This window comes from Triturus cristatus, chromosome 6, assembly GCF_964204655.1.
Source record: "Triturus cristatus chromosome 6, aTriCri1.1, whole genome shotgun sequence".
NCBI lineage: Eukaryota > Metazoa > Chordata > Amphibia > Caudata > Salamandridae > Triturus > Triturus cristatus.
This window is the reverse complement of record NC_140589.1, coordinates 836,281,331-837,434,763: the sequence shown is the minus strand read 5'-3', so window position 1 is coordinate 837,434,763 and position 1,153,433 is coordinate 836,281,331. Positions and strand designations below refer to the sequence as shown.

Here is a 1,153,433-nt window from a genome sequence, read left to right as displayed (position 1 = left end):
ACAGACCTCCTACCTCATGTGACGGACGCACAATACATGGGCCGCACACACTCAGACCACAATCCACACTTCATGTCCGTAGCCTGGGCCCACCCACACCCCCCTGTCCCCACATGGCGCCTGCAGCCAGCGCTGCTACTAGATGCGGCTTTTCGCGCTGCCCTACTCGAGCGTATCGCGCAGTACTTCGAGGACAACACTGGCACAGCAACTGACTCGAGGGTGGAGTGGGATGCCTTCAAAGCCGTGATACGGGGTCACTGTCTGCGCACCCAGGGGCAGATCAGACACCAGCTAGAGGGAGATCTCACTAGGCTGGAAACGAGTTTACTTGCGCGGGAGGAGGAGGCGGCGGAGGGAGACGAGGGCCCGCTGCAGGACGCCCGCTCGGAACATGCACGTCTCCTGGAGCGACTTCGCCATGTCAACTATGCGGCACACTCGGCGAGGACTCACCGCCTTGGTGACAGACCAGGCAAGCTTCTAGCGTGGCTGATTTCGCGGGATGCCCGCTCCCAGCCGGTGACGGCTATACTGGGCGAGGGTGGGGAGCTGGAGTACACGCAAGCTGGTATCCATGACACTTTTACTGCCCACTATACCGCATTGTACCGCTCCCGACTCGCGGTTCCCTACGCTGCTATTACAGACTATCTATCCCCTCTGCCGATGCCGCAATTGACTATCGCTCAGCAAGACGAACTCGGCGCTCCACTGGAGGCGGACGAGCTTAGAGAGGCCATCTTTCAGCTCTCCAACGGGAAAACTCCGGGCCCGGACGGGCTACCGGCCGAATTCTACAAGGCTGGCTCGGATATCTTAATCCCGGAGCTCCTGCGCATGTACGCGGCGGCGGCGGAGGGAGCTGCCCTGCCCCCAACATTGAACGAAGCCACGCTGGTCTCTATACTTAAGCCAGACAGGGACGGCACGCGGGTGGGCTCTTACCGTCCATTGGCTCTACTAAACACAGACTATAAGATCCTTGCTTCTGCACTGGCTAGGAGGCTGGCCCCTCACGTACCCACTCTTGTACACCGGGACCAAAATGGGTTCGTCCCAACACGCCATACCTCCCACAACATCCGCAGGCTCTTCCGGGTACAGGAATACGCCACGCGGCAGTGGCCCAGGGCGGGATGCCTGATACTGGACTTGGAGAAAGCCTTCGACTCCGTCGAGTGGCCATACCTAAGGGCAGTCACGGAGAAATACCAACTGGGGGGCGGCTATAACGCCATGCTCGCCCTGCTTTACAGTGAGCCGACCGTCCGGGTCCGCACGGGCCGCGTCCTCTCGGCCGCCATCCGAGTCCGCAGAGGCACCCGCCAGGGTTGCCCGTTGTCGCCGTTGCTATTTGCACTGGCAATGGAACCCCTGGCTGCGACACTCCGAGCACACGGACTGGAATGGGGAATCCCATTGCCGGATGGCCTACACACGGTGTCCCTATATGCAGATGACCTGCTGCTATACGTCAGAGACATGGCCGTCATCCCTGCTTCCCTCGCTGACGTTTTCCGCACCTTCGAAGCACTGTCGGGCCTGAGGGTTAACTGGGCCAAGTCGGGAGCCTACCCCTTTGGCTCGGAGACACCTGAGTGTGACGTCCGCCTGGGAGGAGACAGGCTGCGGTGGTACCCCACCACCTTCCGCTACCTGGGGATACGGATTTACAGGTCCCCGGCGGACGTCCTAGATGGGAATCTCCTCAGAGCAATCACGTCCGTGCGCACGCAGGTCAGCTACTGGAACACCCTGCCCCTCAGCGTGCCTAGCAGGGTAGCACTGACCAAAATGATAGTGCTGCCCCGCCTCTTGTACTACTTTACAAACCTGCCCTTGTATGTGCCCGTCAGAATATTCCGCGACCTGGAGGTATTGCTGCGCACCCTCATCTGGAACAAGGGGAGACCGCGGGTAGCACTGGCCAAACTGTACATGCCTGCTGACTCGGGGGGACTAGCGGTCCCCAATATGGAGCTATATTATCTAGCAGCGCAGATGCAATGGGTGGCGGGGTGGCTGAGCGGCAAGCAACTAGAGGACACTGCTTCGCACGCGAATGCTTGGACGCGGACGCAAGTCCACGCGCTGTTCCATCCGCTGACTCGTGCGCCCTGCCCCACCCAGATTTACCTGGCGGTAGCGCGCAGGTGCTTCCAGAGGTGCCTTCGCCTCACGCGCGCGACCACACCGTACGCTCCGGAGTTACCATTACTGGGCATGCCTAGCCCGACGGGACCCCTCACGGAGGCCCATTTGGCAGGGTGGGAACAGGCAGGTGTAGATACGCTAGGTGACCTGTATGAGGACGGCGACTTGCTGACGTTTGCCACCCTGGCGGACGGCACGGCGCTCCCGGCAGGACAGTTTCTCCTGCATGCCTCCCTCATGCAGACGCTCTCGGCCTTTTGGGGCGACATGACGACGGAGCTACCGACGCATACCTTCATCCAATATCTGCATATTATGGGCAATGGCGCACATGTCATACACTGGCTAGTGCAGGCACTCCTCGCACACTCACGACTGACCACCTCGACATTAAGGGAACGCTGGGCGACGGACAGGGGCAGAGACTGGACAGATAAAGAATGGGCGATGATACTGGCCGGCCCGGTTAACGTTCCACGCAACCCCCGCTTCAAGCTCATACAATATTACATATTGCAGCGAGCGTATCTCACTCCGGAGAAGATCAATAAATATTTCCTGCGGACGGATGCCGCCTGCCCATGGTGCTCGTCACCAGGAGCGGACCTTTTGCATATGCTCTGGCACTGTGCGGACGTGCAGACGTATTGGAGCGACGTGCTGTCACTGATCGAGCGCGGCGCGGATGGACGGCTGCCACGCACGTGGGAAGCGTGTATCTTGGGCCTGTACAAGCGCACAAAAGCGAATAGAGTACAGGCGCGCTTTTGGGACATGGGGCTTGTTACAGCCAAACGCTTGCTCACCAAGCACTGGAAGGCGACGGCCCCTCCGCACATCAGGCACTGGAGGGCATCCTTCGTCAACTGGGCGCAGGCGGAAAGTGCAGTGCTCCTCCGTGAGGAAACTGCGGGACTCAGGCAGTACCCCATCGCTCACCTTTGGGATGGCCTCCTCGCCACCTTTCAGACGGCCTGCCGAACCCGCGGGATAACCTAAACACCAGGCGGACACTGATATACTACTCGATCGCTGGCAACATGTCTGAGACCCTGGTGCGGTTAGCTCCTGGCCCCCTCGACCTGCATATTCCCCAGACACGTCTCACGTACCACGCGGCAGGCTACTACTGTCGGATACTTCTTGCGCTGTGCTCTGGCGCACGCGCGGGACTTACCGCCGCTGCTACCCGAGAGGGCGCGCACGCTGACGAACCCCCCCCCCCCTCTTCTCCTTCCCCCCCCCCCCCCTCACGACTAGCCACTCGACGCGCTCCCCGGACGGCCGGCTACGCCCTGCTGGACAGCCCCTATCTCCTCACACATTGCTGCACGCGGATCTCCACTTTCCCCCCCCCCCCCCTCACCCTTCTTCTCCTGGCCCCTACCCGAGTTCTCGACCCTGACCTTGATCCCTAAAGTTTACGTTGCACACCCGGGACACAATTCGGCGACTGACTACGCTCCCTAGCAGAGCATGTGTTCCATCATAGCAACGGTCGCCACGCGCACCCTTGCGAACTACGCTGCAACCTCCTTGACGCGCTCCACCCCACGCTACACGCGGGCCACCGGGACTCCGATGCCCACAAATCAGGGCGCTTGACGGACAACCCAGCACCCAGCACACATCCTTCTGTGAGCCCAGGAGCTAGCTGACAATGCTGCGCAGCGGGCGGACACGAAGCGCCCCCCTCACACGCGGACAATGCGCTTTTAGCTGAGAAATAACGCGACACATAACAGAAAAGCACCACCGATTCGCTTACACGCAATGTACACACCTGAATCCTCTATCTAGGTACAACTGAGCTCCGCCGCCGGACCTCCGGGTTGTCGGCTAAACGGCTGTGTTTAAACATTTGACGGTATGTACTCAAACATTGCTGACCTGATGCTATGTCGCAGAATTGTACATTGCCAATTGATGCAACTATGGTTAATAAAAGTTCTCAAAAAAAAAAAAAAAAAAAATCCAAGAAGACCTCCACTTCAGACTCAAAAGTTGCACCAGTGTCTGCCAGACCTGGGTTAGCTGAGTGTGAATTGGTCACCAAAGATGCACACTAGCCCTCACCAAAGGATACTGTTGGACCCGCTGTGACCAGAGATCAGTAGCCACTGCTGGGCTTCTACTGGTTCAAAGAGGACTTTAAGGAACTGTGACCCCTGTGACCTAAGTCGCCCCACCTTACCTGTGGGCCGAAAAAATATCCCTAGGAATTGCCCTGTCGACCAAAGAGTACCCAGAGCATCTTTCAGAATTCTTAGCATCCTGCATCCCCAGAAATGGAGCACCACTCAATTGAAGTCTATGGTGTTCTCGACATAAAGTATGGAACTGGACTTGAGACTGATTTGGTGACCAGGCAACTGTCGAAATGCTCCTTATTGGCTCCCCTGACCTTCTCCCTGTCTGAATTGGTCTCCCAGTCTGGGCTGAAGTAGCCGAACACAATTCTTTCAAACTTTTCAAAAGTTTGCAAAGTTTACAGTTACCAATGCTTGTTTGTGCTTTGGACTAAAAAGCTGAGATTTAGGTTTTACTTAAAAATCTATATCTCCTGAACCCTCTGGTGGATTTTGCTCATCTTGGTGTCTAAAAAGTCATAAATATGTAATCTATTTTTATAAATTGGTGTTGGATTTCTTTGGTGTTGTGTGACTTTCTTTTTTCATTGTTAGGTGCTTTTAAATGCATTACACTAGTTCCTTTGTTTAAACATTGTGTTTTGAAGCCACAGGTACCCAAGATTGCACTAGAGATTTTACAAATGTGTCTGACTGGACCCATGACAGTAATTTCCTATATGCGACATCTGTTTTATCTACCACACTGTATGTACATACAGTTTGTCTCATGCACTTCTTGACATTCAAGTAGGGTGTCTAGTCTATTTTTTTCACGCCTTTTACCTCACTTCCGGATCACACCGGGTTTAAACAAAGCGTATCTCACACATAAGTCCCCGCTTTTTGACCATTTAGTAGGTATTACAACCGGGCCCACATTACAAATTATTTTATCTTATTAGATATGATTTTCCAGTAAAATAAGATCACCTTACAACTTCCTCTTCCGGTTGCCGAAGGCAGAGTCAGCACAACCCTCCAACACTTGCGGCCACACACAGGTGCTGCAACTAGTGTTCCACACTACTGTAATTGAGGCGGAAACATCAATTAACTACCCTATTTAAACCCCGCCTTGGGTACGACACAGTTATCCAGCGGAGCCATCGGGGAGGTCGCACGAGGCAGGGCTTTGTCCCAGGAGTAGTAAGTACGGCATAGCCGGTAGGAACTTCGTTTTAGCGAGGATATCGACTTGGACTACTGGATATTTCTCTATGGTAAAAAAACAGTTTTTTCTCCTAGATAGCCTATCAGGCACTCCCTCCACCCGTTCAAGGCTCATGGTACATAATTCCTACCATTCTCAAGTAGGTTGTTTTCCCTTGTCTTGACATTGCTATAATGCTACTACACAGGCTGTGTTCCTACATGAATTCTATGGGCTTATCAATATCAGTCCTTTGGAAATAGAGTGTGTGCTTTCTGTTCTGTGTGTGTATGTCTCATGTTATCGTCCTTTGTTTATTTCCACGCCAGGACACTTCGTCACCATTATTTCACTAAGAGTAATATTATGGAATCTTATGTCACAGATTTTTTACAGGTCACCATTGCTCACAGTGGACTAAATATTTGGCTTGTAAAGTACGTTCCCCCCCCCTTTTTTTGCAGGTTAATGACTACAAAGACCCATTGAGGCTTCATGACTGCATGCAGTGATTTCTCCTGCAGCATTTTCTTTGCACCTTACATATATCACTATTAGGATTAATAGATCACACATCACTATGATATACTGTGAGTATAGGAAGGGATCCTTATGGTCCTGAAGAAGAAGCTTGGGGAGCTTCGAAACATGTCAGCAGATATAGGAGGCATAGTTCATTGAGGCATATACACCTCCACCCCCACATTTTAATAATACCAGCTCTAAGGTATATTAAAGTTTTTTTGACCAACGAGCCTGGTATTTTTAAATTCACTTTCCTATCCACTCCTGTCCCTTCCTCTCACACCCCTACACGACACATAGTTGTCTCACAACAACAGTGCTCCCACTTAAACGTAGGTCGCAGCACGCCCCGTCCCGTAGAGGGGCGGGAAGACCCCTATGATGAAGCATGACACCAAGGGCCCTTTTGGTGTGTGAGGGGTATTTAAACAACTTGTGTGTATTTCCCACCACTGTAGGGATACATACTCAATCTGGGAGGATTGTACGTACATACATACCTGAGGGTGGATCCCTAAGTTTATAAACTTCAGTTCGGGAGGGTATCCAGCTCCACTACTCATGTTGAGTGGTACCTCTCTACTCCCCGTTTTGTTTCTTTTTTAATATATTCCATCTTCCATATACTGGATGGGCAACACATTGCCTGCACTAATTCACTGTTGCACTTTTCAAAACAGTGCACAGAACTCATTCGGAGCCCTTCACTTCTACTGTGCCTTCCTTCACCTTGCCACACAAAGATACCATATTTCCATCCAGCACCATGGTTACTTGCACTGTCTAGGCGCCCACATAGTCTCCCTTAGAGGTTTGTCTACACTAGGGTTACATAGTTGACTAAGACTTAGTCACCTGGATAGGAATATATCCAATGATAGACCCACTACTCACTCTGCATTCATGTTTCCTAAAAAGTACTCGCACTACCAGCTCAAACTGAACTATTCAGGTAAAAACAACAAATATTTCAAGGTGACAGGCCCACTACTTGTTCTGTATTAATGCTTCCTGTGCGGAACTCTTACTACCAGGCCAAATGGAACTATTCAGGAAATAACCTAAAATATATCGAGGTCAGGGCACCCAGCCACAGTGTCTGACACCCTTGCTTCCTGTGGTAAGGTTGTCTTAGAATATGTTATCCACACTACCATTTAAGGCTACGGGTCTACAGTATTTATAATGTATAAGACCGGGAGCTTGACGATGTATGTTTTTTACACTATGGTTTGTGCAGCAGTGGTTTTTGCACACATGACAGAATATACACTGTTACTGTGCTTTTGTGATGGGAAGTTTAATATTGTAAGAATTAGTGGTCCTATTGCATACTTGTATGTATTTTTCCTAGCCTGATGATGTCATTGGGTTACGCCTGCATGACAAAACACGCGAGGGCTGGCTAGAACAAGATGAGTTTGGGAACTCTGGAATGAAGAAGGATTAAGATGATAATTTGTGGTCTAATTGTGAGTGATTGCAATTTCATATTAATTGCATTGGAACTTGATTCTCAACTTGGAGGTCATGAGGGTGGCTGCTCTTCCTCCTTACTGACAACCCAGGAATTATTCACGAGACAGCGAGTGTACTTCCTACTAATAACATTGAATCATTGAATGGGTAAATGGCGTGCTCTGACATTTGACTGGTAACCCCAGTTGTAATTTCAGATTTCAAAAACCTCCTTAGATTGTAGTGTGTTTCAAGCATCACTTTATGTTTTGAAGCCTGAGAAATCATAAAATGGCTGGAGACCCATGTTTCTCTTTGACCATGTCAGAGATTCTTCCTCGATTCCAGATTGTTTTTTTATAAATATGATTGGCTGCCCAGCATTCTGTCATGGTCAGCAACTTGAAAAGCATGCAAAGTTCAAATCTGCTTGGAACATACTGATCACTTACTTATATTTTCATCACATAAGTTAATTATTCCCAGGTATGGAAGTGCAAAGACTTAAAATAAAGCTACCTAATTTGTCCAGCCTGAAATTTTGTGACTTACTGGCACACAAAATAAACAGTAACTCTGATTAAAAACTTGCATCAAGAATAATGTCAAAACATAATCAAGCAGTATCCAGGAGGGGGTACCATTTGATTTTGTTGTGGTGTAACACTGGGTCTAATTCCTAGGAGTTACAAAATCTATCTGATTGGATTACCCATTAAGAAAAAGCTCCTGAGGTGCTCCTTATCACATCAGCAAGAAACAACAGTTGACTTCTTCTCCAAGAGGCTTACACTGCAAACATCTGTTTATTGAGATGGAACTATGCTCCCAGGTAAAGGTATGAATGTAGGCTAACCTCTATGTACTCTGTATTCTGGAAGTACTACTATGAAGATTAGTGTTAAGAAATACTGAGAACACTCACAATTTGCTATCCTTCTGATCCTGCCCCTACCTAGAAAAGTCTGTAAAGTTACATGCTTTTTAGGTCTAGCCTACAGGCATTTTTAGCTGTCTTCCCAGCCTCATAGAATCAAAGCAATAAATGTATATAGAAATTTATAGGGGGTTCGGATCAGCTCTCTTCGTCCATTGATCTGTTCAACTGTCATTCACTTTGAGATTCCTCCCATCTCAGTATACAGCACAGAGCAAAGGTTTGTTCTGTTTCAAGCATTGGCATACATCACAGAGCTATGGTTTGTTCAGTTTCAAACAGTGGCACTCTTGCATTGTGAGTAAGGCTCCCTGCTTTCCATTTTTACAGATAAATACATACAGAAAACCATTTATTATACTGTCTGCAATTATTTTTAAATATGGATAAAAACGGAAATAATATTCTTTTTTGAGTGATTCTAGATTCTAAATGCTGTTAGGCCAAACGCTGTGCGGATTAACAGAAAAGAGGTTAAAAAAAGAAAGACATTTAAGTAAAGATGCTTAAACAACAGTAGATATGCACAACCTTGATGCTAAAATGTTCCTGTTTTCATACAAGTGGATTGAGTTATCATCTATGGATGTCCATATCATTGAAACCTATCAGGAGTTCAAGTGTGACTGCACATTGATTGGTTGCATAAATGTGTAAATATACTAGTTTCAACTTCATTTTTTCACAAAACCCAAAATAAATATGTATAAATACATGTAACATTAGCAAAAAATAAATATATGGATAAATACAGATGGAAATGACAAAAAGATAAATAAATACCATAAAACCGGAAGCCCTAATTGTGAGTGATAGCATTTTGCTGATCACATGTGCACACCTGCCTATAAAGAAGTGTACTTCAAAGGCCAGAGATACTGAAGCAATACCTTGCCAATGTTTTTTTCTTCCCATTCTTTATCCTTTTTTTATTGTTTAGTCATTCTTTGCGTCTAAAATACGTCCTTAGGTTTAAACAATTAATAACCAGTAGTACTCTTCCTTGCATCAATAAGAATCATATTATACTGTGATTTGCATTAGAAAAAATATTGATCCAGTCACAGCCCATGGGACCAAAAACATGTTTCACACACTGATCCTTTTATGCTGTCCCATCTGATGGTGCCAGAATGCCCGACAAGAAAGTCCAACTTTTGTGTCCAACACACTGAGGCATTTCATTGACCGCTTTCTCCATATCCTATGAAAGCTGCTGCACCTATGAAAGGTTGCATGCCTTCCTTTCTCTACATCTAAAGCAAACATGGATTTGATTGCAGAAGTTCTAATCCCTTTGAAGTGTCCTCAAATTCCATTTGCTTCAGTATTTGACAAACGTAAAAAGATTAATAATTAAGGCTGCCAGCTTTCTAGTTTTGCTGATTTCTACAGATAAATGCAGACAGAGAATAATGTGTTTTCTGTCCCTATTTATTTTTAAATGCAGAAAGTACTGAAAATGGTGCTTCTTGTGAATGATGCTCCATGCTGTCTTTTGTGAATTCCAGGACAACAGCTGAGCTGATAGACAGCATGGGGAGTTAAAAAAAACAGGTTGAGAGTTCCTTAAATAAAGGCATATGTTATGTTAACATATGCCTTTGTAGCATAATGCTAATATTTACCTGAGGGTGTAACGTTTTGCTATATTTGGCTGCTTAATTTTGCTATAATGCGACAGGCATCAAAATAGGAGTTTATCAGTTAAATAAATGTGGAAATATACCATTTACAACTGCATTTATTCTTTAAACACAAAATAAATATGGATAAATGTCAATATGATGGCCAAAAAAGAAAAATTGATAAATACAGACTGAAATGTTAATAAATACATACCATAAAACTTGGAACCCTATTAATAATATTGTATGGAAAAGCTGTATGCCTTTCCCTGTGGCATGCATTGTATACCTCCCTGCTGTGGGTCTGGGCAGGCCAGAGTGAGTTCGGACCAAGGGATAGGGTCGGGGTACTACAGGGCTTTAAGTGGGCCTGGTCCTGCCAGTGCTCAGCAACGGCAGTTGATTTGATTTGATTTGAGTTGGATTTTTGTAAAGCGCAAACATATAACTGGAGGCATCTTGGCACTGCAGTAACAAGGAAAAGGGAGCGAACCATGATCATTAATTACTGAAAAGCCAAGTTTTCAAAGATTTTCAAAGCTCAAGCGGAAAGGAGGCATTTTTATTTCCATGGGAAGCTTGTTCCAACTCTGAGAGGTACAGACCACAAAGCTCCTGCCTCCCCAGGAAGAAAGCTTCTTAGGGGGCACCACCAGGTTTGTAGCTGAGCTGGATCGAAGTGTTCTCTTAGGGATGTAACTTCTTAGCTTTTCTCTTAAAGGCAGGGCCAGATCCCTGAAGTGCTTTGTAAGTAATACACAGGGCTTTAAATACTATTCTTTTTTTAACAGGTAGCCAATGTAGGTACCGCAGAGCTTGAAAGGCCAAATAAAATTTGAGGGTTTTCATTAGTAACCTGGCCACTGAGTTTTGCATCATCCCAAGTTTTGTCAGAGCTTTTTTGGGCAGATTCTGATAGAGGCCATTACTATAGTCTAACCTAGACATTACAAGGGCCAATGTCACTATCTTCAACAAGTTGGATGGAAGAAACAGTGCTATTTTCCCAATTGCACATAGCATGTAGAAGGAGGTGAAGATAACCTTATATACTTGATTTTTAAAGGTAAGTCTATTGTCAATTAGTATTCCCAGGTTTTTCATTTTTTCTACTGGTACTGGTAACTGACCTAATTCATTTGGCCACCAAGATGGGTTCCAGAAAGAGGTGTTTTTTTCCAAAAAGGATTACTTCAGTTTTTGTGGAGTTGAGCATAAGGCAGTTATTGTCCATCCATGAACTCACCGCCTCCTTCATACAATTGCAGAAAATGTCATTCAGACCTGGACCATTAATGGCTAGGGAGACAACAATCTGGGTGTCGTCGGCATATGACACTAGTGACAACCCAAAATATTTCACAAGGGCTACTAAAGGAGTTACATAGATATTGAAGAGGGTTGGGCCTAACAATGATCTCTGGGAAACACCAGAAGGAACAGAAAATGATTGAGAAGTATGTTCTTCCAGGGTCACCGTTTGCTCTCGCTATGTCAGAAAAGATTTGAAAAGTAACAGTGCCTTACTGCCTATTCCTAGGCACTCTAAGAAGTCGTTCAAAAGATCATGGTTAACCATGTCGAAGGCAGCCGTACAGTCAAGTAGGATTAGGGTGACATTACCTCCTCCATCTACTGTAGTCCTGACCATCTCTGTGGCTGCAATGAGGGCTGCTTCCGTGGAATGTCCCTTACACAGTCCAAATTGGGAATCATCTAACAGTTTATTGGTGTCTAAGGGTTCAGATAACTGGGAATTAATTTCCTTCTTTATCAGCTTAGCTGTAAACGAAAGCCTAGATATTGTCCTATAGTTGGTCGGATATACGATGTTCAGATTGGCTTTCTTCAGCAGAGGAAGAATCAAGCAGCTTTCCAAGCCTTGGGAAATATACCAGGCCTGAACATTGCGTTAAAAATGGGTGAAAGTTGAGAAGCAACTGCATCGGGACTAAGCTGCAGGATTTGTGTAGGGCAAGGGTAAAGGGGAGAGCCAGATCTGGTCGTGAGAACATCTGTTTAACTTTGTCCTTAGAGATTGGTTTGAATTCTGAAAACCAAGCCTCATGACCATCCCCTAGGTGGCCATCATTGATGGCTTGAGGTATGGATATAGTGGAGGAGAATACTTTGAATATGTTCTGAACTTTATTCTGAAAAAGCAGGGCTAAAAAGTTACAAAAATATTGATTATTGCTTTTAGCATTATGAGACACAGGAGAGGAGAGTTTTGTAACGGCTTGAAAGAGGACTTTTGTGGAGAGCTGGCTGATTCAATGGATCTAATATAGTAATCAGATTTTTCCCTGATTGGTAGAAATAGGGGTCTCTAGTTGGCAATGGCTGGCCACTGTCCAAGTAGGGACCCTTCTTCCTAAGTCAGAGTAAGCAGACTACACCCTTTGATAACCCCTGCTCAACCCTGTGGCAACGTAGCACGAGCAAGTACAAACAACAGTGATCCTCAAATAGTTGGGATAGTGATTAGATAAATATAGTTCTGAATCGATACTATATTCTGGAAGTCCAGCCGGACAACCGATTTAATTAATTCAATTTTTGGATTTTCATACATATAACAAAATACATGTGGGACACAGTCCTGTGTCCAAATAGAACAATGAGATTAACAAAACAAACAAGGCATTTCAGGCAAGACAAAGTTTGAAGCTTTTTAGATTATCCAGTGTTATAAGCTTTTTACAAAACAGCTAGTGCACTTTTTCAACACAATGGAATAGCGTGCATGCTATTTTAGAGGGGGTCGACGACGTTTCGATCCTTTTAGAGGAGTACCAGGATCATCATCAGGACTTTGATGTCTACAAACCTGATTGTGAACGAAATTGCCTGCGGGGAAACAAAAAGGGGTGGATGTAGAGAAGGAAAATAAAGGAAAAATAAAGAGATTTCAGGCGGTCCGCTCGTGGTCTGTTGAACATGGTGAATTCGCACAAGGGATGCAAGTGTGGTTCCAGGAGTGCATGCGGATGTGTAGGCATGCGTAGGGTCAAGAACGGACGAGAATAAAGCGTATATGTGGTAAGTGAACGGATGGCCTATCGAGGTGGAAGAATAAGAAGAAGTCAAGGCGGTTGATGCGAGAACATATATCCGAAGTGCATGCGAATGAAGGGCATGCATAAGGTATAAAAATTAGATCCACTAAGTAACGGGCGCGAGTAAGCTATATGTGGGGGTAGCTAGGAAGGCCGGTAGTGGTGGTGAAATGACTAATAAGAGCAGAAAAGGAACATGCATATAAAGGAACCGTCAGTTGGACGTGTGCTGAGTGTGAGATGAGGAACTCATGCGACTAAGCAGGGTGGGGGGGACAGGAGTTTAATATGCGTATAAAGTAACCGTAGGTTGGACGGACGCGAAGTGCGTGATGAGGACTCATGCGTCTAAGCAGGGTGGGGAGGCAGGAGTTTAAACAGTGTGAAATGACCGTGGGTGGCGGTGGTGCTATATAGCAACCAGGTGGGGGGCTGAACCGTTTGAGGAAGTGAATCTCACCTGTTCTCGTAAGAGAGCAAAAAGCCGTTCAGTGACGGGAGCAACTATGGTAAGAGCTCATCGGTGAGAGCTGGAGGGCAATGGCGCGGAAGGGCCGGAGCCACGGGAACAATTATTCACCGGTTTAAGGCAGACAGGATTGCTAAAAACGGAAATTGGTGCGTTGAAATTGGTGCGTTTAAAAGGAGTAGTGATTTGTGGCGAACATCCAGGCAGTGGTGGAATAATAGTTACCTGGGTGAGAGAGTTATTCCACAATTAAGCGGGGTCCAAACGATGCTATGGATAATGGAGGCGACGTGAAGATGCACTGCGGAGAAAATCAAGGTATACGCGCGGTGTTGGTGCCTAACACGAGACAGGGAAAAAAAGGAATCAAGTGCTTACCGGGATCCTGCCAGGTCCTGCGGCTTACAGTGAACCGAGTGACGGGGTGAGGAGCGTGGAGTGTCAATAAATACTGAAGAGGTGTGCTTGGGGGACTAGAGCGGGTGAGAGCGGCGACATCTTGGGGGAGAAAGATAGCCAGGGAAGATAGACTAGGGAAGTTCCTTAGAATGCAAAGGAAGTGAAGACAGACCAAGCAGATCAAATGTTATATTTTACAAAAAAACACAATTGCGACAGATCACAATTGCGTTCTTGACCCTACGCATGCCTACACATCCGCATGCACTCCTGGAACCACACTTGCATCCCTTGTGCAAATTCACCATGTTCAACAGACCACGAGCGGACCGCCTGAAATCTCTTTATTTTTCCTTTATTTTCCTTCTCTACATCCACCCCTTTTTGTTTCCCCGCAGGCAATTTCGTTCACAATCAGGCTTGTACACATCAAAGTCCTGATGATGATCCTGGTACTCCTCTAAAAGGATCGAAACGTCGTCGACCCCCTCTAAAATAGCATGCACGCTATTCCATTGTGTTGAAAAAGTGCACTAGCTGTTTTGTAAAAAGCTTATAACACTGGATAATCTAAAAAGCTTCAAACTTTGTCTTGCCTGAAATGCCTTGTTTGTTTTGTTAATGTCATTGTTCTATTTGGACACAGGACTGTGTCCCACATGTATTTTGTTATATGTATGAAAATCCCAAAATTGAATTTATTAAATCGGTTGTCCGGCTGGACTTCCAGAATATAGTATCGATTCAGAACTATATTTATCTAATCACTATCCCAACTATTTGAGGATCACTGTTGTTTGTACTTAACGATTACCCAAGGTCCTCTATTACCTTTTTGGGTTCCCTTGTTTCTGATAAATATGTTAAGCGCAATCGCTGGATTGCAAGGGTAGGATACCTATCCCCTTTCCAATAAGTGGGCTCTCTCCTTGTTCTTCCTCTCTAAACTCTACCCCTTGTTATGTCTGACCATGCACCTCTATATTCCGATGATTATATCAAAAATATATGTGAGGGCCCTTCGCTTTTCTCAGACTCTGTAGATGGCCCTTCCTCCACAAACATATAATCCGCTGACCAATTAGAAAAGTGCAAAAAGAAACAAGTATGCCTCCAACTAATGACCCGTATGCTCACAGAATATCTCAAAGCAGAAACAATCCCCACTGGGTTACAAGTACGTAATATTCCTGGAATCTTCACCGATCACCCAAAGTATATCAACAGCTTCAGCTACATAGGCACTACCTGCTCTAGACACTGGTTGGTACTGGGTATTGACACCGCCACAGAAGCCCTTAAAAAATTAGCAGAAGAAATCGAGGAGATTGAAAAACAAATTAAGGAAACGTGCCCAATCGCTGAGAGTAAGAAATTACTAGAACAAATACAAAAGACAGTCGATGAGTTCTACAGAATAGAGCAAAACAAAAAAGCAGTCAAAGTAAGAAAAGACATCAGATCATACAATACTGAACGCACTTATCCATATTTGCAAAAAGATTTCTATACAAATAGGTCATACTCCAACCCACAAAACAGTAGATCTTGGGGCCGTTTCAATAGACGCAACAATCTGGTCGGCTTTTCAGACACATCAGCTGAATCCTCAGATAACTCCGACGTAGGTGAAGGTACCAGCACATCAAACCGTACCCCTGGCCCCAACTTCCCAGCCCCAAGTAGTAATTTTTTAGGACGCGGCCAGAACGAACCGCCCAGGCGCGGCTGTGTCAAACAGGCCCAGAGATGGTACAACCCACCGGGGGAGCGCCAAACGCATCACAAATTTTACCAATGGTAACTGTTGACAATTTGCAACGCATACCCATTTTCAACCTTTCACATCACAAACTTTCAGACCCTGAGTTATCACTACTTAGCAAAGGATTATCGTTTGTCCCCACCACCCATCCAAATTTTTGGGAACTTCATACGGAACTACTCAGATTTTTTAGACGTCTTCGTCTACATACATTTTTTCTTTTAAATCCTTCCCCTTCTTCAATCTCTTACACTCCCTTTAGACCTCCATCCACCTTCTCCCCCTCCACCAACATGATTCCCAGTGAAATAGCCACTTTTGAAAAACTGGTTCTGAACGATTTATCCATCCCGGAATCCAAAAAATGTTTCATTCCCTACAATATCTCTCTTCCGGAAAAGAAAGCCATCACCTCCCTGAAAATGAATGATTCCCTAGTCATTAAATCAGCCGACAAGGGCGGAGGCATTGTACTTCAAGAAAGAGTAGCGTACAAAGAAGAAATCCAACGCCAATTATCGAACACAGATCATTACTGTAGACTTCCCACGAACCCAACCAAAGAGCTACAGACACTTATCTTACAAATCACTACAGAAGCAAAATTGGAGGGCTTTCTGAGCCATAAAGAATTCCTATTCCTCAATGTGAAATCCCCACGCACACCAGGCATTTACACCTTACCAAAGGTCCACAAAAATCAGACCAACCCCCCCGGACGACCCATAGTTTCTGGTTGCGGGTCCATTCTAGAGCCCTTAGGTCAATATATTGACCACTTTATCAAAGATTTCGTACCACATACTCAGTGCTATATCAGAGATAGTATGGCGATGATAAATCTCATCGAGCATCACCCCTTTGATCCCACCCTTGATATCCTCTGTACCATGGATGTAGAATCACTCTACACTAATATTCCGCAAATCCCAGCACTTCTCATGATCCAAGGTATCTTGGACTCGAGGCCGCGCCCCCACCCTGTCCCCACACTTTTCATTATCCAGCTGCTTGAACTATGCCTGACCCTTAACTTTTTTACCTTCGAGAATGATTACTACCAGCAAGTAAAAGGTACGTCGATGGGCGCAGTTTTTGCGCCAAACCTAGCGATCCTCTACATCAGTGGTTGCCAAACTTTTTTGACCCATGGCTCCCTTGACCTAATTGGCAGTTGGCCGTGGCTCCCCACCACTTTTTTATCAGCGCACTGGGGTGCCTCGGCACACACTTTGGGAACCACTGGTCACATGAAGAATCAAGCCTAGACGTGATGAAGGATTCAGAGAGTAGCCATCACCATCATAAAACTTTATTTACAATCACACAGATCTTATAAAGTACATCTCAATTGCTAGAGAAAGGCTCAAGGAGCTCTGTGGCGTTACATGTGGTGGGCTCTGATGAACCCAAGATTGCTCACCAGATCCCATCTACCCAGTGTTTTAAGCTGGGTCCTGCCAGTGCAGTTCTAAAACGCAGCTGTCAAGATGGGTCCCTATCGGGCTCTCCATTTTTGCCTTCACCCTCAGGATGAAAAAAAAATCTTAACTCTGTAGAAGTCACTTCACTGCCTTTGAGGTAACTTCAAAAATACTCGTTATAGTTCTTTCACAGTCTCATCATTTCAGAACTGAATCATTTTCAATATTATATACAACAAAGCCATAGTTGTTGCTTATTTGTGTTATGCCACTAAGAATCATTGGCACAGCCAATAGTCCTGGCTTGTTGTAGGTGTAATGTTGTATTATATATCTGGATGCAATGACAGAAGCAGCAAATTACCAGTCAGGCAGCACACTATGCTGAGCACAGATTAAGCAGCGCCCTTTATTACATTAGCCACACCCCTTTGAGACCCCCCCCGTTTTTTCATCCCACTTAAAGCCCTGCATTTACATAAATGTAGGAGTACTTCTCCCGTCATACTTACTGCATGAGTGTTGGCTCATCTGCTTCAAAGTCGTATTTTTCCTCCCACCCCACACACCCCTCTTCGCCCTCAAATTCTTGGTGTAATGATTATTCACTAACAATTTGGCAAAATAACTTCCAAGTGTAATTGTGCTGAACTGTAATGCGAATTCAGCTGTTCTCCAAACTTGCAGCCTTTTATTACATTGCTTCAGGACGCACCGCTCTTTCTCTCAGCCAAATTCACTGTGATGCGTAGGGTGACCAACTGGCATTGGTGCAAATTCAGGATGGTGAGTGTAAAAATTAATATTGATTTTGAGCTGAGCCTTTTTGAGAAGAGGCCCATCAAGAACTTCACCCTCGCTGCAGGAGCCATTCCAGGACTGGGACAGAAGCCACCCAGGGCGGAGACCGGATCCACCACAGGGGGGACAAGAGCCATCACAGGGGGGACAGGAGCCATCACAGGCGGGGGGGACAGGAGCCACCACATGGGGGGACAGGAGCCATCACTGGGGGTGGGGGGCAGGAGCCATCACAGGAGGGGGAACAGGATCCACCAGGGTGGGCACAGGGATGGGCATGCAGTATTCTAGTATCATCTTGGTCTCTTCCAGGGTGGGGTAGGGCTCCTCACCCCCTCCTGGACAAGACAACGAGACGACAGGCTCTCTTTCTAAAATATTAGATTTGCCATCCCCCACTGTGATGTACAGAACTTAAAGGAGATACTCCAAAAGAACTGATTTAACTGATTGTCCTCCATACTTTGTTAATCAGTGTGGGTGCGACTGTGCCATTTCTTTATTTTATTACATTATAGACTGCATGTTTTAAGAACCGAGGTTTGCTTACAATTTAGTAACAGGAATTAAGCTCTGTGGAGAGAACCACGTGCTGCCTCAGTGTAATCAGGGACGGTTCTACGATTTTTGGGGCCCTGGGTAGAAAGGGAAGGCGTGAGGCCCCTCTAAGTTGCAGAGACATGACACATGACGCATTCAGGGCTGTTTGCATCTGAATAGATGCCCCTGCGCCTGAAGCTGCAGCCCCTCCCTCTCAGTCACCTTCAAAGACAGCTCATCAAGGGCTGAAGGTGTGACGGTTGCCATCCCGCTGTGCTTCTCCAATGCTGCTGGGGGTCTGAGATTCGGTACTGAATCGGCGTCTGTTACACCCGACCTCAACAGCATCGGAGTCAAGCAATTACGGACAAATGGCATCGGTTAAAGAATCCTTCTCCTTCACGGACAACGGACAGACGAGTGTTGCGCTGCGGCTGCAATTACCATGACCCACATCCTGTGCGGCGGCGCGGCGCCCCCGGCCTCTCATCACGGCGCACTGGGGTGCCGCGGGGCACACATTGGGAACCACAGCTCTACATGGATCATCTAGAAATGACTACCATCCTTGATGCACTAATCCATTCCTTCCAGGCATCATTATATGGCGTCGCTACATAGATGACATTTTCCTGATATGGCATCAAAACGAGGACACACTTTCCCAATTCAATCACTGGCTCAATAATAATTGTTCTGGTCTCAACTTCACCAACACACATGACAGATCACAAATCCCATTTCTTGACCTAACCATATATCATTCTGATGGTGAACTATTAACCAAACTGTACAGAAAAACCACAGAGAGAAACACACTACTTAGGTACAAAAGCCACCACCCCCGAGCACTCAGGGACTCTTTACCATATTCCCAATTTCTCCGCATTAGACGTAACTGTTTTTCAAAGGATGACTATTTTTCTGAAGCTCTCGTTCTCACCAACAAACTGAGAGCCCGTGGCTACCCCAAAAGATTGGTAAGAAATGCACAAAAACGAGCTTGGTACTGTCCAAGAGAAATCCTACTGTCACCCAAAGTCAAAACCAATGCCAACCGCTTAGTCTGTGTCACCACCTTTTCCCCAGCGTCCAACCAAATTCGAAAATCCATTTTGCAACACTGGCCTGTGGTCAATGCAGGTAATCTCTCAATAGAGCGCCCTATTTTTGCGTTCCGTAAGAACCGGAACCTAAAGGACCATCTGGTAAGAGCCGCTTTACCTTCCCCCCGTCCGATGGTCACTCTTGATGCACTTTGGGGGTTAGACCCTCTCATTGGACATGCCAAATGCGGCAACTGCAATGTTTGTAGCACTACCATGGAAGGTAAAGACTTTGTATTTAACAATGTGCCCATCACTCTAAATTCCTTCTCGAACTGTAATACGAGCAATGTTATTTATCTCATCTCTTGCCCATGCAACAAGCTCTACATTGGGCAGACAACACAGAAGGTGAAATTGCGGATTGGCCAACACAGAAGCAGAGTGCGCTGCAAAACTCCAAATGCCCCCCTTGTTGAACATTTCATTGAAATGGGGCACAACGATGTTGATATTAAATGGACAGTGCTTAAATGCATCAAACAGCCGCCAAGAGGAGGAGACATTGCGAAAATCTTGAATAAAGAAGAACTCAGAATGATCATCCTCACTGACAGCATCAGGCAGGGCCTGAATCGCAGCGAGGATTGGACTAACCTCCTCTGACATTATGAACCTTCTTGCTTTTTGCAATTCCGGACTGTTTTCTGACACCATGTACTCTCATGCTCATGTCAATTCCGCCTTGGTTCTGCAACAAATTGTCATATATCGTTTGTTTTCCATCCTTAGATCACGCTGCCTCTTCTCCCCTTGTAACTCTTAGAGGTCTTCCTCCTTTGGTTAACTATGTGGTTTGACACGATTATGGCACAGTTTGGACCTTAATGTAATGAGTTTTAATTCCTTCGCATTTTACATACCACAGTTCCATTGACATCATACTCTCTCCTACTTCAGATTCCTTGGTCAACTTCTCAATTTAATATCCTCATATTGCAATAATAATTGTGATCTGTCGCAATTGTGTTTTTTTGTAAAATATAACATTTGATCTGCTTGGTCTGTCTTCACTTCCTTTGCATTCTAAGGAACTTCCCTAGTCTATCTTCCCTGGCTATCTTTCTCCCCCAAGATGGCGCCGCTCTCACCCGCTCTAGTCCCCCAAGCACACCTCTTCAGTATTTATTGACATTCCACGCTCCTCACCCCGTCACTCGGTTCACTGTAAGCCGCAGGACCTGGCAGGATCCCGGTAAGCACTTGATTCCTTTTTCTCCCTGTCTCGTGTTAGGCACCAACACCACGCTTATACCTTGATTTTCTCCGCAGTGCATCGTCACGTCGCCTCCATTATCCATAGCATCGTTTGGACCCTGCTTAATTGTGGAATAACCCTCTCACCCAGGTAACTATTATTCCACCACTGCCTGGATGTTCGCCACAAATCACTACTCCTTTTAAACGCACCAATTTCCGTTTTTAGCAATCCTGTCTGCCTTAAACCGGTGAATAATTGCTCCCGTGGCTCCGGCCCTTCCGCGCCATTGCCCTCCAGCTCTCACCGATGAGCTCTTACCATAGTTGCTCCCGTCACTGAACGGCTTTTTGCTCTCTTACGAGAACAGGTGAGATTCACTTCCTCAAACGGTTCAGCCCCCCACCTGGTTGCTATATAGCACCACCGCCACCCACGGTCATTTCACACTGTTTAAACTCCTGCCTCCACACCCTGCTTAGACGCATGAGTCCTCATCACGCACTTCGCGTCCGTCCAACCTACGGTTACTTTATACGCATATTAAACTCCTGTCCCCCCCACCCTGCTTAGTCGCATGAGTTCCTCATCTCACACTCAGCACACGTCCAACCGACGGTTCCTTTATATGCATGTTCCTTTTCTGCTCTTATTAGTCATTTCACCACCACTACCGGCCTTCCTAGCTACCCCCACATATAGCTTACTCGCGCCCGTTACTTAGTGGATCTAATTTTTATACCTTATGCATGCCCTTCATTCGCATGCACCTCGGATATATGTTCTCACATCAACCGCCTTGACTTCTTCTTATTCTTCCACCTCGATAGGCCATCCGTTCACTTACCACATATACGCTTTATTCTCGTCCATTCTTGACCCTACGCATGCCTACACATCCGCATGCACTCCTGGAACCACACTTGCATCCCTTGTGCGAATTCACCATGTTCAACAGACCACGAGCGGACCGCCTGAAATCTCTTTATTTTTCCTTTATTTTCCTTCTCTACATCCACCCCTTTTTTGTTTCCCCGCAGGCAATTTCGTTCACAATCAGGCTTGTACACATCAAAGTCCTGATGATGATCCTGGTACTCCTCTAAAAGGATCGAAACGTCGTCGACCCCCTCTAAAATAGCATGCACGTTATTCCATTGTGTTGAAAAAGTGCACTAGCTGTTTTGTAAAAAGCTTATAACACTGGATAATCTAAAAAGCTTCAAACTTTGTCTTGCCTGAAATGCCTTGTTTGTTTTGTTAATGTCATTGTTCTATCTGGACACAGGACTGTGTCCCACATGTATTTTGTTATATGTATGAAAATCCAAAAATTGAATTAATTAAATCGGTTGTCAGGCTGGACTTCCAGAATATAGTATCGATTCAGAACTATATTTATCTAATCACTATCCCAACTATTTGAGGATCACTGTTGTTTGTACTTAACGATTACCCAAGGTCCTCTATTACCATTTTGGGTTCCCTTGTTTCTGATAAATAAACGTAGCACGAGCAGCTAGGCTTATCTCAGAGGCAGTGTGTGAAGCATGTATGACCATACACAGTAACACAGTGAAGAACACTACAAAGGGACACCACTCAAGTAGTTATAAAAATAAGTATCTTTATATATAGACTTAACACAAGACCAATAACAGTAAAAATCCACAATACTAGAGAATAGGGTTACTCTTAAAATGCTGCAAAAATAGTTCAAGGTGTGCAAAGAGGAGTTCAGTTCAAGGCAGTGGTCTCTGTGACCCTTTTACTCACAAGATACCTGGATTCTGTAGCAAAGCAACAAAAATGTCGCTAAGCAGTCGTAGCGATGATTTTCCTTACGCTAACCAGCGATGCGTTGAATCCTTGCCGCAAGGGAGGATGATGCGCTGGTTTGTGGGCAGGACAAAGAGACAAACTTCTGCCCGCTAAGCCGGCGATGCGACAAAATCCTTGCCGCGAAGGGAGGATGATGCGCCGAGCCTGTTGCGTGTGCGATCTTGTTGCGATGAAAGAAAATGGTGCTCCGCGACGGAGCGACGATCCTGATGCGATGCGATGAAAATGGCGAACGCTCGGCGTCCGCCCTGCGATGTCGTGAAGCAATGAACTCAATGCGATGATCTTTGGTTAGCGAGCGCTTTCAGGCACGCAAACATGTAATGCGATAATCTTCGGGTTAGCGAGCATTTGGCAGCCCGTCGACAGGTGATGTGATGATCTCCAGTAGCGAGCACTCAGCGGCAGCAGAGCGACGATTTTCCTCACGCTCTTCAGCTGCAGCGGCTCGCTAACTGGCGTTAGCGACGATTTTCAGCCCTCTCTTCTCCACAGTAGAACTAGAGGCCCTGGAACTCACAGGAGCCTCACCTGCAGATAGAAATCCTCGCTGGGAGGAAACAGGAGGCTGGTGGGGGAGTCTGATGTGCCTGAGACTCCTGCAGGAGGCTAGCTCTCTTCTAGCCCTTGGGTGATTGCTGTAGCAAAAATAAAAGTTCCTTCAAAGTCCTTTTCCTCTTCTTCCAAGTCCAAGAGTAACCACTGCAGGCCAGTCCAATAAACAGCACACAAGCACAAGGACAGTCCTTCTCCTGCAGATTCCTTCAGTTGCACGGACAGAGGTTCTTCTTGTTGTCCAGGAGCAATACAAATTGTAGGGGTTTCAGCACAGATATTTAAACCCCAAAAGTCTTTGTTCTAAAGAGTCACAAGTCACTGAACCCAGCCAGAACCAGTTCTGCCCAGCCCTGGAGCCCTTTGTTTACCAGGCTTCATCCTTCCTTTCAGAAAGAGGGGCTCTGCCATGAGACGCACACTGGGAGGTGGAGCGAGCATTCACCTTGCCAGACACAGCCCTATTCAGGTCCAGGAGCTACCCCTCCCCATACTCCAATGCAAATCTCTCTATTCAACCAGGTCTGACTCAGCCTGCCCTGTCCCGCCAAAACCAGACAGCCAATACACATAACAGCAGAGCACACGGGAAGGCTTAGGCAAGAAAATACCTACTTTCTAAAAGTGGTATTTTCAAACACAGAATATAAAAATAAGATTCAATAAAAGATGTATTTTAATATTGTGAGCTCAGGCATACTAAATTAGTTTTCTACCATGTTCTGTGGGTCAGTTAGGACTATAGAATGTAATAGCCAAACCTCCCATTCTGGCCTATGGAGAACAGTTAGCCTTACAGTAGTAAAAAACGAAATTGGGTGTAATTCACTACCAGGACATGCTACACACATACAATGCACCCTACCATAGGGGTGGCTTACATGATGCCAAGGGAAGGTTCAGGGGCTGGGAAGTGGGTGCACTTCACAGCCAAGATGGCAGTTCTGGACTGCACACAGACACTGCAGTGGCAGGTCTGAGACACACTTTACAAGCTGCTTCTGTGGGTGGCGCAAACCAGCGCTGCAGGCCCACCAGCAGCATTTGGTTTATCAGCCCTGGGCACACACAGGCCACGCTACTAGGGACTAACGGGAAAACCAAATAAGTCAATCATGGATATACCAATTCACATGTCATCTTTACACAGGGAGCATTTGCGCTGTGGCACTGAATGGCAGTGGCACAGCGCCTAGAGCATCTATTACCAGCAAAAACAGAGGAGACAACAGCGAAAAATGGAAGGGAGACCCACGCCAATGGTGCCAGGTCTAACACGCGTCCCCTCCAGCTGAAATGTGGCGAGAACTACCAATCCCCTTGGGAGTTCTCATCACTAAGGCGGAAAAATCTGGACAGACCATCAGCATTGGCGTGTTCTGTACTAGGGCGATGTTCCACCGTGAAGTCCATACCCTGTAGGGAAATGGACCACCTTAACAATTTGGGATTCTCACCCCTCATCTGCATCAACCATCTGAGGGGCCTGTGGTCTGTCTGAACCCGGAAGTGAGTCCCAAACAGGTATGGTCTCAGCTTCTTCAGTGCCCAGACCACAGCAAATGCCTCATGCTCAATTGCACTCCCCCTCTGTTCCCATGGAAGTAACCTCCTACTGATGAAGGCTACAGGTTGGTCTAGTCCCTCCTCATTCATCTGTGACAGAACAGCCCCCACCCCATGCTCTGAAGTGTCTGTTTGAACAATAAATTCCTTAGCAAAATTGGGTGCCTGGAGTACGGGTGCTGTACACATGGCAGTCTTGAGGACATCAAAAGCTTTCTGACAGGTGTCAGTCCAGTTCACAATCTTTGGCCGCCTCTTGGAAGTCAGCTCAGTCAAGGGTGCAACAATGTTGCCATACCCCTTTACAAACCTCCTGCAGTAACCCGTGAGTCCTAAGAAGGCCCTCACCTGGGTCTGGGTGGTGCAAGTGGTCCTCCCAAGAGGAACTAAACACTGCAATGTCATCCAGGTAGGCGGCACTGAAATCCTCCAGCCCAGCCAACACCTGGTTGACCAACCTTTGAAAGGTGGCAGGGGCAGTCTTCATCCCAAAGGGCATCACACGGAACTGGTAGTGCCCATCTGGTGTGTGTCCATCTGGTGTGGGGAATGCTGACCTCTCCTTTGCCCCATCAGTCAAGGCGATCTGCCAGTACCCAGACGTTAGATCAAATGTGCTGAGGTACCGGGCAGCCCCTAACCGATCGATGAGCTCATCAGCTCTGGGGATGGGGTGCGCGTCGGTCCTCGTGACTGAATTGAGACCTCGGTAGTCCACACAGAACCTAAGTTCTGGAGTGTCACCAGGCACTGCAGCTTTTGGTACCAAGACCACCGGGCTGGACCAAGGGCTGCTAGAGGACTCAATCACCCCTAGGGCGAACATTTTGGAGACCTCCTCCTTAATGTAGGCCCTTACCCTGTCAGTCACTCTGTAAGCTTTGTGCTTGACAGGAGGACTGTCCCCGGTGTCTACCTCAGGGACGCACCAATCAGTGACACCAGGCACCAGGGAAAACAAATTAGAAAATTGCCCCAACAGCTGGTGACAATCTCTCTGCTGTTCAGGGGTCAGTGGGGTGGAGAGGACCACACCCTCCACTGACCCATCCTTCTCTCCTGCACACAGGAGGTCAGGAAGAGGCTCACTCTTCTCCTCCATCCCTGCATCTGTGGCAAGAAGCATGCCCACTTCAGACCTCTCAAAGTGGGGCTTTAGGCAGTTCACATGCAGGACCCGTAAGGGATTCCTGGGAGACTTAAAGTCCACCAAGTAGGTAACTGGACTTTTGCGCTCCACCACCTCAAATAGACCGGTCCACTTATCTTGGAGCACACAAGACTCCACTGATGCCAGGACCCAAACCTTCTGACCAGGTTGAAATTCGACCAGAGTGGCATTCTGGTCGTCCCAACGTTTCATCTCCTCCTGGCTGGCTTCCAGATTTGCCTCAGCAATTTTTCTGAAACGCCGAGTCTGGTTCCTGAAGGCCAATATGTAGCTAAATACATCTTGAGGAGGTTTCCTGAGAGATTGCTCCCAGCCTTCCTTGACCAGACTCAGAGGCCCTCATACCGGATGGCCATAGAACAGTTCAAAGGGACTGAACTCTAAGGACTTCTGTGGCACCTCACAGTATGCAAACAGGCATGGCAAGAGGACGTCCCACTTACGCCTCAGGGGCTCTTCTAGGCCCATGATCATGCCCTTCAAGGTCCAGTTGAACCTTTCAACCAGACCATTACCTTGGGGGTGGTAAGGAGTGGTGAACTTATAAGTTACCCCACACTCCTTCCACAGAGACTTCATATACTGGGAGATGAAGTTGGTCCCACTGTCGCTCACCACCTCTCTGGGGAACCCCACACGGGAGAAGATCCCCATCAGTGCATGTCCCACCACGGGGGCCGTCACTGTCCTGAGCGGGATGGCTTCAGGGTACCGAGTGGCATGGTCCACCAAGACCAGGATGTATCTGTTGCCCATGGCTGTCTTGGGGTCCAGAGGCCCCACAATGTCAATGCCCACTCGCTCGAATGGGGTACTAACAACTGGAAAGGGCTGGAGTGGGGCCTCGATCTTCCCCCCACTCTTCCCACATGCCTGGCAAGTCTCACAGGTTCTGCAATATGTAGCTGAGCTCTTCCGCTTCTGGGGCCAATAAAAGTGGGTGACCAGCCTCTCAAAGGTCTAGGTCTGCCCCAGATGTCCTGCCAATGGAATGTCATGAGCCAACCCCAGTAGGAAGGCCCTGAAGCACTCAGCACCAGCACACGGGCTGACCCCGGCTCAGCAGCCTTAGGCTCACTATACAGGAGACTGTTCTCCCAATAAATCAGATGTGAACCAGACATGTCACCTGCTGCCTGGGCTGCAGCCTGTCGCTGCATACCCTCAAGAGAAGGGCAAACTCTTTGCTGCTCACAAAACTCCTCCCTGGTGGGCCCTCCTTCCTGCTGCCAATGGGTCAGCTCAGGCAGGTCTCCCAGGTCGGCACTTTGCTCTGCGGTAGGGTCCAGGGCATCCACCTCAGGGTCTTCTCCCTCCTGGGCCGTGGGAACCAAGGGGGACGGCTTCCCACGCTCCCTGCCCCTTCTCTCCAAGGCAGGGACCTGGGCCATACTCTCAGGCTCCAGGTCTTTCTCAACACCCTCTTTGGCTGCCATGGACCGAGTGGTAGCACACGCCCACTCAGGCAGACCCAACATTTCCAAGTGAGATTTCCTCTCCACCGTAGCCCACGGGGAGTTCTCTAAATCATTGCCCAACAGACAGTCTACAGGCCTGACGGGTCTCACAGCCACCTGAAGAGTTCCTGAGACCCCCCCCCACTCAAAGGGAACCTGAGCCACCTCACATTGGCTCTCTGAGTTGTCTGCGGACACTACTGGGTAGAATGCATGGGGAACAACCTGCTCTTTGGACACCAACCGGGAGCTGACAGCAGTTACACTGGATCCTGTGTCCCTCAGAGCCTCCACTCTATGGCCATTGATGGTCACCCACTGCCTGTACTTCTTAGTGTTATCAGGCAGTGCAGGCTTAGGGACCATCTCAAAGTCTCCTAGTGAGACAAGGGTCAATTCTACGGGATCCCACCCACCATGGGCATCCATCTCCTCCCCTCCCAGGGCTACACTAGCAAGCTGGTGGGGTGGTGCACGGGGTGGTGCAGGAGTATCCCTTTGGGGACACTGTGGATTAAAGTACCTGTGGCCCACTTGGCCACACTTAAAACAAGTAAGGGGCCCCCTCTGAACAGGACTACCTGTTGGGGGCACTGGCTTCGTATCCTGGGGAGGCTGGGACACCACTGCTTGGTTCCCTTGGGAATTACTTTGGGGCCCTTTGTGGAACTCCCTTGGTTTACCCCTGCCCCCCCCCCACCTCACTGCTGGGGACCCTGCCCACCTTTGGCGAAGTCTCCCACTGGACCCTTGCAAACCCGGGTGCTCACCCAGCGGTCCGCCTCCTCAGCAAGCTTCCTAGGGTTAGTAAGCTTGCAATCTATCAGATGCTGGCGTAGCTCAGGAAAACAATTACTAGATAAATGCTCCCGTGCAATCAAATCATACAGTTGTTCAAAAGTTTCTACTTTGCTACCTTTTACCCAGCGCTCCATTGCTCTGCAAAAAAAGACACATATTCAACCCACGTGGTACCCTCTAGCTTCTTGCAGGTTCTAAATCTCTGCCTGTATATCTCAGGGGTCAAACCATAGCGGGTAATCAAAGCTTCCTTCATGTGGGCATAAACCATCCTACTTTCTGGGGGTAGGTCCAACAAGTTATCCCTCCCCTCACTCACAAAGCTTCGCCACAACCCCGCTCCCCAATCCTTCTCAGGGACCCGGTGGGACACCATAGCTAATTCATAAGCGGCAAACCATTGCCCAATATCTTCACTTTTATGGAAATCCTTAATAACCTCTTTAGGTATATACACTCTACTCTCAGTATGCACTACTGGTATGCTGCTACCAGAGGGGGAGATCTCTATACTCTTTGCTTTAATCTCCAACTCCCTCAAAATTCTCTCATGTTCAAGTTTCACTTTCATCATCTCAAATTCTAACTTCTTATTCTCTAGGTCCCTCTGACCATCCAATTTAAGCTTAGCCATCTCCATAGTATGCCGCCTATCTCTCTCCCTGTCCTCCATCTCTTCTGGAGTTAGGCCCCTTGAGGACACACTAGTGCCCGGGCTGGAAACTTCTTTATCCCCTACCAAATCTACCACTTCATCCTGCTGCTCTCCTGCATTCTCTCCCCCCTCCACAGGCTCTTCCATATTCCTAGGAGCATCCCAGGCTTCTAACCAGGCCTTCAGCGCCTTGAAATACTCTTCCCTTCTAGTGAGACCTGTGATAGGGACTGTGAAGCGTTTGCAAAAATATCTGAGCTGCTTGTCATTGTAGGTTTCTAATTTCTCTTCTTCCCAGGAGAGATCCTCAGAGGCATTGGATCTGGGCTTGCCCATTGTAGCAATAATTGGCAATAACAATCAAAAATAGAACAAAAAACCTCAGAAAACGTACGTGGTTATGTTATGGTCTGCACTCACTAGTAGTGTACACTATAATTACTGTATGCAGTCATAAATGCAAGTCCAGATCCTCACCGCTGACCCTCAATGTTAGAAATGGGGGTCTCTAGTTGGCAATGGCTGGCCACTGTCCAAGTAGGGACCCTTCTTCCTAAGTCAGAGTAAGCAGACTACACCCTTTAATAACCCCTGCTCAACCCTGTGGTAATATAGCACGAGCAGCTAGGCTTATCTCAGAGGCAGTGTGTGAAGCATTTATGACCATACACAGTAACACGGTGAAGAAAACTACAAAGGGACACCACTCAAGTAGTTATAAAAATAAGTATCTTTATATATAGACTTAACACAAGACCAATAACAGTAAAAATCCACAATACTAGGAAAATAGGGTTACCCTTAAAATGCTGCAAAAATAGTTCAAGGTGTGCAAAGAGGAGTTCAGTTCAAGGCAGTGGTCTCTGCGACCCTTTTACTCACAAGACACTTGGATTCTGTAGCAAAGCAACAAAAATGTCGCTAAGGAGTTGTAGTGATGATTTTCCTTCGCTAACCAGCGATGTGTTGAATCCTTGCCGCAAGGGAGGATGATGCGCTGGTTTGTGGGCAGGACAAAGAGACAAACTTCTGCACGCTAAGCCAGCGATACGATAAAATCCTTGCCGCGAAGGGAGGATGATACGCCGAAGCCTGTTGCGTGTGCGATCTTGTTGCGATGAAAGAAAATGGCGCTCCGCGAGGGAGCAACGATCCTGATGCGATGCGATGAAAATTGAGAACTCTCGGCGTCCGCTCTGCGATGTCGTGAAGTGGTGAACTCGATGCGATGATCTTTGGTTAGCGAGCGTTTTGAGGCCCACAAACATGCAATGCGATAATCTTCGGGTTAGCGAGCGTTTGGCAGCTCGCAGACAGGTGATGCGATGACCTTTGGTTAGCGAGCGCTTTCAGGCCCGCAAACATGTAATGCGATAATCTTTGGGTTAGCGAGCGTTTGGCAGCCCGCCGACAGGTGATGCGATGATCTCCGTAGTGAGCACTGGGCGGCAGCAGAGCGACGATTTTCCTCACGCTCTTCAGCTGCAGCGACTCGCTAATGGGCGTTAGCGACGATTTTCAGCACTCTCTTCTCCACAGTAGAACTAGAGGCCCTGGAACTCACAGGAGCCTCACCTGCAGATAGAAATCCTCGCTGGGAGGAAACAGGAGGCTGGTGGTGGAGTCTGATGTGCCTGAGACTCCTGCAGGAGGCTAGCTCTCTTCTAGCCCTTGGGTGATTCCTGTAGCAAAAAAAAAAGTTCCTTCAAAGTCCTTTTCCTCTTCTTCTAAGTCCAGTAGTATCCACTGCAGGCCAGTCCAAGAAACAGCACACAAGCACAAGGAAAGTCCTTCTCCTGCAGATTCCTTCAGTTACACGGACAGAGGTTCTTCTTGTTGTCCAGGAGAAATACAAATTGTAGGGGTTTCAGCACAGATATTTATACCCCAAAGGTCTTTGTTCTAAAGAGTCACAAGTCACTGAACCCAGCCAGAACCAGTTCTGCCCAGCCCTGGAGCGCTTTGTTTACCAGGCTGCATCCTTCCTTTCAGAAAGAGGGCATCTGCCATCAGACGCACAGTGGGAGGTGGAGCCAGCATTCACCTTGCCAGGCACAGACCTACTCAGGTCCAGGAGCTACCCCTCCCCATACTCCAATGCAGATCTCTCTATTCAACCCAGGTCTGACTCAGCCTGTCCTGTCCCTCCAAAACCAGACAGCCAATACACATAACAGCAGAGCACACTGGAAGGCTTAGGCAAGAAAATACCTACTTTCTAAAAGTGGTATTTTCAAACACAGAATATAAAAATAAGCTTCACTAAAAGATGTATTTTAATATTCTGAGCTCAGGCATACTAAATTAGTTACTACCATGTTCTGTGGGTCAGTTAGGACTATAGAAGGTAATAGCCAAACCTCCCATTCTGGCCTATGGAGAACAGGTAGACTTACAGAAGTGAAAAACGAAATTGGGTGTAATTCAGTACCAGGACATGCTACACACATCAGAGCATGTCCTACCTTACACATACAATGCACCCTACCATAGGGGTGGCTTACATGATGCCAAGGGAAGGTTCAGGGGCTGGGAAGTGGGTGCAGTTCACAGCCAAGATGGCAGTTCTGGACTGCACACAGACACTGCAGTGGCAGGTCTGAGACACACTTTACAAGCTGCTTCTGTGGGTGGCGCAAACCAGCGCTTCAGGCCCACCAGCAACATTTGGTTTACCAGCTCTGGGCACACACAGGCCACGCTACTAGGGACTAACGGGTAAACCAAATAAGTCAATCATGGATATACCAATTCACATGTCATCTTTACACAGGGAGCATTTGCGCTGTGGTACTGAATGGCAGTGGCACAACGCCCAGAGCATCTATTACCAGCAAAAACAGAGGGGACAGCAGCGAAAAATGGAAGGGAGACCCACGCCAATGGTGCCAGGTCTAACACTGATGATAAGTTTTTTTAAACCTGCGAACAGCGTTTTATATTTCTCTTTCTCAATTATGTGATAGTTTTTCTTCCAAATACTTTGTTGGCCCTGACATTCGTGCTTAGCTGCCCGAAGCTTCTCGACAAACCGTGATGAGGAAGGTTTGTTCCTCCTAGAAACTCTCTGTTTAAGTGGTGCTACTTTGTCTGCTGCTGCGGTCAGCCAGACTGAGTAGTTTTCTGACATCATTTCGACGTCATCAATCTCATCAGGCTGAGCTATAGCCAGGGCTGATTCAAGTTTGGTCGCTGCCACTCAATGCCGTGCCTGGGAAAGGATTGGCCTACCTACGACTTTCTTAGGAGCAGAATGGTTTAGGAATGAAATATCCCAGGTGACTACACTATGGTGTGACTATGTAATTGGGAGAATACGTGGGTCAGAAATGGTTGCATAGTTTAAGGTAATACCATTAAGGGCGTGTCCTGCATTAGAGTGGCGTAGCTAGACCTTTTGCGGGCCGTGGCGGTGACTGCGTTTGCTTCCCCGTGCCGGCCGCAGGTAAGAGGGGTGCGGGTGGCAGCGGGGTGACAGACAACGACAAGGGTAAGCGTAAAAGAGCTGTCGCTACCATCATAACTCATGGTGCCTGGGGCGGACCACCCTCCCCTACCACCCCACTCCCTTGCTACTCCACTGCTGCATTATGAGTGTGGCCTACTACACGTTGTTCCACGCCACAACCTGACAGCATGTCGATGAGTGTTTCCATGTCATGGTCGCTTCCATTATCTAAATGATCATTAAAGTCTCACATTATTGTAAAATTTGAAGTATGCAGTGATGACTCTACAAAGGGACCTACGGCGTCAGAAAAATTTAATCTTGATCCTGGAGGCCGATACAACAGGAGTCCATTAAAAAATTACATTTTTGTAAGCTCTTGGCTGAATATAAATCTTTCAAACTCCGGGTTCAGGTGAGAGAAAACCTACCTGCAAAAACATTGCAGTAGATAACCGCTAACCCTCCACCTTTTTTATGTTCTCTATCCTGTCAATGAATAAGATTGCCAGGTAGAACCACTGATGTCATTTCCGGGCCGGGCTTCTTGTCAGCCCACATTTTGGTAATAAACACGAGGTCTAGCTGGTGAGTCTCTACAATTACGCCACTTCAAAGTGATGCTGAATCAAGGACCTGGCATTTATGAGTGCGCATTTAACTTTAGGGCATAGAATCAGCTAAATAGCCGGAAGGTTTACGCCTGGAGCGGCAGACCTCATTGCCGGGTCTTGAATGCTATGACGAGTGAATTAAGTTTTACATGATTGGCACATCACCCCTGATGTATCTAAGGCTGCAGGGCAAAGTTTAGGACAGTCCAAGGAAATCAAATGGTGGCCAAGATGTCCTTCACTGACCTTGTTAACAGCTGCGCGGACATGTTCTATCGCATCTTAAAAGGCTTGTCTTAGCAAGGGGCCTGTCCAGGGGTGTGTCTAAAAGCACCAAGCGCTGGTACATCGCTCTCCACAAAAACAGATAGGGATATCTAAAAACTAACTGGGATCCAGCAACCCCTAGCACAGGAGACAGGCTTCCCTGCAGCCCATGCAATGCTGGTAACATAATGTTAAAACAACTCAAAGCAGGAGAAGAACACATAAACTAATGAAAACAGTGGGCAGGTGTAGGAAGCTGGTTCTGTATATACTATACCAAAGTAAGGTATAGTGTGCACAGAGTCCAGTGGATCCCAAAGGTTTACAGAGGTAAAAGTAGATAATACCTTACTCTCTATTTGTGGTAGTGTGGACGAGCAGTAAGGCTTTATCAGAGGGTAGTGTTAAGCATTTATTGTACACATTCAGACAAGAAATGATTTCACACACTTGAAGACTGTACTCTGACCAATTGTTTTGTATAAAAATATGTCTTAGGTGTATTTTATTTTTAGAACCAAGCAGGACTTGGTGCAGGTAAGTAAAATAGTATTTTTCAAGAATAATACAGTTGAATGCAAGTGTATGCAGTTGAGATTACTTTGCAGTTACTTTGTGATTACTTTTTAGAGTACTTTTCAGATTATTATTTCTACTCAGTGTGACATACCCAGATATCACACTGGGACATTTCTTAGAGAAAAGGTAGGTAAACCAGTTTTCACAAACACAGTTTCTTATGTTTCTGTACAAACACCCTCAACACTTAGAGGTTTTTCAAAGGAAAACAGTCAATGCAATCCTAAGGACACAAATGAGGTTATTGGTTTGCAGGTAAGTAAACGGTCATTGAGGTCTAAGTGTCTGGGCTTAGAACAAGGGTTCCCCCAGGGTCAAGGATGCACTCAAAAAGCACCCTCAGCTGCACTAGGGCAGCGGGTGCAGAGTGCTGAGGCCCAATGTTATCCAATGGGGGATAGGGAGCCTCCGGTTGGTGGTTTCTCAGGGGCATGCCACTCAGATGTGGGAGCAAAGCTCCTAGGGTTTAGCTCAGGGCAAAGGGGGAACCATGATAGCACACAAAGTGCACCCACAGTGGCACTGGGGCAGCCGGGTGCAGGATGCTGGATCAGCCTAGGGAGTCCTGTTGGTTTTAATAGGGAAGTTCCAGTCAGATAAAAACACTGCAGGCTCAGGCACGAAGATCTTCTGGAGGTGACCACCAGTTGGAGAGGTAAGTTGGGATGTTGGGGGATGCCGGGACACCATCGGTTGGGCCACCCAAGGCCGTGGGGCGTTGGGTGCAGGGGTGTATATTGGCGTAGGCTTAGGGTATTCCTTACCGGCTCCGGTCGCGGTCGGGGGGGATCCTCCAGATAGGGGCTGCGGGCATCGTCGGGAGACTTGAAGTAGGTCATGGATCACCAGATCCAAGGTCCGGATCACCAGGGAGACCTCCTCATGGTGTTGGACCACTCGAACTCGGGCCCTGGGCGTTGGATACAGAGTGGTGCAGACTCGCGGATTTGGCCGGAGCCAGAGTCTGTTGGTGAGCAAATCCGGTGCTCACGGGAGACAAAGTCTTTTTACTGAAGGCAGGGCAGGTCCTCTGGATTCTGGGGGGCTACTGGGTGCAGGATGTGCTGGGATTCCACTGGAGCAGGTCGAGGCCGGGAGAGGTCAGTAGGGCTGGGGACAAGTCAGTTGATGTCCCCGTCTTCTTCCTTCAGCACGGCTCTTCAGTCCTTCTTCTTCTTCTTTCTTCTTGTCTGAGGAGGCAAGTGGGAGGGGGGCATAAGCCTCACTCTGGTTGGCTGGGTACCTCATCTTTAAGATATAGGAGACTTAGAGTTATGCTTCGCCTTGCCTCCCTCACCTGAGGGGTGGGGTTGGAAAAGGTGGGCACACCAATCCTCCCATCTTGGTTCTCCTGCCGATTCTCCCACCCAAAGTGGGGGTCAGAAACGGTGGGGGCCAGTTGCTGGGAGCAGCAAATGGCTGGGTCAGCTCACAAAGACGGTCACCCTTTTTAAGCTTCCCCTTGGTGGTCCCTGCCCATCCTGGGGGACATGGTATCTCTGCCCAGGATGTGCTTTGTTTCAGGACCCAGAGAGTGGGAGGATCTCCACCCAGGGGTCCAGAACCATGTCTGAGGTGGCAACTGGCTAGCAGCCAGTCAGCCAGGACACTATAGTTAGATAATTTTTCTGGGGCATCATGCCCTCGAAGTGCATTTGCCACTGGCATCAGTGTGGGTTTAATGTGCTGAGAAGTTTGATATCAAACTTCCCAGATTTCAGTAAACCCATTATGGTACTGTGGAGTTCGTAATGACAAACTACCAGATCATATACTCTTTATGGCTTTACTGCACTTACAATGTCTAGGAATGGACTTGGACACTGTAGGGGTAATGGGGCTCATGCACCTGTACCCTCACCAGTGGTATAGTGCACCCAGCTAGAGGGGTGGCTTACCTATGCCATAGGCAGTGGATTGTAGGCATGGCACACAGGGATGTGTGCCATGTCGACTCTTCACTTTGCTATGCACCAAAACACGTAGCCTGCACTGGCAGTGTGTGTGTGTTAGGGCGCAGGGCCTCCACGGGTGGCACAATATGCCAGACCAGGGAAGGCCTATAAGGTCTCAGTGCCCTTGGTACCTATGCTACCTTTTACAAGGGACTTACATGTGGTCAGAGAGTTGCCAATTGAGTTTACAACAGTAGTTTTAGGGAAAGAACATAGGCCCTGGGTACCTGGTTGGCAGGAACCCAGAGCACACTTAGTCAAAGAGCATCAACATCAGGCAAAAAGTGGAGGGCAATCATGCAAAAAGCGGCACTTTCCTACAGTAGGCCTTCTACTAAGATGGCACCCAGCAACCCCTAGCACAGGATACAGGCTCCCCTGCACCCCATGCAATACTGGTAAAATAATGTTAAAACAACTTAAAGAAGGCAAAAGTTCTAAAAAGCAGCTGCTGAGACGGGTCCCTATCGGGCGCTCCATTTTTGCCCTCATCGTCAGGGTGAAAAAAAAATCTTAACTCTGCAGTCCTACCACCATTCACAGCTTTTGATTTAACTTCAAAGAGACTCGTTTTAGTTATTTCAGTCTCATCATTTCAGAACTGAAACATTTACAATAGTATATACAACGAAGCCCTGTTGTTGTTGCTTTTTTTCTTATGCAACTAACAACCACTGGCAAAACCAATAGTCCTGGCTTATCGTATGTATAATGTTACTGTTTGTATTATGTATCGGGATACAATGACAGATACAGCAAAATACCAGTTGGGTGGCACACTATGCTCGGCACAGATTTTTAGCTTTCTTGTTCTTAAGCCACGGCCTTAATAATATTGGCCACGCCCAAGTTTTTTTTATTCCACTTAAAGCCCTGTGGGTACCATATGAACGAAGCTGCATTCTCCTCATGGGTGCCTTCACTACAACAACGTTTTACCAATGTCTTAGCTTTTTTTCTGATCAAAACAAAACCTCGCCATAGCAACAGCTGTTTGGTGTCTCCCGCACACAAGCAGCTAGGGGGTACCGGAAAACCCGACAACGTTTTCTGTCAGACGAAGAAGAAAGTCATATCTAGGATAATAAACTCGGTTGTAAATGTGCGGGCGCTGGGCCTTTTTCAGCGGTCTCCCGATGCGCGCATTCTTTTGCTAAACTAGTGAACGGTGGCCTGCAGAGCCAAAAAAGAGTCCCACGGAATGTTTAGACGGTCCACTTGGGAGCAGCTCCACCCTGCGACATAACATTTCTGAGAGGAAGGGGAAAGCTACCGAGCGGCAACAAACACTTCGACGAAACAAATAGGAAGCGAGGGAAATGGGGAACCGACGTCAGACAAGTACAAGCAGCGACGAGGAATGCAGGTGCCCGGCGTCCGTTTGTTACATTCTGTTTCTAACAATACATGGGCCGCAGCCAACTTGGAACCGCTTCAGCAATTAGAATTATAGTGCTGTTGGGGGGGCGGAGGGCCGTGTGAACACAGCAATATTGCATAAAGGCATGCTAAGTGCAGTCACCTGATGCGACCTTTTCCGTCAATACTCCCTTGTTTTCAGGTCACACTGACTATCGTGTATTTTTGTGCTGCGGTTGCCCCAAAGCTATATTTTCCTGCTGTGTTAACTGCATGAAATATGCTTTTGGAAAGGACAAAATATAAATGAAAATATCTTTTTGGTAGGGCATATCTGTCATGTTGGTGGATTGAGGCACAGCTGTAAAGCAGAGAGAGAATACTGCTGAGGGTCATAGGTTAATGTTGTTATGGTTATGGGAGCGCTCTGGATCCTGGGCAGAAGCAGTCTTTGGCCCTCTCTCTGCCATGTGCCCCTGCAGGAAGTTAAGAGACATTTTTTTTCACCGTTTTTGTTTTTGGAGAGTTATATAGCACAATTTCGACCCGAAGGTATTGAGCGCTTTACATAAGTACCAGTTACGTTACTCAAGGTCACGCTCATTTTTGTTAGGCACGGGAAGATGAAGTGATTTGCCCAGAATCACAGGATGTTGAGCCAACGCAGAGGCTCGAAACTGGTTCCCAGCTCCAAAGTCGGCAGCTCTGGCCACAAGGCCACATCCTCATCCTCTCCAATCTGCACCCTGGGCCTCAGCCCACATTTAAGTGTGGGCATGTGGACACTCACACTCCTGTTTTCCCCCACTTAAAACTCTCTCACTCACAGGAACAAGAGCCCTGTAGTTCTGGCAAAGCCTGCCTGCTGTCTACACCATTAAGGCCTCAATGCAGCAAACGCTCCAGAGACAGCTTGTGTGGTTGTATGGGAGCATAAAAAAGACGACTTGCTCATTCAGTTAACACAGAGTACGATCATTAAAGGCAGCAGGGATGTCGAGGTTATAGTGTGCTCCAGCTGCTGTAATGCAGGTTCGGGCGCGCCATGGATCGCGGCTGTTTATCCTCCGAGGATCCTCTCTTCTGCAGCTTGCTAGACAGCTCTGTGTCACACATTATGTGAGAAAGCAAGAGGCTGCCAGGCAGATGGTTTGCACAAGTGCACACCTATTTGTAGCTTCTTCCCAGCCCGGGTACCCGCAATGACTACTCCACACATGGAGCTTAGTATTACACATCTTTATTCTGCTGCGTGTAACTGTGAACCCAACATTCTAAAACAAGCGTTTGTGTCATTTTGCTCTGACACCAAGGTCACAGCTCTATGCAGTCTGTTAGGAGCCAAAAGGGTTCTGTCATAAAATATTACAAGACACTACATCTCCCCCTCTGTTAAATATATATATATATATTTTTTATTTTTTTTTATTTACAAATTAGCATATATAGATATGCAATTACAATTCTTCAACCAACCTTCTTGGCACTTTAATTATTGGACCTGATCTGGTTACCGGGGGCAGTCATCTTCACTGTCAGAGAGAGATTTTTGAAGTTGGTGAAGAAGTAACAGCAGTCACTGAGTTTTCAGGTTCAGTCTTTCTTTCACCATCTCATTCAGTAGACTGATGAATTAAATGCAGAAAGTGAGAATAGTCTCTGGTAACAGACTTTTCAGGACGCTGGGTGTTAGAAATGGGGGACTCTAGTTGGCAATGGTTTGCATCTTTGTTCAAGTAGGGACCCTTCTTCCTAGTCAGGGTAATGGGGATACACTTCTAAAATACCCCTGCTCACCCCCTTGGTAGCTTGGCATGAGCAGACAGGCTTATCTCAGAGGCAGTGTGTAAAGCATTTGTGCACTCGTACAGTAATACAGCGAAAACACTACAAATGGACACCGCACCAGTTTAGAAAAATACAGAATTTTTATTTAAACCAAACAAGACCAAAATGACAAAATCCACAATACAGTAATCAAAATGTAATCCATGGTAGGTAAAAACAGTTCTGTCCTTAGCAAACTATGGATGCAACACTTTCCAAACAAAGTACCTTAGATGAGTCACAATCATAAACAAAAACTGCTGCAGGAAAGGTAATGTGTTGTTTCCTTATGCCCAGGGAAGGTGATGCGTTGGTTCCTTACTCCAGGGGAGGTGATGCGTTGGTTCCTTACTACCACACAGCGGAGGTGATGCATCAGTTCCTTATTGAAGGGAAGGTGATGCATCAGTTTCTTATTGTGCAGGAAGGTTATGTGGCGGTTTCTTACTGCGGCCACAGAGTTCTTGTAGATTTGGCGCCTCAGTGCGATGCACCAGTTCTCAATGCGGTGGCATCGGCACTGCATTGGTCTCTCTAGCCGTGGTCCCACGAAGCGTTGGTTCTTGCAGCCGCACGGCAGGGCCTGCATCGGAATCGGTGCAGTGATCTCAAACATCGGTGCACGTGATTCGGCGTGCAGCGATTTCTCCAGCCGCATGCAGGCGCTGCATCAGTTTCTTCAGCGGCACAGCAGTGATGCGTCAGAAACAGGTGTGGATGCATTGCACTCCTCTTAGTTGTGTCTCTTTTCCAGCTCCCAACAGCAGGAACAACCTCCAGAGGCCCAACACAGCAACAGGCACCTCTTGACAGGTCAGAACTCCCAGCAAGGAAGTTCAGGGGAGCTGGTGGTGAAGTCTTTGTGTCCCTGAGACTTCAGAACAGGAGGCAAGTTCTACTTCACGCCCTTAGAGATCTTCTTCAAGCAGGATACACAGCACACATCAAAGTCTTTATCCTCTCCTTGGCAGAAACAGCCGCCACTGCAGGCAAACCCCAGACAGCACACAGCAAAGGGGCAGTACTTCTCCTTCAGCTTTCCCAGCTTTTCTCCTTGCCAGAGGTTCCTCTTGAGTCCAGAAGTAATCTAACGTTCTGGGCCCCAATATTTATATTCCATTTCCCTTTGTTCTCTTGTGGCAGAGAGGCTCTGTGCTCAGTCAAACCCAGTTCTGTCCTCTCTGGTCCAGCTTCCCGGCAGGAGGTGGAGACAGCATTGTGTAAGGCAGACCAGGCCCATTCAGGTGAAAGGAAATCTCCTCCCCTACCCTAAATGCAGCCAAGGTCTATTCAGCCCAGCCCAGACTCATCCTGGAAAGGCAGGACACACCTCAACACCCCCAGTGGCTGTCTTCACTGAATGCACATCCCCAGCCCCTTTCACTCCAATGCCAGACAGTCAATCCACTAACCAGCAGAGGCACACAGGACGCCTAAGGAAGAAAATACCTACTTTCTGTTTTGAAACACACAATATAAAAATCATCTTTACTAAAGATGCATTTTTATATTCTGAGTTCAGGCATACCAAACTAAAACTTTTAATATTGTCCCAATGGGAAGTTATACTTATGAGATGTTATAAATAAACTCCCTTTCTATCCTATGGGACAGATAACCTTTCAATAGTGAAAAACAAAAAACACTGTATTTTACTATCAGGACATATCACACACATCAGTACATGTCCTACCTTTCACATACACTGCACCCTGCCACCGGGGTACTTAGAGCCTACCTTAGGGGTGACTTACATGCACTAAAAGGGAAGGTTAGGGCCTGGCAAGTGGGTGCCCTTGCCAGGTCGACATGGCAGTAGAGACTGCACGCAGACACTGCAGTGGCAGGTCTGAGAACCCTTTGAAAGGCTGCTTGTGTGGGTGGCACAATCAGTGCTGCAGGCCCACTAGCATCATTTGATTTACAGGCCCTGGGCACACACAGTGCACTGTACTAGGGACTTAGTAGTAAATCATATAAGCCAATCATGAAAACACAAATCCATAATAACAGTTTACACAGAGAGTATATGTACTTTAGGACAGATCAGCAGTGGTAAAGTGCCCAGAGACTTAAAACCAACAAAAACAGGATAAAAAAAGGAGGCCCAAAAGCAAAAAGTCTGGGGATAAACCAGCTGAAAAAGCCAGGTCTAACACTAGGCATTAACCATATGCCTGATGGTGGACATGGCGTGGAAAGGTGCAGCATCATATGGAGGACAGATTTTCTCCTTTGCATTTGTCCGGCGAACACTAGATCTCCTGTCTTAAACTCGATATTCTTTGCAAATCGCCTCTTGTCGGCATAGGCTTTCATCTTTTTCTTATTACCAAGTCCTTCATCTGAGTTGTATTCTCACTTTCTTCTCCTTTGTTAGTCCATTGAGGTAACTTGGTTGACATTGATCTCCTGAACATCAAGGTATCTGGACTTTCACATGTGGTCGAGTGAGGTGTTAAACGATAGGCTTGTAGGATGGAATACAAAACAGTTTTTCAACTGAGCGTCTCAAGAATTGTATGATGTAGTGTTTTCTTTAGTGTACTCATAAAACGCTTGAGTCCATTGACCTGTGGCCACAACGGTGTTCTCTTCTGATGCTTTATGTTCAGATGCTCCAGGAAATCTTTGAATTCTCGATTGTTGAACGGCAGGCCTTTGTCACACTTCAAAATGGCTGGAATGCCCCATGTGGCAATAATGCAGTCAAGTCTCTCAATGACTTGCTCATGTGTTCGGGATGAGAGATTCTCTATTAACAGAAAATGTGAGTAGTCACCCACAATTACTATCAGATAACGTCCATTCTCGAGTGGACCAACGAAATTGATGGCTGGTCTCTCCCATGTATGCTAAGGGAGTTCTGACATGGTAAGTGTATGCTGAGTAATAGTTGCAGAAAGGCAGTTACATAGATGACAGGCCCTGAGTTCCTTTTCAACGCTCTCATCTAATATTAAAACCAAACTCAATCTCCGAGAGCTCTTTTGGTGGCAACAATACCACGATGTGCTTCGTGAACCACTTAGGTTATTTGCTGTCTCAATTTTTCCGGAATTAGGATTCTCGACACTCACAGTATAGCTCTTTCCTGCGTTATAGATAGTTCATCTTTAACATTTTTGTACTTTTGGGATTCACCATCACTGGTAATATCTTTCAACTTCAACATGTCACTATCGGCTCGCGGCAGTGATGAACTGGGCTAGGCATATCTGATTTTACAGTGTAATTAATGTAGGCTTCCGCTGTCTTGGATGGAGTACCTTGACCTTGTATTGGCACTTTGGAAAAGTAGTTAGTAGGGTTTTGACCCTTTCCTGGATGATGCACAATGATATAATCATACTCTTGTAATCGTAGTCCCTACCGTTCAATGCAAGGAGGCATCTTGGCTTTTGGTTTGCCAAAGATAGTCAATAAAGCCCAATGATCAGTTACTAGTTTAAAAGGCTTTCAATACAGGAATAGATGGAAATGTTCACAAGCCCATACCATGCCCACACTTTCTTTCTCATGTGGTGAGTAAGTAAGTTCTGTTAGGCACAAACTTCTACTGGCATATGCCACAATATGCCCACAAGCATGGGGGTGTCTGCTGTGCTGAGTCAGGATAGCGTCTAACCCGACTGGCTAGCATCAACAACAACCGCTGTCTGAAGCTTTGGATTGAAATTGACCATTTCAGTAGCAGGTTAAATAGCTTGCTCGATTTTCTTGAAACTTCTCTCACATTCTTGTGACTACTTGAATTAAATATTTTTCTTCTTTAATTCCTGTAAGGGAGCACTTATGGTAGCAAAGTCTCGTATGTATCTTGAACAGTAACTGGCTATGCCAAGAAATGAACATATCATAGAAACAACTTCTGGGGATCAGCATTTGATAGGGCTTGTACTTTGGCATGATCAGGTGTCATATCCCCATCGGTTCACTGATAGAATATCGATGCTAAAATCATTGATATAAAAATTATCGGAAAAAAATATAGAATGCAAAAATATTGACTCCCTATACTTAAACAGGTAAGTAAAAAAATATTGAATCAAAAATATCGAAGTGGAAAATATAGATGTAAAAAATATCAATTTTAAAAATATAAATAAAATAAAATAATATATATTAAATATATAAAATATTAATGTTATCTTTAACAAAAGAAATGACATTTAATATACATTTTAACTAACTATAAAAAATAAACTTAATTAAAAAAATACAAAAACACAAACATAATAATTTATACATATACATTTATTTACTTTAAAATGATGTATTAACTATTATCTTTATTTAATATTTTAACTTTTAAATTATATAAAAATAAAATATATACATATATCAATAATTTAGAATTAAAAAAACATTCTATAATTAATTAAAACATTAAACTATACAAAAATAAAAACATACATTTCACAATACAATAAATATAACAGTAGGGAAAATGTTGGATAGCGAAATAATTAAATTTACTATTACAACTTCAGTGAGTGCAACAGTAGGGAAAGTGTCGGATAGCGGAGGGGAAAAATGTTCTATTTCCACTCCAGTGAGTGCAAAAGTAGGGTAAATGTTGGATAGCGGGTACTTGGGCCTCTCACACAAGTGAGGCACCATTTTTATCAGGAGACCTGGGGGAACGCTGGGTGGTAGGAAATTTGTGTGAGCCCGGTGATGCCAAACTTTCCCACACAAAAATGTGTGAAAAAAGTGATTTTTTTCAGCTAAAATTGAGGTTTGCAGGGGATTCTGGGTAAGAAAACATTGGGGGATCCATGCAAGCCATACCTCCCTGGAAGCCCCCGGGTGTCTAGTTTTCAGAACTGTGTGGGTTTGGTAGGTTTCCCTAGATGACCACCGAGCACGGGGCCAAAAATCCAGGTGACCCCCCTTGCAAAACCAGGTGGTTTTGAGATAGGCAATTTTGATGTCGCCTCACTACGTTTTGGGCCCTTGCCTGTCGCGGGTACTTGGGCCTCCCACACAAGTGAGGCACCATTTTTATTGGGAGACCTGGGGGAATTCTGGGTGGTGGGAAATTTGTGTGAGCCCGGTGATGCCACAACTTTCCCACAACAAAATGTGTGAAAAAAGTGATTTTTTAAGCTAAAATTGAGGTTTGCAGGGGATTCTGGGTAAGGAAACATTGGGGGATCCACGCAAGCTATACCTCCCTGGAAGCCCCCGGGTGTCTGGTTTTCAGAAATGTGTAGCTTTGGTAGGTTTCCCTAGATGTCCGCCGAGCACGGTCCAAAAACCCAGGTAACCCCCTTGCAAAACCAGGTGGTTTTGAGATAGGCAGTTTTGATGTCACCTCACTACGTTTTGGGCCCTTGCCTGTCGCAGGTACTTGGGCCTCACACACAAGTGAGGCGCCATTTTTATAGGGAGACCTGGGGCAACGCTGGGTGGTAGGAAATTTGTGTGAGCCCGGTGATGCCACACTTTCCCACACAAAAATGTGTGAAAAAAGTGATTTTTTTCAGCTAAAATTGAGGTTTGCAGGGGATTCTGGGTAAGAAAACATTGGGGGATCCATGCAAGCCATACCTCCTGGGGAGGATTCTTAGAGGTCTCCGAAGCAGCATTGCCTTCTGGAACACACTCAGGCTCTCGCTGATGGGGAAGATTGCCTTGATTAAAATGGTGGTGTTGCCTCGATGTCTCTTCACAATGCAGGGCTCCTTCTTTCGGGATCTCGATGCAATGCTTATACAACTATTGTGGAATGTAAAACGTTATCGGGTAAGCCTAGAAATTATGAAACGTACTTGGGGTAGGGGCGGTTTAGAAATCCCGGACCTTGAACTTTATTATTTCGCGTCCCAATTACAGCACGCAGTGGCCTGGCTCGATACGGACCCTTCATGGGAACGATCGCTCCTGGCAAACACATATGGGGATCGACAGCTGGGGGCGCTTCTTTGGCATGCAAAAGGGCGACAGGACCCATGTCCTCCACTGGGTAGATTGTTGGTTGCCATTTGGGCCAGGGTGGTTCGACGACTTTTACAGGTGCGACCGTTTGCCCTAGAGGCAGACTTCTGGCTGATGCCGCCTTTCGTGCACATTGACCGGGTCATGTCTACTGACAAATGGAAGGCGGGAGGGTGTCTTATGCTGTCAGACCTTTACCCTGACCAACGGTTCATAACATACCAAGATGCAGTGGACTCTTTTGAGCTGGGGCCGGGGCAATTCTTGCAATACGCCAAAATAGCGGCAACAGCACGACATCTATGGCCTACATTCTCGGAAGCCATGGGGCACACGCATACTCTGGTCAAGATGATAGCCATGGCGGGAGGGCAGAAACTTGTCACTCACCTGTACAGGGCTTTACGGGAAGACAAAAAATATGCACCTCTCAAAATAGAAGGTAGATGGCAGGAAGTGAGCCCACAGGAGATTACACCACGGGAGTGGGAAAAAATTCATGAGGGTGTACGTAAGGTGGCGGTGTCCAATAGATTTAAGCAGATACAATACAATATGGTCCACATGACGTACCTCTCACCCAAGCGCCTAAACACTATTGATAGCTTGAGGGATCCCAGGTGCCCCAGATGCCACTATGCACAGGCAGATTTCCCACACATGGTTTGGTCGTGTCCGATGATCCAGATATACTAGACAGCTATCCTAGAGGACCTGTACAGAATAACAGGATGGAGAGTTGCCTTGGAGCTGCATACTTGTCTTCTTGGACTGATTCCTCGGGTCCCTAAACGTAAATTCAGCAGGACGTTCCTGGTGTTGGGACTTGTGATTGCTAGGCGGCGAATAGCAATCCACTGGCTGCAACAGAGTGGGCCGCTGGTTGCGAACTGGAAGACGGACCTGCAGGAATGGGCGTTAGCGGAGGAGGGACATATGCGCAGAACTAGGAGGGATGCCAAGCTCCCGGAAGTATTGCAACGTGGGGGCTAATGGTCCAGGAGATAGGGAGGAGCTCCCCGAATTCGACACAGATAGTGGTGTCAGATGTTAGTCATATTGGGATTGAATCCCCCGGGCAGGGGGAGAGACGGGAGGATACCCCTGATTGAGATGTTATTAGATATACCTCTAGGTGGGTGGGCCCGGCGAGGGGGGGGGAGGGTGGGAGGGGGGATGTTCAGTTACAAGTTCGTATTATTGTTATTAACAGTGTTCATGCTTATTGCTGGTTTGGTGCACACTTCAAAGGCAACCTCAATTGGACTAACTGTTGCTGGACAGAGACTGTGAGGCTTCTTATTCGGAATTGTTTGAAAAATAGTACTGTTTTACTATGTGCAGTGAACCTCAAAACCGCAATAAAGAAATTAATTAAAAAAAAAAAATGTAAAAAAAAGTCTGAGTCTCCCCTGAACACTGTCCTAGTTTCGCCCATCCGTGCAGTTGGCTGTCCAAGGCTGTGCACTTTTTTTTTTAAAGAATGCAAAACTCGCAAATGGGAGCTGACTTTGTAGTTTCAAGATGTGCAGGGGGGAAAATTCAACCCTAATCCAGCCAATCACATGGTCTTAAAATTTGACAACTGACTTGCGAGTTCAATGGCATAGCTAAACAAAAGAGAGAATCCATTAAAGCTCGCTCTAGCCACACCTTTTTTTCGAAAAACAAATGTCTCAAAAACAACAAAAAGGATTTTCACCAAACAAAAAAATAGGCATGCTTTCTGAGTAAAGTTCGACTTTGAAGTGAAGTTTGGTGTAAAACCGTTTAGATGTCAGGTGAGAGCAAAATTGTTCACTCTCCTATAACTTTTTGCCCCATGGACAGTTCTTGAAGGATACTTAGCTGAACTAACTCAACTGCCAAATGTCAGGCAGACGCAGCAACGGGGTCAAAAATTATAGGCGAATTAAAGTATGCCTTTCAATGAAAAGTGTGACTCAAACATAACTACACCGTGGCTATCGCCACCTTGAAATGCAATATACATGTATATAAAAATATAAATTAAGAGAGAGAGAGACACACACAAATGTTTTACAAAGAGAAGCACGTTATGTTATTTTCTATATTGCTGAATTGCCAGAGTTAAGGGCTCAAGGAACAAACTGTACAATCTAGTATACAGTTGCAAACATAGGGTCATCCTCACCAACTTTGTTACCGAGTTGTGAAAGGAACGTGATCGGTTTTGAACTCAAAAGAACCAATTCTGAGGAAGGGAGAGCACACATTAAGTTGGTGTCATCAGGCTGATTTGTGGGAGCAGCAAAAATACAGCAATTAGTAGGATGATTGGTGGGTTCAATCAAAGCACTGGTATGTGCTGACAAAAAGGGGATGCATTGGGGGAGAAAAACACGTGATATGCTAGAGTATTGCTGTTACTTTTTAGAAATAAAACCAAATGTTTAAAAACTACAACCTTCTCATTAAAATGAACATTTTGATTTGTATGAAAAAAAAAACAAGTCACCCCGTCCTGGATTCCCCTGGGTGTCTAGTTTTCAAAAATGTATAGGTTTGCTAGGTTTCTCTAGGTGCCGGCTAAGCTAGGGTTCAAAAACGAAAGCTAGGCACTTTGCCAAAAAAGGGTAATTTTTCACTGCAAAATTGAGGTGTGACCATGTTGCATTTTGCGCCGTTTCCTGTCACGGGCACTAGGCCGACCCACACAAGTGAGGTATCATTTTACTCGTAAGACTTTGGGGAACATGGGGTGGATGGAAATTTGTAGATCCACGCAGATTCCAGAACTTTCCACCACAGAAATGTGGGGAAAATTTGTTTTTTTAAACAATTGTTTAGGTTTGCAAGGGATTCTGGGTAACAGAACCTGGTGGGAGGCAGTCAAGTCTCCCCATTCTGGATTCCCCTGGGTGTCTAGTTTTACAAAATGTACAGGTTTGCTAGGTTTCCCTAGGTGCCGGCAGAGCTAGGGTTCAAAAACTACAGCTAGGCACTTTGCCAAAAAAGGGTCATTTTTTTCCTCTGCGAAATTGAGGTGTGACCACGTTGCGTTTTGCGCCGTTTCCTGACGCAGGCACTAGGCAAACCCACACAAGTGAGGTACCATTGTTCTCGGAAGACTTTGGGGAATGCGGGGTGGGTGGAAAATTGTGGATTCACGCAGATTCCAGAGCTTTCCACCACAGAAATGTGGGGAAAATGTGGTTCTTTTGACAATTTTTTAGGTTTGCAAGGGATTCTGGGTAACAGAACCTGGTGGGAGGCAGTCAAGTCTCCCCATCCTGTATTCCCCTGGGTGTCTAGTTTTCAAAAATGTATAGGTTTGCTAGGTTTCCCTAGGTGCCGGCAGAGCTAGGGTTAAAAAACTACAGCTAGGCACTTTGCCCAAAAGGGGTCATTTTTCACTGCGAAATTGAGGTGTGACCACGTTAAGTTTTGCGCCGTTTCCTGTCGCAGGCACTAGGCCGACCTACACAAGTGAGGTACCATTTTTCTCGTAAGACTTTGGGGAACGCGGGGTGGGTGGATATTTGTGGATCCACGCAGATTCCAGAACTTTCCACCACAGAAATGTGGGGAAAATGTGTTTCTTTTGACAATTTTTTAGGTTTGCAAGGGATTCTGGGTATCAGAACCTGGTGGGAGGCAGTCAAGTCACCCCATGCTGGATTCCCGTGGGTGTCTAGTTTTCAAAAATGTATAGGATTGCTAGGTTTCCTTAGGTGCCGGCAGAGCTAGGGTTAAAAAACTACAGGTAGGCACTTTGCCAAAAAGGGGTCATTTTTCACTGCGAAATTGAGGTGTGTCCACGTTGCTTTTTGAGCCATTTCCTGTCACGGGCACTAGGCCGACCCACACAAGTGAGTTACCATTTTCCTCGGAAGACTTTGGGGAATGTGGGGTGGGTGGAAATTTGTGGATCCACGCAGTTTACAGAACTTTCCACCACAGAAATGTGGGGTAAATGTGTAACAGAACCTGGCGGAAGGCAGTCACCCCATCCTGGATTCCCCTGGGTGTCTAGTTTTAAAAAATGTATAGGTTTGCTAGGTTTCCCTAGGTGCCGGCACAGCTAGTGTTCAAAAACTACAGCTAGACACTTCGCAAAAAAAGGGTAAATTTTCATTGTGAAAATGTGGTGTGTTCACGTTGGGTTTTGAGCCATTTCCTGGCGTGGGCACTATGCCTACCCACACAAGTGAAGTACCATTTTTATTGGGAGACTTAGGGTAATTCAGATTTGTAAAGCAACTGTTATTACCTATTGATTTTTGATGCATTTCTGCCTTCAAAATAAAAGACATTGTGTAAAAAAGAAGTCATTTTGAAAAATGACCGATAATTCTCATGCTAGTATGAGTATTCCCAATTTCGAAAATGTGCAAATATGTACTATTTCTAAACTCTATAATTTGTTCCCATTTCAGAAATACATAGGTGTCTTTCATACCGATTTTTCCATGTATACATTTTCCCACAATAATTGTTATGTACCCGGTACATAATAAAAAGCCATTGCAAATTTCTGCTCAGTTTTTGACTCTGGGTTCGTCGGGTTCTTGGTGAACCTACAAGCCCTATATATCCCCACAACCAGGAAGGTCCAGCGGATGTAACAGTATATTGCTTTTAAAGAGTTGTCATAATTAGAAGAAGCTACAGGTAAAAACGTTGACACAAAAGGCTGTTTTTTATAACAAATTTTCAATTTTTCCTATATTTAACTGTTAGTTTCTATAAAGAAACCTCGATGGATCTACACAAATGACCCCTTGCTGAATTCAGAATGTTGTCTACTTTTCTAAAATGTATCATTTTCCAGGATCCATTATTACTTTCACACCCATTTCTACCATTAACTGGAAGGAGGGTGAAAGCACAAAAAGTAGCAAAAATAGGCTATGTCCCAGAAAAATGCCAAAACTGTGTAAAAAAATGTTGGTTTTCTGACAAAAGTCTGTCATTCCTCAAAAGCTGGGAAAATGGTGATTTCAGCCCCACAAACCCTTTTCTGATAACATTTGCAGGGAAAAACCCAGACGCTTTCATTTGCAGCCCTTTTTTTCCCATTTTTCCAAAAAAAAACAATAGTTTGCTGTATTTTGGCTAATTTCTGGGACTCCTCCAGGGGAATCCACAAACGCTGGGTACCTTTAGTATCCCCATGATGTTGGAAGAAAAGGACGTAAATTTGGTGTGGATACCTTATGTGGTCAAAACGTTACAGGGGCCTAAGCGCGCACTACCCCAAATAGCAAAAAAAAAGGCTTAGCACAGGGGGGGAAAAGGCCTAGCAGAGAAGGGGTTAAACAATTGAAACAAATTAAATAATCTTAAAAATAAATAAACAATATTTAAAAAATATACGATTAAATATATTAAACATATAAAAAGAACACATATTATAAGGTTAATGACATAATAAAAAGGTACAATTATTATATGCAATAAATTAATAAATACATTCATAAACAATATTTATTTAAAAGGAGCAAATATTAACAAACAAACAAATTCTCTAAAACATAAATGTATTTATTTTATTTCCTACCCTATAACACCACACCAATTAAAAAAAGACTTCCACATTTTTATTTAAATGTATTTCCATAATTAACAGAATTAATAATGAATAAAAAAATTATCAATAAAAAAGGATAATAAACATTAATTGAGTACACATTCTTCTACACTATAATATCCACAACACACACCTAAAATTAATTACACAATTCACATAATTAATTACTAATTATTAATTAAAATTAATTAACAACTAATTAATATTTCATCAATAAAAAATAAATGAGTTCCCACCCTTCCCACCATTTAAACCTATAAACACCACAACATGCACCTAAAATTAATTACACAATTAGCATAATTAATTACTAATTAATTAATTTGAATTATTTAACAACTAATTATTAAATAATTAATAATACATGCATTTACACATCTAACACTATAACATCTCAATTAAAGAAATATTAATAAATTAAAAACATTCAATACATTTTATATAATAAATGACTTCCCCTAGAAAGCCACAACCCGCTACAAAACTAAAAACGCAAACTTCATATTTTGGTTTTTAAATAACTACTCAAAATGATCAATACATTTTATATAATTAAATACTTCCCACATTATTCCCCTATAAACTCACAACCCGCTACGGAAGTAAAAACACAAAATTCAAATAAAAAAATGAATAACTACTAAAATGTTAACACATATAATAAAAATACAAACAATTGGGGGCGTGGCCTGCAGCCAAAGAAGATGGCCGCACATTAGGAGTGCTGCGGTAGCAGATCCGAACATTTCACCCGCAATCCGGCACAATCCGACACTGCTAATGGTACCTACCACCCTGTGAAGCTGCGGAACGGTGGGGTACCTCTCTCTCTCCCCCAGGCGGCCTGCCTGCTGCAGTCCTTGGCCGTCGTTCGGGAGCTTGGACAGCGAGACCAGAAGTTGTAAAATGGTGCCCGCCACCGCTGAGCTCCGTACTTGACGCGCCGCGCCGGACGGAGTGTCCCGCTGGGCGACTGGCGGGCGAGCGCGGGGCTGAGCGCCGCATTCCTGTGGCTTCAGGCACTGGGGAGGCTATAGCCTGGTTGGTGAACTGCTCCGTGCTCCGGGGCAGCGGGCACACTGATTGCGGCGGCCGCCCCCTGTGAAGGTCTGACTCCTGGGCCCTAGTGTCGGCACGGGGCCGCGAAGAGCCGGGCGTGCCTCAGGCGGGGGCGCATCGGCTGGCTCCACGCACGAAGAGTGTGCAGCCAGAGACATTGATTGGAGCGGCGCTGGACAGAGGTGGTGGACGGTGAGGCGCTGCACTCCTTTGGGGACCCCGAGGCGGGCAGACAGGATTTGGCGTGCGGAGTTGGAGGGGTTGCCCCAGCCTCAGCGTGAGTACGAGGGCCCAAGGACGGCCGTGAGTCCCGGAAGAGTGCATTACTAGCGCCTGCGGCGGGCAAATTGGGGGCCTCGGAGGGCCTTGTGCCCGGACTTGGCGAAGCACGTCCCGCTCCAGGCACTTGATACAGCAGTGGGCGTGCAATGGGAACTCTCGAACCAAATTAATTCTGGCGCATCGCTGACAGCAAGGTGTTGGTGCTGCTTGTGGTCTGGACTTGCTCAAATTGCCTCTTACCATACACGCTCTCTAGCGGGCCCGCGGCAGAGGTGACGACGGGAGCAGCCGCAGAGAGTTTTGGACCTTTGGAGCCCGAGCCAAGAGCTGTATAGCGGGCCACTGCGGGGCGCTGTCGGGCCCACTGCAGGGTGTGGCGGGATCTGCTTGGTGCTTGGGCTCTCACGAGTGGCGCAGGCCCGGAGGCCACGTGTGCCATCGAGGTGCTGTTACGATTGGAAGTTGAACAAGCATCGTGGGATCTAGAGCCTTTAGGTTGGTGGGGTGGAGCATATTGCTGCCCGGCCTACAGGGGAGTGAGTTCCAAAGGGCCACGGGGTGCGGGTCCCTCTGGACCATGGACCGCAACAGACAGATTGCTCAGAGTCAATCGAATCACATCGATAAATACACGGTCACCATGGGCCGAGAGGATGACCTTTAGGGTGGGAGCCCGCGGTGCGGGCGGCTGAGGACAGGCCTGACCCATCACTCAAAGACATTATACTGGCCATAATGGAGATGCGTGGCACTCTAAAGGACATGCGTGGCACCATGGAGCCCAAGCTGGACTCAGTAACCGAGGAGGTTAACCTGCTCCGAGCGGACCTGAGCAAGATGTCCGACAAGGTGGCGGAGGCGGAGAGTGGCATCGGCTGCCTCCAATCCAATACGAAGCGGCTTGAGGAGCAGGTGGCCACGCTTACGAGAAATCAGGCAGACATGGCCGCCTGCCTGGAGGATCAGGAGGGCAGGGCGCGGCGCAACAACCTCTGCATCGTGGGGGTCCCGGAGGGCATGGAGGGACCGTCCGCAGACTGCTTCGTGGAGGATCTCATACTTAAGCATCTTAAGCCAAAGCGCCTGTCTAACTTCTTCTCGGTGGAGAGGGCCCACTGCGCGCTGGGGGGGAGGCCTAAGCCGGGGGCTCCACCGCGCACCATCATCGCCCGCATTTTGAACTACAGAGACCGAGATGGTGTATTGCAGGCAACGCAGGTCGTTTGAGGGAGTCAAGAGGGCACTTCGAGATCAGGGACTGAAGTATATGATGTTGTATCCTGCGCGGCTCAAGGTTCTGGATGGGGAGAAGGCGTACTTCTTCGACTCACCGACGGAGGCGCACGACTGGATGGAGGGATGGCAGACCGTGGGCCGTCAGAGCGGCTCCCGCCAATCGACCCATAACCGCGTGAGCCAGGGGTCCCAGAGCAGCACTACTCAGCCACGAGAGTCCCGGCAGCCCGAGCAGACAGCACCTGAGTGATTGCAAGGAGAGAACCGGCACATGGTGATCTGGTCCTGGGAGGTGGGCGGGGCTGATCGACATTGGGGTCTTTGGCCCTCTGGGAAAGTCAGGAGAAAGGTTTCTTGATGATGGACACCTCCAAAGTTGCTGGTTCTGGGTGGGTATGGTGTCTTGTGGTGAACACTCAGGACTCCGGCACTGGCCAGGGGGGAGGGGGAGGGGGGATGGTGGGGGTGATGGGGGGTCCGTTAACTGCGCTCCGTACATGGGGTGGGCAATCCCGCCATAATCTATGTCTTCTTCTGCGATTGCAGACATATGTTCCCTCGTTTTGTTGTGTTGGGGATGATGGGGCGACAGGCACTCTGCATGTTTTTCAGGTGGGTGGTTGGGGGCCCACGTAGCAGGGAGGCAGGGAGGGGGGTATGGGATGGGTTGGGGGTAGGGAGTTCTGGGGTTGTTTATGTTTAGCTCTCGGTGTCTCAACTTCAAAAGCGCAGAGGTTATATTGTGCAAGTACAGCAGTGGGAGGTAAGCGGCCGGAAGGGACTGAGGGGACGGATCTGGAATGGGGGACCAGGCACACATAAGGATATGGACGTGGAACGTCAATGGGCTGGGCAATTTAATAAAACGCACTCTGGTCCTACAACACTTGAAACGCCACTCACCAGACGTGGTGCTTCTACAGGAGACCCACCTGCGGGGTAACAAATGGAGTGCCCTGGACCGGTTCGGCTATAGAATGGTGGCCCATTCTGGGTTCACGTCTGGTTCCAGGGGGGTGGGTATTCTCGTCTGTAATGCCCTTCCAATTGTGATTACAGGCACATGGACGGAAGATACGGGATGTATGGCAGCCATGGCGGTCAGATGGGAGGGGCGAACAATAGTCTTGAGCTCATGCTACATCCCACCCGGTCTGCATGCTCTGACATTCACAAAACTGGGGCCCACATAGCGGGCCTTCCTCTGGGCATTCTGGTGCTGGGGGGGCGATACTAATGCCGTTATGGATGCGGACCTGGATCGTTCAGGGGAGAGACGGGGGAATAGGGGGGAAATGGGCTTGCGGGACTTCACCGCGGCACTGGGGCTCAGTGAAGTATGGCAAACACATAACTCCTCCCAAAGGCACTACACCTTCTACTCCGCTAGGCATGGGTCCTTCTCCAGAATAGATCATATCTTCCCGCCTGGGGACCAGATGTGAGACTTCGTGGACTCCAGTATCATGGCTAGGGGAATCTCAGACCATTCTCCGGTGCGGGTCACCCTCAAGGGGCCGGCAATTGCTAGGACGGCTTTTCCCAGGATAGATCCGTGGCACCACAGGGACGACTCCATAGTCAACAAGTTAAGGGAGGGGTCCCTATCATACTTCGCGGAGAACCAGGGCTCGGTTGATTCCCCGGTGGTCCTGTGGGAGGCCTACAAAGCGGTGTTGAGGGGTCAGGTCCAGGCGCTGATTGGTGCCCAAAAAAAAAAGGAGGAAGGGCTCCACGTCCATCAGTTGGAAAGTGAAATTGCATCTCTAGAGAGGGGTTCCGGAGGGGCTCCTTCCATGCAGCATGGCCATGAGTTAGCCCTCAAGCAGAAGGAACTTTGTTCGCTGGCGGAGGGTGAGGAGCGTGCATATTCCCTGGCCACGCAGCATCGGATATACGACGTGGGGGACAAATGTATGAAACTACTGGCCTGGCTCGAACGGAGGGACCGGGAGCAATCCTGGGTGGCCGAAGTTAAGGACGAGTCTGGGTCCTTGGTAAATAGCCGAGGCCTTCGCGTCATATTACGAGAGGGTTTACACCCCGGTGTGCACCAGGACGGAGTCGGATTGTGAGGAGTTTCTATGGGATTTTGCCTGCCCACCCTTTCTAAGGAACAAGCGGACAGCCTGCAGGTAGAATTCACTAGAGCGGAACTGGGCGAAGCCCTTAACTCCCTCCATGCTGGGAAGGCACAGGGGCCCAATGGACTCCCTGTTGAGATTTACAAGAGTCAAGCCAACATTGTAATTGATCCCATGAGGCAGATGTTCCTCAGGCTTCCACCTGATCAATGAGAAGCCACAATCGTGGTCATCCACAAGGCTGGGAAGCCGGCTGACCAGTGCTCGTCTTATCGGCCTATCTCGCTCCTCAATGTGGAGGCCAAGGTCCTGGCCAAAGCCTTGGCGACGAGACTGCTCACGGTTCTCTCAGAATTGGTGCATGTCGTCCAATCGGGGTTCATGCCGCACAGGAACACTCGGCTCAATTTACGACGGCTCTATGGGGTTCTGTATATGACTGAGGGGGAGGACGACACTCAAACGGCATTGATGGCGCTGGACGCCTCAATGGCCTTCGACAGCATCGAGTGGCCGTACTTATTTATGGTTTTACAGCGGCTGGGCTTTGGACCGGTTTTCTGTAGTTGGGTGCACCTGCTGCACGAACAGCCGGTGGCGAGGGTGAGGGTAAATGGAGCGCTATCCCGTGCATTCCCCCTGCGTAGAGGCACCAGGCAGGGGTGTCCGCTATCCCCTCTCCTCTTCGCCCTGGCTCTGGAACCGTTGGCCCACTAGATTCGTAGAGACAGGGCCTTCTGGGGCCTATCACTCAGCGAGGAGTGAGAGGAGCGTATATCCTTATACGCCGGTGACATTGTCCTCTACATGGCTAGACCGTACCACTCCATGGCGCAGGCGCTTCATCTCTTCGACCTGTTTGGCAGCTACTCCGGTTATAGGATCAATTGGGCCAAATCATTGATTTACCCCCTCTCCGGCCCCCTCCGCGTATTCCGGCTGGGTGCCCTGCCGTGGTGGTGTCCGAGGGCTTCAAGTACCTGGGGGTGTATGTTACCAGGGACAGGGCGGAGTTTTTCACTAAAAACCTGGAACCCCACCTGGCGAGATTAGCTTCGGACGTTCATCACTGGAGATCCTTGCCTCAATCCCTGATGGGGCGTGCCGCGCTCTTCATGATAGTGGCCCTACCGCGCCTCCTCTACATCCTGCAAAACTCGCCTTACCCGATCCCTGGGGAGTGTTCAAGAGCATATCCCAGTCTCTGCGGACGCTGCTCTGGGATGGTGAGAACCCGAGGATAGTGCTGCGAAAGTTCACAAGGGGGGTGTTCGACGGGGGGCTGGCCCTCCCGGACGTCCAGTTGTATTATTGGGCTTCCCAGTTGCAGGTGGTCAATGACTGGGTGTACGCGGCACGATCGGAGCCGGCTTACAGGGTGGATAGATATGCTATGCCAGGGGGCAACTGTGAGCAGCTTTTGTACTCGCGGAAGCAGTGCAGGAACCTGCCTTCCCATACCGAGGTGGTGATACAGTGCTGGAGGGAGGCTAATAAATTCCTGGGGTGGGCGGGCACCCTCACGGGTAGGACGCCGCTCTGCTTCGGGACCAGTTAGCTGAAGTCTCGGGACTGTCCGGCTTCAGGGGATGGAGGCTGATTGGCATAGATTATCTGGGTGATGTATGGAAGGGGAGCGCCCCTAGATCTTTTGACTACCTCCAAAAGGAGTAGCGCATGCACGACTCCCAGCATTACCAGTATCTGCGCCTCACACATGCCCTGCGCTCGCACATACACTTGGGTTCTTCGATCCCAGAATACTCTCCATTGGAGGATAGGCTCCTACTCGATCCTATTCCAGGGAAACTAACAGCCACCATCTACTGTAAACTCATTAACAACATGCCTGACCCTTTGGTGTCTCTGCGCAGGAAATGGGAGGGGGATGTTGGACGCCTGGAAGACGAGAACTGGCAGTACGCCCTGCAAGGCCCCCGCGAAATTGCCATTCGGATGCGGTTCCGCCTCGTGCAATTTAAAATCTTGCACCGGGTGTATTACCCGCGTACTCACTTATTCTGATGGGGTAGGAGCCTGTCCCCGCTGTGTGTGAGGGGGTGTCGGGGGGAGGGCACATTCTTCCATATCCTGTGGGAATGCCCGAACATAGTGCCATTTTGGACCAAAGTAGCTCACACGATGGCGACGGAGGTGGGTTTGCCGGTCCCGATGGAACCCAGGTGGCTACTTCTTCTGATCAAGGGAGCCACGGACTGGTCCAGGTATAATGAGATCTGGTTGGCAACAGCGGCCGGGGTGGCAAAACAGAATATCGCGAGCAGTTGGGTGGCGCAGGAGGCCCCACAATGGGACCAATGGCTCAGAGGCGGAGGAAACGATCTATAAGTCCAGGGGTTGAGTTAAGAAATGCAAGAGGGTGTGGGGTCCATGGCGCAAGTATCGAGCTCTGAGGGGTGGGGGGGAGAGGGGGGACAGTTGTAGCGGGCCCATTTTGCTGCCCAGTCGGTCCACAAATGTGCAATGTCATGTTGATGGTTTGCGAGGCATTTAAACACTGCTGTATAATGTATGAGACCTTGAGCAAAGTTAATAAAAAGATTTCCCAAAAAATAATACAAACAATTCTTAAACAAAAAAACAAACATACCACACATATAAACTATATACTAAAATACATAACATTAATTAAAAATCGATATTTTAACAAATTTATTTTTGCAAACGATATTAAACTCTTCAATATTTTTTACATCGATATTACTTACCTAAAATCAATATTCTTGACCACGAGAATTTGTCTGTTGATATTCCTGACCAACTATATTTTTGCCACAATATTTGTGCAATTCGATAGTTTTTTACTCGATATTCTGTCTCTGCACCATCCCCATCTGAAAATATATGACCTAAGAATTTTAACTTTGTCTTGTGGAACTCTCACTTGTCTGCATTCAAAGTCAGGCCTGCATCAGTCAATAAACAACATACTTGGGTGAGAGCTTTATCATGCTCCTTCTGTGTAGCTCCTTAAATCAATACGTCATCACCATAATTGAATGCGTTCACAACCAACTGTATGAAATATTGAATGACATCTTGGAAAATTTCTGCAGCCGATAACACAGCAAAACTGAGTCTCTTAAATCGAAACAAACCGCCATGTAGAAAAGGTCGTAATATACCTGCAATCTTCTTTGAGTTCCAACTGATGATAACCTATATTTAAATCAAGGCGAGGGAAGACCTTTGCACCATTTAATTGCATTATCATATCAGCAATGTGTGGTTCTGGATGTTGTTCTCATTCAATTGCCTTGTTTGCTTGACACAGCATGCAGCTCCTTCAGTTTCCTTTTTGGGCACTACCACTAGGAAAGAAACCCATGGCGTCGGACCAGTTGAACGATAACGATTCAAGTTATTTTTTCAACAGCTTCTTGTAAATGGAAAGCAACTAGTTTATGTCTCTGAGCAGCAGGACGGACATTGTAATTAATATTTAACATAACTTTCATAATCTTAAGCATTCCGAAACCATGAAACGACGTAGGAAATGGGCTTACTATTTCGTGGTGAGCATTCATGTTGTGATTCACAGAAATCAGTCCCATATTAGCAGCGGTACTGTAAAAGAATGCAGCCCTGGCTGACAAGGAGAAGGCTGTGTTAATTGCAATGATAGAAGGAGCTCTTGCTTTTAAAAAAATAAAGTGTCTGCTGAGGAAAAGAAAGCCGATAGTGTGCTTCTAATGGAATGGAAGGCCATGCTGGCTCATGGAGGTACGGAAATTGGTTGCTGAGGAGAAGAAAGGAGCTTGTGTGCTTGAGGAGAAAAGTCTAGTCATCAAGGAATGTTAGGCCATGCTAGTTCATAAGGAGAGGTATGATTTCAGAGTCCACTGATGCAGGTGCAGTGAAGGTCAGGTGCAAAGATAAGGTCCCTCACACCCCAACTTCCCAAAAGACCTGGGGCATTTGCGCTATGTAACGTCAAATGGAGGAACACATCCCAAAATTTATGCCGGCTATTTCACATACAAGACCAAGCGAGTGCCACATTCCCAAAAGCTGCCTGTCTCATCCTAGACCTAGAGAAGGCATTCGATACTCTCACATGGTCATACCTTTTCACGGTCCTGCAATGGGTAAGGATAGGTCCCACTTTTTTAGCATACATGCGTCTCTTGTACACTAAACTCACTTCTCGGCTATGTCTGGGGAAAAACATATCATCTTCATTTAAAGTGGAAAGGGGCACAAGACAGGGGTGTTCACTCTCACCCCTGCTATTTGCCCTAGCGGTAGAACCTTTGGCAATATGCCTACACCAGGAGGGAGAGAACTGGGGTATCCCCATTGCAGGCACAATGCATAGCATATCGATGTACGCAGACGATCCGTTAATATATGTGCGAGACATCACAGCAGACCGAACTTCTATATGGGCAACGCTCAAAGAGTTCTCAGAGGCATCTCAGAGTGAATTTGGATAAATCTACGATATATCTGCTGAGTCCGGGCCTCATCCCCCAAAACATTAGTATAGGAGATCAGAGCACAGCCTGGAGTGGGAGCGCCCCAGATACCTAGGGGTCCGACTATATCACTATCCATCTGACATATTTGAGGGCAATCACCATAAAGCGCTAGCTGGGATAAGAGCAGCGGTGGACTTTTAGAAGAACCTCCCCTTAGCCAAAATGATAATAGTACCACAACTTTGATACCATTTCGCCAACCTTCCTGTTGTCCCAGCCAAGCTTTTTTCTGAGACTTGAACTCCTTATTGTGCTCATTGATCTGGGGTACGGGTAGACATAGGGTTGCATTAACCAAGCTGCATTTACGCACTGACCAGGGAGGGTTAAGGACACCGTTTTTGAGTTGTACTTCTTAGCAGCACAACTCCAATGACTCTCCTACTGGACAGCAAATCGACACATAGGGGAGACCCATAGAGAGACAGGCCCTATACTGCTACCGTAGATTCATCGATTGCTATTACCTGGCACCAAACCGAAGCGAACATACCCCCTACAGGTGTCAATAGCCCGCACATGCATGCAGAAGATGCATTGTACATCCGCAGGGACTCTCTACTACTCTCCGTTGCTCCCACTGATAGCTTTACCGAGACGAGAGACATATTATACAACTCACATGCTACAAGTATGGACAGACCACTCATTGATGGAGATGGAGTCCCTGTACGAAGATGGACAATTACGACTATTTGAACAGATAGTGGAAGAGTACGACCTTCCCCCCGGACAATTTCTACTGCATAGGCAGATCATAGCAAGCTACTACCCATATCACAACCTAACAGAAGGAGAACCCAAAACTCATCCATTCATACACACTATTCTTCATATGGGAGTGGGTCGACACTAAGGGGTCCATTAGGATGTCGGGCAGTGGCAACACCGCGGTGCTGGCGGTGCGGAAAAATGCTTTTTTCCGCCCGCGAGCAGCGGTCATCACGTCCGCGATATTAGTATGGCCAAACATAGCCCATTTCCCAACCGCCGCGGTGCGATGCGCACCGCCATCAAAGTGCACCCGCCACCGCGGCGGTGGGAGCCAATGGAGACTCTCTGCCGTGCGGAATGACGTCCGCCCGCTCCACAAATTAGGATGCCCCAAACAAGCAGACGCACTGCAGCAGAGATACCGCCCAACCAGAGACGGCGGAAGCTCAACAGCGGAGTGTGAAACCAGAGTCCAAGGCCACACCACCCGGTCACGACCGCCATGGATCCAGCTCTACACGTCTTTCCGGTGCTGTACCTGCTACATCACCAGGAACTAATGAACCACCGCAGACGCCGCCGCAGGTACGCAATAACACAAACACAACACATGGGTAGACACAGTCAAAATCCATATCAGACACCCTGGTGGGGACAGGGACACATCCACAAGGGCACCCACACATCACCCACCTGCCACCAAGTCACCGCTCTGCATCCTGGACACACAGCTACCGCCACCATGCAGCAATGTCCCGGTCACGTCACCGCAGCGGTGAACACCAGGGAATAAATGCGCACAATGCAGAAGGCAGGGCCAGTGCCAGGCATGGGCAGGGCAAAAAGACCACAGGGCCACACCCCCTCCCACCACATACTAGCACACCCTATGAAGGCACATGCCATGTGCCCCTCCTGTGCACCCCATGCACAACAACAAGCCAGGTGAATACACACCCTGCACCACACAACAAACAATCATGGAGACAGACACTGCAGGAGTGGCTGCACAGGAACACACAGCACAGTAGCACAGGGACAGGGAAGCACACACACCACCACAACACCACACTCAGGGAAACAAAAATCAGGACAAGCACCAAATGAACACATACAAGGAATTAACATCCGAATGGACACACAGCCTCCATAGTCACACATACATACCACAGACTGACACACATACACATACACACCCCACATGCCAACAGCAATGGAGCACAACAAATAGGGAGACCAAAGTGGGCTGCACACAAATGGAAGGCCATGGAGACACACAACAGGCATGTGTAAATCACATGCAAGACAAGGAACAGAGAACAACACCCTCAGGCCATCAAAACACACATGGCTGGTACAGCCAGGAGGTCAAACCACAGGCATCATAGTGCAATAACACAGGGAGACAGCAAGGGAAACCATGTATAGGCACAAGGAGGAAAGGAAGGCCCTGAAGTCAAACTGTTAACAGCCACACATCTATACAACTACCTCACAGGAGTTCACCAGCAGCACTACACACACTGCCCATTGACACACTCCATGACTGACAAACACCAGTAGGAATCTACACACATACCCCCCTCACACCAGCAGCGCACAACACCAGTGCCAAACAACCGAAGGCAGGCAATACTTGCCAGTCAATACACACACTAAACAATCACACACCCTGGGGGTATCCACAAACATCACACACACACAGGGATGCCAGAACAAATGTCTGCACATAAACAAAGGGACAAACACATAACCCAACAGAAACACACACAGAACCACAACAAGAACAGACATGCACTGTTCAGCTAAACTGTGGAAAGGCAATGGGAGCACAGACACAACAGCAGTGAACAACCTTATCACTCATACCACAACACACACAAGAAGTGCACCATCACAGAACAACACAGCCACATCAAACAAACAGCAGATGCACAGGCAAACAAATCACATAGCAAATACAGCAGGACATCAGGGGATGCACACCAGGCAATGACAAGGCAATATACACACACAGCACTGCATGCACAACAAGCAGTGTGTGCACACCAAGCATACCAGCCACACACAGACATCAGTGACAAAACAGCAACCCACACAACACCATACAGCACAGCACAAAGACAACAGCACACCCAGGAAGTGAAGCAATAACACAGCCAACACACATACATCCAACACAACACCAACAGATGCACAAGTCTGGGACACAAAGGTGGAAACAACTTGACCAGAGGACTGGACAGCACACACAGTTGAACTGCATAGGAGCAACCATGACTGACAAACAGCACCAGAACATCATATACAATCCATTGGTGAAATGCCCTGAGTGACACATTGGCCCTGGCCAAAGAACTGCACCACAAAGCACAGTGTCACAAGTGAAGTGATGGGGAGGCACACACACATGTAAACCAAGGAGACAGCAGACACCAAAGTGAAGTGTACTGCATGGCAGGAGTGTAAAATACACAACGTGAGGGAGTGCAGACCCACAATGGGTAGGCATCTGAAGCACAGATAGGGGATGGTATGACAACACACACAACATACCACACGGGAGGCAAGAAGGCACCATGGGACCACAATGCATGAGAAAACACAACCACAATGGCAGTGTGGAACAGCAGGTCTGCACAGTCTCCATAAACAGCAACAAGACACATGGATGTGCAACAAAACAAAACACTGACTTGCCAGTCACACACTCTGCATACTCACAAGTGACAAAAACAACAAGTAGGAGTCAGCCAGAACTGCAAGGACACACCAACACACTGCACAGTGCACAACATACAACTCACACATGTGCATACAAGCACATTGACAGGGCTGAACAACAGGCATACAACTCCTGGCTGACACATGTGTGTAGTTGACAATGCAGGGGCATGCACACATCAACACTGCCGACAAACTCACCCCCTTCACACTGCACACTACCTGACCATCCAAGAGCACAAATGGAAAGTAAGCCATGGGAGTAGGATGACTGGCCATCTCAAGATGACCACACACATACACCACTGGGCACACATAAAGGAAGAACACATATACATGGCCAGCCTGCCTGCAATACTGTGTGCAGAAACCCACTCTGTGCTGGCAGTGCCCCCCCAACCTGACATGTGTACAATATAGCCAACATGAACAAATAAAGGAAATGACAACTGCTATCCATTGTAAATTGAACCATTGCCCCCACAAGTATCTGTGTCAGGAAGAACTGAAGACCCTGTCACCCCTGGAAAAAAGAGAGTAAGTGAGCCCAAACATTGACTATGTTGAAGTGGCACGCAGACCATTTGGCACATACACAAAGCAAAAGAACTTTGTTCAGTAAGGACACTAACAAAATAGAAAACTGGAGCAACTGTCTTTATTCACATATTGCACAGATAGGCACCATGAGAAGAGAAGAGCAAGGCACAAAATGCAGAGCATGTCCATGAGAAGTTGCACAGGCAAGGGCAAAACAGCAGTGAACAACAAGGCCAGTGGCCAGGGCAGAGTGCAGAGTATGTCCATGAGAAGCTGCACAGGCAAGGGCAAAACAGCAGTGAACAACATGACCAGTGGCCAGGGCAGAGTGCAGAGTATGTCCATGAGAAGCTGCACAGGCAAGGGCAAAACAGCAGTGAACAACAAGGCCAGTGGCAAGGGCAGAGTGTAGAGTGTGTCCATGAGAAGCTACACAGGCAAGGGCAAAACAGCAAGTCCAGTGGCCAGGGCAGAGTGCAGAGTATGTCCATGAGAAGCTGCACAGGCAAGGGCAAAACAGCAGTGAACAACAAGGCCAGTGGCCAGGGCAGAGTGCAGAGTATGTCCATGAGAAGCTGCACAGGCAAGGGCAAAAACAGCATGTCCAGTGGCCAGGGCAGAGTGCAGAGTATGTCCATGAGAAGCTGCACAGGCAATGGCAAAACAGCAAGTCCAGTGGCCAGGGCAAAGTGCAGAGTATGTCCATGAGAAGCTGCACAGGCAAGGGCAAAACAGCAGTGAACAACAAGGCCAGTGGCCAGGGCAGAGTGCAGAGTATGTCCATGAGAAGCTGCACAGGCAAGGGCAAAACAGCAGTGAACAACAAGGCCAGTGGCCAGGGCAGAGTGCAGAGTATGTCCATGAGAAGCTGCACAGGGAATGTGTGCGACTGTACCTTTCCATGTTCAGCAACACAGTATGTGGGTAGCAATGTGCAGTACAGGCCTATGTGTGTGAGAGACAGGTGTGTGAGGGTGACTAACACTCAGACTTGGCTGTCAGGCAGACTGGGAGCTGACTGTGTCTCAGGGACTGTTGGGGCACTTGACTGGGGAGAGAGCGGAACAGCTGAGGTAGAGCTATCAGTGGCTTGGCAAGCCGGAGGGCTCCTTAAACCAGGTGGTATAGTGACACGTGGAGGTGGAGTCATGCAGATGGGAGGCACGGTGTGGCTGGGAGATTATGGAGGGGTGCCTTTCACCTTCTTGAGGATCCTAAATGGCTTGACTGACTCTGGATCAATGGGAAGTGGTGTGGACACAACAGGAAGACTCACCACCAAAGCTGCATCAGGTGCAGACGCTGGCACCCCCTCTGGTGATGTGCTGGACCCAGCGGAACGCTTTGCCTGGCTTCGCCTCTGCCCCCCTTCCCCTGTTTACTAGATGTCACCCCTACAGTGCCCTCCTTCCCCTGCTTCACTGAGCTTGGAATGGGAGTCGAGGTGGTGGGTAAATATGCTTTGGAGCCCTTCCTAGGTGTACCCTTGACACGCTCCACCTCCTTGGTGGGCACAGACACTGTATGCTCCTCTTTATAAGATGCTTGGGGCAGGAGAGTCCTTGGATGGGGATGCCTATGAGGCATGTGTGCCTGAGGTCTGCTGCTTTTCGTTTTGTCCCCTGGTGTCACCTGACGGGCTTTTCTCTCTGCGCTCTGCGTGGCTTTGGTCTTCTGTGGGGATGGTGTCTGTGCCCGGGACCGTTTGGGTTGCTGCTGCTGTGTGCTTCGTGTGCCGTATTGTGACTGTGATGTATGTGGACCGTGGTCACTATCGTCAGACATGGCCACTGCCAGGGGGCTGGACAAAGGGACCGGAGTTGGACTGTGAGTATGTGCCTGTTGAAGGGCAGATGTCACTGTTGAGGACAAAGCCTGGACAGTCCGGTGCAGCCCACCCACGTCTGAATGTATGCCCTCCATGAAAGCAACCACCTGGGCCAATTTTTTGTTGTGGTCAATGAAGGCATTGAGGAGAGCTGGCGCAAAAGATCCACAGACTCAGCACTGATGGCAGCAGGGGGGACAGGGGCAGTGGTGCCAGGGGTGAAGGACACTCTTCCCCTCTTACTGAGGCAGACACGGGCAGCACCAGAAGAAGTGGCTGGGAGGATGGGCACTGGCCGCTGTGTGGTGGAAGACGTTGCAGAGTCCTCGTTCCCTGTGTGCGCCAACATGAATGCATCCCCGCTGGCATCAGATGATGTGGTGCTTTGCGTCTCAGGCTGGGATTCCTCCAGCAGACTCCTGTCCCCCTCTGAGGCGCTTGTGACATTTGAGTCACTAAGCTCCTGTGCAGCTGTTGTGCTAGTTTCACCCCCACTGGTGTCCGTCTCCTGTCCCTCCATGACCACAGGAGATGCTGCATGAGAGAGAGAGATGTAGGGTCAGGTCAGTGGCAGCAACAGAACAAATATATGCAAGCAATGCATGACAAAAGATGACCAAATCTACATGTTGCACACCACCCTGTGCAATCACATCATGCCAACTCACTATATCGACTCAAGCAGTGCGTGGAAACTGGAAACTCGGGCATGAGTGAGCCATGTTATGACCACACAGCACAACACCCTGCTTGTGGCTCTGTTCAACCAGACACACAACTAGCTCTGAGCACACCTAGGGACATGATGGGAGCACACGACTTGTTGCCAATGACAGATCTGGATGGAATAGGGGGGGACAACATAGACACAGACTACAACATGACAGTCCACAATGGCCATTAGCCCATGCCACCCACCATGGGGACAAAAGACTGGTGCACATTGTTGTCAGATGTCTAGGACTCCCCAATCTGGGTGCATGCAACGGACGCATTGATGAAGGCACAGTCAGATCGGGCACACTGCTGTTTCCTCCCATGGGATTCCCAAGACTACCCCAATGCAGAAGAAACTTGAAGAGCACAACTCAGAATGCAATGTGAATGCACAGCATCCAAATCACCTTTGTAAGTACAGGTAGGGTGAACTTTGCGAGAGGAGCCTGTACTCACCTGCGGTCCCGCTGACTTCCCGCTGACTTCTCTGTTGGTGCTCTTGCCGCTCCTGGGTCCCTGACGCTGCGGGTCTCCCCCGACGCCGCTTCTTGGCATCGCGGTTGAGACGGGGGGAGACTACAGCTCCCAGGCTGCATAGCGGCCAACTTCCTGCCGCATTCGCGCCCGGAGGCGCTTAAAACGCTGAAGCTCCCTCGGAGGAGCGGGTGAACTTTGCGAGAGGAGCCTGTACTCACCTGCGGTCCCGCTGGCTTCCCGCTGACTTCTCTGTTGGTGCTCTTGCCGCTCCTGGGTCCCTGACGCTGCGGGTCTCCCCCGACGCCGCTTCTTGGCATCGCGGTTGAGACGGGGGGAGACTACAGCTCCCAGGCTGCATAGCGGCCAACTTCCTGCCGCATTCGCGCCCGGAGGCGCTTAAAACGCTGAAGCTCCCTCGGAGGAGCGGGTGAACTTTGCGAGAGGAGCCTGTACTCACCTGCGGTCCCGCTGACTTCCCGCTGACTTCTCTGTTGGTGCTCTTGCCGCTCCTGGGTCCCTGACGCTGCGGGTCTCCCCCGACGCCGCTTCTTGGCATCGCGGTTGAGACGGGGGGAGACTACAGCTCCCGGGCTGCGTAGCGGCCGGCTTCCTGCCGCATTCGCGCCCGGGGGCGCTTGAAACGCTGGGGCTCCCTCGGAGGAGCGGGTGAACTTTGCGGGAGGGGCCTGTGCTCACCTGCGGTCCCGCTGACTTCCCGCTGACTTCTCTGTTGGTGCTCTTGCCGCTCCTGGGTCCCTGACGCTGCGGGTCTCCCCCGACGCCGCTTCTTGGCATCGCGGTTGAGACGGGGGGAGACTACAGCTCCCAGGCTGCATAGCGGCCAACTTCCTGCCGCATTCGCGCCCGGAGGCGCTTAAAACGCTGAAGCTCCCTCCGCGTCGCGGGACGCGCGCGGGCGGCGCCGGGCTAAGCCCGGGCAAAGGGCGGGCCCTCTGTGGCCCTCAGTGACCGAGGTAGGCCGGGCCGGGCCCGGTCCCTTACTTCTTATATTTACTGTACTTTGTTACTCTGTGAGTGTTTGTTTGCAATCGTGCCCAATAGAGTAGTAGGGTTATGTGATGCAAACACTGTGATAGTTATACTGCACCCTTCCTGCTGCGCCAGTGACTGAATCAACTCCAGATTTTATTTATTTTACATTGTTACATCTCTTACCAATTACTGTGGAAAATGTCTAAAACTTTACGCTCAGGAAGAGTAGTGGGAGAAAATCCTGCCCAGACTCCAACTACCTTCCATATAAAAGACAAGGATGCAACCATCCCACCTTTAAAAAGACAATATTTGTTATCTGAACTTTGGATGCCATCTGGTATAAAAAAGCCAAAATGCGCAACTCCACACAATCTTGATACTAAAGCCTTGGAAGTCTATGCTCCAACTACCTCTGTGCCTCGATCTTTCCAGGTCCAGCAGGGGGCCCCCCAAATTATGGCAGAAGGGTCTCCCGTGCGGGACCTTACAGATGGGAAGTTGATAAAGATAAGTGACCCAGTGCACATACCATCGACCCCTCAGTTCTCAATGAATGACAGGCAGGGGGATGACCTGTCTGCACTATCCATTGATTTGGAACTTTGGGGACGTTACGTAAGCCCTGCCAAAGTGGAATCCCTGGAGCAATTTAAAGGTCAGGGGGGAGCCACCCCATCAGGGTTAATGCTGTATAGTAGCACCCCGTTGCTAAATAGCCATGAGATTTCTGACTTGTTAAACTCTTCCAAGAGCCCTGACCTCAACCTCCTGGATAACATCCGTACTGCAGAAGCACGAGAAAAGCCGATCTCCGAGTCTATGATCGCGCTGGAACAACTCCTTGCCTCAATCTTGCTGCTTCTGGGGAAGTTTGTTGGCAGCTCGGACTGCATCCTTGATTCAGTTACCCAGATTTTAAAGGTATTGCTGCAGAAAGTGCCGGATGCGAGTAAGGTCGTTCCCCTTAAGTCTGAACAAGCTGCATCTGAGAGGAAACTTAAAGACATTAGAAGCGAACCAAATAAGAAAAATGAAGAGTTTTCTATGGTCCCTCATAAGGAGTTGACCTATACTGCAGCCTCTAACTGTATCAAGAATTTAGTCCTGGAGATAGAGGAGGAGGATGAAGTTTTGCCAGGATCCAAACCGGTTCAGGAACTATTCCCAATCTTTGTCTCGGATGGTGGAAAAGACCTCCTGGTCGATAAGTTGGAGGTCAACAAAGAAAAGAGAACATATGGTAAACAAAAAAGTATCAAAGCCAGTAAGAGGAAACCCACACGAAAGTATAGAAAGAAGAAGCAACGGAGGATCATTTTCCAAAAAAGCCCAGAGACAAGGGTGATTGAAATAAGGAAGGGGGAATCCTTCTCTACTGCTTTAAAAATGGACATTGGTGTGAATTTATCCTCTTCAGCTTTGGTGGAGGAGGAATTTGAACAAAGCAGCCTGCCTCCCCTGGAGGATTTACCACTTATTGGGGGCTCTCTCCCTGGCTCTCCTTCTCGGAGTGCTTGTGAAGGTCCAACTTCTAACTTATCTGGGTTTTTAAACCCTTTGGCCCCCCCCTTTGTGGTAACTATTGACTCTGTAATGACTTGCCCTCCGGCCCGGCCTGCAAGTATGGCTAAGGCTCCTGTGGATGTGCGTGTATTAGATTTCGTCCTATTATTTGATACTGACCTCTTATTGAATAGAGCCTGGCTCCTTAAATGTTTTAGTGAAATTGAATGTCTCCATCACATCCAGTCTAGAGACATTGAATTGGTAACCTTGTTGGGTAGTAGTCGGGTTCTGAGTACTCGGGTGAAATTTTACTCTCCCATTATAACAAATCTGATACTAGAACAGGCCGAAAACTTTCAACGCTTAGGTATTGATATACTACCTATATCTACCCCAGGCAAGCCAAATCTTTTCGATAAGCAGGGGTTGAGGGGTGGTGAACAAAACGGGGTAACCTCTCCTCCCCTGAGAGACCTGAAAATTTGGGTATCCAGGGGAAAACGTATAGTATCGCACGTGAAGCCTCTTCCACTAATTGAGAATTCTATACACAATGATGATAATAATCGGTGGAATTGGCTACATAGTGCACTCTCAACAAAAAATAAGGATAACCCCAAATTGTTCCACCATCTTTAACCCAGCCTTAAATATAATTTCCTGGAACGCGGCCGGATTCCATAGCAGCCCGGAGAAAATGACTTTTTTATCTACTCTGGAGGCGGATATACTATGCATTCAGGAAACATGGTGCACAGATAGGTTAACGCCTTTAAAAGATTTTTACGTTCTGGAAGTTCCGGCTGCGTCCTCAAAGAAAGGGCATGCTAGGGGGGGGCTTGCCTGTTTACTATCAAATAAATTTCAATGGAGATTTTCACATTATATTGATCCCAGTGGACTCTTCCACACAATAACTTTAGAAAATTTGTTCTATGACAATATAAAATATTCCATGGTAATTTTTAACGTGTATATTCCGCCTGAGGAATGTTTTAATGAGAATTTGCAGCGGGTTCTCCTGTACATGGATAAGATAAAAAATTCGCCTCCTTTTCCTGTAACTTTGCTTATCGGTGACTTGAATTGTAAAGTTTCAAACGCAAGTCTAAACCTTTTCAGGGATAAAGCTAAGGAGGAAGCATATGGCATCCCCCAGACGCTCTTCCCTGAAAATTTAAAGACAAATAAAAGGGGGAAGATTTTGTTAAAAGAATTAGTGATCGGGGATAGCATTATCTTAAATGGTAGATTTCCATCCGACGCCCCCGCAAGCCATACCCATAAATCCCCCTTTGGGTCATCAATTTTGGATTATGCTATCGCCAGCTATAGTCTTTTCCCCCAGATTCTTGACTTAGAGATTATACCCACGACCCTGAGCGACCATAGTATACTGTCATTATTAATTGCATTAAACTCTATGAATACGGCGTCCTGGTCGCTAAAAGGCAGGGAGGCTACCTTCCAATCGTCATCTGGAAGATGCTTCTGGAATAACGCTGCCATTAATGGGGTCCAGGAGTTACTGACCGATACCCTTAGGGAATTAGAAGAGTGGAACGGAAATGAAATAATTTGTTTTGAGGAATTCATGGCAAAAATTTTATTGAATGCTAATAAAACTGTTCCCCCTAAGAAAAAAGGAGAGGTAGTTCCTCTAACTCTCCATAAGCTGAATAGGGAATTAAACAAACTTATCCGGGCACAGTACCTTGAAAGGATATTGGAACGTGGGAAAGATATTGCTAGGTTAAAAAGAAAGAGAAGCAGACTTAAGCGAAAAATTAAAAGGGACAGGGAGGATGAAGTATGGATCAAATTAAGGGAATCTGCTGCTCAAGGCAACAGTAAAGATTTTTGGGCAATAATCGGGAAAGGATGTGGTACGCGTCACTCTCCTACTCCCGTAGCTATATCAGAAGATCTATGGTCCTCTCACATTCGAGAATTGTATGCAGGAATTGGGACCATGGGTGTGGATAATTTCATGCATGTCGCACCTGAGGCCTCAGTCTTTTTTCCCTCTGAGAAGGACATCGAGTTGGCTATAAAAAACATGAGATCCTCTGGGGCTATGGGACCGGATGAGCTCCCGATGACGGTCCTAAAACAAGACCCTTCAACCTGGAGTAAAATCTTGTATCCCCTGTTTAGGGCATGCCATTTTTCTAAATGTGTCCCTGCATCGTGGAGGGGAAGCATTCTGGTCCCTATCTTCAAAAAGGGAGCAAGGGACAACCCCAGTAACTATCGCATGATTGCGCTCCTCGACTCCATCGGAAAGGTCTTTGCGAAATGTCTCCTGAGATCTCTCTCCGATTGGGTCGAGGAGCGCAACATTTTGCCGCTGGAACAGACTGGCTTCCGTAGGGAACATGGCACTCTGGATAACCTTACAGCCCTTCAGGTTATTACTGATAAATATGTCCAGGTTAGAGGGGGTGTTGTATATGCCGCTTTCATAGACTTCTCCACAGCGTTTGATAAAGTGGATCGGGGTACGCTGTGGAGAAAATTGATGGGGATGGGTGTCCCTCCTCCCCTACTGGACTTGGTACGGGCTCTACACACTGAGACCTGGTGTAGGGTCTTAATGGGGGGTGAAAGGGGGTTGTCGGCTAAAATACCATCTCAGAATGGCCTTAAACAGGGCTGCTTATTGGCGCCCCTGTTGTTCTCCCTATATACAACTGACCTCCCTGCAGCTGTGTCCCGTAGTGAGGGGATCGCACCGTTGATAGGAGGGGTGCCAATAGCCTGTCTGATGTATGCCGATGATGTTTTATTGCTCGATTTAACTCCTGCGGGTCTGGCCAACAGGCTTCAGGCTCTTCAGGACTTTGCTGGCGAGCATTATATGAAGATCAATATTAATAAAAGTAAAGTGATGTGTATTGCGGGTAGGAAGAAATGTCGCTCTACAAATTTCGGTTGGGCCATCGGAGGGCTTAGATTGGAGGTCGTAACTTGTTATACGTTTTTAGGGAAAATATTCTCATCCAACATGAGCGAGAATTCTCATATAGAGCATTGCTCCTGCAAAGCTCTTGCCCAAGGTAATGGGTTAAAGTCCCTATACCTGGCAACGGGGAAAAGACATTTCTCTAGTCTTCTAGAAGTATTTAGAGCTAAAATCCCCGCAACCATCTTGTACGGTATAGAAATAATTGAGATAAAATATTGGGACTTTTGCAATAAGACCGAGGGAAAACTTCTAAGATCCCTCTCGAATTTTAATAATGCTTGTTCACTGGCTGCGTGTAGGCTGGATTTCGGACTCAGAAGTGCCTGGGTTCAGGGGCTGTGCGCCTTAATAAGGTGGGTCGCCAACTTAGCCAGAGCGAGAGAAGGAACCCTGCGAGTCCTACTCAAAAATGAACTTTTGGGCAATTTTAAGGAGTTCTCTAAACTTGTTAACAATTTTAGAAGGGCGGTGAATATCCTTAGATTGGATGAAAGCGCTCTTTTCTCCTACTCTCCCACGCAGTTAAAGCAGGTCCTTAGGGAGGCCTCGTGGGAGTATTGTTTTCAATCCGACATAAAAACAGTTGGAGATAAAAGGAATGTGGAGCTGCTGGTCTCCTCCTATAGGTTGAAACAGCCCCAACCGTATGCCCAGTGGAATCTCCCACATGGGATTCGTAGGTTTTGGTTTTTATTACGTTATGACTTAATCCCTCTTAATGTGTTGTTGTCTAAATGGTACGGCACTTCACCGTTGTGCAACCTATGTAAATTAAATAATCAGGACTGTATACATGTACTTTTGATTTGTCCTATGCTACGAAGCTTGCGCAAGAGATGGCTTAAAGTAATTTGTCTTCGCCTTAGCATTGTCACTTTACAAGATTTTCTTCATGCACTTTATTGCCCACCAAATGAAATGTTTTGTGCCTATGTTTTTAACTTTTTTAAAGGATTTTTAGATATTTATTAAATTCTCTGGAAGATGTGCCGGCCTGGCCATGTGGGATTGCTGGTTTGCAGTGTACCTATTACGATTTGAATACTATGTTTTATGATTTTTGTATTGTTGATGACTGTGTTGTTTTGTTTGTACATGCTTATGTGGCCCTCTTTGAGAGCCAAAACATAATAAATAAATTTGAAAAATTACAGGTAGGGCAAATGCATGACACCGGCACCCAGCCCAGCAGCCACTTACATGCCACTGCATCACACTACCAACATCACATAGGCCAGCGCTGTACACATGGAACCTCTCCCAGCCAAAGTCACCCTCCCCAAATGCTCACCCCTGGCTTGCTGCTGATGCTCCTTCTGAAAGTGCATCCAGCTCAGGCTGTGTCACCGCCATGATGCGCTCCATTAGTGGTGTCATGCTGCGCCATGCCAAACGGCCAGTGCGAGGAAGCAGCCCCAAGTCATCTCCGCCACTTTCTTTGCCAGCCGCCTGATGTCGTCCCATCTCTTGTGGCAGTGGGTGCACCGTCGGTTTGAGACCCCCAGAGCTCGCACCTTCACTGCAATGGCCCTCCACACGGCCTTATGCTGGTGTACCTTGAGCTACAGGCATGGGAGACAAGAGGGGGAAATGATTAGTGACACAGTGTCATGTACCGATATCTATCAGTATAGCAGTAAGATACAAATTCATCACATATCCAACAATATGTCTATCAGAGACTAGAGTACATATCACATGGTACATCTGAATGGGAAAAGCTGATGTAAAAACATGCAGGTGTGAGGGGGAACACAGTCCCTGCACATCTCACACACATGCAGGATGCCAGCACTGAAACACCTATAGTCTGCCCACATTTCCAGTCCATTGTTGGCTTGAGCAACACATACATCACATATCAACCTGTGTTTGGGGGTAGACTCACTGTGACCAAGACTGCGCCGCCCTCAATGTCCCTGCCCTGTGAATAGATGACTGTGTCATGGATGTCACATTGAGGGACATGATCTCACAAATCCGAAATCCTCTTCACAGGGACGGTTGTGTGCAATCTACAGTGATGAGATGGTCCATAGCTGGAGTGCAATGTGAAAAGACTGATGTAATACTCTGTAAGTGAAGTGATGTGTCCTTCTCTTTGTGGACGGGGACTGTGCTGGCCAGCTGGGCTTACACTGAGATGGACTACAGGGGCATACACAGCCATTCAGCCAAGCAATCACTGTCCTGACTCCTGCATGAACAACCTTCTGCATCACTGTATGGCTGACAACACAACACAGGTCACTCATATATACATGTGCAGGCAAGCAAACCTGTGGCATTGGGTACACACACCTTCCCCCTGGAGACAGCATGTCAGGCAATGCATGACACAACCCCACACTCCCAGGCACATACTGCATCAGTCCAACTACTTGTGTGCCCCCCCGCCCTACCCCCCACTGTTGAGGACTTACCACGACATTTGGGGCACCATATAGCCTTGGGTACTGTGTGAGCATCTCGCCCACCAGGACCTCCAGCTCCTCGCTCGTGAAGGGACTGGCACGGATCTTCTCTGTCCCTGCCATCACTGGGACATGAGACAACAGCGGCAGAATTGGTTGGTGAGGTGTCTCAGGCAGCAGTCCCTGGAGGCAGCAGCAGGTGAGGGGTCTCAGGCAGCAGTCCCTGGAGGCAGCAGCAGGTGAGGGGTCTCAGGCAGCAGTCCCTGGAGGCAGCAGCAGTTGAGGGGTCTCAGGCAGCAGTCTACAGCGACCTTCAAAATTGCATCATGCCACCGCAATCAAGGTTCCCATTGGCTCTAGGGCAAGCTCCATGGCGGTGACACACCGCAGGGGCCCAGTGTGCGCTAGCGCGATGGTGCATCTTTCTAATGCATCCAATGACTGCCTTCGCGGTGGCGGAGCACGCCTACCACGATCCTCAAAAATTACATCATGCCACTGCAATCAAGGTTCCCATTGGCTCTAGGGCAAGCTCCATGGCGGTGACATACCGCAGGGGCCAGGTGTGCGCTACCGCAATTTTGGCGGCGGAGCATGCCATCTGCCATTTCCCCATGTCTCCATGCCTATCACTACCGCACTTGTGTGAATGGGGGTGCTGGTGACACACCGCCGGGGCCAGGCGGTAGCTACCGCGATTCAGTCAGCAGAGCATGCCAACCGCCATTTCCCCATGTGTCCATGCATATCACTACTGCACTTGTGTGAATTGGGGTGCTGGTGACACACCGCTGGGGCCAGGCGGTAGCTACCGTGATATGAGTGCCATACATTGACACGAGGCACCACAATTCAGGCAGCAGAGCATGCCAACCGCCATTTCCCCATGTCTCCATGCCTATCACTACCGCACTTGTGTGAATGGGGGTGCTGGTGACACACCGCCGGGGCCAGTCGTTAGCTATCGCGATATGGATGGCGGAGCATGCCAACCGCCATTTCTCCATGTCTCCATTCATATCACTACCACACTTGTGTGAATGGGGGTGCTGTTTACACACTGCCGGGGCCAGGCGTTAGCTACCGCGATTCAGGCGGTGGAGCATGCCAACCGCCATTTCCCCATGTCTCAATGCCTATCACTATTGCACTTGTGTGAATGGGGGTACTGGTGTACTGGTGACACACCACCGGGGCCAGGCGGTAGCTACCGCGATTCAGGCGGCAGAGCATGCCAACCGCCATTTCCCCATGTGTCCATGCCTATCACTAACGCACTTGTGTGAATGGGGGTGCTGGTGACACACCGCTGGGGCCAGGCAGTAGCTACCGCGATATGGGTGCCATACAATGGCAATGGCCATCTGGCAAACATCAACAGTTCACAGCACCCACATAGTCAATGGCACATCATTGTGCACACGATGCCAATTTTCCATTTACTCCACTGGTGACTACACATGCCATGTTTGTGTGTGTGATTTCGTAGATTGGCCTGTACTCCCTCACATGTCACTTATGAATTTGATGGTCGTGTAGGCAGGACAGTGTTGTTCTGGACTCTACAATGTGTACACATGTCAATGTGTTGAGGTGCAGTGACAATCACAGCAATGCTCGTCTCAATGAATGATGATCTATTTTGCATGGCCTCTCATGTCTGCTCATGCACACATTCGTCATTCCTGCGCCGACTGTGGTGGATGTGTGCCAGGTTGAAATGTGCATGAAGGTGTGACAGGTACAGCAGCTAGGTATGAGACAGTGGGGTTGATTTGTTACACATATGCTGGATGCTATACTCCCAGGTGTGCCCATGTGAAATGTGGCCATATCCCTATGTGCATTCACATTGACCAAGGTGGTGTTTGAGGCACTTGTTTTGTGTAAGTTGACAGGTGTGCCCTTTGTGTAGCTTAAGGTGTCCCTACATGTAAGCTGGTCTGTTACTCAATATTGATGGCAGTCATTGTTGCCGTTGTGTCATCCAGACCATGAGATGCTGTGCCCATCTCATGATGTATTCCATTGACATGTGTCCACTTTCATCTCAAATAGGAGGAGGCCAAATCTGATTCGCCACTTGACGGTGCTGGAGGACATGGAGGATGTGGCGATCATCCGGAAATGCCGTCTGGATAGAGCCACCCTAAAAACCCTTTGTGATCTGTTGGAGCCCCACCTGCAGCCTTGCCAGACATTTCCAATAGCTTTCACCCCTACTTATAAGGTGATGGCGGCCCTGCATTTTTTTGCCACTGGATCGTTCCAAGAGACAGTGGCCAGCGCTGGTGGGATGTCACAACCGATGTTCAGCATGGTGCTGCGTGATGTACTGTCCGCCATGATGATATACAATGACAGATACATCCATTTCCCCAGGGATGCTGAATTGCCAACTGTGAAGGGAGACTTCTATCCCCTTGGACACATCCCCAATGTTGTTGGTGCCATTGATTGCACCCATGTTGGGATTGTGCCACCACAGGCAAGTGAGCAAATTTACAGGAATCACAAACATTACCACTCCATAAATGTGCAGGTGGTTTGCCTGGCAGATATGATCATCTCCCACGTGTGTGCCAAATTCCCAGGCTCGGCCCATGACTCCTACATCCTGCGGAACAGCATTGTGCCCCAGCTGATGGCTAATCTGCTTCCCGAGCGTGAATGGATTGTGGGTGAGTATGCCTAGTCATATGGCGTGCTGGGTGTGTGACCTGCTGCCCTCTGCCTCAGCGACATTGCAATGTATATTTGTGTTTGTCATACCTAGGTGACTCTGCATATCCCAACCGTCCCTGGTTGCTGAGCCCACTGCGGAATCCCAGGACCCCCACTGAAGTCCGCTACAATGAGGCACATGGGAGGACAAGTCGTGTGGTGGAGCGTACTTTTGGTCTGCTCAAGTCACGTTTCCGCTCCCTGGACAAGACCGGAGGTGCACTGGCATACTCGCCCGGGAAGGTGTGTCAGATTGTAGTGGCATGCTGCATGCTCCACAACCTAGCCATTCGCAAGGAGATTCCCCTGCTACTGGATGATGGTGAGGACCCAAGGCCCCAGCCTGCAAACCAACCCGTGTCCAGTGATGAGGACAGTGGAGAGGAGGAAGGTGTTGACCTGCGTGATCAGCTCATCACCCGCTACTTGACTTGAAGGTGGGTGACAATGTACAACATACCAATTGTCTGCTGATATTGCTGTTGTCGTAAAGGGGTATGTGAGAATTGTAACAGTAGACAGTTGTAGACACAGCAGTGGTTGGCAATATTTCTGGGACAGGTCATTTGGGAACATCTACAGGACGTGTATGTTGACACTTGTTGCCCATTGTGATGTGTGCATGTTGGGTTATCCTGATGGTAGGTGTTGTGTGATGACTGTGATGCCACACCCAGACCAGTGAATGTTGTTCTGTTGTGTTTCCCTAGGTGCCTTCAACTTCTCCTTGCCTACACACAGCCCATACTCCTGGTACATTGTGATTATGTACACCCTGCAATAAAGACAGAGCAGACACGACAACATGTGTGTGTAAGGATATTTTATTTGCAATGGTGACATGTGAGGGGGTGTACATTTCCATTGAGGTGGTGGTGGAGCAGTGAGTTGACAGTTATAGTAAATGAGATAATCGAGTAGTCACCACATTGATGTGGTGACCCAGTCCAACAGACAGATGCCATTCACAAGGCAGTGTGGGGAAGGACAGTCCAAAAAATCAATGCAGTGGTGTAGAGGGTTGCCATCATGGCTGGCTCCGTGTTTTGCCTCCACATACTCCCAGGGTCTTCTTAAGACGGCCCCTTTGTCGTTTGGCAGGGGGGGGCCCTGCTGCAGGGCCAGTGGGGTCTGAGGACTCACCCCTCTCTGAGGGTGCAGGGGAGGATGGTGAACTGTCATCCTGTGACCCACCAGGGAGAGGTTGCGGTGTTGGTTGTGGCGCAGGCCTGTCCCTCAGTACCGCCACTTGCTGGCCCAAGAGTTCCACAATTTGTCCCATGCAGGTGTCGATGGACCTCATCAGCAGGATGAGCTTGTGCAACAGTTAGTCCAACCGGCCCGTTCGTCCCTGGGCCTGTTCGTATGCACCAAGGACTCTGGTGATGTGTTCCAGGAATTGGGTCCCAGCCTCCTGGTGTCTGTGGGTGACCCTGCCCATCTCACCAACCCTGCTGCCATGGACCTGTTGTCTCACCACTGTGGACACCTGCATCCTCTCCCTGCCCTCTTCCATCGGTGGTGTGGGGTGGTCATCCTCTGGGACAGGGAGGGTGTTGCAGGTAGCACTGGTGGTGGTGGCGGTGGCCACACAGGCCGTAACAGCAGGGGTCTGCAGTGAGTTGTTATTGCCGCAGATGTGGTGGGGGGGATGATGGGGTCCTGGGACCTGTTGCTCCCTGGCGCACCAGATGGGCCGGCTTCGAGCTCATCGTCAAGGGAATCCTGGGAGTCAACATCCGAGAGTCGATGTACCGGGGGGATACTGGCTCTGCAGGTTGCTGGTGTTGTCCTCTGCAGTGAGTTCTTGGTCACCTGTGGATCAGATGGGAAATGGTCGTTGTAGTGCACCCCGCAAGCTTTGTGTTAGCTGTGTATCATTCACATTTTATACACTGCACAATTGACTGATCATCACGTTGTTTACTATGTGCACTACTGTGCTTCCTGACATGATGCAGTGGTACATGCATTACTTGTCCATGGTGTGAGGTGTCAAGGCATACCATGTGACCCGTGCATAATTCATGATTACAGGGACCTGTTGCCATCAAGGGACTGGCACAACATGTTTTTCATTGAGGACTCAAGGCATACCATGTGACCCATGCATAATTCATGATTACAGGGACCTGTTGCCATCTAGGGACTGGCACAACATGTTTTTCATTGAGGACTCTTTGTTGATTTGTCTGACCTGGCAGGCGTCACATCTGAACTTGTATGCAGCTGTGCACTATTCACCTGGTGTTGATCCTAACACCTCTTGTTATGTCAAATAATATCAAATAAACATTATATGAATGCACAAATACTTAACATTGGCTTATCAACAAAGCGTTTACTGTTGTTTATTTAACAAGCAGTAATGATAAATAAAGTTTTCCAAATTGAATTGTTCAAAAAAATTGTACATTGATTTTACATAAATTTCGTGCTTTGTACAAATCAGGCCTGGGCAAAATTTCCGTTCCGTTCACGGAATTTGCGATAATTTGGCATTTCCGCGTTCCGTGGAGAGCGCGGAAATGTCAAAATTTCCGCATTCCGCAGCTTTGCGATAATTTGGTTCTTGCTCGCGCTGTCAAAAAATACATTCTCGCGCGCGCGCGCGATCGCCTTGCCTGAATCCCCGCGTTCGCCGACAAGTTTTCCCGATCCGGTCGCGTTCTCCATGAGATGTTGTATTGTTTTAGCCATTTGCGCTGTCTCGCGACAGTTCGCGTCCGCAGTGACGTCATGCGTCGCACGATCACTTCTTTTTTCTCGCGATCATGTACCGCGAGACAACTGAAAACAAGATGGCCGCGCCCGCGAGCATCCGCAGGGGTAAGTTAGCGACCCGCAACCATGCAAAAAATATCACGAACGGGCGGGAAAAAAACTTCCGCATCTTCGTGATATTTCCGCTTGTTTGCGGAGAGTTTTAACATTTTCGCGATAATTTGCGAAAGCCGCTTTCGCAAATTCCGCCCACCCCTAGTACAAATATGTTAGTCATTCACATAAATGCATCTGCTATTTGCATGCCCAATGCATTTCGGAACCTTACGGTTCCTTCATCAGGGGCCAATCTGCAATAGAAACATAAAACATTCCTGTCAATTTTGATGTCAATGTGGTTCTGGCTGTGTATAAGATTCTAGTGTTTGTTTGAAAGTCATACCTGAAAGGTCAGAAATTAGTGTGCCAGTACCAAATGTTCTGAAAGAAAACATGAAATAAATAATCTGAAGGTCATGATGACCGTGTCAATAATGTGCTAAGTAAAACGAAAGAAAAGAGGATCTGAAGTGCTGGGCTTACCTTCGCGTTGTAATAGATAATGAATTTAGAGAAAACCCTGCGTAGTGCAAACGAAAAAACGGAATGATGAATCGGAAATGACATGTAGCTAACATGAATGAATACGGCTTAGATACCATGAGGGAAATGAATGGAAAACAAAACAATCTTATCTCAAAGAGGTGTAGTTCAAGTTTGCTCTGCAAAAAATGTAAGACAACGTACGGTGAGCGGACGCTGTTAAGATCTCCAAGAAAATACAGGTCTTAGCTGAAGTGGCGAATGGAAAGCTTACCGGTAATGATATTCGTGAACGGGGTATCTAATTTCTGCCAAAAGCGTGGATGTCGATATGCCGCGGTACGAGCTAATGAAGCCGACAACGTGAAAAAAACATGGAATAACAAAGAAAGCGGACTGGAACTGACTCCCTGGAATTTCTATACTAAAGTGCGCCATATTAGAAGGGGGATAAAGCGAATGTGCTGCTACAATATAGAAAGAAAAAGGATCTGAGTCAAGATGAGTAACCAGTGCTAGCTAAGGATTTGAGAACATAGTTGTGAAAGTCACAAGGCTCATACCAGAAGTCACTTCTATAGCCGCACAGTCGAACTACAAAATTAATGCGCCATCTTGGAGGGGAGTCAGATGCTGTGTTGTGCATAAGAGTATGTGGAGCATTATCAGATTGAACGAGTCAGAAAGAAATGATGTGATACAATATGCTCTCAGATTGTGGCCTTAATCGATGGTGGTGGACACTGAAAAAAATAAAATATGCTGAAGATGATACTATGTGTAAAGAATACTGATTCTGAACCTAGTCATAATGCAGAAATCGAAAAAAGTCAACTAAGGGTAATCATAGTGACTTGTACTCACGTACAATAAAGAACGGGAAGAATACTATATGGACTAATTCTGATGAGATAAAAATGAAGAAAAAATGAAAATAGTGTGAAGATATATTATAAGTGTATTTGAAGTGTTGTAAAGCTTATCCTGTTGTAATGGAGGTATGAGGAAGTTCAATAACTAACCGTTGCGGTACAAACAATGTGTGTGCTGCAGATGTGTTGACTAAGTGAGCACAATATTCAAACGACAAACAACATGATAAACAAAAGAATCAATATACGGAGACAGTAAATCGTCAACTACTGAACTGAGGTGTTGGTCTAATAGAAGTTAACTGTATTTAGAATTAAAGGACTCATAATTAGATAGAGGTCTTATAAATAGCATGCCATGTCCAGTCTGTCGTTCAAACCCTTGGGGAGCATAATTTCCAGGTATTTGATCCAATATGTTTCTCTTTGTAGGAGTTTAAGATGGTTGTTAACACCTGGAGCTGTATAGACTCGTTCTATGATCTGAAATCTCAGTTGTGAAATTGAGTGGTTTGCTTCTGACCAATGAACAGCAAGAGAAGAATTCAAGTTTTTAGTCCTTATGCGACTCTTATGTTCTGTGAGACGAGTTTTGATTTTGCGTTCTGTTTTGCCAATGTACATTCTGCCGAATGGACATTTGATACCATATACAACATTGCTTGTGTTACAATCGCTTGTGTGTCTTAACAGTATCTTCTTGCCAGTAGTTGGGTGTGTCAATTCGTGTCCCAGTATAACATTATTACAGTGGGAGCAATTGGAACATTTCAAGGTCCCCTTTGGTGAAGTTTGAACGGCGTGAACGTGAGTAGTAGATAGTAATTCACGTAAATTTCTTCCTCTGGTATATGCATGTAATGGAAGTTCCCGGAAAATGTGATTGAAATCTGGTTCGTGAGCCGAAAGCTCCCATCTACTGTTGATTATTTTCTTTATGGCAGGTGAGCTTGTTGTATATTTGGATACAAATACTACATTGTTCTTTGTTGGTGATGTGGTGGCATTAAGGAGTTCCTTGCGATTTTTCATGGATGCTCGTTGAGCACATTCTTATAGTGTTTTCTCCGGGTAGCCTCTTTTTTGATACTTGTGTTTGAATTCCTCTATTTTGTAATTGGAAACTTTTGGATTGGAACAAATGCGTTTGATTCGGATAAATTGAGAATATGGGAGGTTTCTGATGAGACTCCTAGGATGGAAACTCGAATTTTCCAGAGCATTATTGCGGTCTGTGGGCTTTGAATATATTGAGGTTTCAAGTTTGTTGCCATCTGATGATTTGATGATAGTGACATCAAGATATTCAATAGAGTGCGCATGAATTTTATGTGTGACTTTAATCCTAGGGTCATATGTATTGATCGTTGTAATCATGCGTTCCAAGTTGTCCTGAGTGTCCGTCCAGATAAGGAATATATCGTCGATGAAACGACAGTATAGTTTGATTTTCGACCACCATGTAGGGTTGTTGATAATGTGATGATATTCAAAATGTGCCATAAAGATATTGGCGTACGCTGGTGCTCCTGAAAACCCCATGGAGGTTCCGGATAGTTGGGCGTAGTACGTGTCATCCCACTGGAAGTAACTATGATGTAGACAAAAATGCAGTAGTTGTAAAAGAAAAACTTTATCCACGTCAATGTCATCACTCTGTAATATAGCCCATTCGACTGCTTCAAATTCTGCCATGTGAGGTATGGATGTATACAGTGCGACCACGTCAATGGTGCAGAGAAACCAGGATGGATGTGTATCTGATTGTATGCTTTCAAGTTTGTTAAGAAAATCGGTAGTGTCTTTCACATATGACTGCCACTTCTGTACAAAATTTTGGAGATAATGATCTAGAAATCTACCAATAGGATCAAACAATGAACCACAACCTGATACTATTGGTCTGAAAGGTGGATTTTGCAGGTCTTTGTGGATCTTAGGAATCATGTACAAATGTGGTCTGCGGGGATTGGATGTCATCAAAAATTGTTTTGTGGATTCTTCTATCCAACCATATTCATTGGCATTTCGCAGAATGTTGTTAAGTATGGTTTGTAATTCCATGGTTGGATCAGTAGTTAAAGATAAATATGTGTCAGGATCCAATATGTGACGATTGACTTGTTGGTTGTAAAATGCAGTGTCCATAATAACTATTGCTCCTCCCTTATCTGCTGGTTGGATGGTGATATCAGGATTCTGTGCTATAGCTTTTATGGTATAACGTTCTTGTTTGGTTAGATTTTAGTGTTTATTTTGAGTGAGATTTAAGGCCTGTATGTCCTTCTGAACCATTATCTCAAAGGTATCTAACATTTTATGTGATACTGGTGCCAAAAAGGTACTTCTGGGTTTGAATTTCAATGGTACTGCCATGATTTGAGTAGATTCTTTGCTGACCACATTAGTAAAAAATGTCGTAACCGTAATGTGCGCATGAATTTAAACAAAGATATGTCAATTTCCATGCTGTTGGTGGAATTAGTAGGTACAAAAGAAAGACCTTTATTAAGAACTCTTTTCTGCTGTGGTGTAATATTTAGTGATGAAATGTTGACTATTAAGGAATGTTCTTCCCGCTTCGCAGTGACTTGCCTCCCCTGTCCTCGCCTGGTCGGTCTCTTGTGCTTGATAACCCCTTCTGTGTGGCTGGTGGTTGTCCTTGATCTGGGGCCTGTAATAAAAAAGACACAGCCCGATCTGATTCTGTCTGTTCGATTGGTCCAGGTGTGGCAGTTGAGGTGTTGGAAGTAGATGTTCCAGGTTGAATTGGAATTCTGGTCGTGGAGATGTCTTTATCTGTTACTAGACTTTCTTCAGACGAATGTGTAGCAGCTCTACGTTGGTCAAATCTCTTTCGTGCATACATTTCTGCCCACGTGTACACTTCGTTTAATTTGTAATCTATCGTATCCCTTCTATATTTCCTCAATTTTCCTTCTTGAAGTTCTTTGCTATATTTGTCCAATTTTTGATTGAGTCCCTCCAGGCTAATTTTCCATGTGACATGTTCCAGTCTTAGTTGGAGTTCTCCCTTTAGGGTAATGATTTCCTCTTCCAACTCTCTGATTGATTTTGATAATTCCTCTATGATTAGTAGAATTAGGTCCAATGAGCATTTGTTTAGGATGGAGTACCATTTATCCATGAAAATCGGGTTTAAATGAAATCTAAATAACATTGGTTTGATTGAAAGACGAAGTCCTCTGGGGATGCGTTTGGCCTTGTGATACTGTACCAAAGTTGATGCATGTAGTTGTTGATTTAATTGCCTCTGCGTTATATATTCCAATTGTTTCAATTGTTGTGATACAGAGCCACCATGTGTGTCCTGAGTTTTGACTTCTTGAATGAGAGCGTAGATTTCTGTGGTTTGGTCAGTAGTATATACCATTGTGTTAGCTCTGTTGTCCGTAATTTTTGCAATAGATTCAAACGACATGATTCTGTGGGTGCTGACCCTGTTGTGGACAAAGTAGAGTAATGTATAGTTATGTAGGTCAAGGGAGCACTCCTTATGAATGGTTATTTCAAAAAACTGATTGGATCAAATTTGTTCCCACGGTGCTGCAGCTGAGCATTAGTTGTCCACTGATGCTGAGGATTAATGAGGTTATAAACAAGTATGAACTTGTATGCAGCTGTGCACTATTCACCTGGTGTTGATCCTAACACCTCTTGTTATGCCAAATAATACCAAATAAACATTATATGAATGCACAAATACTTAACATTGGCTTATCAACAAAGCGTTTACTGTTGTTTATTTAACAAGCAGTAATGATAAATAAAGTTTTCCAAATTGAATTGTTCAAAAAAAATTGTACATTGATTTTACATAAATTTCGTGCTTTGTACAAATATGTTAGTCATTCACATAAATGCATCTGATATTTGCATGCCCAATGCATTTCGGAACCTTACAGTTCCTTCTTCAGGGGCCAATCTGCAATAGAAACATAAAACATTCCTGTCAATTTTGATGTCATGGTGGTTCTGGCTGTGTATAAGATTCTATTGTTTGTTTGAAAGTCATACCTGAAAGGTCAGAAATTAGTGTGCCAGTCTCATCAGAAACCTCCCATATTCTCAATTTGTCCGAATCAAACGCATTTGTTCCAATCCACAAGTTTCCAATGACAAAATAGAGGAATTCAAACACAAGTATCAACAAAGAGGCTACCCGGAGAAAACACTACAAGAATGTGATCAACGAGCATCCATGAAAAATCGCAAGGAACTCCTTAATGCCACCACATCGCCAACAAAGAACAATGTAGTATTTGTATCCAAATATACAACAAGCTCACCTGCCATAAAGAAAATAATCAACAGTAGATGGGAGCTTTTGGCTCAAGAACCAGATTTCAATCACATTTTCCGGGATCTTCCATTACATGCATACACCAGAGGAAGAAATGTACGTGAATTACTATCTACTACTCACGTTCACGCCGTTCAAACTTCACCAAAGGGGACCTTGAAATGTTCCAATTGCTCCCACTGTAATAATGTTATACTGGGACACAAATTGACACACCCAACTACTGGCAAGAAGATACTGTTAAGACACATGAGTGATTGTAACACAAGCAATGTTGTATATGGTATCAAATGTCCATGAGGCAGAATGTACATTGGCAAAACAGAACGCAAAATCAAAACTCGTCTCACAGAACATAAGAGTCGCATAAGGACTAAAAACTTGAATTCTTCTCTTGCTGTTCATTGGTCAGAAGCAAACCACTCAATTTCACAACTGAGATTTCAGATCATAGAACGAGTCTATACAGCTCCAGGTGTTAACAACCATCTTAAACTCCTACAAAGAGAAACATATTGGATCAAATACCTGGAAACTATGCTCCCCAAGGGTTTGAACGACAGACTGGACATGGCATGCTATTTATAAGACCTCTATCTAATTATGAGTCCTTTAATTCTAAATACAGTTAACTTCTATTAGACCAACACCTCAGTTCAGTAGTTGACGATTTACTGTCTCCGTATATTGATTCTTTTGTTTATCATGTTGTTTGTCGTTTGAATATTGTGCTCACTTAGTCAACACATCTGCAGCACACACATTGTTTGTACAGCAACGGTTAGTTATTGAACTTCCTCATACCTCCATTACAACAGGATAAGCTTTACAACACTTCAAATACACTTATAATATATCTTCACACTATTTTCATTTTTTCTTCATTTTTATCTCATCAGAATTAGTCCATATAGTATTCTTCCCGTTCTTTATTGTACGTGAGTACAAGTCACTATGATTACCCTTAGTTGACTTTTTTCGATTTCTGGATTATGACTAGGTTCAGAATCAGTATTCTTTACACATAGTATCATCTTCAGCATATTTTATTTTTTTCAGTGTCCACCACCATCGATTAAGGCCACAATCTTAGAGCATATTGTATCACATCATTTCTTTCTGACTCGTTCAATCTGATAATGCTCCACATACTCTTGTGCACAACACAGCATCTGACTCCCCTCCAAGATGGCGCATTAATTTTGTAGTTCGACTGTGCGGCTATAGAAGTGACTTCTGGTACGAGCCTTGTGACTTTCACAACCATGTTCTCAAATCCTTAGCTAGCACTGGTTACTCATCTTGACTCAGATCCTTTTTCTTTCTATATTGTAGCAGCACATTCGCTTTATCCCCCTTCTAATATGGCGCACTTTAGTATAGAAATTCCAGGGAGTCAGTTCCAGTCCGCTTTCTTTGTTATTCTATGTTTTTTTCATGTTGTCGGCTTCATTAGCTCGTACCGCTGCATATCGACATCCACGCTTTTGGCAGAAATTAGATACCCCGTTCACGAATTTCATTACCGGTAAGCTTTCCATTCGCCACTTCAGCTAAGACCTGTATTTTCTTGGAGATTTTAACAGCATCCGCTCACCGTACGTTGTCTTACATTTATCGCAGAGCAAACTTGAACTACACCTCTTTGAGGTAAGATTGTTTCGTTTTTCATTCATTTCCCTCATGGTATCTAAGCCGTATTCATTCATGTTAGCTACATGTCATTTCCCATTCATCATTACGTTTTTTCGTTTGCACTACGCAGGGTTTTCTCTAAATTCATTATCTATTACAACGCGAAGGTAAGCCCAGCACTTCAGATCCTCTTTTCTTTCGTTTTACTTAGCACATTATTGACGCGGTCATCATGACCTTCAGATTATTTATTTCATGTTTTCTTTCTGAACATTTGGTACTGGCACACTAATTTCTGACCTTTCAGGTATGACTTTCAAACAAACACTAGAATCTTATACACAGCCAGAACCACATTGACATCAAAATTGACAGGAATGTTTTATGTTTCTATTGCAGATTGGCCCCTGAAGAAGGAACCGTAAGGTTCCGAAATGCATTGGGCATGCAAATAGCAGATGCATTTATGTGAATGACTAACATATTTGTAAAAAGCACGAAATTTATGTAAAATCAATGTACAATTTTTTTGAACAATTCAATTTGGAAAACTTTATTTATCATTACTGCTTGTTAAATAAACAACAGTAAACGCTTTGTTGATAAGCCAATGTTAAGTATTTGTGCATTCATATAATGTTTATTTGGTATAATTTGGCATAACGAGAGGTGTTAGGATCAACACCAGGTGAATAGTGCACAGCTGCATACAAGTTCATACTTCTTTATAACCTCATTAATCCTCAGCATCAGTGGACAACTAATGCTCAGCTGCAGCACTGTGGGAACAAATTTGATCAAATCAGTTTTTTGAAATAACCATTCATAAGGAGTGCTCCCTTGACCTACATAACTATACATTAGGCGTCACATCTGGCCATGGACTGGCCATTGTCATATCCTGCATACCTTTGTCCTGTCATGTGCATATCTTGATTTGTACCACCACACATGCTTTCGTATTTTTCGAATGGTCCTTGTAGCACTTGCCCCATGACGATGCACATGTCAATAGGTGCTATGCATGATTGTGCCCAGACTTTCTTCTACATGTGCATTGGTGTGTCACACTTTGGTATCTGTGACAATTTCCTTAGCTTACCTGTGTGCACACTGTGCGTGGCAATGGGGTAGGTGTGCATATTTGTGCAATGAGAGGGCTGGTGTTGTCATATGGCACCATTTCTTTTGTGACGAATGTGTGGGTGCACGTACTGGCTACTTACCTGTAATGTGCTCACATTTGGCTTTGTTATGTGACACATCTGTGTGTGTGTGGTGGAGGCTTACATCCTGCTCAGTGGGGTCACAAGACAGAATAATATGTCTACCTACCTGTAAGTTTGTTTGGTGTACTGCAATGGCTTCCAACTGCTTCTGGGTGGAGGGTGGGCTCCATCCTGCTGAGGTGTGGGACAGGGAGCATGGTGGGAGTGGTAGTGCAGGCCTCCCACCCACAGACACCCTCCCAAGTAAGATGGCTACCTACCTGTAAGTGTGTCTGGTGCACTGCATTGGCTTCCAACTGCTTCTGGGTGGAGGGAGGGCTCCATCCTGCTGAGGTGTGGGACAGGGGGCATGGTGGGAGTGGTAGTGCAGGTCTCCCACCCACAGACACCCTCCCAGGGAAGATGGCTACCTACCTGTAAGTTTGTTTGGTGTACTGCAATGGCTTCCAACTGCTTCTGGGTGGAGGGAGGGCTCCATCCTACTGAGGTGTGGGACAGGGGGCATGGTGGGAGTGGTAGTGCAGCCCTCCCACCCACAGACACCCTCCCAGGGAAGATGGCTACCTACCTGTAAGTTTGTTTGGTGTACTGCAATGGCTTCCAACTGCTTCTGGGTGGAGGGAGGGCTCCATCCTGCTGAGGTGTGGGACAGGGGGCATGGTGGGAGTGGTAGTGCAGGCCTCCCACCCACAGACACCCTCCCAAGGAAGATGGCTACCTACCTGTAAGTTTGTTTGGTGTACTGCATTGGCTTCCAACTGCTTCTGGGTGGAGAGAGGGCTCCATCCTGCTGAGGTGTGGGACAGGGGGCATGGTGGGAGTTTTAGTGCAGGCCTCTCACCCACAGACACCTTCCCAGGGAAGATGGCTACCTACCTGTAAGTTTGCTTAGTATACTGCAATGGCTTCCAACTGCTTCTGGGTGGAGGGAGAGCTCCATCCTGCTGAGGTGTAGGCCAGGGGGCATGGTGCGAGTGGTAGTGCAGGCCTCCCACCCCCAGACACCCTCACTGTGATGATGGCTACCTACCTGTAAGCTTGTTAGGTGTACTGCAATGGCTTCCAACTGCTTCTCGGTGGGGGAGTGTTCCATCCTGTAAGTTTGATGAGGGTAATGTAATGGCTGACACTTGCTTCTGGGTGGGGTGGGAGGAGGGCTCCATCTTGCTGATGCTGTGGTACAAGGGGGCCTGGTGGGAGTTGTAGTGCTGTCTGCCTGTACAAATGCCCCCATGGTAATGTTGGTAGCTACGTTTGGGATGAATGTGAGTGGGTGAATGTTGGATCTGTGAGACATGTTTTTGTGAGTGTGTGGTGCAGATAGATGGAATTTGTCCTAGGTGGTGTAGCTTTGTAGTTGTGCAAGGCAGTACATATCAGTGTGGTGGTAGTCATTTGTTTGTACTTACCAGCCTCCACTCCCCCAGCTACTCCTGTAAGACTCTCTGGATGCAGTATGGCAAGCACCTTCTCCTCCCATGGTGTGAATTGTTTTGGTGGAATGGGAGGGCCACCGCCAGTCCTCTGAGCCAGCTCACGGTTCTTGCTTCTCCTCTCTTTGACAACCCTCTTCAGATCATGCCACCGCTTCATGATCTCCTTTTTGGATCTTGGGGTGGTCCCTACTGCATTGACCCTTTGGACTATCCTTGCCCACATTTGTGTCCTTGTGGCTAATGGTATCTGTTGGACCAGGCTACCAAACAGTTGTGGTTCCACTCTGACTATCTCATTTACCATGACTGTCAACTCACTCTCAGTGGATTTGGGCATTGTCTGTGTTGACATAGTGTGTGGTGTGCAAAGTGGTTGTGGGTGCAGGGGTGTGAGTGGTGGGTGTGGTTGTGATGTGTGTGGTGTGTGATGTGCAGGGGGTTAGTGGTTCAGGTGTGGAAGTGATGGTGGTGCTGTGTGTGGTGTGGCTAGTGATGTTGTGTTCTTTGCCTCTCCTTTAAGCTGGGGTGTGTGTCCCTTCTCTCCTAAAGTATTGCAAAGGATTGTGGTCAGGGAAGGGGCTGGTTTTATACTCAGCTGTGTGGGTGTGTCCAAATGGGGTATTGCTGTCAGTTGTGATGTGTGTGTTGTCCTGGGATATGTATTTTTCTTTTTGCCATGTGGTTGTGTCATTGGGGTGTATTTTGTGTATTTGAGGGGCATGGCTAGTTTGCTGTGTGTACTTTTTAGCCTTATTGTGGGTTTTTTACTTTGTCCACCATATTTTTCACGGATCGTCCGCAGCGGTGGCTGTGCTGCAGCTCTTCCGCTGGCTCTCCCATTCATCCCAGTGTGCGACCGCGGTGGTCGGAAACAGTGGTACGTACCGCGGGACCGTCGGGGATATCCTAATTTCCCGTGCGGTGTCTCCATTATGCTTGGTGGGGGATAGTGTTTTTCTGCCGCATATCCGACCGCCGCGGACGGATTTTGGCAATCACCGCCCGCTGCGGGTGGTTTTTCTTTGCCACGGTCAGTGTTTTTTGAATGTCTCAATTAAAGAAATATTAATAAATTTAAAAAATTCAATAAATTTTATATAATAAATTACTTCCCATCCTATTCCCCTAGAAAGCCACAACCCGCTACAAAGCTGATTTTGGTTTTTAAATAACTACTCAAAATAATCAATACATTTTATATAATTAAATACTTCCCACATTATTCCCCTATAAACCCACAACCCGCTACGGAAGTAAAACCACAAAATTCAAATAAAAAAATGAATAACTACTAAAATGTTAGCACATATAATAAAAATACAAACAATTCTTATACAAAAAACAAACATCACACACATATAAACTATATACTAAAATACATAACATTAATTAAAAATCGATATTTTAACAAATATATTTTTGCAAACGATATTAAACACTTCAATATTTTTTACATCGATATTACTTACCTAAAATCAATATTCTTGACCACGAGAATTTGTCTGTCGATATTCCTGACCAACTATATTTTTGCCACGATATTTGTGCAATTCGATAGTTTTTTACTCGATATTCTGTCTCTGCACCATCCCCATCTCCATCTGAAAAGATATGGCCTAATAATTTTAACTTTGTCTTGTGGAACTCACACTTGTCTGCATTCAAAGTCAGGCCTGCATCAGTCAATAAACAACATACTTGGGTGAGAGTTTTATCATGCTCCTTCTGTGTAGCTCCTAAAATCAATACGTCATCACCATAATTGAATGCGTTCACAACCAACTGTATGAAATATTGAATGACATCTTGGAAAATTTCTGCAGCCGATAACACAGCAAAACGGAGTCTTTTAAATCGAAACAAACCGACGTGTAGAAAAGGTTGCAATATACCTGCAATCTTCTTTGAGTTCCAACTGATGATAACATTTATTTAAATCAAGGCGAGGGAAGACCTTTGCACCATTTAATTGCATTATCATATCAGCAATGTGTGGATCTGGATGTTGTTCTCATTCAATTGCCTTGTTTGCTTGACACAGCATGCAGCTCCTTCAGTTTCCTTTTTGGGCACTACCACTGGGAGAGAAACCCATGGTGTCGGACCAGTTGAACGCTCAGTAATGTCATGCTTAAGTAACGATTCAAGTTCTTTTTTCAACAGCTTCTTGTAAATGGAAAGCAACTTGTTTATGTCTCTGAGCAGCAGGACGGACATTGTCATTAATGTTTAACATAACTTTCATAATCTTAAGCATTCCGAAACCATGAAACAACGTAGGAAATGGACTTACTATTTTGTGGTGAGCATTCATGTTGTGATTCACAGAAATCAGTCCCATATTAGCAGCGGTACTGAAACTGAGCAGACAGGCACTTGCTGCTGTACCTTTAAGCACATGAATGGATGCTTGCACCTTTATTTTCCGGTGTTTCAGTGTCGCTATAAATGAACGTTGACTTTTTATGGGTGTTGATGCAGCCCAGGTATACACTTTGGTTTTCGATGGCATAAGTCGAGGCAATGGAGATAATTCAATGTATTCCTCTTCAATCAATATGTTTATTGATGCACTACTGTCAATGATGAAAGGCATTGAGCACTCATTTTTTTCAATTTAATTTTCAGACAATGTTTGCATGACTTTGTTGCTTTGGCATGTCGACTTTTCTTTGACTGACATTTTTCCTTTACATGCAGTCAGTCTGACATGCGCATGTTTCTATGAGGTAAACATCGACATGTCGCAACCATCTTCCTCTCTTTCACTGATATTGAGACAGATGAACTGTTTGAAGATGGTTTAGATGAAAATCAACCTCATTCAGTGTTGATTTGCTTCAATTGATGTCACCACTTGGCCTTGTGAGGTTGCATCGAACATTGCCTCTGGAATGTTTTGGCAGCCATTTTGTCTTTGCACCTTGACGCACTTGCTTTTTCCTTTGCTTTATAAACTGTCACAAAATGGTTCTCTTTCCCACAGCCTTTACATATATGTCCAATTGCAGGGCATTTAGCTTCGCATAGAAATTAAAATCTACATCTAAAATAACTTCTTTGCACGTGTAGACATCACTTTGTGTCCTTCAGTCTTTGATTTTGACTTAGTTTTATACTCATGATTTATTCACTCTGGGCACCTCTGGCCTCCATGTCAGTAGCTTGTCCTTCAATATTCTCATCGGCTCCGGCAGCCATCAACACTCGCTCCAAACTAAGAGTTTCTCTCAGAATTAGTCATCTGAATGAATCTGAAAATCATCCATCAATGACTCTAGGTTGCATAGCTTCTTCGTCGTTAACTTAATAGACCTTACAGTGTTTGATGAGCGTATCAAGTCTCTCCACAATTTTATCAATGGTTTCACCAACTTTTTTGCATTTGTGACTGAAAATGTATCTTTTGTAATCAATGTTTGGTACTAGATTGAACTTGAGATTCAGCACATCTTTAACCCGACATTATGTAATTTCTTCGTCAGGTCACGGCATTTTCTTTATGACTTCTTTCACACCATCACCAGCAAGATTTTTGAGATACTTGATAATCTTTTTGTTGTCAGTCTCTTCAAGTGCCTCAATGAAATCATCAAATGTCTCTGTTCATGCAGTCCATCTATTGCCCATATTTATATTTTTGGCGGTATTGAAAGGTGGTGGTGGCTTCAAAAAGGCAGCATCATGGTAACTAGTTATGGAAGTGGCTGACCTTGAGAGTGGAGCTCTTTCTGCTCTTGTCGGCTGTCTATTTGAGCCAGTCCATTGCTTAGGCCCTGCAAAGGACCAGCCTCAGAGTCGTCATGGGCAATCAGAAAAGCGGAGACCTCCTCCTTGGTCTCCATCAGTGGAGACCTCTGGAGTTGTTCTGAGCCGTCACCTGGCAGCTTTGATGGAGGGCCACTTCAGGTATAGGACAGCTCAGTAAGCACAATCCTTGTGCTTCTTCTTGGGTTTCATCGCCCGATACTGAGGTCGTAAAGCTCTACTTATTGAGGCTGTGGTAAGTGCAATGATAATATACTTCTTTCTTATTTATTCTGTCAGCCAGCACTTTTTCCTGTGTCAGTATATAACCACCTTTTGCAGATTTGCTCCGTATAATATACAACTTTTTCTTGCGTGGCAGTGCGGTACCTTTATGTATGGCTTGACCAGCATGTTCTCAACCATCAACTTGCAAATTCTTGGAACGCTTTGTTGTCTTTACCGGCTTTACAGTGGCTGGAGTTGTATTTTGACTCCACGTGCATGAACCGTTGATTCCGTTCATCAACCGTGACACACGTGTCATGCACAAGCAGTTTGCTTGGACCACTGTAAACTCTCTGGGAAAGTACGGTCATTTTTCGGGTTACTTATCTCCTATCTCTTCACCATTTGTAGCGTCCTCCCAGCCTGGACACCCGCCAATGACTACGCCACACACGGAGCTTAGTATTACAAACCTTTATTCTGGTGCATGTAACTGTGAATCCAACATTCTAAAACAAGCTTTCATGGCACTGACACCTACGTCATAGCTCTACGGAATCCATTAGGAGGCAAAATGATTCCATCATAAAATATCGCAAGACACTATTCATATCCTACATGGTTTCTGGATACCTGAAACCTTGGACGTCTCAGATATACCGAACTATGGACGTTTCTGAACATTTTGCATGAGTTGAGGGATATTTCTCCTTTTAAAAGACTTGGGGGCATATGTATCAACCGAATTTTTAATCGCAAACGCTGCGATTTGCAAAAAACAGCGTTTGCGATAAAAAAATTCACAAAACGGGATGTATGAGGCAAATTCTCATCGCAAATTTAAGGAATCGCTAATTTAGCGATTTCTTAATTTTGCGTAAGCATTTAAGAAATCGCAAATTGTGATTTCTTAAATGATATGTAACACGCACCACAGCATTGCGAATTATCCTTAAGAAATCGCAAATTACCACCAACTTCTAGTTGGTGGTAATTTGCGATTTCTGTTAAAAATGCACTTTTTGGAATTTTACAAAGTGCCACGTGGCGCACATACATGCCCTTAGGGCATGTATGTGCGCCATATGCACACACATGCTAATTTCAGGGGTGCATCAGGGTGTCATCATGACACCCTTGCGCCTTTGAAATTATTCGCAAATTGCGATTAGCAAATTGCGAATCGCAATTTTAGAATTACTTCCCATTCATTCCTATGGGTCTCCTGGCCCGTAGAAATGAATGGGAAGGTATTCCTTAATTGCGATTTCGCAATTTGCTAATCGCAATTAAGGAATTTTAAGAAATCGAAAAAGTTTTGCGAATTTTTAAATACATCCCGTTTTGCAATTCTCAAATAGCGATTCTTTAAAAATCGCTATTTGAGAATCGCATATGGAGATGTTGATACTTATGCCCCTTGATCACCTGGGTGTCAACATGCGGATTTTCACTCCTGGGTGACTTTTTATTGTCTTTACATCACGTTCCCACTAACACTGGGAATGCATGACAGGTGCACGTTTGGGTTCATTTGGTCTGTCAGTATGTTATGCAGTGCTCCGCCGTTGGTCTCTACTTTGCACTATTTATTCACTCCACAAGCTTTGTTTTATACTTGTTGTCTATAGAGATGTAGATCTCTTTTTAGTATAGGATATAACATTTCCTAAAATGTTCTTGCTGTTTATAAGTTTGTCTTTTTATGTGTATACATGTGTCTATTCACTCTTCCAGTATACATTCTCATTGTGTGCCATGATTGCACTTCCCCATGTTATTATTATAATTGATGATTGATATATTATGTAGTGTTTACTGATGTTCCTTTTCCTGTGTGGTTATCTTTGAATTAATATGCTTTAGAAACATTTCTTAATGTTGTGTTATTTGTTGAATCTTTTTTAATTGTACGTTTTGTGAGTGAACACTTTGCACACCGTTGGCTAACCTGTGAGTTCTGTTTGTGATGTGCAGGTGTTCTTATTGTGTGTATATTGATGTATTTTTATATATGTATTATCTATAGCCCTGATGAAGTTCAATCAACTGATGAACCAAACGCGTTGGCTGGATGATGCTTTGTTTACATTTCCTAAATAAAGTTTGATGAATTCAATGGATCTTTGACTGGACTTGTTATCTGGACAATAGTGAATTTGTGTATTGTCTGTATTGAACCACTTCATTGGTTCTACACTACACTATTGTGTGACTGGTCTACTCTAACAGAGGCAGACAATGCTGAGTTGTGTCAGTACCTCAGAGAAAAAAGAGGAGAGCTTAGTTTCTTCCAGTGTGTCAATAAAATGAAAGGAAAACTCAATTCAGGATAAAATCAGATTTCATAAACATTGAGATTGCTTCGTTGCTGGGATGGATTATTTCCCTCTCTCTGGTTTCAAGACCTTCATTCGGAGTTGGTCACTTTTGTTTGTTCTTGGTTTTTTTGTTCTTTCTTTTCTTCAGCAGGAGGTTGTATCAGCAGAGAGCTCTACAGCGTCAAATAGATTTGCGCTGGTCATCTCGCAATTCTAAATGTCCCCATACCCGAAATTATTGGGTCTGCAAACTCTGGACTTGATCATTCAGGCCTAGGAGACAACAGAGCCTTCACGGGGCTGCAGAGGCTGCAGACAGCAGCATTTCCAAGCCCCCACTAAAGCTCTGCAGCACACGGGAGGAGTAGCTAATGCTCCTCTGGACAGGCACAAGTGTTCTCTGCAACCCTGCCACCACACCCTCCCTGCCCTCATGAGACCTCCAGATTGCACATTTCACCTGTTCACGTGAAAGGAAAATGTCAACAGTTTTTACACCAGAATTGGAGAAAAACATGCAGTAAAGGACCCTGTATTTCCAGGCGCAAGTGTGTATTGGTCATTATGGGGAGAAAAGTTATAATCAGTGGCAATCGGTGCAGGAACACACCCAGAATTGGAGAGTCTGGCCCCCGGTATCCTCTCACCCACTTCACAAAACTCATACTGAGGGCATTTAAGGCACAATTTTGCTTTTGATTTTTGCAAAATAGTTTTTTTGCAATTTTGTTTAATCTTATTTGATGTTTTACATTTGCATCAAAGTTCTGCACCTTGATTTGTTTTTTGGGGGAAAATGGAGATGGCCTTGACCTTGGTTATCCTTACTCTTGTGGAGATATACCCTATTTACAAGGGAAGTATGCTGAAGATGACACACAAATCAAAAAAAGTCTTATTTATAACAAGCCCTGAGGTAAAGGTATGGTAAGTACAGGTAACTTACGGGAAGAATCAGGAAAAGGAAGAAGCAGAGCAAGAGCCACCAAAGCAAAGGAGGTAGTCGATGACCTCCCTCAGAAAGCATCTTCATCTCTACCATTTAGGACTGGGAACAGTGCACCCTCTCACAGTTTGTCCCCATCAGTGCTAAATGCTCAAAATTTGGACCGAGGGCAAAAAGACTGAGAGTAACTTAAAGTTGAAATAGATAGCCATTGCCCACAGAGGAGCATAAGCTACCTATTGAGAAGAAGATAGCTGTTGACATAGCTGCTAGGTAAAAGAATGCAGCCCTGGCTGATAAGGAGAAGGCTGTGTTAATTGCTATGTTAGAAGGAGCTCTTGCTTTTTAAGAAATAAAGTGTCTGCTGAGGAAAAGAAAGCAGATAGTGTGCTTCTAGAGGAATGGAAGACCATGCTGGCTCATGGAGGTTCGGTAATTGGTTGCTGAGGAGGAGAAAGGAGCTTGTGTGCTTGAGGAGAAAAGTCTAGTCATCAAGGAATGGTAGGCCATGCTAGTTCATAAGGAGAGGCATGATTTCAGAGTCCACTGATGCAGGTGCAGTGAAGGTCAGGTGCAAAGATAAGGTCCCTCACACCCCAACTTCCCAAAAGACCTGGGGCATTTGCGCTATGTAGCGTCAAATGGAGGAACACATCCCAAAATTTACGCCGGCTATTTCACATACAAGACCAAGCGAGTGCCACATTCCCAAAAGCTGCCTGTCTCATCCTAGACCTAGAGAAGGCATTCGATACTCTCACATGGTCATACCTTTTCACGGTCCTGCAATGGGTAAGGATAGGTCCCACTCTTTTAGCATACATGCGTCTCTTGTACACTAAACTCACTTCTCGGATATGTCTGGGGAAAAACATATCATCTTCATTTAAGGTGGAAAGGGGCACAAGACAGGGGTGTTCACTCTCGCCCCTGCTATTTGCCCTAGCGGTAGAACCTCTGGCAATATGCCTACACCATGAGGGAGAGAACTAGGGTATCCCCATTGCAAGCACAATGCATAGCATATCGATGTACGCAGACGATCCGTTAATATATGTGCAAGACATCACAGCAGACCGAACTTCTATATGGGCAACGCTCAAAGAGTTCGCAGAGGCATCTCAGAGTGAATTTGGATAAATGTACGATATATCCGCTGAGTCCGGGCCTTATCCCCCAAAACATTAGTATAGGAGATCAGAGCATAGCCTGGAGTGGGAGCGCCCCAGATACCTAGGGGTCCGACTATATCACTCTCCATCTGACATATTTGAGGGCAATCACCGGAAAGCGCTAGCTGGGATAAGAGCAGCGGTGGACCTTTAGAAGAACCTCCCCTTAGCCAAAATGATAATAATACCACAACTTTGATACCATTTCGCCAAACTTCCTGTTGTCCCACCCGAGCTTTTTTCTGAGACTTGAACTCCTTATTGTGCTCATTGATCTGGGGTACGGGTAGACATAGGGTTGCATTAACCAAGCTGCAGTTACGCACCAACCAGGGAGGGTTAAGGGCACCGTCTTTTGAGTTGTACTTCTTAGCAGCACAACTCCAATGACTCTCCTACTGGACAGCAAATCGACACATAGGGAAGACCCATACAGAGACAGGCCCTATACTGCTACCGTAGATTCGCTGATTGCTATTACCTGGCACAAAACCGAAGCGAACATACCCCCTACAGGTGTCAATAGCCCGCACATGCATGCAGAAGATGCATTGCACATCTGTGGGGACTCCCTACTACTCTCCGTTGCTCCCACTGATAGGTTTACCCAGACGAGAGACATATTATACAACTTGCATGCTACAAGTATGGACAGACCACTCATTGACAGAGATGGAGTCTCTGTTCGAAGACGGACAATTGCGACCATTTGAACAGATAGTGTAAGAGTGCGACCTTCCTCCCGGACAATTTTTACTTCATAGGCAGATCATAGCAAGCTACTACCCATATCACAACCTAACAGAAGGAAAACCCAAAACTCATCCAGTCATACACACTATTCTTCTTATGGGAGTGGGTCGACACTAAGGGGTCCATTAGGATGTCGGGCAGTGGCAACACCGCGGTGCTGGCGGTATGGAAAAATGATTTTTTCCGCCCGCGAGGAGCGGTCTTCACGTCTGCCATATTAGTATGGCCAAACATAGCCCATTTCCGAACCGCCGTGGTGCGATTCGCACCGCCATCAAAGTGCACCCGCCACCGTGGCGGCGGAAGCCAATGGAGACTCTCTGCCGTGCGGAATGACGTCCGCCCGCTCCACATATTAGGATGCCCCAAACAAGCAGACGCACTGCAGCAGAGATACCGCCCAACCAGAGACGGCGGAAGCTCGACAACGGAGCGAGAAACCAGAGTCCCAGTCCACACCACCCGGTCACGACCGCCATGGATCCAGCTCTACACGTCTTTCCAGTGCTGTACCTGCTACATCACCAGGAACTAATGGACCACCGCAGACGCCGCCGCAGGTACGCAATAACACAAATACAACACACAACACATGGGCAGACACAGGGTCCAAATCCACATCAGACACCCTGGTGGGGACAGGGACACATCCACAAGGGCACCCACACATCACCCACCTGCCACCAAGTCACCACTCTGTATCCTGGACACACAGCTACCGCCACCATGCAGCAATGTCCCGGTCATGTCACCGCAGCAGTGAACACAAGGGAATACATGGTCACAATGCAGAAGGCAGGGCCAGTGCCAGGATTGGGCAGGGGACAAAGACCACAGGGCCACACCCCCTCCCACCACACACTAGCACACCCTATGAAGGCACATGCCATGTGCCCCTTCTGTGCACCCCATGCACAACAACAAGCTAGGTGAATACACACCCTGCACCACACAACAAACAATCATGGAGACAGACACTGCAGGAGTGGCTGCACAGGAACACACAGCACAGTAGCACAGGGACAGGGAAACACACACACCACCACAACACCACACTCAGGGAAACAAAAATCAGGACAAGCACCAAATGAACACATACACGGAATTAACATCCAAATGGACACACAGCCTCCATAGTCACACATACATACCACAGACTGACACATAGACACATACACACCCCACATGCCAACAGCAATGGAGCACAACAAATAGGGAAACCAAAGTGGGCTGCACACAAATGGAAGGCCATGGAGACACACAACAAGCATGTGTAAATCACATGCAAGACAAGGAACAGAGAACAACACCCTCAGACCATCAACGCACACATGGCTGGTACAGTCAGGAGGTCAAACCGCAGACATCATAGTGCAACAACACAGGGAGACAGCAAGGGAAACCATGTACAGGCACAAGGAGGAAAGGAAGGCCCTGAAGTCAAACTGTTAACAGACGCACATCTATACAACTACTTCACAAGAGTACACCAGCACCACTACACACAGGACCAATCGACACACTCCATGACTGACAAACACCAGTAGGAATCTACACACATACCCCCCTCACACCAGCAGCACACAACACCAGTGCCAAACACACCGAAGGCTGGCAATACTTGCCAGTCAATACACACACAAACAATCACACACCCTGGGGGTAGCCACAAACGTCATACACACACAGGGATGCCAAAACAAATGTCTGCACAAAAACAACAGACAAACACATAACCCAACAGAAACACACACAGAACCACAACAAGAACAGACATGCCCTCTTCAGCTAAATTGTGGAAAGGCAATGGGAGCACAGACACAAAAGCAGTGAACAACCTTATCACTCATACCACAACACACACAAGAAGTGCACCATCACAGAACAACACAGCCACATCAAACAAACAACAGATGCACAGGCACAAAAATCACATAGCAAACACAGCAGGACATCAGGGGATGCACACCAGGCAATGACAAGGCAATATACACACACAGCACTGCATGCACAACAAGCAGTGTGTGCACACCAAGCATACCAGCCACACACAGACATCAGTGACAGAACAGCAACCCACACAACACCATACAGCACAGCACAAAGACAACAGCACACCCAGGAAGTGAAGCAATAACACAGCCAACACACATAGATCCAACACAACACCAACAGATGCACAAGTCTGGGACACAAAGGTGGAAACAACTTGACCAGAGGACTGGGCAGCACACACAGTTGAACTGCATAGGAGCAATCATGACTGACAAACAGCACCAGAACATCATATACAACCCATTGGTGAAACATTGGCCCTGGCCAAAGAACTGCACCACAAAGCACAGTGTCACAAGTGAAGTGATGGGGAGGCACACACACATGTAAACCAAGGAGACAGCAGACACCAAAGTGAAGTGTACTGCATGGCAGGAGTGTAAAATACACAACGTGAGGGAGTGCAGACCCACAATGGGTAGGCATCTGAAGCACAGATAGGGGATGGTATAACAAGCAACACACACAACATGCCACACTGGAGGCAAGAAGGCACCATGGGACCGCAATGCATGAGAAAACACAACCACAATGGCAGTGTGGAACAGCAGGTCTGCACAGTCTCCACAAACAGCAACAAGACACATGGATGTGCAACAAAACAAAACACTGACTTGCCAGTCATAACTCTGCATACTCACAAATGACAAAAACAACAAGTAGGCGTCAGCCAGAACTGCAAGGACACACCAACACACTGCACAGTGCACAACATACAACTCACACATGTGCATACAAGCACATTGACAGGGCTGAACAACAGGCATACAACTCCTGGCTGACACATGCGTGTAGTTGACAATGCAGGGGCATGCACACATCAACACTCCCGACAAACTCACCCCCTTCACACTGCACACTAGCTGACCATCCAAGAGCACAAATGGAAAGTAAGCCATGGGAGTAGGATGACTGGCCATCGCAAGATGACCACACACATATACCACTGGGCACACATAAAGGAAGAACACATATACATGATGACCCTGGCCAGCCTGCCTGCAATACTGTGTGCAGAAACCCACACTGTGCCGGCAGTGCCCCCCAACCTGACATGTGTAGAATATAGCCAACATGAACAAATTAAGTAAACGACAACTGCTATCCATTGTAAATTGACACCATTGCCCCCACAAGTATCTGGATCAGGAAGAACTGAAGACCCTGTCACCCCTGAAAACAAGCATTTGCAATGCAATAGGTCTCGCATTTGCGAGCGTATGAGCTTATTGGCATTGCAAATATCAATGCCTTTTATTTATGTATTTTAAACTGCAAATGGTGCATAAACGTGCGCTTTGTAGTTACAGTTGTTGCTTACAAAAAGCAACGTTGGCAGTAACTATGCCTCTTTTACTGCCAGCCTTCATTTTCATACGCAAGTACTATAAGTACAAAGGGCATGTTTATGCACCCTTTGCAGCTTTTCGAAACACATAAATAAAAGGCATTGTCATTTACAATGCTAATAGCTAAAACTCTTGCAAATGCAAGACCTATTGCATTGCAAATGCTTGTTTTACATATGACCTCTCTCCCACCCGCATCACTTTGTTCCTCCACTGCCCCTCATTGCATGTTGCCCCCTCTCACTTCTTTTTATTTTTTTGTGCCTGCCACTTATAGGCGAATGTTCATAATCAAATTAGTTTTTACAAATTTCAAGATGGCCGCACACAAGAACACATGAGCGACAGGAACCAAAAAATGGGCTCCTTTTATTTGAAAAAATCCATTTAAAGATGGCTGCCAGAGATTAATGCACATCCGTCAAGGTCATGTTTAAATGTTTGTGCTCAAATATTACAAACGCATTCAAGATGGCAACAGGGGATGTGTGCATTCATTTTGGTATGGTTTGGTTCATATATTACAAATGTATATAAAGATGACTGCCCTGGATACGTGTGCAGCCAAAGCAAATGTTTTTCAATGCATTTCCGGTGTTTTTATTGTCAAACCAATTCAAAAATTGCCGCTGAGAACGTGTGTCCTTGTTAACACAAACAACATTTGGAAAGCCAATAAGTTTCACTGCTGAGGTCTATTGCCTATTGTCTTACAAATGCTTGCCTTAATTCGAATTGACTAAGCCTTGCCCTCCATACGCCGGGTCTCAAAACACTTTTACGAGCACTAACGCGTTCTTGGCAACGAGTAAGGTAATTTTTATTGCAAACACCTTTTACTATCATATTATGAAAGCAGATTTCTCTCGGTGGTAATGTGTGACTAGAATGTATGTGCATGTCTGTTATGTTGGATGTGGTTGTGCTGGCTATGTGTTGTGTTGTATTTTGTGTGAGTTTGTACTTTGTGTCAACGTGATGTTGTTGTATTGTGCTGTGGTTGTTGTATGACGTTCTTTATTGACTGTTTTATTCTTGCTGTGTACCATTATATTTTTATTGTTGGCCTGTTGCAGTGTTATGTTGTGTTGCTTACTGTAGAGATGTCTACAAATGCGTCACTTGCTGTTCATGTTCCCCTGACAAGCAACCATTTAACTTGGTCAAAGTAATCAGTCCAAAATGACGTCATAGATCAGTATAAAATGAGGACTTTCATTGCTCATTATATGTGCAATGCCCGCACATGCCTATCCCGGTTTCTGATCCCTGTCTCGCGCAGTCATTTTGGAATTCTCTCCCTCTCACATCTAAGCCGCTCCAACTCGCTTCCATTTCCACATTCCGTTCCAGGACCATCTTCCTTGTTCTCCTTCCTGATGCATTGATGATACTGCCTCGAGTTTTTAATTTAACACCTAATTATTTGAAAATTTGGACAGATTCACAAACGATAACGATTTGGTAAAAAGACATTAGAAATACAACAAGCATTGGCCGCACGCGCGCCTCGTGCTTAAAGTAAAAAAAATAAAAAGCCCTGAAGTTGTGTGTGCACGCGCGCGCTACAAGCAGCGGGGAGGAGGGGGGCCTGCGCGATTTACTTGCGGGAGCGATAATTGCTACCATATGGCGGCGCTCTCTCCCACAAGTAAATCTCCTCACGTGCACGCGTTGCCATTGAAGGCAATGGAACGCGTGCACGTGTGTGGCTGACAAGCCATGGCGATTGGAAAAGGTCTTTTTGCCTAAGCAGTGCATGCTGCTGCGTAGGCGAGACCTAACAAGAGAGTAAGTGAGCCCAAACATTGATTATGTTGAAGTGGCACACAGACCATGTGGCACAGTAAACCATATACACACAGCAAAATAACTTTATTCAGTAAGGACACTAACAAAATAGACAACTGGAGCAACTGTCTTTATTCACATATTGCACAGATAGGCACCGTGAGAAGAGAAGAGCAAGGCACAAAATGCAGAGCATGCCCGTGAGAAGCTGCACAGGCAAGGGCAAAACAGCAGTGAACAACAAGGCCAGTGGCCAGGGCAAAGTGCAGAGTATATCCATGAGAAGCTGCACAGGCAAGGGCAACACAGCAGTGAACAATAAGGTCAGTGGCCAGGGCAGAGTGCAGACTATGTCCATGAGAAGCTGCACAGGCAAAGGCAAAACAGCAGTGAACAACAAGGCCAGTGGCCAGGGCAGAGTGCAGAGTATTTCCACAAGAAGCTGCACAGGCAAGGGCAAAACAGAAGCGAACAACAAGGCCAGTGGCCAGGGCAAAGTGCAGAGTAGGTCCATGGGAAGCTGCACAGACAAGGGCAAAACAGCAAGTCCAGTGGCCAGGGCAGAGTGCAGAGTATGTCCACGAGAAGCTACACAGGCAATGGCAAAACAGCAAGTCCAGTGGCCAGGGAAGAGTGCAGAGTATGTCCATGAGAAGCTGCACAGGCAAGGGCAAAACAGCAGTGAACAACAAGGCCAGTGGCCAGGGCAGAGTGCAGTGTATGTCCATGAGAAGCTGCACAGGCAAGGGCAAAACAGCAGTGAACAACAAGGCCAGTGGCCAGGGCAGAATGCAGAATATTTCCATGAGAAGCTGCACAGGCAAGGGCAAAACAGCAGTGAACAACAAGGCCAGTGGCCAGGGCAGAGTGCAGAGTATGTCCATGAGAAGCTTCTCAGGGAATGTCTGTGACTGTACCTTTCCATGTTCAGCAACACAGTAAGAGGGTAACAATGTGCAGTACAGGCCTATGTGTGTGAGATACAGGTGTGTGAGGGTGACTAACACTCAGACTTTGCTTTCAGGCGGACTGGGAGCTGACTGTGTCGCAGGGACTGTCGGGGCACTTGACCGGGGAGAGAGCGGAACAGCTGAGGTAGAGCTATCAGTGGCTTGGCAAGCCAGAGGGCTCCTTGGACCAGGTGGTGTAGTAACACGTGGATCAGGTGCAGACGCTGACACCCCCTCTGGTGATGTGCTGGACCCAGCGGAACGCTTTGTCTGGCTTCGCCTCTGCCCCCTTCCCCTGTTTACTAGGCGTCACCCCTACAGTGCCCTCCTTCCCCTGCTTCACTGGGCTTGGAATGGGAGTCGAGGTGGTGGGTAAATCTGCTTTGGAGCCCTTCCTAGGTGTACCCTTGGCATGCACCACCTCCTTGATGGGCACAGACACTGTATGCTTCTCTTTGCGAGATCCTTAAGGGGCAGGAGAGTCCTTGGATGGGGATGCCTCTGAGGCATGTGTGCCTGAGGTCTGCTGCTTTTCTTTTTGTCCCCTGGTGCCACCTGATGGGCTTTTCTCTCTGCGCTCTGGGTGGCTTTGGTCTTCTGTGGGGATGGTGTCTGTGCCCGGGACCGCTTGGGTTGCTGCTGCTGTGTGCTTCGTGTGCCGTATCGTGACTGTGATGTATGTGGACCGTGGTCACTATCGTCAGACATGGCCACTGCCAGGGGGCTGGACAAAGGGATCGGAGCTGGACTGTGAGTATGTGCCTGATGAAGGGCAGATGTCACTGTTGAGGACAAAGCCTGGACAGTCCGGTGCAGCCCACCCACGTCTGAATGTATGCCCTTCATGAAAGCAACCACCTGGGCCAATTTTTTGTTGTGGTCAATGAAGGCATTGAGGAGAGCTGTTTGGCCTACACACAGCTGGCGCAAAAGGTCCACAGACTCAGCACTGATGGCAGCAGGGGGGACAGGGGCAGCGGTGCCAGAGGTGAAGGACACTCTTCCTCTCTTACTGAAGCGGACAGGGGCAGCACCAGAGGAAGTGGCTGGGAGGATGGGCACTGGCCGCTGTGTGGTGGAAGACGATGCAGAGTCCCCGTCCCCTGTGCGCGCCAACATGAATGCATCCCCGCTGGCATCAGATGATGTGGTGCTTTGCGTCTCAGGCTGGGATTGCTCCAGCAGACTCCTGTCCCCCTCTGAGGTGCTTGTGACATCTGAGTCACTAAGCTCCTGTGCAGCTGTTGGGCTAGTTTCACCCCCACTGGTGTCCGTCTCCTGTTCCTCCGTGACCACGGGAGATGCTGCATGAGAGAGAGAGATGTAGGGTCCGGTCAATGGCAGCAACAGAACAAACCTATGCAAGCAATGCATGACAAAAGATGACCAAACCTACATGTTGCACACCACCCTGTGCAATCACATCGTGCCAACTCACTATATAGACTCAAGCAGTGCGTGGAAACTGGAAACTCGGGCATGAGTGAGCCATGTTATGACCACACCGCACAAAACCCTGCTTGTGGCTCTGTTCAACCAGACACACAACTAGCTCTGAGCACACCTAGGGACATGATGGGGGCACACAACTTGTTGCCAATGACAGATCTGGATGGAACAGGAGGGGACAACACAGACACAGACTACAACATGACAGTCCACAATGGCCGTTAGCCGATGCCACCCACCATGTTGTACTTTGGGGACAAAAGACTGGTGCACATTGTTGTCAGATGTCTTGGCCTCCCCAATCTGGGTGCATGCAATGGACGCATTGATGAAGGCACAGTCAGATCAGGCACACTGCCGTTCCCTCCCATGGGATTCCCAAGACTACCCCAATGTAGAAGAACCCTGAAGAGCACAACTCAGAATGCAATGTGAATGCACAGCATCCAAATCACCTTTGCAAGTACAGGTAGGGCAAATGCATGACACCGGCACCCAGCCCAGCAGCCACTTACATGCCACTACATCACACTACCAACATCACATAGGCCAGCGCTTTACACATGCAGCCACTCCCAGCCAAAGTCACCCTCCCCAAATGCTCACCCCTGGCTTGCTGCTGATGCTCCTTCAAAAGTGCATCCAGCTCAGGTTGTGTCACCGCCAATATGTGCCCCATTAGTGGTGTCATGCTGCGCCGTGCCAAATGCTCAGTGCGAGGAAGCAGCCCCAAGGTCCTCTCCGCCACTTTCTTTGCCAGCCGGCTGATGTCGTCCCATCTCTTGTGGCAGTGGGTGCGCCGTCGGTTTGAGACCCCCAGAGTTCGCACCTTCGCTGCAATGGCCCTCCACACGGCCTTATGCTGGTGTACCTTGAGCTGCAGGCATGGGAGACAAGAGGGGGAAATGATTAGTGACACAGTGTCATGTACCGACATCTATCAGTATAGCAGTAAGAGACAAATTCATCACATATCCAATGATATGTCTATCAGAGACTAGAGTACATCTCACATGGTACATCTGCATGGGAAAAGCTGATGTAAAAACATGTAGGTGTGAGGGGGAACACCCTCCCTGCACATCTCACACACATGCAGGATGCCGGCACTGAAACACCTATGTAGTCTGCCCATATTTCCAGTCCATTGTTGGCTTGAGCAACACATACATCACATATCAGCCTGTGTTTGGGGGTAGACTCACTGTGTCCAAGACTGCGCAGCCCTCAATGTCCCTGCCCTGTAAATAGATGACTGTGTCATGGATGTCACATTGAGGGACATGATCTCACAAATCCAAAATCCTGTTCACAGGGCCAGTCGTGTGCAATCTATAGTGCTGAGATGGCCCATAGCTGGAGTGCAATGTGAAAAGACTGATGTAATACTCTGTAAGTGAAGTGATGTGTCCTTGTCTTTGTGGGCGGGGACTGTGCTGGCCAGCTGGGCTCAAAATGAGATGGACTACAGGGGCATACACATCCATTCAGCCAAGCAATCACTGTCCTGACTCCTGCATGAACAACCTTCTGTGTCACTGTATGGCTGACAATACAACACAGGTCACTCATATATACATGTGCAGGCAAGCACACCTGTGGAATTGGGTACGCACACATTCCCCCTGGAGACAGCATGTCAGGCAGTGCATGACACAACCCCTCACTCCCAGGCACATGCTGCATCAGTCCAACTACTTGTGTGAACCCCCCTGCCCTACCCCCCACTATTGAGGACTTACCACGACATTTGGGGCACCATATAGCCTTGGGTACTGTGTGAACACCTCGTCCACCAGGACCTCCAGCTCCTCGCTCGTGAAGGGACTGGCACGAATCTTCTCTGTCCTGGCCATCACTGTGGACATGAGACAACAGCGGCGGAATTGGTTGGTGAGGTGTCTCAGGCAGCAGTCCCTGGAGGCAGCAGCAGGTGAGTGGTCTCAGGCAGCAGACCCTGGAGGCAGCAGCAGGTGAGGGGTTTCAGGCAGCAGTCCCTGGAGGCAGCAGCAGTTGAGGGGTCTCAGGCAGCAGGCCCTGGAGGCAGCAGCAGGCAGCAGGTGAGGGGTGTCAGGCAGCAGTCCATGGAGACAGCAGCAGGTGAGGGGTCTCAGGCAGCAGTCCCTGGAGGCAGCAGCAGCTGAGGGGTCTCTGGCAGCAGGCTCTGGGAGCAGTGGAAATGTGAGGCTCACTCCCACATATATAGCCCCCTAGGGTCATTTCAAAGGTGCCAAGCTGCAGCAATTGGTGGTCCAGGTCTGCCTCTTTCAAATGCATCCAATGACAACCTCCACGGTGGTGGACTACGCCTACCGCGATCTTCAAAATTGCATCATGCCACCGTAATCAAGGTTCACATTGGCTCTAGGGAGAGCTCCATGGCGGTGACACACCGCAGGTGCCCAGTGTGCGCTGGCGCGATGGTGCATGATTCAAATGCATCCAATGACTGCCTTCGCGGTGGCGGAGCACTCCTACAACAATCTTCAAAATTGCATCATGCCACCGCAGTCAAGGTTCCCATTGGTTCTAGGGCAAGCTCCATGGCGGTGACACACCGCAGGGACCCGGTGTGCGCTAGCGCGATGGTGCATCTTTCAAATGCATCCAATGACCGCCTCTGCGGTGGCGGAGCACGCCTACCACAATCCTCAAAATTGCATCATGCCACCGCTATCAAGGTTCCCATTGGCTCTAGGGCAAGCTCTATGGCGGTGACACACAGCAGGGGCCAGGTGTGAGCTACCGCAATTTTGGCGGTGGAGCATGCCAACCACCATTTCCCCATGTCTCCATGCCTATCACTACCGCACTTGTGTGAATGGGGGTGCTGGTGACACACTGCCAGGGCCAGGCGGTTGCTACCGCGATTCAGGCGGCAGAGCATGCCAACCGCCCTTTCCCCATGTCTCAATGCCTATCACTACCGCACTTGTGTGAATGGGGGTGCTGGTGACACACCGCTGGGGCCAGGCAGTAGCTACCACGATATGGGTGCCATACAATGGCCATCTGGCAAACATCAACAGTGCACAGTACCCACATGGTCAATGGCACATCATTGTGCACACGATGCCAATGTTCCATTTACTCCACTGGTGACTACACATGCCATGTTTGTGTGTGTGATTTCGTAGATTGGCCTGTCCTCACTCACATGTCACTTATGAATTTGATAGTCGTGTAGGCAGGACAGTGTTTTTCTGGACTCTACAATGTGTACACATGTCAATGTGTTGAGGTGCAGTGACAATCACAGCAATGCTCGTCTCAATGAATGATAAGCTATTTTGCATGGCCTCTCATATCTGCTCATGTACACATTCGTCATTCCTGCGCCGACTGTGGTCATTGTGTGGTGGATGTGTGCCAGGTTGAAATGATGCATGAAGGTGTGACAGGTACAGCAGCTAGGTATGAAACAGTGGGGTTGATTTGTTACACATATGCTGGATGCTATACTCCCAGGTGCGCCCATGTTGAAATGTGGCCATATCCCTATGTGCATTCACATTGACCAAGGTGGTGTTTGAGGCACTTGTTTTGTGTAAGTTGACAGGTGTGCCCTTTGTGTAGCTGAAGGTGTCCCTACATATAAGCTGGTCTGTGACTCAATATTGATGGCAGTCATTGTTGTCGTTGTGTCATCCAGACCATGAGATGCTGTGCCCATCTCATGATGTATTGCATTGACATGTGTCCACTTTCATCTCAAATAGGAGGAGGCCAAATCTGATTCGTCACTTGACGGTGCTGGAGGACATGGAGGATGTGGTGATCATCCGGAAATGCCGCCTGGATAGAGCCACCCTAAAAACCCTTTGTGATCTGTTGGAGCCCCACCTGCAGCCTCGCCGGACATATCCAACAGCTTTCACCCCTACTTATAAGGTGATGGCGGCCCTGCATTTATTTGCCACTGAATCGTTCCAAGAGACAGTGGCCAGCGCTTGTGGGATGTCACAACCGATGTTCAGCATGGTGCTGCGTTGTTGGACAGGCCTCACAGACGGCTTGCTCCCTCCCCGCTCCGGCGGTTCGTGAAGGACTACGGCAGCATCGTGGGGCCCCTCACGGGTCTCACATCCAAGAACCAGCCGAAGCGGGTCAACTGGACTCCTGATTGTCAAGCGGCCTTCGAGGAGCTGAAGGCCGCCCTGTGCACCGCCCCGGTGCTCCAGGCCCCCGATTACAGTCGGGAATTTGTGGTGCAGACCGACGCCTCCGACCACGGCATCGGGGCCGTCCTCTCTCAGCTGAACCCCGAAGGTCATGACCAGCCGGTGGCCTTCATCAGCCGACGTCTCCTGGCCCGAGAACAGCGTTGGAGCACCATCGAGAGGGAGGCATTTGCAGTAGTGTGGGCCCTCAAAAAGCTCCGACCCTATCTCTTCGGTACCCACTTCCGGGTACAAACCGACCATCGACCCCTGCAATGGCTGATGCAGATGCGGGGGGAAAACCCAAAACTCTTGCGCTGGTCCATTTCCCTGCAGGGAATGGACTTCACCGTGGAGCACCGACCAGGCCAAGACCACGCCAACGCAGATGGCCTGTCCCGCTTTTTCCGCCTCGACGAAGAGAGTCCCCAAGGAGATGGGTGACTCTCCCCGCCTTCAGCTGGGGGGGACGCATGTTGGACAGGCCTCACAGACGGCTTGCTCCCTCCCCGCTCGACGGGGCCCGAACCCCGGCCCACCTGGCATATCCCCGCAACAAGCACCTGTACTCCGTCTCCCGACGGACCCTCTGCCCTCGGACCCCTACTCATCACGGGGTCCGGCCCCACCGGCTTTCCCGGCCGGGTCAAGCCGCCATCTTGGGCCCTGCACCACGCGGCCGCATGGCCTCCCCTCGACCCTAACCCCGGGCCTGGCCGGCCCCGACATCCCGGCACCACCATCCACCCAGGAGGTGAGCGGACCACTTGGCAGGTCAATGGGAGAACGAAGTGTCAAGGGCTCTCCCCCGCCAGGTGCCGATCGCCCCCAGCTCCCCCAGGCACTGGCTCCACCCCCTGCTGGGTGTCTGGACACCTTCATCCCGGACCCTCCGACCTCCAAGTGCGAGGGTCCGGACATCAAAGGGCACCAGCCCTATAACTGAGGCAGCTCCGGAGCAGGAAGGCAGTTGTATCCTGGAGTCGAGAGACACCGAGTGAACTCAACCCTGACGGTCTACTGGCGCTGCCGTAGCCCGCTCTTGTGAACCATCGTCCTGCCTGCTGGCGCTGCCGCGGCCTTCTGCAACCTTCACCTTCCTGGGACCTGCTGGCGCTGCCGCGGCCCGTTGTAACGACCATCCTCACCGGGACCTGCTGGCGCTGCCGCGGTCTTCTGCAACAGTCATCTTCCTGGGACCTGCTGGCGCTGCCGCGGCCCGTTGTAACGACCATCCTCACCGGGACCTGCTGGCGCTGCCGCGGACCGTATATCTTCCGGGGACCTGCTGGCGCTGCCGCGGCCCGTTGTATCGACCATCCACACCGGGACCTGCTGGCGCTGCCGCGGCCCATACCACCTAACCACCCAGCTCGAGGATTGTGAGCTCATCATCACCTCATCCGAACTACCTGATTGGTAAATAGACTGTCCCGCTACCCCCTTCCCTACCTTGCGAGACTCTAATCGAGGGGACCCCTGAGTCCAGACCTCCTTGTACCATTTAACCGTACCTTAAATAAGTGCTTATAAAGAACACTGAACCTTATCCGTGTGTGGTATCTGTCTGTGGGGGGGAAGTTACTTGTCTGTACGATCGCTGGAGACGGCTCTCCCCGGAGACCTCTCCTCCTGACCCCGGCCGACCCTCCCGGTCCATCTACCTTTTCTAACATGCGTAATGTACTGTCCGCCATGATGATATACAAGGACAGATACATCCATTTCCCCAGGGATGCTGAATTGCCAGCTGTGAAGGGAGACTTCTATCCCCTTGGACACATCCCCAATGTTGTTGGTGCCATTGATTGCACCCATGTCGGGATTGTGTCACCACAGGCAAGTGAGCAAATTTACAGGAATCGCAAACATTACCACTCCATAAATGTGCAGGTGGTGTGCCTGGCAGATATGATCATCTCCCACGTGTGTGCCAAATTCCCAGGCTCGGCCCATGATTCCTACATCCTGCGGAACAGCATTGTGCCCCAGCTGATGGCTAATCTGCTTCCCGAGCGTGCATGGATTGTGGGTTAGTATGCCTAGTCGTATGGCGTGCTGGGTGTGTGACCTGCTGCCCTCTGCCTCAGCGACATTGCAATGTATATTTGTGTTTGTCATACCTAGGTGATTCTGCATATCCCAACCGTCCCTGGTTGCTGAGCCCACTGCAGAATCTCAGGACCCCCACTGAAGTCCGCTACAACGTCGTGTGGTGGCGCGTACTTTTGGTCTGCTCAAGTCACGTTTCCGCTCTCTGGACAAGACCGGAGGTGCACTGGCATACTCGCCCGGGAAGGTGTGTCAGATTGTAGTGGCATGCTGCATGCTCCACAACCTAGCCATTCTCAAGGAGATTCCCCTGCTCCTAGATGATGGTGAGGACCCAAGGCCCCAGCCTGCAAACCAACCCGTGTCCAGTGATGAGGACAGTGGAGAGGACGAATGTGTTGACCTGCGTGAAAAGCTCATCACCCGCTACTTCATTTGAAGGTGGGTGACAATGTGCAACATACCCACTGTCTGCTGATATTGCTGTTGTCATGAAGGGGTATGTGAGAATTGTAACAGTAGCTAGTTGTAGTCTCAGCAGTGGTTGGGAATGTTTCTGGGACAGGTCATTTGGGAACATCTACAGGACTTGTATTCTGACACTTGTTGCCCATTGTGATGTGTGCATGTTGGGTTATCCTGATGGTAGGTGTTGTGTGATGTCTGTGATGCCACACCCAGACCAGTGAATGTTGTTCTGTTGTGGTTCCCTAGGTGCCTTCAATTTCTCCTTGCCTACATACAGCCCATACTCCTGGTACATTGTGATCATGTTGAAGACTGTACATCCTGCAATAAAGACGGAGCAGACACGACAACATGTGTGTAAGGATATTTTATTTGCAATGGTTACATGTGAGGGGGGTGTACATTTCCATTGAGGTGGTGGTGGAGCAGTGAGTTAACAGTTATGGTAAATGAGATAATCGAGTATTTACCACATTGATGTGGTGACCCAGTCCAACAGACAGATGCCATTCACAAGGCAGTGTGGGGAAGGACAGTCCAAAAAGTCAATGCAGTGGTGAAGAGGGTTGCCATCATGGCTGGCTCCATGACTGGCGTCTGGCAGGTGCTTTGCCTCCAGATACTCCCAGGGTCTTCTTAAGACGTCCCCTTCGCCGTTTGGCAGGGAGGACCCTGCTGCAGGGCCAGTGGGGTCTGAGGACTCACCCCTCTCTGTGGGCGCAGGGGAGGATGGTGAACTGTCATCCTGCGGCCCACCAGGGAGAGGTTGAGGTGTTGGTTGTGGCACAGGCCTGTTTCTCAGTACCACCACTTGCTGGCCCAAGAGGTCCACAATTTGTCCCATGCGGGTGTCGATGGACCTCATCAGCAGAATGAGCTTGTACAACAGTTCGTCCGACCGGCACATTCGTCCCTGGGCCTGTTCGTATGCGCCAAGGACTCTGGTGATGTGTTCCAGGAATTGGGTCCCAGCCTCCTGGTGTCTGTAGGTGACCCTGCCCCTCCCACCTACCCTGCTACCATAGACCTGTTGCCTCACCACTGTGGACACCCGCATCCTCTCCCTGCCCTCTTCCGTCAGTGGTGTGGGGTGGTCATCCTCTGGGACAGGGAGGGTGTTGCAGGCACACTGGTGGTGGTGGTGGTGGTGGTGGCGGTGGCCGCACAGGCCGTAACAGCAGGGGTCTGTGGTGAAGTTGTTATTGCCGCAGATGTGGTGGGGGGGACAATGGGGTCCTGGGACCTGTTGCTCCCTGGCACACCAGATGGGCCTGCTTCAAGCTCATCATCCATGGAATCCTGTGAGTCAACATCCGAGAGTCCATGTACCGGGGGGGGGGGAGACTGGCTCTGCAGGTGGCTGGTGTTGTCCTCTGCAGTGAGTTCTTGGTCACCTGTGGATCAGATGGGAAATGGTAATTGTAGTGCACCCCGCAAGCTTTGTGTTAGCTGTGTGTCATTCACTTTTTGTACACAGCACATTTGACTGATCATCACATTGTTTATTATGTGCACTACTGTGCTTCCTGACATGAGGCATTGGTACATGCATTACTTGTCCATGGTGTGAGGTGTCAAGACATACCATGTGACCCGTGCATAATTTATGATGACAGGGACCTGTTGCCATCTAGGGACTGGCACAACATGTTTTTCATTGAGGACTCTTTGTTGATTTGTCTGACCTGGCAGGCGTCACATCTGGCCATGGACTGGCCATTGTCATCTCCTGCATACCTTTGTCCTGTCATGTGCATATCTTGATTTGTACCACCACACATGCTTTCGTATTTTTTGAATGGTCCTTGTTGCACTTGCCCCATGGCGATGCACATAAATAGGTGCTGTGCATGATTGTGGCCAGACTTCTTCTACATGTGCATTGGTGTGTCACACTTTGGTAGCTGTGACGGTTTCCTTAGCTTACCAATGTGCACACTGTGCGTTGCTATGGGGCAGGTGTGCATATTTGTGCAATGAGAGGGCTGGTGTTGTCATATGGCACCATTTCTTTTGTGACGAATGTGTGGGTGCACGTGCTGGCTACTTACCTGTAATGTGCTCACATTTGGCTTTGTTATATGACACATCTGTGTGTGCATGGTGGAGGCTTACATCCTGCTCAGTGGGGTCACAAGACAGAATAATACGTCTACCTACCTGTAAGTTTGTTTGGTGTACTGCAATGGCTTCCAAATGCTTCTGGGTGGAGGGAGGGCTCCATCCTGCTGAGGTGTGGGACAGGGGGTATGGTGGGAGTGGTAGTGCAGGCCTCCCACCCACAGACACCCTCCCAGGGAAGATGGCTACCTACCTGTAAGTTTGTTTGGTGTACTGCATTGACTTCCAACTGCTTCTGGGTGGAGGGAGGGCTCCATCCTGCTGAGGTGTGGGACAGGGGGCATGGTGGGAGTGGTAGTGCAGCCCTCCCACCCACAGACACCCTCCCAGGGAAGATATCTACCTACCTGTAAGGTTTGGTGTACTGTAATGGCTTTTAACTGCTTCTGGGTGGAGGGAGGGTTACATCCTGCTCAGGTGTGCGCCAGGGTGCATGGTGGGAGTAGTGGTACATGCCTCCCACCCACAAACACCCTCATTGTGAAGTTGGCTACGTACCTGTAAGTTTGATGAAGGTAATGTAATGGCTGACACTTGCTTCTGGGTGGGGTAGGGGGAGGGCTCTATCCTACTGAGGTGTGGGCCAGGGAGCATGGTGGGAGTAGTGGTACAGGCCTCCCACCCACAAACACCCTCACTGTGACGATGGCTACCTACCTGTAAGTTTGTTTAGTGTACTGCAATGGCTTCCAACTGCTTCTGGGTGGGAGAGTGTTCCATCCTGCTCAGGTGTGCGCCAGGGTGCATGGTGGGAGTAGTGGTACATGCCTCCCACCCACAAACACCCTCACTGTGAAGTTAGCTACGTACCTGTAAGTTTGATGAAGGTAATGTAATGGCTGACACTTGCTTCTGGGTGGGGTAGGGGGAGGGCTCTATCCTACTAAGGTGTGGGCCAGGGAGCATGGTGGGAGTAGTGGTATAGGCCTCCCACCCACAAACACCCTCACTGTGAAATTGGCTACCTACCTGTACGTTTGATGAGGGTAATGTAATGGCTGACACTTGTTTCTGGGTGGGGTGGGGGGAGGGCTCCATCTTGCTGATGCTGTGGGACAAGGGGGCCTGGTGGGAGTTGTAGTGCTGTCTGCCTGTACACATGCCCCCATGGTAATGTTGGTAGCTACGTTTGGGGTGAATGTGAGTGGGTGAATGTTGGATCTGTGAGACATGTTTTTGTGAGTGTGTGGTGCAGATGGATGGAATTTGTCCTAGGTGGTATAGCTTTGTGGTTGTGCAAGGCAGTACATATCAGTTTGGTGGTAGTCATTTGTTTGTACTTACCAGCCTCCACTCCCCTGTCTACTTCTGTGAGACTCTCTGGATGCAGTATGGCAAGCACCTTCTCCTCCCATGGTGTGAATGGTTTTGGTGGAATGGGAGGGCCACCGCCAGTCCTCTGAGCCAGCTCACGGTTCTTGCTTCTCCTCTCTTTGACAACCCTCTTCAGATCATGCCACCGCTTCATGATCTCTTTTATGGATCTTGGGGTGGTCCCTACTGCATTGACCCTTTGAACTATCCTTGCTCACATTTGTGTCCTTGTGGCTAATGGTGTCTGTTGGACCAGGCTACCAAACAATTGTGGTTCCACTCTGACTATCTCATTTACCATGACTGTCAACTCACTCTCAGTGAATGTGGGCATTTTCTGTGTAGACATGGTGTGTGGGTGCAGGGGTGTGAGTGGTGGGTGTGGTTGTGATGTGTGTGGTGTGTGATGTGCAGGGGGTAGTGGTTCATGTGTGGAAGTGATGGTGGTGCTGTGTGTGGTGTGGCTAGTGATGTTGTGTTCTTTGCCTCCTTTAAGCTGGGGTGTGTGTCCCTTCTCTCCTGGAGTATTGCAAAGGATTGTGGTCAGGGAAGGGGCTGGTTTTATACTCAGCTGTGTGGGTGTGTCCAAATGGGGTATTGCTGTCAGGTGTGGTGTGTGTGTTGTCCTGGAAAATGTATTTTACTTTTTGCCATGTGGTTGTGTCATTGGGGTGTATTTTGTGTATTTGGGGGGCATGGCTAGTTTGCTGTGTGTACTTTTTAGCCTTATTGTGGGTTTTCTGCTTCGTCCACCATATTTTTCACGAATCGTCTGCAGCGGTGGCTGTGCTGCAGCTCTTCCTCTGGCTCTCCCATTCATCCCAGTGTGCGACCGCGGCGGTCGGAAACAGCGGTACGTACCGCGGGACCGTCGGGGATATCCTAATTTCCTGTGCAGTGTCTCCACTATGCTTGCGGCAGGATGGTGTTTTTCTGCCGCGTATCCGACCGCCGCGGACGGATTTTGGCAATCACTGCCCGCTACGGGCGGTTTTTCTTTGCCCCGTTCCACCACGGTCGGTGTGTTTTTTGGCGGATGATCCCAATTTGCCCGCCGGTTTTTCCACGGTGCCGGCGGACGGTTGTTTTCCGCTTCCATGGCGGTCGGGGGGGTTTTCCGACTGCCATACTAATAGGCCCCTTAGTTACTTGGCTATACAAAGCCATACAAGAACTTCTAAACCAACCATTAAGCACACTGCGCGAAACATGGGAGGAAGAAATAGGGCGCCCGTTACACGACAAAGAGAGGGAGAAAGCACTTGAATACCCAAAGAAGGTGTCCCGCAATCCACAGTTTAAAAAAATACAATTCTTCATATTACATAGGGCATATCAAACGCCGGCGCGTCTTCAACGCTATTATCCCACCACACAGTTCCTATGTTCCAGATGCCAATCATCAAACACAGATTTTCAACATATGTTCTGGACATGCCCTACAATACAACCATACTGGACTACTATACATGAAACATTGAGGGCACTCATGGGCCTATTAGAAATGGATACCTGGGAGGACTGTGCACTAGGGGTATTCCGGCGACGGAAACAACACAAAGTGCAAGTACGATTTGCGTCACTAGCAATATTAATAGCTAAAAGACGAATAGCTATGCACTGGTGGGCCCCAAAAGGACCCCCAAGAGCAGCATGAGTGGGAGCGGTGAGCAAATGGGGAACGGCAGAAGAAGAAGCAATCAGGAGTGAGGAATTGAAAGGACTGTGCAAACACCACATATCCATGGAGTGGACTTTCTCTTACACCACTTCAAACAGCAGAGAAAACAAAATGACTCAAGTGCATCATCTCAAACCTCCCCAGCTCCATAGTCTCAGATCCTGATTACAGACACGAATATTAATCCCCAAGATGCCATAAACACGTAATGTCTCACGACAATTTAGCTATATGATAAGCTGGTGAGTTAGAAACGCAGAGACAGACATAGCCGCTCTGAGCATAAGAAGCCAAAGGTAACTATTGGCATGATATCACGTTTTTATAGTGCCCCGCCTGAACAAAATCGTCAGATCTCATGAGAACCATCCCAGTTAAACCCCCTAAATAACAGTTGAAAACTTACACCGGTAGTTATTAGGCCAGCAATCAATGGGAAGGAGATACATTTCCATATGTAAACGAACACATAACAACGCAACTTTGTACATATGCACAATTATATTATGTACAACGTAGATGCCATCCCAGATAAATGATTGTGATTGTAAACGATTTGTAGGAAGAAAGTGCGAGTTGTATGAAACAAATTCAATTTACGTGTACTAATGTGTGATACGATACAAGTCTGAAAATGTTAATAAAAATATTTGACAAAAAAAAATGTAGCGTCAAATGGAGAAGGTAGGAATGTGCCATATCTTAGTAGATATCTACTAAGATATGGCACATTCCTGCTCTCCCTATGCACTGGCACACTTGTGGCTGTCAAGCCCCAACACAGACACACTTGCCCCATGGTGCAGGGGTGCCGGCATTACAGCCAGATTTGTTTTTGTTCAGGAAGGAAGGCAGTTGGCCTACATGAAGGTAGCTTTAGTGCACAGATATGGGCCTCCTCAAGAGAAGTATCTCAGAAAATGTAGGGTCACACATAAAGAGTCGTACCAGGCTAGGGAGGATTTTTTGGAAGCTTCATAAAAGTCTCTGCATGGCTGGATGAGGCAAATAAACTAACTGATCTTGATGACCTTTATAATCTTAATATGCAAGAGCACATTTCAAGTAATATTTTATATAGGTGCAGTATATAGTGAGCACCGAGCTCGGTAGAGAAGCTGATCAGTGGGTCGGCACTATGGTATTTAATAAGGCACTTGAGTACAGAATGGTGAGCTGCAAAGGTGTGAACCCGATCCCCTGCTACCAAAATCCAAACAAGCAAGAAGGGGAAGAGACAATTAAAAGTGAACCTATTGCCAAGTAGCGGGGCGTCATGCAGACATGGGAATGACCATCAGGTGAAACATAATATACCATGCATATGAATATGCTGTGAATAAAGAACTTTGGCCAGACGTTGATTGTACAGGCAGTGATTCGGGAATCCTTTTCCACCATGTTATGTTAATACAGCTAACTATGGCGTACAAATCACCTCCAAAGAAGTATCTCGGCGCTAACAATAAACATATGGCTGGGTTCAAAATGGAATGGCATGGTGAGCAAAAAAACGATGGATTTAGGCCCAGATCTCTGTACTGGGGTGAATGTATGACATTGTTCTGCATTCTGTCCATCAACTGTTGTTTTTACATTTGTCACCCCGAGGGGGAGGGGTGTGCCCAGACGTGGGTCCGGTGCACTCCATGCCACTGGAATCTAGCTATCCTGGCTGAAGAGGGGTGAAACCCTGAAACCGGTCCAAGGATGCTTGTTTTCAGTCCAGGGAGGTCCTGGCTTAGCAGTTCGGGCTGGACTGTGCCCATGAGGCACAGGTTCAAGACTGATTTGCATATGGCTGGGTTCAAACTGGAATGGCATGGTGAGCAAAAAAACGATGGATTTAGGCCCAGATCTCTGTACTGGGGTGAATGTATGACATTGTTCTGCATCCTCTCCATCAACTGTTGTTTTTACATTTGTTACCCCCGAGGGGGACGGGTATGCCCATACGTGTGTCCCGTGCTCTTCATGCCACTGGAATCAAGCTATCCTGGCTGAAGAGGGGTGAAACCCCAAAACCAGTCCTAGGATGCTTGTTTCCAGTCCAGGGAGGACCTGGCTTGGCAGTTCAGGCTGGACTGTTCCCATGAGGCACAGGGTCAAGACTGATTTGCATATGGCTGGGTTGAAACTGGAATGGCTTGGTGAGCAAAAAAACAATGGATTTAGGACCAGATCTCTGTACTGGGATGAATGTATGACATTGTTCTGCATTCTGTCCATCAACTGTTGTTTTTACATTTGTCACCCCGAGGGGGAGGGGTGTGCCCAGACGTGGGTCCGGTGCACTCCATGCCACTGGAATCTAGCTATCCTGGCTGAAGAGGGGTGAAACCCTGAAACCGGTCCAAGGATGCTTGTTTTCAGTCCAGGGAGGTCCTGGCTTAGCAGTTCGGGCTGGACTGTGCCCATGAGGCACAGGTTCAAGACTGATTTGCATATGGCTGGGTTCAAACTGGAATGGCATGGTGAGCAAAAAAACGATGGTTTTAGGCCCAGGTCTCTGTACTGGTGTAAATGTATGACATTGTTCTGCATTCTGTCCATCAACTGTTGTTTTTGCATTTCTCACCCCGAGGGGGACGGGTATGCCCAGACGTGGGTCCCATGCTCTCCATGCCACTGGAATCAAGCTATCCTGGCTGAAGAGGGGTGAAACCCCGAAACCGGTCCTAGGATGCTTGTTTCCAGTCCAGGGAGGACCTGGCTTGGCAGTTCGGGCTGGACTGTTCCAATGAGGCACAGGGTCAAGACTGATTTGCATATGGCTGGGTTCAAACTGTAATGGCATGGTGAGCAAGAAAACGATGGATTTAGGCCCAGATCTCTGTACTGGGGTGAATGTATGACATTGTTCAAATTCTGCCAATCAACTTTTGTTTTTGCATTTGTCACCCCGAGGGGGATGGTTATGCCCAGACGTGGGTCCCGTGCTCTCCATGCCACTGGTATCAAGCTATCCTGGCCGAAGGGGGGTGAAACCCCGAAACCGGTCCTAGGATGCTTGTTTCCAGTCCAGGGAGGACCTGGCTTGGCAGTTTGGGCTGGACTGTTCCCATGAGGCACAGGGTCAATACTGATTTGCATATGGCTGGGCTCAAACTGGAATGGCATGGTGAGCAAAAAAACGATGGATTTAGGCCCAGATCTCTGTACTGGGGTGAATGTATGAAATTGTTCTGCATACTGTCCATCAACTGTTGTTTTTGCATAACGATAAACATAGGCAAAAACCTAACACAGAATATTAAAATAATATTGTTTTAAGCAATTGTCTGAATTTGATGTAATCAGGGCAGATGCAAGCATAATAAGATGCGAGTGTAATAAGGCAAAGCATTGCAACAGTATGGGCCCAGGTAAGAGAATGACCCGCCCCCACATATAGCCTATCGGATACAAGGGACAATAAGCAGGGCTTTTTCCTTAGAGCACAGATACCTACCTGGACAGTAATAATTCAGTTTTTGAGGTAGGTAACTATGTCCATTTCCTGTTAGTGATTTTTGTGCAAGGCAACCGATTTTGAAGGTGGACCTTTTCTGAATTAGTAGCCAATGCAAGGCTTTCAGTATAGGTTAAGTCAAAAAGTGGGAAGGAAGATTACACACAAGTCATGCGACAGTGTTTTGAAGCACTTGCAGTTTGGACATTAAGGACTCATTTGGTGATGCATGTAAGACATTGCCATAGTCAAATTTGCTAATAATCAAGGCATGAACAAGGGTTTTCCTAACAGAAAGAGGAAGATAGGAGAAAGCTTTCTTCAAAAGACGCGTCATATTGAAACACCTGCTGCTGGTGGCAATGATATAGTCTTTCATGGACAGAGACTGATCTATTTTTTTTTTTTTTTTTTTTTTTTTTTTTTTGAAACCGTTTATTACAAGACTCAATAAATTATACAAGTATGGGCCTACAACCTTCCGGCCGGCCGCTAGCAATAAAAGGAGCATACGGTATACATTTATAAAACACATGGTGCTGCGGCCGAGAATTTACAGGAGATAACATCGTTGCGTGCCACACTATTCAGACCCCATTATACGGTTCCATTTTAAATTTAACGCACAACAAACACAAACAAACCCACAAGGCAATCCTCAATCGGAATAGCAACACGTGCTCACCTAGAGGGGGGATTCTAGCCATCCATAGGAATCTCAAGAGGGGGGGGAGAGATCAGAACTAGGATTGGGGACACCCAATGCCCAGGTACCGGGGGGATGAGTTGGCTAAGGGGACGGGGCTGGCGACGGATCAGGCAATAGGGGTGGAGCACAGATTCCCCCGCGGTAGGCGTTCGAGGGGCCCCACACTTTCACCCATGTCGCAGGCTTACCTCTCGCCACATACACCACCTTTTCCCGAAACATGCACCAATCCATATGTTCCTTCCAGGCCGAGACTGTCGGGGGGCTCTGGGATCCCCACAGCTGGGCAATATCACGCTTGGCAACCATATATCCCAGAGTCACCCACCACGTCTGCGGCACCGAGTAGTCGGTAGGCTCCCACACATTCAACAGGCATCTCCTCGCTTCGGGCAACAGCGCCACATGCGTGACCACTCGCAGCACCTCATGCACACCTCGCCAGAACCCCTCCACTTGCGGGCACTCCCAAAGGATATGCAGAAAAGTCCCCAGCGCACCACACCCACGCTTACACAAACCGTCCTCAGCATAGCCCATACGCAGGAGCTTTGGCCCCGTCATATAGACCCTGTGGAGTATCTTGAGCTGGACGAAACGAAGGCGAGCCGGTATGGCCACCTCTTTCGGGGAGGCCACCGCGGAGATCCAGTCCTCGTCGTCCAGCTCCAGCCCATCGGCTACCCAAGCCTCACGAAGGGCAGTCAGCAAGTCTGAGCGATCGTTGATCAGTTTTTTGTAGATCAGTGAGATCGTGCTGTCAGGGACGTGTCCATCCAGCACTCTATCCTCCAGGGGGAGCACTCCGGGATGGAGGCAACGTCCGGAAAGACGGACCCAGCGCATGCCGGACCTGCAAGTACCGAAAGTACTCGCTGCCCTGCAACTGAAATTCCGTCTGCAGCATCTCGAACGTTTTAAATCCTCCCTTCGTCCAGAGATCCCCAACTCTGCTGATGCCTATTAAATCCCACTTCTCAAAGCCCTTCGAGGTCCACAAGGAGCCCAACCGCTCAGATGCGTATAGTGGTGACGCCCGGGTCAAACGGTCCTTCCACCCCATTGCAGCATTGGCCGCGTGCCACACTCGCACCATGACACGCGTGGGGCCCGTCAGGCGAGCGTCGGGCGCGCTAGAGTAGAGCGCTCGATTATAGTCACCACCTGGAAGTAGCATCCTATCCATTTCAAACGCCGGGTTTAAGGCTGGCCCATATAGGCCCTGATTAATTGCAGCTAGCTGGGAGGCCCAATAATACCGTTTAATATCCGGGAGGGCAATCCCCCCATCATACCAGGGGAGCGTCAGCTTAGCCAGGGCAATACGTGGCCTCCCGTCCCAGAACAGGCGGCGCTGCAAACTCTCCACTTCGCGGAAGTAGCGCGCTGGGACGAGGTCCATCGTGTTCTGCAACGCGTATAGGAAACGCGGCAACGACATCATTTTAAACAATGCCGCCCGGCCGTGCGGCGAAAGCGGCAAACGTCGCCAGCGCGCGACATCCTCTTTCAGACGCTGGAGGGGGGGAAGCAAGTTCCGATCATACCGAGCCTCCGGGTCCAGAGTAACGAAGACACCCAGGTACCTAAATCCCCGCGGGGCAACCTGGATCGGACAGCCCTGCGGGAGGATAGGAGCCTCCCCAGAGAGAACATACACACACGATTTAGCCCAGTTGATGACCAGACCGGAGTTACGACCGAATGAATGCAGAACATCAACTAGTACTATGAGTGATTTACGTGGGGAAGCTAGGTACAAGAGGATGTCATCAGCGTATAGGGATACGCGGTCCTCATACTCGGGGGTCCAGCGGAGACCACGGATGGAAGGCTCCCACCGCAGCCACTCCGCCAGGGGCTCCAAGGCAAGTGCGAAGAGGAGCGGCGATAAGGGGCAGCCCTGTCGAGTGCCCCGGCCCAGCTCAAACGGAGCCGATACTCTTCCGTTCACCACCACCTGCGCCAATGGGCCCGAATATAGTAATTTGACCCAACTGATGAACCCTGGGCCAAATCCAAACTTCGCAAGCATCGCCCAGATATATGGCCATTCAAGCGTGTCAAACGCCATGGTGGCGTCTAAGGACGCCATAATGGCCGGCTCCCGTATAAACGGGGCACGTGCGAGCACACCGTGCAAACGCCGCAGATTAAGGGCTGTGTTGCGATGAGGAATAAAGCCAGACTGGTCCTGATGAACCAAATCGCCCACCACGCCGACCAGCCGATTGGCCAGTACCTTAGCGAGAATCTTGGGCTCCGCATTCAGCAGCGAAATGGGCCGATAGGATGTAACCCGGTCCCGAGGTCTCCCCTCCTTGTGGATGACCACGATTGTAGCCAGACGCTGGTCCGGCGGGAGGGAGCCCACCGAGTGTGCCGCCAGGAACATAGCCCGGAGGTGGGGTGCCAGCGTATCCGGTCGTAACTTATACAACTCGATAGGGAGACCATTCGGACCCATGGCCTTGCCGGAAGCGACCGAGCGTATGGCGAGGGCGATCTCGTCGGAGGTGGGAGCGGCGTCCAACGACACCCTGTCCTCCCCGGAAAGGGAGGGCAGCGCGATATCACTGAGCAGGGCAAGGGAATCCTCTTCCGAGCAGGGAGACACCGGGGAATACACCCCATGGAAATAATCCGCGAAGCAGGAGACAATTTCTTCTGGCTCAGTCACACACACACCATCCGTTTTCTCAATCAGCGGGACCACACGATTCGCTCTCTCTTTTTTGTCCAACCACGCTATAAGTTTACCCGCCTTATCACCCACATCATACAGACGCCCCTGTTGCTCTCTACTGAGGCCCCTGGCCGCCTCCGTGACGAGGGCCCTGTAGGCCGCCTGCTTGAGTTGGACATGTAATGCAGCATCCGTCACCCCACCATCTAAATTCCCCTCCAACTCGGCTATTTCAGCCTCCATCCGGGTCACCTCCTCCCGCTCGCGCCTCCGGGCATGGGAAATAAGGGATAGGGCCTCCCCTCGGAGTACTGTCTTGAAGGCCTCCCATAGCGGTATGGCCGACGGCACAGACCCCACATTCTCATCAAAATATCGCTGAAGGGATTTAATCAATGCAGCGCGAATGGAGGGGTCGCGCAGGTACCAAGGATTGATTGGGACCACCCTACCCTCACCCCTCGGAAAGACATCAAAGTGCAGTAGGAGCGGGGAGTGGTCCGAAATACCCCGTGGCAAATGGCGTACCTCTCCCACCCTCCCAACATAGGCCGCCGGGACAAGGACATAGTCTAGTCGTGAGAGACTACCATGGGCTCCCGAGTGGAAAGTATACTGCAGCTGCGCGGGGTGTTTTAAACGCCAGCAGTCCACTAATCCAAATGTATCTAAGAGGCCGGGTAGCCACGCCTGTGCCCGGGGGAGGTCCCTAGGGGGGTGACGATCCAAAGATCCAGATACCACCGCATTGAAATCCCCCCCCACAACCAAAAGCCCCCCCGGAAGGCCAAGGAGAAGGCGCCCAAGGTCCGCAAAGGTGGTCGACTGCAGCCCCGGTGGGATGTATATTGACACAAAGACAACCACTTTGCCCTCCAGTCTTCCCACCAAGACCGTATAACGTCCCCTATCATCGTGGAGCACCTCATCAATCTCCAACGGGAGCGAGCTCTTCACCATGATGCCCACACCCCGTGAGCCGGACGTAAAGCCCGAGTGAGCCACTAGGCGATAGCCACGCCGATTCATGGCGCAGAAGGAGTTACCAATGAGGTGTGTCTCCTGCAGAAAGACTACATCAGGCGAGATTCGCTTCAAAAACTGCAGGACCACACCCCGTTTGATCCTGTCCCCCAGTCCATTCACATTCCAGGATAACAAAGTTAGTTCCCTACCCCCCATCATATACAAAAGCCATCATTCGTACCCCGGAGAGCACTTTAAAACCAACACAATAATACGTTTGCCTTGTGATAAAAACGAACAACACCCCATCCCTACCCACCCACCCCAACAGAACTCCCCCCTCCCTGCACCCCTGCATGAGCCCAAACAGCCCCCCCAACGTGCAGTGTGCCTGTCGCCCCATATGTAGTTGGACTAACTAAACCCCCTAGAGGAGGAGGGAGAACCCCCAAGAGACCCAACACAACCTCCATAGGAGGGGAACTTACAAAAAACTGACGCAGAATTAAAAGTGGCATCATTTTCGTCCAGAGTGAGGCCCATTATTAGACCCTCAGTCCTGATCCAGCGTGCCGTCTCCCCCCGCCGCCCCCCCCCCCGCCCCCCCGATCACGATCCCCGGGCAGAGTATCCAGCCAGTCCCCGGCCGCCTCGGGACGATCAAAGAAATGCGTGCGACCATCCACCTCCACACGCAACTTGGCCGGGAAAAGCATGGCATATTTGAGGTTTAGGTCCCGAAGACGGCGTTTGACACCTAGGAAGCTCAGTCTCTGCTTCTGGACCGCTGGGGTGAAATCAGGATAGAAATTAACCTCCATATTGTCAAGCTTGACCGGTCCATGCAGTCTGGAGGTTTGCAGGATAGCGTCTCTATCCCGAAAATTGAAAATCCGGGCGATGAGAGGTCTCGGAGGGGCCCCGACATTCGGCCTTCCCCCGGGAACCCTGTGAGCCCTCTCCACAGCGAAGAATTTGCTCAGCCCCCGTGGCTGAAGATGGGTAGCAATCAGGTCCTCCACAAAGAGATCCGCCGCCGCCTCCTCACGTCCCTCGGGCACCCCGATAATGCGGATGTTGTTCCTCCGTGCCCGACTCTCGGAGTCCTCCAGGCGTCGATCCATTAGCGCAGTCGCCCGACTAAGCCGGCGCACCTCCGTTTGCAAGGCCGCCACATCTGTCGTTAGGCCCGATGCGGTGTGGGCCAAAGACTCTACTCGGTCATTGGTTTTGGAAAGATCGGCCCTCACCAGGCCAACATCCACGAGGACCGAGTCAATCTTCTGCGCCAGTGTATCAAACCGCTGGCCCACCGAGGCCTTCATCTCGGCAATGGCGCCCATAACATCTCGCAGAGTCAAATCTGCGGGCAGGTCTGGGGCATCAGGAGGGCTCTCAGGGGACTTGCGCGGTCCATCGGGCGATCCCTTCTGGAGGGTATAGCGGTCCATACTGTTGGCCTGATGGACGGCGCCGCGCCGGGTCGATTTGGTCTTTGCCCGGTCTCCATCTTGTTTCGTGGCCATGGCCACCAGTCTCCCAGTCGCACCAGCCACGTCGTGTAGGGCAGGAAAGCAGACACGAGCTCCGGGGGGGCCCCCTCAGGGCAGCGGGGTGGATCACAGCCTGCAGGCAGGCAGGGTCTCCCAGCAAGGCCACACCACACCAACACCAAGGGCTCCGCGACCCAACCTCGCAGAGACGACAAGGTGGTGCGAAAGCGAAAGTGCGGGGCACGCGAGTCGCCAGGCCCTGCCTGCCGCTGTTGTTCACTTTGTCACTGGATCACCCCACAGCGCAAATCCGGGGTCCGGCGAGGGGAAGGCCGCACACTTCAATCGGTGCTCACTCCGGTGTCCGAGGTCTGATTCGGAAGCGGGAAACGGGTGCCACCTCAGCTCAGGTTCACCAACCTAGTCCCCTCATCCAGGGCAGGATAATGTCAGGATAATCGTAGGAGGTCGCGGAGGTCCTCGGGAGCCTCGCACCTACGCGGCCATCTTGGTTGCGCGCTAGGCTCCTCCTGAGAGACTGATCTATTTTAAGGCTAATATTCGTCACTACCTGTTGGGTATAGGAGCAAGGCCTAATTCTAAAGGCCACCATTCTGAGGTCCAAAACAGCTCTGCTTTTCCAAATAACATAATCTCCGTTTTCTCTGTATTCAATTGCAGACAGTTGATTGCCATGTAGTCTGCAATAGCTTTCATACCATTTGAGAGCTGTTCTTTGATCCTCTCCAGGTCATCCTTAAAGAAGATGACAACCTGGGTATCATCCGCATACCATACAATTTCAAATCCAACGGATCTAGCTATGACAGCTGGAGGGGCCACATAGATGTTAAACAACATGGGGCTTAAACATGAGCCCTGAGGTACTGCCTTGTCAATCGACAAAGGGCAGGACCTGAAAGTGCCCAGCGAGATAGTCAGATCTATTTCTTAGAAAATCCTGAAACCACTGGAGAGCTATACCAAAAATACCAATCTCGTGCAGCCTTTCAATCAACCTTGTGTGAGGCACAGTGTCAAAGGCCGCAGATAGATCTAGTAATACCAGCATAGATGGGATGCCTTTGTCCAAGAAAAGCCTGATAGAAGCGGTCACTGCAACTAGGTCTGTCTCTGTACTAAAAGAGAGTCTGAACCCAAATTGAGATGGGTCCAGTATCTGGTCATCCGCAAGGTAATTTGAAAGTTGGATATTTATTAAATCTTCCAGAGACTTCCCCAGGAGCGGGAGCAACAAACTGTTTGCTAGATAGCTAGGGTCAACATTGGACTTCTTTTGTATAGGTGTAACTTGAGCTGAATTCCATGCAAGAGGGAATGTCCCCGAGTCAACAGAGAAATTAGACAATGCCGGACCACAGGTGTAATCTGATGGGAGAGTGAAGCGAAGATGCATGGAGGACATGGATCTTGAGGAGTGCCAGATTTGTCTTTTTCCAAAAACAATTGGATCTGCTCGATGGAAAAAGATGTAAAAGTTTCAAGGCTAAAACTACAATTTGAGGGAGGAGTGTCGTAAGTATGTGCCTCAATAGGCTGGCCTGCCGGAATGACAAATTATAAATAGATCTGGTTAATTTTATCTTCAAAGAAATCCGTTAAGGAGTTACATAGTTCTTGCGAACCTAAGCTAGCGTGGGAGCAGGTAAAAGAATTGACAAGGCCATTTAAAACTTTGAACTAGTCTTTAGAGAATTTCCTGCTTCCTCAAGTTTCATGAGAATGTGAGATTTGCGAGCCAAGTTGATACTTCTGTGATATAGCAAGAGCGCCCGTTTGAATACGTCTTTGTCATTCTGATTTTTGGTCCTTCTTTCCAATTTTTTACAGGAGGACTTCTCCTCTCACAGTTCCTTAGAAACCAAGGAGCAGGAGGTGGAGACAACATTTTTGACCCAGTTTTCAAGGGTGCAATGTTGTTGAATTCCAATTGTAAAGTCTTATTAAATTGAGCTAAAGCTGTGTCCATTTTTAGCTCTTGGGAAGTAAACAAAAACTCAAAAGATTTAAACAAAGACTCAGGGTTCTCTAAACGCCATTGTTGAAAAACTGCCTAGCCACTAGATTTAGATTTGACTGATCCACCAGTTTTTAATATGAACATATTGTTGCTTAACTATGTTGTCATTTTTGATAGCAGAAAACAGAAATAAAGATGTTACAAGAAAAGAAGGCACCCAGAGAGATCACAAGAAGTGTGGGCCAGCAGAAAAAGAGGGAATAAGAAATAAAAGAAAGGATTCTCTAAAGGACTCAAAACGCTGACAAAGGTTGTGATTTCCATCCCACTTCTTGGCAGAAGACGGGGTGGGCAAATGAAGAAGAAACCCCAACATCCATCTGTGGACAAGACATGAGAGCGAAGAATCAGCTTGTTCAAAAAGGTTCCCAGAGGTGGACAGACTACTGGGATTGCTAGTATAGAACTGTGGATGTAATTCAGTCCACCGGGGACACAGGTATGGGCAGAGGTTACCCTAGATTTCATGGGGATGGGGTAATTTGAGCCCATGGCTTACATGCCTGCCAAGACTAAAAGCATGGGGAAAGACTGTCCATCTAACATAACAAAAGGGATTGAGTGATAAAGGAACAAGCAGAACTAGTCAAGTGTCGGTTGGATTATTCCTGATGTACATCACATAGTTAAGGCAGAAGAAAGTGGCTAGTTACCATCCATTGGCAATGGTTACCCTTGAGCAGAGAGTCACGGGCACTAAGTATTATTCAGTAGACCCTGCAATTCCTGTGGACTTTCTGTTAAGTCCTGACTTGGAGAAGTCTCCCTGGAAAGAAATAAAGCTCCATGCTCATGCTAAAATGTTGGCACTGCTTGATTCAGTGCTTGTAGCCAAATGGTTCCAACTAGCCTGCCAGAGGAGCCAGTCAGACCTCAAACCTATGTTGCTGAAATCAGGAGCGGGGACAACAGGTAGGGAAAACCAGCCTCAGAGATTCCTCCAGTCTGTTTATCCATTTGAGGTGACCCAGAGCCAACAGAGGAAGAAGTGTTTGGACTTGGAGACCTGTTTGAATTAACTGAGTTGAAAGCTATATTAGAGTACATCCAAGTTAATTTCTGCAGAGTGAGTAAGAGACTCCTCACTCTTGAGGGTCTTCAGCATCAGACTGCACAGAAAAATACAGATACCACTGGAACCTACTTGATCTCTTTGAAATACAGTTTCCTCTACAGTTTGCATATGGCATGTGAGCCTGGGAAAGTCAGAGTGCTGATAGTGCTGCAGGTTCAGGGGGCTTTCCTGTTAGGATTGGCTCTTAATTGTCCATTTTTCTGGACATGTTTGGAAGACCAAATCCTTTGATAAGCTCATGACCTACTTTCACTGGCCCCTGAGGTGACAGAAGGTAAGGGTATTCTGTTACTCTTGGGTGACTTTCCAAGTTAATGGCATATCAAAAGGACAACATATGGGTCCCCGTGGAGATGCCTTTTGAGAGGTTAGGGAAGGGGCATTATCAAGCATCTCGGTCTTCAGACAGTTCTGGGAATAAGGACATCCAGGTAGCAATGAACCATGCCATTACCTCTTTGAATAAAGACTGCACCCATGATGGAAGGGCCCTGCTGGGATTCTTTACTTGAGTATTATTTCTGAAAAAAGGTACTTAAGTACTGGGGATACCCCAACATGTCAATAAGCTCATCAGCCCGGGGATGGGATGAGCATCTGTGTTTGTCACTGAGTTTAGCCCTCTATAATCCACACAGAACCTCAGTTCAGGTGTGGTGCCCGGTGGGGCAGCTTTTAGTACCAGAACCACAGGACTGGACATGGGGCTACTGGACGGTTCTATCACCCCCAATACCAGCATCTTATAGAATTAACTGTTAACGCTGGCCCTCACCATTCTGACAACCTGTAAGATTTATTCTAAACAGGAAAGGTTTATCCCCTGTGTCCACATCATGGGTACACAGGTGGGTAGTCACAGGAATAAGGGAGAACAGTCTCCCTGTTGTTCAGGAGTTAGGCTGGGGTAAATGATTACTCCTTCCACAGACTCATATTTCTCCTTGGACTCGAAGAGGTATGGGAGAGGTTCACCCTCCTCTTCGTCTTCTCCATCTCTCACCACCAGCATGGTGATCTTAGACCTCTCAAAGTGGGGTTTGAGGCGCTTGATATGAAGCACCTTGTGGGGTTGCCTGGGGGTCTTAATGTCCACTAGGTAGGTGTTCTTACCCTTCTTCTCAATCACCTCATAGTGCACAGCCCAATGGTCCTGGAGGGCCTTGGTTTACACAGGTTCCATCACCCTCACTCTCTGCCAGGACTGTAATTCCACAGCGGTAGCCTTTTGGTCATATCACTCTTTCATCACAGCCTGACTGGCTTTAAAGGTGTCAAAAGCTGACTTCCACAGCATATCCATTTGGCTTCTAAAGGTCAGCATGAAATCTTCCTGGGAGCTTTCTCCCATCCTTCCTTGACCAAACTCAAAGGTCCTCTGACAGGGTGCTCATGAAGAAGCTCAAAGGGGCTGAAGCCCACTCCCTTCTATGGTACCGCCTTGTAGGCAAACAACAAGCATGGTAAGAGGATGTCCCACTAATACCTCAAGACCTCAGGTAGTTGAATCTCTCAACAAAACCATTGATTTGTAGATGGTACGGGGTGGAGAATTTGTAAGTTTCCTCACATTCCTTCCACATGGACTGCATATATGCAGGGACTGCATATATGCAGGCTTGAACTTTGTGCCCCTGTCAGACACAACTTCCTTAGGGAAACCACTTGGGAAAAATCCCCATCAGGGCATTTGCCACTGCAGGTGAAGTTATGGTCTAAACTGCTGTGTGAAATCTTGCCCCTGCGGCACACTATGCCTGGGTGTCAGAAAGGTCATAGGTCAAACCTATGACCTTTCTGACACCCAGGCATAGTGTGCCGCAGGGGCAAGATTTCACACAGCAGTTTAGTCTGTGAAGGGTATACAATCTAAAACATTTGCTGCATGTTTACCCTTTATGAACTGATTCATCACTATGCGCGCACTATTTTTACCCTCATCGGACCCCCACCCCACACACCCGCATGCACCATCCGGCAGTCCAAAAAAGATCTTCGACAAAGAGACCCTTCGGGGGACCCGTGGGGAATTGCAGCGCCGGCCCCACGAGGAGCAAACGCCTGATGATGAAGCATGACACTCCTTGGGGTGTGTGAGGGCAACAGAGGACTACATGTGTTCCTTCACTTCACTGGTGGGTCCCTATCACCTAGGATCTCTCTTTTTTCTTCCTTTGTTTTTCCTTTCTAATAAATGGGTGATTTTTGCACCTCTATGCAATGGTGACTGTTTACACCATGCAATAGGAACAGCGTCCTTTTGTGGTTTTGAGACTCCATACCATAGACATACTTGTTCCTGTATCCCTCAGAGACGCCTCACCTTGCCCATTGATGGTGACCCATTACCTATACTTTGTAGCATTTGAGGGCACATGGATCTTAGGAACCATATAACTGTCACCCAGGGACACTAGGGTAACCCCAGTAACTCCCCCCTCATTAACTGGGATGAACTCCTCCCCCAGCACTACACTAGCTCCTCCTGGATCCTTTACTCTAGTAAGATGTGGTGCTCTTTTTGTACACTTGGGATCCCCCTTGTAGTGTCTATACTCATAGCACTCATAGCACTTGATGGGCTTGGGCTGCTGACTTCTGTCAGAGTAGTTTTTCTTCTGGTCAGCAGATTGGGAATAAGAACCAGACCCTTTCCACAATTAGTTGTTTTGGGGGCCTTTAGAAAACTCTGGGGCATAATAACAAGGAAACGACAGAGCGCGGAGATGTGTCAAATTTTGCGGCGCCACACTCCGCCATTTCCAAAACGCAAGGATGAGCGGTTTTTACAACAATAAGGTTCACCCCTGTGTTTTCCCTAGTGCTGGTGCTACAAATAGCTGCCTAGCACAAACTCAAACACGCTTGCACCATTGTGCAAGGGTTCTTGTGTTTCAGGGAATAATTGTTTATGTGCAGGAAGGTGCACTCTGCAGGACACGTAGAAGTATCAAATCGCCATTATTTAATAATTGTTTATGTGCAGGATGATGATGATGAAGAAGATGAGAAATTTGTAAAGCGCAACAAATACCCTGGGGTGTCTAGGCGCTGCCTTTGATAAATACTGAGCAGAGTGGAACAAAGGGGTGGGATTATGCTGTAAACAGCCACTTTTTTAGGCCCTTTCTAAATTAAAGGAGATTGGATTCTTTCTTCAACAAGGTAGGCAAAGAGTTCCATAGGCTGGCAGTTGTAGCCGAGAAATTCTTTCCTCCCCATCTAACCTTGTTAGCTCTAGGAACAATTACATTTCCCAGTTTGGCAGATCTAAGGGCTCTGGTTGGAATGTATGGCTTTAGAAATGTCTTAAGTTGTGTGGGCCCCATATTGTTAAGAGATTTGAACGCAATACATAGTGATTTAAATTGAATCCTCTTGGCCACAGGTAGCAAGTGGAGTCGGACCAGGGCTGTGGAGACTGAAACAAATTTAGGAATGCCCAACAGTATTCTTACTGCTGCATTCTGGGCCATTTGAAGTTTGTAAATGCTGTGCCTCGTAGCACTGGAGAAGAGGGTGTTACAATAGTCCAGACTTGAGGAAATCAACACTGACACTACCTTCTTCCTTAAATCCAAGGGTATAGCAGGAAGGATTTTCCTCAATATTTTCATGACAAAAAAGCAAGCAGAAGTGACCAAATTGGTTTGGGCCTCGAAGGACAACGTGGTGTCAAAAATGACACCTAGGTTTTTGGCCTTGTGCACTGGATTAGGTAATGGAAAAAGGAGCACCGGTCACCAATTGTCTGTCCAAAATGATGGATTGTTCCCCAGCAGCAAGACTTCAGTCTTGGAGGAGTTCAGTTTCAGACAGTTGTCTGTCATTCATTTTGCTATATGGCTCATACAGTCGCAGAACCTTGATGCTGTCTGGCGGAGCTACTCACCGAGACGACGATCTGAGTGTCGTCCTTGTATGACACAATGGCAAAGCCATAACTTCTTACTAGGCTGGCAAGAGGAATAACATAGAGGTTAAATAGCGTTGGGAACCCCACAGCGTGAAAGGGGGTGATACAATTTTCCCCAAAGCAACTTCCTGAGATCGCTCAGACAGAATGGAACCTGGTAGGGACAGCGCATTGCCCTTGATACCGATGGAACTTAACTGGTCCTGCAGCAGCCCATCATCAGCAGTATCAAAGGCTGCTGACAGGTCCAGGATGATCAGAGCTGCGTGCCCCCACTGTCTAAAATATGTCTGAGCTCCTCCGTAGCAGTGATAAGAGCCAACTCTGTGCTGTGTTGAGCCCGGAATCCAAACTGGGAGGAATCCAGGATGGCTCTATCATTGAATAAGACTGATAGTTCAGTATTAATCACCCTTTCAATTACTTTTGCAGGAAAAGAGAATCTTGAAATCAGTCTATAGTTGAGGGGCTCCTTATCATCCAAGTTAGGTTTCTTTAACAAAGGAAGTATAGAGGCTTTCTTCCACTCTTTAGGAAAGAGCCCTGTGGTGAACATTGAATTAAAAATCGTCGTTAATGGAATGACTATAATTTGTGGTGAAATGTGAAGAACTTTGTGAGGGCATGGGTCAGAAGGAGAGCCAGATTTCATAGCAGCAATAAGTTTGGTGGTTTGTTCCACTGTTAAAGTGGTGAAGGAAGAAAGGATCTGGGGGTTGAGTCAGAAGGATCCTGCGTTTTAACAGGAAAGGTTGATAGAGATTTTATGAGTTCTGTCGATGTTTGAACAGAGTGATTGTCCTTCTGTACAAATAAGTCAAAGACAGACTTGACTTTGTGCTGGAAGGATTCTGCTAATGAGTTGCAGAAATCTTGGCTAATACTAATTTCAGGCGCGGTTGGCAACTTTGCTAGTTTCTTTACTGTAGCAAACAGAGCTTTGGGACATCTATTTGCTGCTGTAATTTTCTTAGAAAAATATCGTGTCTTCTCCCTGAGAATACATTTTTTAATAGTTTGAAGGTAGGTCTTATAATCAGTTTGAGTTGTTAGGTTTTCTTCAAGTCGCCACTTCCTCTCAAGTTTGCGACATAGTTGTTTCTGGGCTCTCAAGGTGTCATTAAACCAAGACTCTGATGGTGTTCTTCATGATCGATGACACTGTTTAGGGGGTGCTAATTGTGTCAAGGCTGAGTCAAGCCAGGAGTGGTATTGAGCGGGTGCTTGATCGGAATCAGTGGACAAATTAGGTAGCGTTTTTAGCAAAGTCTAGTTTAGAGAGCTAGCCTCCACTTTCTTCCAAGGGCGACTGATATAGAGTTCTATGGGGGCCTTAAGAAGCTTCCTGCACATAAACAATCATTAATGGCATTTTGTTCTTTCTATGTTTGTTGCAGATTGCATCACATATAGAAAAAGCAAAAATGAGGAGAAATAAAAGTATTTCTCCTTGTTGAACCATTCTAACACCTGCTATTACATGGCGTTAGGTTTTGGCACTGCCTCAGAATTATACCTCCTTGTAAATCTGGGGCTGCATCACAAAGCAAGGGGTGTTGTGGTGGAACGTCCACAGCAACACCCATTGCACGCCCCTTTCACTCACATACCTTTGTGAAAGGGTACTATATTTACAAACCGGTGTTATGCCACAAAAAGTGGCTTGAGACCACTTTGTAAATATGGTGCAGAGTATTGCGCCACCAGACCGTCAAAAAAAGTTACGTTTCGGTGGCTCAATCCACTTGTAAATATGTCCCTCTGTCTTTTTATCTCACCCCTCCTTTTTCTGGTGGGAGCCATAACTACCCTTTTGGGAGTCCCCCCAGATGTCTTCTTGGACAATGGTGCCGACCCAGATGTTCGCCTCCTCAGCAAGCATCCTGGGGTTAGTAATCTTGTTATCGACTAGGGGGTCTATTAGGATGGCGGATGGATGGCCACCGCCAGGCCGGTGGTGTCAACCGCCGGTGGACATCCGTCCGCGATCGCAAACCGGAAAACCGCCGGTCACATTAGCATGGTGATGATCACCGCAACGATGAGAAATTCCGCCCGCCACTTTTCTGCCGGTAGCAGTCCGCACGCATGCCTCGCGGGTGGAGTTGGACTGCTAAAATGGGGCCGGTGCAGGGCCAGGCTCCGCCGCCATGATTATGATGCCAGCGGTAGCCAGCCTTTCCGCTGCGGTGGAACCGCCATGGAAAGGCATGCGGAGAATGTCTCTAGGGGCCCATTGCGGGCCCCCAATGTGTTGGGGGGGTGTGGATGCACTGGGGGGTACCCATGATAACCCCCTACATGGCCCTATACCAGGTGGCAGGCACTGTGCAGTGCCTGCCACGCAGTGCAGGGATATGCAGGACATGCTCCTTTTGACATCGCAGCGGTGCTGCTGGCAGCTGCAACAGACACAATGTTAAAGGCCACGATTGTACTGCCACGGTTGGATTTTGACTACGGAGCATACTAATTTGACCGGCGGTTATGCCGCGGTCCTGGCGGGCGGTCTTTTCCTGCTACCATGGCAGTCGGGGTGATTTTCCGACCGCCATCCTAATACACCCCTAGGTGTTGGTGCAGCTCTGGAAAACAAATATCAAGCATGTGCTCCTTTAAAATTAAGTTGTACAGCCCTGTATAATCATCAACCTTGCTGCCCCTCACCTAGCCCTTCAGTGTCTTGCTAGCATAATCTAAGGGGAAAAACATGTTTATGATGAGATCTTGTGGCTGCTCCTGAACCTGAGCCTTAACCTCTCAATGGTCTGTTCAAGCTTACTGACTAGGATGGCCTTCATTGCAGTGTAGCATATCTGGTCCTCTACCTCTAGTGTAAGGAGTGTGTCCCTCCCCACCGTAGGCATATACCTCCATAAACTACCATCCCAGAACTCCTCTGGGAACCTGTGCACTCCTAGAGCCACTTAATAGGCTGTAACCCATGTGTCTATGTCCTCCCACACCACATAACTGGGCACCAAATTCTTTGGATGCTTGACTCTAGACTCACCAGTGGATCCTGCAGTTATGCTGCCACCATTGCTGTTGCTGGACTCCACGTGTAGGGGTCTAATGTCCAGCCCTTTCAGGTTGAGCTCATGGGTCAGTTTCCTCTCCTCCGTGGCCAGCCTTATTTCTTTATGAGCCTGCTCCAACTTAGAAAGCTACAGATTTAAATTCCTTTCAGCACTCTTGTTTGCCAGCTCCCCTGGGGACAGGTTCCCGGAGGAGCCACTGTTCCCTGGTCTGGGAAACACTCCTGCTCCGGACAAGTTGTTGGCCCCTTCTACATGCAGTCCCAAATCCATATTGGAATCCAGAATCAGGTCTTCCCTCCTAAGGAATTTCCTGCTCCTCCTCCCCTGGATGGGCATCTCCTGCTTCCTGGGTTTCCGCCCAGGCTCTCAAACCCTTCTGTAGCTCCACCTTCCAGGTGAAACTACTTGTAGACACTTGAATTGTAAGATTCTAACCTGGCCGGCTCAAAATCAATTAGTGCAGGTGCTGCTTCTTCAGAGTGCAATATGGTTTTAGCAGAAAAATCTAAAAAACAATTAGGGAGAATTTAAAAAGGCTCCAATTGATCTTAGTATAGAGTTGTAGATAACAATGAGTTACTATATGGTATTGTACAAACGCAAGTCCTATCCTCACCGCTGATCACCACTGTTAGAAATTGGATCACTAGTTGGCAGAGGTGTTCAACCTGTCCAAGTAGGACCACAACCCTTGTCAGGGTAAGCAAGATACACACTAAAATATAACCTGTTCTCACCCTCTGGTAGCTTGGCACAGAGTAGTCTGACTTATCTAAAGAGGCAATGTGTAAAGTACTTGTGCAACACACTCAAGCAGTAGCACAATGAAAACACCAGAAAAATAATCCACACAGGTTTAGAAAAATAGGGAATATATCTATGAATAACACAAGACCAAATGACAAAACTTCAATAATTAGAGCTGGAATTTGTAAATAATAAATATAAAAATAGTGCTTAGTCAAATAGCAATTGGGGTTACTTTAGGTTGCGCTGGGCCTGAGTAAAAAAGTTCAAGCTAACCGCGATGGAGGGCAGGTTGGCTATAGGACCCATGCAAGGCCCGCTGAAAATGTACCTCCGATGGAGCAAGCATCTTTGTCGAAGGCCCGATGCATCGCTTCTGATTCACGCATTCAGGTTGATGCGTCACAGTAGAGCCTCCCAGTCGTGTCCCGCGTCATCCCCAAACCCCTAACGATGCAGGTACTACATCTCCATCGACCCATGCAGTTGTGTCCCAGGTCGTTATTGAGATGTGCAAGGATGCCCTTGCATCGACACTGCATCGGCGTCAAAGGGCACTGCGTCCATTCCGATCGGCGCAAAGTCATCACTGAGTTGGGCTGAAGTCCAGTAGTGTACTGTCTTGGTAGGGTCAGAGCCCCAGTAATTCTACCCAGTTGTGCCTTTGAAGTGGCAGGCCCTTGTAGTACACAGGTCCCCTTTCATCCCAGTCTTGTCTGGCAGGCTATCTGTGGGGTGCAATCAGCCCTTTGTGTGGACACAGGACACTGCCTTTTCAGGTCAGGTTTAACTGTCAACCCTGCCCAGGAAGAGCTATCAGAATATATAAGAATGCAGATGAGTTCTCTGTCACGCCCACCCTTCCTATGTTTCTGGCTGTATGGAGGGAATGCACAAAGTGTAGCTGTCATCCATCCCAAACGTGTATTGGAGACAGGCTGCAAGGCAAACAGAGAAGTAATAACAGAGAAATGTCCACTTTCTAAAAGTGTCATTTCTAAAATAGTACTGTTAAATCCAACTTTACCAGTAAAGACGATTTTTTATTAACATTCCAAAGAAAAGCAACATGATGTAGCTACTCTTTCCTAATTAAGAATTACAGCTTAAAAGGATGTTTAGAAATTCCTAATGCTAGCCTATGAGGGGAGAAGGCCTCACCATAGTGAAAATCAAATGCAGCTGTTTTTCATTACCAGGACATATAAAAATTAACAGTACATGTCATACTTTTTTACTTACACAGCACCCTGCCCTTAGGGCTGCCTAGGGCCTACCTTAGGGGTGTCTTATGTGTAATAAAAGGGGAGTTTAAGGCGTGGCAATTTTTTTTATATGCAAGTCAAAGTGGCAGTCAACTGCCCTGTAATGGCAGGCCTGAGACAGGTTTGAAAGACTACTTTGTGGGGGTGGGGCAACCAGTGCTGCAGGCCCACTGGTAAAATGTAGATTACAGGCCATCGGTATATGCTATACCACTTTACAAGAAACTTATAAGGAAACAAATATGCCAATTTGGTACAGACTGACGTCACTATGTTTAGGAGAGAAGCACATTCTCTTTAGCACTGGTTAGCAGTGGTAAAGTGCTCAGAGTCCTAAAGCCAACAAAAAGTTACAGCAAGAAGAGGAGGTAAGCAGGCAAAATGTTTGGTGAAGACCACCCTGAGGATGTCAGGTCTAACAGTCCCCTTGTAAAATTCCAGCAGGTTTGACCTGCCAACATTTAATGGAGGGTGCATACTTTTTCACACCATATAGTTAGCTGGTGTGATATACATCGCACTACATAAAATTACAATTGGATCACAATGTTATAATTCCACATGATTACTTTTTCTGTTATCTACCCCTTCCTCCAATTTTCTTTTGAACTAGGGATTCATGAACTCCCCACTATTGCAGCCTGAGCAGGGAGTTGATGCCGCAGAGCAGTTGTGATTAATGTAAAACATTTATAGTTTTTTTCACCGCTTTTTTCAATTCAATTGGAAACTGCTGGTCTCTGATGAGAAGCTCATAAGAATAGTAGGGTATGATGGTGCTCTGGGGTGGGTCATCAAATGGAACAAGAGAGCATGAAAGGAAGGAACGGAGGGCTGAGAGCCGGATGGACGGACGGACGGGTGGATAGATGGATGGATGGATGGATGGATGGATGGATGGATGGATGGATGGATGGATGGATGGATGGATCAAGAGAAGGAAGACTAAATGGATAATTATGGATGAAGAAAAAGAAAGAATTGTGGATAAGTGGATAGAGGAAGAAAAGATGGAAAAAAGAAACAAGGAATGAGGGAAGTAAGGCAGGAAAAAGGAAAAGGACTATAAGAATGTTGGAGGGAAGGAAGGAAATCTCATATTTTCCCCAGGGATGCAATCCTCTGAATGACTATTATGTTTACTGGCTCGCTCAGTGCTATCTGTGGTATGGTTCAAAGTGTGGGGTGTTTTATTTTTCTGGCTACTCCCTTGCTTTCAAATCAATTTTTCCGCAATGAGTTCTTTCTAATCTGTTTTAATTGGGCCTTTTATATCTTAGTTCAGGCCTGCATGCCCACTAGAAAGGTTATTAGGCCCACACAAAAATAATTCAGATATTTTGTAGGCAACATCTTGTAGAATATGAACACACCGTTCTGCCCTACAGACGTCCAAGAGTACATGTAATGATTTATAATGGAAAATACACTTTAGGCGTGGCGCCTCGCAGGTCTGATTTTGACGTGGTAATTCCTCAGAAGACAAAGTCTCGCTTTTTTTCCTTATTGGCACCGAACATTTGAAACTTTGCCCTAGAGGAATTATGTGAGATTAGTACAATTGAATGGTATCACTCCTAACGCTTCTTTAGCATTCCACTTTATTGGTGTCTGCCAAACTGAGGTCATAAAAAAAACACCTTTGCCACAGGGGTGGTTACATTTTAAGTGCACCCGTGATTCTCCCAGTTAAAGATAAACACATCTCAGAACTTAAACAACCGACCTACGTGAGGTTGTGATCGGAAACATTTCGTTTTCCTGTCCTGGTTTCGGTTTGCAGTGATTAAAGGTTTATAAGAATCTCTGGCTCAGAAAATTCTGCCACTTGCCAAATTACCTGCTCTTATATTTAAGACAAATTTTGTGAGATTGTTTATGTATCAACATTTTGGAACTTTGGATTTGTGACACACTTACACGATTTTAATATATTTTCGCGCGTTTTAAAAGAAAATCAAATATTTGCAGGCGTAGGCCTAGTCGTCTATGTGTAATCCAGTGAATGGTCAAAACGTGCAAAATAAACCAGGTTATGTGGTCCTAATTATGAGTGTCCTTCGTTTGATGCCCCCCGATAAAATACGAGTTTGTGGAGGTCGGAATTTATTGGGTGTGATAAACACAACCAATTATAATGTTTTGGGGAATAGCATGCAAATTTCAGTGGGCACCACACCAAAATACATTTGTTCTTGCAATTACAACAAGCATTGGCATAGCCAATAGGTCTCACCTTTGGGACCTTATAAGTATTTAGTTATGCAGCACAATATCCTTGGTATAACAACATCAACTGTTGCATGGCTAAACACTTATAAGGTCCCAAAGGCGAGACCTATTGGCTATGCCAATGCTTGTTGTACTTGTAGTTTTTCTTCTGTCCCAAATCTAGTGCGTTAAATACTTAGCAAAAAGAAAAAGGGGTGGTCTACTACTCATGCCAGAACTATTGCCAATCATTATAGAAATGTCAAACTTATTGGCTTTGCCAATTCTTGTTTTAATCAGTTTGACAGAGTTGCAACAGGTAATTTTCAACTTTGTTTAGAGCATTACAAATTCCCACAAAATTCCTGTCTCGAATAATTTGTGCAGTTATGACATGAACGCCTGTCAGTGGGATACCACTTACCAGTGCCGTATTATTAGCAAATGTATTAATTACCTTGGTGCGTTGTAATCTTTTTGTAATTTAACAGTACTGGAATGCTTGAAAAAAATTATATGTGAACGATAAATCCAGAGTAGAGAGGTTGTAATGTGTACTTATCTGCTATGACAACAGGAACACGCATGCTGACGTTTTACGTTTCATCTGGTGCCATAGTTACAAAATGGCCCCAGGTAATTTGTATCACCCCCGGGGTGTCTTGGCCTTTTCTCCAAGTAGAACCTGTGAACGTTTAAAAAGCTTAATAAAATCACTGATGTGTTTGGTGTGAGTATCAGTGGGTATGGCCAGAAAGGGCAGAGCTTAGGCAGAATAACATCACCTCATGCTAATACACACATATGCACAATGGCGTGATAAGTCGTCGAATTGATGGTGCAGGTTGACATCCCTGCATATCTGCCACGGGCACAGTTTTCACGTGCACCATCTTCAGCAAGCCCTGACTTTGAGTACAGCAGCCGTTCTCATGCTGAAACTGCGTGCCTTATATTGAAAAGAGCCAGATTTTAAAGTGTTGTTGAATTAAAACAGCATGCGGCCGAAGGTGTGGCTGATGGCACAGGACCGTTTATGAGCATGGGCTGTTCCTCCCCCGCTTTCTTCTGTTGACCTATTGGCAGAGAAGCAACTAAAGCCAAATGTCGATGGGAGCTAATACTAATTTCGGAGGGGGGGGGGCAATTCCTCCAGCAATAGGCAAGTGGAGATGTAGGGGCTCTAAGAGGGGGTAAAAAAACAACAAAGCCTCGTTAACAAGTAATTGGTATTTTAAAGACTTGAGAAGTACTCGGTCGGGTGTGGCTACAATAAAACAGACGCCAGACCACCCAGCCTACAGAAGCTCAAAAACTGTCTGTGTGTGTGCCCGGGTGTCTGAGCCCGGGCTGATACACACGACAAGGGTGGGGGGGGGTCTGAAACCCTTTGAGTGATGCTTGCCTCTAGGCACTTAAATACCGAAGCACACCATATTACTAGTCGGAGTATAAAAATTCTGGGAATGTGGACTAGTGGTGTCAGTATTGGTGTTCTGCGCGTGCATGAATAACTGGTCTCAGTGAGCCTTGACAGAGAGGATGCGCGCGTGCATTGACACACCTTTCCTGCGGTGCCCCTAATTCTTTCATCGAGAAAGCAAAAGACACACAATTGATGGACGGAATGCAGAACAAATCAAAACATTCACCCCCAGTCAAGAGATCTGGGTTAAATCCAGCATTCTTTTGCTCACCATGCCCCCCTAATTCTTTCATGGCTGCCTGCTTGGTATTTCTAGGTGGTTCCAGCGTGTTCAATGAATCCCTGTAATAGCTATTGACTAAATTGGATGATTTAAAAGGAGCAGGGTAGAGGAGGGACTTTTCATCTTTGATCAGAGTGACTAGATCTACGAGATTAGCATGACTAATTCCCACATCATCCCGCTGTATCTGTCAGCCGCTTAGTGGAAAAATCCACGGTACGAGGTGGAAGAGGGGGACCTTTCCATTTACCGTCATTGCAGAGGATCCCAGCTCTTCCGAGGGGACACAGGCAGGCGGCATCTCAGTTTGCTTTCGGAACGCATGTGGCGCCGTGCCCGCATGGATTCCTTACACGCCGTCAGCTGGCACTGTTTGCCAAAGAAGGGCTCAGGACATTTGCAGAACCAGCTTTCTGTATCACTGCACAGGGCTAGAAAAACAAGTGAGAGGGGTGGGGGGAGTGCACAGAACGGAAGAGATGCCCTAGGAATGCTTCCCAACGCGAACGCGCCACCACGATTGCGATCTAAGCAGGCGATGAAGAAATAGAATTATAGTGAAGACTTAAATCCTCATGGTCTGAAAACTAGTAATGTGGCCAACATTTGTGTCTTCATGTATGCAACTGGTGCTATGTAAAGCACTCTGATACCCGATTCGGGTCAAGTTTGCGCTATATAGAACTCTGTAAAAATAAAAAATAAAAAAACGTTTCCAATCTTTCAAAAGAGCACAAGCATTAGCTGATTTAAAGCTCTTGTACTTGTGCTGGCATCCGCCTTGCGGGAGCGAGCAGCAGAGGCACGAGAGCCATATGTTCTCAATTATCACGCGCGCGGCTGCTCGCTCCCGCAAGGTGGATGCCAGAAAAAGCACGAATGTACTTGAAAAGGAGCAGACCAATTTCAAAAGATCATCCCCTAGAGCACCGCGTGCGTGCTGCCTAGGCTAGACCTAAAAATGTTTCCCCTGGAAAATTTCAGCAGGTTTAAGTGGTGTATACCACACAACTCATGATTCTGGTATGTGTGTTAACAATAGTTAAAGAACATAATGGGATTTATTGGCTACTCACAATGATTGCTTATGTGTTTTTTTACTCCTATGGGCAACCATTTTTTCGAATGGAGAAACCCGCCACTACAATGCCATGGCAAATAGGGTTGTATTTATCAGTTGGTGCTCTAGCATTTCCCTGAAGTAAATGGGCCCGATTCACAGAACTAACTTAAGACAAAATCCTAAACTTACTACCATTTTGGTATTCACAGAAGGCACTTACTCATTTTGGTATTCACAGAAGGCACTTACTCATTTCGGTATTCACAGAAGTTAGGACTCCTAACTTTAGGACTCCTAAATGCCTTCTGTGAATACCGAAAGTCTTAAAATTAGGATTTTTCTCAGTTTAGTAGTAGTATTGTTAGGACTCCTAACTTTAGGACTCCTAAATGCCTTCTGTGAATACCGAAAGTCTTAAAATTAGGATTTTTCTCAATTTAGTAGTCCTAAATTTAGGACTCCTAACTTTAGGACTCCTAAATGCCTTCTGTGAATACCGAAAGTCTTAAAATTAGGATTTTTCTCAGTTTAGTAGTAGTATAGTTAGGACTCCTAACTTTAGGACTCCTAAATGCCTTCTGTGAATACCGAAAGTCTTAAAATTAGGATTTTTCTCAATTTAGTAGTCCTAAATTTAGACTTAGGACTACTAAATTGAGAAAAATCCTAATTTTAAGACTTTCGGTATTCACAGAAGGCATTTAGGAGTCCCAAAGTTAGGAGTCCTAACTATACTACTACTAAACTGAGAAAAATCCTAATTTTAAGACTTTCGGTATTCACAGAAGGCATTTAGGAGTCCCAAAGTTAGGAGTCCTAACTATACTACTACTAAACTGAGAAAAATCCTAATTTTAAGACTTTCGGTATTCACAGAAGGCATTTAGGAGTCCTAAAGTTAGGACTCCTAACTTCTGTGAATACCGAAATGAGTAAGTGCCTTCTGTGAATACCAAAATGAGTAAGTGCCTTCTGTGAATACCAAACTGGTAGTAAGTTTAGGATTTTGTCTTAAGTTAGTTCTGTGAATCGGGCCCAATATGTTTCAATTTCCATTATAGGCTTCCGGCCAATCATCCACAGTAGCAGTGGCAGCTCGCCGAGGGAGTGCTGCGGGACGGTGGGGTGGGGCGGGGGTGGGGCAGGGGCAAGGTGTAGTAAACTCCGGCATACGGCGGAATGGAGTTAAGTAAATAAATAAATAAAACAATTTACATTGCGCTCGCTGCATAAATTGTTTCATTTATTTATTTATTTACTTTACTCCGTTTCAACTAATGCCAGAGTTTACTAACCCCCACCCTGCCCCTCCCCAGCCCCGCCCAACCGCCCCTCATCACTCCCTCGGCGAGCCGCCACTGTTTTTTATACATGTAAGTTCCATGTATTTGTACAAATACGTTATGATTCCTGCTTCTACTGTTCAGAAGGTCACATTAGGCGTGAAAGGTTTCATTTTTCTGTAGAACAGAGTTTGATGTTGCTCCTCCCTAACAGATGAAACAAGCAAGTTCCAGAGGGTCATGACATAAATCCCAAATTGTAGTTAGGGGCAGAAAGAAGCATGGACCTCATAAATGTGGTTAATTGAATGAATGCCTCTGGGGCTTGCAGGTGGGTGGACCCAGAGATTTAAAGATCTGCATGGAATTTTACCCTTGGCTCCTGACTTGACATGTTGACAATAGAGAGTGGGAAGCATGTTTAGTGTGTTCGAAAAGTTTAAAATCAAAGATCAAGCCAAATATCCGGTTTAAAATCATAGTTGAAGTAAAGAAAATATACCAATGCAGAATGTCATGGTTCCCGCTGTGGCAGGTCCAGGACTGCCCAAGTGTGAATGGTTGGTTGTATGTCCGCGTCTTGCGGAAATTTCACAGGGAATGCTGGACCAGTTAGTGGTGCAGCTTTCCTGTACCGGAAGCACTAGCAGGTCAGCTGACAGAGCACCAATGGGAAAGGCCGCTTAAAGCCCAGCTGCTGCCTTCCGCGACTAGAAGACATCTTCCGTTAGTCGGTGAACAAACATCCTTGTTCAAGCATACTCGCGCAGGTGCATGGATGTGATCGAGCACCGGTGACACACAGGAGCGCTGTCACTTCTTTCCTTTTGCGCAGGAGCGATTTGTTTCCTTTGGCCATTTGCGGCATGCGCAGGAGCGCGTAACCACTGGTGGCACTTCCTCACCTTCTCGCAGGAGCGCCATGTTGTCCTTTGGTCATTTGCGGCACACGCAGGAGCGTGTAGCCGCCTGTGGCACTTCTTTCCTTTCGCACAGGAGTGCTTTGTTTCCTTTGACCAATTGCGGCACGCACAGGAGCGCATAGCCACCTGCGGCACTTCTTTCCTTTCACGCAGGAGTGCCTTGTTTCCTTTGACCATTCGCGGTACGCGCAGGAGCGGGTAGCCGCCTATCCTTTAGCCCACACTTGCGCAGGAGCACTGGTGTGATATGTACTCCTGTGACAGGTGCAGGTGTGCACTGTCACAACCCTGATTTGAATTTGAGCATCCACATAGGAGTGCTGGTGTTGCTATCTACACTTAAAGCAAGTGCAAGAGCGACCACAAGATACCTTCCTGTTATCCTGTTTCCCTTTCCCTGAACACTTCACATCTCTGCCTGATCAATACCTTCTCCAGGTGACTATATGCCCCTAACAGGGCCTTTAGCATTGGTGTGTGTGGTATATATTTAGTACCCTGGGGAAGGGAAGGGCAAATGCACTAATCCATATGGTTTATCCCATATCCAGACGGTGAGTCCCAGGAGGGTTCCCTCGGCATCGGTGGGAGCAACTTGAAGAACCGGGACCTTATGGGCCTGGCGGCGCAGGGTACGCCTTAATCTCCTGAGTTCACCTGCTTTGTCGAACAGAGACACGGGACACTCCGTTAGGCGTAGAATGTTTGGTTTATTAGCTGCAGCTAAGTACAGTTGTCCCAGAAGTACACTCGGTATGTTCTTAGGAGACTGCCACTTTACTTCGTGGCGCACAATCTTTTATAACACACATATTCACAAAGAACACTCCCAATGCATACAGGGTTAACCAATGAGAAGAATGTGAAAACAAGATATTAAGTAACTCAAATAAGCCTCTCTTCCAACTGTGTTTGTCACGCTTCCCCACAAGTTAATCAGTGGTAGTGTTTATAATTCGACTTGCAGGTGGCAGGACACATTTGTATGCCCCGGAGGACAGTTGTGAAATGAGAGAATACGAGTAAAGAATAGCGAAGGCCAGAGGATAGGATAAATTCAGGAAAGAATGGTGCGAACCAACAGATAGTCGAGACAGGGATCAGTCAAACCAGACGAGGATTAGTGGAGTCGGCCAGACCCTGACACCAGCTTTAAACAGAGGCAGGAGGTTATTTGACACTTTGCAGTAGGAAGAGGGAAAACAACACCTCGTTCACCGTGCCGCCTGAGTGAGGGCAACACAAAACGGCGGCGGGACACAAAATGGTGGCTAAATACGAACGGGATCAGAAAACTGAATTACCTCAGACCCTCCTTTTGCCATTACTCAGGCAAGACGCACAGACTCATTTTAATCTGAGTCGACGTCAATGGCCATGAGGTCATCAAGCTGTTGCTGCAACATCATTTTAATGCTCTCCGTCTTCCGTGACACAGGCCTTGGGACACACATAGTGGCACAAAGACCACAGATGGCGGGGCCACACTGCATACAGAGACAACAGGAAAAAATGATGGCCAAAACCACTCCAAGGAAGGTTAATACCTTCCATCCCCATGTGGACAGTAATCCCCCAAACCATTCCAATAAAGACCAATCTCCTTCGTCCTGATGAATCGACTCGGAGATCACATGTAATTTGGAGATGGCTTGGTATACCGTAGGGGCATCGTCAGGTATAGAAATGCAACAGCTAGATCCGATCAATTTACAAACTCCACCACAATCCGCAAGAATAACATCCAGAGCAATCCGGTTCTGCAATGTCATAAGACGATCCGCCTGAAGTTCAGCTGTGAGATTACTCAAGGCTGCCACAGTGACATCTATGGTAGTCTCAACAACACAAACCAATTGTCTCATGTTTCTACTGTTGGCCATTGGGCCCCAAAAAGGGAGAAATCCTTTAAGGAAATCAACTCCCTCTTGTCCTGCCGTGTCTTTAGAATCAATAATCCCTCTGCCATATCTGTTTCTGTGATGTCCCGAAGGAGCAGTGTATGTAGGAGGGAGAAGAAAGGCTATATAGCACGTTCCTGAAAAATCCGTCGGTAGCCACGTGTAGGCTCTATAGTGGCAGACAAAATACGTGCCCTGGGATGGCACTAACGGTGGTGAATTCTGAGATGTGTAAATGTATGTATGGGAACAAAAACTCTTTCCTTGTCCAGTGTCAGTAGTCTGGCCATTCATTTGTAAACAAAAGTTACCTCGATGAGGCACAGTCCAAATTGGTGGAGATTTTCCCAGTTTAACTCTATCTGTAAGGCTAGTAACGTAACGAGTCACATTCCAACCATCGTATGCCCGTTTCTCATCAACAGGAACCCTACTATTCTCCACAATTCTAGCCATAGCCACTATTCCTTTTATCAGAGAACTATGACTAAAATCTTGTCCACTACCATATGAACCAACTGGACGTCTAAATCGGTTCTGATATGCATTTGAAAACATCACAAAATAGGCCCAAGCGGAACCTTCATAAGAAAATGGAAGGGCTAAATATGGCATCCCTTTGTCTGTGGTATGAGGCATAAGTCCACACACCCAACAGTCGGTTGTGTTGACTACCAATTGGTGTTGATGCAACAACTGGACAAATGAATTGTTAAAATATTCTGTTGTCCTAATTAGTTCATGTTGGGGAAGCGTATGTAATTGATGTGGGGAGATAGTAGAATGAAGAGGCAAGGAAATAGAAGTAGGGACAGATTTGTGCTGCATAGCATGAACAATCCAACCTACACAAGCCAATAAGGTACTAAAAAACATAAGAACACACAATGTTATGCCACATTGACTGTACACTAATTTACAATATTTCTTTCTCATCTGTTCCTTCTTATTATTCTTTCCCAATTTGACATCCATCCTCTAAAATTGTTGGTCACGGCAATCTTCCTTACTCACTGATTATTAGCTGTCCTATGACACTGCAAGTCCTGGGGGCCTAGCCACTATACAGGTCACGAACCAAGACTCCTACCGTGACCCTGCAACCTGGACAGATGATACATGTCACGAAAGAGATGAAAATCTCAGGTGTCCTTGACCAGTCTAGGCCTTAAATTATATCGAGTTCTGTTCAGTACAGTTTGGTCCTGAAATAGTGTCTGTGGATCTGTAGTGTTCAATCGGAGATGTGGCGGTACGGCTTCTTGTAAAACGCCGTCATCTTCTTTCTCTGACCGAGTTCCATCTAGGTGTGCACTACTGAAAGGTACAAACCGGGGGACCCTTTCGCCTTCAAAATCACCTACACCCTTACGGACCCACTGGTCAAAAGGCAAGGGCAAGGGCACCTTTTTGCAGTGCACGCCATGGATCCAGTTCTTTTTCCCTTCGACTATCACTGCTGTACGTGTCACCAGAAGAACTTGTCGAGGCTCCTTCCAAGGAGGTTCCAAATTCCTTGTCCTCTGAAAATTTTTCACACAGGCCCAGTCTCCCGGTTGGATAGAATGACCTGGGTCTGTGGAGGCCTCTGGTAAAGCGTTTTGAACCTGTTGGTGGAGAACACGTAATTTAGTGGTGAGGTCATGTAAGTAGTCAATCAGCATTGGATACTGTATGTCAGAATACTTTTTAAGGCGAGGGACTCCCCAAACATTAGCCGGGCGCCCAAAAACAACCTTGTATGGGCTGAGTCCCAAACGAGAATGTACAGCTGTTCTAGTGGATAGGAGAGCCAAAGGTAAAGCATCGGGCCAGGCAAGTCCCGTGCTAGCCTGTACCTTTGCAAGTTTAAGTTTGAGAGTGCTGTTATAGCACTCTACCAAACCCGCTGATTGGGGATGGTTCGCCACATGGAATTTCTGCCTGATACCAAGACCGGCACACACCTTTTTCATAATTTGGCCCACAAATTCACTTCCATTGTCACTCCAGACATTGCGTGGCAAACCAAACCTAGGGAAGATCTCTTTCAGAAGAACTTTGGCGGTGGATAAAGCAGTGTTGTCTTTCAGGGGGTAGGCCTCTATCCATCTGGAGAAGGCACACACCACCACCAAAACATATTTGAGATTGTTGCATCGTTCCATGTGAATATAATCAATTTGCAACACCTCAAAAGGATATGTTGGGGGAGCAAAATGACCTGCTGGAGTTGAGGTTCCCTTTCCTGGATTATGCATCAAGCAAACAATACAATGCTTCACTAAATTATCTGCACATTTTGGAATCCCTTCGTTCAGCCACACTGGAGCCAGAAGCTTACATATTCCTTTCGCACTGATGTGGGCTGGAGCAGGCAGTACATAGGCATCTGGTAACAGCCAACGCTGATGTTCTGACAATTCTATCCAACATCCCATTGCGTCTAACATTCCTGTACTCTCTTTTCACTTACTCAACTCTTTCTCTGTAGCCTCTCCTTGAATAGATCTCACACTTTCTATTGTATCCTCACACATTCCTTTTTCCTTGACCCAATTTGCAGGGCCCGCAACATACATGCACTTATAGCATCTCTGGCTGTTTCTTTCGCTACCTCATCCACAAAAGCATTCCCGCGACCAACATCATCAGTAATCCTCTTATGCGCACTACACTTTATGATTGCTATCTGGGTAGGCAAAGCAAGTGACTCAAGAAGATCAGTTACCAACTGACCATGCTGTATTTTAGTACCGTGGGAGGTAAAGAATCCTCTTTCCTTCCACAAACGACCAAAACTTTGTGCCACACCAAACGCATACTGGCTGTCGGTATATACATTCACTCTCTTCCCCTTAGATAACACACACGCTCTGGTCAAAGCTATCAGTTCAGCTGCCTGAGCTGAATTATGTCTGATGCGTGCTGTCTCCACAATTGTATGCAAGGTGGTAACAGCATAAGCTGAAGTTGTTTCACCATTATGGAGTTTAAAACAAGAACCATCCACCCATAGGATCCCATCCGGGTCCATTAGTGGTGTATCTTTCAAATCAATCCTACCTTTTGTCTCCTCCTCAGTACGGAGAAAACAATCATGTTGTTCCTGAATACCTTTCTCCTCTGGAAGAGGTAACAATGTGGCTGGATTTAAAGTGTTACATCGTTTGATGTGCACATGACTAGCCAAGAGCGTCAGCTCATACCCAGACAAGCGAGCACATGTAAGATGCTGCGTTTTCGTCCTATTTAGCAAGGTATCCACTGCATGTGGTACCATAACAATAAGAGTGTTATCTAGCACCACTCCAGCAGACTGACGAATAGAAATTGCTGCTGCTGCTGTAGCTTTAAGACAACTAGGCAATGCCTTGGCTACTGGATCTAATGTAGCCAAAAAGTAGGCACATGGCCGCTGCTTGTCTCCAAATTGTTGTGTTAAGACTGACAACGCACAACCCTCTCTTTCATGGACATAGAGCGTGAAGGGTTTACTGTAATCCGGAGTACCCAACACAGGAGGAGAGCACAGAGCAGCACGTAAATCAGAAAAACTCTTCTGACATTTGTCAGTCCAAGGAAGGGGTTGGGGTGTGTCTTTCAAAGTGAGTGCCAACAAAGGTTTAGCCATCAAAGGTAATGCCTAGAAAGGCACGCACTTCTCTATGTGTGGATGGCACAGACATTTGTGCAATTGCTTGAATACGTTCTGGGGTCAGTCGCCTTCCCTCCTTCGACAAGAGATGACCTAAATAGGTAACCTCTTGGCGGGCATATTGTAATTTAGAAGGTGAAACCTTATGGTGAAGGTCAGACAAGTGACGCAATAGTGCAATAGTCACGTTCTGGCAAATATCCTCTGTATCAGCAGCAATCAATAAATCATCCACATACTGAATAAGGGTAGCACCTGGCGGCAAAGGAAAAGCATCAAGCTGGCACTTCAGAGCTTGGCTATAGATGGAGGGACTTTCACAATAGCCTTGGGGTGCGCCCTTGAACCAGAAACTTTGGCCTCCTAAAGAGAAGCCAAAAATATCCCTACTCTCTTCAGCAATGGGGATGCTGAAGAAAGCATTTTTCAGATCAATGACAGAAAACCAAGCCGAGGCAGGTATCATAGTTAACAGGGCAGTGATATCTGGAACAACAGGAAACTGCGGTACAACAATTTTATTAACCTCCCAGAGATCAATAACAAAGCGATAAACAGGAGGCTGAGAAGGATCAGTGCGTTTAAGAACCGGGAGAACAGGACTATTGCATACATTTCCCCTCGTCTCCTCAACCACACCCTTCTGACCCAAATCATAAATAATAGCAAAAAGCGCTCTTTCACCATCATTGGGAATTTTGTATTGAGGGATGCGTGGCAATTTAGCATTGGGCTTGAGGGTAACGACATAGGGTGGGATCTCAAGACAACCAACATCATTTGGACCCGTCGCCCAAAGTGTTGCAGGGAGAGAGAGCAATTCAGGTGGAAATTGATCTTTAGACAAATGCATTGGAGAAGCAAGTTTCTGCCCCAAAGCGAGATGTACACCAGAAGGAGAACAATATATCGTTGCATGCAATCTTTTCAATAAATCCAAACCCAACAGATTTTCGCCGCAACCAGTCGTTAAAAGAAGCGGAGCTTCCAAATCATAAGAACCAATTGAAATAGGCAGAGGACAAGAGACCGGGCTATGAACTGGGGCGCCAGAAAATCCTACGGATACGTTTGTTAAGCCAGACAAAGGTGCCCCAGGGAGTTTGGAGTGAATAATAGAACTTCTCATCGCACCAGTATCTAAAAGAAATGGCTCTGAAACACCCATTGTAGTGACATTAACATAAGGCCCATTCTGATCTACTGGAATCGATACAACTCCCTCACTTTGTCTATGGCTGTCCTAGTTAGCGTGAAGACCATCATTCTCACCTTCAACATAGTAATCATCATTGTAATACTGTGTAGACTGAGTATTTTGCTGATAAAAGTAGTTCATAGAATGTGGAGGTGGAAGGGAACGCTGTGTCTGGGGCGACATACCTTGACCTCTACCCCTGGGCGCTAACTGGGAACCACCACGACCTTGTGGAGTAGATAGTCCTCCATTACGCTGTAATAAAACCGGGCAGCCATTCTTAAAATGACCTTCCTCCCTACAATAGGCGCATTGGTTAGGACCTAACAAAGGCCGCGGAATATAGGGCTCAGGCTTTTGAAACACCCTCTGAAACTGGGGAGACTGTTGAAACTGGCGCTGAGCAGAGCGAGGAGGATAAGCTTGTTGCAGAAGAACCTTCGTTTTTAATTCTTTAGTCTTTTTCTCTTGCTTGTCTTTTTCCTCTTTGTCCCTGTTTTCGTAATATTGAGCAGTAGCCAATATCTGAGCTGAAGAAGAAACAGCCCATGAACTTTCAGAGTCTTTTAATTTATGTGACAACTCGGGGAGCAAATTAAATACGAATTTATCTACAAATAATCGCTGTGCACCCTCCGTAGTCATATCCTGACCACTGTGATCAATAAACGTCTCCTCAAAACGAGTGAAGAAATCGGAGACACTCTCATCTTTCTTCTGTCTACACACAGCTAATTTATCCCAATTAACTCGTAAGGCGGGCATCATTGTTTTCATTAAAGTAATAATCCTACCAGGGAGTTCTGTGATCAAAACATCAGGCTTAGCACCACCCATTTGTGCTTTATCCGAGGCAGTTATAGCAGCCCATGTACCACCCAATTCTTGAACGTGATCCTCTCTACGAATCCGAGCCCATAACGCTTGTCAATATCGGCTAAATTCATAATACAGGCATCAACAGTCTGGGACAATTTTTTATAGTAACCAGCAGGTTTTTTACGGGGATCCGGTAAAGATTGTTTGAGGGCCAAAACATCAGATCTCTTCCAGGGCACATGTAGCCATATACGCTGGAAGTGAGCGGGAATAGCTGGATTATTACCTGCTTGCGCAACCTCTTCCCTCCATATCGGAGGAACCTCTCTCATTGGGTATTGTTTCAATGTCTGCCGAACAGCAGGATCAGAATCAAGAAAAGTTCGTGAAGAAAATAAGGACCTAAAAGTAACAAGTGTCCTTACGGCGTCCTCAACCTTAGAACCCACAATGAGTCCTTTATCGTTCGTTCAATATCTTTATTCGATTCATACAGAGAATCATAAAAGCACAAAATTAAAAGCATAAAATACATGGTTAAATTGAGCCATCAATGAAACAAAATTTTAGTTGAGAGACCGTCATACAGCATAAGTACAAAAAATCCAATGGGAGATTACAGATCTAAGCTAGATTATCCATAACGTTTCCTAATCCGGAGTCCTTTATCAAAATTAGCCTGAACATCCAACAGACCCTGGGGAAGTAAACCCAAATCCATATCCTCCCATCCTTTAGCAAGAGTGTCACACATAACATTAAATACATATCTCTGCGTGGGCGCATCCCACTGATGAAAGGTGATCATGATATCTTTCACACTATACTGGGGACCCTTCTCGATCCATTTGCGAACGAGAGAGTCCAACGCCACCCGTTCGTCAGAACCTGGAAGTTGACTACGAGACTGTCTTCGAGAAAAAGCCGGAGACATGTTCAGAGTCCCAAAGAAAGGGTACAGTATCTGTTATTCGTTTGCGCACAGTAGGAGAATTAGACATAAGGATAGGGGACAAGGTATTAGGCGATACAGGAGAGGAACTGGCAGTTATAAGGGGAGCCGAAGGCAAAGGAGATTGATGTTCAGGAGATGGAGACAAAGGAATCGGTGGCACAGGAGGTGGGAGTGGCAATACCGAAAGGGGCAAATGTGGATGAACCGGAACAGGTGGGGGAACAACAGGCAACTGAACAGGTTGTAACAACGGGGGTGCATTAGCACCTTGAACATAGGGTGGAGGCAATCTCAATAGGTGACACATCAAAGTGTCTTCCTCCAGATCCTTACTTTTATCAGAAGGGGAATTAGGCAACACCGGATAGCATCTATCTATTGCCATACGATGCTGTCTCTTTCCATTGCATTATCAATCTCATTATCTTTAAACTGCTGGGCAGCCTGTATAATCGTCATATTTTGTGCTTTCTTATCTCGTTTTGCCTGCTTAATTTCTTTCTGTTTGGCTTCCTTACGCCAGAGGCGGAAAGAGTCAAACATAGCCGGCCGGGCTTGTCTTTTGAACAATATCGCTTCCAAATTGTCTAATATGTCAGGCTCAAAACGACCATTCTGTGGCCACTGTAGAACGCCATCGTTCTTCGTGTATCGGATCCATGCCTTATTAAAGGCAATGGGGCCAACACCATGTTTTGAATAAAGCTCATAGGTGGGAGTTTCAACCAGAGGAATCGGACAAGAGTCCTCAAGCCGGGAATCCCTATTACAATCAAGGCAACAGAACTTCCTAAACTTACTCAGACCAGGCATCGTTATTTCACTGGACTGTTCACAAACATCAAGGGGTTAAATCAAATAATACAGCACAAACGTACTCACCCCTCGGCTTCGGCTTTTGCAATAGCCGAATCAAAGATCCAAATCAAAACAAAATAGTGGGAGCTACCCACCAATACTTAACTAAGTGTCTTCTTACGCCAACAGAGGCCCGTCTAATGTCTCGCGATACCAAACATCATCAAAGGGACCAAAGCAGGGCGGCAGTCAGGGCAGCAGTCGTCAGCAGCCGTCAGAAAGGAGAAACCGCGCTGCAAAAGACCTTCGGACCACTTCGACATACAGGGGTCGCTTGACGTGGTTCGCGATTCCTCCAGAATTTTCTTGCGGGGCTCCTCACGATCCTCGGGCAGAACTGCTACCTCTGAAGCCGCCCCAGGTCTTCACGTTAGAAGTTCCACTCCACACTTTAGTACTCCTTTCCCCTGTCCCATCCTTGACCTGATCAGTATACATTCATTTGCTAGGGAAAGGTGGGGGACGGTGGAGGTTGTTCACATCGTCCCTACGAGATTACTCCGCAAGCAACCAGGTAAGACTTGTGGGGTCCTGACACAGAAGCTTTAATTTGGATGAGCTAAAGTTTGAATGTTAAGATTGCTTTCCAGCCTGGAAGTGGTTGAGTTTAACTATATATGAACAAGACAAGTTCCACCATTTCTCAATGAAAGATTTCAGATTGTGCTACTTACACCACTTTCCTCTGTTTTGGTGGAGGTTGGTGCCTGTATGGGTCTGTGAGTAGCTGTGTGAGTGGCTACATGGGTGAGTGAGTGGTTTTGTGAGTGTCTGTATGACTGAGTGTGTGTGTTGGTAGTTGTATGGGTCTGTGAATTGGTACATGCATGGTTGTGTGGGTGTGTGAGTGGCTGTATGGGTGTGTGAGTGGCTATATGGGTGAGTGAGTGGTTGTCTGAATGTCTATGAATGAGTGAGTGTGTGTGTCAGTAGTTGAATGAGTCTGTAAATGGGTATGTGAGTGGTTTTTCTGGTGTTTGAGTGGGTGTATGAGAGGTTGTATGGGGTGTGAGGAGGTATGTGAGTGGTTCTGTGGATGATGTTATCAGTGATGTCATTTGAGATGTCATGAGTGATGTCACTAACCATGTCATGAGTGATGTAATATGTGAGGTCATAAGCAGTGCATTGTGGGGCATAAGTTATAGTTAGCTCAGGTAACTATAACTGCTGAATGTCACTGGTTTTGTACGAATGAAATCTGACCCAAACTGTAATGTCCCTGTAATCTTTGTTTATTTAGTGAATTTCAAAGGATTTTTAATTCTATTTCCTGACTATAACGTCCCCGTAATCTTTGGCTTTTTCAGGAAATTTCTACATTTTTCAAAATTCTATTTCCTAGCTATAACGTCCCGATAACCTTTTGTTTTTTTCAGTAAAATTTTATTTCCTAACTGTAACCTGTAACCTTTGAGAGTGGGTGTGTGAGTGGCTGTATAGGTAGGTGAGTTTGTGTTTGAGTGACTATATGGGGGTGTACATGGCTGTGTAAGTGGGTGTAGGAGTGCATGTGTGCATCTGTGAGTAGGTGCAAGAGTGTCTGAGTGGGTTGGTGAGTGGGTTCATGAGTGTCTTAGTGGGTCTGTGACTGGATGCCTGAGTGGGTCTGTGAGTGGGTGCATGAGTGTCTGAGTGGATCTGTAAGTCGGTGTATGAGTCTCTGACTGGGTCTGTGAGTGGGTGTATGAGTGTCTTTGAAGGTCTGTGAGTGGAGGGATGAGTCTCTGAGTGGGTGAGTGAGTTGGTGTGTGAGTGTCTGAGTTGGTCTATGAGTCTCTGAGTGGGTCTGTGAGTGGGTGAGTGAGGGTCAGAGTGGGTCAGTCAGTGGGTGCATGAGTATCTGAGTGGATCTGTGAGTAGGTGCAAGAGTCTAAGAGTGGGTCTGTGAATGGGAACATGAGTGTCGGAGTGGATCTGTGAGTGGGTGCATGAGTCTCAGAGTTGGTCTGTGAATGAGAACCTGAGTGTCCGAGTGGATCTGTGAGTTGGTGTGTGAGTCTCTGGTCTGTGAGTGGGTGCATGAGTGTCTTTGAAGGTTTGTGAGTGGATGGATTAGTCTATAAGTGGGTGAGTGAGTAGGTGTGTGAGTGTCTGAGTTGGTCTATGAGTCTGAGTGGGTCTGTGAGTGAGTGTATTAGTGGATCAGTCAGTGGGTGCATATGTCTCTGAGTGGATCTGTGAGTGGGTGCAAGAGTCTCAGAGTGGATCTGTGAATGGTAACATGAGTGTCTGAGTGGGTCTGTAGATGAGTGGATGAGTCTGAGTGAGTCTGTGAGAGTGTGTGAGAGTCTCTGAGTGGGTCTGTGACTGGGTGCATGAGTGTCTGAGTGGGTCTGTCAGTGGGTGCGTAGTAAAAAATGTAGGGGGCACACGGGAGCAGGTCATGGTGCCATCTCCCCCGTGACGGTCCTCTTGTCCAGCTTGTCTGTAGTCCGCCACCCTGTGCTGCCTTTGGTTTTGTGCCTCTTCGTCTTGTTTTCTGCTAATTTTTCTGCCTCTTCTCTGCTCGCTCCTAACCTCTAGTTTGACTATTTCTTCTCATTTTGGCTGTTATTTTGCCTCTTTCTGCTTGCTCCTGACCTTTATTCTGCCTCTTGCTGCTTGTTTCTGACCTCTATTTCCCCCTTGCTGCTCTCTTCTGACCTTTATTTTTCTCTTTCTTCTCATTTCTGACCTTTCTTCTGCCTCTTGCTGCTGGTTTCTGACCTCTATTTTTCCTCTTTCTGCTCATTTCTGACCTTTATTCTGTCTCTTTCTACTCTTTGCTTACTTTTATTGAGCCTTTCTGCTCGTTTCTCACCTTTATTCTGCCTTTCTACTAGTTTCTCACCTTTATTTGACCTCTCTACTCGTTTTTGACCTTTATTCTCTCTTTCTGCTCTTTGCTGACTTTTATTGTGCCTCTTTCTGCTTGTTTCTCACCTTTATTCTGCCTTTCTACTCGTTTCGCACCTGTATTTTGCCTCTTTCTGCTCATTTCTCACCTTTATTTTGCTCTTTTTGCTGGATGCTCAACTTTATTTTTCCTCTTTTTGCTCATTGCTGTTTATTTGCCTCTTTCTGCTCGTTTCTTACCTTTATTCTGCCTCCTTCTGCTCCCTTCTGACCTATATTCTGCTCGTTTCTCAGCTATATTTTGCTGCTGGTTTCTGACCTCCATTTTGGCTGTTTCTGCTAGTTTCTCACCATTATTCTGTCTCTTTCTGCTCTCTTCTGACCTTTATTCTGCCTCTTTCTGACCGTTTCTCACCTTTACTTTGCCTCTTTCTGCTAATTTCTCACCCTTATTTTGCCTCTTTCTGCTCATTGCTAACTGTTTATTTGCCTCTTTCTGCTCCCTTCTGACCTTTATTCTGCCTCTTTCTGCTCCCTTCTGACCTGTATTATGCTTCTTTCTGCTCGTTTCCCACTTTTATTTTACCTTATCTGCTCATTGCTGCCCTTTATTTTGCCTCTTTCTGCTCATTTCTTGCCTTTATTTTGCCTCTTGCTGCTGGTTTCTGACTTCTATTTAGCCTCTTTATGCTCGTTTCTCAAGTTATTTTGCATCTTTCTGCTTGTTTCTCACCTTTATTTTCTCTCTTTCTGCTCGTTGCTGAACGTTATTTTGCTTCTTTCTGCTTGATTCTGACCTTTATTTTGCCTCTTTCTGTTCCCTTCTGTCCTTTATTCTGCCTCTTTCTGCTCGTTTGTCTTTTATTTTGCCTCTTTCTGCTCATTTCTTATCTTTCTTCTCCCTCTTTCTGCTCGTTTCTCACCTTTATTTTGCTCCTTCTGCTCATTGCTGATCTTTAATCTGCTCGTTTCTCTTGAGGCTTTAGTAGGCCAATATAGGATGATTGTCATTTAGTTTCCCTGTCTAAGTTTCATACCTCTCTCTTACTCTTGGTCCTCCAATGGATCTTACTCTGTGCCGAGAGGGTTTGGATATAAAGGGTCCCAGCAGTCATTCAATGAGGACAGGGAATTTGATAACTGAACTACAGACTGGAAATTATACTCTTATAGATTACTCTCAATACAATACTATAAAGATAGAAGATTATTATGGCCAGCCCAAATCTCCTGAAGAAACGTAGGCGAGCCAAAGTCATACACACTAAGAGTTCTGTTAAAGCAATTTGAAATAGTAGTATTAGTATTTGATATTCTGAGATCTCTCTAATATGATCTCCTCTGGTCATTTGTCACATATTAGGAATGCATACCCAAATAGAGTCTATCATGATAGCTGAGTCGTTTGAACAATTTGGTTTAGTTTATTATTTAATTTAAGGTAAGCAAGTACATCAATATCTTAGATTTAAAGAAAGTTAGTCAGATACTAACAAGACATTGAAATAAGATACCAAAGCTCAAGGGTTCAGGGGGAGACATGAAACAAGCCAGTTCAAGCAGTCTCCCAGAAAGGAAGAGACTACTCAGCGCACATAATGCATTTGTCAGTTCGTAAAAGAAGCCAGGTGAGTCTACATCAGGCAAGTCAAGATTTGTCAAGGAAAAGTTCCGTAAGGACACAACTCATCCATCTGTCACTCCAGCCAGGCAAGGAGAGAAACAGCTGCGGCGTGTGTGTCAAGAGGAGATATTTTGTCCATTTCATTCAAGCAATATTATATTCTTGAAGTTATGGGGGTGACACCTCCTGGAATCACCTCATCTGGTCATTTTATCTGCCAGGGTTAGGCCCAAGTAACGGAGCTACACATTTTTCTTACATTGTTCTAATTTTGCACAGTAACATCTCTGCTGTGAACTTTTGCACATATTTACATATGCAACAGTGTTGGATTAGTTTCTCTGAAACTACTTTGTTTACACATCTAGCTTCGCATAACATTATAACGATGCCTCGAAATCCATGTACAAGGCCTCTTGACGCACTATGTACAAATGTCGTTCTATCTTCATCCACGGGGTGCCAGGGCTATATACATATCCATAACATCGCTAATCTATACGCACATCAAAAATATGCTTTCTATGATGAAAAATGAGCATCCCAAAAGATTAGCAGAGGAGGCACTTTAGCTGACACCAAGGGTCCCTGCATGCTAAGACTTCACCATGCAGTGTTCTGACATCTCCGTGAGGGCGTATCCAGTTCGTGACCAAGATGGGCTCCTACATTCTCTCCCACCAGGTGAGTAGGTTGGATCGACACATGCGGGTGTCATATGTCTCTGAACCTATAATGTTCAAGGGGCTATCTTACTTCTACCTAAAGCCAAGGTCCTTTGTTAGGGTTGTCAAAAATGTTATTGTTGTTTGCCGTTGAACCAAAAAAAACAAAGGCTCTCATAAAGTTTTCAGGTAAGGTGGGCCAGAAAACAAAAGGGAGAAAGTTAAAACAACCAAAGTCCGTCTGGTCTTTTCCAGTCCTGGTTCGAGAATTATATGTACTTGGTCCGCTTTGAGTCCAAGTTCTCCTTGGGAGTGTGTCTGCTGACCCCGAAGCAATGGAATACTTAAAAAAATAATAATAATAATAGGTGAGACCTGGAGGTATTTTATGTTTGTTAGCTTAACTACCCATCTCCAGTGTTGTCACCCGATGTGAAAGTGGGAAAAGGGGGGCCGGGGGGAATGAAAGGTAGCGCTCCTTTCTTATCACTACAGTTGGGGTGTGAACGACTTTTTCCCAGCTCCCCACCAGTTTTTAATAAAGTGGAACAATGGGACTTGCCTGAAACTGTGGCCCTCCTGGACCGCACTAAGGGGTATCACCGCATCCTGTCTCTCTCATGACCTCAGGATACGTAAGCGTTGCCTCTAGGCGGTATCTCAGGTTGCTCGCCTCTCCTCTCCTCCTGTTCGCCTCCTTCAGTCATCAGCTCTGTCATCAGCATGCAGCTACTTCTCTCCTCTTGACTCTACATCTCGCCTTTCTGCTCCTCTCGCGTCGTTCTCTGGTCAGCCTCCCATGACTACTTTTGTGCCGTGTCTGACGTCTCAGGGCGGTCCGTCCTCACTACTAGCGTGTCACCTTCTGTGTCCATGGAGAGTTAGACGGGCACCATCTTGATAGTCCCGGCTGTTTGGGACGGCGTATCACAGGGGGATTCTTGGCTTCACACCTGCACACACTCTAGATCACGGGTACTCATAGTACGGCCCGCGGGCCGGCGGCGTCCCGGCAAGCCTTCCGTGGCGGCCCGCGGACCTTACAGACATCATACCTGTGTGTTTTTTACATCGCCGGTTGCAGCAGCGTGGAGCTTCTGGGGCCCAGGCGATTTCTTAAAGACCATTAACTTGTAAATGAGGCTTTGTTGAATTTCACCTCTTCTTAGCGCCCCTGATGCAGGGGCGCTAAGAAGAGGTGAAATACAATAAAGCCTCATTAACAAGTGAATGGTTTTTAAAACACCTGTTAAGTATTTGGGTGTGGCGGCGGCTGTGTGTGTTCTCGGAAGCTGTCTCAGCGCGGGTGAGGTGTCAAAGGGTGAGGAGGACAGCAGGGTGAGGTGACGGAGGGCAGCAGCGAGTGAGAGCAGCAGGTGAGGTGACAGGGGGAGGAAGACAGAGTGCGCAGAGGGAGGAAGACAGAGGGAGAGGGAGAGGGGGAAGACAGAGGGAGAGGGAGAGGGGGAAGACAGAGGGAGACAGATAGAGAGACAGACAGGGAGACAGAGGGGAGGGAGGGAGAGCGAAAGGGAGACAAACAGTGATTCAGAGAGAGAGAGAGAGAGAGAGAGAGAGAGAGAGAGGGAGAGACGGAGAGAAAGAGGGAGGGAGACATAGAGAGGGAGGGAGACAGAGAGAGGCAGGGAGACAGGGAGAGGGAGGGAGAGGGAGGGAGACAGACGGAGGGAGAAAGATGGAGAGAGGGAGGGAGACAGACGGAGAGAGAGGGAGACAGGGAGACAGAGAGGGAGACAGAGAAAGGGAGACAAACAGAGTGAGTGAGACAGAGGGGGAGAGAGAGAGTGATAGAGAGAGGGAGGGAGACGGAGAGAGAGTGGGAGGGAGACAGAGATAGAGAGGGAGGGAGACGGAGAGAGAGAGGGAGACAGAGAGAAAGGGAGACAGAGTGAGTGAGACAGAGTGAGACAGATGGAGGGAGACGGAGAGAGGGAGACAGAGGGAGGGAGTGAGACAGAGGGAGGGAGATGGAGAGAGGGAAGGAGACAGACGGTGAGAGAGATAGAGAAGGAGACAGGGACACATGGGGAGGGAGACATTGGGAGACGGAGACAGAGGGAGACAGGGAGGGATAGGGAGGGAGGGAGAGAGAGAGAGGGAGAGAGAGGGAGAGAGAGGGAGAGAGAGGGAGAGAGAGAGAGAGAGAGGGAGAGAGAGAGAGAGATAGAGGGAGGGAGGGAGGGAGGGAGTGAGGGAGAGGTAGGGAGACAGACTGAGACAGACAAGAGGGAGACAGAGGGAGGGAGAGGGAGGGGGACAGAGAGAGGGAGAGGGAGGGAGAGGGAGGGAGACAGAGAGAGGGAGGGTGACAGGGAGGGAGACGGAGAGAGAGGGAGGGAGACAGAGAGAGGGAGACACAGTGAGGGAGACAGAGGGAGAGAGAGAGAGGGAGGGAGACGGAGCGTGAGATAGATAGATAGATAGATAGATAGATAGATAGATAGATAGATAGATAGATAGATAGATAGATAGATAGATAGATAGATAGATAGATAGATAGATAGATAGATAGATAGATAGATAGATAGATAGATAGATAAGATAGATAGATAGATAGATAGATAGATAGATAGATAGATAGATAGATAGATAGATAGATAGATAGATAGATAGATAGATAGATAGATAGATAGATAGATAGATAGATAGATAGATAGATAGATAGATAGATAGATAGATAGATAGATAGATAGATAGATAGATAGATAGATAGATAGATAGATAGATAGATAGATAGATAGATAGATAGATAGATAGATAGATAGATAGATAGATAGATAGATAGATAGATAGATAGATAGATAGATAGATAGATAGATAGATAGATAGATAGATAGATAGATAGATAGATAGATAGATAGATAGATAGATAGATAGATAGATAGATAGATAGATAGATAGATAAAGATGTGTGAATGCCGGGTCTGGTGGCTCAGTGGACGAAGGCGTCCGCTGCAGGGGCCTGTGTTCAACCTCATGGTCATAGGTTTTTTTTTGCTCTAGCCCCGCCTCCTCCCCCACTGCCACCGGTGCGGCCCTCAGCCACAAACCACACTGTAAATTTGGCCCCTGAGAGAAAGTTTGTGAGTACCCATGCTCTAGATACACGCAGAGTAGGGGTTGCATAGTAGGAGTATGCCGGATTGCTGCCTTGTTTATATGCCTGCATATATACACTGTTTTAGCATCAGGGTGGAACTATATCTACTATTCACTCTTTTGGTGCTTGTAATCACTTTCATCTGCTTCTGTCTACTGATTATCTCAGGACATGTATTGTAAACAAGAATAATGTTGTTCAATAAATATATTGAAAACGTCCCACTGTGTACTCTGTATATTTGTCTGAGTACAAGTAAGCACGAGTGACTGAGCGAAAGGGTCTGATCTGTTTCCACGATCCCTGAGGGGTCAGGGTTGTCATGTTTAGTGGTTGCCATAAACTATTCGCTCCCTAGTAAGGTTAGGGGGCATATGGTGACACTGTGAGCTAGCTGGTTGCTAGGCCAACATATCCTGCAGCGGTGCTCGTAATCGGTCTAGGCACCTCAACCAAAGTTTATATTGTCCAACAAACGTGCAGGTCCTATGGATTAGTGGGAACTACACTACATTCAGACCACTCAGTCCATTGGTCAGTTCGTATAGGATGGGTGTCAGGAGACATAAAGAAGACACAAAATGCGAAAAAAATAGGTGGGACCATTAAGCAGTCCTTAACCAATCCAGTGTGAGAAATGTTAGAACAATGCTCCTTTGGCAAAAGCACACAGGCAAGTTCTAGATGACAGTTTCTCAAGCAGCTGGTCAGAATTGTATCACTAAACTGTAGCAAAGTATCTCGTACAGTACATGAGAACTCAGGAAACACAACACTGTGGCACATTACTTGTTATACTGAGAAATTCTCTCACGAAAAGTAGATGCAGTAAGGCATAGACTTTACATATTCAGTTTGGCCTACATCAAATCATGCTGATATAATGTGTAAAATATAGAATTATTTAGCATACATTTATAAGAGATAATAGGATGTCATGATTCTAGTATGACTTTGATACATTTAAAATAATTTAGTGTGATTCACAAATAAACGGTGTCAGTATATTTTCGAATGTATCAACGTCTAATTACATTTAAAACATTAGTTCATTATATTCATTCTGCCTGCCTGCACTGCATTAGTACATGTATGAAATGCAATCTATAAACGTGTCAAGAAGGTATCCTTAGTTTGGAATGTGTGGCACCTACATTTCTTTTGTCATTTCGGTGTACACGTTTACACAGGAAAAATACATTTACATTGAATTTGTCACCATATTCAGGTTAAATCGAGATGATAAACTAATTGTTATTAGTTGTACACTCATAGAAATGATAAAAAAGCATGTTTAGAGATAAACTTCATAACGTAAAAAGTTCACCATTTTTCACGTTTTCTAGCACACGTTAATAAAATGTAGTTCATTTCTTTAATAAATCACAAATCATATTATTTATACAAATGATATCATCTATAAATCACAAATCATATTATTTATACAAATGATATCATCTAAACTACACTTTTTCTGCATGCTTTTACAATGCAGTAACTAAAATTATTATTTTTTGCCTGCTTTTCTATAACGTGTAGTTGGTGCACGTTTATTCATTTTCATGATCAGTTTTCTCAGTCTCTAAAAATTTAATGTAATTTTCTCTACAACATTTCTCCTCTTTATTTTGCCTCTTGTTGCTGGTTTCTGACCTCTATTTGGCTGTTTCTGCTCATTTCTCGCCTTTATTTTGCCTATTTCTGCTAATTTCTCACCTGTATTTTGCCTCTCTCTGCTTGTTGCTGACCTTTAATTTGCCTCTTTCTGCTAGTTTCTCACCTTTATTTTTCCTCTTGCTCCTCACTGCTAAACCTTATTTTACTTCTTTTATTTCTTGTTGCTGACCTTTATCGTGCCTCTTTCTGCTCATTGCTGACCTTTATTCTGTCTCTTTCTGCTCATTTCTAACCTTTATTTTGCCTCTTTCTGCACCCATCTGACCCTAATTTTGCCTCTTTCTTCTTGTTTCTCACCCTTATTTTGCCTACTTTTGCTTTTTCCTGACCTTTATTTTGCCTCTTTCTGCTAGTTTCTGGCATTTATTCTTCCTCTTTCTGCTCGATTCTCCCCACTATTTTGCTTCTTTCTGCTCGTTTCTCGCCTTTATTTTGCCTCTTTCTGCTCATTTCTGACCTTTATTCTGCCTCTTTCTGTTTGTTTCTCACCTTTATTCTGCCTCTATCTGCTCGTTTCTCAGCTATATTTTGCCTCTTGCTGCTGGCTTCTGAGCTCAATTTTTCCTGTTTCTTCTTGTTTCTCACCTTATCTTGCCTGTTTCTGCTTGTTTCTGAACTTTATTCTGTCTCTTTCTGCTCCCTTCTGACCTTTATTCTGTCTCTTTCTGACCGTTTCTCACCTTTATTTTGACTCTTTCTGCTAATTTCTCACCTTTTATTCTGCCTCTTTCTGCTCGTTTCTCACCTTTATTTTGCTCTTTCCACCTGATGCGGGAGCTGGCATTGCTGCTGCACACAGGAAGCTGCTGAAAATGAAGCTCCATCCATGCAAGAGCAATCTGTTTCATCTCTTTCCCTGCCCGAGAAGAAACCTACGCTTTCTGTGGACGGGAGCACTTGCGGGAAGCGCAGTGTTTGCTTTGGCTTGGTGGGAGCTGTGAGCTCCCGGCAAGCTAAAGCAAACAGCTATGTCCCAGGAGTGCCCACCACAGGACTTAGGAGGAGCCGTCCCTAGGGGGTGGGGCTCCCTAAGGCCATGTATGGCTTCAGTTGGGGGGCCGCACAGCCCCACTCCTTCTATTTACACAGGCCACCTCGGGGTGGTGGTGGTCACCTTGGCCCACCTCCTTCTTATGAAAGCAAGAAAGCCTTGGGGAGTTTGTGGTCCTTGGGGTGCGCGGGGTGCTCCCCCTGCACCATTTTAACATAAGCCCTGGGGAGGTGGTGATCCCCAGGAATCCACCCTGCCCCCCACACAATTGTATTTAAGTAAAGCCCTGGAAAGTGGTGGTCCCCAGGGCTTATTTGAGCCCATGGAGGGGGGTCCGCACTGCCCCACATATATTAATAAAAAGCCCTGAGGCGGTTGTGGTCCCCTTGGCACATGACCCACCATGGGGTACTTTACAAAACAGTAAGAGTAGCCTGTGCTGTTTTTTTATTTATTTTTATCACGACTTCACGAATATTGTGAATTCGAGTCAAAAACAATCTTTACATGCTTTATTGCCCTGCCAGGGTCCCTCTGGGACCCCCAAGACCAAGACTTTGGTGTCAGGGTATTCCTACCCTATCCCTTTTCTTTTTCTTACACGTTTTATTTTGGGGAATCGGCTGAAGCTGAGTGCCAAGATGGCTGCCAATACTACCTGGTTGTAGTGTTGGCAGCCAATCCGAGCTCTGCATTTCCCTGCATAGGCTCGTCATTATTCGCGAATTAACCGTGATAAGAGCTATACAAGTTTGGATTTCTTTTATTTGCTTGAAAACTACTAAACGGATTTACAGTAAATAATGAAAAGCACAATCTGTGTACCAAACGCTAGCTTTCTGCCAAATTTGGTGTAATTTCATCCAGCGGTTCGGGCTGCAGTCATGTATAAAACTTCTATAGGAATTAGCATGGGAAACACACATCTCTCACGCCACCCTTTTCTCAGCCCCTATTTGACGGATCACCCCAAAACCTTCCATGCACAATAAGACTCAGTATGAACATTTCTTGAAGATTCGTCCAACAACGCCAAAGATATAGGCAAGTCAACAACTGTTTTTCTATGGAAACATGGTCCTATCTATAACAACTTGCTGATAGCCACCAGTAGGTAACGTGTGTATATATATATATATTCAATCTACCATATATTATATGCAAAGTTAGTCCATAATTAGATTAGTTCTTTCTAATTTCTGAATTTGTGTACTATTAATCAACAACATTTTGACCTCTTTTGTATTGTTGCAGTCTCATCAGGACAGCAGAATAAGAGGGGCACATTAGAGTGTGTGCATGGTCATTTGTTTACACCCATGGTATAAGTTTGACTTTTGTTTTTAGCTTGTGTGACACCAAGGGTGAAATTCAAAAGAGTACTTACTCCCAGTAGCATAGCAAGGATGCCATTGTCCCATTTGCAAGCAAAGAAAATTGACCATTTGGCTACTGTAGGGTTAGTAGAATACATCAATTATCAGGACTCAGTGAGGCCCTCAGGGCTCTAGCTATGCTCGTGCTTATTACCGGTGCTTCAATCAGACAGGATGGCAGAAATTAACTGGACATGGCCATGCTGATGCAAGAAACTAACCTTATTACGTCTATAAAATCAAATTTGAGTATAGTTGTGTGCTTTTTCACAGACAGTATATATACTTTGCTCAACATCTGTTCACACATTGTACTTTTTTCTAAAAGTTTGATAACACCTATATTGTGATGTAAATGACTCCCATTTATATCCATTGAGTCTATGCATTCTATTCATCGCAGAAATTGTGTAAATGTTTTCCAAATGAGCTCCAGACGACCACTGTGTCTGAGTATAATTAATATCCCCAGGTTCCAACTGGTATTTGGTTTGCTCCTGTTTTTTTCATTATAAGCAGGTTGAGGCAGCACATTTGCAAATCATCTCCAGGGTATACTATGCTAAGGGACACTATCCTGATATCGTGGCTATCTGTTGAGATGGCTGCCACGTTTGCGAAATGCTGCTTGGTGGTCTCCAGTCATGACTGCCTTTTTGATCATATTATTCCTGTTCTTAGTCTAATTCATTGGCTACCAGTCGAAAGCCTTCATCTTTAAGACATTATTGTTTGTAAAACAGGTACAGCTAAAGGTGCACTTTGGTACAGAAGATGTTGGTCCTCAATAGAATTCTGAGCTTTCTGCTCATAAAATTCTGATTTATTACCAGTACTCCTCAATCACTGCACACATTTGGGCAACCATAGATTTTTCCATTTCACTGCTCTTTTCTGGAAGGACTCTAGCTATCATTTGCAGGCTACTCCTAACTTTGCCCCTTCACAGACTTCCAGAAACATGATTTTCATGCAGTAATGGGATAGCAATGGCAGTAGAAGATTAGTGATAAGATGAGTGACATTAGTGGATAGCAGGCAGTTTGCAAAACAAGACATGAACATGCATACACATTTACATACTGTAAATAAAGCTTTCAGTGAAGTAAAGACAAAATCAGATATTTATTCTGTACGTAAAATGCTGATTCTATCAGTACTCCTCAATCACTGCACACATTTGGGCAACCATAGATTTTTTCATTTTTCAACTTTCAGTGGCACACACAAGACACTGGAAAAGTCTATCAAGGTGTCTTAGATAACTAGAGACAATTTATGTTGTTTTTCTCTGGCAGTAGCACAGATGGGAGCAGGCCAGAAATTAGCCTACATGAATTTCTAGGTCTAATTGATGATTCGGTGTCCCGGAACTGCTAAATACCTGTCTTTGGAGTGCTGCTGGTGCCTACGGGGACGAAGTACTAGGGGCTCTGCGAGGTAAGGCGCACTGGGTTTTTTCTTTTCCCAGTACGCGCTCGCTGTGTTTATATTGCGCCTTACACAGTGCCCTCTTCTTAGACTCTTTGCTGGTGCGCTGCCTGTGGCTCCAAGCTACCAACACTTTAAGGGGTTCAAGGGAATGAAGGGGTAAAGCTATAGCCCCTGCTCAGCACTTCCCTGTCAGCTGCTCTACGGAGGATTCCGGACGCTGTTTAACCGATCCGCCCGCAAGGCAAGGCGCGCTGGGTCGCACTCTGCTGAACTGCGTCCTCCCTGTGTCCTCCTCTCGACGTTAAATGCATTCCTGAGGGTGACTGAAAAGCGGTGAAAAAAACTGTGAAGGGGCAAAGCCGATCCTCCTCATTTCCCCACGAACTTTGTTCCTCCTACCTAGCAGCAATCCGGTTCAAAGCGCATTTAAATAAGATAGGTTACAGATGGCGGCAAGAGTGAGGGGCAAACAGACCAAGCCAGAGTTGGGGAAGGACGTTAAGCTCCCGACTCCGACCGGTTCTCCATCAACTATAAAAGGAGAGAGAAAAAGTAAAAGGAAAAATCATCAAAAAGAAGCCCTAAAACAGAAGGTGCTGGATTCCACCGATTTATACAAGAAAAATAAGTATAATGCGTTAAGGAAACAGGCCGAGGATGACGACAAGGAGAAAAACGATCAAGAGGAGGGTGAAGAAGAAGAAGAAGTAGAGAGCCTGACCCTGTCTGAGCTATCTGCAGAACTGAGCTTGCTTGCTGTTGGTGACAAAGAAGGGGAAGGTCTGAAAGATAAGGGAGTAAGAATGGACCAGGGGGTAAAAGTATGGAAAAAACGGTCAAAACCGTTAAAACGGTCTCAACGGCCTCATCTGCTATTATGTCCTCCACTACCTGTCATGAGAGTCACGAGAATCTCTCCACCCCGAAACAATACCCTCTTTTTTTAAAAACCCTTCTTCAGCAGGGACAGTCTTCAAGCACTCCTACACACGGGGGGTTAAAGCAGGGGGGTGTCACATTAGAGCATTATGTTCTCAACACTGGAGGTCAAGTATGCAGCCCCACAGCGCAGAAGATACCGACAAGGATAGACGAGGCTGCGCCACCCACTCCAATGGTTTCATCTGACATACTCTCTAACCCTTCCCTTTCCCTCCACCCTCTTCTGCCACCAGCTCTAAGTTCAAACCCAGGCTCAAGCGGTAAGCAAACCATGATAGTTCCAAGTCAAGCCCCAAGTCAAGCCCCAAGCCTAGAAGCCTCCCCGACCTCCCAAGAGGACGGCTTGCTTGCCCTCCCGAGTACTACAAAAGCAAATACGATAGAGGATATCCTGGTTACCATTCTTCAGGAATTAAGAGACTTTAAATCCTCTCAGGCTCAGGAAATCTCACTTCTACACAGCAGGCTTACGAAGATGGAGGAGTGCTTGGGCAACATTCCTTTGAGGGTCTCCGAAGCCGAAGTTCGGATATCTTCTCTAGAGGACTCCTTAACCATAATTCAGAAAAATCTTGTGGAGGCTAATAGAGAGAAATCACACTTAGAGGAAAAACTACAGGACCTCGAGAACTATAATAGGAGATCCAATTTACGACTTGTAGGCATACCAGAGGGCCTTGAAGATGAAGATGTAGCCAGGTGGTCAGACTCTCTATTGAAAAAAGCTATCCCTGATCTACAAGGTGACCTGACTATCACAAGGGCGCACAGAGTCCCTGCACATAAACCTAATAACTTGAAATACCCCCGTACAATTCTGCTTAATTTTTCAGACTTTAGGGTAAAAGAAAAAATTTTAAATACCGCTTTTTCAAAAAGAACTTTCAGTGTGGAGGGGGTGAATAATTTTCGAATTTTTGGCGATATGTCGGTAGCATCTGCCCATAGACGCAAGGACTTCGTGAAACTAATCGACTCCTTTAAGAGCAAGGGAGCCCAAGCAATGATAGTGCAGCAATCGAAACTCAAGGTCTTGGCTAAAGGAAAATTTGTTATATTCTCGACCCTACATGATGCTCAGACATTCCTTGATGGCCTCGAGGGGTAATTAAATAAATTGCTGAATCTAGCTTTAGTTATCATTACCCTAGGGCGATCACGGGGTGGAAACAGGAAGCACACAAGGATGCAATGAGATGGCATCCATAAAGAAGACACAACAGAGAAGGGCGGAAGTGGGGCACTGGGGTTTCCGTCCACTCAAGGGGGGAGGGAAGGGGGGTGAAGGGGGTGTCGCAAGGGGGGAAAAAAGAGAGTTCAAAGGCGATATGTTTTTTCACACTTTATTGATTATGGTATGAATAAGGTTCTTCTTCTTTATTTTTTTTTATTTTTTTTTCTCATTTTGCACAAATAATATCTCGCACTCGCCACTTTTGTCTACCTGGATCATGTTAAGATGACAAGACCCTATAAGTATATTTGCTTACTTTGTACTAGGGGGCTGCTATTGTACCATTTTTGCTGCTCATCTGCATATTTGCACAGACAATGGTATTTTTCTTTAAGACGATATTATATATGCATATGGTCAGATTTTACAATGTGCTGATCTTGTATTGATCAAGTCCTCCATATTGAATGGCACGTTTTTTGTGTGTTTTTTTTTGGATAATACCATTTCACATTCTTGCTGCTCATTTGCATATTTGCACATTGAAATTTAGACTTTGCATGTTTTGCCTTTTACTGTTTAATTATATATTTATATACTACTTATTAGCCATATATGGTGTTGCTGCTGTCTGTACATTTGCACATTTGCCCATTTGCCCATCTGCATGTTAGCTGAGGGTTACGTCTATTATATTGAACGTCAAATAACATGGTAAAATTTATTTCTTTAAATGTTAATGGCTTAAATAACGCTCGTAAAAGGAACGCTATTGAGTGTTGGTTGAAAAATCTTTTACCAGATGTTATCTATTTCCAAGAAACCCACTATAAAGACCAGGCAGAGTCAGCTAAGCTCCTCAAAAGCTGGGCGGGCTATAACATATTTGCTCCTGCCGGGATGGCCCAGAGAGGAGTTTCCATATTAATAGGAAGACATGTAGGTTTTATCCTCGAAGGGTCGGCCATAGACACTAGAGGGAGATGGGCAGTTGCATACGGTAAATTAAACAACGTTTATGTTATTTTTGCCACAATCTATGCACCAATTTTGGACGACCCTCAAGCTATTTTACAGGTCAAGCAGGCATTAACCGGCCTTCCTGGACTGATAATTTGGGGGGGGTGATTTTAATCTATTACAAAATCCCCGGTTGGATTCTTCCAAGAAAGACCGTCGACAGAACAAACCTCAAGTTGCCTTAGCTGTCCAAAGTTGCAAAACTGACCTTGATGTCACTGATTATTGGCGTATTTCAAATCCTACAAAGCGCGAGTATACATGCCATTCAGCAAAATATAATTCTGCGTCACGGTTGGATTTTATTCTGTCATCCCATGTCCTAGAATTTTATAATTACGCCTATTTACCTAACGCTTTTTCAGACCATGCAGCTCTCTGCATGGAGGTCAATTTGGGGAGTCATAAAGCAAGATGTATAAGTAGATGGTTTTTTAATAAAATTAACCTTCTCGACCAACAATGATGCATGGAAATTAATGAAAAGATAGAGCAATTTTTTACACAGAATAGAGGTACAGCCCCATTAAACATAATCTGGGATGCATTTAAAGCCACTTTACGTGGAATAATCACATCTAAAGAAATTCCCAAGCTTAAGGCAAGAAGGGAGGAGAAATCCAAACTCCAAACTGAACTCTCGCAGGCTACCTTAGAGCACTACAGGGTCAGATCTACGATCTCTGGACATAAACTGTATGAGGCGAAGTGCAGGATGAAGGATTTTTATTATGATTTAGGTGAGATAAATAGTAATTCACAAGCACAAAAGACTTATGAGGAGAGTGACTACACAGGAAAGCTGCTGGCCTGGCAATCTAAAGAAAAGCAGGTGCGTAATAGAATAGATCAGTTAGTAGATCCTATCACTAAAATACGAGCTAAGACCACCACTTCCATCGGTAAGCTATTTTTAAACCATTATGAGGGGATATATCAAGCAACTTAGGGCGCTACACCTGACTCTATCACGGAATTCCTACAGCCACTTGAAATACCTAAAATAGATGCTGAGGGTAAGAACTACCTTACACAGGATTTTTCACTATTAGAATTAGATGCAGTGATAGAGGCCTTCCCCAATGGCAAGGCCAACGGCGAGGATGGCCTTCCCATCGAATTTTATAAAAAATTTAGGGGAACATTACGCAAGGAACTTTTGAAATTAATGAATAACTTACTTCAAGGAAGCCCCCCGCCGGACTCCTTTCATACAGCAGTGGTGGTCTGTATTTTAAAAAAAGGAAAAGATAAGGAAAATATAAACTCATATAGACCGATTAGCCTTTTGAATACCGATTACAAAATCTTTACAAAACTTTTAGCAAATCGATTAAATAAAATAGTAGGATCTCTGGTAGCATATGATCAGTGCGGTTTTATTGCAGGCAGGCATCTCCATTCCAATACTACATTTTTACTGGAGGCACTAGATTATTTTAAAACTAATAAGGTAAAGGCTCAAATTTGGCTTTTAGATGCGGAGAAAGCCTTCGATCTAGTGTCTTGGGATTGCATGTTTGCAATTCTACGCAGTTTTAATTTCCCGAATGTTTTTATTTCTCTTTTACATCAATTGTATATGAATTCCAGGGCACAAATTATTATCAATAACACTAACATTGGGTCCTGTGAGGTTACTAGAGGCACGCGACAAGGATGCCCCTTGTCGCCAATTTTATTCGCGTTATTTATTGAACCTCTAGTGATCGCCATTAGGAATATCAAAGCTGACACTGCCCCAATATTAGGAATGACAAACATAAAATTATATGCGGACGACATTGCCCTTTTCATAGACTCTAAACCCTCAAGTCAATTGAAGATTTTAAAAATTTTCTCTGACTTTCAAAGGCTTGGGGGTTATAAAATTAATGTAAACAAAACGGAAATTATTCTACTTAACTGCACTATAGACACTTTAGCTCCAGAATTTAGACGGATATTCAATACGGATCCAAAGAGATATCTTGGATTACTTATATCTGATAGCCCAGATGATCTCTTCTCACTTAATTTTTAACCATTATTTAAAAAAGTGGGCTCTCTTTTAGATCGGTGGAATTTATTACCCCTGTCTCTTATGGGGCGGACATCGCTAATTCGAATGTCGGTCTTACCCCTTTTCAATTTCCTTTTTAGTGCAATTCCCTGTGCAATCCAGACCTCTTATTTTAAAAAAAATAGAAACCCTGATCTCCTCTTTCTTATGGGCAAAAAAATCTCCCAGACTAGCACTGAGCACTTTATATTTATCATCTGCCCAAGGAGGGTTGTCCCTCCCAAATATTAAAGAGTATTATTTTGCGTCTTTTGCACATTATAGTCACAGGTTTCTTTTTCTAGACTCTCAAGAGATAGATAATTTCTTTATGAAAAGGATGTTGCTGGAATTGAAAATCTATGACCCGGTCAGAACCACGAAAGATCAAAAAAAAGTACGATATAAATCCCTCCAGTGGATTTTCAAGGCAAAAACTCAGTTTTTTAAATTTTATGACCTATCGGTTTTGAGTAATAAGACGAATTTAAAAAATTTTAGTTTGAGAGATGCTTGTTGTATGGACCAAAATATATTAACTCTTTGGAAGGAGAATGGCTTTGAGAAAATTGAAGACTTCCTGCTGGGAAATAGATGGAAATCTTGGGACGAAATCCACAGCTAGTTAATCCATTCGCACTTAATACTTAACTGGTCCTTTATAAGGATAAATCCAAAACTCAGAGAACTCAATATAGGAAATGTATTCAATAAAGAAAATATTTCGACTATTTTTAATAATAAACTACAAAAGAAAATGAGTATCTGGATTAAAATATTAAAAGAAAGCAAGGACCATGACCCCTATAGCAAGATTACTGAAAGATGGGAGAAGAGGGAAGATATTACATGTAATCAACAGGTATGGGACAAAATAAATAAATTCAATAAAACCGTCTTTCGTGGAGCAAATTTTAAACGAATGCAATTTTACAACAAATGGTTATTATATAGAACTCCGTCCTTTCTACACAAAATCTTCCCGCAAGTAGCCGACAAATGCTTCCGTTGTGATGGAAAAGGCACTTGGAAACACATTGTCCGGGAGTGTCCAAAAATCCAGGCTTTATGGAAGGAAATAGAAAAATATCTTTCAATTGTTCTCAAAACTAATATTGTATTTGATGATTTAATTCCCCTCCTAGGTTGTTCTCCTATCCACACCCAACATGATGAGTCCCTTTTTATAGCTTCTTTAATAGCTAAATCCCTCATTTTACAGTCCTGGAAAACAGATCTTGTTCCATCCTTTCAGGCATGGAAGACAAAACTACTTCTAATCCAGGGTAGGGAAAGAAAATATGCTCTCAGATTAGGGGCTCTCAAAAAATATGATAAATATTGGAGTGTGTTTGATCTTTAAATCTGTCCGGTTATCATCTAATCAGATTTATACCTTTCCGAGAACATCTATTTTGTCTACTAGTCCACTACGATTGTCTCGATTTCGCACGTTGCACTTTATAAATTCTGGTATATTAATTGAGAAGACGCTCATTGTATTTAAATGCCATATATTCAAATTCTTTGTATTTCAATGACATTTGATTGCTTGTTTGTTTGCTTTTACATAACCTTGCACTTTATAATTTTATTGTTATAATGACAATCTGCATGATTGTTTTTAATACTTTCATTCTCATACTGTATTAATTTAATTCTATCTGTGTTCTTTATTGTATTGTCATATTTAAACTCTCAATAAAAAAATAAAAAGATTTTCTATGTCTAATTTGACTGACTTGACTCTCACCTGACCTTTTAACCTACACCAATATTATTCTACAGTTCTTTGCTGCCACATAAATACTCTACAGTTCTTTGCTTCCACATAAATACATATTTATTCCCATAATATTTACATCTAATGCTGCATGTTACCATTGATTCAAGCTAGCCTGCCTTATGAGGGGTGATGCCCCGAAATCGGTCTCAGGATGCTTGTTTCCAGTCCAGGGAGGACCTGGCTTGGCAGTTCGGGCTGGACTGTTCACATTGGAGCAGGGTCAAGACTGATTTGCATATGTCCAAACTGGGGTTGCGTGGGGAGCAAAAGAACACTGGATTAAACCCAGATCTTTGTGACTGGGGGTGAATGTTTGCATTGTTCAGCATTCCGTCCATCATTTGTTTCTTTTGCATTTTACAATACAACATTCCTATACAGCGATACCTATTGGCCTTGACAATGCTTGTCAAAGTTATGTGAAACAATGATCTAGGATACATCCAGCAGTGGGACACTCTCCCACTAGCCATGTAAGCACAACCTAACCGCTCCTTCTACACTACACCACTGAAAAGTGAATTGATCCTACTGTCAAGTGACTGAGGGCTAAGAGCCACAGAAACAGCAATGACCGATTCCTCCTGGTCTGTGTCTAATACGATTGGTAACCCCCTTATTATGCAAGTTCCCATCCAAAATCCCACTCCTAACAACCTTATCCTGGCAACGGGCATCACACTCTTTCTGTAGAGCACTATTTGTTAGCCCAATAACTCTCCTTTCATGATTAATCTCATTTGTAACCACCTAATATAAACAGCTTCCTGTTTTATTTAATTATATGCAGGACATTCTCAAAATGTGGCATATTAGGATAGTATATAATCTTATAATCTTTTGGTTTCTCTTAAGACTATTAAACAGAAACTAATTAATGTAATTAACATTAATCTAGATCTTGAATCTTCAAACAAAATGATGGTGGTCTATATTAAATATCCAGAAATAGATAATGTCGAGATTTAGAAGAAAAAGAAGAATTTGTAACTAGTGATCTGTTCTTAGTAACCCAATGAACAGATTTCAGATTTTTATGAAGAGATGCAAAAACTTTTGGAAAATTACGAATGGAAATCGGTGTCAGCAAACAGCAGAAACACAATTTTAGAGGCTTATCAGTGGGGACCCATACATTTGCCAGTTTAACCATCTACCAAACAATTAGTGTAGGGTGATGCGACCCAACACTTCATCAAACGAAAAACCCTCTTAAGTGGAAGATGTTTTAACCAACTGCATGTGGAAGGGGCCTTTGTCTTTTAAAGAAGGCGTAAAATTTGGTTGGCTAAGAAGGATGTGAAAACACATTGTTAAGAAGAGAAAAAAGGCATGAAGAGGAAACAGCCAAGGAAATCCTTCAGGAACACATTATATATGAAATTATGACTCAAGTTAATAAACCATTATTAGTTTAAAAAATTGATATCCAGTATTGAATTAGAGATATTTCAAGTAAGACAGTCTATTGTTTTTAGCTGCAATATCCAGGTGCAGTTGCCAAAGCTCAGGCTTCCTATTAAATCACCATGGATGTCTGGCATCTTGAAAGAAGCCTAGATAATGGGTAGCAGATTTCAGTTACTAATATTATAATCATTGAAATGAACATCAATTGATTATGATACATACTGCATACAACTGGCATTCAACTATCTTTTCAGACTTTTACGGTCCATCAAATTGTAAGTGCATACCATGGCATATCTGATGAATGTGCTATTGTCATTGATGGATATGTTCACGCTAACAGCAGGACGTTGTGGGTCTTCTGCAAATGAGAACCTGCAGAGCCCCAGCGAAATCAATCAATCAGTGTTCTTGTAATGCACAACTACTCTCCCGTAAGGGTCTCAAAGCACTCGGGGGGGAATCTGCTGTTCAGTCGGAGAGCCAAGTCTTGAGGTCCTTCCTGAATTGAGGCATAGATGGAGATTACCTGAGATGCAGAGGTAGCGAGTTCCAGGTCTTTGCAGCGAGGTACGAGAAAGATCTTCCTCCAGCAGTGGTCCTGAGGATCCGTGGGATGGTGACCAGGGCCTGATGGGCGGAGGGGAGATGTCTGGTGGGAATGTGAAAGGAGAGACGGTGGTTGAGATATGTGGGTCCGGCTTTATGGAGGACCTTGTAAGCGAGTGTGAGGAGCTTGTAGGTGATCCTTTTGTTGACCGTGAACCAGTAAAGATTTCTTAGGTGGCCGGTAATGTGGCTGCGGCGCAGAATGTTCAGAAAGAGTCTGGCTGAGGTGTTTTGGATGTTTTACAGCTTCTTTTGGAGTTTTTGCATGGTGCCGGCATAGAGTACGTTGCCATAGTCAAGTCAGCTGCAGACAAGTGCGTGGGTGATCTCTTTCCTGGACTCTGTGGCGATCCTCTTGAAGGTTTTTCGGAGCCTGTGGAAGCAGGAGGAGACGACGTTGATCTGGTGGTTCATTGAGAGCGAGGAGTCCAGGATGATGCCGAGATCTTGTGCGTGGTCCGTGGGTGTGGGGAGTGTCCGAGCGCTGCGTGCCACAAGGAGTCATTCCTGGCAGAGGCAGTGGGGCTCAGGATGAAAACTTTGGGTCGTGTGTGAATTAAACTTGAGGCAACTGTCCTTAATCCAGGTGGCTACTGCCTTCATTCCGCTGTGGAAGTTGTTCTTGGCGGCTGAGGGTTCATCGGGGAAGGAGAGAATCAGCTGGGTGTCATCGGCATAGGAGATGATGTTGAGTCTGTGGTTTTGAAGATGGTTGCAAGCGTGACCATGTAGATGTTGAAGATGGTGGGGCTCAAGTAGGAGCCCTGTGGCACTCTGCAGCTGATTTCTGTGGGTTCTGAGAGCAAAGGTGGAAGTCTGACTCTCTGGGCCCGTTTCACAAAGGTAAATTGATACAAGAGTCTAACTTTATGACTTTTGGTATTCACAAGGGGCATTTACGAGTAGTAAAGTTAGACTTTTGTTGCCGTTAAACTTACGGTTTTTGTCTTAAGTTTACATTTTGGTCCCAGTTAATCTTAAGACCAAAACTGAAGCTTAATTGAGACAAAAGTCGAACTTTACTACTCGTAAATGCCCTTTGTAAATACCGAAATTCGTAAAGTTAGACTTTCGTCTCAGTTTACCTTTGTGAATCGGGCCCTCTGTGTTTGGCCGGTGAGAAATGAGCAGGTCCAGTCAAGAGCTTTGACGCGGATGCTGGCATCGTGAAGTCAAGCGCAGAGGGTGTCGTGGGAGACGGTGTCGAAGGTGGCCGAGAGGTCCAGGAGGATGAGGGCTGTGGTCTTCCATCTGTCGAGGAGAATGCGGATGTCATCTGTGGCGGCAAGGAGAGCAGTCTCGGTGCTGTGGTTGCTTCTGAATCCAGATTGGGAGCAGTCCAGGATGTTGTTTGTTTAGATTAACTTGGAGAGTTGGGCGTTGATGGCCTTCTCGATAACTTTGCCTGTGAAGGGGAGCAGGGAGATGGGACTGCAGTTCTGTAGGTCTGTCTGGTCGGTAGAGGGTTTCTTCCGCAGGGGGTTGATCTCTGCATGTTTCCAGTCTCCAGGGAAGGTGGCAGAGTTGATGGAGCAGTTGATTGTGCGGCAGAGTTCTTGTGTGATGGAGGCACTGGCTCTGTTAAAGATGTGGTGGGGGCAGGGATCCGAGAAACAACTATTTAAGTTAACAATGGTGAGACCAGTTACAAATGTTTATAACTGGCTGCAGTGTTGCCCATTCATTTACAAGTACACTACTGCATAATTGTACATGAATATGAATGGCTGTATGCCATGGCTGTGAAAATAAATGTGTCCAAATTACTATTATTTAGAGCAACTGTTCTACTGAATGCACATTCACTTGTTTATTACTACAGTGCAAAGGTCAAATTCTATTTACTACTGCAGTTCAGCAAAAGTGACATGAGAAAAAAATGTTTTACTACCTCACAGATTGCATGTAGCAATTACTTTACACAAGGAAACAACTCTCCCAACAGTCACAAAGTCGCTTCAATGTCACATTACCACATTACACAAATGTAACCCCTTGAAACATGGATTTAGTTAAAGATAAAGGCACATACATGAAAAATACCATAACACAAACTACAAATGGAGATGTGCAGAGTATAATATTCTATTTATTACAAATTGTTGTTAGAATGGGAAGGGGCATCAGGACTCTTTCGAGGCTTCATCTCTCCTGATAATGCCACTTTGCCCACACAATGTTAATAAATAGAATATTACACTATGTGCATCTGCATATATACTATTTACAGTATCTATGAATTTTCAACATTCTCTTTTTCTTAGTCCCTGCTTGTAAATGGGTAGTTGCAGTGGCGAAACTATGGCCCCCATTTTGCAGGGGGACTTGGAGCTCCAGGGGGCCCCCTCCAGCACTGTGTACAGGCGGGTTAATACTAACTCGGGGCCCGATTCACAGAACTAACTTAAGACAAAATCCTAAACGTACTACTTTTGGTATTCACAGAAGGCATTTAGTAGTAGCAAAGTTAGGATTTTGTCTTAAGTTTGTCTTAAGTCTGTCTTAAGTCTGTCTTAAGTCTGTCTTACGTCTGTCCTAAGTTTGTCTTAAGTCTGTCTTAAGTCTGTCTTAAGTCTGTCTTAAGTCTGTCTTAAGTTTGTCTTAAGTTTGTCTTAAGACTGTCTTAAGGCTGTCTTAAGGCTGTCTTAAGTCAAACTTAAGACAAAATCCTAACTTTACTACTACTAAATGCCTTCTGTGAATACCAAAAGTAGTAGGACAGACTTAAGACAGACTTAAGACAAACTTAGGACAGACGTAAGACAGACTTAAGACAAACTTAGGACAGACTTAAGACAGACTTAAGACAAACTTAAGACAAACTTAGGACAGACTTAAGACAGACTTAAGACAGACTTAAGGCAAAATCCTAACTTTACTACTACTAAATGCCTTCTGTGAATACCAAAAGTAGTAAGTTTAGGATTTTGTCTTAAGTTAGTTCTGTGAATCTGGCCCACTATGATTGTTGTTAGCAGTAGCAATATTATTATTAGAGTTAGTTATAGTATCTGTATTATTATTATTTCCCCATCATAATTTTTTATATTTTAGTATTTCTTATTTTATCATTATTGTTAGTTTTGTGGAAAACCTTAACCAATGCCTACTCATTTGCTTTGATCCTGTATTTTCTGCCAGTGTAAAGGGCATAGTATTAAAATGTTTTTGCAGGAAATAGTTAGTTAGTTCTGCAAGCATTATATATGTTGTTTCCACATTTACTCTCCCTAAACAATGTTAGTCTCTGACTGGTGAAGAAATAGATGAATTTTAAAACCTGAGGGTTTCTGATTACTTTTCAATTTAGAGACTAAGGGGCAGATTTACAAGCCCCGTGCGCCCCTTTTCCCCCGCCGTTGCATCACTTTTGTGACGCAGCGGCGGCGCAAAGCTAGCGCCATGCTGCGACAGATTTACAACGTGACGCATCTAGGGAGATGCGTCACGTTGTAAAGCTCTGCGCCTCATTAAACCCACGTCACGTTTAATGTATGCAGGGTGGGCGTTATGTCAGAATAAGCCTCGGAAAAGTGACGCAGAGAAATCTACAAGATTTCACGCAGTCACTTTTCCGACGCTGGTGCGTCAAATCCTTACGCCTGCTTCAAGCAGGCGTAAGGCGTGACGCACCATGTTAAGGATAGGGCAGGTTGGAACAGTGCTGGAGTTGCGTCGCGCTTGCAACACAACTTCTGCACTGCGCTAACCTTACGCCGGCAGATGCGTCACGCATCTGCTTGTCCTTGCGCCACGATGCACCACATTGTAAATGCGGCGCATCTGCGGTGGCGCAAGGGCAAACTTGCGTGACGCATCTTCCCTGGCGCATCCCTGCAAATCAGCAGGGATGCGCCAGGGAACGTAAATCTGCCCCCATGGATACTTACTGAAGGACATTGCGCAGGTAATAGTCCTTTTCCTTCCAAGGTGCATTCAATGTTGTCATGTTGGAAATTTTAATTACATTGGTTCTAATTGTGTAAATGTAGAAGATATTTGCAAACTTAGATGTACTTTTTATTGTTTAATTGTGTTCCATGATCTTGTTGGTAAAGATACTTATATTTGGTGATGGAAGTTTTCACACACACTTATCATACTTCCTTCATTCTTTTCTCACTAAATGTACCTTTTATGAGGTTTTGGTAGCTTGCGCCATTTGTGGATTTGAGAAACACATTCTTTGAAAATACAGGTATTCCTTCTTTAAAAAACAAAACAATTGACTCAAGATTCTAACAACTACAAAATCCTCAAGGTAAGCAATGTACATAGTAACAAAAATGCACAACTAAATCGAACAGGATTCAATTTGGTAATTCTAGAGCCTTAGACATCTAATCTTGTAAAACCAACTAATTTTCAACAAGCTTACCAGAGGAAGGATATATTTGATTTGAAGACACTCAAATTGTGAGACTCACCTGGATTTACTGAAGGGACAAAATGGATAGAAGTGATGCTAGGTCCCAACTTCCCTCATCTACCTCCTTCGCCCAACTAGGTCAAAGCAAAAGAGGGAAGGAGGGAAAGGATTGAAACAAAACAAGGGAAGGAAAAAGGGGTTGACTTCCACTGGTTCTTCTGTAGGGTGGTCTCCAAGAATCCTAAAGGAAAAAACACAAGGTAAGTACTAATCAAGTGTACAAGTAACTGGCTGTGCATTTACCCCCTACTTCTGATGAGATACTTGTGAATGAATATGCTAAGCATGTGTGGGGGAACAACTCCCATGGACTGTAGAACACTCACAGTATCTGAAATAGGAAATACAATGTTGAGTATGTAGAAGGACTGCAAGAGTTTGGCAACAAACAAGAGATGAACATTAATATACTAGCCTATGTTTGAAGCACCATAGGAGTATTTAAGACCCTTTAAATAATAATCATCAGTTACGCCTGAATTTGGGAAAAACCAAAATATTCATTTCCCAGGACAGGAGAGAGCACGGATAAAATAGGGCAAAAAGCGCAGGGTCACTTTAAACAAAAAAAGGTGGATTATCTATTAATATTAATATGATCTCTCTTTTTCCTTTGCAGCAAGAAAAGACCTAACAGAAACAAAGAAGACCGCCAGAATCACGCTTCTAATCATATAGCCATCAGATAAGTGTGATCTTCCTTCTACTCCAATAAGCAAATAAACACTAGAAACAAAGAAACTGTGATCATTTACAACCCTTGCTTTATTTGCATTTCAGATGCAAGCTGCCCGGGAAACCAAGGGTTAAGAAGCTGAGGTTCCCAGGAAACAATGTTGCCGGCGGGCAAGAAGCTACGCAGTGAAGCACCCAGAAAGGAGAAAGTATTCTGGAGAGGCCCTGCAATCAAGGACCGAAGTGACAACCAACAGGAAACTGCTGTTGAAGGATTCAGGTAAGTGCGGTGGTGAAACTGGTGGGATGCCTGGCGGGATCCGTGCTGGAAAGCGAAGCGCGTTACTAACGCAGACCCCTCCCTTAAGTATGCCTCAGGCACCGCCCTCACCTGCTGACAGAAAACAGCAGGCAGGGCTCGTGTCAACGTTCTCGAGCAGGGAAAGGAACGCTGCTGCAGGCAGCGCGCCCCATAAAGCCTGACACAAATGGCTCCCTATGGAGTGTCATAGGACAATGGATTAAGGTCTAATACTCTCCCGTCTGGACTATGGCAATTCACTGTACCTGTGTAGTCCCCTCATATGTCATCAGAAACTGGCAAGTTACTCAGAATGCCTCAGCTAGAGCGTTGCTGAGCCTGTCCAAAACGCAACCTGCTCGCTCAGCACTTGCTCCCCTTTATTGGTTGACTAGAAATAAAATATTCAAATTTAAGGCCTTATGTATTGCCCATTGTGTAGGAAGCTGGGTTCTTGTTGCAGTAGCCTCCACACACACTTTTTGCCTGGTATTTGATGCAATTTTGACTGAAGTGCACAGGGTTCCTGCTAACCGGGTCCCCAGTACCAGTGTTCTTTCCCTAAAACTGTACAATTGTTTTCCCAATTGGCAAAACCTTTATCACACTCTGTAACTCCCGAGTAAATGGTACCCCAGTACCTATGGCCTAAGATACAAAACAGGGACCCTAAGGGCAGCAGCACAAATTGTGCCACCCTAAGGGATCCAGCACCAAGCACATGTAAGTCTGCCATTGAAGGCTACATGTCTTGGTGCAGAAAAAAAGTGAAAACACAACATGTCACACATTCCTGTGTGCTATGTCCCCTAAGACTGCATGTGATATTTGTAAGTTACCCCTATAGCAGGCCTGACAGCCCCAAGGCAGGTTTCACAATATTACATGTGAGGGCATACCTGAATGAGCACATATGCCCCTTTGCTGGTCAGTTTCATTACTGCCAGTGCAAGTGGACAGGGAAGCTATTTTTAAACATGTGCTGGACACTAATGAAAATGAGTTCCCCAGCTACATGATGGCTTCACTGAAAATAGGGATGTTTGATATCAAACATCTCGTATTGATAAACCCACACTGATTCCAGTGATGGATTTACCAATACATGCACCCAGAGGGCGCCACCTTAGAGGTGCCCATGAAAACCTACCAGTGTCTGTTGTGCTCCCTGACTGGTTTCTGCCAGCCTGCCACCTGAGACACTGTCCTGACATCCTAGGGTGAGAGCCTCTGCTCTCAGGAGGTCCAGAACAAATGTCTGACTGGGAAGAAGGTGTAACACCCCCTCCCACAGGATGACCTGCTGATTAGCCTCCTCAGGCCAGCAAGCTTCAAAGAGCTGCCGCATTTGGACTGCGAGTCTGGCTCCCCTCACAGGAGAGGAAGCCACCCTTCTTTGTCCAGGACTTCCTTGGCGCCTGGACAGCTGGGAAGATTACCAAGTCAGTTAGGCGAGCTACCTCCAGGCTAGCACCACCCCCAAGGTGGGCTACAGTGAGGTGGACACGATTTTTCAGAAGTCTCTATTTTTGTGATGGTATATTTAGGAATTCTGGGAGAGAGTTATGCCCACTTCCCACAGGAAGTGGTCATATAGGGGAGTTGTGACCCCCAAGGGTCAGAAGCCCATTGGCTACTACCCTACACTCCCCTAATGCCCCTAACTTCAGTATTTAGGGGAGTCACTGACACCAGAGAAGGAGATCATGATACCTAAGAAGAGAGAAGGACATCGAAGATCCGCAAAAGTAGAGAGGAGAGAAGAAGCAGCTGACCTGATCAGATTTTTGATATATCACATAAAGAAAGTTAGCTTCCTACAAACAGGATAAAATATTCTTCAGACCCGCATCTCTTTCAGCATCTCATCACTCCATACAGTGCCCCCAGAGAACTGAGATTGAATGACCTCTTCCTTCTGGTCCTTCCCAGAATCAGGACAGCTAGAGGTGGGGGTTGTTTATTCATCTACCTGGTGGCTAAACTCTGGAACTGCCTTCTTATATATCTTAAATCAGACAAAAAGTTACTGAGCTTTAGCAAACAGGTGAAAACGTATCTTTGTATCTAAGTAGTGTGTTGTCCTCATTTACCCTTGCTTGTTCTGTCAGGCCCGGGAAGCACATTGTGGGTAGCTGTGCACTCTATAAGAACTTTTTAATAATGAATAATAATAATAATTTCCAGTCATTGTGCCAATATTTCTCTACCATAATCCAAGGTCTCATACCAGTTGTGACAGAGAAACTCTTTATGCTCCCAAAAACTCAAAAGGACCTACACCGTTCATACTGATGGGTGATACCTGAGTGTTATAGGTCTCCCTGCAGTGCATGATCTGTGGAAGACTGCCAATGCACATTGCAATTAGACCACTTGGAGAATCTAGTACCTAGAAGGGGGAAGTACTAAGTAACTCGCAGCTGCATTTGATGGTCCCTCCTCATTGACCAGTGTCCAGGAAGAAGTCTTGCTTGTCCTTGGAAAGGACATCAATCAATGCCCAAAGATCATCAGCACAACCAGGATAGGCTTCTAGCTTGCACAGGGGCTTGTTTTGGGGCTCAAGGAAGTAACAACAAAGCCAAGACTGACTAGACTACAAGCAGTGTGACATGCGCACAGCTAATTGTGGGACTGGTGTGGCCAACATTCTCTTGACCATGTATGTGTCTGTGTGCCAACACTAAACAACTGCAGGTACAGATTGTACACATGCCCATAAGAGACTGAGGAGGTACTGTGCAAATCTGTGACCCGAGACACAGAGGATCGGAATCACTATTTTTGCTGAACTTGACCAGCTTTAGGGCAGGGGGGTCAACCCAAACAAGGGAATGAGAAATGCATCAGGACAATTTCCCCTGGGATCTCAGTAAGAGGGCAAGGCTTAATTTTGCACAGCTTCTGATTGAGATCTATCAGATATGCGTCAGCTGTGGCTGCTCCCCCAAGAGCACCATTGCTCTTAATTTTGATACCGGTATAACATGCAGGGTGCCCACCTAAGTCTTATAAACACTATTGTCTTGTCTGCAAAAGTAAAATACTTTTTCTTTCATATGTAAAAGCACTGGATTGCCATGAATATATTGGTTAGTGTTGGATGGCATGTGGAGTTCTGAGTCAAACCCAACACCACCTCCTGAAGTAAGCCTTAGCCAAACTTCATTACCCCGAGGGACAAGTGCTAAAGTGCTATACTTGGTGCTCAGCTTTGGGCTCAGTTGTAAGGATAAGCCTAACACCAGTTGTAAAAGGCTCTGATCATCACAATCTGAGCTCAGTAATCCCTGTTTGCCACAGGAATCTTGTTAAAGTTCCCACAGGGGTCCTCTTTTTTGTCATCATTCCATCTGTTTAAAATGTCTGTAAAACTTAGAATATGGTGTAATCACTTTGTTTGTTCTTGAACTGCAAACATAAAGAAATTATTTCACCTAATGCTAGATTTAGAGAAGAGTGGTAACAGAACCTCTGCCATCAATTAGAGGTCTCTCACCCCCTCCACAGAATTCAACTACTCTACTATGAGGGCCAGAGAAAGTAGATGGCTCAAAGTTGAAGTCTCCTCCGGCTCTGCAATCACGTTCATCATTTACATGAAATGAAGGCAAACGGACTGCACATTCTACGGGGAAAACCTCACTGCGGTGTTAGTGCTGTCAACAACGTAAAAGGTTGGTATGGAATTCGATGTGCTCTTTCACGCAGCAAACATTGAGTGTGTTTTGGTAGCAGAAACATCTACCTCTAAAACATGTAATCAGGCACTAGGAGCTTCATTTAAACAATAGTGGGTGGCCCACCAGCCTACCAGGTCAGAGGAGACTGTGGCCTTTGCTCTCCAGCAGAGGGCAACTTACCATTTATAGATATCCCCGCCTGCTAGGCAGGGATCTCTGTGACAAATGCATCTGTCAATGTGAAGGGTGCACCTTTTCACTGATGAATGCTGAGAATTCCACCCAATTTGGCTGGTTCTGTATTTCTTTTGCTTTTTTGCTGTTCAACATAATAAATCACCACCGTGCTGAAAGCAAAAGAAAAATGACTCTGGGCCACAGGGTGTTTTCTCCCTAAGGTCAGGGATATTTTCATATTTTCCCTCTTTAGACCGCCATGCAATCCTGGGAAGGAAAAATGAAGGATGGCATCCCTGCTGTAATAGGACAGGGCTACTGCCACTGTTACCTGGCAGCCCTATTGTTGATGGGCCATCAGGCCAAGGGTTCTGAGTCTAATCCAACACCACTTCCCAGAGTAAGTCTTTGTTGAGCTTCACTACCCTGAGGAGCAAGTGCTAAAGAGCTGTACTTGGTGCTCAGCTTTGGGTTCAGTTATAAGGATAAGCCTAACACCAGTTGTAAAAGGCTTTGATCATCACAATTTGAGCTCAGTAATCCCTGGTTGCTATAGGACTCCTGTTAAAGTTCCCACAGTGGTCCTCTTTTTTGTCCTCTTTCCATCTATTTGACATTTCTGTGAAAATAGAATGCAGAGTAATTACTTTGTTTGTTCTTGAACTGCAGGCATAAAGACATTATTTCATCTAAGGGCTAGATTTGGAGAAGAGTGGTAACAAATCCTCTGCCAATAATTAGAGGAAGTCTCTGACCCACTCCACAGCATTCCACTACTCTACTATGAGGTGAAGAGAAAATGGTTGGCCCCAAATTGAAGTGTCCTCCGGCTCTGCAATCACATCAATCATTTACATGAAATAAAGGCAGACTGACTGCACATTCTAAGGCAGCGCCGGCTCCTCTGTTGTGACGGAGGAGCGTTGTCCCACTACCTCAGCAGCATAAAAACATGTCAAATAAAATGAAATTATAAGAAATCAGTTTTATCATCATTTTATTTTTCGTGACCTGAGCCAGAGCTGAGCTGAGTCTTGTGGACAGGGCCGAGACAAGAATAGTGGGCTCTTACAGTTGTGGGCACTGTAAGTGCGCATGACGGGTTGGCCTGCTCTCTTAGGGTGGCCAAACCGTCATGCGTACTTAGATGACTCTAGGCTATTACTGGTAAACAGCAGGCACAGGCTCCCAGTCCCTCTGGCAGCGTAAAACCAGCCCGCTCCACCCAATCCCAGTGCTGCTCTCATGCTGGGTAATACTATTACCAACATGAGAGCAGTGTCTGGATTGACACAGGGGGAGTCTGGGAGCCTGTGATCAGGAGAAGAACACTGAGGCAGCAGGTGAGTTTTAATTTCAATTATCCCCCACACTGCCCCTCCACTTTTCCCTCCTGGCAGCCGCCAGTGTTCTAAGTGGAAAAAAAACACACCACATTTTTAGTGCTATCAACAATTTAAAAGGTCGGTAGGGAATTCGATGTAAAAGGTCGATATAGAATGCAATGTGCTTTTTCACAAAGCAAACAGTGTGTGTGCCAAACATGGCACCTCGACTACCTTGGTAAAAGAAATATCTGCTTCCAGAACTTATCTGTGACAAAATGCGTCTGTCACTGGGAAGGATGCACCTTTTCACTGATGAATGCTGAGCATTCCGCCATGTTTATTTTGCCTGCTCAACATTTCTTTTTTGCAACAAAAAATCACCACAGTGCTCAAAAGCAAAATGAAGGATGGTAGCCATGCCCTAATAGGACACGGCTACCGCCACTGTTACCTGGCAGCCCTGTGGTGGATGGGCCACAAAGTCAAGTGTTTCTAACAGTGGAGCCAGCTGAGGTTCTGTCAGTGGAAACCCTGGGGTTCCCCCACGTCCAGATAGGGTGGGTAAGTAAGAGTTTGGCAGGACAAGCGCACCGTCAATTTATAGGGTGCTCCCAACCCAGCAGACTCTAAATAAACCCTTAAATATTTGGTTAAAGTGGGCTGTTTTACCAACTTTTACATTGTCATAATGCACCAGATAAACATATTCTAAGTGCCTTCCACTTCTTTATAGTGAGGTTTCATTATGAAAACAAGTATTAACTTTCAGTTTACAAATCAAAATTGTTTAGAATCTTGAAAAGGCTTAGCTGTGGAAATGTAATGTTCAGCCTAGAAAATACTTCAATCCAAATAGTATGTGAAAATGAAACAGAAGTGTTTTTTGTATTGAAGGCAATAACGAAAATCACTTACATTTCAGTTCTCCGTTGGAGAATTCTTAGTCTATTCCACTTAGAACAAAGGAGCTGCAACCTCCATCTTGTAGCCCCAGCCTCTCTGTGCCCTACAGAGCCCAGTGAACAAAGGAGAGAGAAGGTGGTAGGGACACAGACTTGTCCGGTGTTTTATAGCTTTAAAACTGTTGTTTTTTCTACCCGTCACTGTTTGAATGTAATCACTTGTCTTGTGTGCAATTGGTGCTATTAAAAATAGCATTTTTTACTTGTGACCTTCTGAATTGATCTCTTAGTATAGGTAACTTGGATACTGTTTTAAACTGCTGCTTTTCTACTTGTCACTGCTTGAAAATCTGTCCCAGTTTCCCCTGTACTGTGCTTAGGTGTGTAGGGGCCACCCCCAGCCCTCCTCTTTTGGGTATTTTAAAAGTTAAAAAAGTATACTCTACCTTCAGAGGCTAAGCAGAGTATGTTTCTGAGACTACTGAATCTGCTTTGAAGTTCAAAACTGTGTTTGGATAGTGTGTATAACCATCATGTTTGGCTTAAAAAAGGGATTAGGTGTAGAGTGCAAAAAGCAGTATTTAAGTGGCTTAGATTTGGGCCTACCTGCAGGGTAATCCAGGACCAACGAAGTGTGGATTGAGCCTGCCTGTATCCAAGGAGATTCTGGACTTCAGGAGCAGCTCACTGCCCCCTGGCCATCAACTTGTGCTTGAGGTCACACTCATATAAGTTTGCCATTAAACGTTACATCTGTGCTCTGATTGGCTGCTGTATCTGGTATTTCTATTGGACTTAGGGTTAGGTTTCTGATTTGCTGATAGGTCTAGGGTTCTGATTGGTCCCTGGGATAGTATTTCTATTGGATTTAGGGTCAGGTTTCTGATTTGCTGATAGGTCTAGGGTTCTGATTGGTCCCTGGGTTAGTAATTGTATTGGACATAGGGCTTAGGCTTCTGATTGGTAGAGAGGTCTAGGGTTTTGATTGGTTCCTGGGGCTAGGGTGCCTATTGTACTTAGGGCTGAGTGTTAGAGTTCTGATTAGCTAATGGGGATAGGGCTGTGATTGGTTGATAGGGGCAGGTTCCCTATTGGCTCTAGGGTTTGGGGCTAGGGTTCTGATTGGTTAGGGTTAGGGCTCCCATTGGCGAAGGTCACCTGACCTAGGGCTATTTATGCTTATGGTGTCTCAGCATTACATTGTGGCTAAGAATGGAGTGGACAAGGGCAGTTGACTTTTTAGACCTGTTAAGGACAGGTCTGACCTAGGGCCAGAAATGCTGCCCTTTTTTCCATTCATTAGCAAGCACCTTAACTCACCCACATCCAGAAACATGTTAACACACTCACAACAAATGCACTCTACTCATTTACTACAAACAAACCCAAACCAGTTTTCATTATCACAATAACCACCCAAAAATACCATAAACCACACTTATACACTCTACACAAACAACCACGCAACAGCACCTGCACTCACACACAAAACACCACTCTATCCTGTACCACTAACAAATAAACATATCACCCACACAACCCACATCCACACTATACATAACTATATCCCTTCCAGGCACACACTCCCAGCTCATAGAATGCACCAGCTCAACCATCTACTAACTCCTAACAGATGCCTTTCTGTCAAAATCAAACCTATACTCAGCCTTCCATCATTATATCCACCATCACCCTTCTCCTCTTTTTACCCAAAAGACACAACCCTTACATTCCACTCTACCACATATATGACCTCTTCCAGCAGTCCAATCCAACACAAACAGTCTTACTCGTGTCCATCCCCTCTCATACACAAAAATTCACCCTTTTCCAAAACACACCACCCCTTAACCTTTCAGCTTCCACTGACCAACAATACTTTACATACAAATGCTTCTCAGAAAACAACTAGAACATCATCTCGTCTCACTATTCCTCAAAATCAAAACATAACACACACACCAAGACAACAATATATCACACATACACTACCTCATAATACTTTCCACCACAAACTAAAAACATACACCCAATCCTCCTGACTACACAAATAATGCACACCTTAAACCAACTTTACTGCCAAGTTTTCTTGCTTCCCCCACACCTAACACATATACAGCAACAAAGCAACTCTCTTTCAACCACCTTTCATCCATTGGACAATTTAGAACCTTACAACATGACCCACATGCTGCACCACCACCCCTAACTCATACACCTTCCACCCTAAACAGACACAAACAAAATAAACAACATTCCACACTTCACAACCCTGCATCTCCATGTACACTGCACAACAAGGCTACTCTACAAAACAAGCATTTGCAATGCAATAGGTCTCGCAGTTACTCGAGTTTAAGCTAATGGCATTGTAAATGACAATGCCTTTTATTTATGTTTTTAAAACAATAACAAAAATAAAAGGCATTGTTATTTACAATGTCCATAGCTCAAACTCGCATAAATGCGAGACCTATTGCATTGCAAATGCTTGTTCCTAATGCAATGCCGGTTAGGTTCTCACTAATAAAGAACGCTAGAATGGTACACAAGCACAACAGAGGCCGTCACGTGACCTGTAACGGCTCCCTGTCAAGCACCCATCACAGGCCGCACGTGCTTCACCCTTCCACAGTTCAGTCTCGTGCGTTGGCCTCTTCATCCATTAGCAGAGAGTCTGCGGGTTTGAACCCGTCTCCCGTCTGCAGATTGCCGGGCATTGCTGTCGGCTGCAGGAGCCACGCTGTAATATCGGAGACGAGGTCAGAGTGATGAACAGACCCGGTATGTGGAGTGTTATTTCAGTGAGGTCACAATGAGAAAACTGGTGAAGCGTTTGAAACATAATTTCCTATCTGCAACTTAGTATCGTATTTTCCCAGAACGACAGAGAAGAGTGTGTATTTGTTCGAGCAAAACTGTTGACCGGCGCGTTCGTTGCATTATTTTGTGAAAGCAATCCAGTGTCCTACTAATTAAAACAAGCGCGGCCGTAATCGATTCAGCATGTGCACGCGCTTCCAGCAAAAATTTTTGACCCGCGCGTGCGTTGCATTATTCTGTGAAAGCAATCCAGTGCGCTGCTAATTAAAACAAGCGCGGCCGTAATCAATTCAACCTGTGCACGCGCATGTGGACAGCCCGATGCCATCTTTGTCCCTCCATACGCGTGCACATGTTGAATTGATTACAAAAAGCCCTTGCATGGCGAGAGCAGCGCTGTGCGCTGCTAACGCCAGGAGAGACCTAAACAACACAGCTCACCAACTCACTCTCAATCACCATCTCCACCACCTACCTAAGCAGACCCATCAAAATGCCTTCTTAGCCTGCTGGATGAAGAATACAATACAGAAAAACTACACTATTGCTTTTCTCAGACAGCGAATACCATCACTAAGGACACACATGCTACAAGTCCACAAAAACAGAGTCACTCCATCACCAAAACACATTCTCTAAACTGCCTACTAACAAATGGTTGATTAATCTCTAAAACAAGCATCACATCTACGAACTTCTCACTGACATACAACCCCTATACTTGAATATCTATGTCTTTGTGTATGTAAAGGTGGGCGAAGGTTTTCGTTTCTGGTACTGGGTTATGTTCGTTAGATTCAGCAAGATCCCGGTGACTATGGGTGTCTATGAGGGCTTTCACTGTTGCACCTGCAATCACCACTTAATAGACCAGTTGTGGTTGTCACTCCTTCATTGGGGACGTAAAAGAGATCCTGATGGACTCCTCATCTTCTGTCTTGTCTTCCTCTGGCTTTCCACTCATCTATCTTCCGGGATTTCTGGAGTGAGTCATCTCGTTTCCCTCCAGATTGATCTGTCGGACCATTGGCGCAGTATGCCTGCTGCCTTTAGCCCTGCACTTTTTGGCAAGGCTCTGACATACAAGGGTAAACGATTTGTCTTTTCACAAGCAGAACAGGATTTACCTTATGTCGGGTACCTGTCTGCTACGTAAGGCTCCAAACCACAGTTACGGCACTGTCCTCCTGCTTCTTTCTGAGGTTGTACACTCGTCTTTGGGGTGGGTCACTCTCAGACTGTATCTACTGCTTCTACCTTGATGGCAAGCATCCTGCTGGCTTGCTTTTGGACAGGCCCTCTTGCAGACCCATTTCCTATCTCCTTGGCGCAAGTGCTTGATAGGTCCTGGGACCGGACAAGGATCAACATCTCCTCGAGTTTGATGCACGGCTGGCAGAGAATAAGGTGGCGTAGTGTGGATGACCAACATGCTTGAATCAACTGAGTGTAGACTTCTTTTACCTGGTCACTGCCCGTATAAGTACTTGCCCACTTACTCAGGTAGGCGTGGAAGTTGTAAATTGTCTCTCCTTCCCCTGACTGGGCTTGCCTCAGCTTCAACCTCTCAATGTTGAGGTGCTGCTGAGGGTCAAAATGGGCATTTAACACAGTAATAGCAGTGCCATAGTTATCTTTGGGAGGTGCTTGAATAATTTTTTGATCTCTTTGACTGTGAAGTGCAGCAGTAGCAATCGTTTTACGGTTCTATCTGTCCCTGGTTCATCTGAAGTAATTAATTATAGAGGCAGTCAACCCGTGTTTTCCACCTTGGGGCTACTGTGGAAGGACTGATTAACTCTCTGAAAGGTTGGAGTGCCAAAATAGAAGCATGGGCTCTTGCTCTGCCTGTGAGGTGTACTGCCAGGCCCGTTGCCCGTCAAGGCATTGTCTGTGCATCATCCACCATTCCTATCTGGGTGCAGGTGTAGTGCTGTGCGTGATGACTTCCTTTCGGTCTCAGGCTATTCCTGCCTGAGAGATTGCTGATTGTGGTCTCTCTGCGGCCTCGTCTGTCTGCTGGTACTAGTGCCTGGTCTAAGTACCCATGTGTGCCCACCCTACATATATGTGCCCATGCCTTGGTTCTGTGGTGGAGGGGGTGGAGGTGGTACATGAGTGACCCTGCACTTTCCCCGGGCCTGCTGCTAAGCCTAGCAGTGGGGCAGACTACTTCCTGGCCTTTGTTTGTCCAATAGGCAGGGTGACCTGCCCTTGTTAAGCCGCACCTCTGCTGTGTGGCATCCTTCTGCCTGCTCAAGGGCAACAGCTGCTCCTCAGAAACGTTTTAAGGCATGGGCAAAGTGGGCTCTGGCCCAGGGCTTTCAGGGGGCCCCCTGATAGATCTGACTCTGATCTCAACAAAGTCCTGCCCTGATGACCTTGAATGATTCTTAAACATAGATTGTTTTAAATATTATTTTCCATATATTTTTAATACGAGTGATGCGTGGGAGTTTATTGCAGATATTTCACAGAGAAACGTTTGTTTTACAACACCATGCAACATGCATAAAACGTTTCCTTTCAGAGCGAAAGCGGACTTCGGTCAGAGAGATTATTTGCATTAATACTAGTGAACAGCTGCTATATTACAATCTTGAAAGCACACATCACTTTCCCTGAATATTGGATAGAAACACATTTAGAATTTGGACCAGGTTGCCCTTTCAGTGTCAGTCACCTGGCCAAAGAGGGCGTGAAGGGCTGAAATCTGATCATAAATGTAAAACTGTTCCGAACAGTGGCCCCAAAAATAGGTTTGGCCCAGGGCCCCCAAAATCCTTTTGGAGAACGATGTGGGCTGGCCAGCCAGACGCGAAACTGCCGTGTCTACCGGGGGATGATCTCCACCATCCTCATGGGGGCTCCAGATAAGGTACGTTGTGACGGTCGTACACGATGACATTCTCATTGCCAATGTGTGCAGGCCTACCCTGGCTGCCTGCTGGGAGTGGGGCTAATAGCTGCACATCAAACACTTTGTCACTGTTCAGACTGACCTGGAGCAGTACAGCTAACGTTTATTTATCCCCTAAGCCTCGTCCAGCCACAGGGGTGCGTGCTGCGGTCATTCCGCATAGTATAGAGCCCGATTGGGTCACGGCAACCGGTAAGCATCAGAGTCATGCTGAAATACCACCAGGAGGACCGAAGATGAGAAGAGTTGCAAACGCCGCCATCTGTCCTCTATTGGTCAGAGTCCTGTTGCTGGAGGAGGTTAATCTTGCCTCTTCGGAGGCAACCAGTTGCACAACATTTTTTTTCTATTGCTCAAATACCGTTTGCTGGAAACACAACCTGGCTCCTACAACACTGCAGCCACCACTGGTGTGGCGTTGTTTAACAATAATAACAAACATAACATTTTCTATGTGTATCACGCTGTAACTCGCCTTGTGCTGAAGAGAAATTAAAAAAAACAGTCACTACAGCTCTTGTTACAGTATCACACCTGAGCCCAGATTGGTGATGGGTTTCAGGCTTACCTGCAGCTGTGCAGCAGGTATTATAGTCATTGGGTGTTTGGGTATAGTCTTGTTTTATGCAAATGTTCATACATTGTTTTGGTTTATTTTACTTGGTTTAGGGCCTGTTTTCGTTACAGATTGGTCTAGTCTAAGTTTCTGGTAGCTTTGTTCTTTTTGGATAGCTTTCAGTGGTTTGTGGAGGGTTGGTTGTGTTCTTCCTAATGTGGATTGGAAAGCATTATGCCATGGTTCCACTGCGTTGTTGGTTTTAGCTTGTTGGGCTAGGGTACTGTCATACACATTCCACCATGGAATGTAGAATTTAGGTTGCTTTCTGGGTACTGATCTGTGTAGTCGCCCTACCCATGTGTCTTCGAAATAGTCAAGTGGGGGGGTTAATTTTGTTTCATTTACTTGGTAGAAGGGACTTTCTATGAGTAGGTTGTAGTGGCTTGCTACTTCAGTTATGGGAACATAGGCTAGGGCCATTAATTTTTAGGTCTCGCCTGAGCCAGCGCATGCACTGCTCTGCGAGACATTTAGTAAGCGGGGTTTTCAGTGTGCTACCCCACGCTTTTGCTGGCCTAGCGCTTGAGTGCACGCTTGCGTGCACGTGCGCAGCCACTAGCTTGCAGCGCCCGAGGCGCCATCTGGAGCGTGATCACTTTAACTTCTGCACTTTCACTTTTGCGCACGCGCACTCAACTCCCAGTCGCAGCCGCACGTTTCGCTTGTTGCGCGGCCAATGCTTGTTAAGAATAAGCTGCACCGGCGTAACTCAGGTCACCGGGGAGCCTAGTGAACTTACTGCCTGTGCCTGCATGGCCGGCCAGCAGTCGCCATTCCTTGGAATATTTATGCTTCACCAAGAATTCCATAGGCTTCAGTTGACCACAGTGCCATATAAAGCTCAGCTGTCACTCCACTACAGGTACCGCCCCTCGGGTTCATTCCACATCAGTGCCTCAATTTTCTGCTCCTTTCACTGCCCTGCTTGTGTTACTTAGGCTGCGGCACACAGATCAGCAGCTTTCGGCCTACTGCGGCTCCTAGATTACAGCACGGAGCATGCCGTTATTTCTGCTGCCACTGAACCACTTGCAGCACGCCAGCCACAACACACAATACAGCGTCCCTCGGCCTTCAGCAGCTTACAGGTTGCGGCTTGAAGTGCACGCAGCTCGTCCGTTCGTCTTCTGTGTGACTGCACATCGCATCACTTCCGGTACCTCCAGATAAGATTTCCACTTATTTATTATGCAGCCGCAAAGACACAGTTGAAACATCATTCAGGAAATCACCCAGCAAGCGTGAGAGCTGTCTGTTAGTTTGCTAAAGTCACGATCTGCAAGGCCTACTTAAAGCACCCCAAGGCATACCTGAATTGGGGACAACCAGTTGCTGAGCTGCATGTCACGCCTCCTGCTTTTGGAGTGGGTTAGTTGGGCCTCGTCTTCACTCTCTGTTTTCCCTTGTGAGAGTGCATGCGGTCACTGCATTTGGCTATGGTCAGTGTTCAGTGGGCACAGGACCAGACCTTTGGTCAGGCCATGAATCATCGCGCTATTCCTTCTACTAGTATCTTCATTTTGGCGTTTGGTAAAGCCCCCAGAAGATGCTAAGAAGATTCTATACAAAAGGTCTGGACTTTTTCCTTCCCTGTGATAACTGCTGAATCCCACATAGCATGCTGAGCACAGCCATTGGCACTCTCCTTTAAACACCTGGATGACTTTGCCAAGCATGCACACAGAAGCAAGGTTGTATTCACAATGCCAATCTGTTGACTTGTAAATGAACAATCAGTTGTAGATTCTGTGATGTCATTAATGTTACTTGCAAGGTGATGTCATCTATGTTTTGGTGTGGTCGTTATTCTGTGCATTGGAGGATATGGCTGCATAACTCAACAGCGCTAGTGAATTTCATTTTTTTAATGTTGCATTATAACCATAGTATAATTTTAACTGATGCTCATTAGAGGAAGTTTTCTTTTCTTTTTATAACCTATGTAAGTATTTGATTTGAGTAAATAACCCCTTTAATCAAGTTTCTATCTTATGAATGTCTTTGGTCGTGCAATTTTACACTTGTGCAAAGTATCCAGTGGGTGTGTGCACAGACCTTAGGTCATTGCCTCTAACAGGCCCTACCCCTACAAAAGGACCAACTTTTCTACCAAGCCTTTAAGGCCTAGATTTTGGCAGGACCTGAGCATTTGTGTCTGTGGGAGCCTAACCCTAATAATCAACTGAACTCCAATAATTCAAACTTGTCAAAATTTACCTCTGACGATTTGACTCGGTGTTTCTTGTCGCTAGTGCTGCAAGAGACATACTCTCCACAATAGCGAACCCCTTCAATTAGCAGAGTAAATCCAATTCATAACTTGGGCCATTCATTAATTCAGCATGGCATGATTATATGCTTAGGTCACATTAGACATTTCCAAAACAGAATCATAATTTCAATAAACCTTAACAATAATCCATTTCCTAATGTAAAATAATTCTTCTGTTCGCTTCCTCATCAAATGCAGTCGGGAACGTCTGGTGGATCCTGACGCTGCTTTTGGGACTACATGTCCCTGCCTTCACCCTATACTCTAAAGGAGGAGGGCCCCGTGATCAGTTTCCCCACGCCATGCGCTGAAAAGCGCCCTCCACCTACCCCCGCGCGGGATGTCTGGTGGATCCTACTGCTGCTGTTGGGACTTCGTGTCCAATCACCCTGTGCTCTGAAAGAGGAGTGGCTTCAGTCTGTACCATCATTATGGGTAGGTAACATCAGTGAGAGCTGCTTCTCTGTATGTCTGGAAGAAACATATGTTGAACATCGAACAAAACACTTCGCCCAAAATAACAGTAAATAAATGTAAACGTAAGGGGAAAAGTTACATTTTAAAGCAAAAAGATGAATCAGACGTTTTACATAGTGTTCCAATACAGTTTATGTTTCTGCAAGACTATAAAAAGAGTCTAGAATGGATTTATGACGTTTTCGGAAACATCCGAAGGCTGTCAAACTCCGAAAAATCATCCTTGACCGTACCATTCAAATTACTGAAAAGGGGGAAAGGCGTGCTTCCTCTATTTAGACAGAAAAAAGAAGAAATTTAGCACCTGCCATGGCGTTAAACAGGACAAGCACATTTCACTGATTAGAAAGGCTTTGTTTGCTCTTATCCTAAGATAAAATCATGGAACGTGAATGAAAGGACGTTGTACTGAAAACTACAACCAACCAAAACAAGCATTGGCATAAATAGGTCTCGCCTTTGGGACCTTATTAGTGTTTAGCCATGCAACAGTTGCTGTTGTTGCACCAAGGATATTGTGCTGCATAACTAAATACTTATATGGTCCCAAAAGCGAGGCCTATTGGCTATGCCAATGCTTGTTGTATTTGATATGCAAAATTACTATTTGTTGCATATTCTGTACTTAAGATATATTTTTGTAGAGGGTGCCATCTACTTTGGCTAAAGTGATAGTAGCAGCCTTGTATTGCTGCGTGGGGAACATTTTTAAAATAGCTTGTATCATTGCTTGTTCAAAGTCAATGATTCTTTTTTTAGGTAGTAATTATTAGTTTGTTCTTTAATTTGTGTTAGGAGTTCTATGTAAGTTGTAGATTGTTTATTAGGTCGTAATGCGTATATAAAGAGGATATTGGTGTTATGGTATTCCCCATGGATTGTGTATAGTTAGTAAAATGGTTTGGGACATACAGGTGGCTGTGATTTCCAGTTGTTATTCTGTACCTTTACAGCAGGGTTTTGAGAGTAGTGTATTAGAACCTGATTATTAATTTTTAATAAACCTTTGGAACTTGGCTATTAATTATTGGTCCTCATTGTGTAGCCAAATGGGTTGCACTGTTTATTGAAGTTTGATTGAATGTGAGTGCTAACTCCCATCACCTCTCAGTCAGATCTAAAAGGTCCAACGGACAACCAAAGGTGAGCAAGTGGGCCCAGAAAATCTGTATCAAATCTGGTAGCACGTCGGATGGTTTATCCACTGACGTGAGGGAGTTAGGGTGTCCAATCTATAAATTGCCCAAGCCCAGTCTAAACCCCAAAAGCCCATGATTCGGTCGAAGGATCAATGAAGATCGAGTGGTTGGGAAACAACTTGTAGCAGTGGAGGAGTGTGAGTATTAATAGGGATGTGCGTTGCAGTTGCTTATGCATAGATTCCAGTGCTTTGAAGTGGCTGTGTGGTGTTATGTGGAGTTAATTTAAGTTGACGTGTGAATGTGGCGCTTAATGCAGAGAAGTTGAAGTGGTTATCGGGACCGTTGAATGCCTAATATCCCAGAATAAAAGATGTAAAGTCAAGTTTCAGTGTGGAAGACACTGGGTGTAGTTTCTGCTATGCTGTGGTGCTTGTCATGAGACGTTGTTAACAGCATTATTGAGAAAGGGACTTTATCTTTGCGTGATTGCCAGATGCAGTTGGTATATTTGATCTCATTGCACAGGGGAAAACTGTACTTATTAGTCTGAGATCCCACTAGTCAAGGTTTCACTAGAAGGGAATTTTTGGATAGGTCAAAAAGTGTTGTTCGGAATTGACTCCTGTGTGTATGAATAATCTTCAATTTCTTTGGAGGAGCAGACCGAGTTAGAGGTTGAAGTGCTTGCATTGTTTTGCATGAATTGCTTAAAGAACGCGCTCAAGTGAAATTGTAAAGGAGAGTGAGCTGCTGCAAGGAGTGAGATTGACTTCACAGTGTGCTACGCTGCATAGGTTGGTTGGTATAGAGCAGCGCTGGGATTGGTTGAATACATCAAGGAGAGCCGTGCTGGTATTGGTTGTGATCACCGAACAGAGAATTGTGGGTGAAAATTCATTTCCTGGTTCTAATGAAAAGACATTTGTCAATATTGCATATTTGATCAAAAATGTAATTCTTCAAGGCATTACAAAGCCCAGTGAAGGGAGATGTGGCTGTGCACGTTAGAAAGGGAGAAGAGGCACAACATGAAGGTATGCCATGTCATATTATGGCAATAGACGTGGGTCTCCACACATGTGTCTGGCTCACCCAATGTCATAAGCTTAGTGAGAGAGATGGTCCTTTGACATTTCCTCATTATGGGACAGTCAATTTGAGAATTATTGAGCATTTCAGGAGGACGTTGCACGAAATGAAGCCGCCTCCTAGACCTACACAATATGAAGCACTTAATGCACGGGAACCTAGTGTCCCTCTTAGGCACAGAGAGAGATTTCAAGGGAGAGTCAAGCAAGCTATATGCACTTGTGTGGATGCTAGATGGAATGCAGAGCAGAAATCCTGGACAACTGACATGATTGAGGGAGCTAGACCATATCCTGCATTAACGAGTGAGAAAGAAGGGAAAGGTAAACCCAAGGAGAATGAAAAGAATAAAGAGACAGATGACACAGGGAATGGAGCTGAGGACAATAACAGCGATATAAATGATGATTTTATACATGAGTTACTGTTAAATCATCCACCTCAAGACAAGGATACACAGACTCAGACTGATGGAGCAACTAATGTACCTATGAGTGAAACTTTTGATGTGTGTACGGAACCAGTAAATATGAATCCCAGATCAATGGGAGAGAATTCAGCAATGACAGCCTCTTTGTATTCACGTTCTTTAAATGCCCCAGATGCATTGACTGTTCTTGTCACAATTAGTCATGTAGTTCCTTTGTATCATCCTGGAGTAGCAGGAAATACCACCTAATTCAGTGGGCTCGACAATGAGACCCATTCCTCTGACTCCAATGGTTCATCACAAGGGAATAACCCATGTGCTGCGAGTGTAGACCCTACATTAAACCAGACAGGGTTCAACTTGAGCAGGAGGTTTCCTCAGTGACCATCACACTTTTTCATCCCCAACACAAATGCCCCAACAATGATGAATTACAGGATCCCTGAGGCAGAGATGCCTATGGGAACGCCAACCTCTGACATGTCCCTTCTGAATTCACCGCCTGTTTTAAACAGTGGTACCTGTAGTGAACAGCTCGTTCTTAATACCCCAGCAGAACAACCATGTCTTACTGCTTGGTTCAGAGGTATAGACACCCCGACAAATAGTGGAAATCCGGGGAACATGAGGGACAGCTGCTCAAGCCCCAGAGAGAGAAAGGGTGATGGATGTGACCAAATTGAAAGTAGAATTAGAAGAAATGATAATTGGGACCCTTGACTTATCACAACTGAATGCTTACTAGGACGATGAACTTTTGATCCTGTGCAAAGACCTTACCAGACGTGCAAGACCGGCTCATGACCAGTTTTCTGAATCGGCTCAGAGACATGGAATTGACATACAGAAATCTAAAGCACTACAAATGAATTATATGTTAAGTTTTAGTGACAGAGATCGTGCAAACATGCTTCTGACAGGAATGAAATTACAGATTAAGGAATGAATTGCTTATGTTCGAAAGTGGAGTGAATTAGATAAATGGGAAGGCAGATGGTCAAAGAAAAAGGAACCAAAGAACGTCAGATTACAGATGCCTCCGTTTGTAACAGAGGAGGAAGATGAGAGAGGTGCCTGGTGGGGGGTATGTCCATATTCCATGGAGCAGATCAGATCTTGCATCCTTAACAAATGTTTTTTTTTAATTGAGAGAGAATACAGTGGAATATTACAGAGGGGTTGATCAATTTGTGAAAATATCAAATCTTTTGTGGAAAGATTTGGATACTTTATTTGAAATTGTGGTTCCAAGTGACCTTTGGGTTGAATGCAAGGTTTCTGGGAATTGGCTCGAGGTGGAATCCATTAGAAATCCTCAATCATATCCTCCATCAGGACTGATAATGAAAAGGTGACTACATTTTTTAAATCGAAAATCTCTCCTAAAGAGATTGACTGGGTCAAAATTGACAGAACGACTCAGGAAACTGAAGAGTCAATACATGCTTACTATGAGAGATTGTTGCAGTAATTTAAAAAGTTCAGTGGAACCAAAACTATTGAAGCAAAAGACACAGGATATTTTGTTTATAGATTTGTGTATGGACTGAAGCCTGAGGTTAGTTCCATAATTCAGCAGCATTTCATTTGCTGGCAGAGCAAGCCTATTGAAGAAATATTTAGATATGCAAAGTATTGCTGCAATGAAAACGAGATGAAACACAAGAAATTGAAGGAAAATTAATGATAGCACAAATAAATGCTGCTTGGCGAGGTCAGAATCAGTCATTTGTTGAGAATGCAGGCCCCATGCAGGAAGTGTATCAACAGGGAGTTCCTATGATGCAAGGTGCTAATGAGATTCAACAGCAAGCGTTTCAATCGCAGGGTAGAGTGCGAGTTGTCCCGATGAATCCGAGGACAGGTGTTGCTGGTGCTACCCTCTCCACTGTAAGAACAGCAGTGGTTGCTAACCTAACCCTCTCTGGAAAAAGAATCCAAGTTTTAGGAGTTGCAAACAAACAAATGACTAGTTCAGTTTCAGAGGCGGTACCTATCGAGATAGGGTCCTTTGAGGATCATCATCGATTTTTTTTGTATGTGACTCTAGTCCTGTAAATTTGCTTGGACAACATTGCTTGTGTAAGCTGAATTGTTCTATTTACTGTACCCCACATGGGCTCGAATTCCAGACCCATGATGAGAACATTGTCTTTAAACTTCTCAGACCGAGATCAGAAATCGAAATGTACCTCATGTTGACAAAAGACGATTTGCCCCAAGAAATGAGAGACATAATGTTACCTGGAGTCTGGGACTTTTCAGGTAAAGACATCAGACTTATCAAAGGTGTTGAACCAGTCCGCATTGCTGTGAAGCCAACTGCTGAGTACCCAAGAATCTCACAATATAACTTTACCCCTGAAACTGGGATTACTCCTATGATTGACTCAATGAATGAGCAAGGCATCTTGAAAGAAATTATGGGAAGCCCATGTAACTCACCCATTACGGGTTTGCAGAAACCCAATGGCAAGTACTGCATTGGTCAAGATTTGAGGAAGGTAAACTTGATTGTTGTTCCTTGTTGTCCTGTGGTACCGAATTCCGCTGTGATTTAGTTTCTGATTCCATGTGAGGCCGAGGGGGTTCTCTGTCATCGATTTGTGTCAAGTCTGTTTTTCTTTACCATTGCATGTGGATAGTCATTTTCTCTTCACTTTCTGTTACAGCAGCCGTGTCATTCCATTGTGCTGAGTCCCACAAGGGTATACGGAGAGCCTCTCAATCTTTAATCAGATACTCAAAAAGTATCTAGAGTCCTTAGTGATGCCCTATCACTCAGTTCTGGTCCAGTACATTGACAACCTTATTGGTGGCATCAAATATGCAGCATACTTGCAAACGTGTCACTATTGCATTGCTGAGTCACTTAGTTAAGAATGGACATAATGTGAACCTGACCAAACTGCAGTTCTGTAAGAAAGAAGTCCTGTATCAATTTTGTTTTTTAAAACAAATTTTTATTAATTTCCAAATCATAACGATACCATCATTATCAGAATATGTAGGCGAGCAGGTGTTCATGCAATGATAATTTGACATGGTCGCGCCCAGGAACAAGTGACATAGCAATAGCAGATATATACAGTGTTCCACTCTTCATTACAATAGTATCAAATGTCAACGAGACCATTGATAAGCAAATCCGTTAGCAGCAACCAATTTTCATAAAGGATACTGTAGTAGACACCCCTGCCGCACATTTTATAATACTAAACAAACCTCCCACCCTCCCTCTTATCCCTCCCCCTCCCCGGCACGTCACTTTTAACAATGATTATACCAACATCTAGGTGTATCACAAATGAGTACAAGAAAAGTATACAATATCAAGCATCTGGAAAATCCCTCAGTGTCAGAAGCAGAGGAAGTTGGGGACGCAATAGGCATATACATCAAACTATAGAGTAGACAGCAGTCAGGTCAAAACAACAGGGCAGACAGCCACGGGGTCCTTGTCCAGATCAGTGTGTGGGATTTTCAGCAAAACTACTAAGGTTTCCCAAGCCCTGGCTGCCTCCAGAGCTTTCTCACTATTTGCCAGTTTAGCTAGCTGTAATCTAATGGTTCCTTCACATTCTGTCCACTTGAGGAAATCAGTCTTCCATCTCTGAAGAAGTCCTGTATCCATGACATCACATTGAGAAAGGAGCAAGGAAGGTGTCACAAGAGAGAATCTTGGCAATTCTGAGAATGAATCCAACAACCCAGAAATAAGTCAAAATGTTCTTGGGAATGGTGGTTAATGCCGGCAGGGGATTCACAATTTTCCCTGATGGCCAAGGGCCCGATTCACAGAACAAACTTAAGACTAAATCCTAAACTTAGTACCAATCTGGTATTCACAGAATGCACCTAGTACTTCTGGTATTCACAGAATGAACTTACTACTTTTGCGATTCACAAAATGAACTTAGGACTTTTGCTATTCACAGAATCCATTTACGACCACTAAACTTACGTCCGCACTCGGGCCGGAATTTCCGCACCCGGAGCGGAATTTCCGGGCCCGGAGCGGAAAGTCCGCACGCGGGCCGGAAAGTCCGCTCCGGGGGCGGAATATCCGCTCCCGGGCCGGAAACTCCGGCCTCGGGCCGGAAATCCCGCTTCCGGGCCGGAAGTTCCGATTACGGGCCGGAAAATCCGGTTTGGTGGCCATTGATCATGTGAGCCAAGGGTGAACCTGTCCAAGTCCCTACCATCCCCCACCATGCATCAGCTGACACACTCCAGCCAATCCTAGCTCGGCAGCACGTATAACTGCAGAGCAGACACACACAAACCCTTTCAACATGTCACTGAATGTGTTTGTTGCACTGCCCCTTGCCATGCAGCAAAACCACTTGAGGAGGAGGAGGAGGAGAGCCAGAGCAGAGAGGATCTTCAGACAGAGGATCAACTTATTTGGAATGTCCAGTCAAGATATAAGGGCCAGGTACCGTTTCCCTCCAGAAATCATCTTGGATATGGTATGTGAGTGGGAGCAGGAACTTGACTCCGTGACCTGCTGCTCACATGCAATACCAGCATACCTCAAGATCCTATCAGCGCTCCATTTCTTCGCCACTGGCTCATTCCAAAGCGTCTCCAGTGACCATGTGGGCATATCCCAGGCGAGCCAGTCGCGGTGCCTGCATCAGGTACTGCGATGCATCACTGCAAGATCCCACCACCACATACATATGCCACCGACACTGGCCCTGAGACAAAGGGCAGCACGAGATTTCTTTCGCATTGCACAATTTCCACGTGTGCTGGGTGCAATTGACTGTACCCATGTGGCCCTTCAGCCACCCCGCCACATTGCACACATCTTCTGCAATAGACACCGATGGCATTCCATCAACGTGCAAGCTGTCTGTGATGCCAGAGGGAGGTTCATTGATGTGCATGCGGTGTTCCCCGGCAGTACCCATGACAGCTTCATATTCCGCATGTCACCTCTTGCCCGGCGGATAGCTGCGGAAGAATTTGGCAACATGTGGCTACTGGGTAAGTACCAAGCGTTAGAAAGGAGGAATATGTGTTTTTGAAATGTCTGAATGCCCCCCAAAATTAACCATTGTACTTTAAGAATCATAAAGCTAGATACAGGGCCCACCTGACAATGCATGTAATACAGTATAGATCATGTCCTGTGCAAGTCAAAGAGGGAAATCTAACCAACTGCCCTTTCCCCTCTACTCAGGTGATGCTGGGAATGCACTCACCCCACATCTCCTCACCCCTTACAGGCGTGCAGACACTGTACCACAGCGTAGGTACAATAGGGCACACATACGGACTCGAGCCATCATAGAGCGCATTTTTGGTCTGTTGAAGTCGCGATTCAGATGTCTCGACCGTACAGGGAGGGTGCTGCAGTACTCCCCAGAAGTAGTGTGCAAGATCATTTTAGCCTGTTGTGTCTTGCACAACATTGCCTTAACGCATGGCTTACAGATACCGCTGGAACCTCGGCTACCTATGAATCTGGGAAACCGGGCCATGGCACATAACCGAGGTCAGGGCATGCAAGTCCGTGAGCAGCTTGTTGCCACGTTCTTCACATGAGCAACCTGTAGTGGAATGGACCAAATGTGGATTGCTGTCTGTTGCCAATGATGAAACTTGGATATACACGACTGTGTCAATAAATTCCTTCCTGAGGCAACTTTGCAAGCCACACTAACTGCATGTTAATCACAGCTCTTGACAGCGATCAGTGTAGTGGATGTCCCGAAAGAATCTATAGCCGCAGATGCAAGATGATACATGTACTGAGAGACACAGCCGGACCTCATGAGGATGGGTCTCTTAATCAGAAAAGGCCATAACCATAGCATTGTCGGCCCTGTGCCATCAACAGATGTGACTCCCCCACAAATGATGCGCCCACGACGTGAGTGATGCAATGGGTCAATCAGACACCATGGGGCAGATTAATGTGGGACTTGCGGCCCTTTCACGCTGCCAGTGCGTCACTTTTGTGACGCTGCGGCGGTGCAAAGCCAGCCCCATGCTGCGGGGTATGTACTATATGACGCATCTGGGAGATGCGTCACGTTGTAAAGGCCTGCGCCACATGTAGGCGTTCTGGCGCAGGGGGGGGCCTTCCGGGCGCAGAAACGCCTCCTAAAAATCTACAATATTTCACTCAGTCACTTTTAAGGCCATGCTGCGTCAAAACCCTGCGCCTGCTTGAAGCAGGCGTAAGGATTGACGCAGCATCATAGGGATAGGGCACCCCCGAGACTTGCTGGAGCTGCGTTGTGCATGCGACGCAACTCCAGCAATGCGCCGCCTTTCCAACGGGGGATGCGTCATGCATCTGCACATCCGAGCAGCACGGTGCACCGAAATGTCAATGCGGCGCATCTGTATTGGCGCACGGGTGGGCAGATGCATCGCAACTCTTCTGACGCATCTCTGCTGATTAGCAGAGATGCGCCAGAAGCCATAAATCTGCCCCCCTGTGTCTGTGATATATCCACACTTCTCAAACACAATGTTCCGGAACACATCACACAACTCTGCAAATGAGCACCTAATATGGACTACATGTACCATAATGCAAAGCATGAGAAACTGAAACAGAAACTGCAGAAATGTCTTGAAATGGTCACTTCACCCTCTTGTCACATTTAAATAATTCTCACATGCACTGTCTTTTCTTTTTTATCCACAACAGAACAGCAGGATGGCAGTAGATGTGATTCCAGATTGTGGATGGATCTGGATGACTACAAAATGGCAGGCAACTACTTCCTGTGATGTATTTGCTGCCTCCCACTCCCTGTCAAACATTTCCTGTATGGAATTATATGTTCCGGGTCATTTTCGGAATTTGCAGCCAAAAAGCGGAAGCTCCGATTACGGAGTGTACGGCCCGTGTGCGGAAGCGCCGATTACGGAGCGTACGGCCCGTGTGCAGACCTCCCGCTCCGGAACCGGAAACTGCGCTTACGGGCCGTAAACTCCGAAAGTGACTCGGAACACATAATTTCATTCAGGAATTGTTTTACAGTAGGTGGGAGGCAGGAAATACATCACAGGAAATAGTTAGCAGCCATTTTGTGTTCATTCTGAGTCATCCTCTATCACAGACAGATCCTCTGACATCCTGCTGCTCTCATCTTTCTTATTATCCCCATAATGGCTGAGGGTTACGAAGAGAAGGCACCCCCTTTCACTGAAAGTGAGTTGGACATTTTGGCTGAGGGGGTGCTGGCCAAATTTTCTCAGCTATATGGGGACCCTGAACACCAGCTGAGCAATGCAGCCCGGGCCAGGCTGTGGGCCAACATCGCCGAGCGCTGCAGTGCAGTGGGAGTCCACACCAGGAGTGCGAGGGCATGCCGCAAGCGCTGGGAGGACCTAAAACGGTGGGCCCGGCACAAGGCTGAGGAGCTGGTGGGCCAGTCTTCCCAGCACCATGTGCATCGTCCTCGCCTATCCCCACTGTACAGGAGGGTCCTGCGATCAGCTTGGCCGACCCTCCATGCTCAGCTGGAGGAGCATGAGCAGCAGGGATATGGTAAGTGCATCATATGCTAAATGTGTCTGGGAGTATGATGTGAGTGAAACAGTGCTGTACCATTGTGTGTCCGATGCCTCCATTCACAGATTCCGTGTCCATGCAGCAGTAACCAAGCTTAAAAAGGCACACTGTGGCATATGGACTGTACAGGGCAGAGTGCATTTTGGGAGTTGGAGTCTCGCCATGACAACTGGCTAAATGAGCCATATTTGTGCATTTGTACTGAAATCAGCTCTTCCCGCACCACTACAATTGGCACTAGGAAATCATGTGTGCATTGGATGAGCAATGGTACAGACACTGTCCTGTGTGCGCATGGCAGGCCAAAGGGTATTGGATGCTATGACTTGCATTGCATTTTTAGAGTTTGGGTTCCAATTGTGACAAAACATCATGTGCCATGGAGTCAAGACAGACTTTGACATCCTTGCATCACTCTTAAGCGCTTCTAAATTTACAAGGGGTGTCCACTGACAGACGTCTCAGCCTCAGTGGCCTGTTTCACATTTCACATGTACAGGTAGCTGTCACTAAATTCCCCCAGTGTTCAGCGGTGTACTGCATTACCATATCAGTCACCAAAGCCAATATGTGCCACTGGATTGTCAGTACATGTGTGAGGACAGCCAAAGGCTAGACTCACAATTTAGCTACAGAAATAGGCCAGAGCCTCAGTGCATGTGTGACCCACATTCGCCACTTGTCGTGTCCCATACAATGCTACAAAGCAGATGACACTTGTCCAGACCTTCAACAGCTGCGACTCCCTATGAATGGCCATAATCTGAGATTCTGGACTTCATGTTCTCCATTGGTGGACTGCTATTGGAACCTGCACATGTAGCTGTGGCAGGACACACAGATCCCCAGAATGCCAGGTTGAGGGTTGGCCAATACAGTTGTGTAAGACACACACATCCACGTGAGATGGCCATGTCAGACTCAATCCAGGAACTGACGGTGAACATACACGTAATGTCAGCTCATAGACACTGACAACTATTGAGTGTGATCAGAGGAAAATAAGTCTGACCTTGGCTCCTATGAATGTGTCTCGTCCTGCATGACACAAACATAACATTCGGATTTTGCTTACATTTCAGCAGGCACAGCTGGCGAAACAGAAGGGCAGCAGGACCTGGTCCGGAGCAAGAGGCCACCAGTGTGGCGGCGGCTACACCCACTTTCCACCAGCGAGGAAGAGGAGGATGAGGAGGGACCCTCAACATCAAGAGGCAAGGGGATTGCGCCCACCCGGACTGACAAGGGACACCCTGATGCTGGTGCCACATCCCGGGTGGAGGCTGCAGCCATTGAATCGGAGGGGGGTGAACACGACACCTCGGACCATGAGGTGTTGGAGAGCTACTCTCCTCAGGAATCTTCACCTGTGGTCCCTGAAAAGGTGTCCTCGGGGCAGGCCAACAAACAATCTGGGCCTGCCATCAGCCCCTCCCTACCTCTAGAGTTCCCCATTCCATCGGGGGACCCAGCTGCATCCCCTGCAACCAGTCCCCCTCATCGTAGCCGCCAGCTCCCCAACATCATTGGCTCCGGACCTCAGGCACCACATCCCTCCTTTTCCACCCATGCCCCTCCCGGTGTTGTTCCTCCTATGGCTGTGCCAGTGGACTTGATGCGGATGTGTGAGGGTCAGCCAGACATGTCCGCTCGCATCCAGCTACAAGTGTGTATGGAGGTACGCATGATGCAAGAGGACATGCTCCGAACAATGGCCACCCTCACCACCAGCATCAATTCACTGTCCGCAGCCATCTCGTCTGTTGTCTCCCCAATCCCTTCCCATACCACTGTCAATGTCTCCCCTGTCCGTTGCCCCACACTGTTTCCCCCCGTACTCCTCGTGTGGCACGAACCCAAGTGGTGCCTGTTCCTGCACCCGCCAGACGTGTGCCTGCATCGGACTCTGAGGATCTGGACATTGTGGTCCTAGAGGATGACCAGAAGGACACTTGACTGTTGACGTGAACAATTATTTCATTTTCCCCTTGTAAATAGACTGTTTTCCCTGACGCTCCCTGACGTGTTATATTTTTTTTGCCCCCCCCCAATCCAGGTTCCCATCTCCCTCTGCATTAAGATCATCATTTGTTTTCCTTTCTCCCTTCCAAACGGACGGTTGTTCTTTTGTACCTTCTTAAAATACAATTCGGAATACTAATAACTTCCACTTGTTTTACTTCATTCTGAATGTCTGGTTCTGAATATGGACACATATTTGGTGAGTCATCTGCTATGCACATAATGGCTGGTTGCAACGATGGGTTACACTTGTAACTGTGTCACACACACACATACCTTCTCACATCTCCAGGCCACCTGCAACGTTACACAGGACATGATACACAACAGATTATTATTTTTGGTAGGTGTTTATTTGGTGCACACACAAACACGTGATCACATTGTCCCGGGTTCCTGTCACTGGTGAGTGCGACGCCGCAATTTGGGGGGGGATGACCGCTCCGAGTGCTCAGGTCTGGCTCGCCGCCTACGTGGAGGTGGGTACTGTCCAAGGGACTGTCCAGGGTCATCCACATGTGCTGGGGCAGATGGTGTATGCACACTTGATGGCTGTACAGGTGGTGGTGGTGGTGGTTGTGCAGGTGGCGGGAGTGACTGTACAGGTGGTGGTGGTAGTTGTGCAGGTGGCGGGAGTGACTGTACAGGTGGTGGTGGTTGTGCAGGTGGCGGGAGTGACTGTACAGGTGGTGGTGGTTGTGCAGGTGGCGGGAGTGACTGTACAGGTGGTGGTGGTTGTGCAGGTGGCGGGAGTGACTGTACAGGTGATGGTGGTTGTGCAGGTGGCGGGAGTGACTGTACAGGTGGTGGTGGTTGTGCAGGTGGCGGGAGTGACTGTACAGGTGGTGGTGGTTGTGCAGGTGGCAGGAGTGACTGTACAGGGGGTGGTGTTGGGAGTGCCAGTTCAGCCCGCTGGTGTGGATGTCTCCCTTTGCTGTGTTGGTGTGCAGTTGGTACAGGTGTGGGGATGTGCTGTCCTGTGGGCAGATATGATGGCTCCCCTCCCTGCGTTGACCGTGAAGGGAAAGGTTGGCTCACTCTCAATATGCCCTCCATCATCTTCATGGCCAAGGCATGGTGTCTTGCACTCTCTTCCCTCTGGATGGATAGCATGTCTCGCATATTTCTGTACATGTCCTGCCAAGTCCTATCCATCCTATCCAACACTTGGCTCAGCCTCTCCACCGCCTGAGGGAAGTGGACCATGTCCTGCAGGGAGTCCGACATGGTGGACAGGGTAGCCCCTATGGCACTAATGTCCTGCCTCACATCGCTCTGCTGTTGGAAGAAGTCCTGCTCCCACTGGTCATCACAGCCAGGTGCAGGCCCTCTCTGCAGCTGTCTGCCATGGATGGGATGTGCAGGTCCTACGGCAGGGGGTGGGGTGGGAGGTGGGAGCCTGTGGGCAGGTGAATGGTGCCCAGGGGATTCCAGCAGCACAACAGGGCTGGTACTACCCCCAGATGGTGGAGAGGATGGCAGGGATACACTGTCTAGGGAAGAGTGGGTAGGGGAACCACCATGTTGGTCCTGGACGTGAGGACTGTGAGGGAGTGATGTCTGTGTTGTGATGCGTGTGTGCTGTGGCTGGTTTGCTCGAGTCTGGGGACAGGCCATGGTATGCCTGGGAGGAGGCGGAGGGACGTTGCTTGGCAGAGGAGTTGATGCCCTGACCGATTTAGCCAATCTGGCACGATATCGCGCATTGGCATCTTCATCGTCAGACATGTAGTCCTCATCATCCACCAAGTGGAGGTCCTCAGGAAATTCTTCCTCCTCCTCCTGAGCAGTGCTTGCAGCCGACATCACAGCTTGGAGGATCAGGGGATTCTCCCCTCTGATTCCACGTCGGCCCGCACTGGTCAAAGGCCTGTCATCCTCGTCATCAGCATCCCCTGGAACAGAGGTTGCAACCGTATTAGGGATTGACCTGGTATGACATGTGGTGCAACACAAGGGTTTGTATCAACTGTACTTTGCATCAACAGATGAGGATCATGTGACCTGTGTAGGGTACCACCACAAATGACAGCTCACACCATAGCACTGAGGTGTTACACAGATACAGGCAAACTCACCAGCTCCAGCCACAACTCTCTGTCCCTTGGTGTTCCCCCCTAGTGTCACCTGCTGGACCCGTCTCCTCACGGGCCTAGCTGTCCCTGAACCATCAGCTGTAGAGGGAAGTGACAACATTCTCAATTATCTGCATCACCAATTGTCAGACAGGCACATGACACTCCTGATTTGTATTTCACTTTGTACACAACAACTGCTGATTACATGCAGAGGGGAATCAGGATCTCTGACATGGCTTTGGAGTCGAAGCCAGTGACACACCTCATGCTAGAATCACCTGGAGGACGGCTGCGCGAGGGTTGGATGTCATTCAGTCCCCGGGATAGTGCATGCTGCTGGGGTGTAATCCGGTCAGCAGCTGTGATAAGACATACAGGTCTATATTTTGCAACAAGAGATGGTAGCTCTGAGCCAACATGTCATTCTCAATGACCATTTGTGGGTAATCCAGAACTATGTGCAGCATGTTTAGCTCCTGAACTTTACATTTGGGCACCTGCTCACATGCAGCAGTTGCCAGCCGTTCCCTCCACACAGCAGTGACATCAATCAGATGACACATCAACAGACACCTCATGCTAGAATTACCTGAAAGACGGCTGCGCGAGGGTTGGATGTCATTCAGTCCCCGGGATGGTGCATGCTGCTGGGGTGTAATCCGGTCAGCAGCTGTGATAAGACATACAGGTCTATATTTTGCAACAAGAGATGGTAGCTCTGAGCTAACATGTCATTCTCAATGACCATTTGTGGGTAATCCAGAACTATGTGCAGCATGTTTAGCTCCTGAACTTTACATTTGGGCACCTGCTCACATGCAGCAGTTGCCAGCCGTTCCCTCCACACAGCAGTGACATCAATCAGATGACACATCAACAGACACCTCATGCTAGAATTACCTGAAAGACGGCTGCGCGAGGGTTGGATGTCATTCAGTCCCCGGGATAGTGCATGCTGCTGGGGTGTAATCCGGTCAGCAGCTGTGATAAGACATACAGGTCTATATTTTGCAACAAGAGATGGTAGCTCTGAGCCAACATGTCATTCTCAATGACCATTTGTGGGTAATCCAGAACTATGTGCAGCATGTTTAGCTCCTGAACTTTACATTTGGGCACCTGCTCACATGCAGCAGTTGCCAGCCGTTCCCTCCACACAGCAGTGACATCAATCAGATGACACATCAACAGACACCTCATGCTAGAATTACCTGAAAGACGGCTGCGCGAGGGTTGGATGTCATTCAGTCCCCGGGATGGTGCATGCTGCTGGGGTGTAATCCGGTCAGCAGCTGTGATAAGACATACAGGTCTATATTTTGCAACAAGAGATGGTAGCTCTGAGCTAACATGTCATTCTCAATGACCATTTGTGGGTAATCCAGAACTATGTGCAGCATGTTTAGCTCCTGAACTTTACATTTGGGCACCTGCTCACATGCAGCAGTTGCCAGCCGTTCCCTCCACACAGCAGTGACATCAATCAGATGACACATCAACAGACACCTCATGCTAGAATTACCTGAAAGACGGCTGCGCGAGGGTTGGATGTCATTCAGTCCCCGGGATAGTGCATGCTGCTGGGGTGTAATCCGGTCAGCAGCTGTGATAAGACATACAGGTCTATATTTTGCAACAAGAGATGGTAGCTCTGAGCCAACATGTCATTCTCAATGACCATTTGTGGGTAATCCAGAACTATGTGCAGCATGTTTAGCTCCTGAACTTTACATTTGGGCACCTGCTCACATGCAGCAGTTGCCAGCCGTTCCCTCCACACAGCAGTGACATCAATCAGATGACACATCAACAGACACCTCATGCTAGAATTACCTGAAAGACGGCTGCGCGAGGGTTGGATGTCATTCAGTCCCCGGGATGGTGCATGCTGCTGGGGTGTAATCCGGTCAGCAGCTGTGATAAGACATACAGGTCTATATTTTGCAACAAGAGATGGTAGCTCTGAGCCAACATGTCATTCTCAATGACCATTTGTGGGTAATCCAGAACTATGTGCAGCATGTTTAGCTCCTGAACTTTACATTTGGGCACCTGCTCACATGCAGCAGTTGCCAGCCGTTCCCTCCACACAGCAGTGACATCAATCAGATGACACATCAACAGACACCTCATGCTAGAATTACCTGAAGGACGGCTGTGCGAGGGGTGAACAGCTGCAGCCAGGATGTCATTGAGTGCCCGGGATGGTGCACGCTGCTGGGGTGTAATCCGGTCAGCAGCTGTGATAAGACATACAGGTCTATATTTTGCAACAACAGATGGTAGTTCTGAGCCAACATGTCATTCTCAATGACCATTCGTGGGTAATCCAGGACTATGTGCAGCATGTGTAGCTCCTGAACTTTCCATTTGGGCACCTGCTCACATGCAGCAGTTGCCAGCCGTTCCCTCCACACAGCAGTGACATCAATCAGATGACACATCAACAGACACCTCATGCTAGAATTACCTGAAGGACGGCTGTGCGAGGGGTGAACAGCTGCAGCCAGGATGTCATTGAGTGCCCGGGATGGTGCACGCTGCTGGGGTGTAATCCGGTCAGCAGCTGTGATAAGACATACAGGTCTATATTTTGCAACAACAGATGGTAGCTCTGAGCCAACATGTCATTCTCAATGACCATTTGTGGGTAATCCAGAACTATGTGCAGCATGTTTAGCTCCTGAACTTTACATTTGGGCACCTGCTCACATGCAGCAGTTGCCAGCCGTTCCCTCCACACAGCAGTGACATCAATCAGATGACACATCAACAGACACCTCATGCTAGAATTACCTGAAAGACGGCTGCGCGAGGGTTGGATGTCATTCAGTCCCCGGGATGGTGCATGCTGCTGGGGTGTAATCCGGTCAGCAGCTGTGATAAGACATACAGGTCTATATTTTGCAACAAGAGATGGTAGCTCTGAGCTAACATGTCATTCTCAATGACCATTTGTGGGTAATCCAGAACTATGTGCAGCATGTTTAGCTCCTGAACTTTACATTTGGGCACCTGCTCACATGCAGCAGTTGCCAGCCGTTCCCTCCACACAGCAGTGACATCAATCAGATGACACATCAACAGACACCTCATGCTAGAATTACCTGAAAGACGGCTGCGCGAGGGTTGGATGTCATTCAGTCCCCGGGATAGTGCATGCTGCTGGGGTGTAATCCGGTCAGCAGCTGTGATAAGACATACAGGTCTATATTTTGCAACAAGAGATGGTAGCTCTGAGCCAACATGTCATTCTCAATGACCATTTGTGGGTAATCCAGAACTATGTGCAGCATGTTTAGCTCCTGAACTTTACATTTGGGCACCTGCTCACATGCAGCAGTTGCCAGCCGTTCCCTCCACACAGCAGTGACATCAATCAGATGACACATCAACAGACACCTCATGCTAGAATTACCTGAAAGACGGCTGCGCGAGGGTTGGATGTCATTCAGTCCCCGGGATGGTGCATGCTGCTGGGGTGTAATCCGGTCAGCAGCTGTGATAAGACATACAGGTCTATATTTTGCAACAAGAGATGGTAGCTCTGAGCCAACATGTCATTCTCAATGACCATTTGTGGGTAATCCAGAACTATGTGCAGCATGTTTAGCTCCTGAACTTTACATTTGGGCACCTGCTCACATGCAGCAGTTGCCAGCCGTTCCCTCCACACAGCAGTGACATCAATCAGATGACACATCAACAGACACCTCATGCTAGAATTACCTGAAGGACGGCTGTGCGAGGGGTGAACAGCTGCAGCCAGGATGTCATTGAGTGCCCGGGATGGTGCACGCTGCTGGGGTGTAATCCGGTCAGCAGCTGTGATAAGACATACAGGTCTATATTTTGCAACAACAGATGGTAGTTCTGAGCCAACATGTCATTCTCAATGACCATTCGTGGGTAATCCAGGACTATGTGCAGCATGTGTAGCTCCTGAACTTTCCATTTGGGCACCTGCTCACATGCAGCAGTTGCCAGCCGTTCCCTCCACACAGCAGTGACATCAATCAGATGACACATCAACAGACACCTCATGCTAGAATTACCTGAAAGACGGCTGCGCGAGGGTTGGATGTCATTCAGTCCCCGGGATGGTGCATGCTGCTGGGGTGTAATCCGGTCAGCAGCTGTGATAAGACATACAGGTCTATATTTTGCAACAAGAGATGGTAGCTCTGAGCCAACATGTCATTCTCAATGACCATTTGTGGGTAATCCAGAACTATGTGCAGCCAATTTAGCTCCTGAACTTTACATTTGGGCACCTGCTCACATGCAGCAGTTGCCAGCCGTTCCCTCCACACAGCAGTGACATCAATCAGATGACACATCAACAGACACCTCATGCTAGAATTACCTGAAGGACGGCTGCGCGAGGGTTGAACAGCTGCAGCCAGGATGTCATTGAGTGCCCGGGATGGTGCACGCTGCTGGGGTGTAATCCGGTCAGCAGCTGTGATAAGACATACAGGTCTATATTTTGCAACAAGAGATGGTAGCTCTGAGCCAACATGTCATTCTCAATGACCATTTGTGGGTAATCCAGAACTATGTGCAGCATGTTTAGCTCCTGAACTTTCCATTTGGGCACCTGCTCACATGCAGCAGTTGCCAGCCGTTCCCTCCACACAGCAGTGACATCAATCAGATGACACATCAACAGACACCTCATGCTAGAATTACCTGAAGGACGGCTGTGCGAGGGGTGAACAGCTGCAGCCAGGATGTCATTGAGTGCCCGGGATGGTGCACGCTGCTGGGGTGTAATCCGGTCAGCAGCTGTGATAAGACATACAGGTCTATATTTTGCAACAACAGATGGTAGCTCTGAGCCAACATGTCATTCTCAATGACCATTTGTGGGTAATCCAGGACTATGTGCAGCATGTGTAGCTCCTGAACTTTACATTTGGGCACCTGCTCACATGCAGCAGTTGCCAGCCGTTCCCTCCACACAGCAGTGACATCAATCAGATGACACATCAACAGACACACATGTATGAGAAGATTACTGATAGGAAGGGATAAATGACCCGGATTCCTCCCCATTACACTGCTATCACCTTTGCCATTCAGACTTACATATTTCCAGAGTCTCATGTTGTTTGTTGTCAAGTCAGAAAGGGTTTCATGTGTGAGATTTACAATAGTTAGGGACATGATGTTGCTCATTTGTGCTTCCCCACGCATGAAGTCACACATATTTGTATGAGAGAACACAGATGTCTTACGTCCGTCCTTTGAGTGTCCTCTCTTTGCGTACTCTATTTCCCAGATCATGGTACTACTTAGCTGACGACGATTGGTGTCTTGTACAGCAGACATCCAAACCTCTTTTGTCAAACACTAACCTATACATGTGAATACAGTAGGAGAGGAGGCAAGCAGAATGTAACATTGCGGATAGGCTGAGAGGCTTTGATGCCTTCTGCCTGCACTGGATTAGCGTGTTGCTCTTCAGCCTAGTCATTTAGCAGGTGTAACTACATGAAGATTCACCTTAGCAGCCCCTACATTCATCTCAAAGGTACACTACTGGCATCAGTGTTGGCCTCAGCCATGCTATTTTCATCATGGTGTTTCCTATCATTGAATTGCAAGCCGGTTGTGTTTTGGTCACTTCATATGACTCATGGTACTATTGAATGTCCATTTTGCACTCACTTGGCATACATTTTGTGTCATCCTTTCATTAGCCACCAGGGTCTGATCTTGCATGGGTTCAAATGCCATAAGTGAGCATATTGTGATGCAGGACAACAGTGTTGTAATACACATGCAACATACGGCGGACGTGAAAGGCACATTTCTTGAGCAGTCAGCCTGATATATTCTTGGGTTCCCCTCCCTTGGCCCAGCACGGGAACAGTGTGTGGGCCCTGAACAGATGTCACAGCCAACCTTGTTGCAGAAGTCAGTGTGTGTCTTTGATTCTGGGAGGACCTCGTTGTACCTACAATGATAAGTGTGTTTTGCTACTTAACATTCCGGCAGCCACATGTGATGCACTAGATTTCTGGCACAAAGGATGAGCACAAGCAGTTGTGGGCATCAGCGTTGCATTAGTGTGTTATACGTAATATCATGATTGCTCCCACATTACTTCGAATGGGCCCACTACCTGGATGCAACCTATATCACAATGACATGTCTACGGATCCTGATGTGCGGTCCACTATCGTGTTTTGTTGATGGGCAACACAGAAGCCAGACAATGTAAGTGGTACATGACCAGCTGTGTGGACTGGGCATTTGATCTATATTGGAAACATTCAAAGCTGGACAGTGTATGCATTGTCAATACTAATGACCCTGGGATCTCACTTGTTCATCATTGCCATATTTCAGTCAATTACTTTGATTGATTACGTCTACAGACACCATTACAACATAGTGGGGGCACCCTTTTGAGTAGTTGTGGCACTCGATAACAGGATTGGATTCCCAGGTCTGGGCCTGTTGCTGTAAAACATGTCATGTTCCGCAATTACGAAGGTTTGATGAGCCAAGACATGTAATATATTGTCTTCAGCTGTTCACAATTATAATTATCTAAAGGTGGATGTCCATTGACTACTCCAATAGTAATGCAGCTATTTGTACATCTCTGGTTGACCTTCATATGTGGGCACTACATGTCCCTCGGTCACTCCTGGCAATGCATGCATTTTGACCATCTCCTGGCCACTTTGACTTACCAGTCGGTGAGGGTGTACGGTGGCGATGCCTCCCAGTAGATGCAGGGACCTCTGCTACGGCAGTTGTCTGTGCTCTGGCTGAATGTGTCAATGAGTGAGAAGAGAGAAAACTAAACATCTGGAATATGTGCTTGTGGAACATTTCTGTGATTTCCCCATTTCTTCTGCATGCTAACAGTGTTATGCAGTACTGCTGCTGACTGGGCAGGTAGGAGCAGTGGTGCATTGGGGTCGTAGTGGCGTGGCAGGGTGGGAAATGTACAACAGAATAGGTGTCTGACTTTTGGACCAGATGGTTCTCTCACCTTCTGCTTTGTGCTTTCAGCTTGCACGGGGTGATTTACTTCTTAGAGATTTAGTGGCATGTTTCCACGCCCCTTGTAATACATTTACACCGCAGTTGCGTCACTTCTGTGACACAGCGGTGGGGTAATACAGGTGACACATTTAGACTTATTCCCAATGTTATGCATCTATGGGGATGCCTCACGGTGTGCGGTCCTGCGCAACATTAAACATGCATCAGCTGTGATGTAGGCAGGGTGTGTGTGTATTTGGTTATGCCTCGTACAAGTGATGCATTGTAATCGCCGGCATTTCACGTAGTCACTTTTCATAGGGTGTTGCCATGCAAACTTAAACCAGCTTGAGGCACCTGTAATGAGTTGCCCTGAACGTTAGGTGTAGGCGGTCCATGGACATAGTTGGAGTTGCGTCACACTTGCAACACTACTCCAGCAGAGCATCCCCCTAATGCCATCAGTTGCGACACCCATCTGTCTATCCCAGCGCCACAGTGCACCGCATTGTCAATGTGACGCATCCGCGGTTGCACAAGAGTTGGATTGGGTGTGGCATTGTTACTGGCGCATCTCTGCTGTTATTTGTCAATTGCTACTTAGCGGGCTGGTGTATTAATGCAACTGGACAGTGGCCATGTTTTCAGAAGTGGAGGAGGGATTTGCCATTTCCATCGCTAAGGATTGTGGGACTTGTAGTGCTACATACAGAGGGTGACACAGGAGTCTCTGACTGACGGATTAATTTATACACTTTGGACTACTTCCTTATTCACACTGACAGTGCAACACAGACATTCTATTCATGCACTTTAACTTTTCATCCCACTTACCTGGTACCACGTAGCGGACGTCACTGACAGGCAGCCCATGGACCAAGTGGGGGTGTATGGTTGTCAGGATGTCCTCCTCCTGTGTGGTGAGGCAGATGCGTGGTCCAGAGTGTGCGGCTGGGAGGATCCGTTGTAATTCCATCCTGGAGTATTTCTCCTTTACCCTCAGCCGCTCATCCTGCCATTTTTTTTTAACGTCCTGGACAGTGCGCCTGTCCTCCCCCAATGCTGTGACAGCAGTGGCTAATTGCTGCCACAGGGCTGCCTTCTGGGTCCCACTGGTGCAGTAGGGTGGGAGTCCATAGAGGCGTTTGTGGTGCCTGACAATGAACTCCACAAGCATGGTGGTCTCCTCTGCTGTATAGTTCCTCTTTCTCTTCAGGAGCTCCATTTTCTTGGCCGGTCTCTGCTTGGAAATACAAACTGCGTGTGGCCAAACCGGTTCCTTCACTGTGTGCTGCTTTTAAATGTTTTTTGCTGCTGGTCAATCTGTGTTAATTGGCTTCAGCTGGATCATGGTGGGGGATGGTAGGCACTAGCAACATGATGACTAACTGGAGCTGTTGGCTGGGATTGGCTGGAGTGCGTCAGCTGATGCATGGTGGGGGATGGTAGGGACTTGAACAGGTGTTTCCCCTTGGCTCAAATGATCAATGGCAACAGTTAATGTAGTCTGGTCCCAATTCTGATGTTCCGGCCCAGAAGCGGGATTTCCGGCCCGAGGCTGGAGTTTCCGGCCCGCGTGCGGACTTTCCGCTCCGGGCCCGGAAATTCCGCTCCGGGTGCGGAAATTCCAGCCCGAGTGCGGACGTAAGTTTAGTGGTCGTAAATGGATTCTGTGAATAGCAAAAGTCCTAAGTTCATTTTGTGAATCGCAAAAGTAGTAAGTTCATTCTGTGAATACCAGAAGTACTAGGTGCATTCTGTGAATACCAGATTGGTACTAAGTTTAGGATTTAGTCTTAAGTTTGTTCTGTGAATCGGGCCCCAAGCCTTTACAGAGGCTGACACACAAAGATGTGTCCGATTCGGTACAATAGAATGACAGCTGCATGCGTGCCTTCTCAGAGCTGAGAGAATGTCTCTATGACTCCCCGACACTGGGAATGCCTGATTATAATAAATGCTTTGCTTTGTTTTGCGAGAGTGCGAGAGCATTGTTATGGGTCACCCCTTGTCAGTGCTCGTACCCCACTCTGTTGAGGTGTTGCTAACCTGTACTCAGACACAGCACCGTACCAATAGTCGACTTACCAAGGATGAACAAGTCATCCTTGGTGCCAAAAACGCTTCCCTCAAACAATGTATTGTACTAAATCCTGACACCCTATTACCCCTTCCTGGGAACAAAATGGGTGAAGGTGAAGTGAAGTATGACTCCCTAGATGGTACTGAACTGTGAATCAAGCCTAATCCTGCCCAGCGGCGGTTCCTCAGTGGAGCGCCCCCCCCCCCCACCACCATGGTAATAAAAGGATTTTATTACAATTCTATTTTTCCGGCTTTCTGACGAACGGAGAGGGCAGGGCGCAGCCAGTGTGTCTTTGCGTCGTTGCCAGCAATGACGAGTGGCCCCCTCAGTATGAATAGCGCATTTTGGTTTGGCCGGCTACCTTGCTATGATATGTACAATTCAACCTCTCCAAACTAACTGTCTCAGACAGCTGGGTTGAAGAGCAGGCACATGCCTTCAGTTATCTTCAGAGTACTGAGGGAGCCTGCTCTAGCCAATCCTGATGCTTCACTCATGTAGCATGAGAGCAGTGTGTAGGTTTGATAAGGACCAGTGAGACCTCACAAATGGAGGAGTCCGGAGCAAAGGACTGAAGAACGCCATGGACGTGCTGCAGGCTAAGGTAAGTGAAACTTTTTTTTTTTTTTAAATGTTTATTTGTGTGTTTTTTTATTTGTATTTATGTTGCCTCACCATTTTTGTGGATCACCAACCATCTTGTATCCTGACATACAAGATGTGCCTCTACCCGAATCAGATTATGTGCTGTTTGTTGGTGGTTCTTGTTTACGAGATCCTGAGGAAAACCTGAGATCTGCCTATGCCATCTGTACTGTCTCTGGTGTGGTTGAAGCTTCCTGGCCTCAAGGATTCTTTTCAACACGAGTGGCAGAATTGATTCCTCTTACTAGAGCATGCTGTGTTGTAGACTAGGTGAAGATGACAATTTTCATCAATAGTAGGGCTTTGGTATCGGTCATGACTTTGGACAGTTATGGTCCCAGCATGAATTCATGACCTCTTCTGGGTCACCCATCCACAATGGTAAGAGTGTGAGAAATTTGTTACAGGCTTTGAAACTGACTGCCCAAATTGCTGTGGTAAAATCTGCTGCTTATAGACAAGGCACTGATTATGTGACAGTGGAAAACAAATATGCTGATGAAGCTGCAATCATGAACCTTTAATGGGGAGTACATCAATGAAGTTTTGTATGCCACAGATTGCAATCTGTTGTTGTCTGCAGTTGATACCTGGGAGGAAGTTAATAGGTTACATGAATAAGTGCCTTAAGAACAGCAAGGTTGGGTCAGAGCAGTTTGTGTCAAAAGAGCTGAAGATGACATTTGGGTTTCAAGAGATAGAAGACCTGTGTTGCCAGATGTGGGACCTGGCCCTTTTTGCAGGGTTATCCTCAAACATTTTGCCCCTTTTTCCTCCTATTTTTATTACCTGTTTTGTTGGCTCTAGGACTCTGGGCACTTTACCTCTGCTAATCAGTGCTAAAGTGCATTTGCTCTCTGTCTAAATTGTAATGGTGATTAGTTTATCCATGATTGGTATATTTGATTTACTGATAAGTCCCTAGTAAAGTGCACGGTGTGTGCCCAGGGCCTGTAAATAAAATGCTAATATTGGGTCTGCAGCACTGGTTGTGCCACCCACATGAGTAGCCTTGCAAACATATCTCAGACCTGCCAATGCAGTGTCTGTGTGTGTGTGCAGTTTTTAACTGGCATGTTGACCTGGCAGTTACCAGGCCCAAACCTTCACTTTTACTACATGTAAGGCACCCCTAAGGTAAGCCCAAGCCAGCCCCATGGGCAGGTGCAACGTATTTAAAAGGTAGGACATGTGCTGGTGTGTTTTACTCTAGGGCAGTAAAAGGCCTGGTCTTTTGCTTTCTGTATCCTGCTTGCCAAGGTGCTCCAAGGGCTTGTATGTGCTTGCCTCCTGCTAAGAAGTCTCAGGGCCATCAAAGACTTCAGCTGCTGCCCCTGAACTCCTCTGTGGGGAGGTCTTACCTGCCAAGTCGGGCCAATTTCAGTTCTGGCCCCTTGGAAGTGGCTTTGCTGCAATGGGCTGAAGATAATTCACGCATCAACCTCCGTTGCCTGTTTTTCCTGACGCAGCACCATCATGCAGTTGAAAAAGCAGCACATGGTCACCATGCAGCCGAAGAATCGATGAAGCACCAGTTGAGCGGCTGAAAGATCGCCACAGCCTGAGTCCCGAGCACTGTGTCACTGACGTCCGTGGCACCCTCTCCGACTCCGATGCAGGCCTTGCTGTGCGGCTTAAGAAATCAACGCATTACCTGCTCTCGGCTGGAAACTCGATGCAGTGCCTGTTTCGCTGCCAACACATCGACCCAGGCCGTCCGTATTTTCGGCACATCGCACCTCTGTGCCAACGTCTTCATTGACATTCGCCCAGCAGTAAGTAACCAAGGCCACGTGTCCGGAAACGGATGGATCACCTCCACTCACAGTAAGGAGCCGACAAATCACCCCCTCTAACAGTAAGGAGCCAACGCATCACCTCCCCTGCGCTGCAGTAAGGAACCGATGCATCACCTCCCCTGGCAGTAAGGAACTGACGTATCACTTTGCTTTTCTGTTGCCTCACCTCCTCTGCGCCTGTTTTCGTCTTTGACTTTGACGCATCCCAGGTACTTTATGTTAAAAGTGATGCACCCATAGTCTATGGACTTAACTATTTTGAATCTTTTGAAAGTGATATCTCTACTTGTGTATGTTAGATTTTTGTCATTTGGTTTTTGTTTTATTCAGATAAATACTGGCTATTTTTCTAAACTGGTGTCGTGTCCGTTTGAAGTGTTTTCACTGTGTTATTGTGTTGTTTGTATAAATGCTTTACACATTACCACTGAGATAAGCCTGGCTGCTCATGCCAAGCTACCAAGGGGGTGAGCAGGAGTTATCTTGGGTGTGTAACTCCCTTACCCTGACTAGAATAAGGATCCCTACTTGGACAGGGTGTCAGCCACTGCCAACTAGAGATCCCCATTTCTAACATTGGTGGGCCAGTGGGGTGGATAGGACTTGTGTTTGTACTTGACATACAGTGATTGGTGTACACTACTACCACATTGCAGACCATTACGTACCAGCATACAGTTTTTTTCTCCTTTTCTCTCAGTTGGTCATTTTCCAACTTTACTCCTGTTTCATCTTGATCAACTTGGAACTCTGTGTGGTTATTGCACCTGTGAAGCCTTGACAGAATAAAAATTAATTTCTGGCACCTAGATATCTATATGATGAAGGAGCTGAAGGGTTTCTGCAAGGAGAGGGGGCTGGCTGTGAAGAGGAGCTCCATAAGGCGGGATCTTGAGGCAGCCCTGTTTTGTTATGAGGAAGCACACTGTGTAGCAACACTATCAGATGCCTCTGAGGAGGAATCTGAGGGGGAGGATCCCCAGCCAGAGTCCCTAGAGTGCAGTGGCCCTAGGATTAAGGCCAAAGAGGAGATAAATGGTTTTGCAGAGGTTCCAGAGGAAAAAGGGGAGCCCACAGATAGGGAGTCCCCTGCTGGATCTACTGCTGGCAGCAGTGTACCCTCACCGGGCCTGTCTCCAGAAGAGCCTGAGCATAGGCAGGGAGTCAGGTAGCTCAAGTTGGAGCTTGTGGACTCCAGTTGGAGCAGGAAAGAGAGAACATTTTGGAGATGGAGAGAAAGAAAATGGAGATAGAGAGACACAAATGCTTTTACTCATGAGTTGAGCTTGAAGGAGCTGGAGTTGAAAGCCAGGAGGGCTGAGTCCAGCTCAGATGGTGGCAGTGAAAATGTAACGTCCAGTACTGCAGAAAAGGTTTGCATACCCAGAGACTTGGTGTGTGAATTCAAGGAGGGGGATGACATACACCAGGGGGTTTAGGTTTACGAGGTAGCTCCATAGGTGCACAGGCTCCCTGAAGTAGATTGGGGAACTTGCCCAGGGAGTCATATTCCTAGTGGTGGGAGGGACACTCTACTGGTGCACGAAGAGATTTACAGGGAGAGGGGTTTCTCAATGGTAGAAGCCCTGTAAGAAAGTATGGAGACACCCCAGAAGAGTATGGGTTGAGTTTCAGGTAGAGTCAGATACAGTCTCACCAGCCGGAGCAGCTCCTCTGTTTGTGCGGAGGAGCATCGCCCCACTTAAAAACCCCCCCAAAGCCCCGAGATGAAAAATAAAATGGTTATTCATTACGATTCTATTTTTCACCTTCCTGTCCTGAACGAGCGTCAGGAAGGGGGCGGGCCACTGCTGAATGACAGCAGCAGGGTGGGCTGTGTGTGCATTTTTCAAAGTGCACATGTCCCTTTGGCCGGCTGTCTTGAGACAGTCAGCCAGACATGTGCACTTTGAAACATCTAAGTGAGCTGTCTTAAGACTGCTGGATTAGAGTAAGTGCAGGCCTCCAGGTCGCTGGTGAGCGCTGAGTGAGACCACTCTCTCCAATCAGGGTGCTGTTCTAACAGCCTGAGAGCAGTACCAGGATTGGTCTAGAGAGTTTCCTGGTGGCCCAGCTGCAGTCGCAAGAGGTCCGAAGCAAGAGTAAGGTAAGTTTACTTTTTTTTTATATTAAGTTCATGTCCATGCACGTGTCGGTTTATTTTTATATTTTTGTATTTTATTTGAGCACGCACTCCCGCCCCCTCCTCCCCTTTGATGCAAGCCGCCACTGCTCACCAGCTTCAGGAGGGTGATGTGGGGTGCTTTTTCAAAGCACGGGCTGGTGGGGTAAGGGTATTATGGTTAACACATGTGTGAGGCTCTACAATTTGATTGCTGGAGAGCATATGTTTAATCACAGTTTTCCAGAGCTATGCAAACACCCGGTGGAGTGTGACCCCAGGGAGCTTGCACTGGAGGCAGACTTTTTGGTGAATACCAGAGGGTCTGGAGAGGCTTTTGGGAGTAATCCTGAAGGGGGTGGCTTAGGTTTTCCCCAACCGTGGGAGGTGGGGGAGGTTTCCAGTAGCCCAGATAGGTCCCAGTGTAGTGGGATAGGAAGAGGGTCCCATGTCCCTTCTCAGGATAGTAGGAGAGGTGAGGGTGGGCAGAGGCCCATGTTGGCCAAAACTCAGTCATGGAGTCTGGATGGTTTCCAGAGGAAACAATAGGAGGGGGGCTAGTCTGTACCAGAAGGCCATCCCCTGAGGGTGACCCCATAGTATCAGGAGAGGTGGGCGGGTGGCTGTCACAGGCGTCCCACCAGTTCTGGTATCTGGCAGCACCACTCCGTAAGTGAGGGTTCAGAAGTTCGAGTGGAGGGGTCAGAGGGGGGGACAGTCCCCAGTGGGTGGATCAGTGGGTCAGAGCACCCCAGGACTGATCCTTTTGAGGCCACTTCTAGCTTGGACGGTGCTCCATGCACTATCAGATTGACAGAGGGCAGGAGACTATTGCCAAGCAGACTCTTGCACAACACTTACAGTAAGTGTTTCCCCTGGGAGGTGGGTGTACTCCCCCAGACGTCTTGGCTTGCCAGGCACCTGCTCAGCCTAAAGGTTCAGATCCTGGGTTGGGGGACCAGTTTGGATGGTTGCACAATCGCACTGACAGCTCTGGAGTCTGGGGGTACCCCTCCACAGTGGACAGTACAGGACCCCAGAGGGTAGGAGAAGGTGTGGGAAAGCCCACCCCAGTCTCCTGGTCAGCCTCCGGGTACAGACCCTGGACTGGAGTACCGGTCTCAGGATACCACCCCTGAACTGGTGGGAGGGAGAGTGGATAAATGGTGCCAGTCACCTGGGGCCTCCACCCCCGACTCTGAGAAACCACAGAGGTTATACAGCCCTGAATAGCCTGGGGCCTGGCTCTCATCACTTACAGCTGCCAGTAGCCACTGTGAGTTACTGTCCTGGTGGACACAGTTATCCTTGGGTTGGGGACAGGAGTCACACCCTGGGCGGAATGGGCCACACTACTGTGCTGGCCATGGCGGTACTGTCTGCCTACTGGGAGACATCTGTGAGCAAAGTAAGGTTAGCTGCTGCACAAATGGTTCAACAGGTGAGGAGAAGGATTCCCCATGGGCTGGCTTAGTGGAGTATGGACAGAGGGACCCAACTGAGTTCAGAAAGGCGTAGAAGTGGAAAGTGCCGGTGCTGTTGTTGGCCCAGGTCCTTGTTCATTTCCCCCAAGCAGGGAAGTCCATCAAGGTATTGATTAGTCTACCCTGGCCTTAGGCTGGAAGAGTGCTGTGTTGGACCAGGCCCTTTTTGCTGGGTTATCCCCAAACCGTTTGCCTTTTTTCTCCTGTTTTTTCTGACCTTTTTTTGGAGGCTCTAGGACTCGGGGACTTTACCATTGCTAATCAGTGCTAACGTGCAAATGCTGTCCGTCTAACTTGTCATGTTGATTGGTTTATCCATGATTGGCATATTTGATTTGCTGGTAAGTCCCTAGTAAAGTGCATGGTGTGTGCCCAGGGCCTGTAACTAAATGCTACTAGTGGGCCTGCAGCACAGATTGTGCCACCCACATGAGCAGCCTTACAACCATGTCTCAGACCTGCCAATGCAGTGTCTGAGTGTGCTGTTTTAAACTGCCAATTCGACCTGACAAGTGTACCCACTTGCCAGGCCAAAACCTTCCCTTTTACTACTTGTAAGGCACCCCTAAAGTAGCCCAAGGTAGGCACATGGGCAGGTGCAGTGTATTTAAAAGGTAGGACATGTGTTGGTGTGTTTTACATGTCATGATAGTGAAATACTGCTAATTTCATTTTTCACTATTGCAAGGACTATCTCTCCCATAGGTTATCCTTGAAACTGCCTTCTTACAAGTGTAACTTCCAATTGGGAAAAGATAGAGATTTGGAGTTTGGGGCCAATAAACTCACAATTTAAAAATACATATTTTAGTGAAGATGGTTTATAAATTGTGTGTTTCAAAATGCCACTTTCAGAAGGTGGACATTTATTTTCCTTTACCATCCTGTGCCATTCCTGTGCCCCTGCCTGCCTGTGGAATCCATATGGGGGGAGGATGACAGTTGGGCTGTTTGTACATTCACTCTAGATAGTCACACAAAGGAAGTTGAGTTGTGCCCTGCATATCCTGATGGCCCATCACCAGGCTGCTGGTTCTTCCTGAGCTAGAGTGGTGGGAAGAGTTGTCACTCACACCTGAATAGGCATGTGCCTGTCCTCACATAAAGCTGTCTCCATCCCCCTGTAGTGTGTCTTGCCCAGGTGAGGGAAAGGCAGGGTCTTGTGCACTACAAAGGCTTTCCTTTGAGGTTTGCTACTTCAAAGGCAGAAACTCATGTAAGTACTGGAGCTGTAACACCATAACTTCATAACACTTCAGGACTAAGAGGAAACTCTGCCAAGAAGAAGAGCTGGAGAAGCTGTAGGAAGAGAACTGCCACGCTGCTTGTTGCTGTGTTGTGCTGGCCTACTGCTTGCTGCTTCTGTATTGGGCAGTGAAAGGACTGACTTTAGCTTTCTGTATCCTGCTTGCCAAGGTTTTCCAAGGGCTTGTGTGTGCTTGCCTCCTGCTAAGAAGTCTCAGGGCCATCAAAGACTTCAGCTGCAGCCCAATAACTCCTCTGTGGGGAGTTCTGACTTGCCAAGCAGGACCATTTCCAGTCAGTTCTGAGCCCTTGGAGGTGGCATTGCCACCAAGGACTGAAGAAAATCTACACATCCACCTCCAGCGCCTGTTTTTCCTGATGCTGCACCAATTAATGGTTGAAAAACAAACGCATCGCTGTGGTACGGCCAAAGAATCGACACCACCTACCGTGCTACTGAAACATCACCGCACACTGAATCCTGAGCACTGTGTCACTGACGTCCTTGGCACCCACTCCAACTCCAAAGCAGGCCCTGCTCTGTGGCTAAACAAATCAACGCATCACTTGCTCGCGGCTGGAAAATTGACACAGCACCTGTTTTGCCCCCGCAGCATCGACCCAGCGCGTTCAGACTTTTTCACACCTGTGTGCCAACTTCTTAATCGACGTTACCCAGCAGTGAAAGACCGATGTCATGTGTCCGGAAACCGATGCATCACCTTCCCTCACTGTTAGGAACAGACGCATCACCTCGCCTGCCATTAAGAAACCTACACATCACCTCCCCTGTGCTGCAGTAAGGATCCAATGCATTTCCTTCCCTGGCAGTAAGGCATCGACGCAACACCTTCTCTGGGAGTAAGGAACCGACGCATCACTTTGCTCTTCCTGCCCCTCACCTCCCCTGTGTTTCTTTTTGTCTTTGATTTTGACGCATCCCAGGTACTTTGTGTTAAAAGGGACACAACCATAGTTTCCTATGGACTGAACTATTTAGAACTTTTTAAAAGTGATATCTTTACTTGTGTATGTTGTTTTTGTCATTTTTGTCTTGTTTTATTCAGATAAATATTGGCTATTTTTCTGAAGTGGGGCATGTCCATTTGTAGCGTTTTCACTGTGTAACTGTGGTTTGTGCAAATGCTTTGCACATTGCCTCTGAGATAAACCTGACAGCTCATGCCAAGCTACCAAGGGAGTTATCAGGGGTTATCTTAGCTGTGCATTCCCCTTACCTGACTACAATAAGAGTCTCTACTTAGACAGGGTGCAAGCTCCTGCCAGCTAGAGACCCCAATTTTTAACAACAGATAGCTTGTTACCTCCAATGGCGAGACGCTATCATCGTCCTGCTCTTATAGAGAAAGACGCCATGGTGCGCCTGTTTAGGCAGACATGGTTTGACACCAGATTCAGATTAATGGCTGAAAGTCTGTGTCACAGATGTGTTGTATGCGAACAGCAGAACGTAGGCAGAAGAACACCAGTAACACTAAGCCAAATAGGGAGATCAGAAGGACCCTTCAACAGGAGGCAATTAGACTTCACTGAAAGGCTTGTTTACAATGATTTGAAATATGTCCTAGTGCTTGTGTGTATCTTTTCGCTGTGGGTTGAAGCTTAGCCGACTAGGAGAAATGATAGTCTCACAATGGCCAAATTGTTGTTGAAGGAGTTAATACCATGTTTAGGTTTCCCAACTTCTTCGGATTCAGACCAATGAAATCGTTTTAACAATGAGGTCCTGAAGATGTTATGTGCAGTGCTACAAGTTGAACAGGGGCTCCACTGCAGTTACCAACCAGAAACTTCTGGAATTGTGGAGCAAGTCGATGGCACATTGAAATCCAGATTGGCTAAAGTGCGTGCTTCAACATCTCTAAAGTGGCCTGAGGCTTTGCTTCTTGTATTGATGAGTCTACTCAGTACTACGGATAGGAGGATAGGACTGTCACCCCATGAAATCAGCATGGGGAGGGTCATGAGACTGCCAGCTGTGCCTGCGAATGCACTTGTGAACATTACGGATGACATGATTCTTGATTACTGCAAAGGACTGCCTGATGTGTTGTGTTCTGTGTCTCACCAGAATGGAGAGGCTACAGCCCCTTTTCGACAGGAACAGTGTCATGACCTCAGTCTCAGCGACTGGGTTATGGTGAAGAAGCACGTGTGCAAGTATTGCATGGGGCCTAGGTGGCATGCCCTCTATCACATGATTTTGGTCACTGGTCATCATGACAGCTGTAAAGTGCAGAGGTCTCCCTAACTGGGTACAATTTGCCCATACTCTCAGAGTCCTGTGATTATGTAACAAAACCTGTTCCTGGTGTGCCGGTGGTTACAGTGAGACAGATGGAGCAGGTTAGTCAAGATGTTGGGATCAGCAAGCTGCTGGGACAGCACTCATTTGGCCTGAGGGGGGTCCGAGAGCGTCAAATGTTGTCAAGGAGGTCAACAGTTGAAGTTGTTACTGTAGGGTCTCACCCTGTAGTGCTGACTGGGCTAGATTCAGACTCGAGCGCAGTGCCAAGTGCAGTTGTAATGCGAGTTGTGCCTGGAGACGGGTGGCAAAGAGGACAGGAGAAAGGGAAACGCTGTCTGCTTGATGTACCCGTACAACACACTATCCCAGAAGATACTGAAGGAGTTGGCCTGAGCGACAGTGATAAAGAAGGGCCGACAGTAAGGAGATTCAAGAGAGCTAGAATGCCCTGTCTGAGGTACTTTTCACCTGAATGAACTTACTTAGCTATCAATAACTGAGAGAGAGAATTTTTCACCTTTTGCTATAACGATTTGCATCCAATTAAGCCTCCTTAAACTGAACTTTGTGGCTGCATTGAGGTTTGAAATTGCATTCCCACTGAATAGACTCTCAACTTATTCTGGAAGTGGTTATTAGTAAGTTTGTACTGCTAATTTATTAGAGCCCGAACTTTATAGCTTTGCCCAAACTACAACGAAGAGTACCAAGGCCTGAGTTGGTGAAAGAGCCTACGTTTGTCCCTTAGAAGAACACGGAGTAGCGCTAAGAAAGTCTAACAAAAATTATTTTTTTATTGGAAAAGACATTTGAACTTTGCTTTGCTGTTTGTGCAAGTGGAAACTAACTGCAAGCGCTGTGCTGAAATCTTCTAGTCAAACAGTCTGTCTCCATAGAACTCATGGAGCCTAATGCAAACACTATAAGACACAAACGCATATGTGCAGGAGAATTTGCTGTTGTGACAATAGTACTAGATGCTTTACTTATAATTTAGAATTTGCCCCATACAGGTAGAATAGCTTACGTCCACATGTGCCCCTCAAACACCCCACCCTACTGACAATAGTTTATCTGCCGTAGATAAGAAAGAGTTACATGTAGATGCTCCTAGAGGAGATTATTCATTGAATGTTTGTTCAAAGCTGCATGTTACATTTGTATACAATTGCCTGAGTCAGTTGCTGAGGGGATAAAGTGCCACCATATCCCCTGGACATATGGAGTTAGCTGTAGTTTATTACTGAGCTTATTCTACAAGAAGGGTAATTTCCATTAGAATTACTTGAATCATGACTTGGTCTTTTCAGGAGTTCCTGTGCTGAAGCACTTGAATCAACAGCCTGATGCGAAAAATATTGAGATAGTGGGACATTTCTTTAGACCCACCCTGACACTGGACACTGTTTGTGCACACAGACATAATCTGACTTGTGTCTTGACAGATGTAGAAAAGAAATTCATAGATTCAGTAGAAGACAGAAGTAGAGACATTTTGGCTTAAGCAACGAATCATGCAAAAGTGACTCAATGGGCTAAAGATGAAAGTGAACACAGATTAGTTGGAAACATGGCAGCATTGGCTTTAGATTGGCAACATAAAGGGAAATTATGTATTTTCATTAGAAAATCCGCAACCCACACAAATTTTATAGGGACTAGTGAATGTGACCATACACTTGAAGTTGGAGGAAATTGGAGGTTATACAAAGATGGGGCAGATCTTGTTTTTCTTGGAGTTTATTACATTTGTCGGGAAAATGCATTTTACAGGTTACCCAAGAGATGGTATGGAACATGTTACCTGGGAGTAGTTTTCCCAATGATTTATCATGTGAAACAAATTGATGATTCGACAAGGAAACAAACTTGAGAACCAAAAGAGGTGCTGGTGAAATTGTATGGTTTTGCAGAGTCTACTTGCTTTAGACGTCCTTCTCACAAAAGAATACAGTCTGTCAGATGTTAAAAGTTCAATAATGTTGTACTTACATTAAAGACGAAAGTAAAGATTTGATTAAATACATTAGCAACATTACTGACCCGAAGAAAGATTTGAATGGGTTAACAGCAACAGGTGCTTGGAAAGCATTAGGGAATGGGTTTTCTGCTATAGGTAGATGGTTTGGAAACCTAGGTAGTGGACTTGTTGGAAGCATTCTGGTGCCCTTAGTGATAATTGCTCTTTGTGGATTATTCTTGGTTGTTATATTTAAGGTATACAATCGTGCTCAAGCGAAAAAGGGGGTGAAGAGAAAGAGAGCAGAGATGGAACTAGAACTAGAAGATAGACAGAGAAATTACTACAATTACTTGAAATTTCTGGAAGATTCCAGAATAAAGATGCTGAAATAGCCAGATTTTGATTTGTCCAGCTGATAAGACATTGATGTGATGGATTGATTCTCCATCAGAGGGGGGATTGGTGTGGCGCAAAGTTGTCCTCTCTTTACACTTCACAAATGATGAAATAAGATGTTAACAGATACATGATATGAACATGCATTTAGCACTTGTTTCTTATTTGATTCAATGATTTCTGAAAATATTTCACTCAACATTACTATTAAAGCGTTCATTTATTGTCGAATTAGAGAATCTACTGTGTTTAACCATGCTAATTAAGATGTTTTAATGACATTTTAATTAATATAAACCCATCCTTCATTATTAGATAATGTACTTACTCTGAAGAAGCAACCCGACTTTTCTAAATGTGTGCTATGACATATTATTAACACATAATGACTTGAAACTGTGATTTTATGTCAAGACCGGAGAATTCTATTATGCTTTCTTAACTTGCTTAATTTTTAATAGCAGCAGTCAAGATAACGGTAAACTACAAATCCCATGTGGCTAAGCGGCAGGCTGACCAATGGGAGTACATAATGTCACAAACACAATAACCAATAGTATGAGGGAGCCATGTATAACCTCCTACTTGAACAGCTCTCTTTTATTGCTGCTCGCAGTCAAGATAAGTACATTCTGTTTGTCCATTGATACGTTTTATTACTATGTGCTGGGTTTTATATGCCTTTTATATGCTTTGGTTTTGTCAGTTATTGGCGTTTTGACAGCTTTGAGGTCGCGTATCCCGCTCACTGTTATTTTTCAGTTCTCCTCACCCGCGTGCTGAGCTGCTTCCTTGCTGCACAGTGCACGATTCAGCCATTACGGGAGCGTCTTTCAGCCTCTCTCAGCTGACAGACCTTCTCTGATGCTCCATATGACAGCGTTTGCTTTTCCTCACCGTGCTGCTCCGACGTCTCCCTTCAGTACCAGACAGCCTGTTCCTCACAGGGGCGTGGCTTCTTCAGTCGGGGCACTTTTATTCAGCTAAGTACACGACGGTGGTGGGGTTTTCGCCCTTCTTTCCACTCCGTGCAATCTTAAGCTTTTTTTCTGCTGGTTTGGCAGTTTCTCCCTTTTTCCATAATGGAAATAGATAGCTCTCCTCTTTCAAACATTGATAATGAGGAAGGTGAGGTGTTTAAAAATGACTTGAATGCTTTCATTCATTCTTCTGTAGATCAGGCCGTTACGGCCTCCATGAAAAAAATTCAAAAAATATGGAAAAGTCGATGCTGAACATGATGTAAAAGACCTTATTGTCCCATTCTGCGGAGTAAAGCAGAAAGCGAAAATGTGTACCTCTTTCCAATATTAAAAATCAGGGCCCTAATAATGATCTTGCACAGGTGAACAGTGATTTTTCCTCACGCAAGGTTGAGGACAAAGTTCCTCCCAGGCCTCCTTTCAAAGAGGGGATCTCTAAATCATACATAAAGTGCAAATCAAAATCTAAAAACATTTAAGAGGTTCCTAAACATATTATAATTACTAATATCTTAGACACTGATGACGACATGGGTGAAACAGATGACATTTCTGATAAATTTGGAGCCGATGACCCTTCCTCTCCTCCTCCCCCAAAGAAATCAAAACTTGACTCTTTTGCCACCAAACCAGTTCTGGATGCTGAAGGTTCCCCTATGTTCGATCCTTCCATGATCCGCCATCCTAATTCCACAGAGTGGTTTCCTGTCACCCATATCAAATAGTACATATCTTCTAGACTTTGCCTTACTCTGGACAAATCCACCAGAAACAAACTAAGATCTGAATGTTCACGACCTTCTCTTTCCTCAAATATACTACTTTTCCCTCTATCGGTCAACCTTTTCTAACTTTCTTCTCAAAATTCGGCAAAGCCCCACGCAAGGGCGTGGACAAAGCATGATCTACTTGCCAACACAAGCTATTGGATGTGGTGGGACCTTTAGCCCACATTTTTGACATGGTAGAGTCCGCCAGATTGGAGATCATGGAGATAGATCCTCAAGACCTTTCCTTCTGGATCCAAAGAGCTTTTTGCTTTCTTGGCAATGCCTACTAAGCAATAACCCACAAACGCCGCAAAGAGCTCCTCTTGAAATTAGATCCCAAATTAACTAACTTGGCTACCCTGGACCCAGCCATTAAGGTTGATGGCCTACTTTTGGGCGATTCTTTTATAAAGGATTTGAGTAAATATGTAACTACTTGTGCTTCTATTGACACAGCTCAGTGAGCATTGAAAAAAGTTTTTTTCTCAACAGGTTTTCGCATGGGCTAGTAGCGGCAGGGACCACTTTACCGGCCGGCCTTACCAAAATCAAGGCTCCAGAGGATCCTATGGTTCCAACTATAACTACCAGGATCACAAACAACAATTCTACCCCCAACGAGGTAGAGGCTACAGAGGACGTGGTAAACAATCTACAGAAATTACAACCAACATGGTGAGTCTCTTCTGGCCATCCTCCTGTAGGGGGCCATCTAAAGTTGTTTCTTTCAAAGTGGCAAACTCTAACTGCAGATTCCTGGGTTCTCGAAACCATCCAAGATTATGTTATAGAATTTTACGCTCAACCTTTCCAAATGTTTTTTCATCCTCCTCCAACCTTCTCCACCGACATAACTGATCTCATCTCCCTAGAAATTCAATCTCTTTTGAAAAAACAAGCAATACAGATATCCCATCTAGATCCTTCTGGGTTCCTCAATTCCATCTTCCTGGTTCAAAAGAAAAACAAAAAGATGCGTCCAGTCATCAATTTGAGACTATTCAACCATTTTTTGGTATACTGTCATTTCAAGATGGAAACAATTATTCATCTCAGAGACTCTCTAAGACAACACGAGTGGATGGTCAGACTAGACCTACAAGTTGCTTACCTCACGATTCCCATTCATCATACTCACAGAAAATTCCTTCAGTTACCAAGGCTTGGTTTAACTTACCAGTCTTCCTCTCTTCCTTTCAGTCTGTCTTCAGCACCTTGGTGCCTTACAAAGATAATGAAACTGGTAGTAACTTACCTCAGATCTCTTGTAGTCAGACACATTATATGCTTGGATTACATCTTGCTCATGAGTCAGGACAGTCATACATTTTTATCGCATCTGCATCTCACTTGCTCCCTTCTTTCAGATCTCGGTTTCCTCTTGAACACAGAAAAGTAAATTCTCACACCTTTTCAACATATCGAACTCCCAAGTTTTCCAATAAATTCTTCAACTGCCACTCTACACCTTCCACAGTCGAAGTTCACAGCAATCAAATCTGAGATTTCTCATACTCTTTGCAGTTCTGTAGGAAAGTAGGATCTGCCTCTTATGGGTACCCCTACTTTTTGCTTGATATGGTGATATTTGTGACTAGTCTGACTGGGATCCTGCTACTCAGGACCCCAGTCTATCTGCTTTCTTCCTCAACTGTTATGCTATGCACTTAGGTACACCCCAGATTTGATACTGGAGTACCCTTGTCAGTCCCTAGTATATGGTACCCATGTACCCAAGGCATAGGTACCCCAGAGGTCTCCCATGGGCTGCAGCATGTATTATGCCACCCATGAGAGACCATTCAAAATGATACTACAGGCCTGCTATTGCAGCCTGTGTAAGTTGGTGCATACCCCACTTACTTAAGATATAGGTTTACTATATCTAAGGGTCACTGCACTTAAAACCTATAAGTCACCCCTATAGCAGGCCTTTACAATCCTGTATGCAGGGTGCTTGGTTCTAAGTGAGAGGATGCCCCTGCATGAGAAGGACACCCCTGCAGCCTACAGAGTCCATTCTCCCGGGTTGTCAGTGAAGCAGCCCTATACTAATATAGAGGGGCATTACGTGACTGTGCGATGACCATCTCAAAAATGGCTGCAACGAACCCTATCTTGTTTGGGGTCAAACATGTTGGAATCAGTAACCGGTGTGGGAGGTATGATTCCACCCACCAGGAAAGCCCTCCGTGAGGCTCTCGGTATTCCCGGTACCAGCCTTCTAGCTCCAGACAGCACAAGATGGTTGCTGCCGACCAGAGACACATTTCTGCTCTCCTGCTGCTAAGCCAAGCTCGAGCAGGGGAAGGCAGGACAATAGTCATCCTGTCACAGGGAGGTGTGACCACCACCCAGACGGGATTTAGTGTATTAGGGCTGGGTGGGGGGTGCACTTGCCCGCACCTGAAAGTCTGCATGAGGGGCACATTAGTTGTCCCTGTGCATAGTTCAGTTCAAATCAGTCCTGGGAGCCATTGGCTCCCGCTCTGGGGTGAAACTTGACAAAGGACATGGGAGTACTCTCCCCACTGTCCAGACCCTCCCCTGGGAGGGTCACCTGAATCTTCTCAACCCTTTCCTTAGGGTACTTAAGGGTTTACCTGGCTATAGGACATTAGATGTGTCATGGACAAGATTCAGAACTGAAACAACTGTACTTCGACCGTTTGGGACCTCTGAACTGCGCTGGACTTCATTTGGGCATGACTTCTTCTCCCTCTCAGTCTGCTGCACTTTGTGCCTCTAGGAAGCTGAAGACAGGGAGGAGTGCCTACACTCAACGCCTGGTAGAGGTGTTACTGTTAGATGACTTGAGGAAAACCCCTGGGTCAGATGAACAGGACAGAGTGGGTGGGGTAGGGTATGAAGATAGGGCTGGAGTAGAACTCCTCTTTGACCTAGAATCTAACCCTGACCAGGTGGAGCCTGATGGCTCCCACTTGGACAATTCAGACCTCCCAGAGGAGAACACAGAGGAACAAGAGGATGCCCCCTTTGATCCTCCTGGCAAGGTGCAGAGTAGACCAAGGAGGTCTACATCCTCCTCTGCAGAGTCCAATGCTTCGAGACAGTCAGTAGGGACCTCAATTTCTAGTAATGGGGGGAACTCTTTGGATAGGGAGTACCAAATGCTTGAACTTGAGAAAGCTAGGCTTAGGCTCAGGAAAGAGCAGTTGGCCCTTGACAGAGTCCCTAGAAGTCCAGAAGGTTAGGAAACAGTTGGGACTAGAGTCCCATGGTGGCAGCAACAGTGTCCCTAGAGTTCAGGAATATTCCTTTTTTTTTTTTTTAAAACATTTTTATTGACATTTCTCATTGAAAAGCAGTGATGCATTACTTGAATATTCGATAGCATTTACATAATGGGAGAGAATATTTTACATAGTGATAGTGAGGTATGTTCGACATTGATTACCAAGGTCCCTCTCTTGCACATTCACAATATAGCTGCAGAAAGCTGCATTACACATCACAATATACTCGTTTCAGCTTAGTCACTATCCTCTGGTAGTGATTCCTCTTGTGGGGGTTCACAGAGATTGCCCCAAAATGTATTCCACTTTCCCCACACCGAGTCCATTTTTTGGGGCATCTCCTGTGTATATAGACTGATTTTTCTATTACCATTATACCGTCCATGTCCTGACACCACTGTTGATGGTTAGGGGTTGATTTGGAACCCCAGTGCTGCGCAATATTTCATTTTGCCAATGCCATACCCAGTGTCACCCAGTCTTGAGCTGCATGGTTGAGGTTTGTAGGTTCCCATATATTAAGCAGACATCTCTTTGGTTCCGGCTGAATCGTAACTCGGATGAGCCGCACTGTCGTAGGCAGAGTGGTGTTTCCGCGCTGCCTAGTCTATGCAGCAGCACTCGTGTATAGTAAGTGCGGTGTAGAATTTTTAATTGTATTAGCTTTAGTTTAGAAGGGATTGCTACCTCCTTTGGGGATGCAATTGCTTCCTGCCAGTCTGCCTCATCCAAAACTCCCACTTCAGCTTCCCATCGTTCCTTAAGGGCCATCGTGGGGTCTGGCTGATTATTTATTGTTTTTCAATATGTTTGGGAAATAATTTTTTTAGTCATGTGGTCTGTCAGTAACCTGTCCTCTAGGGGTGAGGCCTCCGGTAATGATGTGCCTGGTGGAATTGCTGCCATAAGTGCATGTCTGATCTGCATATATGTTAAAGTTTCCGTTTTCGCTAAACCGTAAGTGAGTTGTAGCTGTGTGAACGTGACAATCTCACCTTTTTTCCACATATCTCCCACCTTTGAGATACCTATTAGGCCCCATTGTCTAAATCCTTTGGTATTTCTCAGTTTGCCTAATTTACGGGTGTCCCATAATGGTGTTGCCTGTGTCGTGACCCCCTCCCAACCCAGTGCTCGTTGTGCCTCGTCCCAAACCTGGATTGTATGTGCCGTTGGACCTGTAAGGACCGACCTTCTGGGGTTATTATATAGTGCCCCCCTAATCCCTTCCGCCTCCAGGAGATGCCTATCCATGCGAAACGCTGGTTCATCCTGTGGTGCATGTAGCCACTGGTTTATTACTGTGAGCTGCGATGCCCAGTAGTATGTTTTTATATTGGGGAGGGCGATACCCCCGTCGTACCAGCTCTTCACTAGTTTATGCATGGCTATAAGGGTCTATTTCCCATCCCACAGCAGCTTAGTTACTTCAGCGTTTATCGCTATGAAGTACGTAGGGGAAACCGGGAACGGTGTGTTCTGTAAGACATCTAAGAATCTGGGGAGTGCCATCATCTTAAAGAGAGCTGCCCTTCCCAATAGTGTGAGAGGTAAAGATCACCAGTGGTTGGCATCTTTGCGGAAATGTGCCAGGGGTAGCATGATGTTTTCTTTAACGAAGTGCGCGACTTTATGCGTTATGTAAATGCCGAGATATTTTAATCCCTTGTCAGCTATCTGTATTTCACAGTTCGGCGGAAGTCGCGGCGGGGGCCATGAAGTATATAGATGAGTGATTTTGCCCAGTTTATTGTATAGCCCGAGACTCGCCCATATGCAGCACATATCTCTAGTAGGCAATTGAGAGAGCAAAAAGGGGATGCCAGGTATAGCAACACATCGTCCGCATATAGCGATATGCGATCCTCCCATCCTATAGTCCATTTTAGCCCGCGATGACCGGATGATCCTGCTGTATCCATGCCGCCAGTGGCTCAAGCACTATTGCAAATAGGAGCGGTGACAGGGGGCAGCCTTGTCTCATCCCTTTTCCCAGGGGAAAGTCAGCCGAGATACGTCCATTTACCACAACTTGTGCCAGGGGTTTGCAATAGAGCAATTCCACCCATTCGCAGAATTTGGGGCTGAAACCCATGTGGCGGAGAACCGCGAAGAGAAAGGGCTATTCAACCATGTCGAATGCCATATGTGCATCCAGGGACAGAATTATGGCATCTTCTTCGATAATATATTTACGCGCCATGACATTATGGAGTCGCCTGAGATTCAGCGCTGAGTTGCGGTTTGGCATAAATCCGGATTAGTCCGGGTGGATCACTGCTGTAAGATATGTCTGCAGTCTCATGGCTAATCCTTTAACAAGGATTTTAGCTTCTGCGTTTATCAAGGATATCGGCCTGTAGGACATGCAGAACTGCGGCGGTTTGCCCGGTTTATGTATTGCGACTATCGTTGCCAGGCGCTGATCCCTAGGTAGCTCCCCTTTTTCCAGACTATCTTCGTACATGTTGAGTAGTTGTTGCCTGAGCTTAGTGGCTGTTTTTTGTAGAGTTCTATGGGAATACCATTGGGTCCTAGGGCTTTTCCCATATGTTGTGCACCTATCGCCCGTACGATCTCTTCTTGAGTCAGATCCGCTTCTAGTGCCTGAATTGCATCATTAGATAGTGTAGGCATTTGTATGTCCTTTAGAAAGGCTAAATTATCTTCTACGGTGTTAGTGGCTATGGGAGTGTATATTCTCTCATAATGGGCGGCTAATGTGTAAACGATTTGCTGGGGGTCTGACCCCAGACTTAATCGGAGTTGAGCTATCTATCGGTTGGTCCTTTCCTTTCTGTCTAGCCAGGCTAGGAGCTTGCCTGCTTTATCGTCTAGTTCATAAATAGTATGGTGTGTGCTGGTGAGTTTGGATTTCGCCTCCTCCCACGCAAAGGCCTTGTATTCCTGTTGTGCTAGGTGTAACCTATGCGTAGTGTCATCAGTGGTGTCTGTGGCATGATCAGCCTCTGCTTGAGCTACTCCTTGCTCTAAAGTCTCAATCTGTTGTTTTTTGGCCTTTTTATGACTTGCAACTAGTGAGATTGCCTGGCCTCGTAATACTGTTTTGTATGACTCCCATAGCGTCATTGGAGAGGACCTTGAGTGTTTCTGCAAAATATTGTTTCGTGATTGCGAACAGACCCTTCCCAATCGTACAATTTTTAAGGTAACCAGGGTAGAGCGGGAACATTCGGCGTCTTCCCGGGGTGTAGGATGCACATGTACGTAGCACTGGTGAGTGGACCGAGATGCCCCTGGGTAAATGTATAACCTCTAGTACCCTTTCCAACCCTGCTGCCAATGTAAATATGTAGTCTATTCTTGAAAGACTATTGTGAACACCAGAGTGGAAGGTGTATTGCCGGCCCTGTGTGTATCTGGCTCTCCAAACATCAGTAAGACCGATTGCGTCAATAAAGTCCACTAGCTTGAGCTTTGCACAACTGGAATCTCTGGGTTTTTTTCATCTATCGATGCATCTATTGTAGCGTTGAAGTCACCTCCCACGATGAGTCCTCCCTATGGGAGTGATAACAAGAAAATCCCTAGGGCTGGGAAGGTTGACTGATGCAGCGTCGGTGGACCGATACCATGTTGTACGACCGCCCCTCCCATTGACATGATATCGCTGCAAATCGCCCTTGGTCATCCGTCCAGGACCCATTTTTTATCAATGGGAAACGTTTATCGACCAGGATTCCAACCCCTCGAGACCCGGAGGTGAAGTCTGAGTGTGCTGCCATTTTGTAGCCCCATCGATCCAGGGCCTTACAGGCTGAGCACATCAAATGCGTTTCTTGTATCAGTGCCACAGCTGGACCCTTACGTTTAATATATTGAAGAACCAGCCCCCTTTTTATCTTGTCACCCAGCCCATTTACATTCCAGGACAGCACCGTGAGAGGCAATACCATCTCCCTAGAGTTTGCGGTCTGAGGGTTCAAATTATTCATGAGTATATCTATGCGCGTCGTACGTGACATTTGCTATATATAAATGGAGGGTGTCCTGCAGTGCCCATGTCGCATTGCCATCATGTATGCCATCAAGTCCATCATCATGCATCAATAACAAATCAAACAGTAACCCCATTAACTGAATCCTACCCCCCTCCCTCCTCCCTGCTTCCCTGCATGGTGGACTCTGAAGTACCCGCCACCCCAACTTAGCAGAGTGCTTAAGTCACAGAACTTTGTACTCGCGTGCGGGGGGAGTGCCGTTTAGCGATCTCCTGCAGTCTCTCCCTTAAGCCTGTGTTTTACCACGGCCAATTGTGCACAATTCAATGTCACTGCTGCAAAAACCAGTGTCCCTGGTGAAATCAGTTCGTATAGCCAGTAAGTCTTAAGCGGCAGAGTTCACACCGCCGAGTGTGGCGTTGTTGGGTGTTCACGCGCCCATGTCTTTGGGGGTGTTCTTTCTCTCAACTCCACGGTCTGTTAGACATGACTTCAATCTGAGTCCTCATTCACATGTCGTCGTACCACCAGAGGCTTCTGCCTCTCTCATTCCAGATGATCCCGATGCCGTGATTGGGTGTCTCTACCTCTGTCTCTTTCGTCTGGGACCCGATGCCGGGCGCCACCCCTCCAGCCAGTCGTGGGCCTCCTGCGGTGTTTCGCAGGGAACAACATTGCGTATATAACTTCTCGATCGCGCAGTTCTTTTTTTACCTCCAAGAAATTATGCCATTGCTTAGTTACCGCTGCCGTGTAGTCTGGATAAAGGGTCCCAGTGCAGTTTTCAACATGTATCGGGGAAATTGAAGATGCGCGCGAGTATGGGCCTGGGTGGGGCGCCCGGTCAGGGTCTTCCTCCAGGCACTCGGTGGGCCCATTCCACGGAGAAGAAGCTGGACAGCCCACGTGGCTGTAGTTGGGTCTTGACGAGGTCTTCTACAAAGAGGTCGAGGGCTGGTCCTTTCACACTCAGGCACCCCAACCAGGGTTATGTTGTAACGTCGTTATCCTGATCGTTGAGATTGTCCTCCATTTGCTTGTGTGCCAGTTCTAATTTCCGGACTTGCCGCTGTAGAGTCGCTGTGTCAGTGGAGAGAGCCGCTGTAGTAGATTCAACCCCCACTATTCTTGTACTCATCTTGGAAACATCAGCGCGCAGCAGCGTGATGTCGGTGGATATAGTGCCAATGGATGTTTGTACCTGATGTAAGGTGGCCATTATGTCCTGCAGTGTGACCTCTTTAGGTTTCGCGGTCTGTGAGCCATCTTCGCTATCTGTAAGTATCTCTGGTGTGATCGGCTGTTCTTTATGGTAGGCATATTTTTCCAGCTTGTTGGTTTGTGTCATGAGTTGGCCTCATCCTCCCATAGTAGCTGTCTCACATGGCGGTGTCACCAGTCCTTGGAGGGGGGGGGAGCACAATAGTCACCACTGCCTGCCTGCGGGGACATCGTCCACACGCGGCCTTTCGGTTTTCCTGTTCCTCGCTGTCACTTCTCCAAAGGCAGGCCATGCTGTTGGTGAGGGCCTTAGGACCTCGCTTGGTGCTAGCTCCGGTTTGCTGCTGCCACCCGGAATCTCCGGGGTATTATACTGTGCCTTAATTTCCACAACCCCCCCCCCCCCCCCCGGTGCTTACGGTGGTGCTTTAGCTTCTTGGCCAGTTTCAGCCTTTCGCTCCATCAATTTGCCACCTTCTTGTGTAGGAGTTGCCAGTATCCTGCGCTGTAATTACGAGTGCAGGGCTGCACACTAAAGACCTGCGGGTGCTGGAAAGTTTATGGCCCGGGGAAATGCGGGTCGTAGCGCGTTGTTTTCACCCACCTCAGTGAGTGCGTCGTTGATTCAAGCTAGTCTGGCTGATGACGGCTGATTAGCCAGAAACCGGTCCCAGGATGCTTGTTTCCGGTCCAGGGAAGACAAGGCTTGGCAGTTCGGGCTGGACTGTTCCCATGAGGCACAGGGTCAGACTGATTTGCATATGGCCATGTCTGAACTGGGGTGGCGGAGTGAGCTAAAGAATGATGATGGATTAAACCCAGATCAGTTGACTGGGGGTGAGTGCTTGCAATGTTCAACACTCCGTCCATCATCCCCTTTGGTTTTGCTTTGTTCGCCCTAAGTTGGCAGGGTATGCCCAGACGTGGGTCCCTTGCTCACTTTGCCACTGGATTCAAGCTAGCCTGGCTGATGACGGCTGATTAGCCAGAAACCGGTCCCAGGATGCTTGTTTCCGGTCCAGGAAAGACATGGCTTGGCAGTTCGGGCTGGACTGTTCCCATGAGGCACAGGGTCAGACTGATTTGCATATGGCCATGTCTGAACTGGGGTGGCGGAGTGAGTTAAAGAATGAAGATGGATTAAACCCAGATCAGATGACTGGGGGTGAGTGCTTGCAATGTTCAACACTCCGTCCATCATCCCCTTTGGCTTTGCGTTGCTTCAGGGCAGCCAGGCCTCTACGCTGCGTCTTATGATATTTATTCTGTAGGGCGCACTTCGAAAATGCGTTGCGGGCCATTCAAGGTAGCCTCACGAACCGTAGGCTTTCTGCATACCGCCTACGCCGCCTCCTGTCCCGTCCGTATCGGCAGTGTTCACTCGGCATCATCAGTGAGTGTGCTGTCCTACCGGGCCACCAGAACAGCTGTCTATTATTGTCTTCTGGCTCCGTGCTTTCCGGCAAGGGCATTGCTTGGGAGTCGTTCTCAACCCGGGCAGTCACCTTGGTTATCCGTCCGTCGTGATGTGTGGCTCGGCTCACAGCCGCCCCCGGAGCAATCCGTGTCGGCACACCAACTTCTGCAGTCGTAGGGATACAGTTCGGGTTCGCCCCCGCTCCAGGCAATGTCCAGACTATGCGAGGCCCCAGCTTATCCTCGCCTCCTAGGCCATGGCCTCTCTACACGGTCTAAGTCTCTGTCGGGTGGTTGTACAGAGCCAAAACTTTCAGCGATCGTACGGTGGATGTTCCGGTGTCATCACCTGCTCTCAGATTGCAGCAGGCCGTCTGATTAATTACAGGATTGGTGGGGAGAAACGCCGTTGGTCACTGAGCTCTCCTAGGCTGTGGCCATCTTTGTTGGCTGCTAGCCACGCCCCCGAGGAACATTCCTGTGATCATTGGAACCTGAGCAAGATTGTCCCTCCCTACCATGTTGGGGATGACATCCATAAATGGATAACTGCTTTAGAAAGGGCCTGTAATGTTCAGAGGGTCCTTCAAGAGCAGTAGGCAGCTATCTTGTGGCTCTCCTTTGCTGACAAAGGTAGAGGTGAGCTCCTCACTTAGAGAGGAGCATGCTAACAATTGCTCAGTCCTGAAAAATGCTCATTTTGATGGGTTTGGTTTAACTACTGAACAGTACAGGATTAAGTTCAGAGACACTCAGAAGACACAGAAACAGGACTGGGTAGACTTTGTGGATAGTGCTATCAAGGCTCCGGAAGGTTGGTTGCTTGGCAGCAAAGTGCATGATTTTGATGGATTGTATAATTTGATTATGAGGGAGCAGATCCTTAATAAGTGCCAGAATCAGCCATTGCATCTGTACCTGGTAGATTCAGATTTGACTTCTCCTCAAGAATTGGGAAAGAAGGCAGATAAATGGGTCAGAACCAGGGTGAAGCAGAAAAATCAGAACCATGGTGGTGACCAGAAGAAGCAAGATTCTCCAAAAGCTCAGGATAAGGATGGGGACAAGGGTAAAGACTAACAGCCTCATGCATCAAGCCAAAATCCAGTCGGTAAAATACCGAATCGCTAATAACACCCATTAGCCATGAAAAAAAACCGAATCCCAATGCATCAACCAAAACTGTGAGCAAATAACCAATCGCTAAATGAAATCCGGTAAAATACCAAATCGCAATTAACCAACATGCAAAAATACCGATTCGCTAAATACTGATTTAGCAATCACCGAAATCACTAATAGCTCCCGGCAAGTGCCAATGGCAAATAAGGAATCGCTACTCAATGCAACAACAGTCGCAAATACCGAAAATCCCAAAAATCGCTATTTTGCATGAGCTAAATAAGGGGAATCAGAACCTGGAGGTAAAGTTAAAAAAAAAAATATGTGAATAAAAAAAAATGATTCTACAGGTGCAACTGATTGTGGTAATCACCAACCCCTTAAATGTGGCCAAGGAGACCCTGTTGGCTACCACAAAATGGCAGCCCTCTACGTGCTTGCAAGGAGGATGCGCATCAATGCGGCAGGACAGCGCAGGAGAAGGGACCAGGAGAGAGTTTTCAGACTGCGCATCACCTTGCTCGGCCAGAATGAGAACGAGGTGTACGAGAAGTATCGACTCAATCGTGCCATGATCATGCGCCTCATTGCAGACCTGGAACCATTACTGCAGCACCAGACACACCGGACCAATGCAATCCCTGCGCACATCCAGGTCCTATGCAGCCTGCACCTACCGGCCTCAGGAAGTTTCTAGGGGGTAATTGCGGTAGCCGGAGGCGTATCGCAAAGCGCACTCTCACGCTTCTTCAAGAAATTCCTAGATGCCATGCTGACAATGCTACACTCCCACATCAGCTTCCCCACAACCCCACAGCAGTTGGACCGCAACAAACAGGCCTTCTACCAGGTGGCACAATTCCCCCATGTAATTGGATGCATCGACTGTACGCATATCGCCATATGTCCACCCGCAGCAAATGAGTACATATTCCGGAACCGCAAGTCCTACCACTCAATCAACGTGCAGGTTGTGTGCGATGCCAATCACATCATAACGGACCTAGTGGCACAATTCCCGGGGAGCAAACACGACTCCTACATATTCTGCCACAGTGGAATCCACAGGCGTCTAATCAACGGAGAATTTGGAGAGGGACTCCTGCGTGGTACGTACAAATTACGCTTCCCCACACCAACACCACACATGTATGGACATCACCAATGCTAAGTCTTTGCTTCTATCTTCTAGGTGACAGTGCTTACGCCCTGCGTGAATATATACTCACCCCATACATCAATCCAGCAACCCCACAGGAACAACGCTACAACGCAGCACACATAAGCACTAGGAATGTCATAGAGAGGACATTTGGGATTCTGAAGAGTCGCTTTAGAATCCTACATAAGACTGGCGGCGCCTTGCTATACAAACCTGAAACCTGCTGCCGGATTATTGCTGTATGTGCAATGCTGCACAACATTGCGACCAGAAGTGGGATACCCATAGAGGTTGACAGGAATGACCACCACCGGGATGACCAACCACCCGCCCAACAACGACAGGCACACGTCCCTAACACAGCAGAGGGCCACAGGAGGCGGACATACATCATGCAACATAATTTCTGAATCAGGTGAGAATGAAACATTACAAGTTTGTTTGGGGTGCAACTGTTTAATGCACAGTAGCACTGCGGTATGTGCAACAAAACAAGCAATGGAAATAATGCTCCACAGGAAAAATGTAAAATCAAATGTGCGTTAAAGTCACCCCTGTGCAGACTCAGAAAGGGGAGGTCCATGGTTGCCCCACCATGGTCCGGCATGTCTGTGTATCTGTCTAGTGACGCTTGCCACGTACCCCAAGCCTCCGCTCAGGTGTCTCCAATGCCTCACCACGGCCTGTCCCCGTGGAGGCCCGCGAACTGCGGCGCCTGGTGCTGGGCTCTGCCAGTGACACGCTGCTGACACTGGAGGCAGCCTCACTGGCGTCATCCCCTCCCAAAGCAGCAGCACTGCATGTGCTGCTCTGTAGGTGTTCAACAGCAGTGGTCATCTGCCCTAGTGCCTTGGCAACATCCCCGCAGAAGTGCCCAAGGTCCACCTGCAAGGACACAGAGCGGCGTGCCAACACTGCGGTACTGTTGCTGTGACGTGTGATCGCCTTTGTAGAAGCGGCGGAATGCACCAATTGCTGTCGGTGCCTCCTCTTCTCGCACTCATGGCCCTCCCTCATGGCACAGGTGAGCTCATGGATGTCTTCCCTGAGGTGAGCATTGCCCTCTGCCACCACAGTGGTCATGTCCCTAACCGCCGTGCTCATGTCCGTAACCGCAGCAGTCATGGCACGCATTTCTCTAGCAAGGCGCACGATATTGCAGCTAATGTTTGCCATGTGTCGTCCCTGCAGGCGCTGTACACGCAGCATCCTCTCCTCGATGGCAGAAGTGTGTGGGAGATCCAGGTCGCCTGAGGAGACGGAACTTCTCCGAGCCCTGCGCCGCTGTGTGAGTCTTGCGCGTCCAGGTGGTGCATCAGGTGGTGTGATGGTGCGCAGACTGTGTCCCAATTGTGTGGAGGGTGTTTCCATCACCTGCAAGGGCGCAACTTGGGACCTGCACCTCTGCGCTTTTGTGGCTGTTGTAGCTGCAGCGGGTGTGGCTGGTGCTGTTGCTGGTGGCGCTGGTGCTGGTGCCCGTGCTGGTGGTGCTGGTGCCGGTGCCCGTGCTGGTGGTGCTGGTGGTGGTGGTGCTGGTGGGGTGGCAGGTGGAGGTGATGTATGCGCATCCTGCGCTGTCTCCAGGTCGGAATCCACAGGTGTCTCGGATATTATCAGCCGCCCGCTGTCGTCCGAATCCCCAGGAGATGCATCTGTGTGTGAAACAGTGCATGGTTAGTGGGATAGTTACACCTACGTAGTGTTGTACACATACATGTCCCTCTGTGATCCACTAAATAAACAGTCTCTATCCATGTTCAACTGATGTGGTGAATGGGCATTGCATTTACGCCTGTACATGCACACTGGGCTGACTAGACTACAACTCCCATGATGCACTAGTGTTAGGAGTAAAGCTGTGTGTGCCAAAGCTGCATACACACTCAGATCCTGCTGGGGGCATGGAAATGGATTTACGCTATGCTGGGTATGGGCACAGGCATGCATCTTACCTTGGGCACTTGTGGCTGCGCCGGACGTGTCCATCTGGGTCACTCCCACGACGGCTTCCCGCTCGATTGTTCCTTCCACCAGGTCCTCCAGGGCAGTGTTTGCTTGTACCATGGAAGGGCCGCCTCCGGTTCTGCTTGCCTCCCGGAGCCTCTCGGAAATCCTCTCCTTTGCACGCTTCCGCAGGTCGTACCACCTTTTCTTGAGGTCGTCGATTCTGCGGGGCGTCACACCTACAGCATTCACCCTCTCCCGGATGCGCAGCCAAATGCGGCGCTTCTCCGCCTCAGGCACCTTGAGGGACAGCTTACCGAAGAAGCGATCGTGCTTGCTGCTGACTCCCTCTATCAGGTGCTCCAGCTCCCTGTCGGAGAACTTGCGCTTGCGATCGCGTGCAGCCTCAGTGCTGGATGGTGCTTCGTTCTCCGTCAGGTATTTGTTTTGAGGATGGCTCAGTTGTTGTGGCTTCACTCTGCACAGGCAGTCTTCAGTCACAGCTCCTGTTTGCTCCTCTGTCGAGGCAATGTGGGTGGGGCTGCAGTATTTCCTGGTTGGTGATGTCATCTGCACGTTCCCGGTGCGACGCGGTCAATTGCGATTTCGCTAATACCGAATTCGCTAATTGCTAATTGGGTATTACCGAACTCGCAAATAGCTATTCGGAGTTTGCATGCCCCGGTATTGATTATTCGGTGAATATAGCGATTTTTAAGGAATCGCTAAAATTTACCGAATCCGTTGATGCATGCTCAATAGCGATTCCTTAATAACGATTCCTTATTTCTCGCTATTAAGGAATCGCTTTTGGTTTGGTTGATGCATATGGCTGTAAGAGTCTTAATCAGGACCCCCAAAAACCTGCATCTGGGGGTGAGTCACAATCCAACAAGAGAAAAGGCAAAAAGAAACCTTGTTGCTATCTCTGTAAACAAAAGACCCATTAGACAAGAGATGCTGATTGTCCAAAAGCCAAGGAAACTGCTCCTACCACCACTGCCCCTAAGGCAACTGCTCCCCCTAGCACAAGTACAAGTGGTGGTACAGGGAACAAGGGATCAGTGGGGTTAACCTTGGGATCTGAGGTGGGTTTTGGCTTAGTCAGAACTCCAGCTCAGGCTGTTTTAGTCTGTGATGGTGGCATAGATACTGCCACCTTGCTTGTCAGTTCCAGTAACCTGGGCAAGTACAGACAACAGCCTTTGATTAATGGAACAGAGCCAATGGCCTACAGGGACACCGGGGGCAGTGTCACAATGGTGACAGAGAAACTTGTGTCTCCTGGACAGATCATACTCGGTGAAAGGTACCAAGTTACCAATGCAAACAATGTCAGGACTGACCATTTCTTGGCAGTTGTTAATTTTAGCTGTGGAGGGGTAACTGGCCCTAAAAAGGTTGTGGTAAGTTCAAACCTACCAGTAGATTGTTTGTTGGGCAATGATTTGGAGACTTCAGCTTGGGCTGATGTGGATGTTAGGACTCATGCAGCAATGTTGGGCATCTCTGCAGATGTGTTTGCTGTGACCAGGTCACAAGCACAACTGGCATCCACTGAACAGGCCCTGGATCCTGGAACAATGGACCAGGTACCTTCCAAGAGAAGGAACAGGAGGGGTAAGGCTGAGCCTTCCCCCCAAACTCAGAGTGAGGATAAGTCTCTTGAAGGAGATGATCTCAGTCCCTGTGAAGGAACTGTCCCAGATGAGCTTGAGCCTGATCAGGTTGAGGTATTGGGACGGGGGAATTCCAGGGCAGACTTGAGTTTTGAGCAGCAAACCTGCCCCTCTCTTGAACCCCTCAGACAGCAGGCTGCTGCTGAGGCTGCTGGGAGTGTCCGAGGGTCCCACAGGATCTACTGGGATGAGGGACTCCTTTACTCAGTAGAGACCCCAAGCCTGGTGCTACCAGGAGGTTGGTTATACCTCTGAAATGTAGGTGCTTCCTTCTCACCTTAGCACATGACATTCTCTTTGCATGACTTAGGCCAAAGTAAGACTTGGGACAGGCTTGTCTCTCACTTTCACTGGCCTGACATGTCTGAAGACACAAAGGAGGTTTGTTGCTCCTGTGCTACTTGCCATGCAAATGGTAAGGCAGGTGGCACCACAAAGACCCTCCTGATACCACTTCCATTGGTGGGGGTTTCCTTTGAAAGGGTTGGGAAAAACCTATGGAAAGAAGATAAAAGAAAAGAAAAGAAAAGGAAAAAGATAAAGAGGAGAAAAAGATCAGGGGAAAAAAAAGAGTACAGAGCCAGGAGAGAACTGAGTTGGAAATTTGGAGAAGTCTGGGGGAGAAAGTTTATAAAGGAAACTAATTCGAGTTGAGCTGAGCTGAACTGGACTGCAACTGTAACTGAATACTACTGCTATTATACTGTTATTATAATACATTTATATCTATATATACCTGGACCTGATCGGAATCGGAATCTGAATCCAAAACCTGAACCTGGCCTGATCTAGTCTCGAATCTAGCTAGAGTCTGAAGTCTGAGGTCTGAGGATGAGGCTGAGGCTGAGTCTGAATTAGGGGGGCTAAAAAATAAAATAAAAAGGGGGCTGAATAAGCGCAAGAACATAAGAACATAAGAACACAAGAATTCAAGTATACAAGTATACAAGAATTAAAAAATACAAGTAAGAGTCGCTTGGGGACGCCGGAGCGCCACGTTCTGGTAACGCGCATGACCGACCCAATACTAGCCCAACAAGACTTTCGCCCTATATACCTGAAATGTCTCAAAAAGACAGGTCCCTTCGCGACTAAAAAAAAGATTGACAGTCAAGGGAGTCAGGGGAGCCAAAGGATCCAAAGGAGTCAAAGGAACACGTGCTAATACATCAGCAGCTGCTGAAAGTGCGGCACAATTTGTTATTAATTTAGTTATTGATACGACATCAGGAATCGAAATTGGAATTGGGGCAGCTCGAGAAAGAGCATATAACTCTCTGAGTATAAGTATTGGTGAGAAACCCAATAAGAACAGACAAAAGATATTCAGACAACTAGCATCGAAGCCAAGGCAGCTAAATTCATTGACAATACCATTGCCACTCCCACAGACCTTTAGACTAGTACGGGCATCGGGTATGGCCGATATCATGAGATCAGGGAAGGGCAAAGAGGATCCGGCAAACGACTTATTGAAATCGGAAACTACCCAAGAAAAAGCTGTACTAGACATTCAGGCCACGTTAAATCCACAACCCCCCCTAGGTACAAGCCATTCGTCACAAGCCATACATATTCTACCACTGATTCAGTCTGAGGACACGGAGGACATGGCGATGCCAGAAAGCCTGGAAAAGAAGTGGGAGAAACTAGAGTGGACAGAAAGCCAGGGAATTATTAAAGGTACGAGAAACCAACAATGCCCGCAGATGGCAAAAGACTCGCAAAGACACCAGAAACTAGGGGGTCCCGGGCAAAGGAAAACCACGAGGGGAAACAAGATGGCAAAGTAACAGCTAAAAAACAAGACAAAAAAACTAAAAATAGTGATGCAGATAAGAAGGTAAATAAAGATAATGATCAAGGGAAAAGAAAAGGGAAGGAGAAAGAGAAAGAGCTGGGAAAGGAAACAGAAGATGCGCTACTAGAGAAAAAGGCAAAAAGGATGCAAACTATTAAAAACTTGAAGGCTGCGGCCAACTCATCTGGTCAATCAATAGACTCACAGCCTAGGATAGACAATTTATTTAGCCCTCTCACTAAGGATGGGCTATGTACTGGCTCTAATAATGAGAAACTGCAGAAATTAAAGCCTCATCAAGACAAGCAAGAGGGAGTCTATGGCGGTGTAGACTTGGCAGTGCGCCTGGAATCGGGAGCTGCAGGGGACAAATTCACTACGGGTCCCAGTCAAAATCCAAATGTGGACACATACCCCGATGTTGAAGGTTATAGAGCTGGCACAAGCACACTGGATCATAACGAGAGTCGCCTTAAACGTAAGGCAGGTAGAGAGAACCATGCCTATGCTCCTTCAGAACTACAAATACACCCCTCGGGGAAAATCCCCAACTAGCTAACGACGCAAGCTCCGAAGAATCAGACTCGGATTTGTACGAAACAGGTGTCTCCATTTCCAGCTAGCCAAGCGAGGAGAGTGAAGCTAGCGAGGACTCTAAATCTGAAGGACTAAGCCCGGAAGCATCAGACTTCATGAATCCAAAAAATATGAATGAATCAGGACAAGACATAACGCCCAGAAAAAAGATTGAAAAGAAAAGAACTAGAAACAAGAGGCAATGTAAACTAATCGACGAGGAAACAACAGATCCGGGAAGCAATACGGAGCCAACCTCAAGCCGAGCTAAATTGACTCGCAGGAGCCCCCACCCAACATCAAAAGCCAAACCTGAACGGAGGCAGATCATCATGAGTAAACCTGAAGAGGAAGGGGGGCAAATGCGAAAGAAATATGGCAGTGGATCGGGAACAGCAACGGAGCCCTCGCTGAGGGAAGTCCTCAACTCAATCAAAATCCTTCACAAAGATGCAAAAAAAGATAGCCATCGGAATCATCTGGCTATTCAAAAACTTGAGGGGGCTATCAATAAAGTGGGGAACACCTGTTCGGAGATCTCTGATAGAATGAGCTGTGCTGAAGTACGTACAGATAACTTAGAAGCTGATGTGGGCAAGCTTAAATTCCAGGCTAAGGAACAAGATGACATATTAAAAGACTTAATGGCCAAGGTTGAAGATCATGAAAACCGAGCAAGGAGAAATAATTTACGCTTTTTAGGGATTCCTGAGGGCGCAGAAGGAAGTGATTCAAGGGGCTTCGTGGTCAACCTTCTTAAATCTGTATTTCCGGAACTCAGCTCATGGGATATGGACAGAGAAATTCAACGAGCCCATAGATTTCCTCTTACTTTACCAAAACGCTCTGACAATCCGCCTCAATATCCGAGGGTTATGCTAGTTAATTTTGGCAATTTCACATTGCGTGAAGCTATATATGATCTGGCAAGGCCTACTAGTAAAAAAGAACACAACGGCTTTATGTTTTTTGTCAGACCAGATTTTGCACATGCAACTGTCGAACGCCGATGGCGAATGAGACAACTTTTTACCCCCTTTGAACAAATTGGAGCTTCAGTATATCTGCAAAATCCGGCTCGCTTAAAAATTAACTTCAGGGGAACAACGCGAAGTTTTTCAAGTGAAATCCAGGCGGAGGCGTATCTGAGGGAAATATCGGAGAAAGTAAAACAAAATAATGACAAATAAGGGAAAAAAAAAAGAAAAAAAAATGTAAAGGGCTTGGCATGCGGATCTTGCTAAAGCTTGGGGTCATACCATGGAAAGGGGTTGGGGATGGCAAACGAAAAACTTGATATACAAATATGACATTAATATCTGGTATATTTGGGATTGTTCTTTAATATGCAATGAAATGGCTGAACGGATTAATGTCTTTATACCGCTTTCTAGTCGATATATCTAGGGTATATATAAATAGGCAACGGGGCAAGCGCAGGCGCACTGATCATACCGACGCCCACACCTGGGTACCCAGGACCCAGGACGCCTCATGGGGTGGTAAGAGGGGGTGGGGGGGTGGACAAACAGGTGGAAGGGAGGGAAGGGAGGGAAGGGAGGGAAGGGCTGGGATGGGGGGAAGACCAAGAGAAGACAATCAGTGAAGGGAGTACCTTTAGTACATCAAAAGAAATACATTTGTTAGTAGGATTTAAAGAGCTGATCAAGGGCCAGGGAGGAAGAGTATGGCGGTTAAAAATAACAACTATTGTTCTTACACGACGTAAGATTCATAATATAGATGGCTAGACTACGAATTGTATCTTTAAATATTTGCGGGCTCAATGACCTAAAAAAGAGACAAATTGTAGCAGAAGGTCTCCAAGCCATGGAAGCTAATATAGTTTGCTTACAAGAGACCCATATAGAGAGAGGCCAACAACATCTGTTGAAATCCTTGGGGTTTCAACTTATAGCTGCATCCACCCAGGGAACTCGTACGAAGGGAGTGGCCATTCTGGCTAAAGGAGGGGGCTTACAATTTAGTCGATCACTTGCAGACAAACTTGGGAGATGGGCCATTGCTGAGTGCCGCTACAATAGTGGTCAGAATACGGTTACCCTATGTACAGTTTATGGGAATCTAGGAGATGACCCTGATACCCTTCTAAGCATTTCTAATGAATTAGTACATTGGCCCTTGCCTCTTATTGCGTGTGGTGATCTAAACCTTCACCTACCTGGAGATTGGACCGCCGGTCCTTTATTTAACTATCAAGGGATGAAACCTAAAGTCTTTAGAGCATTTAAAGACTTGTGCGATCGACATGGCCTGCTGGATGGATGGCAATTGGGTCATCCTAGAGACCAAGGATATACCTTCTTTTCCCATCCCCATTCTCGTCATGCCCGTCTAGACTATATCCTTTTGTCGAATTCCATCAGGGATGGTTGCACTATGAGGAAGCACCCAAGGGTATTATCCGACCATAACCCTCTAGAACTGAATATTGCATGTAGTAATATTATTCGTACTAGAAACCTTTGGACATTTGAAAGAGCCTTTTTAAAAAAGGAGGAGTACCGTACTCTTATGAGAGAGTTGCTACCATCTTTTTTAGAAATAAACATGGGCAGTGCTCCTGTCGAGGTAGTTTGGGATGCAATGAAAGCTCGCATCAGAGGGGAGACTTTGCAATTCTCAGTACGCACTAACAGGAAAGGTAAAGAACAACTAGCCTCTTTATATCAGAATTTGAACAAAGCTGAAGCAGATTTGATAATAGCTTTGCAAACAGGTTCTGAAGGATTAGCGCAAGTTGCAATCGCTAGAAATAAGATATCTGAAATATTTACGGAAAAAGCGATCACCAAAGCTATGATATACAAAGAAAAAACTTATGAACTCAGCGAGAAAGTAGGGCACCAGCTGGCTGTTCGTACAAGGGAGGAGATGACGGGAAATATGATAAAAGCTATAAATGATAGGAATGGTGAATTGAGATTAGAAGAACTCAATATTAGAACTGCTTTTCAAATGTTCTATCAAAAATTGTATGAGGAACCGCTAGGAGGGCAGGAGGATGCTAGAGACTATCTGGATAAAGAGCTGGCCGAGCACCTCGAACAAGAAGATAAGGATTTACTGGACTCTCCCATTTGCTGGGAGGAAATTCTATTATCCATGAAATCCTTGACCGCTGGCAAAGCAGCAGGTGTAGATGGAATCCCTACAGAGTTTTTCCTTGAATTTGCAGAACAAATAAAAACTATCATGCTACAACTTTTTAAGTCCATAGTTCAGGGAGGAAACCCACCACCGTCTTGGTCTTTAGCAAAAATAATGATCTTTCTGCAGAAAAACAAAAATCCGTTGGAAATGGGCTCGTATCGCCCAATAACCTTGATTAATGGAGACTCAAAAATGTATTCCAGCTCCTTGCAGGGCGATTAGCACCTATAATCCATAAAATTGTATCAGTCTGACAACACGGATTTATCCCCGGCAGATCAACAAGCGATCATATAAAGAGAGTTATCTCTTTGTTTGACTATGCAGAAACTACAGGAGACCCTATGGCCCTTATTCTTCTGGATGCAGAAAAGGCGTTCGATAGGGTCTCCTGGAAGTTTTTATGGGCAGCAATGTCAGATCGGGGATTAACGAAGGGATTTATCAAAGCTATCCAAGGACTATATGTCAATCCAAGGGCCAACGTTGTGATAAACGGGAATATGTCTGAGAACTTCATGATTACGAGGGGAACTAGACAGGGGTGTCCCTGCTCGCCCCTATTATTCGCGATATATATTGATCAATTTATACGTAAACTTGATAACCATCCTTATGTGTCATCTATTACGATTAATAATTATGAAACCAAAGTCCTAGCTTACGCTGACGATATAGCTTTAGTTACCACCAATCCCAAGGAGGCAATCAAGATGGTTGAGAAGGAAGCAACACGTTTCGGCAAAACTTCTGGTTATAAACTAAATACGGGGAAAACTCAAATAATCATTAATGACAAAGTGGAGATGGAAGACGATAGAGTTGTGGAACACGTTACTTATCTAGGTGTCAATATAAGCGCCAAGGTAGATAAAATTGTACAGATAAATCTTGACCCACTAATAGTGCGCACCAGAGAAGACTTAACTAGATTGGATAATCTACACTTAACTATCGGTGGCAGATGCAATTTGATTAAAATGCTGATTCTACCTAAATTTTTATACTTCTTCAGAACAATTTGTCTCGAGTTCTCCCCGTATTACTTTAAAAACATCGAATCTTTGTTTTCCAGATTTATTTGGGGATTTAAGAAACCACGAAGGGCACTAAAATGGATTATGTTACCAAAAGAAAGAGGTGGGTTAGCGCTGCCTAACTTTAGGATCTATTATTGGGCAACAGTGGCCAAATACTGTACAAACCTGATAGTTATTGAGCCGAGTCATTGTGCGATCCCGACCCCACAGGAAATGGTATTAGGAGATAGAAGTAAAGGGTGTTTATGGAGACATATGAATGATAATTTTTTTAAGAAAACTAAACTCAAGACTATTCAGGGAATTTGGAAAGTTTGGAGCAATATCCGTAAATTCCTAGGGTTGGGACGCTTCTCATGTTATACTCCAATTAGTGGCAACTCTGATCTTTCTGAGATATTTCATTATGGCTATATGTCCAGGTGGGTCAGGGTAGGGATTACCCAACTTGGTTGCTTCTATATCGAAAACCGATTGAAAAGTTTTTCAGAACTTCGTAATGATTATAATGTTAGCAATAGGGATTTTTTTAAGTACTTACAAGTCAGGGATTTCTTTTCAAAGAAAATGGGGGGCGCTGTGATTTTCAAAATATCATACTAATAGATAAATTATGCTCGGAAACTACTCCTAGAATCGGGGAAATATATAAGGACCTTATTAGTAGATTCCCGGATGTTCTTGATAAACATCTTACTAGATGGCAGACTAACCTTTTCGCACAGCGAGTAATACCGGAACGAGCGTTAGAGCTTGCACAAATATTGCTAATGTCAATCAAATTACAAGCACAATTTTATAAAACATTTTTTGCCTTGTATTACACACCGTATAAAATGGGCAAATGGGCAATCGGCTCAGGAACCGCTTGTCCACGCTGTTTATTGGTGGCAGCTAACGATATTCACATGTTCGCCACGTGCCCATCACTTACTAATCTTAGGATAGAAGTATCTAATTTCATTTCGGATATATTTCAGGAAGAAATTACTATCTCTAGTGAAGAAATGATCTTAGGAGTGGCTGCTATCGAGCGCCCAATACAACAACAGGGGCTGATATTTGTAGCAATGGCGGTTCTTAGATTGTGTATAGCCACCGCATGGCTTGATCCCCAACCGCCATCTTCCACACAATGGAGGGCTAGATTACTTGCCATATGTAGTGTGGAGGTGGCAATTTATAAGAACAAGGGATCTAAGAAAAAACAGAGAGGAATGATGATCTGGGAACCTTTGTTACTCTGGATAGAAGATCACAGCTAAGGGTAATATATCTAAGGGAATAATCTTAAGGAGAAAGTGGATGTGTGAATTTCTGTTCCTCTGTTCCTTAGTTTTCTTTTTCTCTTTGTCTTCTTGGGCCATCAAATCTACACTCTGCGAGAGACTACTTCTCTAATGTATATACTAAAGGTGGTTTAACCGAAGGTGCTTCTTGACCTTGGTCTCAGTGGGGGGAGGGGGGGAATGAAATGTATTGTATTAAAATGGCAAATGTCAATAAAAACTATTTTAAAAAAAAATGAAAGGGTTGGGATTGACATAACTGGTCCCATGAAACCTCCTACAGCATCTGGGCACAGTTATATTCTAGTGGTGGTGGACCATGCCACTAGGTACCCAGAAGCCATTCCCCTTAGAACCACCAAAGCCCCTGTAGTGGCCAGGGCCCTCCTGGGGATGTTTTCCAGAGTGGGTTTCCATAAGGAGGTTTTAATTGACAGAGGTACAAACTTCATGCCAGAAGCTGTGGCCCCAGCAAGCTCTCCAAGACTAACGGGGTGGACCCCGCACTATTATTGAGCAAAAAGGTGAGGTCACCTATCTGGTGGACCTTGGCACCCCCACATGGTGCTCCATGTGAACAGGCTCAAACCTTTTGTGGACAGGGCTGACATGGGCTTGCTCATGGCAACTGATGAGCAACAGGAGGAAGAGAGTGACCCTCTCCCTGATCTCCTCTCACAGAACCCTGATGATGGGTCAGTTGATGGTGTAGCCTTGGCAGGCAGCCTCACTGACCAACAGCAGATTGATTGCAGGAATGTCCTCAATCAGTACAGGCATATGTTTTCTCTGACACCCAGTCAAACCACCTGGTGTACCCATGAAGTGGGCACAGGTGAGAATCTACCTATTAAGAATAAAATCTACAGGCAGCCTGACCATGTCAGAGATTGCACCAGGACAGAGGTCCAAAAGATGCTTGAATTTGGAATAATTGAGCCCTCCTATTGTCCTTGGGCTAGTCCAGTGGTCTTGGTACCAAAACCTCACACCCGGGGTGGTAAGAGAGAGTTGAGACTTTGTGTTGACTACAGGGGACTCAATGCAGTCATTAGGAATGATGCTCACCCAATTCCAAGGGCAGATGAGTTCTTGAAACCTTGGCCTCAGCCAAGTTCTTAAGCACATTTGACCTTTCTGCTGGCTATTTGCAAATCAGACTAGCTGAAGATGCCAAACCAAAAACAGAATTCTCAACCCCTAGTGGGCATTATCAATTTATTGTGATGCCCTTTGGTTAGAAGAATGCCCCTGCCACGTTCCAAAGGCTGGTGAACAAAGTTCTCACAGGTCTGGAAGCCTACAAGGCAGCATATCTTGATGATATAGCTGTATTTAGCTCCACCTAGGAGGATCACCTGGTCCACCTGAAGAATGTTTTGGAGGGTCTGCAGAAAGCACGCCTCACTATCAAGGCTACTATGTGCCAGATAGGGCAGAGCAAGGTTGTGTACCTGGGCCACCTGGTGGGTGGAGGCCAGGTTCAACCACTTCAGAGCAAAATCCAAACCATATTGGACTGGGTTGCTCCAACTACCCAGACTCGAGTCAGAGCTTTCTTGGGCCTGACTCCGTTGTTTTGTAAAGCTGCTCGTGGTCCTCTCGCAACTCCTGTGCCTCCGGCCTGTGGGTCCAATTGAGGGTTATCTTTGTTTTCCCTGGACTTCCCTGATTGATCGGGCCTGGCCTGACTCCTCTGCTTATGGTGAGTCTCCTGGACCTTGCTGGTCCGAACCGTACACTGTCTAGATTCCTGTGTGGGTTGCATTTGCCAAGGCTTGTTGGGGCTCCAGCCAGACACCGACCCCTCAGCTCTCGACATCCTTTGTAGAACAGCTTCTATCCGGCTTCTGGTCATCCTCCGCGTCGCCTGGGCCTCACAGCTGCAGAGTCAAGGACACTGTCAACTATCCTGAAGCACTCGACATTGGTGGGCATTCGTCTACCAAGCCCCTGGTCACTCCCAAGTGACCCAAACTCTGTCCCCTCTGCTTTCAGGTACTCTCCATCAAGAATGCATGTTTGGATTCCTCCGAACACTTTCTCCTCTTCCAGCAGCGGCACTTTCCTGAAGTTCTCCATTGGGTTTGACGGCGGTTTCCGACATCACTTCACAACTATGCACTCAGCTTCCCTGGGAAAGGTAACTTGAGTACTTTGGTATCCACGGGTGGAGTGTCTCTCCAACCTTCTGTCTTCCACTGGGTTTCTTCAGGGTCCACTGGGAATGGTCCCTAATCTTTAAAATTCCAACCGCGATTTGCACATAGACTTGCACAGAGCACCTTGGGTGGTTCCTTGGGGTACAATCACAAAAAATGACCTGCTCTAATATGGGACAATCTTCGTGAGCATACCCAAAGCCATATCTTGGCTCTAATATTTTAGTACCAGCTTATATAATGCTGTCCAATCTAGGTGCTCCTATCCCTAGTTTAAAAGTTTAGTGTCATTCCCCAGTATACAACCAAACATATATATTTCACAACAAAAGTCAATGTGCATATCACAACAAAGAAAAAAGTGTGAGAGTTATTAAGGTACCTCACGGAAACACCACCATGGGAGCTGCTGGTAGGTTTTCACCAGTGTGCTCCGGTTCTCATCATTGGCAACCTCCAAAACCATAAATAGTGTGAAAAAAGTGCACAAATAATTTGAAAGTGTGAAAAAAGGTAAAACACGCACTTGGAAAGATTTCTGCGTGGAACCCAAATCTGACCCCCTACTACCGAAGCAAAAATTCCACAGTTTTTTGCTTCTACAAACTAAAAACGAGCTAAACGCGAGGTGGACTCCACCATTGTTGATGATAGGGGGAGGTTTGTGGCGGTGGCGGGGAGGTGGGAGGGAAGAACGTTGGTGTTGGTTTCGGTTTATGTCCCTCCTGCCCTGCAGGCCTCCACGTTTGCAGATCTGGGCAGGGCCTTGTTGGACCTCCCGGAGGGTATGCTAGTGGTGGGGGGAGACTTTAATGCTGTCGGCTCTGGGTTGCTGGATAGGTACCCGCCCAGGGACACCGGGGGGGCTCAGAAGTGGCTTCCAGATTTTATAGATACATTCGGTTTGGTAGACTGCTGGAGGCTCCGGCACCCCACACAGAGCCAATATACCTTCCACTCCGGGGCGCATGGTAGTCTCTCTCGGATTGATTATCTGCTCACTCTGGCTGCGCACGCCTCACTGGTATCTGAGGCTAGGCATATGGCGCGGGGCATATCTGATCATTCGCCAGTGTGGGTACGGCTGAATGTCGGCCGCGAGGGAGGGGGCAGGGTTGCTCCTATTAACCCCTGGTACTTCCGTGATCCCAAGATGCGCAGTGCGCTGCTGAAGACAGTTGATCACTATTTTAAGGACAATCAGGGTTCCGTTGACTCGGCTGTGTCGTTGTGGGAAGCATTTAAGACCGTGTTGAGGGGGGAGGCCCACTCCTTGGTAGTGGCCGCCAAGCGACGGAGAGATGGCGAGGTTATGCAGGTTGAGGAGGAGATCGCGGCTTTAGAGGTGGCCCTGGAGGGGGAGGTTACAGCGGCCTCACTGCATGATCTGAGCTTGAAGCAAGCGGAATATAGGGACCTGGTGACGAATGCCGCCAAGACCCTCAGTAGGGAACAGCAGGGTCGCTTGTACGATGTTGGCGATAAGGCCGGGAAACTCCTAGCGTGGCTGGACAAAAAAGAACGTGTTAATAGAGTGGTGCCGGAGCTGACGAGAGAGGGGGGAGAGGTGGTTGTTGATCCCAAGGGTATAGTACAGTGTTTTTCGGATTATTTCCATATGGTTTACACCTCGGTTTCGGATAGGCCAACTGAGGATTCGCGTGACCTCCTGCGTGACATCGCTCTGCCCTGCCTTTCTGACGTAGATAGAGATGACCTCGATGGAGATATAACGGTTGATGAGGTGGCGGGTGCTATCCGCGCGCTGCACTCGGGCAAGGCCTCAGGCCCAAATGGTTTGCCGATTGACTTGTATAAGCTGTTTCCGGATAGGGTCGCTCCTCACCTGCGCGCCATGTTTGTGGAGGCGCGGGGGAGTGGGTCCCTTCCGTTGGACCAGCGACTGGCGACGATTGTTGTGATCCATAAGGGTGGTAAACCCCGGGATAAGTGTGCCTCCTATCGGCCGATATCACTCCTTAATGCTGAGCCGAAAATTCTGGCTAAAATCCTGGCGGGCCGCTTGGTCAGGGTACTTGGAGACCTGATCCACCCGGATCAATCGGGTTTTATCCCACACCGTAACACCGCGTTAAACCTTAGGCGACTTCATGGAGTAATTGCCAGGGCGAGCACGCTGCGTGAACCAGCTATTGTGGCGTCTCTTGATGCCACGATGGCGTTTGATACGGTGGAATGGGCATACCTGTGGGCGGTGCTTGCCAAGTTCGGCTTTGGCCCTGGTTTTGTGAGCTGGGTGAGGTTGCTTTATGAGGGTCCTCTTGCGAGTGTTGTGGTAAATGGGCGAGCGTCGACTCCGTTCCAGCTTGGGAGGGGCACCCGGCAGGGTTGCCCCCTGTCGCCTTTGTTGTTCGCCCTTGCCCTCGAGCCGCTGGCGGCGTGGATACGCTGGCACCCGGATATACATGGACTTAGATGGTCGCCTGATCACGAGGACCGTATTTCGCTCTATGCCGATGACATCCTGTTATATCTCGCCTCGCCCAAGAACTCGCTTATAGTGGTTTGTGACGTTCTGACATCTTTTGGTAAGAACTCTGGTCTCGTCATCAATTGGAGTAAATCATATTTGTATGTTCTGAGCGGCGACGTCCCACCTGTCCCGCGAACTTGTTCGATTCAGATCGCCCAGCAGGGCTTCGTGTACCTGGGGATTTTTATCTCCACTGACTCAACTTTGCGGTATGAGAGGAACCTGCTCCCTCCCTTGGCGCGTTTGCGGCGGGATGTTGCGGCCTGGCGGAGGATGCCGGTCTCCCTCCTCGGACGCGCCGCTTTGTTCAAAATGATGTCTCTTCCTCGGTTCCTCTACGCCTTGCAGAATACTCTTGACTGGGTACCGGCCAGTTACTTTCGGGAGGTTGAGAGCCTCCAACGATCGTTGTTGTGGGATGGGCGGCCGCGCATTGCGATTGCTAAGTTGACGCTTCCGTGGTACGACGGGGGTATTGCGCTTCCGGACATTCGACGCTATTACTGGGCCACCCAGTTGAGCGCGATTAATCATGGTTTCTATGGTCCGGCTCTAAGCCCCGGCTACGCCATGGACCGATGGTTGTTGCGCGGTGGTAATTATCACCGAGCGTTGTACTCGAGATCGCTGGACTCGTCCCTCACAGGGCCCATGGGGGTGGCGGTGCGGGTGTGGAAGTTGGCGACTGACTCGCTGGGCTGGAAGGATAGGCTCACCCTTGCTACCCCGTTGTTTGAGTCTGACAAATTAGGGAAGCTTTGGCATACCAAAGGTTTTGAGAAATGGGACTTGATCGGTATCTCCAGGGTTGGAGATTTGCTGATCAAGGGGAGGGTGAAGTCCTTTGAAGAGCTGCAGAAGGAGTATGAGTTGTGGAAATCTGAGTTTTTCCGCTATGTTCAGGTGCGTCATGCCCTGCGGTCAGTTCTCGTAGAAGGTGAGAAGGTGCCTGAATCCTCTCCATTGGTGGATCGGATCCTCGATGGCCATATGCCGGAGAGTACGATCTCTCTTATCTATAAGAAATTGATTAATGTTCGGGCTGACCTGCTATTGGGGCTGCGGGATCAATGGATTAGGGACGGACTTGAGCTGGATGACGAGGACTGGCAGTCTGCGGTTTCCTCTCCTAAGGAGGTTGCGATCCCGTCGCGTCTGCGGCTGGTACAGCTCAAAATACTCCACAGAGTCTATGTTACGGGGCCAAGGCTGGTTCATATGGGATTTTCTGAGGAGGGCTTATGTAGGAGGGGCTGTGGTATGGTGGGTACCTTCCTGCATATCATTTGGGAATGTGGCGTCATCATGGAATTCTGGAGGAGAGTCCATGCGGTAATGGGGGAGGTGACGGGCATTGTTATGCAGCCGGAGGCGCGGTTTTGTCTCCTGAACGTGTGGGGGCCTGCTGACCACAATGAGGCACAGACCCAGTGGGTGACTCTGGGTAACATGGTGGCTAAGCGAGACATCGCGCGCCTGTGGGGCTCCGCGGGACCCCCCACATTGGCTGCGTGGAAGGAAAACATGGACTGGAATATGTTCAGGGAAAAGACGGTATATTGCGCTAGAGGGCGCCCTCGGAAGTGGCATGCCATTTGGGGGCGGTGGAACCAATATAGGGGGGGCATATGCCTTGCCCCTGATCTGGATCCCCCCGAGGAGCAGCTCTCTCCTTAGCATTCTTTCCAGCTCTGTACATATGTTCTGATTGTTAATTGACTTCTTGGGCCTCTGCTTTTCCCCTTTTTCCTCTTATCACAGCGCTGTGATTGATAGACGAAGGGGGTCCGGTCTCCCCTGAGGGGCAATCACCAGGTGTATTCAGTGTACTTCGCCTTGCTTGGGTTTGGTTTGTGTTTGTGTTTATTTAAAATGGAACCTTTTTGTTTCTCCTTTCTATGCACTGTGGATGCTTCTTTGTATTGCTCTCTTGAAGCTGCCGCACCTCCGGGTTGTCGGCTGAATAGCTGTGTCCTTATTTTTGATGAATAAAGGTTTAAAAAAAAAAAAAAACGAGCTAAACGACCACTGGCAAAACGATCAATATTTAATCACTGCCGTGCGTCTGCTCAATTTAAAACCAAGACCTACTGTCGCACTCCATCAGTTTTTATGGAAAGCCAACATGTTTCATTGCCTTTTTAAAATTTCTGGCAATTTCTTCAGAGCTAGGGGTCAGTCCTCGCCATACTGTCAGTTCAGTAATATACCAGGGGAAAATTGACATAGACAACATGTAACACAGAGTTAGACACAGCACACGATTTAAAATCACTACACGCAACGCGTGTTTGTATTTGAATTTAATGCTCACACATATGGAATATTTACCAGGTGGTTGCCCCCATACCGGCAACCCCCTTTCCTGGGGATGTGTACACATCCACACCACCCACATGTATTACTACGGTTGCTATCTGTCAACCTGTTGAGAGAATAACAGTTGTTACTGGTGGAGTGTTGGTAAAGTTTTCCCACCTTCACATTCATCAAAGCGATGTGGGATTTACTCCCCTTCTTGCCTTCACATATGTCCCGTGCTGACATCTCAAATAAGACTGTAAATATCAACTGTATGTATATGCCTGCTTCCTCTAAACAGGTCATTTTTCAATAGCGCCATGCGCATGTCTGAAAGCTAAAGCATTCGTCCCCACTCCCCTCAGCCGAGCCCTACCCTTACTTTCACTAAACGCCGTGAATCTAGTCTGTTTCCCGCTTACCGATACTTTTCTGGCATCAGGCATCAAACTCCACGCACGCCAGTTCTTTTTCCTGTGCGTCTATTTAAACGTTTTGTATCGGGCACGAACCTGAGTATATACCCACCCTTTTCCGGTATCTCTCAGTCACATGACCCTTTCCGTAAGCACCATCTTTGAATGGGGAGCATACCGATGTGTGTATATAAACAAAGCTACTAATCAAAGGGGGAGTATGCGTATATTTCTTCCTTAGCAGTTGGATGCCACTGAACCTAAACTATTATAAGGACAGCTTGGGATCGATTCTATCGGTGACTACCCAACTAGTTTACAATTTGTATCTACTTATTATTTTCCAATTTCTCCATCCTAGAAGGCACCCTCTTACTTTTCACAGGTGTATTCTATTTTAAGTATGCTATTCTTCACAGTGTCGACAACGATACTCCAAGGTTGACTCTACTATTGTTCCACACGGAAAGGAAGAGAGTAATAACCTGGTTGGTGCATATATCATTCTGTTTTAACAATGCTGACTAGTGCAGTTACTCAAAACAAGGGGCATGGTATACACTAGGTGTATGTTCCCACCTTGTTCCATTCAATAACATCATTCAGACCTCGTTGGTCCACCCCCTCCTGATAGATCCAGAGTGCCTCCTTAGTGGTGAGTCTGTACTCAATATTGTACGTGTCCCCCACCACTCTCTCCAGTAAAACCCATCTGATGTCTTTGTAATTGTGTTTCTGCTCCTTGAAGTGACCCACTAGACGTGTGGTCAGCTTTCCTGCCTTCAACGTGCTCAGATGTTCTTGGATTCTAATCTTGATTTTACGTGATGTCAATCCAATATAATGCAACCCAAACGGGCATGTCAATCTGTAGACAACGTTTGACGTGTTGCAATTGGTAAGTTTATTCAGATACCAGGTTCTACCGTTTGCCAGTTGCACGCTTTTAGTCACTTCCGTGAATTCACAAACAGAACACCCCCCACACGGGTAATGTCCAGACGGAAGACCCGAGTTTTTGATCTCTTGGGCCAGGCGGGTAAATACCAGTTGGACACACGGATTTCTCGATCTTTTAAACGCAAATGGCAGTTGGGGCATTTTAAAGCTACTTGTACTCAACAAAAGCCAGTGCTTCCTGATTATCTGCCGTATCTTAGTTGATAAAGGGTCAAACGTAGTAACTACCGGTAGGCAGTCCCCTTTGTCCTTCACATTCCTCTCCAGTAGGGCCACTCTATGTGTATTCAGCACCCTTTTCCTGGCTCTTTTGATCACCTTCTTGGGATAGGCCCGGTTCTCTAGTTTTACTGCCAACTCAGCTGATTGTTCATCAAATTTCTGAGTAGAGGTGCAATTCCTGCGGTGTTGGACTTGGCCCTTTTCCCAGAAATGTTTCGCTTTTCGGGGAAACTAAATGATATACGAATGCTGTATGAATGTGTGCAGACTGAGTTTCCCCATTTTAAAAATGTAACTTAAAATGGATGCCAGAGCTGTGTGGTTGCGCCGTTTGACTGAGCTAGGTTGACAGTCTAGTGGTTATTTCCCAGCAGCCCCAGCTTTTGGAGGGAAGCCTGGCACCCAGGGTGCCCCCCTAGGCCAGTTAGAGCCAGTCTCCCCAGACGCTTCTAGAAGCTTCTGGCAGTGTCTGGTAGGTGGAGCTGGGCTGCCATGTGCTCAGTCAGAGGGTGGACCAGGGAGAGAGGGGACCTGCTGCCAGGGGTCACCGCCACATAGGCCTGTGTGCTGGGCCCGGAGCCTACCTACCCCCCCCCCCCTACTGTCCACAGGGCGGGGGAAAGATATAGTGGTGGCAATTCAGACCTGGAAAAGCCTTTGCAGGAGTTTAGGCGGTAGGATTAATCAGGGACCTATGCCTCTGAAAGTGACAGGGCTTAGGTGCTGCCTTTCAAGTGAGTGAGGGATCCTGAACTACCCACTGATCTGGCCCGGCGAGAGGAAAACCCAGGGACGACAGGCAGAGACTACTTAGTCCGCCTTCAACCACCAACGCAATTTCCCCCCCTCAAGAAACCCCCAAACAAGGGGCAGGAACCAAAGAGCGCTATTTACAAAGGAGAGCGCTATTTACAAGCTGCCCCTGGAAGGAGAGCGCTATTTACAAAGGAGAGCGCTATCTACAAGCTGCCCCTGGAAGGAGAGCGCTATTTACAAAGGAGAGCGCTATTTCCAAGCTGCCCCTGGAAGGAGAGCGCTATTTACAAAGGAGAGCGCTATTTCCAAGCTGCCCCTGGAAGGAGAGCGCTATTTACAAAGGAGAGCGCTATTTCCAAGCTGCCCCTGGAAGGAGAGCGCTATTTACAAAGGAGAGCGCTATTTCCAAGCTGCCCCTGGAAGGAGAGTGCTGGATTTGGTGAGCGCTATCTTTGAAGTGGCTGTGCCTGCAGCCGGAGAGAGTGACAGCCTGCTGCTGGGAGGCCGCCGAGACGCCTGCAGCCGAGAGCCCGGTGAGTGGGGCATTGGGGGAACCAGTGGCGTGGAGGGGGCAACGGGGCACATTATCGGTGCCCGCCCCGGGGACCCTTCACATTTTTGGGACCTTGTGGGGGCGCACTTGGAGGGTGTGTCGGGGCACATTGTCGGTGCCCGCCCCCGGCGTCGTGTGGGACTGGTAGTGGAGGAGGGGGGGGCAATGGGGTACATTGCCGGTGCCCGCCCCTGGTGCCAGGAGCCTGCACAGCTGCCCCACAGGACAGTGGGCAGCTGCAACGGCCTAGAGGGATGCTGGAGGGGGTGGACACCTCGGAGGGCCCACGGACCTGCCCGGACTAAATGCAATGCCTAGCGCTGCAGTGGCTGGCCATGGTTGATGCTCCCAGAGCTTGCCAAGTCTACTGCCCCAAGAGCTTGCTATGCTGAATGCTCCCAGTGAGGGCCCTATCTAAAGCGTCATTGATCTGCCAGGTGTAGCACTATGCTATAATGCCATATTTAAAGCGCTATGGTCAATGCTAGTTGTGCAGCGCTATATTCAAATGTCATGTTCTTAAGCGCTATGTCAATGGCTATGTTTTGAAGCGCTTTCGCCGTGATATGTGCAGCGCTAGATTCAAATGTCATGCTCTTAAGCGCTAGGTCAATGGCTATATTTTGAAGCGCTTTCGCCGTGATATGTGCAGCGCTATATTCAAATGTCATGCTCTTAAGCGCTATGTCAATGGCTATGTTTTGAAGCGCTTTCGCCGTGATATGTGCAGCGCTATATTGAAATGTCATGCTCTTAAGCGCTATGTCAATGGCTATGTTTTGAAGCGCTTTCGCCGTGATATGTGCGGCGCTATATTCAAATGTCCTGCTCTTAAGCGCTATGTCAATGGCTATGATTTAAAGTGCTAGTCATGTGTTGTATGCAGCGCTATGTCTAGATGCCAGGTTTTAAGGTGAATGAACTGCCTATTTTGATTCCTGCCTCAGGGGACCTCCAGGTTGTTAAGGGATATGGTCAGGTCATGATGTGTTTTATTACTGGTGGTCCGGACTAACGCCTAAGGTTATGCCCTGAGTTGACTTTATTGCAGGTTGCAGCTAATGGACTTACTTTTACTATCTTCTAAATCGCAATGATTCCGGCAGGGGCCCGATTGGCCCTGCCCTGTACATAATTCCCCCCCTGTAAATGTTAACCGAGCGCCAGTTGGTGCAGTACAGAGATTGCCTATTGACACCTTGTGGTTTTGGACAATACAAAAGTTATTTTTACCTAAACTGGTGTGGTGTCTCTTTTTGTAGTGTGCCTTGTGTGTCGCCTGTGTGTACTGCGTGGATGCTTTGCACATTTCCTCCGGAGTTTGGCCCGCCCGCTCTGCACCACGCTACCCGTTTCCAACATTGGTGTTCAGCGGTGGGATAGGACTTGTGTTTGCGCAGTACCGCAGCGACCACGGGTTGCACTGCAAACTGAGTGTGTAATGTAATCTCAGGTTGTGGGGAATTATTGTTTTTTTCCTGATTGTGATTTCCTCCTAGAAGTGTGTTTTTAAATTGTGTCCCCTTGTTGCACTGTGGGTGGTGTGTCCCGGGTGTACCTCACCAGGATGGGGTTAACCTACAACGAGGATGACCTTGGGGAGTACACGGAGCAAGAATTAATGTATTTCTGTAGGGAGAGAGGGATACCCCCAGTAGGCAACACGCGCCGGAAGTTATTCCTCTATGAGGCCCTCAAGAGGGGGGAGCCCTTAGAGATCGGTGGGACCTGTCAGATTACCCCTCCGCATATTTAAAGGGTGGATTTAGTGGAGACCCGGAGGAGGACCTCCAGTGTAGGGAGGAGTCCGAGAGTGAGGGGGCCCAGTCCATAACCCAGGAGGGGGATGACACTGACGAGGAGGAGAAAGATGATCGGGGTGAGACGCCAGTAGCAAGGGAGGACACCAGAGTTAGGGAGTCCCGCGCTGGGTCCAGTCCCGGGGGCACTGCCCCGTCCCTTTCCCTGTCCCCAGAAGAGTGGGTAGATAGGAGGGAAGAGAGGGAGCATCAGCTGGCGCTGGAAAGGCTCAAGGTGGAGCTAGCGCGGCTGAGGGTGGAGGAGAAGAGGCTAGAGACGGAGAAGGTCCTAGCGCAGGAGGGGATGGCGGAGGCAGAGAGGGCCTTTGCCAGGGAGAGACCAGCTCGGGAGGGTAGGTTGTCCCCTGAGAGTGGTTTTTGTGGTCTGGATTCACCAGTGAGGGTGGGATCCAGTGGTGGCAGCGAGAGTGGATCCAATGTAGGGTGTCCCACTCCCAGAGCCCAGGAGACGGTGCCTGATTCCCAGGAAGAGGGGGACAGGTTAGAGTTCAGGGGCAGGGTAAAACTGGCCCACCAGTCCTGGGGGGAGTTTGCGGAGGTGTGTGGGACTGCATTGGAGGATTGGGTGGTGAGGAGTGCAGTGAATGAGTGGGAAGGGCTGTGCCAGGTACTCATCCGGGAGCACATGCTCAGAAGTTGTTCCCCCAGGTTGCGTCACCACCTAGTACAGTGTGGGTTCTCCGACTTCAGGGAGCTTGCACAGGAGGCAGACCTCTGGGTGAGGGCCAGGGTGTCTGAGGAGGCATTGGGGAGTGACCCTGAAGAGGGTGGTGCAGGGATCTTCCAACCCAGCGAGGTGGGAGAGGTGGCGAATAGCCCAGCTAGGTCCCCGGGAAGAGAGAGGGTTGTAGGGCCTCACGACCTATCCATAGGAAGGAGTGAGACGGGGAGGTGTCCCGAGGTGCCCCAACCGCAGTCTCAGGGCCTGGAGAGTTCCGTAAGGGAGCCCCAGGTTGGGAGCCTAGGCTGTCCTGATGTGCCGCCCGGTGAGGGGGAGCCCCTAGTGTCAGGAGGACCCGGGGCATCTGTAATCAGAGGTCCTGAGGTTCTGGGGTTGGCCCAGTTGCAGGGTTTAGATCCTGGGCTGGGATGCCAGGTTCAGGGGTTGCCTGACCTGGCGGGTGGGACATCTGTTAACAGTGTCCCCCCAGAATGGACTTCCAGGGGTACTTCTCCAGGTGGGAGGGTGCGGAACGCTGGAAGGAGGTGCAGAGGGAGGAAGGTCTCACCTCGGGCCCCGGCTCAGCCACAGGGCTTAGATCCTGGGTTGGGAGGCCAGGGATGGGTACTGCCTGACCTGGCGGGTGGGACATCTGTTAGCAGTGTCCCCCCAGAATTGTCTTCCAGGGGTGCTACTCCCGTTGGGAGGGTGCAGAACTCTGGGAGGGGGTGCAGGGGGAGGGAGGTCTCACCCCTGGCACCGGTGCAGACTAAGGGTTTAGACCCTAGGCTGGGGAACCAGTTGAAGGGTCAAGGCCCTGGACTGGGGAGAGAGTGGTGGTCTGAGGGTGCCTCGCATGGGAGTAGGGTGAGGAACCCCAGAAGGAGAGGTAGGGGGAGGAGAGCCTCGCCCCTGAGGGCTGGTCAGCCTGAGGGTGCTGACCCCAGGTGGGAGGACCAGTGGCAGTTCGGAACTGCAAGGAGGAGGAGGAGAGTGGTCAACGGGTACTATGGGCCTGGGGTTACTGCCCCCCACTCTGTGAGACCGCAAGGGCCAGAGACATCTGGGTGGCCTAAGGGCCAGTCCTGGCCACAACCAGCTAGGGGACCCCCGGGTGGTGGCTCAGTCGGTCGAGGAAGGTTTGAGAGAGGGAACCTTCGGGTTCCAGAGTGGAGAAGAACCTGCGGGTGCTCCTGCAGTTGCGGGCCTGCGTCCACCTTTTCTCGCCCTAAGCAGGGAAGCCCATCAAGGCATTGATCGGTCTACCCTAGCTTTTGGCTGGAAGGGGGTTGTGTTGGACTTGGCCCTTTTCCCAGAAATGTTTCGCTTTTCGGGGAAACTAAATGATATACGAATGCTGTATGAATGTGTGCAGACTGAGTTTCCCCATTTTAAAAATGTAACTTAAAATGGATGCCAGAGCTGTGTGGTTGCGCCGTTTGACTGAGCTAGGTTGACAGTCTAGTGGTTATTTCCCAGCAGCCCCAGCTTTTGGAGGGAAGCCTGGCACCCAGGGTGCTCTACCCCTCCCCCTAGGCCAGTTAGAGCCAGTCTCCCCAGATGCTTCTAGAAGCTTCTGGCAGTGTCTGGTAGGTGGAGCTGGGCTGCCATGTGCTCAGTCAGAGGGTGGACCAGGGAGAGAGGGGACCTGCTGCCAGGGGTCACCGCCACATAGGCCTGTGTGCTGGGCCCGGAGCCTACCTACCCCCCCCCCTACTGTCCACAAGGCGAGGGAAAGATATAGTGGTGGCAATTCAGACCTGGAAAAGCCTTTGCAGGAGTTTAGGCGGTAGGATTAATCAGGGACCTATGCCTCTGAAAGTGACAGGGCTTAGGTGCTGCCTTTCAAGTGAGTGAGGGATCCTGAACTACCCACTGATCTGGCCCAGCGAGAGGAAAACCCAGGGACGACAGGCAGAGACTACTTAGTCCGCCTTCAACCACCAACGCAATTTCCCCCCCTCAAGAAACCCCCAAACAAGGGGCAGGAACCAAAGAGCGCTATTTACAAAGGAGAGCGCTATTTACAAGCTGCCCCTGGAAGGAGAGCGCTATTTACAAAGGAGAGCGCTATCTACAAGCTGCCCCTGGAAGGAGAGCGCTATTTACAAAGGAGAGCGCTATTTCCAAGCTGCCCCTGGAAGGAGAGCGCTATTTACAAAGGAGAGTGCTATTTCCAAGCTGCCCCTGGAAGGAGAGCGCTATTTACAAAGGAGAGCGCTATTTCCAAGCTGCCCCTGGAAGGAGAGCGCTATTTACAAAGGAGAGCGCTATTTCCAAGCTGCCCCTGGAAGGAGAGCGCTGGATTTGGTGAGCGCTATCTTTGAAGTGGCTGTGCCTGCAGCCGGAGAGAGTGACAGCCTGCTGCTGGGAGGCCGCCGAGACGCCTGCAGCCGAGAGCCCGGTGAGTGGGGCATTAGGGGAACCAGTGGCGTGGAGGGGGCAACGGGGCACATTATCGGTGCCCGCCCCGGGGACCCTTCACATTTTTGGGACCTTGTGGGGGCGCACTTGGAGGGTGTGTCGGGGCACATTGTCGGTGCCCGCCCCCGGCGTCGTGTGGGACTGGTAGTGGAGGAGGGGGGGCAACGGGGTACATTGCCGGTGCCCGCCCCTGGTGCCAGGAGCCTGCACAGCTGCCCCACAGGACAGTGGGCAGCTGCAACGGCCTAGAGGGATGCTGGAGGGGGTGGACACCTCGGAGGGCCCACGGACCTGCCCGGACTAAATGCAATGCCTAGCGCTGCAGTGGCTGGCCATGGTTGATGCTCCCAGAGCTTGCCAAGTCTACTGCCCCAAGAGCTTGCTATGCTGAATGCTCCCAGTGAGGGCCCTATCTAAAGCGTCATTGATCTGCCAGGTGTAGCACTATGCTATAATGCCATATTTAAAGCGCTATGGTCAATGCTAGTTGTGCAGCGCTATATTCAAATGTCATGTTCTTAAGCGCTATGTCAATGGCTATGTTTTGAAGCGCTTTCGCCGTGATATGTGCAGCGCTAGATTCAAATGTCATGCTCTTAAGCGCTAGGTCAATGGCTATGTTTTGAAGCGCTTTCGCCGTGATATGTGCAGCGCTATATTCAAATGTCATGCTCTTAAGCGCTATGTCAATGGCTATGTTTTGAAGCGCTTTCGCCGTGATATGTGCAGCGCTATATTCAAATGTCATGCTCTTAAGCGCTATGTCAATGGCTATGTTTTGAAGCGCTTTCGCCGTGATATGTGCGGCGCTATATTCAAATGTCCTGCTCTTAAGCGCTATGTCAATGGCTATGATTTAAAGTGCTAGTCATGTGTTGTATGCAGCGCTATGTCTAGATGCCAGGTTTTAAGGTGAATGAACTGCCTATTTTGATTCCTGCCTCAGGGGACCTCCAGGTTGTTAAGGGATATGGTCAGGTCATGATGTGTTTTATTACTGGTGGTCCGGACTAACGCCTAAGGTTATGCCCTGAGTTGACTTTATTGCAGGTTGCAGCTAATGGACTTACTTTTACTATCTTCTAAATCGCAATGATTCCGGCAGGGGCCCGATTGGCCCTGCCCTGTACATAATTCCCCCCCTGTAAATGTTAACCGAGCGCCAGTTGGCGCAGTACAGAGATTGCCTATTGACACCTTGTGGTTTTGGACAATACAAAAGTTCTTTTTACCTAAACTGGTGTGGTGTCTCTTTTTGTAGTGTGCCTTGTGTGTCGCCTGTGTGTACTGCGTGGATGCTTTGCACATTTCCTCCGGAGTTTGGCCTGCCCGCTCTGCACCACGCTACCCGTTTCCAACATGCGGTAACGCAGGAACTGGCCCACGGTAGATTATCCCGAAGGGCTCGTGGGGGAAATTATCAATAATGTAGGAGAGAATTCTCATCTGTAGGTTTTTGATGGATATTGGTCTGGAGCTGATTTTCTACTGCACAAATGTCCAAATCCAAATAGGTAGCTGTACTCCTACTGATGTTCCATGTGAACTTAAGGCATTCATCTAGCCCGTTGAGCCAATCCAAAAACTCCTTAAGGCTCACTTCTGTCCCTGTCAAGATGCAAAGCACATCATCTATAAATCTCTTCCAGAGACCAATGTTATTCTGGAAGGGATTAGATGAGTGATTGATGTAGCTAGCTTCAAGCTGGCCCACATAAATGCAGGTCAGACTGGGGGCAAAAGTTGCCCCCATCGAGGTATCAGACACTTGAAGGTACCGCTGATCTTTATAGGCAAAAAAGTTTCTTGTAAGGGCTATCTCCACGCATTGTAATTCAAACTATTGTGGAGCGTCATAAAACTAAGCTAGTAGCTTCTATACCAGAGCTTAGTAACCTAACATCGAATGCCTTAGAAGCTGTTCAATTTAAACAGAATGTTGATAACCCCAAACATGAAGTAACATGTACAATATGGCAAAGTGAAGAGATCATTGATTGGGTACTAAAATATACACAACAATTTGAGAAATGGGGAATTAAAATAGAAAAATGTAAAGACAGTTTGTACACAACATTGTTGATACCCAAGATTGACGAAGAAAGACATCTACAAGCTAACCCAACGATTATGGAATCAAAAGAAGAGAATTTTAAAACTCTGAAAGGGGCAATAGGACCACAACTCAATCTTGACTTATCTTCTGGCATAAACATCACATGTAGTAGCTAGGCCCCTCGAATTTCCAAAGAAACACAAAAACAACTAGCGCACTTGGAGGATTGGGCCTGGCTACCGAAAATACTCAGCAAAGGGAAACTTAATGAGAATGATTGAAGATGGAGCAGTCTGTCCAAAAAGAGTGGTCCTACTAATTTTAATATTTGCTCTTGGAATGTATATGGACTTTCTAGGCTGTTAGAAGATCATGATACAAAACATTTTATTCAGAATTCTACAATCTTAATGTTCCAGGAAACATGAAAATTGTGCCATGAGCCCATATTAGGCTTTCATGAATATGCCAACTTTGCAACTCGTACATCTGTCCATGGTCATGCAAAAGGCAGGCTCTCTATCTATGTTTCTTTGGACTTAGATGTTTCTCATCATGTAATAGATTTTCAATTGGCCTTGTTATTGGGTGATAAAATAGATTTTGAAATACCAATTATATTCATAAATGTGTACCTAAGTGTAAAGAACGCAATTAAGATGACTCAGCTGTCAGTATTATGGGAATCAATTGCAATCTTATCACTTCAGTATCCGGCAACTAGTATTAATATTTCTGGAGATTTTAACATGCATTTGTTCACTAAGAATTCAGGGATTGTAAAGGTAATGCTATTACTAAGATGTTCTGTTCCCAATTGCAGAAATCTATTTAGATCTTGTGCTGTTACAGGATACTAAATACAATACGACAGGTGTCCCAACCTTTAAAAATTCAAGGCAACACTCTGCTATTGACCATGCCATTATTTCAAATAAATTCATGAATAGCCTTATTGGATTATATGTGACCCCTAGAGTAGAAAGTGATCATAACCCACAAATAATTACATTATCATTGGCTGTGGACTACCTACCAAAATTAAGAGTTCCCGATAAAGGGCCAGTTGTGTATAATTTGAAAAGGTTGGCGTGGCATTCAGTAAAACAAGATGAGATTTTGGACTTTTTAGTCCCTTTAATAGATCAGGTAATACATTAGGGTTGCCACGGGAACTCAATAGTGGAAACGTGGCAAGGTCTCTGCTCTTTACTGGTTGATCGCTTTCCGGTAAAACCAGCTGTTAGGGGAAACCCTCATACGGCGAAAAGGAAAATGTGGTATTCACACAGGTTACATAAACAAAAGGCTCTAAATAAAGCTTCTCGTGCTATTTGTAAACCATCACATGGAGTAGTTAAATTTACCCAATTATGTTTAATAAAGAAATTAAGGAAATCATATAAAAATGAGATTTGGAAAGCAAAAAGAGAATATAAGGAAGACTTGTGGATAGAATTACACCATGTAAGTAAGACAAATAACCTAAGAACATTTTGGGGCATTATTAACTCTTTGGAACATGGCAATATGAGAGCTAGTAGTGCTAATATTTCCGCAATAGCCTGGGAGTCTTTTATTCCTACCCTGTATGGAATCAATACTGCAAATGGACCAAACTCCATTAACGACGCATGTAACCCGTTGTCGATAATTAATATATATAATGAGAATAGAAGGCACAAAAATTGTGACGAACAATTATTAATATTTGAGACACCGCAGGTCGACATGGTAAAGTCATTGAGAAGCAGGATGAAAACAAATGGTGCGCCTGGTCCAAATGGGATCCCGAATGCGTTTTTTAAAGCAAGAACAGACATATGGTTAAAATGTCTTACCCAAATGTTTGAAGACATAGTAAAAACCAAGCAGGTCCCAGAATCTTGGCAAGGCAGCATAATACATCCGATTTACAAAAGTGGCCGCTGAAAATCACGCAAACTATAGGCTAATTGCCCTAACGGATGTATAGGCAAAAATGTTTGCAACATTATTACTCAAAGATCTAGAGGAATGGGCAACTACAAGGAAAATTATCCCAATTTTTCAAACTGGATTCAGTAGGGGACAATCAACAATAACGAACCTGCTGATACCTACCTTGTTGGCAGAGAAAACCAAATACAAAAAGCAAAAACGTTTTATTTGTTATGTAGATCTAAAGGCAGCTTTTGATTCTGTTCCGCGTAACCTTCTTTGGGCAAAGTTATCAGCATGGGGCGTATCAAAAAACCTTTTAGATATGATTGTACTATTGTATACAAATACGTGGGTACAGGTGAAAGTGGGGGATGGAAGTAGTACCACTCGTCGCCTTGAAACATATAGTGGCCTTAAACAGGGCTGCGTACTTGCCCTCTGTCTTTTTAACCTTTTTATGGCTGACTTGTCTCATCATTTACATAGTGTCAATGCACACTCGCCAATTCTTGCAGGCCAAAGTGTAACATATTTGCAATATGCAGACGATACTATTCTGCTAAGTCACACGCAAATAGGGCTGCAAAGATTGATAGAGTCATTTGATCGATATATATATTGGCGAATGGTTTACAAATAAATGCCCAAAAAACTAAAATTATGATAATAGGATCAACAAAATCAGATAAGACTTTATGGAAAATGAAGGATTTATCCATTGAAACAGTAAAGCAGTATAAATACTTAGGAGTTACGCTGGATGATAGAATGACTTTTAAACCACACTGTGATAACTTAAAGGCCAAGGCAACTTCATTGTATTTTGCCTTTAGATCATTCTGTGTTAAAATGTGATGCCCTAGTTACAATCATTTATTAAACGTAATGCAGACGAAACTTATCCCTGCGCTTACATATGGGTCAATAATTTTCAGAGGAAAAGATAGCCAACTGCTGGATAAATTACAAATAAAAGTTTTTGAGTCAATTTTTATGATTTCAAAAAATGTTGGACACGCTACAGTCAGACTGGAATTCGGTTTGCGAAACCAAATATTGGTAAGACAAGCTGCATTTTTAAAATGTCTATTTTCACTTTATTTATCGAACCCTGAGTCCCTTGCATATATGTGTTGGCAAGAAATGAATAAGAAGGAGTATACTAGACCATGGAGGTCATACTTAATAGAAAGTTTGAATACTTTTAAGCTCCAACCTTTTGACAATATGATTAGAAATAAAACCATTTTAAAACAGATTTTAAATCAATCAACTAAATTGCTATCAATAATATGGGATCAGGAGCAGACTAAAAAAAAAAGCACGCCTGGTCAGTTATTAATTCGTATAATAAAATTGAACCCCAATTGTATCTAATTTTTTTATTTTGTTTTATTTTATGGAATTTTTAAACCAGGACCAAAAGCAATCCACTTGTTTTATGCTTACTGAGCACATTAAAATGTACTTGTCACTCATTATACAGTAAAGTATCGATTTTTGTCGCTGATACATTAGCAAAAACATTTCACCATTTCCAACACAGTGCATAGCAGCATAGCAAAACACATATATATTATCCTTATACACCCTATTACTCACTGACATGTGAAATCGATTCTGCCCGTGGGTGTTCACATATGTTTCCTCTAAATGCATTCCATTTACCCCATATTCTAGACCACTTCTTGGGGCATCCTGTGTGCATATATACTGCCCTTTCCGCCACCATTGCGCTGTCCATGTCGTTTCTCCATAGTTGGTATGTGGGGGGTATCCCCGTGCCCCAATTCCGGGCTATGTTACGTTTTGCAATTGTCATCCCCAGCGCCGCCCAGTCCTGCATCCTCAAGTTCAAATCCGTAGGCTCTCAGATATTGAGGAGGCATCTTTTCGGGTCTGGTGGGACAGCCGCCTCCCCCACCCGCGAGATCACACTCATAACTTTTTCCCAGTAGGGTTCGATCTGCGGGCATTGCCATATAATGTGATAGAATGTGCCTGGCAGACCACATTGCCATAAGCATAGGGGGTCAGGCGCTCGGCCCATTCTATGCATTGTAATGCGTGTGTAGTATATGCGATGGAGGATCTTCAGCTGTATTAGTTTTAGTTTAGAGGAGATCGCCAATGCCTCCTGCCAGTCTGAGTCGTCCAGCTCTCCTACATCTGCCTGCCAGTGTTCCCGCAGGGTCGCCATGGGGTCTGGTTGGTTGTTTATTAGTTTGTGATAGGTTTGGGAGGTGGCCTTTGTATTCATGTGATCAGTAAGGAGTCTGTCTTCTAATGGTGAGGCCTCCGGTAGCTGTGTGCCTGGTGGAATGGTACTCATCAGTGCGTGTCTGATCTGCATATATCTGAACAATTCAGTTGGCGCCAAGCCGTACGTGTCTCGCAAGTGAGCAAAGGCAATGACCTCCCCTTTCACCCAAAGATCCCCTATTTTGGAGATACCGATGAGGTCCCATTGTTTGAATCCCTTGGTGTTGTGTAGCTTACCAAGCTGTCGGGTTTCCCAGAGTGGTGTAGCCTGCGTTAATGTACCATCCCACCCCAATGCCCGCTGTGCCAAATTTTGACCGTATGCGCCATCTCCTTGTGTTAGTGTATAGGGCTCTCAGAATGCGGTTGGTTGGAAGGACATATCTGTCCATTCGGAAAGCAGGCTCTTCCTGCGATGCATGTAGCCAATGGTTTATAATCATGAGTTGTGAGGCTCAATATTACAATTTTATATTAAACAAAACGATTCCCCCATCATACCAGCTCCGAACTAGTTTGCGCATTGCTAGACGCGCAGGCTTCCCATCCCAGAATAAAGTAGTTACTTCAGCGTCAATCGCTTTGAAGTATGTGGGGGGGACCGGGAATGGAGTGTTTTGCAGGGCATACAGGAACCTAGGTAACACCATCATTTTAAAGAGGGCGGCTCTACCCAGTAACGTCAGTGGTAAAGACCTCCAATGTTTCACATCTCGGCGGAACTTTGCTAGTGGTTCCATGAGGTTTTCCTCAATGAAATAATTGTATCTAACTTCTTGGTTGAAACCAGCGGTAAGGGATATATTGCTTAAGCTTAGGTTTGGACATTACGCAACAAGAGATGGTCCACCTATATGGGTACAAGTTTGGCAATCACAAAAGTGTAGATTATGTGGTTATATTAATGAAACGTTATTGCACATTGTATGTATTTGCCCCCAATTGTGTCAAGAAAGATTAACACTTTTAAAACCAATATTTAACGACCAAGGGGTGAGAACATGTCGCCAAGCAATAACTGTGCCTCCAAGGGCGTATCATCAATTTAACAGTTAACTTTGTCAAATTTATCATTATAGCTGAGAAAAAAATGGCTCAGGACGATGTTGTGGTCATATAATAAGAATAGAAAGCGGCTATGATTCCAACTATATTGTTTTCCCCTATACTGACAATGTAACTTGATAAATGTTATAAAGTATCTGAGGTTCGGGGTAATTTTAAGAAACGTGGATGCACTTTATATTTTAAGTACTAAGATCACAACTGGACCAAACGTGTTACTGTATGATCTGCTTCTTTTTAGGGGCTGTTTAAAAACCTGATAGGGGACTCCAGGATTATCTGTATGGATGGGTTTACTAATATGTATGGTGAATAATAATGAAATGTAATGTTTATATTCGATTATGAACAAAATACTTTTTATGATATTTTATGTATTTCTAACAGTTATAAAGATATGTTAACACTTCCTCACTTCCTCATTATCTTTAAGGAACGTAAGAAATTGCCTTGTTTTATGAACTGTGTAGTTTTATTGTAACGATTTTAATTAATCGGACAATAAAGAATAAAAAAAACTAAAAAAAACATTAAATTCAAACACGCGTTGCGTGTAGTGGTTTTAAATCGTGTGCTGTGCCTAACTCTGTGTTACGTGCACTCGGTGTCAATTTTCCCCAGGTATATTACTGAACTGACACTGTGGCGAGGACTAACCCCTAGGCCTGAAGAAATTAATGGAAATTTTAAAAAGGCAATAAAACATGTTGGCTTTCCATAAAAACTGATGGAGTGCGACAGTAGGTCTTGGTTTTAAATTGAGCAGACGCACGGTAGTGATTAAATATTGATGGTTTTGCCAGTGGTCGTTTAGCTCCTTTTTAGTTTGTAGAAGCAAAAAACTGTGGAATTTTTGCTTCGGTATTAGGGGATCAGATTTGGGTTGCACGCGGAAATCTTTCCAAGTGTGTGTTTTACCTTTTTAAACACTTTCAAATTATTTGTGCACTTTATTCACACTATTTCTTTATGGTTTTGGATGTTGCCAATGATGAGAACCGGAGCACACTGGTGAGAACCTACCAGCAGCTCCCATGGTGGTGTTTCCGTGAGGTACCTTCAAAACTCTCACACATTTTTTCTTTGTGATATGCACATTGACTTTTGTTGTGAAATATATGTTTGGTTGTATAATGGGGAATGACACTAAACAACTTTTAAACTAGGAATAGGAGCAACTAGATTGGACAGCATTATATAAGCTGGTACTAAAATATTAGAGCCAAGATATGGCTTTGGGTATGCTCACGAAGATTGTCCCATATTAGAGCAGGTCATTTTTTGTGATTGTGTACTTTGAGTGGAGGGCGACCCGTTCTCGATCCCGCTGAAGTTCCTTTTTGAGCATGATTCCTTGGGGTCCCAGCAATTCTACGTCCTCTCGACATTGTCCTGACTCGAGTCGTGTTTCTTATACCACTTTCTTAGTAGATGGTTTGGTCCCCCCCTGGGGCCCGCTGTGTATTAGTGCTATTTACTGTGATTTCTTTGCTAAAATATTGTGTGCTTTGCGTCTATCTCCGTGTGGGAGATATTGTAACGTACTAGATAGTGTTATATAATAAATTCATATTTTTATAACTACAGTGTGGTTCTCTTTTCATTTAATCTATACTATAAGATTGCATTCTGGTAAAACCAGCTGCTTTAAACTCCTTCAAGACTAAGCCTGAAGGCTGCTCTCCACAGCTACCACTTGGATAGCTTTCTAAGGTTGTCTGAGACCCACTTAAATCACAGTTCCCAAATATCACTCAGATCCCTAGCAAGGATAGTAGGCCTGTTGTCCTCTTTCATTCAGGTGATCTTCCCGGGTCCTCTCCATTACCGAGCCCTTCTACACATCAAAATCCACCATCTGCGTTAAGGGCTAGCTTATTCAAATCTAATTCTCATCGATCCAGAGCCTCGTTTAGAACCTCAGTGGTGGATCGACCATTTAGACGCTTGGAACGGCAGAACTATCTTCGCATCAGACCCTGATCTTGTGTTAGAATCAGATGCAAGTCGGACGGGTTGAGGCACCCGCTGGAGGTACGTGATCTTTCGAGGAGTCCAAATTGCGCATAAATTGTTTAAGATGCCGGCAGGCTCCTTAGCAATCGAAATCCTAGCAAAGGACAGAATTTGGTGTTCCATTCTTCTTCACATGGACAACATGTTCGCGGTCCGCTATATAAATCATCTAGGTGGACCCACGTCCAAGCCCCTCGCAGAATTAGTGAAAAGTTTCTGGGAATTCTGTCTTCTAAAAAACATTTATGTCAGAGCAGAGTACCTTCCGGGCAACCTCAATACCATTGCAGACTGGCATTATCGTTATCTACGAGACTTCCGAGATTGGAAGCTACATCCTTCCATCTTCGAGTCTCTCTTCCATAAGTGGGGTCCTTTATATATCGACTGGTTTGCCTCACGTCTCAATACCCAGAATCATCACTTCGTCTGTTGGAGTCCGGATCCATTAGCTTTGACGACTGATGCATTCCTACAAGATTGGCCTCATCACCTCAATTATGCTTTGCCTACATTTCTAATGATCAACAGGGTTTTGGACCAAGTCCGGAGCCAACTAGCATCTCTAGTGTTAGTGGTGCCATTTTGGTAATCACTAGTATGTTCCCGTCTCTGCTGGAACTGACCGTTGACTTCCGGGTTCTTTTGCCATCCTTCAACAATCTTCTTTCAGATCCTCTGGGTCGCCCTCACAATCTGGTTCTCAACAACACTTTGGTTCTTTCAGCCTGGAAAATATCGGGTCAGGCCAATCTTGCCACTGTATTTTGCAAGAAGCTTCAGACTTCATTAACAAAGCTTGGGCTCCAGGAACAGCTAAAGCTTACAAGTCCTCTTGGGCTTTATGGTCAAGCTGGTGTTTGGGAAAACTTCTCAATCCCTTTTCAACAGATGTAGTTACAATATTAGTTTCCTGTCAGTGGAATCATGTGCAGGCAAGTCCTATAGAACTATTAATCTCTACTGATTTATTTCTCTCAACCCCAGCACCATCAATGGCAAACCAGTTGGACAGCATCCACTCGTATGTCCTCTTTTGAAGGGAGCAAAGGTTTTCTAAACCTCCTGTGACAAATTTTACAAAATTATGGGATGTAAACCTGTTTTTGAATTTGTTTCTCTCTTCACCTGATAATACAGTTCTTTCTTTGAAAATGCTTTCTGCCAAGCTTACTATGCTACTATGTTTGATTTCCATAAAACGGGTATCTGATGTCAAAGCATTGAGTGTGTCTTCTCACCAATATACCCCATCTGGAATGATGTTTTCTGTTAAATAGCACATAAAACAAATTTAAATTCTGTGTTTTATCCTTACTTTCCTGCTCATCCCAAACTTTGCGTGGGCCAGTGTCTTAAAATCTATGAAAAACGGTCCTTTGATCTCAGAATGTCCTCTCAGCCCCAGCTCCTCATTTCCATCCGCAAACCTCACAAGCCTGTTCCCTCTGCCACTCTAGACCTTTGGGTCAGATTGGTCATGTCTCTTGCTGGTGGTGATGTTTCTGTGTTCGGGGCTCATTCTGCTAGGGCTGTCATGGCTTCTAAAGCTTTTTTGGCGGGTTACACCTTGGAGGACATTCTGAGATCAGCTGACTGAGCCAATGATATAGTGTTTCGAATGTTTTATTGTAAACCTATTCTCACTGTAACTTCTTTAGTTTTTGACATGGTTTAAACAAGCATAATAGGAGCCTCCAGTCTTGAAAATAAATGTAAATTTTTCCTAGTAATTTATGAAGAAAGTCATAATTTTATTAAAGACATGGGGCGAGTATTATCCTACCTCAACACTTGTTACCATGTGTTTTTCTCCCCCCTGATGGCAGCTCCAGCTTTACCACCTACTGCCTCCTAATCATGGTCTGAAGCAACAGGGTCCTTCTAGTGTCCATTTTTCTTCTTCCTCACCACAAGGATGTTGTTCATCGACCTTAGTTTCCACACAAGAACTTGTTTTTATGGATTTTTGTCAGGAACTATTTATGTTGACTTTGGTTTGTTCTATTGTTCTTTCCATTTTCCCTTTATTTTCTGAACCTATCTAACTCCTCGCAGAAGAAAAGAGGGCTGTTCGCAGTCAAGTAGGTCTTATACATGGCAACTTGATACTATTGGTTACTGTGTTTGTGACATGTACTCCCATTGGGCAGCCTGTCGCTTAGCCACATGCGATTTGTAGTTTATCGTTATCTTGACTGCTGCTATTAAAATCAAGCAAGCGAAGAAAGCATAATACTCGCCTCCGTGTCTTTAATAAAATTAAGACTTTCCTTCATAAATTACTAGGAAAATCTACATAAAAGACATTCTCATATATGTAGAAGGTGATTTTATTTAAAACAATATAGTTGTGTAATGTGTGTACTGATGTTACATGAACATGCATTTAAATATAGTTCTCAGCCATATTTCTTGCTTGATTTATTTTTAAGATTTACTGCATGCCACACATAGTGGGAATTCAAAAACATGTACTAGAACTGATATTCATTTGTGTTTAAATGTGCACATGCATATTAAATATGCACCACTGAATTAATGTTTAACGTGTCTTAACATTTTGAGCTTGTATTTTACCCATGCTGCATTACGTAAAATACTGTTTTCCCTTTTCTGCTAACACGATATTTCTTGCAGGTATTCACATACATTGTTAGTTTTGAACAGATACATTACTGTAGGAAGCCGGCTCTGTAAATACGTTACCGAAGTAAGGTATAGTGTGCACAGAGTCCAGTAGAACCCCAAAGGTAGGCACAGGTAAAAGTAGATAATAATTTGTGGTAGTGTGGGCAAGTAGTAAGGCTTTATCAGAGAGTAGTGTTAAGCATTTATTGTACACACTCAGGCAAGAAATTATGTCACACACTCAAAGACTGAACTCAGACCAATTTTATTTGTATCAAATATTATTTTGTTATTGTATTTCTAGAACCAAGCCAGGCCTCCTGGTGCAGGTATGTGAAATAATACTTTGCAAGATGTATGCAGTGAATTACAGTTAAATGTAGGTTCAAATTAAGTTGGTTGATTTACAGGTAAGTCAATAATCAAAATGTATTTTATTTATGTACATTTTACTTCTTGGATTACTTTTTAAGTTATGTTTGCTACTCAGTGTGATATGCCTAAATATCACACTGGGTCATTTCCTAGTCAAAAGGTAAGTAATTCAGTTTTGGTACATTTGCAGTTTTTCAAGGTTTCATACAAACCAACTCCACACTTAGAAGAATTTTTAAAGAAAAGCAGTCAATGCAGTCCTATTGGAGGAAATGAAGTTATCTGTTTGCAGGTAAGTACTTGGTTGTGGGAGTTGGGTTTCTGGGATGAGAACCATGGTTTCCCCAGGGTTGAGGATGCACTCTCAGAACACCCTCAGCGGCACTAGGGTTGCTGGGTGCAGAGTGCCGAGCCCCAACGTTATCCAATAGGGTTAGGGGGCCTCCGGTTGGTGGCTGCTAACGAGCAGGCCACAAGGTTGTGGGAGAAAAGCTCCAGGTGTTAGGCTCAGGGCAAAGGGGATCCGAGTTAGCACACAAGGTGCACCCACAATGGCACAGGGGTGGCTGGGTGCAGGGTGCTGTTTTGGCGTCGGGTGCCTTGTTGTTTTCAATGGGGATTCTCCGGTTGCAACAAACACTGCAAGCTCGGGGACGAAGATCTTCTGCAGACGACCACTTGTTGGAGAGGTAATTTGGGATGCCTGAGGATGCTGGGACACTGTTGGTTGTGCCACCCAAGGCCGTGGGACGTTGGGTACAGGGGTGTCTTCAGGTGTCGGGTTTTTCTTACCGGCTCCGGTTGCAATCGGGGGGGATCCTCCATAAAGGGGCTGAAAGCATCGATTGGAGGCACAAGGCAGGTCAGGGATCACAAGATCCCAGGTCAGGACCGCCGGAGAGACCTCCTTGTGGTGTTGGGCCATTCGAACTCAGGCCGTGGACATCGGGTGCAGAGTGGTGCAGACTCGCGGATTTGGCCCGAGCAAGAGTCTGCGGGTGAGCAAATCCGGTGCTCGCAGGAGACAAACTCTTGGTTTGGGAAGGCAGGGCGGGTCTGTGAGAAGTTGGCCTGGTATATGCTGTCCACTAATTAAAGTGAGCACCTTGTACCTGTTCAAACAACCCTTATGATGATTAGGTTAAAGACAACCTTTATTGAAAGCTATCCTAGTGGTAGCTATGGAGAGCAGCCTTCAGGCTAAGTCTCGAAGGAATGTAAAACAGCTTGGTTCACCAGATTATAACCTCTTGAATGACCAAATGAAAGGAGAACCACACAAGGTATATACATAAAATATATGTATTTATTACTAAACACTCTCTACTAACCTCTTTATGAGATTAGAGAGCAAGACACACAATATTTATACACTAGAACAACAGTAAATAGCACAATACACAGTGGGCCCCAGGGGGAGACCAAACCATATTTTAAGAAAGTGGTATAACAACCACAACTTGACTAGACACAGTGCCTAGAGCACGTAGAATCACTGGGACCCCAAGGAACCACCCAAGGTATTGACCCAGGGGACCCACGGGGGACGCATGCAGTGTGAGAACACAGCCGCGAGCTCCGTACAATCCTATTGGAAAGTCGCGGTTGGAATTTTAAAGCTTAAGGACACTTAGGAGAGGACTTTGAGCAAACCCTTTCAAACTTAGAAGGTTCTAAGGCCAGCACTCACGTGAGCACCGGAGTACTCGTGTTACCTCACCCAGGGAAGCCGGGTGCATAGGTGTCAAATGGTGTCGGGAATTTTCGTTGTTCTCAATGGCGTGATGTGGCAAAGTGCTGCTGCTGTGAAGAGGAAAAGTGTCCGGTGTGATCCAAACCTGGATCGGAGCTGAGAAGAACCTGAAAGCAGAGGGGACAGAGTCTGGGTCACTTCGGGGTGACCAGGGGGACGGTAGACCAATGCCCACCAATGTTGGGTGTTTCAGTTGCGAAGAGGTGAAGCTTGACTCCACTGCCACGGGGACTAGGAGATGTCGACGGCAACCAAAGTCTGCAGGCGAGTTGTACCACGAAGGATGTCGAGTGCTGGGGGGTCGGTGTCCGTATTGGAGACCAACAAGCCTTGGCAACGGCAACCCACGCGGTTAGAGTAAAAATGCTTAGGTGTGGACCAGCAAGGTCCTGGGGACTCCCCAAGCGATGGAGATTCAGGGCACGTAAGGAGCAACCAGGTAAGCCCTTTGAAAGTTAAAGTACCCTTCTCAGGGACCCACAAGTCGACGGACAAGGGATCGCGAAGGGACCTCAAGAGGAATCACTAAATACCAGCCCACGGGACACTTGTGGAGTGTAGGCCAGTAATCTTCATTGGAATCAATGCTCGGAGTCTGGACTACAAGTAGCCCAAAGCACAGCTTCAGGGATAGCCAATAAGCATATGCTCCTACAAATGTGCATGGTGTCCAGGGGTTCTGGTTGCACGGTCCCTACGAGGGCTTTGAATCGCAGGTTTGCTGAGAGCACAGATTGGCCTCGAGGAAGCTTGGGAACCCACCTCCTGTGTTGCAATAACTTCGGAGTCCTTCAGGAGCTGCGTAGTTGCAAACCGGACAGATGCGTCTTTGGTGCCTGCCTTGCAGGGGAGTAACTCCTTTACTCCAAGGGAGATTCTTCGGTCATCAAACATCGTGTAGATAGTTGAAGTTCTGGGATTCTGTAGCAGAGTTTTGTCCAGGTAAATCTAAAGTCCTGTAGCCAGGGATTCCTACTTTATACCCAAGGAAGGGGTGGGACAAACTCTTGGGACAAACCTATGGGAGGGTCAGGACAGAGGGGTGGCTACAACCATGTCCTTTGTCCAGACTTCCTTTATGTAAATGTCCTTATTTTTAGTTCTTTTAGTACCTAACCATCCTCTGGACTTTGACATTCTAGATTATTAATGTATAGGCGAGAGAGTCTTAGACTATTTTCTGAGCATCAGATATTCATGTTACTATTCTGTATCGCAGTCACAGAATTGCTTGCTTGTTTAATACTAGTTCACCTCAATTTCTTCAGGCAACTGGGACTTCCAGTTGTTATGCTGTACCTTCACAGCATTGTTTTGAGAGTAGTGTATTTGAACCTGATTATTAATTGGCAATAAACCTCTGGAACTTGGCTACCGATCCCTGGTTCTCATTGTGTAGTCAAATGGGTTGCAGTATTAATTGAAATATGATTGAATGTAAATGCTAACTATCACCATCTCTCAGTCGGATCTAACAGGTCCATCGGAGGACCAATGGTGAGCAAGTGGGCCCAGACAACACTGTATCACATCCAATAGAAATCGAACTTCCTGCTCCATAAGAGCTAATCTAGAAGTGCTGTCTTCTTCTGCTGGAGCTCCTCCACCAAGGCATGAAAGACCTGCAGGAGTGACTGGGTAGTATAAGTGACGTAGGGGCCAGCACTTGATGCAAAGTTGGAGGGAGTTACCCGGAATTGAACTTCTGCAGCGCACAAACATAAGAAGCTTTGCTTCACCTGGGTCCAAATCGTGGCACGTGCCTCTTTTTAGCTGGGAGAGGGGGGTAGCAAGGTGCATTCTAAAAAAGATGTGTGCAAATAGTTATTCTAAAAGGCATACGCAACATCTGTCTGGGCTTCCTGAAACGTTTTTACAAAGGTATGGCCAGTGCTGGAAATGGAAACATAGAAGTGCAGGAAGTCTGTACCAGAGTACCTGCTTGTTTCTGAAAAGTACCAGTACTCTCCCATTAAAAGTATTACGTCTCTCTTGATAAGTGCAGGTACTTTGTACCAGAGTACCTGCTTGTTTCTGAAAAGTGCCAGTACTCTCCCATTAAAAGTATAATGTCTCTCTTGAGAAGTGCAGGTACTCTCCCTATCAAAATAAAAAAGTGCCGGTACTCAGTACCGGCCCGCTTAGAGCACTGGGTATGGCTGTATCTGTGCTTCCTTCGATGTGTACAAGCTGCATCGGTTTGGACAGACAGGTAGCAGCCACACGCATACAACTCCGAAATACCGGAGTATCCAGTGGGTGTTTCAGTTCCAATCTGACCTCAAAAGATGTATACAGTGGCTAAACTGTCGCCCGTTTCACACCAAGTCATAGACGTGGGCTTTAATCCTGGCTTGCTTCACGGGTTAACCGCACTATGTGACCTGTCATTGTGGCTAATTACCTTATCACCACGAGACTGTAATCCCTAAATTGTCCTGACTGGGAGTACTTAGAAACTGTATAAACTGGATATTTATATATCTTTCCCCTGATAACATCCCGCCAGGGTATTCGTGGAATCTGACACTATCCGTGGACAGCGCCAGGGAACTCGGCTGCTCTCCTGATATCTTTCGGAAGAATCGATTTGTCATTAAGTACAAAAGCACACACCTTAAAAACGCACACAGTTTGCGTTCGTCTTTTTTATTGTGCCATTCCAAGCACCTTCGACAGACTTAACGTTCGGGTGGCTGGCGGAGGGAATAAAAACACACCGGTAAGAAAACAAAAATTCATTTTCAGGCTTGTCCTGCCGGAGGCAGCAGAGCAGCTAGCGATTAATAAAGAGTGAGAAGTCCGCTGGGGCTGTACGCACTTGGCGATCCAGTCATCAGTCAGTCTGCGCTCCACATCCAACCGGAGATGGGGAATATTTTTACGGCTGCAATCAAAGCCTTGACTGTTGCAGAAAGACACTTGCAAGTAGTAACCAAGGGTGAGGACACGCACTGGGCGCCGACAGATGCCTAATCTTCTGTGGTTCTGTGTGATTTATTTTTGTCTAATTAATGTATCTATATATACGTATAATGCATGTGAACTACCATTACAGAGACCTTTTAGAGGTTTACGGGTGCAATGTTATTGAGGGATGCAGGGGGTCTGCGTTCAGACACCTCTCCCGTCTCTCCACTCGGTTGCAGCACACACTACGCACTAACCCTTCGGTACTGCTTCCCGGGCTACCAGCCGTGGAAGGGGCGGGATAACTCGAAGGGGCGGGCTCGGCGGCGCGAACTCTCCTATCGCGGGGCGCGTGGGCGAGCCGGCATTGTGATGTCACGAGACGGGAGGCGGGCGCAGCCCGTAAGCGGAGCAGGCTCGGCCTCCCCTGGATGAAGCGCAGGAGTCTGCAGGGGAAAGTGAGGCTGAGTCAGAGAGTTGAGCGGCGCGTCGGAGTCTGGAGCGCTGCACGGAGCGGCCCCGCGCACACCCCTCCGCCGCTGCACGCGAGGACGGACCCTACCCATGCCTTAACCCCGGGAGCGCGCAATCTCTTTCCCGTAGGAGCCAGCGGCACCTGACCGCACGGATTGCTACTGTGGTGGTTGTGTTGTTTTTTGTGCTTTGGTGGTAGTTGGCTGTTGTGCATCGGACGGGACTGGGAAGAAAACTTTGTGTGCTCGCGGGTGCTGAGCACTTCGCCCACGGCCCCTGTGCGGGCGCGCACCCCCTCCTGCACCTGGAAAGTTGGATACAGCGTGAGAGCGGCGGGGATCGCCCCTGCGCCTGGAGTGCACACATCAGCACCTGGATTCCCCGCGGCTGATGCGCCCCTCCGGAAGGATGCCCCTGGCTCGGGCCCCGCTGCTGGTGGCCGGGCTGCTGCTGCTCCTGCGGGCGGGCCCCGGGCGAGCGCTGGTCTGCCTGCCCTGCGACGAGTCCAAGTGCGAGGAGGAGCCCCGCGGCTGCGCCGGCAGCGTGCTGCTGGGGGTGTGCGGCTGCTGCCTGCGCTGCGCCCGGCAGAGGAACGAGAGCTGCGGCGGGGTCTACGGGCTGCACGGCGCCTGCGACCGCGGGCTGCGCTGCGTGCTGCGGCCGCCGCTGCACGGAGCCTCCGTCACCGACTACCAAGTGGGCGTCTGCGAAGGTACGGGGGGACAGCTGTACTCATGCAGCCCATGTGTGCCGGGGACGTGCACAGCTACACCTAGGCTAGAGGATACATGGCGTCCCCTACCTGCCCTCTCCCACTAGAGGATCACGGGTGTCCCCTGCCTGCTCGCACCCGCCGTGGACCACAGGGAAAGTAACTCTGCGGGGTGCTGTGGTAACCCCAACATTGGAGTATGAGAGGCCAATCTGCCCAACCACCTCCATCGCAGGGAAAGTAACGCCCAGGGATATGGGGCCATTCCTAAACTAAGAGATGAAAGGTTGCCCTACACGCCACTCCCGTCCCCAAGGTAGCACGAGTAAAGTAACACCCCAGGGTACTTGTAATCACTAGATTAGTAGATGACATCCCCCGCCCCAGCCCTCCAACCTTTGACTGTAACAACAGATGTTATCGGGGCACCCATTAGATCAGAGGCTATGCAAAGCCCCCTACCTACCGCCCCCCAGGGATTGCTGGGAAATTAACACTGGAGGGTATTGGGGTAAGCCATAGACTAGAAGACGAGGTGGGGGGGGGGGGGGTTACTGTATAGGGCCGTCCCCGAGGGATCACCGGGAAAGTAACCCAATTGTATTTTGGTAACCTCTAGAGACTATTGGGTGGTATCCCCATCTATCGGAAAATTCTAGGCCAGGGTATAGTGGCAAACCAAAAGGGGGGTACCCGCTATACAGCATGTGCCACATGGCGAAGGTAAGCGCGTGGGGACATGTGTGTCTGTCTACACGTGAACACCTGAAGAGGCTATAGGGGAAGGTGTCACATTGGAGAATAGTGGGGTATTAATCCATCTCTGTGTTCGCTGTGGGGTATATAGGCTGAGGACAGGCGAGCCTCAAAAAGGTTGCTGAGGCGAAGGAAGGTGTACACGAGCCTTTCCAGCAGTAACATGCAGACTAGTGTGTGGATGGTGGCGTTTTGTGTTTTTAAGTCTCCCTTGATAACCTACAACATGGCAACCCTTAACCCACAGCATCTACACTGTAACAGACAGTGTGGAAGGGTCCATTGAAGCATATGCGGTTTGCCAAGACCGTGTGCCCTGGGCACCGTTAGTACAGAGTGTGTACATTGTGCAAGATAGGAATGTTAACTCCTGGCAGACGCTGTAACTTGCGAGGGCCTTGACCCTTTCATGTCCGGGTACCTTGTCGGTCTTGGACGCCCGAGGGAGAGACAGTAGGAGGCTGACCCCTGGTTCATCTGTTTTGTACTTCAGGGGCTGTTGATGGGTTCTGGTTACAATCGTGGGTACCGGGTGCCCCCCTGTCCATCATTTGAAGCCTCAGCTGAGGTATGGGCAATACTTTGGTGATGGGTTGTGAAATTCGCCCGTAGTTGTCTGGTTGAAGTGTGCGCTGTAGAATGTGACAGGCCCTGCATCTGAATACAGAGACTTACTGTTATCTGCGTACCAGCAGTCTCTCGTTGAGACCCGGATGCTCTCCTCAAAGCCCGAAATGTAACAAACCTGAAACTGACAGCGCGGGCACCCCAGTTTCTCACGTCTGGCCAGCCACCGATCTACTGCGTGTAATTGAATCTTTTGTCGATTTATGAGTATATGCCGAGGAGTAAGCCCAGACGTTCATACTTTACCGTTGGTCCAGTTTCATCGATCTACCTACCTCTTCTGGCGAGGGGGGGGGGGGGGGGGGTAGTTAAAAGAAACGAACTGAGGGCGAGTATTTCTAGCTCACGTTGTCTTGACCTTTTTATGCTACGCCAGCGTTAGAATAGACGCAATCACAGCGCTTTCACTCTGAGCACAGAATGTGTTTCCCTGGCCAACACCAGGGCAGCGTGATAATAATAGGGACGTGACAGGTCGAGGCGAAAAGCCAGGGAACCTGTTGTGCGGCTGCGTACCATATCCGCTAGCAGCTCACTCGCACCCCCAAAGACCCTCCTGTGTACGCCCCCCCCCCCCAAAACGGTGCCCAGCTTCTCTGGGCACTACTGACCTAACTCACGCTGCTCGAATTAGACTGGTGGATATGCAGAGCCCGATGTTGTTTGTTTACATCAGGTGTTACCTTTAACCCCAAGGGATAATATCCGCGGCCCTTCGGAGCACGCTGCAGTGCGCGAAACTTGCAACCAGTGCCCGCAAAGGTTGCAGTAAACTGTAACTTGTACTCTAATGGGGTATATTAGAATGGGCGGGTGTGGGCATTTCAGCAAAGGAATCAACACAGTGGAACTTTATGTACAGCCGGTTGATAAGTCTCCAGATGCTAAGTTCGATCACGACAGGCAGTTCGGGGCGCCCTCAGCTCAGCGGAGCTCTTACGGGCTCTGTCTGCACTTGCTGCGCACGGCAGTCTCACCCTGGACCCTAGGGGCCTGAGGCACCCAGTGCCTGCACACCCCGGCAGGAGGGAAGCTGAAGTCTTTCCCTGTCCCAGGGGCACCGAGTGCCTTCATCATGCCAGCGGCCGGGCCCCAAGGAGCAGGGAAGCACCTCCCTGGACCCACGCCATCGGTGGGTTTCCGGCCCTGGGCCAGCCCCGTGTGGCGCAGCTCGCATTAGCTGCCCTGGGAAGAGGAAGTCAAGTTTGTTTTCCTGCTCCAGGAGCCGGCGTGAGAGCAGCGCCCCGTGCGCCTCAGCCAGTGCTCGCAGGGGGCGAGAAGTGTGCGTGGGCCACACAGTGAGGGGGTAGGGGCAGGATCGCGTGCCTGCTCTTCAGCTTGAGTTAGTTAGTAAACAGAAGCGTGCCCACTTTGCCTAGGGGGTGAGGTGTGGTCGCAAAGGACCAAGGGGCTGTCTGAGCCCCTGGCGCCCAGCAGGTCAGAATGTGAACACATTTCGACTCTCAGGCGCTGTGATGGGGAGACGCAGGCATGGCAGGGAGCGAGGATGCTAACGAAGAACTCTTAGGTTTTTCATGTTAGAAGAGCTCACTACAGCCGGGGGCATAGCTTGGTCACTAAGATTGGGTGTGTGTGTGTGTGGGGGGGTGTTGAGCTTCAGATTTATCAACAATTAAGCTGGCATTTCATGGTAAAATACAATTTTTGAGAGGCAGGGCATGAGGGGTCTGAAGGGGCAGTGGAAAGGGAGATCAGTGCGTTTTGTTCGCCTTACCTAAAACACAATATTTAGTGAAATAACTAAACTGATTTTAAGAAATTCAAAACGGAGAGGAGTGTGTGTTTGTCTGTGTGTGCATGTTAAAATACTAGATGGAATCCGACACACTCCTCACGATACCCAACAGACAGCTTCTGTACCAAACTATTTACTAAAGAATACATTTATAAGGGGGGTGTAACACTCCAAACTACCCCCCTTCCGAAACTACGCCCCTAACTACAACCTGTGACATCAATGATGTAAATTGATTAGGGATACTCAGTTTGAAATGTATGTAAGGCAACATCTGAACCCCAGTAAAACATTCTTGCGATCTACATTTGCGCCGAGTAAATGTAGGTTAGTAGACATGATAAAAAAAAAAGTGGAACCCCCCCCACCCAGTGACGGCGGGTTAGAGCTCAGAGCGTCGAGAACGTATTTTTTTTCTAGAGAAGCGTCTGCAAGTTGGGCTCCTGGGGGAGAGGGTTGGTGGTCGATGGAGGCCGGCTTTTCATATCCCAGAAGATAACCCTCACTTGAGGTTCAAGATAGAACAGCCCCCCCCCCACCCCCCTCATGTGATGTACAGCGCTCCGTTGCTTTGTAGTTAGGATCACGCTGTATAACTATCAGCGCATACACACAGCACACAGCCAAGCTCTCAAATGTCTGCGTGTTGCCTACTACACACGGAAGAGCAATTTACGTGAATATGACTTGAAATGAATGGTATTGAAGAAGCCTTTGCCACTGAAAGAGACTTTTTTCCAGCACAAATGGAACCTAGGAGTCATTAGCAATCTGAGGTATACAGATGAGCATGGAACAATGGCCCTTGGTTAGGAAATACAAATATTTTCATAAAGTCAAATGATCATTTTTAATCAAACAAATGATAAAACCCATGCATCATATTGAGGGCCGGTTCAAAAACACTGCGTTCTCTGATATGTGATACACATGTATGATAAATGTGATCTTCTTGTGTAGACAACAGACCGGTCAATTCAAGAACAACACAGCCCCACAGTTTAAATCACCAGTTTACAAGGGGTTGGCATTTCGATTCTCTTCAATTCATGGGGTCGTTATCCGGACTCCAGCTATTCAGTGAGCCCAATAGAGAATTTATGTAGAAGTTAAAAATGTTGTGTTTCCTAACTAGGGACCACTGTTTCTTGCTCCACTAAGAGAAATTCACACAGGTAGTTGCTAACCTCATTGACATCTTTGTCACCAGTCAGGCATGAGCTGAAGTGTATTTTACGAGTATCAATGACTCAGGAGTTTAGCACCCTCTGGAAAAACATGGGTGTCAGAACCGCAAGCGTGGTGCAGGAGGTGTGCATTTAATGTATGTTTTTCATCGAAAAAATGACTGCATGCACAGTGGGGTCCAGCTCCCAAGCAGTAATTTGTACACAAAGTGATGGGGCCTACTGGAAGTTTGAAAACCATGGGGATGTCCTCTGACATCTGAGCCCTGTCTGCTTTAAAGACAGCCAGTTCCTAGCCTGCGCCCGAGAAAGGATGCTTGTGCTGGTCAGTGCTTAAATCACACAGGTCTGCGTAGCAAGAGGGAGGCACCCCTTCCCACGATGCAACACTAACCCAGCTCCTCCATCTTGCATGGCTCATAACCTGTCAGTTTTAACAAAACTCCTTTCCTTTAGCCGGGAACCATGGCTCTAAATTTAGATTTTAGTTTTGTGATTTTGGCCGTGCGAATAACCTTCAGGGATGCTGCAGGAATACTATTGCGTTGTTTTTCGAATTGCGGGTGTACATGGCTCCCCAACTGAGGCCTTATCGAGAGGCGTGTAGTTGCGCTGAGCAGCTCTTGTAGGAGTGCAGTAAGCAGTGCCCAAAAATTATCATCATCTGGGCAAAGCTATCCAGACAGCAACAGGGTGGTCTAACTTTCAGTTGACATCTCCTCAATTGATAACAGTACTGGAACATTAGTGTGAAAAGTGCAATTTCTTCATTGAGAGTGAAGGTAAGGCTATGGGTATTTCAACGCAACGAGAGCCTGAAACCACCCCTGGCACACCTTGAAGGGAATGAGAAAACAAACTCCATGCTCGGCTTTCCCACCTTCTCTTTCTCGAGCTACAGAATATTAGACATCCATATACTTGTTCTTACTCCTAAAATGCAGTGTAATGCATACTTCTGGTCTCTTTTTACTCCTACAAAATCTTTTCTATCTTTGTAAGATGGTGTCACGTGTTGGCATAGCTCTACCTCTTCACTTGTGCAACATGAAGTCCCCCCCCCCCACCCTCCTTGATCAACACTTGTCGCCTGCCCCCTTTTACACCCTCCTTGGCACCGGTGCTGGTAGGCAGGAGCGCACACGTGTCTCGGAGGAAGGCCAGCCTGGGTAACAGAAAGCTGCTCTGTGGGACCTGACCGCAGCAGGAGGGATATTTTTCCAGTGTTTTTTTTTCCGTTCACCGGAAACGTATGATTGTGTTGCCTAGCATTCACCACTAACATTTGCAATGAAGGGGCTGCAGTGTTCATGGCATTTCCAGCCCCCTTCAACAGAATGGTTCAGTGTTTGAGGGGAAAGGCAGAGTGGAAATGACGTGTTTCTGGAGGGAAGGTTGGCTATCATGGTTCCGTGGGTTATTTTTTTGTGGAAGGTAGGTCTGGGGGATGTCAGGCTATGTATTTACTTGTACATTGCACCAGCATGGCGCCTGTGAAAACCTCAGAGCCCTTGGTGTGTACTGCCTTCTAGGCAGGTTGTGTGCGCACCTTCATTTTCATACATTTTTAAAACGGCAATGCTATGTTTTGGAAAGTGCTTGCTGGCGTTCTCTAGGTTTCATCTTTTTATTTTGCTTATTTCAGCTATCCGTGCTGCAGTCCAAAATTCTTCATCACTGACACTGCTGCGCTCCCATTAAATCTTTTTAAAAGCTGATTTAGAGTTTAAGATACAAAATATACCGTATCCGCAATTACAGTATCCCTCCCGGCAGGTCAGTAGTCTTGGGGAAAAGGAATGGGCCATATTTGGTCCAATAAAAATGGCACACTGTACATTGAGTTAAACAAAAAAAAAAAACTTTACATGGGTTAGAATTTCCCTAAAGCATTTGTGTTTTCGTCCTCCATACTTTGATTATGAACACCTTAGAATAATCTGTTCTTGATGACCATGTCACTGTACACATAACCATGCCCGTAATAGAACCTAACTCCAATCCAAAGCGAGATCTTTTGACTTGCTCAGAGGGGGTCTCCAACCAGTAGCTCGTGAGCTACTGTAGCTCTCTAGCTACCTCCAAGTAGTTCACCTGGGCTTATAACAACATTGAAATTATACAACACTAATAATGATAGTAGCTCTCAATGCGTTTCATTGAACATAAGTAGCTCTCAGTACAGAAAAGGTTGGAGACCCCTTTATCCGCCCCTTCCCCCACCCTTCTGCCTCGCATTGCATTCAGGGCTAATTCAAAAGGCCCAGATAGTAATGGCTTTGCTCTTGGTTTTGTGGCTAGAAAGCATTTCCAGGTGGCAGTTTATCAAGGACATGGTTTGGGAAGTTGCTCAATATTTACCAAACCAGGAAACTATCAGCTTAGTTACTTGGTAGAGTAAACTGACCCCAGGCAACTTTGTTTTGTTGCACAGTAGAGGCATGCCTGTGGTTACCTATCATGGCATAGGGCCGGGGCCTATAGGGGTTGTTCTCAATTCTTGACTGTTTTCGGGCCCTTGTCATGCTAATCTAGAAATCGGAAAAGAATGCTCCCTGGTCACATCCTTTGGGAGTGTCCCCTGTTGTGTTGGGGATCCTGCAAATAGGGACAGCCCGGCAAACGCGTCGGGGGGGGGGGGGGGGGACTGTGTTATGGCAGTGGTATCTGAAAGAGTGTTGGGAGAGGAATCCTCCTTTGTCCTGGTGTGGTGGATCCCACGAAATTTGGCTTCTGGCAGAGGTTATTTTGATGGGTGTGGTAGGGGGTTGTGGACTTACCTGTGTTGACTTTTTAAAGGTCTGGGCAAGGCCTTGACCTCGCAAAAATTATGGGAATGATTGATGATGGTTAGGAATTTTGTCTAGCGGACTCCAAATAATACTTGGTGCTATAAGATTTTTTTCCCTCTTGATTGTACAGCAAAATATGTCCTGAGGTGTTTAACCACAACAAATTGTAGCCTCTGCTGTTTTGTCCGTTTCCCCTTGTTCAGGGTCGCCTCCATGCTCTGCTGCACTCTCCTTATTCTTTCATTGTCTAGTATGGTTGGGTTCTTTGTGGGTGGCTGTGCTGTCTTCTTTCTGTAGGCGACAAGTGCATTGATGCCAGACGGCTGTGGTGGCATGGCGCTTAAGCCTGTCGAACTAGTCCTTCAGGTATTATACATCCTGTTGCTTATGGCCAGCATCTGGGAATCGGAACAGTGCTTGAACTGAAATCGCAGGTGGTCAACCAAAATGGGAAAATGAGCCCGACTTCTGGAGGAGAGCCCAACAACGGAACTCCTAGAACTGTTGCCGTCAATTCTGTTTCAGGGCTACTTTGGTTGTATTGTGATTCAGGAACTAGCTTCCGCTTTAAGATTGTTTTTTTGTTTCTGGAAGAACAAGAATGGTAATTTTCAGTTACCCCTTTGGAAGAGGACCTTTTCCTGTTACAGCCGAATTGTAAATATCAGACCATTCGGTGCATTGGCAGCCTGAGAGGTGATAGGCCAACTGAACCCCAATTAAGACAATCCTTTTTAGTATCCAAACACGGATATGGATCCCATTTCCTTTTTTTTGCTTTAATGCCCTTGGTACCCTTACTAGGACGCCAACCTGTAAGTGATGGACACCAGCATAGAAACAGTACCTTGTGACAAGCAGCAACTCCTGGCATTTGCCTTTGGCTTGTTTAAGAAGGGAACGCAGCCACTCCATTGCTGGTACCAGCTCATGCAGAAAATAATTTAAGTGTGAACTTCGAGATCCAGGGATGGGGCCTACATAATGAATTCCTGCAAGGTCGAATGGCTCAATGAAATATCTGGTGCACTATGGAGGCACATGCAGATCCACGTGAGGTGCCTAGAAGCAGTCCATTGCTTTGAACAGGTGTAGAATCCTCACAGGTCAGAACACACCTTTAATAAAGTACGAAATAAGTTTGAAATGGAAGAGAGAGCCTGAAACGACATGGCTGTTTTCTTTGTAAGCAGTGCTGGATCGTAGCTTGTCGGAGGAGCTGGAGGGAGGTGTCTGGGAGGATAGACCTAGCTGTCAAGGTCTTGACTCAAAAATACTGGCGAAGTTGGGCGTTTAATCACAGTAATGTGAATGAAGAATTAATACTTTTTTGGGAAGTAGAACTTGGTTTGCGAAGGAGGTGACCCCATTCCAAATAAAGTTTACGCAGGCGCTTTATTTTCAGGTGGTGAATAGAAGTTAAAGTGACACAAGTAAAATGCGGGGGAGTTGACTGGAATGGATATAGAACCCTCTGTCTATAATTTGGAAGGGTCACTCTACAGGAACTTTTTCACCCTGGCTAACACCCTTGTGGATGCTTCAGTTCCTATGAATCTTTGCGAGCGTTGCTCAAATCTGTGAAGAAGTGAGTAAGCCAGTAAATTTACAGAGTAAGCCAAGCTGGGTGCCTGGCAGTTCGGGCTGGACTGTTCCCATGAGGCACAGGGTCAGACTGATTTGCATATGGCCATGTCTGAACTGGGGTGGCAGAGTGGGCTAAAGAATGATGATGGATTAAACCCAGATCAGTTGACTGGGGCTGAGTGTTTGATTTGCTCAAATGCACCCTCCATCATCCCCTTTGGTATCGCTTTGGCCTGAAGGGCCACATATGAGCCAGGCCAGCGAAAGGGTCAGCTCGGAAATCCGCCAGCAAACGTCCTAATAAAATGTGAGGAATACACTTGCCATTTTTGTGTTTTCTAAAAAAAAACACCTGTTTTGTTACATGTCTTACAATTTAATACATAAGATGAGTGTATTTAGTGGCATTCATTGAAAGTAAGTCTCTTAACAAAACTGCCCTAGTGGGGGGCTCGGACAGCGCCCGGGTTGATTGGACTGGTTCCTTTTTGGTGTGCTGATCCCATCCCATCAGGACATAAGGTGAGCCAGACATTTGCCTTGCCAGGCTCGAGTCTTTGTCGGCTTGTCCACTCCTACGCATGCAATATATCCGGAACGGTTCCCTGTGCTCCCCTCCAATCCACCTTGAACTCGCCCAGAAAAAAAGTGCCATGATAAATGGTGTCCAGCCACAGTCGCGCGCCTCCTGCACACATTGCCTGGGGAGGATGAAAAGAATTACTGTCGTCGTTCAACTCGGCCACTGCTGCGCAAGCACTTCTGCTGTGACGTGCTCGAACAAAAGTGAAAGCGGAGCGCAGTCCAGTTAAACGAGAAAATAAACGATTATCAGAGCTGTGTGAGCATAATGTGGCGCGCTTTCTTGTCCTGTGCAGGTCCGGCCAAAGCACGCTTTGCGCTCAGGTGCCCCCTGCTGGAGGGAACGAAGGGAAGCGGCTGATGGCGTCTTCAAACTAACATCAGCGCAGAGAATTACATGTCTATGGCACGTTTTGCTGTGCTTTTGCTTGGCACAAACACTTGATTCTTGTCCTAGGTGTATTTTTAACCCTTATTTACTTGCTTCTGTGTTGTGGCATGCTCGGTGTTTGCTCTGTTTATATTGTCAAAGGCGGAGGTAATAAAATTATTTATAAACTTTTGTCCCCATTCAAGAAGGCTGTTCTAAGTCTGCGCCTGCGCATTGGTGTGCTGCTTTTGTTTGAATTTGAGTGAATTATTCCTGCTTTGCATTTGTCCTTCTAAATATCTAAAACTCGGCCGCCATCACTCGTGGAGTTCATTGCAGCGCCATTCTACGGGACAGGTGGTTAACCCTAGGGTGCCAGTGGTAGTCATGGGGTGCTTGAAGTGGCTTGCGCAAACGCTGGCGTTTTGGTGAATTGATGTCAATGGGGCGGAACATGCTGTAGGAAGAGAAATGGCTCCACCAGAACGTCAGCACACGAGAAACATTTACAACAGATGTCCGCTCCTGCGCGGTCTATGCACCCATGTGTGCTGCAACAGCACATATATTGAAACACCTGTGATGGTAGCTTACGCTGTCGGAGATGTTGGAAGATTGGACATGTCTCATACTGTAAAAAATAAGCGTGTGAGAATAATTTGTTTGACTACCTTTTTGCTTGCCAAGGACAATAAATTACCGCAAACTGTTGGTGTTTTAGAAATTTAAAGGAGTGGTTGCCTCTTGAATTCCCCTCAGTCTCAATTCTGCCCACATCACGGGGCGGGCAAGGGCCTTCTGGGAAAGTGGAAGTATTTGCTGACGTAAATCCAGGTCCCCACGCTAAAATTAATTTGCCTTTCATTGCCTGTTGGCACCCATGTGTGGTGGCATCAGAGAGTGGGCTTTCTCAGGATGTCCTAAGCGCTGTCTTTTGTATAACTGCTCCTTATTGGAGGTGTCCCTTAGTAACCTACCTGTCTCACCTGCATTTCAGCCTTTAGAATAGACCACTTAATGCCTGCTTTCTCAGTCCTACGTCAGTGACTAACATCTGTAGGTTTGTACTGAGAACCAGCCAGTGGAAAGATCATACCGCTCCCAGTGCATGTCATGTAATTCTCTGACAGGTAGGTTAGTGCCCAGTTGGACAGTCAAGGCAGAACGGCATTTCCTACAGGTGATCTGAATATGGCCTGAAACGTGGTTTTATGTAGCTAGGGCATAATCTTACTTAGAAGATTGAGTTGTAAGATGGGTTTTAAAGTTGGTGTTGACATCTGTATGGAAGCCAGGGGTTTGGTGCCAGCGATGTGGGCGCGAATGATCCTTTCAGCTATAAAGATGTGTAGTCCTGGTTGTATTCTGGGGTGCTTTTAGAGAGGGGGGGGACGTCCTGTTTTCATGTAGTTCACTTTAAGGTAGACAGACAGGTGACACCCCTGATTCCCTGAGGGGGCGGTGTGTTTTCAGTTAAATGACAACAATTTTTGGTATTGTGCTTTGGTGCAGGATGGGAGCCCTTGGTTTTCTGGTGAGACCGCAGTGTCTCGATGTACAAGTTAAACATCTTGTGCAATCGGATGGATTTCTGAGGGACGCTACTGGTTAGTCGGAGAAGAGGGAACTCGATTTCTCCATCTGGACAGTTTAGACTCTAAAAACAAACGGGATTTACTGGAGGAGTTTGCTTTTACTCCCTATGTACAGCCAGAGTCGCTAGAAAGTCTCTACGGTTACCCTGTTAGAAACAGCTGAATGACTGAGTAGGGCAAATGACTGTTGGATGTATTGAGCATTTGAAACTACTAAAAATGTGATTGTTGGTGCTACAGAACGGCCTTAAGCCAGACTGGTAGACTCCAAGGAGGATGTGGTGATCACGGGTGGAATAGGAGAGGGAATACCGCTTCTTCTTTGGATTGGCCAGTAATGTGAAAGTGAGGAATTTGCGGATAACTTGATTAGTGCTGCAGAATGAAGATGGGTCAAGATTGGATTTAGCCAGAGTTTAATGAAATGGGGAAGGTACCTTCTGTTTGAGAAGCATTGATGATGTCTATTAGGAGCTGTTTCACAGGGCTTTTAAGACCGAATTTGAATAGCTATTCTCTTTGTAGTCTGGACTGTATTCAGTGGTGGTTGTTAGACCCTACTGTACAGTTTAGGGAAGCTCTCAAAATGGGTTATTTCATTAATTTGATGCATATCAGTTCATTAATTCTTATTCGCTCATGCGCCAAGAAACCTTTGGGTAATAATAAGCTTAATACATCAAATTACATATAAATGCAAACGCAAAAGAATCCTGCACACACAAAGATGTACAAGTATGCCTTTGTGTGCTCTTCATTCTCCTTAGGAACACACTACTTTGGAGCTGTTCTCAAACTCCTTAGGCACTGGGTTTCAGATGCCCCGGTCTATCCCTGTTGAAAGACCAATAATTAAAAGAACAGCCTATTCCTTCTCAACCAGGCGTTGCAGCCCATAGCTTGTATCCCACCACTGCTGCTCTCTCGCCTCCGCTGCCTGCTTAGAGATGAGCGCATCTTCAGTGGCAGTGAGCGCTTCAGGCGCTGGACCTTTGGAATACATTGCACACATGGGGCTCTCATGAGGCTGCAACAGCAGCAAGCAGCCAGAGCTGAGCAGGAACTCGACGTGCCTAAGAGCATACGTTTGGACTAGACCCGCCACAGTGTCTTCGATTGCGGTGAGAGGCAGTGTAGCTGGTAGAAACCGTATTCCCCACTCAATATGAACGCACTCCTGGCACAGCGCATTGGCTGAAGGTCTGTCATGTCGTGAATGTGATTTCTGTTGCATAAATTTGTCTCAAAAATATGGTAACAAGCTTGTTTAAAAGATGCTGAAGTTTCTGAGTAAGTTGGTCCTCGTGTCGGAAGGATGAAATGTGTGGATTTGGCCCGCTTGCATTCAATCACGTGATCTGTGGTTTGTTTAGTGATAGTTGTGGGAGGCATTTTAAACTACTAATCTGCCTTTGTCGATTTGTTTTCTGCTGCACCATAGATTGCACCGCGGAGATTCCATCCAGTGTTGGTTTTGTGGTAAATTAGCGATACCACTTTCATATTTGTTCTGAAAGCGGGTCGTACAGGTTATATCACTGATATACAGTAGAAGTTGTACTGTTTGCTAAGCTTTTCTCCTACTGTGATTACTTAGTTGGCATGTTTATAGCACACATGAATCCTGCTGTGATCCCAAACGCAGGCCCCTTTCGAATAGCCTTTGTGTAACATGTACTAAGGGATGGCTTCAATCCTTGTAGCTAGAGGCTGGGGCAAGAGTGACTGTAAATACCTTCCTAATTTGCCCCAAGGATCTGCTCAATATAGTTTGATGGAAGGAGAAAACATCTTGCCAGATCCGACACCAACCCAGTATTTAGAATGCCGAGTGAGGCTATTAACCAGGGTTAACATTGATACTGGCAACAGTCTATCTCCCAATAGCATATCTTTCAGGAAGTCAGATCAATTCTAAAACCAAATCGCAGCGTCCTCCGCTAAGTGGGTGGCTGAGGCTAGTCCTTTTAGTTTTACGTGCATTTTTAGATGTGCTGCCATTGCCTGGTTGATGTAATCCAAACCAGTGATCACCCCATACTTGGAGCAGATGAGTTTGTGGAAAAGTTGTAAGCAAAAAATTCCTGAGCATTTTTAATTACAGTGGTCGATTTCTTTTGGGTTGCTCTTTCCCTAGATGCCAGAGAGCAAGTGGTGCCGTCTACCAGTTCTGGGTGGCACCCTCTTTTGGCTAAAGAATTCTCCTGCACCTTTTCAGTTCTGTTGAATTGTATCCTAGCTGGCATCTGTACTGCCAATTGAATACCTAGTGTTCTTCAGTTCCAGTTTGAAGGACACCTTTTCCACTCCAAGAAGACTCTGCAGGCCCCCCAGAATGCAGATTTGACCATGAAGTCAACCGAGTGCCAGATTGGACGTGGGTGGTTTACCATTAACACTCAGGGAGAATGCAGAAAGCTATCTCTTGACCTTCTGGACTGTGGCACATACAGACCCTTGGAAAAACCAGCCACCCTAAAGTTGATGAATTTATACTCATTTTATCCCAAAGGATTGGCCATCTGGTTTGGTACCTAGGCCACCAATTTAGGTGCCAAATGATATAATTTTGGGTCAACCTTCCCTGCTGATTTGGTTGGATTTTTTTGTGGCATTTAAAACTCTTGACCACCGCCTTTTATGCAAAGGATTAGTGAGGCGGCATGATCTGCACCTCCAGCCTCTGATTGGACCAGTGTATAGGTAACTTGATTTAGTCCTGCACCGTTAACTCTGGCCCCTGTTACTTTTTGAAGAAACAAGTCTGAAAAATAACTACTTCCTTTTGGTTCTGCAAATATCCCAAGAGTGCATACGCTTCAATAGCAGCTAACCGTCACATTAAACTCCAGATGCATTAAGCTTTTCTTACAGGAAGAGTTCAGAATGATCATTTCGAGATCATTGGCTCTTGCAAGGTTACTGCAAGATCTATAATCTAAGTGTAAGTGGAGTATAATAGTACATCCTATACGCAACATGTATATTGTCCTATGGTAACCAAGAGCTTGCCTGTCCTTGGATGGTGAGGACAGATGGGTCTTCAGTTTTGAACGGGGAAAGGAGTTGGCCTAATGGCTAGGGCTGTCGACCTCGAATCTGGGGACTCGGGGCAAATCGCTTAATCACCCCGTGCCTAACAAAAATGAATGTGTCCTCATGTAACGCAATTGGTGCTATGAAAAGCGCTCTGATATGTGAAACCGGGTCAAGTTTGCGCTATATAAAACTCCGTGGGGAAAAAAAACGAGTTGGGAATTTGGTTAGTCTGATATATAAGGGGCGTTGGTTCCATAATTTTCTGCGAGAATCTGCTACCATTTTTAGGGCAGACTCTGACAATCGTACGTCATTAATGGTCAGATTAGCTCCCAATGAGCACAGATAATTAATTGGAATGTACCAGTGAACTACAGCTTGCCGAGTGAATTGTGCCCTTTCCTAAAAGAAATTGTATAGGAATTCAATTCCGGGTTGAATTGGGTGCCGATAAAGAGCTCTGATCATTGGAGACACATGCCTAATAATGGTGCAACAGTATATCATCCCAGTGTCACAGTTTATATAATGTGTTCTTTATTTGCTAATTTGCCCGTGGCATCCAACACGCAATTCTAGAACAGATTTGCTAGCCGAAGATAGCCCTCACAAACGTTGCTTTCATGTTTTCATCCTCCAGTAGTTTTTGTTATTTGAAATGTCAATATAATAGGTTCACCTCTTTCTGATATTAGTGACCTGGTCTTAGAAGGAGAGGTGTGGATTACTGTAACAAGCTCTTGGATGGTGCAACTGGAAAGCAGTTTGACAAACTGCAAGTTTTATGACTGGTTGAAAGAATAGCGACTGACCTACCATGGCCTGTCCATATTTCCATGGTACCCGGCTTCGATCGGAAGTCCTTGGAAACAGCTAGAGTCTGTTCATTCCACTGACTCGCTCCTAAAGTCTGACATAGGAAGGCCCTCATTTCTCTTAGTGAAAAGCGAATTCCTGGTCTGCCTTCTTGAACGCCCTGCTCCTCCAAAAAATACTTTTCATGTTCTCCCTAAAACGAAAAAGGATCATATTGGGTGAGGGAGTCTGCTCTTCAGACTGCCACGGCACAGAGTAACACAGCTAACACTCCTGCCTCTTACATGCATGTTAAAAAACCCGAATCTCTGGTTCCTGCTGCTATTTGCCTCCCACCTTCAAGATACCTCTGGGTTCAAAGTGCTAGGTTATGAGGAGGTTGTGCTGGACTGGGATGCCCCTCCAACCCAAACCCCGATGAGTGCGTTGTTGTATCTCGCAACATGCGTTTCCCCTGCCAGCCCTAGTTTGAAGAAGCAGACCGAGCAGGCCATTGTGACTGCTAAATGCCAAGAGGCCTTTGACAGGCATAGGAAGGCCCTTGCTGAAGTCCCTGTTCTGCCTTCTTCTAGGTATTGTCAGCCCTTCGTAGTGCAGATAGATTCCTCAGGCGAGGAGACTGATGTCATTCCCTCGCAGAGTGAGAAGGGGGAAAAGCATCTATTGTCCTACATCACCCATCGACTCTCACTTGGTCAACAGTATTTGGTCACGGTTGAACAAGAGTACTTGGCAATTGTTTGGACTTTCAAGTGCTCAAGACCTTATTTGATTGGGCCCGTCTTCATAGCCCTGATAGGCTCATACCTCTGTCACTTGTAAACACTGATTACATCCAATCTTAATGCATAGAATATCTTGTATAGGAGTCCACTTTGGCCAGTCGTATCTGATGAGGGCCGGTTTGAGGTTAAAAAGAACTACTGGCATGAAGAAATGTATAGTCCTGCCTCTAGCTTGTGAATACACTGGTAGCTGACACTGCTCAGGAGACTCCTATACTGAGTCTTCCAATAGCTATCCCAGAGGTTTTGGGGTACACCCAAACCATACCCTACCCCACAGTCAAGTGAGACTACTGTTCAAACTGGGCTGGAGATTCACTGGCTGAGAACTAAACACTTTCAGTAAAGCTTAGTGTAGTCTCACAGGAATTGTGCTTCAGGTTTGATTGAATTGTGCAACACAAATAGTAAATTGTGCAGCTTAATACAGCAAATTTTGTGATGGTGTTGCTTCATTGTTTTGTCATTTTTACACTTAACACTGTTTGGACATTGGGTGCAGCTCATTAGTACCAGTTTAGCACCCAAATACAGCAATAAGCAACAGAAAGGTGACTAGCTAACCTTCCACTGCACGGCAACGTGTTGCTGCATTTCTACTAACTTTTGAACTGTTTGAGCTAGAAACATGTCTTTTGTTTAGATTATGCAACAGATGGATTATGTGGCAAATCTATAATTATGCGGAAAAATGCAGCAGCTGCACAATTGCATAATTCCAGTGGCCCTGCTTATGATCTGCATTTCCCTATAATTTGCTTGGCCCTTTGGCTCATTGTAACAGCAAAAGTTAGTGTTTGGAGGCAGTAGCGATATAACAACATTTTTGGTTATATTTCAGGTGCAGAAGGTTATAGAGCCTAGCATAGCTTTGTTATGCACTATTTTTCTTGTTCATTCCATAATGTAATTTGTTTTTTTTCCTACAATATAGCCATACATAACATGGACATTTATATAGCGCTTCTTGATCTGCTGTGTCCATCTCTTAAAGTAAGCTTTGACTTTCCTTCCCACGAGTCCAGATCCAGTTGCATTCACAAGGCACAGGGATGCTAATTGTAGATAACAAGTGCTTGCATGAGAATGAACTTCTCACCAAGTGTCCATGGACTGTAACCCCGCCCCCACTCCCGTCCCTGTGCAGCAGACACGGCTCACCGCCGCCTCTCCATCCTAAACTCGTTTTTAAGAATCTCTGGAATTGCGCGTCAGCTCGGTGCCATGGAAATGTTTACCCCGCGGCCAGTGAGAGACCTACGCAGACTGCTGAATTCTCAAACGAGACACGCATTCCAATAAAGATGATGTGTCCCTGCAAATTAAAATGTAATAACCAGTGGTTTATCAGAGGCAGTAGGCTGCATGCACCGAACCGGTGCATGCAGCCCTCTGCCTCTGGTCAGCGGTGCCATGAGCCCCTCTCCAGGAGCTGAGGCGGAGGCTGCCGCCGGGCCCTGCGGGCTTCTGAACTGGGCCCTTAAAACTTTCACTCGTTGTATGTGGGCCTCTCACTTCTGCAGGCAGAATGCGCACAAACAACACTATGGCAAGGGGGTGTGGGCAGTGAGCACACGGAGAGGCGGATGGAAAGCGAGCATGAGAAAGTTAAGAAGGAAGTGGGAAAACAGATGGCAAAGGTGGAAAAGAGGACAGCGGGAGGAAGGAAGTCAGCGAAAGTAATGAGGCACAGAATTAAAGATAAGAAACGGGGAAACCAAGGGGGAAATGGCCCAAGGGTGGATGAAAGGGTGAAATAAGTCAACAGTCCAATGGAAGGAAGAATGGACAGGTGGGTGAAATGATGGAAGAAAATGTGGATGCATGGATATATTGAGGTGTGAAAGGACAGGTGTGTGTATGAAATAGAATCGTGGATAGCGAATGAATGTATGGTTGGATCATGGAAAGGTGAAGGAAAGAACAGAAGGGTGAATAGATGGAAGAGTCGAAGGACAAATCCATGCAAGGGTCTCTTTCGAAGAGGGGTGGGCTTGCGCTCCTCAGTTTATTTAGAGTTGGGTTCAAAGTGTGTGGTGTTTCTGTGTTCTGGCTAATCCCATGTCCATGGGTCCTCGGGGCACCTAGGTCGATGTGTGTGAAAGCTAGGCCCATTTTTATGTTGTAATAAATGCAAACCTTGGAGGCCGGTGGAAATCGGAGGCAGGGTCCAGTTGGCAGTGTGAGATCTCTTCAGATGCAGTCATCGGTGTCCTGTGTGACCTTGTTTCGCATGTCAACAAATCCACCGACCCGCATGGGGCCCTGGCTTCGAATATCGCTTTCTCAGTGACGCCCCTGTTTGCTGTCTTAACAAAAGAAGCCAAAGATTGGCTGGGCAAGATTGCGCAACAAACTGGTGCACACTGGGTGACGGAACATTGGCGGCCAAAGGGCACAGCTGTCCTCAGAACCGCAGGTGCAGTGGCACCGGGACCCTGAGTGGGAGAGCCCCACCGTAGTCCAGTCTTGCTTGTTTTTCCCTCCCCAGTCAGGAAAGAGGGGCTCGTTTACGCTGCTTACATTAGGACACGTCGCAGCTTAGGTACGTCACTGACTGCGATCTATCCTTGCTTACGACTGATGGAGCGCCGCCTGGAAATGGCAGCCCCCTTTACTGTCACTCCAACGCCCACCAACAAAAAAAATGAAATCTCCCGTTTTAAATGCATTGCGTGCAGGTTTCAAGCGTGAATTAAACAGATGGAAACTACAGGGGAGTTTGTCCCAGAAGTTCCCGTCGAATACACTACTACGACTTTGTCAGCAGTGCTGCATGTCAAACATGAATGTAAGCGACGCTGGGAAGGTATTTCATTTGGTGCTGTCCTAAGCACACTCTGCGTCATTGAACGTTAAGCGGGCCCGTCGACCTGACTCCCCCCGCACCCCAACCCACACACATACTTAGGTGCCCCCTTGTTTTGACCTGGGCACTCACAATTGGGATTTTCTGCAGTGCCTCGTTTCGTATCCTCCTTTGCAAAGATCTCTGTTTGCAATTTCACGATTTCGCTTTTAGCATAGTTTGTTTCTATGCCTCTGAGGAAAGTATTTTACTAGAGCGATGTCACCCAATTGAGCCTTCCGATCAGACATATGAAAGTGCCTCTGGCCTTTTATTACTGAGATTTCTGCAGGCAGTTAGTGCAAATGTGGCTCTTCCCGCCACTCGGGTACCATGCCCCCATTGGGGGGTTCGTACCTCGCCGAGCCCCCCCATTGGACTTTGGGTTTGGCGCCGCCATGGTGCCCCTGGTGGGGGTGCTCTACTCGCCGCTTTTGAGCGTCCAGAACCGGTTCTCCCCCTTTGGCTCGGCGTGGGTTATGGTGCCGGCCCCTGAGCCTCCCTCCCCCCACCTTGGGGGGGGAGCGGCGGCCTCTGCGGGAACATGCTGAGCAGTGGGACTCTGGTAGTTAGCTCCCCACTTCGGCGGTAAGGACAGAGGCGTAGCTAGAGCTTGTGGCGCCCGGGGCTATCACTCAGATTGCCGCCCCGGGGGGGGGGGGGGCGGGGGGGGTGCTGGGAAAAAGGACGGGGGGCACTTGAAAGAGGTCTGAGAGACACGTAGTATCGCCGCTAATAGTTACCTCGATCATGCAAGTTATATGCACATACATGACACGGTCCAAGGCTACACAGTTGAATACACCGGTGACCGGCAGTACAAAGGAGAAAACACAGATTGCATGATAGATCAGGGGACTCAGAAAAACCACGTGTGACATCCATCAGAGAGCTGCGTGAACGAATACCTGGTAATCTCCTCAGCACAATACAAACATGCACATACATGACACTGTTCGGGGATCCATCATCTACAGCTGACATTAAATGACCAAATATCATGGTCCCCCCAATTAACTGGCTTCATTTTAGCTTCTGTATCTATTAGTTATCTAATAGTTGATCGAAAGCTTTTCAATTGCATGAAAGAAAACAACGACTAAACGCAATATATCCATCTATCTAACTAACTATCGATCTATCTATAGGCAAAGTGTAATCTATTATTTGTCAGCAATGTTCTGGATAGGAGGGGAAGTGATTTACAAGAAGCAAAGCCTCAAGTGTGTCATGAGGAGTATTCCCTAACTCAAAATTGGTAGTACATAACATGACTTATTTAGTAGTTATAAACAAATACATTTATAATAAAAATTTAAGAGGAGATAGTGGATTAAATCCGTACAGTGAGATGCAGGCACACTGAATAGGCCTTGTGAGCATCAGCGGAGATAGTATACTCTAAAGACATAGTAGCAAATAATCTCTGAGGAAGAAGAGTGTTCTTTCCACATTAGATGGGTTGCTCTATGGCAATAACATAAAATCTGACATTTGTTCTGTGGTATAAAATGGGAGTGGGGGGAGGGCATACATGCATTAGTATACATTCTCCCCAGAAGCATATTTAATTTAGCCACATTAATTTTCACTGTCATAGCATAGATCTATATATTGTTCCACTAACATAGATGCCCATAGATATATACCCAAATACCCTTTCTCTTTACTTATACACATACATATGTACACATCACAAGCGCAAACGCACATTAATATACTGCTATTGATTGGTATTTAAATGAAATCTGTTGCCTATTGTGAATACGCAACCGTTCTCTTCTGCTCCAGAGTCCAAACTAGTTCTGCTTCAGACTCAACACAAAATGCCTTCAGTTTCTGCTAAATTATATAAACATTCAAAACACAAAATGGAAACCTGGCTCTGTGCTGTCTTAGACTCCTATTACTAATGGAGTAACAAACAGACTACTTTTTTATCTGTTCGAAGTGAATTTTTAATAAACCATTAAATAGTCTTTAGATTGATCGGAAAACGTTTTTTAAATGACTGTAAAAGAACACCATTTCCTCAAATTAACACACAAAACACAACACATATGTAAAACAATTCACAATGACCTAAAATCATGGACATAAATGGACATACACACAATAAAAAATTACTTACAACAAATTACAAAAACAGAAACATCATCTGCTCGTTACTCCATTAGTAATAGGAGTCTAAGACAGCACGGAGCCAGGTTTCCGTTTTTTGTTTTGAAATTTGAATAGCCCTAGCTGGCCCCGGTCCTTTGGGCTTAACCCCTACAGTATTTTGAAATTATATAAATAAGCATTTGCAATGCAATAGGTCTTACATTTACGCGAGTTTAAGCTATTGGCATTGTAAATGACAATGCCTTTTATTTCTGTTTTAAAACCTAAAACACAAATAAAAAGCTTTGTTATTTGCAATGTCAATAGCTCAAACTCGCGTAAATGCGAGACCTATTGCATTGCAAATGCTCGTTTTATAGGACTTGTCTGTGAACTGTCTGCCACTCTGCCACTCACTAAAGATCCTTTCTTCCCCTCTGAAACCCGTTTAGCTCATACCTTACACAGCCTCCTGTACTCCAGCAGCCAGGGTGTCTATGGCAGGGGTTGGCCAGCACTGACAAAGTCAAAAGCTGGTAGCCAGCTAGAGACCTAATGGTTTTGACAGTGCTTGTTTTTAATACAGCATTTTACACCTGGTTTTTGGGTTAAAAATAAGGTTTACATGACCAATGTATCCTGTTACGTGACAAGTAATGTTACTGAACGACAATCTATTACTTTAAGTCTCCAGCCTTACACAAATGAAAATATTTAGCAAATTTCTTTCTATGATAGTGTTTTAGATTCAGTGATAAAACAGACAAGTTCCTTTTTTGTGTTTTGGAACCCCAGTTCCTTTTTTCACAGTGTGCCCTATCGATTTGTTTAACTCTTTCCATATCATTATTTTATTTTTTTATGTATTTGATTGGATTTTAGTAAACATAAATCCTTTTGCCATGGACATTATCATACATTGTGGTATGGTCAGTAGAACAAGAACAGCTACACATACGTTTGAGAAAGCACAGGCATTGTGGGTTCCGCGATGAGCCATGGACAGGACATGAATTCGTAGTGTTATAAATCACAGATGGATTGAATAAGGGAAAAGCAAAAGTAGAGTACCACGTAACCTCCCCTCACTCATCGTCAACCATGTTAGTTCCACGTTCGCCATTCAATCAACATAACGTAATGAAAGTGCGAGCTTTCCCTCCACACCACATGTCACAGGAGTCAACGTACAACAAGGGTAACGGGTAGCAGAAGAACTTAACAGGCTAAGAGATGCCGGTGCGTGTCACAACGCGCATGGCAGGATCAGTGGCGTAACGATACTCGAGGGAGCCCCCCTGCAAAGAACATGAAGGGGCCCCCTAAGGACTCACTCAGAAGCTCTCAGGCCAGGTTACTATGCTGAGGGGGACCCTGGTGCTCGAGGACCCCCCCCCCCCTCACTGCGGGGCCTTTGTTACTCCACTTGAAGTAGTACAGCAGGAGTACTCTTTTACAAACTCTGACCCCACATTATGAATCAGCTCTAAAACATCCAACTCCCTATTGGTAGAGGAGACGTTTTTAAGGCATGGAAAAAGTGGGCTCTGGCCCAGGACCCCAGCCTTTAAGGGGGGCGCCTGATAGAACCACCTCTGTTCTGCAGGGTCTTGGCTTGATGGCACTGAATGATTCTTAAACATATTGTTTTAAATACGACTTTCCTTTATTTTAAATGCGGGTGATATGTGTGTCTATAGCAGACATTTTATAGAGAAATGTGTGTTTCATGCAACATCCATAAAATAGTTTCTTTTAGATCAAAACAGGACCTCTCATATGAGAAATGGGAGGGTGTCACAGATTATTCGCAGTGATATTTGTGCGCTGCTTCTGTGTTACAACATTGAAAACACAGGTCACTATCCCTGAATATTAGATGTAAACATATTTAGAATTTAGATGAGTGTCTCTGTGCACTGTCAGTGGCTTGGCCAAAGAGGGCATGAAAGAGCTGAAATAGGATCATAAATTCAAAACTGTTCCTCACAGGGGCCCCCAACATATGCTTGGCCTAGGGCCCCCCAAATCCTTAAGATGTCTCTGATTGGTAGGAGTGCAAAGAGGGTAGGGGCGGCTCCTCTGTCGCCCCACTTAATCACACCCAAAGCCCCAGAGATGAAAAATAAAATGGTAATTCATTACCCTTTTATTTTTCATTCCCGTCCCAAACAGAACTTCAGGATGGGGCGGGGCCTGCTGAGTGACATCAGCAGGGAGGAGTGTGGGCTGTCTGCACTGTTTAAAGTGTGCATATCTGTTTGGCCGGCCAGCTTGCGATGGCCAACCACACATGCGTGCTTTAAACATCTATAACTCAGCTGTCTGAACAGCTAAATAAGAGCAAGTGCAGGCCTCCAGAGCGGTGTGGTGTGCAGAGAGAGGCTGCTCCCTCTAATCAGGGCACTGCTCTCATGCTGCATGAGAGCAGTGCCAGGATTGGTCAAGGGAGTTGCAGCATACAGTACCTGGAAGCAGAGGTCCGGAGCGGAGGCCGTCACGTTAGTGTTTTTTTAAATAATGTTTTCACACATATTCCCCCCAAATAGATGCCAGCTGCCACTGAAAGAGGGCAAAATACATTTCTATTTGTAAGAATTGTATAAACATATTCCCTGGATATGGTCACTTTATTCCAGTTGTAATTGTTTTGTGCCAATATACACAGGCATGTAAGAGTAAGTACAAGAGTCCTACACGGGTTCTACTCTACATTCTCCAAACTGCAGGTGTTGGTCTGTTTGCCTTGACGTTGCACAAGGACTGAGTTCAAATCCTTACACCTCCTTCACTTAGACTCACCAGACCTTATTTCCAAATCGTTCCATTATGTTCTAGGCCATTATTTGCACTTGGCTGACAATTGTCTGGTAGTAGTTTCTTCCTTCCACAGAGATTGGAAAGTGTGTGGTCTTAGTCCGTGCCTCGAAACTGTGTAACTCTTTGGTCCACACCAATCAGACAACCATGGACCATCTCAAGGTCAGGAGATGGTATAAAACCTGGTGTCAAGAGGCCAATATTTGGAAGGCAAACCCTATATAAACATCATTGGATATGTGCTGTAAATAATACAACTCAGTATATAACATAACGTTTATCTGAACAGGACCAGCACTTTTCAGCAAACCCGCCTTAGCTCAAGACAGGCAGTGACAGCACCGCTCAGAAGAGAAGTTCTTAGGGTGCAATGCCAGTCGGTTCATAAAACATTGCATGTTTATTTGTAAAGCACACGTTCACCCACACAGGCATGTTGGCACTGAATAACAGATGTTTGTTGTTACCCAACTCAATAATACTCATTTTATCAACCTCAGAAGGATGAAAGGCTGAGTGCACCCGCCAGGATTTGATCCTGTGACTATGAGGTCAAACACAGGCCCCTAGAGTGAATGGATGCATTAGTCTACTAAGCCACCAGACCCGGTTTATGAGCCCGTATCCTGTGCAGGGCTGTGAGGTTGAAATGAAATAGAGGTCTATGTAGAGGTGAGGAAAGTTTGCTTTATACTGGTGAACTTTTATCAAAGTTGTTGCTCTGTGAAGTTTCCCTATTCACTTTTGCCCGTGCAAAGTTTTATTGTAAATTCCCAAATAATTTTAAACGCAATTTGTGTGATAACTGCCTAACTGAAACCAGCCAAGCTAGGAAGGGCACGCTGCATTCCTCTCTGCAAGTTCACCCTTTGCTGAGGAGTTCTTTCTATGCTCAATAATGTATTATTCGGGGAAAGAACACGACTTTGTAAAGAGTGCGCCTGAAGCAGAACTTTTTTGACTCGTCCTGAAAAAGGTTTCAATCGTGACAGAAAGGTGCAAAGTTTTCTATACGCCTTTGCGCAAGTTAAAACAAAAAGCAAGCTTTGCAACCTGCACAGCTCTGGTTAAATGAAGGCCGGTCAACACACAGGCACAAAGAGCTGACGCCACCGAGCCTGCTCCATATTCGAGTCTTGTAAAGAAGAAAGGCCCTTCCTATCCCCGGGTAAGTCACCTGAATGAGTAAGTCCCTGCCTCCCATCCTGGCGAGGTTGCATTTTAAACAGTAAAAGGTTTTGTGGCAAAATACACTGAAATTGATCGGCACTCACCTTAGAGGGCCCGTCAACGCACACGGATCCCTGAAACATTTCCGCCGTGATTGGAGGTAACTGAGTGGCATTAATCAGTGCCTGCAGCTTATTATTAACAGCCCATTGCCAAATAACACAATCCTGACAGGAATAAACACTGAAAAAGAACACACAGGCTCACCTGAGGCCTGGGCAGCCTGCAGCAGCTTCAGAGGCAGGCGCGAGCAGGCAGCCGAAGACAGGGCAAGACTGGCTAGCCAGACAGCAGGGGCTAGTAATAATTAATTATGGCCGGGCCGGGGCCGGTGCCGCCACATGGTGACAGTCGGTCTCTTTCTCAGTAGTGACTCTTGGTGGGATGTCTAACCTCGCCTCGTCGCGGCACGCCGACGCGCACTTTAAATTGCGCTTCTGCGCATGACAATGTGTATAGTCGACACCAGCCCCACCCTATGCCCCACACGCACTCGCGGAGACATTTGCGCGCGCGGCGCGCACCGCGCACCATAATTAATAAAGAGCGGCCTGGCTCAGAGAGGCCCGTCGCGGGTCCGGCGGACATGCGCACCTTTTAATTAATTATAACGCCGGCCGTGCAGTGCTGCGCGGCTGCCGCCCCTAAATAGTGCCGCCTGGGGCGGTCCGCCCCCACCGCCCCCCCCTAGATACGCCGCTGGGTAAGGAGTGACCCCTGCTGAAATGTGTGTGCAAACTACAAATGAAAACAGTTGATGCCCTTGAGTAACGGTAGCTCCTGCTCGGCCTTTTATCCACCTGAGTTTGATAAAATGAGGAAGATCGGACAGAGTGGATTTAATTTCGTTACGCCCTGTGAGTCACGTTTTCTTGACAGTGTGATTGTTTGCAAGCCCTGTTATTACCAGTTCTTTAAAATATACTAAAGTGGGCTTTGGCTCTGCGCCAGGGACTACTTAACCTACTCACGCTATTGACTGTATCATTCCACCACTTAGGGTGTGGTTGTATTGGACAAAGCACGCCGGACTATTTTACATCTCAAAAATCCACTGGCATTGGATTCTTTGTCTCGTAGCGGCATTGTATACTGAAATACACCTGTTTTGTTTCTGTTTTTTCACGGCAGCAAGGTTTATTGGTGTGTTATTCATGGTCCAAGATGTAGCTATACCAATGGCCTTTGCATGTTTATTTTCCTGATCACCTCAAAGCATTTGTCAGGAAAAGCTGAACATACCAAAAGCTCGCAGCATGCAGAGCACCCAGGAGCTTGAGTGGAGCCATAGAGATGGAGGCGGGCTGGGATGGATTTTGGGTGGCAAACCATATGAGACATTACATATTTATCATGACGTTACACACCATAAACCTGTATACATATTTACAGTGACTGCTGTGTTTCAGAGGGAGCAGTTGCCTGAGGCAATTCCTTTGCGAGGAGGGATTCTGTCAGAGCGGTTGTGACTGGAAGCAGCGAGGGGATTTAATGACTGTCAGACTTGACAATGTTCCAGTGTACTGGAAGGCTTCTGTTGGCTGATTGTAGGTTTTGTGTTGGCATGTACCAATGTGTGCTCAGTGCAGTTAATATTCTTATTACCTGAACTTTACCTTTGTTTACCGAAGCAATCCAAATCCAACGCGCCTTCGTTGCCTGTACCTTGCCATCTGTGCGCTTGCAGTGTTTGGACCACCAGAGTGGGAGGGAGTGGTCTATGCATTTACCACTCTAAAACTGGCAAAGTGTTTGTTGCTCACACGCTTACCCTTTCAGTCCCATGTCCGGCACATAGAATCTGGATCTGCCCTCTGTAATGTCATCCCATAGCCAGATCAGTATCGTAACAACAAGCTCTGGCAAGCCCGTTCCTCTAAGATGCTTTTGCCTTATGCACTGTGTGTGTTTTTGAAGAATTGATACCTTTATTTCGTGACCCGTTTTGTCTCCAGTTTTAACAGCATTCGCTTTTTGGTTTGCTCATTGTATGACTTCTTAAACAAGAGGTGTTCAGCAGACAATAGGACAGTTCCAGGCAAACCTCAACCTAATAAAATGATTCCCGTTCACAATAATTTTATGTGAATTTATCCCTTGTGGATCTATTGAAAATCTGATATGGATCCGGAACTCATGGGTCAGTGTTGGAAAATCCCTCTACTGCTATGTCCCATTCGCATCTATGGTCTTTCTGTAATCCACCACAAACTTCTGGCGATAGAGCCTGTGGCTCAAGACGTCTCTCTTAAACTCAGTGTTCAGTTCCAGCCTTTGTGTACCCCCTGATCTTCAAGCATCCATTTTATCTTCCACGCTGGGCTTCACTTCTAAATCTACTCTGAGGTGATTTGATGTATCTTGTAGATATTTCAGTTTGTGTGTTCAACTTTTAATATATCAATTGTCCATCTTCTCAAGATTCCAGCATTTCAAGTGCACAACTTTGCTTCGAACTTGGACAATTATCTGATAAAAGGTGTTATCGGCATGATTCTAATAACATAGCAAGATTGATACGTCGCCTTTCCTGTACTGTCCTTATATATTTTTTTGTGTTTTTTTTTTTTTTAACCTAGCTGTGTGGGGCATGGCTAAAGGTATGTTGCTTTCCAGTCTGGTCATACACTTGTGTCTGTTTTAATTTGGTGCAGTAATTTGAGAGTCGCACAAAGTATTTTCATTACCTGTGTGTGTGTGTGCATGCACATGGATGTCCGTGTAGTTGTGTTTGCAGTGCTGTTGCGTAGGCTGCACTACTGGATATCTGCAACTGTGTGATCTTGGATTTCATCTGTTGCCACAGAGATTTGTGCCATGTGATGTCCGGGAACAATTTAAGAGTTTAAATCGGGCAGGCAGTGGTAATCCAGCATATAAATGTTACTTTGATCTAGCAACATAATGCCAGATTGACATGTTCGCCGCAAGTGGGCACTGCAGTGGGTGCTCTAGCTGCATCATTTTTCGTGAAAGCAAAAGTCAACACAGGACACATGATCCAAATAGGAGGGAAGATGGAGGAATAGACTTGAATGGCACTTCGGACAGAGCTCTTTTGCATAAAATTGCAATATCAAAGCCACCTGTCCTTTATAAGTGTAAAATATTACCTAAAATGATCTCTGAGCCTGAAGTTCAGCTCCTTGTTCTGTGCAAGTGCCGGGGTTTTTTCAGAATTTCCGAGCTAAGTTATAAAGGAATTGCATGGATGTCAAGTAGGGTTCTTCTGTGGTTGAGTTTGCTACCGATGGCTGGTCTTTGGTACCCCAGGCACTGCCCTTACTACTCCTGGTGGTAGTGGTCATGAAGGTATCAGCAGGGCCAGAAATTAAGCAGGTCTGTGGGAGCCCTGTGCATCCTCTTTGGTTTCCCCTCCTTGCTCTTGGTCTATCAACAAGTGCTGGCATAACCAATAGGTCTGTGTTTAAAGTGACAATGCATTTTAAGACAGGTATGCACAAGTGTACATTTCTACATTCTTTGTGTGAGGGGCTGACAGTGGTAGAGGCAGAGAAGTGTAACATTCTCTGAAATAGACCCTACAGTAGTCCCTCGAGCACTTCAATGCATGCACTCCTTTGGTTTACTTCACCAGTTGATGCATTATGTGAAAGACACTCCTCTGGGGTGAGCCGAGATGTGATTAACAAAGTCTCAAGCTAGGGTCTGGTAGAGGTGGGCGAGGCAACAAAGTAACGGGGAGAACTGAGCCAAGGGTCTGCTCTGGATCTTAGAGCCCATGCACAAGCTGAGGCCTATTTGCTATATAAATCATACAACAAACCTCACCTAAAATACGAGTCTTTTCAAAATTGGAAAAAAAGCATTTTGTTTTTTAACTTGTGGAGGCTTTGTCAATAATAGATCGCATTATAGCACTGCACTTATTAAAAGTGATATATGTGCAACTGGTATTCTGAACTCAGATATTTGAAAGTGTTTTCTCACATGATAATAAAGAAAAAGGTTTTGGTGAAATAAAATATTTTGCCTAAGATCACACAATTTACGGAGGGAAGCCACGGTTTATCTAGATTTGCTGTTTCCCTCAGTACAAATGAGACTGTAAAGTGAGATCTATTTGTCTTTCATTATGGTAAGGCTTTATATTTACCTCCGTGCATTTTGCTGTAGTTTTTATATCTACAGCATGACCTCGACCCGAACCTTTACATGAGGACAAATTACATTACACACGGTCACATGCATTGTTTATAGGCTTGGGGATATTAAATCATTTGCCCAGAATCGCAGGATGTTGAGCCCTCACTGGTTCCCCATTTCTGACATTAACGCCATATCCTGGGGAAACGGAGGGAGGGAGTCCAGTAGAAGCCGCTTTAAAGCTCCGCTCGTTGTGGGCTCGAGGTTCTAACAGGACTTCGAGCTGAGCCAGAGCCAGGTTTCCAGCTCGAGCCTGGCTCAAGCTTTCAGTGGCTCGCCCACCTCTAGAAAGAGGCTGGATGAAAAAGCTCGTGGTTAAAACAGGAGGACCCAAAACCCAATGTATGTATATTTGAAAAAACGCGTCTTTTTCGTCTGGTGCATTGTCAAACTCGGAACTTAAAGACAGGCTGTCTGTCCAAGGTTTAAGGGTGGATAATGGGTAAACCATGTGAAGGCACGGTGGGGAAGAAGGGGGCAAAATGCATGTGATTAATTGGCGCCCGTGGTTAAACCAGCCAGAGGTTCTTCAGTCGATTTTCTTCGGCTCAATCTGTTATAATTTTTTATCAGGGTTAATTCCTAGAAATCCATGATTATGACTTTGAGGATAGTCTCTGTCTACAGAGGAGACTGCTTAAATTATCACTAGTGAGGAGGCCAGCTTTCTTGAGCGGGGCTCACCTAAGGGTCATTGCACAGACTACTAACCACTTCGGCTGCTAAGTCATCCGTGGGCTGTTGCAACGTCTTTGTGGATTTCTGTGATTAAATACGTTGGAAACATCCAGATCTTGCTGCCCATCAATGACTTAAAATGGTTGAGACTCTACCATGCAAGGTACTACAATTGTGGTCATCTTCTCCAATTTCCAAACAGGACCTACAACAAACAATCTCCAAAGTAAAACCCTCAAACCACCATCAGGACGCCATTCCAGGTTCTATCAGCAAATCCCTTGCCACAAACACCTTCTTCCCATATGGACCACCATGGTGAACTCTCTTAAACAGCGCCTCTTCCCAGAATGACTAAAAATGGGTCAACTACCACACAGTCTCCACAGTCACATTCCCGGACAAAGTCCTTGGATCCTCCAAATAGTCGATGGCTCCTTCAGAAACCTTCGACTCTGGCAACTCCTGCCTCCTGGTCCTCCTGAATTTATCCGCTAGATTTAACACTAAACCATCTGGACCTCCTTCATACTCTTGATCTGCACCTGGCATGTGGAGGCACTGATCTCAACTGGTTCTCTTCATACCTATCCATCTGCTCCCAAATTGTGAAATTGGGCAACTCGCTTTTCCAGACTAGTCGGCGTTCTCTAAGGGGTTCCTCAAACCTTGATCCTCTCCCCAGCCCTCTTTAACCTCTACCTAGAACCTCTTTGTGTGATTCTCAGAAACTCTGATATTCTCTTCCACCTCTACGCCGACGACACCCAAATATACTTGAAAATCTCATCTACGGAAGGCATTGCCCTGCACTCAAAATCACTCTTCAAAACTGGCTGTCTAACCACCATTTAAGACTCAACCCACCAAAAACAATTTTTTTGATCTTGCCTCTGAAAGCAAAAACGGCAGTGCAAAAATGGATGGCCAAATGTTGTCCTCCCCCCCCCCCCCCCCCAGAAGGGCTGCCCCACCATTGTACAGAGTGCCAGATCACTATGCATCACCCTTGATAACCATCTCAATCTTCACAGCGATATCGTAGCCATGACCAACAGTGCACAACCCCAACTTAGGCAGCTTTGGGGTATCAGGCAATTAATTCCAGAACAAGACCTCAAAATAGTGGTGCAGTCTCTTGTTCTCTCTATACTAGACTGTGAAATTGCCCTTCTCTCAGATATTCTCAAGGTTTACCTAGGCCCACTGAGATCAACCCTACATACTGCAGCAAGCTTCCTTTTAGGTCTCAAGAAATTTGACTACATTTCCCCTGCCCTGCTAACCCCCTGTTGGCTCCCCATTGAAGCGCAATCCCAATTCAAAATTGCTTGCATTCCCCCCAGATCGCTTCACTCCTCCTCACCCTCCAATCTAAACAAGAAACTTGAAATCTCCGGAGCAAATAGGGGCTCCAGAAATGCCCAATCCCTGCTACTGGAACCCCCACCTTCATTCGAGAACGATACAAGAACCAATCTATCTCTGGAAGTGCCAGTAGAATCTGGAGCTCTCTGCCTCCCTCCCTGCCTCCGTCTAACCACCTGCCTAGTAACGTTCAAAAGGGACCTCAAGCTCCTCCTTTTTTAAAGACATCTTGGTTAATTCACCCTTGATCTGACCAGTGGCGGCTCCGCCGCAATGGCGGAGGAGCGTTGCCTCACTGCCTGGCTCAGAGCCAGCAAATGGAAAAAAACAAACCTGTTCTAATATAGTTTTATTTTTCATTTGCCGGCTCTGAGCCAGCGCTTAGGAAGGGGTGGGGCTGAGGCATGGGAGGGGGGGAGGAGGAGTGCTGTGTGCTCTCCCTAAGTGCGCATATGTGTTTGGCCGGGCCGGCCAAAACACATATGCACCCTTAGGTTTTTCCAGCCCGACTGAATTGAACAGCCAGGCTGGAGAAACCCGACAGACTTCCGGGTCTGAGCAGAGCATCTTTCTAACCAGCTCAGGCCAATCCCCACGCTGCTGTGCAGCACGGGATTGAATGGATGAACAACCCCCCCCCCCTTCCTCGTGACCCACTCCCTCCCTTTGCCGTAACTATTTCTTGTGATAACATCTACACACTTTCGCCATTGTAAACGTATGAGTTTAATGGCTAGTATTGTATCCTGCTGTCGTAAAGCGCTCTGATGCCTTCGGGCCATGTCCGCGCTATATAAAATTGCAAAAATAAAAAAAGGGCAGGCGTTTAGGGACGGTGCAGACTGGACAGGTCTCGGACAGGTCTCTGGTAAGCTACTTCATCCTCAGTAAGGCTGCGGTCACTCACCGTCGTTAGAAAGATGCGATGAATACCCTTGCATTTAATTCACACAGCCATCAAATCACTGGTGGAAAATGTTTTACTGCCTCATATTTTACTGCTCGGAGTTAATACTGGAACTGTTAAAACGTGAAATACTGTGTTTGTCTGCCAGGCCTGGATTTTGGGTCACGCTTTTGGCGAGATAGAAATATTTATCTCTGGCAGGCGAAAAAGAGCATTTTATTAACAACTGGTGTTCGCCTGTGTGGGGGGAAAAAAACCCGACCCTTCAGCTCCCTTGTTGTTTACATCTTGGGTTGAGAGTTCTTTTAACTGCGCCGCGCGCCCGCCATCTGATAGCTTGGATGGCTCTGGTGCTTGTATTTCTGTCTTCACGCACATAATGAAGTGTGCTTTTAATTCATGTGTCACTAAATTGCTCGCAGCATATGCTTTTGTGTCAACACAAAGTGATATTAATCTTAAAAATGTTTCATCATGCAGATTTCTAGCAGCTTGCGAGCACCCCGCGAGGTTGAGATGCGTTTCCCAGCGCAAATAGGCCTCGCCGTATGCCAGCGACTTCCCAACTTGCTTGGACGAAGAGGCTGTAGGGTTGTATTTTTTGGGGACAGTAGCACCAAATTTAATCCGTGAATCCTATGAATTCTGTATGTTTCACAAACCAGAATTTGGTGGCAGCTCTCTGAAGCTGCTGGGCTTGTGCAATGTGGCGGGCGGATCCCAGAACGTGGCTTTATATTGGGAAAATGCTGCATTTATTCTGAGAGTTGGTGTGATCTCACAAACTATGGCGACTTATATGTTGCATGCAAGCTTAAGGACTGTAAAATGGGTTAATGCCAAAATGAACTATCCCTTCCAACACTGACTCTAAACTGTTCCCTGCCACATGGGATCAAGTCCAAGCCATGCCTAACCTTTCCTTTTGTTTTGGGTGTAATCGCCTCTTTCTCTTTTTCCCTAATAATTCGAAGTTTGGCATCTAGCAGCCCCACTCCATAAATGTCCCAGCCCACTCCCTACACCTTGGCAGTAATTGGGTGGCTCTCCAGAACTTCCAAAAATTGCTCTTTAACTATTGATTATATTTAGCCTAGAGACACCTTTAGCTATCTTGTGAGCCTCGTATATTCAAAAGCATGAATAAATAAAAAAATATATAGCTATATAAACACAGAGATTTCTGACTCGACCCTCTTCATCCATTGATCTGTTCAGCTGTCCTTCACATTTTGCTCCGCCACCCACCACAGCATACAGCAGGGTACTTTGGGTCAGAATTTCACCCTTCTATCTCTTGAACTGTAATTGATCTTTCTACACATTTGCCTAAAAAAGGGCACTTAAGTGCCAGGGCTGGAGGATCATGCATTTATTTATTTTCTTCCTTCCTTCCTCCCCTCCATTTCCCCTTCCCCATGGAAGCATTTGTACTGCTCTGTTAAAATTATTATTGTTTGTGGTGACTATTTCTTCTTCTTTTTTTTTTTTTTTTTTTTAGTGAAACGGTTTTTGTTGCAAACAAGGCTACCACGTTTAGGAGGCATTTCTCGTTTTCTTTTGTGGCGTATGGTTGGAAATACATTTAAAGAAAAAATAATGACCGGGCAAATGGTGAGACTTATCGGCTTTGCCAATGCTTGTCCCCCCCCCCCCTCCTTGAATCCTCTTGTGGCACTCTCTGAGACCTCCAGAATATCTCTGGCCTCTCATATAAATTAAACACCAACTATCCACCTTCTTTGAACCTACAGTAAGATAGCGTGTTCCTTGGTAGGAGCACCTCACTCAGCCTGGTAGAAACGTGTTATCGAACGCTTACCTGCTCAACACCGAAAAGTGGTGTGGAATTCTGTATCCTGAGGTGGATTGCAATATCCGACCTACGTTCCTTTTAGTTTTGCTAATTGGTGCCGTTTTGCTAGTCCACAGTGCAGCCTCCTTGGGTGAGAGAGTTGAACGCACACTTTTTGGCCACTTAACTTTGATGGAAGGGATTTTAAGCTATTGATTATTTAAACTCTATCTCCCTTTTATCCTTAACCCCTGTGCAAGAATGCGCATGCAACTAAAAGCCATAAGAAAAAAGTGTCATGTACATGCAAGACGCAAATTACATTAGGTTATAAACTCAAAAAGCAACAGAATGCGACTATAGTAGTATGACTGGGAGGTCTTGCTGGAGATCAGGTATAGATCAGAATCATATATGTATTAATTTGCTAATTTTTTGTTTTTTGGGTCCAATGTATCAAACGTTCTTTATTTTGGTTGAAGCAGTACATCCTCCATACATTTCGAATAGAAATGCTCAGAAAGATGACACACATGCTGGACAGGACCATTTCCCATGCCAGGCCAATAAAGGTATTGAGGTTGAAGCAATTGGCTAACTGCATGACAAAATATTGTAAATATGTCCTTTCACATTTTCCATATGCATCTCACATTCTTACTGAAACCATGGAGTCACTTTGCATTGTTCCTCTTAATAGCCTTCTCCTCCCTACACTTGTCAAGACTTGTTGATAGCTTCTTACCTTTTGGCTATGCTCTGGATTAATTGTTTTGTTGCCTCTGTTCAGCCGTTTTGTTATTTCTGATAGGCCATAGGCTGAATGCACAGGCATTAATGTCCTCCACCATGTTCACATTGCGTGTTAGTGCAAGTTTAAACTACCTCACTAAGCGACGAACATATATACAAGTGAAGTGTTAGTAGACAATGACTCCATGAGCATGTCTTCTATTCTAGCCATCAAGGGTACCTCTAGACAGGAGGTGAAGAAATATGAAAACAAAACCAACAAACATGCCTTCTGGAGCTATGCTTCCATGACCTGAACTGACCTCCCCACTTCCATTGGGACCACCCTAACTCTCCTTGAGTGGCCCCTGGGCACATATCTTCAAAGAACTTTGCATCTCAATGTCTTAAGAAAGACCCGTTCCCTGCTCGGCACTCCCAAGCTACCCTACCCTCCACCCAGGAAAAGTTCTCAGATTGAAATGTTTGCCTTTCAGAAATGCTCTACTACCATTGGCTAGGTTGCCACTATATAAATACCACATACATATATAGATAATCATTGTTGTGGAATCTAGCAATGGGCAGTCTCGCAGTTTACATAGACCTTGTAAGGAACAAGAACTGAAACTGACTAAACTGTCTGCCCAGCCCATGTAGAAAACCAAGATTGCAAGGTGCTTTCCCTTTGTGTGTCCCCCCCCCCCCCCACCCACCCTTGGGGTTGTGTTCAAACAACAGTTTTTGTGCTGTCCCAGTGCTTAATTTGAGCTGGTGGCTTCTGGTGCTCGGTACCTGCACTTATGGCAGTCTGCTACATGGTGGTGCTGTTTGTATAATGTAGAGATGAGCTCAACAGTTGTTGATTAATCCAGTATACATTACAATGAGTAATACCTGCCACCCAAGCCATTCCTATAGCTTTGGGGTCCTGGAACAGTAAATTGTCACACTCCTAGGAGGCTAAAAGTAGTTGTGTTGGTACTGTCATTGGCAGATATGGCAGGGGCAATCAGTGGTATAAGCTGCAGTGGCCTCCTGACGAGTGCCCTGGCACTAATTTATTTTACAGACTAAGTACTGTGATGTCCTCCATATAAATAATATATTCATACTTTCATGTCAATATGTTATGGTGATGTCTGTACATTACATATATATTTTTCCAATTTTGGGTTCACTCTCATTTTGGGGATATTGGCAAATACAACTTTACAAGACATGTGGGTTCCCACAGATTCACCTCCATTGATTAATCACCTCTGTTAGTTAGTTAATGGAATAACGAATCTCGACTCCAAGTGCATGGAACACCACCGTTGCCTATATAATGTCGGAAAACCTTATTTTTCTTCATTTTTAGGTCTCGCCTGACCCAGCGCATGCGCTGGTCTGGCGAGACTTATTGAGAGGGCTCCAAAAAGTGCTACCAAGCCAGCCTAGAGCTACAGTGCATATGCGCGCGCCGCGCTTGACTGCGATTACTTTCACGTTTGCGGCCGCACGGCCGCTTGGCATAGCCAATAGGTCTCGCTTTTTGAACCTTATAAGTATTTAGTTATGCAACTGTTGCATGGCTAAACACTTATAAGGTCCCAAAGGCGAGACATATTGGCTATGCCAATGCTTGTTATAATTGTGAAAAATGCTGTGCATGCACTAAAAATGCGCACTTTTTCTGTACAAGCGGTTTGTGAACGCTAATGATTTCTCAAGTATAGCATTACAGCTACAAAACCAATAACTTATATCACAGGCTAGTTTCACTGAATTAGTTTGCAGCACCACTTTATTTACGCAAAATGCTGAGCCATCTACATTATAGTATGAACCGCTATATAAATAAGAGGCAATGAAGTTGTGAATTGTAACATCAATGATTTCTCTGGCGTCCATGCAAGTTTCAGCAGTTAATTCATCTTTTAACTGAGCCATCATCAGGGTGAAGTCAAATGTATCACAATATCCGAGGTCACCGTAACAGCCAGTGACGTACGTTGTAATGTAAAGCGGTCAGATTGTGTTAGTATTTCAGATCATACATGAATGAAAGACTCCGACCCCTTTCCTGTCTAAACAACCTTCTGATGCCTTCACTTAATAAGTAGAGCGTTTTTTATCACAACATACGGACGCTCGTTTATTTAACTCCTGAACCTACTATTGTCAAAGTCAAGAAATAAACCATCTTCAGTCCTTTATTTTATAGCACATAAACCTAATGGTTTCAAAACGTAGTTGAGCACTTACAAAATGTGGTGCAAAGCATATATACTTCTATCGAATGTGAGTATAGACCTACTTTGGTGTGTTCCAACTCTCGATATCCATTTCTGCTGTACTGAGGGAACCTCAAACACCAAGTTGCTTCTTGTGGAGCACAGTTTTATGCAAATTATTCACAGTATAATTCAATTTCGTTTGTAAACGATACCTTGATACCCTATCATCTTGTGGCGTTCATCAAACCGAAGTACCTTTTGTTGCAGGATCATTATTGTTCGCATATACCAAGTGTTCAGTTCAACCCTATCGTGAATATGTATGTTGATGTGATCTATTGACAATTGTTTACACCAGATAATAAGAAGCTTTTCAATTATCACACAGGTCACTCTGATGAACTTTCCATGCACGCTAAACTCAAGCTATTGAGAATGTGTGTGATAACACTAGCCAAAGCATAAGTGATATTCTGAAATCAGTAGGACCACTGTTTTGCATTGTACTTTATTCAATGATCTAGAAGGCTTGCCAGGGGGTGGGGGTGGGGGGGGGGTGGGGGGGGAAGGGGAAGGGTTCCATCCCAATCTGTCTGAAATCCCAAAGACCATAGATCTATTCTGTTCCACGCCACCATCTTGCAATGACAACGAAGAGCATCCAGTGACCTTGTGTAGTTTGTTGAGGTTTCAGAAGGCATCCTGCTGGGGGAAGGCCGGATCTCTAAGCATAGGCATCTGTTAATCTCCCCAGCAGTGAAAGGTCCAGATCTTGGGTAGCCGCGCCACAAGGGGTGTGCACTTGTTCGCAGTCCGTCACTGTGCCATTTATCGCTGTCAGTCATTCATGTTTGAATCCATACTTAAGGTCTGCTATGGCCAAGCACTGCCTTAAGATGCTCATCTTTGGAAAAAGCTAAACATTGGCCAACAAGTGTAGAAAGCAGTGGAGGGCAGGAGTTGCAAGAAGAACAGAGGGAAAGGGAGGACTACATTGCAACATTTTGACAGTTTTGTGCCCTCCTTTGCAGATGAAAACTGGGATGATGACCAACTGCTTGGATTTGTGCCTTGCAACGAGAACTTTGTGACCGGCTGCAACATCATCAACGGGAAATGCGAGTGTGACACGATCCGGACCTGCAATGATCCGTTTGAATTTCCAAGCCAGGATACTTGCCTGACCGCCTTAAGGAGAATTGAAGGTAAGAGCACATAAACCTAATCTTTAAAAAAGAAGGCTGAGAATTTTTGCTTTTTCCAGACTTAACCTATTTTGCAGGCGTAACAGCTGGCCACATGCAGTGCAGGCACGGGTATGTAGGCATTGAGACGGTTGTGTGAGTGGGCTGCCAAGGACTGTTAAAATATGTAAGTAAATGATTCTTGTGTGGTCTGGTTCCGTAGAGTTTTCATTTACTCGTGAAGGGCAGTTGACAGGCTGCAGCAAGGAAGCGGACGAGTTTGGCTAGTAGCTTGCATTCCTGCAGGGTAGGACCTGTTTTCTTCGTGCCACTGGTGTCTGCGAACGAAGCCGCCAAGGAAAGAAGATAAAAAGTTCTAAATGTGGAAAAACAGATTTGCAGCGGCATGAAGGTGGTTGTAGGGATTGTTCCAGAGAAGTTACTGTTTTGCAAAACCACAGTCCATGTTAAAAAATATAACCCTAAAAGAGGTATGCTTTCCATTTGATGGTGGCATCGGTGTCCAAGTGGCCCCTTGTCAGGCATTACACCGTCCTCCTGTGACTTTTCCCCCAAAGTTGCTTTGCATGATGGAGTTAATAAGCCCTGTCAATGGCAAGCAGGACGTTGAGAGTGCAATGCAGTTAACTAAACGACTGTCATGCGGAGTAATGGCAGCTTTGTTGTTTGTTTGGTACTTCTCATGTTAAGTAACTCTTCTAGTACGGTTCATCCACAGTTTCCTGCTGGGTTAAGGTTCTTGCACATGCAGCATTGTTTTCCAAGTGGCGCATCCATATGTCTATGAAAGACGCACATGATGTTCTAGAGGTTGCCTGTGTGGAAGCGGTGGTGGTGGTGGTGCAGTAGTGGTCTCGTTATGATGATCTGTGGCACTTTGAAACCATTTTGGCGTTTTTCATCAAATGTTTTTGCTAGTGGGCCTAAAAGTATTTCTTGCCTGAATACATTAATCAGTCAACCATTTAACGTTTGTAAAGTAGTGTGTGCTGCTTGACGCTCCGTATGCAGTGTTTTAGTAACTTTTGGCCCATGTGCGGTCTGTTGCAAGACATATTAGTAGCTGACAGTGAGCTTAGAGTGCACTCATTGGTTATCATGGTTGACTTCATTATCACTAATGTTTGCTCGCTTCTTATTCGTTACATTGGTTGTGCTTTCCTTCCTCTTCTTGTGTTTGTCCCTCACCTGGAGCATGCGCTCATTATTTGTCACATCCCCCAGCTCATTTTTTTAGGTGCTACTTTTTTCCTTTTGTTGAAGCACGCCACCAGAGTGGATGTGTGTTCTAGCTGTGTTCTAGAATTGTTTCACTCTCTACTCCTCCAGCGAGCTCCTGTTGTTCTTGCGCCCATTTATTTTTCCCCCCTGCTCCATGTTGCTCTTTCCCTGTTAGTTTCCTTTTCTTTCTGCATCCTCCTTGTTGCTTCCCCCACCCACGGCCCTGTATTTCCCCCCAACTACGCCCCTGTGTTGCTTCCACTGCCCTCCTGTTGCTTCTCCTAACCGTCTTCTGATTACACGCCCCACTCTGTGCTCCATGTTGCTGACTCTAGCCCATGTTTCTCCCTTTGTGCTTGACCCCCGGAGAAGCTGGGTATTTGAATCTGCTTCATGGTGGTGTATATTAGGTTTGCCAAACCATATGTTCAGACCCCAAGGATGAATGGGTTTGAATATTTGGCAAGCAGGTTTGCAACTGTCTAGAGAGGTGTCTGAGAATGTTCCATTGCTGGGTGGGGGTCTTTAAAGAGGTTACAGGTAAAGGATGGAGTTGGGTTGCATCTTACAAGGAGGTCCTCACAAACGTATAAAGAAATAACTTCTGCTTTGGTGAGAGTTGTTGTGTCCCTAAATGCAAGGGCTAAGCCACCCTCTCTTTGCCTATATGATATAGCTTAAGGTTTTGATAGTCTGGTGGAGCAGCATCAAGCAATACAGGAGCCATGTCTTCCCCCAGCCATGGATCAATTACAAAGTGTAAGTCAGGTTCTGTGTCTGTCATTAGGTTGAAGATTTAGCAGTTGTTTTTAGGCGTAGAACGAGAACTTACTAGTAGGCAGTTCAAAGGAACTGTTTTTGAGGTGGTGTCATATGTGCTGCAGGAGAGTTAGTATTGTTGTTTAAGATTGTTGGTGATGTGCTAATAAAGATTGTATTTGTTCTGGGAGGACTGCAATTGAGTTGTTTTGGGGTGTTATCTTCATCTAACAAGTTTAGAAGGCCTTTTGTAGAGTCTATGTGCTTGGTGAGGAGACTGGTTATAATTGAGGGGTGGGCTGGGAAATTGTCTCTGGCATTGTTATGTGGTAGAAAAGGGTATGTGAAGTTATGAAGTGTAGTGTGGTTATCTTTTCCATATGCTGCATTATCAATGAGTGTAAGTGAGAGGTGGTAATGGAGCATGAGGGTCTGGTTTTATGGCTCTGTATTCTGCAACAGATGATAGACTGTGTATGAGTTATCGCATTAGTGGATTTAGTGTTGGGTGGTTGGTGTTTTTATTGCTTGGAAACTGTGGTAGAGATGGGTGAGTATCTGAGTTATTTGTGTTTGCATTAACTGTATAATTGATGTGTGTAGGTGTGGAATAGAGGAGTTTGGGAGTGTCTGAAATGGTTTACAGAAAACTGTTGTGCGAGTTGGAGTTTGTTTTTTTGGGGTAGTATTGTATGATATTGGCGTAGTGATTTGAAATGTAGGATTTTTATTTGTAGGATTAGGATGGTGTGTATGTTGAAGGAGATGGGAATGAGGTTGGGTGTTAAAGTAGAGTGTGAGAGTGTATGGCTAGGTTTTAGGAGGGCTTTAGGGTGAGTGGGTGAAGAGCAAGGCTTACGGATATGAAAGAGTGTTGAAGGAGTGTTATGGACTTCAGGTGGCAAGAATTAAAGGGTTGTTTGGGGGGGGAGGGTGTGATAATGGTTGATTAGAGGGATCGCATGAGAAGTTGAGCTGTTGAATGAGGAGGGTGAAATGGCACCAAGCAATACCCACAATGCTTGTCAGGGAGAACCACATAATGTCTCTAATTTAACCTGTGCTTAACCCTCTGGTAGCTCGGGAAAAAAAATCAGCCAGGCTAGGTAAAGTTCAGAGTCCTAAAAGCCAACGAAAACGGTCCAGAAAGGCAAAACGTCTGGGGGTGACCCTTCAGAGAGGGTCATGTCCAACAGCTAGCACAAGCAATATTTGGAGCTGGTAAAGGACAGTGGAAGGATTTAGGCAGAAAAGGGAGAGGATGCGTGAAATTGAGAGAAGTATTTATATGGACAGTGTGGGATAGTGACATCGTGGGGATACATGTTTTACATCGAGGCTTAGCATAAACTTGTGGTTTGGTAGAAGTTAAGGGACAAGGGGCCTTGTGTGGATGTAGGGGTAAAAAGTTATGTAGGAGTGTTTTGTAGAGGTGGAGGCTAGTGGTTGAAGGGAGTAACCTTCTTTGCTGGGAGTAGCAGGCAGGTGTTTTTGAGAGATGCTAGTATGTGCATGTTAGTTTGTCTCTACCAGATTAAACCGGGTAGGAAGGCACGCTTGTCTCCTCTGCCCTTTGCCTCAACACCCCTGCTGAGATGCCCTGGGAAGAGGGCTAATAAAGCCCAGCGATGAGGCCCAGTTTCCCCATCCTCCAGAAATGACTCGGTGGGCGTCCCCGGATCCCCAGTAGTAATTCGGTGGGAGACCACCTAAGTCTAAAGGTTAGGAATCGCTGATTTATGCAACAGTAAATACACTTCAGGCCTTAAAACGGACATTTATTGTACCTCCAATTACATAGTATTTCAGCTGGCAAAATATCCCCCTCCAAGCACCCCTTCTCCCTCCCCCAACCTTGACGCAGGGCAACATCAGCTTGAAAGATATTTTGCAAAAATCTAGTAACATTCTTAACTTTCGTTCCATTGTTCTTTCAGTCCATTGCAAGCTGTAAGACAGCCTACTGTGGACTCTTTTCTTTTCCTCCAGAGTTAAAAAAACAATCTTTAAAAAGAAAGCTGTGTCTGACGCAGAAGTAGGCTAAATCTGTGGAACCGCGTAAATTAGCCATGCTGAGCGTGACGCGTTCTGCGCCCGCTATCAGTAATAAACACCTGTTGTGATGCGCGCCGACACCACGCTGGCTCCCGAGATGGCATGAAGCCTTTCGCTTGAATAAACAACGTGCCTCACAAAAGTGTTATTGAACAGTTATCTGAATAATTGTGTTTTCTTTCTTTCAATTATTGGACACTCTTCCGAAACGGAGTTTTTTCTGTTGTAAAAAAAAGAAAATGGCGAGACCAAAATGTGCTGTTGTGTATACAAGAATGGGTTGCATATATTCGACATTGTTCAGTGAGCCAATGTCAAAGTGGAAAAGTCCTTTTCGCTTTCCAAATTCTGGGAAGCCATAATTAACACGACGAACCAACAAGGAGAAAGTGAGAAGGCAGTAGAAGTCCTTTCAAAACAAATCCCGGGGGTGAAGGGTCTCAGTGAGTGATTTGAGTGAAGTGAGTTGTCTAACATTAGTGTGACTGCTTGTGAGTCTATAGGACTCAGGGAGAAACTTAAAGGGGATGTGTTTAAATTTCGCTAGCGAATGAAAAGTGATGAAGAGAGCCAATCTTAAATCCATGACATCCCTTTACCTGGCCACTGCGCACACAAACGCATTTGTTACCAAGATTCGAACTTCAGTATTGGAACACAGTGTATATTGACTTCAGTGGGTGATTGTTCACTGTCATATTAGTAAACTCTGATGAATTTTTTTTTTTGAAACGTGCAGCGGTACTGAGGTTTAGGTAAATGTTCAGTAGAGTTGTAAGTTGAGATGCAAACTAAACAATCATTTGCAATGCAATAGTACTCACATTTACAAGAGTTTGAACTATTGGCATTGTAAATGGCAATGCCTTTTATTTATGTGTTGTTTTTAAAACAGATGATAAATAAAAGGCATTGTCATTTGTCAATGTGTTCGTGATATACATATTTTTTAAAAGAGTTATGAGAGAGCTTGTCCCAACAGCGGGCAGGACAAAGCTATTTGAGAAAATAGTGCTCTGAGGATATGATTAAAGCCTACAGAGTAACAACCAATGTAACGGGGGTGTCGCCATGGTAGGTTACAAAATGAGACAAGGCAGTACTAAGGAGGGACTACTAAGCCTATGACCAATGAACAGCCACAGTTGACAGAGCACAATGACGCAAGCCAATGAAAAATATGGGCGGAGAGTGGGCGGCGCTTCAAGGCCCTACCTGAATACAGCATGCCTCGCTGAACGGCGCATGCGCTGCCCAGGCTCGACCTTAAAGGGGGAAAATGAATAAGACATTTACTCAAAAATTATCGAACAGCATTGCATGTGCCTAACCATATTAAAGAACATGACACACTTCAAGAATGTATATGGGGGCAAACTTGACCAAAAGGGAGCATTCCAAGGACGTATGGCTATTGGAACATGAAGCAACAGTAGCCAAAGGCAGCATCAAAAGCAAATAAACTACGGTCAGCAGCTAGGTTGAAGGTATTGAGAGATCTGTAGTGAGATGAACGTCAGTCAAGGCTGAAGGTGAGGATCCAGAGCAGGGCAAGGACCGGACTGGGAACCAAAAGTGGACTAGACCTTCAAAGTGTTTTTATGCCAACCCTGCGCGGAACCAAGTCAGTCAGTCCCTCCTCGGGCAGGTTTCACCCGGCCTTTCAAAAAAACGTTTGACAATGGTACCAAACAGTGCCTCAGACTGTAGATTTTTTTTCAAATGTCTTCGGTTTCACAGCATTAAGTGTTCCAGTACTTCGAAATGTGCCTTAGTGCTCTAGGAACGTTTTTCCAAAGTAATGCGTCATCTATGTGTATATAAGAAAATATGCTTGACGCACAAATTCCACAAGAGTCCGTGCCTAACTGATTCACTGCCCGAACGAAGTCTGAAATTCCTTTCAAAATTCCCAGCCTAAGATAAATAGAAACAATAAATAATGTGGCAGGTCATAATGTACTTTCCTGTGCCATTATTAGTACATCACAATGTTTCTTCAAAGAAATTGTATTGCCATGAATATACTTGCATGTACCAGTCAGCCAGAGGGTGTGTGCCGTGTGCTCCTAGTCATTCCACCCGGAGATGCCAAAGGACCGCTCCTTTGCAGGTGTTTGTGCCTATGTACCCTTGTGCTGTAGTAGTCTCCCCCCATTCGACAAAGACCTTGTTCTTCCTGCGTTAAATTATCTGTCAAATGGGGCTACCTTCTGTGAGCCGTCCTCAGGCTGCTGGTTGGAAAGACGTCCATGAAATGTAGGGTGTGGGCCACTAGGGTAATGTTTGAGGGCTGCAATGTACACTTCCAATGCCTGTTGGTTTGCCCCCTTTCTTTCTATCACTGATACAGAACACAGTCCTACATAAACTATGGATTACCTTTTTAATCTATGTCAAAAAACGAAAGTATGATCATTAAATATACTTCTTGCCCAGTCGTGAAAAAACAGGCCATCCCGAACATCATGACGTGGCATATGGTGCACAGGACAGTGGTTATTTGGTCCACTTCTTGCCACACTGCAACCTCCTCCTCCAAGCTAAATGTCCTCCAATTTTGTGAATAAAACACAAATATAAAAGCAATGAGGAAAAAACAACGTATGGATTTTAAAAAAATGTAGCCTTCCAAATCTGTTGATTACAAAATGGAAACGCCAGCAGTCCAATGCCTGTCCTGCGACTCCTTTTATTGTGTTCACTATGGCCTGTATGCATGTGAGTGGATTAATGTGTCGTTTGACCTGCACTCCCTGTCGCCCACCTCAATGAGAACATATTTTACTAACCTTTTTTTTTTTTTTTTTAATATCAGTAAATGGCTGACCCTGATTTAATTTTTATATTGGACTTCGTATACTAGGCCGTGCATACGGACTTATGTAGATCATATAGGAGCTTGGAGCCCACTCATTTCTTACCATTAGTTGCCTGTCCTGTCACTCCTATTTGCCTGCCTCTCAGTTGTGTCCCAGCTTGTCAATCATGTGTTTATCATCCCATAGAGCACTGCCTCTTTTCAATCACTTTGATTGGCAGGCCTTTATGCCCCCACTGCTTGCTTTTCAAGAAGAACTTTTTCGGTCCTGCTATACAGTGCATGCACTGTACTGCAATGTGTATTGTTTACAATTAGGGCTCCCGGTTTTATGGTATTTATTCTTTTCACATTTCCGTGTATTTATCCATATTTATTTTTGGTCAACTTTATCTGTATTTATCCATATTTATTATGGTTTTGGTGAAAAAAATAAAGCTGAAACTGGTATATTTCCGCATTTATTTCACCAATAAATATGCAATCACGCTTGAATGCCTGACAGGTTTCAGGGATATGAACACTTACAGAGATAAATGAATGCACTTATATGAAAATATGAACATTTCAGTATCAGCCTAGTGCATATCTACTGCTGTTTAAGCCTCTTTACTAAAATTCCTTTTATTTTTAACCCCCTTACCTATCATTCCACACAATTATTGGCCTGGCAGTCATGCCAAATTGTATTTAGAATCACTCAAAAAGCATCCAATTTCCGTTTTTATCCACATTTAAAAATAAATACAGACAAGAAATTAAATGGGTTTCTGTCTGTATTTATCTGTAAATTTCAGTAAAAACGGAAAACTGGGAGCCTTATTTACAATTCATTGGGCTTACAATCCGCCAACAGCATACCATTAGTTGTTTTTGATGTCACTCATTTGCAAGCTTTAGATTGCTTTACTCCCGTAGGCTTCCCTTCCTTTCTTTCTGGTGTTAACTTCTTCCAGGAGCAGGTTCCTAGTAAATGTGGTGTTCTGCGTCTTCTTGCAACGCACCATTTTAAACCTTCTATAAGTATTTTAGCATTGTTCCTGAATGTGCAGTCTTCTTTATTGCTTTTAACACAGGCATATGACTTATTTATGTTGTGTTCTCCCTATCTGCGGTCTCTATTGACGCTTTGGTTACTTATACCCACAAACTCTACTTTGAGCCACTCCACGCCATACCACTCTACGCTACTCCACTTTACCCCACCCCACCCCACTCTACTCTAAGCCTTACCACTCCACTCTGCTCCATATCACTATAAGCTACTCTACTCCACTCTGGCATTCTATGCCACTCTGTAACACTCTGCACCACTCTACTCCACTCTTCTCCACACCACTGTATTCTACCCCCACTCTGACACTCTACGCTACTCCACTCTTCACTGTTCTACTCTTTAACACTTTGTCACGCCACTCTACACATTTCCTCTGCACTACTGTACACAACTCTGCTATTCTACTCTACAACACTCTACTCCACTCCATTATTTTACATCACTCTGCTCTACACCACTACACCGCTCTACGCCACTCTACACAATTCGGCTCTACACTAGTCCATTCCACATAATGCAACTCTATGCCACTCGTCACCACTTCATTCAACGCCACTCCATTCTTCGCTATGCGTCACTCCATGTCACTCTAAGCCACTCCATTTTTACTTCATGCCATTATAGTCCATGCAATCTATTCCATTCCAGCATACTCTACGCCTCCCTATTCTACTCTGTCACTCTATGCCCCTCCACTCTACTCAATCAATCAGGATTTATAAAGTGTGGCTAATCACCCAATAGGGGATCCAGGCGCTTCTGGAGGCTTATTCACAGCCAGGTCTTGAAGTCCATTTGGAATTCCAGAAGTGAGTTCATGGTCCGGAGGAGTGTGGGGAGGCTGTTCCAGGTCTTAGCTGCGATGTGGGAGAAGGAGCATCCTCCATTTCTGCTTTGGTAGATGTGGGGAGAATGAGCAAGTGAAAGGGAGGCGGAGCATAGTCTTCTCAACGGTTGGTGGAAATGTTGGCAGTGGTTAATGTATGAGGGTCCTTGGTTGTGTAGAGCCTTTTGTGCTTGGGTGAGCAGCTTGAATTGGCATCTCTTCTGTATGGGGAGCCAGTAAAGTTGCCTGGGGTGGGGTGTGATGCCTCTCCACTTTGTTCCACTCCATTCCACTTTACATCACTCTATGCCACTGTGTGCCACTCCTCTTTACTTACTCCACTCTGCCCTACTCGACTCCACTCTACGCCTCGGTACACCATGCTACTCCAGTTTACTCTACTCTTCTCTACCCTACGTCGCTCTACACTGCACCACTCCACTCTGCTCCTCTTCGCCACACCATCCCGCATCACTCTACACTACTGTACGCCACTCTGCACTGCTCCACTCTACCCTAGGCCACTTTACCCTACCCCACCATACCCCTCTCCACACTATGCCACTAACTTTTATCCATGCTGACCAGCAGCTATGCTGCTGTACAACATGGCTAAAAGACATTGGCAAAGCCAATGGCTCTCACATAGGCGAGACCTATGAATTAGCTTTGCCAATGCTCGTTTATTTTTGGTTAAACCCTCCTTGGGAATGCATGTTTTTTTCCTAGCAGTCTCTTGTGTACTTCTCTCCCCTGCACTCTGCGTTACTCTGTCCGTCTGCTGATTCCATGTTGTGCAAACCCTTGTGCACCGCCAATGCCCCAGTTGCTTTCTTGCCCTTGTGCTTCTTCCTTGCCCACTACATATTGCTCTCCCACTTGTTGCTTCTCCTCTTCCCACCCATTCGATCTGTCTTGCTTCCGGCCCCTCCTGGTGTTGCTTCCGGCCCCTCCTGTCATTGCTTCTGGCCCCTCCTGTCATTGCTTCTGCACATTCAGCCAACATTGCTTCCCCCAGCCCACATGTGTGGTACACACATGTAACAAATTATGTAGGCGGTCACATCAAAAGCTTTTTTGTTTTTATTCTTTAGCCATGCTGTACAGCCTCTTGGAGGCTGTGCAGCATAGTTCAAAGTCATTGGCAAAGCCAATAGGTCTCAAAGCCAAGACCAACCTGTCCTTACCAGTGCTAGTTTCATACTGGGTAACAACATGCATCTGTTTGCTGCTTAAAGCACCTGCATCCTTCAGAGGTGTATGTAAAGTCTTCCTCTGAGGTGCCAGTGGGCAGACTTTGGTGCTTCTTCATTCTATAGCTAGCCCCCAAGTTTTAGTTTTCCAGTTTTTTGGCATTATACCACATATAGGTGCCTTATCAAGTCATGGTTTACGAAATTAGTCTTTGTGACTGTTAATAATACAAAATAAAAATAGCGTGGTGTGGAGCAGCCAAAAGCTTCTCTTTAGAAACCATATCAGCTACAATGCCAAAGCGGCCCAGACAAGCGGGTGAGGTGCCTATGGCGGGATGCTGGTCCTGATGCAGGAGTTGGTGGAGGATAACCCCACTGGCACCAGCCCATAAAACGTGCAGGCATTGGTCACCGGTCGCGTAGTTACCCACAAGTGTTAAAACACTTCGAGGCCACTTGGAACTAGAACTGGATTCGGCCAGAACCCGCCCCTTTAAAAGGGGCAGCAGAGCGGCGCAACGGTCTCTTCCTGCCGCTCGCCGTCTCCCGAGGACCGATGCTGCCGGCTGCCCCCACATCAAGGGGCCTGAACTCTGCAGTACCTGACCATAGGATCAGGACACCAGTTGCTATACTGGATTTGTGGTACGCTAGCAAATCTCAAGAGATGATTTAGACCCTTGCTTGAATTGGTTGACCATGGGTTGCACTCTTTCAGCAGCACATCTGCATTTAGCACCATAGTCAAGAGTATGTGACTTCATGTTAACCGTGGAAAGCATCTCTATCAATATTTAAATGTTTCCTAAAACCGTTTGATGCACAGGCGTTTTGCGCGACCCTTTCGATGGGTTGCCAGTTTGCATTTAACAGCTGTAGCCATTTCCACATTTGCTGTGCATCTGTTTTTTGTGCATGAAAGCTTTCATCCACCTCCCCCGTTTCTTTTTCCAGTGTAATTGGCTGACCCACAAAGAGCGCATAAATTAAGGAAATGATGTGCCTGACACAGCACAATTCTTCATTTGAAAATGTGTTGTGCTACCCAGAATTCTGCATTTTGTCGGATTATCAAGATTGGGAGACGACGTGGCATTTGAAGACTGCAGGCCTAATCTTATGTGTGGCTGTGATTTCAAGTGTTTGCGGTTTATTATGATATATTAAATGTATTGAAGTGCACTCTTAAGCTGAATCCGCTCTCTTTTTACATGTTGTAGCTCTTTCATTAGGGGGAATGGCTCCTTATCGGTGTGTCTGAAGCATGATTACTCACAAACATTTCGCCAGGGGCCACAAAGTACTGTCTGGGTGTTGAAAGGTGGGCATAGGGGGACGCGAAGCAGATGCATGCTGAAGATAAGCTGGCTCTAAAACATTCTTTGCTTCTTTACCTTTAGTTTAGTTAGCGTGCAAATAAAGTATGCCCGTTTCACAGCTTTCTGAATGTTCCTGCTCTGTCAAGTGAAGAGCAGCCCAGTGCTGCTGTTCACTAGGGGGGCGCAATCAAAGGTCAGGAGGGCCACATGCGGCCCTCAGGCCGTACTTTGAGTGTCCGTGGTCTGAAGGCTTATCTTAAGGAGCAAAGCGTGCAGCCTTGGAAAAGGCCCGTCCAGGCAAAACATGGGATTTATTGTATTGTAACATTCGAATAGCTCCTCGCGTCCCTGGTTGACACTGCCGGAAGCGGGTCCAGGTAGAGGAGTAAGAGATGCCCCATTGGGCATGGATAGTTAATAGATTTCTGTTGCAGGGTGGCCAGTGTGGGAAGAATTATGTTGTCACATGCATGAAGTTCAGATGGGTGCCACTGTGAACTTGTTAAGCAGCCTGGGGGGAAGCAGGCAGTCTGAGAGATAATCTTGTTCTGCTTCTAATTAACATCCCGAAGAGGCTACTCCCGTTTGTTGTGCGCATTGGTGGAGTGTGGTTATGGCTTTCACAAGATGTGTTGAGTGATACATAGAAGAGATACACTTCTAATATGGCAACAGTCAATTTTATAGTGGGAACAGTAGTGAATGTTTGTGCAAACCCAATGAAATAACCCTGATTTGATTGTTCAGGTCCACTGAAGAAACTGTCGTAAAGTATACGTGCAATTAGGCCTACGTGTTCGATACTGGTGGACTCCTGAATGATGCAGTGTGTTGCATCTCTTGAGAGGGCACCCTAATCCCAGCAATGGGCCACCAACACCAACTAAGATTTTTTTTTACTGTACATATATCAGGGAATAAGAGAGAACCCATAATGACAACCGGTCATTTTTTCCACTGCATGCTGATACTACACATACCGTGGTCCACTTGCAATGAATGGAAACTGTGTTCCTTCTGTGGACTTACTGGCACAACATCAGTGTCTCATTACAAATTTAATTATTAAAAATTGGTGTGTCACTCTTTACAATTATCAGACAGAGTTCCAGCCCTGAAGACAGCCCCTGGCACCTGTTTTGGGCAATTTGAAGGGATGATACATGTCGACCTAACAGGAAGGGTATATTGAATCCTCTACCTATCTGTTTTTTATTCTGACACACTTGGTACACAAATCCATTATATTGGTTTAGCTTTCTTCTCTACACCATACTAACCCCCCATCTGCGATTCTGAGTCCTCCTAGGTACGCAGTGGCTTCCTTTTCAGCCGAAGAGCTCCCCTTGTTTTTTAAAAGTTGTAACCCACATTGATAGAATTTCACTACCAATGTGAGGAATGACCCTGTGCTGAAGCATGCCACCTCTGGGTGGGTGTGGGCTTTCTTACTTTGAAAACAGAAACCACAGACCATTGGTCAGTTAGGCTTGAAAGTTCCAAACACAGCTCCCCTCGAAAGCTACTCTCTCCTTGAGGAGGAGCAGTTTGGGTTCCGACCGGGGCATGGCACCGAGTCGGCCCTGATTACTGCGCTGGATGAACTGCGGATGGGGGTAGATGGTGGCCAGCCAACAGTCTTGATAATGCTTGATCTGTCAGCTGCTGCTTATATGGTCTGCCATTCAATCTTATAGGACAGACAAGCTACAATTGGAGTGGGAGTCACAGTTCTGAAATGGATGGAATCTTATCTAAGAGCTCAATGTCAGGCTGTTGCTCTGCGCCCTTATCACTCCGAATACAAAAATTAGCATCGGGAGTGCCACAGGGATCAGCTCTTAGCCCCGTGCTATTCACAGTGTATATGCCTTATCACTGTGTATATCCCTTATCACTCTTACTAAGGATCATGGCCTAAAATTGGTCAACTATGCGGATGACAGTAAACTGATTCTCTCTTTTTCCAATAATCAAGGAGACAGTAACAGCTTTTTAGAGAGCCATTGTTGAAATCAGTGATTGGGTGAACGCCAACTCACTGAAACTTAACAGGAATTAAACTGAGATCCTTTGCCTTGCATCAGGTAGAATCCCCTTGTCACTTCCCCACAGGAGGGAGGCACTATTGACTTCAGATTCAGTTTGTAACATTGAGGCTGTGTTTGACAGTAAATTGTCTCTGGATAATCATGTAACTGAAGTGGCAGGCATGTGCTTTGCGTGACTACGTAGTCCTAGAAAAGTGCTTCCCTTGTTGTCACCCCCCAATCCAAAACTATGGTGGTGCAGAGTTTCATACTGACCAGACTGGACTATTGTAACGCCCTACTTCTCGGAACATCTGAATACCCGATTAAGCGATTGTACAGATTACAAGTAGCAGCGGCTACATTGGTACTGAATAGACCTCGTAGGTCTGCGGCCTACGATGGCTTGCAGGCATTACACTGGCTTCCTCTGAATCAGAGGATTACGTTTAAGGCCATGTGTATTGTTTTCAAGGCTCTACAGGGATATGGTCCTGTGCTCCTGCAACATAGATTTGGAAGATACAATCCTCCCAAGATCTCTCCGATCAAGCACTGCAAACCTTGTCTATAAGTACCGAAGATCAAGACAAGGGGGCTGGGCATTTTTCAGTGAAAGCAGCTCAGTAATGGAGTGACCTTCTGTACTTACTGAGGGATTCATCATGGCTGTTGCAATTCTGAAGGGCCTTGGAGACCTGGGTCTTCCCGAAGGAAATTCCACTGTTCAGTTGGAAATTGGTATGTGCACTCTTCGCAAGCTAAGTTCTTTGTATGCTAGCGCCAGGATACCAGTTTTGGTGACAGTACGTCCAACGCTTTATAAATAAATCTCCTGGTCTTTCTTGTGTTTATGGGAATTATTGCAGCACGAACATGTGGTCTTCACTCTTTTTGGACCAAGGTTTCGAAAAATCCCTATTTTACTGGTCTGCAGTTTTTTGAAGAGTGGAATCTTCTTGTGGTGTTTGTCGGGAATCCAAGTAACCTCTTTCTTGTCCATGTTTGGACATGGTACTGTGGTCTCCAATTACTGATCTACTAAAGGCAGAATCAGATGAAGTATTTTTATTCCTGATCTATTGTCTAACACCGGTGGTTAGAATTGAATACAGGTTTTTGTCCAAGATAGCCATATGGCCAAACTTTGCAGCTTTAGCAGACAACTGGGTCACTTGTAAATCCATTTTTGCTAGTGGGTGAGAAGACAAAGACAATGTTCTCAAATTCCAGTCGGGCAGCAATATGAAATTTCACTTTGATTGTTCGTTGAAGCCAGGTACCGCATCTGCTCTTATTGTCGTACGTGGCTCCAGTGGGGTTGCGGAAAACTTTCATTGGAACGTTATGATGAATGTTTAATCTTTATCCGAGTGTATATTTTATTTAATTCTGTTTATTTGCACACATGCTATGTAGGTGGAGCTATAACCATTTTTTTTTCGGCGAGAGGGGGTAGTAGCAAACCAAAAAATCTTTGCAAAATCATGGTCTGCTGTCGGGCCTGTTTAAGGCCTTAAAGGATTCCCTGTTTTTCAAACACTGCACAGCTCAAATATATAGTCCCTTGGTCAACATGGGTTATCCTTTGTTATTACCCCCAACTTGCTCCAGTTATTCCAACGCTCTCTGCCCCTCTTCCCATGACCTGGAAGTGCTTCCAGAAAAGGTCATCAAAACAGAAGTAAAGCATTATGAAATGCACCATCTGCCTTGAATTATGAAGTATAACGTAGCACATTCTTGAATCATGTGCAAGCTTTTCATGAACAGTGGTCACTGGATCGCTCTCTTCTTTCCTTATTCACTGGCAAGTGTTATTAGCAAAGGCAAACCACTAATCCCTCAGGGCGGAAGTCGTGCTACTGAAAGGAACTGCATGCGTATTATGTGAAAAGAAATACAAAACCAGGAGTGTGGGATGGTCTCTTTGTAGAAACCATAACTCATTTGTTACTTTCCTTTCTAAGTTGTCCAAAAATAAGATGCTTAAACGTTAACTTTTACATTTCGCTGTAGAGAAAATATTTTTGGGTGAATCTACCATATCCTAAAGCGGCGTGAATGTGGTCTTCTGTTTCTGATTTGCGTATTGTATTGGAGCATTCTAAAGTGCTTTCCTGTCTCTTGTCAAGGCCCCAAACTGCAAACTGATTTCCAGAACTCAGATGAATGGTTACCGCTTCACTAATCCATAGGTAGACGAAGGGTGAGGGTTGGCCGCACTTCTCCCTCAAGTCCATACCTGGTTAGTTATAGCACTGACCAGCCTTGTATTGGTCTGGCCGATAACATAATATTACAGTGGCACCTACCCAGTGCTTAATTTGTATTTTTTTTTTAAAAGTGCTGCGGCTTTTGTCAAGAGGCAGCTTGTAACAGCCCATTTCTCCTATTAGCCCCGCCTAAAATAGAACCAACTACTAACCATAAAAGTGGAGAGAGGATGTGTAATGGCCAGAGCTGGGGAACCAGGTTTGAGTCTTGGCGTCGGCTCAGAATCCTGTGATTTTGGGCAAATCACTTAATCGCCCCGTAAATGAATGTGTCCTTAACTGGTGTTCATGAAAAGCACCGGTGTTAATGATTAAGTGTCTGTGCTGAGCACTGGAAACCACAGGCTCAAATTAAGCATTGCACCTACAAGAGACGGTTATACCCATATGCTCCAGATTGTTTCCTGTCAAAACAGAACTTGGAAGAAGCCGTGTTTTGCTACATGTAAGCCTCTAAGCTTTTCACTTCACAAACATTGCCAAAGCCAGTAGTTCTGGCACCAGCCTGTTGGCTTTTGGAAATGTCTGCTTAGCTCTGACGAAGCTGTTATAAAACTTTGTTGTTGGTGGAGCTGCTGCACCAACATAAAAGTTGAACGTTGGCTAAAGGCAAGTCTATTTTTTTGGCCTCAAAAAGCACACATTGTCCTAGCAGGCACTGAAGGGAACTGCTTTGTGTGTGGATGTGCTCCTTGTGAAACGGAAGAATGCCATCACTCAGTGAAGTTTGCTAGTGGCTGAAGTGGGCTGCTCCATTGCCTCCTGCTCTGTGATGTAGATGGAGGAAGAAAATGTAAATGAACGATCAGACCAATGAACGAAGAGGCCTAGCTAAAAGCTCCTACGAATAAGCATGTTGCATGTATAATTTTAATAAACTGTCTTTGCTAATGCCTGACCTAACCCGTGCCAAAGTGCAAGCCCACCAGCATCTTGCAGCACTCCATTGGCATTTTGTAAGAACACAAACCCACCAAGATGAACTAACAATTGAGGAAACTTTTTTTAAAATTTGTATTTGAATCATGTTTGCTATTTTCATAAATGCCAATAGGCATTTTGAATGTGTAGGTATGCGCGAAGTGTATTTGAAGCACAAGTTGTGTGCAGAGTGCTCTGTCCACGGTGGATTTTAATTGGGTGTTGACACTGGTTCCTTGCCTGGCAGAACTGGAAGCAGTAAAGTGCTCAATACTCGCCTCTTCAAAGAACACTACATATTAAATGGTCTGTTACGTAGTCTGAACCCCTTAAACCCTCTCAACACTCAGTAAACAATTATGGACTGAATGGCTGGCTGCTGGCTGTGTAGCAGCGCGCTGTTGCCCTTGGCTAGGTTTGCGGTAAACAAATACCTACATACATGCATATTGCTTCCCAGCTCAATTAAAATATGGCTATAGTCCCCTTCCTCTCTACCCCCACCCCAAGAGGTCACTTTATGTATATTTATATAAATGAAATTGCCCAACTCATAGTAATGAAATTGAAATAAGTATTTCAATTGTTTCTTTTGGTTTGAGCGGGAAACTGGGCGGTGAGTTAGCTTTATTTAGAAACGTTCAACGTCTGCACTTTGAACTTCATTATAAATATTTCTCTGGAGGTAAGTGAAATGTCCATTGCCCCTGCCTTCTGCTAGTGGCCGCAGTTGTGTTTTTCCTTTCTGTACTGGATGTTAACTGAAACGCTGACTTCTCAAACTCCCATCCCCAACCAGGTCACAGACGTGGGTCCCAAACTCTTGAACGCGAGTCCAACATCCAGTCATGAGAGCTGCACAGAGTAGATGGGAAGATAGAGAGGGGTAGGTAGTTTGTGCAGGAAGTGGTGAATAAACTTAAGACAGAGGAGGAGAAAAAGTGTGGTAGAAAGAAGGGGAGATCAGACCACAGACGCATAAAGGGGGAAGACGTGTGTACGCAGAATAAAGGCACAGGAAAGAAACTGTGCTTAGTATGTGCAAGCAGGCTGTATGGAGCGGAGATGGGGAGTGTGAGGGGGGATTTGAATTTGAAAGTGATTTGTATAGCACATGGCTACCCGGAGGCTTCCCCGCGCTGACGTTAAGAGCTATGATGGAAGACGAAAAGCCCCCTGATGGCTAGACGGAAAAGGCCAGGTCTTCTGCTTTTTCCTGAAAATTGGTTCATTTTGCTGCCCTCTGAGGTCCAGCGGGACAGCATTCCACAGGTTTGGCACCTGGTGGGAGAAAGATCTGCCTCCCCATCTGGATTGAATTCTAGTGGTTCTGAGGAGGTGTGAGTGAGATGACCTTAGAGATCTCAAGGGGACATAGAGCGAGATCAGGGATTTAAGTTTGGGTGGGCCTTTGTTATTTACTGCCCTGTGAGCTATGCAGAGAGCTTTAAATGTTACCCTTAATGCTACTGGCAGCCAGTGGAGTACTTTCAAGGATTCTCACTGGTGATTGTGTATGGAGTTTGAGCAAGAGCCTGGCCGCCGTGTTATGCACAGTCTGAAGCCTCTTGATTACATACTTGGGGGAACCCAAGTAAAGGGAGTTCCCATAGTTGAGGGGGAAACTATTAAAGACTGTATGACGGTTTTCCTAAGATGCTCTGGAATGAATTGTAATATCTATCTGAGCATCCTCAGGAGTCCAAAGCATATGCCTGACAATTTGTTTGCCTGTATGTTCATTGAGAGTGCAATGTCGAGCCACGTACCTAAATCTTTTATCGCCAGTTTAGGAACTGTAGGATCCACCATGCAAGGGGGCCAGTGATTTAGGGGTCTCGGGATGGCCCTATTACCCAAGATCATGTATTCGGTTTTGTCACTGTTCAATTTTAGAAAGCTATTTGACATCCAGTTAGTCAGTTTGTTCAGGCAGGGGCACGATGAGGAGTCTCCCTGATGGTAGTCCTGGGGCAGAGCGACTATCAACTGGGTGTCGTCCGCATACGAAATACCTAGGATGTCAAATTCCTGTATAATGTTGGCAAGCTGCCTTACATCTATATTAAATAAGGTCGGGCTCAGGGAGGAGCCCTGCGGCACTCCAGACTTTAAGGGAAGACTGTCCGAGAGGTAGTCCTGATCCATAACTTGGAGCGATCGATCCTCTAAAAAGGAGCATAGCCACTCCAGGGCTCCACCCTGGATACCTATTCCCTTCAGTCAGTTTTTTAGCAGTGTGTGATTGACGGTGTCCAACGCCGCACTAAGGTCAAGCAAAATAATCGCTGCTGACCCTCCGCCATCAAGTAGGCTTTTGAGTTCCTCGGTGACAGCCAGGAGAGCTGCTTCTGTACTGTGAAGGGAGCGGAAGCCCATCTGCGTGGGGTGGAGGAGTGCGTTCTCTTCCAGCAATTTGGTTAGGGCTTGATTAACATGCCTTTCCAGGAGTTTGCCCAGGAGAGGGAGAAGGGAGATGGGTCGAAGGTTGCTCAGAGTGTCAGGGTCCAGACGGGGATGAGCAGGGGGGGTTGAAGTTGCGTAGTTTCTGCGAATCTCTGAAGGCCTCATTATAGGTTCCGACATGGGGCGATCACCCTTGACAAATGTGTGATTCCATGGCTCACCCCTACAGAGTACCAGGGAGTAAGAGACTACCTATAGACAAATATTCAAATGGGGCAGTTCAGAAATCTAATTTACGCACTGTATAACTATTGGGTTGCCTTAGCGTGCATGTGATCTTGGTGCCTAGGAAAGCCATACTAAGCTTCTGGGTGGCATAGACATTATGGATTAAACGTGTCGACATTTTATGAAGGATGCAAGAGGTCGCTAACTCCTCACCACGCATCCACCACTGGTTTTAAACCTTGTCTAAGGGTACAATTATTAAAACATTGCTTATTTCCTCCCACTCTTTATCCATGTTGCTCGAGAGCAGGTGACTGGAACAAGAGAAATGGAACAAAGAGAAGATGGACAAAAGAGAAGATGGACAAGGAGAGTGGGCCAATACAATAAAAACTAAAATATTAAGAGGGGAATAATCTTAAGGAAAGAGGAGGAAGGGCATGAGGCGGGAATGACGTAGACTTGGGTGGTGGGTATAAGTGCACTGCTAGAGAAAAATATTGGGAAAGAGTAACTGGATCATCAGGAATATGGGTGAGTTTTAAGCAGGGAGGAGACCACATAATTTAAATTAATTTAATTGTGTCTTAAAGACTTGAAGACTAGGGATTAGGAGAAGAGTATGGAATGGTGGAACCTCGAATGGGACGAGCAAATGGAGAAAGCGAGAGAGAGCAAGTTGGGAAATTATAAAACCCAGAATAGAAAGCGGGTGGAGGAGAGAGAACCAGGAGTAGGGGAATAAAACCACAGCTCTTCCTGCATAGAATTTTGAATTCTGTGGTCATGCAGGTTGGGGGGTGAAGTCCTTGTTTATTCATTAAAGTGTGGCATTGTCCCCTGCACAGACCACTACAACACTGTAGGGCCTATTAGCATGACCTGGTCCCCAACAATAATGTTGTCAGCTCCCATACACTGGTCTCCAGAAGTCTTGTGGGAAGCTGACCTTACTAATTTTGATTCGCTGAATAACAAATAACTGAGGCTTACAATAGCTCCAAGGATACAGTATCCTTAAGTGTAAGTAGCAAAAGTAGAAAGAAGAGAGCTTGCCAATGTGTTTCCCACATAGGCTGATATGCCTGTTTTTTTGTTTTCTCAAGGCAGAAGGCTTAAGTAGTAAGTTATTTTAGATAAATGATTGTCTAAGTCAAGTCATGGTGCGTTGTGGTGTGGTTGTCCAATTTGGTCCATATTCAGTCCAATCAATTGTGATTTCGAAAACTCATTTGCCAGTGCCTTGTTTTCTACAAAAAGGCATGGAGTGCATCTAAAATACGTTACACTTCATATCAAACGGAATCTTTCTTGGTAAGTGGAAGAAGTTAAACACAGAAAAGTTGATGGCAGGAATTCCTACGATAAGTCTAACCACAGGCAATTGCTCGGGTAGCATTCCAACCCATTGTTCTCGTGTCCACCATGCCACTTCAGTTTGGACCCAGGATTTTGCAAATCAGTCTTGACCCTTCTCCACTTGGAACAGTCCAGCCCAAACTGCCTGGCCAGGTCCACCCTGAACTGGAACACATGCAACCCAAGTCTGAATTTGATCCGATTGGGGCTCTGCAGTCGAGTGTAGCTTAGCTCCGGAGGCACCGGGGGCATGGAACCCACATCTGGGTATACCATGGCCACCTAGGGCATTACAATAAACACACAAAATGTAAGGGGTGGAATGGTTCCAATATGTCTTAACAACTGGGAATCACTTGGGGTAGCATTACAGCCCGTCCTCCCTTTTACCCATAATGCCACTTTGGAGCCAGCCGTATGCAAATCAGTCTTGACCCTCCTCCAATTGGAACAGGACAGTCTGAACTGCCAGGTCAGGTCCGCCCCCATTGATGGCAGTTTTCAGGAAGAACCATCCTTTGTGTCATTACGTCACTCCCTGTTCCGGCACACATGACCTTTTCACCTTTACTACCCTGCTATCATTCCTTGATCAGGCCTGGATGAATTTAGCCTTTTTGCATGGTATAAATAAGATGATCCTTTGGCGGCTGAGGGCCAAATTACCCGATACTGCTATATGATTAGAAAAGCTTGCACTAACTATATAACCGTAAAAAAAATCAAAATAAAACGAGGAAGGAAGAGAGGGGTACAAAGGGAATCGTGTTCACATCCGGTGGCGTCGAGCAGTAGTATGCAAGCCTTCGGTTGGCAGCTGGTAGTCAAATAACGAAAGTATACATGCTACCAGTAGGTGGCTGGGATAAGTTGTGTACATTCTTTTGTTCAGGAGGATGTTAGAGGAGGAGTTGCTGTGGTGACAAACCCAACACTCATTAATCTTAAATGCCTTAGTGTGAAGGCGCCTTGTGAGAGCCACAGAAGGCCGTCTCATAACCTTGATCAATCTACTCGGGGTGTCAGATGTTGGTTAAACAGGCTTGACATTGGCATGTTTATCCGTCTTGCAAAACCGGGGAAATTATAAAAATTTATTGACATTTTTTCCCCTTTTTCTGCTTTTTCTTTTAATTTGTTCTGTTGACCTGCGGAGGGAAGGGCCGATTTACACTGCAAAGGAAATGCCTCGAATTCCAGCTTCTGTGTTTGGGCCTTTCTTGTAATTGTTATTGTGTTGGCACTAGTACAGCACCGGGCCTTTTCTTTCAGTGTCCTCATTTTTATGCCACAGGGGAGTCAAAACAGAGTTATTTCCTTGCATATAGAAAGGAACAAGGGGCAGGAGACATTGGGGCTGCCAAAACCTACATGTTCCAATTCTTCGCTCATGGGCTGGCCGCAGTTTGTTGTTTCAAAGTTGGCTTCATAACCGAAAACCGGGGCAAATGCAGAAAAAACTGCGCCACTATTTTGGCATGGACCTGTGGAGATTGTGGCAACAGAGTTCCTTGTCACTGCAGAGAGCCCACAAAAGGAAAAATCTAGCTACATTATTTTGGGACCATCAGGGTTCGGGCTGGCCTATTGGCAGTCGGGCAATGCCCGATGGGTTTGTCTGACAGATGAGTGTGTGGGATGGTTTTTAGCAGTTTTGGGCCGGTTTTGTGGCCAGGTGGGCCATTTTCTACAGTTTTTACTGTTGATTTCACTGATGTTACCAGTTTATTAACTATATGCTTCGCTTATGGCGGGGGCACTTTTATTTTGGTGCCTAGGCCTATTTTTTGTCCGAGTCCAACACTCTGGTCCATGCACACTAGGAGTGATAGTTTACCCGCTGTGTTTCCTGATTCGCCATTAAAAAGCTACTCCCGCATGAGTAAAGTGCATTTAAAGAGATTGGGCAGTCTGTTGAAAGGCTTTGTATGTTATCCATATTTTACAGTTCCCGTTCCCTTCTGTATGAAAGACCCCTAAGCTGTAAGTCTGTGGGTGTGCCTATCTCGGAGTTCCACTATTCGAACTCACCCCTCCGGGTGCGGATTCCCAAAGACTTGACTTAAGTTGCAGGTTCCTAAGATGTGGCCAGGACCGCCCTAGGCAGGTGTTGGTTACAGATACGCAAAAAGTGCAACTTTCCAGTGATAGATACTCTTGCCTACTTGCTGTTTAGGGACTGCCTGATTATTGACGGTATGTTTATATTTTTTAAGGGGCTTGTGTGAGGGCTGCCATCCATCTCCCATCTCAAATCCATGCACAACCAGCCAATGTATCCTATTCTCCCCACAAGGTTTGTGCTGGAACCGTAAGAGCGAGTGTTCCATTTTAGTGCAGGGTGCACGTCCCTTTGACCACAGCTCAGCTGACCAAGAGGATTCAGTGGTGAATAGTCCCTCGGCTTTTCACAGCTCTGCAAATTTGAAGAAGCCCTGTTTGTCTGCCTTCTACAGACACTTCAGGTTTTCAACTTCGTGTCTGCCTTTGTTGCTGACAGTTGATTACTTTGCGCTTGTTTTCCTTCCGTAGAGCACGTTTTTGATCACTTACAGCTAAGGGCCACTTTTCTGCTATGTTATTGCACAGCGAGAGGCCTGTCTTCTCCAACTCAAGTTCATTGGATCTCATCCTGTCCACTCTTGCTTCCTGGTCAGGAGACCCCTTTCATCGTTCTCACAGCTGGTGTCATTTGGTCTCTCCCACAGTGTGAGACAATACTGCATTCTCTCCCATTCAGGAGGACTTCTTCTGGCCTCCACTAGACTTCTACCTGCCCTCTCCCAGCTAGTGAAGCGATACCAAAGGGGATGATGAACGGAACGTTTGAGCAAATCAAACACAGTTGACTGGGGGTGAGTGTTTGGTTTGCTCAAACGCTCCGTCCATCATCCCCTTTGGTATCGCTCTCCCAGCTAGTGGACAGCTCTCAACCCTCTCTCTCAGCCTGGAGACAATTTTCTGGCATTTCTCTTGACCAGGTGGCTCTGCCTTCCCTCTTTCTTTTGAGCGACCTGTTTATGCCCGGTCGGATTCAAGAGACCTCTGCGTTCAGTCAGAGCCAGCCGGCTTTGACTCACTTGAAAGCAGGTAATATAGTTTTCCTTCCAACTGACTTTTTATGCTAATACAAGCAAGTAACTGTGAAAGCCACTCTCCTGTAGTTAGCCTAGTGTGCAGGTGACTCGACATAATTTTCACTCGGTATTTTGCACTGGTCTGTCATAATGGAGTGTGATAAGTGACACACATTTATTATGGGTAGGCCCACTGGAGTTATGCGGCAGAGGAAGACCAAATTATGTGGCAAGATTGACTAAATTATACGGCAAGAAAAGGCACATTTTGTGGCTTAATGCTGCACATTTTGTAATAGTGTAACTTCCCTATTTTGTCAATTTTGCACAGGTTAACACTGTCTGGGAAAAGATTTTCCATCATTAGTACCAAAAACAACAAGCAACAGAAAGATGACCAGTCAACCTCTGCTATGGGGCTTACACTGCACTGCAACACATGTTGCAACATTTTTAGTAACTTTTGATCTGTTGGAGCTTGAAACATTGTTTTGTTGACATCTACAAGTTATGCAGCAGATGATTGATCATGTAGCAAATCCATAATTATGCCACAGCTGCAAAATCTTATAATTCCAGTGGCCCCGATTTAACAGGGAAGGCAATCTAAGCCAGAGATGCTGTCAAACATGCCTGCAAAACGATTTGGCCTAGGTGTTTACCTTACATCCCAGAATCCTGGGCTTCAATCCCACAGTCCACACTTTATGAAAAATTGAGTGATTTGGTAAAAATCCGTTTGTCTTTCCGTGATTCATATTGTAATTGTGTGATAGAAATATGTGTGATGTAAAAACTGCTGCCCATTACTATCTTTGTTTCATGTTTACATATTTAATGTTTACACCCTGTCCCGTTCACATCGCAATTCCAATTTTCAAAACCTGGTTTCAACCAGAACTCTACCCTCAGTGCTGTTCTATTTACAGCCCTTTGGCCTCTATATAGACCTTGGCGGAGGTAGGGGCGGTCCTATTCCCAAGGTACTCCCTCACTGCCATCATTTAAATAGTGCGGACACCGCCAATCCGAAGGCAGTATCCCTGTTCATGCTGTTATCCCCACCTCTGCCAGTGGCCACCAACACACCGCCATATAAGAACCTAGGGATGGGACTTGCGGTTTGATTGCCACATAGTCTGGTGAGGCGGAAGGATGGGGTGGTAGAGGTTCCTGCCTCATCGTTACCTCCTCTCTTTGACTTGAAAAATCCTTCGAGGTTTGTCCTGTAGCCCATCAGGGCTGGGAATTCAGTGCAATCCCCCCTCGGTGCTGCTACGCGTGCATGACAGGGCAGCGGGTTCATCCTGTGGATTCTCTCAGGGCTCGCCCGTCTCTTTTGAATTTGTGTTTCACTTAGTTGCTCTATCCTCCATGTTCAAAAGGATGCTCACCTTGATGGTGATTGCTGCACCACAATGAGGTCTGTCCTGCCATTCTCCTGCCCAGCTTTGCTAACCTTATAATTGAAGGCTATTACCGCCATGTGAAGTGGCGAAGGAAAGGTGGACCATGTTGGGGTTTTGGCCTGGTGCAAGAGTGGTGCCTCCTCTCTGATCTAAAGGAGTACCTTAGCATTAAAATATGATTTTGCAGCCAAGTTCACAAATCTTGAATACTAAAAATAAGGTGAAATAAAAATGTTTGTTTCTGACTTGCGCCTTTCAATTCATTCTCTTCTACGTTGACAACCCTCTCCCAAGTATAGCGAAGGTCTAATATATGCAGCGAATTTTCATTCTTGGCAGTTTAATTAAAAAGCCAGGACTCCATTTGAATTCAGAACCTGAGATGTTGACTACTTTTCAAGTGAATCCACCACAATTATCCGTTGTGGGGAGAGCTAAAAATGTGTTAAATTCATGATTTAATGCAAAAAATGTAGTCTGTAGGTTATTTAATATGAATCGCCTGCTTTTACATGCAAGTGTTGTAAATATCTTTGATTAGATATTCATATCTTTAGCATTCCACTTAATCGTCAGTTGAATAAAATTAATATTTCTTTATTTTTTGTAAAATGTTAAATATCTAGTTTCAGCTACCGAATTTGGCGCAAGTGATTTTTATTATTTCTTGTGGTTCTTGCATAAATTTCAGTTCCTTATGCTTGATGACCAATAGGTTTTTGTACAAACGGTGGTTCCTTTTGTGATGTAGACATGTCCTTTGACCCATGTTATTGTGAACCAAATGCTGCTCTCTTGTAATCTGATGTTCACCGAGAGGTGGTGGCACAACATTGAGTGTTGTTCCCCAGTGGTACAGGAACAATTTACAGATTTGGGGTGCTGCCATTAACGTTGCATCACTCATGTCATAGGGATTGCATTTTACAGCACATTGTCGCAAATGTATTGCTAAAATATGGTTTGATAGTGCACATTTGCACAGACATGTAGTTTTATTGCTAAAACTATATAGCGCTAAAACGAAAATTTGTGGAAATGTGGTTTCTGTGAACAATGATCATTTGCATATCACCAAGTGTCTTGCTTTGATCCTAATAAAATGTTTGTTTCCATCACACTTCAGAATTAATAAAAATGCACTTTCTTAACTGCTGATAACTTTTTGAAATATTTGAACAGTTCATGTACGGGTATCTAAATGTTGCCTTAGATATCGAATGCATCCTACAGCCTTTCCTTTCATGCTCCCTGTACTCCAGCAAGATTGTCAAACAGTTCATTTTACAAAATGCTCTCACTTTGTAGTCCCAGAAGGAAAAGTAAACACCAATCTCCATATAAAAAACGAATAATCAGCAATTTGTCAGAAGCTACAACCTGACATTTGACCTCTGTTTGGAAATGTGTCAGAAGTAAAATGTAAAGTCCTCTTTATTACACATTCAACTTCTGAACTTCAGCATGGTTATTTCTGGGGGTGCTGAAGCCCCCTCGCCCCGACTTCCAGCGCCTTATGTGATGGGATGTTTGCGTTTAAATGTCAGCAGTGTTTTGATTGGCTTGTTAGCGGTGTGTCAAAACAAGTATGAAATGCTATAGCACAATGTGTAATGAGCGCTCTGACTGCCGGTGCAGCAGAGGTAATTTAGGAAGCGTTGTAGCAGTAACTGTGAAAGATGACTACATCGAATCATTACGCGTGCAGCATAATTGTCACATAATGGGATGCTTCCGGCTGCACAGTGCTGTAATGACGCATTATGAGGGAAATATTCTATGTTATTCCCTAGACCTCGCTGAAAAAGTAGACTTTAATTCGATTTAGTTTCTTTATAGCGATCTGTTTGCTTTTTGGTTTAATTCCAGTATTGCTTGCTTAGATCCCTATGGCCTAGTTGCCAGGACTTTTATTATTTGCATGTTAAATGTGACACGCTCCGAGTGACTTGCATTGGTCACATGATAGAACAATCCAAAATTAGCCATACCACTTTTTTTTTTTTTTTTTTTTACAGAGCCTCAGAGTAAACTTATGGTTTTTTATGTTGGATCAATAATTCAATCAATCTATGCATTTAGTGCAGCCTTGGGGAAACTCGCAGGCTGGTCAAGGCTAGTTAAATAAAAAGAAACGTTTTGTGTCTCGCGGCTGTCCTCAGAAGCACGACCGAGTGTGGGGGAATGGTGTAACTATTATGGACTGTCATTGTAATTTCTTGCTGTTTTGCTCTACTGATGTCACTTCCTGCAATGTTATTGCCTGTACGCGAGAGAATAGCCATCCCAGATATTTGTAAATGTAATTGTTTTCAGTCACTTTTATTTGACCCAAAGACACTTTTTGATATATCCCGGTTCACAACGTTTTCACACTAGGGGAATTCAAGTGTGTCTGAAGTCTTATACAGAGTTCCGTCAAGCTCTTCGTCAGAATAGTTCCATTAAAACCAAATCAGATGCAATAGAAGAGCTCCATATTCTAATTTGAGAAAATTTAAAAAGCAAATGACTCAACTTCAGGTCTTTTTATGGATTGCTTCAATAAATGCTGCATTTATTAAAGAGAAACTTGGTAATCTTGACAGATCAATTTTAAGACTGTGGTTTATTTAATTTGCTGGTGCACTCCAGATAATGTTTACTTGTTTTATAATAGTTTACTAAATGGTTCTGAAACCATCGTTAAACTGCTAATGGACAAATAGGATGCCCTAAACAGTGTACTATCTAGTATCTAAGGAGGATAATATTAAGAATAAGGCCATTTGCCCTCAAAATTCAATTTAAAGGCAATACTCTTTGCTTCCTCTGTAATAAATCGCCTCCCATATTGCAAAAAATAAAAATTATGTATATTGATCGTAAGAAATGTTTTCTATTACCGAAGTAGGTGAACATCATCTATTAGGTTCTCTTCCAAAAGTTCAAATGGGCTATCAACCATCGGAGACTTGGATAATTGTTGCTCTGTCATGGTTTGATTGTTGGAAAAGACCTCATGGTCTTTTCTACCTTGCAGTGGTAATCTCACAAATGTGTTCCCTCCAACAGTGGCTGTAACCCCGTTATGGACAGTAACATTGGGCAGAATTCTCCTTGGTCACAGAAGTGGTGCAAGCTATTCATGAGTAGGCCTCCTGGTTTTATGGTATTTACTTTTGGAACATTTTTCTGTATTTATCCATAGTTATTTTTAGGCCATTTTATTGGTATTTATCCATAGTAATTTTATGTTTGGAGAATAAATAGAGTTGTAAAATGGGATGTTTCCACATATAACTGATAAACATGCACTCAAACTTTAATGCCTGTAGCTTTTTAGTAAGTTAAGCAGCCAAATATAAGAGACCACTAAACTGACCGGTAAATGTTAGCATTACATGCAAATATATGTAAACTTATGACTGTATTTAAGGTAGTCTGATCCGGTTTTTAATTCTCCATAGTGTGTATCTGCTTAGCAGTTGGTTTGGAATTCATGAAGGACAACAAAGAGTGTCACTCGCTAGAAGCACAATTTTCTGTACTTTTCAGTTTTTAAAAATACATACAGATAGGCAATAGATTAGATTTTCTCTGTATTTATCTGTAAAAATAAGTAAAAACAGTAAACTGGGAGCCTTATTCATGAGGCAGGATTGCAAGCAAAAATGCACATGGAGATGTTGTATTTTTGGATCTCCCATTGTTCTACCTTTTTTGGTAGGCAGGCCTATTGACCAGACGATGTATGCATGTAGTATTGGCTGGTTGTAGTGCTACTCAGTTCCTTACTAGCCGTTCAGTTCCATGTTTGGGCTTTGTTACGTGCATCTTCAGAGTTCTAACTTAATGTGTTGTGCTGTAGAATGGCGGGTGGTTTCCCTTTCTGTACAGTGGTGGAAGAAAACAAAGTGATCTATCTTGAATATGCATATATTTCAACCAGTCCTCTGACTGCGGCAAACCATCAATAACATTTTTTATTGGACCAGGTAGGTCATCCTACGGAGTACAGAGACTAGTCATGGCATTGTAAGTTTTGTTCCAGATGTATGTGGTATTTATATAGTGCCACCCTAGGTAAAGGGCAGCACACTGCTGTAATAGGTTGAGGAGACCGTTTTTGTGTGATTAGAAGGATTTCTGGGTTTGAAGTGCGAAAGTGGACTAACTGTTAATGGCATCATGATTTTGTGTTCTTTGAAGAGGTGTCAACTTCCAAAATTGGTGCATGGTTGAAGGAATCCTGATGGATGACAGGATGTCATTACAGATCCAGGATGCATAGATGAGCATGCTCTATTGCCATTTGTTTTTTTAGGTCCTGCGTCTCTGGGCCAATGATGTTCCTGGCTGTGGATGTTCTGAGAGCCACCTGACGTTTGCTTGCAAGTCCTGCTTGCGGCCTTGGCGTTACCAACTCAAGGGCATTGGGAATCATAGACATCCCTGCCCCAAAAACGGTCTATTTCTGTAGGACTGCTAGGCTCCGAGCCAGTCTAAGCGACCTGGAGTCTTTGCTTTTGGTACTTTTCCCTGGAAGCAAAAGTTCCTATTAAAACGAGCATTGGTAATGCATCGGTTTCGCCTAAGTGAATAAAAAGCTGTTATCAATCATCGTCTGGAACCAAGAACAGAGCTCCCTTACAAGTAACAGAGGAGTAGAGCGAGCATGTGGTGCAGCGGCCAGAGCTGCTGACTCAAGAGCTCGGGATCCCGGTTCGAGTCTGGGCGGTGCAAGATCTTGTGATCCAGGGCAAATCACTCTGGGTGATAAGTTGCTATCTTAAATGTGCTAAAAGAGGTAAAAGAAAAAAGACTAAACTTTATGAAAATATAGCTCCACCAAAGCGGATGTTAACAGTGTTTCGGCTACGGGAAACTGATAATTGGAACAAGCATTGGTAAAATAGGAAAATATACTACTGCCAATAGAAATTTAGGAAAAGTGGCACGCACAGAAACCAATGAAAAGCCAGGAAAGAAAGGAGGCGGGGTGGAAGCCCCTTTTAAATTTATGTGAAATCTATTGGATTTAATAAGCATACCTCAAGCGCTGTGCAGTCGAAACCTAACCAAGCACAGCGCAAGTGCTATGCAGGCAAAACCTAACTAGCACAGCGCAAGCGAAACCTAATGACTCCAATTTTTAAGAGAGCGGGCTATCTTTTACACGGGACCCAGGATGTTACAAAGCTGTAAAGTATGAATGGAAGTTCTCTGTAATTCTGTAATACAGCTTTTAGGATAGATTTGCGAACACTTTGATGAAGTAGTGGAAGAAAGAACTGGAGCCCCGTTGAAGTCTAGAGAGACATACAAAGGGCATCTGATGTTTAGTGAGTCCGGCGTTCTTTTCCACGTTCCATTTTTATCACCAGTCGAACGACGCCTCTGCCGGGGAGAAAAGGTGCCGGATTACAGCGAACACTCGGGTATGATTTATATTCCAGCATGACACGATGCCAGAAACGTAGGTGAAAACCTCTTTATTCAAGCAGCACCCGTGTGTTTACTCAGAAAGGGAGGCTTCTAATGAATAACTTATTAGTCGTCTGAAAGAGCGGTCTTGTTCGGGTTTTCGCAGCCAGTGCTTTCAATGTCTCCCTGTGTAGTGCAGGTCGCACGAGCTGCTGTCAGGACATCAAAGCCCGCCATGTTCTGACTGGATTCTTTGAGTTAAGCTTAGAGCAAATAGTTTTACCCGTGGTTCAACACTCCCCGCCAGTCAGCGAGGAACTGCGGTCGGCAACAAAGAGCGTTACACATGAAGCAAATGTCTTACTGGCGCGGACCTACTACCAAAGGTGTAGTGTTCAGCAAGCTGTATTTTTTTTTTTTTTTTTAGTCATGCAGTAGCGAAAAACGGTTCTCCGTGTGTCTCGCTGCTAGGATAACCCTTTCCCGCGGAATAGCCGGCCTGCTCTCACTATCTCCACAGAATGGAAGTTTGCTATCGCTGACAAATGTCAGTTACATTTCCCATTTAAGGTTTTCCAAAGTAGGGCACGTGGGCCAGATTGTAAAGGTGACCGTGGGCTGTCATTTGGTTCTCTTCAGATTTTTTTTTTGTACATTTATTGCCGCTGGATATTCAGAAATTCCGGTATATCTTGCCCTTTTGGACACATTCAAGTTTGATGTCTGTTTTTCCCATGGAAATTCAACCAGGGAAAACGTTTCCGCGTCAGCTGCTCAGAAAGTATTCATTTAGTCTGGGCATGGGCGTAGGGTGCAAGACTTGTAGCACAAACAAAGGGTCAAAAGGGTTGTGGGGCCAGAAGAACTGCAGGTTAATGCTTTATTTAAAGCAATAGAACCATGGTCGCCAGTGATAAAAGAAGATCCAAGGTGGTGTTTTACAATCTGTCAGGAGGGGTCAAAGGGAGCTAGAATTTCTGTCTCAGAGTATTCGGTTTAGAATTCTTGCCCTTTTTGAGTGGAGTAAGTACCAGACAGTTATGTTGCTTAATTTAATGGTACTCAATTTACCGGCTTCAGAAGGATGGAAGACCGAGTCGGCCTTGCCGGGATTCAAACTTGTGGGCAGTTTATCACCACATGCCTCAGCGGAGAGCAGTTAGCTCACTGAGCCTTCTTGCCAGTTGAATGTGGTTTGAGTTGTTTAAAGATAGTTTACTTGAGCGTTTCTCTCAGTTCATGTAAAAGTGATAATTTGGATGCTTTTGTGAATGTTTGACCTTTTGCACGCTCGTCTGGTCTTCATTCACTCTTTTGGGATTGGGAAACCTGGACGGAGGGTGCTGAGGATGTCACAAGCCCAACAGCTGGCTGGCGCTGTTGTTACCTAAAAGGTAACTTGAGCCCCTTCCCTTCTATCTGTGGTGCCTTTACCTCGGGGATGATTAGCCAAGAATGGAAAAAGGGCCCAAAGTGTGCGAATTGGTGTCCAGACTAAAGGCGCGTCCAGAGGAGTTTAGTATATGGGCATGGTTACCTGCCCAGAACTCTAGTCTGGAAGTTTGCAAGAGTGAGGAACTTCTGACCCTAGCACGTTGTAGCACAATAACCGTAAGCAATTATGCAGAGTAATGCAACCAACACTACTCCTGCATATCAACGCTCTTAGTTGTATAACCGTGTATGACTGTACATGCTGCTGGAAGAGGTGGGGACCAAATTAAGCAACGTATAAGCATGCTTTCCTAGTGTAGTAGCCAGGATGGAACTTCATCCAGTAAGGAGAAAAAATATATGAATGATTTGTGGGGATTCTCTACCCCCCCCCCCCCCCCCCCACACGTGATTTATTAAATTTTTATTCAAAGAATATTGGAGAGGGGGTGCTTGGGATTGCCTCCCCGGTATGGGCTCCAAGAACCCAATCCTTGGGCCCCAAAACACATTTATTAGTGTGGGAGCCTGTTGGTGCACCCCCCTTCCCCCGGGACCATTATTTGGCCTCTGGGACACCATCCCCTGGGGCCCACCTAACTATAGCTACCGCCTCAGGCGGGATCAAACATTTACTTTCCCTACCGCCTGTGAGTGCAGGCAGGGAAGAGTAGTTGCTCCCGCTTCGGCAGCAGAAGTTGAAACTGCTCCCACAGGATAGGAGCACTTTTGTTGTTGCCGCCTCCCTCTGGCAATAAGGATAGGTGCTGGCTGGGTATGCTCAGGGGCCTTGGGGCTCCCCGTCACCCCCGCAACCCCCACACACCTGTCACAATTTGAAGAAGTTGTGGGTGCCCTGGATCGGATAGGGCACCCCCGGGCAAAAATGAAAAAGGCTGACTTTCGCCAGCATCCAGGATGGGTGTTTGCTGGAGAGCCCCTGCAGGGGCAGTGAAAGCCTTGGATCTCCCTCTGCTGCCCCTAACTATACATAAACTGTGGGTGCCCCGGGTGGGACAGGTTTCCCAAAAAATAATTTACCAAAAATGAATAATAAATTAACTGCAGGAGCTCCTCATTTATTATTCACTTCTCCCAGCCAGGAGCGCCCGATAACGGACTTCTAGGGATCTTTTACTTATTTTTCCATGTTGTGTTCCCCCAATATGGCCAGGGACCCCACTAACGTGTTGCAAACGTTTTGTGGGGGCTGGAGGGAGCACAGTAGCACCCAAGAAATATTTTTTGAAACTAAGACTTCTGGTTCATTAAATGCATGACCCCTGGAGATCTTACCAATATTTTTAAAGCACTCCAAGCTGGATCTGTATGCTTTTCAGTTGTAGTGCAGGGACCTCTTGTCGTTGGTTTTATGACTGAATTTTGTGGCATGAAGAGTGTTAAAGAAAGACTTGTACACACACTTAAAGTTGTTTGGAATAAAAATGCTTTATATTAAATATTTTTGGAGAAAATAATCATGTAGTGCCATGCTTGTATTTATGGTTCAAATCTCTTTGCTTTTTTCTTATCTTTGAAAGCCAAATAATGTTACGGGTACACAACACTCAATATTAATCGCATCTTGCAAGATAACTTTACCCCACATAAATACCCTCCACCCATCCCTCCTCCGAATCCGCAGAAGCAAAAAACGTGCGTGCATGGTATATAGTGTGCCCCATTACGCAATTAGCTGTGTTTTCCTACTCTGGAGTCATGGAGCGAATGCCGGCCTCATTGTCCGTGAGGCAGAGTAAGCAAAGGTAGTTGGAGCAGGGGAGTTCCTGGAATTCCGCTGTAAGGCAATGTAGAGACTCCAGAGCGCTTGGTGTGACTGGCCTTGTGCGGTAAGGGTCAGGGTCAGCCTCTCCATCCCCAATATATACCAGAGGCGATGGAGCCATTCCTGATGTCCTTACCCTAATATGTCAGGATATTCCGCAAGGCCAGTCCAATCTGCAATCCCCTGCGAGACTTGAGGGGAAAAGGGAGTGTTTGGTAATCCCAGAAACATATATGCAGGGAATCTGGGCAGCTGTGTGCATAAATGTGTATTAATGTCATCGAGCACTTGTGTCCAATATGTATGCAATCTTTACTTGGAAGATAGATTTTACAGTCAATGACCACCCCGGAATTGTGATTTTAATGCACCCAAATTGCGTTGCTGTCCATTCATGACTAGGGTGTGAAGAAAAGACTTCACGCACTGTCAGTATGAAGTCCACTCTCCCTGCTCTCTGGCCAGACTGGTGTTTCTGCTACTATGACAGTCCCCCAGTGAGCTGCACTCTGGGTTGCTTTCAGAGCAGATTGGGCCAGCATGACCCACCCAGACCCCTTTATAATCACCGCTTCCTTCAGTGTGGGGCGGCTTTGAACATTTTTGCCAGATTTATTTTTGTTTTCAGTCTGCTCCTGCATAATCTAGGGGTAGTTGAAGACTTTGTTGCTTACTGTTCTCCTGAAACTGGACTAGATTGACAGAAGTAGGGTTTTTATTGGTGTCCTTTATTCAGGCAGTCACACTGGACTGTGTGTCCATAGAGCATTTTGCCAGATTACGGAATCCCAGCCCACCTATGATCACATTTTAGTTGAGATATCTTCCGTCTCTCTGCGTTCCCTACAGTGAGTGTAGCGAGAAGTGGTCAGGCTCCCTTGGGTTCATTCTATTTCCCTGCCCGCAAGGACACCCAGAGTGTGCATTAATTCTGCTCGCCTTATAATTGTTTCACACTACCCAAATCTCCAAGGAGCTGGCCATGTTGTGGTCACTTACCTGGCTCCTGAGGCTTTTGCTAGGGCATGTGATTGTGGCACACAGGCATTCTGAGGAGGAGTTGGGAAATTAGTGCACCCTCTAGGGACTGCAGAAATCTCACGGGGAGCACTGCAGGGGTTTGCTAATGCTTTTATTTTTGATTTCTTTTTAGCTTCTAGCAATCCTAGCAGTGAAACCACTGAGGCACAAATAAATGACTGATGTGCTATACACCGACCTGACTGCTCAACCTGGTGTCCACTTATCTTGGCAGCTGTCTCCCGGGTCACAAGGTTATTATTCACAAATAAAAGTATTCAGGCTTTTGTACACAGGTTTATCAGTCAGAACACATGTGGCTGTGATACAGATAGCCTTTGCAGGTGGTGAGGGATGGTTTCATTTTTCTGTGATCTTTCCTCGCTACCAAACCAAGGGACAGTAATAATTTGTCATGCTCATCTATGTCTCCTTCCCTTATTCACAGGAGGGCCAATTTCGTCTAAATTGGAATGCAGTTGTATTTTAATATCTAGGCTTTCATTTATACAGTCAATGTAAACGTGCAGATTTCAATTTTCCCTTGTTACGTGGTGAGATTGGACTCTGGGAAACACGCTGGGTGATTGTTGAGCAATCTTTATGCTCCCCTCTGTGTTTCCATTACTCAAATGTATGTTTAGAGTACCTGGAAGTGAACAGTTATCTGCCCACGAACATGCATGCTGAAGGTACTGCAAAGGTGTGTCTTCAGGGCCAGAAGGATTTCTATACAAATGTTGCAGTCTTTTTGTCTGAAGTCATGCTTGCCCCATGATTTCTTGACAAAAAACGGTTTTTGTGCCCAGAGATGTTTCTCCCTCACTGGTTAAGAACTAGACACTTGGGTCCTGATTACGATGTCGGGCGGACCCGGTCCTGGGACCGAACGACCTCCGGTCAGCGGTCCCGACTGGCTAATTACAATGTGACCAAACACTGTTCAGTAGAATACTCCCATTTCTAAATGGGAGCTCGTGTTACGGCCATAAGACAAGCTCCCATTGAGAAAGGGGAATTGTTGTTCATCACTGCACCCTGTGGCAGGCACCTCAAGGTGCCTGCTACAAGGTGCAGGGATCAACAGGTGGGCACCATGGGTGCCCCCTCGGCCCCCAACCGGAGGCTGCATGCACACGGGGGGCCTGCTGGGGGCCCCCAAGCACGCTTTCCGACATGGTTTCCATGTCTGACCGTCCGGCATGGAAACCATGTTGGAAACCATGCATCATAATCCCAAGGGTGGAAAGGCCCGCCCTTTGGGATTACGAGCCAGCTCCGACCCGTCGGAAGCCTGCCGGAATGATTGGCCGGTTTACTTTCCGACCGCCAGCATTGTAATGCAGCGGTCGGAAAGTAAACCGAGGAGCTGATTACGATGTGGCCAGGAACGCTCCGATCCATCGGTCGGAGCCTTTACGGGCTGCATCGTAATCGGCCCCTTAATGGTGACCCAGTCATGTATACAGGGAGTGGGCCCTCTCCTTGCTTAGACTGATTAGCTGCTCGGTTGAGCAGGCAAATGTAGGCATAAGAATAGATTTTGTTATCTGTTCTTCACTTTTACATTCAACAGCCTATCTGATCTACACTGGTGCCTCTGAATCTGAAAGCTGCCTTGCCTCTGCTTTCATATCTGGCTTCCTAAATCCTCCTGGACATCGCTTGCATAGCTTGGGTGGTCTCTGTCTGCACTGGTGTCCATTTGCCCAGATGCCATGATTTTTGGATTTCCTAATGAACCATATGTGAATATTCTCCAAGTCTTCTTAATACACGCTCAAAAATCTTACCAGATCCCGAAGGCGTTTAGATCCGCAAGCACCATCCTTCAAAATCCTGTTTGGGAGTCGCATTCAGTGGGGTTCAGTTTTGGATCACCCTCCAAGTTACAGTCAACAAACACTTTTGTTTCTCTTTTCCTCCCATCTCATGATGAACCTCCCCAGGTGTGTTGTTTGATTTTCAGCGTAAAGCACTCCCTCCTTGAGCTCCAGACGTGATGCTTGCTTGTGGCACGACCCATATAGGAGTACATTTCAATTGCAGTGAGCATAGACTGGTTGGATTCATAAGATACAAGATCTCGGGTGCATTCATGAAGCGCGCCAGTGCTTGGATACCCAGGTGAGGGTGAGCCTCCTAGATTGATATCAAGGCGCTAGTTTGTCCATATCAATAGATGATGGTAGTACTGAAGCACTCCCTGCATTACTTACTTTCTTTTTAGGACATTGTGCACTTTTCAGCCTCCTCCATTGGCATACATTCTGAAGAGATTTTAGACCTGTGAGTAGTCGCGCTCTATGAGAACCCTTATTGATTGATCGATCTCAGAGAAAAGACTGAACATATTGTCTCACGTTTTGTCCCAGTCATAAAACATTCAGCATGTGTAGGGACGTTTAGCAAACAGTGGACTTTGTGTTAGAGACTGGTGTCTGCCGGCGGATAACGTGGCTGCGAATTCTTAACTTCCCGGTTCTAGGATTCTATGTACTCCAAAATAATTTTATTTGAGTGTCCAGCAGCTGTAGTTTCAGTACTTGGATGAAACATGTTGATGGTTAGGAGGTGGTAGTGTTAAAGTACTTCGGATTAATCTGTCTCTGGGACCGGTCTTAACAAGGGATCCCCCAAGCATCGGTTAGTGTCACACCTCTTCACTCTGAAGACCGTCCCTTACATTTCGGAGAACCAGAAAAAGACGTTATAAATGCAAGGTCTTCAAGTGTTAACCCCACAATTAACATGATTAGAATAGACATAAATGTGTTTAAAAATCTACGCGCCAGTTTCATGACTGTTTGCGCAAAACCGCACTATTGCCATTGGTCAACTAAGACATCAGGTGCTAAGTGCTGTTTGATTAGGTGATTAAAGATGGCTTATTTTTTATATGGATGACTGTGAACTGGGCGAGTTTCATTGATGTTTGTGCAAAACTGCACAATTGCTATTGGTCGATTAGGGCATCAGGTGCTCAGCGTTGTTTGAAGTGGTTAGGTGCCCGCTGGTCATTTGCCGCAGATTTGCATTGTGTATGAACGGGGACCGGAGCTGCTCGTCTGATGCATTTTAGCCTATACTCATTCACCACCTACTGATGGTCTGTGCGAGAGCTGTGTGCAAGGACTTGAAAGCTAGACTGAGGCGGAGTGAAGGGACTGAAAGCACAGAGGTTGACAGCCACTCGCACTTGTTGAGTGATGTGGGTCTGTATGTCTGTCTATCCAAGGATGCCGAAGTCTGGCAGGGATGAAGGGTGCTGGTACTTCTGCTTCAAACTCCTTTTAGAACAGCCCTCCTCCACCTCCCTCACTGCTTTCCCTGCCTCTGACTCAAAAGTATATGTGAATGGCACTCTTCTGTATGCTTAGGTGGGCATAGTCAGTGGCCATTTCATGTAAAAGTCAATGTGCTCGACGTGATATTTCCACTCAAGTACTCTGTGTAGTTAGTGTTTTGAGAACCATACGTATGTCTTGTGTTTATGTTGCTCTTTAATTTGCTTTGTGCAAACCTACGTGCAAGTTATTTAGTTTTGAAGAATAAGTTCATGCTGCCAGCCACAGTCTGGTGTGAAAAGTGATGGACAACAGAGATGAAGCTGAATTTCGGAGTGTGGAGCCCACAGCCGTAAGTTCTAATTCTTTATTTCCCACATAATTAAATTGTGTGATTCTATCAAATCCCTCTTTGCCTCATCCATTTTTCTACAAATTAAAAAAAGAAACGCAAGAACACCTAGAAACAGGCGGTTGTTGCGTTGCCACTCGTTGGAAAGTAAGGTGGTGGCTGCATAAATGATAGTCCTGTACGTGGGAATAACTCAAGTCTCATGGCTGGTTGGAGGTTCCAGCCTCTGGAGTAGATCTAAAGGAGGCGAAACAAACCTGTTCGTCAGTGTGGCGCATTGCACCCGTTAGCCCAGCTTGCTGTCTTTTGAAGAAAGACCAGCCTGGAAAGTGAATGAAGGACATCAAATTGGTTCTGTGCCCTACTTCCCACTGTTGCAGTTAGCGCTCTAGCGTTGGACGCTAGAGCGCCGGGACCTGAGACACGACGCGTACGCCTCGAGCGTGGCGTACACGCTTGTATATAAATAAAGGGGCGCGGCCTGAGAAGGCAGTTCGCGCCGAGACCCAGACGTACAGTGTGGTGTGTCTTATTGCGGCCGCGAGCGCGCGCCGCTAGGCCCGCAATACCAGCGCTAGCGCCACAACACTGGCGACGAGGAACGGGACACACATCTCCGTGTGCCTCAGCTTTGACCCGTGCCCCGCGGCAGTCCCGCGCTCGCACGTGGGTCTGCTGTTCTGATCGGAACTACGCTTGTTTCCCTGACGTTGGAGCTGATCCCCGCGTGACCTGGCAATTCACCGGTGAGTGCACGTGTGCACCAATTCACACCACTGATCGGCGGAAGAACATTCCCGCCTCCTGCAAGGGTGGTTTTCACTGGAGGTTGTGCCCTGTCTTGGCCCTGAAGCGTCCTAGTATACCCTGGTGTGGGGATTCCCTGACTCTGCGGCCTGCTGCTACTGCTGTGTTGCGTCCCAGGGAGCCATGGGTGACGATGAACGCTCCGCCCAAGCAGTGCCACTGCACCCACCATCTGGCGTCCTGCCGCCATTCAGCGAGACTGCTGACCCTGCCACCGCCGCCCCACGCTGGCAAACGTGGATTGGCCGGCTCAATAATTATTTCTCTGGTACAAGAGAGACTGACGGCACTGTGAAGAGGTCACTACTGCTCCACTATGCGGGGGAGGAGGTGTATCTCCTATTCAAACATCTTCCTAACACAGGGAACGCAGACGACTATGATGCGGCCGTGGCGGCCCTCAATGCGCATTTCGACCCCCAACTGAACCTGGACTTTGAACACTTTAAGCTACGCCAGGCGAGGCAAAGGGAAGGGGAGTCAGTGGATGCATTCCACGCCCGACTGAGGGTGTTGGCGGACACCCACCTCGTCGGAGAGAGAGCCAAGGAGGAGATCAGAGCACAGCTGATCTGCGGCATACGAAGCAAAAAGCTACGAACCCTCATCCTTCGCCAACCGAATATCTTGATGGCGGACATCCTGGTGCTAGCACGGTCTCACGATCTGTCCGATGCCCGAGCGGAGGAGATGGAAATGGCGCTCACACGAGGAGCCGGGTCAGGAGTGACGGTCAAGACGGAGCGGGCCGACGCAGTACAGACGCGTGAAGCGCCCCGCCGACCCGGGGCCAAGAAGCCTGCGGCCTTGTGTGGATTCTGCGGGTATGACGAACACCCGGCCAGGACGTGCCCCGCAAAAGGGAAAGTGTGTGACAACTGCGGCGTAATGAACCATTTTGCGTCTGTTTGCCGCAAACGCTCCACGCAACGAGACCGAAGGGGGAGGAAGCCAGCGAAGAACATGGTGAGACAGCTGTCCCAGCTATCGTTATCTTCCCACACCAACGCAGGCCGCAAGCAAGCGCAAGCCCTGCGAGATGAGGTCTCTGAGTCCGACGATGATGAGGGGGAAACGTACCTGGTCTCATTCACCAGAGCCCTCGAGCTCGAGAAGACCGCAGCCGAGGTGCGACGTTCTAGTCGCCGGATCCCGAATAAACGCAGTGATCGACACTGGGGCATCAGTCACCGTGATGGGGGTGCAACAGTACAACCGCCTCCGGCCCAAGCCCGAGCTCAGACGATCGAAGGCCCAAATCTATGCCTACGGAAGCGACGTGCCTCTGCCCCTTGCAGGAAAGATGACGGTGCCAGTGAGGACAGAAGATACAGAAATAACGATTGATATACACGTGATCAATCAGGAAGCAGACACCCTCCTAAGCGGGCATGCAGCCGAAGACCTGGGGCTGATAGCATTCCTTCAGAAGGTACAAGACTCCCAAACTGCCACTCTGCTGGACCAGTTTCCGGAGCTGTTTACTGGTCTCGGAAACATCTGACGACCGCCGGTCAAGCTCCACATTGACCGCTCCGTCACACCTACAGCACTAAAACACAGACGGATTCCCTTCCACTTATGCCCACTAGTGGAGGAGGAGTTGAGGAAACTGGAAGAGCAAGGCGTCATCGAGACAGTAACAGGGTCCACTCCATGGGTATCCCCCATGGTGATAGCAGAAAAGCCCCGCCAACCAGGCAAGATCCGAGTGTGTATCGATATGAGGCTGCCCAACAAAGCCATCAAAAGGGAGAGACACATCACGCCCACGATGGACGACATAATCGCAGACCTCAACGGGGCCCGGTGGTTCTCCAAACTAGACCTAAACGCGGGGTACCACCAATTAACGTTAGCTGAAGAGAGCAGATACATCACTACCTTCAGTACACACCTGGGGCTGCGAAGGTACCGACGCCTTAACTTTGGCATCTCTTCAGCGGCGGAAATATTCCAGAACACTATCAGAGACATCTTGCAGGGGCTACCAGGGGTACTGAATGTCAGTGATGACATACTGATACATGCCATAACCGTGGATGAGCACTACCGGCGGGTCCGGTCCACCCTGACGCGGCTGAGGGAGTTCAGAGTCACGCCACTCAAAGAAAAATGCCAATTCTTTCAGCAAAGGATCGAATTCTTCGGGTACACGTTTACCAATCAAGGCATCCAGGTGGACCCGAGAAAGTCCCAGGCCATCAAGAACGCCCCGGCACCAACATCCGCGTCCGAAGTCCGTAGCTTCCTCGGAATGGCCACGTACTGCGGGCGATTCATCCCAAATTTGGCCACCACAGCTGAGCCTCTCAGACGCCTCACAAAGAACGACACCCTGTGGCACTGGGGGCAGGAAGAAGAGGAAGCATTCCACGCCATCAAGACCACGCTTCTTGATCAGGCCACACTGGTCTATTTCGACCCGACCAGGAAGACTGAGCTGCTCGTTGACGCCAGCCCAGTGGGGCTGGGCGCAGTTCTCACACAAGAACAAGAACCGGGAACATGGGCAACCCTGGCCTACGCCAGCAAGGCACTTACAGCAACTGAGCAGAGGTACTCTCAAATTGAGCGTGAAGCATTGGCCATCCAGTGGGGCTGCCGACACTTCCACCTGTACGTCTGCGGGCACCCCTTCACGGTGGTGACGGACCACCAACCAGTGGTGCCCCTGTTCAAGGGAACAGCGCCCCACCCCCCTCCGAGGATTGAAAGGTGGACCATCGGGTTGCAACAGTACCAGATGGATGTGATCTATCGGCCAGGGGCAAAGAACCCGGCGGACTTTCTGTCGAGACACCCGGAGAGTGAGGAGACGTCCCCGACGGGGAAGGAAGAAGAAGATGACACCGAAGCACACATCGACCTTTTGGCCGCCCTGACCTGCCCCCAAGTACTAACGATCCGGGAGATCCTACAAGCCGCGGAACACGATGCCGTGATGGCAAGGACACGAGAGGCTCTCCAGAAAGGGTCATGGGCTGATTTCCTACAGTCCGCCAACTTGTGGACAGAAGAGGAGAAGAAGGACTTGCAGCAGATCTGGCGAGTGCGGAATGAGCTAAGTGCGACCCGAGATGGAGTCATCTTGCGAGGGTCCAAGATCGTCATGCCGGCCGCACTGCGCCATCAAGCCACGCTCATTGCTCACAACGGCCATCAAGGGACAGAGAAAATGAAGGCCCGAATGAGGGCGAAAATATGGTTCTCGGGGCTGGATGGCATGGTGGAAGGCGTAGTAAGGAGCTGCTCCGCGTGCCAAGTGACGAGTGGCCCTGAGCCTCCAGCCCCCATCGTGACAGAAGAACCGGGAAGACACCCGTGGGACAAAGTCAGCATAGACTTTGGAAGCCTCCCAAACGGGAAAGCGTCACTAGTCCTCATCGACAACTTCTCCAAATATCCCGTGGTGGAAGTCTTACCGTCCACAGCATTCACGTTTGTGGGACCAGCGCTGGAAAAAATATTCAACATGTTTGGGCGCCCTTCTGAGCTAAAAAGCGACAACGGACCACCTTTCCAAGGTCACGAATTCAGGGAGTTCCTCCAGCACCAGGGGATAAAACCTCGGCGAATCACCCCCCAATGGCCGCAGGCCAACGGAGAGGTAGAACGCTTCATGCGGACTCTGAATAAAGTGATACGGATAGCCGGCGTGGAACATCTAGACCCCGAAAGGGAGATTCAGCGATTCCTGGGGGAGTACAGGAGCACGCCCCACTGCTCCACCAAGCAAGCCCCATGGACTCTTATGCTTAAAGGTACGCGTCGCGATGGGCTACCCACGGCCCCTGGGTGGACGCCCCCGCCGTTCGAAGCGGAGCAGGCCCTTCAACGACGGGTGCACCGAAACCGGCAGGTGAGCCGGGCCAGAGGCAGTCGGGAACGTGACATCAGGCCGGGGGACAGCGTCCTCGTAAAAGATCGAAGGCCGGGAGGAAAATTCAAACCCCGGTACGAACCAGGAAGTTGGACAGTTGCACAGCGACGGGGTACCATGATCACAGCCGAAAGAGGGGCGGAGTCGACCACCAGGAACATCTCATGGTTCAAACGCATTCCAGCGGCCACTGAGCGCGACCCCGGGGGACTGAACGAGGTGGAGGAGGAGACCTCGATCCCCGAGCTGGGACCTGGACCAACACCCAGCGGAGCCAGCGGAGCCAGCGGAGCCCCAGAGCAGAGCCATCCTGCCCCTGAGGGAGGCGAAGCGGGGAACAGCCACCCAGCCAGCTCCGGCACTCGTGCCACCGCAAGGTATGGTCTGAGAGAGAACCCCCCGCCAAGCAGCCGCCTCAGAGACTTTGCCTGCCGAGCAAGTGAGTGACTGTCATAGACTCTAGTTATTTTTGTTATCCAAGTTGGGGAGGGATGTTGCAGTTAGCGCTCTAGCGTTGGACGCTAGAGCGCCGGGGCCTGAGACGCGACGCGTACGCCTCGAGCGTGGCGTACGCGCTTGTATATAAATAAAGGGGCGCGGCCTGAGAAGGCAGTTCGCGCTGAGACCCAGACGTACAGTGTGGCGTGTCTTATTGCGGCCACGAGCGCGCGCCGCTAGGCCCGCAATACCAGCGCTAGCGCCACAACACCCACCACACAAATCTCGGCGGCAATAAAGTAAACTTGTACGGAATACCAACCTGTTGATGTATTTAACTTTACTGTGTCCCAGTACTAACTTACTAAGTGCTGTGTCAAAGACTTGTTATCTGGATATTAATCGTGGCGACTGCCCTAGTGACGTATACATACACATCATAAAAAGTGTACTTGGTAAGAACTTCCTCACACACACACACACTCTCTCTCTCTCTCTCTCTCTCTCTCTCACACTCACTCTCTCACACTCACTCTCTCACACTCACTCTCACTCACTCACTCTCACACACACACACTCTCACACACACACTCTCTCACACACACACACACACACGCTCTCGCACACACACACACTCTCACACACACTCTCTCTCTCACACACACACACACACACACTCTTGCACACACTCTCGCACACACACACACACACACACACTCTCGCACACACACACACTCTCACACACTCACTCACTAATGGAGGTGCCACTGCAATGTTTGTGTAGCGGCTCTGCAAACATTGGGATAATTGTCTGGCACAGGAGTGTGCAGTGCCACCGCTGATTAGGTGTGCATCAGAGCTATGACCGGATACCTTGTACGAATGCTTCTGCTGACAACTGAAGGTATTTTTATAAGGTAACAGTGGTTCTGTTGGGTGAAAGTATTGCTTTGCGTATTAGGCTTAGTCACGCGTTATTCGAACAATATACAATAATTAAACTTTAAGCAACACACAAGACAGTTCAAATGCAAGACAAAATTCTTTATATATGAATTGCGTCATTCATATATGCATACATCAATATTTTCACGAAGGGCCGTCAGGCAATAGTGTGATGACAGAAGTGACACAGTGAATAATAAGTGCTCGGTGACAATGTGCGTAATATGTACAGTAGTTTAAAATCGAAATTATTCGAAAGTGGCCAGGGGGTGTCAAATAGTAAAGCTGCGCAATGGAAGAGTTCTTTTTTTGGCGCAGATTCTATGCAAAGGTCCACAAAGTAGTCGACGTTTCAACCCTAGTACTGCACTCTTGATAGGTCAGTGCGGGTCTTCATCAGGACTTGAATTAAGCGTGACGGCCTTAGAAAGGTCTAAGTCTATGTAGTAAGCATCCGGCATGTGTGTCAGGATGGGGTTCACTCCAATGGTCTATCGTGTTGATGGGCCTATGTTAATTCACTTGAGGCTCCATCATTGTGTTTAATATTGGCGGTATCTATTTACTTACGAAGTGCTGTCTATTATCCAGACCCTTCTATCTCCTTACTCCGTTTCTTCCGAATAAGTAAATTTCGTCTGAAGAAGCCCATTTTTACCCACAATAAGGAGATAGAAGGGTCTGGATAATAGACAGCACTTCGTAAGTAAATAGATACCGCCAATATTAAACACAATGATGGAGCCTCAAGTGAATTAACATGGATGATGCACTAACCCGGTTCTTTTAGTTGGAGCATGTTGGGAGTGCTGTGTGTTGCTGAAGCATGACTGTGAGATGGAGGTTATTGTTAGCCACTTCATGAGCAATAGATACGATTGAACAATGTATTCTTTACCTGGCAAATGTGGGATGTGGTGAGGTGCATCTACCTCTTACCCTCGCTACTTTTGTAGGCTTTCAGCACATGGATGAACTAACTGAGGTTGGCTTGCGATACCGTGCAGGCTTTTATCTTCCAGCACCTACAGTGTGTCAGCCATTGGTCTCCCAAAGGACGCCATTGTGGATTCATGGTTTTCACTACTCCACCGCCACGGTCTATTTGCACCCATCTTTACTTGGTGTTTTAAAGAGACCGGTCCCCGCTGGAACACACAGACCACAGCACCTCCATGGACCCACACTTTGCGGGTGCGCCCCAGGCTGTAGACACCGGCGGCAAGCCAGAACACCCTCTGTTTTGGGGGCAGGGTTGCTTGCTCTTATAGTTGAGCAGTTGCTTTGCGTGGCAAGAATGTGGAGACGATGATAGAGGGGCAGGCTGCGTAGGAACGCCATATCATGTGCCACTGTGCCAGATGTCATTTTTGTTGATTTATCTTTGTATCCTGCAGTAATTTGGATTTGTAAATGTGACGATACCTCGAGGGTCCTCTGAATGCACTCAGCTGCTGACGGTGCTTTGTTTATTTGAGGAAACGCCTAGAGTGGAGGGGAGTTGGGAGTAGTGTATTTGTAAACCATTTTAATCACTATAACGATGTAAAAAAAGTTGCATTGTAAAAATGGAAGGTCCTTGCCTGCCTGCAGTAAATTCACCGCATATACCCTTTAAGACAGTGGGTTTGCAGATAATAGTGCAGCAGGTGCAGTGGTATTGGGGCCCAGAGATCTGAGGTGCCCTTTTTCAACCCAATTAGTGGTTGTTTGTACTCCCAAACGAGTGGGATGGGAGCTCCGCAAATGTCTTCCATGCTCTAGAGTGCTTGGTTTAAGCCATTGCTTTCAGAGGGGGGTGTTCGTATCTTAGCAGTTGATGCTGTTGAGGAGTGGGCTTTTCTTGCTCATTGAGGGCCCTTCGAGCCGGTGAAAACAGGCGCCCCGAGATCCGTCTTTTTAGCACCCTGAAGCAGCCGTGTGCAGTGTGTTGGCACTGTGTCTCAAAAACGTATCGGCCCCACTCGCGCGCATTGTGTGCTGCTGCGAGACGGGATGCGGGCGAACCTTGCTGGTATTGATAAAAGGTTAACAACAGCAGTGCCCCGCTAGAGAAGGTTTTTGTCGTCGCCAAATCCCGGGGGCGCACAGTGTGTAGACTGTCGGACTAAAGCGTGACTTTTTCAGCGCGCACCAGACTACACAGAGCTTTGCCGCTTTATCTTGATGCAGCCATCGTAAGAATTTTTAATTCCCGGGGCCGCAGACACACAGAGAAGGATTAGACCAATGTGTCCGCGCCAGTCGCTCCGACGGGGCGTGACGTGAAATCTGCGCGATGCTGTTTTTGTGTGGTGGCGCTGATGGTACGGCCCAGCGAGGCGCAGCTCAAGCATGGACAATGCCAGATGCGCCGCGGCGGGAATGTGCTGGGCTCGACCATTTCCCTGAATGGGAACAAGCCGGCGACAGCACCGTCTCTGCGGCACGAACGAGAAACAAATGTGTTTACTACAACGTGAGGGCTGCCGAGGTTTATCAAAATGTCATCCTTCCAGAGACTCTCCGCCAAAAAGCATGTTTATAGTTCACAGAGCACCAATACGGTTGCAACGTGATCGTCTTTTTCTCCTCTCCCTGCTCCTTTGCGTTGGAGCAGTGTTTTCCGTGCTAACACAATGCATAAAGTGGGCTTTGGGTCCGCCCCTTTCAACTATTGGCTTTCTTCAGCCATCCTCTTTCAGCCATTGGTTGAGATTTTGTCAATCACGTCTTGGCTGAGACCAGCTGAGTATTAATTCCTCACCTAATGCTATTGGCCCTACACTCTAGTACTTGCGTTGAGTTGCATAGACAACTATGCTACAACTATAGCCCTCTCTGTCCGTTATTTCTGAGTCACTCCTGTGTATCTTGCTCTAATGTGCTAACCCTACATGGTTTTCCCAATACTTGAACCCCCCCCCCCCCCCCCTCCCCAACCAGCCATATTTTTACTGATTCTGCCAAGTACCACAAAACGGTAGCGGAGTTACGCTTCGGCGGCGTTGTCCCCATGATTTTGAACTTTAAGCAAGGCAAGGATGGTTTATCACTCTGTAGTCCGTAACTTGCCTCTGCTTTATAAGGGTTGTATGATGGTACAATGCTAGTAAAAACGTTGCACGCCTTTAAAACACATTTGTTACCTCGCATTTGCTTAGTAGCACGCATATGCTTTTAACTCGCATGCCATTACCATGCATTGCTACAGTAAGTTTAAATATATATATATATATGTATGTGTATATATATATATATATATATATATATATATATATATTTATATATATATATATACTATATATAATCTACTGGCGGTCGCCAGTAGATAGTTATAGTTAGGACCCTGTTTCCATAGGAAATCCGCAACATTCTATTTGGAATAACTTTGGCGCCGGTCGACGAATCCTCGCCAAATTTTCAAAATAGGTGGGGCGCTACGCTCCGCTCCTACCCTGAAAGTCTCGGGGGGATTCGTCAAGCGGGGGCTGAGAAAAAAGGGGGGGTCCCAAAACGCGTTTTTCCCATGCATTTTTCCATAGGACCTTTAGACACAGCTACAGCCCGAACGGCCGAACAGAGTTGCTTGAAATTTGGCAGAGAGGTAGTCTACAGGTCAAGGAAGTGCCTTTTGTAGGTCTGGTGTAAATCTGTTCAGTAGATCCTGAGAAAATAGCATTTAAATCAATATATATATCTGAGCCAGCTTACGGTGCGCTTACGGTGCGCTTACGGTAAGCTTACCGTACGCGTACGGTGCCGTGCGCGATTCTGATTGGCTGTTAGATCTTAGTAAACATTCGAATCGGTCGAAATCAGGAAGCGGCGGCCGCCATTTTCTCTCTCGCACTCTGAGGGGGGGAGGAAAAACAAAGGGAAAAAACATGTAAAGGGGCTGTTTATACAGCTCCTAACCACCTAGCCTTGATTAAGGTGTCCCAAAAGAACCCCCAATGAAAAAAATTCAATTTGTTTTTTTTTCGAAAAAACGCCGATTACGCTTACCGTACGCGTACGGTGAAAATTATTATATAAAAAAAAAACTATCCACACTTTCCCCACCCCGTGTGCAAAAGGTGCCCGAAGGTCACCTTTTGTGCATGGCATACAATTCATAAAGAACATTTAAAATATTACCTTTCACAACGCAGCGCATAATATGTCCTCCATGTGCGGACGGTGCGCGAAGCGCATCGTGCGTACATGGCCCATCAAGCGTAACGTGGGCACGAACTGCGTTAAGTGGGCGCGCACGCCACGAATGGCGTAAAGTAACTTAGCATTTAAAAAACCGTACAAATTCACTGAAAAAACCACAGGTTTCACACATGTTATAGTTAGGAATTAGCATTTAAAAAACCTTGCAAATTCAGTGAAAAAACCATAGGTTTCACACATGCTATAGTTAGCTGGAGATTTTACTCATAAAAAACCAATGAAATTCCCCCGTTATAGTTAGTGCAGGCAACTATAACTCACGCGACCGCAATCCTCTGCTGATGACATATGTGTCTTTATGAAAAAAAAATATTTGTAATATATGTATAGCTAAAATTTAATGGAAGAAGACATGGGCAAATAAGTGTCTAAATACAGTATTAGCATCAGCAGAGGATTGCGGTCGCGTGAGTTATAGTTGCCTACACTAACTATAACGCGGGAATTTCATTGGTTTTTTATGAGTAAAATCTCCAGCTAACTATAGCATGTGTGAAACCTATGGTTTTTTCACTGAATATATATATACCTTTTTTTTATCTTTATGGGCGAAGACCCCACATACTTACCTTAAATGCGTGGTAAAGGCCTATACGTGCTAAACAAATGCATGTTAAAGGCATTGCGATGTAAAAATCGCGTTGCAAAGACCTTTTCCACTTTATAAGTGGCACCAGCATAACAACAAAAACAAGAGAGGTGTGTTCCACTTAACTCTTACTGTACTCCTAGGGAGAGTGTGCGGGGATGGTGTTTCAGTACTCCATGTAAGACGATTCCTGCTACAAAAGGAGGTTTGCGCAGTTAATCATCTTCACTCAACACCCACAGACTTTGAATTTTATTTTCCAAAACTCCAGAGATAATTCCCCGTTCACTAATCTCGCCCACCGCGTCACTGACAAATGACAGGCCAACCTGCACTGTGGAGATTCACCACAAGTGCATTACCTACCTCCATGCATGTTTTTTGTATGTGACACATCCAAAGGTCCTTTGATAAGTATGCATATTAAAACCTACACAATTTTAGGTCTGGAGTGAGCCAGGACCTTATAATTTAAGTAGAATTATATATGTAATATAATTATAGAGGCTTGCAGCAATCCCGCTTAATGTGTCATTTATTGTCATTCACGTTTTTCTCACACCCACTACAGCATACAGCACGGGGCAATGGCCGCTTCAGCCATTAACTGGCTTAATGTGAGTGACAGCATTCTGCCCTTTCACAAGGGGCACATCTGCACACAAAGTAGTTCCTTCCAGTGCCTGGGACTACTATACAACGCATGCTTTTTCAGATCAAATTTTTTTTTCCTTTTCTCTAATTAATTTTTTTTAAATTGACGAAGGCCTGGCACCTTCCACTAAAATGTTATAGAAAAAACCATGGCAAAACATACATTGACAAAGCCAAAGGGCTGGCAGCCAACACCAGTCTGGCTTTGCCAGTGCTCGTTAAACGGTCCTCTTTGTCATTTAGAAACGTATAGATACATAGTCTTGTCTTTGCACACGCTTCGCTTCCTCAGCATTTTTCCATGATGCGGATAGTGGGAGACTTGTATGTTCTTAATTATTTATATTTTGGGAATCTGGAATTTGTAAAGTGTTTCAATAAAAAGGGACTGAGGCTGGTCAAGAAATGGTAGGGGGCGCACTGGAGACTGCTCCTAGGGGAGCAGCAATTTTTAAAGCTGGTGAATGAGTCTAAACTTCCAGAAGAGTTGGCAATTCAGGATATAAGATAATATGTACATTTCTAGAAGGAATATGTGCATGAATATCTGGCCGTGCAGCAGATCAGTCACCCAGCGTCCATTTTTACTAATTCCAGAGTGCTCTGTTTTAGGCATACGCAGCCTATAGTGTGGTGTTGTGGTCGGACATAAGGTCACGTTGGAGAAGTGCTTCGTGCATGCGAGTAATTCTTTCACCGCAGGGATTTCAGTATGCCTGGCCTACGATGAAACACTGGAAGCTATAGAGGCGGTATTTGTACTGGTGATTAAGTGCTCTTGCATGCCTCTTCAGTTCCATTTCAAAGCTTTATCCAAACATTAGTTCCGCTTCCATGGTAGCCATACCTGAGGATCCAAGCTAAACAAGCTGTCAAAACCTTTAGTTCAGACATCCAGCAATGTAAATGATTTTTGTTGTCACTCACAATGTTAAACGCACATTGGCAAAGGCAGTATGTCTCTTATTTAGTATTTGTTGGCTTTGCCAATTGTTTTTAGCCATGCTGCAGAGCATCCTCGATTTAAAAAAAAAAAAAAAAAAAAAAAAAAAACCTAATAAACAATTTTACCTTTGCCTGCGACTCGTGGTTAACTGTGTCTTAAAGGGATTGGGCATTAAAAATGCATGGACCTGAAAATCTTATGTGTTTCCTTTTGGAGGTTATTCAGTCTGGTGGTAAAGCGTTTTTGACTTCTTTCCTTGTGGGATAAAGGGGGACTTCCAGTTTTGAGGAAGGAAGATTTGCAGTTTCGATCAATGTTGTTTCTGCCATTCTAGGTTAAATAAAAACTACCAAGGACCTATTTCTACTTCCTGTTCATAAAGAGTTTTGCTCTGCAACGATTGTGGCTGCATCTCAACCCTTCATGCAATGGTGAGGTCATAGTTAAGAAGTGGAACCATACCTGTTAGATCCATCAGTCACAATATTAAATGTGTTAATTAGCAACATTTTTTAACAGAGAGATCGCCAGTATTTAGACTCAAAACTATCAGTTCGTGTTTTATGGCATAATTTATTAATCATTTTTAATTCATTGCAGTTGCACTTAAAAATGCACTTTACAAGGCGTTTTTGCTGGTGCTCTATAGGGGTTAAATTAACAGATTGTCATATTTTATTAAACTGTATATTTTTACTCCATCTTCAACAGCGTTTTTTAAAACCTGTTCTTATAATGTACGGTGCTATTAGTCGAGAAACCGCTAAAAATCTTTCAATAGAAATGTGATTTTTATATGTGGTCTTTACAGTTAGTTTTGTTTTCGAATGGAGCTACAAAATTTGAAATGTACTTTTTTATACTGATTTTATGTAAATATTTTGTTTGTATCTCGACTGGTTAAATTGAAATTTTGCTTTGCATACTCTGACAGGCTATTGTCTTGGTAGACTAACCAGTCACATCTGAACATTTTAATGATCTAGTTTGTTATATCAATCCTTTTAGGTTTACTATTCAGGATCTGCAGATATGTTAGTTAGATCTCTGTCAATCAATATTATTCTTATATTTGACTGTCACTTCCAATTTATATTCCTCCCAAGGCCCAAAAACGTAATTTTAAGAACCAATCGCAAGTAGGACTGCATTCTTTATTTAGTTTCAACGATTATCTACGTCTATACAGATATATTTACAAATACATTAAATATCCTAAAATATATTACCAATTTTTTTTTGTTTAAAATATATAGCCTATAACAAGCATTTGCAGTATTTGCTCAATAGAAAAAAGTATTAAAGCTCTAAAACTGTATAATTTTTATATTTGTTAGAAGGCTAAATTAAAAATCTCATTAAAGTTCCAAACCTGGACAAAAAACAAAGTGCATGATTCAAGTTCAGCAATGCTTATTTACAGAACCTACAACAGCTGTTTTTCAGTCTTCTACACCAGTGTGTATTTGCATTTTGAATACTCACAAAACTTAGTAAGAACATTCTAACATCTGGAACTAGGGGAGCTGCTAGATAATATTGTGTTTGACCACACGTGGCAATATTAAAAATAGGATTAAGTCTGGTGATCTTGATACAATGATTGTAATAAGATAGGAAGCTTTGAACTTTAACAGTCTGTTTTACCCATCTTTATGTTTGTGCCACAGACTGATGTATGTGTATATCATTCAAATTATTTGCGAAGCATTTAAGCACAAAATTCTTTGTTTTGTTAAATGAGAATGGTTTTTCGTTGTTCTGTTTAGTAAAAGTCAAGGCACGGATTGTATTGGATAAAGCAATAGAAACTTTATAGGAAATTTCTCCAATCAGGAAATAGACTATTCAGGCAATCATTGCTATATTGCATCCATACATTTCCTTCAAAACACTGATTTATAAATTTGCTAATTTATTCAGGTTCTTTTGACTACAAGCCACATTCCTTTTTTAAAAACATTTCGAATTGAATAAAAGCAAGACCAGTGCTTAAAAGAAACTGCACGAAATGCTAGTATTGATCTATAAGAAGACTCTTGGAAATGGATTAAAGCTGTTACGGATGGCCATACCTGAATCTCACTGTCCTTTAACTAAAATATCCTACATGGTTAAATTAATTCAGTAAGCGGCCTTTACGTTGATTGGTGGGGGACTAGTTTTGTGCTTTCCTTGTATTTTTCAGCAGTTTTTTAACCAAGTAAATATTTAAAATGACCACATGTCATTAGATGAATCTCTGATATGCCACTGAGCGTCAACAATGGGGGCTCTTAGGCAGGCCCCAACTGTGACTGGCTGGTGTAACGACATGGATCTGATTATGTTTGCTGAAAAAGCTACGTATGTCCATAGGGGGTGTCCCAGGAAATGGGGTAAACTGTGGAGCAAATGGAATGTGTATAGTGGTTATATATGTACTCCTCCAATCGTAGACCATGAATCAGACAATGAGATGGAGTAATTGCGAATGTGTAATCGATCTATCACTGTACACTATAATGCCCATTGAGAAGTTTTCAGCGTATCTTTCTCTGTATGTGGAATGTTTTGCAGACTTTGTGTTAAAGACAATAAAAAATGTAATAAAAAAACAAACAATGGGGGCGCTTTATAAATGACTGAAGAAGCGTGTTTGATTTAGACCAAGTCAAGCCTCCTTAAATGATATTTTAGACAAGGTGCATGCTCTAGCAAACCAGGTAGTCTCGGAAGAGTTTTTTTTAATTTTTAAGACCATTGCAGTTCTAATGCTATTCACACGACCATTTCCTGCGTCACAGTTTTTAAATATTCACCTCAAAGGGTGGGTGTACTTTGTGATGCATCTTTCTCTCAAGGCTGTGCTGTGAACCATATTCTCACGGGGAATCCAGTCAAAAGCATAGTGAGCCAAGTAAACAGACCTACCAGTGATTGACTTTGCGACGGGGCAGTTTCCAGGTTGCAGTGGTTGTGATTCTGTTGCATAATTAAAGAAACAAAATCTATTTAATGTAAAAACTCTATCTTGATTCTGTTAAATCGAACTGACAGTTTCAGGATTAAATCGCTTGTTCTATTGAGACTAGGTAAAGTGGGCATAACTCTATTCAGACTTTTGCTCTTCCCTGCTTTATAATGACAAAATAGTTCCAAACATATTTGTCAGAGCAAGGGAGACTACAGGGATTTTCAACTTGACCTGAAATAATCTGAGGAGGCTGCTCCATGGCGAGGAAAACGGTGAGGTCCCCTCTTGACTAACAAACTTGAACCTGATTGGCGCAGGAAGCAGAATGATGATTGGAGTAGGAGTAAGACTGTGACCGTAGGAGGCCACGGTACCCTCTGATATTTCGCCATGGTATTCAACAAGAAACTGAGAAGCAATAGGAGGAGGCTTCAACTGTGATTGGTGGAAGTGCTGGCGTGTTGATTCAGTCCACAAAACGTACTGGGAATGGTACCGCTGTAGGCTTATGCCTGTGTTTGATACACGTTTCAGACCTTGTAGGAATTCACAAATTATTCCACAACTCCTCCCATGGATTTACAGCAGGTGCGGATTCCAAGGAATAGCCCTGTCGTTATTTGAATTTCTTTCTATTCCAATGCATAATCTTTTTTTCTTGTTTAAATGTAACAAGCATATATCTTGTATGTCCATGTATGTTCAACACAAGTACATTTGCACTTTCAAAATCTGCGTTTAGTTTTTTATCGAGCAAAATGTTTGTCCTTTCCCTACACCCTTACCACATTTGGGGTATTCCTCTTCTTTCCTAACCTTTTAAAAGGTTTGTATCCCTATAACTCACAGGAAACAAACCCCATCCCCAATTTACAGGGTATGAAGTGAGCTGCAGAAGGTTGTGAATTCTCACAAAAATGCACATTTGTCCATCATTTTCTGGTGCCCCATCCATCAAACACAGTCTGCCCCTTTGAGACGGTTTACCCTTACTTAAAAATAATGCCTTACTGAGAGAATTTTAAATGTTTTTTTTCTTTGGAATAATCAAGTTTATTAGATTTTTCAAAGAACAAAAATACATTGGTAGCAAATCAGACACGTTATTCAGATACAGTACAGTTAAAAGAATACGACGTAGACTCATAAGGCACTTGTGGACGGAGCACTGCCCCCCGCTTGTAACTCGCCATATACACAACCCACTTGAACCCTTCAAACAGGCAGTAAGTTAAACCATTTGCCCCATATTTTGCCGAATAGTTCGGGGCAACCCCGGGCCTCAAAGAAGGGTTCCTCTTGGGTACCACACCAATCCACACCTCGCCTCCATTTCCGCATGGTGGGTGGCTTGGGACCAGAGCGCTGCAATATCGTGCTTCGCCACTGCCGTTCCCAGGAAGCACTTATCGGCCCGGGATCCATCGAGGCCATCGAACACCCCCAGGATCCAGCATAGCAGGTCGTGTGGGGCCTCCCACCCTAGGGCTTGTGTAAGTTCAAGTTCCACCCCCGCCCAGAACGGCACTAGGGCGGGACATTGCCACACCATGTGGTAAAAATCAGCTGGAGCATGGTTGCAGCGCGGGCAGGATGGGGAGGGTCGCAGGTGGGTGCTGTACAGGCGTATTGGGGTGAAGTATGTCGTGTGGAGATAATAGAGTTGGACTAGACGCAACTTGGAGGAGGTCGTCATGGTCTTGGGTGCCATAAGGGCGTCCCTCCAATCGCGTCCTTCAGGGGACCCAGCCACCCCTCCCATTGGGCACGAAGCAGGTCGAGGGATGCGGGCTGTTGTTCACTAAGGAGTGATAAATCTAAGAACCTCTGCCCAGGTTCCCTATCAGCACTTGGGCCTCCAGGGAGCTAAATTCCGGGAAAGAGGTGGGTGACAGAATGTGGGCTTGGAGGGCGTGCCTCAGCTGTAAGTACTTATAAAATTGTGAGGAGTGGAGGGAATGACGGTGTTGTAGGTCTGCAAACGATCTGACATGGTCCCCCACCCAGACGTCTCCCAATAGCGAGATCCCGACGTGGACCTCGTCCAGCCAGGCCCCACTCCACAGAGGTGTCTGCCTGGTGAGTTTCCGGTCCCATTTTACGTGGCGTAGGGCGGTTCGCCAGGCCATGAGCACCGTTCTGGTGACGGGTGGAAGAGCCTGTGGTACGGCGCTCCTATACAGGTAGGCTTGGATCTGTGGAAAGTCCATCACCCGGAGTTCCACCCAGTACGCTGGGTCGGACCAGCCGCCCAAGAACCAGTCGTGGATCACAATGAGCCTCGTGGCCAGGTAGTAGAGGTGAAGATTGGTCACCCCCATTGCCCCATCGTAGGGGGGGTATGCGGCAATGTGCTAGAGACATGCGCGGCCTCCCTCCTCCCCACAAAAATCGGGTGAGGACGCTATCCAATTCCTGAAACCAGCTGCCCGGGAGATGAATGGTCACATTTTGTAAGATGTGCATGAAGTGGGGGAGGACCATCATTTTGAAAACGGCACTCCTACCAAGGGGATTTAGAGGAAAGGTTTGCCATTGTCTGAGGTCCGTCTTGGCCATGGTGACCAGGGGCGTGATATTCAGGGCCCACTCGAGCTCCGGGAGGAGGGCTACCCACACCCCCAGGTACTTGAATGACTGCCTCCGCAGGGGGATGGTCGTATTCCAATCAAAGCATGCCGGGATGAGTGTAAGGGAATGAGGGTGGACTTCGCCGGGTGGAGCCTGAGGCCAGAAACCCGTTGAAAGGCAGAAAGGGCATCCAGACATCGTGGGCCGGAGCTCTCTGGGTCTGCCAGGAAAAGGAGGACGTCATCGGCGTACAGGGCAATCTTTGTCAACCTGGTTCGGTTCCCAGGCCCAGCCGCGGATGAGGAGGTCCTGGCGGATGAGGGAAGCCAGGGGTTCCATTGCTAGTGCAAAAAAAAGCGGCGAGAGTGGGCAGCCCTGGCAAGTACCCCTCTGGATAGGGAACGCCTCCAAAACCACGCCGTTGAGGAGGACCCTTGTCCTGGGAGTAGAGTAAAGGACCCGGATGAGGCATCGGAAAGGGAGGCCGAAACCCATCCTCTCCAACACATCCTCAAGGTAACCCCAATGTACCGTGTCAAATGCTTTTTCAAAGTCTATGAAGAGCAATGCCAGATATGGTGTGAGGAGATGGCGATTTGCAAGGGCAAGATGGAGACGGCGTAAGCAGTGCCGGGTCCCCTGGTCAGGCATGAAGCCGCATTGATCTGGGTGCACCAGTCCTTGCAAGTGGGGGCGGAGCCGTTGGGCCACCACGGTGGTGAAGATTTTAACTTCCGTATTTATAAGGGAGATGGAACGGCAGTCCGTACAAGCAAGGGAGGAGGGCGGCTGTGTCTTCAGGAGGACTACGATAGTGGCCACATCAGTCTCTGGCGGAAAGGACCCCACTTGGACTACATGTTTAAACAGATCCACTATGTGTGGGACCAACCTGTCCGGGTAGGCCGCATAGTACTCTTGCAGGTAACCATAGGGCCCGGGCAATTTGCCGGAGTGCAACAGTGAGATAGCCCCATGTATCTCCTCTGGTGTGAAAGGCCGATCTAGGGTCTCCAAGTCCATCAGGGAAAGGCAGGGCAGCTGAGTCCTGGTCTCGGCCAGCAAAGCTGCCAGAGAAGTCGGAGGAGGTTGAGCCGCGTATAGGGCTGCATAATAGCCCGTGAACATCCGGGCAATGTCCTGGGAGGTAGTATGGTGGGCCCCGGTCCGGTCCCGTCCCGAATCTCTGGAATTGTGCGATTGGCTTTGGGGTAGGACACCAGATTAGGGAGAAGTTTGCCATTTTTATCACCCCATCCGTATACGCGTGCTACAGACGAGTGCCAAAGCATTTTAGCGGGCTCCAGCGAGATCTGGCAGATTTCTTCTTGGATCAGTGTAAGTTGTCGGGCGGAGTCAGCGCTGTCGTTGGTAGCCTGTGCATCTTCCAGCTGTGCCGCCTGGGCCTCCAGCTGCGTGAGTCTGGGGGGAATGTTCCAGGCGTTTCGCGTGGACCAGACCTCTGGCTACCCCTCGCATCACGGCCTTGCTGGCCTCCCATAGCGTGCCCGGTGAGGAGACCGAACCCGTATTAGTTGAAAAATATTGCCTCGGCTCCTGCCCGAGGGACTCAACGAGGTCTGCATCTTGCAGGAACCAGGCATTCATTCGCCATACCGTACGGGTGCCGCTAGGGGGGGTGTCCGAGACGAAGGGAGACGGGGGAGTGGTCTGAGATACCCCTGGGTAAGACTGTGGCCCCAGACATCAGTTGACAGTCCACGGCAGATAGTAGGAACAGATCGATACGAGAGTGGGTGCAGTGAGCCGCCGAAGTGTGGGTGTACTGTTCCTTGCGGTGATTCCACACCCTCCAGGTATCGCAGAGACCCAGGGCCAAGGACCAGTCAGGTAGACGTTTTGCAGAGGCAAGGCGGGAAGTCGATGGGGGTACCTGTCGTGTCGCGTGACGGATGCAGGACGGCGTTGAAGTCTACCCCTACCACCGTAAGACCCTGTGGAAAGGAGGAGAGCACCAGTGTGAGGCGGCGGAGGGCAGGGGCCATAATGGCAGAGGGAATGTATGCACACAGGCGATTAAGGGGTTGTCCCTCGATCGTACCCGTCGGGTCCACATAGCGGCCTTTTGTTTCTGTTTCGGCCTGTGCCAGGGTGAAGGGCAGCCCTTTCCGAAGTAGTATGGCCACCCCCCGGGAGCCCCTCGTAAACCCAGAGTGCCAGACCCTGTCGAACCCATACCGGGCGAGGAAGTTACACTGTGAGCCCAGAAGGTGTGTTTCCTGCAGGAACAGGATATCGGGTGCGTGTCGGTGGGCGCTACGAAGGACAGCAGTGCGTTTTATACGGTCCAGTAGGCCGTTGACATCAGGAAATTATGTGGAGGGCCCTATGGAAGGTGGACGCCATCATGGTGGGTAGCGTGGAGAAGAAAGAACGCAATCGCAGACCGTGTCGGGCCCGATAGAAACAAAGTCCCATAGCCGAGGCTTCTGGGTAGAAGGTGTGCAATGTGGTGAGTCGTGTGCCGTCGGCAATGACCTACATCTATGCGTAGCTACCAGTAAGAACACAGAACAGCAGCTCGTAGGTGGCTAAAAACAACAAACTAACAAGAGACAACGGTCCCCCCCCTTTGCCCTTCCCCCAAACTCCCCCATCCTACACTCCTGAATGTGAAGCATCTGTTGCCCTGAAAAGGAAAACCGTTTAAACAACAACCCCGCAATGAGACTAGGTGCTAAGCTAAAACGATGAGCGGAACATGAACGTGGCAGAGATGGACCCCCCCCCCTCCATGTGATCGGATAAGAGATTCGTCAACAGCTGCAATTACACGTGGGACAGGTAAGTAACCAGGAATGCAGTTAAATCCAGGGAGTGAAGGAGGGAATAGTTCATAGATCTCAAGGTTTCAATAAAAGGGATCCCCCCTCCCCCTCCCCCTCCCCCCCCCCCTCCCTCCATCGTGGGGGATTTCAAAACAGTCACACTGTAGGTGCCTCTAGGGATTGAGATGAAGAGCTCCTGCTGTGTGCCACCGTTCAAGTACCCTCTGCTTCTTCGGATCCTCGGAACGCAGGGCTCCTAGACAGATCAGAGTCAGAAATGGCATGACGTAAGGTGGCCAAGGGCCCTGGGAGATCATTCAAGTCAATGAAAGAGGTGGTCGGGCTGGGAGTGACAGATCTCCGGACTGAAGCTGTGGATGGAGGACGTCGGGATGTTGCGCCTGGCGATCGGGATGCCTCCACACGATGGTAGTTTTTCTTGCGGGACCGCGTCCAACGCCTCTGGGGTTTAGGGAGGGTCAGGTGTGGCTGCCGGGGAACCCGCTGGGTGGGGGTAGGAGCTGGCTGGGACAGGAGGGGCCGTTCCTCTGAGCCAGGTCCACGCCGCCTGGGGGTTGTCGGAAAAAAAAGTCTTGTTTTGAAATATGACCTTGAGCCGGGCTGGGAAGAGGAGACCATAGCGGAGACCCATGTTGCGTAGCTTCTGTTTGACCTCATTATAGGTCAGGCGCTGGGCCTGCACCTCCCTGGTGTAGTCTGGGAAGGCCATGATCCTGCCGTTCTGTTAGTATAGTGGCCCCTGTGCCCTGGCCGCCCCAGGGTTGGCATCTCTATCCCGAAAGTTAAGGACCCTCAGGATTATGTGTCGGGCAGGGGCCCCAGGCAGAGGTTTGGGAGCCAAGGAGTGGTGGGCCCGTTCAACGGCAAACCATGGCGGCAAGGCGTCCTTGGGCATCCAGGAACGCACCCAAGTTTCTACAAAGGTGTCGGCGTGACCTTGCTCCACTCCCTCGGGAAATCCTAGGAGATGTAGGTTGTTTCTTCTCTACCTTTTTTTTCGGCATCCTCAGCCCTTCGGTGGAGCTCTCTGAGGTCTGGGTCTGGAGACTGGCCACCTGAGCTTTAAGTTGGCCGATGTCATCCTCCTCCGTGGAGATACGGGATTCCGCCTCCGTGATGTGTGCCGTGGCATTGCGCAGATCCTGGCGAATGAGAGCCACATCCACCCTCACCTCGCCAATCTCGTTTTCTACTAAGGCCTGTGATGTGCTTATCGCCTTGAAGAATGGTGGAGAGATCCCCCCAGGCAGCGCCCTGCGCGCTAAGCGGTCCGCTTCCGGAGTCTCGGTCCGACGTGTTGAACTAGTCCATTTTGGTTTGGATTGGCAGGATTCTTTACGGGGCGATTTCTGCCCATCGCCGCCAGAAGTATACTTCGGCCCTGTACGGCCGGGGCGAGCAGCGGACCTGCAGAGGGATGGGTGCGGGCCCCCAGACACCCAGGCCGTCAATGCTCGAGCCCGGGCGCCCAAGTCTATCCCCTCGAGTCCCCAGAGGGGGCAAGATTTGATTTGCGCCTCGGCTCTACCCACAGGGCCAGGTGGAGCGCTGTAACGAAGGGTGGCCAGGCCAGGCCAAGTACCCACCACCGCGACAGTCCTCCAGCCCGGCCTCAAGGTCCGATGGGGATGGCCTCACTTCCAAGAGAGCAGTCCGGAGCAATGGGGGGTACCGGGGGAAGCCAGTGTCTGCGACGAAGTCCGCGCCCCACACAGACTGTCTAGAGCAGATGGGGGTTAGAGTGAGGCAGAAACGAAGAAGGGCGTCGTGCCGCCCCACACATCAGTTCCAACCAGACCCAAGATCCCCTCGGCGTGAGCAGAAACTATCAGAGAGCAGGCCCCTCCGGGCGACGTCTGCGGGTCAGTGTAGGTCGCCACCAAGGGAGCCCAGGCAACCCAGGGGCCAGCAGGCCCAGCAGCAAGGAGGAGGCTTTCGCCCCTAGGTCGCGCCGGTGCAGCAGTGGGAAATGGAGGCAAGCAGCTGAGTTAGGGGGAGGTCAGACCAGGCCAATGCAACCCCAGGCCGGCGGACTCGGGGAGGCGCCCCCAGATGGGAAGTGTGGCGGGAGCACCGATGTCCCCACTCCACCCGCCACGGTGGCCGATACCTGCCCACCTGGCAGACCAACAACCAGAGCCACCACCGTGAGCAAGACGCCCCCAGAAGCCCCCGCAGCCAGAAGGGGGCCACCATAGGAGGCACCCTCAAGGGAGAAGCGGGGGGCGCGGGAGCACTGACCTCCCCACACCGTCCGCCACCCGACACAGTGGCCGATTTCCCCCCCCTCCCCCCTCCCACTCACCGTCAGTCCGAGGCCTGGGACTTCAAACGAGGTCCGGGTGCCCCCTCAGGCTGCCGTTATTGCGCACCGGTGCAGCCCTCCCGCTCGAAATGGTGGCGCCCTGGCCGTGGATAGCAGCCTGGGTAGGCCCCACCTCTGCCGGCCCACCAGACAGCTCAGCCAGCGGCAGGCCTGAGCGGGGGCACCGGAGGCAGCCAGACAAGAACACAGCTGCCCGATACCGACAGCCGAGGCACGGCGGCCCCCACCCAGCCACGGCACAATCCAGCGGGACACCAGTGTAGGACTTCAAGTGCAGTATGGCCGCCCTCTGCAGCTGCCCCACACCGCACCCAGGGCCGGAGGGTCCACCGAGGGGTCCCCGCAGAAGGTGTCTGCAGCGCGGACCCAGCGGCGGATGCAGGCAGGCACGACCACCAGCGCAGTCAAGGAGCCGGACCAACCAGGAAGGCGCCCGTTCTAGGCGCGAAGGGCCGCCGGGGCCGCCATTTCAAGATCCAGGGCCGGCTGGGGGAAGAAAGCAGCTCACTGCGATAAGGATTCCGATCCGCTCACAAGTGGCATCAGAGTGGAGCAGATGTTGCGGGGGAACCCATTGGCTAGTCCAAGGAGGTGAGCAGCAGCTGAGAACGGGCGCATGCCAGGCAGATGACGGAGGGGGTCCGGAGCATTCTTAGAGTGCGACTGCCATCTTGATACCTCAGGCCACGCTTCCATTTAAACGCATTTTATGAGAGCAAATAGGCATTTTTAGAATCACATACGTGAAATTGTACTTGTAAATTTGTGCATTAATAAGTCTTGTGTGCAAACCCTTCTGAATAGGGCCACAGAAAAGGGAACGCTGGAGAGATTAGAAAGCTATACAGTTGTAAAAAGAGGTTAATGGAAGTGTGAAAGACCAGCATCTCTTGGAGAAGGCACATGGCAGGGCTGAGATGCAATCGTCATTTGTCTATCCAGGTTGTTTGTTAACGAAACAAGCCTTCACTGAAACACCCTTTCTCTAACAGTTGGTCACAGTTAATTGTATGGGATTCTGAGCACGCTGGAAAACAAAACATTAATAAAAGCGCAAAATGCTTACATATTTCATTAAATGTGTGAGTCACAAATGTAAAAAAAAAAAAAATTCAATAGAAACCCATTAAAAACAAAACCTTGAATTCACAATAATGTACTTTCAAACAGTAAAAGTATAGTCCCTCATCTATTTCTTAGACTGGAGTCTTTTCTTTATTTCTGTGGGGTAAAGGGGCACAGAAGCATAGAGAAAGGAGGTTCTAAGGTGACGGGAAAATGGATGCACATGAGCTGCAGCAGAAGGTATGGAAAGTAGGAAGGGACATGACCCAAAGCAAACAAACTAATGCCACCTGGAGACTGTGAAACTGCAAAATGTGCACCCACACAATGGATATTGCAGAAGCGGCAGTTCAAGACTCGGCAGCTCCATGTGTAACGTAAAAGTACCCCAGGAGTGAAAAAAGTGAATGTAAACACCCTTGCACCCATTGGGGTAATCATAGTCCATCCACTAGTCTTCAGATGTCCATGAAATGATTCCTGGTTTCACAGAAGTTCAGACTTATTTTGGCGTCTCATTTCTGTTCAGTGTTTACTGTTTATTTAACTCGTATGTCTAAAATGTTTGAAAGTATTGCTTTAAATCCTTTGTTTAGAGCGGTCTTTTCTGTTACCTGTGGTTTCAGGCACACAGTGATCTACTCTTTAAATGTCAGTATTCAAGTCGAAATGACTATGATTTACTCCAGGGTGAACTGACTTCAAATCCATACCACATGCCCTTTCTATATAATGTTGCTTTTCTATCATCTCTTTCCATAGAGAACCCACAGGACCTGACATTTGAGTGTTCTGTGTATAATACACCTGTGTAGAACTACACACACTGCCCAATCGCCCACACTGTACACAGTAACCTTGTACAAATCCATCTCATGCAGTGGATTGTAGCCATGTCCTGAGCTCATTTGCCCCGATTCTGGTACACACAGACCATACCCTGAGCTTGAGGTTTCCTGCATGCTGTACCCACAGGCCACACCTTTGTGCAGTACCACTACCCACAAGAGCTGTATAAATTCATTCTTGTTCTACCTACAGGGCATGGTCTCCGCTTCATGCCCTCTTGGGACTGCACACATAGTTTACCTTGTGGATAAGTCCTGTGCCTAGATCCCTGCCACAGGATTGTCATTGCATGGCCTGTGGCCATATGGCCAGGTACTACCTACAACCCCTCCTCCCCTCTCAAGGCCCAGAAAGTGACAGGAGAGAAGTTTGGATGCGGGGAGCGTAACACCCCCCAGGCCGTATTTATTAAACAAAAATTAATAAACATTTATCAAAATTTACAATATTCACATAATTTAGCAGAAAATATACATTACATTGATTACAATTGATAAGTACAGATGTCAGATGGCTAACCTTAACATAACTCTAATACAAAGGTTTCCTATCCATATCTAACATATCTTTAACCCTTTCCGTGCTCATGACGGAACCACTCCGTCATGAGCCAAGGGTGCCGTGTGCTCATGACGGAGTGGTTCCGTCATGCTGCGGCCGTTGGCGGCCGCTCCGCCCACGCGGCGCTAATTCCCCGCCTGTGCGGGCGATTAGCGCAGTGGGCGGAGACGTGACGGAACCACTCCGTCATGAGCACTGCTCACCCGTGACTCGTGACGGAGTGGTTCCGTCGCGAGCACAGCGCCACTGCAACTGCCCCCAAACCCCCCCAGCGCCGCGGCGGAATTCCTGCCGCGGCGAAGGGGTTAATAATCATTACAGTATTTATTTTCTGCATACCTAATTGGGCCTACGGCAAGGTCACTAACTGGTGTCATATCCTTATTCATTTCTAACCACGCCCTCCAGACGGAGTGCGCATGCGCAGAGCGTTCACCGTGGGGGTACTTCCCCGCCCCCCCCCCCCCCGGTTACCCCCGTACGCTCTGTACCTTATCTCCATAAAGGGGCCCTTGCAGCTGTGTGCCATTTACTGGCGCCGTTGTGCACGTGCGGGGTGGCCAACCAGCCTAGAGAAAGCGTGACCTCCTCCTCCCCCGCACCCAAGTGCCCCTGGAGTTCTAGGAGAGACCACTTGTCCCTTCCACTTGGGCGACCCCATTCAAGAATGGCGCCGCCCTCTAAGGACCTTAAATTTACTGCTCACCAATCATGACCTTACCGCCACAGGCTAGCATAGTTGACCGACTATCTAGCCCCCCCTGTGCTCACTAGAAGGTCATTCCCTGAGACTGAGGCCACCCAACCACGCCAATATATTCTCTAAGAACACTTCATTGCCTACTTTGGACAGGTGCACACAGTCTTTTAGGAAGCATGGCTCACCCCTAATGCACCCATGGGCGATGGTCTGCAGGTGAGGAGCCCTGAAAAGTCTCTCTATTTTATTACTTATTCTCCTCGCGGAGTGATTTAATGCCTTTACAGATTCCCCTCCCCTCCAGTGGAATCGGGGTATCATCTGAGACCACCCGATAGTGCCACCCGAGCATGTCTTGGCTAACCAACCTATTTCTGAGATTATAGTTTCTACCAACCCTCTTCTTCCCAGGTTTGCTAGGTCGTTCCCCCCCCCCCCCAGTGTAGTACAATAATATTGGGAGGACCCCCCCCCCTACCTCAATAAGTCTAGCATGATACCCCTGAACTGACTGAAGCAGAGCCCCCCTTTCCCATGAAATGCTATCTCAAAAGTGGCCTCCCGTGCCCTGTCTTTATAATTTCCTGTAATGAAAAGATTAGACAGACGCCTTGCATATGAGTGGCCAACAATCCAAACAATCTGTGGTCCTTTCTCTGGTGCTGATGGTCCTTGAATCGCCCCACGCTTCTGTTGTGGTGTCCTCAGTTTCCCCCCGCGTGACAGATTTGAGAAACTGTACTGAAAGCAGAGAAAAACACCTGCATCAGCGTCTGGTAAAATATCCCACTCGCAGCATATGTAGTCGCACATAGCGTTTATAACAATTGGAGGACCATTTCCCAATCCTTTGTACATTGTTGCTAGGTAGGCCCCTGGCTGTCGCCTCAGTGGCAGCCCCTATCCTAAAAGAGTGAGTTCCAAAACAGCCCAAGTTCAAACCAGCCTTCTGGATGGCCATGTCCAGTACTCTTTTAAATTGAAAACGTGTCAGTGGGACCCCATCTGCGTGTATTAGCAAAAGGCCCCCTTTGTCACAGGGTCTAACCTGCAGGTAACTCTCCACATGTGAGAGTGGACGGCATGGGTTACCATGTGCCTGATGAAGTACTACCCCATCACCTCGTGCCTCCTGATCCGTCTTGGACTTCCTAATTGATATCAGTAGTGTGTCCCCCTTCACCCTAATGCGGTCAAACTGCTGGCCGCCTTGTACATCCAGTTTGCTTTGGGCCACTAATTCCCCAATGCTCCATAAAAGGCAAATGAAAATGCTGCAGTGAACAACCGCACTTCCCCTGAGGTGTTGCAAATTGCGGGGAGGGTCCCTAGTAATGATGTCAGGAGCTCCACCCCGATTGGCTGCCTCGTGTCTGGGGACGACCCTTGGAGGCGTTGCCAACCTTTCAGAGCTTTCCTAACCGTAAAACAGTTAGTGGGATCCCCCTTGTCGCTGATCTGGGCAAAGAAAGAGATCGCCGCCACATGCCGCTTAGCGGCTGCAGCTGAACTCTCTTCCCCTTTTAGAAAACCCAGGTACTGAAGGAGTGCCCCCGTGTTGTGCCCACCCCATTCCCAAGAAAGAACAATATTGCCAAAACGCCCCTTCGTATGCCTTCCTTGTCCTGGGTTCTAGGCTAGCTGCCACGAGGTCTGGTAGTTGGGGGCACCAATTTGCCAGAGTCGTTCTGGGAAGGGGGTGGCGTGGACCGCTGCTGCTGGGAGGTGCACCCTGAAAACCTGCATCTTAAAGCGAGAAAGTGCATCAGCAGCATGATTAAGGACACCAGGCACGTGTTTAGCTCTAAATTGTACGTTTAGCTTCATGCATATGAGAACAATCTCTTTCAAAAGGCGGAGAATAATCTTACACCGGGCAGCTTGCTGGTTGATGCATTCCACGACGGTCATGTTGTCTGACCAGAACACCACTGACTGATTACGCAGTTGCTCTGGCCATACCGTCAATGCCACCCAGATGGGGAAGAGCTCCAGGAAACCGATGTTACCCGTCAAGCCAATCTCCACCCACCATGCAGGCCACCGTTGTGCGACCCACTCGGTACAGAGTATGGCACCAAATCCCTCACTGCCCGCGGCGTCGGTCATTAAACCCAACTCCGCGGAGGTAGTGGGCGGACCGGGCCACACCACTCTGCCATTGAAGTCCTGCAGGAATGCCTTCCAAATTTGCATGTCCTGCCGAACCTCAACTGACAGCCTTATGTGGGGGTGTTTCTCCCTGAGCCCAGCTATGGCCTGTGAGATGAAAACGGTCTTGCCATCGGAATAACCCTTAAGGCAAAATTTAGTTGCCCTACTGTCTGCTGTAGCGTGACCTTCTCCCTGCTCAAACATAGCTGTAAAGCTGCCCTGAACTTGGTGACTTTGTCCGTGGGCAACCTAAAACACCTCTGAATGGAATCTAACTCGATCCCCAGGAACTCTATCGTTGATGCTGCCTCAACTGTCTTTCCCGGGGCCAAAGGAACCCCAAAAGCCTGCATGAGCGCGCAATACTCCTGCAACGCCCACCCACACTCCGGGGAGCCCTGTGCCCCCAAGATAAGAAAGTCATCCAGGTAATGCATGACCCACTGATGCCCGGTCTTCTGTCTGAAAGCCCATTCCAAAAATGAACTGAATCTTTCAAAATATGTGCATGACACAGAGCAGCCCATTGGCATACACATATCCATCTAAAAACTTACTTGAAACTTAAAACCAAGCAGATGGTGATCGTCCGGATGTACTGGAAGTAAGTGAAAAGCTGATTCTATGTCTGATTTAGCCATCCATGCTCCAGGGCCCAAACCCCTGAGCATCTCCACTGCTTGGTCAAAAGAAGCGTATTTCACACTGCAAAACTCATGAATTGCGTCATTCAGTGAATTTCCCCTGGAGGCTGACAGGTTGTGTATGAGTCTGAATTCCCCCTCAACCTTTTTGGGCACTACCCCCAACGGGGAGCAGACAAAATTCTCCACAGGGACAGACTCAAATGGGCCCGCTACTCTACCCAGGCGCAGTTCCTTGGCGATTTTTGTGGAAACTATACCTGAATTGGACCGCGCCGAGAGTTGGTTCTTGCACTGTGGTGATCCCACATAACCTAGTGCTGGTATCCTAAAACCGTACCTGAAACCATCCAAAAGAGTTCTCGCAGTAAGATGGCAGGGATACTTGTTGAGCCATGTTGTCAATGCCGTTACATCAATGGGAGACCGAGCGGGGTCACCCATTCACTCCTGTTTTTTCCTACCCTTGTCTTTTGATTTTTTGAGACATTTGGATTCGGGGTGAGATGGGTTGGCACAAATGGAACATGCATGTTTGAACCTGCACATTCCTTGTGGTCTGGTGCAAGTCCGTCTATTAAAATCCCAGCATGTCCCCTTCCTCCCCCCACTGCCGTTTGAATTATTGGTGTAACTCGTGTTACCCTGTGACCGAAAGGAATGAAAAGGCTGAGAAGACTGCGGGGACTGGCTCTTTGTATTATTATGTCCTTCACCACCAAATAGATCCAACCATGCTATTGTGTCAATGCGGTCCCATGACCGCGATGGATCAGATGCCTTAGCCACCCTGAAATTCTTGTCATTTTACAACCACCCCCCCCCCCCCTCCCCTGCAAATTTATCATGGGCCAGAACTATCCTGTTCTGGTAGCAAGCCATCTGTGCCTGCAAATTTGGGAAATGCTCCGCCGTCACTGCCATAAATATAGAAAAAGCTCTGATCCAGTTGAGTAAGTTCTCTTCCACCCTGTATTTCAGCATCTGACTGGCCCATTCCCTGGGAAGCATATCATCTTTGGTTTTCCTTGCTTCCTCCCTTTCTCTTTTGCAAATCAGCGATGAGATCATATTGACCTATTCGCCAGCCCAAATTCTGTTTTTTATCTCTAGTGAAACATGTCTGCCTAAAAGTTCCTGCTCTGAGCGGGACTCACCTACGTCCAACATTGGCAATGTGGGCAGCTTACCTGCTGCGGTGGTCCCAGTTGCCTCTTGCTGCTTCCCTGCTGCCACACTGGAAACTGACAATCCCTTGTTCTCCAGTGTGCTTGTACCACCCCCTGAAATTATATTTAATGGTGCAGCTGTCCCTTCAACAATTTTTAGCACAGGCTCCGTATGAAACTGAGACACTATTTGTTTTGCCTCCGCCAGTGCATCAGTACCCAAATCCTTAGCCCCCACCGTTGAAGCGAGGATGCCTGCCTTCCCCAACCATGGCAAGATTGCCGCCAAATGTGAAACTGTCTTGTGGGATCCCCCCCCCCCCTTCCCCGGCGGTGCCTCCCCCGCGGGCGTGGGCTGGGCAACTGGAGCCGGGACCCCTGTGCCAGTTGGAGGCACTCCTGTGGGGGCGGATTGGGGCACCGGAGTCACAGGGCGGGCGGGCTGGCAGTGGTGTTGGGGTAGGCGATGCCACTGGAGGAGCTAGTATTGGCACCAGGATGGGTGGTGTTACAGGAGGAGCTGGTACTGGGATCGGTGCGCCCGGTGTCATAGGAGTCTCTTGTACTGGGACTGGGGCGGGTGCCGGGGCAAGAGGGACCTCGCCCTGAGGCACAAGTGGCACTTGAGGAACGTGGGAGGTGGGGGCAGCAGGTTCATCTCCCCTGGGAACCTGGGGGATAGGTGCAGCAGGTTCTTCCCCCCACCCGCTTCTTTGCTCTAACCCTTTTTGGGATTGGGGGAAAAGCTGCCTTGGGGGGCACATTGCTGCGCCTAGCCCTCTCCTCTGACCCTCCACTTTTTCGCTAAGATTAGTAAGGCCATGTCCGAGCTCATCCACTTTTTTCATCATTTCCTCCATCAGCCTCTCCATACCAGAGCGCTGGTCCCCCCTCTTCGCTTTTCCCGCCATTACTTACCACACTCAAAAAAGGTACTCTAACCCGCAGTACACTGTCCCCACACACTTGGTTTAATCTGAATGAGGATTTAGGAAGAATGGTGAGTTTAGCACACAACCCTGAGACTAAGGGTATCAGAGCATAACCTATAAGCTAACAGTGTTATCACAATGCCCCTTGCCAGAACCCCAGGTGTGTTTATATTGTAACAGCTCTGTTCTTAACCAAGGAGACAGTGGAAATCAAAAGCAACAGTCATTAGCACACACCGTGAGAGTAAGGGTCTCAGAGCTTCAACTTGTTAAGCTAAACATGTAATTCCACTGCCTATCGCCACAAAACTCGGCGTCTCCTTTGTTGTAATGAGACCGCCCCAGAGAAAGAAACCAACACAGTCAAAGAATAGTAGTGCTAAAATTATTAGCTTGAGCACAAGAGCACCAAATTGCAAATAAGATACCCACAAAAAGGCCTGACTTAGTTATCACCGACGCGCGGTGATTAGATTACATGCGGGCTTACAAAACGGAGGCAAAAGGCCTGCACTGCCCCAACTAAAACGGCCTGACTTACTGCTCACTGCGCGCACAACGGTGCCGACGCGCGGCGATTCAATTTAAATGCGGGTTTCCGAAAAAACTGAGGCAAAAGGCTCGATATGCACTGCCCCCACCAAAATGCACACCGGAGGACGATGCGCAGTGATTCAATTTAAATGCGGGCTTAACAAACCGGAGGGGTGTGCGCTACTAAACTGTACCTGCTCCACCCCAACCGGGTACCTGCACCGAGCTCCTTATCCTTGCTCAGACCGGCGACTCGTATCACGCCCGCAGAGACTCCCTCCGATCCAGTCAGTGTCCACGTCCGCTCTCCTACGATCCTGGTCCTGCCGGTACACGACCTCCTCAGCAGACGACCTCAGCACGCGACCTCCACACACGACGTCCCGCTCTCCTCCGCCGATACCATCGTAGCCGAAATCGATGTGGGAAATCCCTTGCCACGACACCACTTCGTCGATACTTCGGAGTCACGATCAGCAGCGATACCTGGAAGATAAAAAACCAAACAAAGTTACAGCCTCCTAGCAAGGCTGGGGGCAGGCTGGGGAGCAAGGAGTGAAGAGACAGACTCCTGTGCTCCCCAGCCTTTTATCCGTTTACGGTGGCCAGGCCAGTTCTAACTGGCCTGACGTTGCCCATTCGTGTGACCCGGAAGTGATTTTAATCACTTCCGGGTCACGCCCCCGGGCCGGGACCTGTGGTGGAGGAGGCGCGCCTATTGCGTCGCTAATGTGTGCGACAGGCCCCGCCTCCTGATCCGAAGGGGGCCGGCTCGACCGCCATACTTTTGGCGTGGCCGATGCCGGCCCCGCCGTTCTCTTCTCTGTAACCACTGCGCTCGAGACATGGCTTTGAGCTATTGTCTGTGAATACTACCATTGTCTGCAGTACCAACTGGGCTAATGAAAACAGTGTCAACACATTGGAGCGATGCACATGGGAGTCAGTAGGAGCAGACCGAGGAGGCTATAGTTGCAAAGTAGTCCTTCAATGCAAGCACTTTAGTGGAGGTGGAAATATACATCCAAACAGCCAATAGCATTAGGTGAGAAATCAGTACTCTACTGGCTGAGCCACAACACGATTGACAGACTCAAGTGTCTAAAAGTGGCTGGTCGTAGAAAGCCAATGGTCGAAAGGGGCACCCCAGAGCCCACTCTATGGATACTCTTAGCAAGAAGTCTGTTTGACAGCTGTGTTGTCAAAACCCAGAGCTGGAAAAAGTAAAAAATAAATAAATAAAAATACCTTAAAACCTCCATGACAGTGTAACTAAAAATAACTGGACAGACTTACGTAAAACCGAAAAAAGGGGATGTTTGTCCGATGCCCCATCTTCATGGTAGGTTTGTTTGGTCCCATCCAGTGGTTTCTGCTCTGCCCTTGACCCATAACTAAGTAGGTCATTTCGATTGTGAAACGACGCTTTTAGGAACGCTTCTTCTCATTATTCTGTCTATTTCAAACGTTCCGGGATCAAACTGAAGAGGCCAAATAGAGTTCGTCAGAATGCTTTGTGCAGATTGGCCAAAAGGGACATTTAAAACAAAATGTGTTTAGAGTTTTTTTTGTAGCGCGAACTAGACCCGAGACATCGGGTATCAGAGCGCTTTACATGAGCACCAGTTTCGTTACAGAAGGACACATTCATTTTTGTTAGGCACGGGTAGATCAAGTGACTTGCCCAGAATCGCAGGATGTTAAGCGTCATTGCTGAGACTCGAACCGGGTTCCGCAGCTTTGAGGTCGACCGCTCTAGCCATAGGCTACATCCTCACCCCACAGTGTTGAACATACTGTTGATGTCCAAGCATGCACAGTTACTGACAAATGACATTAAATGAAGACTTGTCTCTGTTGCCAGCTGTTGGGATTAACTGTACAGGCATACATTTATTTATGCATGCTCAAAAATGTATGTGTGCGTTTGCTGTCCTCTGTTAAAGTGATTAAGAACGGAGTGTACATTGCTGGGGGTTGAACATACCGCTTTAAGAAGAATTCCACATTCATTCTGCCTTCCTGTGCTCTCATTGAAAGGAGCGGCTTGAGCAGACGCATAACCACTGACATTCCCTCTCCAATTATGGCACGCGGGCCCATGAGGTAAAAGCACTCTCTCTCTTATGCACAGGAGCCCGGCTGGATGGGGGCATTGTCGTGCACCCGTCCGTTTTGTGATCACTTCCTGCCGTCTCCGGTGAACGGCATTGAAAGGGCAAATAGGTGAAGAAAACCGATTAGGCGAGCCGGGCGGAGAGGAGTATGTTGAATAGTGTATTTTAGCAGCAGGGTTTTTCCTTGTCCCGCTGCCAGGGTTGTGGAAAGCACTCGATGCTGCTTTGAAAGGAGCTGAATGCGCTCTCTTATTCAAAGGGCAGCACTTCACCGGATCAGGCGGGCACTGTGCGCCCTCGCGAAGGCCTGCTTCGCCGCAAATTCGAAGGGATTATCAGAAAAGGAGCAAGTCATTAGGCGCCGGGCTAGCGAGCAGTTGATAAACACAGCTCTGCTGGCTTCCAGATGGCTGCGAACCGTTTGTCTTCTGTGTGGCTCCCTTTGGGTCTCGGGTTCTTTTCAGCAGCAGTGACCGCCGTCCGAGGTATGCAGAAATGTAAAGGAGCGCCACTGACCAGCACAAGAAGGGACTTGCTCCAAAAACGCCTAAATGCTCACTTAAACCCAATTAGTCTGTGCCCGGGTATGGTTTGTCCTGTACCTGGGAACACTCTGTTTGTACTTTGCTTAGAGCCTTAACAGCGGCTGTAATTATTTATTTTTCCCTTCATTTTCGCATCACGTGTAATATTTTTTTTTTCTTTTCATGGTGATTTTTTTTTCCCCCATGCTCAGACTGGCGCAGATCTTCCCTCACTCTGTTTTGTTACACCCTCCTGCTCTGCTGTATTGCCACTTGTCTGGATTTGACCCTGTGAAATTGGGTTTGAGGTAAAGTGTTTGGGCCATAAGAAAAACACCCACCCCATTGAAGTTTAATCTTTTTTTTCCTTTCAAGATATAGCCCGGATCACTGGACAAAATGTAACTGCATTTTGTGTGGCTGCAACACTAATTGCTCAAAGTGCACCTTCTGTTGGGAATGTGGCTTTTTTCGGTCTAACCGAAGACCGCGCGCAAGAGATATTGTATAGTACAAGGGGTGTGAAGCCTGCCCATTGCTTACCATTCGTTGGCTTGTTGTCACTCTTATTTGCTGCCTCCTAATTGGCCAGCGCGTACAGGTATTACTTCCTCTTCTTTTGTGTGGAGCATGGGTCAAGTATTGATTGCTTCATGTTGATGAGTGTCCTTGTGTTGCTCATGCTGGGATTGAGGTTCTATTCCTTTCCTCTTCCTGGTCTTTCTTGTCCATGTTACTTTTTATCAGCCCCACCCTTCCAGCCTCCCAGGGAAACTCCTGATGCCCGCTACTGCCAGTTCTGCCCTGAGTAAGTCATTGCTCACCGATGACATAATAGGCATTTTAATAAGACTCCTGTTGAACTCCCCTCTTCCCCCCCCCCTCCCACCCCGTGCTTCCGTAATTGCGCTGGCCAACATATACAGGGATAACCTACCAGTGTAGCCATAAGTCTTTCATTATGTGACCCGGTCAGAGTGGTTATTGGTACAGTTGTCTACAGGCCCTGCCCCTCGTTTGACACGTCACATTGAGAGCACCAATCTGCACAATATTGGGCAACTTGCATTTACCCGGATGTAGCATCCTGCATCAGTGCCTTCAACGCATGCGCCAGAGCTTTAAGTGGGACTGATCTTGTGGGTGCTATAAAGCAGGTGCCAAACCGGGTCTCTATCGGACTCTCCATTTTTGCCCTCCGGGTGAAAAAAAAAAAAACGTACCTCTGCAGCACTACCACCCTTTACTGCTTTTGAAGTAACTTCAAAGAAACTCGCTATGATTCTTTCACAGTCTCATCATTTCAGAACTGAAGCATTTTCAATATTCTATACAATTAAGCCATAGTTGTTGCTGATTTATCTTACACAAACAACAACCATTGGCAAAGCCAATAGCCCTGGCTTGTTGTAGGTGTAATGTTACTTGTTGCATCAGTATTATATATCTGTATGCAATGACAGAAGCACCAAAATACCAGTCGGGGGCACACCGTGCTAAACACCTATTTTTAGCTTGCGCATATTTAAGCCATGCCCTTAGTTGCATCGGCCACGCCCCTTTGAGAGCCCCCCTAGTTTTTTTTATTCCACTTAATGCCCTGGCCTGCGCCATAACTCCCCAAGATGGCAAATCATCTGCCGCCCTTGCCTCCCGTCGTGCCCGTCCCACATATGCAGACTAATTGACTGTTGTGAAGGAAACTACATGGAGAAGTAACTTTTTTGCATTCCACGGGTTACGACCTCATAATTCATCTACATGAAGCAATTCTCATCAACAAAGAAAGTTATTTTATATGACCTCATCCAGTGAATTATAGGTTTTGATCACTACGATTTGTACAAAAACATTGGTGAAACGTAATACACAAGCTCTTCAAAATTATAAAATGTATTACAGCTTCTTAGGGATGCCTGGCCTGTGACAGAGCTAATAATAGACAGGCTTTCTGTGTCGAACCTAAATGCAGGCAAAAACAATATTTCAGTGCCCGATAATTAATGCCTTATTGACATAAGGGAAACATGTCACTGCGTCTTGTGAATGCAAAATAACTGGACATTCAGGGTGTTCTGCTGGCCCGAAAAAGAAACCAACTTGAACACGATACCTGAAGTATGTATCTAGCTTTCCAAGTCTGTGATTGGCAGGTCGGAGAGTCAGGCACGTCATTTCCCTGTTTGCCTAGCAGCCTAATTCAGATTCAGTCGGGTCAGCATTCCTTGTAATGTAGAAGGGAAGTCTAGTTAGTTATGTCCATGTGAACTGGGCGCATCATCAGGCTGACATGCCTGTCTGTTATTGAATACTTAGCTGAACCTTAAAAGAAAGTGAAGCCAGCGCCGGGTAGAGTTTCGGAAAGTTCTCTGGTTTCCGAGAGGGAGCCTTTCTAATGGGAAGTTGGCCGCCGAGACAAGGCACTGTTTGTGCTGCTTATGTCATCAGCTTTACTGCCTTTCGTTTTTGGTAAACAGTGCAACCGCGAGCCGATGGAAACGGCTTAAACCTGTGCGTGCCCCATGTGGCAGCCATGTTGGGTGCTACGAATGTAACCGCTCCAGCCTACTTTTGGTAGATTTTTAATTCTAATTACATTTATATAGCTCTTACTACCCGTGACGTGGCATTTAATTTTGTCTCGTGGATGGAAGGTGAATTACATTTTCTGATTACTCTGATTATTTTCAATTCCTCATTGGCATGTTTTTTTTTTTTAAATTGAAATTTAAAGAATTCTGTATTAAATCTCAAAATGGAAGACAGTCGAGTTTACGCCTGCCTATCAGATGATCTCCTTCAACTTGATCTTGTTGAGGATTTCATCTTTAAATGATTCTGATTTAACCAGGGATCCACGCACGCTCATACCTACTTGTGGCCCTGTCAGTTCGGTTCCGCTGTGCTGTTGGGTGCCCCAAATGCCATTTTAACAGCACATAGGAAATTACTTACTACATTTCCTCTTAGATTTAAATCTGCAGCATGAGGGTTGTGTAACTGCATTTTTTTAACAGAATTTTGCTTAGTTTTTTGAAAGTTATGCAAAATTATACTTTTAGTGAACTGTAGATTACATGTATCTTGTGTGACTTTTTTATGTGAGGTCACAGGATATACCACCGCAAGACTGGGTCAAGCAAAAACAAATGCCTGTGAAATTTCCTGGTTCCTCTGTAACGTGATTCCCCATTCTAACTTAAATTTTGCTCTTGCCCACTTAATGTCTGTTGATGTTTATGTCCATGACACAGGTGTAGTTTGATACCTAAAATGGCTGTAAGGTTAATGAGGCTGCAGGAGTAGTGGCTGTTCCAAAGTGTGCACAGCAAGGGACAAAATGACCTATCCGCTGTAGTCAGCTGGTGTGGCCTAAGGAGTCTCCTCATGGTAGCACCCTGTTCCCAGCCTGCCAGGGTGACCACCTCAAGCCACGTCATTACATACTTTGTCTCCGGTCCTGAACTTTTCCCCTGCAAATCACTGATTTTAGGTTTGTTTGTCTAATTAGTTCAATAGAACTAAACAACACCAAGACTGTATTAGGCTATCCCAAAAAAGTCCAGGACTGAACAGTGTCTGAAGCATCTGGATGGGATGGTCACGTACTGCTTGCCATGCTTACTGCTGACGCCATGTTTGCTTGCAAAAACACACACTTGGCTGGCCTGAACTCTGTTACCGTCCTCTCTTCAGAAACGCAGACTCCTATCATAAGCTCACTGATGTTTTGCTGCCTTTAAAGAATGCCTGCAACGAAATCCAGTCGCCAAGAAGGTTAACTGTGGGGATAAAAGTGCCTATGCAGAGCGCTTTGTGAAGTGGCTTACGGTGTTGGTTGTGCATGCAGGCGTCTCTCCATTGGTTTTCATGGGAATGATCCTATATGGATTTCACTTAGAACTTTAATCACAAACATAAAAAATACTTGCCATTCCTTTATCCTCCCACACATGCTTGAAACAAAGCCAGGACAGCGAGGAAGCATATTTCCAGCAAACTGTGTACATTAAAGGCCCACTTCATCCTGACTGTGCTACAGACTGCGTGTTTCAGTAATGCAATACAGAGCTCTCTGTTGTGAAACGCCTTCCTGGTGCTGCATGTTTGAGGCATAACGCATTATGCATTGGGGAAGCGTTCCCAGCTCACTTGGGCGGACTCCACACAAGTTAAATGAGCCCATGTGGCGGTCTTAAGTGACTTCTAGTAAATGTGTGGTAGATTGAAAAGACTTGGGCGTGAAACACCAGAAATGTTTTGCTCTCCTCTCTTAGCAGTGGCAACTGGCAGTGCGTTCACACAAGGTTTTGCGGTGTTTTGCCCAGCAATTCTTTGCAGCATCCATTTTCCCTCCCACAAAACAATAATCCTATCTTGGAAATTATATGTCTAAATTGTCTGGCAAATCCCAAAGTGGGCTAGAAAAAGAACTAAGACGGATGTTACAAATTAAGACCAAAAAAAAAAGAATAATGTTTGAGTCGTGGCCAAAACCTTAGTATCTGCATGTGTGCAGCACTCATCTCTGTTTGTGAAGGAAAGAATGCTGCATGAAGTATGTCGGATGCCATGTGGTGGGTGGTGCACTCGGCCGCCTCCGTCCAGTGATGCTGAAACCCTGCTTTGGGTGGTGCCTTGTCATCTCAGTGCTAGGAGGCACGTATCATGTGTTGATAATTCCCTGTTTTGTACTAGAAGGGTCACCAGGACACTTGCCTCAAGAAGGTGATCGCAAAACCTCTGCCTCTCGCTCCACCAGCTCTCTGTACATCCTCTAACGTTACCTCCAGTAGCTTGTGGCCACCTAGGTAGCAAGTTTGCGCCTTACAACTCTCTTAAAATAAATTAATGTAAAGAAGCAAACGAGGAACCACCTGCAAGGTAGCCACCGGGCTACCAAAAACGTCTGCAGTGCCATACTTATGGCCAAATGAATCACTAAAGGCCCTGTTCTTTATGTGCAGATACAGAATGGCAAATCCACCTGTCAAAAGCAAAATCTAAAGGTTCCCTTGAAGCAGTGTGTTTATTTTTTTTGTTATTCTTAATCGGTTTACTCGGTGGTCCTTCAGATTCAAACTATGAGATACCTTATAATAAATGGGTACAAGCCTTGCGTCTTTACTTTTAATTCTACAGCTGCGAGACTACACCAAATCAGTTCTTGCCTTACCAGTCTGTTAAAAATGACTTCTTAAAGTCCAGTGGCAGTGGAGAGCAACTGATCTTTGTAATATAAATATGTTTTGGAACTAACTAATGTATTTGGAATGTATTACCACTAATGTATGAATGTATTACCACTGGCTAACAAGCTATCGGAAAACTGTATTGCCCATTGTGGATGCTCAGAATAATTCTCAGTGATTCTCTCAACGCTGGTTTAAGGCAAAGAAATAGTTCTTGACTAGGTGACTAGGTTCTTCGACCCTTCCAACTAGTGTCCCACAGACCTGGGGGTGACCGCTCGGAGGCTGACGACACTCCTTTGCTAAGCAACACATTCAGTGTGAACCTTGGATACTTAGACACTTGTGTAACTGAAATATGTGACAGTATGGTTTTGTCAGTCCTGTTTACATGTCTGTTGGACTTGGCCCTTCTGGCAGGTTCACCCCTGAACTTTTTGCTTTTTATTGGTGACTTGGTGTGGTGATTTGTTTGGTTCCTGCGCACTTTCCCTGTGTCCCAGGGTAAAGTGCGTGCGTGCTCTGAGTGCATGTGGTGAGATAGGCCTGCCCTCCCATAGGAATGCATGGGGAATGTATGTGTCCCTAGTAGTTCCTGAGGTGTGGGGTGTGCAGGCCCGAGTTTGGTATGTGCGGACTCGTGGGAGTGAATGCTGCGCGATGATGTGTGCGGCGTGCATGTACCTAGTGTGGAAGTGCCACTTCTAGAAGTGGGCACTTCTGTGTGCAGTGCGTCTGGCGTGTGATTGGCTGGAGCTGGCTGGTGAGCCTGGCTCCAGGAGTCTGGTTGGGTCTGCCCCAGTGGTGAGTGTGAGATTAGCATGCTGATGGCTGGGGAGGAGTGCACCTTGGACCTGAATAGGGCAGGGTTTTCCCCACACACTGCTGGCTCCGCCCCCTGTGGTGCGACTGACGACCCTAGCCCTGCCAGTGAATAGAGTGAGGGGCTGAGCACATCAAGGGTGCTCCCCAACCAGCTGCGACTGGTTTTCCCCCTCACCCTGAACCCAGACAAAGGGATTTGGTGTATAAAAAGGGGCTGTGTCCCCTTACAAAATGTTCTTGTTCTACACTTGAATCTACCAGGGGCGGGCTGCTGCTGGGGCTCAGGGGAAGGCTTGCCTCCCTGGGCCCTGCCCAGCCCCTGGATGCCCTGGACACTGGAGGACTTTACTTCTAGCGCCTGGTGAGCGCTTTATTGCTTGTTCTGCTTTGGCTCCTGGCAGGAGGGGGCTTGCTGCTGGTGGGGCCCAGGAGGGACCGCCATGGGGGCTGCCTCCCTGCTGGAGGGCCCTGTGTGCTGGCCCCTGGGCCCTACATTGCCCCCCTGATGCCTCCAGGACCTTCTGTTGACCTAGCGCCTGAAAAGCGCTATCTTTTCCCCCAGGAAGGAGGAACATGTGGGCCTTGGCAGCGCTGGGCTGCGATCGCCGCCGAGGGAATCCCGACGTAGGGATTCCCCCGTGATACTGGTCTCGCGGGTGCCCACCCCGCTGCTTTTGCGCTAATTTTATGCAGGTGCCCACCCTGCGTCTTCGTTTCCAGTTTATGACTAATGCGGGTGCCCACCCCGCTTATTGTAGTTTAATCGCGGGTGCCCACCCCGCTCTCGATTTAAATAACCGAGGGAGCCTACCCCTCACTTTGCCGCCGCAAAAGAAATCACCGCCGCGGCCCGAGCTGCATTTGAAATGCATCGCCGAGCCCGCGGCCCGCCTGGTTGTGGGCGGGGCCGCGGGACGGAAGGGGAAGTGCAGCCATTGCCGGCAAATTGAAGCTCCGGAGCCTCGCAGGCTCCATCGAGAAGCACCCGGGAGCTGGGAAGCCTCGCAGCCTCACGAAGCCAGGCGGGAGCCTACCCCGCTCTGGACAACGCCCCACAAGCCGGCCGTGGAGAGAGCCAGGCAGCGCGACTCGGCTGCCCGGCCTCAGGAGAGCCGGCACGTAGGAGACCCCGGTAAGGAGAGGGCTCGGGGTGGTCTCTGTGCGTGTCTGAGCCCCCCCCCCACGAGGAGGCTCCACCAAAGGGGACAGCATTCTCTGCCTGAGAGCCCACGAGGCTCCAACGCATACGGGGGCAGTTCGTTTGGGTACTCAGAGCGGCCCCGGGAGGCAGCGGGCCGCTCCAACGTTACCGGGGCATTTCTGCCGTGTTTTGAGTGGCCCCAGATGGCAGCGGGCCACTCCCACATTAGTTACAGAGCCACAGAGGCTCTAGGGTGCTTTTGTTGTTGTTTAGAGCCCCGAGGCTCCCACGAGGCGGCCACGATTATTCTAGAGCCCAGAGAGGGCTCCAGCGTTTGGGGACACCTTCCATTTCGCCGCCAGTGCGCTCCACAGTACTTTGGGGCAAGTTCCTGTTCCATATTGGCACACAATTATTTCAGGAGCCTGTGTGCTCCAGGGGGACATGTTGCTTTAGAGCCTAGGTGGCTCCAACGTGCTGGATATTGTGTCATGGGCCATTTGAGAGCCCAGGCCCCTATTTGCCTACCACAGCTGCGCAGCACTTAGTGCCAGCTGCAGCGTTTAGGCCCTGTGCTTGTCCCCAGCTGCCCAGCAAGTAGTGGGCAGCTGCTACGTTTAGGTTCTGGCGCAACCTGGACTCTAATGTGCTTTTGGGTGCTAGGAAATGTATTGTGTATAGCCTGTTTTGCGCACCCTGTGTCTGATACCTCTAAATGTGGTTATTTCTGCCTAGAAGGTTGTTTTACCTGCTTAGGTTGATGGTAGGGAGAATGTACTTCCCTGTGCGAGGTGCGCCCCTAGTATAGTTATAGCTAGGTGGTTAGGTCTAATGAGTTAGACCAAGGAGAATTGCATAATGTGATTTATGCCCCTGTGATAGATGCAGGATAGGTTTTACACCTGATGCTAGTGTGATGACGCTGAGGTCATTAGTGCGCCAGTAGAGACTGGTTGTGCTCCACAGTTACTGTGTGTTATGTCCTATGTTTACTATTGGTGATTTGTGCTATGTTCTAAGTGCTAATTCCTGACAGTGGTCCATGTGGCCCTGTCCCCTGTATATATAATCCCTTGTAAATTCTGCCCGTGCCTGTTGGCACATTGTAGAGTGTGTGTTTTTATCTAATGTGTTGTGTATAATACAAAGGTTATTTTTATAGAATACCTTGTGTGGAGTTTCCTTTGTGGTGGGCCTTGGGTGTTGTTGCTGGGTGCGCGCGCAAACGCTTTACACATCGCCTCAGGGATAAGCCTGACTGCTCGTGCCAAGCTACCAAGGGGGTGAGCAGGGGTTATCTTTGGCGTGTAACTCCCCAGCCCTGACTAGAGTGGTGGTTTCTGCCTGGCTTTGGCGCAAGCCTCAGCCAACCAGAAATCGCCATTTCTAACATTGGTGATCAGCGGTGGGATTTGGACTTGCGTTTGCGCTGTACCGCAGCAGCAACTGGCCGCACTACAAAACTCTGCATTTAGATAAATCACATGGTATAGGGATTATTGTTTTAAAGTTTGCTTTTAAATGTCATTTCTTTGGAAATGTGTTTCTTGTGCACTGTGAGTTAGGTGTCCCTAGCTCGGGAGGGTAGATCATCCCCCTTAGTGCATTGTGTTTTCTGGATTCACCAGAGGGTGGGATCCAGTGGTGGCAGCAGATGTGTGTCCAGTGCATGTATTCCCATTCCCAGTTCCCGGGGTAGTGGTACCTGTGTCACGTGGTGGTCAGGTTGAGAAATCAGGGGCGGTAGAAACTGTCTTACCAGTCTTGGGAGGGGTTTGGGGATGAATGTGTAATGCGCTGGATGGATGTGAATGTCCCATTCCCAGTTCCCAGAGTAATAGTACCTGTGTCACGTGGTGGTCAGGTTGAGAAATCAGGGGCGGTAGAAACTGTCTTACTAGTCTGGGGGGTGTGTGTGGGGATGAATGGTGTGAGTTCTCTGAAATAAGGAGCTTGCTGAATTCTTTGGTGTGAGTTCTCTGAAATAAGGAGCTTGCTGGTTGATTGGGTGTGAGTTCTCTGGGATAGGGAGCTTGCATTGGGGAGTGATTCCAAAAGTAGTGGCTGAGGTGTCTTCCAGCCCAGCGTGGTGGAAGAGGTTCAGAGTAGCCCAGCTAGGTCTCGGTGTAGGGGCTCACGGCCTGTCTCTGCGGAGAAGGAGTGGGTGGGACTGCGTGTCTCCAGGTGCCCGAAACCCAGTGTCAGGGCCTGGATGGTTTCTTTAGGGAACATCAGGTCGGGGGCCTAGGCTGTACCAATAGGTCACTTGAGGAGGATCTCCCAGTGTCTAGAGGACGTGGAGCGTCTGTAATCAGAGCTCCAGTAGTCCTGGTGTCTGGCGGTACCGCTCCAGTTGGGAGGGTGCGGAAGTCCAGAGGGAGGGGTGAGAGGGGGAGGGATTCCCCAGTGGGAACCAGTAGGTCAGGGACCAGCCGGGAGGGCTGTGTCGCCACTGAGTGACCGTGGTGTCGCCACTTCTGTCCTGGGGGGTCTGCACGCACTGTCAGATGGACAGGAGGTCGTGAGATCAGCGCCAGGCAGACTGTCACACGACCCATTAGGTATGTGTCACCCTCGTTAAGTCCTGGTTCGCCAGGCATCTGACCAAAGGGTACGTCCCTCGGTTGGGGAGCCAGTAGTCGGTGTTTCCGGATCTGGACGTAAGGGCAGCTGTAGTCCTGAGGGCAGGTGGGGCTCATCTTAGGTGAAGAGACCCTGCTCTACAGTGGAAGGGGGTGCAGAGGGAGGGAGTCCTCGCCTCTGACCCCTTGGATCCCAGGTGGTAGACCAGTTGGTGGAGAGAGGTCCTGAACTGGTGGGAGAGTTGTGTTCTGGTGGGTGCTTCCCTGGGAGGGTGCGGAACCCCAGAAGTAGAGGTAGGGTGGGGCATTCTTGCCCGTGACCTCTGGTCAGCCTGAGGGTGCGGACCCTAGGTTGAAGGATCAGTGGTAGTTGGGAACTACACTGAGAGGGAGAGTGGAGAATGGCTTGTATGCCAGGGGTTACTACCCCCCACTCTGGGTTTGGCAAGGACCAGTGGTATCTGGGTGGCCTAGGGCCTGGTCCTGGCCGTGGACAACTAGGTAGTACCAGTGGGGTAGCCTAGTTGGGCCTGAGTTCTTTTCGGTTGTTTTTTTTCAGATGGAACCATGTTGATTGAGAATGGCGTAGAACCGGAGAGTGTCCCTGCAGTGCGGGCCTGCGTCCGTGTTCTATCGCCCCAAGCAGGGAAGACCATCACGGTGGTGATTGGTCTGCCCTGCGTTTTGGCTGGAAGGGGGTTGTGTTGGACTTGGCCCTTCTGGCAGGTTCACCCCTGAACTTTTTGCTTTTTATTGGTGACTTGGTGTGGTGATTTGTTTGGTTCCTGCGCACTTTCCCTGTGTCCCAGGGTAAAGTGCGTGCGTGCTCTGAGTGCATGTGGTGAGATAGGCCTGCCCTCCCATAGGAATGCATGGGGAATGTATGTGTCCCTAGTAGTTCCTGAGGTGTGGGGTGTGCAGGCCCGAGTTTGGTATGTGCGGACTCGTGGGAGTGAATGCTGCGCGATGATGTGTGCGGCGTGCATGTACCTAGTGTGGAAGTGCCACTTCTAGAAGTGGGCACTTCTGTGTGCAGTGCGTCTGGCGTGTGATTGGCTGGAGCTGGCTGGTGAGCCTGGCTCCAGGAGTCTGGTTGGGTCTGCCCCAGTGGTGAGTGTGAGATTAGCATGCTGATGGCTGGGGAGGAGTGCACCTTGGACCTGAATAGGGCAGGGTTTTCCCCACACACTGCTGGCTCCGCCCCCTGTGGTGCGACTGACGACCCTAGCCCTGCCAGTGAATAGAGTGAGGGGCTGAGCACATCAAGGGTGCTCCCCAACCAGCTGCGACTGGTTTTCCCCCTCACCCTGAACCCAGACAAAGGGATTTGGTGTATAAAAAGGGGCTGTGTCCCCTTACAAAATGTTCTTGTTCTACACTTGAATCTACCAGGGGCGGGCTGCTGCTGGGGCTCAGGGGAAGGCTTGCCTCCCTGGGCCCTGCCCAGCCCCTGGATGCCCTGGACACTGGAGGACTTTACTTCTAGCGCCTGGTGAGCGCTTTATTGCTTGTTCTGCTTTGGCTCCTGGCAGGAGGGGGCTTGCTGCTGGTGGGGCCCAGGAGGGACCGCCATGGGGGCTGCCTCCCTGCTGGAGGGCCCTGTGTGCTGGCCCCTGGGCCCTACATTGCCCCCCTGATGCCTCCAGGACCTTCTGTTGACCTAGCGCCTGAAAAGCGCTATCTTTTCCCCCAGGAAGGAGGAACATGTGGGCCTTGGCAGCGCTGGGCTGCGATCGCCGCCGAGGGAATCCCGACGTAGGGATTCCCCCGTGATACTGGTCTCGCGGGTGCCCACCCCGCTGCTTTTGCGCTAATTTTATGCAGGTGCCCACCCTGCGTCTTCGTTTCCAGTTTATGACTAATGCGGGTGCCCACCCCGCTTATTGTAGTTTAATCGCGGGTGCCCACCCCGCTCTCGATTTAAATAACCGAGGGAGCCTACCCCTCACTTTGCCGCCGCAAAAGAAATCACCGCCGCGGCCCGAGCTGCATTTGAAATGCATCGCCGAGCCCGCGGCCCGCCTGGTTGTGGGCGGGGCCGCGGGACGGAAGGGGAAGTGCAGCCATTGCCGGCAAATTGAAGCTCCGGAGCCTCGCAGGCTCCATCGAGAAGCACCCGGGAGCTGGGAAGCCTCGCAGCCTCACGAAGCCAGGCGGGAGCCTACCCCGCTCTGGACAACGCCCCACAAGCCGGCCGTGGAGAGAGCCAGGCAGCGCGACTCGGCTGCCCGGCCTCAGGAGAGCCGGCACGTAGGAGACCCCGGTAAGGAGAGGGCTCGGGGTGGTCTCTGTGCGTGTCTGAGCCCCCCCCCACGAGGAGGCTCCACCAAAGGGGACAGCATTCTCTGCCTGAGAGCCCACGAGGCTCCAACGCATACGGGGGCAGTTCGTTTGGGTACTCAGAGCGGCCCCGGGAGGCAGCGGGCCGCTCCAACGTTACCGGGGCATTTCTGCCGTGTTTTGAGTGGCCCCAGATGGCAGCGGGCCACTCCCACATTAGTTACAGAGCCACAGAGGCTCTAGGGTGCTTTTGTTGTTGTTTAGAGCCCCGAGGCTCCCACGAGGCGGCCACGATTATTCTAGAGCCCAGAGAGGGCTCCAGCGTTTGGGGACACCTTCCATTTCGCCGCCAGTGCGCTCCACAGTACTTTGGGGCAAGTTCCTGTTCCATATTGGCACACAATTATTTCAGGAGCCTGTGTGCTCCAGGGGGACATGTTGCTTTAGAGCCTAGGTGGCTCCAACGTGCTGGATATTGTGTCATGGGCCATTTGAGAGCCCAGGCCCCTATTTGCCTACCACAGCTGCGCAGCACTTAGTGCCAGCTGCAGCGTTTAGGCCCTGTGCTTGTCCCCAGCTGCCCAGCAAGTAGTGGGCAGCTGCTACGTTTAGGTTCTGGCGCAACCTGGACTCTAATGTGCTTTTGGGTGCTAGGAAATGTATTGTGTATAGCCTGTTTTGCGCACCCTGTGTCTGATACCTCTAAATGTGGTTATTTCTGCCTAGAAGGTTGTTTTACCTGCTTAGGTTGATGGTAGGGAGAATGTACTTCCCTGTGCGAGGTGCGCCCCTAGTATAGTTATAGCTAGGTGGTTAGGTCTAATGAGTTAGACCAAGGAGAATTGCATAATGTGATTTATGCCCCTGTGATAGATGCAGGATAGGTTTTACACCTGATGCTAGTGTGATGACGCTGAGGTCATTAGTGCGCCAGTAGAGACTGGTTGTGCTCCACAGTTACTGTGTGTTATGTCCTATGTTTACTATTGGTGATTTGTGCTATGTTCTAAGTGCTAATTCCTGACAGTGGTCCATGTGGCCCTGTCCCCTGTATATATAATCCCTTGTAAATTCTGCCCGTGCCTGTTGGCACACTGTAGAGTGTGTGTTTTTATCTAATGTGTTGTGTATAATACAAAGGTTATTTTTATAGAATACCTTGTGTGGAGTTTCCTTTGTGGTGGGCCTTGGGTGTTGTTGCTGGGTGCGCGCGCAAACGCTTTACACATCGCCTCAGGGATAAGCCTGACTGCTCGTGCCAAGCTACCAAGGGGGTGAGCAGGGGTTATCTTTGGCGTGTAACTCCCCAGCCCTGACTAGAGTGGTGGTTTCTGCCTGGCTTTGGCGCAAGCCTCAGCCAACCAGAAATCGCCATTTCTAACAATGTCCGTCTGATAAGTTCCACTTTCTCGTCTGCACGACAGCATATAAACAGTTTTACTAAATTATTGAAATACAGCCAAGTTTGGAAATGCTGTTCTGATAAAATATGTGCATGCTTGAAGGTCTGTTTTTTTTTAATCTTTAAGCGTTTGCCACTATCCATTACGTTTTAGCCGTTTGCCTTTCTCCATCCCAGTTTAGCCATCCTCCAACAGGCTGCAGACATTCATGGCTTAAATCCTCAATGACCACCTGCTCTGTTGCACCCTCTGACAAACTTGAAACAATGCTCCTTCTGCAGCTGGTGCAAGGCCCAGGGCTGGGTCCTCTGCTCACTATGCATAGTTCGAGTTATACCGCATTGATGAGGCCTAAGTAGGCCAAAACTGATCCGAAGTGGTTTGTGTTGATGTTCAAGCTGGACTGTTCCTATTTGAGAGGACCATGGCTGAATTGCATGTGGCTGGCTTATGCCTAAAGGGCCGTAATGGACCTACATTATGGGCATAAATGCGGCCTGAGGTAATTGCCAGTGGCTGTGATTTTTGCAAGCTGTCCACCCACATCTTTGTGTTTTGTTCATCAAGCAGCTCACCACATACAATTTTAAGTACTCCATAAATGGGACCTGAAGCCTTCAGATCCAGTCCCCAGCCAAAGATCAGTTGAACACTAAATTTGGCTACAATTAAGAGAGCGAACGACCAGCTCTTAGATGGTGCATGCTCATTTCTTCTCAGAATCATTTGCTGAATTGCATCATGAAATTAATCAAGTTGCTCTTGCAGATGTCAAAAATAAGCCTGGATGTGTAGCCCTCTGCAGCTGGGAATGGACTCTCATATCCTGAAAAGTAAAATCATTTTTGACATCCATCGTGTCAAATTTTTGTCTGTTGGCGAACTAGGGATTGGCGGGGCAGTAGGATTTCATGAAAGCATGGATGTTGACTCTAGTCGTGTGGACAGACATTTCTTCTGATAACCAAGAGTTGGCTTTAAAGTGTTTAGTTTGTGTAAGCTATAACTCTGGTGTAGCTCTACTAAGGTTTGTTTTCCCACCCACGGGGTGGCCTATGTGATCTTAGTTCAGTGCACCAGCGCTGAATGTGAAAGACAGGTTATTGTAGTCTAGCGTAACTCTACTCAATATCCAGTTGAAGTGAAATCATTGTTTTTGGGTTACTAACAATCCCCATAAAGGGGATCGGGAGAGTTGTTGTAATGGTAAACCTATTTCGCTCCTCACTGTATCATACACACAGTTCTAAGAAGAACACACACTTTTTAAATGAAACGTACTTATTAAAACAGGGTGCACCGGTTTCTCATTGCATCTAAAATAATCGCAGAGTCAGAATTATACAAAACAAAAATAAAATGGCCGTTTCTAACATGGTCAAAATGTTATCTAAGAGCCTAACACCCTAATTCTACTTCTATGCGCTACCCTAGGAGAGAATGTAGTAGAGAAACTTGCGGACTAGAGTTTCTTGGGAAGAAGCAGCATTCTGCATACCCTGTTGACAGTTTAGGCTGTCGTTATCAGAAGGGTTGTGAAGGAAGTGTTTCCTGCAAAAGGCAAACTAGCTGCGGTAGCAGCTCCACTCAGGTACTCTGCTCTTATCAGCTTCAGACAAGATGCATCAGCGTCTCTTAAGGTCAGCGATAACCAAGATAGTCTTCGGACGGTATCTAGCAGCATTAAATTGAAAGAAGGACCGATCTACCAAAGGGGCTGAGAAGTGGTCTTTAAATACCAGACTGTATCCGGGATGAAAACTTTTGACCTAGTTTTAGGAATGTAGCGTATAGATTAGAGGCACCAGAGAAGGGGTCCTAGACATAGCTCTGAGAAGATGGGAGACAAGTGGACGTCAATTGGAACTACACCTCTTAGATAAATTATTTATAGAGGAGAGTTCGTGGTGGTCTTCCCATATTGATAGGGGAGCACATGTTCCTGACTGAGTGTCTCATCAGGTGTAATATCTGAATCCTTATAAGGAACGCCTTTTCACTTTCTGGCCCTCCCTCGGTTTGACAAATTAGGGCAAATTTACATTCATGGTTTTATTGTTTATATGAGATCTGGCTGGAGTGTGATCTGGGATGGATTTGATTCCCTGCCTGCAATGAAGTCAGACTTTAGGGGCTTTACGTCAAGTGCACCATTATAATTCCATTGGGTGATGGAATTTGACAGCTAAGTGTTCAAAACGTTCTCTTTTTTATTTTGTTTGTGTAGTCCCAAGTATTGTTTCTATCAGAGAGCTGTTTTTACCATTCAACGCTGTTCGTCTTCACCATCTGAGCATGCGGTGTTAGTGTGTTGCCCAATGTTGTCAGATGGTGGCACATTGCACTCAACTGATAATTAGTTGTAATAGGAACTTACATTACTTGAAGCGTTTTTCTTCAAGTTGCCGACTTCATAACATGACGGGGGCACTTGGCCGTGAAATCCTTTTTACATCGACAAGCATTCGATTGATCTCATTCACTTTGAGGAATTCTAAGAGGAAGTGCAGCTTTGTAGGTCTTGTTGATCTGTTAGGAAAGGTATTTGGTTCACAGATGAACCAGTTTTCAAAAGAAAATTGATTTCCTTGCTTGGACCCCTCAGGACATAACCGCATTGATTTTCAGAATAAACATCAGGAAATTGAATATGTTGCCAGAGTCCACTGTTGCAGGCATGCTCCAGTGGCTTCTGAGATTGACAAGACGTTTGTTCAGGGACTGTTTGTTGATCTGAATCGGGAGTATGTGTGAAGTAAAGATGTGTGATGCGTTATGGCCGCAGTCGAAATAAAATGCAGGGCAAGTGGGCAAAATGCCTACTTGTTTACCCTTTTAACTACATTTGTAAAACTTTTCAGATCGTGTGAAGAAATAAAAAAAAAAAAGAATACCTCTGTTTCAGTCCTGACTGCAGGAGTGCACATTTAGTACAGAAGGCCTCATTGCTGCCGAATCACCGACCTTCGCTTTACTCTCTGCTCTAAAGCCTACTTTCACCATCCCTCTGAGGATCATGTTAGATTCTTCTTTCCATCTTGCTGCGGATCATAGAAAGCCTATACTACTTCCAACACCTGTGGAGATTGGAGATGGATTAGAGAGAACAGTGCACTGATCCTCTACCTAAGGGCCACATGGGCCAGTGTGTTTGACATTTATTTGATGGCTTCCGCCCCCCTCCAGTGTTAATGGCAAACAGAGCATACATAAGGATGCATATGGCACCAATGAGATAACTGGAAGCTCTCCTTTCTGATTACACAGTGCCCTTCAGCGGCAATGGAGAGCAAGGACGAGGTTGGCCTTATTCTTCGGGAAGTACAATAGAGGGAGTTTGAGAATTTAAGTCAATTCAAATGTTAATATTCCAAAGAGTTCCCTCCTTTTTCCGCAGAGTCCCAGAGTCCTCAAGCTTCCACTTGAATACCAAAAGGGCAAAAACTAGTCCAGTGTGGCCACTCACCTAATGTGCCCAACAGTGAACATGTGAGGCCCAACACTAGAAAATAAGTTGCCACAGGCGTCCTACAGCAATCCCAAAACTTCTAGCCAAAATGTAACCATGTTTGGGCAATTCCAAGAATCTTTTTCTGTGTCCCTTCCCTACCACGTCTCCTCCAGCACCTAAAGCCCACATTTCCATTTTGAAGTTTGGACGGCCTGTAGTGGCACCAATAGAACAATTAGTTTTAAATGTGTTAGATATGATTTCTCCCCTAATCTTCCACTTATAGCCACACTTCTAATTGCTTCTGCCACGAACCAGGTAGCCCCCCTAACTGTACCTGCATCAGCAGGTGTTGACTTAATTGAAACATTCTTTTAGATATTCGCCCACCTCACAGGTTCCAAATTGGCTCTCTGTTTGGAAACTTTCAGCCTCAGGGCTGAAACTCTTCAGTGCGGCAGAGCCATTGCAGTTTGGGAATAGTGTAACCCTCGCTGCTGACGTTTAGCTTAAGTTTTCCCAATTAGCTCTCGGGTTTCTATCTTACACAGTGCAAATACATCTGACATCTGTTGCACAGTTAAGTATCCTAACCCACTGCAAACGGCAATAACAATTGTTAAAGGCGCCAACCCAGCGTTATAGGTCCGAGCTGCAGGTGAGGGCCTGTAACGCGGGTGAGGGTGATTAAAAAAAAAAAAACGTTGCAGACCGTGGCACAAAGGCTATGAAGCTATTAGAATATTCCAGTATTTGAGTATAGATCCTTTTAAATTTAAAAAGGGAGAAACAGAAAGAAAAAGATTGGAATGTTACAGCAGGGGGTGGATTCCAACCATTTTGCCCTGAGCAACTCCATTTTCTTCAGTGGAGCTCTCAGCAGTTTGGTGTTCTAATAGAATTGAATACACCTGTAACGTTTTTGCACAAACTCTTCTGCTGCTAGCCATGAATCTAAGAAGTACTTTAGCTAGGGAGTGGCACACATCTGTCATGTTATGAAAATTGAGTGGAATAGGCTGGGAATCCAAACGTGTAGACAAGGAATTATTGCAGCTTTAACGCCAGAAAACACGGGTCTAAATATTGCTTTTACAACTTTTTTACGATATGCTTACCACACTCTTAAGCAGTAATGGTTTGGTATGTTTTTATGCTTTCTTTAAGGGCTATTTCATTTCATCGTGTAATTTTTCAAATGCTGTTAACACTACTTTTATCTGACTGACGCCTGCACAATCGGTTGTCATTTTATGAAATATTGGATTGCATTTACGGTTGTTGTCAAACACTTGAAACCAAATGTATTTTAAACGTTATGCTTGTCATTGCATTTTGCACACTAATTCCTTTTAACATTGATATATCAGTGAAGCTTTTATTGCAATTTGAAGTTTTTAAAAATGTGTATTGCTGTCGTAATTTTGAGGTGTTCTTTTAAGGATATTTTTATATCTAAATAAAGTATACTACTACTACTATGTTATGTGATTTCTGAATAGTGCAGCAGTCATAATTGCATTGACTTGTTATTGCTTTAATGTTTTACTGATTGTCTGCTGTAGGTTTATCCCAATAGAGTGAGAGTTGGTTCACTTGACCTTTCCCTGCCTCAGTTGGTGAAATGCTCTGCAGGGTTCGTATCTTCCCTGTGGGGTGCTCTGGGTGTTCGGACCCTCCAACCTAATCGTTGTGAGTGTTACCTGAGTTGTGGGTTATTCATCTTCTCCACTGAGAGCTCACATCTTGCGGCCCTCCACACAGCTTGTGCTCTTATGGCAGTTTAGTGTCTCGTTTTTAGAGTCTGGATGGATCACTGCACAACAGTGTGGGTGCGTCAGCCGTCGCAGCACCGTGATTGTGACTGTTTAATGCTTCTCCAAGGTGTTTGTTTCGGAGTTGGGTTTAGATGCTGCCCGTGTCACCCTAACTGCTTGTCCCTTGCTGTTCGAACTGGAATTTTGTTTTCAACAGGAGGTGCTGTGTTAGGGAAAAGAAAAATCTGGAGACTCCCCAAAGCATCATAACCTAGGTCCTCCTCCAGACCCTTCAGTCCATTGGCGGCATCTCTGTGTGCCGGCAATGAACAAGTTCATATGAGGCTTCTGGGATCCAGAATGCATAGTAAACTTACTTTACTAGGTTTGTACCTTCAGAAATTGCTAATAGAAGAGGAGTAATCTAGTATAGTTGTATTTACACGTGGTATCTGTAGCCCTGTTAACCCATTATAAGATTGGGGCTTTAAAATCTGGACAGGATTAACTGCTATTGCCTGGCCCTGAGGAACAGGAGTGTGGTCAATCCGCCCTTTAGCAGCCAGAGCAGGGGTGGGATTTCGATGGGCCTTTTCTGTCTGCAACTCAGCAGACAAAGGCTCATAATTAATGCGAAAGGGTGGGAAGGCGAGTGAACTGTTTGTGAAATGGTGGAGGGGTGGGTGAGTGAAGGGGGTAGATGAATAGTGCATGGATGAATGGCTGGATGGATAAATGAAATGGAGAAAGGATAGATGGACGAATATGTGCAAGGGTGGATAGATAAATGGTGAAATGATGGGTGATGAATGTAAGGGTAAATGGATGGATGAGTGAAAGGATAGATGTGAGGACAGATGAGTGAAAGAATGAATACATTAATGAAAGCGAGGATAGATTGCTGGATGAAATTATGAATGAGTGAAAGGGTGAATGGATGGATAAGTGAGAGAGAGGATGGATGAGTGAGTAAGTGGGTGGGCGTGAGTGGTCTAGTTGGTGGATGATAAGATAAAGGATGGGTGAGTGAAAGGATGGATGATGACTGAAAGAGTAAATGGATTGAGTGGAAAGTTGGATGGATGGACTGGTTGACAGGGTGGATGGATGAGTGAAAGGATGGATGTAAGGACAAATGAGTAAAAGAATGGGTGAAAGTAAGAATAGATGATGGCTGGTTGAAATGGTGGATGGATGATGAAAGGATAGATGGATGTGTGAGAAAAAATGGATTGATAGATACTTGGATGAATGAGTGAAAGGATGGATCAGTAGATGGGTGAGTGAAAGGGTTGATGGATGAATGATGAGATGGATGAGAGTGAAAGAATGGATGGATAGCTGGACGGAGTGAAAGGGAGACAGCTAGCTAGATGGATGGATGGATGAATGAAAAGATGGACGTAAGAATGAATGAGTGAAAGAATGGATGGCTGTATGAAAGGGTGCATGGATGGATAAGTGAAAGGGTAAAGGGATGAGTGGATGGATAGATGAGTGAAAGGGTAGATGGATACATGAAATGGAGGATGGATAGATGTATGGAGTGGAAGGATGATGGATGACAAAGGATGGATGAAAGGGGGATGGATAAGTGGAAGGATGGATATGTTAGGATTGGTTTGAAGATGGATGTATAGGTTTGGATCTGGATGGACGGACGGAATAGTGAGAGACTGTTGGATGAGAGACTGAATGGATGACAGAATGTAAAGGTGAAATGGTGGATATCATCTGGTAGATGGAAGGATGAAAAAGATGAATGGATAGATGCTTGGTTGGAAGAGACAAGCAAGCTTTTCTAGGGACGGTTGCAATGACTTGCTGTGCTTGCTTGGTGCCGTACGAGCTTTGGTTCAGATTGGGGGTATTCTAATTTTCTGGCTACTCCTTTACAGAGGAATTATAGAGCTCTGCTCCCCATCATTGCCCTGCAGACACCTATAAACCCCAGTGGCATAACTATCAATTGTGCAGCAGAGCATGGGTTTTGTTGAACCCACTAAACCACCGAGCGGGGTGTTGACATTTTTATTTTTCACGTTAGGGGTCGTCGCACTTTTCCTACACCTCGTTGCATTCATTCCGCAATTTATGGGGCAGGGGGCGGTTCCCCGGGTAACCGCTCCGTCCATCACTGCTAGAATAATTACTATACAACGACGCTATTCTATAGAAAAGAAAACGTTCCGTGCAAAATAAAGAGTTTAAGTTACTAAAAGATTCCCTTTCGCTGCTAGGAGACTGGCAGGCAAGGGGTGTCTGTTGACTCCGCCGCACCCCGTTTTAAAGCTTTTGGCTAGCTTCAGCATTGATTCCCGGTCCCCACAGCACACCTGCGCCGTGCCGGAGGCTTTGAAACCCGAAACTGTCGCCATTTAACAGCTCCTCCGGGATTGCAGTTTAAAGGAAAGCAAAGCTAAAAGCACCATTTGTCATCATCCACCGTGGCTGCGGGAAAAACCAATTGGGCGGAGCCCAACGGCCCCTGTTGATTTATCTGGCTCTAAGAGCCTCTGGAGGAACTAATTGGCCGGGCGCGCGGTGCTGTAAACCCGGCGTTGACCTCTGACCTCACGTTCATATTTTTGAGCCTCGGTCTCGGGCTGCTGGCATGCGCTCTCGACTTTACAGCCTCGGCCGCAGATAAAGTAAGAGGGCTGACTTCATTCTCGCGGTACCTCTAATTTGCCCCCCAGGGACGCGTTGCCGGCCTGTTGTGAGTCGGTTGCAGAGGTTACCAGCTTGTTAAAGCTCTCCCCGCAGTCCCAGGGGCGGCGCCGCCGCAGTATATGAAAAGGGGCGTCCGACGGTGTCTCACGCTCGCTTTGCACGCTGTCTGCAGGTTCACGGAGCAGCACCACCCCCGCGCCTGCTCCCTCTCGCCTTCCCTGGGCCGCTGCCAGCCTGCAAATGCTCTGTTTGAAAACTCCTACCTCAGAACATGTAAGGATTTCGCTGCAGCAGGGGCGTAACACAGGCCCTCGCATCCCCAGCGGTGCGGGGGGCCACCGAGCTGCAGGGGGCCCCCTCGGCACAGTACTTATGCCTGAGAGCTCTGGAATATATCCGGAGCGGGGCCCCTCCGTGTATATTGCTGGGGGGCCCCTTGAACTTTCGTTACGCCACTGCGTTGCCGTGTATCTGTTTGTTACACCGGCAAATTGAGTCGGGTTTTGAAAAAATGTAGAAAAAGGCTGCACGTAGGAGCCGGCTTCTTGTGCGCCTGGCCCAGGGGCCAGTGGGGTGCGAAAATCATGCAGTTCTCTGAATATTGCATTCAAATTGCAGGGTATACCAAACCGCAGCTTACTTAGGTTGCGCGGTGGTTGGTGGATTGTTTTCCAAAACCTACCCCGTAAAATGTGTTCATTCATTCTAGCCCCTGGTGTTCCGACTGAGTGTATGTTTATAGAGACCAATCCATGGAGTGGGACGAGGGAGTGTCGATTAATATACACCTCCTATAAGACAAGCAGGCGTTTGTGTGTTTTCTGACCTCACAGTCTAGCCACCTCCAAAAGTAGTTTCCTATGCCTTCCGATTCTTGGGGTTTTACCTGTGTCCCACATGGTCATGCTGGCCCGGCTGCATACCAATACGATTTATGGAAGTCCTGTCTAAATACTAGCGTGGGTTGCCTCTTCTTGACGAACCTTCTCTTCGTCTCTGTTGCACTTCATCGTTTTTTCTGTCAAGATATGCCCAGAAAGCTTATTTTACGGGCTTTTAGCCTGTTTCTAAGTGATCCCCTTTTATCAGATAATAGATTTTAGGCACAGATTGTAGCAGTATACAGTTTAGCCACTCGAACTCGTTTCCACCCAGTGTTTATACAATGTGGGGTTTCCCACACAGTTTAACTAGATTAACAAATTTGTTTGGATTTTATCTAGAATGCTTTCTTTCTTGGAGCACGAGCGTTTTAAAAACTACAAATATAACTCTTGTGGAAAACGTTGTCTTCCCTCTTTGGCAGTCAGCAATGATGTTGCTTTGTGTGACATTAAGTCAACAAGTTTTCTAATTCTGAATGGCGGTGGCTCGCTGCCCCACCTGCGCTTTCAGCAGTGCACACAGGAAATTGAAATGATAATAAAACAAGTTTATTATCGTTTTATTTTTCCTCGCTGTCACTGAGCCGAGTCTTGGGGGCAGGACCATCTTGACGGAGAGTAGGCAACGGGTAGGAGGATTGGTGGGTACTAAGTGTGCGTGTGGGTTTGGCCGGCTGCCTCAGCTCGGCCAAACCGACATGCACACTTAGCTTTTCTCCAACCTGAGCTGTGTTGCACATCGGGTGGAGAAGAGATACAGGCTTCCAGTCCCTGTCTGAGCACCAACCCAGGCTGCTCAGACCAGTCCTGTTGCTGCTCTCATGCTGATAGTAGCTTTACCAGCATGAGAGCAGCGTCTGGATTGGCCATGTGGTGTCTGGGAGCCTGTGCATTGGCTGCTGGGAGTCAACAGGAGCAGAAGACCACCAAGGTGGCGGCCAGCAGGTAAGTAATATTTTCTTCTCCCTATTTTTCTCCCCTGTGCTACCCCCTGCGCTGCCCCCCCCAGTTTGCCTTCACAGTAGCTGCCCCTGATTCTGAAGTTATGCCACAGGAGTGGGGGATTGACGTCAAATTCCCTCTGAGAAAAGAATGAAAGGTCAAATGACCCGGGTGTGAGATATTTGTTAAAAGTCACAAAGTTGTGAGAATGAAAAATGTTAGAATCAGTGCAGTTCATTACGTGGCAGCAGCTGTGGTATGACATGAGAGCTGCCCACTTTTGATGAAACCAATGAAAAACTACCTTCTCCAGCAAGTAAGCTCTGATTTACTACACTTGAAACATGGCCTCTCTCCCCAAGAAATATTACTTGTGGTGTATACTATATTTAGTATTATCTTAACTCTCCATTGATTGTCTGTTGACCTTAGATTTACCTAATGTCATAAAGTCTTCTAAATTGCCTTAAACCAACACATAGAGCTACGCAAAATAAGTGCTTTCCTGAGCCAATGTTAACACTCCCACCAAGTCATGCAGTACCCTCGAATTATCGATCACATATAACCCTATCAATTTAAACTACAACAAAGAAACTGGAGCCTCTGCCTGGAATGGTCTCCTTGAGAGCACAATACAAATCTCAATAACCCATCAGTAAGCAATAACCACTGGATCAACTACTAACCTTCGGTTCCGGAGCAGTGTCCTGCCTTATTTCAATGCCTCATCAGGGGTGGTAAGTGCTACATAAGTGCAGTTACAGTACAATACATCCATAAAAAAGCACAGCAGGCCCTTGAGCTTTCAGTTGTAATTTTTATCTTGCCTCATATGGATAATTTTGCTGTCTCCTGAAAGATGTCTTGGATATGGCTGCTCTAGGAATGCCGTTCACCCTGTATAGCTCAGTGATTGCTTTTCAATTAGATTTCCTCACTGTAGCAGCATCAGCGTTTCCCTGTCTGTTGCCCTGATGTTTCCCTGTGCAATGTCCCTGTCGTAAACAAAAGTCTCTGTTCTATGACCGGACATATCTTAGGGAACATCCAGGTACAGGACAAGTGGTAGATGAACCACTTCTGTTTGCTGTCCATACACCAGCCCCATGCCAATGAAAGGTGTAACCTTAAGATGAAGTAAACTTTCTGCACCCGTGCTGAATGCCGATTCAAATGACATGGCCGTCTGCCCATGCATTTGTAAATAATGCCAGAAAATAGGAGAAATCCGTGTTTCGACCCTTATGTACTCTATCCCTTCTACACCGTGGAGACCTTAATCTAACGGGGGTATAGGAGTGTACGTATTAAGTGTTGCTGGGTACTTTGGGGGTTGTGGGGAGCCTGCCGTAACAAAAGTGCCGGCCATTCCTTGGGAAGGAGTAGCTTATAAATGACCTGTGCATTCCAGGCCAGGAGTTAATGTCTGTCCCCGGTGGGCAGGAACAGGTGTTCAAGTGAGAACAGAAAGGATCTGAACCACATGAGGGTATCTGCAGGGTGATAAAGTCTGATGATGATCCGGTACTGCTTTCATTCCGAATAAGGAAAAAACTGCACAGTTGAAGGAGCTGTGACGGCAACAGCCTATGCATAGGAGAAATCAACCTTCATTTATTACTAGTTCTCACTTCCAGACACACGGCGCCTTGCACTGTTTGCATGTAAAAACTTGGAGAATGGCATCAGTTCAATGTCCCCTGGAACCTGAAAAAGCTTTGGAGAGGGGCTTGTTGCTATTGTTCAATTTTCCACTAGCATAGACCAGGTAGACGGCACAAGATGGAGAAAGCTGGAGGCAACTTGCCGCTATTGGAGTGTGTATTGGAAATTGGCCTCTCCACAATTCTGGCACTCTTCCACTGATCATTTGGGATCTTATCCATTTCCTGTTTCACTAGGAAGGAAATTAGTAAAAGAATGCCACGTCTCTCTGCTCCTGTGAGAGGAATTTTTCAAAATATTTTTCTTTACTGTTTTAAGCGACAAATATGTAACAACTGTATATGATTGGATTTTAATGCCATAACCAGCTATTTGTATATAAACAGTCACTAACAAAACCTATATATTTTGCAAAATAAGACTTTGCTATTTGTCACCTGCTCCAATTTTTAGGTGGTCTGGCGTTAGCCAAGAACTTTTGTTTTTAATAAAAATATAAATACTCTGCATATTTACTTACAGAGGCTTTCAGCCAGCCCCCTCTTCATCCATTAGTCTGCTGTTGTGTCATTCACGTTTTTCTTCTGCCTACTTCAGCACACTACATGGAGGACAGGGCAGCAACGTGCCAAGCTGCCTTCATTCTACTTTTGCCAATGTGCATATTTATAGCTACAGATAGGTATCTTTTGATATAGATATAAACTTACATATATATGTAGCCTCTTTTCTTATTTGTGCCTTCATACAAAACCATTCACAAACAAAAAAACATTGGCTAACCAAAAGGTCAGCAGCCAGGCCAAACCCATTGGCTTTGCAAATACTTGTTAAATTATACATTAGTCTGTCTATTTAAGTCCAAGCAGTAGCTTATGATACGTTGGTTAAGGTGTTGTCAGCTGGGCCAATCCTCACCAACCCCCTTTTCCCGTATGTAGCTGGATAGCAGAAGCATGCTCTCAAACACCTATGCTATGGACTTATCGAGATGTGCTTTCTGGCAGCATCACTCATTACTCTTAAGGTTATGTTCTGTGGAACTCCACTTATGTCATCATGGTCCTCCAATTCACCAAGCATCTTTCCATGAGGAGTTATGATTCACTCCTTTAAACTCAGGAATAATTCACACCTGCTTGCAAGTAGTTCTCTGTGAATCTGACATGCTGAGGGGAAGCAGAGATCCTGTTAGTTTTTAAAAGCTCATTCTAAAGGATAAAAGGAAGATGAGAAAGCAGGCTTCTAAAAGAAAGTAGTAACACTGCCTTTGGTAGATCATTTTTTTAATTTTTTTTATTTGTGAGGAATTTTCGATTATTGGATATTTTGTTTTATTAATGTCATTTTATAAGGTTCAAGTATTTTAATGTTTATATGGAGGTTACCAACTAAGAATAAACAATAAAGATCTATAAAGTTTTGCTCTCATGCTGGCTGCCTTTGGAAGGGTGTGCAGAGCTCTGTGCTTCAGTGTTTGTGCCAACTTCTTTTGTTGATGGCAAGAGAGCAGGGACATGACCAGTGGAAGATCATCTGTTGCGTGCCTTATGTCCTTTGTGATCACTGGGGCGGCATGTTTGCCAAACTCTTGGTAACCAGAAGGCTGTACCCCTAACAAGCACTGAAATTAGGGAAAGCACATTGAGGCCTTATACTCATAGCGGCCCTTCCACTAGATCACAACCCTTTCAACTCACCAGCCGTGTTGCATAGATGCAACGGTCCTTGGTGCACGCAAGGAACATGGCCCTCTTCACTGCTGTTGGGTTGTAAAATACTGCAATTATCAGGGTTCAATTGGCCCCTCAGGTTTCTAGGCCTCAGTCCAAGCACCTGCTGCACCAATGGTAGCTACGCCCCTGTACACCACTATGTCCATTCATGAGTTTGACGTGCAAGTATGTTGTGGTGGTAGTTTATCTTTACTTAATAGACATCGAATGCCTGCCCCTATTGCTACTATAGCAAGACATTTTAGATTACAGAATGTGTTTGAGATGATTGCATGGGGCCTAGCATCATGAAAATGTTGGAGGAGTGTGCCTTCACCATGTTACAGATGGAGACACATAGGCCGCATCTCTGGTGTGGGGGGGGGGGGGGGGAGGAGAGTAGTACAGTACCTTCCACCTAGCAGGTGACGTGCAGTTAGTAAGTTCACTAAGGAAAGTGTTTGAGATGGAGCAGGAAGGGTCTCTGTTACTCCCTACAGAGGCAGGTCGGTAGTGCACCAGCAAAGACACAGATAGTAAGGCAAGAGATGCGCTGACAGCATTTCTGTAGGGACACCCTGCATCGGGATCTCTGAGGGAGATTTTGTAAATGCCCCCTCAAGGGGAGTTGTGTCCCTGGAAGAGAGAAGTGCTGAGCATCACTATGAACCACCATTTTATATTTTCTGCGTTGTGCTCTCCAATCCTCGAGCTGGCTGCACTTTGATTTGTTAATAACAGGAGTGAAATTGAAGGGAAACATGAACCCTGAGAAATCCAAATTAATACTGCAGTTGGTGAATAATGATTTATTTATTTGTGCTGTCAGAAGAAACTACCTATCCTACATGCAAGAAACCTATAAGGAACAAAAATAAATTGAGTCAAAAATAAAATCACATTTTATGTGAGAATTTCTTGCATTGTCCTAAAATTTAGGGTATCTTGCGCTAGAGGCAACGTATTTTCTTTCAAGTCGTGATTTCTGTGCCAGTGTTTGCTCACTGAGGGTGTTCGGAAGTGCTCCCAGGTCTGTAATCCATCTCCATAGCCTCTGCTGACAGACATTCTTACGGGGCCAAGAAAAAATCCTGAGTTGGTACTTTGGTGAAAGATTCCACTCATGGAGCTTTGCTAAATTCTTCAGATATATGTACATACCACAGTACAAGCAGCATCTCAAACTAATCCGACCAGAGTAATGAACTCTAATCTGCTTTGTAAAGGACGTCCTGCAATAGACCCTTTGTGTAAGTAAGTAGCTTACGTCATGCAAATGGAGACCCAGTACACCAGGTATCATTGGTTAGCTCCTGACCACTTGAAGCCATTTAATGCTTTGACGTTAATGTGAATGATGAGGATTCTTTCAGCACGCAAAAATAATTTTTCTTCATCAATGACTGCTAGTTATGAACTACACGTTTCAGTCTTTCTATTGATTAGTGAGGGATGGAGTGATATAAGTTATGGGTAAAAGGTGCCTGTCTTGAAGTTTCATTGGTCCAAACAAACCTAGTGTCTAGCAGGATTTTTTACCAGTAAGTAAAAAATCCTGCCTCAAGTGGTAAGATCTTTTAATGAAAGAAAATCTTTCTTCCATTTCATCTACTCACACACGTGCTGTTTTCATTAAGCTGTCTCCTGAACTTGTTCTGAAACTGAACATAGACTAGAGTGATATAGTGAGCATTCTACAATGTATTCTCACTGCATTACAGACTATCTACATTGTGAAGCAGCTGAGAGAATTGGGAATGAGTTCAGCTGTCGAAATTAGGGTATGCATAGATCACCACCATCACTTTATCAAACCAATAGGTTGCAGAGCATAGTGCACGAAGGGTTGTCCTTTTTCATACTTACCTTTTTCTGTGAACAGTAAGGGAAGTAATTTAAGTTAAGTAAAAAAAAAAGCTAACATTTTCTGTTGCCAATTAGTATGTCTAGTATGTTGTAGTATCCTTTCTCAATATTCAACAATTCGGCAGTGGTGTATTCCTCCCTCTTTCCGTGGGGAATTTAAGCCTCGACTGCCGCAATTGTGCATTTGTGAGCACACGCCGAAGCTCAAGTAACGAGTCCTAGAAATATCTCCCTAGATGTTTGGTCTTCTACGGTCAGGCGGTGGATAGTTTGATGGCATTAATTAGCCTGTAACACATGAGAGAGCTGCAGAATTACATTATCAGTTCTAAGTAGGTTTTGGTATTACACTTCCTAGTCTTGGACTTCAATATGGCCAGGTTGTCCTGTGCCATATCCGTTTACAAAAGTGCAGTTGGTAGCCTTAGCACTTTTGTGTCTTGCTCCATGCCCGACTCCTACATGCCAGGTCACCTTTCACAGCTTCCGCATGTCATAGGCGTGGAAGGCTCCCACAGACTCCCTTGGAAATGCATGTGGTTTATGTTTTTCATTCAGTCTCTCAGGAGCTTTGATTTTCCTCATCTCCTCTGGCCCTGTAGTGTTTCACTTAGTGTTGGTAGTATGTGAGGAGAAAAAAGTTGCATACATCATTTTAATATTCTGGGCCTGATTTTATCACTTCGCAAATAGTCACCCACCCACTTTGCTCTACCTTGGGTGTAGACATTGTGCATTACTATTGGAGCCGGAAGATATAACTTAACTTAATGACAAGGCTGGTACAGTAGCACAGTCTGGGCTATTTGTCTTTAAGTCCTGCATATCAATGGAATTAGGTTGAGACTGGTGTAGAAGGTGCGGTTGTTTCAGGTTAAGCTACCCCTTACATTTTATCAAAGCAACCCTTCAGGGTTCTACAAGACGTTGGACTAATTCCGAGGAAGGGTCGTTGTGCAAGGAGGGTGATCCGTAGGCAGTATCCTAAAGGGTTTGGCGTAAACCAGAAGAATACCATCAAAAACAACAAGGTGTGAGCGGTATGTAGAAATCGTGATACATTTAAGGAAGCAATGCTAAAACTGAGGATTATCTACTTTTTGGAGAAACGGGGACATGCGCCTTGCCAAGAAACTAAGACACTACCGAAATGCCAGGTTTTCCCCAACAGCTGCAATCAATGTGCTAAAAACAGCATGAAAGGAAGAGTCTGCTTTTGATTATTTTCTGTTCCTTTGAGTTTGCATCGTGGACAGTTTGTAAGCGGAAAGATGATAGTAAGAAATGGATTTCTGAACTCCCAAAGGGAAGTGATGTGGAGCAGTAGAACTACAGAAGATCCTAATTTGTATTTTAAGCTAACGTTAACTGAATCTTTTCCAGGATCAAGCTATGACTACTACATCCTAGACATGGACTGTTTTTTTATTTTATTTAATAAAAGGATATTTTTTCATTAAAATTACTCGCGCTGATTCACACTTAGGTCTGGGGGAGATGCGGTTCAGGGTTCTAGGTTTATAGTTGAGACAATTGTAGAAAAGGAAGACCTGGGTTCTAATTAAAGCTTACCACGTTGTGTTTCAATCCACACAGCTCAAACTTAGTGAGACACATTTCTTCGAAGTATCGAATTTTGAGCCCTGGGAAATGTATTTAATTTGTACCTTTCTTTAGTCTGTCAATTCGCTCCTTATCATGTGCACTGCCTCATAACACATGTCAGCTTATGCACCTATGTCATGTTACTGCTCGGAATATACCAAAGTACCATGGCTGTTGAAAGAAGGTGGTGTGATGTGGTTACCTTTGAGAGGCATTGATGCACTTCTCCCAAAATGAGGTTCATGCAAAAATACAACCTGGTGTCAAATGTGTTTAAAAGAACATGAATTTGGAACAGTGGCTGAAGACTTTATTGTTCCAATTACATGATACCTCTTACAAACCAGTCTTGAAGAGGTTCTTCTGTATTAGCTAGCATGTCTCTGCTTTTTCTCACTGCACTGTGGTTAAAGTGCTGCTACAACTTCGGAAACACAACTGGAGCACTTCGCCAAACCTCAGGCAGCTCACCCACTGGTTTACACAAAGGTCTGCCTACAAATCCATACTCTTCCACCCGCCCACATCTGAAGGGCTTTAGGTTATTTAACCAGAGTCAAAGCGCTGGGTGCATAGACAGTGGTTGAGGTCCTACAACAATGTGGCAGTACAATATGATGCATTGACTTAACTTTGTATGCTGAAAATTACATGCCCTTCAAATTAGCCATTGTGATGTGGTAAAAATAATCTTAAGCATGATATTTTTCCTTTCCTCTTATTTTTGCTACCCTTCCCTTCTACACCTCTGCGACCCTTGGAAATGATCATTTGGAACGCAACCTCAGGTCTACCTTGGACTGCACCGTCTGGTGCTACTGAAGGAAACTTTAGGATTTGGCAGGACATTTTAATACGTCAACCACCCCTTCCAGCGCCCCCTGTAATGTCTGCCTATGCTTTGCTTCGTGTTACCTTATTCTGAGTATGGCAACCATTTAAAAAAGGCTGTTTTGAGTGCTGTTCCTGCACAGTTGAACAATTTGAGCTGAATAAATCCTGGGGCAGAGGCCAAACTTAGAACTTCAGCTATTGTGGAGATATTCTTGCTGAGAAAGAGCAGACTCCTTATCCAAAATTGTGGGGAATTACGTAAAGGTGGAGAGGCACAGCACTGTCATTAGATTTGTGTCTGAACCCTTAACTTCTAGGATTTCTTTGCCGAAAATAAACTTTGCTGCTCTTTTGGTTTTGGGGCTCCCCTCCTCTCTGTGATTATGCTGCCTTGCTTGGGGGAACCTTCTGGCCTCTCAGCGTTGATTCTCATTTTTCCTGATTTCAAACAAATCCCATGGTCTTGAGGCTTCTGCTAGTTTATATTTGTGACGAAATTGGTGATTCACTGGGTTTCCCCACATCTACTTGCACTAACGCACTCCCTGAAACAAGTTCACCACCGTACCACGGTATAATTTCACCTCACTTTAATAGAAGTTCCATATCTTTTTCCCCACGTGTCAATCTAGATAAAAGACCCACCAGTCACTTCTTATAAATCTGTGTACAGCTTGAGATTTTCAGTATGGGATAAAGCTCCCAGAAACTCATTGTGACTTGTACTATTTGGATATGCCAGTTTCCCCAAAACAATCTTCATCTAGAATGAGTAATACTATATCCAGCCTTGTTATAAAGTGTGCTATTTATGCATTTTATCACAAGCAAAACACTGCGTTTTATTTATTATCCAACACTACTCTGGTGGTCGGCTTTCTCTCCATTCCACTTTTTAGTCTGTGCTATTAATTTTATGTAGTCTGGTTCCCCTGGGGCAGTATACAGAGGGCTTGGATCTCATAAGTGGGCAGGTGAGAGCGTTGGAGCAAACTTGCCTACCTAAAGATATTGGGAAAGGGCACTGGTGTTCCAGAGGGGAGCAAGGCTTTTAGCTGCCATGGTGCAAATGAGCCCTGACCTGGATCGGTCCATCCGAAGGGCACCAGACAGTCCTTGTGTGACCCACTTTGCACCCCATTTTCTGGAGTTCCCGCAGGCTTCTTGGTGTCATGCCTTCCTCAACCCCCACCCCAGAAATTTGCTGTCTTTGTATGATGGGGATGTGGTTCCTTCTTGATAATGGTGTGCTCAGTACACTTCCATAGGCCAGCTGGATAAGGAGATGCAAGATGGTCCACAGGAGGGCAGAGGCTCAGAATGACGCAACGTGATAGGCTGGTGTGACAGTCTGTTGGAATTTGTGTGTCCTCTTCTTGGTAAAGTGCTATGTACCTCTGACATCACCCATAGATAGATAATTGCCCAAGAGAGAGAAGCCAGGAACAACCCTTGCTACGACTGGTTCTGCTGGTCTCCCCAAGTGGGTACTGTGGTAACTACACCCAGACTTTGCAAGTATTAGCACCACCATGTCACCTGGCAGCCTGCTGTGGGACTGACAATTGCTGCTGACACTGCCGACATCGTAGAATATTAGCTGTGTGACCTATGAAGCGGGAGCACAAATGGCCTGGGAGGACGCGACTACTAAAGAAACCAACACAGACAAATCGGCCAGGGTGCCTGGGTAGTACCTGCCTGCCGCCTATCCAGAGGGCCAAAACTGCTGAAGATATAATGATGCCACGCACAGGTTGTAGGAGTGCTGACTCTGTCTAGTGCTTCTTGTTCCAAAGGAATGTTGTTGCTGAGGCCCACACAGTGAGAAGCTGCACCACTAGATCTGCAACAGTCTGCTAACGGAACAAGGGACTAACGATTACAGAAGAATCTGGTGTCAGAGCTTAGTGATTTTTGCAAAAGTTAATGTCTAGGATGAGAACTGTCAAACTGAGTTGCGCATCTAACCAGTGGGATAAATAGAAGTGATCTGCACCTGTGACTAATTAATGCCCATGCCTGCATCATTCTGGAGGATTGTAGACAGAGTAATTTGAGGCGGTGTAGCGCCTTACTGATGAATATAACTAATTTAATCTATGCAATTGTGACCTCAATGAAATTCTGTAGTAGTTCGTTTTGCTGTGAGATTAAGGTACTTTTTTTTTTTAAACACAAATCTAAGCCCTGGGCTGGGCTGAACAGTACATTATTGTGCCTGTTGATTGGCTGTTCAGGTCTGAGCTCTTGTCCCCTACACTACCTTCATGATAAGACTCTGATGCTAGCCCTCGTTACCCTGAGAGTCGAGTGTGGAAAGGTTTTTACGTGGCCCAGTTTCCAAAGCCATAAGATGGACCTTAGGCTGTCAGTGGCAAGCAACCTCAACCTCCCAAGTTGGGGCCCAGTAGCCCCGGTCTCTCCTGTAGCCCTCCGAACAGACACAGTCCAAATAATGTTCTCAGTAAATGCCCAATTTGAAAGTGTGATTGTTCCCTCTGGCCCCATGCTAGCGAAGCATACAGCTATCATAATTCCAATGACCTGGAACTCGATAGAGGCCAGATCTGTGGGCAGCATGCTGAGCTGAACTAGGAAGCATGCTGCTCCCTTCTTATCAAATAGAGTGGTTTCCATGCCAATCATTGCACCCCAGTCCCAGAGGTTCATTCTCTTCCTGTGGTGTACCTTAGTGAGGTGTCAGGAATCCTCTCCAGCTAGTACAAAAATAGTGGCCCCTAATATACCTGCAAAGAACAATTGATAACACATCCAAATAGACTAGTCATATATGCAAAACAGGGAGTGTATAACAATGACGCAGTGGATGCCAGTGAATAAAACGTGCTTGGTGCTATCTTAAACCTGCTACAGGTGTGATAAAAATGATCATTGTGTGCATCAAATATACAAGAACAGCACAGCCCATTAATATGATACTAAATATATTTTTTTCCAAATAGTTTATATTGAACATTTTTGAAAAATGTAACACAAAAAAGCAGAATGACCATGAACAGAAGTACCAAACAAAAAATAAGTGAAATACGTTGTAAGAAAAGCAGGCGGTGTTGGATGCTAAATATTTTTATGGGCGTGCGCCTCAGTCGACAAATTGCTGACCATGCCATAGGTGTGGTTGGCCGTACAAGGAACTGTCTCAAGTGCAGAGGACTGGCTTCAGGCCCACACTATATCTGCAATTCTGCATCCCTGATCGTTTTGAGGCTGTGCATCTACTCCAGGCTGCATCGTTCGACGCGAAGGGTGATTGCCAGTGGTTCACAGAAGAAAGATCTCTTGAGTGGTAAATATCTATGATGATCTTAAAGTACGGTATACACTGTGTGTGGTTGTGTGAGTTGATGCCAGATTGGTATGTAGATCTCACTCCACCACGTAGTGTAGACAGTTTTTTGATCCTGAAGAATTGCCCAGATCCTCCTGACATACACGGCATGAAACATGTTGATCTCCTAGAGCAGAGCTATACGTCTAGACACATTATTTCTAGTACCTAGCCTCTCTACACGACTTTTAATAGGGTAGTTTACCTTGCGAATAAAATAGTGATTAGGACTAACTGACCCTTTTTACCTCACTCTCTGCTACATCCATACATACTAGACCCCTCACCCCCATGCACCAATCTGCAGGAACAAAAGATCCCCGATAAAGAGCCCCGGTTTCGGGAGCCCGTCAAGGATTGCAGCGCCGACTTGACGAGGGGCAGTGCTCATATGATGAAGCATGACACCTAGCTCGCTGGGTGTGTGAGAGCTCTAGTTCCACCAAGGGAATTCCCCTGGTTCCCTTTGATACCTTTCTGGTAACTAGCGGTTGGTTGAGTCCTTCCTTCCACTGCCTTCCTTATCTCTTTTTTACTGTACATGAGGAACTTTGTACCCTTCTTCGCAGATAGTCTCCTGGGGTTTGTACACTGGACCTCCTTAAACAAACCCCTTGTCCCCTCTCTTGATACTATTGATGCCAGATTAACAAGTCACATGTGCTTCCATCCATCTTCTGCTGGTGTGCATTGTTGCAGTGTGAAAATACAGGTTGGGCATCACGAATCGGGCAGTTATTCAAGGAGGCATAATATACATGTGCTCAAAGTCGCACAAGCGTATGCACGGTGGGCAATAAATAGCACAGGGGGCTGTAGGACAGATACATGCTTTCTTTCCTCAGTTCTTTAAAACGCACGAACACCGAGTGCAACAGAATGACAAAGCGGGGAAAAACAGCCCAGTGCTGTGCCAGGCATGAAAGTCGCACTCCTCTCCCCCAGATAAATCTCACAGCTAACGCTAGTTAGAAAGGTCCTGCCGTGAGGGCTGTTAAATGGTTGAGAATATTGGGTACTGTCCCAGGGCATCCTCTAACGTGAAATGTGCACAATTACGCTCTTACTAGGATAATAAACATGGCCGACGCTTCTCACGTGCGCCTGGTGCCCTCGGCAACGTTGCCCAAGAGGGCTCGTGCAGCCAGCCACGTGCGAGACGGTTCGGTCGCGTTCATTAATTGGTGCACGCGCAGTAGTATTGCATGGCGGGATTACTGCCTCGCCTGGCCGCTTTGTTTCCTGGGAGGTTGCGGCGGCTTTGTGTTGGAGGCCGCTCCATCGACGGGAGAAGGTATTTACCATGATTAGCAGTGTCTGAAGATTACAGGTTGGGCCCGTCGGTATCATGCATTCGGGGCGAGCTTCAGTATGCCGTAAATGCAGGATCCAGCCAAAGTGTACGTCTTGGCAGAGAGCTTAAGAACAGTTGTTTGCCATGGAGCCTTGAGTCAGACCTCGGGAGGAGGAGAGGAGACCTAGCTAATAAAATACAGGCTTTCAAATCGGAGTGCAGGCACACGTTGGGAGCAAAATTGCTGGTGTCAAACAGAGCAATTTGACCGCAGAATTACCTGCGCTTTCTGCACCGAATTATGTGCTTCAGTGGCGAGTGACTGCTGTGCAGAGAACATGAGGTTTCAGACTGTTAGCCATTACTAATTCCAGTCTGGACTACGAAAGGGGTTTGTTTAAAAAAGAAATAAAGAGGTCATTTAGCATGTCTTGCTGTGAAACTGATTTCATTTTGTAGCTGCTTCACTTTTTGCCTGCGTGGGTCGTGTTTGTTAGCGGCTCTGAGCTACTTGTGCAAAACCTTTAAATTAATGCCGTGGTCTTTGGCCAGAGCCTGGGAGTCTTGTTTACAACAGCCACGGGTTCAAACATGCCTTGGCGAATATTTTTTCTTCAGTATACTTAAATTTATTGTCCGAAATTTTCCTTTGTGTCTGGTCGAGAAGTGTACTGGGAGGTGTTGATGATTGTGGGAAATGGTTTAAGAAAAGGACAGTGCTGAACATTTGCAGGTTTTAAAATTCACCAGAGACTGATAGCACATGCACCTTTCCTTTCCTGATGTTTATCTCGGGGCTATTGTTCTAGTTTACACACAATTTATTGTTCTGCAAGCGAGGAACCTCCCATTTGCTTCCAGCACTCGCAGCAACCCCAGAGCATTTGCTAATTTCAAATCAAATTTCTGTTTTTTCCATGTCTCGTGAAAAGCGTGCCCAGGTCAGTGATGTTTGTGCAAACCAGGAAGGGACGTTTCTGTTGAGAATGCGAGGAGCAGTGTAAAGGTGGTAGTACCCTTAATTGAAATTTTGATCACACATGGAGGGCAGCAGTACTGTGATGAGCTGGTGCTAGGAAACAAAGGGGGTGGGGTGTTGATATTTCAAGGGCTGTTACAGGATCCTGGAAAATAATCAAGAACCATTGCGCTGAATTAAAAACGGGCATAATGTCACAGTATTGGTTGTATGTCATAAGACTTCTACCTTCAGTTGGCTTATCCTTGTATTTGAATAATAAAATGTCACTCAGCCCCGCTAAAAGCATCAATCAATCTCAATAAACAAAAATTAAATCGGTATTGACTTCGTTGTGCACCATTCAAGGAGAAATTGCTTTCCTGTCAGGCATTGTTCCTTTGTCAACGTTCCCTGCTCTGTATTTCTTTCACCAAAAATGCACAGACTAGCTCTTTCTCACTCTTTTGCGGTCCCACCAGATGTTTCTATCTATTTGGGAGGAAATGATTGTAGCATCTATTTTAACTAACAAAATATTTTTCGGGGGCACCCACACAATTAGTAATATTGATATCAACAATCATGTAACGCAATATAACAAAATGCGCAATTGAAACATAAGGGCTCCCTGTATTTGGACATATTGTTGAACAGATACCATCAGTGCAAAATCCTGTGGTATACAGAGAATATCAAAGTATTTCTGTACAATACTAACACATTTTTTTAAAGAATTCTTCCATATTGAGCGCGCATATATTTATGCTAAACTGGTTTGAGTGAGAGTTGAGGAGTTTGTCCTTTTCTTGGACATGGTGGATTGAATTTTAGTTCCGGACTGCACTACTCAAGACACTCCACTTTAATTAAATAATAACGTTATCATTGCTAGCGGCATCAGCTTCAGAAACAGTCATATAAGCCTTGAAAACGTTGGGTTTTTTTTTCATTGCCATACATGTTATCTATTTCTTTTACATGTGGATTTCAATTCATGAGCTTATGAAGACACCGTTAATGTAGAAGTTCGATTTGTCTTGATACAAACGAGTCATTCAAAATATGTTCCGCGATTGTGCTTCAATACTTTGATGGACTCAGTTTATGAAAGTATTTTGCGTTGGTAGTACATTTTCAACAGAATGTCCAAATAAAGGGATCCATTATATGTCAATCGTTAAGTTTATTGCATTGTATTATGATTGTTGCTTCAATCTTACTCTTCATTGGTACCCACAAACAAAGCACTCTTTTTGTTGCTAATTGTATCACACCAGTGGGTGTGTGGTGCTTCAGAGTTGCACCCCCCATTGCTGGGCCTTATAACCCAACTAAACTGTACATAGAAACTACATTGTAATTGATTTATATACTTAGTAGCCCAATTCCCCAAAGCTGCTCTCTACATTGGTTGTTTTTGTTGGTTTATCCTTCTGTATCCATGCTTCTAAGAGCATATGGCCATGCCAGATGAAATATAACTAGCAGACTATATAAGTGCATATCGCCCGGCAGTGGCACATAAAATATATTCTTTGGCTACCGTGATTTGGGGAGTTAGAGCTAACCTGGAAAGGCCTCCCCAAATAAGAGTGTTTTTGGTTTCTTTCTGACCTTGTTATGTTATTTTAAATTGGTATTGCTCATGAATCACCCTAACGGGGTATTTCGGCGCTACGGATAGACGCAACAGTAGGAACTAAGTGCAGAGATAAAATAAGAAAGTTTTAAATAATTTCTTGAATTTGGTGTAATCAACATGTGCGAATATGCCTTCAGGCGGTTTTGCTGGAATCAGTCACATGAAAGGCTTTTCAAAATAGTCTATCATGGTTGAATGGTACATCACTGTTTTTTCACAATTTACTGTTGTACAGTTTTAACAGATCGGTGATCCTTGTGCTGTAGCTTCTAGTTGTTGTTTTATTGTTGAGACTTTTTTTAGTCATTGGTGGCCTACTGTCGGATTTCAAGTCTTTCCTTGTATTATGAACCTTCCTTGGGAATTGCACTGGATCCTGATAGTAGACTCCCTACCCCTCTGATTAGTCTCCTTATTCTTGTCCGTGAATGGACCCCAGGTAAATCTACCAGGATCTAGGGAACACAAACCAAGGGGATTCTCCATAGAGGCTGAATCAAGTTAGTATCCTGCGTAGCATGGAATGAACAGTGGTAGTAATGGAGGTGGAAATGCACAAATCTGAACATGGAAACGAAATCACCAACCTACTTAGCAGTGCCCCGCTATAGAGCATACTTCTCATCCCGTATTCTTTCCATAACCTGTATGGTCAAGGAAATTAAGTGATTGTTGTGCTCACAAAAGAAGCTAGCACCATAGCCTTTGGATTTGTTTTGGATTGGTAAAGAGAAAAGAAATGGGATACATAATTGGCTAAATTAAACCTGCTAAATACTTGATACCTTTCTTTGCTCTCAGAGTCTCTGGAACCACGCAGGAAGTTCAGTGTTGTTGTAATGCTGATTTGTGGGTGTTATTTATTTTCTTTCTTCGTAGGAGAGAGACAGGCAGCCCTACGGTGTACAACTTCTATTGCAGCCCCCTCACGCCACCTGTGTTGTTTGTGAATTCTTGGCTGAATGTTTATTTCTATCCAATTTCCCTGTGTAACTTCGTATGTCTCTGCCTGCTTTCCATAATTTTTGATGCAACACCAGACCCCTATAGAACAGTAAGTGGCCTGGCTGGCCACTCCAATTAATAGTCTCAATTTCCTTCTTTGCATATGGTATTTAACCAGTGGTGGGCAGCCTTTCCCGTGTAAGCAATTTATGCACAAAAGCATTCATAAATCTGATATTTAATGTTATAAACCACATCACACTCGTCTGAATGTAAGTTTGAACAATCTGACTGGCTGTGTTTGGATCTGCTTTAATCACACTGAGGAATTTCTGTCTGTGTAGGAACAAAACACATTAGCTGTTCTGTGTATTAAGAAGTATTAACCTGTTGATAAGATAAAGAACATTTTTATCATGGAACAAGACAACCAACTTTTTCTATCATTTGGATATTTACTTCGATATGGGCTTTAGTTGCTGAACTTTGGTGACGATTCAACAAAACTTGATATGACTTGGTTGAGTGATTGGTTTGTTGAAGAAATTACTGGAAGACGTAGGAAAGGGCTTTTCTCCAAAACTAAATACTAACCTGTGCAATAAATTTCCAGCTAAAGATTGTTCTATTTTCTGCAGAAAGCAAGACTAATGTTCAAGTTCTTTTATCTAATCAAGCTTCCCAATTAATCCTAAGATCCGAGGAGGATAAATTACTTGTTTACCAAACCTACTATGTCGTGTCCTGTCCTAATGTCATAGGTCATAGTATTGAATTGTTGGTTGTAATTTGTATTACCTACACATCTTTTTCATGTGAGTTTCTTCACATTTCAGGTTGGGTTAAAGATGTTTGGTACTGTCTCAAATTTCTGGAGCACGTATTGAATGCTTACTTTTTTAGAATGTTTATTTTTGTAAGCAAGACCCTTCGTGAAATCAATTAAAAAAATTATTGAGAAATTTGCTTGATTTTAAATTCGAATTAGCAGCTTGTATGCTTTGTCATTCACTGCACATCCGATTGAATACCTGAAGATCCACCAGAATAATTTCTCCTCTTGATTTGGTATCTTAAAAGTCACAATATTATCTCGGTCATTCTGCAGATTTCGAATACTGTGAATTCAATGATTAAAGTTTCCCTGTGGATGCTCAACAGTCTCCTGTCATTGTGTATCTGTGCTTCAAAGGCACAATTTGAAAAGAATACTTTGTTTTACAAATGGTTAGACTGAAACTGATCTGAAGTTACGAAAATAAAGTATGAATAGTAACATGAAATAGGCACCCTGGGACCTGACATGAAAAGCTTGAAGTTCCATGATCAAAAATCCCTTCAAGACCTTGGTGCTTTGATACGTTGGGACTCCATTTTGTCCTGTCAGAATGGAGGCAACTGTTACTTTAAGAGCCATTTAAAGAAGTCCTAATCTTCAGTTGGTGTGCAGCGCTGTGGCAGCGATTAGATAAGTACATAAATAGGGCATGTGTGGCTTTTTGTGTATTAAGGTTTGTCTGTTTCTTTACTTATGTTAGTAAACTCCTGTAGAAGGTTTGATTCCATGAGCGCATGGAGGAATTCCTTCCATTGATCCCTATTTAGAAATAATGGTCAAAGGTACTTGGAACGATAAGACAAGCTTTAGCGCAGCAACCAACCTTAAGCACGGTTAGAGATAAGTATTGCCCCTACCATTGAATAAGAGCACGTGTCACTCCGCTTTATCAGGTTGGGAAATGCCTCTGCTTTGTCTGGTTCCAAGCAATGTGGCCTTATGCTACTGTGCCACACTTGCACTCCCTGCAGAATATTTGATCAAATAGTCTGAGTCTACCACTATATGTAGAGCACTTTAACCCCATTCATACTTCAGCAAGTGTTCTGTAACACCGTCTCTGAGCCTGAGGTTCACCTGACATCTCAGATAACTTTTCAAAAGAATTGGAACTTTTATAGATAATAAAAGGAGGGCAGTCTAGCACTTAGCCTCTGGCACATCTACTCCGCATGCTTGTCCCACAGTGTTTAAATAGTGCAGTAGTTGAAGTAAGGGCAATGCATGGTAATAGAATCCTGCTGTCCGACCCCCTTTCAAGTCTAGCCCTTCCCGGCTATTGTGTTAGAAGGAATTTCCACAAAAGCACTTTTAGTCAGTTTGAACTGCATCATATTTAGATTTCAAAGCGGAGCCCTTTGGGATGGGATTAAAATAGGAGGCGTATCACTCCTGCTTCTATTTGTCCCGAAAAACGCCAGCCCACAGTAGAAATTGAGAAGATTGTTATTGCACACAGGTATTTTCAGGTCTCAAAAAATCATAGAAATGTTACCAGCCGTTCAGATCTATTCAATTGAATAATGTACTCGACCTAACTGTATTGTACTTTACCCGTAAAAATGTTGTGGTCCTAGGTAAATATTTTATTTCACAGAGCCTCCTCTTGATTCATTATCACATATGAGAGCACCATCAAATATTCAAATCCAACTTTTACTCCATGTATAAGAAGCTAGCCCACATATAGGGTACACATGACCCCTGACTTGCCTCTTGTGTCACTAATAACATTGTCATCAGTTCAGGGGCAGGAATTTTTCTCAGTTCATGTTTAAAAACTGACTTACACTAAATATATTACTAAAGCATGGTGTGATGATAGTGCTCTTTCATCTTCAAACCGCACATTTTCCATCTAAATAACCATAAACTTTCCCTTTAACATGGATTTCTACTCATAAAACTATATAGTGTACAGACCATAATCTGTGGAAATTGGATTTCAGCAAAAATATTTATAATTTTCACACCTCCAATAAAACCTTCTGATCTGTTCTCATCCTATTAAAATCTTTTTTATCACTTCCGTAACTACTGAAATATATTTTAAAATGTTTGTACAATTTATTTACAAGCTATTTAAATGTTGTGTGCTAGAAAATAAACTGACCTCTTTCAGCCTTTCATTTCACTATTAGTACAGGACTAGTTGTCTGGCAGTTCAATTTACAAAATCATCTAACTTTGCAGTCAGAGCAAGAAAAGTAAAACTCAACCTCCATGATGAAATAAGCAGCAAATTGTAAGAAGGCATAAGCTAACATTTGACCTCTTTCTCTGAGCACAGAGCAAATTTGACAAAATAAAAATAAGATTTAAATGCATCTTTATTGCTCATTCATATTCTGAGTGAGAAGAGCACCAGTTATTTGTCAGCCCACCAGACCAGACCAGGCCAGTGGGCCCTAAAAATAACTTGCCCTGATAAAATCTGATTTGCCATTGCGAGTGGACACTTTCTAGAGGCCTGATTTCCCCCAAAAACAAACTGACCTGTAGTTTTATTTTTAAGATTAAAGTGTCACGCTTACCTTGAAAGGAAGGGGAGGGGCATTGTAAAAAATGCATAAATATTTATAAAACTATCAATAAAAGCAATTGCTATGAATTAAAATGAAAATAATTCAGAAGACCCTACGGTTGGGCTCTTTTGGTGTAAACTGCTTAGTTACTAAGCAATGGACTCGGAAACAGCCAAATAAATTAGTTTTTAGCCTTTTAGGAAGGTCAAGAGATTTTGGATTATCATAACGGCACATGAAAGGGGCATTCCTCAGATGGCGCAGGAGATGATATAACGCAAACCCAAGGAGACCATGGACAGAGCGCTGAAACTTTTCAGACACTCACCCCCAGTTATAGGCCTGGGTTGAATCCATAATCGTTCTGTAGCTCACTTCGTCACCCCACTTCAGACCCAGCCATATGATAATCATTCTTGACCCTGGTTCTCATGGGAACAGTCCTGCCTAAACTACCAAGCCAGGCCTTCCCTGGCCTGGAAATGAGCATCCTGGGACCGGTTTCGGGGTTACACCCCTCATCAGCCAGGCTAGCTTGAATCCAGTAGTAGCAAAGTGAGCAAGAGACCCACGTCTGGGCATACCCTGCCAACGTAGGGCAAACACAAGGAGCTAAAAGTCGAGACTGATTTGCATATGGCTGGGTCTGAACTGGTGTGGCGCAGTAAGCTAAAGAATGTTGATGGGTTCAACCCAGATCTGTGACTGGGGGAAGAGTTTCAGCGCTCCCTCCATCTCCTTGTGTTTGTAGGAGATGATATAGCCATGATAAAATATTTTGCTCTTCAACACTATGACACCTCAAACCGAAGAATACTCTTGCCCCTGCTTAGCCTCAAATACCCTGCAAAACGCAACTTGTTAGCAAAATGTAACACTTTTCCAAAAAGGGACATGTCGTTTTAATTGTGTCAAATACAGCACAGTTTAAATACAATCATATTTCGGGGGGAACCGTAATTTCCACTAGCTGCATATAATGCAGGGATGTCCAGTGTAGGTGCCAAAGGGGTGGATTCATGCTAGGTTTCCAAAATAAGCACTCACTATGCAAATGAGATGTAATGAGATAAATTGCATTCAAATGTATCTTATGTGGCTGGGTGCAGCCCACCTGGACATTACTTTGGCTGTGCTGTCTATAGTGCAAAGTTGTTTTTAGGTCGAGCCTCTAGACAGCACAAGCACCGTCTGTTGCAAGGCATATTGTGGCATATCACCAACATAGATGGCCTTGGAGCACGCCCATTGCTTACGATTTATTGGCTTTCTTTGTCACCCTCATGTGTGCTTCATATTCATGTCCAAGATTGTCCATGTGGTCTGTCTCCCTCCAAAGCAGTGTTGCCTCTTTACCATCATGCTTTTGGCTGGGGTTTGCGCTGGCTGTTGAAACTATGTTTTTTAATTCTTTTTTTGTAAGCACTCCATGAGAGTGTGTGTTTCCCTTCTCACTCCCTTGTTTCTTTTCCGTTCCTTTGTGTTGCAACATTTTCTAAGGGCATTACAGAGTTGCAGGGTTACTTGCTGGATACATCCAAAGCATTCCCTTTTACATTGATGCACACGGGCCACATGAGTGCTTTTTTTATAGCCTTTATCGGACATTAATTTTTTTCCGTCATGATTTACTGTAATAATAATTATTTTTTTGCCTGTGTCTTTTCCTTCCAACACCTCGATGCGCTCTGTGTTTCTAGTGTTGCAAAGTGTATTCCTTTACGTATTTTACATTTCACTGCCAAACTCAGTACACATCTTCTGCTTCTCCTCTCCCATTTGTGTTAATTTTAACCCTTACCACCTTGGGAAGGGGTGTGAGCGTGGGAGGTGCAGGGGAACAGAGGTGCAGAAGAACAGAGGTGCAGGCAGCCTCTCTGTCCTGACCCACCTTGCTGGCTCCCTCGAGAGTCCTGCACGCAGAAGGGATCAATGACGCAATCCATGACAAGATATACAGGCCACCTTACCCTGCCATCCTGGAAAATCAGCGACCTGTTAAATAAGATTAAAAAAAGGGGTGGTCATACAGTACATTAAGAGAGACATGCCAGACTTCATGCTGCTTCTGGAGAGACACCTGGGAGGCCACTACCTCATCCGTCTACATAGAGGCCAACACATAATTCTTGCACATGCTGGCTACTCCAGGGGGTCGCGATCCAGGCAAAGTAGAACCCTCCTTTCCAGATGGTGAATATTTGGCGAGACCTGGGGGCTAGGTATATGGGATCCAGAGACAGGAAGACCGTGATGATAGTAAATGTGTACGCCCTGCCTCCTCCAGCCAGTCCTTGAGGCACTGAGTGGAATTCTATTAAAAACAGCAGCGAATATGCATATTTATGGGGAAGATATCAATTCCATCATGGAGGCGACCCTTGACAGTTTAGGACGATGCCATCACAATCACAGGCCCCCTTCTCCTCTATCACAATTTACTTTGGCATTGGGACTCCTAGATGTGTGGATAGTCAAACACCTGGTAGCCAGTGAGTTCTCTATATTTTCCTCTGGCTCCCACAAGTGGTTCTTTCGTACAGACCATGTCCTCCTACCAGCAGTGAAATGTCTGCAGCCATGGAAGACAACTATTTTCCTGTGGCTATATCTGACCATGTCCCAGTCTGGGTAGCAATGGTCCGGTTTTTGCTGGAGTTTCGCAGTGGTGGATAATTGCAGACAGTCTGTCGGCACGAAGTGCAGATCTCACTGGAGCATCGCATTGGCAAACATCTTGAGCTGCGGAGCCTTTGTGCGATCGGGCGAGGTCACAGGGAGCCCAAACTTTTTCTCTAGGAGGAGCTCTCGCTGATGCCAGCCAAGGGCCCAAAGCCTGAGAGGACATCTCTTGGGGATCAGAACTCACTCCAGCAGAGGCCAGAAGTGGGGCTCAGGCAGGTCCAGTTGAACCTTTTCACACAGGAGGTGTCTCTGGAATTAAGCCAGTTCAGCTGTGGAGTTGGTCTATTAGGTACCGATTAATTCGCAATCCTAATGAATTGTTTGATGCATTAGTCCTACCAGTGACCTCTTAACTATTGCCTTTTTTATGATCCCACCACTCTTTTTCTCTCAATGCACCTACTTGCACCAGGTGATCACCTGTTCACAGACTGTTTTTTTGGCTTATTATAAATCCTTAAGCACAAAATTACTATATAAATGATTTTTGTACATAAATTGGGGCTCCTGATGTTTACATTCATTTGTATTTTTTGATTGGATTTGTTTGACAATCAACAATTGATGCTTCACTTTTTGGTAAATGAGACCTAGAAGGACTTTATTTGTCTTGAAAATTGTGAAGAGTAAGGGCCGCTCCAACAAATCGAATGCCTTATTCGTATCTAATCAGGCCACCGTCAGGGGCTCTGTCAGGCTGGTCACCATTGCCATATAGCTATGTAGACACCGAAAGTTCAGCTTCATGGATCTATGTGGCTTCACTTCCTCTTTGCGTGTTTGTTGTTTCCTTTGAACATGGCCCAAGTACTGCTTCTTGGCAGCAGCAAATGTCCTTCACTTGCTTGTGTGCTTTTAGAGGTACATTTTCTTATTTAAGTTACAGCACTCCATAAGGGTGTAAATGTTTGCAGCCAGTCTCTCGAGCAACCTCCCTCATTCCCCAGTTCCCCCGCCCCCTCCCCGATGTCTGGCATTGTTGATTTCTCCCTTCCACCCCCAACATCCCTCTCCTTTTATACGAAAGGTGTATGGGAAAAAGATACGGAGTTCATTCTACCAAAGATAATCCCATGTTCTAGAGGACAAGCAGCTCATGTGAGGCGTATGTCGAACAAGCTTGAATATAATGTGCATTTGTCAATATTAAGGTCAGGCAGAAGAGGAACATTTGCGGTGACTGTGTGCCCCAAGATATCCGTCCCTAAAGCAGCTCTCTGCCTCACCACATACTACACCATAGGTATGATTTCACAGCCGCCAACACATTCATGTACTCCTGCCTGTAGCTGCCAAGTGGGGACATAACTTGTGGACCCTTGAGACTGAACTGCCTTTGTAATAAACAGCACTGTCTCCGTGAATGTGGAGTTGGTCATTGAAAAGGTACAAGTGTGACTACCAGTCACATATTGCAACATGCTACTGATGCAGATTGCAAGCAGGCTGGTGCATGCTGGGGTGTGGGCTGGTAAAGCAAATGTGGTATGAGATAAACACACTATAACATCACTGAGGTGGATAAAGAGCAGGACTGTTTCTGGTGGTATAATGTTTTCAGGATGAGGAGCAGGTATACATACCTATGATAATATTACTAGATGTTATATTTGTTATTCTTCTGTATGGCACTTATGTCATTAACAGTGCCTTGAGGTGCATCATGGCTCTTTGTTCAAATTTTACGAAGCATTTACATTATCTTCAAAATATTCAGTCTCTTAGGCGGCCCATTTCCAATATTGCCTTTTGACTGTTTAAATGATATTTCTTGTAGGCTTTTTGGGATCATATTGAGCAGATTATATATGTTGAGGGAAATAGGGGGATCATAAATATAGAAACAAACTCCAACACACTTGCTCAGACACACCAAATGCAAACACCACATACATCCACCACCTTACCACACCACTACTCTACCACCACACTACAAATCACCCTACCACCACATCACCCTAACTAGCCTGCCACCACCCTACTACCTAAAACATACCTTCACCACCACACTACCAGAACGACCACCGCCACCCTAACCGCCACCACCAATGTTAGCCACCCTAACCATCACCCTACCACCACGACTCTGCCACCACCCTATCATTACCCTAACTAGCCTGCTACCACTATAACCACCACCTCCATAACCACAACCAATACCACCATCAGCACAAGGACCACCCTCACCACCATCCTAACAACGACCACTCTTTCACTCAACACGGTTGTCAATTCCTGTAGAAGCTCTACGTTTTATAACAACCATTTCCAAATGGTTACTTGATTGTTGTTTTCATGTAAATCTGATGCCTTAGATGCGTTTGTTTACTCTCTGGTAACTTGTTCTCACCTGAAACTATATATCTAGGTATCTAGTATAGCTAAGTAATTTCAAAGATTATGAAACATTTACACATCTTCTATAGATCTCTATCAACCTATCTGCCTATTCTTTGGAAATCAAAATATGAACACTGAGAAGAAACTCTATAGTAGGATGTTGCTATGAACCCTCGGATGGGTGCTCGATGGGCAGATAGATTCATATTTGCATAAGCTTCATATTTCATTTCCTTGTACATTTTACTTGCTGTGCAGCGAGAATAAGAAACCATAGTGTTCATCGTGTTAAGTGGCATATTTTTAATAAAACAACGTATGAATACAGTCAATCCTGCTCAGATGACCGGTTATGTGGGCTTTCGTAGCTCATTTGGTTTGTCCCTCCTCTGGAGCATGGCCTCATTACTTGTCCTTTGACTGCTTACTTTTCAGGCACTCCTTTTTTCTTTTTAATTAAGCACTCCATGAAGGATGCATGTGTTTACCAGCTGTCTCCCTTGTGTACTTCTCTTCATCCCTACACCACGCTCCATGTTTCTCTGCCCATGTGCTCCTCCCCCACGCCCACTGTGTTGTGCTTGCCCTTTTGTCATTCTGCCCTGCATTGCTTTCTCGCCTATATGCTTCTCACCCATTCCACATTGTGCCCTCTCTCGCCAGTGTGCTTCTGTTCCCCTATGCTCCATGTTGCACACTCACCTGTTCTTCACTGCTTCTGACCCAAACTCTGTGCTGCTTCGCCACACCTGTGCCCTGCTTTCCTTCTTGCTACCTCTGTCCACTTTTTTCTTTAAAAGACTTTTGCAGTACCTTTTTTTTAAATTACTAATCCAACATGGATCAATAAACAAAAAAAAAAAAGTACCCTTACATTTTGTAGGAACATGTATACGTGGTGCACACCCTTACGAAATGGCACATTTGTAACAGCCACGACATAGCACCATTTATTTTTCCTTTTTAGAAATGCTGCACAGCATCTCTGAAAAAAGTCAATTGTTCCCTAAGGCGGGATCTTTTTGGCTTTGCCAATGCATGTTTTAATATGGTGTCAGAGCAGAGAAATGGTCCTTTGTGTTATGGCTTGCTCTCAGAGTGCCTGTGTCCCATCGCTATGAACTTCGATGTTAAGATCTTGGGCTTTCCATTTGTCCATAGTATGGGTTCTCCTTTAACTGCTAAGCGCATGTTTAAGCTAATTGTGGCAGCCCAGAGTCTTGAATTTTATAGAGATGTGTAACTTTTCATTTCCAGAACCGCTAACTCTGATTACATTTTCTACTTCCCTGGACAGTTTCTACTAAGAGAACATAGACCTGTTGGGAGTTGCGAATATTCTTTGTTGCATTGTTGAAAATACATTTTTTTCAGATTTTCTGTAAAGCCTCTACAACAAATGTTGATGGCCCTATAGCCTGGTGCCTGATATCTATAAAGGGGACTATGTTTTACTAGACTGTATGTTTTGTTGCCTCGCTAGTGGACCAACCACAAATCCTTTGCCACTCTGGATTCTTCTATACCACAGTCTAGCAATGGCCATTCTCTGAGACTTCTTCTGTGCCTTGCCTTAGTATATTTAAAGCAGTCGTCTCATGAAATTCCCTTTTACTCCTCATTCACGTTCAGACCACCGTAAGATGGTTTATTGGGTTGAGCATGGTCTGTAGAGTCCTCTGTGCAAGTTTCATGGGATGCGCTTGAATACTGGTTGGGACTACTCTTCTTTTTCTCCTTCCATGGTTGTTTAAACGTACTAGATGGGTGATCGAACGACATGGAGGTAAAAAATGGAGATAGTTCAGTTTGTTGTTTTCACCATTACTGGTTGGTCGTATATGGTCGGTATGTCAAATGAGAAGTAACCTGTCTCAATTTTTCATATGTCCCTTGAAATCGATTGGGGTCCTTGTTAACAAAATGATATGGCTTGTCTCATTCTTTGATCTGGACTGTTTCTGAGCACCACACATTGGGAATATGATAAACGCATTTCAAAAACATGACGAGACACTCCACAGTGCAGATAACCCCAAGAATGTTCGGCAGACAACAGGCTGCATGTGTAAGTACAGTACAGACATACATAGCGAACTTCCTGTTATGACTTGCAATAGATGAAGTTATGCAGAATGCTAAGGCTGTTTAGACTGAGGCAGAAGTGCACAGCTGTGATAAGTGATTATTATAGTAAAATAACGAAACCACTTACTAAATAAGTACCATTTATATAAAACAGTTCTGTACTGTATCTGTAGGTTACTCGCATGCTGATGCATAGACCCACTCAGCTATCTCCAGTTAGATCGAAACCTCTTGCATTCTGGTGGCACACACACATTTACTTACCCACACACATATTTACTTACCCACAACCGGCTTTTTTCATGTGAACTATCTGTTTCACTGTGGCGCCTTTGCAAAATCACGACATGCAGGTGAATGCGACGGACCTGTGACGTCTCTCTCTTAATGGTGGGAGAAGCTGGTTACCTCAAAATGAACGCGCCCCGTGCGTGTTGAGGTGGCGGCGCGAGACCTGTCTGCGCCAGCAGGCTCCTTTGTCTGATTGGACAGGTGGGAGCGGGGTGCGTGCGTGCGGCGGCCACGCTGCCGCTGCAGGCCCTGGGAGTGGAATGCCAGGAACTCGCGCTAAGGCTAGCAGCAAGACGGCTGCTTCGCGTCAAAATAAATAATAATGAACTTTTCTTCGATCGGAAAAGGCAGGGCAAATGCAGTAAACCGTCACTCTGGGTGTCTTCATGCTGTCTGGAGACTAGAACAAACACCACTGCTGTGAAGCTCGGTTGCTTAGAATTTGTTATGGTAAATCCTATAGGTTGATATGTAAAAGCATCAGCGTCCTCCAGTATAAAATGAAAACTGCCAGAGAAACCATTCACCGAAAAATAATAAACATTGACAGTTAAACTGCTGCATCGCAGTAGCGGAAGGACGATTATTCACAACTCAAAATCCATAGCAACTTACATTTGCCGACCCTCCGTTCTGCACTGCCCGGTGCTCTAAATAACATTTAGAAGGCAAGAGGGCCGTGTGAACGTTGTACAGTAATTCCTAAAGCTGTCTGTCCTTGCGAAGGAAAGGGACCGTTATCAATCATGGACCACAATCAAGGTACCCTTGGCCGATGCATAGCGGGGTGAAAGCCTAGATGTGATGGAGATGGGCAGGGAGTGCCTTGGTGGTGCATCAGGAGCGGGGCAGTTTTGCAGGAAGTACTTTAAGTTTTTCCAGTGTCCAGCACCAAACCACCAAGAAGTCTGCTGGATCATGCATTTAAACTCAAGTGGGGTCCACTGCAAGCAGATCAGCACGCGTTCTATCAAGGCGTTATGGTAGATTCAGTTCATGTTTTTCAGTTACTCATAATTAAGTATTTTTGCTATCACTATTTGCACAGCTAGTTCCGGTTGCACCCCCAGAGTTGTGGTGGTCCTGTCGTCTGTCAACAAAACGGGACACCAAAAAACCTCTCTTAATATCTGGATGGAAGTGTATGAAGCCATCAAGAGATTAGATTGAGTTGCTTGGCGCGTGCTCAGGAGTATACATTCCTTCTCAAATATGGAGGCTCTCTTGTCACGAGAGAGAAGCAAGCTTCTTAAAAGCTTTTGTGGGGCCTGGTAAAAAGCTTTTTTTATGGGGGGGGGGGAGACGGGGCCTTATTGCGGCTTTTAAATCATAAATAGAAAAAAAGTTATTGGGGAAAGAGTTATAACACTACCTGTTTAAGTGGGATGAAAAAACTGGGGGGTCTTTCATAGGGGCATGGCTGCTGTAATTAAGGGCGTGGCTTAAAAACAACATAGCTAAAAATCTGTGCCTAGCATTATGTGCCGCCCCACTGGTATTTTGTTGCTTCAGTCATTGCCTCCAGATATATAACACAACAAGTAACATTACACCTACAACAAGCCAGGACTATTGGCTTTGTCTATGGTTGTAAGTTGCATAAGATAAATAAGCAACAACTATCACTTCGTTGTATATAGTATTGAAAATAGAACTCGCTATTGTGGGCAAGGTTGTGGCTAAGGCCAGAGCACCCGACCTTTGAGCTGAGAAAACAGGTTCGAGCCTGACGTACTGTGTTTATAAAAAATTAATATGCTCTTGTGTAAGTAATGTAACTGGTGCTCATGTAAAGCGCTCCAAGTTTGCGCTATATACAACTGAAAAACAAGTCCCTTTGAAGTTGCATCAAAGAGTGTGTCGGGTTGTGTACTATTGCAGAGTTAAGATTTTTTTTATCACCCTGTGGGTAAAAATGGAGAACCCAATAGGGACCTGTCTCGGCACCTGCTTTTAAAAACTGCTGGTGCTGAGCACCGGTAGGACCCGTCCCATTTAAAGCCATGTGTGTTGCCAAATAAAGGCGAGGCCACTTCATCGTGAAAGAGCAGACCAGGCTAGTTTTTCATTATTTGTTTTATTAATGCTTACCCTGGGCACATATCCCTGGCTGCCATCCCCTTGTGATGGTCCGTGGACGAAGGTCAACTTCGGGACAGAAAATTCCCCTTCTAACCACTAGTACACCTACTTGTCAAAAATTGAAAAGCAGCCATGCTGTAGTTTAGATAAACAAAAAGCAGGCGGTCTTTATTGACAGTTACGCCAAAACATTATTGTCTTTTTACAACTCAGGAAAAATCTTGTGGTTCGACAACAGATGCTTTAATTTGTGATCCTCTGGAGAACAAATTAAGTTCTGGCCATGATGCAAGCTAGAGACTTCAATAATTACATGGAAGAAGGGTGAGAACCTCTGTGAATTGTCAAACATTCCCACACGGAAGACGGCATGGAGGCGCGTGGTTTGCTCATTTGCAGGTTGCACTTAACCAGAGCTATTTATAAATATTTGATTCTATTCGCGTCTTAAACTGTGGCGTTCTGTACTCCTGCTCGGATCCTGCCCAATGATCACTTGCACTCATGCATTATAGATGCATTTTAACAGCATCTGCATCTGATAGCACGCGCTCGAGCAGCATTATGCAGCTGTATGTGCTGAGCATTTTTGATTGATGCCTTACATCACATTCCTTGTACGGCAGTAAGGTACTAGCAGTGCAACTCTACCTGGTAATAATTCTATGTGTAGTAATTTTACGTATATTAGAAACAGCATTTTTACCTTGAAGTGGTAATTTTTTTGCTTTTGGAGATGTTTCAAAAGCCACCCAGTCTGCTTTTCAAAAGTGTACACAGCATGGAGGGTCTCACATTTAGGAGCAGGAAATGTCATTGTTGATGTTGCCCTTTGCCTAAAGTGATTTGCGGGTTTGGTGTCCTAGTCTTTTGTCACTTCCGGGGGTAAGGACAATGGATGGTAGTAGGGTGCAGTAGAGGCTGTTGGTCTTGTCAAGTCCCTACTTTTGGGTAAGTATCACATTGTGCCCTCCTGGGAAGAGAGACTGAACAGTGGTTGACTCTCAGGCAGTATTCAGACTGTCTGAAATTTAGGGCACTATTGTTGGTACTGAGGTGGAACACAATAGCGGGTACACCGCACCTTAAAGCCCTCATGACTCTATTCTGGATTATTAAGTAAGCAAGACGAGGACAGGCTTCTAAAATGAATTCTGCTCAACCTTAATTCCATACTGACGTCTTCCTGCATGCTGAGCCAGTCTTCCTGTTTCCTTTTACTGTCTGAGAGACTCCTAGTTACCAAATGATTTTGGCCTCAATCGGTTAACCATGGCTTCTGATGGATGAAGGGCTGGACAGGCCATTCTACCATGCTGACATTTGCCCATTGGGTTGCAGGATAGGCAGTCATGACCCAACCATGAAAGAGCCTATTGACTTCTATCCGGGTGGTGGCTCCTACAGTTATAGGCTGACTTGAATTTCTTTTCCCTCACATGGTTTGGTTTTTAGTCTGGCACTACCAGGATGAGCTGATTCATTGTCTCACTGTATACATTGTTCAGTTTTTGTTAAGTCAGTTGCTAGTCAAGTTTAGTAGACTTTCCTGTCTATGCCAACGTTGAAATTCGAGCTTAAGGGCTGTGCTTCACAAACGCCCATCACTGCACGAGCACGCTACGTCCTCTCACAGCCTCCCTCCTCACAAGATCATGACAGGATGTCTCACTCCAACTGATCCCACAGCCGCTATATCATACTGTCGCTTTCCAATCCTATTCAAAATGATTCCTCCTGAGTTTGATAAATACAAAGTCGATTGCACCTTTCTGGTCCAAAAAGGAGGTCGTTACTTCACCATTAGCGTTTATTATTGCAAACTGCTTTTAAATCTTACATGGTATAGTAAGTGTTTTTATTATTGTGAGGTCCTATCTTTACATAATGAACAGGTTATGGATGGTTTGAAAGCGGACAATCTAAACACGGGCCAGGCAAGGGGATAATGCCTCATCCAAGCGAGTTAGGGCTCCCTCGCAGAGGACGGGGGTGGAAGACTGAGGTCTCTAGGAGCGAAGGATGTCCTAATCTGTTGAAAATATACATTTGCTCTTTCTCAGTCTTTGTGCCTGGAGACAACTGGTAGGGTGAGCATTTGTTTTGCTTGAAGGGCACCCATGCAAGCTGGCAATTTCTTTTCACAATGTGCAAAGCAAAAGAGTGCACCTCTTGGCGGTTTCGTAGATGTGATCTACACAGGAAGCAATTAAGGTGCGCCACTGAAAAAAACGGATGGGTGGGGCTTCCGTCTCACAATTTGCTTACTCATATTTATTTCCATAATAGGTCACAAATGTCCCTCTGACAGAGTATGCACACCGCTATGATGATTAAAGCATACTATTATTGCATACCATAACAGATCGGATATCTGGCTTTTGCCAGTTACAGAGTTCATTGTTTCTAGGTGGAACATGCGTCTGTGGCTGGTATTATTCTCCACAGAGTCCCTCATCTACAGCTCACAGGGTGGAGAAAGCTGGGTCTAAGGCCATTGTTAAGCACTTGGACCTGTTGCCAATTACCTTCTCGCCAATGGTTACTCATGAGTGGTTTTGGGTTCTCGAACACGTTATTCTCAAAAAGTGTCTGTCTTCTAGCCAATAAGGGAGAGGACCTAAGTTTGTAAGCAGACTCAGACACTGATGTAATATTAAAAATTCAGTCCACTTTTCTGTAGCGGAGCTGTAATAATTGTTGTAAACACAAAAAAGTGATTGAGATGTGAAAGGTGAAGCTAGCCATTTGGCACAAGAATGATATTGAGTATACTGCTCAAGTGTTTTTCTTAATGTCTCAGGCTTTCTTTTTTTTACCTCTTCATCAAATTATAAAGAATAAATGTACACTGAGATATTTCCACAGAAATTGTCTTGGGTGATCCTATGGCAATGGCACAGTTAACAAGCGCAAGTCAGACCTATAGTCGCCATACTCCATAGGAACTGGAATAAATGTAATGAATCCCTCTCCTTTTGGACTAGGTTTTGTAGAATCAAGTAAAAATGCCATTGGGAAGAGTCGCCGCTGTAGACTTATAGTAGTAGTTTCAGCTCTGTTTTTCATCTTTCACTACTAACTACGTTCTGTGATCTTAAAATAGGAAAAGATGAACTACGCAGGGTTGGTAAATTCCATCTGTCATAAATACCCATATTTCAGAGTGAAATTGGAAAGCATAAAAATGTCAATAGGAGTGTCAATGGAGGAGCATTGCAGATGGTTTATGATTCTCAAATTTCGTAAATGAGGGTAATAATTGGTGGTTGGGCTACAACTTGGTACAAGAAGATGCACTCACCATAGCACCCAAGTGATGTCTAAACATGTGGGCTCAAGTTTAATGACCAACCAGGTAAAGGCCACTATACGTACCACCGACCTGAGTGAATAAATGGAAAGGTTTTATATAGTTGTTCGTGACAACCCAGCAAGGGTATCCTAATACTTAATCTGGTTCCTTTGGATATCCTTCCATCTGCACCAGAGACTGAGACGAAACTGCTCTTAAGCTTAGCCTTGGTGGGGTTTGATATCACCCACTGCAATCTGATGCCCTTAAATGGACATCCTAACTTTCCTCTCTCCCTTCCACCCCACATACAACACCAGAGGTTTGAATGTCTAGCACTGGGCGCAGAAGGCTGGAGATGGTTTTGGTGCCACTAATTCAGTTGAAGACACGTTTTGGACATGCTTAAAACATTAGTAATATCAGTGCTTAATTTGTGACTGTGTTTTCCGGTGCTCGGCACCGGCACTTAATTGCCAACAACGGCGCTTCTGACAGTCTGCATCAAGGTAGCACTGTCTGCTAATTTCGAAATGATCACAACAGGTAATTATTAGTTCAATCGACAGTAAAAATTACTATTCTGACGTCCAAGCCATTCTTATAGCTTTGGCGGTCTGAAATCGTCTAAACTGTCACACTTGTGGGAGTGTGATGGTTAGTAGTTGTATTGGTACTGTCATTAGCAGCACTGGCAGGGGCGATGTGTGGTGCAAGCTGATGTGACCTCCTGACAAGAGCCCTGGCACTTACCAAGGCAGAACCAGGAACTCTGTCACGCCGCCGATATGGCGGTGGTGCCGGTCCCTGGTGGCATTTTCCGGCGGAGAGGGAGCGGGGCAAGCACCGATGACGCGCAGGGGTCTCCCCCGTCCACTTTTTAGACCTCATGGGTTAGAAGAGGGGCGTGCCCCGGAAGCAGTTGTTAGCGCTTCCGTGACAACGCAAGGAAATGGGTCCCGGAACTAGCCGGGACCTGTTTTATCCAGATGAGGGAGCGCTCTTTAAAAAGAGCCGCGGAGCGGCAAAGGAGTCTTTTTTCGCCGTTATGCCCTCCCAGCACCTCGCCAGCGCACACGGCTGGGTGCTTTAGCCTCAATTTTTTCTTTCAATTGTCGTATTTTATGTCTGAGTATCCTTGGTCTGCGGTAAGATCATGATTGATAGGTCTAATTTAAATCTCTTATTAGGCATCCCATTGGTTAACGGGGATGCCTGGGGGGGACAGTGGTTCCTCATCACACTCCAGGGGGCGCGCACAGCTGAAGGGTGCAGGGGGAAGGGAGTTCCTCTTCCGGTGGCAGCTATGGCCAACCCCTGCGCAGGCGCATTTGGGCGCCAACATGACATAATACAAATAAACATCAGCCAGGGGGTAGGGAGTTTCTGCTTCCGGTAGGCAGCTTGGACCAACCCCTGCGCAGGCGCATTGGGCGCCAACATGGCATAACATGCATAACATGTGCCCCTGGGAGTTAGGTTGGAAGGGTGTAGGGGATGCCCGCAAAAAGAGTCTGCTGGGCACACGGGCCTCCTACGCAAGGTCACTCCGGTAAAGGGGGACCTGTCAATTACTGGGGAACAATCATGACCTTGCACGTAGGCTCATTCAGGATACTCAGAAAACAAATGTACATGTTCCAGTTTAATTGAGGTATGGTTATGTATCAGATTCATGTTAAGGATAGCCATAGATCATGTCAAAAACTGTAAGGCAAACGTGAGTGACTATGTTGATGTTTTCTGCATAAAAGGTTTTTAAAAATAATTTCAATTTTGAATTATGTTTCATTATTTTTAAGAAAATACGGCCGGGGTCTCCGACCCCTAATCCAAAAAACGAATTTAATTGAGTTGGATGTTTACTATCGATACCTCGGGAGGAAGAGGGATCATATGTGTGGGGTAACTGATCAATACCTGGGAGGGGACTCTGCAATACCAGGCCATATTATTTTTTTCTTCTCTAAACTAAGCACTGAGTTGTATGTTTTTATCGTGTAGGATGGTGCCGGGTGCAGCGGTTTCAGTGCTTTAGATACATCTCCTTGTTGAGCTTGGCATTCACGAGTTAAACGGATTTGGACCTGGTCAAAACAGACACATTATTAGCCAGGTTTTGAAACAATAACGTGATACCTACCTTGCAGTTCCTGACACATTTTTTTTTTTTTTTGAAACCGTTTATTACAAAATTCAAAAAATATACAGAGATGGGCCTACAACCTTCAGGCCGGCCGCTAGCAAGCAAGAGAAGCATTGCTGACACATTTTTAGTTGCTTAGTGAATGCATGCCTCTGTGAGCAGTTTTGCATAACTGAGGCACTACATTTGATCCCACCCAATATGTATTACACAAGAATCCATGGTACCATTTTTGGAGCTCTGTGTCATATTAAAGCGACCCTAGAATTGGCCGGGCCGACAGTCGTAAAATGTTCTGTTTTGAGGCTATGCCAAATTTCCTAAGGTTTAGCTTTCTGCGACTTTGCTTAAATTTTGGCACTTAAGACTCGTTCCTGCCCAAAATGTGTTTGTCATGTCATTATAATGTATGCCTTTTTCATGCGAGTTAATAGGCCATGCTAGATACTGGCAAACCACATGTTGTGTAATTTTATGGGAATTTAGCAAACTTCACATAAGATAAAACTATTTCGCACACGCCTACGTGAAACCAGGAAATTCAGAGTCGATCCCAGATGGATTTAAACTTGTGATCTACAGTTAATGTAGTGATTTCTGGAGAGGGTGCATTGCTCCACTGTACTAGCTTAACCTCTCATGCTTCATGTACGCAGTGGGGTCGCACTCGCACAAAATGATACCCCCCTGTAGTTTGTGAGGAGTGCCCCCTCACTCGCCAATCTCACATATATTCGTTGCCCCTGAATTGGAGGGGGGGGGGGGCGGGGTGTCTCTTGAAAGTTTTAGGGAACCCCCTGAAGTGTTGCTCACCCCCTGCACACCATCCCGCCACGAGGATATGCAGGGTCCTGCGTCACGCCCCTGCACGTGCGCAGAATCCACTCACCCAAATACTGCATTCTTCCGCCGCGTTCTGAAAGAGTCCTTTATCACTGCAGCATGCGCTGCTCTGTAGCGAGTGGCAAATGTCGCTGTTGACAGAGGCGATGGAAATGCTAATGGGTTTGTCTAGACACCAAAGAGCAACCGCAGGTGTCCGTATGGTTGAAAGCCTCGGCAGCCACTCGAGTGTGTCTGTTTTTAAATCCAGGCCTTTTCGGAAGCGCGTGTCACCTGCGTGACAGGCTGCTGTTGTCGCGATGTGCCAGCGTGGGGTCAACCCTGCGGGGGGTGTGGCAGCCGTCAGGGGCCTCTGTGCTGAGTGAGAGAGCCCATAACAGGGCCGGGCCATAGCGCCCTTCTGTCGGCTAACAAGAGCCCCCGTCCGCGCTGTCTGGGTCCAGCCCGCCATGAAAGGCCCGCTCCTCCCTCTCGAGGACCTGTTGATTCTCGGAGCAGGACAGCAGTTTGTTTGGAGTGTATGATTTGCTTCATACATTTAGCATTAGTCTAATCCTGTGCACGAGGTTTGCTTTGTCAGTAGGCCGTGCTGCGTTTCGCCTTTGCTTGCGTTTGTGCTTACACTTGTTAAGCTAAATCCGTACACTGGTGGGTGCTTGTGGACGAAATGCGGCTCCCTGGCGGCCAGGCAAGGGTGTAGTTGACTGCTCTAATGCAAGTAAGGACACCCGGACCCAACTGCGGCCTATAAAGCACTAAAAAGACAGCATTCATTAGGTGTACAGTGCCCTTAGCGCCCCTGCACTTATTGCACCATTGATTCCTACGCCACTATCTTGAATGCGTCCCAACTTTATGCACGGGTGTTTCTCTGTATGGGTGGCGCTGCCTGTTTACTTCCAGATGATCTCTGCTTCAGGTGGTGTTGTGTGCTAATCACTGTATTTATTTTAATTTTATTTAGGAACTTCATATAGCGCCGGCTCAGGGCTCGAGTCGGGGTACCACGCGGGTGGACGGCATCCCCCCACTTATTTTACAGGGAGTTCGATAACTGAAGCAAATGGAGCCACACATTCACTCTTTGGCCTCTCTGGGGCGAGATCGGAGCTCATTCAGAACGCTGCTCACGCGCTGGCTTCTCTGATGCAATCGCATCTAAGGGGTGAGCGAGGGGAGGCAATGAGTCTGATAGTGCAAGCCACTTTTCGTGACTTCACTTCCCCCACTACTTTTTCAGGGTATTGGAGCACTGTAGGTTTGTTATGGGGGGGAGGGGGGTGCACGATTAATAAATCGAAAAAAGTGTCCATCTGTTTGTTGTGCTGTTGTCGCTACTTGAACTTCAATGTTCAGTCGTGTAGTTAATAATGGTGCAGCAGGTGCTGAAAGGCCAGGGCGCGCCCAATCAGACCCGAGTATTTCTGTGTTCACCGACCCAATCAGCGGTCTACGAACCAATTTTCCTTGCTTTTGCACTACGATCCCTAGCACCCTCGCAACGCCACTGCCAGACGTAATATGTGCAACACTTTTTTTTTTTTTTTTTTTTTGCTACACCAGTACTCAGTTGATCAGAAGTGTATTTTCGCGGATTTCCTAGTGCCTTCTTAGCAGTTTGTTAGGCGATGTTTTGCGTATCTCAGAGCCACAATTATACCTCCTTTACAAAGATGGTCATGAGAACAAATGTGGATGTGGTCCGGGTTTCCTAGGTCGCCTTATCATATTAACTACGCTACTAACAGGAGCCAATCTGTATGATATGATGACTGGAGTTGCAAACCTTGGCACAGCCAGTAAGTAGCACCAGCCAATCAAAGGCCAAGATATCGACTGAATGTTCTCGTTCGATTTGAAGACCAATGTTAAACAATAACCAACCGGTCATGTTAATCGGCCCTCGATATGCGAAGCCTAAGGTCATGAGGGTGAATAAGATTCCCATCGAGGACTGTCATCTGTATTACATATTTTCCGGTGACCTTTTAATACCCTTGTGAAATGGTCCCAAACTCCTGGTCTTTTGTTTTCTCCAGATAGAGGGTAGACTTGGCACTAAACCCCTGCAGCACAGTGTTGAAATGTTTAGTACAAGGCCCTAGAAACCTTTGACGCATGTGTCGTGGTGATAAGTTTTGGTGACCTATATCCAATAGAATATATTCTAGAGGAGTCTTGCGGGCCTCCAGCCTTACCCTCATCTTATATAGTCAACCGGGAAAGTGCACTCTTACTTGCAGGGTGCCTTAATGTTTGCTTCTGTTGACTGATGGTTTACTGTATGGATTACATCACAGGCGGTATTTATATGGTCTATTAAACTATACAATAGAACCAGAATTCAAAGGGAAAATCAATTTTTCTAACCTCATGTGCTTACTTTGTTTAATCTTCACCATGCTCTTATACAAGAAAGATCAGCCATAAGGAAAACCTTTTTTGTAAATTGGGAGACACATCTGGTAAAACCCAAGAGCTGATAAAAAATAACAGCTAGAGAATACATGGCCATAAATCACTAGCAAAGCCAATAAGTCTTGCTTTGTGTTAGTGGAAGTGTTTGCTAGTAGGTACGTGGCTGACGTTACTCTCATAGAAAGAAATTTCCACAATGATGCAACATCTTGCGCACGTTTAGAATTAATTAGCAGGGTTAAGCTGTACCCTCGAAGTATTAGAAAAGGAATCGGAAAATGAAGATTACGTTGTGAGTGGGGAATTTAAAAGGCATTTGGCGCAAAATATTATGTATAGATACTTTTGATAAAGGGACCGTTTATTTGCGTCCTTAAGAAAGCATTTAGGTACACAAATCTTTAGTTTCTGCACAAAACAAGTTGTAAATCCAGCACAGTATCCAGACAGCAAAGTGAAAATATCAACAAGTAATGCCAATTAGCAAATAACACTTTAGCTTAGCAAAAGGCTAAGGCATAGAAAAAGCAAGCACTTACTAAACAAAACAGCAATAAATAAGCAATTAAAATCTTGTGTCCGGAAAGTAAATGCGTCAAAGAACACACTGGGTCACAAGCTGCATGCAGCATCTACAGTCTAACAAAAGGACTACTTGATCGACCCATCACCAAATCCTAACGAGCAGATGAATTGGACAATGTATCCATCCTCACAACGTTAGGGCCTTGATGAACCGTCCAGATAAGCAGTGGCCAACTATGAAAAACATATAAAACCTAATGGCTGAAGGAGGCTGACCCAAAGCGGACTCTGTAATTCTTGTTGCGGTACTTTTTAAAGAAATTGATTACAGCTAAAACTGTTTGTAAGCGTATTTAACCCCTTCAGTGCCCGCCCCTTTCCCCGCCCTGTGCCGGCCGTTGTATTAGCGGGCGGGGTTTATGACGAGCTGGTCTCGTCATGGGCACAGCGCGACCGCGGCCCATGACGAGACCAGCTCGTCACGGGCATTGAAGAGGTTAAACAGTGGTGGGTTTAGAGTCTTATCTCTTGGGATTCATAAAACAAAAGGGTTTGCTAATATGGCCTGAGAAGGAATAAATTAGGCTTTGAGCGAGAAGGTTCCCTGTCAACAACAGTGAACCTTTGTCCCTGTGAATTGCAGCTAGCCCAAAGGAACATGCATTTTGCCTTCCATTGTAGCTTTTACGGTAGATACAGAAATACGTTTCCGTGCCTATTAATGTGTCACCTTTATATTGGAGCGTTTAAGCATGCCCATGTATAATTTTGAATGCTGCTTGTCTATTGTGTTTGTTACTGTATGGGAAGTTTCCCGCCAACAAAAACGAACTAGAAATCCCAACTCAGAGACCATCTAGATTTAAAGTTAATCACTGCCAATGTAACAAAAGTTATACATCCTGCTTTTGTATTACATGCGGTTTCTATTATAAATATATTTTTAAATTAAGTCACATAATTTGTAGTACATGATTGAATTATCTTGTAATTAATAATCGATTTTAACTAATCCATTGTATAATGAATGTTTTGTGCTGTGATGGTTCTCTGAGACGTGATAAACTGAATGAAACCTAATGTAGATTGATTGGAGTAACGCCATATGTCTATGCACACACTGTTCACTAGTTTTCAAATATATTTGTAAAAATAACTCTTAAAGGATTGAAAGTGCTCATTTAATGTACATCTGACTTATGTTTGCAGAGTGATTCACGACCTGTAATTGGAATTTAAAACGAATCTGATTGGTTGAGAGAGCTCTTTTTTTATGTTGGCCTTTTATAATGTTCTTAAACATCAAAAGGTTTGTGAAAGCCCATGATAATTGGCTGATGCATGTTAAAAGATTTATTGTGCCTAAAATACGTGATCCGTGGACCCCATTTCATGCAATAATAATATAAGGGGCTCTCTGTGGGGAGGAAGAAACTCTGCAGCAAGAGTTTGCAGCACATGGCTAAAGTCTTTGCTCAGAACGCAATGGGGTAGTGGCGCTGACTGTAGGGCCTAACTGAAGGTCCATCCCTATGCCCAGAGCTATTGGTTATAGTTGGAAGTTGAGCTCTCTGGAAGAGGGGTGCTGAGCATAGAGAGCAGCCAGGGGCCAGATAATGCTTCCTCTAGTCTCCTGCACTTGGTCAAACTTAGAGCCCTAAGTTTTCTAGGGGTATATGTTTCGAACAAAGACCATTGCCTTGGGTTAACAGTTTGCCAAGTGGACTTTGGCATGCATTGTACAGTGTAGCCTCTGTCTCTATGCCTGTATATTGTAAGGGGCTGCTTTAAGAAGGCCGGTTTCCAGCACATCTTCCATAGTGCCCCTTAGTGCTGGGATACCCCGGTGAGGTCACTGTTGTGCTCTTTTAAGTTCCATATAATTCATTCATTTATTCATTCATCCCTTTCTGCTCCGAGTGAGATTATGGTAGACACTCCTCTGTAATTGGGTAATTTTTAGGTTTTTGCCCTCTAAATTTAAAGTAGATTTGCTTATGCAGTTTGTAGGGTGCAAGTGCATTCTAGAGCAGGGTCTCTGTAGTTTGTATGGCTCTTGACCCGTTAGTACATTTCCAGGATCAGGAAACCATGTTGAGATTACATGCTGGGTTACATCTTTTATGTTTACCATCACATACACCTGGGGCCTTCATTGGTATGGCATGTTGCATTGTAATTCTTAAAGCGCCATCCTGCACAGGTCAACTCACATTACAGGGCCCCGGCTCTCTGCATATACAATTCAGCTAATATTTTTTCCATGGTAAATCCAGGAATTATTTTGGAGTCTGTTGCACGTGCTGCCTTCAGAGACCAATTTGTAGCTTTCCACAAAGAATCCATTGACTTTGAGTTTACGGCAGTTCAAGATAGGTACATATTGTATGATTCGGGGAAAAAAATAGATTTTTTTCCCCAACATTAGCTGGGCAAGGGAGAGGTAGCTGTTTTACGTGCACGTCCACAACCGGCGTCTTTCCCTGTGCTGTTTTACCTGCATGGCTTGTGTCCATCAACTGACCTCTCGCCGTTGTGTTCTTCCAGTTTCTTCTGCGCGATGTCTGCTATTGTTTGTGCTTAAGGAGTTACTTTAGACACGAAAGCCTGAACATATTGTAAGGAATGAGGCTTGGCCTGCCTTGCAAGTTGGAGATCGGTTGTGAAAATTAGCTCAAAAGGCCGAAAAAATAACATGCTTGTGGCGTGAGGGAGCATGATAGGGTGCTGTTTCATGTACCTTCCCCAAGGCCAGTTTAGCCTGGTTCCTTCACCCCTAGCGTGCTTGTTGAGAAGGTGGTGTGCTTCTGGCAGTAGGACCAGGGCCAGGATCTGCAGCTTCTAATCTTTGTGTGCCCTCCGCTTTTGATACTCCCATGCCCGTAAATTAGGATTGAACAGGACCTACTATCTGAAAGCTCGATTGTGGACCTTACTTCTCCAGCTCTTCTCCCTTCCTCTTGCTGAACGGAGGGAGTGGCTAATATCCCGTGAAAACAGAAACCCAACATAATCTTGTGCATGCCAGTATGCAGACCGGTCTCTTATAAAGGGCTTGCTCACCCCCATGTGCAGCATTAAACAAGAACATTTAATTTCTTCTAGCTCTCCCATTTCTACCCAGCTGCAGCACTAGGCCCCTGTTGCTTCTCCAAGCAGCTGTGATCAGAAGAGGGAAAGAACGGGTAATGTTGAATGCGGCTAATAAACAGAGGACAACTCCGTGTAACCCCACAGACTCTTAAGGCCCTGCTACCTTTATCCCGCTGCTTGTAAGTTGGTAAGAGGGATTTTGGTGAGGGAGAGATCAGTGAGTGAATGTGAGTGGGGATTGGGCTCCAAAACCTTCCTTTTTCCCGGTGAATTTGTCATCTGCCAGCCCTCCTGCCATTCCATTGGGTTGCTTTGTATGCTGTCCTTGTAGGGTGAGCTAGGAAAGCCAATCTGTGGTTGACAGATGTTTATACTGGGAAGAAAATTGATGGATATCGAAGGGGTCATGAAAAGTATCCAGGTGATATTCCTACAGCTTTCACAGTAGCCCATAAGTTTAGCGTTTGCTCATTTGGGCCACGTGACGGCTCTGCTGACTTTTCTGCAGCATCCTCTGACTTGCAAGCACCAGTTGCACCTCCACCCAGAGCGCCATACCATCTACCGCTAGAAAGGGACCCTTGGTAACAGCGATCCTCAAACTTGACCCAAAGTGTATCTAAATGTTTGGGAGTGAGGGGTGTAAAAGCCTTAATGCTGCAATAAGCAAGGCAAGAAGATTCTCACAGATTCTCAAAATAACCACTTCTTCCCTTCCTACACCTGTAAAAAGTAGGCTATGGAAATGTATAGCTGTGCTAATTTCCATTTTGTTGACCAAGAGACGTCTGCGAGCTTCCTTCTGACAGGGGGAGATAGAGGCCGCATGAAAATGAATTTTAAGTCTAGCAGCTGGCATGTAACGCACAATGACTGCCTTCTGTGTGATGATGAACGCCTCCTTTACTATAGCCTGTCACTATAGGAAGGCTGAAGGAAAAAAAATGACCAGTTATTCCAGCTCTCCAATTGAGATGCATTCTGAGATGAAAATGTTATTGGTTCAGGAAATGAACGTAATTTGGGCTCATTCTAGGAAATCGATGAGATTGCTCAGTGAGTTAAAAACCCACTGCTGAGCTCTGTGTGCAATTGATGTGTGTGAATAAGAACTTGACCCTCCGCCTTTCATTCTTTTCGGGCTGGTTAGTGAGCCCTCTCATACCATCTCGGATGTCACCCCTGATGCAATTGACTTGTTAGTCAGGGCACGGTTCGAGGCGTGTACTTGTTTTAGTGATGCATTCCAAGTTGACTGCATTTCCGATTTAGAGAGTTATTTTTGCAAGTGTTAATTAAAGTGTACCGTTCGCAGATGGGACAATTCTATAGGACTGGAGTGTAGTATGCTGTTCCTTGATGAAACCTTCCGAAGCTGAAATATTCAGCGTATACATTTTCTGTAAGTGATGTCTGCGTCACATGGCACCTAAAGAAAACGGCGCATTTTCCGAGCATTTCTTTTGGCAGGTCAGGGTTGAATATCATTTTCGGAAGTTTATTGTGCACATTGGCCTTATAATAATGTCCGTGGAGTGGTCGTTCCCCATCAGCACGTGGCTATCTTGATGTCTGAGTGTTTAATAGCAAAGAGCATTGCGTTGGCACAAATCCTTCAAAAGGTTATTATGAGATACCTATTTGTTCCATCGGTTACATAATGGCACCGTCCCCGCAAACCAGTCGGCTCTCTACTATCACCCCCTGACAACGCGAGCAGTGCTGGGCTTGATGTCCCACCCCTGTCAGCCTTCTCTTCCTCAGATAGGCCCGAGGCGGAAGCCAGTCAGCAGACTCGGGACACCTGCAGCGTCAACAATAGGCGGGGTTTTATTGGCCAGGCAAGGTGCTTGTTAAATCTCACCTGCCTTTGTTCCTCATTCACGCCGTCTGCTCTCGTGGAATGTGTGCCTGCTGGCGGGAGGTTGTTTGCGTGCCCTTAATGACGGACGTGCCTTTGTTGTTGTTTTTGGCAGGACTACACATTCCGAAATTGGCCTCTGCCATTCTAATAACCCTGAAGTGAACTGACATCACTATTAGGCAGGGGCGTTGCAAAAGTCGCCGCTGGCGCTAATGAAAGCACGAAGAATGGGGCCTCCATCTCTTTGTTTCCTGGTACACAGCAACTCGAATTGGGATTTAATGGGCACCTGTGCTCCGGTGCCACTGCGCCTACTGCACTAATGGCATCTATACCCATACGTCTTTGCCGTAGGAGAAACACTCTCCTTGGGCAAAAGCCTTACTTTATTGTTGAGAAATAACTCGTAGAGGCACAGTTCTTTTGGAGTGTTAATCTTATACTAGGGAAATGGGCATGGGCGTAGGAAGTGTGGGGGACGCGGGGGATATATCCCCCCCAGATTTTGGAGTGGGGGGGACACGGGGGACAAGGGTGGGGGGGACGAGGGGACAAAGGAATTTCCCCTCTCCCTTCTGTTATAGCAGGGCCATTAGCACGCGAAAGCGCTACCTAATGGCCCTGCACTTGACCTGCCTGGAGTCAGAGGCCACCCGCCCTCTGCCTTTTGTTATGCTGCAGGAAGGCTCAGCCGTTCTGGGAAGGGCAGAGAACGGAGAAAAAATAAACGCTGTCTCTTTTCCTTCATGGCAAGGACCGTGTCCACTACTCCTGATCTGCCTCTGGCGGCTGCCCTCCTCTCTTTATTCCTCCATCTCTTTCTGTCTCTGTCTCGCTCCTGCTTACGTGCTGATTTCAAGAGGCAGCTCTTAAGGTACTCTCTCTTGCCTCTCCTTTTCTTTATTTGTTCCCCTGTGAAATTGATCCAAAAAAGGCTGAACACTTTGGCTGTAAATGTCCTCATTTTCTGACCGTTTTCTATTGAAAAGAAAAACCTCGGAATGGAGAGAAAAAATAGTTAAATACCTAAATAAAGCAATACAGAGTGGACAGCAGACAGGCCAGACTGTTATTTACACCCACACACATTAGCGCCACTTTACAGAGTTTGCCAGTGAAAGCGCTACTTTCTTTTTATCTTCTTTCTTTGAACAACATTGTTTTCCCAGGGTGGGTAAGTGCGCCATTCCTAAAGGGACTGCAATACCTGGTTGATGGGTAGAGTGGAAACGTTTAATATGATCGTTTTCAACTTTTTAATTATTTTAGCTTATAAAATGCGTCTCTGTGTTTGGGGATGTGGTCTTTTTTAAACCAAACTGCATACATTTTGAAAGGATATAAGCAATGGACATTGAAAGGGGTCCCTTCCTGGTCCTGTAGCCATGTCTTGAACTTTTCAGGCAAAATCACTTACTGATTTCTGAATAATGAGTTTAAAACCGTTAAGGTAACCATGTTTTTTTCTGATTACAGTTCACATGCTTTGCTTATTCTTGCATTCCCTGTGAGTGTTTGCTTTTTCCAGGGTGTTATTCATTTTTTTTCAGGCAGCATTTTACTGTTGTCTAGTGCATAATTTGAATTTAGTTGCAGCACAATTGAGTTGTGCTGAAGGCAGTGCGAGTTTCTCTCAGTGGGGCAGTATGGTGTTCAGTGTGGGAGAGAATGTGGCACTCTGGCCAGAGCTGCTGAATTTGGAACTGGAGAACCATGTTCAGACCTTCATGACCAGTTCACCATACCACAGGTGGACCTGTCCACCACAATCCATACTGCAGTTCACTTCCAGTCTTACGGGCAGGCATATGAAGAAGCACATCCTAGATCGACAGTGAATCTGTCACTGAGGTCACAAGACCCTTGAGGCCAGTCCACCTCACCCATTGGTACCTCCATTGGCCTTTTTCCAGCACTAGCAGTGCAACTTGCCAGGGGTTGGCAATGTAGGATTTGCATGCACACCAAACTTAGGGGGTGATTATAATGGCAGTGGGACCGCCACGTCACCCCGTCGGTGGCGGTCCCACCGCCATTGGTGACTGCATCACAGCCCGCCATATTGCGGGTGGTTACCTGGCGGTCGGAAAGACCAACCACCACGCACCCGACGGGCTTCTTGAGCCCGCCGGTGTGGTGGAGGGGCTCGTGGTTCCTACAATGCTGGTGGTGCCTACCATGCATCGCAGCAGGGATTACGATGTCCCTTACCCGCCAGCTTATCAATGGCGGTTCACCTGCCATGGAAATGCTGGCGAAAGGGACATTGGGGGCCCGTAGCTGGCCCCTTTACCCCTGGCCCTCAGACATGGGTCCTGGGGGGCATCTATGATGCCCCACAACATATCACTGCACCATGTGGCAGGCACCGATATATTTAACATGTTCCTTTTTTTTTAACTTTGCGGCGGATGATGCAGCCAGCAGCACCTGCTGCAATGTAAAAGATAGGCATTGCGAACACTGTAGTGGCAGTCGCATTGTAATGCCTATCGTGGGGCCTCCACCTTGAAGGCCAGCGGTCCCATTCCCCGATTCGATGGCGGTGGTACTGAAGTCCGCCTGCCATCGTATTAGGCTCCTGAGGCTTGAGCCGGGAGCGAGTGGTACGCAGTCACTTGGTATCGTACCCTGTTATTTTATGTGCTATCTTGTTAACGCGTCGTTTCTTAAACTTTGTTTACTCTGATAAAGATTGAAAACATTCATTTTTAACTTACCTAATTTCACCTGTGGCATTACAAGTGCTGTTGAGTCGCTGTGAGCAGTGGGCGAGGCTTGGGGGCTTGGGGCTTCCACTTCCTCCGGACGGTCGGAGTAGTTTCGGCCATCTTGGATTGGGGGGAAGCAAGCTTTACAGTCACCCAGGCCGGATCCTCCCAGAGGCCTATAAATGCAGGCGCACCTAAGGCAAACCCGTCTGCTCCCGTCCGCGCCAGTCCGACGCCAGGCGCCGGGCTCTCTCTCACATGCGCTATTGACCGAGTTAGGTACTCGCGGGATGATCTCCTTGCCCTGGCCTCTGCAGGAACACTCTTATCATTGTGATCTTTGTTCACTTGATTTGCCTCTAGTACAGAGGGACGTCTGCCCATCAGGGTTTAAGGAGTTTAGACTCCTTAACCTTAACTGCCGTTCCCTGATAAAGCATCACGCTGAAGTTTTTGACCTTCTGCTTGAAGAATCCCCTGATGCCCTCTTCCTTACGGAGACCTTGCTCAGCCAAGATATCATGGCAGTACCTTGGCTGGCTCTTCCACCTGGCTACGTGTTAAAAACGCTGAATCGTGAAGGGGGAAGAGGGGGCGAGGTGGCAGTGGTAGTCAAGGAGGCCCACACTGTTAGCCTGGATAGGGAAAGTATAGTGGGTTGTGAATGCGCCTCCTTTAAAATTGGGCTAACTCACAATTTTACACTGACGGGTCTTCTGATATATAGACCTCCCGGGCCGGCCACCGGCTTTAGGGAAGATCTTTTAAATAAAATGGGACACTTCGCCAGCAGGGCAGCAAATTTCACTATCCTGGACGATCTTAACCTCCATTTTGAAAATGAAGAGAGAGCGGAGATCGGTGTTTTTTTGGCAGATCTAGAAGCTTTCCAATTGAGGCAGCATGTGCTAGAAGCTACGCACGTAGCAGGCCACTTGCTGTAGCCTGTTTTTTCCAACCTTCCTCGGATTCAAATGTGTACTCCAATCCCGCAGGCCTGGACGGACCACTTCCTGGTCTCCTTCTCCTTACTATTGCAGATTAGGACAGACCCTATCTGCCCTACTAAGCTTTTTAAACGCCCTTGGTATCGGCTTGATCCTCGGGTCCTCTCTGTCTGGCTATCTGGCCATTTACCTCAGATATCTTCGGATATTGACGTGGCTAACCAGTGTTACCACGATTGGCTGACGGCCGGCTTGGATAACTATATCCCAGCCAGATGGAGTAGGAAAGGTCGTGGACCTTCTAATCCATGGTTTGACGACACTCTGTCCCTAGCAAAGAAGGGCTGTAAGCGACTGGAGCGTGCTTGGAGACGCTCTTATGATGAAACAGCAAAACTTGAGTATCGAATGGCCCTTAAGCAATATCATAAGGGTATTCGAAGAGCGCGGGTGGATTTTGTGGCCAGCAAAATTCTGGGTAGCTCCAACCCTGCCAAGACTATTTTCTCTTTGGGGGACATGAAGAGTACAGGTGCTATTGGGGCTTCGCCTGTCACTTCTAACCGTCAATGTGATGAGCTAGCCCAGTACTTTGTTAAAAAGGTGGAACTGATTTATCTGGCTCTCCCTAAGGCAGCTCCACTGCCAGAGGAAGATGGCTTGCGGGGGGGAGCTGTCATGGAGGGTCGTAGTTTGGCGACACTTCCTCCCCTTTCGCCTCAGGAGTTTGAGGCACTATGTTTAAAAATCAAATCAGGCTCCCCGGCCGATCCAGTAACCCCTACCCATTTTCACCAGCTCTATTCCTCCATATCAGCCGTGGGCCTGGATCTGGCTAATCTGTCGCTGGGGTCGGCATTAGTCCCTCGGGCATGGAAACATGCAAAGGTCGTCCCCTTGTTAAAAAAACCTTCTTTGGACGTTGCCAATCCGGCCAACTATCGACCTATCTCCCAATTGCCTTTTCTGGCTAAAGTTGTGGAGGCTCATGTGAATTCCATTCTGGCCAACTTTGTCGAGCAACATGCTATATTTGATTCTACTCAACACGGCTTCCGGCCCAGACATCGCACTGAATCCGCCCTCCTAGCTGTGTCAGAAACCATTAAGAGCAGTCTTGATATTGGGGACTCAGCGGCCTTGGTCCTTTTGGACCTAAGTGCCGCTTTTGATACGGTGTCCCATAATATACTTCTCAAGCGTCTGCAGGATATCGGGATCAGGGACTCAGCCTTGGCCTGGATTAAATCATTTTTATCGGAAAGATCTTTCCAGGTCCTGGCACCCCCCTTTTCCTCACAGGAATTTGCACTACACCAGGGGGTTCCACAGGGCTCCATTTTGAGCCCTTTATTATTCAATCTATACGTCAGCCCTCTGGCAGTGCTGGCGAAAGAGAGGGGGCTGTCGCTGGTGTCGTATGCAGACGACACCCAATTAGTGATATCCTTTTCTAGGAAATGTACCTCCAGTTTAGATAATTTTTTTTTTTTTTTAAACCTTTATTACAGAATGCAAAAGATATACAAAGATGGGCCTACAACCTTCAGGCCGGCCGCTAGCAAACAGTGAGAGCATAAAATACAGTCATTAAACACAAGCGGCAAGTGATAAAAGGTCCCAGAAGTCGAGGGAAGCGTTGGCGGCCACACCGGCCGGACCCCCCAAATTGCGGTTCCATTTTTTATAAGAAACCACAAACAAATCCACAAGGCAGCAAAAGTCAAAGCAGCATTATGAGCTCCCCTGGGGAGGACCCTACCGATCCACAGGAATAGGGGGGGGGGACAGGCCGGGACAGTAACAAAGTAGACACAATGCCCAGAACCAAGGTGGCAAGCAGACTAGGGAGACTGGGCCACTGCCAAGTCAGGCGTCAGCGGCGGGGTACAAATCCCGCCACGATAGGAGTTCCAGGGGCCCCACACCTTCACCCATTTCCCAGGCTTACCTCTCGCCACATACACTACCTTCTCCCGAAACATACACCAATCCATGTTGTCCTTCCACACCGAAACCGTTGGTGACCTCTGGGAGCCCCACAATTGTGCTATGTCACGCTTGGCCACCATATATCCCAGAGTCACCCACCACGTCTGCGGCACCGTATAATCAGTCGGCTCCCACACATTTAGCAGACATCTCCTAGCCTCGGGAAACAGCGCCACATGCGTGACCGCTTGCAACACCGCATGTACACCACGCCAGAATCGCGCCACCTCCGGGCATTCCCACAAAATATGGATAAAGGTCCCTAACAAACCACACCCACGCTTACACAGTCCATCCACGGCATATCCCATACGCATCAGACCCGGCCCCGAAACATAGACCCTGTGGAGTATTTTGAGCTGAAGTGTAGATAATTTTAAGGACGATCTGTTAGCTATTTCTGATTGGATGGCAATTAATTGCCTTCTGCTTAATTCTGGCAAATCAGAGATCCTTCTATTTGGAAAGGATAGGGAGCTGTGGTCAGATCTATATTGGCCGGATCGTCTAAAACCTGCCCCACTTCCGAAGGAAACTGTAAAAAATCTTGGGGTATGGTTTGATCAGGGCCTAACCTTTGAGAAACAAACTAAAACGGTTGCGGGGGTCTGTTTCGGACTCCTGTGGGGTCTAAAGCCTTTGCTCGGGTTTTTCCCCTCCTTCAGTGCGCCAGACTATCGTCCAGGCATCTGTCCTTTCAAGACTGGACTACGGCAATTGCCTATATTTGGGAGCTACAAGAGCCAGCGTTAAGCGCCTCCAGAGGGTCCAGAATGCAGCAGCGCGGATTTTGGTCTCATTACCCAAGCATTGTTCAGCTGCACAGGTTCTCCCTAAACTCCACTGGTTGCCAGTGGACAAACGGATACAATTTAAAGCACTGTGCATCTCACACAAGATCCTGTCTAAACAGGCCCCGCCAGGCCTTCTCCAGCTGTTGGAGGCTTACACACCCAAGCGCCCTCTGCGTTCCGCTAACCTAGCTATGGTCTGCACCCCTCGAGTGTGGAAGGCTAGGGCAGGGGGGCGCTCGTTCCGCTGGCTGGCGGCAAAATTATGGAACTCACTCCCGACCCCTATCAGAACCATTTCTAACCATCTGCCGTTTCGTAAGGCTTTGAAGACTTGGCTTTTTCCCACTTCTACTATTTAACTGCCTCGATTTGCCTTGGTTCTCGTCTCTGGTCCTTGTGCTGCGCTGGGACGCCTCGTTGCTGGGGCAGCCAAGCGCATTATAAATCTGCAATAAATAAATCGTAGTCAGCCCCTATGTTTGCATATTATGAATATGATTCAGCGGGAAATAAATTGATGTTTGCAATTTAATTGACTTTGGTTGGCCTCTTATCTATGAGATTTCCCTGTTGAATGTGCCTTTACATTATACATTTTTGGTTGTATGAATTGATTGCATACTACACTCTCCTACAGGTATTAATTTGAGTGTCATTAGGAGTGTCTGAAACCAATTGTTTTCTTAGGAATTGTTTTCTTTACTAACCTTTGCAAAGGCCCTAAACTTCACAGCAACACAAGTCACATTTCTTTTAGTAATTTGGGATCCGTTTGAGCTACAAAATTGTTTTGGAGGAAATCGTTAGATTATGCAGCAGATGATGTAATATGTGGCAAATATGATACAGCCATAGTTAAGTGGAAAACATTTTTCCACTTAATTTTGCCCCAACATTGTAGTTTGTAAGTTCCCCAAACCCAAAAGTCGAGTTTGGGCACAATTTGCATTTTAAAAGCAGCCCTATAACACAGGGCTACTTTTAAACTGACCTCCGGCTTCAGCAGTGCACCCATGCAAGCGCAGAAAGGGCTGCTGGCCTCTAAACTGCCGTGCCTTATTATATTCTAGGGACTTAAAAGTAGTTCTAATCCCCCTGCCCTATTATGTACTAGGGCCTTATAGGATAGGTCATGCCAATCATAGGGGTACCCTAACCCATAGTGCACCCTAGTGTTTGTAGGTGTTTTCACTGTATTTTTAAGTGCCTCTTTCAGAATAGCACTGGCTGTTTAGGCAGAGGCCAGGGTCAGTCAGTCAGGTACCACCAGTACCAGTCAGCAAAAAGTTGGGGAGTGCCCAGGGCGGCTTTGCAACACTATAGAAACACAAACTCAGAATGTAAAACATAACACCATGGTTGGGGGGTTCTCTTCAATAATCAGAATTGATTTCTATCCTAATGAACTCATTTTCCAACATTAGGATAGGGAAAGCCTGGGGAAAAATCCTAACGTTCTAATCTATACATTGAAGTTTTTATGCAGCTCTTTGATGACGGTTAATAGCTCACTGTTCAATGTTAGGATTTTAACTTATAAACTTCAAATACCAAAAGAATATCTCAGACAAAAGCAGTAACTCACTGACCTATTGAATTAAAACTTTCACTAGACAAGCCTTCGATCTCCTCTCTCAAAAAAAGAACATTAATCACCAAAGTTATCTTCACATTTTTATTGTTGCCTGAAAATTGCTGGAGACCTGGAATGCAGCAGCAGGTACTTTTCAAACCCTAATGCACTTGCAAACACGACACCCCCACCCTAAGTCAGCGGCCTTTGTTTGCTTTGTGCATTAAGATGCAAGATTCATATATATGTTTTTTTTAAACATTTGGTCTCATTACTATATGAATGTAAATAACAATAAAGCATACATGCAAACTGTGACTACATGCCTGCTTTTCTCAATATTTCACTTCGAAAGTATGCGATTGTATTTGTTTAACGGGCGGTGATTTGTATAGGGTCACTGGAAAGTGCACAAGGTTGTCCCTGTCCCCCCCAGAATTTTTGTGTCTCCTACGCCCCTGGAAATGGGCACTTTTTTCAAACTTAAAACTGTGCCATCTTGCAAGTGACTAGTTGTCAAAATACGTTGGACAGTAATCCAGGTTGTAGACATTAGACATGAGTTAAAAAAAAAAAAAAAACCTTTGCGCTATGTGCCACGTTTTTTCTGTGGTCCTTAACTTCTGGTGCTCCCAAGAGACACCTCTGCTCAGCCGACCTCTCACTAGCCACCGTTCCTCGCTTCTACAGGACCAGAGCAGGTGGAAGGTCCTTCTCGTACCTTGCAGCCAAGACCTGGAATGAACTCCCCCTTCACCTCCAGCAGAGCCCGACACTGAAACAATTCAGGAGGGACCTCAAAACCTGCCTCTTCGAATGACCCCAACGGAGCTGCTCACACCCACCCCCAGCGCCTTCAGACCCTCACGGGTGAGTAGCGCGCTTTACAAAACCCTAATTGATTGATTGATTGTGTCCTACTCCCCACCTCTGCCGGATCCCACCACCTACTCAGCGAAAGAAAAAAGTAGTACAGTGCACAATGTTAAATTACCAAGGTAGCAACAAGCACCTGACCAGATCACTGTTTTATACCCCACCAGCCTGCAACACATTTAATGATCAACACAAAATACCCTCAGACTGTCTACTACTCAGTTTGAGTCAAAGACTCCCTGGTCTGCAAGGGGACCTCGAAAGATGGCCAGAAGTGTCCAGAGCAAAGGAGGCGTGGAGGCCATGTCAAAAGCAGAATGCTTGCCCCATAAATATATCTGATACAAATCGCCCTTATTGGTGCCCTGTCTCGTCATTTGCTGTTGGTGAGCATCTCCAAGGCAGTGACATGAGAGCTTTCACAGAGTTTCGGTGTGAGGGGAACCCTGGCCTTAGCCCTTGGCTAGCTGCCACATCCAGGCAGGTTTTATAGAAAGCATTCTGGGAAATCTTGCCGCGCATTTTTCTTACAGAGCAACTCGTGCTAATACTACCCTGGAGGAGGTTAAGTGCTGGGGTTTCAACCCTAGCTCATGCCCACCACAGGAAACCTAAAGCACTCATTCAGTTTAATGGGTTATTAAAAGTTAAAGTTAAAGTTCGAAATGTATCTGATGAGTCTGTATTGAGCATGAGCTGTGTGCAAAGCCCTGGTGGTCTGTCTTTCTGTGCTCTGTTCTTGAACCTAAGCTTTAATGTGCCACACCCGTGTGCAGGCACTCGTTAACCAGCAGTACTTGTTTACTACTTGGAGGCGCCGGTACTCTCTCGCTACAAATACTCGACCAGTGTTCAGAAATGTTTTTACGTTCCCTTTCAGATGAAAGAAGTGCCGGTACACCGCACCTGACCGTGCCTGCCAGTTTAAATCACTGCTTTAAACCGTGTCTGAATAGAGGCGAAATTAATACCCACGTGTTTCCACTTAAGCGAAATTTGCCAAGAGCTAGTTGGTATGTTGCCAGTCTTAATTTAATGTTTGTTTTTGCACGCTCAATGGCCCGAAGGCTGCAGGCTTGGTAAAGCAAGACTTTTAACTACCTCCAAGTTTTGTGGCTTCTATTCATTTATCGGCACTAGTTCGTCTCTGAAGCTCAAGAGATTGGTCATGATTGAAACGACTGGACAGCGGCAGTACCATAGCAAAGGCAACTTAGGCCCTAATGTAAGCAACAAATTGGACCCCTAGAACCCCCCTGGTTCGGTAGTGCCAAACATCTGCTAATTGTGGTGGAATGGGTCCCTTATACTCCTGGGCCGTGGTGCCACTGAACCTGCTGTGCTATTGATAGCTAACACCCTGGGCATTGATGGGTAGGGGTTAGAAAGACGCCCTTTTTTGTACGTTTTACGAGATCTTTAAATCCTTGGAAAGCCAATGTTTATCTTTACTCTGTCACAGATCTGCAAATTTGTGAAGCATTGACTTGCACAACAACACCGACTAGTCCGTAGGGAAAGCTGGGACTTCGATTTCACAAGTGGAAGTTGGGGCATTAGACCATATGGAAGTGGCAAGTCAATGCCCCCTCAATCGCTGAACCTACCAAGCATCAACATTACTTCAAGACACAGCCGGAGACCACTGCTTTAGTTTTGGTAGGGATATCAAAATCTCAGGCTATGTTTAATTTTTTAGCACCACTTCATAACTTCAACACGTTTTCATTAAACATATATCACACAGCGGTCCTATTTGTAGCATTGTACTTAGATCCACGTTTTTTTTACACAGTACGCTTTACATCAAGTCACCTGCAACACATTACATCCCTGTGCAAAAGGTTCTGTGAGCTCATGGTTTGGCCCTAAAAATCTGGTTTCTCTGGCACCTTGGTACTAAACCGGACTGTTCCTTTCACACAACAATCCTTGCTCTCAATACTCAAAGAAGAACTAACGCTCTAGCTGGAGCACCCCCGTCTTCGTCAGAGAGCCATTTGGGCAACTGGACCATATCTTGTTCCTCTGGCACAGACCCCATCCTTCAATCCATAAAGGGCCCATGTCCCGAAGAGCAAATGCACATGCGTGACGTTTGGTAGAAGGGCGGCAACAGCCCCCCCATGCAGATTCTTTAACTTATGCCGCAAGCATCCCCCTATGAGGTCTTCCAACACTGGGGGTCCTGTGTATAGAACTCCTATGAGATGCCAAGGGAACCTAAAATGTCTCTGCCCACCATGAACTCACCCTGCCAGAATACGACAAAAGGCACCAATATAACCTAATAGCTCCTGCAAGAAAACGGAAATTGTTAAAACAACACCTGCGAACAAGAATGCATTACTCAAAGAGCAAACCAACAGATCCTATTACTTTAGCATTTAACCCCACAAAAAACTCCTAAACCACTATCTACAGGGGATAGGTGGGCGGAGGAGTCCCGCCCTCAGCGGCTCTGCTTCCAGCTTCTGGATCTCTCAAGGATGAGAAGGGATGCGACTGCTTTCTTTCAGCAAGGAGGTCAGCAAAATATGCAGGGGCACATTTGTCCGGGTGGAAGTAAGTGAATATGAGGTCATACGGGTGGGGGGCACCAAAAAAGATTGTCACACTAGCGCAAAATATGATTTGCAAAGGTGTATTTTAATCCACAAGTTATAGTTACCTTAGGGCACAAGTTAGTTTCTAGAGAGAAGTATAGCTCTAACTTCTGAATATCTATGGTTTAGTGTGTGTAAAATCTGAACCTAACTAGAACGTCCCAATAACCATAGGGTTTTTGTGTGAATATATATCTATGTGTATATATATATATATATTTGTGTGAATATTATATCTATATATGAGTGTATATATATCTGTGTGTATATTTAGGCGTGTATATATCTGTGTGTGTGTAAACGTATGTGTGTGTATATATATATATATATATATATATATATATATATATATATATATATATATATATATATATATATATATATATATTAAAATGTACTTATAGGAGCTTTCAGCCAGCCATCTCCATACATTTTGTGTCCTTTACATTTTTCTTTCACTCAGTACAGCATAGGACAAGGGGCCAGCCCACTCCAGCCTTTGGCTAACTTCACCGTGAGTGGTGGCATTGTGCTCCTTCACAAGGAGCACATCTGCACTAAACATAGTTCCCCTCAGTGTTGGTGCTAAGAGACCAAAATCGAGTCTTTTAGCCATTTTTTTGTTTATAATGCTGGGAATCCCCCAACAATGATAAAAAAAAAAAAAAAACATTAAAAATAAATGCGAGAAAAACAGAACGAGTTGACAGAGCCAAAAGGCCGGCAGCCAACACCAATGCTTGTTATCTAAATTTTATCTGCAAGAATGATATATTCTTTTGGTTTTGGCATGAATTCAAAATGTCTAGTCTTCGCCTCCTTCCTATGCTTATTTGTCTACAATATTGTTTTCTTATTTTGCCACTTGGTAGCATGCAATATTCTGTATCGCGTACCTCCGGGGTTTTGACAAGCATCTGCAGGCTTCGGTGATCGTTTAGTGCGTGTTAGGAGAAACACCATGCCAATAAAGCAAATTAATTCTGAATTTAATCTAAGAGCTGTGGAGGCAGCAGAAATGGACAGCTATAAAAGAAATCTTTACTAAGAGATCAGTGCATGATCAGATAAAGGCAAAACGCAGTCAAAGAATGTTTTTGAAATATAGGGGAGCATGGGCCAAAAATGCGAATAAAACGCATCAATGCACAAGTGATGCTGAATGCGATATTGAAGGCTTTTCACCACCCACTTTATCTCCTTTTTTTTTTTTTGGTACAGTTAGGAGTGTACTTGGCATTACAATGGATAATTAAAGTGTGTTTGACAGTGATGACTTAGTAACTCTGAAACAAACGTTTTGATGACAAAGCAAGATTAAAATAAGCTCTGTTCTCTAAAACCATTAACCAGTCACGAGATAGGTCCACTAAATTTTCGGAGACAAGTTAATAAGCTGACTTGACAAATACAGTGAAGCGTTAAGAATGAGAACATTTTCACGCCTTAAGGAAACAATTGGGGAATCTACCATATTTCCAAGGCCCCATTGTAAGTTCCAGTGTGTCGTGACCTGCAGTTCAAACAGTGGACTAGCAGTTAAATCTGAGGGCTGTGTAAAGCAAACTCCACCCCGTATGGCAAATCTGCAAGGTCAAGGAGCTGTTGGCCAAGCTTTGATGACATTTAGGCATGCTGGACTGGACCATTGTTCCTTTTAGGGCCTAGGGCGGTTTTCTTGGTGAAGATTGTCTGTGGTCATCCAGGTTGAAGTGATGGGCCAGTGTAGTGTCTGCATGTGTTGGTTAGCGGAATGCTCCCATCGCCGGCCACAGTATGCCGGGATATAGTGATCCATGATGTGCACGCTTTAAATCCCTGCCTTTGTGTCGGAGCTGCTTCCCACAGACTGTTTAGCCATGCTCCATATCTTGATGCTCGAGGAAGTCATGCAGTGTGACAGCACATTCAATGTGTTGGCATTATCCCAATCACTGGATTCTGAAAGGTGCTGTGGACATCCTTTTCACACATTGCCGGTGGAGGCTGTAGCTTGAGTGTGGGCAAAACAATTATTCTTTGCTTGGAGTAGTCTGCCCCACAGTGGTTGCTCGAATATTGTTGTTTTGCTGTTCTGTTTCGTTAGTTGTCGCAACCCATGTGCTGGCTTGGGTTAAAGACCCCGTGGCAAGCCTTGCCAAGGATGGAAGCACGCAGTGGGCAGAGGAAACTCCTGTGCCCCTTAAGCGTGAAGGGCATAGTGAACGCCGATTCCTGGCTTGGAAGGCAAGATTCGCTCTGGAATCTGACCGCAATATGGACAGAAACTGGAGGTGAGGTGGACCTGTGACTGGAGAAGGGTACCCGAAAGGAAGACAAATGGACCTCCATGTTGCACTTGTGCCCTCAATTGAATTGGGTTGGCCCTGAAGGGATTTATATATGCCCCCACCGATGCACAAAGCATGACCCAGCAGAGATGCTTTGTGGCCTGAGGTGCCCCTCCCCCATCTACCTTGCCAATCTCCATAGCGATGGTGTAGAGACCTAAGAAGTGGGGAGGACAATACAGCCCCATGCTGGAGAGTGGGTGGCACCTGTGGAGGCCTACTCTTCGACTGTGCATGCAGGCCGTTAAGAACAAAGCTGGCCATAACGGTGGGCATTTTGCTGGGCTGCCTGGAGACTAGTATGTGCCCCCTCTTTTGTTTGGAACAGCAATGTATGTGACAAGTGCTGCCTCGATTGTGGTTGTCCCTGAAAGCATGCCGGAAAGTGCAGGAAAGGACACAGAAGGAGGATGATACGTAGGCCAGTATAACTGCACCACTGCAGACTATCCTAATATCAAGATGATGCTCCGCTCCAGCAGTGCATCCAGTCAAGGATGTAAGGTATTGAGCCTGCAGTCTGAGTGGCGCACAACTCAGTTTACAGATGGGAAAAGCATAGCTGGCTGAACTCTAACCTGCCAAAAGAGTAAAAAAAATATAGATATTTTTCACGAAACAACCTGGGGTTGCTGAGGAGGGAATTCCCTTTCAAACAGCTCCCTGAAATGCATGCTAGATAAAGTAGCTGGAATATTGGCTGCAATTAGCCCTACAAGAGAATCGCTACAATCGGAAATTGTCAAAATTGCAGTGGATCTGGGGTTAGTGCGCCAGGCCCAGAGAAAACTGACTGGCAAAGTGACCCAGTTGGAGCAGATTCAGGTTGAATTACAATCGCAAGCCTTTTAGATGAGTTGCCAGGTGCAGGACGACACAGAGCAGGTGCAGTTCTTGGAAAGTTGGGCCGAAAACATGGCAATTTGAGCCAGACATAGCAACATCTGAATACTGAGGTTACTTGAGTGCACTAAAGGCAACAACCTGCTTAAAAACCTTGGGAACCTGGATCCTGGGTTAAGTTGCACCGTAGAAGTGATCTTCCTCTTTCTCCATAGAAAAGGCCTAACAGGTTCAAAGGCATCGCCCGGCTCTGGAGTATGCGCTAAGACCCAAGGTGACCCAAATTTCTGCCATTATAAAAACGTGGGCTTTGGGAAATTGCCAAAGCTGATGCCAGGATCAGCGTATGACCTTATTTAAGATACATTGATTAACTTTGAGTACCCGTTGTTGCTGTGACTTTCACTGCGGATGTGGGCCACATAGAAGACTGCCAGAAGAGGACAGGTTAAGGCAATATTATGTAAGTAATGATCCATCCATGGAGTCTAAGACAAGGTAGCGTCCTGCCTCTGGAGGTGGTGATAGGCGGGCACACACGCCTCGCAGTGGGCTCAAACATGTCTATATCACACAGGATCCTAAAGAAAGTTATTTGAACAGCATTAATGCTTCATACAAAGTATCATATGAAGGAGTCTCCTGGTGGGGACTTGTTGACCGGCATCCACCCAGTACCCACCAAAATTGACTATTCTGGAAGCAGGCAATTTGAAGCCTGGTCCAGGGTGTGAGTTTCAAGTAGTTGACGTTTCAGATTCAGTTCTTAAAGTCACAGATGGAGAGGAGCTGCAAGGAGGAGGGCACAATATAGAGCTAAGACAAAGAGAGTTTCTCAACTAGACAAAGATGTCATTTTTGTTTACACAGAATATTGTCCACTGTGGGGAGAGTATAGGCTAAGTGGGCTGTCTAACATGCCCTGTGTGCACATACCTCACTCTACATCAATGGGCAGAAAAACACACTATACCGTACTGACCTGCAATTTCAGAGCACTGAGCTACGTTACAAAAAGACACCAAGTGCATGCGTACTTAAAGAGGTGAGGGACCCATACTACCTTATTGAAGGAAACCAATCGGGCAGACAAACTGCAGCGCAGATGTAAAAGTCAGTTGTTTCATACATCCTACTCTGTGTACGCTAGGGAGGTATTGATCTGGATCCTTCCTGGTTTTCCCTTCCCGATTATAGACCACCAGATTGAGCCAGGGCGGCTGTGTGTTTGTTTCTGAATATCTTGGCAGTTGGAAGCACCAATGTTTGACTTTTACCTCTCTGGCTTTTTTGCTGCATACGATCATCCCTTTGCTGACTTAAGAGCCACTAGAGCATCAATTGATACGCAGCAACTTAAATTTCGTTATGGACGTTAATGTAGATAGATGGCATCTCCCCTTGCCGAATGCTGCTGCTGGGCAGTTATCTGAGAAAACGGCTGCCTGGGTGGGCAGTTGGGGTCGAAAGACATGTGGAGGGCCGCGAAAGCCTAGAGGTTTTACACTGCTCTTTGCTCTACAACTTGCATTTGCGACCACATATCTTCAGGGCCACATTCCCTGAGCATTTAGCGATAACTCTGTATGACCCCAACCCCTTAGTGATAGCATTACAGAGAGGCAGAGTACTGGTTAGAATTCAAAACTGGCAACTGTAACCACTAGTACAGTATAAAGAAGTATGTGGCAGACAAAATAGACCATTATTTTGGGGTCAATGAGGGCTCCATAAGGGATGTCTTAACTGAATTGGAGGCTTTCTAAGTTTACATTATGGGTAGCTGCATTAAAACTACAGTAGGGATACAGGATACATCACAAGACTAACTGGGCAGGATAGGAGCAGAGTTTTGCCAATTAGAGGGGGAAGCCATAAGCTCCAAATTACAAAAGCAGCAATTAACATACATACAAAAAGCAGGGTGACAAGGAGACGCATGATAGATTAGGACTCGATTAACTACAAAGAGTACATCACTCAAAAGCATTTGGAGGGGGATAAATGAGGGCGACTGTTGACACGCTTCGCCAAATCAGATGGACAACAGACCCCCATATCAGCAATGAAGCAAGGGGATAGACACCTGCATGCACAGACTGACATTAACAAACTAACGCGGAATACTGCAGTTATTCGCTAGACCATCAGAAGTTGACAGCGACACAAAGGAAGCTTACATAAATGCAACTCACCTCCACTGACTGAGGTCTGAGCAAACTTTGGAACTGGAAACCCCTCTCTCACGGTCAGAAATAGGGTAGGGAAAATACAAGCGGGAGACGGGCTCCCAGCTGAATTTGATAGGTTACATCCCCAGTTGCTAAAGCGGCTCTTACAGCTGTATGCTCCAGCCAAAGATATTGGAATAATGCCACTACAACACAGGAGGCCATCATTGTGGTACTCCAAAAGGCTGAGGCCTATTTTGTTGGGCAAGTCCTTTTTTGCTGACCTGAAGGCTTTCTTCATTGCACTGATCAGGAGCTCGGTCAAATGAAGAGTCGCCTTGGAGAAACTCCGCACATCGAAGAGAGGGCCTTGATTAGCCTGATTTCAGTCATATTACATGGAAGGCCAACTTCCCTAAAGCTTGCATATGTACAGCCGGAATTGAGAAACCTCTAGATACTGGAATACATGTATGGGAGAAAGATTCGTAGCTCTGCAGTCCATGCTGTTGAAGGTCACTAAACATAGCCCGGAAGGTATTGGCAGAAAACAGAACAACACAATGCATACTCTTCAGAGCTGGGCATAAGGTACACCCCATTATTAAATACACAGACACGTACACAACTGGTGGACTTGGTGTAGAGCCAGAGTTGACACAGGTTGCCAGCTGTATGTCTCCGGGTCTGTCAGCACATCTACTTGGCTTAGAGAGCAGTATGGGATTCTTGTGAGACAGTTCCTGACACACGCAGCCTGCAGGAAGGGAGTGGGGTACACGGACTAGGAACCGGATGCAGACCAGGTGCTGCACTTGATCAAGCCACAGGGAGCACACCGGCATGCACCAACAGCATTCTATATGAACAGTCCGAGACCTGCATCGCAAAGATGTGGAAGGGCACTGAACTCACTGATGGTGAATGGGCGGCGGCACTCCAACTCACAGCTAAGGACTCCAGAAATGAGAGATTTAAGTTGCTCCACTTTAACTACGTGCACTGTACATATCTGACTCCGGTGCAATTAAATAGACTCTTTCTTCAGATAGCGCACACTCGCCCTAGGTGTATCATAGCTGCCAAGGTTTCAACTTGCTAGGTGACATTTTCATAATTTCAGTGTAATTATGAGTGACATTTCAATGACTGAGTGACACCAATCGAGGCAGATGACTCCTTTACCACATGACACAGCTGTGCCCTGCAGTGCGAGTGTACTGGGTGTCTGTCACAAACCATATTAGGAAATGAACTCGAAAAATGAAACCTCTCCCCTTGGGTTAGTGTCCAGACCAAAAACAGAAAAATCAAATTGCAAGTTTGTTGACTTGTCCCTGGTGTTGGCTAAAAGGGCGATATCAATCGAGTGGAAAGCTTCTAATTGAGGCCCTGTCCGTACTAGTCGGGTAAGCGGAGTTGTATAAATAGGCACAGGCGGAGGACAAGGTGAGCTGGTTCCTGAGACACCAAGCAGGAAGAGCAAAAGATGTAGTTCACAAGGGCGACATGTTGGTAAAACTCGGCCCAAGCCAGGCAGCAACCCACCATAGCCCATAGAGACACACTGCCTCACTGGGTAGCAGCTTCAATCGTATATAGCAGATTTTAACAGTACTGTTTGAAACCGTGGTGACCGCTGCCTTTGGATATACATGCCGCCCTTAAGCTTAGTTTTGATAACTCGGCTGTGAGCCATCAGATTTGCTGCGTCCCTTTATCATCTCTGCCACCTAGTGAATTTGTTAATTTGTTACTGCTGTCTTTGCACTTCTATGTGTCCGATGTAATTTGTGATACTAATCACTAAGATTGCTGAATTCTATTGAAAATGTATTAAACATTTTGATTTAAAAAAAGTGTATTATATAGATAACTTTCTTAATACCAATTGGTATTGGCTAAAACTAGACCTAAAAATAGGAATTGCAGCGTGTTAGCACTAAGTGCAAATACGCTGACTTATTCCACATGAGAACAATGTCTCAAGCAAATTCATATGTGGCCTAAGAAAACACATTGTGTCTTATTGGGTTCAAACTGAATTCAATGCAAGAGCTTCAGTTTGCACCATTCAGTAAATGGGAGAATTATTGTACACGCTGTTGCAGTTAGATGATCCTTGGCTGTATCCTTGATGGTTACTGTGATCACTTCAGTCCATGTCCTCTGGTACTAATTTACTCCAATTGGATAGCAAAGTTACTCTCGGTCTCTTCGTACATGGGGCTCCTTAAGGGAAGTTAGGTTTATCTGACAAGCTTGCCCGAACATGTTTTAGTAAATTTGTGAGTACGATCTGATGGTCGTTCTCCACAGTTAACTGTTGTGTACAGGGCATGCAATGCTGTTAGCAGTATGCACTACAGAATAACAGTTTCATAGCACTTGGGTGATAAGGCTGTGTGCACAAAATAAGGTTGATGTCTGGAGCCCAGGCTATCCTATACACTCAAGAGATGCCATGTCTTGGGGATCTCAGTTGTTTACTATGGAAAATGTTTCTCATTGGACCTTGATGCCAAGCACAGTTTGTATGCTATGACATGTTTGTCTTCTTTTCTAGCTGATCCTGCATTCTTTACCTTCCAACTCACACTGTGCCACTGTGTGACACACGATATCCGCTCCCATCACACAGTCTCCCTGTGAGGAGCCGATATCACACGGTGACATTGAAAATGAGATGTAAACTATTGAAAATAGTTATTTCCCGGCTAGTTGTCCGAGCCTTTGAACTGCCGACGTCCATTAGCAAGCTTTTTTTGTTGTTACTGCAGGATGGGGCTTAGAGTTGGGGTGGAGTTCAAAAGGGCCTCCTAGGTACTTCTTGGCACGAGGCTACACCCTCTCCTTACACGGTGAGCTTGTTCTTCAAGTTGACAGATATGGTGCATTTAGTGGGGGACAGATAGTTGGATTTGAGTCCAAGTGGCAGTGACTTCACCAAAACTCTAAGTAAAAAAAAGTCTATTGCCTAAAGTAAGATGAGACTCCATCCCCCCCCCCCCCCCACACCTCCCCTAGAAGCTTTGTGCCAAAACTATTTTCCTAAAGATATTGAAGTTTGGAAGCCTCTGTCTCGTAAATGGATGGTGGGTATAAAAAAATTTAATTTAGATTCGCACATGGGGTTGGGTGTGGGGGTGGAGCACACTCTTGGCAGCAAGATGCAGCAATGGATTTGGGTTAGGGTTTTACTGCACATTTAAAGCTGAGGTACCTCCAGCTCCATACTTCAAAGAATGTATGACGGAATCCTGCATGCGTTTAGCACGCATGCCTTCACCACTCCGGCATTTGAACAAACACGTCGTTACGATGCGTTCCTTTAGCACGCAAGTCATTGCAACGACTTGCCTTAGCAGGGCGCTTGACTTTGGATTAGTATAATTTACTATTCCAACTCCAGTTTGCGTAACAGTAGGGAAGGTGTTTGACATAAAATTTAACACCATTCCACCTCTGCGCCTCCCCCTTACCTAAAACAAGTCGTAATGACTTGCGTGCTAACAAATGCATGTTAACGACGTGTTTGTTCTATTGCTGGCACTGTAAAGGCACAGCGTGATTTCGGCTTCGTTTTAAAGGACGTTTCCCACTTCAAAGATAGGTGGTTTAAAGGGTTCCAGAATCAGGGTGACTGTTTACGCCAATGGAGCCCACTGTCTCCTAGGGTGAAAGAGTAAGATTCCTATGTACCTTTTTAAACATGGGTGATGCTGGGTCCCACATAGTTGAAATGCTGGGTCATCAAGAGCAGCAGTGCTTTAATGGTTCCAGTACTCCGTGCAAAATATAAAACATGTGTCCTCTGTTGTGGCTATGTCCTTCAGGCCTTTCTCCTTCAAGTTATCCTCCATACAGACCCGCTGATGTTGGCCTTGTGCTTGTTCTCCGGGGCAGGGACTATCTGGAATCCTTAATCTCTTCTTCCAGGTTGGGTACAGGAAGCGCATCTCCAGTACCTGTGGCTTAATCCAAGTCTCAAGGGGGAACACAACATCCAAAGTCCTGAGCCGAAGTCTCGCCAGCCTGGTACTGTAGTTCTTCTTTTGAAGTTTAGAACAAATACCAAGATGCTGGCTATACCGGACACGTGCTTATGGGCAACTGTAATTACCTGGGGGAGATCATAGCCTTTAATTAAGGTGTGCTGTGTTCCAAATTCATATTTCTGACCCAGTGGTGAGTTAGTCTTCACCGATTTGAACGGTTAGAGGACAGCACAACAGTGCCTTAGGGGAAATAGATTGGGATGTAACAGTGGACTGGAAGTGACAGTGTAGATTCCCTGACTGTGGTCGGTTACGTTTTTGAGCAGTTCCATGTCCGGTGGGAGGGTCACAGGGTTGTGCATGTACAGGGGCATAGTAGCAGGACAGGTGGCCTTACAGCCAAAGCTGCCAACTTTGGAACTGGAGAATCCGGTTCCAGTCTTCCTCCACTCAACATCCTGTGATTCTTGGCACATCACTTCATCTTCCCGTCCGTAAAAAAAGAATATGACCGTGCTCATGTAAAGTACTCTAAAGTCCTTGGACCAGGTTTGCACTATAAAAAAACTGAAATTAAAGGGTACAGACATTTTCAGCCCGGAAATGTCCAACCAGGCGAAGCTGATGCCGGATAGATCTGGACACGAAGCTCCCCTGGCAACTGACCAGGTTGTCTCAGTTGTTTACTCACTAGTAGAGCTCTGTCCAACCTTGAAATGGGAAAACACTGGAAATGGGCTTTCATTTGCTGTACATGGTGGATAAAATTCTTACCGGAAACAACCTAAACTGATGCATTTTCTCATTACATGGTGTATTTCCCTATTGGACGGTTGAGGGGGTAATGAAGGGCAGCCAATCCGGTGGTCATCCACTGATCTGGTCTGCCAGAATGTTCTTCTGTCCGTGCTTTCAGATGGAGTCCATGGGTGAAGGGGGTCTGTACTTGCAGGCAGTCATGGACGTGCAGTGCAACCTGCATGGAAAACGTCAGCTGGTGTTGCAGTTATTGTGTCTTTGGGGGACTTTGGAACAGTACAATATAGCACTAACGCTTGTCTCCCCACAGCATACATGCTGATTGAACTAAATGGCCCCAGCTATGGGGACGAAGTGGAATTTACACCAGGGGGTCAGTCTTTCAGGTACAGGTAAAATAGTGAGGGGTACAGTAGCCACCCCGGTGATAGGGGCACATTGTAGGTTTGTGCTCCGCTGGAGGAGTAAAACCGCGAACACGTAATGACTCCAGGGTGCTTGCAGCTGTCGATTCCACCAGCACAGAAGATTTGGGGGCGATTGGGGGATATCATAGACCAAACCAGGACTCTGGCTGGAGGCCCATCTTTACTTACACTGCACAGATTACCACCCTCACAATGAGTTACTTAGTGTGAAAACCGGTTTCAGACCACAGCACCTAACACAAATGTCAGTTTACCAATAGTGAAAATAAGAATGCAATAGCCACCTTGATACCACTTGTCAGTATACTGATGTACTAACACAGACTGAAGGAGATGTTATACCCTGTAATTGCACAGGTACATTTACCAGACACTTCTAGCTGACAAGGGGTCACGATGCGATTGGAGGTAGTGTAGCATTAGCTAACATCTATACATCTTGAAGCAGCTGATAAACACTCTTATCTTTCTAAAACTATGCCAGTGTCTACATAATCTGTCTTTAAAAAAAAAAATACAAAACTGAAGTTAAAGCTGATGTGGTTGGGTGCAGCTACAGTTCATGTGCTGCTAAGACATTCACATTGACACGGCCATTAGCTCAGACATTGCCGAGACCTATTGGCTTTGCCAATGCTTGTTATTTGTTGAGCAATAATTCCACCCAGCCCGCACATGTCCAAACGTTCACATTTAGAAATGTGGTGTCGTATGTTTACTCAGTTGATCCTCTTTAGGGGTAAAGCAACGTGTAGTCTAACGTAGTTAAGTGATGCATTTGCAAAGGAAATTTAGAGAGAGAATTTCAAGACCCCAAAATGTTAGCCGTGGTTTATGGTTCTACGTCCCATTGTCAGAAGTGATAGATATGTCAGAAAGCAGTGCTCCAGCAAGCGCGGCAGTGGCTGGTGATCTGCAGCTTTACGTCACTTCCCTCTTAACACGGAATACTGTGCGTTCCGGCTCGGCAGAATTCTTCTGGCCCTCAAGAACTTGCAATTGCGTAATGTGGTCCGTTGGCGCGCATATTCCATTACCCAGAGAAATCTCTACGCGGTGGAAAGAAATAAAGACAGGTTGTTGAAATATGAAGCGCTCGTAAAGATGACAATTACTGAGAAACTAATATTGACTGCAGGCGACTAATTAACTAAATGATGCGCGAGAAAGCGAGGCTGGTGCTAATGAGTCTGTTGTCACTGCACAGTATTTCCGTGGCAAGCCTTCTCTTCCCGTACTGCAGCACTGCTGTCAGGCGGTGCTCTTTCCTTGGAACCATCTTTACCTCTTCCGGCTCTGCTCTGTCATTTGGATTTGTTTTTTATGTTGGTTGAAGTTAGTGTGCTGGTTTTCGTAAATGATGTGCTTGCATACCCTGCACAGCCTCGCAGGAGTGCCACAGTCCTTCAGTGAAGGTATAAGAAATTGTAGATTCAGCCTCAACGCTGCACAGTGGCTACCTAGGAAGATTGGGAACTACATGCTTTAATTTGTGCAACAATAGAAGTTTCCCATAGTTTTGGTAGACGTGTTGTCTTCGCTGGTAGATTTTGTCTCTCCACTCCACCTGGAAGTTTGATCACTGGCATGAGCGGACGTACTTAATCTATTAATGCCCCTGTGTGGTTACCACATCAGAGGCCTGGTCTTAATCCATGGTTTCAGAATTCTCTCTCACTAGCCGGGTTGAGGATTTTTGTAGGGCGGGGTTGCATGAGCAGAAATGCCCCATGCACATGAGGTGTCATTTGCAGACTTGACATCTATTTCAGCATTGTTAAACGCTCCCCTGAAGCGGAGGCCTGCATTGACTAATCCGCCAGTTCATTTAACTACTGGGATTCTTTTTGGACATCAGAGGACGTCTGCACAATCCGACGGTTAAATGGGAAGGAAAAAGGGCAGAACCATTGGTGCAAAGACTGTCGGTCAGTAGAGCAAGTTGGGCAGCCGGGGAAGTATTACCCATTGCTTCTGGCAGGCTGCTAATGCAGACCCAAGCGGTACAAAACTGAACTGGGGTGGCAGAGTGGGCTAAAGAACGGTGATGGATCAAACCCAGATCTGTTGACTGGGTGTGAGTGTTTGATTGGTTCTGATGCTCCGTCCATCACCACCCCCTTTTGTACCGCTAATGCAGAGCCCTCAGGTCCCCACCATCACATACGGGTATCGATTACCGATGAGCTATTGGCGAGGCTTACAGCTACAGTAGTGGCTGTCGTCAAAGATCCATAAATACATATGTGTCTGCAAGACCTTTCCAATAACAGTTGCCCCACATATAACGTATAAAGAAGTGTACCGGCAGCATCCTCATGACGTATACATATACGTCATGTGCACAAGATACAAATGTCAGGGAAAGTGGCAATCCTGTGTTGGTGTAAGGGATGTACAGACCTTCAAAACGTGTCTGGCACAGGCAACCCACCAGTGAAGGCGTTACTTTTGGACATTTTTCTTCGAAGAAAAAATGACAAATTTCCTTAAAACTTTATCTGCCTTCTAGTAGCATATGTTCCTACCACAGTCTGATAACTAAGATTTTACATATTGCTGTCATTATTGTTCGTCCTTCTTCCAGCAGGTTGGTGGTCCTTGCATCGGAAGGTGGACTCCTCCAGAACATCATTACTTAACTTTTGTTTTACAATCCCAACCAGCACGCGCATCCCTTCCTCACGGCCACCATCTAAAGTACCTTTTCTCATCTGTTGACTGGTAGATAATTTGCATCAATATAACAAAAAATGTCTTTCATTTTGCCACTGGGCTCCTGTAATTCACGTAAACCATTTAGAGAGTCTTACACCTTTCCTTAGGAATGGCTTTGTCTTCATGGCCCAACCACTGGATTCGAGAATACTTGTTCACGTTCCACAATCATTCTCTCTTATCTATGGCTGCTTACCTCAACATGCAGTCCAAAGAATATGTACTTAAATGGAATCTCAAAAGTATGCCCAACGAATGTAGTGCACGTCGCTCTTCTCCTCTCTTCTGAGAAACAAAAGACCAAGGAATGCCATGTGCTGATTTCCAGATCCTCCAACTCTGTCTGAGCCTTGTTTTCCATTGGATCGCAAGTTGTGTCTGACATTGATAGACCAATAGCACTGCCAGCCCGTTGAGCGCACCCTGCACGCTCCATTGTATGATTTGATGGACTTGGGCACATTTTGCAACCAATTGTAGGCTGTTCTGGGGGATGTTGGTAATGTTAGTTATCTGCATCAAAGGGACTTTACACCGTAATTCACATGAAGGGAGAAGGAGATATTGTTTCTTGGTGCATTCCTATGCACATATTCCTTCCACCAGGTGCCTGGGAAGTATCCTGCTCATGTAGTAGATTTTCATCTGCTACATGCAGTCACCTCACACGGTGTCCCCTTTTGTCACACAGAATGGGCATGACCTACAGGGACACACTGTTAAATATGCCAACGAGCTGGGAAGCCCAGTATTGAATGATCTTTGATCATAGGCAGATAATATGCCCGGGAGAGGTTTTATATTTCTATTGAGGGTTTTCAGATCATCTCATAACACTGAGACGCCTCAACCAGAGCAGCCTGGCAGGTGGCTGGACTACATAAGTGAGAGCAAATGAATCCACACACTTGCAGTTTCAGTATAAAACCAGAAAGGCGCCTTCCATCAAACAAGTCCCACCCATTGTATCCAGAATTCTTTTGATCCAGGCCCATGCTGGCACTGTCCTTGTTTAGCTGGGTAGATGTGCCCCTCAATGCCAAGCCTGCAGTGGACTGGAAGCCCTGACCATGCTGGACAGATGCCACTCTCGTGGTCCTGTACATTATGCAAGAACTGTCAGGTGGTGTCCGTGAGTGGCCAGAGTTTGTATACAAGGCGACTGCCAGAGAGTTACTGCAGCGCAGGAGTGTATTATTGAGAAAGCAGGCATATAAATAGGTTTGTAACTTTAATGGTGCAATAAAGAGGAATATGAAAACATGCAGCCATGAATGTAGCCGACCAACCTTGCGTTCAGCAGTTGGATTTAATGGTCAGTCCATCCCTGCGTACAACAGCACCGTTGCACCTCTGAGGGTGACTAGCATCAACAGCACGCTGAAAGTGCTAGCCGGCAAGGCCTTTACTAGGTGCCTCCTGGCATCTGACTAGACTCCTGGACTTTAAATATCTAGCTCTGTCAACCAAACGCTAACATCCCAACCAACCTCCCCTGCCCTGGCCAGTGCTTAATTTGAGCCGGTGGTTTCCAGTACTCGGCACTTGCACTTAATTGTCAGCACCATCTCTAGTGGCCGTCCACCACATAGTGGGCGCTGTCTGTCTAATTTTGAGATGAGCACAACAACAGTGTTTAAAATAAGAATAATACCTGCTGCACATGCCATTACTTTAGCTTTGTGGGCCTTGAATAGTCTGAGTTGTCACCCTTGTAGGAGTGTGATGTTTAGTAGTTGTGTTGGTACTGTCATTGGCAGAGCTGGCAGGGGCAATGGGTGGTTCATGCTGCAGTAGCCACCCTAGAACGGCCCTGGCACTTACTGGTTTGCAAATTAAACACTGCTTTCCTCTAATATTAAACCTCTTTTAACCCCTGGCGGAACTTGATTAAACTATGGATTTCCCCAAGATTGACATGCCAGACTTTGGGGGTAGTAATTTAAAAACATATTGAGCCTCATAGTGATAACTGAGCTGTGGATGTTTGGACCCAGAGCTGTCCCTTTACCCTACACTTGGGCTCCGGTCCCAGTCTCAGCCGGTGTTGGCTGATTTATTAAAGTCTATTCTGCAGCATCCCGTTTCTGTGAGAACTTGTGTGTGTTTTTCCCTCTGATTTTGTCATTTCCTGTTTTGCTGGTGCGCATTCCTTGGACTGTGTCTTGGGCGTTGAAATTGAAGGAAGGATGGATTGAACAGTTCAATAAACAATGGCCAGTAGCCAGAGTTCATTAGTGGGTGAGTACAAGAGTATATTGCATCCTGGGATAAAACAAAGAGACAATAGGGAAAAAATTTGAGGAATTTGTGTACCTTTGGCTATATAAGAAGTTTCAAAGCCTGCAATGCAGGCGAACATAACATTGAGACACAATGATATCAGACAAGGGTAAGGAAGAAACATTGGCAACGCCAATAAGTTTGGCCTTTGCAAGCAGATGCCATGGTTATTTATTTCTTATTCCAAGCATAGGCAGCAGAAAAAAAAGAAGAAAAAGGAAAGCCTGCTGCCTCCTAAATGTGGCTGACATATGCTTGCAATACACGTATGGAAATAAAAGCATGGCTATCATTTTAATAGAACGGTAGCCAAGCTTTGGAGCAGGCAGCTTTACTCGGGTACAGAAACTCTTTTTAGTTTTAATGCCTAACACAGGAAATCGTGATTCTTATTGGTGCAAAGAAATGTATTATTGGCTTTGAATTGTTGTAACCCCGAAGGCATAGTTTAAATATGCAAGGAGGACTGAATAAAAGAATAAGGAGGTAGAAGAATGAAAAGAAAAATGAATTGGCAACATAAAATATTGGCCACCGGGCTAGGCAGTGTAACAGTTCTTTTTAGGCAAATGTGATGGAGCAACATGTCCCAGTGTAAGTGTACCAAGGGCTGAAGTGGGCTGACTAGTTTCCCAGTGGCATGTTGGGGGAAACCAAATGTGAATGGCTGCTGAACAGACCAATACATAAACAGGACTGACCCAATGTCACTCTATGTATGTATTGTATTTTATTTTATGATTTTTATTGCATGAGGCTGGCGAGATCACAAAAGCTGTTGATAGGCCAGAACTAAATATGCCCTGCCACCTTTCCTTCCTCCCTAATGTAATACAGTGTTTGTTTGCTGGCGCTCTCACTTCTGGATCCATCCTCTGTGGCTTTAATTTGTAATGCGGTTTTTGGGCACCTAGTGTCACAAGCATGCTCCTCTTTGATATTGTGCCACAAAGCCTCTTCCACCTTTTTAGTCATACAACAAATATGTAAATCTCTGACTTGTCGCACCACCTCTCCTACCCAATGTTCTCTGTTTTTCGATTATACCTTGTGCTTGCTGCACTTGAATGCCCGCTCCCTAATAAGGAGTAAGCCAATTACGGTCTGCTCTCACCACTGTTCTTCAGTCTTGATCAGGTTTCTCCTATCTTGGGCATGGGTGTGCTTTCCATGGAGTGTCCCCGATAGGAGTAATCACTTAAGATGGACTCGTTTCCACTCTCTTATGCTTCAGATTGTCATCCAGTATGCTGCATACCTTCATTCCACCACTCTACAGATGGGTTTGCCCTTTAACTACTCCCTTGGCATGGGCCTGCTGGCACTTGACGGAGTTTACCATCTCTCACGGTCACCTGTGCTGGCTTGTGGTGCACCCAGTGACAGATTGTTCAGATTATTGATTTGCTTGTGTGATAGAATCATCAAGGCGAGCACTTGTTGTGGTGTTATTAGTGGGCCAAGCAGGAAAGTTAGATCCCATTGGAATGAAAGAGTTGCTCATTATGTAGCTCCAGAAATTATTCTCAGCAAGATGCTGGGCGTATAAACCGCCATCAGAGGTGTACTGGACATGCTCAGTTTACTGAGCCTTTGCAGTTTGATGCATCCAACAGTTTCCTCCGTCCACCCACTCTGACATTATTTTGAAACGAGCTCTCTATTTTCAAAAGTATGAATGGAAGCGTGGTAACCATGCAGGGCGAGGCACGTTATATTGCCTGTATCTCTAAGAGCCCAAACTCGATGTCAAACGGTAACAAGTAGACCATCCGGTGGGGTGTGCACTCCTCAAGAACGCCCTGCTCTTGAATATATCCCTCCTCTTTTAGCATGCGTCATTGCTGCATGTGTCTACAAGGCACTTACCATCCAAAAGGCACGGGTCTCCAGAGTCGGGACCTTCCCAAAACGTTATAGGGAGGAACACAGACCTTGGGAGGTAATACGGATTAAGTATGAAAGCCCTCACTCACCAACCTGGTTGGTGACATGCTTCATCATCGGGCTCCACTGGGTATGGCCGAGTGCCATCCCAGTGTGCTACAACGCCAGGTTACTGCGGAGCGGGATTTTGTGAAGTGACAGTGAATTTGGAATTAAAAATACCCAATTAAGTCAAAAAATATATAATTTAATAGTTTTGCTAATTGGGAGAGATTAAAAAGGAGTGAGGGTCAAAAAATAGAAGACCGGATTCACTCCATGGCGGTCAACATGTTTCTGCCTTGGGTGTGTTTCACAGGCTTTCATCAGGACCAGAGTGGGAGTGTGAGAGCCCCGGAGGTATAAACGCACTAAGGTTCACCCTACCGTGGGCTATTATGTGAAAAAATGTAAATAAACAATTCAAAATCCGCCAAGTGGTATCGAGGTGGAGAGAAACGCGTTTACTTTATGAGGCCAGACCGTTCGTCGCCTCAGGGATCCCGGGGTGGGGGTGCGAACAAAATGGCACACCGCCCTTGCTGTTCGGCACCCGTTAGAAACCTGTAGCGGCTCGAGGCTGTACAGGTTTCTAACGGGTGCCGAACAGCGAGGGCGGTGTGCCATTTTGTTCGCACCCCCACCCCGGGATCCCTGAGGCGACGAACGGTCTGGCCTCATAAAGTAAACTCGTTTCTCTCCACCTCGATACCACTTGGCGGATTTTGAATTGTTTATTTACATTTTTTCACATAATAGCCCACGGTAGGGTGAACCTTAGTGCGTTTATACCTCCGGGGCTCTCACACTCCCACTCTGGTCCTGATGAAAGCCTGTGAAACACACCCAAGGCAGAAACATGTTGACCGCCATGGAGTGAATCCGGTCTTCTATTTTTTGACCCTCACTCCTTTTTAATCTCTCCCAATTAGCAAAACTATTAAATTATATATTTTTTGACTTAATTGGGTATTTTTAATTCCAAATTCACTGTCACTTCACAAAATCCCGCTCCGCAGTAACCTGGCGTTGTAGCACACTGGGATGGCACTCGGCCATACCCAGTGGAGCCCGATGATGAAGCATGTCACCAACCAGGTTGGTGAGTGAGGGCTTTCATACTTAATCCGTATTACCTCCCAAGGTCTGTGTTCCTCCCTATAACGTTTTGGGAAGGTCCCGACTCTGGAGACCCGTGCCTTTTGGATGGTAAGTGCCTTGTAGACACTACACTGACTTTGTTGTTTTGGAACTTTTCCCTTGAGGGGACTAGTCGTGTTTTTACCCTTCCTCTTCTGTTGTTTATTGTCATTGCTGCATGGACTAGGCACTTGGATACCTCCTGTTTCGAAGATGGAAATTAGGGTATTTACTTGGAAATGTGGTATTATATGATGAGGACTCGTGCTTCTGGGGTTAATGTGACTTCAAAAGCTTTATTTTGTTGAGTTAGATACTAACTCCCAGAATGCGCCCACAAATGACAACAATGCACCCCATAGGAGTACATATGCATTGATGCACCCAATCTGGGTAAAAGGCCTGTTTAGTAGTGCATCCATAGTGTCAATTACGAATGGGAATGGCCAAGATTTCATGATTCCACGTCAAAACACAATGCAATGTAATGTAATTCCTGCTGTAATCCCTGTATTGGGATTGAGGGTAGTTTGACTAGGCTCAGACACATTGTTTCAGGGTATTGTTACATTAGGCTCTCTTTTGATGTTGATTCACGCCTCCCAAGGACTGTTGTAGCGTACGACATTTTCAACGAGGAAGATGCAGAATTAACTTTTTAAAACACCATGAAGACCCGCGTTTGTAAGGGTTTGTTACATTAATTCATGCCTTAGTTTCCCTGGTGTATTGCTAATAACTTAATGCCCCTTGGCCCTGAATTAAATTGTATTTCACAAGGGGATCGTATTGCACATATCTCAGGATGGGAACTAGAGTGGTAGACCTTGCTGTTCTTGGTACCAGTGTTCTAGTAATAGTTATCGTAACCTTTGTGTTGGCCACGTTGCCTTCAAATAGGAAAATAAAAGGTTTAATTACATCTCAATGTAGTTGGTCTTTTGATGATGATCATGTTGGACTGTGTACTTTTGTCTCTTCTAGCCAAACCTCGCAGACAAAGATTATAAAACTGTTTTGGTCGTGTTGCCTAGAAAGCCACTGGAACCCATGCTAACCATTGACTGTCAATTAGTGACATGTCAAAACATAAACACACAGATTGGATGTTTGGTGACAGTCCTCTTGGATCAAAGAATGAGTGGTTTCTAAAGTTGTTCCTTATAACTAGTGCATCTCCTTTTATTTCTTGCATATGCTGAAGCCTCCAAATCACACAGCAGGGAATGAATGACTTGCAACACTTTCTCCCACACCCTGCATAGCCTAGGGGATAATCTACCCATAACCCAGAATCGAATGGTGGGCACCAAAGCACCTCCCAAAGATTTTAGCATCTACTGGGGTATGTCCATGGTAGGCCTCTTTTTATTGCTTTATTGTCATGTATATGTGTATTGTAGTCTCTAAAATATCTCTGCGTGACTCTGTCCAGTGGTTGGAAAGTCTTTTAACTGTTCATGCCAGAATGACGGCACTCCCACTTACTTCTTGGAGACATGCGCACATTGATGGCATTAGTTGGACCAGCAGATATGATACTAGCTTTAGGGTTGTTTTGCAATTGACTTGCCTGTAATATGTATTTGTGTTAACATATGGACGTTGCTGCTGCCTTAAGTTCCGGGAACTCGGCGTGCTGGCCCTAAAAGTCCGAACGTTACTCACAAGTTGCACTTGGTTTGAAACCATCTACATTGGCAATAACCCACACTTCCTCGTTCCCGCTGATTTGTCTCCGTTGTTATAGGATGTTGTAGGTCAGTAACAAGGAGGCGTCTGCTGGGGAAAGAACATAAGGGACATGTGGGGGAGGGGCACACAGACAATTGGGAGACCCCCTCAATGCACCTTTATCCTCTTGGAACCAAAGGTAAGCAATTTGCTCAATCGGCCATTTTCTAATCTCACCTTGAGTTAATCATAAGTGTGCTTATGTCAATATCGCTCTACTGTTATATTTATTACAGAATTGCTCCACTTATTTATCAAACGTTTTCCGATTCATGCGCACGCCTGAAGAATATTCAAAAAGTGGGGAATCTGTAGGAAGATATGTATAGTATCCACCAGAAATATTGTCCCTAATGGCTTGTAACGTTTTGTGGATGTTCATTACATCCTTTAAATCTCCTGCCAGCTTCGGAAGTACCCTATAAGCATCCGCACGCCAGTCCTTCGTATTGTAGGGCGGGCGGCTGTGGCACAGCGAGATCAAACAGATTACAGCATTGCGCAGAACATGTGCTCACCTTGCTCGAGTCTGTGTTGCACCAGAATGAGCTGCTAATGAGCCCTATAATTCAGCTAAATGAGACAGTATAGATTTTCGAGTTTGTTTTTTAGAAACAAAAACGCTGGCTGTAATAACAGAGTGAAGTGGTGACTTACTGTTCTGTTCCTTCCCAGGACGTGACTTCTTTTAAGGGCAATCATGAGATGATCTTAGGAATGACCATTTGACCCAGCTGGTGATCACAAAGCGCACGTATTTTCATCTCTGATTTCTTCAAACCCCTTGTACTTTATCTGTAATTTCTTCATACCCTGTATTTGAGTACTCACTTATTCTTTATCTGTAATTTCTTCATACCCTGTATTTGAGTACTCACTTATACTTTATCTGTAATTTCTTCATACCCTGTATTTGAGTACTCACTTATACTTTACCAGGTAGCTGTACAGATGCTGTACGAGCAGACGGGGGGAGTAGTTTGCGTTTCCAGCCTATTAACATGGCACTGTGATAACCGGTTATAGATGCTGTGCCTAATGTTGTGTGCTCTATGAGCAGCCTGGTACAGTGGTAAGTTCAAGAGATCCATGTTTTAACATACTAAAGTCTTCTCACCTCGTTGGCGGAATAAATGGAGGGGGCTAGCATTTCACTAGCATAGGGATGCAACATTTTCTGTATGCTGTGTGCTGTTTCTGGTTAAAGGTTAGCTGTTTTGTGTGGCTTGGTGGCATCCGAAGTATACAGTAGCTGCAAGTAGATCTACGGACGGAAGTTTTTATTAGATTGTGCCTTTTTCCCACTGCCTTCCACAAGGCCTTCAGGCCTGAGCATCCACAGCATGTCACCTCTCGGCACGAAGCAGGGCGACTCCTAACCCTTCAGCGTAAGGCCATTGAATATCTGAGATCTGAGACTCGGATGCCCCTCATCACATTATTCAGGGGGACGTCATTGTGCATTACTGGCACCAAGATGGCCAAAGGTTTAAATGAAGCAAATGCCCTCAGGTTTATGGGGAACCGGAACCCCACTCCTTTTCTGCTTCACCCGTCGAACTCCTCTGAGCGGTCTTCTGATGTCATGCCTTCTTACGGTAAGAGTCTCGATGAAACCGCCAACTGCATGTTTCCATAACGCCGTTCTGCCACTGTGCTATGCTGGCAATGGATATGAGCCGAGGAATCTTAGTGGCATAGAAACAGGAAGAGCTGTCATCTTAAGCTGCAGGCAAAAATAACTGAACTCCTTCCTGTGTTTTTGCCACAAGTTAGTGATGGTTGAAAATGTATGTTTTGTGTTCATTCTGCAATTTGGGAGATGTCAAGGCTTCCTGCTGTTCTGTGGACCTTTAGTAGGAGGCCTAAACTTTACGAGATCTTCTTGGAAAGACTCTATACGCCCTGCTAGGCACTTTTAGTAGCACTCATTATCTCCCAATGTGAGTCCATTGCGCAAGATGACCTTCACTTCAAACAATTAGCAAGTACAGCAGAAGGATCAAACTGCAAGGGAAGATGGAGAGTTGTGATTTTAACCAATTGTGAACACGTTGGAAATGCATGTTGCAAGTGCGAAAATGCAGCACACGGTAGATTTTCATTGAACTGCACTGCAATCCAATGTAATTTTTATAGTAGCATAGAAACCACTGTTCAGAGTTCCAAGAGGAGTGAGACTAGCCCTGTGGTACTAAAGGTGTAGATGTAACAGTTCTGTGGCGGAATGAGATACCAGTAATGTGCAGAGCAATAGCATGTGCTTCCTCATGACCACCATTAAATTATGTTTTTTTTCCTTGCTGTCTGCATGTTTTGTACATAAAGTTTGAGGGATTTGCCCCTTTTTAGGTCTGGCCATTAAGATCGCTTTAGCTATCTTGCGAGACAATAGTTTTCCCCCAAAAAATCATATACAGTATACACGTAGGGACTTTTGGTCAGTAGGCCTCATCCAGTGGTCTTGTAATTCAAATTCACGTTTTGCTCCTCCCACCACAGCATGGGTCAAGGGATCAGCCCACTTTCGCCACTGGCTCCCTTCACTTTGAGTGACTACACTCCGCTTTAGCACATTGCTCACAATTCATGCCTCTTTCACTTTCATTTTTGTATTTTTTTTTTCAAAGCAGCTAAATATTTTGCCTAACCGACAGGTGCCCAGTTAGAAAGTGATTTATTTTCTGTCCTCTTTTTAAAGTTGCCGTAAAGCTGCTTGTGACATTGTTGCTGGCTCAGTTTGAGTGCCTCACTGAGTGATGATTTCTTCTTGTCACCTTCGTTAAAGTAATGGTAAAAATTCCATTGTACAACTGAAAGTTTTTATTTTATTTTAAAGTCACCAGTATATGTGTTTTTGGAATGTAACAATTGTATCGCAAGCACATGGTGGCTACATTTATATGGCTGGCTGTTTATCTTTTTCTTTTTGTGGCAAATTTAACTAATGCATGAGTCTGATAAGAGCAGACCCATTGACCTTGCCAATGCTTGTTTTGTTAATGTTTTGGTGGCGTTTTTGTGTTCTTTAGCTCTTCCATTTCCAAAATGGCCGCATAGAGCAACCGTTTTCACCTCCAGACACAGTAAGTTTCAGATAGTTGGTGGGGATTGAGACAGGAGGTGTACAGTGGGCCTTACCCAGAGCTAGGCCTTCAGGTCTTCACTAAAACACTGTTCATATTGTTACTGCCTTTACAAACTAGCACAGTGCTCTTTGTATGTGTTACTTTAACAGGAAAACTGCTTTTGGGAACTGCAAAAGCCGACAAGGCAGTACAACCTAAAGCATCATTTTCTATTGAGGTTTTCTCATGTGTTTGTTAGATACTGGACATCGACCATCTTGATGAGTGTTTGTTGAAAAGGAGAAAAGGTTTGTGCAGTCTGTTGGTTGATCACCTGGCCGGCTTCGATGCCAGGAAGTTCCTCTGTACTTTGGGTTATCCATTCTGTTGCTTTTGTGTAAATGGTCCACTTTCTGATATTTTTCTCGTTTCCCCAGTGGATGGTGGTGCACACATTTCCCCATTCAGTTTTGTTTGTGGTGTTTGCTTTGCTTTGGAGATTGTTGGCAGACTCTGGAACTCTCTCTTTAGTAACACATGGACACTGTAGGCCTTTAGTTTGTACTTCTCCAGGTGGTGAAAGGTACTTTTTATTTCTGGTGGCACACCTAGTTTCCTTTGTATACATGAATCCTCATGTGGGTTGTTTAAAAGATTATTTGTCGAGCTGTGATGTGGTCAGCTGAGTCAACATTGTTCAATCAACAAATTAGTCACAAACACACGCAGGCATGCACAATATTGAAGCAACTTTGGAGTTTGTCCTTTCCCTACCGGACCTACCTGTGTGCAGGGGACGCTGCGCTGAACTTGCTGAGGCCGCCAGAGAGGTTTCAATCGCCGGGACTGCGAGGACCAGGGTGCTTGTCACTCACTTCACCCAGCACACCTGCCTCCTCTTCCCGGCCCCGCCTCCATCTGCTACATTACTTCTCGCGGCCCCCGCTTCGCGGGAGCCGCTCGCTGTCCTTGATTGTGGGACGCCTTGGAGTTTGTCCTTTCCCTACCGGACCTACCTGTGTGCAGGGGACGCTGCACTGAACTTGCTGAGGCCGCCAGAGAGGTTTCAATCGCCGGGACTGCGAGGACCAGGGTGCTTGTCACTCACTTCACCCAGCACACCTGCCTCCTCTTCCCGGCCCCGCCTCCTTTCAGACCTCCCATCTGTTTTAAGCTTCCCGCCCTTACGCGCTAGCGGGACGCAGCCCGGGGCGAAGACCGGGCGAAGACCGGGCAAAGACCGGGCAAAGACCGGGCAAAGACCGGGCAAAGACCGGGCAAAGACCGGGCAAAGACCGGGCAAAGACCGGGCAAAGACCGGGCAAAGACCGGGCAAAGACCGGGCCGTTTGAGGCCGTTCGAGACTGTTCGTGGCTGGACTGGACATATCTCGTGGTCTGTGTGTTCTTTACAGGTAATAAGTAATGGCTACTGGCCTGTTGAGGTTGGCTCCTAAGGGCAGTAACGTTGTAGGGACTCTGGACAATTTTATTACACGAGCCAGTAATGTCCTCGCTTACGAGATCGCTGCCACAGAACGAAGGCTATCCTTAGATCCATCAATAGGGAAGCGATCATCCTTGGGAGCTATCATGACCATTCCTTCCCCCGATAACTCATTACTATCTACACTTGGTGGCTCTCCAGCTGAGGCTCTGCTAGATGATCCCCCCCCCACCAGGGTCTTTCTACCCAACTTAATCCAAGTCTCCTTGGGCGCAATCATCTTGATCATTCTTCCCCCGCTCCTATATTTAATTGTGCTACTACGAGATCCATGACGGATCGGTCCGTAAGAAGCAAACACCTCGTGGGGAACCTTTCTGCTTTAAAAGGTAAAAAACATGAAGGGGCTCCTGTGAAATGTCCCTCTAAAAAAAAGCAAAAAGTGACCCCTGTTCCGAATCAAGATAATAATATACTCTTAATTGAAAATGATCCAGCCAACATACCCACCCAACACTCTGCCGCACTCCCTACACCCACTATCTCTTGCTTATAAGCTTTCCAGGGAATGAGTCCTATTGTTTTTTGGGATAGAATGGCAGTTTTAATCGATGGAAGGCTGTCTCCCTTAGTTGAGCGCCTTGCTGCTCTGGAAGGGAAAATTGCATCATTACTAACAGTTCAAAAACAGTCTAACATAGTGGCATCAGTACACTCTGATTTGAATCCATCTATCCATCAATTGACCACCATACCCGGTATTTCATCTACTGAACAGGTGGCCGCCCAGTATACCGCTCCTAACACAGCCCAAAGTGGAGGGGAATCAACCCTTAATAAGAATTCTAGGCATGCTTGCTCTGCCATACCACGACAGGCTAGTGTACCCTCTGAATTGGGTAACCCAGAGGGTTTTTCATCCCAAATTCCTCCCCCTTCCTTGACCAACCCTGGACCTAATTCTCTCCCTAACTCTAAGACTCTCCCAAGACTTGACCTACCACCAGAATGCAGCCCATATGTTGTGGTTTTAACAGGTGTACCCGAACTCCCACAAGATAGAGTTGAACCCTATTTGTCTTTGAAGCATAAGACAATACACTGGTTGAATACAAACAGACCATTGCCTTTACATCTAAATGGGGAAATTCTGATGGTTCGAAGAGTATCTTGGGTTGGCCGGGGTGTGAAGAATATTAGGGGTGATTGCATAATTGTGAATTTTAGAGACCCAGGGGTAGTAAAATATGTAGGTGAGGGGGGTTGGTGTAACATGGCTGATGGAATTCACTCTCCCTTCCTCTTATTTCTATCCGATGGGAGTCCCTAAACTTAGGAGGGACATATCTATTGCACAAGTAACCGCAGGGAGACCTCGCATAGCTCTTAGTGGAATCCAGGAGTCTGATACACAACTACCCCATTACAACATACCTTGTTGTAATAGGTTTAGCTCTCTGGACTGCATTGACTGACTGGAGCAAGATTTTGACCCCAGGTCTATGACCACATCCCAGATGGAGCCAATTGAGACCTCGGCTTCACCTTCACAGCCCCAGGTAAACACGGGCTCAGACACTCGGATTTCCCTGGATGATGGCCATGACCCTGGCAAACGGAGAACACTTATATGTCCCTCAGTAGCGCCCCTTGATCGTTTAGATCCCCCAGATAATAGGTATCCCCTATTAATAGGTACCGACTTGGCCATTCTTCCTGCCCTGTTTCCGTCCCCCTATTTGGGTGGAACCACCAAAATAGGGTTAATACATCATACAGAGTTGAAGCCAATGGAGACCCTTTCTGATAATACTCCTCTTTTTACTTGCCCAACTCAGCTAGGGCCCTTACCTACTGCTACTTGTGGCATTGTAAATACATCCTCTGCCGTAACATCTACTTCCCATAGGTCCTATTATTCCACCAATAGGGCTATGGGGTTGAAAGTCTTGTCCTGGAATGTGGCGGGTCTATCACGCTTGTTAGAGCTCCCCGATTGGGGGGAATTCATAGATGGTCATGATATCTGCCTCTTCCAGGAGACTTGGGCATTGAAGCCCTACCACCGTGTAGGGTTTGCCACCTTTTGGGAATCAGCAGTAAGGCCAAATGGGGGAAGGCCTTCTGGAGGGATGACTATTTGGGTACGATCTCATCTGGGATGTGCACCAAGGAGAATTAACACTGACACACCGGATATCATGTGCCTAGTTATGTCTACACTGGAAAATCAGGTACTGACCCTTATAAATATATATTCGCGTCCTGTGAGTTATGGCAAGGAGTCCACCACCTTGAGCAGTTTGGATGCCTTTTTGAGTATGACTAGCAATACCGACTCTCTCATAATCGGTGGGGACTTCAATTGCCATTACGAACCTTTGAACGGGTTAATTTCCCCTGTATCTCAGGAAGAGGACCAAGTGTGGGCTATACCGCCCTCCAATACCTACCCCACGAAGGCTTGGACGCCATTGGTTCTTCAACTTACCCAACTCACACTTACTTTTTCACAAAGGGCTTGCAATGGTAGGTTTCCTGCAGACAATCCAGCCAACCCAACATTTGAAAGAAATGGCCAAACCTCTATTATTGATTATCTGATGCTTAGCATGGGACTATGGCCAAGGATCCTGGATTTCAAAGTCATTAAACGCAGTGAAAGTGACCACAACCCCATTGTTGTTACCTTGGAGGGGTTTATAAATCACCACCTTCCCTCCACTGATTCATCTAGTGTAGTTCCCTTGATTGTAACTGATGGTTCGCGACGAGTTAAATGGGAGAAGATTGCCCTATCTGACAGGAAAGTTGGTGCATTGTACTCTGAAATTTATCCTCTTTTGGAGACAGTAATGGGAGCGCCAACCCCACTAGAGGCAAATTCTGATTTAGAGCTGATTGGAGCGATACATATAGAATTATGCGCCACCCTCGAGACTCACTTTAGCCTGGCTATTAAGAGGAATGTACAATCCAAAAGGGAGAATCCCACTTGGTTTGACAAATCTTGTAGGGAAGCAAAGTCATTGCTTTTACAAACTCTTAGAAATGGCTCTAAGATAAATATAAAAGAAGCAAGGGCGCGTTTTAAGAAAACTACCACCGACGCAAAAAAAGAGTGGGAAATTAGCATATGGGAGGAAATTTCCCATGCACTAAAGAATAGGGATCAAAAAACATTTTGGAACTTAGTTAAAACCGGGAAGTCTGGTTCGTCCCGAGCGTTCCAACCCAACCTAGGGGCGGAAATATGGCGTACATACTTCCAAGAACTTTATGTTTCAAAGACCTCACAACTGGGCACTCACCTCCACCTTTCGAGTCCTTGCCCAACCCCAACCCAGGCCTTACCCCCGATGTGTACCCTTAGTGAGGTTAGAGTTGCCCTTACTAAAATTCTTCCCAACAAAGCCCCAGGTTTAGATAGAATTCCAGGCGATCTTTTTAAAAGTGAACCTGACATCTGGGCCCCATACTTATTTGGTCTCTTCAACGCAATCCTAGTAGGGATGCCGCTACCACCAACTTGGGCCGGAGCTGAGATCATACCGATACACAAAAAGGGATCTCCACTTGATCCGGCTAATTACAGGCCCATTAGCCTAATAGATGTTGCCCAGAAGATCTTTGCCCGCATCCTCCTAGCGAGATTACAAACCTGGATGGAGGAATCTAATATCCTGACCCCTCTGCAGGCGGGATTTAGAGCTAGGATGTCTACTGTGGACCAATTGTTTAGACTGCAAATGATCCATTGGAAAAGCATAATTCTAGAAGGGGGCAGTCTTTACCTCACGTTTGTCGATCTAAAATCTGCTTTCGACATGGTTGACCGCAGCCAACTTTGGGAGTTGCTAAAGGGGATGGGTGTTCCTCTCTACCTCTGACTTATTTGAACGTCTCCATAAGGACACCTTTGCTAGAGTCAGGTTTGGACTTCATGGAGAACTGACGGAACCATTCAAGTTAGAAAAGGAAGTCAGACAGGGCTGTGTTTTAGCCCCAACTCTCTTTGCCCTCTTCTTGAATGGACTGATTGAAGACATTCTGGCCCTAAACGATATAGACGCCCCCAAGCTGGCAGGCAGGAAAATTCCCGCACTTATGTTTGCGGATGATACGCTGCTTCTGTCTAGATCACCCATGGGTATGGTTAGAGTCCTGGATGGCTTTGCCTCCTTTTGTAGGAAAAGGAATCTAATCATCAACGTGAACAAGACTAAATACATGGTGTTCCATGCAGAAACCATCAATCGTCCAATACCAAAACTGGATGGCCTGCAACTGGAACGGGTGAATACTTTTGATTATCTGGGTTTGACCCTTAATAACAAAATGACCTGGGCCACCCAGATCTCCAAAGTAAATTTAAAACTTGTCCAGATATCAGGGGGGATTTTAAAGATGTTTAAAAATAGTCATCTAAAATTAATTAGCCCTCTGGTAGAGATCTACAAAACTCAGGCTAGGGGGGTGGCAGCATACGGTCCTGAATTATGGGGCCATAATCCAGTTTTGATTTTAACTAAATCAGAAAATTGTTTTTTTAGACATTTGTTTGCATTACCGACAAGCACCCCCATTCAGCCGCTTAGGATGGACTTGGGTATTCAACCAATTGCGGACATGGTCTCCTCCAGACCTGTAATGTACTGGCGACGACTATGGAGCACTCCCGAACTTGTTAACTTTCAGGAGGAACTGAAGTCCATTCTTTTGCTACCTAGGGCAGGCGCTATTCCCTGGTTAGCCTATGTTAAAAAATTACTTGGGGAGATTGGGAGAGAAGACCTCTGGCTCTTACCTGAGGCCACTTGTTCCTCTCTCCCAAAAAGAGCATTGGCAAAAATCCTGGAGGAATACAAGCTGACTCAGATCATTCGATCGGCTAATACTCCAAACTTGACCTAGGCTTTTCTTGAGGCCAAGCTTGGGTATCGATTTGAGCCCGCAATAGATCTGATTCACCCGGTAATTGCCAAAAAATTATACCTACAATTTAGATACGGGTCCCTTCCCCTTTGTTCAAGAACTAACAAATGGGCTGGCTCAATCACACAATCCTGTCCTGGGTGCGGTGCCACTGACGAAACTGAGGTTCATACTATAATCTTCTGTCCGGCATATAATATCCCACGTAAAAAATGGATAATTCAGTTAGCCAAGAACTTAGGGGTCTCGAATCACAGATCTCTTCAGGTTGTTGAAATACGATTCGACCCCCGTATATGTTATTGTGATCTCCAAATTTCTTTTTTCTATGTGGCTAATCAGAAGACAATTACTACCTCATTAAGGTAATTTTATCGATATCATTTTTCTTCTTTTAATCTGTTTTTACTCTTATGTATTATGGATTAAGGACTGTACTTATATTCAGCACTATGGTTCTATTCTTGATTAATTCCTTGTTGTTGTAAATACTATTTTATGAACTTTTATGCTTGTAGCCGAAATAAAGTTTTTGACTGACTGAAGCAACTTTTTTCATTTATGGCTTACTACTTCAGGCGCACATCAGGATCCAATAGTTAACATTTTTTTTTAAAAGCAGTCCTGGCCTCATCAAGCTGGCTGCACGGAGAGGCACATAGCACCTACAAGACCACCTGTTTTGCATACAAGTCAGTATATCTGGACACACGGTGATTACATGGCATGTACATGTATCATCTTTGAGGCACACAAGCGCTAAACAATCAACTTTTAGCTGTTAAGGAACCTCTTTTCTCTAGGTTAACCAAGAGCTGTATGAGGGCTTATCGCTTCAATATACTATCACTTCACTTATCTTGACAATAATGATCTCAAACACTGTTGTATTAATCTCAGTCACTTTAGCCTCCACCATCTTAACCTTGCTCTGTCATCTACAAGCTCGGTTCTACGAACATCTGTCTACCAGAGAGTCCCTCCAACATACATTGGTCTTAGACCACCACCGTTTCAATCTACAATGTCTTCTCCATATCAACATGGAACACGTTGATCTAACTAAGCAGGGTATTTTTCTGGATATGAGCTCTGAGTTGTCTGTGGAGCCCACTTTCACTGCATCTTTTTGTTGTTTACCACATGCAGTACCTAAGAGGTTAAAGAAGTTGTATCTGCTTTTCTTCCCCATCCCCAATGATCATGCAGCTTTTAGTTTTTCCAGTCTTCATTCTACCTTTAAATCTTCCTTTCTGCTACTCACTGTCAGGTTACTGCACCACAGGGGTAGCGCATCCTAGGCAGCAAAGCCAAGTTCAAAACGACTTGCACTGCCTTCCAGTTGTGCTAAGGCAGCAGATCTCCTGGGCATTTGCGGTTTACAACGCACTCCTCTGGCACCCTCCATGTGGTGGTCATGACGTGGGCGATTGGCAGAAACCCTGGGTTTGGCAGCTCTTACAGACTCACTGGTGATCTGGCGCTACCCATCTTCACCCTCTTCCTCCAACAAAGTGGGTGGTCATGAAGGAATGCCACCATCCGCATCAAGAGATCCTGCATGCTTAGGGCGTTGCTGTTCTCAGGCTGGCAAGAGAATAGCTGCTGTGGTACACCCTGTGGAATTGGAGCTTGTTTTTCTTTCTGGTTGACTTAACTGGGGCACAGTGCCTCCTCTCAGTAGTGCACTGCCCAGATAGGTTTTTACATTGCTTGGCGTGTGCGCCGTAGACTGGCATAGAGGGAATCCAGTCCGAGCTTCGATACTACGTGGTCGTCTTGGGCTCCAGATGTGCTTCCTAAATAAAACGTTTAAAGAACTGTCTTTGTTAGTTACTGGCAGTATGGTCTCAGTAGCCAAATTGAGTTGTCAAGACAAAATGCAAATATTTGTGTGGGTAGCACTGCTAACAAATATTTTCATGTTTCTTACAAATATTAGAATTTTTGTTTAGTATAAAAAGACACTTGCAGGTGGGATGTTCTGAGCTGTGTATTGTATATTTTTTGTCAAACTCATGAATGGTTATCTCTTACCCCTACTGATCAAGCACTTTGCTGTTTCGTGTTTTTTAGGTTTGTCTTAACAGATCAGCTGCCGCTAGGCGTAATTGTTTCAACCTAAAAAAGATTTCAGGAGTACTACAGAAGAGGGGCTTTTGCTCCACCCACACGTTGGTAGCCAGGGGTATATGTTTCTATCCAAGCAGATGTTGTTTGCTTCCACACACAAAAAAGAGCTTATCCATGCAGCTGTGATTGTTTTGTTTATTTATTCAGCTGCCTGAGCCAGCAGTAGTATGGCTGTCTGAGTTTTAACATTATGGGTCACACACATGATATTTTAATGCTGTTGAAGTGTCTTAAATAAGTAGGTAATTTACAGTCTTTAGTTTTCTCTGGCAGCAGCACAGGTGGTACGAGGGCAATTGTGAGGAGTGCATTGCAGACACAGATTCCTCTCCTTCCATCACTAACATTAGACTTTAGAGAGACATTTTGTGTTTAAGAGCAGTATGGAATGCCCAGAGCGACACCCCTCCACATGGATGCTAAGGTCCGACTTGACAGTCCCAACTGTTGCCTTACCTTGTGACCAACAAAAATAGCATTCCTACAACTACTGAGGAGAGGGGCTTCTGCTCCATCCACTTCTTGGCTTGCGGTAAAACCTTATACTTGATAAAGCAGGGCTGCATTGGTTATGTTGGCAAGCCAATGATCATTGCTACAGGCCTGATCTGTTTATTATGAAAGGTTATGATAAATTCACGAAGCATGGCATATGTGTTATGAAAAGCCTATGCTAACGTACATAGGTATTTAAGTGTGGGTTGTTATTACTCTAGCTTAATGCCTACAGATAGGTATTTTGTTTATAGACTCTCATAGCTTAGTCGGCAATGTCCTGATGTTGGTTACCCTGTGTGACAAACCATGGATATAGGTTTGCTCTGCGAGGATCCTTGTTTGGTCCTCTTAGGAGAGATAGGCTTTTGCTTAGCCCACTGTATATTTGTATACCTTTCTGATTGTATGAATTTGTTTCTAATGATTTCCTTGTGGAAAAGCTTACTTTCAAAACTGTAGGCCTTAGTGGTTTGTGGCGAGAAGCGATTGACCTGATTGGTGCACTAGGAAACTTTATGCCCGATGCCTTAGGTCTGGTCTGCATATTCTGAAATGTTATTGCAAAGGCTGTTGGTCTAGCTTATTAATTGGGGAAATCATTTGTTGAAGCCAGTTAGCCTTTTACAATTGGTTATCACATTGTGTTACAGGCTGGAAACCAGTGGTGACTCCTCCGCTATTGGAATTGTACTATAATAATTATTGCTATATCTTTTTTGTTGTCTGCCAGGCTCTTGTAATGCAAAAATAATAAAATGATACATCCATGTCTATAAATTGGTGCCCATTTAGGTACATAGAGGGCCTTTGGGTCAGCTCTCTTCTGTTATTGGTCTGTCTGAGTGTCATTTACACTGCTTCCATCCACGACATTGTACTGCTTGGAGTAATGGTTCAGTCCACATCAGTCATTGGCTCTCATTCCCTATGAATGAAGCCATGTTCTGATCATGTGTGCAGCCACCATTCACCTTAAAATGAGTGCTCTTCAGTGACAGGTTGGTTGGCCAGACCTATAGTTTTCAGTTTTCTCATTTTATAGTTCCACTTACATTTCTCTGTTTCTCCTCTTTTTATTTTAATGTTTCTTAAAAGGCAGCTACAGCTATCCAGTCAGTGCTGCCAGGTTGCTTGCTTGACTCTCCTTTCCTTTCATCAGAATTGCCCCTCATTCAACGTGACCACATCTTCTCACCCAGGAATCTATTATGGAATGCTGTTGTTCAGAGTGCATCATGGTTTACCATCCCAAGATGGCCAACACATTGGTTCTAAATGTGGTGGCCATACTGGAATTTAAAACAACAATAGACTGTTTATAATACCTCTGCAAGATAGACATCGGCTGTTATGTTTAGTTTTGTTACTGCAAGCATATGCCGGTCATGTTTAGACTGCAGCAGCTTTACTTTTTTCTACTTCTTTTAATCTATCTTGTGTATGTTGTTTAGCGGTGTCTGTTTTATTGTGTTTGTCACAGTGAATATAACAATGATTCGGTGGATAGATGAAGAGATGCATACGCTAAAAAAATAGTGCCAGAGTGGATGTATTCTAACTTAGTGAGTGCTTAAACCCATCAGTGACACTAAAAGCACTTTCACTCATTAGCCATGCCTATTGGCGTGAACAGTGCTAGACCATAGTCGGACTGGCCTAGAGTGCCGTCTGGCAGTGCCAGAAAGGCTGGTCTGACTGCTCATCATGTGGACCAGTTTTTGGGCTGTTTGTGGGCCCGTTTATGGTCTGTTGGCCAGTTGTAATATTGATTTCCCTAATATTACGATAAATGTTGCATGTAGCAAGCAAAACACCAACACACCATGTCTTTCCAAATTCAAAACTGGCCCTATTTTTAGAATGTGTACCACTTTTTTTGCTGTCCCAGTCCGACCCTGCGCCTGAATAATTCAAAACCACCATATTTGCTGATTAATTTTCTTGTCCTAAGGAAACGTGCTATAAATGATGCAGACTAAAAATAAAATGTCTGTGTTTGTTTTAGATACCATGTCTTGGTAAACACATTTTGAGGTGCTTGTTAAGTGGTATCCATTGAGCTGACAAAGAGAGTGCAGGTGTGGAGCTGAGAGCACAGCAGTGACAAGGCAGTTTTATAAACAAAGTTGTTATAGGTAGGGGAGACGAAATATGTGGCGCCCGTTTCTCTGCACAAGGCACAGATTTCTTTTTCCACCTCAAATTTCGGAAAGTTTGAATATTGCCCTTCCGATTTTGAACATTTTTAGCTTTTTGTCCGCATTTCTGTCCAAGCGAAAGTCAGAACAAGCATCACAGACATCCATAGGGAGAAAAGGCTGGGCCATCGGTTAAGCTGTCTCCATAGGCCACTCCTAGTGCTGGCACTGATTGAGTCGCTAATAGATAATCGCCGTCCGGCTCAAGGTCCAACAAAGGAGAGTGGGATGGTCCACACCTCCACTGCCGGCACTGCCGGCAGAGTAGAACGAAGATCAGAAGTCTGACTGCTCCACTGCCCTGCACCCCACAGAGACACCCAGCACGCAGCAATTCCACATGAGTTTGGATGTTCGGTCACTTGATCTACCTCACCCCCTGCTTTAGAACTTACCAACTGGCACCCCACCACCACACTACACCCAGACGGGCCAGCTTTTGTCATGGATTTCCCTGAGGGTAAGCACCCAACGCCACAAGCTTGCTCTGTTCCACTTGCGCAGAGAAACCAAGTAATTGGTGAACGTACACTATCAAAAATCATAACATACTGCCTGACATGGGGAATCATATGATGAAGCGAGCATGGAGTGCCTCCAGACTGCGACTAGGAAGGAAGCCGACTGGCCGGAGTCAGCCAGTCGCCCATCAGAGGCTCACTACTCGTTCACTTCTGAATGTGCTAAGCATTTGTGTGCTGTTAGAGGTACAACCCTAAATTGGAATGAGGTGAGGTGGGGGGTGGCATGTGCAGACACCCTTTTTCCAAACACAAGGACCCTAACAAGATGTGTGCGAAGAGCTCGCCATAAAGGAGTGCATAGGAGGCTAAGGAGACATGTTCATGAATGGGGCATTGACTCTACATATTTCATTTAAAATGCGGTCTGAACTATTAGGAATTTTGAAAATATACACAGGAAGTGCAGATTGATGTCGTTTATTTATGATCTTAAATTGAGCTGTCCACGGATTTTAAAATGCTCATCAAAGACTTTTCTGTGTTTTCCTTATTTTTGTATGCATAATCTTAGAACTTGGAAGGAGAGCTTGTGTGTACTGCTTTGCCTTTTCCATTTCCTCCCTACCCAGATCCAGCTGACGCCGTTCACCAAAATCAGCATCTGTTAGTAAACAAACCACTGTGAGATAAATTTATCCTTATTAGTATATAAGAAGAAGACAGTATTGATCTGCCTTTAATCAAGCCTTAATCATGAAAAAGTGAAGTGGCAAATTATTCCGGATTAGTAATTACTGTATCTGCCCATTTCATAGGCCCTGCTTATCGCCTCATCGGTTTTATGCTCAGCCACAGTATTGCTCCGTTTGTGGGCCTTTACGAAAATACCTAATAACCAACCGCAGTAAATCCAAAACGGAGCTTCTGGATTTTAGTTTGGCACAGTCGCATTCTTGTAAGCCTATCCAACCATTTGGATACTCCATTGGCTACCGGTGACCTCTACGGTAGTATACAAGGTCCCACTTTTGCCACACAAACCAAGGCAGTGGTCAGCCTGGTTCCATCAGTGGATTTGTGGGTCAATGACCGCTTTGTTCCTCAGGTAAGCTCAGTTGTAATTTCTCTCCCTCTGTTTTGTATTTTTGAATGAAGTACCAAGTGGGCAGTCTACTCTCGATGCAGGAACCTGTGCGAGAGAAGTCATCTACTGTTATGGAAGCTTGTTACCTCTGGCAACGAGTTGGGTTAAGGAAGTGGGAAATAACGGGTCTTTTGTCTGGCATCCCATAATGCAATGTGAGGCAGTGCTCTAGCCTTAGTGATGTTGGATTAGATTGGGGGGGGCCCTCAAAGGCAGATGAGGTTCCTGGCCCATGGTGTATTGGTTTCTGTAGTGTTCAGTGGGTAATGGCGCAGTATAGGGTTCTGTGTATTTGGAGACCTTGTTCAACAGTTTAAGGTTTCTTGAATAGAGTCATTCGGTGTCTCCATGCTGGGTCCTACGTTTGATATATACGGTAATCTTCAGGTGAGGTTTGAAATGTGCTTGGGGCTAGGCTCACTGCTGTTTGGGATATGGGATTTACAGAGCTGGAAACCAAAATCATGTTCCCCAAAATGTGATAGTTACTAATTGACCAGTTTTGAAATCCTTCTCCGGTCATTATAAAGATGGTTTCTGGACAGCCCGAAGTATTGTTTTCTCTCAGGGAGCCCAATAATGCTATGCAACTACAAACCAGAATACTATTTTACTCATGTGATCAAGGAGGCACCCATGGTGCATCCATCTTGTTGAGAATGCCTACCTTCCACTCCACCGAGACTAGGAGCAATTGACATGTCTGTTGACATGACAACATACAAGCTCCCTGCTTGTACGATCAGTGCCGTCTCCCCTAATTGGGCACATTTTCCTAAACAATTTTTATGACATTCCTAGAGGGTCTCTTTGCCTGTGTGCATGCGCATGCTGGTGCGTGTATGAGTTCCCTGGCCTGGAGAATGGCGGCATGCATTAGATTCAGAGGTTGGGCATGACAAGATTGTGGTTTTGTGGGAGTAAGACTGCCCATGGGCCAGCTTAAACCTGGTGCCACTGTTCCTGAAACTATTTGTCTCTGTGGGTGGTAGCCTTAAGTTAGCTACACTTTGCCTGCAGTTCCTGCCTGATGTACATACTCTTAATATATAGCCTTACACCTGAACCCTTCACTTATTCCAACTAAATCAGTGCTGAGGAGAGCTTCTGGGTTATGCGACGTGGCAATAAGCAGCATTCTGGAAATATCTGTCTCCTCTGTGCAGCCTAACTCAGACTGCACCTTCCACCACAGCAAGAAGGAGGCTGAGCATGCCCCAAAGGTCAAGAGGTCGAGACCACTAACCGCATGATGCTATTATTCACTCCACTGGAAGGAATAGACACGACACGGGAACCACTTTACCACAAAACGAATGTATAATAGATGAGGAATGCAGCAATCCCATGCGAGGCTCACAACCACTCTGGGAACTGATGAGTATGAGTCCCTGAGCTCTGGCGATGTCCATTGAAGCACAGGCAGGTCCTCTTCGATGCTTGACACAGAGGAGGGGTATCGGGGTCAGTTTGGGATGGGGCTCTGCCAGGCCAGTAGGTTACAGGCGATCGATTATGCAGGGCAAACCCTCCAAGCATGCTTGAAGGCATCTCTTAATCCAAGATGTTTCCTGGAGTTGTTGGGCAAGTTGTCCTGTGTATTCTCCTCCCAGCAGGGATGATGACCCTGAGATAGCTGAACATATCTTCGAACACTACATGTTCTTATATTTATCAGACCAGTCCTGATGGTCCGCGATGCAGGAAGGCACGAATGCATAGAGCAAGTGATGGCCCCACCCTGGGTTGTAGGGCAAGGCAGAGAAGTGAGGCAGTGGTGCGTGGGCCAGTAAGACAAGCGAAAGAAGGCCACATAGCACTGAGCGCAACTTTATTCTTATTAATGAAAATACAGTTTTACTATCCCAATAAATACCATATCTAACAAGCAGTATCTGGACCACGCCGGGAACCCCAAGAAAGGGTCTCTTAAATTTTGGATAACATTCCAGCTAGCTTGAGAGGTATTAAGTTGCTAAAGAATGCTTGTAACCTTTTGTAGGTTAGCACTTTGAAGCAACCGCCCATTGATGCTATAGCGCTTAAAACAACCATACATAGACCGTCTTTGCAGGTTCAGAATGAACCTGCCGAGGCGCATGATTTCCGTGGAGAAGAGATGTAGATGTATTTATATGTACACTGCACCTCTAAAGTGATGGTTCACTGTCCATGAACTTGTATCTGAGGTTTCGTTGGCTACCTTGCACAAAACCCCACGCGTGAAGCTGGAAGCACCAGTATTTTCGATATCTACTAATTCGTAGTCAGAGCAGGAGCATCTGGAAGACATCTGCAAAACCCCAGGATGTATTCTGAAGGAGCCCTACAGGGCACTATGGTAATTTTCCCTCAATGAGAGAGAGAGAGAGAGAGAAACTGGTTAGGTGGGTCTCTTGTTAAGCTAAAGCAGTGCGTCACTCCTCAGGAAATCCCTTCTCAGGAAATTCCTCCAGGTCACCGAGTGACCTAATCCCAGAGGCATGATCCATGCTACACTTCCCCTAGGTTTCATACCATTAGGAAGCAAATCCTTTCACTGGGCCGCAAACCAATCTGCTAAAGTGACCGCTCCTCAGCGCCGAGACACCTGATGGTATTTGTGCGCTTTACAAATTGTTATAACATTACATAACACGGTTTGTAAAGGGGATACGCCTTTATTCATGAACACCAACACATGGCGTGATACTCTCCTCGCCAGCCACAAAACAACTGACTCTGGTAGAATCCCACGCCAACAACATTCTAATATGACATCACTGCATGACATCTTAAACACTCTAATATGTCTCTGTGTGACATATTAAACACTCTAAGCCCCGAGTACTACACAATACTTGTATTTTGAAAGACACCGTTCTGTAACTACATTTAGTTCTTTGTCTGATTCGTTATATATATTAAACCTTCTGAGCAACTGTTCCTTTGCCTTTCAAATAAATCTAAAACAAATTCAGTTGCCGAGACATTGCTAAGGTATCTGGATATGAAAAGAACACATTGGCGGCAGCTTATTCTCAGATCGGACACCTAACCTCTGGAACAAAAGCCCCAGAGCGAATCGCGATTGTCAGAAGCCATCTAGAATTCAGAAAAGCAATCGAGATCTGACTCTTCCCAAAGTCAATATTTGTCAACCTGAGACTGCATGACACTCTGATTTGAACATGCAGCACTCAAAACTACATATCACACTCAATTTGCTTAATGCTTCATGCATGAGACCTTGCTAAATACTGCTTCAGTAAGTCTGGAGCACATCTCTGGGCCTTGCGCATGATATCAAAACACACCACATACTCCACACATCCACACTTAGTATGCACCCATCCATGCCTCGTCCTTGAACAGAGTGAAACAGACTGCGTAGTATCAGGCCGCACTTGGCGTTTGGCCGCTTAATGTTGCAATCAAATCTTAATCTATGTGTTTTACTAAGCTGCCTTGTTCCACAGACCGTATTCTTAGTTTGCACGCACACCCTCGCCTGCCTCCACATAATCTCCTTGGAAAAAGACAAAGTCTGACTGTAAGTTGGGTCAGATAGTTTCATATTGGTAGGTGAACACTGAAAGGATCATGTATTTCAGTTTGAAATCTTAATACTTTAGGGTTTTAAAAAAATATTTTTTGCGCGGGTGTATAGAACAGTCCTATTTTTCTTATTAGAATGTTTCTTGTGTTGATAATGAGCGTGTAGCTCGGACTGATAGCGTAAAAGTGCATTTCTTAAAGTAGGGCAGCTATTGTGCATCGTGGGCCGTAGGGCAAGGAAGTAAAGGGCCCTCCCTTTGCTGCTGCCTGACTGATAAGATACCAAATAAAGATATTTTGAATTGGTCATTAAAACCTTTTTTGTTGAATCATTAAAACCTTGTGCCACAGGTACCAAACACATGCGTTAATTATCAAAATCAAACCTCAGGGCCTTGAGACCCACAGTGTGTGCGTCACTTACGAATCAGACCTCTTTTCTCCTGCTTGCTGCAGTATTTCCAATTGGCATTACAGGCAGGGGCCTAATTGTGCCATTACCCAGGGCGACTCTCTATGGCCCTCAATTCAAAATGCTGTTACAAGTGAATATTAAGTTCCCAGAGTCAACATTGGGTTTCTAAGCCCCCGCAGTCTATTGAAAATAGTTGACCTTGGCTATTGTATTGTATTTATATAGCGCTTACAAACCCTGACCTATATGAATAGATATAACATGACCCACTGTTGAAGCCTCTACTCGCAGACTTGGAAAAAGTCCCTGTAACATATTTAAAACCCGCTCCGGGGGCATCTTTAGGGGTAAACATCTGAAAGTTTTGAGGTGGGGGAGTAAATTGAATTACTTGTAGATTGCACGGATCTCAGGCATGCATAGAGTAGCCTTTCATGCAATATCAAATGGACACATTGCTATCTTTTCGGTGAGTTTTGGGTTTATTTTAAATGCACTTTAATGTATCTGCTCAATATGTCGTGCTCAAAAGCCTATTTAGTTCCCATTGGCTTAACAGCTCGTCCTTTCAGTGGGGTTTATTCCTATTTTTCCCCTAAGGTACCAGTATTTACCCTCAGACCCTCACATGTCTGAATTACCTTGTCATAGAGTAACCAGCACAGCTCCTGTTCGCATTTGTATCTTCGGAGTCAGAACTCATGAAAACCTCTCCTGTGCGGCGGAACTTACTCCCCGGGTGAGGGCTGGGCCAGTATGGAGGTCTTCTGACCGGTTGATGCCGTGCCATCATAAACCACCCCATTTTGATCTTTGTTGTAAAAGGAGACGAGCACTGTCGCGAGCAGGTGTCAATCTAGGGTCGGCGTGACGTGGTTGTCGCGAGCTGTCTTGTAGTCACCATTTCCTCCGAGGAAGTGAGGATATTGGAGCCCGCCACAAAAGATGTAGGAAGAGAGACTGGTCCTTACGTTGCAATAAAGCACTCTGCGCGAGTCCTCGTGGCCTTTGTCTGTAATTTAATGAATTATTAATTTTAAATACAGAGCCTGCAGAGACTGCAAGGAAGGATGACCTTTCTCTCTGGCAGTCTGCTGCGTGTACAGTGTCGACTTAATTGAAGTTCCTGGTTGATGCACTGCCTGCCAGTCCATCGGAGGTGGATTCTGAATGAGTCGGAGAAAGAGCACGCGTCAGCCTATTGGGTATATGTTCTTATTTAAGAAGGTATGAATGATTGGTGGAGCCTCCTGTGGATTAAGGTTCTGCTCTTCAAAAGCAAAATACAAATGTGTGCGAGGGATTACAAGCTGGCGGGACCACAGCATTTGCACTTGGATAGCGTCAGGAGAGCGGGCTTTGGATAATGCATCTTAAAAGACAGCAGTTTCCCGTGGCGCTTACATCACATGCACTCAGATGGCCTAGTTATCTCCAAATATGATACGGACCACAGTTAAATGTAGCTGTATGTTGAGGGGAGGTCGACCGCTGTGTATTAAGATGTGTCCGATTAAAACTGCCTTATTGTAGTGTTCTTGTTTCTAATTGTGGGTATTTGCCTAAATAGCCCATGTGACACCTGAGGCCCATGGTCCTTTCTGAGTGTGCTTGTATAAGAGTAGAGGGTACACACTCAGTGACATAGCCTGGCTGCCATGGACCCTAAAGCAAGAACGGAAAATTCGCTCGCTGAACACATCCCTCGACCTGACCTTCAGTAAAAACTGCTTCTCTCATGGTATTTACTGGTCATCGAGGTTCTCGTACTACTTGTCTTTTCCTCTCTTCTCCAGAGCTTAATTTGTAAACAACGGTGCAGTTGAGGCTGCTGCCTGGAAGCAGCAGTGGGGGGGTGGGTAGGGGTCAAGGCAGGGGTGGAAACCACTGGTTCAAATTAAGCACTGCTCTTCTCCCTATCTACATCCTCACTCATCTGTCCTTCTTTCACCTGGTCTCCTTATCGCTTCATGTCTCTTCCCCTCGTGCCTTTCACTCCTTATCGCCTCCCTCCCTATCTCTCATTTTTTCATCCTCGTTAGCCCTAAACTCTCTTCTTTGTTTCTCTTTCTGTTCATTCTATATCCTTCCTCTCATACCTATTATTTCTCTCCATCTTCCACCTGTTTCTTCGTTCCCTGCCATCCTTATGTCTGGTTCTACCCTATCTCATGTGCTCCTTCTGTTCTCCCTTTCTTTTTGTAGCACTTTTTTTTTCTTTTTTTCCAACCTTTCCTTTCACTAATTTGATCTCATATCTAATTTTTGAGATATGAGAGCAAATGTTCTTATAAATTGATCTCAGTTTTCCAAAATGGGCTTTCCCCCTTCTAGTGTGAACTGTCTTGGGTGTGATTATAGTCACTTGCCACAGTGTTGGCCTGGTAGATTTTTTTTCAAAGGCTTCTTTTCGTTCTAGGTCTGGTAGTGTACATTTCTCATCCCACTCGTTGAATATGTTTTGTTTACCTTAGTGGTGAGAGGCAGAGTTACTTGTACACTGGAGTATGTATGGCACTGCTCCCTTGGCAAGCCAGAGTAGATGGAACATAATTGATCTCGCGCTATATAAAACTTTATAAATAAATAAAAAAATAGAGGTCAACAGGACAATGATGTTGTCAATTGACCTTTCAGCTGCATCTCTTGCATTATGCGACTCTTACCAGTGTCGTGACCTCAGTCTGTACTGTTTTAAAACACTCACATCTGTAAAACAAAACCTGAAGCCTAAACAGCCACCATTCCCATTTCCCTTACCTTCTATGATACCAGTAAGCGACCTAGACTCTCTCCCCTCCTTTTTAGGTCTCGCCTGACCCAGCGCATGCGCTGGTCTGGCGAGACTTTTTAAGAGGGCTCCAAAAAGTGCTACCAGGCCAGCCTAGAGCTACAGTGCATGTGTGCGGGCGCGCGCGCCGCGCTTGACCGCGATTACTTTTACTTTCGTGGCCGCACAGCCGCTTTGATCACGATCACTTTCACGGACGCTTGGCATAGCCAATAGGTCTCGCTTTTGGGACCTTATAAGTATTTAGTTACGCAACTGTTGCATGGCTAAACACTTATAAGGTCCCAAAGGCGAGACCTATTGGCTATGCCAATGCTTGTTTAATATTTCTAAAAGGTAGAGGCAGTGGAGAGACTGACCTTACGTGTGCAGTTTAAAAATCACATACCTGGAAACTGTGTTCAAATGTTTTTCCAAACCTATGTTTTTAGAACTGCAAAGGGTATTCTGCGCCAGCCTTTACTCATGTGAATTTAGAGGGCTGGCCTCAGGCTTGCGCCTCTACTGACATCATAAAATGGGACCACGGTGGTGGCTTCCAGCGTTTTCCTGTAGAAGACATGGCCCATAAATGAGGCTAATTGTTATATTTTGTAAAGTACAGGTGTAGGTCCCAAACGCCATAAACCTTATGACCATAAATGGTCAAAAAGATAGGGTATGGTGGAAAATTACTTCGAATTAGCATAGAAGGTGCAGGAGCAGCCGTGGATGGTAGTCCACATTTGTCGATCAGTGTGTGTGTTTAGGAAAGCCTTCCTAGGTTGGCATCAACCAAAACGAAAGCCTGCCTCACCTTTACCGTGACTCATGGTCTTCTATATGGCACATTTGTCAGCGGCCAATATTCAGCTAACTGAGCCATCCTGTCTTTTTCTATGACAAGGTATACCTTAATGGTATTATACACAAAGGTAAAATCCGTTTTAAACATGTTTAAGACTGAATTGACCTTTATTTCCGCTTGTCCCGAGTTCTCAAAAGGATTACTGGTGGGCATAATCCCATTTAAAAGCATTTTTCACATCGAGTATGTGGTGGACAGAGAAAATCCAGGTTGCTAAAAAATAGCGAAATAATATGATCAGAAGAGTTGTGGTTTCCCTCGACAGTTGATTTATTCACTGTTAACACTGTTACAATGTCTAGGAGTTTTTAGAAGGTGGAAATAAAATTAAAGGGAAGGAAGTCTGCTTAGAGTTGTTGTTCAGGATCAGACCTTAGCAAGGCCGTCTTCACAAGGTTTCACCACTGATTGCTCGGAAGTAAAAGAAGTTACGTTGACAAAAGAAGCCCTGTTGTGGTGTCTCGGTACTGCCGAACCTGTGGAAATGTCAGTGCGGTCGACTCTAGCTCCCGGATTGGGACACCCACTGGCTATCCAGTTTTCTGAATGTTAGCTGCTGCAAAATGAAATTCCCTAGGAAACCCTGCCAGGTTTTCATGAACTCACACTTGTGAATCTATAGCCTGGGCGTGTTGAATAACTCCCCTAGGCCTGGAAGCTTCGTGGTTCTCGTTTCCCAGCGGACGAAAAACGGGCTTGTTGTCCAAAAAATCAAAAAATTTCGAGCACCGTCATGGCGTTGCAATTTCTAGCAATAGCCCAGATCAGGCAGGTTGCCTGTGGAAGGTGTGTCGGTCTCCATTATAAATGACTACGGAGCCTAATTCCAGCACCGGCCCCGACCCCACAGCTGCTGCTTTGCAGAGATGCTCCCTTCTACCTAGGCCCGGTGAAATTTTAATAATGCAGGCGTTAATTTGCATATTTCCACATTACACTTCTAATGTGAAAAGCCCGTCATTACACTATTACGGTACATACGCTGCTGGTCTTGACTGCACCTTTTTATAGCACAAAATGCGTCCTTACACCCACAATGGATGCGGGGAAGCCTTTCCCCTGTAAAACAAAAGAGTTGCAAAAACAGATTGTTGCATTTCACGTTCATTCTTGTAATTTAAGAAAAAATCATATCATTTCACAAAAGCAAATTTCACGAATTTTGCTGAACTGTTACGTCACTCTGGCAGATGACCAGTCCAAAGGGATGACCAAAGCACGAGGCTTTGCAAGCATCGTAAGTGCAAATTTAGGTCGTCTGTCTCTTTGTATGACCGAAAAGGTCGCCCATTGTTTCTCCACTTCAGTGTTTGCGCTTCTTCCATGTCAATGCCAGGCTTTCTGTGAAACACCTGGTCAGGGAGTCAGTCAGTGGGGCTGGCCCAGCCGCGGTGGTGAGAGGCAGAGAGGGGCTAACCGGACTATATGGAGTCCGTTCGACGCTCCCTTAGAGGATGGGCAGTGCCAACCCACCGTGCCCAGCTCTCCAGCCCACCGTGCCCGGCTCTCCGTCACACCGGGCCAGTACGTCACATGATTCGGAGCAGGAACTTTTGTCTTCCTGACAGACGATGAATGTGGCCACCTGGAGTTTCCATAGAAACCGAGCAGGTCGTTTCCATAGCGGCGTAGGGTCAAATTAAACCACTGTAGAGTTGGGTTCCAATGTTTCCGTGAAGATGCTCGAGCCATTGTACCGCTCCAGTTAATTTCAATATTGTTTTTGTTTAGGATGAAGTGGCAGGAATGGAGTGTATTTTTTTTCTGCAACTATTGATTCCCTTGTAGCATATGAAGTCTCTTGTTCGGCATTGTGAACAAAAGCAAATTCTATACCTGAGGCAACAGCTCGACGGGTTGCATTTCACGTGCCTTTCTGTTCCTGCTGTACCCAGTTGTCTCTGTGGTTTTCAATAATACTGTCGGCGCACGGGCAACATGGAGGGCTCCGTGGGCTGCGTGAGTTCGGGGCTGTCACGTTTTGCACGCCGCCTCGCAGACGGTGTTCAAGCAGGGAAATGTCAACGAAATCACAGGGGTTGCAGGTCCCCCCTCCAGCCTGTGTGAGCTCCAGAGGGTATGGAGTAAGCAGAGTTATTTGAGTGGAAGTAGAGAATGGTTGGAGGCATCGGATCTCTGGAGAAAGCAAACTGAGTGCAAGATATTTCCATGCATAAAATGTAAATTGAGCAAAATTACACATTTTTGTAGAACATACCTTTTGAATTGTGCCCATTGCATAGGAATTTGGACTGGAGGTTATATATACCTTGGGCCCAGACCGCACTCACTGACTTTGCGCGAAAGGTCAGTGCTTTGCATCACACAATATTTTTATAGTAGACTCGTGTGAATATGGGGCTGCACTCTTTGTTTTTCCGTTCGCACAATTTTTGCATGAAGCGGAGTAATTCTGGGACCAAGAGCTGGTTCAGTCAGCAGGAGATGGGAGGTTAAAGGAGCCTGGAAGGCAGGCGGTTGTGGAGTGTTGGAGGTGATGTTATGAAAAGTAGGACAGTACTGTTGAATAATTTTAAGTATACCTAAGCATTGATGTATCTGCATGTTGTTTAACCCCTTCCCCACTCATGACGGAACCACTCCGTCATGAGCCACGGTCGCCGTGTGCTAATGACGGAGTGGTTCCATCATGCTGCGGCCGTTTGCGGCCGCGCCGCCCACGCGGCGCTAATTCCCCGCCTGTGCGGGCGATTAGCGCAGTGGGCGGAGTCATGACGGAACCACTCCGTCATGAGCACAGCTCAACCGCGGCTCATGACGGAGTGGTTCCGTCATGAGCACCGCGCCACCGCGCTGCCCCCAAACCCCCCCCCCCCAGCGCTGCGGCGGAATTCCCGCTGCAGCGAAAGGTTTAAAAATAAAAGTAGCCCACTCGCCACCAACTTCAGTGTAGAGGCAGATATAGCCCCAAACAGACAGCAGTATCCTTGCCACTGACACATGCCGTATTCACCCTATGATTTTTACACGCCTGATGGGAAGATGGTGTTGGGGCCTGCCCCCACGCACACAAATACATTGTTTATGTATAAACGATGCATGGTGATGGCATACGTTGTAAAAGCATAAGCATAGTAAAAAAAATGCTATGTAAACAATAGGTGGTTAAGGCATGTGAAGTCCCTTGCGGGCTTTGCAGATACTCCTATTATGATTCAAAAGGTTGTACCTTGAATTAGTGTACTCTAGTTGATACCTTATTGTTTTCGTTCTGTTCTCCTGTCCCTGTGTGTAACGGCAATGAGAGTTTGGTCTGAACACTTCAGTCCTGCGAACAAATGAAAAACAACCATCCGACGGGGAGTCCCAGCACTACTGAGAAGTAGATAATACATTATTTTATCAGGGGAGTAAAACGCCCCCAAACACCTTTCCTCCTCTCGAAGGTACGCCTGTGACTGAATCGCCTTCAGGAGTCCAGTGAAGGGTGTGCATTCGGCCTGTGCCCAGCTTTCATGTTTGGTGTTGCCTCAATGCAAAATGATTGTAGCCGGGGAGGAAGAAATGTGTCAGTGAGGTATGTCACTGAGGGCAGGAGAGGGAACTGGAGGGGTTCATCCTCGTTGTCTTCCATTCAAGGATTTCTCCTGGAATGGTCCCATCATGCACCACCCCTCTGTTCCTAATTTTTAGATGCTTTTGTCAGGGTGACATTTTGTTGAGCGTTGTTTAAAAAAAACTAAAAAAAACTTTGTTTTGAAAATCTTTTTGTAATTAAATAGGACCTATGTTTTTTAAAGATTCCAAGAGTTGGGTCTTTGTGTTTTCTTGGGGTGAACAAGAGTGGGCGGTGGGTCACTGTCTTTTACATCCTCAGCCTGTTGTCTGGCTGGTTCTAGAGCTGATGTAAAATGTCAGCCATAGCGTTCGTAATCAAACAAAGCCTATTATACACCCCACCCAACCTTTGTGCAGCTGGTTTACCCCAGTGCAGATTTGGGCACCCAGGCCCTACAATACATAGAGCCCTGGTTGTGCAACAGGTTTTTGTGCCTGCTTTCATATTTGGGGCACTATGGTCAAATAAGCCTCTTGTCTAACATAGATTGTGCCAGTGCCAAATGCCACCCGGTGCAATCCCAACGGAGCGTTTTTTCATTTGCATGGGGGCCCGAGAAAAATTATGTAAGCCTTTACTTTTGTGCCATAGTATGTAAGCGGGCAAAGAGGCCTTGAGGAGGCACTCTGACTGCGCCATAAGAAGTGATGCTCAGTGCACCACCCAAGGGCGCCCCTTGTGATGGAGGCACGGAGGGCCCAGGGATCCCCAGACATTACCATGCAGATTGTTGTGGTCATTCACTGCACCCATCTACCGGGAATCTTTGCACCCCTTTCAACAGATGCCCAACTGCTGTCACCAATGGAAGGCGGGCCAGCTTCTTTAAAACGCTGGTCTGCCTTTCGCTAAGGCAGTGGTACTCAAAGTACAGCCCGAAGGCCGCTGGCGGGCGGAAGACCTCTCCTTGTGGCCTGCAGACATTCCTCTGGGAAAGAGCAGCAGAGAAATAAAAGCTGCCTGAATTCTGTTTTTTCCCCGTCATTTTACTAACTAACTTCATTTTCTGGTTCTGGGCTTTTTTTTTTTTTATATAGAGCCGATTGACGAGGGAGGCGGCAGATTTGTGAAGTGAAAAAATGTCTTAATATCGGGTGTCTACCTCTCAAAATTGCCTCGGATTCAACAAAAGCCAATTGGGAAAATACATTCCCTCGTTTTATTCTAAACCTCCCCTTTTCCAGTTTTGAAAAGGTGTTGTTTTTTAACTGTCCAGATAATCTCCCATCCCTCCCTGTCTCCCTGGGGATGGCCCAGCATCGATGCGGCATTCAAGCACATCCCAGACTGTACTTTGTGGCCCCAGAGAAAATATTTGTTAGTACCCATGCACTAAGACCTCCTCCCAGTAAAGGCATGCGTTCGTGTCGGCACTAGGAAGAGTTTGTCATAGTGCGCTCACTGTTGTTGTCTGCGCCTGGCGCATCCTGCTAAAGATGTGCCATGGTGCAGAGCCATGCAGTGTGCTCTGTGCCTAACATGGCCCCGGTGGGTAAAAAGAAGCAGAAACAATGGTTAAAGAGAAACTTACAAAAGGTCATCATGGGATTGTCAGTTGTGAGAAGCAAAGCTGTTCCATAGTTGTTTCTCCTTAGGCATTGTAATTGTATTGTATTGTAATTGCATGTATATAGCACTTACTGCCCCTGACGAGGTGCCAAAGTGCTTTTTCGGTGAGTAGCACGCTACTCTGGAACCTATATAGGATTAGTGGTGAGTGTTTATAGGGAAAATATGAAAGTAATTTTAGTGGTGCATATGTTAGTCAGTTATTTGGCTTGAGAAGGATAGTGGAGGGATAGAAGAGGGAAATAGGTTTGCACTTACATAGCACTTGCTACCCTTGAAGGGGTGTTGAAGCGTTTTTTCAGCGAGTAGCACTCTACTTCAGAACTCATAAAACATTAGTGGTGAATTAGTATAGTGAAATATGAAGTAATATAAGTGGAGGATATGTTAGTTATTTATGAATACTGTCAAATAAAAGCAAAAAGAGCGCGGTGTCTTGGCCCCACACAAGACTCTAAAATGTACCTGTGCAAGATTCTGTAGTTAACACTAATCGAACACGTGCTGAAAGTCCTTTTTGTGTACACGACTGCTTCTATGTGTAAGTCATATCGGCCTGTGTGCCACAAATTTGGTCCTGAAGGTTTGAAACCGGCCAGGGTTCAGTGGAGTTGCATAAATATGTATTCAATACATTTGCACCTAATGGGGATTGCATCACTATTGATTATGTAGAATCTAGAACAACAACCGTTTCAGGTTCCAGCAAGGCCCATTACTGTGCATGTCTGAGAGGCATCATGCCACAGCAGTGAGGCCTTGTATGCGGCATGCGCCGCTAACCTCTATATATGGTTGATGGGCAAAAGCCAGCCACTTTCCAGTCACTTGAGACCCTTGCTGCTGTCCCCGCCACACAATAGGCATTCCATGCAGTCACACATGGCAGGAAGGAAATATTAAAGGATAAGAGATAAACCTGGAGTGGGGGATTATGTCCCCGGAAGGAATGCAGTATGAGCCGGCTCACGCGAGAATTGTAGGGAGGCCGATGAGCAATTGAAATGCAGGGCTGTAGCGATTACAGACCGACTTTGCTCCGCAATTCCAATTTACATTTTTGTGAACCTCCCCCACACAGGACAGGCACGTGGAGGAATTTAGACTCGAGCACCCCCCTCCAACCTGCCCCCCCCTCCCCCAACAAGATGTTCTATGAGCCTGTTGGGTCTCTGCCGAAGTAATAGATACATTAATAAAATACACCTCCTGAGCTGAGGTGCGCCTTATTAGAAAGTGGTCATTCAAAATATTTCCATCTAAAGTAATTTTGCTGAATACTCTAAACAGAATAGTCGGCAGTTCTCTAGTGTGCTACTTTGTCTTTTTTACCTCTGCTGGTTTTGTGCCGTAATTTTTACATCTGGTCTACAGCTCCTTTAGCTGTCTTGCCAGCGTCAGGTAATCAAATAACATCCTAATTAAAAATACATGCTTACGTGCATATAAAGCAGTTTTTGGGTCAGCCCTCTACATACATTGTTTTTTTTATCTGTCATTCACATTTTACTTCCACCCACACCAGCATTGGGCAACCCTCTTCAGCCATTGTGTCTCTTATTTTAATACATTTTTTTAAATATCCTCATTTTTGCCTTGTATGCACAAATGCAGCAAATAACATTGACGTTTATTCAATGCATTCCACAACATATACTTAGTCATTGCTTACCATTTGTCCATTATTAACGTTTGTGTCACTGGTAAACAGGAATTTTCCCCACGTTCACTCTCACTGGGTGGGTGAGGTCTCATTTCCCCTGTCCTAATATCTCCCAGTTCATATTTTGTGTGCGTTGCCATCAGAGAGTGAATTAGAGGACAGGGCGCCCCTTCTTGGTGTTCAGGAGTGAATAATGAATCCAACAAGGTCTGCCAGACCTCCATATCCTCTGCGACTCTATGGTCTCTTCTAGACAGTTTGCAGAGCGCCGCCGGTGCCCGCACCCTCGTGTTGCTCCCCAAGCTTTGCTACTAGAGCCTTGGAGGCCAGTCACCCAGTGACTATTCTCTTTTTTGTTAATACCAGGGCTAGTTGGAGAAAGGTATATTGCATTTTATTCCGTCTGTCTGGTGCCCATTAAGCAGCAGCTAGGGGAATGTTCAAGAGTAACCCCAATAACTCCGCCCAAACACAGTATCCCAATAAAGCCCAACTTCAGAACACGCCCATACTAGGTGCAGGAAGGAGACTGCTGCTTCTTTGCACCGCGGGGAGGCAGCCGTCTGGCCCAGGTATATCTTACTAAGCTATACTGGGGTCAGGTACGTGCAATGTAGATAAATGAAATGCAGAAATTTGAATCAAGCATTGCTAGACACTGTTAGCACCAAGCTAAAAGCCATCTGCCAGTGGGTGTCCGTGAGTCCTTCTGCCCAGATCTATCTCCAAGCCACCCCTACTCCAGAATTCAGTTTTATCTGTCAGTTTTTAAGGCACCATATAAAAGATTCAGGTAGTGACGTCCCGCATCAGCCTTCAATATAATGTCTAGGGTATCAGCGGCCATAGGTGTTCCCTAGAAAGTAATAAAAGCTTCTCCCTGGTAAAGATCCCCTGGCGTATGACAGACCCCTCCCAACAGCGTGTAGGTGACATATCTGTACCTATGTGTTTGAAAGGTTGGAGCACCCAGGCTTCCAAGTTATGAGGGAAGGGAATTCGTTTCAGAACTGTCTTCACTATGGGCTCCCATACCCCGCACGTTTGGTGTATTAAGTGTGGGTAATCACCAGATAAATGTTCCCCTATCATGAGGAGCTCCCGTAATGGGGTGTCTCCGTGCGTTCCCCGAGCAGTCTCTTCTCCCAGTTGTTGTTCATTGTGACCCATTGGTTTGCGTGTTGCATCTGTGATGCATAGTAGTAAAGCTTCATGTCGGGCAGCCCCAGTGATCATGCTGCAGTGTGGTCAAGGTCGCTCTGAGCTGTTGTCTGCCTTGCCCTTAGAATAATTGCATTTTGCCTGCTCATATAGGCCTATAGAGAAATGCACTTCAGCGGCATGACTGAGTGGCCAATATGTTACTCTACCAATGCTTCTTACTTTTCATTCTTTACCCTTGTATTTCATTTCTACTTGTATGTTTAAATAATGTCTTCACTTTACAATAATTCAAAACCAATAGTACTTTTTCTTTGAGTCAACAAGAATTGTTTTTCTTGTGGTGTGCATTTTACAACTAAAAAAACGTATCTCTACTCAATTTAAGTATTACCGCCTGCTAGGAAGCACCCGCACTGTTTTATTAATTATGTTTTATGTTATAACATTTTTATTGCCAGCATAAGTCTGCCAGGGTCATACCGTAGCTAGTGTTTTTTTTTATTTTCCTCATTATGACGTAAGATTCCAATAAAAATAAACCATAGCACAAACTTGTCAAGGCTGGAATTATTGACTTTCTCAATGCTTATTTTAACCACATTCCTTTTTGTCTTTTCCTCGCTATCTCTCGGGTGTTACGTAGTTATTTTTAACATTAGTCTACTATTTCAAAGAAGTCAGAACGAGAGACATTAAAGCAATTTTCTGAATTGTATTTGATTTTTAAACTGTTCACTTGTTTCAACCTTTACTACTTTTGCTTGCTCAGACGTTCTTGTTTCTATCTCTGGTTGTCTTACCCCTTGACTCTAGTGCTTCACTCCTGCTCTAGTATTTGAGTCATGCTGCCATGTGCATGCATTCTTTCCTGTGCAAAAGCACTCATGACTCACAAACTCGGCGTCTATGAATTATACACTTTGCTCGGTCATCCTTGGTGGTAATGTCTCTTGGCCACAGAACTACTAGTGAGTTGGCTAAGCGAGTTGAAACATACAGAGCACACCTGAAGTTCGGCTTTTAACAAATGCCAATAGCCTCTTCCTCTGATAAAAGGGCTGAGAAACTGCTTTATGTATCGTGTCCATGTAAAAAATATAAAACAAACATTATTGACACTCGCTGATAAAGATGATCACTATGCCTACCTAAGACTTCATCATTGTCAACTTGGACCAGTATGTGCAACTGTATTTTATGTTCCGTTAGTTGAGTAAAAGGCATCAAAGCTTGAAGTATTTGGTAATTCCTGCCTGCGAAACAAGCTGGGCACATTAGGACCCAGCAGTATCTTGGGTAATGTCATTAAGTCTTTGAATAAGTGTCCCACAGTCTAGGAGGTATTGAAACATAACCTCACACTTAAATTCCATAAACCTAGTTTTTTCCAGAATACCCATTGGGATGTCAAATGCTCCTGGGTGGGTTGAAATCGGGGTCGGACTGGCCTATAGGGCAATCCAGCAGTACCCGATGGGCTGGTGTTACAAGTCCATGTGTGGGCCATTTTTTGGGCAGTTTGTGAACCTGATTTACGGACGGCTGGGCCAGCTTTTACTGTTGATTTCCCTGATATCAAAACAATCATTGCCTGCAGCCAGCGCAAATTCTTGCCATCTTCCATACCTTGCAAAAATCACTTGTACAGCATATCTTTACAAGTTAAAAAACACTCCCAATTGGATAACATAGCCAACTTTTTTAGGCATCTATTTCACTAATGGGCTACTTTTAATTTGGTGCCCCAGCCTATTTTCTGTCCCAGTCTGACCCTGGGTGTAGTCTTAACCGAAACGATTGGCGTTGAATCACCTCAAAACTTTTAACACAAGATTTATCCCTCATGCCTACAGCCAAGTTAGATTTAGCTTAGATTATTGGTACTGGCAAAGTATGTGTCTCAAATATTGGAATCTTTTGAAACTATAAAGCAGCCTTCATTTTTTGTCTATTGAGGCGCTTGAACGGTGAGCTTCTAAAAGCAGCTGCTGAGTATGACATGACTGCCTCTGAATCCAGGACCAGTAAGGAACCATTGTTAACTTTTACAAACAACCTGAAGATGTGCTCCTTGGACAAGTTTATCTCAGTTTGTTCAGCTGGCCTGAGCTACCACTTCATTTTCAGCCCTCTATCAAAACAGACTTCTTTGTTTGTGTTTTGTTAAATCTGGAAAAGAGAAATTGGGCTTGGGGTGATTCTCTATGGGAAAGCCATGGTTGATTACAGTCGTTTTCGATCCAGTGCTTCCTAAATGCCTGCAGTTTTACTTCCAACGTGTTTGTTTAATGTGCTAACAGCTTCAAGTGCATTAAACTTGCCTATGTCTGAGTGCCTCAGTGCTTAATTTGAGCCGGTGGTTTCCGGTGCTTGGCACCGGCACATGATTGTCAACACCAGTGCTTGTGAGAGTCTCCCACTAAGTGGCACTGTCTGGTGATTTTAGAGAGGACCACAACAGTTAATTATAATTTCAATATACATAATAAATGACTGTTACCTGCTTTCCAAGCCATTGTTATAGTTTTGGGGGCCTGAACTTGTATGAGTGCGATGGTTAGTAGTTGTGGTGTTAACGGTCATTGGCAGCGCTGGCAAAGACAATGTGTGAAACAAGCAGCAGTGAACCTCCTGACAAGAGCCCGGGAGACTTTTTTTTTTTTTTTTAACAAATTAAGCACTGTAGTGCCTTCTCATTCAACTTATTAGGTTTTCCATTTTTTAAATGTGACTGCATCGCTCTCTGCACGCCTTTCTTGCTCTTGTACGATTCCCTTCACGCCTACACTAGTATTAAAGTCTTGCATTCAGTTATGGCAGCCCTGTGACCCAAGCCCAACGGTTGTTCTGCGGCACAGAAGTGCGCAGATATTGCGCTTGAACGAATGGCGATCAGAGCTAAGATGTGTTCCGCTTCATTGTTTGTGCGCTACTGCCGTTCACCTAAAGGCAATGAAAACCTGAAACGTGTTCCAGGCACTGTGTCTCACCTAGCAGTTGTTACCCAAAGAAAAGGTTTGTGAGCCTTGGTGTGCTTTTTTTTATTTGTATCTGAATTAGGCTTGCGATAGAAGGCAGGCAGCTGTTGGGCTACCAGCATAACATCACACACATATGTTCAACAAGGATTGCTATTGCACTTGTAGGTCCAGGTCCTGCTAGGACTGTACCATCTGCCTGCAGAATCTTCCCATTGAACAGAGTTGCCCGTCTTGCATGTTTACCACAGTTGAAATGCAAGATGCCCTTTTATACGAGTTAACCAGAATACCTTGTGGTATCAACATTTCATGATTTCCTTAAGAGGGTTTCCTTTCAAGGCACTGCGACCAGCTACTCAAGAGTGTACTAGAAAGAAAATCAGACTTTCTGGGGACGTCACTGGCCAATTCCTATTTGTTGTGGGAACTAATGAAAAAAAAAAAGTTCGCTTTTATTGAACAGCCCCTTAAAATTGTATCTGTATCGTCTAGGATTCTTCAAGTGTCCACTCAGAGCTGCAGATTGTAGAGCAAATACAAACCAACAAAACAGTGGTTGAAAGAATTTCCGAGCCGCAGCGGAGTGGACCAACCGTGTCCAGCAGCGAAGGTGGTGAAATGAACGGCCAAGGGATATCCATGAAGCTGTGCTTGGGGCATAGTTGAATGAGGACTCACTGACTGAAAGTGTTGCAGGCTGACCAGTTCTGGCTGCCATCCAGTAGCTATTCCTTTGTTAAGTAACTGCAGCCACATTACTTCAATACAGCAGTAATCAGTAGTGACTGGCACGCATCGGTGGTGGTGGGATAAGGGGATATTAAACAAAAAAAAGAAAAAACGTACCTTACCGCCATCCCTCGCCGTTGTCTTTCCTTGTGTCGGAAATGGAACAGGAAGCAGACAGGCTTCCCTGACCAATCACAACGCTGCAATGCAGGGCTGTGGTTGGTCTGTTCGTCGTGGTTCGCCGCTCAGCCAGCGACTGGGGGCGTGGGCATGTTCTCCACGCAGGCTGTAATGCAGCCTGCATGGAGAACATGCGAAGTGCGCCTAACTGTTTGCCGGCCCGAGAGGGACGGCCAAACAGTCATTGTTCACTTAAGAGGTTGCTACCACTCCTCCCCTGCCCTGCTGTGTGTGCAGAGCAACCCCACGAATCAAGCAAAGCTGCCATAGCAGGACAAAATAAAAAGATAATAGCATTGCGTTATTGTCCTTTTATTTTTCCTTTCTTTCACTGTTTCAAAGTAGTGGGGCGACGCTCCTCCGCCTTAGCGGAGGAGCCGACACTGGTAGTAATGTTTCCCTGAACAAGATTACTATTGTCTAAGACAGGCAATAATGTACCATCATTCAGAAAGACGAGCTGGTGGACCTGCATCCTCTCGATGGACTGTCAAACTCTGGAATTCAGTGGCTGCTCAAATGAGGAGTACTGACAACCACCTCAGGTTTCAGAAAGCACTGCAGGCTTGGCCGTTCTGTACGCTGTAATCCCATCACAGACTATGACTCATGCAAACGGGTAAACACAGCTGCATGTCCTCTCATGTTCTCTGCAACACTTCTTGCATATGTGCTGCAGAGTAGACTGCACCATGTTTGGAGCAGATCTTTGAACCTCATGGACGGCAGCTGAAATCTCCTATACAGGTAAGTCCACATTCAACAACATGCAAGTCGCTCACCTTGGAAATTTTACCTAGGAACCAATGATCTGAGTGCTTTGTGGTGTTGCCAGGAACAAGAAGCCCTATACGTGGTGCTTAATTTGTGCTGGTGTTTGCTAATGCTCTGCACCGGCACTCAACTGTTAACATCAACACTTACTTATGACACTCCAGCACATGGTAGCACTGTCTGTCTATTTTTGAAGGGAGCACTTCAGTTTAACAATTAGATACCCATTTAGAAAATAATTCTTACTCATCCAGGTCATTGTTATTGCTTTGGATGGCCTGGAATTGTCCAAACTGCCACATTTATAACAATGTGATATTTAATCAGGAGCGTTCATACGGGTATGTGGCGATGATGCCAGTTCCAGTCAGTGGTGCAAGCTGCAGCGGCCTCCTGTGCACTTACACTTGTTTATGTACAAATTAAGCACTGTGATAAATGCACTAGTACACATTCCTCCAAAACCTTGGCTTATTTCAGTGATACTCAAAGTACGGCTCGGGACGCTTGCGGCCCTCTTGATCTTTACATGTGGCCTTCTGGTCACTAACAGACATGGGCTGCTGTTTTCTCAACTCAACACATATGTTTAAAACAAATGTTAAATAAACGGGCAAGCATTTATATAAAGGTCAAGTGAAGAAATCTTGCAACAAACCTGTAAAAATATGATAGTCTTTTTTGAATTTAAAAAAGATATTTTATTAACATACAGAAAGAACCGCTTCTTTGAAGTATGCGAGATTATATAGTTATAATAATAGTTTTCAAACATGAATTTACAAAGATTCATTCTTCCACCCACCCTGACAACAATGCCAATAGTGAACGAAGAGGATAGTCAGTTAAATGTGCACCCTCTGGGTGGCCTGGATTCCTCTTATACATAAACAACATTATAGTTTATTAAAACAGACACAGGAGAAGGTTTTGTACAGCACACATCCTGAAGTCATGATTCCGAGGTCCTCTTATATATAATAATGAAGAAAAAGGAGGGAAAGTGAAATAAAACAGATGCCTAGGATCACACAATTTGGTAAAGTGGGGAAGCCGGGGTTTCACATTGTGCAGTTCAGTCGCTAGCTATATATATATATATATATTTAGCTTTTCCTATACACACCATACCCCCTCCCCAAAAAAAAAAACAGGCTACACGCTCTGCCCCCACCCACCACCCTGCTGACATTAATGAGGCCCCGCGTCACATAATAGACCAAAATATTTTGGCCCCTGGAAAAATGTTTGCGAGTACCCATGGCCAGGGCTTTAAGTAGGCCGGGTCTCACGGGGTCTGAGCACTGGCAGTTTTTTAAAGGGGGCCTCGAAACGGGTCTCTAGCGGGCTCTGTTTTGTGCCTTGGCACAGGCAGTCCATTTTTTTTCCGTACTGCAGTGACAGCAGGCACATCGATGTGCACTCCCACTGCCACGTCATGCCAGGTGAGCGTTGTAGGGAAGGGAAATCCTTTAAAGAGTCATTTTCCCTCTGGATTTCCCTTCTCTTTTTTAAACTAAGGAGCAGCAACATTGTCGTGGTGTCACCAGGGCTTTCAGTGGAAGCTTTTTCAATATTATATACAAGCCATAGTTGCTGCTTATTTATCTTATGCAACTAACACACATTGACAAAGCCAATAGTCCTGACTTGTTGTAGGTATGTTACTCTTTGTATCATATATCTGAATGCAATGACAGAAACAGCAAAATACAAGTCGGGCGGCGTATTATGCTACGCACAGTTTTAGCTTACCTGTTTTTAAGCCACGGCCTTCATTACATTGGCCACGCCCCTTTGAGAGACCCTCCAGTGTTTTTCATCCCACTAACAGCCCGGCCCATGGCTTATATTCTAGTCCGCTTTCTGTGTCTCCTTCCAGACAGTGGCTATGATAGCACAGTCCACAAGCTAATGCAATTTCCCTCTCCCCGCCTTTATCAGCATTCACTTGTTAGCGCACCAGGCATTTCACCCCTCAGGGTTATCGTGTGCGAGTTTACATTCACGAGGCGGCGAGCCATTAATCAGGCCCCCTGTATCTGGGGCAGCCCCAATTCACATCCAAATAAAACGGTAATTTGTTGAAACGAGGCAGACCGCCTCCTCCCCCAAGTCTTCCCTGGCTAGCTCGGCATTCCCAGGCAAGATGAGCGACATTACCAATTTTGTCTTAAAAAGCGAAAAATTCGTTATGAGGCCGCCCATGTCACTTTTCCAATTAGTTTCGGGCCGTGTGTATGTACGAGAGCTGAAACATCGCGCGTGACATTTTTCCTCTCAGAGGACCGGCCTCCACGGTGGGGAAACTCGTTAGCTTTAACGGGCGCAATAAAGCCGGGAAGTTTGCAGATTGCTTCCCATTACTCTTCTGTTTACAAGTTTAACTTTGAAAGGTTCCTATGAAAATTGGCCGTTAACTAGCTGCTGTCCGCAGAATTGCACCGCTCATCGGACATCCTTCATTTATTAACAGCCGTGTTTGTTAATGAGAGCAGGCTGTCTGTTTCTTGCCGCCAAAACTCTAGAGATGAATTCGCCTCTCTCTGTTAGAACGGGTTTTTCTCGTCAGGCAATAAGCTCGTAGTGCGCGCTGCTTAAAAAAAGCCATAAAAGATTCGCTCAAGAGTTGAAACATGCGGAAGTTTGCTGACGTAGCCAGTCAAAATCAACACGTTGCACGCCGGGAGAGTGGCCCCTTGCCTGGGATTCTAAAAGGGCCATCTTGTTGGATGGGCGATATGTGGCATGGCAATTCCCATTCGAGTGACCAGATTTTGCTGCAAAATATTTCTCATTAAATGTTTTAGCACATGCAAAACGTTTCAAGTGCAAACATGAAGCAAATTTGCCCACTTCTATAAAGCGAGGTAAGCATTGCAAAGAGTGTTATAAGCTTCAAAGGTACATTGCCTATTCAAATATTATTTTTTTTTGAGTAACAACCAATAAAATATTCCCGCCCACCCAATAATGTCTATAGGAGAAAAAAGGGGCATTGAGAATTGTGACGGAGAGGGTGGCTTGTACATGGCCTAATTCTGGCGGTGTGGAAGGGGGCCGAGCTAGGAGCTTCTGATGGGGGAGGGAAAACTGGGCCAAGGATTAGTAAATATAAAGGGTGATGGGATTGGTACCTATAGATATGAGCTATGAAACGTACTTAGGAAAAGAGGTGGAGTGGGCGGAGTTAGAGAGGGGCAAAGCAAGTGAATTGCAGCTTGGTGAGATAGCAGGTAACGACTTTCATCAACCTAGAAATCTTTTATCTGAGTGAGATAGGTACTGGGTTATTTGTTCAACATTGAGTGATTCAAAGCCAATGGAATCGGAAGGCAGTGCTGGTGGGTGGGTGGGGGGTTTGACCGCTTCTTTTTCCAATGTTGGGCAGTGAGATGCTCAGCGTCTCCCTTTATCTGCTTAGCGAGAGCCCTGTCCACTGAGGTCATAGCTTCCAGGGAGTCTGGTCTCAAAGTAAAGATTTTCATTTTAGGGTCCACTGGTCTTGGATATCCAGTTGACAAGATTTTCAAACCCAAAAACTGAAACCTTACCCAAGCTTACCCAAGCATAGAAGAGGACTATATTTTTCATGGACTCGGGGCATACAGTATCTTAACTAATAGCGCTCACCAACACAGACCATGTGGCACAATGACAAATTAAATACAACTTTTAAAGACAATAGCAGCTGTGTTAAGTAACTTGCTTTCTCTGCGGAATGCTATTCCTGCACTGCAGCACCTCCAAACTTTTCTCGCTGTGTTCAGTCGAACTCTCTCTGAATACCTTGCCATGCTAAATGAAGTCAAATTTGCTGGGACGGGTGTTAAAAAAACCGCCACTGTCCCGGATGCCTAGTTGCCCTACCACTATTTATCCGCCAACCAATTGTGGCACCTGATCTCATGCTGCCTTATTGCACTTGTAAGCTTACTCAGGCTGTGAGAGGTGCCACCCTTGCTGCATAGCAAAGTAAACGCCATTGAGTTGCATTCTCCTGCGACTTCACATCTCCACTGGCGCCCGGACTTGGCAGGCACACTTTGCTCTGTGGGCACGAATAATCATTCCTTTAGAGCAGATTGCCAGATATGGTGCATTTTGCCAAAGGTGCTACTTCATTCCAGGCACTCTGCGAACCTCTGAATGCGGCTGAGCTGAGGATGGTGAACAGTTGTAGAAGGATCTATTGTAGCCTACATTTAGGTACTCTGTTCAGTTGCAAGTTTTTTTTCCAGAATTGCCACATCCATGGAAGGAGTGTGTGCATGTTTCTGTTTTTAATAATGTAAAATGCATCAGCGTAGACCATGTTCTTCTACAATATCAACTTGTCTGAATGATGGTTCCTGAACTTCGTTCTGCTATGTTAATATTTTCTAAATCATAATTTGTGACTACCACCACCAGAATTTCGCTTAGCTCTGATTTTCAGTGTCTATGGAGACAAATGTTCAAATAGTCTTTTGAGGTTGATTCACAATTCTCCATGTGAGGCGACATGCGGTGTGTAGTGTATGATAGTAGTTTGGGGTTACACTCTGCGATTTGCTAATGTTTGTGAAATAATAGGAGCAAAACCCAGTGCTGGAGAACCCCATGCCATTTTCACAGAGTTGTGTGCTTGGTTTTGACTTTGGAAGAAGACACCAAAAATGGCAAAGGGGGTCTGTGAGGGAAAAACTTTGTGTTGCAAATGACAGGCAGAAGTGTGTGCAGCGAATTAGGAAGGTGGGTGAGCCCGCCTCTCATTACATTTGGAACAACCCTCATCATTCCCTTCAACTTAAACCAGAAGTCCTTCCCTCAGCACTTTGCGAGTTTGTAAATGAGCCCTGAATAAGGAAGCACAAACCACCAATCTCGTTAATTGATACAAGAAGTGATAAGAAGAGTGCGTGAGATAATTTCAGCCTCAGGTAATTAGTCAAGGCCATATTCCAGTCCATTGTTTTTGTTGCCAGCTATGCCACTCTAGACAGATTTAGTAATATGGAAATTGGGCTTGGCCCTGTCAAATAGGAACACTCCAACCCCAAATGTTATGTTATGTTAAGAAAATGTATTAAGCGCACTACTACCCGAAGGTGTCTAGGCGCTCACGGTCTCCATAACTAAGTAAAAGAACTAATTACTAAAAAGCCATGTTTTAAGCAATTTCCTGAACAGTAACAAGGAGGAGGACTTCCTGAGGGGGAGCGGGAGAGCATTCCACTCCTTGATTGTGTTGTAAATGAAAGGGCTCCTCCACTTTAGACGAGAAGACAAGCAAGACCAGACCTGTTTAGGCCTGGATCAACCTCATCATTGATGTGCAGCTTGAGACCAGCAGCACCGTGAGCATGGGATCCATATCTTATTTCCATATGGCTGGTCTCTGGAATTGCATAGTTGGAAAAAGTGACCTGCAACGAAACCAGACTAAGTTAATTCAAGAGTTCCACTATAACCTTTTGCTGGTCCTTATTCGCCACTAAGCATATTTGAGGCTGGTTGTTCTGTATTGTCCCTCGGTTTAATACATCCTCCAGGTGTTAGGCGACCAGCCTGTGAATATGCGGTGCTTCTCGCTCCGTTGCACGTTTTGCAGATCCTCCTACATGAGCTCAATGGTGTAAATTTCCAAATTGCACAGACAACAATTCAAATATATTTTTCCACTGCTAAAACTTGACGTTCTTCTTCAGTTTGATTGCTTTGCGATATTGGACTAGCTTGGTTTTGGGAACCCAAGCACTTCTTGGCTTGTTTGTTTACTTGTTTGGTAGTTAGCAGTGTGGAGGAGGGCCTCTGGTGTGATGCTGTTAGGTAGACACACAATACATGGGCAGAGTAACAGAGAAGGAATCTGTTTTGTTTTGTGGCCTACACTGGAAATCCTTTGCCCTTATAGAAAGTATAGGAATTTTGTTCTCAAATATTTTTTTTACCTCAAAGTAAACTTATTCACTTCAGCGTTTAGTGGCATCATTAGATTTTCAATCTCCTTCCTAACTTTTTCTGAAACATGCGACCTCCTCTAACATCTGCAATAAACATCTGTTATTGAGCGCCAAGATACCCGTCGTGGTGAACGTGTGCTTTACAAATGCACTTTGTTACACATGTTATGCTCTGGAACAAGCGAAATGAGATTTGCCCTATAACTTTCTTAGAATGTTGAGAAGCTCAAAACAGTTGTGTCTAATTTCATCCACGGATGCTTTGTCATTAAGGATAAAAAATCCCCTACAAAAGCCCAGACTTGTTATCTCAGGCAGGACTGTAAAGCAAGTCTATGTTTACATTTTGCAGAGCTCCTCTTTAATGTGAGAGTAGAGGCGTTGGTCATACGGGGAACCTTCCTAGCAGATGGAAGGATTTTAGGAAATTGACTACAGTGAGACTGTAATCATCGAAACCATCACTTTAGATAAGAAAACAAAAAAGCTAAAAAAAAGTGCTGTCTATCTTACGTTTCTCTGAGACTTGTTTCTCAATCCAGTTTACATAAAAGGGTATTTTTTTTGTATTAAATTAGCATCAGTTTTTTTTCTCCCCAGGATCTCGAGAAATGGCAGCCGTTCGAGGGCGTCCGTTGCTGCTTTTTCCAAGACTAAAGCGACCCCCTGTAACATAGCTCACGGCAGGGTTTCTAGTGCAGGGCTGCCGCGGAAGGAGACGTCCAGACACGAGGAAGCTTTCTTTGGTTGTTGATGTGCAGAAAACCTCGCGCCAGCTCCTTTTGCGATCCCTGCAGCCGGCGCAGGGCTCGCGCCGACATCTTTCCATGATTGTTTAAACTGCCTCATCTAATAAAGGGCATTTTCATCAGATTGAGGTCGCCAAACTTGACCCGCGCGCTACCAGGTGCCCGCTAGTCCACTGCCACTCATCAGGCCAAGTGCCTCGTCGCTGGCAGCTTTAGATAGCATGTGTCTGCGAGACTGCATTAATTATAGCATACTGTCAATTAGCGCGGCACATGGCAATGGAAGAAATTATGCATCTCCGCCATTTATATGACATACGAAGTTTGCAGCTTGGCTTATCTGCAAAGCGGCGTGGGAACTGGAGGAAAGCCCTTAACCTGAAAACAGCTTCACCGGTGATCTGGCCCTCGCATCTCATGTAGTCTGTCTGTCTGTCTATCTATCTATATATCTGTCTATCTATATTTATATTTACACATACACTATAAAAAAAAAGTTTGAAGGGACGTTATACTTAGCTTAAAATGTCAGCTAAAACATACAATTTTAAGCAGACAGTGCTAATGAAATTCTCCAGTTATAGTTATCTCAAGTAACTAGAACTCGTGCCCTAAAGTAACTACAACTTGCACCCTATGTTTGAGGCTTGAATGGGAGGGGCTGTGCTCCCTCTCCCCATTATAAAACTACCGGCCCAGCGGGAAGGAGTCTTCAGGGCCTCATGATGGCTTGGGGAGGGGGTCCGCATGCCCCCCTCCCCAAAATTAATTGCTTGACCCCAGTAGGTGGGGTCCTCAATATCTCTACAAGGCTTAGAAGGGGGACTGCATGCCCCCTCCCTATTATATAAATACCAGCCCTAGGGTTGGGGTCCCCTGGGCCTTACAAAGGCTCGGGGGGGGGGAATAAAAAATATAATGCACGATTCTTGGGGGGTGGTTATAAAAGGCAGGAGATCTCCAATTTTATTTATCGGATCTATGGATCCTCCACAGATTTTAAAGTGCCGTTTTTGGCCCCTCAGTTTATTTTCCTTTTTTTCTAGGATGGGCCCCGAGTCCTAAGCTAGCTGCTCCCACATCTTTCTTAATGTGGTGGAAGCCAATCGGAGCTTATCTGTTGGCTCTGTCGATCCTCTGCGGCATGGAATATACATCCGTTTTAAACCTTAATTTCTCAAAAATAGTGAATAGATTTTCACCAAAAACGCATTTACTGGTCCAAGATCTAGCTTTCTGCCCAATTTGGTGTATGCTATTCAGCCGTTCTGGATGTAGCTGTGTCTAATTTTTCTATGAAAAAATGAATGGCTAAAGTGTGTTTTAGGGACACCCCCCCAATTTTCTAGGCCCCTGCTTGACTTATCGCCCCTGAAACTTTCCTCAAAGGACTTCAGGTGGATGATCTACTTTTTTGGGAAAGTTTCGTGAAGATTTGTAAAACCGTGACAAAATTATTAGCCAACCAAGAAATGCTTTACCCATGGCAACGTGCTCCTGATTATAGTTAGTGGCGACCATCACTGGGTGATATATATTTGGACCTTTAGCACCATTTATTTTTATTGACAGTTCAGAACCTTGATGGACCGAGAATTACAAGGAGAAAGCACTTAATGGCCGTGTCAGAATCGTTTTTGGTCCCAGTCTCTCCTGCATCGGGACATCTGGACACTCCATTTGAGTCAAGCAGATGAGAGACTGCAGTCTGGGCTCTTCCCCTTGCTTTGATGAAGGGGGATATAGGCTTGAGTGCCACAGAGAAGTAGAACAAATATTTGTTGATATTTTCCCACTTTTCTGTGGTTGGGCTTACATTCATTTGCCTCTCAGCAGAGCTAGAGAAGGCATCCAGACAGCTGTGTCTGAAACAGGAGCTGATGTGGAAAAAAACAGAAGACATATAGGACTATAGAGACATTTTAGCCTATAATTCAGCTGAAATGCAGACTGTAGTCACTCTGCACTCCTATATTCCACAGAGCCTGTCCTTATCCTGGGAGGGAGTTGCAGATGGAGTAGGGGTGCGACCCATTGGACATCAGTGCGCTGAAGGGAAATTGGAGTAGACCGCCTCAAAATGTTGCTTGAGCAAGCCTGTAATATAACTTTAGCATTTTGATTGGCTGTTCAGCTGCCATCAGTCAACCCAGGGTACTAACAGCACCTATTAGTCTTCAAGCTAAGGTTTCTGAGACTTACAAATCATGAACCTTTTGTGATATCAAGGGAGAAAGCAGGGTTGGATGAGAGAGGCAATAGGACTTGGGGGAGGCCACCACAAATCTCTTCAGTCCTACCAGGCCAATGTATTCTTGGTTGCCCTCAAAGAAGCATTAAAATATGAGGGACGGGGAGCAAGACAAAATTAGGACCCAAGCCGGTGAGTGAAGAGGATAAAAGAGTGAAAGCAGGTTTTGGTAGAAGAAATTCAGGGCTGGGATGATTTGAGCAGCACTGGGGCCTGGGTGAAAGAGTTTTGCATGCTGGGTGATAAATGTGTTATTGGACAGGTTGCTCTGCAAGAACCGCAGTAATGAACTCAATCAATTCTGACGATGGACCCTAACTTTTGATTCAGTCCCTCATGTAGTGTGATGAATCTGCATTACGTTGCAGCATTTGAGAATGTCTATACTGTCTTGCGAGTATTCTTCTAATTCAGATCTTTAGTGGTGTTACAGGTGGTTTGAAAATAGGCAAACATTGTGGTATTGCAGTGATTACTGATAATATTCTATAGATTTGTTAAATGTGGTACCCAGACAAATAATTTAATTAAAACCTTGATCCTCTGAACTTAATAAAAGACTCCCAAAAGTACGCTTTAGACCACCTCCTGATGCCACCTCCATTGCCTTGCATTGAGTGAGTCCATAATTTAGGCTGGCTTGATTCCACGCTATGCCACATACCTGAGGGCACATTTCCAGTCATGGGATTTTTGAAAATACAATGCAGGTGGACTTACGCGTTTCTGAAAGAAGCAGCAGGTGGCAGCTAAGAAATACCTGGCAGAGATATTCTGGAACATCTTTTTTGTTCACCTGGGCAGCCTAACTCAGACTACATCCCCCACTGCAAGGGTAGGGGGCTGAGTAAGCCACAAGGGTCAAGGGGCCGAGACTGCTAACAGCATAATGTAGTTATTCACTCCTCTGCAGGAGGAGACACGACACTGGAGCTAAGTAACCATAAAGAGCATATATTATAGATAAGAAAAGTAGCAACACCAGTACGGAGGCACACAATCGACCTCGGATCAGATTAGTCGAAAATCCTGAACTCCGCCTAAATGTTAACTGAACAGACCCCCCCCCAGGATTTCGCAATTTGCAAAAAAAAATCGCAAAATCGTCACTTTTGTAAAAATGCAGCAATTTTTACAAAAGTGCCCGCAAAATATATTAAAAAAATAAAATAAAGATTGCTGCCGTTCACCCTCTCTTTACTGGCTCTATGCTGCCACTGAGCCAGTCAAGAGAGGGCAAGCAGCAGGCAGCGGCGAGGTTAAAGGCCTCTGCTGCCTGCATTTGAAATGCACCTAGCCCCCTTCTGAGCAGTAGCCTGCTGCCTCACACGTTTGTGTGCCCCCTGCGGACTTACCCCTAACTTCCCACATTTCTCATATTGTTTTTCTTTTTAATCTACCCTCAATCTTCTCTGCTGCCATCCTCCCTCCCCCCCGGCCCCTGCTTCTCTGCACACATAGGTTGTCTGATGCCGAAAAGAGCAGGTTTTCCTATTGTAATCTGCTCTCTTTGACATCAGACACCCTCCGATTCCAGGCGCTGTGCTGCTGGAGACTCTGCAAAGTTACAGACTGTGGCATAGCACAGTCTCCAGCAGTGACAGAGCACAAGCCTGCGGTATTTTTGTGGTGGGCGCATTCTTTGCCCACCACAAAAATACTGCCAATTTTGAGGTTTTGGGCCACACTTTTTTTTTTTGCAGCGAAATTTGCCACCCAAAGCCACAAAACCCTGGGGGGTCTGACTGAAGCCCTCACATGTTGCCTTTTATGCTTGTCACAGAGGAGTTTCAGGATGTACCTTTGCCACAACAGAAGGTCACAGGAGATATCAGGTCAAAACCCGCTATGCGTGCTGAAAATCAACTTGTCCACCCAAGATGGGTTTCCTATATTTGTGCAAGAGGTCATGTACAGCCTTCCCAGCAGAGATGTTGCGCCTCAGATAGCTGAACTCCTCTTCAAACCGTCCATGGTCTTGTCTTAATCAGTGCTGTCCCTGTGGTCAGAGATGCAGCAAGTGCTGGTTCCACCCTGGGTGCCAGGGCAAGACAGTAAAAGTGATGCATCACCTACCAGTGGGACAAGTGAGGGAAGGCCACGTATTACAAAAAACCCCCATATTCTTACGAATAAAAACACAGCAGATTTCTTATTCTAAGAAATATAATTTGTAACAACAGATTTTTTACTATTCAGTTGCGGTTTAGTCCGGTTTAGGCATCAATTAGAGGAGGTAAAACAAAGAGAAAATGTAGCTGTCATTTTGGGCACCTTTCTGGAAGAGGTCCAACTGCTGTCTCCTTGGTATTCTTTTTGGGTCTGATGTCCTTTGTGACTGGCGATATGATTTGCAGCACCACATACATGAAGGTAGACCAGAGTGTCACTGGTGTAAGTTTGTGACACCATGTTGTTGTTTCCACACAGGTTCACGTGTGGCAGTTATAAGCATTGTGTGTGAGGAAAGAAAATGACAATCTCAATGGAACACCAAAGTAAACATGAGTACAGTACTCTATCAACTGTATTTGTATCGCACTTCGCTCAAGTCCTTGTGTGATTTCTCTTTTTTAGTGTAAATGCTTATAGATATGACCCACTGATTTCAAACGATGCAACAAGATGTAACTTTCCACAATGTCAATATATGCCCAAAGATTTGTCAAAATTCTCATGAGTAGGGTGGCAGAATTGGCCACAGCAAGAAAATGAATCCAACTTAGTCACCAAGATAGACTAAATTCAATGACTGAGTACTGACGGCAAAGAATCCAGTACTCCTCTTCACATCAAGCTCAGTACCTGGCAACTACGAGGACAAACCTGCGATACTGCACTAAATTTTCTCTAAAGGATCTAGGAGGAATTTTTCAAACATTAGGTTACCAGAGTGTCTTAGAGATGCCGAACCAAATCTTTGCGGGTGATGGGCGTTAACTAAAAAGTTTGTACCATACAGCATAGGGGCACAGTTAGCATCCTTCTTGCCTGTTGTATCAGATTGAGATGGGCAAAGTCTCCAATATGCCGACCGACACCCAAGCTAAATCCCGAAAAATCATTTGCAGTGTCCACAGAATGATGTCATCAGTGGAGTGTTTGAGGATTCTCCTATGGATCTGCAATACTAGCCTTAAATGTGGAAATTTTGGCTCTGCAAGAAAAAATGACACAGCCTGTTATAATCGTATAGTTTTGTCATACACCAAATATTAAAGTTGGGGATATAAATCTACTGACAATGTTTTAAGTTTGTTCGGTGTTGAAAATAGAGCCTGTATAGAATTAAAGTTTACTTCATAACATAATAATTTGAGGGGCTGCCAATGGCTTTTTCATCGCAGATATATACTCATTTATCCAGATTGCATGCCTTCAGCACAGTCAGTTTTTTTAAATAATCAAAAGAATGAATCAAATTATCCCGTATTCATAGAGTGTTTGGAATATCTACATAGTGGAACTTATTTATCCACTGCTCCTTAAATCCTGGCCTTTATCAAGGATTTATCTGTTCTAGAAGTAGACATCTAGGAACTTCTGTGAGCAATGGGGTGATGAAAATCTAAAGAAAGTAGAACGGTAGAAGAGGTAGTTACAGGCTTATTTCAAGACCTAAACTAAGAAATAACTTTAGAGAACAAAGTAACATGATAACCCATCCAAATCCATAGGCTTTCGGTCTTTTTCACGAACCGCATTACAATCCCCTACTACCAGTGCATTATTAGAAGATACAGATTATTTGGATTGAAAAAAAATCCTCAAAACTGTCTAAATTGTGTCTAAAAATAGCAGCATGTTATCAATCCCCTAGGGATGTGATCAACTTCCCCAAACAAGACTTAATGTGCGGAATGAACAATGTAATATAGTTAATAATATCTGAAAAGTATTATTGTAAGAAAATAGTGAAACTATATGCCAGGCCTCTAACATTAAGCCTGCGATTATAATGCAGTAATTTGTGTATGTTCCATGCTGGTTTGTTTCTTGATCGTGCATAATAAAAAGATTCACAGTACAATAAAACATACAGCATGACTAATGAAGCTGGAAAAGTCTGCATGTTTGTTTGGTATTAATGATGAACTAACAATTAAGTATCTGGAGCATGAAGGGAGAGCAGATTTTTTATGTTATTTCAATACATCTTGCACGTGCCCTTGCATTTTAAAGCTCCCTTTCTCGTTGCGTTGGTGATTAGTTAAATCCTTGAAAAACATGTTTTTTCCAGTCCTGAAAAATACAAAGCTTATTCTCTGACCTTTCATTTAGGTTCCCTACACTGAAGTTGTACGAATTTGCGTGCATAGTTGTTTATGCAGGCCTAAAAAGAAGCCCGCCTTTGAGTTTGTTGACAAAACATTTGCTCAGAGGCACCTTGGTAATGGGCCCGAGGATAGTGGGTGCAGTTTCTTGTGGCCTAACTACTGCCAAACTGGCCAATTGGAGTCAAAGCAGTCAGGTAATGTCACACTTTCCAACTCACACTGTGCCAACCTGTGTTAGATAGTTTTGGCTCCCTTCGCAATGCCACCAGGTGAAGCACCAATCTCACATGGAAGGGAACACGAGCTGGAAACCCCTGCGCTGGATGGGCTCATCTTTGGAGGCTCTGAGCAGTCAATTTGAAAGCACCCTAGGACACGGGCTGCAGCCTCAGTAAGCTTTTAGTTTTGTGGCAGGCATGGTCTTGGTGGGGGGAGAGGACAGTTCTCATTACAAAGTTCCATCCCTTCCTCACACAATGAGATATATATATATATATATATATATATATATATATATATATATATATATATATATTACCTACTGGCGGTCGCCAGTAGGTAGTTATAGTTAGGACCACGTTTCCATAGGAAATCCGTAACATTCTATTTTGAATAACCTTGGCGCCGGTCGACGAATCCTCGCGAATTTTTCAAAATAGGTGGGGCGCTACGCTCCGCTCCTACCCTGAAAGTCTCGGGGGGATTCGTCAAGCGGGGGCTGAGATAAAAGGGGGGTCCCAAAACGCGTTTTTCCCATGCATTTTTCCATAGGACCTTTAGACAGGGCTACAGCCCGAACGGCTGAACAGAATTACTAGAAATTAGGCAGAGAGATAGTCCTCAGGTCAAGGAAGTGCCTTTTGTAGGTTTGGTGTAAATCTGTTCAGTAGATTCTGAGAAAATAGCCTTTAAATCAATATATATATCTGAGCCAGCTTACGGTGCGCTTACGGTACGCTTACCGTACGCGTACGGTGGCGTGCACGAGCGCGATTCTGATTGGCTCTTGGATCTTAGTAAACATTCGAATCGGCCGAAACCAGGAAGCGGCGGCCGCCATTTTCTCTCTCGCACTGAGAGTGATTTCTAAAATATAAAGCCCAAAAACATGTAAAGGGGCTGTTTAGACAGCTCCCACACACATAGCCATGTTGAGGGAGTCCCCAAAGATCCCCCAAGGGCAAAAACGGAATTTTTATTTTTTCGGTAATTTCGCCGATTACGCTTACCGTACGCGTACGGTAAAAAATTAAAAAAATTATCCACACTTTCTCCACCCCGTGTGCAATTGATGCCTGCAGGGCAACAATTGTGCATGGCTTATTAGAGATGAGATAAACTAAAATATTTAAAAAATAATAATAAAAAAAAAAATTATCCACACTCTCTCCACCCCGTGTGCAAATGGTGCCCGAAGGGCACCATTTGTGCATGGCTTATAAAATATACGAAAAATTAAAATATTACCTTTCAAAACGAAGTGCATCATATGTCCTCCATGTGCGCACGGTGCGCGAAGCGCATCGTGCGTACATGGCCCATCTAGCGTAACGTGGGCACGCGGTGCGCGTAGCGCACCGCGTGCCCACCGTGCGTGCACGGCACTAACTGCGTAAAGTGGGCGCGCGGTGTGCGAAGCGCACCGCGTGCTCACTGTGCGCACACCGTGCGCGCACGGAACGAACTGCGTTAAGTGGGCGCGCACGCCACGAATGGCGTAAAGTAACTTAGCATTTAAAAAAACGTACAAATTCACTGAAAAAACCATAGGTTTCACACACGTTATAGTTAGGAATTAGCATTTAAAAAACCTTGCAAATTCACTGAAAAAACCATAGGTTTCACACATGTTATAGTTAGCGGAAATTTTACTGATAAAAAACCAATGAAATTCCCCCGTTATAGTTAGTGCAGGCAACTATAACTCACGCGACCGCAATCTTCTGCTGATGACATATGTGTCTTTATGAAAAAAAAATATTTGTAATATATGTATAGCTAAAAATGTATGGAAGAAGACATGGGCAAAGAAGTGTCTAAATACAGTATTAGCATCAGCAGAGGATTGCGGTCGCGTGAGTTATAGTTGCCTGCACTAACTATAACGGGGGAATTTCATTGGTTTTTTATCAGTAAAATTTCCGCTAACTATAACATGTGTGAAACCTATGGTTTTTTCAGTGAATATATATATATATATATTCACTGAAAAAACATAGGTTTCACACACGTTATAGTTAGGAATTAGCATTTAAAAAACCTTGCAAATTCACTTAAAAAACCATAGGTTTCACACATGTTATAGTTAGGTGGATATTTCACTCGTAAAAAACCAATAAAATTCCCCCGTTATAGTTACTTCAGATAACTAGAACTCGCGCGCCCGCAATTCTCTGCTCATGACGTCACATATTACATCACTCTTAACATGGTCAGTGGCATCACTCTTGACATCATCCTTGTGATAGAGTGGGGGTCGCGCGAGTTATAGTTATCTGAAGTAACTATAACGGGGGAATTTCATTGGTTTTTTACGAGTGAAATATCCACCTAACTATAACGTGTGAAACCTATGGTTTTTTCAGTGAATTTGTATGCTTTTTTAAATGCTAAGTTATGTATGTATTTTAATTTTTTTTATAGATTTATTTTTCAATAAACTACGTATTAAATTTTTTTTTTTAATGGGTTTTCACCGTGCGCGCACGGTGCGCGCACCCCCGCGATTAAAAAAAAAGAAATGTTTTTTCTGCCTTCGGGGTCCTTCAGGGACCCCCTGACCAAGGCTAGGGGGTCAGGAACTCTCTACCCTGCCCCCTTTTCACGTTCGCCCCCTTCCTTTTCCACTCTCGCACTGAAAACAAACAAAATGGCGGCTGACACTTCCTGATTTCGACCGATTCGAACGTTGACTGACATGTAACAACCAATCAGAATTACGCTCGCGCACGTTAGGGTGCGCAAACGGTGCGCGGCTTTTAAATGCAATTTTCTCTGGAAATACTGAACAGATTGACTCCATATATGCAAAAGGCACTTCCCTGACCTGAGGACTACCTCTCTGCCGAATTTCAAGTAATTCTGTTCAGCCGTTCGGGCTGTACCTTCGACTAAAGGTCCTATGGGAAAATGCATGGGGAAAATGCGTTTTGGGACCCCCCTTTTTTCTCGGCCCCCGCTTGACGAATCCCCCCGAGACTTTCAGGGTAGGAGCTGAGCGGAGCGCCCCATTAGTTTTGAAAATTTTGCGAAGATTCGTCAACCGGCGCCAAAGTTATTCAAAGTAGAATTTTGAGATTTCCTATGGAAACACAGTCCTAACAATAACTATCTACTGGCGACTGCCAGTAGATAATATAGATACATATATATATATATATATATATATATATATATATATATATATATATATATATATATATATATATATATATATATATATATATATATATATATATATATATATATATATATATATATATATATATATATATATATATGTATAGTGGAGAAGTGTGGCTCAATCTCCACAATGGCCCCAACAGCGCTGGGATGCCTGGCTTCACTCTGGGGATGCCCAGGAGTGGACATTTCACAGGGAAAAGCCAGGAAGGGTTCCCTTAGCGGTATGAGTACAGCGCCGGGAAACCCCGAAATGGGGTAGCTGTGCGCTATTAAGTACAAACACATTTACACATTTACATTTACATATATATATACGTGTGTATATGTGTGTATATATATATGTATATTTTTTATTAACACACGCTTGTTCACAAGCAAGTATGCTCTTAGTATGTGCCATAAGAAATCTGTTTCATCACCAAGACGTGTACAATTTAATAACAATTGCTGCTTTGGAATGCAGTGTGCCACAGTTAATTACACTTTCACGGCTCCTGTTTTGCTTCTTACCTTCAAGTCCCCGGAGGTGCAGAGTTTGTTATTACCATACCTGTAATTATTCTGCCCTTGGAGGCGTTTATATTTATTATTTACCGCCTTCATGAATCACTCCGGGGCCTGCAGTATTTATAAGAACGAAGATGGAGGGCGGTGGACGGTGACAGCAGATCAGACCAGTCTCCTATTCCTCAACCATTCCCAAAGCACGCTAGATTTCCCTCCAAAATCAAGAGCAGGCGCACATGATTGACCTAATTGGGGAACATTGGTCAGTGGTAGCAGGCTACAGCCTGGCTTCCGGCCCTCAGTCGATTCCGGTCTTGTCGGCAAGACATATTCTTAGAATCCAGTACTTATTCTCCCCAGGCTCTTTTTGCAGAGGGTGAACCTGAGTACAGAGAAACGATCGATTGTTTGTCATTTAAACTTAGTCTGATCAGCCGGAAAATTGAAGGGAGCGATTAGCAGCCAAGTCGGGCAGTGGTTGGTTAGGCTCAAGATGGCCGCTGGAACCACAGCAGGCACGTGCTTAATTGTAAGTAGGTCAGTCCAAGGAGCCGGGAGAGGTTGTAATTAAGGAACTGAAATTAGTATTGTCAGGACTCGAGTGCTACATGTAAATCACTGTTCTCCTTTGAAGACATTTTATTAAAAGGAATTTGTACATCTTGCTTAAAATGTTTTGGGCCCCATATGAAGCACGTCTTTTCTGTGCATAGTTATTTGCAAATACATTCTGCTTCAAACTGCTTTTGCAAATCTTACGTGACCACCAAAATCATTTATTGATGTTTGAATGATAGTCACTTAACTCAATACCATCAGAGGAGAGAAAGGCTGAGTCAGCCACACCAAAATTTGAACCTTTGACCTTGACGTTACTCAAAACAAATTAAAGTGGTCACATTAACCACCTAGTCTGCTTCCTGACCTCTGGGTGTTCTTTTAAACTACTGTTAATAGGGATGGCTTATATGGTGCAGCACTGGAATTCATTGGGGTCATCGTGGTTTGATCCAGCATATTGCAGATGCATTAATTAGTTAGCTAATTAAAAAATTCGGCTCCATCTCAGCAGTTTAGGCAGTCCAACTTGCAACTGCTCACCGGCACATTTGAGTATGTGCGTAAAACTTGATATATGTTAATTTATTAACATGGTTCTTATTAGTTCTGCAGTATCTCCTTTCATGGAAAATAATATGCAAACTGAGCTGTATGCTTTCTGAGAAGTGATTGCTAAGGGCTTATGGGATCTAGAGAAGCGTGGAAGGGGAAGTCACTTCAAGGAACTGGCCGTTGAGGAAAGAAAAAACGATACATTTGGAAGGCAAAAGAGAGCTAAAATAATTGACCGTATCTGATCTGACCTCTGTGTATTTTTAATCCTACAAGAGTCACACCTCTGTTTCTCAACCTCTATGCATATGGTACGACAGTGTAAGTTTTAGATAATGGAGAAAGATCTATGCCAGAATTTACTCCTTTCTCCATTACATCGGTTGGTGCTATAACCACTTCTGTCCCCAGCTATAGTTATGATACTTAATGCAATTTCTAGTTTCAAAATGTTGCTTGTATTTTTATGCAAAATACTTTTTGAATGTACCTTGCAATCCCCTGTAATGTAAGTCTAACTAGGAAAGGCAAGTGCTAATGTTTTGTGAAATTGCTCAGTACCGCCATCGCACCCATAATTTATGTTGTGTTGTTTTTAGGTTTTACCTGAGACAGAGCATGCGCTGTTGTTGTGAAAACTCTTGTAGAAACAAACAAAAAGCTTAAAATGAGCTTAGAGCCCTTCCCTTACCATTTCCTACCATAGGTTGGGTTCGGCGTCACATTCATTTCCTTGATTCTCATTGGCTAGCGCCTCCGGCTTTCAGTCTCTCTTCATGTCTTCCTGTTTCGCATGGAGCATGGACCAAGTAAAATAGTCCTTTCTGCTGCCAGGGTCTTTCCACTGGCTGACCTTTTGCAGTGGTACTTTTTTTTTTCTTTAGTTTTAATCTAGCTCTCCATAGGAGTACATGCGTTTGCAGGCTTTCTCTACCCTCCCCGTCCCCTCTCCTCTCCTGTCCTTGTTTCATGCTCCCATCCCTTCCACATCCTTGTTGCTTGCATCTTTCCCACCCTTCCCTTGTTCATGTTGCTTGACCTATCCCTCCCCCCTGCTTCGTTGTTGCTGGCCCCCTCATGTGTCCTTCTTTTTTGCCCATCCTGTAAGAAAGAAATTGCCATGATGCTTGCCCCAGGCCATCCCACGTCCTTCTTTCTTGCCCCACAGTCACAAAAAAGCATATGACGGGGCCACTGCTGGCCGTGTCCTATTGTTTTTTTTCTTTACTGTAAGACATGTTGCACAACAGCAGGTCTAAAAAACATTGGCAAAGACAAAAGATCTTGCATAGGTGAAATTATGTTGGCTGTACCAATGCTTGTTAGATAAAGCAGCATCACTGCTTCCATGACCTCTTATTATTGTTTGGCTGTGCAGACCATTGTGTGCTGATTGTGTTCGCAAACCAGGTTTCCTAGGGGGTGTGGTTACTGAAGCCTTCCACAGAACCCATGATAGTCATCATTGAGTCATTTGCACACCAATATATGTAAAATGGTTTATAATCGATCAGCTTTGAAGAAACTCTAGATCCAAATTCAACCTATGGCAGTTATGTTCCCACTATATAAATGCCATATTTATAACCTTTTATCCTTGTGTGAATGTGCAAGATCTGCTTTACACAACGTACCTCTGACATAGTCGTGGCTACTGTAGTGAGGGCACAAATGAAGGGCTCCTATAATTCAATTTAGTGAACTGTTTCACCCCAAGCTGCTTCTTGGATTGAGGAGTGAAGTATTTTTACTAAAGTGAGACTGTTGAATTCCATGCAAATGGTTAGAGGAAGTGATTCTTTAAATAAAACAAGGCTACTACCTTTTGAGCAGCATAGAGCTTTCTAGGCTAGAGAAGTTTAATCCAGGACTTCTTGCTGTCTACCAGTCTGGCTACAGCGTTCTGGGATTCCTTGAGTTGGTTTATTTGACATTCTGGCAGATCACTGTAGAGCGAGTTGGTGCTGCCGAGGCAGATGTTAATGGTGGTTCCCTTTACTACTGGGGAGACTAAGCAAACATTAGTGGAGGCATTTGGACTAAGCCCATCAACTTGGAGTATATAGTGAGACTCAACAGCACTTGATGTTGATGCTGCAACAGATAGACCTAGCAGGAAGGGCAGTTGTCGATGTTGGCATATTCAGTAGTGCTCTTGGCACTGAGAAGTAGTAGTAGTCATTTAGTTCAAGAAACAACTAAACATCCATTTGTTGGTGGCTGATGGCCACGTTCTCTAAGTCCTGTTGTTTCTTGTTAGTGATATACAAGTATTAGTTCAATGAGTTTGGCGTAGGTTGTGATTGATCTTCAGGTGGGTCTGTTGGTTGATGTTGAAGAGCACATACTACTCAAATGATTCACTTGGAGCCAGGGCCGGACTGGGAACCAAAACCGGCCCTGGCAAAGTGCTCTGCAGGCCCCACCCTCACCCCCTGGGTGGTTGGGGGTGGCGCCGAGCTCTTTGCCTGGGCCGTTTTTTGCCGATTTTGTTACAGGGCCGATTTTGCAGCTATGCTGCAAAAGTGGCCCTGTAACAAAAAACGGCCCCCAGGGGCCCAAAACCAGCCCTCACCCGTGCGGCCCACCGGGGGATTGCCCAGTGCCCGCTACGGCCAGTCCGGCCCTGCTTGGAGCTATGCATGAGAACTAGTTGAACTTTTAAAGACAGAAGTTCGCTTTGTTGTGTTGATCGGCTGGAGAGGCAGGATGAGAACCATGGAATTGACTCTGCTCAGACTCCTTTTACCTCCAAGAGGGTTTGAGTAGGACATCACTGTCGACAGTCCCAAAATTTGCATTTGGTTCTCATAACCCAACCCACCACCCCAAGCCTCGACTACCTCAAGCAACCAGCAAACACCAGCCAAATCATAACCACTGGGTCTCCACTCACCAGCGCAAAACACCTCAACCATCATGTTGTCCATCCCCTCTGAGGCGCCAACCCACCCCTACCACCACCACATCTTCAACTTCAGAGCCAACCCAATCAGCACAGAGCTCACTAGCATCCTCCACACCATCTGCAGACAGATGGAAACAGGCAGAGGTCAGACCCCTCCTAAAGAAGCCCTCAGGCGACTCCACTGACCACAAAAATTGCCTACCGATCTTCTGGCTCCGCTACTTAGCCAAAGTACTCAAGAAAGCCATCAACCAACAGCTGATTGAATGCCTAGAACTCAACCACCTACTCAACACCTCACAATCAGGATTCTGTGACAACCACAGCACTGAGGCAGCACTGATTGCTGTCACAGACGGAATCAGATTTCTCCTCCACCTCAAAGAAACGGTAACCCTGATCCTCCTCGACCTGTCTGCTGCGTTTGACACCATCTCCCACCACACCCTCATTCACAGATTCCACAACGCTGGCATACAGCAAAATGTCCTCAAGTGGATCACCTCTTTCCTCTTAGGACGCACACAGAGCATCTGACTGCCTCCTTTCACCTCCACACCCAAGGACATCACTTGCAGTGTACCCCAAGGATCATCCCTCCGCCACAACCTGTTCAACAGACCCCCCTCACAGATATCGTCCGATCCCACATCCTCAACATAATCTCCTATGCCAATGACACCCAACTCATCCTCTCACTCACTGAGGACCCTGCTAACGCCAAAAGCAACTTCTGCACCGCCATGACAGACGTAGCCATATGGATGAAAGACTTCTGCCTCAAACTCTACTCCAACAAAATGGAAGTACTGATCTTTGCGAAGAACACCTCCACATGGGACCATAGCTGGTGGCAGCAGAACTCGGACCAACACCAACAGACCACACACGCAACCTCTGCATCATCCTCGAGAGCCAACTGACCATGAAATGACAAGTCAATGTAGTTATCTTCTCTTGTTTCCATGCTGTCTGCATGCTCCGCTGAATCTTCAAATGCATCCTGGTCAACACCAGGAAGACTATCACACAGGCCCTCGTTACAAGCCACCTCGACTATGGCAACACGCTCTATGCCAGAATCTTCACCCAACTCCTCAAAAGACTCCATACCATACAGAACACAGCGGCCAGACTCATCCTTGACCTCCCCAAATGGACCAACATCCCCCCCACCTCAGAAACCTTCACTGACTCCCCATCCAGAAGAGATTGCAGTTCAAAATCCTCATGCATGCCTACAAAGCTCTACACAACCAAGGATCATCCTACACCAACCATCAACTCAACTTCCACCTGCCCGCAAGACACCTGCGCCATACATCACTCGCCCTTGCACACAACCGCTGCATTCATCGCATCCTCATTGGGGCCCGCTTCTTCTCCTACAACGCCGCCAGGTCCTGGAATGACCTACCCCTCCATCTCTGAACCGCACCTTCCCTGGTGGACTTCAGAAATACGCTCAAGACCTGCGATTCTGATGGAGACATGGCACCCTCCATGCCCAGATACCCCTAGGGGTGACAGCGCTGAACTCTAAAATGCTGATTGATTTACCACCTAGTTCCAAGACATTACCCCTGCTATTAACAGCAATTTCTTCATCAGCCTAGATCTGAAGCCAGATAGTACTGTGTTGAATTTTGTTGAGGAGGGTGGCCGTTTTGTTTGCAGTGTGATGACCTTTCAATAAAGAGAAACATTGGCAAAACATCACTGTGGCTCCAGTGGACCAGATGACTTCTTACCACTCACTATCAATCAGTTGTAAGGTGGCGGGGAGTTCTTGAACTACGTTGCGACAGCTGGGTCACTGCAGCTTTTTCCCCCACACCCCTTGTAAGGTACATTACATGCAACAGACCAACCACGTTCAAGAGTGTTTTTTTCCGTAAAGATAGCCTTGGAAACAGAATTGAAGGTTTATGAAAATAATTTTCAGACTGCCAAATTTTAGGCTCTGCAATATGCAGAGGGATCGTTTTCCCAATAGTTGAGGGTAAGGTTTGCACTTAAGAGAAAAAAAAAAAATATATATATATATTATCTACTGGCGGTCGCCAGTAGATAGTTATAGTTAGGACCGTGTTTCCATAGGAAATCCGCAACATTCTATTTGGAATAACTTTGGCGCCAGTCGACGAATCCTCGCGAAATTTTCAAAACTAATGGGGCGCTACGCTCCGCTCCTACCCTGCAAGTCTCGGGGGGATTCGTCAAGCGGGGGCTGAGAAAAAAGGGGGTCCCAAAACGCGTTTTCCCCATGCATTTTCCCATAGGACCTTTAGTCCGAGCTACAGCCCGAACGGCTGAACAGAATTACTTGAAATTTGGCAGAGAGGTAGTCCTCAGGTCAAGGATGTGCCTTTTGTAGGTCTGGTGTAAATCTGTTCAGTAGGTCCTGAGAAAATAGCATTTAAATCAATATATATATCTGTAAGCGCGCTCCGTGCGCTTACCGTAAGCTTACCGTACGCGTGCGGTGCCGTGCGCGAGCTCAATTCTGATTGGTGGTTACATGACTGTAAACATTCGAATCGGTCGAAATCAGGAAGTGTCGGCCGCCATTTTCTGTCTCTCGCACTGACAAACAAAGGTGGGGAACGTGAAACGGGGGCAACGAAGAGAGTTGCAGACCCCCTAGTGTTTGTCACGGGGTCCAAGAAGGACCCAAAAGTACGAAAAATACATTTAATAATTTAAAAAAAAAATCGCGGAGTGCGCGTACGGTAAGCTTACCGTACGCGCACGGGAAAAAAAAATAAAAAAAAAAATAAAGAAGTAACAAACACATTTATTAAATAAATTAAAGGACCCACAAGGGAGAAAAAAACAAATGTTACTGTGTAACAAAAGGGGACGCGCGCACGGCATGGACTGTGCAACGTGGGCGCTCGTTTCTCGAAGCGCACCGTGCGCGCAGGGTGTGCGCACAGTGAAAAACCAGAAAAAAAAATAAAAAATAAATACATAACTTAGCATTTAAAAAAACGTACAAATTCACTGAACAAACCATAGGTTTCACACACGTTATAGTTAGGAATTATCATTTACAAAACCTTGCAAATTCACTTAAAAAACCATAGGTTTCACACATGTTATAGTTAGCTGTACATTTCACTCGTAAAAAACCAATGAAATTCCACGTTCTAGTTAGATCAGGTAACTATAACTTGCGCGACCGCAATCCGCAATGTGTAATTTCAGATGTCATCATTGATGTCATGAGTGATGTCACTGACCATGTCATGAGTGATGTAATATGTGACGTCATCAGCAGTTTATTGTGGGCGCGCAAGTTATAGTTACCTAATCTAACTGTAACGTGGAATTTCATTGGTTTTTTACGAGTGAAATGTACAGATAACTATAACATGTGTGAAACCTATGGTTTTTTAAGTGAATATATATATATATATATATATATATATATATATAATCAATCTACTGGCGGTCGCCAGTAGATAGTTCTAGTTAGGACCGTGTTTCCATAGGAAATCTGAAAATTCTATTTTGAATAACTTTGGCGCCGGTTGACGAATCCTCACGAATTTTTCAAAATAGGTGGGGCGCTCCGGTCCTACCCTGAAAGTCTCGGGGTGATTCGTCAAGCGGGGGCCGAGAAAAAAGGGGGGGTCCCAAAACGCGTTTTCCCCATAGGGACCTTTAGTCCAAGGTACAGCCCGAACGGCTGAACAGAATTACTTGAAATTTGGCAGAGAGGTAGTCCTCAGGTCAGGGATGTGCCTTTTGAATATCTGGAGTCTGTTCAGTAGTTCCTGAGAAAATTTCAGTTAAAAGTACATATATATCTATAAGCACGCACGGTGCGCGCACGGTGACGTGCGCGACCGCAATTCTGATTGGTTGTTAGATGTCAGTAAACATTCTAATCGGTCAAAATCAGGAAGTGTCGGCCGCCATTTTGTCTCTCGCAGTCTGAGGCAGTGAAAAACAAAGGTGGAGAACGTGAAAAGGGGGCAGGGTGGACATTTCCTGACCCCATAGCCTTTGTCAGGGGGTCACTGAAGGACCCCCAAGGGTGAAAAAAACATTTATTTTTTTGACGAAAAAGCGCGGGTACGCGCACCGTGCGCGCACGGCACGAACAACGCATCGTGGGTGCTCGGTGCGTGAAGCGCACCAAGTGCCCACAGCGCGCACGGTGAAAAACCTGGAAAAAAAAAATATTAATAAATACATAACTTAGCATTTAAAAAACTGTACAAATTCACTTAAAAAGCCATAGGTTTCACACACGTTATAATTAGGAATTAGCATTTAAAAAACCTAGCAAATTCACTTAAAAAACCATAGGTTTCACACATGTTATAGTTAGCTGGACATTTCCCTCGTAAAAAACCAATGAAATTCCCCCTTTATAGTTAGTGCAGGCAGCTATAACTCACGCGACCGCAATCCTCTGCTGATGACGTCAGATATCACATCACTGTATTTGGACACCTATTTACCCATGTCTTCTTCCATTAATCTTTAGCTATACATATATTACAAATATTTATTTTTCAGAAAGACACATATGTAATCAGTAATGTAATATCTGACGTCATCAGCAGAGGATTGCGGTCGCGTGAGTTATAGTTGCCTGCACTAACTATAACGGGGGAATTTCATTGGTTTTTTACGAGGGAAATGTCCAGCTAACTATAACATGCGTGAAACCTATGATTTTTTAAGTGAATATATACATATATATATATTTTATATATATTTTTTAGTTGTCCAAAGTGCCCAGAGCAATTGAGAGCGCACACATATATATATATATATATATATATATATATATATATGTGTGTGTGTGTGTGTGTGTGGATATATATATATGATGTGTGTGTGGATATATATGTGTATGTATGTATAATGTTCCCTTTTCTTTTTTACTTTTTGGGGTTTGCTATATGTTTTATTTAGTACTTTGTCGCGTGGGCCACATTCCTAAGACATTCTGCTTACACTGGGTAAACCAAAGAAGGAAGTGACCACCTTGGGTGGTGATAGTATTTTATTGGCCGATCCTTTACGCCAAGGCATTGCCCGCTTTCCATCATCTGTCTTTTTTCCACCTACCCACTTGTCTTACATATGCAGGCGCAGTTCAGCACTACGTTCTTTCCTCCTAGTACCAAAGTACTCTCCACGAGCACTGTATATTCTGGTTTATAAAGTAATTTATCTTGCATAAGTCGAGCTTGGATAATCCGGTCACCGCACTCAATAACTGCGCTAATATAATTGCGCTAACAGTCGATTCAATTGATTCTGAAGGTCTTTGGTTTCATTGTATTGAGCAGATTTCTCTTTCTCCTTTGTAATAATGACTTCCAGGCCGACACTGAGGAGCCGAAGATCCAGATTAGTGACTTCTACAGCGTCTGTATTTTTCCTTAGGCAGCTAAGTGTTTGCTCAGAAAGAGAGGTACGGCAAAGTAGATGATGAAAGTTGGAAATGGTATGATAATGTAAAATATTTTTATTTTCATGTCAGTTCGTAAAAAACTTATTTATTTCCTCTGAGTCATTAAGTTGAAGTGACATTTGAATTAAAATACGTTTTTTTTTTTTTTTTTAAATCACAGGTATTAAATATGTGGTGCCTGTAGTGCCTTGTGACGTCACCTACAGGCACGAGGCACGGGCTTGAACTTGTGAACATGAGTTGATATCTTCAAAAAGGTTGTGTTGTATGGACCATATGGAAAGAAAGAATTCTCCAATTAGGAATTAGGGTTTGTGCTTTGGTTTAACCCACTAGTTATTAATTTCAGCTTCCCTCCACAATTGCTATTGACTGGATGCACACTTAGAGGAAGCAGAACGTTGTTTATTATTCCTTTAAACTCTAAACCACTTTTCTTGACTAAGATATTCTGTGTGTTTTGGCTAAAATTGGATGAATTTCTATATGGGAGGTATTGCAATACTGAGCTGGAGAGAACGTGGCTGCTTGGAAGCGACCCAGCACTTGGAGTGGGTATGAAGAGTCCCCTAAACTGGTGTGGGATATAAGAGGGTGAGTGCTGCAAATGAATTTCACAGCCACTCTCATGGCAACACCAATATCCTTCATGACAGGAAGCAAATCAGGCTTCCACCCAACTAATGTGGGAGCAATGGAACAATGGAACTCGAAGTGAGAAACACTGGGCATGTAATTGACCAAGTAGAAGTCTTCTGACATCTATGGAGATCCGAGTTGATGCAGGTGCGTCTCCAACGCTGGAATCCCCCTGCACTCACAGAGAGGTTTGTATAGTAGTGAGCACAAACGTGAGACTACAAAAATGTTGCCCTCAGAACAACAAAGGAGTGGTACACAATGTGATAGTAAAGGTGAGTTTATAGCAGAGTCACAGAATCCAGGTTACATGGGGAGTCCCTCCGGATGTGTGACGCTGATGGTAAAACTTTCCCAACTCATAAGTTGCGAGGAAGAAAGGAGGGGAATGGTGAGATAGATGCTTTGCAACTATCTGTGATGTTCTAAGATCTTATAGCCTGAGGACCACTGCTATAATATATGTCCTGCACCTCCTTCATCCACCCCTTCCAAATACCCAGTCAGGATTGTCGTCTTATATCACATCTGACAAGTTAGGCAACATATACATGGCTTATACCTAGCTGAAAACCACTTAGAAAAGTAGTGGATGTTGTAAGTTCCATAGGCTGTGGAAGTGTTTCAAGTAGATCAGGAGCAGAGAAGGCTGATGCTCAAGCACTGGCACAGAATGTAGTGTCATTTGCAGGGATGTGGTAGAAGGGTGTTAAATCCCATATGGAAAATAAATGCACCATCTCAGACCAGGTCGACTACTGCCCCCAAAAAATCCAGAAGGTAGTTTTGGGAGATACAAAGTAGCCTAGGGCTTAAATAACCAGTATGCCCCTCTTGTAGGTGCTGTGCATACAAGAGACAATAACTTTGGAATGCTACTGTTGCAATTGTAAATTCTATCACAGATGCAGAATGAAAACTGATGCTTCTTTAATTTTGACACAGTAATCAGTATTGTGGTAACTGTTGTATCAACATTTGAAGAGCTCCAGGGCACCTCAGGTCATCATTAGCATGGCTGAGGAACAATATAGGATATTTGATCACTAACAACCATTTGCCATTATACACCAGCCATGGGTGCTAACAGGCTACCCTTACATCAGCTTCAGAATAGGTTTTCTCAATAACGCTGCACAATCCTTTCCTCAGTTTAGTCGAAGACCCATACTTCAGCACGCTGTGGCACCACTCGTCTTTCTTTGTAAGCCAGTTCCATAGATTGTGGTCATTTATCAGCTAGTACTCATGAGTAGAAATTATCCACTCTGGCATACCTGTGGTGTGGCCCAGTGGTGCCACATGGAGAGCACATTACAGGGAGATGTTGAGTCCTTCCTGTCTCACATAATGCAGACACATTGCACGCTTTAAAGAGGGCATAACAATGCAGATTTAAAATAATTTGGCCAAATACATTGCATTTCAAATGCCCATTTTCCTAAACACAGTAACATGATCTCAGGCCCAAAATCTACCTCATGTTGCACGTTCTATTATTAGGCCTGAACCCTAATAATCCTTTGCATCTGTCCCCAGCTCCTAATTCACTATTATACTTAGGTGCTTCCAGTTTTTCATAGCGAGGAGTGATGGAAGGATACATTGTACTCTCTAGCACTGGTTATTGTTGTGGAAGGTCGTTATTACCTTTAGGCCCAACTTCTTGTCGGCATCAAAGCTACTCCATTCGGCAGCAGAGCTAAGGGCAAGTATATTCAGCATTGAGTTTTTTTTATCATAGTTTGCGAATCAACTAACTTATATTTATAGTGAATATGATAGTGGAGTGTTCTGCAGCAGTTCTACTAGCAGCACCGAACATTAACCTTGACAGCACCCTGCTTCGTGGGCAACATTTCTACTCCATAGCAGTGGGTATCTGTGCTGACCATATCAGACTTTCTTTTGCTTTCCAGGGGAACCATATCGTCCAGAGTAGCCAATCTGTGGTGCACTGTTAGAACTGTCAGTCTTGGGGTAGTCTTGTCCCACATTTTTTGCCATCCTCCTCTATTTTTGCTGATCTCGTTTTTGGTGGCCTTAAGGATTCTGTGCACTTCACTTCATCATCTGCTAACACTTGCATGTGCTCACTCCTTCAAACATTTTAACATTGGCGTATCCCCAATTGGCATATTTAATTTGCTTCTAAGTCCCTAGTAAGATTATACTAAATGTACCTAGTGCCTGTAAATTAATTGTTACAAGTGGGCCTGCAGCACTGATTGTGCCACCCACTTAAGTAGCACTTTAAACATGTCTCAGGCCTAGGAGTGCTTATAGTTTTAAACTGACATTTCGGCCTGGCAAAATAAACCTTTTACCAGGACCAAACCTTCCTTTTTAATATATATAAATCACCCTAGAAAGTCAAGAGGGCAGGGTGCAGTAGGTCTAAAAAGTTGGAAATGTGCTTTCAAGTTTTACATGTCCTGATCATAAAAAACCCTTAAATTTGTTTTTCACTACTGCGAGGTTTACCTTTCCCATAGGAGAGCTTTGCAGTTACCTTAATATATTTATTTAGCTGTAATTTCTAAATGGGGACAGGTTATCAGGTCATGTTTGGTGTCTTCAGAAGTGTAATGAAAAATCCACCCTTATGGGAACTTTGGATTTTAAATTACAATTGTGAAAATGCCACTATTAGAAAGTTCCCATTTTCCTGCCTTAACCATTAAGTGCCTGTAGCTTGTCTCTGCGTCACATGACTGAGTGTAGTTGACCGTTGTATTTTGTGTGTTCCTCCCAGACAGCCACACATAATAGAGAGCTAAGGTATGCCGGGATGGGCCATCACTGGCAGGATGGGAGGGCGGAGCTGGGCACAGCCCTTCTTAAACTTGAATAGGCAATGTCCTGCCTCCACACAAAGGGCTGCATACCTCCTGTAGTTAGCCTGGAGCCAGGGCAGGAATAGCAAGATGCCAGTAGACTTCAAAGGGAAACCTCTAGAAGCTTCTCCCACTTCGAAAGAAGTCCCAGATATAAATATTGGACCTCAGACTCCAACTCTTCAGTGTGCTTCTGGAACTGTGGATACTCTGTCAGGAAGGGTTGCTGTGCTTCTGAAAGGACTTCCACTCTACTAGATGCTGCCCTGCTGTGCTGACCTGCTGTCCTTTTGCCTGGGTGAAAAAGACTGGACCTTCGTCTATTGAACCCAGAGTGATTTCAAGGGCTAGTTATCCGGCCTCCTGATTAGAGGCTCAAGAACAAAATGCTCCAACAATCTGGAACCCAGCTCCTCGACTCCATGTGTGAGTCCTACCCTGCTAAGTGGTGCCAACCCAGTTCTGTGCCCTGGGGCCTGAAGGTGCTCGGTCAGCCCATCTATGGATCCAACAGAACCGATGCATCTTCTCTGCTGTGCAGCACAATCCTGAGCAGAACCAGTGCCTGTGCTGCCAGGGTTCTCCCAGCACGAGGACTCTGCATTGACTTAGCAGCCTGCATCAGAACTGCCTCTGTGTGAAGCTTCACTGACGCAGGCCCTCACATCGCAAATCCCTCATTGGTGGCAACCTCAATGATGATGCAGGTTCTCACATCACAGCCTCATAGCTCTTTGGAACAGACTCATTGCCTCAACTGTGCGATGCATCCATGACACTGGACTTTGCATTGCAAACCCTCAACTACAGAATCCTCGACAATACAGGACCTTGAACCCCAGCTCCGCAATTCTTCTGAACCGGCACATATCCTTGGTTGTGTGTTGCGTCCTCGGCGCGGGACCGTGCAATGCTCTGCAACCTGCATTTAATGTATTGTTGTTCAGTGGGCCTAACTGGGTCCCTGTAGCTGGCCTGCGCTCCATCGCGGTCGGCTTGTACATATGACTTTGTCCTCGTCCGGTGCGACCAGATACCCACAGTTAGAGCTTTGTGCCTTTTGGCGCTTTTTTTACTGAAACCTTTAAAACTGCATATCTCTGGTTTTACTGATTGTTTTTTTCCTAATCATTTTGGTCTTATTTTATTAAAATCTACTATTGTTTACTTATTTGGTGTAGGAACATTTTTGTGTGAGGTTTTCATTTTATTACTGTTTGAAGTGTTGCACAAATACTTCGCACATTGCCTCAATTTAAGCCTGACTTCTGTGTACAAACTACCAGAGGTTTGAGGACAGGTTAATTTGGGGTTTGCGTGTGACTTTACCCTGACATGCATTATGGTTGGTGCTCGAATATGGGCTTTTCCCACTCAATCAGTACCCCAATTTATTACATGCACTCGAGAATAATCCTGCTGTCTGCGACTGATAATTGCTCTGTGCCCTCGTATGGCTTCTATAATTCATAGTAAGCAGATAAGCTTAACAATTTCCAATGATTAACTTGCACTTCTGTGGCAAATAAGGTGTAAAAGTGATTTTTGTTGTCCTCCTTATGTTGCATTTATTCATTTCTGAGAAGACTTTCACAAGCGAATGCTTGTAGACCATCAGGCATATTTTGTAGCAAATCGTTTTTTTAACCTTGGTGTACAACCTTTCAGCTCAGTCCTAACAATGGTGAGTGTCAAAAGACAGCTTCACCTTTGGGCAGGAGTAGACACACAAGGCTGAATAGCTCTTCTATCAAAAAATATTTTTGTCTGTCTGGGGTTCTAGTCGCAGATTTGGCCTATGCCATAACCAGTTTCTCCAGCATGATGGTGTTGGCGGGGGTGTAGCTTCTATCGGTGCAGGAGCACTGGGGCCCAGAGGCCTGCTAAACCCGGATTATTGCTGTATTTCAGGTTAAGATAGCGGCCAGGGGCAAATCCTTCCTTGCACTAGGGCACGACACAGTCTGGCTGTGGCTGTTGGTTTTGTACGTGACCAGATATGCTGAGCACAAGGAGTGTTTTGCAGGTTGACTCCATCCATACCAAACTGAATATTTAAACTGAGCCCAAAGGCAGGTGACATCCTATTATTGTCACCTCACAAGTGCTGGCTAGGTGCCTTTGTCTAGCATGCTGTGGCTACGGTGCAGTTTTTGCAGGCTGGATTCATTTCAGTTGAGTTACTGAGCTTCCCCCCAGCAGTTCAATTAACTTGTAAATTTAGCATGCTCTGAATGTTTAATAATATACATTATGCAAGCGTAAATGAGGCATTAATCTACCATTTCGTGTTTTTTAAGGAAGGGTTGTCTTTTGGCGAATATGCTTTAGAGCAAAGCAATGCTCCTGCGGTGTCTGGAGATTTTCAGTCCATCTTGAAGAGCACATTCTCTGCACCCTCGAATAATTGTCCTCCCATGACCTTGTATTAAAGCTGCCTGCCTTGAAACAAAAAAAATCTTGCCGTTGTCTGCGCCGCTTTGGTCTGGCGGGCTGAATCTCCGATCTCTGCCTTTGACGCGCGCAGATCTAATGAGCCGGTGAAGGATAGAGTTCTTGTGTGCTTCTCCAACCCTCCCGCTGTCTGTCTAGAGTGCCAAAGACGGCGATTACTGTCAGCACCAATTGCTGTGATGAAGATCCAAAAGGCCGCTGCTGTGATCCCGCTGGATCAAGTCTCGGCTGCTACACAGCGGAGGGACATCAACGTTTAGACCAGAGTTTTCAAAAAGATCTCGTTAGCAAATATCTCCAAAGAAGGACTATGGCCATCCTTCAGAGCACCGGCATGAGGACTTCTGTGATTTCCTCCAATGCGCTCTGTTTTTACTGCTACTTTATTTTTACATCTGACATTGCGAAATAGTCTGACCCTTGTAGTCTAAAACCTAAAACCACTTTCAAATCATGAAAGGGAATTCTCGGTATCCTCAGTATATGAAAGAAAGAAATATATATGAGAAATTCAAGTATAACCAATTTAATAGCACTGATTAAGGACGTTTCAGGAATGTAAAATGAAATTTTATAGTGCCCTAATATCAGTTTGTAAACGCAGTGTGCATAAAAATATAGTAAGTCATTCTGGTGCGCTTCTCTATGCGTTGGTTGGTCTGTGAGTTGTTGAGCAGAATGGGGAAGAGGCAGATCTCGCCCGATCTTCAAAATTGGATTGGCTCCAGTAACAACTGTGCAGTAGGGTTACTTAGCAGGATTGCATGCGAAGCTGTATACAAGCGAAGATCATCCATGCTGCTCTAGTCATCCACAAATGACTCGTTGAAGGGGCATACGTTATGATTTTAATAAAATAGTATGTTCTCTTTGGCACACATACTTAGATCAGGGTTATTACATGTATGCAAAATAAAGAACAATGATGCAACAGTGGAAATGAATTCAGCACTTGAGGAAGGTGATTGTCCAGGTGTGTGGCATGTTGTGGACGTCCTGATTATGTGCCATCTCGCGGTAAGACTTGCAGGTTTAGAAATAAGCACCTAATCTGTATATTAAGATGTCTGCATCTATATATTTAGTTGTGCTTGATGATTAGTCCGGTATACCAATCTGAATTGCTCTTCACTCATATGGGACAGGAAGCACATATCTGTGTGACTGTGTTGAAGACGCACTGCGAAAGTAAATCCTTCAGTTCGTCGAGATGTATTTATCATCTGGTTTAGCGTTCAGACAAGTGCTTCTAGGACAGCGATCAACGCCATCCCTGCTCATATTTTCAGGGAAATCTTCCTCGCTTGGATAATGGCTATTGTCCTTCTGTTTCCTTGTACAGTTGCCGCATGTCCTACTGCACATAAGGTCAAGGAGAGTAGTCTGCTTTAGCACATTGTCTTCAGTGATCGATGTAATGTTTTCAGTACTAGTGACGATTTGTCTGCTATACGGGTGCTAATTATTTGTATTCTCCTGGTGGCCAAGGCAAACTAGATGTATTTCCGAGCAAATCATCAAAGTCTGCTTTTTTTTTGTGTTTGGCCTTAATGTGATATTTCTCATCTTCGTACAATTACCCGTCACGTGAGTTTCAGAATTGCACTGGGAGCAGGGCATCCTCATAAGAAAAATTGATGGGATCTTTGAATCCGTTTTTTTGTTCTAGATGTTTTTTGTTGAATTCTTGGTTCTATGCCAGTTACACTATAATCCCTCCTAATTCTTGGTCCAGTCATAAAGAGTATAGAAGAATATGTAGACATTCTGGTTTTGGCTCAATGCGTTTTTGGTTTCCCTGTAGGAGACATTTTGGTAGGAAATTGTTTTCTTGGCTTTGCTGGAATGGATGGCTATTTTCATACGAAGTTAAGGAATGGATGGCTACTTTTCATACGAAGTTAAGGAATGGATGGCTATTTTCATACGAAGTTAAGGAATGGATGGCTATTTTCATACGAAGTTAAGGAATGGATGGCTATTTTCATACGAAGTTAAGAAATGGATTGCTATTTTCATACGAAGTTAAGAAATGGATTGCTATTTTCATACGAAGTTAAGGAATGGATGGCTACTTTTCATACGAAGTTAAGGAATGGATGGCTATTTTCATACGAAGTTAAGAAATGGATGGCTATTTTCATACGAAGTTAAGAAATGGATGGCTACTTTTCATACGAAGTTAGGAATGGATGGCTACTTTTCATACGAAGTTAAGGAATGGATGGCTATTTTCATACGAAGTTAAGGAATGGATGGCTACTTTTCATACGAAGTTAAGGAATGGATGGCTATTTTCATACGAAGTTAAGGAATGGATGGCTATTTTCATACGAAGTTAAGGAATGGATGGCTATTTTCATACGAAGTTAAGGAATGGATGGCTATTTTCATACGAAGTTAAGGAATGGATGGCTACTTTTCATACGAAGTTAAGGAATGGATGGCTATTTTCATACGAAGTTAAGGAATGGATGGCTATTTTCATACGAAGTTAAGGAATGGATGGCTATTTTCATACGAAGTTAAGGAATGGATGGCTATTTTCATACGAAGTTAAGGAATGGATGGCTACTTTTCATACGAAGTTAAGGAATGGATTGCTATTTTCATACGAAGTTAATTGCTCACAGCTTGATATGCTCATGTTTTATGTGTGGCAGGTACTTGTATTTATTGACAAACACTGACTGGGCCATCTTTTAGGAGCCTCTGCAGGGGCCACTTTTAGAACATTGATATTTTTAGTGACAATATTATCGTTTATATTTTAGAAGAAAATAGACAAAAATATATAAATTCACCAAGAGACAATTTACCTAAAGTCGAAGTTGGAAATGCTTGCAAAGATTCTTGGGAAAAATTTATATTTGAGAGATAGTGCCTCCATTTCTACCTTTTGATCATCTATCATGAGATGCCTATCTTTAAAGAACTCTTTAAATGTCAACGTTTGAATTGATTGTGATGGTTTGTCCTGAAGGAATCTAGACTTATGAGATTCAGCATTTCAGATAGGATCTTTTTAATCAAAGGGGAATGAGTGGGAATAAATGAAATCAAGAGGCAGTGTTCAATCCTCATTAATATGCAAATTTGGTTAGGTCTTTCAATTGACAAGAACGTTTAAAAGTCCTGGTGTGTGTTTTACTCCCAAAATGCTTACGGTAGTGAGATTTTAATTGGAATTTTACGTTCATTGGGAGAGAAAAACACAGAACATCTGTTTCATTTTATCCAACATTTACAATTTTGCATCTCTTTTCAGGTTAGTGGAGTCAGTTCTCATCACTTAGATGTGTTGAGCCCATGATAGTGCTGCATACATGTTTGTCTCCCTGGATTTATTATAATTGGGAAAGTTTTGTTCTGGGGCATCGACCTCTCAGAGGCACAATTTTTGTTTATGCAAGATTACTGTCAAAATTATTGAAACCGTGAAGCTGCTTGTAATTTGTGAAGACAACACAAAAACGAGGGGTGGAATGCTTGAAGTAATCTCTTCTGTTCGCAGATATCGTGGCCTGCATTCCATTCCATCATTTGTAACTCGTCTAAGCCATTTCTGACTGGTGTTACCCATATGCTGTTGTGACCTGCTGTTGGATAGCGGGAGGCTGTAGTGACAGCACCCACACTACCTATGTGTTTGTAAGTCAGCAAAGATTCCAAAATTGTATTTCACAAAATTGCTTTCTCGATGCGTGTGGCTGATAACGTTTGCCCCGTGTAGCCGAACTAAGGATTTAGAGATGATACAAGGGCTACCACTGGTACGGCATACGTTCGACTAACGTCTAAACGTGATTTTATTTCAGGACTTCAAAATATGAGCCTTCCCCTGCTGCTCACCGCTATTAATACCGTCTTTCGCACCTTTGGAAAGATTAGAGGCCGGGTGTAGGTTACAGCACCCTGTCAGAACGTATTACGTCCTCTGCCCCGGTACTTGTCCGCCAAATATTCAGACAGCACTGAGAAATCTAGGCGCAGTTTACTTTCAGAAAATTTCAAGTACCAAGGTTACATTGCCTTCAACATTTTCCTTGGTCTCCGGCGTAGGCTAACTAGCTGTAAGTCAATAATAACAAGAACAGCAGCAAAGTGGAGATTGGGAAGTGCAGGATTTAGTTTCAGTGTTATCTAAGCCTCTGAGCCACTGTTTCAAGAAATTCATTTTCACTTGTTGTGCTCATAATACATTCGGGAAATTCATCAGCTTTTGACGACTTGAATTCGGAATGAAAGTCACTGCAGATTTGTTTTTCATGCGAGTTCAACTAAGGTTATTAATACGATGTTTTTTTTTTAAATGGCTACGGTAGACATTTTCGGTTTTCATTTCACTGGTAGTGTTACTATAAGTCTCTCTTACAGTTCTAAGACATTTATTCGTGTCTTTCTGACCTTTCGATGTTATTGTTGGGGATGGACAGAAATCTGCGAGATTCCGTGGAGTTCCGCCTAAGGGTGGAAAAAGGGACGTCGTGCGTTTCACGCTGTGATTTAGCGCAGGGAGCACATTCCACGATGAAAATCAGCGCAAATGGCACGAAGCCGGAGGGCGGCAGCCTTCTGACTATGAACGATCGCGACCTCCCACTTTGGAAAAATCTCACCGAATGCCTTCCTTGCAACCAAAAGTCATGCACGGGGATGCCAAATCTTGCTTCCGCTCGCCAACTTACTGTTTTGGCACAAACGCAATAAAAAAAATTCCGTCACACTGCGATTGATGGAATTTGGACGGAACTCCGCATTAAATGAGTATCGCAGAGTCACAAAAATTGCTGTTGGTGGGCACCGTTACAAATGTTTTGGACTGGGACTTCTTTTTTTATGGTTAGAATTTTACCGAGAGCAAGAGAGAAGAAGAAAAAGAAGAAAGAAGGTGGAAAAGCTAAATAAGAAAACAATGGGAAAGGAAAAAATCAGGGGTGAAAAAGAACCTTCAGTAGTGATATAAATAGTGACTGCGTGTAGAGTAGTGGACGAAAGAAGCATGCGGCGGAATCAAGATTATGCAGACTTGGTATTCGGCAGCCCTGGCATTAATAGTGCCAGCGGCACACTCCTAAGATAAACGCCGGGCCCTTTGGGCCCCTGCGATTGTCTTTTATTTATTTTTTCTAAACTCATGAAGTATCTTAATACCTCCGAAGTCCAGTCAGCGCATTAGTGTTGGGAACAAGATGATAGAGAGGTTAACAGAAACCTACAGAGATTTTTTTAGTTACTTAATTAGTGGATATGCCATTTATTGATGATGTGTTGAACCCATTTACTAGCTCCTGAACTAAATGGTTAGTGAGTCTTATTGTCCAAACGTCCTTCGGGCTCATCTTGTGCCAAGCAGAAAATCTAAAGGTGGGGGGGGGGGGGGGGGGGGGGGAGAAATTTAATAAAAAGAGAACTTACAATGGTAGTCAAATAGTAAATTTAGAGTTCCCATGACTGTGTGCTGTATTACTGGGTTCGGTTTGTTCAGACAAGTTCATATTATTTGAGGCTTTTAGGGTAATATGTATTTGTATGTACCAGGCCCACAATTATTAGCATGACGGAAATGCCACCCAGGTGGTGTGATGTATTTACTCACATTCTACTGCGGAAAATTAAGTGAGGCTTTAAGCTAAAGAGCCCCCCCCCCCCTTTTCTTTTAAAAGAACATCGTGTATATCGAACATTCAAGCTCTTACTCTTGCTAGAAGTCTTCCCAGTCATTGATGGTCCTTAGTCTCAAACAATGCCCTTGAGCTTACAAGAAGATGTTATTTAATGTAGGTATGTATTTCAGTGTTTTCTATACTGCTTCTGCTAAATATCAACTAATTCGGAGCACTTCAGACATGGAAAGAGATACAGACAGACCGAATTGGGCAGATATTAGAAAAAGTTATTGGAAGGGAGGTGACGGGGGGGGGAAAAGAGAGCAGGTTGGAGTTATAAGCACAAACGGGGGGTGTTGTGAAAGAGGAAGTGCTGAGAATAAGGAAGGAAACAAAAATAAGAGAGGGGTTGGAAATAACAGATCACAGGAAATTGGAACATCTTTCCTATTTCCTCTCCCCGACTGATACATTTACCTGCCAACCCCAGATCTGAAGAGCAAAGTGGAGGTAGGCGAAGCCCAGGTGTTGCTAGTTGCATACGGATTCCTTTCACAAGTTCATGGTCCTTGTGGAAGAAACGACTCCGCAGGGTTCGAGGGGAGTGTCCTCCTGGGGATGCGAAGAGACAGCATTACTCCTATTAGACAGGATAGCTTGGCATCCCAGGACTCTAGGTCTGACCCTATACTTTACTTGCGACAGCTCCTTTGTCTGCTAGGAGCCCTTTCCCTCGCGTGGACCCTTTCCCTCGCGTGGACCCTTTGCCTCGCGTGGACCCTTTGCCTCGCGTGGACCCCTTTGCCTCGCGTGGAGCCCTTTGCCTCACGTGGAGCCCTTTGCCTCACGTGGAGCCCTTTGCCTCACGTGGGGCCCTTTGCCTCACGTGGGGCCCTTTGCCTCACGTGGGGCCCTTTGCCTCACGTGGGGCCCTTTGCCTCACGTGGAGCCATTGTCACCGGGAACTACAATCACATGCATCCATCCAGACGTTTAATCTTGCAAAGATTACTTTCTAGATGGAAGCCACCCCTGTAAGATGTTCTTTAACATAATGCCCTTGCTCCCTTTTAAAAGCTCTGCTGTCTGTGGAAATACATGAAAAGATTTTGTTGAAGATAAATTGGAAATGCATCATCTTTAAATGCAGAATGAAACCGAGACGTTCGTTTAGGAAGCCAGAGGTAACCAATTCCCCCTTCAACATCCACTTTTCTTTTTAAGGACCAGGCTGACTTTGTGGCCTTGATCACTGTGTTCTAGCAAGCTGTTAATTGCCAAAGTTTCCACTTCACGCCTTTGATACAGAGGTATGATTCCATTGATTTGGTGGCCTGACTGACTGGCTTTCTATGCCACAGAAGGGACTAGTTTAGCCAATTACTTCGGAGTTATTTATTCCCTCCCTCACCTTGCCCCTTGTTCTCCCATGTAGTTATGATCTACAACTAAAGCTATTACCTGATGAAATAAAAAAAAGGGCTGAATCACCTGAGTTTTTTATTGCTGACTTGGTTAACAGGTCTCATTTGATCCAACTTCATATAAAATTAAGGGTTAAAAGGCTTTTGTGTACTTTGTCAAAACTCAAAATAGTGCAATTTTATGGTCTGTACAGTGTGCTTCATTGGTGCACTCATGGCTGATTTGTGAGCTGTCTCCTTTTCTCTGCTCTCATGTTGGCAATTTTGTGATGCTCATGTGGGCAAATTCTCTACCCTCGTGGGCTATCTTTGAGGCCCCTAGAGGAGCGGCCTACTGGCCCTTGTGAAGACAGCTTTGTGTCTAATCTCTGGACATCTCTTGGGCTGCAGAGACTGTTTCTCACTGACTTTAAGGCAGCGTTATGCCTCACTTAGCAGCCGCTTGATGCTTATTAATCATATTGAAGAGTTGTATGTTCTTTTGCCAGTTTTCTTGGCCAGAGGGCAAGTATTATTTAAAAATGTCCCAGGTTGATGCTTTCTTGTTAAAAAATAAAAAATACATTGTTGGGTCTATAGCCTCCAAGTTTCAATGTACAATGGCATCAGGAGCTTTTCAATAGTTCCTATGTTGATCAAAACTCTGCCATAAGAGTAGCAAATTTGCATCAGTTTGGTCACTTTTTGTAAAATGTATTTGTGTATGGACTTCAACTCTTTTTGTACTTTTTTTCCTCTTAATTATGTCCTGGTTTAAGTAGCTGTCGAAGCAGGTGTGACCTGTAAAGTAGCTCACTATGTATTTGTACACAGCTTGGTGCTCCCGTTACAGGCTGCTGAACCATTATTATATGATACTGTACTGAAGAACACCACAGATGTTTTCCATTGCCAAGGGTAGTGGAGGGTGGGTTAAGACTACACATGCATAGAATGGTCAAGCCAGAAAAAATCGACTGTTGGAAAGGAGGCAGCCATTTCTTTCATAATTGACATGGGTGATCCAGCTTTCCCTATGTGGAGATGTATGAAATCTTTTTTGTACCAGCTATTAACATTTTGGCGAGGTGGGGCTTAATTCTCACTCTGTGTATGTTGATGACATGTTGTATGTGAAGCTGACCGGCCCTTACTAGCGCACAACTTCAGTAAGTTCAAGGAGGTATCTAAGTTGGGAGTCAATTGGTCTAAATCTTGAGTATTTCTTGACTATCCAAACTAGTTGATCCTCAGCTTTTGCCTGAAAATGGCAATGTGGGGGGTGAGAGCCTTAAGTTTAGAAGGACTGATTCCAAATGTAGGGGGCTTGGCGTGAAAAGGCTCTTGTCACCTCGGTAACAAAGTGAAACCTAAGACTGCTAAAGCCTTATCAATGCTCATCTATAAGGTTATAGCTGGAGATAAGGTACTGAAAAGCCTGGATATTGAGACATTTAGAAGTAAGGCACAGTGTCTTCAACTGGATAAGGTCGCCAACTGGGACCCATTGAGTGCTCTTCCAGCTGTGGACACATGATGTGTCTATGTTGTATTTGTATATTGCAAACCTAGAGAAAAAGGCAGTGGAGCACTGCCCAACGATAAAGGCATGCATACAGTCAACAAGCAATAGGAGAGGTAGCTGGTTATTGGATTGTAACTGCCTGTGAACGAGTGTTCTTTTAAAGAGGTAATTCTTCAACTCTTTCATAAATTGAAGCTGGATTCTGGACTGTTGTTCCACATCCCCATTCCACATAGTGTCATGCAGTCGATTGGTTCTCACTACGGAGATGATACTGGAACTGATGCTGGACCTCTTATCCCTGCAGGGCCAAGCCCGTTCAATGAATAGCTTCTCCCTAAACAAAGTGAGGCCCTTGGGGGTAACAGGGGTTGGGAATAAATAAGAAAACCGACTTGTGGAACTTGTTCCAGTCAGCAACTGTACGGCACAGCATTAATTAGAGACCCTCTGAGTCTGCAAGGTAGATGTGCACAAGACCAGGACCTCTAATTTTACGAAGACACAATCCACTCGAAATAACACGAGGCAATTACCATCAACACACTACTGGACTTCAGTAACATACACTTACAGGCACTTTCAGAAACACAGCAAGGAAACAGAAGAACTGGAACCACAGATTGGAGCATAACACTCCCAAGGAATAACTTGAAATACAGATTGAAGTTACTTCCACTCCCACTGAAACACTCAGAACATAGATTGGAGTTAATAACACTACCAAGAATAAACTCGGAACATAGATCTCGGTACAAGGTTCATACATGAATCAAGTGCTCTGAGGAAAATACTCTTGGCACTACTGTTCATCAGAGAAACAAAGAGTAAAGTCTCTTGCTTGCTTAACATAGTTCAAAGGCCAAGGTTGCAGGAAGGGTCTGGAGCAAGAACAATCAAGGTGAACTGGAGGGAAGTCACTGTGAGGCGAACTTGAAGACAGGCCTATAGTCTTGAAGATGCCAATTCTCTGGCCTGCTTACTACTATAAAAGGATAGTGCATACTAACCTGATATCAAGTACTTAGCCTAGTTCTTCAAACTGTCCTAAGGTCAAAGGTGTTGATGTATTGACTCAGGAAGCAGCCGGGGAGCTGGAGTAGCTGAGTAGTAGGTGGAAACCAAGGATGCGTCAAGGGAACTGGAGCCATGAGAATCACCGGAGGAACTTTGAACTACAACCGAGAAGAGCGTGCCTAGGTCCGGTAGATTTATCAGGTGAGTGGGTAGGAAGGAAGCTTGTTCCTCAGGGAGCATAGTCCAAGCAAGGGGCTCAAGTTTGGGCATGGTTTATATAACATGTTCATGGTCCAATGGACACAGCAGGATCACGTGTGGCACATGTGGCATTGTCGAAGGTTCTCCAAGGCTCCTGAAGGAAACACGTGTTAGTACAGTGGCTTTGACCTTATTGGAAGAGCAGGTGCAAATGAACGGATGGAATCAATTAACAGGAAACAAATGTTTTGTTTTATCTAAACATGCACAAGGGAAAACACTTCAAGAACCTAGTAACAGCAGGAGCAAGGCAAGCTATTGGTTAACAATTTCAGGGAATGCTTGCAAGCTCAGGCAAAAGGGAATGGGGGGGGATTGGGGAAACTCAGGCATGGAATCATATCATGCCATAAGGCGCCACCTTGGTAGCGTAGTATGAACCCTGCGCTCCAGGCCAACTACACAGAGGGCACATGAGGGGGTTGTGAGACTTGTGTAATTCTAACATAGGGGTGATAGCCACATTCTGTGCTTCCTTTGGCTGACATAGCAGGAACTGTTACCTGTGTATAGTATCAATTGTCTAGTCTGGAGTTTATGACAGCTCCCTCTACTACGGCCCATTTTTATTTAAGTGAAGCGAGAACGGATTACAGTTTAGGTGGAAATATCTGCTACCTATTGTACTGCGCTGTAGCCCCAGGGTGGCATTTGTGATCTTTTTTTTTTTTTTTAAACGTTTTACCTTTTCTGCCAGTAAAAAAGTAAGGAACACTGTTTTGGGCAAGCAACATCTGCCAAGGATCTCTTCCTACTTTTCCCCAAAACAGTCATTTTAATTTTGCAGCGTTTGACCGCAATAACTGGCATCAATACCTACAAATCTCCAAGAAGAATTGCTTATTCAAACCTGACTCTGCATCTAAGGAAGGTTTCTCATAAACTTGAGTATCATCTGCATTGGATTGAACGAACACTTTGTGGTTCTCGAAGAGGTCAAAAAGAGGACCAGTCTCCATGTTATTCATAGCCGGGAACAAAGATGATCCGTGCAGGGCTCCACAGTCAAAGTGGTGGTGTTCGATATGAAAGATCCAAATGTTACCCTCTTGTGACCGACTTTCCAAAAAAAGAATGAAACCCTTCAGCTGCACTGTCTGAGCAGCTTAACACAGTTTTAGGCCCATATCCGAGTCTAAACCTGGACTGGCGGGGGGGACATACTTTGATGGTGGTCAAGCAAAGTCAGCAGCTTTTCAGCAAATACGTTTTTTTAAGTACCTTGGCTAAAATCTCTGGGGGAGGGTTGGAGATAGGGTTGTAGGTAAATATTTAATAAAATGGAAGTTTTTATTTTTATTTTATAAGCATGGTGTATCCAGAACCTCTTTCAATAAGCTAATCGCGTAAGATACATTTACTGGCTTACAGATGACTGGGAAGAAAGGTAGGTACATTGTTTTAGTAGACAGACACGAACAGGGACATTTGCAGCATCTGCTCATTTCAGTTTGGACAGAGCAAGGAGTTTTCATACGCCATAGCTTCTTTAAGGGAGCTGAAGGAGAAGGCAACTCTATAAGTGAAAAGTGGTGAGAAGTGGCTAATCAGTTTACTGAAGGCGATGCAGACAAAGGGCCTGTATAGAGTATTGAATCATTTTTGTGTGGTCTACTGTAGTATAGAAATAAACAAAAGAGGAACATAGAAGGTGCTGGACAACAAAGGTCCTTTTTCATGACAGAAAACTAAATGACTTGAGGAGAGCCATAAAAAACACGTACCTGGGTATAAGGCACGCTACCTCGGAAAAAGATGGGGTGCTGATATTGTGGGCGACTCAACAGAGACAACAAAGATATGGTTTGTACAATACAGAAGGAGGTTTCTGAAGATGCAATTGCTAGTCTTTTTTTTTTCCCTTCCAGCTGATCCTCGCCCAATACACCAGTGAAACCTCCCAACATTCAGCAGGTTACTCCATGTTCAGCAGGATCTATCCCCTGGCTGAAGAACCGAGTGTAAAATGGAAACCAGCAACTCCAACAAAATATGATTTCGAAAGCAGTAAAAATGCTGTAATTAGTCCTATTACTGATTCATCCGGAGCTCTATTTTCCAAGCAGACTGAAATTCTGAGGAAAAAAATTGCAAGTGGTTTGGAAAACTGTGATATGGCGTTGATTCCCGTCTCCACGCTTACACTAACACTGGGCCCGTGTCTAGTTTGTTTAAAGCTGAATTTGTTTTACTTTCCACTGGGCAGAGCTTAACATAAAAAATAGAAAAACATTGGGAAATGCATGTGGCCAACCACTCAAATAGGAGCTGGGGTTTCCAACTAAAAACAGTGGCAAGGAACACAGCTCAATCTTATTCAGCAAAATGTGTGTATATATGTATATATATATGTGTATATATATATGTATGTTTGTGTGTGTGTCTGTCTAATCTGGCGCGGTCAGTGAGCACGCCACAGCAAGGGTTATTAGCATAGGCTGGAGAGCTTGTTGGCTTTGAAGGACAAAGATACCTATGTTACATCTATGGTCCTGCGGTTGCTGGAGCCAGCTTCTTAGCATTTGCATTCATATTGATGTTAACGTAGTCAGACTATTAATATTAATGGCATTGGATATCACTGTCCGCTCTTGTCAGCTTGATTGCTAGCTCAGGTTTTGCGGTGCACCAAGAAAGGATTGGGAATTTGATGCGTGTCATAAGCAAGTGCCTGCAAGGGCGCTGAGGCCCAAGCGTGAGCAGCGCGGTAGCGCTCCGACTAAATGGAGGGAAACAAATATGAACACATCTTCCAAGTAGAGAACATGCTAGCCAGCCTTTACTTCCATGGCAGGACGGAAGATCCTATCGACAATTGTGTAGAATACATATCCCTCCTTCAACCTTCACAGCAGAAAGAACTATGGTGTTACCTAGTTAGAAGTAAACCAGATTTTTGCTCCAAGTCTATATTTCAAGATCTGCTAGATTTGCTACACAGTCATTCTTGGTATGTCCACTTGCAAAATGCTACCTGCCAGCAGGAAACGGGATTAACATTTGCAATTGATTTAGACCAGCCACTGCAATCTGTTAGCATTTTGGATTACTGGAAACAGATTTGGCACCAGGATGTGAAATTTGTATGTGAGGTATTAGTTTCTATTTTCAGCCTAATTTCTGTCACTATCCCAAATGTCCGCTTGTTGATCCTTAGATTGTGTCTCTCTTCAAATGTATTTCTACCAGAGATGATGCATGGGCTATCTTCTAATAACATGGCCTTAGAAAGTGTGAAATTCATGATAGGTTGTAATGAGAACATGGGTGCACTGAAGGGCCACAGACATGTCATTTGGTCTTCTGTGCTTCATGCCATGTAGTTGATTCAGACCTTCCCTTGACAGCTCTGGAGTGTTGCTCCAGTGACGTAACTGGAGCGCCGGACTCAGATATGGGTTGGTGAGCAAGCAAATTTGTGTTGTCATCCCTTCATTGTATCCTAACATAGCAAGACCATGTGGGTCAAGATAATAAATGTTGGGAGCGGCAGGGCGTGGTCAGGGAGACCCGTCGGTGCCGAGTACCATACAACATAAGTGCTGCCTCTGCGTGCTACTTCCTAGGCCTCAGAAATATTACTATCTCCACACTGTGAAGTCAGCGATCTCCATTGGTCACACACACCACGACACAACAAGGTCCTGATCTTGTAACGTCATCGTTTAGATGGCAAGCGCGCTGTACTCCTTTCAGCAGATTGTTTTACAGAGGGTTGCTTGGTAAAGAAAAATGAAAATGCAGTCTGCTCTTTCACCACTAGTTTGGCACCTTAGGTAAAGGCACTCCTTGAGAGGAGCAGCAAACTATTTCTGGCTAAAGCTTTAGATTGTCTGTCTGTTGCAGCATTGTGTGGGTTACTGCACATACCAGGATTTCCTTTCACAGTAGAAGTTGCCAGTAGAATTTCCCAGTTCTGCTTGAGAATGCGTTGCAACAAAGTGGATTTTTCTGATGTAGCTTGAGAGGGATGTTGGAGTAACACACTGGTGATACGGGAAGTCTCTGGAGCAGGCCAGCTTTGGGGGCCTGCCTTATACCCCAAACCTTTGAAGAAATCAAGGCTTGAAATATTCAGTGTGGCTGAATAGATCTCTCTGGAAGGAAGTTACTCCCTGTTCCACTGAATGCGGATGAGGAAGAGCAAGCGTTTGTGCAAATACTCTGAAAGATTCCAGGTGGCATTCCATCCACCGGAGCCTGCACAGTGATCCACCAGCCTGCACCCAGATGGCTGCAGAGAGCTCTGACTGGGCTGTATGCTGCTGTTTGGAACATCACTTGATAAATCATTGACAATGGGGGCCAGAAGAAGGGTTTATTGTGGTGTTGTCTTGCACCATCTGTATGCTGGCTGTGTAACAAAACAAGTATATGTGACAAGTGTATGTACAACCCCACGTCCCCAATGCGGGTATGGGGGGGGCCTGCTCTTGGCCATATTGAGAGATGCTGGAATGTTATTGTTACACAATAATCGGTAACCATTGTACGGAATTCGTAAGGGTGGAAGGATAATTGGATCCACTGGTATTCAAACCTGGGTGCGTTGAGTCAAGCCAAGATGCTCTCACTTGAAGAGTAGGTTCACAGAGCCACCAGAAGCGCAGCAAACAAGAGAAACAGGGACTTTGGCTGGACTCTGTTCCTTCCAGTGCAAAGGAGTCCTGTAGATAACAAAAGTGGAAAAATCAGCTTGTAACATTCAAACGTAGTGCTAATTATTGTCTTAATATGTCATGTTATAAGCGACCAAATCCAGAGTGCAACTGGAGTAGAAATGAAAAATAAGAATACTGTTCATCTAGTTGAGACTGCGGCCGTCCCATTGCCTACATGGGAACCATGTCATGTCTCACTCTGTCCACTTTCCTTGGTCCCACTGTATTTTTTTGTCTCCTATTGGGGAAAGTGCAGAGTAAAGGATTGTCCTGAGACCCGTTATTTCTGCAAAAGTTATTTTGCAATGCAGGGCAGGAAAAGCATGTATGGCTCACATCACTGCAACTAAATGACCCAGTTCATAGTATTTGGCAATCCACTGTCTGTAAGGAAAGAGATTTTAAAGGTTAGGCCAGTACACATAATTTTACTTAACGGTGGCCTTTCTACTCAAGGGAGAATCTTCCGAATTCAGCGTTTTAACCATGGCATTATGCCTTGATTTGAAAAAAAAAAATGCCACCCTCTACTGACATAGGCCTTGAATCCGCCAATAGCATTTGAGATTAAGTGTGGACGTTTTGTAAAGGCAAGGTGGTTTAGTGGAAAGACGTTCTGCTTTTGTTTTGCGCTGCCTAGGGTACTGGACCATTTGCTTCAAGCCCGCCACATCCTTCTTAACTTACCACGTTTTGCCTCCTTAGCTCTCCCACAAGCTCACATTGAGTTAACTGGTATTGACTCGTGAACAAGCTGTTGATTAATTAAACGTGGTTCTCTTATTTTTACTGGAACCCGGTATTTTGGTTAAGTAGGTCTCAACAAACGTACTATTTGTTTGCCTCTGTTATGGAGAACTGTTCTAGGTCCATTTCTGGAAGGAGATGCCATCCATTGCTTTTTTTGTGGAGTCACGAGACGAGAGGTTTAATTATGTGTTTGTGCAGATGCAGTGTAGGTAAAAGGTTTTGCAGAGAAGAAAGACACTTGGAAAGAGCATTCTCTGCCAGGAATCTTATTTACAGGAGCATAACCTTAGAAAAAATGTTTTTGTCCGAATTTTCAGCCTTGACTGAGGCTTGGAAATGCAGCCTCTGTTCGTGAATTGCAGAATTTTCCGACTTGCCAAAATTGTGCAAGTGAAATTTTAAATTTGGACCTCTCACTTCCACACATTCTTTGATCCTTAGAAAAATCACGTTATCACAATGATAAAGGACACCTATCTGTGAACATAGAAAGTGCTCAAACCAGGTAAATGCTGGGAGTAAGTGATTTATATTTATTTAGTAAAGATATTATTATAGCTCTGCCCAAGTCTGGGGCACCGTGGAGCACTTCGTGAGAAACATGAAGACAAAAGATTATAAACTTATTAAGAGAAAATTCAGGTTATATAGAGGGAAAAGAACTAGACACATTGTGTATTTAACTGTAGACAGAAGAGGTGGGGTTTTAAGGTTTTTCAGAAAGGTAGGTCTGGGTTCTGTTTGACATCCTTGGGTAGGTGAGTCAATATTCGTGGGGGTATGGCATAAAAATTCCTCATTCATTCAGTTTGAGTTCTCAACTTTAGGGTTTCCTTGTAGCTGGGTTGATTATTCTCCACTGCCGCTTTGTCCTACAAAGGTGTTGAGTTTTTTTTTTTCTCACAAAGCTGGCCAAACTAAGATATTGGGGGGGGGGGCACTGCTGTGTGATGTATACCATTTTGAAGTTGATTATGAAGTTCACGATCTCTCAAAATTGGTGTGAGTTGATCTGATTTCCTTGCTGAGGTGTGCCCAGTGCAGGAAATGAGGGATCCAATCAGATCCTAGGTTTCCCAGCCACTATTGAGCCACATGTAAATTGCTAACAACGGAACACATTCAGCCGCGCCCATTGTGTCTGCTTTCCATTCGGAGCAGTAACTTGCAGTGAGGGGTTCTTATTCTTGGCCTGACAAAATGGCCTCACTTACAGGGCCATCATCCCTCCTTTTGTTGTGGTCTCATCCTAGGGAGCTATCAGGAACCTGACACCTAGATGCCAATGCAGTGGAGAAAAACAAAAGAACAGTGTTTTTTCACTTCATAAGTGCTTGAGAGAAACTATAAGTCTGAGGCAGGTTTTTGACTTTGTTCAACCCTTATATGTAAGAGATATGCATACACTGTACGACTGCCACATGTATCTGTCTGTATGAGTAATTACTCTAATAGCACTAATCATTATAGTTAATTTATTTTATAGCCCTGTTCATAACCGTGTATAATGTCAAAAAGCTTTGCATCACATTATACAGAGACAATGAATCATACACGGATATAAATCAATGAAAGTATGCTATATAAGACTGAGGGTTACAATGTGTAGGAGTCAGATATCCTCTATGTGACAGGCATTTTTAAAAATGCTGGGTCTCGAGAAACACAAAGTCAGAGTTTAAAATGTAACACAGTGGTTGGGGTCGTCTGTACTAATACGACTTTAATACAAGCCAAAGCATCCCTTCTTAAGCAACCGATTGAGGGAAAAACGAAAAGATTCTAAACCGGGGCTTTGCAGTTTGCATGCAGCTTCCCTGAAGGTGGTTTATAAATCACTGTGGTATATTATGACTGTAACTTATGAACGGCTTGTTAGAAAGGGATCTCTGTGACAAAATCAGTAATCCACTGAGCTAATTTACTTCAAATACAAATCTGTGATCTGCATGCTACAGGCTGAACTTAGCAGCAGACATTTTAACCTTCTATAATATGTTATGATGTCATAACTGTAAATAGACAAAACAAAGAGCTCCGCAGCAAGTGTATTAACCATCTAAGTTAACTTACCATTATTATACCCTGAAAATGTATAGGCACATAAAGATCTCTGCCACATATACCATTACTACATTTTAAAATGCAGCCTATGATAAATTATTTAAGCCTGCACACACTATCACAGCTGTCCTCGTTACCAACTTCTTTGCAGCATAAGTTTAAAAAATATACACGTACATGATGACTGCCAGTCTGTTTTTATACCTCCACCCGTTTCTTCGGCCTTAACTTGACCTCCCTCTTATGGGGTCCCAGAATAATGTTTCTCCGTTTCGAGCAATGGGTGTGCCACTGCGTACAGGGCGGCTTTGGGAGGAGCAGAGTCCGATTTGAAGAGCCCAACCAGGCCCGGCTTTAACGCTGGTGGAGCCTGGTGCGACCATCATTTTTGGTGCCCCCTTCAAACCCCCTCCTATGAACTCCTCTTAGATTCCCTCACTACCACCGGGCAAAAGTGCCCCTCATCTCTCCATAGCCCCTCTCTCACATACATTTAATATTTTTTAAAGCACACGTAAAGGCTGGCTTAACTAAAAAGAATGTATATCTACCCAAACAAACCCTTTTTAGCAAACTTAGTAATAAATAATAGACAGTTTGCATGCCGGTCTTTGATGACAGTTCACTGTTCTATATCAGGGTTGTATCTTATGAACTACAGTAATCCACTCAGCTAGCCACATAAAATACAGATCTGTAATCTGTACTGTACACGTTCTTTGCAGCAGGCATATTAACCCTCTGTGCTACCTTATGAGGAGTCAAAACTAGCCCTAGACAAAACTCCAATCTCTCTCTAACATTAGGAACATTAATCATAAGAGTTATAGACATTTTTATTGGTGCCTGAAAGCTGGACGCACAAGCAACTCTGCTGCAGGTGTTTTTACATTAAATTATTGCTAAACACATCACCCCCTGAGGTCGGCGCCCCCACCCCAGGTCAGCGCCCTGTGCGACTGCACCAGTCGCACTACCCTAAAGCTGTCCCAGCTAGTAGTGTGTGAAGCCACACACCATTTGCAAGTACAGTGTTTCTGTGTATGGTGGCATATGCTGCTAGACAGCTAACCCCTCTCATCAGTGAAAGAATCCTGCAGACACGGCGCACAAGTATTTGCTGCATTGCTAAAAATGGTCGTACCTGAGACTCTTTACGTTGTGCAAGAAACCAGTATATCACAAACCATTTGTAGCACAAAAGGCCACTTTATGTATCAGCGTCTCCCCAACGAATTCCCTGTTCCCCACAACAACATTCCTTCTTGTTCCATTCACAGCCTTTCTTTGCACTTCCTACTCTCTCTCACACGCCACCAAGCATCTCCAAGGGAACTCCCCTTGACCTGCTTCAAAGCCCCAGACTTCCTCTTCCATTTACTCCCCCAGTCATCCCTGTGACTCGATCTTCCGAAACAACCGCCTGACTCTAAAACTACAAACCCTGTCCTGTTGTGGCATCACTTTTTAGTCACCCATGCCACCTTCATACTCTTGCTGACATTATTCCGATGTTGGGTGGGTGGCTCTAATTGTCGCCTGTCTGCCTTTGTGGTGATGGGGTCAGCAAGAGGCTGAACTCTTCACCTCACAGACCCTAAAGAGCCTGCAGTCGAAGTCCCGCCACACTGATCCTAACCCTATACCTTGCCGGTAATCCTGTGGCCAGTGCTGCTGGCCGGAAGACACCCGAAGGAGACTGGCTTAGCCGTTTGTGCCCCCGCGATCCTCTCCTTGTCAGACTAAGCCTCATATTTAATGTCTGTGCCCTCTGCAGCGGCGGCTCCGTTATGGCGGGGGAGCATCACCCGCCAAAAATGTCAGGATAGAAAAAACAAAACGATTATAAACACACATTTTATTTTTCCCTTCCTGACGAGTCTTGGGGTGGGGCCGGTGGGGATGATAGGAGGAGTGGTGGGCACTGCCTTCAGTGCGCATGACAGTTTGGCCCGCCGTCTGAGGCCTGCCTAACTGTCCTGTGCAGTGAAGCGCTCTCCAACCCAGCGGGAGAGAGCAGTCACAGACTCGGTCTGTGAGCACAAGTCGCGGGCGCTCAGGCCAATCCTGAAGCTGCTCTCATGGCAGCCTCAGGATTGGCCACCGGGCAGTCTGGGGACCCTATGTCTGTAGGTAAATAGTTATATTTTATTTATTTTGCCCACCTACAACCCCCTATTCTCTCTCTCTCTCTCACACACACACACACACATACACACACCTACGCCGCTCCCATAACACCGGCCGCTATTTGGCCCTCTGTGGTTCCAAATGGAAGCCACCCCTCCCCATTTTTTTCCTATCCAATGAATGTTAAACTAGTGGGGGCATGTACTGTGTAGTGGGCAGGAAGTTGCTCGATGCTGTGTTGCACATCTGCAAAACCTGTGAGTTTAAAAAATATGTAAAGGAATCTGAAATGTAATTTAATAGTCTAGCGTTGTCATTAGTCAGAGCGCCATGCACGAAGTTGCCACTTAAGACAGAAGCTAAACAATATTTATGAAAACGGTATCTGTAATTATAACCCAAGCCCAATACGTAATTGTGTGTTCCCTGCCTGGTGGACCGATTTTCGGCGCTTGAATTCTGTCAAAGATGTGTGCGGACGCGCGGCCTGGATGGTAATTACTGTAAATCTTTTTATTGTAGTTTTACGTGTTCTTTTTTTCACACCCCTGAGCCAAAATCTGAGGGCGCTCAGTTATGGCTTTGTTTTTGCTGCTTTTATAAGTATGATTTAAGGACCGTTATTTCCCGTCTTTCGGGCCGAATAGATCAGTGGCGCTGACTGCATGGAAATGGCAGTAGTGCTGTAAAAAAATAAAATGAAAGAACACAGGAAAATGGATGCTTCTAGGCGGGCGCTGCTTGTTTCTGCCGCTGTTTGTGACGCAGGAAACTAAAGGAGAACTCTGCAACCTTTTGTCGTGAAGCGGGGTTTGTTTACCCGTCCACAGAGGCGCGCCAAAAGCGTGTCTGGCCTCGGAAGAGGCACTTGGCTAGTAGGCTCGCTTGAGTGTCTTCGGTCTCCTGCGAGGTTAATGAAATAATGAATACCGTTGCTCTCCGTCTTGTACTGATGTACGGAAGGCTGACCAGTCAGTATGACATCGTCGTCATATTTGTTGTTGTGGGAGATGGGAGTTCCTGATTGGCCGGAGCTTTGTACCCATAGGGAGACTGTGACTCTGAGTGGCCCATAGAGTAGCCTGGGCACACATGAAGGAAGGCTCTCCTTTGTGAGAGAGGCGAGTGCCAATGATTTGTTTACCCTAGAGGCACTGTTCGTTAATTAAGCATTGATAGAGTTAGTGATTTGTAACTGCTTTTTCATGTGGGATTCTTTAGGTGGTTCCACTTCATGTCTGGAGCGCACGTAGAGGCGCAACTGGCCTGGTTCTGTAATAGAAACGAGCCGTGACATTTTTGATGTAAGTGACTCGGAACTTCACTGTGTCTTGCCCCTTGATATAGGCCCGTCTCTCTGGCTTTCTAAGTGCTATGGGGTTTTAAACTTGAACAACACGTGTACACTTTCATGGACCCCATTCGCTGAATTACATGGTGCTAGTTTATTTATTATATCTTTGTCCCACTGAAACCCTTACTCATTTATTACTCTCTTCGGGCGTGTTGCTCTTTGTTCTTTGCACAAACTACACATCTTTGGTGGTACTGCGGTAATTGCAACTGCACAGGCTTTTGCCAGGAACAGCCAGTATGTTTTATACAAGTATGAGGTCAGAAATGGATGTGAATTAATATATGTATTCATTTTATTTGGTTTTGTATCATTGCCCTTGTCCTGAGGAGGCCAAAGAAGGTCTAAGGCCGAAACATGTCCACGTCGACATCTATTGAGGAGGAGTCTTTATCAAATTTATAAGGAGTGGTTTAATAACTCTTTAGTGACACACTAGAGCTACAAGAAAATAAGTTCCTTTGCCTAAAGTGTTCATGTAGACTACCTCTGAGTGTATCACCCAAAATAAATGGGTAAACACTAGTATCATTTTTTCTGGGTATTGGCAACATACAGTTTTATGTATGGTTTTGTATATTTTTTTCACATGTGATTATGTTTGTAATTGTGTTGTCCATTGATTGGTGCCATTGTATATGTCTGTCTTTATCAACTTGCTAATATGTGTGTGAAGGACTAAGAACTGAAGCGAGGGTAATTAAACGTGCTCTACTCAAAAATAAAAAAACCTTATATTAATTCCTCCATACCCATTTCCTTTTGTATATGACTGATGCTTTAAAACAATGCACAGAACTATGGGAAGATGTTTGGGCGCCATGTTTCCTCAAGCTTATGAGTTGTGAAGTCTTTTGTCCTAATCGCCCTCTTTTTTTGAAGAATAGCGCGGTTCACGCACACAAGTATCATTAAAGGGTTGATTTTTATAAAAGCAATAGCATCTCTTCCAAAATAGTCCTTTCTCTCTCTGTCCAAAATTGTGGAATGTTGTCGCATTGAAATGACATCACTGTTTCTGGCACATGGAAGCCCAGGCAGGTACACACACTATGACATAATCACTGCGTGACAGTTCAATTTTTCCTTGAAATTCCTTTTCTATGACGCAATGTTCTTGTTATTAAAAGGACACAGAGCCTTCTGTAAATCAATATGTAAAAGAATATATATATATATTGGTATGTCTTGGAACACAAATGTTCCATTTATCTCATCGCCTGTATGCTATCCACCAGAATTCAGATCTGCATGGAACTGTATTGTGCTAGGTATATTAAAGTTTGACTCTCGGTTTAAAACATATATATTTTTTTAGCTTACTTGTTCCTTAAAAGTTATAGTGGACTTTTATGTTTTAAGAAGAAAATGTAGCAGTGCTTCAAGATTTGCAAAACCGGTTGCGTGGCCACTCACTAGTAACTGCGTTTTTTTCATTAAATGATTGCTCCGAGTGAGCATAGGCACGTTTGGCCTGTTTTTTTATTTAGTTTAAGAGTTGTCACTCAATAACTGTCATATTTGAATTTGTCAGTTCATCACAGGAATGGAGTTAATTTTCTTTTACCAATTTTCTTGTTCTTTTTGTGATAAATTCTGAGTACTGGGGTACCTCTGCTTATAATCTCATCCCCAGTTCAGCAGTTAAGCTTCCAAAAATGGTACTCTAGCCGCACTCAAACTGTCCAAAATTTTGACGTGTGTGCCTCCAATCAAAAATCATAATGCAGCACAAGACAGGCATTATTGCAAAATATGGCACACCTGCCTAACCTCACTGGAGGCATATGCTTGGAAAAATAAGAGAAGAAAGCTGGTTTGTTTTCTTCCAACTGTTGTTGCTAACGGTTATGAGATTAGCGAGGTGAAAAAATGATTGCTGTGTTGTAAATGGGAAATTAGAGAATTTTCCTGCAATCTCTATATTCTATTAAGACATAGAGAATGATGCCAGGAGTCCTTTTTTAGGTCTCGCCTGACCCAGCGCATGTGCTGGTCTGGCAAGACTTTTTGAGAGGGCTCCAAAAAGTGCTACCAGGCCAGCCTAGAGCTACAGTGCATGTGCGCCGCGCTTGACCGCGATTACTTTCACAGCCGCTTTGATCGCGATCACTTTCACGGCTGCTTGGCATAGCCAATAGGTCTCGCTTTTGGGACCTTATAAGTATTTAGTTATGCAACTGTTGCATGGCTAAACACTTATAAGGTCCCAAAGGCGAGACCTATTGGCTATGCCAATGCTTGTACTTACTTTACTTTCAGTCTGCAGCTAGAAGTTTGTTAACAAAATGTTACTCAGCGAGACAATACAACTCCAATGAACACAGTGACCGTGATTTTAAACGCCACAAGAACCTGCGCGTTGGCCAATGTCTAACCCATGTAATTGGTCATCAGGTCACTTTATCACCTTTGTGCACCCTGTTTTTGCAGTGAACAATAGTCCCTGCCATCTGAACCGTTGAGCTCTGAGACAGATCCTGATCTGCCAAGAAGACAATGACCAACCATTCATTTCATGCCCCTTCCTCACACCGTACATGGCTTTACCATCGAGTCATAAATTGCAGGGTAGCTCAGTACTTATCAAAGGGACCCAGAGGACAGTAAATATATCAGTAACATTGAATGGCAGTCCTATACCAACAGAGTTCATAACAGGGAATCAATTGCACAAGGTTATTGTGCCTTCCCCTGTGTTTTAGATTGCGGATTGTGTGAATAATACACTCATCTCTGTATTCAATAGGATCCAGAATTTCCAGAAATATAGTATGTTCAACTGTTGTTCTATGTCATTGTCAGATGTTCTTGTTTGTTTAAAACATGTCATCCACCTTGCCCATCATCAGGTCAGTAGGCTTAAAATGAACATTAAATTGTGAACATCAAATTGTTAAAAGCTGCCTGCGGAACCCTTACATTTGACACTTTTTTTTTTTATTTCAAATAATTTTTATTGAAATTTCAAGAAAAAGCAAGAATATAGATGCAAATAAAGAAATCACAAATTGGTATGAGTTCGGATACAGCTACTAATGTGAATGTAAATGATAACAATTAAATAGAAAGAAAGAAATACAAAAGACGAAGGAATTGCAAAGAGGTTACAAATTAAGTGGCAGTTGGAATTGTGATTAGGTTAATCATGGACGATCTTTGTTTTTGACATTTTATGTAGTTCGGTTGTAAGGCTACATGGTAAGCATATAATCGAAGACATAAAAGTTTGTATAAGATGCACTATAAGTATATCATGTTATAATGTCGATTACCTTAATATAGCAATTATAGTCACATATCCTATGCACAGTCAATGTGAAAACATCAGTAAACAAGTAATTCTCACAAATCCTCCCACCCCGCGTCCGAAGTTTAAAATCTAGGGTTTGTAAAGTGCTGCAAATCACCCATGAGGGTCTCAAGGCACTGAAGTGTGGACATGGGGAGATTAAATGATTTGCCCAGAATCACAGGATGGTGATGCCGACGCAAGACTCAAACCTGGTTTCCTCCGTCTCCGAAGGCGTCCGCTCAGGCCGTTATGCCACATCCCCTCAAAGGCATGCGTTATGCACTGTAGTCAATTAGCTTTGTATTGAAGGATTTAACAGGCAACTTTACAGAGCACACATTTCACTTCCTTAGGGAGTCTGCAGCCATTCATGGTGAGGTGGTAACTTCATAATTTTAACATACATTTCTATTTTATTCCCATTGCAAATCAAAACATTTGGTAAGCATGGGTTGAGAATGTTGCTATTACCCTATAGTTTGCAGCTTTTCTTCTGATGTTAATTTGACCCAAAAAATGAAGACTAGGGAACTCCCATTTCTCATGAAATGTCTTTTGATTAGGGCAGAAAATTCAAACAAACGTCAGATTCGAGGTAGGAGGAGAAGAGGCTGCTTAGCAGGATATGTGACTCCCATATGAAATGCCTTTATAGGAAATAAAATGTATTTTCTGAAGATAAAATGACTCGAGACCGGAGGCCCACATTGTGATTTTTTTTTTCTTTCCTTTTTTGTGCTGTTCATGCCTGTAGCGGGTGGTCCAGGATCTTTGCTTTTCAAAAAGCCTCATAGAACAGCTCTTGTTTATTAGTTTACTCATAAAATCAAATGGGAATCAGTCTTTACCCCTGTCCGTATTTATCTTTAAAAACGGCAAATACATAGAGGAGATCTTTTGAGTGACTGTCCAGGCAGTTGGTGATAACTGCAAGGTCAGTGTGTTTGTATATTCACAGCCCAGGTTGGCTCCATGGTGAATTAAAAAAAAAAAGAAAAATAGGGACGAGATTCCCTGAAATAATCACATGGGCATGCTCGTGCAATACGGGTTTTACTTAAGTGTATTACGTGTGTTACATGTGCCTGAGTGTAGTGCTGAAACTAAACAGTCCTTCAAGTGCCGGCACATATTTAGCAGCATATTAGTTACACGTTAATTTTTGGAGATTTAATAATAAATATGGATACATAGAGATGAGATGATCATAAGTAAATATGTTCACAACTGCGATGGAAATGACAAATCTGAAAAAAGTTGCTTTATTTATCACGTAATTAAATTCTTACTCTCATTTCAGTGTGTGTTTCCAGGTTGATAAAACGTACTTCAGTAATTACAACATCGCACTTCTGAAGTGACCTTTTATCTCTGCTTCTTTTTCAGAAGAGAAGCCTGACTGCTCCAAAGCCCGCTGCGAGGTCCAGTTCTCTCCTCTGTGCCCGGAAGACTCCATTCTGATCGAAGGGTATGCCCCTCCCGGCGAGTGCTGCCCCCTACCGAGCCGGTGTGTGTGCAACCCAGCCGGATGCCTCCGCAAAGTGTGCCAGCCGGGCTACTTGAACATCCTGGTGTCCAAGGCCTCAGGGAAGCCGGGGGAATGCTGCGACCTCTATGAATGTAAACCAGGTAGGCGGGATTTCTGAAAATCAACTTACCCTTGAAAAAAATAACATTTCCTGGCTTTATTCCGTTCTGCAGCTGCAGATGTGTTTAGCATGCTGTCAATAGCCAATAAGAAAGTACAAGAATGCCTGCTTGATGTTCGGTCACATTATTTGCCTCATTTTCTGCCAATGGGGGTGGTATGTTTATCCTGCTGTTTAGCAATCTGTTCACCAACAACCTCTTAAAATGCAGCTGCTTTACATATTGCTGCTCCTATTAATCAGGCAAATTTACCTAGAAGCAAGATTTAGAATTCTGAATGAGAAAGCGATGCGAATTAGTGCACTGAAATAAACCACAAAATTGAAATGTAACTATCACTGATAGAAATGCACGTGTCCTGCTGTGAGAACTCAAAGATAAAGGCTGATCGTTCAGTCTAAGTGACATAAATAGGCCTTATTATTTATCTGCAGGTATTTTAACATAAGCTCTCAACAAAGGCAAAAGAAGAAACCAAAGCAGTATTGGAGTCCATTACACTCAACTTATTTGGGGAAGATTTAACTCATATCTGTTAGCTTGTGGTTATGAGTTTTGTACTTACCTTTACCTGCTTACTTTAAAATGGGGACATTCAATTATTAGCCTAAAATGCCATTCCTTACAATAGAGACTCCCTCCATCCCCTCAACCAACAAAATATTTTTAGGCACATCACTATTTGCTTATTGTGCATTGGAATTCAAGAGATACCATGCCTGATGAATGCCCTTAGTATAATGGGCTGAAACATCTATTAGAAATGTGTGGAAACCTGGAGCGTTAACAGTTCTAAGCTATTGTCAGCAACTCAAACTGCTTTCACCGCTGTGGCCTGGCCATCCAAATTCAGACCTCCTTGAAAATGTGGGAGTTCTTGCACCATGTAGGAGCGGTGTCCTATATAATTTCGTCAAGCCGGTCAGTTCTTTGTGTGGGTTCATTTTGGCTTACCCAATCACAACAAGCCTTCAGAATGTTTGGCTGAAGGCTGGTGAAAAATGCGATTGTCACTTTTGTGGACTCGAGAAAAACACTTTGAAGTACCAAAGTGGTATAGTGATTAATGAATCACTGTTTGCAGCTTACAAATGGAAAACATGCAACTTGTGATAGCAAAGAAAAATCCAGGAGTGCATCTTTAATTTTCCTAACTAGTGTCGGGTGCGTCAAGAATTAAGAAAAACATCGAACATGTGAGATGTTGGCAATATACATGATCTGATTTGAAAATTGAGTGCCTCAATCATCCACCAGGAACTCCCTAAAATTGTCTGCTCTAATGTCTGTTGTGAGATGAGACTTCAGTGTAATAGTGTTTCACTAGTCCATACGCTCACTACAGAAATGTAGGTGTCTCTGCTGACATATTGATTTGTTTCAATATGAATAGTTTCCACCAAAATAGGATATATCACAGTTGCTTTATTGTGTTCCTTGTTACTTATGGATGAATGCCCTGTATCATGTGGAAGCAATGTATTTATAGAGACATCTGAAAAACATCTATATAGCTAAAAACGAATGGCTTCAGATAATTTACCTGAATAAAGGCCGAGAGTCCATTGGTATTGGTCAGAGTGTAGTTGAGAACCCAGGTGAAGTTTTGGGTAATGCTTTACTAGCACTAGCTACAGCCTCAGTGCACGTTGCTGGGAGACAGGAGTGTGTTAGAGAATCTGCAGACCAGAGGGTAACACGAACAGAGGGTTCAATAAGGGTGTTTCGTCAATACGTCTCTGAATGGTAACGCTTTGGTAGGAGAGTCTTCCATGACTTAGTGGGCGACTGGTTGCTCTTGGGTCCAGGCCCGGACTGGCAATGCCGGGCACCGGGCAATCCCCCGGTAGGCTGCCAGGGGTGAGGCCGTTTTTTTTGGCCGGGGGGCCGGTTTTGTTGCTGGGGCCGATTTATTTGTACGTTCAGTACAGTAGTCACTTACTCACTGTGGCTGCGTCTCACTCGCTCCTCGATCCGTGCGGGGCAACAAAAGCACAACTATCATCAATCTCTGGATTCTCTTAATTTCTCCCTATCATCTGTTCTGTATAAATAATACATTGGAGCAGAGCAGCACCATTTACTATGGGGCGTGTCGCGCGCGCCCAGCGCGCGGATGTCTCCACCAACGCGTCTGCGCGGTCTCTTCAGTTCACCCACATTAGGGTGGGCGGCTGGTGCTGACATGCGCTTTAGGGCTCGCGCAATAAAAAGTGCGCGTGACCCGCATTCCAGAACTAAGCCAGAGACTGAGACGACGAATGGCCATCTCTCGGCACCCCATACTTTAATTTATTTCTAGCTAATTTACTTATTTCTAGCCCCTGCTGTCTGCCGCCCGCCGCCGCAGGTGAGTCACTGACTGATGTCATTTCCGACTGTTTTGTATTTTTGCAAATTGCAATTGCAATCATATTATTCATCATGGCACCGCACTGTGGGTCGGGCCGGGATGATTAAACAAAAGGTAAAGTCCACCTCCCCCCGCCCCCCAATGCCCAGGCCCAGGGCCTTGGCCTATATCTTTTGTTTAATCCCCGGCCCGGTTCTGCGCAGATAGGCAGCACAGCGCACTCTAGCGCCCTGACCCCCGAGTGTGGAATGTATTATTTGTGAGCCTGCCTGCTGTTGGTGAGCAGGGGCCAGGGCAGACGACCTGGCTGCCAGAGCAAGGTGGTGGCTGGCTGCCTGGCTTGAGTACCATCTCGGCTCGGGTCGAGTCTGGCCGCGGTGCCTGGGCCTGGCCGGCCCCGACTCCCCGAGCCGAGCCCGAGACACACACGGAGACGAGCACAGAATGATTAAGATAGAAGCCACTCAGAGAGTCCGGCTAAAACTGGTTACCTAAGTTGCCCAGTTGTTCCCTTCTTCCAAGATGAGTGTTCTTCCGTGTGATCATATTGCCCGGATGGTCTAGTTTAATGTTATGTGGATTGCCTTACGTACTTCGAAATGCACACCCTGTAAAAACCGTGATTAAGTTGAGGAGGGAGAAAGCATGAGAGGATTGTAACTAAATCCAACGCATGTATGACCAGGATTTGTTTTCTTCCATTGCTTGCAGGCTTTAATTCAAAGTGATATGACGAATTGCTTCTCCTACAGTTCCATACATTCCTTTATCTGTACTATAGGAACTTGACGATCTGACGGTGCAGCCATATATCTCTGTCACCAAACACGGAAGAGCATGATTTGGAGGCAGAATGCTAAACTGTCATGAGTCACTAATCACCCCCCCCCCCCCCCCCCCCCCCCCCCCTTGACATCAAACCGAAGATAAACACCGGCCTTCTACGAGTTCAAGGCGTGACATAAGTTACTTCACAAAAATGATTGTACTTCTGAACGGAAGTTCTCAGATCCCCATGCACTATTAGACTTCTACCCCTCTTTTGCTGGCAGCCTTTTGGTTCCTACTGCCACGGCCCACGGGCCTCCCGCCGCCCCAGCAGTGCAGCACTGACCTCAAACCCTGATAAGCTCAGTCAGGTCAGATTCTGTGAAAAAATGGGTCTTCTTTTCGTCAGGGTGTTGTCTGTTCGTGTGTGTGTCCTACTCTGAGCAGGGCCAGGCCAGCTGAAATGTTCCGAGCCAGCAGGCAGGAGGATACCTGTCGTGTTTTCCCTTTGGTGGCGCTGATCTTAGGGACTCTTGGGGGCTGTAACTGGGGCGAAGGTTGGGGTCAGCAAGTCTGCTTAAAATATATTTTTCTGAAAAATATATTTTAGCAGAAAACAGGGCTTTCTAGTGTTTTTTTTTATTTTTTTCTACACGAGTGAGTCCTTTTGTTTTGTTTTCCACTGGCCACTGGTGTTGCCACTGGCACTTGCCGCTTAGGATAACGTGTACATTTCTAGGAGCCCTCGGTGCATTCCCTTGACGCTGGCTCAGTTGGTTCGTGACCCATATTTTTTTTAATTGTCCGGATTTCAGTTCGGATTTCACAAGAAAGGAGTTTGCACTGTTAACCCCTTCCCTGCTCATGACGGAACCGTTCCGTCATGAGCCACGGTTGCCGTGTGCTCATGACGGAACGGTTCCGTCATGACAATCCTGTCGGCGGCCGCTCCGCCTGCGCGGCGCTGTTTCCCCGCCTGTGCGGGGTGACAACGCAAATGGGCGGAGTCATGACGGAACCGTTCCGTCATGAGCACAGCTCAACTGTGGCTCATGACGGAGCGGCTCCGTCATGAGCACAGGCCCGCCGCGCTGCCCCCCTGCCCCCCCCAGCGCTGCAGCGGAATGTCCGCAGCAGCGAAGGGGTTAAAATGCACTTGTGTGTTCAGCGGATGGTTCACTTCTAAAAGATGCAATCGGGCCACAGGGACGGTAGCTGCAGTTCCTAGTGTGCAATCTGACAGAAGTTTTCGAAACAGACTTGCTGTTTTATAATACCCAATTCATACCAATATGATGTTTCTATTTCAATGTCTAAGGAACAGATTATCCAGCTGAATAGTATTCGTGTTTTTTGGCCTCAGAAAGCTGAAAAGGCCGGGTCTGCCTTGCATCGATTCCAATCTGTAACAAATTAGCTGCACAGAGTTCTCTACAGAAGGTGCAGTGTTAGGCAAATAACATCATCAATCCTCTGATGACATCACAGAGTTGATCTCTGATCCCAGTCCAAGCCCTTCAACAGCCTCCTACCTGCTCCTAAGGGCCTAGGGTCAGCAAGGGAAAGATGTGGAAGCTAGAACTGCTACCTCACACGGTGTGAGCGTGTGTCACACTATTGGCTCCCTTCACATGGTCACCCGGGGAAGAGCTGTTATCATAGTGCTAGACAAGGTGAGCTGGAAACCCTTGCAAAGAGCGGCCTTCCAGCTTGTGTGTGGAGGTTCTGCATTGCTGACGTCCATAAAGGGGGTTGCAACCTCCCTAGGAGATTAGTGGTAGCCTCTGAAGCTTTTGCTAGAGTTTTAGGGGAGAGAGAGGTGTGGCTCTCAGGCTAGTCGCTAGCCAAACGAACCTTGTTTATGTCCCCTCCTCCTCTCTCTTATAGTGAAAGGTTTTTTAAGTCGTCAGGTATGGGCCACTTCACACACTAATAGGCCCTTTAAAACCCTCCTTAGTTTCTATGTCTGCTCCTGCCTCCTTCATTAGCCCTGGTGCAGGGGTAGAAACCAACAAGGGCAGTGTCACCACGAGTTCCCAAGGGCAAGCCAGGGGTGGGAGCTGCTACTCCTGGCCACCCCTAACTGAGTTTCATTCTTACCAGCCTCTCTGAGATAAGGTACCGTATTTATATTAATTCACCTAAAAACGTATGGTGGAGATCAGCAAATGAACTCGAGTTTTGAAGCGTTTAATTACCAGCACTAAATTTAAGATTTAATAATACTGTGCTTTCAAAGTTAATTGGCATAAATCTTAATTGACTTGAACCTTAAGCATATATTCTGCATGCGAATTTCATAAAGTTATTTGGTTGGCTCATCTGACAAAAATGAAATTGAAGATGTGAAAGGAGATGTATTATAAACAACAGTTAAGGCTCTCTGTTAAAATAAAGGCAGGAAGGCGTGGAATTGCAAGTGAACATTGTCGGAGCCATTCTCACACAGCCTTTGGGTACTAAGGCATTGCAGCACACAGAGCATAGAAGAAAAACAATTGGGAGCCAGACGAGGAACAAATTGTGCTGCAGTGATAAGGCACCGTGACTTAAGAACGATGGGTGGTTCTGGATTACAATGGCACATGGATATGATTTTTAAAACATGGCATGTGGTTTAATAGACTTAATATTTAAACTGAGAATGTTGCCAATTTTGCACATATTCTTTCCAGCTGCCAATTCGTTGCTATCTCTGAATAATTGTAATACTGATCTGTTGAGAATGGGACCAGATTTACCATAGCACACTAAATGCTCACCACTGCGACCCCCCCACACACACAAGATCACTGAATTGTACTGATAAAGCAGGAGATAATTGTATGTTATGGTTACAAGGCCAGTGTTGTGTCTAAAACCCAGTGACGCCATTAAAGCCAGGAAATGCTGGGGAAGAGGAAAAGGAAAGGGTGGAATAATGGAAATTTGGGGGAGAAAGTAGGGGGAGATAACAAGAAAGACGTCCTGTTCACTCATAAGCTTGATAAAGGATACATTTTGCCCTTTAGGAGGAGGTCCATGTACACCGTTGCACAGTAACCCAGGTCTGTGAGGTGCAGCACTCGTAGATATTTCGGGCAAGAGAGTTCTCAAAATGCATTTGTGAGAATATTCACTCAGGGGCCCCACTGCTTCTCAAACTATTGCGGCTGGTGGTTTACTGTAGCTGGGATATTTTCCATGATCAGGGTGTGGTACAGGTTGAGAAGCCAGTCGATATCTTCCGGCATGTCGCCCATACCCCAATGACCGTTCACTGTTTGCATGTGAATTACAGATGCGCATGTTGTAGGCGTTGAAACAGCTGGGTGGAAAAGAAGAAGCTACAGAAAAAGTCCCAGCGCCATTAGCACATGTAAAATGTTTTTTTAGATACATATTGTTCATATTAACTGCTGAGACATGGTTAGATAAGTCCCTGTCGCCCTCAGATTCCTCCAAATTAAAATCCAGTTGGATCTGCGTTATTACATCAAAAAGGCCATTTTTGTTGGCTCTTAGGGCTCAGTGCACTTTACCACCACTAACCAGTCCTAAAGTGCTTGCGCTCTTTCCTTTCAAACATGGTAAAATTGGCTTACACCGAATTGGCAATTTTAATTTACTTGTAAGTCCCTAGAAATATGGTTCTACATGTACCCAGGGACTGTACATTAAATGCTGCTAGTGGGCCTGCACACTTATTGTGCCAACCCACTTAAGTAGGCTATTTAAAGATGTGTCATGTCAAGGCCAGGGCTTTTGTGTTAATTTTTCATGCTTTCTGGTTGGGTGCCATTTGAGACATTTCCATGCCTTCTGGCAGCCTGGGTGCTTATGTGTGACATTTCCATGCTTTCTGGCCTAGGTGCTTAATTATGTGTGCTATTTCCATAGGTTGTGGCCTCAGTGACCTGGAGCTGGAGGCTCATGTGTGACATTTCCATGCTTACTGGCCTGGGTGCTTCTGTGTGACATTTGCATGCTTACTGGCCTAGTGTGACCATGCCTGGGTCAGTGCCTAGGTGCTTATGTTTTAAAAGTTAATACAATCTAATATGTAATGAAAAATGTGTTGAAAAATGCTTTGTTTTGGCCTGTCTCCCAAATTTTCTTGGGGGGGACAAGTTCAATCCCTCAAACTCCCCCTAGTAGTGGTTGCTCACTGCGCTTGCTCGCTACACACCATGTGGGGGCTGGTCTCACTTTTACTTTGTTCTCTCTGATTCACTACTTTTGTCTATTTTTGGCGCGCTCTGAAAGAATGTTTATTGGTACATATGACTGGGTGGGTAACCTGGTGCTCTTTAAGGTAATCATCTACTATTTACTGTGCTTTGAAAGTTGATACAATTGAATAAGTAATGAAAAATGTGCTTTAAAATTCACCATTTTGGTCTGTCGTTTTCCAAAACTTTCTTTGGGGGAGAACCCCCCCAAACCCCCTAGTAGCTGTTGGGATCGCTCGCTGTGCTAGCTCGCTACGCGCCGGACGGGGGCTGGTCTGGCAAAATTTGCCAGGGCTGCTTTCAGTTCCCAGTCCGGCCCTGCTTGGGTCTGACTGGGCCGTGTGATTGGGTGTTAGATCAGGCCAAGAGTGTCTTTGCGGTTACGTCTGGAGGAGATCTCCCTTTCTGGTTGTATGCTACTGAGGAGAATGAGTCTTCAGGTCTTGGCCAACAAAAGCATGTCCCCTTTGAATCTTAGATTTGCATAGTTTGTTTAGAATGATATTATGTATAGCACTGACAGACCGATTTACTGCCACTCTAGACACTAAGCATACAGAATGCCTAAACAAAGTGGCATGCAGAGAGGCACTGTGAGCAAAGTGAGCATCATTCAATTGGGTACACTCTGGAAGGTGAAGCTGTCTCCCAGTTGGCCTCTGAACTGCCCTATGCACCCACAGTAATGTTCAGGATGGACAGACACTATGCATAATTAAACTGCATGGCACGAGTGACGCACAATTGAACTGTGGAATCACATGGGTTCGATCTAGTCTGTTGACTGTGCACAGTGGTAAGAGAGGGGATGGAAGGAAGTCGTGGTCAGTGTGTGACAGAGGCCCCTTTGAACAGGGGCGTCTTCAGATTCAAAAGAGGGTAGTGCAGGTAGGTTCGCTGATGGGCGCCCTGCACTCTGACAGTGTTCGTCTCTGTGCCTTCTGGATGCGGCCTGGCAGATTGTCACATTACAATACTGCTGGATCGCAGTGTGAAGGAGAAATGATGTTACAGGGTATATTACCAAGAGCAAAAGGGAAAGTGTTCAGCCAAAGGACGGTGAACTGAGCACCGGGCCATCCACTCTGCCGTTAATGAAGGGAGTTTAATCCCTGACCGAGGAAAGGCTTTTTTTTGGTCTGGCTTGACAGCGCGGCTGTCACCACACAATTACATGAGAATCACCAGGAGGAGGGCTTTGACTCTGCCCTCATGTTTGGGGGCCAGGAATACATGTTTTGATTGAGCAGAAGTTGTGCGCTTTCACAAAACAAAGTGCTTGCCCTCCACACAGCTGTGATAGTTTTTATTTATACACCTGCCTGACCTTGAACTTTCAGTGGCACATACATGACACTGTAATGCTATTAAAGTGTCTTAGATAACTAAATGATTTATGGTGTTTTTCTCTGGCTGCAGCACAGAAGGGAGGAGCTCAGTCATTAACCTACATGGATTTCTAGGGCTGGCTTGACCGTGCAAATGTCATCCGACCTTTTAACCTACACTAATATTACTCTGCATTTCTTTGCTTCCACACAAATACATATCCATTCCCATTCTTTCTGCTTGTAATGCTTCACATTACCATACAACATTCCATTAAAGCCGAACCTATTGGCATTGGCAATGCTTGTTTTTTGTTGTTGTTTTTTTTGTCCTCATCTCGCTTATAAACAACTCGCGGATCTTATCCAGTCTTAGTTACTAACGGGACACCCTCCGACCGTCTGCACTTGTTTAGGTTAGCCAACCAATCCCCTTTATCGTCCGGGATTTCGGTGTTCATCATAGGACCATGTTCCTTATCGACCGTGTATATCAGCAGAATCTCAATTCTCTACCCATTTTTATGAATGGTACCCAGTAATTAAGGGAGCTGGAACTGGTTCCTATTATTTCTAATCGGGCCATTGCAAATGCAGACTTTAACCAGTCTTCAGTTTTCGGGGGGAGGGGGATCTTTCCATTTAAGACATATTTCCCTGCGGGCCAACAGTATCAAACATAACAATAATCCTCTTTGAGACTGTTCCAATCAATCAATCAAAGCATTTATATAGCGCACTACTCACCCAGAGGGTCTCAAGGTGCTGGGGGAGGGGGGGTCCGCTACTGCTCGAACAGCCAGGTCTTGAGTTGCTTCCTGAAGGCGAGGTGGTCCTGGGTCAGGCGGAGGTGGGTCGGGAGGGAGTTCCATGTCTTGGTGGCGAGGTAGGAGAAGGACCGTACCCCTGTGGTGGCTCTTCGGATGCGGGGGATGGCGGCGAGGGCGTGGCCGGTCGATCGAAGCTGGCGTTTGGGAGCGTAGAAGTTGAGGCGGCTGTTGAGGTATCCTGGGCCTTGGTTGTGTAGGGCTTTGTGTGCGTGGGTGAGGAGTCGGAAGGTGATTCTCTTGTTGACCGGGAGCCAGTGCAGGTCTCTCAGGTGTCCGGAGATGTGGCTGCGACGGGGGATGTCCAGGATGAGTCGAGCTGAGGCGTTCTGGATCCGCTGGAGTCTCTTCTGGAGTTTGGCGGTGGTTCCGGCGTAGAGGGAGTTGCCGTAGTCCAGACGGCTGGTGACGAGGGCCTGGGTGACCGTCTTCCTGGTCTCGGTGGGGATCCACCGGAAGATCTTACGTAGCATGCGCAGGATGTTGAAGCACGACGAGGAGACGGCGTTGACTTGTCTGGTCATGGAGAGGGAGGAGTCCAGGATGAAGCCCAGGTTGCGTGCGTGGTCTGTTGGTTTGGGTGCGCTGCCTAGGGCGGGGGGCCACCAGGAGTCGTCCCAGGCGGAGGGTGAGGATCCCAGGATGAGGACTTCTGTCTTGTCCGAGTTCAGTTTCAGGCGGCTGTTCTTCATCCATTCGGCTACCTCTTTCATCCCTTCGTGAAGGTTGGCTCTGGCGGGGTCGTTGGTGAGGGAGAGAATCAGCTGGGTGTCGTCGGCGTAGGAGATGATGTTGAGGTTGTGCTGGCGTGCGATGTCTGCGAGGGGGCTCATGTAGACGTTGAAGAGGGTTGGACTGAGCGAGGAGCCTTGAGGAACGCTGCAGATGACTTTGGTGGCTTCAGATCTGAACGGGGGGAGGTGGACTCTCTGTGTACTTCCGGCGAGGAAGGAGATGATCCACTCCAGTGCCTTCTCCTGGATTCCGACGTTGCTGAGTCGCTGCACTAGTGTACGGTGGCAGACAGTGTCGAAGGCCGCGGAGAGGTCTAGGAGGATGAGGGCTGCTGTTTCTCCGTTGTCAAGCAGTGCTCGGATGTCATCGGTGGCTGCGATCAGGGCGGTCTCGGTGCTGTGGTTGGCCCGGAAGCCAGACTGCGAGAGGTCGAGGGAACCGTTCGTCTCGAGGAAGGCGGCCAGCTGCTTGTTGACTGTCTTCTCGATGACTTTTGCAGGAAACGGGAGCAGCGAGATGGGGCGGTAGTTCTTGAGGTCGGTGGGGTCGGCTGATGGCTTCTTTAGTAGAGCGCTGAGTTAGGCGTGCTTCCAGCTCTCCGGGAAGATAGCGGTGTCGAAGGAGGTGTTGATGATGTCCCGCAGGTGGGGTGCGATGACAGCGTCGGCCTTGTTGAAGACGTGGTGAGGGCAGGGGTCGGTAGGAGATCCGGAGTGGATGGAGTTCATCGTGCGGACGGTGTCTTCGGTGCTGATCGGGGTCCAGGCGCGGAGGGTGGTGGTGGGGGGGCGGTGGTTCGGTCGTGACGTGCGTCGGTTCGGTCGTAGCGTGCGTCGGTTGAGTGCTGAAGCTGTTGTGTATGTCCGCGATCTTGTTGTGGAAGTAGGAGGCGAGGGAGTTGCAGAGGTCTTGTGAAGGGGTGATGTCGTTGTTTCCGGTGTTGGGGTTGGAGAGCTCTTTAACGATGTTGAAGAGTTCCTTGCTGTTGTGGGCGTTGTTGTCCAGCCGTTCCTTGAATGCGGTTTTCTTGGTGGCGTGGATGAGTTGATGGTGTTTTCGGGTGGCGAGCTTGAGGGCAGTCATGTTGTCCGGTGTTGGGTCTCTGCGCCATATTCTCTCGAGGGCTCGGCAGTTCTTCTTGGAGCTCTTGAGTTCGTCGGTGAACCATGGGGCTTTCTTGCTACCGGGTCTGCTAGGCGGGGTCTTCAGAGGGGCGAGGTCGTCTGCGCAGTTGCTGATCAACTTCGCGAGGTTGGTGGCCGCCTGGCTTGGGTTCGTTGCGCTGGTGGGAGGGTTCATGCTCAGGGAGGTCGCGAGCTGGTCGGCTGTGATCTTGTTCCAGCTTCTGCGTGCAACCTGTTGCTGGTGGTGGTGGATTGTAGTCCTTCTGAAGCTGAAGTGGACGCAGCTGTGGTCCGTCCAGTGGAGTCCGGTGGCGTGGCTGAAGGCGATGTCCTTGCTGGATGAGAAGACTGGGTCGAGTGTGTGTCCGGCGTAGTGGGTGGGGGTGGTGACCAGCTGCTTGAGTCAAACATGCAGTGGACACCCGATCGTTAGCGTAAAAAATCAAGGATGAATTCAAAGCAATATCAATTCCAAAGGTCTTACATAGATACATACACACCCCTGTCCAATATACTTCTAATTGGGGACATTCATAAAAGATGTGTATATCATTGGCCTTGGGGAGCAGACACCTGGGGCATTTTGGTTCAGGAGTAGGAGCGAATTTCGAAATTGTTTCCGGGGTATAATAAATTCGATTAGCTACAAAAAAATGTTTTTTCTTCAAACTGGCTGATTTAGTATATTTATAGAGCAAATTCAAAGAAGTTTCCAGGAGATACCCTATATCCGCTTCGAAGACGGAGTCATTCCATACTGTCACCTGCTATGGGATATCCGCATCGTCTGCTTTTATCAAAAACCTATACCAGATTGAAATTTCCTTCTTCAGTTGTTGAGTAGTTTTAAGCATGGCTTCCACCTCCCCGTTGCCCCTAAAATTTTCCTTTTCCATTTCAAACCAAGATTTTAATTGAATGAACTTAAATTTTTAAAACCCTGTGCCAATTCTTACTTTTAATACCTCCCAGGGGTGTATGCCGTTTTCATCCCCCATATCCGACCATATTAAGACTCCCGCTCTTTTTATGGGGACAGCCATACTATCCTGAAGACAGAGTGGGGTCCCAGGGGAGTCCCAAATCGGGGCCTGATCGGAATAATAACCTATCCAACATCTGGAACGAATGCTATACCAAACTTCCAAAGCATTTTTGAGGACCTTTAGCCTTACTCTTTTAAAATAGAACCGAACTTATAGAGAAATCCGGCCATGCCCCCCCCCCCCCTCCTTCAGTAGTGACCGACTCCCCTAACAGTTTGCCCCAAGCACTTGCTGTTGGTTCAGTCAGGAGCATCCTGATGGCTTTAAATTGAAAAGCGGCCAAGTACCAACGAATATCAGGAAGGGCCAATCCCCCTTTGGCTAAGCGGCGCCTCAGTTTTTTCCACTATAACCTCACACCCTTCTCCCCCCCAAATAAAACTCCCAATTTTACTTTGTTCCTTGGAAATAGAATGCTTGGGAAACCCCAGAGGGAGGCAATGCTTGTTTAAAAAAAAGAATACAACTGTGCACAATTGTCCTACAGCCTAGGCTTCAATTAGAGGCTGTATAGGCAGCTCTAGTCCATGCATTAAGTCTTGCAGGGACCTGATAATGGCATGCACTGTTCTCTTTTGTGGAAAAAAGTAGGCAAGTTTGGGAGGCAATTGCTCTGACTGGTAGTAGAGGCGTAACAATATTCTTTATAGTCCTTTTGGAGTCATATTGGACAGTGGGCATTATTTATCTTTTAGATTCCTCTTAATGACTACCAGGCCTTTATCTGTATTCTGATAATTGGCAGAAAGACATGTGGTCTTTCAACGTTGAAACCAAGAAGAGGGGGCTGTTCAGTCCAAAAGGTTGGAGCACCCAATAATACAAGTATAAAAATCTATGTACCTTTTGGAAACCGTTCTGGAGATACTACTTCATACAACACAAATATTTACATCCATACTTACTCAAAACCACACTTCACTTAACATGTTTGAAGCACTTATCATAAGACAGATTTATGTCAAATATATATATTTTTAATAAATATCAATTCATATGAAACATCAAAGCATCAGAAATAAAAACAATACTGATACAAAAACAATAATTCCCACATGGAATCAATCATGTGCCTAAAAAGAAGAACACAAAGAGACAAACACTGTGTCATACATATGTGAATTTGGGTACGCAATAGACGGTATCGAGCATAAGTCTTCAATCCCTGTCTATGGCTAACTAATAGCTAAACCAAATTTAACTTTGAACAAAAATGGGGCGTTGATGCGTTTCGCTGGCAGAAATCCCAATAGGACCACCTTCTTCAGGACACAAGAATTTTTCTCCTTAAAATGTATATAGAGATATGGCACCAATTCCACCTGTTACAAAGACATATTTGTATATATGTATAAACCTATAGTGATTTCATTAAAATTCACTTGTTTCAATACATACAGCTCGTTATTCATCAAAACATACAATGCTCATAAAGATTTATTACATCTAAATTAAAATTATAAGTGCTCCAATCATTCCAACATAACCATGATAAATCTAGAGAGAATGTACCCCCTTCCTTTAAATCTACATTCATTCAACATTCGTCCATCTTGCATTTGACAAACTTATTTTTTTTAGAAGAACTCACCGGTGCAACTGCACTGCGGTAAGGATGTCTCCTCGCACTGGGAGTATATGAATGGTGCTTCAAGGGAAGCAGAAATGTTACAATAATAGCTGAAATGATAAAACAGTAGGGTCAATACCTTAAATATTATAAAACGTATACTGACCAGAATGACCTATATCTAATTATACATTTATTTTTTGTCTTTCAACGTTGCCATGTTTCAGTATAACTTGTTTTAATCCAGGGTAGAGTAGTTGGTGAGAAGCTTACAGTGCTTTCAAAACTGTCAGCTACTTTGCTCTCACCCCTGCACACAGGGCCTATTCCCCTCCATGTGTTTCTTTATCATTTGTAACTATTTGTAGCTCGACAGCCTCACAAAGAAACTAAGCAAACACAAGGAGATAAAGGACAGAGTGCTGAAACTTTTCAGACACTCACCCCCAGTCTCAAATCTGGGTTGAATCCATCATCATTCTTTAGCTCACTTCGCTACCTCAGTTCAGACCCAGCTAAATGCAAATCAGTCTTGACCCTGTGCCTCATGGGAACAGTCCAGCCCGAACTGCCAAGCCAGATCTTCCCTGAACCGGAAACAAGCATCCTGGGACCGGTTTCTGGGTAACACCCTTCATCAGCCAGGCTAGCTTGAATCCAGTGGCAAAGTGAGCAAGGGACCCACGTCTGGGCATACCCTGCCAACTTATGCGAACATAGCAAACACAAGGAGATAATGGATGGAGGGTGATGCCCTGAAACCGATCCCCGGATGCTTGTTTCCGGTCCAGGGGGGACCTGGCTTGGCAGTTCGGGCTGGACTGTTCCCACAAGGAACAGGGTCAAGACTGATTTGCATATGGCTGGGTCCAAACTGGGGTGGTGTGGTGAACAAAAGAATGATGATTAAACCCATTTCCGTGTGACTGGGGGTGAATGTTTGCATTGTCCAGCATTCCGTCCATCAATTGTTTCTTTTGCATATGTCACAAAGAATCTAGGCACCCAGGTTAGTCGAAATTTTAAATGTTTAGTCATACAAAACACCTATGAGTAACAAAATGGACCGATAAGGAGGTCCCCCAATAGTTGTATAAAAATGAGCACTCCTAAGAAAGACGAGACACAAATGTAAAGTATTTTACAAACACGTTATCAATGGTACTCCTTTGGTTTCAGGGGAAAAAAATTGAGTACATAGGTATCAGTGAGTGAGATTTTGAGAAAGGAAGGGGGTGACCTTCCGTTGTTACAAAATGTAAACTTTTTTAGCTGCGCAAGCTAACCATCGCTTTCTTGTCTTGAAAGCCAAAATGTGAGAAAAAGGCTGTCCACATCATAGTTGGTCGCAGTTAGCTTGAGCAAGACAACATGGCTGCAGTAATTATTTATGCTATGGCAGTGGTTTGATGTCATCTTGAAAACTGACTGACGCCATTATTCAGGGATGGCATCTAAGTAGGTTGTTAAAAGACAAACCGGTATTTGGACTAAAAGCAGGGCGTGGTCTTCCAAATGGCAGGAGTAATGCTGTAGCCGAAGGACTACAAAGAACACAGGGAGGTGGAGGATGCAAGCCAATATCCTCCACGGTAAATACAGAGTATATAGGTCGACTAGTTAAACCATCAGTGCCCTTTTCATCATAGTAACATAAGGTTGGTAAGAGAAGTCTATGCTTGGCATCACTTTTGTGGGTCTTGCTGAGATATACAAGAAGCTCAGTGGTTGAGTGAGGAAGGTATTGTGTTTTTTATTTTCATTGGTGATATTATAAAACCTATTTATATAAAGAGGATCAATCCTAGGAGTCGTGTCTCACTTAGAATTCAGTTTAGTCTTCGTCTCACGAAGGATGCACACGGTTTTGTATCAGGCAGCACTCGAGGTATCATCATAGTGCTGCAACAAGTGTGAAGTACATTCTTCTGATTTTAAAACTATCTCCTAGCAGTCTTTTATTTGTGTATGCTAATGCTGATCTGCTGATTCCCTGCTACATACCCTTTACTTCTAGGTCACACTTTTTCAGCTTCACTGGTGTGGCTTACTTCTAGGCTAAAAGTGCAGGGCTGCAATAACAAAGGGGAAGGCAAGGGAGAGGATATTTTAACAGGTTAAAAATAAGCACTAGTTAGTGGACTATTGTTTTCACCCCTTCAATCACTATATTTTTCAAACGTGTCAGTTTCTGCCCCACCAGTTTGAAATGTCACCAGCCACCGCTGCTATTGAGGGCATTCACGGCCTGAGATGGTGACTCATGGTATGGCACTGCAAATTTTACCCATGGGTGACGGTAGTGCATCTACGCACTTGATGAAGTGACGTTGATGACGGGCACCAAATATAGCCATTTACTAAAGATAGATCTGATGTTATAGGACAAAATTGCTTTATTCGTGTTCTTGGAAATGATATGTTTTAGTTTAGGGAATTTAGTTTAGTTTTAAACAAATTCGATGTCTTTTGGTACAAAACATACATTTTCATACACTGATATTCTGGGTAAAATGTTTGGCTTTCCAAATGTATAGTTATAATTACTGTTAATGTCTACTTTTGTCTCAAACCCTAATCCCTATGATTACTGCAATCTGCGTACTGTCAAAACGTGCACACTCTGTAACCTCAGTAATAGCACAGCACAGCTACATGACCATGTAAATTCTGTCTAGGATTGCTGTAGTGCTAGAGATGGCAAGATTTGTAATTTTTCTTTTTCTGATCTTGGCCTTTCCAGGGAGAATCCTAGTCGCATCATGCAGGAGAGAAAGTACTTGGTAGGGACAGAATGGTAAATTAAAAGGAAGAGAAATATAGAGGGATAGTCAACTATGTTTCGGTAAGCGGTAGGCCATGCACGATTGCGTTTCCTCAGCAGATTATATTGACTACAGCTTTTTAGAAGTTTTTATTAAAATTGTGCTGTAAAATGCATCATTTTACCACTGTGTTCTGAAAACTATCTTGTGCGGGCGGAATTGTAAGCCTCTGGGGCGTCAGGCATTCTTGATACATCCTAAATGAAGTGAAAAACATCAACGGTGCCATTTCATAGTCTGTGTATTTTTTAAATGCCCAATTTTACCCCATAAAAAAATTCCAGGGCTGAGGGTGAGATGACGCAGACTCCCCCAACTTCCTTCGAAAGATGTGCGGCTGATTTGACTGCTGCGATTCGGAGGAGGCATTACACCTCGCTACTTTCAAAGATTGCCAGCCGCCACCAGACTCATGGTTTAAGGTTAGGGCCACCCATGTTTCTGAAAGATCCCTAAGTATCGCATAAATACAGAACCCACACTTATTAATGCAGAGGCGGATCCTAAAGGTGCTACGCCAGTGTGGCTGGTCACAATCTTTACGTCAAGATGCCTTCTATTGGTCACATGCTTCGTGGAAGTGAGAACCTACCAATGCCTAGCTTAGTTGCTTACTGCTTTTATCAGTTTTTTAGCAGTGTAAGAATTTACAACATTTTCTTGGAAATCCAGTTTTCACCAACTGTGTTACCCTGTGCAAATCCAGTTTCCCCCAACCTGTGTTGCCCTGCTTGAAATGCTGCAATAAAAAAGGCAACTACGGGCACTACAGTATGTCTGTGGTGCATAAATAATGTCACCTGCATAGTTACACCCACGTCCTCCAGATATTTTTATAAGTTCCTACTGAGCACTGGTAGATGCACGTCGTTGCTTTGCTATTGGCCTCTATAGCGAACATTAAGAATACTTCTATTTACCAAATTAGGTACATAGTAATTTCCTTTCCTTGTTCATACTGGGGTTACTTTTACTAATCGTGATATTTTTCTTTTCTCCAGTTAATCAATCCATTAAAACACAACGTTTTTACTTTTCCAGTCCTCCTCACCGATCAAAACCATCTTTGTGCTGATGCCACCTTTGGTCAGAGGTCTTTTGACCACAGTAATGTGTCGTGTACAACAGCAGTAAAGTTAAACACCCAGGGACCAGGCTACTGCAGATGCAGACAGGCAAACATGGCGCCCACAGGCCCTTACAAGCACAGTAGGGCAAGTCCGACCTTATTTTTGTTGCCGTGTCAGTGCAGTATTTCCGATGAGGAGGGTTACCACAAGTTACTTATTGAAAAGGCCAACAAAAAAACCAAATGGCAAATCAACCTATCGTTACACAAAATACCATGGCCTTACAGACAGCCAACCCAACCAATGGCACCTGCTCGCTTTAATTATTTTTTTAATCAAGCCGACCTCACACTCTTGAGCTTCTAATCAAATAATCCTTCCTTCCCCAATGATGCGATAATAGGACCCTTCCAAACCTCTGTTTTCCATGAGGTTCCTAGCGCGGTTCCCAGTTGCATGTTTTTTCTTGTACTTCTGAGCGTCGACTCTGAACTGAAACGCATTCCCCTGGCAATCCAAATTGCTGAGGCAAATTATTGCATTTCTATCCTGGTGGAATGTTCATCCTGTAATGGTGGGGCGATGCCGCGCGCCCGCCTGTTGATTATAATGGCTCACGCTCGTGCATGTGTTTGACTCGGGGCTCCGCCGGTGCCGAACGGCGCCTCCGCTGGGGTCATTTATCCTGTTTAAACGAAACACGCAACAAATAAATAACGCAGACTAACCCTTCAGCTGCCATTAAGTTGTTGCTCTCTGGCGTTTCTCGGCAGTGCGAACTATTTGTCGCGAGGCTTAAAGTTAACAGCTTCTGTCAAAACAGCGACGTGAGTTATGGCTTCCTCCCGTAGCTTTCTCTCGCACTATACATTTACATTCATGCCACATTAGTTGGTGGTGATGGAGGGGACGGCGGTGAATACCGAATGAATCAAGGGTGACTTTAAAATGACTGGTTTTTAAACAAGCGTGGGCAAAGGCAATAGGTTTCAGCAATCCCAGTGCTATAGGCAGTGCTTTAAATGGGCAGGTACTATCCGGTACGTAGTACCGGCACTTTTTTTTATTTTGGAAGGGAGAGGACCTGCACTTCTTAAGAAAAACGTAATACTTTTATTTGGGGAGTACCGGCACTTCTCAGAAACAGAGTACCTGCACTTCCGTTTTTCCATATCAAGCACCGGCTATAGGCATTGTCAATGTCATTGTTCATTAGTTTTGTGTAGTGGAGAAGTGTGGCTCAATGATTAGAGCGGCAGACCCTGATGCAGAGGTCTAGCCCGGGACCAGGGTTCAATTCCCCGCCTCGGCGGGTCTTGGGCTCAAAAATTCCACGGACCTGATAATTCTCGCCTCGGTGCCATTCCAATCATGGAGTCCAACTCTGCAACTCTGGGCTTAATCTCCACAACGGCCCCCACAACGCTAAGGATGCCTGGCCTCCACCTTGGGGGTGCCCAGGAGTGGACACCTCACAGGGAAAGCCAGGATGGGTTCCACAGCGGTATTCGTACAAGCGCCTTGAGACCCTTGCGGGTGAGTAGTGCGCTGTACAAGTATCAATTTACATTTACATTAGCTATGTGTTGTAGTATGGAGGGTTGGACTGGAATTGTTTGCTGTGGAATTGTATGGTGTTCAGTGGAGTTTTGTGTAGTGGAAATCTGTGGCATGGATTTGTGACACCGTCTCTACTGAACACATGCAAGTAAAATCTATATAATACACATATGTAAACATTTAAAGAGTTTTATTTTTACTTTACTACTTGGTTGTTTTTTTTACATTCCAAACCTCAGGCATGGCTTACGTGACAGCAATGCATGTGAAAAGGGTGGCAGAGGTATTCTGAGCAACAGGAAATAAAGCCTGATATTTGCTTGGAACTTGTGTTATTTTTTAAATTATTAAATTGATTAAAAAAAAAAAGTCATTGAAGGATTAAGCGGGCTAAATACTGGTGTGATTAGCATAGTCAATACCACATAATCTCAAAGAAGTGAATTCCAGATCTTCCAAGCACAGTATTTTTGTACGCCTGTATAGCATCTTTTCTCTCAATATACCAACCGTATAGTTACTAGGTGACTCCATGCCCTCAAAGCCCCTAACTTCCTGCCCTGAGCTTTCCTTTAACATATTGTATTACTTGTTCCACTGCAGCTAAACCAAGTGAACTAACATGTGAAATCAATAACCTGAAAAGGTAACCCGGACTGAAGATAATATCTGTGGTGACATGGTGTTTCTGGTAACATTACCCATACGAGTTCCGTTACAGTTTTACACGCCCCTTGAGATTCCTCAGGACTCTGTGGGCAATGTATTAGATAGAAGTATTTATGGTTTGTGCTGCTCCCCAGCTGCACACTCTCGCCGGGGGCTGTGCCTTTGTACATAGCTGCAGTTATAAAGCCTAAACTGTGGCCTCTAGGCGCGTTGCGCCACTAGACTCCTTAAAACTGTCACAAAACGGCCTTCTAGTGAGCTTTATGAAGTTATGCGAGGATAGGCACCCCTCTTTCTTTCTATTAATTAAGCATGCACTTCAGCCGCAGTAAATGAGCACAGAAAACAATGCACCGCTCTGCCTACAGGGGGCTTCTGCAAGGTGCTGTAGGTCACCCAGAAATTCGGAGCCACTATTTTCGCCTGCACCGTCGCAACAGAGGCATCTAGCAGTGTGCAGGGCACGAGTGAGGATGCAGGTAGCGTCTCTCTCTCATGGTGCAGGAGCACACTCAGAGTATGTGAGTCACGTGGGTAGAGAGCAGCAGCAGTGGATGAAACCACCGCTCCCATCACTTCGCTCCTCGTCTGCAGGAGTTGCCATCTGACATCACCTCGTCAACTTGCATGATCATACGTGCTGCCTTTGAGCGGTGAAGCACTTCTCACACAGAGAACAGCTTTAGGTTTGTTACATGATCCCCAATTTAGCCCAAAAAAATACTGCCTTATTTTGGAGGGAAACATTAACTGACACGTCTTCTTCCCTTCAAGCTGTCCAACTTCTATTCTCATTCTCAATAAGCTTACGAAGACCTTATATTAGCGATGTGCTTAGGTTTTAACTGTCTCACATTAAAGAAAGCAAAACTACAATAAACAGCAAGGAAAACAAGCAGCAATGAGTGAGGGGGTGGGGGCATGGAACAGGAACTCTCTGAAAACAGCGTCTGACATTTGATCTCTGTCTTTGAATACTCCGCAAATGTGATGAGATAAGAACAAGATTTACAGACGTGTTTACAAAAACAGACCAGAGCTCGGAGCGATTGAAAACAGGATGTGTGAATTGTTTTTCAACAAAGAAAAAAGTAGTTCTTAAAAGTGATGCTTAAATGTGACCAGTGGATTGATATAGTAATTGGTTCCTGCTTGGGGGGATGGCTAAACACAGGAAGATGCATGAAGCATGCATGCTGTTGACAAATGGGGAGAAAGAATAGGAGAGCGACGATGGAGCCAGCAAATGGGAAGACTGTGGGCTGCCTAAAGCCCAGAAAGTATATACAACATGTCTCGAAGAGGCAGTGCAAGTGCTGTCTAGCCGAGACCTAAAAACATGCCCCCCAGCAAGGCAACATTACTGGACTGCAGTGTATCTCCCCATGCATGCTTGTCAGAATCGTTTGCTGGTTCAGTAAGTAGAGAGGTAGAAATGTATCAATTATATACATGTGGCTATATGGCACTAGCACACAACTCCTTAAAACCACCAAATGTATAGCTCATCTTCCAAAACAGACATGGCTGGTTGGGCCAATCTTCTTCTCTGGCATTTTCCCTGTGGTCTGGAAGCTTAGGAGCGGTTTCAGCGCAAGGCGAGCTACCGCGACCCAACCGGCACATTCTAGTCATGGCCTGCTGCAATGTGTGCTATTGTAAACGTTTTAGCTGGTTGCGAAACATGTCCCACACTCTTAGTCTCTCTGTCCAAAAAGGGTGCACAACCAACATCTCACTGAATCCTGATGTTGGCTCAAAGCGGACATTGGTAAGTGTTCCAATACACCCTGTGCTGCTCAATTTGTCTTCAGTGAATATGTTCTCAAATGCATGAACAGCTTAGACTTACATCATCCTTTTATTCTTTATGCTGGTTCTCCATACTGTAGGGTTCCTATAATACTGTGAGGAGTGGCGGGAGAACCGCTTGAAAGACAGTGTTTGGTTTGGGAGTTTAGCAAGGTGCTGCCTTGACAGAGGGCAGTGACGGTCTTGGTAAAAACATGTTGACCTTTTTATATTGGAACAAGGCTTCATAAAGAATAAAATGAAGATCTAACTCTAAAGTGGCTGTGCGGTTGAGAATTTGTTTCCTGAAGATATCGGCAGGTATGAGGTATATATTTTATCTTGCCCTTTTACATAAAGATGCATTTTCAACATTTCTTTTTTTCTTGTGGGATTTTGAGCGTACTGCAAAAATTTGCCTTTACCTTTTAAAGATGTGAGAACTGGCAGTGACCCACACCAAGTGATAAAAAAAAAGTGATGAGTGGTATGCTGCAATTGAGCTCAGCCATTGGTAATTACACTGGACCACATTCAAGTCTATTGTATTTCAAAGCCGGGGACTGTGTCCAAGTCGGCATTAGTCCTGCTTCAATATTTCATCCAGAACTGCAAGTCCACGTACCTTCTAAAAGGCAACATTAGCAATCGCAGATTGATGGACATCCACGGTGAAGTGTAGTCTGTATCCACTGGATTAAAACTAGCCTGGGTAAAGAGGGCTGTTAGCCCGAAACCGGTCCCAGGATGCTTGTTTCCGGTCCAGGGAAGACCTGGCTTGGCAGTTCGGGCTGGACTGTTCCCATGAGGCACATGGTCAGACTGATTTGCATATAGCTGTGTCTGAACTGGGGTGGAAAAGTGAGCTAAAGAATGATGATGGTTTCAACCCAGATCTGTGACTTGGGATGAATGTTTGAAAAGTTTCAGCACTCCGTCCATCATCTCCTTGTGTTTGCTCCATTTGGGATACAGTCAGCCTTTTTTTTTTTTCTTTTTTTCAAGGATCTGAATCAGGCTCCAGTAGATTACTCGGAGGTAGAGCACAGACTCTATCGCCTCACTATGGTGTAGCAGGGTTGAGAATAAGGCCACTCTTAAGATGTGAGAGGGATCAGTAATAAAAAGTAATACAATTTGATATAGTTAAAATAAATTTCTAGCAAGCCAACTAGTATAAATGCAAAGTCAATGGTTTTTACTTATTACAGTACCTATAATGTTAAATCGGTCAGCCAGTGTTCTGAAAACTGAGGATAAGTGGCCATAAAGAATGATCAAAAAGATACAGAACAGTAGTAAATGTTTGTATGGTTGAGTTCCACATTTTAGTTCCTTACAGCTTCAGCATTAATAACCTTTGACCGAGACCTTATTCACCTGGAGTTGCTGGCATTGCTATAGAAGAGCCGGGGTATGAGCTTCCACTTAAGTCTTTGCTGTTGCGGTGCCCTGGCTGGATGCTAACGGGTAGCGTTTCAAGTTGTACCCTGGTCTGGAGAAATTTAGGGGCATAGTCCTAAAGAAATTATGCAGCGCGGCGATGCCACCAATTTTGCAGCATCGCACTGCATCATTTCAAAAACGCAGGAATGCGTTGTGTTCATAAGAATATGGCACACCCCTGTGTTTTGCCTTGCGCTGGCACTAAAAAAGCTGCCTAGCGACAACGCAGACAAGCTTGCACCATTGTGCAAGGGTGCCTGCGTTGCAGGAACACCTTCTTACACATAAACAATCATTAAAGGCGATTTGCTCCTTCTTTGTGTGCTGCAGACTTGCTGCAGAATGCAGCACACATAGAGCAAAACGTGAGGTGAAATAAAAGTATTTCTCCTCGTTGTGCCACTCTAGCGCCTGCTTTTCAGTGGTGTTAATTTTTGGCGCTGCTTCAGATTGACCGATCCTTGTAAATCTGGGGCAGCATCCAAAAGTAATGGGTGTTTAAGTGGAACGCCCACAGCAGCACCCATTGCACACCTTCTTCATGCAGATAACTGCTTGAAAGGGTACGATATTTACAAGTGCCATTAGGCCACGCTGATTGGCTTTGCGCCACTTTTAAAATATGGATCAGGCCCAACCCAAGCAGCCCTTTCAATGTTGACGGCCGCCCTGCTGCTTCTGTTACAGGGGGGCTGATTTAGGAGCACTGCTGCAAAACTGGCCCCCAGTAACGAAAATGACCACCACCACTGCAAAATTGTCCTCCAACCTTGCAGCTTCCTAGGGAAACGCCTGATGCTCGCACCGGCCAGTCTGTCCATGGGCAGGGCATTGTGCCACCAGTGTCAGAAAAAGTGATGCTCCAGTGGCTCAGTGCCCTTGTAAATATGCCGCTTAGTTCGGGAAGAACTGAATAGTAAGAATTACTGCTGGATACTGGGCTTGGTTGTACTTACTGTTGCGTCACATGAAGAAAACTCCCAGCGGAGCCGTACTCTGTGCATCGCGACTGTGGAAGTTCCACCTGCCGTACTTTGCTCCTGAAGGACTTTTTTGCTCTAGAGGACCACACAAGAGTGAAGTCCCAGGAGTGTAACACAGACCTCCGCAGCCCCCGTGCTGCAGGGGGCCCCCTCAGCACTGTACTCGGGCCTGAGCGCTCCGGATTAAATCCGGAGAGGGGCCCCTCTGTGTACCTTGCAGGGAGGCCCATCAGCGTTCATTACGACACTGTGAAGTCCAACAGAAGCTCTGCTCGGAGAGCCTTAACTGGACAGGGATTGATGATCTCTGCCATTGGACTTGAATAGCTGAATTTAGGTTTGTTGGTCTCTGCGCTTCCTTTATTTTTGGCAAGTGCACATGCACCAGGTGAAGACAAAGCTGCTTCAAATAAAGTCAACCCTTAAACAGGATTCCTGATGCATTAAAACTGTCACTCCTTGGTGATTCTCAAGTACTGCTTCACCTACTTGTATCTCATCATCATAAATTATTTATTTTGGAAAATAAAGTTCCAAACTGAATTCCGTACTTATCTCAGCTGCCGGTTGCTGAGATTCTTATTAGGGTTCTGTGTAGCAGAGCTTTCCCTTTTATCTTTTTGGACCTCCGGCAAAAAGCCTAGTTCTCTTCATTGGGTTTCGGTCTTTTGAATGTATTTTTCTACAATTTATTTATTTTCTATGGTGCCACTATCTATCATTCAGTGGGTGTTCAGCTGTCTGCTTCTTGGCACAACAACGTTGCCGAAAGTGGTGCCTTCATAGTTCCCCCATTTCTTATTTAGGCATTTTATCCTGTTTGCCCTACTAAAGTTCAGCTCCTCTCCGGTTCTTCCCTGGTAAATTTTGTATGGACCAGTGCTTCATAGTCTGCCACAGAAGGGAGTTTGGGCTAGAACTTGGAAGAGTCCCAAACGACTCCAGAGGGCTGCTTTTCTGGTTTCAGATTGTAATGTGGTGCTTCTGCACAAAGATGCTGCAGTAGTTCAGGCTGTAGAGAAGAGACCAAGCACCTGATGATAAAACTGTCACTAAAACCTAGAAATGGCTCAAGCCTGGAAATCAGAGTCCTGTCAAGCACGCCATATGTGCTAGTTGCCTTATTGGGAGTGTGGGTGTTTCTAATTGATTGCAGAGTTCTTGGCAATGTGAAGGTTGTTAAAATGCGTGCATAAACTACTAGCTTTCTGGTCGGAGGTATTGCAGAGGCAAGCCCTCCTTGATGGATCTCAAATGTCCTCAGCACTTGGTTTTGATTGAGCGATGTTTAGAAAATGATTTTCCGTACTTACTCGCCAATACTAATGTGTACTTGCCTTCTTTCCTTCTCACCTTGTTTTCCAACAGTGTTCAGCGTGGATTGTAGCACGGTGGAGTGCCCCCCAGTCCAGCAGGTTGTGTGCCCAGTGGATAGCTATGAGACCCAAGTCAGGCTGACGGCTGATGGGTGCTGCACCCTCCCAACAAGGTATGTTTGTCGTTCCCGCTCCATGTGCACTCTGAAAATCATTTCTTTCTTATTGTGAAGTGGGCTCAGGAGTGCAGTCTTCCATTTGGTGCTTTCACTGTCGCACCGAGTACATGAATTTTCTCGCTGTGCCCCCCTGCCCCGAAATTCTCATGCTAAACCTGCGAAACGGAGTGCTTGATCCATGGTGTTCATTGTGGGAAAATGTCAACGCGCATAGGAGGATTAGCAACCAATAGTAGAATGCAGCAGAAAAACAGTGCCTTTGATCTGACCATTCACACAGACCCACTCATGCACGTTTGTCCTTTCTCAAGAGCAGAGTGGAGGAGCAAGCAGGCTGTTTTGAGTTAGTAATGCCCATCGACATGCTTTAAACTTGGCATGGGAGCTCTCAAAACAATGGTATATTGCAGCTCCTGCAATCCATGTGCTTGAGTGCTGCATAGTGCTGGGTAGTGTGTGTCTAAGAGTAGTCGAACAGCTTTCTCAGGCAGAGGCTGACAACCCCACCACATGAAGCTCCTTGCGTGATGATTCTGGGGTGAAAATTAATTTATAAAGACCTTGACATGAGAATTATTGGGCTGGGGAGAACCAAATTATGAGGCTGGGTTGACTAAATTATGTGGAAAGAAAAGGCAAAATACGTGGCACAATAGAGCACTTTTTTTTGTTATAGTAATCCCTCATTATTTTTGTCATTTTTAGGTTTCACCTAGACCGTACATGCACTATCTCTGCAAGGCATGTTGTTTACATACAGAGGGCTTATAGCTCTCCCATAGCTTACCATTTGTTATCTTCAGCGACACTCCTTTCCTTCGTCCCAGTTTGTCATGGCATGCAGGCGTCCTATCTATCTTCTTCTTGTGTTTGGCCTTCCACTGGAGCATGGACCAAGGACTTGTGTCCATTAATTGCTCCCGTTTTTGGAGCTACGTTTTTCTTTGTGCTCAAGCACTCCATGCGAGACTTTGTGTTTTTAGTCAGTCTCCCATATACCCGTCCATGTAGCTTCTATTCCCTCCCACCTGCCTCCTCCCATGTTGCTTCTTTTCCTGCCCAGCCCCCTACCCTGTACTCTACGCCACTCCATTCTACACCACTGCACTCTACTCTGCAACACTGTACTCAATGGCACTGCACTGTATGCTGCTGCACTCTACTTTACACCACAGTAGCCTACACCACTTTATGCCACTCTGCAGCACTCTGCCACTGCACCTTACATCACTACACTCTATGCCACTCTACTCAGTACCTCTCTACTCCACTGCACTTTGTGACCCTACTATACTCTGTACCACGACACTCTACACCACTCTACTCTGTACCACTCTACTCTGTACCAATACTCACTCTACATCACTCTACTCTGCGCCATAGCACTCTAGCCACGGCATTCTGCTCCAATGCACTCTATGCCACTCTACTCTATTCTGCACCACTGCACTGTACAGCACTCTAATTAATTTACTCTGCACGCTCTATTCCATGCCACTCTACTGCACTATACACCACTGCACTCTGCCACTGCGCCATTCTAAGCCACTACACTCTACCCCGCATCACTTTACTTTACTTCACTGCACCCTGCACCACTGCACTCTACACATCTACTCTGCGCCACTGTACTCTGTCACTGCACTTCACTCCACACCACTGCAGTCTCTGCACTCTACTCTATGCTGCTGCACTTTACACATTGTATGCAACTGTACTCTTCTCTGTCGCACTGTACTCTACACCACTAAGCTCTATGCTGCTGCACTTCATGCCACTGCGTTCTGTGCCAATTTACACTACTGCACTCTGTGCCAGTCTGCTCTACCCTGATCTGTTCCACTGCACTCTACCCCAGTGCACTGTATGCCACTCTACTCTATGCCACGCTACTCTGCGCCACTCTACTTTGTGCCACTGCACTCCACTCTGTGCCCTTCCACTCTGTCCCTCCACGCTACTCCACGCAGTGCCACTCTACATCACTCTACCCCACTCCATGGCTCTCTGATCTGCCCCGCTCTTATCAACCCCGCCCCGCTCAACCCTGCTCTGCTTTACCATGCTGTACTCTGCTCTACTCCACACCACTCTGTGCTGCTCCACTCTGTAGCACTCCACAACTCTCTACACCATGCCACTACAGTGCACTCCACACCACTCTACTCAATTCCTCTATGCCAACCTACTTTATACCACTCTATGCCACTCTACGCCACTCCACTCTACTTAATATCACGCCACACCACTATACGCCTGTCTACTCCATTCTTTGCCACTTTATGCCAAGCCACTCCCCTGTACTCCATACCACTCTGCTGTACAACATTGCTAAAAGACATTAGCAAAGCCAATAAGTCTTGCCAATGCTTGTTACACGTTTTGACACTATCTGGGCAAAAGTTTCACCTCAGTAGTATCAATTTGCAACCAAATAGAGCAATAAACAACAGAAGGGTGACCAGTCAACCTTTGCAAAAGGCCTTCCACTGTGTGCCAACAATTGATGCTGTGTTTTTAGTAACTATCGCTTTGCCGCATGAATCCTTTTCTGGATTCACATGCTGTGCATTATTCCACCATCTAGTGGTTGGGTCCAGAATTGTTTTTTTTTTCCCTCCGTTGAGCGAGTTGTCGACCTCTATTTGGTGGTATGTCCATCCCCTGTGTGACGTCAGACAGCACCCTGGAAGTTCCTATTCGTAGTCACCATCTTCAGATTTTTTTTCCCACCATTGGGTCTGGAAGCACGTTGACAAGATCCGAAGGTTTTTTTTAACAAATTGAAGATTTTAAAATAAAATTGCCTAAGATTGCGAGACAGATGACAACAGGAGAGAAGGGACCCTTCTCTTTTCTCCTGGTGGGGGACCTCGCCAGTACCACCCACATGGTTGTAGAATGAAGGCAGAGAAGGGACATGGAAAATAGCCCCCTTAAATTCTGCCCCAAGTGCCACCACAAGTTCGCCAAGAGAGATCACGGGGACGAAGTCAGCAACGCCTGTGATGTGTTTATAGCCAGGACTCTAAAGGTAAATTGACGATCGAGGCTACAGCACTGCACCATGGCCAGCACTCAGAGTAGGCAGGTTTCGCTAAAGGGCCTTGGTCTATCCAGAGGAGAACTTTGAGGATTCCGAGACAGCTCATGGAGAAAAATTGGATGCAAAGATCTACGCGGTTGGTAGTGAAAAAAGACTAGCATCGAAAAAGGGGGCAACGGATGCCCTAAAGAAGAAGCCGAAGGTAATTAAACCGCCGAAAGGCTCAGATAACAAGCCCTCGGACAGTAAGTCCCACAACGCATCCTCGACTTTGAAGAACTCGTTGACCGAAGGTCAGCCGAAACAAAAAGCCACATGGACTTTGACTGAGGGATGACAATAGAAGGAAGACACTGTTGAAACCTTCGACGTAGTCATCTGCCCTAGAGGAAGCGAGAGGCAAGAGCAAGGTTTTGGAGATGGTGGACCCGTTGATGCTGAAAAAACAGCACGTTGCAGAACAAAATGCAATCTAGGTCGAATGCAAAAAGAGAATGGTCAAGGCTGAAATGGTCGCCCTCCTGCAAAGAAAGAAGGAGTTTGACGGCTCATTGAAGGAATTCCGTATTCCCACAAAGCCGTCGACTGAGACACAAGAGGACTAGTCTGCTTTGGAAATCCCAGCAACTCCAGAACATCATGAAGAGGAGCAGGAAGAGTTCTACGAACTCGAGGAGGTCAAAGACACATCAGGGTTCAACGAAGAATAGTGTCATGATCTCAACGCCGAGTCCCCGGAGGAAGGAGTGGATAACTACCCTTCAGGGCCATCTCCACCAGACGACCTATCCCTCTACAACAGCCTTATCGAAAGGGCAGCAAAGACATATGGAGTTCAGTTAGAGGAGGAAAAGTGAGATTCAGGTTTCCTCCTTGAAACGATCATGCCCTCTCACATAGGAAAACATTTTCTATGCATGCTCCCTAGCAAGGGAAGGAGGCATTCTGGGAACAAGCCACTGCAAGGGCTGTAATGCCCAGAGTAGAAAAAAAGAAAAATCGTCTATCTAAGACCCTAAATACATTAAGCGGAACACTCCTGCAGACGCAATAATTGCAGCAATGGCCAGGAAAAGCAACAATGCATACAGATCCCCAGGCCCACATCTGAAAAGGAAAGTAAAAGACTTGACTCGGTAGGAAGGAAATTGGAAAGAGAAGCAAAAACTCAATGGAGGATCGCTAACTCCGTCCTCTCAAACAGATACAGCCACCAACAATAGGACGAGATGAAGTCTCTTATGCAGCACCTCCCAGAGGAGTACAAGAAAGGGCCACGGCAGTGATGCAAGAGGGGAAGACATTGATAACACCTGCCTAAAGTGAGCCTTAGATGCAGCAGACATTGCCAACAGGCATTTATGCACAGGAACAACACTAGGAGACATGCCTGGCTCAGAGTGTCTGGATTCAAACCAGAGATACAAGCCTCAGTAATCAACATGCCGTTCACATGCGATGCCCTTTTGGAACAGTTGTTGGATGAATCCCTTCAACAGGTGAAGAAGGATATCAAGACGGCAAAGGCAATTGGAGCACTACAATTCAGGGATCCCTTTAGGAGAGGAAGAACTGTAAGCAGAAGGCCCGCAGGTAAGCGCCCCTCACATCGGGCCAACAACAGCCAGAGGGCAGCTCACACCATGCCACACAACAAACGAAATACCAGCAGTGGCAACACCCTGCAAGGCAGTCCTTTCGATGATGCTCTCCTTTGGACTGTGCATGCTTGTGCTGTCCTTGAGTTTAGGGAAGGGGAAGAGTCCAAGCTCCCAAAGGGCCAGGAGCAACAGGCAAGTGACTTACACAGCAGTACATGCTACCACAAAACACTCGCGGGAGGCAGAATAGGGGATTACCCACAGAAGTGGGGAAAAAATCATCCCAGACAATTGGGTTTTGAACATAATATCTCATGGATACTGCATAGAATTACTCAAAGAACCACCACAAATCCCCACAAAACCAAAGAAGTTTTGAGATCTAGACATTGTACAGCTCAGGTCAGAAGTCAAAGAACTCTTGCAAAAGAGAGCCATAGAAAAGGTAAATACAGAGGGAATAAAACCAAATAAACTTCACCATATTTACTAGTCCCAAAACTTTTAGGCCACTCCTAGACCTCAGATTCGTAAACAAGTTATTTTGTACATAAGATGACAACACTCCAAGTAGTAAGTCCACTCTTAAGAAAAGGAGGATTTTATAACCCCCTACATCTAAATAAAGCTTATCTACACATACCTATGAACCAAAAACACAATACATTGGATTTGTATTGAACAAGGTGCATTACCAATTGAGAGTGCTACCATTTGGCATAACGTCAACCCCAAGGGTCTTCACAAAGTGCCTCGCAGCAATAGCAGCACACCATAGAAGACAGGGAATCCATGTCTACCCATACTCGGACGTGAAGTTACTAAAAGCACAATTAATAGAAAGATGTCACAAGGATATGCAAACAGTGATCCCTGCACTGAAACACCTTGGTTTCACAATAAACTACAAGAAGTCATTACCACAACAAACAGGAAAAGGGGTTCCTGGGAGCAACCCTAAACTCAAGGACAGCACAAGCATGCACAGTCCAAAGGAGAGCATCACAGAGCAGACTCACCTTCACCAGAGCGGTTGGCTCTGGCAGTGAGAACTGTCATGAAACTAATGGGCATGATGGCATCATGCCTACCACTTGCGAGATTGCACATGCGTCCCACCCAGGAATGGATCTGCAACAAATGGTCACAAGCCACAGGGAGTTGGTAGGATCTAGTGGTTGTCACAGCAAAGGTTGAAAAGGAGATACAATGGTAGAAATCAGAGAATGTGACTATATGGAGAGGATTCAAAACAACAACTCCAACAGTGACTATTACAACAGATGCATGCCACAAGGATTGGGGCGCTCACACAGGCAACCTGAAAGTCCTGAGGGCTTTCCAATCACACATAACAGATCCGACCAAACTAATCCAAACTAAAAACACAACAACCATGTTTTATCTGAATAAATGAATTAAGTCCGCCTTTCTGGGATTCAGACTACAGACTGGTAGCTAGCTCACAGATATCTTAGTGGTGAGGTTTTAACTCACTGAGCCTTTTAACCATCCTACATATCAAAGAAGTATGAACAGCGAGGAAAATATAAGGACTGTGCCCTGTAATTCTCTTTCAAAGTTTATTGCACTAATGAGGGCTACAATCTCTTATCCCCCTGCCAGGGTCAAGTCCAAAGCTGTCTTTCAGATTTATAATGATCCAAAGAACACTTTGCTACATTGAAAGCACTTCACAAAGGGCTCCTTTCCAGCACATCGTCAAAAGATCACTGTGAATGCAGGCGTAACGTGAGAACTGGTGCTTCTTCACTGCACTGTGCAGTCGTTTGGCTCCAAGTGTCAGTGAGCGCTGGTGAGCTTTGTCCACGAGCACAGACTTCAGGCAACAGTCTGAAAAGTATAACCCAGATGTAGAATAAAAACTGCACAGCAGGATGGCCGCATTAAATGTAAACTGTAAAGGATTATTTGTGCCAGTATACCAAGGTATTTCTGTCTTATGGCAATTATAATGTCCACAGTGCGCCAAGATCATGTAATAGGGTGACCTGGCTCCCAGTGGGAGTATAAAGGGCTGGTCTTTCCAGGAATGAATGATTGGAAAATGACATTCTGACCTTTTCCATTCATCTCTGAACCTATGACTTTTTAGGTCTGGTGTTAGCCATGACCTTTTGATGTGATTAAAATTATATGTATAATATACTTACAGGGGTTTTCAGGCAGCCCTCTACATCCAATGAACTGTTAATATGTCATTTCATTTTTCTTCTGCCTACTACAGCATGGGCTGAGGATCAGCCCGCTTCAGCCATTGTCTAACTTCACTATGAAGGACTATATCGATATAGAAAGTAATTGGGTAGCTCTCTTCTGGGCCAGGGACTACTATGACAATGTGTTATTTTTGAGACCCCAAAAATATTTTTTGATTTTAGCCATTTTTTGGGAGGGTGGACAAAACAAGCTCTGACAATGGCAAAGGGATAGCAGCTCATGCCAGATTTATTGCATTTGCCAGTGCTTGTTTCCAAATGCAGTTTGCGTTTGTATTCTCTGTTAAGCAAACTCATGGCTCGTTGAGCTGTTTCCATGGCCCTGTTTCTTGCTCCTTTGTTCTTTTTCAAATGTTTTGGAATGGTTCGCTCATTGGATTGCTGCAGCAGCTCGACTTATATCTTGCTATAAGGAATTTTTCCAGCAGCCGCCATTGTCTGTGCAGGTATGCAGTTCTGTAAAACGTAAAACGCTTACTAATTGCAATGCTTGTAAAGCCACAACTTTGCATTAGAAAAACTCAAGTTTCTGCAGCAGTATCCATTTATGAGTGCACTCAGACCTCCTGCAAAGGAATCGAATCTGCAGATAATTTAGCAACCACCACTTACACAAAAAGCATGAAGCCTAATAGGCGTGTATACAAGATTATCTGAATTTAATTTGATACAAAGGCACTTGAACACAAAAAATTGAGGATCACGTGTTCTCCGGTTGATGGGCAAGCCAAAGCACTTCTGGTTGCATTTGACCAAGAGAGACCCACACAGTGTGGAAGAAGCAAATAGAACAGCAGCCTGTGCTCCATCTGATTCATTTTACCTAATCGAGATGATTAGCCTCCAGTGCTTGTTAAATGTGTATACAGAGGCGATTGGAGGTGTGAGTGAGGAGGTCGAACAACATGGTAGAATCAGTATTAATCAGGTGCTCGCCACATGTTTTCAACAAAATTCTATTCTAGTTCTTTATGTAAGGATACCCGTGATCTCAAAGATCACTCACTTTTGACAAGGCCATTGGCCGTTGGGCACAGAGGAGTGCTCTTTTGATGCTCCACATTAAGACGACCAAAGAAATCTTTGAATTCTCAACTGTTGAAAGGTGGGCAGTTGTCAGACTTTAAAATCTCAGGAACACCCCAGGTCGTGAAGATACCATCTAATCTCTCAGTGACACATTCTTGAAATGTTATCTGCTTCTTCAATTGCATCAATTAAATGATGAGATGAGAGATCTTCGATCGATTGAAAACGGGAATATTCATTTACGATCACCATCAGGTGATGTCCGTTGGCAAGTGGACGGAAGAAGTCCACTGCAATTCTTTCAGATGCATGCATTGGGAACTCTGACATGTTTAAGGGGTGTTGAGTGGTTTTCGATGACAGGCGGTTGCATAGATGACTGACCATAAAAAACACTTACCGTCTCGGCGAGACGTAGAAGCCAGACTTGGTCTTGGAGAACGCATTTGGTGCCAACAATTCCAGAAAGTCCTTCATGGGCCACTTCAATTATCTGTTGTTGCAGACTCTCCAGAATGATTATTCTCGACCCTTGTAGAATAATATGGTCCTGAGTAACAGATAGTTAATCTTTGACATTCTTAAACTTTTAATATTCTCTGTTGCTGGTAAGATGTTGAAGGTGCTGGTACCAAGACTGATGTGTAATAATATTTTTCAGTTTCGACATGTCATTATCCTGACTTGTGGCAGTGATAATTTGTTCTACAGAAATGGCAACTAAAGTGCTTGATTTCACTATGAAATTTATGTAAGCTTCAGCCATCTTAGAATGGGAGCCAAGGCATTGTAGAGGCACTTGTGAGAAATAGTCGGCAGGGCTTTGATTTTTCCCTGGTCGATGCCCAATGGTGTAGTTGTACTCTTGAAATGGTAGACTCCAATGTTCAATGCGAAGAGGCATTTCTACTTTTGGATTACCAACGATAGTCAATAATGCTTGATGATTGGTCACAAGCATGAACGACTTCCCTTACAAGAACACATGGAAATATTCACAAGCCCACACAACTGCCAAGCTTTCTTTTTCAGATTGTAGGTAAGCACGTTCAGTTTGGGACAAACTTTGGCAGGCGTACGCCACAAAACATCTTCAAGCATTTGGATGTTTGCTGTGCTATGCAAGGATGACACCCAACCCGACTGGGCTAGCTTCAACAACAATCTCAGTATGAAGCTCTGGATCAAAATATGCAATTTCAGTAGTGTTCTCAATAGCTTGCTTGATTTTTATGGAAGATTTTCTCGCATTCACGTGACCGAAGAAAATAAATATTCCTTTTAGTCAAGTCTCTTAATTGCGCACTGACAGTGGCAAAGTCTTGCATGTATCAAGAGCAATAGCTGGCCATGCCCAGAAAGAAACGTAACGTGGAAGCATCTTATGGGGGACTGGCAGATGACAGTGCTCGCACATTAGCTGGATTGGGTGTCATGCCCCCATCAAAAAAGATATGGCCAAAGAATTTTAACTTTTTCTTATGGACCTCACATTTGTTGGCATTCAAAGTTAAACCGGCATCGGTGAGCAACTGACACAATTGCATGAGCGCTTTGTCTTGCTCCTTCTGTGTCGCTCTGAAAACCAATGTGTCATCATTGTAATTAAATGATTCATGACTGGCTGTGTGATACGTATAATTACATTTTGGAATAGCTCTGCAGCTGGATGATACACCAACACAGAGTCTCATGTAACGGAGCAGACCAACATGTGTAGAAAAGGGTGCAATGCCCCTGTTTATTCTCCCTGAGTTCCAACTAATGATATCCTTTATTAAGATCCAGGCGAGAGAATACATTTGGACCATTCAATCGTGTTATGTCAGCAATGTGCGGACCTGGATGTCGTTCTCTTTCAATGGCCTTGTTCACTTGACGCATATCCACGCAGATTATAGCTCTTTCACTGTCCTTTTTGGTAAACCCATGGAGTTGGACAAGTAGAACGCTCAATGATATTGTTCTTGAGTAAAGATTCAAGTTTCTTTTCAACAGCTTTCTGTAAGTATAAAATGCAATTCGTATGTGTCTGTGAGCAGTAGGACGGACATCCTTATTAATGTGTAATTGGACTTTCATAGTCTTGAGTTTTCCCAACCCATGAAACAACAAAGGGAATTTACATACTATTTCGTGATGAGCATTCATGTTACAGTTCACGGATATCAGTGGCTGTGGTGCAGCAAACAGGCGCTTGATGCCGTACCTTGAAGTACATGATTGGGCGCTTATACTTATCTTTTCACATGCTTCATCGTTGCCACAAATGAGTCTTGACTTTTTAGTGGCGTCGTTGCAGCCCACGTATACACTTTAGTTTTCGATGGCGAAAGTGAGGGCACTGAAGACAGTTCATTAAATTTCTCCTCAGGCATAATATTCATTGACCCACTACTGTTGATAATGAAAAACAATCATTGACATTTTTTGTGTGAACTTTGGACAATGTTTGAATGACTTTGGTGGTTTGTCATGTGGATTTCTCTTGGACTGGTGTTTTTCCTCACAGGCAGCCAGTCCAACATGCGCCTGCTTCTTGGAGGTGAACATCGGCGGGGCACACCCATCTTCTTCACCTTCACTTGATATTAACATGGAAAAACTATTTGACATAGATTTAGATGTCAATTGACTTCATTTGGTGTTGATTTGCCTCAGCTGATGGGGTCGCTTAGCTGTATGGGCATGCGTTGAAAGTTGCTTCGGGAACGTTCGGCCGGCCATTTTGACTTCGCACCGTGACGCACCTAATTTTTCCTTTACCTTGCACACTGTCACACAATGGTTATCCTTTCCACAGCCTTTGCAGATCTGCCTAGTGGCAGGACATTTACCTTTGTGTGTAAACGAAAATCCACACTTGATGCACAACTTCTTTTTCTGTGGAGGATTCACTCTGTGTCCCTCAACCTTGTGCTTTGACTTATTTCTCACATTCATGACTGACTCACTCAGGACACCTCCGGCCTCCATGTTAGTAGCTTGTCGATCAGCATGCACTTCATCTCTGGCATCCATGAGAACTCTCTCCAGAGTAAGAGTTTCTCTCAGCATTCGTCGTCTGAATTAATTGACAAGCATCTGTCAATCACTCTGGGCCTATAGCTTCCTTATCATTAAATTCATTAAACTTAGTATTTGATGAGAGTAACCAGTCTCTCAACAAATTTGTCAATGGTCTCACCAGCTTTCTGTCGATCTTAACTGAAGGTGTACCTTTTGTAATCTACATTTGGCATTGGATTGAACTTGATATTTAACCCGTTGACCACGGCGTAAAATCCGCCGCGGTGCGGGTAAATTCTTGCGCGAGCAGGGCCGCGTTGGCCAATGGACATGCGCAGCACTACGGAGGTAGTGCTCGCGACAGCCATTGACCAACGGGCGCATGGAAAGGGTTAAGGCTGCTTTGATTTGACTGTATGTAATTTCGTCAGCTCGCTGCTTTTTTTGTTATAACTTCTTTAACTCCTTCACAAGCAAGATTCTTGAGGTGCTTGATCATTTTCTTGTTATCTGCTTCTTTAATCACATCAATTAAATCATCAAATGTCTCTTTCCAAGCAGTCCATCTGTCGCTAATATTAAACTTTTTGGCAGTATCGAATGGCAGTGGTGGTTTCAAAAAGGTGGTGGCATTGTAACCATTAGTGGAACTTATGGACGTGGAAAGTATAGTTCTCTCCACTGTTGCTTGGTGATCTTATTTATACAGACCATCTCTGAGGCCTTGCACATGCTGGCCTCTGGATCATCTTTGATAATGACAGGAAACAGGACCCTTTTCGTGGTCTCCATTGGAGAAGCAAAAGGTCATGATTCCGATCACCGCTCTCGGCTTTCTGCACTTCAGAAACCTTTATAGTTGTTCTTAGCCCTCTCTGTGGCGTTGCTGGGGTGCCCCTTTGGATTTGGACGGATCTGCAAGTACAACGCCGGGTGCCTTCTCTGGGGTCACTCCCGCAAGCGCTGTGGCATGATGACTCTCTTTACTCAAGACTTGTAAGCAGATGACGTTTCTGGTATCACTGCCTTTTAGCAACTATTTGTGTTGTCTGACACATGGTTGATCTTTGCCGCGCAGCACTTCTGTTCACAGTGTTATCATGCACTTTGCTGCTCATTCAAAACCTGATTGCATCCGCCTATATCGTTGTCGCTCCATATATATATATATATATATATATAGCTTTGAGTTACGTAGTAGGGCAGTACCTCTTTGTGTGGCCTTCTCGTCAGGTTCTCAGCCACTGATGTAGAGACTCTTTAGTGATGCTTTCATGAGCGTCCAGTGCTTTTCACAGACCTGGGGCTGCGCTATGACTCCACATATGCCAAACGTCGATTCCGCGCTTCGACGAAGGCACATGTGGCAAGCATGAGCAGTTTTCCGGACCACTGCAAACTCTATGGGGGTTACTTATCCCCTATCCCATCGCCAGTTGTAGCGTCCTCTCCAGCCCAGATCCTCGTCAATGACTATGCCACACATGGAGCTTAGTATAACACGCCTTTAATCTTCTGCATGTAACCGCAAACTCAACATCCTTCATCTGCATTCAATTCACTACGCACTAATGCTTACGTCACAGTTCTGTGGAGTTCATCAGGAGCCACAAATGTTCCATTATTACTTACTCACAAAACACTGCAATCTTCAATCTGTTGTTTAGACTAAAACCTGGTAAGCTCCAAAATGGTTAATGCTCCACCGAAGATGCAAACCACACTTTTAGGCAGCAATGCCACTAAAGTATATTAAAATGAAATAAGCTTTATAAGCAATAGCAAAGCAAAGATCAGATATGCGAAGGATGCATTAAAATTTGAAGTAAAAAACGGTCCTTTTGAGATTCAGTTACATGATTTCACAAAAAAAGACAACATACAATCTCTTCAGTGCCAGCTAGGGTTCTTTTTCCTCTTTACCATTTTCTGGGTTCCTCCAGTCTACCCTCCTCAAAGGAAAATATGTCTGTGATTGTTGTAGTACATATCAGCCATCAAAGTCACAGTCCCCTATTGTCTTACACTATATCTTAGTCACTTTTAGTCTTTAGTGGGTTGGTCTGCTCTTGTTGCATGTGGATGGGGCTGTAGTGCTTCCTCTTTTCTGAGACCTTTGGTCTCATGTCAAGTGTACAGGCACACTGTTCGATGAAGGCAACATGGCTCATGTCCAGGCTAGAGGAAGGCCACTCTCTGCCAGTGCTGCTTGGATCCAGGCAGATCCTCCGTGGTGGCTCTTCCTTAGGACCAAACACAAGCCATCCACCCAAAGTATAGAATCCTCCCTGGTTTCAGTGATGCACCAGTGGAAGGCAGTAAAAGACCACCGATTTCGGTATGTAATCTTGGAGTAGAGCCCACTTTCTTGTGATGCTTTGGTTGAGGTGTTTGCTTGCATGTGGTCTGCATTCCTCAGGTGCCCAGCCATTCACATATGCTATAGATTCTAGTCACACTTTAGGAGCCATAGGGTCTCAATGGTTAACCACATGGGCTTGCACTGTGTATCCTTTCCTGGATTGCAGTGATCTGTGTTCCACTGCTCCTTGTATTCATCCTTTTCAAGGCAACCTCTTCTTTGTGCAAGGACACCTCCGGCATCCCTCCGCAGCGGTCAGCACTCTTCCTCAAGAAAGGACTCATGCATCATCTCTTAGGAGATTTTCAGAATGTTCAGGTTCCTGTTCCCAAACCTGGCAAAGGGGAGTTTGCAGTAAGTGATTCCAGCTCTGGAACACAGAAGAGTTTCCCAGTTGATACTACTGTGGGACCCTGATTTCTTGTTAAACAGATCTTTGCACACCAGCTGCCCTGCACATACACTAGGTGTTCAGGCAGAGTTTGTATTGACAACAAGTCCAGTCTGAGATCAGTTTCAGGCTCTTTCTAACTTTATCATATTCCTCCCAGTCTGGTCTAGCCACAGTCTTTGTCCTATAGTGTTCGCAGGATGATGGAGTAGAGTTGGGAGTCTCCGGTCACAGAGGACCAAATCAAAGGCAACACACTTAACTACCATTCAACCTATTGGTGGTAAAATAACTTGGGAACAGTGGCTCAATAAACGGCAGGGTAATCTTCCTGCATTTTAAACTGACTTACTATATACTGCATACAATAGTCTGTTCCACGGCAAAGGACCTCAGAATTGTTTTGGAGAGCCCCTACTGTTCACATTGCTATATGTGGCTCTCTCCAACCTCCACCTTATGCACTACTTTATTTTAAGGAACGCAACATAGATTCCAGGTTACCACTCAACATGCAGCACATTCGCTCCACACACACACTACGGTACATGTACACTACAAGCGCATGTCCAAGTGGATGAAGTGAAGGAGCCGGTTGCAGGGGACTCACAGACTAATGTAAAACACGGAATAGGCCAAATGTCACCTCTTCACAACAGTAAAGATTCCTGTCCAGTCATTAAGTTCTGTTTCTGCCACCACTGTTACTCTTCTGCAGCCCTCGAAGGTGACAGTATTAATACTCAGAAAAAGGAGAGTACACTCGGTGGGCCGGTATAGACAACAGAGTCGCGCTCAGGGTCTCATTCCATATCGCAAGGAAACCCTGGTGCACATGATGCCATGTGTTCTGAGGCAAAAATTAAAGCAGAAACCTGCCATAGGGAACTCAAAGGACGAGAACCTGCTTTCTAGAGCCATGCAAAGGGCCTTTCCCATCACAAGTATGCTGAGCAGTCTTCATGCCTTATAAATGTAAAAGACCTCCTATGGGGCAAATCCCACAAGGATTACTAACTGTTGCCCCAGCCTTGAAACCATTTTGAAAATTCGACGTGAGGTTAACTCGCTGTAGGTTGCATGCCCTAAAGCATAGCTGACACGACCGGCTCATGAGCAGCTGCAGGTTGTTGGTGTTAAGTGCCCAGGTTAACTCTGCTAATTGAAAAGCGAGGAGAGTGACCGCTGATCCGGAGGCAGGTGGCGCAAACCATAGCACCCTCTTCGATGGAGGAACGCTTGACCAGGCTGTAATCTGTGCTCACACATTTTAGCCTGTGATGTCACAGATTTGCATGCTACGGACATTAAGATGGTCTAACCTCCACCGATAAATGTAAGTTAAAGCTTGTACTGCCGATTTATCTTGACATTTTTATTGCTGCCTGAAAGTTGGATGCCCAAGGAACTCTGCAGCAGGTGCTTTTAAATCTTAAGTTATGCTAAACACAGCGCCCTCCCGAGGTCAGTGTCCCCCCTCCAGGTCAGCGCCCATTGCGGCCGCACTAGTCGCACGGCCCTAAAGCCGGCCCTGTGGCTACGGATAGCCAACTTTCGAGAACTGCAAACCGGCCGACTCGCTCTGGGTCCGGATGGCGAAAGATGGTGACTCGATGGGTCCAGCCTCCACACAAAAGCATTGATCGACTATACAAAAAATAAGAAGCGGGTTAGATTCAAGAACCACATTCGAATAAGGCTGCATTGACACAGCACAAGAGTCAAAAAGACACAATGATGAGGAACGCAACACGTGGTGGGCAATGGCAATTAATTGCTAAATGAGCCATGGGTTTGTGTCCTCATTTACAAGTTTTTCATAAGGAGCAATTGTAAATCGAAACAACCATTACATTTGTCAATTCTTTTAAATAGCTAAATAAAAACAATCTTCATTAGCTCTATCTTTTTACCACCATTCAGAATGGGGCAGATTGGCTGGTGTGCACGTAATTCTGCCTCTGTTACGTAGGTAAATACTTATATTGTGAAATAAATACATTATTAGATCTTCCTACCACAATAGTATCATAGTCTGAAATATAAACGCACTAGGAAAGCTCTGCAATAGCTTGTGCGCATTCTGCTCCTTGGGGTTTTAGACCCTGTCATTGAATGTGCTTTCACCAAGTGGGTTGCCTCAACAGAGATTTTACCCGTTGGGGTACCATATATTTCCTGAAATGTGTACGCGCAATGTCACATCCGATATAGCGGACATCAGCGAAACAGGCTCCATTCACATATCACATACAAATTTTGCTCCCTCAGTATTGGTTTATTGATGTCATCTCTACGATCGCACATTTAGCAAGTATTCTCGGTCAAGAGTTCTTTAATTTAGTTACATTCAATCCTTTGCTTCTCTTATTTTGCATTCATCGGTGTCATTTGTGTTTTTTCTGCTAAATATTTCTGTTTTGGAGAGGGCACAAGAGGTGGCCCCATTCATAAGCTCATGGTTTGTGTTCTCCACCCTAAAAGTGTTGATAAAGGATGCCAATCCTGTGGAGCGATTGGTAGAGGATTCAATGAGTATGGTTATCACTTTGGGGATCTGAGAAAGTCCTGAAATACAATTATTGAGCCTAACAGCATGGACTTGAAAATTTAGTGGTAGAGAGAGATATGCCACAGAATGAGCGGCATACTTAGCAAAAGGACGCCAGCCACGAAGGAATGCAACAAAGCAGTCTAAAATGGCAGTGCATACCATCTGCAGCAGCATCTGGCTAACCAAGTCTAGATATGCACAGTTGGGACTTTACTCTGTCCATTACATAATGGCTTTTGTATTTGTTATAATGCGCTCAAACTTTAGTAGCAGCAAAGATGTATCCTTAAAGCTCTTGTCAATGTTTTTGAGGTGCGCTGTACAAATTGGACCATGCTGATTCAGTGGTGAGTGGTAGCCCTTACATTATATTATGCTTCCTTGTGCCCATGAACATGTGCAGGCAAGGGCTGAGATTTAAATGTTGCTGAATCTTTATAAATATGTTCCTACCATGGTAAGGCCACCTTGCACTGCACATTACCTCAAAGATGACGTCCGCCTCTGTGTTTTCTGGTACTCCCTGCGTGGGTAATCAACAGATGAAAATAAACAAAATATCCTTCCGGTTGTGAGGACTTTATTGAGCAGCCCAGAGGCACATACTGAAAATAGTGCTTGCAAAGCTTTGTCCCAGCATGCCTTCCTTTTGTGGTTAGCCATACTACCCTTGGACAGTCACTGCATGTGTAGGCAAACCTATGTGATGAGTATATGGCTACCAATCCTTTCTTTATGTGCTTGATGCTCAAGGTTTTCTTTACTTGACCCAGAGCAGTCCCTCGGCTTTTGAGCCTCATCAAGTTTAGTTGTCCCCAACCTCTTGTCACAAGTGCCAACCATCATGATTTCCATTCCCAGGAGTGAGGCATGGTCTGTAAAGAGAAACACACAGAATTATCTCTTTACTATCCGGGATCAGGTCTGGAATTGAGCTTAGAGTGTTAATCTCAGGTTGTTTCCCATCCTTCTGTCGTATATAACTGATGCCCCAGCTTCTTGTTGTTAGATTCAGAGAGCTATGAGAAGGCACCATTCATTGACTTAGCCACTGCAGCTCTGCACCAGCCAGCAAGCAAGGGACAACATCAACCACTGCGTTCACCACATCGGAGACCCAATATCCCTTTTCAGCTTTTATTTTGAAGAAATTACATCCTGCATGATGTATAGGAGTACAGAAAATAGATGATCAATACCAACAGTATAGTTGGATCAAATATTCCTTATTCCGTGTGATATGTAGAAAAAGATGAGTAGTCGCAGTTCAAGTATTCATTAGAAGTTTTTTTCAAGTTTTTATAGAGAAATGCATACACTAAGTTGCTGAAATGTACCTTTTTCAGTTTTCAAGAGGATCTACTTTATTCTTCAGACATTGATTCTTGATGATCGTTGCAGAGATTCACTGGTTGTCTGTTACATTGCCAAAAATTCTCCAACCTGCGTTTCATCTATGTGCCAAGGCTTTTTCTATTGCTTAGTCATTCCTGAGGCAAGAGATTACCAGGCTGAGTACAAATAGAGAACACGTTTTGGCATCACTTTTCAGGAGGTGCACGGATGTTATTGATGATATTAACAGATTAATAAAGTGTATATAAATAAATAAGCAGATGTAAAATGAAATATTTTTAAGAAGTTCTGTAAATGTTCAGGAACTTGAAATTGGAGGCTAAAAATTGTTAGTATCCTCAGGTAGATTTGTGGGAGCAGCGCAAATGCATCAAACACAATACAGTATGGACAATGAGTGGCCTCAATTGAACTTAGAAAATCCCCAACCTTCCCACTAAAGTTAAATGTTTTTGTTAAAAGTGTTTGTGACTTAAAGAAAATTTTAGTCATTTGGGTGCTTGTTTGAGGAATTATTGTTTATGTATTTTTTGTGTATTATTTTGTGGATCAGATCATCTGAAATGTTTAGACCGAGGTCCCCGGATACCAGTAATGATTCATTGGAGGTCCCCGGTTTGCAGTAATGATTAAGTTGGGGTCCACAGAGGTCAAAGGGTTAAGAACCACTGCTCTATGTGACAAAATATGCCCAGGATGCTTGTTTCCGGTCCAGAGAAGACATGGCTTGGCAGTTCGGGCTGGACTTTTTTCCAATGAGGCACAGGGTCAGACTGATTTGCATATAGCTGTGTCTGAACTGGGGTGGCAAAGTGAGCTAAAGAATGATGATGGATTCAACCCAGATCTGTGACTGGGGGTGAGTGTTTGAAAAGTTTCTGCACCCCGTCCATCATCTCCTTGTGTTTGACTAAATATGCTCATCACGTGAATCTATAAAAGATACAAGCTGGTATTAGATAGGTAACCTTTTCTTAGAGGCACATATTTATTGCACTTTAGGAACGGGTCATTCATCGGTCTTGGTGTCTGGATCCATACAGGGCTGCCCTGGTTAATAAATAATTCAATTTTGTTCATTTAAAAGCACCACTTTGACAAGATGTAAAACGTTACAGAGTGTTAAATAGACTGCACAGGGCATCTTTGTAATCGTCAACCTTTTCATTCAGAACCTCAGAATGAACAAGCAGCATTCAGAATAGAGGTGCTGGTAGCTGCCTTAGAACCAATTATCCTCCACTACTCCTCCACAAATGATGTCCATGGCCTTGTGTGTCATTGTGGAGTTGCCAGGGGTCATAGCAGCGACTCCTGGCACTGCCTATGCGACCCTTGGCATCAGAGGTGGCAGAATCAGTGCCAAGAACACAGGGGTGGCTGGTGTTCCCAGCGTCGGATCCCAATCTCTTTTTCTACTCCACTTTTTATTACATTGATAGTAAATGATAATCTGTCATTCACTATTAATTGAAAAAAAGTGGAGCAGCGGGATTTGGAACGGGACCTTCACTGGTATCTTAGGTACGTAAACTAAAATGCTTTCCAATGGATGTTATATGTGTGCACATAGGTGAGAAAGTGTTTGGATGAGAGAGCGTGTGCATGTGTGAGCATGTATGTTAGTTTGTGGGATAGTGTGCGTGTGAAAGTGAGAAAATGTAAGTAAGAGTGAGAAAGATGGTGAATGAATGAGTCCGGGTAAGAGCGAGTGCAATTAATATGATGCCGTTAGGGTTAAGGTCATGTGACATCACTTCCTGTGGGTGGGTGTGTGATGTCACTTCCTCTGGCATTTGGTAAATTGATGCTCATTCCATTCCTTGTCAGGTTCTCTCAAAATACCCCAGAGGCGCAACTAGAGGCAAATTTTGGGGGGGGGGGGGCCTAAGAAAAAATATCGGGGGGGCTGAATCTTTAAGCATTAGGCAGAGTGGAGATGCAGGGGCTCTTAGAAGGGGTGAAACAACAGCAAGGCCTCATTAACATCCAAATGGTCTTTTAAAGACCTGTGAAGTGCTCGGGTGCGGCTGTGTGTGTGCCCGGGATGCTGTCTCATCCCGGGCTGCCACACACGACTGGGGGGGCTGAAGCCCTTTGAGTCCAATGGGTGTTGCGCGTCTGAAATACCCCATAGTTAAAGTTAACACATCTTGGAATCCATTTCAACATAAGGGTACTCTGGCCACTGCAGCTCTGTGAGGCTGGCACAGAGTAAGCAGTCTTAAATAGCAGAATAAGAACTGCTGCTTCTGTATTTAGAGTTTTACAGTCTCGGTCTCATCTTGATGAGTAACTACCGCCGCATACACAGTATCTAATTATTAGGCAAATCAGCACCGATACAGAAAGATGAATCCTAAGGGGACAGAAAAAATTACACTTTGATCCTGCATAGACATGAAAAAAGAAAAGAAAAAGCTAAGCGTAGCAATAAATGAAACATTAAAAGAAGATAAAATGGAAATTGCAGAGAACTCATCCGTACAGTGTATTTTTGCCAGCAGTCAACAGAAGCTGTGCTAGCGGAACAGTAAGTATGGGAAATTTACAACCGATTTATCATCTCGGAAGCAGATTTATAACCCAGATGCTAATAGTTTAATCCCATGAAAAAAAGTATTTGGCTGGAACAGTAGGCGGCTAGGCCGGGAGGAGGGAGCAGCAGGAAAGGCAAATCTTCCTGCAGACCATGATTGGAGGCTTGGTGGATATGAACATGGGGAGGAGCTGGGGAAAACACTTGGGAATCCATGACCCATGGACCCGTGGGTGCTAACGGAACCTGTGGATCATGGCAGACACTAGAAACCCAACTAAAGGGTCAAAGGAGTGGGGTACTCCTAAAAATTAAATAAATACACATAGGCACCACTTTGGAGCCAAGATGTTGCTTTGGACAGTGACCAGCCTGGAAACCGTTAACGTGTTGATAGGCCATGTGTTTTTGTAAATGAAATCTCTGTCCAAGAAAAAACGAAAACTATATATCTTAAACAGGACGACAAGGGCTTTCTTTCTTCCTTTTTAGGTCTCACGCCTGTGTTGCACTGCGCAGCAGTGCTCGCGCAGGCGCGAGGCATTTTCTAGGTGAAAAACGGGGAATCTAAGCTGACTTAGGAATCGCACACGCTCGTGCGTGTGCTTTTTCTTTGCAGCTACCCAATTGGCCTTAGCGTGCGTCTTTGAATGAAAGACTGCACGCTATTGGCCAAAGGTGGGTGCATTGCTCCGCCCACAGCCTATTGGCGTCTATTACGCGCTTGGTGCGCGTAATAGACACCAATAGGCCGTCACGTGGTTTCAATTATCGTGCCCAGACACGGGCGCGATAATCGAAATCACATGCTTGGCTGTGGCGCGCGCGCGCGCACACCATAACTCCTGCAGTAGTTGGAGTAGTGACTCCGTCATAGCACAAGCGTTAACGGTATTCTATTTTTATTCGGGGGCAGACAGCGCGCGCCCGCCTGACCGGCCAGTTAGTATGCAGTCTCCTTCTTCTGATGCTTCGAAAGAGTTCGAGGAGTTAGTCGCTGCACCTCTCCCTCATCCCAGCACCCTATTTGTTCAGGAGCATGGTAGCCCTATTCATTTCTATGTGCCTCAGAGGCCCTGGAAGCGTCTTCTGTCCCCACTCATTGAGCACGGGGGAGTGTTGTTGACATGACAAACCACGGTTTCGGCGCATGACGTTTAGCTTTCTGTTTAATTATAAACGCAATTCAAGAAATGGGAAGGAGACCTAAAGTGTTACTCAGATCATTCGCGAGCGCGTCTGATGAAGGGAGATTACCACGTGGTGCTAACGTCAATTGATTAGAATCACACAATGTGGCAGAGTGGGCAAGATTTTCTGGTCCGTCAGTAGTATCGTATCGCCCCTTTTACTGACCCCTGCATAATCTGTTGCTTAGGGGATCTTCTCTGATAAAAGCCACCTTGACAATTGTTCACGCTAAAGAAGAGGCCAAGAAAAGAATGGGTACATACCAAGCGATCCCCAAGTGCGGGATTGGCCTATGTAGAAAGCAGCATTGCTTATATCGCCCCTAGCAAAAAGGTCAGTGATGGAGTGGAGGCAGAGACCAACTAACCCTCCAGGACCGTGGGCAGAGAAGTTGTTTGGTTTGCTTTGGTCACCTGTACATGATGAGGCAAACCTTTCTATATAGTGCCTGCTACTACAGTGGTGCACCTTCATGGCACTGTTAATAACATGTGTTACTGTTTAAATAACGGTACTATCAGAGAAGCACGTATGGTCACCTCGATACCCAGTCGCGTGCTCCGAGATCAACCATGGCCTGATCTTTTCAGCTTCTTTCATAGGAGGGGAGTGTGGGCGTGTCCTTTGGTGACCTTGTCACTGAGTAGCACCACAACTGCAAACTTTTCACTCGGGCGCTGGTAATTTCCATTGCCCACGAGTTACGCCCAGCATTTCTGCAGCCCTCCCCAGAATCACTTGTTTCTGAATGTGCTCGACATGTGCAGCCTGCTTTTGCTACCTTGAGTGCTCGTTCCCTTCTCAAGCTCTCTATTCGCCCACTCTTTCTTGTTATTGGCTGCCTCTGTCACTCTGTGTCAGCTTTCATCCACTTCCGGCCCACCTGTCTGGCTGCCTCTGTTATATCAAGCGCCTGTCTTGGTCTGCCCCCTGTCCTCCCCGTTTGTCATCACTGCTTGCCACCTGTGTCGCTTTCCCTCTGCACTGGCCATGCCATTTACGATCGATAATCTTCCTTAGTTTTTCACTGCCTCACCCCACAACCCACGCATTCTAACCCTCAGCTTGTGTATATCGCGCTTTGCCCATCTCTCTCATCCGGTTTCTGTGCATTTCGTCTACGTGCCTATGCTTTGCTATGCGTGTCTCTGCATCACGTTCACAGCGGTCAGTGCATCTCACGCACTCCTGACTTTGACTTTCTCCTCTGATCCTGTAGTGCTCGTTTCAAGTGCTGTGTTTGCGTGCCTTTCTCGCACTCTGTACATGTGTCCGTCTCCCTGCCTCTGCTCTCTGGCCTGTCATTTCCATACTCCTTCGACCTTTCTGCCCGTGCTGTCTCTGCCTCCCCCTTGTTAAATCATACTGCTTATGTTTTGTATGGATACAAGCAATGGACATTGAAACAAGTCCCTTCCAGCCCTGTAGTCCCATTCTTAACTTTTCAGTCAAATCTGCTTTACTTAATCTTCCATTTTCTCTGAGTGTTTGCTATTTTCAGGATGTTACTTTTTTCCAGCCAGCAAGTTACTCTTGTCTCCCATTCCTCATTCCCTCCGTGATGTGCTCACCCATGTGTGCTTCCTCCCCACTTCTCGCCTTGATGTGCTCACCCATGTGTGCTCCCTCCCCACTTCCCTCCATCATGTGCTCACCCATGTGTACTCCTCCCCACTTCCCTCCGTGATGTGCTCACCCTGTGTGCTTCCTCCCCACTTCCCTCCGTCATGTACTCACCCATGTGTGCTTCCACCCACTTCCCTTCGTCATGTGCTCACCCTGTGTGCTTCCTCCCACTTCCCTCCGTGATGTGCTCACCCATGTGTACTCCTCCCCACTTCACTCCGTAATGTGCTCACCCATGTGTATTCCTCCCCAATTCCCTCCGTGATGTACTCACCCCTGTGTACTCCGCCCCACTTCCCTCCGTGATGTGCTCACCCATGTGTACTCCTCCCCACTTCCCTCCGTGATGTGCTCACCTTACACAACTATTACCATACACAATACGTATCACCTTCATATTCTTAAAAATATTTGCATACCTCTTACATTATTCAAATTCGCAAATAACTACATTTTATTCCATATATTTCTTATCATCTGCATAACCTGCTCTATCTCGCATTATTAAACTTTGAGCTACTGGTGTTGCATTATTTACCAATGCCAATAGCTCAAACTTTAATAATGCGAGACCTATTGCATTGCAAATGCTTGTTTTAAATGCAGTGACAAAAATTGCTCTCGTAAGCAAGGGAAGCAGATGATCCTCGTCTGCGAAGGGTCAACATCTTCGTAAAACAGAAGGCCATCTAGAACGCCACTGGCACCATTTTGCCAATTCCTTGTAGAGCAGGGTAGTTTTCACACATTTGCACCCTTTGCCCAGGACCATTGCCCACCCTGACCCTACTGCATTCCATTTTAAGACTATAGTTGGACTTTAGCAGACATCACGCTTGGTAAGTAGGTGTTATCACTCATATGTGAAAAACGACTCTACTTTTGTTTTGGCGTGTCTTTCTGAAAGCGAGAGCAAGGCCACTAAATGCCTATTGAGCGCCGGAGAACCATAAGACGCCTTCTGTCTATATCGACGGTAGATATCCATAAACACTTGTCTGCCTTGATATTGGGACACATTACAGTGTAATACCCTTGCAAACATTGCCTTTCCATTGTCAGAAAGGCAGTAATCCGGGATTATTTTAAGTTGAAATAGAGCACCTTTCCTCAAAAGAAACGCCTACAAAGTGCCCCCAAAATAGCAACAGCAGCAGTTGGTTAGCATTATGCATTCACTGTGCCCCTAGCCATTGCAGTAAATCTTGTAGAAACATTGTAAGTTATGAGGGATGTACGCTGCCTCCAGCAGCTTTGTCTTCTTACGGATATACCCTCTGCATATTGGCTTCTCTGTTGTACAGACTTGTTTTTTCAAGCATGTACCGTATAAACATAAATTATGTCTAACTCCTGTCCCAATGAAATTGATGAGTGTCCAACTCAGTTTTGAGGTGATAGCCGCAGTGCCTATTTGTGCTAGCCGCCGTGCCTATTTGTGCTAGCCGCCGTGCATACTTATGCTAGCCGCCGTGCCTATTTATGCTAGCCGCCGTGCCTACTTATGCTAGCCGCCGTGCCTATTTATGCTAGCCGCCGTGCCTATTTATGCTAGCCGCCGTAGCCGCCGTGCCTATTTATGCTAGCCGCCGTGCCTATTTATGCTAGCCGCCGTGCCTATTTATGCTAGCCGCCGTGCCTATTTATGCTAGCCGCCGTGCCTATTTATGCTAGCCGCCGTGCCTATTTATGCTAGCCGCCGTGCCTATTTATGCTAGCTGATGTTCCTATTTATGCTAGCCGATGTTCCTATTTATGCTACTCCCTGTGCCTATTTGTGCTGGCCACTGTGCCTATTTGTGCTGGCCACTGTGCCTATTTGTGCTGGCCACTGTGCCCATTTGTGCTGGCCACTGTGCCTATTTGTGCTGGCCACTGTGCCTATTTGTGCTGGCCACTGTGCCTATTTGTGCTGGCCACTGTGCCTATTTGTGCTAGCCACTGTGCCTATTTGTGCTGGCCACTGTGCCTATTTGTGCTGGCCACTGTGCCTATTTGTGCTGGCCACTGTGCCTATTTGTGCTGGCCACTGTGCCTATTTGTGCTGGCCACTGTGCCTATTTGTGCTGGCCACTGTGCCTATTTGTGCTGGCCACTGTGCCTATTTGTGCTAGCCGCCACGCCTACTTATGCTAGCCGCCGCGCCTACTTATGCTAGCCGCCGCGCCTACTTATGCTAGCCGCCGCGCCTACTTATGCTAGCCGCCGCGCCTACTTATGCTAGCCGCCGCGCCTACTTATGCTAGCCGCCGCGCCTACTTATGCTAGCCGCCGCGCCTACTTATGCTAGCCGCCGCGCCTACTTATGCTAGCCGCCGCGCCTACTTATGCTAGCCGCCGCGCCTACTTATGCTAGCCGCCGCGCCTATTTATGCTAGCCTCCGCGCCTATTTATGCTAGCCTCCGCGCCTTTTTATGCTAGCCTCCGTGCCTTTTTATGCTAGCCTCCGTGCCTATTTTTGCCGCCGTGCCTATTTATGCTAGCCACTGTGCCTATTTATCAAGCACGCAACTGTTTGACCAATGAGTCTTCGGAAGTGGGCAGCTTGAACTGCTGGACTAAAGGTGGCAATGGAGCGGGTGTAAGTTCACAGGCTTTTAGGACCAGGCTACTCAGCAGGACCCTTACTTACATCAGGCTCACTCTAAACATCACTGCTTGAACGGTCCCTATCTCATCAGAAGGCCTGTGCTTGGAGGCTTCCAACAGGCCTGTTTCTTTGCTGAATACTAAGCACTCTTAACACCTGGGGAAAACATTCAGGCTTCTAGAATTAGAAATATTTTCCCCAATAACTCTGCCTTTGGCTGACTAGCCTCTCATAGTTAACCAAAAGGCCTGAAATCTCAGGGACTCTTCCAGGGGCTGTTAAAAGCCTGCACGACTCGAGTGTGCGTGTATCGCGTGGGCCTGCCGTCCACCTTCACGCCTCGCGCGCAGGAGCGTCCCATTGAAATGCGCAGCGCTCGCAGGACGCGACGTGCTGCTTGTTTTGTGGCCTGTGGGGCCGCTTGGCGCAGAGTCACCTGGGAAGAGGCCGTCAGTCGGCGCCGCCGCGTTTATTAATAGGGCTGAAATGAAACTTCACAGTTCAGCTCTTGTAATTGCTAAAACAGGTTGGGGACAAGGCAATCTCGCTAATGCATAGCGAGCTCTTAACCATAATCATTCTAAGCAATCCATAGGGCCTGAGCGAAAACCTTCATTTCACTCTTAATAACTTTTCAGGCCTCTTTTTTTCCTTCCCGTTTCCTCTCTGTTTAGAATTGGCTGTGTGGGGGCGGGGGGTGAAGGTGTGTGTGTGTGGGGGGGGGGGGGGGGGGCGAGTGGGGGCAGTAGGTGAGTTGATTGAAGAAATGATGGATTTGCGACGCCATGCAAATTACGTTAGCTATCCCGGCTCCTCTGACTGTCATTGTGTGTCCTACTGATGCAGCGATTGTGCTGACGGCAGACTTTCTGCACTGGTTAGGCCAGGTACCAGTATAGCTTTGCACTCTGTTCTGGGTCTCTTTTCAATGAATGTATCGATCTTCCTTCTTTTATGAATTACGAGAAAATGGCAGCATCTAGGACTCTGCATCGATTGGGGGAGATTAAAATGGCATTATGCTCCCTTTCACCTTTCATCGTGAATTCTGAAATTATTGAAGAAATAGCACGCAATGTGTGTGTGTGTGTGTCTGTCTCATCCAAAAATGATTCCTTCACAGTCCACATCATTCTAAGGCCTTAAATTAAAGGTTTCTCTTATGGAGCAGTATCAAGTGACTCACAATTTTAAATCCTGCCTCTAGTGACATTTTGAGAATGCTTAAAAAAAGAATTACAGAAAAAGATGGAGTATGCATACCCACATTCAGCTGGAGACATGCCTCAGTGCGCATGTATGGCTATTAGACATTGGCCAAACCATGGCTTTTGTGCTTCTTGTCTTTCTGGAGTTTAAGAAATATTTTTTGTTATTGAGACTTGCACCGAGGAGCTTCTCATTGGAATTTTGTATGCTATGCAGTACCTTGCACCTTTGTGGTAACACGAGCTGTGTAAAAATGCGAAGGTGGCCGCGACTGCTTAGGAAATGAAATATTATCGGACTAATAACGTTTATTCAAATAAAGAAGCAAATTGAACATTTTAAGATGGTCTGTAAATGGTAAAGAGTTTGAAATTAGAGGCTAAAAATTTAAGTTAGTATCCCTAGATGGATTTGTGGGAGCAGCGCAAATGCATCAAACACAAGATAGTATGGACAATGAGTGGCTTCAATTGAATTTACAAAAGTCCCAACCTTCCCAATAAAGTAAAAAACATTTTTTTAATGTGTTTGTGACTTAAAGAAAATATTTCGTCATTTATGTACTTGCTTGATGAGTGCTGGGTTTCTGTATTTTTGTCTGTATTGTTTTGCTAATTAAACCATGGGAAATGTTTAGGCTGGGGTCCCTTGATACAAATATTAATTCATTGGCGGGTCACCGGGATTCGAGTAATGATTAAGTGGGGGTCCTCAGGAGTCAAAATGTTGAACACTTCTCTCGTCTAGTATGATCTTGATCACTAAAGGCACTCATTGACTATCTTCCTTGTTCTTGGTACCCGGTACCTCTGCCCAGGTGCCCATTATTGTCCTGAAAGGCCTTTCTCGGTAAGACAAAAGAACTCTGGTTTGTCACTGGGAGATTTTTATAACATTTTGAATATTGTTTTCTGCTCCCTCCTATTCTTTTAGGGGGAATCGAACAGAAAACTAGAAAGTGTCTACAAACCTCCTTTAAATGGGATGCTTTAGCTCCACACACGTGGAACATGTGGGGAGGGTGTGTATGCAGGTGTGTCGTGAACCCCCCACTTTACCAGCTACAGCGGAGGTGGGGCTCTTTACGGGCCTCTTTCCTGCAACTTGATAGATATGTTTATAACTATTGCTATAAGAAAGGTAGATTGATAGATAAGGGAAAGGAGGATGGGCAAGTGGATGCATGAGCAAGTGAAAGGATGGATGAGGAAGTGAAAGGGTGGGTTGATGAGAAGATGAGTGGATGAAAGGATTGATGGTTGAGTGAGTGAAAGGATAGGTGGATGAAAGGATGGATCGATCAGTGGTTGGATGGATAGGTGGATGAAAGGATGGCTGATGATTGGGTGAAGGGATGGATGATGAGTGGGTGAAGGGATGGGTGGGTGAAAGTTTGGATGGATGAGTGGAGGGAAGGATGAAAAGTATGAGTGGATAACTTGATGGATGGATTTGTGATTGGATGGATGGATGGGTGAGTAAAAGGTTGGCTGTGTGGGTAAAATGATCAGTGGGTAAAAGGATGGATGATGAATGGGTGAAAGGAGAGATGATTGGGTGAAAGGATGGGTGGGTAAAAGGATGGATGAGTGGGTGAAAGTGTGAAAGCTCTGTCATAACCCCGACCAAGTCATCAAGCAGTAGCCTCGGCCTAGTCATTCTACTTTGCTCACAAGAGGGCCGCTCACTTGGGAGGACAAGCCTCCTGCTCAAAAGCAAGTCATTATATAACTTGGTCTCAGAAGTGTCTCTGACTGAATTAACTACAGCTTTTAGTCCCTCATTCTCTTCTCTATCATAGTCATTGAAGAGTTGACCCACAAACGACTATCGCAACCATTACCATGTGCACCTGGGAATCCTGCAGTCGCATGTCAGTTCTTGACAAATCAGTAAGACTGCAGAATTCTTCTCCTTGCCTACCCCTCTTCTGCATGGTGGGAATCAGGCAGAAGGCTTGACTTACCTCTGGATCACATCACTCTTCAGTGAATCAGTGTTAATGGACTCATTGGTGCATCACTGCTGTTGATTGCATACATGCCCAATAAATTGCAGTAAATTGGTACTTTGAGACACCGGAGAATCCTTTCCACCTCCTTGGTATCCGGTGTGGTGTTCCCTAGGACTATGCATGTATGCAGTGCTATGGAATATCTTAGTTCAGCCGGCATCATACATTGGTCTTAAAGTTTGAATTCCACCAGGACCTGAATGTCGTTTGTTAGGCCTCTTTTGGGTCTTTAAATCCTCCTTTTTGTGCAATGCAAATAGCTGTTAAAAGCACCGCCTTGTCTAAGCTAGGTCCAATCAGGTTGCGCTAGCAGCTGAAACCCAGTAGCCTGATTGTGCTAGGAAAGACAAGCTCGACTGCACTAATTCTGAGAAATATGTCTGATTATTGCTTACCATCCAGAGCGTCTGGAGAGAGACAGGTGTTCACAAGTTCCACTGAAGACCTTTTTACAGCTAGGATGTTAATGAGTTTGGGACCTTGTGGTCCGGTTCTCGTTTCCATCACCAGTAGCGGTGTTCTGCTCAGCTGCTACCCACCTCACGGGGGGCAAAGGCGGCGACCAGCATATTTCTCCCCAGGTGGTCCACTAGAAGTCTTTGAAGGACGGCTTCCTGCCTCACTGCTGTTAGCAGCCATGACACATTATGGTTTTATCCAAATCAGTGTCTCCAGCACTTTGTGACCACCTGGACATTTTCAGATGTTCTCCTTGCTCATGGTCACTGCATTGGTTACGTGATCCAGCACCATCTCCTTGGGCTATGGGCTGGACTAGAAACAATATAAGCTATCACAGCCTGGAACAGAAGCGTGGAGGTGTTTTGTAGTCCGATGTGTACTGCATACAATATTCACATGTGGTACTGCAATCTTAGGTTCCAAACATTTTTCAAAGGCTTCCATTATGCTGGTACTTTGCATCTGTATTTAGTGTAAACATCTTGAACGCTAGCCACAGTAATTATTTTTGTACCATCTATATTTCAGCGAAGGGTCTAGGCGGAAAAACTTGGTTTAAAAAAAAAATCAAACTTATTGCAAAGGGGCATTTACCATCCATTGGTGACCTTTGTATTTGGGTGCATAGTGAAAAAATATTTTGTAACTATAACTTCACTTTTATTGATGAGGTTTTACAGCGCGCCACTCACAGCCTTTGGGCTAGGTTAGGGCTCTTACAAACACCTCATAAATAAATAAATACATATATAAATAAATATATATATTTATGTATTGCTGTTTCTCCTATGGGTCACCTGCCGAACTCCATGTCTGTAACATGACCCAGACCATATTTTCTTCACCAGTCCATGCAGGTGCAATTGCTTTATGTAATTCTTTTCCGCTGGACGATACTGCCCAAAAGCATTGAAAAATGTTGGTAAATCTTGCTGTATTTTTGTGTGATTTGGCTCTAGGAGTTTGGGGACAGCCTGTCTTGGTGCTCATGTCCAATGCATACTTTTTTGTCACATGTTTCTCGTGGATGCAAGATTGGTTGTATTCGTCACTCTTGAATTCATAATCTGATGGAGGAAGTGCCATTAGATTGACCCCACTCTTTATTCTGTTGCAAATTTTACGCTGGTACTTTATGGGATTACATTCGCTTCTAGCAACCCTCTAACTAAGCCCCCTCCTCTCCTTGACTCCTCACACCGGCTACTCCTGTACCATTGGTAGATTATTTTTGTATACTCGATCTTCTAAAGTTAAGCTATCTGTCCTCTACCGTCACTCCTTAATCTGTCTCTATGCACTTCCTGATCCAGAATTAATTTGTCGATTAAACTAATCCCTGTAATTGGCCCTATGTTGGAATAAATGACCTTAAAGACTCCTGAAGCATCATTTGAATACCTTAACACTGTTCGCACTGAATACTTATTTTCTGCTGTTCATCAGAAAGGCGACTAGGGTAAAGACTAAAGAGTCCCTTTGCTTTTATACCGAAGCTTTGCAGCAGATTTGAAAAAAGTAGTAAATAGGGGTAAAAATTATACAAATCTCGACGACACACTTATGTACTGATGTTCAGTGGTGTTTGGTAATCTATCATAAGTACATTTTCTCGACTACACCATGATTTGTTTTGCATGTGTAGTTTAAATCCAAATGTATTAATCAAGTCTTTGTAAACACTCAAATGAGCTGCAGGGCCCTTTGAACAATTAATTGGACCCTTAATCAGACCCTCTTGTGTGGGTCTGATTTTTTTGTAGAGCTAGTAAGCCAAGAATCATTTCATTGCCAGAGAGGGGGAGTGTGTGAGTTTTACCACATCTGTTGGCCTCTTTTGTATTTGGAAATGCCCTTCGTTACTCATTAATGCACATGTTTGCCTCCATTATAATTAAACATTTATGGTTGAGCAAGAACCATGGTGTCATCAGTTCTTACCTCATGAAAGGTATTTTCCCTAAACACATAAACATGCTACTATCCTGTAAGTGACAAACGTTTATTTAATACTTACTGCCTGATGCTTCACTCCCAGATGATTGGTCTTCTTCAATTCCTGTTTAAACTTCCGTCCTGTATACTGATCGGATTGAGACCGACATGTTCAAGGTGAGGGGTGATCTTTGGTAACAATAAATTTTGGAGGAGGGCCAAAGGGAAATATTTTTAACGACCCAAAGGTTACTAATCCCTAAACCTTACATGTAATAACAACCAAAAGTAACCTGGGTCAGAAGATCAGAGCCTAATAGTGCAGTGAACAACATATAAAGGGAGAAAAAGCACATGTGAGTCATACCATCGATGTTGAATCCCATCAGCCACTATGAATAGCGGTTATCATCATGTAGGATTCGTCCATACACACTACTCTTGTGTTAGAGATGTGTGTAGTGTATGGAACCAGGGAAAATCAGACAGGTTCATAGGATTCTCAAGCCCTGGTGTAATATGATGTCGCTACCAATAAGTTGAAGGTGGCTAATGGTCTAGAAGCAGTGCAAAAACAAACAAAGGTGAGTGCAGATGTTAAAAACAACTACTGAGTCAGTCCCACAATTTTATTCATGACTGACCGAGTGATGTAGTTAAAAACAGTGCAGGAAGCAGTTTGAAAAAATAACTGCTATTGTCCCAAAGGTGGTCTACATGTTTCAGCCATAGTGATTGAGTGTCAATCTGGCTTTCGTCAGGACCGAATCTTTATGCTACTGCTAAATAGTGTAGTAATCCAAACAGTGAAAAGGAAAAAATACGACCTACTTGCGTGGTAGTATTGAAACACTCCCGAATATACGTGGAGTAAGTAACAAATCCCCTCAATGTAGGGGGTCACGCTCACCCCACCTGGCATCCGCTCAGATGAAAGAGGCCCCGCTCTTTCCGTCGGTACCTCCGGCTAAAGTGAGCTGGACGGGGAGGCCTCCCCGTCAAACTGCTTCCTGCACTGTTTTTAACTACATCACTCGGCCAGGGCTTGAGAATCCTATGAACCTGTCTGATTTTCCCTGGTTCCATACACTACACATATCTCTAACACAAGAGTAGTGTGTATGGACGAATCCTACATGATGATAACTGCTATTCATAGTGGCTGAGGGGTGATCTTTGTCTACTGAAGACAAGCAGCTCCTGCCTGGCCTGTTGACACAGTGGCCTTGACGATGCCACTTTGTCCTAGCATTTGGCTTAGAATATGGTGTGCATCAGGTGATCATATGGCAACCCCCTGGATTATTCCATCTCTCTGTGATGTTCCTTCCCCTTTCTTTTTAGTTTATAAAAGTAACCTGAGAGGCCATGGTTTAAATTATCTAGAAACAGATGTTTTGAGATTCTTCTGATCATCCTCCTAGCCAGGTTTGGCAGCGGTGTTCGTTACTGTGTCTGCACTACGACTGTTTTAACAGTGTGCATGAGAGTTAAAAATAAAGCTGGCATGATGGCTTAATTAAAGGTCTCGTTTATTTTAAAATCTGATCGTATGTACAAATATGTTCTCAAAGTTGTCCTTGTCCATCCATCGTCTTGGCATTTGCTACCCAAAGTTTTCTCTGTGGTCATCAGACTTTATTCACTGAGAGATATTGCAGTCTCGATGCGCCAAGAGAGAACATGGGGACTTCTTGTTTCAAAAGCCTGAAGTAGTCTACCTAGCGACAATAATGTAGATGAGAAATTAGATCAATTTGAGTTTATGATGTAGTTTTCTCCCTTTTATCTAGGATTCTCCAACTGTTAGTCGCTCTGTCCGGCACTTGGAAACGGTTCTTGTTCAGGGCTGTGCCCCACATTCGTGCTGCGCTGCGCCCTTTTCAAACTAGGTCTGGGATAGTTGTGCAGCTGATTACCAAAATCCAGTTTGGTTTTCAGAATGACCAACAAATATACAATTCACCACCTTGGAAATTTGTTTGTAATTTTTTTAATGCATATTCATCATAGGTAGCAAAGTTTTTGTTCCAGTGCTCTGCCCACCCCACCCCACGCTCAGGTGCTGTTCTGGGGGTTTTCACCCCCCGCTTTTTGCAGGGAAAACACCAAAATATCTAAAACCAAGGTATAGACACCAAAAGGGCCACACTTGTGAAGCTGTAAGTTCCATCTTTTACTGCCCATGCCAAACTGACGTCCATAATCACTGCCCCAAAATTCGTTCTCCCTTAACAGGTGTTCGCCAGTGCATCATAAGGAAGAGGTGAGTAAGTGATTTAGGTGCAAGGCATCCATGCATTCAGGCAGGCATAGCTCCTTTACTAGTAAATAGCTCCATTGTAGAGCATAGGCTGCAGTAGCAGTGTATGCTGGTCATTGTAGTTTCTATTCCTTGGTTTTAGATATTCAGAAAAGCTGCCTAAATATTTGGTGTTTGGTGATTTGAAGGTTCCAAGTGTGCCTAAAACCATGCCATTTTGTTTAAATAGTACTTTTTAAAAGTCCTTATCAGTATGACCGCTTTGATGTGCCAAAAAGAGTCCTAACAAACGTGAGTAAACTTTTGAAAACACTGCATTTATTTAACATCAACTTGGGATGGCTAGTTCTGATTGGTTCATGGGAGACCAATGGTTTCCTTTTCCCCATCCCTTTCACTTTCCTCTCCTGCATCTGAATAAGTTTAAGAGGTGCTGGGTGGCTTACATATCGTCTTTTCTGGGCAGTTCCTGGCCCTGCTTGTTGCCGGGTTTCAGTGTGCTGGGGAGGTTGGCATTGTAGCAAGCGCCATTCCTCCCAGGTCTGCTCCAGTACGGTCTTCATATGCCTTTTTTTTGTTCTGAATTTCTTGGCATTAGAAGACCTAACACACACTGTATATGTCACAAAAGCTGGTCTATGTGTACATCAGCAAGTCCATGTGTATCAGTCAAGTTTGTGGGCTTGATGCCACAAATGTCAGTCTACGCCCAGGGGTGTGGAATTTAATAAAATATCTACTTGTCCATGGGGCAGGTTGCTTCACAAATCTGCTTGTCCTGTGATAAAATCCACTTGTACCTTTTGTGCCATGTAATGTGGCAACAAAACATGGTAGCATCACATTATATAAGAATCACTGATATAGCCTCTCAGATTATGCCAGGGATCATACCATAGTAGGGTTTGAATACTAGCCATTCCCTTATGTTGCCACGTTTCCCCAGATCTACATACTGGGGCTGAAGGTAATGGTAAGCAATAGTTCCAGGGTTGGAATGCCTTTTTGAGTCTGTGCAAACCTACTAACTTGCATGTTTTAAGGGTTTTCACGAACTTTTCTCTAATCTTTTCCCATACTGAGAAAGGTTGGAACTTTACTCCTGACCATGGCAGATGTGAAACTTCTTCCAGGTTTGGGGAAAAAGTTGTTGGAGGGAAAGTGAACGTGCAAACACTCAGATTTTCGTATGAGCAAATCTACACATGCATATTTTCTCATGCTAAAGTGCAGTTCATAAATATTTTCTATGAGTACTGTTTCCTGGCCTACTTCTGTAACTTTTTGTGAATTTACGAAAGTTGTATATCTGCACTTAATACAAGGACATATACCATGGGTGCACTTTTGAGACTTTCTTTAATATTTGGCCCCTAATTAGGCCTGGCGTGAACCATGGCCTTTTGCGTTTAATAAAATTCTGTCTCTCTCTCTCTATCAGCTTGCTTCACTGTGAGCGACAGCATTCTGCTCTTTCACAAGGAGCATACCGGCACACAAAGTAGTTTTGTTTAGTGCCAGGAACTAATGTGTGCTTTTTGAGGCTAAAAACTATTTTTGCTTTTGCCAATGGTGAGGGCCCGGTAGCTGCCACACCAATTTGGTTTTACAAAACCATGCCAAACCAAGTCAGACATTGACAAAACCAAAACGCTGACAATCAATTACAGACCTGCTGGCTTTGCCAATGCATGTTTATTCTTATGTTTCCCAAAATCTTATTGAAACTGGTTACACTGATTTTCCGTTATGACTATTTTTGGGAAATACTACCATACATCAGCACTTTTTACTAAATGATGTTGCAAAGAAATGGTACTTAAAATGTTATAGTAGTTTAGCCAAATGTCTTTTTTCCCACCTTGCTTTTTTTTGTGAACATTTCATTTTGTAAGCAACGACTCGTTAATCTTACTTTCAAGCCTTTGCAAATATTTGCATCTAATCACAGAGCATTCTGGGAGCATTATACATAGCTTCATATTGCTAAACTCTGAAAACGTGTGTACACATTTTTATACTGGAACCACTGTCAGTAGTACAGTCCGAGCTTACAACATTTACTTAGATCGCTCACCCTAATAATAAAGGCTTTGCATTAATGAACCATAAATACAAGTTTGAACAGCATTAACACATGGACACAAATATTACCTTGACTACAGATCGTGCCCGTCCCTGATCCATAATGTGGTACTGAAAACTGGCAGCCAAAGGGTTTGTGCTGCAGGGAGTTTGGCCTACTTGTCTCAAGGACAAAACACACATGAAAACTTGTTGCCCTTGACCCCAAACAATATGTCCTGGGCGTCGGGCTATAGGAATTCCACATCCCTGTACGCCACACCCATTTCACCCACATTCGTGGTCATTTCGGATGGGCTAGCGCTAGAGGCTAAAAGACATTCTTATGGCCAAGCCTCTTACCCGTCCTTGTTTCTGGCCATGACCTCCATGTGCATGACTCACTTTTTTCCCTTCTGGGTTTCAGGTGCGAATGCCTCTCTGGGTTATGCAGTTTTCCCGTGTGCGAGGTGGGGTCCATCCCCCGGATAATTTCTCGTGGAGACGGGACACCTGGCAAGTGCTGCGACGTCTTTGAATGCGTCAATGGTAGGTGCACTTTTTGATCTTGCATGCCTGGGTTGGTCAGCGTAGGTGTTTGGGGGGGGGATGTGTGGAAGGGAGGGGTAAACTACTGAGATGACCTAAGGTGAGGTGCATTTCAATATATAGGACGAAACATACAGCTCTGAATGTTCTGATATCCCTGGAAACTATTTCAGAACATTATTGTGGAACGACTCTATCAAGCCAGAACCTGTGGTCATAATGTTGTATCTTGTAAAGGGATACTGAGCGGACATCATCTTAACTTTTGGAAAGCTTCTGATTTTCAGTTGTTTTAATTAATTGCATGCGCAGGATTTAATTCAGATTCTGCTTTGATGACACCTGAGGAAACTGTGCAATGGAAGCTTCAGAAGTGATTAATCAGCAGCGGACATCCATTTAACCGCTTTAATTATTTATGCGCAAGTGCTAATAGATGTAGCAGGAAGTGTTCCCTGTGCTCTGCGGCATCTGACCCCAGAAGGCTCTGTGGTTTGACTGTTTTTGATCTGACATTGGAGTTGCATTACATTCAGTATCTTGTTCTCTCTGTCATAACACCTTTTTCTGCTGATTGTTTGTTACCCGAGTCATCTGGCTTCTGGAACCGTTTCCCTTCAGGAGGAGGGGTTTACTTGGGGGCTATGTGGTGGGAGAGGGCGGATGGAGCATTGGTGTTGAAGAACAGCATAGATTTGGTCATATTTTGACCAGCTAGTCTGAACAGTTTTTGATTTTTCTAGCTCCCTGTGAAAAATTCACCTTCCTGTCCTTCCTTGGGTGGAATATGAGCAGTAGGTGATTTGTTGTCTTGCTGGTTACAGTAATGGAGATGACCAGTGCTGAGTGCTGTGGATTGCTGGATTGTGTAAGGGAAAGTGGGGGCGTGAAGTAACGGTTCGACAGTTGCACGTGAGTGAGCCCTTTTCTGTTTCTCAGAGGAAGTGCTCACATCAAAACCTAGCTGGGGCTCACCTTAGATCTACCCGGAAGAGCAGATGAACGGCTGAGCAGTAAAACTCTGGTATCTGCAATTCGGCATGCACCGTATGGGGTGCGGCTAGTCACTCATGATAACCCTGTGAGTACTTTATTTTCTGGCTCCCCCTGCACTCTTTATAAAGCCTGGGCAAGAATACAGCAGGTCCATGCCTATGGTGTAGAGCTGTCAAGTTTTCCAGATCCATGCAGAAGTAGCGTATCCATTCCACATTTTTAGGTTGAGCATTTAAGACCTCTTGTATATACTTGTATGTGTATGTACTTTGTGGGCTCTGCAGATTAGGCCTAGGACTTGTCTGCTTCCGCTTAGGGACTTTTTTTTCTGTTCAACTGCCTCTATTCAACTGTCTTTATAAAAAACGACCAGTAGAGGTCAGTAAAATACCAGAATTGCTTTCTGCTTGTTCAACTGCCTCTATTTAATTGTCTTGCTAGAAAACTACCAGTAGAGGTCAGTAAAATACCAGAATTGCTTTGTGCTTAGGGACTTTATTTTTTTTATTTTTCTGTCAACTGCCTCTATTTAACTTTCTTGATAGAAAACGACCAGCAGAGGTCAGTAAAATACCAGAATCACTTTAGCATTCTCTAGATTCCAGTCCATAGAAATTTTCTTCCACGAACACCCGTAGACAATAATAATATTTTTTTCAAATCTTGTATTTTCAGTGATATGACCACCGAAGGCCCTGATTTTTATATTAAAAACAGAGCTTTGGACTATATCATTTCCCTCTGAAAGGCAATATTTCTCTCCGTGTGTTCCCATACCTGGTGTGTCATGCAGTTTGGTGCTTACTTTCCCTCCATGTTAAAGAACAGTAGATGTTTCAGCACCCAGGCTAATGTGCTGCATAACTAAATTCATATAAGGTCCCAACGGCGAGACGATTGCATTGCAAATGCTTGTTTTCTCTGCATTCTATTGCTTTTGGTCCTCTTTACGCCACTGTAAAATAAAGACTACAACTTCTAGTGGGCACAGAAAAAAACCTGGTCTGGATGACTTACTTAGGGATGGAGCTCAGAAACTTGAGATCTGTTGTGGGGGAGGGCAGCAGGAGACCCGGGGATGTTCAGGTATAAATGGAATGGGGAAATAGGGGGGACCAAATGTATGTTGATGGCAGCTTGGAAGAGATGGTGGTGCATAAACATTGATGCATCAGAATATCGAAGCACACACGTCTTGATTATCCCCTCATTAATGCAAGCTTCCTTGGTCCCATTGTGCTCCACATTGCACCCGTGCTCCTGTATTGATTTATTTGCTATATTTGTACCCCACAGACCTGGCCACAGGGGAAGCCTCTAGCTTCAGATGAAGCTAGAATTATACAGTGAAGTGTTTAAAGGCAAAGAAGGGGACGGTGGTGGCCGTAAGCAATGAGCTCGTTGAGCTGTAAAGTTAAGCAGCTCGTAAAACGTGAGCTATAATGCAAGAACCTTGATGGGACAGCGGTGTATATAAGTTTTTCCTGAAGCACAGCAATTTGGGGTGTCTTACTGGTGTTGGTGGACTGTTCCAAAATCTTGGCACTTGGTAAGAGAAGGACTGATTCATTGACTTGGATTTCACCATTTTGGCAATTAATAGGTGAAGGCTTATCTTATACCTCCAGTGACCCTTAGAAGGGAAGAGGTGTGGCGCCGCGGCCAGGGCAACTGACTCCGGAATCTGGGGATCACGGTTCGATCCCCTGCGCCGGTGGCAGGTTAGCCCAGCACCATGTGACTCTGGGCAATAGCTTGCTTAATCTTTCCGATGGCCCCCAGCGTCTAGAGACCCTTACGGGTGATTCGCGCTTTACAAATGTGGATTTATTATCGTCCTTAAGATAATAGGGGAGGGAGGGAGCCGGGGGGGGTGTGCTTGGGTTAGATGATTGCCATTTGGAAACGAGCAACAGACTTTTGCAGCACACTGTGTAGAATCACAAGAATGTCCTTCTAGAGGGGAACCTTTTAATTCTGGCTCCATATACAATTGACTATGTGTTTACCAATTGCTGTTGTCTAGACATAGAGGGAAACGCGAATTGGTGAGCTGTGTGCCTGGGGAGTGAGGAGGAATGTAAGTATGTACTTTATATTTGTCTGATGTGTGCCAAATCAGTAATTATGTGCCTTGCGGTTCTAAGTGAATACCTCCTACCCACCCTTCTAGACTTGTGTGCATCTCAAGCGGTTACTCAGCTTTCGGCTGTGTGGCGAAGAGAACCAAACAGTATCCTAGAGCACTATTTTTATGTTGTTTAATTCTCAGGGTAAATAATCAGCATTGTACTTCTCCTTGACAAACACTTATATAGCAGTGATGCCTTTGCGGAAATGGTGGGAGGTGGAGTTCGAAGAGGGGATTGCAGTAGAACCAGGCATCCATGGGCGCTTGTGAGCCTCATGTCTGCAGGTACTCAGAGATGTTCTGTCACTTGATGCAGAGGGGAGTGCGAATTGATGTATCAGGTTCTGTATTTTAATCCGTTACTGCTTGGTTTGTTTTCACCCTGTGAATGACAAGTTAGGAGGTCAGTTGGGGGGTGGGGGGGATCAATGTCCTCATTGTCATTTACTGAGTAGGTGGTTAACCACTTTCCAAAAACAGCATCCTGGCTGTTTTTTGCATGTGGTTGATGTGCACGCTGTTGTTTCTACGCAAGTGGATCTGTGGTTGACTGCTCCCTGCCCCCCCCTTTTTTAAAACAAATATGTCCTTGTAGCAAAAGAAGAAAAAAAAGAACCAACCAAAAGAATTAAATTGAGCTTGAATTGTATAACCATGTTACAATAAGATAACACTCATGGGCCAACGGGGTGGCCTCCACTAATAGAAGAACAGGTGGCAACCAAGCACTCCAGTGCAAGGTGGCAGCTCAGTGGTTGGTATATTAAGCAGCTTCCATTCCACCATCCTGTTCAAGGTTCCGCACAGTTACTTCATATTCTCGAATCATCATCTAAATTTGCATCTGTCTGGACCCTAGCCACTACATCAACGCAGCATTTGTCTGGTCTTGTGTATCCTTGCAACATAACTGTACCCCGCATGAACTGTATATTGCAACTAATGTATCACAGTATGTCGTTTCTCTTACAGTAGCCCAGTGCTGCCAGCTTGCATCGCTTTTTACTTTTTCTGGGTTTCGGGTGAAGCCCAAGATGCATTTGGTAATGGTAAACGTATTTGAATTCCCCACCACACTCTTTTATTGGGCCACTATTTGTCTCCAGAACTCCACTAACACACTCCGATGTCCACACCACACGCAGTAGATGTACTTCATTACTGCCACATATCGGCCAGGTGCTCGGATAGCTGAGATGCACCTTGCGTGGCTATTATCAGATGTGGTGCGCAGATTGTTGAAAGGACGTTGAATGCAGCGCTATGTATGTCAATCACGATTCGCAGCTGTTACTATTGGCTTGCTGTTTCAGCCAGTAGTATATTTGCGAAAAAATATGTGCCGGGGCTCTGGTCAGGAGGCAGCTTGCACAAGCCTTTTGCTCCAATAAGCGCCACCTATAACAGAACCAATTACTAACAATAAAACACTACAAGTGGGGGGGTGGCAGAAAGGCCAGAGCTGCCGACTTTGGAGCTGGAGTTTGACTCTCGGCGTAGGCTCAACATCCTTTGATTCTGAGCAAATAACCGAACTCCCTGTGCCTACCAAAAATGAATGTGTCCTTAACTGGTGCTCACGAAAAGCACTCCAATACCTTTGGCTCAAGTTCACGCTACAAGTGCTGGTGTTGATGATTAAGTACCTGTGCCGAGCACCGGAAACTACACCTGCTCAAATTAAGCACTGGTTTTACCTCCCTTGTACTGGCGTTGTTAGCCCTGGTTTTAGGAGCATGGATACAGAAGCGGGATGAGAATATTAAACCGTGCTCCAGCGTCCTGGGTTACTTTCTGTAGTTTGTACTATTGCCCTTCTCTTACTCCCTCAGTAGCATATAAGAGGAAGGGCAAGTGGTTAATCCCTGTGATGTCACTTGGGTTCAAAGGGTGCCTCATCTCACATCCACCACCCCTGGTATTTTGACGATTCAACGTCCAGCTACAGCGATAGGTTGTTTTTTGTTGCCAGTTGTGTAACGTGGGAAGAGGGCACCTGAGAATTGGGAAGGGGCGAATCAGAGACTTAACGCAAATGATGGGCACCCACTGCAGAATGCAGTGAGGGGTCTCCCACATTTCACAGATATTCACTGACTTTGTGCAGAATAGAGCCTTCTTAGAGGGTTGGAGGCCCCCCTGCGCTGCGGTGGTCTTCCCTTACCTCCTGTTGCGAACAAAGTCACATTTAGCTTGACACCTAATTTGTTTCTCCCGGGTGAAGACTACTGGACTGTTTTTTGGGGGATAAATGTGGCTTGGCTCATTGGTAAGCCGAAAGACAAAAAGGTGGGACATTTTGCGAGTGGCGAGACTCTGCATACAAGTAGAAGGCTGCTTTTTCCCTGCGTTGTCCTGTTGTGGTTATTGCATCCCGAGGGAACTTTGTTCACATTAAAAATTATTTGGTTGCAGCCTGGTGTTATTTTGTGAGGGATGGGCCAGTCAGTCTCTGTTTAATCACTCATCCATCATTTTGCTTTTACTGCTTTTACACCTCTGTCATCCGTACAAGGGAAGGAATTAGACCATAGCCTTTGTTTTGCAGGGGAGGGATGCTGATGGAGTGGAGTTTAACACAGAGCCTATTTGCAAGTGCCACTCGACAGTGGTTATTTGACAAGAATGCTATTTTTCTTGTGTCTTGTCTCCATTGCCTCCTACTACATTGAAGTAATGGATGTCTTCAATAGCAGCGCCTTTCCTCGCCCTTCATTTCCTTAATCGCAATAATTCATGCTCGAAGGCGGCTTTCTGCCAGGGAAGGCGGAGGCGGATTCCGCATCCATGCAGTGTAATCGTCCGGTTGTGTAAGGCAACAAAGTGCAAACTTTTGTATTGTCATGCCTTGCTAGGTTTGCACCCTCCTATAACAAGACTGTAGATTACATACAATACTTTTTTTTTATTTTTTTAATAATTTTGTTTTTTATTGAGAAATTGGCATGTTAAACAGCAATGACACAGCATTTCACATGTAGTTAATGGCACCAAGTGTATTAGAATATCAAAGACCTCCTCCCCTTGCAACGGAAGGTCCCGGCGCTGCACCATTATTCACGCCTCGCGTGCCAGAGAGCCTGCTAACCGAGCTGAATAGTAGTCGAGGGGAGACATCAGTGCGGGGAGGAGGGGGGGGGGGGGCGGGGAAGCTTTGGTTCATTGTCTTATTGTTGGGGGAAGGGGAGGGGGGTATACCTTGCATATATAGCGTACTGCTAGGAGACAGCAATGTGATCGCTATAGTTAACGTGTACGAATGGGGCCAAGCAAGGGTAATGACGAAGACAGTGATTAGGATATGTTTCTTTTTTCCTGTCTGTTATACACTGACACCCTAAAAGGTGTATGTTTCATGATATGCAAAAGGCAATAAAAATGTGTTTAAAAGAAAAAAAAGACCTCCTCCCCATAGCGCTATATGAATGCATTTAGGAATGTCACATCATCCAATATCGTCAATCCCACCCCCCGGCCCCCTGGTGGCTCACAAATCTCTCCCCGGAAAGTATTCCAAGGCCCCCAAATTTGACACCAATATCTCCTGGCATCCCCTGGATACATAGATAGGGCTCTCGGTCGCCATGCACTAATCCATATCTCTGGCCCAATCCGTAATACTTGGTGTGGTCGGAGCCCTCCACAGTCGTGCGATATTTCGCTTGGCCACCATGAAGCACAAAGTGACCCATGTCCTCTCCTTGGCCGTAAGGTCAGTGGGGTCCCATATGTTTAACAAAATCAATTTGATGTTGCACTGTAACTGTTGCCCCAGTACTTCCGCCATCATTAAAACCACCCCCTTCTAGAACTTCTGAATCATCTCACATTCCCAAAGTGTATGAATGAAGGTACCTTCCTGTCCGCATCGCCGTGCACACCCACTATCTTGGGCGTATCCCATATATTAACCATCGAGGGACCGGATAGGTATGTCCTATGGAGGATTTTTAACTGAACCAGTAGGAGTCTAGAGAAGATGGCGACTTCCTGGGGAAAAGCCACTGCGCCACGCCATTCCTCGTCGTCCAAGCATGCTACGTCGTGGTCTCATTTACCTCGTAACCAAGTCAGGGGATCAGTCATGTTGTTGATAAGTTTTTTGTATATGAGGGATATGGCCTTTTCAGGCAAGTTGCCATCCAGAACCCTGTCCTCTAAAGGGAGGATGCTGGGACATTCGTGCCCTTAGGGAGAGCCGAGAGTAGTACATGTCTAATTTGGAGATACAGGAACTGTTCAGAGCTAGCCATTTCAAACTCTTGACATAGTTGGAAGAATGGTGTGACATTCCCAGATTTCCAAAGATCCCCAATTCTGGAAATACCAATGGTGTCCCATTTGTCGAACCCCAAAGAACCCGACAGCCGACCCTGCTGGTCACTGTGCCAGAGCGGCGTAGCTTGGGTAAGTACGCCATCCCACCCCAGGCTTTTAGTGGCGTCGTTTTATATTTGCACAGCATGTTTGGTCGGGCCGGACAAGACATTGTTCTGAGACTTTGTATATAGCGCGCCCTCAAACCCACCCCCGCGGGAGAAGCCAACGATCGATATGAAACGCAGGGCCCTCGTGCCGCCTATAGGTGCATTGATTAATGGCTGCGAGGCCCAGTAGTATCTTTTCATGTAGGGGAGCCCAATATCCCCGTCAAACCACCCCAGTGTGAGCTTATGCAAGGCGATGCGAGGTGGACTACCCTCCCACAGCAACTCTTGCACCGTACTCTCCATTTCTTTAAAATACGACGCCACAACACGTACAGAAGAAGGGGGAGATAACATACGATACGTGGTGAATATATATATATATATATATATATATATCTACCTACATACACGCAAATCGCCGCTTGCCACTGCTTCCCTCTGGCAGAAAAAGACGAAGAGCGGACCCAAAGGATGGTGCCAATCAGAATATTTTTATTTGATTACTTGCCCCGCCTGACCGCCATAATGCGTTTCGACCCCCACTCGGGTTTAGCTGGTTTTACTTACTGGTTTTACCAGTTTTATTCTCGGTAGAGATGGGGTGTGGGGATTAGGTGAATGTTTATTCAGTAGAGAATAGATTTAATATATGGTATCAGATTGCTGAATTAATCTGTTTGACAGGATTTATTGTTAATCTCTTGATCCTGTTGCTCTCTTTAGTTATTGTGTCTTGTCTAAATGGATTGTATTGAAAGTAATTGGTTTCTGTTATTAGTGACAAGATTATGTTTTTTGCTCTCTTTACATATGAAATTCTTTGCCAATGCTCTGGAATTCATTCAATGGGATTGTTTGCACATTGTCCTGCACTAGATAGTTTTGCACTTGTTTGTTTATAGGTGTCCATTTTTAATCGATTATGAATTAATATTCGATTTCTTATTGCATATATGTACTTTATTTATTTACAGTGTTTTGTCTTGCTGGCTGAATATGTTTGACCTGCATTTATTTTTAGGTCTACATTGCAATCTCCTTTACTATTCACCATCGGTAGTCTATGGGCACTTGCCCATCATCATATTATATTTTTTTACTTCCCTTAAAATGTTTCAGAATTAGCGTGATAATTAGTTCCATATATTTATACGCTGACATTTTTTATGTAGTTACATTTTAACAACATTCAATTCTGTTTCGAAATATAAGATTGCCTTCTTTGTGATACTAGGACTTGCATTGTAGGCTTTAGCTATTTGCGCTAGTATTTTCTCCATTTCCACTACCGAGTGGGAGATGTTTTGGTGGCCAACCGCACTGTATTTAAACTCTATGGTCTTTGCTCATGTCATGTGATCAAGACCGGGTTCACCGGTCGAAACGCGTCATGCTGCTGTCTCTTTGAGGAATAAAAGCACCTATTTTTTGTCACGGAGTGGTCTGTTCCTGTTCTATGCAATCCCCGCATATTTCTTGGACTGTGGAAATTATTTATTTATTCATCCAGGATCACTCAGGGTAGCAAAGTGGGAACTCCAGAAATAATCGCCTATCAACTTATTCATTAGCCCATACCACCCACCCCTAGCATGTACTGACATGTTTTAAGGGGACTTGCATAATTTCACCCATTATTAGGTCCATATGTTATGCTTCATTCTTATTTCCAAAAAGATACTTAACTTATCTCTGTTATGGGCTGCATGCGCTTATATGATTTGTCACACAGAGGTGATTTCTTTCAGTCCTGAGTGGTTTTCGAATGTCACGCAGAAGTTGCGGCAAACTGAATCCGGTGCTCATGTGTTTGATGTGACTCTGGGGGAAGCTGTTCTTTAGGGTCTGGCTTAGCTCAAAAAGCCAGTGCATGAGCCGAGCCATTAAAATACTTCGCATGTAAACCATGGAACAAGCCTCATGTAAAATATGATAGTTACTTCAAAATTCAAAATATCACTTCACTAAGAGGTATTTATTGAAAGTGATAACTCCAAGTTTATTGCCAGATCCAATAGTAACAAGCATTTACAATGCAACGGTCTCGGCATTGGTAAAGTTAGAGCTATTGGCATTGCTCATGACATTATTTTTGTTAATGTTTTTGTTTTTAAAACATTTAAAGAAACGGCATTGTCATGAGCAATGCCAATAGCTCTAACTTTAACAATGCCGAGACCGTTGCATTGTAAATGCTTGTTATAATACTAAAAACATTGAAGCAGTGTTTGTGAAAAGGAGCAATCCGCAAATGTGGGCCACTTTTTGTTAGGGTGCCCTGGCCTAAACTACAAAAACTCCTACATAGGCCCATATGTAGGACTGGGGACGTGTTTCACTTGAGTTTCTAGAAATAAAACGTTTTTGCTTAAAAATGCCTGGAAGTAATTTTAGCCATTTTATCAAAAAAAACTATAAAACTCTAGTAGGTAGGAAACTATAAGTCCTGGCATTCACTGCCAGGCAGTTGGAATGTTTTCATGGTTTTGTGTGTAAAAGCCATGCTGGCCGCAACTGTGTAATAATAAAATAGACGCTTGCTCCTAAATGTCAGGGTATAACTGACCGAGCACCTCGGTGAGAGCTGGGTGCTTGTCTCCCTGGCAGTGGCGTTGCTGTCCTCTGTGTGGGGGAATGCTTTGCCATGCAGTACAACGATAAGCTTTTACAGCCCGACATGAAAGGGCACCGACGTGACAACGAACAAAAGCCTCCACCCCCTCCTGCTTGCTGGGGGCAGGCCGAGCAAAGCAAACTTCACACAAAGCTGCTGCAGCTGAAGTGAGTCACAGAGACGCGAGGCAAATGCAGAGTAAAACAGTCTCAGGTTTTTGCCACTCATCCATTGACAATACAACTGATTTCCTGTAAAGGGTGATTCACACGAGGGACAGATGCGCGTGAGTCCCAGCGTTTAAAATGTGGGTGGAGGAACATTTTGTGTGTTAGTCAATTAACAGAGGGGGCAGAGCCTTATGCAGTGCTGACACCGAGCGTGGTGACTTATAGTTTAATCGCACAACTCTCAGGACCCTAGGCGCTAAATTCTCGAAAGGGGAGGACATTAGAAGTAGTTACTTATGGCTTTGGGCGCTGTTTGGGGTGGAAGCAGGAACGTTTCCCCATACACAGAACAAGGAGCAGCAAGTAATGTTTCAGATGTGGGTATTGCGCCGGGATGGGGGTTATCTAGGCGCTTGTGCAGTACACGGAGATGAAATGGAGAGCGACAGGAAGCTATGACAGGTAATGTGGATTGAAGACTTGGCTGCCGCCCACCCAGGGGGTCACGAGCAGTAAAGCGGTGCGGATAGTTGGGCCACCCCCCTCCCCCCACAACAAGACGAAGTGAAGCAAGCAGCCGCAAACATTCAGCATACACTACCGTGTAGAATACATATTTTCTTTTGGGGTGGGGGGAGGGGGGGGGGTACAGGGTTGTCTCTACAGTGCGACATACAAGGATAGATACACTGATTTATGCAAGTTGACTTTCAGCACAGTGTAGTTTGAAACATAGCTTCGTGAGGGGAGTACTTTATACACTACGACATGCAGTGCGACTCATAGGAGTGAATGCACAAGGAAGTTAACTGCGATTGGCTAGGCGATATATTATGCAATATTCAATGCGACCTCTGTGCAGCCCGTTACACACACAGTGCATGAACAAGTCATGCGAAAGTCAGGATTTAAACAGTTGTCATGATTATATTTTGCCAGGGGGCTGGCTACCTCACAAATAAATGCATGTCCCAAGCGTGGGAACAAAACACGTATTTTAACACTTTCACTCCAGACACCCGTGGGCCTTAACTTTATGAAATATCGGAACCCTCTGCGAGCATGGCTGCTGTGGGCGCAGTTCTGTCCTTTTGTATTTTTAATTTACATTTAGGCAGAAGACCTAGGCATTAAACAAATATCCCTGTTAAAGCCCCCCTCGCCCCCTCCCCCCGCCCCCCCGCCTCCTCGCCTCCTCCCCCCCCGCCCCCCCCGCCCCCTCGCCTCCCCGCCTACTCCTTACCTGTAATTGCACACCTGCCCGCGGAGCAGCAAGCCCTACCTGCCGGTATCAGGAGAACGAACGGAAAGTCGGACTTTGTTTTGGTGTCTTCTGCTTTGTTCACATGACTTTCCCCATTACCACCAAGCCCCGCCCACTGCAGTCAGCATTTCCTTAGGACCGCAGTTTAAAGGGTCCGCGCTGCCGATCGTGGGCCAGGGAGGAGACGCGTGTGATCTGATTACGGACGTCAAGGAGAGAAGTGATTTACTACCCACCCTTAACTCACCCAGAAAAAACATTTTGGTTAAATATGAGTGACGGGTGGACTTTACATCGGTTTTCAAATGAATTGGCTGAAAAGGCACAGTCGACAGCCAGCGTTCAAAGACAGTTGTGGGGAGGGAGCTGGTATACGCAGGGCTTGAAGTTGGCTGGGTCTCTTCGGGTCTGGGACCCTTTAGTAATTCAAAACGTACATTGAAACGTGTGCTCATATTCTTGTCCTGTGTTGGGTTCTCGAATAGAGATACTACGTGTAAGCGGTTCCTCGCAACTCTACTACTGCTACTTCGGGTGTTGGAAAATACTACGTGTAAGCGGTTCCTCGCAACTCTACTACTGCTACTTCGGGTGTTGGAAAAGCGTCTGCAATTCACAGGGAAGGTAAAAAACATGGTTTTTAGGTCTCTAACCCCCCCTCCAAAAACAACCCGAGGGCACCGGAAGACACCACCGCCTTTCTCCGAGGCACAGCGAAAATGCCTCGGAGAAAGGGCGCCTCATTTTCGGATTTGGGGGCGTGTTTTGCTGTTGTCTCCTCCCTGAGACTTCTCGCAAAAAACACGCCCCCCGATCCGAAAAAGACGGGGCTTCAACGGAGTGACTGGACCTCTTCTCCAGTGGCTGGCCAGCATTTAAGAGGCCAGCCAATGGAGAACAGGAGAGAAGAGGGGCGGGTGCAAGCCCCTCTTCTCAATGACATTAAATCTCCGGACTTCCGGTCTGCCGACCGGATGGTCCCGAGACCTAGAAATGAATTGGCATAATACTTGCAAATTCTAAAACAATACAGTACCACAACAATAAATAAGCAGTTTTAAAATCGTAGCTAAGAATATATATACAGCGTCACAATATCTAAAACTGATATTCGAACAATGAAGTATCTTAAGAAAATGTTTGTGATCAGCCATGCAGCGTACAGAAACTTGGAAACCGCAACAGCCCCCAGCTGGCTGATATCAATTTTGCAAATTCTTAAAGCATTTACTCGATCCCTTAGTCCTAGAGACCAACACATGGGAACACTCCATCTCACGCTAGGTGAATGGTAGAAACGGCAGAAGAAACAAGTGTTCCTCTGTTTCCTCAAAGTAAGAATAGACTTGACACAGCTTTGACTTGTCAACAGTGCGCAGCAAGGACGATGTAAAAGTGGCAACTGGCAAGGCACTTTATCTAAATTTCATATAAAGTGATCTCGCATAAATGTGTTTGACGTAGTCGAGAAAATCCTCAGACCTGAACACATGTTTATGAAGCAAGATACTTTTGGATCGACTATCAAGGGCGTTGGATGATGAGCCTTGTTCAATGAATAATGATCAATACCTTTTTTTGGCAGTAGCAGTCAGGACAGGATTGATGACGGGTCCTACCAACAATTACTCATACCTAGGTCAATCAGAGATTGTCTGACATGGCTTAACCAAGAGATCTTATGGATATTGGGACAACTGATAATAGTTCTGAGCCCGTCTCTGTACAGCTTCTGTTCAGTGATATTCCAGTTTCGAAGGCCAGGAGAGCAGGCCTTAACATAGCGAACTTTGTGATTGTCTTAAGTGTGAGAGCTAGCCTAAGAGGCAGTCAGAGGGGTTCTCCTCACTAAATCTAAAAGTGACCTTACTAAGTTATTCTTGGCCACCCCCAGCTTTGACTAATCGCAGTGGCTCCTGAGCTCTGATCTGTAAAGAACAGCTCTTCTTACCCGAGCATTCTATATGTTAATAGCTGGAGAAACTGGGAAAATAATTCCCTTTTAGCAAACTTTACTATAGCAGATGCTCAATGCTCGATTAAAAAGGAGTTCTTAGAGATTTGTGACTCCTGTGAGTTAGAAGCGGACAGTATGACACATAGTCAAATTCTTTAACTCCCTCAAGAATGTTCTCGCCCAAAGTGATATTCCCCATATAATTCTTACATATTTTACAAGCTATAAATTTTATTTTCGTTATGTTAATTTCAGGCCTGGAGTTCTCACAGAATAAGGAGAACTTGCCCATAAGTGTTGGTAACCCTGCCAACGTTTTCGAAATGAGAAGGGTATCATCGGCGTAAATGAGTGTCGGGACAGTCTGATGGGCAAGGATAGGAACTCATTAGGGCGGTTAGTCAGAATACGAATACAGTCCTTAAACAGAAGAAAAAGGGTCGGGCTAAAACACAGCCTTGGTGAACTCCTTTAATAACGTTTATTTTGTTGGTAACTTTGACCTTTGAGCCCCACCGTTTTTGTGCATAATTATCCTCATGCACTCCGACTATGATCTTCTGGAGATCACTTGGAATGCTCATGTAAGCAAGCACCTTCCATAATCATGCTCTGGGGACCAGATCAATTGCAGCTCAAAGGTCAACGAAGGCCACAAAAAGTTCACACTGCTTTATATCAACCGTCTTATGAGAAAACGAAAGCTTGGTCCACAGTTCCAGTTTTTGATTCGAATCCTGCTTGAAGATGACTCAGGATATTGTGGGTCACAATCCACTCATTTACCCTCTTAAGTACCTTCGTACGAAATATCTTTTGGAGATTGTCCAATTGACTTATGCGACAGTAGTTACCAGGGCGATTACAGCTAGGTCGCAGCCTAGGTTTGCTGACTATTTCTTGGGGACATTCGGAAAGCTTCCCTCGGAATGCATTCCGCCCATGACTTACCATTGGCTTTGTAATTTGTAACTCAAATTTGCGTGGTTTCTATTTGCTGGCTATATTTATTTTAGTCTGGCCAGCTTGACTTCGTCCCTTTGCTTGCCCAAACCCTATATACTGTATTCGTCCCTCAGTACTGAATTTCTGTAAACAGTCCTTTCAATCTTGTTATTATCTTGTCACGTTTACTGTGCATTCAAAGACAAAGGTCAAATGTAAGGCTCTGTCTACCAGGGAGCTTGGTTTTAACTTTCTTTCTCTGACTTCAAAGTAGGAGTATTTGTGTGGTAATTATGCTGGCTACTCTGGGTGTGCTGTACAATGTTATTTTTTTTCTAGCACAAAGCAAAATGTAAATGACTGTAAATGAACTGTGCAGATATTTCAGAATATAGAGAGCACAAATGAAGCACAGTCTTGGTTAAATCTGAAATGTGGTGGAAACAAATATTTTTCTACAATCAAAGAAAATGGATACACTAGGTAATAACATTTCCACACATTCTTTGTGCGCTGTTTACTTTTATCAGTAAATCTGTATGTCTGTGTAAATGTCATTTCAATAGAAGATGTTTTGTCTGTAATGGCAGTGCGCTACTACATCATGCATACTCCACTTTACCCCACCCCACTCTTAACCACTCCACGCCACTGAACTCTACTCTGCACCACTCCATGCCACTGCACTCTACTCTGCACCACTCCATGTCATTGCACTCAACTCAGCACCACTCCACTATATGCCACATCACTCAGCGTCTCACTTCTACACCGCTCTACTCTGCACCACTCCACTCTATGCAAATGCACTCTACACCACACTACTCTACTATGCACCACTGCGATCTTTACCACTGCAATCTTGGCTGCTCTACTCTTAGCCACTCTGCACCTCTGCGCTCTATGGCACTCTACTACTCTGTTTCACTTCACTCTATGCTGAAACAATTTACTCTACGCCACTGCACTCTATTCTACTTTGCGCCATTCCACTCTGTTCCATTCCACTCTGCGCCATTCTATTCTGCGCTATTGCACTCTATGCCACTCCACTCCAATGCAATCTATCCTGCACCACACCACCCCACTGCACTCTACACCATTCTATTCTATGCCGCTGCACTCTACATCACTTCTCTCTACACTAATTCACTCTACACCACTATAAACAAAACCAAAAGCTCTACACCACCGCACTGTATGGCATTCTACTCTGCACCACTGCAATGTACACCCCTATACACTTCAACATTCTATACCATTGCACTCTGCGCCATTTTATGCTGCACCACTTTACGCCACTGCACCCTGTGACAATCTACTCTGAAACACAGCACTCTGCCACTCTATTCTATGCTGCTGCCCTCTATGCCACTCTATTGTATGCCAATGCACTCTACGCCACTTTACTCAAAACAATGCACTGTACACCACTCTATTCTATGCTCTGCACTCTACACCAACGCACTGTACACCACGTTTAGGCATAGAGTGCAGTGGCGTAGAGTAGATTAGTGTGAGCTAGACTGGAGTGGTGTAGACTACAGTGGCGAAGAGTGCAGTGGTGTAGAGTAGGGTGGCGAAGAGTGCATTGGCATAGAGCAGAGGGGTACAGGGTAGAGTTGAGAGGCGCAGCATGAAGTGGCGTAGTGTGGAGTCGTGCAGTGGTGTAAAGTGGAGTGATTCAATGAGTGCAGTGCTGCAGAGTAGAGTTCAGTTGCTCAGAATGCAGTGGTGTAAAATGGAGTGATGCAGAGTAGAGTGGAGTATGCTTGGTGTGGTAGCACACTGCCATTACAGACAACACATTTTCAATTGAAATGACCAGTACATTTGCACAGACATACAGTTTCACTAATAAAACTATACAGTACACAGACAAATATGTGTGGAAATTGCATCACCTCCGTGTAATGATTTGTTTTGATCATATTAAAGTATTTGTTTTCAACAAACTTCAGAAATAACAAAAAATGTGCTTCATTTGTATTCGTAATTCTGATATATTATGAAATAATTACAATGTTCATTTAAATGTTGGCGTGTGCTAGAAAAAATCCTTAACTATCCCAAGTATCCAGCAAGATTGTCACATAAACCCTCTCACTTTGAAGTCACAGAAAAAAAGTAAACAAGCACCCTTGGAAGACAGCGCTTGACATTTGACATCAGCCTTTGACTGCACAGCAAATGTGACAAGATAAGAACAAGATTTACAGGCCTGTTTAGAAAAAGGGAGCACTCAGAAGGATAAGACAGTGCCTGACATTTGACCTTGGTCTTTGAATGCCCAGCAAACATGAGGAGATAAGAATAAGATTTAATGGCCTGTTTACAGAAAACGAGTTTGTGGAAGAATACCGAAATCACGGTTTAGGCAATGAGGGACACATTGAACCTGGACAGCCTAAAGCTAATAAAGCAAGCAAATGGAAAGCAAGATAACGAGAGTTACAAACCACAAAGCCAATAGCAAGCAAACGAGCGGAATGCAATCCTAGGACAACTTTCTGAAAGTCCCCAAGATGTCTTTAGCAAATGCAGACAGCTGAGCTGTCTGGTAGGCTGCGACCTGAAATGTAAGGCTTTCTTAAGGATATGTGGTTAAAGACCCGTTTAACAAAGTAGGTGTTATCGCTTGTGAATGAGCAGGAATGTCAACCGATATGATATGAGGAGAGGTGGTACGATGCTGACAGTAGACATTAACATTGAAGCTGTATGTACTACATATTCTGATGTGGTGTGGCATACCCTTCCAAAGTTTGAGTGAAATGTTTGATATTCTTAAACATGGGCAATGAATGTGCTGTAATAAATCTGCAATATTGTGGTTTTACTACATATTGCTTTGAGCTTGGGAAAAGAATGTAGTAGATAGTGTAAAAGTGATTTGCTTTCATACAATTGAGGTTGAAATTAACCAAAATACTGAGGAGAATTTCTATTCTAGATTTGACTTTGAAAGTGAAGTTCTGCCCCCACACCCAAAATCAACATACTCAACAATTAGCTAGAAGCATTGGAAAAGCCAATAGGTCTTGCCTTTGGCAATGTTTGTGCTGAGTTGGCTTTGCCAAAGTTTATGTGTAAAGTATTGCTTATAAAAGTAAAAGAAAAAAGTTTCAAAATACTGGAGGAAAAGCAAACGAATATCTTATGGTATCTCAGAATTGTACAGTGAATTCAATGTTTGTCTTTATAAATGTAATAATGGCTTACTTTTCTAATACATTTCACTCAGTGTAAAGATGGACAGAATTTAAAAAGAATAAGGAAGTGTTGGAATGCAAAGGGAAACCTTTACCAAGGCGTAATTTACTTTCTACGGAACTCAGCCATTTGGTCTTCTGCAGTAGCCCAGGGAGCAGATGTATGGCCACCCAGGAGAAATGTCATACTAAGTACATCTTCTTCCTTAGATGCCAGCTGAGTGACTGCAGCAGAAGGCCCTTCCCTATCAAAACATAACCTGTTTGTGCCAAACCTTGTACTTTAAAGTGGTATGTGGACTGCAGTAAATAAAACATAAACAACCCTTAAAGTATGCTCTTAACCAAACCCCAGCGAAAATGTGGTGTGTTTCACAGACAAGCTGGGAAGGGTGGAGAACAACCCAGTGCATGGGGGGCGCAGGTATTTGAAGGGGTGAAGCAGCACGTGAGAGTTAGAAAACACATACAATCCCATGAAGTGCTGAATGAAAAAGAAACTAGCATTGGTGAAGTCAAAATGTCTCGCCTAAGGCATGGCTGCGATGTCTGAAACTGGTAACTCATAACTCTGACATTCGGGGCAAGCAACAATGGTGGAGGGGCTGGGTGGGCTAGACAAGCAACAATACAGGAGGGTGTTTGGAACGGACCAAGCAACAATGCGGGTGGGGGGCAGAAGGTATGGGTGTAAGTAAATGGAAAAAAGTACCTCTGAATGCGGCAAGCTATAGAAGAAGCACTAGGCAAGGGAAAAGCAGTACTTGGGCCATGCTCCAAGGTAGGGGCAAACACATGAAGAAGAAGTGAAGATGGCATTCGCTGGCCAAAGAGAAGCAAGGAATTTAATACAAATTAAGCCAACCAATGGTGCACAATGGGCAGGCTCTTAGACACCTGTAAGTAAACAAAAAGTATTGCAGGCAACTGTGCATGTGCTGTCTCGGCAAGATCTAAAGCATTTGATGTGGGGGTGGGGATTGAGAGGGCAAACTGTCAAAAAGGCAAAGGTGACCACCAAACATATTGAAGGACATAAAACAGACAATTACCCAAAATCATTTAGGGATGCCAGGGGGAAGGCAGGAAAGTGTTTAAGAAGGGGATGGGGATGTGTCCTGCCTGAAGGAAAACAGCCTTTACCATGCAGCCTTTACCACTCGAAAGTATTTGTACCTTTACCGTACAGTAATTTACCAGGCAGGTAGTTTCTTTTTTTTCTTCAAATAGCATACTTTTTATCTTATTTAGAAAAATGATCTAAGGGTTAATGGATGAGAAGAAGTAAATGGAAACATGTAAGGGTGGTTTTAAGGGCATGGGGTGGGTATCAGTAAAGGGGTAAGCTTGATTTTAGGGTTGGTAGATGGGTTGACATAAAGGGAGGTAAGGGTGATTTTATGGTTTACAGGTGGGTAGAGGTAAAGAGAGGTAGGGGTGAATTTAGAGTTCTGGGGTGGGTAGAGGTAAAGGGCGAATATAGGGTTCTGAGTAAAGGGAGCTATTAGGGTCCAGGGGCGGGGTCGAGGTAAAGGGAGGTAAGGATGATTTTGGGGTTCATGAGTGGGTAAAGGTGAGGGTCACTTTATTTTTGATATTTTTACCAAACGTTTGCTGCATATGCTGGCCAAAAAAATGTATGCTTGCCAAGTCAGATCTATTAGTTTTGCGAATGTTTGTGGTGTGCTGGTGCACCATCACTGGTAACAAACCACCTAAAAGCCACAGCAGGGGTTGCCAGTTACCCACTGGCACAAAATGTTATTCTTTGTACAGAATTCCGGGTATGTAATATAGCCAGACAATATGTTCATGCAACCTTGTGCTAAAATGGATTTCCAGAACACGAAGGGTAAACTGTTTTTTTTCCCAACGTAATTGCTATACTGCATTATAGGGCTTACAGGTGTAATCTCCTAATGTTAAATAGATAGAATCTCGGTTCTGTATGTTAAATATGGCCTGCTGGAAGAGGTGATATTTGTTGTGGGTTGCCACCTTGAGAGCATAGTATCTCGGTGAAGTGTTCTTAACACTAATAAATACACTCGCTTGCTGCTTTTCACATATTGACAACATAGGTGGCAGCTGCACCCACAATAGCTTCAGTTTTTGACGTTCGACCAAAGTCACGCTTTTGTACACGGAAACGGCACTTGTGGGGCTTTGTTTCTAGGCAGAGGCTTCCATCTTAATTAAAAGATCGAACCTTTCACTGTGTTGCTTTGTTAGCACCCTCTTAGACTCACTCAGAGCCTTGTCCTCGCTTTGTGTTTCTTGGTTAATTCACCCCTCCAACCCCCTACTTAATTGAAGTTAATTAGTTTCCCTTCCAACCCTTCTAATTGTCTCTCGACTAGCATGGCTGCTAGGTTTGCGTCAATGGGTCCTCTTCCTGCCCTTTGAAGTCTTGAGTAGGAATGCTCTAGAGTGTACTTAACACCGAATTAGTCATCTTGTCTCGGGTTTTCTTTATGACGCTTGTCAGCGGCAAGAGGAAAGAACCTGGGTGGCTTCCAAGTCGTTACAAGAGTTTTGAATGACAGGCCTCTTAAACGATGTTCAATCTAATTTGGAATTGTAGCAAAGGCCTCTTTCTTTTTTGCAGTATAAATCTACATGTGTCTCTTTCATCACTGCTGGTCAGTTGTTCTCCTACCTTTTGGGAAATAAAGTGCTAAAAATGCACTCATCAGTGCCATTTACAAGGTTAGTGTTGTCTTATGTCTTCCCCTCACGTCACCGCCCTCTCCCGACCTCAAGATGTGACAGAAAGCAATGACTGCTGCTTTGCATTTCTCCTGGCAGATTTGTGCTTGGTCCTGTGATTGGAAGTTTTAAAATTCACTTCCAATCTCAGGTTCCGGTGTTTCTTTTTATGGTATTGGGCTCCACCCAACGTCAGAACCATTTGGAGGGTCTCTGTCTGCGGGGGAGCATCTGTAAACCCGGTCCATGTTTCCCTAGCAGTCCTCACAATTTCGGAATACTATAAAGACTGTCCAGCCCGAACGTCTCGCAGGCCTCCTGGAAGGTTATGAATCTCCCCCCTAGACTTTAGGTCTTCCAGGGTCCAGCACTCCCCCCTCCTGCCAGCAGATCACCAACATGTCTTCTGCGATGCATCTAAATGGGTGAGGAGCCCATATATGTAATTCTGTTCCAAAGGCGGCTCATTTAAAAACCCTAACCGTTGACATCTCCCAAGCATCTGCAGTCTAGTGCAGTAGATAGGGATATTCCCAACGGATTCTCGAGCCCCTCATGAGCAGATCCTATAGGGGAGTATCTCCGTAGGTACCAGCAAGAAGACCCTTTTCCCAGGTGCCCTCCTCTGCCACCCATTGCTCCGCAGACTCCTGGAGCCACCCAAATGGACACCCCTCTGACATAGGCAGAATATGTGGATGAGAACAACTGCCATCTCTGTTTCTTTTTTTAGTTTAGGCTCCTCCTCATCTGCTAGGTGAGTCTCTTGCAGACACGCTAGGTCCACCCAGCACCTGCCCAATTAGGATAGTACCCTGTGTCGCTTCACAAATCCTCGAAGTCCCCGGACATTATATGCGAGCAGTTTATAGATGTGCAACATATAAGATGCTTGTGTGTTCCTTTAGTGGAGGTGCATCGTCCCTCCCTCTTCTCACCAGGGTGAGGGAGCCCATCTCCCAGGCGTAATTTACTATTCACCCTGAGCAGCTGTGAGCATCTACTGCCTGAATCATCTCCATGTATATGCCTCAACCACACCCCCACCCAACTCCTCCCGCACTCACCGAGTATTCGCAGAAGAACATCAAAACAGTACCTTTACCCATCTTGTGGGGCTAGAGTCTCCTCCTATTTCCATCCTGCCCTATCCCAGAAAACTCTTGAAGTTCAGATGTGTAACCCTAATTGCTCTCTATCTCACAGGAGGGGCCAGTCCAGAGCGGTCCTCCAACCCTTTCAGGCAAGTCACCACCAAGACCCCCTCCAGCTGCCCTAATAATCCTTTATTTAATTTGCCTGATCAGTTCCTCACATGTATATCTTGCTCGGTTATCCATGCAGCACTGTCTTTAATTGTTGCTTCTATTACCCCGATCCCATCTACGAGACCACTTCATCCGCTGCCAGGGACCCCCCCCCCCCCCCCCCCCCCGGTGAACGCCTTTTTACAGTTGACACGTTTTCCTCATTGAGTCTGAGTCCCTCCCCAACGTGCTATCCTCCCAGACAATGATTCGGTAAAGGTAATCACACGGGGAGCCTCCTCGACCCTGGGGCCTAGTAGGTACATACCGGCGAGATCCCCTCTCCGTCCACTCCCATACTCCCAGGGACACTTCCTATCATGGTTTGGTAAACTTGCCCCAAAGATTCAGCCATGTCCACACCTCGTCTGGTGTCTCAAATAAGTTGGTCTTGCCATCTGCACCACTCGGAGCTTTGAAAGGTAGGTTCATGGCTTTGAGCTTCTGTTTGACCTCCATAAACAACTTCTTCAGGGTTCGTACTTTCCTGGTATAATCATGGTAAATAGCTGTTTTGTGGTTCTCGTAGTGCAGATTCACGGGCTGCACGCAGTATACAGTCTCGGTCTCTGTAATTAAATATCCTGGCAATTATAGCTGTCGGTGGGGCCTCGGGCGGCAGATGGGCCGTTAGTGTTCTATGTGCTATCTCCTCAGTAAACATGTCTGAGAGTTCAGTCAGCTGGAACACGTGGGCAATCCAATTCTCTAGGAATCGTCCAATGAAGCGTTTCTCAGAATCGCAAATTATTGTAGTGTGAGTGCCTTCCGCATCCTCTGCCCTGTTATCCAGTGTCCTGGCTATTGTAGTCCGTTTGGTCACTTCTGCCTTAAGCGCAGTCCTCTCATCCACCTAGGGTATTGAGTGTGTTCAGTGGTTCTGACCCTTTCTGCCACCTTGCACAGGTGAGCACGCAACAAGCCAACCTCAATGGGCATTGCTTCAGTTTCTACCCACTAGCGCAACTCGTGAGACATGTATGGCCTCCAGGAGGTCGGCCCAGGATGGCTTCTCATTCTCTTCCATCCTTGGCCCTGTCTGTATAGTACTAGGCTGGGTGACCCCACGTGGTGGTGTATTCTGAGTGATGGGATTCTCCTGAAAAGTCTTGAAGGGGTCAGTCCTTGGCAATAACTTGAGCAGTGGGATAGGACCCGGCAAAACAGATCAAATTTCACTTGGTGGCCCCAAATTCAACGGATAGAGCTCAAAGTATCTGAGTCCTGTGGTAGGCCCTCTCGCTGGAGGAATGGTCAGCCCCTCTGCGTGGGATGTTGGCCACCTCCCCCTGGGTTAGTGGATTATACTCCTGTAGCTGGCTCCCACCCCCAATGTCCTCCTCAACCCTCTGTGTGGACAGTCTCCTAGGGCACGCTCAGGCCTGCACGTCCCGCTGCAGCTGTGGGTTTGCAGCCGTGCCTCAATGTTCGCCCCGATGGCCCTCTCAAACTCCCGCTCACCTCATTTGACGATCTCCCTGCATCCTCACACAGGGTTGTGGCCCGTCACTGCCAGACAGGCCGGGAGCATGCCTCCCGACATTGGCCCCCATCCAGCCAACCAGGCAGACGAGCAGTGTTGCCCCCCCACCGCTCCCTTCAGGAGTGTCCGTCGGATGCCTCTGTTGCAAGCGGGGGGGGAGTAGTCCCATCCGCTCTGGGGACCAGGGCCGACGTCGTTGCCGACCTCTATCTATCTTTGACTGGGGCTCGGTCGCTGCCCCTGATGACCTTCTTGATCTCTTCTTCGTGGAGCAACCGGGGCTTGACACCCGCCCCCGATGTAAGCACCACAACCACTATCGAATTGGCGATTGTGGCACTTCTTCCCTTATAATTACCCTCAGGGTCTGGGTCACACACCTGGTAGTAATTAAAAACGGACATTTAAATGGGTCCATACCTGGCCCTATATTCATGTCCTTAACTGTTATAAACAATGAGCTATTTCTGATTAATGTAAATCCTGCATTCCCTAAAAGTGTTATCTATTTCCAAGATGTTGTAATTTGTTTAGTGTAGCTTATCACTCATGTATGGGGCATACTTTGAACTGAGTCGCCTCGGTTGTTTATTACGGGACATACTTGAGAGGTCTGAAGTTGAGTCTGAAGGCATTGCGAGTTTCTCACTGTGCCTGTTAGTTTGTCAAAAAGATTTTAGGAGTACATAGTCATCCAGTCCTTGGCCTCTCTGCAGAGAGCACAGAGCAATGATCACTTCCAGTTGCAATTGCTATTTTGTGCAAATATGTGTGAAGTACTAACACAGAGTTGACAAAATATTGAAAAAGGTGAATGGAGGGCTGGGTGGCGAAGTCAACGAGATGTGAAAAAACCATTTCGTAGAGAGAGAAAAGAGGGTGCTGAAGAGGAAGAGGAAGGAGGTGAGGTTAGGATATGAGGATGGAGGGGATGTGGAGAGAAAAAGGCCTTATATGACTAATATAGAAAGAACATTACAGGAGTCCTTCAGACACCCTGGAGACCACTACACCTTCCACAGGCCTCACTAATGTTCAATTCACACTCACAATTTTATAATTGAAACATTTTCAAAATTAATTATTTACAACAAAATTATTGTTATTACTCATTTTTCTTATACAGCAAACAACCATTAGCAAAGGCAATAGTCCTGGCTGGTTTGGTGTATGATCTGGTTGCAATAGCAGAAAGCTTGGAGAGACACCAAAATACCAGTTGGGTGGCACTCTGCTGAAAATACAGACATTTAGTCTGTGTTTAAACCACGCCCTAGGCACTGTCCCCCACCCCACGCACTTCTTTAATCCTACTTAAAGCTCTGATTACACTGCTCCCACAAATGTCCCTGATGTTTTATATTAGAAAGCCAATTCAAGAAATTGTGTTCGTTTTTTTTGCTTCATCTTTTCATCACACCTGCAAGGGGCATATTTCAGAAGATGATGTTGACCTGAAGTCCGATAAGCTTATCTAAAAAGCATAACGCCGTCAACTTCAGCCAAGAAATGTGGCTGCACTTTCTAAAGCTAATCCTGTGCCTTGTGGGCTCCTGTTTCTGGTCACTGTGCACTCTGGTGGTCTGTATTTCTGCTGGATGTTTTCATCATTTAGTTCTAAGAATTCTTTAGATTATATTCTCTCTGCGGAAGTACAGTTGTAGTTAAACAACAAAGTCCCTTTCTTAATATAGTATGTTATGTTTACAGACTGACTACACCATGCAGTTTTTTTTTTAACACTGTCGTGGTCTTTGACGCGTACAGAGCAAACAAAACCATTTCAGAATAATTGCAGGAGACATTTTCTTGAAGAAGTGCAGATGTGGTATATTTATAAGAGATTGAGATCTAATACCACATAAACTATTTTGCCATAGGGTTGACGCGAAGTATCTCTTAAAATTGTGTTTGGGTTGATATTCTCGCTCATTGCTTTTCTTTCATAAATAAAATGTCCATAGCGTTCATCTTTCTTCAACTTGATGGTAAAAGCAATATTCTTATGATATTCAATGTGCACCAGACCACAAACTCCGAGGTAGGGGAATAGGTGAGCGATGTAGAGAAAGTCCTCTCTCAGTAGCCAAAGTAGTGTTTAGGATTGGGACTGTATCCGTATTGCACCATATGTTTTTTGAAGGGGGTAGGGTTCTAATTTTTGTTTTTTTGTTGCAACATTTGTTGTTGATTGATGAGAAAATAAATCATAACTGCACTAAATACCGTTTTACCCAGTATATTCAATGACATTTTGTATATATTTTAACTACTACCCAGAAATTGACTGTAACCCTACTCCAGTGTCCATCGAGCATAGCGACCGACTGTGTCCGACCTGCGATGGCCCTTAGAAGCATTATCTCTGCCCATCACCACAGTCCCATTTCTCTGGTCCATGTATCCACGTGGCATAAGCTGTATCAATGCAGACTACTTCTGGACAAAGGCCGTGCTTAATTTGTAAAACAATAAGTGCCAGAGCCCTCCTCAGGAGGCCAGCACAGCTTGCACCAACCTCTGCCCCTGCCAGCGCTGCCCATCACAGAATCAACACAACTACTAACCATCACACTGTTACAAGTGTGACAATTCAGACTGTTCAAGGACCCCAAAGTAATAGGAATGGTATGGTGGCAGGCATTGGTTGTTTTAAATGCATATTCAAATTATAAGCATATGTTCTTCTCATCTTTATATCACACAAACAGTGCCACCATGTGGCAGCTGTCATAAGTATCAGTGTTGACAATTAAGTGCCGGTGTCATGCACCGGAAGCCACTGGCTCAAATTAAGCACTGGGCGAAGGTTTTGTCCTGTTGGCATTTCCCGTGCCATTGCCTGTGTCGAGCCTTTTGCCTATCTCCGTGCCAGCTATCTCTACCGCAGAACCCACTCTATACTGTTCCCAATACCTATGCTTTCAGTATCTGCGCAGCATGGGCTAAGGTCATGACCTGTGACACTGTTCACATGGTAAGGATTAAAGTCATGCTCTAGGACTAGTACTCTTAAGAATCCTCCACACAGTTTGTGGATGTTAGTTTATTTTGTTTCTTTGCAGTCCCTTGGCTGGCAGCATTTTCGGTGGCAACAAGTGCGAAAAGGTTGCAAACAATCCCACTGTCAACTGTGAACCGTATATCCAGGTTTGCGGACCAAGCATTCATTGTCAGACATTTTTTTTTTTATATACTAAAACTGAAAAACGCATACATAAATAAGGCAGTGAGTTCCATCTTCGTGCTAAGCCTGGGGTTGATCGGCCCAGCGTGTTTTTTCCTGTAGATTTAGATGAAAAGTATCTGTGGAATTTAAAAATTAGAAAAGTAACTCCTAGTGAACCCCCTCCCACTTAACCAATCAACAGAATTTACCAAAATTAGATTACATTGTTTAAGTTATTAGCAAAATTGGACCAGTCACTAGCAAAAATATATTTCCCTGTTGATTTGCAAGAGTTGTGTTGCAATTGCATTTACATAGTGCTTCGTACCCTTGACGAGGCTCCAAAGCACATTAGAGAACGGTAGCATGCTACTCCGTGGCAGTACTAACAGTGGCAGTGTCTTTTTTGTAGCCTTACTGGGTTGTGTATATTATCAACACTGAAGAACAGAGTTGGCTTTTTATGGTGTATTGTGACTGCTCCTATGCTTGAATTTGAAGTGAAAAGTGCAAGACACAAAGAGCCCTTAACATCAAATGTTACTTTATGGATGGATAAGAATGTGTATGAGTGAATTGTGCCTTGGGTAGGGAAGTGATTTGGTGTCATGCACATTTGAGAGCCACTGCTTGGACTGTGTCTGCTAGCATGTAGTTGTGCCTACACATGTGCAGGCCAAAGTGTGAGAAGAGACGTGGTCATGCATGCGAATATTTACCATTTATGGAATGGGCTATGTCATACGACGCCCAGAGGCAAAGAAAGATGTGCAGGCCTGCATCACGTGTAGTAGAATTTCTGGAGTCCACACAGGAGGGGTAGAGTAGCAACATGAAGGAATGCACATTATATAACCAGCATTGGTACATGCTGCTAGAAGTCCACCTATGAGCATCACAGAGCTACCCCCAGAAATTGGTTTCATACAGCCAGCCATAGTATATGCTCTTCTGGGTCTTTCATGGTGAAACCATAGTAGATGTCTCAAGGAATGCACCAAGTGTCTCAGAAATCATCCTAAAGTAATATCCATTGTACAACCAACCATAGTTTGTGAGCAGCAGAGGAGAGAAACCCCTAGGCATAATACAGCCAGCCATGGATGTGTTCATAGAGTTAGTCTAGGAGTGGCAGAGGAACACTCCAAGGAATAATCAAACACAATTTGTATAGATGTCTCAGAGGACACTCAGGAGCAGTGATTGTGGAGCCCACCAACATAGGACTGCAACAAAGAAAGATCAGAACCTGTGTACATTGGTTGAGTGATACACACCAGTGAATGAATAGTGTCCCACACAGAAATCATACCGATCTAAGGAGTGATCAGGTGCCACACCCAAAGTGTATGAACACCGACCGGAAGATACCGCCAGGCCGTAGAGAGTGGCACAGCCTCAGCACATAGGGCCTAGGGGAGGAAAGAAGGGAGGGATGGACAGTGGGAAGGAAGGAACTGGGTGCCCAGGTACAGAAGCTTGCAGGGGTCTGTTAGTTCCAGCAATACAGCAAACTGCACTTGGGCTGGTGGCGCTGCTCGAGCAAATATGTTTGATCTGAATTGAGGTTTAACAGATTAATAGTGTAGCGAGCATCACATGCTGAAGGACATTTCTAAGTATAGAAACATATTATTTGTAAATAATTGAAGCTTAGACAATGGGTGCTTCTGGTTCAACAGCTGGCAGAGTCACTATGAGCCGTTCAAACCCACGTGGAGCAACCTCAAGAGGTTGAGTGTCAGCACAAAAGGGCTTTGAGTTTGAGGCATTGTAGTGAAGTCATAGTATGTCCTGTAGGGTTCACCCTGAAACAGGGGGCACCATTATTTGTCTCATTCACAGAAGCTGGTTACATCTAATCATTGTGGCATTGTCTTGGGTAAAACTAGGTCTTCACCACCTCCCTAAATTACAGGTGACCTTCAAGGATTTGTATATTTATCAGAAGAGACTTCTAAAGCTTACCCTCTTGTACAGAAAACAGGTCTGTGATTTTAACCAAGAGCAGAGTGTTGTGTTCAATGAATATCTCTACAGCTTCACTTGAGTGAAAGCCAGCCCATATCTTTTTGTGGCCATATGGTTGATACACCGTCTCCTCAAAGTTACATTTCTAGTGCTAAGAAGTTAATGGACTGCTTGCAGGGTCAGTGAGAAATAGTCTCATAGATGGAAGTGTAGCAGATGCTTTGCATCAGCATAATGGATTATTTTGAGTTGTGACCGAGAATATAGTAAGACCTCCTGATAAAATCAGTATGCAGGAAAAGACATTTCGGAGCAAGGGGGGTGTAACCTGAAACTTCTGAGGGATTTCTAAATACAGTAAACATCATCTTAGAGTATGCATGGCGAACAAGGTGCTTCTCGTGATTTCGTTTACTTGGACAAGTGAGAGACTTGAACCATGATCACACACTGTTACTTGCTTCTCTCAATGTCAACTGTGTTGCTTGACTCACAAGGCGCTAACCAGCGTGTTACCATCTTACCTGCGCTCCAGACTATACCATCACCAGCCCACTAGACTGCTCAGGTTTGCAAGCAAAGCTTTTTAAGTTTCCCTCGCATCCGCACTTCCAGATTTGATTGCAGATCCTGTGAGAGAGTGCAATCTTTCTTGCATGGTATGCCCCCACTTTTTGCTGAATGTACTTTGACTGAGTGTGCCCTGGGCTCCTGCCAATCAGGTACCCAGGGCCTATGTTCCTTTCCTAAAGCTGTACTGAAGCCTAAACCCAATTGGCATATCTGACCACATGTCAGCCCCTGGTAAATGGTACACTAGGTACCCAGGGCCTTGTGACCAGTGAAGGCCCCTAAGGGCTGCAGCACTTATTGTGCCACCCTTAGAGTCCCTGTACCCTGACACACACACACACACACACACACTGCCCTTGCAGGCTGAGTGTCTGGGTACAGAACAAAACAGAGAGTCGACATGGCAACATCCCTGTGTGCCATGCCCACAACACACACTGCCCTGGCATACATCAGCCACCCCTCTAGCTGGGTGCCCTATGCCAGTGGTGTGGGTACAGGTGCATGAGCCCTGTGCCCCTACAGTACCCAGGTCCATTCCTGGGCACTGTATGTGCAATGCTGCCATTTAAGAGTATATGGTGCTGGGAGATCGACAACACGAACTCCACAGCACCATGATGGCTCCACTGAAGACTGTCAAGTTTGGTATCAAACTTCTCAGCACATTAAACCCGCACTGATGCCAGTGTGGGATTTAATGTACAATGCACAACAGAGGGCATCTTAGAGATGCGCCCAGAGCCTAACCTACAATCCACGTCTTGTCTGATGGGCTGCCTAGGCTGCCACACAGCAGACATGTTGCTGGACCCCTGGGTAGAGAGCCATCCGCTCTCCTGGGCCTGCAACAATGCACATCCTGGGTGAGGTGCTAGGTCTCCTCCCCCAGAATGGGCAGGGGAAGCTTCAAAGGCATGCCGCCTTTGTGAGCTTCTCCAGACCACTTGCTGTACTCAGCAACTGTCCCCTACCGGTTCTGACCCCACTCTGGCAGGAAGACTGGCCGGAAACCCCAAGGAAGGAAAGGGGGTGTGCCAGCCTCTGCCAACCCCACCCCTCAGGTGGGGGAGGCGAGGTGAAGCACATCTCCGGGCTCTCGCCATCTTGAAGATGGGAAGCCCTGCCCAATCAGGACTAGGCTACTGCCCCCCTCCCACAGGAGAGTGGCAGGATAGGGGGTGTACCCACCCCAGGACAGGGACCCAGTGGTCCCTGCCCTTTACCTACCTGTAGCGTCCCTAAATTTTGTATTTAGGGGCACCCTGAACCTTCCTTCCTCAGATCCAGATTCCGAAACAGCAAAGTAGATCAAGAAACAAGAAGACCTGCCGTGCAGTTGCTAACAAGAGGAAGACACCAACAGCTTTGGCCCCAGCCCTACCGGCCTGTCGACCCTCGAACCTACTACTGCTAAACCCCGGCATCTCCAGTGGCCAGCAAGGTCACAAACCCCGGAGGACCTGGCTACCTTGTGACTCCAAGCAACTGGGACTCCCACGAGCAGTGGTACTGCTCAAAGCAAGTAACTGACCCCTGTCATCAGCCAGGAACCGCGAACCCTGCACACTCTGCACCCGCCAAGCTTGGTCTGTGCTGGAGTGAACAAAGACCACAAGGATGTCCCCCTGGCGACTGTGACCCCGAATCTAGCACCCAAGGACCCACCTCGATGCTCTTGACGACGACTGCAGCCTCAGAACCAGGGACCCCCGCAACCGTGAACAGCAGAGGGCAAGATTTCCTGACACCAAAAGGCACCCAGCGGCCCACTGTGCCCAACTCCTGGGTGCCTACCTATCCTCCAACTACCTAGCTTACCTCTCGAAGTGGTGGTCGCACCTGAAGAATCTTCATCCCTGAGCAGCCTTTGTTAGTTCTTGAGCTTCTCCATTGCAATCCATTGAGCACCCAACAGCTCAAAAGCACCCTGCACCCAGCCGCACAAGTGGCCCTGGCAGTGTAACCTCCACACCTATCTACTTCCCCATTTGCCATGAGCAAGTGACCAGGAGCCCAGCTCCCACAGCCTCGTAGCTTGCTAGCCAGCAGCCACCAACCAAGGGCCCCCTGCCTCCCGTAGGATAACATTGGGCCTAACTCACTCTGCACCCGGCTGCCCCTGAGCTGCTGAGGGTGTAACAACTGTACTTACCTGACCCTGGGAGACCCCTGAGTCTATGCCCAGAACCTTAACTCTGCCAGTCGAGTACTTACCCAAAAGCCGAAAACTCTTTTCTTCCATAGGGTAACATTGACTGGTTTCACTTGGAAATTCTTCTAAGTGTGGAGTTTTTAAACTTTAAAATATTCACCTAAAATCAACCGAGTAACGAAAACGAAAATACTCACCTGCTATCAGGAGAGATCTCAGTGCTGGATCTTGGTGCCCACCACAGACCCTGAAAAGTAATTACAACCATACTTGCCGCTAACCCAGTTTTCTTCCGTAGTAAACCATTGACTATTTTTCTGCGAAAATTTCTTCTGTCGATTTTTGCAATCTACAAATATTCTTTACAAATCGCACCAACTGTGAAAACGTAATGGCTTACCTGTTTTATATAGATGTCCCAGTGCTGAACCTAGGAGCTCAGCACTGGATTACAAAAGTAACGAGAACTTGCTTTACTTGTAATTAGAATTTCCTTCCATAGGATAACATTGCCTGGTTTTTGCTGAAAAATACAAAATACAAAAATATTGCTTAAAAATCACAACTGTAACTAAAACGCTTTTACTCAGTTGTTTACAGGAAATGTCCCAGGATTGAATCCAGGATCCAGTCCTGTGGTTAGAAAAGTAATCCTTAAAGTAACTAATTGCATTTAACTAGAAATTCCCATTGAGCTCAATGTATTATTGTGTTTGAAATTGTGTTGCCTATTGCAACCACTGTAACTGTTATATTCAAAAGTCTATTGCCTATTGAAAAGTATTTATCTAAAGTATCTCATCCTGAGAAAGTATATTTTGATACCCGTTGCTGGTTCTAAAATAAAACAACTATATATTTTTATTCAAAAACCATTGGCCTAGAGTTCACTTCTTGAGTGTGTGAGACTATTTGCTGACTGAGTGTGTACAACAAATGCTTTACACTGTCCTCTGATACTGCCTTACTGCTCAACCAAGCTACCACTTTAGAGAGTAAGGTTATATGTAACTTTAGCCTCTGCCAAACCTCTGGGGACTGCGGACTCTGTGCACACTGTACCTATTTGGAACAGTATATACAGAGCCACTTTCTTACAGATCCTTTTCATATCTTGCCACACTGCACTGAAATAAATTTCCTCTGAACATTCGTATTTGCCCAGAACATGCCAAGTTCAAAAGACTCCTAAAGATGTGGTTGTTCTAATTGCATTACACTGACTCGGAGTAGTAAAGCGCAGAGATACACCACCGGGTGTGAGTTGTTGCTCTATAGTAAGTGCCCTTAATATATAAATTGTACTTCAAGTTCCTTGGGCTAGACTGTTGTTGTCTGTTTGTCAGTGGTTTTACTAAATGTGTAAAATACTAGATAAGCAACAATTACAATACTTCTAAGTTACACAGCAACATTAGTATTACAATATAAAATAAGGGCATCGTAGGTAATCTGCGATCACCATCCGTCTGGTGGGCTATTTAAGGATTAATATGGCATCAGCATTCACAATCTGAACATTCAAATTTATTAACAAGAATGCTTTACTCAGGTGTCTCACTGACTGCAGAGAACATTGCGCCCTGTTTTACACTTCAATAACGTGTCCATGTTAATTATTTTGTTTAATTTCGCTTCAAGGAGGAAGTTACAGGGAAGAGGAAGTGTAACAGAAGAACTTGCAAAACTAGTCTCCAGTCCATCAAGTGTTCCTTCAGGCTTTCTTCCTTTCGAGCCACTTTAATGTACAATTGATCTGCTGCAGCGTTTCCTCTGGATCCCTCATTCAATATTCCTTCTTTGCTGCTTTGTTTCTATTTCACCCCTTGGCTGCATACCACTTTTGCCAGTGCCAAAATTGCTGCTTTAGGTCTTATTTTATTTTGAGTGCATATGAAGGTAAAAGCAGTAGACACGCTTTCACTCATTTAGGGATAGCTACATCAGGCCAGTTTTTAAAATTTTGTTTATAATCTGTTCACATTAATTTGCGATTTTTAGGCAGCTCCAGTAAAGCCTCATTCTTCATTTTGGACATGTATCTATGTCCCCATGGTTCAATTTGTGCAGCTTGTGTGGCGTGATAATATGTTTGATGTAGATGATTAAATTGCATCGGTTTTAATTATGCTGTGCTGGAGGCCTTCAAAATACGTGAGCAATCCTCCAAACACTCCACATCTTTGCAATGCTAGGTCTTCTATGTCTGACTGCCATTTTAACTTTGCGCAGAAGAATATTTTTTGAGGAATTATGCTTAACGTGATTAGTCAACATCCATTTGTCAGTGGCTCCGAGGCAGTGGCTGAGTCTTAATCTGTCAAGATCTCCTGGATTTTCTCATTTTAAGACGATCTTCATATCATCGGCATAGCTGTAGCCTGTCAGATTGAAGGATTTGATGAGGTCTGGTAATGGGCTGAGGTAAAAATTGAAGAGTAGTGGAACTGTGATTGATTCTTGAGGTATGCCTGCCTTAATGCTGAAAGGTGGTGGTGTAAATGGAAGAAGCAAGTTGATCCTTGATCTGTCCGAGAGGAAGAAGGAGATTGTCAGGGATGAGCCCCATGATACCAAGTTCCTGTTGTATCTCTATAAAAGAGCGGTGGTGGACTATTTCAATTGTAGGGGAAAGATCTGGTACGAGAGGTTTGATGCCACTCCTGTCCATGGAGATCTTGAGATCATGCCAGATGTGGCTAGGTAGATTTTGTGCCACTCCTGTCTGAAACAAGTTTTGATGATCTCAGACCAAATTGTTTTCTTCAAGTAATTCGCAAAGCTGAATAATTACTCCTTCTGATCAGCTTCAAGAATGGTCTGTAGCTGCTTGTGTCGAGATTGTTTATCTTGATGAGCGGTCCTATTTAAGATATCTCGAGTTCTGAATAGAAGGTGCCTGATGATGCTGAATAGTTGATGATGCTCATTGCTGTATTAGCAGCTGTATTGCCAAAAGTTTGTTCTTAAAGGTTTATGGCTTGTGGTTTGGGGAGAGGATGTAGCCTTATGGCTAGAGCAGTCGTCCTCGAATCTGGGGAACCAGGTTCGAGTCTCTGCAATGATGCTCAACATTCTGTGATTCTGGGCAAATCACTTAATCTCCCTGTGCCTACCCAAAAAATGAATGTCCATCTGTAACAAAACTGGTCCTCATGTAAAGCACTCTGATACCTGATATCTTCAGGTCTAGTTTACATTATATAAAACTCTTTAAAAAAAAAAAAAAAAAAAAAAAAGGCCTCCAGGAGTCTGTTTGATGTTGAATCCACATGTCCACTAACATCAACCAGATAATGGAACTTTAAGGATGAGCATGTTAGATATCTGTTGGTCAGCTTAGTCCTCATGGTCTTGCAGAGCTGAGGGTCTTGCAATTTGTTAGAGAGATGACTTTCTAGTATTGTCTTTGGCCATCAAGAAAGCCTTGAGATTAAGTCTTTGGAGTGGTACACTTGCATTACAGAATTTTATGGCGATTCTGTGCACTTCTCTTTTGGGGCACTCTTTGCGAGTCTAAATATACCTATATTTAACTGAGTCATTAGCGACTATTCGAGATAGAGCACCATGTGGGGGGAAAAAGCACTGCATTAAATTATATTGTGGGATCCACACGAGAATCATTGTGTGCTTTCCTGTTTTGCAAACCTTAACCCTAAAGCAAGTAAAACCTTTGTCATAAATGGGAAGAAACATTGACATTGGTGTATGTCTTTACCATTCTAGCAGGGCAGATGGCTGTTGCTACCTAAATTGGCTTCCTTTTATTGGAACATTTCATTGATTTGTCCAAACCCCAGGCGCACATAGTTTGCGTATTGGTGGAAACAAAAGCTGCGTAAACGTTTCTGAGGGAACAAAGCACAGTGTCTGCTTCAATAGAACTTTTGCCGCACAGGCAGATTGGCCTGGCTGACGTAATGGGCTTGTTTTGTCCCCTGCAGTCACTTTCTTCTCAGCTTCCTATTATCTGGGCTGCATTGAATGCTTAAAACAGAATGTGGGTTGGATTTTTGGACGTGGCCTTCAGCATCCATTACTGGTTGTAGCTTGTGGCCTTGCTTTCTGGGCTCAGGTAGCTCTCAATAATTGAAATAAATACAGCACTAAAGCAAGTCATGCATGAGTGGTGGCTAGACGCACAGGTCGGGAAGCATGGAGAAGTTGCTGTTCAGTGTCATCACAGCTTGTTAACTATCTGTGCACTCCACATATCTTCTCCAAATGGGTTTCTAGAGTGATCAAAGTGCCACCAGTCACTAGTTACTGACCTAGTGATGACCGCTGATGCCTAATGAAATAATTACTGCTAGGGTGGCCACTATTTTGAATCTTAGATCTTGAACCTACAAACCATTACTAGACTAGGTGTTCATCTAATTATTTCAGTTGAAGCAAGCCAAGACTACGGCACATAGAATACGCTATGTTGCATGAAATGACTTGAAACAGTGACAGTGAGGACATGGAGTAAGGTCACCGCTCTATCCATGCAGCACATTCTACACCCTTTTTTTAATACAGCTAATCAGGAAAGTGGCATTGCTGCAAAACAATGCGAGTCACCCTGCGTGGGCATCCGCCCATTGCCAGTTCTGCTATATGCAAAAGAAGCCGTCCTCATGAAAAGGATGCCTTTAGGTTGCCAATTTCTACTTGAAACCTTTGCTCAATTCATGGTAAGTTTAGGCCTTTCCATAAACAATATAAACTCCTTTGTAATGGTTACTGTTCCAAATCCACCAAGCAGAAAGCCATTTTTTGTAATAAATTCAAGATCAAACACACACCTTTAATTGTCTGGGCATTCTTCTTGATGACAGAAATATATGGAACCCACTGCTCAGTTCAAAAAGACTCATGTTAGCACGCTCTTGTAGGTCAGTTTTGGATTTCAGCGCCAGATTGGGCAGGGAACCCATAAAGGCCCTCCTTCATGTCTACACTGCTAAATGTGTATTTGCTACTTGTTATGGCAGTGATATTTGGGGGTTCCGGGATTGCAGTGCCATTCAGGTTGCAGAGAATAGGTTGTACAGACGTTTGTTGACTGTCCCACAAAGCATCTCAACATATGTTATTCATGAGGAGTTGGCCCTTAAATATATCTTGGATATCATTTGATTAAACAATGTTATGGTTGATTTCAATTTGATATAAGAGCGAGCCAACCCTGAATAGATTAGTTATCCGGCATTGTCTGACACTGGCTAACGTGAGAGCAATTTCCTGGTTTAATTCCATTGTCTGAATTCACCATTTTGGGTCATCCAAATTTGTTCTCATGTCATGGTAGGATAACCAAAGCTGATTATACAGGGTGAATCAGACCTTTTTTTTTTGTCCTCATCTCACCAATAAGCTTTTGCAGAACTTAAAAAGCCGTCATTTTCCAACTGGGCGCCCTACGGTTTACTGCACTTGCTTAGGTCAACCCGACCGGCCCCATTTGATGAAGGCTTGGTGTAATCATAGGACCATGGGGAATGCCAGCAGAGATTATATTATTCTCAGATCTCGGCCCCAACTCATAAGGGTCTGCCAGATGTTTAAAGAGGTATCCACAGTTCCATCCTGATCTAGGCGGGCCAAGGCAAATGAAGCTTCAAGCCAATCTTCTCTCTTCGGAGGATGGGGGGCTTTCCACTTCATACATATGTCTCCGGACGAGTAACACCAAGTATAACAGCAACCAATGATAGATTAACCTCGATGTTAACTTTAAAAATGCCACAGAGAGTATCTCCCACCCCCTTCCAGAAAGTTCTTAATTCGGGGCACTTGTAGAAGATATGAATGTCATTGGCGTTAGGTGTCATACACCTAGGGCATTTTGGAGTAGACAATGGTGCGAACTTGGCTATCCTGGCAGGCATATAGTAAATTCAATTGGTGACAAAAATAATTCTTCTTCTTTAGACTGGCTGGTTTAATAAATTTGTAAAGTAATTTCAAAGAGGGCTCAAGGAGGTCTACAATGTTGGGCTCGAAGGGGGATTGGTACCAGACCGAAGATTGTGGTGGAAGTTCCATTTCTTCTGCATCTAGAAACTTCTTATATCAAATAGAAAGTTCTTTCTTCTTTGGCTGTACTGATTGAAGAAAAATCTCCGTGTTCCAATCTCCACTTATATCCCCCTTTTCTGCTTCAGACCAAGATTTAAGTTGTAAGTACTTAAAATTAGAAAAACCAGGGCCTATCTTAGCTCTTAATAGCTCCCAGTGGTGGATTCCTTCTACATCCACCAAGTCAGACCAAATGGTAATGCCTGCTCTCTTAATTGATACAGCCAAACTATCTTGAAGACAAAGTGGTGTCCCATATAGGTGCAAAATCTGAATAATATCCGATTCCCCATCTACATCTCACTTTATACCAGGTTTCCAGGGCGGCCTTAAGGACCTTCAGGCGTACTCATTTGAAATACCTTGGGCCCCGAACTTATATAGAAAGCCTTCTCCGCCGCCCTCCGTCTTAGCCATCTCGCCCAACAGCCTTCCCCACGATGTCTCCACTGGTTTTGAAAGTAGCATCCGAACACCTTTGTATTGGACTGCAACTAAGTACCATCTGATGTCTGGGAGAGCCAACCCCCCTTTAGTAAGCTTACGCCTCAACTACTTCCAAGACAGCCTTATTCCTTTGTCTCCCCATATAAAGCTCCCGATCTTACTTTGAATCTTGCAAATACACATACTGGGGAAGACCAGGGGAACTGCATTAAACAGATAAGTCAGCTTGGGGAGGATAACCATCTTCACCAGGTTAACCTTTCTGTAGATTGTCTGGGGAAGATTTCTCCATCTAGCAAAGAGGCGATCAATTTCCTTGGTGGTTTTGTTCAAATTGATCTGGGGAATTTTATCCAGTTCTTTGACAATATAAATAACCAGGTATTTTAACTCTTTGCTAGTAGTACCCTCCCATTGATCGATGTTCCAACACATTACCTCAGTTTTGGAAGAATTGCTAAGTAGCCAGAGATAGAACCAAATTCTTCCAGAAGGGCTTCAACCTGCGGAATAGTCACCCCTGGATTACTGGTGTATAGTATTATATCATCTGCATACAGGGTTAGTTTACATTGGTAATGCTGGGATTTGAAGAGGTAAATTGAGTCATCCAGTCTAATGGCTTGCGCCAATGGCTCTATATAGATATTAAACAACAGAGGTGAAATAGGACACCGCTGTCTTTTTCCCCTCTGGATATTAAAACTGGAAGTGAGCATACCATTCAACAGAATGTTTGCAGAGGCTCCCTGATAACATTTTCTCAAAGTTTGAATAAAGATGGGGCCGAAGCCCATTGCCCATAGTACCTCCCAGAGATACACCCAACAGACCCTATCAAATGCCTTGGCAGCATCCAAGGCTACTACTGCCAAGGGATCTGATCTTACCACGGCCAAGTCAATTTTGCCTATCAGCAATTGAGTCTGCTCCTGTATATATCTCCCAGCTACTAAGCCCTTTTGATCGATGTTAACCAGGTTAGGGACCAGTTTGGCCAATTTCCCTGCCAGAATACCCATAAAGCTCTTATAATCGGCATTCAGCAGGGAGATCGGACGATAAGAGTCCGCTTTTAGTGGGTCCTTCCCTGACTTTAATATCAGTACGATGGTTGCTTCCTTCCAGGATCTAGGGACCTGACCTGTTGAGCTATATACTGAATTAAACAAGGTACCCAGTACCGGGGTCAATTCATCTGATAAGAGTTTGTAAACTTCATTCTGGAGTGCGTCTATTCATGATGCTTTATTATTTTTGGATTTCTTTATTTGATTTTTAATCTCTTCTGAGGTAATAGGGGCATCAAGGAGGTCACGACTGGCTTCAGTTAACATTGACACAGATTTACCCCTTAACCAAGTTCGTATTTGGTCTAGGGAGGGGGCTAAGTTCTCTTTATAAAGATCTGAAAAGAGAGAGAGGAGGCAGGTTCTCTACATTGCTTGATTTTTCCCCATTGTTATTTATTATGAGCTCATTGATATTATTTTTTGAGCGGTCAACTCTAGCTTTCCAAGCCAGTAAAGCGCCAGCCTTCTCCCCATAATCAAAATTTTGCATGCTCTTAATGAGCCATTGTGCCCTACACTTCTGGTCCAGTTTACCCCTATACTCTTGCCTAGCCCCCTCGAGAACTCCCTGGACTTGTGCCAACCTTCCTGGGCTCCCATGGCTGAGTCGATTCCTCTCAGCTTCTTTGCTCTATTGAGCGTCCATCTACATTGTAGCATATTGCTCTTCCTAAGATAAGAAACTGACACTGGAGCATGATCCGAAAGGTGACTTGGTAATACTAAGATCCCCGTCAGACTATCCAGGACATGCCTATTAGTTAAAATATAATCAATCCTGGATGAGTGGCGATATTTTTTACTGTAAAACGTGAACCCCTGAAGATCTCCCCTCTTTGTCCTCCAAACATCCACCAGATCCAAGTCGTGCAACAGATTTTTCATAGCCCGACTAATGCGTGGGGCCCCTATATAATGGATCTGGTTTGGCCTATCTTTTAATGGGTCGAGGAGGACATTAAAATCTCCACCTATGATCAAGGGGGGAGTTACCATAGTTAATTTAGATTGCCACTTGCAGATATAGGTTGGGTCGTCAACGTTAGGTCCATAAAAGGAGGCACAAACTAATTCTGTCCCTCCAAAATCCAGCTGCGCCACTATCCACCTCCCTGTCTGGTCGGTCTGCACAGATTTGATAGAACAAGAAATCCCTGCTTAATCAGGATTGCAACACCCCTACTATTGATAGTTTGTTGTGAGGAGCAATAACATTTTAACCAGGGGATTCTTGAGAATATTGAGCGACATTCTGCAAAACTCAAATGTGTCTCTTGTAAGAGACAAACTTGAGCTCTAAATATTTCAATATCAGCCTTTGTCTACGTGGACATCTTAACCCATTTACATTCCAGGAAATAAAGTTGACCGTACTGTCTTTTGTAGAAGTTCCTGCCCTTGGTGCTGGCTAGACAAACATTTCCTAAAGTTCAGATGAGACGAGGTATATTTTTTTATTTTATCCACTACTCCCCACCCAGTGCACCCCACCCTCCCTCCCCCCCACACCCTGTGACCCCTTTCCTGATGAGGAACCCTCCCTTCCAATAGGCTAAGCCTATTCGATCACCGTTCTCTCTGGCTTTCTAAAAATATGTGAGCACTAATGGCTAAGTCTAGGGACTTGACGTCCAAGAGCCCCCATAACTTCAACGCCCTCCCTCTCTACCCTCCATCGTCATATTAATTTTAACAATAAAGGCATCCACCTCCTCAGTCGTACGTAACTGGTGCATATGATTGTTCCACATTGCGCGTAATAGCGCAGGAAACCTCAACTGAGCCTTTGCCCCCAAACTATTTAAGTCCTCGAGCCTCTTCCCCAACTCCCACTGTCTTGTTGCGGTGATATGCGAAATATCTGATCTTATAGAGAAGGGGTTTTGACCCGTGGATGTTATGATGCCTTCCTTGAGAGCAGAAGATAAAATTAACTCCTTAATAGAGTATGACAGAAAGTTAACCAATATCTTCCTAGGTCTTTGTCTGCCAGGATTCCTCTTAAAAGGATCGCGATGCACCCTTTGAATCTCATTTAGAAGATCTGTACTGGGTGAGTTCTTTAAGACTGTTCCCTTTAATGAGATCACAAATCCCTTATATCCGACCCTTCAAGGCGTTCAGGAATATTTAGGAGCCTTAAGTTATTTTTCCTAGAATGGTTTTCCAGACATTCAAGATCGTCTTTTAATTCCTTGTTTTGGGCAGATATTTTTGCCACATCCGCTGAAGTAGCATGTATAGCTTCCTTAAGTTTGGGAATCTCTGACTCTATTACATCTGTCCTCATGGTGACTTCTTCCAATTTCTGGGCTAACACTTCGCAGGATGATTGAATGGACGCCTGATTTGCTTCTGACACGGAAAACCTACTGGCCATCTCGGCCTGGTTCGTCTCTGAGACAGTAAACATACTTGTCATCTCATCCTTCATGGCAAGTAGAATATCAGCCAATGAGCAAGTCTTAGAATCTAAAGCAACGTAGTGCAACATAGTTCTCAGTGACAGTGTTGTTTATAATTTTAGTGACCTTCTGCTGAACTTTCAGAGTGTCTTGTATTTCCAGGACAGAGTATTTATTGGAGAGTCTCACTGCAGGATGAATAGCTGATGCAATTGCTGCAGGTACTAATAAACCATCCAAACTCTCAACTAGATCGCTCAAAGGGACCGGTAGCTTCGGCCCCTTCAAGTTGCTCTGCGAGGTGGAAAGCGAAGCATCTGGAGCTACACTTATTTGATCTGAAGTTTAACTTGTATTGACAACTGAAAGGCTCTGTAGACTATTCACGCCTCCCATGGGGCTATCTTGGACAACATTCTTTATAGGCTCGCCGCTAGTTGCTGTTGAAGTAGACAGAACTTTATAATACGTTTTCAAAGTTGGAGTAATTTTCACCTTTAAGGGCGATGTTTTCTTGCCCCTGCCTCTTCCCTTACCCCTACCAGCCTCTCTCCCCTTAATAGCAGTCACGTAGTCCGTTGTGTCCCCTCTCTGCTTGCGCTGCTTAACTGACGCTCTAACTTCAGATATAGGAGGGGAGACTCCAAAATAGTAATGTCAGTATTGAGGGAAGAGTGGGCCACTCTAGCTCGCAGAGTGTAGCTACTGATTTTAGGTGGTGAGGTATCAACTTTCGCTGCGCCGCTTGTCTCCATACAGTAAGGGGGCACCTCTCCCCCGCAGGTAACCTGGTAATTACAAATGTCTTCTTATCCAAAGATAAATAGGCGCTGCAGGTGGGGCTGTCGGTAGAGCTGCCTGGGAGTAGTGTAAGCTCCCTCTTACCTTTGCTCCGCCTGACTGCTGTCTTTTTTGGGAAACTTGAAACTCCAACCCCCTACCTGGGGCTCTGCCACCTGAAATCTTCCGTGCATTCGATCTTTGTCCCGGAACTCGAGAGGATGCCGGCGCTGGTGCTGACCCTACCTCCGGCGACCCGGAGCAGGAAGTGGGCGGTATCCTGGCGCTGCCACTCCTGCGCTGCTTCCTCCCAGCGCCAGTCTCCAGCCCCCGGCGGGTTACAGCGGGGATCTAAAACCGCACGTCCACCGGGGCCAGAGAGAGAAAACGCGCCAAACATTACAACCTCTAAGGTAGGAGGGAGAGGGCGCTTTAAGCTAACAAAGGGATATCAAGGCTCTAACATCAAGCCCCAACGAGGAGCTCGAGGGAGCGTGACCGTGGCCGTTTAGCTAGCGGCCGCCATGTTCCATTGAATCAGAACTTTTTAACTCTTACTATTGCTATAAGGGAAGGCGATGAATTGCTGAAACTTTCTGTCTTTGCTCATTGCCTGGTAAAAACTGTGTTTTCCACTGGGCCTTATTTGACATGGGTGACTAATGTGTACCATTGTCAGCACTTGACCAGGTTCGGACTGAACCTTTTTGTGCCATTAATCAGTTTCCCTATAGGCTGTGCCGGTCTGCCCATGGGCAGCATTTGGGAGTAGTCAGGGGTCGCGGCTGTGACCTCTAGCTTGCTCCCTGCAACCCCTGGCACTTCCTTTGCGACCCCTGGGATCAGAGGGGGCAAAACCTTTGAGGCCAGGGGTAGCAAAGGAAGTGCCGGGAGTAGTAGGGAGCAAGCTAGAGGTCACAGTTACGACCCCTGACAACTCCCAAATGACGCCCATGCCTCTCTGGGACCTTGCAAGTGTGATATAATTTCACTGCTGGCCACTTCGTCCATTTTTGCGGTTTTTCATTTTCCAAAGCAAAAACTTTTTAATTCCGATTTTAAAGGTTTTTACATTTAAACCTGCCATGTTGTATCGTTTAAGTCTCAAGGATGCTCATACTTGTGTAAATGTAGTGTACTTTTTAAATCGTGCAGGTAAATGCCAGGAGGCCTGGCCTTAATTCAGCCAGGGAGCCTCCCAGGCCTTCGTTTTCGTAATGTCGTAATACCAGATAATTACACTCCCTGATGGTAATTGTGTGCAATTTAAGTCTGCAATATTCACCTGCCTTCCGGCCTTCTGGTTCTGCGTAAACTTATGTCGCCCCTTGGATATTTGTTTCACCACATGTCTGTACATTGCATGGCCTCCCTGATTTTTATCTCTCTGTTTAACCTATTCAATGCTGCTGTATCATATATTGGTATCACAGATTTTATTTAACTTTTATGGTTATCCTTTTAACCCAATAAAGAAACTTTACTTACTAATATGACTAATCATTTGATGACCACAGCAACTCAACTCGTGATTTTTACGTACATTTTCTTAGAAAACAGTCTACCTGTTGTAGTAAGGCTTCCATTTTCCCTGTAAGGCCTTCCACAAGAGAGGTACCAAGTTCCATGCAATCCGTCAGCATGAGAGCTGATGGCGGGCGGGTGGCGCCGTAAGGGCTTGGGCAGAGGCGACATGGGGTCTGTTCTTATGGGCTGGGCCCATATAGAGTTTGATGGTCCTTTCAAGATGGGGGTGCCAGGACCACATCTTATCCTTCAGAACCGCACTATTTTAGTTCTCAGACGTCTACTTTAGTGTTTCTCTGCAATGGAAAGAGCGGTATGCATGCACACTGCACAGTTACTCCTGTCATACATGATAAGTAGCATTATTGAGCCTGAAAAGCCTTGTACTCCGTGTCTGCCAGGCACTTGGAGGCCGCCATCACTGCTCCACGTACAGCCTGTGACATCAGCCTAATATCCGGCCTTGATCTTCTAGTGAATCAGCACATTCTGCACACATGGCAATGTAAGAATGGCCTGCGGTCATGGGCGTTTATTTCAGGAATGCACTGCTTACAGCCCTGAAGTGGGCGCTGCCTGGCCTTACCAAGCTGTGTCAGAAAAATGAAGTTGTTGTACATGCTACAACGCTAGCAGTGACATGGCTCTGATGAAGGCATCCCACCACGAGGCCCCAAGCCTGGGTTATTCTGATTAAACTGGAAATGCTGCATATGGGCTCTCTGAAGAGCCTGATGTTAGCCGGCTGGTGCCACAGAACACGCGTCCTTCTCTCCGGAAGATTGTTTGACAAACTCGTACGGATCTCTGCGGACTAACAAAAGACTTCATATTTCTTTCAGAGTCCCCAAGGAAATAAACAGCGAGGCAGAAAAAGAAACTGCATTTCATATAGCAAGAGATAGAGAAATTTGGAAGGAATCCCACACTGCCACTCTCAGACTTGTTTTTGGGCAATTCTGTCACTTGTAGGATGGTGGTAGGTAAGGGCCGAAAAGGTCAATTTATATTTCACTCGAAACACTGTTCCTATGGAGCTGGGAGAGTCTTTTTCAGGGTAATCTTTGAGTCCCCAGGTGAAACATGCGCCTAGGGTGTAGTGGCATCCTAAGGCTCCTTTAAAATTCTCCCAGTCTAGAAATGGCGATGCTGAATCATGGGAGGTGATTTAAACAACAATCATTCAATGACACTTGCTCTTGAGCCAAGATGAGAACTTCGACCCCTCAGACCAAAGTGCAGCTTCTGAACTCCTTAATCATGTACGCGCTGCCTATCCTATGAAAGATCATTGGCGGGGTTGTGAGCTTAAAACAACTAGAATGCACAACTGCTCAGGTACCAGATTTTGCTGGTGCACCACTGATTGCGTTGCTGCGAACGAGCAGAGACGTCTACGTGGCACTGAAGCGATTGCTGTATTGGGCAAGCTCCCGCTTCTGTCTGTTTCAGCGAGTGCTCCTGAAGCAGCACACAGAGGATGAGGTCCTTCTTTACGCATTGTACCAGCATTCTGTCCTTCCTCATGCGTACGCTTCTGGTCTGTCATTACTTAGTCCAGGAGGCACTGTAGGTGAGTGTAGTAAATCATGTGTGCTTCTTTGAGACCTGGATGAAGCAGTTATTTTTGCCCCAATATGAAGTGTATTGACATATTGGCCCCTTCTGCATGGGCGTTAGTGATCTACACAGTCCAACTACCAGATTGTCAACTGCTCCCTTGCCAGTAGACCCCTTCAAATTAAGATACAGCGGCTTCCTACAGTCCTTTTCTGCCTCTTCAACTGGGCCATCTTCCAAGTTGGAGATACTGCCAGAATCTGACAATGAGTAAAAGGCTTCGGCCGGTTCCTGTGGGTTTAAGCCAAGCTGCTGAATACCAGTGGCTACCAAGACATCATTATCTGGGCACCTGCCCTGCTGCATGATTTTCACTCCCCGTTCTTCCAGGGTAACACTGACCTTTTGCCCTGAAATTTAACGAGGTACCCTGTCCACCGCCTCCGTTCTTGATCTCATTCATCTAGATTCCCACAACTTTTGAGATTGCCAGAGCCTGCTTTGTCTTAGAGGGATTCTCTTAATGCAGAAGAGTTGGAGGCAGAAGATGCAGGTGCAGCTACAGGGGCCGACAAAGGTACCAATTTAGTGGACATTAGCAGCTGTGCCGTTTGGATGATTGGGTGTCCCACCTAACCTGGCTGTTTCCCCCTGGATTGCCATTGATGTTGAGTTAGGAGGGTTCATGTACTAATCAATAGTTTTCTGCCATACGTAATTCAGTTCTCCCAGCTGCCTGCCTTTTCCCACCATACTGCGTAAATTTGAAGCATGACCTGTTGGGGCTTGTCCACCACCACCTCTGGTGGCCATCTTTACAAATCTCCAGACGGAGGCCAATACCCTCACTGCCCATCAGTATTGTAGAAATGCTACATATAGGACAGTCGGTGCGCGTACAAATTGCTGCCTTCTTGCTAATCTTGGCTTTTGCCAAAGATCAAAATGAGAATAGGCGGCCACCAGGTTTCTTCATTTGGTGCCAGCCACACCCCTAAGCAAGTCGGGAGGAACTTGATTAGTCCTGCACTACAGGACACTAACCAAGGCAAAGAACGGATGCAGACCTCGGAGCAGGCCACTGTGCTTCTGCTGACACTGATGCTGCGTAGGTTTCCTGCAGCAAGCCTCTCCCATCTGTGCAATCTGAAGCGGGCATTACGCAAACCACTGCGCCACCGTAAGGGAAAGCATCGGACACCCCCGACTGCGGCTGCCACACTCCTTCACCACACTCTCTGTGCAACTCCTCTCTCCGCTCCACAGGAGGCATCCCCATACACCAGCTACCACCGCCTCTGTCCCCTCATTCTGCCCATCGCTGCTACCGACAGGAGTCTCAAGTACAGTTTGGGAGGGGTCGCCGTCCTCCCTAGATGAGCCTCGCACCTCCATCTATGTGTGTGTGTGTGTGTGTGTGTCAGTGTCAGTGTCAGTGTCAGTCATATGTATATACACGCACACTGCTTACGATTGCCCTTTGTAGATGAGCCTACCAGTTCCATCTGTGGCCCGATATGAAAATCTCTTGTGGAGACACCACTGCTGACATCTGAGTGGAACTAGACAGCACTACTCAGTAGGCAATCCTTAAGAACAGGTTGAGTTGCTCTGTATCATAGTTGGTGCCTCTATCGGGGACCCAAGTCTCCTTATGGCATACAGCGCCGTGAGACTGCAGATAATTGTAGTTCTGTACCCATAAGGGCGAGTAGGGTTCTTAGTACAAAGCTGACGCTTATTTGGAAGAGAAAGAAAGATTAACACTTAGAGGTTTTATAGCTCTTATTAAATTTATGAAAACATCGTATAAGATATATTTTGCTTTGGCCGCTCATATTGATGGAATGCATTCCAAAACTACCTGAGACTAATCCACTGTTGCATTCTCAACTATCATTTGACAAGCGAATATGAAAAATTCACGCACACCACATTACTGTCCCAAATGCTTCCACATACCCCAGGATAGAGCTATACCTACATTCTACAGTCCCTGAAAGTTAACAGCCCACAAATAGAATAGAATAGGATAGCTTACAGGGCAGGTTCTTCCTTGAAAGAGAACTTTTCTAGTATTTTCCTGTTTCTACCTGGGCAGAAACACTTCATAAAGGATACACTGCAGTACGATATCATCCCAGAGGTAGTGGGTTGGTAGAACAGTGAAGAGGCTTTAAGTGAAGGAGCAGAACTATTTTACTTAAGTCCACAGAACAATTCAGATGTTTTCCAGTCACAATAAGAAACACTGTTGAGCTACTTGTAGTCTATGCTGTGGATGTAAAAGAGCCTGTTTTGTCTACCTTTAGAGGCCTTGTACAGTAGTTCTGCCGGCCTTAAACATTGTCAAAACAAGAGTATTTCAAGACCGTAAGGTTCTACTCTGGCCTGCCTCATACAGAAGACTGCCTTGTGTTTATTACCTCAAATGGTTCTGCTAGTTATGTTACTGTAGGAGTCTGATCATAAGAACATCATCTGCTCCGAACGTTCAAGAGTCTTGTGGATCCAATTGAAATGGATCAGTGGCTCACACACCACCTCCAAACACCCTGGTATTATCACAGTCCCCACAGCAGCAGCACTCCTGCTGACGCCACTTTACTGCAATTGGCTGCATTATTCTGGCTACGCTTTTAATTTGTAATATGGTACTCGGAATAGAAGCAGCAGACATGTTAATATAAGAGGACTATACGTGGACATAAAAAAGACAATAGAAATAAAATGTCATGCGACAAAATCAATAATTGTTGATGGGGGAACCTTTTGAATAGGTTCTGCTATCTTCGTGTGGCGTTCTTTAAGAAACTGCTGAATTTTCTATGACATTGAAACACATTTTGTATCGCTGTGTCCCCAAATGCCAAGCTATCTGGAAAATGTTCCCGCACCACGTACTGCATAATTTCTTTTTAATTCCGTATTAGGCCCCACAGTTTTCTTTTCTTTATTTCAAAGTAGAGTCTAATGGTCATTTATTGTCTAGTGATTCCAGAGAACCTAAATACAGCTAATAGACATGCTTTACCAATGGCTAAGAAAACAGACCTCCACTTAGATAAAAATCAGATAAATCAATTGCCACTATGTTGCCAAAGTCTTACTACCCAAATGGAGGCTTCCTGCCGGTCAGAGTGGTGCCGATTGGATTAGGTTTTTAAATAATGTAACTTTGGAACCATGGTGGCACTGTTGTAGTGCAACAGGTATTTATATCCAGTCATGATGTGCATGCAGTTCGGCATGGCTAGAACCATTAGTTAAACCAGTAGGTCCCAAAAGCTAGCCCTTTTGGCTTTGCCAATGCTTGCTTGTTTTCAAATTAAGCATTTGTCAGAAGGATGCAAAAAGCTACTCGTGAACCATAGCTGAGCTGTTTAAACACAAGGACAGCATACATTTTAAACATTCCTAGATATAGAAGGACAGGCGTCAATAAGTGACCAGGTGCCCTTGGTGCGGAAGAGCGCCGCTTGGACTGTCTTGCTTTCTCCAAGTTGCGGTGCTTGGTGGTAAGGGGAATTTGAATTTCTGCTACTATATATAGCACCGGTTAATGGAAGGTAAGAAATAAGACCACAAGGTGACCGCTCCCACACTGTGAAGGGCCTCCCCTTGCACTTGCTGCTGCATCCGAGTCAACTGCACCTGGCTGACTGGAACTTGACGTTTCTGGCTTTGCCAACGTTCCTTGGCATGCGAGTTTTGTTACATGCATTGCACACCAGATAAGATTTGGCTTGGGGGGGGGGGGGGCTTTATATGCTGCTTCTAAACCCCTGACTACAGATTCAGAGTTTCTTTTAATGCTGGTACCAGGAAGTCTGCACATAAGATAAGCTTTGCCATTTAGAGTCAAAGAGTAATGCAATTTTTTTGAACAAGGCCCAGTCCTCGTGCTTAGATCAGACCATCTAGTGAGGGGGGAGCCTGCGGAGGCCACAGAGCAGGATACTATGTATGAATCGGTGTTATCTGCGTCCAAGGCTTTACTGGCTAGGTGCTATTTTTACCGTGCCCCCTAAAAATGTAGTAGTACAAGTAGGAACGTAAAATATGACAATGGATAAAGACTACCTCCCCCAGCCAGTATGTTCATTATTTCCCCACCGACTGTTACCGCGCAGGTGCTACGGGGTTTCCAGCTTTCCTTTGTCTCAGTAAAATTGCTCTCCAGTCCTGGCTGAGTCGGTCCCATCGTCGCACGCGTGACGCAGTCCTTATGAAATAACCTATCCCTTTTCAGTTCTTTATAGCAGTCAAATACAGCTCAGTAGGCGCTGGCAACCTGCACACTTTATGCTTTGTATCCATCACAGAGAAGGCTATTCATACCTTCTGCACAAGCGGTGGCGCCAGCAGGCTGTTCGCAGGTCGGTAACTTTCATTTTGGTACCTGCCAGGAACGGAAAGTGCACATTCAGAGAGGGGGCTCAAGCACTGACTATTTAAAACATTTCATTACATGGCAGCAGACTCCTAATTTCCAGTATTTACCAGATACATCTGAAAACTACTAGATGGTTTGACTTTGACAGTGTGCTTGTGCCATAGCCCCACCTTACTTAAACATTAATTGACTGAGCATCCAACACTACAAGTAGCAGCATCCTTGGGGATGCTACTGCTGTCTCATACATAAAAAAAAAAGTGTGAATATGTCTTGGGTCGTGCTGGTACCAGAACCTGAAAACGTTTGTGTTGTGCTCATGGGTCTTTATGGTACTTGCTAAGATTACCACTAAGCACTGGTACACTGGATTGATCGATTAATGTGTATCTGATTCCATTCAGCTCCAACATGGATTTGATATTCCTGCTTTATGGGGCGATTTAGTGTTTACCTGCTGTCCTATAATAAAGTCCTTCTACTTTCTCCAAGTTGTCTGTCTGTTTTGGTCAGGAGCACCAATTAGTCGAATGCATTCCTTACCCATACTCTGCTTCACATCTTCTTGTATTGTCTTTAGATACGCTTCAATAACTTGATTCATTAAAGTAAGCTTACTCTGTCTAGCTCCCTACCACGTTTGTGTGGCACCTGGAGTTGTGGTGAATTTCACTATACAAAAACTCAGTTCACTTCTGAGTTTTCCTTTAACATCTTTTTTGCACCCTGGAGTATTTGTAAAGGTTTACGTGTATAATTACCATAAGGGAATGCAAGAAATTAGCAACCTCAGAAAAGAGGGATGAGTTGCACTGCCTCACTTTGTCTCCTCCTGTGACGAGTGCTGCAGCGTTCTACAGTATTCAAGAATTTTATGCGAATCTGTTCAGTCAATGTCTCGCAACCTGCACTCGTCCAGAGCGAAAGGCCTTCATCCGTGCCCTCCTGCTGTGTGTTGGTGTACATTAGCTGTAGGGTTGGAGGCAGGAGAGCTAGTGCTGCCTCCAACCCTACAGCGTTGCATCACGTGCCCAATCACTGGAAGATGTATTCCTTAGGGCGATGATGCCATAAAGATTCATGCTCTTTAGTGGACCAGGTGTACTTCATTTTAAACCCAAGGAGGCGAGCTAGAGTTTATGGATTTTCACTAGTCATTTGGCAGGAAAATCAATGATGTCCTTTCAGCCTATTAGTCGCTGAAGATTTTTCAACATAGGCGAAAGAACTCCCCTCAAAGTATAGACATAAGTTACTCTTCAATAAGCCAGAGACCTTTAAACCCAGTGTCAAAAAAACACACAGTCCTTCTCACTTTTTTACCCTCCGAAAAAATGGTGTTTCTGAAAATATGCTTTTGTTTGCCTCCTTTCTGGGTGCTTTAGACCTCAAAGTAAGGGAGAGCTGTAGTCGCATAATTCCTGCTGGCTGGAGGAGAAGCCAGGGGCTTTTAAATGACGGGAGAGCCAAACAAAGCAGAAATATATCTGGACCAGAAACATCTATTAATCGTTGCTGCCGAAGTGTGGAAAGTGTAAAAGCGCCTTTAATCTTCCTGACGGAGCTGACCTTCTGTTAGCTTTCTCTGGCAGTAAGGTCTTCATGATTGCCACTTCGCATTTAGTGGCCTGGCAATCACAGCTATTGATGTCTTGATGTACTTTTTAAGATGAATGCTTGGACTTAATTTATTTCTTATTTTACAAACTTTTTATTTCTTAGCTTTCCCTTCTTATCTTTCTGAACTGCTGGTTATACGTGCATGCAATTTTAAAACCGTTATTGCTTCCCGCCTTGCACACGTAAATGCCCTTTTGATCGTTGTCTGTTTTGAAAGAGCCATCTTTCCTCAACAAAACAAAAAGGGTAGTAATCAAATTTACTCCTCTCGAATATCGAACTGTATTGATCAATTTGGAAAACACCTTGGTGATGCGTTCATCTTTGCAACAACATGTTGTACTGTGGGAACTACATAAGAATGAAGCATTTGACGGTCGTGTGTTTTGAGGACTCTGGGTTCACATAGCAAGTGTGTTTTGTGTCAAGTTTTCCCTGGTTTATAAGAAGTGTAGTTTCGGAGCAGCTGTGTCTGCCTTGTGTGATGTATTCTAGCTTGTGCCGATTGTTTTGTGAAGAAGTTGCATCAGCCATGTGTGTGTGGTGTCTTGATTTATCGATTGTGACTTTGCAAATAATCTGCTTCAATCTTGGTGAGTGCCGGAAACATTTGTAACTGGGGGTTGTGTCTTTCTTCCAGTGAGTTGTGAATTTTCAGATCAACTGCATCAGCCATGGGAAGAATGTTCTGCTTGTGGGTCCATGGGTGTGTTGAATAGACCATGGGTGGTGTCCTCATTTATGGTTGTCACCGGGATCCGTTGTGTTAGCTACACTTCCAAGTACCTGTTCGTAGGAATTGCAGTACAATACAACTTATCTAATGTTTTCAAGATGATTATCTGATGTGGCAGTAGTGTCCTAACGTATGTGGATTGTGCTTTTATGCATAAGCTACAGGGTCTTACTCTACTTTGGATTAGTTGCATCAGCCTTGTGTGGTGTTGCCTAGTTTATGGGTTCCTGGATATACGTATCTGCCATGGATGGTGTCCTTATTTATGTTGGTTGTGGCTGCCTGGAACAGTTGCATATGCTATTCTTCACGTGCTTGTTTGTCAAATGTTTTCAGGAAGAGTACCCAATATGGAGGTCATGTAGACAGGGTCGGACTGACCTGTAGGACAATCATGAAATACACAAAAGTTGATGGGAGGTGCTTGCAAGAAGTCTACCCGCTGGCAATAGCTTGGGTAGCACTCCAGTCCATCTTTCTTTTGCTCACCATGCCACCTCTGTTTGGACCCAGCCATATGTAAATCAGTCTTGACCCTGCACCTCATGGGAACAGTCCAGACCGAACTGCCACGCCAGGTCCTCCCTGAACCTGAAGACCTGCAACCCAGGACTAGTTTCGCCCTAATTATAGGCTCATCAGCCGGGTACAGCTTAGTTCTATGGGACCTACGTCTGGGCATACCCATGCAACTTAGAGCGGTACATGAAACGCACAATCTGGTCCTGGGTTGCCTGTTTTCAGGTTCAGGGAAGACCTAGATTGACAGCTCAGGCTTGACTGTTCCTACTGGGGCCAGGGTCAAGACTGATATGCTTATACCTGGGTCCAAACTGAGGTGTTATGGTGTGCAAAATAACAATGGATTGGGATGCGGCCCGAGTGATTACCCATGGCTAATAATAGTTCAAGCATTCCATCCATTACTGTTTTGTATATTTGTCACCCTAAGTGGGACTGGTATGCCCAGATGTCGGTCCCTTGCACACTGTCACTGGAACCAAGCTGTACCCGACTGATGAGCCCATAATTAGGGCGAAAACGGTCCTGGGTTGCTTGTGTCCCAGTTTAGGGCGGATCTGGCTTGACATTTTGAGCTGGACTGTTCCTATTGGAGCAGGGTCAAGACTGATTTGCATATAGCTAGGTCCAAACTGAGGTAGCATGGTATGCAAATAATGATGTATTGGGATGGGCCCGAATGATTACCAGGGGCTGAGTTTAATTCATGCATTCCATTCATCACTGTTTTGTATACCTTTTGGGCAATCATGCAGTGACGAATGGGCTTTTATGACAGGTCAGTATGTGGGCCATTGTTTACCAGTTTGTGGGCCTGTTTTATGGACAGGTGGACTGGTTTTTGCCGATGAGTTCCCCTATATTACCAAAAACATTGACTTCAGCAAACACTAATGCATTCAGTCGCTCATACCTTGCAAAATACCATACACCCTGTCTTTACAAGAAGTTCAAAACTGACCTGATTTGTAAATGTGAGCCAATTTTTAGCTATCTGTCCACTTTAATGTGGCCCGCTTTTATTTTGGTGTCCTGGCCTTTTTTCCCCCACTCTGACCCTATGTGTAGATGAGTGCATCTCTTGCAGTCAGGTTACGTTTTCGAATTCATGTAGGTAGTAGCCATCTGCTTCAGTTCCACTGCTGTTCAGTTTGTTCTGGTTTGGATAAGTTGCATCAGTCATAGGCATTGTGTTCTGGTTTAGATACGTTTCCTCAGTCGTGGGTGGTGTGTACTGGTTTATGGTGCTTGTGGTATCTAGATTGGCTGCATCATCATATACCATGTGTCTATATGCAAGACTTGTAGCTTGTTCTTGCTTGTTTTCAGGGAGAATTTGAAAATGGCAGCACTGTGTTGGAGAGCGCATTGCATTCTACACTGCACAACAGTGCAGAAGCAGATCCCTGATTGACTTTACCATAGCCGGTCTCCCAGACTCTGCCGGGTATTGACACAGCCTGGTATTGAGACACTGCCTAGTATTGACTCTTTACTTCACTTTTGTTTGCCGCTAGCTCCTGTCACTGTCACTTTTTACTTTTGTTTGCTGCTGACTCCCTTCATCTTAGTTTATTTGGCCTTACGTTTTCTTTCCTGCTGTTACTCTGTCTGACTTTAAAAGTTTTAGCAGTTTATTCTTCTCTGCTTGTACCGTTAGGAGCCACGTCGCTCCTTCCGGCCCGTTCTTTCCAGCCCGTTTTGCTCTTCCGCTTCCTGCCACCCTGCGTCTCTTCAAGGATCTACTTAATGGAGACCACAGCACAGTCTCACGCAGTGGGCATGTCAAAGACCAGCCTATCTGTGTCTGTCCGTGACAGGTCCGCTCCCAGTGCCAGGAACCCTGGCCCTCCAAGCACCCCCTCCAAGCACCCAGAGATACTCCTCCGCAGAACTCCGAGCCCTGGACGCCACAATATAACTACTGCCTTGCATCTTCTCGATCAATAATAGGACCGTTCACCTGCCTCCGCTGCCTCTTCTCCTGCAATTCAGGACCTCCCGCCTCCACCAAAATCCATGCCACTCCCACTTCGCCGACCGCAACTCCCCCGCATCCACTTCTGTCTCCTGCCTAATGAACGATCTCTCTGCATACATGCCACCGAAGTCATTTGGTTTCTGCTTTGTTCGCCATAAGTTGGCAGGGTATGCTCAGACGTGAGTCCGTTGCTCACTTTGCCACTGGATTCAAGCAAGCCTGGCTGAAGACGGCTGAAATGCCAGAAACCGGTCCTAGGAAGCTTGTTTCCGGTCCAGGGAAGACATGGCTTGGCAGTTCGGGCTGGACTGTTCCTTTGAGGCACAGGGTCAGACTGATTTGCATATGGCCATGTCTGAACTGGGGTGGCAGAGTGGGCTAAAGAACGGTGATGGATTAAACCCAGATTAGTTGACTGGGGGTGAGTGCTTGCAATGTTCAACACTCCGTCCATCATTTCCTTTGGTTTCTGCTTTGTTCGCCATAAGTTGGCAGGGTATGCTCAGGCGTGAGTGCCTTGCTCACTTTGCCACTGGATTCAAGCAAGCCTGGCTGAAGACGGCTGAAATGCCAGAAACCGGTCCTAGGAAGCTTGTTTCCGGTCCAGGGAAGACATGGCTTGGCAGTTCGGGCTGGACTGTTCCTATGAGGCACAGGGTCAGACTGAGTTGCATATGGCCATGTCTGAACTGCGGTGGCAGAGTGGGCTAAAGAACGGTGATGGATTAAACCCAGATCAGTTGACTGGGGGTGAGTGCTTGCAATGTTCAACACTCCGTCCATCATTTCCTTTGGTTTCTGCTTTGTTCGCCATAAGTTGGCAGGGTATGCTCACACGTGAGTCCCTTGCTCACTTTGCCACTGGATTCAAGCAAGCCTGGCTGAAGACGGCTGAAATGCCAGAAACCGGTCCTAGGAAGCTTGTTTCCGGTCCAGGGAAGACATGGCTTGGCAGTTCGGGCTGGACTGTTCCTATGAGGCACAGGGTCAGACTGATTTGCATATGGCCATGTCTGAACTGGGGTGGCAGAGTGGGCTAAAGAACGGTGATGGATTAAACCCAGATCAGTTGACTGGGGGTGAGTGCTTGCAATGTTCAACACTCCGTCCATCATTTCCTTTGGTTTCTGCTCCACCGAAGTCTGGAACACCATCTCCATCCTTGCCCCTGATGCGGTTTCCATCACAGAAACCTGGCTCAGCCACCAACATCGCCGTAGCATCACCCAACGTCTACAAGATGACACACCGAGAACACACCAGTGAGCATGGTGGAGGCGTTGCAATCATCCACAAAGAAACTATTTGCTGCACTATCACCGAAGACGACACCACCCCGATCATGCAACACCTTTCTTTCCACCTTCACACCGACAACAGAACAACCATCAGAGGCACCCTTGCCTACAGGCCCACAGGACCATGCACCGGTTCCTGCTACACCATCACTGACTTCACCCCATTAGCCATCTAGTCCAAGCACTACATCTTTCTATGAGACCTCAATTTCCACCTAGATGACCACACAGACACAAACTCTGCCAAGCTCCTGGAATGCATGGACAACATTGGCCTGACCCAGCGGGTCCCCGACCCCACACAAAGAGCAGGACACACATTGGACCCGATTTTCATGGCAAGCGACAGTCTCAAATACAGCCATGCCACGGAACTCACCTGGACCAACCACTCTATTGTCCACTTCACCATTGCAGGATCACCATGCACAGCCACCAGACCCCTAAGAAAACCTTCCGCAGCTGGAACAAAGTGAAACAGACCCAACAAGAAACGCCCTCAACACTACCCAACCTGATCCTGCTACCAACCTTGGACAAGCAGTCCAGAACTTCAACACCTAGATCACCAACGCCGCCGACGGAGATGCCTCATCAAACAAGCCAAGACCCAAAGAGCCACCAAACAAGGCAGCTGGAACACGCCAGAACTCAGGACTATGAAGCACAGCTGCAAAAAACTGGAAAGTTGGTGCACCAGCTGAGACACCACATACTGAGCTACATTTAAGTCAGCCCTCAACAATTACCACCAGCGACTCAAAGGCACGAAAAAAGATGCCCTTGCAAACTGCATTGAAGCTAGCACCAACTACACCAAGGAACTCTTCAGCATAGTCAGAGGTCTCCTGTCCTACAGCCACTGAGAACACAATCCCTCCTTCACAGGAACTCTGCGACACCCTTGCAGACCACTTCCACAACAAGATCTACATGAACTTCGAGGCACAACCGACTGACCCCCACATACTCCTCGCTCCAACGGAAGCCGCTCCCGATCAGCCACTAACCGTCTGCAAACAGCTCAGAACACCACAGACAACATGAACTCCATCCAGTTGTGAGCATCCACGAATCCCTGCCCCCACCACCTCTTAAACCTCGGAGGCAAGTATATCAGCAGCCAATTCACCACTATCCTCTACGCGTCCATCACCACAGCCACCTTTCCCGATGCATGGAAACTCACAGATGTCAGGCCTTTTCTCAAGAAACCCTCCACCAATCCCACTAAACTCCAGAACTACGACCCCCATCTTGCTGCTTCCTTTCCCCACCAAAGTCCTCGAGAAGGCCATGAACTAGCAGCTCACTGAAACCTGGAGAAAAGCAACCTGCTCGATGCCTCCCATCTAGTTTCAGTGCCAACCACAGCACCGTGACTGCCCTAATGGCCACCACGGATGACATCCGCATCCTTCTCGACAGAGGAGAATTGGCAGCCCTAAATCCTCCTCGACCTCTCCGTAGTGTTCAAAGGCGTATCCCATCACAAGCGCATCAAGAGACTGCACCACATCGGAATCCAGGAAGATAACTTCCGATGTATAGCATTGTTCCTCACTGGATGAACTCAGAGAATCCGCCTCCCTCCCTTCACCTCAGAACCCAAGAACACAATCTGCTGCATCCCTCAAGGTTCGTCCCTCAGCCCAACCCTCTTCAACACCTACATGACACCTCTAGCCGACCTCTTTAGAACCCCCGACCTCAATATCATATCCTACGCCAACAACACCCAGGTCATCCTCTCAGCAGACCCCACCACCAGGAAGGCCAACTTCATTAACTGCATGAAGAATGTTGCAGACTGGATGAAGACAAACTATCTAAAGCTCTACACTGACAAGACTGAAGTGCTGATCTTCGGCAACAACGCCACTCTTTGGAATGACACCTGGTAGCCCACTGAACTCCGGCTCACTCCCACAGCTACAGACCATGTCCTTAACCTCGGCATCACCCTGGACAGCAAGCTCACCATGAAGCGACAGGTCAACACAGTCTCCACCGTGTGCTTCCAAACCCTCCACATGCTCTGAAGAATCTTCAAATGGCTCCCCATCCACATGAGGGAGACTGTCACTCAAGCTCTAGTCACCAGCCGCTGGACTACAGCAATGCACTGTATGCAGGAACCACCACTGAACTCCTAGACTACAGAATACAGAACTCAACGGCCAGACTCATCCTCAGCCTTACCAAACGGACCCACATCCCCCCATACCTTTGGAACTGCCACTGGCTTCCGATCCAGAACAATATGCCAATTCAAGATACTGACACACCTACAAAATCCTCCGCAACCTAGGGCCAGCATACATCAACTGCCGCCTCAACTTCACCAACCCTCCAGAGACCTTCACTCCGCCACCCTTGCATAGACCCCGTTCATTCTCCAAAGCCACAGCGGAGGCTGTTCCTTCTGCTACTTTGCCATCCTGGAACAGCCTCCCCCCACAGCTCCAGACATCACCCTCGCTGGAGGATTTCAAATAGAGACTCAAGAGCTGGCTTTTGGACTGAGCCCTGACACCCAGCGCAAGGATACCCTCATGGGTAATTAGTCGCTTATACAAATTCTGATTGGTTGCTTCTCCATGCCATCTATGGTCATGTGATGTCAGTGCTGTTCTGGTGCCGGTTGCGGGACACAAGCAGAGGGGCATAAAGGGTAATCTAGTATGGGCTATCTGGGGTCTAGTAGGGCCCTGTCCTTCGCTTTCTGGACAGCACCGAGTAATGTCGGTGCACACCCCATCCTGGTGGAGCCAACATCAACTGTTTGAAAGCGAATTCTGTGCATCTGACGAAGTCATCTGCGTAGCGCGCCCTGTCGTGGAGGCCTTCAGCGGGATTTCACTGCACCTCCTATTTGATATTTTCAACAGTACATCTATCTATGGCGCCAGTCACTGGCGACGCAGACCGGGGCCCTGGCAGAAAGCGACGGCATCTCCCTTCCCTGGCGGCACCGGTTCGTTTCAGGAGCTGCTGCTTGTTGGAACTTATCTCTCAGTCCCCCTTCACCGCCCACTTACTTAACGGCCACCAAGCCAACCCTAAGAGCCGTCCGCGCACAACCACAATTGCGGAGTCGGTGCCCGACACCTCTCATTATTGCCTCCGCCTGCCGTAATGGGCCGGGACGCAGGGCTCCGGCAGGCCGCGTGCATCGGCGCTCCCTTCCAGCCACCCGGCCATGGTGCCTTCCGCAGCCGCTCGCCGTCGTTGGCCCGGTCAGGCCCAGACGCCGCCTACACCGCCAGACAATTAGGCCTGTTTTCGAGTTAATAATTTACTCGGCACACAAACGCGCCGAGGAACGGCGTCCCCTCGACCTGTGAAGCCTCTATGTAGACAGTAAAATATTTATGCTGGAGATGCATTTGTTTTCCCCCTTAATTTAACGTCTCGCAGTTTACTCATAACGTAACTAATAGCATGTCTGCTTATTGTGCTAATACCAAAATGTCCCATATTTGCCAGAAATTCTATCTGTTGCAGTTTTTCCTTCACATAGGTTAGTATATTTTTATTTACTTGATTTCCGACAAAATCTCTTAAGAGCGCATTGATGGAAAATACAATTAACACATTTCCACTTTCCAAATATGTTGCTGTGCACGAAACTATGGGGGGTTCAGGTGCTTTAGTTCCTGCAATTAACACTTTGTCTCTCTTGTGGTGTGCTTGGCGAGATTTTTTCCTGGCATGGGTGGCAAATTCTGTTTAGGAAGGGTAGTTCAGTAAGGAGTATATATCAAGGTGCCTTTCCTCTAAGCTCTCTGGTTACTTGTTTCAGTACTCTGGGCGCACCAGACCAGTATTCTTAGGGGTCACTTGGGTTTATCTCAAAGGCAGAGCACTTGGTTTCACCCCCCCCCCCCCCCCCCCCCCCTGAGGGCTATCCCTACGAGGGAATCTTGGATAATCTTCTCCTCTGACAGTCTCCTGAAGTATCTTTCTATTCGAAGCAGTTGTGTGATCTGTGACAGGTCGAGAAGAATAATCAGGCCCAATGAGAGACACGACTGGCCGTGGTTTGCTGCACGCGAGACCTTGCGAGCCTGCATGCCGGATTGCTGGACCACAAGACTTCAGCGGTCTGTCCCTACTTGACTACATGTTGCAACCAAAAACTATTGCGCTGTCTTAAAGCGCCAGAAGAAAATACACTCTTGAGTTTTCCTGAGCACAGTGAATTCTGAGTTATGGATTGCAAAGAGCCCCCCTAAGGTTTCCTGAAAACTATAGTTGCCTCCTGTTCAACTTTTTTTTGATTTAATAGTTTCATAACCACACAGTGATGCTGACCACCTGCGTAGCAAACACTACAAAGAGAAATGTTTCTTTCCATTTAACAGATGTAATTATGAATTAAATGGTATTTCTTGTATTCACTTTGGAAGGATGGTCTGCCTGCTGAGCTTTCACCCATGACAACTTTGTTATCCTGTGTACTGCTGTTTTAGTCTGCCTTGCCTGACCTTTATCACTCGCACACAAACCTACACCTACGCTGAAGGAGACCAGGTGGCGTGCAGTGTTTTCTTCACATTCCAATGCAATTATGTTTTTGTTTTGTCGAGTGAGACTTTCCCAAATTATTTTATTTGTGCCTAGACACATACCCCTATTGACACGCCTTAACGCTACCAAGTATGTAAACAGCGCAGCAGGCCATTGGGCACTGTACCCTGATTTCTTTTCTTTTTTTTAAAGCAAAAAGGAATGTTTTGTTTTGAAGATAAATCCGAGATACATAATTACACTCTGTGGGATCTATTTATACCAAGGTGGTTGTCCTGGAGGCAGAGAAGTGGAGCAGTGAAAAAAACACCTTTCTAGAAAAATGGTCGCAAGATAAATATTTGAGCCTTGCGCTGCTAAAGTGGGACACTGGCGGAAGGTGTGGAGGGGAGGGTGGTGGTAACGATCGTAGCCCAAGCTTGGAGGGGCTTGTTACTCAGAGTAGTTTTACAGACAAAATGGCTGCTCTGTATCTAAGTTAAAAGGTTGCTGGCCTTCTGTCGACACTCCATTGCTTTGGTCCTACGTGAGGTCTCGGGAAGGCTTGGGATTTGTTCTGTAGCCCATTACTCAGTGCCTGAGGGTGTGTCAGGTTTATCTCTCCTGTTTATCTCTTTCACTAGCCAATACATTTGCATTTTTATTTAAATTCCGTCTATGTAAAAATACCAGTCTTTTTTTAAGATGTTACAGCACGTTTGAGCTCTGATCCTCCATAGACGATGCCTTTTGCACCCTTATCATGATCCTTTGTGTGTAATTGTTTGAGCATCTGATGAATAAATAAGGTGCATAATTATTTTACAACATGCATCAAAATGCAGAACGGCACCCACCTCAGAGCCTCCATTCCCTGCAGCGCGCCTCGTTCCTGGTTCCCTTGCATGCATGGGAGCTGATGAAGGTGGTCGTTGATGCGCTACCCCTGCCTCGCTTGTCTGCCAAATTATACAGTGCAGCAGAGGGGCTGCACGTAGTGCCACCTCGAATAGTTGCTGACAGCTGGCAGCACTTCTGTGTTTCGCCAAACACTGGCAAGGAATTCCCTCAGTCCCTGAGAGAGCCAGATGGTGGCATTCCCATGGTACCATTAAGTGTCCTGAGGAAAAGCAGAACCGGGGAAGAAATTAATTATGCAATGAGACTTCTTCATTCACACTGGAGCATGTCACAGAATGACTCTTAGGTCTCACTAACTGTTCGCGACAGCGACCCATCGCTGTTAGCTATCCATTCAGTGTGGCTAAAGGCGTCCCCTGTTCACAGTGCTAACAAAGTGGCACACTTCTAACGTAGGTGTGTCTTATCCTCCAAATTTGCCCAAAGCACTGCTCACGATTTGGTAAGTTGGAGAATGTGAAATTCCCTTCCGTCAGAAGAAGGTGTTGCCTTAGTTATGTGGTTCCATGGCAAAAATCGTTGACTGACAGCTTGAGAGTAGTCACATGTTTGCCTACGGTGAAAGAGATTCTATAGGGCGACATCCGCAGAGTTTTCTTGGCGATGAAGTCTCATGACAAACACTAGCTTGGAGCGAAGTCTACATCTTAAAATAGATACATTTTTGGTAATTTGCTGAACCTCAACAAATTTGGTTCCGCTCAAAGGTGAAAAGAGGCCATTTCTACATCTTGCTACTACTATTGACAAGGCTCTATGCCCTGAATTGATAGTTCTAGATCTGACAATGAATATTAGAAATTGGGAGTAAGAACCGAGTAAGCATGGCAGATGATACCAAGAACATTTTTTGTTAGGAATTCTGGACTATGAAAATACAGAGCTCAAGGAAGGAGCACCCAAGGCTTTATGGGAGAGCCTCTGTTTAACTGGTAACTAGTGAAAGTTACGCAAAGCTAGTGTTTTGTGCGTTCCTTGGTTTCTTAGTGATAAGACTCACTGCATTGGCTTGTACCAGCTGCAATCGTTCCATCCGAGAGGCCAGATATATGGCACTACTATAATCCAGTCTAGATTGCATGAGCACATTCACTGCATCCTTTGACAACTCTGTGACGTAGCCAGTGACTTTTTGGAACAGTGCACACACGAAGAATCGATGCATCCTTTAGGTTCTTGGTACAGTATTAGGATTTGGATGCGCTACTTGAGAAAATAGCCAAATGGAGGACGTTTTAGGTGAAAGTCTCCTACAAAAATGAGCTTCTTGCATGGCCTTTGCCATTCATCCATATACAGATGACCTTAATAAAATGACGATCTTGTGCCACAATGTGTAAATTACCAAAAATACATCAGTCTTTTCTCATAAACTAGGTTGTTGTGAAAGCCTTTTATCTGGTTTGCTTTCAATGCAAAGCAGAAACTGATTGAAAATATTAGATGAAATTGGTTTTGCATGAAAAAAAAAAACTTTATCTTTAATCTCACGGGATAGATTGCAGCATCAGATTTATTTACTGAGGAGTAAAATATGAAGAAAAAACAAATCTGCATCTGGTCCCAGTATGCATAAGTTATTGTTTCTAAAGTATCAGAGAAATAGTGTGCAGGAAAGAGCTCAGAGTTTGCTTGAGGTTCAGCCCGTCACAGACTAGTCAACAGGCTAGTGACAGGCTCTTTCCTGTCCAGCGTTTGCGAAGCTTGTTTGCACCCCACCAAGGATTCCTTGAGTGGAGATCATTGGCCCTGTACTCCATCGCCTTTGTTGATCCCACTAATGGAGCTGCTCGAAGGCTGTTGTGTAGCAATTTACTAGTCAATATCAGGAAAACAAAGGCTGCTGCTTTATATATGTTAAATGTAAATGTTACATTAGATTACATTGTTTGACAGTACTGAATCAAGCGTGTCCAGTATCCTGACTGTGGTGATGGATTGATCAATTTCTCACTTTACCCTTATAGTCCACCATGGGGGAGAGTGGTCTTTTAATAGCCTCTATCCTTGGGACCCTAGCCCGCCTGGCCTCAGATTCCTTTGACCTCTGCACCCCTCCTGAGCTCAGATGCTCCCACATTTAATACCAACTCAGTGAAAACATGTTGTAAGTGAGACAAGCTTGTACATTGGGGTAAGAGCAGCTAATGAATCTAGAACAGTAAGATTAATGTTACAGCTAAGTAACTTGTATTCATAGATTCTCAAAGAGATGAAGCATAGGGGTAAAAACAGGATTGTGGCTCCCTCCAGCCTCTCATCTGATGTTCATCTGCTGTACCCTGTGGCTTCGCAGCAGGCTGTAGTTGACGGTTTGGAGGTATCTTGACATTGCGGTAAAAGCAAGTTACGAGCATGCATTCCCTATACGGCTACCATGCCATTAATGCTACACCGTTCTTCGCTGCCCACTAGGATGCAAAGCCAGTGCCTAGCGTATGCCGCCGTGCTGTGCAGCTGCCTACAAGTCCACTGTCTCTCCCCTCCTACCGCCCCCTTGTCTCTTGCTGGGCTTTTCCCAGATCTTCTTGAAAAGGTAGACTCCCAACGGACTGATGTACCACAAATTGAATCCATAAACTTGAGCAGTGTCTGGTGCTGGATAGCCTATTCTTTGTGCATGTCAGACTTGTTTGTATGTTACAGATTTCTCTGGAGTTCTCTACATTTATAGAGAGTAATGTACCACTGCCTGCCAATGTCTGCATGTAGTGTTAAACTTCTCCCTTCCCCACCTGCCCGAATCATTTCCCTCCGCAATTACACATGCAACAAGGCTTACATATCTGATTGTTAGCGTATGCCACATTTTCTACCACCCGCCGTTTCATATAGTCGGTACTTTTGTAGGTATGCTTCTCTCCACTTCACCTGTCTCAGTTGTTCACTCAAGTTCACCAGTCCCATCTTTTCAAAAATTAATATTTGTTCCATATGTGGTGCTCCTAGAGTTGAAGCAGAACTGCTAAATGAAGCTGCCCTTGTTTCTTTTGGGTGTTTTGTTACCTCTTCACGTCACCTGATTCTACTGATCTTTTTCATTGGTCCTTCTTGCCATCTATTGGCTACACCTAATTTGTACTTGTTCTTGTGCTGCCACTTCATCATCCCAGTTCTTTGTCACTGATTGATTTTGTGATGAGCACTCTGCATTCACATATTTTTCTTGTATTTCTACTCATTGTGGAAAATGATGTGGTCTACTTTCTTGATTGTTAGCTGTGAGGCTAGGAATCATAAGTCCTCGTCTTGGGCTCATGGTGTCTCTGTGTTTTAGATCCTGGCCAAATTACTTTGTCCATTGTCCCATTGCTTGGTTAGCAGCAAAAACATGTGGAACATTTAAAAACGTTTCAGCATGGTATTAAAAAAGTACCATTTACACTCTTGGGGAAAAAATGAATATGGGTGCTTTTGTAATTTTGGGGTTTTTGTTCAGTTTTCACATCCTTTTACTGGGGTTGAGACAGTCCATACCCATTTGTTCTGGGTGCTAGATTCATTGTCAAATATTGGAATAAAATGATCAGAGGGCAAAAGCGAGACTTTAAAAAAAAAAAAAAAAATTAACTAAAAATGGCTTTGAGCTCTCCCATTGCTTACTACTCGTTGGCTTCATTCTTACTCTGATAGGTCAGTGTGTGCTAGGATCACTTGTCGTCCTTGTTTCTTCCTTCCGTCGAGTATAGACCAAGTACTGATTGCTTCATTTTCATTAGTGTCCTTCCTCTGCTTGTACTGTGATTGAGGTACTATTTTTTCTTACTTCTTCCCCATTGTGGTTTTGTTGCTTGTTCCCCTGTCCCATGTCTTTTTCTTGTTGCCTCCCAACCTCCAATTGTCTGTGCTGCTTCTTCTCTCCCACACTCTCCCGTTGGCAGTGTTGCCCCACCCAATAGGAGCGTAGCCCAAGTACTTGTGTCCTTCCACTGTTTGCGTTTTCAAAGCTACTTTTTCTTTTTGCTGAAGCACTCCATAAGAGTTCATGTGTTTGCAGGCCATTTTCCTCATGTGCTTCTCGTTCCACTACCTTGTTTGTGTTGCTCTCTGTTACATGTGCGCCTTTGTCCCACACAACAGCTTTTGCCTGTGAGCTTCTGTGCCCCCACGTTGCTCTTTCCCCACCCTCCCTCTGTTGTGGTCCATGCTGGTGCTTGTTGCCACACACTCTCCCTTTGTAGTGCTGTGTTGGTTCTTGCCTCCGCCCTCCTTAACTCTGTTGTGCTCAGTGATACTTGCCACAACCCTTATTCCTTCAGTTGTGCGCCGTGTTGTTGCTTGCCCTCACACCCACACTCCCATTGTACTCTGTGTTGTTACTTTTCCCCATCCTCTCTTTTGTTGTGCTCCATATTGTAACTTGCTTCCTCCCACCCTCCGCTAGGTTGTTGCTTCCTGTGTTAATTCCCTCCTGTCAGCCAAAAAAACATATTGCTATGATGCAGCCAATAAATGCTGTGTCATAGCGAGGGGGTCTTCGGTGCCAGCCCAGCTCAGTTTTTGGCTTTCGAACCTCCTCAGTTCTACAGAGGTCCTTAGGTACCAGCCCTTGGGAGGGCAGCTCCTAGATCCTGGATTACCTATCGCTGCAGGTAAATAGGGGACGGTCCCTCTACAGAGGAACGGGTATTGCTGCCACTAGAGGGTTACACATCAGAGAGCAATCTGTGCCAGTATGGGGTACGGCAGCTGATATACGCCAGATAAACAAGGCCTTCATTGCACAGGGTTGTACAGTGGGACCTCTGTGGCAGCTCTTATACTCCAGTTATGTACTGTATATTTTACTTGGTGACATCCACAGTGGATCCTTCTGTGTAGTACACACCAGTGAGGTCCTGCTGGTTTGACCTTCCATGGCTCTGATTGCACAGAGGAATAGTGTTTGAGACAGCAACTGCTGGTTTTTCAGTTAAAGCCTGAAGTGCCTTCTTCAACACCTAATCCAAAAAGCATTGGCAAAGAAAACGGGTTTCACCTACGTGAGCTTTTTGTCAATGTCTTTTAGCCATGTTGTATGACTGCACGACTGTTGTGCAGCACGGCTTAAAGTAAAAAAAAAAAATGCTATGACCTGAATAGTTGCATAAGAAAAAAATTACCTATACCTCTGGTGACTTCAACACTTATTCATATGAAGTAAGATAAACGAAAATTAATACGTTTATCTAAGCAGTAATTTCTTTTATTTATTTTTTTTAATTAATATCTTTGATCACAAAAAGAACACATAATGAACTACACGAAATACCACATTAGTATTTACACAATGAAAATGAACAACGTGAAAAATGTGTTTTGACATACAATTATAAATAAACTCATAATAAGCAAACATTGAAACAACCAAATACAATGTCACAAAGAACAATCATTATATACACAATACGAATTACAAAGTTGTCATACAAATTGATGGATTAGACAACTAACACCCTAGGAGTGTTAGAATATTTAACCAAGGAGTTGAATTCCTTTGGTAGACAAAGGAATTCAACTCCTTGGTTAAATATTACAAATATACCCACTTGTGTCCCTGATATCTCAGAGGATTTGATTGATTCCAAATATAAGGGTGTTAGTTGTCTAATCCATCAATTTGTATGACAACTTTGTAATTCGTATTGTGTATATAATGATTGCTCTTTGTGACAATGTATTTGGTTGTTTCAATGTTTGATTATTATGAGTTTATTTATAATTGTATGTCAAAACACATTTTTCACGTTGTTCATTTTCATTGTGTAAATACTAATGTGGTATTTCGTGTAGTTCATTATGTGTTCTTTTTGTGATCAAAGATATTAATTTTAAAAAATAAATAAAAGGCAGAAATTACTGCTTAGATCAACGTATAAATTTTTGTTTATCTTACTTCATATGAATAAGTGTTGAAGTCACCAGAGGTATAGGTAATTTTTTTCTTATGCAGTATAACTGGCCCTACCTACCCTCTAATCCTTAGGGCCAAACCCCTCCTTTTTTGATAATGACCTGAATAGTGCCAGCTTCGCCATAGTGCTTTTTTATTGTATCTTTCGTCCACGCTGCACAGCAGTCACACTACCATACAACATACACGTTGACAAAGACAATACCTCTCGTTTGCAAGATCTGTTGGCTTTGCCAATGCTTGTTGGCCTAGCTGATGAAAAAGATATTGGAGTAAAACTTAAAAAATACTAACGAAAGATAACCTACCCAGCCCAACTCTTTTCCAAGTTTAATGAAGCGAGGAAAGAAATAACTGTCTTTTAATTTCAAGATATATTGTTAAGATGCCATTACCCTCCATTACACCTGAACATAGTGCAGCGGACTATAAAAACAAACTAATCTGCCAGCTCCATATAATAACCTTAGGATGACTCTCAGTACTTGATTTAATGATATAATTTTGAGCCAAAAACAGTAACAGTAAACTTCTTTATTACTTCAAATGTATTTTTCTTTAGAACTCTCTTTTGTAACTCATACAATTAAAGTACATAATCATTATTTATCATTAGAAGTTCAAATTACATATAAATTCCACAGAAAACAGTATACAGAACAATAAACAAGCCACCCAACGCTCCACTCTTCCGAAAATATTTAATTCACATTCATACTGGCATCAATCATACTTCATTCATTCGATCTCATTCAGACTTCAGACCATTAAAAACAATATAGCTTATGGAACCAGACTATATCCTTAAATGCAGGTTAAGTTTACCACATAACTTCTTTCATATCCTAGTAGGATCTTAATTTGCATAGAAAAACAGTACACCGGTAAATTATACAATGCACTATAAATCTGTTTGGTTATTTCTTGATAGCACTTAATTTATCATAGGGATAATGACCCTTTCTTCTCTTTCACAATCCGTTTGTAATGGCACCGACGCACGTTTTGGTGAGGCAGCGAGACACTGACCACCTTCTTCAGGGCTCTACAGAACAAACCAAGCTGGAGAAAATGCCAAAATCCAGTGGAGGGTGGGAGGCGTCCACAAAATACAAGAAATGTTTAAAAAAGGAAAAGGCTCAAATTAACAATCAAAGTTATATTTATAAAGAGTGTGAATACCTAGAACCTACACCAACAGCATGCTCTCAGAAAAAGTATTAGAGACATATGTACCCTTAAGAAGAAGAGCCATTTTTTTGAGATATTTAATGTTCTTTCGTTGAAACTGTGCTTGGGCGTTGTCTACCAATTAATGGTCCCCCTTGGGTGGACTAGCATTGGGTTATCCTAGATCCCGCACCTTACTACGACAAAGAAAGGTCCCTCAGAGGGACAGCGTCTACGTGGTAAAGTATACCAAGAAGATTGTGAAAATTCAGCATTCCTAAAGGCCGGTGCTTGATGACCATTTTCTTTAAAAGTGCTTCCACTGCCGCACCATCATGAACAGTGTCGGTGCATGTGCCGCCTTCATCCTCAGCCTATGGCAGCTCATTTTGCAAGCTTCTGTGGGCAGCCCATCCCAATAACCTGCCAGGAGTGGACAGGTGGCGGCGTAAACCGCTGCTGCCTTCAGCTGCGCCAGCGGTTTGTAAAGTATTCTGTGAGCGCATTTTAATCTCCAGTTGTCTTCGCTCAGTCTCCTCTTAGGTGCATCTCATTGGCACTTGTTTTTTGTAAGCCTCCCAATTTTCCGGTCTGAATTTTCGACAGTGCGTGCCCTCGTGTCTTTGTACACAACGCCTCAAAGAAGAAAACAAACTGCATGTGGATTCCTTAACGAAAGCCTGTATTTACAATGATAGCATGTGCACTCTGACCTGCTGGTTAGGTATCTTAAACACGAAAGAGTAAAACATTTCAGAGGGAATCATATTTTATCTGACTTGCACCTTTCTGGAGAGCAACGGCCACTCACTAAATTGGGAAATGATTAAAAATGTCACTCTGAAATATTCCCCCTTCCAAGAGCTCCACCTTGTATAATGAAAAAAAAACGAGCTGCTCAGGCCTGAGCATTGTGGATGCGTAGACTATAAATAGGACTGTTTATTTTTTAGTGCGCCCTGGAGAGTTCTGGAGCAGACTGGCAACTCGGCGCAGCTACTCCCGGTACAGCGCAGGCATCCTCGCAGTTGCTGCTTTGTGCCATCTAGTGGTAAGGGGCATTTAAGGTAAATAGCTAAAGAAAGCACTGCCCTCTAGCAGTCGCATAGCCAGTGTATCCCTAGTGCAAAGAACAAAATGCTCCTCCCCCCCCCCCCCCCGCCCCCACCCCGGCAGCTGTTTGAATTATAAAATACAGCCATGATTAGGGTTCAGTAGGCCCGTTCGGCCTCTGGGCCTTAGTGCCACTGAACCATCTACGCCACAGGAAGCTATCAAAGATGCCCTGCCAGTTTGTTTTCTGTTAAAACCTAGTGCGACAAATATTTAACGCTCCTCTGGTTCTGTAAGCTGCTGCTTTCTTCTCCGACACCAGGCTCCTCCTCCTTAGCCAAGAATGGTCCATTAACTTGCTGGTAACCTTCATTACACTGAGTTCTCACTGTAGCCACAGTCCTCTGTTACATCCGTACCACTTTTCGGTGCTTTTTCTCTTCCAGTGTATTGCTTGCGCATTACAAACCGGCTGAAGAATCGGGAAGTTATGACCACCTGGCAAGGGGTTGCAAGATTTTCTTAAAGATAGTGTCTGAGATTCTTTTTCCTGACCTGACTCTGCCTTAATGTAAGGACTGTGATGAGGAAGTAAAAAATGGTAATACTATGCTGCACACCTATACATTTTTTTTTTTAGGTCTCGCCTGACCCAGCGCATGCGCTGGTCTGGCGAGACTTATTGAGAGGGCTCCAAAAAGTGCTACCAGGCCAGCCTAGGGCTACAGTGCATTTGCGCGGGAGCGCGCGCCGCGCTTTACCGCGATTACTTTCACTTTCGCGGCCGCACGGCCGCTTTGATGTGTGATCGTGATCGTGATCACTTTCGCGGCCGTACGGCCGCTTTGCATAGCCAATAGGTCTCGCTTTTGGGACCTTATAAGTATTTAGTTCTGCAACTGTTGCATGGCTAAACACTTATAAGGTCCCAAAGGCGAGACCTATTGGCTATGCCAATGCTTGTTTTCTTTTGCTTTTGGGCATAAGTTCTCATATTTTCTTTTTTTTTTTTGTAGGGCTGGGGTTCGGTGTGTGGGTCTTTCTCTCTGAACTGATTATGTTCTGAGCAGTGGTGTCTCTAGCACTGACGTTTTAGGGGGGGGCACACATTGGGCCACAGATAGAACTGGTGAGGCCACCATACTATATGTGTGGATGCTGGTGTATATACGTGTAGGTCGTTTGTTTGTTTCCTGATGCACTTGGCATTTTGCACGCTTTAAAAGAAAATTAAATGGAGAAATAACTGAAAAATCAAAATAAAAATGGTAAATGCTGAACAACTTTAACTTGCCTGGGTTTTTGCTGATGAGAATGCTGCCTTTCTGTGACCCTCAGGGACTTTTGGTGCTTATGGATCGAGGAATACACAGGAAATCTAAATATATATATATATATATATATATATATATCTATATCCCAAATTCGTAAAACAGATGACACGCACACTCAGGAGATAACGCCAAGTTACAGGTTTAATCGGTAACGCGTTTCGACAGCAACGGCTGTCTTGATCACACAATTTTCAATAAAGTTTTGAAACCATAAATAGCCAAACAGTTGACACAAAAGAAAGTTGTTAGCAGCGTAAATGCTGATCCACTGTGACTAACATCGCGGCCATATTGGAATGATGAAATATATTGTTCGTACTAATAGTATTACAATGTATATTCAAAGCATTCCACTGATTAATCATGTAGATAATCAGAAAATCAACAAAGTTCAGTTTTTCGACACATTTGTGATATGTAAACCTTGCAAACATAAATTCTTGCACCAATAGTGGTTCATGATAAAAGGTTAACTATCATTGATTCAAATATCTGTTCGTTTTCTGTGATGTATTGACAAGAGACAAGTACTAATATATACATTTAAAACTTAATAAACTAAGTTTAATGCACCATAGTGGTTCGTTTTACGTGATATATTGACAAGTACTAATATATACATCTAAAACTTGATAAACTAAGTTACATTTAGTGCACCATAGTGGTTGTTCTTGTCATATGTTCATTTTTGGTATATCTTGTCAGGAAATACATATATCAGAACCATTAATGTCTAGTATATATAGCAATCTAGTTTGCATTGAGTTTCTGATTAAAAATACTTTATATTTTTCTATAATTTGGAAATTCATTTGCACATTTAATCATGGAATAATATATGATCTATATTATACTGCATGAGGTCACAAATACTCCTACGTATGGCAGATGTAGTATTAATAAGTCCGATTGGTCAAAGTTTGGCATTGTTATCAATTTAACACCTAGTGAATGAAAAAGTACTGTGAATGAAAAAGAAACAGAACAAAAAAGATGAAAAATCTTATCTTACTAAAGTGTAGACCCAAAAGGTGGAAAAAAGGGTAGGGACCCATATCGGAATAGCCATCCCAGGATACCGGGAATCCCTTCCTTTCTCCCTGTGATAGAAATGAGAAAGAAAAATGAGGATTAAAAGTAATTCTACTGTATAATAAATATTTACACAGAACCAATTCAAAATTGCACTAATTTAATGGAATGATACAGTTTACGGGGGAGTTTGATCTTAATCTGGTTTAGAAAAGGTGTTAATCTTCATACAAATGGGTACTTAATTCTTCATCAAGATTATGACCTGCAGGATATTTAGTTTCGAGGTTCAATATCCATTTTGATTCCTGTTTGCATAACTTGAGCACTCGGTTACCTCCTCTAGCATGGTTGTGTACCTGTTCTATAATGAAATAGCTAAGTAACGAGGTATTTGACAGGTGAAATTCCTTGAAGTGTCTAGCTATGGGGTAGTGAAAATCTTTTTTGTTTATGGCGCGTAGATGTTCCTGTATCCGTTTTTTAGCCATAAATGTAGTGCTCCCCACATATCTAAGTTTGCATGGGCATTCTAAGACATATATGCTGAACGGGGTGCTACATGTGAGAAATTGATTAATGCGTTTAGGTTTGTCCTGACCAGGTATGGTAAATTCTTGTACCATGTGACTGTTGTAACAGGCTCGGCAGTGCCCACAGGGAAAGAAACCTTTCAAATTATGTTCCCCTCTGGATGGTGTCTGAGTTATGTCATTATGCACTAGAATGTCTCTGAAACTTCGGCTTTTGCGGTAGGTTATACTGGGTCTCTTCTTCATTGTTTGTCCTATAATAGGATCACTTGTGAGAATGTCCCATTTGTCAGCTAATATCTTCTGTACCTGTCTGGAACTATTGTTAAAAGTCAAGATGACTCTAGTTTCTAGATCAGTAAGATCGTCATCGGTACATTTATCTTCACGTGATGTTAGTGTAGATAGCCTATCAACTGAAGCAATTTTGGTCAATGCTTTGTTTAGTACCCATTTTGGATAGCCTCTGTTAAGGAATCTTTCAATCATGATGTTTTTTTCTTTTGTAAATGCCGCATCTGTGCTGCAATTCCTTCTTGCTCTCAGCAGCTCCCCGTATGGAATACTCCATTTTAAATTATCAGGGTGGCTGCTGAGGGCATGAAGCCAAGTGTTACCAGCCGTTGTTTTTCGAAAGAGACTAGTGTGAAGGGTATCATGTTGAGCTGTTATCATTAGATCAAGAAATTCAATCTGATGGCGATTCATATTGACTGTCAGGTGGATATTATAGTTGTTGTTATTAAGTTTTTCTACAAACTGAGTAGCTGTATCCTCACTGCCTGACCAGATTATAAAAAGATCGTCAATATATCTGAGCCAAACTTTAACCTTGGAAAATTCCGCGGTCAAGTTGGCATCAGATTGAATATCCTCTTCCCATTTGCCAAGGAACAAGTTGGCGAAACTTGGGGCAAAACAAGTTCCCATAGCGGTACCTCGTGTTTGTCTAAAGATGGTACCATTGAACATAAAAATATTCCGTTCTAGACATTGTCTCATCATTTTAGTAATCATTTTTGTATGTTCCAGATATTTTATCGATCTATTTTTTAAGAAATGAAAACATGCTTCTATGCCTTGTTCATGTTCAATTATAGTGTATAAAGAGTTCACATCAAGAGTTATCATCAGGTCGGTGTTATTCCACGTTATATCACTAAGTTTACACAAAAAATCTTTTGTATCTTTAACATGAGATGGTAGGGCAGAAACATAATCTCTTAAAAAATGATCCACATATTTTGACACATTTTCTAAAGTACTGCCAATGGAAGAAACGATAGGTCTCCCTGGTGGATTAGTGGAGTCTTTATGTACTTTAGGCAATAGATACAGAATGGGCATCTTAGGGTAATCACGTTTGAGAAAACAGTATTCCTCCCAGGTTAAGAGACCATCTTGTTCCCATTTTTTTAGATCTTGCCATGTGTCAATGATACTCTGGTTATATATATCGAAGTTGATCTTAGCATCAAAATCGATATCATTTAGTTGTCGTAAAGCCTCGTGGATATACGATTCTCTTTTCCATAGAACAATATTCCCTCCTTTGTCCGCTGGACGGATAACAATGTCAGTATCATCAGCTAGAGATTTGATTATTTCTTTTTCAGTTTTCGATAGATTAAATTTTGATGGAATAAACTTTTGATGTTTGAGTTTTTGCAATGACTTGGTTACTACATCATGAAAACTGTCTATGTTGTCGTGTGGCAAGTTAGGATAGAAAATAGATTTAGGCTTAAATTTGGTATGTGCAGCTTGATCGATGGTTACATCCAAATCATGACCGATGTCTTGAGTGGCTCTCAAGGACAGATCATCATTTGCTAGATCATGCATCATGCATTGTACTACAAGGCATGCCCACTAATGGCGATTCTACGTAATAAAGTGAATTAAACTATCAGGTAATCTTTCTTGTGCCTCTATTCGTTGCCCATGACTAAGAGACGTGTGGTCTCAAAACGCATCGGGCCTAGGAAAATATTGGGACGGAGAAACAGAGAGCTGCAGCGAGACTAATCAAGCCCGCAAGGGAAGCACAGCGTCGAGTGCATGATCGAGCGCAAGGGCGTTTTGCACAACATAAATCAAACGCGGCTGCCTGAGCTGCGGTAACGAGAGTGCACCATTTCAGGATTATGAAAGGCTATGGAAAAGACTGACTGTTCCTATAAGCACGCTGAGCTTATGCACAATAAGCTTGGAACTCTTGATGTCCTCCTACTATAGGAAAATTAAAGTTGAAAAAACCAAACGGGGGCACGGAGCCTACTAGAGGAAGAACACTAAACTTGCATGATTCACTACAAGGACCATCATGCATTGTACTACAAGGCACGCCCACTAATGGCGATTCTACGTAATAAAGTGAATGAAACTATCAGGTAATCTTTCTTGCGCCTCTGTTCGTTGCCCATGACTGAGACGTGTGGTCTCGAAACGCGTCGGGCTTAGGAAAATATTGGGACGTAGAAACAGCGAGCTGCAGCGAGACTAATCAAGCCCGCAAGGGAAGCACAGCGTCGAGTGCATGATCGAGCGCAAGGGCGTTTTGCACAACATATATATATATATAATGTATTCCAACAATTTCTTCAAATAAACGCACTCTCAAAGTCTTAAGTGCCAAGCAGGAAGCTCTTTATTGCTCGTTACGCGTTTCGACAACTAAATGTCTTGATCATATACTTTTTTCATATATTTACTGAAAAAAGGTTAAAGGGACGTTATAGTTGGGTGCAAATGTCAGTTAAAACATACCATTTTAAAGTAACAAAACAACTGAAATTTACCAGTTATTATTATCTGGAGTAACTATAACCCATGCCTTAAAGTAACTTTAACTCACGCCTTCGCCATACACAATCTTGTCAACAATTATGTAATTTCAGCTGTTTCAGTGATGATACTGGCTCGAGGAGCGGGGGGTTCACCCGCCTTTCCTCAAAAATTATAACTGGAAGCAACGCTCTGGCCCACACGGCGTCCTTTTTTTTGTGGCCACTACGGCTCATCCGTGGATCCACAGTCCTGTAAAAAATACTATGTTTGGGCCAGGGGTGCTGGATCCCTCTAGGGCCCATCCACCAGACCTAGGGGGAAAGTCCAGGGAAGACATGGCTTGACAGTTCGGGCTGGACTGTTCCCATGAGGCACAGGGTCAGACTGATTTGCATATGGCCAAGTCTGAACTGGGGTGGCGGAGTGAGCTAAAGAATGATGATGGATTGCCCCCAGATCAGTTGACTGGGAGTGAGTGCTTGCAATGTTCAACACTCCGTCCATCATCCCCTTTGGTTTTGGAAGGATATCCTTGCCTTGCCCCCAAGTTAAAAAAACAAAATAATATTTTTACAGGACAAGGGACTGAGTTCTCAAGTCCTAAAATGGCTGCCAACACATCTTTGTTGAAGAGCGGTAGCCAATCAGATCTTATCTGTAGTTCTGTTGGCTCCACAGATCCTCTGTGCTGTGAAATATATCAAACGTTTTTTAACCTTAATTTTGTATATGCTACTGAACGGATTCACACCAAATCACAAAAAGCACGCTTTCTGGACCAAGATCTAGTTTTCTAACAAATTTTTGTGTAATTTCATTAAGCAGTTTTTGCTGTATTACAGTTTAATTTTCCTACAGAAATATGAATGAAGAAAACATGTTGCGTTACCCCCCCCCACACACATTTTTCTCTGCCCTGCTTGACCAGTCACCCCAAAACTTTCTAGCAATGAGCTGAGGTGGATGGGACTATTTTCAAAAAAAGTTTTATTAGATTTGTCAAATGGTGCCAAAGTTATAAGCAAACAAAACGTGGTCCTAACTATATTTTTATTCCACCTGTGTGCGTTTATTCGGCGTGCTGCCTAAACGCCGGGGTGCACGGAAAATGCTTGTGCCAGAGCGTATGTTAATTCCAAATTAAACCTGATTCCAAATCAAAAAAGGAAACCGCACTGCAAACTGTGTATTCACTACCATCTAATCCATCATTTTCGCAGATATAAAGCGTCAGATAAGTTTCGGCAGTTATGCCTTTGCCACAACGCTGACTTCAGCGATGCACAGAAGTTTTAAACTTTCACCACATAAAGAAAACCTAAACGTAGGACTTCAGATCAGTCCATTCACTTCACTGCCATCTTATAATGTCAAACAATTGCAAAGGGCGGTATATACGGGCATATGGGGAGTAATGTGAGCTGACAATTTCAATGTTGAGATTGCGATAATCAACCCGATGCAATACTAACAATGTCGGAGCTTAACTTTGTGGCAACAAAGAACTATACTGTTAGATCACCATTATTACTGCAATGTTCATATGCATTCATTAATAAGACGTAGGACTTCGCATCCGTCCACTTACTTTGCTGCCATCTCATAATATCAAACAAATGCATAGGACGATATGCACATGCGGAGTACTGTGAGCTGCCAATTTCAATGTTAACATTGCAATAATCAATCAGATACAATACTAACAATGTTGGAGCATGGATGACTTTGTGGTGTCAGAGAACCATGCTGTGGAATCACCATTGTTACTGTGCAGCGTTCATATGGATTCAAAGTAATTAACACACCATCCTTGGGCATCGTGATTATGCACACATCTAGAGCACATTTTTAGGGCTTGCATAGGTAAATGAAGCCCAAGTGGGCAGAAAATATTTCCTACTTCACAATCTCTTGTGGTCACATCATCTTTAGATATCACAAGATATGATGTCCTGTTTGAAACATAATTCTCAATAACCTACATCCTATGAAATGAAGCCCTAGTGGGCAAAGGACTTTTTTCTTATTTCTTGCAAAGCATGATCCTATGTGACCACAATACTCTAGAATTTCTTGAATAGGAAATATGTCTCGTGGTGACTGTATAATGTATTGCCCCAATGCCCTTATTTCGTATTCTGCCCCAATGTGTCAGTCTTTTGTCTCTAATAATAACAAAGATCTAGCGCCAGTGGTGTAATGAACACTTAGCTTTGACCACCTCGTAGATTTCCACTTGAGTGCAGCAGCTCCTTCAAATAGTTATTCTATCTGCCTTTCTTCTTGACAGCGCACCTGTGACAAAATTAAATAAGAAAGGTGAGATTAGTGAAGTGCAAAAGACTCGAGTGAAATTGTTTAAAAACATGGCACAGCTCAAGTTCTAATTTAAAATCAATATGAAAAGTATCTACAGGTGGGTGTATAGTTCTTCAATATTCATCCCATTAGGTTCTCTAGTGTCTAGTCTGAGAATGTACTTAGTTTCTAATCTCTGCAGTGTTCTCTCCCTGTCCCCTCCTCTTGGTGTTCTCGGAATGCAATCTATCACGCTGAATGTCAGTAGTCTAGGGTCACTGTTGTGAGTGCTCTTAAAGTGTCTTGCTGTGTGATAACTCTCTTCCTGGTTCTTTACGGCTCTTCTGTGCTGTAATATCTGTTTGTATACCTGCAGTTTGGTACTTCTGTGTATTTTTTGGGGCATGAGCATTCGAGCATATAGACAGCATATTTAGTTTGCAATCTACAGCGTGCCTGATTTTAAATGTCTCATTCAAATCGTTCTTGACTTCTGTGATGCTCTTTCCCTATTCATGGGCATTGCATCTACTACACCTCTTGAAACCTTTCTGAGGTTTCAACCAATGAGTTTTTTCCCTACGTCCCATTGTTATGTACCAGTTGTCCTTAACTGATTGTGCCTTTCTGTATGTGAGCTTGGGTGTTTTTCCCCACTTCTTTCCCCATTACTGGATAATTTCTGATATAATGCCAGTGTTTTTGTAGTGTTTTCCAAATGGCCTTATGTTGACTATTGTATGTAGTGATGTATCTGCAAATTCTCTCCTTTTTTTTCTGTGTTGCCTTTTGCAGGAACCACAGTGTTTCTCTCTTGTCTGTAGCAATTTTTCTTTTTGCTGCTGTTAATACTTCTCCCTGGATTTCAATCTTTGGATCATCTCAGTGTTTTTTCAAAAAAAGACTTCCGCTTAGCTCGCATGAGCTCTCCATAAGGGATACTACATATCAGGGGGAGCTGAATTGAATGGAGTGAATACACAGTTTGGAGTGCCCTTTCCTTTTTTGACTAGGAATCACGGCGAGTAATTTGGAATATATATATATATATATATATATATATATATTACCTACTGGCGGTCGCCAGTAGGTAGTTATAGTTAGGACCCCTTTTCCATAGGAAATCCGCAACATTCTATTTTGAATAACTTTGGCGCCGGTCGATGAATCCTCGCGAATTTCTCAAAATAGGTGGGGCGCTACGCTCCGCTCCTACCCTGAAAGTCTCGGGGGGATTCGTCAAGCGGGGGCTGAGATAAAAGGGGGGTCCCAAAACGCGTTTTTCCCATGCATTTTTCCATAGGACCTTTAGACAGAGCTACAGCCCGAACGGCTGAACAGAATTACTAGAAATTTGGCAGAGAGGTAGTCCCTATGTCAAGGAAGTGCCTTTTGTAGGTTTGGTGTAAATCTGTTCAGTAGATTCTGAGAAAATAGCCTTTAAATCAATATATATATCTGAGCCCGCTTACGGTACGCTTACCGTACGCGTACGGTGGCGTGCGCGAGCGCGATTCTGATTGGCTCTTAGATCTTAGTAAACATTCGAATCGGCCGAAACCAGGAAGCGGCGTCCGCCATTTTGTCTCTCGCACTGAGTGTTATTTATCAAACATGATGCCCAAAAACATGTTACGGGGCTGTTTTGACAACTCCCTCCCACATAGTCATGTTGAGGGAGTCCCCAAACATCCCCCAAGAGCAAAAACGGTTTTATTTTTTTTTCGGCAATTTCGCCGAGTACGCTTACCGTACGCTTACCGTAAGCGTACGGTAAAAAATAGAAATAAAAAAAACACTATCCACACTTACCCCACCCCCTGTGTTTTTGGTGGCCGTAGGCCACCAAATGTACAGGGCTTATTACATCAGTAAAAAAACTATATTTTGGCAACATGAAATTATAAAATCGAAATAAAAAAAACACTATCCACATTGACCCCACCCCCTGTGCTTTTGGTGGCCGAAGGCCACCAAATGTACAGGGCTTATTAAAGTTGATAAAAACCGTGCACGGAACGCACTGCGTTAAGTGGGCGCGCACGCCTCGAATGGCGTAAAGTAACTTAGCATTTAAAAAACCGTACAAATTCACTGAAAAAACCATAGGTTTCACACACATTATAGTTAGGAATTAGCATTTAAAAAACCTTGCAAATTCACTGAAAAAACCATAGGTTTCACACATGTTATAGTTAGCGGAAATTTTACTGATAAAAAACCAATGAAATTGCCCCGTTATAGTTAGTGCTGGCAACTATAACTCACGCGACCGCAATCTTCTGCTGATGACATATGTGTCTTTATAAAAAAAAATATTTGTAATATATGTATAGCTAAAAATGTATGGAAGAAGACATGGGCAAATAAGTGTCTAAATACAGTATTAGCATCAGCAGAGGATTGCGGTCGCGTGAGTTATAGTTGCCAGCACTAACTATAACGGGGCAATTTCATTGGTTTTTTATCAGTAAAATTTCCGCTAACTATAACATGTGTGAAACCTATGTTTTTTTCAGTGAATATATATATATATATATATATATATATATATATATATAGATATATATAGATAGATATAGATATAGATATAGATATAGATATAGATATAGTTATAGTTATAGTTATATATATATATATATATATATATATATATATATATATATATATATATATATATATATATATATATATATATATATATTACCTACTGGCGGTCGCCAGTAGGTAGTTATAGTTAGGACCCCGTTTCCATAGGAAAACCTCAACATTCTATTTTGAATAACTTTGGCGCCGGTCGACGAATCCTCGCGAATTTCTCAAAATAGGTGGGGCGCTACGCTCCGCTCCTACCCTGAAAGTCTCGGGGGGATTCGTCAAGCGGGGGCTGAGATAAAAGGGGGGTCCCAAAACGCGTTTTTCCCGTGCATTTTTCCATAGGACCTTTAGAACGAGCTACAGCCCGAACGGCTGAACAGAATTACTCAAAATTTGGCAGAGAGGTAGTCCCTAGGTCAAGGAAGTGCCTTTTGTAGGTTTGGTGTAAATCTGTTCAGTAGATTCTGAGAAAATAGCCTTTAAATCAATATATATATCTGAGCCCGCTTACGGTACGCTTACCGTACGCTTACGGTAAGCGTACGGTGGCGTGCGCGAGCGCGATTCTGATTGGCTCTTAGATCTTAGTAAACATTCGAATCGGTCGAAACCAGGAAGCGGCGGCCGCCATTTTGTGTATTTCACTCTGGAAAAAAAAAGAGTGAAAACAAGGAAAGGGGGCAATGAGGAGAGTTACAGACCCCCTAACATTTGTAAGGGGGTCAAAGAAGGACAGAAAAGTACAAAAAAAACATTTATTGATTTTAAAAAAAATCACGGGGTACGCGTACGGTAAGCTTACCGTACGCGTACGGTAAAAAAATAAAAATAAATAAATGAAAAGCAGATTTAAGAGTTTAGAAATTAGGGAGCTCTAAAAAGAGCTGTTGTGTTTATGAAGTCATTTTTTTAGTGGTACCTACAAGTAAGTACCGATGCAGAGTCTAAGGTTCAAGAGGAAGACTCTGTTCCCTTCATCATTGAAGTGCACACCATCTCCTCTATAAATGTCTTGCATGTCATAACGCAAGTTGTTGTGGTAAATGGCACCCATACCATAGTCACGGAGGAAAGCAGAAACAGATTTGTTGACGTGCTTTCTTGCTTTGTCAATCTGTGGACAGAAATGATTGGACCAGTTCCATTTTTGCCTTTGGCATATGTTGGAAAACACAAAGGCAGTTTTAGGGAAAAGTGTAAACAGTTGTGCAAAGGTGTCCTTCATAAGCATTTCCAGACCTACCCCAGTCAAAGTGCCTAGGTCATTGCCACCACAGTGCACTATTATGAGGTCAGGGTGTTGGATTTGAATGAAGGATTTCACCAATGGCATCAATTGGTGCCACTTTAACCCTCTCTGACCAATCCATTTAATGTCTACATTTGGCAAAGCAAGGTCTCTCACCATACCTGTTTTCTCTGCAAACTTTTCACTCCAGAAGACATAGCTGTGCCCTACAATCCACACTGTGAACATCTTCAAAGGAGAACTGGATGCACTCAGGAGGTGTCTTTCAGTAGAATGGCAATATGAAAAGAAAGACAGTTTGGAAATGGAGGCATACATATTTTTTTCAAAACAAAAAGAACTGATTGGCTGTTTCATACCATTCTAGAATAAAAACTAGGCTGTATGTGTAAATTAATAGAAGCATGTTTTATATTGGTAAAAAAAAATGTGTAACCAAAGAACAGTACTATGGATTTGCTGTTAGGTTTGAAAAGTCAAGCACTCTTGCTCTGTGGAATTGAAACATTGTTTGGCGAACTTCTGACCTAACTCAACACAGCAGTGTTCCATGAGCTGTTGCTATGGTAGCAGGCAGAAGTCAAGTTGGGGGAAGGGTACTAGGCAGAAGTCAAGTTGGGGGAAGGGTACTTTTGGAAAAGGGTTGGTTTTCAACCAATAGAAATGTGTGATTACATTTGAAAAAAAGGGGGAAGCACTGAGATTTGAAACTTACAAGTATATGTGTGGAAAAATAGAGGGAAAGTTTGCCATTATCTGGTTCTGGAGAGAGGTGAACACAACAGAGATCCTGGCTCTGATAATCTGCTGTTTGAGTGTCACATTTCTTTCACAACTAACTAATTTTAAAGGTGAGTTTACAGTTTGAGAGGGGATGTATGTGGTAACTTAAGAAATGAATAATAGAAATGGAAATTGTTTTTGTTGTAGTTACACATGGTGGTTTCATAATGTGTCAGTCTGTAAAAGTGATTTTCACTTGCCCCGAAAAAAAAAAGAGCAGTAAGTGTGCTTTCAAATTGGCAAAGAAATTTCGTTTTGGGACTAATGTGAAAACATGACTCTGTGTGCAGAGAGGAATTATAGGCAGAGATTTATTGCGTCTTGCTCTGGTGATTTCACAGTTGCATTAGATGGAAAGGGGGAGCGAATTTTTGGGGGAAGAAGCAGAGTCTTAGCACACACCCATGTGCTTGCCATGTATAGTCATGCACAGTATTTACAAGCGAGTGGGGTTTTCAGGTTTCAGTCTGTAATGCAAATACATTCAGCATCACTAAGGCTGGTTGCCCTTGCTGTAGTGTAGCAGTCTGGACATGGGCTTTTTAAAAAATCTGAAAAGTGGTTTCATAATGTGACAGTTTGTAAAAGTGATTTTCACTTGCCCAAAAAAAAGAGCAGTTAGTGTGCATTCAAATTGGCATAGAAATTTCGTTTTGTGACTATTGTGAAAAGAAATGTAGTAATATATTTAAATACAATAAAGGAATTGTTACAGAGAATCGGTGAGATCTGTACAAATAAAACTTTAGAATTTTATTGGATTACCATTGGAAATTTAATCAAAAAAGAATTTTAAAATTACTATTTGGTCTAAAGGAAATGAAATCAGATGTATTTTGGAGTTATTTGAGATATAATATTGTGATTATACTTCTGAAACAAACATATCAGACGGTATTTTAAAGAAATAAGTATTGGTATTAGATGATATTTTTTTAGAATATTATGCATTTCTATAATGTTAAGTTTAAGTAAAAAAAGAATCAGGGCTTTTTTAATACAATCTTTGTGATTATTTTTTTTGCCCGCTGTAAAATGATGAATGCAATTGCTTTCACAATTTATAGTGAAATGCAATATATTCTGAAAACAGCAAAAATAAGGCAAAAATATTTTATGGAAAAAAATGTAAATATGTGTACTGTATTATAAAATGTTTTAAAAATATTAATACTTTTTTCTTTTTTTCCAGATATAGAAAATTTTCGAAAACTACAAACATTTTTAAAACTATTTTTAAAAAAAACAAATGAATAAATATTTTTTCAGTGAGTATGGTAAGTCAATAATAATAATTGTAGTCTCTCAAGGACCTTGTAATGTGTTTATTGATTTTTAGTGTTTTTTAAAAAAAAAAAAAAAAGTACGCGCACCGTACGCGTACGGTAAAAAAAAATAAAAAAAAGTTTTTAAAAACATATGTAAAAAAAAGATGAAAGATAAGGTTGGCTCTTAAAAGAACCGTTGTGTTCATGCAGGGACAGAGGAAGGAAAATTATTCAAAGCGACAAATGTGTTGATCTATTTTGTTGTTCACTAGGGAAACACTGGTCTCCCTATAGCAAATTAGATCTTGACAAAATGTGCATCGAATATCAACCTTCCGAAATCGAGGGTTGATTTCCAGAGGGCCAGCAAAAGGAGATTTTCCCCCCACAGATGAAGGGCTCACCTGACCTGCAGAAGAAGGAGTCAGCCCTGCAGATGATGGTTCAGGCTGAGCTGCTGTGGATGTACTGGCTTGTCTTTCTGAAGAGTTACCTCCAAAAAGATGACCATGTGTCCTTCTGTGTACATCCTGGAGGTGTCTCTTCATGGTGTGATTCCCAAAGGAATACTTCCTGTTAGGATTACCTCTAGAAAGTACACGCTTACACAGCTTACAAGTCACTAAGGGTGCATTTACCTTTTGCTGGCCTTCAGGAAAAGTAAAATAATCCCATACATAAGAGGGCTTTTGTTTCCTCGATCTCTGCCTCAAGACAGTGCTGCTAGTGCTAGCCTCACTCTCAGAAGAGCTCTGCTGTTCTGCCATCGTATCCCAAAGACAAACCAGCTCCTTCTCCCAAGGGATCACAAGCAGAAATGAGGGGAATGGGTGTGGTGTAGGAGAGTTCTAGAACTGAAAGTAGTTTCAACCAATCAAAAGTTGTGTTTCATGATCACATGACCTACTGTACGCTTACGGTACGCTTACGGCAAAAGTGCGCATGCGCGTAAAAAAGACACGCGCATGCGCATAACAGTCACTCCCGGCACTTCCGCGTAATGTGCGCGTGTAGCGTACACGCGTACGTGTCCCACGCGGAGTACGCGCGGCTACGCAAATTGCGTAACTATACGCAAGCAGCGTAGGAAAATTACGGACGTTGCGTAAACCGTACGCTTACCGTGAGCTTACGGTACGCGTACTAAAAAAATTGAAAAAAAAATAGAAAAAAAGTACTGCAAATAAATTTTACATGTTTATTTTAAAAAATATATTAAAAAAAACATATTTAAGAATTTTAAAAATTTAATCATAGTCTTTATAAAAGGTAAGAAAATTAAAATAAAAATATGTTAGAAAAAATAGAAGAAAAAAAAAAATTAGCATTTAAAAAACCTTGCAAATTCACTGAAAAAACCATGGGTTTCACACACGTTATAGTTAGGAATTAGCATTTAAAAAACCTTGCAAATTCACTGAAAAAACCATGGGTTTCACACACGTTATAGTTAGGAATTAGCATTTAAAAAACCTTAGAAATTCAGTGAAAAAACCATAGGTTTCACACACGTTATAGTTAGGAATTAGCATTTAAAAAACCTTAGAAATTCAGTGAAAAAACCATAGGTTTCACACATGTTATAGTTAGCTGGACATTTTACTCGTAAAAAACCAATGAAATTCCCCCGTTATAGTTAGTTCAGCTAACTATAACTCGCGCGCCCGCAATGAACTGCTGATGACGTCACATATTACATCACTCATGACATGGTCAGTGACATCACTCATGACATCCCTGATGACATCTCAAATGACATCACTGATGACCTCACTGATGACATCATCCAGTGAATGTGTGTTTTTCTGAAAATTAAATATGTTTTATATATGTATATCTCAAGGTTGATGGAAGAATAAATGGGTATATTACTGTCTAAATGGATGATTTCTTTTTGAAAAATTGATTATGTAACTGACTGATTAAGTGTATCATAGTGAATACATGGCTTAGTGAGTAATGTTTAAATATATAAATATCTGTATCATTTTTTCACTTTGTGTATAAGTGGCTGCATGGGTTGGTGAGTAGCTACATGGGTGTCTATATAGGTTATTAGTTGGTTTTTTGAGTATCAGTCTGAGTGTCTGCATGGTTCGGTGGGGGGTATGACGTAGTGCATAGGTGCATGAATGAGTGACTCACTGTTTGTATGTGTTGAACAGAGCATGTGTGCAGGACTGCATGGGTGGATGAGTGTGTGTATGGGTGTGTTAGTGAGTGAATGACTGTCTCAATAGTGTCTTTATGAGTAACTACATATGTTTAAAACTAGTATATGTGACTATTGGTTTATATATGTGAGTATATGTGAGAGTGAGAGATTGAAAGAGTTCCTGTATGAATAAGTATGTATTTCCATAAGTGATTGTTTAAAAGACTAAGTATGTGTAAGTTTCCGTAGAAGTAAGTGTGGTGGTGTGTGTATAACTGTATATGCAAGTAAATGTATGTTTGATTCTTTATTAGCATGAGTGACTATGTGTGTGAGTAGCTCTATGGATGAGTGGCATTGTGTTACAGGATGTATAGGTGTATGAGTACATATGATAAGTGAGTACATGTATGAGTGACTGTATTGGACTGTTGGTGAATGAGTGGATGTGTATGTGGATCTTAGAATTACTGAAGAGGTTGTTGTAACTGTTATTGGTATGTCCATTGTTTTGTAAATTTTAGTCTCTATTTTTGAATGTGTGTATCAAAGGTTTTATTAGGGGAAGAGGAGGTCTGCCACTCTATCACAAGGATGATGTCATCAGTGAGGTCATCAGTGATGTCATTTGAGATGTCATCAGTGATGTCATGAGTGATGTCACTGACCATGTCATGAGTGATGTAATATGTGACGTCATCAGCAGTTCATTGCGGGCGCGCGAGTTATAGTTAGCTGAACTAACTATAACGGGGGAATTTCATTGGTTTTTTACGAGTAAAATGTCCAGCTAACTATAACATGTGTGAAACCTATGGTTTTTTCACTGAATATATATATATATATATATATATATATATATACATCTCGTAGGATTTACAAAGTCTGAAAAGTAGAGAATCATGAAAGACATCCGTGACACGGTGCACGTTTGCAAATGATCGAATCAAGTCCATCTCTCCAGGACCCACACAATTCAGCCAATCTCCCAGAGCCTGTAATTTCCTCGCTGCTGTCGGGCCATGCAATTAGAGGGAAAACCAATTAAACACCCCAGTGGGCAGCGTAGACTCTGACAGGCCCAGCGCCACTGGCTCGATAAAATAGTACAGGACTCAACAGTGAAACCTTATGTGGTAACTTTCTCTGGAGAGCAGTGTAGCTCTAAATTGGACGTGCAACTAGCTAATCTGTCATCTTGTCTGTTTCTTTTTAACAGGAGTGTTTTTTCGAATTCACTTGTTAGAAAAAAAATCACAATGCAACTTTATAAAGTTAGTTTGAGGTTTACACGCTTATGTAAATACTACACACATAAGTGTTTACACCCTGCTAATTGATGAAGAGAGCGGCTTTGTAGCATGATTATACTAATGGAATTGATTCATACAAGAGATTCAGCGTTGATTTAAAAAAAAAAAAAAAAAAAAAAATACTCTTAATTAAGTGAGGCCTATTAGTGGTAAAGAGGGTCCATACTGTGTCTGATCAGAGCACACATTGTAACTGGTACTGTAAATTACTTATTAGGTAAGTGTATGTGAATTGCAGCTGCAAGTTAACTAAAAACGTAATAAACAGACGTTTTAAATTGGTAAGTTTCTCAAGACACCCTCTAGAGCTATTCGTCCGCTCTTCTTTCCAGGTGGAAACTGCAAACGTACTCTGGGGGACTGCTTTAAGGGATTCTAAATACCAGTAAAACCTCTAGGGGAGTTGTTGCTTGGAAAATGGTTTATTTGATGATATCCATTATGTACTCCTGTATACTTTTTACGACATTGGCTAAAAAAAGTTGTGTTTTTCAAGACCATGGTGCCAGTTGGGACCATAATGGTATGCCAGTGGTATTGAAGGTTGATGAAGTTTAAAATGCAGAACCCACTACCTTTTTTTCCCCTTGTGCTAATTTAAATCATGGCACAGCTTAATATAGCAATGTGACGAAATATACTCGCTATTGTAGGAGTCTCCGAATTCAAAGTACAATCTTCTGGTTCCAGAGTCAGTGACTTAGACGCTACACCAGATCTATTCTCTGGAATGAACATGCGCGGTTACTCTATGCTAACCGTTGACCATAACACAACCTGGGTGACTGCTGCCCTAGATAGGACAGCCAGCCGCCCCAGTACCTTGTTGCCATTTTCTTAGAGACAACCAGTTGTTCATAAGAGAGTACAAATTGGGTGCTACCATTTGTAACTGTTCTCAGTATTAAGACTTAAATGGTTCTGGTAGGAACCTATTTTAAGTATATGGACAGACTAGACTTATTACTCCCTTGTATTCATTACCATGTTGCTGCTTCACAGCGCATAGACTTAGATACAGTGTTAAAGATTTTTAATAATGTAAGACCGAGGTTTGTGTGGATAGAAGCTCTATGGTAAGGTGGAAAAGGAAATGTTAAATACTCAATATGTGCTCAGAGATGTGTATCTGATACAGGAACATAGGGCCAGATTCACAAAGGTAAAATTAGACCAAAAGTCTAACTTTACAACGTTTCCGTATTCACAAAGGTAAGTTACTACTAGTAAAGTTAGACTTTTAGTCTTAGTTTACCTTTGTGAATACCGAAAATTAGTAAAGTTAGACTTCTGCATACATGCCAACCCTCCCAATTCACGTGGGAGACTACAGATTTCAAGGTTAGTCTCCCACCTCCAGATTCCTGCATGCAAAAACCTGATTCCTGTGCAGGCTTTAGACTCTGCAGGGATTGGACTTGTGTGACTCGAATTACGCACTGCCAGCAACTTGCTCTGGCAGGCAAGTGCACAACATTTTTGTCACACTCTCTCTGCCTGCTATAGCGATTTGTCTGTGCTCCTTACAGGTAAGGAAGAAACATACATTTGCATTTCTGACATCCGATCCTGCAGCAGCATACTTGTAAGTCCCATACATGCAAATAGACCCGATGCAAGCCGCAACAGAAGTTAATGCGAGAATACATTCTCTTGATTCTTTTTTTTAAATCTCCCCCTTTCCTCTTCCAAAATTTTGGCATGTATGCTTTTGGTCTAGGTTTACCTTTGTGAATACCGAAAAGTGGTAAACTTACTCAAAAGTGTAAGTTTACCTTTGTGAATTGGGCCCATTGAGTCCTAGTTATTTTTTGAAGACTGCTTAAGGATCATCCAGTTCTACAATGGGGCTGGGATCTAGACTGTAGGTTCATTCAAAGGCTTGGCAGAGGAGAGTTTATCCTTCAGCTCATCCCTTAACTTCAGGCGATGGCTCTGGCCAATTTGTCGGAAGGTACTAACTAGAAAGGTCGTTGGTTTGTATTCTTCTGCTGAGACAAGATCATCTGTATTGTGGCTTCCTGTTGTGTTTAATCAGCAGCATCGCTAGTCCTACTGCAAGGCAATCCTCAGCAGCTGTATGATATAGTGCCTCCAGCCAAATGGCCTCAGACTGTCACTTGGGACATTAAATAGGTCTCAGTTGCTGAGGCAAAAGAAATGACAACTTTGTGTCTGTCTAATATCTGTCCTTGCATTGAGAAGAATGTTCTTTTTTAGATGGTGTATTGAGAGAGTAATATGTGAAGATAGTTCGAACTTGTTGACCATTTATGTTTGTGAACGGGGTAGATTGAGTGTCTGCTTTGAACAAAGTGGTGTGTTCTGAGAGGTGGTATGTGTTACACTGTTTTCATGGTATAGACGCACAGGACCCCACATCCTCAAAGATGTGGGTTGGCTCCTGGCCTTGTGGGAGGCCACCTGTGTTCTTTGCCGTGCACCCACTGCCTTTATTTTTTTTTAACACCACATTTTATTTGGTTGTTCCATTGAATTTTGGGCCACAGCCCTACAAAGACCTGTAGGAAAAAAGATACAGCAGGAGTACCGACATTTTTGAACAATTGCAAGGCCTGCAAAACATGCAGGTTACATAACTTAAACAAAGTGCAGACTGTACTAGATTTCGGTAAGTGTACATATGATATCGCCGTAGTAGAGTAACGGGCTATCATACAATATGGAGTGGTTCGGTCCATGAATATGTGCATAGGTAATGGCTCGTATCAGGGATACGAGGTTAGTGGGGCGGGAGATCTATCCCTCGATATGTCACCCGACGGGTCCAGATTTTCCTGTGCTTTTTTGGGCAGCCACGGGCTAAAAACACAGCGATTTCTGCACCCATACAGCCGTCTAGTTCGGTCTTCCATAGCTGCCTTTATTTTTAAAAGCTCGAAGGTGGCTGCTCCCTTTTTTCAGAAAGGTTTGTAGGGAGAGAGCTCAGGTTTAAATACAGACATATTTCCATGGCACTAGACATTGCTTGTCTACTTTATTCTGGATGCAAACATTGTTTTAATGTTTCTCTGAACTTTTTTTGACTTTTACATTTTTTTTGTAGATGGCATTGCACAACAGGCCATTTTAGAAGAATTAACGTTTAAGAATTGGCATGCACACATCCCACAAGCTGCCCTCTTAGAAAATGATTCCCCGGGGAACGCTGCTCTGGCGTCAGTGGTGGAGCCTCAAAAGTTAAGAGGAAAAGGCGTGCCAATGATAAAACTATTCTCTCAATCTAAGCATTTTTTTATAAAAGGATTACAAAAGCATAATAGGCCTCTTACCAATGCTTATTTCCGTCCTCTAGTTAGTATTTAAAAAGCAAGTTGATAAGAATTGTTCTACAGCCTACGTGCCTGTCCCACTCATGGATGGGAAGGCACTCGGCAACCCGCTAGATTTGGGTTCCGTGGAGGACATCTTTCTTCGTATGCTTAAGGTTGGAAAAGTTTAATTGCTGTATTCTACTTCGCAGAAGCAAACTCTGGCAACTGGAAGGGACAGCCCTTTGATTGTATTCTCTCCTTTTAAATCAGCAATTCGTCTTTCCTGTGCTCTAAAATGACGTTTATATTTAAAGCTGAGAGAAAAAGATAAGCCAATTGAAACTTTGTAAATTGGTTATGAAATGCTGAGCTCACTAATGCAGAAAGTAAGGGGTGGAGTAGGTTTACTTAGTGGTTGCATGCTTACTGCATCCAGGGACATGTTTTGTTTTCATGAGGAGCATTGTAGCTCCACCGAGTATCCATATGGTGGATTTGACACCTCTGTCTGCGAATTCCAGTTCGAGGGCCAGTGTTTGGATGGCGAGATTAAGGCAGGGATCCGGTTGACCAGGTGAGCTCAGTCGGCGAGAAGTCATATAGCCAATCCTGAACTGACATTACAGTGCATGTGAGTTTTCATCTTGATAAGACTGAGCCACTGGTTACTGAAGGGCTGCTAAATAAGGGCTGTGAAAGCACAGGTAAGGTCTAGAAGTGTGCCCCATTGCAAAAAAGGATTTGTGATTCAAGAAAGGCAGTGTCCTTCAACATGACCAGTTTTTTCAAGTACTTCTGACAGATAAAACCAATGGGGTTTCTTCAAGATCAGCTTACCACTCCACAGCTCGCGACACTGCGACACTTTTGATTCTGCTGTTGTGGAGAAATTACTGTGGCTTACGGTTGAGTAACTCTTGATGTGGTTCACAAGTGTATCTATGCAAGTAGGGCAATTATCGATCATAGTGATAACATTTCTGGTTTGCTTGTGGTACGCGGTAGAGAACTGACAATAATTGCTGTCATTCTTAGCATAAAGTGCCAAAAAGGCTGGTCTCCAGCCTTTTGCTAAAAGGCCCGGTGGGTCTCCGTATACTGTGGGCTCAAAGAAAGAGTCCCGAAACAGAGGAACAAGGTTGGAGAAGGCACAGCATTCACATGTGGCTCTTCAAAAATGAAAATATGAAACTGAGGAAAATAAATGGCTTGGCAGATCAAAGACCCTTGCGTGGGAAGTAAGGCCCAGGGTACTGTTAGAAGATGGACCCAAAGCAGAACAAGCACAGTGGAATATACAAAATAAACTAAAGTGGACTCTGTAAGGAATGAGTGGTCAATGGTGTGAACGTGGCCCCATCTTCCTTACTAGTCCAATCACAGGCAGCGACAACATTTTAGATATCTGCAGACTGAGCACAAGATACAAGGGCTGACTCCTATACAACAATGTCTCGTAGCCCAGCTTGAGTACGTGGTGCAGTGTTTGCCGTATTAAAATTCGATTGGGATGTTGTACCACAAGCCCCACCACGACTTCAACTCAGCTCAGACTTAAAATAGGTGGCATTATGTTTTCTGCTCCTCATTTAGACTCTGCACTAATAATGTGTGCATGTGCCTGATACATGCGGGTGGGAGGGCTGCAAGATTAGTGGGGTGCAGTCATTGTTACCACCGACTTCTATGATCCTCTCTAGCTGAAGTGGAGGCTAGGGACTTTTTTCTGGGTTAGCATTCCCTGTAGCCTACCCTTCCTCCCCGCCCTACACAAACTGCATGCTCCTTCCGTGCTACATTGTGTTTATTTGGGCCGGTCTGCTGGACCTACATGCACCCCTTCGACCCTCATTTGTACTTAATACCCTTCCTGATAGCCACTTCCAGTTCCGTGGGGGAGGTCGCCATAAATCGGGGTCAGGACATGGAAATATAAGCCAGACCGCGGGACTGAGAGTATCAAAGGCCATGAGACCTTGACCTTTGCCTTCTCGCTTGCACTCCGGCCTTTACCGTAGACCACCGGATTCTTCTTTGAGGAGCAGGGAGAAAGAGGGGAATGGGGGACATTGAGCTGCATCAGTTTTCCTCCCTTTTGTTCCTTCTTCCCAACCCTGCTTAGATTAATTGCTCGTGACTACTGTGTTTAAGACAGATGTGAGAAGATGAGCATTGCAGTATGGATTGTGGGTCATGCTGAGTAGATGTATAGATTCATGGTCACATTTTCTGGGTGGCGGGTGTGCTCTCCATCGTGTGAAATTGCAGACAATTTTTCCTATTAATCACCGCTCAGAAACGCCGAGGGACTGACTTGGGCATTTTCTTTAAGTGTTTTTCTCTCTGGGTGGGATCGATGGGATCATGACCCAAACTGGGAAAGGGCCTTTAGCCTCTGGCTCTTCTATAACAGATTCTCAAGTGCCAGGTAGTTGGCAGGTTGGAGAGGAGGGCACGGGTCGGGTGGGGGACTTTTGTCTTAGATGGCATTTACCCAGGATCGTCTGGCAGAAGGGTAGAAGTGGGTGTTTTTGCCTACATATGACGTTATGGAGTGAAAGTGCTCCGATTGCTCTTGGTTTCACTGGAATGGGACTTTTTTTCACAACTGTTACACTTACCTGCGTAAATGCATTCTGAATTGTGTGTGAATTTTAAAATGTAAAAATAAATAGGACACGTTTTAAGCCAACAAGTAGGTTTGTTTTCTGTCATCGACTCATGAAAGGAAGAAGGGTGCAACCGATGGATTGTCCGCCTTATGATGAGTAGATTGCGGAGCGTGGACATGATGCTTTGTGTGATCCTTTGAGGGGCGTCGATATCATTAGTGCAAACGGTGCAGTGGCACCAGGGCCCAGCAGTGGAAAGGGGGCAGACGGATCACAGTTATAACTTTAACTAACCAACCAGTGCTGGGGTATGAGGCGTAGGATTTTCCTTGCTTTCATTGAGGCCCATGCTGTGACAATGACAATTTTAGGGGTGTTCATGTGAGAAACTTAGCACTCAACATGTCACCAAAAGGGGCCGCATGCCTAGGATGACCCGGCTCCGTGTCACCTCGATATCAATGTTCATTCCTGGACTTTACTTTTTCATATCGTTGTCAGTTGTGTTGGTCCAATTAGCTCAATTAAATTGAGCCAGTATACTGATAGGTAAAAGCAAAGACCCGGAAGGGATACCTGGAGTCCAGGAATTTAAAGGTGGCGTCTCTCGGCGACATTGACCCATCTGGTCGCCCCAATGACGGAATCAGTAGCCCCTTACATTCAGTACCCCGCTTTGACCGGAAAGCGTGCGCGTTTTCCGTGTGATTTATGCTGACGAATGCGAGACAGCCTCGGAAAGGCGATCTCGAAGAGCGGTGCCCGGCCCCCTCGCCGCCTGTCTGCCTCCATCGCGGAAGCCGCTAATCACGCACCTTGTCTGCGGTGTCAGATGTGTTTTCATCGTCCCGCTTCACAGCCCGGCCGCGCGCGCACGCGCTCGTGCGAGGCAGGTAATTATCCGCCCTAATGGCCGCCTCTTCCCCGGGGTGGCCCAGGTGAGGCAGGCGCTCGGGCTTGGCTGCCCACGGGCGCGCGGGGCGCAGAGGGGGCGCGAAAACACAACACTCGGCCTACTGACTCCATTGCATGCCGAGGCTCAGTGTTTACTCAGAATTAATCACTCTGCTAAACCGTGGCAATTGCCGCCTTGTCAAGTTGTGTCATGTCAGACAGTGAAATCATCCGCGAGGCTGTGTTCTTTTTTTGTTTTGTTTTCTAACATTCATGAGCGTTGTTAATTTATTTCTGGTTCTTTTCGTCCTTTTCTTGAACTGGGACTCTTGTGTTTTTTCGCCACGAGATGCCTGCTGTCCGCGTGAATGGAGAAACAGAAACACTGACCCGCGCTGCAAAAATAGCGAGGAAGGGCCTGCTGTAGCTGTGAATTCATTTGAGTTTCTGCATATTTTTCACTGCTAAGGAATTCATAACAGATAAACAAGGCGGAGCGCTGGGCGGGCGGGCCAAACTCTGCCAAGCAATGACAGGCGGGAGTCTCTGTGGAGCAGACAGTTCTGCATTCTTGTGGTTTCTAACCTGCACATGCTAATGTAACAGGGCTGACGCGAGGGAAAAACACAAGGAGGGGGAAGGAATTTGCTCTTCCTGGTCACTTAATTTGTGTACCGTGGGCTGGAGATGGCATTCCTGCGCGCCTTTCATTTCTTTAAAGTAGCCATATCCCAAGTGTGATATCTGGCCGGGCCCTTCAAGAGTGCGCAGGAAGCATGAAGGGCCAGCGCTGCAGAAGAAATTGAAACTCTTAAATCAACACCCTACTCCTTCGATCAGTATATACAATTACCAGAATTACTCCAGTAATATTAATTTGTAGGTTGCTGCCCTGAGGCAAAGTTTAACCGCGTTTCAGAGCAAAAGATGTTATGTTAGAGCACAAGGATAGACACTTTTCAATGCTGCTTTAAACCTCCCAGTACACTTCAAGATGTTCCTCTGCGCGAAGCAATGTATTGATGTCCCATCATTTCACTGTACTTTGTCACTCTGGTATTTGTGATGTAAAGACAGAAGCGCAAGCACCCAGTGTCTTCCCTTCGTACTGACAAGTACTGGTGCTCTCTCATTTAAAATATATATCCCCTTTCGAGAGGCACTGGCACATTCCCTTTGTAAAAAGGAAATAGCCCAGGTAGATGTTTTTAAATATATTTTTACTCCCATTAAAATAGCCATATTTTAGATGTAGAACAATCGCCAATATTATGTGCAAGATCTATCGCACATTTTAAAAATTATTACAAATAGTTATGGTCTGACACAGTTTGCCCTTTGTAATCTTTCTGTCAATCTATGCTTGTGTACATATGGTACTTCTCAGGCCATTGACGAATTTTACTTGTCAAAGCTTCATCTGGAATGTTGGGTTTATTTTCCAGTTCATACATTTATCTCAATACAAACAGAGAAGATACCTTCCAGGGAAGGGTCACTACAGTGGTGAATGGCTCGAAGCACCAATTGGGTCTGAATACCAGTAGTTTATATTGATGTATGGGGATAACCTGTGGTTGGAAATGATATCACTGACTCGTAACCCCACGCATAAATCTGGCTATCACAAGTTATTCCCCAAGGAATGGAAAATAACCATGACCCATTTTTTTCCCTGTTCTATTCTGTGGGGAATTCCCAATTCTTTGGGCGCTACCAATCACATTTACCACGTGTGCTGAGCAGGCGGTATGTTGGAGTCAAGAGCGTGGACCGGGACAGGACACAGCTGCTCGTGCAGCCAAATCTTAAAACAATTGTAATGGCTAGATTTCCTGGATGGTAAAATCTGGTCATATGATCCCACCCCAAGAATCTTGGAATACTGCTCTGCTTAATTCTAACTGTCCAGGTGTTTCTACTCCACCTGGGAATTGCATGCCCCCCAAGTTTTAATGGGGCCCAACGTGTACAGGTAGACTCAAGGATGTAAAGCTGTAGGAGGACAGAGGGGATGTTGTGTAGGGCTCACTTACTTTAAAAGAAAAAAGCCTTGGCAAGAAGCACACTTTTTAGTAGAAGTGCAGTTCAGGACTAGAGAGCGCACTTCAAGAATAAGAGCGCAGGAATAACAGTAGACCACATATCCGTGTAATAGACAGCGTCACTGCCCTATCAACACTTCTGCCTGCAGCCTTCCTCTTCAAACCCCTGCTCCACATGATGGCAGCGTTTTGCATGAAAATAAATCATCAGTGAGATAGTTTATTTTCATGCAATAGCTGCAATAACATGTCAATGGGGGGGGGGCACTGTCTCCATTTGAATTATTAGTATGTGAGGGCAGTGGCTATATAACCCAGCTCACACATTCACAATCCATACATGGTATGTGGCACTAGCCTTAAGCAGTACAGGATGTCATCTAATGGAGCTTCAGGGGTTGTCAATCATACGCCCCTAAGTTAAGATGGAGGAGCAGAGTCTGCCTACAGCCCTATACTCACTTTTGATTTGGCAGACGCTCGTGGATTAGGCCAGTCACAAGCAAAGTCTGTTCATCATTTCTGGTTACTTGCTTGCTCAATTAAGGAGTCACAGAGTCTGTGAATCTTGAACGTGTGGAGAATGGAGTGCTTGCAGAGTAAGACTAACTTGATCCTCCATTTTTCAAGATAATATTAGGTACTAGTTTTGTGCGCATCTGGAATGTATATCAGTGTATGTAGGCTTTGGTGACAGTGGAACGCAACTGGAAACATATATTTATTACATAGATGATGCATTCGTGTTTTTATGGGAAGAATGTTACCCATCTTCTTACTGCCGTACGAGTGATTAGTGAAGAAAAACTGTCATTTGAAAATGTGCATGCTTCTTGCTCCTCGACTGCGAAGGTGGCTGAGTGGGCCAAAACGCACATGACGCCGAGGAGCCGAGATGTTACAAATGAAAGGAAACACTTTCTTAAGAAGTCTTTTTGTGATGCTGAGATACACCCCCGCAATAGCATTAAAGACTGAATGAAAAGCAGGCATTGAAAACCAGATCCTTGCTCTTGAGTATGTTGTGATATGGAAGGCTGTCGACGCACTGCATGTATTGTACACTCTGCTCTTGTGTTTGGATGCTATGCTACACTGTCAGGCTGTACTGCTAAAATGGGCTGCTATGTTGGTATACGGTGCAATGGTATGTTCAATTATACTTGGTTATGTTATGCTAGGATAATAGTTGCCTTATGGTATGGTATGCACGTATGAATATGCACACTTATGTGTGTGCCATGCTGTCGTACTGAACTACAGAGAATTGTTTCTATATTGTGCTGCCCTCTTTATGCCAGCTTTATGTTGGCTTCAAGCTGATTATATTACACCATGCCATCTGTAGAGGGGCGTGTGTGATAGAAATTATATTATAAAATTACTTTTGCGCTTTGTTATGCAGTGCGGCTATGTTATGCAGCCATATGATGCTGAAATTACATTATGTAAGGGTCTGCTTGGTTATATCACATTATACTATTCAACACTTGGATAGCTGTAATGTGCCCCCCTCCCCCCAATAAGGCCTCCATCTTACAATGGAAAACACTGTACTGTGGCTAGGTTCCAGACACTCTATTCTTCTGTGGTATGCTGCCCTTGTTCCCTGCTCAGTTGGCCATCTGCTTAGGACTCAAAGGCTAACTTGTGCTTCTGGATATACTCCTTTAGAATTTAAGTGCTTCTAACACCCAGTGGCCGTGTTATGTGAGGTCATCCTGTCCTTTGTGCATGAGGGAGACGGGGCCAGAAGGCAGCAACCCTCTTTCGCTACTGTAGCTGCCTTTACATTGACTCATGCTGGGTAACAGAAACCCTACCTACAGTTAGCATGGCAGTCATGTACTGTTGCCACAAAGAATTCGAAAATGATATACAATATACATTCTGATATACTTGCTTTAATAGATCTACGTCAAACATTTTCACTCTTCGGAAACACCTGAAATAAAGCATTGTATGGATTTCCCCTTTGATTCTTCCTTCCTCTCAACTTCTTGGCACTCTTTTGATATTCTGGCTCCATTTTCTGGGCGACTCACAGCTTAATCCGTACTTGAAGAAAGGTCCAGCTGTTATTCTCATTGATTATCTCTACATGTCCCTTCCCACCCTATACTAGGGCTATCTTCTTTCTCTTTGGGTGTCCCCGCTTAGCCTGCCTCTGCACGTTAGAAACTCTATATTTTTTTAGACAATTTAATCAAAAACTATGCTGGGTATTTTGCACTTTTATTCTAAATATTTTGGGGAGGTAGATCCCCCCCCCCCCCCCGTTATCCTGGTTAAAGAAGAGCAGACTTGCTCGCTTTAAACATGCGCTCAAAATTGATAAAATTATTAATGCCTCGCCACTTTCAGCGTTCACTAGCCACCACTGTTTATAGAAGAATGGAGCCAGCAGATAGATGCGGTGGTCACAAAGGCAGCATTAGAATTAGAACTCCTGTGACACATGCATGGCTGCAGTACTGTTTAGTGAGGATATGTAAAGCTGCTGCCCTGAACCTTAGGTTTGGTATTGGACATAGAAAAGGGAATGTCCGGCAAGTTGAGGCTGGAGGTCTTTATTTGATCTCAGATTTTGTGTGCAAAAGACACACATTCTGAAAAAATGTCGGTGGGTATGCGTGACCACAGATCTAATAATCAGTCACACTCTTGTGTATGCTTACTTTCTGCACTTAGTGAAGTGAAGATACGGGATGGTTACTTTATGGATGCTGTGGGTGGGGTCCCTGTACCTGCATTCTCCCTCTCATCTTGAGCCTTTTTGGTGTGCTGAAGACAGCATTGCCTTGCAGCATGAAAGGAGGCACTTTCTTCGCTCTCCTTCATTGCCCTTTCAAGCTGCTCTGGTTTATGCTGCAAAGATAGATTGTGGAATGCAGGCCCTGCTCTTTATGGCCTTGAAGTACTTCCTTCATGTTGCTCTTACACCTTCATAGAGAAGCGGCAGAATACATTTTGCTTCCTTGAATGACGTGAAATAATTGATTTGAGTACCGTGGGCACATTTTCACAAAAGAATTACTCATCAGAGCTATCTTTTTATAAGGCTTCTTTATCAATAGCTAAGTAGATCGAGTTGTCTCTCTTCCCATACCTGGTGGAACTCGTGTAACATACAGTAGTCATTGTCAATTATGAAGCAAGATCCCTCTTTAGAAGTCTTCTTCACCTCCACTGCCCTTACAGGTGATTTTGCGGCGGTGCGTTGATAAAATGTATCGTTAGATTCTGTGTTAATATTTATTTTGACAATATCTTTCTAGTGTGTGCTAGCAAAGGTGATCAAAGATTTTCTAGGTGACAAGTGCCTTTTTTAAAAATACACTCCCAAGCAGTGCGTGTTTTTTTTTGTAAGATTTTGAGTGAGAGATTTCTACGGAGAGGGCAGGGCATGTGCTTTTGACTTACCAGGCAGTAGGGTGTTGAATTATTGCTTAAGAAAGTCAAAATAGAAACTTAAAACACTTGCATGTTCAAAGAGGAAGGTTGACTCTCCCTGATCATCAAAAACCTGCTGCCCCACAAATGTATTGATGAAGGGTGACTGTGCGGATGATCTTTTATGGTTGAGGTGGCTCAGGACCGTAGCTTATTGCGCAGTCCGCTGCCCACAAAAGGCCTCGGCGTCTCTTGGATCTTTACAGTCTAACCTTCGCTTTTCTCTCCTTTATAATCCAGTACTCGGCCTAGGAAAATAGTTTTGTTGAGATGCACACAGTTTTATTTTATATTTTTTTTTTGCTCTATTCTTGTTAATATTGGTGGTGTTGTGCTGTAATTAAGCAGTAACCATGATTCTCTCTCTGTGTTTTTCCTTTTTTTTAATTTATTTTTTTATGTTTTTGTCTTGCTCTCCTTTTTGTACACTCATGGATTATCAATAAAATCATTTAAAAAAAAAAAGAGATGCACACAGTTGTCACATTCAAGTCCATTCCACTGTCTAATGAACATTTTGTACTCTTGTTGTTTGCCACTGCTGCATTAGACTCCTTCTTGAAGTGTATTAGGACTCTTGCTCATTATGCTATGTTAGAATTACCATACAAAGATGCTCTGAGGTCAGTGTCTCCTGAGTGTTTCAGAAACACATGCGTGCTATGATCTCTCGAAACCTTATCTTTAGCAAGATCTTCCAAGCAGCTCTTTAAAGTGAGTGAGTATGAAAAATAAATAAAAGTACACAATAAAGACTGAAGCCTCCTAGATGTTGGGAATGTTGATCCCTGATGGCAGCACCTATGATAGATTATCAGGATACCCGCCGCAAAACATTTACAGATTAATCGAATTGAAACTCATCTGCAAAGCTAGTGGTTATTGTGTAAATTTGGTATTGACCCATCCCTTCTGAGTCTTCTTAGGGATACCCCTGTGCGAGTGGACAGATATGTTTCATTTGGGGTCACGGTCAGACTTCCTAACTCCTTCCAACATCAGTGACGTGTAATAGCTAGGATAAGTAAGGGATGACTGATGTGTGTTTTTGTGTGCTCCTGATGTGTGCTCAGTAATTATACCTGAAAATGTGTTTCTTCAAACAAACCGTCACCAATTCACAGCAACATTCCTGTTTACAAAAGGCTTCCTGAAAAATGCAATTTTATTTAATGTTTAATCAAAGAATTGGCAGACATCAAAAACTATTGACATTCATTCTAACATAGACTTTCTCCCAGATGCGCTAGTATGGGTCCTAGTTAATGGCAGTGTAATGGTTTGTACATTGAGGAGCATTTTGGTAAGCTGGAAAATGCACAAATTAGCTTTAAAAAGTTGCTGCCCTAGTGTTTTTTTCCCATAAATTAAATGTTTTGCACACACATGATATTAACATATAAACACACAAATGTGATTTTTTAGTAATATATGTTCAGTTACCTTTAGCGTGACCACAGTTAATGTAGGCCTGCATTTTAGAATAGTTTACGTTGGTTACCATCTTGTGGTGCGTGAAAATTTTATTTCTATGTAAAGCTGGAGTCCTAATTATCCAGTGCGAAGTTATTTTGCTTTCTTACCCATTTGAAGAAATGTTTTCTTTTCTTTGTGATTGTCATAAAATGTTTTAATGAGAAGCGCATTCACAAAGACCCTTGCAGAGTACAGGCTGGTCCCTGCTTAAGCTGTTGCATCAAGTGACACCAAACGGGCGCAGGCTGGGTGGCGCTGTGTTTTTAAAATATATTATGAGTTTAAAAGCACCTGCTGCAGAGTCCCTTGGGTCTCCAGTAATTTTCAAGCTACAATAAAAATATTAAGATAACTCTGGTGATTGATGTACCGATTTGAGAGAGGTTAGAGTTTTGTCATGTTGCCTTTTTGACTCATTTTAAGTAGTGCTGAAAGTTTATATGCCTGCTGCAAAGCATGTGTGGCATGCAGATCACAGAGTTGTATTTTATAAAGATAGCTCAGTGAGTTACTGTTTGTGTCAGAGAGATCCGTTTGCTACTTGCAGTTCACAAGTAGCAATCCTAATATAGCACAATGACCTATGAACAGTCATCAGACCTGTTTGCAAGTTAGAACATTGTTTTTCACCAGTCTTTCATTATCCTAATGTTTCTAAAAAGGGTTTGTTTAGGTAGAAATGAATTCTTATAAGCAAAGCCAACCCCAACCATTATGTTACATATCAAATCCTGACTTTGTGTTTCTCTAGACCAAGCACTCTTAATATATACTGCCTACCAATACGAATGATCTGTTACTCCGACAGCTTGTAGTCCTCTGTCTTATGTAAATTTTCCTAAGCACTGATTTACACACTTATTTGATTCATTGTCTCTGTATACTGTGTGTGAAGGAAAGTGCTCTGACACCCTACACTGCTATGAGTAGCACTATAAAAGAAACAAAATGCCTGTGAGAGAGGGCCTATGGAGAGATGAGGTGCACGGTTGGAGGGTGGTTTCATGGAGAAGGTTTTGGGGGGAGGTCAACAAAGATTGTCGCACTGGGTGCCACAAATGGCAAATCCGACCCAGTCTGTATCTTATCCTATTACAGAAAATGTTAGTTTGAATAACACTGAGAGAAGCTGTATTGTGAGGACTCTTGAGAACCTAACAAGCACATAAATGTGTCATCTTGCTTTAACCTGATTGGAACGTCTTATGAGAACTTCTCTTTTTTTTTTTTTAAACAAACTTTATTGGGGGTTACATATTTCTCCAGAGACCATCACTGCATCACATTTATCCTACAGTCGGATATACAATTACTGGACTCTGACATGTACCGTTCCATAATGCATCAACATAAAGAAGATTCCGGTCTGTGCTGTACTCGCGACTATTAGAACTTGTCTATGTGAATCAAATGCCAGAATTGTGTGATTTAAGCTAGGGCAATGTAGATTAGAGTCAGAGTGAGTTAGACTGTTTCTCGATTCCACTCCTAAACAATGTCATCACGGTAATCTAATAGAGGTTTACGACAATCACACTGGCGAATCCAAATAAATAAGTTGGCCGAAGATTAAAAGAATATAATCCTCAGATAAATTGCAGCAGTGTCATTTAGAGACAAAAACAAGTCCTTGGGAAATCCTTCAGAAACACAAAGTTCTGATGACCTGGTACCTGGGGCGGTTATAATATACGATCACGCTGCAAAGGCCTCCTAGTTTTAGACAAATCATCTAAAAGTAAAGTTGATTCATTAAACACACACTAAAAACTCTGAGTGGCCCAACGATGCAAGCATATTTCAAGATCCCATAATGCAGCGTTTCAAAGACTGGCTAGGGGAATATCAAAATGTAGTTGACACACTTCGCTGTGAAAATTTGATCTGGCACTTTCTTCATGCCCGCCCCAGCTCAGTATCACTTGGCACTAACCACTACCTGCATTTGTTTTCTTGTCTATCAGCTTTCCCTGTAGCTATCTTTGGACACGGCTCTATCTGCATCTAGGTGCTGCCTCACCCTGACTCTAAGAACAGACTCAGTCACCAATGGCCAGCAAGCTAATGTCCCAAGTTTGAGGCGGAGGTAAGCTGTACAGGAGGATGCAGTGTAGAACTTGGCGTTATGCTACTAGTGGTTCTGTAGCACCTAACTTCTCCCAAGAGGAGGTACTCTGCTGAAAGTACATTCACTTAGTCAGGTACCCATGGAAGTCTTTTTTAATAGGCAGGAATGTAGCACTAGCAATAAACCGTTGCCTTGTGCTGTTTTGAACCCTTAGTGCTCTGTGCAGTTACTCGACTCCAGAATCCTTTTCAGCCAGCAAGGTTACCAGCAAGGTTACCATGGATGCCGAATCTCGCAGCATCCAGGATACTGAGCAGTAGTGGTGAAAACGCGATGGATAAAAGAAAATGAACATGGGGTGAGATCTCTCAGGCAAAGCAGCTTTTACAAAGGCAGACGTTATATAACGTGTTAGTGTCATAATATTAATGAACTCCTTTTTGCAGCTGTTAATTGATGATGTATTGATATGTTGCCATCTGTCCATATTAAAAGACTATTTGGCTGTACGTTCTGAATAACTTCCTGTCAGCTAGTCGTGTCCCAGTGATACGTAAGTAAGGATTATTAAAGTAATCGAGAATTGATGCTGATGGCGGTGAAGGCGTAACATGGACCCATAGGCTTGGGAGGCGCCCAGTTGAGTCCCCACTCCCTCCCATTCAGCCGAGACATTACAGCATACTTATACCAGCATGGATTACACGTGAACCGTATTTATTAAAAAAAAATACAATTTTAGAACAAAATCATTTCTCACTCATCAAAAGAATAGCAGTTTTTAAACAAAAGACACACGGTTTGGGTTGCTTCAGATTACGCTAACACATTTCCAATTAGTTTGCAAATTTAGGCAACCCGGGTGTCAACAAATATTAATTACGTGGACCTAGCATAATAGCACTGAAGCCCATCCCCGCTCGCCTACTCCATCCAATCTTCATGTTGGCAAAACCGCATGCATCCATGGGAGGTGATCCCAGGAAAACCCCCACCCAAAGAGGTACCAGTACTGGTCCCACACTCCACAACTATCAGCTTGAGGGGTCTCACTATGGCAGTGAGAGCATGGTCAGAACTTCCCATGCCCTTCACTGCCACACAACACTTCTCACCTATGACTCCAATCTCCGTGAAAAGTGTGACCCCCAATGAAATGCACAGAGATGCTCTAGTGTTAACCGGGCCGGACTCCGTGCTTAACTGGCGATCCATAAATTACAAGCAACAGTTGATGATCTCCGCTGACAATCGAACCACGCCCAAAAAAACCTCCTTTGCTTGAAGTTCATTGACAGGATGGTGGGTATTTGCTTGTGATGACATTGGGTCCAGGACGCGTCACGGGAAGAAAAGACAAACGTTTGCCGCCCCATTTAAAGGTTACCTACTCCTGCAATCGTTTCCAGCCCCTATGCCATCATTTGAAGAACTTTTGGGAGCATCTGTACCTCGAGTCTGGCACCAGAGGAGATGTTTGACCCAGATAGGGGGCGACAGTTCCAGGAAGATGAAGAAGACCCATGTACCTGCCCTATCTGGTATGTCTAAAGCATTGGGAAGCAAGGATGTTGAGTGCCCCCAGTCCAAACTCATTCCCTCCCACCCGCAAGTTGAGCACGCTTGCCCTCCGCTTTAAGTAATGATGGCTATGTGAACCACCTTGCTAATATGAAATTCGTTCTCCATTTTGTGTTAGACTGGGAAAGGTACACATAGGCAAGTTACAGAGTCCTACAAAAAACCTGTAACTTTGAGGATTGTCAAATTTTGCCAGTTGTGCATGTAAAGTATAGTGTACAAACTGTGCATTAAGAGTGCTTCAAGCTATTGACGGGGTAGAGAATGCTCACTTTACTTACTAGTGAGCTCCATTACACTGTCACGCCACAGGCCTCGAATGGTAGTAGATGAAGCACTTTAGGTACAGGTTGTTTTTTTGTAAGTGGGCCTGAAAGTGCAGAGTGCTGAAGTTGGGCAGGTGCATTGTGGGTAGCAGGAATCTCAAGATCCCTCTCTGTTGTTTTGTGTTATACCACTTCAAAGTCTTATGCTCTTCTAGGCACACACAGTAACCCTAACATTCTTGCTTGTGTGGAGTGGTAAACATTATCTTTTCTTGCTCAGCCCACAGTACAGCCCAGAATTTGGGGTACTTTGGATGTGCTGTAGTCCAGAAACCTGGGGCCAACTTGATCACATTGTGGATGCAGAGGTTGGTGGTTGGTGTGGCATTTGACAGCTACCTTGATGCCCTTATAAACCAAAGAAAATAGAATGCAGCAATTCTTTTTTTAATCTACCTCAAACTAGGCTAAGGGTTTGGTTGAGGTGCCTTTTGGTGCAATCTGCTCTGATACATGCCTACTCCAGCAATATCCAGTGTTGTATCTGTGCCACATTTTAAGCATAACTACAGGCTATATAAACGATTTATATTTAGTTTAATGTTACTTAAATTAATGTAATATGAATATTATTAAAATCTAGCCTAGGTGAGGCCCTCCTGAACCATGTTTGACACTCTTAATCGACCAGCTAAATGTAATTTTGGGAAGTAAAAGCCTTTGTGAGTGGCTGTGCATGTGCAGACTTGTGTGTGTGCTTTTGTGTGTAGTGATCGAGGAGTGCACGGAGTGGGATGTTAGCAGGCAGTGCTCCACCGTTCTAATCCTTCACAGATTCTTAGCTTCTGTTGGGAAAGGCCCATAACCATCTGCAGACCACATCATAAAAGAATGGAATTTGTTGTCAGTACATGATCGCCTTTCTGCTCCCTTTTTCCCTCTATTCTTTATTAGGCTCTTTCCCTTTTGAGAAATTGCTTAAATAGCTGAGAGTTAAAACAGTCGTAATGTTTCACAAATGTTTGTTTGAGTGAATGTCTTTGCAGTGAGGTCATTGCTGGCTTCCAGGATGCAGCAGCTCTTTTGGCATTTCCTCCCCTCTGCTCTGTTTTCTGAGATATGTCAAATAAAAATAGACCCAGGCCTGGATAAATGAGAGGTCGGAAGTGTCTGGACTAACCGTTTCCCCTCACAGAGTTCTGTCATCTACTGTCTGGCAGTAGGTTAGAACATAACAAGGCTTTCCAACACCAGTAACACTGCTAAAGTTGATAGTAGTCTTCTGTATCGAGATGTGTTTTATCCCTACGTGGTAAACTTGATGTGGCAGAGCAGTCGGTCCTCTCGATTGGCTCGGTCGCCAATGGTGTTGCATGGAGGTCAGGATATTTCTGTTCAGTGTATGGAACAAGGCAAGGTGGTGATAGAGAGGAAGCGCTCCTCTGTTCTATGTATGTCTGCATGCCTTCCCCAGTCAGACTCCTGAACTATACAGTACTATTTAGACCATATCGAGATATAATTCCAGTCGGCAACAAATGTCTGAGCTGTACCATGCAGCATGAGTTCTACCAACATTGCTTCGCCCCACAGTTACTGATGTTATGTTAAGTGTTTTATAAAGCGCTCAAGTCACCCTGGGGCATCTCGGCGCTGCCTAGAAGTAGTATTCTGAGGATTAGAAAAACCTAGATAGAGAGAGGATAAGTCAGTTAGAACAAGAACTCTTTCAGCTGTTTCCTAAAAATGCTGTAGCTTGTAATTTTACGCAAAGTTGGGGAGAGCGCATTCCAATATCCAGGCGCGAGATATGAGAAGGTTGTACCCCCCCGTGCGGGTGACACGAATTCGAGGAACCTGTAAGAGATCCAGGGTGCTGGATCTGAGTTTCCTACCGGAAGAATATTTTGCGAGTTTCTTTCTCAAGTAAAGGGGACCTCTTTCATTCACCGCATTGTATGTTGGACAACAGATTTAAAAAAAGGATCTCTTCTTCACTGATAGCCAGTGCAGTTCCCTGAGCAATGGAATCGAGGTGGAACCTGCAGGACGATTTAGAATCATTCTAGCTGCGGTATTCTGTACTACTTGGAGTTTGGCCAGTGGGGTCTCTCCCACTTCCGCCAACAAAGCATTACCGTAGTCCAGACGACTTAATTACCATTGCCTGGACTTGGGTCCTGCGGTGGGGGGTGGGCATGTAGGGAAGGATTTTTCGAAGTAGCCGTAAGCTATAATAGCATGAACTGTTGGTGGCCGCGATGTGATCCTTCATGGTCAGAGCCCGGTCCAATTTTAGACCTACGTTTTTTACTGATTGTTTGGGAGTGGGGGCTGTGCCCAACTGAGCAGGCCACCAATCGTCCGACCAGATGTCCATGGCTTTACCCATCAACATAACCTCCGTTTTTTTCTGGGTTCAGCTGGAGACAGTTTCCTGTCATCCAGTTGGAGATGGCGAGCATGCCAGTGGCAAAGCGGATTTTGTCAAGCTCTGGGTTTGAAACAATGATAAACATAAGCTGCGTATCATCAGCATACGAGATGATCTCGAAACCCAGCTGCTCGACAATCCTTGCCAAGGGAGCCATGTATATATTAAAGAGAGTTGGGCTCAGACAGGAGCCCTGCGGGACTCCCTTGTCGAGATGCATTTTTGCCGAGGTGTATGGTCCTAACATAACAGTTTGGGTTCTCTCAGACAAAAAGTGTTGAAGCCACTTCAGGGCTCTCCCTTGGATACGACAGGAAAGCAGTCTCTCCGCCAGCTTTAAATAGGAGATGGTATCGAAAGCTGCGGTGAGATCTAGGAGGATCAGTATTACTGAGCCTCCTGCGTCGATTGTCTGCCTAAGTGAGTCGGTCACCGCCAAAATGGCGGTCTCTGTACTGAAACCTGGCCTGAAGCCCGACTGCGATGGATCCAGGTTACTTTCCAGGTAAGAACTTAGCTGTCGGTTGATAATACTTTCCAGTTGTTTACCCAGGAGCGGTAGTAAAGAGATGGGACGATAGTTGCCAAGGATTGAAGGTTCTCCAGTGGTTTTTTTTAGTATTGGGCGTACAAACGCCTCCTTCCAGATGGTAGGGATGGTACCGGTTTGAATGGAATGGTTAAATATATCTCGGATTACGGGGGCACAGCTCGAGGCTAGAAGTGCCATAGTTTTTGGCGGACATTGGTCTGATGGGGACCCGGATTTGGCAGCAGCTAGGCCTTTAGCGACCTCCTCACTTGAGGTTGGTTCAAAGCTGTATAGGGAGCTAGTTACTATCTTGTCCTGCTCCTCTAATTTTTTAGGAGATACAAAGTCAGGAGGGACTAGTGGAAGGAAATTCTCGTAGATTTTAGCTATCTTCTCATGAAAGTAGGTCGCCAGGGAGTTACAGAACTCCTGGGATTCCATTGGCGACTGTCTACAGACTTTAGGAGTGACAAAGTCCCTTACTATCCCAAACAGGGTTTTCGGGGTGTTGCTGGCGTTTTCTATTTGGTTAATGTGTGATAATATTGTTGCGTTGTATTTATTCCTGGATTGGTAATCAACATTACAACGGTCCCATGTCTACAATTGATTTTCACTGTATGCAGCTCTCAAAATAGAATTCGGGACAGTTAGAAAAAAGTCTCAATATTCTGAGCACTGAAGACTTAGAGCTATATCAAGATCCATCAGTCTACACCTTCCTTTCATTCAAAGCCCGCATCTGGTCTTCAAACCTTATATTTGATTGCTGTAAGTTGTGGTTAGCGGATTCTCAACGTGTGGTCCATTGGATGGCGCCTGGCATGTCTTTACTTTGGCACTCTTGCCCTTTTAGCCATTCTGGCTGCTTTTTTTCGGGAGAGTACATGAAACAAACCTGCTGTTGATTGACCTTTGTTCAGTTCTCCTTATTTCCTGTGACAGGTTTCTCAAAGTTGAGTTGCCACTTGGGATGAACATTGCAATCTAGAAATAACATATTCTAGCAAAAACGTGAATATCTTTTTATTTTTGGAGCGGTTGTCTCTTGGAGGTGTGATTGTTAGCTGACGTTTTGAGGGGAAGGGCAGGGGTTACGGGGAAGTTGTTTTATTTCTTATCTGAAGGCGGAAGTCATTCCGGGTGTCTGCAAGAGTTTTTCCAGGGGTCTCTTCGGTGCAACCTCATGATTAATACATGCCTATATAGGACTAGGGGTGTTTATGATGCAGAGTGATGGCAGTGTCTGCTGGCACAAGTGAAGTATGGTCAGGTGGCTAGAGGTCTGTGTGTGTGTGCCCCCAACCCCGGCTATTGTTCCTCAACGGCTGGTGAATCTGTGAGGGCATGGGCAGTATGCTGTGGCACTCCTCACGCTTTCTGCCAAAACCCGGTATGAGTGCCTTGAAGATGTGAAAAGTAATTGAACAAGACAATTTTGAACTGCTCTGATGGAAGGACCGGTTTCCTGGTTCTACGGTTTCCCTTCCTGCCAAGTGCTCAGAGGATTATTTTGCAGCAGCGCAATCTTGCTTCTTTCCAGGCGTGAAGACCGAATCAATTACTGCCACTCTGTTTTTGTGGCATGTCCAGGAAACGACGTGTAGTAGTTACTCGGAGTAAATTTACCATTTTCCAAGAGCTGGACATCAGGAAGATGCAGCCTTCCTCAGGTGCCACCGCAGGCCAAGGGCACCATTCAAGATAAGTCCTGCTACAATAGGAAGCTGCCTGTGCATTAAGTCTTTTAAGAAGAGCGGTTTCCTTCCATATCACCGAGGTTTAGTGAGAGGGTGAGGATGCTTTTCCCAGCTACCTCATCTTGTTTGAGCTGTATTTTCCTGTTACCTATTAAGAACCTTGGGTTATTTTTTTCTTTCACTTTGTTGTCAGGGAATTAAGGGCATGGTTGATGACCAGCCAATTAAACTGTTACTTTCCAACGTGGATTGGGCCTTTTAGTTGAAGTCCTGTTTCTGGAAATGATCTTATAGTGAATTTGATGCGGACTTAAATATGTTTATTTATTTCCTGGTGAATTGGGTAACGCACCAATAAGGAGAACGGATACCTTTGAGTAGCATAGGGCAGGAGCTACTACCCATGGCTTGTCTTTTGTGACCTTGCGACTGTCCCCGTTTCCCCTGGTCTTAGTGGTTAAGAAGGCAGCGCAGGAATAGAAAGTAAACAGGTTTCTATGAGCTGTTTGTTTTCTACACTTCCTGCTCCTTGGCCTTCACTAGTCCCCCAGCAGCAAACGGGATGCTGCCGATGGACCAAAAATTGACTATTTCATCAAACCTGTGAATTCATGGAGCTCAAAGTTTGTGTAGTATCACATATCCTACTCTTGTCGATGTGGTGACGCAACATTCATGACAAAGGCACTTGCCTGGCATACATTATCATAAGGTAAACATTATAGAGGCTCAGTTGGTCATTATGTGCAGAAATGGTCCCCTCTACTTTCGACAAGTTTGTAGTCAACACACTGGAAGTGGAACTCTTGAAAGAGGAAAAAAGTCTTCCACATAATATTTGTGGTTTTATCTGGAGATAGTTGGGATCTTATAATTCCCGCTTGCTTGCCTTGTTTATGAGACACTACTGACCTACTTTACTGTATAATTTCTCCCATCGGGTAATCTGTCTAGGAATTGCTGGTTTTCATGTGAATTAAACTACTGTTATTCTTTTATTGTAGTAAGTTTGCTCAGGTTTGGGACACTGAATGTGATGTAGTTTTTCCATTAGGTCTTCTCCGAACAGTTGCACTGTATGCATCCGACCTAATCGCAGCAGGAGATGAAGGGGGCATACTGTGGCTGCCTACAGTTGTGCTTATGTAGGATTCCTGCGCTTCAGTTCTGATACTGGCAGCGACCAATTGACTGCTTGAATGTCTTCCTGGTTGGCGTCCTAAGCAAGCATGGTCAAACATATCATTCTTATAGAAAAAATTACATGAAATCCACCACCCCGCCCCAGAGCTTAAGGGCCGATAGGACCAGCTAAAATACAGTGGAGGGCTTTGTGAGTGCGTTCTAGGCGGAAGGGGCTTACAAAATCCATATGACATATGCTCCTTCAAACGAAATAAACAGCATTGCATAACAAATGGTTGCTCCCAATATGTTAGCAGTAGGGCACCACGTGAATTATTGATGCACTCACACTTTGTTATAGAACTCGTGTTCTGATTTGGTATGCAGTGGCTTCATACACTTGGCCAGCCTGGCTGCTCGCCGCCGGCAGATAGTTAAATAATTTAAAAAAAAAGTTTTTTAACTGTTCGTATTTGTGGGCGCTCCCTACTATTTGACACCTGTAACAATTTGTGTGGACCTTGAAAATGTGTTTTAAAGGATAACTGTTTTATGTAATAATGGGAACACTGGCCTATGAAATGATTTTTTAAATCTGTTTTGTTAATATAATATTGTTTTACTTGATTGCTTCATTTGTAGTTTGTTGTTATATTATTATTATTATTATTATTATTATTATTATTATGCCTGTGCTGGGAGCATAAAAAATGTAACACACCTCACAACAGAGAAAAAAGAATTCTAAGCATCTAGTAGGTGTTTTAGAATTACAACACACGCAGTCCCCTCTTTCCCAGTTTGCACCTAAGTGACTTAAAAATGTTGTTGGGCCCCTTCTGGGACCTCAATACTGACTTGGCTTCTTGGATTTACATGAAGGCTATTCAAGTAATTTGTATGTGTGTGTTAGTCCAATCCATCGTTATCTTGTACACCATGCCACCTTATTTTGAACCCGGCTGTATGCAAATCAGTCTTGACCCTTTTCCAAAAGGAACAATCTAGCCCGAGCAGCCAAGCCAGGTCTTCTCTGAACCAGAACACAAGCAACCCAGGACTGGTTTTGTTCTAGTTATACGCTCATCAGCCGGGTACAGCTTGGTTCCAGTGACAATGGGACCCACGTCTGGGCATATCGGTTCCACAAGAGTACTTTCAGCATACTTGTGAAGGTAGCGTGGCTTGTAGCCTCCTCTTGATTGCTTTTGCCTGATCATCGAACCCTGGGTTTCTGGTGATGATGTTGTGTAGGTTTGCCTTCGTCTTTACATGAATCTCTGTGTGGTCTACTGTGTAGTTAGTGATGTGTCTTTTTATACCAGTTTCTAGCGACAGTTGGTTAGCCGTTTGCTACTGGGCTAGAAAATTTAACCATACTACAAGTCTTAGGATCGTATAGGATCAATGTGATGCTGTTCACACCTCTACTTTAGAGACTAGTTATTGTCTTCTTTGTGGCACTAAATAGGCTCCCATTAATCTGGCCTTTTCTACTCATCAGTGGTCCAATCTATAGGTGAATGACCCACACAGACTATTTCAAAGTCTACAATGGGCCACTTCGTGGTCTAATGGCTGATTTTGGATGACATCAAATTGGGACCAGTCAGTCTGGAAAAAAGGAACAGTGCGCTACTCGAGGTCTAACGAGTCCAATTATAGGCAGTTATCCTGTAGCTACTGAAGCATGGTTTGAAAGTCTTAGGTACAGCTAATGCTTGCCACTTTCTCCAAAATTGACATGTCCCTTTTCTAAAATGACAGTAATTTTGTTGGCTGAGACACGGTGACCATTAGCTTTACGGTCAGCCCTACAGATGTCATGAGCTTTTGCACTGCAATATGCACAGCAAAAACCCCATAATCTCACTGTTCTCCAGTTACTTCGGCTTCCTTTGCAGTAATGTGCTTATTTTTCGTCTGACTTGTTCTGCATTCACTGGTGTCTTTGATGGGAGTAAGTCCTGGTAGGAGGTCAGGGAGGTGATGCTGTAAACCCTTTTCCTACTGTGTGATAATATTTAGCAAACATGTTAACCATGTAAAACCATAACAAAACTGGCAAGGGCAATAGTTCTGCTTTATGGATGAAGTGCCCTGTGTGTCATTCAGTAAGTCATTCTAGATGCACTCTCTCATCTTTTCACTCATGCCTGCATTCATCCATCAACTGACTCATTCTTACTGACACAATTGCAGTAAGACACACACAAACTTAACAACTTATTCAAGACAAATAAAAAAAAATGCAAATAAGGAAAAAAAAATGCTGCCGCCTAAATATGGCAGACATATGCTTGCAAAAACATAAACAAGCATTTGCAATGCAATAGGTCTCACATTTACGCGAGACCTATTGCATTGCAAATCATAGGCATCCCGGATAATGGGAGGGAGGGTGGGCGAGGAGAAGGGACTGACAATGGGAGGGCGGGCGTGGGGGGAAAGGCACACACAACGGGAGGGTGGGCGGGGGAGAATGCACAGACAACGGGAGGGCAGGGGGCGAGAAGGCACGGACAACAGGATGGCAGACGGGGGGTGTGGAGGAGGCATGGATAACGGGAGGGAGGGCGGAGGGGAAAGAAGGCACCAACGCATGTCTTGCCTGCAGTAGGAGAACCTCATTAACCCCTTTGCTATGACGGAGCGGTTCCGTCATGCGCGTCGGTCGCGCTGTGCGCATGACGGTTCCGCTCCGTCATGACCCGCCCGCGCACGGAACCTTCAGCACAGCGCGGTAATCCGCGCCACGCTGAAGGGGTTAAAGAAAATGGTGCTCACAGTCTAAACAACACGTACTGTGTAACAACCGACGTAAAGGGGCCAGTCGTCTTGGGAGGTGACAAATGATGAGGAGGCGGTACTAAGGAGGGACTAACAAGCCTATTGACGAATCAGAAGCCAGCATTTAGGACGGACAATGACACAAGCCAATAACAAATATGGACAGAGAGTGGGTGGGGCTTCTATTCCCCACGCCTCTACAATAAGTCTTACAGAGCAGCGCTGGCTCTAGGCTCGACTTAACATAGCAGCGGGTGTCTGTCTTGCAGAGGAATTTTATATAGTCTATCATTGTTTTAAGGTTCCAGCGTGTTCCCCGCATTAAGAACCAAAGTGCTAGCCATCTTGAACTGTAAAAATAATTAATAAGCCAGACTAACTCCTTTGTCATAATGTTTCATAGTAAGCAGATCAGACCTATAGCATCTGACATAACGTTTCACAGAGCACCAATCAGGCCTACAGCTTGTCGCTACAACCAACTCAGGCCTACTATTTTGAGAGCAAACATTTCCATATCTTTTCCACAAGGCAACCATCAGGCACACAGTAATAAAATGACAACAGTATACCAAATTACAGTTGCTAAGCAAAATACTCCCTCTCCTAAGAGGGCCTAACAAGGATTCTTACAGAGCAAAACTTCTATATCCATGGTTTATTATGGGGAGAATCAACACCAAAGCCCTTGTCTGCTATGGTAACCTATGAAACACTATGTATTCAAATATATCTTTCTGTAGGCTTTAATATAGAGTAATAACAATCCACCCTTAAATGGCTATTCATTTTAACATATGTTACTCACAATTAATAAATCGTTCCTACAGATTTTAAGTTAATATTTTGTAATAAACAGATGACGTCTTTAGAATCTAAATCTAAATCCGGTATTTGTAACGCTCAAACTACTCACTGCTAAGGGCTCAAGGCGCTGGGAACCGTCATGGCGATTAAGTGAGCTATTCCCCAGAGTCACATGGGGCTGAGCTGCGCTGCCGCCGGGGATCGAACTGTAAGCCCCCATAATAACTTGGAGTCCTGCTGTACTGAGTATAAGCTTTACCACAAGCCAAAAAGTGCAATCAAGCAGTTGTTTTGGTGGAAGTGCACAAATTTGAACCTATCAAATATTTTAGTAGGGGAAACCAACATCTGACTGGAACCCAAGACCCTCGCTTATTTGTACCCTGAAAACTATTTTATTTTTGTTGATGCATAAGGTGAAACTACAGCTTCGCTGTCACAGCAGACCTACAAATACAAGTAGATTACTGCCGCCCTCGGCATCCTATGCTGCTGTCAAACATACAACTGCACACTGAATTCTAAAGTTACTGATGGAACCGGAAGGGAAGGGTGCTGGGACCTTAAAACAGCAATACATTGCTCATAACTGCTCTCTTCCCATCTGTGCTCGTGCCAGAGGGGGGAAAAACACTGTAAATTATCACCTTGTCTCAGATGCTTTAACAACCAAGAAAGGTGAAGCGGCATACCTTTGCAAGCTGACTTCATGCCGTTAATGAAACGTCTCTAGGCAGAGATAATGCTGCTGGCTCAGGCAGGTGGATAAACACACAAAATAATCAGAGCTAAGTGGAGGGAAACAAGCTCTGTGGAAGCACACAACTTCTGCCCAATCAGAACTTGTTCTCCTGTCCTCCAACAGAGTCAAATCCCTTCTTTGAAGTAATCCTGAAAGCTGTTTTATTGGGTTGATCACATAAGGTCTTGTGACAAATGCATGGCCAAGCCAGAACTAAACATGTTGTTGGTGATCAGATTGTTTGTAGATCACGTATTGCCTATGCAGGACTTTTTTGTAATCTATCTATCTATCTATCTATCTATCTATCTATCTATCTATCTATCTATCTATCTATCTATCTATCTATCTATCTATCTATCTATCTATCTATCTATCTATCTATCTATCTATCTATCTATCTATCTATCTATCTATCTATCTATCTATCTATCTATCTATCTATCTATCACCAAACATTTTCGTAGGTTACCGCCACCAGTACGTCCAAATGCTGTAGTTGCTGAACTGCAAGACTGCCTAGTGTTGATTCTACCTCATGCCTCTTTCTTCCCCCACTCTATAATGCCTGTCTCTTTATCTCACCCTTGTCTGGGTTTTTTCATCCCTGCCTTCGCCCTTTCACTGTTTTTCTATCTTCATGCCCCCCCCCCCATCTCTCTTACTCTGAGTCATTCAGATGATAAGCCACAGTCCAGAAAAGAGTGTCAGTGCCTAACACCAGCACAAATTAAGCTCCGTCTGTAGCTTCAGCATCTCCTGCTTTCTCGAGACTGCACTTGTTTGCTGTAACTCATACCCGCCTCTGCACCGTGGGAGCCCACATGCTCAGAAGTGACGCAGCCGCAGAGCAATCTCCCTTTCGAGCGCTGCTTATTCATAACTTTGCACGACGGCTCTTCACATGCTCGTGTGAGGGGAGCCTATAAAAGGAAATGCATCTCTGGCAGGATGGAAATGCCCGGAGCCGTGCTGCCGAAAGTGCCAGACAACTGAAAAGAGCCCATGTCGCGTTTTATGAGGTTCATAGTCTTTTTTTCAAATTATTTGTCTTGTGGCATTGTAAACATGTTGAGGGTGGTTTCACTTGCTATTAGGCAACCTTCAGATAACGGGCGACGCACTGGCGCTTTCCTCGACTCACTGCGGGGATAATCGTACCTGACAATATACATGTCTCAGGAGCTATGTCGATGTATGACCCAAATCACAGCTGCTGTATGTGCGTGCACGGTACTCACGAAGAACAGGTGTGCATGCTTGGCACAGATCATAGGTACGGCATGGATGCTTTGCTTAAACCGCAAATGATAGCTGGGTGTTTGGCATTGGAGCAATCCAGCCCCCACAAAGGTGGCACCCCTTTTCATGTTTGCATGTTAATTTGTGTTATCTGCCTGCTGTTTGTTTTCTCCTTTGAAACTGTCACTGTAAGGTGTAAGGGTTCCCTTTCAAGGAGCTTATAAATGCTTGCATCTTTTTTATATCTACCAGTTATAATCGGTTTTATCCGCACCTGTTTTCTGGTAGTAGGGAGCTAGCAGCTCAATTGGCTACCAGAGTTGAGGACCCTGACCGCTCTGGGATGCTGCATCTCATAAACTCTAAAGTTGTTTTACGTTTATGCTGACCTCTTTATTGTTAGGTCATTTATCAGAGTAATGCAGGGGTCTCTAACCATTTATGTAAAAAGTGCTACTTCTGTTCAATGAAAATCATACCGAGCTACCTAAATAAATGTTGTAATAGTGACCAGATCAGACCTATTACGTTGGTGACCACCATATGCGTGATTACCAGTCCTGAACACCTTAGTTCATTAGCCACGGTTGCCAGCAGTAATGTACAAATTGTTTTGAATAATGTTGGTAATATCCCTCTCCAACGCTGCATGATGTATCATTTAAATATCAGCTGTAAATTGATTTTGAAAATTCAGCCATTTTTTGCCAAAGATCAGCTTATGATCGCTGAAAATAGTCACATTTTTACTTTTTAATGTAGGTATAAATATATAAATTCAGGTGATCAAAAGCTTTTAATTTAATAGGCTTGCTGCACACAGGAGACCTACTTATAGGTAGCCGGAGAGCTACTGGTAGGTCACAAGCTACTTGTTGGAGAAGCCTGGAGTAATGAAATACCCACTACCCAGGTGGTATTAAAGATGCGCATTCAGGACAAAACTACATATAAATCATTGTCAGTTGGTTGGCTTGAGGTTTCATGTGAATGACACCCCAAGACGTACTCCTACCCTGCCACCCAAGGTGCCTAGTCTCGAAAGGGTGGCCCAGAGGGTGGTCACTGTCTGCAACTTTTGCGGTCTGTGTTGTCACTTATGAAGTCTTCTACCTGTGTCTGTGCTGACAGACGTTTTTGTAGGAAAGATATGACACTTCTACTCTTTTATTTTTACTGAAGACTTCAAGCATGTCAGTTCTTGTGCAGTGACAAGGGCACACGTGTGTGCATGCTCGTCTGCGTGCAGTGGGGTTGATGCAGTCTGAGAGTACAGGGACGGTGGACGGGACAACAATACTTTCACTGAATTACATGCATGACACAGTGCACTCACTACAGGTGTTAAACTTTTTAGCTGAACCAGCCATTTAACATAAAAAAGATAACCATGTAGTGTAGTTACCTTGGCAACCTTGTGTTGTGTTAGGTTATCAGCAAATGAATCACTCCTTCTATTGTTTGCATGACACATTAGGTCTTTGTTAGTCTGGGCCTCCTTTGTTCTTGGGTTTCAGTGGACTGGTTGTTCATAGCAGTTTGATTGTGCATGGTATGTGGAGTTTTTTTTAATTGTATCATTTTGAATGTTTAGTTCAGAAAAACGGAATATAGCATTGATAATGTAAAATAAAATGCAACACTCTAGGAAGCCAACAATTCTAACATGCGTTTAATGCAAACACAGCCAGTATGTAAGCAAAATAATTGGCAACAATTGTTGTCAACATCGGTCCAGAGCTCCCACCCAAACTCCTGGTGGAGCATATCATTTAAAATCCTTCTGTTTTACACACTCATTTAGACAACCTTTCTTAAAGCACATGATAGAGACTGTTACTTTGAAACTAAGTAATGAACAGAAGGCAGGACCTTCTCAGGAAGAAGAATGTACATGTCCTTGACGTTTGGATAACAAAATGTAAACAATGGTTGAGTCTCCTACTTTCCAAAGGTCAGGGTTTATGATGTCAGTCTTCAAAACGAGGCTACGAATACTACACAGTGCAGGCAGGACATGTACAGTTGAACAATATTTAATAAAATGGCTTCTTGGCCTCAGACGTATATGCAACTTTACATGAATATTAAAGCTAATGTGCGCTTGAGGTTAATATAAAAACAATAGTGCAATTCAGTCATGAAAGTTTAGTACATGGGCACTGACATGTTCATAATAAATTATTGACATTAAGGCACAGAAATATATTCTGATTTCTACTTAAGGACAAGATTAATACCATCACAAGTATTTCATCAAAGACAATCAAACTTCCATACAAGAGCAGGGCATGGGAGAAAGACTTTGGAGTGTAGCAGGCCTTCACATTACATGCTGACCAGGTTCAAGGAAGTTGTCTTTTCAGTTATGTAGTGTGAGCCTCTGAACACCGGGGTCTGGTTGTTGAGGAAGCATTTGAAAAGACATAGAACCTGTGTTCTAATGAAAAGTTGACCTAAGAGAATTAGTATCACCCCGTTGCAGGTTGAAATTGTGGTGTGCCTTTTCACATGTGAGAGCACACCTGATTTAAGATCTCTGAAAATTAAAATGTTTTCTTCTTCTCAACCGTGCTTGGTGTTTTTAGGATCCCACTGCCGGTGCTTCTGAATGCAAGGGTTGCCGAATACTAAGGCTGCATGTTTTTGATGCATTTATCTTCCCATCACCATGCACTCCTTGTCTCTTTACCTCACTCTAGTTGATTTTTTTTTATTTCTGTTTACTCTTTTTTTTTTTTGTTTATTGAGCAGCTTGTATAGTACACATCAGGCCTTCATGCAGGAATAGCGATTTAGTAGTGTACAAGCGCTAGTTTAGATCATAGAGCAAGAAAAACAACCCACAAAACTCCCACGTCCCACAACTCCTTGTTCCCAGTGGCACTAGAAAGAAGCATTAAGACACCAGCGTAGCATCTCATCTATGTTTGCAGTATAACACATGGTAGTCCCAAGAATTAACACAATTAGGACATCTATTGTACATCTGGGTTTGTAAGTAAATACACTGAAAGTGGAGCCCAAAAGTCCTTAGGGCAGGAGGCTTCAGGCAGTTCCCCGGCATATGTCTCAAGTTGTTCTTTGCTATACAGTAAGTCTCGGACCCACTTATTTAGAGTTGGGATGAGTCTAGAGCCCCAGCACTGCTCCACGGCCCTCTTGGCTATCAAGGTCGAGACAGCGACCGGTCTATGATTGCAGGGCTTTAGATACTGTACCCAGCCTAATAGACACACCTCAGGAGTACATTGCACAGGTTCAGCCACAACTTTCGTTAGCAGATCAGTAACTTTACCCCAGAATCTATATATACTTTTACAAGACCATGCAAGATGTAAGAAGTCCGCATCCCCTTGCCCACATCGCACACAGCAGGAGCTTTCCCGCAGACCAAATCGCATCAATTGCATCGGGGTATAGTACAGCTAGTGCAGATATTTAAAGTGGATGATGCGGAGGTTGCAATTTGCAGTGAGTTGGCCAGTGAGGATGCAGCAGAACCTCCACATCTCCAGTGTCAGCGAGGCCCCCAGCAGTGCCACCCATTTGTTATACAAAGGGGGATTGAGCTGTTCCCTTTCCCCAAGAGACGTTGTGTACAGTTTTGTGATCAGGTCCATGCGATCCGTGCCTGCCATCACCGCCTGCAGTGCTAACAATGGCGTGGGTTCTGAGGGGATTCGGGATAAATAGCATGTATCGCCTGCCACACCCGCACATAAGTGAACCCGAGCACGAAACCCCGGTCCCTATCGCCCTGTATGTCAGTGAGTGATCTGAGCTGGCCTTGTTTATAAAGGTCCCCTAATTGGGTTATTTCCACCGCACCTAATGCTTTAAGAGCTGCAGGTTCTTTTGCAGTGGAGATATCTGGATGTGCAGCGAGAGCGAGCCGTGGGGCGTAGAGGTACGCCAATTGTGCGCGTGTCGCAAGCTTCTTCCATGCCGTGCAAAGTGAAAAGTTGATTTCAGTTCGTGGTCCACCACTCCCTCCAGACAAAGCAGTCGCAGCCAGGGCCATTGGAAGGACTGCATCAGCTTCGATAGCAACATGCTGTTGGAAGCGCAGTGGGAAGAAACAATAATGGGCAAATTGGGCCTGTGCACATAGATAATATAAGCGCAGGTCAGGGGCTTCGAAACCTCCACGCTTGAACGGCAGTACCAATACCTCCCAGCTGCACCGAGGCTTCTTGTTGCCCCATACGAAGGAGAGCAGCGCTGACTGAAAATAATTAAACAACGCAAGATTGAGGTGGATAGGGATATTAATGAACAAGTAAAGAAGTTTGGGCAGTATTGTCATTTTAACTACTGCTTTGCGGTCCGCCAAGGAGAGAGGGAGTTTGGCCCAACGCGTAGCTCGTTCAGTAGTTTGTACTAGGGCCCTACCATAATTCTCCAAAACGACTACCTCTGGGTCTCTGTGAAGCCACACCCCCAAATACTTGACGGGGTCGGTGGACCAAGTTAGAGGGAGATCCAGCTCTATACCCTGCGTGCCCGCTGTAAGAGGAAGCACTGTTGATTTTGCCCAGTTGATGCCGAGCCCTCAGAAGCGTTCGAATTTCACATATTCCCGAAGTAACTCTGGGAGAAATGTTTCGGGTTCATGGACATACAGAAGCATATCATTGGCGTACATTGAGACTACCAATGGACGCTGTCTTAATCGCAGTGCCGCTTGTGCGTGACTCTGGTGGAGCTTACAAGCCAGCGGTTCCAGAGCTAGTTCGAAGAGCATCAGTGACAGGGGGCAACCCTGCCGAGTGCCTCGCTGGATGAAGAACGTAATAGATACCCAACCATTGACCCGGACTCGCGCGGCCGGCGCCTCGTATAGAAGGTGAATCCACTTCAGGAAAAAGGGGGGTAGCCCCATTCTGAGTAATAAAGTAAACATACACTCCCACTGCAAAGAATCAAATGCTTTTGCTGCATCAAGCAGCACAGCAGCAGCTTGAAAATCGGCCTCAAAGTAATGCAGGGTGGAGAAGATTGTATGCAAATTGTGGGCCGTAGAGCGGGCAGGGACAAAACCCGACTGATCCGGGAGGACCAGATTGGTGATCAGGGGCTGAAGCCTGCTGGCAATCATTTTCGCCAAGATCTTGGCATCAACATTTATAATGGAGAGTGGGCGGTAGGAGTCACACCTGTTAGCCGGCTTGTCAGGCTTGAGAAGCATAACTAAGAGGGCCTCTTTTAGTGTGGGGGGAGAGTACCGCTATCCTATGCTTCCGCAAAGACGTCCAGGAGTCTAGGCACCAGTTCATCAGCGTAAGCCTTGTAGAACCCACTGGGTAGTCCGTCTAGTCCGGCAGCTTTGCTGGTGGGCAGGGACATGATGGCCATTTTCACATCGTCCTCATCAAAGGGTCGGGTGAGGAATTCGCGTTGGTTGAGAGACAGCCAGCCTAGAGCTACGTTGTCTAGATCGGCATTTATATCAGTGGCTGACACATGCCCACGTTGTCCATAAAGGTTGGAGTAGAAGTCCAGCACCACCTCACTGATCTCCGGGGTTGTATAGTGCGGCACTCCCCCAGAGTCCAGCATTTCTGTAATGTAGACCGGAGTCGGAGGTGCAGCCAGTTTCTGGGCCAGCGAACGACTGGTACGGCCCCCCCTCCCCATAATATTGCGCCGTAAAGCGCTGTGACCTGTTTGCTATCTCCTGATCTGCAGTATCATTATACTTATTTACCAACACCCGAATGGTAGCAAGGATATGTGCGGCTGGGTTTTGAGTGTATTCGCGCTCTTAAGCAGATATCTAATCTGCCAGTTTATGCATCTAGCATCATAGGTCTTTTAGAACCCCTGCCTGTGCACCCATGCAGATACCCCTAATAGTAACTTTAAATGCCTCCCACAGGGTTCCAGGGCTGTCTACCGATCCAGCATTTTCTTTAAAAAAGTCACTGATGGCTGCGCCAACGGTGCATCTAAACACCTGGTCTGTAAGTGAGGAGGGCTGCAATCGCCAGTGAAACGGGGGGCGCTCACAAGTGGGAACATGCACCTCTAAGAGCTCGGGGGAGTGGTCCGACAATGTTTTGGCCAAGTGGCGTACATCTATAACCCAGGTACATGCTATCTCAGAGAGGAGCCAGTAGTCCAAGCGGGACCATGAGCCATGCACCGTAGACACAAATGTGCCTTCCCGTATTCCGGGGTGCCCCATGCGCCAAATATCCCGTATATCCCCTGCGTCTACAAACTCCAGTAATGCCTCAGTCGCCTGGCTGTGTCGCAGCACACCGTTCCCCTGTTTGTCTAGGTGTACGTCCAAGCATGCATTAAAATCGCCCCCCACCCCCAGAACAACGCAGCCGAAGAGAATTTAGAGATGCTGCGCCAAACTTCTGCGAAAAAGGAAGTGTCGTCAACTTTTGGGCCATAGACCTTTTACTAAAAGGACCTCCATACCCCCAAGATGACCATGGACAAACGCTACCCTGCCTTGCATGTCAGTTTCCGTGTGCAGCACAGTGAAAGGGACCCCTTTCTTCACCAGTATCATCACCCCCCACGCGTAAGAAGAGGCAACCCTCAGCCCGGCCCATCGGGAGCCTACATTCTTTTCTGATTGCTGTGTGAGATGCGTCTCCTGCAGGAATACCACCTGGGAGTTCAGTGTGTCTAGCTGCGCTAGCATGGACCGTATTTTCTTGGGACTATTTAAGCCGTGCACATTCCAGGTGAGGAATTTTACGTTACTGCCCATGGACTGTTACGATCAGATGTACTGAGTAGTGTTCGAGAGAGACTGGAGATGAGACCAAAGGGGTGCAATATGTTTACAATAACAAAGTGCCCAGTGACCCACTGAACCCACCCCCCGCAACCCCCCACCCACTTTAGCGACCCAAACTTGCCAAAGCCATCCCATCCCGAGAAAAACAATACCCAACGTGGGGAGCATTTATGCAGGTCCCTATTTGGGGAAACCAGAGTGCTATGAACCTCCCACATGATGGGAGGAGGCTGATCAAGTATATGAGATGTGCGAGGATTGCAAGCAAACATCAATCAACACGCATCAAACCTAATTCTGCCATTATGTGGTGCCATCCATTAAGAATAGTCGTCTCAGATAATCGAGGACAATAATCAACACAAGTAACATGAGTAGCCCTGTAAGATGAATAAGTGAACATCGCATAACAGAGTCCCATGAGTGTCCAACCCCGGAGCAGGTGAGGCGCAGCACAACCCAACAGTAGTGTGGTCAAGGGGTCACAGCAGAAACAATTTAAGCATGTCAGCAACATCAAACTGTGGCCTGAAACATAGAGCGCCCAAGACACCTAATAACTGTTCCTCGTCGTCCGGATCTGCAGCTGGTGCAGGTCGTTTCCGCTTCAGCTTCTTGACGTGATGCATTGCCGCTTTGGGAGTTGTAAAGACTTTGCTGTCTCCACCTTGACCGACCCGTAAACGGGCAGGGTAGAGCATGGCATAGGGAATACCTTCGGTCTGTAGATATTTTTAGACTGGGCCAAATTGACGTTGTGCCATCTGGACGGCCACTGTGAAATCTGGAAAGAAAGACCGTGTATTCCCCTGATGGTGGACAGTGCCCTTCTCCCTCGCAAGTCTGAGAATGGCGTCCCGGTCTCAATAGTTCAGTAGGCGGGCTATGATAGGGCGAGGAGGGGCGCCTGGCACCAGCCTCCCCGCCAGTAAGCGGTGGGCCCGCTCCACTGTAAACACAGGGGAGAGATTTTCGGGGCCGAAGATATCTTTGAGCATGGACTCGATGAAGATCTCCATCTTGCCGGTATTGGTGGATCCCGGCAAACCCGTGACGCGAACATTATTGCGGCGTGACCGGGCTTCCAAATCCTCGTATTTCGCCTCAGTAAGTGCCAGGACCTTCTCCATTGTAGAGTCTTGTCTGCCACTTCACTAAGGCCATCTTCATTTGTGGAGACGCGCTGCTCTATCTCCCCCATCCTCGCACTCTGTTTTTCCAGTTGGGACACCATGTGGTCAAGTCTATGGTTTATTGCCGCAATGTTCCCTTCGATAGCCTAGAGACTCTTCTGCATAGCAAGCCGGGTTGCTTCCAGCACAGATGATCCCTCGCCCGGGGCATCTCCCTCGGAGTCTGAGGCGGCCCCTGCTCAGGCTTGGTAGCCTTTCGCGCCTCGAATGTGAGGCGAGTCTGTGACTTGTCAGTTCTCCCCATGACCACCGCCAATTGATGGGGAAGGCGTCACTCTCCCAAGTCTGGTCCCAGAGGCGTAAGCACAACAGGTGGTGAATGCAGATCAATTGCGCAACAGATCGCAGCCCCAAGATGCAATCACCCACGTATCAGGGCTTATACAACGGCGAATCAGAGGCCCACTTACACAAGAGTACTGCAGAAACACGGGCCCGGACCAATCCACACTAGCACTCTCAAGGGGCCCCAGGAGGTCGCCTCCAGCAGCACCAGAATGGCCTGGGGCGCCCCAGAATCAGTTCCCGACCATGACTGGCGGGTTAATAGTTACACAGTTCAAGGCCTGAGAGGAGGGAACAACTCCCAGGCAGTCAAGTTAAGTCTGAGGCCGAGGCTCGATGTCTGGACAAGAGGCACTCCTCCTGGGCAGCAGCCAGGCCCTCCACAGCACACCCCGCGCCTTGCACACAGGCCACAACTCACAGGCCGCGGCGTAGCATATAGGCCCACTCTCGCCTTCGCAGCAGCAGGCCAGAACACGGCCGTGCCCACTCACCGCAGCCCGCTCCTGTCTCCGGCGGTGAACGCCGGACACCACTGGCCCTCGTCAGGAGCTTCCAGTCTTCTCCGCTCCACAGATTAGCTCTGCCACAGTACCCTCAGGCAGCCTCGCACGGACCCAAAGAGCCACCAAGGTGAGGCAATCCGCGCTCCCGCCGGTGGGGCCATCAGCCGCTGCGGGTGCCTCCGCCGTCACTCAGCCACCCGCTGCGGACACCCAGGGTAGGCTGCTTCTCCCCACGGGTCACCGCACTCCGCCACAGGCCCAGCAACAGTTCAGGAACGGCCCAGCGGGGCGTGCACACTCACCGCCAGTATCGGTTGTGCAGTTTGCGGCGAGTGGGATGTAGTCGATAATTACGCCGCTTCCGCAGGGGGGCACAGCGAGCCGGTGTCTCATCCCCTGTGCGTCGCCTAGGTCCGTATACCTCTCCACACGTCAGTGCTCGGAAGCGGTCGCCGCCATTTTCGTATCTCGCCGGACAGGGCTCCCAGGTGTAGATTCCACTGCGTTTTCAGCGCCCCCAGCTGTCGTCGAGGCCCCCACCAGCTTCAGGGGTGTCACGCTGCATAACACCCCCGTTTTACAGCGGAGATGCTGCGTTGGTTAGGCGGATATTGGACAGATTGGTGATCATCCTGGCCGAGCTACACTAATGTGCGGCCATCTTGCCTGGCGCCCTCTAGCGCCCCACCTTCTGTTTGCTCTTTGTTACTGTTTTCCTACCGTTCTCTGCCTCCCTTCTTTCTCTTATTTTTACCTTTCCCTCTGTTGCTCTGGGTCCAAGTCTGATAATACAAAGATTGCCCTGGTTCCAAAATATAAGTGCTGCTGCCCACCACCTGCAATAGCAGCCACAAAATAAACTCTGCTTATAGTGTGTTGCAAAGGCGTGATGTCAGGGGTGATGCTACAAGCTTGATGATACAAAATAAGTGTTATTGTGGATTGAATAAAATGGTTGTGCAGCAGCGTTCTTCTGTTGGTGCAAGCAGAGCGTATGTTGGGCCAAGTGGGAAAAAGAGGACCTCGCACTTTACTGACCAAGCGATGTGACTGAATACCCACAGGACCATCCCACCACTCTTTGCTTGGAAAAAATATTTTATGTATAAATATTTTATGCATCGTGGGAGGTCTTGCTTTGGTAGCTTCCACAAGTGGGTGCACGATGAATGCAAAAACTAGCGCATGGTGCAAAGGCCTGGATTGTCATTTTACATTCTACACATCCTCTGCTGGAACAAGGGAGACAGGCGTCCGGCAGTGGCAACCTATTATAGGCCCCAGCAGCGACTGATGTCAGGATGAAATGAGAATAATTGCAAAGAATTAAAAAAAAAAAGATGATAAATGTATAAATCATTAAAAGTAATGAGATATGCCTTCCCAGCGAAGGTATAATTAGACAGCGGTAATGAACAAGTGTGTCTGGTTTATGCTGAATTAAACCACCAGACTGAATATTTAGATTCTTCATTGTGAAGCCTGTTTTGTATTCCGGTGCCAAGCATGCCATCTCTTGAAATCAGCTAATTAAAGGGTGGATAACTAGTTTAATTGGAGCGTTAATGAGCTTAACTGTTTTGTTTAACAATCCAGACATTCATCTTTTTAAGTCTGCTGCCGTTTGATGTTTGCACCCCTTCGCCAGTCTCAAAATCTAGGCTTCCTTTTGAGTTGAAAAGGTGAAAGAGAGGGCCAGAGCTGCAACGACGTTTTTCATTTTCCTGGAGCAGGGTGAACTGGGTGTTTTGCAGAACAGTCTGTCTTCCCTGTCTATTTACATAGTTTTTTTAAACCATGAACCAAACTTTGGAACATTGCACATCAATGTTCAAAGGTGGATGTACGAACATTTTAAGGATGTTGAATAATTATAATGGCGAAGGTGCCAATAGTACAGTAATTGAGCAAATGACAAATTTGTATCATGAGTGCTGAATAATAATACTGATACATTATGGGTGGAGGTGACATACATCAGGGTGCCATTTTATTTAGGGCCAAAATGGAACAATGGTATTTCAATCAAATTCATAACGTTTTATTAAACAAACTAAGAGTTTTGTTGCCACGCATGCCAATAGGTACAATATAAAATGTTACATATTCTAAAGCGGTACAATGTATAACTATATGGCTTACTCATTTCTTATGAAGTCCATGAATAAATTGTATGTAGTGTGCAAATTGAAGGCCCTTTTAATCAGACATGAAAAACAGGTGCAATACGGTTGGCCCACCACGGACAATTAAAGAACACTAATGGTTATGCGTGAATTGTGCTTTTTTTGAGAAGCATGGTTTAGTACGTGTTTCAGTTCTGACTTCTTACTGGAGCGTGTCAGTGAGTTCCAGAGGTTTGGAGCAGCTTTAGAGAAGGCCTGCTTCATTGTCCTGTGCTTCATAGTTCTTAAACGCTCCAGGTGTGGCCCCTTCTTGCCTCTGGTCGAGTTTGCATCTCCAGAGACTTTGTTTTTATCCGCAATATATTTTGTCATTTAAACATGACTGCCTTCTAGTTGACGCTTTTAGGTTCAAATTAACTTCTTGGACTATTGCCTTTAGGTCTTGCTTTGAAATGAACAGTTTAATTTTTCGTAGCATTTTCAGTTAATACTGGACCCCCCCTTAATCTTATTTTTGTGTGTTTATTAAGTAGGATACTGTTGTTGAAGAGTGCCCACTGATTCTGTCTTTTAACCACAGTGGGTGAGGTGACAGTCTGCATGTTGGCAAAGTAATCCAGCTTTTTGTTGAAGAGTTCTCCTGGTATGGGTATGTTAGTACAAATCCTCTATTGTGGGATTGAGACTGGGTACCTGGCCTCTTGGTTCACACTGAGTTAAGCTCTAGGGAATACAGCACTGCTTTATTCCCTGCCAAGTAGTAGTTATAGAATAGGGGGTGCACTCCTGTGCTTCCTGCTGTTGTGCAAAGTTTTTGGGAAGCCCTGTAGAAACTGTGAAGGCTACTATGCTGAAGATCTCTGGGGGCTACTATTGATCTAGGAATCACAAGCCATTGCTTTTTACAGCAGCTGTCCGTTCAGCATCTTATCTACTTACCTGTGTTGTAATACAGTTTGAGGCCTACTTGTGTCACATCAGTCTCCAATGACAGTTTCACCTTCAAAGTGTGGTTAACTGGAGATGAAGCACCCCATCACATAAGGTTTTAATATGATCGTCCCATCTGTAGTGTCCTTACCCAGCCCGGGAGGAGGTTATTCTTCAGCATGCAACCGTTAATTGAACATACTGCATCACAAACTTTATTAACCACACCCAGCCACACCCACTTGATTACTTGATACTTGTAAGGAGTCTGACGAGGGCCACTAGAGGCCTCATATACACAAATGGAGGACTCAACATCCTTCTCTTTGTTACATAAAAAGTATGAACAAATATATACACATTATAATGCCTCAATGAGTTGACGAGCTGCTCGCACTAGTCTTCAGATCTAGTTGTACGAGATAAGAGGAGAGGGGTGCTTTTGTCTGGCATCTTAGGAGAAGGGTTGGATGCTTGACTTGGGCACCCAGGTGCACTTGCCTCACTCATGAGGTCTCGAGCTGATGAACAGCGAGGCAAAGCCTTAATGTGTGGAGGTTCAGGTTATGGATTTTCCAGGTTGTTAAGCAATTACCATATGTCCTTTGCTCGCCACAACTCTTAGCGGTTCAGCATCAAATGGAGCACCGGTCTTGTGTGTCCACTTTGCATGACAAGAACTCTGTCTCCTTTCTCGAACACTGTCTTTTGAACGCATCGGTGCTTATTGGCATAATCCTTCACTTTTAGTTTGCAAGAGATGTCAGTTGCACAAATCTCGTAAGGGTCTATTGACCGACTGGTGGTGCATTGTGGTATCTTCGTTCCAAGAGCTCTCCCGAACAGCAAGGTGGCAGGACTTTCTCTTTTTGTGTAATGAAGAGTGGGACAGTAGGCACAGAGGGCTGGATGTAAAGCTGACTTAGACTTGATGCCTTCCAGCGCAGCACGCTGAACAACCTTTTCAAAGTACTCATAAATCGTTCAACGCCATTGGCCTGTAGTCAGAAGGTGTACTTTTCTGATGCTCATGCGATTAAGAAAGTCTTTGAACTCTCTGCTATTAAAGGGGGACCGTTGTCAGATTTGAGAATGGAACACCCCATGTTGCGAAAATGTTGTCCAGCCTCTCGATCATCATGTGTGATATATGATAAATCTTCTACTAGAGGAAAACATGAGTACTCATCGACAACTACCATGAGATAATTTCCAATATTGAGGGGTCCGAAGAAGTCAACCTCAATTCTCTCCCAGGTTTGTTTAGAAAGATCAGATCTTTTCAGTGGTTGCTGAGTTGTTTTGGGAGGCAGACAGTTGCACAGATGACAGACAAACTTTCAGCTCCTTTCCAACTCGTTTATTAAGGTGCAGGAGCCACACTCTATCCCTGAGGGCTCATTTTGTTTTGGCAATTCCACAGTGTCCTTAGTGTGCTAGTTCAATAACTTTGTTGCCTCAGGGTTACAGGGATAACTATTCTCAACCCTCTTAGTATGACTCCATCTTGATTAACAAAGTTCTTCCCGAACATTCTTGAATTTCTGGTACTTCATATCATCTGTAAGAGGTTGAGTATGTTTCCTCCATGATTGTGTTGAAATTATTTCTTTTAGTTTAAGCATGTCTTTGTCAGTAGTAGTAGCTGTCAGAATCTATTCAATAGAAAGAGTTGCAGGTGCACCTGACTTTACTATAAAATTGATGTTGACCTCAGCCGCTTTGGAAGTTGTACTACAATGCTGTAGCGGCACTTGTGAAAAGTAGGCTATAGGGTTTTGATCCTTCCCTGGTTTGTGTAGTCATAGTACTACAGATGCAACCCCCATCTCTCAATATAAAGGGGCATCTTGATTTTCGGATTTTCAAAAATGGTGAGCAACACCTTATGATCAGTGACAAAGGTGAAATACGTTCCATACAGAAACACCTGGAACTGTTCACCCGCCCACACTACAGCTAAGCTTTCTTTCTCAGGTTAAGATCACACCCAACCCTACCGGGCTTGCATCTACCACGATCTCTCGATACAATTTCAGGTCAAAGTAAGCCATATCAGTTGCATTTTCAATTGCATGTTTTATTTTCTTGAATCTTCGGTTGCCTTCAGATGACCATTCAAATGGAACATCTTGCTTTGATAGTTCTCCTATAGGGGCACCTGCAGTGGCAGAATCACAGATATACCTTAAGCAGTAGTTGGCTTAGAAGGATCGCAGCATGGTCACATCCTTTGGAGGGCAAGTAGACAATACGTGTACCTTTTTGAGGTCAGGGGTCATTCCCTTTTTAGAGAAAACATGCCCAAAGAATTTAAGTCTGTTTTTGTGAAATTCATACTTCTCTGCATTTAGTGTGAGACCTGCATCAGCCAGCAGATGGTGTACTTGTGCGAGTGCTTTTTTTATTTGTTCCTTTCGTATAGCCCCAAACACCAGTATATCATCACTGTAGTTAAAAGCATGTGTGACAGGCTGAATTATTTGACAAATTACATCTTGAAAGATTTCTGCAGCTGACGGCTCACCAAAAAAAAGTCTCTTATATCTGAACAAGCCAACATGATTTGGAAAAGTAGTAATGTACCTACAGTTTTCTTCCAGTTCAAGTTGATGGTAGCCTTAGTTCAGATCAAGGCTGTAGAAAACTTTGGCGCCATTGAACTGTGTGATCGTGTCCACAATGTGTGGACCTGGATGTCTTTCTCTTTTGATTTCTTTGTTGGCCTGTCGCATATCAACACAATCGCACGCTGAACCTCCACTGTCCTTTTTTGGCATCACCACAAAGAGTGAAACCCACAGCATCGGACCAGCAAAGCGCTCGTCTATGTCATGCCCGAACAGTGTTTCTACTTCTTTCCCAACGGCTTCCTGTAAGTGAAAAGCAATTTGATAATGTCACTGTGCAATAGGGCAAATGTCTTAATGTGAAACTGCACCTTCATTGACTTAGGTTTCCCAAATTCCATGAAGTAATGTCGAGAATCAACACACTATTACGGAATGGGCATTCAAGTTTTAATTAATACCGATCAATCCCATGCCAGCAGCAGTATCAAAACTTATTAAGCATGAACTTGACAACACACCTGAGAGGGCATGAATTGGCACTTGCACTGTTGTTTTCTTGTGTCACTACAAAGGATTCTTTACTCTGCAAGGATGTAGAAGCTGCCCAGGTGTACACCTTTGTTCTTGACAGCCTAAGACGTAGTATCGGAGATAGTTTTTTATACTTTGCTGCCGACATGATGTTTATCGATGCACCACTGTCTATAATAAAGTTACAGGGTAACCATTTGCCTTGAGTGTGATTTTTGAACAATGCCCAAATGAACTTGATTGCTTCGTGTGGCGATTCTCTTTAGGTGTACATTTTTCTTTTGAAACGGCCAATCCTACATGCAAACGGCAGTCTATGACTGACATCACCATTGCACATCCATGTTCCTAACTGCCACTCGATAATGATGGTAAAGAACCTTTGGAAGATGAATTTGATAATGATCAACTTATTTTAGTTTCCACTTGTCTCAGTCTATGTTGCCATTTGGCCTTGTGGGAGTGGTTAGAGTGCTTCTGGAACTTTCTGACTTCTATCTTCTCATCTTTAAGTGACAAACGTAGTTTCTCTTTCGCTTTGCAAACCGTTATGAAATGTTTTTCCTTCCAGCAGCCTTTGCTTATCTGTCCGATAGTGGGACATTTACATTCATGTGGAAAGGAGAATCCACAGCGTGAACGCAATTTCTTTTTCTTCTGAGACATCACTCTGTGGGCCTCTGCCTGTGTTTCTGCTTACTTTTCATTATCAATCCTTATTCATTTTGGGTTTTTCCAGCCTGTCGATCAACCTGTTCCTCCACTCTTGCAGCCATGAGTACTTTCTGCAAACTGAGCATTTCTTGCAGCATGTGTTATCGGAATGAATTGGAGAGGCAACCATCGATAACTCTAAGACCCATGTCTTCTTCATCATAGAATTAATTGAACTTTCAGTGTTTTATAAGCGCAACGAGTCTCTCAATACACTCATCCATCATCTCACCAGGTTGCTGTCTTACTTGATTGAAAGTTAATCATTTTCACGTTGGTTAGATTTGTTTAATATTGTTGGAACCCTAGAGGTCAAGAGTAGTGCGGTTTGTGTGGAGTGTGCAGTGTATCCACACCTCTGAGGTAACCTCTCAGGGAGAGCAGTCTTGTATCCTTGGGGCACGTATCCCCTAGCTCGTCGCAAGTTGTAGTATCCTCCCCAGCCCGGTAGGAGGTAACAGACCACATATGGAGCTCCGGTTTAAACGTCTTTATTCTTCAGCATACAACCGTTAACTGAACGCACTGTGTCAAAAACTTTATTAGTCACACCTACAAGATTACATAATACTTTTAAGGAGTCTGCAGAGGGTCATTAGAGGCCTCATGCACACAAACACAGGACACGACCCCTTCGAGATCATTCGCTCTACCACATAAGATTTTATGATGGATGTCCCGTGGAGACTGTTGAGAAATGATTTATGTAACACACTACACAGTGTTCTTGTTTAAACAGCTTGATTGCCTCATTGCTAGCCCTTGATTCTCACTGCAGCAGCGTCTAAGGTGTCCTTCCCCTTTAATCAATACAAGCAAATTGGCATGAGATACGAAAAGGGCAGAGCAACGCAGAAAAGATGGAAATCAAAGAGAATTTAAGCCGCAGTCTTCTATAATTTGCCTTTTCTCATTGGAATCCCATTACTGTAAAGGTGCTTTTTATATTAGCTACTGTACCAAATGCATTTTTAATTACTGGACACATCTAAACCGAAATTGGCTTATGACTACTCGTTGCCTTAATCTGCATTTTATCACCAGTGCCAGAGGTTAATGTGGTGCTGTATTCTTTAGTGCTTAATTGTGTGCATGAACATGAAGAGGCCATGCGCTCTCATCCATTTCAGCCATCAGCAACTCGGGCTGTAGTAGCAGCTTGTGAAATGATGGTACTGTTTTGTTTTTCTGATCTTTGCCTCAGTTCTGGTGAATACAAAGCGTAATAAAATTCAGTTTAATTGTCCCAGTTTGAATGCATAAACAGGCTTCTGTGGCTTAATAGTTATCCTATCATGCATGAATTACTTCCAGTGCTTTGCCTCTATAGTAAAAATAGGAGTTGAGTGACAGGACACAGGCAGGGATCCTGCTACCCATTCTTTACTTTCTTCTGGCTTCCTTTCGTACCCAAGAATGTGCCTGAATAAAAGTAAGTTCCCCGAAAAATAGCCCAAATTTTAGTCTAATGAAATGGCTAACTAAGAAACCACCACCCAGTCAAAAGGATTTGCATCCTCCGGAACCGTAGGCAACTTTATCGATCGCCCAACTGGCCTAAATGGCTGGCCATTAGATATCACTGGGCATAAAAGTCTAAATCACTGAAATACAATGCTCAGATAAGAGCACAACTGGTCCCTTAAGGTAAAGATGGGGGAGAAATAACATAGTAATCCTTTTCCTACTATATGTCCAAAAGGCGTTTTTCTGGTGCTGAAACGTGTATCATGAAACTTATGCTTGCAATAGTGTTTCTGGTTGCAGGGTCTTGTAATAAAAGAATGCTGTAACTCTTTTGGTTCCCACTGTACACCATAGGCCTGTGATGTAAGCGTTAGAGGGATGAGTTGAAGGCAGGCTTAGAATGTTGAGTTCTGACTTACATGCAGCAGAAAAATGATGTGTAAAATTACTCTCCCTGTGTGGCGCACTAATTGGTGAGTGCCTAGGCAGGCAGGACTGTACAACTAGCAATGAGATAGGGGATCTGAAGCCCGTACACTGAAAGCGCTCTTCCAGAGAATTTGCCGTGCCACGTGTGCTGCAGTTGAAGTGTAGAATCAATGCTGGTTCAGGTGGATTCTCAGTGCAATACTAGCCTGTAAAAAACGCTTTTAGCTAAAGAAAGCAACATTGAAAGTCTACATGTTGGTGGCCAGGAACTGAAACAGCCGCAAATGAAAGGTACTGCGCCATTACGCAAATTAATGTTATATGGGGTGAGAACGTTCAATGTGCATGCAACCAGGATACAAAAGCAGAACACAGCAATAATTCAGCACAAATCAAATTGAAATTAATGTGCTACAAAGCAGAAATTAAGCAGGTGTTTGTGAAGAAACATTTAAGCATAAAGCCGACAAAATTTTGTGTTAGCTTCTTTCATGAACTAGTAGAATACAAGACTTCGCTTCTTACCAAAACTGTTAACGAATTGTCATGCCACAACGTACTGCAAAGTGGCCCCAAAAAGAGGGCCAGGGGTTGTGCGTGCGAAATTGTCCCCATATGAAGCTGCCCACCACCAAAGCTGCCTCACAGGGGCCCAGAACAACTCCCCAGACAGCCATCATGTACAGAACTCCAATGGGGAACACTGGCAAGATCCAAGCTTCACAAGTTGTTAAGGCTGAGCCCGAAGCAAGCATGTCACAATGCGCTAGAGAAGCTCTGCCTAATCAAGTTCAACAAGAAGCGCTTGAGGGACCACTACTGTCCATCAATGTATATTTGGCTGCTGCATTCTTAAAGCCACAAACTGCATTTGATACTGACAAAAAACACAATATTGGCAATAGATGGATGGCATCGATAGAGACTTTTGAAGATTTCATAGCTGGGATAGATGAAAAAGAACACAGCTGGTGAAGGAGTGAAAGAAGCCATGAAAAAGATAGCGTAAGAAGGTGAAGTGACGTACGAACAAATCAGAACAGCTTTAATTTGTCAAGCTTAATCAAGTGCCAAATGTGTATTACGAAAGATATATATTCATTCAAGACCGCCAGAGGCCATGTTAAATCAACGTTGAGTTTGTGGAGAGACTGGATGTTCTGGTGAAGCATTGTAAATTCAGTGAATTGAATGATGAGTAAGCTAACCGCCTTAGAGTAATCAATGGATGGCCGTCAGATTCCTTTAGATGAAGAATACTGAAGGAAACTGAGTTCAGAGCAAGTCCTCCAGACTGCTCGCGCTGAAGAGCGTGCTGGTCGTCAAGCGACTCGCATGGATGCCAGAGGCACCCAAAAGTGCGTCAGTCATGAGCATGAAAAGTAAGCCATGGTACAAGGCTTAGGGACACAAGGTGTTGTCTCTACAGAAAAAGAGAAAGTATTACAGATGTGGGTTGTCATTTCCGCACGAAGGTAAATGTCCCGCCATTGGACAAACATGCCTCAGCTATGGTAAAGCGAAACTTTTTGACAACTTGCAGGGCGAAGAGAAAAGTAAAAGCGTCACAGCGTGAAGACAAAATGGGCAACCAAAAGCTATCTCCACAACTTAAGACGCGCACCAACAAGGCCAAGCGGTGACAACAGCTTAAGCAAATTGACACTAAATGAAGTTGATCATCATCTAATTCATCAACTAAGAGTTCCCCAGTCTCAGTTTCTGTCACACTGGTCGGTCCTCAGGATCGGTGTGCTGCTCAGAAGGGTCCACCTCTTGATATCCCCAAGCCTTAGTAGCCGTGATGGCACAGGTCCGTGGGAGGATCAAGCGAGGGAAGGATAGGATGGGAACAGCAGGGAGGGAGACCTGAAATGATCAGAACAATATAAGCACACAAGTTCACTACTACTGGATCTAAACCTTTAAGAAACAATGGCTACTAGTGCAATCTCTATACCTGTAACAAAAAAGAATAACACCCGTAGAGGAAGACACTTCTACCATAAGTCGTTGATGTAAAAGTATCCCTTTCTTTGTTTTGGCTGTAGTGTGGGAAACATAGAAGAAAACATTCATAGGGCGAAAAACGCATCATTCATAGAACAGCAGCGCAGAGATTGTAGTACCCCAAAATACATTTGAATATGGTTCTATCAGCAACCTACCCTTTCTAAACTCCACTATGCCTCACAGGGATAGAGCGTAGTCCTATACCACTCCTTGTTACCCCTGTTGAAAATAGAGCCAGAAGAACACAAAACATAAATCTTCACTCCGAGATAGATATTATATTCATGAATATAACATTGTTATTTATATCTCAGTCTATATCAAGGTTCGGTTTACCATGACCTCCAAATGTGTAACGTATAAAAAATAAGGCATCAAAGATGAAAACACCAATCGTGAAGTTAAACAACGTGACTTCAGTCCAGTCACCGCTGTTTCAATAATCGGGGCTAATAATCCAATGACCGCTCCGGTTTGAGAACCAGGTGCACGGCTTGAACTGAGGAGAGTCACCGCTGTGTGATTATTGCTGGTAGGTTGCTCTGGCAGGCACACTATAGGATGGATGCAGTCATTGCTGGGAGCCAAACAGGTCCGTAACATTACGAGAGGCTGAATGCCGGTAAACTACCCTCCGCACGAGCGCAGCGGCGCTTACCAACGCAGGACGGGACCTGCTGGAATTACCCAGGACAGAGGGAGAATCGGTGCTAAGCATCCTTACCGGACCTCACTGGATTCTCGGGACGCCAACACCACCTCCAAAGACAGAGAATTTCCAACGCTTAGCCTCGCTGCATTTCCGCCTTTATTTTTTTATTTTATTTTTTGTAACAAATTTTTGTATTATTTTTCATTTCCATCTCAGCATCATCTCTTTCACAATTGATGCATTCAATACTCAGGAGTACTGTGCTCCTCCCTTCACCCCTACATAGTTGTCATATTATGCAACTACAAAAGTTTACATTATTACCCACACTCTCGTTGCCTATCATTCGCCAGCATTTCCGCCTTTATGGGAGTTCTCGCAACATGACGTGCACGCCTTGCCTCATGGGTACTGTAGTTCTGTGTGCGGCTGGCGTCATGGACACTGCTGATCGAAGATTAGGCTGCCGCAAAGCGCTCGATGAAACGCGCGTGTAACAGTTTCCAGTGCAAGTGACAGTGATAATTGTGCAAAGTCAATGTTTACCCCAGAAAGGCATGCACATGTGGGACTGGCAAATGTGAGAAAAAACTAAAAGTGAAGAAAAATTGACATGAAGAAGCACCAAACACACTCAAAGATTGTTGTTCGAAGATCTCTCTAAAAATAAATGGATGTTTGATACCATTCATAATTGACAGTGGTGCATCGATAAATATCATGCCTGAGGCGAAGTATCAAGAACTGTCAACGTTACCACAACCTAATAAGTAAAAAACAAAAGTATACACAAGGGCTACTTCAACGCCCTTAAACAGTCGAGGATCCTTTGTAGCCACGATGAAAGAAAAATATGGTAGAAGCACCTATTCATGTACTTCAAGGACCCGTTGGCTGAGTTTTAATACTGCTACTATGAGACTGATACCAGTGAACTACAGTAAGAATGCTCATCATAAGATTGTTATTCAGTTTCCTTCATTATGTTCATGGGCTAGGAAAACTCAAAACAGTGAAAGCAAAGTTGCACATAAATGAGGATGTTCGTCCTGTTGCTCAAAGACACAGACAAATTGCGTTTCACTTGCAAGACACTATTGAAAAGGAACTTAATTCATTACTTAAACATGACATCATTGAACGCTCCCATTGTAGTAGTGCCTAAAAGAGACAGTGAAGAAGCTGTACGCATATGCTTTGACATGCGTCAGGCCAACAAGGCATTCGAGAGAGAGAGAGCACGAAAGAGACATCCTGGTCCGCACATTGCTGCTATGATAGCTCGTCTGAAAGGTGCAAAGTTCCTCTCTCTACTCGACCTAAATAAAGCATCACCAATTGGTGCTTAAAGAAAAATCCAGGCACATTACAACCTTTTCTATGCATTTTGGTCTGTTTGGCCATAAGTGATTGAGTTTTGGTGTATCCTCTGCTGCAAGACGTTTCCAAGATATCATTAGACATATCATACAGCCTGTAGTAAATGCATTTAACTACAGTGGTGACATATTAGTTTTTCGGAGCCATACCGAAAGAACATGACCAATCTCTCATGCAAGTATGTTGTTTGCTGACCAATGCAGGCTTAACTCTGAATTCCAACATGTGAATTCCAAAAGAAAACTTTCAAATTCTTTTGCCATGTCCTTTCTGATGGGGGTATGAAACCTGATCCAGCAAAGTGCAAGCATTGTCTGCTGCAAATCCCCCACAAGCCATTTCTTTGTCACAATCCTTTCTTGGACTGGGCAGTAACTGTTCGAGTGATTGCATGGCAAAGCTTCTTAGTCCGCTGGGGAATCACAACACGCAGAAGCGAGGAGACAAGAGGCTTCTGGAAGCATTCATTCGAATGGGACACTACGACATTACACCTTCAAAGCATAGTCAAAGACGCCTCTCTTCCCCCCCCCCAACTTCTCTCCACAACATTCCAAAAGTAGTTAGTAAAGACGCCGTCAGTGATCCCTGGCGGCCCTTACTGCACAGGTTAATACTTGCTGGATCCCTGTTCGTTTCCATCTGACCCGCAATATTCCCCCCTTCTGTGCAAATTATGCTGTCCCTAATGCAGTTAGATACACTGTGTAAACCTAATCTCCTACCCCTTAAGGCCAGTAAGATACACTTTGAATACAGATACCGTACCAATGACCTAACATCATGTGCCTCTTTTCATCCCAACACATATGACCACACCACTTGCAGGTTGCTTTATTTCCCATTTGAATCCTAGGACTAGGTCATAATGGACAAATTAACTAAAAGTGCTGCAACGACAAATCTAATATCCCCAAGAAGTGTGAGTCTGTATTGTTTACAAAAGTTTGTTCTTTAAAAATGCAAATAAGATCTTTTTTAAAAGATCGTGCAAAAAATGTTTTTTTGCTAGTTGTGCTTAACGGCCAACCATGAAGAAATATCCCCCTCCAATGTACTGTGGCACTATTTGACCTATTCCCTAATATGTATAGTCTGCAGTTTTATGAAGTGATTTATGCATGCCTGTTCTTCTGAAACAGTTGGTTTGAGGCATATGAGCTGCAAATTACACACTGTGCATAGATCGCCATCTGGTGTTGGGCCCGGATGTTTGCAGTTGTTTTTCCTCTTGGAAAGTCTTTGGAAGTCACGAGGTATGTGACTCCTCCTTTGGATCATACTGCGCATGGGCTTCGGCTCCATCCTCAGATTGTTTTTTTCCGCCATCGGGCTCGGATGTGTTCTTTGCGCTCCGGTTCCGAACCGTTTTCAGCTCTTCTGATCGGCGCGCAATCCTTCCCTTTCCGCGGTATTGTTTCGATCGCGATCTCCACACTCGACGCAACTCTCATTGTTCGAAGTCTTCGATTCCAGTCGTCGACGAAGGCCTTCGGGCCTACTTGAGCTCCGGTCCTGGCTGATGGAAAGGACTTCATTTAAGAGGTGTCCTCGAAGTGGGTCAAAGTTTCCCCACACCGATCTCCATGAGGTGTGCAACCTCTGCCTATCCCAAGAACACGAGGCACGAGACTGTCCGGCTTGCAAATCCTTCCGGTCGAAAAAGACCATTCTGGACCGAAGGGCAAGGAGAACCATGGCACACTCGTCGACTGCAATCCCCGACGACATCTTCGGAGAAGGCGTCGATGTTCCCGAAGACCAGCACACCGAATAGGGCCTCGTCAGCGCCTCCGAAGCCGACAACTCCGATGTCGAGGACATCACTCCGGCACAGAGGGGCGTGAGTACTAACATCGATCCCCACCCCCCACCCTCGACTGCATCGAAAACGGCTTCGGTCACGACTTCGCCCTCGGGCCTAGGCATGACCAAAGACACTGCTTCACATACCTCGCTTTCAGGCCCGGTAAAGAAGCCCATCAAGCCTTCTGGCAGCTCGGGCTCGAGCCAGCCTGCCGTCGGTGCCGAGAAACACTCCTCCGCACCGGCACCTAAAAAGAAGATGGCCTCCTCCTCCTCCGCGCCGAGCTCCACACCGAAGCACTCGGCGCCGAAAACTAGCACTAGCTCCTCGGTACCGACACCATCCCTGGAACCGAGCAAAATATCCAAAGCTCTCGACACACACACCTCGAAGCCGAAAGTCATCTCGGAACCGAGGAAACAACCGAACATTTCTAAGCCACACAGTTCAAAACAACGAACCGATGCCGACAGATCGGCCCCTCACAGAGGAACTATTTCGGCCCGATCCACTACAAAAAACACTTGTCAAAGACGATAAACCTGGACATTTGATGCTCGGCATCAAATAGAGACCGCTGGACAAGCCTGCCCCAGCTCCACCTCCAAAGAGAAGAGACTTTGCTACCTCCCCTTTGAGACTACGTCCACCCCCTCCTCCTCCTCCACCTCCTCCCCCCTCTCCTCCGCCTCCCCCACCTCATCATTCCCCCACACCCTCTCCAGATGAGGATGATGACGATGTCTATGATGACACAGGGGACGGACCCCATGACCAACCCACAGGGGACCCCACTCCTACAGGCTCCCCAGACCCATGGGACGACTACAACATCCCAGGCGTCCCTAACATCCCGCAGGACGACCTTTACCCTTCAAGACCGTCCCCCCTGGAAGACACTATGGGGTTTAACCAACTGCTCCATAGGGCTGCACACTACCACGGAGTTGATCTCCATACAGACCCCGTGGAGGAGAACTTCCTCCTAGATACCTTTGACACTACACACAGGGCCACTTCTATTCTGCCCATGCTTAAAGGGGTTATCAAGCACGCGCCAGAGGTCTTTAAAGACCCGCTAAGGGCCAGGGCCATCAACCCTCGCATCGAGAAGTAGTACAAGGCCACCCCTACAGACCCCACCTACATCAGAGGGCCCGCACCACTAGACTCCCTAGTAGTCTCCACTGCGAGGAAGCGTGCAAACTCCCAGGCATCAGGCGAGGCACCACCACCTGATAAGGAGTCCAAACTCCTAGACACCTCTGGCAAGCGAACTGCATCCCAGGCTGCCAACATATGGCGCATTGCAAACACCCAAGCGCTTTTGGCAAGATATGACAGGGCACATTATGATGAACTAGAAGCCATAATGCAACACCTCCCTGACAAATACAAGAATAGAGCCAACTAGCTAATCCAGGAGGGTAAAACCATCACCAACACCTCCATTCGCTGCGCCCTCGATGTAGCTGACACCGCCTCTAGGGCAATTAACACCAGCGTCCTCCGTAGGCATGCCTGGCTACGAATTTCAAACCGGAGGTGCAGGCTTCCATCCTCAACCACCCCTTTGACCAGGAACATCTGTTTGGCCCAAACGTTGACGTTGCCCTGAAAAAAATGAAAAAGGACACAGATACGGCAAAGTATATGCGACCCCTACAGTCGCACCCTCCCAGGCGCTCCTTTCGCCGCTCTTCCTTTCGAAGCACCTCCAGAGGCTACTCCTCCAACAGCGCCTCCACTTCCTATAAAGCCCCTACCCATTCCACCTTAACTAGGGGTTACCAGAGAGGCGGCTACAGGGGTAACAACAATAAAGGCAGAGGCAAAACTAACACCTCCCACTCTGCCTCCACCCCTGCCCAATGACTTCCCTCCACTCCCCCCAGACCATCCCACTCCAGTCGGGGGCAGACTCCACAATTTCCTTACTGTCTGGACTACTATCACCTCAGACAAATGGGTCACACAGATAATTCGGTCAGGCTGCTGCCTCGAACTAACATCTACCCCCAAACATTCCTGGACCTCAGACCCCTAAATCACTATATACACTCAGACCATTTCCACATGGTCACACTCCCGCAGGTACTTCCCCTGCTCTCCCAAAACGACTTCCTTGCCACCCTAGACCTCAAGGATACCTATTTCCACATTCCTGTTCACAAGGCTCACAGGAAGTTTCTCAGATTTGTAGTGGACGGTCAACACTATCAATTCAAAGTGCTCCAATTCGGAGTCACCACAGCACCACGGGTGTTTACCAAGTGCCTAGCGGTAGTGACAGCACACCTGCGAAGACAACACATCCACGTCTTCCCATACCTAGACGACTGGCTCATAAAAGCCAACTCATACAACCAGTGTGTACAACACACTCACGCCACTATCCAACTACTTCACCAACTGGGCTTCACAGTAAAACCATACCAAGTCCCATCTGCAACCGTCCCACGTAAAACAATACCTCGGTGCCACCATAGACACCTCAAAAGAGCTAGCCTATCCCAGTCCTGCCAGGATAGCAAACATTCAGGCTCTACGTGCCAAATTTCACCCGGAACACTCTCTTCCAGCTCGAGTGTTCATGCAACTTATAGGAATGATGGCCTCTTGCATATTCATGTACCTCACGCAAGACTCCAGATGCGTCCTCTCCAAGAGTGCTTAGTGCTCCAATGGAACCAGGTCCAGGGTCAATTGACAGATCTGGTGTTGGTAGACGGTCGTGCCCATCGCTCTCTGCAGTGGTGGACCACCAAATACCTTTCCAAAGGGCGACCATTCCTGGACCCGGTTCCCCAGATAGTACTGACAGCGGACGCATCGCTCTCCGGCTAGGGAGCTCACCTACTACATCACACCATGCAGGGCAGGTGGACACCTCAACAAAAGTTACTCCACATCAACCATCTAGAGTTCCTAGCAATATTCTTAGCCCTGAAGGCCTTTCAAACCCATGTCTCCGGCAAGGCCGTCTTAATCCGCACGGACAACATGACAGCCATGTACTATATACAAAAACAAGGCGGCACACACTCTCCATAGCTCTCTCAGTTAGCACCGAGCATATGGAGATGGGCCATACCCCCAAAAATCTTTCTCCTAGCCCAACATGTCCCAGGAGTCCAGAACACTATGGCCGATCTGCTCAGCAGACAAACACAACAAATCCATGAGTGGGAACTCCACAAGTTCTTCACCCGTACTTTCAAATGTGGGGCCATCCACAAATAGACCTCTTCGCCACACACAAAAACGCCAAATGCCCAAACTTCGCCGCCAGGTATCCACACCCATTGTCCAAAGGCAATGCAATATGGATGAACTGGTCAGGCAGATTTGCGTACGTTTTTCCGCTTCTCCCACTCATTCCATCAGTGGTGCGCAAACTACAACAACACTCCCTCACTCTCATCCTAATAGCTCCAACTTGGGCCAGACAACCGTGGTACACCACACTGCTGGAACTATCTGTAGTACCGCACCAAAAGTTACACCTCTCTCCACGCCTCTTAACCCAGAACCATGGAGAGATCAGGCACCCAGCTCAGCTCAACCTTGCGATCTGGCTCCTAAAATCCTAGAATTCGGTTATCTTAATCTTCCCCCTGACTGTATGAACGTCATTAGAGAAGCTAGACGGCCTACCACTACAGCTTGCTACGCAGCCAAGTGGAAACGTTTCATGATCTATTGTCACAACAATAACTTCGATCCCCTAGATGTGTCCATTCAACACATCGTAGGCTATTTATTACACCTACAAGGATGCAACCTAGCCTACACGTCTATTAGACTGCACCTTGCAGCCATAGCTGCTTATCTGCAAAACAGGCAACATCTCTCACTCTTTCGAGTACCTGCCATAAAAGCCTTCATGGAAGGCCTCAAACGAATAATTCCCCCCAGAGTGCCACCCTCACCTGTGTGGAACCTAAACATCGTTCTCACAATACTAATGGGACCTCCCTTTGAACCTCTACACAAATGTGAACTTCAATTCCTAACATGGAAAACTGCATTTTTTGTAGCCATTACTCCCTCAGAAGGGTCAGTGAGATACAAGTACTCACCATTCAAGAACCTTTTCTGCAAATGCACCATAACAAGGTTGCTCTCCGCACTAATCCAAAATTCCTCCCTAAAGTCATTTCTCCCTTTCACCTAAACCAATCTGTGGAACTACCCGTATTCTTCTCGCAGCCACAGACCATTGCAGAAAGAGCTCTACACACACTAGATGTCAAACGAGCCTTACTCTACTACATCGAAAGGACACAACCCTTTCGTAAGACCGAACAACTGTTTGTGTCTTTCTCACCACCACACAAAGGCAACCCCATCTCCAAATCTGGGATAGCTAGGTGGATTGTTAAATGCATACAGATTTGCTACCACAAAGCAAAACGCACGCTATCTGTTCCCCCTAAAACCCACTCTACACGTAAAATAGGGGCTTCCATGGCATTCTTAGGGAACATCCCCATAGATGATATCTGCAAAGCAGCTACATGGTCTACACCGCACACTTTCACGAAACACTATTGTGTGGATGTGCAAACTAAACAACAAGCTAGCGTGGGCCAGGCTGTCCTTAAAACACTGTTTCAAACAACTGCAACAGATACTGGTGGTCGCCGCTAGGAGCGAGTACTGCTATATAATCTATGCAGTGTGTAATCTGCAGCTCATATGCCTCGAACGGAATATGCTACTTACCAGTATGCATCTGTTCTTGGCATGTAGAGCTGCAGATCTACACACGCCCACCCTCCTCCCCGGCTACCTTTATCTGTTCCAGTTTATCTTATTTAGATACAGCACACATGGGCATCTTCACTGCTTATTACTACGCTCCATCATTTCCCTGTTGGCGAAAAACAATCTGAGGATGGAGCCGAAGCCCATGCGCAGTATGATCCAAAGGAGGAGTCACATACCTCGTGACTTCCAAAGACTTTCCAAGAGGAAAAACAACTGCAAACATCCGAGCCCAACACCAGATGGCGATCTATGCACAGTGTGTAGATCTGCAGCTCTACATGCCAAGAACAGATGCATACTGGTAAGTAGCATATTCCTTAGCATGCACGAGAGTCCTTAAGACACCATTTTGCTAGAAAAGGACAGCTTGTACCTCTGGAATCGTACAGTTGTTTGGCAGGGATCTGCAACTGCCTGCCCCCTCCTGCTCAGATGCTGTAATGTGGGACTTTGCTGCAAGTGGTTGACATCTTGAACCATCAGCAAAAACACTGATTATTACCGTTCGTATTTGGATTGAACAATAACTGCTTATGCTGTGAAGCTGATCCAACTGGAAAAGCAAATCTCAAGATGAAGTACGCGAGACAGGTGTTCGCTACTAACATTAAGTAACCTACAATCATAGGTAGGGTGGCCAGACCTCTAGGGTATGTTGTGACAGTCCTGGTTTCCCACCATCTGTCCTGGCAAATTTTAGTACATTTTGCACGTTTCAGTGGCTGTCAAGAAAACACTACATGTCAAGCTGCCTTATCTGACCAAAAAAGTGAAATACTATGCGTAATGCGGGCAAATCTCTGCCTATAGGTGTCCACTTGACACCCAGCACGATATTTCCAACAAAGCCTCAATAAATAGGTTTTGTTGGAAAAAGTTAGCATATAGACTTTAATGTGGTGACAAAGTACTCCAGTGTGATCTTGGGAATCTTACCTCATGCTGAGAGGCAGGGCGGTCACTTTGTATATTGGAGAGGATGTGGGTGACAGGGAGGTGATATGTAAAAGGTAATTTACCAAGTAGCACTGTTCTATACCCATCAACTGACTACCTCATTTAGAGGGGATCATACACATCGCTATTACACATTTCAAAGCTATTCAGTCTCCTAAAAGGCAGCACTCCTCAGCTGGGTCACAGTGTTTTCAAATCTCCATCATCGTCCTAAATAGTTTGTTCCACATTCACATAGGACTTTGCATTCATTCACGAGCCAACAGGTTAAGAGATATGTGCTGTGGTGCTGTTTGATACCTGGTTCTGTTCTAAAGACAGGATCAGGTTTGCTGCTCAGTGTGGAGGGAGTTAATTGAAATACTGAGAAAGTGAAGTGAAGACCCGGGAAAGTATGCCTCTCCAGAGATGGCGAGAGAGAGAACTTGTAGCAAACTCAAATCTCCGCTGTGTCCACGAGGTTTGTTCTTTATCTCGAGGTGAGGCTAAAATCATACATTCAGCAATAGATCAATGACAGTGAAGGCGAGTTTGCCCCCACAGGAAAGACTGAGAAGGGTAATTTGGCAAACCATGAAGGTTTATTAAGAAAATAGTAAAGTTGCAATCTCACATTGAATAAGTTGAGCATAAACCAATCATCACATGAATGCAGCATGTATGAATATAACCCAGGCAATTCACATCGGCAAATACTCCTTATTAAAATCAGCATATTCAAAGGAAGACAAGATTTTGTTCCCAGAAAGGGATCCACCCTAATGTTCAGCTAAGGTTGTGGGCAAGTTAGAAAGTTTGAAAGCAGCTGGTGTCAATGAATATAACACCGAAAATAGAAACAAATGAAGGTTCCAATCAACAAAAGAAGAAATGTACTTCCTCTAGAAAGTAAGCCTAGAATCACAATAATGAGGAGCATCGGGTCTCGCGAGAAAGGGAGAGGGTGTCTGCCTGCAGAGGTGGTCAGGGCAAGTCTTCTTCACTAACTAACTCAGTTTCTCACAGTTAATACTTGGGGTCAGACTCCTTCTCACTGATAATACAATGGCAGATTCTTTCATCACAGCCTTCATGATATCTCACAAAGGACTATTCACAACCTCTGCCTCCCCTCCTGTGCAGGTGCTGAGAATCCTAGTGAACCAATTATTTGCAAACTCTTACACATCTAAGAAACTTTCTGTCCCAAGACTGACTTTCCCTCCTTTGTAGCTTTAATCAAGCACATTAATGCATGCTGTGATGCTGTGCTCACTGAAAGACGTCTGTATACTCTTCTGTCTCGTTTTATTGTCACATTTCACTTCTGGCTGGTTCTCATATACCCAGGTACAAGTAGTGTCTCTTGATTTTCCTGGGATATATCATCTTTCACTACTGGATGGACCAAACAGACACTTGTTTCTTAGAGTGTTGCCTCTCAATTTCATAGTAGGCCACATAGGCTCATCTAAGGAATGTGTCTCTTGTTTTTCCTTGATCCTGGGTGGATCCCATAAACCTATGGAGGAACGAGGTATCTTGATATTCCTTGTTCAGAGCTTATTTGCTCTTTAGTGCACCAGGTTAGAATGATGTGTGTTGATTTGGGTCACACTCTTCCCTTCCAGAGGCTTCAAACCCACACCTACCTACCGAGCACAGTAGGAATAGCTTTCCCCAATGTCAAGATAAGAAATAATGACGATAAGTATGGGAGGCTAAGTCGGTGCAAATGCAGTTCTATCTTTCCCACATCCTTGGTGAAGCAGAGCAACATGTTATCACAGATTTGCAACACATCTCTGAACCTTACCTACAGCACCAAAAAACGTTCAACAGAGACCACAGTATGAAACCTACTTTCTCCCAGGGATACATAACAACCTGAGTATATACGTATCGCCCACTCAGTATCATTAGAAGTAGGAAAGTGCTATGCCAATGCTGCTATAAAATACACTGCTCCACAAAGCATTACCAAAGCAAGTTCTGTAGGTGTAGTTATTATCCAGTAAATATGAAATAGGCATTACAAAAGGGAATTTGTAGGAAATAAGGTTCATTAACTATTTGGCACATAGGGACGGAGCCTATTCAATTGTACATTTAATATAACAAGGGTGCAAACAGATGAACAAAGGTAAAATCCTTCAAACCAATGTACATTTGAACCAAGAAAGTGCATTTGTCTCTACTAATATTTATCTACTCCAAGGAATTCTGGCCAACAAATGTAAATTCACAGACACAAATGAAATTCATATAGTATTTGCACAAAATAGCATGCACATCATCTCTGGTTTTGAAAATGAATGTCCGTACTATGCAGGACTTAACTTGGGGTCTGATTTAGAGTTTGGCGGACAAGGTCCTCCACCACCAATGTGGACGAGAATCCCATCTTCCCAAACTGACTATTCACACACTCTATAGTCAGATAGACTTCATGTTTTCAACATCAGTGCCCTCCCCAGCTCAGCCAGTGGAAACCTTACACTGGCAGCCTGACTGATTTTAAGTCATCAATGTAAGTACTTCAGGGCACCTGCCCTATTTGGAGCGAATGGTCTGAAATAATTCTTTGCTGTGCGGGACTGCCAGGAAAAAACCTAGCAGTCCCAAACAGGAAATAAATATTAACCTCACACCCTCGTAGAAAACTTCCAGAATTTCATGGTCATTGTTTTTTTTGTTTTTCACAAACAAACTCCTGCTTTGGATTTTTTTTTCCCCTCAAAAACAAAGTTTGCAGTGTGGCCGCATAAAACATGGCAGCTACTCAGCAACTTTCAGTGCTTTCAGAGGAGTGGTGCCTTTAAAGGCACAGAGATGTCCTCCAGGCCCGCGGAGATCTATAAATGTGGCACACAGTAATCCGAGGTGCAGCGGTGTTTAATACCTCTGCTTCCCTGATGGATGGTGGGCCACCTACCAAACGCTAAATCAGGACCTAAGTCACTGTCGTTCACTTAACAAAGTTTCCGATAAGAGACGAGAATGGTAGAAGGATTTTAGGTGCCATAGGCAAACTTTTTTTAATGGCGGTGTACTCCTCAAAAGGACCTTATTTGGAGCTCCCTTCTGTGATATGGCACTCTTTGATGCCTGCTCCTGGTGGTGCATTAAGGTAGTAGTATAGTACTAAAGAGGCTTTTGAACAACCTCCTTATAGTTCCATAGAAAACTCTTAAGTAACTATATGATCCCCAATACTGACAACATATGACATGACTTCATGCATAGCTTCCGAAAATGTATGGTTTGTATAGTGCTATTACTTTAACTGATGTTTCATTACTTTTTAATTTTTTCTTTCTTATCATATTTTTCCTGTACCAAATGTAGCTCTAAATTTCATTGACGGCTTGTTTTGACGTAACAAGTGTATAGTTTTGTATTGTAATTGCATTTATATAGCGATTACTAACCTGAATGAGGTGTTGAAAGGCTTTATGGTGAATCACACACTACTCCGGGAAACTAAGATTAACAGTCAAGTGGAATATTGGTTATCAGCTTTTGGGGGTGGGGGGGGCTAAAGCCCTCTCAGCCCAATGGGTGTTGCGCATCTGAGCTGTACTATGCTTAGCTGCCAAGATCAGGATAACTGATTAGTCCTTCCTTTATTTTTTTCATGAGCCACTACATGGAGCCGCAGCACGGCTCACAAATCTACCCCATCTCCTATTGGTGGGCTAAAGAAAGCTTGGGAGTTTACTTCCAGCTGGCATTTGTTGTAATCATGCTGGGGACCAAAAAAATGAGGTGTGCGTCCCATGATTTATTTACAAAAAATGCTCATTATCCATAATCCACCTGCAAATATTTGAAACGATGAGTAAAAAAATCTCCACTTAGTGTTCTGAATATATTCAGAGCTAAAATGCATTCAACAGCGGTGTAGGTACATTGATTGAATTTTGTCGACTCGTCACCGATCTGTAATAGGACAAACACCAACTGGACAAGGCACTGTTCAAAACCAGAACAATTTTGAGGGATCGCAGTTTGGCTCCGAGCCATACCTGTAAGATTCCCTTCGAATTATCGTAGATATAGCCCCCAAATTATGCACCAGAGATTAGCAACGCACCATGATAAACAGTTGGTGTCCAAGCTAACCAAGTAAAATCAGACTAAAAAGTTTGCGTTGGGTGCAACTCGGCAAGTTTTGGGTTTCCGTCTGACAAGGTTTTTTTAAATGACCAAGAGTTAGCTTGCTTTTAGTACTGTGGTGCAGCAAGAGGGCAAGCGGTCAAAGCCTGATTAAATGTTGCAAAAGTGGGATGAGCCATCTTGAAACACAAGTCTCCACCTCATACTCGTTTTTGTTCTTTTGTGGATTGGTTTGAGATTCATATAGTAGAAACTGCTTCCGTCTTGTTACCTGGCTTCCGGTAATGACCCAGTGGGGTCCCTGAATTCCAGTAATGAATGACCCATCGGGGCCCCGGGATTCCAGTAATGATTCGGTGGTGGTCCACAGACATCAAAAGGTTAAAAACCACAGTTCTAGCTCATGTGTTCCAGTACCCTCAAGTCAAAAAAGGTCAGAGTTCATCCCTGAAATGGGACAATTTATTCTTGGTCAGAGTTGGAATGCAAGTTTAATGATAGGCTGTGAATGGCACTGCAATGGCTGGATGTGCTAACTTCTAATAAGGGGTGCTTACACTGGCTGCTCTTAGGGCAGAATCCCCAGTCCACGTTCATGCCAGATTGCTCAGCCATGCCTAATATACTGTTTTAGGAACATTTTCTTCAGAATTGAGACATATTAGTGATGTTGATAGAAAGTATAGAAGTGATAGTTTTAAATTTGTAGATGTCTTAATCCGTCAATGTAATTGAGAAGTTTCATCGCATGCATATCCATGGTCCTCTCCCACAATCTCTACTTGACAGGATTTGCACAGGATTTGCACATCATGTAACAAATGTCAAGGTGCAATATTTCTCTTGAAAGCTAACCCTTCTCCTTGAGCAAGATGGCGGTTAAGCCGCTGGCTGTGTGAGCGGTCTGCTCCCCTCCCGGACTCTCCCGTGACCTTTTGTGATGTGGAGCGTGTGAAAGCCTACTCGACTTTGGGATGCTTTGGCGGTTTTTGCTATACCGCATTTACTCACCGCTCACCTTTCGTTGGTGTTTGTACCGGAGTGAGAATTGTGCCGTCGCTACTCTGAATCTGAAGGTACGACTCTCTGACACAATGCCGCCCAAGAACCAGCAACGGGTGTCTCGCGTCAAATCTGCCCTCCCCCCAGTGTGCTCCCGCTCGACAACTGGAGACATCTCAGGCCAAAAGACATCGGCAATTCTACAGGAGGGGGGAGCGTCTGACGCCATGGTCAGTGAGGAGCATTCCTTCTTCGAGGGAGCGAAGCTCAAGGTTCCGGCATTATTCCATAAAAACAAAGGCAAGACAGTACTCGGTAAGCAAGCTGGAGCACCAGTACTACCTGCTATGGCCCCACAGCCGCTAACCCCACTACCTGCTACGGAAGAAAATGCATTGATAGCGGATCCACAGCGTCAGTGCAATGTCACTGATGCTGGGTTACCGGAGAACGGCATTATGGGAGTAGTAGTTCCCCCACAAACATCGAGTTTGCTGATGAGAGCTGAGCAGACTGATGTGGTCCCCAAAGCTAAACTTATGGCCCCCGGAGGCAAGAGCACAACGAACAACACTGAAACCACGGGGGCTCTTTTGGGGGGTCACACATCAGGACCTGGTGCCAACACTGAGTGTTCTATTATGGAGGCTCAAGATAAAGCTTCTGTCGGAGACGATTTTTTTTCACTCTCTGATCGCTCCTCTACGGAAAGTCTAGTTGAGGACTGGCTCGGTGAGGGCTGCTCGGGTGGGGAAGATGACGCTGACGCGACGGCTAGGTTGTGTCAAACTTCTATGGCAGAAATGCAAGAGCGCTCCTTCGCTACTAGAAATATACCTGGGTCTGAAGATCTCGCAAACGGCACCTATAAAAAGTCTTCAAACCTTTCTGCTAATACTCAACATCAACACTCAACCGCACTCTTGGGCTTTTCCAATCAAGAACATCAAGAAATCACGCTCAATACTATTTATGACGTTATAATGGCACAAAGAGCGGAGGCGCAAGCAGAGAACCTCCGCACACAGACCGCGCTCAAAAAATTACAGAATTCCTTACGAAGGGTAGCCAAATCATGTGCTGATTCTGCAACAAGAATAGGGGAAGCCGAAACACGGATATCAACCCTGGAGGATGAAGTAGCGTCTCAGAAAAAAGAAATTACTTCATTGAATGCCAATAGAGATGACTATATATGGAAACTAACCGATATGGAAAACAGGCTAAGACGAAACAATCTTAGAATTCTTGGGGTACCGGAGGGAAAAGAAGGGACAGACACTCGGAAGTTCGTGGTGGACCTTCTGACCGAAGCCTTCCCTGATACTAGCAGCTGGGACTGGAAACTAGAAGTTCAGAGGGCTCATCGATTTCCGTTTTTTCAAAAGAAAACAGCTGCTCAAGAAACCTCTTTTCCCCGAGCAATCTTAATTAATTTAAATCATTTCCTTGCTCGAGAGGCTCTTTTTGATCTGGCTCGCCCTAATAAGAGAGCCCATGCTATGGGCTGTGAATTTTTTGTGAGACCTGACTTCTGTCAATCAACGGTGGATCTCAGGTGGAGATTCCGACAGCTGATCCCGAAATTTCAAGAGAAAGGAGCGCAAGTCTATCTTCAAAACCCTGCGAAACTCAAAATTATCATAAAAGGACGGTCATCAGTATTTACGGAAGAGGCTACTGCTAAGGAATTTCTATATAAGCTATAGAGGATCTTAGCCTTTCTCAGTTTAATAGTCTGGTTGGGATGGTCTCGGTTGGTTAGGTTAGGTTAGGCATGGTAAGGCACGGATCGGCTATACTCCAAATTTGGAATAAAGGTCCGGGGGGGGGATAGGGGTGGCAGCCAACTCATCACCATCTTTGGGACAGTGTCCCCTTGCTCCATGGGAAGGGTAAGGTTGGGTTGGGGAGGGGCTGGGGTGGGGGCTGATGGGTCACTGGAGGGGGGTGGAATGAAAAATCAGCATTGATGTTTTTGTTTATATCTGTTACTTATTGTTTGATATTAGAGGCCAGGCTAAAAAATAGCAACACAAGGGCTGTTGCATGGAATAGTTTTGGTGTAGACATGACCAATCTTCTCTTGTCTAAGTTTAAAAAATTGTTATTTAATGAGGAAAATACAGCTTTGTACGTTAAACATATGTGGCCTGAATGACTTTAAAAAGAGACTGGTTTTTGCACAAATAGCCAGGGCCCTCGCATGGGACATTGTCTGTCTTCAAGAGACACACATTGCTTGGGCCAACAGGTTATGGCTTAAAAAGTTGGGGTTGGAATTGATTACTTGTTCTAAGCAGTCTACTAATACAAGAGGTGTAGCAATTTTTTGTAAACCAGGTGCTGTCCTCTGTAAAAAGCATAAAGAAGATAAATACGGTCGGTGGGCCATTATTGAGGCTGGGTTTGATACAGGGGAGGTCATAACTGTATGCACTATTTACGGCCCCAATGTAGATGATCCCGAATTATATGACTCCCTCAATTTGGAATTAGCCTTATGGCCCCATCCTATCATATTATGCGGTGATTTTAATATACATTTAGCCGAAACATTTAATATAAATTCAGGGACTGATTATACGGGTCGGAAACCAAAAGTTTTTAGATCCTTATGCAACTTAGCAAGGAAACAAAGTCTTTACGATGTTTGGAACCAACTCAATAAATCCCAGCAGGGCAGCACGTTTTATTCTGCTCCCCATAAAAAATTAGTGCGCCTGGACTATATTTTTGCTTCATCCTCCATTTTGGCAGATGCTACTATTATGTTACTGCCTAGAATGATATCAGATCACAATCCTCTTGTGTTAAACTTTCAGATTTCTACAGGGCCATGTACAAAATATAAATGGACTTTTGATAGGAAGCTATTAGTAGACGAAGAATATCGGAACTGCATTAAACTTTGGCTCCCAAACTTTTTTGTAAATAATAATGGCTCTGCTCCAGATACAACGGTCTGGGATACTTTTAAAGCTGGTGTAAGGGGGGAAACCCTTAGATATGTACTTAAGAAACGTAATGTCATAAGACAGAAAAACGAACAAGATATGTTAAAGCTAAGCGCATTGGAACGAGAACTGGCTCAAAAGATTAAGGATCGAAAGGATGTCTCTACTATACAAATTAACCTCGTTAAACAGAGATCTTTAATTTATAATTATCATGCGGATGAAACGGCAGCTAAATATCAGACATTCCGAAGTGAATGTTTTGAATACGGAGAGCGGGTGGGGAAAACACTGGCCAATAGAATAAGGCAAAAGCAGTCCCAAAGCAAAATTGATAAAATAAAGGACATAGATGGGTCCCTGCAAAATTCGGAGCCTGGTATTTTGGAGGTATTTAAACACTTTTACCAAAAACTCTACGAAAATGGGGAAACTCTCGACCCGCAGGGCTATTTAGGTGAAATCACTACGGTGGGTCTGAGCCTGGCTGAGAGGGAAAGTCTGTCTACTCCTATATCATGGGAGGAAATTACTCAGGCAATGGAATCCTTGCCAAGGGGGAAAGCAATGGGGCCGGATTCGATCTCTCTGGAGTTCTATATCTCTTTCCAGGTTGAGCTCCAGGAAGTGTTACTATCTCTCTTCCAGCAAGCTTTTTTGGGTCTCGTACCCGACTCTTGGTCCAAAACAATCATAATTGTTTTCAAAAAGAAAGGTAAGGATGCGGTTGAGCCAGGCTCATACCGCCCCATCACACTAATAAACTCAGACAGTAAGATCTTTTCCAAGATTCTTGCTAGAAGACTTGGAAAGATCATTGCATCACATGTCTCATTACGTCAGCATGGGTTTGTGGCAGGCAGAGGCACTACGGATCATGTCCGGCGTTTAATTTCTCTTCTGGACTGGTCTCAGGTCTCTAAAGTTCCAATAGGGGTGGCCCTGTTGGATGCTGAGAAAGCATTCGACAGGGTCTCCTGGGAATTTTTATGGGCAACTCTCTATTGGAAAGGGTTTCCATCTTCCTTTATTAAGGCTATACAAGCTATGTACACCTGTCCAGCTGCCACAATCCGTATTTCAGGTAATTGCTCTGGGGAGTTTAAGATCTACAGGGGTACTCGGCAGGGGTGTCCCTGCTCCCCTCTCCTGTTTGCTCTTTATATCGAGCCCCTTTTGATTAAGATTGAGCATGATCTGCAGATTATTCCAGTACAGCCTGTGACCGAGTCGGTAAAAGTTCTAGCCTATGCGGATGACGTGGCTGTAGTCACATTAGATGTCCCCAATGCAATGAGACGTATCGAATTTCTGACATCAGAATTTGGTGCTGTGTCTGGCTATAAGTTGAACCTACATAAAACCCAAATTCTTTATACTGGCTCTGATGTATTATCTGGCGTTAATATAGTTACAGAGACGACTTATCTTGGGGTGAAAATTGCGGCCAATGTACAGTCTATAGTCAATTTAAATTTTGATCCCACCCTAACCTTAACAAATAAAATGCTAGAGAATCTGGATTACTTGCATCTATCATTATATGGCAGGTGTAATGTTATTAAGATGGTAGTCTTCCCGAAATTTCTCTATTTATTCCGTACGATTCCACTTCTGGTTCCTAATTCAATCTTTATGAAAATCGAAAGAATATGCTCCCGCTTTTTATGGGGGTATAAAAGAACAAGGAGAACCTATAAAAAACTAAGTTCAGCCAGGGATAGGGGGGGATTAAATATCCCTCAATTCCAACACTATTATTGGATGGCTATGTTACAACATATGGGAACTCTGTTTTTTGGTGTACAGTCTTACAAGGATCCAGCTAATTCCCCATCTATTTATGAACTTGTTTTTGGCCCAGAAGCTAACTATATGTTCTTTAAGTTTTTTGAGCCCAGCTATTACAAAAAGACACGTTTCAAGATTCTAGCTGCAGCTGTAGCAATCTGGTTAAAAATTTGTAAACATTTTACTTTTAAGGAATATAATCGATATATGCCTGTGGGAATACCAGGCAAACTTCCTACAATTTTTTCTGATTCTATAATGAGGAGGTGGAGTGCTCAGGGTGTCAGATCCATTGGTGACTTTTATATAGGAAAACAGTTAATCTCATTTGCAGAACTCCAAGAAAGATTTGGGCTGCCACATACAGACTTCTTTAAATACCTCCAAATTCGCAGCTTTTTAGCCAATTTAGATTTAAAAGGACAGATTAGCCTGGAAAAGAACTCGATACTTGAATGTATAAAAGGGAGATGTAAGATCTCTCAACTTGTCAAAATTATGACTGCATGTCAACAGGATGATCTTTCTTTATATGAGCACCGCTGGGAGATGAGGTTGGGGATAACAGGGGTTGACCTGCAAACCGTATTTAATTTAGCCGATCGGCTATTATTTTCAGGTAGGCATAAGAGTCAATATTTCATGGCTATCTTTGACCTATACTATTCTCCAGCTAAGGTAGCTAAATGGGGGGCAAATCGAGGGGTCTTCTGTCCCAGATGCACTTTAAGGGCTGCAGATTTGGTCCACATGATATATGACTGCCCCGTTATCTCCCCTTGGCTTAATGAGATACAAAATTTCTTGAATATAAGTCTTGGCATTTCAGTTAATCTGTCACCTCAACTAGTCTTGTTTGGTGTCGAGTTTGATGCAAATGTTAGAACCCGCTCTGCTCCTGAGAAAGGATTTCTGTTTCTATGTATGGTAATTCTCCGATTATGTATCACTTCCCAATGGATAAACCCCGATCCACCGTCTTTTAGTATGTGGATGACTAAATTACTCTCTCTGTACAAATTGGAAACTGCTTTGTACAAACTTAAAGGCAGGGAGAAAAAGAAATTTGGACTCTCACTATGGGCTCCAATTAAGAACTGGATATGATTAAATGTGTTATCTTTTATGCTGGATTTCCACTGTTTGCAGCTATGACCGACTGTCTATTCTTTGGGTTAAAGTCTCTTTTTTATGTATCATGTAACAAATGTTAATATTATGAAACTGTTATATCACCAATGCTGATTCTCTAAAAATTCAAAAATAAAAATTAAAAAAAAAAAAAATGAAAGCTAACCCTTCTCCTCTGTGATACTGTTTCAACTCAGCCGGACAGAAAAAGAGATTATCTGCTATTCTAACAAGCAGAAAATAACAAGCATTTTTTGGCATAGAATCTCAGCAAGAGAAATGGTGGTAATGGGCAGCCTGCCGGAGAATAGTCGTCCCTTGTTACCAGTGGGTTTTCATGCTTTAAGATACTAAGAAACTCAGTAGTCTAGAATCATCATGATCACCAGTCCTAAAGACTGCATTCTATGTTTGTTCATATGGTGTATCTAAACGTTTTTCTGATATAGCACAAACATATAACCTAAAGCACGTTTTCCAGCAGTTGTGGATGGTCCATTAATGTCATAGCACAGAGTGTGAGCAGTGCCCCACTCACTGGTTGCCCCGATCACTGGACTCCATCGTGATGATTAGGATACCACCACCAGGCACAAAAAATCGAGGTAAAAAAATTGCAACCATATCCCCTCCCCCCACACCCAACACCGAAAGAACTTTACATGCTGACCCTAAAAGCCTGCACCATCTTCAATACTGGTTGAAGTACAAGGTAGTACCCATCAACATCCTTCCATCAAAAAAAGTAATCATCCAAGCTTGCCAGGACAAGGGGCAAAACTAGGTCACTACCAGACTGGAAATCAATAAATACACAGAATAAAATAGCAGAAAGCAATAATTTATTAAGTTAAACACCAAGACTACAGATCTGCGACTTCACTTTATCACTTCAGGCAGGACATGGAATCGAATATCTTCAAGTAGCACCTCTTCGACCGTGTATGAAGAACCTTTGGATGGTGATGCTCCACTGGAAGGGTACCACTACCACTGGCCATTACCAGCAGCGGCTCCTCCGCTAAGGCGGAGGAGCGTCACCCCACTGTTCTCTGAGCAATGCAAAGGAAAAATAAAATGATAATAGAACATTATTATCATTTTATTATTAATATGGAGCCAGGTTAGGGCGAGGCAGGGCTGGGCTCGTGTCAGATTAAGGAGGAGTGGTTGGTGCACCATAAATGCACATTGCGGTTTGGCCGGCCAAACTGTCATGCGCACTTAGCACATGTTCTCCACCCGGCTGTATTGCACAGCCTGGGTTGAAAACATGCACAGGCTCCCACTCCCTGTCTGAGTGCCGAACCAGGCCGCTCAGACCAATCTCAACGCTGCTGTCATGCTGGTGACCGCAGCGCCGTGATTGGCTACGGGAGTCTGGAGCCTGGGTGCTGCCGGGAGCCAGAAAGCAGGGAGGACGTAGGAGAGGTGGCGGCTGCCGACCAGCAGGTACGCATTTTTATAACACCCCCACTACCCCTTCGCCACAGTTCCCTACCAGCCGCCACTGGCCATGATGACCCCTACCCTCCCACCCTTTGCTGTGGGCTGCACTCGTTGACTCCGAGCTGGGCTTGCACTACATGCACATTTTGAATTCTTATTATTCAAATAGAATTACAGTAGGAGTTGTGTTGGTTGAAAAGCGTATGTAAGCTGTCGAGTTTATTGTCACGTATAAAAACAAAAAGGTGATTGACAATGCTTAGTTTATTCTTTTTCACAAATTGAAGGAAGACCCTCGGGCTTGTGGATCCACCTGAATCTTGATTAACAAATTAGGTCATCATGCCAGGAAGAAACTCCGTCTGGGTCGCCGTACATCTGTGGAGGCCAGGTAGAATCCCTCGCGCGCCCCCTTCTCCCTCCTGTCAGACGCCATACTGGCTGCGCACGAGAGAATCATGCCGCGCGCCTTCCTCGAATATTCAGGTGGGAGATAAACAAAATGAAACCCCAGACTGATTGTGGGCACTGGTGATAAAAATAGAGATATGAGCCGCGATAGAATCCTGGCCGTCACCACTCTGCCGCTCAGCAGCCGCGCTCGTTTTTCATCCTAATGAATTCTGATAATGTCATGGTGTAGTCAAGCCGGGGGTATAATGATGACACAAAACCAGGGTGCACAAATGCAGCCTGTGCTGATAAAGCCGAGGAAATAAACGCAATGAGAGAGATTGTGGGGATCTGCGCCTGAGAGCAGGTGTCAGCACTAATAGTTTCTTCTTGGGTATTACTCGTGAGTTTAACTGGTAAGCTGACATTGGTAAATTGAAAGCCAAAGCAAAATTGGTTTTTTTTCCAACAGGAGGTTATCTCAGGTCGAGTTATGGCTGTGTTTTGTTGCCATCTGTTCAAAATATAGTAGGTTGGCTGCTGTAATTGGAGCCCGTGCAGTCTCCTTTGTTGTGTGTGTTACACGCTGTTGAGCTTTGATGTAAAAGTGAGGGATTGGGGGGTCCGTGGTGATTAGTTTGAGGACCTAATGTGCTGCTTTCTTAAGGACCCCCCACACATCACTGATCGTCCCCTTTACACCTGATCCACCCTTTTGCCTGACAATCCTAAATTGTTTTTCATTCAGTAATACACGCTGAAGCACTTTCAGAGGGAGATTTGCGTAAGACAGGAACTTTACCAGGAATCAATTTGCAAGCATGTAAACGAGGTTAGGAGAGCTGTTCTCCAGGACATCAATACATTCGATTACTAAACATCAGCATAACCATGTGTTGGCGCCAACTGTCCCACCTGTGCCACTCAGTCGTGGAGCCCTTTTGGAACCAGAGCTGATCAACAAGAAACATTCGGTGTCATACCCCCTCCCGTTATGTTCACTCAGTGTTAGACATGTGCACCCTTTTTCTCTCCACGCCTGGTCTAGTTGCTTATCTTATACACCTCATCTCTTTCTACTCTTTTCACTCTCTCCTGAATGCACTTCTTTGCGTCTCCTTCACTTCAGGCCCCACCCCAAGCAAAGACACACAATGTATCCACTCGCCTGTAAGCACTTCATTTTCTTTTCTTTTTTGCCTTGTCAATATTTAGACAACTGTATACCCCCTTCAAAAACATTTGCACACAATCAGAACTGCAACTGGCATTCGTGACCATTGCTCTGTGCATTCTGCAGAGAGGCCAAGGATTGGATGGCCATGTATTCTGAGCACTTTTTTTTACCCCCTGACAGGCATCAGCATAGCCAGTGTGTTGTGGGTCCTAGTTCAAAGAAGGAAATAGGCCTCCTGGTTGCAGTTTGAACTGTAAAACACAGCAATAATTAGGGTTTAGCAGGCCCCTCTTAGCCCCGGTGCCACTGCCCCTGCTGAACAAGTAGAAGTAACTTCCCTGCGGACGGGCACTGCTGTGATAAACTTGTACTGCCTTTGGCCTCATCTCCAGAGGTCCCAATGTGGACAGTTATTAACATCTGGGGCCATATTAGAGAGAGTGCCCAAGGGCGCAGCGGGCATGTGCGCACGCTTTGTGCACCCCCCGGGGCACTTTGGTATTACAGAAGGGGGCCGCAGATGCTTGTGCCAGCGCTATCAGTAAAGAGTGTTCCCTCAATTGCATGGGGGTGTAGCCCCATGCAAATGATTGATTCACTTTGCCTCTGGGCCAGCGCCATATTATAGACGCAGGCGCAGAGGCAAACGTGCCTTTAGGAAGTGCCCTGAATGTGCACCAGATAAAGGTGGCATACTTCCAGTGTGCCTCCTAAAGGCAGCCCTTTAGAGAGGGAAAAAGGGGGTCCCATGGACCCGCCCCAGACATCCCCTTGTCGGCGGTCAAGACTCAGTTCGAACTATGTAATATACAAGAGTGAAATGCTGCACGAAAAAACATACAGACACACAACTTCCTGGAAATAACGAACACGCTACAGACACACAGCATCCTGGAAATAACGAACACGCTACAGACACACAGCATCCTGGAAATAACGATCACCCTTAGGCTATACAAGATTAAATAAAACATGTGAAATATAAACGGGAACTAAATTGCTTACATGGATTACCTAACCTTTTTTTTTTAATTCATTGTTCAGAAATCGATCAGTGTTTTTGGTAGTAAAGTCAAGCACATAAACGGAGGGCCCGATATGACATACATGCCAACATTTTAGAAGGAGAAAGTGAGATATTTAAAAAAAAATGATCAGGAGAATGCATTTCCTACATTGACTTCTATTGAGAAAGAGCCAATTTCAGGCAGGAGATAGCCAAGTGTAAGCCATTTTTTTGCTTCAAAAGTGGAGTCTCCAACCTGAATCAGGTCATTGGCATGTAAGCGATAGGCAGAGCCATTGGAATCATGCGATTGTGACGCCACAATGATTTTTGGGTAAATAAAGATTTGCCACATAATCCATCATCTACTGTATAATCTACAGATTTTAAACCCCCCCTCCCCCCCAATAATTTGTTTCTCTAGCTCAAACGGTATATAAAAGTTAGTAAACACGCCGCAACACAGGTTGCTCCGCACTGAAAGGCACTTTGCAAACATTGACTGGTCTCCTTTCTGTAGTTTATTGCTATATTTCGGTGTTAAACTGGTACTAACGACGTGCAACTAATGCCCAGACCGTTTTAACAAGTTTAAGGTTGACGGAATAATGAAGTAATACTATCACAAAATAGGCTGCATAATTTGCCTTTTCTTGTCGCATAATTTACTCAACCCTGCCACATAATTCCAGCGGCCCTGGCGATAGGGACCTATTAGAATGTTCATTTTCAATTACTGCGGGGTGAGAGGCTCGATGGGCCCGGCCCACTTAAAGCCCTCTGCGGACTGTTCACTGTGGAGATAAAAACAGAACAATGTAAAACTCTTAAAATGTACCCAAAGCACAGAATATCCGGCCTCTCCCATGAATTGACGGAACCTTTGCGTTTCTTTCAGAGACCAAGCCAGCCTGCATCTTCAACAGCGTGGAGTACTACGACGGCGACATGTTCCGGATGGACGCCTGCCGGTTCTGCCGCTGCCAAGGCGGGGTCTCCATCTGCTTCTCTGCGCAGTGCGGGGAGCTGCACTGTGACCGCTACTATGTGCCAGAAGGGGAGTGCTGTCCAGTCTGCGAGGGTAATTAATTTCAGAAGTATAAACTGCCTTCTAACGGTGCTGTCCCGTTTTATATATCTATTTTTTTATTTAATGGGTTGTTTTATGAAGCTTTTCGTCTTGTCTTACGTTTATTTCATGGGGCTCTGGGGTATGATACAATAGGAGTCCGGGGAACTAGAGGCCTTTTGAGAGGGAGGATCCAAATTCTACGGGAAACGGAAGTGACATCACAGGATTAACCCCAAGTCGCACCCTTAGCTCCTGCGTAGCCTGCAGCTGTAGTGTGTGTGTGGAGGGGGGAGGGTGTAAGAGGGAGCAAGGCACGAGCAATGAAGGAAAATTACAAAAAAATAAAACCAATGTTTCAGTGCCCTGTTTACTTTCTGTTCCTGTCACTGCCCACATGACTCCTGGGAAGGGAGGTGGGGGGAGGGGTTAACACAGGCGGGTGGGGGCATCCAAGGACATGTCAGGAGCAGGAGCTGATAGTCCAGATGAGCCCTAATTTACCTCCAAGCCTGCCTTTATTCTTGGGTTCAGTGCCTGTACTCTGACTCCCAGGTAGTCCCTATCTGTTTGAAGGCTAGTTAAGTAGTCCAGTGTGCAGTTGCCAAGCCCAGGCCCCTCCTTAGTGAGTAGTGGCATACAGCTTTCTGCAGATATATGGGCATTTTCCGCCTTAGACCGTCAGCCCATGGTCCTATCATCCTCCTGGGTCCAAGGAAGCACTTACAGGACTGCTTTTATGTGGTCATGCAAGTGGGTGCATATTCTGGTCACCTGATTCTGGGGCCCCTGCGGTCTCTTGGAGTTCCACATTATTCGCTCGTGACCATTAAGCTAAAGAACCCAAACCTAATGGGAAACAAGAAAATCTTTAGTTTTACACAATATACAGTTTTCTGTCAGAAGTACCATCTAATGTCAGATGATTACTAAATATTTTACGATTTATGGTCCTGCAGTATGTGGTGACGCACAGTTCAGTATTTGGGGAAACTGAGGAGGCGGACTTTACTTCTGTGAACGCTCTGACACTACAAACATGTGGGAATCAGTGATGCTATTTTTGCTGTTTATAGCCCAACGCCAGCTTTGTCGCAGTGTTTCCCCTCTTATATATTCCCTATGCTGTGACAGGGTTTCAGCAACTTTCCTTCTTAAGTTTAGTTGACATCATTGAGAAACAAGATTTTTCCATATTAATCAGAGGCTGCTGTCCTCCCAAATCTTCCTTGTTTTTACTATGCCCCCCGCCATGCTCTGGAAGCTCCTCGGCCTCACTCTCGTCATCCCTTGTTTCTTTCTTCCATGTAGCTTGCAGTATGTCTGCAGCATCTTGGTCCCAAAAGATGTTGCCTTTGCGCCTCTTCGAACTCTCAACTTCACTGGGGAGGTGAGGTGTGTCTGAGCTTCTGCAGCCATATCCTTCTCTTACCTGAGTGCTGACTCCTTTCTGGTACGTTGTGCACAGAAAGATTCTTGCAAAGAACTTCCCCATCTTCCTTAGCACTACCAGAATCCTGTTTATTACTACCACTAAAGTCTAGATATATGTGACACAGGAGGAACGGCATGCCGATTCACGGAAAGATATTTATCATTAATTTAAGTGAATATATATTCATGGGAAGCCATAGAAGATACCGTTCCAATATGGCGGTTGTGATTAGTCTGTACGTTAGTCCATCGTTGATATCCATGTGTACCATGTGACAATTTCTATTTATAACAAGCATTGGCATAGCCAATAAGTCTCGCCTTTGGGACCTTATAAGTGTTAAGCCATGCAACAGTTGCGTAACTAAATACTTATAAGGTCCCAAAAGCCAGACCTATTGGCTATGCAAAGCGAAAGTGAAAGTGATCAAACATTAAAGCGGCCGTGCGGCAGAAAGTGAAAGTAATCGCGGTAATACACGGCGCGCGCGCCCATGCACATGCACTGTAGCTCTAGGCTGGCCTGGTAGCACTTTTTGGAGCCCTCTCAATAAGTCTCGCCAGACCAGTGCATGAGCTGGGTCAGGCGAGACCTAAAAAAGCATTCTTTTTTAGCGTGCATGTTAAACATCGAAAAAGGCACAAGCCGAAACACGTCCGTTTGCTCTGAATAAACGGATTGTAAACTGCCCCCGTGAGTGCTCTTTCCTTGACGAGAGGAGGGGGAAAAGGAGCGTTTATATTTCGGGGACACACCACCGTGATCACAGCACCCGTCCGAGAGTGCCCCTGAAAAGGTGAATCGGAGCAGTTATATATATATTCACAAATGTACACTCATTGAGAAAGCTTTTTCAAGTGTATGGGCGACAGCGGTGTGCTATACATTTTTAAAAGTGTGGTCCTAGATTTCTAAAAACGCATGTGTGCGAAAGTAACTAATATAGCTTTCCTCTGGCATGTTGTTAATTTGTCATCCATTTTACCCCCTTGTCCTGAGCTATAAGATAGGCATTACTTACTAGGGAACATTTTGGTTTAAAGTCAAGCCCGCATATATAATTTTCAGCAATTAGTGTGGTAAAATTTACTGGAAAGCCTTACTTTCAGAGAAAAGCACTAGTCAGACAGATATACATTTACTTACAGGTAAATGGCATTGGTGAAATGCCACATGAGTGTTGGATAGACGGTGACTTTGAAGTTGCTAATCCCAAAATGCATCTGGGTAAGCCACCCATTTTCATTCTTTGCCAACATAAGGCTCCAGAGTTTGAGTCCCCAGCTCGGCTGATTCAAGTCATTCATGGGTTCGCCAACAGTAAAGTGCTGTGAGGCACCTCGTAATAAAGTTGTATAATCACAACCAAGCATTTCCTAAGAAGCATCATCCGCATGGCTTTTGCTTGTGGAATTGGCATATTTATTCATTTGTTGTATTTATTCACATAGTACTTAGTTGTGGGTTTTCTGTGATAATCGTATAGAAAACTCTTTGGCCATAAATAAAATTAGAGCTGACGTGCCCTAATGTAAATGGCACTTGGGTACTGAGTCGCGTGCTGGAAATGTGCTATTAGGGCTTCTGCCTTATCAAGGACATAGGGCCGGGCACGAATTCGGAATTCAAAATACAATGCTGCACCAAACTAAAAATGTGATGCGCCTTATTTCACAGAAAGGGCCCCAGTCAAGCTGCTAAAAATGAACACCTCATGTTAGCTGCATGATGGAGAATATTTTAGGCTTCCATTTGGAAAGTAGAGGGTGAGGTCATAAAGCAATGTAATTCAAACCTATTTAGAATAAACTATGGAAGGATCAAATCAATGGGATTAAATACTTACCTGAAAAGGAATACCTTCAGTGTGCATGGCGGGGAAGCTGCTGTCAAGTGCAGGTGCATGCCCGATACAGCTCTACTTGTTGGTTGCCTTCAACCAGGGCAGAGAGAAATGTGTCTCGGCCAAAGTTGTTGGAGATTCCTGTGGGCCTGAAGGAGCTCACAGCATCTTGGTAGAGCTCTTGCCTAGCCATATTGGTTGGTTGGCTGCTTTAGCCCTGCACCAGCCAGGCTGGAATTTTTGTGCTTGTTGGCTCTGGTGATGCTCGATGGGCATTGAGTACTTCCTGGGCCCACCTTCACTGGTCTAAACCAAAGAGGCAGGCTCTCGATTGCCTCTTGCTGCCCACCATAGGGATTCAAATTTTCACCTCTGCATTTTCCTTACCAAACAAAAGATGCACAATTTTTACTGGAGTTGTTCCCACTCTAAGTGGTACAATGATTGTTACCCAGGCTATTCTGGTGGGAAAAGCTTGAGGGAGTATATGCATAGCCAGTTCCAACATTTGACAGTGATGAATAGCTGGTGGGGAACCTCCTAAACTGGAGCTGTGGCGCATGTCCATAGTGCATATTTGGAAAGGTGGCACGCCTGCCTTGTGTGTCTGCACTTGTGTCTGCACGTCGAGTGGTGTGAACTGGTTTTGTCTTTATTGCATGGTTTATTTTAGCCGTAGACAAGTACATCTGTTCGTTCAAATGCGTTGGTTATGCTTAACTATACCAGACCTCGGGGTGGCGACCCTGATCAAGAAGAACATTCCCTTTCAACCCTCACAACTTTGGCAAGACCCATTGGGCAGATACATGGGAGTTCTGGGGCTATGGTGAAGGACCAAAGCCACATTAATATGTGTATATGCACCCCCTAGGTTGCAAGCGCCCACCATGTCCAAAGTGATTGATATTCTGATTGAAACACCCTCTGCTCTGCATGTAGTAGGAGGTGATTTTAATGACCTCATGGACCCAGTTCTGGACCGCTCGGGGGAGGGAGATAGATTGATCTATAACGACTACACCATTACAGCGTTTTTCCACAACGATGGGCTTGACAGACATCTAGACGGATAAACGCCCCCTAGTTAGACAGTCCTCTTTCTATACCGGGGCTCATGATACACACACTCCAGACTGGACTACATATTTATTCCCAAAGGGGAACTACGAGATGCAGGGCATGCAGACAATACAGCCAGAGGCCTTTCATACCACTCCCCCGCTCTTGGTCGAGATGGGGCTGAGGTAGCGGGATAGTGCCCGCAACTGGAGACTGAGCCCATGGAACCTGAATAATGCCAAAATTGTGAGTGGGCTTAGAGTGGACACTGAAGTCTATTTCCTTGAAAATCAGGATTCTGTGCCCTCCGGAGTGATGGTCTCGGAGGCCTATTGGGTTGTGTTGCGGGACAGAGCCCAAAACCGAATAGCGTGGGTAAAGAGGCAGAAGGATAAGGGCTTGGTAGAACTGGAACAGAAAATAAAGGAGCTAGATATGCAGATTGCCCATAACGGCGACCCTGATCTGTCCCTTAGACTCAGAACCCTAAGACTGGAGTATAAGGAACTGGGTGCAGATAATGGCAAAAAGCGACATCTGGCGACATTACATCGCCTCTACGAGGTGGGGGACAAGGCCGGAAAGCTTCTAGCCTGGCTTAGCAGGCGGGAGGTCCAAGACAGATGGGTGAGAGAGGCGATAAATCCCCAGGGAACTAAGCAGTCTACCGGCGAAGGCGTGGCTAAGGCATTTCCCGAGTACTATAGGGACTTATATCGGGCTCGACCACTCAAATCGCAGGCTGAAATACAGGAATATCTGCCGGCAATTCCCTCCCCAATTTTAGGAGAAACGGAGGCTCCGGGACTGGAAGAGGATCTGTCTCTGACAGAAGTTCAGGAGGCAGTGGCGAAGCTTCGCCCTGGGAAAACCCCTGGCACCAACAGGCTACCCGTGGAATTTTATACGCGATACACGGATATCCTATGTCCCCACCTTCTCAGACTTTTTACAGATGACCAGGAAGAGAGTGTTCTCCCACTGGACCTGCAGATGCCTACTATTGTGGTCATATACAAGGAGGGCAAAACACATGACCAATGCGGTTCTTATAGACCCATTTCACTACTGAACATGGAAGTTAAAATCCTGGCCACCATCTTAGCGACACTTCACCTGGGTGTAATCATGGGCTTGATCCATGAAGACTAGTCTGGATTTATGCCAGGCAGATCTACTCGCCCGAACCTTAGGCGGACACACAATTGGCTTATGAAAGTACAACACCGGACAAGTCTGCAGGTGTTCTTATCATTGGGTGCAGAAAAAGCGTTTGACTCGGTTAATTGGCAATTTCTTGATGCCACCTTGTCTAAATTCATAGTGGGGCTGAAATTCCGCAGCTGGGTGGCACTCCTATACAACCAACCGATGGCTGCGGTGCGTGTCAATGGTCGGTGCTCGGAGCCCTTCCCCATTGAGAGGGGGACGCAACAGGGCTGCCCCCTGTCACTGCTCCTTTTCGCGCTCACTCTTGAGTCGCTGGCTTGTGCTATGAGGGTACACCCCACTATCCAGGGCTTCCACATCACGCATACAGACACAGAGAAGGAGAACATTTACCTTTATACAGATGATATTCTGCTGTATATTACATACCCCTAAACGACCATACCGGCCCTATTCGATCTGATCATGGCGTACGGAAGACATTCAGGCTACAAAATCAGTTGGAATAAATCCACACTTTATTGCCCGACCGACACAGAAATAAGCTGTCCTCTACCTGGCGAACTGCGAGTAGTGCTAAGGGGCTTTAAATACCTGGTTATTTTCGTTACTCCCCACTTGGAGGTGTGTAGGAGGGAAAACTTAGATGTAGTCCTAAACAAACTTAGATTAGAGGTGGAGAGATGGAGGGATCTTCCCCTTACCCTGCTTGGTCGAGCGGCCATCTTTAAAATGATTACCCTGCCTCAACTCCTATATGTCCTCCAAAACTCGTACCATCCCTTACCTACAGCCATATTTAGGGAATTCACTAGCAAACTTAGAACATTACTGTGGCAAGGGAGACACCCTAGAATAGCACTCCGGACACTACAACGCAATCCCTATAATGGCGGAATAGCACTCCTCGACATTGAGGCCTACTATTGGGCGTCCCACTTGATACCCATAAATGAATGGATACACAAACACAGAAACCACCCCACATACCGCCTTGAGAGGGAGGAAATGCTGCCCCATACACACTTACTTTACATCTACGGGGGGCAAGGTAGCTCACATTTGTTGCCTGCGACTCACGTGACCCTGTCGGCATGGACAATGGCTAACAAGACATTGGACTGGAAGGGACAGATCATTTGGAGCACACCGCTTTGGGAGAGGACCTGGTTCAAGGAACTACATAAGCTCACAGGGTTTGAGACTTGGAATCTCTTGGTGATCTCTACGATGGGGAACATAATTAAAAAAGGGGATCTTAAAACCTGGGCAAAGTTCAAGCAGGAATATGACATAAACAACTCCCAATTCCTTATATACGCACAACTGCGTCATGCCTGGCGGGCGGAAAATATCTCCAGTGCGCAATTTCCGAAATATGTACCCTTAGAGGGCAGGCTTTTACAAGAGTAACTAACTCATAAGGCGGTCTCCTTAACAAACAAAAGCATCAACAACAATATCCCAGACAGGCTATTAGGTCTCAGAGCAAGATGGGAGAAAGACGTGGGGTCTATGGAGGATATCGACTGGGAGGCGGCGTTAATACATCCCAGAGAAGTTGCCATAAAGGCAAGGCTCCGGCTCATCCAACTTAAAATACTACACCTAACATATTACGATAAGGATAGGATACACAAGATGGGAAGAGCAGAATCGCCATTTTGCCTGGCTTGCACCGCTGATAAAAGCGATCTTTTATTTATTTATTTTTTTCCTCACACGGTTTGGGCATGTCCTGCACTTCAGTTATACTGGACGCAGGTAGTCGGGCTAATAGGAACGGTCCTGGGGGTAACTTTGCCGTTGGTGCCAAGATTTGTAATACTAGAGATTCCCAGTGAGGTAGATTTCAACAGAACACAGCCCATTTTTGCCTCCCTGGGGTTAGTAGTAGCAAAAAGAGACATAGCTTGGAGATGGGGAGTGGCTGACAGGCCGACCATTCAGGAGTGGACGAGAGGAATGAACATATATATGATGGCTGAGCAGACCACGTATCGTTGCATAGGGTGCCTGAAAAAAATTCCACAAGATCTGGGACCCATGGAGACGGCACTTTGGGCTTGATATGGGAGAAGACACACAACAGTCCACTATGCATATTACACAAGGGACTTAGTCAAAGTAGCCCGGGACCACAACGCCCTAAAGATTACTCCCGAGGTTTACTTGAGGCTGATCCCTGGTCCAAAACGGAACCACATAACCACGACAAAAAGACACTGGCGGTATGCACTGATTCACACATCAAGGGGAGGAGGGGGGAGGTGGCTTAGTTGATGATGATCATATTTGTAACTGTTTGGGATCGAACCTTGCAGATGTATCATGTAAGTACTGTCTTGTGCTGATTGTTCAGTTTGAAAATAAAAAAAATGAAGGAAAAAAAAACTATACCTGACTTCAATTTCAAAATAGAGATATTTCTTAAAGAATTAATGTTTTTTTATTGACATATTTGTGTTGTCGTACCACAAGTTAAGTGTAAAATTGTTTTCTTCGCCTGGAAAGGAATATCTAATTGAATAAATTGATTCCTGTCCCTCAACCCATAACATAAATCTTGAGGATGTTGCTGTTTGTCTGATCCAGTGGCAGTGAAAACAAAACAACTTTGTAAAGGGATAACTATGCAACCGGATGGGTTATTAGTTTTTGGCTCGAGAATTCAGTTCTGCAGCCATATTGTTTTTTAGTGGATTACACAGTTGGCCAAGAGTGTAGTGCACAGGAGTAAAGAACAGAGAAATATATGTTATGTAGATAGCTTTCATTTGGCTGTTTGTACCATCCTGTCCCTTCTGACTCCTTGTCATGGGCCTTCACATAGGAAGGCAGAAAGTGGTGTAGGTAGTAAGGGTGCCCACAAGCCCTAAAGCAAGCAAGATATATGCCTCTCAGCAGCATCCTCAGGTTTGGTAGATACAAAACCTAGAGCGTGAGTGTGTCTTAGCCTACCCCACCCATGGGCCTGGTGGGTTTGCACTATTTCTGCTGCACAGTTGATAGCCACCCCTAGAGGCATCTGAGGGAGAAAGACATGCCAACTCATCTGCCACTGGGGGCAGGTCATAGAGACCATGCAAGAGCACCACTTCCAATTCAACTCCAGTAGTGCAGAGGTCTCATGAGAGCTACTTATGTACCACTACAGCACAGAGATGGAGCAATCTATGGTATTATGTATTTAAACATGTAATTAAAAAGTCCTGTGGCTATTGTCCTAAGTGCTCCCTTTTTTTCGAACCCTGTTTTTCAAACTCGCGCACGCTTACCAACATTGATGAGGAGTGGAAAGCAAGGGAGCCATATTTTCCTGGGGAGCACTTGATGGTCTCGGAGAAATTTGGGGAATACTTCCAGGTTTGGCATGTCCTCCTCCAGTGTTTGGGGCTGCTCTAGCCATCACCTTCCCGGCCACCAAGTTCTTGGGTTTTTAATTCTACTACCATTGCTCCATCTGCTTGAATGTCTCCTGATCATACCAATTCAGAACTTTGATGAATTTTAAATGTGCATTCCAGCAGCGGAGGAAAAAAAAGGCAGCCACACCATTTCCAATTACATTGCACTAAACTGTGTTTGCGGAATTTGATGTGCAACACTGTTAATTTTAAAAAATTGATCGAAATGCTGAATCGAGCTTGACAAAGTCTCTTCATAAATTCACTTGCTCATCTAGGTTGTGTAAAGTAGTATTGTTTACAGCAAATGCCATCACTCGTGCCTTCAAAATATTTTATGGACAGTTATTGTTCGTAACTTGACTTGTAATCAAATTCGTATAAAATGAATAATAACAGTGCATTTGAGATTAACGCTTACCAGCATAGTGGAAAAAGAAAATTATTGAATAAAGTTGGAGGGCAAGAATATTCAATAAAAGTAATTACAAACAAGACAAATGTTTTTAAGATAAAATCATCTAAGTGCAGACACTAATGTATATCTAATATAATATCTGATATATATTACATTGGATTCTGTAATCCCTTTAAAACTCCAGTCTCAAATTTCTTTATAATTGACGACTTGCTGCTCACCCAGTCGCCGATTATAAAGAAAAGACATCAGAACTCAACCATTATAAGTTATTACAGTTGAATTCTGACGCCAGCAGGTGAGGGAAAGTCAGGCCACTGAGCATAATTGAAACAGCAGTAAAGCAACGAAAACAGAAGGTTGCTTTTCTGTCTTCTGCTCTTTTTTACCTTGCAAATGCATACACAGAGAACATGTTTATTTTTTGCACTCATTAGATAGTTCGAGAAAAGCTAGAATTTTTCCGCATGTTTCTACACATTACGAACTAGTGCCGTTTAAAAAAAAAAAAACATCTATTGAATTGTTTGTAATATCTGTTTGCAACAAATTCCTAACAGGTTTTTGATGTGTTTAGCTTTGCACTGAGGTTTTATTTTTATTCTTCATGTCCGCATACATGCTCACTCTTTTGTGTGAAAGACCTATGCACCAAGGTTTTAAGTGGTTTGTGGGAAAGGTGATGGTGTGAACATGTATTATATGGAATAAAGTACCCCTGGCATACATGATAAGGATATTGCAAGTCACCTTGGAATTACTATAGCCTTATAGCCCGCCGTAGCGAGCTATACCGGCTGTTAAAGGCCCGCTGCAGCGTTACAGGCCCGAGCTGAAAGCGAGGGACTTTAACAAAGCAGAGGTACTTTCAAAGCCGGTATAGCCCTGCTACGAAGGGCTATAAGGCTATTAGAACATTCTGCCACTAGAGGGCAGAATGTTATAACAAAACAAATCCTTCAGGGAGCGCGAGGGGATTGAAATCCCCTCAGGCTCCCTGAAGCCTTTGTTCACAGCCAGAGCTGTGAACAAAGACACATTGGAATGTTTGTGCTCCGGGCTTATACCAACCGTTATAAGCCCCGAGCACTCCATTGTTTTCAATGGAGCTCCCAACATTCCAATGTTCTAATTAACCTTGTAAAAGAACTCGGTCATCAGCCCAGTTCCTCTATATGGTTAAAGAACTCCTCTGTGACTTGCAATATCCTTATAATTTATGGCAGGGATACTTTATTCCTTATACAAATCAACAAATAAAGAAGAAATATTAAAAGACATCCATTATCAGCTGCCTGCCTCACGCCTCACACAGCTGAAAAGAATGAAACTTGAGTAAGCATATTCTGGTGGAAGATTCCATCTGTAAAAGAAGGTATGAGGTGCGGGAAATGGTGAGCTAAGAAGATACCATTAGGTAGAGGTCGACATATAGCTTCTCAGTAGACATGAATATGAGAAATACAAAGCAGTGAAAAAAGCTGTGCCTTTACAGTGTGCTTAGGAAAATCGCAGCTCAACTGTGAAATCATTATCTGCACTGAGTGACTGCACACTGTGTTCAACTCGCGTCAAATCGCACCCTGGCCTCACATCACTGAAGGCGTTCTCACAAGCAGTTCAGTTTCAACTTGACAAACCCTTTACGGATTTTTGCGCAGTTATAAAAGTACAAGCCCCAGGCAAGAATGGAATGATGTTTTCATTCCCTGCTGTCCTACATGTGTTTGGGTAATTAAGTGGATAATCTAATCAGACTTGTTTTGCTTAATCTCAGATCTCGGTCGGTAATTACAAAATCATGAGCGCGCTGCTCAGTGCTAAGGAGAATTTGAGCAGTGGCATAGCAAGTGTGTCTTGGGCCCTAGAACAAGGAAGGAAATGGCCTACTGGTCTTAATTTGAACAGTGAAATACAGCAATAATCAAATTCTCCTTGCCTCACCGGTTCACTCCTCACCAGTGTTTCTCATCCATATGAAATAGGTAGTCCTCTGAGTCTGCTGCCCACTTACGCTGGCCTGTTAAAATGCCCTGGACTGCACGGTGTCATGTATATAGACACTGGTGGGGCTACCAGGTGCAATTTTTCCTTACAGGCTTCAAACTCTTTTTCTTTGTAATCCACTTAGTTTCTTCTGCAGTTCCCTTTAGTTTCTTCTTAGTTTCTCTAGTTTCTTCCTAATTTCTAATCCCTCACACATAGTATATTTTCCGCTCGTCGGCAGTGTTACAATCAAAGATGTGGTCTTGTAGGTTACAAACGGAGTAGGTTTATTAGGTTTGGATCAGGTTACTGGCAAATCATGTACAGCCCCACCAGGAGCAGCATCCTGTTGCTCAGACCTTCTCAATCCAACTGTCCGCTCGTCCAAGCACAAACACTCTTAACATTCCATCCATCCAGTGACCTCACTCACTGAGCCGAGCAGCGGGGAACATCAAGACTGTGGGGAGAATGCATAAGATAGCAAGAGGCCACAACACAACACTGTCTTTATGACATCAACCTGATGGACAAGAGCTCTGAATTGGGAGCAAGTTGGCATGTGGTACTCGACATTAATACATACACAGGCCGATGAGTAAGGTGTGTTTTATTTAAGTGATTCCTATAAACGGCAACACAAAGTGGAGAAAAACCTTCTACTTTGGAAGGCTGTCTATACAGTTTTAGACTGTGACAGGTGATGCAATGCTGAATTGTGCTGCAGTTTTGGCAATCAGTCTGGCCAGTTTGGTGAAACCTTTTACTTTGAAAGCATTGCAAGACCCTTCGTAATGTCCTTGTGAAGCTCTTTGGAATTGGCCAATAGTCCACATTGGCGTTGCAAGTGGCATTTTGGGTACAAATGAGAGGCATGCTTCAGAGTTTCATAATGAATTTCACACAACTGTGTTAAGAGTAAGAGTTCGAAAGAGAAATTCCTGAACTGGTCACCTTATTCAAAGCGCAAGCAAAGGGAGAGTCGTGGGATGTCAGGATCCTCCTTCCTGGCCCATAATGTAGTCCCATCACCTCATGGCTCCCGCCCGCCAAGACCCTCACTGTTAGCTTCCTCCTTCCCTCCGACTACCATCTGGCCGCCGCCACTCACAACCACTGCTCCACACAACAGGCCGTTGTTCTAGTTAAATTCAATCACTCCTCTCGCATTAATGCTTTGGCAAAGGGTTACCTATGTTTGGTCCTTCGTCTGCTCTTATTGCAGATGAGCAGTGTTCCCACAGCTGTGAAACCTCACCTTGTTTGTTCTGATGTTTGAGAGAATATCGACAGGAGGAATGTTTCATGTTGGGTGAGGTAGCACGTCCCCTCAAGCAAATTAGTGACATCATTAGCAGTGTTTGAAAGTGACCAAAAAATAGAAGGTTAAAGAGAGATGAACCTATAACGAAATGCATGTAAAAGCCAACTGCATATTCAGTATCCTTAATGTATTAAGAAAACACGTCATTTGATATGATTCCTCGGATGTGAGCTGGATGAGATGACCCCCTGCAGGGGGCAGAGGAAGAGAAACCTTCAAGATAAATGTTTCACTGCTGTGGGTATAGGTTTCCTCATCTGTTTTAATCAGGGTTGCGCCGTAAGAAGCACTGTCATCTGCCAGAGCCAAGCAGGTTCCAAGTTGTGCAGAATGCTTGACAAATCACATTCATTTTCTGTGTACACAATATGCCAAAGCCCTCAATGGGTAATATATTATTGTCGGTGATTTTGTTTCATCACAAGCAGGAGCTGAGGTTGATATTGATAGCCTCAGCCTTGTCGAAAAAACAAACATTTTCCATGTTGTAATTTTTGCAATTTTTGGTGGTGATTTTGCTTTTGTTTGTACTCTGATGGGAGTCCAGGCTTCCAAGGGGCCTGCTACATACAGGGATTGTACCTTCACTCTGTGATGGTTGACGTGGAGCTTAGATGGTACATGGGTGACTTGAAGCAAATCCTAGGTGCAGAGGTTTTGCATAGCCTTCTTTTTTTTAAAATTATTATTTCATTTTGTATTTTTAAAAAGAGAAAGAGCAGTATTCAAAAAGCACATCGTCATTAACATCAGACAAAAAGCACAATGTTAAGTTCGTGTAAATAGCATAAAGTGCAAACAAGCCAAAATATTATGCAGCTGACCTTCATAAAGCATATGGCACACAGTACTCAGATGGTGCCAATAGCAAAAAAAGTGTGAGTGCATACCCAATACCTAATGAATCAAGGCAGCATATAAAAATAAAACCAAAGCAGAAATATTCCTCGACAGAAAGTTCACAGGACGCATAAATTACAGGTGCATGGCTAATATTGGGTTTCCATAAGTTTCTTTTTGTGAGATACATAATGATGAAACTGCGAGCTGTTGCCTTGAAAGAATCCCAAATCATTGGAAAAGAGTAATTTGTGTTATTAATAGTGAAACATTCTTGAGTAAAGTTTTCAAATTGCGAGGTAAAATTTGTATTTAAAAGTAATGAGTTGTTGAAATGTCATCTACCCGTTTGTGGTGAGAAAGGAATAAAATCTAAATCTGTGTATACTGGAGCATGGTCGGAGATTAGAACAGAACCTTTGTCCGAGTGTGAGACAAGTTGAGTAAGGTTTTTGCTAAAAAAGAGATAATAAGTACAGATTAGTGAATTATGTGGCTGGGTTTAAAATGAGAATTCAAGAAGGCCAGGATAGCATAGTCTCCAAATTTCCTTGAGAAATATGCTGGTAAATACAGATTTGAATTATGCATACAGTTTGGCATGAACACATTTGACTTTAGGGCTCCGATCTGCAATAGGTCCCATGACCTGATTACAGTCATCCCCAAATATAATATATCATCATTTACTGAGTTAATGTGTTAGCGCTATTGAGCCATAAACATTATCTACATATACCGGACCATATACATTGAATATAGTGAATGGAATATTATTGAGAAGTAGTTTAGCTATGATTCATCTTCCTTCTAAGTAGTGTTCTTGGTTAACGATTGTGATTTGCAATTTTTATGATAGAGAATTAATACACCATTCTTTTTGCCCATAGCACGTGAGGTAAGAGCATTGCCAACCCAACATTATTTCAATTTATTCTCTTCCAATTCAGATAAATGTGATTCCGTAATGGGGGTAATATTAATTTTGAGCTTGGCTAAATGAAAAATGGCTCGGTGGTTTGATAGGGTTACATAAGCCCTTAACGTTCCATGAGAGAAACCAGAATGTGAAATTAAAACCATAGTATGAGCCATATACACCTCTACAATAATGTACGATAACACAAATTTAAAATAATTGAGTAAACAAGTCTGAAACCAGCAAAAAAAAAGATGTGAACTTGGAAAAGGAGAGGAAGAGGGATAGAAGGATGCAAAGGTGACAGAGGGATGACAATGTGATACGAAAAGGGGAGATAATAGGACAGAGAGAGAGTTACATATATGAGTAATATGACGGGGTAGTGGCAAAACCACAAGATGATGGTGACTACAAATTCACTCCATAGGCGGGCAGGCGGGGAGATAAGGCTTCTATTAAAAAAGCAACAGTAGAGGATCACAGGAGGAATTCGACACAAGGACCTGTAACCTGCATGACAGAAAAAGAGATAACAAAATGTAAACAAAACGGACCACTATAAACATTAGAATACTTAAAGTATAGAACTTATGAAACGAGTATAACAAAATATTTCTGTAAGCTGAGGCACATAGAATGTATAGAGTTAGATTGTTCTTGAAGTCTCCGTAGCTTCTCCTTCATGCTGTTGAAGAAATGTTTTGAGAGCAGCAGGATCATCATAAGTAGTTGTTTTCTTCTTATAAGTTACTTTGATAAGACAAGGATGGAGGAGACCAGTGCTTGAAATGGAAAAATAAAAGTGCAGGTACTCTGTACTATAGTACCTGCTTGTTTCTGAGAAGTGCCGGTACTCTCCAATTAAAAGTATTACGTCACTCTTGAGAAGTGCCGGTATTCTCCCTCTCAAGATAAAAAAGTGCAGGTACTCCGTACTGGACAGTACCGTCCCATTTAAAGCACTGGAGGAGACCAAATCTGTTTTTCATGGCTTGGATATTAAGTCGCATTTCCAAAAACTGTTTGCAGCCGCTCGCAGTAACCTATGGCACGTCCTGGGAGTCCACATCCTGACCAAATGATCTTTTTCCTGGTTTTAACAGCAGACAAAACAGTTATAAGAACAGTATATTGTAGGTAGAATAGAATAACTCCTCTGGGTGTGGTTGAGATATTTGGTGCAAGTTAATGAGCTTTTTAAATGTTGAGGACCATGGGAGAAGATCAATCCAGACGTTTTGGAAGAAATGTTTGGAAGTAAGTGATGGGATCTCAGCCTTCAGTTCCTTCAGGAAAGGCCGTAAATTTGGAGATTGTCCCTTAGATCCCGATTTTCAAGATCTTCTGTAATTTCTTTTAGGTGTAGTGATTTCTGATTCTGGATGAGCTATAATGAAGGAATATCCTCTAAGTTGCCACCCCTTTGCTGTACTGAGATACGAGTATCCAAAGATGACCATTTGTCATCTATATGTTGTAAAGTGGTGTTCGTTTGCTCCATACAGGGTTTTAAGGCACGAATTCCATCCATTATTACTTCCATTTACTGGGAGCAGGGGTTAACCAGAGAATTAGGATCTTTTTTGGGCCGTTTGTTCGACCCCAATGGTTAATTAGATGTAAAGTGTTTTGAGTTGCTTGTAGGAACACTGTTCAATTTCTGAGCTGTAGAGTCCTCCATTTTGCATGAGACAAAGTCAAAGTCTGAGGTAAGGAAATAAATCTGTGACTCAATAAGTTTAAGCCATCTCGTTTTCCCCATTAATCAAAAGGGTTCACTGAGATAAATCAAGATTTATGGTACACAGGGTAGCAGAAATTCCTTCTTCTGCATGTAGGAGTAAGTGATAGCAGTAGAAAGTAATTTATTAACAGCACCGCAAAATGCACATTAGGAGAAGCATCATGTGGAACAGCATGTAGCAAAAATGAAATTTATTATTGAGAAAAGGTGTTAAGCGAAGGTAAAGACATCAAGAAAAAGCCTGCACCATGTTGAGCAAAGGTTTGCAGAGGAAACCTGACAAAACGGCATCCAAATTGGCAGTTTCTGCAGCTTTATTTGAGAAAAGTCCCCTAGGGCTAGCATTGGCAAATATAGTAAATAGGAGACATGTACGGTAGTACAGGTTGAAGAAAGTAAAAGCGATGCATCATTAGTGAGAAAACATAGTCAAGAAGGGTTTCCTGAAGAGGTGCTCTTGAAGCTTAAAATTGTTAAAGTAAGGTGGTCCAAGTGTCTCACCGGCCTTTTAAGAGCTGCATTGCAAAGTTTGTTCATGAAAATGTGTGCTCCTCATGCACCACCTGTGGAGAAAAGCCCCGACCCGTCATAGAGCTCAGCACGGCACCGCCATCTTAATAGCTGCCAAAACCACACCCCGATCCACGACAGAGTGATGGGGCTGTTTCTTAACAAATGATCATTCCAGTGTGATTCCAGCATTTACAACCACAAGGGTGACGGATAGGACCTTCTTGAAATACTACTTGGCATCACTGCTGCAGAGTCAGTCATTCCTCCTCTGTTCCCTTACACTTAGGGACTTCAATCGCTGTGTTAGCTATGCATTATGTACAAATCAGATGCAGAGGGGCACATCATTGACTGAATGGGATACATTACTCATGGCAATCCAAGCCAAATCAGATGAGAGGCCTCCTTGGAAAGGGACTGACCAGGGTCAATTAAGCAACAAGTAGCCTGAGATACCATAAGTTATACACCCGGACGAACTAGACCCAGTGAGATCCAGGCGTTGAACACCACACGCCCTAACTTAAAGATATAGACGAAAGGGCTAAAGGTATTCTTATATACATTGCCCACCTCATAACTGTTGTGCTTTACCAGTGAGAGGATCTACAAACTGCCATTATCGAGTTTCTGGATGTATGAGGGTGGTGTGAAGGATACAGTGAGGAAGAAATGTCTATGAGCACTGGGCCTTTAATTGGATTGACTGGCATTGCAAGGGTTGGTATGTTGTACTACAGTTGAGATTGGCCCTTCAACATGTCAATAATGATGTTAACAATGTTATATGTTGGAGACATTATATAAATGTGTGACTAAAGTCATGTTAAAACTCAGTTTTTTTTTTTTTTTTTAAACTTACAAATCGGATCAATAAGGGATTCCACTTCAGAACCAGTGCTTGGCATCTGGCACCCTTATCACTGAATGTATGATTGTCCAAGCACAAAAAAGTAGGCTTACCAGTGGGATTTGGAAAGCTATCCCACCCCTTCAAGGAGATCAAAGGATTGCGTGGCTTTTCTTCCTATGCTCCTCTGGATATTGACTCTGGAGTTGTCATGAACGAACAAAAGCACCCTCTCTTACGAGAAGCGTAGATTTACTTGGCCTCTTATTACCTCTTTTCCTTTTAGTCCCACTCATGCTTTTGTGATTGCACCCCAGTTCTTTCTGCCATGGCAGTCCAAACGCCATCCCTGTTTGTGTGGTTGGTAATTAAGTATAGCAGCTTGCATCTCTAGCTTGCCCTTTGGTACACCTGGCAATGTCCATCCTACTCATTATTTCTAGGGTCTTGAAAGCAATAGTAGGAACAGAAAGTGAACACGATTTTAGAGCCATGTTCACTGCTCTCTTTGACATTTACTTGGCAAAATTGGAGCCTGTTGACAGGCCAAGGTTGTGACAAGGGCTCAACCTAGTGATGACATGAGGGTTAAAGCAAGATGTGATTACTCTTTTGCAATCCCTGGTATTTTGGTGATTTTATGTTCATGGTAACTTGATGTGATTCTTGGACTGAGACCCCATCCGGGTCTTGCCAGTGGTTGGAAAATCGTTATTATGAGGCACTCTTTAAAGTCTGTCACAACTCTATCTAGTTGGCTGGTATTTAAGTTACACCTTTGTAAGCCACCTCGAGCCTGAGCATTAGAATCCTCACTTTGTATGATACATGCACCTGTAATGGAGCTCCTTGACTTGTTTTAGTCTGCACATTTCTTTAAAGTATTGCCTTTATTCTTTACACCAGCTTTTCCCAAACTGTGGGTCTTGACCCACTGGTGTGTCATGAGCCGATTTTTGGTGGGTCCAAAAGTGCAATAAATTAAGATCCCTTTAAATTCTGTATTGCTCTTGTCACATTTGCTGCACTTCAAAGATAGAGGTCAAATATCAGGCTATGTCTTCTGACAAATTGCTGCTTGTTTTTTCAAGGGGGGAGTTGATGTTTACAAACCCCTCTCACTTTGCAGTCAGAGAAAGAAAAGTGAATTTTGTGACATACTTGTTGGGATACAGAGTGTCAAAGGAAAGGCTGTAGGATACGATTTGTGTGTAACGCACACCAAAATGTAAATAAACTGGCCAGTAGTTAGGAAAGCAAAAAGAAAACACTTTTTTTTATTTTTTTTAGTTCTTTTTAAGTGTGATTGGAACAAAGATTTTAATAGGCTCAAAACAAATCAAGACCTGTTACATGGTGATGCACAATTGATAAATATTCACCTTAGCCCAACTGATGTGCAATATAGCTTTGCTTTATCAGTAAGATTTAAATGCAAATGTAATGGCAATTTCAATGGAAAATGAGCACTCTGTAAATGACAGTGCGTTACCACACGATGCATTAGTCACATTAAAAGAATGCGCGCCTCATGTCTATTAAAGCTAGGTGTGTCGTGAAAGTTTGTTGTTGTAAAAACGGGGCGTGCTTTTTAGACTGTTTTCATCATTAATTCTCAATTGAGTCATGCTGTATTACATAACCTTTATGCCCATATGTTTACCCTACTTGCTGTCATCTGAATACTGCTGTGCAATTTATTCATAAATAGGGTTACCAGATCACTCCATGCCTTTGGGGCTCTATACCTCGGCTTTGATTTTCTAAATGTTTATCAGACGAGGTATCAGTTGGTTAAATTAAACTGAATGAGACTACAACTCCCAGAATACACTGGTTTCTTTAATTAACGAGTTCAACCAAAACGTATCCCACCAGAGGTCATGGGGGTGATTCTAAATGATGCTGAGACACGGAATATAGGGGTAGGTCTTTAATTAATGTCTAGAACTGGAAACGTTTTGTCCCAGTTACATGGAGTAATACGTAACTCTATTCGTGAATCTGCGCACACAGAGCTTGAAAGAGCTACTTACTCTCTAAGGCTGGCTTTTTGGCGATACGATGTTCCTAGATTCACAGCTCATAGGCATGTCCCACACCCTTGTGGGCTCAAACCCTGGAATTGCTTATCATGGGAGCAGTGGAGAGCAGTAGTTTTAGTGACGCCCATTTTAAAACCAGCACTGGTAAATCCATGAGGTCTGCCATTGGCAGTCAGCCTTTTGACTTTTCCAATGGTTGTTTTATCATGGTTTTATTGTTGGGGAAGCTTCAAGGCCTGTGTTAATCTAAAAATACAAGCAAAAATAGTTTAGTCCTCAAATAACACCATTGCCCTAATAGACCCTAGCACTGAAGAGAACTACTTTGTGTGTGAATGTGCTCTTTGCGAAAGAGCAGAATACAGCCACTCACAAGGAAGTTAGCCATGGCTGAATTGTGCTGACTCTTTGCCCCATACTTTATGCTGTAGCGGGTGGAAGAAAAATACCACAATAGGGGACTGTTTAAAAGCACCTGCAGTTAGTATATCCTATATGTAATTTTATTAAAATCAAAAGGTTTGGCTAACACCAGACCTAAAATGCTCTTGCTGCTTTTTAATAATGTTCTTGCTGCTTTTTAATAATGCTCTGGCTGCTTTTTAACAATACTCTTACTGCTTTTCAACAATGTTCTTGTTGCTTTTTAACAATGCTTTTGCTGCTTTTCAACAATGTTCTTGTTGCTTTTTAACAATGCTCTTGTTTTTTTACTGTAAAGATTTTAATTAATCGAACAGATAATTAAAAATCAAATCATTCATTCAGACCTAAAAATAGGCAGTGCCACCCTGTTACTGAATGACAATAAACTTGAGTGTATGCCTTCATAGAGAAATCCCATGTGGAGAACGAAGGTTTTGTGAAAATAAAACGTTACTCCTGGTTGTGAAGTCAAGGACTTATTCACGTCATCTCACACCCTACGTGTTAATTAATGTGCCTGCTTACTGGTATGCCCGTCATTCCAGTCACAGGTACAGAAAATAATGCTTGACGGACACGGTCACCAGCATTAGTACTATACATCATCAGTACTATACTATTACATACTACCTGTGGTAGTATATTATTATTCCTGCTATAGTAGGGGTGTTCATGATGTATGCACTAATTAAATAAATACTGGTAACAACATCACAATTTTGTTGCCGAATCCACTATGCATAAATAAATCCAGGTACGAAACTTCAGAAATTAGGAAATATGAAAGTTGAGGTACTTTTGTCTTAAGTCTGTGCTTTTGTCGCATAGGATGAGTTCTCAAGGATTCTTTGTATTTTTTGGCAATTCCGTGGTTAGTTGAGGAATTAAAAAGATTTCTAATCATTTTACTGGGAATAAGTCTTGCACCCCTTTCCCTTATTTGACTCTCCCTTTCACTCTTAAAGCCATTTTTAGGTCGAACCTGAGTCACCGCGCATGCGCTGCTCTGCAAGACTTGCTGTAGTGGATTATGGAAGAAAAGCTCCGCAATTGTAAATGACAATAGCTTAAACTCTCGTAAATGCGAGATCTATTGCATTGCAAATGCTTGTTTCTTAACCCTTTATTACTTTTAAATTCCTTTTTTTTGCAAGAGGAGACCCTTGTACGTCCCATCCCCTTTTTCTGAACCCACTCCATACATTTAAACGATTTGGTGCCATTTCCCATTCTCATAACGGTCACATGTACCCTTCCCGATTTTATAGTATCTATTGTTTATGAGCTTTTCTAAGTTTATTAGCCTACCAAAGTAACTGAAATCACCTTTCTCATGATTTTGCCCATTACATTTGAATACGTGTGGGGAACACCATATATCTGAGGTGAGCAACCAGTATCCCTGCATTCAGAGCATTCTTGCTTTTTTCCTGCTATGGACAGTTGCATGACTGTTACTTGTGACCTATTCCCGAACCTTGCATGTGTTCAATTGTACGCAGCTTACCAATGGAATGCCACAGTCATCCGATGACACCAAGGTAGAGATCAGCGAGTCAGGAAATTTGTACGAAGAGCAAAGCAAGGGTTCTGACTTTGGTCCAAGAACGAGCCAGCCTTCTCACAATTTTCTCTGTAACTTAAACAGAAAATGTCAAGTAAAGAATATGATAGTCTGCACCATGTCCTCCAAACCCAAATGAATCAATGTCCTCATTATCCAGAATTAGCCTTGGGCATCTGGTCATGTTTATTTACAGAAAATCATAAATACAACGCTGTTAAATCTCAAAGTGCAAACATATCGCATCAGAAACAATAATCCAAACATTACAATGCATCAGGTTGGCCACATCTATCAAAACATTCTGTCAGTGACAATAATACATACAACTATTTACAATGAGGTACTCCTTGAGAACGACTTGCAACCCTTCATCCTACTTTGACCACACAGGTGAATCCACTTGAATCCCAGAGGGGCGATCCCAACTCTCTGTACCCTTGACCACCTGCACTTAGCCCCACCCTCCTCAACACCAGGCTGCCTCAGGAGCCACTGGATGCTAGACAAGCGACTAAAGACCCAAGCCCTACTCTGGTGAACCATGAGTTTGTCCTCAAGCGGCTGTAAACCTCCTTTGCAGAATAGGTATTGCAGTGCTGACCTAAGAAGTATCAGATAGAGAGTTCCTGTGAAAAGATTAAATATTGGACGTTGCTATTATGCCTGCAGGGCAATGAGGTCCTTTGCCTTCCCCACCAAAAAATTGGGATTTGCGCAAAAGCTGATATGCCCCCGATGGAGAGGTCCGTTCCTGCATCAGACAAATGCACCCCATCACTGTGAAGCATGTACTCTTTGTTAATTAACTTATGGGGTATATTTCTTCAACACCCTAGGCCTGGGCACAATTTTGACATTTCCGCATTGTTACTTGACAAAAACGTTAATCGCCCTGGACTTAATGCCCTTGCCCCAAATGTGGTGAGGTATTATGTGGGGCAATGCAATGAAAGCATTGGGAAATGTCCAGCCTAGCCAAGCGAACTCCCATAGGATGAATTCCCTAAATGCTTTCCGACCTAACTTAATCGAGTCATTACCACCCAGGTAATCAAATAAAAGGTCTGGAATCTGGAGACTCGCACGACCCTTCTTCTCCTCCACCATGTCTCGAAGCTTTGCGGTCTTGAGGCCTCCCACTCTGCTCTGTCTAAAGAAGACATCGTTCAGCGACAGGCCTTTTGCAACCAATACACCACCCATTGCACAAAGAAGTGGCCAATGACCCAGACCATCTTGGAAGGCATTACTACTAAAAAGATCAACACAAAACAAAGGGATGTGCAGCATGGAAAATTGAGAAGGCATAAACCGAACGTAATATAACAGTTCAGGCGGATGTAACGTTTAAAGCAAAGGGTGTCCATCGACCAATGCACTTCACTTCCTGTTGTGAGAGGTCTGCTTCGACTGCAAAGGTTGCAGCGGAGGTTTACCCAAATGGCCCTAATGGCTGTGCAAATACAGCACAAAACTGGGAGTGTGAGTGGCACTCCCCATTTGAATGGATAAACAGATTAGGTTCTAAAGAGAGATATGCCCTCAAGTGCGCCACTGGGCAAATTGAAGTACCAGGGGTTGCCCGTAGCTCGATGATAGCCCCTCTTTCAAACTGGTCAATTTTGCATTTCAGTTTAGCATGATGACCAGTTTGAGTATTCAGCCACTGCAAGCCACCTACATGGTCCTGTTTAGAATTCCTGACCAATGCACCAACTCTATACTTGCTGTAGAAAGCCGCTGAAAACAGAGCCTCCTCAAACTTTGTGCTGCATACCTTATGTAAGTTGTCTAACATGGCGGCAAGCTTCTTTGTATCAAGTGGTCTCCTGCCATCTTTTGTTCTGACCCCTAGCCTGCACCAACCTACCACAGCTTTCCTTACCAGAAATCTGTTGCCTACATCTCGCACACCCACTGCTTAGTTTGTAAAACAAATAAGTGCCAGGCCCCTTGTCAGTAGACCACCGCTGCTTGTGCCACCCATTGCTCCTACCAGCACAGCCAGTGAGAGTACCAACACAACAGTAACCATCACACACTTACAAGTGTGACAATTCAGGCTACTCAAAGCCCTCAAAGCTATAAAAATATCTTGGCAGGTATGAGTCATTTTTAAAGTATGTTGAATTAATAAATAACTGGTATGATGCTCTCTAAATTACACAAACCGCGCCACCATGTGGCAGACTGTCATTAGTGTTGGTGTTGCCAATTAAGTGCTGGTGCCGGGCACGGGAAACCACTGCCTTAAATTAAGCACTGCACACACCTCTCAGCTTTGCAAAGAAACTAATGGCTAAAATGTGTGCCCTACCATAGGAAAATGACCCATTTTGCTCCTGTAACACTCCAAAGAACAGACCGAGGGGGCTAATTGAGAAAAGATTGGCAATGTGCTTCTGTAAAAAGGACCTATAGTTAAGAAATATTTTCATAAGCCACCCATGTGCGCTTTGCCAGACAAACCACTACTAAATCCGGTAAAGTGAGACACCAATCTTCCCAAATCCTTCAGGAATTCTGCTGTATTCTCATCAGCCTGTGGATAGAAATAATGCAATTCCTGCAACTTGGAGTGAGACAAAGCATCAGCAGCATTATTGAGAATCTCAGGCATGTGTCTAGCTTTAAACAACGCATTATATTTCAGGCACAGTAAGACCAGGTGTTTGAGCAATTTCAAAACTAATCTGCAAAAGGCCTCCACTACAGACATGTCAAACCAGATAACTTACCTGTTCCTGAATACACCGACCACATGGTTACTGCCTCAATTAATAGAGAACTGTTCCAGAAAATTCATGTTCTTGGTGACACCTCCCTTATGTCATGAACGCAGCCAATCTCCCCTACACCACTTGGTACCCAATATTGTCCCAAAACCAAAATGCATTCTGAGTCTGTAAATAAATCTAGCATCTGATTGGACAATGGTGGTGTGGGCTATACCACTGAACCATTCAACTGTTTCAGAAAACTGTGCCAAATTCTTAGGCCTTCTTAGACCGCCACCGGCAGCCTAGTGTCTTGATGTTTATTTAAGATCAACAATTGAACTTGCAGTGGACCTGAAGAAAGGTCTTACCATGGGAATAATCCTTAGGGCAAAACTGAGCTGACCTACGAACTGAAGCTGGTGCAGGGTCACCTTTTTAAGCACCAACACTGCATCGATTAATTGTCCAAAAGGCACTCACTTTCTCGAATGGGAGGCGACACACCCCAGCCACAGAGAAAGTGATGCAGATGGGTGGGCCTTCCAGTTTGTCAGGTGTGAATGGTGCCCCCAAATCCTGGAATATTGGTGTGAAATCTCCCAAGGCTATCCCGCATGCATATGAACCATGTGGCCCCATAAGGAGGACATCATCCCGGCAATGGATGATATCTTGGTGCCCAGTTTTCCTGGGGGAATATCCGCTGCAATGCTGAACGGAACTGCTCAAAATAGGTGCAGGAGATCACACAGCTCAAAGGCATGCACCTGTCTTGGGCCCAGTGGCCTGGAAGACAGTCACCTCATGTCAGGACAGGATAGGGGTGACCCGACAAGGTGGAAAGAAAGGCACAGAAGAACCCTTAGAATTTTGTTGTACGTATGGATTAGGCCACGCCTGGCACTAGAACAGGGGATGTAACATTGGACCGCCAACACTATGCCATCATTCACATAGGGAAACCTGTTCCTCTCTAAATTTAACCTCCCCCCCCCCCCCCCTCTCCGGATAAGCATTACAAGCCGGCTGTAGGTAATGGCTGGACTACTTCATTGTAATCTTCATTACTCTTAGTCTCCCTGCACCGTACCTAATGTATGGCCCTCCATCCTCTAGGACTCTCCAGGAAGGTCTTAGTCTGCGTTTCTGATGCATTTGCCTTATAATGTGCTGTAGTTTTAGTGAGTGCAAGTGCCATATGGGAGCCAGGGATGGTAAAAACAAGGCCACTGAAATAATGAGATTCTTTGGCAGCAGCGTTTTCCATATAAGTATGGGTTTGCTGCATTTGCCACAAAAGCCATCATTTTTTGTAACAAAAAAATCCTTTCTAGCTCAAACATCCCAAAAGTTGCTAAAACATGGCGACATGTGTAACTACGCACCAGCAGGCCCTTCTCAAAGGTTGACTAGTCATCTTTCAGATGCTTGTTTCTACATTTAGGTGTTAAACTGGTACTAATAAGGTTAAGCATGTTCCCAGGCAGTAGCATCATGTGTAAAACAGACAAAATAATGAAGTAATGCTACCACAAAATGTTCCGCATTAAGCCGAATAATTTGCATTTTCGTGCTGCATAATTTACTCAACCCGGAGGCATAATTTGGCTCTCTCCTGCCACATAATTCCAGTGGGCCTCAAACAGCAAGGAGGAGAGTCCGGTGGTAATGACGTTCTCGGAGAGCCCATGGGAGGGTCTTACCACTCGCAGTTGGTTATCCACCTGTCCGCTCGTCGAACAGATCTTCTTCCCTGGTGCACGTGAAACAAAGTGAGCACGGAAACAGCCTTACGTCACCCCGCCGCGTGCCCGAAGGAGCACCGAAAGCTCGAGCGCAGATGATTGACACGCGATGCCCCAAGGCCAGCAACTTTCATTTTCATTAGCCGCAGCAGAGCGGGCCCTCCGGCTTTGCATACCAGGGCGGGGAGGCTGGGCGCCCTTGAATAATTCAAGCCGCCGCCCTCGGCCCACACTGTGCTGCGGGATATTTCTACGGCTTTAATGGGTGCCACTGAATTATGCAAAGTGGGAAGAGGAGCGCGAGGGCAGGCGAAAGCCCGCGCTATCAGTCTGCACCAGTCGCTAAGCCCCCCTCCACTCGACCGGGGTTGAAGAGTCCCAGCAGCGGGCAGCACTTTGCATGCGTTAAGGTCGCCAGCTGCCGACCGGTGACGAGGCAGATGGCTGATAAGCAGAGTTTGCCTGATCAGATTTAATGTTTTGCATTAGCGCTCCGGAGGACGGCATAAATCTCGAAAACCCAAATGATTTCGGTTGCGCCTTCCCGCCGCAAGATTAGAGAGAATAGATCCCAGAGCCAGTTGTTCTTTTATCGTTGAATATTCCGTCCCAGCGATTCAGTCAGCCGTGCTTTGAACGCACAAAGCCGTGTGTGCCCTGAAACCTTGCAGGAGCAGCAGCCCAGCAGATTAGCACCGCCTGGAAGTGTGATAATATTTAAAATGCGAGCATCTTAGGCGCCGCGGTTTTAAAATGGCCCTAATTGCTTGATGCGTTCTCCATTCCTACGTGTTAACAAGGTGCTTTATAATTAGTGGACCCTCGACTCCCCTTTTCACTGCTACCAGGATGGATGGATATATATATATAGTCGTGCAAAACATGATTTCCCTTTGTAGCAGTGAAGGCGTAAATTGTACAGCAGCAAATGCGCAGTACAGTTCCAGACCAGCCAACCTCATACATGCCAACAGCATGGACGTCATTTAGGGGTCGCAGCTGAGACTCCTGACTTGCTACCCCTGGCACTGCTTTTGTGACCCCCCCTGGCCCCAGAGGTGGCAAAATCAGTGCCTGGCACACAAGGGCAGCTCTTCCCAATGGACGCTGGTTGGAGCCCCACTTGCCTTGTTTCTATCCAATTTTTTAAATTATTCAAGTGGTGAATAATATTATTTACTATTGGTGTAATACAAATGGAGTAGTTTAGCTGGAATATGATCCTATCTGGAAGCTACAGTAAGTAAGAAATGTTGTTAAGGGTCTGTTGTATGCATTCCTGCTGGTGAGAGTGTGTGAATGCGTTAGTATGTGTAATCGTGTGTGTGAGTCAAAGTAAAGGCCAAATAGTGTGCGATCTCACTTCCGCTACCCTTGGCATTTTGGTGAATTGACGTCCATGGCCAACAGACCCAATTCAGGCCGAAGACTTCCGATTTTTTTAAAGCCCAAAAATAACTTCATTTTACCTGTCTCCGGCCTAAAATTGACTCTGCCTCAACAGAAGTCAATGGACAAAATACAGTCCCCTGACTTGATTTTCAAAATCTTCAATTTTTCAGGTTTAAAATGTTGGCTGGTATGTAAACCTTGAAATTATTCTCAGCTTGTTCTCATACAAAGGGGTATGTGCTTTGCAATGGGCAGGGGCATGACCAGCGGAACTTTGGACCCCTTACCTATTGGCTGTCCCCTCGCCTTTACCCCTCCGCACAAAACACTTTCCCTTTAGACACCCCCGGGCTTTAAGTGGGCCGGGTCCCTCTGGGTCTCAGACCCAGGAGCAATTTAAAAGGGGCATTTAAACAGGTCCCTATTGGGCCCTAAATTCATGTCTTTTACTGGTAAAAAATAAAACGGACAATTCCGGAACAAATAGTTTGACAAAAACTTTAAGGTAATCCATGTCACTGGTTTAGTTTCTGTTTGTATTTTAAATGTTTTACTTAGTTTTGCTCTCCATAAGTGCATTAGCTATTTCCAGAATGTTGTGGTTTTCTATATATTTTTCATGTAGCTTATTAGTGTTGTATGGTGCATATACGTTAACGGAGTTACCTCGAGGTGTTTATAACAGGCAAAGATTGAGAGCTCTGGATTTGAGGCTTAAGGCAGTGCTAATTTCTCACAGTGCCTGTCATAGGGTCAAAAAGGAATTCAGAATACATGATCATTCAATTCTTGGCCTCTCTGCAGAACGCATAGAAACCACCATTGACAAAGCCAGTAGTCCTTGCTTTTTTTTAGGTGTATGTCAGTTGTTCTATATCTGGATGCAATAGCAGAAAGCTCAGGCAGACACCAATATAACGGTCTGGTGGTATGCTATGGAAATCACAGAAATTTAGTTAATGCTTTCAGCCACGCCAAAAATTGCAAGTGCATACCCATTTTAGAGATGTCCCCACATAAAACCCTGGGAACCCCATGTCTAGGGGAGATTTTAAATTGAGCCCATCTGTGCAACGCATTCACACCTGAGCTGGAGACCTATTGTATGAAAGGGTTTACAGCTCACTGTGTGATAGACTCTTCACTACGTTGCCGTGTGATGCAATGTGAAATCCTGTGGCGCATGACGGCACTGTGAGAGTTGGCGGACTTTTGCCAGATACTAAGAACTTGCACTTCTTTAATTTGAAATATAGAACATCTGCACTTCTGTTGGTGTGCAATACTGATAACAGTAGGGTACCTGCACTTCTCAGTAGGAAGCAGGTGCCTGCACTTAGGATTTTCATTTCAAGCGCGGAACACCACAATGGTGCAGGGACTCTTAATCGTACGCTTAGGACTGCCACCTAGGGGTATCCTCGGTTCCTTATCATAGGTGACCCACAGACCCATTCGTTCAAAAGACCCTGCTCTTAGGCCTTTGCCCCGCAGTGACGTCTGACATGAACGCTAATGGCTGCGTTTCGTATATATTGGTTGGAGGTAATGCATAATTGTTGCAGACATGCTCCGGCTTTAATTCGTAAAGCTAAAACCAAAATCCTGAGGTTACTTTTAGTTGCAAAGCAGGCTCGATGCTACTTTACAGCCATTTTATGTAACTTCCTTATATGGCAATAAAGGCACATCATTTTGCAGCAAATTATTTTGCATCCTACCTTGTTGCTAGAAGAAAGGGAGTGGAAGAACTGCTAAATAATTCTTTTGTTTCTAGCGCCAAAAATCCTTGCTCCAGAGGTATGAAAGTGGAATTTGTAAAAACATTTTTATGTACTTTAGATGGTAGAGCTTAAGGTGACTGGAATTTTTCTGATGCCATTAGAGGCACAGACAGCTCAGAGTATCCAAGAGTACATTCTTGTTCTATTCCATACTCACAAACATATCCTTAGGGGCCCAAAAAATACGTCTTGGTGTGTGCCCGAGTTGCATTTATGCCCTGGCTTTCCCGACTGTCAATACGCTTCCCCGTTGTTTTTTGTGTTTTTTATAAGGCGTTTGATCGATTTGTAAATAAAAGTGTATTAGGGCTATAGCAAAAAAGTGCATTTCATGCAACTTTTATTTAGTAATCCAGCTAGGATTGGTAATTAAAATGAAGAAAAATATTCACCTCATTTTGTAAGCGCAAGCATCCATGTTAGCCTGTGCTTCAAAATTACAAGATAGCCACGTCATGGCAACTATTTTTTATGACATTATTTTTTTAGCCATGCTGCACTGCAGCTGTGTTGCTACACACCATGACTAAATATCTTTGCCAGTGCCAATAGGTCTCAGAGATTAGACCTATTGACTTTGGCAATGCTTCTTCATTTAAGGTGCCTGTATTACATTTTATGTTCAATTACATGCAGGCTAAAGATCACATTTTAGCTGCAGAATATTTTGTTCTTTTTAGCTACCTGATTGACTCTTTCCCCACACTCTTACTCTGCTCCTTGTTACTCCCAATCACAGTGTCCATAATTTTTAATGCACTTCTTTTCATTCTGAGCATGGCTGCCTTGCAGAAAGTACAAGCTACACTGACTGTAGAAACAAAACCCATTAGCAAAATAGAACAAAAACATACTCTTGCAACAGCAACATCGTTTATTTTGTTTTTCTGATTCTGAGCTTGGTTTCTACAGTCATTTAAGCCTGCTTTATGAGCAGGCTACCCACACTGTCTTAGGGAGAAAATAGCCTTGCAATGCCTCCTATTGTGTTGTATGTTGTATGCTCTGCAGTGGGTGTGACACCCGAAAGCGCCTGCAAATACTGGAGCTCAATAAGGAAATAGGCGTAGATTGCCTGTTCTTGTGGTGTTTGAAATGTAGCTAGAGGGGTTGGCCCACACTGGAACAACAGTGTTTAGTCTTTTTGTTGTGTGGTAGACAGAGACTGGAATACTCTTGAATTGATTCCTACAGTATTTCTTCTTTTGTTCGTTGCTATACAGAGACCGAGGTTTGTAAACAGTGGACTGAGGCCTACAGTGTATTTTCTTGTGTTGCTTGCGGTGTAGTGGCAGAGGTGCGTATACAGTGGACTGAGGCCTACCGTGTTTCTTGTTCTCTGCTCTGCAGCGACGCGTTTGTAAACAGTGTACTAATCCCATCATTGTTTCTTCTTGTGTTGCGTGCTGTACAGAGACAGGGTAGTAAACAGTGGCACTTGGGCCTACAATTGATTTCTTTCTTGTTCTTTGCACAATCAGATGTCACCAGTGTTTCTTCTTGTGATGTGTGCCATGCAGAGGCCTGTACATAATGGGTCTAAGTCCTACATTGATACTTGCTGTGCATATACCAAGGCAGGACATGCTACAGCTGAGCCCTGCAGTGTTCCTTCTCGTGTTTGTGAACTTAAAAGTACATCCACAGCATAGACTACTAGTAGCTCAACAGTGTTTCCTGTTGTGGCTGGAAAACATCTGAATTGTTCTGTTGACCTATGTAAAATAGTTCTGCACCTTCACTTTGAACCTCTTCACCGTTCTACCAACCCACTACCTCTGGGCTGATATCGTACCGCGTTGTATCCTTTTTGAAGTGTTTCTGCCCAGGTAGAGACAGGAAAATACTAGAACAGTTCTGTTTCGAGGAAGAACCAGCCCTGCAAGCTATCCTATTATATTTGTGGGCTGTTAACTTTCAGGGACTGTAAAATGTAAGTATAGCTCTGACCTGGGGTATGTGGAAGCATTTGGGACAGTAATGTGGTCAATGTCAATGGTTTTTATAGAGCGCACAAATCACCAAAAGGTCTCAAGGCGCTAGCATGTGGTGTGTGTGAATTTGTCATATTCACTTGTCAAATAATAGTTGAGAATGCAGCCGTGGAATATTCACAGACCGGTATGGAATGCATCCCATCGATATGAGCAACCAAAGCAGAATATATCTTATACAATGTTTTCATAAATTTAAAGAGGTAATAAACGATATAAAACCTCAAAGTGTTAATCTTTCTCTCTTTATCTTCCACGTTCCGGTCAGCTTTGTACTAAGAACCCTATTCACCCATATGTGTACAGAAGTACAACAGCACTGTATGCCATAAGGAGACTTGGGGCCCCTATAGAGACACCTACTTTGATACAGAGCCACCCAACATGTTCTTAATGATTGCCTACTGAATAGTGCGGTCTTGTTCCACTCAGATGGCAGCAATGGCGCCTCTACAAGTGATGTTTAGATAGGGCCACAGATGAAACTGGTAGGGTCACCTACAAGGGGCAGTCGTAAGCAGTGTGTGCGTATATACATATCTAATGTGTGTGTGTGTATATATATATATCATTGCTGTATGGTGGACAATAAGCCCTGCTGAAATGTGACCCCAGCTGTGTCGGACCTGTTTGCTGAAGAGGAAGCGGGATTGGTGGTGATATATATATATATATATATATATATATATATATATATATATATTATTTTTTTTTCTTTCAAAACGGGATTTCCTTCTCCAACCTCCCAACGGCGATGAAGAAGGTACAAACTCCTCTTGGATTTGGCGTGAAAATTTTATTTCAGCTCACTTGCAAAGTCATTACGCGTTTCGGCCGGATAAACCAGCCTTGATCACATTCACAGAACAGCGTTACTCTGAAAGTTTTTAAACCACCATAATGTGTCACATGATTAAAAGATACTCTCCGAGTTTTTTGTATATGTCAAAAGCATTTGTGAGTTTTAAACATGTAAATATTTCTTGTGCCTGCCGGCTATTGAGACATTAATACATAGTATAAATACATGATAAAATCATATATAAATACACTGATAATTAATTAAAACCAACTATTTTGAACCGTAAAATACATCAAAACTGCTCGCATCAATGCATTCAAAATTCACAGCCTGCTAGTTCCATAGTCTTCTATATACAATATTGCATATATATCGATTGAGAATTCTATTTTAGTTCCTACCAATGCAGGTTAAAGAGATATAGTACGAGTCATATTTATATTTGACCCTCTTTTCTGCTTAAATGCCTCATATACCACCATCATGAAAGGAATTTCTCAATCCATTGCAAAGAAAATAGATATTTTAGTAACTATTATATAACAAAGCTAGCTAGGTTGAAACGGAAGTTCATATTTAATCGGTTGTTGACCTATCATATTTCTCTTCCTTTTTTAAACTTGATAAGAATGCTACTAACTCACCAAAGCTCTATTAGAGACCACCTATTTGATCACCCAAGTAAGAATGTGGTGTTACAGTAGTTATGGACATGTACAAAGATATGCCAAGTGCAAAACCTGTGTTGAGATAAAGTGAGTGTATAGATACAGTACTGTAAAACCTAGTGAAAAAATAATATAATTTATTACTAAAATCACATCTAAAAAAACTTTTTTGGGGGGGGGGGGGTTTAAGTTAAAAATGTTTTGAATGTGTACGATGGTAAAACCATATTTGTGAGGCAGGAAATCTTGTAAGTATGCCATATACCATGTTGGTTACCCTGTTCAGAATTTGTCTTATATTACAATGAACTGATCTTGTTATATATCTATTGAACCTAAAAAGTAGACGGAACAGATCATAGGCAATAATGGAGATCTTCCATAGTGTTTAGTCCCAAGGGTGTCTTACTGTCAAATTCGATAATAGTGCGTGTTTCCAACTGCCTCAATTTGCGCTCACGGTTTCCTCCTCGGCGCGATGCTGGAACGGCATCTATCTCCAAATATTTGAGGTAGTTGAGGTTGTTGTCATGTAAATTTTTGAAATGACGCGCTGCTGGGTAATTCGAATTGGTGGTCACTATTACACGCAAATGCTGTAAAATGCGCAAATGCACCTGCAGTTTCTTGCTCCCTATGTAATTCAGTCCACATGTACATGTGAGCACGTAAACCGCATATTCAGTGCGGCAAGTAAAGTGCCCACTGATAAGCCTTTCTTTGGGACTAAACGGTATTTTGTAGTGGGTTTTGCTTTCACCAAATTTACAAGCCCGACATGTGGAGCATTTGTGAAAACCCTGTTTCGGTTTAAGATATATATATATATATTCCCGTGAGCAAGCTGCTCCAAAACGTGTTGGGCGTATTCGCTGCAATTAAATAAATATATATATACACACACTTAAAATGGTTAAAAGCTGATTTTGTATACTTCTGTATATACACACATCCACACAAAGACATATTTAAGCATTTCAAGCAAACATGTATTGCCTCAAACAATCGCTGCTTTGCTGTCGAAGGAAGCTGGTCAAACTAATGTGTACTATCGGCAAGTGCAGTGTCTGTTATTTTTTTTTGTTTGTTTTGCCTCGTGGTACATTCTACAGCTGTGGTGGTGGGGCATGGGGGCAGGGTAAGCAGAGTTGAGGCACTGGCCCCATCTGACTCCCCTCTAGAGACACCAGTGGTTGGCAGAGCATGAAGTTTGACGCCTCTGGTGAAAGGTGGTTGTTTTCAGACTGCTTCAAGAAGACGGCGCAGAGCAAAGGTCCAAATGTGTAGCATTTTTTACACCTGTATCTCCACTGCTGTGCTTTAGAGACTGACTGTAGACCTTGTTTCCACACGCAGATCCAGTGTATCCAGTACATAACCCAGCGGGCTGCTACGCTAATGGTCAGATTCGAGCACATGGAGACCGCTGGCGGGAAGACGACTGTACGTTCTGCCAATGCATCAATGGTGAGCCACACTGCGTGGCCACCGCTTGTGGACAGAGCTGTCTGAACCCAGTCAAGGTGCCTGGAGAGTGCTGCCCAGTGTGTGAAGGTAAGTCCTGTATATTCCACATATTCTTTGCTTTTCACTGCTCAATGCTTTAAGATACTTACCATTTACACAAAGTTTCTAAAGCCTGCCCATGGTATTTACTACTTGAGCTTGCACGTTATTACTCTAGCTCCAGTAAATCAATTCTGTATAATGTTAGGTATTTTATGGCACCCACAGCCTGGGTACAACTATGCGAGGTATTCAGTTTCCTAGGAAAAGTGCTTTGCCCACTCTTTTATTTATTCATTCTTAGACCAAAGACGGCATTGCACATCCACGTTTACAAAGCTGATGCTGATTCAGCGTGTCATTGACTTTAGACCTCTCTGCATGGTTGTTTAGTCTGACTCGAGAATCCTTCTACATTTGCCGTCATTTGCTTGTGGTCTTCAAAGAAGATAGGATTGGTGGCCTCTTAAGGTCTGTGAGGCTGTTTGCTACAGGTATTCATTTTGAGATGTTTGGCAAGTAAGATTGATATTCAACCTTCCATTCTTCTTTGTGCAGTAGCAAAATCCCAGTGGCACATTTGTCAGCCTTCTTCGATATTGTATTGTAATTGGATTTATATAGTGCTTACTACACCTGGCGAGGCGTCAAAGAGCTTTTTCGGCGAGTAGCATGCTACTCCGGAACCCATAAAGGATTAGTGGTGAATTACTATAGTGAAATATGAAAGCAATCTGAGTGGTGGATACGTTAGTCATTTATTTGGATTCAGAAGGATAGTGGAGGGATAGAAGAGGGGAAAAGGTTTGTATTTATATAGTGGTTGCTACACCTGATGGGGTGTTGAAGCTCTTTTTTGGTGAGTAGCTCGCTACTCCGATATGCGCGTGACTGTTTTGAAAGAGGCAGCGTACAACCACACTGGGAGCAGGTTATTTCATGAACATGTGATTCTGAGGAACAGATTGCAGTGCCTGTCCCTGCAGACATGATTGGGGTTTCATAAAGGCCAACACATGGTTACAGTTTGTAAATGCTGTTGGCAGGGTGGCCAGCCAACAGTCTGCCATCTCAGTTTGACCTGCACATCAGAGCTGTTTTCTGTGACAGCTGTGAAGCCCATTAGACCCCCTGTGGTAGCTTGAAGTGCAGCATGAACAAGGCATACAGAGCAAAGGCAATACATCCAGGGGTTTCCTCATATTGAAGTGTCCAGATCTGGACGTTCCTTAGTATTATCATGTGCCTCTGTAATGGTTTGTTTCTTCCCTTTAATCTGGTGGAAACTTGGATTTTCTGTAAAACCATAGAAGGCATGAGTGATTCAGCCTGTACAATTCTTCGTGCTGTGTCCTAATCATTCTGTTCTTATTTTCACTTTTGTGCTGCTCCTGCGGATCTGCTCCTGCTGTTCGGTCTCAGATCTTTTCGGAAATTGGTCGAGATCTGAAATGAGTTTGTGTGGTGGATGTGCTACAGGTTCGCATTGTAATGATCAGCTCGCGTCGAAGCAGCGGTGTCGACATCTGTTGTTCTGTCGAGTTACGAAACACAACACCTCTCCCATTTTTCTCCAGCTGTGCTTCTTTAAGGTTTCAATAGTAGATGACAGTCACTAATCTGAAGCATTTGAAGCTGGGAAAAACATGCCAGTTGCTCGTAGATATATATAAGCAAATTTCAACCTTGAATCCTTTGTGTCTGTTGAAAGCGGCCTGGCACTGTGTGTGAGACTGGCCAGCCACAGTTCTCAGTAATGTTACTTCGGATATTGGTTCATCGAGAAACAGTGGGTAAAATAAAAGGAGAAAATACATAAAACAGTCATCAGGTAAAAACAAAGCACTGTGCTGAATATTTGCCATCTTGAAGTGTTATTTTTCTCTTGGGTCTTCCCTTCTTTCGTGCTGTAAAATAGCTACTCAAAGCACTTGTGTCTGGAGTGATATTACAGTTTTGGAGAAGACCACTCAGTCCTCAAGGGTCCTTCTTCATACCTTCAATGATTCCTGGTAGCCTCTCTGTTTTCCATCGCTTCTCTCTCAGCCCTTGCATTGAGGCTATCATATCATGGTGCGATGCACTGCGAACAAAACATTCTTATTGCCACTCACAGCAGCATCATTTTCTATTGGTGCCGGTGAAAAAGGTATGTTTTCCAGAAGGTGACTTCAAATATAGGACTCAATATAACCAACCTATATTCTTCAAAGCCAACTGTAGTCTCCTAAATAGCTGTAAGAAATACCTAGAAGTGGCGTAGGATCAGAAAACCTACATCTCACATCTAAGGTTCTCACCTTCATGTGCCTGAACACAACACTTGCAGTCTCCATCTTCATTGCCCTCACAAAATGGCACCACATTCTTCAGAGCTACAAGTTATGCTCTAGCAACTTCATATATTACCACACAGAAGCTGCCAGCAGCCAAAACATCTCACCTCATTCTAATCAGCACTCACTCAGCAGTCCGTCTTGCACTTTTATCACAGAGATTTGGCTTACACTTGCCTGCACACTGAATGTCTTTGTTCCCATTACCTACTGCACACATCATATAAACACAAGATTACAAGACTGCTGCAGACCTTCCTGCTATCCACAAGTCTGTTGTGGATGATCACAGAACCCTCCATCCTCATTTCTGCGTTGCTCCCCGGCTTCTTCCTGATCTCTACATCACAAACCATTTTGATCTCATCTACTGGCCTCCTTGAACCTGCAACAATGTCATCAAAGACTTTACTGATCTGATCGATCACTACCCCATAGTCAATCACTAGCATTATCTGGTTCTGAGATTTCAACCCGCCTCCTGCCATCATCCCCAAAACGATGAAAATGACCTTGCTCAACATCTAAGCCATCCTCAACATCACTCAACACATCTAAGAATCTGGGTACATCCTAGACTGCACCTTCCATCTTGTCATCAACTCCATGCATCCCATTGATTTTACCATCTTCATTGTAGCTGGAATGCTCAGATTACTAAGCTTTTCCACTCAAACGTTCACCACAGGTAGCCAAGCAGTAGCTGATTTTAAGGATTCCCCCACTGACACACTTGAGTAAGAGTGTTCTCTTTCTGGATCTCCCAGCTGACTTGATTGTCACTTCCAGCTTTCAATATTTGCCAGTGACATGTTGAGCTCCTCAGGACTCCACTTCCAAATCAGTCACTTGCACATTTTGGTGCCCTCCTCACCAACCCCTACATCAAGATTCACCAGTGGGCTCATAATACTTAACTGTACTATTACCATTTCAGATACTGCCTGTCCAGCAGCCAAACAGTGTATAACACATTGGGTATCTAAAGTTAAGCCCTGCCAAGGAAGATTCTGTTCTTGCCACCAAGTCCAAAATTGACTCAATAACATGCAACAGGACACATTCACTACTGAGTCAGCCTGAACTCTTACGGTTTTTTGGCTTTCTTGTTGACCAGGATTTATCCTCTAAAACTCACACCACAAAAAGCATACAGTATGCCATTGCATCTTTTCCTGGGCAAGGTCAAGCCCTGTCTTTCTGAAAGAGTGTTGAGCCCCACGGTTCAAACTGTTCCTCTGTCATCTTAATAGCAGCAGAGCACTGCTCGCGGAGGTTTCAGATTATGATGTCCTAAGGAAGTGCATCCTCCATCAAACTTCTTCCTCATCGAGAAATGATATGTTTCTGCCTTTTGCCCACTCTGAATGTTCTTTGATGGCTGCTCTTTCAAGCCTTCATATGCCTCATCTTCATGACATTCTCCATTTCATACAAACCATTAATAAATAGACCAACCCACCCATGTTGCAATCAGGAAGAAACGCTAAATTTCTTAACAATCAGCAAACTTTAGAAAGTCAGGCTATCACCAGACTGAGAATGAAGAACTACAAAAAAAAAATACATGAAGCAAATATTCTCCATCTATGTTCCAGACGAGTAGAATATGAAACTACATACCATCACACACCAGCCTTGCCCCATGGCTCCTGCAGTTCAGGAAAAAGATACACACATCACTACAAGAAGCACCTTGTCCTCTCTTAAGGGTTGCAACGTCTTATCGTTCAATATTTCCCATCCCCTTCAGTAGGTGCACCATCTTGAGTCGCCTCACCTCCTTGTAGCTGCACTACAGCATACAATTGCCCTCCAGCTAGTTGTGCACCATATAAAAAAAATCTACATGCATCAATGAACGTCAGCCAGATTTAGTAGCAATTCATCTTCGGATGACCTGATATCTACAGAAGTCTTGAGCTGGATACCGGGCAGATCAGACAGTTCCTTGAAGCTATTGCACTCAATCCATGTGATTTCCTCCTTTCTTCCACTTACGGTTTTCATCAACAATAGGAATCTTTTTAATTTGTGTTTTTTGTATGTGATCAAAGAATATATCGCCTCCTGACCAGGAAGTCTCTTTGTCAAATCCCGATTTTTAGGTCGAAGCCTAACAGATAGCACAGCTGTCTGGTTTGCTAACAGCATCTTTGGGACTTTCGGAAAGCTTCCCTGGGAATGCATTCTGCCTATTGCTACCATTGGCTTTGTGTTATGTAACTTACATTTGCTTGCTTTATGTTTGCTGGCTTTATTTGTTTTAACCTGTTCAGCTAGAGTTTGTCCATTCCCTTTTCCAAACTCTATTTACTGTATTCTTCCACAAGTACTGAATTTATGTAAACAGGCCTTTATTCTTGTTCTTATCTTGTCACATTTGCTGTGCATTTAAAAACAGAGGTCAAATGTCTGGCTGTGTCTTCCAGGGAGCTTGGTGTTTACTTTTCTTTCTCTGACTTCAAAGTGAGAGGATTTATGTGAAAATCATGCTAGATACTCAGGGTGTGCTGTACGATTTTATTTTCTTCTATCAAAAAACAACATTTAAATAGCTGTAAATGAACCATGCAGGTATTACAGAGTATGAAAAGCACAAATGAAGCACATTTTTTGGTAATTCTGAAGTGTGTGGAAGCAAATATTTGAATACGATCAAAACCAATTAGTACAGTAGGTGATGACATTTCAGTACATTATCTATTGTTTATGCACTGTATATGTTTATCAGAAAACTGTATGTCTGTGCAGATGTAATGGTCATTTCAACTGAAGATGTGTTGTCTGTAATGGCAGTGCGCTACCACATCATGCATACTCCACTTTACCCCACTCAGCTCTACTCTGCACCATGTTATGGTACTCTACTCTGCGCCTCTCCATACTTTGCCACTGCGTCACTGCACTCTTCTCTTCACCACGCTACATCACTTCACTCTGTCTCTCTACTCTACACCACTCTCATCTATGCCAGGGCACTCTACCCTACACTACTATGCACCGCTGCACTCTTCGCAGCTGAACTCTGTCAATCCGCTCTAAGCCACTCTAATCTACCCTGCACCACTTCACTCTACAGCACTGTACTCTATTCAACTGCACTTGACCGTTATCTACTGTGAAACAGTCTACTCTATGCCACTCTATCCCACTCTGCGCCATTCACTCCATGCTACTGCAGTATACTGTGTGTCACTTCACTCTACCCCTCAACACTCCACTCTAGTCTATGGCGCTGCTCTCAACGCTAATGCACTCTACACAACTAAACTCAAAACCAGTACACTCTACACAACTGCAATCTACAGCACTGCACCACTGCACTGCACCACACCTCACTATACTCTGCAACATTCTACACCACTGCACTCTACACTAATTCAATGCTTTGTTATGTTAAAATAGCTTATAAAAAATACCCATAGGTGTCTTGTCACTAGCTGAACTTAAGCATGCAGAATTAGGACCATCTTAGTTGTTAAAGAGCCACGTCTTGAGCTCCTTCATAATGCACTCTACTCCACCCTAGTCAATGGCGCTGCTCTCTACGTCAATGCACTCTACACCACTTCACTCAGAACCCATGTAATCTATGCGACTGCAATCTAATCTGCACCATTCTACTCTATGCCACTCTACTGCACTATGTGCCAATGCACTCTTTGCCCATGTATTTTATGCCAATCCACTGTACACTACTCTAATCTACTGTGTGCCACTGCACTCTGACACTGCATTCTACGATACTTCACTCTGTCTCTCTACTGTACTCTGTGCCACTCTACTCTCCCGGTGCACTCTGCCCCACTCTGCTATGCACCACTGCAGTCTTTACCACTGCACCCATATACTCTGCACCTCTGTACTCTGCACCTCTGTACTCTGCACCACTCTACGCCAGTGCACTCTGTGCCAGTGCACTCTATGAAAGTGCACTTTGTGCCACTGCGGTCTATGCTACTGCACTCTGACATTCTACTCTGCAAGACTGCACACTCCACCGCTGGACTCAACGCCACTCTACTCTGCACCACCACACTCTGACACTGCACTCTACTATGCACCACTCAACTCTACACCACTCTGCTGCACTCTTCGCCAATGTACTCTACGCTTCTACACTCTATGCCACTCTACGCTGCAGCACTCTTCGCCGCTCTAATCTATTCTGCACCACTGCACTCCATGCCACAGCACCTTACACCACTCTACTCAATGCCACAGCACATCACTCTACACCTCTGCACTCTACCTTGCACATGCATCCAACTGTGGGGAGAGACCCCCAGGGGGGCTGTGGAGTCATGGGACTGGGAGCATGCATTCATCAGCCTCGCTTCTAAATAGAATCCAAAACGCATGCTCTTCGTTAAGTCCGATAGTTAAAATGCTTCCGCTGAAGTGTCATTCAGTGAGTCTCCTGTGTTGTGAAACTGAAGCCTGGCAAACAGCTAACATGTCTTTGTGCCAGTGAGCTGCTTTCCTGAAAGAAATGCAAATGTGCACAAGTTAATCTGCAAATGTAAAGAATAATCTGCAAATGTAACAGATGTGTGGCTTTAATTGATCGAATCACTGGAAGCTTTCTGATGGCAAAGATTTATTCTTCTCGAGTGGTAGTGCAAAGAGTTAACTGAGATGGGAAAAGCTTGTTTTAATTGTCATTGTATTTACATAGCGCTTACTATCCCTGAGGAGGTGTTGGAGGGACAGTCTGTCTTATACTGTGTAAAGCAAGTATAAAATAATGAATTACAGATTCACAGTGCTTTTTGTCATAGGCTGTGACCTCGTAGCACTAAAAATGCACAAGTCACTGTTCTCCACTGCACCAACCAAGATTTAATTCTGTGGCTCTCTGGTTACAGACAGACCTTTGCGGTGCATTAACTAATAAAGGTTTCATAACGTACTATGGAGCATTTCCCACTGAATAAGAACTTTATTTATTTATTATTCATTGAAGCGGCCTGCTATTTTATATGTAGCTACCTGACGGCGAAAGGCCTAAAAAACGTACACAATATATTGTTTTTAGCCACACCTTTAACCCTGCCCCGATGGTCAGACTCTCAAGGCCCTCTAGCCCCCCCAAACATGACTGAAGTCAAAAGCAGCAAACTACTATAACCAGAAGTCAGTTTTTGCTAAAATAGAAACGTCTGTTTTCATAATGTTAAAAATAAAAACCTTTTTAGAAAAACGGTATGAAAGAAGGAATTGAAAGAAAGCATCCTACTTGGACCATACGGTTCATCATTAATGATTGTAAATGGGATGTATTAATTATGATGAATGATGTTCAGCGACCTCCAGTTCCATGCAGCGTTAAAAGTCAAGCCGTCGGCAACCCATGAAATATAGTATGGGTCTCCTGGGATACCATTCACTGAAGTTGCAGCCCATGCATTACAGCCATTATACCCAGGGCCACTGGAATTATGCGACTGTGCGGCCGCAGCAGTTTTAACATAATTATAGATTTTCCGCATTTGCCACATAATCCATCATCTGCTGCATAATCTGCTAATTTTTAACAACAACAACATGATTACTCAAACAGTTCAAAGTTACTAAAAAAAGCCGCGACACATTTTGCCGTGCAGTAGAAGGCCCTTTGCAAAGCTGAGCTGGTCACCTTTTTGTTGCTTGTTGCTATATTTGGCTGTTAAACTGGTACTAACGAGGTGCATCCACAGATTGACGGTTTCCCTGGAGAAAAACAGCCACGCCACACATTAGTTCAGAAAGCGGTTATCATCCAAATAGGTTTGTCAAATTATGTTTTGTTTGAAAAAGAAAGTGCCATTGTGCATTTTTGGGTACTTCTTTTTAAAGACTGGTGTGGTAAGGCTCTAACACCGAACTACGGCTCTAACACCGAACTACAGTCACCCACAAACCTTTAATTTGCTAGACACTGTTTAATATTATTTTCCCACTGTAAAAATGGTTTGCAGTGGGAATTGGGGGCGTTTATGGTTGTCGATGATGAGGAGTACCATCTTATTTGATTTCTTGAAGGTTATCTTGGCGTTGATGGCGATTCCGTTCTACCTTCCAACTGGTTTTCATTGGTTTCACCGTCGCTGATGTATATAGGTGTCTGCTGTACAGCCCTACTGTGTGCTTGCGTTCGCATTAGTGTAATTCACACTCTGACTAATGTCCTTAATTTAACGATACAGATACATTAGACAGCTATAGTTCTCTGCATAGATCTTAATGCATTTTATTCTATTTTTTTAATTTACTTTTTTAATTTGTGTGATGCATCATACTGCCGGTGCTTTAAAGCGTATGCCGGCAAGAGGGACAGAGCTAGTTTATGCAGAAGCCTATTAATTTTTTTAATTACTAAAAATGTAAACTTGTGGAAACTGAATAATGCAATGTTATATACTCTACATAAATGCAAAGAAAATACAATGTGTAAAACACAGCTTTTGTAAAGTGTCACATAGATGGAACTCTGGCATGGAATCACTCTTCAAGTTCCGGGTGGTCGTCCAAACGGTGCATCATATTGGCTTCGATACCACTGCGCGTGTTTGGGGGCCAGCACCGTTGTCGTCAGCACATGATCCCATGGGCCTGGGCACTCCTCTGCTGCAGTCCTGTCCCAGCACCTCTGTGACAATTTAAGAAGACTGATTTTACTTCTTTCACGGGCTCTGATTACAGAGTGCCCCCATGACATCCTAATGAACCCTGAAGAGGTACAGTGTTGTGCTAAGTTGACCCATGGCCATTATGCTCCTGTCTTATCAGTAATAGATGGACCAATCTTCAGTATGTAATGGGCGCTTTTTTTTTTTGCACTTTCCCGAAAGTCCTGTGCAAATATTTTACCTCCAATTTTCCCTTGCTTAACATACCAGCGATCACCAACAGTTGGAAGAAGAGCGTATTTATCATTGTTTGGGAAAAGAGCCTAATAATGTAAGATTCAAACTATGAAGACTAAGGAACTGTGACCCCCCAAACTAATAGGATCAGATTACGAAAACTAAACCCCGGGACATTCCACAATATAGAAGTTGGACTACAATTCTTAATTTACTGAGGGGCATTGAATGACAGTACTCAACAACAGAGAAAGCACATTCAACGAGGCACAAAAATCCAGTCAAATGCATCTTTTACACCCAGTATCATCTCTGTTAGCTGAGCAGCTTTATGATCGGGACTACTAACTAGTTCTTCACTCGAACACACGAAAACCTGATTCTCTTTGTGTTCAGCCAGCCCTTTAAAAAAATAGGTCACATACTAAATTTAATGAAATTTGTATGGACATACGGTTAAAAAAACAAAAAATGTACTGACAAATTCGGGACACCTGGTCACCCTACCCCAAATATCCCCCGAAATGTGTGTATCACTTTACTTTAATATTTCTTGGTAAAGGTTGTAGTGAATAAGAAATAGCATCTCACCTAAACAGTCTTCGTAAACACCTTTCTCGATCTTGTTTTTGTTCTATCCATACCACCTTGCAGATTGTACGAATAACATTTTTAGGTGTTCCTAATGACTTATTTATGGAATGAAGAGTGATGAACACCGATATTCAGTTCATCACCACCTCTCGTGGAAGAGACGTAGCCAGTGGTAGGGATTGGTAATTAGATCAATTTACAATATAGTGGGAAGTCTTTCTTCGTTGGTAACCGTTTTTGAACGGACAGTTGTCTATCTCTCTTAAATCTTTCTAGTTCAAACCAGCGATTGGACTACGTCTACGAACCTCAAGCTTGAGACACAAACTTTACCCACGTATTCCATGGTATGAGCCCATATTACCAACCCACGCACAACAACTTTAGTTGCCTCTTTCTCGACCATCCAAAGGCACTCCAAGGTTTGCCTCGGTTATGAAGCACTTACAAATACTACTGTGTACAGTACACGACAACCTCAAGGCTGTTGTGCCGATTTGGGTGGTTTGGACAATTGTATAGAAGCACTGAAAACTGTATTTCTGCTTGCAATCTTGGGTGCTGCTTAATATACCTCACCTCCCCATTGACATCGCATGCCATGGCCTGCTGGTCTGGCTGCAGCGAGATTGAAAGCTGGATGGAAAGTGCTTTTTTACTATTAGAATTGATGTACAATATTTTAAAGTCTCCCAAAGAAGAATCTGCCTACAAATCAAAACATGTGGCCTGCAAACATTGGGCAGTGGAGACAGTGTTCACATTTTATATTGCACTCTTCTATTGTATTTGGTCCCAAAAGGCAAATACCCTTTCTGTACTGGGAGAGAGTAGCTGAAATAATTAACTGGCTACCTCAGAAGTGGCAAATTTGAGTGGGCTTTTAACATCGTTACCCCCTAAACGGATAGATGCTCTTGGGTTCATTAAGACTCTGCACTAAATCCAGGGGCAATGGGGCGATGCAGAATTATCTCGATTTACAGGCGTCTAACCGTTTATGGGGAGTAAATTGAATTAAAGGTGTTTCTATGTATGTTTCTACCTTTAAGCGCAGTGTCACCGCTGACTTTTTTTTTTTAGTTGTTGGTCGATTGTGGTAGGTATACTTAGAACTGCTGATCTGTAACGTGCTACTATTGTTTTAAATCTGTATTAAAGAGTAGAAACTGTGTGTGCCTTGCTCATGCCCCCACAGACATTGTCTCCAGTTCTGGGCTTTTAACATACAAAGCATTGATATCCGGTGTGCCAGTCTATTCAGTGTGGTAGGTGCAAACCAGGACAACAGCTCCCATTATGCATTAGGTTGCCCTTAATGACATTAAGTAAGCTGGCCGGTATGGATAAAACTGTGTTTTAACGAGGATACAAGATATTTCTGCCCAATAAGAGCTTACGGTGGAAACCTAAATGAGGCTGCCTAAAGGGAACCAGATTTAAAACCAGCATTTGCAAAGCCAGTAGGTCCACCCTAGCTGCGAACTTTTGATTTGCTGTACAATGGGACCTGTTTTTGTGTGTTAGCACACACTGTGCAAGAACAGAATGCCATTACTCACAGAGAGGTAAACCAGTGCCGTAAGTGGCCTGACCCTGTGCCCCATGCTGTGAATGGTGGGACAAAAATTCTAATGACACACTAACAGACCAGTGGATGAAGAGAGCTGGCTGAAAGCCCCTATAAGTATTTATTAAAATCAAAAAGTCTTGGATAAGGCCTGACCTAACAATGTGGGTTGCGGCCGGACACCAACAAACCAGCATCAGTCACTATGAGGTGTGAACATTTTCCCTCTGTTTGGAGCTGAGCATAGAAGTGTAAGAGCCAGTTTGCAAGCAGTCTAATGTTTATACAGCCCTAATGCTCGGGTAGCTGTTAAAATAACAGTCTGTTTTCAAGAACCATTTCTCCAGTGTGTAGCCAGCAGCCTCTCAGAAGCAAGGACTTCAATCGGGGATAGGTGCTGCGGTCGCCCTCCAGCCAAACAGCATTAGTGTCTATCGGTTGTCATCCTGTTGGAAACCCATTTATCACTGTTACTGTGCAAATAATTTGGGGGAACGCGATGGCATTCTATAGTACGCTATAATAAGCCTTTATTGCGCTATTTCACTGATTTACAGCATGGGTCTGTTTTGCGCTGTATTCCTTTTGGTACAAATCTATTGCTTTTTAAAGATCTCGTCAGTTTTATGGAAGCTGCACAAATAAAATTAGATTGCAGGAAAAGTACTTAATGTACTTACTTCTGGGCAAGTGGCCAAAATACTGCGAACTAATTTCGTTTTGCAGCCACAAAGAATCCTGGTAGTGGGTCTCCTGTGCTGCACCTGAAATGTGTGGCAAACTATTTCTGAATTTGGGTCACAGCTGCAGAAAAGTTGCTAATATACGTGCACTCGTGGGGTTAAAATGTAAGAGCTTTCCCTAGATTTGCTTTCACACGTACAAAGTATGCTATTTTTAGTACTTTTGTGGTTACATTTTTCACCTGGTGCTAAATGTGTCATGGTGACAGGCATGTTTATTTAATGTGTTTAAATGCATCCTAGGTATATAGCAATAGCGCACAAATAACATACAGTGAACAGTTTTTAAGAAAGCAAGATAGCAAACAAGTGAAATATACAACTTTTTCATTTACATATCGAAATGACTTGTCAGCCATGTGGCCAATCATGAGCCCAAGTTGGCTAACATGATACCGCCCAAGGGTTTGTGGCCCCAGTACGATATATGTTTTCAGTAATAGATAGGCAGTAGCTAATGTGTAAGAGTATAAAGATCCGGTGTATGTATCTAGGCGGTTTGATGGCCATGAATCATGTAGTGTGTTTAGGATTAGCCACTTTCTTGAAATATATTCTGGAGACTTATTTACTGCAGATGCCCAAACATTTATTTTTATTTTATGAAGCAACATAATTGTTATATATTATTTTCTGGTAAGTATTGTGTGTCACACTCTTTAAAAACGAGGTTTTACCAAGTAAGATTTATAACCAGTAAAATGTATTAAGACCAGGTAAATGCCTTCAATTGGTTAAGAAAAAGTGAAAAAATACTTCAAGGGAACCCGTTCTCCAGCTAACAGCAGAACCATTTGTGTGTGAAAATATAAGAGAGGCTGATTGCTTCAAATAGTTGCAGGACTGTTAAATTCTATCTTTTCTCTTTAATACAATTTTTAGAATCTGTTTTCGCCCAAACGTTAGCTCCATACTTATAGACACCGAAAGCCCTAAATTTAAAACGCAACTTTTCATTTGCTTTGGATTATTATTTACTTTGGGATAGCATTTATTTACTTTATGGGTAGCTTAAGAAATAGGGAAGTGCTAGGCCCCATATACATTGCATGGCTTTTATTTGGTACCAATGAATCCTCATCCACGCAATGATGGAAATTTTACAGTACGTAATTGTGGATGGCTTTGCCTTCTGTGACAAGTTTTTATTTATCATTTTATCTAGGAGTAAAATTTAAAACAACACCCATTACCTCAAACTTAGTACCAGGAAGCTCATCGGCCCCTTAGCCCATACTAATTCAGTTCTCCCAAGATAGACTTTGTATCAGTAGCATCGGGGCGCCCTTGGACAGCAGCATGCTCTTCACGTTCATTCAAGAAACTGTTGCCATATTTTTTAGTTGCGGGTCACACTTGTTTCTTTTTTGGAGTTGGGACTCCCTTACACCTCTCTCAGTGTCAAGAATGTGGGTTCCTTGTTTACGGAGTAGAGATGTTTACATAGTGCTGTTTTTACTGCCAGTGTGGTGCATAATAGAGTCAACCTGTGATTTATTCTTGTCTAGGGCACATTCATCATTGTCGGTGAGGAGCCATCCGTAACTCCGTATTTAACTGGCACATTTATTTTTAGGCTCTGATGTCATGGAAAGAATCTAAATATTTATTTTGAACTTTAGTACAGTTTGGCATGCATCGCAACCATTCTTCAGTTTGCTTCGTGCAATGATCTACGGTGGTGAAGGTTCCTGTATGGCCCAGTGTCTAGTGTATATCCACGGTCTTTGGCAGTTGTTAGTGTTGAGGTTGTACTCCAAGTCCCTTCTGAGGAGATTGACAATGTGGTTGATGGATTTGGTGCCTTTATGCTTTGCTAGGATTTGGCAAATTGTCTTAACATAGAAGATCTTTTTGTCCTTCTCGTACCGGTAATAACTAGGACACCTCGGTGTCGGGCTGAGCGATATAAAAGTATGGACCCCGTTATGCTGATGGTTCTATCTCCTTGTCTCGTATTTTAATCTATATGAAGAGATAAAGTAGCATTTGCTGGTGCACCTGTTTCAATTTGGAGCGTAATGAACTGCCAATTTAGGTTGGTATTTTAAGCCTGCAGCTTTGCTTGGATGTTTCATGCCTCAACTCTTGAAGTGCATTCTTTCTTGACCAGTAGCTATTGGAGTGTTTTTAAGGCTGGATACATGCTTGTGTACCTTTAGATGTATGCTTTTTCTTGCTAACTGGTTCTGGAGTCACTGCAGCGTCTGGATTTGACTTTTGGGCGACCTGTATAAATGTTGGAATTTTCTGGTCTCAAGTGGATTGCGATGTTTCTTATTCCACCTCATGGTCAGTGTTTATCAGCACATGGTTCAGTACAGTCAGGCTCTAGTTTAGTCCTTCAAGCCCACATTGACCTAAAGAACGAGGTTCAACACCCTCTTGTGGTAATGCCCAAGTTTCTGTTCTTTCCACCTTGAAAGGGGCCTTGGTCAACATCTTTGACTAGATAAAATCGAGTGCATTTTATCTAAAGTTGCACATTACCTGCACCCTTAATTTCGGCATCTTTGTGATACAGGCAGCTCCTTCTCATACAGTGGTGGCAGATCTCCAGACATTCTGGGGTGCTATTCTGATTCCCCAGTTCATCCCCCTAACAGTAGCTGCATGTCCTCTGCACACACATGTGAAACTGTTAGTGGTGGGCCTTTTAGCTAGGCTATGTGGCATAGTTACACATTGAACAGCAGTGATGAAAGGTATGACGTCTACGGAGCACTGCCGACACCCACAGGAAAACCCTGATAATATTGCTTGATTTGAGCCAACTCTGATTTGTAGCAGGGCTTGAAAAAATCTGCTCACCCACTTGTTTTAGCGATCCAGATTTAATCAGGTCGAGCTATTTTTAGAGCCTTCTTGCCTGTTCTGGGGACCCGACAACAGGTGTTCTGCTTGCTTACAAAGTGAATGAGCAATAAAGATGCCTGTAAATCTTATTATCTTGTCACATTTCTCTGCTTTCAGTGGCAGGTTAAAAGTCAGTTTGTCTTCCTACATGTTTTTTTCTTTCTCTGACTAAAGTTAGAAGAGTTTGTAAAGTAATCTGCGTGACAATCGGGATGAGACCAATTCCCGGGTCAAGTACATTACATTTAGGTCGAGTAGTGTATTCAAGTTACTAGGCCTCCAGGTCTAGTAATATTTTTTCTAGCCCTGTATAGGCTTCGGTAAAGACAGAATATGACACATCTGAGTGCTGTTCCAGTCACCCTGTCCATTCCCCTATGCATTTAATTGTAGGAGCATCTTTTATTTTGTAAGAAACAAACACTGATTAAGGATAATCCACCTTAACCTGGTCACCGCTTGGCATTTCTGATTGGGTATCGGTAGATGTCTATCATTACACAGTGGGTTTCTTTTGATGGTCTATAGTCCTATTGACTGTAATGGAGGATATTATGTGTCTTTACATACTCTTGTAGCCGGAGGTCTTTATTAGCGTATCTAAATACACTTTTGTGCTCTGAGATTTTATCTCACTGTGTAGATTTTTGCCTTTCTGATTCATTATTCTATCTATTAGTCATTCAGAAACACAGCCCGTGGGGTAAAAAATATACAGCAAGTATTTTTTCTTAAATTAGACACTGCTTGTAGTTTTTTGTTCAACTGCCTCCGAAAAACCTTACATGGAAGGGAAAGTTGGCTATTGGGCAGTGTTTAGATGGCCATTTTGGTCTTAACAGGCCTGGCATTAGCCAATATCTTTTAATTTTATTAAAATGACATGTAAAATGTGCCTATAGGGCTTTCAGTCCATCTTCTTCATCCATTGGTCTGTTATTGTCATTCATGTTTTTCTGCTGCCCACTGAAGCATACTGCATTGGGCAATGGCTCCGCCCACCTCAGCCATTGGCTAACTTTACTCAGTGATGGCATTCTCCTGTTCAACAAGGAGCACATCAACGCACAACGTAGTTCCTTTCAGTGCAAGGGGACGATAAAGTGTGCTTTTTGAGACAAAAAAATAATGCTTCTAGCAAATGTTTTATTTTTTCTTTTAAGATTTGAGAAAGCCTGGCAGCTTCCCTAACAATAACGTTTTGCAAAAACCATGAAAAAAGAAAAGAAGCACTAACATAGCTAAGAGTCAGGCAGCTAACACCAGACTTTTCGGTTTTGCCAATGCTTGTTCGGGATTCACTTGACAGTGGCGCTATCTGCACGACTTGTACTTACCAGATATTGTGCCTTGAATCTGCCCAGTGGGGGGGCGTGTGTGTGTGTAGATATATACACACACACTCTCACCTCATTCTATGGACTCTTTGGCGTATCATTCCACCTCCTATGAGGTGCTTGTATGGCACTGCATGAGGGACTATTTTATATCTTACCAGTACAATTTAACATCACGTATTATATTTCCTCTTGCATACACGTTCAAAGAACGCAACAGTGATTTAATTTTTCACTGCAGCGCAATTTAAAAAAAAAACATTTAATCCAACCTCGCGTGGGGAAAAAGTGAGTAAAAGAATGAGTGCTGGCACCCAATGCTATGCTCAGAAGCCCATGGCTGGCGCTCTTAAATGTTGGCTCATGAGTACCTAGACTGTGCAACCTTAATCCACTTCAAGCCTCTTTAATCCACTACCAGACACCACCTTACCCTTCAACTCACTGTTGCAGATGTCTCCTTTCTCACTTTGCTTTTCTTTTTTCAGCTTTCTCTTCTTTCTCTTTTCTCATTTGTATGATTTCCTCTCTTGCTCTTGGAAAATGAAAAATAAGGGCCAGCCCCCAAAAATGAATGCAGGTGGCCTCCACATGCTCAAATTGAGGACTAGGAAAAAGTAACTTTACTTGTTCCCAAAATCAGCCACCCCCACTATAATGTCTGTAGCTTAAGTTTTTCTGTGTACCGAAGCATATATACATTTGTCTTCTTTACAAGTGCACCTTCAAAGTATTGTACTGCACATTTGCAAGGATTTGCTCCTGAGTTGAGACGCACCTCACGACTCGACAAGGGCTCTAGGCCTGAGTGACAGCCCGCGAGCGCCGCCCCTGCCCCCGGCGCTCGATTCTTTCCGCCATGGGTGTGGAAATGAGTGACTGCCCCTTGCCCTTTGTCGCCTCGTTTCACTGACAAACGCCAACGCTTGAAATATAACAGTATAGCTTAATGACCGGGGCTGCTTCAGGATTTACATTTTGATTTAAGGTTGTCATTCTGAGGGGAAAGTAGCGCCGTGCAGACTTCGGCGTGGTTAACTACCTAGCAGAAGTGGGCGCGCGGCTTGATTCCAGTCAGCAGAGAAGTGACATGCCTGACAGTACGCGCACACATGAAAATTTCACCTAATGGGGGTAATTACTGACCCTCACTCTGCTAGCCTGAAGAAGCCGCCATGGTGTACAGGCATCCTCACAGACGACACTGCTTATACCGTTTTATTCTTTACCTCTCCTGCTGTTTGCACAGGGTCCTGCAGGATTATGTCAGTTTTGTTTCGCAAGGCAAACCTTAAAAATCGTGTTGACAATTTTGAAATCAAAAGGACAAGTTTGCAAAATGTACTGATGCCTCACCCTAGGCCCTGAGCCTGACCTTGTAGCGCTGCAGCAGCAATAAGACACACGCGCACAGTATTATGGTGTAAGCTAAAGACCAAGTGAGGTCTCAGTTCGTTTATTATATAGACCAGTGGGTCCTAAACTTTTTTCGATCTGTGGCTCCCTTGACCTATGGGCCATTGGCTGCGGCTCCCCACTATGTTACTTTTTTTGGAGGGTGGGTGGAATGGAAGCCAGGACTCGGGAGTACTTTCATTTTTCTCCCAGAAAATAATTGGAATGAAGCTTAAGAAGGTATTATAATCATATACACAGGGTGTTTCATATTACTGAGGCGGCACCGCTACTAAAATATTCCTAGTTACACTTCTTTTGCCCATGCCTTTTTTAGAGAACCCACTCAAACTTTTTTATTGCACTTACAGTACTAGATAGCACCTCTATACATGTAGACCCCGCAAAGTGTTTCTGTGCTTGAAGTATATTTTCATGCACTGACATTTCTATCCATGTCATACGTGCCAACACACCTGTCTCAGCAGGGTGACTTACAATTTTTAAAACCAAATACAGCTTTATTTTAGCTCTGTCCGCTCTAAAACTGCCACCAATTCAATGCAAGCCAAAGAAATTACCCAGATTTTTTATTTTATTTCTCTCTTTCTTGCTTCCAAATGTTGGCATTGTGCCGTATATGATGTTTTACTTCCCTGTGCTCATGGAGAGATCAGACCTGTCTGGAAATGTGTGTGTACTGGAAGAAATGTGTACTGGAAGTACCTATGGATCAAGTACACATGTAAATACTTAATAACACTTGGGGGTTGATTACGATGTCAGAAGGACTGCAACTGACCGATGGCTGTTGCAGTCCTTTCGATATCTGCCCCTGCGGTCCGCCTGCCGCATTACAATGTGGAGGGCGGATGGACCATCCGTGGCACATCCCCGTCGTTGCGTCGGAACACACCATAATCACCTAATGATGGCGGAGCCAGGCTCGGCCCTGCCGTCGGGATTATGATGGCTGTTTTCAACATCCATTTCATGTTGGCCTTTCCAACATGAAAAGGATGTTGGAAAGTGTCCTTGGGGCCCCTAGCAGGGCCCCTTTCCCCCTTGTCCTCCACAATGGGGCCTGCAGCCCCCCTCAATATCCCTGCACTGTATCGCAGGCACCGCATTATGCCCGCCATACAGTGCAGTGATGTTTGCAAACCTCCATTCTACCTATTCCTCCTGCCACACAAGCTTCTATTGTAGAATGGATGTTTCAGACCGCCCTGTATGCTGTTACATCCAAATCAGGCGGTCGGAACCGCTGACCTAAGGTTAGGCAGCTCCAGACTGATACGGTGTCCGTGCCCAACGTCGTAATTAGGCCCTTAGTGTGTTTGAGAGACAGGACATTTTTACTTTCCTGATTACTTGATTGGTGTAAAATACATTTGGAAAAAGACTATGCTATAATTGAGTCTAACAAAATTAATTAGGCGTCTTCCGCTTACTTTGGGATTGTTGGAATGTGGGGTCCAGTGAGATATGGAGGTCATCTCCCTCGACATGCCATCAATTAAGCACTACGTTTCCAGCTTTAGGCATGTCACCTACAAATCATCTACATCATGCGTTTAAGTCTAATTAGTTTAACTGAAGTCAACAAGCCCTTCAACAATAAATGCATTAACGTGTTTGGAGCGCGGCTCCCCTGGCTGGTTTTGACGGTGCACCAAGGAGGTACGGCGCACAGATTGGGAACCCCTTATATAGCCTCTGGCCATGCTTGGCCAGAGGATGTTCAGGGTGCAGTTACGGGGCACATCAGCACCTCGGGGACAGTGCTTGGCGATTGTTACACAAAATAAAGACGTAAAACTAGCTTGCATCCTTCAAAAGTATTTATTACACTACGCCTGGCCAGAGGATGTTCAGGGTGCAGTTACGGGGCACATCAGCACCTCGGGGACAGTGCTTGGCGATTGTTACACAAAATAAAGATGTAAAACTAGCTTGCATCCTTCAAAAGTATTTATTACACTACGATGACAATAGAAGCATACCTTAATGCACGGCCGCTCTTCCCTCGGTGACTCTTTTTGGGTTTTTCCAAGTCCCACAACGTTTGACTTGATTACCCACATAAAGCTGATGGCAACATCTGTTCTAATTCGTTCCTGATAATCGTTTTATAATCCTTTTTCAGTGCTGCCACAACGCTCCGATTACATCCTGTTACATTGGTAAACTCTTTCTGACCGGAAGTGAAGCGCGCCGGATAAATGCTCAGTTTGACTAACATTTGAAAGATGGTTTTGCTCTCTAGGTTTGGCCAGACAACGTTGCTGTCTGCTGACCTATTCTTATCAATTCTTTAAAATATAAATCTAATGGCCTTTGACTCTGCCCTGTCACATTATGCTATCAGCTGTTTGGTGTATTTCCCCTCCTCCTATGAAGTTCTTGCATTACATTCCAGAAAGGACTGTTTTACCATCGAAGTATGCGGAATCCTCACACTTATTAAATCTTTCTCTTGTCGATGCGTATAGAGAAACCAATGTGTTTTTTTCTTCACTGCACCACTCTTTTTTTTAAATATTTTACTGAGGATTTAAAACACAAGCCAGATTTATTGGCTTTGTCAATGTCTTGTTCTAATTTTCTTTTAAAAATATTACACTGGCCTAGTCAAAGAATAGTGCTTCAAGGAAAACATTTTGTAACGTAGGAGCAGCATTTCAAATTTGAGGTGATGCAGTTCAGTGGAGTCCTGCAGTGATAGTGATCGAATCACAGGACGTGGCTTAGGAACTTGTAATTGGGATGTTTCATATACATTTTTATACAAAATATTTTTTAAATGTACTATTTGAAGCACACAGAAATCATGATTTATCCAGATTCGCAGGATTGTTTGATACAATACCGTGGCATGGGATAGAACATTAGTCTTGTAGGTCCTACCTCAACAGCTTGGTTAGTAGGCACTCGCATACACAGAATCCCTTTATAATTGTTTATATCCTTGTGCAATTGGAGATACTGAAATCTCTGTTTCAGTGCCACAGAAAAAATTACCACCTATGCTTGTAAATATATTGTGACTGCTGCATCACATTACCAGTTAGTTTATTTTCCCCAATCATAATAAATTATTTTGCCTTAATAGGGGCAATGACACCTTGGTTTTTATTCCAGAATAAATATAGTTTGCAATCCATGATGGCTAATGGGTCTCAGCATCTTCAATTGATCAATCCCCAACCGAAACAAGGAGCAAAGCGAATTAAGCCTGTTTTAAAACCCTGTAGTCCATGTGGAACAAACACAACCTGCATATTTCTCCCACCTTTTCTAAAGCAGAAGGTCACTTTAGAATGGCTTGTATGTTTGTATGTGGTTCTTAAAAGCATCAACCAAACCAAAAGTCATCTGAATTCTGTAAAGGATCAAAATTAAATATAGCCAATCAATGATTGGATCAGATGCTGGGTTATGAGAGTAAAGGTGGACTGTTCATTTATCGCCATTTGGTGCTCTTTAAAAAGGTGTGTCTTCAGCTCTTCCCGAAGTTGGAGCAGGGTTGAGGTGGTCCAGATGGCTACAGGAATGTTGCTTGAGATCCTGGGTGAATAAGTAGAGAAGGCCTCTTGCCTTGCCTCTTCGCCTCTGTTCACTGTCAATATGGAGATCTCACTCTGCCCTCAGTTTATTTTTATATAGATAAGACACTTTCTATATTGCATATTGGGATATTTTCTTGCACTCAAAACTGCTCCAGTAAATGTAAATTGAAAATGCGTTTCCAGGGTGGATCTATATTTATTTGATGCTGGTTATTGTAAGCTTCTTAATCCTTTGGACTAAGTGATATTTCCTAAACGTAAAACTTTGCAACTATGAATCAGGATCATATAAGCCCAGTGAGAACGTGCAGCTTTGCCTTAGCTGTGTCCCTCTTAGGGACTTCAGGATCCAATATCTCCAGTCTGACATGTGCCTGATACGCTGCATCAAGCAAAGGTTTTTCTAATTCCAACCAGGATCTGGTAAAGTTTACAAGATTAATCTCTCAGCCTATAACCACAGTCCTAGGTCCTGGAGGGCCGGGGGCAGACTGGATTCTCTATCGCCACACAGCCAATTGAGCCAAGGGTAGAGTCAGTCCATAACAACATAAAAAGTTGCCAATTTGCACTACAGGAAAGATATAAAACACACCTAAAAGACCGATATAAAAATAGTAACATAGTTTAAGTAGTTCTCAATAAAAGGTTGAGAGGCAGCATAGGAAAGATTGTGAAAACAGTTAACATACATATATGTTCTAACAAGTGTAATAGTCTTGTGTATCAAAAATGGAAACAAACGTACAGGGGTGAAAGTTACAATAAAGGCAGTAGGCCGGATTTATTTCTTGTGAAAAGCTTATGGTAAAGTCAGTAGCCATATTGGGTGGGTTATTATTAACCCGTATTAAAGCCTTCAGAGAAGTATTTTGTTACATGAAATCTCACAGTTTAGTGTAGATGGGAAGTATTTTGGTTTTGGTGACAGTCGTAGAAATCTTGGGTTTAGAATATTCCCACTATGGTGATGACTATCAGACCCTCTTGGGAGTGATAAGTGTATTTTTGTATGCATTTGTAATTTTTCACAGTATACCTGATGGTTGACTTGTGGACAAGCTTATGCTCAATCTAGTAGGTTTCAGTTGGTTATGTTGACAAGCCATTGATAAGTTATATGACAGATTCATTCAGTGGGAAAAGTTTATTCAGATGACTTAGGACTGATCTGTCTATTATGAAATTTAGACACAGGCAATAGTTTGTTTATTTTGAAATGCATGTATTGAATCCAATAGCAGTTAAGGGTGGAATGTTATTGCACAGTGATAAAGCCTGCGGCATGTATTTCGTTTCATGAAGTCTCCCAAATTGCCTTTGTAGGCAAGAACTTTAGTGTTGATTGCAAACAAACTATAGGGTTAGAAGATATGCACTGTAATCATTCTTGCTAGAATCCCTGTAGAAATCCTTATAGGCTTTGCTGTCTGCCAGGATCTTGTATTCTTTTTTTAAATAAAACACACACAACCAACGCACCTTCCACCCATACACACCCAGGCCAGCACATTGAGTTAGTCCTTTTCTGCCTTTGGCCAGTATGAGTGCCATTTACACTTTGCTTCCATCCATGGCAGCATGGAGAAATGAGTTAGCCCTCTTTAGCCATTGGTGCTCTTGCCCGATGATTGGCAGCCTTTTTCTGGCCACCTGTACACATCCGCCTGAAAAGGAGTGCCCTTCATTGCCAGGGCTGGTGTGCCAGTTCTTAAGTTTTTAATACTTTCCTTTTATGTGTCCCTTATCACTTCTTTCATTCCCCTCTTTTTTTATTTTCATTTTCTAAAGAATAGGACAACTCCCAAGACAGTGCTAAAGGGCCACTCGATTGATGATGATTTCATCTGTAGTATGCCACATCAATCACATCCACTGCCTCTAAACCACCAGCATGGAATGCTATTGTTCATAATATATTGTTGTTTTATTCTTTTAATTTAACATGCACGTGCTGACTTTGTGTTGTACTGAAGTAGCACTTTTAATTCTAGCAAGGCCTAATGGCAGTGCCAGTGCTCGTTTTCTTTGCATTCTGATGTTTTTTGTAAACACTACACACGAAAGAATTCCCAAAAAGGCACTGACACCAGACAGAGTCCAATGAGAGTTCTCTGATGTACAAAGAGGGGTGCTTTGATGCCGAGCGCGGAGAAACAGAAGTTAATCCACGTGTTAGGCATTTTGATCAGTTCCTTTTATTTCTCAAATTATTTTCTATATTTAGGCATGTTTGGGCACCGGGAAGGAAGTTTTTTCCAGGTTCAGATTTAGGGCTGGTATTTTTCATTTAATGAACGGAAAAAAGAGCCCAGGAATGCGAGCTATGAGGGTGGAAAACATTTAGTCACTCTTGGAATGATATGAATGTTTTTCCAGGGAGCTTAAGTAAACACATGCTGTATGGCTTAGGGGGCAGTATTAACTTTTTTGGACAGCAGACAGCACTCAGACAAGTACTTAAAAGCTAATGCAAGGTTATTAAGCAGCACATCCTTCAGGGGTAGGCAGGCCTGGGCTCCTTGGCAGCCTACTCAGTGAGGCAGACTGGAAAAGATGTATTTATTTAAAAAAAAAAAACCCTTAGAGAGCCTGAAATACTGTGGGAAGCCTGGCTGGGCCTTTTCGAGTGTTGTTTCCCTGATGGAAATAGCGTCTGCTTGTTTCGCCGTGCTTGCCTGCGTGGTGGTGGTACCTAAGAGAAATATTTGTTTCTCTCCAAATCTAAAGATTCCCTTTTTCTATATGGTCAGGATCATAATTTTAAACTGAAGTAGTATTTCCTAAATCTCCGTGAAGATTGAGCAAGCTGTGGGCTCTGTGGCTCAGACAAAGCTGTCGCCAATGTTTAAAAAAAAAAAAAATATACCAACAAAGGTCGCTTTATGAATTGATTACCCTTGGCATCCGCACTGTTTGGGATGGCATCCGATCCAGTTGGATCGCGGGAGCCATCACACTCCTACTGTCTCTCAATGAATTCCTTTTGTTTTGCTTCAGTGGTACTGCTCTATTGCAGAACGTTGTTTCTGGGTGAGAAGGTGCCCAGATAACGTCAAGGGCAGCATTAATGTGGTGTGATGGACTTTGCATGCAGTGCTTAATTTGAGGCTGTGGTTTCTGGTGCTCGGCACTGGCACTTGATTGTCAACACAGGTTTTTATGACAGTCTACCACATGGTGGCACTCTTTGTCTTATGCAGATATGAGCACAATTACAGTTGTCTATTGATTCAATATACATTAAAAATAACTAATACCTGCCGGTCAAGCCATTCTTATAGCTTTGGGGGGCCTAAAATAGTCTCAGTTGTCACTCTTGTAAGTGTGATATGGTTAGTAGTTGTTTTGGAACGGACATTGGCAGAGCTGGGAGGGGCACTGGGTGGTGCAAGCTACAACAGCTGTGGTAAAGCAGAGACCTGTGCAAGATACAACCTTCTTTATTCAGTGCTTGTCCAAGAATGCCGTTAGCCCCCGGCTCCCACCCGCTCCCCCCTGCGTTGTTCCACTCCAGCACGCAAGAAACGCCACGTGCGCACCCAAGAGGTGGGACAGAAGCAGAGAAGAGACAGACGCAAATGTAGGGCGCAGAAGGCTTCAAAGGTAGAACATTACACAGCCTCAAGACGAGAGCCCTGACTCTTGTGTTTTTTTAAAAAAAATACAAATAAAGCACTGTTTGTGTGGTATCTTAAAAAACAGGAAGAGGGTCTCCACTAGGAAGACCCAAAGAGGAGGTTAGAATGTGACAGCGAACAAGTCTGCGCGCATTCTGATGATGCAGCCCCTCTTGTTACGTCACATAAGTGACGAGGAGCCGGTTTGGTCTGCTCCTCCATTGGTGACTGTTTTAGGAGACTGTGCAAATTCAGTGAGCGCTAATACACCTGTGTATCTTATCGAGGTGCAACTGCAGAGCTGCAAATCTAGCATGTCTTCTCAATCTTTCAGGGTTGCTGAACAAGCTTCATCAACATGCTGTTTTACAGCTGAAGGCAGTGCTTAATCTTGTATGAAGCGCTCTACGAAAGTGAGGACATTCATGTTAATTTTGGCTAGCAAGTGGTGGCATATGTTAGCCTTTTATCATAAAGTTGATCAATAGGTAATTCATACCAGGTATATCAACATGGATTATACAGTACATTTGTATTCTATAAGAATAGGCCTTTTTGTCAGCATTTAATTTTGCCACTATATCACCAAATTATTTGGTCCACTTCAAGTTTGTTATTAAAGCGTCATGAAAATTCGCCAAGAGGTGCAAAATTATAGAGGTTATCTATACAAGTGTGCATTCCCAATAAAAATCACTTACGGACTCTGTTATTGGCTGCTGCAAAAACTACTGAGCATTTTGTTAACTAGATTTGGAAGATCGTAGAAAACTTAGGACAGAAGTGTCTTGTCTTTTATGTCATAGCTTCCCACCCTTCATATTGTTCTAATTTTTCCCACGCTGTGTTTCCCGTGACTGACCTTTTCATCCTGTTTTCTCTGACTCAAAGTTCATATGGGTGCCAGGTGCATTGTATCGTCAGTAACTAACATGGATGCCTTGGGCGGGGTGTGGGGGGCAGAGTGAGCCCCACCTTATCCTTCAGTGATGTGCCTCCTTTGTCTATGGGTGGACTGACAGGTTTGGGACAGTTTTTGTATGCATCATGGTGGGATCAGCCTTTTACTGTCCCCTGAAAGAGTAAGGTCTGCTGGCATATATGGACCTGAAAATGCCCCTGAATGTGAAGAAAGTTTGATGCTCATTTCATCCCAGCTGAAAATAAGTGGATAAAATCAGTGTCCTGGATCTTGACTTGAAGAGTCTGCCGTGTGAAGGGCTAGACCATTGCTTAATTTGAGCCGTGGTTTCTGGTGCTCAGCATCAGCACTTAAGTGGTTTCCCATGCTCGCACCTGCACTTATTTTTCATTCTGCACTTAGGACTGTCTGACACATGGTGGTGCTGCTCATCTAATTTAGAGATGAGCAGAACAGTTGTTTATGAATACAAAATACATAAACAAAATTACTTATACCCGCCTCCCCAGCCATTCCTTTAGCTTTGGGTACCAGAAATAATCTGAACTGTCGCGCTTGCAGCCTAGAGAGCTGGTTAGTAGTTTTGGCAGCGATGGCAGGGGCGATGGGTGGTACAAGCTGCAGTGGCCTCCTGGCATTTATTATTTTACAAATTAAACACTGGCGCTAGTCTGCAGACCAGAAGCATGCTCCAGCAGTAGCATGACACAAGGGTAAAGCTAACTTGCCACCCCATCCTTTTCAATAACACATTTTTATTGGCATTTCTTAATATATTTGAGACTATACAACATTCAATACATGACTTATACCAACCACTGTGCTACACATTGGGCAACTCCTGTGTACTAAGCACACTCCCTGCCCACTCGCCAGGATGCCCTCCTGTGGCTCACTAACCATTAGAAATCTATTTGATGCCAGCCTTCTTTAAAATACACAGCGACCTCCTGTGCCAGGGTCTGTTGTGCCATAGTAGAGAACTGACCCTGTGCAGTTGTGTGTGGGTGAGCCATTACAACAGTGACCTCATCTTCCAACCACGGTCTGTGATCCCTCCTGTGATCTGTGAAAGTGTGCTGAGCCACCTTTGGTTACATACATGACTTTAGTTCTCTTCGACCTCGCTCTACATGTGTTTTATGTTGTCTTCCTTCAGGCATGCACAAGAATACTCCAGGCACCATTGAAGAAGATTCCCTATATGACTTAACTTCTTCCGCCTTTGACAAATGTAGTCTATGTTCCGAATGTGGTTTTGTAAAACTGAAGCCCGTGTGCCTTCACAAGAGTGTGAATCGTAAATGGCTGTGCATTCGACACATGCTCGTCAGTTGGACCTTGTAGTATATAGGACAAGAATTATTTTAGGTAAAAATTCATTTGTTAAACGTCATTGACTGTGTCACAGAAATAGAAGTCTTGCGGTGGCTGAAAAACGCGAAAGAGCTATAACTTGCTATGTGTAGAATGTTAGTTGACAGGCCGCCCACAGGCTGTGTTCAGATGACAAGCAGAAAGATTGCCCAAAGCCTGTAAGTCACAGTCGCAAAGAAATGTACAAGATACCAGGTTTTAAAAATAGAAATGTGTTGTTTCATATTTCAATGTTTGCTGTTTGCCCAGATGTTCTCTCTTCGTGCACTCACACTGTAGTGTTATTACACATTACTAAACATGCTGTTCCTTTAGTTAATGATGGCATGTGCTGACCCTGCATGGGAAGAAGGTGCAACTCCTACTGTGAAGCTAATCACGTCGTGTGCTACTTTTCTCAAGTTCAATATTGAGTGTTAGCTGCATTGTGAAATTTGCTGCAAACAACACTGCGTAAAACGTCACCCTGGTCTGAGCTCCCATCTTTTGTTCAGATGTGTGGATGTGGTAAAGGAGGGGATGCCAACATTTCCGACTGTGGAGGGAATAAGCCGGATTCCAGTTCCTACCAGGTATTTTTTTGATCTGATAGAGACTTTAACAGCAGATTCCTCACCTTTTGAATACTTTTCCAGAATTCAGATTGGATTTGGAAAATCTTTAGCAGTACCCCTGTGCGCCAGCATGTGCACCATATGCTCCGCATCAATGATGTTTCACGCCAGACAATGCGGTGGCCTATATAAGAGCGGCCCATGCATGCTGACATCATCAGGTCCTTACTTTCCACAACAACAGACACGTATCCGGTCGACCCCTCATCTCATTTAAAAATTTCTATTTTCTAAGTTGTAAGTGTGCAAATGCATACATCCAACACCTAAATTCCTTGGGGGGTGGGGGGGGTTTTCTTAAACAGTTTGTCTGTGACTGGCCCACATGTGGTTTGCTTGTGGTACTTATGGTCGGATCACGACTCCAGAGCTTGCAATGGTTGCACCCTGATGCACTCCAAGACCATTTGAGATCAGGAAGCTAAGCCCTTTGTGGCTAAGCACCAGAAGACCCCTTGCCGGGATTGGATGAGGTTTAAAAGTAGGTTCCAATCCCGCTCCTGTGGGCGTTCCCATGATTGTCTTAATTCGCTCTCTAAGTACTTGAGGAATTCCAAAAAGATGCTTAAGAAGTCCGAGTGGGACTTGGACCCGTTGTGCTATTCTCGGTCCCCCAAGAAGTAGAAGGCTGCCTACTTTGGAGTCGATGCCAACCATGGTTCCTCAGCAACCGGAATTTCCAGGCCTTTCGGTGACACTGCAGTACAAAATGAAGTGGTCACAGTGGAAGTACAATAATTATTAGAATCAACATCACCTGAAATAAATCAATTATCCAATTCACTGTCATATTCAAGTATATTTATATCAGTATTTTATGATATGCAAAAGATCTGTATAATTTCACAAAGGTGCTCCAAGGGAAAAGAAAAATAGGTGCTCAAGAATGTGCTCAGCCGAGGGTTTTAAAGGAAAGAGAAAAGGAAATATACAATATTTATATGGTTGATTAACAAGGACCTCTCCAGCCACATTGTTGGCTACAGATGAATAAAAATACACAGTATTGAAGAGACACAGTAAATCAATTGCTGTTGTCTATACGTGAAGATGAGCCCGGTACAGGTACAAAAATGAGGGACAGTCGACGTTTCAACCCTAATGATAGATGAAGGAAAGTTTGGTCCTTAAGATGGGGTCTACATCAGGACACACAGAGATACCTATGGGTTATTTAAAATAAAATTGGCCATATTACTAAAGGTGATGGAAACGACGAATTATAAGGAAAGTTGAAAAACAATGTATGTTCATCATGTATCCACCATAATTGTGTAGGTGGGTTCAATCACAATGGTGGGCCTATGGGCTCCTAAGTCTGGAAAACAAGCGCTCGTACATATGTTGCGGCTAGAACCGTGCTGAAAATTTGGAGCACATCAGTAATTCAAACAAGGATAAAGATATATTAAGGTCCAAGGGGGCCTGTCAAAAGTACAGACTCAATCGGCATTGATCAATAAGTGAAATGGGTAGAATGGGCGAGAAAACCTATTCTTTAATTTTCGGATGTGGCCGTATGCTCCAGGTAATGGAATTAATCCAAAACGATCTAAAATAGTGGACAAAGACGGCATCACGGGCCTGAAAAGGCTCATCGAGACTTAAAACAGGGATTTAACAGAAGGGAATCCTGGAAACGGGGAGTATGGGTCGGATAAAAACACACCTCCGCACATGATGGAAGAATCTGCTTGTCTGTCGTGCGGGGCTGATCACCTGTCTAAATATAGACAGATGGTGCCACCCGAACTCGACCGAGGCTGTTCGCTCAGTTATCTAAACTGCAACCTCTACCACCCATCTGATTCCAATATGGTGCCTCTGCCTTCCGGACCAGCTCATGTCCTTCATGAGTTATTCGACACAGATTCTGATAGTGCGGGCTATGACACTGGGGACATGATTGCCTAACATTATGAAGAAGGAAACTGGTGTGAGGATCTCCAAGATGCCAGTGAGCTGGGTACCCTCCTTTCACAGGCCATGCAAGTTGGTCGTGATGCAGCCAAGTTTACCATCCGCTGTGGACTCAATACCATTGACTCCCTGTGCAAGGCTAGTGGCACTAGTGTGACCATTCACAGACTCGCATGGATACAGTCCCAGTTTTTCAGGAGACGTCAAGTCAGTATTCTGGAAATGCTGTTCAATGGCTCTTGACTGTTTGGAGATCAAGTAGATTTGACCCTGTAGTGCTTTTAAGATAGCAAGGCCACAGTGCGCTTTGGGGCCTTTCTTCTCCACCTCTCATCATCCCTTTTCTGTTATCCACATCCTCCCCCCATTTGTGAGTTCCAAGAGTCCATTTTGTCTATTTCCTGCAATGGATGTAACCTAACAGGGCTAGTTTACAGTTCCTAACATGACCTTTACTATGATACTTGGCACTGAGTCTTAATCTGTGAGTCCCTGGTGACTTGCCAGGGACGCATGCTTGAAAAAGAAACACCCTTGCGCCTTGTTGCTCAGCGGAGATCCTGTAAGTCAAAGCTGTTCACAAAAGCTTCTGCATGTTTTATTCAGACTCGCTTAATCTGGATGCACTCCATACTACCCAGCATTAATATCCTTACTTTTTTGGCGGGAGCTTTGAGTCCTTCCTCTTGGCTCTTGTTCTCCTACATTACGCTGATAACCCGCCCATTTCGGTATCTACAAGCAATAAAGCTCCTGCCGTTCTAGTAGACAGTTTACCAACTACAGTAGACAACTTTCTAATCTTAATATCATTCAGGAGCACCCCCACATTTGGAATAATTGTACCAAATTTGTCTTTAACAATTTCTCCAGCACTAGCTCCTCTTTTATGTCCATTTCTTTTTATTCTCACACAGGTTGATCAAAAGTTTCTACATATCTTTGAAAAAACTACACTTGGGTAACGTGCCATAGCATTTCCTGGCCAGTTTGAAATATGCTTTTTTCCAACAAATAAAGTAAACTCCAGGTATCGCAGGATCGTCTCCATCTAGGTATAATCCCCATCGAGTATGACGACATTCACTCTTCCCTACAAAGTATCCAACTAATTCCTATCAGTCTGTATACATAATTTCCCCGCATGCTGCCAATCTAAAGATAATGCACCTGTACTTCCTGCCATTTGATGATCCACTTACTCTTGCGACCATTTGGGTATCCTCGTTAATCCAGTGACATTAGCTAACACTGCTTGGAACCTATTTTCTACTAAATATATATGTTTATTTTCAAAATCAGTCTACCAGCAAGTTATGTTATGTTGATGTACAAGAAAAACAGGAGCAAGCCCGTTAACCCAGCTGAGACCGGGTAAATGTAGTAACAAAAACAATGTCTCAACAGGGGAAGTAAATAAGGGGACCGATCAATACACAATTCAATCAAAGGCAAGGAGGGACAAGAGAGACCAAGAGATTGAAAAAGAAAACAGATTTTATAATTAAATACACAATTAGTATGTACAATTTAGAATAACCATAACAAACATATGTGCACTGACAGTGAAGTGAGCAAGTGAACGACGCAGTGACATAAGTGTTGAAATGACAACAAGGTACGGCAAAATAATTCAAATAAATTCAGGGTCGAGGAGGAATATATACAATGAATAATTCGCACATAATCTTAAAGGTCTCACAGGACCCTTTAATTAGCCGCAAATAGTGCTGTCCGGTCGACGACGTTTCAACCTCCTTGCGTTGAGGTCATCATCAGGACTATGGTTATTGAAATATTAAAAATACCTGTGTACGAGGGTAATTAAATCACCACCTCATAGCTAATTGCAGGACAGTGTAGGACAAATAAATACAGTCCGTCACATTAGAAGGGTATCTTCGGGTGTCTATTAATGACACAGGAACTACGGAGGCCCACAAAAATACCTTAAAGCATGCGAGTAGCTCTTTTGAATTCTGTAATCTATTAATGACACAGGAACTACGGAGGCCCACAAAAATACCTTAAAGCATGCGAGTAGCTCTTTTGAATTCTGTAATCGGGATTCTAATGATGAATCTGACAATCAAGTATGAAAAAAAGCACGAGACATCCAGCGGTGAACAATCCGGCCAAACAGTCCAAACGAATCTGACGTCTTATTCGTTTGGACTGTTTGGCCCTGCTTGGACTGACCCCGCTATTCGGCGATTTGAGAAGCCCATCCCAAGCCTTGATTCTTTCAAAGCTGCGGATTGTTCACCGCTGGATGTCTCGTGCTTTTTTTCATACTTGATTGTCAGATTCATCATTAGAATCCCGATTACAGAATTCAAAAGAGCTACTCGCATGCTTTAAGGTATTTTTGTGGGCCTCCGTAGTTCCTGTGTCATTAATAGATTACAGAATTCAAAAGAGCTACTCGCATGCTTTAAGGTATTTTTGTGGGCCTCCGTAGTTCCTGTGTCATTAATAGACACCCGAAGATACCCTTCTAATGTGACGGACTATATTTATTTGTCCTACACTGTCCTGCAATTAGCTATGAGGTGGTGATTTAATTACCCTCGTACACAGGTATTTTTAATATTTCAATAACCATAGTCCTGATGATGACCTCAACGCAAGGAGGTTGAAACGTCGTCGACCGGACAGCACTATTTGCGGCTAATTAAAGGGTCCTGTGAGACCTTTAAGATTATGTGCGAATTATTCATTGTATATATTCCTCCTCGACCCTGAATTTATTTGAATTATTTTGCCGTACCTTGTTGTCATTTCAACACTTATGTCACTGCGTCGTTCACTTGCTCACTTCACTGTCAGTGCACATATGTTTGTTATGGTTATTCTAAATTGTACATACCAATTGTGTATTTAATTATAAAATCTGTTTTCTTTTTCAATCTCTTGGTCTCTCTTGTCCCTCCTTGCCTTTGATTGAATTGTGTATTGATCGGTCCCCTTATTTACTTCCCCTGTTGAGACATTGTTTTTGTTACTATGTTATGTTGATGAGCATAAGCTGTGTCTAGTGTTTTGATAAGGACAAAGTCTCTTTGAACAGTGTCACTTATTTGGGAGTAAGCATGTTGATTCAAATGTTTGAACATAGGGACTTTTGAAAGAACGAAATCATAATTCGAATAATAATACTGAAAATGCCCTGTCTATATAAAAGACTCGATATCAGACTACAAGAAACACCGTGTGTTAAAGGTATATGGTGGTAAGTGATGCCACTGGCATAGGCAATTGCATGCAAACGTAGCAATCCGTTGCATCCATGGTGTCGAAACATTTATAAAGCAATCTAGTGTATGCGTTTAACCTGTAATCTCATCTAGATAAGTCTGTAAGAAAGTCTGAATCACCTAATGAATAAAGCTTTCTATCTGCTACATATGATAATTTGGTTTTAGACTTAACCTTGGGGAGAGGAGTTGGCCTAACGGCTAGGGCGGTCAACATCGAATCTGGGGAACTGGGTTTGAGTCTCGGCAATGACGCTGAACACCCTGTGATTCTGGGCAAATCACTTAATCTCCCAGTGCCTAACAAAAATGAATGTGTCCTCATGTAATGCAACTGGTGCCATGTAAAGCGCTCCGATATCCGATTCCTTCGGGTCAAGTTTGCGCTGTATAAAACTCCGTAATATTAAAAAAAAAAAAAAAACACCTTCTCCTTTACGGCATCGGATACAGGGTAATGAAACCCCTCAGGCAACAAAATGAATCCTACTACTATAATTAACAAGGTAGTCCCTAGTATGTACCGACGCCTATGATAATGAGTTAGTTTCCATAAGTTCACTGAAGTCAGACCAATGGGTGGACAATAGCAGTAGAGTCTTCTCTGTAGGTCTCCCCCTGTGCAAAAGCAAAACCAAAGTTTGTGATATGCAACAGCGTTATATACAAATCTTTGTGAGACTTCCCTAGCCATACTCCATGTTCTTCTCAGAGCAGCCCTATTTTTATTCTTCTTCCACTAGAGCCTAGGTAATCTTCTTATCTCCTTCAAGCAACCTATAAAAGTCTCTTATCACTAACAGTACCAAAGTGTTCAGGTGACAGTCTATTGAAAATGATTTCCAAAAGGCAATGACACAGTTCATTCAGTTCCACAGGAAAATCTCTCTGGTCCAACATAGGGAAGTCAATCATATCCAGGGCAACATGGCGAGCTCTTGTTGGTATAGGAAGTTCTAAACGTAGATATAATTGATACGGGAAGTCGGGTAACAGCAGCTAAATCTACAATATTTTTCCAGAATCCTCCAAATTCTCTCTGTCATTTGCAGCAAGGTATGTCCACTCGGTAGAAGAATATCTCCAACAAGCCACCCTCGATCTTTTCGACCTTCTCAAAGCAGCCCGTCCACCTTCGTCACCACTTAGATCAGATTTTTCAGATGTTTCAGGAATAACTTAAGTCTACATTCAGTTGGCAAATTCAGCCTCTTTCTTTCTTGCCTTCTGGGCCAGTGTTCCTTTGCCGCCACTCGCGGTTCTACTACACAAGGCCCTTTGTTAGGGTCGGACTCTGGCTCATTTACCACCACGGGACAGGCTCTTCCAGCACCACCTTTCGACTCATCAGACCGATCAAGTGTTATCTCAGGCTCTGGCTGGTCTCCTACAGGTTCACTGACTATAAAGATCAGAATATTTTCAACCCAAAAACGTTTTCCTCCACAATTCCCGTACCACACTACTGATAAATAACAGCGCAGCACTCTGACAGGAACAACCGATAACAGCGCAGCTTTATCCCAACCCACCACTCTAAGCACGGCACACTATGATTCCAGTCTTGCTCCTCGCAGCGGCTAACCCTCCTTTACAATTTCCACATACATTTTCTCTCCCCAACACACACAAACACCTATAATACAAATAACAATCAACAATTGTCTGCTTCACTAAAGAAAACAGAATGCATTCACCCAAGAAATATTTCTATTCTAACACACATTCAAAATGAAACCTCGACCTGCGGGAATCACCCTGATCAGCACAATTTCCCTCAGCGCAAAGGTTCCTGGCACTGATCATCTCTCACTTTCTCACATAGAGGTAAAGTCCCCATCTCCTTTGAGCTGTCGACATCTCACGACAAACCCCACAATACCGTAGCAGACAAATTATAATACAGTGTCTTCTACACTTTTAATATCATCCCGGGATATTAGGTCACGTCGGACATGATAACTTTAACTTAACACAACACTCAAACATCTCCGCTAGACATCACATCATTTTCATACAACTCATAAGCTACGTATGAGCCACTGCAACACACAACCCTGTTAATACTCACTCCTCGGCTGCTACCATCACTTTCTTCCAAACCGCTGGAACTTTGCCAACACTTCAAGTCTGGACATGGACACTAGGGGCTAGATTTGGGGCTAAACTAGTTTAGGATAACTTTTCTACTTCAAGAACTAACCATCCACACTATGCTACCATCCGAGAACACTCTAATCCAGGTGATTCCCACTGCTCTTTAAGCAGGAAAATTAAAATGATAATAACAGTTATTATAATTTTATTTTTCACAGGTTCAGAGCGGGGCTGGAGGCTCAGGGGCAGGAGTGGTTTGCACACTTCAAGTGGGAATGACTGCTTGGCCGGCCGTCCTGGCCCGGCCAAACAGTCATATACAGTTTGCATGTTTCTCACCAGGCTGCATTACATAATATGGTTCCGGAGAGGCGGAGGAAAGACGCGGGCGGTGGACAAGGTAAGTGGTATTTTTTTAAATTATTTTGTCGTCGTCCCCGCCACTCCTCTTCCCCTCCCCTGCACACTCATTCCCTGCCAGCCGCTACTGAACTGATATAGAAGTGATATAGATGAGTCTCAGAAGCATATTTTAGAAATATAGTATCTCAAGAATGAATTCAAATCTCCTAATGAAATTCAGCCTAAACTATAGGAAACACACCAAAAACTCTGTGGCTGCGATATAAAAAATGAGAAAAGGAATCCGAAGTTATTTGCAGAATTCAATCCTCCTGCACAAACACTTGAATTAATTTTTAGATTGGTCAACCGCAATTCTTTTGTGGTTTTCTCTTAAATGCTATAGCTCGGGCGAAAATTCAAGTCCCCTCTGCTCTTGACATTCTATGCTAGAGTGAAACCTCTGTCCCTGAGGAAAGTCCTAGGACCGACTTGAGGCATAATACACAAGTCTCTGCGAGGGATTTTGCGGTATCAGTCAAGAACACATCAGAAAAATTGCAGCACTACTGCACCGTGGGCTCCAGTATTACTATTCCAGAGACTAGATGACAGATTACAGAGCTCCAGTAAACCCGAAGCTTCCTGTGGCAGGCCTGGGGATTGTACAATGGATAGGGCTGACTAATACCACTTGAGAAGGAACAGATCCTGGAAGGAAATAACGTGTGCGGAAGGATATACAGTGAGTGACATTGTCATGTTTCACAGCAACCTAACCTTTTCCGTGCGTTATGAAAAACTATAAGAATGAGAGCGTTGCTTGAGGGATAATTTGTCATTCTGGCCTCAAAGCCCCTGTTATAGTGTTTTTCATTTCATTTCAGCGCACACTGTGTGGTGAAAGAAAACTGTAACTAAAAATATCTGAGGTGAAGAAACTGCTTGGTCACTTTGGTTTATTGTATACTTCCAGAGTGTTTGGTTTCTGGTGAGTCAAAGAGTTTTGTCCTCTAAGGTCGCACTAAAGTCTAAAGCCTGATGAGGTAGCTTCTTCATTACGTCGATGAGTACTTGCGACAAAGGTGAGGAACGGCTCACATCACATGTGCGCCAGAGGACGAAGTGGAACAGCAGTACCTTAACCTAGGAATGATTAGGAAGACAGCACAGACCACATTAAACAGCACGGTATTTCTTCTGAGGGCTTCATCGCAAAAAAACATCCAGGAGGAAGACTAAATTTCGGCACACGTACAGACCCAAAAGAAAGAAAGGAAGGAAGAAAGTTGTCTTCACTGCCACCCTGACTGTTCTCGGCCACAGCATTTATATTGTAGAATGGCTGAAAACACGTATTAATGTCCGATCAGAAAGATTGGACATGTTCTGCTTCCGATGAGGATGTGAACATTGTGAACACATCTGCTGAATGGAGACTTGTGTGACTTATTCAGTCCATGGTTTGCTAATAGCTAAAAATGCATGCCGTTTACTCACGTGTCTCCCCCTTTGGTGGCCACAATATCCACCTTTTTGTACTTGACTCCTACGGATATTTTTTTCCTGGTCTTGCTGATGGCCTTTAGGTTGCCTTCCATCAATGCATCCATTTTAGGAAAAATGCAGATCCTGGGGATGGGAGCATATGTTCAAATGATACAAGGGCTTGGATGAAATAGACTGCATTCTAAAGTGCCCGTCTTGGACATACCTTGACACCTGTCTAGAAGTATCTGGAGGGTGCACTGAGATATTACTCATACGAGAAGAAAGCAGTACTGTGCAGTCTGGCGCAGAAACTACCTGTCTGGCATGAGCTTCCACCTGTGAACATCAAGGAATTGACGATTTCCTTTCCTCTACAGAGAGTAACATTCAGTTTCTGTTTCAATAGGGATTCGCCACTCCACTATTTGAGATCCTCAAACAAAGCCTTGCTGTTTATGCCCAATTACAGACCTTTCACATGGAGTTGTCCGTGTCTCTCCTTTTCTGTTGCTGCCATCAGATTGTGAAACTCATTCAGCTGAGCTTGGCAAAAACGGAATCTCATTTAAACACAGCCCTAAAACCGGCCTATTACGTGCAGGTCTTGGCAATTAAGTAAAGGTTGGTTCATCAACTTCAAAATAATAGCTACAATCATTTCAGCACAAATATACCTCTCCGGTGTTGATATTACTTGTTGCCGGAAAACGATAGCATAAGAATTGCATTGCTTTCACTGACAGGCTGATGCCTCTAAATGCTGATTTCGTCTCTGCTTCCACCTATACGTTGTGGGATAAAATGCTACACTCTCTAAACCACTTTAGACACCTATGTGATAGTGCCCAGGTATGCATTCTTGTAGGCCGCCCCAAGAAGCATACGCGTTGTCAGGCACACACATCCCACTACCAAAATTCGCCACACATATGCAGCTACTCCTTGGGACAAAGCTACTGGACTCACAAAACTCAGCTATTCTTCTGTCTGATATTAAGCCACAAAGTAATCCATGACCGCAGATGCTGAGAGAATACATTTAATGCAAACACCATTCTAGCTTTGGTCACTATGGGTTTTGTATTTGTGTTGCCCAAGCTTCACGCGGCTTGGTGAGTAAAAGTGTTGGGTGGTAGCTACCCAGAAAAAATGAATACAAGATAGCAGGACTCTTAGTCAAGGGCCAACAAAATAAGCCTTAAAAACAGTCTGCCTTGGAACACAGTATTTTTAAAATTTATATATATATCTCACCCTTACTTGATCCTCTTCGGCCATCGCTGCTCTTAATGCATTGTACTGGCTTCCTGTGTAGAAAAGTATCTTCAAGTCTCTGCGTTGTCCATAGGGCCATCCATCATGGTAGCTGCGTCTGTCTCCAGAATTGGTTTTGAGGTTACCATCCTGATTGTTGTCTGCGCTATTTGGAAGCTAATCTTCCACTGTAGTCCAAATTTAAACTTTCTAGAGTAGGAGACAGAGCATTTACTGTACAGGCCTCTGGAGTAGCACGCCCCTATCTGCAATGGATACTGGATTTGAGGCATTCCAGGAAGTTGCTCAAGACTTGGCTGTATTTCTTGTCCTCTAGTTTCTAGTTTGCGGCATAGGGGCATTGCTTAATGCAAGGACACCTTTCCAGGTAATAGTGCGCTCTAGAAATTGCAGTAATAATAATAATCTAAATATACATGCTAAGAATCTTAAATTTGGTCTTCATTAAACTGCAAGTTTATGATTAATGTTACTTGAAACGTTCTAATGAAATCTCGGCCCTGCATTGAGCTACTGCTGTCTGCTCTAGAAATAAATAGAACACATTTGTAGTGTTCTTTGAAAGTCAACACGTCTCCCAGAGTGGGCGAAATGTCATCACTATATGTGCATTCATCTAATTTAACTACTATTGGAGACATCACAAACAATTGGTCAGCCTCCACTTGACTTTCGGGTATGCCAAAACACTGTACCACTGGGGATTGTTACAGACAACACTGGCTGGTTAGCGTGAATGCCTTGAGTGACATGCACCTCTTCTTAGGCACAGTCCTGGCATTTTTTATTAACCTTTGACAGTAGTAATACACACTGCATTTCTAATCTTCTGAAGCCTATTCACAAAGGCATTTTGAAAAACAAAAAGTAGTACTCCTTTTGTATATTTTACTTATCCTTAAATGCATTTGTGAAATATCTCCAAAACATCTAAAATGAGAATATGAATGGAGTATTCCGGGAATATGCACCCACCAGTACAAATGGAAAACTCTGTGCTCTCTCTGCCCTTTTACTTATAGGAAGTAGCAAATTCGGGATTGATTCACAAAGGCGTGTAAGTAAGTAAAAGAGTACTCCTGGTGTAAGACGTATCATAGTCAGAAATGCTTTCCGGAATCAGCCCATGGCATTATTGCCTCTAATGAACCTCTGTGCCACAGAGAGGTGAGTCACGGCTGTAGCTTGCTGGATTTAAAGCATGTGAACGTGCAGTACAAGGCACTGAAGGAGCTTACTTGAATAGTTGGAAGTCATTTTCAGAGAATTGTAAAAATTGTTTATTTTTCAGGTTGCCAGTAAAATCTATAAAACTTTCTTCACCTCCGCAAAAGCAGAGACATTATGATTAGAACCTCTTTAGTTAATCATTGCTTTGCGATGATGACAGGTTGTGAGTCATAATCCGCATGCACAGACACACTAATACTGGTATTCGAGGCATTCATTACCATTGTTAGTTTGTGTCATTGTTAGATTTATTTTTTGAAGTCTGGTAGGTTATTCTATCTGTCTGGTACCCTTTGTCCATCTTTCTTAAAATCTGATGTTTGAAAGACGGAGTGTATCAGATTGCGATTCTTTTAGTTGCAAAAACAGAAATGTTCAAAGGTGCAGAGGTGGAAAGCCTTCCCATCTCTACACAAGGTAATGGTGTGTCTGTTATGGCTTGTTGGTAGTTTTCTTCTGATCCATAGTAGACTCTGAAAGCCAGGGTTTAGCTGCAGGCGAGGACTTCTTCTACGCCCTAAAAGCATCACTCACAACTGACTAAAGGAGTTTGACCGCAGAGGCATCCTATTACTCATGCAAACACTACAACGGCTATACCAGCAGTAATTCTAGTATATTGTTGCTACCACTAAACAACTGCCATTGCTAGATTGACAAGTTTTGTTTCTCCTATTACAATTTCTGGTAACCCTGCTAGACGTACAAGTAATTCTATTAATGCCCCTTTAATGGCAGAATCGAGGACCAGATCATGTGAATGAATGACGGTGTTGTGTGATTCAGGGTGCTCTGTTCCTCCCCTTGGATGGCAGTGCTCTAAACAGCTTTGTGAGGGCAGGATAACTTCAGGTTTCCCATAAGGACAAGAAGGTGTCATAACAGACTGCATGTACAAAGACCTGGCTCCCTGTGTGCTCAGGTTATGTGTGTGATTGGCTGGGTGGATAGCAAGTCATACCTAACGTCTGCATGGGTGGCTGAATACAAAATCCTGGGTATGTCCTAGTGCTGTAAGTTGGTAGCATCGTCTGCCGTAGTATTTCATTAACCACCTTCCTGCCATCCCCATTAAGTTAACTTTACTTTGTTTGGGAAAGGCAAACCTGATCTTTCTGCTCACATGGTCCACTAGTAAAAAAATCCATAATCGGGAAGTCCAACCTGAACTTTCCTCAAGAGCACAATAGAAAACACATTGGGCAAGGGTAATACTCAGTCACGGTAAGAGCCACATATGTTCATGAATTTGTACTGAATTGTTATGTACCCTGCAGCTCTCTAGTCAGTCCTGAAAGCTTTCCAAGAAGGCATTCAAAATCTCTTACATACTCCCTATGTGCATTAACTAGTGCTGCCTCAACATGGGCTGTCCATCTGGCCTGCGTGTGAGCTAGCCTCTTCTTGTTTTTTCCACTTTGTAGTAGTACCCAGCAGTGTGTGTGTTTGTTCTAATTTCCAGGAGCTTGGTACAATTTCCAGAAATATGGGACTGAAGTCATAGCTATCCTTAAACTTTTGTGATTAGACCTCTCTGTGCTGTAAACAGTATCTGTGAGACACAGCCTGATCTTTAACCCTTCTCTATGACTGCCCCTACCACAGTAACAAATCTTGATCATAACAATCAAATTGCAGATTTTATTTGGCCTCATTCCTTATATTCTGTTTGTTTTCGGTAGTAGGTGGAAACCTTTCCAACTCATGGTCTTAGTAAACATTTTCAATGTTTATCGCATTACACCAGGATCAATAGGGCATATCGATATATTATATTTGTGTTCTTGAGAGCGGTCTGCTCACTCCTCGATGTACCTTTTATTGTTGTTCCCCATATCTTGCCTCACCTCCCTGTTGTCCTCATTTCTGCTGGCTCTTCTTCCTGCTGAAGAGGTCTCCAGCCTTTAAGCCCCATATTCTTCGTACGCTAGGTCTTCCTGCCCTCCCACAGATTTCCCCTCAACCTTCCATTTCCTAATGTCCATTTTCACCAAGTATCTAAGTACCTCCAAACCTCCTCTCTTCCCCCAGATCTTCCCCATCTGCCACCATCACCTAGTTCCCTGCCTTCTAGCTCTCTTCGGTCTGGTCTTCCATCCTGTCTCCTCCTATACAGTATTTACTTGCATTATGCACAGCTCATCATTGCCGCTGTGCAGAGTTAAAACTTGCAATTACGTACGATCAGTGCACTTTGCTCAAAGCTCTCATGTTAGGTAATTGCAGCACACTTCTTCTTTGACACACTGCTTAGTGCTCGCAGCCTTGGCTCAGGTAGGACGCTCAGTCAACAAGCTAAGGCGCTTTTAAAGCACACTCCATTAGCATTGCCAGGGGATTTAGGGGTCACTTGTGTTAGTTATGATATCTGATTGCGCAGTTGTGAATTATATGCACAATCTGACATTAGTATTTCTTGATTACCTAGGGTTTGGGGCCCTTAATTTCACCCGGGACCAGTGATGCCACTTTAATCGAGTAATAAGGATGATCAAGATTGTTGTTTCCTTGATTACTGTCACTTGCGGCCTGTTTTCTAGTAACATAATGAAGAGCAGTTGTTAACATGCATCAGTTTTGCCTAGTTATTTTTAAGTTATTGGGGCTCAGACACTGTCTTTCATGTTGGCAGGCCTTTCCTACTAATGCAGAAATAAATCCCGAAACTGAGAAATTATATTACCAGTAGGTGGTATAGTAACTATGTAAATTGGTTTTGTGTCACGACTGTCTTCCAGGCAGTCATTCACACTGCACAAAAGCAAAGCTTGGTGGTGACTTGTTTAGTAAACGAAAGTGAACACATCTTGAATTTTGATAACCAAAGGTTTAAAATCAGTTATCAATTGACCTAGTCCTCAGGAGTTGGGTACAGCAATCCAGAGGTCCATCCTACCACACCAAACTTCCTCTTATTTGTTTTATGAAATGTCTCACCTTTTTAGCCCATTGGGCAAAAGCCAACCCTTTTTCTCATAGAGGCTTTCCCGCCAATGCTACAGAGCTGAGCTCTGTAGAGTTAACTTTCATAACCTGACAAAAAGCCTGTATCTAAATGTTGTGGTTTGCATGTTTAGGCCCCTGGCTTCTTCCTCTCGGGCTACGTCTTTAGACATATGATTCCTTCGACGCACATAACACTTTCATTGACTGTTATTCAAGATGTTGGGTGTCATCTTTACGTTCGCTTTTAAAGTTAAAGTAACCCAAGCATTATACATATGCTATATGTAATTGGAGGCCTGAAATCAAGGTGCCCTTGACAGGTTCATTTGGGCCCCTATCAGCCATCCACCAATGCAAAACCTCCTTGACCAGTTGAACTCGCAGAAACTGCCCTCAACAGGGAGTCACAGTTTCTGCTGATGCCCCCTTTGTGTGAGACCTTTGCACATAAGACTCCAGCAGAGTTTTGCTTGATACCACACACCTCCCCTATCATGAGAATGAGCCAACATTTCTTCAAGGCCTTTCTTAAAGCATATATTTCAGTCATGCTTCAGGTTGAAACCACATCCTTTCTATTGGCTGTCGACTGATTTGGCCTGTCTTCTAGACTTCAGCTTTGTAGCATGCATTTGGACCGTTTTGTTTCCTCAGACTTTCTTTATTGATTTTAGTCTGGCACAGAATCAAACAGTGACCGCAATGCAAAAGCCGAAGACCATAAGTACATATGACTGGTGCTAGAAGCATAGATAGTTTCCACAAGCTACAGGCATCTCAGTTAGAAAAAGACAATCGGGTGCATTATTGTAGTCTAATTAACAATTGAGTCTAATCGAGTCACTTGCCCATTTTACACCCATGTTTGTATTCAGTCACCCCTCCCCAAATATCCCCCAAACATCTAACTGGCATGAGTATAGATGTGGAAGCATCAACAGGTGTGTGAGGTAGTGAGACCATCGAAGCGGGAAAGGTAACAGAGTAGGGCCTTCGTGCCCAGAGGGTGGTCATCATCCCCCTTGGATATCAAATCTGTAAAAGATGAAGTGCTCTGGTATGCATGGGACATGCGAATAGGAGCAGGCCAGTCGAGAGAAACTGTACCACGGGCCCATATATATTCCATATTTTTGTGGTTCTCAAAGAGAAGATTGGCCATCTGCTCCATGGTTAGGGCCTGCCAGAGGCAAGCATGCCATTGCGACATCAAAGGGCTTCAGGTTTCTTCCAGGACGCAGCCAGAGCCTTCTTAGCCGTCCCCTAAGCATTACCATAAGATGGAGCGGTCTCTGAGGTCTGATATTTGAGGGTCTTGTCACGCAGCCCCAGTAGAGCAAACTCCGGACTTTTACGAAGAGGATACCCTAAGACTTCTTTAATCTGGGCTAATATCTCAGACCAGTAGGGTGTGATAATAAGAACAATCCCACCAGATATGTTTTAAAGTCCCCAGGTAGCCTACAGCCCCTCCCGCATAAATCATATGTGTTCGGGTAGATCTTTTTAAGTTTCGTAAGATGTATTTGCCAATCAAAAAGAACTTTGTAGTTCATGTCTCTCTTTCCAAGTGAGTGATTGAATCTAATAATGTCCCTCCAAATCTTACGCCACTGCTCTGAAGCAATCGCCACTCCAAGAGTTTGCTCATAGAAGGGCTAGTTGTGCAAGTGGTGGAAATCAGGTGTGCATAGTGGAAGGAGAAACAGCCCGGCGGCCTGCCCTCTCTCTGTACAAATTATTCTATTGGGGAGAGGTCTCTGGTGGCCGCAAGCCTGTTCTCTGGTTGGAGTACCCAATGCCTCACTTGTGTACAGTGGTATCTCTTCTTGCCTGGTAGATTAAAGTCCTGTTGATAATTTTCAAAGGTGAGGATGTCTCACCCATGAAATAAATCCGATATGGTAAGGCAACCCCCCTCCTGTCACAAATCAAAAGGACCCAGCAGCAGGACCACCAGCGTGAAGGCTGTGTTAAAGTGTATAGGGCAGTAGGGAGAGCAGAATGTCGCCCACCCAGCAAACCAATTCACTAATACCCGGACTTTGAGTGTGGTCTTGGTCGGGGGTCTTAGATAAGCGTTAAGTGGGCTGTCCAAATGTTGTTTCCTCAATACGTTCCAAATGTATCTATTTACCAACCACTGCGCTGTCCATGTGAAGCCAGTGTTTGTCTGACTTTCTCACTGACCATTCAGCAATTACCCTCAACTAAGCTGCTTTTTAGTTTAGTGTAAAGTTGGGTCTCTAGGTAGTGTCAACTTCTAATAGGGAAGTTAAGCTCTGCGGTCTTGCCAAATAAAACAAGTGATCAAGGAGCCAATGAAGGAGAAAAGATCTTGTTCTATCTCAATGAGGAGTCCCTGAAAAAAGTACAGAAGCTGTGGCAAGACAGCCATTTTCACAGCATTAATGCGACCGAGCCGGGAGAGATCATCTTCAAGCCGGATAGTTTGTTTTATATAGGTCCGCCTCTTTCAGAGTGATCTTAATCCCAGACAGGTTAGTTCTTTATTGGCCCAGTGAAAAGGGGTAGATTCCACAATCCGCTCCATTTCACTTACGGAAAGAGTAATGTTGAGGAAAGAGGACCTGTGGAGGTTGATAGTAAAACCCCATTTTACCAGTATTTTATGACTCTTGGTTGTTCTTGTTGACCTCAGATACGATTTTGGTCCTTTCCTAAGTATGTACCACTCTTATCTAAACAAGAACTATCCGATCTTTGTACAAGGGCCGCCAGACGCGGTCTGTCGGCAGCAATCCACACAGGGCTTGGATGATGGGGTTTCTCTGTCATATTATGCATAAGATCAAACAGGGTGGCTATAGTCTCCTACCCTCCACTGAACAGAATCTAACAAAATTTCTGTCTCTCCCAGCTGGGCATCTGTGTAATTTCCTAATTAGGCTTTCGGTATAGAGTGCTCCAACTAGTGCAGTCAACGTGGCAATACTAAATAGACTCGGCTTGCAGTCTGTGCAGCTGACGGGCCGGGGACGGATGAAACAAGACAGCATGATACATATTTAGAGACTGCGAATCTTTCTTTTGTATCCCCTCGTGCTCTGCTGTAACTCCGGATGAAAAGAGCCGCCACTTACATCAGAGCCCATTCTCCCATTCGTCCTGATGCAAATGCTCTCATCCATCTCCAATAAACCTAAACTTCTGAGGCCAATTCACATTCATTGCATCTGATGGGCCACTGCCCTCTGCCTCTTTTATCTCTGCCATCTGTGAATATTTTTTTTTTTATTTCTTCCCTTCCTTTTAAAAAATATTTATTAAAGAGCTACTCTCATTTCATGTGCTTCTTGCTGTGTGCAGAAAGGGAGTTGTATTTTCAAATGTTGTTGCTCCATCACCAGTGTTTGCACACTCATGGAATGAACAGCTGGCTGAAGAACAAAATGTTTTGGCAGTGCACATGGCAGCTGCTCTTGTCATTTGTAGATATCCGTTGAGACTGCCGTCACCCTTGATAAAAGGTCTTGCTGGGCATTCTGGTACTGGACAGTTGTGTGGGTCTGCCATAAGCCCGTGGCTGCAGAGCGGTGAAGCCTCTTTTTAAGGTGGCCTTACCTGCTGCTGCTACAGCTTTGGCCTTTGCTTTCTCCTGCCATTGGAGGATTGTTGGCCTGCCAGCTTGTTTCACTGCTTTCTCTTTCCTCCAACGGTGAGCTCAGTGCAACACCTTCCCAGTCAAGTTCTTGTGTCTGTCATTTACCTGATGTCACAATTGTCTCTAATGGCATGTGGTTTTTCATCAAATGGATTATCTATTCAGCTAGCACTAGCATACATAACCCATCTAACCTGCTCCAACAATCCATATTCATCCCATGCATCATTTGAGTAATTAGCTGCTATTTGTAGTGTTAACCGCAACTGTTCTTTCATTTCCATAGTGGTCTATTGCGCCTATTCTCCTGTGCTCCCTGACACAACCTCCAGAGAGCACATCAAGCTCATGAAGGACTTTTACAAAATGGTACTCAGTCTAGAGCCTAATGTCGACAGAATCATGTTCTCGAGTGATTTCAAACTGTGGACCAGATTCAAGACGTCACAGAGACCGTTATTGGCCCTGCTCGGATGCACATGCGCACATGTTCACACTCACTCATGCTCACAATAGAGCTCATGTTCACCTACTGCCTTTCAGCACTGGATTTAGCGGTACAATCTCAGATATGGTTCAGCCACGCCTAAGCACCACCCCGGCTTAAAAATCATCCACTTGTTCCAACGACCCTTCCCTATTGTTTTTGTAGGATGCTTCAGAATCATTACCAATTATATTTTTGAGTCGCACTGTCATGCTGTGAAGAGCAACCTGTATGGTTTTTGTTTGCCTGAATCTATGCTAGACCACCTCTTCCTCAACATGACATACAGTGAAGACATCCCAGCACTAAGTCCTTCGCAAAAATTCAAGCAAAGTATCAAAACACCCAATATGTGTATAGCTAACTAAATTGCACCAAAAAAACTTGGAACAGCAATTGTAAAATTCCAAATGTGAAGATGATGAAACTGACAATCGTATAGGTCACAGAGGCTACCATGGAGGTGTTAATAGAGCGAAAAAGGCTTACTTCACTGGATGCATCAATATAGTACTCAATGAGGCTAAGTACATTTCCCAAGAATATTCACTCCAGGGCTCAAAAATGCATGCTACTTGTACCCCAACAATACTAAGACTTGAGGTATTGAAATCCAAAATTAACAAAACTTGAGTCAATTGTCAATACGACAGAATTCGCTCTCTTCTGCCCATGTCACCACTACCAATACAATCTATCTTCTCCTTTTTATAAATTTATCAGCAAAAGAAACATACGTTTCATCTCACCATGATTGGGTTACATAGGTGGTAGTGAGTGTTACGCTATCAGCATAGTATTAGCATAGTAGCATACCCCACTCAAACACGACCATCAAAACAGGTCAGATCTTGGGGTTAACTCCTTCTGGTACTATGGTTTAACATTATAATGATCAGCGTTTTTGTCCCATTACAAGCCCACTTGTGAATACTAAAAACTCTTTTCAATTCAGGACTCTCACCCAGTTCGTGGACCATGAATGTCCTCAGCTTGTGTGCATCAGCTTGATTCAAGTAGAGAGGCCATGGCACAGGTACCTATTGTTCGTCAAGGCACCAGATTCCTTTATTCCCACCTTCTGGAGTTTCCCATCGGGTCAGAGATGACTTGCAACATCTCAGCCAACACCACCAAATCATCTGATAACTTTTCATCCCTTCTCACTTGTTTCTTGTATGACTCTTGTGCAGCAGCCATTCTAGCATGTCACAGATATAGGCTTGCCTGGGCGGTGCTCTAATACTTACTTCATACGCTTCCTCTTCCCTCCCCTTGGTAGGTTGTCCAGTATGTAGTGCTTTAGTGTTAGGGTGGAGCCAGCTGGTGTGAGATACCTCCAACCAGCAAGCATTTATGACAGGGCAGTGCAAACCTACAGGAAGAAAATCTGCCTCGTCCAACCACACCTTGCACATCTCGCCAGTGGAGTTGGGTAAATTGCATGTAGTTTCACCGGAGTATGGTATGTCAAATGAATATAATTGTACTGTATTCATTTAAAGCGTGCGTTACTGGACACGTTCTGCAACCCCCGCACACCCTTGACCCCTCTGTGAGCTTGCAGCCCAGATTGTCCTACCACTTGTCTTGGACTTTCAATACCGTTGCCGGTTTTTCTGCCTGTGATGCGCTGTATAAATAAAAGAGGAAGAGTTTGCAGCGGGGCAGGGCCAGCAGTATAGTCATGGTATGGGACTGCGGGAGGGGGCCTCTGGAAAAGCGGCCCGTATCAATCCATCCACTTCTTATGCAGAGCTCTGAAGAACAAAGAGCTCATAAGCATGGCCACAGAAACCTATGCATCAGTCACCCATGCACCCTCTTCAGATGTCTGCGTCAAACAGTTCTTGCCTTCCCACTTACACAGCTAAAAAGATAAATGCCTCCCTCCACTCAAGAGTTGTGACCAGGCCTCCTAAACATATTCATCAAAAGGACTGCTGACTCTCACATCCTATCTAACCACTGCCAAATCTCCAGCTTCTCATTTCTCTGCAAGATTATGGCAAGGGAGGTGACAAAAGACACCCAAGGCTACATTGAGCATAGGTGACTAATCCATGACAAACATTCCAGATTCAGACCACCAAGAGACACTAGTCAACACAAGTGGGCCTTCTAATATACATTTCCGAAGACAACAAAATAGCCATGTTACTCCCTGACCTGTCTGCAGTCTACAACGCTGTCGACTACACAATAACACAGCCAAATAGGCGCTCATCTTTTGAATCAGCCTAACAACCAGTGCCCTTCGGCATCCCCCACGGATCATCCCTCTATTGCTTGCTGCTCAAAATTTACACTTGCTCACAGCCCAGTTACTAAGCCAAGACTAAGTCAACTTACAAATGTATATGGGTGATATGAAAATTCTCTTCAGGCTAGACAACTATCCAGACCATCATGCCAACATTAGCTCTTGCTTGAATGATGTACTCCGCTGGGTGTATAAACACAAACAAAATGTACATCCTTCTGAAGAGACGTCCTAGCCCACACACACCTCTTCATTGCCGCAAAGATTCAGGAACTGCCACCAACCACACGAAAATCCAAGAATTTGGAAACACTTTTGGTACTTAAGTTTTGTTTGCTACCTATGTCAACTCAGTGCAGGCTATCAATCCCCTGGTCTCTATTATGTGCAAAGCCCCTCTAATTTCCCAAACTCATCTCCGGGTAGAGCTGACAATATCGCTTGGCATAACACACCTTGAATACTGAAACATCCGCTACGTGGCCCTGGCCAAGAAATCCACCACCAGTATACAGAGATCACAGAACCAGATGGCCATGTTGTACCTACACCTCTGTAAACGAGACCACATTAAAACCTTTAAATGCTGTGATTCGGCCTGTACTCCCTCCTTCCCCCACAGAGTTCTGAGCGCTTTCTAAAAATATTTGGGGGAGGTCATGTGTTCATGTTTAAGCTTCCATACATCTTTTTCAGCAAAAAATATCTAGGCGGATGTTGGGATTTCTAAACGTATGCAGTGTATATAGATTCTCCCAAAGAGAAATGAGAAAATAGCTCAAATGTAGTAGTTTTTTTCTTTTGGAAAACTGCTGTGCAAGAAAGGTGCTGATTTTTCTCTAAGAATGGCATCAACAAAAGCTTGGCTGTACGTTGTCCACCCACTTCCCCGCTTTCAGGAATAGGTGGATTTTGCAATTTTCTATTCATTCAATATTTCCAATTTTGACGGTTTCGACCTGTTAGCAGTTTCTTTTTTAAACAGATGTGAAACTCATGCTTACCTAAAAAGATGTACGTGTCTGAAAAGTAGACAACATTCTGAAATAAGCAAGGGGTCATGTGTGCTGATTGCTCATTGTTTTTCCAAGCAAACAAATGAAAGTAGGTAGGAATATGTAGAAATAGGCGAAAATGTTTTCATTAGTAAATTTGGTGGCCTGGTAGCTGATTAACAAAATTAATTTACATTAAGTCCGTCAGTGTCTTTCATTCTCAGTGATATGTAATGTTAATTGATTATCCATAAACTCTATAGAGAGAGCAATCAACTAAGCTGCAGCTTACAATAAGTTTTCAATTGATAATAGCAAATATTTTACTATTCTCTGTTACCACATTTCCCCTGGTAAAAACAGTACCCCACTTGTGTGGGTGGGCCTATTGTTTGTGCTAGGAAAGGCCTCAAAATGCAACTTATTACTTTGAAATTCGCTCTTTAAATGCTTTATTTCGGTCAAAGACCATAAAAGCAACCATAAATTTGGTCCTTCTGAGGATGTGAGTGGCTGTGGCGTTTGGGCCCGTGGCCGGCCAATACCCAGGGAAACCTACTAACCCCAGAGATTTCTGACAACAAGGCACCTATGTGGATCGAGTGTGGTGTGGCTTGTGTGAATCCCACTGTTTTCATCCCTAACATTCTATGCAAGCCTCATAATTTGATTAGTATCATGGACTTTACTCACATTCCTCTGCGGGAAAGTTTGGAAAACTTTGGGGATCAATAAACGCCTTTCTGCCCAGTGTTCCCAATCTTCTCCTGATAAAAACGGTATCACTTTTGTGGTTTGGCCTCTAATCCGCAACAGGAACCACTCGAAACTTGGAGTGAGTGAAGTCAGTATGGTGTCAATTAGGTCTTTTTGGTTTTGGTATGTTCTTATGACAGGCTTTAGGTCCACCCCCAGAGGGCTTGCATTGTTTCATTTTGGAAAGGTGTGTTAACTCAGATGGTGAGACTTTGCCCACTGGCTGTAAGTGCCTGAGTTTTCTGTCACTTTAAAATGAGGGAAATAGTGTTTTTGACTCATATGTTGATGTGTGCAGTGCATTTTGGGTAAGCAAATGTATTATGATCTTCGCAAGGTAGACTAAACTGGATTCCCTTGGGTCTGCCTTTCCCAGGGAGAGGATAAAAAAAAGTGAGAAAATTAGGTGCAGGGCCTGCCCATCCTGGCACTGGACTGCAGTCACAGGCCCCATGCACCAGACCATCATTTGGTGGACGATTGGAGTGGGTACCTCCTATCTTCTTGTCCTAGGGGGAAGAAAGCCAGCTGGGCAATAGAGATTGATTAAAAAAACACAAAGAGAGAATGAAGTATGATGTCCGCCTGTCTTGTCATGGCTTCCTACTCTTGGGCACCAGATAGTCATTCTGCTACCCAGAGGAGGCATAATATAGGGGGGGGAGGGGGGAGGGTTTAACCTATCTCTGCAGGCTCATATTTTAGAACTAGAACCAAAGGAATCCAAAGTTCCTTTCACTTGCCATGGGGATAGCTGCAGTATTTTGGCTCAACTTCCCCATGGAGCAGAAAGATTGGTCTCCAAACGTGTGAGGTGTGGAAGATGCTAGGACAGACATGCCCCCAGCTTATTTTCTTTTAAAAAGCCCTCTCCTCCCCTGAAGGGCAAATTAGAGGGAAGCACCAAGTCCACTGACGTCTATTGGAGGCCAGGATCAAATTCAAAGTCTTAAGTAGATTAGAATTCAAGGAACCTACTGGAGCAGAAGGTAAAAATATCTAAAAGGTAATCCTCAGCTACATACCTGCCGGCAATCTCTGTCTTCCCTCAATAATAATAATTCAAGATATTTAAACATAGATGCTGATCTAGAGGCAGACGAGCCAGGCACCTGGATTTTGCCCAACTTCAGGTCTGCTTAGATAAATGAGCCAAAAATGAGCTGAGCTTTTTTGCGACTTTTGCTGCCCACCGTCTTATCAAAACCACCAAGCCCTCGCCGCCACTCCTGCAGCAGAGGACTGTACTGTGTTCCTTTTGTAAGTGGGCTCATAGTGAAGTCTGTAGAGTGCTGTGAATGTGCTCTGAGAGGAATGTTAAGCTAACCGTTTTTTCATCAAGCACTTCAAAGTACTCTGCAGTGTATTGATGTTCATCTCTTCTGAAAGGACACCCAAGGGGAGTAATGAAAAATGTAAGAATCCTACACAGGTGGGCTTAATGTGACCGTCTTTTGGCTCTGCACTTCCCTTCTGTACTGGGTGCACCATTGACTCTCCAAGACATTTGTTTTCTCAAAGCGTGGAATTGCATTCGCTTAATGGTATTGAGTTTCTCCTGGAACTGGTATTTTTTTTTTAAGTCTAGGGAAGCAGATGATATTAGCATTATAGAAAATGAAAATACCACACCATACTATATGTAACAAATGACTTACCTCTTGGTTCACTAACTGCATCACAGACTAGGTGGAGGGAGAAGGGCCGTAAATGTTTCTAACTTTGTGTTTAGAAACCATCACTTCTAATAAATACCACTCAATTCAGTGATACAGTCTAATGTACGAAAATGAAACGCTTCCCCGTCGTTAAGAAATGTATGTTTTGGGATTTGGAAACATCTATATCATATTTTTAGGTGACATTTGTTCCATAGTTTAGATATCAAATATGCCGATATCTTGGCTGGTGGTGTGACTCTCAAAGGCATGCTTGATCCCTGGCTCAACGTTGTCTCAGCTGTGCTTATCAATTTTCCCACTTGTCCACCTACAGGCCGATCATTGGGAGGGCAGGCTCCTAGACTATGGGATCCGTCAACCCCTGAACTGATCCTAACCAATAAAGTCAGGAAACACACAGATACTTAATTGTTCAGACTTGCTTTCTAACTGAACTCGTCATTGGCCAAGGATCGCAATGGAAGAAATTTGGGTGACACACATCCAATGGCACTCCAACTTTCCTTTTAATTATTTTTGTATAATGTTGTAACTGAGTATTGCCAGTTCTTCCAGTGTTCTGAAGTAAACGAAAGGTAATACGTAGCGCTGTACAAACCCCATGTACTTCATGTACTTAGGCTGATGCACCAATAGCCATTGGGCCTTTGTAGTTAGTGATGAATTTTGGGGTGAAAATGCCCTTAATGCTTGCATTTGATCCGGTAGTTCACGTTACTGTTCTGTACACTGTTTAACCTACAACAGTGCAAAATACCAGTCTCTTTCCTGTGTCCCCCAAGGGTTTGTTCTTGGATGCAAGGCTCTGCCCTTTTCTTGTCTATTGGCGATAAGAGCCTACATGTAAGGTTCTCCAATGATGTGTGAGCAGGAGGGAAATATTGTGTTTTTCTTTAGGATGGGAATACTCTGCTGGAAATGGCAGCTGTGCCGGACCTCCCTCCTCCAGTCACCCTTACGTCACATGGTGCACATCCGTGGCTGCCGCTTAGGAGAATGCTTGTGCAAAATGCCTGAATCAATTAAGTTTGAACTGGTGTCATATGTAAGAGGTTGAACCACCTCATCATGAGCTATCCAAGTTATTTGGCTGGAGCAAACCTACTCCCTCGCCTTCCACGGTCCATTGCGTTTGTCAGTTAGCCAAACACCACTTTTTGCAGTGTATTGGTAAGGCAGCAGGTGCTGTGTCTACTAGAGTAAAACTGATTCAATCAAATCCGTGTGTTTATGAAAGAAGACGCAGGAGTAATTGTTGAAGGAACTCTGCCACACACCCATCGATAACTCGCTTAGCTCGTGTCTATTTGGCAGGGCTAGGGGGCGGAGTTAAGACTTTTTCTAAAAGTATAATTTGAAGAAATTCGTGACCGTGCTTACCTTCAGTATGTTTCCAGTGGTAATGGTAGGCAGAGAGGCAGACATGCAGGCTTTGCACACAGTTTCCTACCATTTGCCTGTTTAGTTGAATTCCATGCCCCTGGCTAGGGCATCAGTTGTGATGGCTTCTGGATAGCGTGACACGTGATGCTTACCACATTCAGTTAGTCTATGTATGGGATCAGAACCGCCTGGTGATAGCGATGTTATTTGTTGAGTCTGAAGAGAGGTGGGCACATTTTGGACAGGATAAGCTAGGAGCAAGGTAATACTGTTAAGAGTGATGAGTGAGTTGGAAGGCCTTCCCTCTTCTGATGCTCATTGAGAACCAATTTTAAGTAAGCAAAATGTGTGTCCATTTCCACAAGACCATGACTGACCTTGCAACTGAATGCAGCACCATGGCTTCCTGCAAACTACAACTCCTTTTTGTGTGCAGCCAATTTTGTGTCCAACACTACTAGACAATTGTCTTTTGCAAAAAAAATATTCTTAGTAGTTTTGGCACCTGTCGATCTAAGCAAGCAGTCGGAGCAGATCTGCAGGCTTGTTTGGATATGTGCCGGGGATTTGGAGGAAGCGCAAAATGTATGTGATTTGGGTGAGAGGACGACCTGGTTCACCCGACATAAGATTTTCGACAGCGCAGTGACGGCTGTTTCCTTCCAGTCTGTCACACATGGAAGCAACCCTACTGCTTTCATAGGTTTTTGCTGCTCAGTGCAGAAGGTATGAGTAGTTATAAAAAAGTGCACACGTGGGTCCTCCTGTTTGTGCTGGTTTATTTTTTAGAGACTGTCAAAACCTACAGTTTTTCAAACCCGTCCAAGAGGCACGGCGCCAAAAATGGAAATGCAAGGGAGATGGGGTGAGATTATCTCACCAATATCAATGCTGATCTTAGGAATCCAAGCGAATGGAAGAGCAATAGTCACAGCTCGCGTGGCAGCACCTGCTGTCTTACCAGTGAGTATAATAGTCCTGATAGGGTTTGGAGTGTTTAATAAGGTGTTGGTTGAACGCTTCACCGAGAACCATTCCAGTAGCCTTTATGTTTTGTGTTCTTGGTCCAGAATTGAATCTCAAATCTCAGAAGCTTGTTTTAGCCATCAGTAATGCTTTTGTGCAGCTACTTTCTGTGCCTGGTTATCCACTAAATGCCAATGCACACCATGCTGCGCTTGGCCCTGTGCCAGGCTCCAGCTCATCAGAACCTAAAGATGATTGCCCTGTAGTGACAGCAGGTAAAATTTAGACTTGGTGGGGTATAAACAGGGCCACTGGAATTTTGCAATTCAGTAGCTGTTGTGTTTTCCACATAACTATGGCTTTATCACATTTAAATAACCTGCCTCTCTTTCGACCCAGCTACCCAGACCTTTGAAACAATTATGTGGAAACTTGGCCAAATGGTGCCTTATATAGCACACTTTTCTTGTAAATTGCATAAAACTTTGAAGGGGCAATAATGAAATAGCTAATTGCATTAGTTGTTTGCCGGGCAGGCCTTACCTTTGAGACATTTTTCAATAATTTGTCGCCACAACCTTACCTCTCTCTGGAAGAACTGTCCATGGCTGCAACCGAACAATCCCACATCCCATTTAAAGGGGTGTGGGAATTTGGGGTCTCTGTTAAATGCCCAGCACGAAATATGGATGTACCTTTCGACTGGCACAAACTAATCTTATTTGTTGGTTTAAATTTCAAAAGTATATTTAAATATCAGAACTGTGCACATTAACGGGTGGTGAAATTTGGCTTTAATTATCTTTGCATACAAATAGCAGCTCCTCAGATTGTAAGTTGATTTAGCCTGGCCATATGTTACATAAAATAAATATTAGTAGCTGCCAGCTGATAATTCTGTTGTGGCCAATTGTGCTAGTGTTCCTAGTTCTAACTTGAGAGACGGGCAGATAGATAGATGCCCTGTGAAGGACCAATCCCTATTGTTAAGACCAGTTGTAAATGGCTTCTACTCTCTGCTTAATTTGTGCTTGTGCATTGCCGGTTGCAGACACAGGCACTCATTTTGGAGGTATGTGACTTAGTTTTCATCATTAAACTTTAAACAGAGCAATGGAGAGAGAAAATGGGGTAAGAAGAAGAAAGAGAAATCTAGAAAACCAAATCAAAGGGAGAAAGCAGGGATGAAAAAGAATGTGCATGATGGAGGTAAAGAGGCAGGAAGTATAGGTTGGTGAAAGAAAGAGGGAAAAGGTATACTCAAGACTAGGCAGTGTGGTACACAGAATGCCAGGAATTCAGCAGTACCTGCGGTGAACTCCTAAGAAATCGTTGTGCTTATTTTTGGACATATTGAGCACTATTTCTGCTGCACCAACTTAAGACCCAAGGTTTGTCAGTTAGTAGACTGGTATATGAAGCAACATTTCGAGACATATAACTGGGTATTTAGAACTAAATTTGGGGGAATTTAATCTCTTCATTCGCACGCCTTCAAATTGAGAAAAATCTGAAGTGCGAGCAATCTGAACTAAAGAGATGTTTGGCTAAGAAAAACATGATTCCTGCTAAATCGACAGTATTGATATTTATGGACTACAGGAAAGTAGTGGAGGGAAAAACAGAATTTCTACTTGCAAAGTAAAATTGCCCACTTAAGTCGACCGACCACAGAGACCAGTAGTAAGTTACAGGATAAAGCTGGAACCAACCAACATTATCTCCACAGGTATCCTAATGCCCAGGTGCTATCAGGCTTTCACTCCAAGCCATTTACAACGGCTAAATTGAATTTCTACTAAGTGTGTTGAAAAGATTGGTAGGGTTTTTTTTCGTTGTTGTTGTTGCTGTAACTCACAACTCCACTTAGCTGCATGTTTTTCCTTTAACTCCCCTACATCCCAATGAGATTTGCACAGTTCTCCTTTGTAGCAGTATCTCAGAGACTGCCTCATTGGTGTAGTAGGGTGAACTGCGTTCTCTCTGTTTGTGTTGTGTGTTTTTCCCAACAGCCGTGGCGGGTATTCTTCATGTGTTTTTTGGCGCAGAGTTTTATCGCTGTGTTTTTTCGCCCCTGAATTCTTCCAACTCTGCACGCAGGCCCTTTGTCCTCTTGTAAATTCTCCATTTCTTGACAATGGCTGTTGTCAGTAAATGAATAATCCTAGCCCCGGAAGGTTCCTCATTATGAGTTCTGAGTTCACACTGATTTGCCCCCGCTCTGTTCCCGAAGGTTCGCTGTCATGGCCGCTGGAACACAACGCGGTCGTATATCACCCCGGCACAATGGCCCCGGCGCGGAGCGGCGATGTCTGCTTTCAGCCGCGCCATTGTCGGAGCCTTTTCACTCGGTGCTGACATGATTGTTTTCAACATCCTCTCTCCCCGCCCTCGCGACTCTTCGTCACCTCCGATTAACCTCTCCCACCAATGTTTAGACAGTGTCTGAAGCCGGCCCCACCGCCATTGTCACGTTATAAAACCAGGGTAAGCTTTCCCACACGGTTCTGTCAATAAAACTACTGTAACTGTTGACCTGCGCGCCTGCTGCTGTGCCACCGCCGGCCCGGCGCTCCGCTGCGACTGTGAGAAATGGCGGGAGTGAGGGTGGGGCGAGCGCAGCGAACGGCCCCCGTCAGGTCACCGACGCTGCGTTATTGGACATTTGTTACTTTAATTCGGCGTTTAATCACGGCGAAGCTCCGCTCTACAGCAAATAACCCCATTCAGGTTGTTTGTGTTCCTTATTTAGTTATATCTGTAGCAGTTGGATTGTAGATCGTCGATAGTGGGCAGCGGCGCGCGAAATTGGCGTTATTCGATTACGTGTAATTTCGGGGCGTGTGACGGGTATTAGTAATTATGCGAAATGCAAAATGCATTATTTACCACTATATTTTAGGAGGAAATGCATCCTTGTGTTAATTTTTGAGGCAAGACGCATTTGGCCAAAGGTTTCCGCTAAAAAAAACAATTGCATAACTAGCGCAGTGCGAAATTCACTAAATTGTGCAAATTCTGCCAGCGTATTTGTAAATTTCCCCCGGGCCTCACTTTTATCACGATATTCGGAATATTGGCAGTAACACGTGAGCTTTTTTTCCACATACATATAACGTCTTTTAATTAGGAGAACGCTTCTTAGCTTTTATTGCTGCATAATAAGACTCCAGTTTCTTGACAGAATTACGCCAACCAGCGATTGATTTGTAAATGAATAAGTACTTTGCCGCAATTTTTTGTCATAACTGCCGATCGCTGGAGCAGAATGCCAGGGTCGCAGAATACAAAGGCTTTCTATTCTTTTTTTTTTTTTTTTTTTTTTTTTAAAAACCTTTATTCGTGCATCTTAAAAGAACAAATACGGGCCTACAACCGTCAGGCCGGCCACGATACAGTAAAGCACTGATACCCACATTACAGCCCCCGTGCATCAACGGTCAGGATTAACAACAGGTTATGAGTCACATACTGGAGATATCTTTGAAACCCGGGGAAGGAGAAGTGAAGGTTAATTTTAAGTTTTTGATAATTTTATCAAAGAAAAAAGTCAATGAAGGATAAGAGCAAAGTAGATTCGAGTCCGCAAGATAGCTTCACCACACGGGCGAGCAGCAACATCAGTAAGAACAACAATGGGAGTAAAATCTCAATCAGTGAGGCGGTGCAGAGATATATCAGGATATTCACATGAGCAAGTACGCGCCCCTCCAGAGCCGCCCCCACTCGATCCACCCCACACCCGGACCCCGAATCGAAGAAAGTAGAGCACAGGGACATAAAAGAAGAAAGGCCCATAGAACTAATTGAGAACAGAGTATTACCCCCCCACCCTACACCAATGCGGAGGCTACGGCCTACCCCCCCCCCAGCATAGTGCCTGTCGCCCAAGGAACCCGAAATATAGAGAAGAGAGAAAGTAGGAACAGAGTAAAGAAGGGAAGAAAACAGAAAAGAAGGTGGGGAGGAGCCCACTAGACACCAGAGCGCCCCGAACCATCAGCCAGTTATGGCCCCCACACACTGAGAGCCCTCTACGCCAAAAACGGCATGCAAAGATACCATGGCACCACAGTTTAAGCAAGGGATACAAGTCGCGACAAGTGCGCGCAAAACATACATACAGTCCCAGTCCCAGGCCAGCCCGTCCATAAACCATAGCGATAGAAGTCAGACTAGCCCTGGCCCGATCGCGGGCTTGGGATTAAACCAGCTCCTGCGTGAAGGCCCCGTGTCCCGAGCAGACAAAGACAAGATGGCCGCTTGTGAGAGGATGGGGAAATAGGATCACGAAATGGCCGCCGACCATCGATTGAGGTCCCTTGTTGCACCACATAAAATCCAAACCTGGCAAGTAAGGTACAGGAGTTCCACAAAAAGGCAGCAGTGGGCCACCGCGGACGGTCCCTCGAAGCCGTTAAGTATCGCTCAGCAGGATAGCCTCGCGGACGCGATGAGGCAGGGAACAGTGAAGCAGGCAGCCATGACCAGGGGGACAAAGTATCCGCAGTTGAGGTGGAGAGCGGTGGACCCTGGGCGCCGGGAGCGCTAGATGAAGGCACCAGTGTAGCACACTCATACACCGCCGCTGCGTCCCCGCCAGAGGACAAGAGCACCGGAGGACCCACGCCCTGTGGATGACAAACAGTGCGCTCACGGCCCGCAGCCGACAGTATGGGGTCAAACCTCTCACTCAGCGCCTGCAGGCCAGCGCACATCTGTAGTTGAAAGTCCCGCAGGACAGCCAGAACGGAGCCGCATGTCAGCGGAAGCTGGGCCCCAACATCGGCAGCAATCCGGGACGGCACTGTGGAGCTGGTGTCCGGAAGAGGGAGGGCGAAGTGGGCAGCGGGCGAGACCGGAGTATCACCCCCCAGCCGCGAGCAGGCACTCAACGCCATGTTTTGCCGCTATACGGTGCAATGGCCAGGGGGGGGGGGTCGTGGCAAGTGGTCAATTCCCCTCAGGTCTACGCCGCAACAGGAAAGGCCGACAGTCGCTTATCTTCTCGCCGGTCCCCCTCGCCGCTGGCTAGGCAATAGGCAAAGGGGGCAGCAGCCCCCCACAGCTCGGTCCTCAGAGCGGGGCAGGAGACTCACCGCACCGGGGCCCACCCCACCGCTCCAGCCCGTCAGGCACAGGGTGCAGAAGGTGTCCGGCCGTCTCTCCCCGGGCTCATCCGGCAACGATCCATGGTGCGAGGCGAGATCGGGACCGCGGGGCTCAGGTTAGCGCTAGCTGATCCGGTAACTGCGGAGCTTCCAGGAGGCCGGCAAAGGCCGTAAGGGCGCAGGGTTTCAGTGCCGAGGACAAAAGCACCCAGAACTCGGGCATCCGGGCGGGTTGAGACTCCGGGAAATCAGCAGCGCGGTCAGCGCGTCTTCGCACACGGTGCACCTCGAGAATCGGCGAGGATGGGCATCAGGATAGTAGTCCGAGGCCACGGACCGACGGAGCCGGGCGCTCAAGCGTCTGCTCCGGTCGCCATCTTAAGGCTTTCTATTCTTGATTGCGCCTCATACCTCCACCCTCCTGTATTTTTACCTCGCCCCTGCTACTCTCCAAAAAAGCGCTTTGACGCCTCGTCTGGGCGAAAAAGCGCTATATAAATGCAATTACAATACAATTGGTCCAAGGGCATATCGTGCCAGGTCTTTTCTCTCTACAGACCCCTTTCTGTTTATGATTGAGGCATATTCACCCCAAAACGTCCACACCAGGGTGGGGAGTCGTTAACAAAATACCCTGCTGATCCCTTGCTGGGCTCAGCATTTCAACCAGGTGGAAGGGAGGTTCTAATTAATCCAGTGGCTTCACATGAGGCAATGTTCTGAGGTATTGCATTTATTCATTTGTAATTTTTCTTGCACCCGTTTTAGTGCACCAGTTCCCTTTATCACTCTTTCACAAAGCAAGCTGTAGTAGTTGTGGGCAAGACACTCTTTAAACTGTATGAAACTTAAAAGAAAAAAAAGATTTTATTTTGAGACCCCTCCCACAGGGAGGTTTGAGTTAGAAACTAAATAGGAAAAAGATGATTGTATTTCTTTTGCATAACTTAATGTACAGTATGCTTTTTAAGTAAGATAAGAGGTTGCGATCAAGTGCACCAGATGTGAACCTCATTTCAGAACTGGAAGGAGAGGGAAAAAAATTGTCCGCAGGGCTGGAGTCCGTCTATCAGAGTCCCCTTGACCACGCTGCATCGCTTAGAACAGAGGCATATAATGGGAAAAGAGGTGCAATTACAGTTTGAATTAAAATGATGATTTATCTTATTTCATGACTACTTTTCTTGTAGAAATTGAGCACAGTACAGCCAGCCTCTGCGGGCATTTTTTAGCAATTGCTTCCCTGTAAGTGCTTGCGTCTCATGGGTTCCTCATCACGTCCCAACACTTAGAGTGGTTGTCAATTTGCCAGTGTGTGCTCAGGAAAAATGTTCTTGGATTCTAATATCTTGAGTTGCCGCTTGCATTGTCACTGGTCTCCTAGACCAGATGCCTTCTTGATGTATTTCATTAAACATATTTCCGGAGATGAACGAAAGGAGCGCCAAATAACCTGATCAGGTTCAGTTTTAAAACAGGGAGACAAGACGGACACTGTCACAGATAAGCCTTCAGGTTCTTGAGTTCTTGGCCGAGATGTCCAGTCGGATGATTAACATTCTTCAAGTCATCTGAGCGCTATTAAATCCCAACCATAGCTTTACTGGCATCCTCTTCTGTGCACCTGTTCTGTATATACATTTTTGTATATTTGCACTGCACATGGGACATCTTCCTAGGACCACATAGTTTGACCATTGGGGTTTCAGAAATCAGGGAGAAAGTCTAGTTTTAGCTGTCCTGAAAGTATTCATGCCATTTGTGTAATTCTGAACTTTACAGAGATTACTTTGTATATTAACTGTGGGTTTGATCAAGCGGAATGGCAATGGAATAGATGGCACCAGTAACAAGATTGCACTTGAGCCTAGGAAGCTAGAGGAGATGTTTTCGTGACACTTTTTTCAGAAATAGTTGTCTGTTTTGTAGAGAAACTGTTGGACCAGCATTGAAACCATGTACTTCTTACTTAAGAGCCATCAAAGCTTCTTCTGCATCCTTCGTACAAGTTGCCGCTACTTTTCACCTGTCCATGATCCCGTGTTGCATCAGTTGCCTCTGTTCTAAACATTTTTTTCAATTGCATTCTGTCAGTTACCCTGTTCTTTTTGTTTTTCTTGGACAATGCACCCTACCACGCTTCAATTCTCCTCTTGCATAGTTCACAGGGAAACCACTACTTTAAAAGTTTGCTATAAAATCATAGCAGTTTTTCACATGCAAACCACAAATTGTTTTTCAATTCTTTCTTTGATAGTACATCCGGTTCTGAGATGATTGGTTTTCAGTCCCGTGATTGGTTTGACTTTTAGGGGTAAAGATTGTGTCATCGTGGCTTGATTTATAAAAAGGCAGTGCATACTATATAGCATTTAGCAGTGAATCCAAACTGAGTTCCTGATCATGCAGTGTTTTAAATGTTTTGCATTTCATTTAAAGCATTGGGTGAAAGGTCCCACATGGGATCAATGGGTAGGTTTGCTTTGGGTAAATAACGTCAGCTTTGTTCATCATCTACGGTTGTTATTATTTGGCATTTGTACCACACACTCTCTGCCATTCTTGTGTAATTGAAGCTGGACTTGGCAGAAAGTCATTCATTTCTTTCTAACCTTAGGATACACTTCCAGCTTGCCTAAGGGTTAGTGAATGCCTGAAAATCAAAAATAGGATTAGGTGTTGTCTCATTTGCGGATCGTTTCCCATCGAGGGCCCACATGAATATTAAATATGGGCGGGGATGGTTGTTAACCCTCTGACTCTTTCCCCAAAAGCATTTAAACATTTAACAGATATGTAGCACTCTGGTTCCAGAATTATAACATTCTGGGATGATTTCTGGCAATATCTTCCAACAAGTCAAAAGTCCTTAAGCTCATCCGTGACTGTTTTGAAGCCCTCCAATAGACAGCTGCTGTGCCCACATTGCTGCAGATTAAGTCCCATGAAAAGTTAGAATCCATACCGTACTTTAGCAAGTCTTCTGGTCAAAATAGTCATGTAGTCAGGCTTATCAAAATTTTCCTTCATGATGTTTGAAAATGAGGGTGTGTTTGCAATTTCCCAGTAGACCGCCAGAGCCTCAGAAGACTTTTTTAGAAAGGTTATACTGTGAGCAGTTTTGGCAAAGGATGCTTGTAGTCAGTGGTTCCCATACTTTTTAGAACCACAGCCCACTTTTTAGAATGACAAACATTTGCAGCCCATCTACCTTTCGTAGACCTGAGCAGGGGTGATTTTGACTGTAACTAAAGCATTGTGTGGTCATAAAAGATCACACATTTTCGATTAAAATGGCCACTAGTATTGCACAGACACAACAGTTTTACTGCTAAAACTAGATAGCATACAAATTATAATTTGTGGAAATCTGTTTTCTGTGGATATTTATTATTTGTGTGTCACCAAGTAAAGTGTCTTGTTTTGTTTTGATCCTATTAAAATCTCAATTTCCAGCACACTTCAGAATTCCAAAGAATCTGCTGCATTTTCCTTTCCTAACTGCTGAATGCATACAGATCATTTACAGGTATTTACATTTGTTGTGTGTTGCAAAACAACGACAGCCTTTCCTTCCACACTGCATGTACTCCAGCAAGATTGTCACGTAATTCACTTTAAAAACTCCTCTCACTTTGCAGTCCAAGAAAGAAAAGTAAACATCAACTCCACGTTACAAGAATAAGCATACATTTGTCAGAAGACATATCCTGACATGTCACCTCTGTCTTTGAAGTACCTGCAAATCCTACAAGAAAAACTGAATTTGAAGGCATCTATATTTATTGCTTTGACTTTCCAGAACCACCAAAAATCAGCTTGTGACCCGCCAGTGAATCGCAACCCTCGGTTTGGGAAACGCTTCTGTAGAGGGTCAGGCATTGATCTCTTTTGATAATTTAAGGCATTGCCTACATTCCCTCTCTCTGTGGAGCCACTCTTCTAGTAAGCTTTAATTTTCAATGTTTCTTACTATTTTCCACTGCCCTCTGGTGACTTTCACCAATTCTCTTTGGCCTGCTTAAACTTGAGCTGCTGAGCACCAATGGGAATGCAAACAGAACCTTTTCTACATGGCAAACCTAGGAATGGCAATCACTAATTGTTTTCTGGGTATGTTGAAAATGATGCATGCTCCTCAGTCCTGCCTTGAGTGGGTTTTTCGGGTTCATGAGTGAGGGTACTGTGTGTGTAAATTGTACCTCTAGCTGATTCACTCTTCGTTGTGGGTTAATGAAGTCAGCATGTTCTGCGTTGAAGTTGTAGACCAAGGCTACCAAGAATCCATCTTTACATTCTTGAAAACAGTGGAACAGTGGGGACCACATGGTTTTACGTGTATCACCATGCCTAGTACCTTGTATGGGCATATTTTACGCCTGGTGCGTCTCTGTGCTAAGCATGTCAACGTATATGACATCGTTGCCTAATTTGTTGGTGTATTTAAAGGACACTAGTGCGTTTTTAAACGAGTGGAGATCGCCCTCGCATACTAATAAACGACCTTCAATATCGCAGCTGGTGCTCATGTAAAGCGCTCCGATACGTTTGGGCCAAGTTCGCGCTTTATTACAATGCCCCCCCCCCCTCAGAAAAAAGCCTGTATCACATGTTTGCTGGGTGACAAACATACATTTAAATACAGCCTGCACCAGTGATCAGGTGACACTTGCAGCCTTTGCCATGTCTAATATACGTGTTGCTTTGTAAAGTCGGGCAGCATTTACTAAGTGTCTTCTATAAAGCATCGACATCCTACAAATATTGACTTTGGGAAGGATTTACAAGCTCTTACCTAATAGAAACATGGTGCAGTGGACCCGAATGCTTCTGAGAGATGCTCCACTGTAGGTGTCAGCCTGAGCAGCACAAATACGAACTTGTTCAATTAAATTGAAGGCTGCCACCTTTTACTGGCTGCCTTGTACTAAACAAAACCGCTGCACTCCCTGCTTTTGCACTTTCCTGGCCTTTTTGATATTGTTATGCTGGGGCGGCTCCTCTGCTTTGGCAGAGAAGCGCCGCCCACCCGCTTAAAGGTAGAAAATGAAAAATAAAATGATAATAAAAGTTTCATAATCATTTTATTTTTCATTGACTCGGCCAAGTTTGCTGAGTCTACCGAGTTTGGGGCGGGAACAGGTCGCAGCGCCACCAGCAGGGGGGAGAAGGAGTAGTGTGCACTGAAAGTGCGCATGTCGGTTTGGCTGTCCACGGCCAGCAAAACTGATATGTGCACTTGGATATCTCTAGGCTATTCCTTGGAGATATCTGCAGGTTTCAGGAGCACAGGCTCACAGTCCGTGCTGGAGCGTGAAACTGGCTCTCTCTGCCCAATTCCAGTGCTTCTCTCATGCTGGGAGTAATGGCGTTAGAGAGGTGCTGGGACTGTGTGGTGATCTGGGAGCCTGTGCTCATGGGAACTGCAGTGCCAGGAGCAGAGGAGCAGCGAGGCGTGGCTCAGAAGCAGAAGGTAAGTGTGTATATTTTTTTCCCCGGTACTGACTCACCATGTAGAATGGGCAGCAGCCGCAACTGTTGTTATGGCAGGTCAGACTGGACTGTTCCCATTGGGCACAGGGTCAAGAGTGAAACCGGTCCTAGGATGCTTGTTTCCAATCCAGAGAGGACCTGGCCTGGCTGTTCAGGCTGGACTGTTCCCATTGGGCTCAGGGTCAAGACTGATTTGCATATGGCTGGGTTCAAACTGAAATGGCATGGTGAGCAAAAAAAAACTATGGATTTAGGCCCAGATCTCTGTACTGGGGTGAATGTATGACATTGTTATGCATTCTGTCCATTAATTGTTCTTTTTGCAGTTGTTATGGCAGGGTCACAAGTTTGAGTTTAGAAATGTCATCAGCTGAATAAGCTGCACACCCCAATTGGGCTGCCATACCTTCGCACCATATTTCACACAACTAGGACCATTGAAAACCTGATGCAGAAATACAATCCCATTTTAACATTCCAAATTGAGGGGCTCTGCCTTACTGACTGTTAATGGCGTCAAAGCCCTAGTCCAGGGGATCCCAATATTTAGACTTCAGTGGACCCCCACTAAGTCACTATTGGAAACCGGGGACCCAGGCTAAGCAATTTTTAAGACTTGAACCTCAAAACTATACACAAAACAGTAACATTTATACATCAAACAAATACACAAGTTATGAAATATTTTGTTTAGTCGCTAACAAAAAAAATACTAAAAAACGAAGTTTTAACTGGAAGGTTGGAGCTTTTCAAAATGTAGTTTTTTAAGAGACAAAGTGATATGCAGGACTCTAGTATATCTCTTTCTGTTTTGCACCTAGTGCATGTTCTGTCTCTGTCTGCTCGTACAGGTGCTTCATTTAATCCACGATTGTCCATATTACCGTTTGCTGTACTTGTGCTGCTCCCACAAATCAGGCTAAGGATACCAACTAAATTTTTAGCCTCAAATTTCAAATTCCTTCTAATTTACAGGCCGTATTAAAATTTTCAGTTTTACTTTTTTTATTAGTATATATACATTAATAATCTGCTAATATTGTGTGATTTTATAAACTATCACGGACCCCTGGAGGTTTGATGACCCCAGGTTAAAAACTGTTGCTGTAGTCCGAGCCATGACTACAAGCGAAGCAGAGAGCCCGCCGTCCTCGGGACAACCAACCCCAGAGTTAATTAAAAAAAAAAAAAATACTCAAACTGGTCTACTCACAGAAGCACTGCTGCTAAGATCCTCTTTGTGAGAACTGCAGAAATACCAGTTTGGCTAGTACCTCCTGTTACCGGCCTATAAAAATTATAAAGTGTGCCGGGACGATGCACTGTTGATTTTTTTTTGTAAAAATTTTTTTTTTGTCCTCTCACCTGTCCATATTTCACCAGGAAAAATATGGCAAATTCTGTGAGGGTAAACTGGCCTTAAGCTTAGTAGAAACATGCGAGAATTGATGCAGAAACACCAAATTTTGCAGTTATTTTAAATTTGTCAGGGACATGCTTTCTGGCGTGCCTCATTATTTATCCCGGAACTAGCTGCATCCCATGCTTTTGAGATTTCTGGATGAGGTACTACTACCTCACTGACGTTCTATGAATATGATAACGAGGGCCTATAAATTAGTAGGTGAGGGTAGCTTTAAGCAGGTAAAAGCATAGTCAGTAGAGTTTTGGAAAGAAACAGCTGCTGTTTGTCTCTCAGATGCTGTGCAATTTACTCCAGATACGGCCCTAGGGAGACTGTGAATTTAGCAGCCACTCGAGAAGGACGGGTAAAGCGAAAGGGAGGTGAGAAATGTCTGAAAGCCCTAGTTACTTGCTATCATCGCTCCCACAGCATGCGCCCTGACTGCATTAGCAGGCCTATTTACAGAGCTCGGCCTAGCGGTGCTCTGATTGAGATCCAATCCCAGCTCCCTTAATTACAAATAATATGGACATAAATAGCCCTTCCAAATCCATGGCAGGCTGCATTTGCACAGAGGCATGGAAACATCTCGGCCACTTCAGCCAGCAGCTCCCCAGGCCAGAACTCACCACAGTGCAGCAAGCGATGTCGTTTGTGGTTAGGGTAAAGGCACAGCCCTGCTGCATTCTTTTAGAACCTCTCAATTCCTCAGTTATTGCAGTGTTCACTATGTTATTATATAACGTGTGGTCCAATCATTATTTCCAAAGTTCAGTTATTATAATACTTTTCTCATCATAGACGATCACAATTAAACAGGACCCTGTATGTGCCTTAATTTGTATATAATATGCTTAGGGGTATATTTTGTAAATTCTACTTAGATGGCTATGTAGTTAGTGTTGTGTTTTTATAAATGTGCATGAAGGAAGTAATTTCGCTTTCTCGAATGACCCGTTCATTCCCATTTTGTATTCCTCACATATTTTCTTATACTGAAAACACCATATTGTTTAATGATTAAATAAGGAAACATGTCAAGGATCAGAAACAATCCTCTCCCCCAGTGTGGAGTTGGTAGACTGTGATATCACTGTTTTTTTCGGTAGTTTCAATAGTAATGTGCTTAAATACGAAGTAATCTGTTTTGCTGAGGCAGGGGAGAGAGGTGGGAGGCAAGGGGTCTAAGAAATTTATTTGAGCTTTAAGTGTGAAGAAAAGATGCTTTACTGTACGCGATGTTGTACTGTGATAAGCACACTCCAGTTGGATTTGTGAGCGCCATGTGGTGGGAGAACAGATTTGATGCACCATATGTCGCTTCTGTCTCCAAGCTACGATGTTACAATGAAAATGTGATTTCACAACCGTATGTGTGTGAGGAAACCGAAGTATTTGTAGAAAAAAGTTAAGAATGCACCGTCAGTAGTAGAAGTAATGCACTGATGCAAAACCTCTGTCTGTTAGGGAGTTTCAAGAGGCTTCTATGTACAATACAGATAGCTTGAAACAGTTTCCTAAAGAACTAAACTGCTTATGGACCGCATGGGTTATTTCTCTGTGTGCACGTTCAGCTTCGGTGTGTGAGGCGGATGTTGTCAAAAGATTCCGAAGACCATGTAGGCTGGACAAGCTCTTGTGTGAGAGGACCTTCTACTGTGGGAAAACCGAGCCTTTTATAATTGTTATAAATGCCAAGGACCCTTCACAGCACCAACTAGGCAGATATGGAGAAATCTTGAAGGTTGTATTTGCTTCTTCTGTGATTTATTTTCCAGGTTAGGAGCATTTGAAAGAGAACCCTCTTAAATAATGTGGTTATGAAAAGGAAACTGACAACAAATGAAGGTGAATTCAAAAATTTAGCTGTGCTGTAATATTTTGGTCCAATTTAGGCTAATGCCTGCTGCAGCAGAAGTTATTATTAACAGGTTAGGAGCATTGAAAGAGAACCCTCTTAAATAATGTGGTTATGAAAAGGAAACTGACAATAAATGAAGGTGAATTCCAAAATTTAGCTTTGCTGTAATATTTTGGTCCAATTTAGGCTAATGCCTGCTGCAGCAGAAGTTATTATTAGCAGGGAATTGGCCTTCCATTTAATAACCAGTTCCACATGCTAATTCGATAGGATATGTCGACCACTGGTCCAATTTTGCAGCTTGTTGCAACTCGGTGGGATTTCTTTCATTGACGAGTAACCCCCTCTGGATCTTGGTTTGAAATCAAGATGGTTTTGTATTGGGCTTAACACTTTCTGCCTAGCATTCCCAAATAGTGTCTGCCCTGGTCTTTAGAAAGACCTAGAACAATGTGTGGTTTTGACCATCATCTACCTGGAAGACGTTGCCCTCTTCTATCACAAGATTTGCCCCAGGGCTCCAAGCTGTGCTGTCACTTCTCCTTATAAACCACTGAAGAAGAAATCTATTGAACTCTTGTTTGGCAGGGAGCCTTATCAGTGCTGCTTTATTGGCAGTCCACTCCCTGTGTCTTTAATGCAGCCATTAAACATTCTAGTTTGTAGTTGCGGGTGGGCCTTTGGCCCAACATCTGATTGACAATGTTCTATCTGTATAAGATGTTTCTATCTATGGCCTAGTCTTCCTGTGGCTTATAGCGTATTGTTGTATGGTGGCGCCATTCAATGATCAGCCATTTCTTTGGTGTTCACACGCATAAGGACTGTGACTAGAAAGAATAACTTGGTGGAAAAATGTATATTACTCACCAGTTATTGTTATTACATCGAAGTCCTTGATTTGCTTTAGGCCTACGGGCTCTAATCGTCAACAAATCTTGTTACTGCCTTGGTCTATTAAAATGGGAGTTGCTGCTGTTGAGTTGGCTACGTTTATAGGGAGGTGCTAAAATAAATGTTTTTTTTTTATAAACTAAGCCATTGAATCGCCTCTAGGTCAATATATGCAAAATACACCATGCCATTCATTGCATGCAAACAGTGCCCCCTCATGCATCATGTTTTATCACATCACATTTTGTTCTGCAGGTGTGCTTACCCGATCCAGTCTTAATGTGTGTGTAATTGTAAACCAGATGCAGGAGGCACAAAAGCAAGATATTGTTTACCAGGGTATTTGATTCACTTGCTATCAATCTGAATGAGTTTGTCTCATGTGCTTATGCTTCCTCCTATAGGTGGACATGCATATAATCAAATAATTTGAACGAATTCTAAATCTCACAAGAATTACAACAAGATGGAATCAATAGTGGTGTTTTCATTGGTCGTGTTCTCTTATTAAACGCAAGCTCAACCAGTGTGTTTTGGTACGGATGTATCTACTGCAAATGGCCCAAAACTCGTTTGAGGGCAGTGCCTCCCACTTAGGCCTGAGGACTTGGGTCTTCTGTGTGGAGTCATTGGTTTCTTTATGCCTGCATCAGGAGAGAGCTGAAAAACGTACACACAGGCTAGCAAACCTACCCCACGCTACATGCACAGCAGTCTATGATTCAGTGGTCAGTAATACAGATAGTCGGTTACAGTTCTAAGTAGTCAGTAGAATACATGACCCAGGAGTGCACATGGGTGGTGGGGTTTACTACAGAGATTTGAATACATATTGAGAGTTCTGCACGAAGTTCAGCAAGCTTGTGTCTCTTCTAATGCAAACTGAGTGGCATGCTTGCAGCAAAATCTGTCCAATAATCAAACCAATGCTGTGTTATACGTATATGGTATCATAACCAGCTCCATAATTATTTTTCTATATCAAATATAAGTGGAGTCTAAAACTGCTGCATGATGTATAAAGCTCCTCCTCAACCCACTTACCCTTATTTTGACTTGGCGGCTGCTGTCACATGATTAGGGGTGTGGGAAGGTGCAAAGTGGGAGAACTTGCATCTTCTGAATTAAAAAAAAATCCTTCCAGGCTTGGCAGAGTGATCAGCTTAATAAAAGAGGCCAACATCAGCTTCTGCTTTCACCAGCAGGAAGCTCTTCCCCTACTATGACAGGACCGATTGGCAGTAGTCCTCTGTTGGGCCCCGTACCCCGAACATGTCTCCTGCCCCTCCCCATGCACATTCGTCCTCCGTCTTCTGCATAGAGTCCCCATGCTTCAGGTTTCTCTGGCATATACCAAATCAATGTCTTCTCCCTTCTACTTCTTCCGCTACCATCTCTTGTGTTCCAGGATTAGAAGGGAGATGTGCCAACACATGTGGACATGCACTTACCGTGCAGCTCTTCATTTGTGAATCCAGGGCTCAAGAGTATCGTGGAAGTTCTTGCACCCGGATACTTACATAGCAATTGGACCTCATTCCTCAGGTTCCAGACCAACTAGAGGGTATTTAGTTGATTCTTTTTGCCTGATAACACAACATGCAAAGGTCACCAATACTTACCTCAAGACTTGAGAAGGTGTATCCCATCTGACCACAAATCATATTCAACAGGGTGGAAGCATCAATGTCTACATGATCAAGTGACTGGTTTATTGCGGTTACAACCCGACACAAAATTGAGTTAACTGTTTGTCAGTGGATATTTAGTTTGCATGATTTATTAGCAGGTTTTTGTGGTTTTCTTCCGGATTAATATTTTGAAATATTATATGTTCTGTTTCTGAAAATAGATTGTTTCCCACTTAGTGTGTACCTTTCTTTCATTTTTTCTCATTAATTGGACTCTAAGACAACCACTTTTAGCCTCTTTTCCAGTAATAATACATTATATTGAATTATTCCCGACAGAATCCTCATACGATATATATAACTTAAGCCCAGCTTCTGAGAGTTACTGGGTTTTGAGCCCGTGTATGTATACTTGCTTTAAAAAATGTCCAGGTTTGCATCGCAAGCAATTTAAACTTAACATTGGCAAAGATGGGCAATCTTCGATGGGCCTAGTTTTTGACTAAAGAGAACATCACAGGTAGATACTTTTTACATCGCTGACCACGATTTATTGTACAGCCACTACAGTACACAGGGTGCACAATGTTGGCTTCTTTTATTACTGAGTCTCTTTCTTTCAGCCAAGCAATGCTCCTCTTTTGAGACTTGTGCAGTTGTTTTTCAGCCAAGCAGATTAGCATGTGAGAAGTTAGCAAGCAAACATTGAATCTTTCCACGGAAAACATTGGTGTTTTGGTATGTCCTTGATGTATCCTACGATAAATAAACAAAAAAGCAGGAAAATATGTGAAAAAGCACGAAAAATATTTGCCTTATGTGTTGTTGCAACTAGTGTGGAAAATCAAAGCTAACTGTTGCCTCAGCGATGCAGTATTTTTAGTTTGGATCAGCTAAGAAATGTGCTGGCCTGTTTTGTTATTTCTATTTCTGCAAAATATTGCTGTTCCTATCAGGGTTATGTGTAAAACTGTGCTGCGACACTGTTGTCACCTCTTTGCGCCTCACCGACCACGCACCCAAACATGTCTGCTTTGCACATACGTGGGAGTCCACAGGAGCTCAGTTTTTTGAAGGACATGGGGAAATACTTGGGCCTTGCGAGTTATAACGTGCCCTGCCGGTGTGGAGCGCACCTGGCTTGATGTTTATGCAGCCTCCAGTAGCATCCATATCTAGAGAAGAATGTCAACATGGCGGGAAGTAGTCGCATCATTGTAGTCCGCAGCGGTCAACACTTGCTGCCTTCTAGTATGTGTTCTGTGATTTGTTTGCCAACGGGCACTTGATAAGCACACCTTGACCCGTTGTCTTGTCTTCCTTCTCTTATGATGATCTTTTTGGCTTTTGTTGCTCATCTGATCCGCAGTTAACCAAGTTTAGTTACCCTAATGTGTTTTCTGACCTGTAAATCTTTATGCCAATGGGGGAGGTGGCCAGGAATCAGGATTACACATTGCTGTTCTGAGGGGGGATTACACTGTGAAAATCTTTGTACACAGTGGTTGTCTAAATCCATTTTCAAGCATAGAAGTTGCATATTGGTGGGGGAAGGAATTCTGTAGGACTACCTGTGGGCTAGTGTAGCCTATAGAACGCACCCTCTGCTCTGCTTCCATTTCCGGCTTCATTTATTAACCAGCTCACCTTGTGGTGTAACTGGAAACCATATTTATTTTACATCTGTAATTCTTTTATGGATATTGCATCACAAAACGTGTAGTAAGGTAGTACTGGGCAATAAATGCATGATATGATGAACATACAAACCAGAGCTGGGAACCCCAGGGCCTCCTGCACTAACGAAGATGCAGAGCTGTGTGTTATGGCTTGGGCGTGGTGTCTTCTTTTTATCTGTCAAAAGGTTGGTGAACATTACGAGCAGTCTGAGGGCCTTCTATAAATGTAAGATCTATAAACCATCTGTAGGTCTGAACAACCTCAAGTAGCACCCTTTGGTTTCATGTCATTTACCATCTAAAAGGAAAGTGTGGGTACACTCTCTTCATGATAAAACAAATAATACCCTTAACTGTGAAGGCTTGGAGCCTGGTTCGATGACAGAAATATGATTCCTGTAATTCCCTAATATGTAAAAGTTCTTTTTTGGTCAATAGAACCTTCCTTCGTCAGAACCTTCGTACTAACCAGGAAGCTTAACTAGAGTCAGTGAATTTCAGCCACACGTTGACTTTAATTTAGTGCTTTAAATAGTGCCTCTCACCCACAAAGGCTTTTTGCATCATGGTGTCGGTGACACATGCTCTTTGTGTCCGTGGCAGTCAGTACTTCGCAGTATATATACTGAATACTATTGCTTTCCACTGGTTGCGTGCAAAGTAATGTCCTAGTGGGATAACTCAGTTACTCCAATTGTACATTTGTCTCTCCATCAGCGGCTATGTCGACAGTGATGTAGCAAGATAGCCTTGGGTCCCAATTTAGTCTGTGAAAGTGGTTCCACAACCCCCAGTTGGGTAGTAAAAGATAGCCATAAAAAAAAAAAAAAAGATAGCCATAATTGGGGTACTGAGAACTCTTCAAGTCCCGAGCTATTGGGATCTCACACAGTAGTTTTTCTATGCTCCTGAAGTAATCTGTGACCTTTTAGACAAAGGGAAAACTGCCAGATGTCTCTCACCCTTTTGCGCCGGGGTAATCTCCTAGAGGCAAGAGTGTTAGGTTCCAGGCACAAACTGATGACTTCTTCCTTGATGTTGAGTAGTCAAGTCTTACTCCAAGCAGTGGTAGTGTCATTGCCACTTTGATATAGTTCAACACATAAGTCATACTCCATAAACTCCGTTTCTAGTCAGAACTTTAATTTTCCGGCCACAATTATAGGGCACTTAAAATCATGATCAAACAATCTAGAACCTTCTAAGACCTTGTGAAGCCAAGGTATGAACAACAGTTCTACAGAGCTTACAGCCACATTCAGTGTGTAGCAGAATGCAAGCACATCCACAAATCTGTGGTGCTGCCACATCAGCCATTTCCCGCTCTATTTAGACCACGGCGAAGGGCCAGGTTTATACCAGCAGCGTTTCTGCTTTCACCTGGTGGCTGATCTGCCAAAGACCCACCAGGTCAGAGTGACGGTCACCCTGCCCCGTTGAGGTCTGTGAAGGGGGCTGACTGTGGTTGCTCCCTTCGCAACACATATAACCCCATAATGTAAGTGGGGATCTCTAAATAGGGCAAATGAGCCTCTATGGTGAAGTGTCCATCAGGTTTTAATACAGCCCTTTGTTCGTAACTTGTAGCAGTTCAATGAACATCTCTCAATCATGTAATTTTATTGGTCGTTTTTTCGCACACACGTTAGTTATTACATCTGTGTGTGGGACGTGTGCATGCGAGCACTTCCACACACAGGCTTGCACACTGCTTGTATCCAGTACATGTCTGTGTGCTGCTTGTCTGTGACTCACGAGTTGACTATCCAAACCATTTACCATCACTGCCTGTGTCCCGGGCACTCCAATCCCCTCTGGAAGAATCAAACAAGTTTGTTCCATGACGGCTCATAATCGACTACACTTGTGGGTTGCTCCTCTGCAACTCAACCCCAATCAAGAAGCGTTATTTTTGCCCTGCATGGAATGGTAAGCAAGTCCACATGTGCAGCTGTTTTTCACACTACTACAGTCCACTTAACATTTACGCACATCTACTCAATCACAGCAAGACAACATGTACCTTTCACTTCTCATCAAGCTTGACCCCAAAGCACTTACAGAACACATACCACTCACTACCCATGACCTTTTAACCAGGCACAACTATACATGAATGTAAAGTGGTAGCTTTCTAGCTCCTATTAGTCTTCCATCCACCACATGCATAGATCCCTCGACATCAGTTTTGATTAAGGCACCACTGTGGTCAAACTTGCACAACATCAAAACACTTCCCACATAGGCCACACTCGCAACCCAATGCCTTTTCAACCAGGCACTACTGTAAGTTAATGCAAAGCAGGCAAATTCTAACCCTCACTTGTCTTTCCCTGCTACATGCAAGACAAGGTGAGAGGACCATTCTGGTCACTCACGCATGACACGAACATTTTCGACACCAATTAAACATTGTTCCACTAAAAAAAGCCAAACTCCATGGTGTAGCGAGCTGCCAGTCTACCAATGCTTTTCCACGCCTCATGAAATGTTTGTTACATAAATGCAATTGCAATAAAATTTACATAGAACTGGCAAGGTTAAGTTTGTTTAATGCACTCGGAATCAAGAGGCTGACATGCTGCATACCAGTCAGGGTAGATTACATAGGTATAGGTACTAAGAGGGCGCCAGTGAAACGTGAAACAGCAAGGCAATTACTGCCATGGAAGCTGCCACAGCCCAATCCTCTTTATGGTTTTAATCGAATGTCATGTGTAACACTACAACATATCAACACAGCCTTGAGAAGAGCTGTCTATTCTATTTTTATAAAGTCTGTTAGTGACATTATAACACCCTGGCTAACTTTAATTTGCTTGCAAGCTGCAACTGAAAAGGTTGTTATGTAAAACACACCACTAGTAAAAAAAGCCACATAAGTGAATGTTTTTACCTTGTAAAAAATGTTTGTTGCAACTTTATAGCGACCACAGGGAGGTTACTTTTTTTAACGGTTTGTTTATGTGGCATAACCTTACCATATATTATAAAAACAAAAAAATGAAAATCACTGCACCAGCTTGGCAAGGTCCGACCTATTGACTTTGCCAGTGCTTGTTTTTTTTTGTTATTGGCATTCACAATGTGCTTCACCCAGAAGGCACTACATTAGTCTACTGCATCACGATTTCCAGGCTCTGGGCAGGAAGCCATTACCGTTCACCTTATTCTGGTCTCCATGGCAGACTAGATTCCTGCTGTGGCAGCAGAGGAATATATTAAGGATGACTGAATCAATTTGCGTATGAATAAAAAATTACATACTTCAGTTTCAAAATCATATTGGGCTCTCAACGGGTATCTGGATGGATCCGGGCACGTCATGTGGTTTGTGTGGGACCCATCGCCTTTGTAAAGCTGCCTTATTGCCGTCATTGACAGACAAAGCTTCCTCTACCCCTTAGTTCATCCTTGTTTTTTCAGTAATACTGCAAAAGTAATAGTACAGGCCACCCTTAGTTCATCCTTGTTTCTTCAGTAATACTGCAAAAGTAATAGTACAGGCCACCCTTCGTTCATTCTTGTTTCTTCAGTAATACTGCAAAAATAATCGCCCAGACCACCCTTAGTTCATCCTTGTTTCTTCAGTAATACTGCAAAAGTAATGGTACAGACCACCCTTAGTTCATCCTTGTTTCTTCAGTTATACTGCTAAGGTAATAGTACAGGCCACCCTTAGTTCACCCTTGTTTCTTCAGTTATACTGCTAAGGTAATAGTACAGGCCACCCTTAGTTCATCCTTGTTTCTTCGGTTATACTGCTAAGGTAATAATACATGCCACCATGCAATGGACGAGGCCAGTACATCCAGAGGAAGGTGCATTTATTAGTGCAATGCAAGGAACACCTATTGTACCCCGAACAAAGCCTTAGATGGCTAAATTCAAGACTCCCAAGGCAACAACGAATAAACTTATTGAAGTAGACAAGATGTTAAAAAAAAAAAAAAAAAAGAATGGTGAGAAAAAAAATGTATTTGCTTTTCTTTATTCTTTATTAAGTTTCCAATGTTGCAAAAATTCACATTAAGATTAATTGAATAAAAACAGGACTTACGCGGATTCGTATTTTACGAAATTAGAAAAAGTGATCTCTTTTCCTCAGGGCTTGTATACATCTCCATGATTCTAGTGTCGATCACTCGCCGGTAATAACGTATCATTTAGATCCTGTTGGTTGCTAATTCATAAATCATCTCTATAGACGCAATCATTTCGTCGCTATAAAATCAGGCATGATAACCCTCCACTTGTTAACGCAGCATGTGCAGTAGTAAGTAGTATCACTTTGAGGTTTACATGCCCTGAGGGAGCAACAGACCTATTTCTCATGTCATAAAACACCTGTTGGCTCTTGTCCCATTTCTTTTCAGTGAATTTTTCTGTTGATGTTTCCAACATTGGAAATGTATCAATGAAAAAACAATCCCGTTTTGATGCACTTTAAAAAAAAAATTATTATGAATCTTGCCTACTTCAATTAATGTATGTAGTGCCAGGGAGGGGCTTAAGCCCATATGCGTGGTTAAGGCAGTCAGAGATTTAACTACTAAGGGGATGGGCGGGGAGAGAAATCGGCAGGATCGTGGCACGAAGAAGGACCAGGACATGGCTTGGGAAGTTGGGCTGGAGGTGGGGGGAGGTTTTAGGCCTCAGGGAGGGGTGCTGGGGTCGGCGTAGTTTTTGGGAAAAGGGCAGAATTTTAGGGCTTGGGGCAGGAGGGGGGCAGGTTTTTAGGACTCAGGGCGGGGGTGCTGTGATCGGGGTCGTTTTTTGGGCTGGGGTGCTGGGATTCAGTGCTCAGGGTAGGGGGTCGGGGTAGTTAATGGGGCTAAGGTGGGTAGATTGCAATGAAGGAGGGCCGACTTTTAGGGCTCAGGGCTAAGGGGGCTGGGGTGGGATCTTTTCCACACATACACCTTTACCAATCATGCCTTTACAGGGGAATTTGTTGTAAAGGCATGCGTGGTTAAAACGTGGTCATTGTAAAGACTGCATGGTTAAGGCATGCGCGATTTAGGCATGCATGGATGTGTCACACAACCAAGGCTTTTTAGTCCGTCTCTAAGTCTGTCCTACCCTGAATTTAACAAATACACCTATATGTGATCCTTTGCTGAATTGATGTATTGACATACTGCTGGATTGCGATAAAAATCAATAATGAAAATAAAAATTAAAAAAAGTATCTTTTCTCTTAAACTTTAGATAGGAGTAGAAAAGCTATATTCTTCAGGTAACGTTTGCTGGATTCCTCCCTGCCCAGAGGCAGGAGTGTAGCTTACTCAGTAAGATTTTGAGGGGGGGGGGGGGGGGGGGAGTGTTATGAGCTTCAGATTTTCCAACAATCACGCTGGCATATCCTAGTAAAATATGCTATATGACAAGCAGGACAGGTTGCATGAGAGGAGCAGTGGAAAGAGAGAGGAATGCAGCTTGATAGCGGAACTAAGTGAGAGAAAACACAATATTTAGTAAAATAACCAACATTTTCAGGGATTTTCAAAATAGAGGGAGAGAAAGTGTGTGCGTTTTTGTCTGTGTGTATAAAAAAATTCCTGCAGAAGTCCAACAGACACCTCACCATACCCAACAGAAAGCACCTGTACCCAACGATTTATCAGAAATACATTTATTAGGGGAGGTGTAACACCCCAAACAACCCCTCCACTCAAGCTACGCCCCTGCCCAGAGGTATTTATTTTTTTGTATTATAATAAGATAGTGTTCTACATTTTGGGACTCGGATGTATGGTGTAGCCTTGTCTTGTTTGTTGCCAGTTAAGGTGCAAAAACTGTGGCACTTACAGCGTCAAATTAGTTGGTGGGCTTAGTCCGGTGGAAGCTGGCTTTCTTGAACACACATATTGTCTGTCCAGCCAAAGCCTACAGCAGCATGGGTATGGAATCTGAACTCGCCACTCAACTTTCCATTGGTTACTGAGAACTTTGATGTGCATGTGTGCAGAAGATCACCAGGCACAATTCCATTACAATGCTCTCGCCATATAGTGGTTTGTGGAAATAACACAGGCTGAAATGTGTTCTCACATGACTGAAACCGAGAACGATGAAAATCATTTCAGTTGAAAAAATGTCATGAAAATGCTTGAGTTTCTTAACTCTAGGATTTTCATTTTGAAGCGACCGTAGTAAGGATCTATATTTTTCCATCTTATCAGTGCCATAAAAAGAGCCCTTTCGTAGGTAAACCATTGTGCCGCGACTACTAGAGGTAAAAGTGTATAAAACCTAAGGCTATTCTGTGCAGAACTACTTTAGGCACGAAATGCAGAATATTACACGTCCGTAAAATCTCTATGCAAAATTACAAAATTCTCATTTGAAGTCGAGAAGATAAGGGAGCTTAGTAATGTAGCATCCAGTAGAATTATCGCCCCTGTGGTAGGTGAACAAAGTACATCACATGATAACATTGCTTGGCATTCTTCTGTAGAGATTGAGAAGGGACACTTAGAGTTTGGTTTCCAAGAGTCCATTTCTTGGGAAAGTGTCTCTTAAGTGCTTGACTCTTTCAATGGGTAGGGTAACCCATCACAAGTTGAGGCCGGTCCTATTTGGTTGGCAGTCCTGTCTGCTGGAAGTGGGTGACTCTAGCCTTGGTTTTATTTGTTATTTCTGGATTGATGGCATTGTGGATGCCCATCCAACAAATGGTTAGTTGCTCCTATGGAAACTTCACCCTACTCTTGGTGGGGAGAGGAAGGGGTCTTCCAGCCTGAGGGGATGATTACAAAGAATGCATCTTATGAGTCCTATAATAACTCAAATTAGAAAACACCTTTGATTATTTGGATGCTAGATTTTCAAGCAAGTTTGTTTATTTGTCCAGAGTTAAAAAAAAAATGTAAGTGATTTCAACCACTGCAATGAATACATTACTTTCTATGTAGTAAAAACTGTAGTGTCTGCCTCTAAAGGTAAATCCCTCTGGGGAAACAGTATGTAGAAGACATTTGAGACATCACAAAAATAATGTTCTTCTCCAGGTCTGTAAAGTGTCTTCATGGATGTGCCAAGATTGGGGGCTTTGGACATGATGCTGCAGAAGGAACTGAGAATAACTAGGATTGAGCACCATATTGTCACGTGTCATGAGGTTCACCACCCAAAGCTTCATTTTCCAAGGATGTTTAATTAATTAAAAAACTATGGAATTCCAGTAGGCTGTGTCAGTTGTTTGATTTCAAGGAAACATTTCTTTGATAATGCTTGTTTTAAAAAAAAATAAAAAACTTTTAGGTATTATTCCCATCCTAAAAATTATCTTGAATATTTCAGCTACCGAAGTGAAGAGAAAGACCTAAGTAAATTGCTTCGTTTACAAGAACAGTTGATCCTTTATATTGTTCATTAGCACCTTTGCTTTGGTGGTAGGTTACGTGGCAAATCAATGAATTGGCAGCAAGTTGTCTCCATTGATTTGGCCATTACAGTTATTTCATCAGTAGAGTCTTGCTGGCAGCCTCATTACAGCACTACTTGGTCCTCTCATGCCTTGGTCTTGCGACTCAGCACCTCTCTGTACTCAATATCTTTCTACAGACATATCCGGCAGCACCCAACTCCCTGCAACCATTTTCTGCAACCAGGACGTACCACCTCTGCTCCAATTACCTGTGCATAGCATGTGTCTCTTATCGCTTCAGTATCATGTCACGCATGACACTTCCTCTCGCCAATGCTCGTACCTCTGTATTCACCTGCTGCCAGTTTAGCAGGCGCCAGCACCCTTAGGATCACTGCTCTTAATGAAATTGATCCAACATGCAGTGAACATTTCCCTTAATTGTCAACCAGGGCCTGATTCTTCTCATGTCCTCCCTCACACAACACCTTGTGTTTCATTTCATCTCATGCCCCCCCCCCCCCCCAAAAGTCTCCTGCTTTTCTCCTTGGGTCTCTTGCTTCCCTCCTTAGCTCTCCTGCCCCATTTTGATCTCTTCTATCTTCCCTGCCACTCTTTTTCCCGTCCTTCTTGCCTAATAGATGCCTATGACTGCCTAACCATAACACTGTATTCCCAAGCTGAGTGAATAGCATTTTGAGACGATCACCCTGAACAGAATGTTCCTTCCTCATTAAAAAAAACAAAAAACTTACCCCTTCCTTTCCAACTCCCTCGTCTCTTTTCCATCACCGCTCTTCCGCGTTAGCATTTTCAGGGGATACGATAAAGGCATTAAGTTATGTACCAATACATGGCAATCTCAGCACCACTTCAGCTCAACTTCCTCACCTAATCCTCTACTCACCCTGAACTCACCTAATCCTACCGTGCCTCAAGCCCATTCCAGGTCTCCACAATCTTGCCTTCAACTCAAAATCACCCCTCTTAATTTGCAGCAGTAATCACCTCCAATCAAAACTCCCCTTAACATTACTGCAACCTCCGCTTACCTGTCTACCAGGAGCGGCTTCTCCATAGGGGCCAAAATGGGACTGTTGCAGCCCATCCCTTCACAGATGCAATACATATCTTACATGCTGCACTAACATCAGGCAGTCCAGCATGTCTGATAATAGTGAACTGGGGCCTGTCGGTCATAAGCCCTTATGCCCAATCAGAAGCCATGATGAATGAAAAAGGACAGCCTTCCGTCCAATCTGAGCTTCTGGTTGGACATAAGGGTGAGAGCCTCGCTCTGGCGCCATGTTTGTTCAATCTGAAAGTTGGGAGTCGACGTGCAGAGGAAACTGTGCCCTGAGGACTACCCCAGGTAAGGTTTAACATTGTGAATGAGGGGGGAGGAGCCTAGCGCGCAACCAAGATGGCCGCGTAGGTGCGAGGCTCCCGAGGACCTCCGCGACCTCCTGCATAAATCCTGACCATATCCTGTCCTAGACGAGGGGACTGTGTTTGTGAGACCGAGCTGAGGTGCCACCCGTTTTCCGTTTCCAAATCGGACCTCGGACACCGGCGGGAGCACCGATTGAGGTTTGCGGCCTTCTCCACGCCGGCCCCCCGGATTGGAGTTGTGGGGCGATCCGGAGACAAAGTGAACAACAGCGGCGGGCAAGGCTGGGCGACTCGCGTACCCCGCACTTTCACTTTCGCGCCCTCCTTGCTGCCAAGCGAGGTAGGGTAGCGGGGCGGCGTGCGGTGGTGTGACCTCGTCGGGGTGCCCTGCCGGCCCGCCAGCTGTGATCCGCCCTTCGGAGCTGTGGTCGCCCCCCCCCCGGAGCCCGTGAACTGGTTTGTCAGCCCCTTTCAAGGAGATTGGCACGATTTGGGGACTGGAGCCATGTCCACGAAGCAAGATGGCGACCGGGCAAAGGTGAAATCGACCCGCCGTGGCGCAGCCCATCAATCCAACAGCATGGACCGCTACACCCTCCAGAAGGGATCTCCAGAGGCGCCGCGTAGGTCCCCTGTGGGCCCGACTGATGCTCCTGCTCTGCCCGCGGATCTGACCCTCCGAGACGTCATGGGCGCCATCGCCGAGATGAAGGCCTCGGTGGACCAGCGCTTTGACACTCTGGCGCAGAAGATTGACTCGGTCCTCGTGGATGTGGGCCTGGTGAGGGCCGATCTGTCCAAGACGAATGACCGGGTCGACTCTTTGGCCCACACTACCTCGGGCCTCACAACGGACATGGCGGCCCTCCAAAAGGAGGTGCGCCGACTTGGCCAGGCGAGCGCCCTGATGGATCGTCGACTGGAGGATTCCGAGGGTCGAGCCCGGAGGAACAATGTCCGCATTGTCGGGGTGCCGGAGGGACGTGAGGGGGAGGCGGCGGATCTGTTTGTGGAGGACCTGATCCTCACCCATCTCCAGCCCCGGGGGCTGAGTAAACTCTTTGCGGTGGAACGTGCCCACAGGGTCCCCGGAGGAAGACCTAAGGCCGGAGCCCCTCCGAGGCCTCTCATTGCCCGGATTTTCAACTTTCGGGACAGAGACGCTATCCTGCAGACTTCTAGGCTACAAGGACCGGTCAGACTCGACAATATGGACGTAAATTTCTATCCTGATTTTACTCCGGCGGTCCAGAAGCAGAGACTGAGTTTTCTCGGAGTCAAACGTCGCCTACGGGACCTGAACCTCAAGTATGCGATGCTTTTTCCAGCGAAGTTGAGGGTAGAGGTGGATGGCCGCACGCACTTTTTTGATCGTCCAGAGGCGGCCGGGGACTGGTTGGACACTTTGCCCGGGGATCGGGGCCGGGGGGGTGGGGGGGGCGCGGTTGGCGGGGAGGGCTCGCCGGATCAGGACTGAGGGACTAATAGTAGGCCTTGCTCTGGACAACATTATTGTCATCATTGACTGATTGTGTAAGTTCCCCTCCCGTGGAGGTCGTACGGGGTCTCTTGGGGGCTTTCCCTCCTCCTCTGGGGGACTAGTTAGTTTTCTTATCTATGGGGCGACAGGCACACTGCACTTTGGGGGGGCTGTTTGGGCTCATGCAGGGGTGCAGGGAGGGGGGAGTTCTGTTGGGACGGGTGGGTTGGGGTGGGGTGTTGATCGTTTTTACCGCAAGGCAAACCCTTTACTGTATTGGTGCTTTTGAGGTGCTCTCGGGGGGACGAATGATGGCTTCTGTAGGTGATGGGGGGTAGGGACTTGACTTTGTTGTCGTGGAACGTTAATGGACTGGGGGATAGGATTAAGTGAGGTGTGGTCCTGCAGTATCTGAAACGAATTTCGCCAGATGTGGTCTTTCTGCAGGAGACACACCTTATTGGCAATTCCTTTTGTGCCATGAATCGGCGTGGCTATCGTTTGGTGGCCCACTCGGGCTTCACGTCTGGCTCGCGGGGGGTGGGCATCATGGTTAAGAACTCGCTCCCGCTGGAAATAGACGAGGTGCGCCATGATGAGAGGGGACGCTACACTGCCTTGATGGGGAGAATGGAGGGCAAAGTGGTTGTCTTTGTTTCAGTGTACGTCCCACCGGGGTTACAGTCTACCACTTTTGCGGACCTGGGGCGCCTCCTCCTTGACCTTCCGGGGGGGCTTCTGGTGGTTGGGGGGGATTTCAATGCGGTGGTTTCTGGGACTATGGATCGTCACCCCCCTAGGGACCTCCCCCGGGCGCAGGCGTGGCTGTCCGGCCTCTTAGATACATTGGGATTGGTGGACTGCTGGCGCTTAAAACATCCCACGCAGCTGCAATACACCTTCCATTCGGGTGCCCATGGTAGCCTCTCGCGGCTTGATCATATCCTTGTCCCTGCGGCCTATGCTGGGAGAGTGGGAGAGGTGCGCCATCTGGCGCGGGGTATTTCAGATCACTCCCCGCTCCTGTTGCACTTTGATGTCCTCCCGAGGGGGGAGGGCAGGGTAGCTCCAATCAATGCCTGGTACCTGCGCGACCCCACCATTCGTGCTGACTTGATTAAATCCTTGCAGCGGTATTTTGAGGAGAATGTGGGGTCTGTCCCTTCGGCTATCTCCCTGTGGGAGGCCTTCAAGACAGTTCTTAGGGGGGAGGCCCTCTCCTTCATATCCCATGCCCGGAGGCGCGAGCAGGAGGAGGTGACCCGGGTGGAGGCCGAAATTACTGAATTAGAGGGTGATCTGGGGAGTGGGGTGACGGATGCTGCACTACATGTTCTACACCTTAAGCAAGCGGCCTATAGGGCCCTCGTCACGGAGGCAGCCAGGGGCCTCAGTAGAGAGCAACAGGGGCGACTGTATGATGTGGGTGATAAGGCTGGTAAATTGATTGCGTGGTTGGATAAAAAGGAGAGAGCGAGTCGTGTGGTCCCGCTGATTGAGAGGATGGATGGTGTACGTGTCACCGAGCCAGAAGACATTGTCTCTTGCTTCGCGGATTATTTCCGCGAGGTGTATTCCCCGGTCTCTCCCTGCTCGGAGGCGGATTCCCATGCCCTGCTTCGAGATATCGCGCTGCCCTCCCTTTCGGTGGAGGACAGGGAGTCGTTGGATGCTGCTCCTACCTCGGACGAAATTGCCCTCGCCATACGCTCGGTCGCATCTGGCAAGGCCATGGGCCCGAACGGCATCCCTATCGAGTTGTATAAGCTGCGACCGGATGTACTGGCACCCCACCTCCGCGCGATGTTTCTGGCGGCCCACTCGCGGGGCTCCCTCCCGCCGGACCAACGTCTGGCTACAATCGTGGTGATCCACAAGGAGGGGAGACCCCGAGACCGGGTTACCTCCTATCGGCCTATCTCGCTCTTGAATGCGGAGCCCAAAATCCTTGCCAAGGTGCTCGCCAACCGGCTGGTCGGTGTGGTTGGCGATTTGGTCCACCAAGACCAGTCCGGCTTTATTCCCCATCGCAACACGGCCCTCAATCTGCGGCGCTTGCACGGGGTGCTCGCGCGTGTTCCGTTTGTGCGGGAGCCGGCCATCTTGGCGTCCTTAGACGCCACCATGGCGTTTGACACGCTCGAATGGCCATACATTTGGGCGATGCTGGCGAAATTCGGATTTGGACCGGGATTCATTAGCTGGGTCAAATTGTTGTATTCGGGCCCATTAGCGCAGGTGGTAGTGAATGGACGAGTCTCGGCCCCATTCGCGCTGGGACGGGGCACGCGACAGGGTTGCCCCTTGTCGCCGCTCCTGTTTGCACTGGCCTTGGAACCCCTGGCGGAGTGGCTGCGGTGGCACCCTTCCATCCGTGGTCTCCGTTGGACCCCCGAGTATGAGGACCGCGTGTCCCTCTACGCTGACGATATCCTTTTGTACCTAGCCTCCCCGCGCAAATCACTGATTGTCCTGGTTGATGTCCTGCGCTCCTTTGGCCGTAACTCAGGCCTCGTCATCAACTGGGCCAAATCATGTGTCTATGTGCTTTCCGGGGAGGCTCCCGTCCTCCCGCGGGGCTGTCCGATCCAGATTGCCTCGCAGGGGTTTCGGTACCTGGGTGTCTATATCACGCTGGACCCGGAGGCCCGCTACGAGCGGAATTTGCTTCCCCCCCTCCAGCGCTTGAAGGAGGACGTCGCGCGCTGGCGGCGCCTGCCGCTTTCGCCGCTCGGCCGGGCGGCATTGTTTAAGATGATGTCGTTGCCGCGCTTCCTGTACGCTCTCCAGAACACTATGGACTTAGTCCCGGCGCGCTACTTCCGTGAGGTGGAGAGTCTACAGCGCCGCCTGTTCTGGGACAGGAGGCCGCGTATAGCCCTGGCGAAGTTGACGCTCCCGTGGTACGACGGGGGGATCGCCCTCCCGGACATTAAGCGGTATTACTGGGCCTCCCAGCTAGCTGCAATTAATCACGGCCTCTATGGGCCCGCCTTGAATCCGGCATTTGAAATGGACAAGATGCTCCTGCCCGGTGGCGACTACAATCGAGCGCTCTACTCTGGCGCGCCCGATCCCCGTTTGACGGGGCCCACGCGTGTCATGGTGCGGGTGTGGCACGCGGCCAATGCAGCTATGGGGTGGAAGGACCGTTTGACCCGGGCGTCGCCGTTGTATGCGCCTCAGCGGTTGGGCTCCCTGTGGACCTCGAAGGGCTTCGAGAAGTGGGACACGATCGGCATCAGTAAAGTGGGGGACCTCTGGACGAGAGGGGGATTTAAAACATTTGAGACGCTGCAGACGGAGTTTCAGCTGCAGGGCAGTGAATACTTTCGGTACCTGCAGGTCCGTCACGCGCTGGGCTCCGTCTTCCCAGACGTCGCCTCCATCCCGGAGTCTTCCCCCCTGGAGGATAGAGTGCTGGATGGCCACGTTCCGGACAGCACGATCTCCCTCATTTACAAAAAATTGATTAATGACCGCTCGGTCCTGCTGACCGGCCTCCGTGAGGCTTGGGTTGCCGACGGGCTGGAGTTGGACGACGAAGACTGGATTTCCGCGGTGGCCTCTCCGAAGGAGGTGGCCATACCGGCTCGCCTTCGCTTCGTCCAGCTTAAGATACTCCACCGGGTCTACATGACGGGGCCAAGGCTTCTGCGTATGGGCTATGCTGAGGATGGGTTGTGTAAGCGTGGGTGTGGTGCTTTGGCGACCTTTTTGCATATTTTGTGGGAATGCCCGAAGGTGGAGCGATTCTGGCGTGGTGTGCATGAGGTCCTGCGACTGGTTACGCATGTCGCGCTGTTGCCTGAAGCGAGGAGATGCTTGCTGAATGTGTGGGAACCGACTGATTATTCGGTTCCGCAGACGCGATGGGTGACTCTGGGATATATGATAGCTAAGCGTGACATCGCTCAACTGTGGGGCTCCCAGCGGCCCCCGGCGGTGTCGGCCTGGAAAGAACACATGGATTGGTGCATGTTCCGAGAAAAGGTGGTGTATGTGGCGAGGGGTAAGCCTGGGGCGTGGGTGAAAGTATGGGGCCCCTGGAACGCCTACCGCGGGGGTATCTGCGAGCCACCACTGCTGCCTGCTGCCTCACCGGCTCCGTCCCCCTAGTTGGCCCCCTCCCCCAGCCCCGGGCACAGAGTTCCCCCAGTCCTGGATTTGTTTCCCTTCCCCCTCTTTAGATTCCTGTGGATGGTCGGGGTCCCTCATTAGAGGAGCACGTGCGGTTACTTTCGATTGCGGGTTGCCTTGCGGGTGTGGTTTTTCTGTGTTGTTGTGTTTGTATAAAATGAAACCGTATTGTGGGCTTAGTCATGTGGCCCACGTCGTTGATACCTCCTGATTTACTTCTCTGCAACGCCAAGTGCCTTTTTTGTACGTTTGTCAGGTGCTCCTGTCACTCTAGCGGCCGGCCGGAAGGTTGTAGGCCCATACTTGTATATACTTGAGATTGCAATAAACGGTTTCAAAAAAAAAAAAAAAAAAAAACGTGAATGAGTAAGGGCATGCATATGTTGTTTATGTGCCTGTCTGCAAGCGTGCGCCAGTGTGTGTGCATGTGAGCGTGAGTACCGTTTTATAAAAGCTATTGTTAAGATGATGTTAGTATATTCCAGAAAAATGACTTTTTGTTTGATAGCAGCTCCACTTTATAAATTGACCAGCCGCCACTGCTGCCTCCCTCCTTCTCCCCTCGCTCCTTCTCAACCCACCTCCATGCACTTGTGCTCATCAATATCTGCAGGTTCCTGACGTTATGGGCCCGGTCACAACTCAGTATCCCTTGCTGATGATTTTATTTCATTTAAAATTCCATCCCAACATTTATTTTTCTGTCTTTGAAGAAGTGCAGTTCTTAATTTGAACAAGTGGTTTCCGGTGCTTGGCACCGGCACTTAATTGTGAAAGCCAGCACTCTTTATATTCTGCCACAAGGTGACATTGTTGTCTAATACAGAGACAAGTACGATAATACTTATTTATTAATTTAATATATATTAAAAAATGACTAGCACCTGCCACCCAAGCCACTCTTATAGCTTTGGATTCCCGGAATAGTTTGAATTGTCACTTTTGTATGTGTGATGGTTAGTAGTTGTGTTGGTACTGTCACTGGCAGCGTTGGCAATGAGTGGTGCAAGCTGCAGTGCCCCCTCGACGAGGGCCCTGGCACTTATTTTTCTACAAATTAAGCACTGAAGAAATGTCACATTGGTTAGGGACTGTGAGGTCATCCAGTATGAGAACTCTATGTACATGGAAAAGCCTGCACCGCTGCTACATATGGTGCACCAGTTATATGCTGCTGCTCGTGCTGTACCCGTTCTGTGTGAGAGGAATGCTTGCACTTCCGTGTTAAGAACGTTTGCACTGGTGTTGTTCATGTGGCAGCTGCGCTGTGTGTATTGAATGAGTTCGCAAAATGTTTTTCATTGCACAAAATTCAAAATGATTGTCTTTAACAATGTGATTTATCCAGAGCAGTTACTGTGTGAGCTGAGAGAGTTGCATTGCTGGGGGCGCCCTATCAGTGTTTCACAGGTGTCCATTGTGACTGTAGCTATGCAGCAGTAAACCTTAGTGAATGTTAGCCTTTTTACATTCTTGGTATATAAATGTTCGAATTTCATGCTATTTCAGTTTAATTGTAGTTTGTTCCGATTGTGGCTGTCTGCTACTGTCCAAGGAGTGTTTTGGTCACAGACTTTATTAAGGGGTGGCCAGAAGCAGCAGCCGTCTGGATCCCATAGCATTACTGTTGCTGCACTCGGTGCCATCAAGAGAATAGTGCCCGGATCAGAAACGAAACTGGGCATTTATAAACCTCCTAAATTTTTGTGTTTCCACTCCACTCCTGTCCCCTCTCCCCTCAGCAGTGCAGAGAAAGCAGTTGAGGATTGGTACAAGGGTTTGATCCTATAATGTGGGGGGGGGGGGGGGGTGGTGTTCGAAGATTGTGAGGTGTCTTTTCCACTCGCACTGGCATTTCCATGAATCGGCCACCGAGCAGTGCCTATAGGGCAGCCTACTAACACTCACAACACAGTTATCATCAGAAGTGCAATCAAAGCCCATAACCTGCTGGTGAGCTTGACTTAATCATTATGGTCTGGTTTGACAGCGCAGCTGTCGCCAGACAAATATGTGGACATGCACGAGAGAGGGGCTTTAGCTCCGCCCACACGTTCGGAGCCAGGAGTACACGTTTTCATTGGGCAGAAGTTATGTGCTTCCACAAAAAAGTGCTTGCTCTCCACGCAGCTAAATCATTTTGTTTTATGTATCCAGCTGTATGAGGTTGAACTTTCACTGGCACACACATGACATTGTAATGTTGTTAAAGTGTTTTAGATAATTTATGGTGTTTTTCTCTGTCACACCACAGATGGGAGGAGGGCAGTCATTAACCTACATGGATTTTCAGGTCTGGCATGACAATGCAACTGTCAGCTGAGCTTTTAACCTACACTAATATTATTCTACACTTATTTGCGTCCACACAAAAGCCTATCCATTCACATTCTATCTAATTGCTTCACATTACCATACAACATTCCTTTCAAGCCAGACCTATTGGCATTGCCTGTGCTGGTTTACCTTTGAACTTGCCTAATATGAGCCATCAAGGTAGCGAGTTGTTGACCATGAAACCGGGCAAGCTGGATGAGGCAATATCTCTTGAAGCAGGGAATAGGATTTCATGGAGCAGTGATCCTTCTGCGTGTATAAACAGTTCTAAGACCCAACTTGATCCCTGTTATGGAAGTAATTTCTGTTATGAGAGCATTCTGCTCGAGGACATTTTACCTTGTTTGGTTCCAAGAATGTTCTTGAAAGAGGAACCCACTGTATTATTAAATTCTGCTAGAAATGCCGCGGTTCAAAACACCCTCCTGGGAATTAAACTATCAGTTCTATGGCACATATGTATAAAATGAAACTGACACTGCTTGACTAGAGTGCAGTCTTAGTTTGATTTTCAGTTCGGCAGCTTTGTATTTGTTTAGGTGGTTTGTGTAGTGCCAACAAACTGCCTACGGTTGGTTCAGAGCACTATGATGCACTGTAAGCTTACAGAAATCCCAAATCAAAGCAGTATCTAGAGCAGTGGTTCTTAACCTGTGGTCCGGGGACCAATGGGGGTCCGCAAAGCCGACTCCGGCGGTCCGCGACGTCTTTGAAAATTGAATATTACCAGATTAATAAATTATCCATAATTTAAAAAGCAAAATGTACATTTTTAAAACGTTCTGTAAATATGAAAGAATTTGAAATTGAAGGCATCAGTTGAATGTAGAAAACATTCAGCCTTTCCATTAAAATTCATATATATTTTTTTATATATATATATTTGTTTGTGATTAAATTACATATTTCATCATTCGTCTGTTTCTTTGATGAATTCTTGAGTCTGTATTTTTGTGTATTGTTTTGTGGTTCAAATCATCGCAATTGCTTAGGGCCTGGTCCCCCGGCTTCCAATGATGATTCAGTGGAGGTCGCCAGATTCCAGCAATGATTCAGTGGGGATCCCCGGGTTCCAGTAATGATTAAGTGGGGGTTAACAGAAGTCAAAAGGTTAAGAACCTCTGATCTAGAGGGTGGCTGTGAGCACAGTGAACATCAGTCGTGCATCAAGGGGTGTGAATTTGGATGTTCTTCTATCAAGCATAAGGATGTGAACTGGGGGGTTATTTTATGCAGTTTTATAATCGAATACTTGCTTTTAGACATTCAAAAAATGTAAACACCTTCAGTTAAGCAACTCTGAAGCAGGAAGGGATTGGCTCCGGTGCCTTCAGCTCCACTCTGCTCCCAGTGATTCCTGAAAGAACCATTGAGCGACAAGTGACTGGGCTCTGTGTGTGGGTGTACTGCCCAGGACTAGCGACGTATCCAAATGAGGGTGAATCTGGGTCTGAGCGCCCCTCCTCTTGGCAGGGCCGGACTGAGATCCAAAACTGGCCCTGGCAAACTGCTCAGCCGGCCCCCCAAGGGGGGGGGGGCTGAGGGGATGCGGCTGAGCTGTTTGCAAGGGCCGTTTTCTGGCGATTTAGTTACTGAGGGCTGATATTGCAAGCCCCCGGTAACAAAAACAGCCCCCAGGGGCCCAAAACTGTCCCCCACCCTGGCGGCCCACCGGGGAAACGCCCGGTGCCCACTACGGCCAGTCCGAACCTGCCTCTTGGTGTAAACAACCTGGCAACTGGCCAATGGATGCAGCCGTTGGAGTGGCTGTGTCCAGTTGTAGGGACAGTGCTCACCCTTGGCCAGAGTTTGGTTATCTACATTAACTTACCTTATGTTTCTTTATTGCTATGCTTCCTACAAAAGTGTGTCTTTTGGAAGAGAGTGTATGTCTTTTAATATAGTCACCATTTTGATTGGGAATCGTGTCCATTTATGTTAGAACAAAGTTTTATAGGCTGTATATGTTTTGAATTATCTGGCTGTTCCTAAGCACAGATGCCTAAAGCAGAGGATCACAGCCACACTTAGTATTTGCTCTATTTACCTTGTGGTTGCGCCTCCCCAGACCGTTAACTAACCTATTGTCCATATTTCGGTAACATAATTGTCTGTTAAAGGGTATGAAAATATAATTGGTCAATGTTTTGGTTGCCTCAGGACTAAAGACATGGTGACTTGCATGCCTTTTCTCTATATTCTTGCCTGCGTCTCACCATAGGTACCTACACATTCTAAGTTTTGTGGAAATTTGACATAAGGGTGAATTGTGCCAATTTGCAACTTCTCTCCATTCATCCATCGTAGCTTTCCCATCACGGTACAATTCCTCATTCTCTCGAGTTCCCCTCGCATCTTTCGCCATACCAATTCCGATTCTTGAAGTCTTCGTTCCAGGTACAAACCGTACATCCGCCGGATTACTCTTCATGCCATAGGTATGCCCACCCCAACAGCAAGGCCCTGCGTTCTTTCACTAAATCTACTTTATATCTCTGTTCACTCTTATCCGCATAAGTAGAACTGGAGCATCAGTAGTCGTCCCTCTTTTGTCTGCTTTCTGTGCCTTGATCCATAATGGCAGATTATTCACATCTGTACTCTGCAGACATTGCGGCTGAGTGCATTGGATTGCATTTCAGTCCTTTTTCACTTGAGAAGCAGTACTGTGAACCCCAGAGTGAAAGAGTTGTAAAATAAAAGATGAAAAGGGTGGCCTAATACGTGTACACCACGAATATTGAATTCTATCACAAAGCTAACATAATTCAGTAGGCCTCACGGTAGTCATTGAACAGTCATATACCAGGTCCAACATCTAGATTCGACAGATGCATTCTCGGAAGTCTGTTGCTTCCTACTGCCTAGACCTTTAAAGTCGAAGATTAAAAACATTTTGCAGGACAAAGCTGATGTTTTCCGCCTGCTGCTGCAATGCATTAGAGTAGATTCATCAAAGTGAGCTGGACACTGTTTGCTGAAAGAGGTATTTGGAGGAACTTATCTTTTTTTCTTATTTGCATTGGTTATTCCTACTTTTGTGTTATTTCTTTGTGTCCCTCTATACATAAAAGTTCATGGTTGTATTTTTTTGTATTATGATTGTTAAATAGTTGGAAATATGGCATTTGAAGCCAAGGAACTGTGTGGCATATGCCTTTGTGTTTTCCCATTTCCTTTTTGCCAGAGGATGAGTGAACCGTGCTGTTGTAGGGTTACATACATGTACAGCAGTTCTATAATTATAAACAATTATCAATGCAGACTGCGTTGAGGTAGTTGCGTTCAATAAGTTACATACAGTATTTACATACAGAAGACATAGGTTGAGTTTTGCTGTTCAAATACTCGCGGAGTTTATTTTCCTTGTCGATGTTTTATTCATGGTTTGCACTTGCCCTCTGGGGAATGAGAACGCCAAAGATGTACTTTTGTGGTAGATACTAACTGTTGCGTTCCTGGTAGTGAAAGTGACTGACTACTTGAGAAATAACGATTATATTGGTTTTTTTTTAACCTGATTCCAGTCTTGTATGTGGAAATCAGTGGCGTAACATTAGCCACCACGGTGTGAGTCTGAGATCCAGGGGGCCCCCCTGCACGGGCAGCAGGCCCCTGGCCTGAGAGCTTCTGATTGGGTGTGGAGTGTGTGGGGGGGGGGGGGCGCAGTGTACTTTGCAGGGGGTCCTTGAATTTCGTTACGCCACTTGTGGGAATGGTCTATGGAGGTATATCCTAAATAGAAAGTTAGTATTGATTAGGTGGTCAGTCCTATGCACCTTTAACAGATATTGTTTGTGGCTGCCAAAGCGCATTGCAGACTAGTGATATTTGGACTTTCGTACCAGTATATGGCCTGCGTGAGTGCAGCTGCAATTATGAATTTTTTATGAAGCTAGTAAATAGGTGCGCATAGTGAATGCATGGTTTAGTACTTTTAAACGTTTTTTTTCCTTCAGATTAGGTAATACTGCTAGTTGCTGCACATATCCAGTTAGATGCTCACATTTTACAGAGAACTCTCATGCCTTCTACTTAGTGTGATCGTGACAATATTCTGCAGCTAAGATGCATGCTAAGCTTCGAAAGGGTAATATATCTGCATTCCTTCTCATTAGATATGTGAAACAGAGCACAGGAATGTCTGACATCAATTCACTCCCTTGAATCAAGCTCAAAGACCTTCCATACCTTACCAACCCACCATTCCGAAAATACCTACGCAACATACATGCCTGCCTACCATAACTACACTTCATAGCTACCCCCATAGCTAACGTACTTGAAACATCTACTGTAATAAACATGCTAACCTATCTACTATACATGACATACCTTACCCACTCATCATACTTACCCTACCTAAACTAACTACCTGCCATACTTAACCTACGTCTGCTGTGTGGTATATCAATATACCTACTACCCGCATTTGGCTTTTTTATGAAAAGGGTCAAGTTATATTTATGGCGAATTTTACAACTTTGAAAACTTATTTCTAACCCCTGTATTAACACAACCTACGCAAATAATCACATGCTAACCGTTTACACTATTATTTAAAATAAGATTCACGCAATAACTTACAATCTACCAGGCACAAAAAATAACTCTTCAAAAAATGCACAATGCATTTTACAATGATATAAAAACGAAAGCCATCTCAGCACGCCCTAAGAGCACTCAAAGCATTAACACCACACAAGATAAACTACAGTTTTATCAACTTCAAAACTTTCTAACGCTTGAACCTTACTTTATAAAAACTACCATAACTAAACAATAAAAAGTAACACATTTTTAATAAATTACGCTTCGATTACTCCTTCTATTCTACTTACTTAATACTAAACTTCATTTACATGAGTTGCAATGCTAAACTAGACAAATGCAAACCTAAGACGCAGGGAATTAAAAAACTACAACTTAATTTACTTTCAGTATCCTTTAAAAAAACCTACATTTCTTTTTTGTTATCCGTATTCAAATGTTGTAAGTACATATGCTTCTATTAAAATTCAAGTGTATTGTCTAAATGAATAAAATATTACAAACTATACTGCTCTTTTGCCATTTTATTTCAACAGAGCTGACAAAATAAACAACATAAATAACTATTTAGGCCTGTGGACATTACTAATGTTGGTTGAAATAGTTTTGGTTCTTCATGTATCTCCCTGCTCATGTTTTCACAATAATGTACTTTGTAGTGTCATTAAAAAGTATTGTACAGGTGCCCGATGATGTTTTTAATGGTTTTAACAAATCTCTTTTACAGAACCAACATATATCACAATAGGCCCTCCCACATGTGAGCTGTTGGTGAACTGCACTCTGACGGAAAAGGATTGTGCCTATGGGTTCCGACTGGATCAGAATGGCTGTCGCACCTGTCACTGCAAGACAAGTAAGTATACAGATTACCCACACTGGCACATTTTTGTGTTTTGTCACACTTTTGGATTTCCAGGTTTGGCTCAAATGAGGAAGCACCATCATTATTCGTATAAAAATATAATTGCAGTGTTTGTACGTAGTCTTAGCTAAAAATCGACTAAGAATTATTTATATTTGAAAAGATACTTCACTATTGCTATATTATATAAACTATGTCTCTTTCAAATGAAATCCTCTGCATAGCCTTACATTTACTTTAATCCCCTAAAATGAAATATTTAATAAAATGGCCGGTAAACGGTAAGAGTAAACTGTTAAACGGGAAGCTCCATTTGTCATAATCCAATACATTTTTGAGGAACGATAGCCATTAGTTTAGGAGAAGTAAATTCCAGCAGAATACACAGGACATGATAAATTACTTTAGTTCTTATACTGTAATACGAATAGTGAACTATTTGCCACGACTCAACCCCTGGCGTCCAGGCCACGGGACATCTGGGGGCCACTTAAGTGTTATTTGCTGGCAATTGGCTCGCCACCCCTTCCGCAGCACCCGGCAGGAATAGTGCCTGCCGGGGTGGGTTAGACCTCTGCGGCTGTTTCTGATGCAAGTAAGCACCTCTAAAATACGGGAGGTGGGCCATGAATCTTGGCATAAAGCAGAGCTTTCCAAACTTTTCATGTTTGTGACACACTTTCTAGACATGCATCATTACGCGACACGGTAATGCGGTTTTACTAGCAAACCAGAGGTCAAATTAACTGCATTTTTAGACGTGCATCATTTCGTGACACAGTAATTCAGTTTTACTAGCAAACCGAAGGTTAAATTAACTGTATATAAGAGATAAAGACAAATACATATGTCATAGAAATTGTAAATAACAAAATATATGGGGACACAACATATCTCACGAAAACCTTTCATATTTTTTAATGTGATTTGTAAGATAACACACATATATTTCCAAACTGCTGCTAGCTTCTGGGAATGCTCCAGTAAAGAGTATACACGCCCATCTTAGACGTTCTACCACCTTCCCTTAAAAGTGAACTAGCCTTGATGGGAAATGACTGTGGTGGCACATTAAATGCACACCCACTCGCTTGAAAAGTGTTGTACTCGGCTATTGAAAGTACAGAATCCCTGCCGCGATCTCTTGTGAATATCTCACCAACAGATAGTGCTTAATGCGGACGTTCTGTCACTCTCACATTAAAGTGAACCAGCCTTGTTAAGAAGTGATTGTGCGGGCGCTTTAAGATTAAAATATCCTGCCCGCTTCGAATGTGCTGCCTGCACAATTAAAAGTTTGTAGTCCTATTGAGAAGTTCTGTCGCAGTCCCATTAAAAGTGAACCAGCCTTTGCTGATACCTGGGTCTGTGGAGTGGACAATTATTGACATACAAGTGGGCTAGGATAGTACACAGTGCGGTGTGGTGTCATTTTGGAATTGCACATTTATGTCTGATAGAGCCTGCGTCTCTGTTTCCTTGTGAATGGTGTCGCATAGAGCTGTCCCTAGTTCTCTCAGATGCTTGGCGAGTGATAGGGTTTGTGTGCCTGGTGTTTGACCCTGGTTGAGTGTCATCGTGCATGGTGCCTGATGGTGGGCGTGCACAGTCCTAGCTCGTTAGATGTGCCCAGTGTCTGACAGTGTCATTGGGCCGTGCTATTTCCTGCTCGATGTCTGACAGAGGCTGTATCTTGTAGTCTTCTGCTGGTGTCTGACAGTCTCCAAGTCTCGCGTTTTCTTGTGTCCTTGCATAACGGAGTCCAGTGCTGTGGTGCGCGGTGTCTGACAGTGAGCGTGCCCCTGGGTTCACGCACCTGCTGTCTTTCAGGTGATGTGCCCATGCTGTCTCATGCTGGTGTCTGCCAGCTGCTGAGCTCTGCGTGCTCTTGTCCCCAGCGTCTGACAGTGTCTGTGCCCCACGCTCTCTCATCCCCGGTGTATAGCAGTGGCAGAGCCCCGTGCTCTCTTGTACCCGGTGTCTGACACTGGCTGACCATCGAGCTCTGTTGTGCTCATGTGTGACCCCAGCATCTCATGCCTACTTGTCATGGTGTGCGCGCTCTCGGGGCTAGAGGCCCACGGGGTTGTACCCCTCTGCCCCCCCCCCCTTCTTCCCGTCATGCCTGTTGTCTAACAGTGGCCCAGTCTGACAGAGGTCATGTCCGATGCCTGGCAGTAGCTGCGCCCTGCACGCTCTTGTGCCCCGAGTCTGACAGAGGTCATGTCCGTTGTCTGTCAGTAGCTGAGCCCTGCACGCTGTAGTGCCCGGAGTCTGACAAAGGTTGTGTCGGTGTCTGACAATAGCTGAACTTTGCACGCTCTCGTGCCCGGAGTCTGAAAGCGGCTATCTCTGACCTTCTCTTGTGCCCGTGTATGACATTGGGCGACTGTGCCCTCTCAAGCCTAATGGACGTGCCTTGCACTCTTTCATGCCTGGAGTCTGGCAGGATTGGGGTTTGGCTCTCTCATACCCGTTGCTGACCCATTCCGTACCCCCTGCTCTACCCTGGTGCTCAGGCGCCGCAGGGGTGCCCTCTAACCGCCCTCTAACCACCAGAGGAGGAAATGTCCAATGCAGCAAACAATGCATAACCCTTTGTCAGTCACCAGGACCCTTCCCCGCCCCCACCCTGTACACTCCCCCGGCAGAAAACAACAAGAGGAAGGCAGGCCATTTCTTTCCCCCACCCAGAAAAGCGCAGCCCCTGCTTCTGGAGTTGTCAGAGGAGCTGCAGCTTAGTTGTACTGTGTCACTGACATGAGCAGTACCGTCCTGCAAAATCAATGAATAGACAGTGTTTATTCATTTTCACGTGACACACCCAACCATGGCAGGCGACACAGTACTGTGTCGCGACACTGAGTTTGGAAAGCTCTGGCATAAAGGGACGTTTACAGGTTGACCAATCGTTGATTTAGTGAGAAAATGTGTGTTGCCCCGGACAACAGTGTGTGTTATGTACTTTTCCATTTTTCTAAACAATGTACTTTGTACTGTTGCAATGAGTAATTAATATGCAGATTTCGTTGTGTATCACTGTGAAAATGGAAATAAAGTTTGGAAAAAAAACTACTTTAGTTCTCATTGTTGCCCTTGATCTAGATCAAAATAAAATGTAACTGCACAGGAAACCAAGATTTGCCATAGCATACAGCTGACCGAACTGAACTGGTACAGAAAAGCACTTCACTTCAATATAACCAACAACTGTAGGCATGGTATTTCCTTCTGGAAAGGAAAATGCATAATTTCCCTCTGCTTCCTTTTGTTTTGCTTCTGTGATAGTTTGCTTTATTCAGGGAGGTTTGTAGCATGAGTTTCTAGTCTGACCGGGGTAAGATGCATTTCTTCCTGTGCTTGTATAGTTCAAGTGCAGAATTCACATGCCTTTTGTCACTCTAGTAATGCCAAACAACTACAGTTCTTATAGATTAAATCACTATTCATTTGACCACGTTAGGGATTTGTACCTGTTATTCCAAGGAGAAATGAATTAATAAACACAACACTCCCAGGTACATTGGGGATAAGAACATTTAACGGGACAGGTGGGTGCTCGTGGTGAAAACCCGGCTCTATTCTGTGATTGATCTCTGCAGAGACCACACCCATTCATAATCAGCATTTGCAACGCAATAGGTCTTGCCTTTGGGACCTTATAAGGCAACATTTAAAAAAAACAAGCAATGAATCTTTATCAAACCTGCTGTGAACGGCATGAGGTCAGAGTTGCCAACTCTGGAGTTTGAGTCTCTGCTTCGGCTCAACATCCTGTGATTTGGGGCAAATTACTTAAAATACAAGCAGTGATCTCAGAGGGGTTGTAGGGGCGGGGTGAAGGGGGAGACGGCACAGAAAGAGCAGGCTACCACAAACAGGAAACACAAGCAGGAAGTGGAATAAGCGAGGGGGTAGGGCACGTCACGCCCTCTAAGGGGAGAGATGCACGCAGGCTGGCAAATGGTGAGCACTTTCGCGGCAGCTTTGATGTTCTCAGTGGCCGCGCGGCTCACTGAGAACATCAAAGCTGCCGCGAAATGATCACGCAGGCTGCCAAATGGTGCGCGCGCCCGGCGCACATGCACTGTATTTGGAGGCCTGAAAGCACTAGTTTGCACTTCCAAATCCCCCCGCTTACTGAAGCTCTCGCGAGAGCAGCGCTAAAGCGCTGGCTCAGGCGAGACCTAAAAACGCAATGGTGAAAATGAGTGGTCACGTCGTTAAAAGGAGCACGGCCTCCAAAGTAAAACAATAATTAAACCTGCAATGCAAATGCCGAGCGGAACATGAAGCACAGCGTCCGTGAAGCAGGCGCTGTGCTGATACACAAGCTGAGGCAAACAAGAAAAAATATATAGTGTGCACAACGGAACCCATTTAAAAAATAAAGCGTAAAACCACGTTTCAAGTTTATTTTATTCATGCTCAGTTAAAATAAGCCATTGCAAGTTTGTAATGAGAATCGTTACAAAAATGTATACAACCTTTCAAACTAGGAAAGGGAACGGCCAACTTATACCTAGTGGCAAGGTAGTTCTAAAATATTCGGTTGCATGATAAAATACAAGTTCCAAATGCATCTCGCAAAGCAGTAATCAATAAATAAACAAGATAATAGACACTATAAAAGCAAATTCAACGTTATTAAAATACTTCAGACAACCTTCGATCAATCTGTTCCCCCAAACAGGTTTTGTCTCTGTAATAAATTAAGCTGTGGGTAATTTTGTGCATTTGTGGCTCGGTCAGCCATTTCTTCCATTATTGGGAAAGTTAAACTGCTAGTGCGTTGAACGATGAGATCGTTTCGTAATGAAACCATTTTACCCTGGTCTTTACCACGTCTCTGGCATGGAGCCCTGAGGACTGATTTGGAGCCTTCAGATGATGAATTGCACTTTTAGTGGGTCAGGTCATTGTTACTTGTGAGTCCGTGCTTCGTGCCTTTATACTTTATAATGCAGGAGGATCTAATAAAAGGAATTTTAAGTTCCAGAAAAGACCGGTGGAGCGACGGCTCTTCGCATTTTGTCAATTTTACTTAGAAAATTAACCAGGCCGCAGATGGCTTGAGGATGAGGGTCGTTTAGCAAACAAATCTACGGATGTCTTAATTGTAGGGGCCCCTTGTTTGATCCTTGCTTGTGAGACCATGTGTAACGGAGGCAGTCTCCTGGAAGTGTTTAAAACACAAAAAGGTTGGACTAATTAAACATGCTGACCAACAAAAATCATGTGTTTATGAAGGGCACGAACAGGATCAAATGGAAAAGATGGGAGTTGCTTCAAGCCACAGTCTAGATTATAGCATGCCTCGTAAACCTGTACATGCGCTGCTCAGGCTCGACCTAAAACTAGATGCGTGATGTATAGTTGCCCACTTCCGAATCCTGTACTGTTATTGTAGGTGCTGGAAGTAGATATGCGCGAGAGGGGTGTGCTGCAGCACCCCCAAAAATTAACCATGCTGGACTCAGTAGGTGAATGAGCATTAAATATGACTTCACATTTTGTTTTTATCTTGTCACATTTGCTGCGCTTTCAAAACAAAGGTCAAATGTCAGACTGTCTTCTGATAAATCATTGCTTATTCAGCAACTAGGGCTTTTTTTAGCTGTAAAGTGAGCGGATTTTGTAGAAGGGACCAATGTGGCAATCTTGTTGGTTCAAGAAGTGATAGGAACTGTTGGAGGATGTCAGTATTTTTCTAACACACATCTTTTAAATACCTGTAGATAAACTATACACATTTTAAAATGTGTCGGCAATTAGGAAAGCACAACTGAAGCACGTTTATGTGTAATTCCAAAGTGTGATGGAAACAAAGATTTTAATAAGATCAAAACACAGCAAGACACTTTACTTGGTGATGTGCAAATGATAAATATTATCTGAAACCTGATTTCCTCACGTAATTGTTTGTGCACTGTATAGTTTTACCAGTAAAACTGTGCGATTATGCAAATTTAGTGGCCATTTCAACAAAAAATGTGGAGTCTGTAAATGCTTGTGCTACCACCCCAGTGATCTAAAATGCGCTACCGGCTACATAACACACTGACACATTTGCCACACTTGCTTTGTGTGACACTTGGAAATTTCACAATCCCTATGACTTCATTAATATAGCCTTAATAGCAGCACCCTCGATCTCAAAACTGTTCTAGCACCACTGACTAATTTTGACATAATTAATTGCCCTCTAATTTGAACAATGTGCGTGTATATGCCCTAGGCTTATACTCTCATTCACAGTTGTGTAAATTTGGCCTGTTATTAATTGTGTATTGAAGTGGATCATTTTATTTTGATGAAGACACCAGCCCTAAATTAATGGGTATCCAAAACAGTGATGGATTGAATGCTTAAATTAATCTCAGCCACAGGTAATTTCTTGGGCTGCATCCTAATCCATTGTTGTTCAGTCTTGACCCTGCTCCAATAGGAACTGTCCAGCCGGAACGGCCAAGTCAGGTCCTCCCTGAACCGGAACACTGGCAATCCAGGACTGGTTTCGCCCTTGTCATGGGCTCATCAGCCAGATATAGCTTGGTTCCAGTGACAATGTGCACAGGACCCACATCTGACCATACCCGTCCCACTTAGGGGGACACAATAAGTATACAACACAGTGATGGATGGAAATAATCTCAGCCACTGGTAATTACTTGTGGCCTCATCCCAATCCATCCTTATTTTGCATATCATGCCACCTCAGTTTGGACCCAGCTATGTGCAAATCAGTCTTGACCCTTCTCTAGTAGGAACAGTCCAGCCTGAACTGTCAAGCCAGGTTCTCCCTGAACCCATGCTTGCCATGCCACTGGATTCAAGCCATTGTGGCTGATGAGGGGTAATACCCCAGAACCAGTCCTGGGATACTTGTTTCCAGTCCTGGGAGGGCCTGGCCTGGCCAGGCAGTTCAGGCTGGACTGTTCCCATAGGGAGCAGGGTCAAGACTGATTTGCATATAGATTGGTCCATACTGGAATGGCATGGTGAGCACAAAAAAATGGATTTAGGCTCAAATCACTGTACTGGAGGTGAGTGTTCTACATTGTTCAGCCTTCTGTCCATCAATTGTTCTTTTTGCTCTAAAGAAATTGGGTGTCAGAACATTGATGTTCTGCAGTTTTGGTGAGGTTTGAAATGAATTGTGCACTATGGACAGAACAGTCATTAAACCCTTGCTTTTACCCATGCACTTTTGTACCAGTCGATTCTCGTTTACCCTTTTTGGCTTGTCTTGTATTTTGATTCACTATTATCACAATACACATGCACTGCGCAATGCACTGTGGGAAAGAAAAGACCAGGATGGATTTAAGACATGGTGTGACAGAGTATTTAAAGATTAATAACTTGAAGATGCAGGGAGCAGTTTGCTCTCAGGAGATATTCTATTGTAACACACAAATGGTCATGGGGAGGAATGCTGATAGTCTAAACCACTGGCGATCTATCTGGCTAGCATTCCTACCCACAGTTTATTTTCCACTGCGCCATTCTAAACAGAATCTTTACCTATGCAATTCGGTACTAACACTGATGGAATTGAATGCCACCCTGAGTGATTACCATTGGTTTAGATTATTTATGTGCATTCCTCCGATCATCTTTGTGTGTTGGCTGGTTATACTGTAGATGAGAGATTTGCCTGCTGCTGTTAACTATCTAGTGCACCAAAGGAACAAGCTCTAGTGGGAGATGAACCGGCATTCCTTCAGATTTAAAGTAAGCAATGAACTTGTTGGGGGGGAAAGCAGCCCTGCATGTCTGCTTGGGAATAAACCACTGTTTTCTCAACTGCTGGCCCTCAAAAGTCCAAGCAATAAATAAAGATGCTTTAAATTCTGTATTTATGTTATCACATTCGCTGCGCTTCAAAGTCAGAGGTCAAATGTTAGGCTATATCTTCTGACCTATTGCTGGGTTTTTTTAACATAAGGATTTGTGTTTACAAACTCCACTTACTTTCCATCCAGAGCAACAAAAGTAAAGTCAGCTATTTGACCAGTAGCGGCTGCTACCTGATGGGGGCGGGGGGTATACAATAAAAAAAAAAAGAAAGGACTTACCTTAAACAGCCGGCCACCGCCCCTCCTCTGTCCTCATAATCTTCTTGGTCTGGCCGACTGCAGCAGGAAGCACCCAGGCAGACAGGCTCCCCTGAGACAATCACAACGCTGCAGTGCAGCGTTGTGATTTGTCTGAGTGCCGTGAATCGGCGCTCAGACTGCAACAGGGAGCCTGTGCATGTTCCTGACCAAGCTGTGTAATGCAGCCTGGTAGGAACATGCAAAGTGCGCATGAACTGTTTGGTCGGCCCAAGAGGGCTGGTAAAACAGTTCATGCGCACTTTGGTTGTGCACATGCTCCTCCCCTGCCCTGCCAGCCCCGCCCACCATTAACTGCAAGAGAGAAAATAAAATTATAACAATTATATATTATCATTTTATTTTCCCTTTTAAGCAGTGGGGCGACGCTCCTTCGCCTTAGCGGAGGAACCGCCACTGTATTTGACAATCTTGCTGGGGTACAAGGAGAGTGAAAGGAAAGGCTGCTGGATGTCATATTTTATAATACACACAAAAATGTCAATACCTGTAAATTAACTGTACACATTCAGCAGTTGGTAAAGCAAAATGAAGCACTTATTTTTAATTCTGAAGTGTGATGGAAACAAAGAATTTATTAGGATCAAAACAAATCAAGAGACTTTACTTCAAGATGCATAAATTATAAATATTCTCTGAAATCGAATTCCACGTGTTATCATTTGTGTGCAATATAGTTTTAGAAGTAAAACTGTATGTCTGTGCCAAGTTAGTGGCCATTCCAATTAAAATGTTCTGTCTGTAAATGCAAGTGCTACCACACCATACTTTCGTTACATCAAAAAATCACCATTCTATACATTTGGCAGTGGTTCTCCAAAGCTTTGGAAGCACTGCTCTGGACGGGTGGTTATTAAAGGCACTCGCAGTTCACTCACCAATGCCAGCGGTTCAGTTCACTGTAGATCTGCATCAAAGTCTGAAATTTTCAGTCATACGTTAGTCAAATACTTGTGGGGCAAATTTTACCGCAATGATCTTGAATACACTGTTGACCAGTTCATAACCACTCGTAAACAAAAGATTTATGCTGTTTAAACATAAACAGATTATCCTCCAACTTGGAGAGCCATGTGCATTGAGAGTTTCAGAGCACCTACATAGCTTACTAAAGACAGGTAGGTGCTCTTGGAGTTGATGACGCTATTCACTGTCATACGTGCCAAAGTGCGTCTAGTCATGTGTCCAGCTGAGGCTGTCTGCACAGTGAATGGTCTCTTGCGGTGTTTAATTTGTGCCAGTCTTTTCTAGTGCTGAACACTGGCACCCCTCTTTAGGGAATGGAACTTATTTTTCATCATCAGAATTTTACCCAACACAAGACAGAAAACCACCAAAGGGAGGCAGAAGGAGGTAGAGAAAGATAGGAGAATAGTGACAAAGGAGAATGCAGAGATGAAAAGAACGTACAAGAGTAGGAGAAAGAAACAGGAAGGGTAGGGGTGGAAGAAAGAGAAATAATGTAGAATCATGATTCGGCACCGAAGGTAACCTGTAACCCCCAGCTGCTGTGGCAGGCTCCTTGGAAAATCATTTGGCACTTTTTTTTTTTTTTTTTATAAATTCAGTACTGGTCTGGTTTAAGTATGAAAAGCATAACGTATTGCTGTTTTTTGGTGGGTGAAGGAGGAGAATTTACTATGTTTGTTTTTAGGAACTCCGAGTAGCCAGGTTCGCTTTGAAGTCTTTTCTGCCTTACCAGCACGCCGTCTATAGAAAGAGGACTGGATGAGATCCGTAGCACTGCTGAAGGAAGATCAAGTGATGTGAAGATGGCCTCTTCACAAAAAACTCTTTCACACTGATCAGGCTTAGCAAATGGCAATGCAGACATCTACAAGAAGGACCCACATGAGAGTACAATCCCAAAGAGGTGTTCTTGTTTTGTAGCGGCCTTTGCCAAAAAATGACCCATATGTCACAAAAAAGGACATAAGGTGTCCAGCTTTGCACTGAGATAAAATATGAGCTGCGGTGTTATGGCAGTTCCTTCTCATTAAACTGATGGAGAAACCTTATTTTCTGTTCTCCCCTCCGCCCATCTCCCCACCACCCCCACCCTCATTATGTTGCATTTTCTAGCCATGTTGACACTTTTTAAATGTTCAGAATGTTGGGGTTTTTTTTGCGTTTCTGTGACAAAGGTTGCCTTCTAAGTTTTTGCTTCAATACGATCCAGACTGAGGGATGTGTGTGATGCTGACTGTAAGACAGGGCCTCTTAAAGATAGTCAGTAAACTCTCCCAAACCTTTTCTCAGGTTTTCAGTGCTGTTTGGTAGTCTGTTGTGGGTTTAAACAACTTTGGAGCTCTCTTGCCAGATAAGGAAATATTGCTTACATGGAACAATTGTTACCCAGCAAGAGTCCTGTCTCAAGATTCATGACACGGGTGGAGACTGTCTGTACATGCTTTGCTGGATGAATTAAAATGGCTTCCATTGAGCTCTGCGTTCTGGTATGTTGCATCCCACCAGTCCCAACTATTTAACAGAGCCTACCCCTTTTAAAATAGAGTTGCAACTTGAAGGGTATATTTTTACAAACAAAGTAGAAAAGTAAAAATGGTTTTAAAATATGTCCTGGATTCCTGCCTAACGTTAGGGAGGCATTGAATGTAGGGGGGAATCCATTGTTGAAAGTCTATGCCATTAGTAAGTAACCTTTACTTTGTATTCTGCAAGATGTATTCATTCTATAAGCACATCTTACGCACCTGGGCAGGTCTCTGAGCTAGACAGAAGAGTGAAGGAATGGTACTACTAAGCTTTAGCTTGCATGTCATTAGACTCCTTGGTAACAGTGATTGTATGTACGTCATTCGCACATAAACTCTGCATATGGCACAGGGTATTTTGATGAACAGCTTTGCAGACTCTCACACTTTTTTTTATCAAAGCATACGTAATATCTCACTGTTAAGAAGTAACAATTTCAAAATGTCATAATGTCGCTAAATTTTCCAGCATTCCAGCGAGACGAAGCTAATCACAGAAGTATGTTGCCATATTCCTAAAGACCGCAATATATTTTTAATGAAATTTGTCCCTATTCACTTGTGCACTTTCCTGTTTTAGAAAAAGGCTGTTCTTTTTTTTTTTTTTTCTTCTTCTTTTTTAGCTCTTGTTAGAACATGGCTTTCTCGTTGCTGCACACCACTGCTGTGTATCCTTTACTCCCGTGCAAAAATCTCTATAGACCAGATTTTAAATCCCTGTGCACCTATCAATTTCCTTGTTAGAACATCATGTCCAGATAGTTCACCTGCAAAAAGTTATTTTACACTTCCAGTCTAATCCCATGCTATTCAGGGGCCAAACATGCAAGCTAGTAGAGGTAGCCTCCGTACAAAGCTGCTGCCACAGTCGTAATTTTCATTATTACTGCAGGAGAAGTAGCACCTGGAGCCCAGAGGTCTGAAGGGCTAGCGGTCCAAACACTATGCGATTTTCCTTGCATAATGGCCTCCATGCTACACCACTATCTTTTGGCAGAAACACGGTCCTCAATCCATTTCTCCTTGATGCCTACAGCCAGCAGCGTGTTACTTAGAGATTCGTCTGGATCATTCCTAAGAATGGATAATATTATAGGACTCCCTAAGCCTCCTGCGGAATTGAGGTGCAAGAAAGCCGCTGCATCTTTGCAAGAAGATAACTTTGCCGAGGATGAACCAAATGCTCACACCAGCCTGCACACTGATGCAAAGTGTTGCTGCTGCATGTCGATGCCTGTTTATGGTGTGGCTTGGCAGCGCAGATGTTCCCAGACAATTGTGTGCATCACCAGACAGGGGCTTTGGCTCTGCCCACATGCTGGGAGCCAGGAGTACATATTTTGATTAGGAGGAAGCAGTGCTTGAAATGGAAACATTAAAGTGCAGGTACTCGTTATCAGAGTACCTGCTTGTTTTTGAGAAGTGTTGGTACTCTCCAATTAAAAGTATTGCATCTCTCTTGAGAAGTGCCGGTACTTTACCTCTCAAAATAAAAAAGTGCCGGTGCTCAGTACAGGACAGTACCAGTCCATTTAAAGCACTGGGCAGAAGTTCTGTGCTTCCACAAAAAAAGTGCTTGCACTCCACACAGCTGTGATCATTTTTGTTTATTCAGCTGCCTGACCTTGAACTTTCAAGGGCACACAACACATTGTAAAGCTATTAAAGTGTCTTAGGCTACTAGATAATGTATGGTGTTTTACTCTGCCAGCAGGACAGATTGGAGGAGGGCAGTCATTAACCTACACGGATTTTTAGGTTTGGCTTGACTGTGCAGTTGTCAGTGGAAATTTTAACCTATACTGTTATTCTTTTAAAGTTCTTTGCTCCCACACAAATGCATATTCATCCATACTGCCTACTTGTAATGATTCACAAACCTACTGGAATTGCCAATGCTTGTAGCAATTGTAGAGACTGAAGACGGGACCGAATACATGATTTTCTCTAAATTGAATACAGTGAGGCACCGACTGTCGCTTGGTCAAGACATTGAGTTGCGACCTTCAGAAGTCGAACACACATTCAGAGCCTTGGTTGCCCTGGTACTCAGCCATGCTGGGATCGATTGATATTCCTTAGGCACAGCACCTGCACAGATCTGTCTCTGCCGGCCTCCACCAGCCTAGTCTTTACTCTACTGGGATGTATTTCTTAGTGGGGTTTTTTGTGGTGACTCGGATAGTTGCTCTTAAAATGTTCTCCAGAGATAAGAGGCTCGCCATCAATCTAATACCACTGCTCTCCGATCCAGGTTTGAGCGTCCCACTGTGCGTAAACTGCACACAGATTTTAGAGCATGTTGCCCGTTCAGGCAATAAAAAAAAAAATACGAGGGGCAGGACATAAAATATAAATATGGCTGGAAGTATTTCACAATTTCTTTGTCAGCTGCAGCAAGCTCCATGACAGCTTAGGATGAGATTGATAACGAGGGCCAGCCGGAGAGAGACGACTGAATTTCTAATTGAGGAATGTGTTTCTGCCGGCAGAATGCTTTGCAAACACCCCGCCACGCGGGCTCGGCGGCACGACTCGCAAGGCGGGAGAATATTCCATCAGTATGACCTTGCCTGGCGAGACCATTCCAGCAAGCTGCCGCTGCTTGTCCGGCCGGCGGGGGGCGCTCTCATTAAGTGAAAAGAATCACGGCCGCGTGACGTCGCCATACGCTGCATGGACATGATACCTGTAAGATTGTCGGGCTGCATGCTTTGGTTGACGGATGTGTGCAGAAGCTGTCAGATTTTATTGTCCCTGTTTTGCCCATTCGTTAGGTAGTCAGTCATTAAGAGCATTGTTCCCGACTGAAAGCTGAGAGGCAGCGCCCTCGAGCCATCCCGCCATGGTATGATGCCTTACCGGTAGCAGACATGGCAACATTATTATATCAAAAAGGAGTCACTTTCACCCTTAACTGTTACCCAAGAGATTTATTCCCAAAAGACGAACTCTGCGGTCTGCCCACCGTGATTTACATTTCACACCAATGGATGGATGTGTGTACAAAGCGCACTCTAACCAACGGCAGGTGCCCGAAGCCACTAGGCCAGTGGTCTTCAAAACATTTTATGCCGCCCCCCCCCCCCCCCCCAGTAAAGAAATTAAATTCTTCTGACCTCCCCCTCAGGTTTTTCACAATTATTCTGTTAACCTGGCAATGTTTAAATATGTTGCGACTTATTTTAAACAAGAGAGATATTTAAACATTGCAGTTACAGTCTCTTACCATTTTCCCAGCTAGGATATGAATGACAAAAGAAGCTTGCTGCCGCCTTTTTTACCCCACCGCTTAGACCAAAGCACTGCTATCAGCATAGTGCTTTGTTTGTCCAGAGCCTTGCGCTCCACTCCCCCCACCTCCCACAGGATCACTTGAGGCCCCCCTAGGTGGGCCCGCCTTCCTGTTTGAAGACCCCTGCACTAGGTTATATATCCTCTGCTTATTGGAGTGCTGACGCTGGTTCCAAGGTTACTTATCACCCCACTGATATGTAATTCTACCCCATCAGCCGGGGTATAGAAGCTGACTGAAAGCCAGTCGTGCCATTTATTACTTGATTGAAACCCTTGCCACTTAAAATTAGCTCAAAAGGTTCGTGGACTAATAAGTGATTTTTTTGATTGCCGGCTCCAAATCAAAGGCTCCAAATCCTGTGTACTCAGCTCCTATTATGTGTTTCTGAGAATATTTTCCATAGGGTGGTGTGTTTTTCTGTACGCACGTTGAGCTAATGCCACAGGCATCTTTAAGATTGGCTTAGATACATAGAACTTGGAATGCACCTCTAAGTACATATCCATATTATAGCCCGAAGTACTTGTTTTTCCTGTCTCAAAGTATATGTTGGTGAAAAAGTACACAGGAGATTGACAAGTCTGGCATGACTTATAGTGCTGGAGGCAGCAAACATTGTGCCAGTGAATTACTTTCATGACATCTCCCTCTTTGCCTATCAGATTATTCACAAAATGGGTCTTCAGAAGGTTTGCAGGAAACGATATGTGCCGCTTTTCGATTCTTTTAGTGCAAAACCCGAACATTTTACCTCAAATTGTAATAGAGCACACACATTTAGCAAAGGGCCTAAGAACATTTTGTCCATTCCTTCATTTCCAGGATGCATCCACAGTAAGGTCTGCTTGTTTTCACTGCATTATTGGAGTAAAGCTGAAAATAAGGTTGAATTTTCTGTTTTTGGAAAATCAGTAGCAAGGAGAGAGGAGTTGGCCTAATGGCTAGGTCGGTCAAACTCGATTCTGGGGAACCGAGTTCGAGTCTCACCAATGACTCTGAACATCCTGTGATTCTGGGCAAATCACTTAATCTCCCCGTGCCTAACAAAAATGAATGTGTCCTCATGTAACGCAACTGGTGCTATGTAAAGCGCTCTGATACCCGATACCTTCGGGTCAAGTCACGCTATATAAAACTCTGTAAAATAAAAAAATAAGCACAGCCAGTAAGGAAAAAAAAAATGTCAGCAATCCCGATTAAACAAAATATATTTTTGCTTGTGGAGATAGCAAGCAGATTTATCCCCAAAATGATATTTTCAGAAATCTGTATTACAGAACACAAGGTATGTTCAAAAGAAAAGAAAGAGGGTAAGGGCCCAAAAAAATAAACATTGCAGAAGAAGTGGGCAGGAAGTCAAAAGCTAAGCAGAGGAAAAGACAAGGTTGGATGCAAGGTACATAAGGGAATGTATGTGGTCACACCCCTTCCAAGCCGACACATAAGAGTGTATAGAAGCAGGTGGGAGAGCAGTGGGTGTATGGGGAAGCGGAGTGAGGCACATGTTCGAAAAAGACATTTTGAACCAAGTGCATTTTAAGTGGAAAGCAGTGGCGGCTCCTTCCCTAAGGCAGAGGAGTGTCGCCCCACTGCTCCTTAAGCGGCGCAACAAAAATAAAATAATAAAACACAATGTTATTACCATTGTATTTTTCAGCGCGGATTCAGAGCCAGGTTAGAGTGGGGTAGGGCAGGGCTGGCCAGAGCAGATGGAGAGGAGTGGTTTGCACTCTGTAAGTTCACATGACGGTTTGACATGCCTTCTTGGGCTGCCCAAAACGTCATGAGCACTTAGTATGTTCTCCACCCGGCTGTGTTGCTCAGCCGGGTGGAGAAATGGCACTTAGGCAAACAGACCGCCGCTCAGACCAATCGCAACGCTGCTGTCATGCTGGTGACAGCAGCATCATGATTAGCTGGGGAGTCTGGGAGCCTGAGTGCGTCCGTTCTGTGCTGTAGAGAGAAGAGGACGGAGGAGAGTATGGCCAGGTACTACCTACACCCCCTCCTCCCCACTCAAGACCCGTGACAGGAGAGAAGTTTTTGGATGCGGGGGGCGTGACACCCCCCGGCCGTATTTATTATACAAAATTAATAAACAATAATCAAAATTACAATATTTACAAAATATAGCAGAAAATATACTTTACACTGCTTACAATTGATAAGTACAGATGGCTAACCTTAATATAACTCTAATACAAAGGCTTCCTATCCATATCTAAACATTTTTAAACATATAACCATTGAACTATTTGAAAAAGTTCTTATTTGAACTATTAACGTATATGCCAAAAAGTATCGAAGAGATACTGACCGTTTGGTAGTAAAATACTTTTGCCCGTGTATGCAGTAGATTGCATGAGGATCTTCAAGTTACGATGGGACCATTAGGGACAGACTTGCAGGGGGAAGACGAGAGTAACAGTAAAATGTTCCATACAAAAAAGGTGACAAATCATGGGTCTGTCACAAGTATGAAGGGCATGGACAAGCCTCATAATAGAATGAATTAAAAACACAAAACTCTGGGAAGAAACTATAGTTGCAAGAGCAAAGACAAAGGTGGAGAATTAGTAAAATAAGTGGTGATCCAGTAGGAACGGAAATTGGTAGATTAGATGGGCATCTGGCAGGTAATAACTATTGGCCTGATTGTTAAAGTGTTTTATCACCTGAGTGGGTGCAAAGTTTCCAGTTTCTGCAAAAAGCTTATGGCAGACTTTTACATGCACAAATTTTACTTGTGAATGTGGAAATTATCCAAGTCAATTTCTGTGTTCGCAAATTTAGTTGTAGAGGTCAATTCATGGGTGTTCATGAGTGGGTGCAAGTCCGTGAACTCATTGATTTGTGGGTATTCACCAACAATTTGCAGGTACCTTCCCCCATGTAAACAAATGTACACTCACTCTCGCCTGAGACTGTGATTATGGTTTTCTAGGGCTGGAATTGTAAATGGAACACACTGATACTCAATTGAGATTTTGGGATAGTGGATTCTCAAGAAGGAAGAAAAATATATTCCTGGTGGAGAAACAAAAAAAAGTACCACTGCACTGTAGTGTTGCATTTCCATACACGGGGAATTACGCATGAAGGAATAGTTTCTGTGTTCCTGGAAGGCCGGGACTGACTATCAATTTTCTAGCATTGATCTTATAAATGTTTGTCAATCCCCATAAAGTAAGAAATTTGCTTCACACATGGATGTAATCATGCGGAAGTACCCCCACCCCCTTTCACGATTCTGCCCCTATTTATTAGCTGAAATATTCATCTTGATGTAGCAAAATCTTCCTCTTTCCTTTTCAATGCATTCCGCCCCAGTTAAAACTACTGCTTGAGGGACGCAATGCACATGAAATATAAAATTTGTGTCGCTTTCTTTAAAGTGTTTAGGGTTTGTAGCGTTTCTAGAGACGTTACCTGCTGCAACAATTAAAAAAAAAAAAAGATATACACATGGAGCATTGTCCTATCGTTCTCTGTCTTCGAACCAGCCACTACCATCATCAAATAAACGTTCATGCACTGGTGATGTTTTGTACAGGCACCCTTTGGTTCTTGGATCTACAACTATTTAAAGTCCAAGTAGCTATCCCTGGACAGAAGTTAATGGTTTGTTTTGCATAATCTACTCTCCACAGGTTGCACTCTAAACTCGTCCCTGATTTATTTAAAAAAAAAAAAAAAAAAAACCTTTCACTGGTGTCTGGCATCCGCACTGCCTAATAGTGGTGTTTTTTTAATACCAAGGCTGCCTAGTCTTGTTTTCATTTCGTGCCTCTTAAGGCCACCACCCTAAACCTCCTGCCACTTCATCTCACTCATACAGAATCTTTTTATCCCTCTACCACTCATTCCCTGTCTATCTTTTTTACCTGCTTTACACCTTTCATGATTTTCTCTATCTTTCTCAAAGTATGATGATGCATAATAGGTCGTAGTCTGTATAGGAAAATCTGCCTTTTCTTGCATGTCAGCTAAGATTTTTCAGCTTCTCTGAACCCTATATTGACTTTAGAAATCTGTGCACTTTACCCTTGCTAACAGTTGTAAAGTGCCTCTGCTCTTCGTTTAAACATGGTCGAATTAGCATATTCCATATTTGCATATTTAACTTGCCTAGAAGTCCCTGGGACATGAGACCAAATGTACACAGGCCATAAAATATCACTAGTGAACTGCAGCCATTATTGTACCATCCACTTTAATGGCAACGCAAACATGGCTCCAGGCCTACGATTGGATAAATGAGTTCCAGCCACCATGCACAAATTAAGGAGTGCTGCAAACTGGTTTTCCGTCTTTATAAGGGTACAGATCTTCCTTTTTACGCAGTATTTGCTGCTAATTCATATTAATCAACCATTAAAGTAGAAATCCCATTAATTTGGAAATGTGTTTTACTTGTCCATTGAAAAACAAAAAAACTGCTTTGTAGTATGAATAGTGTTTTGGTTAGCACCTTACTTCATCCACATCAGACGCTAGGCCTGCAGCAGGCATGAAAGTGCATTTAGAGCTTTCTGTTACACACCACACTTTTAAAGCATTCAAATCTTGGAGTAAAAGAAAAAGTCAAAGGATTGCTACATGTTCAGATTCATGGAAGTTACTCTTCAAGGAAAAGCACAACTGAAAACCGTATTCCTGGGTGACGCCCTATTGCGTCTTTCCCCTTATGGTACATTAGATGTTTCCCTTACCCCCAGTGTGTGATCGTAGTTGATCTTAGTTTTTTTTACTTGGTTGCATTTAGATAGCCCTTCACACCCCTGACGCGGTGCCAAAGTGTATTGGACTTTAGGTAGCATGCTGCACCAGGGGGGAGGGCTTTGGTGGAAGAGTGTTGTACTGCAGTGTGGCCAATGACGAAAGCATTGCAGTATCGTGTGTGAGTGATCAGAGTAGTATTGCAATCTTGTCCTAGGTCTCGGTGCCTAGGCGTGTAATGGAAAGGAAAGAAGTGAGAGACAGAACATATGGACATCACCACAACTGAATGTTGTGCCTGCTTGAGGGGGTCTCTGTGGGATCCATACGTGGATAGCCCGTATTAGGTCCTGCATACGGCCAGCTGTGCAGATGAGCGACCCCCCCACTCAGGTCAGGCACCCATTGTATATGATCTAAATAGTCTGTATTAGGAATGATGAAGTGAACCTATAAGCGTACACAGGAGACATCCAATCGTTATGAATCCTTGTTAGAGAGATTGTGTTCCACACTCCCACCCAGTTAATATTAAGTAGCTTTAATTTGCAGGAACGGGAGAATCCAGAGGTCACATTCTCAGCCAATTCCATTTAAGAAAAAATGAGCACAACTAGGATTATCAAGTTCTCAATTTTGCAGATTTATTCAGATATGAGAGTTATCATTACAGTAATCATAATCAGGGAATTGGCATACGTCAAGTCATAATAATAAATCCTAAATATAAAAGGACCAGGTGTGATTAGCCCTCTCTACATGAAATCAGCATCATTTCTCTCTGTTCTGAAAAGTTAGCAGAATAGAATAATAGAAATTGTATTTGTATAGCCCTGATGAGGAATTGAAGTAAGCAGTGCCTCTCTAAAATAAAAACCAGCACTTTTAAAATGTGCAGTGCAAAGTGAAAAAATATCTACACTCTAATATGGCTAAGGAAAAATGTCTAGGGCAAAAATCCTAAAGTTTCTGGCACATTTAAAAGAGAAATGTCAATTTAATACAATGGGCTGTTCTGCATATTAATAACAAACGTAGCAACAGAGGTTTATCACATTACCGTCCAACTATTTCAAATACATCTCCTTGGCCAGGAAAGCTTAAAATAATGCTTTTGTACATTCAGAGACACAGTGGCTGCCGTTGAATTTCAATTATTTTCTGAAAAGTAAAGGAAAAGAAATGCTTGTGCATAACATTTAAACAAACTCTCATTAATGTGGCCTACTGGTTATGCTAACTGAACCAAATCTATATTAAGCAATTATTTTTATAATGGAAACTAATTTTCCACATCCACAGGTATGCATAGTCAATGGCAGTCAAGGTTCCAAAAGTCCCAGCTTGCTTAGTGTGCCTCCAAAGTATCAAGACAAAATAAGACCCATTTAAGAAGTCACAGGTTGAGGCTACGACCTAATGCCCAGCTTGTTATTGGTGCCCCCCCCCCCCCCCCTGGAGAGTTTGCAGTGCCAGGCAGATTTCAAACTTTGCTTTCTGGGTGCATGCAGAAGCTACAGAGGAGCGGCACATGCCATGCACTGGTTTGAGGCAGCCGGATAAATAACCACAGGTCTACCCACAAATGACAGAGGAGCAGCCCTTGATGTACGCTGGTAATAGGCAGTCGCCATTAATGCCCTTTAGGGTCCACTCAGAAGCAGTTGAGGAGGGGATCCACATATGCACTGGTTACGGGAGCTGGAGATGCAGTGGTGGCTGCTAAGGAACGGGGTGGGGGGCACAGGGGGAGTGTGAGCGGGGGTAAATCAATTACCTGGTTACGGCCGCCGACTCTCCTCCGTCCTCCTCTCTTTCTCCTGACTCCCTGAAGCAGGAAGCTCCCAGGCTCCCATAAGCCAATCGCAATGTTGCTGTCACAAGCATGATAGCAGCATTGTGGTTGGTCTGAGCAGCCTGTTTGGCTGCTCAGGCAGTACCTGGGAGCCTTGGGACATTTCTCCTTCCGGCGGTGCAACACAGCCAGTTAGAGGAATGCTGAGTGTGCATGACGATCTGGCTGGCTCAAGATGGCCAGCCAAACTGTCATGCGAACTTAGTAGTACCCATACCACTCCTCCTCCTGTGAACCAGTCCAACCCCGCCCCAACCTGGCTCCATGCAGAAAAATAAAATGATAATAAAAATTTGTTATTATCATTTTATTTTTCTGTGTTGCACTGCTCTGAGATCAGTGGGGCGACGCTCCACAGAGGAGCCACCGCTGTGGGGATACGTGCTCCATGTAGTCGATTTGAAATGACCCAATGGCAGCAACTTATTGAGTATCTGGCATTCCCAGTATAAATAGCGCGTGTGGTGGGGTATATCTGAGAAAGGAATATAAACAGTAAAGCTTAGTGACTTGGAGAAGAGAATGATTCATGGGAGACATAGATGTTGGGGTAACCATAAAGGAACCTGGAGTTGGACCCGGGTCCCTAAAAGGTCTCAGAAGGAAGACTGAGTCCCTGTTTATATTATTAAAAAGGTTCTTTGCCATACCCTTTCTGTGGAGCAAATTGGAATTGTATTCGGTTTGTCTTGTAGGCGGTGTCTCTTTTGGATTTTTACTGGTAGTGTGTTGTGCCATTGCAGGAGCAAGTGTTTTGGCCCCAGGACTTTCTCTGCCCTACAAGTCTAGAACCAGGTTGTGCCTTCAGGGAGTCGACCTTTACTCTAGGTGCCCTTCAGGATACCTGGAAGGTGGAACACCCAGGAGATTGTGAAGAAAAACTCTGCAACCCTGTCACGTGATTTACTCAGATGGAACAGACGGCTTTATTGCTACAGATAATAATGTGATATCCCATACATAAAGATCTATCATTGTTCACCATTTTTCAGCCACCCCCAGTTCTTTGGCTTATGGGAGTCCGATTAAAGCTGTTATTTCTCAGTGAATTTACAAACTTTTCATGTACTTTTCGTATACTTTTTCTATATGCTTTACGTAAGAGCATAGTGTTTTATAACTGCCCCAGATAAAAATGTGTTCTTGCTGCAGTTCCTGAAAATTTGCTAAAAATGTAGTGAATCTTGCAACGTCCAGAAGAGAAAACCTGATTTAGGATTTCAGACATTGAGTGTTTGTTGTCCAATGAAGGCAGTAAACCAGACCTGCTGTTTCTCCTCTAAGAAAGTGCTTGTTTTGTATCTACGCATCCTGGGCCAGTCACAGAATCACAATGCCTCATTCTGTTCACTGTGGCAGTTCCTTTTTGGGTATCATTACAAGGATACTGTGCACACCTTTTTTTATCCTTATTATTGTAAGGCATGGTTGCTTAGTTCACCATTGCTGAGCGTGCAGCCCATGTGTGTGATCCGCCCAGATTCACACTCGCGTTGAAAACAAGAAACAATAGGACCGTGTTAGCGTTCCTTTGCATGGGCGCACAGCGTTGAGATTCAATTAATTCTGATTTCCCAATTTTCCACAAACTTAATCAATGTACTCCAAAATGTTGTTTAAACTTGATTTATTTTTCAAATGCTGAATCACACGTGAGATGATAAGTCTTGAAATGCTTCTCATGCCTCAGATATGCTAATCCAAACCTAGGACATTGTGTTGGTAACTTTAATGTTACGATTGCAGAGGGAAAACGCTGTTTTTTGGTTAGCTGTAATCCACGCCATAGCTTTTTTAAAACTCTTGAATGTATGGTTTTTTCAACAAAAATGAAGCGTATTGTGTATGTTTTAATGATTTTAGAGTTGCAAGTTATTTACACAATTTCTTTCACTTGTAGTGAAACCCCAGAAGAAGAGCTTTTTTAAGCTCGAAATGCATCGGGTAATACATGATTCACTTCTGAAGATGTGTGTTGTCTAGAGGCGTGCCCAGAAAAAGGCTTGGATTAGCATATCTGAGGAATGAGAAGCATTTCAAGACTTATCATCTCACGTGTGATTCAGCATTTGAAAAATAAATCAAGTTTAAACAACATTTTGGAGTACATTGATTAAGTTTGTGGAAAATTGGGAAATCAGAATTAATTGAATCTCAACGCTGTGCGCCCATGCAGAGGAACGCTAACACGGTCCTATTGTTTCTTAGTTCCTTTTTGGGCACAGAATCACATTTATGTCCAAACCAGAATTCACACTGGTGCAGTAATTCTGCAAGTTTTTGCTGCTTACAGTTTGTCGGGTAAATGCTGTCAGAAATTGTGTACGTAAAATGCGGCAGATTCCAAGTTTTGCAGCTCAGAAACATAGAAAACATGGCAGGTTATTGCTTTATCCTTCATTTCAAGGTACAGGAATTGGATTGTGGAGCAGTGGCCACATGCAAAATGATGCGCCCACACCCCCTGCAGAATGTGAAGTGTCAGTGGTCTTTGAGACTCGTATATCTCAGATATTCATTGGCATATGCTGAATGACACCCCCAGCTCGGATTGGGAAGGTGGGCAATCGGGCATTGGTCGATGGGCCGTTGCCCCACGGTCACATGTGGGCAGTTCTTTAGGGGTTCTGTAAACCGGCCCAAGAGATTGACTTTCTTTCCCAGTCCCCGCCAGGCACTTTAATGTGGCCAGTATCTTGACCACTCCCCTGCCGTGCTGTAAATTTTGGCTGGGGGCCTGGTGTTGCTTTAGCCTTTGGGGCTTTCTCACCGTGGTGCCCTGCCTTGCGTGCCCTTCCAGAAGCAGTACTATCCCCCGCCGGGCCATCACTTTCAGGCCATAGCAGGTGCAGGGAGGGTGGGTTGGTATGCAGGAGCCTCACAGGGGGGCAGGTATTATTGGGCCATTCTCACCTACCCCCCACCCACCCACACCATCTTGAGCAGCAGCAATGTGCTTTTTGATACTTCCCTTGCCAGGTAAATGCCCTGAAGCTATAATGGGCTCAGGAGGGGGTGTGTAAGAGAAGTGTCCTCCGTAGCAGCCAGGTGTTGTGACCTCATCCCCAGTGTCTATTAGGACTTGTTGGGGAGAGGAGAGGGTTGCATAAAATTGTGCTATGGTCAGCGTTGCAGACGTTCAAATTAGGTTCGAGTCCCAGCCTCAGCTCAACATCCTGTGATTCTGGGCAAATCACTTAATCTCTATACTGAAAATTAAAATGAATTTGATCTTGTGTAATGTAACTGGTGCTCGTGTACATTGCTCCAATGACTTTGGGCCTAGTTAACACTATGCAAAATTAGAAGTGAAAAACCGGCCAGATTCCAGTGAGACTAAACAGATGGTGATCCATGAAAAGGAAGATCAAGGAATGTGGGCCACTTTTTTGATCCCAATCCAACCCTGGCGATCCCCCCCCCCCCCCTCCAAAAAATGGGGCGGGGGATGCCTGAAGTCTTGGGAAGTGGGTTCTGCGCCACTGGGGCCTACATTACATCCCTGAGGGGGGGGAGGTAATACTGCACCCGGTGGTGTCTGTTTTACTAATGTGTGCATTAGTAGCTTCAAAACAGCAGGACACTCCGAGCGAGGGCCAGAATGTTATGGGAGGAAAAGCATTATGGGAGGATGAGAACAGTTAACATTTGCGGCAAACATTGCTGCTGGCTTGTCAGTGTTGATAATCAGTGGTTTGTACTAACTGAAGTAGCGTTAACTGTTTTGCCAGTGTTAATAAGCGGTGGTTGTTGTATTAACCGAAGTAGTTTTCGCCCCCATGCCACCTCTTTTTACTCCCCCCCCCCCCCCCCCACTCCCCCCCAATGTAAAATGCATAACTGGATATCCTCTCGAGTGCCTTCCCGCTCGTATGACGCGTCGCTGCGGTTATGGAACAGGAGGCGTGCTTCATTAAGGGGGTGTTCTGGTTTGTCTCTGACGTCGGTACTAACACATACACCTGAGAAACGGTCACTTTCAGGAAATGCGCTCCATCGCGAGGGGATTAAGTGGGTCTGTATTGTACAACTGAAAGCGCAGAAATGACATAAAAGGGTTTTAATGTGCCTCAAAAAGTGTTTTCTTTTATCACCTTGTCTGAGAGAAAAGGGCTAATGCAAAAAAAGTGCTTTTTGTGCTAGTCATAAAAAGCATTCCGGAAGGAAATAAGTGCAGGGGTACAGAAAAACAAAAATATGAACACCAAAACTGTTAGTGCCTGGAGGGAGTGATGCTGTCAGCCTTGGCAACAGTGCTATCGTTATGCTTTCAATTAGCAATAGTTGTACTGTTTTTTGTAACGATTATGCTGAATGGCGATGTTTGTTCTCCGCAGGGGAGGAGCTGTGCACGGGTCTCATTTCAGGCTGCGCCTTAGACTGTCCCTTTGGTTTCCAGACGGATGTTCACAACTGCGAGGTCTGCCAGTGCCGGCCGCGGCCCAAGAAATGCAGGCCCATCAACTGCGACAGGTCCTGCCCCTTCGGATACGTGTAAGTATTCTCTCAAGCCACGTTTTGGTGACATTTGCAAATGGCGAACGTTAACCAAACACAACTTGCTCTTAGCAGAGGCGCAACTAGAGCCAAATTTCGGGGGGGGGGGGGGGGGGGGCGCTGAGCAAAAATTTCGGGGGGGGGGGGCTGAACTTTAAGCAATAGGCAGAGTGGAGCTGCAGGGGCTCTTAGAAGGGGTGAAACAACAGCAAGGCCTCATTAACATGCAAATGGTCTTTTAAAGACCTGTGAATTGCTCGGGTGCTGCTTTTTTGCCCAGGAAGGTGTCTCATCCCGGGCTGCCACACACGACGAGGGGGGGGGGGGAGGGTGAAGCCCTTTGAGTCCAATGGGTGTTGCGCGCCAAGCTCTTAGATATACAGGTCAGTGGGCCTGTTTGTAGGTGGGGCGCCATTAACGCCTCTCTTCACAAGCTTGAAAGGGGGCGGGGCGTGTCGTGTCGGCGAACAATGAAACATTTGAAATTATTGTGTGTGGCTCCTTTGACGTTGATCGGAAATTTAGGACTGAAAGAAGGGCATAAGTGCTCAGATCCGGATTACCCAATAGACAAAGTAGGCACCGGCCAATGGGCGCCACTCCTTTTAGGTCCCCCGCGACAACGGATCAAAATATAACTGAAAGTACATAAACCAGAGACATCAGATTCACATAAGTTTGTCTCTTAACCCCTTCGCCGCGGCAGGAATTCCGCCGCGGCGCTGGGGGGGTTTGGGGGCAGCGTGGTGGCGCTGTGCTCGTGATGGAACCACTCCGTCACGAGCCACGGTTGAGCTGTGCTCATGACAGAGTGGTTCCGTCACGTCTCCGCCCACTGCGCTAATCGCCCGCACAGGCGGGGAATTAGCGCCACGTGGGCGGAGCGGCCGCCAACGGCCACATCATGACGGAACCACTCAGTCATGAGCACAGCGCAACCATGGCTCATGACGGAGTGGTTCCGTCATGAGCGGGGAAGGGGTTAAAAGCTCCTCTTTTAGCAGCTGTCAGTTTGGAAAAAAAATTGTTGCTTTGGATATTAGGAGATAATTTGTTAGGGGGGCCCTAAAATTTTGACTGCCAAGAGGCCTCCATAGAGTTTAATCTGGCACTGTACATACGACCTCTTGCAGTGGAAGGGAAGGAGGGAGAGAGGGGGTTGGAGACTTGATGACAACAGTAGAATAGAGGAATGCAGAATTGGACCGAGAAGGCAGTGGCGTAACGAAACTTGAAGGGGCCTTCTGCCTGGCCCACCACCTACCCCTTTGCCTCACCAACCAAAAACACGAGAGAGTCAAACTAACACTAACTGCTCCCAGACCCAGTCAGAGTACTGTGCTGAGGGGCCCCCCTGGAGTTTGAGGGGGGCCTGCATTGCAGGGGCTAATGTTGCGCCACAGAGAGGTGGAGGGAAGGATGTAAAGAAGGATGGAGGGATGGTTGTAGAGAGCGATGGAGGATCAAGGGAAGTAGGAGTAGAAGAAGGATGGAGAGAAGATAGTGGTGGGTGGAATGTAAGCTGGACGGATGGATGATAGAAAGGAGGATGTAGAGATGGATGAAGAGAAGGAAAACTGGATGATGGATTGAAAGGGAACTAAGAATGAATAAAGAGATGGGGAGATGAATGAATGGAAACGAAAGAAAGAAGTATGGTGGAAAAAATACAGTAAGGATGAAGACAAGGAGGGATAACACGGAGAATAGGAACGAAAATCAAGAATTGCATAATTTCCTCGGGGGCAGTTTCCTGACCAACTGCTGGGTTTGCTTAACTCACCTGCTCGCCCGGAGTGAAGTGTGGGGTATTTATTTTTCTAGCTACTCCCTTTCTCTGTAGCTCAAGATCAAAGGTCTAAATAGGCATATAAATGTGCTTCGTATGTGTTGAGAATTTTACCTCCTCTTGGATATGAGCCAGCTAGCGGTCAATGAACAGTACAGAACATGGCACCCACGCTGGTGCGAAGTTATCCCCATTACCTGGAATGCCTAGCAGCCTGAAACCCACCTGCACTGAGAAAAATGAAAGCATTCACCACTCTGCTTCTGCTGGTGGAACTGACCAGTTTCATCCTTCTTTGAGGAGTTTTAGGACCTCAATCCTGCTCAAGTGTCCAGTTTGCCACAGCCTTTTTAGGTCATGTGTTGAAAATTTCAGACTGCGTATTCATGAACCTGACAAAATTCCTCCAGCTATAAGAAAAGCATTGCACAATGTTTAGGTGTCATATTGCTGAGCTTAGCCCTATTGCCCCAGTACTTGAACCACTGGTAGAGTTTGAACGCAAGCCTTATAAGGCGTTTGAAGTCCCCTTAAAAGTGTTTTTTTTTTTAAAGATTTTATTGTGCATAAAAGGGTTACAAACACGGGCCTACAACCACCAGGGCTGGCCGCTAGTAGTCAAAGTGTTCCAGCATATAAGAAAACAATGGCTAGCCCACAGGGGCTCCGCACTATCACAGTAAATCAGACTGCACATAAAGCAAATCAGAATACACACTTTTAGTATAAATAACAACAACAAAAAAAAAAAAAAAGAAAAATACAACAAACAAGGCGAAACGACTTATGAAGGGCGGCGAACACCAGCCGGGGGAGTCAACACCCAACCACCCGAGGGCGGTCAAGAAAAGAAGACCTGAGAGGGAGGGAGGGGGGGGCAACGAGAGAACCAAATCTGTACTCCGAAGTACGAGATGCACAAGGAACCCTCAAGGATCAGGGGGACGAGGCAACCCCGGACGTATCTACCAAAGGGGGAGCACAGATAGACCCACGATACGCGTTCCACTGCCCCCAAATTTTACCCCAAGCCCCCGGTTTACCAGGGGCCACATACACCGTTTTTTCCCTGAACATGCACCAGTCCATGTTTTCCTTCCAGACGGACACGGTGGGAGGCCGCTGGGAACCCCAAAGCTGCGCAATATCTCTCTTTGCAATCATGTTCCCCAAGGCCGCCCACCGAGCCTGAGCCGCATTGCAGTCATTGGGCTCCCATACATTCAGCACACAACGACGCACCTCCGGCAGCAGAGCGACCCCGGTGACTCGTCTCATAATATCATGCACCCGGCGCCAGTATTCCGCCACCTCGCGGCATTCCCATAGGATATGGAGAAAAGTAGCACTGAGCCCGCAGCCACGCTTACAGAGTCCGTCGTCTGAGAACCCCATCGAGACCAGGCGGGGGCCCGTCACATATACACGATGGAGAATATTAAGCTGGACCAGGCGGAGACGGGCCGGGATGGCCACCTCCTTAGGGGATGACAGTGCAGTCTGCCAGTCCTCATCGTCCAGCTCCACCCCATCTCCCGTCCATGCCTCCCGAAGACGCACCAAGAGGTCAGCCCGATTGTTTATCAGTTTTTTGTAAATCAGGGAAATAGTACTGTCGGGGACGTGACCGTCGAGTATGCGGTCCTCGAGAGGCGAAGAAGAAGGGACCGTGGTCCCCTCCCCAAAGACCGAAAGCAGGGCGTGCCGAACCTGTGCATAACGGAAGAACTCTCTGTCACTAAGCTCATACTCGCGCTGAAGCGCCGCGAAGGATTTAACCGCACCTTTAACCCACAGGTCCCCCACTCTGCTGATGCCGATTGTATCCCAGCGCTCGAAGCCTTTCGTTGTCCAGAGGTTTCCCAAGCGGTCTGAGTCGAATAGAGGAGTGGCGCACGTTAAACGCTCACTCCAGCCCATCGCCACGTTAGCCGCCTTCCATACACGGACCGCAATCCTGGTAGGGCCCGTAAGGGCCCTACCAGCAGACCGCGAGTAAAGCGCTCTGTTATAGTTACCGCCGGGGAGCAGGAATTTATCCATCTCATATGCCGGGTTCGAACCAGGAGCGTACGTAGCATGGTTAATGGCAGACAGCTGGGAGGCCCAATAGTACCGTCTAATATCAGGAAGCGCAATGCCCCCGTCATACCAGGAAAGAGTCAGCTTGGCCAACGCGATACGCGATCGCCCGTCCCAAACCAGTCTCCTCTGCAAACTCTCCACCTCCCTAAAGTAGGCTGCAGGAATGACATCGAAGAAGTTCTGGAGTGCATAAAGGAATCTGGGAAGGGACATCATTTTAAACAGCGCCGCGCGACCAAGCGGAGACAAGGGCAGCTTACACCACCGAGCCGTATCTGCCCTCAAATGCCGAAGTGGAGACAGGAGATTCTGCTCATAGCGGACCGCCGGATCCAACGAAACGTACACCCCCAGGTATTTAAAGCCGGACTGAGATATTTGGAGCGGAAGCCGAGGCGGCAAGAGAGGAGAACCACCAGAGATAGGATACACACAAGATTTGGACCAGTTGATTATCAGACCCGAGTTTTTCCCGAAGGAAGTAAGGACATCAAAGAGAACATTGAGCGACTTCCGCGGTGAGGTGAGATACAAGAGAATATCATCCGCGTACAACGAAACCCGATCCTCGAAGCCCGGGGCCCACCGGAGCCCTCTAATCGAGGGCTCCCAACGGAGCCAGGCAGCGAGCGGCTCCAGGGCGAGAGCAAAGAGCAGCGGGGACAACGGGCACCCCTGCCTAGTTCCCCTCCCGAGAGCGAAAGGCCGAGAAACCCGCCCATTGACAACCACCTGAGCCATTGGTCCAGCATAAAGGAGCTTCACCCAGCCAAGGAACCCCTCCCCAAACCCAAACTTCGCCAAGACGGCCCAAAGAAATGGCCATTCAATGGTATCAAAGGCCATCATGGCGTCTAGGGAAACCAATATGGCCGGTTCAGCCAAGTACTCAGCCCTAGCAAGGACGCCGTGCAGACGCCGTAAGTTAAGAGCGGTATTACGATGTGGGATGAAGCCACATTGATCCGGATGTATCAAGTCACATATAACGCTCAGCAAGCGATTAGCGAGGATCTTAGCAAGGATTTTGGGTTCGGCATTCAGCAGGGAAATAGGCCTATAGGAGGCACAGCGGTCACGTGGCTTACCCTCCTTGGGAATCACTACTATAGTAGCCAGACGCTGGTCGTCAGGAAGGGAACCCCTCTCGAGCGATTCCTGAAACATATGACGGAGGAAAGGCGCGATTTTATCCGGGCGCAACTTATATAGTTCAATCGGCAGGCCGTTGGGGCCCATAGCCTTGCCCGAGCGGAGGGAGCGAATCGCAGTAGCAATCTCTTCGACAGACAAAGGGGCATCCATCAGCTCGCGGTCATCGACTGATAAGCCGGGCAGGGCAATATCCCGAAGCAGAAGACGAGAGTCGTCCTCATCTCTCTCGGACACCGGGGAGTACACTGCACGGAGGTGGTCAGCAAAACACTCAACAATCTCACCAGGCTCAGTCACACACACTCCATCCGACACCCGAAGCTCCGGGACCACACGATTCACTCTCTCCTTCTTATCCAACCAGGCAATCGGCCTACCCGCCTTGTCTCCGGCGTCATACAACCTGCCCTGCTGCTCCCTATATATAGTCTTGGCAGCATCAGTGACGAGAGACTTATATTCAAACTGCTTCAGGCTGAGGGCATGCAGCCCATCCGGGGTGACACCCGCCTCCAAGGCCGCCTCCAGCCCCGATATTTCAGTCTCCAGCGTCACAACCGCCTCTCTCTTGACCCTCTTGGCCTCCACTATCTGGGACAGGGCATGCCCGCGAAGCACTGCTTTGAAAGCTTCCCACAGGGACACCGAGGACAATACCGACCCCTCATTCTCAGAAAAATATTGATCAATCGACTTAATCAGGCTATCACGGATCTTGGGGTCTCGCAGGTACCAAGGGTTAATAGGAGCGATCCGCCCAGCGGACCGCGACCCAGTGTCAAAAAGCAACCACAGTGGGGAATGATCAGAAATACCCCTGGCCAGGTGTTTGACCTCTCGAATCCGAGTAGCCTGGGCCGCGGGCATAAGGAAATAATCCAGTCTGGAGAGACTCCCATGGGCCCCAGAGTGAAAGGTGTACTGACACTGTGCCGGATGCATTAACCTCCAACAGTCCACCAGACCGAAGGTCTCCAGGAGCCCGCCCAGCCACGCCTGGGCAGCAGGGAGGGCCCTGGGCGGATGACGGTCCAGGTCACCCGAGACAACCGAATTAAAGTCCCCACCCATAAGCAGAAGACTGTCAGGAAGCCCATGCAACATACGACCCAAGTCTGAGAAGGTGGAGTTCTGGAGGCCCGGGGGAACATAGACTGAGATCAAGGAAAGGGACTGCCCCTCCCACCTCCCAGTCAGAGCCACATAGCGCCCTCTATCGTCTGGGACCACCCTAGTGATCTCCAACGGAAGTGAAGCTCGCAAGAGAATGCCCACCCCTCTCGAACCAGTGGTGAAACCAGAGTGGGCCACAAGTCGATATCCCCCCCTGTTCATAGCCCGACAAACGTTGCCAACCAGATGCGTCTCCTGTAAGAACACCACATCAGGAGTCAAACGACGCAGATATTGCAGCACAACACCCCGTTTGATACGGTCCCCCAATCCATTGACGTTCCAAGACATCTGTCTCAACCCGTCCCCCCCCATCCCATCCAGTAGATCAAGGGCCCCCTAGCAAAGAGCTCAACACCCAAGGATGAACCATAGCCAATACTTCGCCTTGAAAACAAAAAACACAAATGCAAACAACCCCACCCACCCACCAACACCCCCCACCCTGCACCCCTGCGGTTCAAACCACCCCAACTTGCAGTGTGCCTGTCGCCCTACAAACCCCATTCTACGAAAAGACCCCGGAGGAGGGAGGGGACCCGTCCCCGCCCGCTCCCCACACACAACATAGTGAAACAAAATGCACAAAAGAAGTAGAACCCAGCCGAACAGTACAACCTGGCAGAGTCCGGGACCATAAGTCACTCCAAAGGAGACCCACCACCCTCGGTACCGGCAGAGGGCCCAGTCCGGTCACCCCGGTCTGGCAGCTAATCCAGCCAGTCACTCACAGTCACAGGAGAGTCAAAAAAGGTAGTCCGATCTTCATGTTCCACTCGGAGCCTTGCAGGATAAAGCATAGAGTACTTGAGACCGAGGTCCCGGAGACGCCGCTTCACCCCCTGGAAGCCCATCCGCTGTTTCTGGACAAGTTGGGTGAAGTCCGGGAAAAAGTTAATGGACGAGTTCTCATGTCGGACCGGGCCATGAACCCGTGAGGCCTGCAGAATCGCGTCTCGGTCTCTGTAGTGGAAAAGTCTCGCAACGATAGGCCTCGGGGGGGCACCCGGTCGCGGCCGGCCACCTGGGACTCGATGGGCCCGCTCCACAGCGAAAAACTTACTCAGGCCAGCGGGAGCAAGATGTTCGAGGATGAGCTCCTCGACCAGAAGATCAACCGGGCGGTTATCGGAGGTCTCCGGAACGCCTATGACGCGGATGTTATTGCGGCGGGCCCGTCCCTCGAAGTCTTCCAGCCGCCGGGCCATCAGATCATTGGCCGACTTGAGATCGCCGAGAGTGGCCTTCAGGTCTGACACGTCCGTCCCAAGGGAGGACGTCCGCACATCCAGCGATTGAACCCTCTCGTTGGTCTTAGAGAGATCCGCCCGGATTAGGGTAATGTCAATGGCCACCGTGTCGATTTTACGGGCCAAGGCCTCGTACTGTGTTGCGATGGTCTCTCTGATGCCCGTAATGGCGCCCATGATGTCCTGCAGGGACAGATCCGGAGAAACGGACGAGCCACCACTGGTGTCATCCGGGGGGACATTGGCTGTCCCTGGGGATCCTTTACCCTGAGTGTAGCGGTCCATGTTGTTCGTCTGGACCGGTCCCCCACGTAGGGATGTCTTGGTCTTACGCCTCTCGGGGTCTCCCCTGCCTCCCATGAGAACCTCGATCGCCGAAGGGGACCACCGAGGAAGCGTCGAGGTGGCACAGACCAGGCAGACGTGTGTCGCACCACAGGCCGCAATATGGCGGAGCGAAGGGACCACCGTCAATGAGCACACTGGCAGCAGACGAAGCCACCGGCATCAAGCGAAGGCAAAATGGAAGCCCAGTCGCACCGTGCAAGTCCACAGTCCAGCCCCTCAAAGACCAAAAGTGAAACCGAAAGTGATGTGACGGCCACTGGCACCGCTCCGCTGCCGTTGTTGTTCAACTACGCCCCGGCTCCACAGATCACCCTTGCATCGGGCACTGCCGTAGGGTGGGCCTCAAAAGTTCAAACCACCATAACTCTGGATTGCCAGGTCTGATTTGATTTCCGAAAGGAGTTTAGTGTTCAGCCAGCATTCGTCTCCCAGATTCCATCAACCGGGTCAGGATAGATTCAGGATAAATTCCGAGGAGCAGCGAGGGTCCGGGGAGCCCTGTGCTCACGCGACCATCTTGGATGCGCGCTAGGCTCCTCCTCCCTTAAAAGTGTTTTTAATGAGCATTTCCCTGCTTGTGTATGGTTCCTTTGCTGCTGGTGGATTCAGTTTCTTTGGGGGGCATATTTTCGATAAGCACATAGGGCCATGATTTGTCGGGCATGTGTCACTTGCAGAGGCGGTGCTCATATCTGTTTAGGTGGCCTGTTTGTTTGCCGAATTTTTGCACTTGTGACCCTCCTCTTGTAATCATTGTCACTTAGTTTCTGATGATGTGGTTGTTAGATTTTTAGCCTAAAAGAAAAAAAAAGCTCTATGTGGAACTTCAAGTAGAAGCAATATTGTGTTGTGTTCTCATTGTTTTCTGCTGTCCACTATGTGTTTGTGTATGATTGTACCCACCTTGTGGTGACTAGGGTTCTACAAAGAGGGCGTTTCTTTAGATTTCAGGAAGCAATAGATATGATCTGGCTACATCCTTTTCAGAAATAAACTGAAAATAGGTTTGTGGGAATCTCTTTTTACCCTTAGGGTGCACTGAGCACAATTTAGGACAGAAAGAGATAGGGTATTTCTGGTCTTGGAAGCGTTTTGATTTTGTTGCAAATAGTGATGGAAAAGAGGCAGCTGTATGGATGTAATTATTCCAGGCATCTTTTTGTTGAACTGTGCTGCTGAAAGCTGAGAAAGATGTGAAGTGGTACGAAGCCAGTAATGCTGCGGCTCCGCTCTTTGTGCAATAGTCATTGTAGATGCCTTGCGAGTTAGCAATGACGGAAACCCTTTCGGCTCCTGATGGACAGGGAAGGGCTGTGACTTAAGTGTTAACCCCTTCAGTGCCACACCCTTTCCCCCTCCTGTGCCCGGCGTTGCATTAGTGGGTGGGGTTCATGACGAGATAGTCTCGTCATGGGCACAGCGCAACCGTGCTCCATGACGAGACTATCTCGTCATGGGCACAGAAGAGGTTAAAGTGGAATGCAGTGAAGGCTGATTTAGAATATTGAGTTTGCCGTTACGCGCAGACGAATGAAGAAGTGTAATAGTAAACTCTGTGTGTGGCAGAGTCATTAGCGAGTACATGGCCTGGGGAAGATGCTACAGTTGGTGACAATATAGGGGATAAGTAACCTGAAGATCGACAGTGCTGTCCAAGAGAGTTTACCGTGGTCCAAGCAAACTCCTCGTGCGTGCCAAGTGTGCCGTCGTCTTAGTACAGAATTAACCCTTTATAAATGTGGAGTCAAAGTGCAGCTCCAGCCCCTGTGAAGCAGTTGAAGATAACAAAAGCAGTGCAGAAAATCTACACATCGTTGGCTGAGACCTGGTCAGGCCATTCATAAAGGAACCGCGCTGCCTCGCAAGATAAAGTCATACATTATACAGAGTGTTACTGTCAATGGTGGATATGCACAGTAACAGAAAAGAAGCGCTAAAGACTGCCATAGTCAAATACGAATATAATACACAAAGCGCTGGCTGACAAAACCGTTAACAAGAAAGCATACTGTCAATGCACTTACCAGAGCCTTGATAAGTGGAGCTCTACGACCTCAGCACCGGGGAAAGAGACCCAAGAAGAAGAACAATGGTTGTGCTTATGGAGCTGTCCAATACCTGAAGTGGCACACCACCAGACCTGCCAGGTGGTGGCTCAGAACAACTCCAGAGTACTCTAGAAAGTGAAGTGCTTTGATGGAGACCAAGAAGGAGCTCACCGTATGACAGATTGTCCAGGACGATCCAGAGACCGATCCATTGTAGGGCCTCAGAGATGGTGCAGATGACGCAGGTCCTAGTGGGCAGCTGACAATCTCTAAAAGAGCTCCATCCTCAATGACATTCACTCCCATAAATGGTTACAATGGTGCCACCTTCCTGAAACGACAACCACCTTTCAATACCACCAAAAAGAAAAATATTGGCGAAAGATGTATTGTGTGGATAGAGACATTTGATGATTTCATTGATGTTCTTGAAGAGACTGATAACAAAAAGATCATCAGATACCTCAAACATCTTGTTGGTAATGGTGTAAAAAAAAGTCATAAGGAAGATGCCTCAAACTGATGAAGAAACCACATACCGTCGGATTAAAGAAACTTTGAATCTCAATTTTAATCCAGTGCCCAATGTGGATTACAAAATATGCATTTACAGTAAAGAAAGACAGAAAGTTGGTGAAACCATTGATGAACTTGTGGAGAGACTTGACACGATCATCAAACACTGTAAGTTCAATGAATTTATAGACAAAGAAGCTATATGTCTTAGTCATTGATGGATGCTTGTCAGATTCACTCAGACAATAAATGCTGAACGAATCTCTTAGTCTGGAGCGAGTGTTAATGGCTGCCGGAGCTGAAGAGCGTGCCGATAGACAAGTTGCAGACATGGAGGCTGGAGGTGCTCAGAATGAATCTGTCATGAGTGTGAAAAGTAAGCCAAAGCAAAAGACTGAAGGACACAGGGTGATGTCTGCACGCAAAAAGAAGTTGTGTTCTAGATGTGGATTTTAGTTTCCACACAAAGGTAAATGTTCCGCCAATTGAACAGATATGTAAATGCTGTGGGAAGGAAAAACTATTTGTGACTGTTTGCAAAGCAAAGGAAAAAGCAAAGGTGTCATGGAGCGAAGACAAAATGGCAGCCAGAACGTGTCAGAAGCAACATTCAAGGCCAATTGGCGACATCAATTAAGACAAATCAACACTGAACGAAGTCAGTTGTCATCTAAATCACCATCAAACAGTTCTTCTAGATCAGCATCAAGTGAAAGTGAAGAAGATGATTCTGCCATGTTGATGTTTACTTCAGAAAAGCGTGTGGATGTTGGACTGGCTGAATGTGAGGAAAAATGTCAGTCAAAGAAAAGTTGACATGCCAAAGCACCAAAGTCATTCCAACATTGTCCGAAGATTTCATTGAAAGTGAATTGCTGTTCAATACCTTTCATCATTGACAGTGGGGTTTCAATAAACAAGTTATACCTGAGGAGAAATATAATGAATTGTCCTCATTAACTCAGCCTACGTCATCTGAAACCAAAGTGTACACATGGGCCGCATTGACGCCCCTAAAAAGTGAAGGTTCATATATAGTTATGAAAAAACACAAGAAAACGAAGGTGCAATCACCCATCCATGTGCTTCAAGGTACAGCGTCAATTGCCTGTCTACTCAGTTTCAATACAGCTGCTGATATGGGACTGATTTCGGTAAACTACAGTGTGAATGTTCACCACAGATTGTATGTCAATTCCCTTCATTGGTTCATGGTTCAGGAAAGCTTAATACTGACAGTAAAGCTATATATTAATGAGGGTGTTCGTCCTGTTGCTCAAAGACCTAGAGGAATTGCTTTTCATTTATAAGATGCTGTTGAAAAAGGACTTACATTTTTACTTAAGTATGATATCATTGAGCGTTCTACAGGTCCCACTCCATGTGTTTCTCCCAAAAAGGACAGAGAAGTCGCTGTACGCATATGCGTTGACATGTGTCAGGCAAACAAGGCAATTGAACAAGAATGACAACCAGGTCCCCCACATTGCTGACATGATAACACAATTAAATGGTGCAAAGGTCTTCTCCCGCCTTGATTTGAATAAAGGTTATTATCAATTGTAACTCAAAGAAAATTGCAGGTACATTACAACCTTTTCTACACATGTTGGTCTGTTTCGATAAAAAATACTTGAGTTTTGGTGTATCGTCGGCTGCAGAACCTTTTCAAGACGTCATTCGACGTATCATACAGCCTGTCATGAATGCGTTCAACTATAGCGATTACGTATTGGTTTTCAAAGCTACACAAGAAAGAGCACAAAAAGGCTCCCACACAAGTGTGTTGTTTACTGGCTGATGCAGGTTTAACTTTGAATGCAGATAATTGTGAGTTCCACAAGACAAAGCTAAAATTATTCGGCCATGTCTTTTCTGATCAGGGTATGACACCTGATCCGGCTAAAGTACAAGCACTGTCAAATGCTGATCCCCCACAAGATGTTTCTATGTTGCATTCATTTCTTGGCATGGCCAGCTACTGTTCCAGGTATATACGAGACTTTGCCATTGTAAGTGCTCCATTGAGTAGGTTGATGAAAGAGAATGTTTCATTTCATTGGTCGCATGAATGTGAGAAACGTTTAAAGAAAATCAAACAGAGAATGCTACTGAAATTGCTAATTTCAATCCAAAGCTTCATACAGAGGTTGTTATTGATGCTGGCCCAGTCGGGTTAGGCGCTATTCTTGCCCAGCGCAGCAGATTCCTGAATGCTTGAAGGCACATTGGTGCATATGCAAGTAGGAGTTTGTCCCAAACAGAACGTGCTTATTCACAACCTGAAAAAAAGATTAGCCATGGTATGGGCTTGTGAACATTTCCATGTATTCCTGTACGGAAAGCCTTTTATGCTGGTCACTGATCATCAAGCTTTACAAACTATATTTAGCAATCCAAAGGCCAAGTTTCCTCCTCGCATGGAAGGTTTTGGAGTAAGATTACAAGAATACAATTATAGCATTGTGCATCGTCCAGGGAAGAATCAGAAACCTGCTGACTACTTTTCCAGAATGCCTACACAAAGTCATGGTACTCCATCCTACACATCTGAAGCCTATATCAATTTCATTGTAAAATCAAACACACCAGCTGCCGTTTTGTTAGCCTAGATTATCACTGCCACAAGCCATCATAGTGACATGCTAAAGTTGAAAGATATAATCACACGTCCCTCACGGAACCAGCACCCTCGACCTCTCACCAGTGATGGTGAATGTCTAAGATGAACTGTCCATAACTCAAAAAGGAGTTATACTGCGACGGTCAAGGATCCTGATCCTAGAGACTCTGCAGCAGAAAGCAATTTAAGTGGCCCATGAAGAGCATCGTCGTTTCCACAAAATGAGCTCTCCATGACTGTCTGGTTTCCTTATCTTGATGAACAGGTTGAAAAGGAATTAAAGATCTATCATCTATGCAACTGCCTTTCTACAAAAGTTACTCAACATACCATAAACATGTCAGATCTTCAGAAGTATGCCCAGGAGAGAGTAGCCATTGACTTTTTTGGTCCACTTGACAGTGGACATCACCTGATGGTGAATGTGGATGAATACTCAAGATTTCCATTAATTGAGGATCTCCCTACCAATGAAGACAGAGTCCTTAAAAGACTAGATGGCATTTTTGTGACATGGGGTGTTCCAGCCATATTGAAACCTGACAATGGTCCGTCTTTTACCAGTCGAGAGTTTGAATATTTCTTAGAGTTTCTGCATATAAATCATCAGAAGAATACAGGTCTGTGGCTGCAGGCCAACAGATTTGTTGAGCGCTTTATGAGTACACTAAAGAAAGCAGTGCAGCATGCTACTCTTGAGAAGCTCGATCTATAAAAAAAATTGCTTAATTCTACCCTCATAGCTTATTGTTCAACACTTCACTCGACCACAGGTGAAAGTCCTGCGACATTGATGTTCGGGAGACCAGTGACAACCAAGATACCTCAGTAGGCTAATCCGAGAGAGAAAGATTAGAAGGCAATTTGTGAGAAAGACTTGGTTCATAAACAAGAGATGAAAGCCTATGCTGTCAAAAGCGGACATGCGAAGAACATCGTTTTAAAGAGAGGGGATCGAGTGCTTGCATGCCAGATGCGGAAATAAAGATCTGATGTTCTATTTGATGCAGTCTCTTTTCAAGTGGTGTCTACCAAGGGACACATGGTGATTGCCCAGCTCCCTGTGAAGTTTATTACTAGAGACTCTTTGTTCATCAGATCTACATGTTGAATGTGAGACTGGTTCTGAAGCACCAGTAACTGCTGTTGCCTCTCCACCATCAACGCAGATTCTGTGTATAAATAAAATTTATCAGGGGGAGCTGTAGTGTCTTGTGAATTAGCAATGACAGAATCCTTTTGGCTCCTGCTGGATTCAGTAGAGCTGTGACATAAGTGTTCGAGACGAGTGCAATGCAGGCTGCTTTAGAATCTTGAGTTTGCAGTTGCACCCAGACTAATGAAGACGTGTAATAGGAAGGTCCGTGTGAGGTGTAGTTATTAGCGGGTACCCGAGCTGGGAAAGATGCCACAGTCTTCACATGCATCTAATGAGCTTAGCTCCAACAAATGCCTCCTGCCTTGTACTTATGAAGTCCGATACATCTGTAAAGCTGTCTTGAGTACTGTATAAGAACACCCGGTGCTGCCCTAAAGTATCTAGTAGTTGCACTGTCAATGTTTTAGACCAGTTTATAGTTTATCATAGTCTTGTAACAACTCATTGTGCACTGTAGTGAATTTTTTGCATGTGTATTCTTAGCATATCCAGGGGAAATAATGTTAACTGTCTGTTTGTTGTGCATTTTATCCAGTGTGAATGTTTTTTGTAATCTATCTACTGTCTTAGTAATGCTGTGCCACTGCTTCAGGGGTATAATTCAGGTTTGCTCTGCCAGTGTTACGGAGTCAACACAGTTTGGAAATGAGGAAGGGTGGTTGAGAGCAACACCCTGTCTCCAGCTGCCTTTTGTACATGCAGGGGTCCTTGTGACCTAGACCCCTCCCCACTGCTGTGTGTGTCACGAAAATAGGGTATCCAGTCACATTGGCCGGGTGTGTTCATCTAAACTGTGACTGAACACATGATATTCTTGCTGGTGTCGCATTGTCCTAAGCAGATCGCTTTTCTGTCCTGCTTCACGGACAATATCTCTGGAGGTGGGCGGCCAAACAGAACCACCTCCGATAGGAACCTTCCTGGGGATGTGAAGTAAGGATTAGTACACTCAAGGACCTGTGCCAGATCCAAAATGGCGGCTCCAGCACAAGATCATAGTTCCAAATAAAATGACATTTTGATGTTTGGGCGCTCTCTTTCCTCTAGCAATAAGGCATAGTTTGAAGCCCCTTCTAGCAGTCTGGCGTGTTCATGTGGTTGGTTGTAGGGTCACCATAAGCTGTTTCCTTCACTGGCCTTATGGAGAAACAACCCTGAAAGCGGGATGGGCCTGGCAATAAAGAAGCGTGGTCATTTTGTTGTGAGCTAATTCTAACAAGAAATTATAATGTTCTGTTCTGTGCTGATTTGTTAATGGGGTTCTTCATATTGTTTCTTCGACCTAAAAATTCAAAGATTAATGTAATTACTCCGGTGGGTCTTAACCAGTTGCTTCTCTGCTGAAAGTAAGACCTTGGGGTTTATTGTTTTGGCACACTGACTGTGTTTGCTTTATAACCTTGAACTTGTACACTTCTATCTGACGAGGCTTTTGCCTTGTGAAGTTTTTGTCTTCCCTTTCTTGCTCTAATCGCCAGTGGGTGGCTCTCTTTTTTTGTCACACAGGAAGAACAAGCACGGCTGTGACATCTGTCGATGTAAGAAGTGCCCAGAGGTCCCGTGTGGGAAGGTCTGCGCAGTGGGCTTCGAGCAGGACAGTCATGGCTGCCTCACCTGCAAGTGCCGAGGTAGGTGGCTAACGTCCCCGCCCCCTCTCTGTACCCCTGCCAGTCCGCAAGCCCCGCCCACCGCCTCCATTTATCAATACTTGCGCGCGGGGGAGGGTGCTGGGGGCCATGTGTGACAGACATTGCAAGGCAGAAGCAAGCATATCAACGAGCAACGAGGAGGTATTTATAACTCCCGTGGTGGATGTTCAAGCCATTTACTGTCAGCACGTCCCTATTTATTAGGGATTTGCTTCCCATTTGTGGTAATTTCGTTTTTTAATTACTCCATTCTAATGAAGTAACCCATCACGGGATTGAGAATGACTTTTTAATGAGCCCATACTTCAAGCCAAAAGGGAACGGACTGGATATGATGCTTTCCCGAGCTTCGAGGCGGGGCCTGTTCCACGTGCTGCATCACTGAATCGTTTTTTTTGTGGGTTTTTTAAAATTTATTTTTTACCACAGCCGTTGCTTCCGTGTATTCACCACGCGCGTTCTCTCACGGTGGAACGCGTGAAGTGTGTTGTTGCACACGATTGATTAATACATTGGACATCTAGCAGAGCAACGCATTCTTTTAAAACGTGCTATTGCTGCGTTGTAGGAATGGCTTATCTGGTCATGACTGAGAAATGGCGTCCACACCCAGTACATCCCCAAAAGCATGCCTATAGGAAACCAACAGCTGGGATCTACGAAGCAGAAAAAAACTTGTTTGATCCTTTTATAATGCTGGGCTTGGACGTTTGAGTACTGGGTCGTACAAGCCTCTCTGGTATTTTCCTGGCAGGCCCAGGCTAGAAGCTGCTTTCAGACTTCGGTGTGCTGTCATGACCCAACCGTGAAAGTCCCCATAACCCCGTTCTAGTCGTGGCCTATTGGGACTGGTATGATCATATTTGCTAGGGTTGCCCTATGATGTCTCTGTTTGCCTGTACATATAAATGCTCTGTGTCATTCAAAGGACATTGGGTTTTGTGACATTTCACCGCAAGTTGCTTTGACTGCACCGGGCTCCAAGATTAATGCCATCTCTGTTGCTTTTGGGAATGTTGTATCCATGGCAGTTCATGGTTGGCGAATAGCAGTGCTTAATTTGTAAAAAGTTAAGTGCTAGGCCCCTAAGTTATTTGCACGAGTCCACTGCAGCCGCCTCTGCAACTGCTGCTGAATGCAAGTGCCAGGGCGGCCTTCTGACGAGCACATTCACATAAGTGTGACTTTTTGGACTATTCCAGCACAACTCAAACTGCAGGAATGGACTGGAAGTGCTAGTTTTATCATTAAAAAAATACATATAAAATAGTTAAACATGTCACTGATGTGATCTGATAAAAATACTCCCATCACCACCATTTTGTGGACTCTCTTCAATATATCCCGTTAGTTAGAAATGGGTGCCAGTGCAAAGCACTAGTAAACACCAGCACAAATTAAACATTGGTTAATGGCATTCATAATAACCATGCAGCAGCATTACAACCCTTAAGGGTATAACCTGAATAGTCCATGTTTGCGCTGATATCTTCTGTTGAAAAAAACACCTGCATAATGCAGACCTATGTTGTGTATGGGACTTGATAAAGCTTAGTTTTGGTCATGTGTGTTTGGATCCGGAGAGTGGTTTATAGAACACTGATTGGAACTAACCAGGGCTGAACTAGCCATTTTGGCATTCCGGTATTTTCCTGGTAGGTTACAGGCTAGGGAGTCTTCTTTCAGAACCGGATGGGCTCCCCAGGGCTCCATTTGAGTCACATCCTCTCCCAGTGTAGGCTGCTTTGATCATTTTTGCCAGGGCTGATTTTGCTTTCCAGTCTGACCATTGGTGGAACGTAAGCAAAATATGACAGTGTTGGTATGCACAGATCTTACATTTTCAAAAGTGCATACAGTCCTTTTATGAGACAGTTTTGCACTTAGCCACTTGCTTCTTTTCCATTGTCCAGTTAGAAATAGTAAACGGACAACGAGGATCCCTACCTCAGTTTCCTATTCTCTTTTCCTGCTTTCCAGTTTTGGTACATCTATTGTTTGCCAAAACTTCCACTTTTTGTTTAAGGAATTGATATGTGGGTGGGATTTTACAGAAATGTTTTATATACAGATGTAGGATTCAATACTGGGTCCTGAAGGTTATTGGGGCTTTTTCCATTAATTAGTCCACAGGCATACCTTCATGTCTGTGTGTGTGTGTGTGGTGGAACACCATCCAATATTTGTCAGTTGCGTAATATACCACAGCTGACTGGCTGATTGGGTCGGCTTATAAGGTGACCTTTCCCGTGGTTGTGAAACATGACATTGTGACATCATCAAGATAGGGCACTCGTGATCAGAAATAGGTCTCTATCACAGTGAGCCCAGTGACTTAGCCAAATGTGTTACACATCAATGGTTGGGGTCATCCACAAGACATCTGTTGGGGATAGGGCCAACTCTCCCAACAAGTGAATTTGCAACACTTCTTGGGAGGCCAGGATTTCCTGTCCTGGAAACTCACCAGTGCCCTTTAAGAACATGTTTTATTTTTTTACCAAATTGTAGCGGTGTTACAGTTTCATATATTATGCCTGGAACTTTGTGTCTTATGTTTTTATATCCTGGTAGGAATTCTGCAGCTTTTCCTGCTGTCTCGGTTTTCATCAGTTTCCTCATTTAGCTTCTGAAAGCTGTTCCTCAACCACCCATCCAAGTCTGCTGCTGTTGCTGGGCCTTCGGTTCCCCTCCGCAGGCTTGGGTTGCTGCTGTGCTTGGGCTGCTACGAAGCCTGCTCTTGCTGCCCACCCTCGGCCGGGTCTACTGTTTTTAGACCAGAATTAGTGCTAGTGCAGCTCGACTAGTCCTCCCTGGCCTAGATTAGTATCCAGGAACTGGACTGGAGTGGACAGCATCATCCATCATTTCACTGTGGCCCTTTACTGGCTGACTGGCCTATCATCCGATGGGGAGCTTAGATATGGGCTGCCTGTAAACCGATTAAGTGGAGGCCAGAGAAGAGTCCACTGTCCTTCCTAAAAAAAACATACGTGGTGACTGTCAGATGGGACTGAATGCCCGACTCACTACATAGTTTCTCTACAGCAGGTGGTGAAGATAGGGGTGAGGGAACCAGACATCCAAGTACAATCAACACTTGGTGGTTTCTTCACGTTTGCATCAGTTACGCATCTAGATCATGCCCTGCTCACCTCTGTGGTCTGTGACCTTTCATTGAGTATTTTTTCTTAAAATAGGACCATCTTTAAAGACCTCAATTGAAAGAATTCGGTGGCCCATGCCAAGCACACAATATTATACTGAAATGGCACAGTGCCATGCCTCCTGTGCTTATCTTCTGGTGCATATCATGTGAATGTGAAATTGCATTGTACCACTTTGGAAACGTAGCACTACGTCACATGCTTGGCTTATTGTACTGAATAGCATTTTTGATATTTATCTGGGCGTTGTAACATTCTACTGGTTAAGGGCATGTGACTGTTTGGTCAGAGGGTGGTTGCACCTATATATTAAGGCTGCAAAGAATGTTCCTTAATTTTTCAGACTCTAAACTAATTTCGCTAACTCCGCCTACTCAAACCACGCTCAAGCCCATCACATTAACTTTTTATTTGGGTAGATCACATCCTTTATTGGGGAATGTCAGACTCTCTCATCCCGAATATTATTGACACAGCTACTACACCCCTAAGTTAGGTAATAGGAAAATTGATTTTGTATAGAAATGACAGTCCTCGCTCTCCAAAATGGTTCATCAGAGTCGATTACATATTCCCACCTACAGGCCTTAAATTTGCTTTATTATTTGTTCTAAAAAGTGAACAAAGCTGAGTGTTGCAGCAAACAGAAATGCAGCACAGAGTCACCGGCTCATGTTTATTGGAGTGACTGATTGTGCTCCGCAGGCAACGTGAGGAACAAATGAGTCCTCCGTGTCTCTGCTGGCAGTATAATGAGAGCTGCCTTTGCCCGTTTTATTTCTTTTTTTTTGTTTTGTTTACACCAAGCGAAATCAGACAGCTCGCGCCTCGCCTATCCTCTCGGGTGAGATGTTAATGTTTGACTTCATTAGCGGCTAGAGTGCTCTTCAGTTCTGCTGCTTTGTGGTCTGCTCCTTTCTTTTGCATTAAAGTTTCATTAATGAGGGACTTTTACAAGAATGCCCATAATTATTTTATACGTCACCGGGGCCTCATCTGAGATGGACTTCAATGCATCCTTCGTTTGATTGTGCCACAGTTCATTAAAGCAGAATTCTGCCCTCATCGCTCTCGCCGGAATGAGTTCTTGTAATGGCCGGCAGAGCAGTCTTGTTAACGAAATAGCCTTCTCTTGTACAGAGAAGGGACAGCGCCGGTGCGGCACAGCTGTTTTTGTTGTCTTCTCTATTTTTATTTAAACCAGAAGGCACTAAAGGGGCTTTACTCGTCAACAGGGACCTTAGCGTGGTCAGTAAAACTGGGGGGGATGTGAGCTTCAGATTTCCCAAAAATCACGCTTGCATATCTTGTAAAAATACATTATATGAGAAGCAGGACATGAGGGGCAGTGGAAATGAGTGCGGAGTGTTAGAGGGTCTGTCTGTGTTTTTGTCAGCGCGGACCTGTTAAAATCCAGGATGAAATCAGACCGACACCTCACCATACTCGACTGAAAGCACCTGCAACCAACTATTTACCGCAAAATAAATTTTGTTAGGGAGGTGTAACACCCCAAACGCCCCCCGAAGCTACGTCCCTGCTCATCGAGAACTGCACCTGTATGATATCAGCTTGACGCATTAAAAGCAGCCTGCGCATTGCTAGGGCTGCATCTTACCACAAAGCATTGACTGCAAGTCTTTTGGCTTTACCGCTACTTGTTTTGTCATGGTTTTTGCCAGACTTTATTGTTGGGGAAGTTGGCGGCACTCATCAATATAATTTTTTGGGGCTAAAAGCACACCTTGCCTTTGTGGTCCCCTGGCACTCAACGGCTGACAAAAAATAGTGTTTTTGAATTAAAAAAAAATTATTTTGGGGTTCTCATTTGCTCTTTGTACTTAAGGTATCACGGATTGGTTCATGTGCATAGTTCTCAACCCAAGTGAGTACAGGAACAGGCAGATATTATACTGCATACATTATGTACTACAACGCTGGAGCTTAGCCATATTTTTAGTATGACCACTCACAAAGGAAATACGTTCCTCAACCCCATGTGTTCATTCAGCAGTCTTGCATGCTGCTGATCCCCTTCATTCAGAATAAGACACCAACCTATCCACCACTCAAATTACTTTCATATTTCAGTATACAAATTTAACACTAATCCTTTATGAGATCAGGAGTAGCGTGCTACTCGCCGAAAAAGCGCTTCAACGCCTCGTCAGGGATAGTAAGCGCTATACAAATGCAATTACAATACAACACAATACAATTACACCCCTGTAATGTGAATTCTGTGTCTGAGCAATCATTAAAGATACTAACGTGTCACCTTCCATTTGATGGGTGACACGTGTTCAGCAGATGTGTCCGTTGTAGGTTGTCCCGATTGGAAATATAGTTCTTATGGTAATCTCGATGCAAAATCTGCTGAGTGAAAGGGTTGTAATAAAGAAGCGCTCACCCAGTGAGACAGCTGTGGAAAAATGAACATGTGTGACTGCTCTGAAATTTTGCAAACAAATATGTAGTGCTAGTGGGTAACAAATAAGGGAACGCTAAAGTATTTGTCCATGGGCCTGCATCCAAAGCGTTTCAACTAAGGTGCCAAGATAGCATCTTTCTAAGCTTCTCCATTGACTTCAAAATACAGCTCATAATGAAAGGTTTATTCGGGTCTGAGTGCTGTGTACAGACTGTAACAAAGATGCGCACCTTTTTTCCTCTTGCCCTTTTTAGGTTTCGCCTGTACAGCGTGCACGTGCTGTCAGCAAAAACTTTAGTAAAAAAAAAAAAGCTAAAAACAATGGGCTTACAGCTCTCCCGATACTTAGCGTTGCTTACCATTGGTTGACTCCCACGTCGCTTTCGTTTTCCTGCTTCTAATTGATCGGAGCTTCCTGCTGCTTTCACTTATTCTTCAGTGTTTGCTGGCGTCCGGTCGCACATAGAGTTTGGACCAGGCACAGTTACCGTTCTCTGCAGCCAGTGTCAATCCACTTTCTTTTTAATCAGGCACTTAATAAGAGTGCATGTCTTTATAGGCTCTATCTACCTCTCTTAAACTCTCTCACCCACTCTCCCGTCCTTGTTGTTTGCCCTTCCTTCCCACCCCTCCCTTCCTCCCCTTTTTTTTTTTTTGGTGCCCCCTTTACCCTAACTTTCAACAAAAATGACGGCCAGCGCTGGCCACACAATAGTGCTTTGTTTTATTATATACAAGTTTATCCCCAACGCCAGGGCACAAGTCCTAAAAAAAGAAGTGGGGGGACTAAGCTAGTTAATCATTGTGCAAGTTACATCATAGCGCGTGACATCACTAAAAGTGACATCAGATCCTAAGCCCTCACATATATGTTTAACAGGTCTATCATGAGTACAATTGAGTGCATTTCGAGTATACATGCAAACCCTCCTGATTTAGGCAGAAGATTCACGCTTTTGTAAGCCACACACAAAGCTATGTTGCATTTTGTCAGGGTAAACTTCCTCTACCCATGGTGCTTTCTTTACAAGAAAAAATAGTGGTACTTAAATTATTTCAACGCCTCCTCAGGGGTAGTAAGCACTATATAAATGCTATTTATTTTGTGTAAATACTGGGAAAGACCAGCACAGCTGATGTTCTTAGAGTGAATGCTCATCTCCTAAGCAGAGCCTGAACAAAGTGAAAAGCTGCCTCTCTTGAAGTGCTCACAAGGTGTGAGCCTTTGTTTCTCCTCTGCTGCATTTGCATCAGGTGTAAGGCTCCGGACTGCTCCCAGCCAGGAGACTCCAACAAAAGAAGGCCTGCTAACACCTCAGATTTGACCTCTGTTATGGGCCCAGCAGGAGTCTGAAATAAAAACTCCTTGTCCCCGCCTGCACGTTGTTCCGGATCGAAAGCAGACAACAACGTGCAGGTGCTGTGGAATGTGTCCTGGTGTTTGCAAATTACACTGGTACGAATTCTGCATATTTTTCAGTGGGGCCCAACTTCTTGGCAGGGTGGACGGCGGCCACCCTGTGAAAATAGTGGGCGGATGCCGTCCACCCGCGTGTACTCCCGACTCGTGCCCTGCCCAACGCCACATATAAGGTAGCTTGTGTCTTGCTAAGTTAACATACTTTGTATATTATGTACAAACTAATTTCTTAATGCTGTGCGAGTCAGAATGCATATGCAACTTTGATTTATTTTAACTTATTTGAATGTAAATAAATGTATTCGAACATCAATCGCGTAGGACTTTCTGGGTTGTCTTGTCCACTAGAATTCATATTCATTTAATAACAAGTACATCGTTTGGCCCTGTTGTCAGTGCAAAACTTGAAAACTGCTAAATCCCACATTTCCAATCCATTACTTGCACTCCCTTTTCCAAACCTTTTTAGGTCGAGCCTAGTGCAGCGCGCATGCGCTGCTGTAGGAGAGGGCCTCTTGGAATCACTCCAGCTTTTCTGAAAACTCATGCGTGTTTGTTTCTATTTTCCAGACATTGTATCAGTGTTTTTCGCAGTCTGGTGATCAGTCTGTTTTTTGTGCACTCTGTAGTGATCAGTCACTCCCACTGCTTGTGCCGCGTGCATGTGACACTCTACGCCTCCTTTATGCAATCTGTAGTGCTCACGAGTCACTTGTGCTCAGTTTCATTTGTTCAGACTGCAGTAATAAGCGGTCAGTCTCACTCCCTTCCATTCGCGGTCAATCTTACTCTGTCCTTAATCACTCCACAGTAATAACCATCCAGTGTTCCCTGTTCTTCATCTGGTCTGCAGCCACGATAGGTCAGTCGTGCTCTCCTCTGTTCATGCTCGATAATGATGCTGTATCTTCTCCTATCCTTGCCTATATTACCACTCAGCTTATGTTACTCCTTTCCCTTCTGCATAAAATCTTGAGTCTTCATCCTCTGAAATCACCTTTCCACCCCCTTCGCTCTCCCTGTCACTCATATTTTCTATTTCTTAATAAGCCCAACGGTTCCCTGCTGGATCTTGAAACCACGGTGAAAGTTGTCGGTGGATACAGAGGGTCTAGGCAAATCAGGACAGAACATTGCTTCTGAAAGGCCAACGTGGCTGAGGCAGAGAAAGTCACAGTTCGGGGTTTTGAGATACTTATTATTAGGTCTCGTCTGACCCATCGCATGCGCGGGTCTGGCGAGACTTATTGGGAGGGCTCCAAAAAGTGCTACCAGGCCAGCCTAGAGCTACAGTGCATGTGCGCGCCACGCTTTACCGCGATTAATTTCGCTGTTGCGGCCGCAGGGCCACTTTGCATAGCCAATAGGTCTCGCTTTTGGGACCTTATAAGTATTTAGTTATACAACTGTTACATGCCTAACACTTATAAGGTCCCAAAGGCGAGACCTATTGGCTATGCCAATGCTTGTTTTTAGATCTTCATATTCTTATTTTTTACGTTGTTTAATATGTTGCTTTGATTTTGTAACCGCCAGTGCTTTTTTTGAGCCGGTGGATTCCATGACTCACCACAGCATTTAAATAACAACACTGGCACTTATACAGCAAACTGGACCTACAAATATTGAAATTCTTTTTATGAGTATAACTTAAGGGCATTTTATTCTCTGGTACAAAAGTGGAGACTAAGTGATTTGCCCAGGATCACAGGATATTGGGCCAATGCCAAAACGCAAACTTTGTTCCCTAGCTCTGAAGTCGGCACCTTTCAGTGCTATGTTATAGCTTTTCCTTAATGGCATTTGCCTCTCCTAATCTGTTACTTTTTCTATAGTAGTGCTTAATTTGAGCTGGTGCTTTCCGGAACTCACCACAGCACTTAATTATAAACACTGGCACTTATAGCATAAACTGGAAACAGCGTTTTTGGGGTGCTTTTTATCCGCATTACTTAAGGACATATTACTTTATGGAACATACACTGTTATTTTTATAAATACCACTTAAGGGCATAAGAATTTTTGGTACAAACATGGAAATTAAGTGATTGGCCCAGGATCACAGGCTGTTGATCCGACGCCAAGACTCGAACTTTGTTCCCCAGCTCTAAAGTCGGCATCTTTCCCCAATGACATTTGCTTCTCCTAATCTGTTCCTTTTTTTTTTTTTTTAATAGTAGTGCTAATTTGAGCCGGTGTTTTCCTGCACTCCCCACCGCGTTTAATTGTCAACACCGGCACTTACAGTGCAAACTGGACCCAAAGGTTTTGGAGTGCATTTTACAAGCACCATTTAAAGATATATTAAAACGCATCATAACACGCACAAGTAAAACTCATTTCTGATATATTTTTTATTTATAAACTGCGATGTTGTTTTTGTGCGCAATGTTTTACATGCTCTTTGGTTTTTATAACACGCACAAGTAAAAAGCATTTCTGATGTAGCTTTTATTTATAGACTGCAATGCTGTTATTGTGCATGTCGTTTAATATGCTTTTTGCTTAATTTGAGCTGGTGGTTTCCGGGAGTCACCAAGGTACTTAATTATTAATACCGACACTTATTCAGTTGTATATAATGTTTTTTTAGGTTATATATAAGGTGTCATAAATGGTTATAACACTTTTTTTTATTATAACTTAGAACTTTTAAACATGCTGCACAACATTCACAATACTATACAACACATATTAAAAACATTAACAGAGTCTGTCAAAACACATATAACGCCCCAAATGCGAGACCTATTGGCTATGCCAATGCTTGTTTATGTTGACACGGACCAAACGTTGAAGGAAGTCTGGTGTAGTTGATTGATTTGCGTTGCCGATGTTTCTCAGCGCATTTAAGTATATTTTTAAATAAATTGGGACTGAGTTTTGCCCATGTTTTCTCCCAGCACGTTGTCTAGTCGGGCTGTTTTGTTGCAGGGCCAGCACGCGTTCTCTTGGCTACTGCGCTAGCATGTTCAGCCAAGTGCTGGGCTGCCATCGAGTTTCTAGACGGTCTCTCCTCACATAGTCTGTTAGAACCCTGTTCTAAGGGTTATTTTAAATCATTTTGTGAAATTCCAGAAAAGTCTAATCAACTGGCTTAGAAATTGATAAGGTCTGTAAAACAAGTTAGTACTACTGGTGAGCGGTCGGTACATGCATGCGTTCTTGTAGCAAACTATCAAATTAGTTCCAGGATCAAAGCATATGGCACTTGTTGACCGGATGATGGTGTACTGCTCATGTTCGACGACATGAGAACGATGAAGAACAGTTTATTGTTCAAAGGAGGGGAATGTCAGGCATTTAAAAAAAATTAAATGCAGAATAAAGGGCTTGCAAACAACACTCCTTTAAAGTTCTGCATATTTTAGGTGACATTTCGTAAACCTACATTTTGTTATGTGCATTGGTGTCTTAAATTTGCTAGTGATGTTAAGTACAAGGTCCATACTTCAAAGTTTCACGATTAAATGATAAGCAAACTCTGGAACAAAACAAAATGCATAGCTCTCCCATTAGCTTTGTGAGGTGAAGTGATTTATGCTTTTCAAGTGCTGTCCACTAGACCATATTTTAAAATGTCTGTTTCACGTGTCTGTTTTCGTTGAACTGATGTCTTTTGCATTTAAATGCAAACTGGGGGTGGCGTGACAGGCTCAGTACTTTTGGTCTTGACGGCATTCCCGGGTCTTCAAACAGCATTACTATGCATGTTGAGGTGTTTAGTTTCACTTTCAAGGTTTGGACCTGAAATTCCCAGCAGCTTAGTAGTGTTGGTTGGACTAGCCGAAATTGATGGAGTCACGTTCATGACATGGTGCCAGTTGGCATCGAAAATCTCTTCACTTTGTTTTCTTGGAGATAAAACAAAAATTACATTTTGGCCCCGCGAAGCTGGTGGCTGGCCGGTGGTGTGTACCTATTTGGGTTTACATTTCTTTGATTCGAAGATGGAAAGTGACCCCGTATCTCCCATTAATAGTTTGCTCAATTTTGTGGTTTTTTAAAATTTGTATTTAGAATGCATTTGTATCAATTAACCAGCTAGTTCGTGCTGCTTTGCAGCATGAAAAAAACATTGACAAAGCCAATAGATCTTGCATAGGCGAAACCTGTTGGCTTTGCAAATGCTTGTTTATTTTATTTCCCTTTCCATACACCTCCTTTCTGGTCAGAGTGGTTCACATTATCTCCTTCACTCACGTCACATATCCTACTCTGGCCATAACTAACCTCTGTAAAGTGGCTTGGGATGAGGTGTGTGTAGAGAGCAATTCTGGCATCTTCAGTCATGTGGCATTGAAATAAAGAAAGGCTAAGCTACAACAGAGTGTTGCATGATTCCAAAGCACTTGGACGGTGTTCATGCCACCAGCCCTATGCCAAAAATTGAGGCAAGATACTGGGGACAATTAATCGAAGAAATTGGGGTGAAAAAATCCACCGTCTACTAACCCTAGAAACTGCAAGCTAGTAGTCGCCAGTTCAAAGTTCTTGAGACAGGCTGACCGCCACGAGCCTCATAAAACTTGACATGCCAATATGACTAGTACGAGCCACAAATGTTATGAGCAGGTGGATGCGTGCACGCTATACAAACTTCCAAACTCACTCAGTTATTAGTAATATTGAAAAACAGAGCACACAAATAATGAATCAAGACTAGGACTACCTCCTGCTCGTTGAATGCTGTTTGTTTGAATGTATCATTTGGATATATGTACAAGACCAGCTTTTTACTTTTCCTGGTCCCAAACCTTTGGCCTGAAAACCATTGCTGGTACAAAGGCATGCAGCCCTCTTTCTCCCTGACATTCTCACAGGACGTGAATAAGGAAGAATGCATGTTTTATGTTTCAGTTTCAGTATTGATGTATTAAACCAGCTTTTGATTTATTGCATTGATGTATTTGATTTTTTATCTACTTGTGGGTTGGCTCTATAATTTTAATCTTGTAGTAAAGCTGATCATAAAATATAAACTGGTGAAGGGTAGAAAACAACATTCAGCATTTTGTATGAGTGTTCTGCCCTGAGAAGCTCCCTGACACAGTTTACTTTCTGATTATTTGATTCAGAAGTACCAGCATCTGTTGTGCCGTCTGTGAAAACGACATCTTGCCTGTCAATGGATGGACGCCGACATGAAAACGAGGAGAGCTGGCATGATGGCTGCCGCGAATGCTACTGCCATAATGGCAGAGAGATGTGTGCCCTGATCACCTGCCCTGTGCCAGACTGTGCCAGTCCCACCATACACCCGGGGCAGTGCTGTCCATCGTGTCCAGGTACCCCGGATTTTCAATGGCATATTAAGATATCTATTGTGACCTTGTATGTTTGCGCACCCCTGTTTGATTTCCGTTTGTATTTCCAGAATGGTGTTAAAAGCAATGTGAAAGCTAGTGTTGTCGATACTTACGAAAACAGTATGGTTGTGAAATTTACAAGTCTGCAATTAGAGCAGGGCCACAGGCTCTGTAACAGCTGATAAAATGCCATGCAAGTTTCACCACCACACAATTTGCATTTTTTGAAAGTGATCTGGAATGAGGCGCTGTAGGGACGGCGTCCTCTATTTTTCGCGTTGCTGGTGCACGTTTTGTGATCGAGGGCTAGTGGAATTACACCTTCGCTATAGAGCAGACATGGGCATGCAGCAATACATGAGTTTGGCTGTAGAGCAGATACAAATCTCCACCCATAAATGCATGGCTAATGTCTGCCCAAAGAGGATCTGCCAATACGACTACTCTTATGCTGTGTAGTGACACCATATACCTGGTGATAATGTCAGACCTCTGTATTCTTTATGGGGAACTGTCTGCTTTCTGGCTTTCTGAGATTATTATGTTTCTAAAAGTATTGGTAGTACAGGGGAAATGCATTAATTTCAGCCAAAAGGACATCTGTTAATTACTCTCTGAAACATAATTTCTCTCGTAGGGTACTGTCCATTATAGTCATAAGCACTGAATAGTCTCGCCCAAGTGCGGGACCCCAGAGCACTTTTTCATAAAATATCTTCTTAAGTGCATATTTTTGCCTTTCTTCAGGAAGGCCTGCATAGCCACTTAAGAAGGAAAAAGATTATGCAAGCCTAAAAGAATAGACTACAATGGCCCAATTCTTCATCTTATATTCATACCGACATTGAGGCACCACCACGATTTCCGTCTACGAGCAGGTCAACATCGACGCATCTAGAGCAGTTGATGTTGAGAACTCTTTCGACATTATCAAGGCTACAGGAGGCAAGGAAAAAGAGGAGACATATTTATTCAACTCTAGATTCTGAATATTTCAGAACATACTCCCCTTCTTCAAGGGTTGAACCATGTTCTCCAGTGCCATCTCCTCCTCCTCCACCAGCGTCATCGATTCCACCACCTCCAGTGCTTCCTACACCAGCACAAGTCACTCCCACATCGAGGCCCAAATCTCGGTCCAGATCGCGACGACATTCTCGTCCCATCTTCATAGCCCAAGGTGATCATCTCCATCTTCCAGGTGCTCCCGCCATTATCACTATCTATGATGATCACGGTCTAGACATCATACCATGGATACATCTTCCATGTCTATGGGACGATACTCTCCAACACTTTCAAATTCCCCACCTCCACGCATATCACCGGTGGATAATATCACCACATTCTAAGAGGTTTTGGTGAGGGTAGCTGCAAAGCTCAATATTGCTATGTCAGCGCTAAACTCCCAACAACATCAGTAATATTTGGAACACTTCCAACACAGGTCAGCACCAAGACCATTGCTGCCACTAGTGCCAGCTCTTATAGAACCGGCTTATGGACCTTTTCCTGACTCCAGCCTTGGGTAAACCAGCTCCATTGAGGCTTCAAAAGAAATATCACCCTCCGGAACAAGATCCTTCTCTTCTCCATACAGACCCATCTCCAGACTCTGTGATCGTGGCAAAAAAGCACCATGCCAATACTCCGACTACTACAGCGCCTCCCGATAAGGAGAGTAGAAAGTTAGACTTGGTGAGTCGTAAAGTTTGCAGCACTGCAGCAACCACAATTAAAGCAGCTAGTGCAACAGCACTCCTTGGCAAATATGACAAGGCACTATGGGAATCCATGCGGCAGTTCACGGAACATCTCCCCAGAGATAAACTGGAAGACTTCATGGAAATCCTAAATGAAGGATTAATGGTGTCCAACCAAATCATTAGTGCTGCAGCTAGCTTTCCCTTTTAGCGGCACGAGTACTGCCACGGTGTCTCTCTGGGAACACATTCTTGACTTAGTCTCACATCCCTCAAGCCAGAATCTCAACAGAGAATATTGAATCTCTCATTCTCCAGTACTATCCTCTTTGGAAGCCATACTGATGAGGAGATGCCACAAATAAAAGCAGAAATTGAGACTCTCAAAGCAGTCGGCTTAGAGTGACTCGGAGAGCAGAGGAAATCTTTCAGGCCCTACCAATGGCGTTTCTATTATCAGAAGGTTTAAACCCCTTGGTGGTATCAGGGGCACCAACAACAGCAACAGTTATCCATATTCCAATTACCTTATCAGCCATGCCAACTGAAGCAGACTAGGGGAAGAGCAACCCATTAGCCTGCTCAAGGAAGCAAACAACCATCTAGATCAAAACCCTGCATTATTACTCCCACCCTACCCCTTTTCTGTGACCCATTCGGGTAAGGGGGAAGCATTTCTCGTTTTCTGGCAGAGTGGCAAAACAACACAAGATGCCTGGGTTCTGAATATTGTGCAAAATGGATATTGTCTCGGATTCACCAGTCCTCCACCGTCCATACCTCCGAAGCGGTCCAGTTTCCAACTCAAGCTGCTAAGATCGGAAGTCAACATCCTCTTACAAAAGCAAGCGGTGGAACCTGTTCCTCATAAACAATGAGGGACAGGCATTTATTCCAGGTACTTTCTGGTGAAGAAGAAAGATAAGAGCGATTTCAGACCCATACTTGGTCTCAAAACAGCCAACAGGTGGATTCAGTGAGAAAAGTTCCGGATGCTGGCATCACTTCAAATCCATCCCCAATTACTCCAGGGTGATTGGCTGTGTTCCTTCGACCTTCAAGATGCACACTTTCTTATTCCAATCGCCAGAAAGCATAGAAAGTTCTTGATGTTCGTAGTGGGGTTGGCCCTTTTTCAGTAACAAGTACTCCCATTTGGCCTGAAGTCAGCACCCATAGCATTCTCCAAGTGCATGGCAGTAGTTGCTCTCCATCTCAGGAAATACAAAATATTCATCTACCCATACCTAGACGATTCACTAATCAAGGCATCAACTTCTCAGGAAGCCCAGCTTCATTACAACTGGACTTGCTATCTCCTCCAAAGGTTAGGGCTTCATGTAAACCTCAGCAAGTCATTGCTTATCCCGGTTCAAACCTTACATTATCTGGGTGTCTCCATTGACCCAATAGAGGCAAGTGTGTGTCCTTCGGAAGAGAGTCTTATCGATCCTTCAGAAGTGTCATTCTCTTATGAAAGCCTCTCATCCAACGGTGAGAACAATATCATCTCTTCTCGACTCGATGGCCTCCTGCATCTTCCTCACATCGAATGCCCGTCTCTACATGCGACCTCTGCAGGAATGTCTTGAGGACCAGTGGAGCCAAATGACAGGCAATTGGGAAAACGGGATAAAACTATTCCTTCATGCAAAGATGTCCCTGAAATGGTGGTGCTCCCAGTCAACCTGCTTCAAAGTATGCCATTTCATCAGGAGGTTCCTCCTCAAACAATAGTGGCGGATGCATCACTACTGGGATGGGGAGCCCGCATGGATCTTCTTCAAATTTAGAGCAAGTCATCTCAGAGGGAGATGACGTATCATTTCAATCTCCTCGGACTACACACAGTCCAGCTGGTGCTGAAAGCGTTTCACCCATCGTTCAGATTCCAGTCCCTGCTTGTTCAGACAATTAGTACAGCCACCAATGACTACCTCAACGAGCAGGGAGGAAAGAGGTCCAGGCACTTGTCATACAATACCAAAACAATTTGAAAATCGCTCAAAGCCTGTGTCCTGATGATTATGGCAACTCACCTTCCCGGTGTCCAAAATGCTGAGGCAAACTCAGCAGAGTTCTGCAAGAAAATCATGAGTGGGTCTTACACAATGGCGTACAAAACATCTTCAAACTTTGGGCACTCCAGCCATCGACTTGTTGTCAACCGCAAAAAATGCCTCGAGGTATTTTCAGCCAGGGACACTGGGGAATGCCCTATGGATCGACCGGTCCGGCAGATGTGTCTACACTTTTCCCCTGATCCCATCAGTCCTCATCAAGCTGTCCCACTCGAGAGCCAAGATGATCCTAACACCTCCAGAGTGGACCTTCTTCATTGGTCAGAGCATCCTCATCTCAAGTTGCCATGCAGACCAGAACTTCTAATGAAGTTTGGAGGTCAGATGGTCCACCCCAACCTCTCCTCCTTGAATTTGGCTGTATGGCTCATGAGCTAGTGCAGTACGGACACTTGAATCTGCCACAAGACTGCCTAGACATCCTCAAAGAGGCTATCGGCCTTCAACAGTTCCGCATATATGCCTTTAAGTGGAAGAGATTTTGCATGCAGTGTTCCTTTAAAAATGTGGACCATACAACTTGCCAGGAAGATGTAATTCTTCCATACTTACTACATCTGACAAAATCTGGCTTGCATTTCTCTTCTATAAAGGTTCACTTGGCAGCTCTTTCTGCCAACAGAAAATGTCCTTCACAAACTGTTTTTTTCAAAATGCCTGTGATAAAGGATTTTCTAGAAGGGTTGAAATAGCTACCTTAGTTCATCCTCTGTTTTGTCCGCTGCTCTTGGTAGGCCCTGCTACTGTATTCAGTGCTTAAGACTATCAATGGAAATAACCTTCGAGAGAAGGAATAGTTTCCTACCTGTAACTCCTGTTCTCTCGTAAGGTAATTTCCATTATTATCATAAGCAACCCTCCCTCCTCCCCTTTGGAGTTTACAGAGGTAACCATGAGACCTAAATATTATCGTGCTTCGCCTCAGAGAACTGAAGCAACTGCTACCTGCAGAGCATTATGGGATACTGGTGGTCCCTGCGTTCTTAAAGGCACAGTCTCTATTTTTAACTCCATTAAAGACAGCTTCTGAGTTTACACTGTCCTGCTCTCCTTCATCTCTTTCAAAAAAGGATTTTTTGAAAGAGATTAATGCTGTTTTCTTAACACATCACGAAATTATACACATACACTTCCTCAACCAAGGCACGTGTATTCCAAGGCGTACGCAGTAAGAGCATGAAGAGGACAAGTCTCCCGGTGTAGATGGGCAGTGCCGGATTGCTGGGGATGGACATCAACTGTAACGTGACAAATCCGTATGTTTGGTGGAGACGGCTGCGCTCGGAATAGTTCTCCGGCATGCAGTGGGAAAGCAGAACCCAGCAACTGCCTGGGTCCCGAGGGCGAGTGAAGCCCATCTGGATCCGTGAATATGGTCAAACGGCGACCGTATTCATGGATTCAGGTGCACTTCACTCGCCCTCTGGACCCAGGTGGTTGCTGGGTTCTGCTTTCCCACTGTACGCCTTGGAATACACGTGCCTTGGTTGATCACTGCTTTATGTCCCGACTTGATTCATTTCTACACCCCTGGCTCTTCGCATCCTTCCAAGAGCCAGCCTGCATCTTCCGGACTTGATTTGCTCTTCTCCGTTGGATTCTACGCTACCACCCCAGCACTTACCTTATTCACATAATCAGTCCTGATGATGACCTGAAATTGTACAGGTCAAAATGCCGTCGACCCTTCAGCGCAATTGTGGGTGTTACTGTGGTCTCCATAAACAATTGAATCCCGTTCTTTAAAATTAACTGCGAACTGTTTTTGTGATCTCCAACTGTATTTTTGCACCATTTACTGTTTCTTCACTTTGCCTTGTGACACTGCGCCTTTCACCTTCACGAGTACGAATATGCACACCTACTATTGGGTTACCTATGCATATATTGTAATGTAGTGCTGATATAACTACTTTCATCCCACAACAAGATTTACTTCCTCTTTACATTTCCTTTGTGGTCTCCCTTTTTTACCGTTCCTCTCACATTGATTTGTTTCTCTTAAATTGCATTTGTCTTCTAAATGATTTCCGGTTGAGACATTGTTTCTTGTTTATACACTACAAGAACAGCGCACCCTGCATTCTCTTTTCGTCAAAGATTCAGATAACAATTACAATGGTGGTTATGAGATTGACCAAACTTATCACAAGGAGAATTTATATGACGACATGCAAGAGGCTAGTGGACTTGATATCTCCCTTGAGTCCAGTCCCCGTACTCTATGGCCCTGCCACTGAAGAGAGTACCTCCTACTCCATGGTTATGCTAGGGCGGCCGAATTCCTTGACTTCTAACTCCCCACCTTGAAGGTCAAGACCAGTATACTTACGGAGGCTCTTCAGCTGGGACTGACACCTACTGAGCCCCTCTTACCACTTAATAGGACTCCTAAGGCTACTTTGTTCAGCCTGCCTGCTGGCGAAACTGCATTTGTATCTCAGCTCACCTCACTTAAATGCTTGTTGGCACAGGAGTCTGCAAGCAAAACTAATCCCAACACATTCTCTTCAACTCCACCTATAAGAGAGTCGAAATGGGTGGAGATGATTGGGAAGAGGGTTTTCTTATCCACTTTCTTGACACCAAGGTCAGTGAATGTTAGCTGCTTGCTGGGCCACTATGGTCACACCCTTTGAGACTCTGTGTCTCAAATCCTCCCAGGTGCCCCAATGATTTCTGACTGGTTCTCACCCTAGCTATACAGGCCAGTCACAATGCAGCCAGGTTAACAATTCTTTGTGGCTTAGACTTCACTGATTCTATTGGGTGGGCTATTGGCAACAATCTAGCCTTTCGCCACCATGCTGTGCTCCAATTCACGTTTTTTTCATGTGATGTGCAGGTCTTCCTCATTCAAATGCCATTCTACAGGACTCACCTGTTTGTGAACAAGGCAGACTCCGCTCTTGAGTGGTTCAAGGAGAGCAAGGCCAATGCACACTCCCTGGACTTATCTGCCCCCATTTCGTCAGTTGCATCAGGCCTACCGCTCTTTTTATGGCTTTGGCAGAGGTACTCCTTATCGCCAACCCAACCTCCACAAGCTGCCCAGCGGTTTCACAGTTGAGGCAGTGGTGCCCACCGCCCCCGTGGTCAAGGTCACCTCACCACCCAGTCCATTAGCCCACTGTTGTAGCCCCACCTCCCAAACCCCTTTATCATGCTCACCCATGGGGAGGCAGGATCTGCAATTTCTACTGGGTTGGCATGAGAATAACATCAGACAGGTGGATCCTGCAGATTTTTTGTTGAGGATATGCCCTACCATTTATTGTCTCAAAGCCGCACCTTCCACTCAACCCCTGCAACAGATAAAGGGCCATCTCTCCATTTTGAAGCGGGAAGTACAAGCCATTTTGGCCACAGAAGCGTTTTAGGGGGTGCTGGCACCAGAAGTGAAGCGTAGTTGTTATACCCACTACTTTCTGTGCCTAAGAAGGATGGAGAACCTCATCCTACTTTAAACCTGTGCCCTCTCAACGACTTCCTCCGGCAGAAGAAATTCAAAATGCTCACTTTGGTCCAGGTTCTGTCTCCCCTCGTGCTAGAGACTGGATGGCGGTGTTGAACCTACATGACGCCTATTTCCATATACCCGTCCTGCAGGCCTATTAGCACTACCTGTGGTTCTTAGAAAAACAGGAGCATTTTCAGTTTGCTGTGCTCCCCTTTGGTCGCACTAGCGCCCTTCTAGTGTTCAAGAAATCAATGGTGGTGGTAGCAGTACACATTCAGAGGCCAAGCTTGGCAGTCTTCCCCCTACATCAACAACTGACTTTCGAAGACGGTCTTGCCTCAGGCAGTCGTCACCATCCTCTAGACTATGGCATAGCTCCTGTCTTTGGGGTTCGGTATCAACATGCCATAGTAACACCTGACTCCTTCTCAGATGCTCCGGTTCATTGGAGCTGTTTTGTACATGGTTTGTTTTTGTGCTTTTTGCCACCCCTCAGAGAAAAAGTTCAGGACATTCATGCTATGATCCTGATCTTTCAATGTTAGTTCTGGATTTCAGTGATGTCGACTCTGCGGCTACTTAGATTGATGGCCTCCTGCATCCTGATGGTCGAGCACGCCTGGTGGCGTATGTGGGCTCGGCATGGGATCTGAAGTCTCAGTGGGCCCAACATCAAGGGGTCCTCCCCAACCACGTTCAGATTTTGGACGAGACTGCAAAAGATTTGCAGTGAAGGTTTCTCGACGACGACTAGGTCTGCGGCACTCTCCCTTCTCCACACAGAGCAGACAGTGGTGACCGATGTATTGATACTTCGTTGAGGTGGCCATTTGGGAGAGGGGAGAAGTCTCTGTTCTCTAGAAGAGTCCTGGCTCCATATCAGCCTTCTGGACATGAGGGCCAACTGCTTGGTGTTGAAAGCCTTTCTTTCATCCATCAAGGGGAGGCTAGTTTAGTTGCTCAAGGATGATACCACCATCATGTTGCACTACAGCCAACAGGGCGGTGGATGCCACTGAGCCTCTGCCAGGTGGCCATGGGTTTCTGGTGATTGCTGGACCACCAAACAGTGTTCCTGGTGGTGAACCACCTGGCAGGCTCTTTGAATACCAGAGCAGACAAACTCAGCTGTCAGTTCCTAGCTGACCACGAATGGCAGTTACATCCTGAGGTTGCACAAGGTCTCTTCGGAAAATTGAGAGAGCCTTTGCTTGATCTCTTCATCACCGCAAAGGACACAAAATGTCAGCCCTTCAGCGCGTTGGAGTTTCCAAGGTGTCTCTCGCTCAGAGATGTGTTTGGCCTCCAGTGGAACTCAGGACTCCTGTGTACCTTTCCGCTGATACCAGTCCTGCCCCAAGGTCTCAAGAAGATCAGGACCGACCAGGCTCCAGTAATCCTAGTGACTCCGGATTGGGCATGGAAAGTAAGGTTTCCAGAACTCCTGGGCTTAAGTATCTGTCTTCTGACCAGGTTATCCTTCTGGGGGGGGTTCTGCTTTTGCAGCGGCAGGGCAGTGTTCTGCACCTGGGCCTTTGCCATCTCTACCTTCATGCTTGGAGATTGAGCGGAGACAGCTGACCACATTCAATCATCCTCTGGAGGTGGTTGATGTCTTTTTGGCTGGCAGATATAAACTATATATGCCTGTTGTTGGGACACATTTGTGGCTTGGTGCGACACTCAGGAGATTCACACGCTCCAGGCGAATTTATCTGATGTTTTATTATTTGTTTTGGCTCTAGCCAGGCAAGGCTTTGCTTGGGGCACAGTTCAAGGGTACCTTTTGTTTTTTTCTGCTTTTTTGTGGTTGCCTTATCAGCCTTAATTGTTTAAGCCATTCATTGTTTTGTCTTTTAGAAGGGTTACAACATTTGCTTCATCCCTCTTCACTTGTCATGCTACAGTGAGACCATAGCTTGGTCGGTACATTGCTGATGTGCACCTCCTTCAAGCTGCTTCATCGCTGCCCGTTGCAGCTTCTCAATCTCAAGACAGTTCTCCGCACAGCCATTACATCAGCGTTGTGTGTAAGTGAGATTTAAGCTGTCGGTCTCAACCCACCATACACAACCTTCATCCCAGTTAAGCTGGTATTGTGGATACGGGCATCTTTCTTGTCTAAAGTTGTGACGACGTTCAGCATTGGTAAAAGCATCAAATTGTGGACGTTCTATGCTTCGCCTCATCCCTCTAAGGAGGTGGGGCGACTCCATTGCTTGGGCCACAAGAGAGCGCTAAGCTTGTACATAGATCGCACCAAAGGTCAGCAGATGGACGATCAGCTCTGTGTGGATTTTCCTGTAGTGAAAAAAGGCAATGCTTTGCAGGAGAGAACCATCTACTGCTGGATCGAACTCTGCATTAAGATTTGGTATACAGTGGCCAAAAAAGCAGCCTCCGGAAGGACTGCATGTCATTCTTCCAGGGCCAAAGCTACTACCACAGCAATGACGCTCTGAGTCCCTATCCTGGAAATTTGCCAGATATCTATGTGAGCGTTTCTCAATATGTTCATGATGCACTATTGTTTGGACAGTCTTGTTAACCGAAAGGGGTATTTTGCCCGCTGGTCCTGCTGTACTTTGTGGTTTGAGTCCATTCACACAGACACCTACAAATAAATACTGATTTAGTATCAATTCAAAAGGCAATAAATCTGCAGCTAGAAGTCTCTATCAGAAGTACGAGTTACTTACCTTTGGGAATGCTCTTTCTAGTGGAGACTCTAGTTACAGATTCCTCACCGACCCTTTCATCTTCCCCATTCTGTGATTGGATTATATCCATTAATAAGATCCCAAGTCTAGGAATCGGCTCACGAGTAGCACCAATTTGCTTTTGGGGCTCTGCGTCTGGGGGCGACAGACACTCTGAAAGGCAACTGCTATCTGCGCACAATATTGGCGCCTATATAGCCGCTGCATGTCATTTCTGGAGCAGAACAGTGTCAATGCTGAGCCGCTTGGGGCCACTTACCAGCACACACACAAGTTTTACTCAAAAGTTTCCAGACCCAGATTAACACCTGGGAAATATTCAAAACATGAGGAATCTGTGGCTAAATAGTCTCTACCAGAAAAAGTGATACCGAAGGTAAGTAACTTGTTCATCTAGCATTAGCCAAATTGAGGTAATGTTCAACCTGTTTTTACTAGCCCCTGCAGGTTTTTGCTGAATTTCTAATAGAACTAGTGGTGCTTCACCATTTAAATAGTCAGTGCTTCATATCAGAAAATGTGTGGATATTCACCGTCTGCTTAATCCAAATGAGGTGAATTTTTAGCCTATGAGAGGGTCAGAGATCAGGATACATTTTTAGAAGGCCCACGGTGGGATGATAGTTGTCAATATGCTGAAATTACTAAACAAATCTACTATGCTTGATACCATTGACCATTGCTTCCAATTGCTGTTGTAGCAGGCTATGTGTTGCTGGCAAGATGTAAATGTGAAACTTTCTCTTCCACTCTGGAGTGCGGTGGGGATATTGAGCGCTTCATTTAAAATATCATTTTCCTGCTGGAGTGAACTGCTTACATTGAAAAAAGGGATTTTTTTTCCCCTGCGTACTTCAGTAATTTGGCTAGGATGACAAGCCGTCCCGGATTTACCCAGACAGTCCCCGGATTTCACCAGCTGTCCAGGGAGATTTCAGCAATTTTGGCTCATGTCCCAGTTTTTAGAGGGGGGTCGACTGAAACCTGTGAGTGGCTCATATTGGGTACTCTAAAGTTGTGCTATTTAGCAGCTGTTATGAGTAAGCAATTTAATTAACAGGTATGATACTGGTTTTAGAAATGTCATATTATTTATTTTCTTATTGTTTCTTCTGTGTTCCCATGTCGATAAGAGTTGTCATTCTGCGCAGCACCGTTGATGTAAAATTGTAGTCCTTCTATTTTTTGCAAAATGTCCCGGTTTTTGGTTCTCAAGATCTGGTCACCCTAAATTTGGCACCACCATTAGGTAGCGTTCTTAGACTCATTCATATTTGAAGTATCTGTCCTGCCTTAATTTCAGGTATAACCCTTTCTCAAGTTTATGGGCCTAATAATGCTATTGGTACAAGACAGCCTGGGTCTTTGGCACGCGCACTTGGGAAGTACTTAGCATAGCCAGTAGCAAAGGAATACATTAAAGCCCTGCTTCCAGGCCCAGATATGGTGTTTACGGATGCTAGGCCTGTAGCTGCTGTCAATCAGTACATAGACTGTGTCCAAAAAGCACTGGGCCTCGCAGTCCTCAGTCGAAGAATCCATGCCTAGTACAAAGCAGCAGAATCAGTATAAATATATGTATAATCTGGATCACAAGACGATTGGCCCAGCAACAACTACCTTTTCAAAAAAAAATTGCCCAAAATATCACGTCTCAGCTGATGAGAGAAAATCTTGCTGCAATTATTGTGGGTGCCAGCAGTTCTGTTCGTTTATATAGCTCACTCCACTAAGGGATTTGTGCCTTGGTGCTGTAAGGGTGGATGTCATAATTATTCAACTCGTTGGTTTTTATTTTATGAACCTTGAAAGAGCAGAAGTTTTGTTGCACTCCCACTGCCACGCCGTCTCGAAGCCCTCTCCTACTGTCAAGAGAATACATACCCACATCTGTGCAGAAAACATTTAGAACGCACTGGTTGACAAGCAAGCACGCCGGCTGCTCGTAACGCGCGTTATTTCCTGAAGCCAGTCCCGGCTGACCACCAATCGGATCCCTGCTTTCACTTCCGCAGCAGCGGTGCGTCTGCAGCGCCGTCGTTTGTGTTGAGCATTTAGAAGACTCCCTACTCTGCAAACAGCTGTTTCCATGATGGTTGGCAGACAGCTCTCTCTTATAATTGGCGAACTCTTACCACTACAGCTTGCCAGCTCCTGGTTTTGTGGACTGTAACAACAACAGAAGTTATAGCTCCAACTTTTTAATTGGTGTTTATTTTCCTGCAGTGCGTCTTCAGCAGTCACTTTGCTCCCGACGTGTTTGCTAAAAGTGAGCGGTGGACTTTCTGAGAAGTCTGCGTCTTAGTTGCTGTGTTTTTTGGAATGCTTTTGAGGAAAGTAGAAAGTGTAGTTTTGCTTAAAAAAAATCTGTCATAATTTTATGGCTATCTAATAAATCTCCTTCTCTGATGACATATTTCTTAAAAAAATAGATCTCTTCACTACGCCTACATTTATGCTTATTTGTGGAAACAAAATGCACTAGAAGTGAACAAACTGCTAAGTTTACAAGTGAGTGCTGGTTTTTAAGTCTAGCCTAGAGACTTATTTGTATCATCAGCCCTTTAATGAAATAGTGGATACATAAAAATAAATATAAACGCTCAAGGAGGGCCTTTGGGGTAGCCCTCTTCATCAGTTGGTCTGTTTAACTGTCCCTCACATTTACATCTGCCCAACACACCATACAGCATGGGGCACTGGGTCAGCCCTTATCAGCCATTGACTTTCTAGTCCTGCCCAGCCAATTGAAAAAAAAGTGCATTTTCGTGTCCGGGCGAGTGGGCCATTGCTTTAATTTGGCAATATTTTTTCATTTTCAATCTTTAGTGTTGTCTTTTTAAAAAAAACATTTATAAACGTTTTTTGTCACCCTTTTGTGTTTAAAAATTGTCTTCAGGATACAATAATTCAAAGTCTTTAGTACCTTTTGCTTATGCCAACAGGAATCATATTTTTATGATGTGCATTAAAACAAACATGGCATTCTAGACCTGCTACAAGTACACCTGCCTGTCAGGAAACACTCATACTGTTCTATTAAGACATAATGATTATTTTTTTATTTAAGATTGTTATTGCCAGCGTGAGTGCTACACTCTGCAGGTGGTTATTTATTTTTCTTTTCTGGTGTATGCTTGCTATAAAAATGGAAAAATATTTAACCACCAGACCTATTGACTTTGCAAATGTTTGTCAGAGTTTGATTTTTGTCAGAGTAATAAAGGAGGTGCAGTTATGTCTTGTTTAACTGGACCACAAGACATGTTTCTTAGAACACAGCTGGTTTCAAGATGTACATGAAAGTTAGGCTGATGTAGGGTAGCAGCAGTGCTTTAAACAGGACTGTTCTGTCCGGTACAGAGTACCAGCACTTTTTTATTTTGAGAGGGACAGTACCAGCACTTCTCTAGAGAGATGCAATACTTTTAATTGGAGAGTACCAGCACTTCTCAGAAACAAGCAGGTACTCTGGTACAGAGTACCTGCTCTGATATTTTTCCATTTCAAGCACTGGGTAGCAGCACTTTATTCATTTCAGTCATGTGCTGTGGGACATTATAGCAGTGTCTATTTAACATAGGGGCCCAAATCCTTCTGTACTCCTTTTCATATGTCCTGACTCAACTTCAGTGTTTTGTGCCAGTTGAAAAGGGCCTGACATTCTTCCAAATATTGAACCCACATTTGTGTATACCAGAATGCAATGCATACATATATCTAGTGCAAACAAGCTGTCGTTGGTCCAATAAGGTCCTGGGTGTGTCAGATCTCATGACTTTGTTGACCTTGTTTTCCCCTATTCGTTCATTCTGTAGAATCGGAGAAATATACCTATATTTTATAGATTTGCGCTGTGAATTGTTTTAAAGCCAGCGCCTCTGCCTATTCAATCAAGCTCGTCGACAGTGGTGTTTCCCAGTTATTGATGGCCAGGCTCCCCAACTCAGGAGGACACCACAGCAATTTGATATTGGCTAAAGAATGGGGGAATTCTAACATCTTGTTTGCGAAATCCAGGTTTACTTTCTCCCCTGCGCTTTGACCTCTGTCTCTGTCCAGTCAATGTAATATAGTTCCATCAATGTAGTATACTTACACGGCTGAGTTCTAAAGGCGTTGCTGCCGTCCCATGTTGCTCCCTGCCTACGACCTTTACACTGTCGGCACCGCCAGAGCTGTTTGCCTCAAGGCCCCTCTTTTCAGGGCTCTGCCCTACCACAGTTAACTGTATTTATGCACCAAAAGAGCAGGCATGGACCGCTTTTGTGATCTATTCATGACCAGGCTGATAATGTCACCCGCCTGGTGGACCAAATACTTGAGCCTCCTCGAAATGTGTCGCTGAGCATGGTTTTTCTTCAGAAAAAGGTGCTCTTTCACCAGAGTGGGTTCCCACATGTTTTTGGGGACCCAGTCCCACAAACACTTATGTCAGGTCTGTCCCTCCCCATAGATGTTCCTTTTACACTGTCTACTATATATAGTTACCCTGATTTTCTTACCATGTGTGCACCAGCCAGCAGCTTTATCCATCACACATATTAAACCAAATCTTCATATGGATAGTAGTCTATGGTGGGTTCAAGATAGTGCAGTGAGTAGCACATACCCTTGTGCTCCATTTGCAAAATATTTTCTCAGTTGAAAATATGATTTGCTTTCTCTGTGAGGCCATGCAGGTAGGGTTAGAGAGGCAAACTAAAAATAAATGCAACAATTCGAAAAGCAGACAGTGCATTCTTTGAACACATGCTGTGGTGATAAGTATGTGAGGGCCACGTATATGGCTAGCACAGACATTCCATAGAAGCTGTGAGTGAAGGTGCAGAAAGGTCACTTACTTTGACCCTAGAAGGTGATGCAGAGCAGACTCTTTAAGCTTGGTTGCCCATTTGCTCTTTAACAATCCGAGCTAAGACTGATTCCTTTGGGGCTGTGGAGGGCTTGAGACGTCCAGTGGGGCTGAATTCTAGAGAGAGGTGCTCTCCCCTATTGTCAAGATTGACAACAAATATGCATGCATGGGAGGTGTAGGTTGCAGGGGAATTGCACAGTGTTCCCTCCTTCTGATGATAATGCAGAAATTGAAAAGAATTACATCTCCAGGACATTTTTGGCAAGTCAGATTTTTGATTCTTGACGCCCCCCAACCCCACCCGCGGAGGACCTGGTTCTAGCCACCAACTTTACTTTGCAATACTGAACTCTACCTCAGAATTATGTTCCACTGTCTGCTGAACATACTCCGATTCACTGGAAGTTAAGAGTTGTTCACAGATTCTTGGGTCACAATTCAATAAATGTGGAAGTGCTGCAGTACCTGGAAGTCCATTTGAGAACCGACAGTCAAAATGTTCTATTGCTCTAAATCTGTGATTTTCCGGAGTAGCAATTGTTTTTATCAAAACATACGACATTGTGCACCAGCCAAATGCCTACAAATCGTAAAGAACATAACTAGATTGACAATCCAATTGCCATTGATGTTACATCTTCCATACTTGATAAGGATGTATGACAATGTACAACTTCATTGTTTTTGATAGATATGTAAAGTGATCCTGCTTTTGTCACATCCTGCCGCTATACAAACTCGAGAGACGAGAAGCAAGGGAGTGGGAGCTAAGTAACAGCCTATGTATGGATTTCATAGCTCCTCCCCTTCTGTAATGGAACATACTCAAAGACTCTCCCTTTTCTGGTGGCCTAGAGACTACTCTAACAGACATTATTTTTACATTTGCTTCAGAGAGGATATCCCAAACACTGTAGTAGTAAAATGTATTTTTATAGCACTTACTACCCCTGACGAGGCTTTGAAGCGCTTTGTGGTGAGTCAAGATAGCAAACATTACTAACTGAATTGCTAGAAAACAATTTATATTTTTATGTTTTTGAACCTGGGAGGGAAACCTAGGAGTATTTCTCTAAATATAGAAAAATGTAAATAAAAAAACTAAAAACCCAGGGCTTATGTAGTTCCATATTTTGTTTACACCGTCAATCACACTCCGCGTTATAGGAAATAAAATCACCAGACCAGAGTAAAGTATTATGGGGCAATTAAGCTGCACTTGCCAAAGGAAAGCATTTTTCCCAAATCCTGTCTGCTTAGTTCTTTTCTCACTGGGGATTCCGTATGATCTCCGGCTCCCTGCAGATAGCCTCATTAGGTAATGAGGATATTGAGGTAATGGCTGTTCTATCCCTTGCTTTACATTAATGCAGCACATAAGGACCAGAGGGAAAAAAAACAACATCATACATTCTGGCTTTTATCCCTACACCACTAGATACAGACACTGTTCTTTGGCTTTCTTGCGAGGCATTGAAACCTAATATATCTATTTTAAATGCACTCTTTTTCACCTTCAGCCAGTTGTTTTATTTACTTGACGTTATGGTTACCAGGCAGAAGAAGTGCTTGGTTCCTGTATCCTTAAGACCGTAAGAGAATGGAGACAATTTGTGAGAGATGGGGATTTATTAGGGAGTCCCTTGTCGTTGCACATCTTGCTGCTTTCGACCACATTGCAGTCTTTGTTTTAAAAAAAACCAACCTTTTAATGCATGCAAACCGAAAAGAATCCTGGTGGCAATATGCAGCAGGCTTCCTAGTGATAATACATAGGCACACAGTGATAAAGTTCCATCCGATCTCTGTAACCTCGAAACCTCCCTCTACTTCCCCAACAATTCACAGGTCAGCGAAAAAGTCCAGGCACCCCTGACACCAAGCGTTGCATTTGGTATCCCCAATAGTGACATAAAGCCCTCCCCGATGCACATTCCATTCCCCATATCTTGGTCCATTTGTTCGGACAACCCTTGCCTTCATAGACAGCTCTCTTCGCCTGCACACACCAATTAATATCTCTCTTCCGTACACTTAGTTGCGGTGTTGATTCCGCTCCCCACAGTCCTACTATATTGTGTTTAGCCACCATCAAAGCAGTCCTTGTTAAATGAATCCTGTTGGAGGACGAGCAGTTAAGTGGTTAATAAAGTCTCTCTCGCTCTCTACTCCCTTCCCGGCAGCCTGTCCCCACCAACGACCCACGATTTAAAGACAGCTCTTCCTTGTGACCAAATGGCATGACAATTGGAGTTCTGTGCTGCAGAAATGTGTAGTATTGCAACAGTGTTATACGTAGTAATTTTTGTTTCTGTAAAAGAAAGGTCTACTGGACTTTTACACATGGCCTAGAGACTGGAAAAAACTATATAATATATATGTGTGTGTGTGTGTGTGTGTATATATATATATATATATCTGTTAAAGTGTCCTTCACATTTTGCTTTCACCACCGCACAGTGGGCCAGCCTACATTTGCCATTGGCTCTGTTCACTGTAGGTGGTGGCAGTTTGTTTGTGCACATGCACATCCACCTAAAAAGTAATCATCAACTTAAGTGCAGGACAGTTGGGGCAATATATGCTTCATTTAAATTTGTATTCATGTTTTTGTGCGAAAAATGCCACCAACTTTAGACGAGATCATTTTACTTTTTAATACTTACATTTTTTTTGTGCCTATTACATATATTTGTAAAACTAAATAAAGGTAATAAGTCATCATGGCCAGACCATCTCTGTTGTTGGTCTGTAGCTAAAAGGCATTCAACAGATAAAGCTCAAAGGGGCTCCCAAGCTTGCGGTAGAAGACTTTTTAGGCTTGTATGTTGTGGGCTGATTTGGAAGGAATGCATATGGCTTCCAAACTGTGATCATCACAAAAACAGTAAATGTTCAAGCTGCCTCTATCGGGTATACTGTTGCATGAACTGTCTCTTCGCTGTGGCCAAGGAGACACCTAAAGGGATTTTTTTTTTCCGCAATTTTTTTCCCGATAGCTACCTTAAGCAGACCACATTAATTTTTGATCCTGCCGGTGGCCGAGAGTCACAGCGGGCTCGTAATTCAGAGTCGAATAGAACTGTTCCTAGCAAGTTGCCGACAAATGAGCAAAAGACACCACAGAGAATATAAGGGGCATGTTAAACTAACTGATGATTTGGAAGGGCTGATGTAGCAGACACTGCAGTGCTTAATTTGCGCCAGTGGTTTCTGGTGCTTGGCACCGGCTCTCAATTGTCAGCACCAGCGCTTGGGACAGTCTGCCACGAGGTGGCGATGTCTGGCTAATTTAGAGATGACCACAAAAAAGTTATTAATTCAGTATACATTAAAAATTACTATTACTTGCCGCACAAGCCCATCTTACAGCTTTGAGGCCTGGAATAGTCGGATGTCACACTTCTAGGAGTGTGATGATTAGTAGTTGTGTTGCTACTATCATTGGCAGCATGGCAGGGGCAAGTGGTGGTGCAAGCTGCAGCAGCCTCCTGATGAGAGCCCTGATACATTTTGTTTTACAAATTAAGCACTGAGATACTGTATCTTAAAACCTAACTTAGAAGCTACAGGCAGCTGTGGAAGAACCTGGCAAGTACAGGACATTAAATTCAGAGCAAAATCACAAGAGTTTTCACTTCTTAGAGGAAATGTTCCCGCTAATTATTTTCACACCCCACACAGGAGCTCCCCGGTCCACAATACCTTATCCCCTCCGCCTTCCTTCAGACCAGAATCTTGATTCACCGGTATTTTGTTTGCTTCACGTGTAATCCCCCTTACTCAATGACTACCATGGCTTCTGCTTCTCAGATCGTTCGCCTATCAGACTTTCTCTGCAGATCTCTCTGGCTGGTTGCAGACAGTTCGCCATGCTTCCCGCAGCTGCAGAGTTGAGCAGCCTCAAAGGCACAACACCCAGCATTGTGGACAGTCGTGCCTGCAGGAGACACAGCTTCCCATAAACACACTTAAAAAGGCAACAGTAGCTACTAATAGAGCATGGAACAGGTCAAGGGCCCTTACTACTTTAAAGGCAACGGAGGAGACAGCAAGTTCCATCCCCGCCAACAGCATGAATGCACAAGAGGCACACTGCACTTGTTGGTCTCTCATGTAGGAATTGCAATCTGTTATAAACAAGTGGTGGAAAGATGTTTGATTACTTGTTGTCTAGGGTGCTTGCTGTTCTAGTCTTACTGTTTCATAGTTGTGGCACCTGCATATATTAAGATTAAACACATTTTTAACTCTTTTTAAATAGCATTTTATAAAGTACATTTATTTTTAGTTAATATAACTTTGAGGTTAAAAGGCTCAGAGTTTGCCCCACTAGGATGCAAACCTGTGAACTACAGGGAACGTACAACTGCTTCAGTAGGCACGATACCTTACAGAGCTATTTTTGTATGCTCTACGTTTGGCTGACTTGGTTTTTTTTAATGCAGACTGAACAGGTTGTGTAATACTTAGTCCAGGCAAAATTGTTTTTATTGCTTTATAAACAATTATGACCTTTCTAGCTGTACTATTTTTGTACGAAGCTGTTGCTACTGTCCTCAACTGGCCTGATGCAGTCAATGTGATTGATAGAATCAGAAAATCAGCTTTTACAACCAGCTCTAGCACTTGTGTGGCAACAATTCAACACACTGTAAAACAGCTGAAAATTGATCACGGCCCCCTAGTATGATGACCACATGTGCATAAATACAGTAAAATGCACTGAGTAACATTTGATTTTATATGGAGGTTTACATGCATTTTATTTGTTGACTTTTGCTGTTTGTGATCTGCGGTGGAGTAAACCACATACACAAATGCTATTCACTCCACATTTGGTTACTCTAGTGATCTCTGATAGACAGCTTGAATCTTTATTTCAAGATACACTAAATATGGGGATTTTTAAATGCTCCATACCCATGTATACACAGTGCTGGATTTCGGTTCCTCCCTTTATTTTTGGTGAATTTTGGCCCTGAAAGAAGAGTTAGTGGTGACTAACTTGAAATTGGAATTGAGAATACAACAGTACTGAAGTTTGTGACACACACACAAGATGAGGATGGAATAGTCCTAGTTTGGAAAGCATTTCCTCTGCCGATGTCTGAGTCTGGGGGAGAAAGCTTTAAACCAAAGTCAAAAAATGTACCTTTGATTCCATAACTGGGAGAGGAGCATGAAGGGTGGGCTAAAATGACTATGAAGTGGGAAATGAAGTGCTGGTGACCTTTCTCTGGGTGATGGTGCCCAGTACCATCAATTTGGCTACTCTTTGAATTGGAGCTGACCACCCATTATCCAGCTCTTTGGGCTCAAGAGGCGGTATCCAGGCGTTAATGTGATAACCCCTAAAATAGACATAAAATTGGGTGTCATTGGCATAAGAACAATCGGTAGTCTAAAATTAGGAGAGGATGGAGAAAAATGGAAGGGAATGTGCATTAAGAAATCATGTATTGAATAAAAAAAGCCAATTCAGTACCCAATACAGGCTAACGCCTCCAAATATTTACCAGTCCGATTCCGATATACGGCCTCTGTTAGATAGCGAAGCCAGTAAAATTGTGAGACTTATTAAATGTATTTTGAGTAAATTCACATTTGTTTACATGATGTACCGTATGAATGCTTTTTATTGACCTGTCAAAACAACACACATCCCCTGGATAAACCACAGGAGCTGTTCTAAAACGAATCAGTCATTTTAGAAAAATGAACAAATATTTTAGATCTTAGTCCTAAATGTTTGACCTTCTAACACCATGTCATTGTCCTGTGTTCTCAGTGTTTTTCTGGGAGAGGGTAGATGGATGGCAAACAAAATGACGTATTACAGGAGTTCGAAATGAATCCATTTTTGAATAATTTCACTGGCCACATATCTGCCAAGTAGATAGTTATCTTAATGACAGGGCTCACGATATTTGAATTATCAGGCTTTCTTCATGTTGTTCCGGGTTGCGGTTTGATAAGGACTGATACTGCAATTGAGAATGGGATGCCGGCGGAGCGGAAAGTTCTCCCCCATTCGACCTGCCCCATCACATCTTAAAATGGCTGCGCTATTAACTTTTGTTGGGTGAAATGGGGCACATTACAGACCACTGACTGTGGAAAAGGGCATTTTGTTGAAACAGGTGCGTATTACACAAACATCTTCGGCCTATGGCCTCACAGAACTAAAACCTCACTATAAATTGAAACACCTAAATTCCTTCTTTCCCCTCATCCCGCCCCAATATACATGCCCTTCAAACTTTAACATGAACACCTACTGTACTTCTCTGACTGTTTTACATTAAACTAGCCCTTCTGCCTAGGAGTGAACGAATTAACCTGTACTCAACTTTTTATTCCTATGACGTAACATTTTAACTCCAGGGAAACCGGTGTGGGCTTTTTGAGACCCTACCTTTTGCTTACTTAGCCTATATTAACCAAAGTGAAGGCCTGCAAACTTGTGGGGCAACCGCCCTGTTCTCAAACCTGTTTCAAGCAACAACCAATACATATCTTCCCCTATGAACCTGCTGCAACCACTGATGGCTTGTCCGCTCTTCTCCAGAACCTCCTTGATATGAACTCTGCCCATGCTATAAAACAGCCTGACCGTTGCAATCTAATATCCCTCTTTCAAGTACTAGAAGATAAGCAATCTTACACCTTTGCCCTCAAGTATGGAGCACTACAAGGTTCATCCTTCAGCCCAACCCTTTTTATTCTATATGTTGCGCCGCTAGAAGAGATGATAAACTTGTATGGTATTACGTCCATATCGTACTCGGACGATACTCAATTGATCATTAGTTTATCCGATCAAAAAGAAAAGACCTCACCTCTCCTTAATTCTTGTTTTATCATTGTAATGAACTGGGCGGCAACTAGTAGCCTAAAGATAAACAGTGATAAGACAGAGGTGATGGTTGTGGGCAACAATCCTTCAAGTTGGATGGAAATGAATTGACCAGCCGTACTGGGGAACCAGCCTACCCCCAAAACAAAGGTAAAAAGTTTAGGAGTATGGCTGGATGAGGGATTGTCAATGGAAGTCCAAGTGAAGCAATGAGCAACTACTTGTTTCGGCCTGCTTCGTACCCTAAGAAAACTTTTAAAATGGCTTCCAGACTCAATATGCAGACTGGTGGTTCAAGGCCTTGTAATCTCTTGATAGCACTATGGAAACTCCTTATATCTTGGAAGCCCTCAGACAGTCTTGAAAAGACTACAGATTTTACAAAAGGACGCAGCACGTTTTATTTTGAAACATACCCAAACACCAGTCAGCGAGGGCAGCATTGGTAGCTCTGCATTGACTTCCTGTAAACAAGAGTGTCTAATTTAAAGCCCTATGTCTTGTACACAAAGCAATTCATAAAAAAGGCTCTAATTTGATTCAGAACCGCATTACCTCGTACATGCCAGTGAGATCACTGCGCTCTTCAAATCCGCTACTGCTCATGGTCCCCAGAATTAAGAGAGTTAGAGCCGGAGGTCGATCTTTTGCTTATATCGATCCGAGGCTCTGGAACTCTCTTCCGTTGCATATGAGGCAAATTGAATCAGAACTACAATTTAAGAAACTATCAAAGACTAGACTGTTTGAGTAGCGACAGTAGCTTGTCTTTACGCCAGCAATGGGAAGCCTTTGTGGGTAGCCATGCGCTTTATAAATCAGAGAATAGAAGCACTTCGTCTGCCTCCTTATCGTCGCTTCACTCCAGCATGGCTGCTACCAAAGCTGACGCCCTAACGCATGGCTCTGCTCATGTGGCAGCCACCGCAGCTAGACACTCCAGTTGTCCTTCATTTCTGCCTGTCCCTGTATCCATCTTGACTTCTGAAACTGAAGGTTGTCCCCACCCTTGTTCTTTTCCTGCAGCTTGAGAGTCCCAGTTTCACCCCACCTGCATCGCCTATGTGTCCCTTCTTCACCAGGGTCCCCACAAGCACCATGGCCAAATAATGCTGTGCCATAGCTCAGCCCCTCCTCAACCTGCTGCAAGGAGCTACAGGCCCCTTCTTCACCATGGCCATACTGAGGAAGCCCATATGAAAGGAGCTCCTCTACCTCTCACCCACCAAACTCAAGGTGCTAAGGCACATCAATGCCCCCAGTCTGCACTGCCTCTCCCCAGCTCCAAATGTGCCTAAAAATTCTAGCATGCTGACTGGGAGGAGCCCCTCCACCTACCCTCCTACTTCTGCCTATTACCACGGACCGTGGAGCCTTCATATCCTGCTTGTCAGTGGCTCAAGCGCGGTCTCCTTCCCCTGCCCGGGGAATTCCTCATCATTGCTGTTTATCACCCACGGCTCCTCCCTCAAGTTGATGCCGGTTGAACCTGAGCTGATGCAGGGCCCCTAGGCACCAACACTGCAGTCGCCACCCCGCTGGTGCCCATCCTCACCCACTGTGCCCACTGCGCAACGTGCTCGTGTCAGCCAGTAGGTCCAAGCGCCTGTCATCTTTGAGCAGCCGGAGCGCTTCTCTAACGTGGTTTTCCTGCAAGTGGCATGGTGTAATGTTGCCTAATACAGTGCCACAAAAACTTCGATAGACCTATGCACACCAAATTTCCCTTACTGCTAAAGGGATGACACCGTGTTCACCTACCAACAAAATAGTGGGTGGCAGCCCAAAATGGAGCACTATAATTACCTTGGGCTACACCCTTTACCGGATGTAGCCCAAACCAGCCCAGTCGTATAGACTGCGCCTGGTTCCCCCAATACTCCTGGGGAACAGACCTCCCTTGGGTCGCTTGTCCCCCAAAGCCCTATTCCACATGGTAGTGCAAAAGTCAAATGTCTCAGCACCTCTACTATCCTGTTATGTGGAGCCCGCTATCCATCTGCCATTGCAACTCAAACACCATAAAGCTGAGCTGTCACCCGCCTCTGGGGCTAAGGCAGAGTTGGGTCACACTGGCGTTAGACACCGGTGTTAACAACATGGATGTATTCCCAGCTCAAGCAAGATTTCAGCGGGTTCGTTTTGAACGAGAGATTTCCTATGTGGTGACAGCACTTGAAACACACATTACCCTGCCACTGTGCAAAGCGTAGACTGCAACCGGGAATACTAGAGTGCTGCGCCGCGAGACCAAGAAGAGATGTCTCATTTTGTCTCCATGACTTTCATTGAAAGGATGCACCACGTGGCTAACCAATCCGGACGTTGAACGTTTCTGTGTGCATTACTGACTCTTTTTTTTTTTTGTACGCAGGGTCACTTCTATAAAGAAGCGAGTTCTTAGGATGCCACCGATTAGGAGCTTCAAATTGCTGTAAAATGCTTTAAAATAGCTTTTTTGAGTGTATGACGAGCACTCCATCACACAGCTTTCTGGTCTTCCTGGATTGCTGGAAGTCCTTTCAATGCACCTGCTTTTTGATTGCGAAGACACTGCAGTGTCTTATCTGACTCTGGTCTCTCAATCTATGATGGCTACAGGGCCTGCAGTAAGACACATGCATTGCATAGAAGTGTGAGCATAGAAGGTGTTTTGCATCTGCACTCCAAAGTCCCATGTCCCTCTGACTTCTAAATGGAGACAGTGGCATTTTTCTAAAATGGCCACCTCTTCTTTTCATGGAGGGGGGCCTGTTTTATCAATGTTTTTTTTTTAAATCCAATATTGTATGTGCTCAGCTGAGGGGTGTGAAGTAACCGAATCTTCTTCTCGTAAGCTGGTGAAGGACCAGTTATTGCAGAGAAAGCAATCGTTGTTTACGGTGCTCCTCTCTGGTTTAATACGGTCTGTGCCACTTGCTTGTGCTCGTACAATAACATGTCTTTCTATTCTTATTTTTAGAAACATCGAGTTCTTGACTTTCTCTTTGTGTAGACTGCAACCAACATGAGTAGGGTTTTTTTTTTAAAACAGTGAAAAATCAAGCCTAAAGCATGTGGGAGTATATTGCAACGGAAAACAGTGATCAGTCAAAGTGGTTTAATTAATCTCAGCCATTGGCAATTTCTATCTACTTATGTCCAGTCCATAATTACAGACATGGTACAACATACTTGGGACATTCTTCGATCCTCCTCTACAATGACCGTCCAGCCTAGATTAGTAGATCCCATCTAACTCCCTACCCCCCCGCCATCGATTGTATTACCAACATCCCCGGGCAGGTTTCATCCTTATGGGGCCTCATCGATGATGTGCAGTGAGCGACATCACCGTAAATCACTTCTGCATTAAAAAAATAATGCCTAGAATGGAGAAAGCCGTGGACAAGTAAGCATCAGCAAAGTCAACCCTTCCACATTTGGACGGCATAAAGTCACAATCCAACCCGTTTGTTTTCCACAGCAATATTATTTTCTTATCGCCTACGATCAATAGGCGGTCGCAGTCCTCCCGACTGCATTGTAGTTACTGATTTCAAAAGCATCTTTTCTCCCTTGGGTTGCCAGAGTATTCAATCTGACTAGGTGCAGAAGGTTTGCCTGCACCCTCGAACAGAAAAGCTCTTTAGGGTTTCACTTTCATTCTGGCATTTTCTCCTCACTTTCTCTTTCGGGTGCCAAGTCAGGAGATCTGTGGTTCTTCTCTTTGGGTTCCTTTAATGCCTCTGCGGTCTGGCCCTTTCAAATGCTTCCCTCAATCTGAGCCCCTGAAGCTTTCATGACAGTTCCTGCCACCTTGTGATCTTCTATGTTTTGGCATTGGTGGGCTGCTTTCTCGTCTTGGCCCCCTGTGAAGGAGGCTTTCCTGGTTCCAACTAACTTGTACCCTCTCTCCTTCTCCTTACATCAAGGCCAGGCCTGCTCCTCCTCTGCATTGCATTGTCTTCGACTGTTTCCTCTTTCCTCAATGGTTTTCTGTGCTGTATCTTTTGCCTTACAAATTGATATTTGCTTTTAGGGTAGTCCTGTTGAAGTTACCACTTAAAGATCTGCATGCTTGTAGTTACTTTAACTCAAACAATTCACATATTTGTTTAGCTGTGTTAAACAAAAGTGTTTAGTTTAGAAAACCTGGAACTAAGTAGACTGTTGATGATCCACATTTGGTGGACACAAAAATCCAGCTCGCTGCATTTAGCACTGCCAGTGAAACATTGGCTTACTTGACAAAAATGTAAAAACAACCGCATTTTGTCATGAGATTGCTTCTCACTACCAACCAAAAGGCATCACTTTGGAGTGTAACACTAGCCTGCTTATCGCAAGAGTTTCTTCTGTTATCGAGCTAGGCCAAAGGGTCCTGGGCACCATAGAAGTAGCATGCCAAATGGTGAGTTAGGTCATTTTAGAACATTGGATTGTTGGGAGCTTCATTGAAAACAATGGAGTGCTCCGGGAATCTAATGACTTTTAAAAGTTCGGAGCATCAACAGTCCAATGTTGTCCTTCAGAGCCGTTGCATCACGTAGCTTGAGGGGATCCCAACCCCCTCTGGCTTCGTAAGCCTTTTGTTTTACTAATTCGAACATTCTGCCCTCTAGGGGCGGAATGTTCTAATAGCCTTACAGCCCTCCTTAGCGGGCAATATCGGCCATTAAAGGCCCGCTTCCTTGTTAAAGGCCCTCGCCTTGGGCTTGGACTTTTAAACCTAGAGCGGGCCTTCAATGCCCGGGTATAGCCCGCGACGGCAAGCTATGAGGCTATAGTAGAGTTTCTAAAGCAGGCTTCTCTAACGAGTACCAGGTGAGCTACTAGTAGCACTCCAACTGTCTATATATATATATATATACCAAAATTGTCCATTTAAAATAAAAATGTTTGTATTTTTAGAATGTATCAGCTGCTGTTTGGAGAAAAAAATTCTGAATTTCCAAAATATATTTAAAGTGGATTTTTGAGTATTAAATCATGTGTGGAGACTTAATATTACTTTTGTGCCAGGGGCACTGCGCTGCGGATGGCATGCACTACCGACATAGAGGGATTCCAAACAAACAACACTTTTTTTTACATTACTTCTCTCAACCCTACCTCATGCACTGAGGTAATCACTGCTGGTAATCTTGCATATAGTGGCCACTAATGTAATCTTGTCCAATGTGTTCATTATTGTCACACTTATAATAATGGTAGCCTGTGAGGATTTTATTTGAACCTAAGTAACTTACTACAGAAAAGAATTGAGTCCCCTGGTCTAAGGAGTACAGTCGTGCTCAGAAGGAAATAGTTTGCATTATATTTCTAATCTTTTCGCACTAAGTGGTGGAGTTGAGTTCAGTCAATGAAGCACTGTTTTTAAACTTCAGCAGCTTCTAGTGAAAGTGCTGATTTAAACCCTGTAGATGGAAAACAGGCGTTAAAGCAGTGACTCAAGCTCCTAATAAAAAAAATGTGTCATGCACACTCAGGCGCGCAGTCGGATACTTCCAGTCATTGCTTTACGTGCATAGAACTCGGTTTGCCATGCTTGAAATTGCATTTGTAGAACACCCATATGGAGTGGTTGTGCATAGGAGGAAACCGTCTTGAGAATGAGGTAAATTGCCACCCTGGTCAACCATGAAGCTGCTTGACGTGTGCAGAATGATTTGGGTGTTTTTTGTGTTGCTCACACTGCGAGCAAAATAGCCTTGAGCCTGGTTACTTTTAGGGAATGGATAATGTGTATGGTATATAATCGTTTTAATGAATGGCTTCCTCCTTTCTGTTCACAGTGTTAAATATGTTGGGGCCTTTTCACATAGGTAAATTTACACTTGTAGATTTACTAGCATGTAAACTCAGTACTGCACCTAGTAGTAACTTTAAATGTTTCATATTCACCATTTCTCAGTGTAAATGTACTACTAGGTGCAGACTTGCATGTCTCCACCCCCTTAAAACTGGGGGTGGAGCCTGCAAGAATAAGATTTGCACGTGTAAGGGTACTACTAGTAACTTTGCACACATAGTCAGATGTCCCTACCACCGGGACAGAGATCTCTCAATGATGTCAAGTACAGAAAAAAATAATATAGTTTAATATTTATTTTAAAAAAAAATACAAATATAATGTAAAATAAGAATGTAAATTAACTAAAAATAATTCTTAATCTAGAATTGAGAAAATAAAATGTTACAACACATTACGTCTTGAAATTGTTTTTATAAATAATTTCACACATTCATTAATGTAATTTGTTCACCATTTAAAATTATTACAAAATTTCCATCACTCATTTATGTATTTAAATAATATTTATTAAATATTTTGGTAAAAACCTATGTTTCATTTTTGTTTGGTTCTTTAATTAAAAGTTCACCGTTTTATTTGTCATTTAAAAAAATACTTGTTTAATTTGATATAAAATAATGTTTTAATTAATATATGGCGTGGTCTTTTAAGGGCCTGCTTCCAGGTTTTTCTCTTAGGACTGTGTTGGGAGACATGTGAGTGACCAAGTGAGGTGCTGCATTTACTCCAAATCTAGGTGGGAGTACATGTACACTGTTGTCGTTTGTTTTTGCCTTTAGTAAGTTTAGAAGTGTGGTCTGTGAATAGCAATGGTCTTTCACTTTTGTGGGTGGATGTTTGCGTTTCCATATTGCTCCATAAACCTCTCCTAATGCCTCCCAAAGATCATTTTATCCCTCCCTAGCCCCCTCCCTTTTAATAGTAGGTATTCATAATTTTCCTGCCACTACCATATGTTCCTCCCACATTTACTCCTAAAACATATACCTACCTGTGTGTCGACATTTGTAAACGGCGTGGAGAGGTTCACATAGAAAAGACAGGAGAAGCAGAGGTATCTGCGTGTAGCTTTGTGAACAGGGTTTTGAAGCATTAGAGTAGTACTATGGTAGCACTTCTAAACTCCTCGGAAAATGTGGTTTGTGAATAGGCCCCTCAGTGTTGTAAATGAGACCTGTACATCACAAGTAAATCCTCATGTTCACTGGATATATTTTCTGATACTTTGTAATGTGTATGCCTCATCTAATGCAGAGTGACCTTTGTAGAATCACCTTAAAAATATATAACATTCAATATGAGTTGAATTTAAACCCAACGCGTCACAGGAGTGTTTGTTTTACATTTCATGAATATTCTTATATCTCAAGCTGAAAAATATGAAGACTGCATCTTCGTCAAGCACATCCATCAAATTTAATTCCTGTTTCAGATTACTACTTGCGGAAACAGAGTTGAAAGAACTACTTTCTGATGGGCAGTTTAAGGGTCCGAGTTATTGGATAAATCAAGTGTTTATATTCAGAGAAGGTCGAACAGAAGAGTGGTGGATGTAACCCCATATGCAAAAGAAAGCTTCTTAACAGGACTTGCCCCCATGGTGAGCGAGACAAAGAGGTCCCAGTGGATGGCCTTGATGGGCATCATGGGGTGTGCTGATTGGTGCCCCAACAAACCCAATTAAAGAAAGGAAAATGTTGTTGCACTTGTGAAGAAGGCACCCCAGCATGCCATCTCCCTGATATGAGTAGCAGACGTTTGCATCAATTACTTTTACAGGAAAGTGTATTCCGATACCTAGAATAAGTGGGTTGCAGGAAGACTGATGGTACCACAACAAATGGACATGCCAGCTAAAGAGATCCTACCAAATGATTAGGAGTGGTGTGAACTGTTGGCATTTGTGGAAATGCTTGAATATGGTTCCATGCATAAGAGGCATTTACAAATTACCAGCCTTGGTGTGTGAGCCAGGACGGTAAAGTGGATTAGGAAAAGAGTGATGCATCTAAGATGGTGCTGGTAAATAACATCACAACATGTTCATATTGTAATAAATCGAAAAAATAATTGTCGCCAAAATTATTGATTTTCTTCCTGAAAAAAAATATGTTGAACAACGACTTTTACTGTAAAAGTGAATGTGCAAATCTCTGAATTTTCAGGTTCTTACCAGACCTAGTTCCTGATTCTTCTCAGTCTGAATTTGCCTCTTCCACTACTCATCTCCGTTGCCCCCACATAACGTCAAGCATCTTCAAATCTCAGCTAAAACACCTCTCTTAAAACATTCTGCTCCCTAGAGCATCCTTTCTGGTTTCTGTTAGAGATCCTGCTCTACTTTCAGGGGGTGCCGCCATTCTTTTTTTCTCGCTAGGTGAATTTAGATGTACACACGGATACCTGGAAAGTATAGGTGTGGCGGTTATATGGGGATTATTCCAGGTACTTGGTTTTATATCTGCTAATAGTTGTAGATTCACTCGTTCGGTCCTGCAGTGAAAATGACTAATTCCATATTATTGTGTACTACTCCTAAAGAGTAGCAGCAATCGCTGCTTATTGTCTCGCATTCAGAGGAGACCAATTAAACCCATACGAGGCCTATTTAATGGGATTTTATATCCTGCACCATTTTAACTCCTTGTTCTCTGGTCCAGTTGATTACATTTATTCATAACTTCTACACATCAACAAATAGAAAGGCGCGTAGAGTATCTATTTAGAGAGAGAGATAGAGAGATATAGCCATGTCTCACTAGAGGCTGAGCCTAAAATGGGACATGAAGTTCCTTCTGTCCCTCAACTATGGTAACCAGTATCATTTTACTCTCAGTGGATCTGCATCGATACTCTTCCCCCTTGCTATTTGTAGATGTGTAAAATTTATAAATTTGTGTGTGTGTGTATATATATATATATATATGCGCACACACATATATATACTCCTATATATACACGTATTATTTATGCCATGCAGTTTCTTCATGCATAAATGTAAGGAGCATAGTTGACAGCGGACAGATAATAAGGAGTTACGTTTGAAGAACGTATTCAAATAGCCCTTGTGAGTATGTGCACATTGTTTTCCTTTTTGAATCGATTATATCTTGGAATCGGTTGGCCATGAGCAGTGATGTATCCAGTTAGTTATAGTGTACTGTGTTCAGACCATGGCATTTCACTTTGCTAGTCAAACGCAAATGCATCACTTTCACCATTTCAGCCCACAGGTGGATCCTTGACCTGTGTTGTCCCACATGACTGCTCTCTAAGCCTTGCATTGTTGAATCTCAGTCTGCCCCCCCCCCCCCCCCCTGGCCGCCTTAATTGAATCTTTTGGTGTCTCTTTAGTGGCTTTGATGGATGACACCAAGAGCATACTGAGGCTGGACAGCAACTCTCAAGTAGCTCAAGCTAACTTCCACAACTGCTCGGTGACCATCGCCAAACTGGCCCAACTTTGATGCCCAACAGTGGCTAGAAATTTGTGAAAACGTAACTTTGAGACATATGGGCTCATTATTGGTGGTGCATGATCTCTTTAGTCTAGCCATTGGTGGCATCAGAGTTCGGCCACTCTCCCTCAACAGTGAAGACCCTATGTAACTTGGGATTCACGCTGTGAATCTTCTAGCTCAGAATCACATCTTTGCATCAGATGATACTCAGTCTTGCCTCCTTTCCAGCCTCATAGGTTCATGCTGGACTATGACAATTCACTTTATTGGGCCTACTTGATTAATCGCCTGCTAATATTCCAGAATGCAGCTACACGGCCGCTGCTTGGCCTCCTACCCTCTGTTCCCATATCTTGCTTTTTGTTCAGGCTCCAGTGCCTGCTTAGTTTGAAACAGCCTCTGAACCTGCCACATAACAACGAACAGCTAAGGCTCCACTTTTTTGGGGGCTATTCCCAGCCTATAGTCCATCAGTGGCACTGAGATCAACAAAAGTCAGATTCTTGATGGTCCTCAAGATTAGGAGTCCTTTTCTTTTTTTGACCATCACAGGTTGAAACTCTTTTCTCTTGTGTTCAATGGAAACATCTGCGCACTTCACATTCAGGACGATTCTATAGATTTAACTCTTAATGCAAATTGTCTACAAGGCTGGATTGGCCATTGTGCCACTCTGGCATTTTCCTGGTGGGCTGCAGGCTAGAGGGCTGCATTCAGAGCAGGAAGTGTTGCCTTTATGTAGCCACGCCCCAAATCCCCATTCTGATCACAGGCTCCTGCAGCGTGCGGCTGGTTTCAACATTTTTGCAAGGCTGATTTTGGTTTCCAGTTCGTCCTTGGTTCTCTACCACATTTATTTGAAAAGTTTTATAAAGCGCGAACATGACTCATCCAATTAGCTCCAGATACTGCTCGGCAGTAGATTCTTTAGTACCAGGGGTTCTGACCCGACAATTGTGTGCTTTATAAATAATTGAAATAAATAAATACTAAATGTTTATATGTTTATTAGGACACTTGCTGCAAGTGGGGGGTTGTTTTGGGGAATATTTATTTTTAGTCCAATATGGCAGAGCAGCCATGCATCTGTGGGGGAACCTGGATAAATCAGCAATTTGAAGGGCCTTCTCTGTGGAGATATTCTATTGAAACCCAATGGTTTTCCGACCTGTGATGAAATACTGTGCGAACTCTTAAGTAAAATCGTATTGAAGGAAGAGACGTTAAATACCTTCCTTATTTGTAAAAGGAAACAAACTTCTGTTGTTTCAATACAAAAATGTACTTTCATTTCTAACCTCTTCAGTACAAGACCTAATTGGTGAAAACATTTTATGCACTTTAAATGTATAGTCACTACCTTAGCAAAAGTAAATATGTAGAATACGTACAATAAATATAAAAAACATGTCATGCAGTGCTTGAAATAGAAAAGTAGAAGGGCAGTTACCTTATACTAGAGTACCTCCTTGCTTTAGAGAAGTACTGGCACTTTCCAGTTAAACGTATTGCACCGATACTGAGGAGTGCAGGTAACCCGACCCCCCCCCCAAATAAAGAAATGCAGTCTTTTTCTAAATGTGACGCCTTTTTCTCTAACTTGATCCTTTCTTCAGCTAGGATTTGCGTGGTACATTTCCTCTGCCCACCCCTCCCTCCTTTCGTTGCATGACAGCTTTATTAGAAACTCTTACTGCGTTCCTTCAGATGTTTACATGCCCGCATGCTATATAGCTTTCTTTACTTAAGAAAATGTGCAAACAAGGCATGCCTAGCCGTCTTCAGAGGAAGGGCTTTCAGTGTGCGTGCTCTCACTTGCTTCTAGCTAGAGGCAACGTACGAGTTGGTTAGTCTAGACTCCAGCCTCCGCTCGATTGTTCAAAACAATCTGAGTAACTTGAGCCAGACACCCATTCAAATAACAAGAATTGCCAAAGCCCATAGGTTTGATGCTTGCGCTCGAACCGTGACGTCAGCAATAAATAATTCTATTGCAGTGCAAAACAATAAAAAATGACAGGTTTGTGTATGCAGTACATCTATGAGATCAAGATTTTAACCGCCTGGTGACAGTGTCCTTCCAGATGTAAAATAGTCCTTCAAGCATTTCTTCGGATGTGGAGGGATACACACAGGTAATTAAAACAAAAGTCTCGAGTAAAATACTCTGGTGGTCTGATCAGAAAAGTGGTTCACAATGTCACAAGCTGAAAGCTGAAGGTTTCTGAGCCAGAAAAGCTAGTGGCTAGTGCAACCAAAGCCAGGAGATTAAGCCTCGTGGTTAGAGCCGCTCACTGTGGCACATAGACAGCCAGGTTTGAATCCCTGTCTCGGCTCAAAGCCAGTGGACACCTAATCTTTCTGTTCCCAAAATGGAAAAGACTGTGTAACTTAGTCGGGTTCTGTTGTAAAGCGCACCAAGTGCGCCTTGGGCCAGGTTTGCCCTATAAAAACACTGCAAAGCGAAGAAAAGGTCCCATGAAGTATCAATAACAACATTACACGTTAAACCCCAAAAGTAGTACATTTTAATAGTATGCGGAAGGAAATGGCAGCCATCTGATCTATAGCCATGCTTTGGCCTCTCCTACACCGGTTTATAAAGAATGGCAGCTGTTGATTTTTATTTCTCTTCATTTCCATCTGTATTGACACTGAAAATACACCTAGTTTTTCACATGCAAGGTTTTTCTCCTTTTGCTTCAAGAAGTGCTTAGACATCTGTTAATCTTCTCCTTGCTCGCTGGAAGTTCTGATCTAATGCCTTTCAAAAACAGATTTGTCTCAGTCAAGACCTCTGCATGATGTGATGTGATTGGGCCTTTTATTTTATGTCCCATAATGACATCACACGCTGGGGTTTCGAACGTTAAAGTGGAAGCGAGTTACAAAGCAAATTCTCTTTTTGTAGTTGCCATTAGCCAGGTTCTTCTTAATTTGATAGTTTGGAGATGTAGGCATCGTGGAAGTCTTGGTGTTAGCATTTTACGTTTTTTTTGTGTGGAGTGCATGGGATGGGGAAGAAGGCTTTTCTCTATTCAATCAGATCGGATTTCTCACATGGGATACAAAAGATTTTAACAACCAAGCCTCAGATGTCACAAGAACGTTATCCTACCAAGCGTCTAGACCTAAAATTAACAGATCCATTTTGAGACTTTGAGAAGTAAAGTTCATAATCTTTCCTATTTGTTGATAATTTAAACATTTTATAACATAAAATAATATTCAAAGCAATAAAGTTTCCTTTATATCTTAGTTACTCAATCCAGCCACTCATTTTGACTTTGTTATTGACAGATGTATTTGTTTTTCTGTGGCATCTTATGTTATCCACTATAATTATGCACTAATTTTCATCAGATGACTCCAGTGGAGAAAAGCCATTGCTGAGCAACCCATCTGTCTGCCATGCCCCCGGAGGGGAGTACTTTGTGGAAGGAGAGACGTGGAACATTGACACCTGCACCCAGTGCACCTGCCACAGTGCCCGAGTCCTCTGCGAGACCGAGGTCTGCCCGCCCCTATTGTGCCAGAACCCCACCCGCACGCAGGACTCTTGCTGTCCGCAGTGTTCAGGTGAGCAACCCCTACTCCTCTTTAACGGAAACCTTGAAACACCCTCTACGAAAAGGGCTACTTGGGTACAAATATTTGATGGTTTAGATTTTTTTATTAAGTTGGAATATTAGACCGAGAAAACAGCTTATTCGGGGATGCATAAAGAGACCCAATTACACAGGAGGGTCCTGCGCAGGAAGAGTAACATACCTCAGTAAAAGAAAAACCCTCCCCAACCCCCCCACCCCCACCCTCCTCCCTCGGACCTGGTGACTAAAGAAGTAGTAGTAAGGCTACTAATGTGCAGTGCGCCTGCCACGGTGTATCGCTATTGTTGTTCAGTGCCATGGGATTCCACATCCTCTGATAGGCGTAATAAGCGAAGATATTTGGGGCAAGTAAGTTTGTGAAATTCTGATGTTAACGCCAAGAATGGTGCCCATAGTGCTGAGAATGCCAGACCTTGATTAGCTATAGACAAACTAAAGCGTTCCATCCCTACTATGTATAACAGCCGATGTAGCCATCCCAGGTGTGTCGGTAGATGTGCAGCACTCCAGTGTGAAATTACATTTTGCCTAGCCGCACATAGTGCCACGCCAATTTGTTTACCTCCGCAAGACCTAAAGGGAAATGTGAGGGGATTCGGCAGGCCTAAGATTACATAGGCTGAGAATCTGGGGAGGTCTGTGTTTAAAGTGCTTATCTATATCCAAGAGCACCTGTTCCCAATAGGGCTTAATTTTCGGGCAATCCCATAGTATATGTAGCAGTGTACCTGGGGAGCCACACTGTCACCAGCAGTCCGGAGACCTGGACAGATTATATTTGTGTATCCTGCAAGGTGTGTAGTACCAATAGGTTGCGATCTTCGTGGCTGCAATGCAGGCCATGTTATGCGCAGTATGCCTTGCAATAAATGTCTCACCATTCTTTGGTTGTGAGTTCCCTGCCAATATCTGCCTCCCAGCGGAGTTGGCTCGCAGGCTTGGGACTCTCCACTGGGGAAATTATCATATGGTAAACGTCGGAAACCAGGCGCTTGTCGATTGTTCTCGACAGGAACCTGCGTTTAAAGGGGGTGAGTCGTCGCTCTACCACCGGACGAATAGAGGGTTGCATCACCCAATAGCGTACCTGGGTAAAGTGGCAGTGCTCCGTTTCAGGGAGTGCAAAGTCTGTACGGAGTGCTTCGTAGGGGAGTGGGCCCTCCGTATCAAATAAGTGTCCGACTGATCTGCAACCCTTCTGCACCCAAACTTGGAATGAGGGCTCCTGAAAACCTGGCTGAAACTCTGAGTTGTTAGCTATGGGAGTGAGCAGCGAGGGAAAGGTGGTGAGATTCCTTTGTGTCGCTAGACTATTCCACACTGTCAAGGAAGCCTTATTGATGGGGAAAATGTAGAGTGATTTAGATCGTGTGTGCTTAGGGAGAAATGTGGTGCCCCATAATGCCTGGCCCGCCAGTGCCTGGTCCATAAATAGCCAATTCTTCTCGGATTCAGCACTCATCCATTCCACAAAGACCCTCAGTTGAGTGGCCTTGTAGTACCAGAGGAGATCTGGAATCACAAAGCCTCCCTCTTCGGCAGTTTGATAGCTAAGGTCCCGGCGGGGGCTCTTTTCTGCCCATACAAATTTATTGATCTCCTGCTTTAGAGAGTTTAGTGTCCCTGATGGGAGGAAGGCCGGGAGTTCTTGGAAAAGGAACAGGATCTTGGGGAGGATAGTCATTTTGATGGCTGAGATGGGTCCAAGCCAAGATAAAGGGGTGAGATCGCCATTGCCCCAAGTCCGTTTTGATGCGTTGAGTTAGCGCTTGGTAATTTAGGGTAACTGTGTTCGCAATGGTAGATGACAACTGCAAGCCTAGCTACGGAATAGATGTCCCAGCCCATTGTAGCGGCAAGGTACGTCGTAAAGCGTCCAATGTTTGTGGTTTAAGAGTAAGATTGAGAGCTTGTGATTTTTGTATGTTGACTTTGAAGCCCGATGCTAAGCCGAAGGCCTCCAGGTCGACGAGGAAGGCCGGCAGTGAGGTGAACAGTTCCTCTAGAGAGGCTATGACATCATCTGCATATAGCCTTATAGTATGTGGCTCTCCGCCAAATTGAACTCCCTTGATCTGCGGATTGGTGCGTACTCTCTGGGCCATGGGTTCCATGTAGAGGGCAAACATCAGGGGCAACAGTGGGCAGCCCTGTCTGGACCCCCTGAAGAAAGAAAAGAAAGCAGAAGATCGCCTGTTGACCCGGATGGTAGCCTTTGGGTGGGGAATAATTGCTGAGGATCTATCTCTGAAAGCGGTCCCTGATGCCGAAGTGGGTCAGGGTGGCTGCTAAAACGGGCCAGTGAAACCTATTGAATGCTTTCTCTGCGTCTGTTGCCAAGAGCATTCATACATGGGTGTATCTCTGGGCTTTACCGATTATATGCAAGATCCGGCTCGTGTTGTCGCTACACTGCCGTTGAGGTACAACTCCTGCTTGATCTGTATAAATGAGGCCAGGAAGGAGAGTGCCATGCCGAGCGGCCAGTATCCTGGTGAAACTTTTTTGATCTGTGCTCAACAAAGAGATATGACGATAAGAGGCACAGTGGGCCTTGTCCTTCCTGGGTTTGGGGATCACTACTATGTCTGCTCAAAGTAATCGATGGGGTAGTGGTCAATGTATCCCCTATTGCATTAAAAAGCCTCCTGAGTATCGGGGCCAAGCTTTGACAGAAAGCTTAATAGAAGGAGGCCGGGAAACTATCGGGGCCTGGGGAGTTGGACTGCTTCAAAAGGGAAATACTAGAGATAACCTCTTCTATCCTAATTGGTTGGTCCAGATCTGCGGTCTGTGTGGAAGTTAGAGATGTTGTGGTGGCCCCTGCAAGATAGATCGAGACCGCGTCTGGTGGGAGATTTTGTGCAGAGTATGGAGTCTGATAGTGTTCACGAAAAGAATCTGCAATGTGTGCATCCTCCGTCTGTTCTTTTCCCCCCTTATCCAGGATTCGAGTGATCCTCAACTCCTGGCGTTGGCCACGTAGACAACCCGCCAGAAGGCGGCCAGAGTGGTCGCCACCTACGTAAAATCTGTGCCTGAGCCTAAGTGCGTTGTATTCAGACCTGTCGATATCTAGTCCTGCCAGTAGCACCGGGCTGTTTCAAGCTTCCTCCACATCCTGGGGGCCCCTGTCCTTTGTGTATATGCTCTAGTTCTGTAACCTGTCGGGACAGACACTCTCTTTTGTCCCGCCGGGACCTGTTGTCTGCCGAGACTATGACAATAAACTCCCCAGACGTGGGTCCCTTGCTCACTTTGCCACTGGATTCAAGCTAGCCTAGCTGATGAGGGCTGTTAGCCCGAAACCGGTCCCAGCATGCTTGTTTCGGTCCAGGGAAGACATGGCTTGGCAGTTCAGGCTGGACTGTTCTCATGAGGCACAGGGTCAAGACTGATTTGCATACAGCTGTGTCTGAACTGGGGTGGTGAAGTGAGCTAAAGAACGATGATGGGTTCAACCCAGATCTGTGACTGGGTGTGTGTCTCTGAAAAATTTCAGCGCTCCGTCCATCATCTCCTTATGTTTGCTATAAACTCCCCTCTACCAACGGCCTTCAAGGCGTCCCACTTCATGGAGATCGGGGACTCGGATATCATTAGTCGCCAAGTAGTTCTGTATTGTCTTGGTTATCTGGGCCATGACCTCTGGGTGATGGAGCAGGGAGTCTCGAAGCCTCCACTTCCCAGGAGAAAATCTAGAGGGTGATATCGAAGTGTCACTGTCATTGCAGCATGTTCAGAAAGCGATCGTGGCTCAGTCTCGGATTCCTGAATTGTCGCAAGGATATCCGGGGTACCAAGTAGAAAATCAATTCTGGCATATGTTTTATGGGTGTGAGAGTAAAATTTGTAATCACGGATGTCTGGGTGTGATGTTGTCCATATGTCCACCAAGCCCATGTCCCTCAACCAATTCCGACTCGCTTTAGTGAGAGTCCCTACCTTCCATGGTTCAGCGCCGACCTATCTATTTCAGAGTTAAATACCAGGTTAGGGTCGCCGCCCAGAAGCACCAGCCTGTCCTGCGTGCCCATAATCTCCGTCACCGCTCTGCGGAGGAACGGTTCCTGACCTTCATTATGTGAGTAGATGGTACCTACTGTTATACTGCCCGTCCCAACATGTAAGGTGTATGCCAAGAGTCTGCCCTTGCTCTCTGCCTGTTTAGTTCCCACCCTCCCGGCGAAGGTCCTAGAAATCAAGATTGCGACTCCAGCTTTCTTGGACGAGAGAGAGATGGGAAGAACTGATGTAGAAACGCTTTAGAGCTCAGCCTAAGCTGGTCTTTGGAGAGCAGGTGTGTTTATTGTAGCAAGCAAATAATGGCCCTGGAATTTTCTAAATATGAGAGGATCGAGGCTCGCTTCAATGCGTGGGTAAGCCCTTTGACGTTGAGAGTAAGTACCACTAAGTGATTAGACATTGAGGTGAAATGTGAGTGTCCGCTGCGTCAGTAGCCTAGTCTATAACCAGATGAGCATGGCCGATCCCAAGCTAGAGGTCTGTAAGGCGAGATGGTAATGAAGAGCATTTGTGTGTCGTGTCACCAGGTCCAGTAAAACCTATTGACAAAAGATCCGAGTGGCCAACCATAACACAAACCAAATATTCATGAGAATAAGAACATTGTCCATGATGGGTGTTCCATCAAGTGACATACTAGGGGGCATTATACATTGCCTCCCACCCCGCTGGGCCCAAGTGAAAGGGAAGGAAAACTTCCTGTGAAGTTAACATAGGTGAATGCTTTAGGAAGTCGTTGGCCCCGCTGTGTCCTCTGCGAGGGTAAACCAGTACAGCCTGTCTCTCCCTAGCTATGGTATCTGGGTTAGAACCTAGTTTCCATAGGACAAGCATTTTTGACTTGCCTATATCTTTAGTGCAAGTTGATGTATCTTCACAAAATTTTCCCCCAAAAAGTGTGGCAGTGGGTCTTATTGTGCATGGAAAGTTTCGGGGTGATCCATCAATCCGGTAAAAAAGAATTGCGTTTCCCAAGTTAATTCCCTTAGGGATTTTGAACACAACTACAGCCCGAACTGCTGGACGAAATTACACCAGATTTGGCAGGAAGTTAGCTCTTTGTCCAGAAAGAGCCCTTGTTGTTATTTGGTGTAAATCCGTTAAGTAATTTTCTGGTAATCAGGTCTCATAAGAACCCTGCCAGGGCAAAAAAGCGTTTTTTAAAATTGGTGCAGCAAAATTGCGAGGATTTGCAGCAACAACAAAAAAAGGCAACCGTGGTCTCCTGTGCTTGTTTACACTTTAGGCCCCGGGTGGGCCTGGTCCCTGACGCTCATTTCACAGAAATTAAACCTCAGTGGGAGGCACTTACAAAATAACAGGTGCCCCAGTTGAAGCTCCACTTCTGTAAAGAACAAAATTATCCTAACTTCCTGGGTTAGGCGAAGGCAAAGCAAGTGTGTTTTACTCAGCAGTTCCACATTGAAAAAAGTATCTGAGATCCTTGGTGAAGGTAAATGCATCATTGATCTATCAGAGTGCAATCTTTAGTGATTGTGACTACTAGGTTCTTTTTTAGCCTCACCTGGTGAAAGTCGATGCTTCTCCCTTTAAATGACTACGATTATTCAAATGTGCAAAATCCCCTGAAGCTCCGCTCGTTTGGCCAGCCCCATCCACCTTAGTAGTATGCATAGGTCTTCCCACCTTTTGTCAGATAATGGATACCTTACCAAAAGGCCCCCAGCACAATTCCTGCGGATTTTTGTGACGTCTGCTTGATGCCAAGGAACATGAGGACATATCTACCAAACAAATAAGCACTTGCTTCATATAGCCAAGAGTAAGTACCATTATTTGGTGTACATTAACCTCTTTGTAGTCTCATTATCTTTGCTATAGGGCAGAGTCCATGGTTCTCCCTTTAAAGGACTGCAAGTATGCAAAAGTGCAAAATCACCTGAAGGCATCACCCATTTGGCCATGCACTGTCCACCTTAGTAGTATGCAACTCACATACAGCCACTCACACCCTCATAACCACTGTCACACCCATACAGCACTCACAAACCAAGTCACAGACTCATACAGCCACTCACACACCCATTCACAGACCTATACTTCCACTCACACACCCACTCAAAGACCCATACGGGCAATCACACTCCCACTCACAAAGGTTAGATGTTACAGTTAGGAAATACGAATTTTAAAAAACGTTGAAATAAAAATAAAAAAAACAAAGGTTGCGGGGACGTTATAGCTAGGCTCAGATTTCACTCCTGCAAAGCCATTGAAATTTAGCAATTATAGTTACCTGAGCTAACTATAACATATGCCTCCACAATGCATTGCTTATGACCTCACATATTATATCACTCATGACATGGTCGGTGACATCACTCACAACATCACTGATGATATTATTTACAGTACCACATACACATACACTCACTCACACATCCACTCACATACCCACACAGCCACTCACTCATTAAGCCACTCACACCCATTCACTCACCCACACAGCCACTCACTTACCCACACAGCCACTCACTTACCTATACACCTACTCACACAGCCACTCACTCACCCCTACAGTCACTCAAATAGCCACTCACTCACCCATACAGCTAATCACACACCCACTAATTCACCCATACAGTCACTCACACCCCCACTCACTAACCCATACAGCCTCGCAACAGAGGCACTCACTCACCCATACAACCACACATGCACCCACTCATACACCCACACAACCACTTACATACCCATTCACACATCCATACAAGCACTCACACAACCACTCACTCACCCATACTGAAACAGACTTTCACTCTCCAATACAGCCAATCACACACCCACTCAGTTAACCAGGCACCCACTCAAACATCCACTCATACAGCCGCTCACTCATTCACCAATACAGCCACTCGCGCAGTCACTCACCCATTTAGCCACTCACACACCCACTCTGATACAGTCACACAGCCATTTAAGTGACATGTTAGAAACAGTATCACTCTTTATTAGTAAAAAAGAATAGTAATTTAACAAATGCAGTAGCTTAGTATATATCTTTAAGTCTTTGAAACTTTTATGAAACACACTCACTGGATGATGTGATCAGTGATGTCACTGACAATGTTAGGAGTGATGTAAAATGTGAGGTCATAAGCAGTGCATTGCGGGAGCGCAAGTTATAGCTTGCTCAGGTAACTCTTACTGCTGAACTTCAATGGTTTTGTACGAGTGAAATCTGAGCCTAACTTGAACGCCCCTGTAACCTTTGCTTCTTCAGTGTGTGTGTGTGTCTATATATATATATATATATATATATATATATATATATATATATATATATATATATATATATATATATCCATACGCCAGGTTGTCCCCAAAGAAGCGCTTCACACGGAGAGGTATAAACACAAACCACCACAGGCAGCAATGACTCCAGCAGGCTCCTCGATCAGCCATACGCGTTTCGAGCCGCTTGTGTGCTCTTGTTCACTGGCAATAACTGACGGTAGTCGGGGTATTGAAGAACATTGCTTTTATTTCAAGTAAGAGTCCCGCCCACCATGGGCGTCATGCAGCAAGGCCTTATGGTAAAGCTAGTTTTCAATCATGCTGCTCGGACTACGGCGTTCATTAACCAAGTGGACTCCGAAACTGCAGTCAGTATAAAAGTGCAAATCCCGGTTGGGTGAGTCACGTGCCACCATTGCTGATAGCCACACCAATATTTTCCTGTGGCTAAGGCCCCCTCCGTCCCAAGGAGTGTCCATGATTCCAGGCACTCAGGGCCCGCCTGAAGGCAGTGGAGCGCTTCGCGGCCGGACCAGCCGCTATAAATCCATACACCAGGATGTCCCCAAAGAAGCGCTTCACACGGAGAGGTATAAACACAAACCACCACAGGCAGCAATGACTCCATCAGGCAGCAGGCTCCTCGATCAGCCATACGCGTTTCGAGCACATGCACACCCTTCAGCAGCGTGAAACAGGCCACACCAACGTACTTTTCAAATTCTTTATTCCAGGCAAAACAGCATGGCGCGTTTCGAGGTGAAGCGCCTCTTAATCATATGTATAGTTCAAGGGTGGGTTTGTTAGCTTTTTCAAACGTAACTGAGACATTGAAGAAGGACAAATGTCCATTTGCTTACTTAAAGAGGCAGTCCGTTTTTTTGTTTTCAAATTATTGCTTTTAGTAAAGGTGGTGAGTACTTTCTATATTCTTTTGTCTTTTCATTTCGAAAGTCTTTTTGAAAAACATATGCGTTTTAGTTCACCTTTACGTTTCTCTGCTATCATTCCTTCATTTATAGATACTCTGACTCCAATGCCTTTCATATATTATTCAATCTTAGGTTTCTTTTTCTTCAATGTAGTTCTTGGCAAAACTTCCCAAAGTGTTACTGTCTACCAATGCTGTCTACAAATGCCTCTTTAAGTAAACAAATGGACATTTGTCCTTCAATGTCTGTTACGTTTGAAAAAGCTAACAAACCCACCATTGAACTATGTGTGTGTGTGTGCGCGTGTGTACACACACACACACACACCACACACACACACACACACCACACACACACACACACACACACACACACACACACCACACACACTCACCACACACACTCGCACACACTCGCACGCACACACTCACACGCACACACTCACACACACACTCACACACACACACACACTCACACTCACTCTCATGCAAAAAAACGGGACAGGCCAGATAAAAAGTAGTGCTTAATTTGTAAAAAACGTAGTGCCGGTGTACTCGACAGGAGGACATTAGAGCTTGCACCATCCGTTACCCCTGGCAGCACTGCCAATTACACCACCAACACACTTCTAATCACCACACTCTTAAAAGTGTGACAGTTCATATTATTACAGGCCCCCAAAGCAATAAGAAGGGCTTTGGATGCAAATACTAATAATTGAAATAATAAACAGAAGTTGTTGTACTCATACCTAAATTGGCAGACACCACTACCTTGTGAAAGAGACATAAGCCCAGGTGCTGGCAATTAAGTGCTGGTGCTGAGCACCGTAAAGCACTAGCACAAATTAAGCACTGTATAAAAGTGTGACTAAAGGCTTTAGTTCAATTTTTGTATGTCTGACCTGTCCCGGTTTTTGCTTCTCAAAAGCTGAACACCCTACCATGTGAAGGGAGCCAGAATCCTGTGGCACTGTGTGAGTTGACATGTCTGACTGTTTTGTGTAACATTCCACCTTCTAAGGAGTTCCTCCATTGGAATGCACAAGGGACTGACTATTTGTGAATCTGAAAAGTAATCTAAAACATCGCACTTGGATTCAGTTTTCTCAATATGTTTGACTTTAACAACAACATCCTGAGCAACATTTGTGCATGAAAAGCATACAAACTGCATTTATGCATGTAAAGTGTGCAAACCGCATTTGTGTATGAATGCGTTTGCAAGTGTTAGTATAGGTTTTGTTGGGTACTCCAGTGCTTGCTTTCATTGCTAAAGGATTCGCGTCATTTCATTCATAACCCTTCTGAGGCTGTTGCCTCTGATTTTTATGGCATTTTTTGGAAAACTGTCATCTTGTTGTAACAAGTTGAAATGAGGTCAATACACTTTATGCTTTGAACATCGGTGACCTTTAACTGCTTTCACAAATATGACTGTGATTTATATGAGAGGTTTATTGATTATTTTTTTTCCTCATGGGGGCATGCTCTTTCCTTTTTCTGCTGATAACCCCTAAATTAATGGTGATCTTGGGCTTGTATACAGTGATGCTGAATTTGCCTGTCATGACCCTGAGTTAATTGGGCGGCTGAATCTAGTTTGTTGCCAGCCCAACCATCTGCTGCCATATTCACATTATGCCTTTGTAGCTGCTATCAAGAAGGTGGCTATGGCCTTGCCAGTTTATACATTTTTATATGTTTACGGCGATATTAAAAGTTGTGTTCTTAATCTTGTAGGGACACAAATGGCAATTTGATTGAACAGTCACTCCAAAGCCAGTGTAAACCATTTTTATTCCAAATGACATTGGTCTGTATGCCCCCACAGCACACAACCAGCGTTGGGACCCCAGAGCCATAAGAGGTGTGACTGTTGTTTGTGGTGGCTGATACAATCCCCTAACAGGAATGAGGAAACCCATTTCGTTTTTTAATCCAAAAAGAAAAGTGGCAGCTATACATGTCTGACCTGCGTTCATTTTGCATGCCTCTTCCAATAGATCCTGACGAGCCGTTGTCATCAGCCAATGACAGCATGCCAAGCTACTGCAAAAACGAAGACGGTGACATCTTCCTGGCAGCAGAGTCCTGGAAGCCCAACGTCTGCACGAGCTGCGTATGCATGGATGGCGCCATCAGCTGCTACTCGGAGTCCTGCCCACTTGTCACCTGCGAAAGGCCGGTCCTGCGAAAGGGGCAGTGCTGCCCATATTGCATAGGTAAGTGAAATGCTAGCTTCTCCTAACCCAGTCTTTGCCGTTGGTGCCAGGGGTGTAGTGACTCCCCTGCCCCCACTCCCCCACTTTACCAACTACTGCGGGGGTGGAGTTCTTTACGGGCTTCTTCTGCCTGATCGCGATTAAAGTTAAAGAAAGATGGCGTCGACAGAAAAGGGAAGGAAGAACAGTAGGAAGGATAGGTTAAAGGATGAGTGGGTGAAAGGATGGATAAAAAGGGTGGATTGGTCAAAGGATGCTTGAAAGGATGCATGGGAAGGTGGGTGACAGGATAGGTGAAAGAGAAGATGGGTGAAAGGATGCGTGGGTAGGGGAAATGATCTGTAAGCGATGAAAGGATGCGTGGTTGGATGAATGGGTGAATGGATGAAAGGAAATGTGGGTGAGTAAATGGATTGATGAGTGAAATGAAGGGTAGGTGGGTAAAAGCATGGTTGGGTGAAAGGATGGGTAGAAGGATGAGTGAAAGGCTGGGTGAGTGGGTGATAGAATTTGTGGGTGGTGGAGAGGATCGGTGAGTGGGTGGAGGACAGGTTAATAAATGGGTGGATGTCTGAATGATGGATGGAAGAACGAGTGGATCTCAGAATGTAAAAGTGAAATTGTGAATATTAGTGGGTAGATGGAAGGGTGAGAGGCAGCTGCGGTCCGTGCAGGTAACCGCGCTGGGCAGTGGCGCTGGGTAAGGGGGGGATTTCGAGGGACGATGTTGAGGGGAAATTATTTATTTATTTCCCCTTGGCATCGTGCCTGGAAATCCCCCCTTACACGGCCCAACCGCCCCACTGCTGTTACCTGCACGGACCGCGGCTGGTGAAAGGATGAATAAGTAGATGCTAGGATAGAAGAGACAAAGGAGATATTCTAGGGAGGGTTGGGCTCATTTGCTAGGTACCATCAACGTTTTGGTTCAAAGTGGGGGATATTTTAATTTTCTGTCTACTCCTTTGGTTAGTGCCCTTGCTAATCTGCCTTGAAGACCTCTATTGCAGTGCACAGACAGAAAAGTATGTTTCTGTAAGTCAGTTAGTTGAGTCACAGCAGGACCCTTGTTAGTAATTAATAGTCAAAAACAAAACTCTTCTGGAAACCCAAAACATCCATCCAAAGATTTGTTGTTCGCACCCTGCATTACACTGTGAAAGTGTCGCAAAGTACGTGAGGATGTTAATTTGAGTTTTTCCAAGAAAATAATCAGGCCACTTACGACTTGTGACGGCAATATCGGCGAAAAGAGAGAAACGGACCCGTGGCTGGATCGCAAGGCGTATTTTATTTCTCCTTACGCCTCACGCCTCACGATGACGCGTTTCGGGCAACAAGTGCCCTTGATCACATACGGAGCGCAGTCCGCCATACTGTTTTAAATGCTTAGTGCACACCCCCTAGTGTCACGTGACAATTGACATAAACAAAACACTAAGCATTATTTTTTTGAAAACATATTTTATTTCGTCAATTGACCATCACAATGCAGGGCTCTGTACTCCAGAGACATCTACCACATCAAACATACTTATACATGAAAGCAAACGACATTTGTATATGGAAAATCAAGATGTAGAAAAACATTCTCATTTTTAGCGCACATTATTCCTATCACAACTTGTCCTTTATATTTAAAAGCAATATACATGTAGACATCAAATGATTAGATGAATAATTTAGTGAATAAATAGTACAATCCACTCAACACCTCAAATTCAAATATATACATATGTTTGTACCGGGACCGTGTAAACATCATCATTTTAAAATGGAGGCATAAAAGACATGAGTGAATAAATAAATATGCAAAAATATATATATATATGTTTGTGTATATATACATGTGTGTGTGTATATGTGTAATATATATATGTGTGTGTGTGTCTATATATATATATATATATATATATATATTACCTACTGGCGGTCGCCAGTAGGTAGTTATAGTTAGGACCCTGTTTCCATAGGAAATCCGCAACATTCTATTTGGAATAACTTTGGCGCCGGTCGACGAATCCTCGCAAAATTTTCAAAATAGGTGGGGCGCTACGCTCCGCTCCTACCCTGAAAGTCTCGGGGGGATTCGTCAAGCAGGGGCCAAGAAAAAAGGGGGGTCCCAAAACGCGTTTTCCCCATGCATTTTTCCATAGGACCTTTAGACACAGCTACAGCCCGAACGGCTGAACAGAATTACTTGAAATTTGGCAGAGAGGTAGCCATAAGGTCAAGGAAGTGCCTTTTGCAGGTCTGGTGTAAATCTGTTCAGTATTTCCTGAGAAAATAGCATTTAAAAGCATATATATATGTGGGCGGAGCCTAACCACACATCTCATCCTGAGATCTGATTGGCTGTCAGCACTTCATCCAAGAAGTGTTGGCAGCCATCTTGGGACCAATATACATGATAGCACCTCATTAAAAAACATTGCAGTTAATAGAAGGTTTTAAGACTTTAGTTACATTATAAATCATTTGTTGATGGTACCATACTCATTTTAGGAATTGTGGTATGTTCTAAGGTGATTTCACCATGTGAAAAAGCCTTCTGCTGGGATATCATGATTGAGAGAAAAATATTTTCTCATGCTTTTACCTCAGAGGTTTGGAAGGTGATCTATAGGCTAAACTGAGAGCTTATTTTCTGTAAATTCACATTATCTTTCTCAGTCATGTGAGAATGAAGTCTGACATTCTCAGTAAAACATGTACATCCAACAAGGGCAGAGACTGTCAGTTGATTCCTTTGTGTTCTACTGCAGCTTCCCAGAGTGTTCCAAAGAACTACTAGAGCGCTAACAGTCCTACTTATGATAAACGTATGGAACACCTGAAGCCATCTTGCTTGGATTAAAGTGGTAACTCTTAAAACATTTAATTTAAAAAGGAACAAAATGAGGGGGTTCATTTTTCAATAAAAAGTATGATTAGTGCTGCAGAAAGAAAAACTAGGGCACATTTTGAGTGACTTCTCAAATCCTCTTCTATTTCATTAAAAAATTCTGACATGCAGACTGAAACATGCACTTTCAATACCAGCAGCAGTTTTCCCTGGTGAGCAGTAGCTTTACTACAGTGATCTAATGAGCAAAAAGAGTGCTAACATTGTGAATTTATGGCAAATGTGTGACACATCTGAATGCCTTCTTGATGGAATCAAAGTAAAAAACTGAAAGTATTTCCTACTGAGGAGACTGCAGTAAATGAGGAAATTAGGAAACTTCATAACAAATAAGTCTCCCAAGATGGCCACCAGAGACAAAAGAGCCCAAATGTAGCCCAAATATCACCCAGATGTAGCCCATGTATAGCCCAATGACAGAATGTCCCAGAATGTTCTTAAAAACAACTAGAGCGCTTACTGTCTTCATTATTACAAAAGTATGGCACACCTGAAGCCATCTTGATTGGAATAAACTGGTAACACTTAAAACATTTAATTTAAAAAGGAACACAATGAGGAGGTTCATTTTGCCATAGAAATTATGATTAATGCTGAAGAAAGAAAATGAGGGCACATTTTGAGTGACTTCTCAAATTCTCTTCTATTTCATTAAAAAATTCTGACATGCAGACTGAAACATGCACTTTTAATACCAGGAGCAGACTTCCATGGTGCAGTAGTTTTACTACAGTGATCTAATGAGCAACTAGAGTGCTAACATTCAGAATTTATGGCAAATGTGTGACATATCTGAATACCTTCATGATGGAATCAAAGTAAAAAACTGAAAGCATTTCCTACTGAGGAGACTGCAGTACACGAGGAAATTAGGAAACTTCATAACAAATAAATCTCCCAAGATGGCCACCGGAGACAAAAGAGCCCAAATGTAGCCCAAAATCACCCAGATGTAGCCCAAATATAGCCCAATGACAGAAGTGTGCAAAACACTTATTATTTTGTGTTTTTGCAGTGTTATATAGTGCAGACTTGTCAGGTATTGGAGTGCTTTACATGAGCATTGGTTACATCACACAAGAACAAATTCATTTTGGTTGTAGACATGGGGAGACTAAGTGATTTGATCAGAATCACAGAATGTCGAGCTGAAGCAGAAACTTCAACCTGGTTCCCCAGTTGCAAAGTCTGCAGTTCTGGAAGTAACACCACATCCTCTCCCCTAAGTGCAACATTTAATCAAGTGGTCAACTGGATAAAAAAACATAAAGATAACAAATAATTTAAAAGTGCTTTGTCGCTATTTGAAAACTCAGAAAATATGTCCTTATTTTAGTCTTTTAGAGCACTAACCATAATTTTGATGCCAATAAGACCCTCTCATATATGTAATTTCTAAAGGAAATGCTCTAGGTATTACAGTTTTGATTACATCAAGATGATGTCAGGCGTTCCACACTTTTGTAATAAATATAGAATGTTAGCAATCTAGTTGTTCATTAGGATACTGTTGAGAGGCAGAGGCCAGGGGCACGGACTCTGAAAATTGAAGGCAGGTAGGAGGGTGCAAAGGCAACAATTTAACCACACTGAGCAGGCAGGAAGGGCCGTGGAAGCACAACAGACTATGGAGGGCAGTGGAAAGGGGGGCAGGGGCAACAAACCAACAATACAGGACTTGCAAGAGAGGCTGTTGGAGGGAAGATCTATTACGGGTCAAGGAAGCTAGGGGCGGTCCCCAGATCCCCGGGAGCCACCACAGAACTGAGCAGGAGAGTGAGTCAGGGACAAAAGGGGCACCTTAATTTGAGCCGGGGTGCCTAGGAACGCTTGCTCCAAAAATGAAGAAAACAGACATATGAGACATGGAATTGGAGGCAGAATACAATGGCAGTTTAATGAGAAGATGCAACTTCAAAGAAACCGCAGAATAGAGACAAAGTACAAAATACAGAATCCAGATAATCATACAGCTGTCATAATATTCTCTGTATCTCAATTAATGTACTGACAGAGAGAGAGAGAGAAAACACATCTATAAATGCATCATGAGAAACAAGTTACACCAAGGAAAATGTTACCTAGGAACACTCACGTTTACTCTTAGAGCAAGCATTCCTGCAATTACAATACAAAATCTTTTAAATGCAAAAGTAAAGAGAACAATGGTTAAACATAACATGACATTTCATATAGGTAAAATAGAATAAGATACTTCAAGCAAAGCAGAGCAAGACATTTTAAGCAAAGGAAGACAAGAGCTCCCAGCTCTTGGGGAAAACCTGCACTGCCTGTTAACCTACATACAGACGGCGAGGTAGTCCGTCGATATCTGTGGGTGCTCCCTTTTTATATCATTTTGTGGGCTCCTTTGCACGCTACATCTACCTACGTATGCTACCCAAAAGCTTTGTCTGCAGATTTTACCAGACATTTCGTCATTTACCCACTTAATGCTGACAATGGACTGGGTGAAAAGGTCAGTCTCTCAGGCCAATCGCTTATCGTAAGTTCCATAGAGCAAGCAGAAAATAATGGGTATTGTACGGGAATTCAATATATTCATGTATAAAATCTCCTCAGTTCTCCTAACTTGACGCTCTGCGGTTGCCACTTCCTTAAAAGCGGGAAACCTGCCCAGGAAGCAAGTACCAGTCCAGGATGCAGCCTACTGTATGTCGACAGCTTCAGGGGGATGTTGAACTTTGATACCGAGCACGGAGCACTCGGGTAGGGTGGGGGCTACTAGTTTGGATCAGAAGGCCTCGCAGACCTGCCTTCAGACTGCTATACACTAAAATTGCAGAGCTATGGTCAATTTAACAAAGAGGCCTACATATTGAACAGAAGGGCCTACACAGGGGTTTTATGCTGGCTGAGTGGTAAGGATGTCTCAGGATAATTATATAGCAACACAGGACCCGCTGGTCAATTTAATACGGCCTACAAATGCAGCTGGCAGGGCAAGGACAAGGGTCTCATACTTCAGGTGTGGACAGAACGGGTCAGGGGCCCCCTGTGATACAAAATCTACCCTCCTTCAAGGCTGTGGCAATGTAATAGACCATTGTGGGCAGAAGGAAGAGGCAATGGTAGTACAACCATACATGCCAACAGACCCGATTCAGCCAGGAAACGTCCAATGTTTTTAAGCTCAAATGGGCTTTATTTGATCTGTCTCCTGTCTACAATATCCTCTTTTTCAATGTAACTCAAAGGGGAAAATCAATACCCCAGTTTTTTTTCAAAATCTCCCTCTTACCAAGTTCAAAATGTTCGCAAGTATGGTACATTGGATCATGGAAGGAAATGGGATAGGGACATGGACTTGGATAACAGAGGACAGGAGGGACATGGAGAGGTGCACCAAACTGACCCTGCAGGGCAGGCATCAGGGTTTGCAGCAGCACAATACACCACACAGGGCATGCAGGATGGGAGTGCAGCACAACAATCCATAGAAAGCAAGAGGGAGGGGACAGGACCATGCACATGGACAACAGAGAACAGAGGGGCAAGAGGCAATGGTAGCTAGCTGACCATAATAGACAGACAGGAGAGAAAGCTGCAGCATAACAGACCATAAAGGGCAGGAGGGACGGATCAGGGGCATTACAATGGAACAGACAAGCCAGGAGGGAGGGAGTAGGGCTGGGGGCAAGGGGGCAGGGCAGGAGCAGCAAGATAGCCATGGAGGTCAGGCAGGATGGGCACTAGAAGCAAGACACACCATGAAGAGCAACAGTGAGACTGTGATGGCATACACACAGACCATGGAGGGAAGGTGGGAGGGGGTCAGGGGCAGCTAACTGACCACACAGGGAAGGTGGGAGGGGACATGGCAGCACAGAAGACCATGCATGGCAAGTGGGAGGGTTAGTGGCAGCACAATGGCTATGATGGGCAAGAAGGAGGGTGGAGGGGCATGCACAAAGGACGATGGAGGATAGAAGGGAGGGTCAGGACCTGTGCACAGACAAGAAAGTTCAGGGGAAGGGACCTCACAACAGACCACACGGGGCAGGCAGGAGGAGCAGTTGCAGCACAACAGACCAGGGAGGGCAGAAGGGTGTGGCAGTACAATGGACCATGTAGGACAGGAGGAAGAGGATAGGGGCATGGCATGTGGACAGGCAGGGTGGAGGTGGCAGGGACAGGTTACAGTCATCTGACAATGCTAGGCAGGTGGGAGGGGAGTGACAGCTCAACAGAACACTCAGAGTAGATAGGAGTGGCAGGTCCATGGGACATGGTGGGCAAAAAGGATGGAGCAGGGGCATGCACAAAGACATCGGAGGGCAGGGGGAAGGAGAATAGGGGCAGCAAGCTAAGCACAGAGTTTAAGCAGGAGGTCAATGATGGGGCATAGAATTGGGCAATGGAGGGCAGGAGGAGGGGACTGGTACATCATACTAAATTGAGGGCAGTGGCAGCACATCAGACCATGCATGGCAGGAGGGAGGAGGCTAGTCCATGGATTCACACAACAGAGGATAGGGAGGAAGGGGATGGGGCAGCAAGCTAACTGTTCAGAGAAGGCGGGTATTAGGAACTTTATTGTTTTTAAAACATTGTGTCTGTGCGAACTACTTAAAATATGAACAAGTATGCAGCATAATCTCACTTTTATTCAGGAAGAAGAGGACGTTTGTGACTGTGACTCCGGGCTCACTTGGCAGAAACACCCCCTGACCCTCCACCCCCTATCGCAAAATGTAATACCCGTGAAAAGGGTAGGTGAACACAGTGTTATATAGAACATAGTCCTGAGAGCACGATTGAAAATGAAAACTAGATATAGTGTATGGTATAAACTATGCACCAAAAAGCGTGATATAAGATGAACCGGGCGTGAAATATAATATGCAATACATTGTGCGCAATGACAGATTCATTGGAGAGCGCGAGATAGCACAGGCACTAGCGCGTGCTATGCGATATGCGCCTTGGAGTGTAATATGCACAGGGCAGTGTTGTGTAACCTAACTAGTCTCTAAAGTTGTAATATAAAATATGTGCTGGGGAGTGTAACGTTGCATATGCACTGTGACAAAGATATGGATCCCAGATTGTAATATGTATGGCATAGCACTGTGCGTTATAACATAGGCATCGAGGAAGGCACGTTAGATGGGGCAATATAACCCGTGCGAAGACAAGTGTGGCATGACATATTCACGGGGTGGTGTTACAGTGCACATGGGCTAGAGAGTGTCATAGCATATGCACTAGCTAGTGGAATACAACACAGAGGTGTGTGGCACTCGGCAGGCAATGGTGGGTGTAACACAGCATTGAGCTCTGTCAGGAGCACGCTGTGACTCTCAAGTGATGTTCGTCCCCTTTCCAGAGAGTAAAATAAAAAGTATTACACATCCGGCAGTGGATGTGTGTTTTATTAACCGTGAGGGGGGTTTCTTGCATAGTTTTGGTCGAATTTTTGTCGAATCCCCTTTGAATGGCTTGGTGTGCATGTGTATTAAATGTGCCCGTCAATAGCTACCCATGTTTGTATAAATAAACGACAAGGGTGTCTACCAAGATTAGGCACGGTAGGGCATCAGACATGTCAGAGCTTCACTAGTGGTGTAAATACATTCCACGTGGATTCATTGCATGCATAGTCGCCTTTTAATGAATATCACGCAAATCGCCATGGTGATAGGTACGTACGGTTTGTCCAGCATGTCCTAGGTGTGTCTATAAATATATATTTTTTAAAAATAATAAAAAACAGTGGCCGGCCCTGGGGATTGGGGTCAAAAAAATATAATTAGGAGACTGGCCCTGGGGGATGGGGTCATCAGGGCCAATAAATTAGAATAAGAAGGGGAACCAAACAGCCCCCCTTCTTAAAAAACTAAAATAAATAAAAGACTGGCATCGTGCCGGAGGCCATGCCCCCTCCGTGCAGCACTCTGCAAACGCGCCCCCAACAGGCATCTCCAGTATGCGCCAGGGAGCTGCGCTGCAGCCAGGTGTTCTGAGGCCAAGCCCCTTTTTACACCTCTCTGCAACGCAGCTCTGTGGCGCATACTGGAGGTACCTAGTGGTCTAGTTTGACCCTAGGGACCCTTAGGATTCAGGGGGACTTAATCTCTCAACTTAGAACAGCCACAGGGCGCGTTTACACAGTGGTGAAGGGAGGGGACGGGGCCTGAGGTGACGTGTGCAAACACGCACTATGGCACGTTTTAAATTGGGGATATAATTTCCCTTCAATACTGAGGGCCCCTGGGGGCTAACTAGCCCACCAAGTGCTTCCAGTAAGCGCCACTGAGCTGCATTGCAGAGAGGTGGTCCAGGCCGTGCCACTTTTTACACCTCTCTGCAACGCAGCTCTGTGGCACTTACTGGAGGTACCTAGTGGGCTAGTTGGACCCTAGGGACCCTCAGGATTCAAATGAACTTAATCTCCCAACTAACAATGGACACAGGGCGTGTTTACACAGTGGTGAAGGGAGGGGACGGGGCCTGAGTTAACGTGTGCAAAAACGCCCTGTGGCCTGTTTTAAGAGGTAGTTTTAATCCCCATGCCCTATTATACACTAGGGGCTTACAGAGGAGGTCTTGCTAATCACAGGGGGACCCCAACGCATAATGTTCCTTAGTGTATGTAGGTGTTTTCACTGTATTCTAAGTGTCTTTTAACATAGCACTGGCTCTAGGACTGGTTAGTCAGACTCAGTTACCACCAGTATCCGTCTGAAAAAGTTGAGGGTACAGGATGATTTTGCAACAAGGCTTCTTTCTGCTCTTCTTTTTGTTCTTTCTGCACGTTATCCTTCTTCCTGCACTTATCTTCGTATTTGAGGACTTCTGTTGCTTCTTTCTGCACTTCTTTTGTTTCTTTCTGTGCATTTTTTCTTCTTTCTTCACATGTCCTATCTCTGTAGGCATAGTTAGAAATTAGCATTTAAAAAACCTTTGAAATTCACAGAAAAAACCATAGGTTTCAGGCACGTTATAGTTAGGAATTAGCATTTAAAAAACCTCAGAAATTCACTGAAAAAACCATAGGTTTCAGGGGTGTTATAGTTAGCTGGACTTTTCACTTGTACAAAACCATTGAAATTCCCCCGTTATAGTTAGTTCAGCTAACTATAACTCGCGCGCCCGCAATGCACTGCTGATGACGTCACATATTACATCACTCATGACATGGTCAGTGACATCACTCATGACATCACTGATGACATCTCAAATGACATCACTGATGACATCACTGATGACATCATCCTTGTGATAGAGTGGCAGACCTCCTCTCACCCTAATATAACCTTTGATACACACATTCAAAAATAGAGACTAAAATTTTCAAAACAATGGACATACCAATACCAGTTACAACAACCTCTTCAGTAATTCTAAGATCCACATACACATCCACTCATTCACCAACAGTCCTATACAGTCACTCATACATGTACTCACTCATCATATGTACTCATACACCTATACATCCTGTTACACAATGCCACTCATCCATAGAGTTACTCACACACATAGTCACTCATGCTAATAAAGAATCAAACATACATTTACTTGCATATACAGTTATACACACACCACCATACTTACTTCTACGGAAACTTACACATACTTAGTCTTTTAAACAATCACTTATAGAAACACATACTTATTCATACAGGAACTCTTTCAATCTCTCACTCTCACATATACTCACATACATACACCAATAGTCACATATACTAGTTTAAAACATATGTAGTTACTCATAAAGACACTATTGAGACAGTCATTCACTCACTAACACACCCATACACACACTCATCCACCCATACAGTCCTGCACACATGCTGTGTTCAACACATACAAACAGTGAGTCACTCATTCATGCACCTATGCACTACGTAATACCCCCCACCGAACCATGCAGACACTCAGACTGATACTCAAAAAACCAACTAATAACCTATATAGACACCCATGTAGCTACTCACCAACCCATGCAGCCACTTATACACAAAGTGAGAGACTGATACAGATATTTACATATTTAAACATTACTCACTAAGCTATGTATTCACTATGATACACTTAGTCAGTTACACAATCAATTTTTCAAAAACAAATCATCCATTTAGACACTTATATACCCATTTATTCTTCCATCGACCTTGAGATATACATATATAAAACATATTTAATTTTCAGAAAAACACACATTCACTGGATGATGTCATCAGTGATGTCATCAGTGATGTCATTTGAGATGTCATCAGTGATGTCATGAGTGATGTCACTGACCATGTCATGAGTGATGTAATATGTGACGTCATCAGCAGTGCATTGCGGGTGCGCGAGTTATAGTTAGCTGAACTAACTATAACGGGGGAATTTCAATGGTTTTGTACAAGTGAAAAGTCCAGCTAACTATAACACCCCTGAAACCTATGGTTTTTTCAGTGAATATATATATATATATATATATATATATATATTCACTTAAAAAACCATAGGTTTCACACATGTTACAGTTAGGTGGATATTTCACTCGTAAAAAACCAATGAAATTCCCCCGTTATAGTTACTTCAGATAACTATAACTCGCGCGCCCGCAATCCACAGCTGATGACGTCACATATTACATCACTCATGACATGGTCAGTGGCATCACTCTTTACATCACTGATGACATCATCCTTGTGATAGAGTGGCGGTCGCGCGAGTTATAGTTATCTGAAGTAACTATAACGGGGGAATTTCATTGTTTTTTTACGAGTGAAATATCCACCTAACTATAACATGTGTGAAACCTATGGTTTTTTAAGTGAATATATATATATATATATGCATGTGTGTGTTTGCTGATAACACGTTTTGCTGTCTGTTCTGGCGCGTCTCTAATATTTAAGTCACCCACTGTACCCAGAAGCAATAATGTGCGTGCCCATAAGAAAACTGTGTGCCCAGGGCAGTTGCTGGTTGCACAACAAATATTTGTGCCACACGAAAAATGGTGTTTATGTGAGTCACAGTGCCACATTGTATACGATGCAGGACCAAACATGCTTTGCAGCATTCTGCATGCCACGCCCGACAGCGGTTCTGTGGCAGAAAAAGCTGGGTTCTGTACATCACATTCGTGGCATGCACGCCTGCTGTTTCCATTTCATCTTGCCTGCTCCTCTCGAGCGGGCATTGGAGCTCCATTCAGGGGACAGGCGCTCTTCCATTTGATGAGATAATAGTGCTTTGGCGGAATAGTGGCTGCAGTGCTTAAATTTTTAACGAAAGCGTGCCGTGGCCAAAGCTCTGCTCCGGCGGTGCTATTAAAAATCAGTGCGCCGAATACCAAGGCTGCATAGTGTTGAATCCACCTCAGGCCTCTTTAATCCACAACCAGACACAGCTGTCCCTTTATCTCATTCTTGCTAGACCCTGCTTTCTCCCTTTGTGGCCATTTTTTTGTCTTGCTCTTCTTCCTTCCTTTTGTTTTTTGCAGAGTTTTATATAGCGCTAACTCGACCCGAATCAGGTATCAGAGAGCTTTACATAGCACCAGTTACGTTACATAAGGACACACATTCATTTTGGTTAGGCACAGGGAGATTAAGTGATTTGCCCAGAATCACAGGCTGTTCAGCCTCAATGCCAAGACTCGAACCCAGTTCCCCAGATTCGAGGTGGACCGCCCTAGCCGTTTCTCTCTTTCTCGCACGTGGTCAGTATCTGATGAAATCAAATAAGTGTTAGTCCCCAAAAATGAGTGCCAGTGGGCCACAACCTGCAACCACCGGCCCAAATTAAGCACTGCATGGCAGTCCTGTGCTCGCTCAGCCCATACTGCGAATATTTCCCTATCCTCCTTTCCAGTCGCGCTCCTTCAAAGCACACCATACCCTTGGCTGTAAGTGTATGAATAATAGATTGTGACGTCTATAATCCGATAAAGCAAGAATTAGTTTCTCGTTTTCTGAAACGCTGGAATGATTTATAAGAAGAAAAATGAGCCTGGGGTTAAGTGGTCTGTGTACAACTGCAAAATGCAATGCATCACACCGCACGCCTGTTGTCGTCGCAATGTTCTCGCGCCACCTCGGCTCCCAGAGGAGACGCTGCACTCTCTCTCTTTCTGCACTCTGAAGCGCCAGTGAAACCTCCATGAATGACGGGGGGGCAGTTAAGGCCAAAAATCTGTTGAAACCCTCCTCCTCCGGGTCTCCACCCGTCTGGCTGCAAGCACATTTGCACAGCGAGATTTGAGTAGGCCCACCGCGGTTTCTGTTGCATTGCTTCTGTAAATATTTTAGGGATGATGTCGGTGATAGAAATGATTTGAGGACAATTTGTGCGGTTTAAAAGGAATTCTCCCTTCCCATTGATCTCACAATGCATGACCGTGGCATAGCAAATGTGCCAGGGCCCTTAGTGCAAGCAAAGAAACTGCCCCGCTTCTGTTTGGGTTGCAAAATACAGCAATAATTAGGGTTCAGTGAGCCCAGTGCCATTGCTGCAACGTCCATTACTACGCCTTTGATACAGGTCCCAATAGTTTTAGGACTTTTAGATGGAATAGGTCAAATATTTCTTTTCAACTTGCATCTGTAAAAATGCCAATGTAGGTGGGTCGTCCTGCCTCTAACTACTGTCTTGTGTCGAAATTTGATTAAGGGATGCACCTCATTTCTCTAATGCAAGTGTTGAAGTGCTGCAGTTGAAGGCACTGAAACAATCTGAAAAAAGATTATCTCTCTCTCTCTCTGTATATATACTGACGATATGCACAATTTCCTATAAAAGTAAAAAGAATCATCCAGGATATAAAGGCTTGAAGTATAAACAAATAAAGGAAATGATAATATAATCTTTGGATAACCTGACAGGAACCTTTTATCATGAAGTAATGACTTTAGGCTTGTAATCGCTGCCCCTATTTTTCTATTTGATGATTTTAGTACATAGATTTTTTAACTTCCCAAATGGTATCAACTGAATCAAAGTTTTTACTGTTCGCTTAAATTTTGCACAAACACAATTGGGCACTTTAGCATAAGCACTTTTTTACACATTTATGCACATTTAGGTTGGCTGCTAAACACTAAGGCACTTTAATACAATGAATTGGGAATAATAAAAAAAACACAATACATTCTGTAAGACTCATTCATAAAAGGGGAAAAAATTAATCCTTTAACTGTCAAAATGTCAAAATTACATCACTTTGAGTTTAGTGTGCAACATTTATAAAATATGTGGCCATTCAGGCCAAAGATTATTGCTACTAAGCCATCGATAAGGCGATAATGGTAAACCACAGCATTTGTGCAGGAAGAGGAATAAAATAGTAGATATTTAACACTATTGAAGTAATCTGGCTTAACGATCTGGAGATAAAAGGGCAAAAAAATATATTAGCGTGGTTGTAAACATATTGTGCTCAGTTATACGTGTATTATGCTTTTAATGTGTGTTCATGCCTCCTATATTTATTAAGCCATTTGTACTTTTAATACTATCTATTTATTGAAATGTGATATAATTTATATATTATATTTTGTATATATATTCTTTAGTGATGTCTCAGAAAAATGACAATAACAAAGGATACATGATGTTCTTTTATTGAGGGAATGTTGAAAGTATTTTCTCTATGTTCATTGACACGTGATACAGAGGGGGGTGGGTGTGTACAAAGCATTTAAAAAAAAGATTATGGCGGACTGCGTTCCGGATGTGAACAAGGGCATTTGTTGCCCGAAACGCGTCATCGATGTGAGGAGTGAGAACAAATAAACATCTTGCCAAAACTATTACCCGGGTGTCTGTTACTCTCTCTTCGCCGAGAGGAGGTTGCAAGAGTGTGGAGGATTTCGATACAAAACACGGAAGTTGGTTGCTTCCGTCAACGGACCCCCTCCCCTGAAGTAGGCAGCCGCCCTCAACCGAAATGGCAACGAGGATCTGTGGTGGAACGTTGGCGGCCGCCCCCTACTGCAGCCAAGGAAATTGTCATCGACCAGAGGACGACAGCGACGGGGTCGGAGGACCCATTGACGTTCGAAATCAAGGCGGTGAGTCAAGTGGCATAAGGCATAGGTGGGGAGGTACAATAGAAGGCAGAAAGAAAGCAAGCCGGCTAATATTGGGCTTAACTCACTATAGTAACGACACATGTCTGCGGAAGCGGTACGCGAGAGGGAGGCAACGGCAGACCAATTGTTTGGTAACCTGCCCAAAGCATCCACAAGTTGACAAAATATGCATGAAAGTGGGGCGAGTAAAGAAAATGATGTAAAAAAACATTAAAAAATCTAGAGAAAAATATGAGAATCAAGATCACAAATTGGTGGGAGCACAAATCTTTGACTAAATATGTGAAAGTGGGAAGAGTTCCACGAGGGCGAAGGATCCTGCTCGCCCCAAGTTTTGACAAACCAAATCCGGACATGCTCAGAGTGGGGAGAGAGCAATTTGGCAGCCTCCATGAATTTAGTAAATATTTTAATCAAATATGCCGAAATAGATCGGAAAGCCATATTAGAAGAAATTGACAAAATTAATGAAGAACTAAGCAAATCAGAAATGACAGACTATATAAAGACAACAAGAGGTGAAATTAAAGAGAGGCTCAGAAAACATGAAGACAAAATCCGCAAAGCTCACAAATTTGCGCGTGATCAGGCCGATTACGAAAACGGCCAAATATTTACCTTGGCGTGCAAATTTGACAATGCAAGAAGACAACAATACAGCGACAAAACAAGAAGTAACACCACTAGAGACACACAAAAAGCAAATAACAATGAAGAACTTTCTAGTATGGATGCAGAATCACGAACAAGTGAATCAGGCTCAGAATGTGAAAGTCCAAACATCACAGTAACTAAAACCAAATTGAGTCTTGGGGAAGAACTGAATTTTTTAGTCCTAGAGCGATTACAAACCCTGAGGCCGAGAAATCAAAGGCGGCCAGTCGAAAAAGAAAAAACGCAAGAAGGCGGGACAGACACAAAAGGCGGAAATGCAATGCCAAAGAAAAGATCGCAATGGCGCAGGAAGTAATAGGAAGTGACAATACCATAATCAATTTATCTCCGATTTCTCTGACGAAGGCTGAAGAGCAATTGATATCACTGGGACTAAACTACTGCCCAGAGAGCAGTTTTAACTACACGAGCACAAGGATTAATGTATTCTGCTTCATTCGAAAACTTAGCTTAAAATGTTTTTTACCATCAAAACAGGCTTGTAACAGTCAAAAACGGTACATGATATAGTGACAAGTGATGCACAATCACTCAAGGCATCCGATATTCCAACGCTGCTAACCCCGTATGAATTGAACAATGAAACCGAAATTCCATCTTCGGAATCTGAACATGAAGATCCAACACAGATGAGATAACAAAAAATAAACATATCAAAAAGAGGTGCCGGGAGTAGTCCGTTCAGGCTGACGTCAACTTTTCTCCCTCTCATGCCAAAAGACGCAGTGGATATCTTCCTTGAAAAAGTGACTGAAGATACCAAAAAACGATATCATCAAGTAAAACACAAGAAAAGGAGCAAACAATACAAAAAATTAAAATATGCCAAACTGATGAAAAAATTAGGAGAAAACCAAGAGATCATAATAAAAAAATCAGATAAAGGTGGAAACATTGTGATATGGCCGAAAAAAGATTACATTCAGGAAGCAAAGAGACAACTAGACAACAAACTATGTTATGAAAAAACAACAACTATAACAAAGCGAGGGAGACATTAAAGGAAGATTTACAACAATGGAAACGGGAGGGATTGATTTCAGCAGATGAATATAAATTCATGTAGAAGGAATTCCCGGTCCCCCCGGTTTTGTACCTCATCCCAAAAGTCCATAAGAACATGGTACCCATACCTGGAAGACCAATTATTTTGGCAATTAACAGCATGGGAGAGCAGGTTGGGCGATACGTTGACTATTTCCTACAGGACATGGTGAAAGAACTACCTAGTTTTGTAAAGGACACAGGAGATTTTTTTATTAAAACAGAGGACATTGTATGGGCAGACGATCTAGTACTCATCACACTAGATATAGAGTCGCTCTACACGAGTATTGAACATGGAATAAGCTTGAAAGCAGTCAAGCACTTTTTAGACGCTAGGCCCTGTGAATACTACGAACATAACAAAATTATATTAGATCTTATCTCTAGGTGTCTCAATAATAATTATTTCTTGTTTGGAAAAGAAATTTTTAAACAGCTAAGCGGAGTAGCGATGGGAGCCTGGTTCTCCCCCAGCTATGCGTGTTTACACGTCGGCTGGTGGGAGGAACAGGTTCTGAGAAAAACACATTGTGAAACAGTTGATCAACATGTATTGTATTGGCTCAGATACATAGATGATGTTTTTATAGTGTGGAAGGGAGATGAAGAAAATGCCAGACAATTCATCAAGGCATTAAATATCAATTCCATGGACCTTAATTTCACATCCCATGTAAGTAAAACCAATATCGAGTTTTTAGATGTGAGTGTTCATGTTAAAGATGGCAAACTTGAGACTATCCTATTCAGAAAACCTACGGCTGGCAATGCTACGCTACATGCTAGCAGTGCCCATCCGAAGCACCTCATTAGGAGCATTCCCTATGGGGAAATCCTAAGGTTAAAACGCATCTGCAGTCTAGAGGCAGATTTCAGCAACTGTGTGGAGGACACTCTAGTTAGGCTCAGAACGAAATATTTAAAGAAGCTATCAGTAAAGCTGAAGCAAGGCCAAGAGCAAGTCTCCCCATAAGATCAGAGGGTAAAGAGAAATAAAAAATAAATTCAGATTCACCCCGAGAAATTGAGGGTCCCCGGCTAATAACCACATATAGTAATGAAGAAAGGAAAATAAGGTCCATAATTAAAAAGAACTGGCCAATAGTGCACACTGACAGTGTTCTGGGAACTAGACTCCCGGAAGTTCCTACGATCACTTTCAGAAAATCCAAAACCATGGGATCTCAGTTAGTTAACACAACCCATTTTCTTACTCCATTTAGCAAGAAAGAGGTTGCCATCAAAAGCAGCTTCAATTGCAGAACTGAGTATGCAGTTTGTGTTCTGACATGCACCTGCGGCCTAAAATACATTGGAATTACCAAGCTGCAGGTGCATGTCAGAATACTACAGCATTCCAGAACGATCCTTAATAATGATCCCGCATACCCAGTAGCACGGCACTTTAAGACGACACATAATAATGAGGTCAACTATCTCACGTACTGTGTGATCGACGCCATTCCCAAATTCCGCAGAGGTGGGAATAGGGAACGACAATTGAAACAGTTAGAGACACGTAGGATTCTGAAGTTTGATTGTAAAGTACCAAGCAGGCTCAATAATACTGAAGATATGCACAATTTCCTATAAAAGAGGTGGCGGTTTAGCGATCATCCTTAAGGAACATTTCGAAATCTTTTTTTAAAGCCCTTTCTGCATTAGCTTTTAAAATTGAACTTCGTAGCCAATACTCCTTTAATGAAGTCTTACTTTACTGGCCCCCTGGGCTTAGAACCGTATTTATCCAACATGGTCGGCCACTTGGTAGAACTAAAAGCTAATCTCCCTGGCTTTCTTATACTCTGTGATTTTAACTATCACCTTGATAATCTTTCGGATAAGGAATCTGTCAGTCTTATAGACTTAATGTCTAGTGCAGGCCTAACCCAATTAGTTCAAGGCCCCACACATGTGGCTGGCCATCTTCTTGATGGAATCTTCTCTGATAACACACAGCTTAGCTGGCTAGCCTCCCTCCCTCTGGTCTGACCATCTGGCGGTTGTTCGAGATCAGGGATCTCTCCCGTAAAGCCATCATTGATCCCACTCCTACACTCTGTGTTGGCCTTGGCATAAGATCAACACTGACCAGCAAATTTGTAATCTTGCTCAGAACTCACTTGAGGTCTCTACTGACCTTGATCTTGCTATTAATAATTACCCTCACTGGCTATAATCATCTAAAGAGCATTTGGGTCCAGCCAGAAACCACAATAACCGCAAATTCATTCCCTCGCAGCCCTGGTTCAGTGAGAACCTTGGACTTCAAAAACAAAAATGCTGTAGACTAGAAAAAGAAATCGAGTTTAGATATGAAGCCAACTAATAAAGACTCATACAAGGCTTCTATACAACTTTATAAAAAGATTATTCAAGCTGAAAAAAATCAATACTTTACGGCTAAAATAGAAACTTCCAAAAATTTCTCCAAGAGTTGTTTGCCTTCGAAAAACAATCTCCATATTCCCAGAGGTAAAAAATCCCATGGCCAACCAACAGTTCTGTAATACATTGCCAGCTACTTTTCAAGCCAAGGTTCAAATTGTATACAACTCTTTTTTCGTCTCCAGTGACTCAACCCCAAACACAACAAGCCAGACAACAGGAGTCACCACCTCTATAATCAGTGGATCAAAAACTCCTTTAGGGGAAACGCCACACTGTGTGCCTCAAATGGCGACCTCCCTTGTCCATCTACAAATCCTCTCCACATCAGGAAGGATAGTTCTCTTTCCATCTTTTCTGCTCTAACTGTTGACCAGACACTAAAACTCTTAAAGCAACTCAAATCTGGATCACCGTGGGATCCCTGTCCCGCAAGAATTTTGCACATGGTCCTGGAGGCAATTGCCACTCACATCACTCCCATATTTAATGAGTTATTTTGCGCTGGTCATTTTCCAAAAGGGCAAAAAAAAAAAAAGCCTCCATCATTCCACTTCTGAAAAAATATAATCTAGATGCTAGTGACCTGAACAATTACAGGTCGAAATCTCCTCTATCTTTCCCAGCAAAGCATGCCGAGAAGGCCATTAATCTAGATCTAATGACCTTCATCCATAGTAACCATATACTAGACCCGTTTCAGTTGGATTCCATGACCATCATAGCACAGAATTCAGCTACTGAAGAACTTTGTCAGAGGTTGGACCATGGAGGAAACGCAGCCTTGATCCTACTAGATCTTTTGGCTGCATTTGACACGGTCAACCATAATTTGTTGGTTGACCATCTTGCATCCATTTGCATTAAGGAAAGAGCTTTAGCCCTTCTATCTTCTTTTCTCTTGGACCACACTCAATCTGTGGATATGGAAGATTTTGTATCACCATCCTTTCACTGCCTTGTGAGGTGCCACAGTGGTCTTCTTTAAGCCCTACCCTTTTAATCTGTATGTTACCCAACTGGCTGGCCTTATCAAATCTTAAGGGTTCTCCCTGGTCTTATATGCTGGCGATACTCAAATCGTCGTGTCAGTAGCAGGTAACCTTGAAACATCAGCTGCTCAGTTCCATAATTGTATGCTCCACATAGGTACCTGGAGGAGGGACAACTGTCTCAAGTTGAATTCCTCAAAGACGGAGATCCTACTATTTGGCAACAATCCATAGTTCTAGTCCCCCAAGTGGTGGCCGTCTGAACTTGAAACTCTTCCAACCCCAAGTATTAAAACCAAGAATCAGGGGGTGATCTTTGATACAAAACTGTCTTTTGAGGGCCTGATCAAACATATGATGTCCTCATGCTTTTGCATTCTAAAAGAACATAGGAAGGTCCTCCCCTACATTCTATCTGCCTTACAGAAAACTGTAGTCACAGCACTTATATCAGCTAGACCTGACTAATGTAACACCGTATTCACAATTTCCCCCAAAAACGGGCTTTAATAAGCTACAGACCCTTCAGAACGTGGCTGCCCACCTTCTCCTCGGTATTCCTAGATATACATCCGCATCTCCTGCTCTAGTCCAGTTACACTGGCTGCGGTTGAAAAGCGTATTAAGTTCAGGGCCCTATGTATAGCCTTCAAGTCCTTACATGGCCTGGGCCCAGCCCAATTAGCAAAGTTTTTTCAGCTATATGTTCCGTCCTGATCTCTCCTCTTTTCTTCTAGCGGCAACCTTGTCGTTCTCAAATCTAAAACTGTCAGATGGGACGAGAAGAGTTTTGTCACCAGTACTAGAAGGCTGTGGAACTCTTTACCCCCTGTGATTAAGAATAAACGAAGCATGCTGGAATTCAGAAAAAATCTAAAAACCTGGTTCAACCAGTAATCTTATCTTGGGTTTCTCATTTAGTCTGTTGCACCTAAGCAAGCTAGCAACTAGACACCTCCAGCTATTAGCTGCGCTTTATAAGTATCATTTTCATTTCATCTATCCCTTATCAACAGGACTGGCTTTAGTGCGGTGTGGCTGGTGCAGCCGCAGTGGGCGCTGACCTAGCAGGAGGGCACTGACTTCAGGAGGGTGGGGATGTGTTTAGCAATAATTTAAAATGTAAATGCGCCTGCTGCAAAGTTCCTTGTCAGTCCAGCTTTCAGGCAGCAATAACAATGTGATGCTAACTCTTGTGATTAATGTTCCTGGTAGAGAGCGAGATCGGAGAAGCTGAAAGGGTTAATTTGCCTGCTGCAAGAATAGATCTGTATTTTATGTGGATAGCTGAGTGGATTAGTGAAGCCAACCTTTACCAGAGCTTTAAAAAAAATGAAATGTATGTGAGAGAGGGGCTTCGGAGACATGAAGGGAACATATGCTGGGTGGTAGTGTGGGCATCTGAGGAGGGGGGGGGATGGTGGCGGTTGTGCCAATAAAGATTGTCACACCGGGCACCACCTGCGCTAAAGTCGGTCCTACTTATGAAGTTAACCCAAAAAGTATATTTGGTATGTTTTTTTAGTCCAGGTTTGCCCCGCAGGCAAATTAAATTAAATAAAAAAGTGGGCAGCTTTTGCATTTCATCAATTAGTTTTGCCTGCACTTGTACAGAATATTGGAACCGTTCAACCCCCCATTCTTAGACAGAAGTGAGGCTCCTGCAGCAAGTGCAGCGGTTCCTATTTGCCAAAATTTTAGAAATATTTTAGGTACACAGAAATATCCTACTGACAACACATGCTAGTATTTCTGTAAAAGTGGGTTGCGCTTCCCCCTTCCTGGTTCCCTTTCCTTGTTTTCTGTGCTTATCAGGGCACTAATTTACTTTCTCCTCGCAAGAAGTTATTGTAAGTGTAACTTTGGGACTATTATTTTCGAGCTAGACCCTCGTGCTTAAAACTTTGTGGGACAGAGTCCCCTCGATTAACAATTGAAGTATCAAGCCACAAATCTAATTATTTTTGTGGTCTATAATATGTACATGCATTTGTTTATTTTACCTGTTTTTTATTAATGTTCCCTTTTTAGGTCTCGCCCACGCAGCGTGCATGCGCTGCATAGGAAAAAGACCTTTAGTAATCGACACAGCTTTGCGGGCAAAACGTGCACGCGTTGCATCGCTTTGAATGGCAAACACGTGCACGTTTGGCGATTCCCTTGCGGGAGCGAGCTTTGGCGCCATGTGTTAGCAATTATCGCTCCTGGCGCTGCTCGCTCCCGCAAGGGAAACACTTCCACTTTTGGCGACACTTTTTCTTTTTTTTTTTTTTTACTTTTAGCACGAGGCGCGCGCGCTTGTTAGACCTAACAAGGGTCCCGAAAGCCACCAGTTGTTCTGCAATTAAAATGACGACTCGTAGCCTTGAAAACCAACCCAACTTTGAAAAGCAGGATGTTTCACTGAAATATAACTTCTGCCCTTGCTGATTTTCACAGCACGGAGCTTCGGTTTGAAATCAGGAATAGATCACACGTTTTATTTTGTGATGGACACCTTCACACTCGCGCATACAGAAATAAAAACAGCGAACTGATAATACAGTCAGCTTGGAAGACACTAAGCGAAAATAACATATGCCATTGTTTATTCATCAGCGATCCTTGCTTTGAAGGATATGAAGCCGGTGGATTGCGGCGGTGCCATGTTATAAACATTCGTTAATGCGTTTGTCACTCACACCTCTGCAGCGTGGTGGAGTCTCCCATCATAAGGCATTAATCTCACAGCTGCTGATGCAGAAATGCAGGGTTGCTTGTCCATTAAATCAAAATAGTGCTTGGTGCTTCGAAAAAACGCAGTACGGTTTGGTAATAAGGAACATTGCTTTGAAGCCAATGTACCATAATGTTGATTCCTTCACTTGTGAAATGACCTCGGTTCAAAAGGCGCCCACACAAATCTGCTAGCTGTTCGCCGCTTTAAAATATAGAACGTTTCGTCCGCAATTGAAACCATATCGCGCAGCTTTCCTTATTTCTGAAGTCCGTATTGGGTTTATTTTCTATATTACGTTTCTGAAATATGTTTATCTGGGAAATGGTCTCAGAGAGCAGTGCAGTTTTACTGGGTGGTTGTAATCGACAGACAGCTATGTGAAGCGGCTAGAAGTAGATTATAAGAGTGACTACAATGTGGTGCCACCTGCATGTAGATGAAAGTATCTCAGGTGCCTGTTTTATTTGCTAGCTTCCCTGCCTCCTGTTTGTATGAGGCCAGGGGCTAAACGTGAAATAATTGATTTCAGTACTTCCCAGATAAATCATACTGGCAAAGGCTGAATGTAGATGATCAAAAGTAATGAGCCATAGACAGGGTATGGAGGACAGGCTTTTCGGCCTTCATGAAATTGCCTTTGTTGACATTCGTAAATGCCATTACACAAAATGGTGTCAATTGTAGGGTATGTATAGTCACTTCCTCTTTACTTTTGTCTTCCTGAAGTATGATGAATGGTTCAGTTGTGTATTGTCACCGATCAAACTGGTGGCAGCCAGGACAGGTATTTGGAAAGTGGAGCCTCTGATTATAAGAAATTGGATTATTTGGGTTGGGAGACCACCCACTCCAAGGGGCCATCACAACTCCTGTCAAGGTGAAACTCAATCCCCTGGTAGCCCCGGCACACAGCAGACAGGCTTCACTTTGATGCAACCGCCAAAGTATATATACAGTCCCAAAACAGGAATAAAGTTGAAATGCAAAAAAAAATAAAACTCAAATTAGAACAAGCATTGGCATAGCCAATAGGTCTCGCCTTTGGGACCTTTTAAGTGCATAGCCATGCAGCAGTTGATGTGGTTGCACCAAGGATATTGTGCTGCATAACTAAACACTTCTAAGGTCCCGAAGGCGAGACCTATTGGCTATGCCAATGCTTGTTTATGCTTGTTGACGGTTTTTATTATTTTTTGTGTTGGTGGTATTTTCCTAACTTTTGTTGCAGTGGCTTTTTCATAAAGAGTTGTGCTGGCTCAGTGCTTGTTTTTTGAGTTAGCAGTGTGTAGCACATATTTAATTCTGAATTTCTCTTAGTGCACGATCTGCACACATCACAGCTCACAAGCTGTGAGTAGGGGTTGCTTCCTATTTACAAGCTGTACTGTCTGAATATCATGCGCTATCTTGCTTCTGTTTAAGTGGTACTATTGGAACCTGTTTTGGCTGGAGGAAGCCCTTCTCGGGTCTAGTAGTCCACAGACAAATCATCAGAAGCCACATGCCAAGTCTGGGTGACCAAAAATTCTTGTTCTCACACCCCTTGCTAGAGAGCCTGGTGGTTCAAGCTTCCTCTTCCAAACTGAACTCCTCCGATCAGGGAGTCTAAGCAACTGTACACAATGTGCTGGTCAAATTTTGTGTCTGGCAAATGCTGCATGCCTGCTAGGTCACTGTGTCAATTTCCTGGCAGTTGTAAGTCTACTGATGCACATGAAAACGCCATATTCTTATTTGGTCAGTGATGGCTTGAATGCTTCATAGCAGAAATGGAATTGTTATTTGGATTTTTCGGACAGTGTGGCTGGGTCCATGGGCAATGCCATCAATCTTTGCCTTCATGTCTGAATGCATTCCAATGGCTTATTGGAACATGCCCAGGCCACCGTGGTGGGTAGACATGTCCTTTAATGGTGAGGGGCATTTTGAAAGAAAAGGCTGGATCTGAAAGAGACACGTTAGTGATAGATTCCTTACCTTAGAATTACCTCCAGGCGTCAGACTGGATCCGGAAAGTTTTCATCAGCAGTACCCCCTGCGCGTCGCAAGGTGTCGTCGTGCGGCTCCGCGTCTGTCGTAAGCGTCATGATCGCCAGGATGACGTCGCGGCAGCTACTTAGGCGCCGCCCTTGCGCGCTGACGTCCGTTCTTTCTTTTTTTGCGCCAGCAACCGCAGATCCGGAGAGAGCGGTACCCCTAGTCAATTTTTGACTGAGTTTTCGGGGACTTTTGTCTCTGTTCTTTTGAGTCTTTGACTCCTGGTGTATAGGAATGCACGGTTTCAAGTCTTGCAAAGCTTGTCCCCGCACGATGTCGGTGACGGACCCACACCACGATTGTCTCTACTGCCTGGGGAGCGACCACGACCCCGCGTCGTGCCCCAACTACTGGGCCATGGCTCTGAAAACTTTGCGGGAGCGGTCCCGAAAGTTGCTTGAGGCCCGGGATCTGGCTCCGCGCCGTTCCCGGTCCCGTGGGAGGTCGAGGGACCAGTCGTGGAGCCGCCACCATCGTTCGACGATTCCTGGTGGATGACCAGCTCTTTGTTGGCTACGTAGGTGCCAAGAAAGGCCGGGCTGTACACAAGAGGACTATCTCCTGCTGGGTCGTCTTGTGTATCAAAGCCTGTTATTCTCTGGCTAAAAAGGAACCTCCGTGGGGTTGCGTGCCCATTCTACCAGGGTGACCGCAGCTACTACTGCATTGGGACGTGGTGTCCCCCTGCAAGACATCTGTCAGGCAGCCACGTGGGCCTCGCTGCACACTTTTACTAAGCATCATTGCCTTGACAGTCAAGTCCGGAGAGACGGCTTCTTTGGCCGTTCTGTTCTCCGTGACTTTCTGATGTGATCTTGGTTCGCAGACCCTCCACCGGGGTTGGTATTGCTGGGGTATCTATTCTAAGGTAAGGAATCTATCACAAACGTGTCTCTTTCAGATGCATAAGTTACTTACCTTCTGTAATGATATATATGAGACATTAGTTAGTGATAGATTCCTTACCGACCCACCCATCCTCCCTGTTCTGCGAACTGATTTCTAGGGCGAAGGTCATCCCTTTCAGGGCCCTAGTTTCAATGCACCAGTGGTCAGTATCTTGCATGGCTCTGTGTTCCTGGCGCGGAAAGTCGTAAACAGAACTGACGTCCGCGCGTGAGGGTCAGCGTCTAAATAGCTGCTGCAACGTCATCCCAGCGATCATGACGCCTACGAAGGACGCGGAGCCGCACGACACCACCTTTCAACGCGCACGGATACTGCTGACGAAAACTTTCTGGATCCAGTCTGATGCCTGGGGGTAATTCTAAGGTAAGGAATCTATCATTAAATAATGTCTCTTACAGATATATCATTACCGAAGGTAAGTAACTTGTGCTTCCTTCCCCAGACCTTACAACAGTAGCAGAGATATGTCTCACTCATTGGACATGGCTTTACCTGTGAGGCAGTTGCATCAGCAGTACGGAAAATTCCAGGACTATTTCAGCCCTCAGCTGTCCACGGAGAGGCAACCCTTTCAATCAGTCCGAAAACCTCAGCAAATGTACCACTCGTTTTGTAGCCAGGGTTGGATCTAAGGGTCGCCATCATCAACAGACGATTCAGTTAACATTTTGTTCTGCAGCTTCAAAGCCTCATTGATTCTCTTTGCCTTCAACTCCACCATTATCCAAAGGCGGGCAGGGTTTTGTACGTCTCCGTCAATTGGGAGACTACTGAGTCATTCAGTTGATCCTGCGGTAGGTACTCTCTTCCCTTCCTGCCCCTTCCTCGAGATCACTTCCTTCCACCAGATTGTACTCTCCAGCTCACACCACAATACTGGAGCCGGCACGTATCCTGCTGAAAAAAGTGACCATATAAGTGGTGCACCTGGAAGAAAGGGGAACTGGATTCTCTTCCTTTTACTCCTTGGTCTCCAAGACTTGCTCGCTTTGAATGAGAGAGATTAGTTGACATCCCTGGATCATCAGGATTCCTGTTTCCACATGCCTGTTCTCCCTGCTCACAGGTATTTCCCCGGAGGTTCATTGTGGGTTCCCAGCACTATAAATTACCAGTCTTCCCATGTGGGCCGATAAGCATGCTTAGTGTTTTCCAAAAATGATGGCTGTTGTGGCAGCTTCACTGAGACGATCCGGAGTCCATGTATTTTCACACTACAATGACTGGATGGAGAAGGTGAAGTACCTGGTTCTGATCTTCTTCATCTGATGACTTCATAGTGACTTGGGGTTTACCATCAATGCCCTGAAGCGCAGAGGTTAACCTTGATAAGTGCAGTGCTGAACACAACCTGCATGAAGGCCTTTCCTCTTCATCAGAGGATCATGGATATTCAGTAGATGATTCAGAGATGTCTGACTCTGAGGTATCACCCAGTCCTACAGGTCTTGCATCTGCTCAGCCTCATGCCTTCTGCTGGTTCCACTCAGCAGATGGTGGATAAGGGCCTTCCAGTGGTGATTGCAATGACCGTGGATACAAGAGCAAGGGAGTTTCTCAGTTAGAAACAAGTATTCCAGTCAGTCAACTCAGACTTGCAATGGTGGATGGACCCCTCCAGTCTGGAGGTGGGTCTTCTGTTCATCCCTCTCCAAACTCATCCACCATCATCACAGGCACCACCTCACTGGGATGGGTGGCATGATGGCGTGGGGCCCTTGGTCCATGTCAGAAGAGTGTCCGGACACGAATGTGCTTTAACGGTGGTAATTGTATGTGTCAACTGTGGTAGTTGCTTAGTGTGTCTATCTCTTAGGAACTCCATTTAGATGCATTGCATTAATATACTTAGTGAGTTGATGCAGTTGTTCTATGAGCTTTTATTCCATGGTAGAAGGAGAGACTCAAAAGAGTTTACCTGGAGTAAGGTTCTACATATAGAATTGTTAAATGGGTAACTGTGAATAGCATGAATGTTTTTACCAGTGCTTAATTTGTGACAGAAAAAGTGCTGGAGCCAAAGGTTTTGTTTAAAGGCCATGGCTGCCGCTATAGAATGTCTGGGGTGCCAAATATCTAAACGGCCTCATCTTTATTCTGCCTTGTTCCTCTTTCATCCACCACCAGACACTCCCTACTCCCGTATTTGTAACTCTTGCAGATTTTTTCATCCGTGCTTTCTCTCTTTGTCACTTTCATCACTTTCTTCTGCTGCTGTTCCCCTTTTGTGTTTTTCTTTCTATGCTCTAGTTCAAAGTTGGAAGTGGAAAAATAAGCGCGGACCCCCCCCCCCCCTCCGCCCCCCCCCCCCTCCAAAATGTGTCCCTCATGCAAGTAAGGGAACTTTCTCGTGAGATAGTGCCAGTGCTATATGTGCTGTGGCTTAATTTGTAATAGAAGGGCTGCACAGGCATCTGCGACTCCTGCTGTCATACAACGGTTCCCAGGGGTGTAAAAAATGGGCGCACACGTCCTTTGCGCCCTTGGAGCACACTGTATGGAATATATACCTTGATGGGCAAAGACTGGAGAAGTAGGAGGCCAATCTAGTGACAAATAATGGATTTGCTTCCACATTAGACCAGTAAGGTCAAACCTTAGTAAAATATAAAAGCCACTTTATGCAAAGTTTGAAAAATGGCCTCCAAGGATTTTTTTCACCCAAAAAGATATGTGAAATTGGTGAATTTATAAGCACACCAGGCCAGGAACATTGAGCAACATTTACGCATCAGCACTACTTTGTCGGCAAAGCCAAAAAATACAATTCCCAGCCAAAAAATATAATTCCCGGCCAAAAAATATAATTCCCTTATGGTTACAATTGACGGCTGCCTTTGTTTTCAGATTAACTTTATTTGGAAATCTTTACCGAGGCTTTGTTTTGTCCCCCAAAAAGTTAGAACAGACTTTGTACATCCAGCAGAGAGGCAGGTATTTAGAAGGAAAGAATGCAATACTTTTTCTCAAATCTTCTCGAGCGTTAAAGGAGAATGCTGGCAACTTTATTCAAGAGTTAATGAGTTTCTTTTTCACCCTTTCTTCTTTCTTCTGTTGGACAGGTGCAAAGCTGTCCAAAATGAAATATTTGGCATTTTTGCTCGCACAGCCTGTTTCCCTGCATGTCATTAAATAGCAGTTAGATTTTGATATTGCATACCGTAACAAGCTTTCAAAGCAAGTTGCTACTGGCGTTGTTTCACTGAGTAAACCTGCATTTCTCAGATTTTTTTTTTTTTTTAACTTGAAACAAGGCTTGTTTTTCAAATATATCCCCGCAGTTTAAAGAGTTGAAACCTGCGTGAATTCAGGGGACCTCTTGTAAAGGGGGTTGTGGAGCACCTTGATCGCCTGGCAGGGTTTTGTCCTTGCCTTGCAGTAGGTTTATAACCTGTTCCAAAATTTGGGCTTTTCAGTGCCTTGCTGTGCTTTTGGGTTTGAGGCGCTTGTATTTCTGGCGTCCTAATCCGAAAATACCTCACTTTTCCCCGGGTGCACAGTCATTCGGTAAATCAGCATTGGATACGATTAAAATCTACCACAGAACGGAAGTCATATTGATGTTTTTGCTTAAAAAGTAAAGTGCCTTTTTCTTGTGGTGTTTAATAAAAAGTATTTATAACTCGACTATATTGAAACTGAGTTTACACGTGCATGCCTCACTTTTCGTGTCATCGCTTGCGGAGAGCAATCACATCGGCTCTATCCTATTGGCCGTTCCGTGGTGAGAAATTATGAGGGAGCGTACACAAGGGGGTGGAAAAGGGGCGAATAAAGGTCCAACATAGATGCCCCCAATCAGGCTATGCAAGTCAAAGAAGTATGCAGTTCCTAAATAGAGAGGAAGAGGGCGGGAAAGCCTGCAGCGTCCGATCGGGGTATCTGATTCCTCAGGAGCAAGAGCCCTCACACACTCGAACGGGCGTCATGCTTCATCATCGGGCAGCTCCTCGTTGGGCCGCCGCTGCAATGCCCAACGGACCCCACAAAGGGTGCTCTTTGCCGGTGTTCTTTTATTTTTTGCTGATGCAAAGAGTGACGTCCGGTGTTAAGTGAGGTTAAAAATATCTACGGCATACCCTAGTTTATATAATATGTGGGTCCCCTTGTTAACGTTAAAAACATTGAATGGCTAGAAATGGCTGCAATGGTCCGAATGAGCTTCACAGGCAATTGTTAAAAAAAGGGTGACATGTTTCTTGCCTATTTAATGTCAAAACTGATCACGACAATTCATCAGGACCAAGATCCTAATCTACTTGTGATTGGGTTGCTAAAGAGTGCGTGATATTGAAATTGTACCCAACGGCATTCAAGTATATAGTATACCTTCAGGGTTAAAATCCTCCCATACAGGGAGAAGTACAATGCCCCAGCACTAAGTGGCAGAGGAATCGCTTACTGGCGTAAACCAGTTGTAGTGAAGTGCGCGATTTGCAATCGACCTACACCAAAAATGATTTTGAAAAAACTCATTGATCACTACATTGTTGATTGTATGTGGGCATTCATAGTATGAACATTTTTCGTGTATCATAGCAGCCCTGAGGAAGTGTTTTCAAAGCGAAACACAGCTGCATTATCCATCGGATGTCATATAAGAAATAACCAACTGTTCCTTACTATGTATTTTTTTGTCTGAATTGTCCTCGTATTGCCCGGCACTTTGTAATTTGGCACTTCATTGGCATGATTATGGGCATGTATTCTTACCTGTTCATAGGACACTCTTGTTTTGTTCTATGTTATTGAATGGTTTAATTGTTTCACAAACGTTTTATTAAGGATAACATTCTCTATGGATCAAATTTATGAAATACATCTTGATATTTTGTAAAGTTGATCAAAGTTTTGGTTAATCTTATGTAATTACTTGTGTTGGATTTGTTTATGGTGGCGTGCTCCATTTTAATACAGCAAACTATACTTTGCAATTACATTGTAATTTCCATGTTTCACACTTTCCTGCAGCAAGAGTGTCATATGTGCTGGCACCCACCTACTATTTTATTGTAGTCATTGTTACACACATAGGATGGGTTAGTGCGGTTTGTATTTTGCCCCTGATGCTATCTGTAATAGCAGTTTTGAGTGTTGCTTGGATCCTACACTTGTCCAGTACTGTTTTATTGGAGCTCCCTCATTGCGAGTTTGAGTCCACCCTTATGGTACTATCATATCTGTGTGGAGCAGACTGATAGTTATGAAGCATGTCTCAGTGGTGTGGGTGAGGTTTTGCCATCCACTTAATTGAAGACTACCCCCTTTTCGCCCAGTGTCACCCCCCAAACGAGTGTAGAGGTGGTACCGACTATCGTATTCGTTATCTGTTGAATGTCTGGTTTGGAGGGCGCACAGCCTTCTTCTCTCCAATGGTGTGATAAAAAAAAAATAAGTAGCAGCAACACAACCCTCATTCATTATTGCCAATGTTTTTATCTTACTTGCTGCTATATTGGAGCAGACACTTTCAGAGGTTTTATCTTCCGCTGCCAATGTTGGCTGAATTACATTTAAGTTTTTATCACTATCTCCTGTTCTTGGAATCCTCTCCCCTCCTCTTCACTTCTGCTCCTTCACTGTTCTCTTGGTCTCTTTCACTCGCACCCTTTTTTAACCTCTTTTAATTTATTTCATTGCTTTTTTTCCATGCTCTCAATCTGCTTTTGCCCGCTCTCTCCCTTCTCTTTCCAAATTGCATCCTTTTCACCGATCTTGCCTTTTTTCATTGCCATTTTCCGCTCTCACCACTCTTTTGCCCGCTGTGCCCCCTCTCTTTCTTGCATCCTTAGCACTCCTTGACTCTGCTTTACCTTGCTTTATTTTCCGTTTGCCACTATCTTTCTGCCTTGTACATTTGCCTTTTTCCGCTCTCATATGCTTTTCTGCCCCTCCTTTGTTCCCTTTTGCTGCTACCACTGTTGTTCACCCGCTTCCCACCTTCCGCCTCCACCTGCTCTTTACCTGCTCTCCTGCACATCTTCCCGCCTCTTAGTCTGTCCTCTGTAGCCCTGCCCACTGCCCCCGCACCCCTTCTACCTTCCAGGAACTATTTAATGGCAGCTAAGCAGTGGCCCAGAGGCAGTCAAAGGCAAGCCCCTCTCTGCTCATCTGTGCCTGGCCTAGACCCAGTGCTACGAACTCTCGTCCTTCCTCCCTCCGCAGCGACACCATCACCAATCTCCACATCCTCAACCCCCGAAATGAACACTGTTGCTGTGCTTCTCCACAGTCCACGATAGGACCTTTTACCTACACCCACTGCCGTTTTACCTGCTACAGCATGCATACTAGTACTCCACCCAGGCCCACTCAGACCACACAGTGGCCCACACCAGCACAACAAAACCAGCTCGCATGCGCCATCCTCAACTCGCGCTCACTGTGCAAACATGCCACCGAACAATGGGAACTCATCTTCAGCCTTGCACCCAACGACATCTTTCTCACCGAGACCTGGCTTCACCCAAAATCCACATGTGACATTGCCACTGGTATACCTGGAGGATACAAGATCACCCACTGCAACCGCATCAATAAGCCAGGAGGAGGGATCCCAGTCATACACAAGGAATCCATCCAATGCATCACCACAACTGATGACATCACCCCGGGGCATGAAACAGCTAAACTTCAGGTTCCAAATGGACAGAAAGACTACCATCAGGGGCACTCTCGCCTACAGACCTCTGGGCCCACGACCTAGATTCTGCAACTTCATCACCGATTTCATCCTCACCCGCGACTCCAATTACTACATATTCCTTAGCGATCTCAATTTGTACATCGACGACCATGATGACACCAACACCACTCCTCGACAGCATGAACAGCATTGGCCTCCCCCAAGTCATCCACAATCCCATGCACATTGCAGGTCACAAGCTAGACTCCATCATCACCTCCAGCGACCGCATCATGTACAGCCACACCACCAAATTCACTTGAACTGGCCACTCCATCATCCACTTTAAAGCCACCAGCCCATGGATCTCCTCCCCCACTGTGCTCAGCACCCCCCATCGCTACTGGAGCGAAGTCTCAGTGGCTAAATGGATAGACACCCTCAACACCACCCACTCAGACACTTCCAGCAACCTAGACCAAAACTTCATGAATTTCAACACCTGAATCACAAACTGCGTTGACCGCATCATTCCAATTGGCAACAATAAGCACAGAACGTTTACCAAGCAGGCAGCTGGTACAGACTTCAGAACCGCTAAACACCAATGCAAATAACTGGAAAGGAGATGGCGCACAAGCAAGGACACCACCAACAGGATTTCCTTCAAGACGGCCCTCAAACTCTACCACCGACAGCTGTGGGAGACGAAGAGAAAAGCCCTAGCTTCAAGCACTGAATCAAGCTCCAATGATAGCAAAGAACTCTTCAACATCGCCAAGTAATTATCCAACCCCACAGCTTCAGCAAACAACATCACCCCCTTACAAGAACTATGCAACAACCTTGCAAACTTCTTTCACAGCAAGATCGCCAAAATCTATTGGAACTTTAAACCCCCACCTAAGCTTACCGACTTTTCCAACCAACACAGTTTCTGTGGAACCACCAAAGACAACTGACTGACCACAGTCAAACCAGTTCGCCCCCACAGGATGCCACCTCCCTCATGTACTTGGTCCACTCAGGGACCCACTCCGACCCGTGCCAACACCACATCTTCAACCCAGGTGGAGCCAGGATCAGCCACAAACTCACCACCCTATTCAACACCTCTATAGCTTAGGCCACCTTCTCTGAAGACTGGAAGCATGCTGAGGTCAACGCCCTATTAAAGATATCAGCCCACCCCTGCGAACTCAACAATGATTACCCATCTCCCTACTCTCATTCCCGGCCAAAGTCTTAGCAAAAGCCAACAACTCACCAAACCTCTGGAACAGAACCATCTCCTTGACACCTCTCAATCCAGAATTTCCCAGCACAGCACCGAAGCAGCCATGACTGCAGCCACAGACGACATCCGAGCCCTCTTCGACCAGGGAGAAACAGCACCACTGATCCTCCTCGACCTCTTGGCAACATCTGACACAGTCTCTCGCCACACACTCATCACAAAGCTGCATAACATCAGCATCCAAGGAACCACTCTCAGATAGATGGCCTCCTTCCCCACTGGAAGAACGCAAAAAGCCCACCTACCACCATTCACTTCTTAACCCCAAAAAATCATCTGGGGAGTACCTCAAGGCTCATCCCTCAGACCACACTATTCAACATGTACATGACACCACTGGCTAACAGTGTCAGATCTCACAGACTCAACGTCATATCCTATGCCATTGACACACATCCTCTTCTTTTCCAAAGACTCCACCAACACCAGAACCAACTTCCACAATTGCATGACCAGCGTCACCAATTAGATGAGGGACAACTCCATAAAACTCAACACATACAAGACAAAGGTACTGATCTTCGGCACCAAAAACTCCCCTTGAGATGCTTCCAGGAGGCCCACAGAACTCTGACCAACACCAACCCTGACCGACGACACCAGAAATGTAAGCATTATCCTGGATAACAAACTATGAAGTCCCAGGTCAATGCTGTCTCGTCCTCCTGCTGCTTCTTCCTACACATGCGGCGCAAGATCTTCAAATGGCTATCTCAGAGCTCAAGACACACCATCACACAAGACTTCATCTCCAGCAAACCAGACTACGGCAACACTTTCTACTCGGGGAATGTAGCCCACCTCCTCCTTAGGCTACAAACCATACAGTACACCACGCTCAGACTCGTCCTTGACCTCCCACAACAAACCCATCACCCCTCTCCTCGAAGAACTCCACTTGCTCCCATTACAGAAGAGCTGCCAATTCAAGCTACTCACTAAAGCCTACAAGGCCCTACACTACTGCGGACCAGCTTACATCAACCCCCGCCTTAATTTTCACCAGACACCACCGCTTCCATCTCGCTCACTCCTCCATCGGCTGAAGCATGTGCAGATGATTCTCCTACTATAGAGATGCACCACCGTACTTCTTTTACTTTAGGATTGGATTACACAGCAAATATTTTGTAGCATCTATATGACCCAGGCATGATGCACATGTGAGTTGCTAGTGGTTCACAGTGACGCCCATTGTCTAATTTTATGCGTTGTGATAGTTGTGAGATAAAGGTGCGATTTTTACGTATACATGTGTTTATTTGGGTGTTTTGCAGAGCGCTTTATGATCACTTTCAGTTACTTAAAAGCTCTTATTGTTCTTTTTTAGAGATGCAGGAAAAATATAGGCGTCTTGGGTTAGTGCCTCAAATGTAGCATGCTAGGATAGCGCACTAGTGTATGCTGGCGAAAGAGGGTGACAGCGGGTGACACGGTGAGCCTTGTAGGTTCTAGTGTGTCACTGAGAATGTAGGAAAGAACGCTTTCTATGTCTGATATGTTTGGTCAGCGAGTGAGTTCAGTTTACACTTCTCCGGTGTGGTAGTGTTTCTTAGTGGGAGATCAGTGTACATGTCTACTATGTCACATTTTTTATTTTATTTATTTATTTACTTGAGTTTTATATAGCGCTGGCTAGACCCGGAGGTATCAGAGCGCTTTACATGAGGAGAGTTACATAGGTTACAAGTTACACATTGTTACAGAAGGTACGTCAATTACAAGTTACATCCGTTGGTTCAAGGCGTGTGGAGGGTAAGGGGTAATGTAAAAGGGCGAATGGGAGGGAGATTAAGCAGAGAATTGGCACAAGGAAAAGCAGGGCATGTAGGGGGAGAGAGATTCAGGGGAGAGAGGAAAGGAATGGGGGAGGCAAGCAAAGAATGAAGGAGGGAAGGGGTGGGTGGTAGGAGACAGCGAGGAGACGAGGAAGTAACATTGTCTGATGTCCGGCTCGGTGGGAGACGCCTCCCCGCGGTAAAGGGATCATTTCAAGTCTTCCATTTTGTGTGATTCCCTTGTCACGGTGGACTCTCTCAGCGGGGTCGCTAATACTCCAAGGCATAGATGCTGGATCCCTTCCCAAAAAGGGGAGAGGAGTGCTTTGGTCATGGGCCCACTTAGAAGAATGAAGGGGGAGGGTCTAGAAAACCCAGCATGGACACAGTGTCGAATTTCCGGCAAGGTATGAGACTGTTTCCAGTGGTAAGGGGATCAATCCCAGACCTCCACTATGTGAGACTCCCTTGTCACTGTGGACTCTCTCAGACGGGTCTCTGAGACTCCAGGGCAAAAATGCTGGATCCATCCCCAACAAGGGGAGTAGGTGTGCTTTGGACAAGGGCATACTAGAGAGGGCCATAATAGGGAGTCGGGCTGGTAGGGTTGCATAGGTTACAAATTACACATTATTACAGAAGATACGTCAATTACGAGCTACATCCATTTGGTAAAGGCGTGTAGAAGGGTAAGGGGATAATGTAAAAGGGCGACGGGGAGGGAGATTGAGCGGAGCATAGGCACGAGGATAAACAAAGCAGGTAGGGGGAAAGAGATTCAGGGGAGAGAGGGAAGGAATAGGGGAGGCAAGCAAAGAATGAAGGAGGGGAGAGGTGGGGGAGGGGATAGGAGACGCAGTGAGGGGACAAGAAAGTCCAGGCTAGACCCGGAGGTATCAGAGCGCTTTACATGAGGATTAAGGCATGTTACAGCGTTAAATCAATTGCAGTTGCATTACAGTTAGATCCGTTGCTAGTGCATTCAATAAACATGGAAAAAAAAAGATGAGGAGGAAAACAGTGTCTGATGTCCAGTCGGCCCCTCTGCTCACCTTTTGGGAACACACAGGGCGTAGACCTGAAATCGCCTGACTGGTGCCATTTTGAAGATAGGCGACATCACCCAGTATGTGATATTGGGCAACATAGCAGGGACCAGGAGTGTGAGTATAGGTGAAGTGAAAGACCACTCCAAGATGGCCACCATAGTTTGTGAAGGGAGCAGGCCCGTTTCTATTTCCATGCTCAGCAGATCATCGAAGCCTGGGAAAGGAGCAGGCCCATTTCTATTTCCATGCTCAGCAGATCCTCCGGATCAGGGAAGGGGGCCATCTTTGGGATCAGCGGTAGGAGGACATCATGGTAGTGTAGTTATAGCAACAGGCCATAAACTGTGAACAATGCTTGTGGCTATGAGGGGCCCTGCCCGTGTCAGCCTTACCCAATCATCAGTGGTGGCTGCTAGTTTGCCCCGGTGCCAGATGCTGCAGTCCAGGGATCTAGAGGGCTGGAAGCACACGTCTTGTCCTTTCTGTGCCCGTGGAAGTTTATCTATGCAGCCAGAGGATTGTAACGCGGCTTCCCAAGCATCAGAGAGTGCCACGAGTCAGATCGGGAAGTGTGCGATCCCTGATAGTCATAAGGAGCTTAGCGGGAGAGTTTAAAAAAACAGTGTTGGCTCCCCATCTACTGCTGCATTTCCGGCCGGTACAGGCGCAGCGCCACACCTGGGCCACCTTTGTGTGTTGCTTCATGACACCGCTTCGCCTGGTGCCAAAGTCTTGTGAGCAACCCCTGGTGTCTGTGGTGCTTACAGAGCTGGGTCTCCTCTAGGAATCAGACAGGTAGCTACCTTTCACTCGCTCCAGAATCCGTCCCAGACCCTGGATTAAGTCAACTGGATGCTTCCAGTCTCAGCCCAGTCTGGGACGGGCTCACAGTCTGTGACCGCCATTTTATCAGCCGGCTCCCGGATCGCGTAGCAGCTGGTATTGTGGTTACTGGCTTAGTTCAAGGAACGTTTCTCAGCTCCACTGCTCCTGTGTACTTTCCGATCACTCATTCTTCGTTTTTCGCCGGGGTTGGACGCCATTTGATGCAGTTCTGGGCTATGGCGCGTGGTGTCTGCACAGAGCTTCTGCTCCAAGCTACCATTTTGGTTGCCACTTCTGCTCTGTATGCCCTGGCAGGATCCTGGCATCGAGGGCACACCTTGCAGGCTAATCCGTTGAAAGAAAGACACGGATTAAGTGACCGTCCCGACCTGCCGAGCTGTGTGCTCATGTACCGCTCTCCCTCCGTCTGCACCCAGGGGGTTGTTGCTTTAATTGATCTTGCATTGCCTATGAGTTTTTGCTATTTCTAAGATGTTACTTTTTTCCAGCCAGCATATTACTATTGTCTCCTCTCCCTCATAACCTATTTCCCATTTTCTGCGTATCCAGTCTGAGAGATCATACGAAGGGCAATAGCGCTATCAAATATCATCACTCCACTGCATACAAAAAAACAAAAGTAAAAAACATTGTCATGTTCAACGCCAAGAGCTCTAACTTTCACAAATGCGAAACTGATTGCGTTCTAAATGCTTTTTTATACGTCCACTTCACTCCAAACACATGAGTAAAAGACATTTTCATTTACAGCACCAATAGCTTTACCTCTTGCTAATGCTAGTCCTATTGCATTGCAAAAACTTGTTTTATAAAGCAGAGAAAGATCATAAAAGGTCCAGCTACTGCTTTAAAAAAATACAAAATTAAAGTTTACAGTTTGGGAATGTATTGTAGGGTGAAATTTGGGGGAATGGCATTCCCACAAGAGCAGCTTCCCCTTAACGAATAGGTTACCACTCCAACTCGAGACTCTGTAACGGTATAATGGTTTTCCGTCTGCAATTAGGGTCTCCAACTAATGATGCATAAATAATCAGTGTATGTCACTTTTGAACCACCACCTATTTGCATTTGAGAAATTAGTGATTGCCAAAGAAACTTGTATTAGCCAGAAAGTTTTTTGACTCTTAAAGTCTTTTGTACATTGTAAAATGACCTTCTGTTGGTGCAGGACCTGTGATTCTGTAAATCGCAGAGTTTGGACCTCCAAAGGGTCATGTACATCAGGCTCTGTGTGGTAATTTCCGCAAACGTTGGGTGTAATGCAGTGTGACCAGAGACGTTTTAATGCATGGGCAAAGTGGGCTCTCGCCCAAGGTGCCAGCCTTTTAGGGGCCCCCTGATAGAGCCCGCTCTGTTATGCAGACGCCTCCCCCGATGACTTTGAATACTACTTCAACAAATTGTTTTAAATGCCATTTTCCTTGAATTTATTTTCAAAGGTGGTGATGTGTGGGAGTCTATTGCAGAAATTTTGCAGAGAAGTGTTGTGATTATATTTTATGTAACATTCATACAAAAAGTTTATTTTAGAACAAAACAGGACCTCACATAGGACACATGGGAGGAGTGGGGGGGGGGGGTCACAGAGATTATTTGTAATATTAGTGAGCTGATGATGTGTTACAACATTTAAAACACACATCACTATCCCTGAATATTAGACGTAAACACTTATAGAATTTGGACCAATGTGCCTGTGTACTGTCAGCGACCTGGACAAAGAGGGCGTGAAAGAGCTGAAACCAGATCATAATTCAAATCTGTTCCGAACAAGGACCCCAAAATAAGTTTCACCCAGGGCCTCTAAAATCCCTAAGATGTCTCTTAAGTGTGACATGTTTGGTTGACTGTGATGCAGTGTCAGAACCGCGATATTGTTAAGCACGGTGGGTAGAGTGTTACATTAAAATGCATGATTAAATTGGATTTTGTCGGCAGTCGACAATTATTATTGAATTCGAATTATAATCTAATGTTAGCATGCGTTGTCGCACAGAATTCTGTGAATGCCTGCAGGCATTGCGCCCGCGGGCATTGTTAGGTAGATGATTGCAACCTTCCTTCGATTGTTCAGTGCTACTGTAGAAGGTGCTGACATGTTGAATCCAATCAGGCGATCTGAACATTTCACAGCTACTATGTTCCACAAAGAGTAATGTTCCGAAATTATAAACGAGCCTGAATCAAAAGTGTATTATGCATAAAACGGTAGAATAATGTGGACATGGATACACCATCAGTTGGATAACTGGGGTAGTAGTTGGAGTTGAAAATATGAGCGAGTGTCTAATTTGCTAGCGTAGCTGCGCATTGTTGGAATATATGTATGTAATTTTGTTAAAAGGATGTAGTCACAATGGGGGGTTTGTGTGTGTGAAAAAAACCTTGGTCATGTCCTTGTTTTTGTGTGATTTCTCTCCATCTACGAAGAACGTAGCTATTAAGCATGTTTACGGAATAAAACTAAAAATGAAACCTGAGATAGTGCGTGAATGCCATCTAGTGGTCGGAGCCCTGAATTGTATTGCTGTTAAATAGTGGGTTATTTGAATTCGTTGCATTTCAGAACCGCTGTTTGACTTAATTAAATAGTAGATCTATGTAAGTAGACTTTGACTTACGTTTGCCCTACCATTACTCTTTATTTCGGGAAGAGGGGGGGATAGAATTTACGGAATTCACGTGAAACATCAACCGCTTTTGCAGCTCCCAGTGTTGGTAATCGAGTTTAGGGTGCATCGTGCTGTTTACTCTGAAACCACTTTTTCCTCTGTCTGTATATTTGTGCCGGGGGCCTGATCTTTTCGCATCACCCTCATTAAACCTGGGAGTATTCTTTTATCTTCCCCTCCCTTAAAGCTCATTCAAAATGTATTCAAATTTTTGTCATTGTGTCCCATTAATTTATTTTGGTGTGGATAATAATAGTCAAACATGAATGCTTCACAAATGTCTTTCCTCAATCTGAATTCTCCCTTTGTGTGCCTTATCGACATGTTATCCTAGAAAGTACTTTAGATGTGTAATCCGCACATTCTTCTTCTATTTTGCAAGCTACTTCAGCACAAAATAATGTCAGATTTCGTGGCCTGGCCCTTTTTAGGTATTTTGTTTTGCGGGCAACTCAGTCATTTAATGTCGCGGTTTTTTGCCTTTTGACAGAAGATACAATACCAAAGAAGGTGGTGTGCCATTTCAATGGAAAGACGTATGCCGACGAGGAGAGGTGGGACATCGACAGCTGCACGCACTGCTACTGCCTGCAGGGCCAGACCCTCTGCTCCACGGTCAGCTGCCCACCCCTGCCCTGTGTGGAGCCCATCAATGTCGAGGGAAGCTGCTGTCCAATGTGTCCAGGTAACACAGCTGCTGACCTCTTGTTGCGTTTATTTTTTGGCAACAGCAGTGCATGTTCATGGGGAAGAGAGCGCCGCAGAGCAAGCTTGCAGTATGTTTGCTTGCTTTTCTGAAAGCTCTGGGAAGGCCATTTTTTCCAGGCAGTAGTCTAAAGTTGTAGAGATTGCAGCTGATCTAGATGAAACTGCTATTGTATTGTAATTGAATTTAAATAGCACTTACTACCCTTGACGAGGCGCCGAAAAGCTTTTTGGGTGAGTTGCACACTACTCCGGAACCCATAAGGAATTAGTGGTGAATTAGTATAGTGAGATATGAAAGTAATTTGAGTGGTGGATATGTTAGTTATTTGGATTGAGAAGGATAGTGGAGAGATAGAGGAAAATGGTTTGCCTTTATATAGCGCTTGCTATCCCATATGAGGTATCCTGGCACTTTTTTGGCGAGTAGCGCACTAATCCGGAACCCATAAAGGATTAGTGGTGAATTAGTATAGTGAAAATATTAAAGTAATTTAAGCAGTGAATATGTTAGTCAGTTATTTGGATGGAGAAGGATAGTGGAGGGATAGAAGAGGGAAAATGTTCGCATTGATATAGAGCTTGCTACCACTGATGAGGTGTTGGTATGCTTTTTTGCCAAGTAGCACGCTACTCCGGAACCCATAGAGGATTAGTGGTGAATTAGTATAGTGAAATATGAAAGTAATTTGAGCCGTGGATATGCTAGTTAGTTGTTTGGATTGATAAGGATAGTGGAGGGATAGAAGAGGGCAATGGTTTGCATTTTTATAGCACTTGCTACCCCTGATGAGGTGTTGAAGCGCTTTTTGGTGAGTAGCACGCTATTCCGGAACCCAGACATTTGCCTCACGTGTACCTTTGCATGTCTCTTCATTTTGTGGTATTTTAAAATATTTGTATTCTGTTATTTGCCGTTTGGGTAAATAGTGTCCGTTTCAAAACCCATACATTGCATGAATGATGACGTGCTGTAAATTATCTCAAAAAAGAGAGTTTCCCAGGGACCAGAAAGGACTGGGTGTCAGATATTTATCAAAAAAGATTCCTTTCTGTGTATTACTCTTTTAGTTGGTGACCATGAGGCCTACACATTTAGATCAATAACCTTTGATTTTTGACTGTGACACTGGACAAATATTATTACTCCAGACTAGAATATACTTTTTGTTACTCTCAAAATTTATTTTTCATAGGAAAACACTTATATTCAATAAAATCATATTTTAAAATTGCATTCAATATATACTCTGATTGGGTGCTCTGGTACAATCTTATATATGCTATCTAACAATTCCGTATTACGGTATCTATCTCAGAGTCACACACAGTTCAAATCATGTACTTTCAAAATTGCAAATTAAATACTACACAAATACATTTCATATGCTTTAAAAAGTCCCACTGTCGACGCGTTTCGGTGCATAGGTTACAATAGTAGCACCTTCCTCAGGACGGACGAAAATTTAAAACCAAAGTTTTGTTCTTCTTTTTTAAGTGTAGGGGTTGAAGTCCTTCTGTGGGTGTTCAGGACAACTTTATCACCTCTCAACTTTTGTGATTTTAGACCACTTGCCTCATAGTCAGTGGAGTCATAGAATTTTTTAAAAAGTCACGTTGACACATGTTCAATGGTGTCTTAAAGCAGGTACGTCTCTCGATATGCACCGCCTGTATTCAGTTGTTTAGCTGTGCCAATAGGTTTTTCGCCTAATGTTTAAGTTCAGGCTGTCCTTCCCTGCACCTTTTCAAGTGGTGTCCTGATACCAGTTAGAGCCTGCAATATCTTGTGGCAGCCTGAATCTTGACAACGCTGTCTTCTTTTCTTTAAGCGCTGTCAGCCACACTGTAGGTTTTCTTGGGGGTGTTTTTACTTTTACTCCCAACCTTTAAAAATCGGCGAGCCTGCTTGTCACAACGTCCTGCTTCCACCGCAACTGGACACCACTTGAAAAGGTGCAGGGAAGGACAGCCTGAACTTAAACATTAGGCGAAAAACCTATTGGCACAGCTAAACAACTGAATACAGGCGGTGCATATCGAAAGACGTACCTGCTTTAAGACACCATTGAACATGTGTCAACGTGACTTTTTAAAAAATTCTATGACTCCACTGACTATGAGGCAAGTGGTCTAAAATCACAAAAGTTGAGAGGTGATAAAGTTGTCCTGAACACCCACAGAAGGACTTCAACCCCTACACTTAAAAAAGAAGAACAAAACTTTGGTTTTAAATTTTCGTCCGTCCTGAGGAAGGTGCTACTATTGTAACCTATGCACCGAAACGCGTCGACAGTGGGACTTTTTAAAGCATATGAAATGTATTTGTGTAGTATTTAATTTGCAATTTTGAAAGTACATGATTTGAACTGTGTGTGACTCTGAGATAGATACCGTAATACGGAATTGTTAGATAGCATATATAAGATTGTACCAGAGCACCCAATCAGAGTATATATTGAATGCAATTTTAAAATATGATTTTATTGAATATAAGTGTTTTCCTATGAAAAATAAATTTTGAGAGTAACAAAAAGTATATTCTAGTCTGGAGTAATAATATTTGTCCAGTGTCACAGTCAAAAATCAAAGGTTATTGATCTAAATGTGTAGGCCTCATGGTCACCAACTAAAAGAGTAATACACAGAAAGGAATCTTTTTTGATAAAAAAAAAAAGTGCTGTAAATTATTGCATAGGAGTAGCAGTCATCCACAAAAGATAACTGCGTATTAAATCCATAATGAACTTCAGTACTCTGGCTATGCTCTCTCATACCCAGTAGTCCAAGTGGTCTATACCCTTACCCAGAGAGCTGGGCATACTCTGGATGCAGTGTTAGCTTCTCACAATATCATCATCCTAGGTACTGGAAAATCTCCTGTGACCTGGTGTTATCATGCTATGTTCCAGCTGAACCTCCAGCTAGCCTCCCCGCCAGCCAAATAGGCAGCCTGTATGACAGAAATGTATACCAGTGCATGGACACGATTGGACAGTGGCACTTTCTCTGCTCAACTTGATAGATTGTTGACTAACAGCCCAGCATGTCCGTTCTGCAGCTCCGTCACTGGCTGACACCGGTCCTCAACAACATCATCCCAACAAAGGCCAGCAGAATCTGCCATTAACACCTGAAAGTTAGGTGGATGTCGCCAGAGTTGAAATCCTGCATATCCAACTCAAGAGCTCGGGAAAGACCCTGGGAAAAGACTAGTAATCACAATAACAGACTAGCACTGTGGAAGATATAAAGGCTTTATGAAAGGCGAAAAGGCTGACCTTCTTGTGTCGCTTATATTAAGCACCCTGGTCAACCAAGGAACTTCAAAAGACAAGCACGGAAATCCCTGAACCCAGAATACCCAACCCTAATAAGCCACCCACGCACAAGAACATTGTGCCTCTCATAATGACTGCTTCATCAGCAAGGCCTTCATAATGGAATACCCCATAGATGAGGTTCATCCCGTCTCATACATCACCTTAAACAGCACCTCATCTTCTACACTCCTCAAACTATGTATACTAATGGCATTGCCAACCTTACAATGGACTCCGGCACATCAAGCTCACTGTCTGATCTCTGTCCAGCATATATATTCAGGAACATCCTTACTCCGTTCTGCAGTAATCCGGGCAAGAGCTTCCATCAACCACTCTGTGTAGTCTGGACTTTTCTTAGAGGAACTCAAAGATGCCTTCCTCAAACCTTTTCCAAAGAAACCATTCACTGACCTGACGCTCCCATCTATCTGTCGCTCGGGCTGCAACTTCCTTCTCCTCAGCAAACTGATTGAAAGAACTCTTTATCTAGAATTATCAGCTAACGTAGAAGAGAATAACCTTCACACCCATATCCAGGGAGAATTGCACCATTGTAGGAGCACAGAATCTGTACTTAGTGCATCGTGTGAAGACATCCCCACCGCAGGGTACTCTAAAACTGTTGCCGTACTTGTGCAATTGGATCTTCCTTCTAGTTTGGATATGTTCCATCACTCCACTTTTCTCTGGAGACTAGAATTTAGAACGATACAAACTATGATCCTTAGCTAGGCTACTTTCTAACAGATCTCTCATTCCATCGTTGCTTCACACGTGTTTGGATCCTCAATGATCCACAGTCGCTCCCTCCTGTTGAGTCTACTGGAACTGATCTCCCACCTTCAACTGCTACAGATACACACAGCACAACATTTATACTTCGACTTGAAATCCAGGCTGAGTTACAACTCCTGTGCAACTGACCAGTGCCTATTAGTGGTAGATAATTAAATGCAAACGAATCAACTTAAATACACCACAACCAAAACTCGGATTCCAGCCTGTGCTAAGTGTTCCACCTTCCCTCGGCTCATCTATCTTGTGGCCAAAAGACCGAGGCCCACCTTCTAACCGAACATTTTGATGAGGAATTGAGCTGTAATCGTGGATACAAACCTCTTCCTGATTCCACAACTGAATCGAGATACGAAGGGACCCTTTCTGCATCATGAAATGTCTTCATCGAAGCTCTCTTTACTTGGGATTTCCGCAAAAGTACAAGCCAACATCAACCTGGACCCTCCGGTGTAGATTACACCAGTGGTGTATACCTTGGAGCATCCCACGAAGTGATTAGCATCCTAAAGAGAATTGAGGAACTAAATCCCTTAACTCGGCGTCTATACAGGCCTGGTAGATGCATCATGTTCAGAGCAACGCGCCTTGCTCAACATGCGGTTCACAGCACGTGACCCGCTTCCTACAGCAAAATATCGATACCCACCACTAGTCCACATCTTATCAATGTAGGCTGGATACGCTTAACCAAATCCATCAATAAATCATGGACTGGTGGAAACTGCTTAGCAGTGTAGCCAAAACCCAGGACCCACTTGCTGAAAGAATAAAATAATAGTTCGCAACCGTCTTGTATTTTAATCTTTCCTTGTTTATAACTGATATACTCTTTTCAGCCCTACATTGGGTAGGTATATGCATGCACAAAAGTGTATATTATTATATTAACATTCCTTTTGAATCTGTTACTACATTGATCAAACTGTTTTCCTTTTCCCTCTTTCTGAAGTAGATTCCATTCATGTCCATGGCTAGTTCCTCATGCAGGGCTGGTCCATCAAGAGGGTGTTCATCTTTGAGTGCAAACCGTTGTTAATGGTGGATGATTCTCCAGCTGTCGTGTTACTCAAAGTTTAATGCTACTTGTCACCCCAATCTACAGAGATGTACATCCCCGAGCCCACCAACATCCCCATTGAGAAGACAGACCGGAAGGAGGAAAACAGACTAGAAACTGCAATGTGGCCAACACCCGGCGAGAACGACATTGTTCATCATCATAGAGGTACGATTTACCAGTGAATCTTCTCCCCGCCTCTTGCAGGCCTACAGTGCTCTAAATATGGCTTTATATTCCGAATACTGGCACTCACGCTGTCGTGGACACAGTTACAATTAAACCCTAGGAGTTGAGCTTTAAGTACGTGACTGATTTGAAGGGAGGAATGTTTCCAGTAATTTGTCAGTTTTTTTTTTCTTCAAATAATTAATCTGTCATCTGTTAGCTCAACAATTCTCCACTTACCTGTAGATTCCGACAGAAGTTGTATGGGAAGACAATACTTTCAGTGCACTGTATCCAGCAGTTCTTCACACTCCATGTATATCTTGCATCTGTAAAACAGGCATTTACCAAAGCCACGATTTTTGTATATTTACAAGGTTTTACCAACGTTCACACACACGCTTTGCAGTGTAAGCTGCCCTCATAGACCAGATAAATCAAGGACTGCCCAGGTAGAGCCCAAACAGCAGCAAGCCAATCATGTCAAACACACACAGCTCCCACTGCAGCAAACTGTTAGACACTTAGCACAGGTAAAGTACATTCAGCAGCCTTTCAGGTTTTCCTTCACACCCAGTCCGTACCAGTGGCAGCCGCTACTTAACGGGGGTGGCCTGGAAAGGGGGGGGGGAGGGGGGCTGTGGGTTGAAGGGTAATTGGAAAAGAAAAGACTTACCTGCAGGCCTGCTGCCGCTTGTCGGTCCTCATCGGCTCTTCATTCGACTCCAGAACAGGAAGCACACAGTCTCCCTGACTCCCTTAGCCAATCATGACATTGCGTTATCATTTTATTATTATATTTTAAACTGCTCACAGAGCAGTCAGGCGACGCTCTTCCGCCGCTGGTCCTTGCGTCTTGTCCTACAGCAGTGCAAGCTTTCCTCACACACACAGAACAAGTACCGCTCGGGCAGGAGTGGAACCTTCAATAAAGCACATTGGAGCTCTCCTATCGTATAGGATCAAAGTGGGTATACATGAATGCGGCAGAGTAAGGGGGATGTTGGTTTGCAGAGAGATAGAGTGAACAAGTGGAAAAAGGAGGTTTTGGGACCATGCTGCAGTACACACATCACTAGTAAGGCCTCAGTATGTTATTCTGTTGCAAATGTTTTGTGTCCATTTCTCATGTTGTGGTTGGCAGAAATGTTTTGTAAATGTTTCTTTATTATTTGTTTGTGTGAATCAGTACATGGATGGTCGGGTGGATGAGGATAAATGGATGAATGAGTGAGTCGATGAATAAATCACATGGTGAACCCACGAGACATTGAGTCTTACATTTTAAACATTTTGGCAGAGTACGCTTACCAAGGAGCCTTATTCTTAAACATGTTTCATTCTAGCCCAGGGATCCGTGTTTGCACTTGCCAGTGCTAACTATACTGCAGGAAGCTGATGTGTGTGGCTGGGGGTTGAAGAACAGAACATTGTGTCACTTCTTAATCGCTGGCTGATCCTGGTACAAATTAGAGTAACCCCAAGAAGTTGTCAGGGCCCACAGAAGAGAGAAAAGAAAAGAGTTTTCAGTGCTTTTACTGAGTTTTCATTGAGGTAGCCCGCATGAGACTGCAAGCAGCAGTATGGAAAACGGAATAGCAACCCTGGAAGGCCCAGAGATGATGCTGCATAGTCCCTCCCGACTGAGAGTCACACTTCGGGCGAGAGTAGGCGAGCCCATTCACCATTTAGTGGGCAGATTTCACTCAGCTGGGAGGCAGCTTGCTTTGCGTGGGGTGGACGATACACTGTTGAGCTCTTAAGTAGAAGCGTTTTGACATTTTTGTGCAATCTCCAACTAACATTCACTGGCTTGGTGAATTACCATGATTTTGCATGGAATCCCTGGACAAAAGATTTGGGACCCATTCTATGTATTGCCGTCAACATGTTTTCTACTTGATCACCCTAACGGCCAGTGGTATTTGATCAGAACGTGGGGTTTCTCACTGCACCTACCACTAGTACTTCATTGAAATGGTGTTGAGGTGTGTGGAGAACAGAGTTGTACCACCATGATCTGGATCTTAAGATGAACCATGGGACAGATTCAAGAGCCAGCCCAAGGCCACACTTGTCACTTTACACACTAGATGTGCCTAAAAATAGGAGCCCCTTGGGGTTCTAGGTACCCCTATCCTTACACTAATCATAGAGTTAAAACCAGAAAAATACATTGAATATTTCACACCATGCCATGTATTTTACTTTGCATCTGTTTTTCACTAACACATTCACAGAGGACTGAAGTAGTAGTTTCTCATACTTCCTGGAAAGAGGATACATTGAAGGATGTTTAAAAATGGCAGTGAGACCGATTCAAGACATGCGCTCTCATGCCGGGGTAGGAATGGGCTTTTTGTCAATGAGATAAAACAAGCACTGGCAAAGCCAATAGGTCTCACCTACGTGAGAGCTATTGGCTTTTTCAATGTTTTCTAGCAATGTTGTACAACAGCGCAGCTGCTGTGCTGCATGATCATATTAAAAAAAATTCTAAGACACAGCCAGTGCTGCTGGACACGTAGAGCTTTTTTTTTTTTATTGCTGGTGGGGCGGAAGGGGAAGGATGCGTGTGGGAGGGGACAACATGGAAATTGAGGGTTGATTGGGGCAAGCAAAAACGGTAGGAGGGAGGGTAATTGTAATTGCATTTGAAATAAAATGAGCACCAAGATGTAATTATAATTTTGTGCCTACTTACTCTATTAACTCCGAAACTAAGCTTTTCTGTTAGAAGTGAACATTTTCCTTGCGTAATGAATTGGACACAACCCTCGACCACCAATAATGTTTATGGTGGTATTTGTGAAGAAGAATGGTCAGAACTAACAGCGTACCGGCCTTTAAGAAATGGTGGGGATAGTCGTCGTATGTCTGCCCTTTTAAGGTTCTGTCCTCCTTAATCTCGACCTGGGTTGAACGAGCCTCCACCGGCAATCATGAAAGGCGGGGTCGACATAAGCAGGGGTGAAACAGCCATGCCCACCCTTCCCGCCCCAGTGAGTGTGCCAAGTGCTCTAGACAGGCAATGAGCAGCAGAGGTGTCTTTCAAATAAGCAAAATACATCAAGATTAGATGCATGGCCCCCATGCAGCCTCTGTGGAGTTTTGGTAAAATAGCTCGAGCACTGCGCACTTTGTAGCTATTTGTAACCTTATGTTGCAAAGATGACTCTGCCTTTCATCCTTAAAAAGCAATGCAATGAGTACACTGGAGCTGGATAATTGTTGTATATGTAATCCCAGCTTTGAGACACCAATGATTTTAATACTGTTGAAAAGCATGAGTTAGTTTTGTTCATAAGCAGGAGCTGGAGAATGGCTCATCTCGCATCACCCCTAGAAGAGCCTTTGATACTAATGGAATGGTGGTGGAAGTGGGGGCCTGGCAGTGGGAGGGTTACCTTCTGATGTTGCGGGTCATTAAGATGGAGAGGGCTGTCTTATCATGCACCCACGCCCCCAGGCTGCTAACCCCGCCTATGGTTACTCCTGCTGTGCCCCTTCCGCATTCAAAAGAAGAGGGAGTAGGGCTGCAACTTATGCCAATGGAGTAGACACCTCAGCAGGTTCAAGCCTTTGCTGCAGAGATTTGTGTACAATGCAACAGCTTTGTCTCTCACTTGACTGCATTAGCTTCTCATGTTTCTGCAGCCAATAAAAGGAGACATTTTCAAACCGCCATTTCACAAGGTTTTTATAAATCTGCATCTTATGAATAAGCGACATAAAAGGCAGTGGAATATTGTTGTTCAACCTCCCATCACCTGGCCTTACAAGAGATTAGTTTTTGCCAGGAAAAGGCTTCCTGCTCAGGAAGGGGGTGTGGCTTGGAGAGGCAGAGACATGGCAGCACAACCTACCCACAGAGTGCACAGCTGGCAAAAAGCCCTCGATTTACACCACGCAACAATCTGCATGCATGGATTATTAAACCCTTAGTGGGGAAAAGAAAACTATTCAGCACCAGGAAGGTCTACTGTCTAAGCTGTTTCCTCCTTTGAGGTGTCCATAGGAAGTGCAAGTTGCATATATGATATGCCGCTACATTAACCTCCTTATGCACAGCTTGCCCACAAGTAGGGAGTGAGAGCTGCAATTGGTGAATGAATAAGACACAGGGACGTAACCCGATTTTCAGTGGAAGTGACAGTGCAAGAAAACACCATCAGCATGCAGTGTCTTAGACACATTTACAAACAGTACACAAATGAATATGTGCAACAGCGAACAAGAAAGGATGGAGGGAGGGTGGTGACGGTTAACAAATGAAGGAAGGACGGCTAGTGAGTGGTTTTGGGCGGGAATAACAAAGAGGAGAGAATGTGGTGTAACTGCCAGAGCTGCCGACTTTGGAGCTGGGGAACAAAGTTCGAGTTTCCACATCGGCTCAAAAAAACTGTGATTCTGGGCAAATCATTTAATCTCCCCTTGCCTACAAGAAAGAAGGCTGCAAATCTGGAGTTTGTAATTCTACGTGACCGAGACGGATAAATCTGCAGGAGATTTTTGTCATTGACTGTGACCTGCTGTGGCCCGCCTTTTAAAAACAGTGTACCTAAGAGCATAATTAATGACTACACATTAAAGAGAACATGGCTCTGATTATCAGGGCATGACCTTATTTTTGCAGAGGTGGCAGAGATGACAGTTGTATCACACTAAAGTTACATTTGCCACCCTGTTCTACTTCAGAACTGTAAAGTGTTGGCTGAAATAAAGGAATAAGAGTGAGAAAAGTGACAGGAGTGTGGTAACAGCAGCTATGCCCCTGCAAAGTCTGTGGAAGCTGAGAGAGACACGTGTTACGTATAGGTCAAGGGATGAATTGTTTGTGGACCTAAGGCTTAACCTCATTCACCTGAGCACGTTTACACACAAAAAGTGCTTGACCTCCAGGCATTCTGCCCTGATGGGGGTGACCCATGGCCAATATGGGTCTGTCAGTCAGAGTGGCCTATTAATCTACCAAAACCCAGCCCTACGACTTGCTGTCTGCTTTGCCACCAGTACGGTGCATGTTGCAGCTCTCAGCTTCCCTTGCAGATTGGTGCCTGTCCTCTCTTACTGCTGTCCAAACTGACTGACAGTGCTATATAATGAGTTCCTACTCGTATGAGTTAAACTGTATAATTGGCTGCTGATGCTGTATTTAACCATTTATAAATGAGTTCAGCTCACGACGTGTATGGAAAGTGTGCCTGCTTGTTTTTAGTACGCAAAGCAATGTTCGAGCCCCAGGGCTCCTTCTACCAGCACCCAAAAACAAGCACCGCGCTAGAGACACGCTGCATGACGGGGCTGTGGCTGCAGAAGTGGAGAACGGTAGAATTGTCATGTGATATGGCATAGTCTGATCAAGTGAGAGGTGAAGAAGGGAGAGGAGTGGGGAGGTAGTGCAGTAATGTGACTTGAAAGCAGTGCTCTGTTGTTATGCTGGGAGGAGGAGGAAATGGTATGTTACAGAGATGACCTGCTGGCACAACTGAATCACTGATCAGTAAATGTTACTTACACACCAAGCAATGTATGTAGTTATGCCGGAGGTTCAAAGGCAGTGAATGGGTGGACTGGGGTAGGGGGATGGGGCTGGCGTGGCTCCAGAGCAGGATGTCAGAAACTCAGACTCCCTGGTCTCCCCCTCTGGCAGGAGCGCTGGCTCTTGTGAAGCAGAATATGACCTCCTAAACAGGCAGTTCCCGGTTTTGACTTGGCCTCTGGGGCAGTCTGACCGATGTGCATTCGGCGTGTTCTTGTGCGTTCTTTAAGAGATACCCGAAATCTCCCGTTTTTTAAATTTCTTAACATAGCTAGCTGCTTTTTAATACAGATTTTTAGCAGTCTGGGGGGGGGTCGGAGAAGCACAAGGAAAGCAGCAGGACCAAGCGATAGCGGGAGGAGGGGGATTGGGGGGGGCACAGGGGAAGAACCAAGATAAGGACATGATTTACATCCGTCGGCTGAGTGCAGCCCTGTTTACAGAATTTGTAGCTCGGAGCCAATGAAAACATTGAGCGCTGGTGTGAAATGCTCTTAGAGAAAGGGAAAAGTAGTCCCTCGACAGATGCTAATATTAGGACAAGTGGAAGGGTACACGTAATGCAGCACTGCTCAGTGGAAGTGAACAACCTACACAAAAGAGGAACAAATAGGAAAGATTAACCTCTTAGAAGCAAGTAGTTTTAAAGGACACAAACAAACAAATGAAAAGCAATGGGTGGACTTGAAGCCCACAAAGTATATACAACAGGTCTCGAAACTCAACCTAAAAGTACTACAATAAGAAAAAATGTCTTTGTTGTGGAACAGTAGCCTCCTGCTCCAATAGAGCCAGCATGCTTCTTCCTCAAAAGCATCATTTTGCACAGGAGTAGCAGTGTGCTCTGTATACAGCAATGTCCAATCTGGGCCACTTTTGTGAGGAAGCAGGATAGGTGATTCTTCATCTAAACTCCTGGTCTAAATGTTATAATACCAATACAGTTGTTTCCATTTACATCATATCATGCAAGGGCACTCATTTCTGTTTCTTTAGAATGTGGGAAGTCCGTTTCGGTCACTGACATGTCAGTCCAGGGTATGCCCCTGTAGAGCTTCATAGCTATTCAAATTATTGCACATTCAATTGATCCCTGAGCCTCTCGAGCTGAAGGAGATTTCACAATAATGACCTACAAAATCTGGCACTCCATGTTATCACGTCCTAGGAACATCACAACCCCTGTTTTCACTTTGCACCCAGAATCACATAAAAATTTAGCTATGTTATGTTGAGAAAGTGCTGCCAGCTTCCTCTATTACAATTTGGAAAAATGTATGAGCTAATCGTTTCCATCAAGGAGCCCACACAGTTCTCTATGATCATAGCCTTATTTTTCTATTAGTACTTGTTTTGTATCTGTCTTGTAATATAAGTCTGCCGTGTTGCCTTTTCTAAGTGCTTTAAAAATCTGGTGTAACTGTTAGCCAATTTGATGGTAACGATTTACTCACAGAGCCATATTACCGACTGGCAGTCTCAGTCTAATTGTCAGTCACTGACTTAATCACCAGCTTTTCTTTCTTCTTGCATGGGCATCTCTTGAGCTATTGATGCATTGTTACAACTATTTTCTCTAGAAACCTTCCATTGAAGCTCCCAGTGCTGTTTTACTCTCCGTAATCTGGGAAATTGGAGAAGTCAGAAGACGTTTAGAAACCTCCCTACAATGTGTTTTATGTTTATAGTTGGGGCCCCTTACAGAATGACCAAGGTTGACCAGGGCAGTGTGAGTGAACCCAAACGGGCTTGGTTTCTCAATCAATTTGAGGAAGAATACAAGTGAATATGGTCACTCAATAAAATGTGAACTAGCAATTAATTAAAAGGCGAATTGCATTCATGTTTTTTTAGATTATTGACTCTACTTTTAGTTCAGTTTGTGCATAGACTCTGTTCCGCACATTAGAGCATCTAGTTCAAGCAATTGATGTTAAAGTTTGCAAAACATAAGTATTCAGCCATGTTTAAAGATCTATTCCAAAACAAGAGCACTTTTAGTCCAAATTTGTTGCAAAGTCATTGTGCAAATACACTTGCAGCAACATAAAACATCTTCAAAAATAACGTTCTGCCTCTAATAGGGTACTGTTTGGTAATTTGATGAGCTAACACTGCTAATTTATAATGGAAGACCAGATTGATATTACTGTTACAAATGAGTGTATTCATTCTACGGCGTGTGTAATTCAGTGAGTAAAAAAAAAAAAAGGGCCAAATGTTTCATTGACTCCGCTATATGGCATCCTTCATCAGGGTAATAGTTCCTTAGTATTAGGCCTCGTTAGTGGAGGATGCAAAGCCAACATAGTGTGAAATCTTAGTTATCACTTTGACATTACCATGGTTATTGTTACTAGATGCTGATTACTGTTCTAGATTGTTGTGTGAGGCATTCAGTTAGAGAGTGGTCTTGTTGTGTATGGATGTAGCTGCTTACTCCAATAACTACATATCTTTCAAGATACTTGTAGGAGTCTTACTACACATAGTGGACAAGCATTGCAGAAATACTAACTTTTGTTATTTTCTTTTCCCCCAGAACTGGGTCATCTGCAAGTGGACTACAGGGAATCCAGTGCACCACGGTCAAGTGAAGAAGCGTCCCTACATTCTGTTGCCTGGGTGACAGTCCCCATTATGACAGCCCTTGTACTGCTAATTGCCCTTCTTCTCATCAATCAAAAGAAGCGTTGGATACCAGTTCCCTGCTACAGGACTCCGACAAAGGTATCAGATCAGTCTAGTACTCCTGGCCCCATCTGTTTCCCTAAGTCTTCATTTTCATTCATTCCTAACCTTAAAACCTGGTAAAGAATCTTGCCAAGGCTACAGCCACAGTTATTCCAGTGATCCTGTATGCCACAGACCTACACTTTTCGCAGTAGATCATAATTGCATTATCTATGCTGGTTGTCCATTTAGGCCTGAAACCACATTATCAAAACAACGTTCTGAAGTCATTATTCTAGGATGTGGTGTTGGTGCGTTAACGGAGCAGTACTGCGATTCTCAGGGATGAATCTCTCAAAAAGATTTACCAGCCTCCAGCCAAATAGATTTGCCCATTTTCTACTACTGGTTGGTTCAGTGAGTGATAACCTGCCTGACAACAGCAAAATAGGTTAAACCAGTTCAAGAATTCTCTAAAATCAGTGGTTGCAAAGGTGGTTAGTAGGGCTTGGCAATGTAATGTAATGTAACACGGATATGTAGAGCGCTACTATAGTTTGGAAAGTGCTTCACGGCACTAAACATCAACAAATGGAAGCAAGGAGCCAAACTTGGAGGCCTCCTGGACTAGGATCGCCAAGAAAGTCAGATTAGTGTTTGTTTAAATAATCCAGTTTTCAAATCTTTCAAGAATGGGCAGCGGCCCTTCTTCAGCCAGACAGAGATAGGTTGGCTGTTTCACAGCTTATCCTCTAACAACACTTCGGAGCTGCCTCCTATTCTACTTAGCCGAATTTGAGATGGACAATAAGAAAAGATTTCGCGGACTGGAATTTCCATGATGAAACATAAGACTTAAAAAAAATCCAGAGCCTGGTGGGACCAGAGAGATGTAAAGCTCTGTGGATGTGCATCAAGGTTTTAGATTGAATACTTTTAGCAATAGGGAGCCAGTGCAGATCTCACAAAAAAGGAGGCAACAGAGCTATGTCGGGGAGGATTCAGAAGTAGATGGGCAGCCGGGTTTTGCACCTGCTGTAGCTTCCTGATAAGTTTAGATGGAAGACCAAGGTACAGCAAGTTGAAATAATCCTACTTGGACGTAATGAAAGGATGTACTAGGTTTTTTTAATTTTGCCTTAATGGGAAAGCGAGGAAGATATTTCCGCAGTGTTTTAAGGAGTGTTTCACTTCATGGATCTGTTTAAAATAAAGATTAGTATCAAATTGATACTCAAATTGCAGACCACTTCTGCTGGGGAAGGAGTAGGTCTCAGTTCCTCTGGCTACCATTGGCCGTTCCGGGCTTGAGGGTTCTTGCCTAGAATCGAGACTTCCGGTCTTATCCGAATTCAGCTTAAAGTGTTTTTTTATTCATCGAGGTGGCAATGGAAACCAGACAACCTCTGAATTTCTGTTGGCAATTGAGGCTGCTATCAGCCATAGACACTATCAATTGGGTGTTGTTGGCAAAGGACCACACCTCAAAGCTGTGACTCCGGATTACCACTGCTAAAGAATGCATATACATTTTGAAGAGTGTGGGGCTCGGGCAGAGCGCTAAGGAACCCCACAGTCTAAAGAACTGGTGACATAAAAGGTAGAAGTCTCATCACTTTCTGTCTATTAGCTAAGAATTATTTACCAATCAAGTGCAGAGACTTCGACACCAAACTCCCTTAGGGGTTGGATAAGTAAGTAAAGCATGAGTTATGGTGTTGAAAGCTGCAGATAAATCCCAAAAGATAAGGGCAGCCATACCACCCGCATTCAGGATTTGCCTGAGTTCTTCTAGACTGTAGGCAGTATGCATTCCATGCTAAGGGCAACACAGTAATGATGATGTATATGTGCTTTCAACATGTTAGTAGGAATAGGAGTCAGACCGTTCACCCTGTAGTTTGAGGGAATGTTTGTATCTGCATTAGCCTTCTTCAAGATGGAAGGAGCCATCACTACTTTCCAAGCTATGGGCAAGATTTCATTAAATGGAATAATTAAGTAAATATTTTAGAATGGGAACAATTATTGGAGCTGCTAATTTCAAAATAGATTCTGATCAATGATCAGTCGGTGAGCAGGCGTTGCAGTTTTTTTTCAAAAGAACATCTAGATGTGTCTCTGAAATAGGTTTTTCTCAGGGAAGGCTGGTGCTTGTCAAGGTAGCAGCACATATTCAAAACCATAGGAGTGGAAAGGGAATTCTAGATAGTCACAATTTGTTTTTAGTTGCTAGCATATCACTGTCCTGTGAGTGTTCCAGCTTTTGACTCATTGCCTGAGGGTGAGTCATTGTTGTTACAATTCAGAAGACCTCTTTTGAGGAATGTTAAACAGACTCCATTTTCTTGGCATAAAATACAATTTTTGCTATTTTAATGTCCTTATGACACTCTCGACGTGAAGCTTAATAGGCTTTTTTGTCAGCATCATAGTGCATAATGTGCCACATATTCATTCCTGCCTACAGCATCATTTGATTTAAACAGTTTCCAGAAATATAAGGCTGTATCTTCAAAGCCCTTTTTTACTTCTACTAGCAAAAACCATAATAATAAGAATGACTGCTTATATGATGGGCACCATGTGCACATTTTCTGTTGGCACATTTCTGAGAAACTTTAGTATCAGATGGAGAGAACCATCTCTCCCTTGTTCATCAAGTGTCAGCCAATCCTCATCTTCGTATATATGTTTTTCAAAGCACTGAACCTGGAGTTCCAAGCCACCAAAGGATTAATGCATTGATTGGATAAGCTAAGAACTGAGACATGCTTAATTTGGTTGCAGATTTACTCAGATCATGGAGTGGGACAGTTGAAGGCGGCCTACAAGATATATCGGATCATTTTACTTGATAGTTCTGAACATTCAGGTGGTGATCATTGTGAGTGTCCCCATAGTCACACAAAGTATGGAGCATTAGTCAAATGACATTGGTCCTGGTGAGACCCAACAAGCAGATACAGGTCAAAACGCTGACATCCCCTTTCTTGGTTGTTTTGCGTCGAGATACTGTATACAGAGAGATACTGGCTCTTACCCTAATTGTTTAGAATCATCCTACAACCTTGGGTCTTGTACAGTGTCTTTGTGTATGTATTTATACATGTGTTCACCATTTAAGCACTGCAGCCCCTGCACTGTCATTACACTGTGCATATATGACACCGAGTTCTTATAAAGAATGTTACAGATCTAAAAAACAGAAAAGTATCCTGTATGCATTTGTTATTATTTAGTAAGAGATGGATGTCTCAATTACTTTGCATACCACAGAAGCATTGTAGAGGTACTGTGATAAATTAGATCTATGGGACATTTGCTGCATTCTAATATGTTTACACTTGTCCTCGTGGCAGATAGGGTTGCGCTTGTTTTGTAGACACACCAAAAGATAAGGATATGTATGTATACATAAATTGTCAGCATAATCCGTAGCTGCTGCTGTTGGAAGTATAAACAGAATGCATCTTGATCGTTTAACACAAAACCTATAAAACACTAGAAAACAAAAATTCTTGGGACGATTATAGGCCAGGCCAGCCTGTTTCTTTCTCAGGAGAATATCAACGTGGAGAATATGGCTCAGACATCTTGTGTGTTAAGAGGAACTATAACATTAAGGAGATCTTTGGTGTATCTTCTTTCACAGCTTTCCGTGAGAGGCACACACTAGCACAGCGTCATTTTCCCCTGAATCTGCTGTGCTGCCTTCACCTAGGTGTATTCATCGCAACAATCCTATGACATGGTTTTCTTCCTCCATGTCATTAATTAGCACACATAAGACCCAGCACTGGTCGTTCAGTACATGAAAGTGACTAAGTACCCAAATTCCTTTGACTTTTACAGCATTCTGAAAGAAGAGGTCCAGGATTAATAAAACATCGTATAGGAGCTGAACAGATCAATTGTACTCCTGTAGTTGTTTGGGCACCAGAAGAATGGAGGATTTTGAAAACTGTTCCTCCAAGGTTTCAGCTGGACCCGCTAGGAAAAGTATCTGACCGGCAGTTTCACAGCGTTGGATTAAATGTTTGCTTTGTACCACGCTGAGAGCTCCACACTTCTCAAAAAGTGATAAAGTCCCATTTTATGTTAGGACTTAAAATGTTTCCAGTGATAAATCTCCAAAGCTCCAAAACACCAGTGGGACCAACCTGCTTATGCTATCTGGCCTTTGGTTCCATGGGGATAGTTACATTTTCAGTAGCATTCCATGCTGGGAGCAATTTTCTTCTCAAAAAGTGACAAAGTACCATTCAGTGCTGGGACTTAGAAGAAATTTGAATGATTTTCTTTAAAAAGTGACAAAATCCCTTTCTGGTGTAGGACTTAAAAACTTCCAGACTTTCCCTTTGACGAATCCACTTGGTGTCTCAAACTAGGGCTCCATTGCGTTTGGCCTCAAATCTTGCCTAGGGCCTGGTCTGCCCCTTCCATAGACTATCATTGGTGTGTAGTGCCTTTTGGTACTATTTTTACTTGCATTTAAAAACATGAATATCTCCTTGTATTTTTGTTGTCTTGGTGTCATTTTGTTTAGTAAAGTGTACTCTATTTTTTTTTTTAAATTTGGTTGAAGTATTTTATTGGTTGGTGTTTTTACTTTATTTGCATACATGTATCACACACTTCTCTAAGTTTAGCCAGTCTGCTCTGTTCCATAAGTACCAGGAGGTTGAGATCAGGTTAAATTAGCGATTTTCAGGGTTCACCATGACGTGAAATGTTATTGTTTCTTGAGAAGGACAGTCACCCACCCCAAATTAATAATCCACATTCTTCCTTAGAATGACCCATTTTTTGAGGTTTTAGTGCTCTTCTTTTACAGTAAGACTTCAAAATGTTTGACAAATTTGTTTCTTGTCATAACTATGCTTTACAAGTTAAATGGGAATGTAGAACCTCATCGACAAACAGTCGCATATTTTACATCATGTTCCCTAAATACCATTTCCGTGTGCAGATTAATGGTGGAACTTTATCCTCACGAGAAGCATTAGTGAATGTGGGAATTCCATCAGTATTGTGTTGTGAAGTATCCTCGGCATTGCGGAATTTCTGTAGTCGCAGATTGAAGATTAGTGGTAGTTTGTGGGCATTCTCTGTTTTCCTTACCTAAAAAACAATGTGAACTCTGACAAACTCCTACATTTGAGGGTATTAACATACATCTAGCTGTTAGTCACCCACTCTCACAATGCCTGTGGTCTGCCTATGATAAGGGTTAAAGTCATTTTAGGGTAGATTAGAGATGGAGAAGACCGTATTTAAATTAAGTGTAAGGGAATATATTTCCACATGGATACCTAAAAAACAATTTTCCCCTTTAGAAGCAAATAAAGTAAATGAACAAATACTAATTTCTGCCAATTTTCTGCACGTGGGACCAAGTGGAAATGCTGCATACATAAATGTTAGGCATGCAAGTACTTCTGGTAGACTGAGTGTTGTAGATTTCCTGAAAGTGTTGGGGGATTATTTCAGGGTCAAATCAAAGCCTTGCTATTAATGGTGTTATAATGCTTGAGCAAATTTCTGACTTTTTCCATGTCCTCCTTTGAATTTTTTCCTAAATTCTTTTTAGATGCAATTCATGTTGTAGGAGTAATAAATATGGTGAAAGTGTCATACCTGCTCCATATGAAGGGACATGGGGCAAAACTGGCCCTGCAGGAATGTTAATTATACTAGAAGGCACACGAGTTCACCTCTTTAACACCAGGTGTCAGAGTAAAATTACAGCCAGCGTTTCGAATGGGACGAATAAAATGTAAAGGGTCATAAAACTCTTTCCTTGGATTTAAAAGAAAATATCAGATCACGGATCATGCATCAGTCTCACAATGTAATATGTATGTCCTTTGTAACTTCAAGAGTACGCGTTTGTGGTGGGATCACCAGAGATGATGTACTATAAGTTACTTTAGAGAGGTGTGTGTTTGTCTAGATCTCACCTATAACCTTGTACCATTCACTAGACCGCATTACTCTGCCTGGCTCCAACAAATAATTTGTCATCTGCTCCCATTAAGCTTAAACTTAGCCTGGGCTGTCCGCAACTTGTAGACAGTTTGTCCTGGTAAATAAATTCGCTGAAATGAGGAAATTAGCTTGATACCCAAATATAAAATGTTGACAGAGTACCTATCTCCTCAGCATCCAGTCCTTTGGCTCCTTAATATCTCCAGTGCAGAAATTACTCAATCACCTTTAGTTTTTGGTGATGGATGCTATATTTTGTTTCATGGAACCTGTGGGTGAGATGATAAAAGGCACTCTTGGGGTTTAGGGTTATGGCTGTAAACTCTTGTGTGGATCTCTACCCCCTGTTCCGTTCCCAGCATAGTCCATGTTCTGTTCCCAGAAGTTAGTTTTTTAAGGTCACCTAATCTAAGTGTAGTTACTATGTTAACTAATGCTTTTCTCTTTTTTGCAGCCTTCTTGTCTCAATAACCAGTTGGTGTATGTGGACTGTAAGAAAGGCACAATGGTGCAGGTGGATAGTTCCCAACGGATGCTCAGAATGGCCGACCCAGACTCAAGATACAGTGGATTCTACAGCATGCAGAAACAGAACAATCTACAGGCAGACAATTTCTACCAAACAGTGTGAAGAATTCAAACATTGCCCAAGAGTCTATACAAGCTAAAGAAACTAGACAGAACGAAGGAGAGAGACAGTAACATAACTAGAATTGTGCACTTGGCTAATGGATTGTATTGGATTTGTGAATTCTCATGTACAACTCTTGAGACCTTTCTGGGATGAGCGCTGTCTCCTGCAATGTGCCAGATCAAGCATTCCCAATTCACCTTGCGATAACTGACCAAGTGTTTTCTTAGAACCAAAGTTTCACACACAAAAAACTTGTTGAACATGTATCTGCTTGTATCCTAGCAGTGTAGAGATTTCTTTAGGATGGGGGTTAAGCAGGTCTGGAGACATGCAAGGGGTGGGAGAATGAAATTGACTCGTAGTAGGTAAGTGAACCTGCTTGGATTAAGGAGTGCAAGAAACAAAGGAAGGACTGATATCAAAAAATTGACAAGCACTAATCAGACCGTGGCTTTTTCTGACCACTCTGAAATCTGCGACAAAGGCCTAACCCACACATATGTAAAAAAAACAGAAAGAAATGTCAGGTGTTATGTGTAGATCCTCCCAGAACAGAACCTACAGCGCAAATTCACATTGATCAATCTTCAAATTTATTTGTTTCTCAATATCATTATTTGCTTTACAGTCTGGAAGTTGTGGTATCTATTAAAACAGCAAGAAAAAATAAGCAAACAATATTTCTAGAGGAAAAAATTAATGGGTGGGCTCACTACATTTGTGTAATCTTATACCATGTGCTGCTTATATTTTTTGTATCTTTTCCTTTTTCCTTCAAAGTGGATTGCTCAGTTTATTGTTGGCAAAAAGTAGCAAAGCAGCTGAAGCCTAAGTAGTGTCTTAATATATGAGCACTGGATCTTTTTTTTCTGACAGGATTAGCAAAAGCAGAAAACGTCAAGAAAGCCATGCAGTTCCAGGGGCTTTTTTGTTTGTGTAATTTTATTTTCCTTTAATTTGTGTTTTGTTTCCTTCGGTGTGTTTATAGAGTTTTTTTAAAAGGAGAAGTGAAAAATTAATCTATGTTGGACAAAGCTCCTGCTAAAAGAATATAAAACAGCGTGAGAGAGATTAGGTTTTTTGTTTGGTTGTTAATTTACTGGTTTATGCAGACTTAGAAACTGCTTCCGTGCTAGGGAGCTGCTTAAATTGTATATTATACTCAAGCACCTTTTTTGAAGCTCAGAAAAAAAGGAGATTATGCTTCTTTGAACCTTAGCATTATAGGAATATTTATGTAAATATATATTATGCTAAAACGAAAACAAAAAAGTATTTGTATATATATAAATATATATAATTTTCTATGTTTTTTTTCCTGTTGAATGTATTTTTATCTGAGAGCGCGATTTTACCCAGAACTAAAACACAAACCAACGCATTCCATGTCTTTGCTTAGTATGCTTATATATTTTGGAAAGAAGAGGATGAGCATCTCATTCTATCTACCATTTAATTTTCAAAGTTTTTGTCTCTGTGTGCCTGTGCACTCATTTTTTTTTTTGTGTGAGCGAATATTTGTGTATGCACGTGTATGTGTGTTATACCTGTGTGTGTGAGACCACCTGTGCATATGCACGTGTGGGACTTTAGCAATAAGCATTGCTCTTGCTACATTGTGTGTGGGGGTAGGGGAGGGAGGGTAAGAATAGGTAGGTTGTTTTATTTTATTTTCCTGTTTGGTCTTGTAAAGGCTTTTAAAAGAACGCATTGGCTAGAGACACTGAAAGCAATGCGCATGCAGAGCTTATCGACATTTTGCAAAATTACTTCAGCTCCTGGATTTTTTAAACTACTGGAATAATATCCACAATAAGCTTCACGTTTATTGTAATTTGCCTCAACAATAAACACTGACTGTGTAACTATAGCGTTAACTTTTGAAGAGGTCTTGGCACTTTTGTACTAATTACCCATTTGTGTAATGCTTTTTTTCTTTTTACCAGTGTTCATTATGAAAGACACTGAACCCAGTTTGCTTAATGTGAAGAGGACATGTGTTTTGTTTTGTGAAAGAACTCTCAAGTATTGTTGTAAATACTTGACCAGTGCTTGCTGAACTTTAAAACTGAAAAAACTAATTTATTGTTATAATGACCTAATTTATTAATCTGAAGATTAACAAAGAGAATGAAAACCATGGAAGGTGTTCTAGCTGTTGACGTCGGAGGAAAATCGGTGTAGCAGAGAGTCTGTCTCTGTTTATATGGCTGCAATCTCTCACATGAAAAAAGAAAACATGCCTTCCCTTTTTAATTCACCTTTCTTGATAAGTATTGAAACCAACATGTTTTGGTCCTTCTAGCACAAAGTTTCTGTCAAGACAAATCATCCATTCCTTGCTTAAAAGAAAAACGTCTTTAACTATAAAACAAAGAAACTGTAAAATGCTTGCTTTTGTTTTGCAATCAAGGCCATATTCTGAATAAAATACTAACAAGATGTAGGACATGGTGTACAATGTTTTTTTTCATTATGATTATTATTTTAAAGATTATATGATTTTCCTATGTGCTGTATCCATTACACTCTTTTACTTTGGTTCATGTTGTTCTCTCTTGTAAAAGAAACACAAATATAATTTTCCTGAGAAAGAAACATGAATTAGAAAGCATTTGTGGCACTTCGAGTGCACTGCAGTTTGACAGTTTGCTTGTTTACTTCTTTTTTTTTTTTTTAAACTGTAAAGCAGTTTCTTGTAATTTGGTTCTCGGCAGCACAATAAAAAAAATTAAACCTGTTGTTGCACATTCTTTTTATGTTTGCTTGCTATTTCATATGCTATGGTCAGATGTGTACTGCCAACTACGCTTCTTGTCCTAAAATGTTATATTCCAGTATATTCATGCGTTCTCTAATGGAGCAAAGTACACCATTATGTTTTGAATTAGAGACACTGAATAACTACTTTAATTGCCTCCGTGTCTGTGCTTATTTCAGGTACTGAATCAATATTTCTTTGAAAGTATTCCAGGATTTCCCAATATTATTTGCTGTGAAATACGCTGTATTTGAGCGTGTCTTGTGCCATCCTCCATTGTGTAATATTTATATGCATTCCCAGTATAGCTATTAGTATTACTACTGTGGTATGGTCAGATAGGGTTCTTGCAAGATGACCGACATCTGTGGCCCATGTCCTGGTGTCGGTGATTGACAGCCAGTAGTCTAGCCTGGACCACATGCTGTAGACAGAGGACACAAATATGCCCTTGCAGGTTGTTGAGGGACTTCTCTCCAAAAGTCTGCTAAAGCGTAACCTGCGAGTGTTTTTTGTTTTTTTAGGTCCTCCGCTGCCCCCAATGTAGGTTTTGTCTGACCTTGTGACTACCCAGGGTGCTATTCAGGTTGACGTTAAAGTCCCCATCCTAGAGAATCGATTTTTGGGAGGGATCCAGCACCACCGACCACAGCGTCTGAAAAAAGTGTGGCTCATCCACATTAGGACTATATACCTTAACCAATATAAAATAATGACACTGTGTCAATTTTGTACCCTTTCTAATCACAATCGCCACTATCCTAGCGTATTATGAATTGGTGTAATGCCCATCTGGATTGCTGGTACTTCTCAGTGGGTTTCTTAAGGTGAGCCTCTTAAAGTAATGCCGTATAGATCTTCTGCCTAGTGAGCTATGCAAAGACTTGCCTGGTTTTGCAGGTGTTATTCAGCCCTGTGACATTCCAGTTTAGAACCTTAGGTAAGGGCTCTATCTTAAGAGGCATAAGTCAGTCTTGCCATGTTTTAAACATGTCGTGTGATGTGTCTTGTAAAGGCTATGATAAATGTGCAAGGTTGCTCTTGGCATGACTTGTCTGTACATCATCTGCTGAGGAAGGCTTTCACAACTTCTCCCCCTCCTTCACCAGCATGTCCAGTGCACCCGTGGCAATACGAACCCAACCCTCCTTCACACCAATACGACCCGCAAACAATAAGGACCAAAAAGTAGCCAACACAGTACAGGATGATGGATTGACTAATTAGGGAATTACCCATGGGGTGCTGCAGGAGCGGCCACAGGAAAACTTCAGTTGAAGTGAAGGTGGCCAAGGACTATGCAGATTGAGAAACAGCAGTAACTGAAATATAACTGACCCCGTGACTGGATTGCAGATTATACTGAAGTTAAAGTTCTTGAATAAATCATAGTGTGATCACATAGCTTAAGGAGACATCCCATTTGTCAATATATGAGTACATACTAGTGATACTAGGCAATCATGTTATACTGAGGTTCATCATCATCAAAATCAAGGTTATTTTCTTCCCTGTGTTAATTGACCAGAGTTTTCAGAAAAGTTGAAGTGTCCTGGGGTGAGTTGAAAATGTGTTGTCTTCCTAGGTGGTTTCTTCTGAGACATGATAGATAAAGCATGGCATAACTGATGCCCTCTTTTTGTAGTCTACGTTTAACCTGAAAGAACTCACTGCTAGTATAAAGTCTGGGAAGAACGTGACATTATTAATTTTGAAGTTTAGGACCCATTTTTCAAGGGCCATCCTGAGTAGCTTGTCACGACCTCTATATTTTAATAAATTCGCTATAATGGGGCACACCCCAGGGTGGGGCCTGGGTGCAGGCGAACAATGCACCTTGTGACCACCAGCTAATGTGACAGATTTTCGGCACCAACGAGGGATGTGAGCATTTTTTCTACGAATCCCTCAATTCTTTCTGCTTTTGCTGGTTCTGGCACACCAAGATTGTGTAAATTAGGATGGCAGGAATGCACCTGGAGATCATCATTTTTCACCTTTATCACTGCAAGCAATTAATATTGAGGCATTTTACAGTTGTTTCTTTTCAAGTCCACTTCAATATCGGAGATACGTTGCTCTTCTGCCCCCGATCCTCGTCACGTTGGTCTAACTTGGCTGCCATGGAATCAAATCATCGGGCTTTTCCCGTCACTAGACCCCAGTTTTTATTGCATTGCTTGTAACTGATTTTTGTGGGGGGGGGGGGGTGGACACATCCCAACATTTTCCCTTGGGCCCAAGCTACCTGTGCCCTCTTTCCATTTCTGTGTCCTGCATTCTGGCAATGCGTTTAGACTCAAAGGTGAGTTTAGACTGCTTGCTATCTGTTTTTCTCATCTTCACCTGTGTGCGTGTGGGATCTATTATTTTTTTTTCTTTTTTTGCAGAGTTTTATATAGCGCAAACTTGACCCGAATCCAATCAGGTATCAGAGCGCTTTACATAGCACCAGTTACGTTACATTAGGACACACATTCATTCGTTGTTAGGCACAGGGAGATTAAGTGATTTGCCCAGAATCACAGGATGTTCAGCGTCATTACCGAGACTCGAACCCAGTTCCCCTTCAACCCAGAGCAGACAGACTTATATTAACTTTAGGTTCCTCTTGTGGTATGTAGATCCATAGGCTACTAAGCGGGATTATGCAGACTCTCCCACAAACGGCAATTACTTCAGTGAAGGCCAGCAGGTCGCCTACCTTGAAGTTCGGCTACAAGTCTCGGTGTAACTACTGGGATAATAATTTTACCGTTCTCACGCACAACTCACCTAGACCTCATTTGGGTCGGTTATCAGTTCAAGATTCTAATCTATAACATGAAGCAGGTCACACACACTAAGGCATAACGGGGGCGCAACAATCACTCACAAATGTGGGCACAAGCAGGCCCAGTACGGATTCATGCCAGAATTCAGTTCAGATGGGACATATGGGGAATTCAAGAGCTCCTCACTGTGTTTAGGTGTACCAGTGTCCAGCAATCTGAAAGACCACCTTCCGCAGGGATCCCAAGGCATTCACGATCTAGTTTATTTAAGAATTTTGCTGTGTCATTTACACAACTATTGTGGACGCCATCTTTTGCTACTCATTGTGCTCCACTGTCTGGCCGTGCCCACTCTACATTCATGCTGGTAGTGTTCACATCATGGTGTACTGTTTCATATCTCTTACCTCTGCCCCCTGCACTTGCCTGTCTCACTGATCTCATAGGTGGCACAAACTGCTGCAACATCTCACCTCACATGGATTTACATACCACCTCCACCCTCTCTCTCACGTCTCCAGAGGCACTCTCACAGGTACGCAAAGTGGTTTTACCTCGAGTTATTGCTGTACCAACCTCGCCCTATACTTTAGCAGCCCAAAACTCACCTGGGATGCCCCCAGCACTGATGACACGTTATGGGTGGGAGTCCGTGCCTTACTGGCCCATGCCTTTCCTCCTCAGCAGGCTACCCTTCCCGAAGGGGCTGTTCGGCAGGTCACACAGTTCTCACTTGCGACTGATGTGGACTCCGTCACTACTCTTTCCTTGCCGTTTTTTGCCTCTATCAGGGTTTGAGATGTATCACACGGCCATGTATTGTGATTAATTGTGTTTGGGCAGATTATTAGCAGATATTGATGCCCTTGCCTGCAGAACTGCACTAAAATGTGGCAGTCTTGCTGCAGACGCTCTGGATCCCCTGGAGGATGCTGCTTAGCCAGTGCTCAGCAGTACTGTATGCTGAGAACACTCCGAGAGATGTTTTTTGCACTGGCATACCCTTCTTTGCCCCGGAAAACCTACAAAGAGCTAATTGTCCATCTGGTGTTCCTTGATAGGACTGATATAAAAGCTCAATTCTCTTTTAGGATCCAAGCAGGGGAGTCTCTCGTCCTGTTTAGAGGATTGAGGTGGAGCAAAGACAACTGGGAGTGTTATAGCCTGACGGATGTGGAAAGAGGTGGCCACTTAAGGTAGAAAGAAACCGCGTCGTCAAAACCAACTTATAGTTAGGGTGGTGTAAGGTGGATTTACACAGAGAGCTTGACGTTAGCTCATGTCTAGCCGATGTTGTTTCAATGAGAAAGACTGTCTTTGGGTCAGAAGTTTCAAAGGACAACTGTTCAGTGTCTCAAAAGTTGTCACATCAATAACATGAGGACAGAGCTCAAATCCCACCATGCATTACAAAGGGTTTTGGGTGTTTCAAACCTTTCAAAAAAACTCGTCCCAAATGGTGAGCTAAATAAAGAAGGCTGATCCGGCAACAGATGGCCGAAAGAGCCGATACGTTACCCTTAACCTTGCCCAAAGCAAACTCTTTCGGGGCGAGGGATAATACAACCCACAAAACTTCAGACAATGTTGCCTGTAAACGGCCATTGTATTGAGTGGTGCACTAATCCACAAATTTGGCCCAAAGGCTAGCATACACTGATTTAATGGTGAGAAGGCTCATTGCCTGCATGACATCAATGGCCCCAGTGTGGAGATCGAAGAAGGTCAATTGTTGCCACTCAGTCGACTTGCATAGAAATGCAAAGTGTGCAGGCCTGGGAGCAGAACCGCACCCTGTTGCTGTTACAGAAGATCTCCTCGAAGTGGCAACCAGATTGGAGTCCAGATGCTCATGCCCAGGAGTTCTGAGTACCACATTCTTAGCTCAATCTGATGCCACCAGGATGATTTGTGCCTGGTCCGTTCTCACCTTCTTCAGAACTCAGGGCAGAAGAACAGTGGTGGAAAGGCATACAGAAACTTGTATTCCACTCTAGCCGAAATGCGTTTGAGTGAGAGGTGCTTTGGAAATTCTAGCGTGCAGAGGTGCTGACGTGCATTCCCAGCGGAAGTGAAAATATCAAGCTGGGTTCTCCCCCCTTGCTGGAAGATGGGTGTTTGCCACCTCCAAGCATACCTGTCATTCATGATCTGCTAGGCGCCAGTAGCTTCGTTTGACCACCCTGGCATGTAAAGATCCCACCATATGGTACACTATCAGAGAAATCCCTTGATGGTTCAGCCACTTCCAGAGGTGCAAGGCCACTTGTTACTGGGTCCATGACCTCACCCTTCCCTGCTTGTTTCATTACCCGATGGGGGTGGTATTGTCTGTGTGCAACTTCACCCGCTGTCCTTCGATGGTAGGTAGGAATGGTTCAACACCAAGCGAATCACTTAACTTCAACAAGTTGATGTGGAATTGAGACTCCATTGGAAAGCAGAGTCCTCTGCTTTCCCCAACCCAGTAGTGATGCATCCATGACCTCCGTTAACTCTGTGTGGGGTAAGGAGAAAGGCCTGCTGCTGATCCAATCGTGGTCTGATGCCTTCACTGCAGATCTTTTCTCGTCTCCTCTGAAATCTGGATATAATCGATAGATTTCCCTGATGTTCTGTCCATTGGAATTTCAGGACCCATTGTAGAACCCACATGTGACACACGCAGGGTGCAATTCCAGCAGCCTCCGAGTCATCCGCACTGAGATCCAGGAAAGTGGCTGCTGCAACATCATACCCAGGTTGTTACAATTACACTTACTAGCAACAAATAACCCCAGGCTTCAATTGTTGCTGGAAGGCTGCAGTGTCACTTTCAATTTCCAGATATCTCGGAGGTTGATTAAACACCAAATCCAGGCTTTATTCTACTATGAGCAAACCAGTATTGAAAGGTGTAAACATTTTCAGCTTTAATTTTTCTTACCTTTTTCCTGTGGTGGGCAGCCACTTGCAAGACTATGTTTTTCCACAAGGAGAGCAGATCCAGGTGGGTGCTTGACTTTTGTCCTGCTGAGAGGCAGCCCCCCTCCGAACTTTTCTCTCCTGGGCTGACTGGCTACTGGGGCAGCTGACTGCTGTACCATCTCAAGCTATGAAGTTGTGGGAATGTCCTAAACTTATTAGGAGGGCCAACTGTCCCCTGCCTGGCGTCCTCTTCAATTCAAACAGAAATGTTTGACAAGTGGAGCAAATTACAACTTCCTCTTTTGCCCAGTTGGGCAGCAGATGCAAAAGAGCCCAAAGCAAATTGTTCCAGGGCAAAACTGACAAACTTTCCAGAGATGACGTGGCCCCTGGCATTAGAAGGAAACTAGGTTATTAACTCCCTTCTCCTGGTGGCTCAAAGCAGGCCAAGGAGTGACCATGTCATTTTTTCTAGCCTTCTTTATTTGGTGCTCGACAACATTCAATTGGACAAGCGGAGAAGCCATAGGAGGTCAGGTCGCACCAAAGCCAGATACCTTAGCTACAAGGACTCTGCTGAAGTCTTCTTTTAGATGGCAAACAACTCTAAGCAGGACCAACCCGATTTTTTCTGAGGTTGATCATTGGGCGGAAAGCCTTGTGTGGCTGGTTCTGGTTTTCCGGAGGTGTGGAAGTCCCAACATTTTCCAACTTTACGAAGTAGCTCTTCTTGGCCATTTCTAAGACTCCCACTACCTCCGGGACGGTACTCGTAGAGTCCAAGACCCGATACGTTCTCTAGGGGTACCCCCAGGCCCCATCTTGAAACGCAGGGTTGGCAATTTGACCCCCCCCCCCTTGCACCAAGGACTTAGGCAATGTGCCAGCTCGTGTCAGAAATCCAGTTGGCCTGCAACCCTTACACAACTCACTGAGCAATGTTGAGCAGGAAAAGTTTACTGGCAATGATCAGTCCCATAACATAAATTCAGACAATATCATGAAAGTCCCAACCCTGTTTTACAGAAAACACTCAAAATAGCACTAAGATGCAAGATATGTATTTTAAATGATTCTTTTTAAAAACCTAACATAATGCATAAAATGTGAATGGTAACCACACAGAATATACATGATATGGCAGCGAAGCATGTTAAAAATAATGAAAATAGCAGACAAATTCTAAAATGTTTATTGAAATGTATGTTCCCTAACACCCTCATGCTGCTACTTCTAGGTGCTATGCTAGCTCTAGCTGAATCAGTCAATAAAAGCCAATGTCTGAGTTACAACGATTGTGTGCACAGTATACCTGTTTTCAAAACGGCAAGGAGTGGTTGTTGTTCAGAAATAGCAACGCAGCTATTTCCTATCACCTTTGTGGAGCTCTGGAACATAAACAGCAACTAACGAAGGCCACTCTGCTCACTGTCGCTTTTGGCTAAAGTGGGTACTGTAGGCTGGCATGACCTAGTTTGTGATATCCATGGTGAAGCTCCTCTCTAATCTGTAGTCTGATACCTGTTTTTTTTTAGGATCTGATCAAGAGATTTGTTGAAGGAACCTTATCTTTGTTATATATTTACATCATATAATAAATCTCTCAGACATCTGTGATTATTAACTAAACAAGAGGTCAAAGAATCATGGATGTGAAGGCATCAGCTCAATTATCACCTTAATCTGGTATATTCTAGTTAAAACATAACCCTAGAGACGAGGTGCACTTGACGCGAGCAATTCTGCGTATGTCTATTTACACATTCTATAAAGAAAATATGAGTTTAAACAGTAGAAATGGAAGAGTTTAAATGCATAATAAAAAGGGAATAGAAGAGTCTGAACTCAGTGTTCACAACAGACCCACACCACTCGAGGCCACCAGCACAGTCTGGTCCAGACCCACTTGCAAATGATCAACTGGTCACTTGCAGCTTTTGGTGACCCTGTAGCCACACAGGTCACCCAGCTGACCCTTGAAATCCACCTCTCATTGCTATGTATGTCAGAAAAGTCAGAACAGGCCCAGCCCTTTCGATCTCCACACAGGTCACAGACCTCAGGTGTCTGCCTCCTTTTCTCTTCCACAGGTCCAGATGTGTTTTGAGGAGCAGTGAGTGAGACGACACTTTTGTATAATTCACTGCCAGTGGGTGGGGGTGACTTCTCTACACTCCATAACCAATGGCAAACAGTTCCCAAGGGCAATCTTTCTCCCCTTTTGCCGCACATCCTGTTTGCTTTACTGCAAACTATTCCACTGACTATTCTCCAGGAAAATTAATCAAGATGGCAGAACCTATCTGTGTTTGGAAGAGGCTAGTGGCTCACCAAGTGGCGTGCCAAGGGAAATTACCATTCTCCTCCTCCTCAACCCCACCAAACATGTTCTGGGACCAGCGTGCTTCCTCCTGAAATGGAGCTAGGTTGGCTACAGTTAGCCCGGGGCTCAAGGAGCCCCTCTTCCCTCAGTCTCACTTTACTATGAATTGGTAGATTGCACCCTGGTTCCTTTTAAGTTAATAAAGTTCCTGAACCCTCTCCAACTGACTACCATGAGAGAGGATGAATCCCATACCTCACTCCCAGGTCTTCCTACCAAAAGTCCCAAGACACTGTATCTGCTTTAGGAGAAGTTTTCAACCTCATTAAGGAGAAAGCAGTGACAGGGAAGGTAGCTGCAGGAAGGCTATTACTAATTAGCCTACTCGAGGTCCAGACAGGGAAGGACTGACTTTTTAAAAGTTACTTTTCATGTACGATTATCAAAACTTCAACTGCACCATTTAATTGAATGTTTAATAAATATTAAAACCAGTGATTGAATGGACTCTGTAGCTTATTCCGAACCAAAGTTACCAAAAATAGGATTTTAATTGTATTTTAGTTTTTCTCTTAAAAATATCTAGACCTATACAGTGAAAATAGGGTTTGGGGGATAGCCACTATAAGTAACATGCCAACCTTGTAAATTCTTATATGTTTCACTATCAAATGGTAAATCACCAACCTTGGTAGGCTAAAAGGCATGCTTAGGGGTGCCCCTATGCTTATAAGTAGTGTCCCTTCCGTGCAAAAAATGGTTATTTTGATGGGTTCACCTGCAGGTTTAAAAGCGGCAACAGTCAGGATACACATATAGGCCTTGAGCCATATTTCCCTTGTCCACCTAGTGGATGGCACAATACATGCTTCAGTCAATACGTGACATTTAACTTGAATGCCTTTGGTGTATTTCAGGAACCATATGCTACTACAACAAAAAAGGGAATGGCATAAAAAAAGAGGGATTTTGTCACACAACATTTAAAGATGGTTGCAATGAAAGGGGAGGGTAGAAGGGACTTGGAATGTAAATACTGTGTATAGGTAGTGGGAAGAGGACGTTTCGAAGAGGGACACACAAAGGCTGTCCTGCATAGAAGCTGTGATCAGACAGCCAGTGACTATTTTTAGCAAAGATGAGTAGGGGGTAATGGATGGGGAAGGGTCTCCTTGCAGTACGTTGACACAAGCAAGAAAGAGCAGGATGGAAATGGGGGCAGCACAGAAACTTGCAAAATTGAATAAAGGAGGGGTCTCCCACACCTCCCTGCATCCATGTAAATCAGTCCCTGCAAGAAAAATAAAGGGCAACAAGCAAGTATTAAGAAAAGTTATGTGACTTTCTTATACACTTTATCAATATGATAAATAAGAAAATCTCATTCCATGGACTGGTGTATGCTGCAGGAGAAGATAGTGTATGTCTCGAGGGGGTGCCCTGGGAAGTGGGCGGTGATCTGGTCTCCCTGGAATACCTACCGTGGTAACGTCTGTGAGCCCCCAACCTATCCCTCAGTTGAGGAACGGCTAACCCAAGAACGTGGGGATAATTTACGCTCCTGATCTGTTGTGCCATGTTAAGAGATACGAATGTCTAAGAGTCCAAAGTTGTGCCACTGTAACTCAAAAAGATCTGAAATTTGTAAGTGACCGGTATGTTTATTTTTGTCAATAAAAAGAATTTATAAAAAAAAAAATAAAAAAAAAAATCTCATTCAAACCAGTATCAAATATGACTTGTTTTTATTTCTGGACCCAGGTTGTTAGGGACTTTTATCCATACAACTAGTGAGGGGTCAAATTATGGGCTGCCTACCACCCTTCCCCCCACAGGATCATGGAGAGTTTCATGATTCATTGCTCTGCTTGGCATATGTAGAAACCTATCAGCAAGAGCCCTGCTGCAAAAAATGTCTCTTCACAATCAACCCATTGCTGATGAAGGCCCACGGAGCAACATACTTTGGCTAATGCACCCCATTAACCTTGCCAGCTCTCTAGGCATGTCCAGGTGAAAGAAGTTGCCCGAATCGGGTCACTCGGGTCGCTCACGACCACCTATACGCCTTCCCAAAAATGAAGAGTCGTCAGACAGAGAATACAAACCAATTAGTTTGTCTATACGCTGCGGCGGAGCCCAAATCTGATCAGTCTCCGAAGAGGACTGCCGAGGGGTCTGATCTCTCCCCTCATGGTTACATCAGTTATACAATTTGCACACCTCTAAAGACCAGTTGAAACTGGAATTTTCCAGCCCAGGACACGATGAACAATGGAAAGCACATAAGATGGGCTGTGCCACTGTGTGAAGAACATGTTATCTTAGTCTCAAAGGCATGCAGCAGCTCTCTACCATGAAAAGCGGTGAGAGCGAGAACATCCAATGGCAAAAATATGTAACAATGAACAGTACATTCATTAGGACAGCAAAGCTCCAACCTTGAGGAATACGAGCCAGAGGGGTGGGGTAACCTTCTTGCACAGGAGAGCATTACAGAGACAGACACTCGATCTTGGTTATGAAGCAACATGGCGCCGATAAAGATGGCGCCGTGCATGCTAAATGTAGAAATAGAGCACGGTAATCACACGCATTACGGGAATTACATTTCAAATCCAACACAGGGAGCAAACAAAGTGTACCCTTCCTTGTTCCACCACACGCCTAGTTGTAGTGTAGGGAATCTTTTACCAACTCACTTAATTGAGAGACTTTATGGATTTCAATATAGTTGTCGGTCTGAACTTAAGTGGTTTTTCAAATTACAGGGGGATTTACGACCTGCAGGATTTACACTCATGAATGCTGGGCCTTGGAACATGTAATGAGGTACCTCATGCTAGCCTTTAAGGATTTGGTGGACTGACATTTGCCTGTATGATGCCTGAAGGAGACCTGGACAGCGTCCGGTTCAGCCCCACTAGCTCTCAGCTGCAGCATGATAGGAGAAACTAACAGTTGTTATAGCTTTCTCTATCATAGTAGGCCAAAAAATTATCAGCTGAGGGGCCTGACCCTCGGCAACAAAATGCAAACAAAAAACAATGAATGAGGTACCTATGTGCGCCTGAAGACCATATGGCTGCAAGACTCTCAAAATAACGTTGTGGGATTTTAGAAAGTGGAGGCGCAATAAAGAGGCATTCATTTATTAGTTTTATCTTGTCACATTTGCTGTGTGTTTAAAGACAGTGGTAAAATAGTAGACCATGCCTTCTGACAAAATGTTGCTTCTTCTTTTAGCATGTAGATCGGTGTTTACTGATGCAAAGTAAGAGGATTTTGTAAAGTGAGCAATTTGACAGTTTTACGGAGGTACATACAGGGAATGTGAGAGGTAAGACTGTAGGATGTAAGTTTTATTTTAACACACAGCAACATTTACATACCTGTAAATGAACTTTACAAATATTTCAAAATATATCAGCCTAGGAAAGCACATTTAAGACATATTTTTTTTGTAATTCTGAAATATGATGGAAACAAAAATGTTATCAAGATCAAAACAAATGTAGACACTTTTCTTGGTTATGCGCATTTAGTAAAAATTTGCCGGAAACCGATTTCCACACATTATCATTTGGGCATGATATAGTTTTATCAATAAAACTACATGTTGGTGCACATTTTGTGGCCATTTCAGTGGAAAGCGTGCTGCCTGTAAATGATGATGTACTTCGACACCATGCTTTAGTAATATTTTTCCATCAGTGTGCTCCACTATGCATTACCAGCTTTCCATTTTCTCTTGCTAATGCTCATGAAGTGTCAAAACTCACCTACGGTCTTCAAGGCGCAGGTAACAAAAAACTGTCAGTATTGAAAAAGCGCTTACATGATTGTGAACTGCCTTTACAATTAATCAGAAAGCCAAGTTTTGATTTTGTCATGAGGTTATTAGGGCCCGTGCACAAACGCTCCCCTTTTTACATGTTCACGTTTGAAGTGGACATCTTTTTAGACAAGGATTTGTAGCTCGTTTTGCTAGCATGTAATAGTGTACACAGAAAGCGTTTTGCTTACAAATACATTTTTTTGTAGGCACATTCATTTCACTGTACATTTTGTGCAAGGACCTAGTACACTGCACAAGCTGCCCTTACATATTGTTGTCTGTTCGGCGACAGCTCGGAATTGGTGGAATCAACAATGACAGCCAGATCTCAGGTGGGGCACAGTGCGAATGGGTCCAGTTTTCATTATATACACTGCCCAAAGCCTTTGCTCTGCAAAGGAGCATTTCCATGGATTGTTGTAGTCGCCTCGTGCCTGAATTCTAGCCCAGCTGAATCTCATCACTATCCTGAAAGGGACGGCGGCCTGTTCTACACCAAACAGGCTTCCGGATGAAACACTCACACAGGTAAATGGGGAGTTAGAACACTCCAAGGAATCTGGCAGAACCAAATCCACCCTATAGTTTCTAGGATAGATAGTCCTAGGTAGGAGTACAATTAAATGTATTCAGATTATTAATACAATAATTGTAACTGTTGAATTATTCATCTTTTTCACCATTCATGTAATGCGGGTTACAATGCTGTGTCCTACTAATCATTGCAGCGCACGTATTTTACACAAGAATCCGATTGCTTCAATAAATGTTTGAAATGCCAATTTGTGCATTTCTTGTGTCTCCCTTTAGGCATTCCTGAGATGATAACGAAAGGGTAGATTTGTTTCTACGGTTTGCTAGGTGGAATTAGGGGGGTCATGTTCTGGGGTTGCAGACACTATCATGTACCCTGTGAGGTTTAGGGGTCCAGATGGCTAATTGTGAGCTAGCCAGGAACCAGGTGAATATATTCTGATGGTATGAGTGGACGTAGTCCCCATAGTTTTGATGCTTATGTTGCCCAAATGCACAGTCTTAATGAATTAATAGGCACGGTACGATAGTTTCTTTCCTGATGAGGAATTACAGGAGGCTAGATTCTGTGTGCATATTGATGGGCAGTGCATTCCACTAGGAAGCCTCAACGACAGATACAGCTCAACCACCTAGCCTGGATTTCTGAAAGTTGGAACTTGAACATGATGTTGGTTTGTGGATCTGAGTGTTGGGCCTGGTTTCTAACAATTAGAGAGATTGGTTAAGTAGGTGTCACATGCTCACTGTGGGAGATACCAATAATAAGTCTACCCACCGCATTTTGCACTAGTTGCGGATAGTGCAGTTCTACTTTATCATATTGTAATAATTCAGTCTTGCTGATACAAAAACGTTTACTGGTAGTGGTGGAAGTAATCATTTTATTGTTTAGGTTATATTAAAACTCAATAATAAACATCTGTTGTTAGACATCAATGCACTTGTGTCGAGTTCATTAAGAAAATTTATTTGGCAATTGTTAAAAATCATAAAAGAATTATCATAATACCACCAACTTAGTCAAACTAGTCCTTTATGCAAGAGGCCCTAAGTTAGGGAAATTTGATTGAGCAGCCGATTATTTTGTTTGTTGTGCTGGAGGACACTATTTGTATCGTTGAAGGATCTTATTCACTTCAATAAAACATTGTAGTTGATTACATACTACCCTTTTAATGAATTTGGATAGACATGTAATTGGGAGATGGCCCGATAATTGCCCAGTACCTCTGGGATGAGGCTTTTTCAGAAGTGAACCAATGGGGTCAAGTTAAATTGAGCTGGAACATAAACTGTTTGTAGTTAGAGTGAAGCATTAAAAATGTCATAATTCAAATTTTTAATATGGGCATACAATTCTTAAATTGTTTGCAGGAATGAGATCGCCTGGAGGTCCTGACGGCTTACTTCTGGCTTCTAAATTTTCTATATCGGAAAGATTTCAATGGAGAAGATTTTACTATATGATGGAACTTCTAATCTTATCTAGCTTTGATTTAAAGTGCAAAGCAAGTTTTTTGGAGACATGGTCAGCGAAACAATTGTTTATTTTGGGTGGACTAATTTCAGCTAATGTTGGAAAGACAACCGCTGTAATATTGGCTGAGCAGAAATGTCTTGCAGCATGATGGTCAATTTGAGCATTATTAAACTTGGTTTTAAAGATTTTATATTCATTTAGCCAAGTACCTTTGTTTTGAGGACATGTCGTGCGCCTCCTTTTTTTCGATTGTCAGTGATGTTATCACTGGCTGCATTAAATATCAGAATTGACGTTGCAAAGAATTGCTCTAGTCCACATCTGTTTGCTTACTGAATGAATACAGACTTCTTTCCATGCCTTGCATTTACAACCTACTGGACATGGCCAATTGTAATGCACTGCACTTTCTTTTACATTCAAAGTCGACCTCTCAATGAAAATACCCCAATGCGCCAGATAATCCTGCTGACAGCTATTTCCATTTTCTCCAATAGAACAGACCACCAGTCACTGTCACCTAGGCGCTAAAGCCAGGAGCTACTCCGGGCCCATGATTCCCAAGTGACTAAATGCCAGTCAAACATGCACAGTTTACCTACTATCAAGAGCTTTAAAATGTAGTATTTTGGTCATATTTTCAAAAAATATTCTACGAGTCCACCACATATTTTTGTTTGCTCTCTCAGCGACCCTTGTATAGATGGCGTCCTCCTTCACCTTGTCCAGATTATTCAGATCCACTTGTGAATGTAGTCAGTCAGTCAGTCAAGATCCAAATGAACATGAGTTGAGCCCCGTTTAATGGTACAGCAGAGCATCACATCTCAAAATAACTCAGTCGAGGAAAAGGTCAGTAGCACGGTCTCCCTAAAAGAGTATTAAAAGAGACGCCCTAATTTGTTGCAATGTTTATTCAAGTTCTTAAAGTATGTATTAAATACACTTTTTTTTTTTAATATTCTTCTATAATTAAAAAGTCAAAAGGAAATCAGAAAAAGGTGCATTGAATTAACCAAAACAATGAAGAAAATGCATATATTCAAAATAACTACCCAGAAGACAAACGCCAATTACTACTAGGCTCTGCAAACTGAATGCTGCCCTCGAAAGCCCCACTTCAGCTCCAATACGAAAGGTGCTCATGGCCATCTTACCTTCCGCAACCACCTACGGCTGTGAGGACTTTCCAGGGCAACTCATCAAGTTTAGAAGAACGCAGGGGTTGGACTTATGGGGCACAGTACTGGATCAAGAAGACCTCACGGTATGATGCTGGTGGTTGATTGAGCTGATCCGAATTGTTGACTCTATCTTGATGTGTATACCATTTATCGTAATGCACTGCTGTTGCACTTGCACCCTCTGTTACTTAATCAATAAAAAGACATTAAAAAAAAAAAGTTTTGAAGAGAGTGTTCATGTTACCGAATTACATCAGGGGATCTCTGGTGAGACTTGAATTTGGTTTGGGAGGTCTATTGTGGACTAATATGGGGGTCTTTCTAAAATACTATTATGGATGCATCTCAGCCTTGCCCTGCATCTTGAAGTTTGTTGTTCAAAGCATATTCAAAACCAAAAACAGCCCTTGGTCTGCTTACTTAACTGCGGCATCAGACACCCTCCAAATAGACCTGACTGCACTAAATACTTTATTGCTTATGCATATTGCAGTGAAAAATATTCTGAAAAAACAGACAAATCTTCTCTCGAAGTCTGCAGATATGGAAAACATAAAGTTGACTCTGTTATTAAACACTCTAGCAAAGTCGAATGATCACGAGCTTCATGCTGGCATGCAGCCACGACCATATCTAAGCTACGCAATTGGGAAAGTCTGCCTTACCCAAATATTGGCTGCAAAGTTGATGGCACTACAAATTAAAGACACTTACCCAAACTGGCTGCTCCTTTCCAATATTGTTAAGTGCAGGCTGTGTGACTACAAATCTGAAAATTTGACTCGTCTATTATGTTGTTGCCCGCTGCTGCTTTACTTTAGGCAGTCACTGCTAAAGCCATAAGGACTTGCAATAAAGCCACAAACTGGATCTTCAGCACTACCGTCCCTTCTGATCTGCCAAGAATAGGCAACGTTTTTAAAGTGGTGCAGGACTTTCTCAAAAAAACCTTGAGAAGATCGTCGAATTCCATACTCTTCCACTATCATTTAACTTCTTAACACACACTTTTGCACTTGGAAAATATGGATCTTGCACCTTTATTTTACTTGCAATAGCAACACGCCTTTTATGTTACCAATAGCCGTCTTTTCTTTTTTAAACAATTGTTTTATATTCATGTATTTTTTTCCTGATATCATACATCTGCTTGCGTCAAACTATTTTATACTGTTTTGTTCTTTTATACTGTTTTTCGTATAGCATGGCTCCTTCAAATGCCTATATTGTCAAAGTTTTAATTTTTCATACAGTAAAACTTTTTTGACTTGACAAACGCCACCCTAGTTCCAGGGAGTCGTTTATTTTCTGGATAGGTCAGCAATGACTGAAACCACGTCAGAACCATCCCTTTGTTCTCATCCTGAAGCACAGAATATTTAGTAAAATGTAGAGTTAAATGCTGCTTAGAGATCAAGCACAACTGGTAGACAGCCTTTGCCTTCCTCCAGAATTTATAGTGTATCATCTAAGATCTGGTGTGTTGATGTCTCTTTACTTCATTTGACATGGAATCTAGATTGAAAGGCAGCCAATAGGTTTTGGCTGGAGAGTTGGGCCAGGAGCTGAGTCACAACAGCATTCTCTGTAATTTCCCTGGGAAGGGAAGCTTGATTACTGCCGGTCTAAAATTTGATAGGTTACTAGGATTAAGGTTCGGTTTTTTGAGGAAGGTGTGACGTGACCGGATTTATGTGATGATGGGAAAATGTATGATTTTGAGAATATATATCTTATACATATACTTTGGGTGTTATGGTTGTCGATAGATGATGTATTAGTGAAAGATATTTTCTGTAGGAAGTGAGAGTCCGTTTGTTGAAAGTATAATAGCAGTAACGCATCTTTACAATTTCATTTACAAGTGGTGAGACTGATTGTCAGTGGTGATGTCATCTGTCCCATTAGGTTGTTTAAAGTGCATGGCTCAGTTAACAGGTATATTAGATTTTGGATTGTAACCAAAATCCCATCTCAAAGAAACTTGATAGCTATCAGCTACTCAAATCATAACTGCTGCCACTACCATGCACTGGTCAAGACAACATTTGTTGTTGAAGAAACAGTGGTCTGGGGAGGCCACTAAGCACTTTCACTTTCTTGTGTGAGCACCAAGACTAGTTCCTCTTAAGAAAGTGAATGATACTCCGTTTATGATGTAAATAAATGTGATGTCATTCTTACAACCCTGTGTCCCTGCATACATTGCTTTTCCAGTCCTGCTCGGACTCCTTCATTACTAACCTAGACGTAGGCTGTATCTCAAATAGTAGCAGCCCTGGCTACCCGAGGACCTTAGTGGCCTCCCCCAGACCACTGTTTCTTCAACAACATATATTACCCCTGATCTTACTACTGGGGTACCCTTGTTCTTCACACATACAAGACAGCATTTGTGGCATCACTAAAATATCACAAATTACGTCACCAATGACAACACTTCTGATTACACAATATGTTTTCACAATGACATCAGAACATAGATAAAAAACAATTTTTGGAAACAGTTTAAAAGCTTTTTTTCTCTCTCATATCACCCACTTGAACAACCTTGTTTACAAACTGTTGTTGACATGCACACAATTCCCCCCCGCCCATCCCCCCACACTACTCGGGACATGTGCAGCAGGTATGGGCAACAAGAACAGACCCGCAGCAATGCCCTGCCCTAAGGCACCATGCAGCCAGCCCTCCTTCTGTGCACAGACTTTGGTTAGTCCCAGCATGAGTCGGGTGCAGGGAATGGCCTGAATCCAGTCCATGTACCCCACCATCCGTAAGGCCAACCCAAATTGCAATCACAGCCTGCTGTGCACAGTCGCATGACAACTGCTGGGCCTCTCTACTAGCATAGTTAATAAAAAAAAAATGAGTTGTGCAGTGGGGTACGGGTGCAGGCATTAACCTGTGCCATTTGGTGAGCCTGCTTTATATTAGAATTTCGTTGACAAAAATATATTCGAATGTAAGTATTGTTGCACAAATATTGTCCCTGTGGTGTAGATTTTTTTTATTATTAAGTCCGATCAGAGTATATTTTTGTAAATTATATTTAGGACCCATATTGATGGCAGTTGATACTTAATGCACAAGATTTTGGAACCATACCATGAGCCTCCCCAATGCCAGCCAACCACACGTGCTACAGAGCAAGCTGAGCACAGTCTTCGGCCATGTACATGGAGCTCTGGGCCCAGGCCTTTCTTCCACCCCCATGCTATTGAACCAGCAGTGCATAGCTGGATGGTGCAGGACTTGTATTACTCACCAGTGGTGGCTGGCACAAATTGGGGGTGGTAGGGCATGGGAAAGGGAACTAAAATAACTTACCTTATTGCCATGTCTCTCCGCCTCATCCCTCCGCACCGCCGGAACAAAAAACGAGCATCAAGGCCGTAGGTCGACGCTCAGCCTGAGAATGGGAGCCTGGGCATGTTCTCCACTCGGGCAGTAATGTAGCCTGGTGGAGAACATGCTAAGTGCCCGACCAAACAGTCATGGGCACTTACAAAGTGTGCTTAGCAATACCCTTGCTCCTGTCGTCCGTGCAGCCCTGCCCTGCCCTGCCGAGCTGCCACAGCAGGTCAAAATAAAATGATAATAACCTCGACTTATCATTTTACTTTTACTTTATTTCACTGCTGCTCAGTAGTGGGGCCACGCTCCTCCGCCTTAGAGGAGGAGCCACCACTGCTACTCATTCTGTGACCAAACCATCTGCGCGCAATGGAGGAAACCTGTTTTGAAATAAAATGAGGACCGATGCAGCAGCTCTGGGAGAGCTGGGCCTGGGACCTCCTCAATGGGGTTGCGCTTCAGTCTCCATTAAGTAGGTCCTTGGAGGAGGGAGGGGAGTTGGAGGTGGTGGGTGGGGCTAGGCAGAGGCAGAAAAAAAACGGCAGGCAGGAGTGGCAATGAGGGAAAAACTAAGAGAAAGCAATGAAAACCAGGGGAAAGCAAGGAGAAGGCACTCAAAAATGCAAGAAAAAGAAAGGGGAAAGTGAAAACAAGGATCAAGCAAGGAAAGGGCACTCAAAAACAGGAGAAAAAGCAAGGAGAAAGCAACGAAAACGAGGGAATACCAAAGGGAAGGTACTCAAAAAGCAGGGAAAAGCAAGGAGAAGGCAAGAGCTAGAGCGATGCAGCAGCATGGGGAGACTTGGACTTTCACATTCTGCGTAATACTTGTTTCTAGCATTGCGGGCTCAGCATCTTTTCACAAGTTTGCAAGAACCTCATTAGATTAGCAGTGGTGGAATTGAAGGGTAACTAATCATTTAAAAGGGGCAGAGATGAAGAGCTGTGACTAGACATTGTGATCTTTTAACATTTTATCTATGTGGGACATTTGATGTGGTGATAATGGTGCAGGCACGAGTACTCATAGGGGGTTGCAAAAGGAATCCGGCTTCTTAACTTTTCTGACTCCCTATGAATGGGGGTTTGTGATGTGACTAATTAGAACATCAGTTTCAGTGCAAACTGAAGGTGTAGCTCCAAAGCAGTCTGAGTGCAAAAATCACCGACTGCTTAGTCATGCCAGCTTGGTACATTGGGTCCCAAGTGCCAAGAAGAGACAACACCACAGGTTGCACACACAATTAGTGATGGCAGGCTACAAAGGACTGAAGTCAGAGGCTGGTAATTATGCATTATAAAATATTTGAGCTACTTAAGAAGCTGGCAGAGACGGTTTTTTGGAGTAAATCACAGACAAGCAAATGTACTAAAATACAAACAAACAGCAAGCATATTGTAATATTCTGATGCAAGGCGGCTTGCAGGGTATTTTATAGAATGTCAGGCACGTCCTAAGAGGAATATAGATAGAAACATTTTGACAGTTGAATCTTGACTGCACTGATGTTATGCTTGTTCTGTTGCAGCTCCTATAAATAAACTACGGGGGATATTCACAAGAACATGTGATACTTATTGCAAAATTAGCTTAATGCAACTTTCAACATCGCAGTCTATTGCGGGAAAATAACGATGTGTCAACGTGGTATTCTCAACACGGCGGTACCATGCGATAGTCTCACGATACTGTGTCAAATGACCGCAGTAAAATTAACGCGACGCCTAAAAAAATGCATAACGCGTACGCGAAAAAAGCAGCGATGTCCCAAACCGCGATACAAAATTCAGCGATAACCAGCACAGCCCTGGAATTGTCATGCGGGAAAATGCACCAGAAAAGCCGAGAAAAAAAACTGTGAGATCACAATGTACGAGTACAACTTCACATCCGTGATGTAGTACAAATGTCCACTGTCCCGCATCATAAAATATCTCCTCACAAACAGCCACAATGTACATTGTCATGCAGTCCGTATGTAAACTTCGCCAATGCGTAAACATACATGGAACACACTGTGAAACGGCATCTCCCCTTTACATTGCAGAGGGACAATCAAAACCTCCTGCAGAGCAGACCCTACATCAAGTCAGTGATGATGGAGACGACCCTCACGACAATGACTACGACACACTCCAACGGTTCATGGACAATCTCCAAACCCCACCTCCGGTAGCTGGGCAGCCCAGCACCATTGAGGTGAGCCCACCCCCTACACAGACCACACAGCAGGAAGCACCCAGCCCCAACGACTGGCTCCTAGCACCTCACTTAAGAACACATGGCGTTCCAATGCCGTGTGTTAGACCGCCAGAAGGAGCTGGCTGAACAGGTGCAGGTGGGGTTTGGCCTCATGGCAGCCAAACTAGATGCCATGCGTGGATTTCTAAGTCCCATCAGGGACCACTTACACTCCCTAACGGACACCCACAGTCCGCCCCATGCCCTCCAAAAATCCATGGCTGGCGTCGCTGAAGTCATGACTCGGAGACAACAACAACTGTCCAGTCAGAGTAGCTACAGCAATGTCATCCGTGATTTGGTAAACATAAGGAGGGTCATGGAGAACATGGAGCGGATGCAGGCGCAACAAATGGCTCCCACGGCTGCACACGAGAAAGCTGTAGATGGGATCTTCCATGCCCTGCAGATCCTCATCATGGGAGTGATGCCACAAGACAGTGTGCAGATGAATGATGCTGCTACTTCTACATCCACATCTCTGGCCCCTGATGTGTCAGTGTCACACACTGCTGCAGACCAAATAGCACCACCCACATGTGAGCCACATGAAACGTCAGAGGACGAAGATGAGGATGAATCTGCCTTAGTGGTAAGAAGGAAGCAATAGCACTCATCTCCGCCATATGGCTTGTTTCTGCTTGGTTCTGCCCTCTGCATCATGCCCTGGCAGTACACCTTCCACCGTCCCCGATACACTCTGTGACACTAACCTTGGACCTCGACACGGACTGCCATATTTTGTTTGCTTAACTATGACACAGCAATCAGCCTGCCGACTGGACTCTTCCCCTTACGAGTAACTTGTCAATCCCAAAGGACTCTGGCTGGCCCTCCACGGGGCAACATTGTAAAGTGTTGTCTGCATGGCCCAGTACTAAGACAGCTTCAACATTGCACTGAACGTGAATAATACATGCTAATGCACACAGATGTGTCATGTCTATGATTAATCAAGTATGAAAGCCTGGACGAATGTAGGGCCAGCGATTCTCCCTTAAGTCCAGGTTGCTCATGTTGTGGGACTTGAGTCACAGGGTGCATCCCTGCATCATGGTGGTACATGTCTGACCCCAAAAGAAGGCCTGTTGTCAACTGTAGGTCACAAATGACAGCCAATGTGTAATGATTTGGGACACATGTGAAACGCTGAAGACTGGGATTCCGTACTATCTTTGACACACAGAAATGGCATTTTGAAAACGTGACACCCCAAACAGTCTCTCTGGACAGAGGTGACACACCCACCATCTATTTTCAAATTAAGAGACTGTTAGCACTACATGTTGCACTTACACTTGTCAGAGTGATGTGCCTGTACAGAGGAGTGACATGCACTCAAGGAATGTGTGTTGGAATGAATTTATTTGCACATGCTGTGTCTGTGGTCATTTTGGACTGTCCCATGATTGCTAAGGACTGTGACAATGTGACGTGCTCATGTGAAGAAATTGTCAATGATGTCAAATTGTCAATTCCTGCTGCGGCTGCAGTGGGGTGTGGTCCACCTGCCTCATATTCCTCATCATCGTCCCAGGTCTTCCCCACTGCCTGAGGTGACATTGCTGCGTCAGCTGTCCACAGCACAAAAAGGGTCCATGAGTTGTGGTGCACTGAGTTAGTGGCACCTGAAGAGCTGAGCAGGGTATCAAGCTGATGATGGCATATACAACAGGTGTGAGCAACTCTGATAGTCTGGCTGTAAGACTCTTTCAACTCTGGCAGTTGTTGGTTGGAGGTGGTCCTGGCGGTGGTGGCGTGTGCATCCTGCGGTGATGCGTTGTCCAGGCAGGTCAGGACTCGATTTGATGTGTGAACCCTGGTGGACCGCAGTTGAGGCGATAGGCAGCGGTCAGCGCAGGGCCACAGACACATGGCATTGATGACCCCCAGGCCATCGACCCAGAGGCCATTCAATATTAAATCAGACAGGGTCCATGACTTAAGCTGCACAGTTAGTGGCCCCGGATGCATTGCGGCCAGCACAGGCACACCGCCACGGGACGGTGACTTGCAGTGCACTGAGGTAGGGCCACGAGAGTTGAGCGGGTCGTCGATGTCTAAGGTGAATGTCGCGGAGTGTTTCGGGGGACAGTGGAAGGTGTTCTTCCAGGGCATGATGCAGAGGGCAGAACCAAACATAAACAGTCAATATGGAGGAGATGAATGCTACAGACTCATTCTTAACACCAAGTCAGTATCAGCTATATGATGATGAAGACAACCCCCCAGGCCAGATACTCAGACGCCACCAAGTTCAACCAGACAGTGTCCTTGACTGTCGGGGCACAGAGTTAATGGCACCAAAGCTGGAAGGGGATGCAGTCTGCGATGAGACCTGTACAATGATATAAACTCTGCCATGAAGAAATCAAGACTCAGTTCCAAATGTGTGACCTACTCGACCGCAGTGTAGGCCGGAGGCAGCGGTCAGCAGGGGCCCACAGCCACGAGTCGTTGGCTTGCAATGCACAGAGTCCGTGGCACTTGCCACCTTCGCACATGCCTAGGTCCCACCTCTCCCCACATTCTGCTATTGTGTGGCTGAGGTGCCATGCCGTTGATGGCTTGTGTACATGGCTAACCAAGGTTACCACAGTAAGTTGTGCTGTCGTGTCTGGTAGGTGAGCATGTTGTTTGGCATGTTGTATGTGAGTTTGTAACGTGTGCATTCCCAGAGTAGTGAGTTGCATGATTGTGAAGTTGAGGTGTGTGGTGTGTTCATTTGGTACTTAACAATGAGCAATGCATTCCCATAGGTGGCAGCCTCAAAGCGCTGGTTGATGATGGACTGTCGGAAGATGAAGGAATCATGCACACTGCCTGGGTAGTTGGCGACGACATTGGTGAAGAGTCCCCGGTGGTCCACTATTGCCTGCACATTGATGGAATAGGTGTGCTTTCTGTTGCGGTAATTGTGTGCAGTGTCAGCAGGGGGCACAAGTAGGACATGTGTGCAGTCATTTGCCCACAACACGTGCGGGAAGCCGGCTATGGCGTAGAAGCCTTGCTTGGTCTCCAGCTGTTCCTGCGCAGTGTGGGGGAACTAAAGGTGCTGGGGTACCAAGCTGATGATGGCATCCAAGACAGGTGTGAGGAACTTGGATAGGGCTGGCTGTGAGACTCTTCCGACTCTGGCGGTTGTTGGTTGGAAGGTACCAGAGGCCAACAAGTGCAGCACAGCCAGCAGCTTTGTCTGAGGTGGGATGTTGGTTGTCCGCTGTGTTGGTACCGTCAGCCTGTGGGCAATAATGGTCAGGATGCGGAGGATGGTGTTAAGGTGTCACGTAAAATAGGTTCTTCACTCAAGGAGGTAGTTCAAGTAGTCTTTAATAGATCCCAGGTAAAGACCACCAGTCCAGACACAGGTCAGGCAACAACTGACTCTGGCAGACTCTATGTTCCAAATGGAACATACACGTTACCAGGTAACCTACAAAGGATTACAATTAAAGTGGTAGTGTTCAACCACAGCAGATGGTTGTCCTTTTGAGCCTGTAGTGGGCAATGACATCCTCTGGTGTTAAGTCTATGAGGCTGGTGCGTTTTCTGAAGGTCCGCTGTCTTTGTATGTGCTGCCTCTGTGGTAGTCTGGAGTGGGTCGGGGGGGGGCTGGCAAGCCTGGGGGTGGTGGCGGGCCTGGGGGTGGTGGCGGTGGGTGTTGTGGCCCTCTTGGGGATCCGAGCTGCATGATCAGTAGCTCCATGGCATCTGTTGTTCTTCAGGTGTGGTTCTAGGCTGGGCTCCCTTTTATGGTGCAGGTTTTCGTCCGACTTTACACCAGGTAAGAGCAGGTGTTAAATTCCTGCTGCTAACACGCCTTCTCGCCTGTTTTGTGATCTTATCGCCGATCTGGCTGGTCGTTGTGAATGTTGCGAAGTGGTGTTGTCACGGCGTTTTGCACGGGAATGCCTACTCTGTTTCTCATTAGCGTTAGTTGCCGGTGTCATCTGTGGCGATGTTTTTGGCAGCTGCAATCACAGGTAGACTGGTGATATCGGCTGTTAGCACCAGCTTGTGAATGGGGCGATGAAATTATCACCACTTTGGCTGAGATAAAGTGCCGATAACTAGGCGATAAGTCCTTGAGAATATGCCCCTATGTTTCTTCTACAACATACCTGATGGATCACTTTCCATTTTTTGACATTACCACATCTTTGATGGCGACGAGAAGGAATTCAGGAGCTGTCGAAACAACCCAATGAAGCACCGTGGTGGACATTATTTACAGCACACGGGGGGGAGCTTATCGCCCTGCAGGGGCCCATTATCTTTCAACCATAATCGGTAAGCTAGTGTGGGGTTTCTAATATGACCACATTTATTTCTATACACTTTGCATTTCAGAAACAGTGGCTCCTGCGTTCCACGGGCCTCAACAAAGTCTGCGTTTCACCACATACTGTTTCCTGTGCAGTGCATTCCAGAGCCTTTTAACGTGCACGATGCATCATACACAACGTTTGTGGCCAACATCGTTAGTCATGAAAATAAATATATATATATATTTACTCGTGCAGGAGTTAGTTTGCTGCAAAAAGACTTTGTACATGTATATCAACTAATTTTTTTAAGCAACATGTTTTGATTATGGATGAGGCTTACACCAGGTTTAGCCCATATGTGACAATTTAACATTGCAGGCCTGTTTCACAAAGAGCCTTCGCTCTCGAGGTGGGGGCTCCGCAATGAGAATTCCCCATGACTGCGGGACCTCCAGCACAAGTGCGAGGCCTTCTGTTAATCAGGTGCCGTGTATATGGATGTTATACTTTCAAAACAGCAGCCATTTTTTATTGGGAAATTCTACACTTTATTCCGTGATACACAAACTATTGGATTAACGTGTATCTGTGGAGAGGTACTTATATTTTCACATCCTCGACTACATATAGTCACAGAATCGATAAGAGAATTTATTTACAGGCATGTCAGTTTGATATATTCAGTGATATGCACACTACTTATCTAAAAATAAACAGTGGTATGCACACTTATTGATACATATTTTTCAACCAGTAGAAAATTCAGTGATATGCACACTAATTATCCATGCACCGGAAGTCACACACTTCAACAAGGCTGTCATTTATCAAAAAAGTAATCAGTGGCACACACACTTTCCATTTAGAGACATTGGCACACATTTCTACAATGTAGCTTTACTTTACAGGTCTATTAATACTTTGTTTACAGGTGCAAGGTGATGTATGCAGTAAATCTACCACCACCATTTTTGGAATCAACTGGGGAACCTCCAGTAAGTGGAAGAAACTGGTTTGACGTATTCCAAATGTATCTGGGGGTAAATGATGCATCCAGGTTCAGACCTGAAAGAAAAAAAGGTTTACTGTTATATTCAGTAGGTTTTGAAGGTTGTGCAATTTTCAAACATTTACCTAAGATAGAATATGTGGTAGAAGAAGACTTGGTTGAGTACATGAAAGTAATAAAGAAGCTAGAGACAAGATTTAACTTGCAACCTAGTTTAGTAGTACTACGCCGCACATTTTTAATGTGGCAACAACATAATAGTGAAAATGTTGATGCCTATGTATCAGCACTCAGGAGATTGGCAGCTGAGTGCCATTTCGAAAACTTTACGGACCAATTAATACACAACCAATTTATTGGACATTGTAATAATAAGGTCATTAAACATAAACATTTGTCTTTATGGAACCCAACATTAGAGGAAACATTACATGTTGCTAAAAGTATTGAGACATCACAGATTTTGGTGAAACAGCTGGAAGGCAAAACCATAGAGGTTGTAAATGTCGAGAAACAAAATGAAAGCGCTAGTTTTAAAAAAAAATTGAATGACCAAAGATGCTGTTAAACTGAATAAGAGCTTTTTAAATCAAACAAATGTGTGCTTCAGGTGTCGAAATATTGCATAATATAAAAGTGGAAAGCAAATGTGAGTCAAGGTCAGAGGAAACAGCCAAGAAGAAGTATTAAATGTGGTTACGGAGGAGTCTGATGAAAGCAATGACCATGAATTTGACAAACTTCATGGGGAACTTAAAGGCATGGTTTTAGTTGTCAATGAAGGGAACATCGTGACTGGTGATCAAGCTGAATGTGTGACTCCCTACATTGATGTTGAGGCTGGTGACAAAACGATAAAACTATTGGTAAATTCAGGTGCCAGAGTAACTGTGATTACTGAAGAACTTTTTCCTGAACAGGGGTCAGGTAGAGTTTTGGAGCCTCCTGATAGGGTTCCCATGTCCTATGAGGGGAGAAGAATTGAGCTTGCTGGATAATTTGAAGACGTCTTGGTGTTCAGGAGAAGAATTTTTTTGAGCACAGTTTATGTGGCAGTTAAAGGGTTGTGCATCTTTGGCTGGTTCGTTCAGTGTTTGTTTCACATGGTGTTGAGACGGGGCACTAAAGACCAAGTATCAATATTAAGTGATAGTCAATATTGTGTAGAAGAGATTAATGCCAAATTCCCTTTGTGTTTTCAGAAACGTTAGGTACTATTAAAGGGTTCAAACAGAGAATAAAAGTAAAAGATGGAGCTATTCCAGTTAAACATATATCCCGGAGTGTTCCTTTTTCCATCAGGGAGGATTTGGAAAGAGAGTTGCTGGGTCTGCATGACAAGGGGATCATTGAGCCCCCTGACTCCTCACAGTGGTTATCCACCTTGGTTTTGGAACGTAAACGCAATGGTAAGCTTAGAGTCTGTGTTGATTTGTGGAGCCTTAATAAGGCCATTTGGGTTTACTCCAGTCCCTTATCTAAAATTATTGCAGATCTATTGGCATTGGTGTTGGTTGCCAAATGGTTCAGCAGACACTATACTGCAATTGTATCTCCGAGTGGAACATTTCAATATTGTAGAATGCCTTTTGATTTGGACTCAGCGGCATCAGTTTTCCAGAGGATAATGTCCCTGTTTTTCAGAGGCATGAGATGGGTTGCTGCTTTTGAGGAGGAAGTGTTGATCTTTGCACCATCTAGAGAAGAGCATGACTTCATTCCTCATCAAGTTCTGAACCTACTTTAGGAGAAAGGAGTGGTTCTGCAATTAGAAAAGTGTAAATTCTTAAAAAACAAGGTGGAATATTAGGTCATGTAGTGTCGGGTGATGGCATTCAACCAAGACCTGGTTTGGTCAGTGCCATCATTGAGGCTTTGGCACCCGGAGATAAAACAAGTCGCAAGTCTTTTATGGGATTGTGTAAATTTTATGCACGTTTTATTCCAGATTATGCATCACACATAAAACCATTCACAACATTGTTAAAGAAGAATATACCTTTTGTTTGAAGTCATGAATGCCAAGAGTTATTCATATGGGTTAAGAAACAGTTGGCAAGCTCTAAAATTCTTAAACCATTAGATCCTTGGTTTGGGTGCTGTGCTCCCGCAAAGAAAGGGTGGTGAGGTAAACACAATTGAGTATGCCTCTAGGATGTTGAAAGAACCAACATTTCATTCCTCCACTATTCAAAAAGAGTTGTTGACTTGTTGGTGACCTATTCAGAAATGCAGGCCTTATGTGTAGGGAAATAAGTTCATGGTTAAAACTGACCACAAACCTTTGGTGACTATTTTGAGCGGTGATAACATCAAAGATCACATTCCCCGCTCTTAGAAATGGGGGTCTCTAGTTGGCAATGGTTTGCACCTTGTCCAAGTAGGGACCCTGCCTTCTAGTCAGGATAAGGGAGTTACACTCCTAAAATAACCCCTGCTTACCCCCTTGGCAGCTTGGCAAGAGCAGTCAGGCTTACCTTAGAGGCAGTGTGTAAAGCATTTGCACATAACCAACAGTAACACAGTGTAAGCACTACAAAAGAACACCACACCAGTTTAGAAAAATATCCAATATTTTAAATACTTAAGACAAGACCAAAAATGATAAAAATCCACAATACAGTATTTAGAAATCTTAAGTTATCAAAATAACCTTGAAAAACAGTCCCTTGATGTCGATAGCTCCCCCTGGGGCTATCACGGCGTAGTGAACAAACCAATCAAAACAGTTCTGGCTGACCGTGGCGTCGCTGGCCAGCTATGGTGTCGGGAAGACCCGAAAACCAGTACCTTTAGAAATGCAGGGCGTCGGCGACCTCTTGTTGAGCTTTCGAAAGCACGGCATCCGCAGGCGTTGGTTCTGGAGGTCGGTGCGGAAGTCGTCGGGCCCTTGATGTCACACACATTGCAGATCGAACGCCTCGCAGTTAAAAGTCAGGAGTGCCGGCATGAGCAGACGTCAGGGGCTGCAGTGCGAAGTGCAGCGGTGCCGCGTGCAGTGCCATCAGGTCACATTACAGGCAATGGCTCAGTGATGGTCATCCAGCGGCATAGGTGAGACCAGGGCTGTGGTGCGAAGTGTTGCGGTCACAGTGCAAGCAGCTTCGTCGTCGTTGCTGAAGCGCTGTCGTCGGCTGACGAACTGGAGTCGATGGCACCGGAGTCAGTGGGCCAAGGCTGCGGTGCGGGATGAGGACGGTGTGTCGTGTGACTTACAAGCAGTGCCCTCGAACCACGGTGCAAGCAGCAGCATCGATGTCGGCGTGGTGCGTCTGCGTCGGGGATAACAGGGCAACGCCGTGAAGCGGGGCAGTGCGGAGTGCGGTGCCCACAGGTCGCAGTGCAAGCAGCGGCTCGGTGGCAGCATCAGCAGGCATCGTTGGTGAGACCAGGGTTGCGGTGCGGTGCTGCGGCGGTACCCTCTGCAGTGCCTTCAGAATACGGAGTCGGCTGCGACATCGTAGACGGCATCGGGTTGCTTTTTCTTCTGTTGCAGCACAAAACACACAGTCCCCAGTTCTGAAAGCAGAACTTTAAGTCTTTGCTGTTCCTGAGACTTCTTAAAAAGGGGGCAAGCTCTGCCTCAAGCCTTGGAGAAACTCACAAAAAGACATTGTAGAAATTTCAAGTACAGTCCTTTCACTGCCCAAGACAGAAGCATCCACTGCAGGCCAACACAGCAAAGCACACAGCAAAGTGGTAATTCCTCCTCACAGCTTCTCCAGCTTTTCTTCTTAGCAGACTTCTTCGTTCAAAAGAGTTCTAAAGTTTAGGGGTTTGGGCCCTGTGAGAAGTTGGCCTGATGTATGATGTCACTAGTTCTAGTGTACACCTTATATCAGTCCAAATACCCTTATGGTGATTGGTTGTAAAAGTCAACCTTATAGACCAGCTATCCTAGTGGTAGCATGGACAAGAGCAGTCTTAGGCTAAACTCTGAATGGCATGTGAAGCCAGCTGTGATACCATATATAATCCCTTGAATACCAAATGAAAGGACACCACAACAGATATATATATAAAATAAAGTGTATTTATTCTAGTCAAACCCTCAGCACTCTTTATGAGATTAGAGGTAAGTACAACACAGTCTTATTTAAGCATACATTAAGTCACACAGGTAAGTAATACAGTTAGGCCCTAGGGGCCACGCAAACCATATACTAAGTAAGTGGTATAAGGACCACTGTCACGGAAATAGGATAGGCCTAGGCCTAGGGAATCGCTGGGGCTACACTACACTAGCAACAGTTAAGAAGTGGGAGGCCCACGGGATTCAGGTGCAGAGTGGAAACACTCACGCGTAATGCGTAAAAGTCGATAGAAATAGTAGTTGTTAGCAATTAACAGTTTAGGGACACTTCTAAAGCCGCTAGAGAGTCGAGACTCGGAAACTAGACCCTAGGATAGTCACTACCCTTGTGAGCACCGAAGTACCCAAGTTACCTAGCCCACAGGCTGCGGGTGCATAGGTGTGAACTTGCGTCGGGTTTCGTCGTGGACTTCTATGGATGCCTGAAGGAAAGATGCTGACAGGCAGTCAGTGAAGAGTGTCCGGTGGATCCCAAGGCTGGGATCAAGAAGAGAGGAGACCTGCAAGCAGAAGGGACAGAGTCAAGGTCACTAGCCAGTGACCACGTGGAACCAGGAAGGAACCAGGCGATGTCGTGAAGATTGCAGGTGAAGGTGAAGCTTGTCGTTGCAGCCACGAGGACCAGGGAACGTCGAGGACGACCAGGACCAGGAGGCGAGCTGTTCCACGAAGGCTCTTGCTGTCGGCGGCGTCGAAGTTGGACTAGGACTCACCAAGCCTTGGCAAGCGGAACCCACGAAGAACTGAGGACTTGCTTCTGGTGCAGACCAGGAAGGTCTGGGGTGCTTCTCTTTTTCAAAGGAGCAGGAGCCAGTCTGGAGGAGCCAAACCAGCGCTGAAGATTACGGGATGCGTCGTCACAAAGGCCACTAGCCAGCGGGCAAGCAACCGGACAGACGCGGCAAGCAGGAAAATGCAGAAGGGCCCCACGCAGGACTCGTGGAGTGTGGGGGGCTGGTCTTCGGTGCAGATGGTGCTTGGGGGTGGGGCTTCTCAATCCCCGGTGCACAACTTCGAGGGTGCCTCAGAAGCTGCGCTTGAAGATACTAGCCACTTTTCCCAGGTAGCCGGTCCCACGTCTCTCGTCGCCTCCACGGATCTCAGCTCTGCTGTGGATGTGGATCAGGGTCGGAGAAGTCTGGAAGTCAAGGCTCTGGTCGGGCTCTGCAGTCGGTCCCTCGTAGAACTTTAGCAAAGCAAAGGGTAGTCTCTTGATGGTGCCTGTTTGCACAGGGTAGCCACTCCTTGGCCACAAGGGAGATTCTTCAGTCTTCTTTCGTCGAATGTCGAAGGTCCAGAGTTTCTGTTCAAGTTGCAGGTTCAGGATAATCTAAAGTCTTGAGGCCCAACTCCCACTCTTATACTAATCTGGGGGGCTGGGATACCTGCTAGGTCACGCCTTATGGGTGGGACCTGGGAGGGGGTGGTTACACCCACTTCCCTTTGTCCAGTTTCGCGCCAGAGCTGGGGCTGGAGTGCCCCAGCGCCGGTTTGAACTGGACTATGCAAGGAACACCTTGTGTGCCCCAGGCATGTCTCATTCCTTTCAGCCCACCCTGCCCCAATACACTAAAGGTTGTCTGGGGAGGTGCTAGCACCTCCCCAAGCAGGAAACCTATTGTCCAGGCCTCCCTGGCTGGGATCACTCCCAGCAGCAGGAGATCAGACTTGTGTCGTGGCAGCAGCATCCATTTTGTGATGCTGAGGCTTTGGTCAGAGGCTAACAGTAAAGTATGATTTTAACATGTCTTTCCCTCTAGAAGGGGGGAATAATATCCTCATGTCCAGAAATGGTATGGGGGTATTATTCCACAGTGTTAGACACCTTACACGACATGTTTCGATAAAGCCAAACCATAGTTACCATAACCGTTTAAGATTATAAGGCACTTTAAGAGTATATGGTAGGCTATATCATAGAACAGCTATAAGGACATGGTTCCGAAAGCTGCAGACAGGCTCAGCTCATGCTAGAGCACCATCTCACATGTTACCAAGCACTCTGCCTCCAGGATTGTTAAGGCCTGCCATAGGAGTGGCTGATAGGTACACATGTGTCTATATGTAAGTTAGGTATAGGAATACTACACCTAAGCAAGGGGTGATTACACGACCTTGCCCCAGCTGAGTGATCAGCCAGTTGTGTCAAAATGGAAGGCCAGGCCAGGGGTGGCATAATACATGCTGCAGCCCCTGGTAGGCCTAGGGTACACCTATGCCCTGGGTACCTAGGGTACACTGTACAGGGGCCAATAAGGTGATCCTATCCAAATGGGTTATGCACCTAAAGTACATAGTATCAATTTAGAGAGAGAACAGCAGGGCTGTGGGTCTGATTAGCAGGCCCACAGCCACATCTAAGTCGAAAACCAGTAAAGCAAAAGCAAAAAGTGGGGGTGAACATAGAAAGCAGACCCTACTCTCCTACACAACCCCCCCCCCCAAACTTAGGGACATTAAACTAACCTTGACCAGTTGAGTCTTCATGTTCTAAGTGGAAATATCTGGAGAGTCCATCTGCATTGGCATGGTCAGTCCCAGGTCTATGTTCCACTGTGAAGTCCATCCCCTGTAGGGAAATGGACCACCTAAGAAGTTTGGGATTTTCACCCTTCATCTGATTTAGCCACAAGAGGGGCTTATGGTCTGTCTGAATCTTGAAGTGGGTGCCAAACAAGTATGGCCTCAGCTTCTTCAGGGCCCAAACCACAGCAAAGGCCTCCCTCTCAATAGCTGACCAACGTTTCTCTCTAGGGGTCAGCCTTCCACTTATAAAAGCAATGGGCTGGTCTTGACCATCTACATTCAGTTGTGATAGAACAGCTCCCACACCTAACTCAGAAGCATCTGTCTGGACAATGAACTCTTTGGAGTAGTATGGACTTTTCAGAATAGGTGCACTGCACATGGCCTGCTTCAGGTCATCAAATGCTTTTTGACAGCTTACTGTCCACTGAACTTTCTTTGGCATCTTCTTGGCGGTCAAGTCATTAAGTGGTGTCACAATGGACCCATAGTTCTTAACAAACTTTCTGTAGTACCCAGTCAGGCCCAAGAAAGCTCTGACCTGAGTCTGGGTAGTTGGAGGAGTCCAGTCCTTTATGGTCTGGATCTTGCTCTCCAGTGGTTGAACCTGACCCCCACAACTAGGTGGCCCAGGTATACAACCTTGCTCTGCCCTATCTGGCACTTAGTGGCCTTGATAGTGAGGCCTGCCTTTTGCAGGGCCTCTAAAACATTCCTCAGGTGGACCAGGTGATCCTCCCAGGTGGAGCTAAAGACAGCAATATCATCAAGATAAGCTGCACAATAATCATCCAACCCAGTAAGGACTTGATTCACCAACCTTTGGAAAGTGGCAGGTGCATTCTTCAAACCAAAGGGCATTACCACAAATTGATAATGTCCTCCTGGGGTCGAGAAAGCAGTTTTGGCCTTTGCACTCTCAGCTAGTCTGATTTGCCAGTAGCCTGCTGTCAGGTCAAATGTGCTCAAAAACTTAGCAGCTGCCAGTCTGTCAATGAGCTCATCTGCCCTAGGTATTGGGTGGGCATCTGTCCTAGTGATAGCATTGAGACCTCTGTAATCCACGCAAAACCTCATCTCTCTCTTACCATCTTGGGTGTGAGGTTTTGGCACAAGGACCACAGGACTAGCCCAAGGGCTCTCTGAAGGTTCAATGACTCCCAGCTCCAACATCTTTTGTACCTCAACTTTTATGCAGTCCCTGACATGGTCAGGTTGCCTGTAGATTTTACTCTTCACAGGCAGACTGTCACCAGTGTCCACCTCATGGGTGCACCAGTTGGTCTGACTTGGGGTCAGAGAGAACATATGTCTGTAGGACTGCAGAACTTGCCTGCAGTCCTGTTGCTGATGGGCAGTGAGGCTGTCAGAAAAGACCACACCATCAACTGAGCCATCATCAGGGTTCTGAGTCAACAGGTCTGGGAGAGGGTCACTCTCTTCCTCCTGCCCCTCATCTGTAGCCATGAGTAGCCCCATGTCTGCCCTGTCAACATATGCCTTCAATCTGTTGACATGAAGCACCCTGTGGGGGCTTCTGGGAGTCCCAAGGTCCACCAAGTAGGTGACTTCTCCCTTTTTCTCAACAATAGTGTGGGGTCCAGACCATTTGTCTTGGAGTGCTGCTGGGGCCACTGGCTCCAACACCCACACTTTCTGTCCTGGCTGGTAAACAGTCAGTACAGCCTTTTGGTCATGCCAAGCTTTTTGGAGTTCTTGGTTTGCCTCAAGGTTTTTAGAAGCCTTCTTCATATACTCTGCCATCCTGGAGCGGAGACCAAGTACATAATCCACTATGTCCAGTTTGGGTTGTCTGAGAGGTCTCTCCCATCCTTCCCTTACCAAACACAGGGGTCCTCTTACAGGATGCCCAAACAAAAGCTCAAAAGGGCTGTAGCCAACCCCCTTTTGTGGGACCTCTCTGTAAGCAAACAGAAGGCAGGGTAAAAGGATGTCCCATCTTCGCCTAAGCTTGTCTGGTAAACCTTTTATCATTCCCTTTAGGGTCTTGTTGAATCTCTCAACAAGCCCATTGCACTGTGGGTGATAGGGAGTGGTGAACTTGTAGTTCACACCACACTCCTTCCACATTGCAGTCAAGTATCCTGACATGAAGTTGGTACCTCTGTCAGAAATGACCTCCTTTGGAAAGCCCACTCTGGAGAATACTCCAAGCAGGGCCCTTGCCACAACAGGAGCTGTTGTGGTCCTCAGGGGAATAGCTTCTGGATACCTGGTGGCATGGTCCACTATCACCAGTATGAATCTGTGCCCAGATGCTGTTTGTGGGTCCATTGGTCCTACAATATCTATGCCCACTCTTTCAAAGGGGACCCCCACCACAGGTAGTGGTATGAGGGGGGCCTTTGTTGTGCCACCTGATTTGCCACTGGCTTGGCAGGTGACACAGGAGCGACAAAACTCCTTAGTATCTTCTGACATATGGGGCCAGTGAAAGTGAGGGACAAGCCTGTCCCAAGTCTTGTTCTGGCCTAAATGTCCTGCAAGGGGAATATCATGGGCCAAGGTAAGAAGGAAGCCTCTGAACTTCAGTGGTATGACCAACCTCCTGGATGCACCAGGCTTGGGGTCTCTAGCCTCTGAATACAGTAGCCCTTCATCCCAATACACTCTATGGGTACCTTGAGCATTCCCTGCAGCCTCAGCAGCAGCCAGCTGTCTGAGGGGTTCAAGAGAGGGGCAGTCTAATTGAGCCTGCCTCAGATCTGCCCTTGAAGGTCCCCCTGTCCCAAGAAACTCAACCTGATCAGGTTCAAGTTCTTCTAGGACAGTTCCTTCAGGGCTCTCAGAATCATCCTCCTGGGAGGGCTGATCCATCACCTGAGGCAGGGGGGAAGGCACAGCCTTAACCCTACTGCTCTTTCTCTTGGGTTGTGACTGGTCCATAGTTTCAGGATCCAGCACTTGTTCAGTGGTGCACTTTTTGGCCTGTGACCTGGTCACAGCAAGGACATGTGCATCTATCCCCAGCATTTCTGCATGGGTCCTATACTCCACTTCAGACCAAACTGAAGTTTCAAGATCATTGCCCAGTAAACACTCTACAGGAAGGTCTGAACTAACAACAACTTTCTTGAGGCCAGTTACCCCTCCCCAGGAGAAGTTAACAATAGCCACACTATGGGAGGTAGTGGCATTGCTAGCGTTGGTCACTAGGTAATTCTCACCTAGTATGATCTGTCCAGGGTCCACAAAAGCAGGTGTCACCATTGTGACACTAGCCCCAGTGTCCCTGTAGGCCTGAGCCATTCTTTGGTTGATAAAAGGAGTCTCTCTGTACTTGCCCAGGTTACTGGGGCCTACAGTAGAGGACAAAGCCAAGTCCCCATCACAGATCAGAACAGCCTGAGTAGGTATTCTGACTAGGCCAGAATCCTACTCAGTTCCCAGGGTTAACCCTACTACACCCTTTTGCTGGAAACCACCACTTACAGCTGAACTAGGGGGTACAGTTGCCTTAGGGGCAATGGTGGCTTATCCTTTTTGGTGCACTCACTAAACCAATGTGAGTTGGACTTACAATAGTTGCACCATGGTTTCTTTTGGCCTTCTTTCTTTTTATCCTTTTTGGGACCACCCTCCCCCTGAGCTTTTTGGGGGCCTGGTGAAGACTTCTGGTCTTTTTGTTTCTGATCATTACCCTTCTGGTCTGCCTTTTTCTGATCACCGCCCTGGTTCTGGTTTTTCTGCTTAACTCTAGTCCTGACCCATCTATCTGCCTTCTTTCCCAATTCTTGGGGAGAAGTCAGATCAGAATCAATCAGGTGTTGATGCAATAGCTGGTTTTGACAGTTGTTAAGGATTTGTTCTCTCATGATCAAATTATACAATCCTGAATAGTCCTTAACCTTACTTCCCATTAGCCAGCCTTCCAGAGCCTTAGTGGCACAATCTACAAAGTCAGTCCAGTCCTGAGTCTGTGTCTTCTGGGTATCCCTGAACAACAACCTGTATTGTTCAGTGGTTAGGCCAAACCCATCAATTAGAGCACTCTTCAGGACAGTGTAATTATCTGCATCCTCATCACTAACTGTGAGGAGCTTGTCTCTACCTTTCACAGAGAAGGAGAGCCATAAGATAGCTGCCCACTGACTTTGGGGTACCTGCTGTACTTTGCAAGCTCTCTCCAAAGCAGTTATCCATTTGTGGATGTCATCCCCACACTTGTAGGGAGGAACAATCTTGCTCAGGTTTCTATTATCATAGTGCCTGTCTCTATCCTTAGGGATATTGCTGCCACCAGTGGGCTCTGACCCACTTAACTTTTGCTCTCTAGCCAGAGCAAGCTTCTCCTTGGCAAGGGCAAGTTCTTCCCTCTGAATCCTCAGATTAGCTTCCCTCATTCTGGCTTCATGTTCCTTTCTCTCAGGGGAAGTCATTCCCCTGTGAGAGGAAACACTAGAGATGCTAGAGACATGGGAGTGGATGGATTCCCTTGAAGGGGATCTGTCCCTCCTGCTTCTCTGTGTAAGCCCACTTGGGGGTCTGTATGGGGGGACCCCATGCAAACTCCCATGTAAGCTTAGGTTAGCCTGGCTAAGTCTTCCTACTTGGCCCTGGCTGTCTACCTCTTCATCTGAAGTCCCATCTGACTCATCTGTGGTGGGTAGACCCTCCTTTGTACCTAGGGTACCTGCCTGTGAGGCTTTAAGAGCATCATACTCCTCTAGGAGTTGTCTTAGCTGAAGGAGGGTAGGGTTTGCACCCTGTTTTATTCCTCTGGAGGTACACAATTGTCTCATCTCCTGGAAAGTTAGGGTATCATATCTAGAGGGGGTCTTCTGCAGACCTGCCCCTCCTGAGAGAGCATCTACTTGATCTCCTCCCAGAGACATGATCTAGTGAGGGTGTGGTGTGTGCACCTACCTACACTAGTTGTTTCTACTAAACCTCTCTGGTAGTTGTAGTCAGGGTGTGTTACTCCCTTCAACCTACAACCACTAAGTCCAGTAGGACTTAAGTATTATAATCTATGTTATATGTACCTAGACAATATCTGTGTGATCTTTCAATTTAGTATCTCAAGATTACAACGGTATTACAACAGCAAGCTCAGATCCCAACCGCTGCTCACCAATGTGAGAAGTTGGCCTGATGTATGATGTCACTAGTTCTAGTGTACACCTTATATCAGTCCAAATACCCTTATGGTGATTGGTTGTAAAAGTCAACCTTATAGACCAGCTATCCTAGTGGTAGCATGGACAAGAGCAGTCTTAGGCTAAACTCTGAATGGCATGTGAAGCCAGCTGTGATACCATATATAATCCCTTGAATACCAAATGAAAGGACACCACAACAGATATATATATAAAATAAAGTGTATTTATTCTAGTCAAACCCTCAGCACTCTTTATGAGATTAGAGGTAAGTACAACACAGTCTTATTTAAGCATACATTAAGTCACACAGGTAAGTAATACAGTTAGGCCCTAGGGGCCACGCAAACCATATACTAAGTAAGTGGTATAAGGACCACTGTCACGGAAATAGGATAGGCCTAGGCCTAGGGAATCGCTGGGGCTACACTACACTAGCAACAGTTAAGAAGTGGGAGGCCCACGGGATTCAGGTGCAGAGTGGAAACACTCACGCGTAATGTGTAAAAGTCGATAGAAATAGTAGTTGTTAGCAATTAACAGTTTAGGGACACTTCTAAAGCAGCTAGAGAGTCGAGACTTGGAAACTAGACCCTAGGATAGTCACTACCCTTGTGAGCACCGAAGTACCCAAGTTACATAGCCCACAGGCTGCGGGTGCATAGGTGTGAACTTGCGTCGGGTTTCGTCGTGGACTTCTATGGATGCCTGAAGGAAAGATGCTGACAGGCAGTCAGTGAAGAGTGTCCGGTGGATCCCAAGGCTGGGATCAAGAAGAGAGGAGACCTGCAAGCAGAAGGGACAGAGTCAAGGTCACTAGCCAGTGACCACGTGGAACCCGGAAGGAACCAGGCGATGTCGTGAAGATTGCAGGTGAAGGTGAAGCTTGTCGTTGCAGCCACGAGGACCAGGGAACATCGAGGACGACCAGGACCAGGAGGCGAGCTGTCCCACGAAGGCTCTTGCTGTCGGCGGCGTCGAAGTTGGACTAGGACTCACCAAGCCTTGGCAAGCGGAACCCACGAAGAACTGAGGACTTGCTTCTGGTGCAGACCAGGAAGGTCTGGGGTGCTTCTCTTTTTCAAAGGAGCAGGAGCCAGTCTGGAGGAGCCAAACCAGTGCTGAAGATTACGGGATGCGTCGTCACAAAGGCCACTAGCCAGCGGGCAAGCAACCGGACAGACGCGGCAAGCAGGAAAATGCAGAAGGGCCCCACGCAGGACTCGTGGAGTGTGGGGGGCTGGTCTTCGGTGCAGATGGTGCTTGGGGGTGGGGCTTCTCAATCCCCGGTGCACAACTTCGAGGGTGCCTCAGAAGCTGCGCTTGAAGATACTAGCCACTTTTCCCAGGTAGCCGGTCCCACGTCTCTCGTCGCCTCCACGGATCTCAGCTCTGCTGTGGATGTGGATCAGGGTCGGAGAAGTCTGGAAGTCAAGGCTCTGGTCGGGCTCTGCAGTCGGTCCCTCGTAGAACTTTAGCAAAGCAAAGGGTAGTCTCTTGATGGTGCCTGTTTGCACAGGGTAGCCACTCCTTGGCCACAAGGGAGATTCTTCAGTCTTCTTCTTTCGTCGAATGTCGAAGGTCCAGAGTTTCTGATCAAGTTGCAGGTTCAGGATAATCTAAAGTCTTGAGGCCCAACTCCCACTCTTATACTAATCTGGGGGGGCTGGGATACCTGCTAGGTCACGCCTTATGGGTGGAACCTGGGAGGGGGTGGTTACACCCACTTCCCTTTGTCCAGTTTTGTGCCAGAGCTGGGGCTGGAGTGCCCCAGCGCCGGTTTGAACTGGACTATGCAAGGAACACCTTGTGTGCCCCAGGCATGTCTCATTCCTTTCAGCCCACCCTGCCCCAATACACTAAAGGTTGTCTGGGGAGGTGATAGCACCTCCCCAAGCAGGAAACCTATTGTCCAGGCCTCCCTGGCCGGGATCACTCCCAGCAGCAGGAGGTCAGACTTGTGTCGTGGCAGCAGCATCCATTTTGTGATGCTGAGGCTTTGGTCAGAGGCTAACAGTAAAGTATGATTTTAACATGTCTTTCCCTCTAGAAGGGGGGAATAATATCCTCATGTCCAGAAATGGTATGGGGGTATTATTCCACAGTGTTAGACACCTTACACGACATGTTTCGATAAAGCCAAACCATAGTTACCATAACCGTTTAAGATTATAAGGCACTTTAAGAGTATATGGTAGGCTATATCATAGAACAGCTATAAGGACATGGTTCCGAAAGCTGCAGACAGGCTCAGCTCATGCTAGAGCACCATCTCACATGTTACCAAGCACTCTGCCTCCAGGATTGTTAAGGCCTGCCATAGGAGTGGCTGATAGGTACACATGTGTCTATATGTAAGTTAGGTATAGGAATACTACACCTAAGCAAGGGGTGATTACACGACCTTGCCCCAGCTGAGTGATCAGCCAGTTGTGTCAAAATGGAAGGCCAGGCCAGGGGTGGCATAATACATGCTGCAGCCCCTGGTAGGCCTAGGGTACACCTATGCCCTGGGTACCTAGGGTACACTGTACAGGGGCCAATAAGGTGATCCTATCCAAATGGGTTATGCACCTAAAGTACATAGTATCAATTTAGAGAGAGAACAGCAGGGCTGTGGGTCTGATTAGCAGGCCCACAGCCACATCTAAGTCGAAAACCAGTAAAGCAAAAGCAAAAAGTGGGTGTGAACATAGAAAGCAGACCCTACTCTCCTACAGGCCCCACTTTTTATAGCCCCAAATCCTTTGTCCTCTCAGGCAGAGAGTGTCTGTGCTTAGTTCATACCAGTTTGGTCCTTTCTGGCCCAGCTTTCCAGCAGGAGGCGGAGACAGCATTGTCTAAGACAGACAGGGCCTATTCAGGTGCAAGGAAAATCTCCTCCCACCACTCTAAAATGCAGACCGGGTCTATTCAGGTGCTAGTGACAACTCCTCCCACTACTCTGAATGCAGCCCGGGTCTATTCAGCCCAGCTCTGACTCATCCACATTCTCTGGAGCCACTGCACATCCCCAGCCCCTGTCACTCCGCAGCCAGACAGTCAATACACATCCTAGCAGAGGCACACTGGATGGCTAAGCAAGAAAATACCTACTCTCTCAAAGTGGTATTTTCAAACACAGAATGTAAAATTCACCCTCTTTAAAAGATGCATTTTAACATTCTGAGTTTAGGCATACTAAACTTTATTTTCCTATCTGGTCCCAATGGGAAGTTATATTTATAAGATGTTCTAAATTAACTCCCATGCTTTCCTATGGGACAGATAGCCTTTCCATAGTGAAATATGAAATGCACTGTAATTCACTACAAGGATATGTCACACACACCAGTGCATGTCCTACCTGTAATATAAACAGCACCATGTCCACAGGGGTACCTTGGGCCTACCTTAGGGGTGACTAATATGTAAGAAAAGGGAAGATTAGGGCCCTGTAAGTGGGTGCACTTACCAGGTCGACATGGCAGTTACAAACTGCGCGCAGAATCTGCAGTGGCAGGTCTGAGTTACGATTTCGGGGCTACTCATGTGGGTGGCACAATCATTTGATTTACAGGCCCTGGCACACTCACTGCACTTTACTAGGGACTGATTACTAAATCAAACATGGCAATCATGGAAACACCAATCCATAATAACAATTTTCAAAGAGAGCATATGCACTTTAGCACTGAATAGCAGTGGTAAAGTGACCAAAGTCCTAAAACCAACAACAGCAGGTCAGGAAAAAATAGGAACAAGAAGCAAAACGTTTGGGAGTAACTCTGCAAAAGGGGCCATCTCTAAAACCCGCATTTCCAGGTTGTCAACTAAATCACTGCAATTAGTACTGATCAACCGTGGTTAGATATACAACGGATGCGGTATTATTAAGAAAGCCATAATGGGTCCAAAAAATTCCTATTCCTGTCAGTATCAGAGATGACTGTGAGTGTACAGGGCTATATGGCGTTTAGCAAACCCCGTATTGTGCTGTGCACTCACATCCGTTATATATCTAACAACCGTTGATCGGTCTCTCACTTTTTCTCATAGGTTTATTGGACCATGTTCACTACCACTATTTACATGGTGGACTGTTCGCCTTTTTAGATACTGGGGTTTTCGAAGGAACCATCACATAGTGATTATTACTTAGATGGCTGAGTACTCTTCCCATATACTAGGGTGGACCTGTGATGTGTCTTGTAGCTAACAGCATGGCCAAGAAGTTGATTAGATCCGTTTGAGATAACCAGCACTGATGAAGTTGAAATTCTAGACGAAACACGTGTTGACTTCCTCGACTACTTTGATAACCAAATCTTGAATAAATGACCTAAGGAATGCAAGAATTGAAGGAACATATGAACTGAGAATTGCATTATTACTTTAATTCAGATATTCATTACAAATTGTGTGTGCCAATTCGGAATTTGAAAATCCTGCTGTGATCTTAGTCCAAATCCCTCCAGAAGCGGAGTGGTTCACAGTCATTGATCTTTGTCAGGCATTCTTGTCGGTCCTGTTGCACGAAGAGAGACAGTTTCTCTTTATGTTCAGGTTCCAAGAGAAGACCCTTGTGTGGTGTCGTGCCCCACAAGGGTACACAGAGAGCCCATCCTACTTCAACCAGATTCTTAAAAAGAACCTAGAAGACAGCAAACAGGACACTATTGCTTTACTCAATCATTTGGCTAAGAATGGACATAAGGGCACTCCTGAAAAGCTGCAATACTGTCAGAGGGAACTCATGCATGTAGGACATCAAATAGATATGGTGAGTGTCTCTGTGCATAGAGACAGTTCTTAAAATGAAGTTCGCCACCACTCAGAAAGAGGTGATGATGTTCTTGGGCATAGTTGGCTACTGCCGACAATGGGTCCCAAACTTTTCTTTGGTGGCTATGCCTTTGATAAAGCCTGCTGCTGATATAAATGACCTGGTACCAAAGGATGATGAGACTTGGAAACCTTCCAGGAGCTTAAAATTTTACTTTGCAGCTCACCCGCTCTTGGAATACCAGACTATATGAAAGATTTTGTGCTCTTTTGTCATGAAAGCGATGGGTGTGCAGCATCTAAAATAACACAATCCCGTGGAGACACCAAGCGTCCCATCGGCTGTTTCTCAGGTACTCTTGATCCGGTGGGTGCAGCATTGCCTGGTTGTCTCAAAGCGGTTGCAGCCATTAGCCTTAATCTTCAGCAAACTGAGGGGATTATGATCTGTTAGCCCTTGATTATGATGGTGCCACATTCTAATTAGATCCTCATGACTCTTTCCAGAACTCAACATTTGACAAATATCCTCCTAACCCGCTATGAGAGAATTATTTTGGCAGTTGAGAATGTTTCCATCCCAAGATGTAATATAGTAAACCTAGCTTCCCTATTACCAACCCCAGAGGGAGATGATGAGAGGGACTCCGACCACGACAGCATCAGTGTAACTGAGTTGTACACAAAACCAAAGCCAAACATACTGGATGTCCCCCTTACAAAATCTAACCATACCCTTTTTGTTGATTGGTCATGTCTGAGAGACCTATGGGGTATTTTAAGAGTGATTATGATATATGTACTCTGAATGGGGTAGAGGAAGCATCTTACTTGTGCCATGTAACTTCTGCGCAAGTTGCTGAATTGATAGCCCTTACCAGAGCCTGCTGTACCTCAGAAGGCTTGCAAGTTACTATTTATACCAACAGTCAGAATGCATTTGAAGTTGTGCATGATTTTGATCAGTTATGGTTGCAGCAGGGATTTTTGACTTTGGCTGGTACCCTCATCCACAATAGATTTTTGGCCAGATGTATGAGCGTTTTTGCATGCGCAAACGGGTTTATGCATTTAGCGAGTCGCAATTTATTTGTGACTAGCTAAATAGGTTTTGCGACTCGCTATTAGGAAGGGGCGTTCCCTTCCCAATTGCGTGCGCAAGCCCATGTATGAATGTTTTGCGTCTGCAATTGTGGGCACAAAACACTCTCAAAATACCAGCCTCTTCAAGAGGGTGGAAATGCACACGCAAAAGGGAAGGGGTCCCCTTCGCCTTTGTAAATGCATGGGAATTTCTTTTTCTAAGGGTAGGCAGTGGTCCCAGGGACCACTACCTACCCTTAAAAAATGAAACGAAAACGTTTAATTTTTTTCTTTAAGGAAAACGAGCTGCATTAAAAAAAAAAATGCCTTATTTAAAAGCAGTCCCAGACATGGTGGTCTGCTGAGCCCAGCAGGCCACCATACCTGGGTGGGCCTGCTATTCCCAATGGGGTCACAAATGGCGAGAGGCTCATTAATATTCATGAGCCTCTCAATTTGCGACCCCATTGGGAATTGCTAACAGTGTGTTACACACTGTTGTATATCCAAAATAGCGCCTCGCAATTTGCGAGTCTCAAAAAATTCTCAATTTGCGAGGCGCTATTTTGGGCGTCACTCATCTGGCCCTTTACGTTTCAAATCTGTTAAATGACCTCCAATTGGACTATGCCATCAG

At 45.1% G+C, this 1,153,433-nt stretch overlaps 1 protein-coding gene across 1 annotated transcript; it reads left to right on the top strand.

Annotated features, from left to right (window-relative positions):
• The first annotated feature begins 292,621 nt into the window (after window positions 1-292,621).
• On the top strand, window positions 292,622-1,109,271 carry CRIM1 (cysteine rich transmembrane BMP regulator 1). Its single transcript, XM_085611439.1, has 17 exons — window positions 292,622-293,395; window positions 331,189-331,362; window positions 595,952-596,194; window positions 621,890-622,010; window positions 657,926-658,047; window positions 818,493-818,675; window positions 852,677-852,874; window positions 947,402-947,530; window positions 972,364-972,520; window positions 988,176-988,297; window positions 1,000,415-1,000,624; window positions 1,034,948-1,035,163; window positions 1,045,417-1,045,635; window positions 1,086,127-1,086,321; window positions 1,091,568-1,091,690; window positions 1,099,775-1,099,962; window positions 1,106,351-1,109,271. Exons 1-17 carry the CDS (start codon window positions 293,074-293,076, stop codon window positions 1,106,525-1,106,527), a joined length of 3,099 nt encoding a protein of 1,032 aa, XP_085467565.1. The 5' UTR covers window positions 292,622-293,073; the 3' UTR covers window positions 1,106,528-1,109,271.
• The last annotated feature ends 44,162 nt before the right edge of the window (window positions 1,109,272-1,153,433 follow it).

Excerpts from the sequence above, each read along its gene's own strand:
- CRIM1 (XM_085611439.1), top strand. The coding sequence starts at position 293,074 with ATGCGCCCCTCCGGAAGGATGCCCCTGGCTCGGGCCCCGCTGCTGGTG. Across the intron at positions 988,298-1,000,414 it reads CCTCACCTGCAAGTGCCGAG|AAGTACCAGCATCTGTTGTG; the intron begins GTAGGTGGCTAA and ends TATTTGATTCAG. Across the intron at positions 1,000,625-1,034,947 it reads GTGCTGTCCATCGTGTCCAG|ATGACTCCAGTGGAGAAAAG; the intron begins GTACCCCGGATT and ends AATTTTCATCAG.